The 1,105,048-nt window shown below is 42.5% G+C and overlaps 30 protein-coding genes, 2 long non-coding RNA genes, 1 other non-coding gene, 6 pseudogenes and 4 gene segments (V, D, J or C); 28 read left to right on the top strand and 15 right to left on the bottom strand.

Annotated features, from left to right (window-relative positions):
• The window catches only part of LOC117981139 (T cell receptor beta variable 24-1-like), a 17,742-nt gene extending 11,246 nt beyond the window's left edge, over positions 1–6,496 (top strand). The window contains 1 exon segment of the V gene segment in view: positions 3,018–6,496. Within this exon segment, the coding sequence occupies positions 3,018–3,033 (16 nt within the window).
• A 40,354-nt stretch (positions 6,497–46,850) lies between these two features.
• On the top strand, positions 46,851–48,052 carry LOC112440478 (T cell receptor beta variable 27-like). The segment is given in 2 exon segments: positions 46,851–47,522; positions 47,652–48,052. Coding segments are annotated over 2 exon segments (447 nt in total).
• Positions 48,053–52,750: 4,698 nt separating this feature from the next.
• On the top strand, positions 52,751–55,745 carry LOC129398367 (T cell receptor beta variable 28-like). The segment is given in 2 exon segments: positions 52,751–52,814; positions 52,952–55,745. Coding segments are annotated over 2 exon segments (393 nt in total).
• Positions 55,746–71,407: 15,662 nt separating this feature from the next.
• Positions 71,408–164,819, top strand: LOC100991075 (T cell receptor beta constant 2-like). The segment is given in 7 exon segments: positions 71,408–71,465; positions 71,753–72,057; positions 158,903–158,957; positions 163,111–163,497; positions 164,013–164,030; positions 164,174–164,280; positions 164,572–164,819. Coding segments are annotated over 7 exon segments (933 nt in total).
• LOC100993013 (serine protease 1) lies at positions 79,878–84,349 on the top strand. Its single transcript, XM_063606148.1, has 6 exons — positions 79,878–79,943; positions 80,546–80,588; positions 81,858–82,017; positions 83,078–83,331; positions 83,735–83,871; positions 84,168–84,349. The coding sequence occupies exons 1-6, from the start codon at positions 79,878–79,880 to the stop codon at positions 84,318–84,320; spliced, it is 813 nt and encodes a 270-aa protein (XP_063462218.1). The 3' UTR covers positions 84,321–84,349.
• On the top strand, positions 89,325–94,848 carry LOC100992428 (serine protease 1). The gene is made up of 5 exons (XM_063606149.1): positions 89,325–89,442; positions 92,331–92,490; positions 93,550–93,803; positions 94,207–94,343; positions 94,644–94,848. Exons 1-5 carry the CDS (start codon positions 89,325–89,327, stop codon positions 94,794–94,796), a joined length of 822 nt encoding a protein of 273 aa, XP_063462219.1. The 3' UTR covers positions 94,797–94,848.
• LOC100994398 (trypsin-2-like) lies at positions 102,184–105,758 on the top strand (annotated as a pseudogene).
• Positions 112,610–116,325, top strand: LOC100993827 (putative trypsin-6). Its single transcript, XM_063606401.1, has 5 exons — positions 112,610–112,804; positions 113,834–113,993; positions 115,052–115,305; positions 115,700–115,836; positions 116,137–116,325. The coding sequence occupies exons 1-5, from the start codon at positions 112,621–112,623 to the stop codon at positions 116,287–116,289; spliced, it is 888 nt and encodes a 295-aa protein (XP_063462471.1). The 5' UTR covers positions 112,610–112,620; the 3' UTR covers positions 116,290–116,325.
• Positions 122,850–126,418, top strand: LOC100994751 (trypsin-2-like; annotated as a pseudogene).
• Positions 132,366–136,707, top strand: LOC100991392 (serine protease 2). Of its 4 annotated transcripts, none has more exons than XM_003820562.6 (6): positions 133,117–133,169; positions 134,196–134,355; positions 134,709–134,750; positions 135,413–135,666; positions 136,066–136,202; positions 136,503–136,707. In XM_003820562.6, the coding sequence occupies exons 1-6, from the start codon at positions 133,130–133,132 to the stop codon at positions 136,653–136,655; spliced, it is 786 nt and encodes a 261-aa protein (XP_003820610.2). In that variant the 5' UTR covers positions 133,117–133,129; the 3' UTR covers positions 136,656–136,707. The 4 variants fall into 4 exon arrangements, with proteins under 4 accessions (XP_003820609.2, XP_003820610.2, XP_008972261.2 ...); XM_034965127.2 differs by having other exon boundaries at positions 133,130–133,169; positions 134,736–134,738; positions 136,503–136,696; XM_003820561.5 differs by lacking the exons at positions 133,117–133,169; positions 134,709–134,750 and adding an exon at positions 132,366–132,447 and having other exon boundaries at positions 136,503–136,696.
• Positions 164,820–223,060: 58,241 nt separating the features above from the next.
• On the top strand, positions 223,061–233,208 carry EPHB6 (EPH receptor B6). Of its 6 annotated transcripts, none has more exons than XM_014345845.4 (20): positions 223,061–223,195; positions 223,517–223,555; positions 224,026–224,142; positions 224,765–224,842; positions 225,136–225,336; positions 225,640–225,704; positions 225,975–226,755; positions 227,484–227,639; positions 227,969–228,325; positions 228,490–228,614; positions 228,915–229,077; positions 229,720–229,834; positions 230,109–230,161; positions 230,353–230,472; positions 230,606–230,853; positions 231,088–231,261; positions 231,931–232,080; positions 232,328–232,521; positions 232,644–232,799; positions 232,910–233,208. In XM_014345845.4, exons 5-20 carry the CDS (start codon positions 225,237–225,239, stop codon positions 233,016–233,018), a joined length of 3,066 nt encoding a protein of 1,021 aa, XP_014201331.2. In that variant the 5' UTR covers positions 223,061–223,195; positions 223,517–223,555; positions 224,026–224,142; positions 224,765–224,842; positions 225,136–225,236; the 3' UTR covers positions 233,019–233,208. The 6 variants fall into 6 exon arrangements, with proteins under 6 accessions (XP_014201331.2, XP_014201332.2, XP_063462468.1 ...); XM_014345846.4 differs by having other exon boundaries at positions 231,091–231,261; XM_063606398.1 differs by having other exon boundaries at positions 229,008–229,077.
• A 109-nt stretch (positions 233,209–233,317) lies between these two features.
• LOC100990398 (transient receptor potential cation channel subfamily V member 6) lies at positions 233,318–248,308 on the bottom strand. 4 transcript variants are annotated; one of them, XM_003820559.5, is made up of 15 exons: positions 247,758–248,308; positions 240,174–240,271; positions 239,896–240,018; positions 239,387–239,524; positions 238,984–239,082; positions 238,653–238,828; positions 238,003–238,149; positions 237,713–237,925; positions 237,323–237,409; positions 237,149–237,225; positions 236,736–236,901; positions 236,321–236,387; positions 235,693–235,961; positions 234,487–234,593; positions 233,318–234,104 (listed from the first exon to the last, which is right to left on the bottom strand). In XM_003820559.5, the coding sequence occupies exons 1-15, from the start codon at positions 247,883–247,885 to the stop codon at positions 233,822–233,824; spliced, it is 2,178 nt and encodes a 725-aa protein (XP_003820607.3). In that variant the 5' UTR covers positions 247,886–248,308; the 3' UTR covers positions 233,318–233,821. The 4 variants fall into 4 exon arrangements, with proteins under 4 accessions (XP_003820607.3, XP_008972254.3, XP_034821016.2 ...); XM_034965125.3 differs by lacking the exon at positions 233,318–234,104 and having other exon boundaries at positions 234,486–234,593; positions 235,693–235,941; positions 247,758–248,008; XM_008974006.5 differs by lacking the exons at positions 240,174–240,271; positions 247,758–248,308 and having other exon boundaries at positions 239,387–239,519; positions 239,896–240,159.
• Positions 248,309–266,126: 17,818 nt separating this feature from the next.
• On the bottom strand, positions 266,127–654,776 carry LOC100989368 (Kell metallo-endopeptidase (Kell blood group)). Its single transcript, XM_063606397.1, has 37 exons — positions 652,572–654,776; positions 652,312–652,437; positions 621,892–622,014; positions 400,787–400,886; positions 324,211–324,572; positions 323,803–323,880; positions 323,341–323,503; positions 322,909–323,085; positions 320,288–320,412; positions 319,834–319,980; positions 316,473–316,535; positions 316,192–316,380; positions 315,816–315,964; positions 314,517–314,646; positions 308,221–308,331; positions 306,656–306,754; positions 306,336–306,413; positions 305,796–305,896; positions 305,499–305,609; positions 305,289–305,356; positions 304,888–305,057; positions 304,447–304,542; positions 295,362–295,507; positions 292,387–292,484; positions 292,096–292,218; positions 291,466–291,603; positions 291,060–291,158; positions 290,729–290,904; positions 290,126–290,272; positions 287,575–287,787; positions 277,628–277,714; positions 277,453–277,529; positions 277,027–277,192; positions 276,786–276,852; positions 274,609–274,877; positions 271,616–271,722; positions 266,127–270,933 (listed from the first exon to the last, which is right to left on the bottom strand). Exons 5-37 carry the CDS (start codon positions 324,211–324,213, stop codon positions 270,639–270,641), a joined length of 4,266 nt encoding a protein of 1,421 aa, XP_063462467.1. The 5' UTR covers positions 324,214–324,572; positions 400,787–400,886; positions 621,892–622,014; positions 652,312–652,437; positions 652,572–654,776; the 3' UTR covers positions 266,127–270,638.
• LLCFC1 (LLLL and CFNLAS motif containing 1) lies at positions 295,637–303,066 on the top strand. Its single transcript, XM_003820557.7, has 2 exons — positions 295,637–301,787; positions 302,371–303,066. Exons 1-2 carry the CDS (start codon positions 301,526–301,528, stop codon positions 302,604–302,606), a joined length of 498 nt encoding a protein of 165 aa, XP_003820605.2. The 5' UTR covers positions 295,637–301,525; the 3' UTR covers positions 302,607–303,066.
• On the bottom strand, positions 387,592–388,526 carry LOC100989032 (olfactory receptor 9A2). The gene is given in 2 exon segments (XM_008973998.5): positions 387,592–388,220; positions 388,223–388,526. Coding segments are annotated over 2 exon segments (933 nt in total).
• LOC100986895 (olfactory receptor 6V1) lies at positions 412,580–414,794 on the top strand. Its single transcript, XM_003820551.5, has one exon. The coding sequence runs from the start codon at positions 413,450–413,452 to the stop codon at positions 414,641–414,643; it is 1,194 nt and encodes a 397-aa protein (XP_003820599.3). The 5' UTR covers positions 412,580–413,449; the 3' UTR covers positions 414,644–414,794.
• On the bottom strand, positions 423,661–426,530 carry LOC100987568 (olfactory receptor 6V1-like). The gene has a single exon (XM_057302775.1). The coding sequence runs from the start codon at positions 424,632–424,634 to the stop codon at positions 423,855–423,857; it is 780 nt and encodes a 259-aa protein (XP_057158758.1). The 5' UTR covers positions 424,635–426,530; the 3' UTR covers positions 423,661–423,854.
• Positions 498,552–506,173, top strand: PIP (prolactin induced protein). Its single transcript, XM_003820552.4, has 4 exons — positions 498,552–498,686; positions 501,642–501,747; positions 505,513–505,627; positions 505,956–506,173. The coding sequence occupies exons 1-4, from the start codon at positions 498,592–498,594 to the stop codon at positions 506,078–506,080; spliced, it is 441 nt and encodes a 146-aa protein (XP_003820600.1). The 5' UTR covers positions 498,552–498,591; the 3' UTR covers positions 506,081–506,173.
• TAS2R39 (taste 2 receptor member 39) lies at positions 548,880–553,775 on the top strand. The gene has a single exon (XM_003820555.4). The coding sequence runs from the start codon at positions 549,846–549,848 to the stop codon at positions 550,860–550,862; it is 1,017 nt and encodes a 338-aa protein (XP_003820603.1). The 5' UTR covers positions 548,880–549,845; the 3' UTR covers positions 550,863–553,775.
• On the top strand, positions 588,440–589,481 carry TAS2R40 (taste 2 receptor member 40). Its single transcript, XM_003820554.5, has one exon. The coding sequence runs from the start codon at positions 588,482–588,484 to the stop codon at positions 589,433–589,435; it is 954 nt and encodes a 317-aa protein (XP_003820602.3). The 5' UTR covers positions 588,440–588,481; the 3' UTR covers positions 589,436–589,481.
• GSTK1 (glutathione S-transferase kappa 1) lies at positions 630,040–635,749 on the top strand. 4 transcript variants are annotated; one of them, XM_003820543.5, is made up of 8 exons: positions 630,040–630,230; positions 630,731–630,812; positions 631,193–631,321; positions 631,637–631,737; positions 631,906–631,941; positions 634,249–634,365; positions 634,723–634,816; positions 635,420–635,749. In XM_003820543.5, exons 1-8 carry the CDS (start codon positions 630,159–630,161, stop codon positions 635,467–635,469), a joined length of 681 nt encoding a protein of 226 aa, XP_003820591.1. In that variant the 5' UTR covers positions 630,040–630,158; the 3' UTR covers positions 635,470–635,749. The 4 variants fall into 4 exon arrangements, with proteins under 4 accessions (XP_003820591.1, XP_008972245.1, XP_024785177.1 ...); XM_008973997.4 differs by having other exon boundaries at positions 630,050–630,230; positions 631,637–631,941; XM_024929409.4 differs by lacking the exon at positions 631,906–631,941 and having other exon boundaries at positions 630,052–630,230.
• On the top strand, positions 644,398–654,644 carry TMEM139 (transmembrane protein 139). Its single transcript, XM_063606402.1, has 3 exons — positions 644,398–652,038; positions 652,536–652,797; positions 653,019–654,644. The coding sequence occupies exons 2-3, from the start codon at positions 652,553–652,555 to the stop codon at positions 653,422–653,424; spliced, it is 651 nt and encodes a 216-aa protein (XP_063462472.1). The 5' UTR covers positions 644,398–652,038; positions 652,536–652,552; the 3' UTR covers positions 653,425–654,644.
• Positions 654,777–654,992: 216 nt separating the features above from the next.
• On the top strand, positions 654,993–680,277 carry CASP2 (caspase 2). Of its 4 annotated transcripts, XR_004672681.2 has the most exons (13): positions 654,993–655,124; positions 658,117–658,267; positions 658,889–659,056; positions 659,206–659,287; positions 660,804–660,898; positions 661,171–661,347; positions 666,487–666,615; positions 666,768–666,858; positions 670,343–670,492; positions 671,226–671,335; positions 671,493–671,674; positions 679,555–679,769; positions 679,895–680,277. XR_004672681.2 is itself a non-coding variant. In XM_003820542.3 (11 exons), the coding sequence occupies exons 1-11, from the start codon at positions 655,051–655,053 to the stop codon at positions 671,622–671,624; spliced, it is 1,359 nt and encodes a 452-aa protein (XP_003820590.1). In that variant the 5' UTR covers positions 654,993–655,050; the 3' UTR covers positions 671,625–674,265. The 4 variants fall into 4 exon arrangements, 2 of the variants coding, with proteins under 2 accessions (XP_003820590.1, XP_034821035.1); XM_003820542.3 differs by lacking the exons at positions 679,555–679,769; positions 679,895–680,277 and having other exon boundaries at positions 671,493–674,265; XM_034965144.4 differs by lacking the exons at positions 671,226–671,335; positions 671,493–671,674; positions 679,555–679,769; positions 679,895–680,277 and adding an exon at positions 666,944–667,004.
• Positions 679,077–679,724, bottom strand: LOC100977259 (adenosine 5'-monophosphoramidase HINT1-like). Its single transcript, XM_034965154.3, has one exon. It carries the CDS (start codon positions 679,722–679,724, stop codon positions 679,242–679,244), a length of 483 nt encoding a protein of 160 aa, XP_034821045.1. The 3' UTR covers positions 679,077–679,241.
• CLCN1 (chloride voltage-gated channel 1) lies at positions 680,067–720,933 on the top strand. 2 transcript variants are annotated; one of them, XM_055115472.1, is made up of 23 exons: positions 680,067–680,173; positions 686,308–686,428; positions 687,201–687,332; positions 687,902–688,030; positions 688,252–688,385; positions 689,846–689,923; positions 690,356–690,434; positions 697,397–697,522; positions 697,857–697,941; positions 698,176–698,277; positions 699,040–699,124; positions 699,345–699,494; positions 705,884–705,953; positions 706,142–706,252; positions 708,544–708,757; positions 708,987–709,120; positions 712,104–712,345; positions 712,713–712,824; positions 713,151–713,230; positions 713,483–713,521; positions 716,947–717,051; positions 717,143–717,229; positions 718,176–720,933. In XM_055115472.1, exons 2-23 carry the CDS (start codon positions 686,359–686,361, stop codon positions 718,545–718,547), a joined length of 2,736 nt encoding a protein of 911 aa, XP_054971447.1. In that variant the 5' UTR covers positions 680,067–680,173; positions 686,308–686,358; the 3' UTR covers positions 718,548–720,933. The 2 variants fall into 2 exon arrangements, with proteins under 2 accessions (XP_054971447.1, XP_034821031.2); XM_034965140.3 differs by lacking the exons at positions 680,067–680,173; positions 690,356–690,434 and adding exons at positions 681,641–682,954; positions 690,951–691,029.
• FAM131B (family with sequence similarity 131 member B) lies at positions 719,895–748,726 on the bottom strand. 4 transcript variants are annotated; one of them, XM_008973987.4, is made up of 7 exons: positions 748,422–748,726; positions 726,534–726,643; positions 726,226–726,261; positions 725,820–725,913; positions 725,321–725,518; positions 723,774–723,917; positions 719,895–723,516 (listed from the first exon to the last, which is right to left on the bottom strand). In XM_008973987.4, the coding sequence occupies exons 2-7, from the start codon at positions 726,585–726,587 to the stop codon at positions 723,044–723,046; spliced, it is 999 nt and encodes a 332-aa protein (XP_008972235.1). In that variant the 5' UTR covers positions 726,588–726,643; positions 748,422–748,726; the 3' UTR covers positions 719,895–723,043. The 4 variants fall into 4 exon arrangements, with proteins under 4 accessions (XP_008972235.1, XP_003820587.1, XP_003820588.1 ...); XM_003820539.6 differs by lacking the exon at positions 748,422–748,726 and adding an exon at positions 729,059–729,222; XM_003820540.6 differs by lacking the exon at positions 748,422–748,726 and adding an exon at positions 728,511–728,958.
• Positions 728,175–757,657, top strand: ZYX (zyxin). Of its 3 annotated transcripts, none has more exons than XM_063606400.1 (10): positions 728,175–728,269; positions 748,060–748,282; positions 748,751–748,950; positions 749,096–749,188; positions 749,304–749,825; positions 754,773–754,893; positions 755,043–755,212; positions 755,311–755,489; positions 756,398–756,518; positions 757,116–757,657. In XM_063606400.1, the coding sequence occupies exons 2-10, from the start codon at positions 748,075–748,077 to the stop codon at positions 757,218–757,220; spliced, it is 1,719 nt and encodes a 572-aa protein (XP_063462470.1). In that variant the 5' UTR covers positions 728,175–728,269; positions 748,060–748,074; the 3' UTR covers positions 757,221–757,657. The 3 variants fall into 3 exon arrangements, with proteins under 3 accessions (XP_063462470.1, XP_034821032.1, XP_034821033.1); XM_034965141.3 differs by lacking the exon at positions 728,175–728,269 and adding an exon at positions 747,425–747,912; XM_034965142.3 differs by lacking the exon at positions 728,175–728,269 and adding an exon at positions 747,425–747,912 and having other exon boundaries at positions 748,063–748,282.
• Positions 743,519–747,285, bottom strand: LOC100976922 (uncharacterized). Its single transcript, XM_008973990.4, has 2 exons — positions 746,821–747,285; positions 743,519–746,665 (listed from the first exon to the last, which is right to left on the bottom strand). Exons 1-2 carry the CDS (start codon positions 747,283–747,285, stop codon positions 746,477–746,479), a joined length of 654 nt encoding a protein of 217 aa, XP_008972238.4. The 3' UTR covers positions 743,519–746,476.
• Positions 757,260–775,419, bottom strand: EPHA1 (EPH receptor A1). Of its 4 annotated transcripts, none has more exons than XM_034965136.2 (18): positions 775,256–775,419; positions 774,143–774,210; positions 767,867–768,148; positions 766,197–766,599; positions 765,804–765,959; positions 765,147–765,491; positions 764,867–764,994; positions 764,466–764,616; positions 764,120–764,216; positions 763,863–763,921; positions 762,940–763,065; positions 761,874–762,059; positions 761,676–761,737; positions 761,363–761,569; positions 760,749–760,898; positions 760,224–760,417; positions 758,166–758,321; positions 757,260–758,081 (listed from the first exon to the last, which is right to left on the bottom strand). In XM_034965136.2, the coding sequence occupies exons 1-18, from the start codon at positions 775,335–775,337 to the stop codon at positions 758,003–758,005; spliced, it is 2,931 nt and encodes a 976-aa protein (XP_034821027.1). In that variant the 5' UTR covers positions 775,338–775,419; the 3' UTR covers positions 757,260–758,002. The 4 variants fall into 4 exon arrangements, with proteins under 4 accessions (XP_034821027.1, XP_034821029.1, XP_034821028.1 ...); XM_034965138.3 differs by having other exon boundaries at positions 757,763–758,081; positions 765,384–765,491; positions 775,256–775,412; XM_034965137.3 differs by lacking the exon at positions 775,256–775,419 and adding an exon at positions 774,645–774,760 and having other exon boundaries at positions 757,763–758,081.
• Positions 775,420–775,718: 299 nt separating this feature from the next.
• On the top strand, positions 775,719–786,332 carry LOC100982110 (uncharacterized). Its single transcript, XR_612160.3, has 3 exons — positions 775,719–777,532; positions 781,615–781,746; positions 782,091–786,332. It is a non-coding gene; the product is annotated as an uncharacterized LOC100982110 (long non-coding RNA).
• A 16,968-nt stretch (positions 786,333–803,300) lies between these two features.
• LOC100976598 (taste receptor type 2 member 62) lies at positions 803,301–804,504 on the top strand. Its single transcript, XM_003820577.4, has one exon. It carries the CDS (start codon positions 803,566–803,568, stop codon positions 804,502–804,504), a length of 939 nt encoding a protein of 312 aa, XP_003820625.3. The 5' UTR covers positions 803,301–803,565.
• A 5,480-nt stretch (positions 804,505–809,984) lies between these two features.
• TAS2R60 (taste 2 receptor member 60) lies at positions 809,985–810,941 on the top strand. Its single transcript, XM_003820533.2, has one exon. The coding sequence runs from the start codon at positions 809,985–809,987 to the stop codon at positions 810,939–810,941; it is 957 nt and encodes a 318-aa protein (XP_003820581.2).
• Positions 810,942–844,490: 33,549 nt separating this feature from the next.
• LOC100981444 (taste receptor type 2 member 41) lies at positions 844,491–845,414 on the top strand. The gene has a single exon (XM_003820532.1). It carries the CDS (start codon positions 844,491–844,493, stop codon positions 845,412–845,414), a length of 924 nt encoding a protein of 307 aa, XP_003820580.1.
• A 9,686-nt stretch (positions 845,415–855,100) lies between these two features.
• Positions 855,101–855,676, bottom strand: LOC100976259 (olfactory receptor 2F1-like; annotated as a pseudogene).
• Positions 855,677–871,846: 16,170 nt separating this feature from the next.
• LOC100975907 (olfactory receptor-like protein OLF3) lies at positions 871,847–872,796 on the bottom strand (annotated as a pseudogene).
• Positions 872,797–894,058: 21,262 nt separating this feature from the next.
• LOC100981101 (olfactory receptor 10AC1) lies at positions 894,059–895,264 on the bottom strand. Its single transcript, XM_003820531.6, has one exon. It carries the CDS (start codon positions 895,162–895,164, stop codon positions 894,187–894,189), a length of 978 nt encoding a protein of 325 aa, XP_003820579.3. The 5' UTR covers positions 895,165–895,264; the 3' UTR covers positions 894,059–894,186.
• A 19,911-nt stretch (positions 895,265–915,175) lies between these two features.
• LOC106635010 (large ribosomal subunit protein uL24-like) lies at positions 915,176–916,808 on the bottom strand (annotated as a pseudogene).
• A 10,521-nt stretch (positions 916,809–927,329) lies between these two features.
• On the bottom strand, positions 927,330–939,576 carry LOC100975225 (bifunctional phosphoribosylaminoimidazole carboxylase/phosphoribosylaminoimidazole succinocarboxamide synthetase-like; annotated as a pseudogene).
• A 14,221-nt stretch (positions 939,577–953,797) lies between these two features.
• On the top strand, positions 953,798–956,442 carry LOC100980542 (cTAGE family member 15-like). Its single transcript, XM_055115256.1, is given in 4 exon segments — positions 953,798–953,974; positions 953,976–954,157; positions 954,460–955,013; positions 955,016–956,442. Coding segments are annotated over 4 exon segments (2,328 nt in total). The 5' UTR covers positions 953,798–953,809.
• A 598-nt stretch (positions 956,443–957,040) lies between these two features.
• Positions 957,041–957,143, top strand: LOC112440543 (U6 spliceosomal RNA). Its single transcript, XR_003028580.2, has one exon. It is a non-coding gene; the product is annotated as a U6 spliceosomal RNA (small nuclear RNA).
• A 24,520-nt stretch (positions 957,144–981,663) lies between these two features.
• TCAF2 (TRPM8 channel associated factor 2) lies at positions 981,664–1,012,503 on the bottom strand. Of its 6 annotated transcripts, none has more exons than XM_034965157.3 (8): positions 1,011,771–1,012,503; positions 1,008,397–1,009,030; positions 991,047–992,039; positions 990,341–990,438; positions 988,847–989,060; positions 988,269–988,508; positions 987,032–987,369; positions 981,664–984,350 (listed from the first exon to the last, which is right to left on the bottom strand). In XM_034965157.3, exons 2-8 carry the CDS (start codon positions 1,008,455–1,008,457, stop codon positions 984,096–984,098), a joined length of 2,199 nt encoding a protein of 732 aa, XP_034821048.2. In that variant the 5' UTR covers positions 1,008,458–1,009,030; positions 1,011,771–1,012,503; the 3' UTR covers positions 981,664–984,095. The 6 variants fall into 6 exon arrangements, with proteins under 6 accessions (XP_034821048.2, XP_008972231.3, XP_034821049.2 ...); XM_008973983.4 differs by having other exon boundaries at positions 1,008,397–1,009,033; positions 1,011,771–1,012,205; XM_034965158.3 differs by lacking the exon at positions 1,008,397–1,009,030 and adding an exon at positions 995,703–995,845 and having other exon boundaries at positions 1,011,771–1,011,886.
• Positions 1,012,097–1,037,132, top strand: LOC103786429 (uncharacterized). The gene is made up of 4 exons (XR_612158.4): positions 1,012,097–1,012,234; positions 1,018,690–1,018,849; positions 1,019,964–1,020,104; positions 1,035,575–1,037,132. It is a non-coding gene; the product is annotated as an uncharacterized LOC103786429 (long non-coding RNA).
• TCAF1 (TRPM8 channel associated factor 1) lies at positions 1,026,964–1,078,854 on the bottom strand. Of its 7 annotated transcripts, XM_014345856.4 has the most exons (10): positions 1,059,124–1,061,604; positions 1,058,258–1,058,434; positions 1,052,328–1,052,961; positions 1,038,280–1,039,274; positions 1,037,894–1,037,991; positions 1,036,562–1,036,775; positions 1,035,675–1,035,914; positions 1,034,419–1,034,756; positions 1,032,696–1,032,946; positions 1,026,964–1,029,737 (listed from the first exon to the last, which is right to left on the bottom strand). In XM_014345856.4, the coding sequence occupies exons 3-10, from the start codon at positions 1,052,945–1,052,947 to the stop codon at positions 1,029,728–1,029,730; spliced, it is 2,766 nt and encodes a 921-aa protein (XP_014201342.1). In that variant the 5' UTR covers positions 1,052,948–1,052,961; positions 1,058,258–1,058,434; positions 1,059,124–1,061,604; the 3' UTR covers positions 1,026,964–1,029,727. The 7 variants fall into 7 exon arrangements, with proteins under 7 accessions (XP_014201342.1, XP_008972224.1, XP_003820574.1 ...); XM_008973976.4 differs by lacking the exons at positions 1,058,258–1,058,434; positions 1,059,124–1,061,604 and adding an exon at positions 1,078,689–1,078,854; XM_003820526.7 differs by lacking the exons at positions 1,058,258–1,058,434; positions 1,059,124–1,061,604 and adding an exon at positions 1,078,623–1,078,851.
• Positions 1,078,855–1,105,048: the final 26,194 nt, after the last annotated feature.

Consider the following 1,105,048-nt stretch of genomic DNA (forward strand, 5'->3'; position numbering starts at 1 on the left):
AAGCTGTTTTTCTTAATGGAATCTGAGTCCTGAGAAAGAAGACATGCAAAGGAGGATGCAAATATATGAAAATATATGAAATATTTGTTGTTTTAATTGTTAACACAAATTTATATACTCATATATTTAAGTGAGTCTAATTAGAATATTTAATAAGTTAAGTTTATGTCTGGAGTCCTAGTTTTAGTATTACAGGCAAAGAAGCAGAGTTAGAAGGAAGGAGGGGAATGAATTATGCATGCTGTATTTGAGGGCCTTTGGAACTTCCGAATGCTGGTAGAGTACACAGTTGGCACTCTGTATCAATGGGGTCCTCATTTGCAGATTTAGTCAACCTCAGATGAAAAATATATTTTAAAAATTACAAAATAACAACACAACAAAAAAAATACAAAATCTAAAACACTGAGGTATACCAACTATTTACATGGCATTTACATTGTATTAGCTATTATAAGTAATCTAGAGTTGATTTAAAGTATACAGGAGGATGTGCCTAGGTTATATGCAAATACTATGCCATTTTATATAAGAGATTTAAGCATCAGTGGATTTAAACTAATCCCCCATGAATACTGAGGGACCACTGGGTTGAGAACATGGTGCTGAAGCTCATAAAAAGCCCTTGCTGTGGGATTCTGACATAAGACACTGCATAAAAGCTCAAGACACATGCCCTATAGTCAGTGTCTGTGATTCTCTGGAATCAAACTCTATTCTGTGAAAACAGGAACCGTGATGGTACAGGCTATTCTTGGCAATGGAAAATGAAACCTCAGAGGTAATCCTACTTCCATGTGGTCCCAGAGCCCTGAGCTAGGAGATGTTTATCACTATTTGGGAAACCAGAACCCTCAGGCTTTCTCCCTTCTGCCTCGCCTGAAGACAGGTAAGTCCTTTGCCATAATATGAAGTCTTAATTTAGCATCGCCACATTCTGGTTCCAGATCTTTCCCTCCTGGCTGAATATTAAGACTGCATTTTGTCTCTTGTCTTTCTTGGTATCTCTTCCCTATGCAAACTTCATGGATACTGGAAAGACTACAAAATCCTGAAAATCAAGAAGCCTCCGTTGAGAAAGGGTGTTTTACTAGAACAAAAATGTATAGAGATATATACAAAAATTATATATAATAATGTCTGTCTCTGTAATTATTCACACTTAGCAATTCCCAGCACCTTCTCCAGAGGACTTCCCTAACTAAACAAGAAAGGTAGTCTTTGGGGAAAGTGTTTTCATCAATAAAAGGCAAGCTATGTGTGAGTTATTCCTGCACTGGGCAGCAAGGAGTGGGTAGTTACCTCTGCCTTCGAGTACCCCTTCATTTGACTAGGACCTGAGACTCTCTCATATCTACTTCCAAGCCCAGGTTGAGCACTTCTTTTCTTTCCTTTCTTTAGTTGCTCCTACTGTGAGGTATAGATTTTACATCCAGTCACTGCTGAAGACTTTCATCAACTCATCACTCATCCTTCAGTCATCTCACACTGAGAACAACTGGGAGCCTCCCGTTTTCCTGTTTCTTTAAAATTTGTCAGAATCTCCCCAAACCTCTAACACCTTTTTTTCAGCAGGGGGCAGTAAAATTCAATTTATTTTTTCTGTTCTCAGCACTTACTATTAAGACCAGATTTCATAGTAAAGTCTAAGGCCAAATCTCATTAATGATTTTAATGGTTACTTTTGTCTTAAAGGAGCCCCTGATAGGACAAGAGCATTTCAGGGTTTGGTAAATCAAAACTGTTATATTCCTTCATGACACATGACAGAGGAAGAGTAAGCAGGGGCCCACATGTGTTACATGTAAATACATACAGACTTGAAGACATGGTGTTCAAATAGTAGAGATATAATAGTAAAAACCCAAAGCCTATGTCAGCATCATGTGAACAAAAATTTTAGTAAATACCAACTGTAGATCTTAGTGAACTAGGGCAAAGGAAGTGGACAACACTGGGAGAAATTCTGGGATTAATCTTTGTATCTCACAATCAAAACCAAAGACTTTTCTGTTAAGAAGAAATGGGGGAAAGGGCAGAGGGAGAATGGCACTTGGTTTAGACATTGTTTACTGCAGCAGCACCCAAACCATTTGTAGCAGTATTACCAAAGCATGTATTGGATTGTATTTTCTGTTCTGTCATGATTGATAGTGCAATTAAAGGCAGATGGACTAAAATCATCCTAGGCAAAGGCTAAGTTGATAAAGCTGATAAAGCCTGAACACCAAGTCAGTGAAAAATGAGACTGAGAAAGTTATTATCACACAATAATAACACCATTCTGAGGACTCAGTGAATTCCAGTTACTGCTCCAAGCTCTTTACATGTGTCTATATAAATAGATTGCCCCGTTTAATGCTCACAAGTTCTCCTGCTCCTTGTCTGATCAAGCCACGCTGTTCACTGGTTCCCTCTTCTGCATGTTCTTCTCTCTTGGGTTTGCAGAGTTCATTCCTGTTCATCCTTCAGAACTCAACTCAAATGCCACTTCCTTTCCCAACCTTTTTAATTAGGTAAAATCTTGCTATTACAGGCATTCAAAGCTATGTAGTTTTTATGTTCATAGCTTACAAAACAGTTGCAATTGAATGTTTTGTAAGAATATTAAAGACTTGAGTTAAGATAAGCAAAGCATCAAGCCTACTTTGGATGAGGGAAGTCAACAAAAATATTACTCATTTGATGGGTTAAAAGGATATAGATGAAACTGTTTCAACAGGATGGCTGTGGGACCCAGGAAGTTTGCAGGGGCTGTGTCATCACACACACACAATGACATTATCAAGAGCCCATCCTGCTTCCCCACTACTGGGAGACATCCTCTCTAGCCCCAACTGTGCCATGACTATCAGGCTCCTCTGCTACGTGGGCTTTTATTTTCTGGGGGCAGGTAAGTCATAGACACAGTTCATTCCAAAATCTAGAAGGAATACTTCCTCTGTGTTGGGTTTGTGCCTGGCTCAGCATCAAAGTCCATCGTGAACTCTGTTACCAATTTTTGTCTCTTCCCATAGGCCTCATGGAAGCTGACATCTACCAGACCCCAAGATACCTTGTTATAGGGACAGGAAAGAAGATCACTCTGGAATGTTCTCAAACCATGGGCCATGACAAAATGTACTGGTATCAACAAGATCCAGGAATGGAACTACACCTCATCCACTATTCCTATGGAGTTAATTCCACAGAGAAGGGAGATCTTTCCTCTGAGTCAACAGTCTCCAGAATAAGGACGGAGCATTTTCCCCTGACCCTGGAGTCTGCCAGGCCCTCACATACCTCTCAGTACCTCTGTGCCAGCAGTGAATACACAGTGCTACATGGATACCGACACTCCGCACAGAAAGGGTCGCCTCTAATGTGAGGACATCTTGCCTCCAGAAACCTCATCTTAAACTACAGAAACCCCTACAAATCTTCCCAGACTCCTCAGCCTTGAGGGACCAGTGTGCTTTAAGTAACAGTCTGGACTAAAGACTATCTCTGGCTCAGTCTCTAACAAGCTGAGAAATGACCCAGCCCCACAGTCATCCTAGCTGACTTCTTCCTTGCATCTAGTTGTTGTTGTTCAATTGAGCTTGCACAAATTTTATCCTTCAAGATAAATGTGATAATATTTGACAGTTACCTTATGGCTAGCTGAAGAAAGTCTTTGTCAGCTAAGAAACAGGAAAAGGATCCTTTGACTTTCTACACAGGCTGTCTTTATCTCTGGTTCATGGTTTCTTCCTCATGTTAAACTTGTTCCTTCATACACAGCCACACAAAATCCCTGCCCTTTCCTGACCCCAGTCCTGCACCTGACGGCTTCAGTTCCTCAATCTATGACTTTGAACTTAGAATAAAATTTTATTTTCACTTGAAATAAGTGATTAATGATTATTTTCACTAATATCCCTCTAAATAAATGTAATTTTAGCTATATCTGCATGAGGCCTAAGGAAAAGAAAAGGCTCCAGCTTTGGCAAAGAATAGTCTTTAACAATGTCCCTGGATTCAGCCCTAAATCTCTTTGGAGACTACCCTTAACATTGGAAGACTATCCCACGGCTAGGTGATTCTTCTGTCTTGGATATGCTGAATCTCAGGGAAGTGTTCTCTATCCACATGAGATCACAACTGGGACCCTGAATAGATTTATTTTTCACAGAAGTATAGACTGCTGTGGGGCCCTGGGTGCTGAGCTCAGATGTGAAATCTCTGTTTTGAGGTTACCAAAAAGTAAAGTCACAGAGTCTCTGTCCTGGTTTTGCCTCCTTAAAAAGTAGCTTTAATATGTTAGAAAAGAATCTAGAAAACATCATACATATTTTATTGTAAAAGTCATTTCTTATTCATTCTTCTTTTCTGTTTGTTTTCTACAACACTAGCCATTCCTCACTCTTCTTTGTGGGCTCTTTCTATTCTCATTTTCCTTATTTTGACCTTATTTCTGGACTTTTTGTTCTTTTCCTCTTAACCTATACATACATCTTAGACAATATCATCCAATCTATTACTTGAAGCATATGTCTCATTAGTTTCAAACTTATTCTCTAGCTTCCTACTAGATATTTCCACCTCTATATTTCATAGTCTCCTCAACTCAACTTGTCCCCAACAGAGTTCATCATCCTCCCAATAGCATATCCTCTTTTGGAGACACCATCATCTTGGGTGGCTCATCTCCAATGGTCAGGTGTCCTTAGCAAACACCTAGAAGATTAAAAACCCCTCCTCACTGAACTCTTAGCCTCGTGCCTTACCCTTCTGGCCTTCTTGCAAAAGTGATATGCATCAGAGAGTTGGCCCTCTGTATTCATGAGTTCCACATCCCTGGATTCAACCAACCACAGATCAAAAATAATTTTTTCAAAAATTGTGTCTATACTGAACACATACAGACTTTTTTCATTGTCACTATTCTAAACAATACAGTATAACAACTATTTACATAACATTGCATTGTATTTGGTACTATGAATTATTTACAGATGACTTAAAGTATATGGAAGTATATGCATAGATTATATGTAAATACTATACCATTTTTTATCAGGGACTTGGGCATTTGTAGATTTTGTTATCCTTGGGAGGTCTTGGAACCAATTCACCAAGACACTGAGGGATAACTGTAGACAAATATGATCATGCTACTGGATCCCTTCACCATTTCTCCATGCTTCTCCCTCATATTCAAGATAAAATTTAAATTTCTTCACCTGGCTTAATGGTATTTTGTGATCTGGACTCCAGAAATTAGCTTATCTTGAACACCTTATCCTAGTTATTTTTCATCCTGGCAATCCTGAATTTCTGACCATTTTCTATAGTCCATGTTCTCTTACCCATCTGAGACCCTGTACCCACTGTCTCTCTATCTCTGAAGTCCGCACTTCTTGTCTACAGGGCTGACTCCTACTCCAGCATCTCATTAATCACTATGCTAACACAAGAAGTCTTCATCTGCTTCAGTTCTCAAAAGAAGTGAAAAGCAGACACTTCTCAAAAGAAGACATTTATGCAGCCAACAGACACATGAAAAAATGCTCATCATCACTGGTCATCAGAGAAATGCAAATCAAAACCACAATGAGATATCATCTCACACCAGTTAGAATGGCAATCATTAAAAAGTCAGGAAACAAGAGATGCTGGAGAGGATGTGGAGAAATAGGAACAATTTTACATTGTTGGTGGGAATGTAAACTAGTTCAACAATTGTGGAAGACAGTATGGCGATTCCTTAAGGATCTAGAACGGGAAATACCATTTGAACCAGTGATCCCATTACTGGGTATATACCCAAAGGATTACAAATCATGCTACTATAAAGACACATGCACACATATGTTTATTGCAGCACTATTCACAATAGCAAAGACTTGGAACCAACCCAAATGTCCATCAATAATAGACTGGATTAAGAAAATGTGGCACATATACACCATGGAATACTATGCAGCAATAAAAAAGGATGAGTTCATGTCCTTTGTAGGGACATGGATGTAGCTGGAAACCATCATTCTGAGCAAACTATCACAAGGACAGAAAACCAAACACGGTATGTTCTCACTCATAGGTGGGAACTGAACAATGAGAACACTTGGACACAGGGCAGGGAACATCACACACTGGGGCCTGTCGTGGGGTGGGGGGAGTGGGGAGGGATAGCATTAAGAGAAATACCTAATGTAAATGATGAGTTAATGGGTGCAGCAAACCAACATGGCACATGTATACATATGTAATAAACTTGCATGTTGTGCATATGTACCCTAGAACTTAAAGTATAATAATAAAATAAAAATAAATAAATATTTGTGAAGTTATAAACTTTTATTTGCAAGGTATCTAGAAGTGGAATTACTGAGTCACAGGGTAAGGGTATAATAAATTAAAAACAAAAACAAAACTTGTAAAATGTTTTCAGAATTGGCTATTTCATTTTACATTTCTGTCATCAATGTGTGAGGTTCCAGTTTTTTCACATCCTCTCCAACACTTGGTCTTTTTTAATAATCATCATTCTGGAAAACGTGTAGTGTCATCTCACTGTGGATTTTAAATTTTGTTTCTCTAATAACTAATGATATTGAGCATCTTTTTATTTGCTTATTGGTTATTCCTATATGACCTTTGATGACGTACCTATTCAAATCCTTTACTCATTTTAATTGGATGGTTTGTCTTTTTATTTACTGAGTTTTAACTGTCCCTTATCAGATATATGATTTTCAAAACTTTTTTTCTTGCTCTATGATTTGTCTTCTCATTTTCTTAACAGGTGACTTTGAAGATAAACCATTTTTTATTTTGATGAGGTCCAATTTTTCAATTTATCTTTTATGAATTATGCTTTTCCTGTTACTTCTAAGAAATAACTAAGCCAAAGTCATAATTTTTTTTTCTGTCTTCTTCTAGAAGTTTCATAGTCTTTCAGCTGGGTGTGGTGGCTCATGCCTGTAATCCCAGCACTTTGGGAGGCCAAGGAGGGTGAATCACGAGGTCAGGAGATCGAGACCATCCTGGCTAACATGGTGAAACCCTGTCTCTACTAAAGATACAACAAAAATTAGCCCGGCGTGGTGGCGGCCACCTGTAGTCCCAGCTACTGGGGAGGCTGAGACAGGAGAATGGTGTGAACCCGGCAGGTGGAGCTTGTAGTGAGCCCAGATGGTGCCACTGCTCTCCAGCCTGGGTGATGGAGCAAGACTCTGTCTCAAAAAAAAAAAAAAAGAAGTTTCATAGTTTTTGCTCTTATATTTGGTGTACACCATGTTCTGAGTTAATTTTGGGGTATGGTGTGAGGTAATGATCCAAGATCATTATTAATAGTATTAGTATTTTTGCGTAGTGTAATTTCTGTACTATTTGTTGAAAATATTATTTCATCATTAAACTGACTTTACACCATATTCAAAAATGAGTTAACCATAGTGGATGGGTTTATTTCCGATCTTTGTTGATCTTATGTTAATACCACACTCTGTTGATTATTACAGCTTTATCATATGTTTTTAAATTGGCTAGTGTAAGTCTTTTAACTGTGTTTTTCTTTTTCAAAATTGCCTTGACTATTCAAGTCCTATGTATCACCATATAGGTTTAGGATCAGCTAGTCAATCTCTACAAAAGGTACTACTAGAATTTTGAGAAGGATTGCTGTGTACTTATCGATAAATTTGGAGATAATTTCTATCTTAACACTACTGAGTCCTCCATGATCACGGAATGCTTTTTCCATTCCTCTAGATCTTTTAAATTTATCTCAACACTTTATATTTTTTCCATGTATAGATCTTACATTTCTGTTGTTTAATATATTGCAAAGTGCTATTTTCTATAATGTAACTATAAAACTATTTTTCTTAATTTCAGTTTTGGATTATTGCTAGTATTAGAACACATATGATTTTTGCTATACATACTGTATCCTGAAATCTTGCTAAATGGATTTTTTCTAGAAGTTTCTTTGTAGATTTCATAGGAGTTTTTTTTTTTTTTTTTTTACATACAGGATCATGTAGTCTGAGATTAAAAAGAATTTTACTTTTTCCTTTCCAACCTGGATGCCTTTTATTGCAATTTCTTATCTGACTGTACTGTCTGACATCTCCAGTGCAATGTTGAATAAAAGTAGTGAAAACAGACATTGTTACTTTGCTACCAATATTATAGGCAAAGCATTCAGTCTCTTCAAGCTTTCATGTTTAAGCTGAGTGTTTATTTCTTTCATGCTGTTAGTCAGGATGAGAAAGTTCAATCTGTTCATAATTTGTTGAGATTTTATTATGATTGGGTACAGGTTATTTTGTCAAATTTATTTTATTGCACACATTGAGATAATAATCTGATATGTTTTTATTCTATTAATATGGTATATTACATTAGTTGATTTTGGATGTCAAGCCAATCTTGCATTGGCGGGATAAATCCCACTTGGTCATAGTATATAATCTTTTCATATATGGCTAAATGAGGTTTGCTAATATTTTATGGAGACCATAGACATACTAGTTTGTAGTTTTCTTGTGATTTCTTTTTATTTAGAATCAAAGTAATTCCGACCTGTTAGGCTGAATTAGGAAATTGTGGACTGAACTTGGATGAATTTAGGAATAATCTCTTATTCTTTATTTTGTGGAAGTTTTTTCTTGTAGGAGTGGTATTATTTAAATATTTGATGGAATTTACCAGTAAAGTCAGCTAGTCCTGAGCTTTTCTCTGTGACATGGAGTGACAAACTATTGCTCACATGTTAAAGTCAAGCTATGGCCTATATTTGTATTACTCATAAACTAAGAATAAATTTTATACTTTTAAAGTGTTAGAAGATGGAAGAGGAGGAATAGGAGAAAAAGAACTGACAGAGGTTGCATATGGCCCAAAATATTTACTATCTAGCTCCTTACTGAAAAATTTTGCTGACCTCTGCTCTATATGGTGTTATTTACTAAAATACTTCTTTACTTGTAATATGTCTATCCAGACATGTGGCTTTCTTTTTTTCTCGAGTTACTCTTATGTCTTTCTAGGAATATGTCTGCTTCACCCAAGTTGTCAAATTCATTGACATAGTGTTGTTCATAACGTTTCCATATATTTCTATAGGGTTAGTAATTGTATTCTTCATTTTCACTCCTGACTTTGCAATTTCTATTTTCTTGCTTTTTATCTTGTTCAGTCTGACTAAAGCATTATCAATTTTATAGCATTTCAAGTAACCAGTTGTAGTTCCATTGATTTTCTCTATTATTTTTCTATTATCTATTGAATTGATTTTTAATTTGATCTTTTTTTTTTTTTTTTTTTTTGAGATGGAGTCTTACTCTTTCACCCAAGCTGGAGTGCAGTGGTGCTATCTCGGCTCACTGCAAGCTCCGTCTCCCAGGTTCATGCCATTCTCTTGCCTCAGCCTCCCGAGTAGCTGGGACTACAGGCACCCACCACCACGCCCAGCTAATTTTTTGTATTTTTTTTTTTTTTTAGTAGAGACGGGGTTTCACCATGTTAGCCAGGATGGTCTTGATCTCCTGACCTCGTGATCCGCCTGCCTCAGCCTCCCAAAGTGCTGGGATTACAGGCACAAGCCACTGCGCCCGGCCTAATTTGATCTTTGTTATTTCTTCCTTATGTTTACTTTTGGTTGACTTTTCTCTTATTTTTCCAGTGTCTTCAGGTAGAAGTTTAGATTATGATGGAAACTTTTGTAGTTGTTTTCCTAACGCAGTTATTTAAAGTTATACATTTCCCTCTAATCATGGCTGCATTCCATGTACATTGATATATTTTTAGTTTTTTAGTTAAAAGCATAATTTCTCTAGAAATTCCTTTTGAAGCCCATGAGTTATTTAGGAGTGTGATGTTTAATTTCCAAATATTTGTGATTTTTCCAGCTTCTTTCTGTTGTTTATTTCTAATTAAATCCCTCTGTGATGAGAGAGTATACTTTGAATTATTTTAATCCTCCTATCTGTATGTTATTATATAACATATAATCTATATGGGGAAATACTCTATGAGCACTTGAAAAAGTGTACATTCTGCTGTTGCTGAAGAGTGTGTTCTAAAATCATCAATTAAGTCAAATAGTTTAGTAGTGTTTTTCAGGTCTTTTTACCCTTATTTACTTTCTGTCTAGTCGGTGTGGTCAATTTTTCAGACTGGAGGATTTAAGTCACCAACTATAATTTTGGTATGTTTATTTTTGTTTCATTTCTGTCATTTTTACTTTATGTACTTTGGGACTCTGTTTTTAGGCCCCAGGAGTTACTCCACAATGCTGTACAGGCACATGCTTTCTATACTAAAAGTAACTAAACTTAGAGATTTGTGAGTACCATCAAGCATACCCATATATGTAAAATTGGAGTCTCAGAAAGAGAGAAATGAGAGAAAGACAAAGAAAAAATAATGGCCACAAACTTCTAAAATTTGTTGAAAAACATTAATCAAAAGAATCTAGAAGCTTAACATCTCTCAAACACAGTAAACACAAAGATATCTATGTCTAGATACATTATAGTTAAACTTCAGAAAGCCAAAATCCACAAATAATGTATTGAAATCAATATTTTTTTCAACAAGAGAAAAATGACTCATCATTTGAAAGAGAAGAGCAATACAATTAATCTGACTTTAAATCAGAAGTCATTGTTTATGACTTTAAATCAGAAACAATGGAGATCAGAAGATAATGGAGAGGCACTGAAAGAAAAAAAAATTCCACCAAAAATTCTATATCCAGCAAAACTATCCTCTATAAATGAAAATGAAATAAAGACATTCCCAGATAAACAAAGGCTACAGAATTGTGTGGTTAGCAGACCTGTCTTACAAGAAATATTAAAGGAAGTCATCTGGCTGAGAGAAAATGACATTGTTAGTAACTAAAATCCATAGTAAGAAATTAAAAGCACCTTAAAGGATAAATATATATGTGAATAAATATAAAAAATACATATGCACAAACACACATAGAAGGAATATATATTTTGTATATTTTTTATATCATTTGATATACATATATAGGTTGAAACTTTAATCATTATGAAGTGTTTTTCTGTAATAATATTTTTTGCTTTAAAATTTATTTCTGTGATATTAATGTAGCCACTCAAGCTTTTATGGTTACTAATATGACATATGCTTTTCCATACTTTACTTTCAATATATTTGTGTCTTTAAAACTAAAGTGATTTCCCATAGTCAGAAAATAGTTGGATTTTGGTCTTTCTATTTTACAACATAAAATCAACTCAAAATAAATTAAAGACATAAGCATAAGACCTGAAATTTTAAAAATACTATTAGAAAACATAGGGGAAAAGCTTCTTAATACTGGTCTTGGTAAATAATTTTTAGATATTACTGCAAAAGCATAGGCAACAAAAACCAAATTAGACAAGTGGGATTACATCAAACTAAAAAGTTTCTTCACAGGAAAGGAAAGGAAAGGAAAGGAAAGGAAAGGAAAGGAAAGGAAAGGAAAGGAAAGGAAATAATCAACAGAATAAAAAGACAAGCTACAAAATGGGAGAAAATATTTGCAAACCACATGTCTGAAAAAGGATTAATATCCAAAATATATAAGAAATTCACACTCATTAGCAAGAAAACAACCCAATTAACATATGGCCAAATGACCTGAATAGACATTTCTCAAGAGAAAGCATACAAATGAATAAATGTTTATCATTGCTAATTATCAGAGAAATATAAATTAAAGCCACAATGAGATACCACTTCACAACTGATACACTGGCTAACACTACAAAGACAAAAGATAACAAGCATTGATAAGGATGTGCAGAAAAGGGAATCATGTACATTCTTGGCAGAAATGTGTGATGGTTAATATTGAGTGTCAACTTGGTTGGATTAAGGATGCAAAGTATTGTTCCTGGGTGTGTCTGTGATGGTGTTGCCAAAGGAGATTAACATTTGAATCAGCTGACTGGGAAAGGCAGACCACCCTCAATATGGGTGGGTACAATCTAATCAAGCTGCCAGCATGGCTAGAATAAAAGCAGACAGAAGAATGTGGAAGGACTAGACTGTCTAAATCTTCTGGCTTTCATCTTTCTCCCATGCTGCATGCTTCCTGCTCTCAAACATCGGATTCCAAGTTCTTCAGTTTTTGGACTCCTGGACTTAAACTAGTGATTTGCCAGGGGCTCTTGGGCCTTCGGCCACAGACTGAAGACTACACTCTCAACTTCCCTACTTTTGATGTTTTGGGACTCAGACTGGCTTCCTGGCTCCTCGGGTGGCAGAAGACCTATTATGGGACTTTACCTCGTGTTTGTGTGAGTAAATACCTTTTAATAAACTCCTCTTCATCTATCCTATTAGTTCTGCCCCTTTAGAGAACCCTGACCTAATACAGAATGTAAATTAGTACAGCCATTTTGACAAACAGTATGGAGGTTCCTCAGAAAATTAAAAATAGAACTATCATATAATCTAGCAATTCCAGTTCTAGATATAAATCCAAAGGATATGAAATCTGTATGTTGAATAAATATATGTACTGTTATGTTCCTTGAAGCATTATTCACATAGCCAAAATACAGATTTAACCTAGGTTTCCACCAAGGGATGACTAGATGAAGAATATATGATATATATTCTGTATATGTATATATAAATATATATATTATTTATACATATATGTGTATACATACACACATACACACACACACACACACACACACACAATGGAATAATACTCAACCCTACAGAAAAAGGAAATCATATAATTTGCAACAACATGTTTGGACCTGGAGACATTATGCTAAGTGAAATAATCCAGGCACAGAAAGACAAATAATGCATGGTCTCACTTATTCATGGAATCCAACAAAGTCAAACCCACAGAAGCAGAGAGTAGAAGGGTAACTGCCAAGCACTGGGATGGGGTTTCAGGAAGGGAGGCATAGGAAATAGGGAAATGTTGGTCAAAAGGTACATGTTTTAATCAGACAGAAAGAAGTTCTAGAGATCTATTATGCAGCATGATTACTATAGTTAATAATATATGTACTCTTGAAAATTGCTAAGAATGTAGATTTTAAATGTTCCTACCAAAAAAAAGTCAAAACAAAATAAGTATTGAGATTATGCATATGTTAGCTTGATTTAATTATTCCACAATGTATACATATATTAAAATGTCACAATATCACATTGTATACAATAAATATATATAATTTCTATTTGTCAATTTTAAATAAATAATAAAGAAATGAGATAGCTTTCAACTAAGCTTATATAGCAGTATAATATAAAAATTTTTGTAGTAACAAAATTATAGTAATTTTGGCTTATACTGAAATGTGCATTAAACAAGTGTTTGCATAAAATATAATTCAAATTACTATTCATAGCCCACAGCCACGAAAACATGTGTGCCTTACTCTTGGTACAGAAACAAATAGCTTTTACTCCTAAGGAAAAAAGAAAATTCCTGCCTTTTGATGAGAATTGTTTGAGTTTTATACTTATTTTATGGGGAACTTTGCTGACCTCTTCATTCCACCATAGCTGGATATTCCTCCCTTTCATGTACTTTTGTTTCCTGGGGGCAGTGAGTCTTGGAAACATTTGGGAAATTCTTATTCTGAGCTTGCCTGGCCACAGCCCAGGTTCCTTCCTGGAGTCTGCAGCATCAGGCTCTCTCCTCGGCTCTCTTTCTGTCTTCTGTCCCCTCAGCTCATAAACCCCAGCTCGTAGAAGCTGAAGCCGCCTAGACTCCAAGACACCTGATTGCAGAGACAGGAAAGGAGTTCTCAAGATAAGTGCCAAGATTTCACACTGGTTTTCACAAGAATCAGGGTTGGAATTAGAGCCGACTCATTATTCAGTTAACATTGACATTGTTGATTAGAGACATATCCCTATTGAAAATATTTCCTGGCAAAAAATAGAAGTTCTCTTTGGCTCTGAAATCTGCAACTCCCTTTCAGGTGTCCCTGTGTCCTTGTGCCGTCACTCCACAGCACTGCACAGGCATGTGCTCACCGCACAAATTGGCAGTCTCAAAGGGAGGAGTGCCCACCCACAAGAGGCTCCACCCTATTCTGAGAAAGAACTTCTTTCACAGGAGGAGAGAATAGAACTTTCCAGAACCTTTAACATGAGATTTTTTTGTGTAGGAAGTCTGATCTAAGCAGCAACCTTGCATCAGACTTCAAAAGGCAATATTTCCCATACCTCCTTGTGCTCTACTAGTGAGTACAGAAGTCGAGAAAACATTCCTAAGTCTATGGCCAGTTCAAATAGTCTCATTTTCTATTTCTGAGATTAAGTTATATTTATTAAGATCCTTACTCTGCCCTTTCAGGTTTATTGCTCCTCAGACAAGATATCCCCTCTTCAGGTCACAAACACATTCATTGCAATGCCTTTCCTCATCCTTGTCCCAGTCCTGGCTCTCTAGCTTCTTGAGACAATAACCCACCCTAAGGTATGTTGTGACATGCATCTTCTGTCACTGGGATCCCTAAGTGGTACAAGCATTCACTCAATTGCTTTAGCTAGAGTCCCCAGAATATCTTCACCTCTTCTGTCACATTCTTCTTCCACATTGGTCCATAAACACATCTTTAACATTTCTGTTTATTAAAACCTCTCAAATTCAACCACTATTTTCTATCCCAATGAATGCTGCCTTAGCTCAGGCAACCACTGTCTTTGACCTGAATTACTTCTTTGACCTGAATTACTTCAACACCTACCAAATACCACCTACCTGATGTCTTACTCTCTGTTTTAACTCTGCAGCTGAAAACACTTCCTTTCCATTGACTTTAGGGTTATGACCAGTCTTCTTTATATCTAAATGTTGGCCTATAAGTTCTTTTTGTAAAAAAAAAAAAAAAAAAAAACTTCCAAACTACAAATTCTTAAAACCCTCCATGATTTGGCCCTTGCATACCTATCCAGTCTTGTGAAATTCCCCTACTCTTTACCCACTTTTTGCATACTTATGCTCTAATAATATTCATAATCCCTCAGCTCTCCCAAAGCTCCATATGTACTTTCTCACTCACTCCTGAGCCTTTACACATGCTGTTCACACTAGCTAGAATAATCTTTCTCTCCCTATTTATCTGTACTCCTAATCCTTCATGTTTAAATGGCGTAATCATCATGCCTGAGTCTCTGACTATGCGTGGTAAATACCCCATGGTACCCAGAGCTTCTACAATCATAGAGTATCACACACTTCATTGTTTAAATTATTATGATAGTTTTTAAAATTATTAATACAAAACATGCTCAATGAGGCCAAGGACCATGTCCAAGGTTTTAATTTTTGTATCTTCAACAGTATTACAGGCTCTGAATAAAGTAGGTGCTCTTTAAATATTTATTGAACAAACCAGGGTTTTATCAGTTCTTGCTTCCCTAGCTAAGATATGATCTCAGTCATCTAAACATTTCTCTCTCAGAAGTATTGCTGCAGTTATTTAGAGATTTTCACATTGTGGTAGGCTGAATAATAATCTCCCAAAATATTCAGATCTGAATCCTTGAAAATCATGAATATGTTCTCTCACATGGCTGAAAGGATTTTGCAGATGTGATTAAGTTAAGGATCTTGAAATGGGGAGGTTTTCCTTGATTAGCTGAGTGGGCTCAATATCATCACATACTTTCCTAAAATATCTTACCCAAAACCACCTCTGTGAAGCCCTCTCTCTTTTCCCAGACAGATATGGAGGTTTCTTTCTTTACGTGTTTATAACAAATTAAACAAACTTCAACTTCTATCACTATGTTATGATATTTATGGTCATGTCTGACTCTTCCTAGACTAGTATGGTTTTTGAGGGATTGGACTATATATTCGTTTACCTTTGTAAATCCAGTATGTAGGACTTGGTACAATATATTGGATACAGAATTATAAGCCCGATGGGAGCAGACACCTTTATTTGTTGTTCATGCTTATATCCCAGAATCTAATACTATGTCTGGTGCATGTAGTAAGAGTGAGGCAAGAGGATGCAAATCAGAAAAAGGCTATGTGACAATGGAAGTAGAGATCGGAATGACAGACACACTTTGAAGATGGAGGAAGGGCCCTGAGTCCAGTAGTGCAGATGGCACCTAGAAGCTGGAAAAGGCAAAGAAATGGATTCTCCCATAAAGCCTACAAAAGGAACACCACCTGCCAACACCTTGATTTTTAGCCCCATAAGACTCATTTCAGACATTTATCCTGAACAGTACGGAAGCAAAAAAATGGAATTGATCAACATAAAAGCAGAAGTGAATAAGGTAGAAAAATTTTTAATGATAGAACTAAGAAATAAGCAAATGAGATAATTGTTTGCCAGCCAAAAGACAGAGAGGACAAATATACTAAAACAGAAGTGACAAAGGGAAGTATCATGATAAAATCTATTTTTAAAAACAATATTTTGTATAATTCTCTATAAACAACCTAAAAGCCTAAATGAAATGGCTCACGTTATAAATTTAGCAAAACTGACCCTAATGTGGATAAAAAGCCTAAACAAAACAATGACTACAAAAGAAATAAATAAATTTGTAATAGAATTTCCTCACAGAAAAGTGCCAGTCCCATATAGTTTCTTACAGGGATTTTTCCACACCTTTTAAAATCAGGGACTTTGAGAATACCTAAAACATTGCAAAGTATAGAACAGTAGGGGAAATTTCTAAATTATTTTCATGACATGAGCTAAATATTAAGGTGCAACAAAACTGCACCTTTAAAAAAAAACCAATCTATAGACTGGCCAGGCGTGGTGGCTCATGCCTGTAATCTCAACACTTTGGGAGGCCGAGGGTGGGGGCGGATCATGAGGTCAGGAGATCAAGACCATCCTGGCTAACACAGTGAAACCCTGTCTCTACTAAAAATACAAAAAATTAGCCGGTTGTGGCAGCATGTGCCTGTAGTCCCAGCTACTCGGGAGGCTGAGGCAGGAGAATCGCTTGAACCTGGGAGGTGGAGGTTTCAGTGAGCCAAGATCATGCCACTGCACTCCAGCCTGGGTAACAGAGCGAGACTCCATCTAAAAAAACAAACAAACAAACAAAAAACTATAGACTTACATCACTGATTAGTATTGATAAAAAGGTATTCAATAATAGAGAATCAAATAATGACACTAGAAAATAATCTACAAATTAGTGTTTGCTCCAGGATGGTAAGGGTATTTCAATATTAGTAAACTTACTCATAAAATCCATTATATTAGTCAATGGGGTTGGCCTGAGCCCTGGGAAAGGGATGAGTACGAAATACTGTCTCAGAAAGGCATTGAGAGAGAAAACATCCTAATCCTATCTGGAAATTTACACTCCTCTTCAGCCATTCACATCTCTTAACAATAGTCTCCAGCTTTACTGAACTCTTTGCAAACTCTAAAAATACCATATTCTCTTAGATATTGCATAGGCTGGTCCCCCAGCCTAGGTCTACCAGGAAATTATTTATTTTCCTACAAATCTTACTTAAACCCACACTACCTCTGTGAAGTCCTTTCTTCCCATGGAGATATAGAGGTTTCTTTCCCTATGTGCTTATAATTTAAAGTCTTACTATATTATGGCTTTTTGGTCATGTCTGACTCCTTCTAGGCAAGTATGGTCTTTGAAAGATGGGACTGTAAATCTGTTCACCTTTGTAACTGCAGTAGTAGGACTAGGAATGGTATATAGAATACAGAGTCATAAGCCCCCATGGAAGAAGAGACCTTCTTTTTGTTGTTCATGCTTGTATCCCAGAGTCTAGTACTATGGTGCACATAGATGTATATTTTTTCAATAATATGAAAGATCCAAATATGCCTTTGTGGAATTGACCCTGCACTTATGCCTCACCATCTCCTACTTACCCTGGAATTATTTATTAACTATCTCATGTCTTAGGTCTCATCTCCCTTCCCTAGTTAAGAGTGGGCCCTGTTGCTAAGCAGGTCAAAATAGGAGGCTGATGAAGAAAATCTCTGTGGAAAATGCTGAAGAGGAACACAGGAATAAAAATACCTTTACTCTGATGATGCCTTATATAAGGGCAGATGCGGTTGGTTTAAACTTCTACATTGGCTATTTCTATGAATGCCACACCTCTCAATTTCAGGGACTTCCAGTAAGGGGCTTCACAACAATCTCTGGGCTCAGTGGGGAGCTACTCCCTTGGTGAATCTCCTCACTGCCACTCAATGAGCCATCAGGGTGGGCCCTCGCCTCTGTTAAGCCACAGGAATACACCACATCCTGCTCCTGAGAGGAAGGGAAAGACAGAGGATCATAGGAAGTAAACCCCTTGAGGAAATTTCAATGTGGAATTTATTCTATTTATAACAAGGCTTGAGTAGCATATATATTTTCCCCATCTCAGACCCTAACCTCAAGTGAACTTACTCCCAGACTCACACACATAAACATATGCACCAGCACCATCCCAGCAAGGAGGCAGCTGCAACAAAAAGAAGCAGGTGGGAGAATATTATATTACATATTTAACTACAGGATCACTCCAAGAATTACATCCCCTAAAATTATTCCCTCCATTGGAAGCAGACTAGTAGCCAATAGGAAGAGAAATTGCGAAAAAAAAATGTGTTCAGTTGGATGAAGTATTTACTTAAAACAGAAATGTATTTATGAAGACATAATTCTTCAGAATTATATTATAAGCTAAAAATAAAATCCTATACCCACCAACTGACTGAAAGGACCATCTCTGGGACAAGGGCACCCCAGAGTAACCTTGAATGTTGAGTTCTTGGCCAGGACAGAATGGAGGGGTCAGACACACCTTATTATTATACCACTCCCTTGGAGCCATGATGAGGTTTTCTTCCCTAAAGGCTAAACACAAACCAGCCCTTTGAAAAGACTCCAGCACTAAAAGCAACAGAAAGTCTGATGCTGCCCCTCCTTTTTGCCTGGTAAAAGGCCACCAACCAAACAGTGTTTCTGGCCAGTCTATTGAGGACGTGTAGCGAGGCTTTTGGTGTCCTTTGCTTCACCTTTTGATGTCAGAGAGCTGAAAACTCCACCCCCAGATCATGCTAACATGGCCAGTTTTTTTTACAGGAATCCCATGAAGGGGCAGGAAACTCAATTGTGGATGTACATGTTTTTCCCTTTATTAATGTTCATGACTCCTCCTATAGCTTATTGAATATCTGTATTTGGCCATTCCACTCAGCATGTATTTCTTTTCCCTTTGCCTCTCCCTAGATGTGTGTTTCTGGCTTCTGGCCAGAGGCTGTGCTTCCCAGCCTGTCAGAATGGCCACACTGCAGGCTGCAACCCTTTATGAGAAATAAAGCTCTCCCTTCCAAATTTGAACCTCCTCATTCTCCCATTGACAGTATCAAAGATCAGATAGTTGTAGATGTGTGGTATTGTTTCTGAGGGCTCTGTTCTGTTCCATTGGTCTATATCTCTGTTTTGGTACCAGTACCATGCTGTTTTGGTTACTGTAGCCTTGTAGTATAGTTTGAAGTCAGGTAGTGTGATGCCTCCAGCTTTGTTCTTTTTGCTTAGGATTGACTTGTCAATGCGGGCTCTTTTTTGGTTCCATATGAACTTTAAAGTAGTTTTTTCCAATTCTGTGAAGAAAGTCATTGGTAGCTTGATAGGGATGGCATTGAATCTATAAATTACCTTGGGCAGTATGGCCATTTTCACGATATTGATTCTTCCTATCCATGAGCATGGAATGTTCTTCCATTTGTTTGTATCCTCCTTTATTTCGTTGAGCAGTGTTTTGTAGTTCTCCTTGAAGAGGTCCTTCAACGTCCCTTGTAAGTTGGATTCCTAGGTATTTTATTCTCTTTGAAGCAATTGTGAATGGGAGTTCACTCATGATTTGGCTCTCTGTCCATTATTGGTGTATAAGAATGCTTGTGATTTTTGCACAATGATTATATCATCATTCTTCTAAGAAGATACCAGTGAAGTTTCAAGGATGATTCAGCATGATAATGAACTGTTTGTAATCATTCAAGATATACTAAATGCCGAAGGAAGTCATTTAGAAATAAGAAGTAGGACAACCAAAGGATAGAACCTAGAAGAAGACAAAGAAAGGATTTTACAGAAGCTGCTCATGAAAAGAGATCCACCAATACTGAGATAAAAGAACTGGGTTTGAGTAAGCCACTTGTTATAAGCATGCTCAAGGTTTTCAGAAAAAAATAGAGCTAGTCAATGATACCTGGTAATAAAAGATATTTTGAATTTCAGGCCATTGAGGGTAGCATGCTAAGTGTGGTTTTAGTTTTGGGAATTAGAGTAAAATGAAAATAATTTCTGAAGAAGTCTCCAGCCAAACTTTAAAAAGAAAAAGAAAAAAATGCAAGGTATAGAATATTTGAAAAATTTATTATTAATAGCTAAAAGTACATATTTTAGAACTGGACTGATCTGGTCACCGTCTAGTTTTGCCATGTTACTTAACCTCTCTAAAGGTAGTTTCCTAGCCTATAAAATGGAAATAGTCACACCTGGCTCTGAGAGGTTTTATTTAGTTGAGAAAATGTATGTAAAGTGCCTGACACAATCCCTAGCACAAGAATAAGACTCAATAATAACTAATGGCGGTAGCAGTAAGAGTGCTACTACTAGCTGACCATTCTGAAAGTTGAGCCTGAGTGAGTGATAACTATACACTGTGCAGTTGTAACTTCTTAACACATTAATTCATTTAATCTTCACAGCAAATCCACAAGGTTCATACTTTTATTAGTACAACTTACAGAGAGTAAAACTGAAGCATTCACAGTTAACTTACTTGCGTAAAATGAGCTTAAGTAGCAGAACCCATATTTAAACTTAGGCACTCTCTCTCCAGAGCTTTCTTTGTTAGCCACTAACCTTGTGGTAGTGCAATCAAGTAAATGGGTTTGTTGTCTGATACGCTCAGAAGCCAATAACCATGGCACCAGCTTTTGAGAAAAGAAAAGGTTTTACTGCAAAACTGGTCAGCAAGGAGAAATAAGCCGGCTCAAATCTGTCTTCCTGATTTGGGGTCTTGGACAAGTTTTAAGGGACTGAGAGCAAGGATTTAGTGATACTGGGTTGACAGGGTCTGATTGGAGGGTTTCAGATTTAACCATTTATGGTAAAGTAGGTTGAGGTAGATTTGAGCCCGGATCTTTCCAGCCAATGAACCCCTTGCTTCTGAAAGAGTTTCAGCATCCAGATTCCAAGCATCTTCCTGTCTTCTTGGTTCCGAAGGGAGGAATCGTTCGTTCCAGGTGTTATTTGAGGTCAAAGCTTTTGGCTCTGTTGTACCTACAAGCTAACTCATATTTTGTTATCCACATAACAGACCCAGTTTGGGCTGATCCTGCGGTTACAAATCCCTCCCTTTTTGTTTACTTTAGTTCTCAATCTTGAAGAAATTGAGTGTCTACCACTCTAGCTACTTTTTGTTGACAAGGGACATAGGTCTGGGTTTGAGGAATGAAATTGTTTCATAAATAATTGCAAATATTCATGGGTCCTGAGTTGAGGTCAAACAGGTGGGTCAGGGAATTCGATATTTAATAATTATTTCATGAGCAGGGGGAATTGATTTAACAGTCAATTTAAAAAATAGACAGCAGGTAGAGACCTGGAGAGAAGGAAGAGAAATCTTAACACATACAGAAATATAATTTTGAGTTTAAGTAGACCCTCAAAAAATAGATCTTATTCCTAATGAAAACACGTTGTTTACATATTATATCCAGGTTTTTTAGAGAACACTAGATGGCGTCGAGTGGCTTTTGGTCTATTATTTGGGTGGGTCTCAACTTTTTTAGAAGTATTAATGTAAACACAGCATGACATATTAAAGCATAAACACCTCTTTGTTTAGCCAGTATATAATCTAGAGTAATTTTATTATCTAGTAGTACTTTAGCCAAAGCACCTGGCTCTCTCTATTGAGCCGCCATGGCCATTGTGGTCTCCTTGGCAAGCTTTTTCAGGGCAATGGAAAGGTTTTTAATCATATGTTTATGAGAAGCAACTCCCCACCATGGCAACAGAGTTTGTCTAAAGAAATATCCTACACCATCTGGTGGGCCACCTGGTAAATATTTAACTGGGAGGAGGTTTAGCATAGATCTTTTGGCCAAGGTGAACAGTTTTATGGTGTTAGTCTAATGCCCAGCATCACTAATGTCACAGACAGAGAAAGGAGTGACTAAGTACCCTAGTAAACAGATGTCTTTGGGGCATCAGCTGTCAAGGCATTCATAGTCCGAGGGCTGGTCGTTTGTTTCATAGACAAAGACATATCCTGAGGAGGCGCATAGAATACCAGATATGTTGCCGGGCGCGGTGGCTCATGCCTGTAATCCCAGCATTTTGGGAGGCCGAGGCGGGCAGATTACGAGGTCAGGAGATTGGGACCATCCTGGCTAACACGGTGAAACCCCATCTCCACTAAAAATACAAAGAATTAGCCAGGCATGGTGGCGGACACCTGTAGTCCTAGCCACTCGGGAGGCTGAGGCAGGAGAATGGCGTGAACCCGGGAGGTGGAGCTTGCAGTAAGCTGAGATCGCGCCACTGCACTCCAGCCTGGATGACAGAGCGAGACTCCATCTCAAAAAAAAAAAAAAAAAGAATACCAGATATGTTAACATCTAAGTTCTCAGTTTCAGGAATTTTACTTAGGACTTGGTCAAAGTAGGAGTCAGAGTACAGAGGAGTCTAGAAGGAGTTATCTAACTTACAAATTGGTAGGGAAGAGGGCAGTCCTTGAAGGTATACTAGGTTCTTTTTATTTAAATCTTGATGTAATCATGTAGATCTACAGTTTGAGGACACATCAGTGTATATCTCCTGGACCAGAGGATAGAAAACAGGAAGTGGAAAATAGATGTGTTAAGTAAACAGATGATTTTCGTTTCTGCGTTAGTCAATGTCTGGCTTCTGTGGGCGTGGGCCCCTTTATTCTCAGTTTTAAAGCTGTTAACATAAGTGTCTTTGCAGAGGATGTTAATGGAAAACAGGGAACTAATGATCCTCCCCCAGCAAATCTGACCCTACAGGTTATACCTGTGGGTTTTTTATCATAGGTCACCAGAAAATTAGGCACTTTAGAGAAGCTGGTCACAGAGATAAGCAGCAGATCAGTGTGATCAAATGCAGAGGAGGGTTTTTGATGACATCTCTAACATTTAGATAGATTTTGTGAGGTAGGTAGGGATTGGGACATTTTTATCAAGAAATTATCTTTTTGGCCAGTCATGGTGGCTCATGCCTGTAATCCCAGCACTTTGGGAGGCTGAGGTGGGTGGATCACTTGAGGTCAGGAGTTTAAGACCAGCCTGGCCAACATGGTAAAACCCTGTCTCTACTAAAAATACAAAATTTAGCCAGGTGTGTTCGCTTGAACTCAGGAGGCAGAGGTTGCAGTGAGCGAGATCATGCCATTGCATTGCAGCCTGCACGACAGAGTGAGACTCTGTCTGAAAAAGAAAAAAAAAAAAAAAAAAAAGAAGGAAAGAAATTATCCTTTTATGTTGAGGTAAGGCAAGCAAAAGGATATAAAAGAGGAAAATTGTGGGCATTTTTAACAGATGAAATCATTTTGTTTCCCTGAGAGGAGATATTTGGCTGATAGAAAATAAAGGATCAGAAAAAAATAAACTCTACCCAAGGAAGGGCTATAAGGTCCTAAATAATATTTTTGAGGTTAAATCAAGGAGGTAGAGATGATTAATTCAATAGCATAGAATAATATATATGACAACAAGGCAAAAATTAAGTTGCATTAATACAGGCCTCACCCAATATCTTGGGCAAGCTGTCTCCTTTAATTGTCTCCTGTTTCTGCCCTCACAGTTCCATCAGATGGAGGCTGGTTTTAGAGACAGAAATGGATTTCCACTTATCTGGAGAGCTAGGAGCCCTTTTGGCCTTATTGGGTTTTTTAAAAAGTAACTTAAGATCAGTTAGGGGTTTCCAAGTGAGTTCCTGGGTGGAAAAGCTGGTTGTGGGCCTCCACAGCCATCTGGTATACAGTCACTCTGGTCCTTTGGCTTTTCTTATCTGTGAAGGGCATGACCTGTTTGGGAATTTTACAGGGGCCAAGAGGAATCTTCTGAAAATGGGAATAACTTTTACTCATGAATGATGAATTTAGGGCCTCAACCCATTTAACTTTATTGCTGAATGGATCACTAAAGGAACTTCATAAGGACCTAATCTGTTTGAACTGTAGTTGGTCTTCAGGGTAGTGGTTTTTCTAGGTCTTAAGTTGTACTTAGTTTCCTAGACTTAGACAATGTAAAGGAACATCTACAGGAAACATTAAAACAGCTAGAAGCCTAATTATGTATAGCAGACAAAGTTATACCCAGAGACTGTACACATTTTATAGCATCTAATGCATTTACCCATCATGATCATTTTCAATATTAAAACAGTATTTAGTCTTAAGAAGGGTTGTCCCACATAGAATTTTGTAGGGGCTAAACTGGTGCTTACTTTTAGGGGTCATTCTTACTCTAAGTAGGGCAAGTGGCAAGACCTTATCCTATGTTAAATTGGGTTTTTGACACATTTTGGCAGTAATTTTTTGAAGATATTGTTTATCTTTTCAGTCTTTCTAATAGACTGGAGCCTCTAAGAGGTGCTTAATTTCCACTGTATCCTAAGAGCTCCATAAATGTCTTAGGTAAGTCTGATATCTCTGTTGTCACTTTGAATTGAAAATGACAATCCAAAGGAATTATGTCTTTTAATAAAGCTTGAGTTACCTCAGATGCATTTTTTGTTTGACATGGAAAGACCTTGACCCATCTAGTGAAGGTGTCTATAAGTACCAACAGGTATTTATAGTTTCCTCCAGCTCCTGGCATAACTACAAAGTCTATTTGACAATCTTGTCTTGTTTCTGTTCCTCAGGTTTAGACCCCTTTGCCTGCTGGAGGTGGTCCTGTCTTTGGATTCTCTGTAGCAGAAATAAGACAATTTTGGGCAACCTTCTGGATAGTCTTTTGTACGTGCAGCCTGACAACAAACTTTGGTAACTAATGGTAGGTTGTGTTTCTTCTATAATGAGTTCTTTGATGTAACTGGGAAATAATCCTTTATCCAATGCTCAGGGACAAGAACTATTCCTTGCTCATTGTAAATCTCGACTTCTTGTTTTATACTGTTCCCTATCCAAGTCTTGAGTATAAGTATGAAATCCCTACTGGTTTGCTCTTTCTAGATTTACCTTTGAGTACTGGGTTTAAATAAGGACAGATTCATACTTGGAGTAAGTACCAGAGCCTTTGTTTTAGGCTCTCTTGTCCTGGCTGTATGTTTTTCTGCCTGATCAGCTAGATTATTGCATTTAGTTTTCTAGCTATCAGTCTCCCGGTGTCCTGGGCAGTGCATTATGGCCATTTTTTTTGAACAGCAAAATTGAGTCTAATAAGTCTAATATCTCTCTTGTGTGTTTTATTTTTTATGAGATTAATGAGTCTGTCTTTTATATGGCTCCATTTGCATGCACTACCAAAAAGACATATTTGGAGTCTATATAAATGGTTACCTTTTCATTTGTCCTGAGGTGTGAAGCTTGTGTGACGGCAATAAGTTCTGCCTTTTGGGCAGAGATAACTGGTGGGAAAGCCTCAGCTTTTAACATTCTCTGGTAAGTCACTACTGCATATCTGGCTTTTCAGAGACCCTGATCCATGAAGCTGTTCACACTGGTAAACATTCCCAGGCCTGGGTGTTTCAAAAACTGATTTGTCAAGTCAGGCCTGTTTTTGTAGATCCTCTTTAGGGATTTCAGGCAATGGTCCTTCTTCTACCTGTAATAAGGCAACTTGGAGGGTGCAGTCTTGTTTAAGAGACACATTAATATTTACTCATTCTGGTGAAAAATTACTGTGCATTTAATTTTGTTAGCAAGTCTTATCCCAACAAAGGTATTGAACATTCAGGCATATATAGGAAGCTATGTTTAAATAGGTTTAATAGGCTTTTCCTCTATGGCATTTGAGTGGCTGAAAGGTTTGCAAGGATGTTTCCCCAGATGCACCAGTAATAGCAGTGTTCTTTGGGAAGACAGGGACTTGTCTTGTGTTTGGGATAGAGTATGTAGCTCCATGGTCAACTAGAAAATCTATGCATCACTTTTGCACACCAATTGTCATCTGCACTTCTTAGTGGGAAATGTTGACAGAGCTAATAGAGTGTATAGAAGTCCCTGGGTCTCATCATTACTGGTTGCTATGAGTAAGCTGTGGCATGTGGTATGTTGATTTGTGGGGAGTTTTATCTTAAAAGACTATAGACGAGTATGTTATTAAAGTTTCCCATTTTGTATAGAGTTTTACCTGAAATGACTGGAATAAGATCCTGTAAAAAGGAGGTGTTCTGGGTCTGAGGTATTGTGATTATGGGGATTCCTCTTCAGAGAATCACCAATGGGCTAGATATTCCCTCTTATGTGTCTCAGAGGGTCCTAAACACCAGATGGTATTGGGCCGCTTGAGATGTTGGGGTTACCAAGGCCCCTTGTATGCTCCTCCTGGATGAGCTATTGAAGTTCTAACCCAGGAATGGGGTATGTTTTTCTGGTGGGGTTGCCTATAAAATCACTTTACATCATAAGCCAATTGCCTCAACACCTCTGCCAGACTCTTAGTCACCTAGGAATACCCTAAAAGGGCAGGAGAAAGCAATGTATTTCATCTTTGGAATCCAAGGACTTTCATTTAAATAAACTTCTAATGAGGTTCTTGTCACAAACATCAAAAATTTTAACCTCTGTTAGGATGAATAATTATACAAACCAAAAACTCAGAAACACAAAGGAAAACCAAAACCAAGCCGAATTGAATACTCAAAAAGTTACAGCACCTTACTATTGTACTTATTTTTTTGGATGCTAACCCAAAGCCAGGACTGAATAATCTAACCAGGACCTCCCTAGGGTAGGATTCAAACCCATGAAGCTGCACAAAAATAGGACTCTAATCTACAGTCCTAGACCAAAGACAATTTAAGGTGTAAGCACATATTAACAAGGTATTGACTCCAAAAGACACCTTATCCAGAAGCAATTTCTTTCCTCAAAAGAGAAAGTAGCACTCAAAGGGCCTGAAATGTCATGACAGAGAGTAAGGACCTCACAGCTAAGCCTCTGGATAAACTGGTCTAGGTAGCACCACTCAGGGTCAGTGAAGAAACTTTAATTCCCACTGAGGGGCTACAGTGCCTTGGCAGGTGTTGGCCTCACATTGGGCACCTATATTTGTTAACAAATGGGTTTGCACACAGAAGCCAATAACTATGGCACCAGCTTTTGAGAAAAGAAAAGGCTTTATTGAAACACCAGTCAGCAAAAAGAAAGGAGTGGGTTCAAATCTGTTTCCATGATTTGGGGTCTAGGGCAGGTTTTAAGGGATCAGAGAGCAAGGGAAAGGATTTAGGAATGTTGATATGGTAGGGTCTGATTAGAAGGCTTCAAATATGACTATCTATGGTAAGATATGTTGACAAACATTTTAGCCCGGGATCTTCTGGGCCAGTGGACCGCTCACTACTGAAAGAGGTCTGGCTTTCAGGTTCCAGTCATGTCTTGGTCTTCCTGTTTCTAAGGGGAGGAATCTTTGGTTCTGGGTATTGTTAGAGGTCAAAGCTTTTACTACTGCACTTGCCTGGGCTACATGATTTGCAGTTATGTAGCTGTTGGCAGTGTGGGAGATGAGTGTTGTTTCTCTGGCCAGGAAATAAATGAAAAGTGCTGGTTATCAGGGACTAAATTCATCACAGCACCAAGCAACATCCTGCTTTTGGTGCTGCCATGAGCAACAGGCTTCTCTGCTGTGTGATCATTTGACTCCTAAGAGCAGGTGAGTCCTGGGCACAGGTAAGGAATCCCTATTACTGAATTCACAGGATCTAACTATAAAATGTTTCTTCATAAAAGTCACATTAGTCTCCTCTTTCCCAGGCCCTGTCTCTATTTGATCATCCATTTTTCCCCCCAACAGGCCTCAAGGATGCTGTAGTTACACAATTCCCAAGACACAGAATCATTGGGACAGGAAAGGAATTCATTCTACAGTGTTCCCAGAATATGAATCATGTTGCAATGTACTGGTATCGACAGGACCCAGGACTTGGACTGAAGCTGGTCTATTATTCACCTGGCACTGGGAGCACTGAGAAAGGAGATATCTCTGAGGGGTATCATGTTTCTCGAAATACTATAGCATCTTTTCCCCTGACCCTGAAGTCTGCCAGCACCAACCAGACATCTGTGTATCTCTATGCCAGCAGTTCATCCATAGCACTGCATAGCCATATCCTCTCCACACAAAAAAAGGTGCACACCAAAGAGGAAAAGCCTGCCCTCAAAATTCCTCACCCTGAATAAGAGAAGTTTCCTCACAAGTATTGACAAAAAGAGCCAAACTCTGTAAAATATTTGAAGAGATTTATTCTGAGCCAAACATGAGTGAGTGTGGCCAGAGGCAGAGGCTCAAGAGGGCGTAAGAACATGTGTCCAAGGTGGTCAGGCTACAGCTTGGTTTTTTGGAGACATCAGACATCAGTCAATACATGTAAGCTGTACATTGTTTCAATTTGGAAAGGTGGGACAACTCAAAGAGGGGGCTTCCAGGTCATAGGTGGATTCAAAGATTTTTCAGGCTGGCAGTTGGTTGAAAGAGTTAAGTTACCATCTAAAGATTTGAAATCAATATAAAGGAGTGTCTGAGTTGTGGGGACAAAGGTTCTTATTATGCAGATGAAGCCTCCAGGGAGCAGGCTTCAGAGAGAAGAGATTGTGTTTCTTAATCAGACTTTTAAAAGGTGCCAGACTCATAATTCTCTCCTGGATCAGGGGAGAAAACCTGAAAAGGAAAGAATTATCTACAGAATGTAGATTTTCCTCATGATAGACAGCTTTGTAGGGCCATTTAAAAATATGTCAAAAAATATACTTTGGGGTAAAATATTTTGATTTTTTTCAGGGCCTGCTGTGAGTCATGTTGGTGTCTTATTGCTACAAAGGGTCTGTTTTGTCACTTGTAAGGTCTCCATTCTAATGTTAATGCTGGTTGGTTGTGCCTGAATTCTAAAGTGAAGAGGGTATAATGAGGCATGTCTGACCCCACTTCCCACTAAGACCTGAACTGGTTTTTCAGGTTAACTTTGGAATGCTCTTGGCCAAGAGAAGGGGTCCACACAGTTGGTTGTGGGGCTTAGGATTTTATTTTTGGTTTACACAAGATTATACCAAAGCCCTTCCCTAAATTTGATATGCCCTGCTTCCCTCTTTCCATTTTTGTCCTTCTAGGACATCTTTTTGGTTGTTATTAAACCCTTCGTTTCTTGTCAATATCTGACTAGACTACAGGGCATCAACACAATATGAACACTTATCTTGGTTTATTTGTGCTACTATAGCAAAATGACTGAGATTGGATAATTTATAAACATAAATTTGTCACAGTTCTGTAGGCTCGGAAGCCCAAGAACAAAGCACCTCAGTTCAATGTCTGGTGAGGGCCTTGGTCTCTGCTTCCAAGACGGCACCTTGAGTGCTATGTCATCACACGAGAAAAGTGCCTAAGCTAGTTCCCCAGCCCTTTTATGAGTCACTAATTCATTCATGAAAGCAGAACCCTCATGACCTAATCACTTCTCACCTCTTAATACTGCCACAATGGGGATTACATTTCAAATGAATTTTAGAAGAAACACATTCAAACCACAGCACATTTCTAGACAAACTTTCAGACACAGATATAGGGAAATTTTAATGAAATTGAATTTTACCAAGTAAAGACAAATAACCCAGATTTGCAAATACCCTTCAAAGATTCTTCAAAGCGATCTCAATGGTTAATCGTGTTGTTTAGGAAAATAAGAACAGTGGCAGCAAGACCTCCTCAGTGGTACAATGGCCTCAGCAGCAGTAAAAGAGGGTAGTAAACATTATGCAGACTTTGTGTGGGCTCAGGATCACCCACAGAGAAGAACGTTATTTGTATGTATGTGTGTAACTGTGTGTGTTTAAGAGAAATGAACTATGTTTATTTACAGGGATTATTGAGGAGCAGAACCTCAGTTGGGTAGATGCAGGTATAACTTTTAAGATCAATATCCATGTCTTTGAATAGATAGGCTAGAGATACAGATTTACTGAGTAGTTCCCCAAAGATGCATGTTGGGTGATAACCACCTATACTAGTTTTCCAATTACTGCAAATTCAGCAGGTTAAAGTAACAATTGTCTTATCTCACAGTCCTGTATGTCTGAAGTCCAAGAAAAGTGGCTGGATTTTTCTCAGGGTCTCATAAGGTGGAAATCAAGGGGTCAGCTGTCTGCATTCTCATCAGGAGACTGGCTCCTCCTCCCAGATGATTCCTAGTATTGGTAGAATTTGGTTCCTTGTGACAGCAGTTCTAGGGTCTTCATTTTTTATTGGCTGTCACAGACAGCCAATGAGATTGGTCATTAGCTCCTTGCAGTTTCTTTCTGGTCCTCTTGATCTTCAAATGCACATCAAATCTGTCTCATGTTTAAAATCCCTCTGATACCCACTTCTGCTTCAAGACAGAAAACTCTGCATTTAAAGGGCTCTGGTGATTAGATTAGGTCAACCTGAATAGTATTTATTTTGTCAAATAATGTAACATAATCGCTGGAGTGATATCTCATTTTTAGGTTCCACTCATGCTCAAAGTGAAGGACATTATACATGGGCATGAGTCATTGGAGGTCATTCTTGGAATTCTGCCTATCATATCAATGGAGGTCAAATGCAAGGAAAGTCAAGAATAGAAATTCAGAGAGCATACAATCAAATACATTAAATTAGAATTCAAAACTATTCAAGAGATGGTTCAGAGTTTTGGCCATGCAGTGCATCAAATTTTCTTACTACTGCTTAATCAAGGACATAGTGCAGAAGTAGAATGAATTGGTCTTTATTAAAATGGAACAAAGACCAGGTCGAGGAAGGAAAGGCAAGAAGGTAGAATAGATTTGGCTCTTACTGGAAGAACACTGGAGATTCAAGACGAGAAACAGGATTGTTTTAGTCCCTGAGTTAACAAAAGAGAAGAAAGATGAAACCAGAACAGTTGACAATGAAGGAACAGTGAAGTGGAAAGGCAGAATGGAGTGAGTGTGGAGAGCACTTTTCTGAAGAGAATAAACTTAGTTGTCAGATGAAAAGAGATATATAATTAGCTTTGTCCTTATAAATTTTGAGGTAACTTACTATGGAAATACTTTTTCTTATCAGTTAATTAATTTGGGGAGAGGTAGCACAATCCTTTGAAATTCCAATAAGTAGAAAACTACTTATTGGAATTTCAATGACCTGAAGATGAAGCCTCGAAAAAGAAATGTCTGTTAGAATCCAGTTAACAGGAGAACACCTACTGTGACTATTATCAGCAAGTTGGTGAAAACTTCCTGAAGAAGAAATGTGGGATGATACAGAAACCAACTAAAGTCTCAGAACAGCAAATAGTTTCTCCTCTTGTGAATTAATTCACCTTCCACAATTAAGCAGAGATAACTCAGGGTACCTCAAATACTGATGAGCTTCACAGAAATGAATTGCTACCAAATTCCATTGATGGAGAAAGATAAGAAAATGAGCAAAGAAAATGTACCTTCAGAGAAGAAGAATTGTTGAGAAGGTAGCAGTCCTTTCTCCTTTCTCTTTCCATGAGGTAGTTGCTATTCATTACTTTATGATGGGGACTGGGAACACAAGAATCACCACTCATGGATTAATGAATTCAAGATCTATACTTTCCATTTTGATTCCAAATTTGAACTTAAATTTATTCAGGACACCAACTGAACACTTCTACCTAAAGGTAAAACTCATATCATATTTCCCTCCCAAGATGCATTTCCTCTGAGTTCCTGACTTGACAGAGTCATTTGTTTGTACAATATATGAACACTGAGAGTCATGCCACATTTCTTTCTCTTTTGCCCTGGACATCCAATTTTTATGCAAGCACTTTCATTTCTAATTCCTAAATATCTTAGTTCTTTGTTTGCTATCTCAATCACTGCAACCACTGACATGTTTATGCCCATTTTACTAGCTTACCAAATAAATATAAAAGGTCTCATTAATCTCTCTAGTTCCTTATTAATCCTCATTTCATCTAATCTAGTATTATTAGTATACCCAAGTATAATCTTCCAAATTGCAAAGATCTGTTTCTATCACTCTTTCTGCAGCATCCTTCAGTGGCTCCCCCATGGTCTACAATATATACAACCTAAGTTTATTAAAATGAAAAAAATTATGACTATCCCTTTAATATTTCAAAAAAAGGAAAATTAGTCCTTTACCAGAAAAAAATAGCACTGTATTATAATGTCAAGTTCAAACTAGAGTCTAGCATGGTATCAAAGAGCTCTATATTTTTCTTCTTGAGTCACTTTGATATCCTCCCACAGTAAGACCACTATAATTGGTGTATTAGTCTGTTCTCACACTGCTATGAAGAAATACCCAAGACTGTGTAATTTATAAAGCAAAGAGGGTTAATTGATTCACAGTTCCACATTGCTGGGGAGGCATCAGAAAACTTACAATCATGGTGGAGGGCAAAAGAGGCAGGCACCTTCTTCACAGGGTGGCAGGATGGAGTGAGTGCCAGCAGGGGAAATGCCAGATGCTTACAAAACCTTCAGATCTCCTGAGACTCACTCATTATCATGAGAACAGCATGGAGGAAACTGGTCCCACGATTTAATTACCTACACCTGGTGCCACACTTGACACCTGTGGATTATGGAGATTATAATTCAAGGTAAAATTTAGATGGGGACACAGAGCCAAACCATATCAGTTGGGTACTGAGGAGGACATAGTGTATTAATCATGCCTTCTTATTGTCTGTATTTTCTAATGTTTTGACATCCATATTTTCTGATGTTTTAACATCTAAGGACTTGCTGATCTTGGAGGGACTGACCCTCTCAGGGTTAACTCATTCCTAGGGATAGCAAACTACTTTCCCTAGAGCATGCCTTTCATACCAAATCAACCAATCCAAAGCCTCTACTCCAAACCACCTCCTTTATTGGGCTCTCATACTCTAAGCCCCTATTCTCCTACCCTAATTACCACAGGGCCAGGTACTAAACAACTTGAGATAATCCCTACACTTTGGAGCCTGCTCAAATTTTTAAACTAGCCCATGCTAAGCCTACTTAGCCTGTGTACCCTGCCTCCCTCATTCCTTCAGTGAAAACCACAATAAAGGTTCTTGCCAATGTTTCCTGTCACTCCTTCTATCTTCTGACCCACTGTTGTGATTCTTATTGCTATGATTTTTTTCTAACTTGGTCTTGAGGTCTCTCTTTTTAGACTAGCCATAAACCAATATAGCCATTCTCTAGGAGACCTCTGACTCAGGGGAGGGGGAGTTAAATTCAGGTGTGAGTGTCAGGTGAGACACAGTGGAGGAAGTGAAAACAAAATGCATGAAAGGAAGAAATTTATTACTCACAGAACCCAAAGAGGTTAGAGAGGCCTAAGAGAAGTGTGAAGATGGCAGGAGCTCATCCAGTTTGGGAGGGAAGGGAGGGTACAGGCAAAGGCAGGAGGAGGGGGTGGGTGAGGCCAGTGGAACTATTCCTTAGGCTTTCCTATGGGGGTTATGAGTCAGCTACTTTAAAGAAAACATTTCAGAAGGAGAAAACTTACTTGCAGGACTCTAGCATTGGCCATTAGGCTTTATCATGGTCAGCAGCTCTGGAGTGTGCTGGGTTTTGGGTCAGGGGACTGAGAAATAGACCATATAGCCAACAACCACATAGGGAGAAGTTTTAACTGGGGCAAAGACGACAGAGTATGACTGGGTTTCATTTAATTTATTTCAGGCCTTAAAAAAAATTGGGGCCAGGCACAGTGGCTCACATCTGTAATCCTAGCACTTTAGGAGGCTGAGGCAGGTGGATCAGTTTGAGGTCAGGAGTTCTAGACCAGCCTGATCAATGTGGCGAAACCCCATCTCTACTAAAAATACAAAAATCAGCTAGGCATGGTGGTGCACACCTGTAATCCCAGCTACCTGGGAAGCCAAGGCAGGACAATCACTTGAACCTGGGAGGCAGAGGTTGCAGTGACCCAAGATCATGCCACTACACTCCAGCCTGGGTGACAGAGCAAGACTCCATCTCAAGAAAAACAAACAAACAAAAAACTGGGCCTGTATTGCCCTGCATAGTGCGTCATGCCCCTTTCTTCTTGGGAATCGTAGGTAACAAACTGTATTTTCAGTGGCAGCTGTCTCCTCATCCATTAGCTCTACCATACTTGAATAATAATAGCACTCATATTCTAAAACAATTGCTTCTTATGAGTAGGAAGAATGGGTCAGTGCTTCAGAATCCCAGACACGTCCAGGAGGAGGTGAAAACCAAATGAGCAGATCATACCCAGCCTGATTGAAACGCACACAATATAGTCACCCCTTTGTCTCTATGTATTCACCAACTCTTCAAGTACAGCTGTGTATAGCATGCTGACAAACTCTGTCTTCTTCAATCTGCTAAATCATTTTCTACTTTCCTACATTGCTGTGAGCCAGGAGAGCCCTGGGTGTAGTGGAAAGTGGGGAGGGATTAAATCCATCTAGGAAGGAGATGGGTGGGTGAAAAAAATTGTGTAACATATACAAAGGTTTCTATGATTACAAGCCTACTATGAAATCCAGTCACACCTACCACTCACAGTCCCACTTACTTTGCTCTAAGCCACACTGAACTCTATCTCCAAACATGCTGTGCTTAGTATTTCCCTTACACAGCACACCTGCGAATTCCTTTCAAATATAACTTAAAACAATAGCACTACATGAAATGTGCCATTTTCCCAAGAAGATTGTAGACTCTTTCCCCTGTATGCTCCATAGCTTACACAATTCTCCCTTTCTGCAAATACCAAATTATCATGTTTATTGGTATAGTGATCTTACCATGGGCCTACAAAATCCATGTGGTCAAATGCCACGCCTTTCCATTATTCCTTCCCCAGAATCTTCTCCTATGCATGACATCCATGTTTAATGAATGATTAGACACAATTAATATGGGAACAGGGATGCTGACTTCTGTGTTTATGCCTCTATTCTCAGGGTCTGAAACAGCACCTGATATTTAACAGGTGTTCATTATGTGGCTGTTAAAAAAAAAAATCAGCAATGTCTACAATGATTTGATCCTGGGTTTGCCTCTTCTCGCCTTCTTCCTCCAAAGTATATTTCTTAAATTTAACCACCCTTGCCTTCCTTTTCTGTCTGAGGGCTACTGGTAGGTAGGATAATGACTCCGAAAGGTGTCTATGTCCTAAACCTCAGAACCTGTAAATATGTTACCATACATAATAAAAGATAATTAAGTTTGTAGATAGTTTAGTGTGCTAATTAGCTAACCTTGAGGCAGGGAGATTATGCTGACTCATGCAGGTGGGCTCAGTATAAACACATAGGTACATAAAAGTGTATGGACTATGGTGAGAGTGATGTGACAACTTTACCTGCTGTTGCTGCTGAAGATAATGAAAGGGGCCACAAGTCAAGGAATGTGGGAGGCCTCTAGAAGCTAGAAGAGAAAAAAGAAAACATTCTCTCCTAGAGCCTCCAAAGAGCAAACTGCCAATGAGACCGACCCTGGACTTCCAACCAAAAGAACTGTAAGATAATAAGTTTGTGTTGTTTTAAGCCACTAATTTGCAGTAATAGGATACAGCAGTAAGAGAAAACTATTATAAGGCTCTATTTCCAAGCAGCTGAAAAAAGGCAGCTGATGAAAGAAGTCGTGCCGGGAAGTAGCCTAAGAGGCAAAAGTACAAAGGCAGGAGTTTGAATCAGACGATGCCACTTTTAAGGGTGGATTTGTCAGAGACATGTGAACTGCAGCAACTCCATCTTAAATAGGAGCTGGGTAAAATAAGGTTGACACCTACTGGGCTGCATTCCCAGATGGTTAAGGCATTCTAAGTCACAGGATGAGATAGGAGGTCAGCACAAGATACAGGTCATAAAGACCTTGCTGATGACACAGGTTGTAGTAAAGAAGCTGGCCAAAACCCACCGAAACCAAAATAGTCCCAAGAGTGACCTCTGGTCGTCCTCCCTGCTACACTCCCACCAGTGCTATGACACAAATGCCATGACATCAGGAAGTTACCCTGTATGTTCTAAAAAGGGGAAGCATGAATAATCCATCCCTTGTTTAGCATATAAAAGGATATAACCCTAAAAATAGGCCACAAGCAGCCCTCAGGGCTACTGTATCTATAGAGAAGCTATTCTTTTATTCCTTTATTTTCCTAATAAACTTGCTTTCACCTTATGCTATGGACTCCCCCTGAATTCTTTCTTGCTTGAGATTCAAGAATCCTCTCTTGGGGTCTGGATAAGGAGCCTTTCCTGTAACAGCTTTCTGGTGATGATGAAGGGACTGTAGTGAGGAAACCCTGGAACGAAAGGATAACTTTGGGTAAGTGTTGGGGTCCTGTAACATCTTCCTGGCAAACCCTGAAGGGATGATACTAAGAAGACCTCCCCCCAACCCAAGGAAATAGACTGCAGCACCGATTGGACAACTTTGGGTAAGTGGTGGAGTACCTACCCAGGTAAAGAATGGGATTGGGATAGAGGCTCAACTTAGGGGAGTTAGAGTCTCTCCTAAGACAGAGAGGGTTAAAGGCCCCTCTTAATAAAAGGCAAGGACACTTGAATGACCTTGGGTTAGAGGCCCGATTTAGGAGGATTAGAATCCCTTTCTAAGATTTAGGGGGTTAGTGGCCCTTCTTAGAAAGTCTGTCTTGGTAAAGTCCCTTCGGGCTAAGAACGGGTTTTGCACTACAGGATGTTAACTGCTATTCTCTTTGGATTAATCTGCCTTCAACTCTTTGCTGACAGCTGTGGGTAACAGGATTAGGCATGTACAGGATCATGGGACATGGGGAACTATTTTCTCCCTAAAACAGAAAACTTGAGAGCTGATGGGACTGCTGGAAAAGATCCTTCACAACCATCATGCGGCCACCTGAACTGTTCAGTGTCACTGCAATGGGTGGGTCTTTCTCTGGTGTCTCCGAGTGCCTCCCCTTCCCCACCCTGACTCAGGCAGTGCTTTCTTCTTTCTGTCTTTCTCTCTGTCTCTCTCTTTTTCTCCTTGCAAACTGGTTGAATTAATGGTAAAAGTAACTGTCTCCTATAAAGTTTTGATTAATGGAAGAAAGGGTTTTTGAGGCTAGACTTAAGCTGTAGCAAATCTGATGTGCTTTGTGTGTTTTTCTGTATTATTCTGTCATAAAGAGGGGTACCTTATGATAGAACACTGGCTGAGGACACTTGTAAACTGCTTTTCAAGACAGACCAGCAAACTGGTCAGCTACAAACTTTGCTGCAGGTTCCTGAGAAAAATTGGATGAGATTTTTTTCTTGTCTTGCATGTCCTTGGGAGCTTGAAGCTGTAACCATGTGGCCATGTTTTCTCTTTTCACAATGGCATCCTGTGTTCAGGGTTCTATTCCTGCCTCAGGGGATGAGTTTTTTTATATTCTTCTGTGTATGTATTTACATGTATTATGTGTATGTGATGTTTATTTCTAAAAGAGCATTGATTAATGGGTTTAATGAGAGCTTAAATCAAATATTTTGTCAGAAAAGTAAAAAGTGTAGTGCCTTTTAGTTCATGTGACTTTAATTTTCCAGAAATAAGGACAGTTTTGAAGATTATTGATAAAATAAAAATATCTTCAAAAATGTAAACATTTGGCTTAAATTAGGCAGGACACATATTAAGACTGCTAAATGCTTGAAGGTCATAAACTGCTTCTTTAACTTTTGAAAAATTTTCAATTAACCTACCTTGAAGCCATTAGATTCTAGATAAGACCTGGGGACATGTGGAGTTAGCCACGCCCCCTAGCTATGCTGGAGTCAGCCTTTATCTGCACTTCTGCCTGGTGTGTCCAAGGCTAGGCTCCACACCTAATACATAATTAAAATCCTGAATTTAGCAACTTTTGGTGAAAAACCTTGGTAAGAGTCAACATTATAACATGTAATTGATACTACTGAAGAAACAGTTTTATATGCAAATTGTGTAAAGAAAGTGAAATGCATTTTTCATTAAAATTATATATATATATATATAAAGTCATGGGAATTTAGATTTTTGCCTAGATTAAAGCATTAAAGGATCGTTTCAAGTTAGGATGAAGCTGACTGTTCAAGAAAGCTGTGGAAGGCTTATGAAAAAAATAACCATAAAAGAGATTCTGTGTGCGAACTTTGGCTAAAATTAAAGGGGTGTTATTCAGTTATTCTAGAAACTGAACATTGGAATAAAAGCACTATTCTACTCTTTAACAAAAACTTGTAAAGGGTTATAAAAGGTTTATAAAAACCTTACCTTATGGTCAACATGATTAAGATTGAATACATTTGTCTATAAGGTTTTACTAAGAATTGGGTTTGACATCAATAATGCATGAATACAGCAGTGACATTTGGCTTATTTAATATTACAGTCATACAAGAAGCATTATCAAATACAAAATGGCATTTGGTTTTTTGGGCTGTATTTGTATAAATGTGTCATTGGTACATGTTCCAAAATTATTTTAAAAAAAACTTCTTTAACCCTGATATGACTTAGTGTATGCTATTAATAATTGTTAATTAAAATCATTGCATGCCACAGAGTCAACCACATTTTTCTAGTCAATTTTGGCTTTAATTGTGGCTGTTCTAAGACTTTTGGTCATCCAGACAATTGTCTCATTTTAGTTCTCTGTAAAAGGTGGTTTAGAATTAAATGTAGGACTCTAGAAAACTGTGCTTTTAAATGCAGATTTTCTGATAAATTTGGACATTGTGACATCAGAACAGAGGAAAACCTTTCAGGACTCAGGGAGAGCTGAAATGTTCATGAATATCAAGCAGAACAGAAGTTAACTGCATGGACTAAACTAGCAAAAGTCTAACGTGTAAAATGTTTTCTCCCTAAAACAGAAAACTTGAGAGCTGATGGGACCGCTGGAAAAGATCCTTCACAACCATCACGCGGCCACCTGAACTGTTCAGTGTCACTGCAACGGGTGGGTCTTTCTCTGGTGTCTCCGAGTGCCTCCCCTTTCCCACCCTGCCTCAAGCAATGCTTTCCTCTATTACCTTTTTGTGTAAAATGTTGCTGATCTTTTGTTTTGTGTTTCAGAGTCAAGGAAACTTTTGAGCTATTACAGATTTTAGCAATTGAGTAAAGTATACTTGTGTGAACAAAATTGAGAGCATATTTTTTTCTCTTCACTTGATTTCTCCAGATTTTGGAAACTCATTGTGAATAGTCTCAATTTATGGCAATATAGTTATTTGCATGAGTGTAATAAGAATCTGTTGGGTTTTTGTTTTGTTTTGTTTTATTATTATTATTATTATTATTATTGGTAACAAGACACAATTGGAGAAACTGGTTATTTTACCAAGACTTTGATGGAATGGTATACTCTAAGGAATCAAACTTGACTTGCCAAGTCAATAAAAGCCCCTTGGGGAACTGACCTCAGACCTTTGATACAACAGTCCATGTACACGATTTCTGACCTGTGGTAAGTAAACAATGTCACCTTCTAACAGGTCCAGGAGCCCCAAGTTATCTTGGGACCCCAAGAGGAGAGGAATTTACTCAGCTCATAGGTGTTTGAGGATACAAACCCATGGTAGGGCTCAGCTCAAAAAGAGTCTTATCTAAGATTCCTTCTAAGAAACAAAGTTCCATCAAAACCAGTGTTAAAAGTCTATGTGAAAAATAATTATTCTTGCTGTACTTTATATAAATAATCAGGCCAAGTATAATAAAGCAAATTGGTCTTACCATGACTTATCTTTAGTGAAAATGGAAAACAGGAGAAAGAATATTACGTTTCAAGACCTATGTTACACTTGTTATTAAATTCTAGTCTCGTCAGTTGTTGTTTGTTTATGCAGTTTAGGCTAACCCTGCTTATTCCTATGAACCAACCAGTGATCTTTGCCTGCTACTCTGAAAAAACAAGGCATTTTGGTAATGTAAAAATCTGGATTTCATTCTAATTCTGGGCATGTACTGGAATTGCCTAGCCACCTCATGTCAGCTTGGTTCCAGTAGTTGCCCAGTTCATGAAGAGCCTTCTAATTTAGTTTACTTGGGATACTTTTGCTTATTTTGTTATATTGCTGTTTTACTCTTTGTGTAGGAATGCAGACTAAGCTTACTAAATGTTTTCTTAAACTGAATACTTATTAATCTTTCAGATATCACCTTTCGTCAGGACTCAAGAGTTCTGAATGGCCTTCATCATACTGAAGCTTTCTGACTGAGCTCCTCTCTACCCTGAACACAAGAGACCATAATAGTTAGGCAGAAATATCATTGCCCCTATTCAGCCTGAAGAAGTTACAGAAGATGAATCTTTGTCCCTCTACAACCTTAGGATTAAGGGTTCTCTTATAAAAGGGAAGGAGGAAATGTCTAAGACATATGAACTAGAGCAACTTCATCCTGAATAGGAGCTGAGTAAAATAAGGGCTGAAACCTACTGGGCTGTATCCTCAGACAGTTAAGGCATTCTAAGTCACAGGATGAGATAGGAGGTCAGCACAAGATACAGGTCCTTAAAACCTTGCTGATAAAACAGGTTGCAGAAAGAAGCCGGCTAAAACCCACCAAAACCAATATGGCCATGGGAGTGACTGCTGGTCGTCCTCACTGCTACACTCCCACCAGCACCATAATAGTTTACAAATGCCATAGTAACATCAGGATATAACCCCATATGGCCTAAAAAGGGGAGGCTTAAATAATGCACCTCTTGCTTAGCATATAATCAAGAAATAACCATAAAAATAGGCAACCAGCAGCCCTCAGGGCTGCTCTGTCTTTGGAGTAGCCATTCTCTTATTCCTCTTTCTTAATAAACTTGCTTTCACTTTACTCAGACTCCCCATGAATTCTTTCTTGCACAAGATCCAAGAACCCTCTCTTGAAGTCTGATTGGGACTTTTTCTTGTGACAGATTCTGCCAGTTTCTGTTCTTGGCAGGTTCCATTTCTACAAATTCCTCATCTCTACAGGTTTAGGATCAGAATGTTCCAGCAGGGAGCACTACAGCTGTTTCAATCCTCAGGGAGACTACTCATCTGGGGAATAATTCCTTCCTTTGTCCTGTCAGCATAATGTGTATGGACCCTGCTAAGCAGCACCCAGTCATGAAAGTGCTGCCACCGAGGAAGGTAAGGAGGTTATGACAAAAAACACAGAACGTGACCCTCTGAACAGCAGGAGAGCAGAAACCGTTCTTGTCATCAGAAATTTCAGAGAGGAAGCTCACTCACTGTCCAGCTTCCCTCCCACACAATGGAAGCATAAAAATGGAAACCCATTTTGCACAAGAAATTAGCATGTTGCCCCTCAAGAGAATTATATCCTATGTTTGTTTCTGTAGGAGTGTCTAAACAGTTAAAACCATGTACCATTCACAAAAATCTATACATAAAACATGAATGTTTAGAAAGTGAACACATTTAGAATGATATTTGTTTCAATTTAAGATGCCAACCTGGATATAAGTACACATTCAGTTTGACTAAAATTGCTGTAATAATAATCTAAAAGCAAAACTAAAGAAGGGTAGAAAAAGGAAGGTAACAGATTCCTGCCATTGATAATGGAAATCATAGCATGTAAACAAAGCCAATCCTGCTTGGAAGTTCACCCTGAGCCTGCAAGGAATGTGGGGAGACAGCATGGGGCGCCTGGATGTTACAGGTAGTTAGTTAGGCATAAGTGGGGCAGGAGAGGGCTCCCTTCCCCCCACCGACCGGGAATGTCAGAGAATCTGGTATTGGTTCAGAGATTATAACATTGCCTCTCTAAAAATAATGCATAATTCAGCAGCCTGAGATAGGGAGGTACAATCTCTTGCTGATCCACAGCTGTTAACATTAAAGTGTCAATTGAATGCAGGCACCAAGGAGAAGCAAAGAAGGTTTGCAATAAAATCTCAGGTATTGGGCAGGTGAACCCAGGTATGTGCATTGAGAGACAAAAGGGTGGAGTACGACCTTCCAGGAGCACTCCAACAGAAACAGGAAGAAAGCGTCAGATGGGCATGCACACAACTTCCTAAACACACTGCGCATGCTCACTTCCGAAGTGTAAGGAGGGCACTGTGCATTCGGGCAGCCTATCCTAAGGGGAGAATCATGAGAAAGGGGCACAAGATGGCCGCCTATGAAGTCCCAGGATCAAGGTTAAATGCCGCACTTGTTCTTCAAGTCACCTGCTTGGATCTCTTCCAAGTGTTCTTTCTTTTCTTTCCTGTTCTAAAGCCTTTTTAATAAGCTTCCACTCCTGCTCTAAAACTTGTCTTGGTCTCTTTTTCTGCTGTATGACCCTCAGTGGAATTTTCTTCTGAGGAGGCAAGAACTGAGGTTGCTGCAGACCAGCAGGGATTCACTGCTGATAACTCAAGATACCTTCCACCAGTAACTTGGAGATGACACCAAGAGACAACACAGGCAAAGGAAAGTGTATTAATTCTGTTTTAGGTGTAGAAACTGGAGTGATTGGAAAATAATTCCTAAAAGAAATTGAAAAGTCAAATTGTCAAGCAGTAAGTTCACCATCACATTTACCATAAAGCATGTAGAGAAATGGAAATATTTACACATCATGGTTGAGAGTGCAGGATTTGCAGTCAGACAGTTTCTGGCACTTAGTAGCTTTAGAAAGTGACTTAAGCCCTCTAAGCCCTCAGTTTACACATCTATAAAATGAAGTAAATAATATAAGCCTCTCAGAAGTGGGGTGAGGGTTGAATGAAACAATATGTGAGTAGTTTAACACAGAGACTGGCACTGACTTAAGAAAGTATTGTGATAAAAGCAGCAGTGGAGAAAATATTTTGAATAGCTGTATGCATGGCAATCCTTTAACCTCTTTATTCATGGCAACTCATTTAATTGCCACAACAAATATGTAAGGTAAGTACTTTTATTATTTCCATTGTTATGGACTGAGTCGTGCTACCTTCTTCATTTCATATGTTGATGTCCTAAGTCCCAGTGCCCCATAATGTGACTGACTATATTTGGAGATGGGGTCTTTACATCGATAATTAAGTTAAAATTAGGTCATTAGGGTGGGCCCTAATTCAATATGACTGGTGTCCTTATCAGGAGGTTAGGACACAGACATGCAAAGAGGGAAGACCAGAAAGAAGGTATAGAAAAAAAAAAATTGTTATCTGCAAGCCAAGGAGAGAGGCCTCAGAAGAAACCAACTCAACAAATTTTAAAAGATGTATTTTGGAGAACAAAACTGTTAGAAAATATTTAGAACAGAAAAAAACCATTTCTTCTAGAACTGAGTTGGTCTAAAAGTGCATATCTTGGTAAGGCTCTGTGAGGAAATGACCTAATCTGGAGAGAAGCTGCTGGGACACTCGTCTGTGTGTGGCCTGTGGCTCACAGGGGCAGGTATTCTCAGAACGCACATGGGATAATCACCGTCCTGGTGTGTCCAGGCTCTGGGAACAGGCTCTTCCTCGTGGCTTTCACATGAGTTTCCTGGTGGGCTATGTAGTCACTTTTCTGCATCCTTCTTTTAAAGGCTCATGAATGTCAAAGTAACACAGACCCTGAGATGAGGCAGGAAAGTTGTATCCGAATGTTTTCAGACTATCAACCAGACCAAACGTTCTGGAATCCATAAGATCCAGGGCTGGGGATAAATTTAATCTATTAATTATTCTTCTGAAGTTGGCAGCTTTGAAAAAGATGCCCTGAGTCAGCATAGTCATTCCAACCAAAAAGAAAAAAGGGAAAAAATAATCATCTTTCCCAACCCTTAAATCGTCCAGCACTAACCAGACTCTGAGACCCTCTGCAGCAGCAGCCTATCAGTGCAGCCACATCCTCTCTGAGCGGATACGACAAACCCCAGGGGTGAAGTGACCTAACCTATGAGCCGCCACACACACTCAAGATGCCCCAGACACCCTGCACTCCGATCTTACTCGTTCCTTTACTGTTTTCATCCTAATTGCCCTCTTACACATTTGACCACACATTTTTGGTCTTGGTGGTTGTATTAGTTTTCTGTTGCTACTATACAAATTACCACCCATTTAGTGGCTTAAAACAATACAAATGTATCACCTTACAGTTCCGTAGTTCAGAAACCAACATAGGTATCACCCAGCCAAAATCAAGGTGTCGGCAGATCTGGGTTCCTTTCTGAAGGCTCCAGGGGAGAATCAATTTTCTTACCTTACGGGTTGTTTTCCTGTATCTTCAAAGGCAGCACGTTCTGTTGCTCTGATCCTACTTCCATACTCACAGCTCCCTCTAAACACTGCCGGGAAAGGCTCTCCACGTTTAAGGACCTGCGTGATTACATTGGACCCACCTGGGTAATCCACGAACTGCTTCCCATCTCAAGGTCGGCTGATTAGCAGCCCTAATTGCACCTGCAGCTTTAATTCCCATTTGCCATCTAACTGAACATCCACAGCTGTTACGGGTTGCAGGGATTATTAGCACCTGGACATCTTTAAGGAACCATTCAGCCCACCACTCCGATGTTCCACTAGAGGGCACTAACATATTCCTGTAATATAAACATTAAAATTCAGATAACGGTGGGAGGGAAAGTTTGATAAAATTGAATACTGTATTATCAATTTTAAAAACTTGATATATAAATATGTCTCATTGGGGTCTGTCAAAAGTTAATCATATAGTACAAGAAAATACATAAACTGGAGTGACTCTCAGAACTAAAATGGCCTGAGCATAAGTGAAATAGAATTTGAAGTGAGGTGAGAATTCTGCAGTCTATTCCTGGGCTCAAAATCACATAGAAAAAAACAAAAAAAGGTTGCTTTATATTTAAAGGGACAAGGCATAGTTTCTCTTACAGGGGTTTTTAGGATAATGGTTCATCAGTTTAGTAGGTGTTAGCTTAATTACTTTTATCGGGATACTGTTGCCCCGGTTGGGTGGATGAACAGTCCCTAAGAAGAGAAGGAAGAGAGCAAAGACCGAAAAAGTTTGAAGGAGAGGAAGGGATGGCATGGCGTAGAGTGAAATGCTTTTTCATTAAAATGCAAAGATGAAGGAGATGTTTCAGAGTGCCCGGCCGTCTAGAGGGTTCTGTTTACTTTCCATTCCCGCTGTTAGGGACATAGGAGTCTGACCTACATTAGGGAAATGGAATAGAATAAGTTTCCAGAATTCCTAAATATGGTGGAATTGGGTAGAAAAGATCAGAGGAAAGGTTGTAGGAAGGAAGGGTGGGAAAGTCAAACAACTGGCTCCTACTGTAAGGCTACTGGGGCCTCAGGCTAACAGCATCATTTTAGTACCTTGATTGAGGTAGAAAAGGAAACGAGAGCAGAATAGCCTCGTAGTCAAAGGAACACAGAAGGAGAAACCACATTGCTGAGGAGAGTGAATTAGCTGGTAGAGGGACAGAATATAGAATTAGCTACCTCCTAAATCTTGAATTAATGTAATATGAAAAGAGATTGGGAAAAATTAGAATACTCTGAAATGTAATTATGTACCTGTTCAACTTTGAAACACCACAGAATGTTGGGAAATCCAATATCCACTAATAGTGAGCTATGTGGACGCGAGTAAATTCTGAAAGATTTTGCTATTTGGGGTATCAAGGTTTACTAAGTAACATGAAATTATTTACTTGCGGTGGGTTTTTAGAATGAAAGTTGTTTTCCCTCTCTTAAGAACACCCGAATTCACAGCTAGGGTATGGAGGATTTGCCAGGAAAATGCAAACACCTGTGGCTGAAGTAGAGCCAAGCTCTCTCCCTACATTTTTTTCCAGAAAGCAGTGGTGAAGAAATAGAAAAAGAGAGAATACTCCTCTTAGATCAGAGCTAAGGTCCTGATAGCAGTCACTCCTTTCTCAATGCATGGAATGGAAACTGTTAGAGCTGCACCTCTCACCATGAAGGGGTCTGGGGGCAAGGAACTCATCTCTGAGGTTTGAGAGTAGGCCTGAAAACCGGGAAGGGGGCCCCTTCTTGTCTGGAGATGATAATGATTTGGCAAAAACAATGACGGGATCTGTGAGGCTCTACTTGTGGTAGGAAGCTTTTGGGAAGAGTGGGGTAGCCTCCTTCTATTCCACCATCCAGGAATACATTCGTTCCTACAAAGTACAAGAAGGATTCAAAGGTATACATGTGTCAAAAATCACAATGAGCACTGTAAATATATGCAATTTTTATTCATCAACTATACCTTAATTTAAAAAATTAAGAAAAGTTCAAAGGTGTTCGAGGAGGAAGGCATTCTGGAGAATCCTAGGAAAGTCACCTCAATGTAGGAAGAACATATTCAGGCAGAAAAGAGAGCAGTACCAGCAGCTGCTGGAAGATCTAAGAGAAGCTTGACACTCCTGGCCCCAAACACTGCCTGGCTACAACACGATATCCAGGGACAGATACCTTCCATGTACAGCAAGCTGTGGAGTGGCAAGAAAGCAAAGCACATACCAAAAGCAGGCAGGAAGCAGAGCTGGCTGGTAAGACTCTGAGGTTATTGCAGGAAGCAGGTGTTGCCTCTGCCTTTCACCAGCTTCTTCTGGAGAAGAACAGAGTAGGGGAAAAGAAGAAAGATGCTCCAGATACCATCTTTGGTGGAAACAGCTGCTAGCTCTAGCAACGATGACTAAGTCAATTTTGCTAAAGAGCAAAGAAGCTGTGTGTCTTGGATTTTAAACAGCGATAGACTAGCAAAATAATCTATGATGTGAATCTGAGATTTTACACCTTAGACTCTTTTAAAATGTAGTGACTAAAAATATATACCAGTGGATAAATGAAGTCAGGGATATACTTGAAATTTTTTCTGCCAGAGTAGAAATGACTTCAAAATATATGATAATGCAGCTTTCATGTAATCCCAGCTACTGGGGAGGCTGAGGCAGGAGTATTGCTTAAACCCGGGAAGCGGAGGTTGCAGTGAGCCAAGATCATGCCACTGCACTCCAGCCTGGGTGACAGAGTGATACTCTGTCTCAAAAAAAAAAAAAGATAATGCAGCTTTCAATATTATAAGCTTTATGTTCTCACACTTCTAAGTGATAATCAAATGTGTTACACAACTTTATACCCTGAGATCCAAAATACATAAATATTTGACAATATGTACAAGACTGTATCAATAAGAAAATGTGGCACATGTATAAAGAAAGGAACCTCACACAGATTAAGGAAAATGACATTGATTACAAATGTCCTCAGCCTGAGTTGGCTGTGTTGCCTTTGTACACTTCAGCCCTCTGAGCTGAAGTGGGAGTGGTTTCTCTCCTGAAAATGTTTCTGAGGCCCAAATAGCTGAAGAGGTGGAGACATTACAGAAACCACCTGGAGCCCCCAGAACTGGCAGACACCTGCCTGATGCTGCCATGGGCCCCCAGCTCCTTGGCTTTGTGGTCCTTTGCCTTCTAGGAGCAGGTGAGTCCCAGAACACATAGGCAACTTTTGGCCTTATTTTGTAGGCCTCAGCCCAAGGCATCTCCTAAAGGCTTAAGCATTGGAGATCCCCTTCAGCGCTGCCTCTAACTCTGTCCCCTTCCTTTACAGGCCCCCTGGAAGCCCAAGTGACCCAGAACCCAAGATACCTCATCACAGTGACTGGAAAGAAGTTAACGGTGACTTGTTCTCAGAATATGAACCATGATTATATGTCCTGGTATCGACAAGACCCAGGGCTGGGCTTAAGGCAGATCTACTATTCAGTGAATGTTGAGGTGATTGATAAGGGAGATGTTCCTGAAGGGTACAACGTCTCTCGAAAAGAGAAGAGGAATTTCCCCCTGATCTTGGAGTCGCCCAGCCCCAACCAGACCTCTCTGTACTTCTGTGCCAGCAGTTTATCCACAGTGCTGCACAGCCAGCTGCTCTCTGCACAAAAACAGAGGGTAGCTGCAAGAACAAGGAGACTCCTCCTTCAGGAGACCCCTCGCCGACCAACAGGATAAACTTCCTCCATCATCCCACAGAAGCCCTTCCCCACACGCCAGCCTCAGGGACTCTGCAATGCAGCCACTCTGCGGAACCAGGGGTCCATCCTCTACCTGCTATACCAATGAGGTTTCACAGTTGGGCAGGACAAGCTCACTGAGCTAGGTCTAGTGCCAGGGTACACTCTCCCATCCTTTCTTCTTGTGGAGCTTAAATCTTTAAATTCAACTAAACTGTTGCCCAAACTGAAGCCTCCATTTACAATCTAATGGGTCTCAACAATATTTGGTTCTGTATTCCAGGTCCTATTTATTCTGGAGGTTTTGTCACTTGGAGGAACACCATGTTTGGAGTTATTTATGAAACCCAGCACCTCCTATTTTCTTCCTCTCAGCAGATGGTCCAAATGCCCAAGCCAGAGATGCAAGACTGATCTTCACTCTCTCTCTGACTTTCTCCTTCCACACCGAATCCACCACCCTATCCCGCATTTTTCTAAGTACTAAATTCCTTACAAATTTTACTAACTTTTCTAACTTCACTGATCTCACCTGGATCACTCTAGCCACCTTCCAAGTAGCCACCCTACCTGCAAGCCTGCACCTGCCCCCACCCACAACCACTCCCTCAAGCTTAAAACCCTTTGGTTTATTTCTATTAACTAGCTAAAGTCTCAAGTTTATGTTAGTTTGCAAGTCTCTCAGCCCCTCCATGATGTGACCTTTGCATATCCCCCACCTTTCTAACACTGACTTCCCCTATCCTTCAATTACCACAACTGCCTGCATCTACTCCAGAAACATCCCACTTCTCGCACGTTCCCAAATATGTCCACTGCTGACTCACTCCTGGGTCTTTATCTACAATGGTCAGTCTACCCAGAATACCATTTCTCTCTCTGGTATTCATCTGTTCTTCCAGCTGCTCTTTTTGTGCAGACTACAGCTGGCTGTGCAGCACTGTGGATAAGCTGCTGGTGCAAATGTACAGAGAGGTCTGGACTGGGCGACTCCAGGAATGGGGGAGATTCTCCTTCATAGACCAGTTTAGAAGTCACTTCCTCCAAGGTGATTTCCTTGAATCATTGACTGGGTTATTTCTCCACTGTGTGTTCTTCTAACAGCCTGAACAGAGCTAACACCAACACCGAGACACCACCATGAACTCACCAGCCATTGACTTCTCTGTTCTATAGCTTTTGCCTCTTTGGAACAGGTATGTCATGGGTGCAGGTATGACATCCTTGAACTTGGTTTGCTAGACCCTACATTAAGCCTTTTTCTGGTGGTTACACATCAGTATATTTCCTGAGTTCTCTCTTTTTAGCCACAATGTCCATGAATGCTGGTGTCACTGAAATTTCAGTTTACCAATTTTCAGAGTCAGAAAATAAAGTTCTATATTACAACCAGAATATGTTTTATGACCGATATGTGCTGAGCCAGACAAGAGGCAGGAATGAAGCTCCAACTAATCTGTTTCTCAGTTGGTGCTTAGAGTACAAACAAATAGAGAGTCTCTAATAGACCTGTGTCTCTTGAGATAAGACTGAGCATTTCTTTTTTTTTTTAATATATATATACTTTAAGTTCTATTTCTTGCAACCTCCAGACATCCAGCCCTTCGTAGACACTGCCAGCCGTTAACTCAAAGCCCTGCACAGCCACTTCCTCTCTGCACAGAAAAGACTGCCACAAGGGGAGAGACGGTCTTACCTTCCTGAGCCTGCCCTTACCAGAGGAAGCCACTGCCACCGCAGAAGCACTTAGGAGCCTTTCCCACCTCCTTGCACTGAGACTTATGGAACTCTTGAGGGCCCTAGTCTGTAAAAGTCCATCCCCGGCCTGGCGCGGTTGCTCACGCCTGTAATTCCAGCACTTTGGGAGGCTGAGGTGGGTGGATCATGAGGTCAGGAGTTCGAGACCAGCCTGGCCAACATGGTGAAACCCCATCTCTACTAAAGGTACAAAAAATTAGTCAGGCATGATGGTGCACACCTATAATCCCAGCCACTTGGGAGGCTGAGGCAGGAGAATTGCTTGAACCCAGGAGATGGAGGTTGCAGTGAGCCGAGATCACACCATTGTACTGCATCCTGGGTGACAGGATGAGACTCCGTCTCAAAAAAAAAAAAAAAAAATCTATCCCCAGATCACGGTGCGCCTGTGAGACGGAGCTGTCAATGTTCTCTTTCCCTTCCTTCTCATTTTCTGTTTCAATTGGGCTTCATCAGCCTGGGTTCTTTATTAGAATTGACCTGCATCAATCCAGTGCCCCCCTCATACCACCTACTAGGGAAGGCTGCATTCTACATTACGGTCTTCAGGGATCCTCTCTGGGGCCCCACGTGCTTCCCTTTTTGTTTACCTGTGTCTCGGGGCAATTTTAATCTTAGTCTTATATTTTTCATTTAAGCAGGTTAGGCTACACTATACACTTACAGATTTTGCCAGTAGAAGCTTTGAGACTTCACATCTTGTAAAATAAAAAAAAAATTGTACTAAAGATAACACTGTTTATGGATGTAAAGCTTTTTGTGTAAGCAAATAGTCTGGTGAAACTGAAGTTCAAAGGTGTTTGTGTTGGGTAGCTGTGTCATTATGCTTGATTTATGGTAAGGCCAAGTCTGTTGGATTAGATATTAGATAGTCACAGTAATGTCAAAACTAAGGAATATAGTCTGAATAATTATGATAACTACTTTATATTATTGCGAACAACTTAAAAACTATTGTGACTTGATTGATTCACACTATGCATGGATACAGTTTCAAAACCTGTTTAGACCATTAGAAAGTTTTAATGAATAATGTTAGCAAAATAACCACAAGTAAAGTGTTACCGGAAAATGCAGTATAAGCATCACACTGACAGTTGTAGCTGACCCTTTTGTTTTGATCAGTGGTTCTCGATGTGTACCAAAATTACTTGGTGAGATTTCTTTTTATTGTGGGAATAACACTTAGCATGAAATCTAACCTTTAAACAAAACTAATGTGCAATATGATATTGTTAACTCTAGGTACAATGTTGCATAGCAGATTTCTAGAATGTAATTATCTTGTATAATTGAAACTTTACACCAATTGAATGGCAGCTCAGTTCTTCCTTCTCCCATTTTCCTGGCAATTATCATTCTGTTCTCTGCTTCTCTGTGTTTGACATAATGCTAAGTGAAATGAGCCAGTCACACAAGGACAAATCTTTCATTGAAGGAGTCTTTTATCACCAAAAGTATTTAGAATTCCTGGCACTTGGTGATAATAAAAGCAAAACCATTTCACTTGGGTTTTATGATTGTTTTAAAATGCTTTGCACCCTTTATTGCTTGCACCTGGGGCTGAACACACCTACCACCCCATTATTGATATACCACCATCTCCCCAACCCCACCAGGTAAACCTACACATGTGAGCACTCACATGAACCTACACATGTGGATTTGAACCAGATTCAAACCCAGACAGCATAGTTCCAAAGCCTGCCCTATTACCCAATATGCTACTTGTAGTAATTATTAAGTATATTGTATGAGAAACTAAGACTGCTCTCAATAAAATATATGTTGAGAGTGAGGAGAGAGAGAGAGAGAGAGAGAGAGAGAGAGAAAATGGTAAGGTTTTCCTAATCACAGTTGGTCAGGAAAAAAATTACCTTCACTTTCAAAGACTGAGACTCACCAGAAGGACTCATGGGACTCGGCGTGTCCTTGGACTCATAGCAAAGATGTATCACAAATATGTAGTAAGAATACTATGATCACAAGGAACAAAGACATGGTGGACTTTGGAGAAATCCATGTGAGACTTCCTTATGTTCTCTTCCATGAGAGAGCACACTCTCACCCCAACAATGAAAATGCAGCAACGTGAGAACAACCTTTCTGCCCAGGGAAGCTCATTAGAGACTCAGCACCTCCAATACTTTCAGTGGCTGGTGTTAGGTGCTGAATCGTGTCATTAAACATTCATATGTTGAAATCCCAGCCTCCAGTACCTAAGAATATGACTATGTTTGGAGATAAGGATTTTAAAGAGGTGGTTAGGGTTAAATGAGGTCCTCACTAATATGACTGGGATCCTTATAAGAGGAAATTAGGACACAAACATGCATAGAGGGAAGACAATGTGCAGACACGGGGGAAGCCATCTACAAGCCAAGGAGCGAGGCTCCACGAGAAACCAACCATGCTGACGCCCCGATCTTGGATGTCTAGTCTCCAGAAGTATGAGAAAATACATTTCTGCTGTTTAAATGACCTAGTCTGTGGTGACTTATGGCAGCTCTCGCAAAATAATTCAGCTGATCACATTGGCACCCTCTGCCTATCATGCAGCATAATTCCAGACTTGACGTAAAGCAAGTGTTCAGCCTAACCCACGTGGTTTGTGCAAGCAGTCTAGGCACACTAAGCCATGCTTACCAGTTACTATAGTGGGAACACTCCCAAAATTCAAGTTCGCAGATGCCAATCAAGAGCCAACCATGCAAGCAGGCCCTTCTAAGGCCAGCAGTCTCAGGCCCACTGTGTCAACTCTTTTCTATACGTGCACATACACACAGTGACACTTCCATGAGCACAAGGGATGTCCTTCACTCTCTAGCACCTCTAGACCCTTTCTAGTCTAGACAATGGCTGAGGGATTATGAGTGTGGGCCGGGACAATGACATCACAGACCATCAACCCACAGCCTGGTCCTGGGAGAAGACCTATTCTTTCTTCAAAGCAGCCATGGGAATCAGGCTCCTCTGTCGTGTGGCCTTTTGTTTCCTGGCTGTAGGTGAGTCCTAGGAGTTCCTGGGTCTGGGGAGTTGGTGGCAACCCCTGTCCTACTATTTCGAGGTCTTTTATACAAAGCTCTTTTCTCCTCTCCTCCTTGATGGCCTGTTTTTCACCCTTGCTTTCTGTCTCTCACAGGCCTCGTAGATGTGAAAGTAACCCAGAGCTCGAGATATCTAGTCAAAAGGATGGGAGAGAAAGTTTTTCTGGAATGTGTCCAGGATATGGACCATGAAAATATGTTCTGGTATCGACAAGACCCAGGTCTGGGGCTACGGCTGATCTATTTCTCATCTGATGTTAAAATGAAAGAAAAAGGAGATATTCCTGAGGGGTACAGTGTCTCTAGAGAGAAGAAGGAGCGCTTCTCCCTGATTCTGGAGTCCGCCAGCACCAACCAGACATCTATGTACCTCTGTGCCAGCAGTATATCCACAGCGCAGCACAGCCACATCCTCTCTGCACAAAAAGAGCAGACGTAAGAGAGAAGGGGCCCTAACTCAGGGCTGGTGCTGGCTCCAATGGCATATTCGTGCTAAATAGAAAAAAAGTGGCCACTAAGGAGAAACTAGCTCCATAAGCACACTTCTTTGCAAGGAGAGAATGAGGTATTATTTTTCACCCCTTTACAAGTCAGGGACTGTTCTGGATTTAATTCTCCCAATCCAGTGTGTTGTAAATTCACGAGTCCCAACAAGGAGGAAAAGTCCTCTCGCATATTCACACCGTAACCCTGTTCTACCATTTCGTTAATTAATTTTACCTTCCCTTTTGTATCCTTGTCTCTCTTAACTGTGCATTTTCTACTTTGCTTAGTGTTTTGCTCTTGGTTGACATTTCACTAGAGGACATTAACATATTCTAAATTCTTTCGATGATTTTTACTGTCCATGTGCTGATTCAAGAGAAAGTTTGTGGAATTTGAATTTTGTTCATTCAATTTAGAAAGAGAAAAACTCTGATTAAAACAAATCTTCGTCCAGGTTCTCTGATCAATCATATTTTGCTGGAAAAAATTCTGATCACAGAAGGTGTAAACTATGCTGCAGAAGGTGGTAGGAACTTGGTTATAACTGTACTCACAATCTTCTGGAAAAAGTGTGTATTTGTCTGTCTTTAAGAATAAAACATATGCTCTTCTGTCAGTAAAAATTAACAGTGCTTTGGAAATACAAATAAATGTAAAGGGTATTAGAAATCCCAAACTGCAGAGCACTTGCACAATTATTATTGGCAAGACAAAACAGGCATCTGAAAACGTATTTTGATTCAGTGCTAAATTTTTGTGTGGATGAAGTCAGAGAAAAAAATTAAATGAATGTGTATCACAATATTCAAGATTAAGTTTGTGTGAGATAGGACTTGAGCTGATTTTGAATACAAGTAAATGAGGGAAGAGAAACCATCAAAAGGAAGAAATACCCTGCAAATGTTTCTGTGAGAGAGTCTACCAGAAGGAAGAGGAAGATTCTTTCCCTGAGGAAAGACAGGAATCACAATTCTCCCAGCTGAGGTCAACATCCAGAACAGAGAAAGCACACCTTCCCAGAATATCATTAAAATCCTTTCCCTTTTGCCCCGAGAATACATGCTAGCGGTGCTTGTGGCTGCAGCGTTTCCCCTGAGATAACACACAAGGTTTGATACAAGAAATTCTTTCTCCACCTTCTAAACATTACAGTGCTTAACTCCTACATCCTGTTCAAGAAGGAGAATTCTGAGCACACGGTTAGCCATAGAAACTTCAGACTGACATTGATTAAAAGGATGCTGAAAAAGCATCGTGAGCCAGGGCAGCAACGTCTCTGGGGTCGTCCACGCTCTGATGATATCACACCTCTTGGCCCACCTGGAAGACATTTTCCCAACAGCATTACCACCAACATCAAAGAAACAAAACCCAACTGGTCACTGCAACTTTTGCTGCTCACACAATGACGAGGATGGCAAGATCTATAGAGAACGGCAATATTTTTGTGCGGAATGTGATGTTTCACTTTCTGTTGTTCCGTGCTTTGAAATTTTCCCACACGAAAAAATTATCTAATAGTGATTATTATATACATTTCTGTGATGTTAGGATTAGAGGCCAGCTCTGTTTAGAAATAATTCCAAGAACAGTTTTTATATTTTATGTTCATGTTGATAATCAGTCAAATTTGCCTCAGCCTCAAAGAGCATGTTTATGTCAAATTAAATGAATGCTGGCAGCGAGCTGCACTTTTTTTTACTAAACAGGAAAAGGGTTAAATAACAGAACACTGTATCTACAGATTTTCATATTCAGTGAAACTTCAGGTTTTCTGAGAGTCCTACATTTTCCCACAGATTATTTATTTCTTATAGCAAGTATTGCCCAGACTCAGAAGATCAATTGCAAGAGATGGGAACAGGTACCAGCACTTTGCGTCCATTCCCAGGGCTATGTGGGACCATTTCCAACACAGGGGTCATCACCTCAATTGAGTCCCTGGTAGAAAGAGTGCTATGCCAGACTCAGCTTCCCTTCTGGCATGGTTACCACCTGCTCCCTCCAACACAGCCTCACCTTGCTAAGAAAATGCAGCCCAGGGAGAGAGGAAGAACACATAAAAAAATGAAAATGAAAATAGGCAGAGATGGAGTATCAAACATCAAAGTAAGTAACAGAAGACATCTAAAGAGGTCAAAAGGATTGTAGATTGGGATAGGAGGTTTGAATTTAGAAAAAAAAATGAAAAAGTGTTCACGGGGGAGTTCACAGTTTACAGAATATACTTTTTTCTTCTTCTTCTTCTTCTTTTGAAATGGAGTCTCGCTCTGTTGCTGAGGCTGGAGTGCAGTGGCACAATCTTGGCTAATTGCAACCTACACCTCCCAGGTTCAAGTGATTCTCCTGCCTCAGCCTCCCGAGTAGCTGGGATTACAGGCGCACACCACCATGCCTGGCTAATTTTTGTTATTTTTAGCAGAAATGAGTTTTCATTATGTTGGTCAGGCCGGTCTCGAATGCCTGACCTCGTGATCTGCCCACCTTGGCCTCACAAAGTGCTGGGATTACAGGTATAAGCCACCACGCCTGACCCACATAATAGACTTTTAAAGGCACATAATAGATCGTGGATGTTTACCATGAGGGTACAGAGAATAATTCAGAAAATGTAAACCATTATTTCACTAAACATACATAAACATACATCACATTAGGAGACCAACAAATTCACAGAACATAAAAATTGATACTCTAAATCTATAAATCTATAAATAAATTTGTTTATTCATTTATTTATTTTGTTTTACTTTAAGTTCAGGGACAGATGTGCAGAATGTGCAGGTTTGTTACATAGGTATACATGTGCCATGGTGGTTTGCTGCATCTATCAACCTGTCATCTAGGTTTTAAGCCCTATAAGCATTAGCTGTTTGTCCTGATGCTCTCCCTCCCCTCGCCCCCTGACCCCCAACAGGCCCTAGTGTGTGTTGTTTTCCTCCCTGTGTCCACATGTTATCACTGTTAAACTCCCATTTATGAGTGACAACATGCGGTATTTGGTTTTCTGCTCCCATGTTAGTTTGCTGAGGATAATGGCTTCCAGCTTCATCCATGTCCCTGGAAAGGACGTGATCTCATTCCTTTTTATGGCTGCATAGTATTCCATGGGGTATACATGCCACATTTTCTTCATCCAGTCTATCATTGATAGGCATTTGGGTTGGTTCTATGTCTTTTAAGCAATGTTTTAAATTATGTGATTTGGGAAAATATAATAAAATAAATTATTTTTTGTTGAATGGGAGTATTAACAGGGCTTTTTGATGGGACATGGCCATGAAGATGTCTGGCCTCTTCCTGTAGGGAACAAGGAAAATTTAGAGAAGGAGGCAATTTTTTTTTCTCTAGAGTCCACTGAGATATCACAGGTAGTTTATACATATAAAATACAGCAGCCCTGACATACAGGTATTATTTTCTCCTAATTAAAAATAAATTTAAATAAGTGAAGTGTAATTAAACCTAAATTTAAATGACTTGCCTATAACCACACAGCTGAAAAGTTAGTGGAAAAGGCATGTTTCTATATTGTTTTTTAAATAATAAGATAATTGAATCCAAGATAGGTATATTTCCATCCTCAGCTGAATGGGTCCCAAGACCAACCATTAGGGGAAAGATGTAATCCACACAGCCAGGGAATTCTACCTTCTACCTTTGTAACAGCAAGATAGCCATAGCACCAAAGACATTTTTAATGTCTTAGCACAAACTTCTAACACCTCCATTTTGAAGTAGAAGGATGAAGGCTTGAGAGCAGAAACTGGATCTTGTTAGTGATGGACAAGTGGACATAGTCATATTAATTGTGTGTTTTACCACATTCTTTGATAATCACTATTAAACCAGCTGTAGATACACTGTATCATCATTTATCTCCCATGTCACCATCATATCATAAGATTAACATTGATGACTTTGAAAATTTGCTGCTAAAATTAAATTATCTCAATTTTCCAGTATCCTCCTAACTGACCTAGCCAATTTTGTATGGCTTGAAAAATTGGGAAGTCTTCTCATCTGTGCTAGATCTTCTTCAATTAATTTCAATTCATTAAAACAGAAATAGCAAGAAACTAAGAGTCGATGGGGTTTCTTCATCCCATCATTCCCTATAAAGGGCAGTGACAAGCACCTAGATATAACATAGATCTCTTCTGCCCTCTGTTGAGGGCATCAGAACTGGCTCAGTTCACTCAGACATCGGTGGCAGAAAGTTGAGGGAGATTTCCTTTATGCTTAAGCCTTCAGTAGAATAAACTGGTACCTGTTCTATCTAATGGATGATGTCTTATTTAACTTGGGACACTGAAGGGGTACTATTCACTAATGAAAACATTAAAAAGCAGACCATAAGATATTTTAAAGAAAGAGAAAACATAATGAAGAATGTATAATCATTACATAGTGTATCAGTCTGTTTTCACACTGATGATAAAGACACACCCGAGACTGGGAAGAAAAAGAGGTTTAATTGGACTTAACAGTTCCACATGGCTGGGGAGGGTTCAGAATCATGGCAGGAGGTGAAAGGCACTTCTTACATGGTGGCAGCAAGAGAAAAATCAGAAAGAAGCAAAAGCAGAAACCCCTGAGAAACCCATCATATCTCGCGAGACTTATTCACTATCATGAGAATAGCTCAGGAAAGACTGGCCCCCATGATTCAATTACCTCCCCCTGGGTCCCTCCCACAACACATGGAATTCTGGGAGATACAATTCAAGTAGAGATTTGGGTGGATACACAGCCAAACCATATCCTTCTGCCTCAGGCCCCTCCAAATCTGATGTCCTCACATTTCAAAACCAATCATGCCTTCCCAACAGTCCCCCGAAGTCTTAATTCATTTCAGCAATTACCCAAAAGTCCACAGTCCAAAGTCTCATCTGAGACAAGGCAAGTCCCTTCCACCTATGAGCCTGCAAAATAAGCTAGTTACTTCCTAGACACAATAGGGGTACAGGGATTAGATAAATACAGCCATTCCAAATGGGAGAAATTGGCCAAAACAAAGGGGTTACAAGTCCCCATGAAAGTCTGAAATCCAGTGGGGCAGCCAAATTTTGAAGCTCCAAAACGATCTCCTTTGACTCCAGGTCTGACATCCAGGTCACGCTGGGGCAAGCGGTGGGTTCCCATGGTCTTGGGCAGCTCCACTCCTGTGGCTTTGCAGAGTACAGTCTCCCTCCCGGCTGCTTTCACAGGCTGGCATTGAGTGCATGTGGCTTTTCCAAGTACACAGCACAAGTTGTTGGTGGATCTACCATTCTGGGGTCTGGAAGACGTTGGCCCTCTTCTCACAGCTCCACTAGGCCGTACCCAAGTAGGGACTTTGTGTGGGGGCTCCAACCCCACATTTCCCTTCTGTGCTGCCCTAGCAGAGGTTCTCCATGAGAGCCCCACCCCTGCAGCAAATTTTGCCTGGGCATCCAGGCCTTCCCACACATCTTCTAAAATCTAGGTGGAGGTTCCCAAACCTCAATTCTTGACTTCTGTGCACCTACAGGCTCAACATCACATGAAAGGTGCCAAGGCTTCCACCCTCTGAAGACACAACCTGAGCTCTATGTTGGCCCCTTTCATCTATGGCTGGAGTGGCTGGGACACAGGACACCAAGTCCCTAGGCTGCACATGGCATGGGGACCCTGGGCCTGGCCCATTAAACCAGTTTTTCATCCTGGACCTCCAGGCCTGTAATGGGAGGGGCTGCCATGAGGGTCTCTGACATGGCCTGGAGACATTTTCCCATGGTTTTGGGGATTAACATTAGGCTTCTTATGCAAATTTCTACAGCTGTGTTGAATTTCTCCTCAGAAAATGGGTTTTTTTCCACTGCATTGTCAGGCTACAAATTTTATAAACTTTTATGTTCTGTTTCCTTTTTAAAATGGAATGCTTTTAATAGCACCCTAGTCACCTTTTGAACACTTTGCTGCTTAGAAATTTCTTCTGCCAGATACCCTAAATCATCTCTCTCAAGTTCAAAGTTCCGTAAATCTCTAGGGTGGGGACAAAATGCCATCTGTCTCTTTTCTAAAACATAACAAGAGTCACCTTTGCTCCAGTTCCCAACAATTTCCTCATCTCCATCTGAAACCACCTCAGCCTGGACCTTATTGTTCATATCACTATCAGCATTTTTGTCAAAGGCATTCAACAAGTCTCTAGGAAGTTCCAAACTTTCCCACATTTTCCTGTCTTCTTCTGAGTCCTCCAAACTGTTCCAATCTCTGCCTGTTACCCACTTGCAAAGTTGCTTTCACATTTTCGGGTATCTTTTCAGCAACACCCCACTCTACTGATAACAATTTTCTGTATTAGTCCATTTTTATGCTGCTGATAAAGACATACCTGTGACTGGGAAGAAAAAGTTTAATTGGACTTACAGTTCCACAGGGCTGCAGAGGCCTCAGAATCATGGCGGGAGGCAAAAGGCACTTCTTACATGGTGGCGGCAAGAGAAAAAAGAGAAAGAAGCAAAAGTGGAAACCCCTGATAAAACCATCGGATCTTATGAGACTTACTATCATGGGAATAGCACAGGAAAGACCGGCCCCCATGATTCAATTACCTCCCTGTGGGTCCCTCCCACAATGCATGGGAATTCTAGGAGATACAATTCAAACAGAGATTTGGATGGGGACACAGCTAAACCATATCACATAGTATATATTGAAAATGTATTGTCAAGTATCTTGGATGAGATACACATTGCCAGATACCATACAGTTACCTGCCTAAGAAAATAAGCCAATAATTATAGTCTATTAATGGTAACATTAGACAGACAAACGCTTACATGGTAATGCCAGATCCCATGGTTTGAGATGCTCTGACATGTGATGGGTCTCATACATCACTTTCTTGTCTAAAAATAGTAGCTAAGTGTTCTGAAACCTTGCCCTCAATGAACTCATATTACTTCTTAATTATTGCCATTCTGCTTTACAAATGCTCAAAAATCTGCATATTTAATATTCAGTTATGAATATATTTTACGCATGTGTAGGGTGGCAGGATAAGAAGAGGGATGATGTTAAATTTACTAACTTATAATTTCTAGGTGTAGAACTATTGCTTGCCCATATCTGAATATTAAAGCTATATTTGTCCTTCTTCGAATTTTGATTATACTGTCCTTCCATTTTATTTATTAAAAATTATGACCAGAGAGAGTGTGCGTAGTTGATACCCAAAGCAGAAAATCAAGTTATAGATGACTAGTTTATAAATTAAACAGAAATCCCTTACCCTAACCCTTCACAGACCATCTAAGCAATACATCAAATGCTAGTAGCCAACATTCTTCTTTTTGACAGGAAACTAAAAGTTTATTCTAAGAAACTAAATAAGAAGATCTCAAGCCTTGGAATTACATGGCATGTCAAGAGTGATATGAGATGCAGGGCTAAAGACAAAGAGAATAATTGATATATAAATATATAGTCTCATATAGTCAATTATCCAGTTTCTCTTGTTGAGAACTGTTAATGATATGAGATTTTACCATACTTGCAAGCTAAGAGCTTGACAGCATTCCATGGATGCTAGCAGAAGACAAGAGACTGCTGGATTACAGACAAAGTATTTTTAATACTCTCAACACAGCAGGCAGCATGAGCTTCATATGTCTATAAGTGACCTGTGCCTGCCCCTCTGCCCAGTTCCCCAACAGCGACACAGAGCAGTTTCTGGATGCTGTGGCTTTTCCCAAACCTCATCAATCTTTGTCTCATGGGGGTACATTGTGTTTATTATCCTGGATAGCAAACAGATCCAGAGGGAGATGTTATCTCTGTCTTCCAGGTTGATTGCTATATAAACATTCTTGACAAGATAGTCCAAATGAAAAGTTGATATAAGTTGTGCAGAAATGTCAGAGACCCATGAAGAATTAACTCTCAACACCTCTCCACTGCCTTTGGCACAGAACAAGTAGGTAACTATACCCACAGTAGCATAATAATGTATTTTTATTTGAAGAAATTGAGCAGCCCCCAAAAAGAGACTTACAAATACTGATATTTCAGTGTCCCTTATGAAACAACCAGTTCCCCGCCGAATCTCTTCAAGTAAAATCTCCTAGCAAACAAGTACCATCCATATTACCAGGCTTTCAGTCAGGTTTTTAGTGCTTTACTCTTAAAAATCAATATACAATCAAAGATCACTAGTATACAAAGTTTCTAACATAGATAGAAAGGAAAAGGATACAGACATTAAAAGAAAGAAGAGAAAAAGAAAATAAAAAACAAGAAACAGAAAAAGGAAAGGAAATTAAATAAATAGTGGGAACAAAGAAAATTGACTCAAGCATATAAAATAAAGAAAAAAAGTGGACTTCTAAGTAGTAATCATGTAAATTCTTGTTTCTATCCCAGACAGATATAAGAAACACATCATCCTTAAAACAGAATAAGATAAAGGGAGAAACTTTAAGAAAGTCAAAATAAATTTTTAAAATAAGAGTCAAAAGAAAACTCGATATAACATCCCAGAAAATAGAACAAAACGTTCAAGAAGTTAAATAACAGAAAACATGAAAGAAAATATAAGTGACTTGAAGGGTGAACAAAGGAGAGTCAACTGTCCAAGAGAAACTCCAGAAAAAAGAAAAAAAAATTAATTATCAGAGAAATTATACCCTAAAAATTAATTCCCAGAAATGAAAAAAAATTAGCCTCCATATTTTAAAATGCCTGCTGTTGGCTAATTAATGTCAGACAACTGAAATGAAGGCGTATCTTCATCATTTCAGAACACTGGGGATTAAATGATTCTAAACCACAAAAGACAAAGAAAATGTTAAAAATCAAAATTATACTTAGAGAAAAGTGATAAATAAATGCAGAAGTGGAATGACATCACATTTCTACACAGCAACACTGAATTCCAAAAAAAATGGTGCAAGAAATATCAACAAAATTCTGATAGAAAATCATTTTAATCTTAGATTTCTCTACTAACCCAATATATCAATAAAATGCAAATAAAAAGACATTTTTAATTATGTTAGGATCCAAAACATTTACCTCCATCTCAAGCTTTCTTAGGAAATTACTGGCTAGTATGTCTCAGCAAACTGAGAAAACAAACCAAAAAGAAAAAAAAATGGGGTCCAGGAAATAGAAATTCTCATTCAGAATAATAAGAAAGAAAAGTGCCAGGATAAAAGCTGGGCAGTGGAACTAATTAGCAACTAGCCCAGACTAAAGCAGAGGGACTCCAGGGTTGCATTTTCAAATAGTGCCAAAATGTAGACTATGGATCTATTAAATGATACATCTGAGTAACTCATCCACAATTTTGTAGTATCAGTTTGCATGGCCTGTCAAAAATCCAGATCCATCCTGGAGAAGGTGATCCCATTAAAAAGAATCCAGATTATTCAGCAATATCAAATATAGGTAGAAACCAAAAGACAAAAATCTGCTGATTTTTCAAACCATTAAAAAGATTGATGCAGTTCTGGTAATGGCATCATAATTCTTATAAGACCCATGCTCCCACAAATAACAAATATAAACTGAGGACGAACATTTTTAAAGCCTACCTTAAGGGACAGCAAAGCAACCAACAGCCAGCAGAAACTACAGGGAAGTCAACACTTGGATGACAGGTAAATTTTCTGTTTTTATAGCTTTTTGCTGGAAAGTAGTTCCCAGTCAAATAGAAACCCATTAAAAAGCCAGCTGTAGAGTTAGGAAAGACATGCAAGAAGGGAAAGTCCAAAAAAGAACAACCCAATGTTCTCCATACAAACTCTGTTTGAATCTCTGGTTGATGCCTAAACTATGCATGTGAGAGGAATACTGGAATCAGCAGTGTTAAACCTAACATAACTGGATAGAGATTTCAGCTGTTGCTGGCTATAGGAAACAGAATTTGAAGTATAAATCCAACCAAGTTAAATGCCTGTTAAAACAAAAATCCAACCATCCTTAGAAGGATAAAACAAAATCTAGATATATTGTTGACAATGTCCAAGATACAATGCAAAAATTACTAGGCATATGAAGAAAAGAAATCACATGACCTAATTTGAATGAAGAGGCCATTAGTGGATACAAACTTTAAGTTTACCTGGATGCTGGAATTACTAGACTGAAATTTAAAGTAGCTATTATAATCATGTTTAAGGATATAAAAGAAAATGTTCTTATAATGAATAAAATAGGAACGTTTATAACAATAATGAAAACTATTAAAAATAAATGAAAACTTTAAAATTTAAACTGCAATATTTGAAAATTAAATAAAATCTCACTAAATGAAATCTCTAGCAGATTAGAGATGACAGAAGAAAGATTCAGAAACTTGATGTTATATCCATAGAAATTACAAAATCTAGAAAACAGGAGAAAAATATGAAAAAAATAGCCTCAGTGATCTCTAGAAAAATATCAAAAGGTACAAAATGTGTGAAATTGGAGTAAAAGTGAAAGAAGAGGAGATATAAAAAAGCATGGGTAAAAAACAATATTTGTTTAAAAAGCCTAATTAAAAAGTATATTGAAAGACATAAAAAGAATTTCAGAAAAATAATCTGTAGAACACCTACCTAGGCACATCACAGTCAAATTGTCCAAAACTAGAAAAGAAGACAAAATCTTCAAACAGCCAGAGAAAAATCATACATACCAGGAACAATGACATGAATAATGATAATTTTTCATTTAAAAAAAGTGAATACCAGAAGAGAAGGGAACTGTAGCTGTAAAGTGCTACAAGAAATACAAAAAGTCAACCCAGAATTTGGTATAAAATATTCAGCTAAAAATTAAAATACCACAGTAAAGTTATCTGAATATAAATAAAAATTAAAATATTCATTGACAGTAGAACTACATGATAGTAAATGGCAATGGAATTCTCTCAGGTAAAAAAGAAATAATACCAGTTGGAAGCTTGGATTGTGAGGAAGAAATGAAGAGCACAAGAAGTAGTGAAATGAAGTCAGATATTAAAGAGTCTTAAAAATTCTATATCATATGTAAGACTAGCTAAAGTAAAAATTTCATCATTGTATTATAGGATATATAAAATATATATAATACAGAATGACACTAAAATCTAAAGGATAGAAGTAGGAAAAACAGATCTATTAGATACAAATTTCTTATATTTTAAGTAAACTTCTACAATATAGTAAGTAGACAAATAGTTTTAAATGTATCATTCTTTATTTTCCAGAATAGCCCTGAAAATATTAAAGAGGTATAGCAAAAAGCCAACAAATAAAAATCAAAACAGAATCTAAAAATATTATTCAAATATTTAAATAGAGTCTATTCTAGGAGAAAGTTTGGTATAATATTAAAAAATCAATCAATGTAATTCATCTTGTTAACACATTTTTAAAAATCTATTTGATTATACGTACAGACAGAAAAAATTTGGTAAAATTCCAAACTCATTTATAATAAAAACACTCAGAAAATTAGGTAAAAAAGGGACTTCTTCAATCTAATAAAGGCACCTGAAAGAAACCAACAGCTTATGTCACACTTAATGACAGAAATATTAAACGTCTTCCCATTTTTATTTCTTAAATATTAAACATGTTCAAGATCATAAACAAGTCAATAATGTTCACCCTTACCACTTCTATTCCATATTGTACTGATGCATAAAGACAAGAAAAATACTAAAAAGCTAAGTATCAAAAGATAAAGAAAACCTTTTTCAGAGATGAAAGGACTACTTACATGCAAATATTAAAAGAAATCTATATATTAACTACTCAAATTAGTAAGTTCATACATTAATGTATTATTACAACATAAAAATTATATTTTGTATACTAATGATAAACAATTGGATAACTGAATTTTAAAACCTGAATTTATATTAAAAAACATAAAATATTTAAATTTAGCAAAAGACATGCAAGACTTGTGTACAGAAAACTAAAAACAGTTGCTAAAGGAAATGAAAGACAGTTTTAAAATATAGAAATATAAATAATGCCCTGTTGCAGCCTCTGCCTCAGGAGTCCCCTGCAGCCTGGAACACCTAACAAAAGAAATGCAGGTGCAGTGCCAGGGATTGGAGCTGGCTCCCCACAAGTCCTAGAAGCAAACCTTGTGAGGGGGCCATCTCTCTCCCCGACCCACCTCAGAGCATGCCTGTGAACAAGAAAGTACAAGAGCCACGCAAGCTAGGTGTTAGCCTAGCTACCGGCCGTTACTCTTAAGCGCGTGCTACTGGATCACAGCACAAACTACAACACTAAAATTACCGTGCTAATATATGCAGGATGTGAAACCAGGTGCAAGAATTCACCCACATATGCGGATTCTGTACAGAGCCCTGGCCCTCCGAAAGCATCCAGAAATGAAGCCAACTGACCATACTCAACTTACACCACAGTTAAGGGAACACCAACCCTACCAGATGAGAAAGAATCAGCACAAGAACTCTGGCAATTCAAAAAAACCACAGCATCTCCTTACATCCAAATGGGTCACTAGCTCCCTAGAAATGGTTCTTAACCGGTCTGAAATGGCTGAAACGACAAAAACGAAATTCAGAATCTGGATAGAAAGGAAGCTCACTGAGATTCAGAAGAAAGTTGAAACTCAATCCAAGGAATCCAAGTAACCCAGTAAAATGATCCAAGAACTGAAAGATGAAATAGCCATTTTGAGAAAGAATCAAAATAAACTTCTAGAGCTCAAAAATTTACTACAAGAATTTAATAATGCAATAAGAAGTATTAACAGCAGAATAGACCAAGCTGAGGAAAGAATCTCAGAGCTTGAAGACCAGTTCTTTGAATCAACTTAGATGAAAATAAAGAAAAACGAATTTTAAAAAATGAACAAAACTGGCCAGGCACGGTGGCTCACACCTGTAATCCCAGCCCTTTGGGAGGCCAAGGCTGGTGGATCACGAGTTCGGGAGATCGAGACCATCCTGGCTAACACGGTGAAACCCCGTCTCTATTAAGAATATAAAAAAATTAGCTGGGCGTGGTGGCAGGCGCCTATAGTCCCAGCTACTCAGGAGGCTGAGGCAGGAGAATGGCGTGAACCAGGGAGGCGGAGCTTGCAGTGAGCCAAGATAGTGCTACTGCACTCCAGCCTGGGTGACAGAGCGAGACTCCATCTCAAAAAAAAAAAAAAAATAAGGAAATAAGAAATATAGGATTATGTAAAGCTACCAAATCTATGCCTCATCGGCATTCCCAAAATAGGAGAAAGAGTAAGCAATTTCAAAAATATATTTGAAAAATATATTTCAAAAATATATTTTTCAAAAATATAAATAATGCCTAATATAAATATAAATAATGCCAAAAAAATTGCCTAATCTTGCTAGAGAGGTTGAAATTCAATTCCAAGAAATACAGAGAACGCTGGCTAGTTACTATATGAGACAACTATCCCCAAGACACACAGTCATCAGATTCACCAAGGTCAAGGTAAAAGAAAAAAAAATTCTAAAGGCAGCTAGAGTGAAGGGTCAAGTCACATACAGAGGAAACCCCATCAGGCTAGCCACAGACTTCTCAGCAGAAAACTTATAAGCCAGAAGAGATTGGGAGACTATTTTCAGCATCCTGAAAAAAATTCAACTAAAAATGTTATATCCTGCCAAACTAAGCTTCATAAATGAAGGAGAAATAAAATCCTTCTTAGACAAGCAAATCTGAGGAAATTTGTTTTAAGTAGACCATCCTTACAAAAGGTCCTTAAGGTAGTGCTAAATATGGAATCTAAAGAACCTGCTGCCATAAAACACTTGAGCACATAGCCCACAGGCACCACAAAGCAACTACGCTATCAAGTTTACATAACAACCAGCTAACAACATGGGTATGAGATCAAAATCACACACATCAATACTAATCTTGAATATAAATGGGCTAAACACCTGCTTAAAAGACACTGAGTGGCAAACTAGATAAAAACACAAGAGCCAGCCATCATTGCCTTCAAGAGACCCATCTCACATGTAACAACACCCACAGGCTCAAAACAAAGAGAGGGGAAAATATCTATCATGCAAATGAAAAACAAAAAAGGACAGGAGTTGCTATTCTTATATCAGATAAAACAAACATTAAACAATGAAGGGCATTACTATAATGATAAAGAGTACAATCCAACAAGAAGAACCAACAATCCTAAATATATATGCATCCAACATTAGAACACCCATATCCATAAAACAAGTTCTTCTTGGCCTATGAAAAGATTTAAACAACCAAACAATAATAGTAGGAAACTTCAACACCCTACTGACAGTGTTAGACAGATTATTGAGGCAGAAAACTAACAAAGAAATGCTGGGATTAAACTCAACATTTAACCAGTTGAAACTAATAGACAAATACAGAACACTCCACCCAAAAGGAATGCTTATACACTGTTGGTGGAAACGTAAATTAGTTCAGGCACTGAGGAAAGCAGTTGGAGATTTCTCAAATAATTTAAAACAGAGCTACCATTCCACCTAGCAATCCCATTATTGATGATATATCCAAAGGAAACTAGATCATTATACCAAAATGCACTCATATGTTCATCACCATGCTATTCACAATAGCAAAGACATGGAATCAACTGAGGTTCCCATCAATGACGGATTGGATGAAGAAAACATATACACCATGGAATACCACACAGGCCTAAAAAAGAATGAAATCAAGTTGTTTGCAGCAACATAAATAGAGCTGAAGGCCATAGTCCTAAGTAAATTAATGCAGGAACAGAAAACCAAATACTACATGTTCTCACTTACAAGTGGGAACTAAACATTGAGCGCACATGAACACAAACATGGGAATGATTGACACTGAGCACTACTCAAGGGGAAGAGAGAGGGAGGTTGACATGGGTTGAAAAACTACCTATTGGGTACTATATTCACTATCTGGGTGCAGTATACCCGTGTAACAAACCTTCATATGTACCCCCTGTATCTAAAATAAAAGTGAGAATTTTAAAAAGACTAAATATGTTAAAACCAGTACTCTCTAAATTTTATCTACAGTCATTAAAATCTCAATTGTTATCTCAACTGTTTTTGTTTTCTAAGAAACTGAGAAGCTGATTCTAGAAGGTATATGAACACACAAAGAATTTATGAGAAGTCCCGCTCCTAGTTAGAAGCCTATGTATGATGTTTCAGGCCATAGATAATTAATTACAAAGGCTTTACCTGGCTGGTTTACAGGGTGTGGAGAGGCTGTTCTGCCCACCCCAGACTTGGTGCACAGCCAATGCATTGCAGTCTTTGAAGAGAGTTGCAGTCAAAGACCCCCTGGCTGGTCACGCCGTTGTGCATATTTATATTGCCAGCTCAGGATCCTTCATTCTTAGGTCTCTTTTTCTGAGGCCTATGTAGAGGTCTTCTTCAGGTGCCTCTGTCAAGGCCTCCTAATAGGAGAGGAAGAGAGAGCCTTAAAGACACTTTTCTCCACTCTGAGTACCCAGTGAGTTTCCACTTTCTCCTTGCAGGGCTCCCCAACAGTGAGACAACTCCATGTCTGTGCTAATCCAACTAACACTTGACCAGTGCCATTTCCACAGGGAAAAACGAACAGGGGGAGTCAGTACTTTCTCTGGCTTTAGACTCTTGCTTACACTATTGAAGGAGGTAATTAAAGATTTAACTCTTTCCTTTGGGGCTTGTTGCTTCAATTGGCTCACTACCTGGGTGCAATATACCCATGTAACAAACCTGCATGTGCACCCCCTGTATCTAAATAAAAGTTGAAATTTTAAAAAGAATAAATATGTTAAAATGAGTACCTAAGTCCTCAGCACTCTTTTTCAGCTATGCTGAGCTCCTGACACTCTAGAATATTCAAAACAAAATTTAGAAAGAACACATTTGGAGTCCTTTCACTGTCTGACCAAGACTTACTATAAACCCACAATAATCACAGGAATGTGGTACTGGCAAAAGGGCAGACAAATAGAAGATACACATTAAAACCACAATGAGATACCGCTAACCATCCACATACCCACTCAAGTTAAACCACCTGGCAACACCAAATGCTGGCAAAAATTTGGAGTCCCAGAACTCACATATATTGTTGGTGAAAGTGGATAATAGTACAACCAATTTGGAAAATGTTCTAATAGTTTCTTATAAAACTAAAACCCTCTGATCATCTACCCCTATGAGCCAGCAATTATACTCCTAAGTATTTAATTAAGAGAAATAAAAGCATAAATCTACAAAAAAAGACTTAAACTGGAATGTTTACAGAAAGTGAATTCATCATTGCCAAAACCTGGAGATATCTTGAACGTCCATCTACAGGAGACTGGCTAAACAAACGGTAGTATATCTATATGGTTACGTATTCCACTGCCACAAAAAGGAATGAAGTACTAATACACACAACTTGAACAAATCTTAAAAACATTATTCTGGGTGAAAGAAATAAACAAATCTTAAAACCATTATTCTGGGTGAAAGAAACTTTGCACAGAAGAGTGTATGATGTTATTCCATTTATATAAAATTCTAGAAAAGAATAATTTATAATGAAAAAATCAGAACACTAGTTGCCTCTAAGGAGTTAGCAGTGGGGAAAACTAAAGGCATGAGAAAACTTTGGAGATAATGGTAATATTCTACAATTTGGTAGGTTACACAGTGTATGCATTTGTCAAAACTTGTTTAACGGTATTCAAGATTTGTGTGTGGTGCTGTATGCAAATTTTACCTGAAAAACACCTTGAACTCCAGTTAATTATATATGTGCTGAACTGCTTAGAAGTGAAGTATGCCTCCAACTGACTTTTCAATGAATTAAAAAATTAGATGGATTGATGGATAAATAGAAGGATGGATAGATGGATAGTTATGTGGTAAAGCAGTAACAGTTTTATCCAGAACCTAGGTGGTGGGTACATGCATGTTCACTGTATAATACTTTCAGCTTCTATAGATGTTTGAAAATTCTCATAATAAAATGGAAAATAATGGCATGATTCTGTGTATTTTTTAATAAAATCAACTTTGAAATATGCTGATAAGAACCACATTGCTAATTAAAGAAGTGAAGTACAGGAAGGTTTGGGCTGTGTGTTTCTGTGTAAAAGAAGGAGGAGTCAGATTTACATAAACTTGAACAAGAAAGAACTATTATTTCTAAGAACATGTGGCAAAATAATTACAAGACTGTCTCTGGAGAAGGAACTTACCTTTTGTTCTCTGTTATAATTAGCCTAGCCGAAAAAATAGACTTAAATAAATGTATTAAAAGTAGAGTAAGTGCTCAAAAACTTAGCTCTGCTTTTATGTAAAAATGAACTATTTTAAGCAGTTACATGATACGAGAAATCAGCTTGATAATGGAAAAAGATCATACCATTGTGGACAAGTTTTACACAAACATGATCTGTTTCATGGCCTAGACTGAGTTGAATTAGAATAGAAGAAACCATATTACAAGTATTCAGGAATTAAGCAAAGACAAAAAAAATAGTTATGACTGTGATAACTGAAACAAGGGAAGAGATATAAGAGACAATGCATTTAATTTGTGAATTGACAAATAAGGTAGGTGAGGAAAAAAGAGGCTTATGGAATTCTTGAACCTAACATGCAAGAAGAGCAGGGATGCCATTTGTTGGGAGAGGGGAATTGAGGAATAAGAGCCCATTTATTGGTGTGTGTACGTGTTGGGGGAGGAAGGAGTTCAGTTTGGGACAACCATGAAGACCCAGCAGACAGCTGAAATACTGTAATGAAGTTCCCTTATATTCTAACATATTACTTTTAGTTCTTTGAAGTCAATTCTGCACCCCACTTTTTGCTCTACACCCAGACAGTAGCACAGACTGGTGTTCAGTAATGACAGATGGAAAAGTGATGGGAGAATGGTGGTGAGTGGCTGGTGCATGCTGTGAGACTTGTGCATGAAGACTCATCCTGAGTGAAGAGCCACACAGTTCCACCAGGGGGAAGACTGATTTTTGCATATCATGCAGAAACTCAACCACCTGTTAGAGGAGGGAAACAGAGTGGGAAGGAACTACGCTGTAGGAAGGAAAGATGAACTTGAGTTTCACTTCTTAGTGCCTTTTCTCAGGGGAGAGGCCATCACTTGAAGATGCTGAGTCTTCTGCTCCTTCTCCTGGGACTAGGTATGAGCCTTGTCTTTTGAGGAGTCTGGGGTTAATGTTAACACTGGGTGGAGAGGTGGAAAGACTTTCTCTCCAGAGAGTCTGAAGCCACCAGACAGAAGATGAAGGGGATATGTTAGATTAAAGGACCATAACAGAGTAATTGTTGGCACAATAAAAAGGAGGCAGTTCCCTGGGGTCCTTTGGGAGCTGAGGTGGTATTGGAGAGATAAAGCAGAGATCTTCCTGCCTGGGGAGATGTCTGACCCCAAGCTTGTCGGTCCTCATGAATATCTCTCTGGAACTAGGCTCTGTGTTCAGTGCTGTCATCTCTCAAAAGCCAAGCAGGGATATCTGTCAACGTGGAACCTCCCTGACGATCCAGTGTCAAGTCGATAGCCAAGTCACCATGATGTTCTGGTACCGTCAGCAACCTGGACAGAGCCCGACACTGATTGCAACTGCAAATCAGGGCTCTGAGGCCACATATGAGACTGGATTTGTCATTGACAAGTTTCCCATCAGCCGCCCAAACCTAACATTCTCAACTCTGACTGTGAGCAACATGAGCCCTGAAGACAGCAGCATATACCTCTGTAGCGTTGAAGACACAGTGCGGGGCACAGATCAAAGATCTGAGCAAGAACCTCAGCTCTCTCCTACCCAGCTCCTCTCACATGAGCCTGAAGGCCCTGCCAAGGTGGGATAGAAGGAGAAAACCACAGCTTTTGGGCAGACACAGCTGTTTCTGTGTTTGTGGGTGGGCATGGGTATGAATGGATAGACTGGGGATGAGGAGAGCATCTGCAGGACTAGCTGGAGCGTTCTATCCACAGGCAGGAAGAGTGGCTCCTGGAAAGCTGAGGGTAAAATTTCTTCTAGAAGGGTGCTCAGAAATACCCAACAAAAACAATCAGATACAGTTTCCTTCAAGTGGCGAGGTCAGTAATAGCCTTTAACTGTTTTATCTCAAGGCTCTTTTTAGCTGGTTTTCTATCATAATATATTTTGGAAGAACTTTAGTCATCTTGAAACAAAGCTGGTACATTATATTAATGACATCTGGTTGTTCTCAGTGAATAGGAATGATAAAGCCCTCTAGATGCTTCAATATGAGAATATGACACATGCATCCCAGGCCAATATAAAATCTGCAAAGTTCAGGAACCTTCTATACTGGTGAGTTTTGGAATGGTCCAGATGTAAGAAGTAAGCTGCTGCACCTTAGATCATGTACCACAGAGAAAGAGGTGCAATGCTTAGTCTTTGGACTTTGAATTAAACTTTGGATATACTGCATTTGATTGTGCTACTCTATTCCATTTACTATGTAATCTGTAAAGCTGGGGCCAGTGCAAGAGAGGGTTCTGTGGCAGAACAAGCCCATGATGAAAGCTTCCTGCTGCTTGGGCCATGGACTAAGCAGACCCAGTTGTTCTTGAAGAGCCTATGGTAGATACCGATGCTCTGTGGAGCTCCTGACATTCCCCAATATGAGAATCACAAGGCAGTGTGGAACAGGTTTGCTGTGCCCTGATTTGCACTTCAGACCATTGCATCTTGGGCTATACTTTTGTTGCTTTCCAGATCCCAGAGAGAAAGAATGCTCACACACACAAATTTCATGAGGAGTGTTTATTACTTACAAACAGGCAGCAAGGGAAAACAGAGGCCTAAGATTCAGGGAAAGCCAGTCCCACTAGGCTCAGGAAAGCTGCCCAGGGTGGATGAAATCTTGTCTGTGCCTTCCCTACTTGCACTGCCACTGAGGGACCTCAGAGAGCAGCCACCCTGGGTTTTATATCCTAGAGCAACTTGACATGCTTGGCAAAGCATTGAAGGACATTCTATTTCTAGAAGGGACTGGAACAGAGCCCTGGCTGTTCTGGCCAGTTCCTCCTTATCTCAGGATGTTACATTCCCAGAACATTGTACAGTTATTTTTAAGAACTACAAGCAAGAAATAGGGGAGTACTGAGTTTGTCCAAGGCCACCTGGAGAATTGCCCTGCAGACAGGTGCAGAGTTTTGGTGTAAAGCCATACTCTTACCGGCCAACGATCCCCCTTCTTCTTTTGAAAAGTTGCTCCTGGCTCTGTAATGGATGCCTCATAATGGCATTCAGAACAAGGTATTATCTGATCTGCAAAACTGTAAATTTGGCTGTGCCCAGAGCATTCTGTTATTAAATGGAAAATACATAATCAAGACCATACTTAAGCACAGCTGGAAAAAGGCACGATTCAATTTCAAGAGCACATCTCAGAGTCTCATGCTACCCACTCATACTTTTCTCCTCTTACCTTCAAACCACACCCAAGTTTCATGGAAATTCCATATTTCCAGTTGAGAAACATGAGCTTATTTTTTCTGATGGGTCTTCACATTATTCTGGAAGGATCATTACAGTCTAACCAAGTATGGTTCTGAAAGGTAGTGGTGAAGGGAAATCTTCTCGGGGCCAAAACTTAAATTGGTATACCTGATTGTTGTCCAAATTTTATTGAAGAAGAGATGGCCAGAAGTATAGCTATATCTTATGTTCAATTTTCTTTCATACTATCATCTAGTCTCCTTACCTATTCAGTCATATTTTTCTTCTTTTTGCTTCTCTATGCTACAATCTGGGTAATTTCTTTAAGACTACTGTTTAGTTTACTAATTCACACCTCAGCTCCAGTAAGCCTCTAATTTAATCTTTCAACTGACTTTGTTCATTTAAATTATATTAATTTTTATTTCTAGAAAATCCACTTGGGTCATTTACAAATATGAGTGGACATTTTTGAAAGCATCTTGTTCCTTGTGTATTTTAAAATTATTTTCTTTTTATAAGTATATTAAGCATCTACTGGGAATTATTATCTGACAATGCCAGCATTTGATGCCTTTTTGCATCTGGTTTTCAGTGGTCTGCTGGCTCTCACTCAGGGTAGCCTATTTCCTTGTACATTATGTAAGTTAATGTGAATTCATCTTTCAGAATTCTTTAAATACTGGAGTAAAAGTGGGTTTTCTAGGAAAATTCATGTTTGCCTCTGTCAAGAAATTGGGGCACTACAGAGCTAATATCATTTTATTTTATAATTCTCAGTATATATCTTCTTGGTCATAGAACGTCTATCTCAAACCCCAATGGGCTGACTGTTCAGCGACCATGAATATTCGGAGGAAATTTTTAAAAATCCTTCACCCAAAGCCAAGACCAAGATAAATAATATTCTTTGTTAATTGCTTCTAGGATTAGTTTTCTAGCTCATCCTTTCACTAACTGTGTATCTCTTTGTGTACCTCGCTTTGTAAAGCAGTGATTCCTGTCTAGTTTTGGTCCATGTAAGGTCTCATGGGCCTTCTCCAGTTTCCATGTGTACTAATTCTCCAGGTCACAGGAATGCACATGTATACCTGTTTTATCTCATGGGTTCACTGTTAGCTTACCTTCCTGGCCCATGCTCCCATTACCATAGGAAGTTGACAAATTTACCTACAGTGAAGCCTTGGATTATGAAACACCTTCCTATATTACAAAATTGCCTCTTTAAAAGCAGTAAAGCACTGTGGTTAGGAACTTGAACTTTGTCAAGTGACAGACCTAAGTTTAAAACTTGGTTCTTCTGCTTTAACACTAGGTGTAACCTTAACAAGTTACACAATTTCTCCATGCCTTAATTTCTCCATAGAAAATAAGAATAATAGTGAGTTTTTTAAATGTAGGGTTTTTTTTTAATAAGAAAGTGATACAATTATCTGTATAAAAAGCACATAGAGACAAAATATGCAATTAGTGTAGTTGCTACCTAAACGTATTTCTCACTATAAAAACATATTTTACCACTAGCAATTCCTTCCTCAAGAATAAGTATGGCCCTCTCTCAGAAAATTTTATCATTACAATTGTTTCTCTTTTAGCTATTTTAATTAAATAAAAAATTTGTGGTATTATAAAATATGCATATTATCAAAATAAAAAAGTCAAAATCACTCAGTTTAATAAAATTAGATCATACAATATGTAGTTTTAGAATTTATTCCCTTAACCCAACAATATTTCATGAATATCATTTCATTTCAAAAATATTTTACATTAACTTTAATAAGAATAGTTCGATATACTGATGACCATCCTTCATACAATCAAAACCCATGACAAGGTATATATCCATAGGCTAGATGACAGGGTTATTTAATTTTAAATAGCAATTGTTTGTGTGTGTTGAATTATTTCTGTTGCAGACTCAGAAGGAAATCATGAAAGCCCTAACTCTACCTGCAGATGGCTGGTTCTTTTTTATTCAGGTGTTAACTTAAATGCCATCTCCCCAAAGAGACCTTTCCTGACCACTCTACGTAACAGCACTTCAGCAGTCATGCCATATTATATTATCACTTTATCCTATTTTAGTAATATGTACTCATCATTTACTGAAAGTGATGTATGTGCATCCCATTTCTATACCTCCTCATATGTGCATAAATGCATGCACATGCACACATGAATGCACTGAAAACAAGAACCTTTTCTGTCTTCTTCATTGCTGCTTCCAAATAGCCTAGAAGAACTCTTGGAATATCACTCCAGGAATTCAATAAATATTTGCGAGTAAATAAATATATTTCAAAGATAAGAAGAAAATTTATACAGCTGCAGTGGATTTCCCTGGAGGAAAACTCTACAAAGGCATTTGAGTTTAGATAATCTAAGCCCATAAGAAAATTAACTAGATTATTCTAACAGGAAAGGAATAAGCACTTCAAACTTTATATTTTTTATTCTTGTTTTAAATTTATGTTTTAGTTGCGGGGAGGATACAAAAAGATTAAAGGACACAAAATTACAGCTAGATAGGAGGAATAAGTTCCAGTGTTTTACAGAACTGTAGGAGGACTACAGATAACAAGCATTGTATTTGAATAGAAAGGTACATATGTCATGTGCCAACCCCGTTCTGCTGCCTTACCCAAGACTGGGAAATGGAACAGATGATATAGGTTCTATAGAGAGGCAAAGTGCAGAACCTGCTCAAACACAGTGGCCCTGGGGTGGAAAGTTCTCAATTGGAATTGTGTTGGTGCCTGTGTGGATGGAGCATTCAGTTCTGAGCCTTAGGAGCCTTTTGAAGGCCCTCCTGGCCAAGATGATCTTGAGGAAATGACTGACCCATTGGCTGCCTTCCAAATGGATGACACAATCTAGACTTTTATAAACTACATAAGTAGAAGGAACCCAGTTGACTGGATTTATCACCAAACCTAGCTTGTGAGCCTCAGTCTAGAGCTAGCATAATTTAGAAAAAAAAATGCATACATCATATATTAAACTCTGAGTATCATGCAACAGATCCTAGATGTTACAATAATAAGAACCTACACAGGTGTTTCTCCTGCACTCTGTCCTGGCTTTCTTCTGCTTCTTGTCTAAGGGAGCCTGGACTCACTTAAGCAGCTCTAATAGGCCAAACAAGAGAGTGGTCAAGGAGTGGCTAAAATGTCAACAGAAAGACTCACCATTATATTAGAGCAATCAATCTATCCTTAAAATACTGTAGGTTTAGTGTCAAGTGCTAGAGGCTTCCCCATTTACCCATACATGGAAGCCTGAAGAATAAACAGAACTATAAACTTCCCTCTGGGCATAAAACTTGCATGTCTTCCATGGCTTCAAGGTGGGGAGCAGCTGGGCAGGCAGAAGGAGGGGCAAGAGGCAGTCAAGAGGAGGGGCGGGAGGCAGGCGGGGAGGAATGGGCTACTCCGTTTAGCTGATCAGCCTTGACCAGTTCATGCTCTGCGACTCCATCTACAAGTCAGACTTTTCTGAATCACACAGAGCACTCCCTTCGCTCTCCAGATTCAATGATTCCTGGGATGATATAGTAACGAAAATAATTCCTTACTGGATAAAGAGAAATTGTGCTGTGCGGGAGATAAGTAGCTTAGAAAAAAAAATGGATGAGGAGAGGAGCTGGGAGTTTGGGGGTAAGACAGCCTAAAACCTGACAATCTGGTTGGGGAATGATAAAAGATACTGGAACCCAAGGAGGAGTTCAGTAAGAACGTAGGAGAAAGATCTGGTGGGATTTGGAGAAGAAAGTGTTAAAAAAAAATTGGAATCTGACAGTTTGCAGACTACTAGGAGATCTGAAAGACGCAACTCTGTAGCAACATGAAGGGGAACAAACTTTGTCTGAATAGGGAAGGTTCTAGTATGATCTCTGCTTTCCTTAGACAAGTAACCCTGGAGAAGACACTAGACCTCTGAGCTTTAGATTGTTCATCTGTAAAAAGGAGAGAGCAATATCATCTGCCTACCACCTCAGTGAGGCTACACTAAGGATCAGCTCAGAGGAGGCAAAGCAGAATGCCCTATTGCACAGCATGGAGGCCCTAGAGTCTGACCACCATACTTACATCCCATCTTTAAAACCTCCTGGCTGTGTGGCCTTGAGCAAGCCACTTCACCTCCAGAAAGCTCATTTGATCATCTGTAAAATGGGCAAGCCCATAGGTAGTTGTGATGATAAAATGAAAAAAACATTCTTAACTTACATGAGTTACATGCTGTAGAGTAAGTTATGTGGTATATAGTAAGCACACAGAAAAGACTCACTGTTATCAAAATTAAAGGAAAGTGGTTTAGTGTGCTAAGCACTAAATACAAGCCAGAGAGATGTCTTGAGAAGTAGACAAAGAAATCTACAATTCAGAATGAACAGTAACAAGAATCACATGTCCTCCAAATTGACCTTTGGCAGCTGGATCTGAACCTATCCTACACATCTGAGTCTACAGTATGAGGTAACAGTCTCCACCTATAGCTCTCTTCTCTGCCTGTAAGGTCATTCCTTTCTGAAGAAACCTGACCTCAGACTATTTTGCGATCATTTAAGGAAGAGCGCAAAATACTGGAGAAGGCTAGTCTTCAAGCTCTAGATACAGAAAATCCTCATATTCTTGGGTGTTCCCTTTCAGACTGAGAGTCAGAGCCACAAGCACTGATCCAAAAATCCCCTTTTCCAAAAAAATTTTCCATCTTCTACCAAGGTTCACCTCCCTGTTTAGTGCACACTAGTATCTACAGTTGTTAGAGCAGGAGTCTCTCCTTATCCTCTAAGGCAGGTGTTCTGTGAAGACCCCATGACAAGGGACAAAATGAAACAACATGTTCAGGGACAACAAAGGAAAAGCCCATTTTATCAATGCTCCAAAACCTGGCTACCTCAGGCTTGGCCAGTTATTCGTGAGCAGAGAGGGGTGTCATCTACATGGCAGTCATGGCCTGGATGGGTCTCGAACTGTGGCAAGGTAATGCTCTGAGACTAGGCGCCAGGAGAAAGATAAATTCAATCATCTATTTCTACCAGGAAGAAAAGCACCAGGAAGGAATCAGATGTAGAGTTTGTCCTCTGGGGACCTCAGCCTTGATCCTCAATAAATCTCCTTTTAGATACTTCCTCTTAGATGAAATTCCCACACTTCACAATGCTCTCCATGGCTTCCGTTGGCCTTATGGTCAGCTCTGCCAAGATCTGTATTCCTGGGCAAGACAGAATCCTTCTGAATCTCAGTCTCTTGCTCTATAAATGGAAACAATTTTGCTCTGCACAAATTACAATTAGCATGTTTGTGGGAAGTTAAAGTATGAAACTCAGCATAAATGAAAAGTAATGTACCACTGTTGCTTACATGAAAACTCTTGTAAAGTTGTCAGGCACCGTGCACCATCTAAGCATAGCAGTGTTAGGTATGGGCCCATTAGTGATTAGAGGGGTTATGAGGCAGAGAGGGGGTCTCCAAGCAGTGGGTCTCCTGGCTTTGGGGAAGCTGGCTCAGCGGCCATACCAGGAGCTGAACCCGAAGGTACTCTGTGTGTCCTCTCAACACCATGGGCCCCACTTTGGCATTATTTCCAATTCCCTCTGGTTTCCATTTGCTTCCTCCCTCTAGCCCCCTGGCCATGTCCGATTTCAACACCAAGTTTCTGAGCTTTTCCCATTTTGTCCACCATCTCTAGAACATTTCTGCTTCTTTTACCTTTCAAAGAATCCAAACTTGAACTCTACTCACTCCTGCCCATCACCAGCCTGAGCTCAGAGTTGCTGAGAAGGGAAAGCACCCTCATAAGGAAGCTCCTCCTTTCCCTACATCATTAGACTTGAGCACAGACAGCATCTCCATCTCCACACTGCTCTGGCCAGGTTGTGCCTCAGTCAATTACACAACTGTGTCTTAGTAGCCTTGGTAGGGCCCAAATCAGGATATTCTCTGGGAAGATTCACTTTGTACTGAGCCAAGCATAATCTCACTGCATCAAAAATAGAAAATTCTAGACCCACCCCTCCACATCTTCGTTATTCAACCAAATATGTGACCCATTTACCATGTGCTTAAATCTCTACCTACTGCTGATTCTCAGATCAGATCGTAACCCAGATTTACGATGGTCCAAACTCTGACATCTTATTGGCGCCATGTCATTCTGGTTCAGGCTGTCAGCCCCAAGCAGGTGGGTCAGTTTGCCTCACCCTGAGAGCAGGTTGCCAGGGCAACCATGAGGCTGCATAAAAAGAACCTATGACAGGATGCACATAAGAGAGACAAATGTCTTCACATTGAAGAAGGGGAGGAGTGCGCCATTGGTTTTCCATCCTCCAGATGCACTGAGAAAGCTCCTACCTAAACTGTGCCCCCTCCTTCTTTGAAACACTTCCCATCCTTAAGCCTTGGTAGGAAGGAGAGCCATCTGGAAGCCCTGAATCCTATGGAATGCTGAGTGTCCCTTCTCCTTACCCCTTAGTGTTGGAATTCCATTCCCCAAAGTCTTGGATTTGACCTTCCCCCACGGTGACTGGAGAGAAACATCTTCATATTCACAGGAATGAGCCTTAGATCAGACTTTGCTCCTCTCATGGGGGCCCCAGAACGCTGAAAAGCCAAGCTGGTTACCAACGCTTGTCCTTCCTTAAGTACCTTAAATATAACCCCAATAGTTAAAAAGATTCCTAAACAGCCAGGCCATTCTCCCTCCTTCTAACCCTCCTCTCCTGGGCCTAAGAAAGCCCAGCTCTGTGATCCGGGGCTTGGCTTCCCCTGTCTTTCCCATCCCAGAATCCTTCCAGGAAACAGCAGTCTCCCTCTCTGCTCTCAGAAGGTAAGTATCCTTATCACCTGTGAATCACAAACCCACAGAGTGGCCAAACATAGCCGAGCTGATGCAAGACCCTAGGAAGGGGAAAGCTGCAGGTGTGTTTGTGCTGGGAGGAGTGGTGACCCTCACTTCACAGACACCTCCTCTCCTGATCCTTGGGAGGTATAAGGACAGGCCTTCCACCACCAGTCAGGCACACTCTACCACCATGAATCCACTCCTGATCCTTGCCTTTGTGGGAGCTGCTGGTGAGTTTCATGCCCTGCCTCAGGCCTCACCCACCCCCTTTCCTGGGAGACACATGCCCTGCCATTCTTGCCACCTCTCCTCTTTTGACTATGCTCTGATATTCTATTTCCTCCATCTGGCAGCCCTCCTTCCCATCCTCCTTGGGCTCTTTTTAAGCCTCACTTGTTTCACCTTCTCCCTGATTTCACTCCCTCCACTGTCATTCTTCCATACCCAAGCTATGGTTGGAGAAGCTGGGAAGGGAGGCCAGATGGGGCTGGCCCACAAAATGAAGCAGCAGGCTTCAGACTTGGCTCCTGCAGCACCAAAATAGCATCATTATAGCTGCTCTTAACTTCAAATGCAGCTGGGGATGTTGGAAAATTACGCATGCCAGAGACTCAACTCTACAAGTTCTAACTTCATTTGTCTGGTGTGCAAGCTGTGTAGTGGGCTTTTAAGGTTCCCAGGTGATTTTTAACATTTCCAGCCATGCAGCCAAGGTAAGGATTGCTGTTCTATTGGCCAATAACAACGTCTACCTTTGTTCTACCAAAGTGAGCCTGGGGTCTGCCGTCAACTCTGCCCCGACTGTACAGATCTGAGCTATGGGAGAAGATGGTCATGGCCAGGTCTACGCAGCCAGGGGATTCCCTAGCTTGGCCAAAGTATCCTGACAATCCAGGGTTCAAATAGCCAGGGGAAGTACACAGGTGATGAATAAAAGAAGCACTCAGTGGGTGAGACAACCACATCCCAACTGCTATCCCACTGGAAGCATTTTGAGGACATCCCTTGCATCCTCAGCCTGGTGAACCCAGGAGAGATCTGAGCCCCTGCAGGGTACCTAGCTATGTGCCCTGCAGACACAGACACTTGGCAGTCACATCCAGTGATGCTCACCAGGGGTGGCAGAGCTCCCTCCCTTGCCTAGCTTCACTGTGCTTATTAAGGATTTCTAGTTAGCAGGAAGCAACCGCAGGCTGGGAGGGCCACCCGTAACATATTGCTAACTTGCCTTCTCCCTTCCCATCTCCACTCCAGTTGCTGCCCCCTTTGACGATGATGACAAGATCGTTGGGGGCTACACCTGTCAGAAGAATTCTCTCCCCTACCAGGTGTCCCTGAATTCTGGCTACCACTTCTGCGGTGGCTCCCTCATCAACGAACAGTGGGTGGTGTCAGCAGCTCACTGCTACAAGTCGTAAGTGTGGGGTCCCTGACTGCAAAGCTCCCAGCCAGGCTGTCTGGGTAGAGCTTGGCTTCCACCCAGGGAACTACTGAGGTTGGGTAAGATGGATGGGAGAGGTGGTGGAGAAGAAATCTTGCTGGCAACAGCTGACTCTCCAGAGCAGAGAGTGAACACAAGACAGGAAGCTCTCACACCAAGACAAATCCAAGAAACAGCAAAGGTTGTGATCATAAAAGCAGGCAGGGATGATCTTGGGGTGGTGAGAGCTAGTGAGAAAAGCAGGAAAGTGCCTTTTGCTGGTTAGCTACACATTAAAGCCACGTAAGAAAGCGTTTTTAAAAATACTGATCCCTGTGTCCTATCCCAGGGCAATTAACTCAAAATTTTCAGGAAGAGGGTGTGAATATCAGTGAGTATTTCACACTCTACCTCTGGTAACTGTAGAGTGTATAGACAGAGCTGAGAACCGCTGCCTACACCAAGAACTCTCAAACCTGAGTATGCATCGGAACTCCCTGCAGGCTTGTTAAGGCATAAATCACTGGGTCCCATCCCCAAGGTTCTGATCAGTAGGTGGGGGTAAGGACCAAGAATTTACATTTCTAACAAGTTCCCAGGAGATGCTAATGCTATGGCTACCCTTGGATTAGATTACACAGAAGGGTAGTTCTCACCAGGCCAAGAAGGGAGGGAGGAGTAGGCGCTGTGCGCAGTTAGCAAAGGCCTGGGATGCAGAATGCTGGGAAAACTTCAAAGAGCTCCTTGTGCCCACAGTGCTAGTGACTGTGGAGATTGTGAGAAAGAGTCTGGGAAGGCAGATTGAGGAGCAGCCTCTAGTGGGATCCCTTTGACTCTTCCCCACCCCACTACCACCAACCTCTGGGGCAGAAAGGTCCTGGATCTCATACCTTCACCGACCCACATCCCTCTCCTGCCCATGCGATATGGCCACATGCCCCACCACAAGCCTCCAGAGCTGTCCATGTGCAGGGAGCTTGAGGAACCTGGGGAAGGTGGGATGAGTGCCCCAGCTGTGAAAGAAGGGCTTCACCGTGCCTGCCTTGCCCATCAGCCGCATCCAGGTGAGACTGGGAGAGCACAACATCGAAGTCCTGGAGGGGAATGAGCAGTTCATAAATGCGGCCAAGATCATCCGCCACCCCCAATACAACAGTAAGACTGTGAACAATGACATCATGCTGATCAAGCTCTCCACACCTGCCGTCATCAATGCCCGTGTGTCCACCATCTCTCTGCCCACCGCCCCTCCAGCTGCTGGCACCGAGTGCCTCATCTCCGGCTGGGGCAACACTGCGAGCTCTGGCGGTGAGTGGGACCCTTTGTCCTTCTACTTCCCTCCATCCTCACAATTTCCAGGACAAAGCATGCCCCTTAACTTGAATCCTCTCACCTCCAGGCTTAAGACACATTTCTAGTGCCCATTACACACAGGCTCTGTACTAGGCACCAGAGAGATGCAAAGTCTCAAGGACTTGGCTTCTAAAATCAAAAGACAGGACAAATGGAGAACTTGATATGATGACATCTTGGGAGGGGTTCAACAATGATCATTCTGGGAACTAAAAGCCAGAGTCCCTTGCCAGGACTTATGTTTTGGAGTCCTCTCCAGGGGCTGTGTTCCTCTTCAGTGTTCCATCTGAGATTATTGTCTCCTTCTCTGGCCTGACCCACATTTCTACTTTCTTTAATCTCTTCCTGATCCTCACAGCCGACTACCCAGACGAGCTGCAGTGCCTGGACGCTCCTGTGCTGAGCCAGGCTAAGTGTGAAGCCTCCTACCCTGGAAAGATTACCAGCAACATGTTCTGTGTGGGCTTCCTCGAGGGAGGCAAGGATTCCTGCCAGGTGATTTGACCCCTTCCCATGCTGAGGTTCCCACTGATACCCAGGCCCCACCAGGGAAAAAGATTTGAACTCCCAAGGTGGTGGGGCTGAGGAGGCTCCCTGCAGTGCCCCATGGAGAAGTGAGGAAGGCTCCCTTGGGCTGCATCCTGTCTGCTTAGGAAGAACAGAGAATGGGCCACTGTGAGAAGGATGCGGAGCCACAGAGCTGGCTGGAAAGGGGTCTTTTAAGGATCAGAGTAAATGTAGCTATATTCCTCCTCCATCTCTCCATACGATTTGTCCCTTCTTCCCCCCAGGGTGACTCTGGTGGTCCTGTGGTCTGCAATGGACAGCTCCAAGGAGTTGTCTCTTGGGGCTATGGTTGTGCCCAGAAGAACAGGCCTGGAGTCTACACCAAGGTCTACAACTATGTGAAATGGATTAAGGACACCATAGCTGCCAACAGCTAAAGCCCCTGGTCCCTCTGCAGTCTCTATACCAATAAAGTGACCCTGTTCTCCCTGTCTGTGTCTGTTCCTGCTCCCTCTCACTCCTTCACACTGGAAAACATCCTCTAATTTCAGGTCAGACACGACTCCCCCCCTTAAAGGTAAGCAGAGCCCCCATCTCCCAAAATGTGTTCCATTGTACACTAGATTAGCACATACAAAGAGATGGAATCCAAAAATAAGAAGAAGCTTCGGAGAAAGCGGGGCACTGTTTTCTAGAGAAAAGTGTGTTTCAGAAAGGTGGTCTTTGCGGCAGGGGGTATTGATTTTTATTTGGGCTTCTCACACTGGGTAGAGCTACTCTGCCTTCAGAACAATCACAGCACAGAAAAGGTGTCAACATCTTTGAGGTGGCCCAAAAAATCTGACCAGCTGAATCCTATTGCTAAAATACAACAAGAATGACAAATGCTGTCGGTGATGATGTGCCTCTCCCAGGAATGTGTCGGCACAAAACCCTCAACCGAGCCATCCCTTCTCATTCACCTAGAAAATCAGACTCAAGAAAATCTCCCTGGCCCCCAAACTCTTCCCTCAGTTCCCTAGTTCCATCTCTGTGAGCAGGCTACAGAGATGTTCCACCTACCATAGCGGGAGCCAGACTGCGACTTGGGAATCAAGCCCAACTCTGCACGCTGCAATTTTGTCTTCTTTGCCTTTGGGGTAGGATGCCGCAGTGAATCGAACAGCTAACACCAGCTCCCCACTCTGACCAGGGAAAGAAACTAGAGAGGGTCAGGATTCACCCATTTGATCAATTAACCGAGGTAGGAATCATTTTCATATAACTTGCTTGCCTTTGAGATACTTGAAATGATTTATGTGGGACTCCTTAAAAAAAAGTGGAGGGAAAGACATCTGAGCAGCCACTCTGGCCACATGTTGGCTGGCTTGCACCCACTGGATGCAGCAGAGGGAAGCAGGCCCCCTGGCACCTCTGGCACCTGCCAAAGCCTCCTCCTGGCCATTCTGAGAGGGACCATGTTGGGGCCATAGCTCATCCAAGCTTGTCACCGAAGATCCAAGCAAGCTTCTCTTTGAAATTCCACCTTCACTTTCTGTCCCAAGTGGTTGTGGACACCCCTGGGAGCTGGTAACAAGGGCCAGGAGCAGCCAAGGGAGACAGACAAGTTCAGAGCACATTTCCAGTTACAGGGAACAGAGCACAGGCCTCCAAGTGTCCACGGAGCAGTGTGCAAATTGCAGTGATGAGTAGAGGAAAACCTCTACATGGAGCACAGCATTCCTGGCAAACACAAGGGACCACAGTCCACATGCTGTGGAATACACCCAAGTATGCATCAGACACTTGTTTGGTAAACAGTAAATGTGTAAGATCAATTACCTTGAGAGGGCCATCTGGGCTCCAGATGTGTGGTTCGTGTGAAGAGACAGCTACCACTCACTATCTTCAGAGGAAAACAGGGCTCAGGGCTTGCACACAATGGACAGATACACATGGGTCACCCAGAAAAGTCACTGCATACAAACATCACTTTGTCCAACATGGATTTTGTTTTTATGGAGTCCAAACACAGACCCTAGTTCAGCTTACAGCCTTGGGTTTGTCTGCTTTTGGAGATATATCCAGTAGATAGATAGACAGACAAGACAGATACATTTTTTTCCCTTTCTTATCGTAATATCAATGCTTTGTCTGAATATCATCATCACTCAAGAGTCAAGGGAAGAACCAAACACTTCATATAAACAGGGCTTGGCTGGGCGGGGAGTATTAGTTTCCAGGGTTTTCTGTCTCCATTCAGATCATTCCTATCAAAGCCCAGCTAGTTACCTCAAGCCAAGAGACAGACATAAGGATCCCAATGGCCTTCCAGATAGCTGCTTCCACCTCCTACCTCGGCCACATAGAGTCTTCACACAGAAAACTGAGTCACCCCACTGAGAAGGGTTGCCAACAGAAACAGCGCATGAAAATCACAGATAACCATGGTATATCTTGCAAGTGGTCAGTGTAAAATAGACCACCACCACCACCACCGAAAACACAAAACAAGGAAAAAAATGCTTATTATTCAAAATCCAAGACAAAATACTGTGTGGGAGTCACGCCATGGGGTTGCCTTTTCTCAGGCCACACAGCTTTCCCAGTCCATTTGCTCACATGAAACCGTGAGATGTGAAGGTCTGCAGAGTGTGTGCTTGGGATCGAGGCTGGTACTGTTCACCTGTGGGTCCAGTCCGAAGGGCAAAGAGGCAGAAAGCTACAACTCTGTCCACCACCATGTCTTAGGGCCTCCTTCTCACAGAGGCTCCGAAGAGCCCCCATCTCAGCCTTCACACAAAACATCTCCTTCTGGCTGAACAATAGGCAGGCTGGAGTGCCATGGCATGATCTCTGCTCACTACACCCTCCACCTCCCGGGTTCAAGTGATTCAGCCTCCGAAGTACCTGGGATTGCAGGTGCATGCCACCATGCCCAGCTAATTTTTTTTTTTTTTTGTATTTTTATCAGAGACAGGGATTCACAATGTTGGCCAGTGTGTTTTTGAACTCCTGACCTCAAGTGATCCAAAGTGCTAGGATTACAGGTGGGAGCCACCGCTTCTGGCCCAGGCCCTATTTTTAAAAATAATTTCAAATTCTATTTTAGATTCATGGGGTACATCTGCAAGTTTGTTACATGGGTATATTGTGTGATGCTGAGGTTTGGGGCACAAATGATCTCATCACTCAGGAACTGAGCATAGTACCCAATAGGTATTTTTTCAGCCCTTTCCACCATCCTTCTCTCTTCCCTCTAGTAGTTGCAGTGTCTACTCTTCCCATCTTTCTATCCATTTTTACCCAGTGCTCACCTCCTACTTATACATGAGAACGTGATATTTGGTTTTCCATTCCTATGTTAATTTGCTTAGGATTATGGTCTCCAGCTCCATCCATGTTGCTGCAAAGGACATGATTTCATTCTTTTCATGGCTGCATAGTATTCCATGGTGTATACGTACCACATTTTCTTTATCCAGTCTACCGCTGATGGCCACCTAGGTTCATTCCATGGTTTTGCTACTGTGAATAGTGCTGTGACGGACATGCGAGAGCATCTGTCTTTTTTGCAGAACAATTATTTTCCTTTGGGTAAACGCCCAGTAAAGGAATTGCTGGGTGGAAAGGTAGTTCTGTTTTAAATTGTTTCAGATATCTCCAAACTGTTTTCTGCATTAACTTTTCCATGAACTAATTTACACTCTGGCCAATAGTGCACAAGCATTCCCTTTGCTCTGCAGCCTCACCAGCGTCTTCTATTTTGTGGACATTTTACTAATAGCCACTCTGCAGCCAAGCTCTTTCAAGGCCAATGTGGGGAAAAGCCACAAACATCCCTTTTCCCAACGAGAATTCTTGCTTGCCCACTGGTAGAATTTTTATTTTCATCTGTCTTTTGTTGTTTGTTTTTCAAAGAAAAACCAAAGGTAAAGTGGTAAGATCTTCCACACCTGAGCATGTTTGTAGCCACCAGAGTCTGCTGGGAAGGGGCCCCTCATGCATGCACTGATCTTGTCATGTGGAATTTGAGAGATCAAGAAGCCCCATAGCAACCTACCATACAACTGCCCATCAGCGCTCATCCTTTCACAGGATTAGCTCAATTCTGACTCTGCAGACACTGGCAGCCACAGGTGACAAACCTAGTGTATCTGTGGGCTTCCCTCATCACCCAGGGCCACAGTGGGCTGCCTGTCTTAGGCAGAGTCACAGCAAAATTCTCTTAAACTGATTTTAAGCATAAATCCACTTCACCAATAATCATCTGAGGGCACAGTCCCTGCCTCCTTCCTCGGGGATTTTAAAACACACATCTCTCTGACCAAACAGGTAGATGGGATCTGACTTTAAAGAGGGGAAAATTGGGATGAATTGGGGTATCAGGAATGAATCCCAAGTGTTTTTCTGTGGGGACAGGCATCCACATCCCGAAACATACTTGGAGATGGAGAAAAATGCAGGAGAGAAGAGAAAAAAAAGGGGGACAAAGTGGCTGAAAGTCTTTGAAAGCTTCTCTCGTGGTTCTTTCTGGCTCTGGTTGCTTTGCCAAGGTCTTGAGTGCAGGCAGGGCCGGCTCTGGCTGGGAGCTGCTGCTCTGGGACATGGAAGATTCACTTCACCTCCAGAAAGCTCATTTGATCATCTGTAAAATGATCATTTGATCATCTGTAAAATGGGCAATCCCATAGGTGGTTGTGATGATGAAATGAAAAAAAAATTCTTAACTTATATGAGTTACATGCCGTACAGTAAGTTACATGGTATATAGTAAGCACACAAAATTAATCCACTGTTATCATAACTGAAGGACAGTGGTTTGGTGTGCTAAGCACTAAATACAAGCCAGAAAGGCGTCTTAGAGAAGTAGACACAGAAATCTGTAGCTCAGAAAGAACAGTACCAAGAATGACATGTCCTCCAAATTGAGCTTGGGCAGGTAGATCTGAACCTATCCTACACATCTGAGTCTACAGTATGAGGTAACAGCCTCCACCTATAGCTATCTTCCCTGTCTGTAAGGTCATTCCTTTTTGAAGAAAGCTGACCTCAGACTATACTGTGATCATTTAAAGAAGAGCACAAAATACTGGAGAAGGCTAGTCTTCAAGCTCTAAATACAGAAAATCCTCATATTCTTGGGTGTTCCCTTTTAGACAGAGAATCAGAGCCACAAGCACTGATCCAAAAACCCCCTTTCCCAAAAAAGTTTTCCATCACCTACCAAGGTTCACATCCCTGTTAAGTGCACACTAGTGTCTACAGTTGCTAGAGCAAGAGTCTCTCCTTATCCTCTAAGGCAGGAGTTCTGTGAAGACCCCATGACAAGGGGACAAAATCAAACAACATGTTTAGGGACAACACAGGAAAAACCCATATTATCAAAGCTCCAAAACCTGGCTACCTCAGGCTTGGCCAGTTATTCGTGAGCAGAGAGGTGTGTCATCTACATGGCAGTCATGGCCTGGATGGGTCTGGAACTGTGGCAAGATAAGGCTCTGAGACAAGGTGCCAGGAGAAAGATGAATTCAATCATCTATTTCTGCCAGGAAGAAAAGCACCAGGAAGAAATCAGATGTAGAGTTTGTCCTCTGGGGACCTCAGCCTTGATCCTCAATAAATCTCCTTTTAGATGCCACATGCAGCAATTCCCACACTTCACAATGCTCTCCATGGCTTCCGTTGGCCTTATCGTCAGCTCTGCCAAGATCTGTATTCTTGGGCAAGACAGAATCCTTCTGAATCTCAGTCTCTTCCTCTATAACTGGAAATAATTTTGCTCTGCACAAATCACAATTAGCATGTTTGTGGGAAGTTAAACCGTGAAACTCAGCATCAATGAAAAGCAATGTACCACTGTTGCTTATGAAAACTCTTGTAAAGTTGTCAGGCACCATGCACCATCTAAGTACAGCAGTGTTAGGTATAAGCCCATCAGTGATTAGAGGGGGTACGGGGTGGAGAGGGGTCTCTGAGCAGTGGATCTCCTGGCTCTGGGGAAGCTGGCTGGACGGCCATACCAGGAGCTGAACCCGAAGGTATTCTGTGTGTCCTCTCAACTCCACGGGCCCCACTGTGGCATTTTTTCCAATTCCCTCTGGTTTCCATTTGCTTCCTCCCTCTAGTCCCCTGGCCATGTCCAATTTCAACACCAAGTTTCTGAGCTTCTCTCATTTTGTTCACTGTCTCCAGAACATCCCTGCTTCTTGTACCTTTCAAAGAATTCAAACTTGAACTCTGCTCACTCCTGTCCATCACCAACCTGAGCTCAGAGTTGCTGAGAAGGGAAAGCACCCTCATAAGGAAGCTCCTCCTTTCATTATATCATTAGACTTGAGCGCAGACAGCATCTCCATCTCCACACTGCTCTGGCCAGGTTGTGCCTCAGTCAATTACACAACTGTGTCTTAGTAGCCTTGGTAGGGCCCAAATCAGGATATTCTCTGGGAAGATTCACTTTGTACTGAGCCAAGCATAATCTCACTGCATCAAAAATAGAAAATGATCATCTGATCATTCTGGTTCAGACTGTCAGCCCTGAGCAGGTGGGTCAGTTTGCATCACCTGAGTGCAGGTTGCAAGGACAACCATGAGGCTGCATAAAAAGAACCTATGACAGGATGCACATGAGAGAGACAAATGTCTTCACATTGAAGAAGGGGAGGAGTGCGCCATTGGTTTTCCATCCTCCAGATGCACTGAGAAAGCTCCTACAGAAACTGTGCCCCCTCCTTCTTTGAAACACTTCCCATCCTTAAGCCTTGGTAGGAAGGAGAGAAATCTGGAAGCCCAGAATCTTATGGAATGCTGAGTCTCCCTTCTCCTTACCCCTTAGCGTTGGAATTCTCATTCCCCAAAATCTTGCATTTGACCTTCCTGCACACTGACTGGAGAGAAGCATCTTCATATTCACAGGAATGAGCCTTAGATAAGACTTTGCTCCTCTCATGTGGGCCCCAGGACACTGAAATCCAAGCTTTTTACCAACGCTTGCCCTTCCTTAAGTACATTAAATACATTCCCAATAGGTGGAAAGATTCATAAACAGCTAGGCCATTCTCCCTCCTTCTAACCCTCATCTCCAGGGCCTAAGAAAGCCCAGCTGTGTGATCCGGGGCTTGGCTTCCCCTGTCTTCCCCATCCCAGTATCCTTGCAGGAAACAGCCGGTCTCCCTCTCTGCTCTCAGAAGGCAAGTATCCTTATCACCTGTGAATCACAAACCCAGAGAGTGGCCAAACATAGCCAGGCTGATGCAAGACCCTGGGAAGAGGAAAGCTGCAGGTTTGTTTGTGCTGGGAGGAGTGGTGACCCTCACCTCACGGTCACCTCCTCTCTGGATCCTCGTGAGGTATAAAGATGAGTCCTCCACCACCAGTCAGGCACACTCTACCACCATGAATCCACTCCTGATCCTTACCTTTGTGGCAGCTACTCGTGAGTATCATGCCCTGCCTCAGGCCCCAACCACCCCGCCGTTCCTGGCCGACAAATGCCCTTCCATTCTTACCACCTCTGCTCTTTTGACTGTGCTCTGATATTCCGTTTCCTCCATCTGGCATATCTCCTTCCCATCCTCCTTGGGCTCTTTTTAAGCCTCACCTGTTCACCTTCTCCTTGACTTCACTCCCACCACTGTCATTCATCCATATCTGAGTTGTGGTTGGAGAAGCTGGGAAGTGGGCCAGGTGGGCCTGTCCCATGAAATGAAGCAGCAGGCTTCAGGCTTGACTCCGACAGCAACAGAATAGCACCACTATAGCTGCTCCTAACCTCGAATGCACCTGGGGAGGTTGAAAAATTACTCATGCCAGAGATTCAGCTCTAGAAATTCTAACTTCAATTGTCTGGGGTAGAGCTTGTGTTCTGGGCTTTTAAGCTTCCCAGGTGATTTTTAATATTTCCAGCCCTGCAGCCAAGGTTAAGAATTGCTGTTCTATTGGCCAAAAACAAAGTCTACCTTTGTTCTGCCAAAGTGAGCCTGGGGGCTGCCCTCAACTCTGCCCTGACTGCACAGATCTGAGCTATGGGGGAAGGTAGTCATGGCCAGGTCTATGCAGACAGGGGGTTTTCCTAGCTTGGCAAAAGCATCCTGACAATCCAGGGCCCAAATAGCCAGGGGAAGTACACAGGTGATGAATAAAAGAGAGAAGCACTCAGTGGGAGAGACAACCACAACCCAACTCCTATCCCACTGGAAGCATTGTGAGGACATTCCTTGCGACTTCAGCCTGGTGACCCCAGGAGAGGTCTGAGCCCCCGCAGGGTACCTAGCTATGTGCCCTGCAGACACAGAGACTTGGGAGCCACATCCAGTGATGATCACCAGGGGTGGCAGAGCTCCCTCCCTTGCCTAGCCTCACTGTGCTTGTTAAGGATTTCTAATTAGCAGGAAGCAACCGCAGGCTGGGAGTGCCACCCCTAACATGCTACTGACTTGCCTTCTCCCTTCCCATCTCCACTCCAGTTGCTGCCCCCTTTGATGATGATGACAAGATCGTTGGGGGCTACACCTGTCAGAAGAATTCTCTCCCCTACCAGGTGTCCCTGAATTCTGGCTACCACTTCTGCGGTGGCTCCCTCATCAACGAACAGTGGGTGGTGTCAGCAGGTCACTGCTACAAGTCGTAAGTGTGGGGCCCCCGACTGCAAAGCTCCCGGCCAGTCTGCCTGGGAGAGCTTGGCTTCAGCCCAGGGAACTATTGAGGTTGGGTAAGATGGATGGGAGAGGTCGTGGAGAAGAAAACTTGTTGGCAGCAGCGGACTCTCCAGAGCAGAGAGTGAACACAAGACAGGAAGCTCTCACACCCAGGCAAATCCATGAAACAGCAAGGGTTGTGGTCATAAAAGCAGGCAGGGATGATCTTGGGGTGGTGAGAGCTAGTGAGAAAAGCAGGCAAGTATCTTTTGCTGGTTAGCTACACATTAAAGCCACCTAAGAAAGACTTTTTAAAAATACAGATGTCTTTGTCCTATCCCAGGGCAATTAAGTCAAAATTTTCAGGAAGAGGGTATGAATGTCAGTAAGAATTTTACACTCTACCTCTGGTAACTGTAGAGTGTATAGACAGAGCTGAGAACTGCTGCCTACACCAAGAACTCTCAAACCTGAATATGCATCAGAACACCCTGCAGGCTTGTTAAGGCACAAATCACTGGGTCCCATCCCCAAGGTTCTGATCAGTAGGTGGGGGTAAGGACCAAGAATTCACATTTCGAACAAGTTCCCAGGAGATGCTAATGCTATGGCTACCCTTGGATTAGATTACACAGAAGGGTGGTTCTCACCAGGCCAAGAAGGGAGGGAGGAACAGGCACTGTGCACAGTTAACAAAGGCCTGGGGTGAAGAATGCTGGGAAAACTTCAAGGAGCTCCTTGTGCCCACAGTGCTAGTGACTGTGGAGATTGTGGGAAAGAGTCTGGGAAGGCAGGTTGAGGAGCAGCCTCTGGTGGGATCCCTTTGACTCTTCCCCACTCCACTACCACCAACCTCTGAAGCAGATAGGTCCTGGGTCTCACATCTGCACTGACCCACATCCTTCTGCTGCCCATGCAATATGGCCACACACCCCACCCCATGCCTCCAGAGATGTCCATGAGCAGGGAGCTTGAGGAACCTGGGGAAGGTGGGATAGGTGCCCTGGCTGTGGGAGAAGGTCTTCACCACGTCTGCCCTGCCCATCAGCCGCATCCAGGTGAGACTGGGAGAGCACAACATCGAAGTCCTGGAGGGGAATGAGCAGTTCATCAATGCAGCCAAGATCATCCGCCACCCCCAATACGACAAGAAGACTCTGAACAATGACATCATGTTAATCAAGCTCTCCTCACGTGCAGTCATCAACGCCCGCGTGTCCACCATCTCTCTGCCCACCGCCCCTCCAGCCACTGGCACGAAGTGCCTCATCTCTGGCTGGGGCAACACTGCGAGCTCTGGCGGTGAGTGGGACCCTTTGTCCTTCTACTTCCCTCCATCCTCACAATTTCCAGAACAAACCATGCCCCTTAACTTAAATCCTCTCGCCTCCAGGCTTAAGACACATTTCGAGTGCCCATTACACACAGACTCTGCACTGGGCACCAGAGAGATGCAAAGTCTCAAGGACTTGGCTCCTAAAATCAAGTGACAGGACAAATGGAGAACTTGCTGTGATCACGTCTTGGGAGGGGTTCAACAATGATCATTCTGGGAACTAAAAGCCAGAGTCCCTTGCCAGGACTTACGTTCTGGAGTCCTCTCCAGAGGCTGTGTTCCTCTTCAGTGTTCCATCCAAGATTATTGTCTCCTTCTCTGGCCTGACCCACATTTCTACTTTCTTTGATCTCTTCCTGATCCTCACAGCCGACTACCCAGACGAGCTGCAGTGCCTAGACGCTCCTGTGCTGAGCCAGGCTAAGTGTGAAGCCTCCTACCCTGGAGAGATTACCAGCAACATGTTCTGTGTGGGCTTCCTTGAGGGAGGCAAGGATTCCTGTCAGGTGATTTCACCAACCCTTCCCATGCTGAGGCTCCCACTGATACCCAGGCCCCACCAGGGAAAAAGATTTGAACTCAAAAGGTGGTGGGGCTGAGGAGGCTCCCTGCAGTGCCCACATGGAGAAGTGAGGAAGACTCCCTTGGGCTACATCCTGTCTGCTTAGGAAGAACAGAGAATGGGCCACAATGAGAAGGACATGGAGCCACAGAGCTGGCTGGAAAGGGGTCTTTTAAGGATCAGAGTAAATGTAGCTATATTCCTCCTCCATCTCTCCATACAACTTGTCCCTTCTTCTCCCCAGGGTGACTCTGGTGGCCCTGTGGTCTGCAATGGACAGCTCCAAGGAGTTGTCTCCTGGGGTGATGGCTGTGCCCAGAAGAACAAGCCTGGAGTCTACACCAAGGTCTACAACTATGTGAACTGGATTAAGAACACCATTGCTGCCAACAGCTAAAGCCCCCAGTATCTCTTCAGTCTCTATACCAATAAAGTGACCCTGTTCTCACTGTCTGTGTCTGTGCCTGCTCCCTCTCACTCCTTCACACTGGAAAGCATCCTCCAATTTCAGGTTAGACACGACTGTCCCCTTTAAAGGTAAGCAGAGCCCCCATCTCCCAAAATGTGTTCCATGGTACACTAGATTAGCACATACAAAGAGATGGAATCCAAAAATAAGAAGAAGCTGGGGAGACAGCGGGGCACTGTTTTCTAGAGATACCTGTTTCAGAAAGGTGGTCTTTGGGGTGGGGGGGTGGGTATTGATTTTTATTTGGGCTTCTCACAGTAGTTAGAGCTACTCTGCCTTCAGAACAATTACAGCACAGAAAATGTGTCAGCATCTTCGAGGTGGCCCAAAAAATCTGACCAGCTGAATCTTCTTGCTAAAATACAATAATAATGACAAATCCTGTTGTGATGACGTGCCTCTCCCAGGAATGTGTCGGCACCAAACCCTCGACCAAGCCCTTCCTTCTCATTCACCTGGAAAATCAGATGCAAATAAATCTCCCTGGCCCCCTAACTCTTCCCTCAGTTCCCTAGTTCCATCTCTGTGAGCAGGCTACAGAGATGTTCCGCCTACCATAGCAGGAGCCAGACTGCGACTTGGGAATGAAGCCCAGATCTACAAGCTGGGCTTGATTTTCATCTTCTTTGCCTTTGGGGTAGGATGCCACAGTGAATCCCACAGCTAACACCAGCTCCTCACTCTGACCAGGGAAAGAAACTACAGAGGGTCAGGATTCATCCATTTGATCAATTAACTGAGGAAGAATTCATTTTCATATAACTTGCTTGACTTTGAGACACTTCAAGTGAGTTATTTGGGATTCTTTAAAAGAGGTGGAAGGAAAGATCTGAGGACTGTGACACCACCAGCCACTCTGATCACAGGTTGGCTGGCTTGCACCCACTGGATGCAGCAGAGGGAGGCAGGCCCTGCGGCACCTCTGGCACCTGCCAAAGCCTCCTCCTGGCAATTCTGAGGGGGCCCATGTTGGGGCTGTAGCTCATCCAAACTTGGCACCGAAGCTCCAAGCAAGCTTCTCTTTGAAATTCCACCTTCACCTCTGTACCAAGTGGTTGTGACACCCCTGGGAGCTGGTAACAAGGGCCAGGAGCAGCCAAGGGAGACAGACAAGTTCAGAGCACATTTCCAGTTACAGGGAACAGAGCACAGGCCTCCAAGTGTCCACAGAGCAGCGTGCAAGTTGCAGGGATGAGTAGAGTAAAACCTCTACATGGAGCACAGCATTCCTGGCAAACACAGGGGACTGCAGTCCACATGCTGTGGAATACACCCAAGTATGCATCAGACACTTGTTTGGTAAACAGTAAATGTGTAAGATCAATTACCTTGAGAGGGCCATCTGGGCTCCAGACATGTGAGTTGTGTGAGGAGACGGCTACCACTCACTATCTCCAGAGGAGAATAGGGCTCAGGGCTCGCACACAATGGACAGATACACACAGGTCACCCAGAACATCAATACATACAAACATCACTTTGTTCAACATGGATTTTGTTTTTATGGAGTCCAAACGCAGACCCTAGTTCACCTTACAGCCTTGGGTTTGTCTGCCTTTGGAGATATATATCCAGTAGATAGATAGACAGACAAGACAGATACATTTTTTCCCTTTCTTACTATAATGTCAATGCCTCTTCTGAATATCATCGTCACTCAAGAGTCAAGGGAAGAACCAAACGCTTCATATAAACAGGGCTGGGCTGGGCAGGGAGCGTTAGTTTCCACTGTTTTCTGTCTCCATTCAGATCATCCCTATCAAAGCCCAGCTGGTCACCTCAAGCCAAGACACAGACATAAGGATCCCAATGGCCTTCCAGACGGCTGCTTCCACCTCCTACCTGGGCCACTAAGACTCTTTACACAGGAAAGTGAGTCACCCCACTGAGAAGGGTTGCCAGAAGAAACAGGGCATGAAAATCACAGATAACCATGGGATTTCTTCCAAGTGGTCAGTATAAAATATACCAACACTACCATCAGCAAAAACACAAAACAAGCAAAAACATGCTTATTCAAAATCCTAGACAAAATACTGTGTGGGAGCCAGGCCACGGGGTTGCCTTTTCACAGGCCACACAGCTTTCCCAGTCCATGTACTCACGTGGAACCGTGAGATGTGAAAGTCTGCAGGGCGTGTGCTCAGGATCGAGGCTGGTACTGTTCACCTATGGGTCCAGACCAAAGGGCAATAAGGCAGAAAGCTGATATCTGTCCACCGCCACGGCTTAGGGCCTCCTTCTCACAGAGGCTCCTAAGAGCCCCCACCTCAGCCTTCACTCAAAACATCTCCTTCTGGCTGAACTACAGCCAGGCTGGAGTGCCGTGGCATGATCTCTGCTCACTACAGTCTCCGCCTCCCGGGTTCAAGTGATTCAGCCTCCCAAGTACCTGGGATTACAGGCACTCACCACCATGCCCAGCTGATTTTGTTTGTTTGTTTGTATTTTTAGTAGAGACAGGGTTTCACCATGTTAGCCAGGCTCATTTTGAACTCCTGACCTCAAGTGATCCAAGGTACTGGGATTACAGGCATGAGCCACCACTTCTGGCCCAGGACCCATTTTTTAAAAAAAATTTCAACTTTTATTTTAGACTCAGGGCATACGTGTGCAGGTTTGTTACATGGGTATATTGCGTGATGCTGAGGTTTGGGGCACAAATGTTCTTAACACTCAGGCAGTGAGAATAGTGCCCAATAGGTAGTTTTTCAGCCCTTTCCACCCTCCTTCTCTCTTCCCTCTAGCAGTTACAGTGTCTACTGTTCCCATCTTTATATCCATGTGTACCAAATGCTCAGCTCCCACTTATACAGAAGAAGGTGATATTTGGTTTTACATACCTGTGTTAATTTGCTTAGGATTATGGTCTCCATCTCCATCCACGTTGCTGCAAAGACATGATTTCATTTTTTCATGGCTGCATAGTATTCCATGGTGTATATGTACCACATTTCCTTTATCCAATCTACAGCTGATGGCCACCTAGATTGATTCCATGGCTTTGTTATTGTGAATAGTGCTGTGACGGACATGCAAGAGCATGTGTCTTTTTGGCAGACCAATTATTTTCCTTTGGGTATATGCCCAGTAAAGGAATTGCTGGGTGGAAAGGTAGTTCTGTTTTTAATTATTTCAGAAATCTCCAAACTGCTTTCTGCATTAATTTTTCCATAAACTAATCGACAGTCAGGCCAACAGTGTATAAGCATTCCCTTTCCTCTGCAGCCTCGACAGCATCTTCTATTTTTTTTTTTTTTTTGACGTTTTAATAATAGCCACTCTGCAGCCAAGCTCTTTCAAGGCCAATGTGGGGTAGAGCCACAAACATCCCTTTTCCAGAAGAGAATTCTTTCCTGCCCACTGGTAGAATTCTTGTTTTCATCTGTCTTTTATTGTTTGTTTTTCAAAGAAAAACTGGCCTGTAATCCCAGCACTATACGCGGCCGAGGCGGGCGGATCACGAAGTCAGGAGATAGAGACCATCCTGGCTAACACAGTGAAATCCCGTCTCTACTAAAAACATAAAAAATTAGCCGGGTGTGGTGGCAGGTGCCTGTAGTCCCAGCTACTCGGGAGGCTGAAGCGGGAGAATGGCGTGAACCTGGAAGGCAAAGCTTGCAGTGACCTGAGATCGTGCTACTGCACTCCAGCCTGGGCAACAGAGCCAGACTCTGTCTCAAAAAAAAAAAAGAAAGAAAAGAAAAGAAAAAAAAGAAAAACCAAAGGTAAAGTGGTAAGATCTTCCACACCTGAACCAGTTTGTAGCCACCAGAGCCTGCTGGGAAGGGGCCCCTCAAGCATGCATTCATCTTGTCACCTGGAATTTGAGAGATCAAGAAGCCCCATAGCAACCTACCATGCAACTGCCCGTCAGTGCTGATCCTTTCAGGGATTAGCTCAATTCTGACTCTGCAGACACTGGCAGCCACAGGTGACAAACCCTGTGTATCTGTGGGCTTTCCTCGTCACCCAGGGCCACAATGGGCTGCCTGCCCTAGGCAGAGACACAGCAACATTCTCTTAAACTGAAATTAAGCATAAATCCACTTCACCAATAATCATCTGAGGGCTCAGTCCCTGCCTCCTTCCTCGGGGATTTTAAAACACACATTTCTCCGACCAAACAGGTAGGTGAGATCTGACTTTAAAGGGGGGAAAATCGGGTTGAATTGAGGTATCAGGAATGAATCACAAGTGTTTTTGTGTGGGGACAGGCATCCACATCCCGAACTGTACCTGGAGATGGAGAAAAATGCAGGAGAGGAGAAGAGAAAACAAGGAGGAAAAAGTGGCTGAAAGTATTTGAAAGCTTCTCTCATGGGTCTTTCTGGCTCTGGTTGCTTTGCCAAGGTCTTGAGTGCAGGCAGGGCCAGCTCTGGCTGGGAGCTGCTGCTCTGGGACATGGAAGAGTCACTTCACCTCCAGAAAGTTCATTTGATCATCTGTAAAATGGGCAATCCCATAGGTGGTTGTGATGATAAAATGAAAAAAAAAAACATTCTTGACTTACATGAGTTACATGCTGTATAGTAAGTTATGTGCTATATACGAAGCACACAGAAATGATTCACTGTTATCATAATAGAAGGACAGTGGCTTGGTGTGCTAAGCACTAAATACAAGCCAGAAAAAATGTCTTAGAGAAGTAGACAAAGAAATCTATAGTTCAGAACCAACAGTACCAAGAATGACATGTCCTCCAAATTGAGCTTGGGCAGGTAGATCTGAACCTATCCTACACATCTGAGTCTATGATATGAGGTAATAGTCTCCACCTATAGCTATCTTCTCTGCCTGTAAGGTCATTCCTTTTTGAAGAAAGCTGACCTCAGACTATACTGTGATCATTTAAAGAAGAGCACAAAATACTGGAGAAGGCTAGTCTTCAAGCTCTAGATACAGAAAATCCTCATATTCTTGGGTGTTCCCTTTCAGACAGAGAATCAGAGCCACAAGCACTAATCCAGAAACCCCCTTTCCCAAAAACGTTTTCCATCTCCTACCAAGGTTCACATCCCTGTTGAGTGCACACTAGTGTCTACAGTGGCTAGAGCAAGAGTCTCTCCTGATCCTCTAATGCAGGAGTTCTGTGAAGACCCCATGACAAGGGGACAAAATCAAACAACATGTTTAGGGACAACACAGGAAAAACCCATATTATCAAAGCTCCAAAACCTGGCTACCTCAGGCTTGGCCAGTTATTCATGAGCAGAGAGGTTTCTCATCTACATGGCAGTCATGGCCTGGATGGGTCTGGAACTGTGGCAAGATAAGGCTCTGAGACAAGGTGCGAGGAGAAAGATGAATTCAATCATCCATTTCTGCCAGGAAGAAAAGCACCAGGAAGGAATCAGATGTACAGTTTGTCCTCTGGGGACCTCTGCCTTGATCCTCAATAAATCTCCTTTTAGATGCCACGTGCAGCAATTCCCACACTTCACGATGCTCTCCATGGCTTCCGTTGGCCTTATGGTCAGCTCTACCAAGATCCGTATTCTTGGGCAAGACAGAATCCTTCTGAATCTCAGTCTCTTCCTCTATAAATGGAAACAATTTGGCTCTACACAAATCACAATTAGCATGTTTGTGGGAAGTTAAACCGTGAAACTCAGCATCAATGAAAAGCAATGTACCACTGTTGCTTATGAAAACTCTTGTAAAGTTGTCAGGCACCATGCACCATCTAAGTACAGCAGTGTTAGGTATAAGCCCATCAGTGATTAGAGGGGGTATGGGGTGGAGAGGGGGTCTCCGAGCAGTGGGTCTCCGGGCTCTGGGGAAGCTGGCTGGGTGGCCATACTAGGAGCTGAACCCGAAGGTACTCTGTGTGTCCTCTCAACTCCAAGGGCCCCACTTTGGCATTTTCTCCAATTCCCTCTGGTTTCCATTTGCTTCCTCCCTCTAGCCCCCTGGCTGTGTACAATTTCAACACCAAGTTTCTGAGCTTTTCTCATTTTGTTCACTATCTCCAGAACATCCCTGCTTCTTTTACCTTTCAAAGAATTAAAACTTGAACTCTGCTCACTCCTGCCCATGACCAACCTGAGCTCAGAGTTCCTGAGAAGGGAAAGCACCCTCATAAAGAAGCTCCTCCTTTTCTTACATCATTAGACTTGAGCACAGACAGCATTTCCATCTCCACACTGCTCTGGCCAGGTTGTGCCTCAGTCAATTACACAACTGTGTCTTAGTAGCCTTGGTAGGGCCCAAATCAGGATATTCTCTGGGAAGTTTCACTTTGTACTGAGCCAAGCATAATCTCCTGGCATCTAAAATAGAAACTTCTAGACCCACCCCTCCACATCTTCGTTATTGAACCCAATATGTCACCCATTTACCATGTGCTCAAATCTCTACCTACTGCTGATTCTCAGATCAAATCGTAACCCAGATTTACCATGGTCCAAACTCTGACATCTGATTGGGGCCATGTCATCCTGGTCCAGGCTGTCAGCCCCAAGCAGGTGTGTCAGTTTGCCTCACCCTGAGAGCAGGTTGCCAGGGCAACCATGAGGCTGCATAAAAATAACCTATGACAGGATGCATATGAGAGAGACAAATGTCTTCACATTGAAGAAGGGGAGGAGTGCGCCATTGGTTTTCCATCCTCCAGATGCACTAAGCTCCTACCTAAACTGTGCCCCCTCCTTCTTTGAAACACATCCCATCCTTAAGCCTTGGTAGGAAGGAGAGCCATCTGGAAGCCCTGAATCCTATGGAATGCTGAGTCTCCCTTCTCCTTACCCCTTAGTGTTGGAATTCTCATTCCCCAAAGTCTTGGATTTGACCTTCCCCGACACTGACTGGAGAGAAGCATCTTCATATTCACAGGAATGAGCCTTAGATCAGACTTTGCTCCTCTCCTGGGAGCTCCAGGACACTGAAAAGCCAAGCTTGTTACCAATACTTGCCCTTCCTTAAGTACATTAAATACATCCCAAATAGTTAAACAGATTCCTAAACAGCCAGGCCATTCTCCCTCCTTCTAACCCTCATCTCCTCAGCCTACGAAAGCCCAGCTGTGTGATCCGGGGCTTGGCTTCCCCTGTCTTCCCCATCCCAGCATCCTTGCAGGAAAGGGTTGCTCTCTCTCTCTGCTTTCAGAAGGCAAATTTCCTTATCACCTATGAGTCACAAACCCAGAAAGTGGCCAAACATAGCCAAGCTGATGCAAGACCCTGGGAAGGGGAAAGCTGCAGATCTGTTTGTGCTGGGAGGAGTGGTGACCCTCACCTCACAGACACCTCCTCTCCAGATCCTCAGGAGGTATAAAGACAGGTCCTCCACCACCAGTCAGGCACACTCTACCACCATGAATCCACTCCTGATCCTTGCCTTTGTGGGAGCTGCTGGCGAGTTTCATGCCATGCCTCTGGCCCCAACCACCCCCTTTCCTGGCAGACACTTGCCCTGCCATTCTTGCCACCTTTCCCATTTTGACTGTGTTCTGATATTCTATTTCCTCAATCTGGCATCTCTCCTTCCCATCCTCCTTCGGCTCTCTTTAAGCCTCACCTGTTTCGGCTTCTCCATGATTTCACTCCCACCACTGTCATTCATCCATATCTGAGCTGTGGCTGGAGAAGCTGGGAAGGGAGACCAGGTGGGGCGGGTCCACAAAATGAAGCAGCAGCCTTCAGGCTTTGCTCCATAGCACCAGTATAGCACCATTATATCTGCTCTTAACCTCAAATGCACCTGGGGAGGTTGAAAAATTACTCATGTCAGAGACTCAGCTTTAGAAGTTCTAACTTCATTCTCTGGGGTGCAACCTGTGTACTGGGCTTTTAACATTCCCAGGTGATTTTTAACATTTCCATGCATGCAGCCTACGTTAAGAATTGCTGTTCTATTGGCCAATAACAACGTCTACCTTTGTTCTGCCAAAGTGAGCCTGGGGGCTGCCCTCAACTCTGCCCTGACTACACAAATCTGAGCTATGGGGGAAGCTGGTCATGGCCAGGTCTACACAGCCAGGGGGTTTTCCTAGCTTGGCCAAAGTATACTGACAATCCAGGGCTCAAATCGCCAGGGGAAGTACACAGGTGATGAATAAAAGAGAGAAGCACTCAGTGGGAGAGACAACCACATCCCAATTCCTATCCCACTGGAAGCATTGTGAGGACGTTCCTTGAATCCTCAGCCTGGTGACCCCAGGGGAGAACTGAGCCCCTGCAGGGTACCTAGCTACATGCCCTGCAGACACAGAGACTTGGGAGCCACATGCAGTGATGCTTACCAGGGGTGGCAGCGCTCCCTCCCTTGCCTAGCCTCACTGTGCTTGTTAAGGATTTCTAATTAGCAGGAAGCAACCGAAGGCTGGGAGCGCTACCCCTAACATGCTACTGACTTGCCTTCTCCTTTCCCATCTCCACTCCAGTTGCTTCCCCTTTTGACGACGATGACAACATCATTCAGTGGTATACCTGTGAGGAGAATTCTGTCCCCTACCAGGTGTCCCTGAATTCTGGGTACCACTTCTGCAGTGGCTCCCTCCTCAGCGAACAGTGGGTGGTGTCAGCAGCTCACTGCTACAAGTAGTAAGTGTGGGGCCCCTGACTGCAAAGCTCCCAGCCAGGCTGCCTGGGAGAGCTTGGCTTCAGCCCAGGGAAGTACTGAGTTTGGGTAAGATGGATGGGAGAGGTGGTGGAGAAGAAAACTTGTTGGCAGCAGCGGACTTTCCAGAGCAGAGAGCGAACACAAGACAGGAAGCTCTCACACCCAGGCAAATCCATGAAACAGCAAGCGTTGTGGTCATAAAAGCAGGCAGGGATGATCTTGGTGTTTGGCAGAGCTAGTAAGAACAGCAGGCAAGTACCCTTTGTTGGTTAGCTACACATCAAAGTCACTTAAGAAAGAGTTTTTAAAAGTACTGATGCCTGTGTCCTATCCCAGGACAATTATCAGGAATTTTCAGGAAGAGGGTGTGAATATCAGTGAGTATTAAACATTCTACCTCTGGTAACTGTAGATTGTATAGACAGAGCTGAGAACCGCTGCCTACACCAAGAACTCTCAAACCTGAGTTTGCCTCAGAACCACCTGCAGGGTTGTTAAAGCACAAATCACTGGGACCCATCCCCAAGGTTCTGAGCAGTAGGTGGGGGTAAGGACCAAGAATTTACATTTCTAACAAGTTCCCAGGAGATGCTAATGCTATGGCTACCCTTGGGTTAGATTACACAGAAGGGTGGTGCTAACCAGGCCAAGAAAGGAGGGAGGAACAGGTACTGTGCGCAGTTAGCAAAGGCCTGGGGTGAAGAATGCTGAGAAAACTTCAAGGAGCTCATTGTGCCCACAGTGCTAGTGACTGTGGAGATTGTGGGAAAGAGGCTGGGAAGGAGGGTTAAGGAGCATCCTCCGGTGGAATCCTTTTGACTCTTCCCAACCCGATTACCACCACCCTCTGAAACAGAAAGGTCCTGGGTCTCACAACTGCACTGACCCCCATCCCTCTCCTACCCATGTGATATGGCCACACACCCCACCTGATGCCTCCAGAGCTGCCCATGAGCAGGGAGCTTGAGGACCCTGGGAAAGGTAAGATGGGTGTCCCAGCTGTGGGAGAAGGTCTTCACCATGCCTGCCCTCCCCATCAGCCGCATCCAGGTGAGACTGGGAGAACACAACATCGAAGTTCTGGAGGGGAATGAGCAGTTCATCAATGCAGCCAAGATCATCCGCCACCCCAAATACAACAGCTGGACTCTGGACAATGACATCCTGCTGATCAAGCTCTCCATGCCTGCTGTCATCAATGCCCACGTGTCCACCATCTCTCTACCCACCGCCCCTCCAGCTGCTGGCACCGAGTGCCTCATCTCTGGCTAGGGCAACACTCTGAGCTCTGGTGGTGAGTGGGACCCTTTGTTCTTCTCCTTCCCTCCATCCTCACAATTTCCAGAACAAACCATGCCCCTTAACTTGAATCCTCTCACCTCCAGGCTTAAGACACATTTCTAGTGCCCATTACACACAGGCTCTACAGTGGATGGACATCAGAGAGATGCAAAGTCTCAAGGACTTGGCTCCTAAAATCAAAAGACAGGACAAATGGAGAACTTGCTTTGATCACGTCTTGGAGTGGGTTCAAAAATGATCATTTTGGGAACTAAAAGCCAGAGTCCCTTGCCAGGACTTATGTTTTGGAGTCCTCTCCAGGGGCAGTGTTCCTCTTCAATGTTCCATCCTAGATTATTGTCTCCTTCTCTGGCCTGATCTACACTTCTACTTTCTTTGTTCTCTTGCTGATCCTCACAGCCAACTATCCAGATGAGCTGCAGTGCCTGGACACTCATGTGCTGACCCAGGCTGATTGTGAAGCCTCCTACCCTGGAGAGATTACCAACACCATGTTCTGTGTGGGTTTCCTTGAGGGAGGCAAGGATTCCTGCCAGGTGATTTTACCCCTTCCCATGCTGAGGTTCCCACTGATACCCAGGCCCCACCTGAGAAAAAGATTTGAACTCCCAAGGTGGTGGGGCTGAGGAGGCTCCCTGCACTGCCCCCATGGAGAAGTGAGGAAGGCTCCCTTGGGCTGCATCCTGTCTGCTTAGGAAGAACAGAGAATGGGCCACTGTGCGAAGGACGTGGAGCCAAAGAGCTGGCTGGAAAGGAGTCTTTTAAGGTTCAGAGTAAATGTAGCTATATTCTTCCTCTGTCTCTCTCTTCATACAGCTTGTCCCTTCTTCTCCCCAGGGTGACTCTGGTGGCCCTGTGGTCTGCAATGGACAGCTCCAAGGAGTTGTCTCTTGGGGCTATGGCTGTGCCCAGAAGAACAGGCCTGGAGTCTACACCAAGGTCTACAACTATGTGGACTGGATTAAGGACACCATAGCTGCCAACAGCTAAAGCCTCTGGTCCCTCTGCAGTCTCTATACCAATAAAGTGACCCTGCTTTCACTGTCTGTGTCTGTGCCTGCTCCCTCACACTGCTTCACACTGGAAAGCATCCTCCAATCTCAGGTCAGCCACGACTCCCCCCCTTAAAGGTAAGCTGAACCCTCATCTCCCAAAATGTGTTGCATGGTACACTAGATTAGCACATACAAATAGATGGAATCCAAAAATTATAAGAAGCTTGGGAGAAAGGGGGGCACTGTTTTCTAGAGAAATGTGTGTTTCAGAAAGTTGGTCTTTGGTGGGGGGGTATTGATTTTTATTTGGGCTTCTCACAGTGGGTAGAGCTACTCTGCCTTCAGAACAATCACAACACAGAAAATGTTGTCAGCATCTTCGAGGCAGCCCAAAAACTCCGACCAGCTGAATCTTCTTGCTAAAATACATCAAAAAAGACAAATGCTGTTGGTGATGACATGCCTCTCACAGAAATATGTCAGCACCAAACCCTTGACCAAGCCCTCCCTCCTCATTCACCTGGAAAATTAGACTCAAGCAAAGCTCCCTGGCCTCCTACCTCTTCCCTCAGTTCCCTAGTTCCATCTCTGTGAGCAGGCTAGAGAGATGTTCCACCTACCATAGCGGGAGCCAGACTGTGACTTGGGAATCAAGCCAGGTCTGCAAGCTGCATTTTCATCTTCTTTGCCTTTGGGGTAGGATGCCATAGGAATCCCACAGTTAACACCAGCTCCCCACTCTGACCAGGGAAAGAAACTAGAGAGGGTCAAGATTCACCCATTTGATCAATTAACTGAGGTAGGTTTCATTTTCATATAACTTGCTTGCCTTTGAGATACTTCAAGTGACTTATGTGGGACTCCTTTAAAAAAAGTGGAGGGAAAGACATCTGAGCAGCCACTCTGGCCACATGTTGGCTGGCTTGCACCCACTGGATGCAGCAGAGGGAAGCAGGCCCCCTGGCACCTCTGGCACCTGCCAAAGCCTCTTCCAGGCAATTCTGAGAGGGACCATGTTGGGGCTGTAGCTTATCCAAGCTTGTCACCGAAGATCCAAGCAAGCTTCTCTTTGAAATTCCACCTTCACCTTCTGTCCCAAGTGGTTGTGGACACCCTTGGGAGCTGGTAACAAGGGCCAGGAGCAGCCAAGGAAGACAGACAAGTTCAGAACACATTTCCAGTTACAGGGAACAGATCACAGGCCTCCAAGTGTCCATGGAGCAGTGTGCAAATTGCAGTGATGAGTAGAGGAAATGCTCTACATGGAGCACAGCATTCCTGGCAAACACAAGGGACCGCAGTCCACATGCTGTGGAATAAACCCAAGTATGCATCAGACACTTGTTTGGTAAACAGTAAATGTGTAAGATCAATTACCTTGGGAGGGCCATCTGGGCTCCAGATATGTAGTTCATGTGAGGAGATGGCTACCACTCCCTATCTTCAGAGGAAAACAGGGCTCAGGGCTTGCACACAATGGAGATATACACAAGTCACCCAGAACGTCAATACATACAAACATCACTTTGTTCAACATGGATTTTGTTTTTATGGAGTCCAAACGCAGACTGTAGTTCACCTTACAGCCTTGGGTTTGTCTGCTTTTGGAGACATATATCCAGTAGATAGATAGACAAGACAGATACATTTTTTTCCCTTTCTTACTATAATGTCAGTGCCTTGTCTGAATATCATCATCACTCAAGAGTCAAGGGAAGAACAAAATGCTTCATATAAACAGGGCTGGGCAAGGAGTCTTAGTTTCCCCTGTTTTCTGTCTCCATTCAGATCATTCCTATCAAAGCCCAGCTGGTTACCTCAAGCCAAGAGACAGACATAAGGATCCCAATGGCCTTCCAGATGGCTGCTTCCACCTCCTACCTGGGCCACATAGAGTCTTTACACAGAAAACTGAGTCAGCCCTGTGAGAAGGGTTGCCAGCAGAAACAGTGCATGAAAATCACAGATAACCATGGTATATCTTGCAAGTGGTCAGTGTAAAATAAACCACCACCACCACCACAAAAAAACACAAAACAAGCAGAAAAATGCTTATTCAAAAATCTAAGACAAAATACTGTGTGAGAAACAGGACACGGGGTTGCCTTTTCTCAGGCCACACAGCTTTCCCATTCCATGTGCTCACATGGACCGTGAGATGTGAAAGTCTGCAGAGCGTGTGCTCAGGATCAAGGCTGGTACTGTTCACCTGTGGGTCCAGACCAAAGGGCAAAGAGGCAGAAAGCTATAACTCTGTCCACCACCACGGCTTAGGGCCTCCTTCTCACAGAGGCTCCGAAGAGCCCCCACCTCAGCCTTCACACAAAACATCTCCTTCTGGCTGAACAACAGCCAGGCTGGAGTGCCGTGGCATGATCTCTGCTCACTACAGCCTCCGCCTCCCGGGTTCAAGTGATTCAGTCTCCCAAGTACACGGGATTACAGGTGCATGCCACCATGCCAAGCTAATTTTTTCTTTTTTGTATTTTTATTAGAGACAGGGATTTACGATGTTGGCCAGTGTGGTTTTGAACTCCTGACCTCAAGTGATCCAAAGTGCTAGGATTACAGGTGTGAGCCACAGCTTCTGGCCCAGGCCCCATTTTTTTAAAAAATAATTTCAAATTTTATTTTAGATTCATGGGGTACATGTGCAGGTTTGTTACATGGGTATACTGTGTGATGCTGAGGTTTGGGGCACAAATGATCTCCTCACTCAGGAACTGAGCATAGTACCCAATAGGTATTTTTTCAGCCCTTTCCACACTCCTTCTCTCTTCCCTCTAGTAGTTGCAGTGTCTACTCTTCCCATCTTTACATCCATTTTTACCCAATGCTCAGCTCCCACTTATACATGAGAACGTGATATTTGGTTTTCTGTTCCCATGTAAATTTGCTTAGGATTATGGTCTCCAGCTCCATCCATGTTGCTGCAAAGGACATGATTTCATTCTTTTCATGGCTGCATAGTATTCCATGGTGTATATGTACCACATTTCCTTTATCCAGTCTACCGCTGATGGCCACCTAGGTTGATTCCATGGCTTTGCTACTGTGAATAGTGCTGTGACGGACACGCAAGAGAATGAGTCTTTTTGGCAGAACAATTACTTTCCTTTAGGTAAATGCCCAATAAAGTAAGTGCTGGGTGGAAAGGTAGTTCTCTTTTAAATTGTTTCAGAAATCTCCAAACGGTTTTCTGCATTAATTTTTCCATGAACTGCTTTACACTCTGGCCAACAGTGTACAAGGATTCCCTTTCCACTGCAGCCTCACGAGCATGTTCTATTCTGTGGACATTTTAATAATAACCACACTGCAGCCAAGCTCTTTCAAGCCCAATGTGGGGAAGAGCCACAAACATCCCTTTTCCCAGAGAGAATTCTTGCCTGCCCACTGGTAGAATTCTTGTTCTCATCTGTCTTTCATTGTTTGTTTTTCAAAGAAAAACCAAAGGTAAAGTGGTATGATCTTCCACACGTGAACCAGTTTGTAGCCACCAGAGTCTGCTGTGAAGGGGCCCCTCACCCACGCACTGATCTTGTCATGTGGAATTTGAGAGATCTAGAAGCCCCATAGCAACCTACCATACAACTGCCCATCAGCGCTCATCCTTTCACAGGATTAGCTCAATTCTGGCTCTGCAGACACTGGCAGCCACAGGTGAGAAACCCTGGGCCTCTGTGGGCTTCCTTCATCACCCAGGGCCACAGTGGGCTGCCTGTCCTAGGCAGAGACACAGCAACATTCTCTTAAGCTGAAATTAAGCATAAACCCACTTCACCAATAATCATCTGAGGGCTCAGTCCCTGCCTCCTTCCTTGGGGATTTTAAAACACAATCTCTCTGACCAAACAGGTAGGTGAGATCTGACTTTAAAGGGGGGAAATTGGGATGAATTGGGGTATCAGGAATGAATCCCAAGTGTTTTTGTATGGCGAATGGCATCCACATCCCAAAATATACTTGGAGATGGGGAAAAAAGCAGGAGAGGAGAAGGGTAAAAAAGGAGGACAAAGTGTCTGAAAGTCATGGAAAGCTTCTCTCATGGTTCTTTCTGGCTCTGGTTGCTTTGCCAAGGTCTTGAGTGCAGGCAGGGCTGGCTCTGGCTGGGAGCTGCTGCTCTGGAACATGGAAGAGTCACTTCACCTCCAGAAAGCTCATTTGATCATCTGTAAAATGGGCAAGCCCATAGGTGGTTGTGATGACAAAATGAAAAAAACCTTCTTAACTTATATGAGTTACATGATGTATAGTAAGTTACATGCTATATAGTAAGCACACAGAAATAATTCACTGTTATCATAAATGAAACACAGTGGATTAGTGTGCTAAGCACTAAATGGAAGCCAGAAAGATGTCTAGAGAAGTAGACAAAGAAATCTATAGTTCAGAATGAACAGTATCAAGAATGACATGTCCTCCAAATTGAGCTTGGGCAGCTGGATCTGAACCTATCCTACACATCTGAGTCTACAGTATGCGGTAACAGTCTCCACCTATAGCTATCTTCTCTGCCTGTAAGGTCATTCCCTTTTGAAGAAAGCTGACCTCAGACTATACTGTGATTGTTGAAGGAAGAGCACAAAATACTGGAGAAGGCTAGTCTTCAAGCTCTAGATACAGAAAATCCTTATATTCTTGGGTGTTCCCTTTCAGACAGAGTCAGAGCCACAACCACTAATCCAAAAATCCCCTTTTCCAAAAAAATTTTCCATCTTCCACCAAGGTTCCCCTCCTTGTTTAGTGCACACTGGTGTCTACAGTTGCTAGAGCAAGAGTCTCTCCTTATGCTTTAAGCAGGAGTTCTGTGAAGAAACCATGCCAAGGGGACAAAACAAAACAACATATTTAGGGACAACACAGGAAAAACCCATATTATCAAAACTCCAAAACCTGGCTACCTCAGGCTTGGCCAGTTATCTGTGAGCAGAGAGGTGTGTCATCTACATAGCTATCGTGGCCCAGACGGTCTGGAAATGTGGCAAGGTAAGGCTCTGAGACAAGGTGCCAGGAGAAAGATGAATTCAGTCATCTATTTCTGCCAGGAAGAAAAGCACCAGGATGGAATCAAATGTACAGTTTGTCCTCTGGGGACCTCTGCCTTGATCCTCAATAAGTCTCCTTTTAGATGCCACCTGCAGCAATTCCCACACTTCACATGCTCTCCATGGCTTCCATTGGCCTTATGGTCAGCTCTGCCAAGATCTGTATTCTTGGGCAAGACAGAATCCTTCTGAATCTCACTCTCTTGCTCTATAAATGGAAACAATTTTGCTCTGCACAAATCACAATTAGAATATCTGTGGGAAGTTAAAGTGTGAAACTCAGCATAAATGAAAAGCAATGTACCACTGCTGCTTACATGAAAACTCCTGTAAAGCTGTCAGGCACCATGAACCATCTAAATATAGCAGTGTTAGGTATAAGCCCATCAGTGATTAGAGGGGGTACGGGGTGGAGAGGGGGTCTCCTAGCAGTGGGCCTCCTCGCTGTGGGGAAGCTGGCTCGGCCACCACGCCAGGAGCTGAACCCGAAGGTACTCTGTGTGTCCTCTCAACTCCACGGGCCCCACTTTGGCATTTTCTCCAATTCCCTCTGGTTTCCATTTGCTTCCTCCCTCTAGCCCCCTGGCCATGTCCAATTTCAACACCAAATTTCTGAACTTTTTCACATTTTGTTCAGTCTCCAGAACATCCCTGCTTCTTGTACCTTTCAAATAATTCAAATTTGAACTCTGCTTACTCCTGCCCATCACCAACCTGAGCCCAGAGTTCCTGAGAAGGGAAAGCACCCTCATAAGGAAGCTCCTCCTTTTCTTACATCATTAGACTTGAGCGCAGACAGCATCTCCATCTCCACACTGCTCTGGCCAGGTTGTGCCTCAGTCAATTACACAACTGTGTCTTAGTAGCCTTGGTAGGGCCCAAATCAGGATATTCTCTGGGAAGATTCACTTTGTACTGAGCCAAGCATAATCTCACTGCATCAAAAATAGAAAATTCTAGACCCACCCCTCCACATCTTCGTTATTCAACCCAATATGTGACCCATTTACCATGTGCTCAAATCTCTACCTACTGCTGATTCTCAGATCAAATCGTAACCCAGATTTACCATGGTCCAAACTCTGACATCTGTTTGGGGCCATGTCATTCTGGTTCAGGCTGTCAGCCCCAAGCAGGAGGGTCAGTTTGCATCACTCTGAGTGCAGGTTTCAAGGACAACCCTGAGGCTGCATGAAAAGAACCTATGACAGGTTGCATATGAGAGAGACAAATGTCTTCACATTGAAGAAGAGAAGGAGTGGGCCATTGGTTTTCCATCCTCCAGATGCACTGAGTAAGCTCCTACCTAACCTGTGCCCCCTCCTTCTTTGAAACACATCCCCATCCTTAAGCCTTGGTAGGAAGGAGAGCCATCTGGAAGCCCTGAATCCTATGGAATGCTGAGTCTCTCTTCTCCTTACCCCTTAGTGTTGGAATTCTTGTTCCCCTAAGACTTGGATTTGACCTTCCCGCTGAGTGACTGGAGAGAAGCATCTTCATATTCACAGGAATGAGCCTTAGATAAGACTTTGCGCCTCTCATGGGGGCTGCAGAACACTGAAAAGCCAAGCTTGTTACCAATACTTGCCCTTCCTTAAGTATATTAAATACAATCCCAATAGTTAAACAGATTCCTAAACAGCCAGGCCATTCTCCCTCCTTCTAACCCTCATCTCCTGGGCCTAAGAAAGCCCAGCTGTGTGATCCGGGGCTTGGCTTCCCCTGTCTTCCCCATCCTAGCATCCTTGCAGGAAAGAGCTGCTCTGCCTCTCTGCTCTCAGAAGGCAAGTTTCCTTATCATCTGTGAATCACAAACCCAGAGAGTGGCCAAACATAGCCGAGCTGATGCAAGAACATGGGAAGCAGAAAGCTGCAGGTGTGTTTGTGCTGGGAGGAATGGTGACCCTCACCTCACAGACGCCTCCTCTCTGGATCCTCCAGAGCTATAAAGACGGGCCTTCCACCACCAGACAGGCGCACTCTACCACCATGAATCCACTCCTGATCCTTGCCTTTGTGGGAGCTGCTGGTGAGTTTCATGCCCTGCCTCAGGCCCCAACCACCCCCCGTTACTGGCAGACATATGCCCTGCCGTTCTTGCCACCTCTCCTCTTTTGACTGTTCTCTGATATTCTATTTCCTCCATCTGGCATATCTCCTTCCCATCCTCCTTGGGCTCTCTTTAAGCCTCACCTCTTTTACCTTCTCCCTGATTTCATTCCCACCACTGTCATTCACCCATATTTGAGCTGTGGCTGGAGAAGCTGGAAATGGAGACCAGGTGGGGCAGGTCCACAAAATAAAGCAGCAGGCTTCAGGCTTGGCTCCAACAGCACCAGAATAGCACCACTATAGCTGCTCTGAACCTTGGATGCACCTGGGGAGGTTGAAAAATTACTCATGCGAGAGACTCAGCTCTAGAAATTCTAACTTCATTTTTCTGGGGTGCAGCCTGTGTACTGGACTTTTAAGCTTCTCAGGTGATTTGTAACATTTCCAGGCATGCAGCCAAGATTAAGAATTGCTGTCCTACTGGCTAATAACAATGTCTACCATTCTCTGCTGAAGTGAGCCTGGGGGCTTCCCTCAACTCTGCCCTGACTACACAAATCTGAGCTATGGGGGAAGCTGGTCATGACGAGGTCTATGCAACTAGGGGGTTTTCCTAGCTTGGCCAAAGTATCCTGATAATCCAGGGCTCAAATAGGCAGAAGAAGTACACAGGTGATGAATAAAGAAGAGAAGCATTCAGTAGGTGAGAAAACCACATCCCAACTCCTATCCTACAGGAAGCATTTTGAGGACATTCCTTATGACCTCAGCGTGGTGACCCCAGGAGAGATCTGAAACCCCGTGGGGTACCTAGCTACGTGCCCTGGAGACACAAAGACGTGGGACTCACATCCAGTGATGCTCACAGGGGTGGCAGAGCTCCCTCCCTTGCCTAGCCTCACTGTGCTTGTTAAGGATTTCTAATTAGCAGGAAACAAACGCAGGCTGGGAGTGCCACCCCTAGCATGCTACTGACTTGCCTTCTCCCTTCCCATCTCCACTCCAGTTGCTGTCCCCTTTGATGATGATGACAAGATTGTTGGGGGCTACACCTGTGAGGAGAATTCTGTCCCCTACCAGGTGTCCTTGAATTCTGGCTCCCACTTCTGCGGTGGCTCCCTCATCAGCGAACAGTGGGTGGTGTCAGCAGGTCACTGCTACAAGCCGTAAGTGTGGTGCCACTGACTGCAAAGCTCCCAGCCAGGCTGCCTGGGAGAGCTTGGCTTCAGCCCAGGGAAGTACTGAGGTTGGGTAAGATGGATGGGAGAGGTGGTGGAGAAAAAACTTGTTTTCAGCAGCTGACTCTCCAGAGCAGAGAGTGAACACAAGACAGGAAGCTCTCACACCCAGGCAAATCCATGAAACAGCAAGGGTTGTGGTCATAAAAGCAGGCAGGGATGATCTTGGGGTGGTGAGAGCTAGTTAGAAAAGCAGGAAAGTACCTTTAGCTAGTTAGCTACACATTAAAGCCACCTAGGAAAGAGTTTTTTAAAATACTGATGCCTGTGTCCTATCCCAGGGCAATTATCAGGAATTTTCAGGAAGAGGGTGTGAATATCAATGAGTATTTCACATTCTACCTTGGTAACTGTAGAGTGTATTGACAGAGCTGACAACCACTGCCTACACGAAGAACTCTCAAATCTGAGTATGCACCACCAGAAAAAACTGCAGGCTTGTTAAGGACAAATCACTGGGTCCCATCCCCAAGGTTCTGATCAGTAGGTGGGGGTAAAGACCAAGAATTTACATTTCTAACAAGTTCCCAGGAGATGCTAATGCTATGGCTACCCTTGGATTAGATTACACAGAAGGGTGGTGCTCACCAGGCCAAGAATGCAGGGAGGAGCAGGCACTGTGCACAGTTAGCAAAGGCCTGGGGTGAAGAATGCTGGGAAGACTTCAAGGAGCTCCTTGTGCCCACAGGACTAGTGACTGTAAAGATTGTGTGAAAGAGGCTGGGAAGGTGGGTTGAGGAGCAGCCTCCAGTGGGATCCCTTTGACTGTTCCCCACCCCATTACCACCAACCTCTGAAGCAGATAGGTCCTGGGTCTCACACCTGCACTGACCCACATCCCTATCCTGCCCATGTGATATGACCACATACCCAACCCCATGCCTCCAGAGCTGCCCATGAGCAGGAAGCTTGAGGACCCTCGGGAAGGTGGGATGAGTGCCCCAGCTGTGAAAGAAGGGCTTCACCATGCCTGCCTTGCCCATCAGCCACATCCAGGTGAGACTGGGAGAGCACAACATCGAAGTCCTGGAGGGGAATGAGCAGTTCATCAATGCAGCCAAGATCATCCGCCACCCCAAATACAACAGGATTACTCTGAACAATGACATCATGCTGATCAAGCTCTCCACACCTGCCGTCATCAATGCCCATGTGTCCAACATCTCTCTGCCCACTGCCCCTCCAGCTGCTGGCACCGAGTGCCTTATCTCCGGCTGGGGCAATACCCTGAGCTCTGGGGGTGAGTGGCACCCTTTGTCCTTCTACTTCCCTCCATCCTCACAATTTCCACAATGAAGCATGCTCCTTAACTTAAATCCTCTCACCTCCAGGACACATTTCTAGTGCCCATTACACACAGGTTCTGCACTGGGCACCAGAGAGATGCAAAGTCTCAAGGACTTGGCTCCTAAAATCAAGAGACAGGACAAATGGAGAACTTGGTGCCATCACTTCTTGGGAGGGGTTCAACAATGATCATTCTAGGACTAAAAGCCAGATTCCCTTGCCAGGACTTGTTTTGGAGTTCTCTCCAGGGGCAGTGTTCCTCTTCAATGTTCCATCCTAGATTACTGTCTCCTTCTCTGGCCTGACCCACATTTCTACTTTCTTTATTCTCTTCCTGATCCTCACAGCCGACTACCCAGATGAGCTGCAGTGCCTGGACGCTCCTGTGCTGACCCAGGCTAAGTGTAAAGCCTCCTACCCTTTAAAGATTACCAGCAACATGTTCTGTGTGGGCTTCCTTGAGGGAGGCAAGGATTCCTGCCAGGTGATTAGACCAACCCTTCCCATGATGAGGTTCCCACTGATACCCAGGCCCCACCAGGGAAAAAGATTTGAACTCCCAAGGTGGCGGGTCTGAGGAGGCTCCTTGCAGTGCCCACATGGAGAAGTGAGGAAGGCTCCCTTGGGCTGCATCCTGTCTGCTTAGGAAGAGCAGAGAATGGGCCACCGTGAGAAGAACATGGAGCCACAGAGCTGGCTGGAAAGGGGTCTTTTAAGGTTCAGAGTAACTGTAGCTATATTCCTCCTCCATCTCTCCATAAAACTTGTCCCTTCTTCATGCCAGGGTGACTCTGGTGGCCCTGTGGTCTGCAATGGACAGCTTCAAGGAATTGTCTCCTGGGGCTATGGCTGTGCCCAGAAGAGAAGGCCTGGAGTCTACACCAAGGTCTACAACTATGTGGACTGGATTAAGGACACCATAGCTGCCAACAGCTAAAGCCCCTGGTCACTCTGCAGTCTCTATACCAATAAAATAACCCTGTTCTCACTGTCTGTGTCTGTGCCTGCTCTCTCACACTCCTTCACACTGGAAAGCATCCTCCAATCTCAGTTCAGATATGACTCTCCCCCTTAAAGGTAAGCAGAGCCCCCAGCTCACAAAATGTGTTCCATGGTACACTAGATTAGCACATACAAACAGATGGAATCCAAAAATAAGAAGAAGCTTCGGAGAAAGGCAGGGCACTGTTTCTAGAGAAACGTGTGTTTCAGAAAGGTAGTCTTTGGGGGAGCGTATTGATTTTTATTTGGGTTTCTCACAGTGGTTAGAGCTACTCTGCCTTCAGAACAATCACAGCATAGAAAATATGTCAGCATCGTCCAGGTGGCCCAAAAAATCTGACCAGCGGAATCCTATTGCTAAAACACAATAATGACAAATGCTGTTGGTGATGTCATGCCTCTCCCAGGATTGTGTCAGCACCAAACCCTCAACCAAGCCCTCCCTTCTCATTCACCTGGAAAATCAGATTCAAGTAAATCCCCCTGGCACCCTGACTCTTCCCTCAATTCCTTAGTTCCATCTCTGTGAGCCGGCTAGAGAGATGTTCCACCTACCATAGCGGGAGCCAGACTGTGACTTGGGAATCAAGCCCAGCTCCGCACGCTGCACTTTCATCTTCTTTGCCTTTGGGGTAGGACACCACAGTGAATCCCACAATTAACACCAGCTCCCCAGTCTGACCAGGGAAAGAAACTAGAGAGGGTCAGGATTCACCCATTTGATCAATTAACTGAGGAAGGATTCATTTTCATAAATTTTGCTTGCCTTTAAGACACTTCAAGTGAGTTATTTGGGACTCATTAAAAAGGGTGGAAGGAAAGACATCTGAGGGCTGTGACACCATGCAGCCACTCTAGCCACATGTTGGCTGGCTTGCACACACTGGACACAGCAGAGGGAGGCAGGCCCCGTGGTACTTGTGGCACCTGCCAAAGCCTCCTCCTGGAAATTCGGAGAGGGCCCAGCTTGGTGCCGTAACTCATCCAAGCCTGTCACCGAAGATCCAAGCAAGCTTCTCTTTGAAATTCCACTTTCACCTTCTGTCCCAAGTGGTTGTGGACACCCCTGGGAGCTGGTACTAACGGCCAGGAGCAGCCAAGGGAGACAGACAAGTTCAGAGCACATTTCCAGTTACGGGGAACAGAGCACAGGCCTCCAAGTGTCCATGGAGCAGCGTGCAAATTGCAGTGATGAGTAGAGGAAAACCTCTATACGGAGCACAGCATTCCTGGCAAACACAGGGGACCGCTGTCCACATGTTGTGGAATACACCCAAGTATGCATCGGACACTTGTTTGGTAAACAGTAAATGTGTAAGATCAATTGCCTTGAGAGGGCCATCTGGGCTCCAGAAGTGTGATTCGTATGAGGAAACAGCTACCACTCACTGTCTTCAGAGGAAAACAGGGCTCAGGGCTCACACACAATGGACAGATACAAACAGGTCACCCAGAACGTCACTGCATATAAACAGCACTTTGTTCAACATGGATTTTGTTTTTATGGAGTCCAAACACAGACCCTAGTTCACCTTACAGCCTTGGGTTTGTCTGCTTTGGGAGATACATATCCAGTTGATAGACAAGACAGATACATTTTTTTCCCTTTCTTACCGTAATGTCAATGCCTCGTCTGAATATCATCATCACTCAAGAGTCAAGGGAAGAACCAAACACTTCATATAAACAGGGCTGGGCTGGGTGGGGAGTGTTAGTTTCCAGTGTTTTCTGTCTCCATTCAGATCATTCCTATCAAAGCCCAGCTGATTACCTCAAGCCAAGACACAGACATAAGGATCCCAATGGCCTTCCAGACGGCTGCTTCCACCTCCTACCTGGGCCACATAGAGTCTTTACACAGGAAAGTGAGTCACCCCACTGAGAAGGGTTGCCAGCAGAAACAGGGCATGAAAATCACAGATAACCATGGGATTTCTTCCAAGTGGTCAGTGTAAAATAGATCACCACCACCACCACCAAAAATGCAAAAGAAGCAAAAAAAATGCTTATTCAAAATCCAAGACAAAATACTGCGTGAGAGTCAGGCCACGGGGTTGCCTTTTCTCAGGCCACACAGCTTTCCCAGTCCATTTGCTCACATGGATCCATGAGATGTGAAAGTCTGCAGAGCGTGTGCTCAGGATCGAGGCTGGTACTGTTCACCTATGGGTCCAGACCAAAGGGCAAAGAGGCAGAAAGCTGATATCTGTCCACCGCCAAGGCTTAGGGCCTCCTTCTCACAGAGGCTCTGAAGAGAACCCACCTGAGCCTTCACACAAAACATCTTCTGGCTCAACTACAGCCAGGCTGGAGTGCCATGGCATGATCTCTGCTCACTACAGTCTCTGCCTCCCAGGTCAAGGGATTCAGCCTCCCAAGTACTTGGGATTACAGGTGCATGCCACCATACCCAGCTAACTTTTTTTTTTTTTTTGTATTTTTATTAGAGACAGGGATTCACCATTTTGGCCAGGCTGGTTTTGAACACCTGACCTCAAGTGATCCAAAGTACTGGGATTACAGGCATGAACCACCTCTTCTGTCCCAGGCCACATTTTTTAAAAAATAATTTCAAATTTTATTTTAGATTCAGGGGGGACATGTGCAGATTTGTTACACTGGTATATTGTGTGATGCTGAGGTTTGGGGCACAAATGATCTCATCACTCAGGCAGTGACCATAGTACCCAATAGGTAGTTTTTCAGCACTTTCCACACTCCTTCTCTCTTCCCTCTAACACTTGCAGTGTCTACTGTTCCCATCTTTATATCCATGTGTACCCAATGCTCAGCTGCCAGTATACATGAGAATGTGATATTTGGTTTTCTGTTCCTATGTTAATTCGCTTAGGATTGTGGTCTCCAACTCCATCCATGTTGCTGTAAAGGATATGATTTCATTCTTTTCATGGCTGCATAGTATTCCATGGTGTATATGTACCACATTTCCTTTATCCAGTCTACCGCTGATGGCCACCTAGGTTGATTCCATGGCTTTGCTAGTGTGAATAGTGCTGTGATGGACATGCAAAAGCATGTGTCTTTTTGGCAGAACAATTATTTTCCTTTGGAAAAATGCCCAGTAAAGTAAGTGCTGGGTGGAAAGGTATTTCTGTTTTAAATTATTTCAAAAATCTCCAAAATGCTTCCTGCATTAATTTTTCCATGAACTCATTTACACTCTGGCCAACAGTGTATAAGCGTTCCCTTTCCTCTGCAGCCTCACCAGCATCTTCTATTTTTTGACATTTTAATAGCCACTATGCAGCCAAGCTCTTTCAAGGCCAATGTGGGGAAGAGCCACAAACATCCCTTTTCCCAAAGAGAATTATTGCCTGCTCCCTGGTAGAATTCTTGTTTTCAATTGTCTTTCATTTTTTGTTTTTCAAAGAAAAACCAAAGGTAAAGTGGTATGATCTTCCACACCTGAACCAGTTTGTAGCAACCAGAGCCTGCTGGGGAGGGGCTCCTCAAGCATGCATTGATCTTGTCACCTGCAATTTGAGAGATCAAGAAGCCCCATAGCAACCTACAACTGCCCATCAGTGCTCATCCATTCAGGGGATTAGCTCAATTCTGGCTCAGTAGACACTGGCATCCACAGGTGATAAAAGCCCGGGCCTCTGTGGGCTTCTCTCATCGTCCAGGGCCACAATGGGCTGCCTGTCCTAGGGAGAGACACAGCAACTTTCCCTTAAACTGAAATTAAGCATAAACCCACTTCACCAATAATCATCTGAGGGCACAGTCCCTGTCTCCTTCCTCAGGGATTTAAAACACACATCTCTCTGACCAAACAGGTAGGTGAGATCTGACTCTAAAGGGGGGAAAATCAGCATGAATTGGGGTATCAGGAATGAATCCCAAGTGTTTTTGTGTGGGGACAGGCATCCACATCCCAAATTGTACCTGGAGATGGAAAAAAATGCAGGAGAGGAGAAGAGAAAGAAAGGGGGAAAAAGTGGCTGAAAGTCATTGCAAGCTTCTCTTGTGGTTCTTTCTGGCTCTGGTTGCTTTGCCAAGGTCTTGAGTGCAGGCAGGGCTGGCTCTGGCTGGGAGCTGCTGCTCTGGGAGATGGAAGAGTCACTTCACCTCCAGATAGCTCATTCGATCATCTGTAAATTGGGCAAGCCCATAGGTGGTTGTGATGATAAAATGGAAAAAAAATGCTTAGCTTATATGAGTTACATGCTGTACAGTAAGTTACATGCTACATAGTAAGCACACAGAAATGATTCACTGTTATCATAATTGAAGGATAGTGGTTTAGTGTGCTAAGCACTAAATACAAGCCAGAAAGATGTCTAGAGAAGTAGACAAAGAAATCTATAGTTCAGAATGAACAGTACCAAGAATGGCATGTCCTCCAAATTGAGCTTGGGCAGCTAGATCTGCACCTATCCTACACATCTGAGTCTACAGTATGCGGTAACAGCCTCCACCTATAGCTATCTTCTCTGCCTGTAAGGTCATTCCTTTTTGAAGAAAGCTGACCTCAGACTATACTGTGATCATTTAAGGAAGAGCGCAAAATACTGGAGAAGGCTAGTCTTCAAGCTCTAGATACAGAAAATCCTTATATTCTTGGGTGTTCCCTCTCAGACAGAGAGTCAGAGCCACAAGCACTGACCCAAAAATCCCTTTTTTCAAAAAAATTTTCCACTTCTACCAAGGTTCACCTCCCTGTTTAGTGCACACTGGTGTCTACAGTTGCTAGAGCAAGAGGCTGTCATCCTCTAAGGTCTGTGAAGACCCCATGACAAGGGGACAAAATGAAACAACATGTTCAGCGGCAACACAGGAAAACCCCATATTATCAATGCTCAAAAACCTGGCCACCTCAGGCTTAGCCAGTTATTCGTGAGCAGAGAGGTGTGTCATCTACATGGCAGTCATGGCCTGGATGGGTCTGGAACTGTGGCAAGGTAAGGCTCTGAGACAAGATGCCACGAGAAAGATGAATTCAATCATCTATTTCTGCCAGGAAGAAAAGCACCAGGAAGGAATCAGATGTACAGTTTGTCCTCTGGGGACCTCTGCCTTGATCCTCAATAAATCTCCTTTTAGATGCCACGTGCAGCAATTCCCACACTTCACAATGCTCTCCATGGCTTCCGTTGGCCTTATGGTCAGCTCTGCCAAGATCTGTATTCTTGGGCAAGACAGAATCCTTCTGAAACTCAGTCTCTTCCTCTATAAATGGAAATAATTTTGCTCTGCACAAATCACAATTAGCATGTTTGTGGGAATTTAAACTGTGAAACTCAACATAAATGAAAAGCAATATACCACTGTTGCTTACGTGAAAACTCTTGTAAAGCTGTCAGGCACCATGCACCATATGAGTACAGCAATGTTAGGTATAAGCCCATCAGTGATTAGATGGGATACAGTGTGGAGAGGGGGTCTCTGAGCAGTGCGTCTCCAGGCTGTGGGGAAGCTGGCTCAGCGGCCATTCCAGGAGCTGAACCTGAAGGTAATCTGTGTGTCTTCTCAACTCCACGGGTCCCACTTTGGTATTTTTTCCAATTCACTCTAGTTTCCATTTGCTTCCTCCCTCTAGCCCCCTGCACATGCCCAATTTCACCATTTCTCATTTTGTTCACTGTCTCCAAGGTCAGTCAGTTTCAATCACCCTGAGTGCAGGTTGCAAGAGCAACCGTGAGGCTGCATAAAAAGAACCTATGACAGAATGCACATGAGAGAGACAAATATCTTCACATTGAAGAAGGGGAGGAGTGCACCATTGGTTTTCCATCCTCCAGATGCACTGAGTAAGTTCCTACCTAACCAGTGCCCCCTCCTTCTTTGAAACACTTCCCATCCTCAAGCCTTGATAGGAAGGAGAGCCATCTGGAAGCCCAGAATCCTATGGGATGCTGAGTCTCCCTTCTCCTTACCCCTCAGTGTTGGAATTCTTGTTGTCCATAAGCTTGGATTTAACCTTCCGCACGGTGACTGGAGAGAAGCATCTTCATATTCACAAGAATGAGCCTTAGATAAGACCTTCCTCCTCTCATGGGGGCTGCAGGTCACTGAAAAGCCAAGCTTGTTACCAATGCTTGCCCTTCCTTAAGTACATTAAATGCATCCCCAATAGTAAAATATATTCCTAAACAGCCAGGCCATTCTCCCTCCTTCTAACCCTCTTCTCTTCGGCCTAAGAAAGCCCAGGTGTGTGATCTGGGGCTTGACTTCCCCTGTCTTTCCCATCCCAGAATCCTTCCAGGAAACAGCCGGTCTCCCTCTCTGCTCTCAGAAGGCAAGTTTCCTTATCACCTGTCTGCTCTCAGAAGGCAAGTTTCCTTATCACCTGTGAATCACAAACCCACAGAGTGGCCAAACATACTGATGCAAGACCATAGGAAGGGGAAAGCTGCAGGTGTGTTTGTGCTGGGAGGAGTGGTGACCCTCACCTCACAGACACCTCCTCTCCCGATCCTCGGGAGATAAAAAGACGAGTCCTCCACCACCAGTCAGGCACACTCTACCACCATGAATCCACTCCTGATCCTTGCCTTTGTGGGAGCTGCTGGCGAGTTTCATGCCATGCCTCAGGCCCCAACCACCCCCTTTCCTGGCAGACACTTGCCCTGCCATTCTTGCCACCTTTCCCATTTTGACTGTGTTCTGATATTCTATTTCCTCCATCTGGCATCTCTCCTTCCCATCCTCCTTGGGCTGTCTTTAAGCCTCACCTGTTTCAGCTTCTCCCTGATTTCACTCCCACCACTGTCATTCATGCCTATCCGAGCTGTGGTCGGAGAAGCTGGGAAGGGAGACCAGGTGGGGCTGGCCCACGAAATGAAGCAGCAGGCTTCAGGCTTGGCTCTGACAGCACCACAATAGCACCACTATAGCTGCTCTTAACCTCGAATGCACCTGAGGAGGCTGAAAAATTACTCATGCCAGAGACTCAACTCTAGAAATTCTCACTTCATTTGTCTGAGGTGCAGCCTCTGTTCTGGGCTTTTAAGCTTCCCAGGTGATTTTTAACATTTCTAGGCATGCAGCCAAGGTTAAGAATTGCTGTTGTTTTGGCCAATAATAATGTCTACCTTTGTTCTGCCGAAGTGAGCCTTGGGCTGCCCTCAACTCTGCTGTCACTGCAAAGATCTGAGCTAAGGGGGAAACTGGTCATGGCCAGGTTTTCCTAGCCAGACAGGGGGTTTTCCTAGCTTGGCCAAAGTATCCTGACAATCCAGGGCTCATATCGCCAGGAGAAGTACACAGGTGATGAATAAAAGAGAGAAGCATTCAGTGGGTGAGACAGCCACATTCCAATTCCTATCCCACTGGAAGCATTTTGAGGACATTCCTTATGGCCTCAGCCTGGTGACCCCAGGAGAGATCTGAACCCCCACACTGTACCTAGCTACGTGCCCTGCAGACACAGAGACTTGGGAGCCACATCCAGTGATGCTCACCAGGGGTGGCAGAGCTCCCCCCTCTTGCCTAGCCTCACTGTGCTTGTTAAGTTTTCTAATTAGCAGGAAGCAACCGCAGGCTGGGAGAGCCACCCCTAACATGCTACTGACTTGCCTTCTCCCTTCCCATCTCCACTCCAGTTGGTGTCTCCTTTGATGATGATGACAAGATTGTTGGGGGCTACAACTGTGAGGAGAATTCTGTCCCCTACCCTATGTCCCTGAATTCTGGCTACCACTTCTGTGTTGGCTCCCTCAACAGGGAATAGTGGGTGGTGTCAGCAGCTCACTGCTACAAGTCATAAGTGTGGGGCCCCTGACTGCAAAACTCCCAGCCAGGCTGCCGGGGAGAGCTTGGCTTTAGCCCAGGGAAGTACTGAGGTTGGGTAAGATGGATGGGAAAGGTGGTGGAGAAGAAATCTTGTTAGCAGCAGCTGACTTTCCAGAGCAGAGAGTGAACACAAGACAGGAACCTCTCACACCCAGGCAAATCCATGAAACAGCAAGGGTTGTGGTCATAAAAGCAGGCAGGGATGATCTCGGGCTGGTGAGAGCTAGTGAGAAAAGCAGGAAAGTACATTTTGCTGGTTAGCTACACATTAAAGCCACGTAAGAAAGCGTTTTTAAAAATACTGATGCCTGTGTCCTATCTCAGGGCTATTAAGTCAAAATTTTCAGGAAGAGGGTGTGAATATCAGTGGGTATTTCACACTCTACCTCTGGTGACTGTAGAGTGTATAGACAGAGCTGAGAACTGCTGCCTACACCAAGAACTCTCAAACCTGAGTATGCATCGGAACTCCCTGCAGGCTTGTTAAGGCACAAATCACTGGGTCCCATCCCCAAGGTTCTGATCAGTAGGTGGGGGTAAGGACCAAGAATTCACATTTCTAACAAGTTCCCAGGAGATGCTAATGCTATGGCTACCCTTGGATTAGATTACACAGAAAGCTGGTGCTCACCAGGCCAAGAAGGGAGGGAGGAACAGGTGCTGTGCACAGTTAGCAAAGGCCTGGGGTGAAGAATGCTGGGAAAACTTCAAGGAGCTCCTTGTTCCCACAGGGCTAGTGAGTGTGGAGATTGTGGGAAAGAGGCTGGGAAGGCAGATTGAGGAGCAGCCTCTGGTGGGATCCCTTTGACTCTTCCCCACCCCACTACCACCAACCTCAGAAGCAGAAAGGTTCTGGGTCTCACAAGTGCACTGACCCACATCCCTCTCCTGCCCATGCAATATGGCCACACACCCCACCCCATGCCTCAGGAGCTGTCCATGAGCAGGGAGGTGGAGAACCCTTGGGAAGGTGGGATGGGTGTCCTGGCTGTGGGAGAAGGTCTTCACCATGCCTGCCCTGCCCATCAGCCACATCCAGGTGAGACTGGGAGAGCACAATATCGAAGTCCTAGAGGGGAATGAACAGTTCATCTATGCGGTCAAGATCATCCACCACCCCAAATACAACAGCTGGACTCTGGACAATGACATCCTGCTGATCAAGCTCTCCACACCTGCCATCATCAATGCCCATGTGTCCACCATCTCTCTGCCCACCACCCCTCCAGCTGCTGGCACTGAGTGCCTCATCTCTGGCTGGGGCAACACTCTGAGTTCTGGTGGTGAGTGGGACCCTTTGTCCTTCTATTTCCCTCCATCCTCACAATTTCCAGAACGAAGCACACCGCTTAATGTGAATCCTCTCACTTCTAGGCTTAAGACACATTTCTAGTGCCCATTACACACAGGCTCTGCACTGGGCACCAGAGAGATGCAAAGTCTCAAGGACTTGGCTTCTAAAATCAAAAGACAGGACAAATGGAGAACTTGATATGATGACATCTTGGGAGGGGTTCAACAATGATCATTCTGGGAACTAAAAGCCAGAGTCCCTTGCCAGGACTTATGTTTTGGAGTCCTCTCCAGAGGCAGTGTTCCTCTTCAGTGTTCCATCCTAGATTATTGTCTCTTTCTCTGGCCTAACCCACATTTCTTTCTTTGTTCTCTTCCTGATCCTCACAGCCGACTACCCAGACGAGCTGCAGTGCCTGGATGCTCCTGTGCTGAGCCAGGCTGAGTATGAAGCCTCCTACCCTGGAAAGATTACCAACAACGTGTTCTGTGTGGGCTTCCTCGAGGGAGGCAAGGATTCCTGCCAGGTGATTTGACCCCTTCCCATGCTGAGGCTTCCACTGATACCCAGGCCTCATCTGGGAAAAAGATTTGGACTCCCAAGTTGGTGGGGCTGAGTCTCCCTGCATTGCCCCATGGAGAAGTGAGGAAGGCTCCCTTGGGCTGCAAGCTGTCTGCTTAGGAAGAACAGAGAATGGGCCACTGTGAGAAGGATGTGGAGCCACAGAGCTGGCTGGAAAGGGCTCTTTTAAGGTTCAGAGTAAATGTGGCTATATTCCTCCTCCATCTCTCTCTTCATACAACTTGTTCCTTCTTCTCCCCAGGGTGACTCTGGCGGCCCAGTGGTCTGCAACAGACAGCTCCAAGGAATTGTCTCCTGGGGCAATGGCTGGCCCAGAAGAACAGGCCTGGAGTCTACACCAAGGTCTACAACTATGTGGACTGGATTAAGGACACCATAGCTGCCAACAGCTAAAGTCCCGAGTCCCTCTGCAGTCTCTATACCAATAAAGTGACCCTGGTCTCACTGTCTGTGTCTGTGCCTGCTCCTTCACACTCCTTTACACTGGAAAGCATCCTCCAATCTCAGGTCAGACAGGGCTGTCCCCCTTAAGGGTCAGCAGAGCCCCCAGCTCCCAAAATGTGTCCCTTGGTACACTAGATTAGCACATACAAACAGATGGAATCCAAAAATAAAAAGAAATTTCCGAGAAAGGCGGGCACTGTTTTCTAGAGAAACGTGTGTTTCAGAAAGGTGGTCTTTGGCAGGGGATATTGATTTTTATTTGGGCTTCTCAGAGTGGTTAGAGCTACTCTACCTTCAGAACAATCACAGCACAGATATTGTATCAGCATCTTTGAGGTAGCACAAAAAATCTGACCAGCTGAATCTTATTGCTAAAATACAACAATGACAAGTGCTGTTGGTGATGTCATGCCTCTCCCAGGAATGTGTCAGCACCAAACCCTCGAACAAGCCCTCCCTTCTCATTCACCTGGAAAATCAGACTCAAATAAATCTCCCTGCCCCCCAAACTCTTCCCTCAATTCCCTAGTTCCATCTCTGTGAGCAGGCTAGAGAGATGTTCCACCTACCATAGCAGGAGCCAGACTGTGACTTGGAAATCAAGCCCAGATTTGCACGCTGCATTTTCATCTTTTTTGCCTTTGGGGTAGGACACCACAGTGAATCCCACAGCTAACACCAGCTCCCCAGTCTGACCAGGGAAAGAAACTAGAGAGGGTCAGGATTCACCCATTTGATCAATTAGCTGAGGAAGGATTCATTTTCATAAAACTTGCTTGCCTTTGAGACACTTCAAATGAGTTATTTGGGACACTTTAAAAAAGGTGGAAAGAAAGATCTGAGGGCTGTGACACCATGCAGCCACTCTGGCCACACATTCCCTGACTTGCACCCACTGGACACAGCAGAGAGAGGCAGGCTTCATGTCACCTGTGTCACCTGCCAAAGCCTCCTCCTGGCAATTCTGAGTGGGACCATGTTGGGGCCGTAGCTCATCCAACTTTGTCACTGAAGATCCAAGAAATCTTCTCTTTGAAATTCCACCTTCACCTTCTGTCCCAAGTGGTTGTGGACATCCCTGAGAGTCGGTAACAAGGGCCAGGAGCAGCCAAGGGAGACAGACAAGTTCAGAGCACATTTCCAGTTACAGGGAACAGAGCACAGGCCTCCAAATGTCCATGGAGCAGCGTGCAAATTGCAGTGATGAGTAGAGGAAAACCTCTACATGGAGCACAGCATTCCTGGAAAACACAGGGGACTGCAGTCCACATGCTGTGGAATACACCCAAGTATGCATCAGACACTTGTTTGGTAAACAGTAAATGTGTAAGATCAATTACCTTAAGAGGGCCATCTTTGCTCCAGATGTGTGGTTCGTGTGAAGAGACAGCTACCAATCACTATCTTCAGAGGAAAACAGGGCTCAGGGCTCACACACAATGGATAGATACACATGGGTCACCCAAAACTTCGCTGCATACAAACATCACTTTGTTCAACATGGATTTTGTTTTTATGGAGTCCAAACGCAGACCCTAGTTCACCTTACAGCCTTGGGTTTGTCTGCTTTTGGAGATATATATACAGTAGATAGATAGATAGACAAGACAGATACATTTTTTCCCTTTCTTACTATAATGTCAATGCCTTGTCTGATTATCATCATCACTCAAGAGTCAAGGGAAGAACAAAACACTTCATATAAACAGGGCTGGGCTGGGCGGGGAGTGTTAGTTTCCAGTGTTTTCTGTCTCCATTCAGATTATTCCTATCAAAGTGCAGCAGCTGGTTACCTCAAGCCAAGAGACAGACATAAGGATCCCTATGGCCTTGCAGACAGCTGCTTCCACCTCCTACCTGGGCCCCTTAGACTCTTTACACAGGAAAGTGAGTCACCCCAGTGAGAAGCGTTGCCAGCAGAAACAGGGCATGAAAATCACAGATAACCATGGGATTACTTCCAAGTGGTCAGTATAAAATATACCAACACTACCGCCACCAAAAACACAAAACAAGCAAAAAAAAATGCTTATTCAAAAATCCAAGACAAAGTACTGTGTGAGAGCCAGGCCATGGGGTTTCCTTCTCTCAGTCTACACAGCTTTCCCAGTCCATTTGCTCACATGGAACCATGAGACGTGAAAGTCTGCAGAGCGTGTGCTCAGGATGGAGGCTGGTACTGTTTATCTGTGGGTCCAGACCAAAGGGCAAAGAGACAGAAAGCTACAACTCTGTCCACCGCCACGGCTTAGGGCCTCCTTCTCACAGAGGCTCCGAAGAGTCCCCACCTCAGCCTTCACACAAAACATCACCTTCTGGCTGAACTACAGCCAGGCTGGAGTGCGGTGGCATAATCTCTGCTCACTACAACCTCCACCTCCTGGGTTCAAGTGATTCAGACTCCCAAGTACCTGGGATTACAGGCACCTGCCACCATGCCAAGCTAATTTTTTTTTTTTTTTTTTTTTTATTTTTAGTAGAGACAGGGTTTCACCATGTTGGCCAGGCTGGTTTTGAACTCCTGATCTCAAGTGATCCAAAGTGTTGAGATTACAGGCATGAGCCACTACTCCTGGCCCAGGCTCCACTCTAAAAAAAAAATAATTTCAAGTTTTATTTTAGATTCTTGGCTGCATAGTATTCCATGGTGTATATGTACCACATTTCCTTTATCCAGTCTACTGCTGATAGCCACCTAGGTTGATTCCATGGCTTTGCTACTGTGAATAGTGCTGTGACGGACATGCAAGAGCATGTGTCTTTTTGGCAGAACAGTTATTTTCCTTCAGGTAAATGCCCAGTAAAGAATTGCTGGGTGGAAAGGTAGTTCTGTTTCAAATTATTTCAGAAATCTCCAAACTGCTTTCTGCATTAATTTTTCCATGAACTCATTTACACTCTGACCAACAGTGTATAAGCATTCCCTTTCCTCTGCACCTCACCAGCATCTTCTGCTTTTTGACATTTTAATAATAGCCACTCTGCAGCCAAGCTCTTTCAAGGCCAATGTGGGGAAGAGCCACAAACATCCCTTTTCCCGAAGAGAGTTCTTGCCTGCCCACTGGTAGATTTCTTGTTTCCCTCTGTCTTTCATTGTTTGTTTTTCAAAGAAAAACCAAAGGTAAAGTGGTATGATCTTCCACACATGAACCAGTTTGTAGCCACCAGAGCCTGCTGGGAAGGGGTCCCTCAAGGATGCATTGATCTTGTCACCTGGAATTTGAGAGATCAAGAAGCCCCATAGCAACCTACCATACAACTGCCCATCAGCGCTCATCCTTTCACAGGATTAGCTCAATTCTGACTCTGCAGACACTGGCAGCCACAGGTGACAAACCCTGGGCCTCTGTGGGCTTCCTTCATCACCCAGGGCCACAGTGGGCTGCCTGTCCTAGGCAGAGACACAGCAACATTCTCTTAAACTGAAATTAAGCATAAATCCACTTCACCAATAATCATCTGAGGGCTCAGTCACTGCCTCCTTCCTCGGGGATTTTAAAACACACATTTCTCTGACCCAAACAGGTAGGTGAGATCTGACTTTAAAGGGGGAAAAATCGGGATGAATTGGGGTATCAGGAATGAATCCCAAGTGTTTTTATGTAGGGACAGGCATCCACATCCCAAACTGTACCTGGAGATGGAGAAAAATGCAGAAGAGAAGAGAAAAAAAGGGCAACAAAGTGGCTGAAAGACATTAAAACCTTCTCTCGTGGTTCTTTCCAGTGCTGGTTGCTTTGCCAAGGTCCTGAGTACAGGCCGGTCTGGCTCTGGCTGGGAGCTGCTGCTCTGGGACATGAAAGAGTCACTTCACCTTCAGAAAGCTCATTTGGTCATCTGTAAAGTGGGCAATTCCATAGGTGGTTGTGATGATAAAATGAAAAAAAAGTTCTTAACTTATATGAGTGACATGCTGTATAGTAAGTTACATGCTATATAGGAAGCACACAGAAATGATTCACTGTTATCATAATGGAAGGACAGTGGTTTGGCATGTTAAGCACTAAATACAAGCCAGAAAAAATGTCTTAGAGAAGTAGACAAAGAAATCTATAGTTCAGAATGAACAGTACCAAGAATGACATGTCCCCCAAATTGAGCATGGGTAGCTGGATCTGAACTTATCCTACACATCTGAGTCTACAGTATGAGGTAACAGTCTTCACCTATAGCTATCTTCTCTGCCTGTAAGGTCATTCCTTTTTGAAGAAAGCTGACCTCAGACTATACTGTGATCGCTTAAGGAAGAGCACAAAATATTGGAGAAGGCTAGTCTTCAAGCTCTAGATACAGAAAATCCTCAATTCTTGGGTGTTACCTTTCAGAAAAAGAGTCAGAGCTATAAGCCCTGATCCAAAAATCCCCTTTTCCAAAAAAATTCTCCATCTTCTACCAAGGTTCACCTCCCTGTTTAGTGCACACTGGTGTCTACAGTTGCTAGAGCAAGAGTCTCTCCTTATCCTCTAAGGCAGGAGTTCTGTGAAGACACCATGACAAGGGGACAAAATGAAATAACATGTTCAGGGACAACACAGCAAAACCCCATATTATCAATGCTCTAAAACCTGGCTACCTCAGGCTTGGCCAGTTATTCATGAGCAGAGAGGTGTGTCATCTACATGGCAGTCATGGCCTGGATGGGTCTGGAACTGTGGCAAGGTAAGGCTCTGAGAAAAGGTGCCAGGAGAAAGATGAATTCAATCATCTATTTCTGCCAGGAAGAAAAGCACCAGGAAGGAATCAGATGTACAGTTTGTCCTCTGGGGACCTCTGCCTTGATCCTCAATAAATCTCCTTTTAGATGCCACGTGCAGCAATTCCCACACTTCACGATGCTCTCCATGGCTTCCGTTGGCCTTATGGTCAGCTCTGCCAAGATCTGTATTCTTGGGCAAGACAGAATCCTTCTGAATCTCAGTCTCTTCCTCTATAAATGGAAATAATTTTGCTCCACACAAGTCACAATTAGCACGTTGGTGGGAAGTTAAACTGCGAAACTCAGCATAAACAAAGAGCAATGTACCACTGTTGCTTACATGAAAACTCCCGTGAAGCAGTCAGGCACCATGCATCATCTAAGCATAGCAGTGTTAGGTATCAGCCTATTAGTGATTAGAGAGGGTACTGGGGAGAGAGGGGGTCTCAGAGCAGTGGGTCTCCTGGCTGTGGGGAAGCTGCCTCAGTGGCCATGCCAGGAGCTGAACCTGAAGATACTCTGTGTGTCCTCTCAACACCATGGACCCTATTTTGGCATTTTTTTCCAGTTACCTCTGGTTTCCATTTGCTTCCTCCCTCTAGCCCCCTGGCCATGTCCGATTTCTCCAGCAAGTTTCTGAGCTTTTCTCATTTTGCTCACTGTCTCCAGAACATCCCTGCTTCTTTTACCTTTCAAAGAATTCAAACTTGAACTCTGCTCACTCCTGCCCATCACCAACATTAGCTCAGAGTTGATGAGAAGGGAAAGCACCCTCATAAGGAAGCTCCTCCTTTCCTTATATTATTAGACCTGGGCGCAGACAGCATCTCCATCTCCACACTGCTCTGGCCAGGTTATGCCTCAGTCAATTACACGACTGTATCTTAGTACCCTTGGTAGGGCTCAAATCAGGATATTCTCTAGAAAGATTCACTTAGTACTGAGCCAAGTATAATCTCACTACATCTAAAATAGAAAATTCTAGACCCACCCCTCCACATCTTTGTTATTGAACCCAATATGTCACCCATTTACCATGTGCTCAAATCCCTACCTACTGCTGATTCTCAGATCAAATCATAACCCAGATTTACCATGGTCCAAACTCTGACATGTGATCAGGGGCATGTCATTCTGGTTCAGGCTGTCAGTCCCAAGCAGGTGGGTCAGTTTCAATCACCCTGAGTGCAGGTTGCCAGGGCAACCATGAGGCTGCATAAAAAGAACCTATGACAGGATGCACATGAGAGAGACAAATGTCTTCACATTGAAGAAGGGGAGGAGTGCGCCATTGGTTTTCCATCCTCCAGATGCACTGAGTAAGCTCCTACCTAACCTGTACCCCCTCCTTCTTCTCATCCCTATGCCCTGGTAGGAGGGAGAGCCATCTTCAAGCCCAGCATCCTATGGAATGCTGAGTCTCTCTTCTCCTTACCCCTTAATGTTGGAATTCTCATTCCCCAAAGCCTTGGATTTGACTTTCCCACTGAGTGACTGGAGAGAAGCATCTTCATATTCACAGGAACAAGCCTTAGTTAGATAAGACTTTGCTCCTCTCCTGGGAGCTCCAGGACACTAAAAAGCCAAGCTTGCTACCAACACTTGCCCTTCCTTAAGTACATTAAATATATCCCCAATAGTAAAACATATTCCTAAACAGCCAGGCCATTCTCCCTCCTTCTAACCCTCATCTCCTCAGCCTAAGAAAGCCCAGCTGTGTGATCTGGGGCTTGGCTTCCCCTGTCTTTCCCATATCAGCATCCTTCCAGGAAACAGCCGGTCTCCCTCTCTGCTCTCAGAAGGCAAGTTTCCTTATCACCTGTGAATCACAAACCCACAGAGTGGCCAAACATACTGATGCAAGACCTTAGGAAGGGGAAAGCTGCAGGTGTGTTTGTGCTGGGAGGAGCAGTGACCCTCACCTCACAGACACCTCCTCTCCCCATCCTCGGGAGGTATAAAGACGGGTTCTCCACCAGCAATCAGGCACACTCTACCACCATGAATCCACTTCTGATCCTTACCTTTGTTGCAGCTGCTGGTGAGTTTCACGCCCTGCCTCAGGCCTCAACCAACCTTTCCCTGGCAGACACATGCCCTGCCATTCTTGCCACCTCTCCTCTTTTGACTGTGCTGTGATATTCTATTTCCTCCATCTGGCATTTCTTCTTCCCATCTTCCTTTGGCTCTTTTTAAGCCTCACTTGTTCCACCTTCTCCTTGATTTCACTCCCACCACTGTTATTCATCCATATCCGAGCTGTGGTTGGAGAAGCTGGGAAGGGAGACCAGGTGGGGCTGGCCCATGAAATGAAGCAGCAGGCTTCAGGCTTGGCTCTGACAGCACCACAATAGCACCACTATAGCTGCTCTTAACCTCGAATGCACCTGGGGAGGTTGAAATTACTCGTGCAAGACACTCAACTTTAGAAATTCTCACTTCAATTGTCTGGTGTGCAGCCTGTGTTCTGGGCTTTTAAGCTTCCCAGGTGATTTTTAACATTTCTAGGCATGCAGCCAAGGTTAAGAATTGCTGTTGTTTTGACCAATAATAACGTATACCTTTGTTCTGCAAAAGTGAGCCTGGGGCTTCCCTCAACTCTGCCCTCACTGGGCAGATTTGAGCTGAGGGGGAAACTGGTCATGGCCAAGTCGATGTCGCCAGGGGGTTTTCCTAGCTTGGCCAAAGTAGCCTGACAATCCGGGGCTTAAATAGCCAGGTGGAGTACACAGGTGGTGAATAAAAGAGAGAAGACTTCAGTGCTTGAGACAGCCACATCCCAACTCCTATCCCACTGGAAGCATTGTGAGGATATTCCTTGCGTCCTCAGCCTGGTGACCCCAGGAGAGATCTGAACCCCCACAGGGTACCTAGCTACGTGCCCTGCAGACACAGAGACTTAGGAGCCACAGGCAGTGATGATCACCAGGGCTGGCAGCGCTCCCCCCCTTGCCTAGCCTCACTGTGCTTGTTAAGGTTTTCTAATTAGCAGGAAGCAGCCACAGGCTGGGAGCGCCACCCCTAACATGCTACTGACTTGCCTTCTCCTTTCCCATCTCCACTCCAGTTGCTGCCCCCTTTGATGATGATGACAAGATCGTTGGGGGCTACACCTGTGAGGAGAATTCTGTCCCCTACCAGGTGTCCTTGAATTCTGGCTACCACTTCTGCGGTGGCTCCCTCATCAGCGAACAGTGGGTGGTGTCAGCAGGTCACTGCTACAAGTCGTAAGTGTGGGGCCCCTGACTGAAAAACTCCCAGCCAGGCTGCCTGGGAGAGCTTGGATTCAGCCCAGGGAAGGACTGAGGTTGGGTAGGATGGACGAGAGAGATGGTGGAGAAGAAAACTTGTTGGCAGCAGCTGACTCTCCAGAGCAGAGAGTGAACACAAGACAGGAAGCTCTCACACCCAGGCAAATCCATGAAACAGCAAGGGTTGTGGTCATAAAAGCAGGCAGGGATGATCTCGGGGTGGTGAGAGCTAGTGAGAAGAGCAGGCTAGTACTTTTGCTGGTTAGCTACACATTAAAGCCACCTAAGAATGAGTATTTAAAAATACTGATCCCTGTGTCCTATCTCAGGGCAATTAACTCAAAATTTTCAGGAAGAGGGTGTGAATATCAGTGAGTATTTCACACTCTACCTCTGGTAACTGTAGAGTGTATAGACAGAGCTGAGAACTGCTGCCTACACCAAGAACTCTCAAACCTGAGTATGCATCAGAACTCCCTGCAGGCTTGTTAAGGCACAAATCACTGGGTCCCATCCCCAAGGTTCTGATCAGTAGGTGGGGGTAAGGACCAAGAACTTACATTTCTAACAAGTTCCCAGGAGATGCTAATGCTATGGCTACCCTTGGATTAGATTACACAGAAGGGTGGTGCTCACCAGGCCAAGAATGGAGGGAGGAGCAGGCACTGTGCACAGTTAGCAAAGGCCTGGGGTGAAGAATGTTGGGAAAACTTCAAGGAGCTCCTTGTGCCCACAGTGCTAGTGACATGGAGATTGTGGGAAAGAGTCTGGGAAGGCAGATTGAGGAGCAGCCTCTGGTGGGATCCCTTTGACTCTTCCCCACTCCACTACCACCAACCTCTGAAGCAGAAAGGTCCTGGGTTTCACACCTGCACTGACCCACATTGCTCTCCTGCCCATGCGATATGGCCACACACCCCACCCCATGCCTCTAGAGTTGTCTATGAGCAGGGAAATTAAGGACCCGTGGAAAGGTGGGAGGGGTGCCCTGGCTGTGGGAGAAGGTCTTCACCATGCCTTCCCTGCCCATCAGCCGCATCCAGGTGAGACTGGGAGAGCACAACATCGAAGTCCTGGAGGGGAATGAACAGTTCATCAATGCGGCCAAGATCATCCGCCACCCCAAATACAACAGCTGGACTCTGGACAATGACATCCTGCTGATCAAGCTCTCCTCACCTGCCGTCATCAATTCCCGCGTGTCCGCCATCTCTCTGCCCACTGCCCCTCCAGCTGCTGGCACCGAGTCCCTCATCTCCGGCTGGGGCAACACTCTGAGTTCTGGTGGTGAGTGGGACCCTTTGTCCTTCTACTTCCCTCCATCCCACAATTTCCAGAACAAACCATGCCCCTTAACTTAAATCCTCTCGCCTCCAGGCTTAAGACACATTTCTAGTGCCCATTACACACAGGCTCTGCACTGGGAACCAGAGAGATGCAAATTCTCAAGGACGTGGCTCCTAAAATCAAAAGACAGGACAAATGGAGAACTTGCTATGACCACTTCGTGGGAGAGGTTCAACAATGATCATTCTGGGAACTAAAAGCCAGAGTCCCTTGCCAGGACTTATGTTCTGGAGTCCTCTCCAGGGGCGGTGTTCCTCTTCAATGTTCCATCCTAGACTATTGTCTCTTTCTCTGACCTAACCCACATTTCTTTCTTTGTTCTCTTCCTGATCCTCACAGCCGACTACCCAGACGAGCTGCAGTGCCTGGATGCTCCTGTGCTGAGCCAGGCTGAGTGTGAAGCCTCCTACCCTGGAAAGATTACCAACAACATGTTCTGTGTGGGCTTCCTTGAGGGAGGCAAGGATTCCTGCCAGGTGATTTGACCCCTTCCCATGCTGAGGCTCCCACTGATAACCAGGCCCCACCAGGGAAAATGATTTGAACTCCCAAGGTGGCGGGGCTGAGGAGGCTCCCTGCAGTGCCCCATGGAGAAGTGAGGAAGACTCCTTTGGGCTGCATCTTGTCTGCTTAGGAAGAACAGAGAATGGGCCACCGTGAGAAGGACGTGGAGCCACAGAGCTGGCTGGAAAGGGCTCTTTTAAGGTTCAGAGCAAATGTAGGTGTATTCCTCCTCCATCTCTCTCTTCATACAACTTGTCCCTTCTTCCCCCCAGGGTGATTCTGGTGGCCCTGTGGTCTCCAATGGAGAGCTCCAAGGAATTGTCTCCTGGGGCTATGGCTGTGCCCAGAAGAACAGGCCTGGAGTCTACACCAAGGTCTACAACTATGTGGACTGGATTAAGGACACCATAGCTGCCAACAGCTAAAGCCCCTGGTCCCTCTGCTGTCTCTATACCAATAAAGTGACCCTGCTCTCACTGTCTGTGTCTGTGCCTCCTCCTTCACACTCCTTCACATTGGAAAGCATCCTCCAACCTCAGGTCAGACAGGGCTCTCCCCCTTAAACATAAGCAGAGCCTCCAGCTCCCAAATGTGTTCCATGGTACACTAGATTAGCACATACAAAGAGGTGGAATCCAAAAATAAGAAGCTTGGGAGAAAGGGGGCACTGTTTTCTAGAGAAACATGTGTTTCAGAAAGGTGGTCTTCGGCAGGGGCTATTGTTTTATTTGGGCTTCTCAGAGTGGTTAGAGCTACTCTGCCTTCAGAACAATCACAGTACAGAAAATGTGTCAGCATCTTCGAGGTGGCCCAAAATATTTGACCAGCTGAAACTTCTTGCTAAAATACAACAATAATTACAAATGCTGCTGGTGATGACGTGACTCTCCCAGGAATGTGTCGGCACCAAACCCTCGACCAAGCCCTCCCTTCTCATTCACCTGGAAAATCAGACTCAAATAAATCTTCCTGGCCCTCCGACTCTTCCCTCAATTCCCTAGTTCCATCTCTGTGAGCAGGCTAGAGAGATGTTCCACCTACCACAGCGGGAGCCAGACTGCGACTTGGGAATCAAGCCCAGCTCTTCATGCTGCATTTTCATCTTCTTTACCTTTGGGGTAGGATGCCACAGTGAATCCCACAGCTAACACCAGCTCCTCACTCTGACCAGGGAAAGAAACTACAGAGGGTCAGGATTCACCCATTTGATCAATTAACTGAGGAAGGATTCATTTTCATAAAACTTGCTTGCCTTTGAGACACTTCAAGTGAGTTATTTGGGATTCTTTAAAAGAGGTGGAAGGAAAGATCTGAGGACTGTGACACCACCAGCCACTCTGATCACAGGTTGGCTGGCTTGCACCCACTGGATGCAGCAGAGGGAGGCAGGCTTCATGGCACTTGCGGCACCTGCCAAAGCCTCCTCCTGGCAATTCTGACAGGGCCTAAGTTGGGGCCGTAGCTCATCCAAGCTTATCATCGAAGATCCAAGCAAGCTTCTCTTTGAAATTCCACCTTCACCTTCTGTCCCAAGTGGTTGTGGACACCCCTGGGAGCTGGCACTAAGGGCCAGGAGCAGCCAAGGGAGACAGACAAGTTCAGAGCACATTTCCAGTTACAGGGAACAGAGCACAGGCCTCCAAGTGTCCACAGAGCAGCGTGCAAATTGCAGGGATGAGTAGAGTAAAACCTCTACAGGGAGCACAGCATTCCTGGCAAACACAGGGGACCACAGTCCACATGCTGTGGAATACACCCAAGGATGCATCAGACACTTGTTTGGTAAACAGTAAATGTGTAAGATCGATTACCTTGAGAGGGCCATCTGTGCTCCAGACGTGTGGTTTGTGTGAGGAGACGGCTACCACTCACTATCTTCAGAGGAAAACAGGGCTCAGGGCTTGCACACAATGGACAGATACACATGGGTCACCCAAAACGTCACTGCATACAAACATCACTTTGTTCAACATGAATTTTGTTTTTATGGAGTCCAAACACAGACCCTAGTTCACCTTACAGCCTTGGGTTTGTCTGCTTTGGGAGATATATATCCAGTTGATAGACAGACAAGACAGATACATTTTTTTTCCCTTTCTTACCACAATGTCAATGCTTCATCTGAATATCATCATTACTCAAGAGTCAAGGGAAGAACCAAACGCTTCATATAAACAGGGCTGGGCTGGGCTAGATGGGGAGTGTTAGTTTCCAGTGTTTTCTGTCTCCATTCAGATCATTCCTATCAAAGCCCAGCTGGTCACCTCAAGCCAAGACACAGACATAAGGATCCCAATGGCCTTCCAGACGGCTGCTTCCACCTCCTACCTGGGCCACTAAGACTCTTTACACAGGAAAGTGAGTCACCCCAGTGAGAAGGGTTGCCAGCGGAAATAGGGCATGAAAATCACAGATAACCATAGGATTTCTTCCAAGTGGTCAGTGTAAAATAAACCACCACCACCACCGAAAACACAAAAGAAGCAAAAAAAGTGCTTATTCAAAATCCAAGACAAAATACTGTGTGAGAGTCAGGCCACAGGGTTGCCCTTTCTCAGGCCACACAGCTTTCCCAGTCCATTTGCTCACATGGAACCGTGAGATGTGAAGGCCTGCAGAGCGTGTGCTTGGGATGGAGGCTGGTACTGTTCACCTGTGGGTCCAGACCAAAGGGCAAAGAGGCAGAAAACTGCAACTCTGTCCACCGGTACAGCTTAGGCCCTTCTGCTCATAGAGGCTCCGAAGAACCCCCACCTCAGCCTTCACACATATGCTTCTGGCTGAACTACAGCCAGGCTGGAGCGCCATGGCATGATCTCTGCTCACTACAACCTCCGCCTCCAGGGTTCAAGTGATTCAGCCTCCCAAGTAGCTGGAATTACAGGCACCCACCACTGTACCCAGCTAATTTATTTTTTATTTTATTTATTTATTTATTTATTTATTTTGTATTTTTAGTAGAGACAGGGTTTCACCATGTTGGCCAGACTGGTTTTGAACTCCTGACCTCAAGTGATCCAAAGTGCTGGGATTACAGGCGTGAGCTACCGCTCCTGGCCCAGACCCCATTCTTAAAAAATATTTTCAACATTTATTTTAGATTCATGGGGTACATGTGCAGATTTGTTACATGGGTATATTGTGTGATGCTGAGGTTTGGGGCACAAATGATCTCCTCACTCAGGCAGTGACCATAGTACCCAATAAGTATTTTTTTAGCTCTATCCACCCTCCTTCTCTCTTCCCTCTAGTAGTTGCAGTGTCTACTCTTCCCATCTTTATATCCATGTGTACCCAATGCTCAGCTCCCACTTATACATGAGAACGTGATATTTGGTTTTCTGTTCCTATGTTAATTTGCTTAGGATTATGGTCTCCAGCTCCATCCATGTTGCTGTAAAGGACATTATTTCATTCTTTTCATGGCTGCATAGTATTCCATGGTGTATATGTACCACATTTCCTTCATCCAGTCTACCGCTGATGGCCACCTAGGTTGATTCCATGGCTTTGCTACTGTGAATAGTGATGTGATGGACAAGCGAGAGCATGTGTCTTTTTGGCAGAACAATTATTTTCCTTTGGGTAAATGCCCAGTAATGGAATTGCTGGGTGGAATCGTAGTTCTGTTTTAAATTATTTCAGAAATCTCCAAACTGCTTTCTGCATTAATTTTTCCATGAACTCATTTACACTCTGACCAACAGTGTATAGGTGTTCCATTTCCTCTGCAGCCTCACCAGCATCTTCTGTTTTTTGACATTTTAATAATAGCCACTCTGCAGCCAAGCTCTTTCAAGGCCAATGTGGGGAAGAGCCACAAAGATTCCTTTTCCCGAAGAGAATTCTTGCCTGCCCACTGGTAGATTTCTTGGTTTCATCTGTCTTTCGTTGTTTGTTTTTCAAAGAAAAACCAAAGGTAAAGTGGTAAGATCTTCCACACCTGAACAAGTTTGTAGCCACCAGAGCCTGCTGGGAAGGGGCCCCTCAAGCATGCATTGATCTTGTGACCTGGAATTTGAGAGATCAATAAGCCCCGTAGCAACCTACCACACAACTGCCCATCAGCGCTGATCCTTTCATGGGATTAGCTCAATTCTGACTCTGCAGACACTGGCAGCCACAGGTGACAAACCCTGTGTATCTGTGGGCTTTCCTCGTCACCCAGGGCCACAATGGGCTGCCTGCCCTAGGCAGAGACACAGCAACATTCTCTTAAACTGAAATTAAGCATAAATCCACTTCACCAATAATCATCTGAGGGCTCAGTCCCTGCCTCCTTCCTCGGGGATTTTAAAACACACATTTCTCTGACCAAACAGGTAGGTGAGATCTGACTTTAAAAGGAGGGAAAATCGGGTTGAATTGCGGTATCAGGAATGAATCCCAAGCATTTTTGTGTGGCGAGAGGCATCCACATCCCAAGCTGTACCTGGAGATGGAGAAAAATGCAGGAGAGAAGAAGAGAAAACAAAGGGGGACAACCAGCCCTGGTTGCTTTGCCAAGGTCTTGGGCACAGACAGGGCCGGCTCTGGCTGGGAGCTGCTGCTCTAGGGGTTGGGAGAGTCCTGTTCATCCATGGTGCTCAGCAGCAGGGACTGGGGGCCGTGGTAGGTGCAGATGCCCAGACTCTCAAGCTTGCTCCTTGCATGGCTGGCAGGGGCCTTGCTCCTTCTCACCAGGTGACTGCACAGGGCAGCTGTCATGGACATCCAGGGGGCCATCCAGAGCATCACTGATGAGCATGTTGAATGCTTTGGGGCCATCGTCATGTTGGCCCCAGTTGCACACATGGTATCTTCTCTTTGCTTGGGGCGAAGGGGGCGGGGAGGGGCGGGGATAGTCTGCCATGCTCAGAGTTGTAATCATTCAGCAGCTGCTCCATATATTCTAAATCCTTGCACAGGAAGGCTCCTCGGCCCAACTCCCCCAGGCTGGCCACACAGACACTGGGCTCCATTCCCAAGTCTTTGGTGGCTGCTGTGTCAGCTGGTGTCAGAGGCCCCAGGGTCAGCAATGAGTGGGGGTCTTGTGCTGCTTCTGCTAGGCCCAGCCAAGGGGCTGCTCTGTGCCTCCTGGGAGTCCCAGGGGCACTGCCACCTTAAGGGCCACATGCCATAGCTGGAAGTCACTATATGTTTGGGGAAGAGTTGGAGATCGGGAAACCATTCCCTCATAACAAGGTAGTAAATAGTTTGGCAAAAAACTGAAGATAAAATGGCAGTGCTGAGTAATCATGGGCTTCCTACAGGTGATCGGGTTGATTTCTTGTTGCCACTGCCTGGCCTGAAGACAGTGCTTGGCTCAGCGGTGGCAGCAGACGAAGCAGCAGCTCAAGAGGATGATGATGGTGGCCCACACCAGCCAGAGCCACAGCAGTGTTTTTTGTCACAGGTGTAGCTTGGATTGTTGGTACCACACAGGCTTATCCCGTGGGGGTTCACCCTGGGCTGACAGGGGCTGGGCAGCACCTGGAGGACCAGGAACACCACCCACCCCCCCACACACACACCGCCCAGACCATCTCCTCTGCAAGCCCCTCCTGCTCCTGCTCCTCCATCACAGCACTGCCCTCCTTCTGCTTCCTCTCCTCCTCTGCCCTCCAGAACAGTGGTCTTAAAGAGGTTTCTTGGCCTTGGCACTTCTGTGGGCTCCCAATGTGCTGATGTGTGACACACTGGCATGCTTGGCAAGACCTCACTGCTGCCTTTGACTACACAGGGTCCTCTCTGTACCCAGAGCAAACATATGCAAGGAAACCCCAGCACTGACCGAATCAGCTTCCTCGGAGGCCCCTCTCCACATGTGCTCCTGCTAACCCAGTCTGTACTCCCCACAAGCCGATGTCCTGCTTGGAGATGATCATGCTGGCCCTCTTGCCCAACAACTGGCTCCTGTGTCTGGAGGGGAGAATATAAATCCCTGGTCTCCATCCCTCATGTTCTTGAGAAGTCTGCCTTTTATTCCTCCACAGAATAATACCAACATGTTTACACTATTCCTATGTATAGACATTTTCCCATTTAGTTTTCTCTCCCCTCCGGAGTGGTTATTAATCCAGCGGTACAGATAAGAAAACAGGTTCAAAGAGGCTTATTAGTTTACCCACATCCCAAGCCCAGCAGATGGTAGGTCTGGGGTTGACTCCTCATTTGCCTGGCTTCAAAGCCCACGCTCTCTGTGCCCCGCCTCACATCCCGCTACGACTGTGGTCTGAGGTGATGACAAGTCCGTCAGCGCTGACCTCTGATGTTTCTCCAGCCCCCTGTCACTATCACCCATTCCCTTCCTCCCTGCATCTCCGGAGGGGCTCCTCCCAATTGTCCCATTCCATGTGGCAAGACGACTGCTCTCAGAGAGCTCCTGGTTATGGCATTGCTCCCTACCCTCCCACAGTGATCAAACTAGAATTCAAGCTCCCTGGGGAAATGTAGGGTTCTCCTGGCACCACCCCTGCCCCCACTCCCAGTCTCATGCCTCTTCACTGCTCTCCTCCCCTGTCCCCTCCCCTGCTCAGAAGCCCTGGTGGCCCATCCAACAAGCCATGCGCCTCCTGCCTCTGTCTCTGGACACTATGGCACTCTCAGACTGGAAGCCCTTCCTAACCTCCCCTTCACCCTTTTCAGAAAAGTCTTCCTGATTCTTCCTTGTCCCCACCTCCCATGGGTCTGGCCCTGCTGGCCCCCCGTCAGGTCTGAGGCAGCCGTCCTCCTCCTGTCTCCGCTTGCCTCTGTCCTAGTCCTGCTCAGGTGCTCAGGTGCAATAGATGTGTCCATCTTGGCAATCAACTGTGTGCTCCTCAAGCAGGTACATCTTGTCTTACATATCCCGATATCTCCAGTGATTAAGCAAAGCCTGGGATGTAATAAGCACCCAGTGAGTGGAGGAATAAACATGGAGTGGAGGGAAATGTGCTGAGAAAAGAAAGACCCTTCCAGAAGAATGGTTCTCAAAGAGTGGTCCCTAAGCCAGCAACACCAAAATCACCTGGGAATTTAGGAGAAACACAAAAGCTAGGCCCTACCCCACACCCACCGAGTCAGACCTCCTGGGACAGGGCCCAACAGACATCATCTTTTTTTATTTGAGATAGGGTCTTGCTCTGTTGCCCAGGCTGAAGTGCAATGGCATGATCACTGCTCACTGCAGCCTTGACCTCCCAAGCTCAAGTGATCCTCCCACCTCAGCCTCCCAAGTAGCTAGGACCACAGGCGCACACCACAAACCCAGCTAATATTATTATTATTATTTGTAGAGATGGCAACCTCATATGTCACTCAGGCTGGTCTCAAACTCCTAGGCTAAAGTGATCGCCTACCCCTTTGCCTCCCAAGGTGCTGGGATTACAGGCGTGAGCCACCACACCCAGACAGCAACCTGCATTTTAACATATCTTCCAGGTCTTCTGATGCCCGCTGAACACTTGAGATTGGATACGGTAATGACATCCTTAGGCCAGTATTGAAACCGCCATTGCAAAATTGTAACTGAGACAGTGAAACAGATCTGACCCAACCAACTCTATCTTGTGGTTTTTTTTGTTTTTGTTTTTTGTTTTTTGTTTTTTTTTTTTGGAGCCGGAGTCTCAATCTGTTGCCAGGCTGGAGTGCAGTGGCTCGATCTTGGCTCACTGCTACCTCCACCTCCCAGGTTCAAGTGATTCTCCTGCCTCAGCCTCCCCAGTAGCTGGGACTACAGGTGCACACCACCATGCCTGGCTAATTTTTTGTATTTTAGTAGAGGCGGGGTTTCACCATGTTGGCCGGGCTGGTCTCAAACTCCTGACCTCATGATCCACCTGCCTCTGCCTACCAAAGTACTGGGATGGGATTATGGGCGTGAACAACCGCGCCTGGCCTCCATCTTGCTTTTAACCTCCAAGCTGTCCTTATTCCTTCCCCAGCATAGGCTGAACTAACTTTGGGAAGAACTTAGTTTCTAGTTTGAAACAAAGACGATAACAGTCCTTTCCAAAAACAAACCTCCTTTTTGCCTGGAGACTAGACTGTCTTTATAAGACTAACAAATTTGCCAAAAGATTAGAAATTATGGTTTAGGAGTCATGTAGCTGGAGCCTGCAAGATTCCAAACCTCCCCAAATTGCTCCTGGGGATAACATCACTATTGTAAAACCTAAGATCAGTGCTTGAGATATTTTGCAGACCCTGCACTCGATGCATCAGCTGGCACAACCCAGATCGATAAACTAGTTCATCTGATCTTGTGGCCCCCACTCAGGAACCGACTCAGCACAAGAAAGCAGCTGGGGTTTCATCTCCAACCCAACGGATCAGCACTCCCGACTCACTGCTTTCCCCTCTGCCCACCAAATTATCCTCTAAAACTCGGATCCTCCAATTCCTGGGGAGATGGCAAGATTTGATTTCAGTAATAGTAAAACTCCAGTCTCCCACACAGTCTGCTCTGGGTGAATTACTCTTTCTCTATGGCAATTCCCCTGTCTTGATAAATCGGTTCTGTCTATACAGCAGGCAAGGTGAACCTATTGGGCAGTTACAATATCTCTCTGAAAACAGTCACTATTTTTTGTTTGTTTTTGTTTTTGTTTTGTTTTGTTTTTGAGACAGAGTCTCTCTCTGTCGCCAGGCTGGAGTGCAATGGTGCGATCTAGGCTCACTGCAACCTCCGCCTCCCGGGTTCAAGCTATTCTCCTGCCTCAGCCTCCCAAGTAGCTGGGATTACAGGCAAGCGCCACCACGCCCGGCTAATTTTTTGTATTTTTAGTAGAGACAGGGTTTCACCATGTTAGCCAGGCTGGTCTCGAACTCCTGACCTCAGGTGATCCACCCGCTTCCGTCTCCCAAAGTGCTGGGATTACAGACGTGAGCCACCACGCCCGGCTTCAGTCACTAACATTTTTACTGACTCTTCTGGCACCATGATTAACCCCGACACGCACTATCGCATGCAATTCTCACAACCCCATGAGGTAGGTATTATTATTGCTCCTAGCTTACAGATAAAGAGACAGAGTTTAAGAGGTTTAGCCACGCTACGGGGCTGCTGGGAGCCCGGCAGTCTGGCCACAGGAGGTCGGTTTCACGGAGGGGCAGGATGTGGCGGCATCTCCTGAATTTAAGGAGTCTTGGGGGCGCGGTGCTTCTTCGTCATTGGGCAACTCATTTTAGCCTCTTGGGGTTTCAGTTCCTCAACCGAGAACAAGGAATTTAGGTTGAAATGAACATGCTGGAAAGCTTTCAAGAATTGCACACGTGAAATGCTCTTTGCGTGTCTCCCGGTCTCCCACCCGCCCCCGACACAGAGGCGCAGGAGTAACCCTGCTCCCTTCCGCGTCCTCGCCCCACCGCGAGCTGCGCATTCTTCTCGCCCCATCAAGTGGCGGAGCTCAGATTGCAGTTACTTAGGTCTAAAAAAATAAGGAAAGGCTGCCCCCTGCTGCCCACATGGATGAATGACCCCAACCTGATATCTGCCTAACTGGTCTTCCTAGCTTTTATGGAAAAAACGCTGCATATGAGCTTGGGCATACCGTCCAGAGAGGCAAAACTGGGACAAACTCCATCGGAATTCTAAAAAACCATGATGCCAAGACAGAGTGGCATTATTATTTATAAGGCCAGTCGGGATGAGGGCCCCCACTAGGTGATTAAAAGACACTAACTTAGAGGATGAATTATTGATAAGTAAACGAGGTGAGTAAGGCAGGAAAACATGCAGAAATAGATCAAAATAAACTGAATATTTCAATTAGGAAAGGTACTGGCAAGAGGCTTTGACACAATCCAATGGATGAAAGCAATCAACTTTTTTTTTTTTTTTTTTTTGACAGAGTCTCACTCTGTCGCCCAGGCTGGAGTGCAGTGACTCAATCTCGGCTCACTGCAACCTCCACCTCCTGGGTTCAAGCGATTCTCCTCCCTCAGCCTCCCGAGTAGCTGAGACTACAGGCGCACACCACCATGCCTGGCTAATTTTTTTGTATTTTTAGTAGAGACAGGGTTTCACCGTGTTAGCCAGGATGGTCTCGAACTCCTGACCTCATGATTCGCCCTCCTCGGCCTCCCAAAGTGCTGAGATTACAGGCGTGAGCCACTGCACCTGGCTGCAATCAACTTTTTATGCAGGCATTTGGTAGCATGTTGTGAGGTCCGTCACTATTAATGCCGTGAATATACCAAATCCTCTTTTTCTTTCTTCCCTAAGTTCTAAGGGCCATGCCCTGGCACCAAACTTATGGCAGTCCTAGACTGCCCTCTGATGTTCACCATGGCTTACCTCTGCCCTGTTCTAGTTGGGGACAAGCTGTGGGTCCCAAGCCTGGCATTGTAACAGAAACACCCAAGGTAATTTTCTGTTTGTTTGTTTATCTAAATAAATAAATAAGTAAACTCAGTCTTGGAGATTTTAACTCAATAGGTCATGAAGACTACTCAGAAATCTACATTTTTCACAGTTGTCCAAGTGATTAAGTCCTCACTGAGCAAATTCAGGACAAGAAAACAACTTCTTACATAAATTCTACATAACTTCATACATAACTTCACACATAAACTTCTTTGGCAAAAAAAAAAAGACTTTGTAAATTAAACAAGTAGGTTTTTAAAGTAGCATATTTTATTTAAAGCCAAATTTTCTTGATTTTTAAAATTAACTTAAGTTTGACTTTCAATAGACAATAGAGCTATATGACTCTAAAATGGAAACAACCCAGTAACGTTGACACTGGGAAATATAACTTTTACTTCCGCTCTGTTTCTGTCTACTCCACTCATTCTTTCTTTTCTTCTTCTTTTTTTTTTTTTTTGTTTTGATAGAGTCTCACTGTGTCGCCCAGGCTGGAGTACAGTGGCGTGATCTTGGCTCACTGGAACCTCCGCCTCCTGGGTTCAAGTGATTCTTCTACCTCAGCAGCCTCTCAAGTAGCTGGGATTATAGGCACCTGCCACCACGCCCAGCTAATTTTTTTTTTCTTTTTTTTTTTTTTTGTACTTTCAGTGAAGATGGGGTTTTGCCATGTTGGTCAGGCTGGTCTCGAACTCCTGGTCTCAGGTGATCCGCCTGCCTTGGCCTTCCAAAGTGCTGGGATTACAGGGGTGAGCCACCGCACCTGGCCTACTCCACTCATTCTTAATAGGTCATCACTCTTGTCAGTTTCTGTTGTATCTTTACAGTGTTTCTGTATACAAAATGTATATAAAATCAAGTAAATACAAAAGTATAATTCTTCTTTTCCCAACTCTGCTAGACAAAGGTGGCGTCTAGTTATGCTATTCTGAGACTTTCTCTTTTCCGAGTTAATAATGTATCTTAGAGAATTTTCCATAGCAATATAAAATATTTTGATTCTTTTTTAGCATTGAATATTACTCCATTGGGTGAACGTATTTATTTTTCTTATTCTGATTTTTTTTTCCCTTATAGTTAGGCACCGTTTGGATTTATTTTTCTCTGAACAATTTACTCTTCACCTATTTTTATTGGGCTGCTGGATTATTTTCCTATTGACTTTTAGGAGTTCACCACATGTTGAGGAGATTAGCCCTGATGGTGACAACTGGGAATATTTTTCCCAGATTGTTATGTATATTTTGATTCTGTTTATATTTTACCATGCGAGTGTGTCATCATTATGTCGTTGTTTGTCTTTTTTTTTTTTTTTTCTGGATTTTAAGTCATAGCTTAAAACCCTCCGAGTGACGCACAGCCTCGGGGCAGGGCCAGGGTAGTGATGGGGGCTGTGGCTTCTCTATAAGGACGTGCCCCAACGTGACAACAGCTTGGAGAGGGGTGAGTACTGGAGAAGACCAGCCCCTTCGCCAAACAGCCTTACAAAGACATCCAGCTCTAAGGAGCTCAAAACATCCTGAGGACAGCGCCTGGAGGTGAGAAGGAAGCCCCCGGCCTGGTCCATACCCCACCACCAACTTGCATAATGGGGGGTGATGTCACCCACCCTCCACTCCCCTCAAAGGAGCAGCTGCTCTGGTGGTCTCTCCCAGGCTCTGGGGGCGGACCCATGGGAGGGGCTGTTTTTGTACAAAGCTGTAACATTGTGGGGACAGGGGGCCACAATGATTCAACTCTATGGGAAACCTTTACAAAAACCTCTCTGGCGGTCCCAACTCCCAGAGTCCTCTTCTTTCCTCCTGGGTCACAGGTCTTAATGCAATTTGGTTCAGAATGCCTCTGCCTCACTCCTGATCACATGTCAGACCAAGACTGTGGACAAGGACAGGCCCAGATGAGAACTAAAGCTTCCCAGGCAGAGAGAGGTCAGACATAAGAAGACTGCCTCAGGAACCTCACAAGTGGAGGACTCAGGGAGGGTCCCAATCCCCAAAAATTGAGACAAAGTCAGGTGGAAGGTTCATCAGAGGTGACCAGCTCTCCAGAGGACTCGGGAAGAAGTCAGGGGTATCTATAGATGGAGTCACAGGTTCTGGGCCCCTGCCATCCTCTGCAGGCCACGCACTTTCCCTTTCGATGGACCCTCACAGAGGGAGCATCTGAATGGGGCATCCTTTGAAAAAGGGACCTAGGACCCTGTGGATGGACTCTGTCATTCTCCATAGTCCTAAAAAGCAAAAGTCAAAGTGTTCTTCTGTGTAATACCCATAAAGCACAGGAGGAGATTTCTTAGCTCACTGTCCTCCATCCTAGCCAGGGCCCTCTCCCCTCTCTATGCCTTGAATGTGATTTTCACCTTGACCCCTGTCACTGTGTGAACTCTGAAGCTTTCTTTGGACAAGGCACCAGACTCACAGTTGTAGGTAAGACATTTTTCAGGTTCTTTTGCAGATCCGTCACAGGGAAAAGTGGGTCCACAGTGTCCCTTTTAGAGTGGCTATATTCTTATGTGCTAACTATGGCTACACCTTCGGTTCGGGGACCAGGTTAACCGTTGTAGGTAAGGCTGGGGGTCTCTAGGAGGGGTGCGATGAGGGAGGACTCTGTCCTGGGAAATGTCAAAGAGAACAGAGATCCCAGCTCCTGGAGCCAGACTGAGGGAGACGTCATGTCATGTCCCGGGATTGAGTTCAGGGGAGGCTCCCTGTGAGGGCGAATCCACCCAGGCTTCCCAGAGGCTCTGAGCAGAGTCACAGCTGAGCCCAGGGTGATGGGGCAGAAGAGGGAAGGGGAGGGGGCCTCTCCTCATAGTTCCCTGAGATAGGAGAGCCCAGAGAAAGGCCGGTGGGTAATGAATGAGCCACGACACCTCTCCATCTATCTGCTTCACTGACAGAGGTTCTCTGTAGATTCTTCGTATATTCCTGTGCTGGATTTTATAGGAGGCCACTCTGTGTCTCTTTTTGTCACCTGCCCGAGTCTTGGGCAAGCTCTGGAAGGGAAGACAGAGTACTGGAAGCAGAGCTGCTCTCCCTGTGAGGGAAGAGTTCCATGAACTCCCAACCTCTGCCTGAATCCCAGCTGTGCTCAGCAGAGACTAGGGGGTTTTGAAGTGGCCCTGGGAGGCTGTGTTCTGGAAACACCATATATTTTGGAGAGGGAAGTTGGCTCACTGTTGTAGGTGAGTAAGTCAAGGCTGGACAGCTGGGAACTTGCAAAAAGGGGCTGGAATCCAGACGGAGCCTTTGTCTCTGGTGGTTAGGTGAAAGTGTATTTTTATCAGGAAGGCCTATGAGGCAGATGAGGAGGGGATAGCCTCCCTCTCCTCTCCACTATTTTGTAGACTGCCTATGCCAAGTTAGGTTCCCCTACTGAGAGATGGGTAGACTCAGCTTGGAAGGGGTCACCTTGAACATCTCCTGTCTCCTTGAAGGGTGCCGGTCACGGCCATGACAGATAAAAGAGCCTCTGACCTTACCACCACGGTCCTACTTTTTCTCTCCCTCACACAGGAGAAGGTCACAGAAGAGGGAACTTGGGGGACCACACAGGGCCTAATTGGTCTGCTGACCACCGCATTTTGGGTTGTACCATTGTCTACCCCTCTACCCACCAGGGTTAAAATTCTACTAAGGAACAGGAGAGGACCTGGCAGGTGGACTTGGGGAGGCAGGAGTGGAAGGCAGCAGGTGGTGGTTTTCCTCCCAGTCTTTAATGTTGTGCAACTAATGAAAAACTGTTTTTTGGCAGTGGAACCCAGCTCTCTGTCTTGGGTATGTAAAAGACTTCTTTCGGGATAGTGTATCATAAGGTTGGAGTTCCAGGAGGACCCCTTGCGGGAGGGCAGAAACTGAGAACACAGCCAAGAAAAGCTCATAAAATGTGGGTCAGTGGAGTGTGTGGTGGGGCCCCAAGAGTTCTGTGTGTAAGCAGCTTCTGGAAGGAAGGGCCCACACCAGCTCCTCTGGGGTTTGCCACACTCATGATGCACTGTGTAGCAATCAGCCCCAGCATTTTGGTGATGGGACTCGACTCTCCGTCCTAGGTAAGTTGCAGAATCAGGGTGGTATGGCCATTGTCCCTTGAAGGCAGAGTTCTCTGCTTCTCCTCCCAGTGCTAGTGAGGCAGATTGAGTAAAATCTCTTACCCCGTGGGGTAAGAGCTGTGCCTGTGCCTGCGTTCCCTTTGGTGTGTCTTGGTTGACTCCTCTATTTCTCTTCTCTAAGTCTTCAGTCCATAATCTGCCTCCTCACTCCCTTCTTGGCTCATCCTCCCTCTTATGTGCATGGCTCTGTCTCTCCTAAGCCTCTTCCTCTTGTGCCTTATGCTGCACAGTATGCTTAGGCCTTTTTCCTAACAGAATCCCTTTGGTCCAGAGCCAAGAATCCAGGCAGAGAAAGGCAGCCATCCTGCTGTCAGGGAGCTAAGACTTGCCCTGTGACTGGAGATCTCCGGGTGGGTTTTATCTAAGCCTCTGCAGCTGTGCTCCTATAATTCGCCCCTCCACTTTGGGAACGGGACCAGGCTCACTGTGACAGGTATGGGGGCTCCACTCTTGACTCGGGGGTGCCTGGGTTTGACTGCAATGATCAGTTGCTGGGAAGGGAATTGGGTGTAAGAATGGAGGTCAGGGTCACCCCTTCTTACCTGGAGCACTGTGCCCTCTCCTCCCTTCCCCGGAGCTCTTCCAGCTTGTTGCTCTGCTGCGTTGCCTGCAGTTCCTCAGCTGTAGAGCTCCTTGCTTAGTCTTCAGGGCTGTGTGTTTCTTCGCTCTTCTTTTCATTGTTTTCTGGGACTCTTCTCATCTCTACTTTCTTAGTGGATGTATTGTTTTACTTTCCCTTTTTTAAATTGCATCTTCTCCATTTTTTCCTTCCCATTCTAACTCCACTTCTGCATTGTTGACTCCTTTTGGTGACTAGCTCTGTCTTCTATGTTAAGATTCTCCCCACTGCCAGCCTCCAGCACAGAACTCTGCTCATGTCTTCATCTCCCTCCTTCTTTCTTTCTCTACCAGTCTTAGAAGATGCATCTATGTCTTCCTGAGGTAGTTTGAAGGTTCATGAGCCAGGCATGACCAGGTTGGGGAGACAGGTGGTTTCAGGGCTGCTCTTGAGGCCTGAGGGCAGAAGTCCCTGTCACAGCATTGGGCGAGCTGCAGGGAGTCTCTGAGGTGCCTGTGTTTGGCAGGTGTTTGGGAGATAGGTCTGAAGAGAGTGTTACAACTGGAAACTGACATTATCTTAGCAACAGATAAGGTATAAAGAAGACAAAATGGGTAGGAGACTCTATTTTCTTTTTTTCTGAGACGGTGTCTAGCTCTGTTGCCCAGGCTGGAGTGCAGTGGCACGATCTCGGCTCACTGCAACCTCCGCCTCCTGGGTTTGAGTGATTCTCCTCCCTTGGCCTCCCGAGTAGCTGGGATTACAGGTGCCTGCCACCACACCCAGCTACTTTTTGCATTTTTAGTAGAGATAGGGTTTCACTGTGTTAGCCAGGCTGTTCTCAAACTCCTGACCTCGTGATCCGCCTGCCTCGGCCTCTCAAAGTGCTGGGATTACAAATGTGAGCCACTGCACCCGGCCAAGACTCCATTCTCTTAAGCCTCAGAATCTATGCTAGAACAATAGGGTGAAGGCCCCACCAGGAAGCCCTAGTACAACCTTCCCCATGCTGGGGAGGAAGCAGACAGGCGGTGGAGCGGGGTTGGGATGGGGTGAGGTCTAGGATGGAGATATAGACAAGGGTGGAGGAATGGGACTCATAGGGTCTACCAAAGTTTAGGGGCTTGGGCAGACATTAGCGTAGGTGGGGACACACACCAAGACGTTGAGTGGAAAGTACAAATCACCAGATTCAAAGGCCTGGGTTCAAGGGGCTGTGGTGGGGGAGGTGTGCAATTTGAAAAGCAACTTAAGCCGCCTCCTCTCTAAGACATAGAAACAGAAGAGACTAACTTATATGAAAATCCTTTGTAAAGGATTTTGTAAAGGACTCAACTTGTGGTGACAATCCTTTTCATTCCTGTTGTTTATGATCACTAGGTCACAGGGTTTGCCTTTTTCCAAACCTGCATCTCAATTTTCCCATCAAAAACATTTCCCAAATTTGGATAAAGAACCCATATCTAGACTTGCCACATTTCTGCACCAAAAGCTCACTCTCATGGTTGGAACAGAGCCAAGCAAAGGGCACGGTAAATTGTGGTTTCTTCCACTCCTCATGTGTCTTCAGATGAAATCATTCCTTCCAATAATCCCAGAAATTCTTTCTCTCCTCTCTCAAGCATGTGAAAGGGTCCAGAGCTCTGCAGTGTGAGCTTTCTACTGAAATGGCCCTTGGACTTTGTGGTTCATTCATACTCAGTGGTCTAGCTTGTACTACTTTTGAGAATGCAAAGCTTAACTGTGGACGGATTCCAATCCTGGCCAGGCAGGGTTGCTGGACACTCTGAGAGAAGAAAGGGTTAATCCCATGACCATCAGCTTCCATGGGATTTCAGCCATCCTAGACAAGCTACCACACCCTCCTGCCCCAGGGGAGGAGGAAATGTGGACCATCCCATCAGATATTGACCAGGTTTGGCTCTTTAAAGAGGGTTACATGCAAGAAAATAAAATTTTTTAAAAAGGTGCTGGGCAGGTGGGGGACTCAGATGTAATGGAAAAGTGTCTTTTCTAGAAAAGAAAAGCTAATTCTAATATGTGTCACTACTCCACGAAACAAATATATACATCTTGATTTAAAAAAGGAAAATTATCATTAGAAAAAGTCAATTTAGTTATTGTAATTATACCACTAATGAGAGTTTCCTACCTCGAGTTTCAGGATTACATAGCCATGCACCAAGCAAGGCTTTGAAAAATAAAGATACACAGATAAATTATTTGGATAGATGATCAGACAAGCCTCAGTAAAAACAGCCAAGACAATCAGGATATAATGTGACCATAGGAAGCTGGGGAGACAGTAGGCAATGTGCATCCATGGGACAGCATAGAAAGAAGGGGCAAAGTGGAGAGAGAGCAACAGACACTAGGATGGTGACCCTAAAACAATGAGGGCCTAGAATGACATAGTTGTGCTTCATTATGGCCCATTCCCAGGGCTCTCTCTCACACACACAGAGCCCCTACCAGAACCAGACAGCTCTCAGAGCAACCCTGGCTCCAACCCCTCTTCCCTTTCCAGAGGACCTGAACAAGGTGTTCCCACCCGAGGTCGCTGTGTTTGAGCCATCAGAAGCAGAGATCTCCCACACCCAAAAAGCCACACTGGTGTGCCTGGCCACAGGCTTCTTCCCCGACCACGTGGAGCTGAGCTGGTGGGTGAACGGGAAGGAGGTGCACAGTGGGGTCAGCACGGACCCGCAGCCCCTCAAGGAGCAGCCCGCCCTCAATGACTCCAGATACTGCCTGAGCAGCCGCCTGAGGGTCTCGGCCACCTTCTGGCAGAACCCCCGCAACCACTTCCGCTGTCAAGTCCAGTTCTACGGGCTCTCGGAGAATGACGAGTGGACCCAGGATAGGGCCAAACCCGTCACCCAGATCGTCAGCGCCGAGGCCTGGGGTAGAGCAGGTGAGTAGGGCCTGGGGAGATGCCTGGAGGAGATTAGGTGAGACAAGCTACCAGGGAAAATGGAAAGATCCAGGTAGCAGACAAGACTAGATCCAAAAAGAAAGGAACCAGCGCACACCATGAAGGAGAATTGGGCACCTGTGGTTCATTCTTCTCCCAGATTCTCAGCCCAACAGAGCCAAGCAGCTGGGTCCCCTTTCTATGTGGCCTGTGTAACTCTCATCTGGGTGGTGCCCCCAAGCCCCCTCAGTGCTGCCACATGCCATGGATTGCAAGGACAATGTGGCTGACATCTGCATGGCAGAGGAAAGGAGGTGCTGGGCTGTCAGAGGAAGCTGGTCTGGGCCTGGGAGTCTGTGCCAACTGCAAATCTGACTTTACTTTTAATTGCCTATGAAAATAAGGTCTCTCATTTATTTTCCTCTCCCTGCTTTCTTTCAGACTGTGGCTTTACCTCGGGTAAGTAAGCCCTTCCTTTTCCTCTCCCTCTCTCATGGTTCTTGACCTAGAACCAAGGCATGAAGAACTCACAGACACTGGAGGGTGGAGGGTGGGAGAGACCAGAGCTACCTGTGCACAGGTACCCACCTGTCCTTCCTCCGTGCCAACAGTGTCCTACCAGCAAGGGGTCCTGTCTGCCACCATCCTCTATGAGATCCTGCTAGGGAAGGCCACCCTGTATGCTGTGCTGGTCAGCGCCCTTGTGTTGATGGCCATGGTAAGCAGGAGGGCAGGATGGGGCCAGCAGGCTGGAGGTGACACACTGACACCAAGCACCCAGAAGTATAGAGTCCCTGCCAGGATTGGAGCTGGGCAGTAGGGAGGGAAGAGATTTCATTCAGGTGCCTCAGAAGATAACTTGCACCTCTGTAGGATCACAGTGGAAGAGTCATGCTGGGAAGGAGAAGCTGGAGTCACCAGAAAACCCAACGGATGTTGTGATGAGCCTTACTATTTGTGTGGTCAATGGGCCCTACTACTTTCTCTCAATCCTCACAACTCCTGGCTCTTAATAACCCCCAAAACTTTCTCTTCTGCAGGTCAAGAGAAAGGATTTCTGAAGGCAGCCCTGGAAGTGGAGTTAGGAGCTTCTAACCCGTCATGGTTTCAATACACATTCTTCTTTTGCCAGCGCTTCTGAAGAGCTGCTCTCACCTGTCTGCATCCCAATAGATATCCCCCTATGTGCATGCACACCTGCACACTCACGGCTGAAATCTCCCTAACCCAGGGGGACCTTAGCATGCCTAAGTGACTAAACCAATAAAAATGTTCTGGTCTGGCCTGACTCTGACTTGTGAATGTCTGGATAGCTCCTTGGCTGTCTCTGAACTCCCTGTGACTCTCCCCATTCAGTCAGGATAGAAACAAGAGGTATTCAAGGAAAATGCAGACTCTTCACGTAAGAGGGATGAGGGGCCCACCTTGAGATCAATAGCAGAGGTTAATTCAGCGTGAAAGGCAGTGATGGGAGCTGAAGAGGTTACTTCTAGAACAGTCTAGGAAGACACAGATGTTGAGTATAGGAATTTTCTATATCCAACTATACTGTTCTGCCCAGGAAAGACGTGCTCAGAGGAAGAGCCAACCTATACAGGTGTGTTCACCCTCCAGCTGGCCATGTCCCCGTGACTAACAAAGCTGGATTCCATAAGCATCACCCACCTTCCTTGCAGCTTTCTTATTGAGCACTCCATTCATCTTCATTGGTTCACCAAGTTGATTTCCCAGCTCCGAAGAAGAGAGGCTCTGACTTGCAAACTTATTTTCAATGGAAGATGTGTCTTCCGGTTTAAGTTACCCATCTGTTTATAAATCTCTCTCTAGTGAATTAAACCAGAATGAAAATGTCCCCTAATCATTCCTGGAAGGTTAGAAAATAAAGGTATCTAAAACTGAGAATCAGCCCCATTCCTACTTCTAGAATTCCTTCAAAAGCTCCTTCTGTTGTCTCACTGTCACCATGGTGATGGAGTCCCAAATCCCAAAGGTGGCACAGAAGACCCGATGATTATCCTTGTCTCCTTCCACACTCTCCTCACTTCTCTCATCCCTGAAGCCCCTGAGCTGCTTCTTTCAGGCCGCTTTGCACATGCTCTTCCTCCTGGGGTGACAAAGTACTCTTCTCCCCATGATAACTCCTGCTTAGACTTAAAGATTTAGCTCCAATGTCTTCCCCTCCAAAAAGCTTTCTCTGGCCCTTTCTTGCCTCTTCCTTACCTCTTCCTCCCTTGAGGCTGGATTAAATACACCTTTATTTTGCTATCACAGTGCCTTGTGCATAATCTTCTTTGTGATACATCACACTTGCTGGAAACTACCTCTTTATTTGTCTGACACCCCCAGGGACTATGAACTCCTTGTTAACAAGGATACATTTTAAGATAGTATCCCAGGGCTATAGTATAGTAACCTCAGTTTAGTGTAGACACCACATAGGTATGTATGAATAAATAAATGAATAAATGAGTGAACCCAAACTGACCCAATCCAGGAGCAATCATCACCGTAAGTCCTGCCTGAAATAGCCATTACCCTTCCATTTATAGGACTACACCACACAGTCTTCCCTCTTTATTGCAACACATACATGCATTCAAAGATGCGTGTGTGCATGTATGCACACGCATGTATATATGTCTATATTTACACACATGTACACACATCCACTCATTAAACACATATCCCTGTGATGTGTTGTTATCAACTTCCAAGAAAATTAAGATACCCAAATTACAGTCCCCAAGAAGCGTATCTGTTCACAGAGCAACTCAATCATGAACAGAAAGAGCCAAACGCAAGTCCATGCTTTGAAAGAGCAACATGAACTGCTTACTAAAATGCAGTCAGAGAGTGGCCCTCAATTTCTCACTGGGATAATCAGGAAAGAGTCTGAGAAGGTGGCAATCTCTTCAAAGGAAGAATTGGTCTCAGTTGTTCACTCTAGAGAATGGCCATGCTGGTCAGAGGCATGAACAAAAGCCCTAATGACATGGCTAGGTACCTCTGGGTAGGCCCGTTTAGCTGGTTGCAAGGTTCAGAAATGGGAGTGCTCAAAATTAGTGCTGGAAAGGCAGGTTGGTGCATGCCACTCTGGGAATAAACTTACCTCCATGCAACCAGCATGGAGCCTGCACATGGTGGATGTTCACTAAACACCTGTGGAGTAAATGAAGAATATGGAGTTCAGACATCGTTCAGGAAGCAACTGAACAAAGGGAAATTATAGAGGTTTCTGGATTGTTTGTTCTCCTGTCATAAGGTGCCATCAACTGCTCTGTGGATTTTCCTATGAGCTGCCTGCCACCCCTCGCTCCTCCCACCCACTTCACTATAAATGCCAGTCTGAGCAGGTGGGCACAGTGAGCCCCACCAGGGAGACCCAGTGACATAGATGGTCTGCTCAGGGTGATGCATGTTCCAAGGAGGGACCTCTCTGCCCCCCACCATTACCATCACTGTGACTTTCCCCAAGCCCTTCCCATTTTAATTCACTGCCTTTGTCTTTTCCAAGCCCCACACAATCAGACTAACCTCTGCCACCTGCGCTTCCTGCCTCTGCCCAGTGGTTGGGGGAGGGGGACTAGCAGGGAGGAAACATTTTTGTATCATGGTGTAACATTGTGGGGACTAGCGGGGGGGGCACGATGATTCAGGTAGAGGAGGTGCTTTTACAAAAAACCCTGCTGCAGTAAGCATCCCCACCCAGCCCAGGGAATGCAGCTACCAGGTGGGAAGAGTTCTCTGGGGCTGGTCCCAGCTGTGGTCTTGCAGGGTCCCCCAAACCAGCGAGCACCTGTCCATCTCCCTGTCCAGACTCGGCTTCCAAGGAATAAGAAGGCCAAGACAGCAAAGTGGGATTATCACTCAGCACTTTTAATAAAACTTGTTCTTGACAAAGTACTTGCACATGCATTATTTATTAAGAACTGATGAAAACCCTGAGGGAAAGATATTGTCCCATCTTTCCGATGAGGAAACTGAGATCAGAGAGGTTACAGGTCATATAACTAGGAAGAGGCAAGGTCTAGCCTGCAACATCGCCCAGCTCCAGCCGTTCCAGTACCACCAATGCCCCTTCAGATTTCAAATCCACTGTGTTGTCCCCCAGCCAAGTGGATTCTCCTCTGCAAATTGGTGGTGGCCTCATGCAAGATCCAGGTTACCGTGTCCAGCTAACTCGAGACAGGAAAAGATAGGCTCAGGAAAGAGAGGAAGGGTGTGCCCTCTCTCTGTGCTAAGGGAGGTGGGGAAGGAGAAGGAATTCTGGGCAGCCCCTTCCCACTGTGCTCCTACAATGAGCAGTTCTTCGGGCCAGGAACACGGCTCACCGTGCTAGGTAAGAAGGGGGCTCCAGGTGGGAGAGAGGGTGAGCAGCCCAGCCTGCACGACCCCAGAACCCTGTTCTTAGGGGAGTGGACACTGGGCAATCCAGGGCCCTCCTCGAGGGAAGCGGGGTTTGCGCCAGGGTCCCCAGGGCTGTGCGAACACCGGGGAGCTGTTTTTTGGAGAAGGCTCTAGGCTGACCGTGCTGGGTAAGGAGGCGGTTGGGGCTCCGGAGCGCTCCGAGAGGGCGGGATGGGCAGAGGTGAGCAGCTGCCCCACTCTGAGAGGGGCTGTGCTGAGAGGCGCTGCTGGGCGTCTGGGCGGAGGACTCCTGGTTCTGGTGCTGGGAGAGCGATGGGGCTCTCAGCGGTGGGAAGGACCCGAGCTGAGTCTGGGACAGCAGAGTGGGCAGCACCGGTTTTTGTCCTGGGCCTCCAGGCTGTGAGCACAGATACGCAGTATTTTGGCCCAGGCACCCGGCTGACAGTGCTCGGTAAGCGGGGGCTCCCGCTGAAGCCCGGGAACTGGGGAGGGGGCGCCCCGGGACGCCGGGGGCATCGCAGGGCCAGTTTCTGTGCCGCGTCTCGGGGCTGTGAGCCAAAAACATTCAGTACTTCGGCGCCGGGACCCAGCTCTCACTGCTGGGTAAGCTGGGGCCGCCGGGGGACCGGGGGCGAGACTGCGCTCGGGTTTTTGTGCGGGGGTCGGGGGCCGTGACCAAGAGACCCAGTACTTCGGGCCAGGCACGCGGCTCCTGGTGCTCGGTGAGCGCGGGCTGCTGGGGCGCGGGCGCAGGCGGCTTGGGTCTGGTTTTTGTGGGGAGTCCCCGGGCTGTGCTCTGGGGCCAACGTCCTGACTTTCGGGGCCGGCAGCAGGCTGACCGTGCTGGGTGAGTTTTCGCGGGACCACCCGGGCGGCGGGATTCAGGTGGAAGGCGGCGGCTGCTTCGCGGCACCCGGTCCCGCCCTGTGCTGGGAGACCTGGGCTGGGTCCCCAGGGTGGGCAGGAGCTCGGGGAGCCTTAGAGGTTTGCATGCGGGGGTGCACCTCCGTGCTCCTACGAGCAGTACTTCGGGCCGGGCACCAGGCTCACGGTCACAGGTGAGATTCGGGCGTCTCCCCACCTTCCAGCCCCTCGGTCCCCGGAGTCGGAGGCTGGACCGGAGCTGGAGGAGCTGGGTGTCCGGGGTCAGCTCTGCAAGGTCACCTCCCCGCTCCTGGGAAAAGACTGGGGAAGAGGGAGGGGGTGGGGAGGTGCTCAGAGTCCGGAAAGCTGAGCAGAGGGCGAGGCCACTTTTAATCTTTTTTCTGGGGTGTTTAGAGAGAAGGTGAACGATGGAGAAGGAGAGGATTTGTTAGGACTCTGGGAGAGGCGAGACTGGAGAGGACGAAGGGAAATCCTGGTTTGGGGAATGGGTAGGAGTGGGGGTAACTGCTATTCGTAGGCAAAAAGAGCTGAGCAGGCTGGGAACAGCGCGTGTGGGCAAGGGTCAGCACTGCGGGCAGGCGGGTGGGTGTTAGGGGGCAGAAATCCTGCAGCCGAGGGTGCAGTAGAACACAGAAGAAAAAGCCTGCCAAACAAAAGTGGAACAGAGAAGCCAAAAAGGGAGATGAACATGAGTCAGCGAAGAAAAGAATGAAAGTTTACTGTTTAGCAGTGTGGATCTCTAATCCGACTTAAAACTCCTTGTTCCCGATTCCTATTCCTCCTAAGCCAGAGATCCCTGGGTCCAGGGTGAGGGCACGGCATTCATGCTTACCCACGGGCTGGTCAACAAAGAGGTGCTGACCTGAGAGTAGGGCACATAACCTCAGCCACTGGGGTACACTTACCACCCCCGCCCCCGTGTAGCTCCCTCCCCTATCCTGAAATCTCCCTTAGCACACTAAGTATTCTAGGTTAAACAGCCCAGATGTTCAGGGAGTTCATTCGCCACAAACACACATTAAAATGCAGACAATTTGCCTGTGAGATGAGGAAAATTCTCTGGAAGATTTAGGCCCTGAGAGCTGAAAAGGGACCCTAAACATTACCTGGTGACAACTGCCCTGAGGCCAGAGAAGAGAACTCACAATATTGGTATATTAACCGGTACCATTTGTAGTTAGGCTGTCATTAATCTGGGTGTAATGGGGCTCAGCTACAGTGAAGCAGTGAAGCGTATCCAGAGGAAATGTGGGGTTCCTGCAGTCAGCTGGGGCACCGAAAAGACCCAGACTTTAGAACCAGATAAAGGCTGAGTTCGAACCTCTGGTTCTTTTGTGATGTGGTGACCTTGGGCAAATTAATGTGTGAACATCAGTTTCCTCAACTATAAAATGTAATGAACAATACCTACCACTTACTATTGCTGTGAAGAAGAAAAGAGAATCAACATGTACAGTGTACAGATTATTGATGTAATTCAATGGTTCTTTTCCCCATCCTCCTAGGAGGTCACTGGGGAGACAGGGGGCAGGGTCAGCCCAGTGCCAAAGGATGGGCAGGATCTGAAGTGTGGAAATGGAGTAAGGCTGTGTCTGTGTCAGAGGTGGGTTGGGAAGATGTGAGACAAACATCACAATTTTGCCTAAGGTGAATCCAACCCACAAGTAGAGCACAGGCCAACAGCAGCTCACTAGTACACATACTTACACCAGCAGCTCACTAGTACACACACTTACACCAGACGCTCACTGGTACACACTCACACCAGAAGCTCATTAGGACACACACACCGTCAGCTTGCTAGTACACACACTTACACCAGAAGCTCACTGGTATACACTTACACCAGAAGCTCACTAGTACACACACTTACTCCAGAAGCTCACTAGTACACACACTTACACCCACAGAGACAAGCCCCACACCACGTGGACTCACAAATGCAGAAGAGTTGACCCTGCCCTCATGTACAGATAGTATGTTGGTGTGTAGTGAGAGGCGGCTAGTGTTCGCCACGCCTGTTGCATCAATAACTATTCCACAGAACAGCATACATGGTCAAGGAATATTTTTAATTTTTACAATGAGGACTGAGTGTTTGCTAAATGAAGAAATCAAACGAGTACATTCTGGAGGGCTGGTAGACTCCCAGAGCCAGGGTTTTTGAGATGAGAGTGAAAATAAGCAGGCTGAGAGCAGAAAGAAAGAAAGTTCTGCAGATAGAAGTTAGGATATTACCACTTCAGCCCCAGCCCAGCCAGTAAAGATTTAGAAGCATAGTAGTTATTAGCAGGTAGGAGTTGTGGGGAGGAAGGGAAACTGACATGATGGGAAGCAGGACCAGCTACAAAATTTTCAGGACCAGCTCAAAATGAAAATGCGGGGGCTCGTGTTAAATCTTAGGATTTCAACATGGTGACAGCAGAGCACTAAACCAAGTAGGGGGCCCTTCTAGCAGGAGGCCCCATGGGGACCCAGGAAGGAGGTCACATCCATACACATGTGAAGAAATGTCAGAGTAAATTTCCTCCATTGTCCAGGAGATTCGGAATAGGTTCTCCTAAGACTGATATTTCTTCATTTTAATAGAGTTGCTCAGAAATGAAAAATAATCAATGGGAAGAAAAAGAAAAAAAAAAAAGATAAGATGAGTAGGAGGGCAGGTCCAAAAGAAGTGATTCAGCGAAATGAAAGGAGCCCTCAGGGATTAAAGGGGATGAATTTACCTGTCATCCCTAAGAACCTACAAAGGAGATGCTCAGGACAGAAACTGTATCAACACAACTAGTAGCAAGAAGTTACTCTGATGATATCAGATGTTTATTTGGGAAACTTGCTAGTAGAGAAAGCTACATATAATATTTGGATGCAAAGGGACACAGAAGGTTGAAGAGTCCCTAATTTTGAAATAAGGGAAGATGACTAACTGTCTGAGCAGAGAAAACTCAGGGGTACCTGGAGGCAGAGGAATGGATAAGATGACTTCATGCACCACAAAAAGAAAAAACCTCACATTCTCATGAACGCACTGTAAAAGCAAAGGATGTCCTCATGTGAATGCAAAAAATAGGCCATCTGTAAATCTAAAGAAAGCCCCCAGATCCAAAATGTCTCCCTCATCCCAGATTCCCCTTCATTCCTGAGCACCTTAGATTTGGTATAAATAACCTGCTTGGGAGGGGGCTTTTTGAATTTGTACATAATTTAACCTTCACACAGTTTCTGCAAAGTCAGAATGGTGATTATTACTTCACATGCAGAAAAAAGTGGTAGGAATTTCTGTCTTGAAAGTCTTGTTGGTGGACAAAGGAAGTTCTAGGATTTGGATCTTGTTTTTTTGGGTTCCAATCCCTTGCTCCAGTTAAAGAACTACCACATAAAATGGTGAGAAGTAGGTAGGCAAGTTTTTATTGATAGAGAGGAAATCAAATAATGGCAATGAGGAGACATCACCTGGAATGTTAGGCAGTGCCTAACTGGGGGATGGACAGACGATGGGCAGTGCCAACCCATAGGGTGGATACAAAAGACAGGCAAGGAAGGGGTAGAACCATCAAAGAGGAATAGGCTGGTGACCCCAAAGCAAGGAGGACCTAGTAACATAATTGTGCTTCATTATGGTCCTTTCCCGGCCTTCTCTCTCACACACACACAGAGCCCCTATCAGGACCAGACAGCTCTCAGAGCAACCCTAGCCCCATTACCTCTTCCCTTTCCAGAGGACCTGAAAAACGTGTTCCCACCCGAGGTCGCTGTGTTTGAGCCATCAGAAGCAGAGATCTCCCACACCCAAAAGGCCACACTGGTGTGCCTGGCCACAGGCTTCTACCCCGATCACGTGGAGCTGAGCTGGTGGGTGAATGGGAAGGAGGTGCACAGTGGGGTCAGCACAGACCCACAGCCCCTCAAGGAGCAGCCCGCCCTCAACGACTCCAGATACTGCCTGAGCAGCCGCCTGAGGGTCTCGGCCACCTTCTGGCAGAACCCCCGCAACCACTTCCGCTGTCAAGTCCAGTTCTACGGGCTCTCGGAGAATGACGAGTGGACCCAGGATAGGGCCAAACCCGTCACCCAGATCGTCAGCGCCGAGGCCTGGGGTAGAGCAGGTGAGTGGGGCCTGGGGAGATGCCTGGAGGAGATTAGGTGAGACCAGCTACCAGGGGAAATGGAAAGATCCAGGTGGCGGACAAGACTAGATCCAGAAGAAAGCCAGAGTGGACAAGGTGGGACGATCAAGGTTCACAGGGTCAGCAAAGCACGGTGTGCACTTCCCCCCCAAGAAGCATAGAGGCTGAATGGAGCACCTCAAGCTCATTCTTCCTTCAGATCCTGACACCTTAGAGCTCAGCTTTCAAGTCTCCCTGAGGACCAGCCATACAGCTCAGCATCTGAGTGGTGTGCATCCCATTCCCTTCTGGGGTCCTGGTTTCCTAAGATCATAGTGACCACTTCGCTGGCACTGGAGCAGCATGAGGGAGACAGAACCAGGGCTATCAAAGGAGGCTGACTTTGTACTATCTGATATGCATGTGTTTGTGGCCTGTGAGTCTATGATGTAAGGCTCAATGTCCTTACAAAGCAGCATTCTCTCATCCATTTTTCTTCCCCTGTTTTCTTTCAGACTGTGGCTTCACCTCCGGTAAGTGAGTCTCTCCTTTCTCTCTCTATCTTTTGCCGTCTCTGCTCTGGAACCAGGGCATGGAGAATCCACGGACACAGGGGCATGAGGGAGGCCAGAGCCACCTGTGCACAGGTACCTACATGCTCTGTTCTTGTCAACAGAGTCTTACCAGCAAGGGGTCCTGTCTGCCACCATCCTCTATGAGATCTTGCTAGGGAAGGCCACCTTGTATGCCGTGCTGGTCAGTGCCCTCGTGCTGATGGCCATGGTAAGGAGGAGGGTCGGATAGGGCAGATGATGGGGGCAGGGGATGGAACATCACACATCGGCATAAAGGAATCTCAGAGCCAGAGCACAGCCTAATATATCCTATCACCTCAATGAAACCATAATGAAGCCAGACTGGGGAGAAAATGCAGGGAATATCACAGAATGCATCATGGGAGGATGGAGACAGCCAGCGAGCCCTACTCAAATTAGGCCTCAGAGCCCGCCTCCCCTGCCCTACTCCTGCTGTGCCATAGCCCCTGAAACCCTGAAAATGTTCTCTCTTCCACAGGTCAAGAGAAAGGATTCCAGAGGCTAGCTCCAAAACCATCCCGGGTCATTCTTCATCCTCACCCAGGATTCTCCTGTACCTGCTCCCAATCTGTGTTCCTAAAAGTGATTCTCACTCTGCTTCTCATCTCCTACTTACATGAATACTTCCCTCTTTTTTCTGTTTCCCTGAAGATTGAGCTCCCAACCCCCAAGTATGAAATAGGCTAAACCAATAAAAAATGGTGTGTTAGGCCTGGCTGCATTTCAGGAGTGTCTGTGGAGTTCTGCTCATCACTGACTTATCTTCTGATTTAGGGAAAGCAGCATTCCCTTGGACATCTGAAGTGACAGCCCTCTTTCTCTCCACCCAATGCTGCTTTCTCCTGTTCATCCTGATGGAAGTCCTCAAACACCATTTCCATACCCAGGCATTCTGGGTCCCCACTGGAGGGTTAGTCTGAAGGGCAATGGCTGGGCTTTGGAAAACCAGCAAGATGAGGACAGAGAGGAAGGCACACAGCAAACCATAAGCCCTTACCCAGTGCAGGACAGAGGATGCGGGCAGACCTATGGGTTACAATGTCTGGTCATTTCCCAATTCCAGATTAAACTGTCACCTGTTTTACCTTTAGTTTTATTAGTGTGTAGTCTTAACACCTCCAGCTTCTCTTGTTTCAGGATTTGGGCTTAAAATTGAGTGCTACTCTGCATGTCTAGTTTGAAATACTAGAGAAGGCAGAGTTGAGACAACTGATATGTAAAGCCTGGGGAAGAGTGATTTCTCAGGAGCGAGACACACCGAGTCAGGAGCAATGGGATATAGGGCCCAGTGGGGGCTAAAGTGCTATGTTCAGAGTAGCTCTTCCAATGGGCTTCTTCGTTTGATGGATGGAAACCAAACCACTCCAAACACAAGGTGTTAACTGCTCCTACTTGGGCAAAGACAGTTATCCTACCAAGGTAAATTCTGCATACAGGCTGAATGCATTGTGGTAAAACACTACATGGAGGAAGAGGAGGAATGGGATTAAAGAAAAGGAGGCCTAGAACAGTGAGAGGGGCTGAGAGAGGCCATGTCAAAGTTAGTTGAGGAAGACTGTCAGGGGAGAGAAGAGAAGTCTGAAAGCAGAGAAACGTTGGGAAAGAGGAGGGAGCCCTTTGTTGAGAGCCTGCTTGCTTCATGCCTCAGGCTGGACGCTGCTACCTGTGCTGTCTGCATCTGCACAATGATCCCAGGAACAGGTATTATTTTCCCCATGTTATAGATGTGGAAACTGAAGATTACAGTTCAAATTACTTATGAGTTGTGAAACCGTGGCATGTTCTGCTGAAGATGGCAATTCTGGAAACTTTTTCCAAGTAGTTGCCAGGATGGTGGGATTGCTCCTGGTATCTGGGTGATCCTAGAGCAGCTTCTCCCAAACTCCAGGCAGGGCCCATGGTAACACACTGAAGACACCTTAATGCCTTGGTGTCTTTGTTTCCCACGGCTGCCGTAACAAAGTACCACTGGTGGGTTTAAAACAATAAAAACTTATTCTCTCACAGTTCTGGAGGCTAAAGATACAACACCAAGATGTCAGCGGGTCATCCTGTATGACAGCTCTAGGGGAGAATCCTTTCCTGCTTCTTCCCACGTCTGATGGCTTCTGGCACTCCTTGGCTTGTGCCAGCATCGCAGCAATCTCTGCCTCTGTCTTCACATGGCATTTTCCCTGTGTCTCTGCATTTAAGCTCCCCTCTCCTTTCTCTTTTCAAGGCATGGTCTTAGGATTTAGGGCCCACCCTAAATCCAGAACAATTTTATTGAGAGATCTTAACAAATTATACCTGCCAAGTCCCTATTTCCAAATAAGGTCACATTCTGAGTTTCTGAGTGGGCATGAATTCTGGGGGAACACTCTTCTTCCCACTACACTGGGGATCTTGGAACTGGAGAAGAGGGTTCTCTGGTGGCAGCTTGCAAAGACCAGGAAAGGATGTGCTCACAGCAGGGATGGGGCCCAGGAAACTCATCACATGCCGGTCATTTCCATCAGTCGTAACTATCTCTAGACTGCTCAAAATGCAGTATAGTATTTTGTTGGCTATTGTTGTTACATATGTGCTGGTTTGTTTTTATATTGGCTAAAAAAAGCCTAAAACAAAGGGGACAGGCTTTAGGCCCTAGACCACCATTCATGCTTCCCACTCCTTAGACCTGCGTGGAGGCAGCAGGCATATCCTTGTGGCTCCTCACAAAGGTAGGACAGGAGGATGAGCAGCCGAGGGAACAAGGAAGCACTTCAGAGAGAGCAGAACTGTGGGGGCCAGAGGGCGCAGGCTAGGACTGGGGATATTGGAGGATAGTGGTTTGTGTGGGCAGAGCTGTGAGGGGCTGAGCAGCTGTAGTGCAAGATTAGAGTGGAGGTGGGAAGGGGGAAACACCTTGTAGAAGAAAGATAGTGTCTGTTAGTTTGGTGGCCATCATCTTGGGGACGTGGAAAACGGAGGCATTAGCAGGTGGGAGGATGTGGGAGGAGTTTCTTGTTAGTACCCTAGAGTTTGCAATCAGACCCAGGTGAATGAATTCTCCTCTGGAGGATAAAAGGCCATGTGAATTTTACCCTCTCAGTCCAGGGGACTTGACAGAGATGGAGAGAGCTTTAAGCTCCATCTGGTCCTCCCAACACCCTACTTGACCCAGGGCAGGTTCCTCTTCCCAAGTTTTTACAGCCATTTCCTTGTCTCTCTCAAACAACACCCCCAACATTCAGCACGCATGCACTGGGAAGTGAATCTCTTCTGCCTCTACCTGCCTTTTTCTCTAGAATCGAAGTGGATTCTTCTGGGCCAATTCTGGGCATCCTCTCCATTCTTCCTCAGGTAACACTGAGAAAAGATGAGTTAGATGTAGGGCAATCATATAACTTACTGTAAGAATTGAGATACCATTGAAAATGAAAGGGGCCATTAGCCACATGGGATGCTGGAACAAGAGGAGTAAACCAGGAATGGTCACAAGGCCCCCCCAGTGGAGAGGCTCTGAGGGAGTTTCTGGGTGCAGCATTATTCCTGCAAAGGGAGGTACTAAAGGGACTCCACATCAACCTGGACTTGTTGACTGGTTCAAACCTCAGGGCTGACCTAAGCATCATCCTGTGAAGAAACCATGTGGACAGAATATAGGGCAAGGCAGGGACAACAGCATCCTACACAGGTGACACCCAGTGCAGAGCAAAGCATGCTTACTTATTGAAAAGAGTTACAAGAAAAGCATCTCTGGAAGAATGTGCAGGGTACCCCAAGTTCTCGCTGAACTTAGCATGGAGTAGCTCTTAAAGAGAAGAACTTCACCTGTGACCTTTACAGATTTATTTGGGAAATTGGAAGAAAAAGGGGGTCATCCAAATGGTTGCATAATAAAATAACTTCTTTGTGGGGGAAATGGGATTCCCGTGAGCATCCCAGAGCCCCAGTCACCATCACTTCCTGAGAGGAAGAATCTTCCCATCAGCACCAGTATCCATAGAGATTTTCCTACTACTAGGCTCATTGCCGGGCCACATAAGGTTGGGGAGTGGGGATGGTCGGGAGCTGCTGGGACAAGCCAAGAGAAAAAGGCTTTTTCTCTCTCGAGGGAGTGATTTCATAATAAGAGTTTGAGATAAGGGCAATGGATCCTAATAGATATTAAAGTCTCCATTTCCTTCCCTGAGCCATTTCCTCATTTTTCTTCTGTAGTGGCCCAGAAAGGAGGGGCGGAGATAGACTGATATCAGCCCCTAACAGTCTGTGTGACACACAGCCCCAAATGTCCTATATAGGAGAATCTTTGTGAGGTTTCTCTGGTTATAAATGAATGTGGGAATGGAATATTGGTGCTTTGAGACCTCTGTTGAAGCTGCATAGTGAAAACAAAAATGTGTTTTTGCTTCTTCCTCAGGTAACACTGAGCAAAGATGTCTAGCCATATTTTCATTTAGGGGTGTTGGGAGATGCTGGTGGAGATCATGGGAATGGCTAAAACCCAGAGGTGAACTCAGCTTTGCCATGGACCCATGAGTGAATCCATTTTCTGCTTCTCTACTGACATCTCAGACTCATCACCAGGTTCACTTTCACCATGTCCTAGAAACTCCCCTATGCTATATAAGAAGACTCATAGTATAGAATGGCATGAAGCATGGCCAACAGTTTTAATCACAGTTCATTTCCATTGCTTGTGGCAAACTCCCATGGCTCCCAAAAAGCTGATTTCTGAGGCTTGGGACCCCATAACCTAAGACTACCCAACCCACCTAGACTCAAAACACAACATATTCCCTGCCTTATTCTAGGGTTGAATGTTCTTTCCTCCTATCTGGAAGCCTTTCTTTTCTTGCTCTCTGTGTTTGTGAATTTGAAGTTCCTGGGTTCCTTAACATCCCTACATCTCTGCCTGTCCTTTTATTTTTTTTATTGTGGCAGAACTTATGAATCATCTCCCTCCAACAGACATGATATTTTCTATTCGCCATCCCCCTCTCCTATAGACTCAACTACATGCCTTTCTCTCCCATCTCTATCCATAGTCTTTATCTCTGCTGCTGGTGGACTCCTGAGAGGGCTTCTTGGGGAATATGGGGCCCCAAAAATGAGTGAATGGCTTCTGTAGGTCAGCAAAAAGGATCTGAAAATGAGCCTACACCTGTGACTATTTCCAAAGGATTTTTATCAGCTTGCTCTGCAACTGATCTCAACTGCCCTCTGTGAATATGAGCATTTAATCCACACAACATGTAAAGCTAATTCTCAGATCCTTTTTGCCAACCTACAGTTGCTATTCACTTATCTCTGGGACCCTATAGTCCCCCCAAAAGCCCTCTCAGGTGTCTACATGCAACAGAGTGCCCATATTCTGGCAAGAACCCATAAATCTATGCGAGACAGAATCATTAGAAACTTTAAAACTTGAGTTTTCAGAATGGAAAAAAAGCATGTAGTGGATGGATGAAAACATTATCATAGCAAAGAAGATGTTGTAATGCAGAGACCTCGGTTTAAGCCTTAGTTCTGTCATTTATCAACTATGTGACCCTGGGCAAGTGATCACCTCTGAGACTCAGTTGTCCTTGCTGTAAAATGAGCTCAATTACAAGCCCAACTTCATAAGATGGTTTTATCTCATTTAACCCACACAACATGTAAAGCTTTTAGAACAATATCAGTAAGTATTAGGTGTTATTATAACTACTACCAACCTGAAGATTTTTTTCAGGCAAAACATTTTCAGTTTTCTCAATTTTGTTATTATAGGGCACAGTTTTGAGCACGTCCTACTTTCCATAGCCCAATCACTCCCTTCTGAAAACATTAAAGTTTGTTTTTATCCCTCTATCTTTTTAAAAATGTGTTGTACAGGACCTGACCCAGCACCAGGTGGGTTCTGACCTACAAAGAGTAAAGGGGGAACTTTGCCTCCTCTTTCTCAACATCTTATACGTTAGTTGGTTCCATTAGGACAATTTATCTACTTTTTGTACGCTCATCATCCCGTTGACTCACAGAGCTCACTTTGACTCACCCCCTGGGTGTTTTTTCACATATCCTTCTTTCACATATTCCCCTTCCTGTGTTCATATAGATGGTTTTCTCTGTTTGGTGGGGGAGGAGGGAGAGAGAGAATGTTTATCATGTTTATTCAGCTTATCTCTCCAACCTATTAAGATTCTGCAGGATTCTAATTTTGTGATTCATTATATTTATCCTTCTATCCTCATGCCATCTCAGATATCATCATCTTGCCTGATTCATTACTATACGAGTGATTCATGAAATTCATAGGAAGATCACAGCTCAACAGAGACCCCACATTCCCCAAGCCTTGTCTGAAGTCCAGGAGCTTCTAAAACACAGAGAATTAGCTTCTGGTCCTCCTCTGGCCCCAGCTGCATGGCTCTGAACAACTCATTTTTATTCTCTGGGCTTATATGTCCTCCTCTGTGATATGAGGACATTGGGTAAAGTGATCTCTAAGAATCTTCAGACTCTGCTCTTCAGATTCTCTGATTCAAAGCCTGCAGTCTCTGAAGTACCAAGAGAATGGGAACTCAGAGAAGCTAAGCTCTTCCTGGCCTCAAATCATACATATCTGTGACATAGTCTCAGATAGTCTGATGGTGGAAGGGGACAGCACTGGCACTGGAGTCCCACAGTTAGCAAGAGTCACCTGGAGCCCTGACACCTGTTCCCTGGCCCTCCTCCATCAAAAAGGTCTAGGGCCATGAATGACAAGAAAATTGTGTTAAAAAGGAGAGTGGCCCTGAATCAAAAGGTGGGAAGTAATGAGACATAAGTCTGGGTCTTTTAGGTAATAGCTGACAACTGGATTGGGGGTTCTGAGCCCAGTGCTGGCTGCCGGGCTGTTTATCTCTGAGTCACATCAGCACCAAGCCACAGCAGCCACCTGCCCTAGCTCCATCTCTTACAGTCACAACAGGATGTGGTTTGACATTTACTGGGTCCTGCATCTGGGGTGCCTGTGAAAGTCGCTCCCTCCACCCACCCACCTTCAGAGCATCATGAGAACCGCACTCACCGCATCCGGCACCCAACCCCCTCCTATGCTGCTCTTTCTACCTGGGCCCCTGGTTAGCATCCTGGCAGTAGAAATAGAACTTCAGAGGGGAGGGGACAGGGTTTCTAGAGGGGAATCTAGGTATCCCAGATCCATGTGCAGGCCTCCCCTCCCCCAACACATCTTTACACCTGCTGGAGGTTATGCACAAGATCAAAGGCCACAGTGGGCACCATGAAGATAGTGGAGAATGAAAAACAGCTGCAATAACTGCTCTGACCCAATTGGGATCCCTTCTGGTCCCACATCACTCAGGCAACTCTCTCTTCCCACCTGCCCCCCAAACTCCCTTCCACCTCCCTCCACATGTATCCTCCCACTTCCTTCCACTCATGTAATGAGAGGTGCTGATGAGTCACAGGAGAGGTAGCCCTAGATAACTAACAGACTGCAAAACGGACAGTCCCTGGATGTCTGAGCCAGTGTTTGTGCACTGCATTGACTGGCTCCTCGTAGTTTTTTCCTGTAGTTGCTAAAGCCTGTAAGGTCTGTGTGATGAATATTTTCTAACACATCTCAGAAGAACATAATGCAAGACAGAATGAAAAACTAGAGAGGCAGAAACCCCCAAAGTAAGTAGTGGGAAATTACCAGGTATATAATAGGTCAAGCCTGCTCTGCAGGAGCTCAAGGGATTGTAGCATTCTTATCCCAAACCACTGAATCCTGGGCAAAAATAAGAAGTCGCCTAATTTTAGTATTACCAGCTTCCCAACCCCTGGCATTCTTCATCTTACTCAAGCTGTCCAGAGGCCCCAGGGTGACTCCCTATAAGTCCCATGGGTGGCTGAGATCTATTTAGAGGCACAAGGGTATCTCCTTATAAGTCCCGTGGGTGGCTGAGATCTATGAGAAGCATCCTGGGGAGAGTGCCTCTGGCCACCAGCATGTGGCCCTGAATCTTCCATGTGCAACTGGCCAGGGAAGGAGATATATGGAAATAGTCATCCTGGCACATCTGCAAAATCAGATGCAAATCCTGGAAGCTCTCCTAGAAAAGAGACAGCCTCATCTGATTAAAGGGGCAAGCGAGTTTGATGAATTCTTGGCAAGAAACGGCATGTCTGAACAGGATCGGTCATCCTAAACTGCTTTCCTTTGTCCCCTGGAATTATAATGACTGTGGATTTCTGAGTCCTAGATGGTATGGAAACAGTTATGGGAATGAACAGTCTTGCATGAATAAGAGCAGATAACATGGAGGATGTTAATTTGTTCTGCTGAATTTAGGTGGCTTTCAAGCCTCTCCTTCAATGCTCACCTGTCTCTAGGATGCTCTGTGCAATGATCAGGACTTTTTTTTTCAGATTCTCTAAAACTTACAATATTCACATAGACCTGCACATTTCTACACAAACTGACTCTCCTGCTTGCAATGTCATTTTGCTTATATAACTATTAGCCTCCTAAGGAGCTAAACTTAGCTACAATTTTATGTCCTTTGTGAAGTTTTCCAGAATTTTTGCAGTATATTACAGGAAGGAAAAATCTGCCTCAACTCTCTACTAATTCTACTTGACTAGTGGTGATTGCCTGAGACATTTCTCTATTAATGAGGATTCTGAAGCTGTATAAAGCCCCTACAGAATCAGCATCTGAATAGGCACAGCATAGGGTTCAAGTTTCATGGTTTTGCCATCCAAGCATGTTTAGCATTTTAAATATTAATATTTATTACATACTTGTAGTTTATGATTTGAAATTTTTTAACTAAGTCTTCCTCTTGGGTAAGTTGTAATGAAAATAATCTTGTAAGCTTAAGGAGCGGAAAATAATACCTGTTGAAAATTAGAACTTGTAATAGGGCTTTATAAACACCATCTCATTTAATACACTTAACAATTCAATGAGGCAAGTTTTATAGGTGGGGAAAAACTTGAAACCTAGTAAGATTAAATAACTAGGTCAAGTTCATAACAACTAGCAAATTTAGACTACAAAAATCAAGTGCTTTCACTAAATCATGCTATGACTATGCCCAACACCATCTTGAGTACATTTTATTTTTCTTTTTAATCCTCAAAATGGCTCACTGTGTCCAGCACATAATAGCTGCTTAATACATAGGTGATCCTTAAAGTTCAGTAGGGATCCCTGGGCATTATTCCATATGTTCTTGATCACTCTGTGTCTACATCTCAGATTTTCCACTTCAGATTAAATGATACTAGAAATATGCACGTGTCTGGATTGATCTAGGTTAAATGATGCCCGGAATGGAGTATTTTAAGACATCTTGTGCCCCCTTGTGGAGGGGAAGGGACATTAGAAAGAAAATCTTTTTAAGAACAAGGACTAGGGAGGGATGGGGATGAGGAAGGAAGCTCAGTTGCCAAGGTAACCATCGAACCTCTTCCCAGCCATCCACATCAGCCTTTTCCTCTCCTTCATTTCCATCCAAGTGATTTCTCTTTTTTAGAGCTCAACCATTACACACACGGTCCTCTTCTTGCGTATCTCTTGGATCACCATCTGTCTGTCTTTGCTACAAAGGAAGGGCTACGAGATAGTACAACAGGACATTTTTTAAAACCTCAAACATCATCAACTAAGTGCAAGTTTATTTATTTTTTTTTTTTTGAGACAGAGTCTCGCTCTGTCACCCAGGCTGGAGTGCAGTGGCATGATCTTGGCTCACTGCAACTTCCACCTCCCAGGTTCAAGTGATTCTCCTGCCTCAGCCTCCCAAGTAGCTAGTATTACAGACGCCTGCCACCACGCCCGGTTAATTTTTGTACTTTTAGTAGAGACAGGTTTCACCATATTGGCCAGGCTGGTATCAAACTCCTGACCTCAGGTGATCCTCCTGCCTCGGCCTCCCAAAGTGCTGGGATTACAGGCATGAGCTACCACGTCTGGCCTAAGTGCATGTTACCTATACTAACAAAACCACACTTCTGCCTCGAATGAGAACAGTCTCCTGAACATCTTGCCTCTTTGCCTGACTCAAAGCCTCAGGTCTAAGCCTCCCCAGAATTTCTAGTCTCAGCAGAAAGATCAATGACAGGAGACTCTCCAGGTGATGAAATTAACCAATTAAGTAACCTGGGTTGGCATCCTCCCATTTGTTCACCAGCTCACCTCCTGCCACAGGTATATCCTATTTCTCTCAGCCATATATGCACAAACCCCCTCCCCAGGGCACACATAGAAGAATTTGGAAGACTAGAAAATCAGGCAAGGTATAGCACACCTTGAGGGCTGGAGTATGGTAGCCTAGGCAGGGACATCCATACATTGAGAACTTGACTATGTGCAGGCAAATCACAGGTTCTGCACACATACAATTTTTTGTTCTCCCTGAGAACTTAGTAGAGTCTTTTGTAGAATTCTCGCTTTATTCCATTGCTTTCACATTGGCCAGCAGTCAGAAACCTACTTACAAATATCCTCCACCCAGTCCCTGAGTGAGGGCCCCTGGGGAGTATGGTTAGGGCTCAGGAGAGGGTGGGGTTTTTGCACAGATGTCTGCCCCACCCAGCTCAGTGTGACACTCCAGGCACAGAGATAGAAGCCAGAGTCACTGAGGAGGAGCTTCTTAGAACTCAGGATGAACTGCCGGTCCTGGGGTCTGGAGGCTGAGAGATTCTGGGGCACCTCAGAGCTGATCTGGCCAATACCAACGGAGTAGAAGAGCACCTGGAGGCCCCTGCCTGCAGCCTGTCGGTACCAGTATAGGTTGGGGTTTGATGTTCCCTCCACAGTGCACTCCAGAGAGAGCGGGCTGCCCACAGGCTGCACCAGGGTCGCTGGCCATTGATGAATAGTCTGAGATCTGACCCCTGTGGGAAAGATAAAGTGCCATTTACAGAGGAGCACCGCAGCCTGGCTTGCCTTCCCCAGACAGAGGGGCAGCTCAAGCTCTTGCATGACACAGGCACCTGGAATCCATCATGGGGAGTAGACTGGGGGAGCCAAGGATGCAAAGCATCCCTGGGCCAGGGAAGACCAACAGAACGAACTCCTTCCCAGGAGATAGAGAGAACTAAGAATCATCAGATCAGCCCCTAAGGCTAAATTCCCATATCTGTTCCAGACAATCAGAGGAATAGACTCAAGAGTGTCAAACCAACAGCTCAGACTCTGCATTCACGGGATTGGGGTGAGGGTGAGGATGAGAAAAGAGGCTTGCCAGAGAGGAGGGCACCCACCAAAGAAAGTGCCCAGGAGAAGGGCAAGGAGAGAGCAGAGCATCATCCAAGCCAGCCTTTCCTTCAGCTAGTCTGGGGGACAGACGCCTCCTCTTCTGGGCCAGTGATGTGGTCAGGCTGCTCCCTCTGGGAGATCTGCTGCCAGAGCAGAGGAATCCTACCCCATGAGCTGGGGAGGAAATGAGGCTAGTCTTCTTTTAAGAGTGTGGTGAATCACCCCCAGCCTCCCTGGGAACCAGCTATACTCTGCACTTGTTATCTTCTTTGCATTCCTGCTGACATCCTGGTATGTAAATATATTTAATGACTCATTATTTACCTGTAAACTAAAGGTAACTCTCCAGCTCCCCCAGGAGACATCAGAAGCCTGGGAAAGCTTCAGAGAAACTGTGATACTGATAGAAGGATGAAAAAAGATTTTAGTTTATCTGAAATTGGAAACTAGAGCTAGACATGTTACCTGGGAGATGAAAGGATAGGGCTCAAGAGATTCAGGTATTTTGGGGTAATCAAAGCAGAAATGCTCAGTTCTGAGGGCAGGAAGCTTCTATGACAGCCAAAGGGATCGCCTGCATAATCTTCATCCCTGGCAGACAGGTTTTGAGACCTGGACAGGCATAATTAACTCCTGAACTGATCAAAGTTGGAATCTGTTCCATGTGTCTCTAATGGCCCAACTAGATCTAATTTATCCTCTAAATGCAACAGGAGTAATAGGAAACATCACAGAGACTTGGAATCATATGGATTTGGGTTCATTTCACAGTTCTGCTTCTTGCTGGCTTGGGAACTCTCAAGCAAACCCTGATTCTCAATTTTCTTATCTACAAAGTGAAAATAATGATGACAATATCTAAAAATTGTTGAAAGATGCATTTTGCCTGGTGCACTGCAGGCAGGCACTCTTACATGTGTTGGCTTTTTTTTTTTTTTTTTTTTTTGACTCCGTATGTCTGCAGCAAAGATTGGGAGATTTACAATGGGATGGGGTGGAAGGTGGGGGCTGAAGGGACCACAGAGCCACAAAAAACACAGTCAAGCCACGAATTCATAATAGTAAGGATTCATAATAGCTAAGCATGGGACTCTGCTAGGTAGCTGCTAAAATGTCATTCTGCTGAAATGGGACAAAAGACCTTCAGATGCCTGGAGGACACCAGCACACCCTTGGAAACTCCTCTTCCCTCTGTATTTGCCATGCTCTGTATTCTGAAGGATTCATATTCAGAACAATTACTTAGTTTGGGTTGGATGTGGTGGAGCGGTTTGAGATGAGAACCCAGGAAAGAAAGCCGTAAAAGTGGCTGAACAGGGAGAATAAGCTTTAAGCAAATAAAGCATTTGTAACACTTTCCCATTTCATCAGGGCCTAGTGATGTCATATGTTTGTTGTTGTTGCTGATGCTACAGTAACACAATTCCAAGTTAATGTTGGGGTTCTTGCTTCTGACGGTTTTGGCTGTAGCACATTTTTTTGTTTGCATTTGAATACACCATATGTATAGGGGAATGTTTTGTTTTTTATCATTTCAAAACGGAATTAATCCTCTTATAACATTTATTTAAATGATAAATCAAGTGGTAAATATAGTTTGCTTGCAGTGAACATTTGGAACATATGATGAAAAATAGCTATAGCCAACGCAAGAGCAGTTTTCATTGAACAGTTGTTCAATCTCAGTTTTTAATAAATCTGATAATATAATATCTGTGCATGTTAGGATTGCAGAGAGTGAGGCCAAAATAAATATGTGCACACATAGCCTATTCCTCCCTTTCTTTCCATTTCTGTTCTCTTTCCTCTTTGCTTTTGAAATTTTTATTTAGTCCTGAGTGGGGATGGGGTGGAGAGAAAGTGGACAGGGGGTGGTGGGAGATACAGGGAGAAAGAATGAGAATTGCTCTTGTTCTCAAGGGTACTGCATCATGTTTTCCTTTGGCTGGCAGTCTTTAACACCAGCGTATCCTATGAGACCTGACTTCACTCATCAGCTGCACCAGCTCAGTGTCATTACCACATGTAGACAGCAATGTAATCCTCCTTCTTAGAGATGTTGCAGCAGATTGGAGGGTGAAGAGATGTATCAGTCAGATCAGAGTAACCAGCTGGCTCCTGGCTCCTGATCATTGTCACAGCTCAGTAGCTGGAAGCTCCTTCCATATGGCTGATGCCTTTTAAAAAATCTCCTCAATCTCCATCCCCATCTGCAATACTGTTTAGTTATTCAATCATTTAAGTCATTCATGTATTGAAAAGAGGATGGGGATATGATCCCTCTGCTCTGTGGCAGTAGATCTACAAATGGGAGAGTCCTGGCCGCACACCTGGCCTGGGTCTGGAGGTGCCCTACGGAATTGAAAGCTGGCTGGAACTGTCATCTTAACATGTCCTGGTCATCTTAACGTGTCCACCTCTCTGGCAAGCCTCTTTTCAAATCTTTTTGTTACCATCTTCAGCTTTTTCCCTCCATACTGGATTCTTAATCAATCGCTGCCAACAAGAGAAAGCTTTATACATGAAGAGAATGGCAATAAGAACTAACTCGTCTTTTTAATTTTAAAACTGGTATATATTCCTATATAATAGGAATGGAAGATACTTGCAAAGCCTATTTGTTCCTCTACAGAAGAGTTAAAAATTACCTGGGCTAATGGAAAGAAGGGAGAATCAGCCAATGAGATGCTCCTGAATGCCCTGAATTGTGACTTACCTCTTCTTATCCACATCCTGATCAAGGAAAGGGATGAGAGAGAGGTGGAGAGAGAAGAAATGGAAATTCAAAAGTTTTGACAGCAGAGGAAAATTGTGCTTATTTCCAGAATGAGATGAACAAGGTCCTGGGTCCCTACATGTCATACTGGCTAGAGACTGGTAAGTAGAAATGACTTGTGGTCAGCAGAATAATGGCTCCCAAGGATGTCCACATTCTAATCCCCAGAATCTGTGCATGTGTTAGATTACATGGCAAAGCAGAATTAAGGTTGAAGATGGAATTAAGGTTTCTAATTGGATGCCCTTAGAACAGGGAGAGTAGTCAGAATTAATCAGGTGTGCCCCATACAATCACAAGCATCTTCAACATGGAAGAGGGAAGCAGAAGAGAGTCAAAGAAAGAGATGTGGACATGGAAGCAGGCAAGAGAGATGCCATGCTGCTGGCCCTGGAGGTAGAAGGGGGCATGAGCTAAGGAATGAAGGTGGCCTCTAGAAGCTAGGAAAGGCAAGGAAATGGGTTCTCTTCTAGACCCCTCAGGGAAGAATGCAGCCTAGCTGACATCTTGATTTTAACTCGGTGAAACCTGTGTCAGACTTCAGAGTTACAGAACTGTAAGATAATAAGTTTGTGTTGTTTTAAGCCACTAAGTCTGTAGTAATTTATTAGAGCAGCAGTGGAAAAAATACATGGCTCTAGAATGTGTCTTAACAGAGGGACCTGAGGTAGTCTCCAAGAATCCCCAAAGATCTCAGGATAGATTAGGAATAGTCATTTTCTCATTCACAGGAAAACAGATTAACTGAGAGAAGCCATCAAGCCTGAAGAGACATCGTGTTTGAAATGTGTAAGGCAAAATGTACCCGCCGTGGATCAAAACAACCTGAAGGACAGACAGACACACCGAGGATCAGCAGATATCAGTGGGGACAGGTGCTGATGACGGTGCAAATGAGAGTCATGAAGGAAAGTTAAATGATGACCAAAGACCAAGTACCTTCCCCATAATGCTTTGATAAGCGCTTTTATAAGCACCCTGGAATTTAGACACCACCCGGGGAGAAAAGGAAAGGGAGACAAGCATGAATTGTCTGAGAAACTCCTGAATTAATCATGTGTACCCCAATGCAACAGGCATCTAGATATAGAATAATGTTAATTATAGAAAACAAAATTATATTTTACCCACCCATATTTGATGCCCATGAATTTCACATCTACCTTACGTGCACATAAAATTCAAGCTTAGATAGACGGAAAACAAAAAATCAAGAAGTAATATTTGCCTTCTAATAACTTATCTATTGGAGGAGGTAAAAGATAGAAAAGTAGTTCAGATGACAAATACTAAAAGAGTTAGGAACTTCTGCTTCCACTTATGATGAAGGAACTTGTACTCGATCCGTCCACTTTGTAATTTTCCTTGAGCTGCTGTAATAAAGTACCACAAACTGGGTGACTTAAAACAACAGAATTTATTGTCTCATGGTTCTGGAGCCTAGAAGTCTAAAATCAAGGTATCAACAGAGCTATGCTTCCTCTGAAACCTGGAAGGAAATTCTTCCTTGCCTATTCCTAGCTTCTGGTGATTTGCTGGCAATTTTTGACATTCCTTAACTTGCAGCTACATAACTTTAAACTCTGCCTTTGGCATTACATGGCATTTTCCCTGTGTGTTTCTGTCTTCCCACGGCTGTCTTCTTACAAGTACGTCAGTCATATTAGGAGTCCACAGTACTCCAGTATGACCTCATCTTAACTAGTCACACTTGCAATGACCCTATTTTCAAACAGAGTCACATTCTGAGGTACTGAGGGTTGGGATGTCAACATATCTTTTTCTGGGGGGATGGCGGGTATAATTCAATCCATTATACCCTCCAATAATAAACACCTAGAAAACTGGGCAATATACATGAGATAATTGTTTTCTAATATTGGACAATAGATGGCACAAAACTGTGATCCATAAGAGAAAGGAGACAAATGAGGTGCGTGCTGTGATCATTTCCGTTTTCTACCCAGAATTTCCTGGGTTACTGTACAAACAAGAGGGACCCAAGCAGAGCATGGCACCCTGAAATTCTTACTGAGCTAAGGACACAGCTCAGAGAAGAGGAGGCCATGCATGGAAAGAGCCCCGCAATTTTCATGCGGTCTCATTGAGTCTTTGGGTAAATAATAAGCTGGCATCCATTGGGTGAAACTCCACAGGGGCAGGCAAAGAATAAATACTGGATAATTAACAACTGCTGGTGAACTACAGTATGAATAATTACTAGATCTTGGTCAAGGCTGAGAGAGATACAGCTCTGAGCCATCAGAATAGCTTTGTTGAATACCTGGAACATTTAACAGGTATCCCAGAAAGCCCATAACTTAGAGTAGGACTCAAATGGCATAGAATAAGTCTACCGTCCATTAACCCTAACAAAGCTTAAAAGAGCCCTTGGAAGGAAAAGCAGACAAGTTGACCTGCAAGCAAGTCAACTGCCCACTAGGATAAAGCTCAACACTCTTTGAGAGAAGAAAACAAAATTCAGATAATAAAAAAGTAACATTCATAATGTTGAGCATCCAGTCAGAAATTATGGGATATACTTAAAAGCTGGAAAATGTGTCTATGCTAAGTAGTAATATTAGGCAATTGAAATCAACCCAGAAATGGCAGAGATGGTAAATTAAAATAATGGGACTTATAAATGGCTAATATACTAAAATGGCTATTATTAAATATGTTCAAGGATTTATAGTAAAACACAACATAATGAAGAATGAAACAGAAACTATAAAAAAGCTAAATAGAACTTCTAGATCTGAAAAATATCTGAAATGAAAATTTTGCTAGATAAGCTTAAATTGGAGTAGACACAATAGGAGAAATGTCTATGAACAGGAAATCAGGACAACAGAAACTGTCAAAACAAGAGAGAGGAAAATAATGCTAAACAACTACAAAAACTGGAAGAGGTCTCAGGGAACTCTCAAACAATATCAAGCCACCTAGCACACATATCACTGGAGTCTTCAATATAGAGGAGAGAAAGTGGTGGCAGAAAACAATTATTTTTAAAATAGTGGCCAAAATGTTTCATACATGATAAATAATATCCACCTACAGATCCAGGAAGCTTAGCAAAACCCAAGCAGGATAAGCTCAAAAAAGTTTGTTTATGAAAGAGATTACTTTCAGGTATGAGGCTCAGTGTAACTTTCACATAAGAGACGGACTCTGAGATGGTCCTTGAGAAGTCATAGGGTTTTAGACTGATAAAAATGACATTAAAAGGCAAGAAAGGATGAATGGTACAGAAATGACCAAAGGTACAGAGGCTGAAAGTACAGGACGTCAGTGAAGAACAGTAAGAAGATGAACCTAAAGGGAGAGGAAGAGAATACATGAAGATAGGTTACAGTAGAATTTCCTAAAGCTTAACACGTCCGTGTCTGAGGGAATTCTATGATGGGGTAACAGAGGCTGAATTTACCCTCAAACCTGAAACAATTAAAATGCATGAAATATATGAAACACTGGACAACAGATGGCTCAAGACCGTGATCGCTGAGAGAAGTGAAATGAATAAAGTGAACCCTGTGATGGCCTCAGTTTATAGCCTGGAGATCTTTTTCAGGCAGTATTATAGGGAGCAGAAGCCCAAACAGTGCCTGGCAGTCTCTCTGAGTTAAGGAGACTTGCATTCAGGGTTTGAGGAGGCCAAAATGGCTAAAATTCCAGGGAAGAGACCCAGGGAGGAGAAAGCGGTGGGTGGGAAGAGCTCTGGAATGTGCATTGGACTCCCAGGGACTCTTCAACTGCTCTGACCAGTGAGTACAAGAAAACAACCTGAGGCTAGGGAGAGACCACTCGATGGATCAAGCAGAACCATCTCAAAGTCCACACGGGGCCGGGAAAAGATGGTGCTTCCATCAACCAGAGTGGGAGACCTCCTAACACAGAGGGCATTGAGGAGAATTCTCAGAAGCGGATCACCCCAGTCGTGGGAAGCAAATTTGCTGTACACTAAAGGCTGTCCTAGATACAACTTACAAAGCTCCAAAACAAGACTCAGAAATATCAAATTGTTTCTATGTAATCTATCTGCATCACAAAATAAAGTCCCAAATTTATTTAAGGGATAAAAATACTCCAGTAGCTAGAAACGTAAAATTCAAATATCTGATATCCAATTTTAAAAAGTCATATAGGAAAAGAAAAAGAAAAATATGGGTCATAAGGAGGAGAAAAACACTCAATAGAAACAGATCCAGAAATGACATACATGATGGAGTTAGCAGACAAGGCTATTAAATATATATTCAATATGTTCGGCAGGATAGAAGAGAGTGTACCTATGTTAAGAAGAGACGTGGAAGATTTAAAAAAGACTGAAATAAAACTTCTTCCGATGCAAAATACAATGAATGTGATTTTATAATATACTGGATGGGATTAACAGCAGATTAGGTATCTCAAGTCAAACTTAAAGATAAGGTAATAGAATTCACCTAGGATAAAAACAGAAAGAAACTGACTTAAAGAAAGTGAGCAGAGCATCAGTGAGCTGTAGAACAGCATTAAGCAGCCTAATATTGAGAGTCCTATAAAACTGGAGGACTAATGCAGAAAAAAGAAATTGAATAACTAATAGCTGAAGCAGTTTTAAATTTAATGAAAAGGAAAAGCCACAGATTGAAGAAGTTTCATGAACTCCAAGCACAAGTAACATGAAGAACACTTTAACAAGATATAGTATCATTGGATTGCTTAAAACTAATAAAGAAAAATCTTGAAAAGCAGCCAGAGAATAAAAGACACGCTATGTACAAATGAACACAGTTAAGAATGACTGCAGTCATCTCACTAGAAACAATTCAGGCAAAAGAGTGTGGAGAAACATCTTTAAATTATTTAAAGAAAAAAAAATCCTCTTAACCTAGTACTCTATATCCAGTGAAAATATCTTTCAAAAACATTGGCACAATAAACTTCTCAGACATGAAAAAACTAAAATAATTCTTCGCCAGGAGACACACACACTATAAGAAATGTTAAAGGATGTCTTTCAGACAAAATGAAAAAAAGTCCAGATGGAATTGGTAAGCCAGCTCCCTGTGAGGGATAAAAAGGAAAAAACGGAAAAGCCTGGATTTATAGCATTTTGACCAATTTTGTGAATATAAATATTCCCACCATGGCCAAATCCAAGCAAACAACAATTTCTAACAACTGGTTCACAGAATTTCTGGATATTTAACAATTGGGTCCTATGAGCTGATACAAACCAAATACAGACTATTACAGATAGAATATCATTAGTAAATATGTAATAAATATAAAAAACAGTATTTGTGCCATTTAAAAAATCTTTTTAAAAATAATTGACTTTCTATTTCCAGTGAAAACAAAGTAAGGGACAATATACATAAAGCACCAGTTGTCAAGACATTAGACATCAGGCAAGGAAGGACAAGAAAAAATGAGGTGAGTTTTATAATAAACCAAGCTTACCACCTTGAGACAATTTCCAGGCCATGGCACACAGAGGGGAAATCCAGGGGGAAACCATCAAACTCCTCGAGTCAAGGAGACACAGCTGAGAGGAGAATAAGGCAAGTAGAGTTCACAGGGCTGAGGATAGCAGAGGAGAGAAGTGGGCAAAGAGAGAATTTGTGAGGTCATCAGAGGGCCCACCCTCAGTATTCAGTAGGGTATTAACAAGAGCATGAGTGTGAAAAAACCACCTGAGATTGGGAAAATAACCACACAAAGGATTAAAGAAAACAGTAACTGAATTTCATGTAGGGCCAGGAATAGTGTATAGTTTCACCACCCAAACTCAAAAACATTAAAATTCATGGGGCATTGGGACAAGAGCTCAGAAGTGTTTGGGCTCAGAAGTGGAGGATAATGATCTCTAAACTAAATGCTGCTCTGCTGTCATCTAACAAATGATTAAAACCAGGTACAAAAGCATCAGATTATTTCAAGAAATGTAACTGTATTCTAAAACAGAGCTCAAAAATATTTATAGAAAAATAAAAAGTCCAACACAAAATTAAAACTCAATGTATGGAATAAAATAAAAAAATTACCAAGCATACAAAAATAGCAGAAAAATGCAATGTATAATGAAAGGAAAAACTGACACAGATGTTAGAATTAGTAAAAAAAAATAATAATTTAATTTAAAAATAAAATAGTTAAGCTAGAGATGTTAAGCAGACATAGAAGATATTTTTAAAAGCTGCAAAGCCAACTTCTGGAGATGAAAATGACAATATCTGAGATGAAAAATACACTGGATGAGATTAATGATAGATTAGACAATGTAGAAGAAAATACTAGTAACCTAGGAAGATATAGCAACAAAGATAAACCAAAAATGGAGGATAGAGGAAATAAAATAATTTTTGAAAGGAAACAGACAATTAATTGTTACAGGACAACTTAAAGTGAACTAACATAACTGGGGTTTTAAAAGAAGAGAAGAAAGATGGGAAGAAAGAAAAAACTATTGGAAGAAATCATGACTGAAAGTTTCTAAAGTCAATAAAACTAGAACCTCACATATCCAAGAAGCCTGACAAAACTCAAGCACACATACACAAAATATACCAAAGAATATCATAATCAGATTTCTGAAAATTAGTGTTAAAGAGAAAATCTTAAAAGCAGCCACAGGATAAAAACATGTTTTGTATAGTAGAACAAGATAAAGATGACAGAAGATTTCTTGGTGAAAACAAAGCAAGTGAGAACACAGTAAAGCAACATCTTTAAAATACTGAAAGAAAAATACTGTCTTTTTGATAATGACCAGCCTAACAAATGTGAGGTAATATTTTATTGTGGTTTTGATTTTCATTTCCCTAATGATTAATGATGTTGAATACCTTTTCATATCCCTTTTGGCCATTTGAGTGTCTACTTTAGAAAAATGTTGAATAATCAAAAAAGATGATTAGTGATGTTCAGCACCTTTTCATATACCTGATTATCTTCTTTGGAAAAGTGAAAAAATGAAAACGTATATTCTTTGAAAACAGGCAGTTTGCCCATTTTTTAAAATGGATATTAACCCTTTATCAGACATATGGTTTACAAAATTTTCTCCCATTTCATGGTTTGCTTTCTCATTTTGTTGATTGTTTCTTTTGTCATGCAGAGGCTTTTTTAGTTTGATGTATTACCATTTGTTTATTTTTACTTTTGTTATCTGTTCTTTTGTTGTTACATCAAAAAAATTGCCAAGACCAATGTCATGAAGCTTTTTTTTTATGTTTTCTTATAAAATTTTTGCAGTTTCAGATCTTACATTTAAATATTTAATCCATTTAAAGTTGATTTTCTGTATATAGTGTAACATAAGGGTTCAGTTTTATTTTATTTTATTTTTTTGGATATGGATATTCAATTTCCCAGCACCATTTATCGAAGAGGCTACCCTTTTCCCATTGCGTACTCTTGGTGCTTTTGTCAAAGATTAGTTGACCATATATGTGTGGGTTTATTTCTGGGCTTTCTGTTCGTTTCCTTTATTCTATATGTCTGTTTTTAAGCCAATACCGTACTGTTTTGATTACTATAGATTTGTAATATAACTTGAGACTGGAAAATGTGATGCCTTCAGCTTTCTTCTTTCTTCTTAATATTGCTTTAGCTATCTAAAGCAATATTTAATCTGTGAAAATGCCACTGGAAATTTCATAGAGATTGCATTCAATCTGTAGATGACTTTGGGTAGTGTGGACATTTTCACAATATTGACCCTTCTGATCTATGAAGATAGGATAGATTTCCATGTATTTGTATCTTCTTCAATTTCTTTCATCGTTTTACAGTTTTTAGTATACAGATCTTTCACCTCCTTGGTTAAATTTATTTCAAGGTGTTTTATTCCTTTTGATGTTTGTAAATAGGATCATTTTCTAAATTTCTCTTTTACATAGTTCATTGTTAGTGTACATAAATGGAATTGATTTTTGTATGTTGATTTTGTGTTCTGCAAATTTAATAAATTTGTTTATTAGTTCTAATACTTTTTTACTAGAGTCTTTAGGGTTTTATATGATTTAAGATCATATCATCTGCAAACAGAGATAGTTTTACTTTAATAGTAATTTAGACACCTTTTATTTCTTTTTCTTTAATAATTGCTCTAACTAGGAATTCCAGTACTATGTAGAATAAAGGTAACAAGATGGCATATTTGTCTTGATCCCGATCTTAGAGAAAAGGCTTTCAAATTTTTACTGTTGAAAATGATGTTAGCTGTCGGCTTGTAATATATTACCTTTATTGTGTTAAAGTATATTTCTTTTATACCTAATTTGTTGAGAGTTTTTGTCATGAAGGGATGTTGAAATTATCAAATGCTTTTTCTGCATCCGTTGAGATGATTATATGGTTTTTGTTCTTCACTCTGTTAATATGGTGTATCATTTATTGATTTGTATATGTTGAGCCATGCTTGCATCCCAGGGATAAATCCCACTTGATTATAATGTATGATCATTTTAATGTGATGTCAAATTCAGTTTGCTGATATTTTGTTGAGAATTTTAACAACTATATTCATCAGAAATATTGTCCTGTAATTCTCTTTTCTTGTAGTATCCCTGTCTGGTTTTGGTATCAGGTGATGCTGGCTTCATAAAATGAGTTTAAAAGGACTCCCTCTTCTCCAATTTTTTGGAAACATTTGAGAACAATTAGCATAAGTTCTTCTTTAAATGTTTGATAGAATCCGGCAGTGAAGCCATCAGGTCCTTGGCTGTTACTTGATGGGAAAAATTTTATTACTAATTTAATCTCCTCAATCATTGATCTGTTCAGATTTTTTTCTTCATGATTCAGTCTTAGTAGGTTGTATGTGTCTAGGAATTTATACATTTCTTCTAGGTTCTCCAATTTGTTGGTGTATAATTCTTCATAGTAGTCTCACAATTCTTTGTATTTCTGTGGTATCAGTTGTAATATCTTCTCTTTCATTTTGGATTTTAATAAAAAAAGAATCAAGTAGTACAAGTTACATTATCTCTCTCCAGTGGGATTATAGTAGAAATTAATAGTAGAAAAATCTGGAAAATCTCCAAATACTTGGAAACTAAATACATGTATATAAACTACCTATGGGTCAAAGAATAAATCAAAGGAGGAATTATAGAGTATTTTGAAGTAAATAAGGATAAAAACACAATATATCAAAAATTTTTGAAATGCAGCTAATTCAGTACACAGAGGAGAACTCATAGCACTAAAATATTTACATTAGTGTACAGTAAAGGATTAACCTTGCCCAAAGAAAGTTTTGGTCCTCCCTTTTCCCTAGGCTTTGGATCATAACTTTTAAACCCTTGGAATGTCCTGCCTGATTAAAATAACTTTGTTTATCTGGGAGGGTTTGGGCCATACCAGACAGCCTATGCTAACAATGATTTATGGTGGGGACTTTAGGCTACACAGTGTATTAATGTGTCCAAACCCCTGTAAAAAGCTCTGGACAAACCTCCAATAAAAACTCTGGACACAAAGCTCAGGTGAATGACTCCAGTTTTAAAAATTCAAAATTTGTGTGAAACCACCAATAACTAAAGTAATATTGAGCAAAAAGAAAGTCAATACTTTATGCATACTGTGACACATCATTGCTGAGAGAAATAAGTGCTGTTTGCACATCTCTGCTGGGGACAACTGGAAGCTGCATGCCTACGCTCTCTTGAACCCTGCTCTATGAGCCTCTTCCCTTCACTGTCTTTAATTTGTATTTCCACTCTAATAAACTGTGAGTATTGTGGCCTTCTTGAATTCTTTGAGTTCTTCCAGTGAATCACTAAACAGGAGTGATTTAGTGGAGTCCTCTTGAATTTGCCACTAGAAAATGAAAGTTCTCAAATCAATGACCTCAGATTCCACCTTATAAACTAGAAAAAGAAGAGCAAATTAAGCCTAAAATTAAGCTGAAGAAAGGAGGTGATAAATATCACAGGAGAAATTAGTGAAATGGAGAACACAAAACCAGTAAAGAAAAACCAAAGTAACCAAAAGTTTGTTATTTGAGAAGATCAATAAAATCGATAGGGTGCTAGCAGACTAATCAGGAAAAAAGAGAGAAAATATAAATTACTCATATTAGGAATGAGAGAGAAGGTACTGCTACAAAATCTAGAGGTATTAAAAGAATGTTAAAGGAATATTATAAACAACTTTATGTCAAAAAGTTTTGAGCAGAATAGAGAATCCAAAAGTAGATCCACACATATTTGGACAACTGACTTTCAACAAAGCTGAAAAGCCAGTTCACTGGGGAAAGAATAGTTTTTCAGTAAGTGGTTCTGCAGCAATTAGCTAACCATATGCAAAATAACAATAATAAACCTCAACCTTGCCTTATACCACCAACACATACTCACTCAAAATGGATTATACATTTAAACAGATTTGCTAAAACTATAAAGGTTCTAGAAGAAGACATGAGAGAAAATCTCAGTAATGTTGGGCTTATTAGTGATTCTTAAATAAAACACAAAAAGCATGAAGCATAAAAGAAAAAAGCTGAATTTCATCAACATTTAAAACTAGACGGTGAAAAGATAACACTAAAGGAATGAAACGTTTGCTGGGTGCAGTGGCTCACGCCTGTAATCCCAGCACTTTGGGAGGCCAAGGTGGGAGGATCACTGGAGGTAGGGAATACAAGACCAGCCTGTCCAACATGGAGAAACCCCATCTCTAGTAAAAATACAAAATTGGCCAAGCGTGGTGGCACATGCCTGTGGTCCCAGCTGCTCAGGAGGCTGAGGCAGGAGAATTGCTTGGACCTGGGAGGTGGAGGTTGCGGTGAGCCGAGATTGTGCCATTACACTCCAGCCTGGGTGACAGACAGAGACTCTGTCTAAAAAAAAAAAAAAAAAAAAAAAAAAAAAAGAAAGGCACAGGTCCACACAAAGACACAAATTTTCATAACAATTTTATTTGTAATAGTCAAAATTTGGAAAAAATCCAATTGCCTATAAATGAGCGAACAAATGCTGAAATTGTCATGTATCCACACAAAGGAAAATTAGTCAGCAATAAAAAGAATGAACTATTTAAATTTAAAACAACATAGATAAATCTCAAAATAATATGATGAATAAAAGTAAAGAAACAAAAAAGAGTACATACTTTATAATTGCATTATATTAAATTCTAGAAAACACAAAGAAATCTATAGTAATAGAAGAAGCACTCTATCAGTGTTTGTCTGGGAACAGCATGGAGAGAAGGATGGAATTATAAAAAGCCACAAGGCTATTCACAATAGCAAAGACATGGAATCAAACCAGGTGCCCATCAATGGTAGATTGGATCAAGAAAATATGGTACATATACACCATGGAATGGTACGCAGCCATAAAAAAAGAATGAAATTATGTTCTTTGCAGCAAAATGGATGCAGTTGGAGGCCATAATCCTAAGCAAATTAATCCAGGAACGGAAAACCAAATATCGCATGTTCTCACTTAAAAGTGGGAACTAAACATTGAGCATACATGGATATAAACAATGGAACAATAGACACTGTGAACTACCAGAAGGGGGAGAGAGACAATGGGAAGCGTTTTGAAAAACTACCTATCAGGCACTATCTTCTGTACCTGGGTGACAAGATCTGTACTTCAAACCTCAGTACAAACCTCAGTACAAACCTCAGTATTAGGCAATATTCCCATGTAACAAATCTGCACATGTTCTCCCTGTATCTAAAATAAAAGTTGAAATTTAAATAAATAAATAAATAGCGGGCCACAACAAAACTTTTGGAGGTGATGTGTAAGTTCATTACATTAAGTTTTATGATGGTTTCCCAGGTGTTTGCGTATGTCAAAGCTTACCAAATTGTACATTTTAAAGATGTCTATTGTTTGTCAAGTGCATTTTAATAAAGCTCTAAAAGAAAGAATTATTTTTGATACAGTGTTAGGACAACAGAAAACCGCTGAGAAAATTTAAGCAAGAGAATGTCAATAATTAATGTCACATTTTAACTAATTAACTGCAATTAATCACAATCAATCAGTAAGAAAAGGTTTTGTGCTGAAGATTTTCCAGAGAGATAAGTAAGCAAGTATATCATGCAGGCAGTGGAGCAGGGCAGAGCCTCATAAAATCCCTCTTAAACGTGTCTGTTCTTTTGCCAAATTTCCATTCTGGTTGCCAGCTACCTTTTTCCTCCTCTTTCTTTCCACAGCCACTGCCATCCTCATTATAGCCCCAGACAATTCAGCTCTTGAAAGTGTATCCAGCGAAACAAAAGTGTAACAGCAGCTCAGCCCCACTTGGAAAGCAGTTGCATAGCCAACTCTTTCTCTACAAGCTCAGTCCTTCCTGAGGTTGCCCTCTCACCTATTCCCCTACATCAAAAGTGACTCATCAAAGTATTCAGTAGACAAAATTAGTCTCTATCCAGGGAGAACTCACTACTTGGAAAGTAAGATGTTCTGTTTCTCATTACATACAAAAAAAAAAAAAGTTGATAAAATCACAGAATTCAGTTTGAGAGAGAGGAAGATACTAAATGTCATTTGGCATTCTGACCTTGAAGTCACATTGAGTACAATTCAATCAGAAAAGTGCAAGTGAAAAACTGGATTTTTAATGAGACACCAGGACTAGAAATACTGACTTCAGGGGTCATCCGCAGAGAGAAAACGTTGAAATGTTTGGAATGGATGAGATCTCCAAAGCAACAAGTGAAGAAAAAGGAACAAAGGTCCAAAAATAAAAACTGTTGAACATCCACACTTATAGGTAAAAGGAGGGGAAAAGTAAGCTTAAGAAATTAAGGAAGTAGTTCTAGAGGGAAGACAAGAAATGGGATGGTATCTTGGAAGTTCAGAGAAGACTGTGGGTACAAAGAGGTGGCAGCAGGATTTAAAAGAACTTTAAAAATTCAGTAAAATTAGGACTGAATGACCTCACCGATGTCGTTGACTAGAGAAGGAGAAAGTAGCAGATTCAGAGCACTCATTTGACAAGTTTAGGGGCAGAGCTTGTAAGGGAGAGGATAAAGGGAATGGTAGAGTTGAATACAGTCTTTTATTCCAACATATTTATAGTCTGATTACATAGAAAGCCAAGAGGAAGAACTATATAAAGACAGGAAAATTGAAGATGCTAAAGAAAGGAGATATTTGAGAAACAAAGAGGCATGTGGATTAATTACTGGACATCAAGAAGGGGGAACTTTTTTCCTCTGAAATAGGAAAAGAAGAGAAAATGCATAAAAGATAGACCTGCACTGAGGAAGGCCAACGTACATACAGAAAGAGGCTAGATCTAATGATCGGTTGAATGTAATGTTTTTAAAAACCCACCATTTCACCCATCAGATTGGCATAATTAAAAGAATCAATAGTATCTGATGTTGGCAAGCATGTGGGGAAATAACATGCTCTCATGCACAGCTGGAAAGTAAACTGCAACAGTCTTTGTGGAGGGTAATTTGGCAATGTTTATTGAAACTCCACATGGCCGGGCGTGGGGGCTCACGCCTGTAATCCCAGCATTTTAGGAGGCCAAGGCGGGTGGATCACAAGGTCAAGAGATCGAGATGATCCTGGCCAACATGGTGAAACCCCGTCTCTATTAAAAAAAAAAAAATACAAACATTAGCTGGGCATTGTGGCGCGTGCCTGTCGTCCCAGCTACTCGGGAGGCTGAGGCAGGAGAATCGCTTGAACCCATGAGGTGGAGGTTGCAGTGAGACGAGATCATGCCACTGCACTCCAGCCCGGCGACAGTGCAAGACTCCGTATCAAAAAACAAACAAACAAAAAAACAAAAAAACACAAAAAAACCAAAAACTGCATATAACGTTTGACTCAACAACTTACTTCTCAGAAACAATTCCATAAAAATACATGCATAGGTGGGCAGAAAATTTTGCCAGGACTTCTGTTATAGCCTTATAAAGGGCAAAGTATAGGCAATATGTAAATATCCATCAGTAGAGAATTGGACAGATAAATATCCATAACATACATTTTAACAACAGTTAAAATGAACGAAATAGAACAAGATGTGGTAACATGGAAATATCCCCAAGGTATGTTGTTCAGTGAAAAAAGTAAGTTGCCAAGTAATATGTACAAAGCAATACCGTTTATATCAAAACACATTCAAAACATACACAAAGCAGTTAGCATACACGTGTGTGTATATATATGTGTGTGTGTGTGTGTATATATATATGTATGTGCCCACACATATATATATACATATATATATATGTATGTATGTGCCCACACACAGATACACATTCATTTATTTAACCAAGAGTAATGGGGTGCCAACTACCCATTTCCATGAAGTTTATTTTAGTAAAGAATGCAAATACGTAGAGAGAAAAAGGACCGGAAAATGCACACAAGATTGATAATAATGGTTATTTCTGGAAAAGACAGCAAGAAAGAGAAGTGTCAAGATAATCTTTGATCTGCAGTGTTTATATTTTTGAGGTACATGTATTTTTAGACTATGTATTGAGAACCACCAATTATGAGTCCAACTTGCACTCCATTTTACTTATTTGAGAAGGTAAATAAGAGAATTCAGAACATTAGGCTCAAACTCCAATTCCTTTGCTTCAGTCTATAGTAAATACCTATTGAGAATAGCACCAAAAAGCAGTCAGAATGAGAGGAAAGAAAAAGAAGCAATGATGTGAATGGATGATCCCAGAAAGAGTGATACTATGTGGATTGAATATGCTGGAAAATTTTTAAAAATGTCAAGAAAGACCTGTCTTGTGAGACAAAGGCATGCAGTTTTTGTCCCATGTGGTGTAAGATTTAAGATCTAAAGGGTTACTCAATAGATAGGCTGTCCTCATAAATAAAGGCCAGAAAGAGAGAAACGAGAAAAGAACATTAATCAGTTACTGAATCATCTTTGGATGTGAAAATAGGTCAACAGAGAATGTTAAGTCATAGATTTCAAGGGGTCTGTAGACATTAAAGGCAAAGACCTCAAAGAATGACAAGCAGAGATAGGGTGGTAGAGATGGCCAAAAGTATATCAGTCCCCCACCACCCACCAGGGCCTGTCCTGCAGTGCTGGTTTTGGAGAGCCCATTGGTAGAGAAAAGTAGAAATTTTAGTATCCAAAGAGAAAAATCATGGTTTAGATAGGGCAAGGATGTGAATCTAGAAAGACACTGAGGAAACAAGAGAACAGCGTATACAACATAGCAGACATTAACTGCATAATGTGATTCACAATAGGGATGAGACTGGATGTGACCAACAGGATGGCTCAAAGGAACCAAGTCAAAACAGCCAGGATGGGGGTCCAGTGCACTGCCTCTGGGAGTGGTTAATTGGGATAATGGAAACATTGGGGCAGCGAAAAGAGGAACCATTCAGAAGAAAGTCAGAATGAGGACTGAGGTGTCTGGTTGCTGTCACTCCCAGAGCAAGATACATCAAAGAAGGAAAATCAAATTCAAGGAGCAAGAGGTCAGCATACGTGTGCACAAACACAAACACACACACCCCTACATACACACACATATACACATGCACACACATGCACGCTTTCATACATGCACCCTAAGATTCCAAATGTAAGGATTGCACTGAGTCATACCAGCAGCAACAATCACTTGACCTGTCAGGTATGTTTATTTGTGACTATATTATGAAGAGAAGTGAGGATGTGAGAAAGTTTTACTTAATATCTCTGCTTAAAATCCTGCTGTGCTCTGTTAAAAGTAATGTGCTATATTATAATTGAATTGTCACCGACTAAGGGATGTTGAGACAAAAGAAATGTGGAAAAAAATTTAGGAAAGTAAGGAGTTACAAAAGAGGTGTCTTATGAAAAACAACAAAGTTTATGTGCAAATTGAAAATAAATGACAAAGAAAGTCCCAAATCAGTTTTGAAATTAGTAGACCAGCCTGGCCATCATGGTGAAACCCCATCTCTACTAAAAATACAAAAATTAGCTGGGCGTGGTGGCGCGTGCCTGTAATCCCAGCTACTTGGAAGGCTGAGGCAGGAGAATCCCTTGAACCCGGGAGGTGGAGGTTGCCGTGAGCCGAGATCGCACCACTGCACTCCAGCCTGGCAACAGAGAGACTCCCTCTCAAAAAATAAAGAAATACATACATACATAAATAAAAAAGAAAAAATTAGTAGACTAAAGAGACATAAAGGATGGATAATTTCTTTTATTCTTAACAGATAACATATTATATTATGAATACTTGCTGTGTCCAGGTGCCATCTAGTTGTTTTTAACATTATCACCCTTAAAATAAAGCTACATAATCCTGAGAGGCAGTTGTTATTTGTCCCACTTAACAAATGAAGGCATTGAAGCTTGGAGAGACTAAATTACTTGCCCAGAGTCACACCGCAAAGGCAGCATCTGGGTCCAATCTGATGCCGACTGACTACGAAGCTCACGTGTTTAATCTACACACTGTATTATTTCCCATCATACAGCAAGAGCAGCAGGGATTTGTGTCGCAGCTGTGCAGAGACACTGCAGTTTCTCTGAAATCTATTAGTTCTTCTTGTTCCCCAGGCACTGTTCTTAGTGTTGTGCATGTTTAATTCAACTTTATCCTGATAAAGGCCCTATGCTGTAGGTGCTTACGTTGTCACCTCTACCCCACAGATAAGAAAGCTGAGTCAGAGATGAGTTTGAGGATTCTTCCCACGGTCAACAAGATTAGTATTTGAGCCAAGCTACCAAGCCAGGAGTCTGACTCCAAAGCTTTCAGTGGTAGAGAAAAGTAGAAATTTTAGTATCCAAAAAGAAAAATCATGGTTTAGATAGGGCAAGGATGTGAATCTAGAAAAACACTGAGAAAACAAGAGAACACTGTGTGCAACACAGCAGACATTAACTGCATAACGGGATCTACAATACGGATGAGACTGGGTGCAACCAACAGGATGGCTCAAAAGAACCAAGTCAAAACAGCCGGGATGGGGGTCCAGTGCACTGCCTCTGGGTGCGGTTAACTGGGATAATGGAAGAAGTGAAGGATCAGAAGATAAGGATTAAGGAAAGAGAAAAGAACATGTATCAGTTACTGAATCATCTTTGGATGCCAAAATAAGTCGACAGAGACTGTTAAGTCATAGATTTCAAGGGGTCTGTAGACATTAAAGGCAAAGACCTCAAAGAATGACAAGCAGAGACAGGGTGGTAGCGATGGCCAAAAGCACGTCAGTCCCCTAACACCCACCAGGGCCCATCCTGCAGTGTTAGAATCTGTTACAGAGATAAGAAAGCAAATAAGGAGGGTAAAGAAACAAGTGCAGAGGCAAATAGCTTGTGAGACACGGGCAGAATTCATGAGATGTGCTAAGGATAGATAAGTAAGTTTGTAACCTCTGGGACACATATGACCAGATAAAATGTCATCTGAATGTGCTAAACATAGAAAAGAATTTAAAAAGCAAAAAAAAAAAAAAAAAAAAGGAACAGAAAGAAAGCAGTTGGTACAAGTGAAACTGACCACATAGGCAAAGGGAGAGAACCTTTGGAGCAGGCTCCAACTGAAGGCAGAGTGGTAGACACAGGGAGGATAAGTCATGATGAGAATCTCATTAAAGGAGTGGCACTCATCAACAGGGCCTACAGGCGGGAGGACACTTGGCTCTTAACACAGGACATTATTACAAAGCATTAGCCACTGTTTTTCTAGACCGAATAAGTAAAACAATTATCATCTGGGAGCCCTTGAATTATATTTACATAAAAAATAAAATCATCTCTTTGGTTGATTATATTAGGAAGCATTGGTCTAGGTAAATCGTTCCAGTTCACCATGAGTCCATAGATTCATTCATTCCCACAATGAAAGGTATTCATAGTTCATTAAGGTCAACTCATTACATTTGTGGGTGAAAATAATGAGCCCTAAAGTTGTTAAGCAATTTTCCTCACTTGATCAGTTTCTCATGGTCTGTTCAAGCTCAAAGAAAAGGTTGCTGTATAAACTAGACTGTCAATTTATAAATTTAAAATTCCATAATGAAAAATATTATTTCCACTGATTCTGGGGATGGGCTCTTCAGCCAGCACATTATTTTCCTGGAGTGGAGACGTGTAGGGAGACAATTGATAATTGGAGGTCATTTTGTAAGTTCGGGTGGTTCAGATGATTTGTTACATTAGCCTGGCTTAATCCGCTATGAATACTTGAACAAAAGGAATTCTCCTGCATTAAATACTACTTATTTATTCATCTGTTTATCTATACCTCTATAGTACACCTTTTATATTATCTAATTAGATCACAATGACATCCTCTTAACTATCTAAGAGGATGAATGTAAAATTTAAAAATTAGGTCCAAAAATTATAGAATAATGGAGAACTTGAGTTGAATAAGTGGATTGATTTTCCAGATGTGCCCCTACTTTGACCTTTTGTGTGACCTTAAGATCTTTGGGATAAAATATTGACTACAAGGAAGATTTTATATTAAGAGCCTTATTCTTTTTCCTCTTCTCTTCTTTCTCCCTCTGATTTTCATGTCCTGCAGTTCACCCTAGCCAGTTAAATAAAGCCATCACCAATCCACAGAACTATCCTCTTCACTCCCATATTGAACAATGGGGTGTCACCTCCCCTGGGAAGGGGGACAGAGTTTGTTGGGATAGCCATAATAGATAATTATTTAGTTTACTTATCCCTTCTAACTAAGCCTCAATGCTCCCACATAATTATATCACTATTCATCAGATTCACTCTTAATTGGCTGTGTACCTCTAAGCAATATTCACACTTCATATATCCTTACATCTTTATTCTTTGATCCTTTAAAAATCCATAGTATCTCTTGACTCTTCACTTCACAATATGATGATATTGGTATCCTCAAACTTTCCTTTGTTTCTTTTATTTCCTTCCATGCAATAAATTTGTCATCTGCACTTTTACTTTCACATTGTCAAGGTTGATAATATTTACATTCTATTAAGTAGCATAATCAAGTATTTTCATGCCTTGTCTATAAGTTGATTCTAAAAGTTGAAACAAATTGTGTTTACATTATTAGGACTTCGTAAATAACTGTTCAGCACAAGGTCATACAGATATAATTACAGTTACTCTCTTTTATAATTTGATTTTTTTCCCCTGGAATAAAGTTCTGCTTTTCTTAAAACAGTTGACTTTATCATATCCTCAATTTACTTTTTACGCTATCTACCAAGTAAAATATTCTGCCGTGGCAAAAACCTGCTATTTGTCCCTCCAGTATCTGTTCTCCAATTTCTGCTCTAATAAACCAAAATTAAATTTAGCTTGGACAGGGACATTCGGGATAAAAAAAATGATAAAACTTTTTTTCAGATTTGCTTATATTCAGGTGCAGTCATTGACTTAGTTCTGATGAAGGAATGTAAGGTTCAGTGTTGTGTGCAACTTTCACTAAGAGTCCTAAAAAGAATTTTTCAGTACTGTGTGTCCATTCTTTTTCCCTTCCTCTATTCCGCTTTCTGGTATCTTAGAGGGATAGCTTGCACTCAACCTTGGGCTGCTATTAGTACTTCAAGGAGAGCAAAGCAGACCATTGTTCTGGGTCCTAGATTTTGATGTAGCTGCTGCAGCTACTTGAAGTACTTACACTCAGGCTTTTATGTGAACGGAAAATAAACTTCCACCTTGCCAAAACTGCCCTGCAGCCTTCATAATGGCTCAAGACTGCCTCACTCTGGGCTTCTTTCATGAGACAAAAAGAAAAGAAAACATAACAAAACAAAACAAAGAAACCTTTTTTAGGGGGAGGTTGTTTGAGCTACAGTTATTTAACATCTCTTCCTAGCAGAAAAATTATAACCTAACTGACATAAACTCAGAAAGAATATCATTGTTTTGAACAAGTGCTTGACTCATTTACTTCATAAAGCAATACATGGAGGATGTTCAGAGTTTATTCTGGGTCACAGATGTAGGAAACTAAGTAAGACACAAGGACAGCTGGAGTGAGTCTAGTGACACATATTCCTAATCAAATGAATTTTAGACTGGACGTCAATGGAAAACTATGGCTTCATTTAACTGGCTAGGGTGGACCTCAGGACACAAAAATCAGAGGGAGAAAGAAGAAAGGAGGAAAAAAATAAGGCTTTTAATATAAAATTATCCATGTAGTCAATATTTTATCCCAAAGATCTTGAGGTCACAGAAAAGGTCAAAATGGAGGCACAGCTGAATCAATCCACTTATTCAACCCAAGTTCTCCATTTTCCTCCAATTTCTGGACCTAACTTTTTAATTTTACATTCTCCTTTCCATATCCAAGATTATCCCTTTACCCACAATATCACCCTACTTCTGCTCACTTTATTCTTTTCAAAGCTCTGTCCTTCCTCCCTGCCAGCTTGAGATCAAAATCCTCAGAGCTCTTGAGTAGACCAGAAATCTGGCCTCTGTGTACCTTTGTCATATTCATATATAGACACAGTGGGAGTGGGAGGTGAGTAGAAAATCACTTAGCTACAGCGATGGTGTACAGGAAAGAGAGGACAGCAGTCTTATGGATAAATTGCTTACACGCAGATGCTCAGCTGAATCTGTAATGAAAAGGAAATCTGAATGCTTGGCCAAGAAGTAAATTCCCTGAGGTCAATCCTTTGTTGTTCTCTTTGATCTTCTTCAGTAATGGGTCAATCAGACCACCTGCCCCGAAGCTTAGATGCTGTCCACATGATTTGCTTGCTGTCACTGTGTCCTAGCCAGAGTCTTGGGATTTAGGTTACTCTCGCATTTAAGAGGCCTTTATTGGGAGAAAGGATAATAATACTTAACAATTATACTCTACTTATATGCCACTTCTGTGTATTTTTACATATATTATCTAATATAATCCTCCCAACCAACCTGAGAGACAGGCAGGTGGTTCATTTTAAAAATAATTTATCATTTTAAAAATAAAATGTACTGTATATTTAGTTTATGATAGGCATGTATGAAGTATATGTTTAATCTTTACTACAGCCCAAGACCTAGACCATGTTTTACAGTTGAGTCAACCAGGGCACCCAGTTAGTAGGTGCTACTGGTATATAAAATAATTGTTAATGATTTTTTAAAATGCTAATGCCTACTGCTGATGGCCTGTGAGACAGTAGGGTGTGTATTTCTGTAGAGCAATTTGCTATACGTACATGAAGTCATAAAAAAGCAAATATTTTCTGACTTGGCAAATTTGCTTCAAAGAATTTGATCCAAGAAAATAATTAGACATCTAACACATCAAGTACAAGAATATCCATTGCAGAGTTTTTTAATTGTGAAAAACAATACTGGCTGGGCGTGATGGCTCACGCCTGTAATCCAGCACCTTGGGAGGCCGAGGCAGGTGGATCACCTGAGGTCAGGGGTTCAAGACCAGTCTGGCCAACATGGTGAAACCCTGTCTCTACTAAAAATATAAAAATTAGCTGGACGTGATGGCGCATGCCTGTAATCCCAGCTACTTGGGAGGCTGAGGCAGGAGAATCACTTGAACCCGGGAGGCAGAGGTTGCAGTGAGCCGAGATCACGCCACTACAATCCAGCCTGGGTGACAGAGCAAGACTCCGTCAAAAAAAAAGAAAGAAAGAAAGAAAGAAAAAGAAAGAAAGAGAGAGAGAGAAGAAGGAAGGAAGGAAGGAAGGAAGATAGAAAGAAAGAAAGAAAGAAAGAAAGAAAGAAAGAAAGAAAGAAAGAAAGAAAGAAAATACTGAAATAACTTAAATATTCAATCAGAGGAAATGAGTAGGTAAATTATAGTAAATTATAAAATGGAATATCTTTTATATTTCAAAACTTACTTTAGAATATTATTTAATGATATGCAAAATAGTTTTATTGGCATGAAACATCATATTATGCTAAGTGAAAAATTTAAGTTCAAAGTCATAGATTGAGAAAAACTCATTTATCTCCCCTCACTCCAAAATAAAAGCAATAAAGTATAGAAATATGTTATAGGAAAAAGTATAAAAGAGAAGAAAAGAACATAATTGTCAAATACTGGATGGAGAATATTAACAAAATAAGATTTTAAGGCCGAGGCAGGCAGATCATGAGGTCAGGAGATTGAGACCATCCTGGCTAACACAGTGAAACCCTGCCTCTAATAAAAATACAAAAAAATTAACCAGTCGTGGTGGTGGGCACCTGTAGTCCCAGCTACTTGGGAGGCTGAGTCAGGAGAATCCCTTGAACCCAGGAGGCGGACCTTGCCATGAGCCAAGATTGCGCCACTGCACTCCAGCCTGGGTGACAGAGTGAGAATCCATCTCAAAAAAATAATAATAAATAAATAAATAAGATTTTATGAGTTTCTGAAAGACCGGAGATGGCTATGGCCAAGGTGATTTAATGTAAATCAGAGCGAAAAGAGCCTAGCTCAATAGAGGTAGAAGAGAAAGCAGCAGGTGAGGCAGGGTCATTTTTATAGCATTCTGTAAGCCCTTAGAGATGTAATCAAAGCATGAGAAAGTGCTTAAAGTAAGACAACTGATTGAAGAACTGTATGTCCAATGGCTGCTGAGTCACACATCGCACACTTGAGTATGTGTAAGGAAAGTGTCTATAAAGTGAAGCTGAATAAACTATCAGCCTAAGACGGGCAATGGCTTTCAGAGTACAGGCTGCCAGCTTGCTTATCTTAGAGTACAGCCTGCTTGTCCACATACCACACCCACAAACAGAAATCTTGCAGTCTTTGTATGCAGGGAAAAGGAAACTACTATCAGAAGAAATGTTAGTCAGTTACAGGTAATAATCAACATTTCTAAATTCATAATCATCTCGGACAACTGAGTATCCGCAGACATTTGATTAAAAAGAAAAGCAAAAGGCTCTGGCAAAGACAATTCTATAGATTTATCAAGCCATTTTATCATCCTCTGGGGAGTATAGAAAAACTACATTTCCCAGTATCCTTACATCTAGATTGGGCCTGATGACCAATTCTAAACAGGGGAATGCAGTAGAAACATAAGCCACCCAGGTTTGGCCAGAAACACAAAATCTCCTACATGTGATACTCCTCTCTCACTTTTTGCAGCAATAATGGGAATCCTAGAGTAGTGGTGCTCTGCATCTCTGAGTCATCCCTTATAGGAAAGTTGCCCCGGAGAACTCTCTGACCAGGATGATATGCATTGGCCTTTATGTGAGGTGAAAGCAAAACAAGAAAACTTACATTGGATTAAGGCACTAAGAATTTTGAGATTATTTGTAATAGCAGGTAGCATTAATTATCCTTACTAATATAGCAAAATAAAAGAGAAACACCAAGATAATTAAACAGAATATTGACCCCAGAGGAAACATATATAATTTTAGGAAAAGACAAAAACTTTAATTGAATTATAAGTCTAATTTTTCTTTTTTAAAATTTTGAGGCTGGGTGAAGTGGCTCACACCTATAATCCCAGCACTTTGGGAGGCGGAGTCAGGCGGATCACCTAAGGTCAGGAGTTTAAAATCAGCCTGATCAACATGGTGAAACCCCATCTCTACTAAATACAAAAAAATAAAATAAAATTAGCCGGGCTTGGTGGCGCATGCCTGCAATCTCAGCTACTTGGGAGGCTGAGGTAGGAGAATCACTTGAACCCAGGAGGTGGAGGTTGCCATGAACTGAGGTCGTGCCACTGCACTCCAGCCTGGGCAACAGAGCAAAATTCCAACTCAAAAAAAAAAAAAATTGAGAAAATGTTATATTTATTTATTTAAAAAAAGAGTAAAATGAAAAAGAAAAAGAATAAGGGACAGTTGACATAAGTTAAAAATTATTGCTTAAATGATAATTTCAGGAGAAAAGCTATTAATAGAAAACATATAAATCACAAACAAAAAAAAGGATGAAAAGCATTCAGGGGAAAGGTAAGCACAGTAGATAAATATTTTTTACATATTCTTATACAACTTCAGAATAGAAATGATAAAAAGAAAACCCTAAAAACTGCAGAAAAAAATAAATAAAACAAATTATCATGGGCAGAATTGAATCAGATTGGCAGCTGACTCCATACCAGCAACATTAAGTACTAGAAGTAAATAAAGTCAGGACTTCAGTCAGACTATAAAAGAAAATGTTTTACATCTCAAATACTATAACTAACCAAAATATTAATAAAGCATTAAGATAGAATAAAGTCATTTAATACAGACAGAGATGAAAGTTTTTCTATAAAGTGTATTAAAATATGAATTCCAGCACACACAAAAAATGTAGTCCTAAGGAAAAAAAAAAGCTGAAGATAAGAAATCAAAGTACAGTGAAACAAACTCCAAAATTCAGTAAAATTAAATCTCAGGATGGCCAGGATGTTGGTTCTGTGGTAAAACCAGGGAATAAGAAGTTCATATTAGAACAAGAAGTAAGAGCATTCTGCTAGAATATCTTAAGGAAGAAAATAAAATTTTTTAGGAAGAAATAGCATGCTAAGGAGGATGAATGATCTTAGTGAGAAAGTGAGTGGATGCTCCATCCCGGGACTTTCTCCATGAGCCCATGTGCAAGGCCGCTCCAAAGACATCAATGGAAGTGCTACATGGGCTCAGTGACATGGACTTCCTTTGCAAGGCTAATCGGAGGTTATCAGCACCAGCAAAAGGAGATACTAAAGTTTAGTCCCCATCATAGCACCATTCCTCAGGTGTTTAAGGAGATCTCCCAGAAGCCTGATTACTTTGAATCCCTTCTATCTATCATTAGGGAGACATAACTTAATTTCACAGGAGTATGTACATATTCTCAAGAAAAATTTTCCTTCCTTACCCACAATGTTTCTGTCAGCACCATCATTCTTGGACTTATTGAATGACTTATTCATCATTTTGATATCATCTCTGACCAAAGAACATATTTTATGGTGTTGTAAGTGTAGACGTAGACTTACGCCCATAGAATTAATCTGGTTTTATCATGTGCCACACCACCTAGAAGCAGCTTGATTGGTAGAAAGACAGAATGGCCTGCCAATGGGTCAGTGAGGAGACCACCCTCTGAGAGGTTGGGGCACTGTTCTATAGTAGTGTTATATGCCCTAACCTAGTGGACAATATATTGCTTTATCGCTCATTGCCAGAACACTCAGGCCCAGGAAACAAAGAGTGGAGATAAGGATAGATTCTTCCTATCACACCTTAAGTGGACCACTTAAGGAATTTTGCTTCCTTTCCCATACCTTGTACTAATTTCTGTCCAAGGGAGAAATTTTTCCTCTAAGAAATAAAGTCATTGTTCTATTAAATGGGAAGCTGAGATTGCCTTCTGGCATTTGGAGCTCCTCATGCTACTAAAATAACAGGCAGCAAAGGTGGTCACTGGCTTGAATGGATGATCCCCATGACCATTCATGGGAAATTCAGTGGCTGTTCCATAATAGTGACAAGCAGAACAATGCCTGGAACCCAGAGAATTCCCTGGGGTGCCTTTTAGCATCCCTTGTCCAATATATCTAGATAGGAAACACAGCAGCAACTCAATGAAGCCAGGATCCCAAGGACCAAGGACTCAGATCCTCTGGGAATGAAGATATGACTCACCCTACTAGAAAAGAACTCTGGCCTGCTAAGGTGCTGGTGGAGGACACAGGGCATAGGAGGTGGAATAAGGTCGTTTTGATTATTAATTTAGTACTCATGATCAGCTACAGAAGCAGGGACTGGGGCAGCCATGTTTTGTGTCATTTCAAGGACTGGGGCAGCCATGTTTTGTGTCATTTAATGCTTTCTTTTCCTCCCCTCCTTACAAGGCACACATTATGGGACGAGTCCTGGAATAGTGGCTAAAGCTTTAGGTTTCAGGAGGATCCAACTCAAGCCTCTGTTCAATCTCCTGGCTTCTTAAGGCAACTCAGACATCTGCTTTCCTTGATCCCTATACTCCTGAATCCACATTTACAGTTTCTGTTTCCTCCATACATCAGTTTGCACATAGGGTATATTCGTGAGGGTAACATTAGCTGCTGTAATAAGCAAACTCCAAGCTACATAGTGGCACGATCATGATGGAAGTTTATTTCTTGCTCATGTAGAGTGCTAAATGGTTGTTCCCGGTTGATGGGAGTTGCCTCTCCAAGGAGTAATTCATAGACTAAGGAGTTGTGATGGTTGTTCCCATCTGTCATTTTAAAAATGTAACTTCTGAGATCCTTCTGCCCATCTGTATCAAGTGAGTAAAAAGAAAAGAAAACAAAGATAAAGCACACCTGTCTATTGAGCTGTTTGGTCTGGAAGTGACACAGGTTATCTGTGACTGCAAACACCAGGGAGAACTAGTCACCTGAACCCCTGGAGATCTCTCTCTCTCTCTCTCTCTTTTTCTCCTCCCTCATCTTCCAGCTTTACTGCGTCTTTTGTGCTGCCCCAGATCCTCCTCCCTCTATCTCAGAGCCCATATGAAAACTTCCAAGTGGCCCTCCAGGCAAAGCCATATTGTGATTTTGCTATCTTAGGAAAAATGAACAGAGGTACATGATTATGACTAATTATGACAGATCATGACCATTATCCAAACAAAGATAACCCAGGGTTATCTGAACCTTTTCCTTAAAAATGCATGCCTGTCTGTACTGAAAAAAAAAAGTGAGCCTTACCCACCAATACTTTGTCCAGGAATCTTGTTTGCTTATACTTTTGCTTCCTTAATTGATTACAAGGAAAGTTGCCTTTTAATATCTCAAGGCAAAAGTAATTGCTAATGGATTTTCCTTCAAGACACCTGAGGAAGCACACCTCAGGGTTCTACTTCAGAAAGAGTGACATTAATGACCATAATACACCCTCTTGGTTGGTAGAATAAGAGCCTGCAGAAACCCAGCTTAAGGCCACCAATGACTCTCCTGTTGTCAGCACTCACTCTGTCCCCACCAGAATTACTGATGAAGCACGGAGACCTGAAGTAGCATAGCTGATAGCTGAATCTCCTTTGATCAGTAAATTTTATTGAGAAAAAAGAGTGATCCCCTTTGACTGCCCTCACTTTTTTGATATAATGAAATACACATCTAATTGCTATTTAAAAAATAATTAAACACAAAACCTTAAAATAATTAAACACAAAACCTTAAAGACTCACCCCATTATTATGTAAAGCAATTCAGCTCTGCCTAAGCAATTATACCCACATTTATATATGCAGGCCACACACACACACACACACACACACACACACACACACACACACACAAAGGTGAGTCAACCTAATGTAGTCCCTGGATTTAAAGGGCAATTTCAGAGCACTTTGCAGTACTTAAGCATGCACACTGGAATCTCCCTTGCCCCAAATGTTTTACCAACACATTTCCTCCAAATAAAACAAAATGAAATAAAACAACACTCCCCAAGGAGAACTTTCAAACCAGCTGCTAAGAGGAAAAAACCAACAACGTTCTTTATCACTTTACACAAACTTCTACTTAGAATCTTGAATGTCTCACAAACTAGCTTATCTCTCTGCCAACTAGTTTCTTAGCAGCCTTTTTATTATTATTATTATTCAATGGCATTTAGCAGACGGAAAAACCCTAGATCACAGAAAAAGGCTCAAATTATAATCATACACAAACTTATCTGAGTTCCAACAAAAAGTCTTAAAGGCCCTAGTCACTTATTTATAAACACATGAAATTATTTGTTTCCATTTGGAAAAATAGACTGACATAACTGGAGAACACACTTATTACTCATAAAGCAGACGAAGCAAAAGTAGATATTTGACATATAATAAAACAACTTCAATATAATTAATGTAAATTACAGAAAGTTCCCATTTTTAGGAGTGTTGGATCCACCATCCCTACCACCACCACCACCATTACCACTACCACTAACATTAAAAAAAGAAAAAGGTGTTTAACTGGAAGCAGAATTGTTTTATAAAAACGCTTACAGAATAAAATTTTGTCAATATACTTCTGAGTGTTCAGAGTTTAAAGCATTCACCAAGGAAGCTATTCTAGAATCTCAAATTGTCTAGTTTTAAATAAGAAAAGAAAACTAAAAATAGGAGCAGACCTCATCCTTTTTTTCTTGTTGACCTCTTAGAACCGTCAGTTGCATACAAAGTTATTTCTAATTATAAGATATAAAAGTTCATAATACTTCCCACTCACTTGGCTTATTTGAAGTCTATTACAAGATATGTATAGATTCTCGTAGGAAACTTTGTTAACTTACCATCGCTATTAGTCTTCAGAATGAATTACATAAAATCAGAATGCATTGCTATGCCCCTTTGTAATCAGCTGCTTTGCTCAATTGCTACCAAATTCAAATTAAAGAAAATGATGGCTTTTGGAGACCATTAGGAATAATTATCCTTTCTACAATCCATAATTTGATCGTGGATAATTATGTGATGTAACAATAGAATAATTAGACTTATTTCTCTATCTGTGTTTGTGTGTGGCCTAGTCATGCCACGTTTGCCAAATTATATTTTTAAATGACCTATTAAAATTATTCATCTCTATAAATGTAACTGCTAGAAAAGATTTAGATAATTGCAATGGATGTGTTACTCAAGATTGTATTTTATTTTCCTTTCTTATTACTAAAAATATTAATTTCAGTAAAAATGTTTTATACTGAATTATTTCAATGGGCTAGATACTATTAGTAGATAAGTAAGCAAATCTGACTTGGAAATCATTATGGAACATCAGTCCTGGGGAGGAGAAAGACAATCGTCAAAAACCACACAAATAAATACAGATTTACAATTGGAAACATGATGAAAGAAAAAACAGTCTTCTGTGAGTGAGTGTGATTGAAACAGCAACCTGTGAACTAAGATTTTTTTGTTGTGGTAAAATATACATGATTTAATATTTATCATTTTAACCACAATTCACTGCCATTAAATATATTCACAATGTTGTACAACCATTGCCACCGTCTACACCCAAAATGTTTTCAGCATCCTCAACAAAAATTCTCTACAGATAAAACCATAACTCCTCCTTCTGCCCCTGGTATCTTCTATCTATTTTCTGTAGCTACAGATTTGCCTACTCTTGCTACCTGATCACTACAGTCTGAATGTTTGGGTCCCCTGAAGTTTTGTATGTTGAAATTCTAGTCCCCAGGCGGATGCTAATAGGAGGTAGGGCCTTTGGGAGGTAATTAGGTCATGTAGTCAGCGACTTCATAAATTAGACTAATGGCCTTATAAAAGAGGCCCAAGAAAGACCTCTTACCCTTCTGCCACGTGAGGATGCAGCAAAAAGATGACCATCTGTGAACCAGGAAGCGAGCCCTTATCAGACACTGAAGCTGTTGGTGTCTTCATCTTGGACTTCCCGTCCTCCAGAACTGTGAGAAATAAATTTTTGTTGTTAATAAATTTCTGTTGTTAATACCAGTTTATGGTATTTTGTTCTAGGAGCCTAAACAGACTAAGACACTGATACAACTGGAATCACACAGTATTTGTCCTTCTGTCTCTGACTTATTTCACTAAGTATGTTTTCAAGATCCATCCATCTTGTAGCATGATATAGTTTGGATGCTTTTTCCCCTCCAAATCTCATTTGGAAATGTAATCCTTCAATGCTGGAGGTGGGCCTAGTGGGGAGTGTTTGGGTCATGGAGGCAAATCTCTCATGAATGGCTTCATGCTGTCCTTGCAGTAATGAGTGAGTTCTCAGTCTGTCAGTTCATGCGAGATCTGGTTGTTGAAAAAACCTGGCATTTCCTCCCATTCTCTCTGCTGGCTCCTATTCATCTTCCACCATGACTGGAAGCTTCTTGTGGCCCTCACCAGAAGCAGATGTGGACACTATGCTTCATGTACAGCCTGCAGAGCTGTGAGCCAAATAAACCTCTTTTCTTTATAAATTACCGAGCCTCAGGTATTCCTTTACAGTGACACAGAACAGACTAATACAGAACACATACCATTCTGGCTAACACGGTGAAACCCTGTCCCTACTAAAAATACAAAAATAAAATTAGCTGGGCTTGGTGGCGGGCTCTTATAGTCCCAGCTACTCGGGAGGCTGTGGCCAGAGAATGGCGTGAACCCGGGAGGCGGAGCTTGCAGTGAGCTGAGATCATGCCACCTGTGCTCCAGTCTGGGTGACAAAGCGAGACTCCATCTCAAAAATAAATAAATAAACATAAATAAATAAATAAATTACATTCTTTTTATGAGTGAATAATATTCCATTGTGCTTGTATACAACATTTTGCTTATCTATTTATCTGTTGATGGGCATGGATTGTTTCCACCTCTAGGCCATTGTGAATAATGCTGCCATGATGATGGGTGTACGAATATCTGTTCTAGTCCTTATTTTCAATTCCTTTGGGTATACACCTAGAAATAGAATTGCTAGATCATATAGCAATTCTGCATTCAATTTTTTGGGGAACTGCCATACTGTTCTCCACCGTGGCTGCATCATTTTACATTTCCCTCCAGTGATGTACAAGAGTTCCAATTTCTCCACATCCTCACCAACACTTTTTACTTGCTGTTTTTTAAAATATAATGACTATTATATTTAAAAACATTTTAATTATATTATTATTTTTAAAAATTATATTTTATTATATATAATATATTGTATAATAGCTATTATATATTACATACAATATAATAATATATATTATATATGTAATACAATAGATAATATATATCATATATATTATATAATAGTCATTATATATTTTTTATATATAATGGCTATTATATCCTAGAAAGCATAAAGTGATACCCCATGATTTTAATTTTCATTTCACTAATGAGGCTGAGCATCTTTTCACATACTTATTGGACTGTATATCTGCTTTGCAAAAGTGTCTATTAAAGTTTTTGACCACTTTTGAATTACTTTGTGTTTTGTTGTTGAGTCTTAGGAGTTCATTATATATTCTGGATATTAATTCCTTAGCAGATATATAATTTGAAATTATTTTCTCCTATTTGTTAGGTCGTGTTTTTGCTTTCTTAATAATATCCTTTGATGCACAAAATTTTTTTAATCTTGATGAAGTTCAATTTATCTACTTTTTGTTTTGTGGCCTGTGCTTTTGGTATAATATTCATAAAAGTGTTGCTAAATCCAATCTATTGAGGATTTTTCCTAATGCTTTCTTCTAAGAGTTTTATAGTTTTAGCTCTGAAGTTCAGATTTTTTTATCCATTTTGAGTTCATTTCTGTATATGCTATAAAATAAGGGTCAAACTTTGGTCTTTTGCATGTGGATATCCAGTTTTCCCTGGAAAAAATTTGTTGAAAAGATTGTCCTTTGCCACTGAATAGTCTTGGCACACTTGTAGAAAATCAATTGACCGTGTATGTGATGGCTAACTTCTGGGCTGATAACTGATGTTTTAAGGATGGACTGGAGTTAAATTAGTCTGGCATTTAAAGTCTCTTTGGGGTAATTCTGAGTTATTCAATTTACTCTGGTTTTCCAGCAGCATAATATAGGGTGACACTAAATCCATTCTTCTTCCTCATCCTGCAACCAATGTGAGTCATAAATATGCCAGTTTTTATTTTTTCTAGTATCCAACAGGTCATGATGATTCAGAAAAGCAAAACTCCCAAGGCCACCTATTAATTCTCATAAATAGTACAGAATAAAGTTGCAAGGAAGAAGAACCTAATTATCTAACAGTTAGTGAAGCCCACCTTGCCCACAATAAGATTAGTAATTTATGCTATAATCAAGAGCAGTATCAGAAAAATTTCTTACAGGCAATTAAAAGATTTGTGGCAGGAGAAGGGAAGGGGAGTTGGAGTTGTCAGTGGGGATTTAATGAGAGTTAACGGGGGGAATTTCTGTAATTTGAACTAATTATATTTTAGATTTTTATTATTTATCAAATGTCTCTTCTTCATTAATTTACTTTGAAGGAAGGAATATATCCAGTTAAGGAATTTACTCTATTTTCCAATATGAAAATAAATAATTTCATGTCTTCACTTAAAGGGATTAAAATTTTATGCCTATATTTTTGTTGAATTTAAATATGAGTAGACCATGATTTTAAAAATCGTGTCCCACTTTCAAACTGCATCTTTTTAGGTTTCTAATAAATAAAAAGTGGGCTCATTTTCAAGTTATATACCTTTTCATGATTGCTGCTTTAGCTACACAAAGACTCAGATGAAGTTTGAAATTATTGCTTGTAAGAGCCTAATCAATTTTATAGACAAGTCAACATCACCTTCCTGTCTCTCCTTGGGTTGTGAAGGTGCAGGGAAGAGGAGGAGAAGAGAAAAGGTGGGAAACAGGGTAGGGATGGCAATTCCCTCCCTCCAATTACGCGTGTGAGTATGTTTATTTAAACTCCATGATTTAAATATTTCAAAATTATACATTTAATTTTAACAGCATTCATTTGCACTGTCAGTGATGGTCGCATTGCTATTTGAAAAGTGAAATGGTCAAGTGCCCCCAAAATATTGTGTCTCTTTCATGTAAGACACAAAAAAATTGTGTTTTCTTTTACATAAATGTTTCTAGAAATGCAATAGACAACATTTATGTGTATTATGAAACGGGAGAGAAATTTTTTGCTACATGAAGAAATTTCATGACGTACTTATTTCAATGACTTACCATAGAATTGCTCTGGAATATTATGCTTATTAAGACCTTGTACTTGGTTTGACGTCTGTCACTTTAATTATGCTTTCTGTATTTTAAGGCTTTCTTGTTATCTTTTACCTATTTTGCTTTTGGATGAAGGAACCATGTCCATTTGCTTGTATCTTTTATCCATGACTTGTGAGGCTAACACCCTATTTTAAAGATAATCTTTCATGATTATCTTAGAACATTAAAATTCTTTTACCTAATTATGTCTGCAATAACTATTGACTTCCTCTGATGGATGTCAAGGCATTTTTCACTGATGACATCCCTGTCTTTGCTATTTCTCTTTTATATTTTGCATTATGTCAACCTGGATATTTAAAATATTCTTTTAAAAACAGACTTTGTTATTATACTTACATATGATATTTTACTTTTGTCGTCATAATTACCCTCAATTACTTAATTTTCCTCTTACTATTGATTCATGATTTGCAAGTTTGTATTTTGTTTTGTGTTTTATTTATCCTACAATTGTAGATAGTTTAAGTGATTATAACCACTTTTTCTCAATCACATCTTCCCTAATGAAGAATGCAATTGCTTATTCATCTCCTAATTGTTCAGAGCACATTTGTAATGCATCTTGCTGGAAAACAGACTTGAGTGGCAAATTTTCTAAGAATTGCAGATTTGAAAATGGCCTCATCTTGCCTTTTGAGAATAATCAGCCCTTGGCTAAAGATCTAATGTCTGCGTCTGTATCTATTAGAGATGTGTGAAGTTGCAAGTAACACAAATCGCAATCACAGGTGTTTATTTTCCTCATGCAACAAGAAGTCTAGAGGTATATGGTCGCTAGCTTTGGCTCAGATGCCAATACGGTGCTGGAACTCCAGCCCTCATGTCTGTGGTAGGCAGAATATTGGTCCCAAAGATGTCTACATCCTAATCATTGGGACCTGTTGATACGCTCATTTACATGTCAAAGGAAAATGAAGGTTGCTAATCAGCTAACCTTGAGATGGGGACATAACCCTGGATTATCCCGGGGGGCCCGAAGTAATCACACAAGTCCTTAAAAGCAGAAGAAGAGGCCGGGCACGGTGGCTCACATCTGTAATGCCAGCACTTTGGGAGGCCGACGCGGGCGGATCACGAGGTCAGGAGATCGAGACCATGCTGGCTAACACGGTGAAACCCCGTCTCCACTAAAAATACAAAAAATTAGCCGGGCGTGGTAGCGGGCGCCTATAGTCCCAGCTAGTCGGGAGGCTGAGGCAGGAGAATGGCGTGAACCCGGGAGGCGGAGCTTGCAGTGAGCCAAGACTGCTCCACTGCACTCCAGATGTTGCTGGATTTGAAGATAAAGGAGAAGACCTCAAACTAAGGAATACAGTGGCTTCCAAGAACCACACTGGGAAAAGTGAGGAAACAGACCCTCCTTAGTGACTCCAAAAGGAACACAGCCCTATCAATACCTGGATTTTAGGCCACGGAGGTCCACTTCCGACTTCTGACCTTTGGAACTGTAAGATAATAATTATGTGTTGTTTTCAGCCACTAAGATTTTTTCTGGCATTGATAGAAAACCAATGCAATGTTTATGTTTATTTCAAAGTAAGACAGAGGAGAAGAGGCCGTGCCAGGGAATTTGATTATACCGGGAATTCTAAATTTAAGTTTAGGATTCCCTGGCTAATTTTCATATTTTTAGTAGAGACAGGGTTTCACCATGTTGGCCAGGCTGGTCTCAAACTCCTGGCTTCAGGTGATCCACTCTCCTCAGCCTCCCAAAGCGCTGGGATTACAGGTGTGAGCCACCACGCCCTGCCTGACTGTTATGTTTGTCTTCCCCCCGCCACTGTCCCTTTTTATCTCAACCTTTTAATATAGCTTCCACATCTGCTTTTAACTCATTAAGAATATAAAGTGAAGACTTTTTCTTTGAACTCTTACATCTTCATTCCTTTTCTACTTTGCTTCAGATTGTTAAAAGATCTCAAGTGTTGTCGTTGCTGTTTACTCATTCTTCATGTTGACTAGCTCCACTTTGTCGGTGGTGCTTTAAGTTCTGATGGGATAGATTCTCAGAATCCATTTGAATGTAGAGAGAGACGTATACTATAAGACAAGAGAATATGGGAACCAGGAAATGTGTCAGCCACATCTACAAGTAGAAGGCAGATCTCGTAGAAATGCAGGCCACCCTTTCAGTTTAGGAAATGCAAATGTTTTCAGAGAGCACTATCTGGAGGCGCAGCTCCAGAAATAGACTGCATTCTACTGGAAGAGCCGACCAGGGGACCATCTGCTCCACATCATAGATCATCCCATCTCCTATATGCACCTGAATGGAAAAGATACAAACCAGGAAAGGAGCAAAGAATGGTGTGGAGTGTTGATCACTTCTGCTCTGCATATGAGGACTGCCCTGCCCAAAATCTTATTAAAATCTAGAATGTTTTCAAGTCCTATTGTTTGTATGGGTAACTGCAAAGGATTTGTTATTTTTCTTTTGAGATCATGTCGTGGTTATTTTAGAAAGAGGACACTCCTAGCATTTCCCTTCACTCCACTAACTTCCTGGGGACCATCTTTGAGCATTAAACCTATGTAAAGACAGTGGTCTGGGGGAAAGTACCAGCAAGTATATCCTATAAAAAGGAGATAGAGATCTCTGTTGATTGCAGGGAAAAATGTAGATTACCGTGATCATTTTATTTCATTTGTGGCAGAGGCTGCTGTTTCCCTGGCTAACACGCTTTCTTTCTTCCTCTCTTAGGTTTAACAGCTTTAATTTCATTTTGTGCAGCATGTATTTTGCAGGTTTCAAGCAGGTAGGGGTGGTCACGTGACACTGTCCTGGCCAATAATACATATGAAGTCACTGAATGGATCTTCCAGAAAGGTTCTTTGAACAGTGCTAATTCAGCTGGATGTAGCGTTTTAATCCTGTTCCCTTCTTTTTCTTGCCTGAAATTTGTAGACCTCATAGCTGGAGCTCTGGCTAAAATGTTGACAATCTGAGAACAAGTCCTCATCCTAAAGTTGGAGTCTTGTTGACTTGGGACCTTCGTAGTATTTCTGTGTTATCTAATTTGTTTAAACCACTGTTGTACAACTTTTCTGTTACATATAGCTGAAGTCAACCTCTAACTGAGAGAAAAGCCATCCTCTTTCTCTTGGAGGCACTAATATCTCTGAATACCTTGTTATTATTGCATGGTTAAAGTAATAACAAAGTGTAGGACTATGATGGGTAAACTTTAATACCACCATGAAGGGTATCCATTACCCTTGGTCTACAAATCAGTTGCAATCTAGGTTTGACTTTCAAACAAACCAGTAACATAGGAGAATTTTTGAACATTCTAGAGGTTTCTGAACAGAAAACAATAAAAGCTTTAGTTGTACAAATGGGCATTTAACACTTCCATTGGTAAAGTGTTTGGAGACTAGACTCCAGCTTTTAGGAAGTGCAACTGCACCTAGAGGCCACAAAGCCTCAAGACAGTTCAGTGAAGGGCCTGAGCCCTGTGAGGTCATGCATTGGGAGCTATAACTAATGTTTTGGAATAAGAGATAGGGGACTCAGAAGACTCGTTTATGGCTTTTTACTAGAATTCTTATCAGTGAAATTATTTGTAAAGCTCTTTGTTTATGACAACATCAGCTTACATTAGCTGTTCTAAGGGGAAATAAGGAAGAAGAAAATTGCACATCCTAGGGGAGTGAGCAAAGCCCAAGAAGGAGGCAAAAACTCAGAAAAAATGAGGCAGAACCAATCTAGGAGCCTTCCTATCTCACCTGGAGTTTTCTACTCAGCAGTTCCTTTTGGTTCCAAATTTACATAATAGATTGTTGTGTGCCAGAAATGATTAATTCTGTGAGCCATAAACTTTATTAGGTCCTGCCCATTAGCAATACTCCAGGGTTTTTTTTTGAACAAGTCAAAATATATATATATATATATATATACACACACACACACACATATATAGAAAGAAACAGGGTCTCACTCTTTCGCCCAGGCTGGAGTGCAGTAGGACAATCTTGGCTCACTGCAACCTCTGCCTCCCGGGTTCAAGCGATTCTCCCACCTTGGCCTCCCGAGTGTCTGGGACTATAGGCATGCATCACCATGCCTGGCTAATTTTTGTATTGTTTGGTAGAGATGAGGTTTCACCATGTTGGCCAGGCTGATCTCAAACTCCTGACCTCAAGTGATCCTCTCACCTCAGCCTCCCAAAGTGCTGGGATTACAGGCATAAGCCACTGTGCCTATCCACATAGAAAAAGTTTAAATATTATTTTTTATTGATTCATTCTATAACACTTCTAAGCACCTGGAGTATCCCAGGCACCAAATAAATTATAGCAAAAAATTTACATTAAACTTTAAAAAGGAATTCATTACTTTGCTTTTTAATAGCTGCAGGTTGCAGCATACTTTAACAATGCATTCTATGCTCTCCACCTACCATTAAAACTTGGTTTGATAAGACATAGGTAATTAGGATGCAAAGCCGACTAATCACAAATTTAAACCTCTTTGCATCCTGAGTATGACACTTCCTTTGAAAACTAGATGCCTCTCAAATTTTATTAACAAGACAAATATAACTAATTACATAAGCCTTGAGCAGCAAAAACTTCATTTCATATTATAGTCACCTAATATGAGGTATATCATGAAATAGAAAAGAAGGCAGGTATTTTTACTGTTATGTCAATACAGGATATGTTGCAAATTACTACAGGAATTTCTGGGTTTTATAAAGTAACAACTACGGTTTGGTTTTGTCCATATTTTTATTTTAACATAATCTAGTTATGTGTCTTTTTTTTAAGTTTTCAATATAACCATAGATGTCTAGCAATCAGGCATGTTAATGTATGAGTTATGTAATTCCACATACAATGCAAATTCGGTTTCTTTGCAGAAGTCTTTGAAAGCCTTGGAGATAACCAGAAAATGAAGGAAGCCCTCCACCACTGAGTTTCAGGGCAAAGGGAAGAAACAAGATAAAGTAGAACCGTCAGTACAAGTGGAATTATTAATGACGTCCAAATGCAGTCATTAAATACTATCAGACTTATTTATTGACTCCTGATATTAAGAGTGAACAAACCCCTGGCCAAGTGGGAACTTGTTCGGTAGCCTTTATCTTTCTATCACTCATTCAGTCAATTCATTAAAGCCTGTTTGTCTCTCCCAGGTGACTCTTACTGAGTTTCATTGTTTTGTTTATTGTGTTTGTTGGCTCATAGATCTCTTTCACAATTTTCTTCGGCTTCTGAATGCTCTTTAAGTACCAGTTTTGATCAGCCCATTTGCTTTAATAAACAGGAGAGCAAGATGGGACAGGGCGATACAGGGAGAAAAGGGGGCAAAGGGAATTGCACCGGGTGCTTGTGTTCCCTGGAAAAACCAGCAGGTGGTAGCAACACTTCGTGGCAAGGCCCCAGCCCAGCTCTGTAGGACCCAAACAATAGACCCCAAATCCCCGTCCTCGGCTAGAGAAGGGGTTAGAGGTGGGCGGAAACACTTTTCCTCGCGGCGCCCCCTCGGTTCCTCAACCCTGCCTCCAGGTGCCAGCTGAGAGCACCTTGCACCGCCCCTCCTCACCGCAGGGAGGTTCTCTCCGGAGCGCGGGCGAGGGAGGAGGCACCCAGAGGTGCAGCGACTTGCCCAAGCCATGTCAGAGCCAGGCGTACAGCAGCGCTTCCCCTTTTCAACCCGACTGCCCTGCCCCTTGGGGAGGGTAGATGGAGGGAGGTTCGACTCAGAAGCCCCAACGTTAACCAAGATCCAGACACGAAAAGAGAGAAGAGTTCCCGGCTAGCACGGCGACGCTTTCATACCGAGACGCCCCCCTCTCCCGCTGCCTCGGCTCCCCCTACCACCGCCCGTACTCTCCCAGATTTCTCAGTTTGTCTTTCCCTCCACCCCCTGCTTTTCCTTCCTTCTCTCTTGCTCAGCTCACGCCCACCTTAGTTCAAAGCTGAGTAGGAGCCCCACTGTTTTAGTTCCTAGAGTTAAAGCCGAAGAGGAGGGAGGCGCGAGGGGGTGTGTGCGGGGCTCTGCCCTGCCCTGAACTGCCACGGTCCGCCAGTTGCGCTTCGCTCCGCGGGTGTCCGACCCAAGCCGAGCCCGAGCCCGAGCCCAGGGGCTTTACAGACAGCCTCTTCCCTTCCCACTTCCTGCAGGCGCCCCACGCGTGCGATCCTCCCGGCCAAGACCCGCGGGAGGAGGCCGCCCCCTTCCCGGCGCACAGGCGGGGCCCCGGGCGCGCCCCGCGTCTCCCCCGCGCGCCGGGGCGGAGGAGCGGGCGCCGCGCACTCACCGCCTAGGCCGGGAGGGCGGGCTCGGCTCCCCGGAAGAAGGGAGTGGGAAGGCGGCCAAAGGGGCTGAAGGGGCGGGCCGGGCCGGCCTGGGAGGGGACGCGGAGGGGGCGGGCCGGGCTGCGTTCGCTCCAGCCGCGGCTCTACAGCAGCGGGCGGCGGGACCCGGGACCCAGCTTGGCGACGGCGATCGCGACCCGGGACCCAGCCTGGCGACGGCGATCGCGACGCGGGCCCCCAGGATCTCCCGGCGCCCCACCTCTGGAGCAGCCCCTGCCGCCAGCGTCAGGTCCACCCCGGAATCCCAGGGACTCTCGGCGCCGAACGGACCCGGGCCGGGTGCAACGGGGTCCCCGGACTGGAGAAGACGCGGGTGGCACTGTGCGAGCTCCAGGAGCCCCGGGTCCACTGCGAGGCCTCGGGGGGCGCAGACCTGCAGAGACTGCGGCCAACGGGAAGGTGAGCCCGCGGGGTTAGCAGGCGGCGTTGTGGGGGTCGGGGACAGTATGCTTGGGGACAGAGGAATTAAGGTTTGCAAGAGTAGTGGGGCTCCCCAGCCCCTAGGTGGCTTCCTGAGGGAGTACTGAGGATCCTTCCTCAAGGCCAGAGTGGGGTTCCTGAAGGGTGAGGAAACGGTCAACCTGGCTACTCCCCTCTCACTCCACTCTGACCTGGCATCATTGACACCGCATTACCCTTGCTGTTAGGATCCCCCAGTTGCGTTCCCAGACATTCTCCTCTGGCTCTGGCTTGGGAGTCCTAATCTGGGAGGGTCCTCGCAGAGACGGAGCTCCACGCTTGGAACAGGATTGCCACCCCTCTGACTCCAGTGGCATCACTCCAATCCCCTTGGAGCTGGGAGGAGTCAGGAGGCTGACCACACACCTGTCCCCTGCTCCCCACAAGGCACTGTCCCCCCCAGCCCCATGACCACAGTTAAGCCTTGGAGGTGGAAGGAACGCTTGGTTCCTGCTGCCCAGCCATCACCCCCAACGTGCAACCAAATTCTATTGCGTGCTCCTGCCCCAGCTCCACCCTCGCTCTGCTCCCTCCATCTGGGTGCTTGGCCCTGCTTGCCCCACACCCCCACCCACCGATCATGGCCGTCTGGCACCCTCTCTCCTCCCATCCCTGGGGGAGCTGGCATGGACCCAGCATAGCAATGTTGTAATGTCCCTGGCAGCGCCCATGGAGCGGAGCTGCTGGGCCTGTTCCCAGTTAACCCAGGCCCTCCGCCCGCCAGGGGAACTTGACTGAGGCTCTAGGAGGGGAGATGCTGGTCCTGAGCTGAGAGACCAGTGGGAGGGAGCTGTGTGGGGCTGTTAGTAGACCACAGAAGCTGCCCAAGTAAGGGGCATTGGAGCATTGAGGCTTCTGAGTGCTGCTCAGTGGGGCCACTTGGCTTTTCAGAGCAGTGGGCCTTTTTTCTCAAAGGAAGATTAGGGTGGGGGTGTCTATGTACTTACCTGGTGGCCTCAGAAGGAGGACTTGTTTGGAGTCTATTACTCCATTCAGGGTGCAAAAAGATGGTTGGCAATGACACTGAGTTACCAGAATGCTGGGGAGCAACAGGCTGGGGTGGGCTGAGCGTGGGAAAGGCAGGATCCTCCTTCTGGGACGGCTGTTCTGCTATCACCCTGTCCTGAGCCTGGGCCCTAGACCCTGAGTTCCCACTCTAGGTAGAAGGAGGATGGCAGGTTCTGGAGGGTTTGGGAAGCCTCAGGTTTCCCTTTCTTTACCCACTCCTCCCCGCCCCCCGCTTGGCTCCCTCTCCCAGCCCAGGTGTTTCTGCAGAAGTACCTCCTGGGGCCAAGAGCAACTCACAGCCACACTGGGGGTAGAGCAGGGGCCGAAGGTGAGGAAGAAGGGCCCATGGAACCACTCCGGAACCAGCACTGATGTGCATCTTCTGCCACAGGAAAGCAACAGCCCCCGTCTACACAGACAGCATCTGCTCCCGCCCACCTCACCTCATACACATTCCCTTACACACTCCACCAGGTAGACACACATCCTCAGGCACTGCTGACGCAGGTGCTACTCCTGGCACTCAGGGGCTTTCTTCCACAACCTTCCACTTACTCATCTCTCAGGCACATTTGCCTCCTGCCTTAACACCCTCCCTTATGCTCTTTTCCAGAGCCACGCATGTCCCCCGTCAGTGCACAGAGTGGCTCATTCTAAGTGGCTGTCTGGCTAGACCTAGACACTGCCTGCATCTTAAAAGCCTCCCCCAGCTCCACAGCCTGGGAGTGGGAGGCACATTTGTCTGAGTCACAGTGCTCTGGGGGACATTCTCAGGGGCTGGAGGCCTCCAGGGACACAGGACTGTCCTCTGCTAGGTAATCTACAAATTAGCTTCTCCAGCCAAGGAAGCAGGGACTAGAAGAGCCGGAGGACAGCCCCTCCTCACTGTCTGTCCTGGTTGCCTCCATAAAGCCTGATGATGGGATCCTTCTCAAGGCAGGAGGCCAGAGCACGAAGAGATCTCCAAGGTGGAGATTAAAGGATAGAGGCTTTGGCATTAAACTGAGCAAGGATTATACTGGAATTTCCTGGGCGTTTAACAGCTGTGGAACAGGATGGGGGACAGGGCCTGTGGTACTGACCCCTCCCACACTGACCTGTGTGGCTCACAGGTGTAAGGACCAGCCCAGCAACCACACCAGACATAAAACCTCGAACCCCTTTGCCCTCGGGACTGTTCTGTCCCTGCTGGACTCTGCAGCCTGCTTTGTCTCACTAAATTGTTCCTGTCTGGGCTCGGTTTGGGGCCATGCCCTTTACTATGTGTTCCCAGTGGACAGTCCCCTGGGTTCCCCTCTGTCCCTTCATAGCCTCATCCCTTTGCTTGACATCGTGGAAGAGAAGCATGCATGATGTCAGCAGCGGGACAGTTGGAACTTCTTGGGAGACAAGCTTAAAGACTAGCCAGAGATAACAATTATTTTGGTTTTCTTGTTGGCATTACTTCACTCATTCATTCTCAGCTCCTACTGTATTTCCACCTCTACCTTCTTCTTATAGATGAACATTTCTTGATATTTTGAAACATAGAAGGAAAATGGCGTGGGGAGTGAATAAAATGTAAACGTATGCTTATTTGTCTAGGTTTTACAAATATTTTTCTTTTTTGTTTAGATTTTAATTATGAGATTTTACGTTAATTATAAAAATAAGGTATGCTTACTGTAACAAGAAAAATAATTGAATTATGTATAAGACAAAATTAATGCCCCCACCTACAATCCTTCATTTCTACCTCCCACAGTAACCCATTTTAATGGCCTAATATGTCTTCTGCCTACCTTCCTCCAAGCTTATTTGGCTTACATTATTTAATCTTTAAAAATTCACTTTGTGGATTGAGGTGCATAAACTATATTAAGTAAGCTTGATTTGCTCATGAAAATATCATATTTAGCATTTAATTGGAGCACGGTTAATTTTTTAAATTCTTACCAATTTACCAATTTAATTTACTTTTAAGTCATTCTTTTTTTTTTTTTTTTTTTTTTTTTGAGAAAGCATCTTGCTCTGTCGCCGAGGCTGGAGTGCAGTGGCACGATCTCGGCTCACTGCAAGCTCCGCCTCCCGGGTTCACGCCATTCTCCTGCCTCAGCCTCCCCAGCAGCTGGGACTACAGGCACATGCCACCACGCCCAGCTAATTTTTTTTTTTTTTTTTTTTGTATTTTTAGTAGAAACAGGGTTTCACCGTGTTAGCCAGGACGGTCTCGATCTCCTGACCCTGTGATCTGCCCACCTTGGCCTCCCAAAGTGAAATATTTCATTTTTATAGCAACATAACTTGTAAGCTATGCTTTGTAACCTATGATTCTACAAATCTTTACTTTTTGCCAGTTTCTGAAAACAAAACACAACCTTGATACCTAAGAAACAGTCTTATTTTTGTAAACCGAAGAGATGTAGCAGGCTTGTGGATCTATTGTCTCTACTGTATCAAAAAGATATTAAGTGATATATCTATAAAAGAAGCTGAGAAAATATTATAAAGTCATAGACTGCAATTGTTGTTACCTAAAACTTTGTCTAATCAGTCTCATTTTCTCTACCATTGTTTTATGTTCACATTTCTGCTGCTTCTGGTTTTATATTTTTAAAACCTTATACACATCTGAAATGTGAATATTTTTCTAAAGGAGATAAGTTCTTTTGCACATTCTTGTGTTAGAGAATTTCTAAATGCTGACCCGTTCCTTTTGTAAGTCAGAGGAGAGAGGACTCTCAAGCAGGCTGTGAGAGAAGAGCAAGGGGTCTGGCTTTGCAGAGGCTGCTTCCCATCTCTGTGGCAGGAGAAATGTACTGGCCTGTCCCTGGGATGGTCTCCTGGACCAAATGCAGAAGATGCTCCATGCCCACAACCATTGAAGACACCTTTGAAAAATCAAGTTCTGAGTCCTGCTTACTTAGCATTCCAGGCATGTGGAGCAGCCGTGTTCTTGTCACTTATGTTTCTGCCTTTGAAATTGGCTTCAAAAGAATCTGCAGTGGTATGAATTTGCTGACAGCAATTTATTCCATATCTTAATAAAGCTTCCTTTTTCTTTATTTGGATTCCTGCAACAGGGGTACACCCATATTCTTTTTATATATTAAAATTAAAAGTCTTGAATTTATTTGGCTTGTTTGATAAGTAAGAACTCACCTAACTTCCTAGTCTGACTCAGCAACAATTTTTTTTTTCTGAAAAAATGTATTTATAACCTTCAATCATCTGGATCTGAATCTAAAAGAGGTCCTCATCAAACATTAGAAGTATCCTTCTGGGTACTTTAAGATCCTCAACCATTTCTTTTTAATGAATATCTTTGTTCTTAGTAAAATTTCAAAAAATTGCTGAAGTGGTCATCCACAGGCAGTGTCTCTATTTTCTTCTTTTCTTTATGCTGTTTCTTGATGGCAGAAGCTGAGTGGCCTTAACATCCATGTTTCATAATTGCTTTTGCTCTTTTCTGGATCTTCTGGAGGGAGGCCAGCTTCGTGTTGTCATTACGAGGCATGCTAAGGCTATGCAAGCACGCCCTATTGCAACCACAAGTGACTGTGTTCCTTGTAGTTCGGGTCATCAAAGCAAATATCTTGCTATTCATCTTCCAGAGTGTTCCATATTGGACAGCTGATACTATCTGCAGCGCATCTTTTCTATCTTGCTTGGCTGTCTTTCAAAATAATTCATTGAAATATTTCCAAAATATTTATTGTTCCTTCTTCATGATTATTTGCCTAGTTGTAAGCTTGAGAAGACACAGGGCTTACTGTTTCTTCTTTGTACAGATTACAGAATCCATCCATGTTCTGAGTGAAAGAAAGAGACTATTTTAAAGAATAACTTCTAGGCAAATGGTAAAATAGACTTCATTGTTTAAAAACCTGCTGCTGGCATTTTCTTTCCCTGATAACAGTATTTCTAAGGACTCCGTGACTCTGGTTTGCTTCAGTGTGTCAAGCACGTCTCCAAATTAAGCCATTGAGAGTTTGGGGGGGTGCACTTACAACATGAATTACTTTAGGATATTTATTAAACAGCCACTGGTGACGGTGCCAAGGTTACAGAATTGAATAGCTATGCCTGCTTTTTACTTCATGATCTCCCCGTTCCTCTCCAAAGCATTTATTTCATCTGTGAAGGATCCTAGTAGCATTTCAGACATTTTTGCAAAGAACATTACTTAAGAGCAATTTGCCATATGGAAATGCTCCTTACTTGTCTCCATAGGCTGTAAATTGAACTCTCTATTTCACAGATAGGGTTAAAGATGTACAAAAGGTGAGTTTCAGGGGCTAGTTGGCAGGTGCCCACTCTACATCAGCCCACGCGTATGTAGAAATGGTGTCTTTCCATGATAACTTCATGGACAGCACAGCCCGCAGTGCCAGAAAAAAATTAGTAGGAATCAAATTATGATTTTCATATTTGTCGCAATTAAAGTTTCATAGTTTGATTTTTGTTTTATGATAGCTTTCAACAATCCCAAGGCCATATATATCCAGGAAAAACAAATCACAACTTCTCTTCTAATTGGCTTTTTTTGTTTGTTTTCCTCTCAGTTCTATGTCTTTTGAGCAATCTGGGCAACATATCTCTTTTTTTTCTTCACAGAAATAAAGGGATTATAGTCCACTTAATTCACAGACTTCTGAGACTCAGACACGAGGAGAGATAGAGAACCGCCAATCTCTAGATCAACAAGCAAAGGAGGTGCCAAGCCTGTTTGTCTTCATTGTGACGCTGGAGGTAGCTATTCCTTCTGTTCATTTGCTCGTGAGCTTAGTGGTGTGCCTTCTGAAGGCACAGGAAGGTTTTATATAAGAGGTAGCTTACTACATAGTTCTGAGAAGCCATTATGAGGATATGAACACTGTTTTGATTAACTTTACTAAACAGTTATTATCCTATAGTTTTAAAGAAAATTTTAATTAATGATTTAGTTGAAAGAATACACATGCAAGAGTTTAAGAATGCAAAAATTTAAATGGATACAATTAATGAGAATACAATGAAAGTTAAGTCTCCCTTGCACTGGGTCTCAGTCCACTTCCTTTGCCTTTTTCACAGGTTTTGGATGCTCTTCCATAGATATCCTTCCATACATATGTATGTGTATATATCCTTCTTAACAAAGGGGAGCTTACTTTACACTGTTCTCCATTGTCCCACTTTCACTTGGAAATGCTTTTTATATCAGTGCATAAACAGTTGCCCGTATTTCTTTCTAAGGATGTACTATAATTTTACTGTCTTCCAATTGATGGACAGTTAGTTTACAGCCTTTTCTCTTATAAACAATTTGCAATTAATGTCTTTGTTCAAACATCTGTGCAAACCCATACAAGTATACAGTACCTGAAGGACACATTCTTACAATGTAGTTGCTGGAAAGATATTACCCAATTGTCCTCCCAAGAGAATATTCCAATTTGGATTCAAGCAGAGTATGTACAAGAGAACCTATTTCCCATATCTTGTCCAACATGGTAAAAATGGTGTCTTAGGCAACTGTGGCTGCCATAACAAAGTGCAATAGACCTAGTAGCTTATACACAATAGAAATATCTTTCTCACAGTCTGGATGCTGGGAAGTCCAAGATCAGGGTGCCGGCATGGTCAGTTCCTGGCGAAGCCTCTCTTCTAGGTTTCAGACTGCCCTCTTCTTTGTTGTGTCCTCGAATGGCAGAAAAAGGGTGAGAAAGCCCTTTGGGGTCTCTTTCATCTGGGCACTAATCTCATGATTAGTGAGGGCTCCACCCTCATGACCTAAAATTTCCTCCCAAAGGCCCCATCTTCTAATACCATCATCTTGGGAGTTAGGATTTCAACATATGAGTGGAGGGGGGGCACAAATATTCCTTCTATAACAAATGGCCTGTTGCTGTAGTTTTAACCTGGTTTCCTTTCAATGTGAGCAAACAAGAAGCATCTTTTCATATGTTAAAGCCATAGGGTTATTCTTCTGTAAGCTCTAGGAAAACATGCACCCCTTGGGGCACGAGGATCTTTGTTCACAAAGTGTATGCCAGACCTCCATAGCTCTGCCCCCTCCCTGCACTGTCTCATTTATCAGACTGAATCTTCATGCCTGTGTTCTTTCTGTATTTATTCTGGTCCCTTCCCTCCCATCATACCCCACAGCCATCTTCCTGTGTCCCTCCTGCTTCACTGCTTCACTGCCCCTCTGAAATTTCTAGAGCATCCAGGTCCATCGGGGGTGGGGCGGTGTGGTGAGGATTCAATTCGTGTGTCCGTAGGATGCAGCAGCTTCTTAACCAGCTGCCTTTAATGAAAATCTTCTAACTTCCAATACAGGGTGGCTGTTGGAGGAAGGGAGGAGAGTAAATGAAGAGAAAGAACTGGAATAACCCCTTGCAGAAAAAAAAAAAAAGGGTAAGATTGACCCAGAAACACCCTCTGCCCCACTTCTAGGAAGGAGAGCTGTGAGAAATGAACACAGAGACAGGGTCACACAGGGAGTAGGCATGAACACTCCAAGATGGTCAAATGTGCACCGGCTCAGGAGAGGCAGTATGCAACCTGGCTTCTGTCCCATGGTGGGTGCTGGGGCGATTGGAGAGCTGTAGGAGGAGACACAGACACGGGGTCAGCTTTTGGAGCTTGGGCTGTATATGAAGAAACACTTTCTTCCCATCTGCCTCTTCTGGTCTTGTGTGTCTCCTCAGGAAGCAAGCTTAGCTGTACACCCTGAGTCTTGCAAAAGCTGCAGCCCCACCCAGGAGCAGGGTGGTGGCTGGGGCGATGGTGGACACCCTGAAGATGTCCCATGGCTACTGAAGGGGCTGCCCAGTTAGGGAACAGAGTGGCGGGCATGGTGTGTAGCCTATGGGTGCTGCTCCTGGTGTCTTCAGTTCTGGCTCTGGAAGGTAAGAGGGAGGGGAGATGGGAGAACCCAGACCTGCCATAGAGACCCAGTGCAAGGGGGAAGTGGGAAAGATTTAGAAAAGGTAGATAAGAGTGAAGACATCAATAAAGGGAAAGGCATGGTGAGGATAATGAAGACCCACATCAGATTTGTCAGAGAAAGGACCCTGACGGACAGCTGTGCTCCTGCTGGCAAAGACATGGGCCCGGGTGGGGCATTCTTTTGTTCCCGGTAGGAATAGAGTAGGGGCTGGCAGTGCTGGCTGGAGGCTTGGCCACTGTGTGCCCCTCTTATTTCTGGGCAGAGGTATTGCTGGACACCACCGGAGAGACATCTGAGATTGGCTGGCTCACCTACCCACCAGGGGGGGTGAGTGCCACTCTAATTCTGAACCTGAATCCCTTGGCCCTGCCCCTCCCTGTTCCCTGGAGAGTGGAATTCATGAAGGAAACCCTGGGTGAGGATTATGGGAAAAGGATCCCTCCCTCTAGAGCACCAAGATTTCAAGGTATCCTCTATCTGCTTTGCTTGTCATTAATTTTAAGTCTCAGTGGAAGAGATATGTCCCCTTCCCTATAACCTCTACCTCGCCTTGCTTAAGCCTGGAGCCCCTAAAGCTTCTCCTGGCCCTTCCTGCAGTGGGACGAGGTGAGTGTTCTGGACGACCAGCGACGCCTGACTCGGACCTTTGAGGCATGTCATGTGGCAGGGGCCCCTCCAGGCACCGGGCAGGACAATTGGTTGCAGACACACTTTGTGGAGCGGCGCGGGGCCCAGAGGGCGCACATTCGACTCCACTTCTCTGTGCGGGCATGCTCCAGCCTGGGTGTGAGCGGCGGCACCTGCCGGGAGACCTTCACCCTTTACTACCGTCAGGCTGAGGAGCCCGACAGCCCTGACAGCGTTTCCTCCTGGCACCTCAAACGCTGGACCAAGGTGGACACAATTGCAGCAGACGAGAGCTTTCCCTCCTCCTCCTCCTCCTCCTCCTCTTCTTCCTCTGCAGCGTGGGCTGTGGGACCCCACGGGGCTGGGCAGCGGGCTGGACTGCAACTGAACGTCAAAGAGCGGAGCTTTGGGCCTCTCACCCAACGCGGCTTCTACGTGGCCTTCCAGGACACGGGGGCCTGCCTGGCCCTGGTCGCTGTCAGGCTCTTCTCCTACACCTGCCCTGCCGTGCTCCGATCCTTTGCTTCCTTTCCAGAGACGCAGGCCAGTGGGGCTGGGGGGGCCTCCCTGGTGGCAGCTGTGGGCACCTGTGTGGCTCATGCAGAGCCAGAGGAGGACGGAGTAGGGGGCCAGGCAGGAGGCAGCCCCCCCAGGCTGCACTGCAACGGGGAGGGCAAGTGGATGGTAGCTGTCGGGGGCTGCCGCTGCCAGCCTGGATACCAGCCAGCACGAGGAGACAAGGCCTGCCAAGGTGAGAGCCCACTCGTCTTGCACTTGCCCGACACCTGCCACCCACCCCCAGCCTTTGGGCTCCTCTTCTGAACACCCCAAAATTCATTTTATCTGCAAAAGGTCAGGAATAAGCCATCTTAGGAAAGGACCCCGATTTTCCCTAATTTTATTTCTTAAAGCACTCAAACTTACTATCACCCACTCATCTGAAATTTCTGGAATCTTCTGGAGCCTTTCACAGCAATTGCCTTCTGCTAAGTCTTCAGGCCTGAGAAGCGATGGAGACCAAAAGGAGTTTAGCTCCAGCTCCAGGGTTACTATGGAATAGAGTCCTTTGGTTCCCATTCGCCCTTCTGTTGGGAGGGTCCCTGCCTCGCTGGGCCAGGTGACAGGGACGCAGGTAGAGGAAGGCAGTGGATGGCAGCTAGGGAGAATGACTGCAGCAGCAGGCCTCCGCAGAGGGAGCTTATGCAATAAGCCGGGAACACCCACATCTGGCACTGGGCCTGTCTGTAACCCCCACTGCACCTCACTTTCTCCATCCATGGAAATGCAATTCTGTCCCAGCAACTGGCAGAAGAAATCTCTGCCTGAGGGAAGAGAGGGTGGGGTTCAGTCTTGGAAGAAAAGGAGAACCAGCTCTGGGGAAGAGAAGGCTGCGAGGATACCTGCCTGCTGTGTGTTGGGAGCTCAGGGTGGGTGGACAGAGCGAGTGTGACGCCCCCACTCTCCTCTCTGCCTCCTCAGCCTGCCCACGGGGGCTCTATAAGGCTTCTGCTGGGAATGCTCCCTGCTCACCATGCCCTGCCCGCAGTCACGCTGCCAACCCAGCAGCCCCCGTTTGCCCCTGCCTGGAGGGCTTCTACCGGGCCAGTTCCGACCCACCAGAGGCCCCCTGCACTGGTGAGTTCCTCACCCAGCCCTGCAATGGGAAAGAGACTGGGAGAGGGGCCAGAAGTGGGGGGAGCAGGCAACACGGGGGGCTCTTTGCATTTGAAGTGACTTGTTTTTCCCCTATTTTCTTGGCTTCCTCCCCTCCCTGTCCCCACCCCCTTCTCTCCCTGACCCATCCTTCCCTGGGCCCACATCCTGCCTCTCTGGGCTACCCCCACCCCATGCTCTTCTGTCTCCTTCCCTCTGGGCCACCCACCCTTCCCTGGCTCCTTCCTTCCTCAATCACCCCCACTCCTGCCCTCTTGGCCCTTGGACTGCCATATCCTCCGGCCCCCCAGGTCCTCCATCGGCTCCCCAGGAGCTTTGGTTTGAGGTGCAAGGCTCAGCACTCATGCTACACTGGCGCCTGCCTCGGGAGCTGGGGGGTCGAGGGGACCTGCTCTTCAATGTCGTGTGCAAGGAGTGTGAAGGCCGCCAGGAACCTGCCAGCGGTGGTGGGGGCACTTGTCGCCGCTGCAGGGATGAGGTCCACTTCGACCCTCGCCAGAGAGGCCTGACTGAGAGCCGAGTGTTAGTGGGGGGACTCCGGGCACACGTACCCTACATCTTAGAGGTGCAGGCTGTCAATGGGGTGTCTGAGCTCAGCCCTGACCCTCCTCAGGCTGCAGCCATCAATGTCAGCACCAGCCATGAAGGTGAGCTCTTTTCCTTGGCCTTCAGGATCCCCTGCCTCCGCTCCTTTGAGCCCCCTTCCCTACTCCTGATCTCCAGCCTGGTCCACCCCTGCCGCCCTCCCCTCAAGGCTGATCCTGCTCCCAGGGACTCCTATCCCCATAATAATTTTCCTTTTGCACTCTAGTGCCCTCTGCTGTCCCTGTGGTGCACCAGGTGAGCCGGGCATCCAACAGCATCACGGTGTCCTGGCCGCAGCCTGACCAGACCAATGGGAACATCCTGGACTATCAGCTCCGCTACTATGACCAGGTGCGCAGGAGGAGTGGGGGTTCCGCAGTAGGGCTGGTAGGAACTCATAGGCCTCACAGTGGGGCCCAGAGGTGACCAGGTGCACAGGAGGAATGAGGGGTCCGCAACAGGGCTGGCAGGAGCTCACAGTCCCCACAGTAGGGGCCAGAGGCTGAATGGGCAAGGAGAGGTGCCCAGAAGCGTGCAGCACTGGGCATGTGTCTGAGAGCCCTGTCAACCAGGGAGGGTGGCTGGGGGCCTTAGGGGCAGAAGCAGGGGCAAGAGGGGGCCAGGCAGGGAGTGAGTGGCTGTTACCCCCAGGCAGAAGACGAATCCCACTCCTTCACCCTGACCAGCGAGACCAACACTGCCACCGTGACACAGCTGAGCCCTGGCCACATCTATGGTTTCCAGGTGCGGGCCCGGACTGCTGCCGGCCACGGCCCCTACGGGGGCAAAGTCTATTTCCAGACACTTCCTCAAGGTGAGCGGGGGTCAAGGGCCAGATGGGCAGGTGAAGGCCCAAGTGGGTAGTGAGGAGAGGCCCAGGGACTGTCCAGCCTTGAACCCTGGCCCCGTGCTTCCCAACCAGAAGTTCTGTGGGAAAGAAGAGTGCCTTTTGCTCAGCAGCTGACCTAGGGGCTACTCGGGGAGGTGGGGAATTGTAGGGGTATGTATGCATGTTGAGTGTGGATATGGGAGGGCTGTGGGGATGTGTGTGTGTGTTGTGTGTCCCTGGGTGTGGATGTGGGAGGGCTGTGGGCGTGTGTGTGTGTGTTGTGTGTCTGTGTGTGTGGATGTGGAGGGCTGTGGGGATGTGTGTGTGTGTTGTGTGTCCCTGTGTGTGGATGTGGGAGGGCTGTGGGCGTGTGTGTGTGTTGTGTGTCCCTGTGTGTGGATGTGGAGGGCTGTGGGGATGTGTGTGTGTGTTGTGTGTCCCTGTGTGTGGATGTGGGAGGGCTGTGGGTGTGTGTGTGTGTTGTGTGTCCCTGTGCATGGATGTGGGAGGTTTGGGGCATGCGCGTGCATGTTGTGTGTGCCTGTGGTGTGTGTGGGTGCCTGGGCACATGAACAAGCACCTGTGAGAGAACTGGCCCACCTGTGACCCTGTCGGCTGGTCCCCCAGGGGAGCTGTCTTCCCAGCTTCCGGAAAGACTCTCCTTGGTGATCGGCTCCATCCTGGGGGCTTTGGCCTTCCTCCTGCTGGCAGCCATCACCGTGCTGGCGGTCGTCTTCCAGCGGTGAGTCCCCACCCCTGCCCAACTCTGCCCAGCACCATTAACTCCACAGCCAAACCTCAAGTCCTGCCAAGTCTGGAGCCCCCTGCAGAAACCTCACACTGGTGCTCCTCCCGTCAGCCAGCCCCTGCCCTGGGCCCCACGTGGAGATGGGCAGGAGGGCCAGGCTGGCGTCCCCCCTCCACAGACCGACTAAAGAGCAGTCTGGAGGGTGACAAGGGGGCAGCAAGGGGGTGGAAATGGGAGCGTAATCCCCAGCCACCGTTTTGTTCCTCAGGAAGCGGCGTGGGACTGGCTACACGGAGCAGCTGCAGCAATACAGCAGCCCAGGTGGGGATGAGGAGAGGAAATGGGTGGGGCTGGGGAACACATGGGTGGGGCACATGGCAGGCAAGGCTGGATCCCCCCAAGATTGGGGGAGCTCCTTGGCACAACCTTCTGGAGGTAAGTGGGCATGTCTGGGGTGCGCGGGCAGCCCTGCCTTTCACAACATGCTCATAACATACTCCACACCCCTCCAGGACTCGGGGTGAAGTATTACATCGACCCCTCCACCTACGAGGACCCCTGTCAGGCCATCCGAGAACTTGCCCGGGAAGTCGATCCTGCTTATATCAAGATTGAGGAGGTCATTGGGACAGGTACAGCAGGGCCAAGGCAGGGATCAGAGCGACGGGGCTCCCTTGTGGCCTCCGCTGGCCAGACTCTGTGACGCTGTGACAGCAGGACGCTGTGAGCCTTGATCCCCACCCCAACCTACACCTATTTTCCCAGGCTCTTTTGGAGAAGTGCGCCGGGGCCGCCTGCAGCCACGGGGACGGAGGGAGCAGACTGTGGCCATCCAGGCCCTGTGGGCCGGGGGCGCCGAAAGCCTGCAGATGACCTTCCTGGGCCGGGCCGCAGTGCTGGGTCAGTTCCAGCACCCCAACATCCTGCGGCTGGAGGGCGTGGTCACCAAGAGCCGACCCCTCATGGTGCTGACGGAGTTCATGGAGCTTGGCCCCCTGGACAGCTTCCTCAGGGTCAGTCCAGCCTGGGTGAAGGAGGAGGGTCCTTGGGTCCAGGAAAGCTTCCAGGAGACGAGGTCCTGTATCTTTGCTTCTTACCACCCCACCTTCCATGGTCTCCGTCCTTCCTTCCCAGCCATTTTCTGATTCCACACCCTCCCCCTCTCATGCTGTTGTCTGCTGTGCAGTATGTTGAGGTCTCCCCCTGTCTCCGATCACTGACCTCTGCCCCCTGCCCCTTCCCCTCAGCAGCGGGAGGGCCAGTTCAGCAGCCTGCAGCTGGTGGCCATGCAGCGGGGAGTGGCTGCTGCCATGCAGTACCTGTCCAGCTTTGCCTTCGTCCATCGCTCGCTGTCTGCCCACAGCGTGCTGGTGAATAGCCACTTGGTGTGCAAGGTGGCCCGTCTTGGCCACAGTCCTCAGGTGAGAGCACAGCCTTGGGGACACAGCCTGGGGCCTTGTGGCATGCCCCAGCAGGTGCTGGGGTCGGGGGTGAGCTGGAATCTGGGGTAGGTACCTCAGCCGGGGTGTCATAGTCCCTGAAAGGAGTGAGGCTCTCCTGTGTGATGGGGAGATGAAAGCCTAGGCGACGGGGTTTGAGGGATTTCAGGGACCAAGACAAAGGGGATGAGGGAGGGGAGGAGACCTGCAACAATCTAGAACTACCTCCTGCCCTTCCCCCGTTGTGGAGATTACACAGACTCCAGAGTCAGCACAGCTGGGTACAAATTCTTAACACTCTGCTCTCCAGCTCTGTGACCTTGGACAAGTTCACTTTCTCTAAGCTTCACCTTCTGCTTCTGTGAAATGGAGATAATATCATCCACCTTGGAGGGTTGTTATGAGGATTGAATGAGATGCTTGATGTAAAACCCTTAACATATCTGAGCACATAGTAGTTGCTCCATAAACGTGACTATTGCTCCTGCTTCTGTGAAATGGAGATGATATCATCCACCTTAGAGGGTTGTTATGAGGATTAAATGAGATGCTTGATGTAAAACCCTTGGCATATCTGAGCACATAGTAGTTGCTCAATAAACGTGACTATTACTATGATTATTACTATTTGCTTTTGACTTTACCCCTCAGGGCCCAAGTTGTTTGCTTCGCTGGGCAGCCCCAGAGGTCATTGCACATGGAAAGCATACAACATCCAGTGATGTCTGGAGCTTTGGGATACTCATGTGGGAAGTGATGAGTTATGGAGAACGGCCTTACTGGGACATGAGTGAGCAGGAGGTGAGCACTGACCTAGACACTGCTGATTTCCCACCCCGATCCCTCCCAGGTTGGAACATTCTAGGACCTCCATTCTCTACTCCGTTTGTATTCTAAGATCTCATGGCTCTTGGATTGCCATATCTTTGAGTTCCTTCTCCACTCCAACCTCATGCTCCATCAGATTCCAGCCCACCCTCTTACCCAACAAAGTACTCCCCTCTACTAACAAAACTTCCCATTGTCATAGTCTTCCTCTGACCCCCAGGTACTAAATGCAATAGAGCAGGAGTTCCGGCTGCCCCCGCCTCCAGGCTGTCCTCCTGGATTACATCTACTTATGTTGGACACTTGGCAGAAGGACCATGCCCGGCGGCCTCATTTTGACCAGCTGGTGGCTGCATTTGACAAGATGATCCGCAAGCCAGATACCCTGCAGGCTTGCGGGGACCCAGGGGAAAGGTCTGGAGCTTGGGGCTAGAGCCTGGGAAAGCCAGGGAGGGTAGATGCAAACCTAAAGAAAACTGAGGAGAGGGGCTAAGATGAAGAGGAGACCTTGACCCTGCTTGCCCCTCCTCTCTTAGGCCTTCGCAGGCCCTTCTGACCCCTGTGGCCCTGGACTTTCCTTGTCTGGACTCACCCCAGGCCTGGCTTTCAGCCATTGGACTGGAGTGCTACCAGGACAACTTCTCCAAGTTTGGCCTCTGTACCTTCAGTGATGTGGCTCAGCTCAGCCTAGAGTAAGCAGGGAGTGGTGGGGTGGGGGCGAATGCTCCGGGCCCCTGGCTGGGGGTCGTATTGGGGATCTCGGAGAAGCTGGCCCAGATTTGATCCCCTCCCTCCCCACCAGAGACCTGCCTGCCCTGGGCATCACCCTGGCTGGCCACCAGAAGAAGCTGCTGCACCACATCCAGCTCCTTCAGCAACACCTGAGGCAGCAGGGCTCAGTGGAGGTCTGAGAATGACGATACCCGTGACTCAGCCCTGGACACTGGTCCGAGAAGGGACATGTGGGACATGAGCCGGGCTCCAACAGCCTCTGTGAGAGATGCCCCACACCAAACCCAACCCTCCCGATGGCTGCACTCCCTGGTCCTCCGCCTCTCCACCAGCCCCCTCCTCATTAAAGGGAAAGAAGGGAATTTGCAAGTTCGGTGTGGTGAGGCCTCAGTCTGCAAGGAAGGGTGAGGGAGGCCTCAACGTAGGAGCAGAAGGGTGGGGCCGGCAGATGGCACTGCAGAGATGCAGAAGGGCAGCTGGGCAGGGATCCGAAAACGACTTTATTGAAGATGGAGTTGGCAAGACCTAGCCCCACTTCCCACCCCCAGAGCCGTTCCTGTCTCCCTCACTCACACGCTTTCCACAAGCTCTGCACTTCCCTGCACCTGCCTGGGTGCCCTGGGAAGGGCTCTCTCCCCACTTATGACCCTGGGGTGGAGACCGAGCGCCCGAGCAGGCTGGCCTGTTTTTAAAGTGCTCTGACATGCAGTGCTCCTGTCGGAAGGGGTGATGAGCAGGCCGCAGGAGAGCTCCTCACGCCCTGCCAGCCCCATGCTTGGGCTGGGCTTCGTCTGCCCCAGAGCTGAAGGAGTAATGCAGGCCTGGAGCAGTGATTCTCGATGTACATTCCTTGGCATTCATGCTACTCCTCTTTCTCCCCTGGGGCCTGGGAGATGAGACCTCTGGGTGTTTGGTTTTTGTTTTGTTTGATGCTCCCAGGAAAATGAGAGCAAGTTCCAGGAAGCGAAGTGAGAGCACGCAGTCAGATCTGATATTCCCAGCTCTCCCCGTCCTCCAGACCCTTGTTGATTATCCCACGCAGGTCTCTCCTCAGGGTCCCTTGCCGAAGCCTTTCCCAATTGGCACTGCTGCGGGAGGTACTTCGAGACACTGAGGGCGTAGGAAGGGACAGGTGGGGGCTGAAGGGACAGCCCAGCTCTAGTTTTTCCACTGAGTCTTTGTCCAAATCCTCAGAACCCCGGGTGTGGAAGGCCTGTGCGTAGCGTTGGATCCGCTGCCGGTTGAGATCTTGCCTGTCTTCCACCCTGTGGAATGCGGGAGGACTTGAGACACAGCCAGGACTTGAAGAACAGATCCAAGAAGGATGCTTGTCTGTTATCCCCTGGTCCCCCCATCCCCGCCATTGCTGGCCTTTTCCCTTTTCTGCAGCCATGGTGGATGCCTGGGTCACTGGCTCCTTGGCAGCTAGGCCTCAGAAAGCGGCAGGCTCTGCCACAGACTCCCTGGATGCTTTGAGAAGTCTGAGCTCCAAACGGGACCCCTTCCTCACCAGCTCAATCAACAAGCATAGAGCCTAGGGAGCACACAGGCTTCCACAGGGACCCCAGGAGCCGGAAGCTGTCTGAGCAGGGGGATACCCTGCCGATGAGGCTTCTCAGGGGACACCTACCCCCACATATCACTCACCGCAGGAACCAGCGGTCCCCCAGGCCGTACTCCCGTCCGCAGATCCCGGAGCGAGGCCACAGGCAGCGAGGCAGCTTCCGCTCCAGCATCACCGTGGTGGCCACGATCTGCGTATGGGAACAAAAGGGGAAGTCAGAGATGAGGCTGGGCGCAGTCAGAGGAAAGAGAACTGCAGACAGAGAAGAAAGCGAGAGCAGGAGAGGATGCGGGGCAAAGGTTAACAGTCTAGCAACGGCAAGGAAACTTGGGAGCTTGTGGTTTCCCCGGGGGTGATGAACAACACCCCTGGATCTGGGAGGTGGGGCAGCCTTTGTTGACCTCCTTCAGTGAGAGAGAGTTGATAGAGCTTGAGACCAACAATTCTTTACCCAATGACCCGACATCCATGACGCAGCCAGGCCAGAGGCAGGAGAAAGACAGGAAGCAGAAGCCCCATTCCCAGGAGCACAGGCACCAGAGAAAGCAAATAGAAAGGGCTTTTAAGGGCTCCCAGATATTTTGACCCTACAGACATAAAGGCCACTTATAAATATAAACATCCCACTTAGAATATCAATATATATTCCTGGAGAAAATATTTTTCTGAGCGAACCTTATTTCCCAGCTTAGTTTTTCCACTCCGTTTTCTACACAGCATAGTTAAATGCCTTCCAGTTTGGCAAATTTCCATTATTTTGCTGAAATGATTTTTTTAGATAAATTATTTTCTAGGTGTTTTTTAAATGAGGATTTGATTCATCTCATGGTCTTCTCTCCCTATCTTGAAGATCTGGCTGAAGATAGCTTCTGCTACTATAGGAAGTTTTGGTGGCATTACTTTTTTAACACATCCTGCTTTCCATATCAAATTTTGCAGACTTAAGTATTATCAAGAAGACTTGATACTCCAGTTTTTATTTGGGAACAAAATGTACTGAGTGCAATTTTAGCCACCGTTAATTTTCTTTTGATTTATTTCTTGTTGATTCCTCTAGAAAACACTGAGCTTTTAACTGTTGAGAAAACTGTGAGGCATTCTTCTCAGCGATTCCAGTATTGCCTGGTTGAATTGCTAATCAGTGCTTCTGTACATTTTGCATGATTTTGCTAGCTTTGCCACAACTGTCCAAACATAAGTGGGGTGGAGATATCCTGCCTCTCAGCTTGGCAGGTTCTGGTAGGAAGGGGATGACTTGCCCTAACCCTCCCTGCCACCAGGGGGCTCACCTGGGCCCTCCACAGCTCATCCCGCTCATGGGCCACTCGCCAGTGAGTGTCGCCCATCATGGCAATGAGGAGGTTGAGCATGAGCAGTGTGGCGATGATGGCAAAGGCAGCATAGGTGATGCTGTACATGAAGGGCAGGTCCACGTTGTAGTTGGCTGGGCCATCGATGATGGTAAGGAACAGCTCGAAGGTGCTGAACAGGGCCATGGGGTAGTCGTAGAAGTGGCCTAGCTCCTCGGGGTCCTCTGTCTGGAAGATGATATAGAAGGCTGCTCCACCCAAGGGGGTGAGGGTTACCATGGCAACCATGCAGACGACCAGCCCACCCCGGGCTCTGCGTGCATGTCCATCCTGGTCCCTTCATCTCAATATCACCAGCTCTGCAGTGCTCCAAACTTTGGGTTTTTACGGTCCCTAGTTTTCTACGAGCCTCATCTTGATCCTAAGAGCCACCTCTCCCTAACACTCCCGATTTTTCTCACCTCTGGAGGACGTCCCATCCTCTGATACCATAGGTCTCCTCTGATCTCTGCATTACTCCTCCTCCCCAAGTTTAGCCAGAGCCAGTGCCCCCTAGATTTTCTCATCTCTTCCCTGCCATGGCCCCTGGTCCTGGAGAGATGATTACCTGAAGCAAAGCCCAGGATGACCACAGCCATCAGCCAGCAGAATCGCATCAGGTCGCCAAAAATCATCTAGAAGGAGCAGGAGGCAGAGAACATCTGCACACATTCCCCAAGCAATTGCCCCATCCAGCCTCTAACAGGTCTCACCCCGACAAGTCTCACAGCTCCACCCTCTGGGACAGGGATTGGCTATCTATGGCCTGTGGACCAGATCTACCTGACCTGTTTTGGTGTGGCCTTTGAACTGAAAAGGGTTTCTACATTTTTTAAAGGGATTGTTAAAAAAGAAGAAAAACATGCAGTGAGGCCATGTGTGGCTTGCAGAACCTGCAATGTCTACTGTTCTGCCCTTTATGGGACTGTCTGCTGACTGTGGCTCTGGGGCCTTTCTCTAGGGAGCTTGGGGGGAGGACTGACCTTCTGAATCATGATGGTGAAGGGGCCTAGCATCTGGAATCCTCGGGCGAAGTACATGACGTTGCACCAGCCCAGCACGAGTGCAAAGGACATGGGTACCACCTCCCCGCTGGCACTGATGAGCCGCATCACCATGGTCACCAGCACCATGAAGGCATAGGTGATGCTGGGGGAGCAGGGAGGAGGGTGATGAGGGGAGGGCTGGGATGATCCTAGGGACCTGACAGCAAGAATGTAGCTGGGAAAGTACCCACACATGCAGATTCAGCCTCCCCACACTCAATGCCCAGGGTCATACACACAGCACTAGAGAGGGGGCTCTGGAGCTAAGCTTCTTGAGAGGTCAGGAATCCAAGGAGTGGAACTGGAGCCCTGTTGAGGGAAGGGATGGGAGTGAGAGGAAGGAAACTCACATGAGGACATGGAATGGGCCCCCAAGGATGGTCTGTCCAAAGAAGCGAGTGACCCCCATTCTGAAGATGTCTGGAACCTGAAGAGGTCAGGGAGACACAAAGGCACTCAGATACCGGAACTTGGGCTGGATTCCTCGGGCAGACAGCCTCACCCAGAGTCCATCCACACCTCACCTCTACCAGCAGGATGATGATAGCCCCAATGACAGTCACCAGCTCCCCCACCAGCCGGATATCGTCCTTAGGGGTCACGTAGGCTTCCTAATTGGGGAGAAGAACAGTCAAAATGCTCAGGGCTTTCAGGCCTCTGCCCTGCGTTTCCATGGTGCCCAGGGTCACCAGCCTTAGCAGATTCTTTTTAATCTGTTAGGTTTGGGTCTTCTCAAACTCTGCTCTCAGAGTAAGAGCGTATGTGTGTGTTTGTGGGCGTGCATTTGGAGTTTGTACCCATATATTTGAGATTAGAGCAAGAGGAGAAATGGTGTGAGGGAGGAAAGGGACACCAGTCTCTGAGGACAGAGAGCCAAGTCCTGCCCTGCTGATCTGCTCCTACAAGGGTGTCACCTGAAGTAGCTTCTGCTGTAAGAGGGTGTTGTCCCGGGGGCTCGTGCGGTTATTGGTCCTGGGCTTGAGGGGGCGGTAGATGCAGCACATGGTGAAGCAGATGATGTACAGCAGATATATGGCACCCAGCATGCAGAAGTACGGCCGCCCGTACCGCTTCCACTTGAGGCTCACCAGCTCCTTCACCGGCGTCTGGTCCAGGATCTGGCGAGCCTGCAACAGAAAGAGAACAGGCGGCTCAGAGACCCTGACACCCCTCCCCAGTCACAGCCTGCTGTCATGAGCCATACCTCCCGCTTCTTGGTGGTGATGATAAGTTCCAGCAGGGACTGCTCATCCCCTGAGGAGTCGATCTCTGTGAGGTCATAGAGAGTCGAGGTCAGTGGTCCATACGTCCACTGGGTGTGCTTCCGCTTCTGCATCAGGTGCTGAAACATCTAAGGGAAAGTGAAGATGACTCAGGAGCAGTAAGCAAAGGGGATGGTCACAGAGTGTGGATAGGATGCATGTGCAGGAGGACAGCACCCCTGGAGAAGGTGGCTGCCTTTTCATTTTGATGACAGCCTTTAGAGGGCAGAAGAACCCACATTCACAGTGACATTCATAGGTTCCTCATCCTCTCCTATGACTCCCTCCAGAGTTTGGAAAGGGGAGACGAGAGGCTGGAGGGCCCTGCTCTGGGGGCTGAAAGGGAAGGTGGGCTGGGGCATTACAGACAATCCCAGCATGGGATCTAGACTCTGTAACCCCCAATGCCTCAGGGGAAAAGGAGCGGGCAAGAAAGGGAACAGGTAACCAGAGTGAGAGGGGTTGAAAAATTTCTGAGTTGAGAATGGGATCTAAGCATCAGGGATCGCGTTCACCTCTGTTTCTCCCAGGGCCAGCAGGATAGGTTGAGGGTCATTAGAAAGACTCTTCAGGGATGGGGACTGTCTCTCACCACAGTGTTACCCTCCACTCCAGCCAGCTTGAAAGGGGTGAGACCCTGGTGATTGGGCACGAGGTCTAGGGGCTGCAGGTGGTCCCCATGTCTGTCGTAGGACAGCAGCAGGTTGTACATCTGGCAGGCAAAGGTTTTGTTGGGCTGGAGGATGAGGATGTGTAACACTGTGTTTCCTGGGGAGGACACAGGGTATCATGTGGCCACTGGCCTAAAGTCCCTGATGTCCCCTTCCCCACCCTGAGGTCTTCCTGAAGGTCCCAGCCCCTCTCCTCACCCTGTCCCTCACTCCCTGCAGCATCCCAGCTCCCCTCCCCATCTCAGCTCTTACCCAGGGAGTCCTGGGCCCGGATGTCAGCTCCATGCTCAATGAGCAGCCGCACGATCTCCTCACTGTTCACACAGGCAGCAAAGGACAAAGGGTGCTCCCCTGTGGACACAGAGAGATCTATGGTAGGAGAGTGCAGGATGGCAGGATGGGGTGGGCAGTCTCCCCCAAGTGACAGCCTTATCTTCCCCCACATCTCAGCTCAGGGCTTGAGGACACTTTTCCTGCAGAACCAGAGGAAGGGTCGTGGGGTAAACTGGCCTCTAGTCTGATTAAGCCCTAGAAGGGTTGCTCCTCCCAGCTGCCCAACAGATACAGCTGAAGACAGGATCCTCCTCTGCCTGGCCCTGCCCTGCCTTGCCCACCTTTCCAACTGCCCGTCCTCCAAGCCCAGCCCTGCTCTCACCAAAGTAGATGAGGTTGTGGGGACTACGGCGGAAGGCAGTGCCTGTGGCTCTGGCAGACACACTGGCCCTGCGGGCAAGCAGGGCTCGCACCAGGTTCACGTTCTGGTTCACAACAGCGATGTGCAGTGCAGTCTGACCTGGCCCAGAGATAGCTGTCAGTCATGGGTCTGTCCCCAGGATCCTGCAGGGGGTCCCTCCCATATGCACCCCGGTCTCTTTCCCTCAGGGGTAGCCTGGAACGGAGAACAGGGAGCCCTCGGGTGTTCAGGATTCCCAGGGGATCCAGCTGCTGCCCATCTCTTCCTCTTCTCTAGGCCCCTGGCATTTCAGGGGGCAGGCATTCTAGTGATGGGCAGTCAGGACTGACACGGAAGGGAGACAGAGAACAGAAAAAAAGAGTAGGAGGCTCAGATCCCCTGTGTCTTTCCCAAATTATCCATCACAGAGACTGACTTGAAATACCCAACCAGTCACTCCTGCTCTTCACCCCAGACCCGTGGGTCCTCACCCTCATAGAGCTCGGATGTCATGGGCTCAAAGACCAGCTCCGGGGCAGCCTCCATCAGCACCATGGCGGCCTCCAGGTTGTCATAGAGGGCTGCTATGTGTAGCGCTGTTTCCCCCATGGCTCCTGGCATTTACAGAGAGGTGGGTTATATGGCTTCTGTGGGACAGCAGATTGGAGACGATAGATTCAGAGACCAACAGCACGAGGTCCTGGGCACTCCTGGGAGGCCCCATTTGTGGGGCTCACCTAGGAGATCATGCTGTGTTTCTGCTTCTTACCTCTCTGGTGCACCTTGCAATCCTCATACTTGAGCAACTTGTTCAGGGCCTGGACATCATTCTCTTTGGCAGCTAGAAGGAGAGGAGACTCCCAGATCCTATGAAGGGATGGAATAGGAAAGCTGGAAACAGTGAGCATACCTAGTTGTGGAGGGAGAGGCCCTGGCTTGACTCCATTATACACAGATGTGTGTGCCTCAGCAGCAGGAACTTCAGGGTCTTCAATCAAGGCAGGTGGGGCCATTGATGTCTTTTCTCTTTACAGTCAGTAAATACAAATCAACTTTTTGCCCATTTAGCATGCGTTTTGAGATTGTCCGTGACCGGTTTCCTTCCCCCCAACCCCTGGCCCCCCAACCGGGTCCTGGGATCAGAACATATCATGTGTGAATGTATTATCAGTGCATTTCAGGTACGGAGGGGAGGAGTTCTATGTAGACATGTGCTTACCTGCTAACCAGTTTACCCCTGGAGTGGTCCTGTTTAACCCTCACCAGGTGCCCTGAGATTGCCCTCCAGGATAAGCCTTGTTTTGCATGGACCGAGGGGTGCAAGGAATTCCTGTCTCATATTTGTGGAGGGAGTCATATGCACAGGCTAGCAGGATTTCTCCTGTTGCACCATCCTCTGCCTACTCAACCTTCTCAGCAGAACCCTTTGATCCTGGCGCTTCCCTCCCAACAATAGCATCTTCAGGGCTTAACACAAAAGAACAGTGGACTATAAGAACAAGCCTGGCTCCAGGCTTTCCTTCCTCATAGGTGTTCATTCATTCATTCATTCATTCATTATCTCTGTCTCTTCCTTTCTGCCTCTCGTCTTTCTTCTCACATCATCTCAACAGCCTTCCTTCTTAAAGTGGACCCCTGGATCAGCAGCAGCACATGAGCCCTTATAAGAAATAGAAATGCTCTGGTGGACCCTTCCACCTAGTGAATCCAAATCTGCAGTTTAAGAAGATTTCCAGCTGATTCCTGGGCATATGAAAGTTGGAGAAGCATTGCTTAAGTGGTCCTTGCATGCAAAAACCGGTGGCGATAAATCAGAGACAAGCTCAGGGGTCTCAGTTTCCAAACAGCTCACATTAAAGTTTGCGAAGCAATGTTCTCCATCATTTTCAGACCAGCTGTCTAGAGGGCTTTAGGTGCTACTTTGTTTCGGCTATTGGCCCCTAAGACACAAACTATGGCCAACAATGACAGATGCAGAGATAAAAGAGAACCCAATCTAGAGGATTCATTCATCGAATTTCATGTGCATCTGAATGTTCCCATTCTGTCTTCGGACCCTTCTTGGATTTACCCAATTTGGGATTCATGGATCCGTTTATTTCACTGAGTCAGATTAGCCTCTCCTTATTATCCACTTCTCGCTTGTTTTAGGCAAAATTATCTTCTCTCAATCCCCAGATCATCTCTTTATTCTTATTCCTACTGTGTGCTAAAAATCTCTTTTAAAATTAGAACTTACCCCAACTAAGACACATGGGTCCCTTTGATTCAATTTTCTCTTGGCCTGGAGCCATTTGGTCTTTCTATGGGAGTAAATGAAATAACTCTATTTATCCATAGTTTGACAATTATGTGACATACAAAAAGACATAGACAGGAGCTCACATTCTAAAGTGCTGGCAGTGGCAGGAAATTGACTCCAGAGCTGGAGGTGGGAGGGCAACCAGAGAGGAGACATCAGCTCACTCATCTCCTCTGCCTTGCCCCCATGCACAGCAGCTGCCACCAGGTCCTGTCAGTTCAGCATGGAAAGCTCTCTCTTCATTCAGTCCCTACCTCCTTGCTCCTGCTAACCCTCATTAATTCAAGTCTTCATTCTCTAGCCCAGATTAGGAAAATATTCTTTTAACCAGTTTCCCTGCACTCTACCCCCATCTATCCTTCTTGATGCTGTTCAGATAATCTTTCTAAATGGCAAATGCAAAAGTCCAATGGGTCCTTAATGCTAAGGATAAGGAACACAGAAGCTCTTTAAGGTCTTTGTGCAACTACTTTTCCACCCTCTGCACGTCCCACCCACTCCTTAGACCTGGCATTTTGGTCTCATCCTGTCTCAGCACTGCAGAGCACACCATTCTCCCTATGTCTGTGCCCATGAAGCTCTTTCCTTCTAGAATCCAACTCCCCCAGCCCGCCAATTGTTCATTGTGTCTTCTGCACTGCCTATGCCTAGAAATACACCTAGAATGGTGTAGATGCTCACTGACACCATCTGTAGAGTGAATGAATCAGCAGCAATGCCAAAAGGTGGTTTGAATTAACTGTTATTATTATTTTCATCAGTCGCCTGCTAAGCCAACTTTCAGCAAGCATATAAGTGAAAAATAGTACACTTGGTATGCAAACACAGCTTCAAAACAAGTTTTCCACATTCCCTCCATTACCACCACCACATCAACCATTTGCACAAAGCCCTCCTCTCTAGATACCCTAGACTGGGGGGAAAACAATCGCTAGCACCACATACACACACACAGATGCTCAGAAGTTCTTCACTCTCTCCTGTGGCCTTACTTTTATTTCAGCATCTTTCACTGGGTGCTGTAATTGCTATGTATCTGTGTCCCTTCCTCTATGCTAAGGGTACTCGAGGGAAGAGACCAGCCACTAACTCTTCCCTGCCCTCCTCTAATATGCTTCCACGTTTGTGTCCCATTTTGACCAAATGTGTGAAAGATTGATGGCAAATCTAGAAATGGGTCCGAGAGAGCACCTTTTCCAAGTCCAGAGTTCTACTCGCTGTATCCTAGATGTTAGTGGTGGTATAGTCAGTGGCAGGCTCAAAGATTCCCCTTTGGTCCCTACACGTCTCTGAAGCTGAAAGTGTCCCCCATAAACCTCCATTCCCTGTGAATTCTGACACTCTAGTGGCCTGGGGAAAACAAAAAGCTACTGTCAGACCCAGAGTTGCTAGAGTTACCAAATAAAAATACAGGATGCTCAGTTAGATTTGAATGTTAGATGCACAATTTTTTTTTAGTATAAGTATGTCACGTGCAATATTGGGGATACACTTATACTAGCAGCCTATTCGTTATCTCAAATTTAAATTGAACTGAGTGTCCTGCATTTTATCTGGCAACCTAGCCAGACCACACCCTGCGTGAAGAGCCAGCTTATGACCCAACCCAGCAAGGTTTGTAGAGAACTAGCCTCCTCTGACTGTGAACTCCAGACTCCAGCAAAAAGGGAGGCCCAGCCTGTGGACGGGTTTTGAAGGTATCCGGCCCAGCCATTACTTGCAATAACCTCATATGCCCACAAGGGGACAGCACAGAAAGCCCTAGCTCACCTGCTTGGGAGTAAGGCTGACCCCAAAACACCTGACTCTCCTTGGGTCCCTGAAGGAGGTGCACAGAGCTGACCTACTCAAAGATTCCTGTGCTTGGGGGACAAATGGATTTTTCAATAGCAACTTATCACAGGAGTTTAGATCACAACACGGGGGTCAAAGGCAGGGACACGGCTAAGCACCCTGCACAGGATAGCCCTCACTGCAAAGAATTATCCTGTCCAAAATGTCAATAGTCCAAGGTGGAGAACCCCTGATTCAGAGGTACAATGATTCATAATCCGTTTTAGAATGAGGATTCTTCACTCAAAAAGGAATCAGAAATATCCTATACATAAAAATGTTTTCTTATGGATCACTAAATACTCAACTAAGGGAGAAACAAAGAAAAGACAGATGAAGCCTTTTAAGCTCCCACTGATGAAGTAGTCAAAAGAGATTATAGAGCAAATCTGAAACTGTAACAATATGAAAGGTATTTTCAGGTTCTAGAATGTTTTCTTTTACTAGGCAATTAATTATAATAAAATTGAACGGTCTAGTTCAACATTAGACTGGTGAAAACCCAACTAAGGCGTTCCTGGCACAAAATCTAGCACATTATTTCTTGAGCAAACAGATCAATGACCTCCTTCTCAGGGCTGCCTCTGGGCTACCAGGGAAGGATTTCTGACTTCCTCTCTCCGTCTCCTCCACCCCACACCCTCATCTGCTCCTCCATCCTTGTAGATGTGTGCACTGTGTGCATGGGTCCAATTTGGTTTTTAGGTGCTGGGAAACAAGGCAGGATCACAAGACTCTTGAGAAAAGTTCAAATAAGATTTTTAGAGCTAGAAAGCCCCTCAGAAATTGAGTCAAATCTGTTCATGTAACAGATGGAGGAAGCAAGTCAGAGACAGAGCCACGACGCATGCCCCACTGGTCATTTCTTGGTCACGATTCTCAGTTTTAATCAGGGCTGGAAGAGGAGTTAGAGAAGACAGGCATGGGTCCCACTGGTCTCTCCACAAATACCTTTCCCACCAGTGAGTGTGCCCTCTGGGCAGGGCTGGGGCTGGTACACAACAGGGTTGCTCGGAGTGCGTGGCTTCTTGCATTCCTGGGTGGATACAGTGCTGTGCGGGGGATGTTCATGGCCCCTCTCATTCCTGCAGCATCTCACTCATTATCACTTTTGCTCTTTACAACCTTCTAACACCAGCTGAATAGTTCTCCCGTGCTTCAGAAAAGGAAACTGAAGCGACATAACCAAATCATTGCCAGAAGATCACACAGAGTTAAAGGCAGGATGCTTGGCCAAGAATCCAGCCCCCGGCTCTGACCACTAAATTATGTGGTTCTTCTAGTTTTATGGCTCCTCCTGATTTTTCTTGGAGGTTGGGGGGCAAGCCTGAGCAGTGACCACAGATGAAGGAAAGAGCGGTAATGTGTGGGGCGGAGGCATACATTGGGCACTTATGGGCCACCTCCCTCCAGCTCATGTTCCTGGCAATGGGGATGAGGAAGCCAAAGTGGTTGTTTAGAGATTTGGAATCGGCTGCCATCCTAAGTGCCACAGCTCCTTTTGTGCACATGTCTATTTGCGCATTTACAAGTAGGTGTGTGTGTAAGTATTTACCAAGGCAAGCGTGCACAATATACCAGAGAAACCCAGGGATGAAACCCAGGGATGACTTTTCAGACACTCAATTCACACATTTCATACAGGTATTTAACCCTAAAAAAAGCTCCAACAAGCATCACCTTCCCTCCAAATTGCTCCCTAGATGACAAAGTGCCAGCACATGGGCGGGAGTGGGGTTCAGGTTAAGCAGCCTCTATGAAGCTGCCCAGGACACCCCACAGCAGCCGAAATCAGATCTCACACTTCCTACTCTATGCTTCCAGAACACTCATTTACACCCTTCTAGTGATGTCTACTAAGCCCATCTTTAGCCCTGTATGTGCCTTCAGTAAACTTTGGTCATAGGAATGAGAACTCCCTGAGAGCAGGAACAGTGTCATATTCATTTTCTGCAGAAAGGTGGAGTGCCTTATGTTCAATAAATGTGTAATGCATTAAATATCAGGAAGCGAGAAAATCCAAGCCCAAGGGGGAGATGACCTGGAAGACACGGGAGAAAGTTGAGAGCTCGACTTGGATCCCAGCAATGTAGATTTAAGCAGAGCGGGCTGCATGCTAAGAACCAAGAAACATCCACTGTAGAAAGAGGAGTTTTGGATTCCCAATCATCCTGGAGAGACTCAAAGCCTTCCTTTCTCACTAGACCATCCTGTACCCCATGGAATCCCACCCAATCCCACCCCACAGTTCTCCCTGTGAGTCCCCTTTGGAACAAATTCAACTTCACCATTTACTTGCTCTAGGGTTCTGGGCCTGCCCCATTCATAGGGGGATAACAGGACCCACCTTCCATTATTGTTACCGGGATGATGGAGATAAGGCAGGTGGTAGTACCTAGTACAGCACTGGGTTCTCAATCATTGTGTGCTCCTTTCTTCCATTAGCTCACCCCTCACTTGTCCATATTGTTCCTATTTACTTAGTCATCCCATGTTTATCTCAATGCCCCCATGCCTTCTCTTTGGTTGACGGCACAGATTAGGAAACTCCCCTTGCAGGCAATTTCAGCATCCTTCTGGGAAGTGCCCACCCAAAGGAGAGTCATTGCTCTGGACACCTGATATCCAGGAGGAAGAAGGCCAAGAAAGTGCGCAGGCCAGTAAGGAGATCAGGGCAGGGAGGGGGGATCCCTCCTGGGTGACATCAAGCCTTTCTAGCCAAAGTCTGCAGAGGAAGCCCCCATATGATCTGAGGAAAAGTGAGGGCAGACAGGACATGCGGAAGCAGCCTATTCTCAGCCAGACTCAGCTCAGGGCCTCCACTCTGCTCTCCCCTGATATCGCACACAGGGAATCTCCACCACCCCTTCCAATCCCCCAGGCCTTTTTGCACTCTGTGCCTGGATCCCCTGGCCCTGGGGTCCTAAGAGTGGGAAGAGGATGAGTGAAGCCAGTGAGGACGACCTACTGTCTAACAACAATGCCATTCTGTTGCCCCAAGATGTCATCAGCCAAACATGTGCTCCAGTCCCCACTCTCCCAGGCCCTGGGGGAGAGGTGGGCGGCTGGAGAGACGGGAAGCCATAATTCACAGAAAGAGACCATCCCCAACCCAGAATCCTTCAGCAAAAGAAAACACAGGGGCCTCCAGGCAGCCTCCCCGGTCAGGCTAAAGCAGGCTCCTACTCTTGGGGTCAGAGAAAAACCCTAAGGCACAAAGACTTCAGGCTTTCCTCTATGACCAGACATCTGCCTCCTTCGTGACCCAGGGAAAGCCCCAACAGGCAGGACTTCCTTCTAGCATGCCACCAACTGGGTAGAGAACTCTATTAGAGACCTTGAAGAAGAGACCACATGCAGGGATAGCCCCGAGTTCTGATTCCCCGCTCCTCTCCTGCTCTGTACTCCAAGCTGTCATGGTGAAGAAAGCAGGACATGGGTTTAGGAAGTTTTCAGGGGCTGGAAGCCGCCAGTGAATGTCCTTAGGGCTTAAACTCTAGAGTCTCGATTTCCACCACCTGAATGCGGAAGAGCACAGGTCCTCGGAACATCTGTTATTTTGACCCGCTTCCCCCCAGTCCCCACCTGCACTGAGAGAGAAATAAACCTCAAGGTTGGGTTTGAGCATTGTGGGTCTCCATATCCCCCCAGTGCTGGGCAAATAGTAAGGACTTGGTCAGTGTCTGATGAGACAGATACATAGGAATGGTCACTTTTTTCACATTTTGTCTTATTTTCTGGTTCCTGGTGTCCGCGGTTCTCTCTGCTTCATTCATTCAATCGTTCCCTCATTCCTCCATGCGAACGTACGTATACTATGTGTTCCTGCCAGAGAGACTGTTCTAGAGGCAAGCAGTGGAGATACAGAAGGCATTGTCCTCACCTGCCGTCCCCTCTTGGGTGGAGGGGCTGTGATGCTGTATCCTTACAAGCCCCAGCAAGACGCCTGGCCCTTAGAGAAGTATTCACAAGAGGCTTGCAGAATCGAATTAGATCTTAAGATAGTGAACACCTGTGCCCATCTCAGCCCCATCCTCTTTCACCAGCCCTACAGGCTGAGGCTCTTAAGACAGAATGCTCCCAAGGAGCCAGTCCGGGCCTGGGAGCACCATCTGTCCAGCCAAAGGTGCCAAACAAAGACAGGAGGTGAGGGAGGGGTGAGGGGTAGAGGTGCAGGCCTGGGGAGGTAGGGAAGGGAGCAGACCAAGGGGGCCTTACCTCTTCTGCTGCAGCAGGTTCTGCTCATCTCGGCTCTGGGCCCAGGACTCCCGTCTCTGGAACCATCTGCAGAACTTGCTCCATAGGCAGAGAATTAGCCCTTTCTCCTTGGGCAGTGACAACCCCATGGGGTGTAGGGCCGGCTCCTTGGGGGCCTGAGGCCGAGGCCAGACCCTGACGGGACTCAGCCTTGGGGCCACATCAGCCCCCCCAAGGGCCGGCCCGCCCTCTCCCTGTAGAGGTCCCGTCTCCTGTCTCCTGCCTTCCTGACGAGTTCCTTGGGAGTCTCCCAGCAGCCCCAGCCAGTCTGGAGAGGGCTGTGAGTTTGTTACACTTGGCAGAGCCAGCCAGGACTCTGCAGGGCTGGCCTGTCGGGAGCTCCTGCTGGGAGTGAGCAGGAGGAGCCAAAGCTGCACGGACACGCCCTCCCTCCTCCCAAATTACCTGAGATTTAAAGACACAGGCCAGCCACAGACCTGCCTACCAAGGGGTACTTGTGCCAACTCCAATTCTTTCTCCACCCAGGGCTCTCTCCCTGCCCCCAGGCCAGTCACAACCAGGGAGGCCTTCAGAAAGACTGGCGAGGCCTCCCTTGGACGTCAGAACACCCAGTGACCTACCCTGAGAGACTCTAGGCAGTGAGAAAGGAGGGGAGGAGTCAGGGCAGGCCCATTCCCAATGTTGAGGGCTCCCAGGAGGGAGCGCCCCACTTTCCCACAGTGCCTCTTCTGCCAGCCAGCTGCCTCACTCTCTGCCTCCCCCTGCTTATGTCCTGGAGAATTCCATTTTCTGGACTCTTCCAGTTTCATTCTTGCCAGGCCCGAAATAGGTATATAAATTGCGAAGATTCTCAGTTCTCCCAGACTTTCCTCTCAGTCCCCATCACCTTTGGGTCAGCAAACTTTTTCTGGAAGGGCTGATAGGAAATGTAAAGATGTTAGGTTTTGCAAGCCATGTACACTCTCTAATGTACGTTATTCTTTGGTTTTGTTTTGGTGGTTGTTTTCTAACCACCCCCAAAGATGTAAAATGCATTCTTCGCTCACCAGCCAGGGCACAAAATCTAGCTCTGGGCAGACCCCCTGCTCGGGAGCTCCACAGACTGTCCATAATGCCCCGTGCATGGGGTGGGTGCCCGATAAAATACAGGACATGTGGTCAAATTTGAATTTTAGATAAACAACAAAGAATTTTTTAGTATAAATATACCCCACGTTTTGCAAGTATTCTGTCTGCCAGCCTTCCCGTGGAGGTGACATTTATTCAGCTGCTACTGTGTGCTGGGCCTTTTAACTGAGTGTTCCCAGGTAAACTCGTAACAAACCTGCAAGGCAGGTATTATTATCTACATTGTATTGATGGGAGAAACCAAAGCTCACTGTGGTAAAGGAACTCTCCCAAGGCCATAGAGGTGGCAGAGGCAAGATTCACACCTGTCCCTCATTCCAAGCCCACTTCTTTCTCCCTAGCACACCTCCTCATTCTAACTGGCCAACAGAGCTTCAGAGAGGTTAAGTGACTCGCACAGTCATACAGAAGAATGATGGCATTAAGCATGGCCCATCGTCTTCCCACAACAAAGAGCTCCATCGTGAGCTTGCTGGAAGCTGTCGGAAAGGTCATTTAGATCAACTTTTCCACTGGAAAGGGGCAGAAGCCCGGGCTTAACCAACCTCCTGGTGCCAGCCAGGTGCCAATAGCCTAGGGGCAGGTGTCTGGGTGTTCAGAGTCACAGGTGTGTGGATCACTTCCTAGCTTCAGAGTCTGTTTTGTCCTAACTTTCTCTGACTCAGAGTTGGAAGACCCAGCCAGGGGAGTGTGTGTGTGGCGTGTGTATGGCGTGTGTGCCCATGTGCATTTGTGTGTGGTGTTTATGCGTGTGTTCGTGATGTGCATCAGTGGGGTGTTTTGTGTGTGGTATGCTGTATGTATATGATGTGCCTGTGGTGTGTTTGGTATGTGTCTACGTGTGTATGATATATGTGATGTGTGTAGGTATGGCCTGTAGAGCGTGTGGATGTGGTGTCTGTGATGGTATGTGTGACATGTGTGTTGTGTATATACGTATTGTGGAAAGATTGTTGCATGTGTGTTGTGTGTATGGTGTGTAGTGGGTGATGTATATGGTATCTTTAAGGTATGTGTGCGTGTACATGATGTGTGTGTGTGTGTGTGGTGTATAGTATTCATGATTTGTGTAGTGTATGGTGGGTTTACTATGTGTGTATGTATGGTGTGTGTTGTGTGTGTATGTATGTCATGGGGTGTGTGTCATATGTGCTGTGTGTGGGGGGAGTCGGTGTGTGGAGGGAGGTGGATGCTGAGGTAGGGCAGGGGAGAGAAGGACCCCTTCAAGTGGAAAGCTATTTGTGTTCCTGCCGCTGGGCAGAGGCCAGGCCACGCAGTCCTGAGCAAACAGTTCAATTGGATTAGCTTCGTCCCCACCCACCTGGGTCAGTGGGTTCGGGCTGGGTTGGGGGAAGGTGCTAGAACCCAAACCTTGAACCCCAAGACCTTTGTGCCCATTAAGCCAGTGGTTTGTCGCTTGCTGATCCATTTAGCTTCAAAGACCTATTTAGCTTCAAAGACCCCAGTTTAGTGTCTGGTGGGGAAGGGGATAAAGCAATGAGGCCTTCGTTACGCTGGGGAGGGATGCTGGGGGAGGGAGGCTTTGGGAGGGAGACTTAGGGAGGGAGGCGGATAGGAGGAGGACAACGTTGTTTTCCAACGCTCTTCCTCTTCCTCAGCCTCCTCCACCTGGTGTTGTGCATGGATCAGCCAACAGACTCAAAATGGGGGTGTCCGGATGGGAGGGGAGGACAAGTTTGCAGGATATAAGCTTCTGGCTGCAATGTTCTCTTGGTCTTTGGACCTAACATTGTATCAGTAAGGGAAGGTGGCCCTAGGGTAGGTGGCACTACCCTCAGAAGCTCCTGAAAGCACCCCCACCAATCACTTTCAGTCTCGCTTTTTTTTTTTTTTTTGAGACGGAGTCTTGCTCTGTCATCCGGGCTAGAGTGCAGTGGCGTGATCTCGGCTCACTGCAAGCTCTGCCTCCTGGGTTCATGCCATTCTCCTGCCTCAGCCTCCCGGGTAGCTGGGACTACAGGCGCCCACCACCATGCCCAGCTAATTTTTTGTATTTTTAGTAGAGACGGGGTTTCACCATGTTAGCCAGGATGGTCTCAATCTCCTGACCTTGTGATCCGCCTGCCTCGGCCTCCCAAAGTGCTGGGATTACAGGTGTGAGCCACCGCGTCCAGCCTCAGTCTCACATCTTAAACCTGCATCCCATATTGCTGGTTTCCAGGGGACAGGAAGGATGCCGTGGACCTCCTTCTCCCTTGAGACTAGCACAGCCCCCTCTGTGCCACTCCACCCCAGGGCAGCACCTCCTGACATGGGAGGAATCGGTTCTGTAACCCACAGTCAAGGAGTGGGCATGCCCAGGAGGCTGTGAGTTTTGGGGTGAAGGTGGTGAGGGGGAGACTGGAGATCCTGGGAGAGCACTCACGGGGCTGGCCTCTCCCGGTTCCCTTTCCCAGACTCCAAAAATAATAAGACTTGTGTGACTTCCGAGTGAGTCGCTCTTCCTCTCAATGATTTTATCCATAATGATGAGTGCATGGCCTGACCTCTTTTCTGCCCTCATGGTGGCTTCTGACCAAGCCCTGAAGAGAACCGAAGGGGTCAGGAGCCAAGAGGGAGGGAGGACAGGACTGGAGCAGGCAACCTGGGGACCAGGTGGTTAAACCAGTCCTCCCTGCCTGGGGCTGAGCCTCAAATGCTAAGTGAAAGTGAGGTCCTCAGGCTTCCCTGGGGGCCCCAGGGCAGAGTGTCAGAGCCTCCTCTGACGGCCCCTGAGAGGGGCAGAGAGGTCACAGTTACACAGTCCTGAGCTGGAGGCACAGGAGCTCTTTGGAGCTCCTGCGCCCCCGATGTTTCCGCATTTGGGGCACAATTTCTCGACCCCGGCACTATTGATATTTCGGAACAAATAATTCTTTTCTGCAAGGGCTGTCCTAGGCATTGTAGGAAGTTTAGCAGCATCCGAGCCTCCACTCACTGGGTGACAGTAGCATGTCCCTCCCCTCCATTGTGACCACCAAGGAATGTCTTTACACGCTGCTCATGAATGTCTTTACACGCTGACATTGGCAAAATCATTCTCCATTGAGAACCACTGATTTAGAGCCAGAAAAGTATATGTATAGTCTTTTTCTGGCTTTGTCACTTTTTATTTGTCCTATGTCTTTCTATGTTTCGCTCAGTTTTTCCTGTCTTACTGCCTCTGTCACTGTGCAATAGTATCTCTGCTCCCTTGCTCTTAGTCTCTGTGGTGAGGGGTGTGTGTGTGTGTGTGTGTGTAGTGTGTGTGTACATGCATTGCATGTGTGTGGTATTTTGGGGATGTACTTGTGTATTTGTATAGTGTGTGTGGTATTTTGGGGGTGTATTGGTGTATTTCTATAGTGTGTGTGGTATTTTGGGGGTGTATTGGTGTATTTGTATAGTGTGTGTGGTATATGTGTTGTGGTATGTCAAGTGTCAGTGTGTGGCCTGTGGCAGTGTCCCCTGGCCTCTTGGAGGGCGTGTCCTTGCTCTCTGCTCATGAGGGATGGAACCAGCAAGGGGTAGTGAGGTCAAAAGCATTGCTTACTCACTCAGCTTGGAGTTTGTTCCAGTCACTGGGTTCACCAGCCGTGCGCCAACTCATAAAGCCTGCAAAGGAGCCCATGACAGTGCATGCACACACACACACACCTGCAGACACACACATGCACACACACACCTGCAGACACACACACACCTACAGACACACACACACACCTACACACACACACCTGCAGACACACACACACCTGCAGACACACACACCTGCAGGCACACACACCTGCAGACACACACCTGAAGACACACACATGCACACACACACCTGCAGACACACACACACCTGCAGACACACACACACACCTGCAGACACACACACACCTGCAAACACACACATGCACACACACACCTGCAGACACACACACCTACACACACACACACCTGCAGACACACACATGCACACACACCTGCAGACACACACACACCTGCAGACACACACACACCTATACACACACACCTGCAGACACACACACACCTGCAGACACACACGCACACACACACCTGAAGACACACACAGACACACACCTGCAGACACACACACCTGCAGACACACACACACCTGCACACACACACACGCACACACACCTGCAGACACACACATGCACACACACACCTGCAGACACACACACCTACAGACACACACCTGCAGACACACACACCTGCGCGTGCACACACACACCTGCACACGCACACACACCTGCAGACACACACACATGCACAGGCACACACACCTGCAGACACACACACACCTGCAGACACATACACATGCACATGCACACCTGCAGACACACACACATGCAGACACACACACATGCAGACACACACACATGCACATGTACACACCACATATACACACATCAACATACACACATACACCCCATACCACACACACACACAACCACCACACACACATGCACACCACATACTACACAACCCACACACACCACACCCACATGCAGCACACACACAGGCAGCACACACCACCCATACCACACATACACACCACATACCACACATACACACCACATACATACCACACACACACAACCACCACACACACATGCACAGCAGACACCATGCAACCCCCACACAAAGCACACACATGCAGCACACACCTACCACACACACACCACATACCGCACATACTACATACCACACACACACCACACACACATGCGTCACACACCACACACATCGCACACACACCACATACCACACACATCATGCACACACACTACAGACACCGCACACACACACACACGCACACACCCTACCCCCTACACCTCCCACCCCAGGGATGGGGGCGCGGTACGCTGCTGCGGTGCCTGACTGGAGGTATCTGACTGTCGCGCTGGCTCTGCAGTTCCCTGGGAAGCACTTTGTTCTGAAACTCTCCAATGTCCTTTTGTACTCAAACATCCAGTGCATCTGAAGAAATATGCTTCACCCACGGTCCCAATGCACACGAAGTCACTTCAACTTTCATAGGTCAAGAGGTCTAATTTATTGCAGAACTGCCATGCACCTTTCCCTAGAAAGTGACTTTAGTCCCGGATCCCTTTTCTCATCCCAATCACTCGTTGTAGCTCCATCCCTGGGGCTTCAAGCCCTCATTTCCTACCTCCCAGTCCTTGGCCCCACGGAGCCTCCGCGCCCAAGGAGCTTCACACTCCACACGCTTCCTTGGCAAGATCTGGGGGCAAGATCCAAGAGCAGGGTGGTTGAAGGGCTGAGTTGGAGATGAAAATAGGGCACAGGGAGGCAGAGGTGATGAGCAGCCACACCACGCAGCCAGTTTTACCGTCTAGATATGCATGTGCACGTTATTTGACATAAATGTATGCATGGTGTATTTTGTGTCAAAATGAATCAATACATGACAGTGATGTTCCAGAGCAATTGTGTGTGTGTGCACGCAGGTGCCTGTTTTCCAGCATCTTCCCAGCAGTCTATAGATTTCAAGACCCACAGGCATTCAGTCCTCCTGGGCCCCTACCCCTGTGTAGAATGCACCCAAAGGGCATACGTGGGCATCTGTATGGCCACCGTCCCCTCTTCTCCATTTCTCCCCACTGTCTGCCAGTTCTCACCCCTCTCCTCTCCCACTGCCCTCCTCAGTGGAAGGTGGGTCCAACCTTGGGAGTGCTCATGTAGTTTACAGCCCCTCCATCACCCTCTCAATGAGTTTGAGTGCCCCAGCCAGAAGATGTCAGGGGAAGGGCTGAGTGCTGATCTGGGGAGAATGGGTACTGACCCTCTTGGGTTTGTGAGAGGAGGCCTGAAGCTTTGGAGGAAGCCCATATGCCCCACCTGCTCTGCCCAGCTGCAGCTAGAGTCCCCCTGCCCCCTGCATGGGTCCCCTGACATCTGGTACCCGCAGGAGGATGCCAAGCTCCTCAGTCTTGCCCTGGGCCCAGCCTCTGGTCCTTCTGGCCAAGTTTCCCCCAAGCCTCTTTTTTCTGCCCCTCATCTTTTTCTCTCTTCCTCATGAGACCCCAAGTTCTCCTCCCTGTGAGAACAGGAACCCAATCCTCTTCACTCTACCATACCTGGCCCCATCTCTTCTCTTGCAGGCACAAAAGACAAACAAGAAGAGAGGCTGCAGCCCTTTGGGAAGCTTTACAAGTAGGCTAAGTGTGCCTTGCAGCGGATCGGCTTTCTGGGAGAAGTGAAATGGAAAGAGCAATTGATCTGTAATAAAGACAGCTGCATTCTAACCCCAGCTGACCAGAAATCACTTGGTGTCCTTGGCCAAGTCACTTACATTTTCATTTCCTGATCTACAAAATAAGGACTCCAGATATTGAGTGCCCCTGTTCCCTTTTCCATTCTCTGCTCTCCCAGGTACCCCCCCTCAGCTTCCAGCTATAGGCAGGATGGAGCTCAAAGCTTCATTGTGTCAGAAAGGGCTCATCTCTCAGGTTAAGCCTGACTGTCTTTGTCTCTGAGTTACACAGGAAGGAGAGAGCAGGCCGCAGGCAGAACATGAAGACACAAAGCCTCTGACTCTCCTCTGACCTTCCGAATGACAGGATTCTGTGGTCCAAGTAGCTCTGGCTGAAGAGAGGATGAAGCTCCTGAACCATGGTGATTCTTGGAGCTCTGGAAAGCCACAGATATGGAGGGGACAAGGTGCGTGTTCCCTCTGACAAGGCGGGAGTGGGCTGGCTCCCCAATCCAGGGCAGTGTCCCCAGACTCTGGACTCCAGGTCACCAACAGTTTTCACTCCATGAGAACCTGGCTGTTGCCTCTTAGCCAGAGAGTGGGGAAAGGAGGGTATGTGGGGGCCACTAAGCCCAGAATAAACAGCATTATTTGGGGCTCAGAAGACAGGAACAAGCCTTTATCCCAAAGCCCATCATGGCTGTTAAAAATTCAAACCGAAAGCAGAATTCTTTTCCAGAAGCATGCAGTCTGCTCACCATAGCCTTCTGGGCAGCAGGCCTGCAGGGGTGGCATTTGATTGCCAATCTTCCCCTGGTTGTCCCCACCTGCACTTCTTATTCTTCTCTCTTCAACCAACAAACTCAGTGAAAGGGCAGACAGTGAGAAGAACTCTATTGAATTCTATTTAAGGCAAGCAGTCGCCCAAACACCCCACCACCTCCTTAAAAAAAAAAAAAGCAAAATGCCAGACTTGGTTAAGAGTGGAGGATGGTTTAACACGTACAGACATGCCCAAACCATGGGAGGGGGACACACTGGAAGCAAGCTGCCTCTTCTGAAAGGTCTGGGTCTGAGGGGTCCAGGACAGAGAGACCCAGAAGCAGGGAAGGAGCAGAACTGAGGGGGAGGAAGTCCCCTGGAGGTGGAGTAGGGACACACCCAAGAACCTAGGGGCTGGGAGGCACCAGCGAGTCAGGGTGCAAACCTTCCCCAACTTTTCTCACAACGGGAGCTTCGCCCCTGGATAGAACTGCAGTAGGGAGAAGGTGGTGGCTCAGCCTCCCCCTAGACCACAGGGTAGTGCTAAGCTGAGACACCAGGGACTGGGCAGATTCTGTGGCAGATACCTGAGCTGGGAGGCTGAGAGGAAGGTGGAGTGGCAGCAGCTGAGGGGGCCAGGAGGTGGTGTCCCAGCTGGGTACAGGGAGGGATGGAAGCCCAACAGTGTGTTCTCCAGATGGCTGTTGGGAAATCCTGGACCTAGCTGGGCACCAGGAGCATGAGGTCGCTAGTCAGGCACTACACTAACAGGAACTAGAAAATTAAAAAAAAAAAGACTTTAGCTATTCTGCAACTCCCCACCTCCCCAGCCTCCATCACACGATTCTTGGAGCATGGGGCATGGTTCCCTCCTGTGTGTAGTGCCCTGTGCACGTGGGAGTGTGGATGCTGGAGTGTGCAACTTGGCTTTGTTTGAGCATGTGTGTGCTGGTACAAGCATGGGGCAAGGTGGGAATGGGCGACAGCTGGAGTATACAATGATCTCCCGATAAGAATCTGTTTACCCATCACCCCTGTCATCACAGAGCTATGTGCTGTACCCTGGGAGCAGTTCTCCTGCCCGGGGCTCCCACTTGCCCTCCTTTATCTTCTCCTCCTCCTTCTCCTTGCTTTGCCGAGGTTTCTAACTACAAGAGCTGACTTTGGAGTGTCTGAGGGAACCCTGAGTCTTCAAGCTGCTGGGGAGTCCAGGAACTGTTTCGCAGGCAGTACTGGGCCTAAAATTCTTGCACGTGGACCAAAGTGCAGAAGGAAACTATTGGCACAGGGCTGCCTATCCGAGTCAACGCTGAAGGTGCTGGTGGATGATTCTCTGCCTGAAGTTGTGTGCCCAGCATTGAGGGTGGCTGCTGCAATGTACTAAACACAGTCAGAGGTGTGCAAGTGCCTGTGAGCTGACAGACTCAGAGGTGTCTTTTAGTTCCATTATCTGTGTTCACCCTTGCTACAGACTTTATGAAGAGGGTCGTGCTCCATCCACCAGGATCTGGATTTGTCCATCTGTCCATACAACGAGAGAGCCCTTGTGGAGACAGATCTCTCCAGGAGCCCAGAAATCCTGGGTCATTGCCCTGCTCCATTCTGGTGAGATCTGTGACTTCAATCAGACAATCTCTCTGAGAATCAGCTTCCTTGTCTGTAAAATAGGAACGCTTAATACCGCTCTGTTTACTTTATGGGGTTGTTTTTAGGATTAAAGAAGATAACGACCGTGAAAAGACTTTATACACCATAAAGTGTCATATGAATGCAAGTCACTTGTTTTATCATTTTGCTTTGGGGGGAGTATTTGAAATCCAACCCATCTAGGAAACAGCTTTCTGGTAGAGACTTTAGAACTGTCTTATCTCAGGGGCTCTGAATTGTGAGGTAGAAGTACGAGGTCTTGGAGCCAGATAAATTTGGGTTCAAAATCAGACTCTGCTAATTACTGGCTGAGTGATATTAGTCAAATTAGCACACCCCTCTCAGCCTCAGTTTCCTTGTCTACAAAATGAGCACGGTAATAGTCACTTGACCTTAGGCAAGTAACTCACCCTCTCTGGGCCTTAGTTGCCTGTCTGTAAAATAAGGATGACAACAGCTAACTTGCAGGCTCCTGAGAATTAGATGAGAGAGAAGAGTGTGGGAGGCAGCTGGCCCATGGCAAATATACAGTAATAGCCTCTGTTCTTATTCCCTCATTCTTCTCTTCTATGGCTGTTATTCTGCCTTGGAGCCCTTTCAGTGATAGACCACATTACCCTCTGGTGAGAAAATCCGCTCTCTCCCTCCAGGAGACTAGAGTAGATCCTGCCTCAGGCTGTTACCACCTACACAGGGTGGGTTTCTGTATCATCCCTTCCATAGACCTCACCCCCTGCTCTCCCAAAGAGACCGTTTACATCTAAGTCCCTTGTTCACTGTTGACTTGAATAGTGAGGAAATAGGGGTTATGGCATTTCCCCTACACCAGGCTCTCTAATCAGGCCAATCCTGCCCCAGTTCAGGAAGATGCCCCAGATGATCTGTTCATAAACTCCAGCTCATCCTCTGAAGCCCAATTTGAATGTCAAACTCTCTCTTTTCTTCCCTAGGCACCCAACTCTACCCAGTCAGGGCCAGTCCCTGCCTCTCCTGTGCCCCCACCTCTCTTCCCTCCTGCCCTGCATGGAAAGGATCTTACTGCATTAACATTGTCCCTTTGCTTGCCTATTTTTCCCACTTAGAGAGTCTCAAAGGAAGAGGCTAAATCACATCACATTCTTCTTTTTCCGCATTGGAGCGCCTGGCGTAGAGTTTATGATGAACTACGTTTTATGAGGAATGAGCTGTGCCTGGGAAATTGCAAGCTATTTAATAGGTATATTTTCTTTCCTAGGCCCCAAGGGTAAAGGTGGCCCAGTGTACAAGAGAGGGGCTCAGAAGGTGGTGAAGAACAAGGAAAGGTGGCAGGGAGGTGTGTGTGTGCCCGGTGGGGTGGGGAGGGGGTTTTTCAATCCCCAGCCCACACACAGAGAAATGGCCATCTGCTCTTGAAAGATTAATTGGCCTGGATAAGGTGGGAAGGGAGCAGCAGCTAGGATGGAGGAAAGGACGTGGTGTATGTAGCAAAGACACCTGTCTCCCCAGCCATTCCCACCCTCCCACCCTGAGCTTCCCCATCAGGTCTGGCCTGGGACCCAGAGGGAAGGAGTGATCACTGACCTGAGACCTGGGGGGTTGGCACAGAGGCCATGGAACCTGGGATTGCCTCCTTCTTGCCCCTCAGGTTCACCAAGTTCACCTGTGGAGGGAGGGAGAGAGAGAAGGGAAAGAGACAGAGATTTCTGCCTGGGTAAAGAAAGAACAAGTTGCTTGGGAAACATGGCTAAACCCTGTCTCTGCCAAAAAACAAACAAAAAACTAGCCAGGCATGGTGGTGCACCTGTAGTCCCAGTTATTTGGGAGGCTGAGGGCTGAGTTGAGACTGCAGTGAGCCACCATCACACCACTGCACTCCAGCCTGAGTGACAGCGTAAGACCCTGTCCCCCAAAAAAAGAAAGAACAGGTTGTTGCAACCCTCCCTTTGCAGCTGCCCTCTCTGGATGTGGTTTATTTAGGGAGAAGAGAGAGACTACAGGATGAGGGGCTGGAGTCTGAGAATTCCTGAAGAAGTAAAGAGCCATCATTTGGGGGTTACCCCCTCTGACCTATGGGCATGACAGAGGCTCTAAGGACCTGGCCAGTGTCACCTTCATGGAGCCATGGCCTTTTATTTCTACATCTCTTTCCCTTATATCCTTATTTCTGAATTGGAAGACAGTGTCCAGAGGGGGCTCAGAAAAAGCAGAGGGAGCAAGAGCACAAGAGAAGGGAACCAGGGCAGCCCAAGGTATTGCAATCACTCCTTACAGCAGTAAAATTTTAGGAACGTGTGTGCTTTCACATGCTTGGTGCTATTTTCTTGTCATAATCATGTCAGGTACACAAGTCAGAAATTATCATCATCACTGAGTGATGTTCAAGTTTCCTCAGCTAATACCATGGCACAGCTGGGGAGTAAAACTGGGTTTTCACATGCACACGTCATCCGTCAGGGGCCCCCGTTCTCGAGGGAGCTCTGCTCATGGGGATGAGAAAAGAGGCAGCGGCTGAGGTGGCCTTGGGTTAACAGAGCACCTAAGACAGTACCGACCAAAGAGGGCCCTGGTGGTGGTTGGGGCAGGGTGGTAGTGATGATGTGTCTTGGAGGCAGGTTGTAACCCTCAGTGGGCACCACAGTTTGGTCAGGAAGAAGAAAAAAAGCAGCTCAAGTAAAAGGGCCAAAGAAAGAAAGCTTTGTTGAAAAGAGAATGACCTTTAAGAATCATGAAGGAGGCTGGGCGCGGTGGCTCATGCCTGTAATCCCAGCACTTTGAGAGGCCAAGGCAGGCGGATCACTAGGTCAGGAGATCGAGACCATCCTGGCCAACATGGTGAAATCCCATCTCTACTAAAAAAAATACAAAAATTAGCTGGGCATGGTGGCACGTGCCTGTAGTCCTAGCTACTCAGGAGGCTGAGGCAGGTGTATCGCTTGAACCCAGGAGGTGGAGGTTGCAGTGAGCTGAGATGGTCCCACTGCACTCCAGCCTGGCAACAGAGCAAGACTCTGTCTCAAAAAAAAAAAAAAAAAGGAATCACGAAGGAGAAGCTCTTCCGCACAGGTGAGTGCAGGAAGCACTGCACAGGTAAGTGTGGAGGCACACACTCAGGCTTGCCATGCTGCAGCTGGCTTGCACAAGCCCCTACCCCCTCAGGCTCAATTGATCTTAAATGCCGCCTCCTCAAACCCAGGGATAACAAAGAGGTGCAAGCAAAATGAAGAAGGTGTGTCCAGTCCTTCCCCAGGTGGCTCCAACCTGGCTGCCATCCCAGGGCAGAGAGAGGGGGGCCACACTTCACCAACTTCTCCCTGTCTGCATGACATCACTCAGCATTACCTGGTTAAAGTATTTCTCACCATGCCCATTTCTCATCTTTTCCTCATTAACCTTTAAGAAACAAGGGAGCTTGGCTCAAGGAGGTAAATGATCCTTGACCTCATGTCAAGGCATTCTCTCAGCTTTTCCTGGAGTGATCTCAGGTGTGCCGAGCAGCCTTCTGGATGCCATTGTTGGCCCCTCTCTCTCTCCAATGTCTCTTCTCTGCCCTGCCATGCAATGCCATCCTGCTCTAAGGACCTGCTAAGACAGCCCTACCTTGGCTTACTCTCTCCCTCCTCCTTTTTTTTCCCCTCCCTCAGCTCTGCCCAGACCTTATCTTGCATTTCTTCAGATGCAACACAGGGAGGAATGCTGACCTCTGGCCCCCATTCCTGAGGCTTCCGGCAGAGCCATTCCTCAGGTGCAACTCAGCTGTTCTTACCAGAACCCAGCACCTTGTCAATAACATACTTTGCAAACGTCTGAGGGAGGGAGGCATTTTAAAAGTCCAGTGATGCCTGTGAGAACATTTTCTTTTTCTTTTTCTTTTTTTTTTTTTTTTGAGATGGGGTTTCGCTCTTGTTGTGCAGGCTGGAGTGAAATGGCATGATCTCGGCTCACTGCAACCTCCACTTCCAGGGTTCAAGCAATTCTTCTGCCTCAGCCTCCCGAGTAGCTGGGATTGCAGGCATGTGCCACCGTGTCTGGTTAATTTTTGTATTTTTAGTAGAGATGGGGTTTCTCCATGTTGGTCAGGCTGGGCTTGAACTCCCGACCTCAGGTGATCTGTCCACCTTGGCCTCCCAAAGTGCTGGGATTATAGGCATAAGCCACTGCACCCAGCTGAGAACAACATTTTCTCATTGCTTTCCAGCCTCTGGCCTATGAGACATACAGAAGCATGAATATTTTTTTGCATTCTATATTCTGAAATAATCAGGGACAGGGGAGACAGAGGGGGAAGAATAGTAACCATTTGTGGGTACCTGAAGAATTCCTGAGGCAGAACGAGCAGTGGATATTTCTTCTACTCCCTGTCCCTGTCTCTGAAGTCCTGTATAGAAGCCTTGCAGCGGCCAGGCAGGAAGAGACATTTGCCATCTCGTTTAGCACACGGGTCACTTCCCACATCTGCCCTGCGGTGAGCTGATGTCTGTGTGTATGTGTTCTCTTCCCTTCTCACTTGGGCTCCTGAGGGCAGATGTGGAATCTCACAGATTATCTTAATGCCTCTTACAGAGGGTACCACATACCATACAGTAAGTGCTGTCCCAGAGCTTTGCTGAAGGACTTCTTGCCCCCTTTTCCTCCTCCTCCTCTTATTCTTCATCTTTTTTCCCCTTCTTCCTTCTTCTCTTCTCTGTCAGTCCCCCTCCTGCCCCTTCTCCTCCACCACCTTTTTCCTCTTCCTCCTTCTTCTCACTGTCTCTCTCTGTGTCTCATATATACACACACAGACACACACACAAATACATATTCACACACACATGTATATTTAGGCTAAACACATGTTCTAGCAATCACATTTGCATTGGTTTTTATTCTTTCCAAAGTGTTTCCACTCATATTATGTGGTCATCTTTAATTACTACAACCTCACTCAAAAGGCAGCTATTTTTTTTTACCACCTTTGACAGGTAGAAAAAAAGTGGAAATATGTATGGCCAGTAAGAAAAGTCAGAATAAAAATAGGTCAATCATTCATAGATTCAGTTAATAAATATTCATTTCACAATACATTGTACTAGGAATTATGCCAGGTACTAGGAATACAAGGGTGAATAAGATGGACATCATCTTTACGTTTGTGGAGCTCATAGTCATTTAAACAAACAAGTGCAATAAAGTCCAGTGTGTGTAATAAAAAGAAAATATAGGTGGTCTAGCAACATAAAGCAGGTAGTCTCTAACCTAGTCTAGGAGTGAGTCAGGGAGCCCCCTCTCTTACCACACATGTGTACATTCACCCACCCTAAATGTATAATCTTTAAGCTGAGACCAATAGGATGAATAAAAGTTACAGCGATGGGCCGGGCGAGGTGGCTCACACCTGTAATCCCAGCACTTTGGGAGGCTGAGGTGGGTGGATCATGAGGTCAGGAGATCGAGACCATCCTGGCTAACACGGTGAAACCCCGTCTCTACGAAAAATACAAAAAATTAGCCGGGCGTGGTGGTGGGCGCCTGTAGTCCCATCTGCTGGGGAGGCTGAGGCAGGAGAATGGCGTGAACCCATGAGGTGGAGATTGCAGTGAGCAGAGATCATGCCACTGCACTCCAGCCCGGGCGACAGAGCAAGACTCCGTCTCAAAAAAAAAAAAAAGTTACAGCAATGAAAGAGGAAATGGAGGCAGAGGGGTAGAAAGGTCCAGAAATTATGAAAGCCAGGGGGAAGGAGAATATAGCACTACCCAGGAATAAAAATAATACATCATGGTAAAATCATGTGCAGAATGAGATGCTTTAAAATATCCTAAGTGACAAAAGCAACAACTCCTTTTCTAATCTACTATGCTATCATATGTATTTTAAGACAAACATATACATACATATACTTGGAAATGCCTAGAGTATTTCTGGAAGGATAAATAATAAACTTTCATTAGTGAATGTCCCTGAGAATAACAAGCAACAGGCTGAGACAGAGATAAGAGAGCTTACTTTCCTAGATATCTTGTGTGCTCTTTGGGTTTTGTACCTTGTGATGTGTTATCTAATCAAAATTAGTTATTTTTCAAAGGAGAAATTTAGGGACTAGACTATCCACAAGACGTGAGATCAACTGGATATGAGAGTTGAGATAGAGGTGTGGAGGATGGGACGCCTAGGATCCTGGCTTAGGCAACTTTGTTGTGCTACCACATAGTTGGTTGGAAACACTGGTGGAGGAGCAGGTTTGGTGAGGAAGAAAAGCTGTTCAGTTTGGGACATGTTGAGTTTGAGGTGTTTGTAAAACATCCAGGTAGAGCGGTCCAATCAATAGGCGTCCAAGCTGTTCATGCCTGGAGCTCCGGAGACAGATCTAAAGTGATGATAAGGAGCTAGGGATTCTGAGCTTGTGCATGGTAATCTATTGAATTAGGCAGGACTACCCAGGTGGTAAGGAAAACAGCCTGTGGACTGAAAATCTTTAAGGGGTCAGTGGAGGAGAAGCAGCCAGGACAGCTGCGATATGTGGCACAAGACGTGTTGAGAGGTGGCGCACAGTTAACTGTAATCTGAATGCTACCGAGTGTTCAAGCAAAACTAAGACTGTTCAGTGGTTTTAACTACAGGTATCAGTATCACGGAGAAGGCAGGGTCAAATCACAATGGGTTGAGGTGTCAGTGGGAGGCCAGTAGACAATGGGATTTACTCTTAAGAAGTTTGGCCCTCAACAGGGAGTAGCTGAAAGAAGAGGTGGAGTTGAGGGAGGGAGTTTGCAGTTTCTTTGAAAATGCAAAAGAATAGAGCATGCTTATTTGCTGACAGAGCTACCAGGGAAGGAGAAGTTGAAGATACACACGTGAGAGGGGTCAAAGGAGACAGTGATGGACACAGGGTGTGAAAAGACAGAGTGAGGAATGGATCTAGAACACAGATGGGAGTTTAGCTTTGCACAGGAGTGGAAGTTGTAAACTGAGAAAAAGATGTCTGAGACAAGTCTCGATCAATTTACAGGTTTATTTTGCAAGGCTGAGGACACAGGAAAAAGAGACACAGGCCACAGTAAGATCTGAGGCCTGCACTTTTTCCAAAGTGGGTTTTGAAGGCTTCAATATTTAAAGGGGTAAAAGTGGCCAGGAGGGGAAGGAGAAAAGTTAAAGAAAAGTGGCGGAGAGTAGACAAGTGGTTACATTCTTTTGAGGCTTTGATTAGTGCTCACTGAATCCACATGTTGCATGTGAGAAGCAGGGGACAGAGGAACAGTCATTTATGTATTTGTGTCATGCTCAATAAATCTGCACTTTACATAAGACAAAGTAAATTAGAGGAAGAAGTCAAATATGGCTTCATCCCAGGGTAGGAGGAGGGACGATTTCTATTCTTCTCTTCTCCTGTACCCGTGAAGATAAACTGTTAATTTATAATGTCAGGGTGAAGGAGGCCATCTGGGGAGCTAATGTGGCCTTCTGTCTTGAGGCTATCTGTTTAGGAACAAAAAAGACAGGCAGTTTCCAAACTTTTTGGAAGAAAGGCAACTTCCAAAAGTTTGACTCAGTTTCCAAACTTAACTTTTCCCTTTCACATAGTGAGTTTGAGGTCCCAAGATGTTATTTTCCTTTCACATCCTCCCACCCTGTTCTTCCAAATCTTTCAGGGAAAGCATTGTAGAAGAAAGTGAGTGTCTGATCTCAGGTTTGGTCTGATCCCTTGTCACTAGGACAGTTTATTTCTAGAGGGTTAGGTCCCTCATTTTAGAAAGGATCATTCTTAGCAGGTTGTGAAGTTTCATGTTCCACAGAGAAAAATAGGGGAAAGAAGAGAGAAAGAAAACCAGTAGAAAAGGAGGAAAGATCATGACAACAAAAGGGGAAAGTAATCCTGGAAAACTGATTTGGGCTATATTGCTCTGAAGTCCATGCACGAGTAGGCAGGCACAAAAGTGGTTTATATATATAAATGATTTGCTGTTACTTTTCCCAAAGTTTAAGTTTCAAGTTTCACTTGGCAGAACTTTAAGAAAAGCACAGTTTTAATTTTAATTTAATTTTAAATTAAAATTTCTAGTTTTAATTTCTAGATTCCAAATCAGAAAAAAAAGGGAACAAATGAAAGAAAAGGGAAAAAAAAAATGAACAGTAGTTTGGAGACTTGTAGCCAGGAAAGAACTTAGGATTCAGTCCAAATGCATTTTAACAAAGAATGAAACTGAGAAACAATTGATAAGGTGGGGTCTAAGAAGAGGTGTTTTATATGTTTTTTTTAAAAAAAAAAACATAATTTTTATCTTAGTCCTCCATTTTTATCAAACACAAATCATAGTAGGACTAATTTATTTGTAAAAAAGCTTTAGTTGTATTATACTTCACCTGATTCTTTGTATAAAGTGCAGCAAGAATAATTATTTTCTATATAGGCCTTTTTTAAATTGACTTTGCTGGAAACTTTTTTATTTAAGGAATCTTAGTTTAGACTTTTTAAAGGCCCCAAGCCCAGTCAAGAATTTATTTGTGCCTGCAGATATCTGTGTGAATTGGGCGAATGCCTCTCTTCTTAATCCCAAGATAACTTGGGGTTCCTGGGCCTGCCAGAAAGTAACGTTCTTTACTTATCACAGGTTGGGAACCCTGTAAAAGAATTGTGTAGGCAAGGTACAAGGCCAGTTTTTTTAAGGATCTTTTATTGGCTCTATAAGTCAATTGCAATTCCTTAAAACAGTTTGTTTTGTTTATAGCTTAAAATATTTCATTCTAGTCAAAGCTTTAGTAAAATAATAGTCTCCAATTGTGTCCTGTTACAAAAGAAAGCAGATTCTTATTGAGCTCATACAAATAACTATATTGTTATAAATTAAGAATACTCAAAAATAGTTTTCAAATTCTGGAGAAATCAGGTAGACAGAAAGAAATATGCTTTAAATTTTGCTCACAACAGCATATTTTACTCAATTGTTAAAAGCTGTAAACAACCCAAAAAATGAAAAGAATCACCAATGTTTCAGACAAAAAGATCACACAAAAAAATTATTTTAGTCTTCTATTAGCTCAGTTCATGCAATTAACCTCTGTTCTATTTGATATTGGGTCAACAATCCTCATGAATACATCAGATCTCCAGGAGCGTCCTGGAAGTTTTTTTTCCTCTATTTTAATGGCACAATCTCCAAAGCTGTCAGAAACCTGCATTTAAAAGTATCCATCTGATACGGTTTGGCTTTGTGTCCCCACCCAAATCTCATCTTGAATTGTAATCCCATAATCCCCACATGTGGTGGGAGGGACCCAGTGAAAGGTAATTGAATCATGGGGGGCAGTTCCCCCCATGTTGTTCTCATGCTAGTGAGTTCTAATGAGAACTCACTCATTCAGTGAGTTGCCCACTGTACTCCAGCATCGGCAACAGATGGTTTTATATGGGGCTACCCACTTTGCTTGGCACTTATTCTCTCTCCTGGCACCCTGTGAAGAGGCGATTCTCCAGTGATTCTAAGTTTCCTGAGGCTTCCCCAGTCATGCAGAACTGTGAATCAATTAAACTTTTCTTTATAATTTACCCAGTCTCAAGTATCTCTTCATAGCAGCATGGGAATGAACTAATACACCATTGGAGTCCTATAACTGATTATAAACAACTTTTTGAAAAGGAACAAAGTAAAATAATAATTGTGAATGACAAAAGATATCCACAGTCAAAGATATAATTGACAAGGAAATCTGGTTATTTCTGTGGCACACAATAATTTACCATAATTATAATTATTACTGATCACATATACCAAGACATATTAAAATTATAAGAATATTATAAAATTTTGGAACACATAACAATAGCACATTTATATAAATATATTTCAAAGAAAGTTACACACCATTTTATGCTTGGCAATGCCTCCTGTATGATTTTAACATATCAAATAAGCCAAATATGCCTCTCTTGGACATTTAAAAGTCAGTTTGAGGTTAAAAGACTGCATTTAGAATTTAATCTTGGAAAGTTAGTCCAACATTAAAAGTTTAAAGCACTTGATATCGCAAAATGAGATTACAGGTCATTATAAAGTAAATCATTTAGCTGAAGTGATAACTCACCAATTTAAAAAAAAAAAGCAGAAATCTTTACTCCTTGATAAAGAAGACCTCAGTTTTCTAAAAAATAGGACCTAATAGAGACAGTGGGAAGCCAACTGAATCTGTCTCTCTCTCTCCTTCTTCTTTAATTTTTTTGGCAGTTTATTCAAAGGGCAAATGAAAATCTTTTACTATCTCTTAATATTATACAAAAATCTTATTTAAAAGAGAAAACCAAATTTTATTTTTGTATTACTGTATTGTTAATTCTAAAGCTTTAATAGAATCTTATAAACAAATCTACCAAATTTTAATTAGTTTGATTGTAAGGTAAGATTTCCATGAGGCCTTTATAAACTTTACAAATTTGTGTTAAAGAACACATCAATATTCCAAGAAAATCCTGCCTCACACAGGCGCTCAGATTCTGACCCTGCATCAATGTGCTATTTATATGAATGTTCAATTTGTATAAAATCTAAATAACCCCCTTAAAATTTTAGCCAAACTTGATCACACACAAAATTCGTTTTGCAAGATCAATCTTCCACAAACCTTCTACGACTTGCTTAAACCTTCAGTTTTGTCCTTTCTGTTAACTTGAAACAATCCTTAAAATCCTCTAAACTAGAAAAAAAAAACACTTTCTCTTAAAAAAGAACCACACTCCCATGACTTATTTTAACATTTGTTCTCCAAAAAAAACACAGCCTACCTGTTTAATACACATTTGTATGTACCTAGTAGTTTTAATTACATTCATTAATTTATAATGTTAACTCTTAGTAATTCTTATTTTAGTGAAAAACCTAGGCAGTAAGCAATTTTAATTACATACCAGGTGCACAAGCCAGGACAAAGGACAATACCTGGGGGCAGGCCAAGGGCTCAAATCAAAAGACATATAAGTTTATAGACAAGTTAAGCAAGTATTAAAAGGATTACAGGGTTAGTGCAGTGGCTCATGCTGTAATCCCAGCACTGTGGGAGGTCGAGGCAGGTGGATTGCTTGAGACCAGGAGTTCAAGACTAGCCATGGGCAACATGGCAAAACCCCATCTCTAAAAAAAATACAAAAATTAGCTGGGTGTGGTGGTGCACACCTGTAGTGCCACCTACTTGGGAGGCTGATGGGGGAAGATTACTTGAGCCCAGGAGGTCAAAGCTGCAGTAAGCAGTGATCGCACCACTGTACTTCAGCATGGGCAACAGAGCAAGACCCTGTCTCAAGAAAAAAAAAAAAAAGGACTAAGAAGCAGAATTTTAAAGTGCTTCCACTATGAAGAGAATAAAGAAGAATGATGGTGACTGAGCAGTTTTACACACCCTGCCACCACTGTGTCCCAGTGTGTGCAGGCACGTGTATACACATTGTGCGATCCCTCACTGCTGGGCACTCAGCTCTGAGCTGGTGTATCTGAATTAACTGTCTGTGGTTTCACAAATACCACTTACTTCTTTGTTATCCCAGACCACAGTCCTTTGAAAAGCTGACATGGCTTTTTGCTAAGGGTGATGATGGGGCTGGGATTAGAAGTATAGTGCTGGAGACACAAGAGAGGCTGCCCATGAGCACCTATAATGGGTGCCCTGGACACATGATTCCTAATTTCCCTCCTGGAGAGGGATGACCCTTCCTCTATTGTTGCTGTTCCTTTCACAACTCAGTGTGGGGCAAAGGGAGATGGGAATGGAGGATGGCTATGTCAGGAGAACAAGCAGGAGCCTGTTGCCTCCAGGCACAAGGATGATTAGTTGCCTTCAGGCACAAGGATGATTAGCTCCAGGCACAAGGACAGAGCAGGAGGGTCCTGGAAAAGAAATGATTAGGCCATTCAAATATAGGCCTAATTTACCATACATTCTTAAAAACACACCAGGATGCAAACACTTCAGACTGTGAGCCTCAAAAAGCAAAGATAAGGCAATTCAACAACAACAAAAACCTAATTCGAAAGTGGACAAATAAACCGAAAAGACATTTCTCCAAAGAAGGTATATAAACGTCCAATAAATAGGTGTATAAAAACATGCTCAGTATCATTAGTCATTAGGGAAAGGCAAATCAAAACTACAATGTGAAGCCACTTCACATCCATTAGAAGGGAATGTAAAATGGTGAAAGCTATTGTGAAAACCAGTATGGCAGTTCCTCATAAAATTAAACATAAGAATTGTCTAGCAATTCCATTTTTAGGTGTATGCCCAAAGTATCTGAAAATAGAAACTAGAACAGATATTTGTATACCATATTGATAGCAGCATTATTCACAACGGCCAAAAGGTAGAAAAAACTCAAATGTCCATTGGTAGATGAATAAATAAACAAACTGTGTCAAATTTTGGACTAAGATTGCAGAATCCCACTTATATAAGATACCTAGAATAGTTAAATTCATAGACAGAAAGCAGAATATTGGTTATCGGAGACCAGGGCAGAGAGATAGCTGGAGAGTTATTGTTCAATGGGGATTAGAGTTTCAGTTCAGAATGATGAAAAACTTCCATAAATGAATAATGGTGATGGTTACACAACAATGTGAATGTACTTAATGCCACTGAATGGCACATCTGAAAATGGATAATATGGTAAATTTTATGTGACATGTATTGTGCCCCAGTAAAAAATTAAAGAAGGCAAGAATAAGGAGACTTTTTTATTGCAGTTGGTGTTTGCTTGCTAAGTGGGGAGAGAGACCTACAGGAGGCTGGGAAAAAAAGAAGGGCCACAACCTCTATGCCATGCCTGGCTCTTCCCACGTAAGCCCTGGGGAGCCAGAAAAGCCTCACAGCTTACTACTTTCTAGGGGCTGCGTGGGGCAGAAGAGAAATGGTCCTGACATTAATCTAGCATCCCTGCCTCATGTCTTTAGTTGCCAACCTCCTTTTTCCTGAGATGGGTGACTTGCAAGAGCCCAGAAAATACGTGAGACAATCGATGACCATTGCCCATTGCCAGAAATTCTGATGTGAAGTGTGAGGCATGACCCTTTAGGGATTGTTCTGTCTCACCCTCCCATGATTAACAGGCACAGAAGTTAGACACTTGCATAGGCAGAGGTCTCCGTCTCCGTCCCCGCCCCCAGGCCAACCAGGAGTAAGGTCAAGAGTGACAGCGATGTTAATCAAAAATGGTAGACCTCCTCTCCATCCCCCTCACTAGGGTTCAGTCCAAGATTCAAGTGCCCCAGGGTGTTTTGACGAAGGATCTCCCAGCCTCGGTGACTGCTGCTCTGGGACGCGGTCCGGGACAGGGAGGAAGTTGGAAGAGCCAAAGAGGCTCTGGCTAGAGTCCCACTCTCAGCCCCAGAGGGCTGTTTCTCAGATGGATTCTCCTGGTCATCCTCCTTGTCTGAGTTCTTGAACACTTCCAGATAGCGAAGCACTCGCAGAGGATTCTGATCATTGTGGTTCTCAACCCTGATAAGGGGAAAGGGGAAAGGACTCAGTCCAGGTGGGGAGAGATGGGCAGGGGAGAAGTAGAGGTGAACATTTAGAAAGCAGGGTCAAGAGGGAAGCAGAAATAAGGCAGCAGATTTGAAACAGGAAGAGTATCTGGGATCAAGTGAAGGGAGGTGATTGGAGGGCAGGCTAACCTGGGATAGAGATAATGGAGGCTGAGCAATCAGGGCTTGCAGGGTGGTAGGACGCACACAGGTGTGTGTGTGTTTGTGTGTTACTAATACGTAGGAATGTGAAAGAGAAAACAGAGCCAACTAATAGATAAGTGTGTCACAAGGATGACGAGATGCAATTCAGGAAGTAAATTTGAGGAGAGAGGAGAGTCACGCCAGGAGATGAGGGCAGAATATGAAGGAGGAAGTTAGATCCAAGCCAAAAGTACACTGGAAATGAGGGTCAGCTCAGAACAAGGTTACAGCAAGTCTGGTAACCCATGCTGACGTCTGAGCATGGACACATGCACACAACCTTTTACACGTGGCTGCCCTGAGGTACACACAGCATTCTTCGTACCCCTCCACTTCAGCTCCAGCCCCCTCCCCTAGACAGGCTAATGCAGGCTCCAGGACGCCTGTCGGTCACCCTTGCTTCCATGGCCTTATACACATCTGCAGTTTTGCATGTGCACACCATCACTCACCGCAGGAACCAGCGGTCCCCCAGCCCGTACTCGCACCCACAGATCCCGGAGCGAGGCCACAGGCAGCGAGGCAGCTTCCGCTCCAGCATCACTGTGGTGGCCACGACCTGGAAGGAGGCAGGAGATACAGGAAGAACTCTGAAAGAGCCATGAGGTTCAAAGAGGCACTGAGGCCACTGATAAAGGGAACCAAAGGCAATCTGTGAGATAGGACACTAGAGGTCAGTGGTGAGAACAGCCACCTATTCACCCCACAGCCTGTGCCAGGCACCATGCAACCAGCTTCACTCATCAAGAAATGAGAGAGGATTTTTTGTGAGTGTTTTGAATAAAATAGTTGCTCTTACATTACTATTCACTCATGGAAAATGAGTCACTCCAAACTAATCTCAACTTCTTTTTCATATAAAAGCCACAGACCAATTATCTTGATTTAAATAAAATGATTAAAGAGAATCTCTACGATCTTGGGGATGAATTGATACTGTTACTGTTCAGGGAATTTTCAGCAAATTAAATATCCACATCTTAGGAAGGAAAAGGGTTGATTAATGACTGCAAGTTGGCAGGGAAATTTCTGGTAGCAAGTCCACCACACGTTCTGTCCTTTGCTCAGCCCTCATTAATTACTTAGATGAAACATGGGAAACAAGCTTATCAAATATGCCTGTGACACAAAACTGGGAGGGATATGTAATATGTGGGGCAACAGAAGCAATATAAAATTATCTCGCTAGATTGGAATGCTGGTGTAAAATCATTAACAAGAAATTTAAGTAAACCAAATCTAAGGTCCTATATTTACATTTAGGAAGCTTAGATAAGTGAGTCATAGAACAAAGGTGTGGGAGTGCTAGCTGATCACAAGCTTAATAAGGGCCATTTGTATATTTGCTAAAAGACCTGACTCAGCTTTAGGTACCCTTAGCATTATGTCCAAGTAAGGAAAGGCATAGTCCCGCTTTGTACCGCATTGCCCTAATCATACTGGGGACTATTCTAGTTTCAAAGAAACCATGATCTATTAGAGCATGGACAAAAGGGTGCAATCAGAATAGATCAGAACCAGGAAGGCTTCCTAATTGAAGGAGTGGCAATCTTCAAAATAGCAAATTCTTCACCTCATGTTTTTCTACTCCCTATCTTCCTCATTACTCCACACTTCTTTCAGTTTCTTAATTGCACCAAGTTCCCTCCTAGCTCAGGACTTCCAGTCATTCTGTGCTCTTACCCTGGATAGCTGTTCTTCTTTGCCTTGAAAGAAATGTTTATTGTTCCTCCTGAGCCATCATGCAGCCCCGTCCTTCCTCGGGTAACAGCACCCATTTTTCATTTAGGGAATTGCTCCCTCATCACTTTCAGTGCATTGGTTTGAGTGGACTGGGCTTCACACAGTTGTGCTTAATTAATCTATTTTCCCCCAAACCTCCCCTCCACCACCATCACCAACACCTCCACTATCTAGTCCTTGGTCTTTCCTTAGATTCAACGATGTGCCTATGACCCGAATGTGTTCCCATGAGATGGAACATGGAAGGAATTGGCAGGGGGAAAGATGTTCTTTTAAAGCCTGCAGTTTTGCCTGGCACCAGGAGCCTCACAGAATACAACGTGAGTGGGGCCCTTGGAGCTGTGTGTTGCATTGCACATCCTCATTCTTTTTGGAGTTTGGAGCTTCTAGAAATGATCTCACAAACACGATGGGAGAGCTTGCCTTAGAAGAGAGGTCAAAAGAGAGCCGAACGGAGGAATGGATGTAATGTATAAGATGTGGATCTGCATTCTGGCCAGATACCTCTAAAGTTAGTTTAATTCTCTAAACTTCCCATTTATGAGGACTAACACATCCTCTTCCCCCTGTTTAAAAATCTACAAGTTTGTTTGAGTTTGGTTTTCTGTCCCTGTAGCCAAGAGTCCTAATTGCTACTAACCTTGACCTTCATCCTTTTCCCTCCTTCCTCTTAACTACCTAGTTCTTGCTCACCTTTGGGTTCTCATCTTAAATGTTGCTCCCTCAGGAAAGCATGTCTTCACTTCCCAGTCCGATTCCTCTGTTGTATCCTCCTCTTAGCACCTTACATTCTCTATGGCACTTTTGCTGCTGTAATTTTACAGCTTTTTGTGAAGTCATTCACTTCATGCCTGTCTTTCCAACTAAACCGTCAGCTCCATGAGGGCACATATGGTGTCTGTTGTGTTTATGCTCATGTCCCTAGCTCCTAGGCATTTGCCAACACATAGCAGGGTCTAAATGATCATCATTAAATGAATGAAAAGTCTAAGGGAAAAATGATGGCTATATTCAAATATTTGAATGGTGCTTATATGGAAGAATGTGTTCTGTGTTATATGAGAGGGAAAGACTGGCGCCAAAGAATGAAATTTTAAGAAGATAGGTTTTAGCTCAATGCGACATGAATGTCTAATAACAAAATCTTTAAAAATATGGGAAAACTCCCTTCCTCCCAACCTCTACCTGAATTTGCAAGATAATAAGGTCCTAATCAGCATTAGAGAAGATATTGAATGACCTTCTGACCAATAAATGATTATTATGTTAAGTAGGAGGTCAACTTGAGGGCCATTGAGGGTCACTTCTAATTCTAATATTTATCAGTCTATGGTGATATAAAGAAAAGATCATAGAGAAACAGGGATTTACACAAGCAAATAGAAGATAAGATCCAAATTGAAAACTGGAATATACCAGAACAAGGTCACTTCTAGTTCCCACTGGACTCAAGGATCAATCCTAGGTCTACTTTTCCCCTGTGAGCAACAACCCCACCTCTTGCCACTATCGTCCATTTAATCCTCCTTCTGTCCCTTCCATTTATCCACATGTACCTCAGGTTTACACAAGCCTCTTCTGAGGTGACAGCCTCACTGGGTTTTTCTGTGACTCTTTTAAGAATGATCCACCATAACATTTTCCACTTTGATTTTTCTCTCCAACCCCTGCTTCTTAGCAAGACTAACACAAATAAACTCACCTGGGCCCTCCAGAGCTCATCCCTCTCCTGGGCCACCCTCCAGTGGGTGTCGCCCATCATGGCGATGAACAAGTTGAGCATGAGCAGTGTGGCAATGATGGCGAAGGCGAAGTTGACAATGCTGAACATGAAGGGCAAGTCCACGTCGTAGTTGGCAGGTGCATCAATAACAGTGAGAAAAAGCTCGAAGGTGGTGAACAGTGCCATGGGGTAGTCATAGAATTGCCCCAGACTGGTTGGGTCCTCTGTCTGGAAAATGATATAGAACGCTGCTCCGCCAAGGAAGAGGACATGGAGATGGGATAATGGAGTTATCACAATAAGCATGGACATGGTTAGCACTTATTCTATCTCTGATCTATCTATCTATTTATCTGTCTATCTATCTATCTATCTATCTATCTATCTATCTATCTATCTAAATACACTTGCACGCATGCACAGATAATTACATACTAATAAATGTAGTTTCCTGTGGAACTGTCTAACCCTAAGATGTCCTATGATTAAGTTCACCACTCTGGGTAATGGTCATGGTAATAGTCATTTAACAAAAACAAAATTGTGTGTGCAGCGTGTGTGTTTGTATGGATAATGGATAATAGGTCACCTAACTGGTTTTTGCATTTTAGAAAACCAAATACTTAAAAGGCAAGTTATTACAAGAATGCATGGAATCCTCAACAATTTTTAAAGAACAGAACACATGAACAGGCTAAAAGAAGAGCCCCTTTTTTAATCTTGATGGCCTCTAGATAACCCTCCATCACTCTGACCTTCCCTGAGTGAACCTGAACCAACATAGGAAATGGATTCCTGCTTAGGGTGGAGCCTACTGGATAGCAGTCAGCGTAATGGAACTTCAGGACAGCACTGGACTGCTTGAAAGCCTCCTCACTGCATGGGGAGCTGAAGCACATTCTGAGAGCAGAAACAGGGTCTATGACAAAGCATTGCCTCCTTATTTATTTAAGAGAAAAGCAAGTGCAATGGCCAAGAAGTGAACATTTAGAGAGTTCTGGATAGAGGACATCTACAGAAAGCCACTCTGGGACCATCACCTCATTTTGTAATCTGTGTTATGTATAGATGTAGATGGCCAGGGAGTGGGAGGAAAGGGTACATAAGGGCTTGGGGTGGAAAACTCCAAACAGGCAGAACGCCATGGTTTTACTCTTTCACATTTCAGATTTTGGTGGGGGTTTTGTTCTTGTTGTTTTGTTTTGTTTGTTTTTTGTTTTGGTCTGTTGTTTTGTGGGAATCCCCATTGAACGGGAAATCCCTGAGGACAGTAATAGAGTCCTCTGCACTGAGTCATTGCTTTTTAGAGATGGGGGGATCCTTCTAGTGCCTCTTCTTGTCTAATAGATGGTCAGTTGCAGACACTGAGGACTGAATTTGAGCTACTGGCCTTTTGCTTTTCAGACCTGGGCCTTCCTCTTTCTGCCCCTCCCTAAGGACTTTCTTCTGCTCCTCCACCCACCCTCTCCTTCCCTCTGGCTGTTTCCACCTGCCTGTGTTTTCCTGCTGTGCCGTTCCTTTCTTTTGCTCCCTGGCACTTTCACTGGCTGTGCCTTGACTGGGTGCCTGTGTGTTCCTGTTCTCCCAGTCTCTCTTCACAACTCTTCTTTTTTGTTTTCTCTGTCATCTTCAAACTGTCCAAGCTGTTTTTCTGCACCTCCTTTTTCTAATTCTTTCATATTTTTCTCAGCTTTAAATGACCACATATAGAAAAAAAGCAAGTTATATGTTGTTGAGTGCTTTATGTTTCCTCTTTTGAATTGTAAACATAGGAGAGTTAAGCATGGCACTATCTCTGTTTGTCCACATGGTTTTCTGAGATCCATGACTGGCCAGTCTTTCCTGTTTAATGGCCTGTTCTCACCAAAAGTCTTTTCCTGTCTCTCCTTTAAAGATCTTGCAAGGCAGTTAGTGAACATAAATGTTATTGGCCCTGAACACATGGCTTTACGTTCCAGGCCAACCTGAGTGGCCCCTGGTCCTATAAATATGGGTGTGCTTTTAGACTTACCTTCCAACAGGAAAAAACAAAACAAAAAACAAAAAAAAAAAAGAAAGCAAAATGAAGTGCAAATGAGAACTGAGAGCAAGAATGAGAGTGAACTTTCTGGAGAACTAGATCTGCTGATCTAGTAGAGGAGTGAATGGTGCCTTACCGGAGGCAAATCCCAAGATGACCACAGCCATCAGCCAGCAGAAACGCATTAGGTCTCCAAAAATCATCTGCAGGAAACAGAAGGAAGAAAGGGTGGGATGATTCCTTTTCCACTGCTTTTGAGCAGCTAACGCTAACAGATCAAGAGGCCCCCATTGTTCTACCAGCTCCATTCTACCTCCATCCCTCTGTCTGGGAAGGTCTTGTGCCTGAGGCGGAGGAAGCTTCAGGAAAGCACTGACCTTCTGGATCATGATGGTGAAGGGACCCAGCATCTGGAATCCTCGAGTGAAATACATGACACTGCACCAGCCCAGCACCAGGGCAAAGGACATGGGCACCACCTCCCCATTGGTGTTGGTGAGCCGCATCACCATGGTCACCAGCACCAGGGAGGCATAGGTGATGCTGGGGGAGCAGAAAGCAGAGAGTGAGAGACAAGCTGGAACTATTTTAGGTCCCTACAGCATAGTGGTGACCGGGGTGGTACCCACACACTCAGGCTTAGTCTTTACACCTAAAACGCACATACAGTTACACCTACAAGCCCACTGGAGAGAAGTCCTTGGAGTGAGAGTGACCTGAGGCCTAGAACTCAGAGAGTGAACTGGAGACAGGAAAAGATTCTGGTAAGGAAAGGCAGGGGGCTGGAATGAGGGGATACTCACATGATGACATGGAATGGCCCCCCAAGAATCGTCTTTCCAAAATAGCGAGAGGCACCAACCCTGAAGATGTCTGGAATCTGGGGAGAGGACGGCAAAGCAAAAATACAATGTGGACTGCGGTACAGTCTGGGCCTTAGATGGGATGGGATTAGCCTGGACCCCGCCTGCCCCTCACCTCTAGGAGCAGGATGATCACAGCCCCAACAATGCTCACCAGCTCCCCCACCAGCCTGATGATATCTTCACGTGTCTCGTAGGCCTCCTATGTGGGGAAATTCAGAAGAAGAAGTGCTTTCTGATGGGCAGAGTCAAATCCTTTTGTGCAAATGATCGAAAGCTGCTAAAGCCCATCCAAAATAAAGGAAAGCTCCCCTTCCCACCAGCATCACCCCACCCCCATTGTACTTGCCATTGTGGGTAACTCTGTGACCAGGACAGGAGTCTATGTATCCAAGGTTTAATAGACGTCACATATGATAATGTCTTGAGCTACCATCTAGCAAAATCGCCTTTTCTATAGATGCTGTAAGCAGAAATTTATGATGTATATACTGAGCAGCTGAGAACACATTTCAGCCATCAAGTGAGCCAATAGGAAGAGGTATTAGTGGCTTGGGATGGTTTCAGCTATGTGGAAAGTCCACCTTTTCCAACCTCATCATGGCTTCTAGTGGGAAGAATACACTGTAAACATATCACAGAATTCAGGTTCCCTCACGGATCCAGAATCTACTACCTCTAGTGAGACATTGAACCATTCATGGAAAATCTCTGAACTTGAGGTTTCTCATCTGTAAAATGGAGGCTACAGTGCTTACCTCCCAGAGTCATTGTGAAGCTTACATTAATGATATATTTACATGAACTTTATAAATCATAAATCACTATAGATATATTCACTGTGGTTTTATGATGATTTGACATTACAGAAAAGAGCAGAGAAGGGGCTAGAGACACTATGAGGAAGGTTTCCTGCCTATCCTGAGCAGTAGTTGTAGAAGGTATAGTCCAAGGATCAAGGTGGAATGAAGACTACCCTACTTCAATGCATGTTACTTCACGGTGAAACTTATGCAATATCACAGATGTAGTGCTAGAATCCTACATTAATTATCCTTATGTTTTTGAAGTTATGAGCTCACTTGAAAACATAATAAAAACTGTATATCTTCTTTCTACAAAACTGTGTTCCCATGTAGACAATTCCCACATGATATTGCACAAATAATTTCAACACATGCAAGCAGCCTTTTGACTTTTGGGAGCTCTGTTGTCCAAGGTCACATCTCCAAATAGTGCACCCAAGAAAGGAGTTGAGAGTCCCCTGGGGCCAGCAGGAAAGCTGATGATTTGAGCCAGGGAGAATGTGGTCCCTAGTTAGCATAAGGAACGGCAATTATCCCTGCTCTGCTAATCAGCTGGAACCTGTAAGCATCTCTCCAGACTCTACTGCAGCAGCACACTCACCTGCCCAGTGAGAGGCAGTGCTTTTAACACAGGGAACCAAGAGAGACTAGGAGAGAAGCTTCTGTCTGTGTGTCTGGAGAACTCTGTGGTCTAACAACCTGTGACCAGACATCAGTCAACACTTTTTTTTTTTTTTTTGGCTTAAAAAATGGTATGCTCTGTAAACTTTTCTGACATTTATTTCTTGAGAACTGGTAAATTTTATTTTATCATATAATAGCAAATTTCTTTTTTTACTTGCTTCCAAAGAATTTCAGAGTTTTTGTTTTGTTTTGTTCTATTTTTTGTGTGTGTGTGTGTTTTTTTGTGCGGTTTTTTTTTTTTTTTTTTTTTTTTTTTTTTGTCCTCAGCTCTAGCAGCTATCTTTGAATTCCTTCTCTTCTCTCCTGAAATTCAGTTCATGGACTGTGTTCTTTTTCTTTATCTTAATGTTTCTATAGCATCTGTCTTTTATTGTAAAACATGCCAACTCTTTCACAGAGTCAGGTAGTGAGTAGGAGGATAAATAACAAATACATTACTTCAGAAACAAAATAACATTAAATATAGAAATAACTGCATCTATGCCATATATGTGTCTATAAAAATATTTTTATTTTAAAAATGTCGTGTCTTGATTTAATATGTCTGAAAAGATGCTACCAATCTTTTATTGGCTCAAGAAGAAAAGGACTACATGTAAGTTGGCGAGGATGGCTGTGAAGATCAGGGTGCCCCTAGAATCCAGCCAGGGAGTCACAGCAGCCATTCCTTCAGGAGATGAAAATGTGAAACCCCTCTAATGCTGGGGACAGTTATGGTCACCAAATTCTCCTGCTGGGGCTTCCTCTCACCAGTTCAACAGATTTCTTTACAAGCACGCATTACTCTGCACAAATTCACTAGTGAGTAATGGAGGTGTTCAGAAACCCCAATTTTTTGCCTCTGCACTGCCTGGGATCTGACTGACCTAGAGTAGCTGTCTCCAGCACTCTGTCCCCGGGGTCCTTAGCCTTAAACCAGGCTGCAAAGTGCCACAGACTCCTGAGAGCCCCCTTCCTTGCTGCTCTACAAGACCAGAATACAAACCCTTCTGTAGGGTTTTGTTTGCTTTGTTTTATAAACTAATCTCTCTGGAAAACAAAAATAATATATGTGTGTAAAAGTTGCAATAGAAGTAATGATAATATTGGGCTTTTAAAGCACTTTGATTTTCTTTAGACTTTCTGGGGAACTCCAGTGTTTCACACTGATATATAATGTTAGCTCTTGCTTTAGAATAGATACTCTTTGCAAAGGTAAGGAAGATTTCAGTATTTCAGAAATGGAAAGGGGCATTAAATTGAAGTGATAATAGGCTTCCCTTTTAATTAACCACCCTTGCACCCCTAGAATTAAACCCTAAGCCCAAACTGTAATGGATGTTTCTTTTAATTTTAAAAACTTTATTCTTTGGGAATTGCATTCAAGATTTTTTTTTCTAGATTGAGATGCTGATTCACAACTCTCTAGATTTAGGGTCCTTATGAAAATATTGTTGCCTGGTTATGTTCGGCAAAGTAAATTATCAGGGCACCCATTCTCCAGTCTTACTCATTCAGTTCACAATTCTCTCTGACATGTTTTCCTTTCCCTTGGTTAACAGAACTTATGCCTTAGGGCAAACCCATGCCATCTACCATCTAGTTTACCCTACATCTATTTCCGCTCATTCAACCCACCCCGCACAATGCTTCTGAATTGACCTTTCTAAAACACAGATATCATCCTGAGACTTATCTGTTTAACATCATTCCTAGCTCCCCAATGCCTTCAGAATAGAAATGCAGGAGAGGTGGCAGTGGAGAGTGTTCTTTAATCTTTATCGTCACAGAAATTCACTAGATAATGTCTAAATTTGATTAGCAAGTAGAGATAGAAGGATTTGATTCCAGGGATGTGGAGGTGATGACAGGAAGGAAGAGCTAAAAGAAAGAAAAACTGGTTGTCCCCTGTGAGTAAGACATGGGTGAGAAAGAGGGGCTGTCCAGGACGCAGTGGCTCTCTATCATATCTGCCACTTGATTTGTAAGTCCTGAGCACGATGTACATCATTTTCTTTTAATTAGGAAACCTCACTGTGAGATAAGAATTTAAAAAATAAAACCAGAGTACCAAACGGGATGTACAAAACCCTCCCTGCTATGGCCCCTGCCTTGTGTCCTCATACCCTGTGTGAGCTCCGGCCACATTGAGCTATTGGGGTTCTGGGTTGCTAAGTTGGGTCTCTGCACAGGCTATGCCACTTTGTCAGAATGCCTTCCTCCACCATGTTGACCTGGCTCACCCTCACCGATGCCTCAAGACTCAGGTCAGGCCAACACTCCTCCTGGGCCTCCTTTCCTGCCCCTCCATGCCCATGTGTCTCTCCTGGGACATGTGGGGCTGCTGTGTATTGACAGCCCTCTCCCAGCACACTGAAAGTGTCTGGGTACCCCATGTCTTGCCAGTAGTCTTAGAGCTTCCTGAGGGCAGGGATGCCTCCCTCCTACTTTTTATCCACAAATGCACACAATGTGGTAGGCACTCATTTGGTAAGAAAGGAAAGAAGGAAGGAGAAAAAGGAGAGAGGAGACAGCAGGTGCAAGTTAAGCATTGCCTAAGAGACGCAGAAGGGTGGTAAGGAGGACAGGAAGCAGGGATGGAGAGACCTATCTGGAGGCCTAAGAGGAAAAGAATGACAACTAATCGTGCTTTTCTGAAATTTTCAGGTTCCTAGATCAAGGTCACCTAAGCAGGTCTGGCTAACAACGCACAGAGAAGGTACTCCAATACATCCCTTTAAAAATAAATATCATCTAACAATGACTGGAATTTTTTACTCCACAACATGGCTTGCAATTTAATGAGCTTTCAACAACCAAATACCCTATGCAGGCTGGCATTTATACGTCACTGAGAATTGGCCTAATGAGATTTGCTCTCACTTCCCAGCCAGCTGAGTTCATTGCCTGGAAGGAAATGCCCAGAAGGAGTGGGCAAAGCAGTGCCTGGGGCACTACTGGGTCATAAGGGCCAGGGATGTACTATGTGGAAAGGATGGGGAACATAGGCCACCACAGTGGGAAGTGGGTAGGCCCCAGAACCAGTTGTCCAGCCCAGCTCTAGACCTTTTTCCCCCCCATGATCCCAGACTTGCAAAGGAATGAAGTTTTCAGAGAAAGCTCTGCTAGCTCTTACAAAGAGCTTCTCCGATTCCCTAACTGGGCATGAGTTCCTAACCAGGACTGCCCATCAGAATCAAGTGGTAAGTCTTTGTCACAACACACATGTCCAGGCCAACCCTGGGTTAATTTGGATCAAGAACCTGGCATTTTCTTGAAAAGTTCTGTAGGTGTTTTGGACGTGTATCCCAAGTTGAGAACCACTGGGCCATAAAGAGAGAGAGAGAGGTCTGGTTCCCATGTAAGTCAAGCTGCCTTCCAAAGGTTAATTTCATGTCCCAGTCTCTGCATTTTCTCAGGGGTATTGGCTTGGGAGATTACCCCTTTCTTCTGAAGAGTCTCCACCCATTCCCACAGAATTATGACTTGCCCTATATGCCAGTAGGTTAACCCCATCAAAAAACAGTGCCAATTATCAAAACTGGAGAGGAGTATCTGGGGGTATGAATCAGTATCTGGGGGTATGAATCTTTCTATATCTGATCCTCTCCCACAGCACTTCTCAAGTGCCTCTCATCTTGACAGGGAAAGATGAGATGTGTAGATACACGTGAGTGTGGCAAGCCCTGGCTAGCCAATAGAGAAGACTGGGACCTAGCACATCACTCTGGAGGGAGAAATGGCCTTGTCTGGTGTTTAAAGGTGAGGATTCTGAAGGGAGGCAGACTTGCAGCCCAATCCTAGTGCTATCCTTGCTAGCTCAGTGTCTTTGCCAAATTATTCAACCTCTCTTGACATCAGATTCACCATCTTTAAAGTGGTGATGATTGCATTTATTTGTTAGGATTTCTACAAAGATTAAATGAAAGAATAATGCTTTGTCACTCAAAACGCGGTGCACAGAATCACAACATTGGCCTCCCCTGGCAGCTTGCTGGAAATGCCAAGTCTCAGGTCCCACCCAGCCTTACTGTCAGAATCCACAGTTTAATAAGGCCTCAAAAACACTGATGAATGCATGTGTTCATGATCAGTGCTCAGTGGATGTTATTTTTACCTACCGGGCTCCCTGGTTCTCCTCATCTCTTTCTCTGTCTATAATGTGCTGTGCTTGTTCCACCATGAGTTGGTTAGGACCCCTGAACAAAGTTGTATAGAGTTGGCAATCAGTTGCTTTTCAAATAGCAGTGGTGCTTTGTGTTGTTCAGAACTTACGAGGGATGATGATGTGTGGACAAATAGATCCCATGGACTGTGATAGGTAGAAGATGATTTTTAAAAGATGGAAACACAGTAGGGATGATTTTGCCTTCAATAAGTCTCCTGATGCCAATCCCTTCCCTCTATCTCCCCACTACATTCCTAGGCCAATCCACCATTTTTTTAAATTTATTTATTTTGAGACGGAGTCTCATACTGTCGCCTGGCCTGGAGTGCAATGGCGTGATCTCGGCTCACTGCAACCTCTGACTCCCACGTTCAAGTGATTCTCCTCTCTCAGCCTCCCGAATAGCTGGGATTACAGGTGCTCACCACCATGCCTGGCTAATTTTTTGTATTTTTAGGAGAGATGGGGTTTCACTATGTTGGCCAGGCTGGTCTCAAACTCCTGACCTCGTGATCCGCCGCCTCAGCCTCCCAAAGTGCTGGGATTACAAGCCTGAGCCACCGTGCCCAGCCAACATTATCTTTTGCTTGCTAAACTGTAATAGCCTCCTGACTGGTCTCCCAATGTTCTTCCTACCACCCCCCACATCTGTTACTCACCATGCAAGCAGAGTAATTTTTCTAAAACAAAAATTACTCTGTACATCCCCCTGTTTAAAATCCTTCTGACTTCCCATCCCCCTGGGGATAAAGCGTAAAATCCTTTAAGACTATATAATTTGAGAAGGATCTGTCTGGACAACCTCACCTGGAGGTACCCAACCCAACTCTCTGTGCTCTAGTGAATCTTCTTTCAGTTCCTAGACTTTGGTGAGGTTATTCCTGCCTTGAGGCGTTTGAATATGCATTCTTTCTGTCTAGAACTCTCTTTTCACGTTGAATTCATACCTAGATCTCAGCTCAGTCATCTTTCTCAGAAGCAGGCTCTGGCCTCCCAGAGGGACCAGGCCCTGTTATAAGTTTTTTTCCCCACTCTGTGCTTTTCTCATCATAAGAAAAAAATAATACTGATGCCAACAGTCACAGATTATAATGAAGTATCTATTTGTATGATCGTTTGATTAATACAAACCAGTCTGTAGACTCCAAGAAAGCAGACATCATGTGTGTTTTGCTCAGACCATGGCTGTTGAATTTCCAACACCTGGAACAGCTGTTTAGCCTGTATGAGGCTCTCAATAATAATTTATTTAATGAATGGATTAGCAAAATATTTCTGGGAAAGAGAAAATCAAAGGAGGGCTCATGAGAATCTTTTTCAAAAGTCAAAAAGGAGATGTGACGAGAAATTTGAACTCCCTGCTGAACAGTAATCCGGGAATCTAAATGACCAGAGTGGTGGGCCTAAGACTGGAAAGGCAGAGCTGCACTGACCTCAAAGATGGAAGCCAGGGGTTCTCAACCTTGGCAGAACATTTGGCTCACTCAAAGAGTTTCTTAAAAATACCAAGGCCAGAGCCTCAGCTTCAGACATTCCAACTTATTAGGTCTAAAGTGTAGCCTAGGAGCTAGTCATTTTACTAGCTTCCTAGGTTTCCAGTGTGCAGCCTGGGTTAAAAATCACAGATCTGGCAGGAAGTAGGATTTTCCTAAGGTCAAACAAGTATTAAATTTCAGAGTTAGGGCTAAAACCCAAGCTGCTGGACTCCAGGACTTTGAGCTTTTTACTCACCTGGAAACCTAAGAGAACTAGTACTATAGTGCATGCTGCTCTGCCTAAACCAAGTAGAAATATATGGAGATAAGAAGTTAACTCAAATTAATAGAGTTCTGGGAAACCTCTAGTAAAGCAGAACTTTTATGGCTGAGCAATGAGGTGTCTTAGAGTCATTAAGATAGCCCCCAAATTGGATAGAAATAAACTAACTCCAGCTTTACAAACATCAGATTTGTGTAGTTTTTTGCTACCTTATACAGAGCAATTTGTTTTCTGTCATCTGTTCCGAGATGGTGCTGTTGCACTACTCTTATAAAATGCCAGATATTAAACTAGAAAGGATCTTAGGGGTGATGGAGCCCAGTGATTTCCACAGATCTGAAGAGATCTTCAGAGGAAGTCCTGAAGTGACTGAGATCCCTGTGATCCCAGAGTTATTAATATAATTGGACAGTAAAGTATTCATTCATCTAAGAAAAAGCTCCACCAGCTAACTAATATGTCAACAATTGCATGCATCAAATCAAGACACTGTATTTGTGCGTTTTCATTTTTTCTAAGACTTTCAAGTAAGAAAACAGTAGGAAAAAAAAAAGGAATTTCCTATTATTTAACAAATCTGGTGCACTGTGAAAACAGAATCTTTCAAATCAAGATGATAAGTTTAGGAGGCCCTGATCTAATCCAAATGGTCTTACTACTGAATAAGAAGAACATAGTCATCCCATAAATCAGGGCCAGGGCTCAAAGCATAGGGACTTTTCATTAGCGTTCTTTGTTATCTAACCCCTTCCAGCAGCATTCTCAATCCTCTTACCCACCCACTTCCCCACCAAGAAAAGAATATCTGAAAGTCCAAAGTCTTCTCTTTGAGCTGAAGTGGCTTTCACTGAAGCAGAAGGCAGAAAGGGTAAAAATGCCAAGGAACAAGAAGGAAGGCAGAAGAGAGAAAGAAAGAAGGATGGGTCAGGTGCTCAGCTATAATTATGCTTCTGAGTCCTGAAGCAAAGGAGGCGGTCTTTTACATACAGACTATCTGGATCAAAGAAATGTGTTTGTACATAACTAGCCCTGTCTCAAAGAGAAAGAGACACACAGGAAGGAGAGTTTTGGTTATCAGTGGCTCAGCATTGCCCACCTTTTAACCCAGAGTCCTGTCTACATTCAAAATGCAGAAAATCTCCAAGTAAATTTGAGACAAAGGAAGGTTGGAGAAGACATATCTGAGGAAATAGGGCGAGGAGCATTGGAAAAGTCCAGTCATCCCCACCTTGTTTGTGTTTTCTCAATTTCTAATCACTCCTCCCTCCACTTGCCATCTCCTAACTGTCCTTATTTTCCTCACGTCTCCATGCCAGGGACAACTTTTGCGGCCAGACTGAGATGCATGCAGCACAACTGCTTCCAGTGTCTCTAACACATTCAGGCGTGTCCTCCCCAGGCAGCAAGACCTACTTGGTGAGAGGCAGTGTATCTGGACACATGACACACTGTATGTGTATATATATATATATATATATATATACATATATATATATATATACAAACACACACATATATATATACACACACATATATATATGTATATATATAAAGGCAATTCTAGAAACAGGAGAGATGGAGTGTCTCTACCTAGCATGGGGTTCATTGGGGCTCTTTGCCCTGTTCTTTCTCTGTGCATACCGCTGTCTTTGGTCTAAACCAATTCAGGATTTTTGCTTCTTGGCTATAGAAAGTTTATATTCTCTTTCCGACTGAAACTACCCTGCTTCCTAGTCCAGGCTGAGCTATACCTATGGCTGCTCTCTCCTGCATTGAGATAAATCTCCAATCACTCAGTTCTCACTTGCTTTGCAAAATTCTTTTTCCTGGTCTTTTGCTTTCTGCTACATACCTACATCACCTTCTGTGTATTTTCAGCTCACCAGGACAAAAATTTTAGTAATCCACAAAGAGTCAACCCCTCAAATATAGCTACAGTTGTTAAATATGTATATTCAGAAGTGCTCATTAGAGTCTACCCTTTCTGTTGCACAAAAAGGAGGTTTACTTTCTTCAACAGCAGATTTCTATATTTACTGTGTACCTCGAATCAGTCCTCTTCCTAACCCTAGTTTTCCCTTGGCTACCACAACACAGAATGGCAGGCCCACAACACTAAATGGAGCCTCAGAGAGTATTTACTTCAGCCTGATACCCAATCCAGACATCCTTCTGCAGAGTGTCTGACAGGCAGTCAGACAGCTGACACATTATTCCCATGGGCCCATATAGACAGCACACAGAAGAGGGTGCAGGCCAGCAGGGCTGTCTGTGTTGCCCAAATACAACAAAAATGGACTCAGAAATGGACTTGGAGCACAATTTTCCTCCTTTTGAGCAATAGAGTTTACCTTGAACATCCCACTACAAAACCCTGATACTTTTTGTAAATTACCAAAAAATTTCACAAAAGCACAGGCTTACTCATGCCAAGCACTCTTTCAAAGTTTGTGTGAGAAAATCCACAGCTCCCTGGACAAATGCTCTTGTGCTCATTAAACCCCATCTGTGGCCTCCTGGTCTCATGTCTAATTTCTACCTGGGTGTTTAGGAGCCTACACCTGCTGGAACCCAGAGCGTGGCATCGTCCCTGAGTAGCATGGCTTCGTTTCCAGCACCATCACCCCTTGACGCAATTCCCTCTCATCCCCTTCTGAGGAGAATCACCTGTAGTAGTTTTTGCTGGAGGATGGTGATGTCTCGAGAATGAGTGCGGTTGCCACCACGAAACTTAAGGGGGCGGTAGACGCAGCACGTGGTAAAGCAGATCATGTAGAGCAGATACAAGGCAGCCAGGATGCAGAAGTACGGCCGGCCATACTTGTTCCACTTGAAGCTCACCAGCTCCTTCACTGGGGTCTGTTCCAGAATTTGGCGAGCCTGGCATGGAAGTAGAGTGAAACTTGGGGTGACCAACACAGAAGGATGTTGTTTATCCCACTGGGGGCCAGAAGAGGCAGGGCAGCAACCATCACTCACTCAGCTCGTCAGTCACTTATTTGACGGACAAATAGTATATTTCCTGCATATGGCTGGGCCTTGTGCTAGTGATACAGGTAAATGACTATAGCAGTAAACACAAGGCACCATAGCACCAAAGAGGATTTAAAGGATGAGTAGTAGTTAGATGAGTAAAGGGAGAGTTAGGAAAGATCATACCATAAGCTAGCAGCAGTTGCCAGGTCAGGAAGGTCTGAGAAGCCATTGCCCATTTGCAGTTGAGATATGGTTGGGGAGAGGGGAGAATCTATTGGGAGTGGTAGTCAGAAATGATAATGACTGAGGAAGAACAGGGCCAGGTCATCAGGCATCATAAATGCCAAGGTAGGAAGTTTGCATTTTTTGCTTTTTCTAAATATAACAGAAAGCAACTGGGGAGTTCAAGCAGGGAAGTGGTCAGATTTGCTCTAGAAGTATTATTGGGCTGGAAAGAAGCAATGGAGGTTACAGGCAGTAGGATGTGGCAGGGTGGGATGGTGCTCTGAAATAAGCAGCCAGTGAGACGTTAAAGATACACAGGAGAGGGGATGATGGACGGGAGGAGGCATCTGAGAAATTAGAAAGAGACAGATTCAAAGCACAGTAGAGTGATTAGCCATTAACAGCACGAATATCTTTTCTATTGAAGCTGGAGGGGAGGAGAGAGACAGTGGGCAGTTTCCAGACATGTAGGGCAGGAAGCTGAAGGATCCCCAGCCAGAAAGCCTCTATTTTTGTCCTAAATCAGGAGTCTAGGTCTTCTGAACTGCAGCTGAAGGTAGTGAAGGATGTGAAAGGGGGCTAGAAAGGAAGATTTATGGAGGAAAAAAGCAACTGACCCAAGACACATATGAAACCTGCTGGAGAATATTGAGAATAGCTTAAATCAAAGACCAAGGATATGTGGTGGCGAAATCCACACAGTGGGATTGTGCTTTTAATACCTAAGAAATCCTGCTCAAAGTGTATCTGTTTCCAGGGATATTCTCTGAGGAAGATCTCACAAACTAGCCACTCAACTTTTCTTCTATTCATTAGTATTAATAATCATTCATGTTTTCTGGCTCTATAAGGATTCCTGGGAAATTGTCATTGTGGCAGATACAAAACAGAAACTACATCTTGGCACTCTCATGGAGCGTTCTGAAACCTGGAAGTCTTTTCTCCTCTCTACTGCAGTCTTCAACAAATTTTCCTTTCCCTCACATCACTCAACCCAGCATTGTTGAATGGTCTATACGTTGCTCCCTCTCTAAAAAGCTCTTTTTTTTTTTCTCATCTTCCTGGTGACTCCCAATTCTTCCTTGAAGATCCAGCCCCAGCATTTCCTCTGTGACATCTTCTCTGGTCTATCCAAGCCAAGTTAACTCTACCTCAATGTGGCTGTCTGCATGCATGGTACACACAACTATTACGGCATATGTCATGCTCTGTTGCAATTATTCAGGACAGGGACTGAGAATTGAGGAAGTTGATGAACAGGAACTGTGTTGTATTTATTTCTGTACTGTTTGTTTCTTGTGCAGTGCCTGACATACAGCGGGTGTTCAATATGCTTGTATTAGTCCATTCTTGTATTAATATAAAGAACTACCTGGCACAGGGTAATTTATAAATAAAAAGGTTCAATTGGCTTATGGTTCTGCAGGCTGTACAGGTTCTGGAGAGGCCTGAGGAAACGTACAATCATGGCAAAAGGCCAAGAAGAAAGCAGGCACATCCTACATGGCCGGAGCAGGAGGAAGAGAGAGCAGGAGGAAGAGAGAGCAGGGGGAGGTGCCACACACTTTTAAACAACCGGATCTTGTGAAAACTCACTATCACGAGAACATCAAGAGGGAAGTCTGCCCCCATGATCCAATCACCTCCCACCAGGCCCCTTCTCCAACACTGTGGATTACAATTTGACATGAAATTTTTGCATTTGGACACAAATGCAAACCATATCAATGCTGAACCAATGAATGAATATGAGGAAACAGCTCTTATTTGGAGTTTCTCATCTGAAATGATAGAAGGCGAAAGGTAGGCAGAAGGGACTGGAGCTAAGCAGAGAGACAGGGGATTCAGGAGAGGAGTGTGCATTGGACTTTCCCCCAAGTCCCAGGAGACTATTCTCATCTCCACCTATTATAAGGCTGGGAAGTGTCTCAGGCCCAGGATCTTAGTAAGTGGACAGACTCTGCACAAACACTAAACTCCCTCACATGACAGGCCTGATCCTCCTTGGCATCCATACCTCTCGTTTATCAGAGGAGACCACAAGCTCCAGGAAGGACAGCTCCTCTCCCCAGGAGTCGATCTCCGTGAGGTCGTACAGAATGGAGGTCAGGGGTCCATACGTCCACTGGATGTGCCTCCGCTTCTGCATCAGGTGCTGGAACATCTGAGAGACCACCAGGATGAGTCAGGGGGCCAACGTGTGAGAAGGTGGTCGAGGAGAACAACTCCATTGGATGGAGCCAGTTGCCCACCCCTTGAGACAGACAGACAGTGGGAATCAGCAAACCTCTGCATCTACAAGCTTTCCCTTTTTTGTCATCTTTCCTGCTCCAAAACCCCAGAAAGTGCAGAAAGAAGAAAATAGGCAAAGGAAGCTAGAGCTTTGGGTTATCATAGCACATGCAATAAGGTAAGATTCTCAAATCCTCTTGAGTCAAGGACCATGAAGCTGAAGATTTCAGTGATGGAATAGGAAGCAAGGGACCACCATCCCTTTGGGGAGTTTGGGGAAAAAGGATTTTAGAGAAAGGTGGGCCCTTCACCTCTATTTCTCCCAGAGCCAGCAGGATAGGTTGAGGGTCATTAGAAAGACACCTCAGGGATGGGGAGCGTCTCTTACCACAGTGTTACCCTCCACTCCAGCCAGCTTGAAGGGGGTGAGACCCTGGTGATTGGGCACAAGGTCCAGGGGCTGCAGGTGGTCCCCATGTCCATCGTAGGACAGCAGCAGGTTGTACATCTGGCAGGCAAAGGTTTTGTTGGGCTGGAGGATGAGGATGTGTAACACTGTGTTTCCTGGGGAGGACGCAGGGTATCATGTGGCCACTGGCCTAAAGTCCCTGATGTCCCCATCCCCACTGTGGGGTCTTCCTAAAGGTCCCAGCTCCACTCCTTACCCTGTCCCTCGCTCCCCACAGCATCCCAGCTCCCCTCCCCATCCCAGCTCTTACCCAGGGAGTCCTGGGCCCTGATGTCAGCTCCATGCTCAATGAGCAGCCGCACGATCTCCTCGCTGTTCACACAGGCAGCAAAGGACAAAGGGTGCTCCCCTGTGGACACAGAGAGATCCATGGCAGGAGAACGCAGGATGGCAGGATGGGGTGGGCAGTCTCCCCCAAATAAGGGCCTCCTCCTCATCCCCCATATCTCAGTTCTAGGCTGAGGGACACTCGTCCACCAGAACCAGAGGAAGGAACCATCAGGGGAATGGGCTTCTGGCTTAATTAAGCCCTAGAAGGGCTGCCCCTCTCAACTGCCCAACAGATGGAGCTGAAGGCAGGACCCTCATGCCCTGGCCTCCCTCTGCCTTGCCCGCCTCTCCAGCCAACCATCCTTCAAGCCCAACCCTGCTCTCACCAAAGTAGATGAGGTTGCGGGGACTACGGCGGAAGGCAGTGCCTGTGGCTCTGGCAGAGACACTGGCCCTGCGGGTGAGCAGGGCACGCACCAGGTTCACATTCTGGTTCACAACAGCGATGTGCAGTGCAGTCTGACCTGGCCCAGAGACAGCCATCATCAGGGTCTCCCTCTGTCCCCAGTTCTCTCAGGGACACAGCATCCCCCACCATCCCTCTCAGGAGGTTCCTGATAGATCTTTGCTAGACTTCTGCCCTGGGCTTGGCAGGGTGGCCTGGGACTAAGAGCAATTCATCCCTCAGGCTTCCCTGCTCATTGACCTACCCTTCAGTTATTGGGAGCCAGCAGGGGATTGCTATGAATATAATCATTCTCATGTTGCTATGAGAGAAAGAAATTGAGATAGGTCCTACAGGGACTATGGGAGGTTTGAAAGGAAATGCTAAAGGAAGCCACAGATTGGTAAAAGCCAAGACCAGGACCTTTGCATTTCTCCCAACTCAATGGAGCCCATCCTCCTGACCCTCCATCACCCCACCCCAACCCATCCTTCAGAGGCCAATTTTAAGAGACAACAGCACACCCTCCATCTCAAAGTTTCCACCTTGAATTACCGTGTAGGCTCCTTACCTGCAAAAGCCTCACATGTGGTGGGCTCAAAGACCAGCTCTGGGGCAGCCTCCATCAGCACCAAGGCTGCCTCCAAGTTGTCATAGAGGGCTGCTATGTGCAGCGCCGTCTCCCCCAGGGCTCCTGGATTGGAGTAAGACAGAGATGTTAGACACTTTTCAGATTCCCTTGAGGAAGGGGCCTCAGGCTCCAGAGACACCCTCCAAGGCCCTATTTCACAAACTCGAAGTCTTGGGGAGGAGGAGTAGGTTCTTCTGCCCCCACCTCCATCCCATTAAATCCAGATCCCACCTCTTTGTCGAACGTCACAGGTGCAGTCCAGTAGAAGTTGCCTAAGAACAGACAGGTCATTTTCCTTGGCTGCTCGAAGCAGTGGAGACTCTAGAATCCTGGGGAAAGGTGAACGTGAGTTTGGAAGAGACAGTCAGAGCAGAATGAGGCCAAGAGCAAAGGGGATCTAAGACATTCTTTAAGACCAACGTGACTCACACAGTGTGCAGTGACAAATTGGAAAGAAGTGCCTACTGGACTCGAATGACCGAGGGTGGACTTGGGCAAGGGTCAGCCCCAGGGCCTTCCTTGCAATTCACATCATGGTGATTCTCCTGTGAGGATGGCCCTTGAAGCTCTGCTGGAGGGGAAGAGTTAATAGGAAGAGAACCTGTAGTCTGGAAAGAGTGGTCTGAGAGTCTCTAAGAAGAGGACCCTAGGCTTGGCTGAATTCATCTAACCTGAATAACTGTCTCAGATCCTGGATAGTTGGAGAGTGGGACAGAGGGCACTTCCATCTGCGGTCCCCCTGCTCCTGGGCCTGCTGAATCTACTGTCTTCAACCAAGGGGAGTTTGGGAGACCAAAACACAGAGGGAGGAGGAATGGATCGACTGCTAGATCTTTCCTAGGCATTTTGAAATTTGTGAAATTTGTGAGGCACTAAAGTTCTGACTACTCCCTCAGGCTATTTTTTTTTTTTTTTTGAGACAGAGTCTTGCTCTGTTGCCTAGGCTGGAGTGCAGTGGTACAATCTCAGCTTACCGCAGCCTCTGCCTCCCAGTTCAAGCAATTCTTGTGCCTCAGTCTCCCGAGTAGCTGGGATTACAGGCACGCACCACCACGCCCAGCTAATTTTTTGTATTTTTAGTAGAGATGGGGTTTTGCCATGTTGGCCAGGCTGATCTTGAACTCCTGAGCTCAGGCAATCCGCCTGCCTTGGCCTCCCAAAGTGCTGGGATTACATTGCGCCCAGCACCCTCAAGTTATTTAGATACAGGTCCCTGCAGGGGGGGGAGAGTTGTGGGGTGAGTTACAGGGTGTCTCTTTCTTCTGCATTATACCCTTAGATGCAAAGGTCTAAACAGCTTGTTTATGTGGGTGTCTCAAGGCAAAACAGGTTGAGATACTCGTTCTACAGGACCTCTGTTAATCTTTGCTTCTACCATACCCAGATTTGAACCCAGCAAGAGATAAAGCTGGAGCCTCTCCGACTAGACATATGTGTATTGGCCCCAAAGGCAAGCACATGGTGTAGGGGGAAGAACAGAAAGGACAGGCCGATGAGTGGCTCCTCTGAGGTCCCCACCTCCAAATCCCTCTCTTCCAATAGCCCCAGGAGCCAGGGCAAAAAAGTGTTTTTATTTTATTTAGTTATTTTTTTTGAGACGAAGTCTCACTCTATTGCCCAGACTGGAGTGCAGTGGTGCGATCTCGGCTCACTGCAACTTCTGCCTCCTGGGTTCAAGTGATTCTCCTGCCTCAGCCTCCCGAGTAGCTGGGACTACAGGTGCCCACCACCATGGCTGACTAGTTTTTTTATTTTTGGTAGAGACGGGGTTTCAGCATGTTGGCCAGGTTGCTCTCGAACTCCTGACCTCAGGTGATCCACCCACCTCGGCCTCCCAAAGTGCTGGGATTACAGGTGTGAGCCACCACGCCCAGCCAGTGTTTTCATTTAAAGAAGAAGCTTTTAATCTAAAGGTGGGGCCTGGGTTTACCTGTTAAGGCAGTGCTCCTAGGAGGGGCCTTTGTGAGGAGTCAGTTCCCTGCCCCGTCTCACCCAGGGAATCAGTCCGAGGGAGCCCGGTGTCCCTGACCAGCCTAGAGTGGTCAGGGCTGAGATTGCAAATTCACCCCCATCCTGAGGCCACTGCACAAACAAAGTCCTTGCCTCCCTGGCCCTCTATCCCCACTGCCCCTCTGCAGAGGGTCCAAGTTTGGGCTGGAAGCTCACTTTCTCAGAGACTCAGGGGTCCCACTCTAAAGCAGGAAGGTGAAAGATTCCACTGGAGGTATTGGGTGGGGAGATGAGGAAGCAGAGGGCTTGACAGTATGAGGGCTCAGAGGTACTTGGGACCAGGCCCAGTGTAAACTGCAAATGCAGGACCCCTTGTTCAAAATTATTAAGAATTTGAAGATGAGGACAGCAGGGCATTGAACAAAGCACAGGAATCTTCTGGAGTACAGGGGAGCCCTTTGTGACTGCTAATGTCTGCTCACCAACCTCACCCCTCAGGCAGCTGTTGGGTGGGAGGCAAGCCCCAAAACACTTGGAGGAAGAAGCAGCCCACAGGATTCGTCCCTGCCCCAGCTGCTCTTCCTGGGACTGGACCTCAGGGCTAAGCCACGAAATGATTTACCTGCAGGTGTGCTAGCCCTGCCCGAACTGAGAGCTCTCCAGGAGCAGGCACAAGTCTCATTCAATCTTTATGTCATTGGGATCTAACACCCCTCTGCACACAGTAGACTCAATAAAAGGCAGATGGACTGAACTCAGAGCCCTCCAGTGTCACCTGAGCTGCCCTCCTCCACTGGTCAGCACCCAGTGTTACACCAAACAAAGCGCTCCTCCCCTTTCCCACACAGTCCACTTTCATTCAAATGAATGGCGTTTCCTCATCGTGCTTCCACCACCCACAGGAGCGCATCCCTGCTCCGGCAGCCTGCTTCTGCCTTCCCTCCCCATCCCACACAACCTGGCTTCTTCCCTCTTGTCCTTTTTGGTCCTTTCACTCCCCCTTGGCTGTCATTCTGCCTCTGTCCTTAGGTCTACCCTCAAGATTTTCCTGTGTGGCCCAAAGCCACATCCTCCACCGCCACTAAAAGGGGCCAGCTGGGATTCTGTAATTAGGTGGGCTGGAAGGAAAGGGTATGTCTGAGTGACTGGCACTGACAATACACTTCTAGGGTGCTGTATTCGGAAAGCAGGCCCAGGTGGGTCAGAGGGTCTGAGGATCACGGCGGTAGGGCCACGGATCGTTCTAGGAAGCCTACCTCTTCTGCTGCAGCATATGAAGCTTGTCCAGGTGCTGGTCCCAGTCTTGTTCTCTGACCAGAAAGGAGGGCAGAAGTTTCTGGAGTTGGCTCCCGGGCCCTTCTGCCTTAGGTAGAAAACCCCCCATGTCTTCTCCTTGCAGACACTGGCAGATTATAGAAATGTGGTGAAAGAAACAGGTCTAGGATGACAGCAACTGAGCAAGAGATGGGGTCTATTTGGGGCTGGGACTCTGAGTTTATCTCCTGTATGACTTGTGTATGCAGCATGCAGCTTGTAGGTGTGTGTGTGTGCATGCAGTATGTGGGTTGTGGGGTGTGCGTGTATGCACAGTGTGTGGCTGTGGTGTATGTGTGTGCATGCAGTGTGTGGTTGTGAGGTGGTGTGTGTGCATGCAGGTGCGCTGAGGGGACTGACCGCCCTGCCTGGGGAGAAGTGCTTTTCCTGGAGGGGGAGGAGCTCTTTGCAGAGCTGAGCCCCACAGCCACAGAACCACCCTGGAGAAGAAAAGGAGGAGGGGAAGGAAGGTTCCTAACTGTGGGCTGGGATGGCTGAGACCCGAGAAGCTAAGGGGTGGGGCAGAGGAATTTCGAAAAAGAAAAGGGATGGAAGGTGGGTCCACAAACAAGGTGCACAGTTAGTTGGATGAGGGAAAGGAGGAAATAAAGACTTCCAGCTCAAGAGTCAGGCAGAGCCTGGTTCAAATCCTGACTCTTATCCCTTACAGTTAGGTGAGCTTTCTGAGCCTCAGTTCCGAACCTGTGAAATTGGGGTAACAGCTATGCCGTCTCACGGGAGCATCTGTAAAGCGTGTGTCACAAGTACTCAATCACTGCCGATCCTCCTTCCACAAGAGGGCTCAAGAGACCCCCAGGCTGCTTCTCAGAGCTTCTCATTTATGTGTCTTGTGGTCATCTCTGTCCTCAACCCTGTACCTCGAAGGAGGGTTTCTGGCCCCCACCTCCCAGGCCAATCCCTCTCTGTGAGAAGTCCTCATGACCGTGACCGGCCAGCTTCCTGGAGCGTCGCCGAGCAGGCTCTGGTACCTGGGGACGCAGGTCAGAGGAGCCCCCAGGGGCCTTGAGTTACTATGGAGGTTGAACAGCAGAAACTGAGCAAAGGTAGACGACAAATAAATCGTGATTCCATGTTTGGGACTCTTTCCAGGAATGAAACACCAGGAGGAATGAGTAATGTTGCATTATTTTATATATTTTATATTATATTTTATATATTAAGTAGTTTCCCTTATCCACAGTTTCACTCTCTGATGGTTCAGTTACCTAAGGTCAGCCACAGTTGGAAAATAGGTGAGTATAGTACTATAACATATTTTGAGAGAGAGAGAGAAAGAGAACATTCACATAACTTTATATTATTATAATTTTCATTTTATTGTTGTTAAACTCTTTTTTTTTTTTTTTTGAGACAGAGTTTCACTTTCGTTGCCCAGGCTGGAGAGCAATGGTGTGATCTTGGCTCACTGCAACATCCACCGTCCAGGTTCAAGTTATTCTCCTGCCGCAGCCTCCCTAGTAGCTGGGATTACAGGTGCCCACCACCACGCCTGGATAATTTTTGTATTTTTAGTAGAGACAGGGTTTTACCATGTTGGCCAGGCTAGTCTCGAACTCCTGACCTCAGGTGATCTGCTTGCCTCGGCCTCCTGAAGTGCTGGGATTACAGGCGTGAGTCACTATGCCCGGCCTAAACTCTTCACTGTGCCTAATGTATAAATTAAACTTCATCATATGTATGTATGTATGTATGTATGTATGTATGTATGTATGTGTAGGAAAAAAGATAGTATATACAGGGTTTGGTGCTATCTAAGGTTCCTGGCATCCACTGGGGCGTCTTGGAATGTATCCCCTGAGGATAAAAGGTGACTACTGTATATGATAGCTTGTATTTATGTTCTCATTTTTTTTATTATTATACTTTAAGTTCTAGGGTACATGTGCACAATATGCAGGTTTGTTACATATGTATACATGTGCCATGTTGGTGTGCTGCACCCATTAACTGTCATTTACATTAGGTATATCTCCTAATGTATCCCTCCCCCCTCCCCCAACCCCATGACAGGCCCTGGTGTGTGATGTTCTCCTTCCTGTGTCCAAGTGTTCTCATTGTTCAATTCTGTTCTCATTGTTTTCAAAGAGGTACATCAATATTATTGAATTGCATTCACTCAATAGACCTATCAGGTAAATGAGAACAAGGAAGAATTCCGTCTGTGAGAATTCTTGGGTGTGCTGGCCCCAAGTCCCATGGCTAGTGGCGAGACTGTAACTGGCCATGAACTTGGGATCTCAGCTCCAAACCACTCTCCAGACCTTGTTGCTTCTTGGGAATCTTTTGGCTGTAAAGATGTGAGAGACCAGCGTGAGGATACGCTGGGACCCTCCCCCTGGGGGTCTTGAGGAGTGGGGAATGCCCCCTTCTTTTGTTGTAAGAAAGAGAGATCTGCTCCCAAGATTGAGGGATGGACAAAATAACCTTTAGAGAAGGACAAGAATTGGAAGGAAAATAAATAAGGAAACTAAGAGGAGCTAATATTCATTGATGTTTCAAAAGGGGGGAAATTTGGATCTTTTTCTTATTAAAAGCCAAAAGGAAAAGTTAAGTAAAAAAAAAAAAAAGATACAGTGGAATTATGTTCTCACTGGGAGTGGGGAGGGCTCAACTTGTGGGACATTTTTCTGCCTCGCTGGGGGTGACGCCCTTGTGGAGTGACTTCCAGTCTAAGGAGATGGAGGGAGCGATAAGCGTGAGGTGGGGGTTGTAGATGCCTTGATAAGCGAGGCAGGTCAGGAAAGGAGCACCTGCCAAGGAAACTACAACCCATAAAGCTGGTCCTGGGGCGGGGGGGTTGGGACATGGGGGGCCGGCAGGGGAGGAGGCTGGCCCAGTCTGAGCTGCACAGAGCAGGTGTGCAGGGACTTGCCGCCAAGGGCATGTCCAGGGGTCTGGGGAAGAGAAAGGGGAGGCCCAATGCTCAGGCCCCCCCACCCGCCATCCCTGGGCCTTCGCCCTCTCACTTGCCCTTCTCTGCCTACCTCGTCCTCTCCAGTGGGAAGGGCATGGACAAGTAACCTGGGTGAGGACCATGGTGTCCCCCCGCAGTCCCAGCTGGTAGACCAGAGATTTGGAGTCTCTCCTGTTCTCTCCTTGCCTTCTCTCCCGACTGTTTCTTCCTCTTGTGATATTCGACATCACCATTCTATTTTTCCTTTTCTCTCCTTTCTTTTCATGCCTCTCTCAGCTTTCTGCAAGTGAGGACGCCTGCAAACTCTCACCTTCAGAGAGCAGCTTCCCTGCCACTGATGAATGGTCAGTAATGCCTCCAGGCACTCGGGAGAACTGGGCTGGGGGCACCAAACTACACCGTCAAGTCCCAGAACCCTTCACGCCAAAGCAGCCTGACCTCTTATTCTAACATAATAAAGAGGAGGAGGAACCATAATACCTAGATTTCCATTTTTAAAAATTACACTCCCACCCCACGTGGCCACAGCCATCTACGAAAAGGATTCAGGGCCGGATGAGGTGGCTCATGCCTGTAATCCCAGCACTTTGGGAGGCCGAGGCGGGCGCCTCACGAGGTCAGGAGTTTGAGACCAGCCTGGCCAACATAGTGAAACCCCGTCTCTACAAAAAAAATTAGCTGGGCCTGGTGGCAGGCACATGCAATCCCAGCTACTCAGAAGGCTGAGGCAGGAGAATCACTTGAACCCGGGAGGTGGAGGTTGCAGTGAGCTGAAATTGCGCCTTTGCACTCCAGCCCAGGCAACAGTATGAGAGACTCCATCTCAAAAAAAAAGAAAATAGAAAGAAAGAAAAGGATTCAAATACCATACCTTAAAACTAATTGTGGCCAGGCGCAGTGGCTCACACCGGTAATCCCAGCACTTTGGGAGGCCGAGGCGGGCAGATCACCTGAGGTAGGGAGTTTGAGACCTTCCTGACCAACAGAAAGAAACCCTTTCTCTATTAAAAATACAAAATTAGCTGGGTGTGGTGGCACATGCCTGTAATTCCAGCTACTTGGGAGGCTGAGACAGGAGAATCACTTGAACCCAGGAGGTGGAGGTTGTAGGTGAGCTGAGATCGTGCCATTGCCCTCCTGTCTGGGCAACAAGAGTGAGACTCCATCTCAAAAAAAAAAAAAAAAAGTGATTATCACTGGATGGTGGAATTATTAGCCTTTTTGGGGTTTTGTATTTTTCTATATTTTCTACTTCGTAATAAGAAAAAATATTTAAGGGATTCCCTGTTTTCTGCAAGAATTTATCTCTTTTAACACTGCGGAGGTCAGGCGGGTGGTGGTGGTAAGGAAATGGAAGTAATGGAAACAACTCAGTTATTTCCACTCAAGCCTGCCCGGGAGGCAATTCTCACCCCAGCCGCCCTCCCCATTCATTCCCACAGAGCTGGAGATGGCTTCTCTTTTTGCCAGGAAACCAAGAGACTCCTCCCCCAAAATAGCCAGGAGGGAGGAGATTAGTGATGGTTTTTTCCATTCAAGCATCATTCTTTGGATCTCACGTCAATGGGTTCAAGGTGGGGTGAGCAGGGTCACTTGCCTACTTGAATCTTTCCTTACTCACCTTCAAGCGACCTCCGTACCACTCCCTAGTCCCTTGTCATCTGGCTTGGACCATCAGGAAGTGTGTAAGAGATGGTGTCTGTGTATGTGAGACAGCATCCATGTGGGCATGTCTGCTAACACGAGTAACCTCTGTGGGAAAGCATCTCTTTGTGTGTTTCTGTCTGCAGTTCCCTCTTGCAGAAAGGGTGCCTGTCTCCGCAGTGTCCTTGGACCTGCATGTGGTATTTCATTCAGGTCTGGTATGCATGGATGAGCAGGAGCGGTGTGAACTGGTTATGAGAGTTCAGGAGTGACTAAAGTCTTCTCTTACCTGTCTTAGCAGCCATCCTGCATCTAATGGCCTATGTCTCTGTTGCTGGTTTTCGCAAAAAGGCCTTCATTCTGTCTCCCTAACTCACAACCCTCCAACCATCTCTGCCCAAGAAGCAGTTGGGGGTGATTACCCACAGCCGGTTACTGCCAACAGATCTGTGCTCGCCAGGCTCATGGGCAGGAGGCGCATCCAAGTACTGAGGCAGGATTCTCCCAGATCTGTTATTTGGGATCCTAGACTCCCTGCCACACTGCGGCTTCTCTGCAGACTCTAACTCCTTTCGCCAAGCAATGAGGTTGGAGATGAGCCTCTAACAACCTTTTCTTTCGTCTAAGAGTACAGAAAGGTGTAAAATGAAAGAAGAGGGTGTTTCAACCTGGTGGTACAAGAGGACAAAGGCTAGAAAAGTGGGAAAACCAGGGGAGGGTGAAGAGAGGGTGTGAATGGGCTCTACCAGCTGCAAGGCAACCTGCTCTTTGTCTCTCTCTCTCTCTCTCTCTTTTCACTCTCTCTTCATCTGTCTCTCTGTCTCTGCGTCTCTATCTCTCTCTCTGTCTCTACCCCTCAGTTTCTGCCTGTCTCGGTCTCTTTCTTTCTCTCTTTTTCTATGTCTCTGTCTGTCTCTGCCTGTCTATGCCTGTCTCTGTCTCTGGGTCTTTTATACACACACACAGCATGTGCTTTTACCCATCCTTACCCTATGCTCCTCCCCATCTTTATTTTCTGGCAGACCCATGCTTCATGTAGAGCAGCATGTTCATGCCCACGACTTGAGAATCCTGGCCGGCTCATCTGTTCTGGGCCTCATCCTATGCAAACCACTCTTGTTACAGAAAGGCCACATAGAATAATGGGAAGATATCATATTTAAAAGTAAAAGTTAATCAAGAGTCCTTTTCTGCCCCTTAGTATTTGGGTGATTTTGAGTGAGAGAGTCATTTTTTCTGTGAGCCTCAGTTTCCTCATGAATGTAATAGATATGAGAACACTATGATTTTGCAGTCCTGGTTTCTACGTGGATCTAATGGTGTAATGGATATGAATGTACATTGCAAGCTGTTAAGTCATTTCTGTTGCTAAATACAGAATGACCCACTGTGGTCATCTTGGAAGCCTTGGCCATCCCTGCTGGCTGTGCTCCATTCTTGTGCCTCGCCATGGAACGCTCTAGTGAGCCGGAATGAAGGTCAGGCCCATGGCTGTGATGTCACAGAACATGTGAATTCAGAGGTCCTATGGAAGGTAAGGGGAGAAAATGCCCCTGGAAAGAGTTAAGGGCCAGGACAGGAATGGGGCAGGAGGTGCACGGATCCTGCTGGGCACTGGGAGCAGGGGGCGGCCAAAGGCAGCGGGTGGGCAGGTCCATGCCTCCCCTGGCCCCCCAGCTCTGCAGGGCAGTGTTCCTGGTTCCTATCTTGCTGCTGCTGCAGGTGAAGCCTCTGAACGGGAGCCCAGGCCCCAAAGATGGGAGCCAGACAGAGAAAATGCCCTCTGCAGGTAGGTGGAAAAAAAGACAGGAGCCATACAGAGAAAACACCCTCTTCAGGTAGGTAGAAAAAAAGACGGGAGAGTCTGGAGGCTCAGGGTGAGGTCTGTGTGAGGCCAGGCCCCAGGTCATTGATGAGGCTAGGGTGAGACCTGACATAGGTCTGGTTTATGGGGGGTAACTCCAGCCACTGATGGTTATCATGTGAAATAATAGTGTCGGCTCACCATGGGCCAGCTGAGCTTGCATGCAACTTCTGTGTGTGTAAGCATGGTGCATTTGGCTGGCTTTTGTCATGCTTCAAGGTGGCCCCTGACTCCCCCAGTGTTGAAACCCTAGAGGAGGCAGCTAACCTTAGGAATGGTGTGTGTGTGTGTGTGTGTGTGTGTGTGTGTGTGTGTTTGAGTTGGGGCTGTGATTGAACACAGACCAGAAAAAACCTCTAGAAAGAGCATCCCCTCTCTGGTGAAGGCCAAGGATATGGGCAATTGGGACTGCAGCCCTAGGCTTCAACGTGTTTTTCCTATTCTAACTTCTCCTTTCTGGTTCAGGCTAGGGTCAGGGCTCAGTCCTTGTCCTTTTCCCCTGTTCCAGACCAGAATCAAGAACAGTTCGAAGAGCACTTTGTGGCCTCCTCAGTGGGTGAGATGTGGCAGGTGGTGGACATGGCCCAGCAGGAAGAAGACCAGTCATCCAAGACGGCAGCTGTTCACAAGCACTCTTTCCACCTCAGCTTCTGCTTTAGTCTGGCCAGTGTCATGGTTTTCTCAGGAGGGCCATTGAGGCGGACATTCCCAAATATCCAACTCTGCTTCATGCTCACTCACTGACCCTCCCTCCCTCATGGGCTCCAGGTCACAACTCCCAAAGGAGATGCAGGCATGGCTCTCTGCCTCTGATCACCATCACTGTATCTCAAGGTTCAGCAGCAGAGATACCAGTTGCCATCAGTGCTAACTGACTGCCTCTCCAGGTTCGGAGTTTCATCTCCCAGGGCCAGAGACAGCAGACCCACATCCTTCTCTCCCACACCTCTCCTGGTTTTGTTCAGGACAGCAGATTAGAGGCAGGAGGCAATGACAATAAAATAACGATAAAATCCTGAGAACAATTGGGAGCAGCTTTCCGATACTTAATCCAAGCCCTTCTCGTCTCCAACTAGACTGCTTTATTGTCCAATCTTTGGTCCACTGGGTGGCCTTCAAACCCACCAGGTCACCAATTGTTGATTCTTTCCTTTTCTTGTGTCCATGAAATATTTTTGGCATTTCTCCCTCTTATCTTTTCTAACTTCAGGGTATTTTTCTCCTGTGCAGTTAATGACTTCCAGGCATAGAACATAGCAGGAACAAGTCATTAAGAGACAAGCGGAAGCCAAGTGCCAGCTTTTATTTTTGGAACAGAAGCGGAAAGGAAATCTTGCTCTGATTCCATGGATGTGACCAGGGAGCTGTTGGTCGATATTTCTGTGCTGTGGCATCTTTGGTAGCCAAGTTACCAGAGCTGGCAGCGGCTGGAGGGGTTCAAGAGAGCACCACGTGCACAGCGGAAATACCTGGCAAAGGCTGGGGTGCTGCTGAGGGGCCCGTGGACTCGGAGGTGTGGAGGGCTGTGAGTGTCGTGAGAGTCCTGGGGGCTGGGCTTCCTACACATCACCTGAGCAGGAAGAGAGGTCATTGAAGGGGGAGGGTCCACAGGACAAAGCTGACCTGGTGACAAGGGGTGATCAGGGACAGCAGACAAAGAGGGGAACAGGGGATCAAGTGCCCCAAGGGCCATATGGAGCATTTGAAATGTATAGTTCATTTAATCTGGCAATAGGAGTCCAGGAGGAGGGCCTGGGCTGTGTAATGACACCATTTATCAATGACAGAGAGGCAGGGTCTAGTGCAGGAGCTCTGGGGTGAAGTCTAATCTAAGCGTGTTGAAGACCTGGCACCTGAGTCTGTTGAGGGAGTACAGGGTGCTTAAGGAGGTGATGTCAAGTGGGCGCCACACCTAAGGTCAGGTGTCTGAAGAGGAATGTGGCACACAGCCTGTCGCAGGCTTTTTTGTGTGTGTGTGAGACTGAGTCTTGCTCTACCACCCAGCCTGGAGTGCAGTGGCATGATCTTGGCTCACTGCAACCTCCGCCTCCCAGGTTCAAGCGATTCTCGTGCCTCAGCCTCTCAAGTAGCTGGGATTACAGGCGCCCGCCACCAAGCCCAGCTAAGTTTTGTATTTTTAGTAGAGACGGGGTTTCACCATATTGGCCAGGCTGGTCTTAAACTCCTGATCTCAAGTGATCCGCCCACCTCGGCCTCCCAAAGTGCCAGGATTACAGGTGTGAGCCACTGCGCCCAACCACAGGCTCATTTTTAAGGCATCTGTATTTTGGGGGTATGAGAGGAAAAAAAAGTTGGTCTCCTCCTCTCCTGGAGGAACTTGGGAATAGAGTTTTTTCTACCTTTTGAGTTGTGGGGGTGCTGAATTAGGTAGAAGAACCTGTAGTCATCTGAGGGGTGATTCCAAGGGGTAGGGAGGGAAGAGAAAAGATAACAGTGAGGACATCTGCAGAAGAGGGTTTGGGGTATTTGACGGAGTGTCTGAAGAGGGGACTTCCATGAGCTTCAGTAATAAGGCGTTCAACTGACATAAAGCAAGCTGTGGCGGGAGGTGGCCGCTGCCTACCTGGGCATAGCTTCGAAAGAAGATCTGCTGGGGGCTGAGGTCCAGGCTGGGCAGGACAGTCTCCCCATGGTGCCGTAACAGCCTCTTGCTGTATGCCTGGGTAGGGGTGGGTAGAGAAGGGCCCTCAGGCTCTAGACCTGTGGCCATCTGAAAGTCCCTCCACACAGTACCCAAAACCCATGGCCCTTGCTCACTGGTTCTGCACTGACAAGTTGATCTGAGCCAGAAGAAAGAGTACTTCCCAGAAGACCTATAGATGTCCTAAAATGGAGGATCTCTGGGGTAGGAGGGGGATCCCCAAGTTGCCGTCTATTCAGTGGGGATGCGAAGGGCAGAAAGCCATGCAACTGTACTTGTGTCAGGAATGGTGGAAGGAAAACTCGAGGACATGTTTTCTAGTCTGCCAGTACACATAAACTGTGGCCCTTGACACTTGCATACCTGCAGCGCGATGGCTAGCCCCCCAACGTCTGCAGCGTTCTCCAAGAATGTGAGGGAGTCATTGAAGGAGGTTCTGCTAGGTAATGGAAAGGCAGCATAATGGCGCTTCAGGCACAGGTGAGCTTCCTGGAGGGCATGGTTGTCACAGGCGGGGCAGCCCCCAGGCAGTACTGTTGAAAATGGGACAAGAGAACATACAGCAAGAGAACATAGGGTTGGTGCTGCCTAGGTGAGGATGTGGGTGGTACCACAGACTGAATCAGCTCCCAGGAGCATGGCAAAGTTCCCAGGACTGCCCCACCTCAAACCCTCAAATAACCTCCCTTTCCCCTCCAGGCCTCCCTTGTGGCCTTCCCTTAGGTTCCCTATTATCCCACCTCCCAGTGGCCCCTGTTACCCACAGAGCTGGTAGAAGATGTGCAACAGCTCGTGGGCCATGATGCTGCCAGCAGCGCCAAAGTTCACGGCTCTAGGGAGACAAGGGCTTATTTGACCCCCAGAATCTCTCAGCATTTGTGACCCCAATTCTCCAACCGTAAGTCCCATCCATCATAACACCTGTCGGCCCCTCTTGGGAAACTCCCTACCTACCCTTACAGAGTGACCCATACCTGGGATAGCCAGGGTGGAAGAATGGGGGTTGGAGGAGTCCAGCTGGAAAGACTACCACATGGTCAGATACCGAATAGTAAGCATTGACGTCCCAAGGGGACACCTTCCACCTGTGGGAAGAGGACATGTGAACTCCAGCCCCCACCACGTATTGCCCTGCCACCCTGAGACCTACACAGTCCCTCCCAACTACCATTACTGTTCATGCTGCCTGCCCTGAGCCCTGGCTTCCTTTCCTGTGAATCATGGATGGGTCTCTCTGGGATGGAGTGCCTGTATCTCCCCTGCTGTCATACCTGTGTTGGGGGCGAGGCTGCAAGAAGCTCTGGACAATTCTAGCTCGGAGGGACCGGACACAGCTCAGGACAGAATGCAGGAAGCTCGGTCCAAGCTGTATCTGGGGAAGAGGCAGGAGGTGACTTGGGCACACAGAGACTTCTGTAGATGCATGCTGACAAACACCAATGGGACCATTTGACCCCAAACAGGCAAGCCCTGACAGGCAGGCATCCAGGGATTAGGAGACAGCAGCCCAATGGCATCACTACACAGCACACCCAGGCTTTACACATATCAGCACACAGATGAACACGCCCAGACAAGTCACAGGATGCACGCATGTGTGTTGGCACACTCGTTGGGACCTGAAAAGATTCTGTTCTTCTGCCAGCAAGATGTACAGTGTGGATATTTCCCCATCAACCCCAGCCAGCACCAGGGTAAGGACAGAGCTAAGTCACCCAGGGAAAACTGATTGTCCAACAAAGACTTAGGAGGGTCAGAGAAGTGACGAGAAGTCAAGGACTGAGAAGGAGCTGGAAAACACAGGGACCCACATCGTTGTATTCTTGTCGGGCCAGCTCTGGCTTCAGGGCCCATTCTGAAGCCCCCATCTCCACCTGCAGTTGAGCAACCTGGAGAGAGACACAGAAGAGGCTAGGAATACTCTCCGAGTCTACCAGAGGAAATTTCTCCCACTCGTTGCCCTGTCCCAGCCTCTCACATTGTTGCCAGTGTGAGTATACAGCCCAGTGCCTTCCCTACTTAGCATGTGCCTGGGGGGGCCTTTGGCATTTGCTTCCAGTCCCCATCTCGCTTGTTCCAATACTCCATTCCCTGCACAGGCTCCCACACCAGCCAGGACGCCTGGCCTGACCTTGTCCTGGGCCATGTTCTGGGTCTCCTCATTCATCCAGGGAAGGTTTCTGAGGCGAGTGATGAGGGCATCCCGGATCGCAGTGAATAATTTCATGGCCTGTGGGAGTGAGGTCCAGGGACAGGGGGACAGGATCAGGAGAGGCCTCAGCCTGGCCCTGCCCACAGCTTCTGACCCTTGGAAAAGGCCTTGGCCCCAAGGAGCTGCCTGGGCTGGAGCTGCTGCTAGAGGAGCAGCTCAACTAAAGCAACTAAAGGATCTGTGGAGAAAGGAAGGCAGTGCCAAGCCCACAAAGGGAAGGTGGGGCCTGGCCATCTGTGAGGGCCATCAGGGAGATATAGTTCCTTTCCATGGGGAAATAGCCTGACGCCGGAGAAAGACAGTGTCCTCACTCCTGGGGGCAGGAACACCTCTCAGAAATCAGAGGGAGGAGAGGGCTGTCATTTTCTCCTCTGGCTCAGGGCTCTTGTTCTCACACTGTCTTTTTTAAACCGTCCACTCCCTCTCCTCATCCTCCTGAGCTCTTCAGCTTCCCAGCAAGTCCCCCACAAGTCTCCCTGCCTTCACAACGTGAGTGTGTACTCACTGCTTCCCCAGCCACCTGCCATCTCATGTAAATCCTTTCCTGGAGCAAAATGAAAGGCAATATCGAGAGCCTGGGCTCTGGCATCAGAATGCCTGAGTTCAAACCCTGTCTCTGCTTTTTGGTAACTGTGTGACTTTGGGCAAGTCACTTAACCTCTCTTTGCTTCAGTTCCCTCTTGTATAAAATCAGGATCATAATAGGAACTAAATGACGTAGTTCATGCAAAGTTCTTGAAGGAGTCCCAGGCATGTGGTAGGTACTCAGAAAGTATTCAGTGGTGATTTATTTGATTTATTTGCCCTCTTCAAGATTATGTCATCTGTTCTGATGTCATGTCATGTGTTGTTAAAAAAATCTTAGCACAACAGGGAGGAGACTTAGAGATGATAGTGTTCAATTTTCCTTTTTTTTTTGGAGATGGAGTTTCACTCTTGTCACCCAGGCTGGAGTGCAATGGCGTGATCTCGGCTCACTGCAACCTCTGCCTCCCAGGTTCAAGCGATTCGCCTGCCTCAGCCTCCCGAGTAGCTGGGATTACAGGCATGCACCACCACGCCCAGCTAATTTTGTATTTTTAGTAGAGATGGGGTTTCTCCATGTTGGTCAGGCTGGTCTTGAACTCCTGACCTCAGGTGATCCGCCCACCTCAGCCTCCCAAAGTGCTGGGATTACAGGTGTGAGCCACCGAGACTGGCTCGATTTTCTCATTTGATGGTTGAAGAAACACAAGACCAGGAAAGTTGGGTGACTTGTCCAAGTGAGAGCATGTCATGGAGAATTCGTGGCCTGAAGCTGAACGGTTTCCACACCAGGGATGGAGCAGGCCTTTGGGTTCCCTCTCTCAGTGGCCCTTCTCTCTCTGACTGCCCAATTCCCCAATCACACACACCACTGAGAAAGTCAAAGTTAACAGAAGAGGGAAGGCTGCGTTGGGTAGGAAGGGGTGGAGGGATGTGGGCTGGGAAGAGCTCTCACATACAGCACTTCGGGTGCTCGGGCCAAAGGCCTCACGAACAAACAAAGCCGCCAGCGTGGGCTCGAAGAAGGTGCCTGTCTCCTCCACGCACTTCATCCATCGTGGGCGGGCAGGCTATGGAGACAAAGCTGGAATGAGTGGCTCCTGTTCAGGACTCTTTCCTCATCTGTCTCCCCAGTCTTCACTAGATCTTCATTCCCAGAGGGTGCTCTTTTGACTGGACTTTCTGGGTTTCATCTGTTTACTATCCCTTAGGGTGATGCACATCACCGATCCGTACAAGAAAAGCACAGCTTCCTCAGAGCTGGTCTCATGAGCCTGGCTGAGTAAATCCTTCATGTTATTGCCTATTGAATTTGACAGCAAGGCCTCTAGGAGGCATCATTCTGGGGTTTCAAAAGCCTCCTGGGAAGAAGATGAGAACCCAAACTCATACCTCGGCAGTCTGATGTTCCCCCTGTTCCCCCACCACCACTCTACTCCGGGGTCCCAGCAATAACTTCCATCCTCCATGCTTCTTTGCTCAAAACGGAGATTGCGGATGGAAATTCTGTCCTACCACCATCACCTTTATCCTCTCTCCAGGTGGGCATGGTGTATCATACTGTAGCATCTTGTAAAGAAAAAATTATCAGAGTAGAACTGGGTTTTAGATGCCATATTGTTTGCTAGGAAAAGAGGACACAAGACAAGACTCAGTGTATAAATTCATAGAGCTGGAAGACTTCCAGCCAAGTCAGAGAGGAGAGAATAGAACAGGAAGGTGGAGGGCTTTCACTGCAGAGGCAGGAGGCCATGGACAAACATCCAAGAGGGCAGTGCCAGCTGAGGACCTCAAGAATGAGAAACAGAAGAGACAGACGCTGAGAAGGTCTTGGCGGTGGGCTTGCATGGCTTTAAAAACTTGACCAAGGCATAAACCCAGAGATGACACAGTAAATGGAGACACACACTCAAGGAACCCAGGGACAGGAGGAGGTAGCTGGCCTGAGGGAAAGCTGAGCTGGAACTGATAAATACCAGCTAATAGGCTAATTTGGGTTAGGCAGGATGAAGCCTCAAAACTTTATTCCTGTGATTTTTTTACTTCCCAAAGACCTGCCCACGGGGAAGATAGGAAGGCTGCCACTAATACTCTCCCCGCAGGAGCTAGGCTGGTCCTGGGAATGGAGGGGGTTTATGTGCATCCCACTACAGGAAACAGACCAAAGAGGCCAGTCTGGTAGTCACCGAAGAAAAAACTCCCGAACCCACCAGTTAAAGAGGTTATCATTTTGGAGGTTGCTGCAGGCCTGGCTGTCCACATCTGTGTTCTATTGAACCTTGAGGTCTGCTAACCTTGAGTCTTATTTTTATTTTTATTTTGTAACAGAGTCTCACTCTGTGACCCAGGCTGGAGTGCAGTGGTGCAATCTCGGCTCACTGCAACTTTCACCTCCCGGGTTCAAGTGAGTCTTCTGCTTCAGTCTCCCAAGTAGCTGGGATTACAGGTGGCTACCACCAGAGATGAAGTTTTGCCATGTTGGCCAGGCTGGTCTCAAACTCCTGGGCTCAAGTGGTCCATCTGCCTTGGCCTCCCAAAGTGCTGGGATTGCAGGCAAGAGCCACCACACCTGGCCAACCTTGTCTCTGATAAAGAGAAGAGGCTCAGATTCTTCTCATGCTGCATGAGTTGGAGCTCTGAAACAACAGGAACTAAAAGGAAGTCCGGATCTGAAAGCAATTATGAGCCAAGTTGAGAATCTGCCAGCCACATTCTGCTGGACAAGCTTGGCTCCACGAATACCTCTTATCAGACAGTTGCTACATGTGGAGCAGCAACCAGCATCAGCAGGGAGACCACTTGAGCTTGGAAGTGTAGATCTGCCTATTCTTCTCACCCCTTCTCATTCTTGATTTGTTTCCTGATGCCCTTTGCTGGAGCCTGATCATTTCTCCAACATGCTTTGCCGTGGGACCTGACTACTGGAGAATACAATCACCACCTCAGACCACTACTACAGCTCTCTCTCAAGATGTGGAATGGTAGTGTATACCACATTAACTGCAAAGGGAGAGTCAGAGAGAGAAAGAGAGGGAGAGAAATAGAATTCGAGAAAAAAAAGTCTCCAAAATATAAACAATAGAAGAAATACTTCAAACCCAAGATAATGAAACTCAGTGGACTAATTTTAGGGCACCAGAAAAAAAAAGTTCCATATACAACCTCAGAACCACAGATAGTATTTGAGAAATGATAGAAATCAGGACAGATTCTAAGAGTCCGGAGGGAAGGAAAAATTTGACCAATCTTCTATAGGATGAAAGGAAATTTTAGGGATTACGAGCCAACCAGGAATCCTTAATGTTAATTTCTAAACAAAATTGTGGAACGAATCATTAAACAGTTTTTTAACACTTGGAAAATAATGTGTAACTACTAAGGGCTATGATAGGATCACTGAAGAAAAATAATGCCAAAATGATAAAAATTCTTCTGGCTAAAAGGCTTATGTAACTGAGGCATATGAAAGACCGGAAGCCGCAAACTCCAATAGGGGCCATGCAGAGGCATAACAGAGAACAGCAGTGCAACATCAGAGCTACAGGCTGTGGTGGGGCTTCAGAGAGCGCACCCAGCCCTGAGCTGCATCATGTAGCGACAGTCAGTTGTCGCCACAGGAGAAGGGTAGCCCAGTGTTTCCCAAGCTTCACAGACACACACACACACACACACACACACACTAGAAACCTGAATGCTGGCATGCCATATCCTAGTTTTTGAATGTTGGTGATTAATTCAAAGTTTGCAAAAGATTCTACAGGCTAACAAAACACATCTATAGATGAAATACATCCTCAAGCACCACTACCATCCTACCACTGAATAGAGTATTAGCACTTACTAAGTTTGAGTTATTAACTTAAACCCCTGTGGTTCAGTGACACCAGTTGTCGAAATGAAAACAATATCTAGTCTACCTTCCTCACAGGTTTGGGGATCAGGTGAAATAATACCTTTCAAGTACTCTAAGGCACTACCCCACTCTGTTGGCATTATCTTGATTTAGCCAGGCTTGAAAAACACAGATTGAGTCCTCGTGAATTAGATAGAGAAACTGATGTTGAATGATAGTGCAATTTGAGTGGAGTCTCATCTGGCTGAATCAAGAGTAAACATCAATGGTGAATGATTTCAAGTTAACTTGACCTCCAGTGACATTCCTACTAAGAATCCTAACTATCACTCACTTAGCATTTCCTTTCCTCATTTCCTGTTTTGCTTTTCTTCATAACACCTCCTAACATTTTATTATTTTATTAGTTTGTTTATTGTCTTTCTTCTTTCACCAGGATATGTGGCTGAAGGCAGGATTATTTATTTGTCTTTTTTGTTCATTGCTGCATTCCAAGTGCCTGGAGAAGTACCTGAAGTACACTAGGTTCTCAATAAATGTTTGTTACATAAATGAATGCATAAATCCATAGCTAGGTCTTCAATAACCTGACCCGATGCCCTTCTCCCTTCAGGATCTTAACAGTAGTCTGGACAAAGATACACTGAATAAAATTGCAAATGATCCAAAGCTGGAAGACCTGAATAAATTGAGATGTTGGGCTGAATATAAATCATTCACATTTAATCATCACAAATGTGAAGTTCTGCTTTTACTTCTCAAAACCCACCTTCCCAAGTTTCATAAAAGAAAACCTGACTTAACAGCCATTTTCATTGACTATAACTCTATTCAAAACTAATCATCCAAAGATGGGCCAATAATGAGATTTAGAAATCTTTCTGTATAAGGGCACTATAAATTATAATTCATTCAAAAGAATATGATCAGAAGTTGGTAATTAATGGCCACTGAATAAAACCAAACATTTTGATCATATCAAGGCCAAACTCTAGGTGATGTCTTTGATTCCATTCTCCCTCTCACATCACTCATCATCAGGACATCCCATTGCTAACCTTAAAATATGTTCTTTTAAAACATAAATGAGATAAATCCCTCTGCATGTCTTTATTTCATACAGAGAGAAGCAAAAGTCCTTCAGCAACCTACCAAACCTTGTATGGTTCTCTCCTTCCTGCTCTGATTCCCTCCCCACTATTGTCCTAGTCACTCTGATCCAGGTGCCCTGGCTTCCTTGCTGATTCTCAAACACCTGGAGCATGCTCCAGGGGCATCAGTGGACACAGCAAGCCTAGTCTTCTCCTCTCAACCAGAGCCACCAGGAGGATCCCTCACCCTGCACCAAGTTTTAGCCAGCCTGCCTCCTGCCCTGTCCCCATGAGATGATACCCCTTTCTTCACCAGAAAACTCCTTCCTCTCTCTAGACATTTTGTCAGTTCTGCCTCCTGCACAGAGATGCCACTGATCCTTCAAATGCTCCCTGATCTCTCCCTCTTGGGAACTCCAAGAATATCTGCTGTCTAAACCAGGATCCCCTGGGAACACAGCATTTACTTAGTGTACAGTTGTTTTTGCACTACAGGGACAGAGTTGAGTAGTTTGTAACACCAACCATTTATGGATCACGAAGTCGATATTTACTATGTTGCCCTTTATAAAAAAGTTTTCTAACCTTTGTTTGTAGCACCTACTTGTTTCTCAATCCTGTATAGTGTGTGGTTAAAAACATGACTTTATGAGCCAAAACATCTGTTTTGGAGTCTGTTCACTTACTTGTGAGCTGTGTGGTCTTGAGAAAGTTTCTTGACCTTTCTGAGCCTATTTTTGCTTCTGCAAAATGGGGATTAAAAACCTCCAAGTGTTTCTGGAAGATTTAAATGAATAACCTGTCCCAAGTGCTGACAGACAGTGACTACTCCATGTATAGCAGCTATTATCATTATTATTAAGTGCCATCTTTTATACTATTGTTCCAGAAAGGTGAAGTGGCATCCCCAAGGTCACACAACTATTTGTTGGCAGAGATTAGTTCAGCTTTTAAGCCCAAGGACAATTATGTGCCCTAGTGGAAAAGATAATGGCTTCAGGACATCTAAGCCTTCTGCATTCTTTAAGCCTGATCCTCAACATTAGCACTCTTACAGCCTCCAAGAAGTGCCATGAGGCCATGGTGCTGGCATTTATAGGTAGCTGTTTGTTGCCAGGATTTTGTAGCAACCCCAATTAAGATAACTTGGGGCTCTGGTCTGCTTCATCTGAATCAAGAGAAAAGCTGGGCAGAAGCTTCTTGGCCACTCTCCAACCCAAGTGATGTTCCTCAGGAAGACTGCTTTTTTAGCACAATGAGTAAACAACACAGACCCTGGAGCCAGACTGCCAGGGTTCAAATCCTCACCCCACTAACTTACTGTCATACCTGAGCAACTTCCTTATCTTTCGTGCCTCTGTTTCCTCCTCTTTAAAATAGGAACCAAATGGCATCCATGGTACCTCATGGAATTGTAAAGATTAAATCTAAATCTAGATTTAGATCTAAAGGATTTCAGAGTGTCTAGCACACCATTAGCTCTTGATAAGCAATAACTACATTCCAGTCCCTGTGAATACATTTATCTTCTCTGAATTCCACAGCAATTTTAGGTTGCCAAAGCAGAGAGTTTCTCCAAGGCAGGGAAATGGACCACAAATTACTAAGAAAAAAAATTCAGTGATTTTTAAGACTAAACTGAGGCCTTCACTGAGGTTGGGATGTATCCAATGTACTAGACTCTTCTGCTTGCATTTGGATATATCCAACTTGAGATTTCAAGATTCTCAGCAAAGGAGCATCTCTGCATCTTATGTAATAAGTAGACTCTGGTTAGTGAAGTGCATTTTCTACCCAGGCCCCTCCTCAGATATATCCACATCTGTGCCACAAAGTCTACATGTGGCCCAGTGGATCCCACTGGATGTCAGAGATAAACTCTTTGTGAAGCACGTTTGAACATGGAATCAACTAGACATAAGGAAGGCCACTGTGTAACATATCTCTCTGTCATCCCAATAAATTGTAAGCTCTAAGTCCAAGTTATCCTGAGCAAATAGTGTAAGCGTCATGACAAAGAAAGGGCAGTTTTGATAATATCAGAGTTTTATATTTGAGCTCAAACACCCAGCAAGAAGCCAGAGAGGTAGTCAGGCTGGGAGATGTGTGCCTGAAGGTCTGGCACGTAGCATCTTGGTTTTCAAGTTAAACTTTGTCTGTCCAACTTGCCTGCTTCTATGGAAAGCCAAGACATGGAGGGGCATCTACCATCATGGCCCCCTCCCTGAGAGGGAGATGCCGACATTTACCCCTCAAAAGAGTAGATACTCCTTTCGAGTATCTGGGCAAATACACCCGCTCCTCTCCTCACCATGGGTGGTTGCTCTGTCAGTTCCCGCAGTTTCTGGCTGAGCTTTCTGCGTGCCTCCTGGAATTGACTGTCCAGGGCTGGAGAAAGGGTCACCACCAGCCCTAAGATCATGTGGCTCTGTAGAAAGTCCCTATGGAGACAAAAGAGACCCACACATATACCCCAGGAATCTGGGGATGCTTCAAGAAGAGCCTCTGCTTGTGTAAGTCACCTTGATACTTGTGAAGGCAGCTCATTCTCCTCTGTATTAATAACTGTTTTAACATGCACCCAAGTCAAAAAGAGCTTTTCATGATGTAGGTTGGGGTGGGATCTAGCTCCTTAGTAAAAGAAACTAGATGAAGAGGCAGCCTTCAAAGTCACAGGGAAAGAAAGTTCTGGGCTAGATGGAGTCTGGACTCATGTCATGAAACAGATTCTGCTTCCACAGTCAAGATATCTCTGGTTATCCTCAGATGTATCTCATAAGCATAAGTAAGCTGGTCTCTGTGACTGCTCTCTCCTCCACCAGCAATGCTCCTGCCAGGGCTGCATTGCACCCTTATGTAAGCCTGCTCACTGCCATGTGAATGGGCAGCTACCTCCCTCAAAAAGGATTTCCAGATGCTGCTGCCACCATGAAGAAGGCCCTTAGGTCCAAGCCCCTGGAAGAAAGCCACTGCTTTCAGGTGGTAGCCACCCAGGTATCAGGGGAGGCAGAGAGCCCAACAAAGAGCCACTCTTTCATGTCCCCAACCCCAACACACCCTTGATTTCCTGATACCAGCAGAAATGCTCTTAGACATTGTTTCCCATAAGAGCTCCAGCATCTTCACACCACACCTGAGGAATGGCCCCTCCTCTTCCTTTCTTCCCCTAAGCATCCCCAGCCTTCACCATCTTCATCTCCTCATCTCATGTGCCTCCTCCTCCTGCCCACAGTCCTCAGCTGCTAAAAAGACATACATACACTTAACTGTCTTCTGTGTCTGGGTCTTCCAGCATCTTCTACAGCTCAGAGGCTCTTGACTGGCTGGTGTTCTACTCTCAGGAAACCCCGTGTCTTGGCTGACCCTGCGTTCCTCATGTCGTGTGTATCCTCCCTTACTCGTGCTCCCAAGACACATCCTTCTTGATCCCTCCATCCTCTCTGTGCCACCCACCCCACGCTTCTCTGCCCGCACAGGTGGCAAGTTCCTCTTATCCTCCTGGGAGGCCCTTACCAGCCTGCATTCCCCAAGGTTTCCTTTGCCCCCAAGATCTACGGTGCTCAGGCTCTCCTCCATTTCCATGATCTCCCCAATCCCACCTGGGGCGAACCTCTGCTTTAGCAGCATCTCCTCCACCAGTTGTGACATGTTTTTCAAATATTCCACGTCATGGACCACGAGGGACTGAGAAGGGCTCAGGGACATCGGTGTGAATGTCGCTTGCAAGCAGGACAACCAGTCGATGGCAGGGGCCATTTCCTTAGAGGAGGGACACAAAGCTGAGGGGGAAAAGGAAAAGAGAAGGAAGGGGAAAGGGCTTCCCCTTGGGTGTGAGAAAAAGAAGAGAACAGGCTAACTGGGGGAGGGGATGGAGTCAGAGACAGAATGAAAAGGTATTAAGGGCACTAGGAGGAAGAAGGAAAGGAGGTAATGTTTGAGAGGAAGATCCCCATGCCCACAGTCTTCTGGCCCCCAGTTCCAGGCACCTTGAGCTGGTCGATAGTGACCATCTGGAAGAGCTTGCCCTGTGCCCGCCGCTGCTCCAGGGGCCTCAGAAACTGGAACAGCCGTGAAGTGATGGAGATTGACAAGGAAGAGTGTTCTTGCACCTTGCTTGGGTCTCCTCCCAGCAAGGTTCCCAGCTGATTCAGGTAAGTCAGGTATTCCCGAAAGATCTGGAGGAAGGAAATGTCAGTCACAGGTGCCAGAGGTCCCTGCTTTTCTCCTGGCCTCAGAGGGCAGGGCCTTTGTCCATGTGCCATCTTACCTGGGCATAGATCTTCTGTTCTTGATCTTGCTTGAGGGGAACATCAAACTCTGGCTGGTCTATCTGGGCACAAGAGAGACTGGAGAGAAGCAGGGAGCATGGCGGATGGAGAGGGCAGGTGTGGGGAGGTGGGGAATATACCATGGGAGATGGCCTTGGGAGATGGACACAAAGATTGGACAGAAGAGAAGCAAGAGTACAAAGAAAGGGAGGGATTAAGGGTTGAGGGGCATGAGAAGAAGAGTCCAGATGTGAAAGTGGGAAGAGATGGTGAGTATTACAACCAGTGTGGGTGTGCCCAGCAAGGCAGAAGCATAATAATCAGCATCTTAAAAGGAGCTATTCCTTGTCTCAGGAACAGGGCCAGGGTGAGTGAGGTGAGGAACCTGTCCCAGGTACAAAATCTAAGAGGTACCAAAAACTCAGTAATCAAACTACAACCTAACTTAGGAGTATATTCTTGCAACAGGTAGCTCCATCTCAGCCAGCCATACCAGCTGATCTTCAGGCAACCACAGGCTGTCAAGTGATCAGACCATGCCCATTAAAGACAATTGCTAAGCTGTAACCAATCAAGCTGTTTCTGGGTGTCACTTCCTCTTTCTGTAAATACTGCCTGCCTGCATTGTTGGGTGGAGCTCTCTGAACCTCTACTGCTTCAGGATGCTGCCCAATTCATAAATCAGTCTTTGCTCAAATAAACTCTTTTTTAAAAAAACTCAGTAATCAAGATAAATAATTAACATTTTAAAAAATCAAAATTACTACCAAAAATGTATGATAAATAAAATCTCAAAACTTTGCTTATCATGGACTTTTTTTCCCCAAAAAAACATACTTTTAGTCAATTTTGAAAAGAATCATGATGTGTTCAAGAAAAGTCCTCAATGTATTTTTGATTCATTTTGAATAAAAAAAATTAGTATTTTCAAAAAGATTCACATAGAATTTTGTCCCATTTTTTGGGAAAAAAAGCATAATCTTTTTTCAAAAAAATTCATAATGAAGAAAAGTTTGATATTTTGTTCCATCATGTATTGTTGCATTGATTTTGATTTTTTAGGAATATTTAATAAAATACTATTTATCATGATACTGAGTTTTGGGGACCTTCTTAAATTAGCACCCCAGGTAAGCACCATGTATATTTCACCTTAGTCTGGCCCTGATGAACTCTTGTTTCTATTCTGAAGATCTTTGCTTCTACTCTTTCCCTTTTCTTCTCCAATTTCAATATCCCACTCTTATCTTGAGCCATATACTTTTCCTTCTGTCTCGAAAAAAACTTTCACTTGACCCTTTTGCTACATTGTATGTCCACAGTTCAAAGAACAAAAAAGCATCTATGCCCATTGTTTCCACTTTCTTATCTTCCTCCTAAGCTCTGTACAGTCTGTGTCCACTGCCATAACTGTTTGGAAAGTATCTCTAGGTATCCAAGGGTGTCTTCTCATTCCTTCTTCTCTGAGCTGACCCCTCCTTCCTGAAGCTCCTTTTCTTTCCTTTGTGGCCCACCATACTGGTCTAGCTCCCATCTCTCCAACAGTACTCTCTCTTCCCTGGCTCCCTTCTGCCCTCAGTCTTTGGACTTCTCTTTCTGTAGTCCATTCTTCCTACCTGCTTTTAACCCAAGAGACTATCCAGGCTCACACTGATGATAATCACCCTCCTCCCATTCACACTAAATCAAAACAATGGGATCACTGTGTAATCCCCCACTTTCTTTCTTTATATCCAATCAGTCACCAAATCCTCTAGAAACAGCATGAACTATCATCACTAGGGTGAAGTTGCCTAAATCCTTGTGCCTGGCTCTTCCTTTCCATTTCTACCTCTATCTCAGGGCCTCAAAAATGCTCATTTAGTTTCCTCAACACCCCCAGACTGACCTTCAAAACTGCTGACTCTATGCACAACCATCAAAATATTTGCTCTATGCACAATTGTCATAAGAGTTGGATGGCCTCAGTAGCTCTTTTTTTTTTTTCTATTATGTCAAATGTTTCACCTTCGCCTGGCTTCTTAGAAATAATCAGGCTCAACCTTATGTCTTCAGTCTCACTTTTACCTCCCACTGCACCCCACCTTGCCTCCCAAATCCTCAATTAAATAGGTCAGCCTCCTCACTGACTCCACGGAGGAATCATACCATTCCAGGTCCTCCCCCTGGCTCAGCATTTCCAACGCCCCATAGCTTCACCTCCACTTGTGTGAATTAACCATGTTTCAAGGCTGGCTTAGCTCACCTTCTCTCATTCTCTCCTCTCTGAGCCTCTCCTTAACCAGATCTTAACCGGCCCCTAAAGGCCACATCAGTTAAACTCCTGAGCAGACTGTTTAAAACTAAATTTTAGAACACCTCATAATGATAATCAATCCTTCTTTTGTACTTATCCTTTGGTAATTTTGTGGCTCTTTTGACAGTAGGGCCCAAATATGCAGATAGCATTACATTGTTTAACCACAAGAGTGATAGCTCCAGTGTTTTTATTTAGTTACTCACTCAACAAATACCTGGCAAAACCTCTAGCTGCCTGGCCCTGTGATAGGTCCTGAGAAACAAAGGTGAATAAAGCATGGTCCTGTTCTAAAGAGGCTCACAATCTTCAACACAGAGTGATAAATGCTGAGAGCATGAGGAAATGAAAGTAGGGAGAGCAGTGCTTCACCTAACTCATAACTAGGGTGTCGGTGAAGACTTCCTGGAAGAGATAATAAAGCCAACATTTGAAAAACATGTAAGTTTTCCAGGTTCAGTGTGGGGGATGGTTGCAGGCACAGGGAGCAGCATAGGCAAAGAACTGAGGAATATTCCTGGAAGCAGCAGTGAGTCAGCATGGCTTGGGGGTAAGGGAGAGAAGGAATGTACGGGAGATAAGGCTGGAGAAGTGTGTAGGGGTCAGATCACAAGGTGCTTGCAAAGCTTTACTAAAGATTAGGGACTAGATTCTGATGACCTGGCAAGCCACTGGGTCACTGACAAGCATTTAAATACAGACAGTAGCATAGTTAGTTAGCCCTTGGTTTAGAAAAGTTCCCTCTAGTAAAAATAAAGAGTAAATAAAATGAGGGCAATCCTAGAGATAGGAGGACTGGTTAAGGGGCTCTGAGACTAATCCAGATTAACAGTAAGAAAGACCAGGCCTACTTCTGTCTTCCCAGCACTGGCTCTGCTGCTCCATTTCCCACCCCCAGCTAATGTCCCTGACTTTCACATCAATAATTTTCCCTTAAGGTAGGGTTGTTTCCTATATCACACAGGTGTCCTCTCTTCCCAACCTGCAACCTTCCTCTAAGGGACGATTGGCTAGAGATGGAGGCAGGCCAGGTCCAACTGTGTCTTCGCCAGTGCATCCCTCACCTGGATGACTGGTGTGTGTGGAGAGGCAGGATGAGGTCCTAGGTAGGCTCTGAAGAAAGGGAAATGGCCATACTGACTCATCAGAAGTCTCAGCGTTTGGTTAAAGTTTAAGGAAGTCCATTTACCAGAGATGCGCCAGCCTCCAAGCTTTAAAGGAGAGAGAGGGGGCTGAGCATAAGGATCTGTGGAGCCCATCCCCCATTGTCTGGATCGGCTCTTACACAGCTGCTACTGCCTGACCTCTGCCCTGGGCCCTTCGATTCCTCTAGGGAGCCACATCTATCCTTTTTTATCTGCCTTCTCCCAAGGTTCTGATACTTTCATAGGGCATAACCATTTCCATCTCCATCTCCCTCCTAGAAACTGGGGGGCCCTAGGAAGAAGACCCACCCTAAGCATGCATTGGTCCCATATGTTATGTATCCAGAAAAGTTAATATCCCAACTTTTCTCACCTCCTCAATAACTTGTCTGAGGGGACCAGTCCCTGCAGCTTCAATGGCACGTGTATCCATGCAGGAGTTGTAGAACTGGAAGGCTTTCTCCTCCCCAGATCCTGGGTGCCAGGAATTCTGGGCCTCTAGAAAGGAAGCATGGGAGTGAGGACTAAACTCTGATTTTTTTTATCTTGCCCCAAATTCCTATCAAACGGGTCTGGGGAGTCATGCCCTATATCATAAGTTCTCATCAGATGGGTTTTATTTAACCCATGTAACATGATTTACTTTCTAACCTGATTCTGGCATAACATTACGAGACAAAGAAGAAAACAAAAATATTTTACCCCAAAACATGTTTCTTTGCCACATTTTGAAATGGCCCTGCAAAGCTGTTCTTTGTGGAGGAAAATTTGCATCTGTAAAGAATCTCTATTAGCTATTAACATATCTCATTAACATAGCTAGATCTTTTGATTAACTAAGATCTGAATAGGAAACATTTGTCACCTATTGTCTCTAAGGGCAGCCACTATAAGACTTCAAAAGAACTTCGGTCTCCACAATCTTTATCTTACCCTGAACATTCCCTTTCTATCTATCCCAGATCTTTAGACAAACTCAAGCAACTGTCAATCCGGAAATGTTTAAATTCACCTGTAGCCTGGAAGCCACCCCCGCCCCTTTGAGTTGTTCCACCTTTCTGGACCAAACCAATGTATTTCTTAAATGTATTTGATTGATGTCTCATGATTCTCTAAAATGTATAAAACCAAGCTGTGCCCCAGCCACCTTGGGCACATGTTCTCAGGATCTCCTGAGGACTGTATCATGGGCCATGGTCACTCATATTTGGCTCAAAATAAATCTTTTCAAATATTTTACAGAGTTTGACTCTTTTTGTCGGCAGGAGAATTAAAGGAGTGGCAACTGGTATAGAGGCAAAGAGGGAGGGTGGGAGACAGGGAGCTTACAGGAAAGAAAGACTCCCACAGAATATGGAAGGAGGGGGAGGAATAGAGATGAGGAAAATAAGAAAGATGAGAGGACTGCCCAATTTGGAATGGATCAACTTGATGAAATGATGAAAACAGGGAAAGAGAATGAGGAGAAGACAATATGGAAAATAAAAGAAATGTGGGGAAGAAACCAAGAAGGAAAAGACAGGGAAGAAAGGAGAAAGGTAGCAATAAGTGGGATATGGGCAAAGGAGAAAAGAGAGAAATGAAAGACAAAAGAAATGATTGAAGGAATTAGACAAATTCAGGGAACTAGAGAACTTTAAGGATTTGGAGAGAAGAAAACTCATAAGGAAAGGTTTAGCAAAGAGAAGAAACAGGGGAAGACTCTTCTAGTCCAGACTCCTCATCCATTGATCCCAGGAAACCAACACACTACAATAATCAAATGCAAGTCTCTCTGAATCATCCACCCTCTAATATCTAACACTCTTTTCACCCTCAGTCCCCCTGATATCTATTCATCCCATTGTAGGCAATATAATTTATCCTGAGCATATTTTTTCTTTTTATCTCTGTGCCTTCCCTGAAAGTATCCATTTACCCAAAGAAAGTCCCCCTCCCACTCTTTCCCCATCAAAAAAGGAGGGCAGAGGGGTGCATTTACTTTTCCCAGATTCTAATTGATAGTGTCAACACATTCTTTAGGTTCCCTTGCACTGGAAATGCATGTCTATCTTATATGTTCTTGTTCCCAAATCCTCACCACCATCCACCAACTTCCTGGGACGCACTTCCAACCTCCTACTCAGTTTCAGTTCATCCTTCTGGTTTTCCTCTGAGTCCTGGCAGTTTTCCTCTCCAGCCTCCATCTGCAGGAACTTTACTTCCACTGCCAATTAACTCAGCTCTCCTCTTCTTCCAGCATATCCTTTGTACTTACCCACTTTTTCTCTTATGCACACTGATGAAGCCCTCTCTCACTTCTCACCCCACCATCCTACCCCTTTCATTCCACCAATATCCATCATCTCCAATCATCCATCTCTAACATCCCACTTGTTCCAGGTCAACTTGCTTGCCATGGTTCAAGGTTTCAATGGAGAAGCAAGAAGCAAGAGATCATTGTGAGAGAGGGGAGCTCCGGCATGGTGAGAGGGAGAGGGTAATGTTGACAAGGAGTCATTGGGAGACTGAGGTTTTGGAGGTTAGAGAATGAGAGTGACGGACAAAAGAATTGAAATGCAGGAGGTGCTGAAGAGATGCTTGTGGAGGAAAACACCATGCATAGGATAGAAACTGAACATTTGGAGGAAGCAACAAAGATGGAGCTTGCTAAAAGGGACAAGTTGGAGAGAATGGAGTAATTATGGATGCATGGAGAAGCAAAGAAGATGGAAATTAGATAAAGAAAAAAATGCAGAAAGGGACCAAGAGAAATGGAAGAAGGGTACCCAAGGCAAGGCAACAGGAAACAGTGAGAGATGAGCAAACCCAGGCAGCTCCCGCCATCCTGCCTTTTTTACTCCCCCATCATCTCCAATCATCCATCCGTATAATCCCACCTGGCATGGTGCAAACCAGTTGTTCCACAACTACACAGGGTTTGGAGCAGTCATGGTCATTTTAGGCACAGAGTCACCCACCTGCACAGAGCATCTTCCACCCTGCTTTCCTCACCCAGTATTCTCCGAAGTCGGTTTTTGTTCTTTGTGGCAAGCTCCTGAAAAGAATTATTGGTCTCTTTGGCCCTTCCACAGGCAAAGCTGAAGAAGTCAGTGCAGGGGGCCACACTTGTGTTCCCAGAGGCCAGGTAATGATCCCGGAGATCCAAACACACAGATGTCTCACAGGGGCCTGTGGGGAAAAGCTCAGAGCTGGGAAAGAAGAGGCAAAAAGACCAGGGCTCCCCCAAGGGGCTAGGCAAAGAACATCAGGTGAGTAACTAAGTGGGGAGCTGATGAAAAAGAAATGGTTAGGATGCAGGGAGGAAGAGGAAACATGGGGACCCCAAGGGTCAGGGTGGGCAGAAGCCCCGGGAGCAGGGACTGGGCCTGGGCCCCAGGGCTGGGGGAGGGCTGACTAGGTTAGGGGGTCTGGGATCTTGCTTACGAGGGCCACAGTTCTGGAAGTTGTAGAACAAAAGCACAGAAAAACAAAGGAGCAGGCCCAAAATCAGGATAGCTGTCAGCACCCGCCTGGCCACTGCCCACGGCCTGCTCCCTTCCACGGGCGGCCTGCTCCCTTCCACGGGCAGCCTCTCTTCTGGAGTGCTCTGTGGGAGGAACCAAGAGGTGAAAGATACAAGATGGAGGGGTTTGAGAGACAGGGATGGGAAAAAGAGGAGGAGAGAGAATGAATCTGTTAGTGCTACAGTCCCTTTATACAGAAATAATTATCCCAATTCTTCCTAAACCCAGCCCTACTTTAACTCCTGGGAGATGAGAAAACAAGGAATGTCAACTGTTTTGGGTGAGGATGAAGCAGACAGTTAGTAGATGAGTGTTTGTGGGATTTTAGAGCCGAGAGTGACAACATCAGTGTATTCCAGCCCCAGGAGAGGAGGCCACTTACCTCTTGGCTCCAGAGAGTTCCCATTCCACCTGCCTGGCTGCATTCCCTCGGCTCTTCCTCACTTTGGTCCCCACCTTCCTGAAGTGAGTGGAGGGAGAAGGAGGAGAGAGAAGCTGGTTCAGGAAATGGTGCATTGAAGAGAGTTTTATCAGGCCATTTTGATACCCTCGCTGCCTGCCCTGCCCCCACACACATATTTTTATCTCGGAGCAGTGTTCCCAGATGGGCTTCAGAACGAACCTGTCCCCTGAATGTGCCATTTCTCGATCCCTCTCCCATTACCTCCCTCTCTTCCCACCTTTCTACTCTGTAAGCCTTACATTCCTTCCCCTCCAGTGGGGGCAGGACATTTGCACACAGCCACCCTCACCCCCCACCCTAAGCCTCTGACTCCAAAAGGGGACTTACCATCTGTCTATCTTCTGTGGCTCCAGAATCCTTCCTGGTTCCACTCTAGGAGCTGATTCGGAGGACTGGGGTCCAGGAAACGCCCCCTGCCCCAGTTCCTTGATCCTGGAGAAGGGGCACTTCTGCTGCTCTTTCGCCTTGTCCCCAGACACACAGGACTGGCCTCTGGGTGGAGCCTGCTTATCAGTGGGGGGCACCCAGGCTTCTCCTCCCCCTTTATCTCAGCTTCTCAGGGGGAGAAGAGGGAGGGAGTCTTCGCTCCCCAAGCAATCTTGCCGTTGGTCTGCTCCTTTTGTCTTGCACTGTGACTCTGCCCATGAAGTTCCTTTATTTCTAAAATATTCTTCCTTCTCTCATTTCTTCTGTATTAAAAAAAATGAGGCACAGTAAAATTTTAAAGAGTTTATTTAAGTAAGAAGCAATTCATGAATTGGGGAGCACCAGACCGACAAAGGTTTAGTGTTGCGATGACAAAATGTCAGAGGCAAGCATTTATTGGGAAGTTATAGAAGCAAAATGAAACATTATTTGCTTAGTTTGCAGTTATATAATTGCATTTTTAAGGTAACTTTTTGGAAAGTCCCTAGTCACATAATCATATGTTAGTTGGCTGCTTATCATTGGCTGGGGTTAAGTTTTATTTGTTGTAAGCATTTATCAGAAATTGACCCAAGTTAAGTTTAATTTATGTTTGTAGTTTTAGCAAGAATATGGCTATTTTTAAGGTCTTTGGCTTTGTTTGCCTGGGAATTTTTCAGGCCCAGTCTCCATTTTAATTTTGTTTTCACACCTCTCTGATTGGCTTTTCTGGGATTCATCAATTCCCAGGTCAAATGCCACCTTTCCCAGGAGGCCTCCCAGCTCCATGCCCATTCACACTGTTCCCAAGCATGCTTAATTGTTTCTCTCGGTGTTTCATAGCTCTGCTGGCTGCTGGCAAAGTCATGCATTCAAAAGATCACCCAGCTAGGAGACCCTAATCTGCTAATTATTAGCTCTGTGACAATAAACAAGCCACTTAAACTCTGAGGCAGGTAAGCAAGTTTTGTCATCTGGAAAATGAGGGTAATACTTGCCTATGCCTACCTCATAGGATCTCATGCCTTCTACAAAAGAATAAGGCTTTACTGAGCCCCTCTTTCTTTCATTCTGCTTTCTGTTACACGGATAGCTTGCCTCTTCATCTCCTTAGTGATTGAAAACTATGTCATAGCATGTACAGTGTCTGGTTTTCATTCCTGCCCACCCAAGATGCTTTCTAAATGTTAATAGAAATGAATTGCATTCCAAGCCAGAAATCCTCTTTCTCACATCATATTAAGCCCTTACCTGTGGTCTGAGTGAGGCAAGCACATTTCTGGGGGAAGGTGTTTCAACTCTGTCCTTGTTTCCTCATCCCAGGAAAAAAATAATGTAATTTATTAGGTTAGTCTTGCAAATGATCCCCTGGCGATATTTCCAGATTCCATCAGCACTGTGCTAGGGCCATGGTGCACTTGCCAGGATGAGGGTGGGTGTGGAGAAGTGGAGTAAAGCCATTGTGCCTCCTGGGGCCAGCTGGTCGGGTATCATGAAAGTCATAAAGAAAAGTCAGAACTTCATACATTAGAAAAGAAAGCATTGGGGAAAATAAGGCTTTTGAGGAAAGGTGTGGCAAGATACAATAATATCTAAGAAACACCGGTGTGGTATTGGGGATCTGGACTGATTGGATAAAAGACAAGAAACAGAGTGGTTAGTTTGGTGTTGCAGGAGTGATGAAGGGAGGGCCCGGCCCAAGGGGATGGCAGAGGGGAGGGAAGTGCGTAGAAAGAAAAATTGTATGGAATAAAGTCATGGCAATGGATTGAATGGAGGAGGGGTTTATAATAGAGCCACAGAGGAGCTCCAAGTTGCATTTCTGCATGACTAGGGGAATAGTGATGCCAGCGAACAATGGAATTTTGGTTAAGGGGGGAGTAGGAATCAGAGTGAGGAGAAAAAGCTGACTCAGGATTCTAGAGGTGTTTGGTCTGTGTGGGTACACCCTGATGGTGCCTCCTCTTCAAACTTCCCTTCCACAGAAAGTCCAATACTCTCCCCATGGGCTTTTAGCTTCCTTCACACATATTCCCTTCCTCACTCCTTTTCTATCAATCAAAGCCCCTGAGCTGATGTTTCCCTAGGAAAATGATAATGGAGACCACTTAGATTAGATAAGAGAAAGTTGAAGATGGAGTGTGCTCTGTGACATTCGCCTATGGACAGCCACCACAGCCTGGACTTAGGTTCTCTCCCTGTCAGAGAAGCTGAGCCAGCCACAGGGATAGGGCAGCACAGCTGCCGGGTCCACCATTCCTACTCAGCCTCCTCCTGAAGGCCAAGCAACCTCCGTCCTGGGAGCTGTCTCAGGAGCAGGACTTCCTCTTATCACGCATATCCTACTCCATGGTGAGTCATCACCAGCACAGCCATACCCAGTCACGGGAGTGCAGCAGCCTTCACTCAGATCTAAGCCCCGAGAAGAGGTGTGTTAACAGCTGTGGCACATGGACCACGTTTATCTTTTCGGATACTGCCTCCTTCTTGCCTTAGTTGTCCTGTCTGTTTATTTTAATTCCAGGAGGTTTTGTTTCATGCCATAATAGTATCAAAATAAAATATTGGTAATAATAAAAATAACCACTTTTTACGGAGCACCTTCTTTGTGCTAGGAATGTGCTAAATGTTTTGCTTGTATGTTTTCCTTCAGTCTTCACAGCAACTTTGTGAGGGAAATAACAGCTTTTATTTTCCCCATTTTATAGATGAGCGGTCAGAGAGATATGAAAGTACAGTGAAGTTACTCAAAGTTACAAAATTAATAATTAGCAGAACCAAGAATTGAACCAAAGCCTTAACCATTGAGCCTCCCAGTCACCAGTATCTGTTTTTTGGAAGTTTCTTCATAGTAAACATCTTCCTTCATCTAAACTCTTCTTTTTAAACTATGTTTCACTGCTTGGCCTTGTGAGGTGACAATTTTGGGGACTAGTATTCTCAAACCCTCTAACATCCAGTTTCATCATCTGAAGATCATGGCCTTTGCCACAATGTTCTATCCATAATCAGCTGCCATCTACAGTGGATATGGTATCAAAATCAAGGACAGGACATTAATCTGTCTATTGTGACACTCTCAAGTGTGCACATGACTGGCAATTTGCTTCTAAGATCACTTGATTGCAGTGATAGCAACTAAGAAGCTACCCCCTAAAGAACAATAAACCCAGTTCTGAGTGAACCGAAGTAAGCCTTGATGTCACAAGCAATGTTGCAGACTTTGCCCAGAAGATGATGGAGAAACAGATCATGGGGGGCAGGTTTTGGGGTGCACTGATTGCTCTTTCAAAGGAAGCAATACTTGAGAATTGGGGAGCTCCTTTGGGAAAGAGTAGCTTGTAAGTTCAGTATACCACAAAGTGGCTTTTGAAATAATTTAAGTGATAAGTAGATGGACCTCTTTCAATATGTGTGTGTGTGTGTGTGTGTATATATATAATATATATTTATATTATATATATTATATTATATATAATATATATTATATATATAATACATAATATTATACATATAATATATATATTATATATATATATATTTTTGAGACTGAGTCTCGCCCTGTCAGCAGGCTGGAGTGCAGTGGCGTGATCTTGGCTCACTGCAACCTCCACCTCCTGGGTTCAAGCGGTTCTCCTGCCTCAGCCTCCCGAGTAGCTGGGACTGCAGCTGCACGCCACCATGTCCAGCTAATTTTTGTATTTTTAGTAGAGACGGGGTTTCACCATGTTTGCTAGGATGGTCTCGATCTCTTGGCCTTGGCCTCCCAAAGTGTTGGGATTACAGGCATGAGCCACTGCACCTGGTCCAATATTTTCATTTTTATATACATTTTTCTTTTATAGATATATGACTCTAAGAAGACTAAAATACATAGCCTCTGTATTTTTATTAAATCAACTAAAATATATTAAACAAATAATAGCTGTATTGGTACTTGAATATGTCAAAAACTTGAAGAAAATGCTCAGAAGTCTGGAGTTTTAATTATGTATGGGTAGAAACAGCTCAAAAGGAGGATCTTTGTCCTTTTTTATTTTCTTTTTGGTATTTTCTACATGCCACCACATTTTTCTTCCCAATCCAACAGGTTTTGAAGATAGTACTCTGAACACAGAGACTCTAATAAGTTGTGTCAATTCAACATATGTTTCCTCAAGAAAATTTACATAAGTTCTTGCTAAAACCAAGGTCTTAGTCAACTACTACCATAATAATGCTTTGTTACAAACCACCCAAAACTCAATGGTTAGAGGAACAAGCATTTATTCTTTTTTTTTTTTTTTTTGAGACAGAGTTTTGCTGTTGTTGCCCAGGCTGGAGTGCAATGGTGCAATCTCGGCTCACCACAACCTCCGCCTCCCAGGTTCAAGCGATTCTCCTGCCTCAGCCTCCCAAGTAGCTGGGATTACAGGCATGTGTCATCACACCCGGCTAATTTTGTATTTTTAGTAGAGATGGGGTTTCTCCATGTTGGTCAGGCTGGTCTCGAACTGCTGACCTCAGGTGATCCGCCCGCCTCGGCCTCCCAAAATGTTGGGATTACAGGCATGAGCCACCATGCCCAGCAAGCATTTATTCTTATGTTTAAATGTCTCACTTGGAACAATGAGAAACAAAAGAATGGGACAAGCTGTGTGGTCTCCCTCTTAGCAAATGTACCAGTTACTTATTACTCCATAATAAACAACCCCTTATTTGGTGGCTTAAAAAAAAAGTTGGCTCTCCATTCTATGGATTGGCAAATTAGGAAGAGCTGAAGTATCCTCTGTGCTCATTTGCATCTTTGGTTTCACATAGCAGGCCATTTCAGGGCTACCTAGTCTAGGATGGTCTCACGCACATGGTTCTTGGTTGGCTGGGGCTGTTGGCCAAGGTGCCTCAGATCTCCTCCATGAGGCCCCTCTAGCAGGCTAGCTTGGGCTAGTTCCCATGGCAACTAGATTCTAAGAGAGCAAGAGTAAATGCTGCAAGGATCTGGAGACCTAGGCTTGGAAGTTATACAATATCACTTCTGCCATATTCTATTTGTCAATTCAAGTCCCAAGGCCAGCTGAGATTAAAATAAACTCCACCACTTGAGGGGAGGATTTGCAAATAATTTGCAGTCATGTTTAATATGCCACAGGAGAAAGACAGTTTTCCTTTGAAGCAACCTATCATGAAGATATCACTGAACCCGGGAGTTGGAAAACTTGGTTTTCAGTCCTACATCAGTTTTAAAGTAGCTGGGTAATTTTTACCTACTTTTTTTCACCTCAATAAAATCTAGCACTGAAAACCTATGTTTCTAGGTTTCTAGTCTGGTCTCTGTTTCTTTTAAGGGGGCCTTTAAGGTCCCAAGTCTTCTAAAGTCTCTTAAGTTTAAGGTCAAAGCATTAGATCAATGTATGGTAACTGATTCTCTCTCCCTTAAAGATGACCATAGATGAAAGAAGGAACTATCTAAACCCACTAAGCCAGTCCTGAAAGTGCTGGCCAAGGAGATTAAGTAGAGGGTCATATAGCAGCTACTGGGACTCTTCCTTAGGAGATACTTGGTATTTTTCCATTGCCTTCGCATGATTTGTTGTTGCTGTTGTTTTGTTTTGTTTGTCCCTTCTTCTATTCTGCTGCCTAGAAGGAAGACGTTTCCTTCTAGGAAGATAAGGATGACAGGAATGAGGTTCACACTTGGGGGAACTGTTAACCTCTTGAGCTAGAAGGAACCCAGCAACTGGGTGCTGTGGACGTTGTGGAGAAAAGTGGCCATGTCGGCTCTAGACTGCATCTCTACAAACTTTTACATGTGAGAAAATTACTATTTTCTTTAGGCTACTGTAGTTTCTTTCTATTACTTAAGACTAACTTTAATCCTACTAATAGATAAATATTAATACCTAAGATAAATGAGGTTTGACCATGTCTACCTATTCAGTGTTGTTACAGATGACCATGTTGCGAACTGCACAATTTTAAGGATTGACAATTACATGAACTAAAACGTGCGTGGTTTTCTATAGGGTTGAGCCACACAACAACCTTGTACCTAACAACTAGTATGATGTGGAAAGAGGAAGTTGATCTCATACTAACGTGTTGTTCCTATACTTCTTGTTGGTTCACTCAGAGACCTCAATATTCTTGCTCAAGTTGTTCAACTTGTGTTTTTTCTCTTTTCTTTCTTTTATACACAGGGTCTCACTCTGTCACCCAGGGTGGAGTGCAGTGGTGCAATCTTGACTCACTGCAGCCTCAACCTCCCAGCTGTATGACCTTGAATTGAACACCTCTTTTTGAGACGGGGTCTCGCCCTGTGACTCAGGCTGCAGTGCAGTGGCATGATCACAGCTCATTGCATCCTCTCCCGGGCTCAAGCAATCCTTCACCTCAGCCCCACCAAGCAGCTGAGACTACAGGTACACACCACCACACCCGGCTAAATTTTTGTTTACTTTGTAGAGATGAGGTCTCACTATGTTGCCCAGGCTGATCTTGAACTCCTTGGCTCAAGTGATCCACCTACCTCAGCTTCACAAAGTGCTGAGATTACAGGTATGAGCCCCTGCACCTGGCCACTTTTATAAGTCTATAACTGTTGGAATCCTCCCAAGAAAATAGAAACAGCTCTAGGTATTTCAGAGAAAACTTAATACATCTAACTAGATACATAGGTAATAGAAGAATTGAGAAGTTAAATGGGTGGGGGAAAGAAAATGAGGCAGTCCTAAAATTATGAACAGAAGAAAACTACCACAAATCTTTAGTTTAGAGGAACAAAGAGAAGGGGTGTTACTAGAGTCTGGGAGTTGTACCACCTGCAGAAGATGGACCATTCTGGACCTTTTCAGCAAGCTGGGATCTTAGAAGAAAGAACTATTTGGTGGGAAATGGAGCCACTGTGGACATATGCCTGCCCTTGGAGGTGCCCCCTGAGGCAGAGAGAGAAAACGAGAAACATCCTGGTTTCATCTCTGCTTCCACCCTCTTCCCCTGGGCTGAATCTTTGCAGAAGTCAGAAAGAAAAGAGCCTGGGGAAACAGTTCCTCGTGATACAGAGCAGAACAGAGGAAGCCAGGAAACTGACCTGCAAACAGGCAAATGACTGGCACAGAGTATTTGTAGGAGTATTTGATTTGTGCGTAAAGGCACTGGGAACACGCAGTACTGCTTCATAGCCCAAGTTACCACGGGTGGCTCAAAGCTGAGCAGAAAATGCTTCTTTTATGCAGAACTCCTCAGTATCTTGAAAATTAGATGTTTTTATTATCTGGAAACAGCATCCTTGAAATAGACATTGCTATTCTTATGATAGTCTGCAACAGCAGTAATAAAGGTAAGCCTCCTTCAAATACCTCTGTAGATAACAGACATTAACTCAGAGAAATAAGAGCAAAAGAAAAATAACACAGTGGATGCTGCATAGTAACCACAGCTGACTGGATGATTTATTTCCTGTGAAAACCTACCCCTCAGGGAATTCCAAAAACACTTGAAGTGAACTTTTTGGGAGAGGCAAGAACAGGATATTTGAGGTGCTGATGTTCATATGACATCATGTGTATCCCCAGATGAATGGATCAGGCATCATTTGAATTCTATGAATATTTACTTCAAGAGTGTAGTCTGTATTAATAAGCAAGCTTGGTCTATGGTTTTTCTTTTTAAAATGTCATTTTTATAGGCTGGGCAACATAACGAGATCTCATCTCTATGAAAAAATTTAAAAATTAGTCCTAGCTACTCAAAAGGCTGAGGCTGAGGTGGGAGGATAACTTGAGCACAAGAGTTCAAGGCTGCAGTGAGCTATGAAGGCAGTGACTTTGTGACTTGCAGAGTGAGATGACTTCCCCTGGGTTTTCATTTAGCCTCATATATCCCAGTCATGGAGCTGAATAATTCAGAAACCCAGAAATGAAATGGATGCAGACAATAAGAGCCCCAAGGAAAGCCTGCTGTCTCCAGCAAAAGGAGCAGGAAAAGGGCAGCCTACCAAGACACAAAACTTATAATAGTCACTCTATTCAAGCCAATTACCACTGAAAAAATGGTGGCTCCTTTCCCATCCATGCCAGCAAAGGCTGACAGGAAAGCCTAGATTTCCACCTTTGAAAGGCATAGTGAGGCATGCAAACAACCTCCCACCACACACACACACACACACACACACACACACACACACACACACGTGGTATCAGAGAAGGCCAAGGAGGGAGCCAGAAATTTCATCCTCACTGGACAATAAAGAGGCCCCCATCCCCTCCTGTCAGAGGTGCTGGTGGAGGGAGAGTCATGACTTTCATCATCAGTCAGTAGTAAGAAGAGCAAATCACCCCCCAGCCATAGTGTCATTGGAGGCCGTGTGGGAGTCACTCCTATCCCTCCAGACAGAAAGTCCTACCCCTTCACACAGAAAGGTATCAATAGACACCAAATGAGGGCTTGAAATCCTAACCTTGCCCAACAATAACGAAGAGTCTTAAACTGGGTTGTCAACAGAGGTCAATTGAGGAAACCGAATTTCTACTCTCACCAAAATGGTGCTCCCTACTGCCACCACTCTGCTGGAGAAGTGCCTGAAAAAGCCAGCTAAAATAGAAGGTTTAAATAAGATCTAGGTCCTCATAACATAGTACAAAGATGCCCAAGTTTCTATGAAAATCACTCATTATACCAACAACCCTGGAGATCTGAAACTGAAAGAAAAAGAAAAAGATAATCAATAGATATTAGCATAGAGGCCAGGCACGGTGGCTCACGCCTGTAATCCCAGCACTTTGGGTGGCCAAGGTGGGTGAATCAGCTGAGGTCAGGAGTTTGAGACCAGCCTGGCCAACATGGTGAAACCTCATCTCTACTAAAAATATAAAAATTAGCTGCTCTTGGTGGTGTGCACCTGTAATCCCAGCTACTCGGGAGGTGGAGGCAGGAGAATCGCTTGAACCTGGGAGGTAGAGGTTGCAGTGAGCTGAGATCACACCATTGCACTCCAGCCTGGGCAACAAGAGAGAAACTCCATCTCAAAAAATATATATATATATCTATATATATATCTATATATATATTAGCATAGGGATGATAGAAATGTTAGAATTCTGTGATAATGATTTTAAAGCAATCATAATACAATTGGTTAAATGAGCTGAAACAAATAAAAGAAAAGGAGTTTCAGCAAAGAAACAGAGGATGTAAAGAAGAGACAAACAAATTTTGGAACTCAAAAATGCAAAATTAGAACCCCAAAATAAATAAATAGCCCAAATTTAAAACTCAGTGGATGGACTCAACAGGGAATGGACTCAACAGGGAACAGATGGGTAAAAAAAGCAATGTACTAGAAGATAAAACAACATAAATTACCCAGTCTGAATAACAGAGAGAAAATGGACTGGGAAAAATTTGAACAGAGCCTCAGAGATCTGTGAGACTATAATAAAAGATCTAGACTGGGCACGGTGGCTCACACCTGTAATCCCAGCACTTTGGGAGGCTGAGGTGGGTGGATCATGAGGTCAGGAGATCGAGACCATCCTGGTCAACATGGTGAAACCCCCATCTCTACTAAAATTAAAAAAAATTAGCCGGATGTGGTGGCACACACCTGTAGTCCCAGCTACTTGGGAGGCTGAGGCGGGGGAATCGGATGAACCCAGGAAGCAGAGGTTGCAGTGAGCCAAGATTGGGCTACTGCACTCCATCCTGGCCACAGAGTGAGACTCCGTCTCAAAATATATATATAAATAAATAAAGATCTAACGTACATTTCATCAGAAAAAGGAGGGCTAAAAATGTGCTCAAATAAACGATAACTGAAAACTTCCCAAATTTGGCAAGAGACAAACACCTACAGATTCAAGAAGCTGAGCAAATCCCAAACAAGATCAACCCAAAAAAATCCACACTGAGACGCATCATAGTTAAACTTCTGAAAACTAGACACACAGAAAGATATTAAAAGCATCAAGAAAAAAATAAAGTCTATATTGGAAAAACAATTCAAAGGACAGTGGATTTCTCATCAGAAACCATGGAGGCCAAAAGGAAGTGACATAATGTTTTCCAAGTGCTGAGAAAAGACGACTGCAGCCCAGAATCCTATACTTAGAAAAAATATACTTCAGGAATGAAGAGGAAGTCAAGACATCTCAGATGAAGGAAAACTAAGAGAAGTTACCATTAGCAGAACCACCCTAAATGAATGACTGAAGAAAGTTCTCTAAACAGGAAGGAAATTACAAAAGAAAGAAGGAAACTTGGGGCTGGGCACAGTGGCTCACGCCTGTAATCCCAGCACTCTGAGAGGCTGGGATGGGCAGATCACCTGAGGTCAGGAGTTCAAGACCACCCTGGCCAACACGGTGAAACTCCATCTCTACTAAAAATACAAAAATTAGCCAGGTGTGGTGTTGCATGCCTGTAATCCCAGCTACTCGGGAGGCTGAGGCAGCAGAATCGCTTGAACCCAGGAGGCAGAGATTGCAGTGAGCTGAGATTGTGTCATTGTACCCCAGCCTGCGCAAAAAGAGTGAAACTCTGTCTTAAGGAAAAAAGACAAAAAAAAGAAAAAAAAGGAAACTTGGAACATCAGAAAAAAACATAGTAAACCAGTATATAGGTAAATACAATAGACCTTCCTTTTTGTGAAGACTTTGAAATTGTGTTTGATGATTGAAGCAAAAATGATACTATATCTGATATAAATGTAGAGAAAGACCATACATTATAAATATGGGAGAAAATAAGATGACTATGATTAATTATGTACATGTGACATAATACTAAAGCAACCACTAAATTTATTAGGGCAAGAGCCAGGCATGGGGCTCACACCTGTAATCCCAGCACTTTGAGAGGCCAAGGTGGGTGGATTACTTGAGGTCAGGAGTTTGAGTCCATCCTGGCCAACATGGTGAAACCCTGTCTCTACTAAAAATACAAAATTAGCCAGGCGTGGTGGCGTGTGCCTGTAATTCCAGCTGCTTGGGAGGCTGAGGCAGGAGAATCACATGAACCTGGGAGGCAGAGGTTGCAGTGAGCTGAGATCACACCACTACACTCCAGCCTGGGAGACACAGCAAGACTCTGTGTCAAAAAAAAAAAAAATATATATATATATATATATAATATATATATATGCATGTGTGTGTGTATATATATATATATATATGCATGTGTATATATATATGCAAGAAATACACCCAAAAAGACTACAAATAAATCAAAATAGTTTGAAAAATGTTCAAGTAGCCCCCGGAAAGCCATGAAAAAATACAGAAATAAAAGAGAGAATAAACATAAAACAAAAAATTAAATAAATGTTACACTTTAATGCACCAATAATTACATTAAATGTAAGTAGTCTGATAAACCAAGTTAAAGACAGAGACTGGCAGAGTAGGTTACATCCCCCCTTATATGCTCTCTACAAAAAATTCACTTAAAATATAATGATATAGACAGCTTAAAAGTAAAATATTGGAAAATGGTGTATCATGCAAACATTAATCAAAAGAAAGGAGGGGACCAGGCGCGGTGGCTCACGCCTGTAATCCCAGCACTTTGGAAGGCGGAGGCAGGCGGACCACGAGGTCAGGAGATTGAGACCATCCTGGCTAACAGGGTGAAACCTCATCTCTACTAAAAATACAATAAAAATTAGCCGGGCGTGGTGGCGGGTGCCTGTAGTCCCAGCTACTCGGGAGGCTGAGGCAGGAGAATGGCGTGAACCTGGGAGGCGGAGCTTGCAGTGAGCCGAGATCACGCCACTGCACTCCAGCCTGGGTGACAGTGCAAGACTCCGTCTCAAAAAAAAGAAAAAAGAAAGGAGTAGTTTTATTAATACCATGTGTAATAGACTTCACAGCAAAGAAAATCATCAGAGGCAGAGATATTATATAAGATTAATCCACCAAAAAGACATAGCAATCCTAAAATTGTGTGCACCAAACAACAGAACTGAAAAATATGAGAAACAAAAACTGATAGAATGGGAGGAGAAATAGATAAAGTCACACTTACAGTTGGAGATTTTAACACCCCTTCTCAACAAATTATAAACTATGTAGACAAAAAATCCTCAAGGATATAAAAGAACTCAGTGTTCTAATTAACACGTATAGCACACTTCACCTAACAGCAGAATAGACATTCTCTTCATGCCCACAAAACATGTACCAAAGTAGACGATATCTTTTTATAAAACTCAAAAATTTTAAGAGAATTGAAATCATACAGAGTGTGTTCTCCGGTTAGTGGAAATCAAAGAGCAGAAAGATAACAGGAAAGTTTCTGAACACTTGTAAACTAAGCAACAGACCTCTTAATAATCTGTGGGTCAAAAAGGAAGTCTCAAGGGATTTTTTCAATACAGTGAATTGAATGAAAATGAAAACACAACAATCAAAATTTGTGCCACACAGAAGGATTGAGAAGGAAACTTATAGTGCCAAATGCACACATTAGAAAAGAAGAATAGTCTTAGATCAACAATGTAAGTTCCCACTTTCAGAACCGAGTCAGAGGCTGCCTGCAGTGACTCACGCCTGTAATCCCAGTACTTTGTGGGGCTGAGGTGGGCAGATCACTTGAGGTCAGGAGTTTGAGACCAGCCTGGCCAACATGCCGAAACCTTGTCTCTACAAAATATAGAAAAATTAGTTGGGTGAGGTGGCACGTGCCTGTAGTCCTAGCTACTTGGGAGGCTGAGGCAGGAGAATCACTTGAACCCAGAGTTGGAGGTTCCCGTGAGCCAAGACCACGCCACTGTGCTCCAGCCTGGGCCACAGAACGGGACTCTGTCTCAAAGAAAAAAAAAAAAAAAAGAACTGAACCCAGCCAGAAAGGAAGGAAATGAACCCAAAACAACCAGAAAGAAGAAGATAATAAATATAAAGAATATAAATCAATACAATTAAAAAACAGAAGAGAAAACTAATGAAAAAGAGCTGGATCTTTAAAAAGATAATGATTAAAACTGACAAATCTCTGGCAAGACTGAAAAAATGAGAGAGTGAAAAAGAGAAGACACAAATTACCACATCATCAATATCAGAAGTGAAACAGGGGATAACACTATAGTCCCTGCAAACATCAAAATTTCATGAACAATTCTACATGCATAATTTGACAACCTAGATAAAAATCAAATGATTTATTTAAAAAATACAAACTCTTACAATGCATTTAAGATAAAGTAGATAATTTGACTAGCCTTAAAAGGAAATTTAACTTGTAATGTAAGAGCTCCCAAATGAGATATTGCCAGCCCCTAGTGATTTTATGGGAAAAACTAATAAACATTTACAGAAGAATTAACACCAATTCTATATACAATCTCTTCCAGAAAATATGAGAGGAAGAAATACTTTCCAATTCGTTTTATGAAGCCACTTTCACCCTAATGCCAAAACCAGACCAAAAAAAACACACAAAAAACCCTGCAGACCAATAATCCTCATATAGCTGAAAATTTCGTAATAAAATATTATCAAATAGAATTCAGTAATATGTAAACATTATTCTCCATGGCCAAGTAGGATTTATTCTAGGAATGCAACATAGGTTTAACATTTGAAAATCAATCAATGTAATCTACCATATTAATGGGGTAAAGAAGAAAAATCATATAATCGTATCAGTTAATTCAGAAAAAATCGTTAGACAAAATTCAACACCTATCCATGATAACAACTCTCAGAAAAATAGGAATAGATTTGACACAGTGCATCTACAAAAATCCCATAGCTGGCTAGGTACAGTGGCTCATGCATGTAATCCCAGCACTTTGGGAGGCTGAGGCAGGTGGATCACCTGAGGTCAGGAGTTTGAGACCAGCCTGACCCATATGGTGAAACTCTACTAAAAATACAAAAATTAGCCTGGCGTGGTGGCATGTGCCTGTAGTCCCAGCTACTCAAGAGGCTGAGACAGGAGAATTGACTGAACCCAGGAGGTGGAGATTGCAGTGAGCCAAGATCGCACCACTGCACTCCAGCCTGGGCTCCGTCTCAAAAAAAAAAAAAAAAAAAAAATCCCATAGCTAACGTGATATGTGATAAGGGACTGAATGTTTCCCCCATAAGATCAGAAACAAGGTAAGCATGCCTAATCCACTCCAATCACTCTTATTAAATGTAGTGCTAGAAGCTGTAATAACTACAACAAAGTAAGAAAAAGAAATAGAGGGAATACAGATAAGAAAAAAGAATTAAAATGGTTTCTAGTTGAAGATAACATGATTGCCTACATAGAAAATTCCAAAGAATATACAAAAAAAGTTTAGAACTCAAATGTGAGTTAATTAAGGTCACAGGATACAAGATAAACATACAAAACACAGTTGTGATTTTATTTGCTAGCCATGAACACGTAGACATTCAAATTAAAAATATAATAACGTTTACAGTCACTCAAAAAATACTTAGCAAACAAAGCGTGTAATAGTCAAGGTTCTTCAAAGAAGTAGACCCAACAGGATGTGTATATATATAGTCATGCATTGCCTAACAATGGGGATATGCTGAGAAATGTGACTATGCAGTCTCATCATGTGAACATCATAGAATGCATTTACACAAACCTTGATATTATAGCCTACTATACACGTAGGCTATGTGGTATGGCGTATTGCTCCTCGGCTATAAACCTGTACAGCATCTTACTGTACTGAACGGTGTAGGCAATTGTAACACAATGGTAAGTAGATATATATCTAAACATGGAAAAGGATTTTTTCAGCTCCATTATAATCTTATGAGACCACTGTTATATATGTGATCTGTCATTGACCAAAACGTCATTGTATGGTGCATGACTGTACATGTATGTAAGATTTTTTGTTGGTATAGACAAAGTTATTCTATAATTTATATGAAAATGAAAAAGAATATATAAAACAATTTTGAAAAATAAGAATGAAGTAGGAGAAATCCATTTACCTGGTATCAGCAGTGATTACGTAGTTACAGTAATTAACAATGGTAGTGCTGGAGGGACATAGAGATCAGTGAAATAGAACAGAAGACAGAACCCGTAAATCGGCCCACATAAACATATCAAGCTGATTTTTAATGAAGTGCAAAAGCAATTCATTGGAAGAAATCCTTTTCAACAAATGTTGCTAAAACAACTGGACATTCATAGGCAAATAAATGAGCCTTGACCTCAGTCTCCCATCTTATATGGAAAATAACCCCAAATAGATCATGGACTTAAGTGTAAAACATAAAAATATAAAATTGAGAGGAAAAAGCATAGGAGAAAATCTTTGCAACATAGGGCTAGACAAAGATTTCTGAGACTTGACACCAAAAGCACAATCCACAAAAGAAGAATAAGTAGGACTTCATCAAAATTAGCAATTTTGCTCTGCAATCAACCACGATAAGAGGATTAAAAGATAGACTACAGACTGGAGGAAAATATTTGCAATCATGAATCTGACAAAAGACTGGTATCTAAAATATATAAAAACGTTCCACAACTCAACATTAAAAAAACAAAAAATTCAATTTGAAATGGGCAATAGACATGAAGAGATATTTCATCAAAGATAATATAAATATGACAAGTAAGCTCATTGAAAATGTTTAAAATTATTAACCATTAGGAAAATGCACTTTATATGGCAGTGAGATATCACTGCATATCTATCAGAATGGCTAAAATAAATTATGACAACCAAATACTAGAGAGTATGTGGAAAAACTGGATCACTCATATATTGGTGGTGAAACTGTAAGTAAAATGGTATAGTTTTGTAGAGACATAAAATGTTATATTCACATAAAATCTCTACGCAAATGTTTAAGGTAACTTTATTCACAATAAACAATCTGGTCACATTCTGATGTCCTTCAATGAGTGAATGGTTAAACAAACTGTAGTAATTTATACCATGGAATATTACTCAGCAGTATAAAGGAGTAAACTTTTTTTAAACTTTTATTTTAAGTTCAGGAGTATATGTGCAGGTTTGTTATATAGGTAAACTTGTGTCATGAAGGTGTGTTCTACAAATTATTTCATCACTGAAGTATTAAACCTAGTACCCATTCGTTATTTTTCCAAATCCTCTCCTTTCTCCCACCCTCCACCCTCTGATAGGCCCCAGTGTGTGTTGTTCTCTCTATGTGTCCATGTGTTCTCATCACTTAGCTACCACTTATAAGTGAGAACGTGCATTATTTGGTTTTCTGTTCCTGCATTAATTTGCTAAGGATAATAGCCACCAGCTGCATACATGTTCCTGCAAAGGACATGATATCATTCTTTTTCATGGCTGCATAGTATTCCATGGTGTATATGTACCACATTTTCTTTATCCACTCTATCATTGATTGGCATTTAGTTTGATTCCATGACTTTGCTATTGTGCATAGTGTTGTAATGAACATTCGTGTGCATGTGTCTTTAAAATAGAATGATTTATATTCCTTTGGGTATATAATCAGGAAAGGGATTGCCGGGTGAATGGCATTTCTGTTCTTAGGTCTTTAAGGAATTACCAATTACTGTCTTCCACAATGGATGAACTAATTTACACTCCCACCAACAATGTATAAGCATTTCTTTTTCTCTGCAACCTTGCCAGCCTGTTATTTTTTGACTTTTTAACAGTAGCCATTCTGACTGACGTGAGATGGTATCTCATTGTGGTTTTAATTTGCATTTCTCTAATGATCAGTGATATTGAGCTTTTTGTCATTTGATTCTTGGCCGCATGTATGTCTTCTTTTGAAAAATGTCTGTTCGTGTCCTTTGCCCACTTTTTTATGGGGCTGTTTTTTTTTTGTAAATTTGTTTCCAAGTTCCTATAGATAATGCTAGATATTAGACCTTTGTCAGATGCATAGTTTGCAAAAACTTTCTCCGATTCTATGGGTTCTCTGTTCACTCTGTTGATAGTTTCCTTTGCTGTGTAGAAGCTCTTTAGTTTAATTAGATCCCATTTGTCAATTTTTACTTTTGTTGCAGTTGCTTTTCGTGTCTTTGACATGAAATCTTTGCTCATTTATATCTCCTGAATGGTATTGTCTATGTTGCCTTCCAGGGTTTTTATAGTTTTGAGTTTTACATTTATGTCTTTAATCTATCTTGAGTTAATTTTGTATATGGCATAAGGAACTGATTCAGTTTCAATCTTCTGCATATTGCTAGCCAGTTATCTCAGCACCATTTATTGAATAGGGAATCCTTTCCGTATTGCTTGTTATGGTCATATTTGTTGAACATCAGATGGCTGTAGGTGTGCAGCCTTATTTCTGGCCTCCCTATTCTGTTCTGTTGATCTATGTGTCTGTTTTTGTACCATTGCCATGCTGTTCTGATTATTGTAGCCATGTAGGATACTTTGAAGTCAGGTAGTGTGATGCCTCCAGCTTTGTTCTTTTGGCTTAGCATTGCCTTGGTGATTCAGCTCTTTCTTGGTTCCATATGAATTTTAAAATAGTTTTTCCAGTTTTGTGAAGAATCTCAATGGTAGTTTAATAGGAATAGCACTGAATCTATAAATTGTTTTGGGTAGTATGGCCATTTTCATTATATTGATTATTCCTATCCATGAGCATGGAATGATTTTTCATTTGTTTGTATCATCTCTGGCTTCTTTGAGCAGTGTTTTGTAGTTCTCCTTGTAGAGACCTTTCACTTCCCTGGTTAGCTGTAGTCCTAAGTATTTTATTCTTTTTGTGATAGTTGTAAATGGGATTGTGGTCCTGATTTGGCTCTCAGATTGACTGTTATTGGTGGAAAGGAATGTTAGTGAATTTTGCACATTGATTTTGCATCGTGAGGCTTTGCTGAAGTTGTTTATCAGCTTAAGAAGCTTTTGGAGTGGGACTATAGGCTTTTCTAGACATAGGATCATGTCGTCAACAAACAGAGATAGTTTGACTTCCTGTCTTCCTATTTGGATGCTCTTCACTTCTTTCTCTTGCCTGATTGTTCTCCTGGTCAGGACATCCAATACTATGTTGAGTAAGAGTGGTGAGAGAGGACATCCTTTTCTTGTGGTTTTCAAGGTGACTGCTTCCAGCTTTTGCCCATGCAGTAGGATGTTTGCTGTGGGTTTTCCATAGATGACTCTTTATTATTTTGAAGTATGTTCCTTCAATGTCTATTTTATTGAGAGTTTCTAACATGAAGGGATGTTGAATTGTATCAAAAGCCTTTTCTGCCTTTATTGAGATAATCATGTGTTTTTTGTCTTTAGTTCTGTTTATATGATGAATCACATTTATTGATTTGCATTTGTTGAACCAACCTTGTATCCCAGGGATAAAGCCAACTTGATCATGGTGAATAAGCTTTTTGATGTGCTGCTGGGTTTCATTTGCCAGTATTTTGTTGAGGATTTTTGCATTGATGTTCATCAAGAATACTGGCCTGAAGTTTTCTTCTTTTGGTTGTGCCTCTTCTAGGTTTTGGTATCAGGATGATGCTAGCGTTGTAGATGAGTTAGGGAGGAGTCCCTCTTCCTCAATTTTTTGAAATAGTTTCAACAAGAATGGTACCAGCTCTTTTTTGTATATCTGGTAGAATTCGGCTGTGAATCTGTCTGGTCCTGGGCTTTTTTGTTTGTTTGTTTGTTTGTTTTGTTAGTAGGCTATTTATTACTGACTCATTTTCAGAGCTCATCATTGGTCTGTTCAGGGATTCTATTTCTTCCTGGTTCAGTCTTAGGAGGGTGTATGTCTCCAGGAATTTATCCATTTCTTCTAGATTTTCTAGTTTATGTGCATAATGGTGTTCATAATATTATCTGATGGTGTTTGTATTTCTGTGGGGTCAGTGTAATATCCCCTTTGTCATTTCTAATTGAGTTTATTTGAATCTTCTCTTTTTTCTTCCTTATTAGTCTAGCTAGTGGTCTATTTTATTAATTTTTTCAAAAAAAACAGCTCCTGGTCAATCTCCCTCAGTTCAGCTCTGATTTTGGTTATTTCTTGTCTTCTGGTAGCTTTGAGATTTGTTTGCTGTTGGTTCTCTAGTGCTTTTAGTTGTGATGTTAGGTTGTTAACTTGAAATCTTTCTAACTTTTTGATGTGGGCATTTAGTGCTATAAATTTCCCTCTTAACACTTCCTTAGCTCTGTTTCAGAGATTCTGATATGTTGTATCTTTGTTCTCATTAGTTTCAGAGAACTTCTTGATTTCTGCCTTAATTTCATTATTTACCCAAAAGTCATTCAGAAGCAAGTTATTCAATTTCCAAGTAATTGTATGGTTTTGAGGGAATTTCTTAGTCTTGATTTCTAATTTGATTGCACTGTGGTCAAAGAAATTGTTTTTTATGAATTCAGTTATTTTGTATTTGCTGAGGAGTGTTTTACTTCCAATTATGTGATCAATTTTATAGTATGTGCCATGTGATGATGAGAAGAATATATATCCTGTTGCTTTTGGATGGAGAGTTCTGTAGATACGTATCAGGTCCATTTGATCCAGTGCTGCGTTCAGGTCCTAAATATCTTTGTCAATTTTCTGTCTCTATGAGCTGTCTGATATTGTCAATATGTTAGACAACAGGGTGTTAAAATCTCCCTCTATTATTGCGTGAGTCTAAGTCTCTCTTTGTAGGTCTCTAAGAACTTGCTTTATGAATCTGGATGCTCCAGTATTGGGTGCGTATATATTTAAGAAAGATAGCTTTTCCTGTTGACTTGAACTCTTTACCATTATATAATGTCCTTCTTTGTCTTTTTTTGTCTTTGTTGGTTTAAAGTCTGTTTTGTCAGAAACAAGGATTGCAATCCCTGTTTTTTTCTGTTTTCCATTGTCTTGGTAGACTTTTCTCCATCCCTTTATTTTGAGCCTATGTATGTCATTGCATGTAAAATGGGTCTCTTGAAGACAGCATACCAATGGGTCATAGTTCTTTTATCCAGCTTCCAGTCTTTTAATTAGGGTATTTAGCCCATTTACTTTTAAGGTTAATGTTGATATGTATGAATTTGATCCTTTCATCATGATGTTAGTTGATTATTTTGCTGACTTGTTTAGGTGGTTGCTTTATAGTGTCACTGGTCTGTGTACTTCATTGTGTTTTGTAGGGGCTGGCAACAGTCTTTCCTTTCCATATTTAGTGCTTCCTTCAGGAGCTCTTGTAAGTCACATCTGTTGGTAACAAATTCCCTCAGCATTTGCTTGTCTGGAAAGGATCTTATTTCTCTGCTTATGAAGCTTAATTTAGCCAGATATGACATTCTGGTTTGGAATTCCTTGCCCCCAATCTCCTCTGGCTTGTAGAGTTTCTGCCGAGAGGTTCACTGTTTTGTTTTGTTTTGTTTTTGAGATGGAGTCTTGCTCTGTTGCCCAGGCTGGAGTGCAGTGGTGCAATCTCGGCTCACTGCAGCCTCTGCCCCCCAGGTTCCAGTGATTCTCCTGCCTCAGCCTCTTGCGTAGCTAGGATTACAGGTGCACACCACCATGCTCAGCTAAATTTTATATTTTTAGTAGAGATGGGGTTTTGCCATGTTGGCCAGGCTGCTCTTGAACTCTGGACCTCAGGTAATCCACCTGCCTTGGCCTCCCAAAGTGCTGGGATTACAGGCATGAGCCACCGCACCCAGCCAAGAGGTCCACTGTTAGTCTGATGGGATTCACTTTGTAGGTGACCTGACCTTTCTCTATAGCTGCCTTTAACATTTTGACCTTGGAGAATCTGATGATTACATGTCTTGGGGATGTTCTTCTTGTGTAGCATCTTACTGGAGTTTTCTGCATTTCCTGAATTTGAATGTTGGCCTCTCTAGCTAGGTTGGAGAAGTTCTCACGGATTATATCCTGAAATACGTTGTCTAAGTTGGTTCCATTCTCCCCAGTGTCTTTCAGGGACAATGATGAGTTACTCAATCTCTTTACGTAACCTTATATTTCTCAGAGGTTTTGTTCATTCCTTTTCATTCTTTTTTCTCCATTTTTGTCTGACTATCTTATTTCAGAAAGCCAGTCTTCGAGCTCTGAGATTCTTTCTTCCAGATGGTCTATTCTGCTACTAATACTTGTGATTACATTATGAAATTCTCATACTGTGTTTTTCAGCTCTATCAGCTTAGTTATATTCTTTTCTATACTGGCTATTTTGTCTGTCAGCTCCTGCATTGTTTTATCATGGTTTTCAGCTTCCTTGAATTGGGTTTCAACATACTCTTGTATCTCAATGATCTTCATTTCTATCCATATTCTGAATTCTATTTCTGTCATTTCATCCATGGCAGCCCAGTTCAGAATGCTTGCTGGAGAGGTGATGTGGTCATTTGGAGGAAAGAAGGGACTGCAGTTTTTCTTTTCTTTTTATTCAAGTTTTGAGTGTTCTTCCATTAGTTTTTTTTTTTTTCTGATCTTTGTGGGCTTATCTACCTTCAATCTTTGAGGTTGTTGACCTTTGGATTTTTTTTTAGAAAACCTATTTGATGACCTTGAGGGTCTGATTGTGGTATAAGGTGGGTTCAGTGAACTGGCTTCATTTCTGAAGGATTTTAGGAAGCCAATGCTTAGCTCCAACTCCTATACTGTGTTCTCTAACTGGAGGACTTGCATTAGGCCCCAGTTTTGTTCTCTGGCTCTTTGAGGCATGGCATGCAGTGTGCTGGTGGTGGGGGTAGTGCAGTGAGGTGCAGCAGCTGTGGCAGAGTGCTGGTGGGTAACAAGTGCCTGCCTCCTTGCAGTTGTTCACCACAGTGACAGAGGCAATGCAGCTGGGGTGGGGGACAGTGGGGTGAGGCGCCCTGCTGGGCACTGTGTATAGTTGCACTGGAGGTAGTGTTGGGTCTGGTGTGGGGTGTTGGCTGGTGCAGGGTGCCTTCTCTATGCCCCACAAGCAGGAGTGATTGTTCAGGGTGGAGGAGGATGTGCTGTTCTCTGCACAGTGTTAGTTCAGGGCCAGGCATTGGCAGGGTTGGGGCTTCTGACTCTGTGCCCACCAAGGTTCCATCTGCAATGGCAGCCTGCAAAGGGAAGTGGAGCAGACTGCCCTCCCCTCCACTGATGGGGCAAAGAAAGCAAACCCCTTCCACTCATGTTGGCATGTGCCAGCAAAGTGATGTGGGGAGTTGCTATGTGCCTGGAGGAAGCTTCAGTATGGGAGGGAATGGTAGGCTGGTGTGTGGCCATGAAGCCACCCAGCTGGAGCTGTGCACTGATGAGGCACAGTCCACCAGCACAGAAGCTATTGTGGTGGGCCCCCAGGGCACCGGAGATTGCCCTGCAAGCAGGTGTGGCCTGGCTAGGGCCCTAGGAGAGGCCAGTAGACCAAGGGGTGTTCAGGTCAGACCGGCCTGGTCTGATGGGCAAGACCACCCTGAAAGATCAGGTCCGACAGTTCCCCTAGGGTTAAAGTCTCCTATGGGAGCAAGTCAGGCCTGGGGGATGGCCATCCCTGGAGGTGCGCCACTGCAGACACTCCCACATCAAACCCTCAGGCTCCACGTCAGCTGGCTTGCTGCCTGTACCGCTTCTCTAAGCAGTGCTCCCTGCCAACTCGAGTGTCCGTGGTGGTTGAGGAGTCTCCTCCTGCCAGGTTCCAGAGGCCTGTGGTGAAATCAGGTGGTCAGAGGCCCTGGCACTATATTTGCCAAAAGTTGATCCACACTATGTACTCTTTCTCCCATTTTTTACTTGGCAATTGAAGTCTGGTGCAGATGCATCTCATTAGCAAAGCTCTGGTAAAAGCCTGTGCCTGACTGCAAGGGAGTCTGGGAGAGCATGGTCTGATTTCTATCTTGGAGAAGAGGGATTTATAATATGGGAAATTCTCCAAACATAGAAAGACATTCAAAAGATACTTTTGAGTTACAAACACAACAAATGTCCACTACAGATAGAATACCATGTTTTGTAACTAAGAGACTATATTTGCTTTTTGAAGATCTAAAGACAATTTTCAAGTTCTGCTGGATAGAATAGGTAGGAGGGAGAAGGGAGTATGTTTCTTTGATAAATTATCCACTTTCTCCTTCAGTTCTTGGTGTTCTCTATTTCTTGATTCAATATTAATATATTGTATTTTTATAGAAACACATACATTTCACTTATCTAATTTTATTAGCATATAACTGTTCCTAACCCTTCTTAGTTTTAATATTGTTCTCCATTGCTATATATCCTCTCTATTTCTAATTTTATTTTATTTTGTATTTCCTTTTTATTACAAAATGTTTATTATAGCAAAATTGAAAATCATAAAAGCACACAGAAGAAAAAGATCATTTTTACTTTAGTAAAAATAGCTGTAATACACCTAGTAATAGCTGTAATAAACAGCCCATTATCCATTCCCCCCATACCCCATTGTAAAACAGACATGAGGTTTAGATGGGATTCACTCTACCATTATATTTGGGATGGATCATATTTGACCTAAGCAAACCAGAGTGATTTTATTCCCCTGCCCAATGTGATTAGTTCAGGTAGAGTCATAGTTAAACCATTCAGTGTCTGGCACTCCTTGTCATAGTTATTGGTTCAGGAGTGGGCACATGACCTATGTTGGTCTAGTTTTAAAGAAGCCCAAGACATATGTTCGTTAGGATAAGACCACCATCCAGGCCTGACTAGCACAAGGGAAAAAACATTTAGCTCCAGAGCTGCTTGAAACTTAACTGGAAATACATCTTATACTCAGGAGATGGAGTTAAAAAAAAAATTGTCTTAGTCCATACTGTGTTGTTGTAACAGAATATCTGAGACCGAGTACTTTATAAAGAAAAGAGGTTTATTTTGCTCATGGTTCTGCAGGCTGGAAAGTTCAAGGGGCATGGCACTGCTATCCATTCTGCTTTTGGTGAGGTCTTTATGCTGCCTCACAATATGGTGGAAAATCAAAAGGGAAGCAAATATGTGCAAAGAGGCAAAATCAAGGAGAGCCCTGGCTTTATAACAACCCATTCTCAGGGAACTAACCAATTCTCAAAAAAACTAGTCCATGCTCAGCAGAGCAAAAACTCACTCACTATCATGAGAACAGCACCAAGTTATTAAGGAGGGATCCATCCCCATGACCCACACACTTCTCATTAGGCTCCGCCTCCCAACACCACCACATTGGGGATCAGATTTTGGCAGGAGTTTTGGTAGAGACAAACCCTATTGAAGCCGTAGGCTGAAACTATGTCTTCATCCCATTATTAGACTCTCTAGCATCATAATCTCAGAGGTCTAGACCCAGGTTGTTGCTTTTACTTCTTAGTTGAACAAGATAAGATTTATACAGATTTATCATTTGACAAAGCAAAATGTATATTTTGGCTCTAAACCTACTCTAGATCTACTTGTGTGGCTGTCTTAGTAAGGGGTCTCTATGATAATTCTCTTTTGGGGACCTGGAGTCTCCCTAGGAAATCCTATTTTGAAATAAAATTTTCTTTACTTTGCTTTCCAGATTGTCCTCTAAATTTTCTAAAGCCTGTGGTCCATAAATATAGAACTGGCGGATGTAACTTGATTTTATTACAGCAGTCTGGGTTTTGGTGCCAATGCTATGTTGAAATGTAAGAGTGTTATTGGATTTGTACTATCTATATTTAAAAGACTGGTGGGTTACTTGAGCCTGGAATGCCTAACAACTTCTGAGAAGGGTCAGAACCACACTCTGTTCACTCAAAAAAGAGATGACCCAGAAGCTGGCTGGCTGTGAATGTCTAAAGCTACATGACATGCACCCTGTCCTGGCTTCTACTGTGGAACCTACAGAAACCCACTTAAAACTGTGTGCCTCCACTGACTAAACCTGAGGACAGCCAGTTGCCTTGAGGGCCTCCAGGCTGTCAGGAAGAGCCCCCCCTTACCCCCCCGCCACAATTTCTCTCTCAATATTTCCAAACACACTGTGCCTTGGGTAGTGAGAAGCCCTACAGTAATATTGTATACTTTATTTTATTTGAGATCCTCCTCTGTGAGCAGTGGTGGGGCAAAGCTAGCATGCTTCCTTCATACCTAGAGATTCACTCACTTAGGGAAATAATCCATTCTAGTTCCTCTATGTAAGTCAAAAGACAGTCTGTATAAAGTGACCACTGACTCCCATTCTCATATTTATAAATGGCAGGTCTTGTCTTCATTCCTGACAGGCTCTTCTCTTCTGACGTCTCAGTTGTCAGTTCTTCTCAATTGGGTGTGAAAACTCTAATCTCTAGTATGTCTTAAAACCTCTGTGTATTTTGTACCTGTCTCTGACCATGGCATGGGATGGGGGAGTTCCACTGCCTCAGGCAATGCACTACCTTCTCTAGGTCTCCACTTCATCTTCTGGCCTAGGGAGTTTTGGGAGTTGCTGTTTCTGAAAAAAGACAGGTATTGGGAGTTGGGTAGGGCCAGGGTGAATGTGTGTTCTGACACCCAGAGGGAGAAAGAGGCAGACAACATACAAGTATACAAATGAATAGTATAATTTCAGGTCAAGATAACTGCTGTGAAGAAAAATAAAGCAGAAAAGGGGGACAGAGAGAAATGGTAGGGTGTAATGAGGTCATTTTTGATAAGGTGATCCAGCATTTGAGCAGAAGGAGTAAAGGAGTTGCCTATGTGAGGATCTGAGGGAACACGTTAAACTTTCCTTTACGTGTGGTGGGATGTCATTGGGCAGATTTTAAAGGCTTGTCCAGGCTCCTGGGGGAGGTGGTGTTAAATGGAATTACTGCAAGATCCAGGCAAGAAATGAAGATATGGATTAAAGTGATAGGAATGAAGGTGGCAAGAAGCAGCTGAAATCAACATATATATATACTTTCCTCAAAGGTAGCACCAGTAGGGCTAGTTGATTAATTCCATGTGAGATGATAATGCTGAGGTTGATGCCTGAATAGTTGGATGAACGGTGGCGCCATTTTCTGAGGGAAAGACAATTGAGGGAGGAACCATATGTGAGTGGGTACATGTGGAGAGCTTACTTGGTTTTAGATGTTTAAATTAAGGGATGTTTATTAGGCTTTGAAGAAAAGATTTTGAGTAAAAATTTTAAAAAGTGATTAGAGCTTAAGGGAGAAATCAAGGCCAGGGATAACAACTAGGAAGTTTGAATTGAAATATATTATAATTACAGCCAAGGGACCATAGAAGATCACCCAGGGATGAAGTCAGAGCATGGGCCTCTCTAACATTGGACAGACAGAAGGAGAATCCAAGAAAAGAGATTTGTTTTTTTATTGTAGATTCAGGAAGTACAGGTTTGTTACATGGATATATTGTGTAATAGTGAGATTTGAGCTTCAAGTGTACTCATCACCCAAATAGTGATCATTGCACCCAACAGATAAGTTTTCAACTGTCACACCCTCCCCATCTTTGAAGTCCTCAGTGTCTATTATTTCCATCTTTATGTCCAAAGTATACTCATTGTTTACCTCCCACTTATAAGTGAGAACACATGGTATTTGATTTTCTATTTCTGAGTTATTTCACTTAGGATAATAGCCTCCAGTTCCATATATGTTGCTACAAAAGACACAGTTTCATTATTTTTAATGGCTGCATAGTATTCCATCATATATTTATATATAATGTGTATATCACATTTTCTTTATCCAACATCTGTAGATGGACACTTGGGTTGATTCCATATCATTGCTATTGTGAATAATGCTGCAATAAACACACAAGTTCAGGTGTCTTTTTGATGTAATAATTTCTTTACCACTAAGGAGATACCCAGTACTGGGATTGCTGGGTCAAATAGTAGTTCTATTTTTAGTTCTTTGAAACATTTCCATATTGTTTTCCATGGAGGCTGTACTAGTTTACATTCCCAACAACAGTATATAAGTGTTCCCTTTTCTCTGCACTTTTGCCAACATCTGTTGTCTTTTGACTTTTTATTAATAGCCATTCTGACTGGTGTAAGATGGTGTCTCATTGTGGTTCTAAGAGGCATTTCTCTGATGATTAGTGGTGTTAAGCCTTTTTTCCTATGTTGGTTGGCTGCTTGTATGTGTTCTTGAGAAACGTCTGTTCATATCCTTTGTCCTCTTTTTAACGGTTTTTTTTTTCTAATTGAGTTACTTGAGTTTTTTGTAGATTCTGTTTACTCTGTTGATTATTTCTTTTGCTGTGCAGAAGCCTTTTAGTTTAGTTGAAGCTAATTTGTCTATTTTTGATTTTGTTGCATTTGCTTTTGGGGTCTTTATCATAAATTCTTTGCCTAGGCCAACGTCTAGAAGAATTTTTCCTAGATTTCCTTCTAGGATTTTTATAGCTTCAAGTCTTACATTTAAGTCTTTAATCCACCTTGAATTAACTTTGGTATGTGGTGACAGATAGGGGTCCAGTTTCATTCTTCTGCACATGGCGCTCCAATTTTCACAGCACCATTTATCTAATAGGGTGCCCAGGAAAGGAGATTAAGTTAGGGAATGTTAGGATTTTTTTCTCTCCCTCTAGGTGTGTATATTGATTTTTTATTTTTATTTATTTATTTTTTTTGAGATGGTGTCTCCCTCTGTCACCCAGACTGGAGTGCAGTGGGGCGATCTCTGCTCACTGCAACCTCTGCCTCCCAGGTTCAAGTGATTCTCCTGCCTCAGCCTCTCGAGTGACTGGGATTACAGGATGCACCACCACACCCAGCTAATTTTTGTATTTTTAGTATAGACGGGCTTCACCATGTTGGCCGGGTTGGTCTCAAACCTGGACCTCAAGTGATCCACCCACCTCGGCCTCCCAAAGCACTGGGATTTCAGACGTGAGCCACCACGCCCAGCGTGATGTTTTAAAATTGGATATGTCACATTGGGGTACCCATACAGATATATGTATGCACTAGAATTATTCTGTTTTAAAAATTATATTTTTATCACAAGTTTATCCATTTTCTTCCTCTCATCAAATAACTAGCTTTTAATTTTGTATATAATTATGCCAGTTATTTTCCAGGTTATTAATTCATGCTTTCATATTCCTTCCCTATTTTGCTTTAAATTAATACTTTATTCTGTTCTAGAATTCTACAGTATAATCATTTTTTCATGAATATCTCTTTTTTATTTCTTCTTATTAAAGACCTTTAAGTGAGTACATTTTCTTCTAAACACTGTTTTGGCCTACGTCCCAATACATTTTAATATGCAGAGCTGTGTATTATTACTTTAAAATAGATTTTTATTGCATTCTTAATTTGTTTCCTAAGCCAATTTTTACTTATAAAAAAGTATTTTTAATACTAAAAAAATTAAACAATTTGTTAAGATTCTCATTATTTACTTCTTTTTAAAATATGGTTAAAGCATGTAATGGGCAGAATTTCTGCCATTAAGAAGTTGGTGGTTAATATTTGTAAATATATCCTTATGGCTTATTTAAGATTTTTTTGGTAACAGCTATACACCGATATAGTTTTAATTTTCTCGTCTAAGTTTACGATTTATTGAAGTTGCCTGAGTAACTGGATTGACCAAGTATTCAATAGTTTCATTAATTAGTTTTATCATCTTGATATTTTCAGTCCCTACCTTTCCCACCCGTAAGAATCACCATTCTTTTTTGAGGTAATCCTGACCAAGAAGAATTGCATCCAAGGTATTAGTACTGCCCATGCAAGGAGTCTGTGATGAGTCCTCTTTTTCCTAAGAGGTTATTTGTGATGACTGGGTAAGCCTCCAGAGTTACTGTTTTCTTACCATGACCTATATATCGACTGATGCAATAGAAATTCTGCCCTCATTTCTGGTTGTAAAAACTCTAGGACTGGATATCAGCTCCACCTTGACCATTGTTGTTCCCTGGGGAGCTTGATTTTGCTCCCTAAACCCTCAGTAGCTGGGTGAAGAGAGGAGTCAACCACAATTATGCATTCCCAGTTACTTCCTGGTGCTGATGCATCCTGCATTGGAGACCTACTACTACTTGGGATCTTCTCAAAACATTGACTTCTGCCAAAAGAAATCATTGCCACTAGTATCTACCCCTCTTAGAAAGTCATTATATTGCTAAGACCAATTCTGACTTCCTTTTTCTGCCACACGTGAAATATTGAGTTCTAGTATGACTGCTGCTTGGACTTGCTAACTTCAATGATGTGCAACTCAGATCTTTCCCCACAAATGCATTATTTTGTGATTCTTTTTGTGTTATTCCATGTTCTCAGAGAAGCAGATGTCAAAACCAGATTAACCATGCAGGTGCTTATTAGGGGGAAATGTCTGTGAAGGAATATGGAGAAGGAACCAGAGAACATTGGGAAGAGTCATCAAGCCACAAAGCAAGTCTGACCTGGACTGAAGGATGCAGAGAGACAAGGTTAGTGGAAACTTTCTAGACATCCACATTGTCTAAGAAGGTTGGGAAAACCAATGGGGAGTCCTCAAGTGAAAGTTGCAGTCAGAGATAATCCTTGTCTCCAGGAATAGGTTGTGCCTTAAATCCCATGAGAGCAGTATGTAGGTGGCATAGCCTCCCATAGGGATGGATTCCAAAGCTGGCAGCTGGAACTCTCCTCAATTAGCTCCATATACTTGGAGGTTTGCAAAGAGAATTTTGATGGCTGAAACATTCTCCTCCATGTTAAACAATCGTGCATTAATGTTTTAATGATACATTGTTTAATTGAATGTAAAGTTGTTAAGTGTTCTTTTCTATTGTGCCTTTTCATTACATTATATAGTTACCACTATGCTTAATAATTTATGTGTTGATTTCTACTTTTTTTTTTTTGAGACAGAATCTCACTCTGTCACCCAGGCTGGAGTGCAGTGGCGCTATCTTGGCTCGCTGCAACCTCCGCCTCCCGGGTTCAAACAATTCTTTAGTAGAGATGGGGTTTCACCATGTTGGCCAGGCTGGTCTCGAACTCCTGGTCTTAACTGATCTGCCCACCTTGGCCTCCCACAGGGCTGGGATTACAGGCCTAAGCCACTATGCCACGCTATGATTTCTACCATTTTGAATATTATTTATACTTTCCCTGTAATTTAGAAATGTCATAGCTCATCTCCAATTTTTAAAATTGTATAAATTGACTTTGTTTTTCAATTTAGAATGATAGTTTTCTGAGAGATGGGTTTTATTTTTGTTTTTGTTTTCCAAAATAGTAATTATGGTTGAAATCCACTCAACGAAATTGTTTTGTCCCCTTCCTATACTTCTTATCCTGTTCTGCTTTAACAATTATGCCTTTTTATACATAGACGATATTTACATGTTCTTCTAAAATGAGTTGAAGATAGCTTTATTTAATTCAATTCCACAAAGTTAACTAATACAAAGATTTTTTACTTCCAGTTCCAAAATGGCAATATAGAAGCAAGATGGTTTCACTTTCCCCCGCAAAAAACTGAAAACAGTTATACAGTGCCAAGATTTTCACCAGCAACAACCCAGAAGTCAAATACGAGAATGAAATAGTTTCCAAGGCCACAGAGAAGTGAAAAAAACTAAGCAGATGGTAAGAGAATCGGACTTACACATCTGCAAAACTCCTCCCCCACCATTCTGCCCAGCACCAAGTACATGGAAAATCGTCTCCCAACACAATCTACACTTGAAAAAAGTATGATTGAGGGAGTTAACCAGCTTCCCCATCATCTTGGGTGCTCTGGCAGGAGACCTTTTCTTGCCTTAACCCAGAGAAAGCATAAAGACTGCCTAAAGGGAGAAATATCCCTAGGGAGAGGCAGAGACAAAGTGTGTAGGCATGACTAACATCCACAGCTGCGGAAATTGATCTATTAGCTAAAGAAGACGCCAAATCAGAGTGGTTGTTCAGCAGCACCATGCTTTAGAAGGTACATTCCACAGGTCCCCTGGGCACAAAGCCCTAGCCAGCCTTGATACCACCTAGATAATCCCTTTGGGATCTCCCCCCATTCAGGATAGGCAGTGCTCTGATCATTTACTACAGCTGAGGTGAACCTGGCACCATCTTGAGCTGAAAAAAGGGCAGCAACCTAGCAGTAAAGATTCGCTAAGCACATATGTCCAATAAAAACCAAAACAAGCTGGACAGAGAAGATTGAAATGAACAATCCTTTAATGCAAACATATAGACATATACCCACAAGAAACAACTGCAAACAGAGAACCATGACCTCCCTAAAAGAACAAAACAAAAATCCAGTGACTGACCCTAATGAGATGGCAATACGTGAGCTCTCTGACCAAGAATTTAAAGTTGCAGTTTTGGGTAGTGAAATAACCTGCATTTTACTCATGTGGCAAACCTGCACATGTACCCCCTGAACCTAAAATAAAAGTTGGAAGGAAAATAAATAAATAATAAAACTTAAATCTCATTTTAAAAGGTTGTTTTGATCAAAATAATTTTCAATTGTTTTACATAAAGACTAAAATAATCACGCGTAATGATGAGCTAGTGACATTATTCAGTACAAAGATGTTGTTATTAATGAGAAGGAATGTTATAATAGCACGTATCGGAGCTGGCATAGCTATTCGTTGCAAAGGTAAAGGAACATGTGGAAGTATTCTTGGAACCAACCCCAATGCCCATCAATGATAGACTGGATAAAGAAAATGTGGCACATACACACCATGGAATACTATGCAGCCATAAAAAAGAATGAGTTCATGTCCTTTGTAGGGACATGGATGAAGCTGGAAGCCATCATTCTTGGCAAACTAACACAGGAACAGAAAAGGAAACATCGCATGTTCTCACTCATAAGTGGGAGTTGAATAATGAGAACACATGGACACAGGGAGCGGAACATCATACACTGGAGCCTGTCAGAGGGTGGCGGGCAAGGGGAGGGAGAGCATTAGGAAAAATACCTAATGCATGTGTGGCTTAAAAACTAGATGACGGTTTGATAGGTGCAGCAAACCACCATGGCATATATTGTATACCTATGTAACAAACCTGCACGTTCTGGACATGTATCCCAGAACTTGAAGTAAAATTTAAAAAAAGAAGTACTCTAGGAGGTCAACTAAGAGAATGTAAATAAAAATTTAAAATTAGACAGCAACCTAGCAGTAAAGATTCAGTAAGCAAATGTATCCATTAAAAACCAAAATAAGCCGGACAGAGAAGATTGGAATAAATAATCCTCCCATGCAAAGATGTGGACATATTTCCACAAGAAACAACTGCAAACAGAGAATCATGACCTCCCCAAAAGGACAAAGCAAAAATCCAGTGACTAACCCTAAGGAGATCAGTTTAACAGAATCAAGAACAAAAAATATATAATTATTTCAATAGATGCTGAAAAAGTATTTCATAAAATTCAACATCCCTTCGTGATAAAATTTCTCATAAAAATACATATAGAAGGAACATATTTCAAAGCAATAAAGGCCATATATGACAAACTCACAGCTAACATCATACTGAACAGAGAAAAAATTGAAGGCCTCTCCTCTAAGGACTGGAACAAGATAAGGATGCATACTCTCACCACTGTTATTCAATAGAATACTGGAAGTCATGGCCAGAGCAATTAGGCAAGATAAAGAAATAAAGGGCATCCAAATTGGAAAGAAAGAAGTCATATTAACCTTATTTGCAAATGACATGTTCTTATACCTAGAAAAACCTGAAGACTGTATCCCTCAAAAATAACTGTTAGAACTGATAAATGGGTTCAATAAAGTTGCAGGACACAAAAATCAACATACAAAATTTAGTGGCATTTATATGCACCAGCGTCAAATAATCTGAAAAAAATAATCAAGAAGACGATCCCACTTACAATAGCTACAAAAAATATAAAATACGTAAGAATCAATCTAACTAAAGACATGAAAGATCTATACAAGGAAAACTGCAAAACTCTGATGGAAGAAAGTGAAGAGGACATGGAAAATGGAAAGATATTTCATGCTCATGAATTGGAAAAATTAATAATGTTAAAATGACAATACACCAAAAGCATCTTACAGATTCAATGCAATCTCTATCAAAATGTCAGTGACATTCTTCACAAAAACAGAAAAAAAAATCCTAAATGTATACGTAACCACAAAATATCCCAAATAGCCAGCTCAATCCTGAGCAAAAAGAACAAAGCTGGGGGCATTACACCACCTGACTTCAATATTTACTATGAAGCTATAGTAACTGAAACAGCATGGTACTGGCATCAAAGCAGACATATAGACAATGGAACATACTAGAGAACTGAGATATAAACCCATGCATTTATAGCCAACTCATCTTTGACAAAGACACCAAGAACATACACTGGGGAAAGGATAATCTCTTCAATACATGGTGCTGAGATATGCAGAAGAATGAAATTAGACCGTTATCCCTCATCACATATACAAATCAAATCAAAATTGATTAAAGACTTAAATCTAAGACCTGAAACTATGAAACTGCTGGAAGAAAACTTTGAGGAAATGTTCTAGCACATTGATCTGGTGAAAGATTTCTTTGTCTAAGATCTCAAAATCACAGACAACCAAAGCAAAAATATGATGAAATTACAGCAAGCTAAAAACCTTCTGCACAGCAAAGGAAACAGTCAACAAAACGAGAAGACAACTCGCAGAATGGGATAAAATATTTGCAAAGCATCTACCTGACAAGTGATTAATAACAGCCAGAATACATAAGGTGCTCGAAGAACTCAATAGCAAAGTAAACAAACAAAAATAATTCAGTTTTAAAATGGGCAAAAGATCTGAACAGACATTTCTCAAAAGAAGACATACAAATGATCAACAGGTATTTGAAAACAATGTTCAACATCACTAATCATCTGAGAAATGCAAATCAAAACCAAAATGAGATATCATCTCATCCCAGCTAAAATGACTTGTATCAAAAAGACAGGCAATAATAGATGCTGGTGAGGATGTCTAGACAGGCGAGCCCTCATACACTGCTGGTGGGAATGTAAATTATTGCAGCCCCTAAAAAGAATAGCATGGAGTTTCCTCACAAAACTAAAGATAGAACTGCCATGTCATCCAGCAATTTTACTACTAGGTACACATCCAAAACAAAGGAAAGCAATATATTAAACAGAGTGCAGAGTCTCTGCACTCTCATGTTTAATGCAGCACTATTCAAAATAGCCAAAATATGGAATCAACCTAAGTGCCCATCAACAGATGAATGGATTAAAAAATGTGTTATATGTACACAATGAAATATTATTCAGCCATAAAAAAGAGTAAAATCCTGTCGTTTGCAGCAACATGGGTGGAACTAGATACCATTATGTTCAGTGAAATGAGCCATGCACAGAGAGATACATATTGCATGATCTCACTTATATAAGCTAAAAAAGTAAATCTCATGAAGACAGAGAATAAAATGGTGGTTACCCGGATGCCAGGAAGGGTAAGAAGGAGGGAGGGATAAAGGGGAAAATAATAATATAAATGTATTTATTATTATGGTACGTTTAAAATGGTAAAGATTGTAAATTTTATACATATATTGTACCTCAATTTTTTTAAAGTGTAAACAAAATTTCTGTTTCTAAACTGGAAAAAAAATGTTGGATTTCTTTCTTTAATGTGAAGTTTTGTACTAGTGGGTTTACGTCTAAATGTTTGTCTCCATTCTCTTTTTTGATCTCATCTAGGGTTTTAAATCCAGCATTATACTAGTCATGACATCAATCCATTAGCTGTCAGGGTTCTCAATGATAGCTTTCAACATGATTTTCCCACTCAGTAAGTTTCTTAGAAAAATAACTTTAAATGTTATTCAGAGATAATAAATGTGGTCAGCAAATCTCTCTCTGGCCTTTGAATCTGTGAGTAATTTTTCTACTTTTTGTTTTGTTTCCAAATAAATGATCACCTAACCAGAAAAAATGGTCTTTGGGGGAGTAGGTTTTCTTCAATAACTTACAAATATTGTCCTCTTCAAGGATTTTATGATATAGGCTCTAAAAGTTGTAGTCATCCTAGGCTAGGCACGGTGGCTCACGCCTGTAATCCCAACACTTTGGGAGGCCGAGGTGGGTGGATCATTTGAGGTCAGGAGTTTGAAACCAGCCTGGCTAATATGGTGAAATCCCGTCTCTACTAAAAAAAATACAAACATTAGCTGGGCGTGGTGGCAGGCAATGGTACTCAGGAGAATGAGGCGGGAGACTCGCTTGAACCCGGTAGGCAGAGGTTGCAACGAGCCGAGATCGCGCCACTGCACTCCAGCCTGGGCAACAAGAGCAAAACTCTGTCTCAAAAAGAAAAAAAAAAAAAAAAGAATAAAGGTTTTAGTCTGCAATATTTTGAATACTATCAGTTTATTTTTAGATTCACATATTATCATTACATTGCATTGAAATGAAAGGTGGAAGCAAGTAACTGTGTTGGCTTGTTTACCAGTTTTTTTTTTTCTATTATTGGTCAGTATGTTTCTGGATGTGAACGTCTGATACCCAACCCGAACTAATTTAGTCAAGAAGAGAATTTTTTTCCTATGTAACCACAAGAAAGGAAGAGGAGAAGTGGTATAGTTGGACTATTTTGCCCTCAACTCCTTATCATAACTTCTTTCTAACACTGGCTCCATTATCTCTTCTGCAACCTGGCTTCCTCCACGTGGGTGCTCTAGGAATGCACCTTTGAGTCCCAATATCAACAAAGGAATGACACTCCTTCTCCTCCAAGTCCAGTTTGGCATATGCTGAGGGAGAGCTGTGATTGGTCTTGCTCGAGTCAGGTAGACACCAACACCACCTCTTATCACTGGGGTGAAGTGGTGTCTAAATGGTTGGCCCAGTTTGAGTTATGTGTGCACCTTCAGGCCTATCATCACTTGTGGTCAGGTGCATAGACTGGGAAGGAAAATCACATATTCTTAAGCCAAATGTTTGCAAAGGTGAAAGGAGCATTTCCCAAGGGAAAAAGTTGCTCCCTCAGAGAAAGGAGGAAGGCATTCTAGGCAGATAAAACAATTCCTATTCATTATAATAACTTTTAATCATTTGACACCACCTATTCAGAAATTCTCTTTATATCCAAGACAGATTATTATACACCATTCTCAAGTTTTGTCATTTTTAATGCTTTATTTTAATCCAATTATAGTTTGGGTTTGATTTCCTAGTCTATCCCATCAATTAACTTTTCAAGGTTAACAACAATAATCTTCTTTATAGACACTTTAAAAATAACTTTACAAAATCAAGAACTACAGCTATGCATAAAGTAATGTGAACATTTCCGGCCCGTTGTCCATTCACCCCATATCTTCAGCCAAGTGATATAACAGGTCAATGGGTATCTTTCTAACACTTTTCCTAATCATATCCTAAGACACACACACACACACACACACAGAAATGTTTTTAAACAAAATATATGATACCTTGTATGGTATTCTATAGCTTTCTTTTTATTTATTTTAAAGTAGTCAATTTTATGTATCAATATATATAGTATTCCCCACTTCTATTTAATGGTTACATAGTAAGTATTCCATTTAATAAATACAACAGAACTTATTTAATCAGTTCCCTTTCCTTAGACACTTAAGCTGCTTCCAGTTGCATTCTTTTATTTTATTTATTTTTGTTTTTTTGAGACAAAGTCTTACTTAGTTGTTCAGGCTGGAGTGCAGTGGTGTGATCACACTTCACTGAAACCTTGACCTCCCAGGGTCGATCCTCCCACCTCAGCCTCCTGAGTAGCTGGGACTACAGGTGCCCGCCACCAAGCCCAGCCAATTTTTAAAATTATTTGTAGAGATGAGGTCTTCCTATGTTGTCCAGGCTGGCTTTAAACTCCTGAGCATAAGCATTCCTTCCGCCTCGGCCTCCCAAAGTGCTGGAATTATAGGCGTGAGCCACTGCACCCAGCCAAGTCAAATTATTTTAAAGCAAAAGATATATATGTTTCCAACAAGGGATATATGTGTTTCCAACAAGGGTGTATGTGTCCTTTTGTACATATCTCCGCACCCTCGCACCCTCGTGTAAGTACATTTAGAAAAACAATTCCTGGAAATGGATAGCTGGGTCAAAGAGTATGCCAGCAATAGTCCTAATCACTCTGTTAAATGGTTAATCATTATGTTACCACCTCTTTTATTCTAACCTGTCCTAGATTAATGACTGCTACAATTCCTCTCATTTATTTGCTAAAACCTATTACCCATTCTTTAAATTTTGACTGTGATTGTTGGAGTCATTCCATTGTAGAAAAGTTAGAAGTTTCTCCTGAGCTCTTATATATTATAAAGTTGTTTTCTTGTACAAGAATAATTTTCCTGACTCTCTTTTTGCATATCTACTGCCAATTTTTGATACTGATGTTTTCATTTGTGTTCAATAGAAAAAGAAATCTCTGACCAATTACTCTGGCATTTGGTGATATCTTCAGTTAAGCATTTAAAAATATACTCCAAAACACCACCAACCTGAAATGTGTTATTCCATTTTCCAGAGCCTCTAAGTTTTAGACTTAATCATCAAAAGTTTTTATATTTTATTTAAATGTTAGGCATGAAAATCAGTCTTAATAGATTCTATTGTGCATACCTGAATGTCTTCTTGGTTTCTCAAGACGATCATTAGGATGCCACTGTCATATACACATGGTCTCAGAGAAGGTTTGCTCCTGCACTAAATGAACAAAAATGTCTTAAGTCCTTTGGTCAGTTTTGTACAGTTGGTTTTTAATTTCTCTCAACATGTCTCTTGATTGAGAGCTAACACACTGCTTGTTGTTTTCAGTAGACCTGTCTTTTCTTATCTCCTTTCTATGAGTAAATCATTTTATCAAGCTTATTTCCAATAAATAAATAAACAGATAAAAGGGACTCTAACAGACTTCCTGTGAGTAAAGTGGCTAAGCTTTATGTGGTTCATGGACTTTGTAACATTTATTTTGTCTGCTTGCTGGTTTATTTTGCTATTTTCTGATTCCTAGCTATGTTCTAGAAAGACTACATAGTTGAGTTTTGGATTAATAAGATATATATGTTAATTATAACACCTAGAGAATCAGGATCATACAGTACCCCAAATACAGATGTTTTTAAAAGTGCCAGAATATCAAAAGAAGATATAACTATATTCAAATATTAAAGCATCAAAGCATAATATACTTCCATGGTTCAAAATTTTAAAGGATACTTTGAAACACTTTTCTATCTGATCCTCCTCCCTCAAGGCAACCAATGTTATCACTTTCTTCTGTGTCTTTACAGAGGTAATTTTAAGCATATACGTCTGCATAAGTAAATGCATACAAGCACATTTTCTTTTTGTACAAATGGTAGTATATCGAACATATGTCCTATGCAGTACAGATCATTGTATATTTATACATAAGACATTCTTGGTTCTTGTTTCCTTTTTTAATAACTCCAGATTATTCCACCAAATGGAATACATACATTATTTCCCTGTACACAATATCTAAATGACAATTTCTAGAAGAGGAATTGCTAGGCCAAAGCGTAAAAGCATTTGTCGCTTTAATATATATTACATAATTGCCCTTCATGCAGGCTATTACATTTTACACTACCTATTTTCATGCAGTGTACTATAAAACTTTTTGACATTTGCCAGTTTAATAAGTGAAAATAGTATCTTAATATGGCTTTAATTTTTATTGTTCTCCTTATGAATGAAGATGAAAATATTCTCACATGTGCTTATCTTTTGCCCATTTTTCTGCTGAGTAGTTTTATTTTTTTCTTATAGGAGCTTTTTACACATGATGCAAACTAACCTTTTGTGATATGAGTTGAAATTGTTTTCTGGTGTTTTCGTGTGTCTGTTTACCTTGGGGTAGTATTAACCATAGCAAATTTTAAAAAAATTCTTCATAAAGTCAATCTTCTATGACATCTGTGTTTTAAGTCATCCTAAGAAAGGTCTTACCCATTTTTATAAACATTCTTTTATTTCTTATGTTAAATCTATGTTTTTTTTTTACATTTAAATATTTGATCCATTTTAAACAGCCTGGTATGACATAGGCAATAATGGAGTTAACTTTTGTTTTTTAGGTAGCTGCTAGTTTGTTTGACCATTTATTGAATAATTCATTTTTTCCCAATGATAGTACTGTTTACATTATAGCTATATAATCTGTTTTACAGATGTAGTTATTCCTCATTATGCTTCTATTTCAGAATGTTTTTGAAAATTTTTGCTTGTTTATTTTTCCATAATAAAAAATTTAATCTAAGCTGGGCATGATGGCTCACATGTGTAATCCCAGCTATTCAGGCGGCTGAGGTGGGAGGATCACTTGAGTCCAGCAGTTCAAGTCTGTAGTGAGCTATGATCATGCCACTACACTCCAGACTGGGTGACAGAGCAAGACTCTGTCTCTAAAAATATAAATGAATGAAATAATGCATGAATAAAATGTAATCTGCTTGTCTAGCTTTAAAAAATACTATTGATTTTTAAATTGTGATTGTATCATTTTTATGGATACACTTAGAGGAGAATTGATATCTTTGTATTGTTTTCTCCACCTTTCTATTTGCTCAAATCTACTTTTGTGTCTTTCAGGAGCATTTTTTTAAATGTCAATCTAGTTTAAATGTAAATCTTTACTTGTTAAGCTTATTCCTAATAATGTTATATTTCTTTGCTTTTGCTTTTGTAAATGAGGTTCTTTCCTTCCATTATATTTTCTAACTTAATGTGATTTATATGTGAAGTCTTTTGACTCTCAATATAAATTTTGTGCCCAGCCACATTGGTTTTTTACTTTATTTTGTTGAGATTTCCAGATAAACAAATTATTTAAAATTCATGTTAATCTTTTTTTCTCCTCCTTTTTAACATCTTGGCCCTGCATTTTTTTCTCTTGTCTAATTGCATAGGCTAACATGCCAGAAATTTTCATTAGTTTACATAGAGATGCAGTACATAAATTTAAATTGAAGATCTGTTATTACATAAGACACAGGGTATGTGTGTTATTATTTATTTTAGATTGGTCCATCCTCTCACCAGGAGCTCAGGCAGCTGTTAAACTCTGGAAAGAGGGCCTAAAAAAGATAGGGGTATGGATAATGGAAGCCCTGCATAAATTCTAAGCAAAGTGGCAGAAAGCACTTTCTAACCCACCATCCTGCCTCGAGGGAGGGCAAAGACTGATGTTAATGTCTTTGCTGACCTCTTCTGGCAAATCTGAAGTTAGCCAGAAGATGGAAGATTTGATTGGTTATTTTTTTCACTTCAATTTCATATGATCACAAAGTCCCTGGGTTTGCCTGATTCGCCTGTTTGAAAAGAGTTTTCAATATCCCAGAAGTTGTTTTTAAAGTCCACACTTTCTTTAACCTCTCAGTATTCTTCTTTTCTTCCTTCTCTTTTATAAAATATTCAAAGCTTTATCTCCCTTCCTTCTCTCACATTTTTGGCTGTTCAAATATCTCTTATCCACCATTATCTTCCCCAATTGACTTTATTTCTGAGCTCCAAATTCATGCAGTCCTTGGAAATAGGGAAAATAAATGGGAAGTCAGTTTGCATGTGAAAACTGATCAGCTTGGCTGGAACAGTTTCAGTGGACAGTGGCAAGGAGAATCCAACTTGCTGTGGATTAAAAAAAAAATGCATGGGAAGTATGGAAATAATAACAGTGGGTATGTACTTGTATTTCAAAAGCTTTGCAGGAAAGGAGATATAAGATTGGATGGTAACGTAATGGTTAAACAAGGATAAGAAAAGGGCATTCGTTCATTCATTCACTCATTGTTTAGGGTGTGCAGTGGCCCTGCAAATGCCCCTCTCATATCTCTAACGACAGGGAGCATAGCTGACTGGCAGCCCTAGCTGCTATGCTCCAAAATCCTTCTCATGTCTTAGTTAGGTCATGCTTCCCACAGACTGCTCCCAGCTAATGACTGTGGCTGGCAGGGAGCCACTCAGGTAAGCAATGTAAACTCAAGAAGAACCCGGTGCACTTGTTGGACTTTGTTAGAGCTGCACTGCAATCGCAGACTCTTCCACTCAGTCTTCCCACCTTGACTCTCTCCTTCATAATGCTCACGCCCCCATCACTATCTGATGGCTCTCGCTGCCTTCCCAATGCCAGGCTTCTTCCTTCTTCTCCCTCTGTATTTTCCCGAAGAAATTGCTCAGACTTCTGATCCTGCTGGGTGTCTACTTCTTGGAAGACTCAGCCTACCACAGAGTGGAATAGCCTGGAGCAGGTTTGTAGGGTAAGAGTAGAGGTGAGAAAAGAGTGCTTTACTTCCCATTTCTCAATTGCAGATTTCTTCCCAAATTTTCTAGTCTTTGTCTGTCAGCCAGACTGGTGTGCTGCTGTCTTGCTACACCGTCCCGTCTTTGCATTTTCCTGATGTGACCCTTTACCTTGTCCCAATTCTGAACTTTCTATCTAGCTTTCAACCTAGGTAGACCAAAGGCATCTGAGCAACATCGGTGGACTCCGAGGAAGGCAGCCATCTTCTCCTAGCGTTTTGTTTCTGCTGCTGAAATATTGCCCTCTTGTGGTTGCCTCTATAATGACATATGAAAATTAACATTTTCATATGTCATAGAATTTCAAGGCCACAAGAAATAGGCATTTAGTACCAAAATAATTTAAAGAAGTGCCAGACACAGATCTGTAAGACATTAAAAATGCCATGACAATCAATTGGCCTTTGTTTCACCAGCAACCCATGCTATAAAGAAAAAGGGTGTTTACTAGAGGGAGGAAATTCACGGGAGTAGGGTTTTATAGCTCCTTCTCCCACATGCCCTAGGCAAGGAAAGGCCGTCCCCAAGAGGCTTAGGTCCTTTACTTATCCTATAGAAGTTAGGTCTGTTTCTTAGCCACTTCCTGGTTGAACACAAAGTCCCAGAAGACCCACCCTGGTGCCCCTAGGGGAGTGACATGGTGAGAGAATCTCAGGAAGCAATGTAGCCAAACCCAGGTTCAGCTGCTCACTGCTCAAAAGCCCAGCATGAGACACGAATTGGTGGGAGGAAAAGCATGTTCATTCGGAGAGCCAGCAAACCGAGACGATGATGGAATTGCATCTTAAAGTACCATCTTAAGTCGGTACAAATTGTACCCTTTTTATGTTAATGCTGGAGGAGGAGGAGGGGGTTGGGATGGAGAGGTGACCAATGACCTCAGACATCCGGGCACCAGCGAGGGTCTGAGGGGGCGGGGAACTTTCTTGTCTTTGGTCAGGTCATGATGCTCCTATAAATCTTTAACAAAACTTCATGTAATTGTTTACATAAGTCTCCTTTAATCCCAGAGTTAGTTTTTAAAACTACATGATTGCCGTTTTTGCATAATATCTCAGTGCTCTAAAATTATCCTAGCCTATATGCAGGAATGGGTAAAGGTCCCTGAAACAAAAATGGAGTTAGTTATGTTAGTTCTCTTGCTGTTTCACTGTTACAGCAATGAACACCTACCTTCAGAGTCTGAGAGAGCAAAGAGTCCTCTTGCCTTATCAGTGGGAAGTTATGATAGCAAGCTGGTATTCCTATCATTGATAGGGCAAAAGGGGCCACGTGGATGCCATGGGAATGATGAACCTTGATGAAGGTTCCTGGCCCAAAAGTGGTACCTCCTCAAATGAGACCCCAGCACTGAGAGGCTGTAAGTTTAACAAGCACAGGAATTGAAGGGGATCACAAGGCAATGTGAAATGCAGGTGTTCCTACAAGGTACCTAAGGAATCCACAAATGCACCCAGTAAGAAAGATACCGTTTGGATGCTTGCCCCACAAAAGGGCATCAGCAGCTAGGGATGGGACAAACAGCTCCCGGCAAGTGAAGAGACATCATCCCCTTCCCCCTGACCTCCTCTTCCCTGTCTTAATACCATAGGATCTAGGCAAAGATGGGGGATTGGAGTAGATGAGTAAGGAGGAGTGAAAAGAGCAAACCATTTCTGCTCTCCACCTGCAGGTCTCTAAATAGCCAGTCAGCTCTGACCAGTGGAAAAGAAGTTCTTTAAATTGGATTCAATATTGAAGTTCTAATATAGATTGAAAAGCACAGTTTAACACCTGATAATGGGTCTTCATGAACACTATGAAGGCATTTTTAAGCAAAGCAAGGAAAATTACAGGATCTGCCCTAAATGTGACAGAGGAAGGACAGGGAGATCTGATGGAGCCTGTTGGAGGCAAAGAGAGAGGGAAAAATAAGGTTATGTCCTATTTCTATCCCATTGAATTTAGCACATTTAATAAATCGACTACACACACTTTAAAACGTCCTTACATAATACAGGATGAATGAAAAGGTTCTGCCAATGAAGTGAATTGAAGTATTGTCAGGGCCCTTTAAGGGAACCCTATATCTTATTCCTAGTTCATGTCACTCCTCTTTAGGGACAAGGATCTTCCAGTGCCTGGGGCTTCTCTAATTTTGTGGACGTCACATTGTGTAACCCTTATAACCCTTACAGATTCCTGTATTCCCTAAGGCCACTCTTAAGGAGCTCATGCAGGGAACAGACAGATTTCTTCTTCTCTTGATCTCAAAAAGCATTGCTCGTGATCGTTTTTGATACTTCAAGACAGCCATATTCTTTCAGATCTGGCCAATGCTGTGTACGTTCAGGAGCATGAAAAGCATATTGTTGCATTTCATCATCACATATAATTTTAAAACTAGTTAGTTACAATAAATTAATGGTTGCTTGGCAACCAAAGAGCTGAGGTTTTGAAAGGAAGTACTCTATTACTGTTCAAATTAGAACAGCAAGACTTGTTGAAATATTCTGAGTTCTGTTGAATTCCTTATGATGGAACCAAACCCAGGGAAAAACAAGGGAACACTCACATTTTACAGCTCAGTTAATTTTAGGAGAGTAGAGAGGAAGTAAATTGCATCTCATCTCCCAGCTTGGGTTGGAACTGCCCAATTTAAGAACAAGTACTAATTAGCTGAAAGTAAAGCTCAGCTGTGACTTGGCTAAAAATGGGACCTCTTGCAAAAATGTACTTAAAACTGCGTGTGATAGATCTGATTCACTTTGCATGTGAAAACTGGACTCATACTGACAAAACAATGTGTGGGGGAAAGAGTTTGGGAGCATTTTTAAGACTTCAAGATGTTTGTTAGATAAATGACCATCTAGTTTGTCCATAATGCAACCAGAAATAAAATCCAAACTGACATTTTGGCCCAGAGTCTTGATGAGTATCTCTAGCCAACATTCACTTGGTTGGCTAATGGTCAATCTAATAACCAAGAAATAGAACTGGATATCAGAACAACAGTTTTGATAAAATAAAGGAAAGGAAGACAGGCTGGATAATTCGGAGCTTTCTAACAGGGTTTTGGAAATGTGCATAAAGTTTTGGAGAAAATTTAACCAATCGTTTTGAAGCCTTCCATTAGTAGCAACTCAAAACTATTCAAAAGACTGAATGGTGAATTAACTCATTTTATTTTGAAACTCCTCTGTGCTTAGCTTTTTACTGAATTTAAATTTCTGTTGGAGCAAGCTAAGTTGTTTTAATTTTGATTTTCAAGTCAATTAACCTCTTATTGTGACTTTTTGCCTTAGTTATACAAATAAAATTTTATATAATGTTGGAGACTCAATCATTTTGATGCTGACATTTCTTAATCCTACACATGGTCACATACCCTGGAAAGATATAAAAGGCTCTGAAAACACAGCTGCCTCGGGGAAGTGAGATTGGATGGCTGGGAGAGAGATTGCTTTTCATATGTTATTTGTTTTCACGTGGTCCTATACTTGTGTACTTTTTGAACTTTATGCCATATGAATTTATTAATAATTTGACAAATCAATTTAAAACCAACTTTAAAATCAAATTTCAAATGCATGTGGTTCAAAGAAAAGCACCATGATAGAATTGAAAGAACAGGATCTGGAATTAGGGACCTGAATTTGAATCTCCTCTTGGCATTTGTGTAGTTAGGAGAACTCGGGCAAGTTACCTGACATCTCTGAATCCCTGTTTTCCTTATCCTTAACGTGGGACAGAGTATTTAATTTATATGGTTTGGTGAGGACAAGGCAGGTAATATCTCTCTGACAGACCTACTTCATGGCATGTGCTCCATGGACTGGTTATATTATTGGTAGCATTCAATATATTCAGTAAAAACAGTATAATGTGTGCCTTCTGTAATCCCCAAGGAGACAGTAAATGTGTTGGTAACATCCCAGTTAAATGCGTACCTGAGAACAGGATTTTCCCAGACATAGCAACATGGGTTTACAGTTTTAACCATTTCACCAACCTCTGCCCCAGGCTCTTCTGGAGGGAATCAACACAGCATTGAATCCCTTTCAATTAACCCTTCTTCTTAAGATCATAGTTCTATCAAACTTTTAAAAATTAGTTAAATTGGCCAGGAGCGGTGGCTCACGCCAGTAATCCCAGCACTTTGGGAGGCCGAGGCGGGTGGATGACCTGAGGTCAGGAGTTCGAGACCAGCCTGGCCAACATGGCGAAACCCCATCTCTACTAAAATAAAAAAAATTAGCCGGGCCTATTGGCAGATGCCTGTAATCCCAGCTACTCAGAAGTCGGAGGCAGGAGAATAGCTTAAACCCGGGAGGCGAAGGTTGCAGTGAGCCAAGATCACGCCACTGCACTCCAGCCTGAGCAACGAGAGCGAAACTTCGTCTCAAAAAAAAAAAAAAATAGTTAAATTGTGTTTCCCTATTCATGGAAATCATTCTGTTATTATTCTCAGTGAGTGTCTTGGTTCGTGGGTCTCCCTCAAACCATTTTTTAAAATTTGATTTGCTTCAGAATGTCTCTTATTTTTGTTTCAAGTTTTCAAAAAATTGTCCCCGATATTTTCTATCTTTTGTGTTTTTTACTCTCCCCCTCACTCTGGCAATAAGCACAGGCTCTGCTCCCTTTCTCCCTTCATCCTCCGGGGAACAGGCTTTGCAGTCGGAGGCCTGAGCGCCCCGGTACCTCCGCTGCACTACGTAGAGCTGCCACCAGGTGGAGATGAATCCACACCTCTGAGACCGCACACGCCTCTGACACTTGGCATCGTGGCCTCTCTGGGTCCTGATTCTTTGGAAGGTAGGCGGTAACAACAAACTGTTAATAAAAATTAATTAACTTGGAAAATGAGAAAAATACAATGATAGCAGAAACTATCTCAAGCAAAAATCATTTCATATTACCTCGTCGCTGTAATTAGCAGCATCCATGGAAGACGGTGGCTTCCTCTCATATAGATCCAGTTTAATACCCCAGGCTCAGCCTATTAGTCTCTCCTTCACCTCATTCGTTCTGCAGTGTGTTCCTCTGAGCGCCTCATATTCACACATCTGCAGGCAGTGCACAATGCCTTTTGCACACGGTCGAGGTCCTTGAACTGAGTACTTTGTGCGTGCTATTGGCCTGGAGATTACACAGGCTGCAGAACATGGCTGGCTTGGGAAAGGCAGCATACGGTGGCTACCAAACTCCTTCAGCGGCAGAATTCCCTTAACAAATTGTGAGAATCCCCCACTTGACGCTAAAAGTTATGAAATGGATCCTTTTTATCCCTTCGTTGAGAAAATTCATGCAATACAAAAATTGCAAAATCAGCAATACTCTTCAATGGGTGGGCATTTTCTTTGTAAGAGCATCAGCTGCACACGCTTGAATGTAGCCAGTATTATTTAGTCAGCGCATTGGCAGTGGTTTGTGAGCACCTCACAATAGTGGCTGGGAAACCTCAGGGTAGCTCTTTGGCATCAGCTAGAACCAAGTTGAAATACAATTTCTGTCACTTTCAAGATGTTTCTTAACCTCTGTGGCCCTCACGCTCTTCACCTGTAAAGTGGAGATAATAACCTTTTCTTAGCAAGGCTATTGTATTATAAATATTGTGTGTGATGGATGAAACTGGAGGTCATTATTTTAAGTGAAACAACCAAGACACAGAAAGACAAATACTGCATGTTCTCATTTATAATTGGGAGTTAAATGATGTGCTCACAGAATGTGGAATAATAGACAATGAAAACTCAGAAGAGTGGGGAGGAAAAGAAGGATGGATGATGGGAAATTACTTAATAGGTACAATAAACGTTACTTGAGAGATGGATACCCTAAAAGCCCTAACTACTATGCAATCTATGCATTTAACAAAATTATCTCCTAAATTTAATACAATTTTTTAAAAAAAGCAATAATGTATGCAACGTCTTCATCATGAGGGCTGGAAGTATGTTGTCAGTAATGGTAGTCGTTATTGCTAAAAGCTAAGTTTCACTCCTAAGCAGCTTTGCTGTTTCTGTGGTATTTAGAGACTCTCCCATCCTTGCCTACTGGACCCCAGCTTTTCTGCCCTAGTGTCAGCCAGCTGAGCTAGTGTCCCCCGGAATTTGCATGCATGAACTCTCCCTAGCTCCACCAGCCCCTGCCTCTGTTCCTTGTTCCCCAGCCCTGACTTTGTGAATCTTCCTTTCATGGCCTCAAGTCATCTCCAGTTCTGCTCTAAGCTGAATCATCCTTTCTAATGTATAGTCCTTTCTTCCTTACTCAGTCCCCAAGTCTCCTTCCATCTGTCTCTGTCCCTCCACACATTGAATGGTCTTCAGTTACCTTGATATCTACTCACATGTCTCTCCATCTTCCCCATCTCTCCAATTTCCCACTCAAATTTATATCAACACATTATACATTTATTTTAGCTCAAGGGAAAAAAATATAAATATAATCCATATAAATAAGACACTGGCCCATTTACATCATTAGACAAGTCATTCTTTCTAATTATTTTTTTCATCTGAAACTTCTTCTAACACCTTAATTTTGCACGCTGACTTTAGAAGTGTTTACTTGTATATTTCAACTCGTAACGCCACATGGTCTACGCATACAGCTTATACTCTCTCTCCCCCCATCACACACAACATTCTAGAAGCATTACTCACCATAATACCACCTTTCTTTCTAGAAAGGCCCAAAAATCACTGCTGCAACATTTTTGATCTGGGTCTCTTCTCTCTTAACATGGCCTGGGTCTCGAGCTTTCTGCAAAGCAGCAGATCTTCGTACACACAGGGGAACAGAGCGGCAGTCAAAAGGCTTGATCAGGCAGCTGTCCGCTGCACTGTGGCCCCTGCCTCACCCCAGGTTTCTGCTTCTGTCATGCCCAGCCTGCCCTTGGAAGGGCTGGGTAATCTTACTTTGAGTTTGTAGTCTTGCTTATAGATTAATGAACAGACTCCTTCATTTATCAACATTCACTTATTTATGTTTCCTTCCTTTCATATTTTAGTTACACTTTCTGCACCCTGGGAAATTCTTTTTAGGTTCTGACTATGAATCTTCCTCTATTTCCATTGGTTCCCTGAGCAATCTAACCAACTTGCAATCTTTATTACTGTTAATTTGCCTATGAAATATAGATATATATATTATTATACACATATTCTTTCCCTTGCACCTTTTCCTATTACATATATATTTTTATGTGTATCATATATAACACATATATTATATATGTATTATATCTATAATATATGTTATATATAATATCCTATGAAAATATATATGGATCATATATATATAATATATATATATATCATAGGAAAAGGCGTAAGGGAAGGGAAAAGAATCCATATATGTTTTCTTGGCTGGGTGCAGTGGCTCACACCTGTATCCCAGCACTTTGGGAGGCCGAGGCAGGTGGATCACGAGGACAGGAGTTCGAGACCAGTATGGTCAACGTGGTGAAACCCCATCTCTACTAAAAATATAAAAATTAGCCAGGTGCAGTGGTGCATGCCTGTATTCCCAGCTACTTGGGAGGTTGAGGCAGGAGAATCACTTGAACCCAGGAGGCGGAGGTTGTGGTGAGCCGAGATTGCACCACTGCACTCCAGCCTGGGCAACAGAGCGAGACTCCAACTCAAAGAAAAAAAAAAAGAATACATATGTGTGTTCTTTCCCTTGCACCGTTTCCTCCCTAGTCTACCTTCTGTTTTGTCATTCAGCAGACCCAAGCTCAATTCCTAGCACGGACATGACTAACCATGTAACCAAAGATTTATTGTCCAAATTCAAAGAAAAAAGAAATCCAAAGATCAAAGAAAAGTGTAGATGATCTCAGATGGCTCTTCCACCTCTGAAGCTTATGGCCGGATGTGAACCTGCTCCTTTAAATGTGAACCTGCTCCTTATGGCTGGATGTGAACCTGCCCCTTTAAATGTGAACCTGCTCCTTATGGCCGGATGTGAACCTGCTCCTTAAATGTGAACCTGCTCCTTAAATGTGAACCTGCTCCTTAAATGTGAACCTGCTCCTTATGGCCAGATGTGAACCTGCTCCTGTATTTTTTATGTTCTTCATCTCCTAAGAAGTGGTCCCTCTCATAGTCACAGGAGTGGATACCTGACCTAAGCTCATACAACTCAGAATGGGTAGAGCTGAGACTTGGGCCTAAGTCTGGCTGTAAATTCCATGTTTTTCCACGAATTGTTTTCCAATGATGAGATGAAATTCAGGGGAAAGAATCTGGGTCTCTGAGAAAGCTACTCTTCTGCACTTGTAGCCTCTCCAGAGTAGTTTTCTGATCAAATTTTAAAGTGTTCTGGGAGGCTTCAGGAAAGTAGCTCATCCGTGAGAAAGAAAGAAAATAACCTGGCAGAAGCTGGTTACCTTCTGGAATCCCAACTCCTGAGGGGGGAGTTCTTGCTTGTAAGATCGCTTTCTGAATGTCCTCATGGTTGGCTTAACATCAGCTGGGTCTTCTATGAAATGTCTATTTAACGTGACTAGAAATGCATGCCAAGAGATTAACGCTGAGCGGGGCCAAGTCCCAGCTGAAAACGGGTGTAAGACGCAGGGGACCCAAGATTTTCTGCCTGATGATACTTACTTTTCTTTCAAACATGAAATAAAACATACCCCCCGCAGGGGATCCACCCTTCTTTTGCTCCCCCATCTAATTAGAAAGATTGACTTGTCTAATGATATAAATTGGCCAGTATATTCTTTATATGGATTATCTTTATAATTTTTCCCTTGAGTTAAAATAAATGTATGATGTGTTGATATAAATTGGAGTGGGAAATTGGAGAGATGAGGAAGATGGAGAGAGTTATGAGTAGATATCTATCTAAGTTACTTATTTCCCCCTCCAGGCCCAGTTGGCTGTTCCTCCTCTGTGCTGCCATGCTCCCCTGCACACTCCTCTGTGGGGTGCTTGTGACCATGTGCTGTTCACTGACTCGTCCCTCTCCGTCGCTGTACTGAGCTCTTGGATGGATGAGCTGGATTTCATCTCTGAGTTCTCAGTGCCTAGCATAAGGCCTGATGCTGAATGAGTATTCATTCAGAGTGTGTATGTGCGTGTGTGCATGTGTGTGTGTGAGAGAGAGAGAGGAAGAAGGAGAGGGAGAATGGGGGGTGGAAGTGAAGGGGAAAAGAGCAAAGTAAAAAGGGGAAAAGGGAGAAGAAAAGAAGTAAAAAATGAAGGAATGAGGCCAGGCGCAGTGGCTCATGCCTGTAATCCCAGCACTTTGAGAGGCCACGGTGGGTGGATCACCTGAGGTCAGGAGTTCGAGACCAGCCTGGCCAACATGGTAAAACCCAGTCTTTACTAAAAATACAAAAAGTAGCCGGTCATGGTGGTGGGTGCCTATAATCCCAGCTACTCAGGAGACTGAGGCAGGAGAATAGCTTGAATCCAGGAGGCAGAGGTTGCAGTGAGCCGAGATCATGCCATTGAACTCCAGCCTGGGTGACAGAGTGAGACTCAGTCTCAAAAAAAACAGGGAACGACTGTGAGATAAGTCTGGATCAGCACTTCATTCCTTACCTGACTCCTGTAGGTTTCTCTAATAAGGGGCCCATTCATGGTGCTTTGGATCTCTGGGAATAAGTTTTAACTCACGTATTACTCTATACCACAGCCCTCGACATATCTGAATATTCCTCTGTCTCCAGTGATGGTTACTCATGTAGATGGCTGTAGGGGAAAAATCGGGGAACTGCTACTAGACATACTTGTCATGGTGTCGCAGGGCCCTACCTCTGGTGCCTCAGATTCCTTTTCGTTTGATAGATCATGGGTCTGTGGACTAGCTCAAATCTGGAGATTTGGCAAAGGATCCTGACTTTCCAGTGGGGTGACTGTCCTTAGCCTTTTTCTTCTACATTCTTGATCTCTTTCAGTTATGTATGTTCAGCAGAACTCTTGTTAGCTGCCCACACAGCCTGCCTCAAGAACACTATGTTCTGTGAGCCATCTCCAAAGATCCCTGCAATTCAGCCTGCTCCTATCTACCAGTTCAACCTTTCTGCCCAATAGGGTAAGTCCACCCGCTTTGCATCTGACAGTTAAGCACTGCCACCTGGCCTCTGCTATTCTAGTTATCCATGTCCCCTTGCTACTGGAGAACTCAGTTCTGTAACAGCAGCTCCTAACATAATCCACCCCAGCTAATACTTTCTTTTACAGCACATTCTTTTTAATCATCTTGCTAGGCAGAGTGTCCTCCAGGTCTCCTTGGGAACATGATCAGCTGATAGGCTTTTCGGTCTTACATAGTAGATCCATTATAGCATTTCCACTCTTCTAAGCCTTTTGATCCCTTCCTTTATCATCTTCCAAGGCAATTTTTGGCATCTCCACTTAATTGAATGAAGGATGTTACTTTTTCCAAGCTTCCATGAGTCAACAAATAGCATATATTTGACTCATTTTCCAAGCTCCTTGCCAGCGTATTAAATCCTGCATGATGGGAGAGTGGCTTCATGTTAACAAACTCTTCCTTATCCAGCTTTATCTTCCAGTCACCCCCTGGATCCACTGCCCTCTGGATCCACCCACAGGCATCTCTCCTAGTACCTGCTAGTGCACATTGGCCCATTCTTGCAGGAGCTCTGGGGTACAAAATCTCTTTTCTGTGAGCAGCCTCAGCTCTTCCCCAGCTTATGTTGATATTTAACCCTGTGTATGAATCTGGTAGAAGGAGAAGAGGAGGTAGCAGTTTCTGAGGAAGACAAGCATCGTCTCGTAAGGCACCAACTTTGTTTGAACTCTTTGCATATTCCTAAAGTAAGAGAGGGGGCCATATCTTCCAATAAGGGAATGAGATATTTCTGCAGCCCAAGGGAGTTCAGAGAAATCTGGGTGTTCAAAGTTCTCAACTGCATTTATCTAGAAATCTTTACACCAAGACTGAGTCCCACTCATTCCCTATCATGAGCCAGTCTTTGCTACAGGAGATTTGGTTAGACTGAATGAATCTTCTTTGAAATTCTGTTACTTTTACAGTTCAATTCTGAGTCTTCTCTTCACTTTGTCAGCCCTTTGACTGCAGGGAGTATCTCTTTAATTGCTGCCAAAGAAGCTTTCTGACTCTCACACCTTTAAGTAGAGGTAAGCATGTCATTTTCTCTCCTCAACAATGTTGGGACACTTAGCAAACATTGACTGAATTCCACTGTCCTTATAGTTACTATTTTCCTTGAACCTTTCAAATACTGGTGCAAAGAGGAGAAAATCTTAACAACTGCATTCACTCCATCATCTCATTGCTCTGGGGTCTATCAGTACCTCCGCTGATGCAGTTCTCTCTGACATCTGCCAGCAAGTGACCCACCTCCAGATTGTCTGCTTTTAGAACCACTTCCAAGAGACTTGGATTGGGCTCCCTAGGAGTGGAGCCTGAGACAGGGATTCCTGTGGAAGTGACATATGGTAGAAATGCTGTCTGGGAAAAGGGAGGAAGGCAAGCAGGATAAGCCAAGGGCAGAGAGCTAACCCAGGATATGGTTTCAGCCACATCCCATAGGACCTCCATAGAGGTGATCTTGTGATGAAACCAGTGGAATGGCTTTTTGTATCTCTCTGTCAGGCAGTCTGCCTCGGGCTGTGGGGATTTTTTGGGAAGGGGTAGAGTATAAATTTGCATGAGGTGGTTTCTGTTCAGCCTACTGTGATTCCCTGAAGGGGAGGTTGTAAGCATTTTTAGAAGACAATTCTCACAGTAGCAGGGGGGTGGGTGTTAGAGTGTGAGTGTGGGGCAGAGAAGCATCAACAGCTCCCAATTCCATGACATCTTCCAAAAAGTCACCTAAGAGAAGACAGAACTTTTTGATATTTAGGGAGAGAAAAGTCTAATACACAAACGGATTTGGCTTAAGCAACTGGACAGAAGATCCCAACATCAAGGAAATGTCAAAGCTATAGATAAATTGTGTGTTTGCATGTATAGGGTTAGATCCCTGGTTAATTCTCATTAAATTATAAGTTTTTGTTGTCCTCAGGACTGCTGCTAACATCCCATTCTCAAAAAGTGAACAGGAGGCAAAAATAAAAGTTAAAGAAAAAAGCTTTATCCCCTTTACCCTAATTCTGGAAAAGAGCATCCAAGTATTTATGTAATGGTGACGAAGAGAAAACAAATTTAAAATCTGGTCATTTCTCTAAGAATGGTATTTAGTGTTAACCATATGAAAGAAATTGCCAGTAAATCTAGGGAAAGAGGGTATATGTATGTATGTATGGGTGATTTTGTGGAAAACTGTTCAAAACAGTTTTGAACCGTGCAGGTTCATGGCCTTCAGAATAATAAAAAATAAATTCAGGAGAAAAAGTTGCAAACAAATTGTTTTACCAAGACCACATGGTCCAGGCATACTGGAAATAATGACCAAGAGATGAAGAATTATCCCTCATACAAATATCTATCTGGTTAGGCCAAAGAGAGAACAACATCAAAAACAGCTGTGATAACACTGTGAAGATTTCAAAATATCTCACAAATTTAAAGTATTCTACTGGTTATTGTTTCTGTGTTAAACCCAATGTGTATACCCAATCTAAATACCCTGAGCCCAAGATAACAGCAATGCATGACTAAAGGAATGTGTAGCATATGGTTCACTAAAGACCACCAAACATCTCGACCTCCCAACCAGATTAACTGAACCCCTCAGACTTCAAGCTCAACCGAAGAAGAGGTTTGTTCATTTCCAGATTTTAAGTGTTTTTCTTAAATAACTGTTTTCACAATTATCCTTGTTTATCTGGCCAGACAGTCTGCAGAGCTTCCCTGTCAATCATAGTTGCTTTAAATCTGCTCACCAATAGTTACAATGTCTGGATCAGCTCTGCATTGAGTTCTGTTGTTTTTTTCTCTTGAGAATGAATTGTTTCCTTGTCTCAAATTTTTTTTAAAAAGGCTGTAAATTGTATGTAGAACAGCTGAAAAACAATCCATTTTCAAGAGTAAAAAACAATGGAACTCAATGCAGAGCTGATCCAGACATTGGAATGATCGGTGAGTAGCTTTAACACAACTATGATTGACAAGGAAGCTCTGCAGACTGCCAGGCCAGTTAAACAAGCATAATTGGTGAAAAAAAGCATTTAAGAAAAGCACTTCAAGTCTCTGGAAATTGTACTGAGAGCATACAGCAAACAAAGAAAACATTTACTTAAGAAAATCTATCAAAGCTTGGTCAGAAGAGTGAGAGTCTATGATATTTGAACCACAACCCACTACCTTCCTCCCACCTCCCAGCTCATTATGATAGGAAATCCACTCCAGGCTCGTGCAGCCAAGAGCACTGGGCTTCTTTACTATCAGCTCCAAGTCAAGGGCTCTGGTATCTTCCCAGAAGGGGTAGGTAGCCAAGCATTGCTCATCCCTCTCTTTTCCACGTACACATTGCAGAAGTTTATTTCCAGGAGAGGAAAGACGAGAGGTCAGAGACTTCCTGCTATTACCCAGTCCTCACTCATAGGGCAGGGGATCTGGCTCGAGAGAAGCACGCTGAGGATGCTAGGATCCCACTCATCCTCACTCACAGAGTGGAAGCTCTACACCAGGAAAGGCAAAGCAGGAAGTGCAAAGCTGCTACCCCTGTCTGCCACCCTGAAACTAAAGCAGAGTTGTCACTTAGTGAGAGCTGCACCACCGTCCTCACACCCAGCTCAAGAGCTATGGCTCAGATATTTTGCTCAGGGGAAGAGCCAGGCCATAAAACAGAAAGCTCTGAAAGAATTCACTTTGTTTGAAACAGAGGGTAGGAAAGTTCAAGTCCAACGAAACTCTCAAAAACAATGGAGGTTTTAGTGGAAGGCAAAGAAGAAGGCTGATACATTCATGAGAGGTAAGAAATAAATTATAGACCAGATAGATTAACTGGGAGAGCCTGAGAAAGAGAGAGCTAAGAAATCTGACCTCAAAGCCACTGCTATAAAGGAATCCAAACTTAATTGTATCAGACTATGGAACAATTTACAACCCAGGGCATTATCAAAAATAATAGGACCATCAGCTGGCAATTAGTGGAGCCTAACAATTGTGTGTGATCAGTGTGACAGTCAAAGAATCCCTGTTAAAATCACTATTACTTCAGGGTCTGCATACATAACCAAGACTGCACCCTCTAAGAGCAATGCTAGAGAGTACACACAGCCAGGGAAATAGTCATGTATCACTTAACGGCGGGAATACATTTTGAGAAATGCATTGTTTAGTGATTTTGTCATTGTATGAAAATCATGAAATGTACTTCAACAAACCTAGATGGTACAGGCTAGATAGTATAGCCTAGTGCTCTTAGGCTACAAACCTGTACAGCATATTACTATACTGAATACTCTAGGCAATTGTGACAGTGGCAAGCATTTCTGTATCTCAACATAGAAAATATATGTTAAAAATACAGTATAAAAGATAAAAAATAGTACACTTACCATAAACAGAGCGTGCAGGACTAGAAGCTGTTCTGGGTGAGTCAGTGAGAAATGATAGGTAAATGTGTTGACCTGGGGCATTGCTGTACACTGCCTGCTGTAGACTTCATAAACACTGTGCACTTAAACAACACTACAGTTTCTTTCTGAAATAATAAATAAACCTCAGCATATTATTACTTTTTTACTCTATAAACTTTTTTTAACTTTTGGACTCTTTTATAATAACACTTAGCTTAAAACACAAACACATTTTACAGCTGTACAAAAATACTTTCTTTCTTTAGATCCTTATTTTATAAGCTTTTTTCTATTCTTAATTTATTTTTTACTTTTTAAACTTAAAAAAGAAAAACGAAGACACAAACACACACATTAGCCTAGGCCTACAAATGGTCATGATCATCAGTGTCACTGTCTTCTACCTCCACATCTTGTCCCAATGGAAAGTAGTCAGTGGCAATAAAAAGCATAGAGCTGTCATTTCCTATGATAACAATGCCTTCTTCTGGCATAACCTCTTGAAGGATCTGTCTGGGACTGTTTTATAGTTAACACCTTTTTTGTAAGTAGAATGAGTATATTTTAAAATAATGATAAAAAGCATAGTATAGTAAATACATAAATTAGTAAAATTAGTATTATTGCCAAGTATTATGTACTGTGCTATACTTCTAACTCTATGTGCTATACTTTTATACAACCACAGCATGGTATGCTTGTTTGTTTATACCAACATCACCACAAACACATGAGAAATGTGATGTGCTATGATGTTACAACAGCTACCATGTCATTAGGTGATAGGAGTTGTTCAGCTCCATTATAATCTTATAGAACCACCATCTTACATGCAGTCCATCATTGACTGATATATTGTTATGTAGTGCATGAGTATAAACAAATTGATAACCAAATTACAATAATAATAATCCCCTGGAAGTGAGATAACAGTATCCATAGTGATACAATATAATATCTAAAATGTGTAGTTTTCAACAAAAAATTACAAGATATGCAAAGAAACAGGAAAGTGTGACTCATACACAGGAGGAAAAGCCAACAATAGAAACTGTATGTGAGAGGGACCAGATGGCATATTTAACATTTAAATTCAAAGTAGACATTATAAATATGTTCAGAGAATTAAAGGAAATGATTTTATTTAAAAAGTAAAGAAAAGTATGATGACAATGTTTCTCTGAGTAGAGAATATCAACAAAAATATCAAAATGATAAAAATGGCCACATGGAGATTCTAGAGTCTAAAAGTACAATAAGTAAAGTAAAAAATTAACCGGAGGAGCACAACTGTATTTTGTAACTAATGGAAGAAATAATGATTAAACTTCAAGATAGGTCAATAGAAATCACGCAATCCAAAGATCAGAGACAAAAAAGAAATACAGAAAAATGAAAAAGTGTCAGAGAAATATGGGATACCACTAAGTGTACCAATATACATGTAATGGAAATACCAGAAGGATAGGAGAGATACAGAAGAACATAAAAAATATTTGAAGAAATCATGGTTGAAAACTTCTCAAATTCGATGAAAAATATTAATCTACTCACCCACAAAGGTCAATAGACTTCTAGTAGAATAAACACAAAGAGATCTACAGTAGACAAATAATAGTAAAATCTCTGAGAAACAAGGAAAAAAATCTTCAAAGCAACAAGAGAAAAGTGTCTTCTCACATCTAATGGAACATCTCACATCTAATGGAATCAGTAAGATTAACAGCTGACTTCTCATCAGAAACAGTTGAGACCAGAAGGGAACAGGATGACATATTCCAAGTGGTGAAAGAAAAAACAAGGTCAACCACAAATCCTATAGCTGGCAAAATTATCTTTCAAAAATTAAGGCAGAAGAAAGAAATTCTGAGATAAACTAAATGAGAGAATTTGTTGCTAGCAGACCAAACTTACAAGAAATACTAAAGGAATTTCTGCAGACTAAAAGCAAGTGACATCAGACAGTGTTTATAATCCACATAAATAAAATAAAAAGCATTGATAAAAGTAAGTTTTTATGGTAAGTAATTATAAGGAATATATAGTAAGTAATTATAAAAGAAAGCATAAATGCATGTTTATTCTCTTCTTTTAACTAGTTTAAAAAAACAGTTATATAAGACAATAAGTATATACCTTATTTGTGAATGGAAAACATAAAGAAATGTAATATATTTACCAAAAATAGCACAAAAGAGTTAGCTAGGAGCAGAACGGTTTTGGAGTAATGAAATGAGATCAGATGTAAATGTGAATCTGAGAAACAAATGAAGATAACCAGAAAAAATAAATAAGGTTAACATTACAAATGCTAGAAATATGCAAATGTTCTCCTTTCTTCTCCCATCTCCTTTAAAATTATAAGTAACAATTATAACAATATATTGTTAAGTTTGTAAGTAGGTGAACTATGTATTACAACAATAACAGAACAAAAGGAGGAAAAAGAGAATAGAGCTATATAGGAGTAATGCTCCTATATCTCACTGGCATTGTTAGTATAAATCTGAAGCCAATCTGATAAGATATATATGTTAAGCTCTAGAGCGTTCATTTAAAACATAATTTAAAAATCAACAAAGGATTTAAAATGTTATACAGTGATCCCTCAGTATCTGTGGGGGCTTGGTTTCAAACCAAGGTTCCAAAAGAGGAACCCCACAGATACAAAAATTCACAGATGCTCAAGTTCTTTATATAAAATTGTATACTATTTGCATATAACCTACATACATCATCCTGTATACATTAAATCATTTTAGATTACTTATAATACCTAATACAAGGTAAATAGTTGTTATTCTATATTGTTTAGGAAATCATGATTTTTAAAAAGCATGTACATGTTCAGTACATACACAACAAACCTTTTTTTCCCAAATATTTTTTATCTGCAGTTGGTTGAATCCAAGATGAAGAATCCATGGATATGAAGGGTTGACTGCCATAGAAAAAATATTCACTTAATGCAAACATAATATGTGTAATGAAAACGTTAAATGATGTTGTTGAAAAGGTGGACAACATGCATAAACAAGAAAAGGTTTCTGATAGACAGCTTAAAACTATAAGAAATAATATAATGGAAATGTTATAAATAAAACCACGATATGGGAGATGAGGAATTATTTTCACAGGTTCATTGGTAGATTCAACATAGCTGAAGAAAGAATTAACAAACTTAAAAATAGGCCATAGTGTATGCATAGTACAAGTTTCCTAGGTTTCCTACTGCTATGGTTTGCACGTCCCTTTCAAAACTCATGTTGAACTCTGGTGGCCATTGTAATAGTGTTGAGAGGTGGAACTTTTAAGAGGTAAATAGGTTATGAGGGTTATGCTCTCAGGGATAAATTAATGTCATTATTGGGGGAGTGGATTCATTTTCATGAGCATGAATAAATTCATGTGAGGGCAAGAGAGTTCAGCCTCTCTTGCTCTCTCTCCCTCTTGCATTTCTGCCTTCCACCATGGAATGACACAGCAAGCAGGCCCTTGGCAATGCCAGCACCATGCCTTTGAACTTCTCAGCCTCTGAAATCATGAGCCAAATAAACTTCTTTTCTTTATAAATTACTTAGCCTGTGCTAGTCTAACAACAAAAAACAGATTAAGATAGAAAACGTGCACCAAGAGTGGGGCTTTTGCTATAACAAATACCTGAAAATGTGGAAGTGGCTTTTAGCTGGGTAATGAGCAGAGGTTGGAAGAATTTGGAAGAGCAGGCTAGAAAAATCCTAGACTACCATAAATTGAACACTAAGGGAAATTCTGGTAAGAACTCAGAAGAAAAGAAGAAATGTAGAAAAATCTGAAACTTTTAAAAGATTACTTAGGTGGTCGTGATAAGAATATTGATAGAAATATGAAAAGTAATGGCCATTTTGATGAAAGCTGAGACAGAAAAGAGGAATGTCCATCCTTTTTTTAAAGTAAAGGCCATTCTTTTTATGAGGTGGCAAGGAACTCAACTGAATTGTGCCTGTGTTAGTCTGTTCTCACATTACTATAAAGAAATACCTGAGACTGGGACATTTATCAAAAAAAAGAGGTTTAATTGGCTCATGATTCTATAGGCTGTACAAGAAGCATAGTGGCTTCTGCTTTTCAGGAGGCCTCTAGAAGCTTCTATTCATGGCTGAAGGCAAAGGAGATGCAGGCTTCTTACATGGCAGGGGCAGGAGCAAGAGAGAGAAGGGAGGTGCTACACACTTTTTAAATGGCCATGTCTCATGAGAACTCACTCACAATCTATCTCAAGGACAGTGCCAAGGGGAATGGTTCTAAACCATTCATGAGAAATTTGCACCCATGGTTCAATCACTTCCCACCAGGCCCCACCTCCAACACTGGGGATTACAATTAGACATAAGGTTTGGGCAGGGACACAGATTAAAATTACATCTGTGTCCATGCCCATGGGTTTTATGGAAGGTAGAATTTAAGAGTGATGAATGAGACTATCTGGTGGAAGAAATTTCTAAGCAAAATATTGAAGGATCTGCATGGCTACTTTTAACCATATGCAGTAAAATGTAAGAGAAAAGAAATAAAGATGAAATCTATAACCAAAAAAAAAAGCAGAATGAAAAGATTTTGAAAATTTTCAGCCTGCCCACATAAAGAATGAAAATGTGTGTTTAAGAGAACAGACCAAGGGTGTGACCAAGTGACCATTTGCTAATGAGATTAGTATAAATAGAAGGGCTCATCAAGACAATGGGCATTTCAGAGATCTTTGAGGCTGCTCATCCCATTACAGGCCTAGAGATCTAGGAGGGCAGAATGGCTTTGGGGAATGGGCACAGGGTACGCTTCACAGGCCACCTGGAGTTGCTGCTCCCTGCATTCCTGGACAGTGTTCATTGGCTGCTCATGGTGTGGTTCAAGTAACCCCAGGTGTGGCTTGACCTATCACTCTGGAAGGAAGGTACAAATGGTAGACTTTGGTGGCATCCATTTGGTGTTAATTCTACAGGCATGCACAGTGGAAGAGCTACAGAGGCATGACTTCCTCCACCTAGATTTCAAAGGATGCCACGTGAAGCCTGTGGGCTCAGGCAGAAACTTGCTGCAGGAGCAGAGTCACCACAGAAAGTGTTCACCAGGGGATGCCTAGTGAAGCCATGGGAGCAGAAATGCCCCTGACACTCAAGAACTGCAGAGCTACTAGTGTGCAATGCCAGCCTGGGAGAACTGCAGGCACTAGACTCTAACCTGTGAGGGCTGCTGAGAGGACTGACCACAGCAAAGGCTTGAGGACTCAACCCCAACCCCAGCATGCCCAGGATGTGGGACATGGAGTCAAAGGAGATTATTTTCCAGCTTAAAGACTTAATGTTGTTTTCCCTATTGGGTTTTAGACTTACTTGGGACCAGTCAACTCTTTTTTCTTGCCTATTTCTTTCTTTTGGAATGGAAATGTCTATTCTATGCCTGTCTTACATCATATTTTAGAAAGATGTAACATTAATTCACAAGCTCACAGATGAAGAGAAATTTTCCTTGGGGTAAATCGTGCCTTGAGTCTCGCCCATATCTGACTTAGATGAGACACTTGACATTGGACTTTTGAGTTGATGCTGGAATCAGTTAAGACATTTAGCAGCTATGGGGAAGGGATGAATGTATTTTGTATGTGAGAAGGACACTACTTTTGGAGAACGAGGGGTGAAGTGCTATGACATGAATGTCCCCTCCAAAACTCATGTTGAAATTTAATTACCACTGTGACATTGTTAAGAGGTAAGACCTTTAAGAGGTGATTAAGTCATGAGGGATATCCCCTCATGAATGAATTAGTGTTGTTTTCACAGGAGTGAGTTTGTTATTCTGAGAGTGGATTTGTTATGAAAATGAGTTTGGCCCTCTCTTGCCCTCTCACTCTGGCCCTCTCTTGCCCTTCCACCTTCTGCCATAGGATGACACGGCACGAAGGCCCTTGTCAGATGTCGGTGTTATGCTCTTGAATCATAAGCCAAATAAATTTTCAGTGTCCAGAATCATAAGCCAAGTATGTTTATTTTCTTTACAAATAATCCAGGCTGGTAGTATTTATATTCTGTTATAGCAATGCAAAATGGACTACCACTATCTTATTATGACTATACTAGAACCTAATTATAGACATCTACTATCTAATTATTTGGATCTTATATCTTATATTTCTACCAGAAGTTGGTTTTTTAAAAACCCTATTCGCCAGCATTCAGATCAATACTTAGTATTCTCAGAGTTTTATGTTTTTCCAATCTGATGGATGTGATATAGTGGATTGCTAAATAAACTTTGGCAAGATATTTAAATTCTCTGAGCTTCTATTGTCTCATCTCTTAAAGGATACTTCTCTGGATTAATGACTTAGAAAAAAGGTATTCTTTCTGGTCAGAAGAGATCCTCATTTACTGGGCTTGGAAACCATGGGCACCTTTGTTTAAGCAAAAGTCTCCCCTTTCTCCAGCCAATGCAGTGCCACCAGAGTCCATTGGTTGGCTTGCAGAGCATGGGCTGGCTGAATTTAAAGCTCATTCCCCACCTTGTCTGGTACTTTAATGCAATGCAAACTACCCAAACATACATGACGGTTATCACTCTTCACAGGACAAGACAACATGGCATCCTCACACAGTACTCTTCAAAATTCTCAGTAGCCTCATCATCCCACTGCTGAACAGCTCAATTTTCTCACTTACTTTAGGGCTGGTAGAATCTGCTGATTGTTGTTGTTTAGGTAAACTTCTTCCTTATAAGGACTTCTTCCAATATTATGTGAAATTCCAACACTTACACTACCAAACAGCCAATCTCTGTAATTGCTAGAAAGCCGGGAGTCAAAAGAGTGGCCTCTTATTTTTAAAAAATTCTGCCCATAGAGAAGATATACATGATAGTACTGAGACTGTTGGATTTGAGAGACGGAGAATCAGAAGACATTATAAAGTTTGAAGTCTAGATCTGGATACAGTCTGAACAGACATAGTTGTCTTTAACAGCCATAAAATACAGGATGCTCTCTAGAATTAGTCATTTAGTTCTTATTTGCCCCTGTCCCTATACTCACCACAAAGAAGGGCAGTGAAAGGAATATGCTGAAGCTTAACAAAAATAAATTTTCCTCCATTTTTATCCTCAAATATTTTTATCTTCTTTACACCACAAGTATCTCCTGAATGAGAAGCATTCCAATCCTCATATTGCCATTCTAGACTGGTTCTGTGACAAATCGTAAACAGTGTTACACTTCCTTTCCAGTATTAATGGGGCAGAGAGAAAGAGCCTTAGGATATCTAAAATGCATATGGCCATCTTGCCAAAAAATTGCACAAAAATATAGGGAAGAACTTAGCAACAGGTGATGAAGGACCAAAGTGAGCATCTCTACCTTTCTACTCTGATTAGGACACCTCTCTCAGTACACCTCCCTCCACACTTCCTCCCTTCCCCAGAAAATACATTTTCAGAGATGGCCTATAAGGAAATGAGTTGGGCTAATAGAATTCTTACAAAAATGTCTGCATTTCCTTTCTCTAGTTCCCCCCAAATCACAAGAATATGTTCACCAGTGGAAACAGGCAGGAACTAAGGCTATGAGATTCTCCTGGGCAGACAATGGATTTCATTATTACCAGCCTAATCTACTTCCATGGTGTGATGGCGAATTGTACACACTCTTTGACTTTTGTAATGATGATAAGAGAAAAGAGGAGTTAGAATTTTCTAGGTGACTTAATAATTAACCGTGAGGCTTGGACCACCTAAAACTGACTTACAGAACAGCTAATCTTTCAGGAGTTGACAGCAGCGTTTCATCCCATCTCGGAGGGCCTCTTTGACTTTGTCATTCTGGAGAGTAAAGATGAAAGGATTCAGGAAGGGGGTTAACACAGAAACCAACAGGGAAACTATCTTATTGTACTCAACTCCCTGTGTTTGCTTGGGTTTCACGTAGAGAAACAAGCAGCTGCCATAGCCGATCATAACACAGGTGAAGTGGGAGGCACAAGTGAAGAAGGCTTTCCTCCGGCCAGAGGCTGATGGGATCTTGAGGATGGTGGAGATAATGTAAGTGTAGGAGACAATCGTAGGGATCAAAGAACCAATGACAATAAAAACAGCCATTAAGAAAAGGATAAACTCTGTGAAAAGAGTGTTATCGCAGGACAGTTTGAGCAATTGCCCTCGGTCACAGTAAAAATGGTCTAATGAATTTGATTTGCGGAAGGTAAACTGAAATGTGGCATAGACGGGCCAGATTTCAGAAAGAAATCCAAACACCCATGACACTATTACCACCCAAATACAGGTACTGCTGTTCATAATGATGTTGTACCTCAAAGGGTTACACACAGCCACATAACGGTCCACAGCCATCACTCCAAGTAATGCAAACGCCATGGTCCCCACAGGAAAAGTTGAGCAATACATGTAGAGAAAGATACTGTCTGCATCCCAGGAAGCAGCAATCCCCAAAGCATCGTGGGGACAATTATGGCTGTGACCAGGATCTCCAGGGTAGAGAGGTGGCTGAGGAAGAAATACATGGGGGACTGCAGACGTTTATCCACACAGACAATCACAATGATGACCGTGTTTCCCATTAATGTCACTAAATAGAAGAGAAAGAATATAGCAAAAAGAATGTGGTGTAGTCCTTGGGACCCAGGGAAGCCTAGAAGGTAGAATTCAGTGGCACTAGAGTGGTTGTCCATCATTTAGTCCTTGATTCTGCTTGTTTTGAAGCCCAGAGATTAAAAGAGAGGTGGCATTGCTCCACATGGTCCTGCTCTCAAGAGAGAAGGAAGAAAGATTAGCTTAAGAAACTATTTCCAACCTGAGAATCAGGTGACATGTCCCTGCTACTGTGGTCGGCACATACATAGCTTGAGGTACATGTTGTCATCCCAAGTCTACAAGTGAGGCTCTCACTTCCCTGTGTAACCAGCCCCCTAGAATGGGTGAAGACATCTTCTTCTACTGGTGGTGAAATACCTTCCTTGTCTTTTTCCCCACTAAATATACCTTCTCTCGGGGGCAGAGGCTAAGACCTTTTAAATAGGCCAGTTTTAAAGGTGAGTCAATCAGGTCCCTCCGGTCCTGGAGTTGTCCTACTTTCTCTTAGGTTAACTGTGCAAGATGACATAAAGGCATTTTATATGATGTTCAAAGGATAGAACTTTAAACCCCAGCTCTCATCTGTAATGGTAATGCATAGACCCACCTTCGGGGCCAGCAGAAAGGAGGCAGAGGATGTAAGACTAACATCTCTGCTGTTCCAGATTTTAAAATCTCCATTTTACAGAACAGCAAGATCTCTAAATGAGAACTCTAGAGCTTGGGATAATTTCCCAGAACAGATCCATTCTTCTCTAATTCCATTTTCCTTCCAAAGTTGTGGGAGGAAGGAAAGATGGCACCTGGCACAGATAAGGAATAGATCTGGGACCACCAGCTGTTAAGGATGCCTGGCTCTCTGCCTGTCGCTTCATCCCATTATTCAAATGTCACCCTTTCCAAAGACTCTTTCCAATCACTCTGCCCAAAACAGAAAAGACACACTCATTATTGGACTTCCGTTTTTTTATAACAGTTGTTATTACCTTGTATTATGTCTAATTATTTACTTCATTCCTTCATTTAACAATAAACAAATGTAGTCATGAACAGAACAAAGAAAATTCCATGCCCTGTGGAGCTTATATTCAAGGAAGAGGTGGGGGCTAGACCACACACAAGACACCTAAGTAAAATATGCAATAGTTTAGTTTGCTTATCATGTCACAGGGAAAAAAATAAGCAAGAAAGAAGGAGAGGAAATTTAAGTGTATTTATTATTTATCTACGGCATTAGAATATAAACTCCATGAGGGCTAGGACATGTCTTCACTGTTGTATTCTGAGGCTGGCACATAAAATGTACATACGTAAATTAAGTAGTTATTTTATATATATATATATCTTATATATCTTTTATATAGATATAGACAGATACATTATGTGAAATGAATATATCATAGATATATCTTATATATTAAATTCTGTATTAATTTATCACAAGGTAACCCAACTAATAGCTGTGTGAGTCAAGATTTGAACCTAGGTCTGTCAGATTTCATCACTCACACAGCTAACTACCACAACTTATATTATATTATTATCTTATATTATTTATCTTATTTATATAAGATATATGAAATAAGATATGAATATATCTTATATAAAATATACATATCATATATATTTTATTTATAAGATATTTAAATACATAAGATATATGTATCATATACATAAAATAAGTAGTGCTGACAAATTTTGCTAGATGAGGTATGGATGGATGGATGGATAATATATGATTAAATAATACTTGTTCTGGCCAGGGCAGGTTGGGCCACATTCCCTCAATCCTATTCTGGTTGGTTTTCCTTCCTGCCTCACATTACCATTTTCCCTCCTGCCCTTCCCTTGCTTAGGTAACCCCTTCCCTGTCTACGTCACTGTTTTACTAATGGTTTAAAAAGCTTCAGGGACAGAATTGATCGGAAAGCTCAGTGTTCTGGTTTTCCACAACCTCTGCATAACCAGCACGAGATGAAGAAACATGAGCGAGAAGGACACCGACTGTCAGGGAGCCGTGACTGTGTCTAGCATTGGGTCCAAGAGGAGCTGGAAGTGCTCTCTGCTATGCAGGAAGGGTCTGGAGATAAGCCTATACACTCTACTGCTCCCCTAGCCCACACTTCAATATCTGGGTGACTTTGTTCTAGAAGATAGGCAGGCCCAGGATGTCCCATCCTAAAATGCTTTTACCCTCTTCTTCATAGAGGAGACCCCTTGGAAAGACACTCACCTTTACAGAGGGGCTTCGCCGCCTCTTCTGATGTTCTCTAGGGCTCCGCTGAGGCTACCTCCTGTCCTGCTAGTGCTGAGCCATGCACAGGGGCCAGAACAAGTTGCTGCAATCCCCACTCATGGCGAAGAAGGGAAATGTCCTCCCAGAGGAGCTTAGGAAAAAGCCCAGAAATGAGTGTTGTGCAAAGTTGAGGGTCCTCTCTCTCTCCCCTCTCCTCCCTCTTCCCTTCTTCCCAAGGGTACTTAATCACCGAGTTACTGCTTCTTAATTAGCCCACGTTCAGGGAGTCCCCAGGCAATCAGTCTAGTGGGAGCAGAACAAACTTTAAGTTATTCCCATTTTTTGACCAATTAAGTTTTAGAACTTTTGAAAGTTTTTGTTTGACGGGAAAACCTGAAATCTTACCAATCAGGGACTTCTTAATACTGGGGCTGCCTTCCTGAAAACCTCAGATCTAGGTTTCCAGATGTCTCAGATTCTAAACAGTCAACTACCTCTGTCGTTTATCTTAGGCTTTTCTCAAGTTTCTCTAGTTATTCGGAGCCTAAACCAACCCTCTTCCCCCAGTAGGAGACACCACAATTGGCCTCTAAAACATGCACCAATATCCCAAAAAAGTCTGCATATTGGTCTTGGTCAAAGCCTTAACTTCACCAAATATCTTCTAAAAAGCCTGATGACTCCTTCATTCATTTTAAAAAGGCTCCTGCGTTTAGTCCTGTGGACCCTACAGAATACTGTAAGAGGTCCCTCCCCTAAATCGAACTCTATTCTGTTCTATTGTCTCAGGTTTTCACTCCTCTTGATATATGTGCATCTGTATGCATTCCAGCAAGATTCTTCCAGACTTTTTTTTCCTATGGCATGTCCCTGATTACCAGCTGGACCACTGCAAAGTAGAGAGAGCATAAGGACAGCCTGTGTACACAGTTCTGTTTGCAACCTGGAGGAACTGACAAAATGTAAGTTGGAAATCTGTCTAATGCTGGAGTAAGACAGAAAAAGTAGGAATTACAAAACATTTGTCTGCATTTTTGTTTTCATTTTAAGTATTTTAAGTACACCTGTTAAATCTCAGAATTTCAATTGGTGCCTAAGGGTATAAATTGGGATTAATCTTTCTTCCAATTCCTTAAATTGCCCAAGCCCAAATACTTGCCATATAATTTTAGAGAAATTTTCCAAGCATGTATCTCCATATTCTTTTTTGTAAAGGCTGTGAAAATCTGTTTGCAACCTTTTCTTTCTCATTTAACAACATATAAAATATATCTTTCCATGTCAGCACATATTACTCTACCTCTTTTTTTTTTTACATAGGATTCCATTATGTGGATGTCCTATTCTTTATTGGATAGCCATTTATTAATTAATTTTCATTGTTGTTTCCATTTTTAATTATGAAAAAATGATGCTATAAATATTCTTAGATATTTGTAAGTACATAAACATGTACTTGTAAGTAAAGTAAGTAAGTATACATGTAAGTACATAAACAATTATATTTCTGAAAAAAAAAAAAAAAGATTCCCTAGAGTTGGAATGTCTGGGTCAAATGCAGATGTATTGAAGCTATTACTTTTTATTGGCACCAAATTACACTCCAAACATTTCCTATTGATTCACACAATTACTAAGACTGTGTAATAGAAGGGGTCTTATTTTCCTGACCTGTTATAAGCCAAAGGCACAATTAAAATTTTAATTTTAAGTTGAAGAGAATAAAAACAAGACACCTTAAAAGGGAAATCAATTAACAAGCCTGATGAAATGGAAAATTTTTGAAAGATAAAAATGACCAAAACAGACTCAAAAACAAATATAGATATAGAATCAACTTGAGTATCCATCAATGGATGAGTGAACACAGAAAATGTGGTGTATATATACAATGGAATAGAATTCAGCCATTAAAAGGAATGAAATCTTGTCATTTGTGGCAAAATGGAGAAAACTGGAGGGCATTCCATTAAGTGAAATAAGCCAGGCACATAAAGACAAATACCACATGTTCTCACTCATATGTGGAAACTAAAACAGTTGATCTCATAGAAGTACAGAATAAAATAATGGTTAACAGAATCTAGAAAGGATATAGGGGAGGGGAAGACAGGCAGAGTTTGGTTAGTGGTTACAAAATTTCAGTTAAATAGAAGAAATAAGTTCCAGTGTTCTGTGGCATAGTAGGGTGACAAGTTTAATGACTATCTGTTGTGTATTTCAAAATAGCTAGAAGAGAGGAATTTGAATGTCCCCAACACAAAGAAATGATGAACGTTTGAGGTGATAGATATCCCACTTACCCTGATTTGGTCACTACATGTTGAATACACATATCAAAATATCACATGTACCCCCAACATGTGTACAATTATTATGTACCATTAAAACTTTAAAAGTAAAATAAATGGCCACAGATGTTGTACAAAATTTAATCTTAATACAGTTGAAAATATTTTGTAAAAAATAAATCCAAACAAGGGGCCAAGATGGCTGAATAAGAAAAGCTCTGGTCTGCAGCTCCCAGTGAGACCAACACAGAAGGCAAGTGGTTTCTGCATTTCCAACTGAGGAACACAGTTCATCTCATTGGGACTGGTTAGGCAGTGGGTGCAGTCCACGGAAGGTGACCAGAAGCAGGGTGGGGCGTTGCCTCAGCTGGGAAGTGCAAGGTGCCAGGGGACCTCCCTCCCTGCAGCCAAGGGAAGCCATGAGGGACTGTGCTACCCAGCTGGATTACTACGCTTTCCCCACAGTTTTTACAATCTGCAGATCAGGTGCCTACACCACCAGGGCCCTGGGTTTCAAGCACAAAACTGGGTGGCTGTTTGGGCAGACACCAAGCTAGCTGCAGGAGTCTTTTTCGTATCCCAGTGGTGCCTGGAACCCCAGCAAGACAGAACCGTTCGCTCTCCTGGAAAGGGGACTGAAGCCAGGGAGCCAAGTGGTCTCACTCAGTGTGTCCCACTCTCACAGAGCCCAGCAAGCTAAGAACCACTGGTTTGAAATTCTCACTGCCAGCACAGCAGCCTGAAGTTGACCTGGGATGATCCAGCTTGGTTGGGGTAGGGGCATTCACAATTACTGAGGCTTTACTAGGCAGTTTTCCCCTGACAGTGCTAAGGCAGCAGGGAGGTCTGGACTGGACAGAACTCACCACAGTGTGGCAAAGTGGCTGTGGACAGACTGCTTCTCTAGATTCCTCCTTACTGGGCAGGGCATCTCTGAAAGAAAGGTAACAGCCCCAGTCAGGGGCTTGCAGACAAAACTCCCATCTCCCTGGGACAGAGCACCTGGGGGAAGGGGAGGCTCTGGGCATCTGGGCACAGCTTCAGTGGATTTAATCTTTCCTGCCAGCTGGCTCTGAAGAGAGCAGCTGATCCTAACAAGAGGAATTCTCCCAGCACAGCACACCAGTTCTGCTAAGGGACAGACTACCTCCTCAAGTAACTCCCTGACCCCGTGCCTCCTGACTGGGAGAGACCTCCCAACAGGGGTCAACAGACAGCTCATACAGGAGAGCTCTGGCTGGCATCAGGCCGGTGCTCCTCTGGGATGAAGCTTCCAGAGGAAGGAGCAGGGAGCAATCTTTGCTGTTCTGCAGCCTCCACTGGTGATACCCAGGTGAACAGAGTCTGGAGTGTACCTCCAGCAAACTGCAGCAGACCTGCAGAAGAGAGGCTTATTAGAAGAAAAACTAACAAACAGCAACAACATCAACATCAATATAAAGGACCCCCACATAGAAACCTCATCCAAAGGTCATCAACCTCAAAGATGAAAGGCAGATAAATCCACAAAGATGAGGAAAAACCAGCACAAAAATGCTGAAAAACCAGAATGCCTCTTCTCCTCCAAATGATCACAACTTCTCTCCATCAAGGGCACAAAACTGGACAGAGAATGAAATGGATGAATTGACAGAAATAGACTTCAGAAGGTAGGCAATAACAAACTCCTGTGAGCAAAAGGAGCATGTCCTAATCCAATGCAAGGAAGCTAAGAACCTTGACAAAAGGTTACAGGAACTGCTAACTAGAATAACCAATTTAGAGAACATAAATAACCTGATGGAGTTGAAAAACACAGCACGAGAACTTCTTGAAGCATACACAGGTATCAATAATAGCCAAATCTGTCAAGCAGAAGAAAGTATATCAGAGATTGAAGATCAACTTACTGAAATAAGGTGTGACAAGATTACAGAAAAAAAATGAAAATGAATGAGCAAAGCCCCCAAGAAATATGGTACTATATGAAAAGACCAAACCTATGATTGATTGGTATACCTGAAAGTGACGGGGAGAATGGAACCAAGTTGGAAAACACACTTCAGGATATTATCGAGGAGAACTTCCCCAACCTAGCAAGACAGGCCAACATTCAAATTCAGGAGATACAGAGAATATCACTAAGATACTCTTCAAGAAGAGCAACCCTAAGACACATAATTGTCAAATTCTCCAAGGTTTAAATGTAGGAAAAAATGTTAAGGGCAGCCAAAGAGAAAGGGCAGGTTACCTACAAAAGAAGGCCCATCAGACTAACCGGATCTCTCTGCAGAAACCCTACAAGCCAGAAGAGAGTAGGAGGCCAATATTCAGCATTCTTAAAGAAACAAAATTTCAACCCAGAATTTTATGTCCAGCCAAACTAAGCTTCATAAGTGAAGGAGAAATAAAATCCTTTACAGACAAGCAAATTCTCAGGGATTTTGTCACTACCAGGCCTGCCTTACAAGAGCCCTTGAAGGAAGCACTAAATATAGAAAGGCAAAACCAGTAACAGCCACTGCAAAAACACACCAAAATATAAAGACCAATGACACTCTGAAGAAACTGCATCAACTAATCTGCAAAATAACCAGCTAGCATCATGATAACAGGATCAAATTCACACATAACAATATTAACCTTAAATGTAAATTGGCTAAATGCCCCAATTAAAAGACACAGACTGGCAAACTGGATAAAGAGTCGAGGCCCATTGGTGTGCTGTATTCAGGAGATCCATCTCACGTGCAAAGACACACATGGGCTCAAAATAAAGGGATGGAGGAATATTTACCAAACAAATGGAAAGCAAAAAAAAGCAGGGGTTGCAAACTTAGTCTCTGATAAAACAGACTTTAAACCAACAAAGATCAAGAAAGACAAAGAAGGGCATTGCATAATGGTAAAGGGATCAATGCAACAAGAAGAGCTAACTATCCTAAATGTATATGCACCCAATACCGGAGCACCCAGATTCATAAAGCAAGTTCTTAAGAGACCTACAAAGAGACTTAGACTCCCACACAATGACAGTGGGAGACTTTAACAGCCCACTGTCAACATCAGACAGATCAATGAGACAGAAAATTAACAAGGATATTCAAGAATTGAACTCAGCTCTGGACCAAGTGGACTTAATAGACATCTACAGAACTCTCCACCCCAAATCAACAGAATATACATTCTTCTCAGTGCCACATAGCCCTTATTCTAAAATCAACCACATAATTGGAAGTACAACACTCTTCAGCAAATGCAAAAGGATGGAAATCATAACAAACTGTCTCTCAAACCACAGTGCAATCAAATTATAAGTCAGGATTAAGAATCTCACTCAAAACCGCACAACTACATGGAAACTGAACAACCTGCTCCTGAATGACTACTGGGTAAATAACAAAATTAAGGCAGAAATAAAGAAGTTATTTGAAATCAGTGAGAGCAAAGACACAACATACTAGAATCTCTGGGACACAGACAAAGCAGCGTTAAGAGGGAAATTTATAGCACTAAGTGCCCTCTCTCATTATTCCTATTGGATGTTCTGGCTAGGGCAATCAGGCAAGAGAAAGAAATAGAGGGCATTCAAATAGGAAGAGAGGAAGTAAAATTGTCTCTGTTTGCAGATAAGATGATTGTATATTTGGAAAACCCCACTGTCTCAGCCCAAAAACTCCTTAAGCTGATAAGCAACTTCAGCAAAGTCTCAGGATACAAAATCAATGTGCAAAAATCACAAGCATTCCTATACACCACCAGTAGTCAAGCAGAGGGCCAAATCATGAGTGAACTCCCATTCACAATTGCTACAAAGAGAATAAATACCTAGGAATACAACTTACAAGGGATGTGAAGGACCTCTTCAAGTAGAACTACAAACCACTGCTCAAGGAAGTAAGAGAGGACACAAACAAATGGAAAAAAATTCCATACTCATGGATAGGAAGAATCAATATTGTGAAAATGGCCATACTGCCCAAAGTAATTTATAGAATTCAATGCCATTCCCATCAAGCTACCACAGACTTTTTTTGCAGAAGTTGAAAAAAACTACTTTAAATTTCATATGGAAACAAAAAAGAGCCCATAGAGCCAAGATAATCCTAAGCAAAAAGAACAAAGCTGGAGGCATCACGCTACCTTACTTCAAATTATACCACAAGTCTACAGTAACCAAAACAGCATGGTACTGATATCAAAACATATTTCTGAAATACACCACGCATCTATAGCTATCTGATCTTTGACAAACCTGACAAAAACAAGCAATAGGGAAAGGATTCCCTATTTAATAAACGGTTTTGGGAAAACTGGCTAGCCATATGCAGAAAACAGAAACTGGACCCCCTCCTTACACCTTATACAAAAATTAACTCAAGATGGATTAAACACTTAAATGTAAAACCCCAAGCCATAAAAACCCTAGAAGAAAACCAAGGCAATACCATTCAGGACATAGGCATGGGCAAAGCCTTTATGACTAAAATACCAAAAGCAATGACAACAAAAGCCAAAATTGACGAATGGGATCTAATCAAACTAAACAGCTTCTGCACATCAAAAGAAACTATCATCAGAGTGAACAGGCAACCTACAGAATGGGAGAAAATTTTTGCAATCTATCCATCTGTCAAAGGTCTAACATCCAGAATCTACTAGGAACTTAAACAAATTTACAAGAAAAAAACAACCACATCAAAAAGTGGGCAAAGAATATGAACAGACACTTCTCAAAAGGAGACATTTATGCAGCCAACAAATGTGGAAAAAAAGCTCATCATCACTGGTCATTAGAGAAATGCAAATCAAAACCACAATGAGATACCATCTCATACCAGTTAGGATGGCAATTATTAAAAAGTCAGGAAACAACAGATGCTGGAGAGGATGTGGAGAAATAGGAACGCTTTTACACTGTTGATGGGAATGTAAATTAGTTCAACTATTGTGGAAGACAGTGTGGTGATTCCTCAAGGACCTAGAACCAGAATTACGATTTGACCCAGCAATCCCATTACTGGGTATATACCCAAAGGATTATAAATCATTCTACTATAAAGACACATGAACTTGTATGTCTATTGCAGCACTATTTACAATAACAAAGACTTGGAACCAGCCCAAATGCCCATCAATGATAGACTGGATAAAGAAAAGGTGGCACATATACACCATGGAATACTATGCAGCCATAAAAAAGAATGAGTCCATGTCATTTGCAGGGACATGGATGAAGCTGGAAACTCTCATTCTCAGCAAACTAACAGAGGAACAGAAAACCAAACACTGCATGTTCTCACTCATAAGTGGGAGTTGAACAATGAGAATACATGGACACAGGGAGGGGAACATCACACACGGGGGCCTGTTGGGGGTTGAGGGGCAAGGGGAGGGAGAGAATTAGGACAAATACCTAATGCATGTGGGGCCTAAAACCTAGATGATAGGTTGATAGGTGCAGCAAACCACCGTGGCACATGTATACCCATGTAACAAACCTGCACGTTCTGCACATGTATCCCAGAACTTAAAGTAAAATTAAAAAATAAAATAAAATAAAAAGAAATCCAAAATATATAACAGAGGATGGGGCTTGTTATTGGGGGCCTGATGAGGACACAAATGAGGTAAAGGCAGGTGAAGGATAAAGATAGCATTGGAGTGAGTCAGAAAGCAATTAGAATAAGTAGGCAAAGTGAGTTAAATAGATTATGGCTTTTGGGTGGGGGTAGAGATGAGGATGGGAGAGCAAATGAGGAATCATGAAGAGAAAATGGCTTATCTAGCCCTAATAGATGTCTGAGTGTGGCAAGGAGCTTTCAGACCCTTCCCCAAACAGATGTCTTTTTGGCTAAGTTCTATCAAAACATTTCTAAGCAACTTTCTGCAAACACCTCTTAGGGGAATAGAACATTTTCTTTGTAAAAACGAAGACAGATATTTTCTGTCAGTAGAGCCCATAACATTGAGAGCACAATTTAAAAGTGTACATCTTTGGTGAAAGTGGAAAAATTTCAAAATAGTGTAAGATCATGAATAAAACATTGAAATTGGAATCAGGAAACCTGAGTGCTGATTCCTTCTCATTCTTATTAGCTCTGTGATACTTGGTGTGAATTTTCAGCCCTCTAGGTTTGAAATATCAGACCCCTCATCTGAAATATCAGGGCATTGATGGGCATGATGTGTAATTTTTCTTCCACTTTTACCTTGTGAAAGTCAAGGGGCCGAAATGGAGCTAGTTTTTTTTTTTTTTTTTTGAGACGGAGTCTCGCTCTTTCGCCCAGGCCGGACTGCAGTGGCATTGTCTCGGCTCACTGCAAGCTCCACCTCCCGGGTTCATGCCATTCTCCTGCCTCAGCCTCCTGAGTAGCTGGGATTACAGGTGCCCACCACCGCGCCTGGCTAATTTTTTGTATTTTTAGTAGAGACAGGGTTTCACCGTGTTAGCCAAGATGGTCTCGATCTCCTGACCTTGTGATCCGCCCGCCTCGGCCTCCCAAAGTGCTGGGATTATAGGCGTGAGCCACCGCGCCCGGCCATGGAGCTAGTTTTCAAGCTTTCTTCTTAATGGTGACCTGAGCCTCTCAGTCCAACATGAGGACTCTCCACTCATGACTCTTTGGATGGAACTCCTCCACAAAGCTAACATTTTTGTCTGAATCAGTTCTCTCTAGATAACATCATGGGCCATTACAGTCCACACCAGATCTAGTACATAAACTTATCCTAGATTAATGATTTTACAAGTGAGTAGAAGTGTTCGCTGAATATCCTTAAGCTCAAGGCCATTCCATGTCTATGTTTGACTTTCCCACATAAGTATACTCGGACACAGGTAAGAGAAGTCATCATGGCCCAGAGAAAGAAAAGGACATTCTGGCAAACTAGTAGAACAGATAGGGTTATTACCTATCCACTATATAGGGTTGCATTAATAATGTATGTTATTAGAGATAGGATTATTACCCCAGTGGCAGAGACGTTACCCACAAAACAGGAAATGAGAAGGAACAAACCTTACTGACCTGCCACAAAACTTCCTAACTGACCTTCACATCTACCCTCGCTTCCCTCTGTCTACTCTGTTCTCCCCATAGCAGCCTGCGTGATCCTTTAAAACACAGACCAGATCAGGTCTCTCCCCGGATTAAAACCTTTCTCTCTGCCATTTGGTTAAAGTCCTGAGACCTGTGAGGCTCTGCATGATTTCTAGAAATACCTTTCTCTAATGTCATCTTGTGTCACTTCTCTGCTCAGTGACACTGACATCCTTTGTGCTCCTGTAATGGCACGCTGCTCCATCTCTCAGAGTGCTCATTGTGATTCCCACCATGCTGTGCCTAGTTAGCACCAGATACCAGTTAATGATTACTCCTATAGATGCTTCCCCTAACCTCACAGACATATCCATGTTCAGGTTCCCTGCCAGGGGCTTTCCAGATATTACAGTAAATGCTGCAGTGCGCTGCCCGGACTCCCATTCAGAACCAAGATGCTAATTACCCCCAAATTGCTCCCAATCAAAGAGAAACACCTTCCCCAAGATTATAGCCCTTCCTCTAAGGTAGCCTGCATCCAATGGCCTATGGATGCAGAAGTATAATGCCCAGGCCCCAAGTTTCTGTTCAGGACAACTCTGGGCACAATTCAGGACAACTCTGGAAAGCTGTCCTAGCTCAGAGCTCCCCGTAGGATTTAAGCCTCTGTTGTGACCTCATCACAGGTCTGTCCAAACATCTTCTCCCTCATCACTCCCAGATCTAAGACAACCATGTAGTTTCTTGCTCAAAACAATTCACTATTTTGTAAGTGTAAGTGTGTGTGTGTGTGTGTGTGTGTGTGTGTTTACCTGGTTTTATAGCGTATGGTAACATCGGTCTTCATCAAATATGCTCCATAGTGGGGAGACCATGTCCATTCTGTTTACTGCTGTATCTTCAGTACATTGTCTAAAAAATAACAGTTATTCAAAAACAATTCTTATTAAAGTTTGTTTTTTTAATTTACAGTGAGATTGAGTTCTTTTCATGTTTAAAAAATCATTTGCAGTTTTCTTTAATGAATATACAGGTTTGTAAGAGAACATTTTGCATAAATCAAACAAATCTTTATTTCATGTTTTTGTTTTTATGTTTTGTTTCTATCTTGCATAAATATTTCATCCTTAGGCAGTTACACTTAACAGTCTTTTAGACTCCCGGGATCCGTGTTTTCCTTCGAAAGCCTATGTTCATACTCCAAGGAAATTAAAAACAAACCAAAAAAATCCCATTTTTTACTTTTTACATTTAAGTCTGTTTGAGCCATCGGGAATTTATTATTTTTTGGAAGCATAAGGTATAGATCCAGGGTTTTGGTTTTTCCAGACATTCTGTGAATGTAATACATATTTCTAGGACAAAGGGAAGGTGGTGACAAGGAAGGGAGAAGAGAGAGAGAGCCCCCAAAAAACAAACTTAGAGGCCTGCCATGGCAAAAAAAAATACCTCCTCCTCTATCTGGGTTGGGACACAGAGGGCATCCATATTTGGATGTGGAGAAACAAGAGATTAGAATGACTATGATATTAATAAGGGCCAAAGAATATCAGCAATGGAAAGATAATGTTTTCCAACACTTCGTTTTACATATTGTAAGCCTGAAACTCAGAAATCAAGTGACTTGTTAAGGTCATGCTGCAGTTTACTAGCTGAGTTGAAATGAGTGACCGGGAACTTCTAGACCACCCTTCTACAGGAGGCAGTCAGCTGTTGTCAGCAGGGAATGAAGCACCAGTAGGTTGACTGGAGTGACCTTCAAGAATCCTGGCAACCCTGAGATTCTGAGACTCACAAATGTGCTTTTGAGATTAGCAGTCTTATAATCAAAGACAGATGCTTTAAGGTGAATAAGTTACATACTGGAACACAGTAAAAGCTCAATAAATACCTCAGCAATGAGTGTGGCATGTCCTTATCAATAATGATAAGTAAATGTGCCTCTGGACATGATGAAGAGGATCCATGAGCATAAGTGTGCAGTTTATGACAATGTCAGTGTCTGGGATGGTTGCTGGAGTGCCAGGGAGACACAGCCCCTTGGGACTGAGCAGTGGAGAAAGGGGGAAGGGGACCTCACAGCTGGGGATCCTGAAGCTCCAGACTCTCCTCCATCCTGTAACACTGGGATAGTGAGGCCAGACAGCAGGAAAGGGCTGGAGAAGAGCATTGCTAAACAAACTTAGCTTGCTCTTGTCAGCTTACTAACATCTACCATGCTCTTCTATACCCCAGGACGACCTGTACTAGTGTGTTACATAAAATGTTTTATTTAATTCTGAAATTAACCTTATGAGGGAGGCATTACTATCCCCATAATATTGGGGATTTTTTATTGAATAAAATTCCAGATTTTTATCTGCGTTACATTTACTTAATGAATGCTTAGTCAACAACTACTATGTAAATGTTACATTTCAAACCCAGGTCGAACTCCAAAGCCCCCCACCACACACACACACACACACACACACACACACACACACAACTGAGGTGCTGGACCCAGTTCTCATCTGCCTCTTGTTGCCGTCTGAGTGTACCCATTGTTAGTTTAAGCATCAGCGTTGTACAACCCAAAGGACTCCTGGCTTTCCCTTGTTCCCACAAGGAGCACCCTGCTGGAGTCTAAAGTTTCCCATTTGGCCCAGCTCATTTCTAGAAATCAGCAAGACCCAAAGGTTTCAAAACAGAGTGGGTGAACAGCACCATCATCCCTGGGAGCAAAGAACAGCAAAAGAATCATTCCCATTGGATTTCCCTGCCACCTCCATGCTATCTCCAGCCTGACATCAGTCATGGATACTGCTGCCCTGGGCTGTATAGGGAGAAACAGTAAGTCTCTTCATCACAGACTCAATGAAAGTTGCTGACAGATTCTAACTTGTGGAGTCACTTGCAAAGCAGGGCCAGGGTTGCTTGCCCCATTCCCAAGGGGCTTATGTCTCCGTGTCAAAATCTGGGTACCACAGTCAGGAGGCCGCCGAAGTAAATGACCTATTAAGAAAAGCTCGCCATGCTGGACTTATGAATTAAGATGCATTGGCTGGGTCTGGAGAATGAATGAGTTATAAGGATTCGGTTTCGATTAGTCAGGATGAGTTTAGACTTGGCATTAAGATTAGTGAGAGGTTTGCATGCTTACTGCTTAGGGAGATAGATCCACTTCTGCGATTAGATGTCATTGCTGGTGGCCAGGACAGTTCTAGGAAATATCTGTGGTTCCAGAGAGACAGCTAACATGTGTCTTCTCAGGGCTTCATTTGTGTGCTCTCATTTCTGATTTTATTTACTACTTATGGATCTCTAAAGGTATTCATTCAGTTAACTATAATTAAAGTGTGCAGCCAGCATACTGCTGGACCCATACATAGATGCATCAACACACACACACACACACACACACACACACGCACACACACACACACGCACACACACAAACCCATCACCTTCATGTTAAAGAAGTGTGGTTGGCGGTTGGGTTAGAAGGGGAGATGATGAGAATGAAGTTTCCATGCCAATAACAACAGCGGAAACTGCTGTTATTGAACTCTTCCTATGTGGCAGCCATAATCCAATTTGATGCTCACGCTAGCTCTACTATTTTTTATCTTACATCTGGGGAAAATTCCACTCCAAGAGGATTAGTATCAGCCCAAGGTCATACAACTGGCAATTTACAGGGCCAGGATATAAACCTAGACGGTCCAAGGTCTGTGCTGTCAGCCCCCATACAAGAGTGAGTCGTGTCAGGGAAGGGTGGTCCACTAGGATGGTCACAGCATTTTAAGAAGCAGAGCTAGAAGTCCAGTGCAATCCACACACCACACACATCTTTCAGGGACTGTCAGAGCAGCAGCATCCAATGGGTCTTGCCTGGATTCCAGAGCTTGAATCTAAATATCTTGATTCCCTTTCTGCCTTCAACCATTGTAAACATGTAGCAGATGGTCACCCCAAAGGGATCTTATTGTCTCTCTGTTCTGGCTCCCCTTGCTTCCTGAATTGAATGGCTTTGCTGCTGCTGCTGAAAGCTGGAAATATGTGGCTGAGTGAGAGTTCTCAGCAGAGGGGCATCTAGAAAGCCTCACAGGGGTGCTTTAGACTGGCTTCTGTGCTTAGCCTCTGGCCATGCTCAGTCCCGTGTCCTGCCTGCCTTTCCTCCCTCCTTCTGCTCACAATTTCTGCTTTTCCTTGTCACTTCTGCTGCTTCTCTTGAGTTGCCTTTTATTCCTTCTAGCTTTCTGTCTGCATTCCTGGGCCTCCTGTGTCTCTGTCTCTCACTTTCTCTCCATTACTGCTTTTCTAATACCTCGCCTCTCTGGTTTTGTGTTTCTCGCATCCACACTGGCTCTCTCCTGTGAACCTTGGCCTTTGTTTATCTCTGACCACAAAGGTATATAGGGCTTAACACAGAAATGATAAAAGGAAACTTAAGGGATTAGAATGTAACACTAACAACATCTGCTACAGCAAGGTCACGCTGAAGTCACCAATAACTCAAATCTTTCAATGGCTTTTAACAGCTAGGTTTATTTCTCACTCATGCCATGCACCCATCACTAGCCAGGAAGTAGACTCTGCTCCTTATTATACTGTAGGGACTGGAGCAGTAGAAAGCTCCCTTTAAACACATTCTTCCATGATCTCAGATGTGGAGAAAAAGGGAATGTGACTCAAATGCCAACTCTTAAAGCTCTTGCTATGAAGTGACTCTCATTACTTCTACCCACATCTCACTGGCTGAAGCAAATCACTCGACCACTCCTGAATTAATGGAGCAAAAATATGTGATATTCCCACTGGGAGGGTCACCTCCAGGAAGGACAACAAATATGAGTGAACAATTATTTGTCCATTATAAACGTCTGGGTTTCTGTTTGTTTGTTTGTTTTACTTAATCTCTTCCTCATGAATTTTGGGTTTAGCTTATCAAATAATGTAAGTAATTTCAGTTTCACAGTTTCTGTCACTGCTGAGCTACAGAATATCTGAAACAGTCATAGCATTACTATTCTTGGCATGATATAGAGGAAAAGGACAGTGTGTGAAGCGGGTGAAATCAGAGCTTCAGTCTCAGGCCCCAACATGTGGTGACCGAGAAACACTGAGATTTACTTAAGCTCTGTGAGATTCTACATTGTTATCTAAAAACTGAATATAATAATTCTCCCTCACAGGTTAACTCCAGAATAAATCTGTAGTCATTACATGTGATTTTTTTCTCCTATGTCTCTCATATTCTTCTCAATCAGCAAGATATCTTTTATATAATCAATATAAATCAATAAGCAATGTAATGATATACAAGTTTGGATTATGTTTAGGTTGGTGAGACAAAATGACATAAAAATTAAGAGCAGAGTCTTTGGGATCAGACCTGATTCAAATTCAAACTCTACCATTCAGTAGCTGGTGTTAGTAGCTACTATCAACGTTTTTGTTTGTTTGTTTTGTTTCTTTTCTTTTGAGACAGGTTCTGGCTCTGTCACACAGGCTGGAGTGCAGTGGTGCAATCGTAGCTCACTGCAGAACTCCCAGGCACAAGTGATCCTCCCACTTCAGCCTCCTGAATAGCTGGGGCTACAAGCACGCACCACCACACCCAGCTAATTTTTGTATTTTTTGTAGAAATGGAGTCTCACTATGTTGCCCAGGCTGGTCTCGAACTCCTGGGCTCAAGCAATCCTCCTGCTTCAGCCTCCCAAAATGGTGGGATTACAGTCATGAGCCACCATGCAGCCACTATTGTCAATATGATTAAGAATTGAAAGCCATTCCAGCCAGGTGCAGGAGACATCCCTATTTGTCATTTGTCTACCATTGGAGCCCATATCATTCACGATTTATTTGCCTTGCTCCACCCCTTCCTTACTCTGAAAAATTAGAATATTAATAGAAAACAGGTTTTAGGATCAGTTTTTATATCACACAAACATTTACTAATGCTTTGAGCTCAGATATGTAGGAATATTTATGTAAAGAAAAACATAAGTTGTATAACCCTTACCAAATTTTCCAAGAGTCTTGGATTCTTTTACCAAGAAAAACCTCACAGATAAAGAAACTTTTTAAAAAGTCTTGCTTTTTTTGTTAAAATAAATTTTTCTCTAATTTTTGAGAGCTAAATCGTTAACTGAAAAATAAGCATTCATTAACAGAATGTGTTACACAAAAATTTATCACACATTTTAAGAGACGTATTACAATATATGCAAAAATCAAGACTGTGCTGTGTGGTTTTCAAGCTTAGTGACAAGTAGATCAAATAAGGTCTATGATTCGTATTTGTGTTTGACATCTAAGCAAACTGTCTGGGATCAGTTGTGGGAGTAAAGCAAGATGTTTTTGAGGCCTCGCGATGTACATGTGTGATAGACAGAGTAATATTTTGTTGTTTTTATGTTTCAGAGATGCTTGCAGCTTGGGTGATATAAAACTCCCAGTGGGGCAATGTGTCTGCCTTCCTCATAAATGGACAAAAAGGAAGAAATACAGTGTAGTATCAGAACAAGCTTGACTTCAGATACTGCAGCCTCCTGTTCTCTGAGAAGGGGAGTGAAAAGAGAGTGGGGTGAGTTAGTGTCTTTCTTTCCATTCAGGATCAGATATCTGACAGAGTAGTCTAAGCCTTAGAAAAAGAAAATTTTGTTGACTTATCCATGACAGGTTTTTTAAAGGGCCACAAATTTTTTGGCACTCCTCCCATTAAGATATGGCTCTGGCTGGGTGCGGTGGCTCACACCTGTAATCCCAGCACTTTGGGAGGCTGAGGCAGGCGGATCACGAGGTCAGGAGATCGAGACCATCCCGGCCAACATGGTGAAACCCTGTTTCTACCAAAAATACAAAAATTAGCTGGGTATGGTGGTGCATGCCTGTAATCCCAGATACTCAGGAGGCTGAGGCAGGAGAATCACTTGAACCTGGGAGGTGGAGGTTGCAGTGAGCTGAGATCGCGCCACTGCATTCCAGAGTGAGACTCTGTCTCAAAAAAAAAAAAAAGATATGGCTCTATGCCCCTGCCTCTTGAATCTTGTGTTGCTTGGACTCATAAAAGTATGGCAAAAGTGACCATATGTGACATCTGTGACAATCTTATTTGACAAGTAGATCAAATAAAGCCTATGATTTGTATTTGTTTTAGACATCTAAGCAAACTGTCTGGGATCAGTTGGGAGGATAAAGCAAGACATTTTGGCATAAGTACTGTGTATCATCTTTGTGCATAAAATGGGTGCCCCTTTCCATCAGGTAGATGCAGCTCCTTCAGCCCCCATGTGCCCCTTCAGTCTCTCCATCACCACCTTTGTACAGTCTACAAGCCACACAATTTTACTCAGGGGCCCTAATTCAGCTCCTATCTCCATCCACCACCAGGCAAGTGCCCTCTTGCTAGACTCTTCAATTCTCCAGGTGACCCACATCAATTCTCAAGAAAACTATTTTCTGCCTGATTCCAGCCTACAGGTATTATCATGTGAGATAATTTCTTCCTCCAATCTGTCTGAAAATCTAGCAGTTACATATTTCTGTGCATTAATAGGGAGCTAGCTACCCCATCCCCTGATTTGTTAGTGAGTCAAAATTGAGGGAGAAAACTCCCACTCTCAACTCTGCCAGCAGTGAAAATCGGCAGAGATGTCATAGAAGACAGCTGGAGATTGGGGCAGAAAAGCCCCCAGTCAGAGGATATCTGGCTTTGGGAGGCAGAGCACATCATGAAAACAAAGGATTCCTGTAGCATATAAAGAAAAAATTCAGGCATCTAGAGTGAGCCATTCAATCCTTCCTTACCTCCTTCCTTTACCATGAACAAAACGCGATGAGTTAAATAGTTGCCAAAAATTTGATCATAAATTTTCTTCTGTCCCTACCACCAAACATGTTCAAACATTCCATCCACCCCTTTCTAAACATATTGTCCTCGTGCCACTCCAAGTTGGCTTTATGCCAAAATGTAGAGAAAAACAGTTGCTTTGTAGTAGCAATGGGCCAAGATTAGATATGGCACATCCAAGAAAAAGAGTACACCAGGGAGTAATCTGTGTCTCACCTAATGGCCATGCACAGCTTTCTGAGATTGAGTCTAATAATGCAAGTCAAAATGTCAACATATCCCAGGAAACAGTAGGGCAGATCTGAGCAGAGGTGCTGACATTTTTATTGTAGTCCCTGGACTCTCTTCCTCTTCTGGAAATGCACATTCAGAGATGATTACGGTGCAATCTAACTCCCCCAGGAACATATACAGCTCCTTTCTCAAGCTCTTCCCCGACTTCAGGCATTTTCTTCTTCAGATTTTCAAAAACAAAACAATAATTTTATTACAAAACAACTGAAACAAGAAGTAGCTCAGATTATCAGTTACTGATAAGCAGGTTGGTTTTTATGTTTGTGTATTTTGCCCACTTCCAAGGGCCTGAGTGTGATAATTACATATGGTTTGATGATGAAAATAAAGATGCTTTAGCTTAGATATTTGTTAGTATTTTCCAGATTACCTTAGAATCCATGAGGACTGGCCCACCTAAAACTGACTTAGGTCAGTAAATCTGACCTGTAAGAAGGTTCAGAAAGGGGGTCAACAGGAAAATAAACAGGAAAACTATCTTGTTTTATTCTGCTGCCCAAATTTGCTTGGGTTTCACGTAGAGAAACAAGCAGCTGTCATAGTCAATCACCACACAGGTGAAATGGGAGGCATGAGTGGAGAAGGATTATTTTTTGGCCAGAGACTGAGGGGATACTGGAGTAGGAATCAATCCGGATCAAAGAAGCAATAACAATGGAAATGTCCATTAATAGACTGTGTGAAAAGATGAAGAGTTGACTGAGGAAGAAATCCCTGGGAGACTGAAGACTTCATCAATTCAACCATGTAAATGACTGCATTTCCCATTAATCTCATCAAGTGAAAGAAGAAGTTAATCAAAAGGAAATGCGGCAGTTCCTCAAAGCCTGGGAAGCCCAGGAGACAGAATTGAGTGGCACTAGAGTAGTTCCCCTCGCTGTTTCAATCCTAGCTCTTTCTCTCTGGGAAGGCTAGAAAGGAAACAAGAATTAACATTGCTCCACATGCCTTTAATCCCAAAGGAAATAAGGACAGATTTAGGATTATGCTCCTGGATTATGGAGCCTGCTCTATGTTATGATCATTTAACCGAGTTGACGCTACATATTTATTAAGGAATGAACACAATTGTGTAAAGATGAATGGATCTGGTCAAATAAGTGGTTCACCAGGCACCAAAGCTGCATGGTAGTCATTGCGATAGGCAGAGGAATGCCCCCTCAATGATGTTCAAGCCCTAATCCTTGGAATTTGTGAAAATGTTGCTTTACATAGGAAAGGGGACTTTGCAGGTGTGATTGGGTTGAAGACCTTGAGATGAGGGGATTAGCCTGGGCGATCCAGGTGGGCTGAATCTAATCTTAGGGGTGATCCAGATGGGCTGAATCTAATCTTAGGGATTTGTAAAAGTGGAGAAACTTCTCCTCTGAGTTCAGTCAGAGGGCTAAGTGATGACAGAAGATGGTTCTGAGAGACACATGTGACTGGCTTTGAAGATGGATGAGGGAACAATAAGCCAAGGAATGTGGGCAGCTTCAGAAGGTGGAAAAGCAAGGAGACTCCAGAAAGGAAGGCAGCCCTGATGATGCCTTGATTTTAGTTCATTGAGGCCTGGTCAAGTTACTGACCTGGAGAATTTGTCAGGTAATAAATCTGTGTTGTTTAAGCTACAAAATTTGTGGTAATTGGCTACAGAAGCAATAGAAAATGAATAGTCATGAAGGCCCATGTAGCCCCGACCTATGCTCCTGCCTTTCAATTCCCAAGCCCCTGCCTCCAGCCCTGCACTGCCCAGGACCTGTCTGCCTACCTGAGCTCCCTGCTAGCAACTGGCTCCTTTCTTCTTCCTCTTCCATTTCTAGCCTTGTGACCTACATTTTTCTTTACTTTCTTTCTTTTTGTTTTTGTTTTTGTTTTGAGACGAAGTCTTGCTTTGCCACCCAGGCCGGAGTGCAGTGGCACGATATTGGCTCACTGCAACATCTGCCTCATGGGCTCAAGCAATTCTCCTGCCTCAGCCTCCTGGGTAAATGGGATTACAGGCTAATTTTTTATATTTTTAGTACAGACAGGGTTTCACCATGTTAGCCAGGCTGGTCTGGAACTCTTGACCTCAAGTGATACACCCACCTTGGCCTCTCAGAATGCTAGGATTATAGGCATGAGCCACTGTTCCCAGCCTCTTCTTTGCTTTCAATGGGTCAGCTCCAAATCTCAGTTCCAAGCTCAAGTCCTACAGAAAGATTGCCTGGTCAACCCCTCCAGCCCTGGTTATTCTTAACCTCAGGGCCCATCTTTACTACCTTCATTGCACAGCTTTTCCTTGAAATCTTTGAGTCATTATTTCTGTCTCAGTGTGGGTGGGGTTGCACTGGGTATCATGCATTAGGTTTAAATGTCTCTGAGATGAAAGACTGTGACTCAGAGTTTACTAGGGAGCTGGAAGCTTGGAGTGGCCTCCCCATATTCCCTTTACCTTTGTCCCCAGGGTGTGTATCTTCTCACAGGAGCCAGATCCCAAGATGTGTCCACCAAGGGCCCTGCCTCTGGAGGCAGATATCTGTTTGATTCCCAGACTTCTCCAAATGATACTTTCTTTGGAGAATTTTAACAAGAGGCTGCTATGGTCCAGGGCCTCCATTCCCTGCCTCCCTAGATCCCTAAACCCTGGATCCACTTGGAGATTTTGTCTGCAAATGGAAACTCTGGATCCAGCCCTGGCTAGGTACCCAGGCTGTCATAATTTTAGTCCAGCTGGGAAAATTCCTTTGTGTTTTTTCCATGATCTCATATTTTTTCCATGGTCCTGGGAGGAGGGGAAGGGCCAGGAGACAGGCACTGCCGAGGTGCTGATCCTAAGCCGTCAGCTGCTTGGGTGTATCTGAGTCTTTATCCATTTCTTTATTCAGATCTTTTTCTCAAATGTTACTTCCTCAAAACAGAGGACATCTCATTATTCTAAGGAGCAACATCAGTACCTCAGAAGTCCCCAGAGGGCTCCTTGGCTTCCTGTCATTCCCACAGAAAACACTCTGCTGGAGTCTAAGTTTCCCATCCAGCATAAGCTGAACTGTAAACATCATCAAGACACAAAGGACTTGGAGATGTGGATGACAGAAAGAGCTGAAAACACTCATCCTTGAGAGAGAAGGGACAGAATCAGCACCTTTCCCCTCTGGTCTCCTGAGGGACTTCTTTCCCATCTCCCAGCCCCACATCAATGCTGCTGCCCCTGGCTTTGTAGTGACACAGGGTAGGTGCTGAATTAGAAAATCAGCATAAGGACTGGCAGTGTTTTAGCTCACCCAGCAGTGCCACCTCTTCCAAGCTGTGCACAAAGCCCCTTTCCACCCTTTCCAGCCACAAGACACAACCCAAGGGAAAGAGACTGCATCTCTGATGTCATTCACGTTATAGAGTGAGGCCAGTAGGCAGGTGTCTCCAGGTATGAATGCCTAAGTGAGAGCAGCTTACAAAGAAGACACCAGGCTTGGAGGCTAAGGTGAGTGGGGGAAGTCTGTATGTCAGTCAGGTTCTCATGCAACACAAACATAAGGACCGGGTTTGAATTTAGTCAGTGCTGGGGTAGATTTTAGGATTTTAGACCTACCGTTAAGGCTTGTCAGTGGCATGGGTGCAAGGCTTTATTTATTTATTTATTGTTTTTGAGATGGAGTCTAGCTTTGTCATCCAGGCTGGAGTGTATTGGCATGATCTCAGCTCACTGCAATCCCACATCCCAGGTTCAAGTGATTCTCCTACCTCAGCCTCCCAAGTAGCTGGGATTACAAGTGCCCGCCACCATGCCCAGCTAATTTTTGTATTTTTAGTAGAGACGGGGTTTCACTGTGTTGGCCAGGCTGGTCTTGAACTCCTGACCTCGTGATCCGCCCGCCTCAGCCTGCCAAACTGCTGGGATTACAAGCGTGAGCTACCGCACCTGGCCGGGTGCAAGGCTTTTTAAAATTAGAATGTCATTGCTGTGTGGCCAGGACACAGCCCCAAATGAAGCATTTATGGGGCTGGAGAAAGGGCCAGAGTATATCTACACACAGCTTCGCTCCTTCCACTCCTGACAGTTTGTGTTGTAAATACTTTGTGTTTGAAATGTTTTAAAGTACCCTTTTAGTGAACTGAAATTCCAAGAAACAGTGTAAAGCTGTAAAGATCTTCACACACACACATGCTGGCAATGAGAAGAAGTGTAGAGAGATCATGGGCCAAAAAAATTTGAGTTCTATTGACGGTCTAACAATAAGAACAGTGATAACAATAACAACAATGATTTGTTGGCTAGTATGTGCTAGTCACTGCACTAAGTAGTTTACTTATTTAATTTTATAATCACCATAGAGGCTAAGTACCAGTAATACCATTATTTTATAGCTGAATAAACGGGCTCAGAGAGAGTAAGTAACAAAGAAGAGCAGATTTACGGCCCGTGACAAGCAAGTCTCGAGCCAGAATTCAAACACAGGCAAGTCAATTCCATAGCTTACGCTTTGCACCACGGGGGGAGGGGAAGTGCAGTGGAGACGGCAAAGCAGCACCCTTGGGTAGACAGATGATGCCGTTGGGAAGCCTGATGACTGTGTGTATCCTGGGAGAGCAGCCACTTGGATTTCCAGGCTCGCTCCCTGACCTGCTGCACCCTTTCTGCTCTCCATCTTTGCAAACATGAAGCAGAGGTCTCCTCTAAAGGAAGCTAATTTCTGGACTCAAAACTCTGACTTTCACTAATTTCATGATCACAGCCGGAGAAATGTGCACAAGCGAGGGTCCTCAGAGAGGCAGCTCAGAAAGGTTTGCAGGGACCCTTTAAAAAGGGTCTTGGGGCACAACCTCTGGGTGTAACATAGACGGATTAGCCTACATTTGGGGGCTTCTGGGTCACATGCACTAATGCTCTCTCTCCCTCTCTTTTTCTGTGTTCCTCCCCTTCCTGTATTTCTCTATTTGAATTTTTTCTGTTCTTTCTCTGGTCCTCTGTTGTTTCCTTCTTGTTTTCTCCCTAAATGTCAATGTCTGTTGCCATGTGGTCTTCCTTAATCTTCTCCTCTGTTTTTCTTTCTTCCCCCCACCCCCCTTTTTTTTTCTTTTTTGAGATGGAGTCTCACTCTGTCATCCAGGCTGGAGTGCAGTGGCACGATTTCGGCTCACTGCAACCTCCACCTCCCAGGTTCAAGCGATTCTCATGCCTCAGTTTTGCAGGTAGCTGAGATTACAGATGCCTGCACCTGGCTTATTTTTGTATTTTTAGTAGAGACAGGGTTTCACCATGTTGGCCAGGCTGGTCTTGAACTCCTGACCTCAAGTGTTCCCCCTGCCTCGGCCTCCCAAAGTGCTGGGATTACAGGCATGAACCACCATCCCCAGCCTTCTCTCTTCTTAATAATGGCTTTCTATGTCTTTCACTTCTCTGATACCCTCACTCTGTTTCTCCTTGACTCTCCTATTCCTGTTTTGTTATCTTTCTTTATTGCCGTTTCTTTCTGCTTTTCTGTTTATCACTCGCTGGCTACTTGCCTTTCTCTCTCTATTCTCTGTCTCTGTCCCTGTTTCTTCTGTTTCAAGTTCAATGGTTCTCTATCTCTCTGTTTCTGCCTCTCCGTCTGTCTTTTGTTTCTCTTGCATGCAGGGCCCCATACTGTGGATCATGGCAAATCTGAGCCAGCCCTCCGAATTTGTCCTCTTGGGCTTCTCCTCCTTTGGTGAGCTGCAGGCCCTTCTGTATGGCCCCTTCCTCATGCTTTATCTTCTCGCCTTCATGGGAAACACCATCATCATAGTTACGGTCATAGCTGACACCCACCTACATACACCCATGTACTTCTTCCTGGGCAATTTTTCCCTGCTGGAGATCTTGGTAACCATGACTGCAGTGCCCAGGATGCTCTCAGACCTGTTGGTCCCCCACAAAGTCATTACCTTCACTGGCTGCATGGTCCAGTTCTACTTCCACTTTTCCCTGGATTCCACCTCCTTCCTCATCCTGACAGACATGGCCCTTGATCGCTTTGTGGCCATCTGCCACCCACTGCACTATGGCACTCTGATGAGCCGGGCTATGTGTGTCCAGCTGGCTGGGGCTGCCTGGGCAGCTCCTTTCCTAGCCATGGTACCCACTGTCCTCTCCCGAGCTCATCTTGATTACTGCCATGGCGACGTCATTAACCACTTCTTCTGTGACAATGCACCTCTCCTGCAGTTGTCGTGCTCTGACACTCGCCTGTTGGAATTCTGGGACTTTCTGATGGCCTTGGCCTTTGTCCTCAGCTCCTTCCTGGTGACCCTCATCTCCTATGGCTACATAGTGACCACTGTGCTGCAGATCCCCTCTGCCAGCAGCCGCCAGAAGGCTTTCTCCACCTGCGGGTCTCACCTCACACTGGTCTTCATCGGCTACAGTAGTACCATCTTTCTGTATGTCAGGCCTGGCAAAGCTCACTCTGTGCAAGTCAGGAAGGTCGTGGCCTTGGTGACTTCAGTTCTCACCCCCTTTCTCAATCCCTTTATCCTTACCTTCCACAATCAGACAGTTAAAACAGTGCTACAGGGGCAGATGCAGAGGCTGAAAGGCCTTTGCAAGGCACAATGATGAGCCCAGGGCCCAGGGGGACCTGGCCTGCATCCATTGAGCAGTTCTGTGGGGAGGGAGACCTCCAGCAAGTGGGAAGAACACTGCTGAGTTTCTTTAGATTTTTCCCTCTGAGCAATAACTACAGTGAGCCCTCAGTGCTACACTGTCTGGCCCAAAGCTCTTATGGAGCACCATGGAAGTGTTCCCTACATCCCCTGGCAGCCGTAAGAACTCTGAGAGTAGCCCAGAGCTTTCAGTAAAGGGAAGTGCATGTGCTTTGCATTTAGGGAAGAGCAGCCAAGAAGTGCTCTATGATCAAGAGGTAGTATCCAATCCCAGTATGTGTGCATGGGTGTGTATGTGTGTACATATGTGTGTATGCGTGTGCATGTTCAGGGTGTGCTTCTCTATCACAGTATGCACTGCTGCTGAGTGTATGCACCATAAGTGCTTGGGCTACATGGGATCAAGGGAAGAAGCAAAACTTACCAAAAACAAACTGATTGTTTTTCAATGTGTGTGTGAGTGTTGGGAGGAGGACTGGGTCCTTGTATAATTATTCATCCATTTATTCATTCATTTCTTCAATATTGAGTAGGCTATGTGTGTCAGGCACTGTAACAGGTAGAGGGTAGAAAGGTAAAAAAAGGCATAAAGGGTTCTTAACCTGACAAAGCTCTTGGCCTAAGGAAGGAAAGAGTGATAAATAGCTGTTTCCAGCACAGTGGGGAACGTGCAACAGTGGATTCACAGACGGTATTATGAGCACACAGGAGAGCAACACTGAGACCAGGAGGAGGCTCAGCGACGGCTTCCTGACAAGATGACACCTGAGTAGCACATTGACTATAAGGTGGACACTGTGAGAGTGCAATTCATCAGGTACCTTTGCATCAGAGAAAGACGAAACAGAGAGAAATTAAAACAAGATAAATCTCCGCTAGTGAGGAATTATGTGGTTTCCAGAGAGGAAATATTCAGAGTTTTAGAAAGATAAAATAAACTTTGCTCCTGTATGATTAGAAACATTCATTTGCCTAAAGGCAAGGGATTGTAATAAACCTAATAAACCTAGTAAGTTCACTTATTCAGTCATTATATATCCTATTTTACACACATACATATTATATTGTACATTACATAAAATATGAACATTATATTACATTCACATACATGTGGGTATAAAATTCTTGAAAGTCTATTATGTCCCGTGCTGTCTTTGGAGTTAAACATCAGCTCCACTGTCCTCCCTCCTTCAACTATAGCCTGAAATTTTTAAAATCTTCCAGTTACTTTGACCTCAGGATCATGGTGTTCCCTTAGCTTTTGCCCATGCAGAATTTTCTAAAGTAGCCCCAATTTAAGTTGTTTTGACACACTGTTTCTGTAAGTACACTTTAATTTACCAAACTCCGTATCCCAATTTGTGATATATAAACTACAACCAGGAGTTTATTCGTAGCTACACTTACTTGAAAACAATAAAACTACTAATTTATCACAAATGTCGAGCATTTAAAAAATCCACTATGTGGAAATGAATGAGGTAAGCTCATTTGGAGCTTGAGAGATGCAGCTTGCTTACCAACCCATTGGTTCTCCTTGTGACGTCCTCTTACCCCAAGTTAACTCCTTCCTAAACGAGGCACCCCTTTCTCTGGCTTTCTGAAAGTGTCTTTCTTTCTTGCTGAGATACCCCTCAGCCAAGTCGGAGGGTCTTTTCACGTTCCTAGTTTCAGTTTCTGGACCAAAATTTTGCTTGTTCTTTAATTACATAACAGAGCAATGATTCTGTTGTTTGCAGTTGCTATTGAATGAATTGATGTTTTTTTCCTCTGTTTATTCTCTGCTTGCTACCTAGAAAAGTATTTGTAGAGTAAATGAAAGAAGGATGAGTAAATTAAGAATAATTCTACTAACAATATCTTACTTTTGTATACTTTTCATACTTTACGAACCACTTTTACATATATTTTCCATTTGGTTTTACCCTCATAGTAATTCAATTAAATAAATATTCACTGATCACCCATCATGAGCAAAACACTCCACTCAGCAGTGGCTGTTAAAGATGAAAGAAACGTGGAGTCTGACCTCAAGGGGTTCCATGTACTGAGAGAAATTTAAAAGTGTGGTTAATTTTAATAAGGTGTTTTCCTATAGAGTATGAGAGCTCGGAAGGAAAATTTCTGATTCTGAAACTGCAGCAAGCGGTGTTCCCGACCTGCTTTAGCGGGTAAGGGAAACATGGCTGAGAGGAAGAATGAGTTGGTCAAAGAAATTGCAGAACCGACAGCAGGATCTGGTTCTTCAAACCTTTTTTTCCATCTCCCCATCTTTGGAATTTTCTTCTTCCATCTGAATTAAAAGTTGGGTTAATTCAAAGTTGGAACCTCCAGGATCTGAAGCTGCTCAGTTTTGCCTCCTCTAGACCCTTACTGAGCACATATCTATCAAGATTCTACAAGTTTGTAGACTTGTAATGACAACAATTCTAGTAACCCCTTCCTCACAGTAATTGCACATTTAGTATCCATCACTTGAAAGAAACACATATTGGCAGAAAGCAAGTATAGATTCAATGTTACTTTTAAAGATTTGTGTTTCAATATCAAAGGCATAGAAGCAACCTAGATGCCCATCAATGGTGGACTGGATAAAGAAAATCTGGTACATATACATTATGGAATACTATGCAGCCATAAAAAAGAGTGAGGGCATGTCCTTTGCAGCAACTCAGATGGAGCTGGAAGCCATTTTCCTAAGCAAATTAAGACAGAAACAAAAAACCAAATACCACATCTTCTCTTATAAATGGGAGCTAAACATTGAGTATACATGGACACAAAGAAGGGTATAATAGACACTGGAACCTACTTGAGGATGGAGGGAGGGAGGAGGGTGAGGATTGAAAAACTATCAGGTATTATGCTGATTACTTGGGTGACAAAGCTATCTGTACACCAAACCTCAGCAACATGCAATTTACCCAGGTAACAAACTTGCACATGTACCCCTTGAACCCAGAATAAAAGTTGGAAAGAAGGAAAAAAAGATTTGTATTTTATTTATCACCACTGTTTCCACAAACATTTGAAATAGAGCAAATAATACCTACACATGTAAGATATTTTTATTTTGAATAAATATTTTGATTCTGTTCATATACAATGTTAATTATACAGTGGATTCACAGTCCCTTTGCTATGACATCATTTTCCCTGGGAGGTGAGAACAGTTGATGTGGTTGTTTGTCTATGTAAGGTTGTTGGATGTAGATGCACAGATGGCAACAGCCTTTCCACTTCATAGAAGTGGCTTACACTGGAACCTAATTTCAGGGTGGTAGGAGGGCAAGGTTGCTTTCAATACCCAGAACTAATTTAAGTGTGGGCGAAATCATGACAGGATTTCTTGAAACTAAAATGTTTTCTCTGGCCTCAAATATCTTCCCACACACCCTTCATTTGTCTGGCATCCTAGTTCTAAATGGCTAACCCAAGAATCCATTCTCACACACGTATATCCCAGTGGGAAGCCAAAAAAATGGATTTATTTTTTCCAGTTGGGAGGATTAGAAAGCAAGAAATTGAGGGTATGAAAGTTTTTGAAGAAGGAAGACAAAGGCATATAATCACTTTTCAAAGGAAAGTCAGGCCTGGGTCTTGCGGTGGTTGGTAGCAACATCAAGACCCTGCACAGATGGGATTTTAGGAGTGGTGAGGTGAAAAACCCTCTGGGTCAAACTAAGAAAATGTCAGTGTTGCCTATAGTGGACTAGATTCATATCAATCTAATTCACTAATTCTTTCAGCACTAGGTTTTCTGATGTACATATGTTTTTTCAACAACGCCTGACGGGTACTGAGGAATGGTGGTCGTGGCTCAGTGGTCTGATAGTAAATGTTTAGCCACCTCTCTCCATTTGCTGACTTCTAGCATTTGCCAACTTCCTAGTGTCAATATTTTCACCATGTCCAGTTTTAAGCTACCGAGATGACATCTGAAGTTGGAGTTAGGGAAAGATGCCCCACCATGCAGCCCCATATAGTATTTCCACCACACTGAGACAGGTGGCCTAAATAACCTCAATCTCATGGACAAAATTACAATATAGCAAAGTAATTAGAAGTTTTGAATATGAATCACCTTTGTTTTTAGCATAACTTATTTGATTTTGAGTTTCTGCTATCTAATTTTTTTATCATGCCTGTGTTTAATTCCTGCCAATTTAACGGTCGATTTCCAGGCATTTCCATACATCCTCTGAAATCTAGGCAGAGGTTCCCAAAGCTCAACTCTTGTCTTCTGCCACATCATGTGGAAGCTGCCAATGCTTGGGGTTTGCACCCTCTGAAGCAATGAACTGAGCTGTACCTTCTTTCCTTTTAGCCATGACTGGAGCTGGAGTGGCTGGGATGCAGGGCACCAAGTCCTGATGCTGTGCAGAGCAGCAGGGCCCTGGGCCTGGCCCATTAACTATTTTTCCCTCCTAGGCCTCTGGGCTGTGATGAAAGAGGCTGCTGTGAAGGTCTCTGACATGTCCTGTAAACATTTTCCCCATTGCCTTGGCTACTAACATTTGGGTCCTCATCTCCATCTGAGACCACCTCAGCCTGGACTTCATTGTCCATATCACTATCAGCATTTTGGTCAAAATCATTCAACAAGTCTCTAGGAACTTCCAAACTTTCCCATACCTTCCTGTCTTCTTCTGAGCCCTCCAAACTGTTCCAGCCTCTGCCAGTTAGCCAGTTCCAAAGTCCCTTCCACATTCTCAGGAGTCTTGTAGCAATGCCCCAGTATGGGTTCTCCAGGAGGCTCCAGAACATCACTAGCATCCTACCTCTGGGTTTCCCTTAGATCCTGCTCCCCAGTCAATGCTGCATTGCTGTCATTCTCCTTCCCTTGAGTTAGACACCTGCCAAGTCCTATGGAGGTAAAGCTCATGGAATTGCCCTTATAAGGGAACTTATGAATTATTTTATCTGATAGACACAGGATCCTCCATATATGAGGGGACTTGGCTTCTTCACTAGCAGCTGGGCAGCTCACCACTCACACTTGTGTTCCTGCCACTTCCCTCACTCAGTGGACAATTCACCCAGAAGTTCTTGGGTTACCCAGCCCTGGGGGTGAGTCCAAAGGACTGTATATGAGGCCCTTGTCCTTGTCATGGAGGAAGTTGGCTGTGATCTAAGGAGAGGGGACATCACAGATTTCCTTCCCTCTCCTCCACAGACACAGAAGGCAGATCCCCCATTCTCTGCCTCATCCCCATGCCTCCCTTTTGTTGGAGGACCCGACCAAACCAGCCTTAAAGGGGTATAACATGTGACTAATTCAGCTGCTGGCAGAGAGGGAAATCAAGCATTTCAGAAAAGCTAAGCTCTCTGAACTTACTTAGGTTTTTGCAGAATTAAAGGCAATACAGTTTCAGTGCTGAAGATAAATAGCACCTTTGGTGACTACAATATGATTGCCCTAGGCAAGCAGAGATTTCTACACTGATGTACACACTGAAGTTTGTTGTTATCAAATATGCCCTGTTATTTCAGTGAGTACAGCATCTTGCAGAGGACACTTACGGGTCCCCTGGGGGGCTTGGGTCTGATTAGTGATGATACCCATGGCCAGTCTCCAGAAATCCACTCATTAATCTCGTCTCTTTAGGCTTTGGTTGTCTACACAATATACCATTTTATGCCTATGTTATTTTACACACTCAGTTGCCTCTCTCAGGAATTCACTTTTCCTCTTCTCAGCCTATAAAACTGTTCTTTGGACCTCAAAAAGTCATTTCAGCTTAACTTTCAACTTAATCAAAAGAAATGGGGCATTCCCCAAGAGCTTTGCTTCAGGAACTCAGAGGAAGTCACACTGAGGTTTGATATAAGGATTTCTTCTTAAGATTTGCACCATGCAGTGAAGAAAGGGGCTTCCTCCCACAGCTGGGAATGGTCCATCTCTGGACTTGGTTCAATGTAGTTTTGTCTATGTGTGAGTTCTGAGCCCCTTATGTTAGGTGTCGTGCCTTATAGATCTTTGTTTTTCCTGTACCTAGAATATAGTAGGTGTTCAATAAATGCTAGCTGTCATTAATCATGAGGTTTATATGAATTTGGAACATGAGTTAGCACGATAACTTAAACATGGAATGCCATCTTAGTTGATGGTAAGAAATGCAGTCAACAGAGCAAGAGGAAAGGTTTCCCACTGCACTACATCTCAGTTAGTTGTCCACACTAGTACGTCAGTCAGTTCCAAGATGCACCTAACAGGAACCAAACAAAGCAATGCAGAAGGCAAGAGTTCTAGAAACGGTTTGATGCAACCTCCTATTTGTAAACCTGAATATTTTGGAGGGGAATGCATAGATATCTTTGCTTACCTGCTAGTCTGCCTGCATAACTGAAAAAGGCAGAACTGGGACAATGGGTGAAGGTTAGAGGATGTCACATTGAGGTTTGACATAAGGATTTCTTCTTAAAATTTAGAACCATGCAGTGAAGAAAGGGGCTGCCTCCCACCGCTGGGCATGCTCCATCCCTGGACTTGGTTCAAGCAGAGTCCCTAAGCCAGTCTGATCAGTGTGTTGCAGTGGGGATGCCTGCACTGAGACAGAGGGAGGCAGGCCTGCATGACCTACAAACTCCCTTGCAGTTCCATGAAGCTGTGGTTTACTTACATCATGTCTTAAACCTGAGGAGCCTTTTATAACAGCTACTTTGATTTGGAACTGGAATCCCAAGATTCCTCCCAGCAAAAGTTGCAAGATTTTTAAAAAATTATTTTTTCATTTCTATCTATCCAGGAGTCTCATTTGCCATTGTGCACATTGACATCCCTGCCACATTAAGACAAATGTCTGGAACCAATATATCTAGACATCTCTAGGTGACGTCCACATAGAATTCTAACAGTGAGTCAGAGGCTGGGCCATTGATTGAAGTCACTCAAGAAGCTTAAAGTCAGACTAGGATGAGAGTCTTCAGGGTCTTTATCCTGGTTACTACTGTCTCCGGAAATGGGACCTGGGATAAAGGTCACTAAGGAATGATGGATCCAACAATAGCAAATGTGTCCCCAAATTCCCTCTTCCAATGCCCTTCACTTTGTTGAGATTGGAACAAGGCCTTTCTTATACAATTTATTGTTTGAAAACTCTACCAGCAAATTGTCTAGCTCAGCGTTACTCAGATATTAATGTGCATAGGAATCACCCGGGGATCTGCAAAAATGCAGATTCTGATTTAGGAGGTCTCAGGTGGGGCCTGAGATTCTGCATCTCCTATAAGCTCCCAGGAGATGCCAGTGCTGTTTCAAGCATCACACTTTGAAGAGCAAAGAACCACAGGCAAGGCTGTGGGGGCAGGTCAGGCTGCATGATGCTGGATTCCATGGGGTGATTGCTATGAAGGCCCAAAGCTAGTCAGACCCTCCCCAAAACTGACCAGAGACCCCACTTCCAAGGAAATCCTATGAAAAACAGGAGATAGCCCGCTATACGCTATTGATTATTTTTAGTTTTTTAAGAGGGGGAATGTGTAGAGAAGAGCGAGTAGCAGGAAGGAGTCCCTGGGGAGGACACTGAGTGACTCCTGTGCTGATTATTTTAGGAGGAGAAGCTGAGGAAAAGTATCTGCATCTCAGAAGGAGATAATTACTTTCCACTTAGCTCTTCAGTTTTTCAGGAAGTTTGCAAGGAGGGCAAGTAATTAGTCTCTTGGGAGGTGAAAGAGACAAGTTCTCAGGATGAAAAACTTTTCCCTGCTGGTCTTTACAGCAGAATCAGAAGTATCTGCCCACTTTTGGCAAGGCCCACAAATGCAAAAATGTACTGTGGGGGTTGAAAAAGAAAAAGAGCTATGTTAGAGATCAAGCTAAATGGCAGAGACAGTAAGACAGTGGTGCCTCCAAGCTCTGTGTCCTGGAAGGCTTCCCCTGCAACCATTCTTCATAGTCTTGGCCCTGTGGGGTGGCTCCCACACTGTGACACCACACTGCAAGTTATGAGCAGGGCCTCTCCTCTAGGGATCCTGTGGACAGAACCAGCTTCAGAAATGAGAGGAAGTTTGCATCTACTCTTTGCCCCGCTTTGCTAATCCTAGCCCAGCCCAGCTGAGACTCAGTCTAGTAAAAGAAACCAGACCTGGATCTCTTCCTGCCCCTACCATCTTCCCATGACTTCTCACGCCATCCAGATTTCCGAGGAATGCCTCTCTTATCAGCCCTCCCACCACGTTACCTACAACACCAGTCCCACTCCGTTTACTCCTTCTCATCTGATTTCTACCACCTTTGCTTCTACCATCCAGGAGCCCTGGTAATCTGGCCAGGCTGCTCTCAGGAAACCCAACCTCAGAAGGCCTGGGCAACTGGTCCTTCTTCTGGAACTTGGATCTAAGATTCTGCAGTAGAAGGGAAGTAGTGGCCCCACGGGAAGGGGAAGGCAACAAGTCTGAGAGTGCAGACGCAGCTCAGCTTTCCCCCACTCTCAAGTGCATGAAAAAGGTAAGGTCTTCATGACTTTCTATAAGAGGGTTGGAGGAGGGGCTCCCAGAGAGCCATTTCTGTGGAAAGGCAAGAGGCTTTGGGGCCAGATGGAAGAAGTGGGCAGCCTGGGTGTGAGGGGTGCTTCCATCCAGGAGCGGTCAGGCCGAGAGAGGGGAGCCAACAGAGGCACATGGCTCCTCCTGTGTTGGGGTGCCAGGCCTCTCTGCTCTTCTTAGAGCACCTCCCATTTTCAGAACTCTATCATAGACCTTGAAGCCAGGTCCTGAAAAGGAAACACATCCAAAATAAAGGAAACTTAAAAGAACGCAAGCAAAACCACAGAGCTAAGAAAGAAAGGTTTTAATAGGACATTTTAATAATAGCTACATTTACAGAGCTCTTACTTAATGTGCCAGACCCTGCACTAAGAGCCTTATTTGTTTGGATTATCTCTTTTAATTAAGACCGTCCCATTGTACTCACTCTGCATTCCCTATCCATTCCTTAACTATCCCAGGTGCACAGAAACTTGCCTTTGAGACATTCTAACAATGTGTGTCCATTAGTTCTCTGCAGTGCAGGAGAAGAAACTTGCATGAAGATGAGGGACCAGGAGAAAATGAGAAAAAAGAGAGTGAGGAGCTCCAGCTTAGGCATGTGGGTGCCCACCTGCAGCAAGTCTACTCCTCGTGACTTGTCAGGTGCTCTCTAGCCCTGTCAAGGGCTCACCCTCTCACCTACAGGCTGCTGGGTCTCCAAGGAAGATCCTTTTAGTCACATCCTCAATGACCTCCTTGACCTTATCATTCCAGAAGGTGAAGATGAAGGGGTTGAGGAAAGGGGTTACCATTGCAGTCACCAGGGCCAGCACCTTGTTGAGGTATGTGGAGTGGCCCTTGCCTGGCCTCACATAGATGAAGATGGCACTGACATAGCCCAGAACCACCAATGTGAGGTGAGAGGCACAGGTGGAGAAGGCCTTCTGGCATCCAGAGGAGGAAGGGATGTGCAGCACTGCAGCCACAATGAGGATGTAGGAGAGGATGATAAGCAGCATGGTGGTCAGCACAAAGAGCAGGGACAGGAAGAGGTCCACGCGCTCAATGTGGCGGGTGTCAGAGCAGGCAAGCTTGAGCAGCGGGGCAGAGTCACAGAAGTAGTGGCTGATGATGTTAGGGCCACAGAACCAGAGTCGTGTTTTCTGCAGTGTGGGAGAGACAATGGAGAGGAAACCAACCACCCAACAGGCCACCACCAGCTTCACACACGCTGGACCATTAGTGATGGTTGGGTAGCGCAGGGGGTGGCAGATGGCCATGTAGCAATCAAAGGCCATGACCATGAGTATCAGGAAGTTGGCAGAGCCCAGGGAGAAGTAAAAGAAAGACTGGGTTAGGCATTTGGCCAGGGACATGGTCTTGTGAGTGGATAGCAGGTCTGCCAGCATCCTATGTACCACAGTGGAGGTGACCACCATCTCCATGAGGGAGAAGTTGCAGAGGAAGAAGTACATGGGTGAGTGAAGGCGGGAATCAAGGCAAATGAAGCTGATGATGGCCAGGTTGCCCAGCAGCGTCAGCACATATATCAACAGGATCAGAGCAAACAGCAGAACCTGGAATTCATGGAGATAAGAAAATCCAAGGAGCTCCTCTGCCTAGGAAAACCAGAGACCTTTGTTCACTTGTTTATCTGCTGACCTTCCCTCCACTATTGTCCTATGACCCTGCCAAATCCCCCTCTGCGAGAAACACCCAAGAATGATCAATAAAAAAAAAAAAAGAAAAGAAAAGAAAATCCCAGGAGCACAAACTCCCTGACAATGCTGTAGTTACCCATTGCACTTGATGCCCATTCTATGTGACACCTGTGAGAGGTTGAGAAATGTTAGCAGGAGATTGCCATCAACCTCTCTCTCAATCAGGTCCCCATAGTGCTGGCCTGGCTCCCCATGCACACTAGCCTGTGTGCACAGTTGACCCCAGGAGACACATTCCCAAAAGGCAGGAGTTTCCCTGGGGCGAGGAATGGATTACTGGCTGGGATGAGCAGATTTATGACTTGGTCACCTCTACATTATCACCATTCTTAAGCTCTTCCTCTTCTGTCTTCTACTCATTGATTATATTGTACAACACACTTAATAAGCTCCAACTCTGTGCAAGACATTTGGCTGGGTCTGAGGATGAAGGGGTAAACACTTCCTAACTGCCAAATTTAATGGTCTGTTGTTCAAATAATAGCTGATATTTACTGTTCTTTCCCTGTGCCAGAAGATGCGCTAGATACCTTACACATTATTTCCTTCCATCTTTTTTGCTGAATCCTCATCCTCTTTTTCTTCTCTATAACATTTCAGGCTACAAATAACCTGTTTTTGAAGTCACTTCCACCCTTGACTGCAAGGACCCTGCACTCTTGAATTTCTCCTACCATCCTGGGTTCCCTCGTCTGTCTCCTTCTCTAGCTCCCTGTCTTTCTGCCATTTTCTAAACATGGATGACCCCACATTTCTTTTCTTATCTTTGTTTTAAAAAATTCTCTATTTTCTCCTTCAGAAATCTCACCTTCTTTAACCAAAGCAATCTTTAAAATGTAAATGAATTTCAAATCTGGATTTTGTCCTCCTCTGAGTCCCGGCCCACATCTCTAACCATCAGATTGACCACCACCACACATTCAACACATCTAAAGATACACACCTAGTCCTCCCCTCCCGCAAAGGCCATGTTTATGGCTCCCAATTCCCCAGTCATCTGGGCTGGAAACTGGAAGCATCTAGCCCTCCTTTGTTTATCCATAGCCACCACCCTAGTTCCAGGATCTGTTTCCTCTTAACCATTGCAACAACACTCTTAATTTTTTTTTTTTATTGGTAGATTGCTCAATCACCAACCTATCCAGGCACCATGCTGCTATTATATTTTATTTTCTTAAGTTATTGTGTCAATCAACTGTTTTTAATAATCTGTAACAAGGCCGGGCATGGTGGCTCATGCCTGTAATTCCAGCACTTTGGGAGGCTGAGGGCGGGTGGATCATCTGAGGTCGGGAGTTCGAGACCATCGTGGCCAACATGGAGAAACCCCATCTCTACTAAAAATACAAAATTAGCCGAGTGTGGTGGTGTGTGCCTGTAATCCCAGCTACCCAGGAGGCTGAGGCAGAAGAATCGCTTGAATCTAGGAGGTGGAGGTTGCAGTGAGCTGAGATCATGCCATTGCACTCCAGCCTGGGCAACAAGAGCAACACTCTATCTCAAAAATAAATAAATAAATAAAAATAACCTGTAACAATGAGATTTCATTTATAATTACTTTCAAAATCAATCAAACTAGCTAGCCATCTATCTTCATCCAGAAAAAGAGTAAAAGGATGCATTTTAAAATATTAACAATGGCTATATCTGGGTGTGGGTTATAGGAGTTTACTTTTAAAAATCTTGTATTGAAATTATACATATTTAAACTGTTGTATTAGTCTGTTCTCACGCTGCTATAAGGACACACCCAAGACTGGGTAATTTATAAAGAAAAGAGGTTTAATTGACTGACAGTTTGGCATGGCTGGGGAGGCTTCAGGAAACCTATGATCATGGCCGAAGGGGGAGCAAACACGTCCTTCTTCACATGGCAGCAGCAAGGAGAAGTGCAGAGCACAGGAGTGAAAAAGCCCCTTACAAAACTATCAGATCTCATGAGAACTCACTCTCTATCACGAGAACAGCATGGAGGTAACCACCCCCATGAGTCAATTACCTCCCACTGGGTCCCTCCCACAACATGTGGGGATTATGGTAACTACAATTCAAGATGAGATTTGCGTGGGGACACAGCCAAACCATATGAAATGTATATCATGAGGTTTGGATAGAAATATACATAGTAAACTTATTACGACAGTCAAGCTAATTAATATATCCATCTCTTCATATAGTTACCATTTTTCACGTGTAGTGAGATGACCTAAGATCTACCCTCTTAGCAAATGTCAAGTATACAATACAGTATCATTACCTGTAATCCCCATGCTGAACATTAGTTCGCTAGAACTTATTCTTCCTGCCCAACTGAAACCTTGTACCCTCTGTTCTTCTATATGTCCACATTCATTTCCAAATTCTCTTCATTTAAATTTGAATTCTCTTCATATATTATTTTAGTGATCAAAAAAAATTAACAACAATAATCTCTTCCTTTTTCAGTCAAATCAAGCACAGATTCTCCCTGGCAACTCCTGCCCTACGTGACTCTCCCCATTCACCACCCCCCATAGCTTCACCCCCACCTCCTTGTCACACACTTTGTGATACCACCGAACTGAACCCTTGCTATTCTCCATAAGTTAATTCCACTTTGCCTTCACACACTTCCCTTTTTATTCCTGTGCTTAGAATACTTTGTTCTGCCATCTTTGCCTGGCAAATTCTTAATCACCCACCAGGGACTATCTCAAATGTCCCCTCCTTTATGAAGCTTCATCCTCATCCAGATGTGAAGTCATCCTGCCTGGAGTTCCCAATCAGGAAAGTTAACAAGATCTGCCTTGCATTATAATTGTGTACAGTCAGATTCCAAATCCCGGATTCCTAGTTTCTCAGTGTCAGGGCTCTTTTTTCATCTTTGTAACCTTCAGAATACCAAGCAACATGTCTTACACGGTGTAACTACTCATTACATTTTGGTTAAACAGGCCAGGTGCAATGTCTCACACCTGTAATCCCAGCACTTTGGGAGGCAGATGTGGGAGGACTGCCTGAGGCCAGGAGTTCGAGACCCAGACTGGGCAACATAGAGAGACCCTATCACTACAAAAAATAAAAAAGTTAGCCTGGTGTGGTGCCGAATGCCTGTAGTCTGAGCTACTTGGGAGGCTGAAGTGGGAGGATCACTTGGGCCCAGGAGGTGGAGGCTGCAGTAAACTGTGATTACAACACTGCACTACAGCCTGGGCCACAGAGGAAGATGCTCTCTCAAAATAATAACAATTTTGGTTAAACCAATGAGCACACATGTTGGGTTTTCATTTCTAGTCCTGAGAAGGAAAGTTTTGCCAAATGGAAACTCACATTTTCTTCAATGATGATGTGTATGTGTAATGTGGACTTTAACAAAATGTAATGGGGCAATCACGACCCCACAATTTCTTATCAGAAAGCTAAAATGAGACCAATACCAGCAAGGCAGCATCCTGGAATCAAGCACACTATTATTTCTGTAGCAAAGTACACAAATATTCACACTCAATGAAATAAAGGCAGAAATGGCCTCATGTTTAGTTCAGAACAAGTTAAGCCATCTAAGTGCTTTGACTCAACATTTAAGAAAGAACTTTCAGCATTCAAAGCATTTTGATTACAGAATTGTGGATAAAGGGTTGGGAATGGGGAGACCCCATCCACTGAGGGCCCACCATGCACTGGCTCCCGTGCCACAATGATGCTGTGAAATCGTTACCAATTTCATATCATAGATGATAAAAACTGAGGCTTGGAACGTTTAAGGATCTTAATCCTTATGGTCAATAAATGTTGAGTTAGGATTTGAATCTAGAGTTTTGTAACTCCAATATCTATTTGTTTGTAGTAATCAAAACTTCAAGTATGTGAAATCTGCAGTGTTGAATCAAGCACAGTGCCATATCAATCTCTGAACACAGGACTCAAAGCTTATTGCTCATATCTATGAGTAAAAATGCTTATATCTACAAAAAAACTATTTAATGCATGGCAAATGAATGAATGTATTAAAGTCCCACTATCAGCTATGGACTATCAGTGATAGGTAGGAGATGGGGAGGGTATCCCTTTCCCAGCAGAAAGATCTAACTTGAGTCTCAAATGCTATTGCAAGACTGGTTAGCAGTGCTCCAAACAGGGTCAGTCCTCAGCCCTCCATCTCTTATTGGGAATCCATGACAATCCAGAAATCCAGGAAGCTGCTGTTCCTCCAATTACCACTTCCCAGACTGTGACCTCACCCTTTTCAGCCCCCATATTGATGTCCTTCATATTCTTCAGGTGTCATAAATTCCTAAGCCAGAATGAGAAATTCAACCCATGGGCCTATTTTGTGTTTCATTTGCCACCTGCCACTCAGAAAGCAACATCTTTCTACCAGGTTTCAGAGACATCACGTTTTGAGGCTCTCCAATCTAAAACATCTCAAGTCTTGGAATCAGAGGTCAAATGGGGATTCTAAGATAAACTTTGAGTCAGGAGTACCCCAGTTCATGTGGCAGGCTTAGCTTCATACCACGTCGCTGGCATCCTTTTCAAACTGGCCTCCACCACAGCCCCCATTTTTGTGCCCTTGCCCTTCACCCCTCATCCCAAACCCTCTTGCATTTATCTTCCCAACCTCTGTCCAGCCACTTAAGCTTTTAACACTTAGTTTGTTTTTTCCCTGTTCAAGATCTCACCTCTCCTCTCAGGTTTGATGACTGATGCTCCTTTCTTCATACAAAATTCATACCAGTCACTTCTTCATGAGGCTTCAAGACTCTGAGTCACAATATGCCCCCTGACCCCTTCCAATTCAGCAAGCCTGCAACTCAGGACAAGTCCCTGGAGTATGTCTTAGGACTTTTCGTGCTTGTTCAATAATTTTACATTCCAAGTTTTTATTTTAGAAAACGGATTGTTAGTTACAAGTGAAGTTAACATAAGCAAAGTGTAACTTGAATGTCGAATAGACTTTTTTCTGCATCAGAGTCTTTGATAGAATATGTTTCCCTCAGTGCAGCCTCTCCTTGCTATAGAACAGATCTCCCTCAGGCCCAGGAGTCCTGCATTCCTGAGATTCAGGCAAACTCAACCTGTCCAACCAGTAGACCATCCAGTGCTCAATCAAAACAGGCCAAGCACAGCCTGTTGACAGTGGCCTAGTCAAGGCTGTGTTTAGCTATTTAGCATATGCTTTGGACAGCATCCCACATTAACTGTCCTTGCAGCCTGGACTCCCCAGAGTGCCCTCAGCTCCCCTCACTCATTCCTGCTAAGGATCCTTGCTGAGAAGAGATCCTGTTTATCTTTCTAAGTCCTTCATGCTGCAGGTTTTGCAGTTCACAGCTCTGTTAAAATGCCAACTAGCGGAGAGCTTCCACATCCCCATATAATATAATAATCCTCCAGAGACTTGGAGGATTTGAATGTTCTCTCCTGATGGTGTATCTTTCTCCCTCTCCATATTAACTCTCTCAATCCTCCTAACTGAATTATCCTTGTGCATTTTGACTCTTGAAACAATGTTTCTGCTCCAGAAAAATGACTGTTTTTCACCCACCGGGAATGCAGAGGGGGTAGCGTACTGTCACCCTGGTTCTTTGTGGCAGTAATTTCCATCATCAGTGTCCTGGGGGCATGCTGAGCTCTTTACTGAGGGAAAGAGCAGGGTGAGGAATGAGAAAGAGGAGAGAGCAAGGAAAGTACCTGAACACCCCTCACTTTTGGCAGGTCTTTGCAAGGGGCAGGTGGCCAGGGGAGGACATAGAGGTGAACAGCACCCTGGGGCTAGCAGGCCAGCTAACAGCAAGAATTAAAAGCAATGAATGATGCAAAAGCACCATGCACTAAGCAGAGAAAGGTCTAGGGAGGCTCAAATAGAAAAGGAGACACCGCAGGACTAGACCTAGGCTGAGCTTTCCCAGCCCCAGCCTCAGGAAGGGACAAAAGAAGTGGGTGGGACAGAGATCCTTGGCTTCCCCAGGGGGAGGACACAATGGGACCAATGCAGAGGATGCAGCCCTGTCATGATGAAATGTAATGCTGCACCTGATGTCAGCAGTAGCACAGTGAACAGGAGGAAATAGGCAACTGAATCATTCGTTCACTTACTCACTCATTCATTCAGAAAGTCATGGACAATACCAAATACTGCTGGTGTTCTAGGAATCCAGTGCTAAAAACAGTCCTGGGTTTTGCCATCCAATTGCAAAAAAAGACAGCAAGTAAGTTTAACACAACAAACTGTGATAGGTGCAATGAAAGGGGCATGACAGAAAGGGAAGGAAGGGGAGGGGGACTCACCAGTGCCAGGTCACATCCTGCCACCCAGGTCCAAATGCAGGACCTGGAGCTCAGACCCTGTGGACAACAGGGCCAGTGCAACGGGTTGAATGGGGCAAAGAGGTTCCTCTCAGACTCCCTGCAGGCACAGTCCCAAATCTGGGTCCTCTGGGGCAGCCCACAGGAAAGAGCAACAACGCGACCCCAGAATGGAGATGCTCCACTCTGCCTGGTGTGCTCTCTTTACCTCTTTCCTCCCGCTATTCAGGAACTCCCAGTGGGAGACCTGGAACTGAAAGGGATTCAGAAAGATCGAAGTTTCCCACCCTCTTCAGTGCTGACAGTGTGCCCCAGCAGGGTCTGGAATAGGAGCATGATGGTTGTTCCCAGTGAGCAGTTGCCTCTTCCAGGAACTTGGCCACATCCCAGGACCATCCTCAGTTTGGGGAATGTGAGCTCCTGGGAGCAGGCAGCAACTGTGAGTCCACAGGGGCCTCCTAGGAACTGTGACTGCTCTCTCTCACACTCTCCTGTCTCCTGTGGGCACAAAGCTCAGTGCAGCCCTGGCAGCCCTGGGATTTGCAAGCTGGAGTGAGGAGAAGAGGGAGAAGAAGCAGGGAGTTGGGCACCGACTGTTTTAGACACAGGCAATTCAGGAACAAAGAAAATGAGCAAAGAATTGTTACCTCTGGCCACCCAGGAGGGAAAAAAAAATAGGTCCACTGTCTTGTTGTTTTCTCATAAATGAAAAATAAGAGGAATACCAAAGTAGAAAAACACATCTATTTTTAGAAAAACGAAATGGCCGGGGCCTCAGCATTAAGATACTGGGTGAACCAAAACGAGAAATCAGGGATCTGTTTACAATTATAAAATGGAAAATATACATATATATATATATACACACACACACACACACATATGTATATATATGCACATACATAAAGGGAATATGTGTGTGTATAAATGACAAAAATATTTGTTGTCAATTTGTAATTCTGTATATCAGCTATGAAAAATTTTAAATATGACATTGGGACACTTCAATAAACATAGAATTTTGTATCTCTCTCTCTCTCTCTTTTTTTTTTTTTTTGAGACGGAGTCTCGCTCTGTCGCCCAGGCTGGAGCGCAGTGGTGCGATCTCGGCTCACTGCAAGCTCTGCCTCCCGGGTTCATGCCATTCTCTTGCCTCAGCCTCCCGAGTAGCTGGGACTATAGGCGCCCACCACCACGCCTGGCTAATTTTTTGTATTTTTTAGTAGAGACGGGGTTTCACCATGTTGGCCAGGATGGTCTCCATCTCCTGAACTCGTGATCTGCCCACCTCAGCCTCCCAAAGTGCTGGGATTACAGGCGTGAGCCACCGTGCCCGGCCCGGAATCTTGTATCTCTTTGTCACCAAGACCAGCTTCCCTGACTTCTCCACCCACCCAAGGATGTGCATCACCTCTAGTGCCAAGGACTCAAGAAATGACATAGTCCTTTTCCTTTGTCCCTTGCTGTACTTCATGGCAATAACAGTTATATCACGTGTTCCTGCAGACATTGTCTCATTTGATCCTCTCAACAACCCTGTGAAGCAGCCGTTATGGGTGTCTTCATTCCACCACTGACGGTACAAAGGAAGCCTTGCTCCAGGGCATGCACCTAGTAAGTGGTGTTGGGGTTTGAACTCCAAGGAGCAGAGTACAGGTGATCTTCAGCTTGGGCACTTTAGACTTTTACACATGACCTTGCATACCCCCTACACTGACATTTTCTCATTCACCTTTCACATTTTCATATATTTGCTGATCAAGGAGCATTTCAAATATCACATATAGCATCTCCTGCCCTAATGGTTCAAGTTTGTCTGTTCAATTGTCTAACAATTTTAACTGAAAACACTAACAAATGAAAATGAAAACTTGTCTTGTTGAACTTCTATTTGCATAATGCGTTTTCATGGTGATGTTGTCAAAACAATAACAAACAAACAAGCAAACAAACACAGTACATCTGTCTCAAAGATTGAGCCCAGGCTAGAGTTTCATGATCGTGCACCTAAGCTTCAGAAGAAGGGGTCTGAGGCAGAATTGAAAGGAAATACGACAGTCGTGCTTCTGTGAGATATGTCTTTTTTTCTAGACTTCTCATCCTTTCCCCAAATATATGGGAAACATGTTTGCCCCGCTGGAGCTTCAAATCTCTGCTCGGGTTCACATTAAATTTGGTGGTGGGCACAACCATCACCACCTTAATGTTTAAATGGCCAAATATAGCAACAATGGAGAGGGGCTTTGAACCCCCAAATCATTTTAAGTAGTTTTGTAACATATTTTATATGTATCTAGAAGCTGTGAGTGACCCATCTGAGACAAAAAAAAAAAAAGTGGAGATAGAGACTGAGGTAAGATGGAGGAAGCAGGGTCGTGGGGATTGTTTAAAGAAAGTGAGTTTAGGCAGGGCACACTGGCTCACGCCTGTAATCCCAACACTTAGGGAGGCCAAGGTGGGTGGATCACAAGGTCAGGAGTTCGAGACCAGTCTGGCCAATATGATGAAACCCTGTCTGTACTAAAAATACCAAAAAAAAAAAAAAAAAAAATTAGCCCATTGTGGTGGCGGGAACCTGTAGTTCCAGCTACTCAGGAGGCTGAGGCAGGAGAATTGCTTGAACTTGGGGGGTGGAGTTGCAGTGAACTGAGATCATGCCACTGCACTCCAGCCTGGGCAACAGAGTGAGACTCCGTCTTAAAAAGAAAAAAAAAGAAAGTGGGTTTAGAAAGCAATCCAAAAGAACACCAAATGAGCTGAATGGAATAAAAGTGCTGTGATAATCAATCCGAAAGAAAGACACCAAAGACAGAAGAGAAGAAGAAATGGAGAAAAACCGCAAGAGAGATTCTGGTATGTGCTGCCTAAGGCAGGGCCCTCAGCAAAAATAACCTAAGTAACTGTTTTGAGTGCCCAGAATCTGAAAAGAGGCTGCTCAGAAGCGGGCAGAGCTCGTGAATGGATCTGTGGCTCTGGCAGGAAAAACATATTTTTACTGTAGATTTAGGGGACAAAAAGGCTAGGAAAAGAGAGTGATGGCAATAGGGAGAGTAATAACTCAAGCAAGTAAATGAGCTCTTCCTGGGTGTGATGGTGAGAGATGTCCTAACTGGAGAAAGCAATGACCTCACACCATGTTAAATGGTAGATGAAACCAAGGAGTCTGACAATGACTGCCTACCTTTTCAAGCATGTATTTAGCAAAAGTGAGGCTCCTGGAATTTATTTCAACTGTACAGAGAATCTGCCCATATTTCCTTATGCCATTCTACCTGTGGAATGATTCTGAGCTTATTGTATGTCCTGGAGGTTGGTAGAGAAATGCAGGAAGGTGAGAATTGGAGGACATTGTTATAGGATAAGAAAATCCTCTTTACTCACAGAAAATCCCCTTTGCTCGCATCTTCCCCCTTTCTAATGTATACGCAATAAAAGGTATCCCAAAGTCAACAGGGTGAAAATTCGACTGGAAGAAGATCCTGGATTGGGGTCTGCTTGAGAATGGTTTTGTCAATCACTGGCTTGCTTCGAGGAGAAAACTTGGTAGGTAGATGAATGTCATCATGAAGGGTTATCTCAGGGATTTTGGACAGTTGGGGAACTGTGGTGATGGGCCCATGAATAGGTACAATTTCTCTGCTCTGGCCTTCATAAAGCTAATTATTCTCCCTCCTTATGGATTTGGAGCCTAAACAAATAAGTGGAAAGCAATGCTCTCCTCTGCTCAAATAATTGAGCAGTATATTTTTGCATATTCCCTCCTACTGAAATAATAATTCTCTCTCAATGACCATCCCTCCATCTGTACATGTGCATGGACACACACACACACACACACACACACACATTGATTCCATCTTCTCCCTAGAGACCTGGATCTTTTCCCCACAATGGCTGGTTTGGCCCCAAGGCTGAGACATCAGGTGCTGTTACTCCACAGTCCTCTAGGTAACCTCAAGAATATTACATTATCAATAGCTCAGAACTGATTTGTGTTCCCTATTAACCCTGAAATCAAATACAAACTTCACTGTGGCAGAATCCCTCTTATAACTGCCTCTTTAGCTTATGCTGCCCCAATAACATGCCTCATGCACAATCCCATTTCATATTACCAACAGAATATCTGTTCCTATCAAGTAAATGAGCTTACCCTCTTCATCATGACCAGTTCTTTCCACTTGGAACTGCCACTTACTCTTCCAGGAACATGTATCACAACATCCTCCCCCAGCCCACATTCTACCACACATAAAAAAAACTGTGCCAGTCCTTTCCAATATCATAAAAACCCTAACTGCTAATGTCATTTTATTTTGATCTTCTCTTTAGCACTTAGGGACTTAGATTACACAAGAGCTAAACCCATGTTAACATCTTGTAGAGGGTGAGAGAAAAGAAGAAGTGCAATAAGCAGGGAATTAGAAATTAATGAGAATTCATGAGAATTAATACAGGAGCTAGTATACTGTTTTTCTTAGGTATCCAGAAAATTAAATTACATATAATAAGAACAAACTGCTCATTAAGGATTTTCCTCATCTCAAACAATTCACAGCATCTGTTGAAGAGGCAGGCCTTTGCAGGTCCCTACTCAGCTCTCAGCTATCTACCCAAGGTACTGTTTATAAAGGAGGGAAGCATCATTATTGCCATGCATCATGCATTCTGACAGTGAAATTGCAGTGGAGGAGCTATGCTTTCCCAAAAGGATGCCAAACACTTATTACAGCAAGATTATGTATCTCTGGCGATAGCCTCCTAGCAAATAATTGAGCAATACTTAGGAAATACATTTAGAAATAAATAGAAAATTTAAGACTTTAAGGCAATAGCAGTGTTGGTTCAGGAAATTTGGGTTCAGACACTAAAAGTACAAGTTATAGGATAAGAAAACTGAGATTATGACTCAAATTTACAAATGTCTTATGAACATAAAGAGCCCGTTGATCTCTACCCCTCCTTAACACATTCACCTCTCTTCATCTAGGAGCTAGAGGCAGGAGTTATCCAACCAGACTCTGTCCAGCCACCTACTTTCTTGCTCTGCAGAGGAGCTACACACTAAACATTGTTCTCATCCCTGCGTTTCTTTCCACCACTTACGGCTGTTAGCCGTTCTTTCTTATGCTCACATCTGGGTCTTCTTTTACCACAAACTTCTGAGCTCAGATAGCACTCCTTCTCTCTACATTCTGTCTGTTAGTCTAAAATGTTACAAGCCAAGACCAAGACATAAAAGGGTTGTGATAGCACCACCTTTTCCTTTCTAATAAGGAAAAAGGCCAGGCGCAGTGGCTCATGCATGTAATCCCAGCATTTTGGGAGGCTGAGGTGGGTGCATCACCTGAGGTCAGGAGTTTGAGACCAGCCTGGCCAATACGGTGAAACCCCATCTCTACTAAAAATACAAAAATTAGCCAGGCGTGGTGTTGGGTGCCTGTAGTCCTAGTTACTCAGGAGGCTGAGGCAGAAGAATTGCTTGAACCCAAGAGGCAAAGGTTGCAGTGAGCCAAGATCATGCCACTGCACTCCAGCCTGGGTGACAGAGCAAGACTCTGTCTCCAAACAACAACAACAACAACAACAACAACAACAAAACTGAATCTGTAAGTTGAACATGATCATTTCTGAGTACTTAACAACATTCAAGGAGGCAAATCACTGGAGTGGAGCTTAGGTAAACATCAATGGAGTTGAGAAAATCAAGAGAAGCCAAAGTATTGGTTGGGTTATCCACACAGACATAGAAGTTACCTAGGATGATGGCAGAATTGGGGGTGAAAAAGATAGTTCTCAGCAAGATGCCTAAGCTTCAGTGAGTAAGGGGTACTGACCAATAGGTTTCAGGGAGGCAGAGAAGAGGATATAATCAATGAATGAGTACCAAAGTGGCAGAGATTTTTACATCAAGATCTAAAAGAATCAATTCAGATGTCATATTTTCTAAGAAGTCTGCCCTGACTCTGCCTTCACCAATTGTATTAATACTAAGTAAATTATCGAAAGTTTTCACAGTGCTCTGCAAGTTTCTGCTGTATTACAAACCAAGTGGAGTCTATTAGTTCACATTGCTTTCCCATTCCCTGTTCTACCATTCTCTATTGCCCCCATCCAGTGTAGTTTATTTTGATGATTTTTCTCATCACTTTAGCATATCCCAGATGTTCAAACAAATAACAGTTATTTAAAGTATTTTAGGCTGCTTATCACTGTATATGTTAAAAAGAAAGCATGAATGCTGAACTTAGTATCCTTAACATCAATTTCAATATCCTGGTTGTGATGTTGCACTATATTTTATCAAGGTGGTACCACTGGCGGAAACTGGGTTAAGAGTACATAGGATCTTTATGTACTATTTCTTATAATTTCATGTGAATTTACTATTATCACAATATAAACATTTCTATAAATAAAACTCAAAACATTATTACATGTTTTTAATTTAAAAATTAAGAAAATAGACACTAAACAGATTAGAGTGACTTCATACTAGTAGAAAAGGAGAGGGGAACGGGAGTGAGGAATGAGGATAAAAGATGAATGTTATTAATAAAATAAGTTTTAAATTATAAAAAAATTATCTCAATTCAGTGAATTCACTCTTGGCTCATTACTGGCTACCTAATTAGCCAGTAATTGATTGTAGAACAGAATCCATTACTATGGAATAATACTGTCTACTGAATGCATTCAAAAGGTGGGTGCAGTGCCTCATGTCTGTAATCCCAGCTACTTGGGAAGCTGGAGGTGGGGGTGTATGCCTCCAAGGTCATAAATCAGAGGTTGTAGTTTTAAAAAAATTATCCGTATAATCTAAAGTTTATATGATGAGCCCATGGAGCTCCAGATATAGTCATAGGCATCACATTATTGATTTGGTTATGCAAAATATAGTTCCATTTCAATTCCAGGTATCATGTATTTATACATCCACTGATGCAATCTGAGTAATCGTTCACGAAAAATAACTGTGTCACCATAGTAACAGTTAAGTTTACATTTCAAAATCGTATGTTTTGGACAGTTATGCTAGGTGCTCATTTTAATTGTCTGGATAATTAACTTGTAAAGGCACATTGCCATTAAATAACAATACCGGTTCAGTTTGTTGAACTAATTATCTTACTATTTTATGTCTTTTCATTCTTCTACTAAATTTCCTATGAAAGCATTATATTTAAAAACAGAAGAGGAGCTGTTTGGTTTTTTTCTTGTAAATTTGTTGGAGTTCATTGTAGATTCTGGATATTAGCCCTTTGTCAGATGAGTAGGTTGCAAAAATTTTCTCCCATTCTGCAGGTTGCCTGTTCACTCTGATGGTAGTTTCTTTTGCTGTGCAGAAGCTCTTTAGTTTAATTAGATCCCATTTGTCAATTTTGGATTTGTTGTCATTGCTTTTGGTGTTTTAGACATGAAGTCCTTGCCCATGCCAATGTCCTGAATGGTATTGCCTAGGTTTTCTTCTAGGGTTTTTATGGTTTTAGGTCTAACATTTAAGTCTTTAATCCATCTTGAATTAATTTTTGTATAAGGTGTAAGGAAGGGATCCAGTTTCAGCTTTCTACATATGGCTAGCCAATTTTCCCAGCACCATTTATTAAATAGGGAATCGTTTCCCCATTTCCTGTTTTTGTCAGGTTTGTCAAAGATCAGATGGTTGTAGATATGCAGCATTATTTCTGAGGGCTCTGTTCTGTTTCATTGGTCTATATCTCTGTTTTGGTACCAGTACCATGCTGTTTTGGTTACTGTAGCCTTGTAGTATAGTTTGACGTCAGGTAGCGTGATGCCTCCAGCTTTGTTCTTTTGGCTTAGGATTAACTTGGCGATGCTGGCTCTTTTTTGGTTCCATATGAACTTTAAAGTAGTTTTTTCCAATGCTGTGAAGAAAGTCATTGGTAGCTGATGGGGATGGCATTGAATCTATAAATTACCTTGGGCAGTATGGCCAAGAAAAAAACAAAAAACCCCATCAAAAAATGAGTGAAGGATATGAACAGACACTTCTCAAAAGAAGACATTTATGCAGCCAAAAGACACATGAGAAAATGCTCATCATCACTGGCCATCAGAAAAATGCAAATCAAAACCACAATGAGATACCATCTCACACCAGTTAGAATGGCGATCATTAAAAAGTCAGGAAACAACAGGTGCTGGATAGGATGTGGAGAAATAGGAACACTTTTACACTGTTGGTGGAACTGTAAACTAGTTCAACCATTGTGGAAGTCATTGTGGCGATTCCTCAGGGATCTAGAACTAGAAATACCATTTGACCCAGCAATCCCATTACTGGGTATACACCCAAAGGATTATAAATCATGCTGCTCTAAAGACACATGCACACGTATGTTTATTGCAGCACTATTCACAATAGCAAAGACTTGGAACAAATCCAAATGTCCAACAATGATAGACTGGATTAAGAAAATGTGGCACATATACACCATGGAATACTATGCAGCCATAAAAAATGATGAGTTTGTGTCCTTTGTAGGGACATGGATGAAGCTGGAAACCATCATTCTCAGAAAACTATTGCAAGGACAAAAAACCAAACACTGCATGTTGTCACTCATAGGTGGGAATTGAACAATGAGAACACATGGACACAGGAAGGGGAACATCACACACCGGGGACTTGTGGGGTGGGGGGATGGGGGAGGGATAGCATTAGGAGATATACCTAATGTTAAATGACGAGTTACTGGGTGCAGCACACCAACATGGCACATGTATACATATGTAACTAACCTGCACATTGTGCACATGTACCCTAAAACTTAAAGTATAATTAAAAAAAAAAGAAATTGACAAAAAAGTAAACAGCCAATAAACAAGAAAAATCCAAACAGTTAGTAATCAATGAAATGCAAATGAAAACAGCAATGATATACTATTATTTATCTATTATATTAGTTTCTGTAAAAGGTATTTGTCAAAGTTCTGGAAAACAAGCAATTTTGTGATCTTCGTTGGAGCCCTATTATACAGTCATTCACCACATTTCAGTCAACAACAGACTGACTGTGATCCTATGAGATTACAATGGAGCTGAAAAATTCCTATTACCTAGTGATGTCACAGTGCAATGAATTACTCTCATGTTTGTGGTGATGCTGGTGTAAGCAAACCTACTGCACTGCCAGTTGTATAAAAATATAGCACAGACAAGTATGTACAGTACGCAATACTTGATAATGATAATAAACGACTGTTATTGGTTTAAAAAAAAACAGAAGAGGAGAATTTTGTGCTAAGGGTTTTTAGTAGATACGTTAAATAAGAAATTACTGGGGAAAATTACTCACCACTTTCAGATCCAATTCTGGAAAGGTTGTATTATGTTCATTAACCCTTTTCTGGGTGTATGAGAAAACAGAAAGTTCAAAAACTCAGGTCCATTTGATCTTTAAGAATGTATTCAATTAAGAAATATCTATTCAGCAATTGCTATGGACTGGGAACTATACTAGGTACAAGTAAAAAAAAATATATAAATGACATATAACCTCTGTCCTCAAGGAGCTCAAAATCTAGTAAAGAAGATAAGTAAACAGAAAATTACATTTAATGTGTAAAGAAATAAAGAAAGATATGGAGCAAAATCCTGTGAAAGTAAAGAATGTGCAGAGTGGGTTGTCCTTTGTTCTGGGGAAGCCAGGTGGGAGTGACATGCATACTGTTCTTTTAAAAGGAGTAGGTGTTTGAGTGACAGAGAGGAGAATAAAGTGCATTTGAGGCAGGCTTAATGATATGAGAGAAAACAGCATCTTCAAGGAGCTTTGACTTCCTCACTTATGGTTCTAAATCAGAGTTTCCATTAGAGTTCTGATTGAAATGTAATCTGGGAAAAGATTTCAGAAAGGTCAGGAATCAAGGTATCTTGGGACTGGCCATCTTCCTCTCTGTGCTCCCCTACTCCCACCCCCATCACTCTTTTGTTTCTCTGGCTACTCTTTTGTCCTCTTCCCTCTTTTGACCAATCTCCTCTGAGTCCCTATTACATGATACATCTGCATAGCCATAGACTCATCACGACTACCTTGTCCCAACTCATTCTAAACTTTCAGGTCAAATATCCACCAATGCCTTTGAGTTTCCCTTCAAATTCCTGAGGGAGAAATCTAATTGGTCCACCTTATAGTTTTCAGACATGTCCACGGAACATCATAAAGTTTCACATGGTAACCCTAACTTATCATATCAACAAAGGAGACATAATGACCATTGAAAAAGTCACTATTTCACTTTTAATATCTAGATATCTAGTTGAGTATTCTAGATTCATATTTTCAGAATGAGATGATCAACAATTTCAGTGTTTTGCAACCCTGGATGTATATTACAACCACTCCCGGGAGTTTTTGAACACCCAGACAACATGCCCAGAAATTCTGATAATTAATTGGTCTGGGGTGAGACTTCCCAGGTGACTGTAATGTGCAGACACATCAAGAACCATGAAGACTATCTCTTAGTGTGTAACCTAAGAAGCGATGATCAGCTTCCCTGACACCAGTGACTAATGAAGTCCTTCCAGCTTTGGTCAACAGCATTCGCCATATAGCCAGAGAGTCTCTGACATCATACTCAGCTGATCCCCCTATACCTTAGGTATATTTTGCCGGAAACAAATGGGAGCTTTTTTGAAGGAAAAATGTGTATTCCCTCCCTTCAGAAATGCAGGCATTCCAGTTTATAAAATAGGGGATGAACAAATGGAGAAGGTGGGATGATGAATGATGGGCTAAATTCTCACTGGAATCTTTTGAATTCTATTAACTGGTGGTGACAGTAGCTACATGGCTTATGGAGTGATTCTGGTGTAGCTGACCTTGACAGATAGTATTCTCCTTCCCAGTGATCCCTACTGGGATTTCTATCTCTTTGGTTCAGAGCCAGTTCATTCAATGCTCAGTGAGGGGCATCTTTTCACTTCATTTTGTTTTAGCTCCTAATGTGGTCAGAAGACTAGAGGGGCAGGTAGTCACCTCTTCATCTAGATCATCTGCCTGGCTGGAAAATTACTAGGAATGGGGGGTTATGTTTCACGGTGTGCCCCCTTCAAGAGTGAGGGTGGCCCAGTCCTGCCCAGGCTATTCCAGGACTAGCAATCACAAGGTTAACTTTCTGTCCCAAAGATCCATGTCCCTGAATCATCCAAAAACAACACTGTGAAACTAGCCCAATGTCATCAGTTATTTATCCCAAGATTTATTGGCACGGACCTGCAGCCGGATATTTATCCTCGGCTAGGACTTCTAAGGACAAGGTGTGAGAATAAAGCAAAGCAGCAGACAAGCAGCTCTCAGAAGGCTCACATTCTGAGTACCCATATCTCAGAACTCCCAGATCCATGTGCAGAAAGACACTGTCTTATATTAGAAACACCAATACACAGACATATACTCATGTATATCAGACTGTGGTCACCATTACCCAGCTTACATGTGAGTTCACACACACTTGTATACACACATAATTCCCCATCCCCTTCCCAATAGCTCATTATCAATACTAACACATATTTGTGTCAGAGTGGAAATAAATTCCCACTGCCTGAATCTGTGTTCACTTTCATGATGAACAACTAGAGCTTTCTACTTCTCCTCTTCTCTCATTACCTTAGACATCACTCTAGAGATGACACACCAGGGATAAGGCACCTTTGCCCATGGAGAAGGAACTGTGCTTCTTTTGGAGGATGAGCTGGCCCTATGGCTTTTCTGTCTGCCTAGTGGGAAGCGGGTGCTCCCCATCTGAAGTAGAAGAGCCCAGAGGTGAATCTGCACAGTGAAGGCAGGAAGCAGGGCACAGACATTTTGACAATGAAGAAGCTTTTTCTCAAATTCTCATCCCTGCTACTATAGAAACATTAGCTAGCCTGGAGGGCTGAGAATGGTTAGCCATTCCTTCTCACTCTTCTCTTTCATATTGCTCTACTTTCCAGAGGCCATCTCATCTCAGAGGTTGTGCCTCTGCCTCCAAGAACTGGTGGTCACCACAGTGATGGCATGCACACTCTCCTGTTCTCTCACCCCTCTCTAAGGCCATGTATCATCAGTCATATGCCAATGCCTGGAGGCTACAGCTGGACCATTTCCAGGTTAATTCCAATGTGAGGTTCTGTAGAACTTGAAAAATAACTTGAAATAACCTTCTGTTTTCCCCAGAGCCTATGTAAGTTGTATAGTTTGGGTCAGGCCATGTCTTCTATTTTCTATCTTCTACAACTGGTTACCTATAGTTTGTCCAGAGGTCTCAGCAAGAGGGAGAGAGAAAACATCCCATGCTCATAAATTGGGATAATTAATATCATTAAAATAACCATATTGCCCAAAGCAATTTAAGGACCTAGTGTAATCCTTATCAAAATACCAACATCATTTTTCACAGAATTAGAAAAAAAATCCTAAAATTCATGGAAAAAATGAGCCCAAATCACCAAAGCAATCCTAAACATGAAGAACAAAGCCGGAGGTATGACATTTCCTGACCTCAAATTATATGACAAGGGAGTAAAAAATGTTGGGTAGGAGGAAGTACTAAATTGCAGCTCCCACTTGGATGGACAAAACAGCATATGGAGACTCATATTGTGGACTTTTGCTCCAAGAACTACTGTAGGAATATATGAGGAAGGCCAAGAGAATACACAGACCCTTTGAAGGAAACAAATTGATCCTGCAGGACCCAGGAGACAGCCCAGATTCTGTGAGTGTCCAAACTGTGAAAGTGGGAAAGGGGGATTGTCCACCCCAAACACATAACCTCACTGGGGAATCTGAAGGTCCCAATCATGGGAGAAGGATTAGACCTTACCTGGATCTGACACAATTTACAGAGCTGAGTGAAATACAGGGATGGATGAAACAGCAGGAAAAGCCCTGTGGGCTCTCTGGGTCCCCAGGGAAGTCATTTCTGACTTGTTTCACAGTGGTCCTTGGGGAGGGCTGCCAGAGGAACTGGGAAAAGACCACAGGGAGAAAGAAACCTCCAGCTGAACTTTTTAACAATTCCAACTGAATGCAAAGTTTCCTGGCCAGACCTCGGGGAAGGGTATGAATCTGGTATGCAGACTTAACAGGCAGGGAGGCATGAAAGCCCTACTTGCTTTCTCAGCCAGGAGGCTGGTAGCTTAGGGCAAGTTCTCAGCCCTACTTGCCCACTGACTGGAAACAAATTTGGCACTGTTGAGGGGGCATGGTGGGAGTGAGACTGGCCTTTTGGGTTGCATGAGAGCTGGGTGAGGCCTGTAACTGCCGCCTTTCCCCCACTTCCTGATAACCTGCATGTCACAGCAGAGGCAGCCATAACCCTCCTGGAAACAACTCCATTGACCTGGGAACCACATCCCATCCCCCACAGCAGCCAGAGCAAGCCCTGCCCAAGGTGAGTCTGAGCTCAGAAACGCCTAATGCTGCTCCCACCTGATGGTCCTTCCCTACCCATCCTATTGGCTGAAGACAAAGTTTATATTCTCTTGGGAGTTCTAGGGCCCTGCCCACCACCTGATCCTCCTCTATACTACCACAGCTGATGCTCTCTTGAAAGCATCACCTCCTGGCAGGAGACACAAAACTAGTGCATTAAATAACTACAACTAAGGATCCTTACAGATCCTGTCCATTTCACTCTCCTGCCACCTCCATTGGAGCAGATGCTGGTATCCATGGCTGAGAGACCTAAAGATGGTTCACACCAGAGAATTCTGTGCAGACACTCCCCACACCACCACCACCCAGTATTAGCCTGGAGACTGTCAGCCCTGCTGGGTGGCTAGATCTAGAAGAGAAATAACAATCACTGCAGTTTGGCTCTCCAGAAACCATATCCCTAGGAAAAGGGAGAGAGTACTACATCAAGAGATCACCCCATTGAACAAAATAATCTGACCAGCAGCCTTGAGCCCCAGATCTTCCCTCTGACATAGCCTACTCAAATGAGAAGAAACCAGAAAAACAATTCTGGTAATATGACAAAACAAGATTCTTTAACATGCCCCAAAAAAATCACACTAGCTCACCAGCAATGGATTCAACCCAAGAAGAAATCCCTGAATTGCCAGAAAAAGAATTTAGAAGGTCAATTTTAAGTTAATCAAGGAGGCACCAGAGAAAGGTGAAGTCCAACTTTAGGAAATAAAAAAAAAACGATACTAGATACGAGGGAGAAATCGTCAGTGAAACAGATTGCATAAATTAAAAACAATCACAACTTCAGGAAATAAAGGACACACTTAGAGAAATGCAAAATGTACTGGAAAGTCTCAGCAATAGAATCAAACGAGCATAAGAAAGAACCTCAGAGCTCAAAGACAAGGTTTTTGAAATAACTCAATCCAACAAAGACAAAGAAAAAAGAATTTTAAAAAATACACAAAGCCTCTAAGAAGTTTGGGATTATGTTAAATGACAAAATGAACAAACCTAAGGATAATTGGCATTCCTGAGGAATAAGAGAAGTCTAAAAGTTTGGAAAACATATTTGGGGGAATAATAAAGGAAAACTTCCCCAGCCTTGCAAGAGATCTAGACATCTAAATACAAGAAGCTCAAAGAACACCTGGAAAATTTATCACAAAAAGATCATCACCTAGGCACATAGTCATCAGGTTATATAAAGTCAAGACAAAGGAAATAATCTTAAAAGCTATGAGGCAAAAGCATCAGGTAACCTATAAAGGAAAACCTATCAAATTAACAGCAGATTTCTCAGAAGAAACCCTACAAGTTAAAAGGGATTAGGGCTCTATCTTCAGCCTCCTTAAACAAAACAATCATCAGTCAAGAATTTTGTATCCAGTGAAACTAAACTTCATTAATGAAGGAAAGATACAGTCTTCTTGAGACAAACAAAAAAACTGAGAGAATTTGCCCCTACCATGCCAGCACCACAAGAACAGCTAAAGGAGCTCTAAATCTTGAAACAACTCCTGGAAACAAATCAAAATGGAACCCGTTTAAAGTACGAATCTCATATGACCAATAAAAAATAAGCAATAAAAAAAAGGTATTCAGGAAACAAATAGCACAATGAATGGAATAGTACCTCACATCTCAATACTAACATTGAATGTAAATGGCCTAAATGCTCCACTTAAAATATACAGAATTGCAAAATGGATAAGAATTCAACAACCAACTATCTGCTGCCTTCAAGAGACTCACCTAACATGTAAGGACTCACATAAACTTAAGGTAAAAGGACGGAAAAAGACATTTCATGCAAATAGACACCAAAAGTGAGCAGGAGTAGCTATTCTTATATCAGACAAAACAAATTTTAAAGCAACAGCAGTTAAAAAAGATAAGGAGGGACATTATACAATGATAAAAGGCCTTGTCCAACCAGAAAATATCACAATCCTAAATATGTATGTGCCTAACACTGAAGCTCCCATATTTATAAAACAATTACTACTAGACCTAAGAAATTAGAGAAAGCAACACAGTAATAGTGAGGAACTTCAATACTCCACTGACAGCACTAGACAAGCATCAAGACAGAAAGTAAACAAAAAAAAAACAGTGGATTTAAACCATACCCTGGAACAAATGGACTTAACAGATATTTACAGAACATTCTACCCAACAACCACAGATTATACATTCTACTCATCAGTGCATGGAACTTTCTCCAAGATACACCCTATGATAGGCCACAAAACAAGTCTCAATAAATTTAAGAAAATTGAAATTATATGAAGTCCTTTCTCAGACTACAGTGGAAAGAAATTGGAAATCAACTCCAAAAGGAACCTTCAAAACCATGCAAATACATGGAAATTAAATAACCTGCTCCTGGCTGGCCACAGTGGCTCATGCCTATAATCCCAGCACTTTGGGAGGCCTAGGTGGATGGATCACCTGAGGTCTGGAGTTCAAGACCAGCCTGGCCAACATGCCAAAACCCCATCTCTACTAAAAATACAAAAATCAGCCAGGCATGGTGGCACATGCCTGTAATCCCAGCTAATTGGGAGGCTGAGGCAGGAGAATTGTTTGAACCTAGGAGGCGGAGGTTGCAGTGAGCCGAGATCACACCACTGCACTCCAGCATGGGTGACAGAATGAGACTCAGCCTCCAAAATAAATATGTAAATAAATGAATAAATAAATAACCTGCTCCTGAATGACCATTGGATCAATAATCAAATCAAGATGGAAATTAAAAATTCTTTGAACTGAATGATAATAGTGACACAACCTATCAAAACCTCTGGGATACAGCAAAAGTAGTGCTAAGAGGAAAGTTCATAGCCTTAAATGCCTACATCAAAAATTGTGAAGGAGCACAAATAGACAATCTAAGGTCACACCTCAAGGAACTAGAGAAACAATAACAAACCAAACCCAAACCCAGCAGATGAAATGAAATAACAAAGATCAGAGCAGAACTAAATGAAATGGAAACAAACAAACAAACAAACAAACAAACAAACAAAAGATAAATGAAACAAAAAGCTGGTTCTTTGAAAAGATAAATAAAATTAATAGATCATTAGCAAGATTAACCAAAAAAAGAAGAGAGAAAATCCAAATAATCTCATTAAGACATGAAATTACAAGTGGCACCACAGAAATACAAAAAAAATAATTAAGGCTAATATGAACACATTTACACACATAAACAAGAAAACCTAGAGGAGATGGACAAATTCCTGAAAAGATACAACCCTCCTACCTTGAATCAGGAAGAATTGGAAACCCTGAAAAGACCAATAACAAGCAGTGAGATTGAAATGGTAATAAAAAAAAATTACCAACAAAAAAATGTCAAGGACCAGACAAATTCACAGCTGAATTCTATCACACATTCAAAGAATTGGTACCAATCCTATTGACACTATTCCACAAGATAGAGAAAGAGGGAATTCCCCCTAAATCATTTGATGAAGCCAGTATCATCCTAATACCAGAACCAGGAAAGGACATAACAAATAAAGAGAACTATAGACCAATTTCCCTGATGAAGATAGATGCTAAAATCCTTAACAAAATACTAGCCAACTGAGTCCAACAGCATATCAAAAAGATCATTGGGTTTTATACCAGGAATGCAGGGAAGGTTTAACATATGCAAGTCAATAAATGTGATACACCACATAAACAGAATTAAAAACAAAAAATCACGTGATCATCTCAATAGATGCAGAAAAAGCATTTGACAAAATCTAGCATCTCGTTATAATTAAAACCCTTAGCAAAATTGGCATACAAGTGACATACCGCAATATAATAAAAGCCATTTATGACAAACCCATAGCCAACATAATAATACTGAACGGGGAAAAGTTGAAAGCATTCTCTCTGAGAACTGGAACAAGACAAGGATGCCCACTCTCACCACTTCTATTCAACATGGTACTAGAAGTCCTAACCAGAGCAATCAGAGAGGGGAAAGAAATAAAGAGCATCCAAATCAGTAAAGAGGAAGTCAAACTGTCACTGTTTGCTGATTATATGATTGTATACCTAGAAAACCCTAAACACTCTTCCAAAAAGCTCCTAGAATTCAGCAAGGTTTCAGGATACAAAATTAATATACACAAATCAGTAGCTCTGCTATACACCAGCAGTGACCAAACTGAGAATCAAATCAAGAACTCAACCCCTTTTACAATACCTGCAAAAAAATAAAGTAAAATACTTAGGAATATACCTAACCAAGGAGGTGAAAGAACTCTACAACGAAAACTTCAAAACACTGCTGAAAGAAATCAGAGATGACATAAACAAAAGGAAACACATCCCATGCTCATGGATGGATAGAATCAGTATTGGGAAAATGACCATACTGCCAAAAGCAATCTACAAATTCATGCAATCCCCATCAAAATACCACCATCATTCTTCACAGAACTAGAAAAAACATTTTTAAAATTCATATGGAAACAAAAAAGAGCCCACATAGCCAAAGCAAGACTAAGCAAAACGAACAAATCTGGAGGCACCACATTACCTAACTTCAAACTATAAGGCCATAGTGACTGAAACAGCATGGTACTGGTATTAAAATGGGCACATAGACCAGTGGAACAGAATAGAGAACCCAGAAATAAACCCAAATACTTACAGCCAACTGATCTTTGACAAAGCAAACAAAAACATAAAGTGAGAAAGGACACCTTTCTCAAAAAATGGTGCTGGGATAATTGGCTAGCCACATGTAGGGGAATGAAACTGGATCCTCTTCTCTCACCTTATACAAAAATCAACTCAAGGTGGATCAAGGACTTAAATCTAAGACCTGAAACTATAAAAATTCTAGAAGATAACATTAGAAAAACCCTTGTAGACATTGGCTTAGGCAAGGGTTTCATGACCAAGAACCCAAAAGCAAATGCAACATAAACAAAGATAAAGAGGTAGGACTATATTAAACTAAAGAGTTTCATGTTTATAGCAGCACAATTCGCAATTGCAAAAGTATGGAACCAGTCCAAATGCCTATCAATCAATGAGTGGATAAAGAAATTGTGGTATATAGATATATATGTGTGTGTGTGTGTGTGTGTGTGTGTGTGTATAATTGTGGTATATATACAATATGTATATAATTGTGGTATATATATATATATATATACTATTCAGCCATAAAAGGAATGAATTAATGGCATTGCAGCAACCTGGATGGAAGTGAAGACTATTATTCTAAGTGAAGTAATTTAGGAATGGAAAACCAAACATCATATGTTCTCCTAAGTGGGAGCTAAGCTGAGGATGCAAAGGCTTAAGAATGATACAGTGAATAAAATTTTTATGATAATGATGATATAGTCGCTGACTACTCTTTTAATTAAAATAGTAATAATTTGGAGAGAGATGAAGAGGACAAGTGGAGCCCAAGAGAGTCAGATCCACAGCTATTATAACATAAAGTGAATAGAAAACATCTATAATTGATAAATCAATTAACAGAAGTATAAGCTCTTCATTAAGAGGTGTGGAAATAATTATGAGGGAAGACAAAAGTGGTGTTCTCTGTGAAATAGGAACTATATATGTGAGACAGAGAAGGATGTGGGCTACTGTTTTTTAGTACAGGCCTTTCAGTACTGTTTGCTCACCGCATCCTCCACTTCCCAGGTTCAAGAGATTCTCCTGCCTCAGCCTCCTGAGTAGCTGGGATTACAGGCGCATGCCACCAAGCCCAGCTAATTTTTGTATTTTTAGTAGAGATGGGGTTTCACCATGTTGGTCAGATTGGTCTCAAATTCCTGACCTCAGGTGATCCGCCTGCCTCGGACTCCCAAAGTGCTGGGATTAGAGGTGTGAGCCACTGCACCCGGCCTATCAAGGGCATTTTAATAAGCATCAGTAACTGAGCTACCCATATTGAACTTGGGCAACTTATCCAATCTTTAGTTTCTAAGCACAGAGCCCGAGGTCAAGGAAAGGCAAGTACAGTAATTATATTTGACTCCTACAAACAATAGAGCTTAAAACAATAGTCCACAGTCAAATAACCACATCCAAAGACTGCCTGTTACTCACTTAGTATATTGGTCTGAGAAACCTGATTTTACCTCATTTCAAACAGGAAACTGTTACAGAGCTCAGATGGAATGTCCAGCAGCACATCATGGTATTGATTGTTGCACTGTAAGTGATCTGGGCTTGAGCCCAAATTAACTTCTTACAATATGGCTCCAATTTACCCTCCCAACATTTATCTCCCAACATTTTCATTCAGAAATCCTTTGTTCTAGCTACCCTAGTCTTTTCACTATATTCTATTTGCACTCTCATTTCTCTGTCTTCACAATGCTTGATCACATCTTTAGCCATTTTCCCACCTAGATCTTTTCTGTTCTCTCCATTTTTCTGACTGCTGCCCATCTTTCAATACTGAACAAATCAGCTTCTTAGTGCATATCTATGATATGCAAAACACTGTTAGGTGCTTCAAGAGTTAGTCTTCTAAGAGCTTTATGTTTTATTAGAACATGACACAAGTAGGCAAATAACTATAATGCAAGATAAAGTGAAAAAGATTCTATAAGAAAGGTTTACTCAAAATACTGAGGGTTCAAAATGTGTATTATAACATTAATTAGGAAGAATTAGAAAATAGTGCATGTAGAGAGAATTATATGAAATGCACCTCAAGGAAAGCATTTGCCTTTGACAGCTAGAAACATGCACTGTAGAAAGGCATTATTTGGGGTTGAAAGTATGAACAAAGCTCTATCAGCAGAGCATCTTTAAGCCTCAATGAAAAGCCCACTGTGGCTAGGAGGTATAGTACATAAATAGGAAAGCAATAGGAGATGAGTCTGTAATTTCAAGTTGTCATGGTAGAAGGCCCTGAATCCCAAGTTGAGGAATTTTTACTCACTTCAATAGGCAGGAGAAGAACATAAAGATTTTTTTTGAGGGAAGTGGTCCAATCAGAGTAACACTTTAGAAAGATTAACAGAAGTTTTTAAGATTATTTGAACTGAATGAAAGAAAAGGTACAAACTGCAGTTAGGAAGCTATTCTAGTAGTGTCAGTGACAAGTTTTGCAGGTGGCCAAGAAGGAAATGAAAGAAAACTGAATAGGGAAGGAAGGAAGACTCCAAGGGACTTGGTGCTGATTGATCCGTGTCTCCATCTCTCTTGCACTATGCAAAGAAAAGGACTCTAGTTTGCATACCTAGTAGACTGGGGAAATGCTGGTAGCAAAAGAGAAGAGATTGAGTAGAATATGTTTTGAATACACTGAGTTAAAGTGTTAAAGAATGGTGCTAAGAGTAAAGTTCATAGCCCTAAATGCCTACATTAAAAAGACTGAAAGAGCACAAATTGATATTCTAAGGTCACACCTTGGCCAGGCATGGTGGCTCATGCCTGTAATCCCAGTACTTTGGGATGCCGAGGCGGGAGGATCATGAGGTCAGGGGATTGAGACCATCCTGGCTAATACGGTGAAACCCCATCTCTACTGAAACTACAAAAAATTAGCCAGGCATGGTGGCACACGCCTGTAGTCCCTGCTACTCGGGAGGCTAAGGCAGGAGAATCGCTTGAGCCCAGGAGGCAGAGGTTGCAGTGAGCCAAGATTGCACCATTGCACTCCAGCCTGGGCAACAGAGTGAGGCTCAATCTCAAAAAAAAAAAAAAAAAAAAAGATAAGGTCACATCTCAAGGAACTAGAGAAAGAAGATAAAACCAAACCCAAACCCAGCAGAAGAAAGGAAATAACCAAGAACAGAGAAGAAGTAAATGAAATTGAAACAAAAATACAATACAAAAAGTAAATGAAACAAAAAGCTGGTTCTTTGAAAAGATAAATAAAATTGATAGACCATTAGCAAGATTAACCAAGAAAAGAAGAAAGAAAATCCAAATAACCTCATTCAGAAACAAAACAGGAGATATTACAACTGACACCATTGAAATACAAAAGACCATCCAAGGCTACTATGAACACCTTTATGCACATAAACTAGTAAGCCTTGAAGAAACTGATACATTCCTGGAAAAATACAACCCTCTGAGCTTAAATAAGGAAGAATTAGATATGCTGAACAGACCAATAACAAGCAGCAAGATTGAAATGCTAATTTTAAAATTACCAACAAAAAGTCTAGGACCAGATGGATTCACAGCAGAATTCTACCAAACATTCAAAGAAGAATTGCTACCAATCTTTTTGAAGCTATTCCACAAGACAGAGAAAGAAGAAACCATCCCTAATTCATTCTATGAAGTTAGCATCACCCTAATACCAAAACCCATGAAAGGACATAAGCAAAAAAGAAAACTACAGACTGATATCCTTGATGAACATAGATGCTAAAATCCTTAACAAAATACTAGCTAACTGAATCTAACAGCATATCAAAAAGATAATCCACCATGATCAAGTGGGTTTCATACCTGGGATGCAGGGACAGTTTAACATATGCAAGTCAATAAATGTGGTACACCACATAAACATAATTAAAAACAAAAATCACATGATCATCTCAATAGATGAAAAAAAAAGCATTTGATGAAATCCAGCATCACTTTATGATTAAAACTCTCAGCAAAATCAGCATACAAGGGACATACCTCAATGTAATAAAAGCCACCTATGACAAACCCACAGGCAACATAATACTGAATAGGGAGAAGTTGAAAGCATTCCCTCTGAGAACTGAGACAAGACAAGGATGCCCATTCTCACCACTCCTTTTCAAGATAGTACTGGAAGTCCTAGCCAGAGCAATTAGACAAGAGAAAAAAAGAAAGGGCATCCAAATCGGTAAAGAGGAAGTCAAACTGTCACTGTTTGCTGATGATATAATCGTTTACTCTGAGAACTTTAAAGACTCTTCCAGAAAGCTCCTAGAATTGATAAAAAGAATTGAGTGAAGTTTCCAGATACAAGACTAATGTGCACAAATCAGTAGCTCTTCTATACAAAAACAGTGACAAAGCAGAGAATCAAATCAAGAACTCAACCCCGTTTACAGTAGCTGCAAAAAATAAAATAGTTAGGAATATATATAACCAAGGAGTTGAAAGAACTCTACAAGGAAAACTACTAAACACTGCTGAAAGAAATCACAGATAACACAAACAAATGGAAACACATCTCATGCTCATGCATCGGTAGAATCAATATTGTGAAAATGACCATACTGCCAAAAGCAATCTACAAATTCAATGCAATCCCCATCAAAATACCACCACCATTCTTCACAGAATTAGAAAAAACAATTCTAAAATTCATATAGAACCAAAAAAGAGCCCGCATAGCCAAGGCAAGACTAAGCATAAAGAACAAATCTGGAGGCATCACACTACCTGATTTCAAACTATACTGTAAGGCCATAGTCACCAAAACAGTGTGGTACTGGTATAAAAATAGGCAAATAGGGCAATGGAACAGAATAGACAACCCAGAAATAAACCCAAATACTTACGCCCAACTGATCTTTGACAAAACAAACAAAAATATAACGTAGAGAAAGGAAACCCTTTTCAACAAATGGTGCTGGGATAATTGGCTAGCCATTTGTAGGAGAATGAAAATGGATCTTCCTCTCTCACCTTATACAAAAATCAACTCAAGATGGATCAAGGACTTAAATCTAAGAGCTGAAACTATAGAAATTCTAGAAGATAACATTGGAGAAAACCCTTCTAGACGTTGGCTTAGGCAAAGATTTCATGACCAAGAACCCAAAAGCAAACACAATAAAAACAAAGATAAATAATTGGGACTTAATTAAACTAAAGAGCTTTTGCACTGCAAAAGGAACAGTCAGCAGAATAAACAGACAACCCACAGAATGGAAGAAAATCTTCACAATCTATACATCTGATAAATGACTAATATCCAGAATCTACAACAAACTCAAACAAATCAGTAAGAAAAAACCAAACAGTCCCATCCAAATGTGGGCTAAAGACATCAATAGACTGGTCTCAAAAGAAGATATACAAATGGCCAGCAAACATATGGAAAAATGCTCAACAACACTAATGATCAGGGAAATGCAAATGAAAACCACAATGTAATACGACCTCACTCCCACAAGAATGGCCATAATCAAAAAATCAAAAACAGGGGGGAGAGAAGCCAAGATGGCCAAATAGGAACAGCTCTGGCCTACAGCTCCCAGCATGAGCGACGCAGAAGACGGGTGATTTCTGCATTTCCAACTGAGGTACCGGGTTCATCTCACTGGGGAGTGCCAAACAGTAGGGGCAGGACAGTGGGTGCAGTGCACTGTGCGCGAGCTGAAGCAGGATGAGGCAGGCATTGCCTCACCCGGGAAGCGCAAGGGGGAATTCCCTTTCCTAGTCAAGGAAAGGGGTGACAGAACGGCATCTGGAAAATTGGGTCACTCCCACCCTAATACTGTGCTTTTCCAATGGGCTTAAAAAACGACACACCAGGAGATTACATCCCGCACCTGGCTTGGAGGGTCCTACACCCGCGGAGTCTTGCTCATTGCTAACACAGCAGTCCGAGATCAAACTGCAAGGTGGCAGCGAGGCTGGGGGAGGGGTGCCCACCATTGCCAAGTTAGTTATTTGATAAGGTAAACAAAGCTGCCAGGAAGTTTGAACTGGGTGGAGCCCACCACAGGTCAAGGAGGCCTGACTGCCTCCGTAGGCTCCACCTCTGGGGGCAGGGCACAGACAAACAAAAAGACAGCAGTAACCTCTGCAGACTTAAATGTCCCTCTCTGACAGCTTTGAAGAGAGTAGTGGTTCTCCCAGCACGCAGCTGGAGATCTGAGATCTGGCAGACTGCCTCCTCAAGTGGGTCCCTGACCCCCGAGTAGCCTAACTGGGAGGCACTCCCCAGTAGGGGTGGACTGACACCTCACACGGCCGGGTACTCCTCTGAGACAAAACCTCCAGAGGAACGATCAGACAGCAGCATTTGCAGTTCACCAACATCCGCTCTTCTGCAGCCACAACGGCTGAAACCCAGGCAAACAGGGTCTGGAGTGGACCTCTAGCAAAATCCAACACATCTGCAGCTGAGGGTCCTGTCTGTTAGAAGGAAAACTAACAAACAGAAAGGACATCCACACCAAAAACCCATCTGTACGTCACCATCATCAAAGACCAAAGGTAGATAAAACCACAAAGATGGGAAAAAACAGAGCAGAAAAACTGGAAACTCTAAAAATCAGAGAGCCTCTCCTCCTCCAAAGGAATGCAGCTCCTCACCAGCAATGGAACAAAGCTGGACGGAGAATGACTTTGATGAGTCGAGAGAAGAAGGCTTCACAAGATCAAACTACTCCGAGCTACAGGAGGAAATTCAAACCAATGGCAAAGAAGTTAAAAGCTTTGAAAAAAAATTAGACGAATGGATAACTAGAATAACCAACGCAGAGAAGTCCTTAAAGGACCTGATGGAGCTGAAAACAAAGGCATGAGAGCTACGTGACGAATGCAGAAGCCTCAGTAGCCGATGTGATCAACTGGAAGAAAGGGTATCAGTGATGGAAGATCAAATGAATGAAATGAAGCGAGAAGAGAAGTTTAGAGAAAAAAGAATAAAAAGAAACGAACAAAGCCTTCAAGAAATATGGGACTATGTGAAAAGACCAAATCTATGTCTGATTGGTGTACCTGAAAGTGACGGGGAGAATGGAACTAAGTTGGAAAACACTCTGCAGGATATTATCCAGGAGAACTTCCCCAATCTAGGAAGGTAGGCCAACTTTCAAATTCAGGAAATACAGAGAACACCACAAAGATACTCCTCAAGAAGAGCAACTCCAAGACACATAATTGTCAGATTCACCAAAGTTGAAATGAAGGAAAAAATGTTAAGGGCAGCCAGAGAGAAAGGTCGGGTTACCCACAAAGGGAAGCTCATCAGATTAACAGCTGATCTCTCGGCAGAAACTCTACAAGCCAGAAGAGAGTGGGGACAAATATTCAACATTCTTAAAGAAAAGAACTTTCAACCCAGAATTTCATATCCAGCCAAACTGAGCTTCATAAGTGAAGGAGAAATAAAATCCTTTACAGACAAGCAAATGCTGATTTTGTTACCACCAGGCCTGCCCTAAAAGAACTCCTGAAGGAAGCACTAAACATGCAAAGGAACAACTGGTACCAGCCACTGCAAAAACATGCCAAATTGTAAAGACCATCAAGGCTAGGAAGAAACTGCATCAACTAACAGGCAAAATAACCAGCTAACATCATAATGATAGGATCAAATCCACACATAACAATATTAACTTTAAATGTAAATGGGCTAAATGCTCCAATGAAAATACACAGACTGGCGAATTGGATGAAGAGTCAAGACCCATCAGTGTGCTGTATTCAGGAATCCCATCTCATGTGCAGAGACACACATAGGCTCAAAATAAAGGGATGGAGGAAGATCTACCAGCAAATGGAAAACAAAAAAGGGCAGGGGTTGCAATCCTAGTCTCTGATAAAACAGACTTTAAACCAACAAAGATCAAAAGAGACAAAGAAGGCCATTACATAATGGTAAAGGGATCAATTCAACAAGAGCTAACTATCCCAAATATATATGCACCCAATACAGGAGCACCCAGATTCATAAAGCAAGTCCTTAGTGACCTACAAAGAGACTTAGACTCCCACACAATAATAATGGCAGAGTGTAACACCCCACTGTCAACATTAGACAGATCAATCAGACAGAAAGTTAACAAGGATATACAGGAATTGAACTCAGCTCTGCACCAAGCAAACCTAATAGACATCTACAGAACTCTCCACCCCAAATCAACAGAATATACATTCTTTTCAGCACCACACCACACCTACTTCAAAATTGACCACATAGTTGGAAGTAAAGCACTCCTCAGCAAATGTAAAAGAACAGAAATTATAACAAACTGTCTCTCAGACCACAGTGCAATCTAACTAGAACTCAGGATTAAGAAACTCACTCAAAACCGCTCAACTACATGGAAACTGAACAACCTGCTCCTGAATGACTACTGGGGACATAATGAAATGAAGGCAGAAATAAAGATGGTCTTTGAAACCAACGAGAACAAAGACACAAATACCAGAATCTCTGGGACACATTCAAAGCAGCGTGTAGAGGGAAATTTATAGGACTAAATGCCCACAAGAGAAAGCAGGAAAGATCTAAAATTGACACCCTAACATCACAATTAAAAGAACTAGAAAAGCAAGAGCAAACACATTCAAAAGCTAGCAGAAGGCAATAACTAAGATCAAAGCAGAACCGAAGGAGATAGAGACACAAAATACCCATCAAAAAATTAATGAATCCAGGAGCTGGTTTTTAGAAAAGATTAACAAAATTGATAGACCACTAGCAAGACTAATAAAGAAGAAAAGAGAGAAGAATCAAATAGACACAATAAAAAATAATAAAGGGGATATCACCACCAATCCCACAGAAATACAAACTACCATCAGAGAATACTATAAACACCTCTATGCAAATAAATTAGAAAATCTAGAAGAAATGGATAAATTCCTTGACACATACATCCTCCCAAGACTAAACCAGGAAGAGGTTGAATCTCTGAATAGACCAATAAAAGGCTCTGAAATTGAGGCAATAATCAATAGCTTACCAACCAAAAAAAGTCCAGGACCAGATGGATTCACAGCCAAATTCTACCAGAGGTACAAAGAGGAGCTGGTACCAATCCTTATGAAACTATTCCAATCAATAGAAAAAGAGGGAATCCTCCCTTACTCATTTTATGAGGCCAGCATCATCCTAATACCAAAGCCTGGCAGAGACACAACCAAAACAGAGAATTTTAGACCAATATCCTTGATGAACATCAATGCAAAAATCCTCAATAAAATACTGGCAAACCAAATCCAGCAGCACATCAAAAAGTTTATCCACCATGATCAAGTGGGCTTCATCCCTGGGATGCAAGGCTGGTTCAACATATGCAAATCAATAAATGTAATCCAGCATATAAACAGAACCAAAGAGAAAAACCACATGATTATCTCAATAGATGCAGAAAAGGCCTTTGACAAAATTCAACAACGCTTCATGCTAAAAACTGTCAATAAATTAGGTATTGATGGGATGGATCTCAAAATAATAAGAGCTATCTATGACAAACCCACAGCCAATATCATACTGAATGGGCAAAAACTGGAAGCATTACCTTTGAAAACGGGCACAAGACAGGGATGCCCTCTCTCACCACTCCTATTCAACATAGTGTTGGAAGTTCTGGCCAGGGCAATCAGGCAGGAGAAGGAAATAAAGGGTATTCAATCAGGAAAAGAAGAAGTCAAATTGTCCCTGTTTGCAGATGACATGATTGTATATCTAGAAAACCCCATCGTCTCAGCCCAAAATCTCCTCAAGCTGATAAGCAACTTCAGCAAAGTCTCAGGATACAAAATCAATGAACAAAAATCACAAGCATTCTTATACACCAATAACAGACAAACAGAGAGCCAAATCATGAGTGAACTCCCATTCACAATTGCTTCAAAGAGAATAAAATACCTAGGAATCCAACTTACAAGGGATGTGAAGGACCTCTTCAAGGAGAACTACAAACCACTGCTCAATGAAATAAAAGAGGATACAAACAAATGGAAGAACATTCCATGCTCATGGATAGGAAGAATCAATATCGTGAAAATGGCCATACTGCCCAAGGTAATTTATAGATTCAATGCCATCCCCATCAAGTTACCAATGACTTTCTTCACAGAATTGGAAAAAACTACTTTAAAGTTCATGTGGAACCAAAAAAGAGCCCGCATCGCCAAATCAATCCTAAGCCAAAAGAACAAAGCTGGAGGCATCACGCTACCTGACTTCAAACTATACTACAAGGCTACAGTAACCAAAACAGCATGGTACTGGTACCAAAACAGAGATATAGACCAATGGAACAGAACAGAGCCCTCAGAAATAATGCCACACATCTACAACTATCTGATCTTTGACAAACCTGAGAAAAACAAGCAATGGGGAAAGGATTCCCTATTTAATAAATGGTGCTGGGAAAATTGGCTAGCCATATGGAGAAAGCTGAAACTGGATTCCTTCCTTACACCTTATACAAAAATTAATTCAAGATGGATTAAAGACTTACATGTTAGACCTAAAATCATAAAAACCCTAGAAGAAAACCTAGGCAATACCATTCAGAACATAGGCATGGGCAAGGACTTCATGTCTAAAACACCAAAAGCAATGGCAACAAAAGCCAAAAATGACAAATGGGATCTAATTAAACTAAAGAGCTTCTGCACAGCAAAAGAAACTACCATCAGAGTGAACAGGCAAGCTACAGAATGGGAGGAAATTTTTGCAACCTACTCATCTGACAAAGGGCTAATATCCAGAATCTACAATGAACTCAAACAAATTCACAAGAAAAAAACAAACAACCCCATTAAAAAGTGGGTGAAGGACATGAATAGACACTTCTCAAAAGAAGACATTTATGCAGCCAAAAAACACATGAAAAAATGCTCATCATCACTGGCCATCAGAGAAATGCAAATCAAAACCACAATGAGATACCATCTCACACCAGTTAGAATGGCGATCATTAAAAGGTCAGGAAACACAGGTGCTGGAGAGGATGTCAAGAAATAGGAACACCTTTACACTGTTGGTGGGACTGTAAACTAGTTCAACCATTGTGGAAGTCAGTGTGGCGATTCCTCAGGGATCTAGAACTAGAAATACCATTTGACCCAGCCATCCCATTACTGGGTGTACACCCAAAGGATTATAAATCATGCTGCTATAAAGACACATGCACACGTATGTTTATAGCGGCACTATTCACAATAGCAAAGACTTGGAACCAACCTAAATGTCCAACAACGATAGACTGGATTAAGAAAATGTGGCACATATACACCATGGAATACTATGCAGCCATAAAAAATGATGAGTTCGTGTCCTTTGTAGAGACATGGATGAAACTGGAAACCATCATTCTCAGCAAACTATCACAAGGACAAAACACCAAACACCGCATGTTCTCACTCATAGGTGGGAATTGAACAATGAGAACACATGGACACAGGAAGGGGAACATCACACACCAGGACCTGTTGTGGGGTGGGGGGAGGGGGGAGGGATAGCATTAGGAGATATACCTAATGCTAAATGATGAGTTAATGGGTGCAGCACACCAACATGGCACATGTATACATATGTAACAAACCTGCACGTTGTGCACATGTACCCTAAAACTTAAAAGTATAATAATAATAAAATAAAATAAAAAAGAACATTACAACATGCTCCGCAGGGGTAAATGCTTTATCATGTATTACTACATTTTAATCACATCTTTGTAAAGCCAGGAGCATTTTGAAAGTCACATTACAGACATTGTTTAAACATAGTTTGTATTTACCAAAGCATAGGACATTGTATCATCTCATATTAATTAGTTAGTTGGCTCAAAATTAGTGGTAATGACTTAGTAATTCAATAATTTCTCTTAGCTTTAAAACCTTCTTTATTTCAGAACTATTTCACCTCTTGGTTTTTGTTTTTGCTGTGCATCACTGCCTGCCAGCTGCTAATCTCTTATCTCCCAGTGGATTACGTGTCCAGTGAAGGGACTGAATGAGATACTAGTGGCAAATTATGTTGATGATTCATATTTTGAATAAATAGATTAAGCTTGTAATCTATTTGTTGTTTGTAAACAAACAAACAAAAAAATCAAAAACAGTAGATGCTGGCATGGATGTGGTGATCAGGAAACACTTCTACACTACTGTTGGGGATGTAAACTACTACAGCCACCATGGAAAACAGTGTGGAGATTCTTTAAAGAACTAAAAGTAGATCTACCATTTGATCCAGCAATCTCACTACTGGGTATCTACTCAGAGGAAAAGAAGTCATTATACAAAAAAGATACTTGCACACGCATGTCTATAGCAGCACAATTCACAGTTGCAAAATCATGAGACCAACCAAAATGCCTATCAATCAACGAGTGGATAAAGAAACCGTGATATAAACATATGATGGAATACTACTGAGCCATAAAAAGGAATGAATTAACAGCATTTGCACTGACCTGAATGAGATTGGAGACTATTATTCTAAGTGAAGTAACTCAGGAATGGAAAACCAAATGTCGTATGTTTTCACTGATATGTGGCAGCTAAGCTATGAGGACACAAAAGCATAAGAATTATACAATGGACTTTGGGGACTTACGGGGAAGAGTGGGAGGGAAGTGAGGGATAAAAGACAACATATATGGTGCAGTTGTATACTGTGTAGGTGATGAGTGCACCAAAATCTCACAAATCACCACTAAAGAACTTATTCATATAACCAAATACCATGTGTACCCCAATAACTTATGGAAAAATAAATAAATAAATAAAGTGTTAAAGAAATATCACAATGGAACAAGGCCCCTAGAAATTAACCTGAGTGCTGAAGTACTTTGTGAGCTAGAATCCGAGACAAAATAGTAATTGGAATGGTCTATTACCTTGATTTGTTCAGAGCTGAGGAGTCTTCCAGGATAGAAGACTTTCAGTGCCAAAACTCAGAAAGTTCTGGGCAAACCAGGATAAGGTAGTCATCCTCAAGAGGGTGGAATGCAGAAAGTGGGCAGAAATGCCAAGGTGTGATATCAATTATTTATCTAAATTATCTCAAAATGTGTCCAGGGCTGGGAGGCAGACATTTACATGAAAAGCGTGGGTGAGATTTCTGTGTGTACAATCCAGACAGATGAAGTTCTTGGTTCACATGGGGCTTTCTATCAACGACCAATGGAATCGGAGCCCTGAAAATTTACCCAGGGAATGTGTCTGGGGTCACTCCCTAGAGATACTACAAGACTGAATACAGGGTTGGAGTGCAAGGGCAGGGTACTTGGATCAGGGTAGTGCCAAACTGGCAAATGGAGATTCAGTGACAACTATTTCACAGTATTTAAGAGGTTGAAATGGCAAGCAAGTGAAGATAGGTGGATTAAATTGATCCCTGACACAAGCACATTATTTTGCCTATAAAACCAGGAAGAACAATCTGTCTCCTGTCCTGAGGGCACATTCATGACATTTGCCATTGTGCAGCTACTGTTGACTTTTCCTGCAGAAGAAAAATCTGTCTAAAAGGACATCTTGAAAGGCTAAGAGGGCGTGTTGGGACCTCCTGCCAGCTGGCCTGAAGAGGCTCACAAACCACCTCTTCCTCCTGGTTCCTTTGGAAATCCCACTGGGCAATGCAGACTGGTTCATCTTCTTGTACTTAACTGAGCTGCCAGGTTGGAAATAGTCCTAAACTTTTCGCACAGAGCTGTAATCTTAAACTGTAATTTTATTTTATTTTATTTTTAAAATTTTTAAATTTTTAAATTTTTTTAAAATTATTATACTTTAAGTTATAGGGTACATGTGCACTAGGTGCAGGTTTGTTACATATGTATACATGTGCCATGTTGGTGTGCTGCACCCATTAACTTGTCATTTACATTAGGTATATCTCCTAATGCTATCCCTCCCTGCTCCCCCGACCCCACGACAGGCCCCGGTGTGTGATGTTCCCCTTCCTGTGTCCAAGTGTTCTCATTGTTCAACTCCCACTGATGAGTGAGAACATGCGGTGGTTGGTTTTTTGTCCTTGAGATAGTTTTCTGAAAATGATGGTTTCCAGCTTCATCCATGTCCCTACAAAGAAATAGGAACACTTTTACACTGTTGGTGGGACTGTAAACTACTTCAACCATTGTGGAAGACAATGTGGCAATTCCTCAAGGATCTACAATTAAACTGTAATTTTAAATTGAGAGATGCAACATGGTGTAATGAGAAGTAGATGGCTTTTGTAACTAGAGAAACCTAGTTTAACCTGGCCACTTACTTCCTGTATAACCTTAGGTACATTAATTAGTTTCTATGATCCTTAGTTCTCTCTCTATAACATTGGTTTAATAATATGTATCTCAGGGATTTTGTGATACATAGACATAACCATATGAACATGGAAAGCACAGTGTACATGAGGTATAGGAAGCCCCCCTTCCCCTCGCCCCCCACAAAGTGGTCTAATTCTCTATCTGTGTGTGTGACTGTGTGTGCAAAACTGTACATGTGATTGTGTGTGTGTGCAGAGCTGTTCAGATAACCCCCTGCCCTACAGCCTTACCCAAGAACAGAAACTCTGTCTCATCCTTCCTCAATAGCTGTGTTGTAAACTGGGTGCTATAGCTTTAATTTCACAGTCCACTAGGCTCTACTTCTCCATCTCCCCCATCGAACTCCATGCTCAAGATCACACTTGTGGCTTCTATCTCATTGTAAAAAAAGGAGGTGGAGCATATTTCTTTGCAATTCATGGAGGAACATAAAGCTATCTCTGCCTCTTGGATGGCCTGTCCCAAATGTCTTTCTCCATAGGGTTTGCGATTAACTTCCCTCTCAGAACTGCTTTGCTGCATCCCATAAGTTTTGGTATATTGTATTTCCATTTTTGTTTGTAAGATTATTAATCTCCCTCTTAATTTCTTCTGTGACCTCTTGATTATTTAAAGGCATTTTATTTAATTTCCACACTTTGTAGAATTTTCCAAGATCTCTCCTGTTATTGATTTCTAGTTTTATGCCATTGTAATTGGAGAAGATACTTGATATGATTTCAATTTTCTTAAATCTGTTAAGACTTGTTTTTTGTTTGTTGGTTTGTTTTTGGCCTAACATATGATCTATCTTAGAGAATGTCCCATGTCCACTTGAGACAACTGTGAATTCTGTTACACTTGGATACAATGTTCTGTTTGTCTGGTTTATTTGGTCAAATGTGTAATTCAAGTCCAATGTTTCCCTATTGATTTTCTGTTTAAATGATTTGTCTGTTCTTGAAAGTGGGGCATTGTGTTTCCCTAATATTATGGTATTAGTGTACATTTCTCCCTTTAGATTACTTAATAGTTTCATAATACATTACATGCTCCAATTTGGGGTTTATATGTATTTACAGTTGTTATGTCCTCTTTATGAATTTATCCCTTTATTATTATATATGACCTTCTTTGTCTCCTTTTTAAGGTTTTTGACTTAAGGACTATTTTCTTGATATGAGCATAGCTCTCCCTGGTCTTTTTTGGTTTCCGTTTGTGTAAAATAGCTTCTTCCATCCCTTGAATTTTACTCTGTGTCCTTACTAGTAAAGAGAGTCATTTATAAGTAGTCTATACTAAGATCTTTTCCTGTTTGTTTTAAGCCATTCAGCCACATTTATGTCTTTTAATTTGAGAATTTAATCTATTTACATTTAATATAGTAATTGATAGGTAAGAACTTTCTACTCCCATTTTGTAATTTGTTTTCTGGGTATTTTGTGGATATTTTGCCTTTTTCTCACTTGCTGTCTTTCACTATGGTTTGATGGTTTTCTGTAGTGATATGCTTTGAATTCTTTCTTTTTATATTTTGTGTAACTCCTATAGAGTTTTGCTTTGTGGCTACCTTGAGGCTTACGTAAAACATTGTATACTTAATAACAAGCTATTTTAAGCTAATAACAACTTAACTTTAATCACATACAAAAACTCTACATTTACAGCCCCTCCCACCTTTTATGACATTGATGACAAAATTAACATCTTTTTGTAATTTTTATCCCCTAACAATTTATTGTACCTGCAGTTGTTTTTAATAATTTTGTTTTTTAACCATAATACTACAGATAAAATTTCTGAATTCACCACATTTATAGTATTAGAGTATTCTGAGTATCACTATATATTAATGTATCGTCAAGTTTTGTACTTTTATACATCTTATGTCATTCCTTAGCAGCCTTTAGTTTCAGCTTAAAGAACTCCCTTTAGCAATTCCTGTAAGACAGGCCTAGCTAGTGGTAATAAACTCCCTTAGCTTTTATTTGTGAGGAAAAGTTTTTATTTCTCCCTCATGTCTGAAAGAAAGTTTTGCTAGGTAAAGTATTTTTGATTGGCAGTCCTTTTTTTTTTTTTTTTTTTTTTTTTTTTTGCTTTCACCATTTTGAATACATCATCCTACTCTCTCCTGGACTGTAAAACTTTTGCAGAGAAATTTTCTGACAGCAGTATAGGGACTCCTATACTAAGCCTAGTACTCAATAGTTATTTTTTCTAATCCTCTCCCTTCTCCCACCCTTCGCCCTTAAGTAGGCCTCAGTGTCTGTTGTTCCCCTCTTTGTGTCATGAGTTTCATTATTTAGCTCCCACTTATAAATGAGAATATGCCAGTATGGTGACTCACACCTGTAATCCCAACACTTTGGGAGGCTGAGGTGGGTGGATCACCTGAGGTCAGGAGTTCGAGACCAGCCTGGCCAACATGGTGAAACACCATCTCTACTAAAAATACAAAAATTAGTTGGGCATGGTGGTAGCTCCCAGCTACTCGGGAGGCTGAGGCAGGAGAATCACTTGAACCTGGGAGGCAGAGGTTGCAGTGAGCCAAGATCATGCCATTGCACTCCAGCCTGGGCAACAAGAGCAAAACTCTGTCAAAAAAAAAAAAAAGGCTGAGAATATGGGATGTTTGGTTTTCTGTTCTTGTGTTGATCTGCTAAGGACAATGGACTTCAACTTCATCTGTGTTCTCATAAGACATGATCTTGTTCTTTTTTATGGCTGCATAGTACTCCATGGTGTATAAGTACCACATTTTCTTTATCCAATCTGTCATTGATGGGCATTTAGCTTGATTCTATGTCTTTGCTATAGTGAAGAGTGCCACAGTGAACATTCACCTGCATATGTGTTTATGGTAAAATGATTTCTATTCGTTTGGGTATATACCCAAAGGAATGAGATTGCTGGGTTGAATGGTAGTTCTGTTTTTAGCTCTTTGAGGAGTCACCACACTGCTTTCCACAATGGTGGAACTAATTTACACTCATATCAACAGTATACAAGCATTCCTTTTCACCACAGCATGACTAGCATCTGTTATTTTTTGACCTTTTAATAATAGCCATTCTGACTGGTGTGAGATGATTTGCATTCTCTAATGATCAGTGATACTGAGCTTTTCTTCATATGCTACTTGGTCACATGTCTATCTTCTTTTGAAAAGTATAATACTTTTTTGAAAAGTCAAATATTTTTCAGTGCAATCAAGTTATTGAGAGAAAATTTGAGCATAATGAGAATTTCATATTTTCTTACAGGCAGTTTCAGCAGCAAGAAGCACAAAGTGAAATAGAAACTGTACCAAGTTAAACCAATTCACATAAGAATACACAAAACACAATCATATACCTCAAACATCTAAAAGCTATCTCGGTACACTGAGTGTATTGATCTCAAGGGTTTGTTTATTGTCTTGTTACATTTGAAAACTACTGTATATAAGCAAACACTCTTTCAATATCCCAAACATGTTTAAGTGTCCTGGTTCAAAACACCAGCAGGGAAAATGGAAAAAAAGGGCATACTATTTATATGTGAAGACTTTAAACAGAAATTACCCAATCCTGTAGAAATGGCTCCCTTCAGTGTTATTAATGGCTAATTCAGTGGTTTCAAACATCACTACAATCTCCAAAGCCTTTGGCCATCAGATGACACCATAAGTTCAAATGAGAAAGCCACAAAAGAATTTTCAGCAGTGATATTAAAATTAATTGAAGAAGATAGCTACACATTGGTTCAAAAATGGCAATTTTGAAAAAACAGACATGCATTAAAAATCTCAAAGTACCTACAACCCAAAGGCAAGAAAAAATGCCCAAGTATTTAAGAATTGCAAAAGATCAAGAGTCAACAAACCCAGCCAAAGACAATGAATCCTGCCCATCCACACCTGGTGTTATAGCCTTCTGTCTGAGGTCTGATAACTCTCCTTCTACTACTTCACAGTATCCCACATGCTGCTACCTCCTGACACCTATTTCCACAAGCAAATTTCATGTATTCTTCAATATAAACTCTCATAATTATTGTAGTATTTATGTATGTTTTAACTATCAAATATGTGTAATAGTGTACTATTCCTTTTGTTTACCTCTTTATTTATCACTGACAATGTACTTGAGTGTTATACCATTAATCCCATTTTTCTCATAACTCAGTTTTTATTGTACAATTTTGCATATTGCAGTGATTTTTAGGAACATATATGGCACATTATAGGAGAACTGACTGTACAGACCCAAATTAAATTAGCGGATATTTGTACCAAAAGACACGTACAAAAAAATCTTAACAGGTTTATTCAAAATAGCAAAAACTATAATGCTAAAATAAAGAATGGTACATTTAGATAATATAGTACTAAACATCAGTGAAAAATATTTAGTTACTGCTAAGTGCAACAGCCTAGGTAAATCCCATAAAAATAATGTTCACAGAAAGAAGCTAGAAACCAGGAAGTAGGTATATTATGATTCTATTTATATGAAGTTCAATAAAAGAAAATAATAGTCTTTGATGAGAGAAATTAGAATCACCGCTTAACCTTATGGGGTATTGACACAAAGAGGTCATCTTAGTCTATTCTTCCTGCTCTTAGAAAATACCAGATACTTGGTAATTTATAAACAATGGAAATTTATTTCTCACAGCTCTAGAGCCTGGGAAGCCCAAGGCCAAGGCAGTTGCATATTCCGTGGCTGGTGAAGGCTTACTCTCTGCTTCCAAGATGGTATCTTGTTGCTGTGTTCTCACATAGCAGAAGAGTGAAAGGGTAAAAGGAGTGAATGCTACATGCTCACATGACAGAGAGAAAAGGAAAAATGTTAGGCACTTTTCTAAAGCCTCTTTTATGAGGGCATTAATACTATTTATGAGGATTTCAACCTTATGATGTAATCACCTCCCAAAGGCCCTACCTCTTAATACTATCACGTTAGTGATTAAATTTCAAAATATGAATTTGGGAGACATATTAAGACCATAACAGAGCACAAGGAAAGCTTCTAGTGTACAATAAATTATCTATATTTTAATTTGCGTGGTAGTTTCAGAGGGTTACTCCTTTGTAAAAATGTATCAAGGTCAACTTAAAATCTGGGTATTTTATGTATGTTATACCTCAATAAAAATATTTACCAACAAATTATTTAAAAATATGTAGGGAGAATTAAAATACATAGCAGCAATGACATACAAAGTTGGAGACAAGGATAAAATAAAATTATCTAAGGCTTTGTATTGTTCAGAAAGAGTTGATATAACTAATATTAGACTTTCATGTTACATCTGTATGTAGGATAAAATTTCTAGGATAACCACAAAAAATATTTATAGATTGTATAACATCAAAGCTAATGTAGAAAAATTGAATAATAAAAAAGTGTTATAAATTCTAAAGAAGGCAAAAAATAAAAGGAAAAAATATGGAAGAGGGAGAAAAATATGTATACTACATAGTTTGATAGTAATTAAAACCCAAATATTGTATATCAAGTTTTATGTTAAATGTAAATATATGAAATGTTTAGATTAAAAGGCTAATATATTCAGATTGTAGAAAAATTCCAAAATCCAATTATATGCAGCTTATAAAAGTCACATCCTTTAAGAGTATTAAAAGGTAGAAAATGAAAGCATGCAAGAGAATTCAGCAGGCAACAACTAACCAAATACAGCTGGTGTCACTACATTAATATTAGACAGAACAGACTTTATGGCCAAAAATATTCTATGTTTTCATTGCCAAAAGGTGAGTACAACAGGCAAATATAACAATCATGAATTTATATGCACCTAGTAACACAGGCTCAAAATGCATAAACTTTTACAAAATAAGGAGAAATAGGAGAAATTACAACTCTTCCATTGTAAAAAATTTTAATATACCACTCTCTGTATATTATTTTACAAATTCAGTATGTATATAGACTACCTAATGAAAACAATTTTAAACCTTAATCCAATAGGTATATATAAAACATGGTACTCAAAAATACACATTCTTTTCAAGCATACACATAAATAACTTCACAGAAACTGAAAAAAAATGTTTAAATATATCTCAAATGATGGAAATTATGCAGCATGTATTGGTTTCCTATTGTTGCTGTAACAATTTGCCATAAATGTAGTGTCCATAAACAACACAAATTTATTATCTTACAGTTCTGGTGATCAGAAGTCCTAAATCAAGGAGTTGGCAGGGCTGTGTTCCTTCTGGAGGCTCTAGGAGAGAATGGATTCCAATGCCTTTCCAGAGTCTAGAGGCCACCTGCATTCCTTGGCTTACAGCTCCTTCTTTGCATCATTCTGAACTCTGCATCTGTCATCACATCTTCTCTCCCCTTGACACTCCTGCCTCCCTCTTTCCCTTATAGGAAGTTTTAGTATTGCATTAGGACCACCCAGATAACCCTGGATAGTCTTCCTAACTTAATGACATCTGGAGAGCCCTTTTTGCCATGTAAGGTTACATACAGTCTCCAGAGATTAGGACATAGACAATTTTTTTTCAAGATATTTTCTATGTTATCTTCATTAGATTTTTAATTACTTAGGAAAATTATGCTTAAAGGGGGTTAAAGTTTTTACATTCATATAACTTTCTCTATTGACTTCAAAGTTTTTTTTATCACTTTGGTTAAATAAGGAACTATTATTTTACAATAATCTATGATTCTGTTTTAATCAAATGTTTTGAACCTTTTAGCATCTTCAAAAAACATTCTCAAAATCAAATAATCATTGCTAATTCTTCATGTTTTATTTTCCAGAGTCAAGAAAACCTTTTTCTTTAAAACTATTTATAGTTTACAAGCTTGAGTAAAACAATAAAGTTTATCTATATCTCTACCTGATCCAGAATTCGAAAACTATTCAAAATTCCCCTAGGACTAGGGACAATTGCAGAAGAGGTGAGTGCCTGAGATTGTAAGAGCAAGTTTTCAGACAGAAAATTCTTTCAGACCTTCCAAACCAAAGATGGATACACAGGTGTCTAAATAGCTGATGGCTCAACACATAGAACTTATAGATAAGTCAATTTTTTAACACTGCTTTTTGGCTTTGGGTTTTTGGCTCTTATGTTACTTAGAGGGTTTCAAGGATTAATGAGTGCCTACCCACCTCTATTCCCATATGGCCTAAAATGTTTAGTTGTTTATAAGTCTTTTGGCTCAAATTTCCTTGGCCATAGGGTTCCTGCCAAGGGACATGAGGGACCCTGGACAAGTTGCCACACCACCACAGCAACTGTATGGGACAAAATAAAATATTGGCCATCAATGCTGCTTCTGGTATATCTTGACCAAAAACGGGGAGTGTAAACTAAAAAATAAAATCTTAAGCCACCCATCGTCTGAATGGACCCCACCCCCATTGGCCAAGGGAACCCCACAAAAATTTAAAAACTTAGTTCCCCTCCATGATGGGACAGGAAGGCAGACATGTCCCATTATACCCCCTCTCTTTTATGGTGTAGACACAACTGACCAGCATTGATATTAAAATAGAGATCATAAGACCGACAGAACAGACTCTGTGTGGCAATAAGATACCAAATTATAAAAGACCTATCTTAGGTCTTAAGATACCTAAGACCATGCCAGGTAAGAGTTAATTCACACACCCCTATGCTTAAAGGATAAATTATGTTCTAACTGCCACAAGGTTTTCTTTTTCTCTAGCAGCTATTTTAAGCTGAAAAAGAAAAATAAGGAATAATAAAACAATTTTCAGCTCCACCAGATGCTGAAAAACTGAACTCCTGTTCCACCAGTCACAGCTGTAACTTTTACTGGATAAGATACTGATTTCAGTAACTTTCTTCTGATAAAAATACTACTAATCACAGACTAGTTCTGGCCAGTTTACAGAAATTGTGCAATTGCGTACCTTTTTGTCCTAAAAAGACCTTTGACATACAGGACCTAATTGTAATATATTTAAATGTTGTCTCCACCCCAAAGTAAACATGGGTCATATGTTACATGTTTGTTCAGTACAAATTTGTCAAGGCCACTTTCATAAATATTCGTAGTGTCAGGCCTCTGAGCCCAAGCTAAGCCATCATATCCCCTGTGACCTGCATGTATACATCCAGATGGCCTGAAGCAACTGAAGGTCCACAAAAGAAGGGAAAATAGCCTTAACTGATGACATTCCACCATTGTGATTTGTTCCTGCCCCACCCTAACTGATAAGATATAGTTTCCCCCACCCTTAAGAAGGTACTTTGTAATATTCTCCCCCGCCCTTAAGAATATACTTTGTACGCCTATCCCAAACCTATAAGAACTAATGATAATCCCACCACCCTTTGCTGACTCCTTTTTTGGACTCAGCCTGCCTGCACCCAGGTGAAATAAACAGCCTTGCTGCTCACACAAAGCCTGTTGGTGGTCTCTTCACACAGACGTGCGTGACATTTGGTGCCGAAACCCGGGACAGGAGGACTCCTTCAGGAGACCAGCCCCTGTCCTCGCCCTCACTCCGTGAGGAGATCCACCTATGACCTCGGGTCCTCAGACCAAGCAGCCCAAGGAACATCTCACCAATTTCAAATCGTGTAAGCGGTCTTTTCACTCTTCTTCAGCCTCTCTCACTACTCTTCAATCTTCCTCTCTCGCTACCCTTCAATCTCCCTGTCCTCCCAATTCCAGTTCTTTTTCCTCTTTAGTAGAGACAAGGAGACACATATTATCTGTGGACCCAAAACTCCGGTGCCGGTCACAGACTTGGAAAGACAGTCTTCCCTTGGTGTTTAATCACTTTGGGGACACCTGCCTGATTATTTACCCACACTCCATTGGTGTCTGATCACTGTGGGGACAACTGCCTTGGTCATTCACCCACATTCCCTTGGTGGCAAGTCAATTGTGGGGACACCTGCTTTGGCTGCTCACCCATATTGCAGCCCAGGGCTGCTCACCACCCCCTTCTCCATCTCTCTACCTTTCTCTTTAAACTTACCTCCTTCACTATGGGCAAACTTCTGCCCTCCATTCCCCCTTCTTCTCCCTTAGCCTGTGTTCTCAAGAACTTAAAGCCTCTTCAACTCACACCTGACCTAAAACCTAAATGCCTTATTTTCTTCTGCAATACCACTTGACCCCAATACGAACTCGATAATGGTTCTAAATAGCCAGAAAATGGCACTTTTGATTTCTCCATTTTACAAGATCTAGATAATTTTTGTTGAAAAATGGGCAAATGGTCTGAGGTGCCTGGCGTCCAGGCAGCCAGGCATTCTTTTACACATTGGTCCCTCCCTAGTCTCTGTTCCCAATGCGACTCGTCCCAAATCTTTCTTCTTTCTGTCCTGTCTGTTCCTTCAGTCTCCACCCCAAGCTCTGAGTCCTGTGAATCCTCCTTTTCTACAGACCCATCTGACCTTTCCCCTCCTCCCCAGGCTGCTCCTCGCCAGGCCGAGCCAGGTCCCAACTCTTTTTCAGCCTCCGCTCCCTCACCCTATAACCCTTCTATTACCTCCCCTCCTCACACCCAGTCTGGCTTACAGCTTCATTCCATGACTAGCCCTCCCCCACCTGCCCAACAATTTCCTCTTAGAGAGTGGCTGAAGCTGAAGGCATAGCCAAGGTTAATGCTCCTTTTTCTTTATCCGACCTCTCCCAAATCAGTTAGCATTTAGGCTCTTTTTCATCAAATATGAAAACCCAGCCCAGTCCATGGCCCATTTGGCAACAAGCCTTAGACACTTTACCACCCTAGACACAGAGGGGCCTGAAGTCTGTCTTATTCTCAATATGCATTTTACTACCCAACCCACTCCCGACATTAGAAAAAGCTCCAAAAATTAGATTCTGGCCCTCAACCCCACAACAGCACTTAATTGATCTCACCTTCAAGGGGTACAATAATAGAGAAGAGTTGCAATTACTTGCTTCCACTGTGAGAGAAACCCAGCCACATCTCCAGCACACAAGAACTTCAAAATGCCTAAACCGCAGGGGCAAGGCATTCCTCCAGGACCACCTCCCCCAGGATCTTGCTTCAAGTGCTGGAAATCTGGCCACTGGGCCAAGGAATACCTGCAGCCCAGGATTCCTCCTAAGCTGTGTCCCATCTGTGCAGGACCCCACTGGAAATCAGACTGTCCAACTCATCCAGCAGCCATTCCCAGAGCCCCTAGAACTCTGGCCCAAGGATCTCTGATTGACTCCTTCCCAGATCTCGGCTTAGTGGCTTAAGACTGATGCTGCCCAATCACCTCGGAAGCCTACAGGACCATCACAGATGCTTTGGGTAACTCTTACAGTGGAGGGTAATTCTGTCCCCTTCTTAATCAATATGGAGGCTACCCACTCCACATTACCTTCTTTTCAAGGGCATGTTTCCCTTGCCTCCATAACTGTTGTGAGTATTGACAAGAGGCTTTAAACCTTTTAAAACTCCCCAACTCTGGTGCCAACTTGGACAATGTTCTTTTATACAATCCTTTTTAGTTATCCCTACCTGCCCAGCTCCCTTATTAGGTCGAAACATTTTAACTAAATTATCTGCTTCCCTGACTATTCCTAGGCTACAGCCACACCTCATTGCCACCTTTTTCCTCAGTTCAAAGCCTCCTTCACATCCTCCCCTTGTATCTCCCCACCTTAATCCACAAGTATAGGACACCTCTACTCCCTCCTTCGTGACTGATCATGCACATCTTACCATCCCATTAAAACGTAATCACCCTTACCCTGCTCAATGCCAATATCCCATCCCACAGCACACTTTAAAAAGATTAAAGCCTGTTATCACTCTTCTGCTACAGCATGGGCTTCTAAAGCCTATAAACTCTCCTTACAATTCCCCCATTTTACCTATCCAAAAACCAGACAAGTCTTACAGGTTAGTTCAGGATCTGCGCCTTATCAACCAAATTGTCTTGCCTATCCACCCTGTGGTGCCAAATGCATATACTCTCCTATCCTCAATACCTCCCTCTACAACCCATTATTCTGTTCTAGATAAACCTAGCTGACCCCATAAATCCTAAATCCTTTCCCCACTCCCCTTTCCATTCCTTAAAAAATAGCCCTAAAAGCTGCTCCCACACTAGCTCTCCTTAATTCATCCCAACCCTTTTCATTACACACAGCCAAAGTACAGGGCTGTGCAGTCAGAATTCTTACACAAGAGCTGGGACTGTGCCCTGTAGCCTTTCTGTCCAAACAACTTGACTTTACTGTTTTAGCCTAGCCCTCATGTCTGCGTGAAGTGGCTGCCGCTGCTTTAATACTTTTAAAGCCCCTCAAAATCACAAGCTATACTCCACTTACTCTCTACAGTTCCCATAACTTCCAAAATCTATTTTCCTCCTCACACTTGACACATATACTTTCTGCCCCCCAGCTCCTTCAGCTATACTCACTCTTGTTGAGTCTCCTATAATTACCATTGTTCCTGGCCCAGAGTTCAATCTGGCCTCCCACATTATCCCAGATGCCACACCTGATCCCCATGACTGTATCTCTCTGATCCACCTGACATTCACTCCATTTCCCCATATTTCCTTCTTTCCTGTTCCTCACACTGATCACACTTGGTTTATTGATGGCAATTCCACCAGGCCTAATTGCCACTCACCAGCAAAGGCAGGGTGTGCTATAGTGTCTTCCACATCTATCACTGAGGTTACTGCTCTGCCCCACTCCACTACCTCTCAGCAAGTTGAACTCATTGCCTTAACTCAGGCCTTCACTCTTGCAAAGGGACTACACATCAATGTTTATACTGACTCTAAATATGCCTTCCATATCCTGCACCACCATGCTGTTATATGGGCAGAAAGAAATTTCCTCACTACACAAGTGTCCTCCATCATTAATGCCTCCTTAATAAAAACTCTTCTTAAAGCCGCTTTACTTCCAAGGAAGCTGGAGTCATTCACTGCAAGGGCCATCAAAAAGGCATCAGATTCCATCACTCAGGGCAATGCTTATGCTGATAAGGTAGCTAAAGAAGCAGCTAGTGTTCCAACTTCTGTCCCTCATAGCCAGTTTTTCTCCATCTCATTGGTCATGCCTATTTACTCTCTTACTGAAGTTTCCACCTATCAATCCCTCTCCACTCAAGGCAGATGGTTCTTAGACCAAAAAAAAATCTCCTTCCAGCCTCACAGGCCCATTCTATTCTGTCGTCATTTCATAACCTCTTCCATGTAGGTTACAAGCTGTTAGCCCACCTCTTAAAACCTCTCGTTTCCTTTCCATCATGAAAATTTATCCCCAACCCGCCACTCTTGACTGCCTCTTGGAGTGCACAGACAATCTTTGCTGACAGGACACACTCCAATACTTTCACCCTGATGAAGTCCTATTCTTTACTTTTATACTCACTCTTATTCTCGTTCCTGTTCTTATGCCACCCTCTACTTCTCCCCAGCTATCTCCACCACACTATCAATCTCACTCACTCTCTCCTACCCATTTCTAATCCTTCTTTAACAAACAATTGCTGGCTTTGCATTTCTCTTTCCTCAAAACTCGCCAAGGCCCTGACTTACTGCTAAAAAAAAGGGGGGGACTCTGTATATTTTTAAATGAAGAGTGTTGTTTTTACCTAAATCAGTCTGGCCTGGTATATAACAGTATCAAAAAACTCAAGGATAGAGCCCAAAAACTTGCCAACCAAGCAAATAATTAACACTGAACCCCTCTGGACACTCTCTAATTGGATGTCCTGGGTACTACCAATTCTTAATCCTTTAATACCTACTTTTCTCCTTCTTTTATTTGGGCGTTGTGTCTTCTGTTTAGTTTCTCAATTCATACAAAACTGCATCCAGGCCATCACCAATAATTCTATATGACAAACGCTCCTTCTAACAACCCCACAATATCACCCCTTACCCCAAAGCCTTTCTTCAGTTTAATCTCTCCTACTGTAGGTTCCCATGCCACCCCTAATCCTGCTGGAAGCAGCCCTGAGAAACATCACCCATTATCTCTCCATACTACCCCCCAAAATTTTCACCACCCCAACATTTCACCACTATTTTGTTTTGTTTTGTTTTTTATTAATATAAGAAGACAGGAATGTCAGGCCTCTGATCCCAAGCTAAGCCGTCATATCCCCTGTGACCTGCACGTATACATCCAGATGGACTGAAGCAACTGAAGATCCACAAAAGAAGGGAAAATAGCCTTAACTGATGACATTCCACCACGGTGATTTGTTCCTGCCCCACCCTAACTGATAAGATATAGTCTCCCCCGCCCTTAAAAAGGTACTTTGTAATATTCTCCCCCACCCTTAAGAATGTACTGTGTACGCCTATCCCAAACCTATAGAACTAATGATAATCCCACCACCCTTTGCTGACTCCTTTTTTGGACTCAGCCTGCCTGCACCCAGGTGAAATAAACAGCCTTGTTGCTCACACAAAGCCTGTTGGTGGTCTCTTCACACACATGACACATAGCTTCTTCTGTAACCTCTTAAATATATATGTTTAGCCAACCTGTCATCAAATCCCCAGGAACTCCATGCACAATTGACAGAGAGGAACAAACTAGTTGATTTTTTTATTAATATGGGGGGTTGTATATTCTGTAGTCAACATCTCCTTATCCGTTGATTCAAAAAAGACTGCAATGGTTACAGGGGTGCCAGGAAAAACCAATGACATGGATAATTTGGAGTACTATTATTTTGTCATACACAGAGTATGTCCTCCAAAATCAATGCAAATAATCTAAAATAAATGATAAAAATTTTATGTTTGGAGAATAAAGCATACTTCTAAATAAACATAGATCATTGTAGTCCCACTTGTTTATTTTTGCTTTTGTTGTCTGAGCTTTTATTGTGGTATCTAAAAAATCATTACCAAGGCCAGTATCAAAGAGCTTTTACCCTAAGTTTTCTTCTACTAACTTTGGAATGCCATTGGCTGAGAGGGGGGGGTCCATTCAGATGGTTGGGCCATGCTTAGAATTTTATTTTTGGTTTACAATTCCTTCTGAGACTCGAAGAAAGAATCAATTTTCTTGCCATTTCCAGCTAGAACCTATTCTGATTCCTTGACTTTTGGCCCCTTTCTCTATCTCCAAAGCCAGCAACATTGCATTCTCTCTGACTCTTCTGTTTTCAAATCTTTCCAGTTAATCAAAATAGAGAAAGACTCCGATTTTAAAGATTCATGTGATATGATTGGGCCCACTTGTAAAATCCAAGATAATCTTCTCATCTCAAGATTTCCAACACTAGACACATCTGCAAAGTACCTTTTGCCAGGTAAGGTAACAGATTCACAGGCTCTGGAGGACTTGGACTTCTTTGGAGGAGCCACTATTCAGCCTACCACAGCTAGTAAAAAAATAAAAATTCTTTAGTCTTATAAAGAATATCTTCAACCATATACACCAAGTACTAAGTTTAATATTGAATTATCAACAGCTTTCCCTTTACAGCCAGGAATACCATAGGATTTTCACTATCATTTTGTCTATTAAACATTGTCCTGGAGGGTCTAAGTGATAAGATTGAAACTGCCTTTGCAAAAATTACAACAATTAGAAGATTATGGCAGTGAAGGGGATGTAATCTGGCCAAACTCCTTCTTGCCTTTGGTCTTCAAGCTGTCCTTAATTATTCCTGAGCTTAGGCTAAGCTAACTTCGGAAGACATTTAGTTTATAGCTTAAATGATAATAGCCCTTCCCTAAAACTCAACCACTGTTGTAAAGCTAATGAGAGACCACCAGGCTAGGAGGATGGAGGGGCCTGAATTTTGCTAGGTGTAGACATAAATGATTGCCAGCCATTATTCCAGAAGTCACAAGATATGCAACTTCCCCAGTTACTTCTGCAGATAACATCACTATTGTAGAACCTAAGATTGGCCTTTTGAGATATATTTTCAGGTTTTTTGCATGTCCGATACCAATGGCTTCATCTGGACCTCCCAAGCTCCTGTGGCCCCACCCAGAGGTGACTTAGCTTGTAGGAGGACCATCTTCCACACCCCTGTGATTGCAACCCCAATGAATCAACAACAAGCACTCACTGCCTAGCCACTCCACCCGTTCCCTCAAATTACCTTGGAAAAATCCTAGCCCCCAAATTCTCTGGTAGGCTGATTTGAGCAATAATAAAACTTGGTCTTCCCTTTCACTGGCTCTACATGTATAAAACTTTCTCTATTGCAATTCCTCTGCCTCGATAAACCAGCTATATGTGGACACTAGGCAAGAAGAGTCCATTGTATGGTTACACAGTAAATTAAGAAAAAATACAAAGTATAAGGGTAAGAATTTTTAAAAACTGTTATATTTGCAAGTAATATATTTGTGCATAGAGAAGATTCAAGAGCACTGTAAAGGAAAATTTAAAAATCTCAATGCATGCCTATATCAAAGTATCTCATGTACCCCATAAATATATATACTTATGATGTACCCACAAAAATTGAAAATAAAAAAAATCTCAGGAACCCCAAACTCCTTACATCAAAAGGAAAATTAAGCCTGGTGACTGAGTGGCACAACACAAACACATCATCCTTTTCCCAAATGAATAGCTTTTACTTCACAATCTTGTGTCAAAGCATTATCCATTAGCCACAACCCCTGCAGAAAGGCAAAAAGCCTCAGGTATCCCTGATGACTGTCTTCACAAATTGTTCTTTGCTGGCCTTAAGCTTTCAGGAGGTATATCCTGCCATAAAAAAAAAAAGGGCATGTCAATTATAACTTTAGGTCTGCAATATAAGTCTAGCTCCTATAACTAAAGTCTGTTAAAATTCAGACTGATAATGTCAATTACAAGCTAATCTTCCTAAGTACAGAACAAAGACAAGCTGAGATCGATCAATCCTCCACCTACCCTGAGAAATCTGCATAACTGATTTTCCTTTACTCCCTCTTTTTTTTGGTAAAACATTCACCTTTTCTTATGTAAAATGTAGATTTACAAGGCACTAACTAAAGTCTCACAAGGATGTAACCATTCACCTCACACCACCTACATGCCTTCCCCATTTCAAGGAAATGTATAAATGCTAAACCTCCTGAAAACCTCTTTGGAGAACACAAGAATTGGCAATCTGGCACTGGTGGTTTCATTTCTTGGTGTAAATTACATAGCATGCTTATAAAACTACAGCTGCTTTTTGTTGTTTGTAATTTGGACTTCAGAAAAACATTGTGGGCCAGGTATGGTGGTTCACATCTGTAATCCCAGCATTTTGGGAAGCCAAGGCAGGCAGATGCCTTGAGGCCAGGAGTTCGAGACCAGTAAAACTTCATCTCTACTAAAAATACAAAAAATAGCCCATCAATGCTAGGAAGAAACTGCATCAACAAACGAGCAAAATAACCAGCTAACATCATAATGAAAAGATCAAATTCACACATAACAATATTAACCTTAAATGTAAATGGGCTAAATGCCCCAATTAAGAGACACAGACTGGCAAACTGGATAAAGAGTCCAGACCCGTTAGTGGGCTGTATACGGGCCTCCCATCTCATGTCTAAATACACATATAGGCTCAAAATAAAGGGATGGAGGAAGATCTACCAAGCAAATGGAAAGCAAAAAAAAGCAGGGGTTACAATCCCAGTCTCTGATAAAACAGACTTTAAACCAACAAAGATCAAAAGAGACAAAGAAGGGAATTACAAAATGGTAAAAGGATCAATTCAACAAGAAGAGCTAACTATCCTAAATATATATGCACCCAATACAGGAGCACCCAGATTCATAAAGCAAGTCCTTAGAGACCTACAAAGACTTAGACTCCCACACAATAATAATGGGAGACTGTAACACCCCACTGTCAATATTAGACAGATCAACAAGACAGAAAGTTAACAAGGATATCCCGGACTTGAACTCAGCTCTGCACCAAGTGGACCTAATAGACATCTACAGAACTCTCCACCCCAAATCAACAGAAGATACATTCTTCTCAGAACCACATCACACTTATTCGAAAATTGACCACATAGTTGGAAGTAAAGCCCTCCTCAGCAAATGTAAAAGAGCAGAAATCACAACAAATGGTCTCTCAGACCACAGTGCAATCAAATTAGAACTCAGGATTAAGAAACTCACTCAAAACCGCACAACTGCATGAAAACTGAACAACCTGCTCCTTAATGACTATTGGGTAAATAACAAAATGAAGGCAGAAACAAAGATGTTCTTTGAAACCAATGAGAACAAAGACACAAAGTATCAGAATCTCTGGGACACATTTACAGCAGTGTGTAGAGGGAAATTTATAGCACTGAATGCCCACAAAAGAAAGCAGGAAAGATCTAAAATTGACACCCTAACATCACAGTTAAAAGAACTAGAAAAGCAAGAGCAAACAAATTCAAAAGCTAGCAGAAGACAAGAAATAACCAACATCAGAGCAGAACCGAAGGAGATAGAGACTAAAAAATCCTTCAAAAAATCAATAAATCCAGGAGCTGGTTTTTTGAAAAGATCAACAAAATAGATAGACCACTAGCAAGACTAATACAGAACAAAAGAGAGAAGAATCAAAATAGATGCAATAAAAAATGATAAAGGGGATATCACCACGGATCCCACAGAAATACAAACTATCATTAGAGAATACTATAAACACCTCTACACAAATAAACTAGAAAATCTAGAAGAAATGGATAAATTCCTGGACACATACACCATCCCAAGACTAAACCAGAAAGAAATTGAATCTCTGAATAGACCAATAACAGGCTCTGAAATTGAGGCAATAATTAATAGCCTGCCAAACAAAAAAGTCCAGGACCAGACGGATTTACAGCAGAATTTTACCTGAGGTACAAAGAGGAGCTGGTACCATTCCTTCTGAAACTATTCCAATCAATAGAAAAAGAGGGAATCCTCCCTAACTCATTTTATGAGGCCAGCATCATCCTGATACCAAAGCCTGGCAAAAACACAACAAAGAAAGAGAATTTTAGACAAATATCCGTGATGAATATCGATGTGAAAATCCTCAATAAAATATTGGCAAATCGAATCCAGCAGCACATCAGAAAGCTTATCGACACGGTCAAGTCAGCTTCATCCCTGGAATGCAAGGCTGGTTCAACATACACAAATCAATAAATGTAATCCATCACAGAAACAGAACCATTGACAAAAAGCACATGATTATCTCAACAGATGCAGAAAAGGCCTTCGACAAAATACAACAACCCTTCATCCTAAAAACTCTCAATACACTAAGTATTGATGGACTGTATCTCAAAATAATAAGAGGTATTTGTGACAAATCCACAGCCAATATCATACTAAATGGGCAAAAACTGGAAGCATTCCCTTTGAAAACTGGCACAAGACAGAGATGCCCTCTCTCACGACTCCTATTCAACGTAGTGTTGGAAGTTCTGGCCAGGGCAGTCAGGCAAGAGAAAGAAATAAAGGTATTTAATTAGGAAAAGAGGAAGTCAAATTGTCCCTGTTTGCAAATGACATGATTCTATATTTAGAAAACCCCATTGTCTCAGCCCAAAATCTCCTTAAGCTGATAAGCAACTTCAGCAAAGTCTCAGGACACAAAATCAATGTGCAAAAATCTCAAGTGGTCCTATACACCAATGATAGACAAACAGAGAGCCAATTCATGAGTGAACTCCCATTCACAATTGCTTCAAAGAGAATAAAATACCTAGGAATCCAACTTACAAGGGATGTGAAGGACCTCTTCAAGGAGAACTACAAACCACTGTTCAATGAAATAAAAAGGACACAAACAAATGGAAGAACATTCCATGCTCATGCAAAGGAAGAATCAATATCATCAAAATGGCCATACTGTCCAAGGTAATTTATAGATTCAATGCCATCCCCATCAAGCTACCAATGACTTTCTTCACAGAACTGGAAAAAAACTACTTTAAAGTTCATATGGAACCAAAAAAGAGCCCACATTGCCAAGACAATCCTAAGCAAAAAGAACAAAGCTGGAGGCATCATGCTACCTGACTTCAAAGTATACTACAAAGCTACAGTAACCAAAACAGCATGGTACTGATACCAAAACAGAGATATAGACCAATGGAACAGAACAGAGGCCTCAGAAATAACACCGCACATCTATAACCATCTGATCTTTGCCAAACCTGACAAAAACGAGCAATGAGGAAAGGATTCCCTATTTAATAAATGGTGCTCAGAAAACAGGCTAGTCATATGTAGAAAGCTGAAACTGGATCCCTTCCTTACGCCTTATGCAAAAATTAATTCAAGATGGATTAAAGACTTAAATGTTAGACCTAAAACCATAAAAACCCTAGAAGAAAACCTACGCAATACCATTCAGGACATAGGCAAGGGCAAGGACTTCATGACTAAAACACCAAAAGCAAAGGCAACAAAAGCCAAAATAGGCAGATGGAATCTAAACTAAAGAGCTTCTGCACAGCAAAAGAAACTACCATCAGAGTGAATAGGCAACCCAAAGAATGTGAGAAAATTTTTGCAGTCTACCCATCTGACAAAGGGCTAATATCCAGAATCTACAAAGAACTTAAACAAATTTACAAGAAAAAAAACATCAAAAAGTGGGCAAAGGATATGAACAGACACTTCTCAATAGAAGACATTTATGCAGCCAACAGACACATGTAAAAATGCTCATCATCACTGGTCACCAGAGAAATGCAAATAAAAACCACAATGGGATACCATCTCATGCCAGTTAGAATGGTGATCATTAAAAAGTCAGGAAACAACAGATGCTGGAGAGGATATGGAGAAATACGAAAGCTTTTACACTGTTGGTGGGAGTGTAAACTAGTTCAACCATTCTGGAAGATGGTGTGGCGATTCCTCAAGGATTTAGAGCTAGAAATACCATTTGACCCAGTGATCCCATTACTGGGTATATACCCAAAGGATTGTAAATCATGCTACTGTAAAGACACATGCACACGTAAGTTTATTGAGGCACTATTCACAATAGCAAAGACTTGGAACCAACCCAAATGTCCATCAATGATAGACTGGATTAAGAAAATGTGGCACATATACACTATGGAATACTATGCAGCCATAAAAAGGATGACTTCATGTCCTTTGCAGGGACATGGATGAAGCTGGAAACAATCATTCTGAGCAAACTATCACAAGGACAGAAAACCAAACACCGCATGTTCTCACTCTTAGGTGGGAATTGAACAATGAGAACACTTGGTCACAGGGTGGGGAACATCACACACCGGGGCCTGTCATGGGGTGGGTGGGGGAGGGATAGCACTGGGAGAAATACCTGATGTAAATGATGAGTTGATGGGTGCAGCAGGCCAGCATGGCCCATGTATACCTATGTAATGAGTCTGCACGTTGTGCACATGTACCATAGAACTTAAAGCATATTTTAAAAAATTTAAAAAGTAGCAGGCAACATGGTGTTGGCCAGGTAGAGAACCCACCTGCATAATAAAAGACTAGGGTTGGTGGGGGCAGCTTCTTCACATGCTATGCAAACAGCACACCTAGTCCTAGCCAGTTCTTTCTGTGCTATGCAAATGGCACACCTGGCCTGACCAATCTTTCACGCCCTATGTAAATCAGATACCGCCTCCTCAAGCTCATCTAAAAAATTTCCTACACTTCACTGCAGACTGGAAAACTTGCTCGGGACGCCCTCTCTCTTCAGGAGAGAGCTTTTCTCTTTCTTTTGCCTGTTAAGCCTCTGTTCTTAACCTCACTGCTTGTGTATCCACATCCTTGATTTCCTTGGTGTGAGGCAACAAATCTCAGGTATTACCCCAGATGAACGATGCTGCTTCACTGGGACTCAAATCATTTCATCCAAAGCTCATAGGTTAGGAGTTTTTCAAAGGCAGTTTGGGGGAAGGGGTGGGGGTGGCTAGGTTTGCTGCTAATTGGTTGGGCTGGAGATGAAATCATAGGTGTTAAAGCTGTACTCCTGCAGGCTGGATAGCTTCCAGGTGGGGCCACAGCAGTGGGATTGGTGGGTCCAGGTGGAGCCATGGGTGTTAGACCTGCAAAAAAACCTGAAAGGATGTCTCAAAGGGTCAATCTACAAAAGTGGTGTCATCTGCAGGAATAATTGGAAAAGTTGCCTATCTTATAACCTCAAGAATAGTGGCAAACAATCATTCATGTCTGAGTCTTAGCCAGACTCAGCCTCCTCTCCTTCCCCAAGCCTCATGGCCTCCCATTAGCTTTACAAAGCCTGTTAAGTTTTAGGCCTGCTATCATTTAAACTATAGTCTAAATGTCTTCCAAAATTATTAGATTGGTTCAAAGCTAACTGCAGTTTTGCCATTAAAAGTAATGGCAAAAACTGCAATTACTTTTGCACCAAACTATAGCTTAGGGCGAGGCACAGTGATTCATGCCTGTAATCCTAGCACTTTGGGAGGCCGAGGTGGGTGGATCACTTGAGGCCAGAAGTTTGAGATCAGCCTGGCCAACATGGGAAAACACCTAATCTACTAAAAATAAAAAAATTAGCCAGGCATTGTGGCGCACTCATGTAAACCCAGCTATTTGGGTGACTGAGGCACGACAACCACTTGAACCCTGGAGACAGAGGTTGCAATGAGCTGAGATAGTGCCACTGCACTCCAACCTGTGCGATGGAGCAAGACATTGTCTCAAAAAAAAAAAAGAAAAAGAAAAAGTTAGCTTAGCCCTATCGCCCAGGAATAAAGGAAACAGCAAGATGGGGCAGTGGGGTAGTTAGCTCAACTTACTGTTATATTACTCATTGATACAATTTTTGCAAAGGTGGTTTTAGTATGACTCTACACCTTTTGGGTCACCCATTTGTAATCCATTCTACCGAAGGAAGCCAAAATATTACCCTCTAAAATACTTAGGATTGTTGAGCTAAACACAGCTAAAAGGCAGGGAGATTCTCTGCCCTTCTTTTGTTTGCCTAAAGCGAGGACATAAATCCTCCCTTACTGGAGACAGCTGCTTATTAGCCCACTAATGGGCCAGGGGAATCTGTGAGCAGACTTTACCTCTATAAATTTGCCTTCCTATATTTGCCCACCTTTTGGCACTACCCCTATGGGCAGATTTTGTCTTCCTGCTTCATTAAATATCTCTTTAAATTTTTCATCTGAACTCTCTGTGTAGCCAGTCAACTGAGAAGCTGAGACCCTAGAGAATATGGCCAGAGTGATATGGGTTGTACACCCATTTGTAGCTAGCAAAACTTTTCTCTCTTTGAACTTTCTTTGGCATGAATCTGGAATCTTGTGAGAACTGTCCTGCAACTCTTTGGAGAAGGCTCGTTGATCAATATATTGATTACATCATAACATTGGTTAAAGCTTATTGGTTTTGGTGAGTCACTTGCAAAGATACCTTTGGTTTAAAAGAGGGGGGAAATGGTACAAAAGCAGGAATATTGACTGTTCTGGCTGAAATATGATAAGAGACTTGAAGTTTTTTTTTTTAAGATCTCTATAGTCAAAAGACGATTTAATTAAAAGCTGATATTTAAGATACATATGCATATATACTTTTTAATTGGGCCTCTGTTCTCTATAAAAACTTGTCAGTTGACTAAATTTCTTTCTTCTTAACCCTTTTGTCAAGAAAAAGAGTAAAATATTTGAAGAGATTTATTCTGAGCCCAATAAGAATGACCAATGACCCATGACACAGCTCTCAGGAGATCCTGAGAACATGTGCCCAAAGCGGTTGAACTACAACTTGGTTTTATATATTTTAGGGAGACATAAGACATCAATCAATTAATGTAAGATGTATATTGGTTTAATCCAGAAAGATGGGACAATAGGAAGTGGGGGCCCCAGATCATAGGCAGATTCTAAGATTTTCTGATTGGCAATTGGTCAAAAGAGTTATTGTCTAAAGACCTGAAATCAATACAAAGAAATTTCTGTGTTAAGATAAGGGATTTTAGAGACCAAGGTTTTATCACACTGATGAAGCCTCCAGGTAGCGGGCCTCAGAGAGAATAGATTGTAAACGTTTCCTGTCAGACTTAAAGATTCTATTAGTATTTTTTTGACAGAGTCTCACTCTGTTGTCCAGGCTAGAGTGCAGTGGCGCAATCTCAGCTCACTGGAACCTCCACCTCCTGAGTTCAAGTGATTCTCCTGCCTCAGCTTCCTACGTAGCTGGGACTACAGGCATGGGCCACCACACCCAGCTAAATTTTTGTATTTTTAGTAGAGACAGGGTTTCACCATGTTGGCCATGCTCCTGACTTCATGTGATCCACCTGCCTCTGCCTTCCAAAGTGCTGGGATTACAGGAGCGAGCCACCACATCCAGCCTGCTCTATTAGTCTTAAGGTCTTTGTGTTGATGTTAACACTGGTCAGCTGCGAGGCATGTCCAGTGGCACCCCACTTCCCATCATGGCCTGAGCTAATTTTTCAGATTAACTTTGGAATGTCCTTGGCAGAGGGGAGGGCCCAGTAGTCAGTTAGGAGGCTTAGAATTTTATTTCTTTTTTATACCTTACTAACTGTATGCACTCCCTTGGTTTGCTTCTGTTTTGTTGACATGATTTGTGCCAAGAATAATGTAAAACTTCACTGGCCTTTTGAAAGCTTAAACTCTTTCTCTGTACTATGAAACATAAATTTCCTATCTTGTTTTCTAAATCAGTAAGGGCTTCAGCCTGTGAGACAGATAAACTTTAACTCGTTCCATTTACAAAGCCACAGTTTGATTCCAACTGTCTTTTTAAACTAATGAGTTTTGCCTGACTCGTGGGTAAAATATTAAAATCTGTGAAGCCTAAATAACTGAGACAGGTCTCAGTCAAATTAGAAAGTTTGTTTTGCCAAAGTTAAGAAAGCACCCATGACACAGCCTCAGGACATCCTGACAACATGTGCCCAAGGTGGTCAGGGTACAGCTTGCTTTATTTTAGGGAGATATGAGGCATCAATCAAATGTGTAAAATGTACATTGGTTCGTTCCAGTAAGGCAGGACAACTCAAAGTGGGGGTTTCCATGTTAGAAGTAGATAAAAGACAAAAGGCTGCATTATTTTAAGTACTTGATCAGTCTTCCACTGAATACACAATTTAATCTGTCTCAGTGAATCTGCATTTTTACATAAACAATAAGTCAGAGGAAGTAATTAGATATGCATTTGTCTCAGGTGAGCCTCAGAGGGACGATTTTGAGTTCTGTCTGTTCTTTGTCCACAAAGAATTTCCTTGTGGGAAAATTGTGAGGGAGGTATGTGGCTTCTTATCTCTGTAGCTATCTTATTTAGGGATAATAAAATGGGAGGCAGGTTTGCCCTAAGCAGTCCCCGGCTTGCCTTTTCCCTTTGGCTTAGTGATTTTGTGGTGCCAAGATTTATTTTCCTTTCACAAATCAAAACTATAAAATCTTTGTCTGTATTTTTATACTTGTGTAAATGTTTGTGTTTGTATATAGTATACAAGTGACAAACTGACTTTTAAAAAGGCCCAAATGAACCTTTCAGTTTCTTGCCTTTAGGATACTTGCCTAACATATAGTAATATAAAAATAGTTAATAGAAAATTTAACTTGAGATGATGGCCAAATGTGTCCTATGTCTTATAAACTTTTCCAAACATAATTTTTAAGAGTGAATAAATTAAATAGATGTAAATGGGATGAGTTTATAAATGAACTATTAATACCTATTAAGTTTTATAATATGCTTACTTAAAAAGGTTGTGATGGTTAATTCTGAGTGTCAACTTCATAGGACTGAAAAATGTAAATTATTGATCCTGGGTGTGTCTTTGAGGGTGTTGCCAAAGGAGACTAACATTTGAGTCAGTGGGCTGGGAAAGGCAGACCCACCCTTAATCTGGGTGAGCACCATCAAAATCAGCTGCTAGAATATAAAGCAGACAGGAAAACGTAAAATGACAAGACTGGGACCAGGTGCAGTGGTTCACGCCTGTAATCCCAGCACTTTGGGAGGTCAAGGCAGGTGGAACACCTGAGGTCAGGAGTTCGAGACCAGCCTAGCCAACATGGTGAAACCTTGTCTCTACTAAAAATACCAAAATTAGCCAGATGTGGTGGCAGGCACCTGTAATCCCAGCTACTCAGGAGGCTGAGGCAGGAGAATCACTTGAACCCAGGAGGTGGAGATTGCTGTGAGCCAAGATCGCACCACTGCACTCCAGCCTGGGTGACAAGAGTGAGACTCCACCTCAAAAAAAAAGAAAACAAAACAAAACACTGCACTGGCCTAGCCTCCCAGCCTACATGTTTCTCCCAAGCTGGACCCTTCCTGCCCTCAAACATCAGACTCCATATTCTTCAGTTTTGGGACTCAGGCTGGCTTTCCTTGCTCCTCAGCTTCCAGACGGCCTATTGTGGGACCTTGTGATCCTGTGAGTTAATACTTAATAAACTCATGTATCCTATTAGTTCTGTCCCTCTAGAGAACCCTGACTAATACAAATGTTTTTAAAGGTTTTTAAAATCTTTTTGTTAACTATACCCTCAAAATTTGCTATGCTAAATTAAAGGATGGATATTCATTGAATGTCTAAATTATCTCTAAATAAGATACAATTCTAAGACATTAATGACTAATTATGAGTTGAAGCTTAAATACTTTTGACTTCTTATTTCAGAGAAACAAAAGATATTTATATTTCTTAGTAAAAATGTCCTGTTCTACATTTTTATCGGGGGAACCAGCCCCCAGTATTTCAACATAGGTCCTTTCTATTTTCCCTAACTGTCGGCCAGTCTGAGAAATAAAGAGAAAGAGTACAAAGGAAGAATTTTACAGCTGGGCCTCTGGGGGTGACCTCACATATCGGTAGGTCCGTGATGTCCCCTGAGCCGCAAAACCAGCAGGTTTTTATTAAGGACTTTAAAAGGGGAGGGGGTGTATGAACAGGGAGTAGGTCACAAAGATCACATGCTTTAAAGGGCAATAAAGATCACAAGGCAAAGGGCAAAGCAAAGATCACAAGGCAAAGGGCAAAATTAGAATTACTGGGCCAGGTGTGGTGGCACACGCCTGTAATCCTAGCACTTTGGGAGGCCAAGGCAGGTGGATCACCAGGTCAGGAGATCAAGACCATCCTGGTTAACACGGTGAAACCCCGTCTCTACTAAAAATACAAAAAAAATTAGCCAGGCATGGTGGCGGGCGCCTGTAGTCCCAGCTACTTGGGAGGCTGAGGCAGGAGAATGGCGTGAACCCAGGAGGCGGAGCTTGCAGTGAGCCGAGATCGCACCACTGCACTCCAGCCTGGGTGACAGAGTGAGACCATGTCTCAAAAAAAAAAAAAAGAATTACTGAGGAGGGTCTATGTTCGGCTGTGCACGTATTGTCTTGATAAACATCTTAAACAACAGAAAACAGGGATCGAGAGCAGAGAACCAGTCTGACCTCAAATTTACCAGGGCAGGATCTTTTTCCCACCCTAATAAGCCTGAGGGTACTGCAGGAGACCAGGGCGTATTTCAGCCCTTATCCCAACCACATAAGACAGACACTCCCAGAGCAGCCATTTATAGACCTCCCCCAGGAATGCATTCCTTCCCCATTGTATTAATTATTAATATTCCTTGCTGGGAAAAGAATTCAGCGATATCTCTCCTACTCGCACGTCCATTTATAGGCTCTCTGCAAGAAGAAAAATATGGCTCTATTCTGCCCAACCCTGCAGGCAGTCAGACCTTTGGTTGTCTTCCCTTGTTCCCTAAAATCGCTGTTACTCTGTTCGTTTTCAAGGTGCACTGATTTCATATTGTTCAAACACACGTTTTACAATCAATTTGTACAACAGTGGTCCTGAGGTGACATACATTCTCAGCTTATGAAGATAACAGGATTAAGAGATTAAAGTAAAGACAGGCATAAGAAATTGTAAGAGTATTAATTTTGGGAACTGATAAATGTCCATGAAATCTTCACAGTTTATGTTCCTCTGCCGTGGCTCCAGCCAGTCCCTCTGTTTGGAGTCCCTGACTTCCCACAACATTTTTTTTTTTTTGAGATGGAGTCTAGCTCTGTCGCCCAGGCTGGAGTGCAGTGGTGCAATCTCGACTCACTGCAAGCTCTGCCTCCTGGGTTCATGCCATTCTCCTGCCTCAGCATCCCGAGTAGCTGGGACTACAGGTGCCCGCCACAATTCCTGGCTAATTTTTTGTATTTTTAGTAGAGACGGGGTTTCACCATGTTAGCCAGGATGGTCTTGATTTCCTGAACTCATGATCATCCTGCCTCGGCCTCCGAAAGTGCTGGGATTGCAGGCACGAGCCACCGCGCCTGGCCCTGTTCTACATTTTTAAAGAATGTTCCATTAGAAAGCCTATGTTTCTAAATATTATAAAAATTCATATTCATAAACTGTTGGTATGTGACTGACACTTAAAAATTGCTTACTTCTTAGGTTTTCACTGTGAATTAAGGTTACTAGGAGTTAAAATTCTAATTAATATATGGTAACTAGAATTAGGGATAAGAAGGATAACAATTCTATACATAGAATGTATAAGAAAATACATAAGATTTTTTTTTGGTAAGGATGGTTATAAGATGGATATGAGGATATGTTTTTTGTTAAAGGAAAAGTGATTTTGCCTAGGTTAGAGGTTATTTAAAAGTTGTACTAAATTGAAGAAATAAAAGAAGAACAATGAGATAAAGTGAATGGATATAGGAAGTCAGGGAAAGAAAGAGAATGGAAAAAATTATAAGAGGTTTAAAATGTTTATGAAAGTCATCTTCTGTGGTCAAAAGTGATTGAGATTACAGGCATAAGCCATCGTGCCTGGCCCAAGTGCTCTTGAATACAGGTTTCTGATAACTTTGGAGATCATACCATTGGACTAGGTAAAAAATACTTCCAGAACTCTCATAAAAACAACTGATGTATTTATGAAGATTGCTAGGCCAATATCGAGCAGAAAAAGAATTAATTCCATGGAACTGAACTAAGGAAGGACTGAAATAATTTTTACTTCTTTTTGCTTAAAACATTGTAAAATCTTTTTGTTTTGTTTTCCAAAGTCCTAAAAACTTTTTTTCTTTTGAGATCTTCATGGCTTATAGCAATAGGTAAAGTAAACTTTCATGAGCAAATTGAGACATTTACCTTTCTCTCTACCTGATTTCTCCAGAATTTAGAAGCTATTCAAGAACATTATTATTTCATGGCAATATTGTTATTTTCATGAGTTCAATAAGAATCTGTTTTTCCTTGTAGCAGGACACAATTGGAGACACTGCCTATTCAAGGCTTTCACTGGAATGGCATATTTTCAGATACAACAAGGAGAATTTCTGAAACTAACTTTGGGAGAAACTTAGTTTATAGTTTAAAACACAGACAGCCCTTTCCCAAAGCAGACCTTCTTGCCGGGGGACTAGATTGCCTTTGTAGGACTAACATTAGCCACAAGATAAGAAATTATCTTGTGAGACTGATTTGAGTAATAATAAAACTCCAGTCTCCCATACAGCCTGCTCTGCATGAATTACTTTCTTTACATACAGGACTTTCTCTATTGCAAGTCCTGTCTTGATGAATTGGCACTTTGTCTAGGCAGCAGGCAAGGTGAACCCCTTGGGTGTTTACAAGGACAGCTTCAACCACATATGATTTCACCTCCAACCCAACCAATCATCAGCAAGCACCCATTACCTGGCCACTGCCACCCTTTCCCTAAACTGGCTTTGAAAAAATCCTCTTAACTATGAGCTTGGATGAGATTGATTTGAGTACTACTTCCATGTCCCACGTGGTGTGGCCAGTCTCAGGTCTATTAAACTTTCTTTACTGCAATGCCATGGTCTTTCTTTGTGCAGCAGGCAGAAAGAACCTCTCAGGCAGTTACAATTGAAAAACAAGCAAAGGCTTGAATAGGCACCTCACAAAAGGGAATATATAATATCCAGATGACATATAAAAAGGCTAAATACCACTAATAATCACAAACATTCAAAGTAAATCACAACAAGCTCCACTACATATCCACCAGAAAAGCCAAGATTAAAAGTATTGACAATATTAAATATTGGGAAACTGTTGTGCAGTGTATAAAATGGCACCACAACTTTGGAAAACATTTTGATATTTTTGTGAAAATGAATAAAATTTAAAATCTGTTAGAACACTGCAAACTCCTTAAACTTTGAGAGAGCTGCTACTGTGATCTGAGTCATGTAGCATGTTTTGCAATTCTGCTTCTTAGATTACAGCTTAACCGTCTTCCTCATTGTTCTGGTTCTGTAAATGACTAAGAAAGACCAGAGAACAGACTTCCTCCTTCCAATCACTGATATTTATTCTAGATTAACTGCTTCCTCTATTGTTCTGTACCTAACTCAGACCAGATTGCATCCTCAAAACAGACCCCCTGACAGTTACATCTTCAGTGTGGAATGTTAGAGATATCTTTCCAGAAAGAAAAAAACCACCTCAACTAATCAGATCATTGTAACTATGCATTAAGCCTTCCATAGAAAGGTATTGAAATTCTGCTAAACTTCCCTGAACTTTATCTGTATAAATGATCTGAAACTTTTATACTTTGGAACACTGACTTCCATTCTTTGGAATCTGTGCTTGCTGGTGGGTACATCCTCAAGCATTGTGCTTGAATAAACTCTCTTTCAACTACATTCTGATCTTTTTGATTATTTTAGGATGACATTCTCTATAAAAAACACAGATACACATACCACATATGTAAAGGAACACAGCAACTTACCAAATCTGTTTCCCTTTCCTCCTAAGCACACAGGTATGCTAAATTTCCCAATCTCTCCTGCAGTTTGATTTGGCTACAGGACTAAGCTGTGGCAATGGGGACAAAGAATGAATGACATTCTATGATTTGGAAGCCACTTCCAAATCTTGCCCATTAAAAAAAAAATAAAACACTCCGTAATTCTCCATTCTCTCTTTCACCTCTTAAAAGCTGAATACTAATACCTGAAGAAAACAAAACTATTTCACCCAAAAATATACTCCTTTGACATACTTTGAGATGGCTGTTAGAGGATCTGCAAACAGAAGCAGTGCTGCAAAGATGTCTTTTGTGGGGAGATTTGTGTCTCTAGAGAATCTGCACTGATGCAACAGGCTTTTCCTGAGGTCCTCCCTTGCAGATCTAGGAAAGATTAACTGAGAGTCTGATACCTTTAAAGGTCTGAAAGAAACATTTACCTATTCTCTCTGAGGGCTACTACCTGTGAGATTTCACCTGCATAGTGAGGACTAAGCTCTGTTTGTGTGTGTGTGTATTTGTTTGTTTTAATCTTGGCCAAATTCCTATCTAAGGGGTCTGGAGACCATAAATGCTCATCAGATGGGTTTTATTTTAACCCTGTATATGGTGACTTACTTTCCAATCTGACTCTGGCATAACAAGGAAGAAAATCAAAATGTTTTACCCCCAAATACATTTCCTTGCCATGCCTTGAAATTGCCCTGCAAAGTCTCTTGTGGGAAAAATCCACATTCTATAGAGAATCCCCTTACTCCTTTCTTTTCCTTCCTTCCTTTCCAGATCCAGGAGATAATCACCTATGAGCCAGGCACCCTTTTAAGTCCGATAAGAAACATTTTACCATCTGCTATCTCTGAAGTCTGCTATCTGAGAGCTTCTTCTGCACAGTAAAACTTGATCTCCACAGTCCTTTATCTTAACCTGAACATTTTCTTTCTATTGACCCCAGGTCTTCAGATAAACTCAACTAATTGTCAAACAGAAAATGTTTAAATTTACCTATAGCCTAGACCCCTCCCCCTGCCCCTGCCCTTTGAGTTGTCCCGCCTTTCTGAACCAAACCACTGTCTTTCTTAAATGTATTTGATGGATGTCTCATGCCTCCCTTAAAATATATAAACCAAGCTGTACCCCCACCTCCTTGGGCACATGTTCTCAGGACCTCCTGAGGGCTGTGTCACAGGCCATGATCACTCATATATGGCTTAGAATAAATCTCCTAAAATATTTTACAGAGTTTAACTCTTTTGGTCGACAATAGCAAGACCACCTTTGCTAGCCAGGCTTCCTCTTTTCCCCTCCCATAACCTGTAGCACCACTGTAACCTGATTTACTACCATAACCTGGTTTTGGCCATGCTCCAAGACCTCATTCTTTTGTAACCTCAAGATGGTACATGAGCTTCTGTACTCCCACTGAGGAGTTGGAGGTCATCATTCTCTCCCATGCACGTTAATAAACTTTATGCCATTTCTCCTATTAATCTACTTTTTGTCAGTTTATTTTTCAGCGAAACTTCAGAAGGCAGAAAAAAAGTTTTCCCTTGGCCCCTACATCACCAGGGTGACCTTAGAAATGACACTAAAGGCCAGGCATTGTGGCTCACGCCTGTAATCCCAGCCCTTTGGGAGGCCAAGGGGGGTGGATCACCTGAGGTCAGGAGTTTGAGACCAGCCTGGACAACATGGTGAAACCCCGTCTCTACTAAAAATAAAAATAATTAGCTGGGTGTGGTGGCAGGCACCTGTAATCCCAGTTACTCAGGAGGCTGAGACAGGAGAATCACTTGAACTTAAGAGGTGGAGGTTGCGGTGAGCTGAGATTGCGCCACTGCACTCCAGCCTGAGTGACAAGAGTGCAACTCCGCCAAAAAAAAAAAAAAAAAAAGGAAGAAAGAAAGAAATGACACTAAAGATGACAGAGTTTCTAAGAAAAGAGTCACACTCCAGCTTCTCTCACCTCTGAGAGATTTTGCTTGGATATAACCTCCTCTAAGAAACAACTCATTACATCTTACATCCTCAGTATGCATTAGATGCCCTTCTACAGGTCTTGTGCCAATTATGCTTTTATTAAGTAAGAGGAAATATAGAGTAGTCACTCTAAGTGCCATCTCCGGATTCACTTCTATCTGGGTTCCAATGGTTTGGCTTAGTCATATGGCCAAGCCAAACTTCAATACATTTGTTATTTGTTGGCTCTGTGACTTGAACAACTTATTAAAACCTCTGTGAGTTTCCTTTTCTCAACTTTAAACTGTTGCTACATCAATAAATAGACTAGACAAGTGTTTAAGGACATAAACTCTGGTATCAGACTACTTGATTTTGAACCCCTAACTCTGCCAGTTACTAACTTTGCAACTTGTTCTCACTAGTAGGCAGTGCAGTGGTTAAAGGGTCATGTTCCAGGGCCAGACTGCCAGCGTGGAAATTCTAGCCCCACCCAAAGGTGTATTCGCCATTAAGTTAATGGCATGAAGCCTCAGGGCTTCCTACTTATGGGTGCCTCCTCCAAGATCCTGTACCTGTAGTTTACATTTGTAAGTTTGGATTCTATTTCGAAAAGAGGTTCTCAGATACTGTAAATCAAAACTCAGATTCCACAAAACCTGCTTGCAAAGTTGACTCTGCTATATACTGGCTATATGGTCTGGGTTAGATATTTATCTCCTGGGTCTCTGTTTCTCCTCTTGTAAAATGGAATAAAAATGGCAACCACCTTCACAGGGTTGTAATAAAGATTGAGCTAATATATGTTAAAATGTTTAGAGCAGTGTAATGCACACAGCATATGCTTCATGTGTGTTGGTGTCTATAACTCCCTCTCTGTCCACTCCTTATCTTCTTCTCATGAGCCCTGTCAGGACTAAGATTATCTTTCTCTTTGCAAACTTAGCCTGTGGCAAGCCTCATCTATATTCTAACTCTTTCCCTATGGGACTATACACATTCTCTTCTGTAAGCTTCCTGAGTTGTTTACAATCTGATTTTATCAACCTTTATTTGATTTCTTAAACCCAGACTTGTTCATTCTTTATGGCATAATAATTATGGTTTCTTTTTCTCCCTAATCTTCTTCCTCAAGGGACCTCAAGCTTTTCTCTTAAGATTTTCAACTGATCCAATGAGTCTGACCCATATTATGGAGGTAATCTGTTTTACTCAAATTTTACTGATTTAAATGTTAATCACATTTAAAACAAACAAACAAACAACAACTTCACAGTAACTTCTAAACTGTTGTTTTTCCAAAAAGTGGGCACCGTGCCTAGCTAAGCTAACAAATAAAAGTAACCATCACAGCAGTCATGGCCTGAATAAGACTTGTCCTAGGCCAGGCACAGTGGCTCCCACCTGTAATCCCAGCAATTTGGGAGGCCGAGGCAGGTGGATCACTTGAGGTCAGGAATGTAAGATCAGCCTGGCCAACATGGTGACACCCCATCTCTACCAAAAATACAAAAATTAGCTGGGTATGGTGGCACCTGCCTATAATCCCCACTACTCGGGTGGCTGAGGCATGAGAATTTCCTGAACCCGGGAGGTGGAGGTTGCAGTGAGCTGAGATCATGCCACTGCACTCCAGCCTGGCTGAGTGAGATTCTTTCTTAAAAAAAAAAGATTGTCCTGTACATTGAAGGGTTGTAGGTATTGCAGTTTCCTGCTAGCTCACAGAAGAACAGCCTCATTACCTTCAATAGATGCTCTTAACCCATCGTCATCTGCCTTCCTCTGGACACTGCCTTTTGGGAGTGCTGGAGTTGCATCCTCAAGGACAGGGCTATGCCTTCAAAGAGCCAAGCAAAGAACTTTTCCTGCATTTTCCCACACAGACACTTCCTAGATTCTTCTGCCTTATGCCTGCCTTGGTCAGTCTAGCTAGGATGTGCTTCAAATGGAAATTATGCAAGTGAGAAGGACCAGGTGTGAAGACAATTTAATTGTGGGAAAAGGCTTACAAAGGAAGGTCATTGTGACCCTCACAAGCAGTGTTCTTGAGTGGATAGGATATAAACAGGGAAGAAAGCATGTGATCATGAGAACAGCTGAAGTTTTAAGTGAGCAATGACATGAATGGTGTCCAATTCAAAGGAAAGAGAAAGTAGATCCGGGAGTTGAATAAACAGACAGAGCAATTTTGAGAGATACATCCAGAAAGCAGAAGCACACACTTACACTTTAGCTCTGAATCCTGGCTAAAGCAACATACAGAGGCGGTAACTCCTAGAACTCTGATTTTCACTCTGTTGCCAGAGAGGCTCTTCCTGGGCAGCTGTGTGCCATGCAAATGATAGAAACAAATCCCATAGTATTGTAAGTCATAGGTTAAGGAGCAGATTTAATTTCATAAGGAGAAATAACACAATGCCAGTGTCAGCAAGAGCAAGTCTCCCCATCATCCCAAGGAGAGGAATTCTACAACCTGGGTATCTACTGGACATAATGTGGGCTCCATTCTCACAGAAGGAATCCTTTCCACTGTGGTTCTTCCTGTGTGGCTTACGCATGAGACAAGTGTAAGAAAGTGGCCATGTCAATAAGGAAATGAGCCAGCTCTTTGGTGCCAAGAAGTCTGATTTGGGGGTGCCAGCTATTTATAGGAATTGTCTAGAATTAAAATATCACCCTGCCTTGGGGATTGTGGGGCAGCTGGGGATCTTGGGCATCTGCAGTATATTGCAACCACACCTGAAATTAAGAAGGACTCAATGACAATAAACATCTTTACATCACCCAGTGTCTTGAACTCACTTCCCCATCATGTAGAGCAGCTCAGGTCTTCTCTAGCTCTTCCACCTCATGATGGGTAGTGACTGCTAGGGAAGTCCTGATCATCCTAGCCCTCCAAGAAATGTTTTGAATAGCATTGCATCTTGAACTCACTATAATTTGATCAAGCAAAGATGTTCTATGTCTCTGGTCTGAAACCTGCCACCACAGCTGGGTTCTCTGCTTTCAGAGACCAAGGGAGCAGTGACTGAAGCTAAGACTACACATAGCACTTCAGACAGGCAAATTAGGAGGGAAAAGAAAACTGAATCTGTAAACTCGGGAAAAACTGGTGTATCTTTTGAGGTCCCAGCCATTTTGAGAAACTCTGATGCTGAAAAAATAAGGAAGAACAATCTGACTCCTCTCTCAAACGCTGACATTCTAGCTGAGTGTTGATTTTTTCTCAGAAAAACAAACTTTGGGTCAACAAGGAAAGATCACGAGTGGGGAGGGTGAATGGGTGATTCACCTCATGGATCTCCCTGGCAGCTCTTGCACTTCCTTGATCAATCTGTATATAAGAAATGTGCTGGGCACCTAGGACACCACTTCTCTGGGACACATTGCCTTCTGTTTTCTCCAGCATGCGCTTGTTCCAGCTCCTGTTCAGGGCCAGCCCTGCCACCCTGCTCCTGGTTCTCTGCCTGCAGTTGGGGGCCAACAAAGCTCAGGACAACACGTGAGCCATGCCCTTCTCTTCCCCACAAAAAAAATTGCAGGGAGGGCTCCTCTCCCAGTCTGGAAATTACATATCTCTTTCTGAGAATTTCTTTCAACTTCCCAGAACTCTAGTCCCAGGAGCTCCCATGGATCTCCTGCCAGGTTCCACTTCTTGTCCTCTTAGGAAGCCCCACCAACTCCTCTCACATTTTTGCTGGGTGTTTCTGCATTGCCAGTGGAAATAAAGCTCCAAATGTACCTACAAGCTGTAATTAGTAGTTAGTCTTCATCTAACATGCTGATCCACATCTTGTTCATAATTTATACCTTTGTTCAGATTTCTGCTCAGTAAACTTTACCTTCTCACACCTTGCCTCCTAGAAGAGAAGCATAACAGGTTTGTGAGTTCCAACGGCAGCTTAGGGCAGCTTTGGCAGGACTGGCTAAAGGACCAGAGGCCCTGGCCACTGCCCTGTGGTCTGAGATTGAGCTAGACAGGCAGCTTAGACATTCTTCCTAACCTGAAGTCTGAAGATGAATATGATGACCTCTTGCTCTCACGTATACTGGGACCTGAGAGCACAGGTTCAGAAGTCAACTTATTGAGAACACATGTGTGAAGGAAGCAGAAAAATTGGAGCAAGTAAAATAAAGTAGAAAATGGAGCCAAGGGTCTGGGAGAAAGCAGCGATACCCAATCTAGGGAGTTTTCTCTATAGCAGTAGGGTTTATAATGCTGGGTTTCTGGGTTGTGATCTTGGAGGTACTCTCTATGGCATGGTCAGATATCCTGTCCTGGAGGAAACTGTTCAGGGTTTTGACAAGCTAATGTAATGGAGGCAAGTGTCCCAAGAAACCCTGCATGGGGACAGGTTCAGATCCCACCCCATTCCCGCCAGATGACAGTCCACTTAGCCCTGAAGGGCAGCAAGGTATTCAAATAAGCTATGCTAATTAGGTTATCAACCATCCATCCTGATTTGCCCAGGACTTTCCTGGTTGTAGCATTGCAACTCTGCCCTCCCCCGCCACCTCCACAACCCATTCTGGAAAAGACCTCAGTCCTGGGTAAACTGAGATGGTTAGTCACTCGAACTAAGCTGGTCATCCTATCAATCTGAAACTCATATACAAATGGGAGAGATTTTGAAGTTGCTTAGGTATTTATACCCTTTTCCTGTGCACTGGGCACTACAGCAGTTGGCACCAAAAAATAGAATCTCTCTAAGATGCTTTGCCCCAAGAAAATGGGGCTGTGAGACACTGTGGGCTAAGAATCTCAATTCCCTTCTGTCCCACACAATAACAAAGGTCCGTAGCCCGGAGTTTCTAGGGAAGAGAAAATAACTCTCCTGGCCCCGAACCCAGTCCTCATTGACTGAAGAAGAATATTTGACTATTTTATTTGTCTCCATTTCCTTTCCTTTTCAGATTGCAGTGTATGGTCTAAATGTAGAGTAGTATCTAAAGTTCCCAAACGTGGCCATATGTCCAAATTTCCTAAGGAGCTAAATAAATACAAATTCCTAAACCCTACCTAGGGACCACAGAAGGAGGATCTTCAAAGATGCTCCTACAAATACCTCCAGTGCATTGAGATGTTTGCTGGGTTTTTTTTAATTTTTTATTATTTTATTTTATTTTTCCATAAGTTACTGGGGTACAAGTGGTATTTGGTTACATGAGTAAGTTCTTTAGTGGTGATGAGATTTTGGTGCACCCATCACCCGAGCAGTATACAGTGCACCATATTTGTAGTCTTTTAGCCCTCACCCCTCTCCCACTCTTCCCCGCAAGTCCCCAAAGTCCATTGTATCATTCTTATGCTTTTGAGTCCTCAAAGCTTAGCTCCCACATATCAGTGAGAACATACGATGTTTGGTTTTCCATTACTGAGTTACTTCACTTAGAATAATAGTCTCCAATCTCATACAGGTCACTGCAAATGCTGTTAATTCATTCCTTATTATGGCTGAGTAGTAGTATTCCATCATATATATATATATATATATATACCACAGTTTCTTTATCCACTCATTGATTGATGGGCATTTGGGTTGGTTCCACAATTTTATAATTGTGAATTGTGCTGCTATAAACATGTGTGTGCAAGTATCTTTTTTGAATAATTACTTCTTTTCCTCTGGGTAGATACCCAGTAGTGGGATTGCTGGATCAAATGGTGGTTCTATTTTTAGTTCTTTAAGGAATCTCCACACTGTTTTCCATAGTGGTTGTAGCAGTTTACATTCCCATCAGCAGTATAGAAGTGTCCCCTGATCACTGCATCCACGCCAACATCTACTGTTTTATGATTTTTTGATTATGGCCATTCTTGCAGGAGTAAGGTGGTATCGCATTGTGGTTTTGATTTGCATTTCTCTGATCAAGAGGTTTGCTGGTTTAATGTGATTCTGTTGCTAGAAAATTTTCTCCTAATAATGACTTGAGCCCTCCTACTCAGTAGACAACCACCAGAGCCTGTAGGATGTTATCAGGAAGTGGCATGTGGTATTGTACATTTTTTCTTTTTAAAAACTTGTTTTTGGTCAATGGAAGGGAAGAAGATGCTCATTCATTGATGGGCATTTGGGTTGGTTCCAAGATTTTGCAATTGTGAATTGTGCTACTATAAACATGCATGTGCAAGTATCTTTTCTAAATAATGACTTCTTTTCCTCTGGGTTGATACCCAGTAGTGGGATTGCTGGATCAAATGGTAGTACTACTTTTAGTTCTTTAAGGAATCTTAAAGTGTCCTAGTTGTTTTATTAAACAAAATTAAATCTGTGTGAAGTTACCAATCCAATCAACACATGAAAATTCCAGGGGATTCCAATGCTGAACAATTGATCCAAGCCCCATAATTTCCCTCCCTTGCCCATCCTGTGCCCCTTGCCCTGTTCATGGCTCCCCCCTCACTCAAAGATTGGTCTCTGATCTTGGTGTTCTGTTTCTCTCTTCCCACAATCAGTCGGAAGATCATAATACAGAATTTTGACATCCCCAAGTCAGTACGTCCAAATGACGAAGTCACTGCAGTGCTTGCAGTTCAAACAGAATTGAAAGAATGCATGGTGGTAAGTAGATGACTGGGGGCGTGACTTCAAAAGATAATTCAACTCCTTGATTATAAACATAATTTAATCTCTCACTTTAATAATGTACAGTGTACTTAATGAAACATTCTCACTTATGTTATGCTACTTGAGACTCAGAATAACTGTGGGAGCTTGGGACAGATGACTTCTCATTTTCCAGATGAAGAAATTCGAATCCAGAGAAGTCTAGGATAAATAAGAAGGAAAGGAAGAAGGAATAGGAAGTGAGAAAGAGGGAAAAAGAAAAAAGTGTAAGAGCTAGTAGAGAAGCGGTTAGAGTCCTTCCAAGGTCCTGAGCATGTTTAGTTTAGGATGGAGGGAGGGGAGGTCTCAGAAGAGAAAGCAGCAACTCCACACCATAGGTTGAGGTGGGTGGGCAGAAGAGGACATGCAGGATATGACTCCTCCTCTCCAGTAAGCACTGAATGACTCTACTGTCCTCTTGCCTTCTTCTGCTCCTTTGCTCTGGGTCACCAGAAGTGGACTCTTGTTCCAGCCTCCCCACCCTGACAAGGAGCTCGTAATCATCTCCTCCTTTTCCCCAAGTTCAGAAGTCCAATCTCTGAACAAGGTCAGAGGTTTTCAAATGGTAATGTGTCTAAAACTCACTCGGGGATCTTGTTAAAATTCAGAGTTTCATTCAGCAGGTCTGGGGAGAGATTAGAACTTCTGGGTTTTAACAGACGCCCAAGGTACACCAAGGCTATGCCCAAAGGATCACATTTTTGAGCAGCTTGGGATTAGAGCATTATCCCTCCTGTCTAGCTGCCAAGGGCCAGAAGTCAAATAGACTTATGCAGTTATTAATCCACAGTGACTCTTCCCTGGGACACTGGTTGTGTGTCCTTTTCGTAGTCATTGATCTCAGGTGTCACAAGCATGCAAACTGCCCCCACTACCTTTGTTCTAGGGCCAAGACCCATGCATCTCCCATCTCCCCTACTCCCTCCCCAGACCCTTCATGAAGGACACCTTCTATCAGGCAGCACAAGTATTTCCTTACAACATAAGTTTCCTAATTCAAATGAGACTTAAGGACAATGATTACATGTAAAACAACATTGAGAGCATGAAGATTGCTATTCAGTCAACTGCATTCTAGAAATATCCCCACACCTGTAAAGAAAAATTCCTGGTCAATGAGCAAAGAATATCACAGCTGCTTTGTCAAATTTTTCTATTTTCAGTCCAAGAATCTGAGACATGTACACTAATTTGGGGTAGGAGCAAGGCTGAATCATAATTTTTCAACTTTGTATTTTGTTTATCACAAACACAGGTGAGAATGAGAATAAGAACATGTACATAATGTGTACATAAAATTTTTGTGAAAATGGTGGTTTCTGGTGGTAATAGTTAATGGTAGTGGTAGGTATAATAAGATATGTTTGAATCAATAAAATGACATGTGACATAATTTTGTGCTTTTGTGATTAATAAAAGTATGCTTTTAAGAATCATGGTAGTACTCTAAAATAAAGCAATCTTTTCAAAACCCACCTAAGCACAACTAAAAGAATAAGAAATCCTTAGACTAACTGACTTTGCAAACTAGAAATAATTTACAGGAAGGAAATTTCTAGTCAACAAATTTTTATTTGTGGCTTCATTTTTCAAAGTATAACTATTTTTAAATTTTTATTAAAATATATTTATATAACTGTAAAATTCTTACCATCTAATCCTCATTTTTTATCATTTATGTTTTCTATAACTGAATTTTTGAAAAAGTGAGGTTTAGACTCATATTTATTTATTTTAGAATTAGAATAGAATATACCTACAATCGTATATTTGAATATAAAGATTGCATAATCCTTTAAAGCTGAAGGAAACTTGTGGCAAAAACAATGCTTAAACATTTTTGTGCTACAGGCCATTTCATTGGTTTCATGAAGTTTATGAAACATTTATCAGAAAATTGCTTCTAAATGCATAAAGTGCATTGGATTACAGAGAGAAACTACCACATTGAGTAACAGTGACTAACTTGTAAAAAATAAATTTGTGATGCAGTAAGGTATGTGTTTCTTTATGCACACATTAGCTGGGAAAGCAATACATTTAAAATATAGAAGAGTTGAATTTTATTCTATGAACACATTATCTGTGTGATGGATGTTGTTACTTAGCTTGAAGAAGTACATTAAACTGCACTGGTCTTTGGCAACACGTCCCACATGCCATGCTAGGCATGCAATGGATTCTGATCTTTTATTGTACAAGTGGTGTAAATTCTGATTCATGACGATATGTTGTTGCTAATGTAACAGAAAGGTAAACAAGGCCGGGCACAGTGGCTTGTGCCTGTAATCCCAGCACTTTGGGAGGCCAAAGTGGGCAGATCACCTGAGGTCAGGAGTTCAAGACCAGCTTGGCCAACATGGTGAAACCCCGTCTCTACTAAAAATACAAAAATTAGCCAGGGCTGGTAGCACGCACCTGTAATCCCAGCTACTCAGGAGGCTGAGGCAGAAGAATCACTTGAACCTGGGAGGCGGAGGTTGCAGTGAGCCGCGTTTGCACTGTTGCACTCCAGCCTGGGCAACAGAGTGAGACTCTGTCTCTTAAAAAAAAAAAAAAGGGAAGCAAGGCACAGGTAGTCTTCTCCAAAGAAATGCCAGGATTCTCCAAGGCATTCTGAGTAAAACTCCAAGGGTGAGAACACCTGAATTTACTGTTTGGGTCTGAACGGCTACTTGATGCTGAGTTGCCAGGTAGCTGAGCAAGCTGCAGGAGGTGGGCAGAACGGCACTGCGCCTCAGTCGTGACCATGAGCCAGTCTGATAACTGCCATACATTCAAGGTAGTGCATTCAGGCTGTATTACGGACCTCTGGATCTGTGCAATGATATGTACATATCTACGTTTCTCCTTGTGATAAAATCACACATACTGCTAATGGCACTGTGGTTCCTTGATGACATTCATAACTGAAGGAATGCTGAATTTCAATTAGAGGTTAGTAATAAAGATGCATATTTTTCCCCTGCCTGAGTCCACAGACTCACTGAATGCTATCCACAGATCCCTCTGGGTCTATGGACCCCAGGATAAAACTGCTGTGTTAAACGTTAACTGGACAAAATCTTCTGACTCCACTGAAATTTATATATACAATAATCTGGGATCTTGAATTGCAAAGCACCCAAGTTAAAAAGAAATTTACATTCAAGATGTTATTTGCTTATCTAACAGCCAGGTTTGGTAGTTAATTGTTTCCACCTCATACCTGAGGGAAGTGAGAGTGAGAGGCCTAACTCTCATCACCAAAGGTCACCAAGTCAGAGAGGAGCACAGATGGGGCTTGGTCACAGCTCTGACAACAAGGCCTGACATTGGCTCCTACACGCAAGTGGCCAGGCTGCTGTCTCACCAGGTCTCAGAGTAAACGTGATTGCAGGTCGATTCCTGAAACCTCTGGCTGGTGACTAAGGCAAGCCTGCTCCTCAGCTGGACAGCTGCCCTGGATGAGTTCTCCTTGCCCTGTGGATTCACTTGCATCCCTATCTCCTCCTGAGCTTCTCCACACTGCTAAGGCCGGAGTTTGAGGGCATTGGAAGGGAAAACCTTCTGACCTAGACTTTGGCTCCTGAAATGATACTACAACAGTAGACTCCCCCTTGCCCTGGGCCCACCTCCACCCCCACTCTTCTCCTCCGGCTTCTCCCTCTCCTATTTTTCCCTCCCTTACCCATTCCCCAAAATAACAATGAATTCCCCCTCCCACCTTCTCCTCACCAGGTTAAAACTTACCTCATTAGCAGCATCCCTCTACAAGGTGCATTTAACTATAAGTATACTGCCTGCCTATGTGACGACAATCCAAAAACCTTCTACTGGGACTTTTACACCAACAGTAAGTACAGAAGTTGTCCAAGGAGGGAACTACCCACCAGCCACCAGGGAGGAGAAACTATAAACAGAAACATGGCTGCGAACCGAGCAGGACCAGGACCTCAGGGCAGAAGGACAGAAGGGAGGAAGGGAAGAGCATGGGGAGAGCAGATGGGGAAGGCACCCAGGTTCTAAGACAGAGGCATTGAGTGCAAAAAGTTGATACAGGAGACAAATTTGCAAAGGATTTGGGGAAACTGAACCCCAGGGGGCAGATGCCTGATATGAGTAGAAAAGACAGGACATGGCCAGGGTGTCTGAGAGATGATCTCCGTCCCTGTCTTTTTCAGGAACTGTGCAAATTGCAGCCGTCGTTGATGTTATTCAGGAATTAGGCATCTGCCCTGATGATGCTGCTGTAATCCCCATCAAAAACAACCGGTTTTATACTACTGAAATCCTAAAGGTAGAATAATGGAAGCCCTGTCTGCCACACCCAGGTGATTTCCTCTAAGGAAACTTGGCTGGAATTTCTGCTGTGGTCTATAAAATAAACTTCTTAACATGCTTCTCCATGTTCCGTTGTATCTCCAAAATCTGCTCCTGAAGAACCCCAGATTACCTGAAATTTCTAGAACATTTGTCTTTCAAAGAACCTTTACTGAGGAGATTGTACGGGTTCTCACTGCCCATTGGTATGAAGAGGGAGAGAAGAAGAAACTGGGAAGAGGAGCTACGCTCACAGAGAGGAAAAGCAGTGGCCCTAAAGTTCATGGCACAGGAGTGGCAGAGCCAGGGCAGGCACCAAGCCTCCCTGTTGCTTGACCTTTCTCCATCCCACTGCCCTCCAGCAACAGCTCAGATTCCAGAAGACAGGAGTCCTGTTGCATGCAGCAGAGTCAGGGATGGAGTCCATGGCCCCCTAAATGAGCAGTAGCATTCTATGCTGTTCTGTTGCTTGTTTTCAATGGATTGTGACACTCAGGGATATCAGGGTCCTGTGCAGCTCTGCCTGAGGAGCTCAGGCATAATAGAGGAGTAAAGGGGCAGAGGGAGCCCTGAGGGGCTTCATCCCAGAGGGCCAGCCCATAGAAGTGGAATATGAGCAAGGATCAGGTGCACAAAGTGGGCAGAGGGCATTCTAGTAGATAGGACGCAGGCACCAAGAGCCCAAAGCATGAAATAGTGGCTTGCTCAGGGCAGGTAAACACTTTCATATTGGGCAGGATTAAGTATACATGGAAGAGTTAGAAGCAGATCTGGCAAGAGGACAGGAGCAAAATCAGGAGAGGCCGAGTGAATCTGGGCAAGAAAGTGGGACCATATCCCCTAGGCCAGTGATCCTAAATGAGAATCAAAATCCAGGGCGGAAAATACAGTCATTGGAAAAGATCATTTTTTTATATTAATTAGGATTGTAACATTGTGAAACAGGAGAGTTACCTGACCTCCCTCGCAGAACATGCAACAGGGGTGTCACTCATCTGTTCAGCTGCTCAAACCCCTTAGAGGAGGAGGAGCACGCAGACGGACAGGTGCAGGAGGGCAAGTGGGCGTGTGTTAAAGTGCGCTCTTTTAGCCTTGCTGTCTACGGACAGTTTAAGTGTTAACCAGCTCAGTGGACCCTCTGCCTTTTTGCAAAGGCAGAGGGCTACTGTGACAGCTTTCTGCATCCCAAGTTCTTGTCCAGCATCCCGGAAGAATCGGGTCACACATGAACTGGAAGGATGGTGAATGCAGGGTTTTATTGGGTGGTGGAGGTGGCTCTCAGTGGGATGGATGGGGAGCCGGCCAGGGAATGGAGTAGGAAGATGATCTTCCCCTGGAGTTTGACTGTCCAGTGGCTGATTCTCCGTCCATCCCCAGCCGAACTCCTCCTTACATTCAGACACTCCTTCCCTTCTCTCCTTCTCTGCTGCGCTATTCTGCCATTTGTCTCCTCATCTGCTCATCTCCTTCTGGAGCCTGGGGTTCAGGGTTTATATGGATACCAGATGGGGGCATGGCAGGCCAAAAGGCAATTTTTTTGGCGCAAAAACAGGAATGCCTGTTCTCATTTAGGGCCGCAGGTTTCCAGGTTTGAGGGTGGGGCCTTTGCCAGGGAACAGCCCTCTTCTACCCAGTATTTCTCTGTCTCCTGTCCATATCAATTGATTATATGCTTAACAGGTACCAAAAATGTGAATAATTTTATTTACATGCTTTATCACATGCCCTATTTAAAACAATAACAGACATTAAATATTTATTCACTCAATAAATATTTATCAAATACCTACATGTGCCATTACCTGCTTTCAGCACTTGGTTTTACATAAGTAAATCAGGAATTTTTTATCCTGTTCTTAAAATGCTTATATTGTTCCCAGGCAATAGAAAATAAACATGTACATGTTATTCTTACCTTTATGGGAAAACTGAGATAAGAGAAGGTAATTAATTTGCACATAGCCAGCAAGTGACAGAGCCAAGATTCGAACCACACAGGTAGCCTGGAGAGACATGCTCCTAACTTCTTTTTATTTTTGTTTTTTTTTTTTTTTTTGAGACGGAGTCTTGCACTGTCACCCAGACTGGAGTGCAGTGGCGCGATCTCGGCTCACTGCAAGCTCCGCCTCCCAGGTTCACGCCATTCTCCTGCCTCAGCCTCCCGAGTAGCTGGGACTACAGGTGCCTGCCACTACGCCTGGCTAATTTTTTGTATTTTTAGTAGAGACGGGGTTTCACCGTGTTAGCCAGGTTGGTCTCGATCTCCTGACCTCGTGATCCGTCCACCTCGGCCTCCCAAAGAGCTGGGATTACAGGCGTGAGCCAGCACACCCAGCCCATGCTCCTAACTTCTATACTACTTGCACATACTTCCCAACAGTCTCCTTTAGGCCCCTGCAAAGTGTCTACCAGAAAGCATTTCAAAATTGCAAATTTTATTTCCTCTATGAATTATGTGAACACCTATATCCACCTAGATTTTGTTTTGTTTTGTTTTGTTTTTTGAGACAGTGTCTCACTCTTTGACCCAGGCTGCAGTGCAGTGGTGTGATAACTGCTCACTGCAGCCACAACCTCCTGGGCTCAAGTGATCCTCACACCTCAGCCTCCAGAGTAGCTGAGACTACAGGCAAGCACCACCCCACCTGGCTAATTTTTTAAAAAACTTTTTGTAGAGATTGGGCAGGGGGAGCCTCACTATGTTGCCTAGGGTGGTCTCAAACTCCTGTCCTCAAGTGATCCTCCTGCTTCTACCTCCCAAAGTGCTGGGATTACAAGCATGAGCCACCCATGCTCAGCCTAGAATTTTTGATTACCTAGAGTAGACTGTTCAGTAGAAATATTCATTGAAATATATTTTAAGCTACATGTGTAATTTTGATAGCCACATTTAAATAAAAAGAAAAGGGAAACAGGTGAAATTAAGTTAATAACATATTTTATTTAGCTGAATATATCCTAAATTCATTTATAAGATCTAATTAATATTTTTTAAATTGTTAATGAAATAGTTTACATTCGTTTATTCTTAGTAAGTCTTTGAAATCTGTTGGGTGCTTTATACTTACAAAACACCTAAGTCAGGCTAGCCTCATTTCTGAAACTCAATGGCTACATGTAGCCAGTGGCTACCATATTAGATGGGGAACTTATGGGATGGGTCAATAGGTTCAGTGAGGGGAGAGAACTTAGAGGACACGTCAATAGGTGCAGCAAAGCACCATGGCACACGCATACCTATGTAGCAAACCTGCACGTTCTGCACATGCATTCTGGGTTTTTTTTTTTTAGAAGAAATAAAGAAAAACAAAAATTAAAGAAAAAACTAGTAAAAAAATAACAAATTCAGCCAGGTATAGTGGCACACACTTGAAGTTCTAGCTACTCAGGAGGTTGTGGAAAAACAACAACAACAACTTTGGGCACTTTGACTCTTCCTTGTTCCAAATAAGAGACTATGCCAGCCATGATTGCCTGGTCAATATGTTTTCATCCTTTTAGAATAACATGTAAAGCCTTCAAATGCTCTGCAAATATAACAGTTGCCCAATAAATGCTTTGTTTAATTATGTGAATTAATTAAGGCTGAGAAATACATCATAATGAGTTAAATTTTATAAGGTTGATAGTCCTGCTACAGAATTGGTAACAGCTAGTTTCACCCTGTATTATCATTTGCTTCCTATAGCTCTCAGCCAGACATTTTCCATTTCAGGGGAAAGTTTACTGAGTGCGTGTGACAGGGAATATTTATGAAAGAAATCAAGTTTTTCCAAAGTAACTCCTATAATAAAATGTGTTTACATTTGTTGGGAGCAACATTAAATAGTATCTGTATATGGAGAGGCCTGGAAAGAAGACTGAGGAGTTTAGGATAAACAAAAAACAATGTCAGTGCCGGGCACGGTGGCTCACACCTGTAATCCCAGCACTTTGGGAGGCCGAGGAGGGAGGATCATTTTAGGTCAGGAATTCAAGACCAGCCTGGCCAACATAGTGAAACCCCGTCTCTACTAAAAATACAAAAATTAGCTGGGCATGGTGGCGCACACCTGTAGTCCCAGCTACTTGGGAGGCTGAGGCAGGAGAATCGCTTGAACCCAGGAGGCGGAGGTTGCAGGAAGCCAAGCTCATGCCACTGCACTCCAGCCTGGGCTACAGAGTGATCCCCTGTCAAAAAAAAACAAAAAAAAAAAAACAGAAAAAAAACAAAAAAAACACACCAAAATATAGGAAAAAGGAAAACAAATAAAAAACCTCAAATATAAAACAGTTACTAGGAGAGAGAAAACCTTAATTTTTATTCATCCAAGACATAAAAGTGATAGAGATGAAGCAAAGAATATTGAATGAATCAATGACTATTGTAGAATCATAAGGAGAGATAACTAGTGATGACTTTCATTTCTGGGCGAATGGTCAATTACTCGAGAAATAGATATATGGGAAACTTCTGGAAGGATTTGTAAGAAATTAATTACTGTGATCATCTGATAGAATTAAGGCATAGATGACTTCTATTTTTCAAGTAGTAGTCCTCTATACATTATTTCATTATTTGATTTTATAAAAAATAAAGTTAACCCAAAAATTAATGAGAAATGCTAAAACTGAAAAACACAATAACTGCAATTAAGAACCCAATAAACGGTTTTTAATAGCAACTCAGACAAAGCCAAGGAGTGAACTACACAGTTAATTACAAAGAAAAGAAAGATGAATAACACAGAAAATAGAGTTAGAGACATACGGGATAATTGGAAGGGAGATAAAAGACTTGCAATAAGCTTCTCAAAAGGAGAGGCGACAATGATTGGAAAAGAAGTAATATTGGAAGATATAATGACTTAGAATTTTCCTAAACTGACAAAAGACATCAAACCACAAATATAGAAAGAACTTGAACTTGAACCAGGGTAAATGCAAAGAAAATTACGTTTAACACATCATATCACGTGCACCATTTTATTTTCAAATGGTAGCAATAAGAGTGATAGCTGACTTGAAAAACAGAAACAATGTGAGCCAGAAAAAAATAGGATGATATCCTCAAAGGGCTGGAAAAAAACCCTGCTGATCTGGAGTTTATGTCAGTGAAAATACAGATAAAAATGTATTTAAATATTAAGAACCTTCAAGAAAATTCTGTACTTAAATTATTTACTTTAACTCATATAATATGTGAATTCAGTAGTTTTCACATTTTTTTCTTCATTCCTTGCATAATTTATAAGAATGTAATTTATAAGAATGTAATTTAAAAACTGCTTAAATTAATTCTGGTTCATATACACAACCGAATAAATACACATGGCTTTAAAAAGATTGAAGGCACTCTGAGGTACTAAATTGAAATTTCTTCAATCACAGTGTCAAATGAAACTAGTGAGTCATAGAACATTATATGATAAATTTTGTGATGGAAATTAAAGAACATAATAGTATTTATTGTATAACTGTACACTGATGTAAAGAAATACTAGGTTGGGCGTGGTGGCTCACGCCTGTAATCCCAGCACTTTGCGAGGCTGGGGCGAGTGGATCACCAGGTCCGGAGTTTGAGACCAGCCTGGCCAAGATGGTGAAACCCCGTCTCTACTAAAAAAACAAATATTAGCCAGGCGTGGTGGCAGGCACAGCAGTGCACTCCAGCCCAGGTGACAGAGCATGACTTCGTCTCAAAAATAATAATAATAATATTTTTGAATAAGTAATAAATGAATGGAAGGAAGGGAGGGAGGAAAGGAGAAGAGAAATTAGTTTAATGAGTTTGAAAAACATAGGGATAAATAGCAGAGTAATCCAAGTAAGAGAAGACCTGCTGCATAGCACCTGGTATTTGGGAGCTGGCCCTCTCAATGCATGGTGAATCTTGTAGAAAATTCAAAATGAATGGATGGAAGCAGGCCTCCCTGGTCTTGCTGTCACCCTAAGGCATCTCAAGGACTTTGTTAGTTTCAGCACTCTAGTTCTCTGGAAAGACTCTACAGGGGTAAGAGCACAGCTGTCGCAACTCATCCACCCTTGGACTTCACCTCGCCATCTGATATGGTTCTCCCACTTGGATGTTAGGTGGGCAATTCCATGGGTTCTCTAGTCATCTTAGCTTTCTAAGACGTTCTTAAGACCACATGTTCTCCTGCAGATGACTAGAGATGATCACAGGGTCCTTCAAAGATCGAGTCTGACAACTGCCCCAACATCTGAATTTCCAGCAAGTGGAAGCAGGCTGAGCAGTAACCAAAGCTAGAAAAATGGAGACCTGGGACAACAGAACCTTTCCTAAGAAGCTTCAGGATTGCAGCTCCCACACATATAATTTAAACCCAAGCCCCCTTAGAGGGGCCAATACACAGAAAGGTCTTGCTTACTGACAGTATCTTAAGAAATAGATACCAAAAATATCTGGTCTACCCTCTTCTCATCTGATTTTTTCCTATTTCTGAGGCTTGAATTCTCATGAAACATACTCTATACCCTATAGAGGGCTATCATTTCTTACAGAAGACTCATTGTACCTGAAGATGCAAACCAGGAGGGCTGAGTAGGAACATTAGTGTCAAGTCATTCACTCAACTAGAGTAAAATTTAGAGTTGAAGTAACTGGCATTGGTAGAAAGATAAGACACCATGTCATCTAGAGGACAAAAAGATAAGAATATACATTTCATAGATCCTACAGACCCAGAGCAAGTATTGGGAAATAGAAGTGAAAAAGATGCTGTTTAGAAAAGTTAAGGCAGAATCCAACCTGCTGTTCCAGCAACGTTCTAATCTGATATTGGCAAACAAGGGAAAACAACTGAACTAATTATTTCCTCATTCCATTCCAATGTAAAATTCCAGCTGAATGTTGACATTTCTCCAAGAAAAAAATTCATGGTGGTAATTAGGGAAGTTTCAAGGTCTGATGATTTTGGTTGAGTGGCCTGCCCAAATGTCACAATGTTCTCTTGCTGTAGTTATGAAGAATAATTTGGGTGCCTGGGTGCACAGTTCTCTGGGCATCAAATTTCTCCAGCATGCATGCTCTTCAGATTCTGTTCAAGCCCTGTCTTGTTGCCCTGCTCCTGGTTCTCTGCCTGAGGCTGGGGACCGGCATAGCTCAGGAAGAATTGTAAGCCACCACTTTCTCCTTGTTGCAGAAAATCTTCCAACGGGGACACATCTCCCAACCCAGAAATCAATATTGTGCCCCTAGGGATTATTTTACCACTCCAAAGGGGACACATTCTGGGTATTCTCACTAAATATGTCTCTTAGTCTCACTCTTTTCCTATTCAGATCCTATTGTGGAGGTTACTGCATTCATGTCTTATTACTACTTGTATTTTAATTCATTTTTCTATCCTAAGTTTATCATTGGCATCCTTTTCTCCTAAACGAAAAGCATGGGCAGAGATGTGGGCTTAATCAATACCTGTGGGATAAGCTTTGGATAAGATGCCTGAGCTGCAAGAGAGGGGCCATGGCCCTGGTCTTTACTGGGGTTACAAGGTTGTGCTGACCACTAACTCATACAATTGGTCTCATTGGAAACAGTGCTCTCTATCTCATTAAGATCTGTGTCATACACTGGGGCTGGGACCTACAAGACCTGAGCAGGTTTCTCTAAGTAAGGAAAAAGTAGAAACATGCTCCTGGACTCCACCTTCTCCTGGATTTGTTCCTAAATGCAACATCTCCTTGCATAAATGCGACACAGCTGGTCTCCAGGTCTATACTGATTTGCCAAAACGGAGGAAAAGAAATGACAGATCCCAGTTCCTTAAGTGGAAAGGAGAACATTGAAATGGGACTCTGTCCCTTGGCAAGAGCAAAGTACTAAGATCCAGAAAGAAGCCAGCAGGTCCTTAGGAGACATGGACGTGTAGTAGACAGAATGTGGAGAAAGGAGTATCTAGCAGATGGAAATGGAGCCATGGAGATTTTGGTGAAGAAGGGGTTCTTGCCAAGCCTGGATGTTTCTCTAAGGAGAAGAGAAGCAAAGAGGATGTGGGGGTGGATATATGGAGTAACACAAAATGTGTGTGTGCTGGGTTTAGGTTGACTAAACTTCTACTTAGTTTCCCCTCTACTTAGTGAGTTGGACAAAGTTGAACTATGTTGATCATTATGTTAAACTTTAATTCATTGGTGTGATATGTTTATCAGACTCATAGAATTTCTTGTCCTTCTACTAGTTATACCAGTATAAGAAAATGAACTTTCATGGATTTGGGGATGATTCCATAAGAAAAATCAAAAGGAGAATCTCAGGCTAAAGTAGACCATGCAACCGGATCACTTCCTGCTTCAAACAACATGGTGGAGATTCAACTGAGTATCCATGATGAAGGAAAAGCAGCCCCTCAGTCTGGCTCCCTGCCCTCATCAGTCCACCAGGAATATGACTTCTTTTCCTCTGGCCTCCATTTCCCCTTCCTATCAGATAGGGGCATCTTGGCTGGACACACAGAGCCCACAGGCACAAGTCATGCATAGAGGATCCTTATGAGTGACAGCATTGACTTATGTGCCTCCTCACTCCCTGAACCCCTCTGTTCCCTCTGTCCTCCTGCTTCCATTCTCCCTCCTGGGACACCCCTGTCCTACACTTTCCCTGACTTTGGGTTTCTCCTTCTTTTGGCATATACAGACAGAACATAATTTTTCTGAGCATGACAATCCCTGAATCTGTAAAGCCAGAGGAAATATTTTTGCTAACACTCATGGTTACAAATAACAATAGGCATAAATATGTGGAGGTAAGTGAAGAATTGGAGGGAAGGTTGGTGGGAAAGAGAAGAGAAATATCACAATAAAGAATGTTGGTCGTCATTACTGATTGTATGTGAAACAGTTTAACATCTTGCCAAATGCTTCACCTACACATGATTTTGTGTACATTAGCCTTCAACCTCAGAACAACTCTGTTAGGAATGTACATGCTATCAATTCCATTTTGAAGTTGAAGAAATTGTGTTATGAAAAAGATGAATTAGTGGAGGCTTTTAACCATAGGGTCAGGAGTCTTTAATTCATGAGGGGAGGGTAGCAGTGGGGAGATTAGGAAGAGGAAAAAAAAAGAAATGAGAGGAAAGCAATCCAAATGGGGATGAAAACAAAGATGGACAGAGAAACACAAATCAAAACCACAATGAGATACCATCTTACACCAGTAAGAATGGCTACTATTAAAAAGTCAAAAAATAACAGAAGCTAGTGAAGCTGCAGAGAAAAGGGAATGCTTACACACTTTTCATGGGAATGTAAATTGGTTCAGCCACTTTGAAAAGCAGTTTGAAGATTTCTCAAAGAACTTAAAATTGAGCCACCATTCAACCCAGCAATCCCATTACTGGGTACATACCCAAAGGAAAATAGACCATTACACCAAATGGCCACTTGATATGTTCACCACCATGCTATTCACAATATTAAAGACATGGAATCAACTAAGCGCCCATTGATGGTGGATTGGATAAAGAAAATGTGGCACATAGACACCATGGAATACTATGCAGCCATAAAAAATAAAATCATTTTCTTTGCTGCAGTGTGGATGGAACTGGAGACCATAATTCTAAGCAAATTAATGAAAGAACAGAAAACCAAATAGTGCCTGTTCTCAATTATAAGTAGTAGCTAAACATTGAGCACCCATGGACATAAACAAGAAAACAGACAATGCAGACTGCTAGAGGGAGGGAGGGCAAAAGGGAGGAATGGGTCAAAAAACTACCTATTGGGTACTATGCTTACTACCTGGATGCAAAATACCCATGTAACAAATCTGCTCATATACCCCTGTATCTAAAATGAAAGCTAAAAAAAAAAAAAAAAAAAAAAAAAAAAAGATGGATTAGACTGAGTGACAATGCTCAGAGACTTCTATTGGAACCATGTTCCCACCCACCCCTACTCGCCCCAACCAGCCCATGCAGCGATGAGGATGAACCTAGGAGACCCAGCTCAACAGGCTGTGGCAGATGTAACAGAAGCTTCAGGGATGTGGTCATTGTGATCTCTCTCAAAATTGAGAGACTTACCATCACACAAGAACTGGCTATATATATACACACACATACACACACACACACACACACACACACACACGGGGTACATATGCAGAATGTGCAGTTTTGTTACATAGGTACACACATGCCATGGTGGTTTGCTGCACCCATCAACCTGTCACCCACATTAGGTATTTCTCCTCATGCTATCTGTCCCTTAGCCCCCCTCCCCCTGACAGGCCCTGGTGTGTGATGTTCCCCTCCCTGTGTCCAGTTCTCATTGTTCAACTCCCACTTATGGGTGAGAACATGCGGTGTTTGGTTTTCTGTTCTTGTGTTAGTTTGCTGAGAATGATGGTTTCCAGCTTCATCGATGTTCCTGCAAAGGACATGAACTCATCCTTTTTTATGGCTGCATAGTATTCCATGGTGTATGTGTGCCACATTTTCTTTAACCAGTCTATCATTGATTTGCGTTGGCTCCAAGTCTATTGTGAATATCATTCATTTGCATTCGCTCCAAGTCTATTGTGAATAGACATACGTGTACATGTGTCTTTCTAGTAGAACGATTTATACTTCTTTGGGCATATACCCAGTAATGGGATTGCTGGGCCAAATGGTATTTCTAGTTTTAGATCCTTGAGGAATTACCACACTGCCTTCCACAATGGTTGAACTAATTTACACTCCCACCAACACTGTACAACCATTCCTATTTTTCCGCATCCCCTCCAGCATCTGTTGTTTCCTGACCTTTTAATGATCACCATTCTAACTGGTGAGAGATGGTATCTCATTGCGGTTTTGATTTGCATTTCCTTAATGACCAGTGATGATGAGCTTTTTTTCATGTTTGTTGGCTGCATAAATGTCTTCTTTTGAGAAGTGTCTGTTCATCTCCTTTGCCCACTTTTTTATGGGGTTTCTTGTTTTTTTCTTGTAAATTTGTTTAAGTTCTTTGTAGATTCTGGATATCAGTCCTTTGTCAGATGGATAGATGGCAAAACTTTTCTCCCATTCTGTAGGTTGCCTAAGAACTGGCTTTTTTGAAGTCATGTCCTCCATTTCCTTTCCCTGCTCTCTTCATTGAGCATTCAGAACCCCTAAACCCTTCTGCTTTGCCATCTTTGATACCAGTCCCCAGTTCCTTCAAGGTTTCTTTAGGCTTTTTGGAAAGCAGATGCAAACAGATGGGAAAATTGCAGAGTTACTAAGAACCCTAAGAGAAATACAAATAGTACTTAACACTTATGACATTTATTGAAATATGGTGACCGTAGAAATGCCTCTGAGAAGCCCCTTCTCCAGAGGTCTTCTTTGGTACTGTCTCAGGAAGACATCGGATATTTTTTCTTCCCTAGTCTGGCCTCAGCAGATTTCTTCTTCCGTCTTCAGAAACTCAGTCAGTGTTTAACTAAAAGTTTTATAATTTGATTGGCAGAAGAAAAATAGGTGCTAAATACTACTCAGTCAAATGCTTTCAGAATCCAAGTGTGTTTATTTGCACAATAAACATGGTACTTTACATTCTGAAAGCTCTATCATTCGCAAAGCACTCATGAGCTCATACGAAGGAGACAGGTGAGTATCCATGCTTCCATCTCGCAAATGTCATGTCACAAAGCAGGAAAGCAGGACAGGTGAGATGATAAACTCTGTTTTTGTTTGTTTGGTGGGTTGCTTTTGTTTCTGTTTATTCACCACACCAGAGTAGACAAACTAATGTCTCCAATCTCCATATAACTTCCTCTTGATTCAGTGAGCAGTTAATTAAAATAATTTCCTACTAACTCCAATTTGGAGAACCTCAGCTCTAGGCTGGATGAAAGGCAACTGATGCCTAAATGCAGTCCAACACTGGTGCCCCTTTACTCCTTCAAGTACTGAAATAAAGAGTCCATTTCACTAATAAGCTGATGAGTTAAATGCTAGCTGGACCCAGACAGGTGTGTTTACCCTTGCTTCTTGAAACAGAAACAAATGTGACATGTGACTTCCTTAAACCAAACGTTTAAATTTGAGTTGTTTGCCATGCCAAAGAAAATATTGTTGGCTGGGTGTGGTGGCTCACACCTATAATCCCAGCACTTTGGAAGGCCGAGGCAGGAGGATTGCTTGAGCCCAGGAATTCAAGACCAGCCTGGGCAACATGACAAAACTCTATCTCTACAAAAGAAAATTTAAAAATGGCTGGGCGTAGTGGCGTGCGCCTATAGTCCCAACTACAGTGGGGGCCGAGGTGGGAGGATTGCTTGAGCCCTGGAGGTCAAGGCTGCAGTAAGGAGTAATCATGCCACTGTACTCTAGCCTAGGTGACAGAGGGAGACCCAGACTCAAAAAAAAAAAAAAGGAAAAGATTGTTTTTAACAATGCAGATAGGCCGGGCGTGGTATCTTATGCCTGTAATCCCAGCACTATGGGAGGCCAAGGCAGGAGGACCCGCCTGGCCAACTTGGAGAAACCCTATCTTTACTAAAAAAAAATACAAAAATTAGCTGGACGTGGTGGTGGGCACCTGTAATCCCAGCTACTTGGGAGGCTGAGGCAGGAGAATCGCTTGAACCAGGAAGTGGAGTTTGCAGTGAGCCGAGATCGTGACATTGCACTCCAGCCTGGGCAACAAGAGTGAAACCCATCTCAAAAAAAAAAGGAAAAACAAACAAACAAACAAAATAAAAAAACAACAATGCAGATAAAGTTGAGCGTGGTATATAATGACAATTTCTTTTAAGTTGCCTATGATCAAGTGTAGCAGTGAATGTATAAAGAGTATAACAGCTGGAGAATAGTCCCTGAGTGTCCCCTTCACCTGGGCCTAATGCTTAACCCAGGGCTGCCTCAGCCAGATCTACACTCTCTCTAACCCTTCTCCCCATTCCTCTCCTCAGATTAAAACCAGTATTGAGGCCAATCCAAGCATTAGCTGCTCTTACAGTCGTTTTATTTACACTGTGTGTGTGGTAGACAAAAGTTCTACTGGGAACTAACAACTCCGTCCAGTAAGTGAGGACACTTCCTGCCTGAACATAAGTATCCAGATTAGGGGGAGTGCTAGGAGAGGTCACAGTAAAAAGGGAAAAGCAGGAGGTGGCAGAAAGCAAAGGAGCAGAGTATTGCAATAAGAGCGAGACACAAGACAGGCAGGCAGTGTGGGCAGGGGCTCAACGTGAGGGCAGGGAGATTGGCCAGCAACTGCTGTGCCTTGTGTATAAGACTAAGCAGTGGGAGTTGAGTTCCAGAGGCAGTGAAAGGTGGGATAAGGTGTGCGGTGGGTGGAGCTTAAGTGAGAAGACCAGAAGTGAAGTGGTGTGGAGCCCAGTGGTCTATCACTCTTCTGATTCCTCTCCCCGGAAGATATAAACAATAGAAGAGATGCTGAAGTTATGTCAGATGAAGATATGGGCCATCCTAATGAGGAAGTGGACAAGACAACCGGTTACTACACATTCGTGGAGAGCACTGTCATCCTAACCCTGCACTGGAAAGTCGGCTCTGACTTCCCACCCCTAGAAGGTCTCCTTTTTAGGAGAACCGTCCCTGAGTTTGAGGGTATCTGGGTGGATGGTAACATAAACTTCCTGCAACTTCTCAGCATCCCCTCTATGTCTTTTCCCCAAAAACTTACTTCCGTAACTGCCCAGATATCCCAAGAATTCTTAAAGCACTGGTCTTACAAGAAACTTTCACAGATATGATATAAGACACATGTATTCCATAATGAACAGGAGAGAGAGAAGGCAGCAATTATTCTTACCATTTGACACAGAAGGGAAAATGGCCAGAGAAAGTATAATCAACTGTCTCCAGGGGTACACAGAAAATTAAGGGTGGAAGTGAGAAAGATTCCAAGTTTCCCTATCCTTTTAGTCCAACTATATCCAGCTGCCCCTTCCAGTGACCTGAAAGGTCAACTACTCAGAAGTCCTAAAATGATTATACCTGCTTCTTTTTAACTGGTGGCAAAAAAAATAGACTCACCGAACTTCAGTTGTACTGGGTTCCTAATCATGACACACTCCTCCCTGTGTTCACGTCCTCATCTTTCCTCATAGTAAAGCAAAACTCAGAAAGCTAGATAATGCCAAGTGTCAGCAGAGAATGAGGAGATAGGGGATAGATATAAATAGGTGCAGCCATTTGGAGAACAATCTGGCATTTCTTAGTCAAATTAATTATATACAGACCCTTTGACCCAGCACCTCCACAATTGAAAATGATGGTAAGAGAGACCATTTCCATCCATGGATTTCTAGGCCAGTACAGTTTAGCTATCAAGAACACAGAAACATTTAATAACCATTATTTCAAAATATGTGTCACATCTTGAAAGACATCACCATAACCCTAAAGGGTGTGACCCCCAAGTGGTCTCCTCAGCCGCTTATTTATGAGATTTTTCCAGCATGCTATAAGGCCAGTGGTTTCCTGATGATAGAGTTATAAAAAAAAAACAGTAGATTCCTTGATTATGTGTCCATTATGGCAACTCTATCATTTAAGAAAAAGGTTCTCTTGGTCCATAAAGATGTTACATGGGATCCCATGTCTAGAAACCAGATATTCTGCGGGCCTTCAGATAGCAGAGCTGTCCAAAATACTGTAGGCAGGAAAGATACATCTATAGCTAGAATATATATCATTCTCAGTAAAGATAAACTGCTGCCCCTTCTAAGGTCAAAGAGATTCAATATAATCATTGTTTTGTAAAATGGTTGGTTCATCTCCTTGAGACATAGTACCCTATTGAAGTCCCAGCCTTAATCTCTGTTGCTGAAGGGTCGGCAGCAGTAATACCTAAATCACTTTTGGTGAGAGGGAATCCTTACTATTGTGTATATGCATAATATCAATCACTGCCTCATTAGCCATTAAACAAGCATTGGAGAAGCTAAGGACATCCATTGAACCAGTCCTCCTGTGTTCCTAATTGTTTGCTCTCTCCTCTGTGTCAGATACTTTCTTATGAGCACCAACATGAGACACAAAATATCCACTTTGTGTTCACATCCAGAGGTTCATTCAGATGGCCTTCTTAACTGGTGGCAAAAAAAATAGACTTAAAAAAAATAGAATTTCAGGCAGACATCCCTGTGCAAAATATTAATATTCTTGTTCCTACCAGATTCCTGACCGGGCAGAGCCAAGAGATCTCCCACCGCTCAAGCATCCAGGTATCCTGTTTATGACCAGTTGTGCTGCTTGTAGCACTGCCTACCAAGAGTATTTTCACCAAGCCGTGCTCCTCTAGGACACTCCTGAGTAAAATTTTAGTGTCATAATAGTCCACCATTGGCTCATAACAACAAATTGAGCCTATCTGTGAATCACATTTTTGTTTTGCCCCTCTAAAACCTGATCATAGGAACACCCCATGAGGCTGTAAGTACAATCTAAAGGAGCAGTGTTAGTTCTGCAGATGTAGTTCATATGGAGTTTGAACCACTGTCTTCTGTTACTGAGGGCCTCTGGATCAGGTTGAGTCCAACCTCAACTGCACCATTTCCATTGTGTGATGGATTTGTGCTGTACCCACTAAATTTATAATTTGTGGGTCTGCCAATACAGGTCATGATGAGCAGTTCTGGCCCCATAGCCACTTGATGTTTCATGGTCAGCTATTGGGTCTCTACAGAATCCATGGCCATGCCATGTGCTCCTTTTCTAAAAAATAGTTCTCTCACTTTTACACTGCTGGTGGGAATGTAAACTAGTACAACCACTGTAGAAAACAGTGTGGAGATTCCTTAAGGAACTAAAAGTAGATCTACCATTTGATCCAGCAATCCCACTACCAGGTATCTACCCAGAGGAAAAGAAGTCATTATACGAAAAAGATACTTGCACACGCATGTTTACAGCAGCACAATTCATAATTGCAAAATCATGGAACCAACCCAAATGCCCATCAGTCAACTAGTGGATAAAGAAAATGTGGTATATATACATATATATATATGTGTGTGTGTGTGTATATATATGTATATATATGTGTATATATATGTATATATATGTGTGTATATATGTATATATATGTCTGTGTGTGTGTATATATATACACAATGGAATACTACTCAGCCATAAAAAGGAATGAAATAACAGCATTTTCAGCAACCTGGATGGAATTGGAGATCATTATTCTAAGTGAAGTAACTCAGGAATGGGAAACCAAACAATATGTGTTCTCACTCATAAGCAGGAGCTAAGCTATGAGGACGCAAAGGCGTAAGAATGATACAATGGACTTTGGGGACTCGAGAGAAAGTGTGGGAAATGGGGTGAGGGATAAAAGACTATGCATTGGGTATGGGTACACTGCTCGGGTGATGGAAGCATTAAAATCTCAGAAATCACCAATAAATAACTTATTAACATCACCAAACACCACCTGTTCCCCAAAAACCTGTTGAATAAAAATGTAATCACAATTCTATGATCACATCTTTAATAATCATTCCTAATGCTGTCAAATATCCAGTCAATGTTTGGATTTCTCAGATTGTTTTATAGGGGTGTGTGTGTGTGTGTGTGTGTTTGACATATGATTCAAATAAAGTTGATGGTCTTCTAGATCTTTAAAAAGCCATAAATAAATAAATAAATAAATAAATAATAAAGTTCTCTGCTATAGATGGCATGGCTTTGTTTCAGAAGCCTACTGGTCTACCCAGCATCTCTCTCCCTGGGACTTACTAGAGACTATGCTCAGCATAATTAACCTACCATGACCTCTGTAATTCCATAGGACCTGCCAGGTGATATGGCCAAAATAAAGGACAGCTTAAATCAAAGTTTAAACTTGCTGCAGAGCATATTTATTTATTTATTTATTTTTGCTCTAGATACCACTCTAAACTGGTATCTGTGAGTCAGCCTATAAAGCAACTGAATATATCGTTGTCAAGTGAAGTAAATGCTGCCTCCAAAATTTAAGCTTCTGGGGTCATGAATTTTGGGCACAGTTCTGCACCTCTTTTTTAATGATAGGTTGTTCAAGGTACAACACTGAGCCTTAAAATCTTCACTGATGTGGTAGGCCCTTAAATATTTTCACTGTGCGTGTGTCTTGCTAGGATATCTAGAGTACTTGCCACTTTCTGCTCATCGGATCCAACTAACACAATATCATCAATGTATGAACCAGTATTCTGTCCTGTGGATGTCAGGAGGATCAAGGGAGCCATATTATCATAAAGTTAATATAGTCTCAAGGTAGAACTGTGAATGTATGTGACTGTCCATCTAGGTGAGTGTAAACTACTCTTATTTTTTTTCTGATGGGAATTGAAAAAAAGAGCATTCCTCAGATTAATAGCTGCATGCCAAACACCAGAGACTGTGTTGACTGTTTTTGTAAAGATATCACATCGGACACAGCAGCTGTCAGTGGAGCTTTTTTAATAGTTTACAGTAGCCCCCCATGGTCTGTTTTCATCTATTTAATTTTGTGTGAGACAGACTGCTGAAATAATGGAGCTATAAAGCAGACCACCGCATGTGCATCCTTTAATTGTTTAAGAGTAGCACTTATCTCTATCATTCCAGTAGGAGGAATTGTGACTTACTCTCTTCGCTGCAGGATGCAATTTCACAGGGTTCCATTTGGCCTTTTGAATCATAATAGTGATTGCTCCATAAGTCAGGGAATAGATATGAAAGTTCTGCATCTGTAGATTATATTCTTCTCAGTTATGCATTCAGGTGTCAGAGAAATGACCACAGGATGAGAAAAAAAAATGTACTCGCTGTGAAATGGACTTAGACTGCTACCCTATTTATTTATCAACTGGCTTCCATTAACTCTACCCTACCATTGAGGCCGTAATGGAATTTTGGTGTCAGTCTCAGCTGAGAGCCATATCTAATATCACAAAAAAAGATTTGGGCATTTCTCATTCCCAGATACTGTTATTCTAGTAAATGGCCATAAGTCTCTTTGGAGAAAGATCAAAGGGATCTTTTCATACACTAGAAACATGCTGTGTTATTGCATGGTCCTTCTTCAAGGGGACCTAGTCTCCCCTTTAATAAATAGGTCATGTGGCAGGGCACGGTGGCTCACGCCTGTAATCCCAGCACTTTGGGAGGCTGAAGTGGGTGGATCACCTAAGGTCAGGAGTTCGAGACCAGGCTGGCCAACATGGTGAAACCCCATCTCTACTAAAAAGACAAAAGTTAGAGGGGTGTGATGGCACATGTCTGTAATCCCAGCTACTTGGAAGGCTGAGGCAGGAGAATCGCTTGAACCCGGGAGGTGGGGGTTACAGTGAGCCAAGATCATGCCACTGTATTCCAGTCTGGGCAACAGAGTGAGACTCTGTCAAATAAATAAATAAATAAATAAATAAATAAATAAATAAATAAAATAGGTCATGCTTCTGAAAACTAACTCTGGTCTGGAAAGTAGGTGAAAAATTGTGACTTTCCTTTATATTTACCAGTATTAGCTTTCTGCTTATTCAATATTGAACTTTTTGTATATTTAAGTCATACAATTCAATATTACCTCTCCATTTATATTTCTCCTAAGAACATCATGGTCTATTAGCCATTACCAAATATCCCTGTGGGCCAAGACCTCCAGGTTGTAATTTTTGCTTGTTTTTGCTGCTTTGTAGTTTTTGTCTATTTTGTGATTGCAGCCTATTTTTGCCCTTTCAGAATTGCGGTCACGGTAACTATGTCCCCTTTTGCCTCCAACACTGTAGTGGCAATAGTAGGCCTCTACTGGCCCAGTATCCTATAATCCCCCTTTGCTGCATAGGAACCCTACTTCATAGAGGCATTGCCTACCCAACTCCGACCTAGAGAGGACAGTTACCACCAAAACTGTCAGCAATTCCAGGGGCTCTCTCACCAGTACATTCCTTACTTAACTACTGAAGTGTACATATTCTGAGATTTCTCAGGTAATAAAACCACCTGATTGGTTTTCTGGCCTTATATAGTACAGCCATTCTGACTTGCACATCTAATTATCTTGAATCCTTCCTTAGTACTATGCCAGAATAGTTTGAGCCTCTCCACATAATTTTCCTTAGCACACAATATTCCCAAACTTCATAAAGCCAATCCAGAGGAAGGAGCTCCAGGCATCCTTTGTCAAGAACTTAAATCCTGGGCAAAGGGAGAGTGCCTCTGTGGTAGGCAGCTTCTAAGATTCCCAATGATCCCTGCCTCCTGGTGTTCATGCCATTCTGTAATCTCCTTCTTGAGATTAGGCTGAAACTATTAATACGACTTGCTTCCAACTGATAGAATTCAGCAAAGATGATGAAATGTGCTTATGTATAAGATTACATAAGGTGGCGACTTTCACCTTCTAATAGACTCTCTCCCTTGCTAAGTTGGATGAAGCAAACTACCATTCTGGAAAGACCCAGATGGCAAGAAATTGAAGGTGGCCTCTAACCAACAGCTAGCAAGGAACTGAGGCCCTCAGTCCAAAACCCACAGGGAAGTGAATGCTGCCAACAACCATGTGGGCTTGGAAACATGCCCTTCCATCATTAAGCCTTCAGAAAGAACGCATCCCTGGCAAACACCTGGATTGTAGCCTGTGAAAAATGCTGAAGCAGAGGACCCAGTTAATCTGTGCCCAAAATTCTTGACCCCAGAAACTGAAAGATAATAAATGTGTGTGCATGTTTTTTAAGGCACTGCATTTGTGGTAATTCATTATGCACCAATAGATAACTAATACAGCCTCTGTGTCAATAAATTATAATTCATCTTTTTTTAATGTATTTTTTAATTATACTTTAAGTTCTAGGGTACATGTGCACAACGTGCAGGCTTGTTACATATGTATACATGTGCCATGTTGGTGTGCTGCACCCATTAACTGGTCATTTAGCATTAGGTATATCTCCTAATGCTATCCCTCCCCGCTCCCCCCACCCCACAACAGGCCCCAGTGTGTGATGTTCCCCTTCCTGTGTCCAAGTGTTCTCATTGTTTAATTCCCACCTATAAGTGAGAACATGTGGTGTTTGGTTTTTTGTCCTTGCGATAGTTTTCTGAGAATGATGGTTTCCAGCTTCATCCATGTCCCTACAAAGGACATGAACTCATCATTTTTTATAGCTACATAGTATTCCATGGTGTATATGTGCCACATTTTCTTAATCCAGTCTATGATTGTTGGATATTTGGGTTGGTTCCAAGTCTTTGCTATTGTGAGTAGTGCCACAATAAACATACGTGTGCACATGTCTTTATAGCAGAATGATTTATATTCCTTTGGGTGTATACCCAGTAATGGGATGGCTGGGTCAAATGGTATTTCTAGTTCTAGATCCCTGAGGAATCGCCACACTGTCTTCCACAATGGTTGAACTAGTTTACAGTCCCACCAACAGTGTAAAAATGTTCCTATATCTCCACATCCTCTCCAGCACCTGTTGTTTCCGGACTTTTTAATGATCACCATTCTAACTCGTGTGAGATGGTATCTCATTGTGGTTTTGATTTGCATTTCTCTGATGGTCAGTGATGATGAGCATTTTTTCATGTGTCTGTTGGCTGCATAAATGTCTTCTTTTGAGAAATGTCTGTTCATATCCTTTGCCCACTTGTTGATGGGGTTGTTTGTTTTTTTCTTGTAAATTTGTTTGAGTTCTTTGTAGATTCTGGACATTAGCCCTTTGTCAGATGAGTAGATTGCAAAAATTTCCTCCCATTCTTCAGGTTGCCTGTTCACTCTGATGGTAGTTTCTTTTGCTGTGCAGAAGCTCTTCAGTTTAATTAGATCCCATTTGTCAGTTTTGGCTTTTGTTTCCATTGCTTTTGGTGTTTTAGGCATGAAGTCCTTGCCCATGCCTATGTCCTGAATGGTATTGCCTAGGTTTTCTTCTAGGGATTTTATGGTTTTAGGTCTAACATTTAAGTCTTTAATCCATCTTGAATTAATTTTTGTATAAGGTGTAAGGAAGGGATCCAGTTTCAGCTTTCTCCATATGGCTAGCCAGTTTTCCCAGCACCATTTGTTAAATAGGGAATCCTTTCCCCATTTCTTGTTTTTGTCAAGTTTGTCAAAGATCAGATAGTTGTAGATGTGTGGTATTATCTCTGAGGGCTCTGTTCTGTTCCATTGGTCTGTATCTCTGTTTTGATACCAGTACCATGCTGTTTTGGTTACTGTAGCCTTGTAGTATAGTTTGAAGTCAGGTAGTGTGATGCCTCCAGCTTTGTTCTTTTGGCTTAGGATTGACTTGGCAATGCGGGCTCTTTTTTGGTTCCATATGAACTTTAAAGTAGTTTTTTCCACTTCTGTGAAGAAAGTCATTGGTAGCTTGATGGGGATGGCATTGAATCTATAAATTACCTTGGGCAGTATGCCCATTTTCACGATATTGATTCTTCCTATCCATGAGCATGGAATGTTCTTCCATTTGTTTGTGTCCTCTTTTATTTCATTGAGCAGTGGTTTGTAGTTCTCCTTGAAGAGGTCCTTCACATCCCTTGTAAGTTGGATTCCTGGGTATTTTATTCTCTTTGAAGCAACTGTGAATGGGAGTTCACTCATGATTTGGTTCTCTCTTTTTCTGTTATTGGTGTATAAGAATGCTTGTGATTTTTGCACATTGATTTTGTATCCTGAGACTTTGCTGAAGTTGCTTATCAGCTTGAGGAGATTTTGGGCTGAGACGATGGGGTTTTCTAGATATACAATCATGTCATCTGCAAACAGGGACAATTTGACTTCCTCTCTTCCTAAATGAATACCATTTATTTCTTTCTCCTGCCTGATTGCCCTGGCCAGAACTTCCAACAGTATGTTGAATAGGAGTGGCGAGAGAGGGCATCCCTGTCTTGTGCCAGTTTTCAAAGGGAACGCTTCCAGTTTTTGCCCATTCAGTATGATATTGGCTGTGGGTTTGTCATAAATAGCTCTTATTATTTTGAGATATGTCCCATCAATACCTAATTTGTTGAGAGTTTTTAGCATGAAGGGTTGTTGAATTTTGTCAAAGGCCTTTTCTGCATATATTGAGATAATCATGTGGTTTTTGTCTTGGGTTCTGTTTATATGCTGGATTACATTTATTGATTTGCATATGTTGAACCAGCCTTGCATCCCAGGGATGAAGCCCACTTGATCATGGCGGATAAGCTTTTTGACGTGCTGCTGGATTCGGTTTGCCAGTATTTTATTGAGGATTTTTGCATCGATGTTCATCAGGGAGATTGGTCTAAAATTCTTTTTTTGTTGTGTCTCTGCCAGGCTTTGGTATCAGGATGATGCTGGCCTCATAAAATGAGTTAGGGAGGATTCCCTCTTTTTCTATTGATTGGAATAGTTTCAAAAGGAATGGTACCAGCTCCTCCTTGTACGGTAGAATTCGCCTGTAAATCCATCTGGTCCTGGACTATTTTTGGTTGGTAAGCTCTTAATTACTGCCTCAATTTCAGAGCCTGTTATTGATCTGTTCATAGATTCAACTTCTTCCTGGTTTAGTCTTGGGAGGGTGTATGTGTCGAGGAATTTATCCATTTCTTCTAGATTTTCTAGTTTATTTGTGTAGAGGTGTTTATAGTATTCTCTGATGGTAGTTTGTATTTCTGTGGGATCAGTGGTTATATCTCGTTTATCATTTTTTATTGTGTCTACTTGATTCTTCTCTCTTTTCTTCTTTATTAGTCTTGCTAGCGGTCTATCAATTTTGTTGATCTTCTCAAAAAACCAGCTCCTGGATTCATTGATTTTTTGAAGGGTTTTTTGTGTCTCTATCTCCTTCAGTTCTGGTCTGATCTTAGTTATTTCTTGCCTTCTGCTAGCTTTTGAATGTGTTTGCTCTTGCTTCTCTAGTTCTTTTAATTGTGATGTTAGGGTGTCAATTTTACATCTTTCCTGCTTTCTCTTGTGGGTATTTAGTGCTATAAATTTCCCTCTACACACTGCTTTAAATGTGTCCCAGAGATTCTGGTATGTTGTGTCTTTGTTCTCGTTGGTTTCAAAGAACATCTTTATGTCTGCCGTCATTTCGTTATGTACCCAGTAGTCATTCAGGAGCAAGTTGTTCAGTTTCCATGTAGTTGAGCGGTTTTGAGTGAGTTTCTTAATCCTGAGTTCTAGTTTGATTGCACTGTGGTCTGAGAGACAGTTTGTTATAATTTCTGTTCTTTTACATTTGCTGAGGAGTGCTTTACTTCCAACTATGTGGTCAATTTTGGAATAGGTGCAGTGTGGTGCTGAGAAGAATGTATATTCTGTTGATTTGGGGTGGAGAGTTCTGTAGATGTCTATTAGGTCCGCTTGGTGCAGAGGTGAATTCAATTCCTGGATATCCTTGTTAACTTTCTGTCTCGTTGATCTGTCTAATGTTGACAGTGGGGTGTTAAAGTCTCCCATTATTATTGTGTGGGAGTCTAAGTCTCTTTGTAGGTCTCTAAAGACTTGCTTTATGAATCTGGGTGCTCCTGTATTGGGTGCATATATATTTAGAATAGTTAGCTCTTCTTGTTGAACTGATCCCTTTACCATTATGTAATGGCCTTCTTTGTCTCTTTTGATCTTTGTTGGTTTAAAGTCTGTTTTGTCAGAGACTAGGATTGCAACCCTGCCTTTTTTTGTTTTCCATTTGCTTGGTAGATTTTCCTCCATCCCTTTATTTTGAGCCCATGTGTGTCTCTGCACATGAGACGGGTTTCCTGAATACAGCACACTGATGGGTCTTGAGTCTTTATCCAATTTGCCAGTCTGTGTCTTTTAATTGGGGCATTTAGCCCATTTATATTTAAGGTTAATATTGTTATGTGTGAATTTGATCCTGTCATTATGATGTTAGCTGGTTATTTTGCTCGTTAGTTGATGCAGTTTCTTCCTAGCATCAATGGTCTTTACACTTTGGCATGTTTTTGCAGTGGCTGGTACCAGTTGTTCCTTTCCATGTTTAGTGCTTCCTTCAGGAGCTCTTTTAGGGCAGGCTTGGTGGTGACAAAATCTCTCAGCATTTGCTTGTCTGTAAAGGATTTTATTTCTCCTTCACTTATGAAGCTTAGTTTGGCTGGATATGAAATTCTGGGTTGAAAATTCTTTTCTTTAAGAATGTTGAATACTGGCCCCCGCTCTCTTCTGGCTTGTAGAGTTTCTGCCGAGAGATCAGCTGTTAGTCTGATGGGCTTCCCTTTGTGGGTAACCTGACCTTTCTCTCTGGCTGCTCTTAACATTCTTCCTTCATTTCAACTTTGATGAATCTGACAATTATGTGTCTTGGAGTTGCTCTTCTCAGGGAGTATCCTTGTGGTGTTCTCTGTATTTCCTGAATTTGAATGTTGGCCTGCCTTGCTAGGTTGGGGAAGTTCTCCTGGATAATATCCTGCAGAGTGTTTTCCAACTTGGTTCCATTCTCCCCATCACTTTCAGGTACACCAATCAGACATAGATTTGGTCTTTTCACATAGTCCCATATTTCTTGGAGGCTTTGTTCATTTCTTTTTATTCTTTTTTTCTCTAAACTTCTCTTCTTGCTTCATTTCCTTAATTTGATCTTCAATCAGTGATACCCTTTTTTCCAGTTGATCGAATCAGGACTGAAAGTTGTGCATTCGTCATGTAGTTCTCGTGCCATGGTTTTCAGCTCCATCAGGTCCTTTAAGGACTTCTCTGCATTGGTTATTCTAGTTAGCCATTCATCTAATCTTTTTTCAAAGTTTTTAACTCCTTTGCAATGGTTTCGAACTTCTTCCTTTAGCTCGGAGAAGTTTGATCGTCTGATGCCTTCTTCTCTCCACTCGTCAAAGTCATTCTCCATCCAGCTTTGTTCCATTGCTAGTGATGAGCTGTGTTCCTTTGGAGGAGGAGAGGTGCTCTGATTTTTAGAATTTTCAATTTTTCTGTTCTGTGTCTTCCCCATCTTTGTGGTTTTATCTACCTTTGGTCTTTGATGATGGTGACGTACAGATGGGGTTTTGGTGTGGACGTCCTTTCTGTTTGTTAGTTTTCCTTCTAACAGTCAGGACCCTCAGCTGCAGGTCTGTTGGAGTTTGCTGGAGGTCCACTCCAGACCCTGTTTGCCTGGGTATCAGCAGGGGGGGCTGCAGAACAGTGAATATTGCTGAACAGCAAATGTTGCTGTCTGATCGTTCCTCTGGAGTTTTCATCTCAGAGGAGTACTTGGCCATGTGAGGTGTCAGTCTGCCCCTACTTGGGGGTGCCTCCCAGAAAGGCTACTCAGGGGTCAGGGACCCACTTGAGGAGGCAGTCTGTCCGTTCTCAGATCTCAAACTCCATGCTGGGAGAACCACTACTCTTTTCAAAGCTGTCAGACGGGGACATTTAAGTATGCAGAGGTTTCTGCTGCCTTTTGTTCGGTTGTGCCCTGCACCCAGAGGTGGAGTCTATAGAGGCAGGCAGGCCTCCTTGAGCTGCGGTGGGCTCCACCCAGTTCGAGCTTCCCGGCTGCTTTGTTTACCTACTCAAGACTCAGCAATGGCGGGCACCCCTCCCCCAGCCTCACTGCCACCTTGCAGCTCAATCTCAGACTGCTGTGCTAGCAATGAGTGAGGTTCTGTGGGCGTGGGACCCTCCGAGCCATGCGTGGGATATAATCTCCTGGTGTGCCGTTTGCTAAGACCATAGGAAAAGTGTAGTATTAGGGTGAGAGTGACCCGATTTTCCAGGTGCCATCTGTCACAGCTTTGCTTGGCTATGAAAGGGAATTCCCTGACCCCTTGCACTTCCCAGGTGAGGCAATGCCTCGCCCTGCTTCACCTCACACTCAGTGTGCTGCACCCACTGTCCTGCACCCACTGTCTGAAAAGCCCCAGTGAGATGAACTCGGTACCTCAGTTGGAAATGCAGAAATCACCTGTCTTCTGCATTGCTCATGCTGGGAGCTGTAGACTGGAGCTGTTCCTATTCGGTCATCTTGGAACTGCCCCCCTCTAATTAATCTTTTATTGTGTTTTCTACGATTCAAAATAGTCAAAATCCATTCCCAGGCATCTTCACCTCATTCCTGTTAATAAAATTTAGCCAGCACTTTGGTGAGTCATCTTTTCCTTTCCATTACAGGGATAGTCCTTCCTTTCTTTGGTCACACTGATACTTGGCCCTAGCGATTGTCTAAAATCAATGGGTTGAAAGAGATGGGCAAATTTCAAGAACAAGGTAAAACATTATCTCAGATGAGGTCTATGCATGGTCTCCATGCAAAGAAAGTTTGCTCTTTTCTAGCAAACTTTAAAGATTCAGGGAACCTGGAGATTCAACGTTCTTATGTGTGTCTATCCAAATCTCCTAATCCCAATCCCTAGAATACATTTAGTCCTCACAAAGGTCCTAACTTTATCACAGGAATCTTTGCTAAGGCTGTGAATTCAATCCTTTTTAAATCTGCCACCATTACTATGAAATCTTAGGCCTGACTTAGTATCACTGATTTTCTGTAGGTGTACTGAAAATTGCAAGAGGTGAGAATTTTTTAAACTGCCTTGAAGACCTTCTGACTTTGAAACTATATTTTGAGTTGATCATTGACATATCTGACTCTGTCATTTCTTCTGGGTTTCTTTTTTTCTTTCTTTCATTTTTTTTTTTTTTTTTTTGAGACAGAGTCTCGCTCTGTTGCCAGGCTGGAGTGCAGTGGCATGATCTTGGCTCACCATAACCTCCGCCTCCCAGGTTTAAGCGATTCTCCTGCCTCAGCCTCCTGAGTAGCTGGGACTACAGGCATGTGCCACCACACCCTGCTAATTTTTGTATTTTTAGTAGAGATGGGGTTTTGCCATGTTGGCCAGGATGGTCTCAATCTCTTGACCTTGTGATCCGCCTGCCTCAGCCTCCCAAACTGCTGGGATTGCAGGTGTGAGCCACCGCACCTGGCCTTCTTCTGGGTTTCTATAACCAATCACAGCAGTCATCCAGTGCCCCAACCCTTATAATTATTCTTACTTATAATTATCCATGTTTTAATAAAACACTACAGATACCTCATTCCAACCTATCCAAAGTTAAGGTTTTTTTAGTTCAATATATCCCTGCTTGTCTATTTTTGTTTTTGTTGCTGTGCTTTTGTTGTCATATCTAAGAAATTGTTGTTAATGCCTATATCAAGAAGTTTCTTCTCTGTGTTTTCTTCTAGGAGTTCTATAGTTTCATGTCTTATGTTTAACTCTTTAATGTATTTTAACCTACTTTGAGTTGATTTTTGTGTATGGTATAAAATAATATTTCAGTTTTATTCTTTTGCCTATGAACATTCAATTTTCTCAACACAATGTGTTGAAGAGACTATCCTTTATCCATTATGTATTCTTGGTGCCCATGTCACAGATCAGTTGACCATACCTGAGTAGGTTTATATCTGGGTTCTCTATCCTGTTACATTGGTCTATGTGTATGTCTTTATGCCAATATCATGTAGTTTCAATTACTGAAGCTTTGTAATATATTTTGAAATCACGAAGTATGATACCTCCAGCTTTGTTCTTTCTCAAGATCACTTTGGCTGTTTGGGATCTTTTGTGTTTCCATATAAATTTTTAGATCATTTTCTCTATTTTTATTAAAAATGCCATTGGGGTTGAATGGGGATAGCTTGAATCCATATATTGCTTTGGATAGTATGAATATTTTAACAACACTAAGTCTTCCAATCCATGAACACAGGATGTTTTTCCATTTATTTGTGTCTTCTTTAGTTTTATTCATCAATGTTTTGGTGTGTGTGTATGTCCTTTACCATCTTGGTTTGGTTTATTTCTATTTTATTGTCTTTGATGCTTTTGTAAACGGAATTGTTTTCTTAATTTCCTTTTCAGGTGGTTCATTGTTAGTATATAGACATCATCACTGGCCATCAGAGAAATGCAAATCAAAACCACTATGAGATATCATCTCACACCAGTTAGAATGGCAATCATTCAAAAGTCAGGAAACAACAGGTGCTGGAGAGGATGTGGAGAAATAGGAACACTTTTACACTGTTGGTGGGACTGTAAACTAGTTCAACCATTGTGGAAGTCAGTGTGGCGATTCCTCAGGGATCTAGAACTAGAAATACCATTTGACCCAGCCATCCCATTACTGGGTATATACCCAAATGACTATAAATCATGCTGCTATAAAGACACATGCACACGTATGTTTATTGCGGCATTATTCACAATAGCAAAGACTTGGAACCAACCCAAATGTCCAACAATGATAGACTGGATTAAGAAAATGTGGCACATATACACCATGGAATACTATGCAGCCATAAAAAATGATGAGTTCATATCCTTTGTAGGGACATGGATGAAATTGGAAACCATCATTCTCAGTAAACTATCGCAAGAACAAAAAACCAAACACCGCATATTCTCACTCATAGGTGGGAATTGAACAATGAGATCACTTGGACACAGGAAGGGGAATACCATACTCTGGGGACTGTGGTGGGGAGGGGGGAGGGGGGAGGGATAGCATTGGGAGATATACCTAATGCTAGATGACGAGTTAGTGGGTGCAGCGCACCAGCATGGCACATGTATACATATGTAACTAACCTGCACAATGTGCACATGTACCCTAAAACTTAAAGTATAATTAAAATAAATAAATAAATAAATAAATTTTAAAAAAAAAAAAAAAAAAAAGAAACTCAACAAATTTTCATAGGTGAATTTTGTATCCTGTAACTTTAATGAATTTGTTTATTCATTCTAAGTTTTTTGGAAGTGTCTTTGGGATTTTCTACACACAGTATCATGTCATCTATGAGCAAAGATACTTTTACTTCTTTTCTGATTTCATTTGAATGCCTTGTGATTTGATTTACATGCTTTGTATTTCTTTTTCTTGCCTAATTGACCTTGTTAGAACTTCCAGTACTGTATTAATCCATTTTCACATTGCTATAAAGACCTATCTGAGACTGGGTAATTTATGAAGAAAATAGGTTTAATTGACTCACTGTTCTGCAGACTTTACAGGAAGCATGACTTGGGGGATCTCAGGAAACTTACAATCATGGCAGAAGGTGAAGGGGAAGCAAGGACCTTCTTCACATGGTGGCAGGAGAGAGCTAGGGGAGAAGTGCTATACACTTTTAAGCCATCAGATCTCGTGAGAACTCACTCACTATCAGGAGAACAGCAAGGGGGAAATCCCTACCCATGGTCCATTCACCTCGCACCAGGTCCCTCCTCTAATTCAACATTAGATTCGGGTGGGGACACAAATCCAAACCATATCAAGCACTATGTTGAATGGAAGTGATGAGAGGGGGCATCTTTATCTTGTTCCCGATCTTAGAGGAAAAACTTTCTGTTTTTCACTGCTGCGTATAATACTAGCTGCAGGTTTGTCATACATGACCTTTATTATGTTGAGAAAAAATCCTCCTATACCCAGTTTGTTGAGAGTTTTTATCAAACTATAAATTTCTCGATAGCAAAGGAAATAGTCAACAGAACTGAAAGGCGACCTGTGGGATAGGAGAAAATAGTTGCAAATCATATGTCTGATAAGGGTTTAATATCCGAAAAATATAAGAAACCCCTACAACTCAATAGCAATAAGTAAGTAAATAAATAAATAAAAATTACAAAATGGGCCAGGTGCGGTGGCTCACTCCTGTAATCCCAGCACTTTGGGAGGCCGAGGAGGGTGGATCATGAGGTCAAGAGATTGGGACCATCCTGGCCAATATGGTGAAACGCTGTCTCTACTGAAAAAAAAAAAAAGCAAAAAATTAGCTGGGAGTGGTGGCAGGCGCCTGTAGTACCACCTACTCAGGAGGCTGAGGCAGAAGAATCACTTGAACCCGGGAGGCAGAGGTTGCAGTGAGCTGAGACTGCGCCACTTCACTCCAGCCTGGCAACAGAGCAAGACTCCATCTTAAAAAAAATAAATAAATAAATAAAAAATAGAGAAAAGAGTTGAATTGCTATTTCTCCAGAGAAGACATACAAATGCCTAACAGGCATATGAAAAGGTGTTTAACATAACTAATCATCAGGGAAATGCAAATCAAAACCACAATGAAATGTGATTTCACACCTGTTATAGTGGTTATGATTTTAAAAAAGGAAGATAAGTGCTGGGGAGGAGGAGGTGATATTGGAATGCTGTACACTGTTGTTGAGAAGGTAAAATGGTAAAGCTGCTATGAAAAACAGCACGATGCTTCCTTAAAATAAAAATAGAACCACTATATGATCCAGCAATCTCATTTCTGCATATGTATCCAAAAAAGTGAAATCAAAATCTTGAAGAGATACCAGCACTGCACTTCCATGTTCACTGCAGCATTATTCACAATAATTAGTTAGGATATAGAAACAACCAATGGACAAATGGGTAAAGAAATTATAATAAAACTCTCAACAATTTCTTTATATGTCATAAAGAAATTTATATATATATATGGAATATTATGGAATGTTCATATATATTCGTATATATGTAATATCATAATGGGATATTATTCAGCCTTGAAAAAAAAAAAAGGAAATACTGGCCAGGCATGTGGTTCATGCCTGTAATCCCAGCATTTTGGAAAGCCAAGACAGGCGGATCACCTGAGGCTGGGAATTCAAGACCAGGCTGGCCAATATGGTGAGACCTTGTCTCTACTAAAAATACAAAAAATTAGCCAGGCGTGGTAGTGCACACCTGTAATCCCAGCTACTCGGGAGGCTGAAGCAGGAGAATTACTTGAGCTGGGAGGCGGAGGTTGCAGTGAGCCACGATTGCACCACTGCACTCCAGCCTGGGCGACAAAGTGAGACTCCATCTCCAGAAAAAAGGAAAAAAAAAAAAAAAACCACGAGTGAACCTGTAACCAGGAGAATATTTTGCTAAATGAAATAAGCCAGGCATAGAAGTACAAGTACTGCAAGATTCCACTTACAGGAGGTAACTAAAATAGTCAATCTCACAGGAACAAAGAGTAGAAGTATGGTCTTGCACTCCAAGAGATTCCCCAAGGTTGGAGTTGCAGGTGTGTACAGTAAGAAGCCTTGGAGCAATCATTAGTGCCTTGTCCATCCCTCGAACCCTAACCTACCATCCCTGTGCCCTCTGAGAAATTTCAACCTACCATATCTGCCTCTCTGTGCTAGTGGACTTCTACCAGAGATAGGAAAGGTCATTTTGCCCACACACTGCAGACTAAAGGGGTAGGTGGGGATAAGGCCACTAAAAACCCTGAGGAGCAAGCCTCAACCAGTGACGGGAAAATTGGCATGGAGAACCCATGCTTTTCTGCCTGAGAGGTGTGGGAACTCTGAGTCACATGTTTCACAGCACTTGCCAGAGATTCCTCTCAGGATGAAGCCTCAGTGTTCCACTGTGGTAACTGGCCTAATAATGTACCTTTATTTTTTAAAAAATTATATTGCCCTGAGCATTAAAAAAATTAAAAACTAAAAAATATTTCTATTCAAATCTTGGTCTTAAAGTCTGTCCCTGGAGGAACACAAGCTAAAATAAGTTTCACCATGTTCAAGAATGATAGTTACTAAGGAAAGACAGTGGAGCCCCAACAGCAACTCCTACAGGAAGGAAAGAAAGAAAAAAGAAAACTATTGCATCAAATCAGATATCAGTGGCAATAAATGGTTACACGACATTTGATATGTTTCTTTTGGTTGTAGGCATTTCAGCTAAGTACACATTTTTATGGTCCTTAGCAAGAAAATCAAAATTCTGTAAAACTCATTAAAATTTTAGTCTTGTGTTAGGGTCAGAAATGTAGTGAGAGGAGGGCCGGGCGTGGTGGCTCACACCCATAATCCCAGCACTTTGGGAAGCCGAGGTGGGCTGCTCAAGAGGTCAGGAGATCGAGACCATCCTGGCTAACACTGTGAAACCCCGTCTCTGCTAAAAATACAAAAAAATTAGCCAGGTGTGGTGGCGGGCACCTGTAGTCCCAGCTACTCAGGAGGCTGAGGCAGGAGAATGGTGTGAACCCAGGAGGTGGAGCTTGCAGTGAGCTGTGATCATGCCACCGCACCCCAGCCTGGGCGACAGAGCGAGACTCCGTCTCAAAAAAAAAAAAAAGAAAGAAATGTAGTGAGAGGTAAGAGGAAAAGACATCATTTTGAAGGAAAACTGCATATAACCAGGAGACAAATGTTTACCAAAAATGTACACACCTGTCTGAAAGAGCTGTAACTCATAGAAACAAAGTATCTGCAATAACAACAATATCAGCTCCAGGCAAGAATCTTGGCTCTTCACTGGGAAACCACAGCACCAGGAAGAAGGGACTGAAACACAGTGAAACTGCTAGACAGGGAGGGTGACTATGGAGAAAGGAGAGACTCCCTGGTTCAAGATGAAACACCAGACCCAAACTGTAAGACACAACATAGAAACCTAATGTCAGGCTAATGTTTAACTAATGGTATAATCTTAATAGGGCAGAAATTTTTTTAAAGGGGCAGAAATAAAACAAAAAGAAGTAAACAGGAAAAGTAAGCAATTAGAAATTTTGCAAAGGAAAAATACATTCACTGAAGTTTTTAAAGACACAAATAAAAGGAATAAACTGTGAAATGAACCCAAAAATGAAAATAGTTGTAAATTAGAATATGATGTTAAAGAATTTTGCTAGAGCTACAGAAATTTCCCACAAGCATATTAGTCTATGCCTTTTGCTCCAGCGCCCTCTCTAGATTTAGCATTTGTCCCCTATTTTTAATTTTTAGTCTTCTATGTTAAAATATGACAGGATGAATTTGGCACTTTCATTTTGTACTCCAACTTCTACGAAGGTCTTCTCTAGTAATATATTAGCTACTCCCCTAAAAACCCTATAGTTTCTGTAAATAGAAGGACGCTAATACCTCTTTTTGAAGGGTGCTATCCAGGGAACTTGCTGCAAAAATAAAGTGCACTCCTAAGCAAGTGGCTCAGGACAGCCCTCTCTCTCTCCAGCCATAGATGGTAATGCGAAAGTAAACAATGTTGCTGCCAGGGCCGGCCCCACTCACCAGCTGTGCCAAGGCTCTTGCTGTAACCTGAGAATTTTATGAAACCTTCAGATCACTAGTTGATGAGAACAGTGGAAAAAAGTGAGAAATTATAGCTTAACTGTACAGGAAAAGTGAGTAGGAAATAGAGGCTGAGCAGTCCTGTCATAGAACATATAAAGAGAGGTCTCAATGTTCCTGCGACGATAATTTGTCATTTTTTGTAAGGCGTAAATCTACAACTACTTATTTTATTATTTGACATTTTTTTTTCAACCAAGCTTTTGGCATAGTGAGCTCAAGAAAACAAAATGTATGATAATGAAAATTAATTACTGAATTTTCATTTTTCAAGGAAGTTGATGATGAACATGTAACTTGCACAATATGTTTGTTGCCATTTACCATCTACCGTAATGGCTATAATAACATCACTGACTACTTGAAAGCCCTAGACCAAATTTGCTGTGGGAGCCTCAGCATTGACTTGAAAAATTAGTTGCTACTTTAAAAAGACTATGCCTAAAATGACATCAATGTATATCTGCAGAAGATGCATTTGATTTATATCTTTCAGTAGAGTGTGACCTTTCATTTTGGTCCAATACTGCTATCTAAACTAAGTAAGAAATAAAGAGGGAAGAATCAAATAAATAAAACTGGAAATGAAAGATGAAACATTACAACTGATGCTACAGAAATGAAAAGGACATTTAGGAGATTCTTATGAACATTAAACACCAACAAATTAGATAAATGAGGAGAAATAAATTCCTAGAGACATGCAACCTATCAAGAATGAATCATAAAAAACAGAAAATCTGAACAGACCAATAATGAGTAAGGAGATTGAATTAGTAATCAGAAACCTCCCAACCTGGCCAGGCGTGGTGGCTCATACCTGTAATCCCAGCACTTTGGGAGGCCAAGATGTGAGAATGGCTCAAGGTCAGGAGTTCCAAACCAGCCTAGACAACATGGTGAGATCCTGTCTCTAAAAAATCAAAGTTAAAAGATTAGCTCACTGTAACCTTGAACTCCTGGGCTCAAGGGATCCTCCTGCCTCAGCTTCCCGAGTAGCAGAAACTACAGATGTGTGCCACAACTCCAAACAAAGAAATCTCCAAACAAAAAAAATTCCAGGACCAGATGGCTTCACTAGTAAATTCTGCCAAACACTTAAAGAATTAATGCCAATCTTTTACAAACTCTTCCAAAACAATGGAAAAAGGAAAACTTCCAAATTATTTTATGAGCCCAGCATCACCTTTATATCAAAGCCAGACAAAGACACTACAAGGAAAGAAAATGACAGGCCAATATCCCTGTGAAAATAAATTTAAAATTCTGAACAAAATATTATAAACAGAATTAAACAGCACATTAGAATAACCAAGTCAGGTTTATCCCTGAGATGCAAGGATGGTTTTGCATATGCAAATCAGTAAATATGATATACCACTTAACAGGATAAAGGACAAAAATCACATGAGCCTCGCAATAGATGCAGTAAAAAACATTCGACAAATTTCAACACCTTTTCATGAAAAAAGGCTCAACAAACTAGATATAGAAGGAATGTCCCTCAAAATAATAAAGTCCATATATGGCAAGCCCAAAGCTAACATCATCCTCAAGATGAAAAACTAAAAGCTTTCTCTCTAAGATCAGGAACAAGACAAAGATGAACGCTCTCACCACTTCTATTAAACATAGTATTGAAAGTCCTAGCCAGAGCAATTAGGCAAGAAATAAAAGACTTCTAAATGGGAAAGAAAGAAGTATAATTCCCAAGTATACATTTTCAATTCCAAAGTTTTTCTGTGCATGTACAAAAAAGGAATTGGAAGCTATTAGTATGTTGAATCCATCTATAGAAGAAAAAATTCCCAATTACATGACATCAGTTTTATATCAATTTTACCAGAGTCTTTCAAATAGAAAAATCAGTTAATTCAAATAATGGTTAGATGGTGTTCATCCAATTCATGAAATGAGAGTAAAGCTTTTAAAAGTTATTTCTGACTGGGAGGTGGCTCACGCCTGTAATCCCAGCACTTTGGGAGGCCAAGGTTGGTGGATCACCTGAGGTCAAGAGTTCGAGACCAGCCTCACCAACATGGTGAAATCCCACCTTTACTAAAAATACAAAAATTAGCTGGGCATGGTGGTGCATGCCTGTAATCCCAGCTACTCAGGAGGCTGAGGCAGGAGAATTGCTTGAACCTGGGAGGCGGAGGTTGCATTGAGCAAAGATTGTGCCACTGCACTCCAGCCTGGGTGACAGAGTGAGACTCTGTCTCAAAAAAAAAAAAGTTATTTCTGTTGAAGATGAAATATCTGACCTTTTAATATGTGCTATTGAAACTCATTTAGAAAGGTAAAATTTTATTTGTTTTGCAGTTAATAACATAAACACAAATTTTAGTGGAGCACAGCGTCACAGTAAAAACTTAGGGTCTTACTAAATTAAAACATCTGTGAAATATGAAGACAACTGAAATTTTCTGTGGTACAAACATAATTAAAAATATTCAAGCAATCAGAGATACTTTATCAATCAAAACAGAAGCTACGATTGATAAACTTTGCAAAATTTTTTATGTGGGCAGAATAACTGACCTACTAAACTTGTATGATGAATCTCATCTTGAACACTAAAAATACTTCAGCATAGCAATACGCTTGTTCTCTCTTTTTGTTCCCTCTCATCAATCATTCTTTACATATGTTTGAGTCTTTGAAGAAGTACTTTGTATATGAACCAAAATTTCTTACAATTATATTGAATGTTTTGGTAAACAATTTCTCTAAATTTTGATTGCTTTTGTGGAAAATTAGAGGGAAATATATAATCAAAGTATTAAACAAATGGAGCAAAAAAATGCTTCAGCTTCTAAAGCTTTGAGAAATCACAGTGATTGAAACACAACTTACAAATAGGAAGACACTGAGTATTGACATTTATCCCTGCAAAAGTAAGAAAGAAACTAAACAAATTAAGCCATACATGCTTAATGATGGAGAAGATATAATTTCAAAATTTAAAAATTATGCTAGAATATCTCATTTTCTAGAAAGGAATATTTTGGTGTAGTTATTATTTTTTGATTAGATAAATAGATATCCTGTATTATAATAAAGCAAAACTGAAGACTAGAATTTTGCATGATTTAGATTTAGTAAAACCTTTAAAAGAATCATAAATAGAGAAAATTTACTTGATTATTTTTGTCATAAAATATTTTAAAGAAAGGTTTTCCAAATGGAAGCTAAAATATTTACATAATTCAGTTTTAAAAAGTTACAATTGAGAATAGACTCCATGTAGCAGAACTTACTTAGCATACATTAGTTATCTCAACCTATAAAGAACTATTTTCTCAATCGTCAGAGAAGAGTCCATTGAAGTGTCAATAATTTCAAATGTGTTAACCATAAGATGCAACTTAAAAGAATACTGTAGGCAATTTCATAAAAATAAGAGCAATCAAAACAGGTATTTTTAAAAAATATACATTATTCAGAAAAAATGTCAATGACATGGTATCAGAAATAAATACAACTAAAAAGCTCATTAAAGTACATTAATAAAGGCCAGGCATAGTGGCTTATTCCTGTAATCCCAGCACTTTGGGAGGCCAAGGCAGGAAGATCGCTCGAGCCCAGGAGTTTGAGACCAGCCTGGGTAACATAGTGAGACCTCATTCCTACAAAAAAATACAAAAATTAGCCCGGCATGATGGTGCATGCCTGTAGTGCCAGCTACTGGGCTGAGGTGGGAGGGCCGCTTGAGCCCAAGAGGTGGTGGTTGTAGTGAGCCAAGATCACACCACTGCACTCCATCTTGGGCACAGAGCAAAACCCTGTCTAAAAAATAAAATTAAATTTAAATTTAAATTTAAAAATACATTAATATATAACAAAAAATTATCTGCTTATATTATTTTTAATGTTCAGTTAATACAAAGAAGTACTTTTTATTTTGCTTTAGAGAGCAGGATATGTGGTTTTTAGAACGATTTCATAGAATACTTTTAGAATAGATCTATTTTATCAGACTACCAACAAATAATAAAAGTAATTTTAGCCAATAAATTTGTATTGTAAGTAATTATATACTTCTAATTATTGTTGTACCCTTTCCACACATGGTAAATTACATAGTTGTCTTCAGAATATAAAATACAGAAACAAAAATATTAAAAACTTGCAAAAACAGTTAAGAAAAACTGAGTCTAATTGTAATTCCAGGTAAAGAGAATGGAAGAAAAGTCTGAGAAGCAGTTTGTAAAGATACAATTGCTGGGCCAGACACTGTGGCTCGTGCCTGTAATCCCAACACTTTGGGAGGCCAAGGCGGGTGGATGGCCTGAGGTCAGGAGTTTGAGACCAGCCTGGCCAATATGGTGAAACCCCATCTCTACTAAAAAAAATACAAAAATTAGCCAGGCATGGTGGCACACACCTGTAATCCCAGCCACTCAGGAGGCTGAGGCAGGAGAATCATTTGAACCTGGAAGGCAGAGGTTGCAGTGAGTCAAGATCCCGCCACTGCACTCCAGCCTGAGTGACAGAGCAAGACTCTGTCTCAAAAAAAAAAAAAAAAAAAAAAAAGATATAGTTGTCGAAAGTTTTTCAATTAAAAAAATATATAAAAATATATAAAATGTTACATCTAGAGCCCTTTCTGAATACCAAGCAAGACATATTAAGTAATAGTAATAATAAAGTCCAAACTGCATTCATGGTAGAAAAACTGCAGAAAATTAAAGAAAAACAATCTTAAAATTAACCAAAGTTACTGCTGAAAAGAATTTGCTCAAACATTTTTCCAGAGACTCCACTCACAGCAAAACAACTCTGAAAAGCATGAATAAAGTTGGAGGATTCACACTGTCAGATTCCAAGTCTTGTTATACAGTTACAATAATTAAACAGTGTGTTTTTTACAAAAGAGTAGATAGAAGATAGATAGATAGATAGATAGATAGATAGATAGATAGATAGATAGATAGACAGACAGACAGATAGACAGATAGATAAAATAGAAGAGACAGGGAAGAAATAGACCCACACAAATATAGTCCACTGATTTTTGATAAGAGTTGCAAGTAATTTCAATGGAGAAAGGATGTTTTTGACAACAAATGGTGTGGAACAATTGGATATTCATATACCAAAAACTAAAAACACCCAATCTGGACACATTCCTCATACCTTACACAAAAATTAATTCTAAGTATGTTATAAGTAAAATGTGTATTTAGAAACAGAACACTTATTCCTTGGTACTATAAGGAAAAATTAGTATTCAGATAAAACATTTTCTCAGCAAGGCAATTTTACTTTCTGCAGAAGAGGTGCTCCTTGCAGATGAAACAATGGCAAGAGCACACCTGAACAAAGGAGGGAAGCAATTATTATCCCTTATGCAGCTTGTCCCTGCTACTGTGTCCTGTCTCCATTAGCTGGAGCCAGACCTCACAATCTAAACTGAACCCAACTGGCTAATAATTTAAAACTTTCCTAAATAAGTAAAGGCAATACAGAACAAAGGAAAAGAGGAAGTTGCTTATGAAAAGACTTAGAAAACTAATAACATTCCCAAATAAAAAAGGGGCATAAGTTGCGAGCTGGGACATGCCTGTGAGCACGTCTAGCACAGACATCTTGGTTAAAGTACAAGGACATAGAATGTACTACATGCCTGTGAGCATGTCTAACAGCTACAGAGAATAGGGCTTAACAAAGAGCTATTAGCACAAAGTAAGGAGGGCTGAAGGAAGTTAGTCTTTAAAAGAAACTATTAACACTTATGATTTATTCTTTAACAAGAAGGGAAACTTTGAAGAGGAAACTTTTTACTTTCTACAAAGTACATCATCAGCATAAATATGAAAGCTAAAATTATAAAACTTCTCAAAGAAAACACAAGAGAAAATATGTATAGCTTTGGGTCTGGCACAGTTTTATGACCAAACACCAAAAGTGTAATCCACAAAAGAAAAATTGATCAATTGAATTTTACCAAAATTTAAAACTTGTATTCTGTAAAAACCATTAAGAGATTGAAAGGATAAGTCATGCACTGGGGGAAAATATTTGCAAAGCACATAGCTGATAAGGGACTTATAATTAGACTATATAAGGAATATAACAAGTCATTTTTTAATAGGCAAAATTCTGAATAAACAAAGACATATTGATGGTCAGTAAGTGTATTAGTCAGGGTTCTCTAGAGGGACAGAACTGACGGAATATATATATAAAGGGGAGTTTATTAAGTATTAACTTACACCATCACAAGGTCCCACAATAGGCCATCTGCAGGCTGACAAGCAAGGACAGCCAGTCCGAATTCCAAAACTGAAGAACTTGGAGTCCGATGTTTGAGGGCAGGAAGCATCCAGCACAGGAGAAAGTTGGAGGCTAGGCCAGTCTCTGCTTTTCACATTTTTCTGCCTGCTTTATATTTGCTGGCAGCTGATTAGATGGTGCCCACCAGATTAAGGGTGGGTCTGCCTTACCCAGCCCACTGACTCAAATATTAATCTCCTTTGGCAACACCCTCACAGACACACCCAGAATCAATACTTTGTATCCTTCAATCCAAGCAAATTGACACTCAGTACTAACCATCACGATAAGAATATGAACAGATCCTCAACATCACTCGTTATTAGGTAAATGCAACTTAAAATCACAAAGAAATAGTGCCACACATTTTTAAATGACTAAAATTTTTTAAAAACACTTGACAATACCAAGTGCTGGCAAAGATGTGAAGCAACTGGAAAACTCTCATACATTGCTGGTAATAGTATAACTACTCTAGAAAATAGTTTGGCAGTTTCTTACAAAGTTAAATACCTAAATGTTGGTGTGTAAATGACATTCTCCAATAAAAGAATTAAGACTCTTTGAATAAATGATTTATTTCAGTGTTGGGGTGGGAAAAATATGAGTTTGGAACATCCCATGATGCCACAAAGTTAGGAAGTTCTTAAGAAAAAAAAATGGAGCCATATTTAAAAGACATAAGAACCAATCTGAAAGAGTTCCCAATTGCCAAAGCTTGAGCAGGTTGAGCAAAAAATAACAATAGTATTGAAGTGTGACCGAAATGCAAAATATAAAATAAAAATCCATGAGTGCATAAGAATACAAATAAATGTTTGATTAAGTAACTAAATGGGAGAGGAGGAATAATTCTTTCTTAGAGAAGAATTCTAATTAATAAAGGTGAAAGGAAAGAGGAAAACAAAAAATTATAACACCACAGTAATGTTAATTGCTGCAGGCAGCATGCCGTCATGAATACTCAAATCAGTGGACAAGAGTTTTAGGAAAAACAAGATATTTGCATAGCTTCAAAGTATCTCCTACAGAATATTTCTGTGTTGGTTTTTAAAATAATGTCCACAAATTCTTTAAGAGTTCTCCTCTGGGAGGTAAAGTCTAATTCATCTCCCTTGAGTGCGGGCCAGACTTAGTGACTTAATTCTAATTGATAGAGCACAAAAGGAAAAAAAAGAGTAACTTTATGGCCGAGAGACCAGTCAGATACCACCTTAACTAAGTGATCAAGTTAACATCGCCAGTAAAAGTCATTGACATCATGGGTCCCTGCAGTCAGAGGGGCACATCATCTCTGTGGTACTCTTCCCAAAAATCCATTAACCCAGGCTAATAATGAGAAAACTAAGACAAACCCAAATCAAAGAATACACTGCAAAATACCTGACCAGGACTCTTCAAAACTGTCAAGGTCATAAAAGAAAAGGAAAGACCAAGAATTTGTTTTGAATTGGAAGAGATGAAGGAAACAATGATGAATTACAATGTGGTATTCTGGACTGGGTCTCGAAACAGAAAAAGAGGACGTTAGTGGAAAAACTGGAAAAGTCCAAATGAAGCCAAAAAATGAGCTGATAGTATTGTAACAACGCCAATTTCCTTCGTTTGATCATTGTAGCATGATTATGTAAGATGTAAGCATTAGTGGAAGCTGGGTGAAGGGTGTATGAGAATTGTCTGTACTATCTTTACAACTCATCTCTATGTCAAAAGTTATTTCACAATAATAAGTTAAAAATATAACCAAATAAACTGGACTTTTAAAACCTATTCCCTATGTCCTTAATGGGTCAGAGTTTTCTTCATGAGCGTTCCTTAATTATTAGGTTGATGTAAAAGCAATTGTGGTTTTTGCCTTTTTTTAAAAGTAATGGCAAAAACCACAATTACTTTTGCACCAACCTAATATTAGAAATACCCACTCAAATACATCCAAGATGTATTTAGGAAACTGGAGGTGCCATTTAGGAACTGGTCCAACAGTGTTACTTTAAGAAGATCAAGAAAATGTGGCACATATACACCATGGAATACTATGCAGCCATAAAAAAGGATGAGTTCATGTCCTTTGTAGGGACATGGATGAAGTTGGAAACCATCATTCTCAGCAAACTATCGCAAGAACAAAAAATCAAACACCGCATTTTCTCACTCATAGGTGGGAATTCAACAATGAGAAGACTTAGACACAGGAAGGGGAACATCACACACTGGGGCCTGTTGTGGGGTTGGGGGAGGGGGCAGGGAAAGCATTAGGAGATACACCTAATGTAAATGACGAGTTAATGGGTCCAGCAAACCACATGGCACATGTATACATATGTAACAAACCTGCACGTTGTGCACATGTATCCTAGAACTTAAAGTATAATAAATAAAAAAAAAGAAAAAGAAAAGATCATCTTTTCACCCAGAAAGGTTATTTCATCCCCCCTCAGATCGCCCCTGGAAATTTCCATGAACAAAACTCTTTCCATTGCAGGAAGCACCTCTTTTCATAAGCTGTGGCAAGCAGAGCATCTTCTGAAATGCCTTTGGTGATGTCTGTGGTCCCAGCTCCTGCCCACAGCCTCTGCAGCACCCTACACTGTGAAGCCAGACCCTGTCTGAGCTCTTTCTCATCTGGCTGCTCTGTCTCTGCTTCCCCTTCCTTTGTTCCCCTCTGTCACCCACCAGTGTTTCTTACACAGATGTTCTCTACAGTCCGCTGTGTTCTCACTGAACCTCACTGTTTATGCTCTGACACTTGATTTAGGCATAGGACCTGCAGATTTTCAAATTTGAGGAGACGTGGAACTGCCATTCCTCCTCATGTCTCTAATAAAGAGCTTCTCTGAGCTGAAGGTTTTCACTAAGGCCATATATCAACGCAGCAAGTATCTATGTACTGCCTCCTGGGTGTCCGGCATGGGCTAGGGGCTCAGAGTGGGATACATGGATAAACAAATCAAATGAGGAAAGACGCAACAGCCTCTGAAGGGACCATGTCCTGTTTCTCCTCCCACTCTTGGAAGCCTGGATCAGCAGAAGTAGGGGAAAGCCAGTGGCAAGAAAAATCCTCTTTAAAACCAAACTGGAGGTCCTGAGATACTCCAGGCCTACTTGTGCAAATGGGTAGAAACAAGCAGAGAGGAGCAGTTGTCTATTACACTGTATTCAAGGGAAATATTTGTTCAGGAATAGCGATTTTCAAATGAGATGGTAAAATTCGTAACAACTCATCTAAAATCATTAATCAAGCCAGGAAACGTTTATGAGTTCTTGCCTTGTTTTTAAAAGGCTTTAAGTAAAAACCAAATGTTATAAAGATTTTCTGAGACTTCTCACCCATCAACTTTCTCTTTATTAGAATTATTACTTCATCATTATTTTAAAGTTACATACATTCATAAAAATTAATTTACCCTGAAATGAAAAGTCCATTTTATCATTATGTGTCCTATGCTTGCGTTTTAAAATCAGAAAAAAATTCCTTAAGATAAAAGTGATTCTTTTTTCCTTTCTTTTTGTTTTAATATTCCAAAATTGGATGAATTGGGACATTGCTTTTATTCTCAGGTTCGCTAGCTTACCTTGTTAGGAACTAGGGAGTTTTACCTTCAACTCTTATTTTCCTAGTTTTGCTTAAAATGAAAGGTGAATGTGTGTGTGTGTGTGTGTGTATGATCTTTTATGTATAATTAAATTTATTACCTCTCAAGTAATTTACTTTGAAAAGAGAGTCCTATCTCTTAAAAACCAGTGTCTTCTTGCTTTATTGATTTTTCTTTAGAGGGTGGGGACATAAAAGGCTACCAGGAAAAAAATGTCACAGTGGAATCAACCCTGCATTTAGTCTTGGGCACACAAAAGAATCCACAGGTCTAGGTAGCATAACATGGTGGATAAGAGGAGGAACTCTGGGACCAGGTGACTTGGGTTTGAATCCCAGTTCTATCACCCTCTAGTTGTGTGATGTTGGCCAAGTTATTTAACCTCTGTATGCCTTAGTTTCTTCATCCGCAAAATGGAGGTAATAGAAGCACATGCTCATAAGGTTGTTGTGAGGTTTAAATGTAGTAATTATAAATAAATCATTTGAAAATTTCTTAGCACAAAATGAGAAGTGCGTGTGTGTGTGTGTATGTGTGTAGCAGTTTTTATTTTCAATCATTTTCTGCAGTCACAAGTGAAAGTAAGTTAAATGATGACTCAGTTAACCAATGTTCAAATTAACTGATGCTACCAAAGAACACGGACCTCAGTACCATGTTAGCTGCTTTTAAAGAGTCTACTCAAGCGCTTCCCTGGGCCTCATTATTGAACCACTACCAACATGTTCAAAAATAGAGAGAGGATTAGAAACCAAATCCTTCCAACATTTGCATCTCTAGATGTAGAGCTAAGAATTCTGAAATAAACAAATGCAGTGAATTTGGAAATGATACATCAATTGCTTCCTCCTATGACATCAATACTGGGAGTTATCAAGAGTCTGCCCATCAAATGCTAGGGAGATGTTTTCCTCCAGACACCAAAGAGAAGCAACAGCTCAGAATGACTAAACTCTGCGATCCTGCAGAAAGTGAATTGTCGCCATTTCTCATCACCTTAATTTTAGCAGTTTTACTTGCTGAATACCTCATTGGTATCATTGCAAATGGTTTCATCATGGCTATACATGCAGCTGAATGGGTTCAAAATAAGGCAGTTTCCACAAGTGGCAGGATCCTGGTTTTCCTGAGTGTATCCAGAATAGCTCTCCAAAGCCTCATGATGTTAGAAATTACCATCAGCTCAACCTCCCTAAGTTTTTATTCTGAAGACGCTGTATATTATGCATTCAAAATAAGTTTTATATTCTTAAATTTTTGTAGCCTGTGGTTTGCTGCCTGGCTCAGTTTCTTCTATTTTGTGAAGATTGCCAATTTCTCCTACCCCCTTTTCCTCAAACTGAGGTGGAGAATTACTGGATTGATACCCTGGCTTCTGTGGCTGTCCGTGTTTATTTCCTTCAGTCACAGCATGTTCTGCATCAACATCTGCACTGTGTATTGTAACAATTCTTTCCCTATCCACTCCTCCAACTCCACTAAGAAAACATACTTGTCTGAGATCAATGTGGTCGGTCTGGCTTTTTTCTTTAACCTGGGGATTGTGACTCCTCTGATCATGTTCATCCTGACAGCCACCCTGCTGATCCTCTCTCTCAAGAGACACACCCTACACATGGGAAGCAATGCCACAGGGTCCAACGACCCCAGCATGGAGGCTCACATGGGGGCCATCAAAGCTATCAGCTACTTTCTCATTCTCTACATTTTCAATGCAGTTGCTCTGTTTATCTACCTGTCCAACATGTTTGACATCAACAGTCTGTGGAATAATTTGTGCCAGATCATCATGGCTGCCTACCCTGCCGGCCACTCAATTCTACCGATTCAAGATAACCCTGGGCTGAGAAGAGCCTGGAAGCGGCTTCAGCTTCGACTTCATCTTTACCCAAAAGAGTGGACTCTGTGACCAGCACCCAAGAAGACCACAGGACCTGGCCTTACCAGCTCTGCCATTCCCTCACCTAGACCTCTCTTTTCTCTCTTCTTTTCTTCTCCAACCCTCATCTGACCCTTTTCGCCTGATGTGGCTTTTTATATAGGAAATTGATCATTTCTTTTTTGTTTCATGGGTACAATCTTAGTGGTACTGTCATATTCTTTACCTGAGCCCTCTACCTCCCCTTGCTCTGTTTAAAGCAGTGATTCTAAGCACTGGCTACCCATTAGAATCTCTAGGTTGATTTTTGAAAATACCAATGTTCAAACCCAATCTCAGATCTATTAAGTCAGAATTTCTAGTGTTAGAACTCACACAATTTTCTAAGATCTCCAGGTGATTCTGCTGTGCAGCAGGGTTGTATAGCCACCAAAATAGAAGAATGTTCTGAAACTAGTTCCTGACAACTCTCTTTCTCTCTCCACATGCCTTTTAAACACATTTAGATAACTTGGGAAGTTTTCTGAGCAGAAGTTTGAAATGCATTTTGTCTCCATCTTTCAAAGATATAACCAAAATAATGTGGAACTATTTATCAAAATTAATAATGCATAAAACACCTTTCATTCTAAAAATTACTAAGAATTTTTTCTAAGCATGGTTTTGTATAAATAAGCAAAAATATGTGCAAGAGGCTCTTCACAGCTGCACTGTTCATGAATGACGGGAATTGAATGTCTGAAATGAATATTATGTTAACCTTTTTTAAATGAGATAGATGCATGCTTCCTGAGATGAAAAGATTTCCAATACACAGTGCAAAAAGCAAGGAGATATTTTATGATTCCATCTGTATTTCTTTTTTTCATAATACTTATATATTTGTATGTATATATATGTACATGCAAAGTTTCTGGACAAATATACCAAAAATAATTCACAGAGGGCTTCTGAGTGGTGTCACTGGGTATCTGGGGAATAAATGAAATATTTACAGTTTATTTTATACCTTTATGCATTGTTTGAATTACTTAGAACATGTATTCACTAATTTTAAAATTTTAAAAGATTTATATTGATTTTTATTAGAAAGAGAATTGGTAAGTAAAAAAGATTTGAGAGAAAGGATAGTGCACATTATTTTGTTGATTGGCTCTCTCACTATTGGGTTTTATTAAAAATGCAAACAAATCACAAATTAAACATCACAGGCTTTCAATCCATTGACACCTCTATATTCTCTGTCCCTCTATCAGGCCCGTCCTCTCTTCCTTTCATATTCAATTTGGATTACTGGTCAATCATTACACTCACCCTTCAAAAATAGCTTCAATATTTACAGATGAAATGAGCTGTATCTGTGATTTGCTTTGAATTAATCCAACATAGGACAAAGGAGTAGAGAATGGGGTGGTTTGGGTTATTCTTATGCTAATGTTTTTTTAAACAAGGCTTCAGGCATGTGGAGTTCTTTCTACTATTCTATTTCAGAATATGTTTGAGAATTTCCCTAATATAGCTTTTATATAAATAAATCATACAATATTCTAAATTCCTGACCCTTCTAAATGTGAAATAATCCCACATTTAAATGACTATTTAACATTCTGTGTTTGCTTCTAAGCAGCTGAGTGTTACTTGAGAGTATTTCAGAACTGGATGAGTTCATCTTCCTACAAATTCATGCTATTCAGCCTCAAACGAGTAACTTCATTGAGCATTTCCATCCCATATTTCCCTAGAGAAGTCACTCATTAAAGTCCCTACAATGACTATCTCACATCTTTTTCTCAGTCTCCAAACCTTCAGCCTCTCTTCTCCCTGACCCATTTCAGCCCTTAAAGTCTTTGTCAGGCAACATTTGAAGGACAATCCTCTTTTTCCCATTAGTGAATCTACTAATCCACCAATTTCTGCCTATATCCCCAATATTCAATAGAAAGGGTGCCAGTCAATGAAAAAAAATCATTAGACATGTTTTAACTATGTTCTACTCCCTCTATATTTTTTCTTCCTCCAAGTTTCATTTTTCTATGTGTTTCAGTTTGTTTTCTCTCGTGATCGAGTCTTTCCTTAAACATCCGATGATCCTTGAATGTCAGCACTAAAAAGTCGACTGCCAAATTTTAAAAATTCATTTTAAAATATCTTTTAGAATATAAAAACTATGTTGAAACATCTATGTGAGAGGTCGCTCAAAAGTAGAACACGCAAACTTGGATTCTTAATTTTCCCCTTGAAACACATTTCCTTTTCAGTTTTCTCCAACTCATTAAATAGTGCCACATTATTTCCACTGGTGAAGTCAGAATGCTAGGAACCACCATGGATGTGTCTTCTGTCTTACTCACTTCATGCAACTCATCAGTAAGTCCCATGTTTCTGTCCTGTGATGTGTATAAGTAGAGGATCATTCAGTTATTAGTTGAACAAGTATTGGCTGAACACCAACTATATGGCATATTCTATTCCAGGTGCTATGTATACAATGAACAGGGCTCTTGTCATCATGGATCTTCTAGTCTAGTGGGAAAGCACTGGTAATAAAACCTAGAATGAATAGCACATCATGGTGGTGGTGTTAGATCAGCCCAGTCAGGAAAGGCCTAGATGAGTAAATAAGATATAAAGAGGTAATTGTTAAAAATATAAATCTAGGCCAGGCGCCGTGGCTCACGCCTGTAATCCCAGCACTTTGGGAGGCTGAGGCGGGTGGATCACGAGGTCAGGGGTTCGAGACCAGCCTGGCCAACATGGTGAAACCCTGTCTCTACTAAAAATACAAAAATTAGCCGGGCGTGGTGGTGGGTGCCTGTAATCCCAGCTACTCAGGAGGCTGAGGCAGGAGAATCGCTTGAAACCGGAAGGCAGAGGTTGCAGTGAGCGAAGATCACACCACTGCACTCCAGCCTAGGCAAAAGAGCAAAACTCCATCTCAGAAAAAAAAAAAAAAAAAATGTGTATATATATATATATATATATATATATATATATATATTAAAAAATCTAGATAGAGGAATAAGTTCTAGAGTAGCACTGTAGGGTGACTTATAGTTAACAATAATTTATTGTGTATTTTCAAATTGCTAGAAGAGAGGATTTTGAATGTTTCCAACACAAAGAAATGTTTGAAGTGATAGATATGCAGATTACTCAGATTTGATCATCCCACATGGTATACATGCACCCAAATATCACTGGGTCCTATTAATATGTACAATTACTACATGTTAACTAAAAATAAAACAAAATTATAAAAATAAAAAATTATAAATATAAACCAAACATTTAGGATAATTATGAAATAAATCTAAGGAAATCAGAACATATTAAATATTGATTTGATAAATAAAATATAAAAAAGCTAAAATGGATACAAAACTGGTTCATTGAAAAGAGGCAGTAAAATTGGCATCATTAGCTTACATAATCAAGAAAGAAAAAAGGCATAAATACACAAAATAAGACATGAAAGAAAAATAACTACAAATCCGAGAAATTGCAGTACTTTAAAGAAACTATTTTGTTTAACTCTATGCTAGAGTTTGAAAACGTAGATAACATAGATGTTCCTAGAAAAATATAATTTACTAAAATTGACTTCAAGAAAATCTAAGCAGAATAATCATCACAGTTGAGCTAGAGAAAGTTGTGAAGAGCCACTCCTCAAATAATGCTGGCACCAGATGTTCACAAGGGAATTCTATCAACTTTTTAAAAGCAGATAATATGAAGTCTATGTAAATTGTTTCACAGCACAAAAGTTAAAGGAAGCTTCCAAATTTGTTTTGTGAAATAAATATAATTTAGATATCAAAACCTAACAAAAATTGTCTCCCAGAAAACTACAAATAAACCTCACTTATCAGTGTTTATACAAAAATACTAAATAAAATTTAGTATTAAATTTAAATCTAGAATACACGTTTATTTCATAAAAGTAAAGATGGTTTAATATTAGAAAACATATCAATATAATTAACCATATTAATACTACTAAAGAGACAAATCATATAATAATGTTCATAAGTGCTGAAAAATAAAATTCAAGAACCATTGCTAATTATTAAAAAATCTTACAATAAAAATAGATGATTTCCTAACATGATAAAATATATCTATCTCTTAATAGCTAGCAAGCATCATTCTTTTTTTTTTTTTTAGACGGAGTCTCACTCTGTTGTCCAGGCTGGAGTGCAGTGTGATGGCACAGTCTTGGCTCACTGCAAACCTCTGTCTCCCAGGTTCAAGCGATTCTCCTGCCTCAGCCTCCCAAGTGGCTGGGATTACAGACATGAACCACCATGCCTGGCTAATTTAACAGCTAGCATCATTCTTAATGAGAAAACATTATTATTTCCATTAAATTCAGGTAAAAAGACAAAGATGTTTACCCTCACCCTATTAACTGATGTTAACCCTAGATAAGTATCCAGTACAACTAGAAGAAGTGAAATTAATTTAAAGGATTTTAAAAAATTGGAAGTTTCCTGGTGGAGTATCTTATCTGCAGATGGTTATATAAATAAAAAACCCAAGAGAAGCAACTAAAATATTATTCTAAATAACAAAAGCATGAAATATGGAAGGAAAAAAATAAACAGCAACAAAAAATAAGATACTAGAGCAATAAAGTTAACAAAAAATGAGCACGACTGAAACAGGAAATTTTCCCTGACCCCTTCATAGGCCTCACAAAGGGAGTTGCTCGTTTATTCAGCCTGCAGCTCTCAAATCCTTTGTAGGAGGGGAGGCATGCAGGTGAGTGGGTGCAGGGACCAGGAGGAGTTCTTCTGGATGCCGGCAGGAGCAGAACTCCTTGCGGCCCCACAGCAGCATCCAGCGGGGTACCCATGACCCCTGGAGCCCCAGAGGGCATGTGTTACTGTGCTCTTATAGCTTTGCTATCCACGTACGGCTTTAGTGTTTAACAGCTCAGTGTGATAGCCCTCTGTATCTCAAGCTCTTGTTGGGCATCCAGGAAGAATCAGGTCGCAGGAACAAATTGAACATGGTAAATGCAGGGGATTTTATTGCTGATAAAAGTGGTTCTCAGTGGGATGAAGGGTTTGGAAGTGGATAGAGCAGGAAGGGGGTCTTCCTCTGGAGTTAGGCCATCTCTTCTCCAAGGTCCAGCTATCAAGCCGACCCTCTGAAGTCAAGCTGCTTCTTGCCAATGTTAAGCTGCTTTTTCTCTTCTCTCCTCTGATGCTCTGCTGCTAGTGGAGCCTGGGGTTTTTATGGGCACAGGATGTGGGGGGCGGGGGTGGAGCAGGCCAGGGTAATTTGGAAGAGGCAACATTTAAGCGGGAAAACAGAAATGCATGTTCTCACTTTGGACTGTGAGTCCAGGCTTGAGGGTGGGGCTTCAAGAAGGACCCGCCCTTTTCTACCTAATATTTCGCTGCCTCCTGTCCATATCACAATCTATATGAAGACTACTTTTAAATGCTTCAGATATACACACAGAAGACTTGAACAGGAGAAAGGCTACCATGCTATTGAGTGGAAAATGTCAATGTCATTAGATACAACATTTCCCTAAATGAATCTACATTTACTGTAATTTGACACAAATGCCAAAAATTTTTTAGACAGATAATAAACATAATCTGGAAAAAATGAAGCAAGAATGGCCAGAAACATTCTGAAAATGAAAAAGTAATGAGGGAGGACTAACCCCATGAAATAACACACATGTTATGAAGCTGAAAAACACAAAATAGTGTGACAGTGGAAGTCAATACTCAATAAAACAGAGTAGACATCCAGAAAAATGAGAATTTAGTATATGGTAAAAGTGGTATTAGTAAAGGAATAATGGATTATTCAATAAATTATGTTAGAACAACTAGCTAGCAAAGTGGAAAAAAATTTTGGATGTCTCTCTCACATCTTATACTAGGCCAAATAAATCAAATAATTCATGTTTTTATTTAAAAAAGGAACTATTAAATATTAGAAGAAATTTTGGAGATTTCAAAGTTAATTTTAGAGTTGAGGAGACCCTTCTAACCATGATAAGTGAAAAAACAAGCATAAAATGATTTATTTAATCTGGTTACATAAAGTAAAAAGATACTACATGGCAAAAACTACCTAAGCAAAGTCAAAGACAAACAAGAAACTGGGAAATAATATTTGCCACTCACATTCCAGATAAAGATTAATTTTCTGAATATATTAAGAGCTCATACAAATCAATAAGAACAATTACTGAAGTTAAAAATTGGCAAAGGATATGAACTGATAGTTAGAGAAAATGAAATAAAGGTGGCTTTTAAGAAATTAAAAGCTTATAAAATGTGAAAAGGTATTTAAAAATTAAAATTAAAAATCATCCATTATCCTTCAACCCAGAGACAACTTTTAAAGCGTGTGTGTCTGTGTGTGTGTGTGTGTGTGTGTAGTTTAACAAAACTGGGTTCATACTAAAGTTTTTGTAATCTTTTGTTTTCATATAACATTTAGATGATTTTTCCAATTCATTAAGTTGCTTTCAGAAGTTTGTTTAAAAAATTTAAAGGATGCTCAGCCTGATTTACTACAAGAGAAATAGAAATAAGAACTACTCTGAGATGTACTTTTTCACCTATCAGATTAACAAAGATCAAAAAGTTTGAAAACACACTGTGCTGATGATCATAGGGACCAGGTGAGCTCATAAATGATGGAAGTGTTAATTGCTACTGCCTCAAGTACAGTTTAGTAATAGCTATGGAAATCATGGTGGTACATACATTCACTCAAGAATTTTACATGAGCGAAACAAGAATACATATACTTGAACACATAAAAGATAACATATGTACACAGGTTACATGTTACAGCATTGTTTATAATAGAAAAAATAGGAAAATCATAGGATATCATCAATACAAATTGATACCAATACAAAGGTTCAGTGTAAGAAGCTATAGAAAGAAAATATTAAAAGAGGCACAAGAAAAAGAAAGATAGAAAGAGAAAGGAACCAAATGTATTTATGTGTTTGGAATGGCTTCCAAATGTATTATTAGGTGCAAAAAAAAAGCAATGCATTTAATATACTATCATTTGCATTCAATACTGTTGTTAAAAATAATTAAATACATGTGTGCTTGCATATACACTAATTTTCTCTGGAAGAATACAGTAAGAAATTAATAATATTGTTTTCTTAAAATAGAGTTAGAAAATGGGAATTTTTTTTTCTGAGACAGTCTTGCTCTGTTGCCCAGGCTGGAGTGCAGTGGCATGATCTCAGCTCACTGTAACCTCCTCCACCTCCTGGGTTCAAGCAATTCTCCTGCCTCAGCCTCCCAAGTAGCTGGGACTACAGGCACCTGCCACCACGCCTGGCTAATTTTTGTATTTTTAGTAGAGATGGTGTTTCACCATGTTGGCCAGGCTGGTCTCAAACTCCTGACCTCGTGATCTGCCCGCCTTGGCCTCCCAAAGTGCTGGGAGTACAGGCGTGAACCACCGCGCCTGGCCCGGAAATATTTATTTATGTTTTCTTCCACAGATGTAAATTATGTGACTGGGAGACAAGAAGCAGGAAGAAGACTTTTTACTGTATACATTTTGTATCTTCTGAATTTTCAATGATATTACCATATAATCTATTCAAGAAATGAATACATAGAAAATCTGAGCTGTTTTGTGATGTGTGCTTGTATTCGTCTGTTCTCACACTGCTAATAAAGACATACCCAAGACTGGGTAACTTGTAAAGGAAAGAGGTTTAATTGACTCACAGTTCCATATGGCTGTGAGGCCTCACAATCATGGTGGAAGAGCAAGGGACATCTTACATGGCGACAGGCAAGAGAGAGCTTGTGCAGGGGATCTCACCTTTATAAAACCATCAGATCTTGTGAGACTTATTCACTATCACGAGAACAGCACGGGAAAGACCTGTCTCCATGATTCAATTACCTCCCACTGGGTCCCTCCCATGACACAAGGGAATTGTGGGAGCTACAATTCAAGATGAGATTTGGGTGGCGATACAGCCAAACCATATCAGTGCTACTAAATCTTGAGAATTTAGTCACACCTATTATAATGCTAACAACACCCACTGCCATCCTGTGTGTTTCTAGAACTTTGTTTTGTTTCAGCCACAAACATTTTTTTCGTATCTGGTCAAGAATTGTATACACTATGCAATGGTGAGTCTCAGGCAGCCAGGAGTACTCTCAATGTGTGCTAACTTGAATTAAGGGAGGACATATTTCTGCGGCCCAATAAATTTAAGAAATGCTCTCTTGAGCCCCAGTAAACAGGTTTCTATATAATAAACAAAATGTTGCTAATTCACCATCAGCATTGGAATGATAAACCCTAGCAAGCTGACCCTTTCATTTCTATTATACGTGTGATAACATAAAATCTCCCATATCACCAGCCATTTAGCAGAAAGAATTTCTCCTACTTGGCACTAGACCAAGAGTAACAACCTACAGTTGGGTTGAAAAGGCCAGATAGAGGTACCTGTAAAAAAAAAGACTAAAGACAAACTGAAAACAAAATGCTGAGGAAACAGTAATTAAGAAAGTGCTCTGAGAAGAAAATTAGGTTGAATCTTAGAGAAAATTGAATTAACAACAAAAGTAGCAGCAACAACAACCAAATAACCACAGAGCAGAAAGTGTCTACAAGCAAGGAATGGTAACAGTAGTTAAATTCAAGTTAAAGTTCTAAGTCTCTGCCATCTACTCTGTTTATTCTTGAGCAAAAAACTAACCTATGCAAATCTTAATTCTCTCATCTATAAAATGAGGAGGATAATAATGCTGATCTCACAGGAGGGTCCTGAACAATAATTAAAATAATATATATATAGCAAATGGCTGATACAAGCTGGCCGTACCTGTTATTGAAAGCAGCTGTATCGGGGTAACAACTAATGTTGAATCACCAGTCTCCAGAACTTGACCTATGATAAATTTTCCAAACAAAACTTATTTTACCCTCTATTCCCCTCCACAAAGTATTAGGTGGAACTCTTCTGAAATAGAGGCACTATTTCTTTTTTCTCTTCAGGAAATTGCAGTGAATCTTCTTAAGGGTCTCATTTTCTGAACTTTAATGTCCATGGACTTCTAAGAGGAGATAAATAAAAGCAAAAGAGCAAAAGGCAAGAACAATCCTGAAACTCTCAAGTCAAGAAACAGATGCTACAGATCGTTTTAATCTATTCTGGGTAGGTTCTGGGCATCAGGCTTCTGACTTGGAGTGGAAAGGGCCCCAGAAGGTAGACCTTCCTAAAAGGAAAAAGGTGAATGGAACTGCCCCCATTTCTAAACTAATCTCTAAGACAGTCTGTAAACATGGACACCTGTTGGGGGTCCTCACTGGACCAATGACTTATCTGTGTTAGCCATTGTTCCTCAGATCCACCATCCTTAAAAGCTAACAACAAGTAATATGACATTTTGTTGACACCCTTTCACAGCCTTCCAGGAAGAAACATGTCTGTTCCAGGTGTGTTAGACAAACAACATTATTATCTTTCATTTGATCCCTAGTGAGGATTTTGTTGTTGTTTAAAAAAATAAAGTATTTGGTATTCAAATAATGGCATGCTTCCTTGTACATTAACAAAATGGATTTTGAATAATATACTGGATGCAGAGGAAACGGGTAAGTGTACTTTGTAAATGCTTTTTCCTGTCTCATCATTCTCCGGGGCTGAAAACATTAAGTCAACAACTGTCAAAACATTGCCATGGACAGCTGGAAGTAGAGCATTAAAGCCATCGAAAACCACCTGGGAGAAAATATTTATGGGAAATGATGAGATTTCTTAGCAAGCAGCTCCCAATCATTTTAGTAACAGGCAATTTGGTGAAAACATGTCACATGTCACAATTGTTTGCTACTACTTTCTGGTAATGTTGAGAGGTTGTATTTTCTTGTGAAATAGCCTGATGAGTAGAAAGTTAAAATCGTCATAACTCAAATTCTCATGTAAGGCCTTTTTAAAAAATGGATTGGGAAGACTTACAAAAACATAATAATATTACTCATTTTTAAATCTTCTCCCTAAAAAAATACAGAAGCAAAATTGGTTGTTTCAAAATGATGAAACTTTCAAAATTATTATTATCAAAGTAATACTGGTTTCTGGGGGAAAAAATTAAACGCTAAAAAAGGTGTTTTGTGAAAAGCAGCAGTCTCCTGTCTCACCCCAATTAACATTTCCAAAAGCAACATTTCTATCAATTTCTGGCATTAGTTTTTATGGTGGTTACTCTCACAATTCCAAATACATACACATATACATGTATGTGTATTTTTTGTCCATTTGTAAATAATATTCATTGACATATCACTATAAAAAGTGGGAATTTCTTTTTCTGGCTGGGTGCTGTGGCTCACACCTGTAATCTCAACATTTTGGGAGGCCGAGGCGGGAGGATTCTTTGAGGCCAGGAGTTTGATACTAGCCTGGGCAACATAGCGAGATCCTACCTCTATATTTTCTTTTTAAGTGAGAATCTGAATGTCACTTACATTACTCTCAAACTATTGACCCTGTCCTCTTCTAAAATTTTGAGTTGTATTACTATTTTCAGCTCTTGTTTTCATTGCCTTTAAATTGTTAAGTGATAATTTTAAGTTTTCATCTCTTATTCAAGTATTTATACTCAATGCCCCTAAAATGCACTTTATAAAAAGAGTATATTAGCTCTCTATCCTTCCTTCAACACCTTCCCTTTTCCATCTTATAACTTCTGAAAGCAATATGTTCCTTCTGAATTGTCATATGCTTTTCTATAACTATAGTTCAGTCTTCTATGCTTTATTTATAAGTCGATTTAAATATGGAAAACCAATAAATAGCATTTCTAATATTGTGGCTAAATATTGTTCAACTCAAGATAGAAAACTGCTTCCCATTAAGGTCAATGACACAATCCATAGACCCAAAGCAAAGGAGAATATTTCCACAATAAAAGTCAAATGTGTTTTATAGTTTTCTGTGTACAAGTCCTTCAACTTCTTTTATAAGTTTATTCCTAAGTATTTCATTATTTTTGATGTGATAATTTTTGACAGTTTTTTAAAATTTCATTATCAGATAGGTCATTTTTGGTGCAAATAAACAGTACTGATTTTGTATATTGGCTTTGTATCTTGCAACTGTACTGAATTTGCTTGTTCGTTCTAACAGATTTTTGTAGTCTTTAGACTTTTCTACATATAGGACTATATCATCTGCACACAGAGATAGTTTTATTTCTTCCTTTCCAAATTGGATGCCCTTTATTTCTTTCTCTTGCCTAATTGCTCTAGGAAAGACTTCTAATACTATGTTGAATAGCAGAGGCAAGAGTGGGCAACCTTGCCTTGATCTTGGCAGGAATAGCTGTCAGCTTTGAGCTATGAGCTTATCATGTGATATATGGCCTTTATTATGTTGGGGCAAATTCTTTTTATACATAATTTGTTGAAAGTTTTCATCATGAAAGAGTGTTGAATTTTGTCAAATGTTTTTCTGCATTGGCTATGATGATGATATAACTTTTATTCTACATTCTCTTAATGTAATGTATACATTTATTGATTTGCATAGGTTGAGCTATCCTCGCATCTCAACAATAAATCCCAGTTGATCATGGTGTTTTCAATGTGCTACTGACTTCATTTTGCAGTGTTTTGTTCTGGATTTTTGCATGTATGTTCATCAGGGATATTGGCCTGTAGTTTTGTTTTCTTATGGTGTCTTTGTCTGGTTTTAATATCAGGATAAAGCTGACCTCATAAAATTAGTTTGGTACTGTTTCTTCTTCTATTTTTTAGAAGAGTTTTTAAAGGATTTTGTTTATCTTATCAATTTTGTTTATCTTTTCAAAAAACAAACTGTTAATTTCATTGATTAAGTTGTTGTAAAATATTTTCTATTTTATTTATTCCATCTCTAATCTTATTATTTCTTTCCTTTTATTAACTCCAGTAAAAACTTAGTTTAGGGCTTAGTTTGTTCTTCTTTTTCTAGTTCCCTGAAGGGTAAATTTAGGTTTTTAATCTGAGATCTTTTTTTTAATGTAGATGTTTATCACTGTAAACTTCTCTCCTGCTGCTTTTACTGCATCCCATAAGTTTTAGTATGCTGTCTTTCCATTTTATTTGTCTCAAAGTAGTTTTTTTAATTTTCCTTTCGATTTATTCTTTGAAACATTGATGAAAGAAATTGAAAAATCACAAATAAATGAAAAGACATTTCTTCATGTTCATGGACTGGAATAATTAATGTTGTCAAAATGTCCACAATATCCAAAGTGATCTACAGATTCAATGTAATCCCATCAAAATTGCAATGGCATTTTTATAGAAATAGAAAAAAATCTAAAATTTACGTGGAACCATAAGATGCCCCTAGTAGCCAAAGCAGTCTTGAGCAAGAAGAAAAAAAACAGAAGGAATCACACTTCCTGATTTCAAAATATATTAAAAAGCTATAGAAATCAAAACAATATGGCAGTGGCATAAAAACATACATATCAACCAGTGGAACAGAATGAAGTTCCCAGAAATGAATCCACGCATTTACAGTAAACTTATTTTTGACAAGAAGGGCAAGAATATACAATCAGGAAAGGATAGTATCTTCTTCAGTAAATGGTGTCAGAAAACTAGATACCCACATACAGTAAATAAAATTTGACCTTTATCATACACCATACCAAAAAAATCAACTTAAAATAGGTTAAAGATCTAAATGTAAGACCTGAAACAATAAAATTCAAAAAAAAAAAAAGAAAGGCAAACCTTCTTGACATTAGCCTTGACAATGATTTTTTGGATATGACACCAAAAGAATAGGCAACAAAAGAAAAATAGACAAATGACATTATATCAAATTAAAAACTGCACAAAAAAGAAAACAATCAGCAAAAGGGACAAGGCAACCTATTGAATAGAAGAAAATATTTGCAAAAGATATAGTTGATAAAAGACTAATATCCAAAACATAAGGAAGTCCTACAACTCAATAGCAAAATAATAGCCTGATTCAAAAATGGGCAAAAGATTTGACTATACATTTCTTAAAACATCCAAATGGCCAAAAGGCATATGAAAAGGTGCTCAACATCACTAATCATCAGGAAAATGTAAATAACAATGATATATCATGTTAGAATGGCTGTTATCGAAAAAGAAAAAGTAGCAAATGTTGGTAGGATGTGGAGAAAATGAAACTCTTATAGACTGTTGGTGGGAATGTAAATTTCTACAGGCACTATATGGAAAAAAAGTATAGTTGGTGGAAATGTAAATTGGTACAGACACTATGGAAAAAGATCCCAAAAAATTAAAAATAGAACTACCGTATGATCCAGCAATCCTACTTCTTGATATATATCCAAAAGAAATGAAATCACTATCTCTATGAAGTATCTGCACTCTTATGTTCATTGAAGCATTATCCATAAAAGCCAATACTGAAAACAACCTAAGTGTCAATTGACGGATAAATGGATAAAGAAAATGCAGTATTTATCCGTGTGTGTGTATATATAATATATATATATGTATGTATGTATATATGCATACCACACACATACACTCACACTCAGTGGAATATTATTCAGCCTTATAATGAAGGAAATCCTATGACAGGCAACAAAATGGATGAATCTTGAGGATATTATGCTAAGTGATGTAAGCCAGACACAGAAGAACAAATTCTACATGATCCCACTTATATTAGAAATCTAAAACAGTCAAACCCATGGAAGCAGAGAGTAGAGTAGTGGTTACTAAGGACTGAAGGGAGGAAGAATTGAGAAAATTTGGGTCAAAAAGTACAAAGTCTCAGTTATACAAGATGAGTAAGTCCTAGAGATCTGCTGTATAGCACAGTGCATATAGTTAACAATCCTGTATTGTATACTACTTTCAAACTTGTTAAAAGGGAAAGTCTTATGTTAAATATCCTTATCACAAAAAAGAAGGAGGGAAAAAACTTTTAGAGGTGACAGTTATGTTTATGGCATTGTTTATGGTGATGGTTTACATAGGTATATACTTGTCTTCAAACTCATCAAGATATATACATTAAATATATACACCTTTTAGTATGTCAGTCACACCTCCAATTTTTAAAATCGAATGCATTTTATTTTCTTATTATCCATCATCATTGACTCAGTAGCATTCAAGAGGTTGGGTTTGTAATAATTCTACTCAGTTGCTTTATTTTATGTTGTTTGGATCCCTCCTCCAAAAAATATACACGTATGTTTTACTGTCTCCTCATAGTAACTCAGCTTTGTAATCACACTACTACCAAGTAGATGTAATCCACTTTTTTTGCTCCAGGAGCACCGTTTTCAAAGCCCTTTATCCTCTTATTTCAGTCTCAACAATTGTGCCCTAATCCTGACTCACATTTGGAAATTCCTTTGCTGAATGTCTGAATTATATCCATTGACTATTTTCTAGATCTTATATCTTACCCTTCATTTATTTTCTCACTTTCTTACTGGAACACATCCTTAAGCAATTCCCTCAGAAAAGTGACCTGAGAACGTAAACTCTCTCAGTCCTTGAATGTTTATAATATTTTTATTTTGCCCTCATTCTTGATTGGTAGTTTTGTTGAGTATATAATTTAGGTCTAAAATAATCTCCCTTAAGAACTTAAAATACATTTCATTATCTTCTAAGATTCCTTGTGTATTAGTCCATTCTCATGCTGCTATGAAGAAATACCTGAGACTGAGTAATTTATAAAGAAAAGAAGTTTAGTTAACTCACAGTTCCACATGGCTGGGGAGACCTCTGGAAACTTATAATCACGGTGGAAAGCACCCCTTCATAGGTCAGCAGGAGAGAGAATGAGTGCAAGCAGGGAAAATGCTAGACACTTACAAAATCATCAGAGCTCATGAGACTCACTCACTGTCACGGGAACAGCATGAGGGAAACTACCCCCATGATCTAATCATTTCCCACCAGGTCCCTCCCATGACACATGGGGATTATGTGAACTACAATTCAAGATGAGATTTCGGTGGGGACACAGAGCCAAACCATATCACCTTGTTACAAATTGTTAATCTGAAAGCAATGTGTCTTTTTCATTTGTACATTTTCACATTCTTTTTCTCTAGAAGTTTTTAGGGTCTTCTCTTTATTTTTGGTGATTCACTAGTATTGTACAACTTCACATAACAGAAATCTAGCTACAGTGACCAAATAATGACTAATATTTTTAATGTAACATGAAGTCTAGAGGCTGGACAAAATGCTCCACACAGTCATGAAGGACCTAGGATCCTTCCTGTCCTACCAATCTTTTCTTGTCGCTTACTCTCTTGTTCATTGTCACAGATGGCTTCTCCACAATGAGGCATCATATTTTTTTTTTCCACACAGGCTCACCCTCTGCCACCCAAGTTGGAGTGCAGTGGCATGATCTTGGCTCACTGCAGCCTCCACCTCCTGGCTCAAGCAATTCTCCTGCCTCAGCCTCCCAAGTAGCTGGGACTACAGGGATATGCCAACACGCCCGCCTAATTTTTGTATTTTTAGTGGAGACAGGGTTTTGCCATGTTGCCCAGGTTGGTCTTAAACTCCTGGGCTCAAGAGATCTGCCCACCTCGGCCTCTCAAATGCTGGGATTATAGACATGAGCCACTGCACCCAGCCAAGGCATCGCATCTACATTTAGAAGTGATGGTTATGTTTATGGCATTGTTTATGGTGATGGTTTACATAGGTATATGCTTGTCTTCAAACTCATCAAGATATATACATTAAATATATACACCTTTTAGTATGTCAGTCATACCTCCAATTTTTAAAATCGAATGCATTTTATGCAGACAGGCAGAGCTGGGTCACATGGACACCCCTGCAAGGAACTCTGTACGATAAATGATTTTTCATTGTGCACACTTCCACACTAAACAAAATTGATGTTTTTTTCAGGAGAAAGGGGAGAATGAACATGTCTTAGTAAATTTGTAGTGAATGTTCCACTTGATGAAAATTTTGTAAGACCAACTCTGGGCTTACCAATTAAAATAACATGTTTTTTGTCAGCACTGAAATTTTTTCTTCTATTTAAAAAAAATAATAATGTTTTTCCCTCCATTGTCTCTAACTTCACTACCTAAAACTTCTTTCAGTCAGATCTTAGACCTCCTGGGTTAAACAACTGTGTCTCTCATTTTTTCCTTTATCTTTTTCATGATTGAGTTTTGCTCTGAATTCTGACAGATTACCTTGACTTCATCTTGTTTTTACTATAATCATATATTACCTGGATGTAATTTTAAATCATACTTTAAATATCTGAAAGCCTGTTGTGTCTTTTTTACTTTGTTTTTAATTGGCATTTAACAATTATTCATATTTATGAGGTACAATGTGATATTTTAATACATGTATAAATTGTGTGATCATCAAATCAGGATATTTAATATATCTATCTCCTCATACAATTATCATTTCTTTACAGTGAGAACATTCAAAATTTTCCTATTTTGATGTTCGTTTTGTTTGTTTGTCTGTTTGTTGGTTTGTCTATTGCACAGGCTGTAGTGCAATGGTGAAATCTTGGCTCACTGCAACCTCTGCCTCCCGGGTTCAAGTAATTCTCCTGCCTCAGCCTCCCAGGTAGCTGGGATTACAGGCATGCATCACCACGCCTGGCTAATTTTTGTATTTTTTTAGTAGAGATGGGGTTTCACCATGTTGGTCAGACTAGTCTTGAACTGACCTCAGGTGATCCACCCTCCTTGGCCTCCCAAAGTGCTGGGATTAAAGGCTTGAGCCACTGTGCCCGGCCTTTCTAACTATTTTGAAATACACAATATTGTTAACTAACATAGTCACCCTACTGTGCAATAGAACACCAGAACTAATTCCTCCTATCTAACTGTAACTTTGTAGTCATTGACAAATCTCTCCCCATTTGCCCCCTAATCTCACTATCTTCCCCAGCCTCTGGTAACCACTATCCTGCTCTCTACTTCTATGAGATCAACTTTTTAAGATTCCACATATTGGTAAGATCATGCAGTATTTGTCTTTTTGTGCCTGGCTTATTTCACTTAAAATAATGTTCTCTAGGTTTACCCATGTTGCCACAAATGATAGTATTACAATTTTTTTTTTTTTGAGATAGAGTCTCACACTGTTGCCCAGGCTGGAGTGCAGTGGCGCAATCTCGGCTCACTGTAACCTCTGCCTCCTGGGTTCAAGCAATTCTCCTACCTCAGCCTCCCAAGTAGCTGGGATCACAGGCATGCACCACTACACCGGGCTAATTTTTGTATTTTTAGTAGAGACAGGGTTTCACCATGTTGGCCAGGCTGGTCTCGAACTCCTGACCTCAGGCAATCTGCCCGCCTTGGCCGCCCAAAGTGCTGGGATTACAGGTGTGAGCCACTGTGCAGGCCGTATTCCAATTATTTTTTATGTCTAAATAGTATTCCACTGTGTATATATAAAACACATTTTCTTTCTCTATTTACCCATTGGTGAACACATAGGTTGATCCCATATCTTGACTCTTGTAAACAGTGCTGCAATAAACATTGAGAGTGCAGATACCTCTCAGTGATTTCCTTTGGACATATACTCAGTAGTGGGGTTGCTGGATCATATGGCTAGTTCTATTTTTAACTGTTGAGGAATTTCCATACTGTTTTCCATAATGACTTACTAATTTACATTTTCACCTTCTCATTTCTTAATTGTTTATTTTTAATAGCATCCTTCTCTTATTTTATGGAGGCAATATCTTCTGTGCCTCCTCTAAGGACACAAGCTTAAATTTTTTGTCTTCTTTGATCTTTATTTCTTCAGGGGTAATTCACTCTTGGTGTTTAGCTTGGTCTTTCTCTTTCAGGCTGTGGATTTTGTTCCTATTTCTGATCATCCTTGATTAGTAATTCATGAAGGAAAAGGAAAGGCTGTTTTGGGTAAGTAGGTATCATTCTCCAGTAGAACGGTCCCCTGAATGGAAAGGCTGATTGGAAGCTCTCTTTTGTAACTGGGCCACCTTGACAGGCTGGCTCCTCTTTTAGGTATGTGGGTGTGGAATCTGACATTAGCCTGGAAATTCAAAATGCCATAATAAAAAAAGGGTTTAATCTATGTGCAAATATCTGCACTTGAAGCCCTAGTTCTTCCTTGGAAATGTATTCAATTTTTCTAGAAAAGAATTCTCAATATGAAGGTTTTCGATGGTTCTGTATGCAGTGGCAAGGAAGGCATTGGAAGGCATCAATGATGCAGCTATATGGCAGACAGAATTTTAATGATAACTCTGGCTTTTGCGCAATGTCTCACTCCTGCTATCCAAAGCTAGGAATCCGATAGCCAAGGCCCTCCAGGCTTCTAGCAGCCTGATCAGCCACCACATTCCCAGAGGCCCATCACATGCATATTCTGAGCATCCTTTACTCCACTTCATTTACAATATGCTTTTTCTGATTGTCCACAACCAAGAAATAGGATGAAATCTCCAGTCTGCTCTTGGCCATCCTCATTCCCTTCTCTTTAGTGTTATGATATTTTTTTCTCTATGGAGTCTCAGAAGAAAGGGAAGTAGTGAACACATTATTTAAAAAATCAAATCAAAATCTTATACATACTTTTTTTTATCATACAAGAACCTCTGGGTCTATTTCAGAAGCTTAATATTTGGTGCCCAAAATATTTTATCCTGGACAATCTTATATTGCACAAATCTTAATTCAGAGTCATAAAAGTCCCCCAAACTGGCTTTTTAAGCTGGTGCATAAACCCCATTGATGATAGTCTTATCCTATTTTTGTTTATGCTCATGTGCTTTCTCACCTGTTAAGAAACTTGCTAATTCTATTATGCGACTCTCTGGCAAAGCTTATCAAAGCTTCAAATTAATTAAGCAGTGGCAGCTCCCAATTTCCTTTTCTTACTGGCAAAAATTTGTTTCATAGAAAATGTCCAGAAAGCTTAAGTTGGTAACAGCTGATTGTTGACCTGGAAATAAGAGGTCTTCATCAATATGTTAAGTGGTCAGGATACTTAAAGAAAAACATCTATGTGAGACTTCTTAGCATGCACTCTAGGCAAATACTTGCTGTCCTTCACCATTATTTCAGGATTTTTTTTCCTAAAAGCATAAGAACAAACACATAAACGATAAAAGCAGAATTTAGGCCAACTCTAGCTTGCCTGCCAAGTAGGTAAGATGCGGTGGCAGAATACTGGCTACACTTGTGCCTGTATCACCATGGAGACCCTACTCTGACCATCAAGTAATGGGATTTTAATGAGGAATGCTGCTGAACAACAAGCATGGCTGAGCACAAAGACAGAGCTGCTGGCATTGGAACATGGGGGTGAGCAAGAAAGGGGCAGCCCAAGGGAGAAGAAAAGGTGACACTGAACGTAGGTGTCGTGATGAGAAGAAAATAGGTTGCAGGTGGTGACTGCCTGGAGACCAGCCCAAATCACCTTCCACCTTTACGTGGAATCCAGGCTCAAAGCAGGAGGGACAAACTTGAGTGGGATAAATGTGACAGGAAATGAGTCAGTTTGCCCAGAATATGTTTTTACCTATGAGGTGGATTGCATGGGATGGGGGAGGGGGGCTTGTAGGCAGGAGGGGGTGCATGGAAATTAAACGAATTACTTTCCTAATGTGCATTGTTGTTTTTTTTTTACACAATTGGTTCACAAAATAAAAAATTAATCCTTACTTTATGTATGAGCTCATCTGGGATTTTGAAATAGCCTCCTGATGCACATCTGTACTTAGACCAATTCTAAATCCTGGACTCGAATTTTGAGTAAAATCATCTCCAGGCAAGAGCCAGGACCAGTGAGAGCTGAGAGGCTCAAGAAGTGATGAGAATAGATTAGATGAACCCTCACTGCTGACATCAGAATTAGAAATGAATTATAACAAGGCTGAGTTTCAAAGAGAAATGCCCAGGATGGGGCCAGGATGCACCTTTCTCTCTCTCCATACAAGCTCTCCCTGAGGGGTCTCCTCTATTCTAAGTGCTCAGGTCCCCTCACAAGCCAATGGCTTCCAAACTTGTGTTTATCTCATCTCTTGCTCTTGATCTCCAGGCCTCTCTACCCACCAACAATCCCTTCTCCTATATATATATTTTTGGGCCCAAATTTTTGCTAAATGAATTGTTCTGGCTCTAACTATCCTCTCCTTTGCAAATGAGAGGTCTTTCATTCTAAGAATTATCATGGGCTGGCATTTGTAGCTGACATTGAAAATAAACCCCCCCCCCCGCCCGGAACTGCCTATAAGATGTGATTTTCTGAAAACCTGCAGGCCTTGGGAATGCAAATCAGCGAAAGATCCAATTGTCACCAACACTTACCAGGGAACACTGCCATTTGCATCTGCACTCCAGATCCCCGGTGGCTGCAAATATATCAGTGGTTCATTCAAACCAGAGCCCAGGCATAGATTGAAAGCTTGAGTGGAGGTGGATTTGGAAAGAGGAATGAAAAGGACAAAGCTCTGGAAACTGGGGGGAATGAGTCCGTGTCACTGCCAAGATGGAAGGGTAGGCAGTGCATTCCCACATGTCTGACCCTAAGATTTCAAATTTCATTAGTAGCATCTCCTTTAGCTCAACCTAACTGCAAGGAGAACGAGAAATACAAGGAAGTCCCTGCCATGTTTGGGGAGCATTTTTATCTCTGCCCCAGCATCTCCCATTTTCTGCTGAACTAAAAACCTTTCTCTTTCTCAAGATATGTGGAAAAGGAAAAGGAGAAATAAGGCATATCTCTTACTTTAGTCCTTCATTTTTCTGGCTTCCCAACTCTCCAACTCAGACTCGCTCTGACCCCCAAGTCAAATATGGCAGGTAGCACTGCCTTCTTTAGGGGTCTTCCAGATTATGCTACCACCACCACCACCACTCCACTTTTCAGAAACATGTGGGTTTCCACTTGTCAAAAATAAAACAACCCTCTTGATCATTATAGACTTGGGGTCTTGGCTAGAGAACAAATGAAAACAGAATTAAGAACAAAGAGGTGGGGCATGGTGGCTCAAGCCTGTAATCCCAGCACTTTTGGAGGCTGAAGCAGGTGGATCACAAGGTCAGGAGTTCGAGACCAGCCTGGCCAACATGGTGAAACCCCATCTCTACTGAAAATACAAAAATTAGCCAGGCGTGGTAATACTACTACTAATAATAATACTAATAATAACAAAGAAAAGCAAATAGTTAAGTATTTAAACATTTTGAATTCCATAAATATTGATCAAGGACCACTATATACCTAGATTCTTTACATTTAATATTCACTACACCCATCCAAGTTCCAGGCACCTTACAATGCACACATTTGCAAGCCACAGCCCAGCACAAAGGGCACTCCCTAAATGAGAGCAACCACAATCCCTCCTGAGAATCGCACAATGTAGAGATGCACCCTCTCTCCCTTTGAAAAAATACGACCATGGAACATAAGGCTGATCACATCAAATATAGGAACAGAGGAGGGAGGACTCGCTGCTGGAGGGAGATAAAGCAAGTAGTCCCAATGCAGACAGTAAATGAAGGTGGCACAGGGCTCTCTGGCGTTTGTTGTATTGATGCGCCCAGCGAAAGGAAATTTGGCAGCTCTTTAGAGGTAATCTGCCTTACAAGGGACTGTGAACTGACTGGCAAGCAACAGGGTTGCTATGCCATCATCATGGTCACATTTGTTACCCTCACTTGCGGAGGAAGAACAGTCACATTCCTCTCCACCGCAAACGTCCAAAGAGATCTGGCACCAAAGAAGACTTCCTGCTTTCCTGCCACAGCCCAAAGCCTCAGAGTCCCCCACAGATTTCACTTCCTCCATAACCTCAGATGCCATTCCTTGTAGTAAATCCATGTGATAGTGCACAGAAGCACACACACACAGGGAGGTCTTCATTTCTTTCCTCCCTCTTTCCCTCCCTCATTCCTTCTCTTCCTTACCTCCTTCCTTTCTTTCCACTTGTCTTTCTTCCAACTTCCTTCCCTCAACCAATTTATTTATTGGTAGCCTAACATATGGACAGGCATATCTCTTTAATTTAGAAAATAAGACTTTACTACATGCAATTTAAAAGTAAAATGCACCTGTCCCCAAATAAACAGGGACAAATACATGGAGAGAGACAGAATTCAGCTTCAGTTGCATACTTCTGCCCACCACCTGAGCAAAACATACAGCTACACAGGTTCTTTCCTTTGTCAGATAATTCTAGTAACTTTTTGGCATGAAGATAGCATGCACCCACAGAGCTAAGTATATAAATGCTGTCTTACTTCCAATATCTGCAGTGAACCTGGAGTAGAGCTTTCACAGTTCAATCCTATTTAGGAGCTAGAGACAGGTTAATTCTGTTTAACTCTTATCACTCCTCCCTCCCTCCCACCCACCATGTCAGTCTCTTATGTGGCTCTTCTCTCTGGACCTGAAGCTCTGTTGAGGATTGAGCCCAGTTCTCCAGCTTTGCATTTCCCTCAGGCCCTATACTAACGTGGGAGGCACAAAATACCTATGTCTTATTGCATTATCTTCATGACCTGCTGCACTTTATCCTGAATATTCCATTCCATTCAAACAGATATTCCAACATCTTGTTCCCTTCATGTAACACACAACCATTTTTGGTGCTCCATAATCTTCTATCCCCCCAACGCCGTCCCCCCCGCAAAGAAACAAAAAAACAAAAACAAGCAAAAGACCCAAATCACTGTATCTCTTTTTATGGAAAAATTACAACCAGAATATATTTGCCACTTTTTAATTGTCGACCTAAACAGGTAAACTCTGTAAAATATTTGCAGAGATTTATTCCGAGCCAAGTATGAGTGACCGTGGCCCATGACACAGCCCTCAGGAGATCCTGAGAACATATGCCCAAAGTGGACAGGCTACAACTTTGTTTTATACAGTTAGGGAGGCAAAAGACATCAATCAATATAAGATGTATATTGGCTCAGTCCAGAAAGGTGGGACAACTGGAAGGGGGTGCTTCCAGGTCATAGGCAAATTCAAAAATTTTCTGATGGACAATAGGTTGAGTTATTATCTACAGGCCTGGAATCAATAGAAAGAAATGTCTAGGTTACAATATGGGGTTGTGGAGACCAAGGTTTTATCATGCAGGTAAGCCTCCAGGTAGCAGGCTTCAGAGAGAATAGATTGTAAATGTTTCCTATCAGACGGAGAGTCTATTAGTCTTAAGGTCTGTTTTGATGTTAATACTGGTCAGTTGGGCCTGAATTCCAAAAGGAAGGAGGATGTAATGAGGCATGTCCGACTCCCCCTTTCTATCATGGCCTGAATGCGTTTTTCAGGTTAACTTTACAATGCTCTTGGCCAAGAGAAGGGGTCCATTCAGATGTTGGGGGGCCTGGAATTTTATTTTTGGTTTACAGAATTCTTAAAATGGTCTTCAAAATTATATATAAATAGGGCCGGGCACGGTGGCTCATGCCTGAAATCCCAGCACTTGGGGAGGCTGAGAAAGGCAGATCACTTGAGCTTAGGCGTTTGAGACTAGCCTGGACAACATGGCAAAACCTTGTCTCTACAAAAATTAGCCGGGCATGGTGGTGCCTGTGGTCCCAGCTACTCGGGAGGCTGAGGTGGGAGGATCGCTTGAGCCCAGGAGGCGGAGGTTGCAGTGAGCTGTGATCACGCCACTGCACTCCAGCCTGGGTGAGAGAGCTAGACCCTGTCTCAAAAAAAAAAATGTATATATATATATATATATATATATATATATATATATACACACACACACACACACACACATATATTTAAAAAACCAAAATTATATATAAATATATTTTTTAACTATATCACATATAATAAAAAGCCATAAGTAATTCTGGTTTTAGATTAACAATTTCCACTCAAAGTTTTAGTGTTTGAGTAACCTGTCCTACTATGTTCCTGGATCCCAGAAAAGTGAAGGACTCAGGATGAAGGCTCACCCAGCGACGAGGGGAGAAACTTGGGTTTAGACGTTTGATTGGTGTCCTCAAGAAACCCAGGAAAGTTCCCTGGTTACAGCTTTAGCGTTTAAGCAAGCCATCCATTTACAAATTGGAAGCATTTTTAAGTTTGATTGCAGAGAGGCAAGCTGTACCTCTCTCCCTTTGGTGGCCACATGCCCCAGCATTTTCTGCCAGCACAGATTTAAAATATTATCTATGTATTCTTCTCTCACAAGAAGGCTGGTGGCTCTCAGTCCAGGTCTTTCCACTTTTCTCTCACACTTCTCTCTTATCTCCTTCCTCTACTGCCTTCCCCAAACATCTAGGTAACAGAAAAACATCCGGTGGTCCTAGGAAAAGAAAAAAAACCGTGGGCTTCCCAAGGCACCACCTCTCAGTCTCCTGGTACCGACTGGCACAACTCCCAGCAACCTCACCCTCTCTAGGAAGACCTTCACAGTCCATGAGGTGGCTTCATAGAATTTTGAAATCCCCTCCCCTAAAATCATCTGGTTCCAGGTTTATTCAAAGAACCGGATTCTACAAAGCACCATGAAGCATGACTTTTTCTCTTTCCATCACTGCCTTTGGTTTTACTGTTTAACAGCTTTCTTCTGCGTTTAAGAGCAACCTTTCAGGTCTAGACATGTCAGAAATCAAAACAACATTATTTTTAGGTAAAAGATTTAAAAAAAGGTTCAGTCCTATTGCAATCAAAACTGTTATCTCCCATCTCATTTTAAGGTGTTCTCCCTCTCTCCTGCAAGGCCTGGGCCACAGAGCTTTACCCCAGTTCCAGCAATGAGGATGGATCCGATAAAATCTCTTTTCCTCACCTTCCTTTCCCTGCTTGCTCAACTGCTGCCAGTTTCTGGAGGCAGGAAGGGAGGGAAGAGGAAAAAGTTTAGGTAATTACTTAACTAGTTCTGGTGCAATGTGGCTACTCAATGCCCTCTAGTTGACATGTGCCCAAATACTAATGAAGCGGGAAAAATTCCCTTATTCCCTTTGCAGATTATGCCACAGGGGTGTGGCTCGATTCTTCGGTGCCCTGCTGCTCAATCCCCTAGCCGGAACATGCAGATAAGCAGGTCTTGGGGAGCTTTTTTGGGCTCCAACCACACAGCAGCATCTAGGGTTGAGTGTTTACAGCTCCCAAAGAAAGCCCCAGTGGGTGTGTGTTACAGTTTACTCTTTGAGCTTTGCCGTCTGCAGGCAGCTGGTGTTAAGCAGCTCAATTAGATCCCTTGCCTTATTGCAAGGACAGAGGGCTGTCTGTATCCTGAGTTCTTGTCCCAGGGTGCTGGGAAAATCGAATCACGTGGGCTTGGAGGATGGGTGCAAGGTTTTATTGAGTGGTGGAGGTTGTTCTCAGTGAGGTGGATGAGGAACCAGAAGGGGATGGAGTGGGAATGCAGTCTTCCTTGGAGTCGGGCTGCCCAGCAGACAGACTCTCCTCCGACTGCCCCCAACTGAATGCCACGCCGTCCTGCCCTAGATGGTGTGCCGGTGTCTGCTGGTGTCTGTTAGTGTGCTCTTGTGCCCCTCTGCTCCTCTCAACGTCCAGCCACTTGTGTCTGTGTCCGCTTAAGGTCTTGGGCTTATATGGGTACAGGATGGGGGGCGTTGTGGGCCAAAAGGCAACTTTTGGGGCGCAAAAACAGAAATGCTTGTTCTCATTTGCATCCGTGGGCACAAGCCCGAGGGTGGAGCCCTTGTCAGGGACCCCGCCCTTCTCTACTCAGCACTTCCCTGCCCGGACTCCCCTGTCACTGATGGGCAGAATAATGCTCCCCAAAATGTCCATCTTCTAATCTGTGGCACGTGTGAATGTTACCTTATGTGGCCAAAGGGACTTAGCAGGTGTGATTAAGTTCAGAACCTTGCGATGGAGAGAGGATCCTGGATTATCCATATGGGCCCTATTTATTTATTTTATTGAGACAGAGTGTCACTGTCACCCAGGCTAGAGTGCACTGCCTTGATCTTGGCTTATTGCAACCTATGCCTCTGGAGCTCAGGTGATCCTCCCACCTCAAGTAGTTGGGACCATGGGGACCAGCCACCACTAGCGGCTAATTTTTTTTTTTTTTTTTTGTATAGACAGGGTTTCACCACATTGCCCAGGCTGGTCTCGAACTCCTGGCCTCAAGTGATCCACCCACCTTGACCTCCCAAAGTGCTGAGATTACAGGCATGGGTCACCACACCTGGCCAGATGGGCCCAGTTTAATCCAAAGGGTCCTTAGGCAGGGGGGTGAGAGTCAGAGAAGTGAGTGACAATGGAATCAGAGATCAAAGTGATGCCATTGCTGGCTGGGAACTGTGAGCCAAGGAATGAGGGCCGTCTGGAAAAGCTGGAAAGGGCAAGGAAAGGGATTATCTGGAGCACTTCCAGAAGGAACACAGCCCTGCCAGCACTTTGACAGTAGCACAGTGGAATCTTTGCTGGACCTCTGACCTCCCTCCAGAACTGTAAGGCAATATACCTGTGTTGTTTCATGCTGCTAAATGTGTGGTGCCTTAAGACAGCAACCCCAGGAAACGAATACACTGACTTCCTTATGGGACACTTCGTAGGTTTTCCAGACCTCCGTAGCAGGATTCTTGACAATGCATCTTTTTCTAAAGCAGTGTTTCTCAACCAAGGACAATGTTTGCCCCCACGGCATCATTGGTTAATGTCTTGAGATATCTAAGATCATCATGACTGAGAATATGCCACCAGTATCCAGTGAGTAGAGCCCAGAGATGCTGCTAAACATGTTACAATGCGCAGGAAGCCTCCACAACAACAACAAAAAACTATCTGATCTAAAATGTTGACACTGTCAAGGTTGGAATACGCTGATCGCAAGCAAGAAACTCTTTGACTTCCAATTAAAGTGCTTTCCTGGCCGAGCACGATGGCTCATGCCTGTAATCCCAACATTTTGGGAGGCTGAGGTGGGCTGATCACCTGAGGTCAGGAGTTCCAGACCAGCCTGGCCAACATGGTGAAGCCCCATCTCTACTAAAATTACAAAAATTAGCTGGGCGTGGTGGCATGTGCCTGTAGTCCTAGCTACTCAGGAGGCTGAGGCAGGAGGATCGCTTGAACCCAGGAGGCAGAGGTTGCAGTGAGCTGAGGTAGTGCCACTGCACTCTAGTCTGGGCGACAGAGTGAGATTCCATCTCAAAAAAAAAAAAAAAAAAGATAAAGATAAAGATATGTACAGAATTATTGGGACTTAGAGAGCTGCTTATTAACTAATTCTGCCAGGAAGCATTGTAGGCCAACATTTTCATCAAAGAATGATGACTTTTATTTCCTGAGAGTGACTTTTACAAAAATTTGTAGAACTGGAGTAGGGAAGGATACAATCTAATGTTTTATGTATCAAAGAAAGGCTATTTACAAACAAAAGAAGAGAAAACTGGGAGCAGAGCAAAGTTTATGTGCTTTCTCCAGTCATTAATTCAACAAATACTCCACTCAGATGTTACCTTCTTACTGAAACCTTCTTAAAATAATCCCATCACTACCCTATGCCCACTTTCTCTCTATTCCCTCTCCCTACTTTCTCATTAACTTTTTGAGGAACTGTTTTCCAAAGTGACTGAACCATTTTGTGTTCCCACCAGTGGTGTATGAGGGTTCCAGTTTCTCCATAGCCTTGTCAACACTTGTCATCATCTTCCTTATTTTTGCCATCCTAGTGGGTAAGAAATGGTATCTCCTTGTGATTTTGATTTGTGTTTCCCTAATGACTAATGATGCTGAGCATTTTTTTCATGTGCTTATTGGCCATTTGAATATCTTCTTTGGAAAGATATCTATTCAAATCCTTTGCCCATTTTTTTTTTTTTGAGACAAGGTCTCACTGTCACCCGGGTTGGAGTGCAGTGGTGCAATCACGGCTCACTGCAGCCTTGACTTCCCAGACTCAAGTGACTCTCCCACCTCAGCCTCTTGAGTAGTTGGGACTACAGGCATGTGCCACTGCACCCGGCTATTTTTCTTTTTTTTCATTTCTAGTAGAGATGAGGTTTTGTTATGTTGGCTGGTCTCGCACTCTTGGGCTTAAGCAATCTTCCCGCCTCAGCCTCCCACAATACTAGGAATTACAGGCGTCAGCCACCATGCCTGGCCCTTTGCCCATTCTGCGGGGGAGGGGAACATTATGGTAGAAGTTTATTCAGAGGCAGAAGAAGGGAACAGTCACTTTTTTTAATTATAAATTCAGAGGGGTCCATATGTAGGTTTGGTAGATAGGTATATTGCATAATGTTAGGGTTTAGGCTTCTAGTGAACTCATCACCCAAATAGTGAACACACAATAGATAGTTTTTCAACCCTTGCCTCCCTTCCCCCTCCCTGCTTTTGGAGTCTCAGTGTCCATTGCTTCCATTATTTTTCTAATAGAAGAGCATAACAAAGTTATTTTATCACAGCTCATGTGACACAGCCGTCTTCAGAATGAAGACTCAGAGATCCAGGGGAAACTGCCCATGTTTATAAACATTAACATGGTTCAGCAAAGTATGGAAATATGACTGGACAAAAAGAGTAAGATCGAATGCTCATAGACTGAAAGGAAGAACCCAGCCAGGCCTGTCAGTTCAGATGCTTCTTGGCATCTCTTAGCAGCATTCCCTTTGCCCATTTTTTTAATTGAGTTTTCTTTTACTGTTTGCTTGTAAGAGTTCTTTATATATTCTGAATACTAGGCCCTTATCAGATATATGATTTTGCAAATATTTTCTCCCAGAATGTGGGTTGTTTTTCAGTTTCTTGATAGGGCCCTTTGAAGCACAAAACTTTTGAATTTTTATGAAGCCCAATTTATTATATTTACTTTTCTTTCATTGCTTGTACTTTAGGTCTCATATCTGAGAAACCATGGCCTAATCCAAGGTCACAAAGATTTACACTTATGTTCTCTTATATTTACATCTTTGATCCATTTTGAGTTACTTTTTGTATATGGTGTAAGATGGAGGTCTAACTTCATTCTTTTGCATGTGGATATTCAATTGTTTCACCACCATTTTTTAAGAGTTTTCCTTCCTCCAGATAGTTTTGGCACCCTTGTGAAAATCAATACCTTATTGTCTTTATGACACTTATCACTATCTGAAATTATATTATTTATTTGTTTATTGTCTACCCTTCCCAAACTCCCTTACTCCCTGTATTAGTCCGTTTTCATGTTGCTGATAAAGACATACCCAAGACTGGGAAGAAAAAGAGGTTTAATGGACTTAAAGTTCCACATGGCTGGGGAGGCCTCACAATCATGGAGGAAGGCAAGGCGGAGCAAGTCACGTCTTACATGGATGGTGGCAGGCAAAGAGAGAGCACTCATGCAGGAGAACTCCTCTTTATAAAATGATCAGATCTTGTGAGACTTATTCACTAACAGGAGAACAGCACAGGGAAGACCTCCCCCCATGATTCAATTATCTCCCACCAGGTCCCTTCCACAACTCATGGGAATTCAAGATGAGATTTGGGTGAGGACACAGCCAAACCATATATCTCCCCTTCCTCCTACCCCCTGCAAACACACATACAAATTCAAATGTACATCTTCTTAAGACAGGAACCTGTCTTATCTACTATTTATCCCCAGGGACATCGTGGGCACTTAATAAATATTTGTTGAATGAATAAAAAGGGCTCCAGTTTTGTTGAAAATTAATGGCCACTGTATGTGTCTATACCCAAGCGCAGGTAATTACTTCATTTAGGGCAAAAAGATTGTTGAACATTGCCTAAATGAGATTTTATAGCCATTTCCCGGGTTGGATGAGAAGAACCTAATTAGGCAAGAAATTACCTCATTGGCAGAAAAAAAAAATCCAGCAGAGAATTTTAATGAAAATCCAAATGCAAGTGTGAAGGGACTTTCTGAGACCCTCTGCTTGATAGTCCAATAATACCTCAGTAGGTGTATGGCTTTGGTCAATTCCCCTCACTTCTGAAGGACTTCGTTTACTCACCCCTATATGGGGAGCTCCAGTGCTAAGCCATCTTGCAGGTCACTGGCAGCACTAGCATTATATCATTCTAATGTTTTGGATTGTTTTTGTTTTTGTTTTTGAGACAGGGTTTCCCTCTGTTGCCCAGGCTGGAGTGCAGTGGCGTGATCACAGCTCACTGTAGCCTCAACCTCCCACCTCAAGCAATCCTCCCACCTCAGTCTCACAAGTAGCTGGGACTATAGATATTCACCACCATATCTGGCTAATTTTTTTTTTAACAGATGAGGTCTCACTATGATGCCCAGCTAGTCTCAAACTCCTGGCCTCAAGGAATCCTCCTGCCTTGGCCTCCTCTCCTGCCTTGAAATTACTCTGGGATTCCAAGAGTAAGCCACTTCGCCCAGCATGTTTTGGATTCTTTAGAAATAGCATCTGTAATCAATTAAAGTTAGTCTACTTAAGGACTATAGTTTTCATTTGCAATTTATCTTGCAAAAATATACTGACCAATCTGTTAATTAAAAGTATATGTGGTTGGGGAGAGTGGCGCATGCCTATAATCTCAGCTCCTCAGGAAACTGAGGCCAGAGGATCACTTGAGGCCAAGAGTTCGATGCTGTAGTGATGCACCGTGAATGCATCTGTGAATAGCCACTGCACTCCAGCTTGGGCAACATAGCAAGACCCTTTCACTAAAATATATTTTTTTAAAAGAGGCTTGATTAAGAGACAATATAAATTTTCTCTTGAAAACTGTCTGAAATAACTGATCATGAGTACAAAGAATCAGAGACCTCCTTAGAAGAGAGGAGGTAAAACTCTCAGTCAATTGTCTCAAATAGGTTTTGAAAGGTTTCCCCAGAAGTTTCCTATTTAGAAAGAGCATGCCTGCCCACTAGTGGGCGAATTCAGGAATTGCTCCCTTTTCCGAGAGGCATTCATAAGGCTCCATCTTGTGGTGAAAACTGTTAATAAGCTTTACTGCTACCACATAATCCATTCCTAGGCAAGACCTAGGCCTGGAAGAGCTCATTCAAAACTCCAGGGTCTGCAGAAGCCAGAGACGTCAAGGTGTACGGGCGAACATGGCAGCCGTATGATAAAACAAACCAACTGTCAGGAAAATAATCGCTGTGTTTATTTTTCTAAACTAAGACTGCAACCATACCAGATAATGTGTATGTGTATGAATATATACGTGATATTGAAGATTGTATCTTAAATTCAAAATTGAAAAAAAGATAAAATATAAACATTTCATTTCTAGTATTTTATTTTACAATTTGCTCACTTTTTCTTCAGCACCAATATGTCCTTGTTAAACCTGTGTTAAGTTGTATAATGAAAACAGAATTCAGCCTTGACTGGGACCCATTAACTAGAAGTGATAATTAGTCCTAATTAGTTTAATACTGGGAGAGAGCTGTTCAAAAACGTAGATATTTTAAAATATGAGTCTTTGCACAACTGTGAAGATATTTGTAGAAGCCTGGCATTCCAGTGTCACTGTACAAAATGTCCAATCCTATATCACACCATGAGTCATTTTTCACACTATAAGTAGGATTTGACAAGGTGCATTGAACAATGGGAGGTTATCTTCACAAAGTCTGAAATCAATAAGCCATTTTGAGGAATCAGTTTTCAGTGTATCACAATTTTTATCACAGGTTTCAGGCCATCAGTTGTATTTCTAGAAACTAATTCCAACCACAGAAAAGAGGACTTAGTAACGATGCCAGATATGCCTTCCTAAAACATTTTTTTTCTTTTTTTAACACCCTTGGCAGCAGACTCTATTCTACATTTTATAACTGCTTTGTGGGTGCCTTTGCGGGGAAATATTCAAAGTGTTTTTCAACCCCAAAGGTCAATTATATGATAACAATCTTCGCTGCTTAACATAAGCAAAGCTTTTTTCCCTCCAATGATGTGAATAAGTTCATTTCTCGTAACTGTTCAACAATGCTGCTTTGCTTTCAGCCATGACTAAGCCACCCACCCTCTGTGTCATGAGCAGACTGCCATGCCACGTGTCCAATTCATCACACAGTGCATCCAACACTCTGTGCCTGAAGCCCTACAAGGAGATCCAGCTCACAGTATGAACGCTGTGTTCGGGACATCTTCAATTTTTAACTTCTCGCAGGAAGCAATTCCTGCTAAATAATGCAAGCAAGTAGATATAAAGCCTGTGTCTTTATATAACTTGCCACCTAGAGTTTAAGTTTTATTGCAAGTCTGATATAAACACTGCTCATCCCAGGAATATCATCCTATAGGCACACAAGTCTTCTGCATTAAATTGTTTGAAAGTTTCCTCTATACACACAAAAAAATTATCTTCTTAATCATTTCCTAAGGTTAGGTTGTGTCTGTCATGAGCACACTGTCCAAAATATTTTTCAGTCATATAAAAATTCTTAACGCCCATGGTGGTTAATAGAGCTCATTACTACATCTAAGTATTACTAAATATGTATCTTCACCAACTGCAATAGCAAATGCCACCATTTAAAAATTTTTTCACATGATTTTTCTTTTCATTTCTTAGTCACATTTCCATTGCATTGAGCAACAGTATTTCTAGTTACATTTACATTTGCACGTGCTTGTATCTTTTCAGGACACACAATTTCCGCTACATTCAGTAGATTCTCTTTTACAACTTGCTATCTGTGAAGAATTTGATGTCCCAGGCAGATTTTTTATTTATGACTTCTTATTTCTTAAACAACCAAGACAAACCTTGTTGACATTACAATTCTCTCTTCAGCTCCTTAGGTTTTGATCACATGTCTCTTCCATGGCCCTCTTCTTTCTTCTTCCAGTGGTTTGTTTCATAATGGCACCTAGACTGTTTTCTTAAATTACATCTTTTACCAAATATGCACACAGGAGGGTTCTATGAGGAACACAGGAGGAACATATGACCCCCTCAGTCTATCTTCCTTTTCCTACTTTTCATAAAGATATGACTACAAGAAATATGCTACTTTTCTAATACTGTTGGGTAGATGTGACTTCACACCACCAAAAACCCAGTTCTGCAAAATGTTATAATTATTTTCCATAACTCAATCTCTGAATTTGGTCTCCTACCACCTGATAAACGATATGTCCTCTTAGTCTTCTTCGGGAAGTAATTCGGTCGCTTCCACAAAGATATTGAGGGCCACTTTTCCTGTTGCCCCAAGTAACCCTGGAGCTCATACTAAAAACCATAAGGGTAAGTCCCCCCAAAAGGCAGTGATTCTCAACCCTGTCCTGCTTCATATAAGAATCACAGTGGGGAGTTTTGAAAATGCCAATGCTTAGCTGTTCTCCAGAACAATTATTCATAATCTTCTAGGGTGGGACATGTGTATAGGTGCTTTGCAAAAGCCCTTCCAGTCATAAGGGTAATTCTAGGATGTGGACAGGGTTGAGAAAAACAGATCTAAAGAAAGCAGCCAACAATTGAGGCCAAATATCTACTGCAAAGCTTAATAAGAGGCAGCAGTACCAGCAAATGGCCAGGATCCCAGCAGCAGCCCTCCACCTGAGTCTGCACATATAGAAAGATTAGGGAGGAAGAAGGGGGGCCTACGGGAGTTATGGGCAGCAGAGTGAAGAGTTGCTGCAGAGCCTCCTCAAGACTCACATGAGATCCTCACAAGACAGCCAACATATGGATATCTGGCACCCGGAAGTCACGGAGGGCCAGATGGTTTTGGCCAGGGGAGCAGCAGCAGCACAAAAGAGTGCATTTACAACAGCAGCCAGGGAAATAAAGAGACTCTTCTGCCTGTCCTCTCTCTCACACACTAGCCAAAAACTGAAGAGGGAGAGACGGGTGTCTCAGGGTCCACCTTGTCTCCTCCCAGTCCTAGCAGATGGGGTGTCAGCTGAAACTGTGCTTGGGGAAAGGCAGAAGATAATACTTAAACCAAATATGAAATTAAACTGGACTGAGTATTAATAACCAAAAGAAGACGAACATTTGGAACCTGCCCAAGACATTACAATTGGATGGGAAGCACAGAGTGGGGCACTGAAACTGGAGGGGGAGAAACATGTTGTGTTTATCCCTTCTCCTTTCTCCTTCTTGTCTTCCATGAAGGACACCTATGCTCCTTGGGAGTCACTCAAAGATTTGGCATGAAGGTGGGATGTAGAGTCTATACTGTGGTCATTCCTGTCCTTACGTTGATGTCAATTCACGTGTCCACACTTTGATCTCATGCTTGTAAAGTCTCCTTGATATGGCCACTAGACCCCATGGAATCCGATAACTCCCTTAGCAGATTTCCAAACTCCTTCTGTGAACACAAGGAAGGTTGAACAGCTCTCCCAAGTGTGGACAGGCTGCAGGGGACTCAGGGGCCCTCTTGCAGCCTGTCTGCCTTTGACACCCCCATGCAGCCATGAGCAGTGGGCCAAGATGTGGGACCCCTTCAAAAGAGATCCTTACCTTCTCTAGCTCTTTCCTGCCTCCTCTTCTTTCATTCCTCTCCAACTGGGAAAGCATTTTCTAGTCTACATGGTAGTGATGGAGAGAGATGTGAAAGAAAAATGTTTCCCTGGAAACATTGGAAGAATAGGTGTATTCTTCCAATCTGTTCTATCCTATGCCTGGACCAAAGCTTTTAAACTTCATAGCCAAGAATTTGAAACTTTTGTTCCTTGAAGACACCCATGAGAACTTCTCTAAAGTAGGCCGGGTGCAGTAGCTCACGCCTGTAATCCCAGCACTACGGGAGGGCAAGACAGGTGGATCACATGAGGCCAGGAGTTCAAGGCCAGCCTGACCAACACGGTGAAACCCCGTCTCTACTAAAAATACAAAAATAAGCCAAGCATGGTGGCACACACCTGTAATTCCAGCTACTTGGGAGGCTGAGACATGAGAATTGCTTGAACCTGGGAGGGGGAAGTTTCAGTGAGCTGAGATCGTGCCACTGCACTGCAGCCTGGGTGACAGAGCAAGACCCTGTCTCCAAAAATAAAAATAAAAAAAGAACTTCTCTAAAGTAGAGATGATGCCTCCATTCTAGCTCTCCAAATGATAAAATATGGAATAAAAACGAATTGGCCCCACATAGCTATAAATGTGGCACTGTGAGTGGCTTGGAGTTGTCAGCCCAGACTGCCAGCTTGCATAGAGCCTCAGCAACAGTCCCACACCCCAATGGCTGATCCCTCCCTGCTCCTCTTGCCTGAGCCTCTGGGGCTGCAGGCAGACCCTGCCCAACATCTCCTTCTGTTCCCACCTCTTAAAATCAGAGAAAAACATGAATGAAGACCAATAGAAAACAGTACCAGAACAATGGAAGTCAACGATTGTGTGCCAGAAATTTGGGGAGATATCATTTATTACAAACGTGCATATGTTGGGACAAAATAAACCAAAAAGTGAGTTTGATGCTTTGGAATACGTGAAAGCTGCTGACAAATACTACTGTCCTCAATTAAGAGAACTAACCAAAGTTAATGAGTCTCTTACAGGAGATGCAGAACCTGCCAACAAATCTTGTTTCCAGTTCTGACTATTATGAATAAAGCTGCTGTGAGCATTTTTGTACAAATCTCTGTGTTGACATAAGTTTTAATTTCCCTAAATAATGCTTTCTTAATTTTGAAATATATTGCTTTGCCTGGTGCTTATTTCTATACAAATAATAAATCTCTACTTCCTTATTTAATTAATTTATTTATTTTTGAGACACGGTCTGGCTCTGTCACCCAGGCTGGAGTGCAGTAGCTCCATCTCAGCTCACTGAGACCTCCGCCTCCCAGGCTCAAGGAGCCTCCCACCTCAGCCTCTCGAGTAGTTGAGACCACAGGTGCGTGCCACCATGCCCAGCTAATTTTTTGTATTTTTGGTAGAGAAGGGGTTTCACCATGTTGCCCAGCCTGACCTCAAACCCCTGAGCTCAAGCAATCCTCCTCCTCAGCCTCCCAAAGTGCTAGGATTGCCGGCATGAGCCACTGCGCCCAGCCAACTTCCTTGTTTTAAATAAAATTAATTTGGGGTGGGGAAACCCATTTTTATCATTCATCCATTTATATTATAAAAAAATATAATGGACCAAGGCCAGGGATGGTAGCTCACACCTATAGTCCCAGTATTTTGGGAGGCTGAGATAGAAGGATTGCTTGAGCCCAAGAATTCAAGATCAGCCTAGCCAACATGGCGAAACTCTCTCTACAAAAAATACAAAACTTAGCCAGGTGTGTTGGCATGCACCTGTAGTCCCAGCTACTCAGGTGGCTGAAGTGTGGGGATCACCTGAGCTATGGAGGTCAAGGCTGCAGTGAGCCATGATTACACCACTGCACTCCAGCCTGGGTGATAGAGTGAGACCCAGTCTCAAAAAGAAAAATAATCAAATAAAAATAACAGGGCAAGCACACTGGAAAATGATAACTGGCACTCAGCTTCTGTGTCAAAAAGACACTAGGAATTAGTATTGTCAACAAACTGAAAAGTATATACCTTGTTTAAAATGGGCAGCCACTACTCAGCTTCAGCCAGTTCACTATGAAGACCCAATACTGCCAAATCTTCTAATTTTTCAAGAGAAGATAGATTTTTTGTGCGTGCATATAAGTAATCTCCTAAGTTTAAATGTTTGCCAATAGAACCCCTCAAAAAAAAAAGTTACACACTGGTGGATTAATGCTGTACAGCATTAACCAATGCAAGGTAAAATGACTACAGGCCAAATCTGACCCAAGGCTCATTGGTTTCCAGCTAAGATTTTGGATCTCAATCCTGACTATGAGCAACAAGACCTTTCGGCTTTTTTAAAAGATAGCATGCCTGAGCCCTAGTCCAGTTCTGATTTCCTAGATTTGGACGAGTCCTGGGCATCTACATATTCTTGTTAAGTGCCAGAGTTCATTCTGGTTCATAGCCAGGGTTAAAAAGTAGGAAATTAAATTTCAAGTCATAGTACCTTATCACATTTCCGAACTTCAACACCATGTCCAGAACACTGAATTCTCCCCAGGCTCATTATACCTGATTCTGAGCTCAAATAGTCATGTGGGATCTCAGTAAGCTGAAATTGATGACACATACACAAATAATAAAAACTGGGACTATGGAGACTTCCTTCTCTCCAACTCGAATAGCATCCAATTTTGGCTTTTCTATATACTATTCGAGGACATTATAATAGCAGGCCTTTTTGGAAGAAACTCAATTCTAAGTAAAAGATGTTCATATATGAGCTTATGGGAATTTCTTATTCACAAACATGGTAACTATCAAAATAAAACTCTCTCCCAAAATAAGAGAGACAAGAAAAGAAGTGGGGAAAACAGATTTTAAAAGCTGTATGAGCTTTTACAAATAATTTAGCAGGTAACAGAAATCTTGTGAGACAAGTAAAAAGGCCTTGTATTCATTGCTTATCAGGTAAATGTGGACTTAAAGTAAATAAGGTAAGAAGGTGTTGAGCTAGAAACATGTCTCAAATTATTTCCAGTGAGCTTCTGAAAGCCCAAGACAAATGTATCTTTATGAAAAATTGAGACAGACCCAGTAACCAGATCCTCTCATTATTTGCATGTGAAGCCTCTAACTTGTAGTCATGTGATAAACAAATAGAGAAAAATTGGAAATAACCATTAATGAGGGCGGCAGAAATTATAACATTGAGCAAGGGTCAGAAGATTGCAGAGCAGTTACCCATTCTTGGCGCAGAAACCTGAAAGTCAGGATCAAAGAGAATGGCAACGGTGAACACAGATGCCACAGATAAAGACATATCCAAGTTCAAGGTCACCTTCACTTTGGTGGTCTCTGGAATAGAGTGCATCACTGGCATCCTTGGGAGTGGCTTCATCACGGCCATCTATGGGGCTGAGTGGGCCAGGGGCAAAACACTCCCCACTGGTGACCGCATTATGTTGATGCTGAGCTTTTCCAGGCTCTCGCTACAGATTTGGATGATGCTGGAGAACATTTTCAGTCTGCTATTCCGAATTGTTTATAACCAAAACTCAGTGTATATCCTCTTCAAAGTCATCACTGTCTTTCTGAACCATTCCAATCTCTGGTTTGCTGCCTGGCTCAAAGTCTTCTATTGTCTTAGAATTGCAAACTTCAATCATCCTTTGTTCTTCCTGATGAAGAGGAAAATCATAGTGCTGATGCCTTGGCTTCTCAGGCTGTCAGTGTTGGTTTCCTTAAGCTTCAGCTTTCCTCTCTCGAGAGATGTCTTCAATGTGTATGTGAATAGCTCCATTCCTATCCCCTCCTCCAACTCCACGGAGAAGAAGTACTTCTCTGAGACTAATATGGTCAACCTGGTATTTTTCTATAACATGGGGATCTTCGTTCCTCTGATCATGTTCATTCTGGCAGCCACCCTGCTGATCCTCTCTCTCAAGAGACACACCCTACACATGGGAAGCAATGCCACAGGGTCCAGGGACCCCAGCATGAAGGCTCACATAGGGGCCATCAAAGCCACCAGCTACTTTCTCATCCTCTACATTTTCAATGCAATTGCTCTATTTCTTTCCATGTCCAACATCTTTGACACTTACAGTTCCTGGAATATTTTGTGCAAGATCATCATGGCTGCCTACCCTGCCGGCCACTCAGTACAACTGATCTTGGGCAACCCTGGGCTGAGAAGAGCCTGGAAGCGGTTTCAGCACCAAGTTCTTCTTACCTAAAAGGGCAGACTCTGTGACTGGAACTCACGGAGGACTGCGGGACCTGGTCCAACCACTTCTGCCTTTGCCTCAGGTAGAACTCTCTCCTCACCCGTCTCTTCTCTCCCAAACCTGCTCTGACACTTCTCAGATAACGTGATCCTTTTATAAATATGAAGCTGAATTTTTAACTTGAGATTCTAAACAGAAGTAACTAAGAAACCTGAAGATGGACTTTGAAAGCTCCTTGAACTATGTTCATTCATATCCTGCCCTGAGATCTCTCCACTTTCTTCTCCTCCTGAGCCTTAAGGAGAGGGTGGCCAGACATATCGGTTTGCCAGGGACAATCTCTGTTTATTGTCTGTTGTCAATTGAGCATCCTTTAATTCTCAAGAATATCATGGTCTGGATGAAGAATTACATGATCATCCTACTTAAGACACCCGACTAACACACAGTTAGGGCTGGTGAAGCAGAGCACAGCACTCAGTCCACGGGGTAGAAGGGAAACCAGAGTGGCTACAGAAAAAGAAGATTCAGGAAAGAAAGGCTGCTGGAAATTATCAAGTGCTGCAGAGTTCCGAGGAAAGTAAAGGGTGAAGAAAAAGGCTCTGGATTTGACTAAAAGGATGCCATGTGTGCCATTAGTGGAGTAATAGGGTGACATCCTGATCCCAGGAGTTCCAGAAGATAATGCCAAAAGGGAGGGGATGGGTAAAAACCAATAGCCTAGAGAGGATGTTTGGAGATAAAGATGAGTTATAGAACGGCAGATGGATATGTGAAGGGTCAGTTCAATGCTTTATTTCTCCAAATGGGAGGGGACAAAGTGAGCAGAGAGGAAAGAAAGAATGCAGGGAAAAGAGTGAAGTGGGCAGGAAGCAGAAAGATAAAAGGAAGAGGCCAGAGTAAGTAAGCATCTGTTTTGCTCAGCTCCTGACTCTGTGGCAATGCTAGCGGCACCTGTGCCTCTGGTTTTACCAGTTCTGGGTTACCTTGAAGTAAATAGTGGGGCAAGAGCGGGTTACTTGGGGCAGGCCGCTGGAGAAGAGGAAAAACATTATTCTCCATTGTCATTGTTCAGGATGGTTCCAGCAGCATTGTCTCAAAGAGCTGTTCACAAAATATTGGACACCCTCCCCCCAGATATCTTACAGCTTGAACGTTAGGAATCTGAAGTTGTCTTTTATTAGGTAAGTTTTAAATCACGATTATTGAGGAAAATGAAAAAAGAATGCTGTGGATCATACCAAGCTTAGGTAGCCCCCAAATGAAAATATGAGGTCAGTAGCAAAGTCTAGTTCTGAGCTCCAGCGCTCTCAAGCACACATTTCAGAGAGAATTCCTTACATCCATAAACTGCAAAAACCACACACACACATGGCATACACACAGACACATGGCATACACACACACACACACACACACACACAGATTCTTTTATAGCTCAGACAGCTTGGGACTTATTTACCTGAAAAGTAAAATATTAATAAAACACATACTTTTGATAGTTTTCTTAAGCTATAGTTATTTATATGACTATTTCCAGCGGTATTTGTTATAGTAAGACAAATTAGATATTGAAGTTTTATTCCAATCCCTAGAATAGAGAAATATACATTTTCTTCCAAGTTATATATATTGATAAAAGGGCCATGTACCCACTAAGGGTTCTCTGATGCATTACAGAGTTAGAGAGAAAATTGATTTAAAGTTGCCATTATATTAACATGAACCATGTCAAGACCACAAAGTGGATAACTCCATACTTACTATGAAGAAATATCATCTCATTGCTAGCAAGAGCCTAAGGCAGCACATAGCTAACAAAATCTCCAAGGATGATAACATCCTTATCGATGCACATGTTGGCCTGCCTTCAACGAGATACAATTCTCTCCAATTCTCTTTCTTCTGTATGTAAAACCCAAGTAAGCACTCAGAAAGACCCAGAATACCTAGTCTTCAAGTTGTCTGGCTTTAGACAGCAATCAGAAGTCCTAAATGAAGACAATAATCGACTCTGCTGGACAAAAGTCTGTAACCAAATGCAAAGCCCCGCTTGCTGTGGTCTCAATATTATTACAGGTTTTCACCTTGCAAACTCTACATCATCTCCCTCGCCCCACAGCCCTGCGGGATGTTGAAAGTGATAGAGTGAAGGATTCCTTTACCCACAAAGTCACTCTGAATATTCATCTAGCATGTGGAGCAGGTAAGGGGATTTTGGTTAGCAATGGATTCCAGTCTGGCAGGCCCAGCCCAGAGGCAGGGTATCTGGCTTCTTTCCTCATACCTGGTCGAGTCCTTGCAAATAAAGGCTAGACTGGCAGCCATGGCCAGTCTAAGGGCTATGACTTTATGGGCACCAGATTGTCCCACAATCCAGTATCATCTTCCCCTTCCAACTACTTCGGTGTCTGCTAAAATTCCACTGTGGTTCCGGCTTTTCTTTGCTTTTATTCTACAGGAAATCTGTTATTCTCTCAGGCATTCTTTACTTGGGGCAGCAGGGAAGAAACATCTATGTAATAAAAAGAAAAGAAACCGTAAGTCCAACCAGTCTAAAATGTCTTGTGCTGGGGGAGGGGAGCAGAAACCAAGGGCTAACTAATTATGTCTTGTTGAAGACAGGGCAACTTGTGCATTAGGAAAGATCATGGAAGGAAAGAAAAAAAGACACCGAGAGAGGAAGCCTTCCCATCTGTCTTACGTTTTCCCCCTCTCCTCTGGAGACAAGGAATATATATATAGTTTTGTGGTTTTTTTTTGAGATGGAGTCTCGCTCTGTTGCCCAGGCTGGAGTGCAGTGGTGCCATCTTGGCTCACTGCAACCTCCGACTCCCTGGTTTAAGCGATTCTCCTGCCTCAGCCTCCTGAGTAGTTGGGATTACAGGCATGTGCCACCACGCCCAGCTAATTTTTTTATTTTTAGTAGAGATGGGGTTTCACCATGTTGGCCAAGATGGTCTTGATCTCCTGACCTTGTGATCTGCCCGCCTCAGCCTCCCAAAGTGCTGGGATTACAGGCATAATCCACCACACCCAGCCAAGAAAAATCTTTAGAAGAGAGGTAAGAGGAGGAAATTTCTTATGTACTCAGAAAGATTTGTTTGGGGGAGAAAGAGGAGGACAGAAAGGCTAAAAAGCCAGTCTGTAATGTTTGAAGGCTGGGGGAACTCTCTGTACCCTTTTCTAAATGGGGGAAGCGTTGCCTAAAATAGGAAAGGCAAAACTTTCAGGGAAATGCTCAAATCAAGTGTATGCTGGGAAGAGGTAACATGTTACACTGCTACAAGTTTCTGTTGACAGGAGGAAGATGGAAGCATTTTGGAGCCTGTGACATGGCCCAGGAAGGGCAGGCCTGGGCGGAAAATGGGAGCAGACAGCAGAAAATGGGTGGTGTGAAGGGCTGGGGCAGTGGGAACCTAAAGGGGAAGATGTGGAGGTGTTGAGTGCTGAGTTAATCTTGGCCACTCTCAGTTGGGAGAAGCTCTTAACTGACAATTCTGCCTAGGCCTGTGGGGATTACCCTGTAAGCAGCAAAACAAAGTTTTCCAAGAGCTTTGAAGAGGAGCATTTCTGGGTTGGACTCTTCCCTCCCAGTGTGGTATTGCAAAGGTGCTCTGTATCTGTGGCGCTAGCCCATCAAACAACGTCAGTAGGAAGAATACAGATTTGTAAAAAATTTTCCTGGTTTGTCTCTCATTTGGTTTTTCTTATTTTTTTTAGCCAAGTGTCTTATGAATGTTCTACCCTCTTTCAGTTGCATCAAGAAGAAAATAAGAGAAAAGTGGTTTTGAAGATAGCCCAAGAAAGAAAAGTACCAGCCACCCCCTAGGTTTAGTGTGGCAGCAGTAGCAGGAGGGGATCCAAGGCAGGGTGGAACATTAACAGAAAAACCTGCATCCCCTCAACTTCCACACCCCCGCCCGTGCAGTTCCCGGAGTCGTGAGACTGGGTTTGGGTCCTGGCTCTGCCACTTACTGGTGTGCAAATGGGCATGTTATTGCATCTCTCTGAACCTCAGTGTCCACATCTGTAAAATGGGAACAATAATGAGAAATACCAGCCTCCTAGGGTTATCTCATCCTAAGAGAAGAATGGGGTAAAGTGTTTAGCACACAGCATCTGACCCAGAGTAAGCCATCAATAGATGTTAGCTGTTAGTATTCCAAAGGGAAGTGGAGTGACACTGAGAGGCATCTAGAATGAGGATATTTAAAGCAGGCCAGATATGAAAAGGACAGACCAGACTAGGCCAGATGCACACAGAAGGCTTAGCCTTTATAGTCCCACAGGCTTGGTGGCAGAACATGGCCATGGATCCAGTAGTTCAGTCATCCAAGTAGCAGGTGAAAAGTGTAGGGTGGCCTTAAGAATTGGATTCCTGTTCACTTCTTGACAATGTCAGAAATGAAAGACATCTAGTATTCCACAGTTTAGCTGCCTGACAGTTATCTGAGTGTCGATTTGAACCTAACAGGCTCTAGGTTAGGGGTCAGCAAACTTTTTCTGTAAAGGACCAGAGAGTAAATATTTTAGGATTTATGGGCCACATGCAGTCCCTGCCAGAAGAATTCAACTCTTCTGTTGCAGCACAAAAGCCACCATGGTGATTCAAAAAATAAATAAATGGACATGGGTGTGCTCCAGCAAAATTTTGTTTATGGACACTGACATTTGAATATCATATAATTTTCACATGTCATGAAATATTATTCTTCTTTTAATGTTTTCAACCATTAAAAATGCATTTTTAATAAATGCCTCTTGCATTTTTAAATGGTTAAAAAAATTAATATTTCATGATGTGACATTTTGTTGGAGCACAGCCATGTCCATTCTTTCCCAGCTGTGCACTCTTGGAGGGTGAAATTTTTGCTGAGTTGATCTCGTGGGCCATACAAAACAAAAAGAATCAGTGGGTCAGATTTGCCCCCAGGCTGCAGTTGCAGACCCTTCACTCAGGCATGTTCTCCTACCCCTGAAGGCACAGCATTCCCCAGGCCCCAGTCACACTTCATTGCAAAACCAGGGATACTTATTGTGGCAACTTTTGCCATGTTATTTTTTCTTTTTTTTTTTTATTATACCTTAAGTTCTGGAATACATGTGCAGAATGTGCAGGTTTGTTACATGGGTATACATGTGCCATGGTGGTTTGCTGCACCCATCAACACATCGTCTACATTAGGTATTTCTCCTAATGCTATCCCTCCACTAGCCCCCCACCCCGCAACAGGCCCCAGTGTGTGATGTTCTCCTCCCTGTGTCCATGTGTTCTCATTGTTCAACTTCCACTTATGAGTGAGAACATGCGGTGTTTGGTTTTCCGTTCCTGTGTTAGTTTGCTGAGAATGATGGTTTCCAGCTTCATCCATGTCCCTGCAAAGGACATGAACTCATCCTTCTTTATGAATTTTTGCCATGTTTTGAACGTGGCAACTTCCCCAATATTTTTGCCACTTTCAATTTCTCCAGCTTTTCTCTGTCCCTGTGCAATCTTTAAAATAGAATCCACTAGTTCTTTGTAAAAAATAAAATAAAAAAATAAACAGAAAGCTAATGTTCTAGTCCCCTGTCTCCCACCTGCTAAGGATAGACACGGAGCCCAAATTTTGTTTCTACTTAAGGCTTTGAAAGCTATTGCCCTGAAGCTACTCACTTGATAACAATGAGTTTGAAATAGTCATGCCTCTACAAACCATCTCCGTTGAGGTTGAACACTAGGCTTTCTGAGTGCTTTCTCCTTGTGAATTTGATCCAGCAGGGCAATGTTTGTATTTTTGTGTTCTTTTAGATGACTAAGCAACAGGCTGGTTTATTGAATAATGATGGGAAATGTGGTGTACAGAAAGAATCTACATTCGGTGTCAAAGATCTAGACTTCAGTCTCCATTCTGTGTGATCTTGGGAAAGTCACTAAACCTTTCTGAGCCTCAGTCTCCGCATCTGGAAAGCAGAAATAATCATAACATCCGCTACACAGGGTTGCTATGAGACTCAAATAAAATATGTCTATAATAAATTGTAAACCACCATATGAAGATAAGTGCATTCATTCATTCAACAAAAATGTATTTCTTAATGCATTTTTAGTAAATAAAGATCAACTCAACAAAAATTTCACCCTCCAAGAGTACACAGGCTAGAAAAGAATACTGGATTAAATTACAATGTGGAAAATTCCTGGGTAGTCATCTATGTACTGTGGAGTCAGGAATGTACCCTAAACCTCAAATGTGCACAATTAAAACTCCTACCCTCTAAAAACAATTTTTTAATCCTGATCTTCTTTCCCTAGTTCCTTCACCGTGGGGAGCAGATAACTCAGGACAAAATCCTTTTCTCTCGGTCTTACTGAGCCATTTAGGAGAAATCAGGGCTGAGAGAAAAAGAAATTTTCCACTGAGCTTCCTCAGAGATTCCCATCAGAGCCTGAGGATGCAAAACAGAGAAGGGTCCCATTACATCTAGCCCTCCCGAGGGAAAGCTGCTGTTTGCATTTCCTGCCTACAGCTCTCGGGACTGCAAATAAATCAGTGGTTTATTCAAACCAGTAGCTGGATAGTAGATTATGGCTGGTGGCCCTGAGTGCAGCTGAGACCATGAGTGATGGAAATGCTTGGCAGGGAGGGAGTGGCAATGTGACCTGCGGAAAATACCAAGACCCCATAGGCCCGTTCTTCCCTCATCTCACTGCTCAGTGGAATAGCACCTGACACTCACACTCTACTCGTAAGAGTTGACTAAGATTTGTTAAGATTTATGTGAGATTTATCTTAACATAATAAAAATTAAATATCTCCAAATACTACAAGAAATGGTCTTAACCTCTTTGTTATCTAATCAAATTGTTAAGTGATTCAAACACTTTTGCCTAATATTTTATCTTTCATGAGTTATTTCACTAAGTTTTGTGTCTATATTCTAATTTACGTTTTTGGCACTGATGGCATTAATTGTACCCAATGGCAGAATTTTTTTTTTGAAGGCTAAATAACTAAAAAACATGCCTAGTAAGTCCTGATCTGAATAAGTTAATAATATTTTAAAAAGTCAAACCTGTGGCCTGAGTCTCCATTGCCTCTGATCCCCTTAAGGGTGGGGCACTGTTGGCCACTCTCTCTGTTTTAAAGATCTTCACCCTTGACTTCCATATCTATTCAGCTGCCTGAGTTTTCTTCTATTTCCTTATCCACCAAGCACCCTTCGAACATACAACTACTCACAATTTGTACCCTTTATCTATTGCTACCACTAAGGTGACCAACCACTCAGATTTTATAAACTGAAAGTTCCACAACCCAGAAAACCTCTGTCCTGGATAACCTGGGACAGTTGGTCACCCTAAGCTCCACCCAAATGACTGAGGCTAAATTCAGGTAACAAGTATTACCTTTCAACTCAGCTATGATATTCACACCAATTCCATAACCTTGTGAACAAGAAACCTATACACATTCACTTGAACCGCACATGCACACACACACACTCATATACTCTTTCACACACACCTCATGCACACACTCACATATACTCCCATTCACACACACCACATACATTCACAGACACCACATACATTCACACACACCCCACACACTCACATTCACACACACCAACACACTCACATTCACACACACCAACACACGCACATTCACACACACACCAACACACACATTCACACACACCACACACTCACATTCACACACACACCAACACAGACATTCACACACACCAACACACATTCACACACACACCAACACACACATTCACACACACCACACACATTCACACCCACCACACACATTCACACCCACCAACACACACATTCATTCACACACACCAACACACACATTCACACACACGAACACACACATTCACATACACACACCAACACACAACTCACATTCATACACACCAACACACACATTCACATACACACAAACACACATTCACACACCACACACACCAACACACATTCACAAACACCACCACACACATTCACACACACACCAACATACACTCATTCACACACACCAACACGCACATTCATACACACCACACTCACATTCACACACACCACCACACACTCACATTCACACAAACACCACCACACACCATCTCACACACACACCACCACATACTCACATTCACACACACCACACACATTCACACACCAACACACACATTCACACACACCACCACACACATTGACAAACACAACACATATTCACACACACACCACCACACATTCACACATTCACACACACACCAACACACACACATTCACACACACCACACACATTCACACACACCAACACACACATTCACACACCACACACATTCACACACCACCACACACACCACCACACACACCACCACACACATTCACACACACACCCCACCTGCTTAAAATCCTCCAAAGGCTTCTCATTATGCAAAAACCTTCTGACTGGCCTGCAAAGCCCTTCACACTGCATCTCAGGACTACCTTTTCTGGCAGCTCTTGATGCTTCATTCTATTCACTTCACTACGTATAATCACTGAAAGGGCCTGATGGTTAGGTTCTACTTACAATTTTAATTTTGGAAAATTTAAAACATATACAAAAGCAGGTAATGTTACATCCCCTATGTAACCACTACTCAACCATTAGCATAGTGCCAGTAAACACTGTTGAAGGCTTTTGAGGAGGTTTATTATATAATTCAAATATTTCTAGTATCTTTAGCCTAAAAGATTTTGTGGGTTCTTTTCATTCCAGTTAAATTTTTAGTACCTATTAAAATTAATTGGGTTTCAAGATTCATCTTTGAAATCCACACTATCTGAAATATACCAAAATGTACATCATTCTTCTGGTATGTATTTCCTCTAATTCAACTTTTTTCTCTTCTATTTTTAATTGACATGTAATAATAGAACATATCTAAGAGTGATATTTCTATACATGTACACAATGTGTAATTATCAAATTAGGGTAATTAGCATATCCATCAACTCAAAAGTGTATCATTTCTTTATGTTGGAAACATTAAAAGGCTCTCTTCTAGCTTTCGAAAATATGCAGTTATTGTTAACTATATTCACCCAATGCTATAAAGCACTAGAACTTATTCCTGTCTAGCTGTGATTCATCTGTTAGCCAACCCCTCCTAATCCTCTCCCCTAACCCTTCCTAGCCTCTAATAACCACAATTCTACTCTACTTTTATGAACTCAACTTTTTTAGCTCCTACATATGAGTGAAAATATGCAGTATTTCTTTTCATCCCTGACTTATTTCACTTAACATAATGATCTCCAGCTCATTCGTATTGCTCCAAATGACAGGATTTCATTCTTTTTTGTGGATGCATAGTATTCCATTGTGTATATATACCACATTTGTTTATCCACTTACCTGTCGATGAACATTTAGGTTGATTCCATATCTTGACTATTGTGAATAGTGCTGCAATAAACAATGAGGATGCAGATATGTCTTCAATATATTACTTTTCCTTGGATAAATACTCAGTAGTGGGATTGCTGCATCATATAATAGCTTTATTTTTAGCTTTTTGAGAAACCTCCATACTGTTTTCCATAATGGCTGTACTAATTCAAATTCCCACAGTGTATTAGAGCTCCTGCTTCTCCATGTCCTCACAAGCATTTATTACTTTTTGTCTTTTTGAAAATAGCTTGTTCTAATTGGGATGAGATGATATCTCATTGTGGTTTTAATTGGCACTACCCTGATGATTAGTGATGTTGAGCATTTCTTCATATACTTGCTGGTCATTTGTGTGTCTTTTCTGAGAACTGTCTATTCAGATTCTTTGCCCACTTTTTGATGAGATTGTTAAGGTCTTTTGCTATTGAGTTGTTTGGGTTCCTTGTAGACTCTGGATATTAGTACACTACCAAATGTATAGCTTGCAGATATCTTCTCTCATTCTATAGGTTGTCTGCTCTCTTGATTGCTTCCTTTATCATGTAGAAGCTTTTTAGTTTAGTATGGTCCTATTTGTCTATTTTTGGTTTTGTTGTCTGTATTTTAGAGCCGCAGGCATAAAATTTTTGCCTAGACCAATGTCCTGGAGTGTTTCCCCTATGTTTTTCTCTAGTAGTTTTATAATTCCAGGTCTTACATTTAAGTCTTTAATCCATTTGGAGTTGATTTTTGTATATGGAGAGAGATAGGGGTCTAATTTCATTCCTTTTCATATGAATGTCCAGTTTTCCCAGCATCATTTATCAAACAGGGTGTTATTTCCCCAGTGTTTGTGCTTGACACCTTTGCCAAAAATCAGTTGACTCTAAATATTTAACACATGGATTTGTTTCTGGGTTCTTTATTCTGTTCCATTGGTCTCTGTGTTCGTTTTTACACCAATACCATGCTGATTTGGTTATTATAACTTTGTAGAATAATTTAAAGTCAGATAGTGTGATGCTTTCAGTTATGTTCTTTTTGCTCAGGATTGCTTTGGTTATTCAGGGTCTTTTGTGGTTCCATACAAATTTTAGCATTCCTTTTTCTATTTCTGTGAGGATTGTCATTGGTATTTTGGTAGGGATTAAAATGAACCTGTAGATCACTTTGGGTAGGATGGTCATTTTAACAATATTAATTCTTCTAATCCATGAGCATGGAATATCTTTCTATTGGTTTGTGGCCCTTTTCAATTTCTTTCATTAGTGTTTTGTGGTTCTTATTGTATAGATATTTCACCTCCTTGGAAAAATTTATTCCTATGTACTTTTTTTGTAGTTATTGTAAATGAGAATGTTTTCCACATTTCTTTTTTAATGAGCTGGTGATTGGTGTATAGAAACACTACTGATTTTTATATGTTGATTTTGTGTCCTGAAACTTTACTGAATTTGTTTATCAGTATTTCTTCTAACAGTTTTTTTGGTGAAGTCTTTAGGGTTTTCTGTGTAAAGATCATGTCATCTTTAAAAAAAGAAAAAAAAAGGGAGGGGACAATTTTACGTCCTCTTTTCCAGTTTGGACACCTTCCATATTTCTTTCTCTTGCCCAATTCTAGTACTATGTTGAAGAAGAGTGGTGAGAGTGGGCATCCTTCTCTTGTTCTGGTTCTTTGAGGAAAAGTTTTCAGCATTTCCTCATTCAGTAGGATGTTAGCTTTGGGTTTGTCATATATGGCCTTTATTGTGTTGAGGTATGTTCCTTCTATTTATAATTCAGGTATGTTCCTTCAATTCCTAAGCTCTCAAGTCCCTATGTTGAGAGTTTTCATTATGAATGGAGGTTTAATTTTATCAAATGCTTTTTCTGCATCTGTTGAGATGATCATATTGCATTTGTCTCTCATTCTTTTGATGTGATGTATCACATTTATTAACTTGCCTCTGTTGACACATTCTTGCATCCCTGGGATAGCCCACTTCATCATGGTGTACTATCTTTTTGATGTGCTGTTGGATTCAGTTCCCTAATATTTTGTTGAGAACTTTTGCATCTATGTTCATCAAGGATATTGCCTGTTGTTTTCTCTTTCTTTGTTGTGCCTTTGTCCGGCTTTGGTATCGGGATAATGCTGGCCTATTAGAATGAGTTAGGAAAAATTCCCTCTTCTTCAATTTTTCAAAATAGATTGAGAAAAGTTGATGTCAGTTCTTCTTTAAAATTTGGGGAAAATTCACCAGTAAAGCCATTCTGCCCTGGGCTTTTCTTTGTTGGGGGACTTTTTATTACACAATATGTGACTGTATTAGTCCATTTTCATACTGCTATGAAGAAATACCCAAGACTCGATAATTTATAAAGAAAAAGAGGTTTGAGCCGGGCATGGTGGCTCACGCCTGTAATTCCAGCACTTTGGGAGGCTGAGGCAGGAGGATCACCTGAGGTCAGGAGTTCAAGACCAGCCTGGCCAACGTGGTGAAATCCCATCTCTTCTAAAAATACAAAAATTAGCCAGGGGTGGTGGCGGGTGCCTGTAATCCCAGCTACTCAAGAGGCTGAGGCAGGAGAATCGCTTGAACCCAGGAGGCAGAGGTTGCAGGGAGCTCAGGTCACGCCCAGCCTGAGCGACAAAGCAAGACTCCATCTCAAAAAAAAAGAGGTTTGATTAAGTCTTCTTACATATTATCAAACAATACATGACTGCATTAGTCCATTTTCATATTGCTATGAAGAAATACCTGAGACTGGGTAATTTATAAAGAAAAAGAGGTTTGATTAAATCTCATTACTCATTATTAGTCTGTCCAGGTGTTCTATTTCTTCCTGGTTCAATCTTTGTAGGTTATATGTGTCCCGTAATTTATCTATTTTCTTATTTCCTCTAGGTTTCTCAGTCTGTTGATGTATTGTTGTTTATAATAATTTCTAATGATCTTTTTTCATTTCTGTGGTTTCAGTTGTAATGTCTCCTTTTTTGTTTCTGATTTTATTTCTTCCCTCTTTTTTCTTAGTCCACCTAGTGATTCGTTGACTTTATCTTTTCAAAAAGACAAGCTTCATTTTGTTAATCTTTTGTATTTTTGTCTCTATTTTATTTAGTTTTATTCTGACCTGTATTATTTCTTTCCTTCTACTAATTTTAAGTTTGGGTCATTCTTGCTTCTCTACTTCCATGAGATACATTTTGAGGTTGTTTATTCAAACTCTTTCTACTTTTTTGATGTTGGCATTTACTGCTATAAAGTTCTCTCTTAGTAATGTTTTTGCTGTATCCCATAGGTTTTGGTATGTTTTGTTTCTATTCTCATTGTTTCAAAAAAAATTTACTTCCTTCTTATTGCTTCATAGATCCACGTTTGTTTGAGTGGACATTGTTTACTTTCCATGTATTTATACAGTTTCTGAAGTTCCTCTTGTTGTTTTAGAGTTTTGTTTCATTGTAGCCTTAGAAGATACTCAATACTATTTTGATTTGTCAAAATTTCTTGAGATTTGTTTTGTGGCATAACATATAGTATATCCCAGAGAATGTTTCATGTGCTGATGAAAATTATTTTCTGCTGCTGTTGGATGAAACATTCTGTCAATGTCTATTAGGTCTATTTGGTCTACAGAACAGTTTAAGTCCAATGTTTCTTGTTGATTTTGTCTAGAGAATCTGTCCAAAGCTGAAAGTGGTCTGCTGAAGTTCTTACCTATTATTGTATTGATACCTATCTCTCTTTCTTTAGCTCTAACAACATTTGCTTTATATGTCTGGGTGCTCCAGTGTGCAGTGCATATATATTTACAATTGTATGTCCTCTTGCCGAATTGGTTCCTTTATCATTTTATAATGACTTTCTTTGTCTCTTTTATGTTTTTGACTTTGGTGATTTTCTGTACTGATAATGTCTGATTCCTTTCTTTCTCTCATTCATGTATCTGATCTACCAGTGAGTTTTATACTTTTGTGTATTTTCAGGATGGTAGTTATTGTCCTTTCACTCCCAGATGGAGGACTCCTTTAAGGCAAGTCTAGTGGTGATAAATTCTCTTGGTTTTTGCTTGTCAGAGAAAGACTTTACTTCTCCTTCATTAGTGAAGGATAGCTTTGCTGGGCATAGTATTTCTGGGTAGCCATTTGGTTTTTTGTTTTGTTTTTTTTCTTTCAGCACTTTGAATATGTCATCCCATTCTCTCCTGGCCTGTAAAGTTTCTGCTGAAAAAATCTGCTGTTAGTCTGATGGGGATTCCCTTATATGTGACTTGACACTTTTCTCTTGCTGTTTTTAGAATTCTCTCTTTGTCTCTGCCTTTTGACAGTTTAACCAAAATGTGCCTTGGAGAGGACCTTTTTGGGTTGAATCTATTTGGGAATGTTTGACCTTCCTTTATCTGGATGTCTGTATCTCTCACATGACTTAGGAAGTTTTCAACTATTCTTTTATTAAATACATTTTCTGTGCCTTTTCCCATGTCTTCTGAAACTCTCAAAATGCAAATATTTGTTCACTTAATGGTGTTCCATATGTCATGTAGGTTTTCTTCATTCCTTTTATTCTTTTTTTGTACTTTATATCTTTTTGTCTGACCGGGCTATTTCAAAATATTTGTCTTCAAGTTCAGAAATTCTTCTGCTTGATCTAGTCTATTGCTGAAGCTCTCAACAGTACTTTTATTTTATTCATTGAATTCTTCAGTTTTGAAATTTCTATTTGGCTTTTTTATTATAGCTATTCCTTTTCAAATTTCTCATTCAGGTCATTCATTGTTTCCTTATTTCTTTGTATTCCCTATTTGTGTTCTCTTGTATCTTGCTGAGTTTCCTAAAGATCATTACTTTGAATTCGTTTTTGGACATTTCATAGATTTCCTTTTCTGTGGGATCTGTTATTGGAGAATTATTGTGTTCCTTTGGAGGCATCATGTTTCTTTGCTTTTTCATGTTTCTTGTGTCCTTATGTTGATATCTGTGCATCTGGCACAACAGTCACTTCTTCTAATTTAATTAAATAGCTTTAATAAGGAAATATTTTTTCCTGTGGATTTATCTGTAGTCTCAGTTGGGTAGATTGCTTTGGCTTTATTTCTGAGTGAGTGCAATAGTGCAGTTTCCATATGATTTATTTGGCTGTAGTCAACATCACTGGTGTCTACCAGTTCCTCATTTACTTAGACTATAGTTGTTTGTGGAGGCTGTGGAAAAATTTTGCTGGAAATGAGGACATTGGGCAGGCCAGTCTTTGGCTCCCTGGTAGGCACATGCAGGTATGTGGCAGCCCCACTACTTGAAGGAGCAGGTTTTCTGGCAGTGGTAGTGGTGGGCACTGGGTGGGTTGGTCCTCAGGCTCTTGGGCACCATGCATAGGCACTAGTGGTAGCAGCAGTGGGTCCAGGCATTCTGATTTTGGGGCCCCTGAGTGGTGCATGTGGGTACACAGCACCTCTACTGCTGGAGGGGTTGGGGACCACCAGTGACAGTGGCAGCCCCAGGTAGGTAGGCCTCAGTTTCTAGAGAGCATATGCTTTGGCTCCCTGTGTTTTGAGACGGCCTTCCTGGTGTGCTAGACTGCTTGATATGCCTGTTCCTAAGAGTGTAAGGTGCTGCATGGGCTGGGGTGGCAGGGATGCAGCTGCACTGCTGGGTCCAGCTGGTGTTGTGACATTGCAGCCTTCTGAGTGTATGTTGGGGGATATTGGTGGAGCCCAAGGGCTATGGAGATGCAGGACCTATTGGGTCCCAGGCCAGGATGCAGTCTGACGGTAACTCTGCTTCCAAGATGGTGCTGTGCTGTGGTAGTTTGGGTCTCATGCATAAAACCCAGTGTAAATGCCCTCTCTGGATGCAGTCTGCTGGTAACTCTGCTTCCAAAATGGTGCTCTGCTGTGGCAGTTTCAGTCTCATGGGTAAAACCCAGTGTAAATGCCCTCTCTGGAACAATGTAGATAGATGGACCCCAGGAAGCTCCCTATACTAGGCCTGGCTCTCCTGTAGTCAAAACTGCAAGTGTCTGTGATGAGAATATAAACTACTATGCATCTCTTGCTTAGCTTTTCCTCAAAATGGTGAGTCCTTCTTGGCTCTAAGCCAATCCCAGCCAGCTGCTTCACTTGCCTCTCTATGCTGCCATGTTGAGTTTCTATGCTTGAGAGAGTCTTTGTCACTTCCTTGCTGAATTTCAGTGTTCTCACTTAGATGCTCTATTCAACATGTGATTATCATCTATTTATTGTTTTGGTCCTTCTTTGTGGAAGAGGCAAGTGCCAGGACTTCTGAGCAACCATTTGATGACATCTGTTTGCATTGGCTTTATTACCAAGAAGAAAGAAACTAATGTTATTTTAAATATATATATGTTTTCCTGAAATGTACATTCCAGGAATGTTCTGACTCAGAGGACAACAGCAGCTGCTGGGTGTTTGCTGATTCCTGTGCTTATCTACTCTAATTTGCTTTGATGATGTCTTAATCATGTATCATTTGGATGCAAGAAATAAAAATCAACTCAAAGAAGCAAAAGTAAAAGAGAGAATTATTAAAATGATTTAAGGGCTCTCATGGAACCCCATTCAGGCATTTGCAAGAAATATGACTGAGCATCATGAAAACTAAAAAACCATGAGGGAGTCTCCCTCTCTCTTCTCCTCTTTCATTTCTCTTCTCTCCTTCCTTCTCTCTTCTTTCCATCAATTTTCTCACTAAATAGCTCTGACCTCTGCATCTCTCTGTACATCTGTTCTGGACTCCTCTCTTCAAACCGCCTTCCACTGGAGGGATGCTCATTAGTCTATGGCCCTTTATAATCCCAGTTTGCCATAGCCCCAACACTGAACAATCTTGCAGCTCCAGTATACAATACTACGTTTCCTGTGTCTTTACATTCTCAGAGTATAATATAGCAGTGCTTGAGTTAGGGATTCATCCATAAATTATATCCAGGAGACCACATTATAATTTGTTGCACCTATTCCTTCAGGAGGGGCTATAGAGGCATGTCCAAAAAAAAAGTGGGGTGGGGGTGAGGAGGGACACAAGCTGGAATTCCTAACATGTCTTTTTTACCACAGATTATGTGAAGAAAAAAACCTCAGATGTGTTCTTCTTACACATCGTAACATAATGTAGGTTGTTAGTGACCATACTTACATATTGTAATATCTCTTCAAGCTGTTGTTTAATGAATGTAGTCCACAAGAATAAAGGTCTCCTCCCAACTGAGAGAGAGAGAGAATGTGTGTGTGTGTGTGTGTGTGTGTGTGTGTGTGTGTGTGTGTGTATCACTCCAAGCATTTAGATAAGGGGAAGAAGTGAAGTTGTAGCAATTTTGTGTCATTTCCCCTAAATTTCATGGCCATTCTCAGTGTCTGATTTGATCCCCTGCAAATTGGCATAGATGTATTTGTTCTCTGAATTTTAGAGATCAAGTACAGAATAAATAAAACAGGACCTACTTAAAATTTCTTGAAATAGGCAATGCAATTTTGCCCATCTCAAGAAATTTTAAGTAGGTCCTGTTTTATTTAGCTTCAGTTCCTCTAAAAAAATAGTTCTGCTTGTTTTTTCTGACTCATCTGTTTCTTTGCCATTTTTAATATGCACTTGCAACAGAGCCTCTGTAACCATTTTGTTTTCTTTCCTCATAAAGCAGTTGAGCAACTGCATACTCTTCGGTAAGTCTCTCTTCATTTTGGGAAGTTCTACATTACTCATAAAATACCTATTTCTGATCTAGTACAAAATATCAGAAGAAAAGTCTTAAGGTCTCTTTATTTTATTTTTTACAAAAACCAGGTTTTCAGTACTTTCCAAATCTCTTTTCCAGCTTTCCAAAAAAAAAACAAAAAAACAAAAAAAAGCTTATGGGTATGTCTCTTATTTCTTAGTCCTTCTCACCCTGCAAACCAGCTCTCTAGGAGGTGGAGCGGGGAGAAAAACAAAGCCCAGATGTGTAGAATTTTCTGGTTTTCATAGTGTAAATACTCCCACCATGACAGAATTGAAACTACCAGTGTGATGTCACTGAATGTGGCTTTGGAAAGAATGCACACCATCCACTCTCTCTGGCTGGTAGGAGACAATCCTAGCATACCGCCCTCTTTTTCTTGCAGTCATAATAGCAAATAGTTTGAGTATATTGATTCTCGAGTCACACAGTCCAGATTTCAACACAGTATTAGCTCTATGACTTTGGCAAACTGCTTAACTCCTCTAAGTTTCAATTTCCTCATCTTTAAAATGGGGGTAATAATAAGCTATGTTTCAGTGTTACTGTTGTAATGTGTAAAATTCTTAGAATAGTGGGTAGCCTATAGTAAGTACCCTAAGGGTGTCCTATTACTCAGGACTAGAGCTCCAGTGGCGCTATGTAGATTTACAGCCACTAGATGGCGGGCTCCTCATTTCTGTAGCACAAACCTTTTCTGCTGCGCTATTTGCAACTCAACATTCAACGAACTGCTAATTCGATTATATAAATTAACTGACAGCATTTTTTCTACTGCCATCTCCTAGTTTAAGCTACATATTTTACCTTGAAATTTCACTGGGAACCCAGCTACTGGCCCTCACGTGCAGCCACTTCTAAAGCTCTATGCAGGAGTTATTCTCAATCAGGACTTGCTAATCTTAGTGAGTTATTGTAAGAATTAAAACCAAAGCCACAGTTGTCCCTGTTACAGAAGGGAGTCAATTCTCTGGCCTTTCTCTCCACCTCCGTCTTTTCTCACTCAAAAGAAGACAAGATGGCCTCAAATCTGACTTCCATCATTACATAATTTATTCTCCTTCCCAGTCACTAAAGAGATCATAAATTAGTTCAACAATAGTTCAGTTCTATAAATATGTATTGAGCATGTGAGATACTATGCTAGGAAGTAAAGATATAAAGGTAAATAAAAGTCATAAAGAAGCAAGGAATTTACCTACCAACAAATCTACTAGGCCTTTCCAGAAATAATATATTAATTTTCTGATGAACCAAGCAAGTTACTCTAAAACTTAAGAGGAATAAGGGTTCTTGAATAACAAATATCTCTATGACATCTAAAGACATACTAAGTTATAGGTAGACTAATACAACAAAAAAATGAGCACAAAAATAGACTTGTTTGTCCAGGGGAACTTGAGATATGATAAAAGTGAACCACATATAAATGGGTAAAGGATAGATTATTTATTAGATGGTATTAGACATGAGGCTTACTATTTGGAGAAAAGTAAAGCTGAATACCTTCCTTTTACTTCATACACAGGTAAACCCAAGTGGATAAGAAATCTAAATGCAGAAGGTTAAGGTATAAATCTAATGGAAGAAAACGTAGAATAACTTTGTGAGTGAAGGGTAAAGAATGGCTAATTAAACAAGGTCCTAAAAGCTCAAATCATAAGGCAAAAATTGATTGGACTTCCATTCAATGAAAGGCACAGGTGAGAGACAGATTGACAACATCTAAAATCTACAAGAAACCCCTAGCTGGACTATGCGAGGATAATTGGTGCACATACAAACACACAAACATGAATGGGCAGAGGAAACCCAAATAGTCAGCACATAGAAGAGGTGCTCATGCTTACTTGTAACCAGAAATATGTAAATTAAAAGCAACAACAGGGTACCATTTTGCAGGCATTAGAATAGCCACAAATTACCAAGTGTTGGAGAGGATGTGAAGAAAGGAAAACCCTGGTGCTACTGGCAGCAGTGTCAAATTGTACGTTTGAACGTGGAGAGCAATCCTTCAGCACTTGGTGAAATAAAATATTCACATATCCTTTGACTCAGAGAACCACTCTTGAGTACACTCCCAAGAGAAATTCTAGCACAGGTTCATGAGAGGCCATAAATAAAGATGTTTCTTGCATCATTTTTGTGGAGGTAGCAAGTTGAAGGTGCCCTCATTAAGGAGAATGGACCAGTAAAGTGTGATGGGTGGCCAGGATAGAATATTATGCCGCAGTCAGAAGCAGTGAACTCGATGTGCCAGCAGCGACATAGAGGGCGTGTCTAGAGTGAAAACTATGAGAAGCAGAGCTGTGTGGCCCAATGCCATTTATGTTTATGAAAAACATCTCACACACAAAATGACACTATACATTGTAGGAAGTGATATTCATGTCCAAGGACCTCATCAACCGGAACAGCGCATGTGTCTGAAAGAGCCGTATAACAGTTAAGAGTATGGTTTACGGAGCCTGACCAGTTGGGTTCAAATCCTGGCTCTCCCACAGACTTACTCTGTCCGTTTGAGCAAGTCTCTTAACTTCTCTGTAACATTTCTTTGTCTGAAAAAAATGGGAAATAGAAATAGTAAGACTCTATGGGGGTTATTGTGAGGAATAACTGAGTTAATATAAAGTGCTTAAACAATGCCTGGCAGTAAATGTTCACTGTTATTCCTATTATTATTGTCAATAATAATGTGAATGGGGAATCAAGAGTGAAGAGAAAAATTAGATTTTTTTTTAAAAAATGAAGGTGGGGGCCGGGCCTGGTGGCTCATGCCTGTAATTCCAGCACTTTGGGAGGCTCAGGCAGGCGGATCACCTGAGGTCAGGAGTTCGAGACCAGCCTGGCCAACATGGTGAAACCCCGTCTCTACTAAAAATACAAAAATTAGCTGGACATGGTGGCAGATGCCTGTACTCCCAGCTACTCAGGAGAGTAGAAGGCAGGAGAATTGCTTAAACCCGGGAGACAGAGGTTGCAGTGAGCTGAGATCACGCCATTGTACTCCAGCCTGGACGACAGAGTGAGACTCCATCCAAAAGCAAAAAAAAAAAAAAAAAAAAACCAAGGTGGAGAGACTTCGTGTACAATAGTGAGCTATAAATTAAAGGTGATGATTAACTCAAGTCTCTCTGAATCCGAGGTTAAAAACACACACATGCGTTTTCCTCCCTGCAGAAACCGAGCATGGTGGAGGATACTGATGACTTCAACGTAATATGGTAAGGTCCATGATAAGAGAAAACACAGATGGCATGAGAATATGAAAGTGGAACACTTAGCCTGGAAGCTCACAAAGGAATTAGGGAGAATAGGAGTCTTGGCAGGCAGTATGGTTTAGGGCTTAAGATTTGGAAGCTGGGTTAAGATCGCAGTTGTGCCTTTTACTAGCTTACATGATTTTTGGCAAGTTACATTCCCAGAATAATAGCACCTAGATAGAAAATATCCAGGCCCTAAGAATGTATTACCAGAACTCAAAGACCCCAGAAGAATCTTGCTGTCGCCTTAAGTATGCTTGAGTCTTTGCTCTAGGTAGTTCCTATCTCTTCAAGAACAATCCTTCCTGCATATCATCAATCATGTGTATGTTAACCTAAAAGCCCCACAGTGCCTCTCCTTACTGGTTTGCTCCGAACATGTTAGACAGTGGGCTGCCTCATTCTTTTGTAATCCTTGGCAAAGTGAAGATGCAGAGAGGGTTGTGATCATATCAAATCTTGAGAGCAGTAGTAGATGATTGCTGTTGTGACCTTTAACATCAGAAAGAAGCAATTGCCAGCCAGAGGTGAAGGGTCCTCTGAGCAATTGGCTTAGGAACTCCTGACACGCAGCCCACGCATTGTCACTGACATGTGCTTTGTAGTCTACCAGCTGCTGTATTAAAAAGAAATCCACCAGCCACACAGACTAAGTCAGTAGCTAGAATGTTATTTTGAAGGTAGTTATTGGTCCAGGAAAGAGGACTTAGTCACTGGAGAGTTTAAAAATCTCATTTTCAAAACACTCTCTAGGTTTGTTCATGTTTCTGACAGAAAGGACATGAAAATGAAAATACTTGAGTGGCCTGAGATTTGCCTAGGGAATCATCTTAGAAGCAAAGAAGGAAAAGAACATCATGGAGATTCCCGCAGGCATAATTCCATGGACAGAACTAGACAACGTATTCTCTAGCAGTTTTGAAACCAAGATCAGGTAAGGGAAAGAAGGCAAGCTTTATTTATTTATTATCTTTTTTTGAAACTGATGACAATTTAAACATAGGAAGTAGCCATCAAAGTTTAGTGTTAAGGTCACAGAGGTTGGTGGTGAATGGCATAAGTTCAATTCCTACTGCCACCATTCACAGGCTTTATGACACTGTAGAAGTTTCACCTTCAATAAAAGGGAAACGATGATGATAGTATCTACCTAAATAGCCACTTTGAAAAACAGTTTGTCCATTTCTTAAAAAGTTAAACATAGACTTACCATTAGACCTAGTAATTCCACTCCTAGGTATCTATCCAAAAGAACACATATGTCTATGCCAAGACTTGAATGCAAATATTTACAGCAGCACTATTCATAATGGACAACAACCTGAAACAATCCAAATGACCATCAACAATGTGATACATCCATACAATGGAATACTATTCAGCAATAAAATGTTTAAAACTATAAATACATGCCACAACATAGATGAACTTCAAGAACATTATGCTAAATAGAAAAAAGTCAGATGCAAAAAAAAAACTACGTATTGCATGATTCCATTTATATGAAATTTCCAGAAAGGACAAATCTATAAAGACAAAAAGAAGATCCGTGGTTTCTTAGGAGGTGGGAGTGGGATTGAGTGCAGGTTCTCAACCAGGATTGACTACAAAGTAGCAAGCACCAAAGAAAAAAAGAAAAGACTTTGAGATGATGAAAACATTCTAAGGCTGAATTGTAGTGATGGTTGCACAACTGTATAAATATACTAAAAACTATTGAATGGTACACTTACAATGGGTGATCTTTATGGCAAAAATATCAAGTTGCTAAAAAATGGTACTTACCTTGTAGGGTTGTTAAAAGGATTAAATTAGTTAATATTTATAAAGTACTTAGAAGAGTGACTGATGTAGTAAGCTACATGTGTGTTTGCCAAACAATAAAAATAAATGTGGCTGTGTGATTCATCACAAGAGTAAATTACTAACAGTTCCTGTATGTTTTTCTACACCAACAGGAAGCAATTCTGAGTACTTAGGCAATGAAATTACTTCTTTTCTATAAAATACATTTTTAAGATCACACTAAGCTTGAGGTTATTCCAGGAGAGATTGTAAATCTTGTCACATGACTTTGCCTTGCCTCTACCTGCCGTAGCTCCAGCCTCATCTCTCACCATTGCCCTCCTTCAAATCCTTCAGCTAAAGAGAATTTCTCTCAGTTCCTCAAGACTCCAGACAATGGGCTTTTCCATAATGTTGCTGGCTCTGTATGGAATATCTATCTGCTCTTCCTCTCTGCTATTGGCTGAATGTGTGTGTCCCCACAAAACTCATAGGTTAGAATCCTAACCCCCAAGGTGATGGTATTAGAAAGTGGGGGCTTTGGAAAATGATTAGGTCATGAGGGTGGAGCCCTCATAAATCGGGTGGGTGGCCTTATGAAAGGGACCCAGAGAGTTCCCTGTCCCTTCTACCACATGAGGACACAGGGAGGAGATGGCCATTTGTGAGCCAGAAAGTGAGCCCTCATCAGACACCATATCTGCCAGCTCCTTGATCTTGGACTTCCCAGCCTCCAGACCCACCAGAAATAAATGTCTGCTGTTTATAAGCTATGCAGTCTATTGTATTCTATAATTGCAACCCTGACTACAGTGCTATCCACGGTCTACTTACTTCCTACCTACAGTTCAAGTCTTCATTTAGGGTTACTTCCTCTGAGAAGCATTCCCTGATTCTTTCTCCACATCCTTAACACTCCTTCCCTCAACACACACACACACACACGCACGCACACACAAAACACACTTTGTATTGAATTTGCCAATTGATGTTTTGCCTTTTGACTCCCACATCAGATGGAGTGCTTATAACCCCAAGCACTCAGAACAGTGCATGAGGCAGAGGAGACACTCAATAGACACCAGTGCAGGTTTGCAACCAGGGTGATTTTGATGCCACCAGGAAACACTTGGCAATTTTGTCACCTTAAAAGTTCCCTCATGCCAATGTTCAGTCAATCCCCACTCTCACTGCCAGCCTTAGGAGAAACCACTGATTTGCTTCCTGTCTATTCTGAAAATGTTATGCAAATGAAATTGTATAACACATAGTACTTTGCATCCATCTTCTTTCATTTAGCATAATATTTGGTGGTCACACCTGGGCACCTAGTGGCATCCAGTAGGTAGAGGCCAGAAATGTTACAAAAACATTTTTACAATAAACACAACAGCCCCCACAACCAATAATTATCCATTCCAATGTGTCAATATGCTGAGGTTAAGAAATCCTGCACTAGTGAAATGAATAAACGTGTGAATTAATGAACAAATGAATCCTCTTTTCTGACATGAATTTAAGGATTGTTCTCACTATCCTTTCAAATTCTTTTAAAAAAAGAAAAGTCTCTGAAAATATTTCCATATCCCTTCCCTTCCCACATTTCAACTTTGTTTCTCTAACAACTGTGTTTTCAAAGAACGGCTCAGAATGGGAGAAATACCAGGATTATTGCACTGGGGGCACTGATGTTCTGCACAGGCTCCCTTAGACATAAACCCAAGCAGGTGAGGTGCTGCCAGCAGCCTTCAGCTGTCAGCCCTGAGCTGAAGAGTCACCTCAGCCAAGGTCAGGGCCCCTTCCCAGGGCAGCGCATAACCTGAGACTAGCTCATAAGGGGATGTAAAGTCCCAGCCAATTCACCGGAACTCAGTACAATCTCAGAATTCCTTGTAGAACTGACAGGGTCCTTTGCTGAGACAGCATCACAGCACCACAGCCAACCTTTCCCTCTGCCTGACCCTCTCATTTCCTTCCCTTCTCTTCCCATCCCATCACTTCCTCTCCACAGGTGTTGATCATAAAATCAATCCCTGATAAAGCTCCTCCACTGTAATCTTCAGGAGGCCGCCTCCCAAATGTGACAATGTGAAACAATGACTCTGGCTTCTCAAGTTTATATTGGAGCATAAAAACTTTTAATGTACAAAAATATATATTTATAAGATAACCTATCATGACAGACACCAGATCAGTGGGGATGGAGGGCAGGGAGAAATGGAGGAAGGCATTGCAAAGGGTCATAAGGAAATTTGGAAGGAGGGTGACATAAATGTTCATTATCTTGATTGTGATGGCAAGTTAACAGGGATATACACATGTCAAAACTTATCAAGGCATATACTTTAAATATGTGCAGTTTATTATGTGTCAGTTAAACTTCAATAAAGCTGAAGAAAGAAAGAAAGAAAGAAGGAAGGAAGGAAGGAAAGAAAGAGAAAGAAAGAGAGAGACAGAAAGAAAAGAAGAAGGAGGAAGGAGGGAGGGAGAGGGAGGGAGGAAGAGGGAGGAAGGAAGGAAGGAAGGAAAGAAGGAAGGAAGGAAGGAAGGAAGTAAAGAAGGAAGGAAGGAAAGAAGGAAGGAAGGAAGGAAGTAAAGAAGGAAGGAAGGAAGGAAGGAAGGAAGGAAGGAAGGAAGGAAAGAAGGAAGGAAGGAAGGAAAGAAGGAAGGAAGGAAGGAAGGAAGGAAAGAAGGAAGGAAGGAAGGAAGGAAGGAAGGAAGGAAAAGACCTTAGAGTCTGAGAAATTAGGAGAAATTACACGATATGTAACACAGCTATTTTTATTTTTTCATTTTCTTTTGTTTTTGTCCATCTGAATACATATTTTATAAGGATATAATTACAGTATATATTAGTTGTTCTCAGCTTCAATATTGTCACACTGATATGTCCCGATGAACCGTGAGATGTTCTACCTAAACTTGTTATTAATCATATTTAAAGTACCCCAGTTTGCTAAGGTTTATCTCTTTTAATATAGCATAGCACACCCAAGATTAGAATTATAATAATGTCAATTTCACTCTCTTACATTTGGTATGTTTTCCTAAGTGAGAAAGCTAGCACACAGAGTTTCATATAACCATTGACAAATCCTTAGGAAAATGTCAAGTGTTGAGAACCAGTAATGTAAATACTCAGTACTCAGTGGTATCTTGGCAAATATTGTATCTTAACACTCTGTCACAGATGTTGCCATATGGCCTTCATAATTGACATTTTCCTTAAATCCAGGTAAAATATACAAATGGTAAAAGAAAATCACATAAATAATAACAGCCTCCTTCTAATTCCCTCCCCCTTCTGCCAGTATAATTTCCTAAGGGCAACTTTCTTCCTTTCTTCATTGCTTTTTTTCCCTCCTTCCTCCCTTCATCTTTCCCTACGCCCATTCCTCCCTCCTTCTTTCCTTCGTATCTGTGCTTCTTTCTGGGTAGATAATTTACTTACATGGGTCAAAAATTTAATGAGTTTTAAATGTCATATACAACAAAAACTCTCCCTCATACCCTGGTACTCACTCACCTATGTTTCCTCCTCAAAAGCAACAATTTTGTCAGTTCTTTGTCACTCCATTAAGCAATATCAGGAAGTATATACATGCATGTGTATTTCACACATTTACAGAATATTTCCAACTTTTAAGATAATAATATGCATCATTTTACATCTTGCTTTTCTCACTTATTAATATATGGAATATCATTAAATAGTAATAGAAAAGAGCTTCCAAATTCTTTTTAAAGATGCAAGATATTCAAAATATTGATGTATTAAATTACTCCCATAACAATGAACATTAGGTGCTTTCCAATCGGTTGCTATTACAAAAAGTGTTGTAATTTATAACTTCATAGGAAGGGAAGTTCATGCCCCCACATATTTGCAGAGCAGAGCATTTGGCTGCACCCAACTGTTGTGGTCAAACAATGACCCTTCCCTGCTTCACAGCCCAACCTGAGGTTCTTCCAGGCCTGGGGAGGGAGGAAAGCTTGAAACTGTGCATATCTGTAGAGCATAGCCTCTGGCCTTGTCCATCCAGCCCTAAGGCTAAGGCCCAGCCTGTAGCCCTGTCCAGCCAGATTCCAAACAGCATACCACTAACCTATGAAAAAGAGCCTGCAAATCTGCTCAATCAGACATGTTTGCAGAGCCTAGCCACAAGTTCTACCTAAACACAAAGCCCAGCCAGTGCTCTTACTAGAGTACAGAGTACAGCCAGCAGCTCCAGCTGACCTTTGAGCTCAGGCAGCAGCTCAGCCCAACTAAAGAACCCAAGAGCAAGGTCAGCCTGCATAGGGTCACTACCAGCTGACCCGTTCAGAAACACAGGCCAGGCTAAATAGCGAAGCTCCATCCCCAATGCAGAACACCAGCAAAAACCAGACAAGGTAGGTGATTCCTCAAATGTGCAGACACTGACACAAAGACACAGAATTACAAAAAAACAGAGAAATATGACACCACCAAAGAAATTAATAATGCTCCAATAATGGACCCTAAAAAAATGAAGAACTATAAACTTGCAAATAGCAGTACCACTCATTTAGGAAACAGACCCTAGATGACTGATAAAAACTTCAGAAAAAAATCCTCTTCAAGAAGCTCAGGGAACTACAAGAAAACATGAATAGAAAATTAAATAAAATTTAAAATACAATACACAAACAAAACAAAAAGTTTGGCAAAGAAATAAAAACAATAAAAATAGAAATTTTAGAGATAATATAATAAATGAGCTGAAAAATTCAATAAAACTCTTCAATGGCAGACTCAATCAAGCAGAAGAAGGAATCAGTGAGGTTGAAGATGGTACATTTGAAATTACTCAGGGAAGAAAGAAAAGAGAATAAAATAAAGACAGAAAGCCTATGGGAATTATAGGATATCATCAAGATAACTAAATTTACATAATAAAAGTGGCACTGGGAGGATCGCTTGAGGCAAGGAGTTCAAAACCAGCCTGGGCAGCACAGCAAGATCTCCATCTCTACAAAAATAAAATTAGCCAGGCATGGTGGCACACACATCTGTAGTCCCAGCTATTCCAGAAGCTGAGCTTGAGCCAAGGTGTTCAAGGTTATGGTGAGCTACGATCATGTCACTGCACTCCAGCCTGGATAACAGAGAGAGATCTTGCCTCAAATAAATAAATAAGTAAAAATAGAAGTGGCAGAAAGTGGAGAAAGAGAGAAAGTGCCAGAAAGCACTTTTTAAAAAATGGTTGAAAACTTCCCAAATCTAGGGAAAGATGTCAATACCCAGGTACAGGGAGCTCAGAGGTCTCCAACAAAATTCAACTCAAAGAGGTGTTCAACAAGACATATCATAATCAAACTGTCAAAATTAAAGACAGAAAGAACTCTGAAAGCAGAAAGAGATAAGGAAATATCACATCTTAAGGAATCTCAATGTGACTAGCAGTGGATGTCTCAGCAAAAACCCTGCAGATAAGGACAGAGTGGGATAATATACTCAAAGTGCTGAAGGAAAACAGTGCCAAACAAGAATATATCCAGAAGAAGTCCCTCTGAAATAAGGAAGAATAAAAACTTCACCAGACAAACAAAATTTAAGGGTGTTCATCATTACTAGTCCTGCCTAGTAATCATGCAGGGATTGCTAAAAAAGAGTTCTTTAAGCTGAAATAAAAGGCATTTAATTAATAACAAAGCATATGAAAATATAAAACTCAATGGGCATATTCAGGATAATCTACTACTCTAATGGTGGTGTATAAAGCAATTTTATCTCTACTATGAGGGTTAAAAGATAAAAGTATTAAAAACAACTATAGCTGCAATAAATCGTTAAGGGATACAAATTACAGAAAGACGTAAAATTTTATATCAATATTATAAGAGGTGGTGGGGGTAAAAGTGTAGAATTTTTGTATGTAAATAGAGTTAAGTTGTTATCTGTTTAAAATAGCCTATTTTAAGTACAAGATGTTTCATGTAAGCCTCATGGTAACTACAAAGCAAAAACAAAAACCTATAGTAGTTGCACAAAACATAAAAAGAAATAATTCGAAGCATATCACTACAGGAAACCACCAAACCACAAAAAAAAATAGCAAGGCATGAAAAAAGAAAAATGACAAAAGAAAACAAGTTACAACATAGCAGTAGGAAGTCCACACCTATTAAATAATTACCTTAAATAAAAATGAATTAAATTATCCAATCAAAAGAAAGTAACTGAGTGGATTTAAAAAAAAAATGTAGCCTACAAGAGGCTCACATTATTAGTAAAAACACACAAAGACTGAAAGCAAAGGGATGGAAAAAGATATTCCATGCAAATGGAAGCCAAAAGAGAGCAGTAGTAGCTATACTGATAGCAGACCTAATAGACTAAGTCAAAAACTGTAAAAAAAAAAAAAAAAAAGACAAAGAAGGTCATTATACAATAATAGGGGGTTCAATTCATGAAGAGGACAAAACAAGTATAAATACATATGCTCCCAACATTAGAACATCTAAATATAAAAAGCAACTATTAAATGATCTGAATGCAGGCTGGGTGTGGTGGCTCACGTCTATAATCCCAACACTTTGGGAGGCTGAGGCAGGAGGATTCCTTGAGCCCGGGAGTTTGAAACTAGCCTGGACAACATAGTGAGACCTCATCTCTACAAAACATAAACAAAATTAGCCAGGCATGGCAGTGCACATCTGTAGGCCCAGCTACTCAGGAGGTGGGAAGATCATTTGAGCCCAGAAGGTCAAGGCTGCAGTGAGCCAAGATCACACCATTGCACTCCAGCCTGGGCGACAAAACAAGACGCTATCTCAAATAAATAAACAAATAATCTGAAGGGAAAGATAGACTGCAATATAATAATAGTAGGAAACTTCAACACTCCATTTTGAACAATGGACAGATCATCTAGACAGAAAATCAGTAAGATAACATTGGCTTTGAATTACAAGTTAGGCTAAATGGAACTAATACACATATACAAAACATTTCATCCAACAGCAACAAAATATACATTCTTCTCAAGTGCACACACAACATTATCTAAGATGGCTCTAAATGTTAGGCCACTGATATGGTTTGGGTCTGTGTCCCTGCCCAAATTTCATGTCAAATTGTAATAATCCCCAGTGTCGGAGGTGGGGTCTGGTGGGAGGTGATTGGATCACGGTGGTGGATTTCCCCCGGAGCTGTTCTTGTGGTAGTGAGTTATCATGAGATCTGGTTGTTTAAAAGTGTTTAGTACCTCCCCTTCTCTCTTCCTCCTGCTCTAGCCACATAAGATGTGCCTGCTTCCCCTTCACCTTCTGCCATGATTTTAAGTTTCCTGCCATGCTTCCTATACAGCCTGTGGAACTGTGAGCCAATTAAACCTCTTTTCTTTATAAATTACCCAGTCTTAGGTATTTCTTTATAGCAGTGTGAGAACTGACTTATATAGCCACAAAATGAGGCTTAACAAATTCAAGAGGATTAAAATCATAACAAGTATGTTTTATGATTACAGTAGTATGATACTAGAAATCAGTAACAGGAGAAATCTTCAAAAATTCACACATATATGAAAACTAAAGAGCACACTCTGAACAATCATTAGATCAAAGAAGAAATCAAAAGGAAATTGAAAAATATTCTGAGACAAATAAAATTGAAGCACAACATATCAAAACTCATGGGATGTGGCAAAAGCAGTTCTAAGAGGAAACTTTATAGCAATAAACACCTATATCAAAAAGGAAGAAAGAGCTCAAATGAGAGATCTAATATTATACCTAACAAACTAGAAAAGGAACAAACTAAGCCCAAAGTAAGCAGAAAAAAGGAAATAACAAACAGCAGAGTAGAAATAAATAAAATAGTAATTAGAAAAACAATAGATAAAATCAACAAAATTGGCCAGGCATGGTGGCTCACACCTGTAACCCCAGCACTTTGGGAGGCCGAGGCAGGAAGATTGCCTGAGTGCAGGAGTCTGAGACCAACCTGGGCAACATGGCAAAACTCCATCTCTACCAAAAAAAAAAAAAAAAAAAAAAAAAAAATTAGCCAGGCATGGCCATAAGTGCCTACAGCCCTAACAACTTGGGAGGCTGAGGTGGGAGGATCACTTGGGCCCGGGAGGTCGAGACTGCAGTTATCTAAGATTGTACCATTGCACTCCAGCCTGAGTGACAGAGCAAGACCCTGTCTCTAAAAAATAAAATAAGTTAAGATAAAATAAAATAAACAAAACAGTTGGGTCTTTTTGAAAATATAAACAAAAGTGAAAAAAACCTTAGCCAGACTAGGGAAAAAAGAGACTACTCAAATAAAATCAGAAATGAAAGAGGAAACATAACAAATAGTACAGAATACAAAGGATCATAAGAAACTACTAAGAACAATTATATTCTAACAAATAGGATAACAGAAAAAAATGGATTAATTCTAGACATATGCAACCTACTAAGACTGAATCATGAATAAATAGAAAATCTCAGTATACTAAGAACGAGTAAGATGTTTGAGTTGGTAATAGAAAGTCTTTCATCAAAAAGAGCCCAGGACCAGATGGCTTCACAGCTGAATTCTAGCAAACATATAAAAAACTAATACTGTATTAGTCCATTCATGTTGCTATTAAGGAATACCTAAGACTGGGTAATTTATGAAGAAAAGTGGTTTATTTGGCTCACAGTTCTACAGGCTATACAGAAAGCACAATGTCAGCATCTGTTTCTGGTAGGGTCTCAGGAAGCTTACAATCATGGTAGAAGGCAAAGGGGAGTCAGCATGTCACATGGTGAGAGAGGGAGCAAGCAAGATGCCAGGTCCTTTTAAACAATCTGCTCTTGTGTGGACTCACACAGCAAGAACTCACTCATCACCAAGGAGATAGCACTAAGCCACTCTATTCATGAGACATCTGCCTTCATGAACCAACATCTCCCACTGGGCACCACCTCCAACACCAGGGATCACATTTTAAGGTGAGATTTTGGAGGAGACAAACATCCAAACCATATCAAATAACAATTCTTTTTAAACTCTTCCAAAAAAAATTGAAGTGAAGGGAACACTTCCATAACCATTTTACAAGCCAGCATTACCCTCATACTAAAGCCAGACAAGCACAGTACAAGAAAAGAAAATTGTAGGCCAATATCCCCGATAAACATAGATGTAAAAACCCTCAACAAAAAACTATAAACTTAATTCAACAGCACACTAAAAAGATCATTTACCATAAGCAAGTGTGATTTATCCCAGGGATGCAAGGATGGCTCAACATATGCAAATCAGTAAACATAATACACCGCATTAACAAAATGAAGGACAAAAACCATATGATCATCTCAATAGAAGTAGAAATCATTTGACAAAATTCAATATTCTTCACGATAAAAACTCTCAACAGGTATGGAAGGAATATACCACAACACAATAAAGGCCATATATGACAAGCTCACAGCTAACATCATACTCAACGTGAAAAGTTGAAAGCTTTTCCTCTGACATCAGGAATAAGACAATAATGCCCACTCTCACCACTTTTTTTCAACATAGTACTGGAAGTCCTAGCCAGAGCAATTAGCCAAGAGACAGAAATAAAGGGGATCCTAACATGAAAGGGAGAAGTAAAATTGTCTCTGTGGATGATATAATCTTATATATAGAAAACTCTATAGAGATTCCACCAAAAAAAATTGTTAGAACTGATAAGCAATATCAATAAAGTTGCAGGATACAAAATTAATATACGAAAATCACTAGCATTCTTGTACACCAACAGTGAACCATCTGAAAAAGAAATTAAGAAAACAATCCCATTTATAGTAGCAACAACAAAAACAAAAAAAACTTAGGTGTAAATTTTTAAAAATTGGTTAAATGAGGTAAAAGATCTCTGTACTGAAAACTGTAAAACACTAATAAAAGAAATTGAAAATGACACAAATAAATGGAAAGTTGTCCCATGAAAGAATTAATGTCGTTAAAATGTCCATACTACCTAAAGCGATTTACAAATTCATTGCAATCTCTATCAAAATTCCAGTGTCATTTTTCACAGAAATAGAAAAAAAAAATCCCTAAATTTGTATGGAACCATTAAAACATACCCAGATACTAAAACAATCTTGAGCAAAAAGAATAAAACTGGAGGTATCACACTTCTTGACATCAAAATATACTAGAAAGCTATAGTAATCAAAAGAGCATAATATAAAAACAGACACATGGACCAACACAGCAAGATTCAGAGCTCAGAAATAAACACACATATTTATAGACAATTGCTTTTTAAAAAAATTTAAGAACAGGGTCTTACTACATTGCCTAGGCTGGCCTCGAACTCCTGGGCTCAAGAGATCCTCTCGCCTTGCCTCCCATGTAGCTGAGACTACAGTCATGAGCCACCATGTGTGGCTAACTTCCTTTTTGCTTAAGGTGCCTAGAACAAACAAGGGAGAAAAGATAAGCTCTTCAAAAGATGGTGTTGGAACACTGGATATTCACAAGCACAAAAATAAAATTGGATTATTATCTTACACCATATACAAAAATCAATACAAAATATATTAAAGACTTAAATATAGGGCCTGAAACTGTAAAACTACTAGAAGAAAACAGAGAAAAAACCTCCACAACATCAGTCTGGGCAATGATTTTTTGGATATGACCCCAAAAGCACAGGCAACACAAGCAAAAATAGATAAATGGGATTGCATCAAACTAAATAGCTTTCGAACAGCAAAGAAAACAATTAACAGAGTGAAGAAACAACTCACAGCGTGGGAGGAAATACTTGCAAACCACACATCTGATAAGGGGTTAATATTCAGGCTATATAAGGAACTCACACAACTCAAAAGCAGGAAAACAAATAACATGATTTAAAACTGGGCAAAGAACCTGAGTAGATATTTCTCAAAAGAAGACACACAAATGGCCAACAGATATGTATAAAATAAACGTGGTCGGGTGTGGTGGCTCACACCTGTAATCCCAGCACTTTGGGAGGCCGAGGCGGGCGGATCACGGGATCAAGAGATAGAGGCCATCCTGGCCAGCATGGTGAAACCCCATCTCTACTAAAAATATGAAAATTAGCTGGGCATGGTGGCATGTGCCTGCAGTCCCAGCTACTCAGGAGGCTGAGGCAGGAGAATTGCTTGAATCCAGGAGGCGGAGGTTGCAGTGAGCTGAGATCGCACCACCGCACTCCAGCCTGGCGAAAGAGCAAGACTCTGTCTCAAAGAAATAAAAATAACAATAAAAATAAATAAATAAATGCTCAACATCATTGATTATTAGAGAAATGCAAATTAAAACCACAATGAGACAGTACCTCACATTGTTAGAACAGCTATTATCAAAAAAATGAAAAACAAGTGTTGGCGCGGATGTGGAGAAGAGGGGACCCTTGTACACTATTGGTGGGAATGTCAATTAGTACAGCCGTTATAGAAAACAGCATGGAGGTGTTTTGAGAGCCCCAGCCAAACCGGGGTTCCAATACCAGAGTGGCTAGCAACACTGCCCCTAACAGGAAATGAAGGGGAACTGGATAGGGATGTTTACCATGTCCTTTCACAGGATACTTTTTTTAACCAGGGGGTGGACTAATGCCTAGTTTTCAGCCTGGGTTCAGGGGATCCGTCACACAGAACACTCTTTTATACTGACAGACACTCTTGTGACCCTTGTCTGACCCATGCCCAGTTTATGCCTGCCTGGCGATCACTCTGGTGCTGGGTGCCTGACCTTGTGTTCTCTTCAGCATCTCAGGGAAAACCCAGCTTGGGGCATCTCCTAGTCCTTCAGAGGGGAGGCACAAATTCGATGCACCACCAAAATAGGAGACAAGTTCAGCAATTTTTGCTTACAGATATTGGGCAAGGAGATGTAATGAATGAAGAGGGCAATCCTCCATCCCTGGGTCATGAGAGGCAGGAAGGAAGAGTTAGGCAGAGAGAGAGAAGCCCATGGCAACTAGCTGTATATATGAGGACTAGGATTGGGGGTACTTTAAATTCTCTGGAAAATACCTGAATGGCCCATTTAAAAGGAAGCAGTGGGAAAGGAGAGAGCCCAGTCTTCTAGGCTGGAGAGATGTCTCTGAATTCTTATCTCTGGCCACCGGCTTGAGCCATTTGGATGTGAGGTAGAACTAGAAACCCTGTCAAGGGTGACTGAGTTCTGCTTCTGGTGTGAGAAAGTTAAACTTGTATTCAAAATCGATGCCAAGGCAACATAAAATAGAATTCACTGCAGGAGGGGAAATGAGAAGATACTGTAGAAAGAGTACAAGGTTTCTATTAGAAAAAAAAGGGATATGTTTTTGAGATCTATTGCTCAGCACGGTGACTATAGTTAATAATAATGTATATTTCAAAATTGCTCAGAGTAAATTTCAAATGTCTCATCACAAAAAATAATAAGTAAGGTGGTGGATATGTTAATTAGCTTGACTTATACATTTATACCTACATCAAAACATCACCTTGTACCCCATAAATTTATATAATTATAATTTGTCAATTAAAAATAATAATTAATAACTTCACAGTATATCATGTCACAGGTGGCAACCATGTTTATATCTAAATTCTTAAAACTGCTGGATCAAAGGGTACATCTGTAAAACAGAAGACATCATTAAACTGCCCTCTGCAGACGCTGTACCAATTTACACTCCCACCGGTTAAATAAAAGAATGGTTTTCCATGACTCCGTACCAACACTGAGTCATCAAACTTTATGAGTTTTGTCAACTCGATAGACAAAAGCATATCACAGGGTAGTTTTAACTGACAATTATCATAAGTATACAAAGTGTCTTAAAATTTTTAGTATTTGCAAGCCATCTATATGTCCATTTTCATGCATGTTCTCTTCATCTTCCCATTTTTTCCACTGGGCTTCTGTTTTTTTTAATGTATTGATTTTTAGCTCTTTCTACAGTAGAATAATTAAAATTAGCTTTTTGACTATGAAATAAGCACAGATATTTTTCCCAGTTATGTTTTTGACTCATTGGATTTTGCCAAGCAGATTTTTAAAAATTTGATATAATTAAATGCATCGATCTTTTAAGGTTTCTGCATTGGTATTACAGTTAGCAAGGCTATCTCTATTCTCAGCTGTTTTAAAAGTTTCTCCATAAGTTCTTGAGGCACTTTATTGGCTTCCTCTTTATAACATTTAGATATTTGATCCATTTAGAGGTGTTCCATGTATAAGGTGTGAGGTATGGATCTAAATACATTTTTGGGCTGGGCGCAGTGGCTCACACCTGTAATCCCAGCATTTTGGGAGTCCAAGGCGGGCGGAGCATGAGGTCAGGAGTTCGAGACCAACCTGACTACCATGGTGAAACCCTGTCTTTACTAAAAAATACAAAAATTAGCTGGGCATGGTGGCACATGCCTGTAATCCCAGCTACTCAGGAGGCTAAGGCAGGAGCATCGCTTGAACCCAGGAGGTGGAGGTTGCAGTGAGCCGAGATCGTGCCACTGCACTCCAGACTGGGTGACAGAGCGAGACTCCTCACAAAAAAACAAAAACAAACAAACAAACAAAAACAAAACAAAAAAACCTCTCAGTTGTCCCAATATCATTTATTGAATAGTCAATTTTTTATTTATTTGAAAAGGCGACTTATTTAAAGCATTTCCAGTATCAATTATTTAATTCCAAATGACATGATTAAAGCGCTATTTACTGAGCTTTCAAATGTAGATAATACCATTGGCTCATCTACAAAAGATGAGAATTTGGATCGCATACACCACCTCTCCTCTGCCTCCTCCAATGTTTGATAATTATATCATGTTTTGTTCCTCTACTTAGTGCTTTTCCCACTTCAAATAACTTACTTATACCACTATTTCTTGTTTCAATAGCTCTAATCAGTATCTAGAGTAAAATTAAGTAAGCAGGAGGCTATTGACCTGAGACAGTCTCCATGCTTTGAATTCCTATGAAACAAAATGCAACCTAACTGAGTATGTAAACAAACTGAAACTTAACTTAGGAGTTTCATTTTTATAACAGATAACCAGGTCTTTGCCAATCACAAGCAGCCAAGCTTCAGCTAAATGCAAGCAGCCAACGGACTGGCTCATGTCTAAACCAAGCAAAACACTTAGCTGCAACAAATCAAACTATTTATGTACTTTACTTTCCTGTTCTGCTTATAAATACTCATTGCTTACAGTTGCAGAGCTCTCGGAACCTCTTCTGGTTCTGAGTACTGCCTGATTCAAGAATCATTCTTTACTCAAATAAACTCCATTAAATTTAAATTGTCTAAGGTTTTTCTTTTAACACTAAATACCCCTCTCAGCAATAGGAAGATGATAGCCCATAGAAGTGAATATATTTTTCTTTTTGTTGTCTCTACTCCATTTTATCCACAACAGGGCCCAACCTAAAAATAATAATAATAACAACAGTAATAGTATGTGGAGATAGACTGTAAGGACTCAGACCAATGTTTTAGTATTCTGTGATTCTTGAAGTAAATATACATGAGTCTATACTGATATAAATAACTGACTGAATAAATAAATAAATAGAAAGAAGGGACAACTCTCCTGTCAGAAGAATTCCAATTAATAAATGAAAAAAACTAAGGAAATAGAGAGTCACCATTAGAACACCACAGTAACAACTGCTGCAGGCAAGATCCACTGATGAATAATAAAACTGATGGGTGACAGTTTAGGGAGCAACTGGATATTTGCATAGCCTCAAAGTATCTCCCCCAAATATTTATTAGTTACCATGGTGGTGTTAACGTAGATCCACAACTTCTTTAATATTCTTCCCTCCAGTGGATGGACTTAATCTACTCAACCCTCACTCCCAGGGTGGGCTGCACTTACTGACTCCCTTCCAAAAACTAGGGTTTGGATAGGGAAAAATGGTGACTTTACAGTGCAGAAATTTTCCAGTTGCTCCGCCTTAACCAGATGACCAAGATAAACACCACCAGTGATGAGTCATGTTGATATCCCTGTACCTCATGACATGATTCAAGAAGGGCACCTTATCTCTGTGGTAATCTTCCCAAAAGTCCACAACCTTAGTCTTACTCTGAGGAAATATCAGACAAACCCAAATGAAGGGACATGCCACAAAATAGCTGATCAATACTCTTCACAAGTGTCAAAGTCATGAAACACTAGAAAAGGCCAAGAAACTCTCATAGATATGGGAAGAATAAAGAGACATGACAACAAAATTCTGTGTGTATGCTGGACTGGATCCTGGAACAGAAAAAGAACACTAGTGAAAAAACTGGTGAAATCTGAGCAAAATCTGTAGTTCAGTTAATAGTAACGTACCAGGCTGGGCACAGTGGCTCATGCCTATAATCCCAGCACTTTGGGAGGCTGAGGCAGGGGGATCACGAGATCAGGAGTTGGAAACCAGCCTGTCCAATATGCTGAAACCCCGTCTCTACTAAAAAATACAAAAAATTAGCTGAGTGTGGTGGCACACGCCTGTAGTCCCAGCTACTCAGGGGACTGAGGCAGAAGAATCGCTTGAACCTGGGAGCCGGAGGTCGCAGTGAGCCAAGATTGCGCCACTGCACTCCAGCCTGGGTAACAGAGTGAGACTCCAGCTCAAAAAAAAAAAAAAAAAAAGTAATGTACCAATGTTAATGTATTGGTTTTTATCATTATCATACTTATGTAAGATTTTCACATTAGGTAAAGCTGGATGAGGGGTATTCAGAAACCTTGTACTATCTTTACAAGTCTTCTATAAATCTAAAGTATTTCCAAATATAAAAAGCTTTTTAAAATAAGTGATTGATCTACCTTTGAAATGAAACCTTAAATTACCATGCTGAATTAGCTCTTGGACACTTTAAAATTATGATTACTGGAGAAAAACAAAAATGTAGCTGGGCATGGTGGCTCATGCCTGTAATCCCAGCACTTTGGGAGGCCGAGGTGGGAGGATCACTTGAGCCCAGGAATTCAAGACCAGACTGGGAAGCATGGTGAAACCCCATCTCTACAAAAAACACAAAAATTAGCTGGGTGTGGTGACATACACCTGTAGTCCCTGCTACTCAGGAGGCCAAGGTGGGAGAATTGCTTGAGCTTTGGGGGCAGAGGTTGCAGTGAGCCAAAATTGAACCACTGCACTTCAGTCTGAGCGAGAGTGAGATCATGTCTCAAAAAAAACAAGGTGGGCTGTGGTGGCTCACATTTGTAATCCCAGCACTTTGGAAGGCCAAAATGGGTGGATCACCTGAGGTCAGGAGTTCAAGACCAGCCTGGCCAACATAGTGAAAGCCCATCTCTACCAAAAACACAAAAAAAATTAGCTGGGCGTGGTGGTGGGCACCTGTAATCCCAGCTACTTGGGAGGCTGAGGCAGAGAGAATTGCTTGAACCCAGGAGGCAGAGTTTGCAGTGAGCTGCAATTTTGCTACTGCACTCCAGCCTGGGCAACAGAACAAGACTCCATCTCAAAAAAAAAAAAAAGTTTAGTTTCAGTGGTTGTCGAACAATTAGTTTACTCTGCAAGTAGGTAATGATAACATCATTTTTCATTCCATTTTGCATGCTCTTCTCCATGTAGGGGTTTACCTTGTATCTCTGTATTCTGATAGCCTGGAGTTGTTTTCCTTATTGATACAAATGAAAAGTGGAATCTTTATATGTTTTCCAATTTATTAAATTAGTAATGTTAAAAATAATTTTAACAAAGTTAAATGGAATTATTTTAAAATTCTGTTTCTTTGCAGTAAATGTAATCCCAATATAAGACAATACGACTCACATATTTGTGAAAACGAATAGGGCCAATCGTTTCCATTATCACCACAATTATCTATGGTGAGGCCTCTCCATCTTCTACCAGTCCCTCTTTTTTTTCACTCACTCAAAATATATGTATCGATGGTCAAATGTGTCCCAGACATTGTGCAAATCTCTGACAAAGGTAACACAAGAAAATGTGTACTCTGAGAACTTCTTATTCTGCCCCAGTTTAGGAGATTCATGCAACTGCCAAGTAACAATAATAAGATCTAGCAGTTATTGGAGTACCTCATTCCTCACAACTCGTCATAAGGCAGGTGTTATCATTAGATATTCCCCATGTGTATGCAGGATGAGGAAATAGGTTCAGAGAGGTCAAGTGGCTCACCCAAGGGGCACAGCTAAGTGAAAGGCACTGCAGGCATCTCAAACTACCCCCTTCCCACAAGACTCCACTGCAGAGCAGGACAGTCACCCTGACACCAGCCCCATGGGTTCATCTTGCCCATTACCCAGATGGGGCTGATTTATCAAGACAAGGGAATTGCAATAGAGAAAGAGTTTAATACACATAGAGCCAGCTAAACAGGAGACCAGAGTTTTATTATTACTCAAATTAGCCTCCCAAAATTCGGAGGCAGAGGCTAGGGGGCTTTGTGGGTTTTTTTGTTTTTGTTTTTGTTTTTGTTTTTCTTTTGAGAGGGAGTCTTGCTCTGTCACCCAGGCTGGAGTGCAGTGGCATGATCTCGGCTCACTGCAACCTCTGCCTCCCGGATTCAAGCAATTCTCCTGACTCAGCCCCCCGAGTAACTGGGATTACAGGCACATGCCACCATGCCCGGCTAATTTTTGCATTTTTAGTAGAGACAGGGTTTCACCATGTGGGCCAGAGTGGTCTTGAACTCCTGATCTCAAGTGATCCACCCACCTCAGCCTCCCAAAGTGCTGGGATTACAGGCGTGAGCCACCATGCCCGCCGGCTAGAGTTTTTTAATGATAGTTTGGTGGGCAAGGGACTACAGAATGGGTGCTGCTAATTGGTTGGGGATGCAATCACAGGGGTGTGGAAAACCGTCCTCAGTGCACCGAGTTGCATTTGGATGCGGGCCACAGAGGAGTCACTGGTCCAGGTGGAGTCATCCTGTCATTAGAAATGGAAAAGTCTGAGAAGGTATCTTCAAAGGCCAGTCTTAGGTTCTACAAAAGTGGTTATTTACAGGAATAATTGGGGAAGTTGCAGAGCTTGTGACCTCTGGAACAATGTCTGGTAATTGTTAATGCCTACATCTTAGCAGAATTCAGGCCCCTCTCATAATCCTAAACTTGTGGACTTTTTTTAGTTTTATAAAACTGGTTTAGTTTGGGGAAGGGCTATTATCATTTAAACTATAAACTAAATTTCTCCCTATATTAGCTCGTCCCATGCTCAGGAATGACCAAGGGCAGTTTGGAGGTTAAAGGCACGATGGAGTTGGTGAGTTCAGATCTGTTTCACCTTCGTAATTTTCTCACTGTTAAAATTTTTGCAAAGGCGATTGCAGCGCCCCTTGTCCACACCTGCGCGCTCCCCAAGGGGTCCCTACCCACCCCTCCCCTGGCTGGGGGCCGTAGGCTGGCCCCGCCCCTGGCTGGGGGCCGTAGGCTGGCCCCGCCCCGCTGCGCCGGAGGGGGACCTCTGCCAGGGCAGTTTCTCTCTGAGGCTGCGCGCTAAGGCGGTGGGCGGTCCCAGGCAGGCCCAGAAGCTGGGCAGCCTCTAACGGGTTCCGGGGAAAGGAGGTCCTGCTGCCACTGCTCTTCCGGAGCCTGCAGCATGGGGCCCCTGACGCGCACCGTGGAGCTCTTCTATGATGTGCTGTCCCCCTACTCCTGGCTGGGCTTCGAGGTGACGCTGGGAGGGGCCTCCTCGGCAGTGTCTGGGGAGTGAGGGCGGAGGGAAGAGTGAGCGCAGGGCTCCGGGACAGAGGTCTCGTGTAACTCCTGGCGCCGCCCAAGGGGTTAAGGCAAGCAGGGAGAGCTCCAGGGCTGAAGGTCACTTTGTGCTTTTAAACGGAATAGAGTCGCTGGCTCCAACCCGAGCCTTTATATCCCGACTGCAGTTTCCCACGGTGATGGAAAGAGGGGCGGCTCCAAACATTCAGGGAGAAATGCAGAACACGGCCACCTCTTAGCCCAGCGATGGCAGTTTTGGGGAAAACTGGCCACAGGAGCGAAGATCCTGGAATAGATTTCTAGTAGTGAGGAGAGTTTTGCCAATTTCAAACCAAACAATGTAGGGTGTCCGCATAACCCCTGCTCTGCACTTAGCGCCTCCCTTCCCTTTCCCTCGGCTCTTTCACTTTTCCATCTTGCACACTGGCAATCGTTCTTGACCTCTGCCCGCAGATCCTGTGCCGGTATCAGAATATCTGGAACATCAACCTGCAGTTGCGGCCCAGCCTCATAACAGGGATCATGAAAGACAGTGGTAGGAAGGGAGGGTCGGGGCAGGGGTGATCTCAGTGGCCCAAGAGAGCCGACCCCAGCGGGTCCTTATATTGGCAATGGCGGCTAGAAAGCGGCCCTCTGCCCCGTCTCTACTAAAAATACAAAATTAGCTGGGCGTGGTAGTGCATGCCTGTATACCACAGCTACTCGGGAGGCTGAGGCGGGAGAATCGCTTGAACCCAGGAGGCGGAGGTTGCGGTGAGCTGAGATCGCGCCATTGCACTCCAGCCTGGGCAACAAGAGCGAAACAACAAGAGAAAAAAAAGGAAGCTGCCCTCTGCCCAAAACCCACGTCGAGGTCCCCAAACCTGGGACCCTTAGGTCTTTTCTCACTTAGCGTGCCCAACCTTCTCCTGGCAGGAAACAAGCCTCCAGGTCTGCTTCCCCGCAAAGGACTATACATGGCAAATGACTTAAAGCTCCTGAGACACCATCTCCAGATTCCCATCCACTTCCCCAAGGATTTCTTGTCTGTGATGCTTGAAAAAGGTGAAGAGAGTGGGATGTAGACAGGGTATCCAGTGAAGAACACAGAAGTCGGAGATTGAGGGATTGATAGGATGGAGGGGCTGCGGGAGACTAAAGCAAGTGAAGCCTGCCTTGGGAAACCTCAGGATCAGCCTTGAGCGAGCTGAAGGTTGCCGGGCATGAAAGGGAAGAAGAGCAGGCAAATAGGTCATGGGAACCTTGGGTGAGAGGCTGAGGGCGGAGGAGCTCTGGGGGATGTCAGAAGCAAGGAAGAGCTAGTCCTCCACCAGGAAAGCAGCAAGAGGAGCCCTGCCTCTGGGTGCCTCTGCCCCACAGGAAGTTTGTCTGCCATGCGTTTCCTCACCGCCGTGAACTTGGAGCATCCAGAGATGCTGGAGAAAGCGTCCCGGGAGCTGTGGATGCGCGTCTGGTCAAGAGTGAGTGTGGGGCTCTGGGAATCCTCTGGGAGGACCTTGGATGACTTTCTGACCTTCCCCAGGCACGTTTTCAGGGTCATGATCCTGCCCCCGCCCGGGGGATCTACTGTCCTCCCAGTCACACCCCTCTCCCCGCACCGCCTTCCTGCTGTCTTCTCTTCTTCCCAGAATGAAGACATCACCGAGCCGCAGAGCATCCTGGCGGTGAGTGTCCTGGCTCCACCCCAAGTGCACTCATAGAGAATCTGAGAACAGTTGGCGTTTGGGGATAAAGAAGACAATAGGTCTCTTATTGCATGGAAAAGGTTATAATTACTGGGGAAGAAAGGATGTCTGTGATTCAGGGCACAAACTACTGAAAAGTTGGAACTAAGGATCCTCAAAAGGATATCTCAAGGTTGAAAGGGGAAGTGCAAAAGGGACAATGTATGGGTAGAATTTATTTGCTGAAAGATGTCAGTGAGAGAAAGATGCTCAGTGTTGGAACCCCTGGATGGGGAGGGATATAGTATTCACAAGTCTCCACAAACTCCAACACAAACCTCACCAACACATCCAGAGTGGAAGGCAGGAGACTTGTTCCAAGAGGCTTTAAAAAGACGAAAAGAGATAACTAATGCCAGGGTTATATAGGAGCCTGAGTGAGAACAAATGGAAATAGCTCAAAACATTGACCAGTGAGCCATAGATGGGGGTATAAAAGTAAGTTTGTCTTCAGGATTAAATTAGGAAATTCAAAACAGTATTATTCCTCTGGTTTACAAAAAAAAATAGTTGAGACCTATTCAAATTTAATATATAAAGTGGCAAATCACACAAAAGTTAAATGTATAAGGAATGGCAAATATATCTTCTACAGTCTATACTCCTGCAAAGTACATGTGTAATTTTTAGCTTGCTTTTTTACTTCATATTTAATCATTTTCCATGCTTTTTTTTTTTTTTTTTTTTTGAGACAGGGTCTGGCTCTGTCGCCCAGGCTGGAGTGCAGTGGTGTGACCTCGACCCACTGCACCCTTTGCCTCCTGGACTCAAGCAATCTTCCCACCTCAGTCTCCTGAGTAGCTGGGACTACAGGCACACACTACCATGTCCGGCTAACTTTTTTATTTTTTGTAGAGAAGGGGTTTCACTGTGTTGCCCAGGCTGGTCTCAAACTCCTGTGCTCAAGAGATCTGTCTGCCTCCACCTCCCAAAGTGCTGTGTTTACAGGAATGAGCCACTGTGCCCAGCCTCCATGGAATTCTTAACTCTGAAAGTATAGTTCTTTGTTTCTATAGAGGTTCCATTGAGTGGACTTATTTTTGTTTTGCTTAACCATTTTTCTGTGGTTAAACATTTTGTGTGGGACATAATTCTCTAATTTAACCAAGTCAAAGATAGTGTCTCATTAGGACAGGCTACATGAATTCCTGGGTCCCACTTCTGATCTAGGAATTCAAGTTGCAGTGGCTGTCAATCTTGGCTGTGAATTAAAATCACCTGGAGCACCTTGGAGCTAACCCTTTCCCCTGGAATTGCGATGTAATTGTTCTTGTTCTTTTTTTTCTTTCTTTCTTTCTTTTTTTTTTTTGAGACAGTGTCTTGCTTTGTCACTCAGGCTGGGGTGCAGTGGCATGATCATGGCTCACTGCAGACTCAACCTCTTGGGCTCAAGTGATCTCGCATCTCAGCCTTACGAGTAGCTGGGACTTCAAGCATGTGCCACCATGCCTAATTTTTTAAAAAATTTTTTGTAGAGATGGGGGTTTCACTTTGCTGCCCAGGCTGGTCTCGAACTCCTGGCCTGAAGCAATCTCCTGCCTCAGTCTCCCAAAGTGCTAGAATTACAGGCATGAGCCACAGTGCTTGGATCTAGTTCTAAGGGATGACCTCACGTGGAGATTTTTTAAAGCTCCTCAGGAGTTTCAAATGGGCAGCCAAAGTTAAGAACCATCTATCCCAAACTATACCAACAAACCACAAACTGAAGCCTTTATCTTTGTCTTGAAGCCAGGTAGGTGGCTGCAGCCATGTGCCTTGTTAGAAAGTTCTCAGGAAGTTCCACTGGAATTACAGCCTAGCTCTTGATTCAAAAAAAGCATGAGATACTTAGGAACTGTGAGAGGTAGGAAGGAAAGAGCCCTGGACTTGAATTCTAGAGACCTGGATTCTAGTGTTGGCTCTGCTACCAACATGCTCTGTAACTCTGAGCAAGTAATGTATCACCTCTGGATTCAGGCTCTTCATTTGTGAAATAAAGAGGTCTATCTAGCTGGTCTCTAAGATGTCCGCTGGTGTTAATTTCTGTGATTGACTCTGTGCGATCTACCTTTTCTCCTTTTCCACCCATCTCAAGATTTGGGATAAAGGAAATAGTTCCTCTTGGCAAGGACAGATCTCCACTTGTGGGTGGGTAAGGGCATTGCCAGCAAAACTTGGGGGCAGAAAATAAAAAGACCAGAGTTTTCCTCTGAGATCCCCATCCAATATCATGCAGCCACAGTTGTATTCCCTACTATATTCCCTTAGGCTGCAGAGAAGGCTGGTATGCCTGCAGAACAAGCCCAGGGACTTCTGGAAAAGATCGCAACGCCAAAGGTGAAGAACCAGCTCAAGGAGACCACTGAGGCAGCCTGCAGATACGGGGTGAGCAGCTCTTTATGTGTGTTCCCAGCACCCATCCTGAAGATGGAGACTTGAGAATCTCTAAGTTTGAGTCCTTATGCTCCTGTACAAAAGCCCCCTTTCCAAGTGTTCTCCTCAGTGCTCTTAAACAACCCTCATCTTCTTCCTTCTTTTCCTTGGGTTCAGGGAAAGGAAGGGAAGGAGATGCACAGTGAGAGAAAAGAGAGCATCTTAGAAACAGGAAGGCACCTGGGGCCACAGAGCCTCTTAGACCTCTTTGCTTCTGTGAACTCAGAAAAGTACTGACTCAAAGGTTTCAACCCCTGCCTAATACCTGCTCCTTTGCCTTCCTCCTTGCATTGTAACTGCTTTCTCCAGGCCTTTGGGCTGCCCATCACCGTGGCCCATGTGGATGGCCAAACCCACATGTTATTTGGCTCTGACCGGATGGAGCTGCTGGCACACCTGCTGGGTAAGTAAGTTAAAGATTCAACCCTGAGCCAGGTGCAGTGGCTCACGCCTGTAATCCCAGCACTTTGGTAGGCTGAGGCGAGCAGAGCACGAGGTCAGGAGATTAAGACCATCCTGGCCAACATGGTGAAACCCCGTCTCTACTAAAAATATAAAAATTAGCTGGGACTACAGCTGCCTCAGTGGGAGGCTGAGGCAGGAGAATCACTTGAACCTGGGAGGCGGAGGTTGCAGTGAGCCGAGATCGCGCCACTGCACTCCAGCCTGGGTGACAAAGCAAGACTCTGTCTCAAAAAATAAAAAGATTCAACCCTGAGCTGCCTTTGACCCCAGCTCCACACCCACTATATCAGTTGACCAGAAGGAGGGGCTCAGAGCAAAAAAATATTCTTGGCACTTCCAGTAACAAAGCGTTATGCAGTCAGTGCTGTTCAAGGTTGAGTGGGCAGGGGCTGTCTTCATCCCCATAAAAGAAAAGGAAGCCTTCTATACCTTGAAGCCAAGCAAAAGTCTTTCTAGAAAACCCCTGGGACCTTGTGGGACCAACTCCTGCTGCCAGAACACCTGAGAACAGTGTGCAGAGTCTGTTGTTTTCTTCATCCAGGAGAGAAGTGGATGGGCCCTGTACCTCCAGCCGTGAATGCCAGACTTTAAGATTGCCCGGAGGAAGCAAACTCTTCATATAAAAAAAGCAGGCCATCTGCTTAACCCTTGGCTCCACCATAAGGCACTGGGACTCGGATTTCTCTATCTGATAGAGGTATTTTCTGTGGCCCTGGGAGCTGTCTGTCTTTCCCCTACCCCCAAGGATGCCAGGAAGACGTCCACCATTAGCCATGTGGCAACCTTTACTTCTATGCCTCACAAGTGCCTTTCAGAGAGCCCCAATTCTGCTTTCCCACAAAATAAACCTAATGCCATCAGGCAAAACATTTCTGTGTCTGTATCTGCCCTGGTATATTCTCATTCCTGGGGTCACATCCTGCCTACTCTAGGGGTAGGTGAAGGAGAGCTGTTTCAGTATTTCCAGCCAGACCAGCCATGCAGCCCACCTTGAGCAGCTTGTGCGGTGGAAGAAGTGAGAATAGTCCCCCGTTCTCTCACACAGAAACTCCCCTGGTCTCTCTATCAGCGACAGAAAACCAAGCCAGATGGACTTTGCAACTAATCAAGTTTGGGATTTACTGTCTTCTGACCAACCACAGTGACTGAGATGGGGCTGGGACCAGAAGCCCAGTGGGAGTGAACAGCCGAGGGAACCAGAGTCTGGCTGAGCTTGTGGCCAGATATTTAAACTGGGTCCAGCCACACCTGCAGAACCAGGGCAAGGCAGTACCGGGAAACTGGCTGGAGTTGCTGCGGTTTGGAGAAGTTGCACACCCTTTCATAGATACCTCCCTTAACCCTCAGTGCAGATTCTGAGAAAACTCCAAGGCTTCTCTGCCTAACCTAGTATAACCCCTGTTCCCTACTACATACATATAACTTTTCCATTCCCCCAGTAATTGACCCAAAGTCCCTGCCTCTAGCTGTGCCCATTGTGCAATGATCAGAATCCCTTGTTTCAATAGTATTTTGACTTCTTTAAGAATACTCTGTATTTGGAAGCTGAAACCTCACTTGGATCCATTGTTGGGAACCAAGTACGGAGCCTTACATAGCCAGGAGGAGTTTCAGGAGCAATGCCACTTTCCCTTCCATCCCTCCCTCTGGGTCTGGCTCTTCCCATAGTCCATTTTCCCCTTTTATCTCCCATTAATTTCTGTCTTCCTCTCTCACCTTTTCCATGTCTCTAGCATCCTCCAGGATTTAAAATCATCTTTACCCAACTTATCTGTGAAGTAATGGCAAAAGAACATCTCCAAATTAAGTACTCCTTTTCTTCAAAGGAGTTTCATGGGATGTACAGCTAGTATAAAATAAAAATATGGGAAGATGTCCAATCTTAAAAACCGTAAGGGCAAATTAAGACAACACTAAGCTGCCCAGAGCAGGGTGAGTGGAACCAGTTTTATGAATAAAGATGCTTGTCTCAGCACTATATGTGGATATCAAAAATTGTGAACAACTTAAACACCTATCAGGAGGAGAATACTTTAATCAATTATGGCACATTCAGGAGATAATGTTTTACAGTCATCAAAAATTGTATATGAGGGCCAGCATGGTGGCTCACACCTGTAATCCCAGCACTTTGGGAGGCCAAGGCAGGCGGATCACCTGAGGTCAGGAGTTCGAGACCAGACTGGCTAACATGGTAAAACCCTGTTTCTACTAAAAATACAAAAAAGTAACCGGGTGTGGTGGCACGTGCCTGTAATCCCAGCTACTCGGGAGGCTGAGGCAGGAGAATCGCTTGAACCCGGGAGGCAGAGGTTGTGGTGAGCTGAGATTGCACCATTGCACTCCAGCTTGGGCAACAAAAGCGAAACTCTGTCTCAAAAAAAAAATTGTATTTCTGAAGAATTGTTAAGAACATTGGAAATTCTTGAGATATAATATTGATTGGAAAAAGATGAAACTATATGGTATGATCTCAATATGTCCTGATGAATAAAAACATAATACAGAGGACATTATTCTGAGATAAAATACATCAAAATCTTTCCATTTTATTTGTATACTTTTAAAATTTTTGATTTTTTAAAATGTATTCTGATACACAAAATAATAAAAATGAAAAATAAAAAATTTGGCCGGGCGCAGTGGCTCATGCCTGTAATCCCAGCACTTTGGGAGACTGAGGCAGGTGGATCACTTGAGGTCAGCAGTTTGAGACCAGCCTGACCAACATGGTGAAACCCCATCTCTACTAAAAATACAAAAATTAAGCTGTGTGTGGTGGTGCACACCTGCAATCCCAGGTACTCAGGAGGCTTATGCGGGAGAATCGCTTGAACCTGGGAGGCGGAGGTTGCAGTGAGCTGAGATCGGGTCACTGCACTCCAGCCTGGGCGACAGAGTGAGATTCCATCTCAAAAAAAAAAAAATTGTAGATTCACACTGCAGTACAACTGTGCATCTTGCCCATTGATTTCTAAATGTATTAACTACTTAAATTAATCCTGAATCTTTTCCCAGACTTAAGTGGGATAATGTTATATTGTAGATGCACATTTCCTGGCTCTACCCAGTCTTTCTTTGAAGACTTTATCATCCTATTTTCTGAATCCAGTGGCTGACTTCAATCTTCTCTGGAGGAACTAGATAATTTCTAGACTAATGCTTACACTCATGATCCAGATTGTAATTTCTGAACTCCTTCTTCCAAATAGAATCAAAACAAGAAAGGGGAAAGCCTCTCAAAGCAACTGTGCGTTAATAATGAAACACTCTTTTTTTCTAATCCAAGGAGGGTTTCATACTTTTTCTTAGTTTCTTGCCTTCTTCCCTTCTGATCAATAATTGTAATAGGAAATTTGCAATTGTGCCAATACTCAGATTCAATACTGAACTACTTTCTTGCATTGTAATTCAAATTCCAAGGTTAACAACTAGCTGTATGTTTCCAAAACAATCTTATTGTATATGTATTTTCTTAGGTGAAGTTTCCAGAAATGATTTTTTTTTTTGCAGAGCCAAACACACATGGTAATTTAAAAAAATAATGCAGGTATGTGGTAAAAACAGTAAAAGCAAGGTATCAAGTAAAAAGTGAAGAGTCCTCCCTTTCTCATTCCCATTCCTACTCTCTAATTTTTTATATATCCATTTTGTAAGCTATAATACAGAGATTCCATATACTCTTCACATACTTTCCCCAGTGGTAACCTCTTGCATAACTATAGGACAATAACACACTATAGGACAAAAATCAAGAAATTGACATTGATACAATCCATCAACCTTATTCAGAGTTCACCAGTTTAACACATGCTTATTGTGTGTCTGTATTTAGTTCTATATAATTTTATCACATGTATGCTGATGACCACCACCACAGCCAAGATACAAAACATTTTCAGCATAAAGATTTCTCATGCTACCCTTTTATAGCCACAGCTACCTCCCTCCCTCCCTGTACTTCCCTAACCCTTGGCAGTCACTAATCTGATCTTTATGTCTTGTCATTTCAAAAATGCTACATAAATGGAATCAGATTTGATTGTTTTCATTCAGCACAATCCCTTTGAGATCTATCCAAGGTTTTGACATGTATCGAGAGTTTATTCCTTTTTATTGCTGAATAGTATTAATATTCTATAGTATGGATGTAACATCGTGTGTTTAAACATTCGCCTGTTGAAGGACACTTGGGTTGTTTCCAGTTTCAGGTTCTTACAAATAAAGCTACTCTGTGCGTTCATGTACAGGTTTTTATTTTCATTTCTCTGGGTAAATGCTTAGGAACACAACCACTGGGTCCCATGGTAAGTCCATGCTTAGTTTTAGAAGAAACTGTCAAGGCTGGGTGCATGATGGCACCCATCTGTAATCCCAGCACTTTGGGAGAACAAGGCAGAAGGATGACTTGAGCCCAGGAGTTCAAGACCAGCCAGGGCAACATGGCGAAACCCCATCTCCAAAAAAAAAAAAAAGAAAAAGCCAGACATGGTGATGTGTGCCTGCAGTCCCAGCTAATTGGGAGGCTACAGTGGGAGGATCCCTCGAGCCTGTGAGGCGGAGGTTGAAGTCAGCTATGATCACGCCACTGCACTCCAGCTTGGGCAACAGAGCCAGACCCTGTCTCAAAAAAACAAAAACAAACAAAAAAAAGAAAGGAAAGAAGAAGGAAGGAAGGGAAAGGAAAGAGAGAGGGAGGGAAGGAAGGAAGGGAGGGAGGGAGGGAGGGAGGGAGGGAAAAGAAAAGAAAAAAAGAGAAGAAAAGAAACTGCCATACTGTTTTCCAGAGTAGCTGGTTTCACTTTTCCACCAGCAATGCATGAGTGATCCAGTTTGTCCACAGCCTCACCAGCATTTAGTGTTACTACTGTTTCTTACTTTAATCATTCTGATAGGTGGGTAGTGATAGCTCACTGTGATTTTTAATTTGCATCTCCCCAATGACTAATGAACATCTTTTCATGTGCTACTTGCCATCTGTACATGGTCGTCAGTAAAATGTCTGTTCATGTCTTTTGCCTACTTTCTAACTAGACTCCTTTGAAAATTTCTCATATTGTTTTTAACAATAGATTTTAAAAGAATTTACAGACTAAGAATACATTTTTGAGACAATGGGGAAAATGATACAGAGTGAATATTAGGTGATATTAAAGAATTAATGTTAATTTCATTATGTGATAATAGCTGAGTGGCTGTGCACAAAAAAAAAAAAAAAAAAAAGCTTTTCATTGGTTGTAATTCATTTTGAAATATTTAGGATAGGGCCAGGCATGCTAGCTCACACCTGTAATCCCAGCACTCTGGGAGGCCGACATAGACAGATCACGAGGTCAAGAGATTGAGACCATCCTGGCCAACATGGTGAAACCTCATTTCTACTAAAAATACAAAAGTTAGCTGGGCATGGTAGCACGCACCAAGTAGTCCCAGCTACTTGGGAGGCTGAGGCAGGAGAATCGCTTGAACCCGGGAGGCGGAGGTTGCAGTGAGCCAAGATCGCAGCACTGCATGCACTCCAGCCTGGCAACAGAGCAAGACTCCGTCTCAAAAAAAAAAAAAAAAAAAAAAATTTAGGATAGAAATGACATGATGCTTTTTAAAATGTGGCAGGTCAGAAGGAATAGATGAAACAAGAGTGACAAGATGTTAATTATCGTTAAAGCCGAGTGATGGATACATGGGGAGTTATTTATACTATATTATGTGTATTGAGATATTTCCATAATAAAAATGTTTTTAAAAAAGAATGTAAACCCACGGATTGGTAGAAAATATTTTTAAACCATACATCTGATAAGAGGTTAATATCCAAAATATAAAAGAAACTCAATAGCAAGAAAACAAATCACCCAACTGAAAAATGATTACAGGACGTGAACAGACATTTCTCAAATGAAGACATAGAAGTGGCCAACAGGTTTATGAGAAATGTTCAACAAGTAATCATCAGGGAAATGCAAATCAAAATTACAATGAGATAGCACCTCACATCTTGTTATAATGACTATTATTAAAAAGCTGAACGATAACTGTTAGTGACGACGTGGAGAAAAGGGTTGGCAGGAATAGGAATTAGTACAGCCATTGTGGACAATAGTATGGAGATTCCTCTAAAAGCTAAAAAGGGATCTACCATATGATCCAGCAATCCCACTTCTGAGTATATATCCAAAAGAAATGAAATCAGTGTATCAAAGAGATATCTTGCTCTTATTCACGATAGCCAAAATATGAAGTCAACCTAAGTGTCCATCAACAAATGAATGGTTAGGCTGGGCGTGGTGGCTCAGGCCTGTAATCCCAACACTTTGGGAAGCCTAGGTGGGTGGATTGCTTGAGCCCAGGGGTTCGAGACCAACCTGGGCAACATGTCAAAACCTCATCTCTATTTTATTTTAATTAAATTTTAAATAAATAACCCAAAATGAATGGTTAAAAAATGTGATATGTATAATACACAGTCATGCATTGCTTAATGATGGGGATATGTTCTGAGAGATGCATTATTAGTTAATTTTGTAATTGTGTGAACATCATGGAGTATACAGAACATACACAAACCTAGAAAGTATAGCCTACTACACAAATAGGCTATGTGGTATTGCCTATTGCTCCTGGGCTATAAACCTGTACAGCCTGTTACTGCACTGAGTACTGTAGGCAATTGTAACACAAATCACTAGGCAATGCGAATTTTTCAGCTCCATTATAATCTTATGGGACCACCATCCTATATGTAGTCTGGTGGAAATATTGTTATGTGGCGCATGACTGTATACACAGAAACACACACACACACACACACACACAATGGAATATTATTTAGTCTTTAAAAAGGAAGAAATTCTGTCATTTGCTACTACATAGAGGAATCTGAAATAAAATAAGCCAGGCATGGAAAGACAAATACCGCATGATCTCACTTACATGTGAAATCTAAAAAAGTTGAACTTAACAGAAGTAGAGAGTAGAACAGTGATTACCAGAGGCTGGGGGTGCGGGGTGGGCAATGGGGAGATGTTGACCAAAGAGTACAAAGTTTCTATTAGGAGGAATCAATTCTTAATATATATTGTACAGTATGGTGACCATGATTAATAATCATGTATCGTATATTTCAAAATTGCTACAAGAATAGATGTTAAATGTTCTTACTATATAAAAATGACCAGTAAATGAGGAGATATGTTAATTAGCTTGATGTAATATTCCACAATGTGTGTGTATATATATATATATAAAACATCACACCATATCCTATACACATATGCAATTATTGTCAATTTAAAATAAAATTTTAAATTTAAAAAAGTATTACATCAATGCTGTAAAAAAAGAGAGACAGAGAATGTACTGAGATAATAATTCTGTGATATTCCATGTTTCATCCTATCCCCACAGTTCTAAGGACACAAGGCTGGTTTCATGGGCTTGAAACCTATGCATTCACACAGGGCCTCAAAATGGTTTAATGTTCTGCTGTCATTGTCTTGAAATTCTTAATAATTTCTGAATACACAGCCCTGCATATTGGTTTTTCATAAATTATGTGGCTATAGCTGACCCTGTAAGCATACAATATATGCTGATTAAATGCCTCTAAAATAAAGGAGCAACTCAGAGATATTGTGGGTTTGGTTCCAGACCACTACAATAAGGTGAATATCGCTATAAAGTGAGTCACACAATTTTTTGGTGCATATAAAAGTTATATTTACACAATACTAATGTTTATTAAGTGTGCAACAGTATGTCTAAAAAATGTACATTTCTTAGTTTAAAAATATTTAGTTGCTAAAAAATGCTGATGATCATCTGAGCCTTCAGTGAATCATAATCTCTTTGCTAGTGGAGGGTCTTGCCTCAGTGTGGATGGCTGCTGACTGATCAGTGTGGTGGATGCTGAAGGATGAAATAGCTGTGGCAATTTGTTCACAGGGTCTCACTCTGTCACCCAGGTGGGAGTGCAGTGGCCTGAACACAGCTCACTGTGGCCTCGACCTCTTGGGCTCAAGCAATTTTCCCACCTCAGCCTCCCAAGTAGCTGGGACTACAGGTGCTTACCACCATGCCCAGCTGATTTTTGTATTTTTTGTAGAGACAGAGCTTTACGATGTTGCCCATGCTGGTCTCCAACTCTTGGGCTCAAGTGATCCTCCCACCTTGGCCTCCGAAAGTGCTGGGACTACAGGCATGAGCCACCATGCCTGGCACAAATGTCTTAATGGCATCTAGAAAAGTGAATCCTTTTGGGAAGGTTTTCAATTTACTGTGCCCAATCCATCAGAGGAATCACCATCTATGGCAGCTATAGCTTTACAATATACTTTAGGCCAGGTGCAGTGGCTCACGCATGTAATCCCAGCAGTTTGGGAGGTTGAGGCAGGTAGATCACTTGAGGTCAGGAGTTTGAGACCAGCCTGGCCATCATGATGAAACCCCGTCTCTACTAAAACTACAAAAATTAGCCGGGTGTTGTGGCACATGCCTGTAATCCCAGCTACTTAGGAGGCTGAGGCAGAAGAATCACTTGAACCCAGGAGGCAGAGGTTGCATGAGCCGAGATCGCACCACTGCACTCCAGCCTGGGCAACAGAGTGAGACTCTGTCTCTCTATATATATATATAAAATATATATATATATATAAATCATACATATTATACATACATATATATATACTTTAAAAAATATAAGCCAGTTGCAGTGGCTCACACCTGTAATCCTAGCACTTTGGGAGGTTAAGGCAGGCAGATAGATGAAGTCAGGAGTTTGAGACCAGCCTGGCCAATGCGGCAAAAGCTCATCTCTACTAAAAATACAAAAATTAGAAAATTAGCTGAGTGTGGTGGCAAGCACCTGTAATCCCAGCTACTTGGGAGGCCGAGGCATGAGAATCGCTTGAACCCAGGAGGTGGAGGTTGCAGTGGGCCAAGGTTGCACCACTGCACTCCAGCCTGGGAGACACAGTGAGACTCCATCTCAAAAAATATATATAATAGATGGGAAAAAAATATTCTTGCCTATAGGGTTGACTGGGAAGATATATGAGGGAACTTTCTGGGTGATAGTAATGTTTTGTATCCTGATAGGAGTTTGAATTACACAAATGTATGTATATACCAAAACTCATGGAATGACCTACCTAAAAATCTGTGTTTTTCACTGTAGGTAAATTTTACTTAAAGGGAAAAAAATTAACTATAAGCAAATATTGAACTCATTACTTCTAAAATAAGTTGCAAAATAAAATCAGAAGAGTATTGACGTCTGCAACTTACTTTAAAATGAATCAAAAAATAAGATGCATTGATGGATGGATAAAGGGATGAGTAGATAGAAAACTAGTATAATGTTAATTGTAAAATCTAGGTGGTGAGTACATAGGTGTTCACTGTAAAATTCTTATATATATGTGTGTATATATATGTGTATAGTTATATGTATATACATATATATACACACATATATACATATATATATATTTTTTTTTGAGACAGGGTCTTACTCTGTCACTCAGGCTGGTGTGCAGTGGCCCAGTCTTGGCTCACTGCAACCTCTGCTACCTGAGCTGAAGCGATTCTCCAGCCTCGGCCTCCCATGTAGCTGGGACTATAGGCATGAGCCACCAACACCTGGCTAATTTTTGTATTTTTTCTAGAGACGGGGTTCCACCATGTTGCCCAGGCTGGTCTCGAACTCCTGAGCTCAAAGCGATCTGCCCACCTCAGTCTCCCAAAGTGCTGAGATTACAGGCATGAGCCACCATGCCTGGCCCCTTTTCTGTATGCTTTTAGTAATTCATAACAAAACGGTCTATACATATTGATCTACATATGTTGATAAGGCACAATCTCCAACATATATTGTTAGGTGGAAAAAGCAAAATATAAAGCATTATCTATGGCATGCTCCAACATGTATAAAGACAGAGAGCCTGTATATATTATGTTTGCATATTTATGGTCTCTCTCTGGGGAGGGGGTACCCAGAAATAGTTGGGAAAGAGATTGCCTCATGGGAACGGGACTGAGAGACTGAGGTTTGGGGATATAAAAAAGACTTACTCTTTATTATAATTTTTTCCCTGTTGAATTGTATACCAAAAGTGTAGATCATTTTTTAATTAACTAAAATAACTATATTTTCGTAATCCATATATTTAATTTTTATGTTTGTTTGTTTTTTGACGAAGTCTCGCTCTGTTGCCCAGGCTGGAGTACAGTGGCACGATCTCAGCTCACTGCGAACTCTGCCTCCCGGGTTCAAGTGATTCTCCTGCCTCAGCCTCCCAAGTAGCTGGGACTACAGGTGCATGCCACCATGCCCAGCTAATTTTTGTATTTTTAGTAGAGACAGGGTTTCACTATGTTGGCCAGGCTGGTCTCAAACTCCTGACCTCATGATCCACCTGCCTTGGCCTCCCAAAATGCTGGGATTACAGGCGTGAGCCACCATGCCCGGCACATACATTAATACTTTTTCAGATACTGTCTTCTTCTTCTTCTTTTTTTTAAAGACAGGATCTTGCCTTGTCACCCAGGCTGGAGTGTAGTGGCACAGTCATAGTTTTCTGCAACCTCGAACTCTTGGGCTCAGACAATCCTCCCCCATCAGCCTCCCAAAGAGCTAGGATTACAGGCAGGCAACACTGCACCTGGCTAATTTTTAATTTTTTGTGTGTGTAGAGACAGGGTCTCACTATGTTGCCCAGGCTGTCAGATACTGTCTTTAATTGTTATTTAATTATTTCATATGCATCTCTTATCTCTCTTCCCATATCAGAAAATCCTGGAGACCACAGTCAAATATGTTACCTCTCCTGGGTAGATGCCCTTAGAAGTTAGCACAGGGCTATGTACAATGTCGTTACAAACAAATGCTCCATGGTGAAATCAGGTCCCAGTGACAGGATGGTACCCCTCGCTGGTCCCACACACGGTTGTGCGCATTACAGTCAGACTCAGACTCACTTTGGCTGTAGTTCCCCAAGCTGGAGGAGCAGTGTGGGAAAGGGGTGATATACGTGGGTTTATTTTCACCAATTTACAGATTAGTAACCGAAGCTCAGAAAGGTTAAGTAACTTGCCCAAGGTCACACTGCTAGTAAGTGGTAGAAATGAGATTTGAAAACCAGGGTTGGCCAAAACACATGTGCTTAAACTGCACGGCCTCCTGTTTGCTAGTATTTACAGGCATATCCATGTGGGACTCTGCTGTCACTATCTGTAGACATTTCTAACAAACACAATGCTCTTTTTGTTGTTGTTGCTTAGCAACAACTACACTCAATTTCTCAAATTCCAGAAGGTTTTTGTGGCTTAATGCCGAATATCTGAGCTAGACTGACTGCCTCAACCCCATTGTTCACTCAGTTCTTGTTTAGCGAGCTTTGTACAATATTAAAACTAGTTGATGGGGTAAGTGCATGTATTTATCCTTATATACTGGAGGATTTATTATTTTTTGAAAGCATTTCCATCTAGAAAATATCAATGTTGCTCACCTATGTCATGATAAACCATTTATCCACCTTCCTTATACATTTTGGAGAAGCTGTGACTAAGGCAATTTCTGAAGGGGAAAACACACCCAGCTGAATTAAAAGGTCAAGGTTCTGAGTTTCCTTCTAACTAAAGAAATCGTGTACTTTCTCTGAGCTTGTTTCCTCCTCTGTAAAATGAAAGTGATAATCAGGCAGCCCAAATGATTGTTAATAAGGATCAAATGAGATCGTGTATGTGGATCCAATCAACTGATTCTACACAAAGGTATGTATCTATTGTCACTGATATCTTTTTAGAAGTCACCAGCAGTGGGTTGTATGCTTATTCAGTTTAAACTGATCTATTTTTTAGTTGTCTTAATCAGATGATAAAAGGTAAGCCTTCCAATACAGAGCTTGCAATCTTCATTTCCTTATCCTGCCTTATATGTCAATAACCTTAATTTACCTTCTGATCATCTCCTTGGCTGCCCGTGCTGTCTGAAAATCAGCCTTTTCTTAAAATGGCAAATAGTGGGGAAAAGTAGCATCTAACCACTCCTCCAGAGAAGGGCAGAATAATGATTCAGAATGCTTCTAGTGTTTTGCTAAATTATCATTTGAGTGCAGCCCAAGAGAGCATTTAGAGTGGGATCGCGTAGTGCTTAAGAGCCAGGATTCTGGGTTCAGGCCATGGGTTCAAATCCTGACCCCACCCTTAATTAGCTACCCACATACCTCAAGTTTTTTACCTCATCTATAAAATGGACATAATCACAGTAACTACCTCTTAGTATAGCATACGTATTTTAAATCACTTAATTTGTGTAAAGTATTTAACACAGTGAGGAGTATGCACAAAACATTCTACACATGTTGATACTATAAAGCACTCCCAGATTCTGAAACACAAAATCACAGAAATACAAAGCCACAGAGACAAGCACACAGTGGGAGGCAATAAGCTTGACTTCTCCCTTGTTCTCCTTGCCCTTCCACTTCCCTTCACCGTCAACCACCCAAATGAGCTGGGAAGAGTGGGCAAGGAGAAGTCATTCCATCTCCAGTAGGGTTTGTCAAAGGCAGGCAAGTAGAAAGTGGATGACAATTGAATTAAGTGATGCATTCCTGTTTTGCTAAGGATATTAAGTTGACGAAGAAATAAAGGAAAGCAAAACCTTTGGGAAGCAATTTGGCCATATGCATTCGGGACAATAAAAACTTTCCTATTGCTTGTCTCTCGATAATGACATTTCTTAAAATTCATCCTGAGGAAATAATCCAAAACAAAAGGAAAACTATACATAAGATGTTCATTGCATTAGTTTTTAAACAGTTTTCTTAAGGTGTGAAAGGAAAATAAATCTTGGGATCCCAAACTTACTAAGCCAGAGGGAAAAGTCAAGCTGGGAACTGGGTTATGCAAACCTGCCTCCCATTTTGGTTTCTTTGGTTTTTGTTGTGTTTTGTTTTTGTTTTTGTTTTTTGAGACCAAGTCTCACTCTGTCACCCAGGCTGGAGTGCAGTGGCGCGATCTCGGCTCACTGCAACCTCTGTCTCCCGGGTTCAAGCAATTCTCCTGCCTCAGCCTCCTGAGTAGCTGGGATTACAGGCACGCGCCACCACGCCGGCTAATTTTTATAATTTTAGTAGAGATGGGGTTTCATCACATTAGCCAGGCTGGTCTCAAACTCCTGACCTTGTGATCCTGATCCGCCCACCTCGGCCTCCCAAAGTGCTGGGATTACAGGCATGAGCCACTGCGCCCAGCCCCATTTTGGTTTCCGAATAAGATGGCTACAAAGATGAAAAGCTACACACCTCCCTCACACTTTGCCCACAGGGAAATTCTTTATGGTAACCAAGATCTTTACCCTAAAGCATTTCAGCTAAGGTTCACCATGGCAATGTAAATTCATAGCTTATCTTCACAGGTGGGGGAACACAGGACAGAAATGAAAGTCATCCCTCTGCCCACTGAGACAAATGCATATCTGATTGTTTCCTCTGCCCTATTATCTACATTATCTTATGTAAAAATGCAGATTCACTGAGCCAGACAAAGGCATTAAATATTGAAGCCACCAAAATCATCTTTAAAAAAAGGCATAGACTTGTCTCCCGGGTGCCCTTCCTTAACTTTGGCAAATCTCCTAAAATGATTGAGACTTGCCTCAGTCATTTTCCTTGATTGACAAAGGTATAATTCATCCTTTTAAAGTGTACAGTGCAGTGGGGTTTTTTAAAGAATTATTCAGAGTTGTGCAAGCATCACCATTATATAATTTTAGAAATTTTCACCACCCCAATATGAAACTCATTTGCAGTTACTCTCCATTTCTCCCTCTGCCTCCCCACCCCTAGCAAATTCTAATCTACTTTCTGTCTCTTGTATTATTATTATTATATTAATTTTTGAGACAGGGTCTGGAACGCAGACAGGCTGGAATGCAATGGCATGATCACGGCTCACTGAAGCCTCGACCTCCATGACTCAAGCAATCCACCCACCTCAGCCTCCTGTGTACCTGGAACTATAGGCGTGTGCCACCACCTCCAGCTAATTTTTGTATTTTTTTGTGGCATGATCACAGCTCACTGCAGCCTCAACCTCCAGGGCTCAAGCAGTCCTCCCACTTCAGTCTCCTGAGTAGCTGGAACTATAGGCGTGCGCCACCACACCCAGCTAATTTTTGTATTTTTTTTTTGGAGAGACATGGTTTCGTCATGTTGCCCAGGCTGGTCTCAAACTCCTGTGCTCAAGCAGTCTGCCCACCTCAGCCTCCCAAAGTGTTGGGATTACAGGCATGAGCCACTGCGCCCAGCCTGCATTATTATTATTATTATTTTTTAATTATTTTATTTTTTGAGACAGAGTTTCACTCTTGTTGCCCAGGCTGGAGTGCAATGGCACAACCTCGGTTCACCACAACCTCCGCCTCCCGGGTCCCAGTTCAAGCAATTCTCCTGCCTCAGCCTCCCGAGTAGCTGGGATTACAGGCACACACCTCCACGCCCAGCTCCTTTTTGTATTATTAGTAGAGATGGGGTTTCACCATGTTGGCCAGGCTGGTCTCGAACTCCTGACCTCGCGATAGTCCGCCTCGGCCTCCCAAAGTACTGGGATTACAGGCGTGAGCCACCGCGCCCGGCAACCTGCATTATTTTAATGGCCAAAAATATTGAGTGAAATAGGCTCAGTGTTATTGAGCAACGTATCATGAGGGTATATTAATCAAATGGCATATCGATTCAATAAAATATTACATGGCTGTTTGAAATTACTACAATAAGGTCTTTATCAGGGTGAAATATATACAATATAAAGTATAAAACTTTTTAAAGATACAAAGTGGTTAGTATATTCTGGTTTGCATGTGGACAGTCTGGAAGAAATATATAAACGTTTTAAATGGCCGTGTTAGGATAATGAGAAGATAGACAATTTTTTTTCTTTAGCTTTTAAATATTGTCATGTTTTTTCTTTTAACAAATTCAATTTTTAAAAATTGATTTTACATTACTGGAATTGAGAATGTATGAACGGGCACAGCCAGCCACCAGTCTAGCCTCTCCAGTTGGGATCCAGTTCTTGTCTATTGTACTCTCCTTCAGGCAACCAAGAGACTTAAGCTACAAAGGTCCGCCTCTCCCAGACTCTCCCCTTACACCTCAGGCCCATATCTTTTGGCCCCGTGCCTCTTAGCCTACACCTTCCCATTCCCACAACTCACTCCTTAACAAACCCCCTTTCCTATCACACGCACCAATGACCCTTGGCCAATTTCCTTCTATTCATATGTTAACTGTAGACTGCAGTCCTGATTCCAGCTGTACTTTCCCCTTATGAGCAGAACAGTGAGGAAATTGGCTGAAACAGAACAACAATCAGCCCCCCTCACTCGTGTGCCTACTTTGCATAGAGACACACCTCATTTAGACTCCCACAGCCTTCCTGTTAATGTCTCCTTCCTCTCTCTGCTATCGATCTGGGGCTCTGGGACAGAGAATCTTCAATATCCCACCAGTGCCCACACTTATTACCACTACAGACACAGTTATTCTCATTCCCATACTCTCTCTCTCTCTCTCTCACACACACACACACACACACACACACACACACACATACCCTCTCCTATGTTTCCCCACCCCAGCTGTCCCTGGGGAGCCTGGCTTGGATTTGTGCCCATGGTCTGCAGCTTCCCTCGGTCTGTCTGCTGGTCACCCTCTGAAGGAACGGGGCCCAGTTTTGTTCACCCTCTGGCTCAAGGACGAAGTATGCTTCTACTCACTCTCTACCTCCAAGCACATACCTTACTCCGACTTAACTGCCTGACCCACAACTAAAAAGAACAGCTCTTTGATCTTCACAGGTGTGGTGAGGCCTGGTGAGAGGGGAGCCTTCTAGTTAGTGACCTACCACGTGTCAGGAACCATGTTAGTTTCCAGGATTCAGAGATGATTAAAACTAATCACGCGCCTTGAGAAACTCACAGTGGAAGGAAAATCAGTAAGCAGGAAAATGCTACATAACCAGGTAAATGCTGGGACAAATTTAGGAAGGAACGATGTGGATACACTGGAGCAGGCTCCAAAAGCATCACCTCGGAGGAGGATCTTGAAGACTCAAGAGTTAACTGGGTCAAGAAATATACACACAAACACTTCTGACAGGTCTGCAGAATACAGGGAGTCCATAAAAATAGCACTTGGGTAATGGAAGCAGGACACACCATTCCATGCCCACAGCATTACTTTCTGTGTGCAGTGCACTGTGTGATGATCTACAGAGATTAAATAAGCCGAGGTCTCTGCTTCCAGTCACTTGGGAGAGACGCACAAGGTAAATTACCCAAATAGAAGGCAAACTGCCCAGGGCTGTAATTAACATACAATATGCGCCGAGAGGGAAAGGTTAATGCTAACTCCGGTCCTAAGTACAAAGATCATTGGGAGTCAGGGGTGCACTCTCATTAGGGTACAGTATGGGTGGGTGGAGAGAGTAAAAACCAGAACAAATCAAGGTTCAGCAGTTGGAAGTCAGCCTTAGGGAGAAAAGGGGCGGAGACTGACTGGGCCAGAACAGAGGGATTGGGACAGAAACAGAGGGTGGGGCCAGTGGGCTCCACCTACCCGCTCCGGCCCTTCCCACCACCCCCCCCCCCGCACCCCATCTACTTTCTACAGTCTGTGGAGACAGGTGAGCGACGAACTTCTGAGACAGGTGTGGGTGCGAGGGTCGGGAGGGTCATGGGATTGGGACCGAGGTGTGAGGAGGGAATCTGCAATTCCTTGCTACACAGAGCGCTGGCAACTTCTGACAGGCTGTTTTTGGGGTATGGGCTGCCTCGGGTTGTTGCTGTTACAAGGAAAGAAAAGGGTTCCCCTGCCCACCGCCTCCCAGCCACTGGGCTACCTCCTGGCAGGAAATTTGCAAACTGAGATTAACAAGTTAGGATCAGCAGAGGGTAGAGGAGGGCCCTGGCAGATGTGGGGTCTAGAAGAGGACAGGAGTTATCAGGGCCTCCGGCCATTGTGCTGGGCCTTTGCCTGTACAATTGTTTCTCAAGCAGTTGTGTCCCTGTGGCTTTGGTGCGCCTGTGTGCACTTTCTCCCTCCACCTGGAGCATGGGCTGACACCGGAGGAAAGGAAAAGACAGAGTCAGACAGGGTAAGTGGGGCTCCCTCCCCTCTTCTCTCTAACGGGGCTGGATTGAGGGCCTCTGGCTGGGGAGGTGGGGGGTGGAGATCCAGTAGGAGCAATAACAGAGGAAGGGCAGGGCCTGCCCCATCACCTGAATTCCAGAGATGCCAGTGTGCACTGAAGCCCCAGGCAGGGCGTGCCCAGGACCGGATCCTGGATGGTGGTAAGGGACAAAGCTGGAAGGGAGACTACAGGGAAGGAGAAAGGAAAGAAGGCAGAGCCATGACACAGTCAACTTACAGAATGGCTGGGAGTCAAAGCTCCTGGGCTGGTTTCCTGGCTATTCCACACACTCCGAGACATAGAGAGAATTTCGGAACTGGAGGGGACTCTACAGATGATTTATTTGATTTGAGATTGAAGAACCTAGAAACCAAAGAAATATCATATGGTTACTGTGGTATCTGACACAGCCATGACACCAATTGCTAGTGTAGACACAATAGCTGTGTGTCTTTTTGCAGGAGCCTGGGGAGGGGCCATGGTGCCAATGCACTTACTGGGGAGACTGGAGAAGCCGCTTCTCCTCCTGTGCTGCGCCTCCTTCCTACTGGGGCTGGCTTTGCTGGGCATAAAGACGGACATCACCCCCGTTGCTTATTTCTTTCTCACATTGGGTGGCTTCTTCTTGTTTGCCTATCTCCTGGTCCGGTTTCTGGAATGGGGGCTTCGGTCCCAGCTCCAATCAATGCAGACTGAGAGCCCAGGGCCCTCAGGCAATGCACGGTGAGTTAAGGGTGGGCATCATAAGAGGAATACACCTTGGGCCCATCCTCCCTCTCTCCCTGTAGTCTCTGAGGCATAGAGTCTCTGGTTTCCTGTCATTGGCATCAGCGGGAGGAGGGGTCAGAGGCCAACAGAGGATCTTTTGCCCATAGCAGACAAAAAAAAGGGAAAAAGGGCTTCTTTCACGGAAGCCACCAATGGCCTTATTTCTCTTCCCTCAGGGACAATGAAGCCTTTGAAGTGCCAGTCTATGAAGAGGCCGTGGTGGGACTAGAATCCCAGTGCCGCCCCCAAGAGTTGGACCAACCACCCCCCTACAGCACTGTTGTGATACCCCCAGCACCTGAGGACGAACAACCTAGCCATCCAGAGGGGTCCAGGAGAGCCAAACTGGAACAGAGGCGAATGGCCTCAGAGGGGTCCATGGCCCAGGAAGGAAGCCCTGGAAGAGCTCCAATCAACCTTCGGCTTCGGGGACCACGGGCTGTGTCCACTGCTCCTGATCTGCAGAGCTTGGCGGCAGTCCCCAGATTAGAGCCTCTGACTCCACCTCCTGCCTATGATGTCTGCTTTGGTCACCCTGATGATGATAGTGTTTTTTATGAGGACAACTGGGCACCCCCTTAAATGACTCTCCCAAGATTTCTCTTCTCTCCACACCAGACCTCGTTCATTTGACTAACATTTTCCAGCGCCTACTATGTGTCAGAAACAAGTGTTTCTACCTGGACATCATAAATGGGGACTTGGACCCTGAGGAGAGTCAGGCCACGGTAAGCCCTTCCCAGCTGAGATATGGGTGGCATAATTTGAGTCTTCTGGCAACATTTGGTGACCTACCCCATATCCAATATTTCCAGCGTTAGATTGAGGATGAGGTAGGGAGGTGATCCAGAGAAGGTGGAGAAGGAAGAAGTAACCTCTGAGTGGCGGCTATTGCTTCTGTTCCAGGTGCTGTTCGAGCTGTTAGATCCCTTAGGCTTGACAGCTTTGTGAGTTATTATTGAAAAATGAGGATTCCAAGAGTCAGAGGAGTTTGATAATGTGCACGAGGGCACACTGCTAGTAAATAACATTAGAATAACTGGAATGAACTCCTGATCCCAAAGCCTATTGTGTTTTCAACACAAGGTAATAGGAAGCCAAGCAACTTGCATGTCTCCCAATCCCTGTCTAGGGACAGCTGCTGGTGCAGGATGGAAGACTTCCTATAAACAGAATGGGCGACCAATTGTGTCTACAGAAGGGGTGGGCTGAGCATGGGCACGCATGTCCCCAGCCTCCTGGACGAGCAAAGTCAGTCAAAGCGCTGGTGATCCCTGCTCCGCGTGCGTAGCAGTGTCTGTGCCTCTCCTGCCCAGGGGCTAGACAGCAGTCTCCAGTGCAGGGTCCCCATCCTATCTGAAAACAGTAGAGTCAGTGGCCCCAGGTGGAGGGACTTCCAGTTTTAACAATGGGTTGGTATGAAGGCCAGAAGGAGTGAAACATGTGAGCTTTCTGGCGAGGAGACTCCCTCTTGAATCATCCATATGTAGCCCCGGGGTCACTTGCGAGGAGTCTCTAACAGCTTCTGCCTCACTCCTAAGCTCTGACCGCTAGGCTTTCACCCCAGCCGCCGGTCCTGATTCCTGAGATCTCAATATTGAGCACCAGGTTTCCTGGAATTGTGTGCTGCGGCTGTGATGTAGGTTTCGGTCGCTGGAAGCTGCTAAACCATAGCTGACGCCCCCTCCTAAGCCAGCCTTCCTTCCCCGCGCGGGCATCTGTCCAGGGCCTTGTTGCGCTCTCAGTCTCCTTCGCAGCCTGGCCCCAACTGTTCAACTTCAATAAAGCAAAACTCCAGCCACGCCCGTCTCCGTGAAGTCATCGCCATAGGCCGGCCAGGGGGCGCGAGAGGCACCGGGGTGATTTCCGCGGGAATCGATAACCAATCGGATTCCCAGGCCGAACGGAGCACACCCGCCCGCCCTCGCTCTTTCCCCGCCCTTTGCCCCGCCCCGCTCCTTCCCCTCCTTTTGTCTGTCCGCCGAGCACCCCACTTCACCCCATTGGACCGCGCGGCCACCGCTAGAGCTCTGCGCCTGCGCACGCACCGGGCCGGGGACTGGGTGGCCTGGTGTGTGGGCGCGGCAGGGCGCAGGCGCAGGCGCAGTGTGCGTCCGCGTCTGAGGGGAGGGATGTGGGGGAAGCGACGGCCCACGGTTTGTTTGGGCTGTGGGCGGTGCGCAGCGCAGAGCCCGGGAAAAGCGGGAAATGGCGGCGCCGAGCGCGGGGTCTTGGTCCACCTTCCAGCACAAGGAGCTGATGGCCGCTGACAGGGGACGCAGGTAAGTAGGGAATGGTCTTAGGGCTCCCTAGGGGAGCCCAGGGAAGGGGAGCGTGGCCCCCAGGCGTGCGGCCCTGCAGCCCCCTCCCCTTGGAGCCCCGGAAAGCAGCCGTGTCCGCGCTTCCTGCCAAGGGTGGGAGGCCCGCCCGAGCCGCTCCGAGCCTGACTCCGCGCAAGGGCCCGCGGGCGGACCTCTTGGCCTTGTCTCTCGTGGGAAAAGACTGCCCCAGTCTCCCTTTGTTCAACCCACGAGGGTTCTAAAGGGGAGGTCTTTGCAGTCCTGCCCGCTCTTGGCTTCTCTTGAAGATTCTTCATCCTTTCCTCTGGCTCCCTTATGAGGGAAACTGTAAAAAGACCATACTCTGTCTCCTTAAAAATCGACGAGACCTTCTGCAGACCTCGGTGCTCTGCCTGATGTGCATTTGATTTGTATCGATTGTATCATGATCTGCATGGCTTTGCATAGAATGACCAGATTTTCAAAGAAGTCAATACAGGGTTTGGAAATTGAGTACTTTTGGCAGAACAAGGGGGTTCCTGTGACTCCAAGTGTCCATGCCTCTGCCCCGGTCATTCCATTTCATGGCAGTCATCACCCAGGAGAACATTGTAATGCGTCCTGCTCGAGACTGAAGATTAAGGTCTTCGCAAAGGGAACCTGCAGAGGGACACAGAATTAAGACGTAGGAACTCCGTGGTGCCCTTCGCCCCTCCTCCCCTTCCAGTTGTGTCCTGAAATTCTAAATGATTGGAAACTTTTATAATGTTCACGTTTAAGACTCATATTACAGAGTAGAGGAAGGAGCGTGTGTGCAGAGGGGGGGTGATGCTTCAGATTAAAACTAAACAGTTGATTGAAAATTCAAGTCTGGAACTCGAGAGAGTTAAGAACTATAAGTCAGTAAGTTGCAAGTATGGGTGAGATTGTCTAGGGAAAGGCTCTTTGAAGGGGCGTCCCTAATGGAATATCAATATTAAGGGCAGGCCAAAGGCCCTCTAAAGAAAACAGGAACTGGGTAGGCAGAGAGAAGACTCCCAAAGAATGCTGTCATGGAAACCAGAGTAAGAGAACGATTTAAGGAGCGAATACTACTGGTAAACTAATGGAAGAAATCTGCTGCACCACTGGTTAGTATCCCAGCTGCAGTGTTATATGTGATCGTTATTACTGCTTTGACGTATTCGAAAGTGATTCATTCTTAAATAGGTTTTTTTATCTGTATAGCTCTTTTTCTTGTAGCCGGTTTTTCCTGAAAGCCTTGGGTAACGGAAATATTACAATAAAAAGAAGGAAAAATGAAACCTCAGATTCATTGGCTGCTTCCAACCCACTTCATCTGTTTTAGGATCCCACCTGCTATCTTAGTTCTCCCAGTTCTTCCAGGACCCAGCTCTTCCCTCTTCTAACTATAAATCTCTCACCCAATAACATCTGCAAGCCAAGTGCATCCATTCCATAGATGTGTGGTATTTCACTGACTCTAAGATACACATTTTTTCCCTCCCCCTTTTTTTTAGACGGAGTCTTTGCTCTGTCACCCAGGCTGGAGTGCAGTGGAATGATCTCAGCTCACTGCAACCTCCATCTCCAAGGTTCAAGCAATTCTCCTGCCTCAGCCTCCCGAGTAGCTAGGACTACAGGCATGCAGCACCACACTCGGCTAATTTTTTGTATTTTTAGTAGAGACAGGGTTTCACCATGTTGGCCAGGCTGGTCTTGAACTCCTGACCTCAGGTGATCTGCCCACCTTAGCCTCCCAAAGTGCAGGGATTACAGGCATGAGCCACCGTGCTCGGCCTCCCCTCATGTTTTAACACCTTAGAAATCAGAATGCATTTTAGAGTAGGTTTTTAAGTTATAAATGGAAGTTATTATATCTTCACTGCTATCAGGTGCCACCCTTCCTGTTGTTACATATGTGGAAAATGTGACAGGGCAGGCTAGAGAACTCTGGATTTATGTAAACTAGGCATGTAGATGACATATATTGGCAATAGGATTATTTTAGTTTATAAGCAGAAGCTGATCTCTTTGCAAGCCTGTAGCAAAATTAGCTGGAGGTGACAGCACATGCCTGTAGTCCCAACTACTTGGGAGGCTGAGGCAGGTGGATCGCTTGAGTCCAGGAGTTCTGGGCTATAGTGTGCTATGCCAGTCACGTGTCCACATTAAGTTCAGCATCAGTGTGGTGATGTCCTGGGAGTCAGGGTCCACCAGGTTGCCTAAGGAAGGGTGAACCAGCCCAGGTCAAAAACGGAGCAAGTCAAAACTCCTGTGCTGCTCTGTAATGGGATCATACCTGTGAATAGCCACTGCACTCCAGCCTGGGTGGCACAGTGAGACTCTTTTAAAGTAGATAGATAAATACCTATCCACTGTGACTTTCTGTCATACTTTCTGCTTATCCACATCTTAACAGGATTCTGATCATTTCTAGAGCCATTTTGTCACTGGAACTTAAAAGTTTTAAAAAACATGTAATTATATGTTTATATCACTAGTGAAAGAGAGTTAGTGTCTGCCTCATTTATTTTCTGTTAAAGCCATTGGCTTGAGTTTTTGCCATAGTGTTTTAACCCTCATCCAAGATCATTATAAACCTACATCACTTTCACCAGCTTAGATAATGTGAGATGTTTTCTGAAATAATTCTCTTTACTAAAATTGGTCTATCAGAGAAGTATTCCTTCTCATAAATATGTGTACTTGGGGGTATTATTTTGCTTAAGACAGATATTTCCCTCTTCTAGTCAGACCATTCATCTCAGATGATCTCAGCTGAACATAAACCATAAGGAATTAGACATTATTTTCTTATGATCAATGTGTTCCTGCTTAGTACATCTTTGATTTAACCAGATTCAAGAAATATGCATAATCTTGGTTATTATAAGTCTTATTCTTTTTGTTCTTCCTATTCATGCCTCTTCCACTCCACTCTTCTGTGTCAAATTGTGACTTGACAGCCTTTCCTTCTACCGTTTATCTGTAGGATATTGGGAGTGTGTGGCATGCATCCTCATCATCAGGAAACTCTAAAAAAGAACCGAGTGGTGCTAGCCAAACAGCTGTTGTTGAGTGAATTGTTAGAACATCTTCTGGAGAAGGACATCATCACCTTGGAAATGAGGGAGCTCATCCAGGTATCTGGAGGCAAAAGAGAGAAGATAAATTGATCATGGGGTGGGAATAGAGCATGACAAAATATGGAAAGGATGTCGTATCTTTCTTCCTTTTTTTTTTTTTTTTTTTTTTTTTTTTTGAGACAGAGTCTCTGTCTCCCAGGCTGGAGTGCAATGGCGCGATCTTGGCTCACTGCAGCCTCTGCCTCCCAGGTTCAAGTGATTCTTCTGCCTCAGCCTCCCAAGTAGCTGGGACTACAGGCAGGTGCCACCATGCCTGGCTAATTTTTTGTATTTTTAGTAGAGACGGGGTTTCACTGTGTTAGCCAGGAGGGTGTCGATCTCCTGACCTCATGATCCACCTGCCTCGGCCTCCCAAAGTGCTGGGATTACAGGTGTGAGCCACCACACCCAGCTGGATGTTGTACCTTTCTAAAGAAATGGAAATGCCCTTCTACCATAGAGCATTTGAGAGAAATGATATATAACTCAAAAATAACAGGAAGGACTTCACCCAAACATACTTTTCCTGTAAAAAGAATTCTTGAGATGGATGAGGACTCTACTAGGAAGCTCATGTGGAGAAATAGAATTATAGCTAGAGAAGTAAATATGATTTCATGTTTTATTCTTGTGTCTTAGGCCAAAGTGGGCAGTTTCAGCCAGAATGTGGAACTCCTCAACTTGCTGCCTAAGAGGGGTCCCCAAGCTTTTGATGCCTTCTGTGAAGCACTGAGGGAGACCAAGCAAGGCCACCTGGAGGATATGTTGCTCACCACCCTTTCTGGGCTTCAGCATGTACTCCCACCGGTATGAAGCTTTAGTAATATGGGGTGTTGGGAAGGGTTAGTTTGACTGGAAAGGAATTTGTAAGTCAGAGTGAGGGAGACTAGATTTTGTTGTATTTGGACCGGACCACTTCCCTAAGGTCTGTCATCATGAGTTTTGATTTCTTACAGTTGAGCTGTGACTACGACTTGAGTCTCCCTTTTCCAGTGTGTGAGTCCTGTCCCCTTTACAAGAAGCTCCGCCTGTCGACAGGTGAGAATTGATGGACTAAAAGGGGTCCCAGGCCGGGTGCCGCGGCTTACGCCTATAATCCCAGCACTTTGGGGGGCCAAGGCGGGTGGATCACCTGAGGTCAGGAGTTCGAGACCAGCCTGGCCAACATGGTGAAACCCCGTCTCTACTAAAAATATAAAAACTAGCTGGGCGTGGTGGTGGGTGCCTGTAATCCCAGTTACTCGGGAAGCTGGGGCAGGAGAATTGCTAGAACCCAGGAGACGGAGGTTGCAGTGAGCCAACACGGTGCCACCGCACTCCAGCCTTGCCAACAGAGTGAGACTCAGTCTCAAAAAATAAAATAAAATAAAATAAAAAGGAGGGGGGTGTCCCAGATTGACTTCCCCTTTCTCGTCTGGTATCTGGCTTTGTCCTAACATGAGCCTTTTTTTTTGTTTTTTGTTTTTCAGAAATAGGGTCTTGTTCTGTCACCCAGGCTGGAATGCAGTGACACCATCATAGCTCACTGCAGCCTTGAACTCCTGGGTTGAAGGGCTCCTCCTGCCTCAGCCTCCCAAGTACCTGGGATTACAGGTGCATGCCACCACACCTAGCTCATTTTTAAATTTTTTGTAGAGAAGGAGTCTCACTTTGTTACCCAGGCTGGTGTCAAACTTCTGGCCTCAAGTGATCCTTCCGCCTTGGCCTCCCAAAGTGCTGGGATTATAGGCGTAAGCCACCATGCCCAGCTGAGACATAGTTTATATTGGGAACAGTTGTCAGTGAATTTGTTAAGGGCTAGTAGGACAGTTTATGCAGGAGTTTGTGTTGTTTTTTTTTTTTTTTTCTTCTTGTGACGGAGTCTTGCTCTGTCGCCCAGGCTGTAGTGCAATGGCGCAATCTCGGATCACTGCAAACTCTGCCTCCTGGGTTCAAGTGATTCTCCTGCCTCAGCCTCCTGAGTAGCTGGGATTACAGGTGCGTGCCACCATGCCCAGCTAATTTTTTGTGTTTTTAGTAAGAGATGGGGTTTCACCATCTCCTGACCTCGTGATCTGCCTGCCTCGGCCTCCCAAAGTGTCGGGATTACAGGCATGAGTCACCGCGCCCGGCCCAGGCAGGGTGTTATTAATAGTTGGTCCATTTCCCTTCCACCCCAGATAACAGTTTTTATGATAATTGGCCCTTTGAGTAGCATGTATGGGCAGAAAGTTCATGCTCAATTGGCCTCTAAAAAGCTGAATGAGAAAAGACCACATTTGGGGCCACCAGCCTGCTGATGGAGCATCCTAGTGATTGGAACGAGGCTTTTATCAGCTAGCCCATTCGGTCATTCAGCCAGTTGAGCATCTGCTACATGCAGGCTATGTGCAGAGAATCCTTTAGTGAGCTAAAACTAAGAGTCTCTGCCCTCATGAAGCTTACAGGTTTGGGTAGTGAGTGAGACCAATATTTATCACAACCCAGTTGCAAGAGATGTCTGAAGTTACAATGACATATTAAGATTGATGGTTAAGTTATATACTAGTTTTTTGGTTTTCTGTCTATACCACAGATACTGTGGAACACTCCCTAGACAATAAAGATGGTCCTGTCTGCCTTCAGGTGAAGCCTTGCACTCCTGAATTTTATCAAACACACTTCCAGCTGGTGAGTTTTTGCATAATGACAAGAGGAAGGGAGTTGGGAAATTAGACACCCTTCCTGGGAACCTGAACTTAGTTTGCATGTACATTTCCTTTCTGCCTTATTAGTCAGAAAGTTGTTACTGGTTAAATGCCTTCTGTGAGCATTTGTCTATTTTTACCTGCTGGGGGTTAAGAAGAAAAATACGATGTCTTTGTTTTCTTGAAATGTCTAATCTAGCCGAGGAATCATCTGTTATCAAGACGCTCATGGTCTAACTGGCCTCTCCTCCACAGGCATATAGGTTGCAGTCTCGGCCTCGTGGCCTAGCACTGGTGTTGAGCAATGTGCACTTCACTGGAGAGAAAGAACTGGAATTTCGCTCTGGAGGGGATGTGGACCACAGTACTCTAGTCACCCTCTTCAAGCTTTTGGGCTATGACGTCCATGTTCTATGTGACCAGACTGCACAGGTACCTGAGGTGGGAAAAATTGACATGTAAATTAGAGGACTGAACAACACTTTGGGACCAGAGACATCTTTTGCTCCTGTGCCTGCTGGGATATGTCTTAAAAGTTGGTTTACTCTACTTACATTTTTACTCACTCTGTTCTGCCTCTCACCTTGCATTCTAGTAAGAAAGAATTAGGGCCAGCCAGCCATTTTAGTGTTGACATCTCAGGTTGTGGTTTCATAAAGTAATAATAGTCCGCAGTTGGGGTCTCACTTTTTTTTTTTTTTTTTTAAAGACACAGTTTAGCTCTGTCACCCAGGCTGGAGTGCAATGGCACGATCTCGGCTCACTGCAACCTCTGCCTACCAGGTTCAAGCGATTCTCCTGCCTCAGCTTCCTGAGTAGCTGGAACTGCAGGCGCATGCAACCATACCTGGCTAATTGTTGTATTTTTAGTAGAGACGGGGTTTTGCCATGTTGGCCAGGCTGGTCTCAAACTCCTGACCTCAGGTGATCCGTCCCCCTCGGCCTCCCAAAGTGCTGGGATTATAGGCATGAGCTACAGCACCTGGCTGGGAAAGTATTCTTAACATTTGTGTAATCACAAGTCATAGGGTAGATTGTTTGTGGACCAGATTTCTAGAAATTGTAAACATTTTCATTATGGGCTGTTCGTCATTAACCTCAGTTACTGTACTGCACAACTGACTTTGTGACCTTTAGGGTTTCTATTTTGCAATCAGTAATGGCCTATTTGTAGATTCATATTCACTCTTTATTTTGATTCCAGAATAGTAGAACTTTCTTAAACTTACTTTGAGGTTGTCAGTGGTGAAATTAAAATTTCTAGGAGATTCACTTTGGTCTGTTGGGATAGAGGATCTTTGTTTTCCATTCAGCATTGTCTGTAGTCTTCATTTCTCTTTCTTAGCTGCCCTCCTGTGAGAGTAATTATGTATTTACTATATTTTTGGCAAGGCCAGTTTCATCCACAGGTACCTGGGTGTTGTCCTTTACATGCTATTTTTGCCAGCTTCCCCATTGTAGCATATGCAATGTAGTTAAATCCACCCTTGCTTCAAAGCCACGGCAGCAACAGCTGCTTCAGTCATCAAGTATTCAGGTAGTTTATACACTTTCCTGAGAAGTCTGCTGGGCATAAAGGGGCAAAGGGCAGGGTACCAGCCATAATTCCTACAGAAGGTCACTTAACAAAATGTGCACTGTGTGTGTTTTCTTAGAGGTTTTGGTCTAGCCATGTCTTTTACTAGAAATCTATTATGTCATGGTTTTTCAAGTTGTATGCAGCTGATAAAGGATCTTACATGTCTAATAGTTAAAGATAAAATACTGAGTCACTAAGTCAGCTATATACTGCTGTTTTCTCAGAGACTGTCAGATTTGGTGAGTTTATGAGCTCACTTCATAAATAGCATTTCCATTTATGGTAAGCCTGATGCATATTCAGTGACCTATTGGATTCTAATTCTTTGGTTGAATTGCTCTGTAACTGGAATTGCAGTAGAGTTGAACTTCAAGCACCTTATGATGGGGGACTATGTGAGCTGCCACAGATTTTAAAGATCAGATGAGGGAGTTTTGACATCAGCATAAAAGGAAGTGTGTCCTTTTATATTCCTAACAACCAAACAAGATTAGAGAAAAAATCTTCTGTCATAGCTAAGAAGAAGAAGCGCCTAGGTAGATATGATCAGAAGGATAAGTGGAGGAGGCAGAACTTAAGCTGGCCTTGAAGGATAGAAGTTACTGAAGCAATGAGGAGTGGTGAAGCTACCCTAGGCAAGGAGAACAGTATGTGGACAAGAAATGTGTGTGTTATAAACCAGGTAGTTGCAATGGGTGTCATCATTTGGTGCACTGGGCATTTGCACAGAATGCTCTCTTCCTGGTGGGATCTCCCTAGAGACTCAACTCGTTTATCGTATAGCTATTTGGCAAGCAAAGAAACAGAACCAAAAAAAAAAAAAGATCCTCTTTTCTTTCCCTATCAAATCTTTCTTACTTAAGAGAGGAATTCCATTTAAAAACAGGAAATAGTATAATTAGTCTTGGAGACTCCTCTTCCCCTGATAGTGCTGCAGTGAACATGGGTATTCTCACTGCCCAGATGTTTTCACTTTTCTCTTTGTTAGTAAGTTTTCATTGCATCTACTTCATGAGGTTACTAGTTCTAGAATTATGATTTACCCTATGTTAGGAAACGTACTCTTCAAAGTGGAAATTTCCTTTTACCATGTGGTATTGTTTTTTTAGCTTGCATTTGGGTCACAAACTGCTTTGAAAATGTAGGGACAAGCTATGGGTTATCCCTGGAAAATGCAGCTGCCCATATAATTTAGCATATAATTTCAGAGGGTTCACAAGTTACTCTCTTCACGTCCCCCAACCCCTAGCCAAAAATACACTTAGGAGTTAAGAACCCTGCTATTTATAGAAGTACTGTAATTTTATCAAAAACAAATCTGCAGATCCTATTTTAAGCTATGCTACTTGTGGAAGAATTCCTCCAAATGTCTAATCCCCATTTATTGAATGGTTTAGTCTTAACTAAGTTTGGTTACAAAGTGCGTGTATTCTTTTTTTGGACATTGTTTTCTGTTTACTGACCTAATCTCACTAAATTCAAAATGCTCATGATTCGGTGCCCGGTATATAATTTTTGTTTTCTTTTTTTTTATTTTGATATGGAGTTTCACTTTTGTTGCCCAGGCTAGAGTGCAATGGCGCGATCTGGGCTCATTGCAACCTCTGCCTCCCGGATTCAAGCAATTCTCCTGTCTCAGCCTCCTGAGTAGCTGGGATTACAGGCGCATGCCACCACGCCCGGCTAATTTTTGTATTTTTAGTAGAGACAGGGTTTCATCACATTGTTCAGGCTGGTCTCAAACTCCTGACCTCAGGTGATCCACCCGCCTCGGCCTCCCAAAGTGCTGTGATTACAGGCGTGAGCCACCACGCCTGGCCTTTGTTTTCTTCTTTGAGCAAAATTAACTTCTTTAACTATTAAATGTTAAATTCTATTAGCGTCAGCTCCAGAGGAACATTCACAGTTACGTATTCTCTTGAAATTACATATTCTTGAAAGAATTTTTTGATTATCCGTCATTACTTTAAGATTTCTATTATTATGTTGGCTTCTGCTTAGAAAATACAGATACTTTTCAACAACACCAGTCTCTTTATTTCTAGTTATATTGCAGACTTTCAGATATTTTATGTAATTGCATCTCAATTATCTACAAACAGAAGTATTCTGAACAGATAAATTAGTAGCTCTCAAACTTTAACATATCACAGTGTCCTGGAGGGCTTGTTAAAACACATTTTGCTGGAGCCCAAGATTTCATGTTTCTTCCAAGTTCCTGGGTGATGCTGCTGTTGCTGCTTTAGGGGCCACACTTTGAGAACTACTGCAATATGTTATAGAAGTGTGCTTTTTATTTTGGCAGTGTGTGTGATTAAATATATGTGTGTTTTAACTCTTCCACCCAGATAACTTACTTATTTTCATTACATTTTATTCAAGTTTATAATAAAATGAACTTGTTTTCTTTCTGCCCATCTCAGAAGACCCAGACATCGTGAATTATAGAGGGAGGCATAGGTTTAAACATGTGTGCCCAATTATTATGCTCTTTAGGTACACAGTATAACTTTCTGATGGATGGACCAAATGCTTAAGGTAGTGCTCTTCATGTATCGCAACTTAGTGCAAGATAAACAATATTCTCCAGGCATGGTGGCACATGCCTATGGTCCCAGCTACTCTAGAGGCTGAGGCAAGAAGATTCCTTGAGCCCAGGAGTTCTAGGCTGTAGTGTGCTATGCTGATCAGGTGTCCAAACTAAGTTCATCATCAATATGGTAACCTCCTGGGAGTGGCGGACCACCAGGTTGCCTAAGGAGGGGTGTACCAGCCCAGGTCAGAAATGGAGCAGGTGAAAACTCCTGTGCTGATCAGTAGTGATCTTACACCTGTAAATAGTCACTGCACTCAAGCCTGGGCAATATAGCAAGATCCTGTCTTTAAAAAAAAAAAAAGATAAACAGGAAAAGAGTTCTTAAGTTGGACTACAACATTGACCAGTAATAGATTTCTTTGAGAAAAAACTCCTTATTCGACATGCACATTGTAATGGCACATTTTTTGCAATGTGTCCCAGACACAGTGATCGGTTTTTGTTTTTTTTTTGAGACAGGGTCTCTCTCTGTCACCCAGGCTACAGTGCAGTGGTGCAGTCACAGCTCACTGCAGCCTCAACTTCCTAGGCTCAAGTGATCCCTCCACCGTAGCCTTTAGAGTAGCTGGGACTATAAGCATGCACCACCATGCCTGGCTAATTTTTTTTTTTTAAAGATGGAGTCTTGCTAGGTTGCCCAGGCCAAGTCCTTTGTCATAATATCTCATTTTTATCTTCACAAACTTAGAGAAAATATCCTCATAATTTTTTTTTATAAAGTGAAAAGTGAGGTCTCAAGGGTCTGAGTAAGCTGTTCCAACTCATGAAGCCAAGGTTCAAACCTAGATTAATCTGAACCCAGGGCCTGTGTATGTAATTACTGCCCTGTACAGAATCCTCCTTCATAGCATGCTCTTTCTGAAACAAAGCATTTTATACAGTCATTGTCATTATCTCTTGGACACTTAGAATCTTAGAAGACAACATACAAGTATTGCTATTCTCTACTATCATGATGCTGTCACAGAACAGTTTATTTTCGTGTAGCTGAATGTGCATGTTACTTATTCATAGCTACACTTTGAGTCACCCTTGTGCCATTTATATACAAGGGCAGTTGCTCTAATGAAGGATCTGGTTATGAACTCAGAATTAATCAGAGTTGACCAGCTCATGATTAGCTTCTTTAGTAACTTGCTTTAATCCAGGAGCTGTTTGCCTATCAGTGAGTCTGAATCTGTATTCAGAATATTGTGTCTGAACTCATATGCATTTTTCTGGTGAGTCCATAGCTTTCTTTAGTCTCTCAAAAGGTCTCTTCTTTTATCATTGACCACAGGAATATACAGAAAGCGTTTTATCTTCTAATAGCTTAGGGTTTCAAAAAGAAACCAAACTTTGATGCTTATGTTGGTGCTGACCTTAGTGCACAACACTAAACATTCCTTTCTTTTAGGAAATGCAAGAGAAACTGCAGAATTTTGCACAGTTACCTGCACACCGAGTCACGGACTCCTGCATCGTGGCACTCCTCTCGCATGGTGTGGAGGGCGCCATCTATGGTGTGGATGGGAAACTGCTCCAGGTGCGGATACCCTGGTGGAAGCCAACTGTTGAAACCAGGCTGCTTTACATCCTACCTGCTGTCTGTCAAGTGATGGCTACTGTTGCATGTGTAGGACTTAGGAGGCCCCGCTGAATGCCTAACCTCCCTTCTTCCTTCTTTCTTTCTGGCAGCTACAAGAGGTTTTTCAGCTCTTTGACAACGCCAACTGCCCAAGCCTACAGAACAAACCAAAAATGTTCTTCATCCAGGCCTGCCGTGGAGGTGAGTGCCCTAGCAGACCAGCACCTGGGTGGTGGCTCCTGGGCGGCCTCCCACCAGCTCTCACTTTCCTGTTTGCTCCTCTCAGGTGCTATTGGATCCCTTGGGCACCTCCTTCTGTTCACTGCTGCCACCGCCTCTCTTGCTCTGTAAGTGTCTCCCAATGCATGGGGTGTGCTGGGACTTGGGCAGCCCATGGCTCTCAGGCTGGTCAGCTCTCCGTGCACCACCATATCCTGTTCTCAGGTCTCTTATCAGTGTCTTTGCCTTCCTTTCTGAGAACTCTTACTCTTTTCTGTGCTTCATTAACTCTGGTGCCCTTTTTTTGGTTACTCATTCCAGTTACGGATTTTTGATCTGTCTTTTTCCTGTCCTTCTTATTTTATCTCCTTTCTTTCACTCTTTGTCCTTTTCACTTGTACCATGTACTTCCCTGTTTACCTACACTTCCATCCTTGCCTCCTTTCTTCTTACCATTCGTGGGTCATGCAGGATAGCAGAACAGAATCCGTGTTGGCCTCTGACTCTTCCTTTTCTGTGAGCTGCTGCTGCCCCTCTTTCTCTCATGCAGTCTGTTTTACTCCTTTAAGAGCCAGGACTGCAGGACAAGGATTAAAAGACACATAGGCGTGCTTCTCATCCTGGAGGAAAATAATAGTAATTAAGAGCCCTAACTTTGGAGTCAAATTCTGACTTCACCATTTACTAGTAACGTGAAGTTAAAGAAGTTAAATGGCATCCCTCCATCTCAGTTTCCTCAATATAAAATGAAAATAGTCCTTGTACCTACTTCATAAGGTGCTTGTGATGGTTAAATTAGATTATGCATTTAAGGGCTTACATAGCTCAGTACCTGGCTCACAGCACATCCACAAAATATGCCAGCTGTAACTCTTAAAACACGATCAGTGCCATAAAGGGCTTATAGTTTGCTTTAAAGGTCACTTTGTCCAAACATTCAAATAATTACTTTTTTAATCTCTCGTGTGGCCAAATGTAAATAGCTAATATTATTGTCATCCTGATCTAGTATTACCGCAGAATATAGTCTGCTAAGGCCCTGCAACATGACTCAGACTACGGCAGTTACTACCGCAAAAGCAGAAGGAAAGGTGGCCTCTCTAAGGAGCAGACCAGTTACTCAGGAAAATAAAGTAAATATATATGAAGTAGCTTAAGACTAGTTCACAGGCCTCATGTAAGCAAAGGTGAAATTAGCAAGGTACAAACTGTACTTAGGAAGGAGTATGCAGTAAGAGTAGATCATTTTAAGTGAGGGTAGTTTAAAGAGATTTTGTGGATAAGATAAGGCTTAATTTGTACCCGGAGTAATTTGATTTACATAGTTATAGAGTAGTATCTAGAGTCTGTCGTAGGAAAGAAACAATACAATATGATAAGCACACTGAGATTCAGAGGGCATGTTGTGTCTCCCCTCCTCCCAAACAAATGCTCGGATCTGATCTTAAAACAGCATCTGTGTGAGTATGTGAGATGTGGCTGGTCCCAGTGAAGTGGGTTCACCTCCTTACAAACCTTTAGTCATAACTGAGATTTTGGACATCAGCAGGTAAAAGTAAGGAACAGCTGGGAGCTTAAGTAAGAAATAATGTGATGAATTGTTTTTCCAGCAAGGTTGCCGTGGAGGGGGCTGCACTAACGAAAGAGGTTATGGGTCAGCAACTTTACTTTTCATTCCCTGCTCTATCCCCAGGCCCAGGGCACTGCCTGATGCATGGTAGCACTTATAAATGTTGAATGAATGGATGAAAATTAATCTGGCTGAAAAACTGTAGGTATTATGTAAAAAACAAATATGAGGATATTGTGACAAAAGAACCAGTGGCATTTATTGATTGATGGATCTGTGATGTAAAGGTGAGAGAGGAATTCTCCTTTCTCTTTAGCTTGGCCTGTTTCCTTTAGGCGTCTTTACTAACAAAACGACATTAAATTGTGATTTTCTCCTCCTATATCCAGGTATTTAATACACTGTTGGATCTGGATAAGGAGTAATTGCTCTTTTCTGGAGTAATCTGGATCTTTTGCTCTGTCTCTCTAACTTTTCTGAAATTAAATCCTTCAAGGAATGACCAGTAGCCAATTGTTCCATTGAAAATTTGAGTTCACCTGTCTTCCTGCTGTATTTGGTTAATATAATTAATGTCTAGAAAAAGCTCCACCCCCCTGCCCCAGTCAGCTTCTAAACTGGAATGTAAGCTCCATGACGGCAGGAATTTTCTCTTCACTCTATCCCTAGGCCTTAAAGTAAGACAGTGCCCAACACATGGCAGTTGCTTGACACATTTTTATTAAATCTGTGCTTTGGTCCTTTTCCCCCCAATTCTTGAAGCTTCCCTTCTTTCCTAGGCTCCCTCGACATTGCATGGATCAGGAAGTACTGTAAAAGAGCATACTCTTACTTTTGATGTGTTGACCTGAGAGTCCTCCCCATCTGTCTTTCCTACTGACAGCACCCCTGCCCACACCCAAAATAAAACAACATCATCAAAAATAAGAGTCTGTCTTGGGATACATAAGGCTTGTATCAAGAGCAAGGATCTGCTCAGGGTATGTTGAGAAATTACTGCTAAAATTGAATAAGGATGATCTTTTTAAATTTTCTGGGAGAAAATAGTCAAATTCTCTTCATTTTAAGTTTTTCCTCTTAAAATTTTCATAAGGCCAGGTGCAGTGACTCATGCCTATAATCCCAACACTTTGGGAGGCCGAGGCAGAAGGATCACTTGAGGCCAGGAGTTCAAGACAAGCCTGGTCAACGTAGCAAGACCCCATCTCTATTAAAAAAAGAAAAAAAAAAGATTTAAAAAGTTATTTTAAAAAATAAATTAAAATTTTTTTTTCTTAAATCTTGGATGCTTGCTGTAATTTATCTTATGAAGTTAATAAACATAGTGCTTCGAAGATATCAAAACCACCTTGGAAACAACTGATCATACTTAGTTTTATTATTTTTTTGATACATAGTTCGAGGTTGTAATTTTTATATAGCATACATATGGTAACCGTATTTGTTAATTACCTTGTTTTTTCTTGTTTATGTAATTAAATATATCAATATTTTATTATGTATTGCAATAAAAAGCACTGTGACTCCCAGGCATATTGTTAATTGAACAAGTGAGTTGTGGACTTAGATGATTTTCAGTTCCATTTACAAGGAGTATTTGATTTGGCATTTTCCCTGTCTTATACAGAATGGGAACTGCTCCAGCCGCATAGATGTGCATGTGCTTGAGCGTGGTGCCCGGTGTGTATGAGGCATCCCCTGAGTAACAGATGCATGCTGAGAGAGTAATAATTTTTTTTTTTTTTTTTTTTTAGTTTATCAGCCATAGGTTGGAGGCAACAGCTGGAAATGGCTCTTCCCCTTCAAGGTTGTAGGGAACGTGGGCTTGCCTGTGACAGGCCCAAGAGAGATAGGAAGAAGTAACATCATTGTCCATTGTGTCTGCCTTTGTTACAGATGAGACTGATCGTGGGGTTGACCAACAAGATGGAAAGAACCACGCAGGATCCCCTGGGTGCGAGGAGAGTGATGCCGGTAAAGAAAAGTTGCCGAAGATGAGACTGCCCACGCGCTCAGACATGATATGCGGCTATGCCTGCCTCAAAGGTACTTTGAGTTCCAAAAGAGTTGAGTCATACCTCATTTTGTTGCACTTTGCTTTATTGTGCTTTGCAGGTACAGGTTGAGTATCCCTTATCTGAAGTGTTGGGACCAGAAGTGTTTCAGATTTTGGATTTTTTTGGATTTTGGAATATTTGCGTTATACTTACTAGTTGAGTGTCCCTATCCAAATATTCTAAATTTAAGACACTCCCGTGAGCACCTTCTTTGAGCATCATATTGGCACTTGGAAAGTTTCAGATTTTGAAGCATTTCAGATTTTTTGGATTTGGGATGCTCAGCTGCTTTTGACAAATTGAAGGTTTGTGGCAATCCTTTGAGCATCTGTCAGCATCATTTTTCTATTGGCATGCCTCTGTTAGCATTTTTCAGCAATAAAGTATGTTTTAATTCCAGCATATGCATGTTTTAGACATAATGTTGTTGCACACTTAATAGACTGTAGGATAGTAACCATAACTTCCGTATACACTGGGAGACCTGAAAATTTGTATGACTTGCTTTATTGCCATATTCACTTTCTTAAGCTGGTCTGGAAACAGACCTACGGTATCTCCAAAGTATGCCAATAATCCAAAAGAGTGTACCCTCCTAGACTTAGATTCTTCATGCTGGGTTCTCTGACTAGGGAGGGTGCAGGTGTCATGGCCGAGTCTAGTTTGGGAAGTGCAGTTGTGTGATGGCATTCACACTGTGATTAATGCCCTTTTGGTTGCAGGGACTGCCGCCATGCGGAACACCAAACGAGGTTCCTGGTACATCGAGGCTCTTGCTCAAGTGTTTTCTGAGCGGGCTTGTGATATGCACGTGGCCGACATGCTGGTTAAGGTGAGCCGGCGGGCTCCGTGAACCCTGTGTGTCTCCACAGTGCTCTACTTTCCTCCTCTCTTGAATGCTCTTTCATAGTCCCTCTCTTGTTCCCGTTGTGCTGCTCTTCTGAAGCCCGAGATTCTCAGACTTGGGCCTATTGGTTCTGCCCCTCCAGGTGAACGCACTTATCAAGGATCGGGAAGGTTATGCTCCTGGCACAGAGTTCCACCGGTGCAAGGAGATGTCTGAATACTGCAGCACTCTGTGCCGCCACCTCTACCTGTTCCCAGGACACCCTCCCACATGATGTCACCTCCCCATCATCCACGCCAAGTGGAAGCCACTGGACCACAGGAGGTGTGATATAGAGCCTTTGATCTTCAGGATGCACGGTTTCTGTTCTGCCCCCTCAGGGATGTGGGAATCTCCCAGACTTGTTTCCTGTGCCCATGATCTTTGCCTTTGAGTGTGGGACTCCAGGCCAGCTCCTTTTCTGTGAAGCCCTTTGCCTGTAGAGCCAGCTTTGGTTGGACCTATTGCCAGGAATGTTTCAGCTACAGTTGAAGAGCCTCACAAGTGAAGTTGTAAACACAGTGTGGTTATGGGGAGAGGGCATGTAAGTTCCCCATATTTGTGTTCAGTTCCAGCTTTTGTAGATGGCACTTTAGTGATTGCTTTTATTACATTAGTTAAGATGTCTGAGAGACCATCTCCTATCTTTTATTTCATTCATATCCTCCGCCCTTCTTGTCCTAGAGTGAGAGTTTGGAAGGTGTCCAAATTTAACGTAGACATTATCTTTTGGCTCTGAAGAGGCAAACATGACTAGAGACGCACCTTGCTGCAGTGTCCAGAAGCGGCCTGTGCGTTCCCTTCAGTACTGCAGGGCACCCAGTGGAAGGACACTCTTGGCTCGTTTGGGCTCAAGGCACCGCAGCCTGTCAGCCAACGTTGCCTTGCATTTGTACCTTATTGATCTTTGCCCATGGAAGTCTCAAAGATCTTTCGTTGGTTGTTTCTCTGAGCTTTGTTACTGAAATGAGCCTCGTGGGGAGCATCAGAGAAGGCCAGGAAGAATGGTGTGTTTCCCTAGACTCTGTAACCACCTCTCTGTCTTTTTCCTTCCTGAGAAACGTCCATCTCTCTCCCTTACTATTCCCACTTTCATTCAATCAACCTGCACTTCATATCTAGATTTCTAGAAAAGCTTCCTAGCTTATCTCCCTGCTTCATATCTCTCTCCTCTTTACCTTCATTTCATCCTGTTGGCTGCTGCCACCAAATCTGTCTAGAATCCTGCTTTACTGGATCATGTAAATGCTCAAAGCTGTAATGTAGTTCTTTGTTCCTGCTTTCTCCTTCAGTATTAAACTCTCCTTTGATATTATGTGGCTTTTATTTCAGTGCCATACGTGTTATTTTTTTCAACCTAGAAACCTTTATCCCTGCTTATCTGAAACTTCCCAACTTCCCTGTTCTTTAAGACTTTTTTTTTTTTTTTTTTTTTTTTTTTTGAGACGGAGTCTCGCCCTGTTGCCCAGGCTGGAGTGCAGTGGCGCTATCGCGGCTCACTGCAACCTCTGCCTCCCAGGTTCATGCCATTCTCCTGCCTCAGCCTTCCAAGTAGCTGGGACTACAGGCGCCCGCCACTGTGCCCAGCTAATTTTTTTGTATTTTTAGTAGAGACAGGGTTTCACCATGTTAGCCGGGATGGTCTTGATCTCCTGACCTCATGATCCACCCACCTCAGCCTCCCAAAGTGTTGGGATTACAGGCGTGAGCCACTGCGCCCGGGCAAGACCTTTTTTTTAAGAAAAAAAAAAAAAAAAACTTCCATTCTTTCTTCCTCCAGTCTGTTCTCCACATAACAGAGTAGTTTTGGTTTTTAATTTTTTTTTTGGTTGTTAGGTGTTTTTTGTTTTTTAAGGTGAGTTCTCACTATGTTTCTCAGACTGGTCTCGAACTCCTGGCCTCAAGCCATCTTCCCGCCTCAGCCTCTCAAATAGCTGGGCCTACAGGCATGAGCCACCACACCTGGCCAGGTTTTGGTTGTTTAAATATAAATCTGATCACCCGCCTGCTTAGAACCCTTCTGCTTTCTATTACCCCTCATTTAAAATGTAAACTCTTCACCTTGGTTTATGAGAACTGGTTCTTGCCTTCCCCTTGAACCTCATTAAATGGTGATTTCTTGCTAAGCTCCAGCCGGAGTGGTCTCCTCTCAGCTTCTAATTTTGTGCTCTTTCCTGCCCTTTTCCTGGGCCTTCTCAGCTCTCCACCCCCACCACTCTTGACTCAGGTGGTGTCCTTATTCCTCAAGTCTTGACAATTCCCGGGCCCTTCAGTCCCTGAGCAGTCTACTTCTGTGTCTGTCACCACATCTTGTCTTTTCCCCTCATTGCATTTATTGCAGTTTATATGTATGCTACTTTTACTTGTTCATTTCTGTCTCCCCTACCAGGCTGTAAATGAGGGCAGAAACCTTGTTTGTTTTATTCACCATCATGTACCAAGTGCTTGGCACATAGTGGGCCTTCAGTAAATGTTTGTTGAATAAAAGAGGGAAGAAGGCAAGCCAACCTTAGCTACAATCCTACCTTTTGATAAAATGTTCCTTTTGACAATATACACGGATTATTATTTGTACTTTGTTTTTCCATGTGTTTTGCTTTTATCCACTGGCATTTTTAGCTCCTTGAAGACATATCATGTGTGAGATAACTTCCTTCACATCTCCCATGGTCCCTAGCAAAATGCTAGGCCTGTAGTAGTCAAGGTGCTCAATAAATATTTGTTCTATGAGCTGGGTGGTTTGAAGCCTTGCTGCCAAGTCCTGCCTTTGGGTCGACATAGTATGGAAGTATTTGAGAGAGAGAACCTTTCCACTCCCACTGCCAGGATTTTGTATTGCCATCGGGTGCCAAATAAATGCTCATATTTATTACTGATGTGTACTCAATATCTGTTTCTGTAGATACTCAGTCCTCTGAAGCCCACAGATTTCGTTTCCTTAGCCCCTTACACTGCAGCATTCCTTACCACCTAACAAGGCATACCCAGACCTGAAAACCCCTTCTTGTTTTGCTGCTGTGATCCTGTAAATATATGCAGGTGTGGGCCCATCTCAGTTTGCGTAGTCCTGGGATTTCTCACAGATGAAATGGAAGTCATTAGCAAACAGTGCTGGTTCTTGATTATTTAGACTATGAGATGTAGGCTGCCATAACAGATTGGGCTGGAATAGAAGGATGGGAGAGTGAAGATAGTAAAATTCCATTTCTTACCTGGTTGCATTTAAGGTCTTCTAGAGTGGGCATAGATTGTAAGAGAATTCTAGTGCAGCATAGAAGAGATCAAAGCAATGAATTTGTGTAAGTTGGGATATTTTGGGGGTGCATTGTATCTAAAGGATATGCCTGAGAGGTAAGTGCAGGTGCAGATGGGCCATGGAATTTGGCAAGAGATGGAATGTTCTGTAGGAACTTTGTACAGAAGTTTTGGTAGGAAACAAACCTTTTTTTTTTAAATACGGGGTTTCACCATGTTGGCCAGGCTGGTCTCTAACTCCTGGCCTCAAGTGATCAGCCCGCTTCGGCCTCCCAAAGTGCTAGGATTATAGGTATGAGCCACCTATAACAAACCAGAAACAAAACTTTTTTGTTTGGTAGGAAACAGCTGTGGGAGCTGGAAATATTGTTGAGCCATACAGAGAAGGGGATGGCAGTCTAGGAAGAGCAGAAGGGGATTGAGGTGAGCTGAAGCACCTCGGCAGATAGAGCAGAATTTGGTACAGAACACTGGAGACAAAAGGGCATGAAAAATGGACTGAAACTGGTTGGTTGTACTGCAAGAAAAACAACCATGGGATAGCCTCAAGGGAAGGATACAAAATCTAGGACAGGCGAAGAAATTATGGAAATAGTGGAAGTAAGATAAATACCCATTTTCAGGATAGGACGCATTTTCAGTGGTGTGATATGTTTGAGAATTACAGAGCAGTATCTCTGAACTGGATTCCATGTCCTCCCCGCCCCCCAACCCCCTTGCCCTTGAATAAGGGTATGAGGTTGAATTTCACAGCTCTGCTCTCTTCTGCTTACCTCTGCCAGAGGATTCTCTTCTAAAATTATCCCCCTCCCAGAGCTGGGGGCTGCCCTCTGCTGCCCTCCTCCATCCTGTTTCCTCTAATGGGGAAAAGGAAAACAGGAAGAAGGAAAAACTGTAATATCAGACCAAAGCTGATTTTTTTTTAATTTTTAAAATTTTATTCTATAAAATAGAGATGAGGTCTCACTATGTTGTTCACACTGGTCTCAAACATCTGGGTTCAAGTGATCCTCCTACCTCGGCCTCCCAGAGTACTGGGATCACAGACATGAGCCACCACACCCAACCAAAGCTGTGATATTAAGAATGGTGCCAGACTGGCCGGGCGTAGTGGCTCATGCCTGTAATCCCAGCACTTTGGGAAGCTGAAGCAGGTGGATCACCTGGGCTCAAGAGTTTGGGACCAGCCTGGGCAACATGGCAAAACCCCGTCTCTAAAAAATAAAGAATGGGGCCAGGCACAGTAACACATACCTATAGTCCCAGCTACTCAAGAGGCTAAGGAGAGAGGATTGCTTGAGCCCAGGAGTTGAAAACCAGCCTAGGCAACATAGTGAGACCCCCATCTTTAAAAAAAAAAAAAAAAAAAAAAAAAGGAGGAAAGACGTCTAATCTGAGAAGGAGGAAGACATTAATAATAGCTACAACTGTTTGAGTCCTTGGTATGTTGTAGGCATTGAGAGGAGCTTTCCATTTCATCTTCCCCATGCTTCTGTGAAGGAGTCATTTTCCCTTTTGTTTTTGAAACAATTTTGCTGTTGTTGCCCACGCTGGAGTACAATGGCGTGATCTCAGCTCACTGCAACCTCTGCCTCCCAGGTTCAAGCGATTCTCCTGTCTCAGCCTCCCGAGTAGCTGTGATTACAGGCACATGCCACCACGCCCAGCTAATTTTTGTATTTTTAGTAGAGATGGGGTTTCACCATGTTGCCCAGGCTGGTCTTGAACTCCTGAGCTCAGGTGATTCACCCACCTCAGCCTCCCAAAGTGCTGGGATTATAGGCGTGAGTGAGCCACCGCGACTGGCCACAAATGTAGCTTTAACGATATGGACTCTAGAATTCAGTAGATCTGATTTTGAATGCTGGCTCTGCCTTTGAAGATATTGGAGACCTTGATCAAGGTAGCTAACACAGCCCCAATTTCCCTTATTTAAAAATGAGGAAAATTGTGTCTACCTTCCAATGTCCCTATGAGGATTAAATGTGATGATGCATGTAAATCACATGGTGTTAATGCATAAAAAATGCTTGATAAATGTTAACTCACAGAATGAGCTTCAGTTTAATATGAGTGAACAGTTCTTACTATGAATCAAACACTATAGCACATTTTTGTTTTGTTTTGAGATGGAGTCTCACTCTGTCGTGAGGCTGGAGTGCAGTGGTGTGATCTCGGCTCACTGCAATCTCCGTCTCCCGGGTTCGAGTGATTCTCCTACCTCAGCCTCCCGAGTAGCTGGGATTACAGGCGCACGCCGCCACGCCCAGCTAATTTTTGTATTTTAAGCAAAGACGGGGTTTCACCATGTTGGCCAGGACGGTCTCAATCTCTTGACCTCGTTATCCACCCACCTCGGCCTCCCAAAGTGCTGAGATTACAGGTGTGAGCCACCGCGCCCAGCCTATAGCATGTTTTTTTTTGCATGTGTTATTTTATCTTCTTAACCCTCTAGTTACTGCCTTTCTGAGGAAACTGAGGTCAGGATGTGAAACCAAAGCTGTCAGTTTGAGCGTATGCTAACAGCCTTGCTTCTGTGACTTATTCTGGCATGAAGGATTTTTTTCCTCCTTTTTTTGGGCTGTAAGATTCCTCCCATTGGGCTGTGGGAATGAAACTGAGACCCAAACCTTATTCCATCTTAAGTCCTAATTAGGTAGGAGTTTGGGGAAAAAATGTATCATGTTTGAAAAGCCAGAAGGGGGAGAAAGAGACCTGTCGAATACTACAGGGAAAGCCTGACGTGCAGGGGATGGGAAAGGACTAAGGATGCTTAAAGTATAAGGAGGCTGGCTGGGCGTGGTGGCTCACGCCTGTAATCCCAGAACTTTGGGAGTCCGAGGCGGGCGGATCATGAGGTCAGGAGATCTAGACCATCCTGACTAACACGGTGAAACCCCGTCTCTACTAAAACATACAAAAAATCAGCTGGGCGTGGTGGCGGGCGCCTGTAGTCCCAGCTACTCCGGAGGCTGAGGCAGGAGAATGGAGTGAACCCGGGAGGCGGAGCTTGCAGTGAGCCGAGATCGCGCCACTGCACTCCAGCCTGGGCGACAGAGCGAGACTCCGTCTCAAAAAAAAAATAAAAAAGAATAAGGAGGCAAGCCACAATAAAGAGGAGAGGAGACATGACCGCCAGTGGCATACACTACAAAGTGTCTTCAGAGGAAGTTATAGCTTAGCTGAAATTTCAGAAAGTAGGTGGCCACGGGTTCCATGGCTGCCTGGATATGCAGAGGGAAAGTGATGACTGAAAACACCTTTAAAGAACATAAGGGTTTCACTGCCCACTATGTTGGGGAGGCCAGACTGGAAGACGTGAGAGTCTGAAAACAAGGGTGTAACCCAGAAAGAAAATTCTTTCACCTATACCCAACACAAAACTTCTCCTCCATGTATCTTGCATGGCAACTTTTTACGATTTTCCTTCAAATAGCAATTCTATAAGCCTATGGGCTTTTAAACTTTTTGTATAATGGACCCTAGGATGATCTATTTAAACCCCAAAAGAGGCCGGGTGCAGTGGCTCACGCCTGTAATCCCAACACTTTGGGAGGCCAAAGCGGGCAGATTACCTGAGGTCAGGAGTTCAAGACCAGCCTGGCCAACATGGTGAGAAACCCGTCTCTACAAAAATACAAAAATTAGCTGGGCATGACTGTAAGTGCCTGTAATCCCAGCTACTCGGGAGGCTGAGGTGACAGAATCGCTCAAACCCGGGAGACGGAGGTTGCAGTGAGCAGAGATCGCGCCATTGCACTCCAGCCTGGGTGACAGTGAGAAACCATCTCAAAAAATAAATAAATAAAATAAATAAAACCCAAAAGAATATATATCATTTATGCATGCTTATGAATTTGCTTCCACATTCAGGAGCTTCACAGGAATCCCCAGAAGCCCATCTTTGTGCCTCCAAATAAGAACCTAAGCTACTAAGCCCAGCGGGATGATGGAGTGAGGAGTGGGCATGGTTTACATTTTCTTTTCTTGTTCTCTTGCAGGGATTTAAACCCATGGGATTTAAACTATTCCTAATTTCAAACACAGGATATTTACTCTCAAACCCTTGCCCACCAGCACTGGCAGTCTGTACATGTCTTTGACCCTCCTAATTTCAGAATCTGGTTTTAAGCATCGCAGTTGGTGCTTTCCTTCTAGACCACACGCTTCCACTCAGCTTGGCTGGATGTGAGCACTTCCCTCACTGCACTGGTCTCTGCCTTCAAATCTCAGAGTCCATGACTAGGCTGCTCTGTTTTAGGGACCTGTCTTTCTCAGAAATAGTAAGAAAGTCATAATTGCATCTCATATTTGTTGCTTATATTTATCAAGTTCCTACAGCAACTGATCACTTTCAGGAAAGCTATACTCCTCAAACGGGAGAATCTTGTTTCTGAAGCCCTCCAAGGAATGCAGTGTTACCTTGGCACTCTTATTTTTTTTTTCATGCAACAATGTCTTTTATTATGTATGCGGTTTTAAAATTATTTCTTGAATCTCTCCATACACAGGCAAAAATAAGTGTGCTACTTAACATACTGGAACTTGCCTAACTTAATTATTGCCCAGAGAAGGGAAAATTATCACCAAAATGTGCTTAACCAGGAGGCCAGTGCATCTGCCAACCTCCAAGAACATGGAGATGAACTTGATAGACAGGCTGTCCACCATCTGAACCTTTATTCACCAACATTTGATAACCCTTATTCAGGCCCAAATCAGCAGCACATTTCTTGCCAACAATCATTAAGTGTCCAAGAAGACTTTCGTCATCATCTTCTGCTGCAGAAATCTGGGATATATGTTTTTTCGATATCAACAGAAAATGTGTTGGTGCTTGAGGGGAAGTGTCATGGAAAGCAAGGCACTGGTCATCCTCAAAAATGATTTTGGCTGGGATTTCCTTGCAGATGATCTTCCCGAAGACAGTGTTGCCACCAGGCCGAGCGACCTGAGCCTTGGCGATCTCACCTGCTATCTCTGCCTGTCTCCCACGCAGCAGCCAGGATAGAGGCTCAGAAGGAGGGAGGAACCCACAGATTCTATTTTCTTTGTTAAGAAAGTAATCCTTTCTGCTCATACCAATCCCATAGATGTCTATCCTTATTTTCTGCCTGCAGAAAAGGTGGGTATCATCACAGAATGTTTAGTCTCTCAATTCATCACACATTTGTAATTTTTTGGAGAGATTATAGGCCTTGAGGTTTGTAGGATTGTTGTTACAGCAGGTGTTTTTTGTTTTTTTTTTAGCTACATTGGTGTATAATTGACAAATAGAAATTATACATATTTAATTACACTACTACTTGAGACCGTCATTACAGCAGTTACTACTGTTACCACTTGAAACCATCATTATGACCGAACAAAGGGACGAATGTAGACATGAAAACTTAAGAGAAAAGAAACTGTTTTAAGGAAAGGCAACATGAAGAAGAAGAGAGCTCCCTGCTTCTAGTGAGCAAAGGCAGCTCCCCTGCCGAGCTTCTCAGCCCTTCATATTTACTGGGTAACAAGAACAAGAAGGAGGTAATGATTGGTCAGCTGCTGAACTGATCACAGGTTCATATTGTTACTGACAGGCTTCAATTGTACCTAATCATAAGAAACATTTGTGCGGCCTCCAACAATGTACAACTTGATGTGTTGATATATGTGTACATTGTGAAATGATCATCACAATCAAGCCAGTTAACATATCCATCACCTCACATAGTTGCTTTGGGAGTGCAGGGAGGTGAGAACATTCAAGATCTACCCTCTTAGCAAATTTCAAGTATGTGGTATTACTACCTATAGTTACCATGCACATTAGATCTCCAGTACTTTCTCATCTTGTATAAGTGAACCTTGTATCCTTTGACCAAATTTCCCCATTCTCCCACCCCCTACTCCAGCCCAGACCCTGGCAACTACCCTCTACTTTCTGCTTCTATGAGTTTGACTATTTTAGATTCCACATACAAGTGCAATCATGCAGTATTTTTCTTTCTGTGTCTGCAATGTTTGACTTAGCGTAATGTCCTCCAAGTTCATCCATGTTGTCACAAGTGGCAGGATTTTCTTCTTTGTCAGGGCTGAATAGTATTCCATTATATATATTTATATACACATGACATTTTCTTTATTCATCTGTTAGTGGACACTTAGGTTGTTTCCATTTCTAGGCTATTGTGAATAATGCTGTAATGAACATGGGAGTGCAGATACCTCTTTGAGATACTGATTTCCTTTCCCTTGGATGTATGGGAGTTGCTGAGTCATATGGCAGTTCTGTTTTTACCTTTTGAGGAACTTTTATACTGTTTTTCATAATGACTATACCAGTTTACATTCCCACCAACGGTGCACAAGGGTTCCCTTTTCTCTGCATTCTCACTAACATTTATCTCATCTTTTTATTTAATTTTTTTTTGAGACATAATCTCACTCTGTAGACCAGGATGGATTGCAGTGGTGCCTTCCCAGCTCACTGCAGCCTCCACCTCCCGGGCTTCAGTGATCCTCCTGTCTCAGCCTCCCAAGTAGCTGGGACTACAGGCGTGCACCACCACGCATGGCTGATTTTTATATTTTTTATAGAGACGGGGTCTCCCCATGTTGCCAGGCTGGTCTCGAACTGCTGGGCTTAAGCATTCCACCCGCCTTGGTCACCCACATTGCTGGGATTATAAGCATGAACCATAATATCCATAGCCATAATAATGGCTATCTCTTGCTTTTTTGATAATAGCCATCCTAACAGGTATGAGGCGATATTGCATTATGATTTTGGTTTCCTGATGATTAATGATGTTGAGGCCCTAGAAAAAGTACTTTTAATGATATTGGCTTCCCTCCTGCTTTGGGTGGTCCCATTTAGCCTAGGTCAAAATCACATTGTAGACCAGATGTTTGGTGTCCCTACCCTGCAGTCCCTGAACTTGGACTGTCCTGGGACAGACCCCACTTGGTAATGGATCCTAAACTTTACTTTGGCTCAGTTCATATCTTTTCTCCTATAGTGAAGAGTTCATAGGGAAGAGATGTCATAGGAAAATTGGTTTTATAACGTGATGCCAGGAAGAAAAGTTTGTCCTTGGCCAAAAAAGTATTTATTGACCTGAAAAGGGAAGAATAGCAGAGAGCACTTCCCCATCATCTTTCATGTTTGTCGGGCTTGTCATGAGAAGCCCTCACCCCTTTCCCACCTCTCCCTTCCCTGTGCCTCTTTCTACTTTCGATTCTCCCCTGTTATCTCCCCTGTTATCTATCTGACGGAGCCAGTGTGGGCACTCCCAGTCCAAATGGAAGCTCAGTCCCTCCGGGTTGGCAGTGTGGCTGACACCTAACAGTCTGGGAAGTGGGAGAAATTCTAGAACCCAAGGCTATTACCGACCCTCGACTTCCCACTTCCCATAAGTATTCCACACCCAGTGGGTGATAAGGATGGGATCAGGGGATGCCCCCAAGCTGTTATTAGCAGCCTCTGGCAGACAGAAGGGCAAAGAGCTGGAGAAGAACACTGGACATGGGATGGGCTGGCAGAGCTGGCCAGACAGAACCCTGGGTGGACACAGAGTTGGGAACAAGCTGGCCAGGAGATGTGGCAGAGAGGCACCAGTTACTTTCCCAGGTGAGTTAACATGCCAGTGTTTCCAGAACTTCGAGTCGCTTCATCTTTATCCAGCACCCACCTTCCGCATCCTGAAGAAGAGAGATGGGCAACTGGAGGGCTTCCATGCAGATCTGGCTCTACACATAGGTTTGAGAGCATACTCAGCAGTTTCTCATCCTGGTCCAGGCGATATTTATAGAGGGACCAGTGACATGGAGCTGGAAGCCTACTACTGGTGACTAAGAAGGGGGACAATGCCACTGGCTCAGCAGAGGGAATTCCCTGTGGGGCTGTCCCTCAGGTTCTCATCCCAACCCCCACCCCCACACTGCACTCACACCTGCTTCGACCCCAAGCAGATCAGATGTGGCAGTGGGGGGTCATGTGATGGAGAGGGGGCTATAAATAGCTGGAGGTGGGCATGCTGCCCCAGACGCCTTGGGGACAGCAAGAGCAGAGGCTTAAGGAGCTACACTGGGGGAAGGACAGGGGCAAGCAGGCCAAGGCCTGGCCGGGGCTCGGGGGGAGGGAATATGGAGCAATCCCGGTCACAGCAGCGTGGGGGTGAACAAAGCTGGTGGGGTAGTGACCCCCAGTACCAGTATATGCCCTTTGAACACTGCACCAGCTACGGACTGCCCTCTGAGAATGGGGGCCTCCAGCACAGGCTCCGGAAGGATGCAGGCCCCCGCCACAACGTCCACCCCACACAGGTAGAGTGCTATAAGGGGAGAGGGGAGCCATGGATGAGGGGAGACAGTGGTGCCAGAGACTGGTGAAAATGAGGAATTGGGTGAAAAGAGGGAGCAGTGTTACATTTTTTTAACTTAAAAAACAAGTACGTGGTAATGTGTTCAAAATATGAAAATCTTTGAAAGTCTGGGCTCACTTAAGTATGCACTTAGAGAGATATGCATGCACTTTCATACAACCTTTACCAACAGAGTACCCAAATCATATGGGGAAACAGCAGAGCCTCACATGCATGAATAGCTCGTGCTTACATAACCTACGTGGAGTGGATTGCATAGGAGCCCACACTGCAGTGTGCTGGGAGCTGTCTCCCACACCCTCACCCACAGGTAGACACTGCCAGATTTCTGCCTCTGGGACCCTCTGCAGAATACACACAAACATGAATCTTTCTGCAGAAGGCAGAAGAAAGGAATTGGGCAAGTGTAGAAAACAGACTGAATTGCTTATCAGTGATCAAAGATCTACCAACGTCAAAATGAGCAGAGATGTACAAGCTTTTAGGTCGCAAGATGATCAAGTAAGAACCTATTAAGTGTTAGGCACCTGGAAAAGGGCAGAGATGTGATCCCAGCAACAAAAGCATGCGGGCTAATTAGGAGTGTCTATGGATGAGCAGCCTCCCGCTGTGGGATTGGTGGGATATGAACACCTAGGAAAGGGGGAATGGGGATGGGCACAACTAAAGGAAAGGTTGTGAAATTGTCATGGAAAAAGATAGGTCATGGTTAATAAGTAAGTGTGCCTCTCCCTCCAAAGAATGCAGAGAATAACAGAGGATAGAATTTGTCTAGAGGGCAGTTGGCCAGAACTTTTTTTTTTTTTTTTTGAGATGGAGTCTCGCTCTGTCTCCCAGGCTGGAGTGCAGTGGTGCTATCTTGGCTCACTGCGACCTCCGCCTCCCGGGTTCAAGCAATTCTCTTTCCTCAGCCTCCTGAGTAGCTGGGATTACAAGCACCTGCCACCATGCCTGGCAAATTTCTGTACTTTCCGTAGAGACGGGGTTTTGCCAGGTTGGCCAGGCTGGTCTCGAACTCCTGACCTCAGGTAATTCACCCGCCTTGGCCTCCCAAAGTGCTGGAGTTACAGGTGTTAACCACTGTGCCCAGTCTGGTCAGAACTTAAAAGGCTTTTTTTTTCTTTTTTTTTTTTTTTTTAACAGAGAGCCTTCAGTTCCTTTAGGTTTAAGGCTGGGAAGCTGAGGCATGAGCTATGCAGGGGATCTCAGCACTGGGGGTCAAAAGGATCTGCTCTCAGTCCCTGACCAACCCCCAGGAGTATTTGCAAAGGCAGCGCTAGGGACCCAGTAGGGAAGAGGGACATACAGGTCAGTGTAGGCTGGAATCGAGCGTTGGGAAGGTTTCTTGGAGACAGGGGGGTCTGACTAGGCCTTTGAACACTGTGTGGGATCAGCAGGAGGGAAGACCCCTCCCCCTGGCCCTGTGTTCTCACTCGTGTACATGGTTGTATCTGGGTGGGATGACAACTTGAGTAACAGTGCCATTATGGCACTTCCTGATGACAGTTCTCGTGTTGGGAAGCTATGGTTAGTTTGGGGAGTAGAATTGGCCTGTTTTCTACAGGTCTCAAAAGTAAACAAGAGTTTGGATTAGTTTTTCTTTGTTTAATTTTTATTATGGAAGACTTACACAAAAATGGAACGGTATAGTGAAGCCCCAAGTACCCACCAGTTATCAATATTTTGTCACTATTGTTCCATCTATTCTTCCCTTCCCCACCCTCACCCCTCTACACACCATGGAATACTACTTTTTTGTTGTTTTTTGTTTTTTGTTTTTGAGATGGAGTTTCGCTCTTGTTGCCCAGGCTGGAATGCAATGGCGCGATCTCAGCTCACCGCAATCTCCGCCTCCCTGGTTCAAGCAATTCTCCTGCCTCCGCCTCCCAGGTAGCTGAGATTACAGGCATGCGCCACCATGCCTGGCTAATTTTTGTATTTTTAGTAGAGATGGGGTTTCTCCATGTTGGTCAGGCTGGTCTCGATCTCCTGACCTCAGGTAACCTGCCCATCTCAGGCTCCTAAAGTGCTGGGGTTACAGGGGTGAGCCACTGAGCCTTGCTTCCACCTTGGAATACTTTTTAACAAATCCCAGACATTGTATCACTTGTAGACTTGAGTTTTGACTTCTCCCTTGCCCTCCCCTCACCCTGCCCTGCATGGGACCAGCCAGAACAGATCTGGCCCTTTAAGTGTTTTCCCAGCCCAGGTATGATGATATGAAGCAACCCCCTTCCTTGTCTCCACTGGCCTGGGGCCTTGAGGAGCTGAGACAGCCTCAGCTGTCTGACTTCCACTGGGAAGTATGTTCTCTCTCTGGGTTCCACGCAGGGTTTGGAAGGAAACACTGCCTCCCTCGGTCACTGACCCAGAAGACAAACAGCCATGAGCAGGGCAATTCATGTGTGTGCTTGTTCAGGACTGCGGTGTAAAATGCTGCTCATATTGTGAAATCAGATCTCTTCTACTCAGGCTCTCCCAGAATCCAGCAACATGGCCTGGCCTGACCCTGGCCCCAGAGGACAGTTAGTGTAGTGGGAGTGGGGCAGACTAAAAGTGGTTGGAGCTCTTGTATACCCACACAGACACACGTGCTCTGCCTCAGGATGGAAGCGGAGGGCCACCAGACCTGGGGGAGCTGCTCTGCCCTCTTCACATGTGGGGCAGGTAGGGGTCTAATTATCTAGCTGTGGGAAGAAGTAGATGGACCTGCCTTTTCAGGCTAGTTCTTGTGTGTGCATACAAGCACTGGGAGATGAGGTGGATGGTCTTGAAGCTTGATAGAGGACCTGAGGTGCCTCAGGTAAGGCTAGACACACCAAGGCAAAGTGCAACCAAGACTGCCCTGCTAGTTAGCCCAATCTGTCCTCACCCTGTTCATGTTAGGAGAAAAGTCAATGCAAGTGGTCTGGGGAAATTGTGGGACATACAGAAAGCACAGTGACACAAAACACCTGATTGATATGGCCACCTGGGTTCAGCACAGTTATGTACCTCTGCTTCAAAGCAAAAACTGGCCTCCTTCATAAAGGCTACCCTGGATCAAGGTGAGTACAGGTTGGAGAATGGGTGTAGAGAAGGTAGGATGAATGAACAAGGGAAAGGGTGGGAAGTGTGGGAATGGAGGGTGGAGAGTAGAGGGCAGGGATGACCACAAAGTCACCCTGCATGCAGTCAACACCCAGAATTCAAAAAGCTGTTGCTCTTTTCTTCTGTGAGTCTGTCTGCTCCCCTCTGTCTATTATTTTTTTAGTCTTCCACAAGGCAGACACTGATCATTCTCTCTCTGTCCAGATTTATGGCCATCACAAAGAACAATTCTCAGACAGGGAGCGGGACATAGGGATGCCCAAGAAGACAGGCTCCAGTTCTACCGTGGACAGCAAGGATGAGGATCACTATTCTAAATGTCAAGGTGATGGGGACTGAGGAATAAAGAAATCTGGAGTAGAAACAGGTACAGGGATTAGGAGAATAACTTGGGCATCCCATTGCACGTACGTACTCCCTGCCCTGCTACTAAAACTCTCCTCTAATTGTTTTTAAGAGACAGGGTCTCACTCTGTCATTCAGACTGAAGTGCAGTGAAGTGATCATAGCTCACTGCAGCCTAGAACTCCTGGGCTCAAGTGATCCTCCTGCCTCAGCCTCTCCAGTAGCTAAGACTATAGGCACATGCCACCATGCCCAGCTAATTTTAAAACTTTTTTTGTAAGGATGCTGAGGCTGGTCTTGAACTCCTGGCATCAAGCAATCCTCCCGCCTTAGCCTCCCAAATTCCTGGGATTAGAGGCGTGAGCCACCATGCTTGGCCCCTCTAAGTATTAAGGAAAAGGCACCTCTCTTCACCTCCTTTGCGCTTTGCCTATTCCCTGTTATTCCTCCCACAACTCCAAGAAATGAGTTTTAGGAAGGAATTCAAGTATTCATGGGGAACTGGGCTTTGGTGCCTTTTGCAGGGGCTGGAGCAGCAATCAGCAGAGGGGTAATGAGAAACTCAGTGCATAAGACATACGGACCCTGGGGGCCCAAGGCTTCCCCTCCCATATTGGGTATAGCACCCAAAATAAAGTAGTGACTCGTTAGCTGCTTTTCTCTCTCTCTCTCTCTCTCTCTCTATATATATATATATATATATATTTTGTTTGTTTGTTTGTTTGTTTGTTTTTTCCCTCATCTCTTCCTAGATTGTATCCGCCGCCTGGGACAGGTGGTGAGAAGAAAGTTAGGGGAAGACTGGATCTTTCTGGTGCTTCTGGGACTGCTGATGGCTCTGGTCAGCTGGAGCATGGACTACGTCAGTGCCAAAAGCCTTCAGGGTAGGTTTAACCTGGACCTTTGCCCACAGCCATTTCTGGAGTTTCTACCTAGGGTAAGCAGGGTGTGTTATGGGAAGCGAATGTTAAGCAGGGTGTGTTATGGGAAGCGAATGTTGCGCAGAGAGGGATCAGGTGGGACTCCAGGCCCAGAAAAGACCAGACCCAGGCCTGCTCCACTTCTCACGCCCCTCCACTCACTGCCACCCAAGCAGTGGATGCCCCTCTAATAGGGTGGCCAACTTGCCCCAGTTCCCCAGGGACTTTCCCAGTTTCAGCACTGAACATCCCGAATCCCAGGAAGCCCCTTGGTTCTGGGCACACCGGGTGGTTGGTCACACCCAGGCCTCCAGACCCTGTACTCCAGTGGGATTTGTGACACAGCCACCAACTGGAACAGGCCATGTCACCTCCATAACTCAGGCTTCCCATGTGTCAAATGAGAGCAGCACCATCTCAGAAGGGGCACACAGAAGGAGCACGGCCTGAGAACATGCCGGGTACACGTCCTGGTGCCGTGGACACGGCTGCTCAGCCATGTTCTGCCTAACCCCAGGCATGTGTCTCCGCAGCCTACAAGTGGTCCTACGCGCAGATGCGGCCCAGCCTTCCTCTGCAGTTCCTGGTCTGGGTCACCTTCCCACTAGTCCTCATCCTCTTCAGCGCCCTCTTCTGCCACCTCATCTCTCCCCAGGCTGTTGGTGAGAACTTGCCACCAGACTCGGCCTGAGCTGGGTGGCCTGAGAGGGGCCCTGTCTGTCTCCCCCATCATCCAGCCCCACCCACAGCCCTGTGCTGCCTTGCCCCATCCTCCCCACCACTGCCTCTTCAGCCCTCTCCAATTCCCATTCCCATATTCTGGACATTCATCTCCCTTTTCACCTCCACCTTGACCCTGCACATAATCTTTCAATGCTTTTAGGCTCTGGAATCCCCGAAATGAAGACAATACTTCGTGGGGTTGTCCTGAAGGAATACCTCACAATGAAAGCCTTTGTGGCCAAGGTTGTCGCCCTGACTGCGGGCCTGGGCAGTGGCATCCCCGTGGGGAAAGAGGTAGGCCTGGCATGACTGAAGCCAGAGCTGGGAGGGGCCCTCAGGAGCCAGGGTGGCACCAACTCTAGAGGGAGCTCTGGGAGTGGAAGTGGATCAGGGGACAGGACCAAGGCCAGGGCCAGGGGACACTAGGAAGGGGAAATGCTTTGGAAGTTCCTCCAACTGAGGTCCAATGACAAAAACCACACAGCCTGGGGAGCTTGGAGCAGGCTCTTAGCCTGGACACCCCTGACATTTGGGGCTGGAAAACTCTGTGCTGTGGGGAGGCTGTTCTGTGCAGTGGAGGGGACTTAGCAGCATTGCTGGCCTCTGACCCTTCCTAGATGCCCAGTTGCATCGCCCAGTTGTGACACCAGCATGTCCTCAGACATTGCCATATGGACCCTGGAGGACAAAATCTCCCCTGGTTGAGAACACTGTCTTAGAGATCATCCAGACCAATTCTCTTGCTTGAATCTGAGAAAACTAGGAGTGAGAAAGAGGCTGTGCTATTTTCAAGGTTGCTCGGTGGGGTGCAGCCTCCTTCTGTTCTCTGCTGGTGTGCATCTTTGCCCCCTACTGCCATATTCCACCCAGCAGCCAGAGGCATCTTTTAAAAATGGGATCAGTCTCATCTGACCCCTAGTCAAAAACTTCTTAAGGCTTTCTATGCCTCTTAAAACAAAATTGAAAGCTTTGTTCTTGTTGTTGTTGAGACAGTGTCTAGCTCGCTTGCCCAAGCTGGAGTGCGGTGGTGCGATCTTGGCTCACTGCAACCTCCACCTCCCAGGTTCAAGCGATTCTCCCACCTCAGCTTCCCGAGTAGCTGGGACTGCAGGCACACGCCACCACGTCCGGTAATTTTTGTATTTTTAGTAGAGATAGGGTTTCACCATATTGGTCAGGCTGGTCTCAAACTCCTGACCTCGGGTGATCACCTGCCTTGGCCTTGCAAAGTGCTGGGATTACAGGTGTGCGCCACCGCGCCCGGCCTTATCAGAACTTCTTGCGTGGCCTTCAAGACCGTGGACTCTGGTTCCTCCTCTCTGCAGGCCTCTGCCCCCGCTTTCCTGTGTTTGGCTCACAAGTTTCCTTTCTGTCCCTCAGTCACTCTGCCCTGGGCCCCTCAGGGCCCCTGTGTGCTGTTTTCTCAGGCTAGAACATTCTTCCTCCTGACATCTGCGCGGCTCCCTCCCTCCCATCATTCAAAGCTCTACTTTAGGGAGACTCCTCAGGCCCTTTCCTCTAAACACGTGCCCTCCCACCCTCCTCCACCCTGGCTCTCTGGAGAGGAGAAACACACTGGTTTCTCCTCTTCTTCCTCTCTGGGATGAGGCCTCGTGAGGGCAGGACCTCTGTGTAACTCCCGTATTTCCAGCCCCTGGCACAGTGCCTGGAGTAAGGAATATTATTAGTCCAGTGAGTGCTGCAGAGCCTCCATCTGGCCTCTGACCCCCGCCCCCTCGCTCCCCCTCTCCCAGGGCCCCTTCGTCCACATTGCCAGCATCTGTGCTGCTGTCCTCAGCAAATTCATGTCTGTGTTCTGCGGGGTATATGAGGTAAGGTTGAGACAGTGAAATGAGCTGGGGCCAGGTGGTAGAAGGAGTCCGGCTGTGTGTCCAGGGTGTTGGGAGGGCTGCCTCTGCTCTGGGCTGGCTGTGGTGCTGAAGCAGCATCGCACTAATCCACGCTCCCTTCCTCGTCCCCCTGTCTGCCTACCCTGGCCACATGATGCCTCTGTTTAGCCTGTGCCTGTCCTCCGAATGTCCACCCCTCTTTCACCTGTGGCCCCACATGGAGGTCTGGTCTGTCGTCTGCTCCCATGCTCTCCCTGCTAGTCCATACCACCCCCTCTGTGTCAGTTTCCCTCCACGTTTCCCTCCTGTGCTCCCCCATCCCTTTGTAGCTCCCAATCCCTCACCCTACCTCTTACATACGTCCCGCCTGCCCCACCCCTCCACCCCCTTTTCCCGCGTGCTTCTCTGTTGCAGACCGTGCCTGGGCAGCTTGACCTCCTGGTGTCGGCCTGTGCAGTGGGCGTGGGATGCTGCTTTGCAGCCCCTGTCGGAGGCAAGTTGCACTTCCTCCCTATCCCGGTTGCCTAAGCAAGACTTAGAAGGGGGTTTTGGGTGGCTGCCACAAGCTTTGGAGTGGGCATCCAGGGAATGACTGTGGATCACAGCCCCTGCGGTCCAGATACCTATATTTTTTCAGCAAAGGGCTGTGTATTATTTTGAGACTGCTTGCTGTTTGGTGCAGGATTTATTAGTACTGCTTTCTGGAGTTCTTGCTGTCTCTTTTCTGCTTATCATTTATTGATTTACGTGCCTGGCATATATTTGCCTAACTTTTATTTCATTTTCTACCTTCTATTTCATTTTGACACTGTGCTATGAGGTTAATTCCTTTTTGCCAAACTCACTGAGTTTCTCTTGGCCTGGGAATCACAGGGGACATGGGACCACAAGGACTCCTTTTGACTTAGGCCTCTCATTCTGCCTTATTCCCCATCCCTGCTTGTTCTGTCCTCTGCCTGCCCACCTCCCTCTCTTCCACCTGTCTCTCTGTCTGTCTCTCCCCTAGTAGCAGCCATACTACTACTCTGATATCCTGACGGTGGGCTGTGCTGTGGGAGTCGGCTGTTGTTTTGGGACACCACTTGGAGGCAAGTGATTGACCCCCTCCCCCATCAATCGGCTTGCCTGGCCTGGCTCCCAAAACAGTTTTAATCAGTATCCACAAGTGCTGGTATTACCAGGTTACTTACGAGAATAGCTGACTTTTAGTAAGCCTTTGCTATGTGCCAGGCAATGTTTAAAGCACTTACTTTTATTCCTGGCCAAAGCCATATGAGACAGATATTACAGAGGAGGAAGAGGAGAGAACTGAGTTACAGAGAGGGACAGTGACTTGAGCAAGTTCATTCTGTTAGTAAGGTACAAGCCAGGAATTAAAACCAAGGCAGTCTCCGTGGCTCCCCTACTTATTTTCAAACCTGTTTGTATTGTTGGATGTTTTTGCCCTACACCGATGACATCTCTAACAGGGGACTCTATGAACTTCCTCCTTCAAGGGAAAAATCCACATTTTGTTGTGCTTTATTAATTGCATGGGAATTCAGGTAGACCTTATTTAGATTAATGGTAAGCTTTTAGTGTGGAATAGTTAGGAGAGTTTCAAAGGATAAATGTCCCTTGATAGCAATTTAAAGTTAAGTTTAGCTCTTTCTCCAAGTATAAGGCAAATAGTGATCTCTCAGATTATTTTCCTTATCATGGATGATTAACAAATGGATGTAGTCGGAGAAAGCAGTCGTATCTGTTTATTGACTCATCAAAATCAATTATAGCTAGATTAGCAGGGCAGGATTATATAGATCATTCACTGGATGCATTGATGATAAAAAGGACACCAAGTTGATATGTGAAGAAACAAAATTGCAGGAAGGGCATATGCTTCTTAAATGACCCACTGTTAGAGGTTTCTTTTCAGTTATGGAAATGTTAAGCAATCTTTTCATAGAATCTTCCAGGGAACTAAAATGACTTGGTGCAGGAATGATAAGTGGAGAAGAGTTTAAAGTTAATGCAAATGCATGATCTAACTTATGCAAACACTGTGGCGAAGCACACAGACTAAGGAACCCAAGTTAGCAAGCACATCAGCTAGCATCCTGTTTACATTTCTGTCCTCAGCTCTACTCATTAAAATCACTAATCCTTGTCAGTGGAGGATAGTGTATTTGGATTTTTGCACATGTTAAACGTTCACACTTACATTTATACCCACTTTTGCCTTTATTTACTCGTTAGCCTTTCAAATCCAGGAGGTTTAAATAATATTTTTAGACTGGGAGACTTCTGTTGTTTTGTTTTAATCAGCCAGATTCTCTTAACGTGAAGAGAATTTGCATTTTCCTCGTAAAATTGGAATTTCTGAGAAGAATCAGAAAAGTTCTTCTTGGTGCTGTGTCAAGTATGGGAGAGGTAAAGATCACAGAGAAGTTACAGGCAACAGTTCTGAAACCACTGTGGTAGAAAAAGGAAGAAAAAATTCACAGATAAAACATTGCTGTTGACACAAGAAATTGTTAAGTACTTAAAAATTAAGGTGCCATGTTTACGCTGTTTGTATTATGTGGTAAATGACAAAGGTATTTGCAGGTGGCATTACTTGTTTTTGTTTGTTTGTTTGTTTGTTTAGATGGAGTCTTGCTCTGTCACCCAGGCTGGAGTGCAGTGGCACCATCTTGGCTCACTGCAACCTCTGTCTCCTGGGTTCAAGCAATTCTCATGCCTCAGTCTCCCAAGTAGCTGGGATTACAGGCCTGCGCCATCACGCCTGGCTAATTTTTTGTATTTTTAGTAGAGACAGGGTTTAACCATGTTGGCCAGGCTGCTCTCAAACTCCTGACCTCAAGTGATCCGCCCACCTTGGCCTCCCAAAGTGCTGGGATTACAGGTGTGAGCCACCGTGCCTGGCCTATTACTTGATTTTTAAAAAAGAATACCGAATAATTCTGAAAGGAAAATTAGTATCAAAATGAGGTATTCATTATGGAGTCAGCTCTTAATTTCTTACACTAATGAAATAAATGGAATTCAGCATTCTACTAAAATGACAAGCATCTTGCTCCCATTCTGTACCAGGCCCTGTGTTGGATCTTGCACACTCAGGGTGCTCCTAGTTGAGAGGCTGGACAGGCAGGCAAACCTATTGTCATAGCTCACTCGAAAAAGTGGCCCAATGGCAGCTGGGGTAAAGTGCAGTGGGGACCTTATGCTAACTTGCCTACAAGAGCCCATGAAGCTTCACAAAAGAGGTGGTGTTTGACATGAGGCTTGAGTAATAAGTAGGACTGGCAAGGAGGATGGTGGGCAAGGTATTCTGGACAGAGGAAACAGCATTGCAAAGTCAAGATGGGGGCAGTAGCTGAGTATTACCAGGGGATACAGAGGAAGGAATAATAGCAAATGAGGCTGGACAAGTAAAGGGGGGCTGAATTATGAAGACTCTCATGGCTATGTATAAGAATATGGAATTTATTCTTTAGACTAGGATTTGCACGAATGTGTTTCATGGTTTACTAGATCTAATGTGTAAAAATGGTTCTATAAATCAGTTGGAAAATGCTTGGTTAAAGAGAGCTTTTTTAAAACTAAAAAAGTTATCAGTGGCCAGGCACGGTGGCTCATGCCCATAATCCCAGCACTTTGGGAGGCCAAGGCAGGCGGATCATGAGGTCAGGAGTTCAAGAACAGCCTGGCCAATATGGTGAAACCCCATCTCTATTAAGAATACAAAAATTAGCTGGGTGTGGTGGCAGGCACTTGTAGTCCCAGCTACTTGGGAGGCTAAGGTGGAAGAATCACTTGAACCTGGGAGGTGGAGGTTGTAGCAAGCTGAGATCGCGCGCCACTGCACTCCAGCCCGGGCAACAGAGTGAGACTCCATCTTAAAAAAAAAAAAAAAAAAGAAAAAGACAAAGAAAAGTTACCAGAACATTTGATATGCTGACACACATTGGGAATATCCAAAATGTGGCTGTAATGCAGCATTTCCCACAGAACCCTGTCTCGTGGGCATGGGATTTGTAGTATCTCACAGACCTGACTTCGGGAAATACTGTCGGGGTGGATTAAAGTCATGAAATACTTGTGCACAAGGAAGTGATATGGCCAGCTTTGAGTGTCCACCCGATCCCTTTGTCAGATGTGTGCAGGACAAAATTGGTCTGGGGATTAACAGGATTAATCCAAGATTAACAAGAAGACGATTGTCATAGTCCTGATGCTAGGTAGTAAGAGACTGCACTGGACAGAGGCAGAAGAGAAAGAGAAGAATGGTAGAAAGTAAAATTGATACAACCTGGTGATTAATTTTATTTTTTTCTTTTTGAGAGAGGGCCTTGCTCTGTGGCCCAGGCTGGAGTGCAGTGGCGCAATCTTGGCTCACTGCAACCTCTGTCTCCTGGGTTCAAGCAATTCTCCCACCTCAGCCTCCCAGTAGCTGGGACTACATGCGCACGCCACTATGCCTGGCTAATTTTTGTATTTTTTAGTAGAAGTGAGGTTTTTCCATGTTGGCCAGGCTGGTCTCAAACTCCCGGCCTCAAGTGATCTACCCACCTCGGCCTCCCAAAGTGCTGGGGTTACAGGCATGGGCCACCTGCCTAGTATCCCAGTGATTAATTTTGTGTGGGGTAAAAGAGAGGAGGGATCTAGGCTAACACCCAGATTTCCTACAAGGGCAATTGGGTCGATAGTGGTGTTAGTAACCAAGATTGGGTATATGGGAAGTGAAACAGATCTGGTGGGGGGAGCTAGCTGATACATTTCACTTTGAGTGTATTGAATTTGATGTTCCTGTGACATATCTAGGTGAGACCATTTTTGCAGCGGGGTTGACGAGTCTGAAGCTCAGGAACATGGCTTTGCTAATCAGCAGCATGTAGGTGTAGTTGATGGCATGAGCATACATGAAATTGAGAGAGAAAGTGTGTCTATGAGTAGGAGGAGCAGGAGACCAAGGACAAAGGCTAGGGTTGGGCAGAGGGACAGGAGCAGCAGAGAAGGTAGAGAGGGAATCCAGGGTGGGAGAAGAGAGCAATGTTCCAGAACCTGAGCAGAGAGCTTCCGAAAGCTGTTTTTGTTTTTAATGCTTTGTTTCCTTTTAGCTGCACATTTTATGTCTGGCTCAGGCTAATATTAAAATTAGCTCTCATTCCGGAGCATACAGTGACAGACTGCTAGGGAAAGTGTCCCAGAACCACGTCGTAGGAAAGAAAACCTAGCCCAGGATTTCAAAAAATTGTTGTAAAATATTCATCAGTTGGATAGTTTACACCCAGGCAAATCAAAGCTGACTGCTTTTGTTACTGGTATAGAAAAGCAGAGAGACTCACTCTACCTGGTTCCTGCTGTGTCAAATCCTCCTTTTAGGCCCCAGAGGCAGCTGCTTACCTGATGTGATGTGAAGAGCAGGGCAGAAGGGGTGATTGGCAAAGCTCTGTCTGCCCCACATTGCCCATTGCCTTTCTCTGTTTCCTGAAATTCTGTTCTCTTCTGTTCTCTTCTTTCCTCATCCTGTCCTTTCCTCTCCTCCCCTGCTCATCCAGAGAATAGATATTCAGCCCTGATTATTCACCAGGCACTGTACTAGGTGCTGGTTTTCAAGGAATTTTCTTTCTTTTTTTTTTTTTTTTCAAGACGGAGTCTTGCTCTGTCACCCAGGCTGGAGTATAGAGGTGCGATCTCGGCTCACTGCAACCTGCATCTCCCGGGTTCAAGCAATTCTCCTGCCTTAGCCACCCAAGTAGCTGGGATTACAGGCGCCTGCCACAGCGCCTGACTAATTTTTGTATTTTTAGTAGAGTTAGGGTTTCACCATGTTGGCCAGGCTGGCCTCGAACTCCTGACTTCATGATCCCCCTGCCTCGGCCTCCCAAAGTGCTGGGATTACAAGCGTGAGCCACCACGCCTGGCCTCCCAGGAATTTTCAATCCTAGGGGATCTCTGAAATGTAAAGAAATATCTGGATCTGAAAGTGGTAGTGCTATAATAACCCAAAATTCTGAGAGCGCAGGCTGAAGGATGGATGGTTTCGACCTGAAGAGGAGGATTGGGGATGGCTTCCCAGGGAAGGGGACTTGGGACTGACCACTGGAAATCCTCTGCCAAACTGTAGCAGCTGCTGCATTTGGGAGTAACCATTAGGCCACCCTCCCCCTGGTGCAAATGACCTGATGTAACCATTAGGCCACCCTCCCCCTGGTGCAAATGACCTGATGTAACTAGTCGACTGTCACCTATAGAAGAGAAGGTGGTGGTCCTGGGGGATTCAAGAGATGTGACTTTTGAATATAGCACAGGGAGAAGAAAATTACTAGGATGTGAGATGTTGCCTGAAGAGGGCGTTCACCCTGTTCACATGGAGAGAAAGGGGACAAACCTGCCTAGTTCAAGGTTTCCTGAGGCCAGGCCTCATCTCCATTCATCCAATTATGTGCGTGGTTGCATTTCCCTGGTTCCTTTTCCTCGTTTTTGATAAAGATGAGGCTTAGCCAGGTTTTAGGTAATTTTGTCATCAATTTTTACTTTGCATCAGATTAAAGTCCACCCCCCTTATTCTTAATATGTTGGAATATTTTTTTCTTTGCCTCTCTTGAGTGTTGCTTTTTATGCCCTCACTCGCATTCCTTACTTTGTCCCTACCAACCCTTGTTCTTTTTCTGTAGATCTACCCCCTCAATTTCTGCTCCAGCACCTACGCTCAGCAACAGTACTACTTAGAACTACTACTTAGCTTTCCTTTTGCCTCACCCACCTTTCTTAAGCATGATTGTTTTTATCTTCTTCTAGCCTCTTGGTTTTTCCCCTTACGTTGGTCCTTTTAAGTCGGGTTTTTAGTATTAGTTTATTATTATTATTATTTGTATGACTCCTCTACCTTCTTTTCTTGAGCTATCGAGGATGGTCAGCTCCTGCAAAGCCCCCTCCTATTTTTGTTCTGTCTTCCTTATAAGGTTGCCCCAGGGTACATGGTATATGTAGAACGGTAGGAAAGTCCAGAGGAGGGTGTTAAGGAGAGTCCCTGTAAATCCTGAGCTCTGCTTGGCAACTCTACTGAGGAACTGCTCTGGAACTTTCTCTCTCTTAACTTCTCTGCAGATTTTTTTCAACTACCTTTTAGTCTCTGTGGGTATCTGACAGTTGTGAACCCCATTCAACCCTACATTCTAAGGGATGCAGAGGGCACGGACACTTGGTCCTCATGTTTTGGAGGTTGAAGGCCCATTCGTTTTCAATCTTCTCTGTGTTGGACCCATCCCTTGTCTGAAATAAAAATAAAAAACTCCTAGCCTGAGCAGTTGTGTGGTTTTGAGCATGGGAATCCAAGAGATCATTACTTTCCACTACTGCTTCCACCCAGATTCATGTTTCAGCAAAAGCTCCTTAGGTCCAAGCAGTGGGGAGTGTGGGGGAGCCCTTTCACTGCTGGCTGCCCCCAACCACACTTCTGTGCCCCTGCAGGAGTGCTATTTAGCATCGAGGTCACCTCCACCTACTTTGCTGTTCGGAACTACTGGAGAGGATTCTTTGCAGCCACGTTCAGCGCCTTTGTGTTTCGAGTGCTGGCAGTGTGGAACAAGGATGCTGGTAACCAAGGAGGCCTTGGGTGGAGGCCGTGTGAAATAGAAAAGCTGGGAATGGGGTGCAGAGGAAAACTCTGTGGGGCAGTTCAGAAAAGGAATAATGGGCGGCATCATTTGTGGGGTGGGACCAAGGCCCAAGGGTGTATGACAAAGATATAGGTCATGGAGTGGGAGAGTATATCCATGGAGGAGTGTGCGTAGAAAAAAGGAAAATACATTCAAGAGGAGAAACTGGGATTGGAGGAAGGAAGGAATTAATCCTGAAAACTGCCCACCTCTGTTTCCCTGTTGGGTTTCTACGAAGCTCCCATTGTAATACTGGCCTTTCCATCCTACAGTCACCATCACTGCTCTGTTCAGAACCAATTTCCGAATGGATTTCCCCTTTGACCTGAAAGAACTACCAGCTTTTGCTGCTATCGGGTCAGTGGGGTTACCTGCTCTGTGTGTGGTGAGCAGGGTGTGGGGTGAGGCTGTAGATTGGAAGGGACCCAAGCTAGAAAGAAGGTGCGGTTGGCACAGATAGAGTACATTGCTGGGGGGATGTGGGCAGATAGGAAAGGCAGAAGCCTGGTATTTGTTTCCCTGCAGTAGTTATGTCCAAGAGATGAGGATTTCATGTCTGTAAGATTCCAACTCTATAAATTACACCCTCAGGATTTGCTGTGGGCTCCTGGGAGCTGTATTTGTGTATCTGCATCGCCAAGTCATGCTCGGTGTCCAAAAGCACAAGGCCCTCAGCCAGTTTCTTGCTAAGCAGTGAGTCACTGCCCTTCTTTTACCCTACCCATTTACTTTCTGGTTTCTCCAAGAGTTCCTCCCTTTTTATCTTTGGGGAAGGCATTAAATGCCTCTGGGTGGCTTGCATTAAAATATAAGGAAGCTCTGATATTGTGGTTAGGGGGTGAATTGTGTGGTCTCCCATTTAAATATTATTTTTGTTTTTGTTTTTTGAGACAGAGTCTCACTCCATCACCCAGGCTGGAGTGCAGTGGTGCGATCTCAGCTCACTGTAACCTCTGCCTCCTGGGTTCAAGCGATTCTCATGCCTCAGCCTCCTGAGTAGTTGGGATTACAGACATGCGCCAACACGCCCAGCTAATTTTTGTATTTTTAGTAGAGATGGAGTTTCACCATGTTGCCCAGGCTGGTCTCGAACTTGTGACCTCAGGGGATCTACCCTCCTTGGCCTCCCAAAGTGCTGGGATTACAGGCATGCACCACCGTGCCTGGCTAATTTTTGTATTTTTAGTAGAGATGGGGTTTCACCATGTTGGCCAGGCTGGTCTTGAACTTGTGACCTAAGGTGATCTGCCCACCTTGGCCTCCCAAAGTGCTGAGATTAGAGGCATGAGCCACCGCACTGGGCCTCAAATAATATTTTTTTGTGTGAAGAGAATCTTTTTCATTTAAAGAAATGAGACTACGGTGGACTAAAGGAAACTTCAGCTTGCCATCGTTCAGTATGGTATTTACTGTGAGTTGGCTGAATTGTGGCGGTTAACTCTGTTTCTTTTTCAGCCGCCTGCTGTATCCTGGAATCGTTACCTTTGTCATTGCCTCATTCACCTTCCCACCAGGAATGGGTCAATTCATGGCTGGAGAGGTCAGCTCTTGGTGGGGCCACATGGTAAAGAGGAAACAGCACAGATATACCTCAGGCTTCAGAGCATAAGTAGTTTTGTCCAAGGATAGACTTTCTAGATTCTCCCTGAGAAAAGGGCAAAAGAGACCCTTGAATAATGAGGCTGGGGAATAAGTTCTCTAAAAAAGGAAGCACAGGAGTTCCCTGGAGAACCCACCCTTTCTGCTTCTTCCTCTCCCAGTTGATGCCCCGCGAAGCCATCAGTACTTTGTTTGACAACAATACATGGGTGAAACACGCGGGTGATCCTGAGAGCCTGGGCCAGTCAGCTGTGTGGATTCACCCCCGGGTCAACGTTGTCATCATCATCTTTCTCTTCTTCGTCATGAAGGTACTGCTCCTGACACTAGCAACACCCTAAACCTCCATCTGTTTTCAATCTATGAACCCAGGGTTTGCATAGGGTAGGAAGGGGTAGAACTTCATTTGGTCTTCATCCAACCTAAAAATAAGTCATTTGAAAACCATAGAGTTGGCCAGGCATGGTGGCTCACACCTGTAATCCCACCACTTTGGCAGGCTGAGGCAGGTGGATCACTTGATGCCAGGAGTTGGAGACCAACATAGCCAACATAGCGAAACCCCATCTCTACCAAAAATTCAAAAAACTTAGCCAGGCATGGTGGCGCATGCCTGTAATCCCAGCTACTGGGGAGGCTGACGCAGGAGAATCACTTGAACCTGGGAAGTGGAAGTTGAAGTGAGCCAAGATTGTGCCATTGCACTCCAGCCTGGGTGACAGAGTGTGATTCTGTCTCAAAAAAAAAAAAAAAAAAAAAAAAATTATAGAGTTGTAAGTTGCTATAGAAGTAAACTAGTATCTGAGTTAATTGCTGTATTCACGTCAACTTAGTGTTGTCTGGCATAGTTATCTAACCCTTCTAATTGTTCTTCTTGTTAAATTACTAAGCTGTCACAGTAGCCAAGTAAAAAAGTACAAGATAGAGTTAAGCATTATAAATAACGGTAAAAGCCTTGGATTAATTAACCAAATTCCCCCACTTATTAGATAATTAAGTATTTCATTCTCCATATATCTGATGATCCATTTTTTAGGTGATTTGAGCATCTTTTTTCCCCCAGTTTTGTAGATAATCTCTTTTTTAGAGCTTCAAAAGTGATAAAATATTTAAATTAATTGTATTAGTGACTACACATAATTTTTATACATGTTATTATTCTCTATTTAGGTGATGAAGCTGTGAGGATTTTGCCATTCCCAAACCATATTCTTCTAGCTTCAACTAGGCAATAAAAGATGATCTCTTTTACATCACTTCTTTTTCATATCTGCCCATCAAGGATTATGTATTTATAGACTTCTCAATTACTGCCTTGTAATAAGATATTTTTATTTCTACCCCTGGTTGTGACATCTATTACAATTGCTGATTGCTGGCCAGGTGCAGTGGCTGATGCCTATATTCCCAGCACTTTGGGAAGCCGAGAGAGGTGGGTCATCTGAGGTCAGGAGTTGGAGACTAGCCTGACCAACATGGTGAAACCCTGTCTCTACTAAAAACACAAAATTAACCAGGTGTGGTGGCACATGCCTGTAATCCCAGTTACTTGGGAGGCTGAGGCAGGAGAATTGCTTGAACCTAGGAGGCGGAGGTTGCAGTGAGCCAAGATTGTGCCATTGCACTCCAGCCTGGGCGACAAGGGCAACACTCCTCAAGAAAAAAAAAAATATTATTGATTGCCCTTTTTTTAATTTTGTGATGATTATCTTTTTTACTAATAGTATGTCTTGCCTAAATAACACAACACTTTCCTCTGTATATTAGAGTTCTCATTTATAAGTCTGTCCATACTGAACTTTCAAGCTTTTGAATACCTTGCTATTAACTTATATATGATACCTTTTATAAATCTATGTTTTCCCAGGATATGAGTCACTAAGTTATATTTATATTGCAATAGCTACAGTGGGTTCATGAGTTCATTTGTTCAATAAATGTTATTAAGCATTTACTATGTGCCAAGTACATAATATTTCATCGTTAACCTTTAGCTATATCTTATGCTTGCAACAGAAAAAAATATTTTAAAATATTTTAAAACGTTCTATTTTTTGCTGTTTATTTAATTTAATTTTTTGGTGATGTTAAGACTAGAGACAGCAGATACGTGAAACACCAGATTTCAACTCTGTAACATATTCCCAGGGTGTCTAGAAACTGTATTTGCAAATGATCTTCCCCATTCCACTTTAGGTGGTTTAGTTGAATCTATAGCATTCATATTTTGCACATTCACTTTATTAATTTAATCCCTTTAAAATGTCTTTCTTCAAAAGATTTTACATTTTTATCATGAAAGAAGTTTTCAGTGTCTTGTTAGGGATTTGATTTTTAGACTTTCATTATAGAGTTCATCTTCTCTAATTTATAAATCCCAACCTCCTATAATTAGTTGTTGAGTACACAAACCCATCTACAGTAACCAAGTACAAATTTTGGTGGATCTCAGAATTGGACGGTAGTCCAATGATGATAACTGTATTTTTCTGAGATTCCTCTAGACTGAGCTATACGGCAACATTGGCATCATATGTACCTTTAAAATATCAAGATTTTGAAAAGTTCTGTAGAAACAAAATACTGTATATTTTTCAACATTTCTGCCAAACCTCATCCCAGCTCTCCAGATTCCCAAGTACATGTCTGGATTCCACTTCGCAAATTCAAGTTTATTTTGAGAAACCTACTTAGATGATATAGAGGACTCACCTGTATGCCACAATTATTAATTTCTCACTAGATTATATCCTTGATAATGTTACATCATACTGTATCAGGAAAAGAAACATATACTTCCTGGGCTATATTTCAAGCCTAACAGTTTGCAGCAGGCCTATAATATCCTATAATATTTACGAACATAAAACCATTCACTGCTACAAATCTATGATATTCCCTGGTTATCACCACTTCCCAGCATTTTCACTGTCTAATCATTGGACACAATAACCATACTCTTATTTTTTAGCTAGGTAGGATACATAGCTAAATTAAAATATAAACATGACTGAAACAATTTTTCCAGTGCCTAATTTGAAATGTAGTCTATGTGGTCTTCTAGCAGCATCTGTACAGGCAGGTAAGATTCTCAATTCAGCTGGTTTTTTTTTTTTTTTTTTTTTGATTCGGAATCTCACTCTGTAGCCCAGGCTGGAGTGCAGTGGCGTGATCTCGGCTCACTGCAAGCTCTGGCTCCCAGGTTCACGCCATTCTCCTGCCTCAGCCTTACCTGTAGCTGGGACTACAGGTGCCCGCCACCATGCCCAGCTAATTTTTTTGTATTTTTAGTAGAGACGGTGTTTCACCTTGTTAGCCAGGACAGTCTCGATCTCCTTGCCTCGTGATCTGCCCGCCTCAGCCTCCCAAAGTGCTGGGATTACAGGCGTGAGCCACCGCACCCGGCCAATTCAGCTGTTTTATAATATTAATGAAGAGAACTTCCATCTTCCTCAATCTCATGACATGGAAAGTGTCATTACATTATACATCAAGAGAAGAGCTTTTACAATGAGTATGAATACCATTCCAAATTCTCATTTAGCTTTTAATAAGTCTAACATTGTTACCTAGTATCACTAAGTTCTCTGCACAGCCTGAGGCTCTGTTGAATTTTTTTTTCACTCCTTTCACTTCATTCTCCCGAAGTGAATTCTTCATTTTACTCCTTCTAATGAAGGGTCTAAATATGGTGGAAACCCATAATGGGTTTCCAGTTTTCCAGTTCCCTGAAATTGAGTGTTTAAAATCTTGGTAGTTCTGTAGGTCTAGATCTGAAGAAAAAAAAAAAAAAAAAAGCTGGGTGTAATCCCAGCACTTTGGGAGGCCGAAGCAGGCGGATCACCTGAGGTCAAGAGTTTGAGACCAGCCTGGCCAACAGGGCAAAACCCTGTCTCAACTAAAAATACAAAAATTACCTGGGCGTGGTGGCAGGCGCCTGTAATCCCAGCTCCTTGGGAGGCTGAGGCAGGAGAATTGCTTGAACGCAGGATCCAGAGGTGGCAGTCAGCTGACACACCATTGCACTCCAGCCTGGGTGACAGAATGAGACTCTGTCAAAAAAAAAAAAAAAAAAAAAAAAAAGAAGAAGAAGAAGAAAGGAAGGAAGGAAGGGAAAGAAAGAAAGAAAGAAAAAGAAAGAAAGTCTTGGGAGTTATTTGTGTTTCACATTACTTCTGGATCTTTTCTTTCACGTGCCAATAGCTAAAAAAGTTTGTTAATCTCATGTGTCAACCTTTGTGCTATAGGAGTTGATAACTTCAATGTCCTCTGATCGTAATACTGTTCTTACACATATCTTGGAGGATAATCTAAAGTACATCTTCTGAAATCAGACCTATTGGTTACCTGTTATATGAATTGCTAGAGCTTTCAGATTAACCTGAGCCTACAAAATCTCTTATGGCTCTTATGCACTTATTTCAAAGAGATGGTACAGGATAGTTCAAGGGGTATCCAACTGTTAAATGTCAGAATCACTTAAGAAGCTTAAATTACAAGTGCCTATAGCCCTATCTGCAGACAATCTGATGTGGTAGCTTCCAGTGGGGTCTGGTCATCTGCATTTTAAAGCAAGTTCCCCTGGATGAGCATTACTCTTTAGTGTTTTAGCAAATATTAGCTCTGAGAAGCTTTTCCTCCTTTGCATGAATACTATTTGTTCAGCCCATCTTCGTTCTTTCCTTCCTTCCTTTCTACCTACTCACCTAGCTACACCCTTCCTACATTTACTGAGCACTGTGCCAGTGCAGAGAGAAGGCAGAAAGGACAAGACGCGCTCTCTGTCCTCAGGGGATTCTCAGTCTCTATTCTCTTCATTTTGCCCATTTATTTTTATAGTTCTCAACTGTTTTTGAATAGTCATATTCTGACATGAAAGAGTGTGTGTTTTGCCTCATCTCAGATCTTCTGGGATGAGACTTTCTTAGAGTCTTTGTCACTGTCTCCTGAGGTCAGCCCTGGATGAGGGGAGTTCTTTCTTTCTACGGTTCCGAAAATTAAGAAATATATTTCTCGTTAGCTTACGGTGCAATTGCGCACAGCTCTAAAATTGTGAATACTTTCATCTTGGCAGTTTGTCCTGAGCTTTAGCTACTACCTTCTTATACCTAATAAGTTTGAGATCCTTTTCCGAAATTGGTTTACTTATTTTGGAAGGGATATATAAACCTGTTGCTTTGCTTACATATTACATCTCATACTTCTATTTCTTTTACAGATATTTAAAAAGTTCAACAACTAGCCTTTTTTCCATTCTGTTTCTCAATTCTTTTTTTTTTTTTTTTTTTTTTTTTGCGACAGAGTCTCGCTCTGTCGCCCAGGCTGGAGTGCAGTGGCACGATCTCAGCTCACTGCAAGCTCCAACTCCCGGGTTCATGCCATTCTCCTGCCTCAGCCTCCCAAGTAGCTGGGACTACAGGTGCCCACCACCATGCCTGGCTAATTTTTTTTTTATTTTTTGTTTTTTTATTTTTTAGTGGAGACAGGGTTTCACCGTGTTAGCCAGAATGGTCTTGATCTCCTGACCTCATGATCCGCCCACCTCGGCCTTCCAAAGTGCTGGGATTACAGGCGTGAGCCTCCGCACCCGGACAATTCTTTTGTACTCTTTGCCTCAAAATGCACATATTGCTTTTTGTAAAATTGTCTCAATTTCTATTGGAGTTCTAGCTTACAAAATTGGCCTTAGAGATTTTTTTCCTATCACATTGGCTGACTTATCAGGCTTTCTCAATTTACCCTTCCAATAGATAGCCAGGACAGATCTAAATTTTGATCCTTGTTTAAGGTGATCTGATCATTAAAGCAAGTGGCTCAGGCAGTAAGTCTTCTCTCCAGGTTCTACTGTGAGTTTCACCATATAGATGGTTCTATGACCCCATTGAAGCTCAGTTAATCACACAGTAAGTCACTCAGACTTTAAATGTCTGACACTTAGAACTGGAGCTCCTTGGCCGGGTGCATCGGCTCACACCTCTAATCCCGGCACTTTGGGAGGTAGAGGCAGGCAGATTGCCTGAGGTCAGGAGTTCAAGACCAGCCAGGGCAACATGGCAAAACCCCGTCTCTACTAAAAATACAAAAAATTAGCTGGGCGTGGTGGCGCGTGCCTATAGTCCCAGCTACTCAGGAGGCTGAGGCAGGAAAATAGCTTGGACCTCAGAGGCGGAGGTTGCAGTGAGCCAAGATCATGGTACTGCACTCCAGCTTGGGTGCTGGGTGGCAGAGAGAGACACTGTCTCAAAAAACAAAACAAAACAAAACAAAACAAAACTGGAGTGCCTTTTCAGAAATATAATCTGAGTAGGGAAAGTTAGAGTTTCAGGCTACTTTGCTGAGGCAAACTTTCTGGACTAAATGGGTACAATGGGCTGGGGCTCTTTTGGGGCAGAGAAAGATAAGTACTCTGGGGCTCCATTCCTTGTTCTAGATTGCTGAAAGGCAAATACAGGCACTCAAAGTAGAAGGGATTTGGTCTAGCCATCTAGAGGAACCTTCTGATAGTATTGTCTTTGGTGATCTCTTAGCCTGAGAGCTCTATGGTTTTTGTTTCTGGAAGAAGGGTGACAGACAAAGTGACTTTCAGAAGGATCAGCTATCCCAGGATTTCTGCAGAAAGGAGGATAGTGGGAAGGGAATTGTGTGTGCATGTCTATTGGTCAGAGTTGAAAGAGTATTCCAACGCTTCTTTTTACTCCAGTTCTGGATGTCCATCGTGGCCACCACTATGCCCATACCCTGCGGAGGCTTCATGCCCGTGTTTGTGCTAGGTAAGTTCTGATGGGAAGCCTGGGGTCTGACTGAGAGTTGCAATCTAGGATACAGGAAACATAAGGAAAGGCCCGGGATGCTGGGAGTTTGTATTTGTTCTTAATGGCCAAGGAGAGATTGGTTCTGAAAACAGAGAGCAAGGAACTTGGATCTCGTAACACCTTCCTTCCTTTTATCTTCCCTCTAGGAGCTGCATTTGGAAGGCTGGTAGGAGAGATCATGGCCATGCTCTTTCCTGATGGTATTTTGTTTGACGACATCATCTACAAGATCCTACCTGGGGGCTATGCAGTAATTGGTGAGAAACATTCCCACTTCCCTGTAATCAAACATTGAGTACTTCAGATCCCCACAGTTAAATTCTCCCATTGGATCTTCATTCTAGGCTACACAATACGGTTTTAATTTAGTGCTACTTAACTCAACTTTTACTCAGATAACATACCCATGGCTCTGACTCTCATTATTTCTTACTGAACTTCCGTGAGCCTTAGTTTCCTCATGTAGAAAAGGATCATAGGGATCAAATGAGATCATAAGATTCTAGGATTGTGTCTGGATGTTTGATAAGGGTTCTGTCTTTCCTTCCCAAGAATCATGGAATCAACAATGCAGGTGATTGGCTCAGGTTGCAGGTGATTGACTCAACCTGAGACGTGTTGATATTGATGGGTAGTTAAGAGCACAGGACTAAGAGCTAAGAAACATGGCTCTAGACTTCTCCTGCCACTTGTTACCAGTGACCATGAAGCAAGATAGCTGCTTCTGAGCCCTAGTTTCTTTATTCTAAAATGACTTCTGAGATAGAGCTATGCCTAACACCAATAGAATCCTGGGATTATTATGCTTCCTCCCTTCCTCAGCAAAATCCCATAGCATCTAAGGCCATGCCTTCCCTACGTAGAGAAGTGCTGACCAGTTTTCTAGCTCACTTGGTACCCTGCTCCCCTGACATAGTTTCTTTATAAAAGCCTCTTTCATCAATGAGGGTCATAGACTCTTGTTCTCCATCTTCATGACTCCCTGGTACACATGCCTCCCTTGTGAACATTTCCTTGTATGCATGTCCTGTGATTATGTTCTGAAGTATGTTATATGCAATATCCAATAGTGTCATTCCTCCCTATATTTCCCTTTTGTGATGCTTTCTTGGTTGCTCTCTCCCTTTCTTTCTCCCTTCCTTCCTTCTTTTCTCTCTTCTCCTTCTCCTTCTCTTCTCTTCTTTTATTTCCAGAGTCTTGCTCTGTTGCCCAGGAGTGCAGTGGCGCAATCTGGGTTCACTGCAACCTCTGCCTCCTGGGCTCAAGTGATTCTCCTGCCTCAGCCTCCCAAGTAGCTGGGATTACAGGCACATGCCATCATGTCTGGCTAATTTTTGTAATTTTAGTAGAGATGGGGTTTCACCATATTGGCCAGGCTGGTCTCAAACTCCTGGCCTCAAGTCATCCACCTGCCTCGGCCTCCCAGAGTGCTAGGATTACAGGCATAAGCCACCACGCCCGGCTGACTTTTTCTTGTTACATTTTCATATGTGCCTTCCTCTACATTTTCCCCATAGGATACCTCTTCCATATTTAAATAAGAAATATAATTAAAGCACAAAGGACTATTTTGGTTAGTGGAGAAACAACCAAAAATTAACAAGATAGATTCTATCTTCAGGGAGCTTATAGAATTATAAAGTTTCAGATCTACAAGGGCCTTAGAAATCATCTAAATGACCCCTTTCACTTTATAATTGAGAGCATGGGATTCCAGAGGAATTAAGCTCTACTCATTCCATTGAGAAATAGTAAGAGCAGGATCTGACACAGGTCTCATTGCTGCATGTCCACAGTACGATTCTCGGGTTTTCACTCTATTTACTCACTAATTGTTGGCATTAATACCTAAAGCCCAAGGTAAAAAAAAAAAATGTCATAACTGAGTTGTAAAATGCTCAGTGAAGAGGCCTGATACAGTGGCTCATGCCTGTGATCTCAGCACTTTGGGAGGCCGAGGCAGGCAGATCACTTGAGGCCAGGAATTTGAGACCAGCCTGGCCAACATGGCAAAACCCTGTTTCTACTAAAAATACAAAAATTAGACGTGTGTGGTGGTGCATGCCTGTAGTCCTGGCTACTCGGAAGACTGAGGCAGGAGAATCACTTGAACCTGGGAGGTGGAGGTTCCCATGAGCCGAGATTGTACCACTGCACTCCAGCCTAGGTGACAGAGTGAGACTCTGCCTCAAATAATAATAATAATAATAATAATAATTTAAAAATAATAAAATAAAATGCTCAGTGAGTAATCATCCAAACTTTTAAAAGCAAGGAATGGATAGGACATCACTATCTTCATATTATAAATGAAAATTTTGGCACACACAAAGATTTTGTAACTTGGTGAAGTTTATAGAATGAGATCAAAATGATGATTTTTCTAAGAGTTCAGTATTCTATTCCCTACTCTTGACAAGTCATTATGAGTGTTGGCACTGACCAGGGTCATGTCTCTCATTCCGTGTTATTCCCATCCCATCCCCATATGTCCTTCATGCTAAGAACGGTAGTCCTAACCTACAGGTGTATTCCTGTGTCATTCTAGGAGCAGCAGCGCTGACTGGTGCCGTGTCCCACACAGTCTCCACAGCTGTGATTTGCTTCGAATTAACGGGTCAGATTGCTCACATCCTGCCCATGATGGTGGCTGTTATCTTGGCCAACATGGTGGCCCAGAGCCTGCAGCCCTCTCTCTATGACAGCATCATCCAGGTCAAGAAGCTACCCTACTTGCCTGACCTTGGCTGGAACCAGCTCAGGTCAGGGGCACTAGACGGAATTAGTTCAGATCTGATGGGGAGAGTGGGAGGTTCTGAGGTTGAGACTGAGCTTAGGGTTAATGTTTGGAAACACTGTTTTAAATTATTATTATATTCTCATGCACCTAGTAGACATTGTGAGTGACTGAAAGTATGGCAAATCTTATGGGAGGAATGGAAGGGATAGGTATACGGTGCGGCTAACCCACCATGCTTTCTCCCTCCATAGCAAATATACCATCTTTGTTGAGGACATCATGGTACGTGATGTGAAGTTTGTTTCAGCTTCTTACACATATGGGGAGTTGCGAACCCTGCTCCAGACAACCACAGTCAAGACTTTACCACTGGTTGACTCAAAAGGTCAGTGGGGAGGAAGAAGCTGACTCCAGAGCTAGTGACCTGAATAAGGGTCACATAGAGGTAGAGGAGGCCCCATGGTGGGGGCTTTGTCTTTAGGGGCCATCCAATGTGCTATGTACAAGGAAGGAAAAATTAAGCCATAACACAAGCACACAAAGACAGTTAAAAATGCAATTAAAAGGTCCTGGCATGGTGGCTCATGCCTGTAATCCCAGCACTTTGGGAGGCCGAGGTGGGCCGATCACCTGAGGTCAGGAGTTCGAGACCAGCCTGACCAACATGGAGAAACCCTGTCTCTACTAAAAATACAAAATTAGCTAGGTGTGGTGGTGCATGCCTGTAATTAGAACCTGGGAGACGGAGGTTGCGATGAGCTGAGAACGCTTCATTGCACTGAGCCTGGGCAACAAGAACGAAACTCTGTTAAAAAAAAAAAAAAAATTCCCACTAAATACAGTCAATTCTCATAATTCATGGTAGTTATGTTCAATTAAGTATGAAGTTCAAATACTATACTGAACAATTGCTCCTAGGAAAAATACAGGGCTGTGTTCCTGTGAGTCTCTGGTCACATTTCCATCAACCAATCAATATATAACCTTGTTGTATGTGTGTTTCTGGTAAAGACACCTTATTTCATAGATATTGTGGATTAATTAATATTGAACTTGTGCCAACAGCACTATAACCCTTGCCTGAATTAAGCTTACTTAACACACATATTTTCTCAATAAGGCTCATCACAGCCTTCTTGCACTAGGAACAGTAAACAGCACTTTGACATTATATTTGGTGGTCATTTTTAGCAGCAAAATCACCAACACAAAGCACAAAAATGCAAAAAGGATGGCACTAAATAGACTACAAAACGAACACCTGTTTACAATGTGAAAGCTGAAACAAGAAGGTACAGCACTGCTTTGTTCAACTTCAGCTGGGAACAGGGACATGGGGCAACTAAAAATCTTCGTTGCTCTATGCATGTCTGCGAATTACAGTGAAAGCACCTCTAGTATTGGTTTTGTGTTACAAATATATTTTAGTGACTAGCTGAATTCACAAATAGGGAATCCATGAATAATGACAATTAATGTAAATCCCATAGCTTCTTACGTTGTTCCATTTTGATGCTTACATAAGTCATGCTTGTTCTTTAATGCCCAACTTATGGAAGAGTTGGAACTGTTTTCTTTCTTCCTTCCTTTCTTTATTTCTCTTTCTTTCTTTCCTTCTTTTTCTTTCTTTCTCTTTCTCTCTCTCTCCCTCCCTCTTTCCCTCTCTCTCTTTCTCTCTCTCTCTTTTCTTTTCTTTTCTCTTCTTTCTTTTCGACAGAGCCTCGCTCTGTTGCCCAGGCAGGAGTGCAATGGCGCCATCTTGGCTCACTGCAACCTCTGTCTCCTGGGTTCTAAGTGATTCTCCTGCCTTAGGCTCCTGAGTAGCTGGGATTACAGGAATGCACCACCATGCCCAGCTAATTTTGTATTTTTAGTAGAGACGGGGTTTCACCATGTTGGCCGGGCTGGTCTCGAACTCCTGACCTCAGGCGATCCACCAGCCTTGGCCTCCCAAAGTGCTGGGATTACAAGCATGAGCCACTGTGCCCGGCTGGAACTGTTTCACATGGAGGAGTGAATGGTTGTTAGTAAACGATAATTTCACATTTCTCTGCCTTCACCATCATTTGACACTTCATCCTGCTTTGTATGATTTCTTATTGTGGTTTATGTAACTATATCTTGTCTTCCTAACTAGGTGGGCATTCCTTGAGAATAGAGGCTATGAATTCTATATACCCAGAGTGCCTTGTTATAGGTATCTACTAGATATTAAATGAATAATTTCCTAGTGTTTGAATTAGTGTAATAAAGAAGAATTATGTAGGGCCATTTGGAGTCATTAAGATTGTTAGTTCTGATTTCCAATAATCAGAATATCCAAATTTCTCAAATTAAATTAATTCAAATATTTTCCCAAATCTCAGATACATTCCACGTTCTACAGCAGAGGCTCTTTATTAGAGGAGGGGTACAGCCAACAAATGAGGGGCAAGGTTTTCATAATAATGACTGAGACCTAACAGTAAAATTCATCTCCAGAGCACTGCTGCAATGTCTTGGCCTTAAAACTTAATAAAAATGTTAACTATAGTAGCAGAATTTCTATAATCATATAAAAGACCTTCTCAGGAAAAGTAGGCATTTTGATTTATCCTAGCAGGGTTTTTTTTTTTTTTTTAATGAAATCTCGCTCTTGTCGCCCAGGCTGGAGTGCAGTGGTGCGATCTCAGCTCACTGCAACCTCTGCCTCCGGGGTTCAAGCGATTCTCCTGCCTCAGCCTCCCAAGTAGCTGGGATTACAGGCGCCTGCCACCACGCCCAGCTAATTTTTTTATTTTTGGTAGAGACGGGGTTTCACCATGTTGGCCAAGGCTGGTCTCGAACTCCTGACCTCAGGCGATCCGCCTGCCTCGGCCTTCCAAAGTGGTGGGATTACAGGCGTGAGCCACCGCCTGGCCCAGGTTTTTTAAATGATGAAATGTCAGATACAAAAGAAAGAGTTCCCTTGTTTCCCTTCTTCCAGGGAGAGATATGTTTGTATTGCTTATAAACTTCTTTCAAAGCGTGTTCACGTCTCAGCTTATTTGAATGGCTTCTCATGTTTCTTTTTATTTGGACAGCATTGATTAGCCTACTTAATTATCAGCTCACCTATCTGAAGTCTATATAAGGCCTCATCAAAATAAGTACAAATTAGCCCAATTAGTGCTCTACCAATTGGCCCCGTACCTGCTAAATGGATGAAATAAAAGGGATTGAGTGAGGTTAATCTTGGAGGATTCTTAAAATGAGTTTCCAGGAAGCTGAGAAAGATGTGGGGACGGGGGGCGGGGTGGCGCCTCTCCTGTTCCTTCTCAGGAGTGCGGAGCGGGGTGGTGCGAGAGGGCTTGGAGGGGGCGCTCAGGCAGGGCGTGGGTTTCCCTCAGATTCAATGATCCTGCTGGGCTCGGTGGAGCGGTCGGAACTGCAGGCCCTCCTGCAGCGTCACCTGTGTCCTGAGCGCAGGCTGCGCGCAGCCCAAGAGATGGCGCGGAAGTTGTCGGAGCTGCCTTACGACGGGAAGGCGCGGCTGGCTGGGGAGGGGCTCCCCGGCGCGCCTCCAGGCCGGCCCGAGTCCTTCGCCTTTGTGGATGAGGATGAGGACGAAGACCTCTCTGGCAAGAGCGAGGTGACCGCGCTGGGAAGGGCTAGAGAGTGGGATAGATCAGGAGCAAAGGGAAAAGCGTCGTCTGGGCTGGGCTGGGACAGGCGTAGTTTCCCTGAAAGTAGTGGGAAGAGGGAGGGGAGAGTCTGGTAACTGAGAAAGCCAGAAATTCTGGATCAGGTACCATAGAGACCAGTGCCTCTGGGTCCAGGGACTAAAGAAGATAAGGCTGCAGATGATGGTATCCTCGACAATTCAAAGGGATATAGGAATTTCTGAACTGGGGGGAAGAATAGAGTTCGCTTTCCCAGAACATCCACCAACTGGTAAAGGCAGTGAAGGCCCAGGCAGTCTCTGCTCCCAGGCTGAGACTTCTTACTCTTCCTTACAGCTTCCTCCTTCCCTTCCTCTCCACCCCTCTACTACTGCCCCTCTGTCCCCAGAAGAGCCCAATGGGCCTCTGCCTGGCCATAAACAGCAGCCGGAAGCACCAGAGCCTGCAGGTGACGCTCTTCCCTCATCACCCCAACTCACGCCTTGTGGGTTCTCTCTGGTCACTTGGACCTGACCTTGACCTGCATGCAATTCCTATGCGGGGTGGGGTGGGGGGTGAGGCTGGGGGATTGAGGGAGGACAGGGTTCTTATTCATCAATTCTCCTTGTTACTGTCCCAGGGAGTGGGAGCAGAGGGTGATTTAGGAGGGTAGAAGAGAGGGTGAGGTACCTGGGAAGTGCAGCTCTTTGGAGGCAAATGTTAGGCACTGCGTGGGGCCCCTGGCCGTTTCCTGTTGCTTTGTGTCCATTTCCATCCACTCACCTGTCCTCTCAGGTCAAAGACCCTCCATCTTCCAGTCCCTGCTTCACTGCTTGCTGGGCAGAGCACGCCCCACAAAGAAGAAAACAACCCAGGTGAGAGGAGATGTGTTTGGGGATACAGGGGAAAGGGAGCCTGCCCTTGAAGAGTGAGAAACCCACGGTTCTTAAATCAGGAAGGCAGAGACCCCACCAAGGAGGAGGAGTTTAATCATATGGAAGGGATGATGAATGAAAAGGAGGCATCGGTGGTCCTGGCCAGGGAGGGATGGCTATTGTTTCATTGGGAACCATAGCTACCATGGGAAGAAAAGGGAAAGAACTTGGACCTATGTCTTTCTTCTCTAGGATTCCACAGATTTAGTGGATAACATGTCACCTGAAGAGGTGAGTAAGGGAAATGGAAACCTGGGGTGGATTGTTCTATCAAATGAAGATATTGCTAATTTGTTTCTACCTTCTTTATTGTGTTGTCATGAAATAGAATGTGGTCTGGATGGGAAGTGTTTTGAGAGGATGGAAATAAGGATGATTATGGAGAGAGTAATGAGTGTGTGATGGGACATGGAGGTGTTCTCAGAAGGACACGTCATTTCAGAAGAGAAAAACTTTGAGCCTCCATGAGTAAATGGGGCCATGGTGCTAAGATGAGCCCCAGATCTTTTAGAGATTATGGGCTTTCTGGATCAGGCAAAGCTTTAATGGAGGTAAAATGGCACCAGGAGGCTGGCACTAAAACAGCAACATAGAAGAAGAACATCAAAACTAAAATGGGAGGCCGGGCATGGTGGCTCATGCCTGTAATTCCAGCACTTTGGGAGGCCAAGGCAGGCAGATCACCTGAGGTCAGGAGTTTGAGACCAGCCTGGCCAACGTGGTGAAACTCCATTTCTACTAAAAATACAAAAATAAGCCGGGCATGGTGGCACGCACCTGTAATCCCAGATACTTGGGAGGCTGAGGCACGAAAATCACTTGAACCCGGGAGGTGGGGGTTGCAGTGAGCAGAGACTGCACCACTGCACTCCAGCCTGGGTGACAGATCCAGACTTTGCCTCAAAAAAAAAAAAAAAAAAAAAAAAACTAAAATGGAGAAATCTGCTCCTGGTGGAGATTACTGTGCTGGATTGATCAGGGCCCTGAGACAGTGAACAACTGGAAAATGCTAGGCATTGCTACTGGGAAGAACTGAAAAAGGAAGAAAATAATGACCACGGTGCCTCCTGGGGACAAACAAATGCCTATTTTCCTAAACGAGGTGGTTATCAAATCTTCAAGAGAGAAAAATCAAGCATTCTGAATGTGCTTGGTTGTCAGGAGGGAACAGAATGTGGACTAGTGATTGGAAGCAGGCGGTATCAGAACATACCGAGGGGTTGTGGAGGAACATCAACAGAAAAATCCATTGGCAACTATTCCATATGGTAAAAGAATGCAGAGTTTGCTGCAAACGCTGAAAACGTAAAGCTTGTAAAGTATGAAGCTGACAAAAAAAAACACGGCAGATATTATTTTTAAATGAACATCTTATTGGATATCCAGAATAAATATGTGCTGACAATGAAAAGCATTACAGGATTGGAGGAGGATGTTGTGAGTGACAAGACAGAAGAGAAACCTTCCCCACCCCCTCAAAACACACACACTTCTGATAAATGACTTGTGAAAAAGTCAAATCAATGATCACAGAGGGAAAGGAAAAACTATTCCTTCTGCCCACAAGCAGGAATCAGAAAGGCCATAATTGCAATTAAGGAGTACTTTGTTAGGTTGCTAAAACCAATAACAATAAGTTTTGCTTTTTTTCTTTTTTTTAATTTAATGCACCAAAGAGAGAAAACCAGCTAGTTGATCAGTGTGGCTATTGAATGACCACTGGAAATAAAGTGAAGCCAGGGATTAAAAATAAGATAGACTATCATTTCTAGCTTATGTCTTTCCCAGGGAAGACTTTAAGGAGCTACCAACTCCCATGTGACCCATTGAGACATTTTAGAGGGATAAGATCTAACAGGAGTTGAAATTCAGGATGTTTTGAACACAATTTTCAGACCAGATGATACCCTTGACAATATCAAGATGTTGATATTGACCAAAAAAACAGTATGGGGGCAGTATGGGAATATTGAAAGATTCAATTATATGTTGCCAGAAGTCCCTACTAGGATTTGTTTAATTCTGCATACTCTGGAGTACACACAGAGCTCTGTTTCTAACCGGTACCGAGCTTATTCAAGTAGTGGAACACACCAGCCTCAACAGCAACGTCCTGCATCCCTTGCGCAAAAGCTGGAGATGTACCTGGAATACAAACAGCAGTCAAGGTTAGAAGCCCAGCTCCACCAATTACTGACTGTGTAATCCTGGGCAAATGACTTCAACATGCTGTGCCTCTGTTTCCTCATCTATAAAGTGAAGATAATGATAGAGTTATTAGAGAAGATTAAATGAGCTAAGACGGGTAAGGCAATTAGAATAATGCTTGGCAAAGAGAATGTACTTGATAATCATTCACTGAAAATGTTGCCACGTTATTGTTAAGGAAAGGCAAAAACGGAACATAAGGCCACAGATGATCATAGAAAAGACCAAGAGGACGGGATGGACCAAACCATGGTTGGCAAGGTCTAGCCCCCATCCTATACCTAAATCTTCTCTACAACACACCTGCTAAGTGGTCATCCATCCTATGCTATGTAACCTCTGTAATCCATTAGTCTGGAAGATGAGAGTATAGAGGAGTCATGATTGTAATCCAGAAATATCAGGACAGGACAGGTGGAGTGAGCATCACTACGGGCTACACACCAGATCCTAAACCTATATAATGCCCTTTGGTGATATTCTCTGAAGTTTGAGAGGTGTAGATTTGGACAAATAGGAAAATAGAGTTCTAGATCATTCAGAGGATACTGACTGAAAAGAGATTTTAGAAATTTTAGAAAAATGTAAGAGAGCCAGAGATGTAATGGATTATTTGGACTCTTGGGAATTTTGGTGTGCATATCTAAAGTCAAGAGGATGGTTGGCCTTTGTGCCTTAATGCTTCCGTCATAGACAAAAACAAACAAACAAAAACTGGCTTTGCTCAAGTCAGCTGAGTGCCATGAGGTCCAGTATAGCTCTTCAATTTCAACAAGTACCCACCACGGTTCCCTGCATGAGAGGTGATGTGCTAGTTTCTTCACAATATACAGCAGCCGATACCACATAACACTCAAGACAAAGGCAAAGGTAAGACAGATGCCAATACAGCAGGAAGTATGGCCAATGTCATTTCTGAAAAGGTGAGACCAGCTAATACTATGGGAATAAAAAAGGGGAGAAGCACATCTGATTGGGAGAGTCAGGAAATACGAACACTGCAGGGAGAGGGTAGGGCAGGTAAAGGAACTCCAGATGGTCAGAATAGCAAAGACAAAGGGGAAGGCATGTTTGAAGAGCAGAAAGCAGTCTGGTTTGATTGGAGCCCCACGTCTTATAGTAGTAGTGGAAAATAGATGGGAAAGATAGGTTGGGAATAACAAATGTTTGGGATGCCAGGGGATAGGAGAGTTGGAGCCTAGAAGAGGGAGGGGTGTTCTGGGTACCTGGGGGTTGCAGGGTAGGTTGGGGGCCTGATGAGGAAGGGCAGAGAGGCTCTGTCCCCTGGGAAGAAGGAGGAGGTCCTCTGATCTGGGGGATCTATGATCAGTTCTTGCATGTTCCCAGATTCTGGGCAGAGGCTAGGAGGGCCGTTTGGGGTCAAAATCAGGTATCTGGGGTGAAAGGAGGCTCTGTGATTTTCGTGACTTTCCTCCTCTGGCTGACAGATTGAGGCCTGGGAGCAGGAGCAGCTGAGCCAGCCTGTCTGTTTTGATTCCTGCTGTATTGACCAGTCTCCCTTCCAGCTGGTGGAGCAGACAACCCTGCACAAGGTGAGTCCTTTGCTGACTGCTCAGGGCTGCGGGGAAGGCAGGAGAGCTGTGGGGCAGGGAACATGCACTGACCTGTGCTCTTCATCCTCAGACTCATACCCTGTTTTCACTCCTTGGCCTCCACCTTGCTTACGTGACCAGCATGGGGAAGCTCAGGGGCGTCCTGGCCCTGGAGGAGGTAATCACGATGTGTCCCATTTGAGCAGCAGGAGGGAGGCTGGGCATAGAATAAGGGGATGCAGTGGGGACAGAAGGAATATTAGCATCTCAGAAGTCCCCTCAGATTCCCTTCTCTATTTCTTTCTTTCTTTCTTTCTTTTTTTTTGAGACAGAGTTTCACTCTTGTCGCCCAGGCTGGAGTGCAGTGGCGTGATCTCAGCTCACTGCAACCTCCGCCTCCCGGGTTCAAGTGATTCTCCTGCCTCAGCCTCCCAAGTAGCTGGGATTACAGGCGCCCGCTACCACACCCGCTAATTTTTTGTATTTTTAGTAGAGACGGGGTTTTGCCATGTTGGGCAGGCTAGTCTCAAACTCCTGACCTCAGGTGATCCGCCCGCCTCGGCTTCCCAAAATGCTGCGATTCTAGGCATGAGCCACCATGCCTGGCTCCCCTGTGTATTTCTTATGCAGAGATTGGAGGGGGTAGAGCAAGCAGCCAGCTGAGGTAGAGGAGACTACGAAGCCTGTTATGGCCACAGCCCTGAAGGGAATGGAATTCTCCACCCCAGATGGGGCCCACGTGATCTTCTGTAGATAGTGTGGGTTTGAGATGGGGGTTCCAGGCATGAGTCACAGTTTCTCGGGGATGCGCTTTGAGGAAAGCTGCGGAAAAAAGGCAGTGGGGGGATGTGGCTGCAGGTGGTCACTAGGAAGGAAGAGGTCACCCAAGGGTCTGAGTCTGGGCAGGTGGATCTTTTGTCATGCCCCTTTTCTCGTCCTTTTTCTGTTTTCTTTCTCTGATTGTTCCTTGTTGTCTGTTTCTCTTTCTCCCCGTTTTGCCACTCTATATCTTTCCTGTTCTTTTTTCCTTTCATTGTACCTGTTCTTTTCTCTGTCTCTCACTGCCCCCGTCTTTTTTCTTTTTCCAACTTTTTACCCTCTTTTCCTTTCCCACTGCTCTTCAGCTACAGAAGGCCATTGAGGGGCACACCAAGTCTGGGGTGCAGCTCCGCCCTCCCCTTGCCAGCTTCCGGAACACGACTTCAACTCGAAAGAGTACCGGGGCACCTCCATCTTCTGCAGAGAACTGGAACCTGCCTGAGGACAGGCCTGGGGCCACTGGAACAGGGGATGTGATTGCTGCCTCCCCAGAGACCCCTGTGCCATCTCCTTCCCCAGAGCCCCCTCTCTCCCTGGCCCCAGGCAAGGTAGAGGGCGAGTTGGAGGAGCTGGAGCTGGTGGAGAGTCCAGGGCTGGAAGAGGAGCTGGCCGACATCTTGCAGGGCCCCAGCCTGCGATCCACAGACGAGGAGGATGAGGATGAACTGATCCTTTGACCCCCTCCCACGACCTCCTCATAAAGACCGTGGAGAGGCCAGCCTGAGGGTGAACTTGTGTGGGGCAGGGTGCGTCCTGAATGTGGCGAGGTCATGCCAATGTCGTGGCCTCTTCCAGGAATTTTTTAATGTGATAGTCTTAAAGGAGGAATCAGCATTTAGGCAGGGAGGAGCCTTGGTCAATTATTTTGACTGTTCTCCCCATTCCCAGCCAGGCAGGTGGCCCTAACCCTAGCGAAGGGCCCCTGATATTCCATGGGGCTTCCCGAGTGTTCCTGGTGTGCAGGAAGGGAATCCCCTGCCTCTCTCTGCCTCCCCCTCCCCACCCAACAATTCCCCAGTGCTCTTGTCCCAGCACTGTGCTATCTGTGCCTCAGTGTCTACAAGAGGTGCGGTGAGGGGAGGCCCAGAATGACTGTGGCCCTGCAAGTGCCGTGTTGGAGGAGGGGATGGGACCATCCTATGGCCTCGGGCACTGACTACCCCAGAATGTGCCTCCAGACCAGCCACAGCCACTTCTCTTGGAGCCCTGCGCTGGCCCACGTCTGCTCCTGCAGTCTGCCTCTGACCCCACTGCCTGTCTCCAGGCCAGGCCGTGACTAGCGCAGTGAGAGGCCGCCCACATTCCCCCTCCGTTGTCCCCTGCTTCAAGCAGTGAGATGCAGAGAAAAAGACTGTCAGGGGCAGCGGCCTGGAAGAAAAGGTTGCCAAAGGCTCTGTGCAAAAGACACAAGTGCCCTGTTGCTCAACAATCACGCCCCCATGGTGTCCGCCGACTCCCTCTGGCAGAAAACTTTCTATTCCACAGCACAGCTTCCTCGCCCTCCAGTGTCCAGGTTACTCCCTAGGAAACACATCCTCCCTCTTGTTATTGACTTGTCCTGCCAAAGGTCAGCTCTACCCTGGAGCTGCTCTAGCCAGGGCCTCTCCTGCCAAGAATCAGGGCTCAGAGCAGCTAGGTCACTGGGTCACTCAGACACCAGCCCCCTCTTAGACTGGTTCTTCAGATGCCTCTCCTAGGGGTGGAGAGTTAGGAGCTAAGCGTCAAGATGGCAGGGCTCTTGAGTGCTGCCCGCACTTGGGAGAGTCACATCTTCACCCTCCCCAAATCAGCAGCAGGAAGCCTGGCTATGCACTCCATTAGCGTGCTTTCTCTACAAAGAGAGGCCAGGTGCTGTGAGCATCCCCAAACCCTTGCTCCATACCCAAGGTTTTTCTCCCCAACCCTGCCATCCCGTATGCCTTTCTTAATTCTACCATTGTGCCCCTGCTCCGACATTCTCCTCCTTTGCCTCCCCTGTTCCCAGTCTCCTCCATCCCCCAAATAAGACACTCACAGTCAGAGGATGCCACCACATTCTGTTTAGTGTCGTTGAACACAGCCTGTAGCCTTCTCCAGCATCACATCCCTCCCACTTCCCCAGGCCAAGAGAGATGCTGAAGCCTGGGTGGGGGACTGGCAGTGGGCATTTGAGCCCATGCCCTTGTGTACATAATCTCTAATATTTATATATATTGATATAGAATTCTCTCTGTAATATATGTCATAGAATCTCTCTTGGGCCTGGCGTGGGAATCTGACATTAAGAAAACATGCTAAGACTGGCCAGAAAAATGGATATTTCCCAGACCTGGAGGATGGTGTGTGGGATGTATAGGTGAGGTCGAGGAGAAGATAATAAACTCATTCCCCAAGATCCCCTCTTCAACACAAGGACAAGAAGGAAGGTGTGTGGTGGGGGAGGGGACAATGGAGGGGGAGGAGTGGAAGATTTGGATTTTCATTTAATAAAGTCAATTGAAAATGAAAGTGCACCCCCCCCTCCAAAAAAAGAAAATCATTTAGCAAGAGCAGTTTCATTCACAAGAATATAAAAACAGCCCTGTTCCAGGACTGCTGTAAAACGTGCTGCACAGCCTTAACCCCAAAGGAAAAGCAACCCTTTCCCACCCCGAAACAGCCTCTTCCTGCACATGCCCCTCCCCACCCCCTGAAACAGACGATAAGCAACCCCCATGCACCCTGCCCCCAGCACCAGAAGAGTCCTAAGATGGTCCCAGGCCAGCTCCTCAGTCTCCCTCTTCAGAGCGGGTAGGAGCTCCTTGCAGAAGGCAGACCCCCACCTGACTTCCATCTGCAGCAATATGCCAGCACCCTGGGGAAAGCAGGTTCATGTATGAACCCTGCTAGAGTCCTTCAGATCTTTAGTCATCTTTTGTCAGGGACCATTTGGCTTCCTTGGGAAAGGGAAGGAAGAACGAAAGCTGCTGTGGTCTACCTTTCCTAACTCCCCCGGGCCTGAGCAAAAACGAACTGTAATGAATGAACGCACTCACTGGGTGAGCTGTCCACCGTGGTCTGGGGGTATGATATGGGCACTGAGAGGATGAGACGACAGGAAGAGGTGATGTGGGAATAGCACAGATTGGAGAAGGTGAGGAACCAGGGACCCCATGGAAGGAAGGTCACATGAACATGCAAAACCCCAGAGCCTGCAGCAGGAGACGGGTGGGGAATAGCTGCCAGGGCGGGCATGCTAGACCACCTCTCAGAGCTCCTGGAAATGAGGTCCTGGGACACGGAGTCAGCACACGTTAGCAAGCACAAGAGGACTCTTCCCCTGTACAGGCAGCATTCGGTTAGGTGACTGCACCTGCCTTGGTTCACCTTGCCTACGCCCATGTTTCCTCCAAAAACCAACCTCGGGATAACCATTGTCCCCCTTCCATGGAAGACACAGAACCCCCTGCCCTGCTTGCATCCCAGAAGTGTGAGTAAGAGTATGAACTTGATGGCGGGACAGGACCATAGATGGACAGAAACACCCCAACTCTCAACCTTCTCACTCCAAAATAATAAGTTCTGGGGCCTGGGGGTGAGGGCAAAGTTTGTGCCCAGGGCCAGGAGAGGACAACAGTGCTCCCTTCCAGCAGAGGATGCAAGTGGTAGGACTCCTGACAGAGTGTGGGTAGGACACAGGCCTGGGAGCCGGAGCCTTGGAAGGGCGTGAGGAAAGAAGGAGATAGGGCAGTGAGCCTCTTAGGCCTCTCTCTCCTACCCGAACTCTGCCTGTGCCAAGGGCTGGGGAGGGGCTACCTGGGCAGTGGCAGGGCCAAGTGCTCTCCAACCCCACAGCGCCGCTGCTTTGCTCCGCCCATCCTCTGCCTGTGCTCTCACGGTAGTGCTGGGGCGCATATGCTGCTCAGTCCCCACCAGCATGGATGCCAAGTGTGGGAGGGCAAGCTTGTGCCTCACCATACACCATCCTGGAAGGAAGAATCCGCTGATTTTCCTCTCTTCCTCTGGTAGGAGGCCTGGGGAGGCAGGGAGGACAGCTGTGAGGCTGTTTGGGAGTCCTGGGAGGAGCTGAAGAAGGGGCAGAAAGTGCCGAGTGCCCACCCTGGCCCTCAGCTGCAACCCTGCCTGGCTGAGGGAGTGACAGCACCGGACTCCTCCCTCCACTCCACTCAACCCTGAGTGCCCAAGAAGTTATAAAAATGTAGAAAAGGCAAAGATAAAAGTGTAAACAGCTTCAGAGGACAGGGGTGAATAAGGGGAGACAGCCCTCATGCTCCCCCTGCTGTTGGCGACACCTGCATCCTGCGTTGGTGTATCCAAGATGGGTGTCCCCACACCCTCCTCAGGCTCCCGGAGCAGGGATGGAAGAAAGCTGAAAGGGAAGCAAGAGCTGGAGCAGCCAGCCCTGGCTGGGTCTTTTCCCAGATCCTTAGGATCTTCCTTTTAGCCATGGGATATTAAAGATCCCAGAGCAAGGGGCTGTGTTTGTTCTTAGTCTCCTCAGTGACTCTCTTGTCTCCGGGCAGGCCTTGATAGAAAGAACCACATCCGTGCCCCCTGTAGATCTCAGCTGCCACATCCACCTCCTCCTCGACTCCTGATCTTAGAAGCCAAATGACCTGCTGAGGCAGCCTCTCCACCCTCCCCATGGACGTGCCCTTCAGGCAGCCTCCCCTGCGCCTGTCCAGCCATGTCCAACAGCCCCTGAGGTCTGTTCTCTCAGTAGGGATGAGCTGGGGCCACAGCCAGAGAAAACAGAGTTGGGAAAAGCAAGAGTGAAATGGAGAAAGGAGGCATTCAGACAGCAGAGTTACGGCTCCTGGAAGACGAAATCGGGGCGTGAAGAACTGAGATCCAGTCTTGAGCACAGCTGCGCTGCCCCCGTCCTCAGGGTGCACACACTGGAGGCTTTGTCGGCACAGACCCAGAAGCCCACAGCCCAGGTCCTTCTCCACAGCCACACCAAGCTCACGGCCATCTAGTTGCCCAGGTCTCAGTTCCCAGGCCTGTGGGTTTCTAGAGTGTAAGCCTGGATAAAATCCCATCCTGGTCCTCCATTTCCGGGAGAGGACTGGAAGCTCCTGGGTTCCCCAATGTTGTCTGCCCAGTTTCAGCTGTACTGCTGGGGGGAGGGAGGGTATGGGTCACAGCCATGGCCCTCAGGTGGGAGTGGAAGGCAGGGCATTGGGGGAGGAAACTAGTTGTTGGCCTCGCCTTCCTCCTCATCAAAGGACTGCACACCTGAGGATGTGACGTCAGACACCTTCCGGCTGAGAGCGGTAGACATCTCAGGGTCTTCTCGTGGGGAAAGTGACTCCAGGTCCCGGCATCCCGCATCCTCTTCCTCCTCAGGTGCCAATGGCCTCTTCTCCTCCTCAGCAGGGCCCCTTGCCAGGTCCACTGCGCCTACCCCCGGAGCCCAGTCAGTGTCTCCCCCCAGCAAAGGTGGAGGCTCCAGAGCAGAGTATCCTGAAGCTGGTTGGGAAGGTCCCATTTCATGCAAGCTGGGTTGTGAGTCATCAAATGCAGGCCCAAGATAGGATCCTGTGGCCGGAGAGGCAATGAGGGACTGATCGCTGGCTTCCCAGGCATCTGACGACCCCAGACAGTACATACCCTGGGACACGTAAGAGTGAGGCCATCCATCCATGGGTGCTTGAGCCAGGGCATCTGGAAAAAGAATCATGGAGGTCAGTGGGGCCACAGAATGTCAAGGGCAGGAATGACAGCACAGACAGCACAAGAGACAGCTAAGAGACAGCACAGAGAACCGGGAGTAAGACACAGAGTGCACAGGGAGTAGGGAGGACAATGGGAAAGCTGAGATGGACAAGGAAGTCTTAAAAGAACGGAGCTGAGTGGAGGCAGCTGAGATAGTTGGGGAGGCCTCATAGGCTCCAGAGTTTGAATTCTGGAACATCTCTCACCCTGACTCTCCATCAGTTCCTGGTAGTTGTCACTGTAGTTGCAGCCCAATGGCTCCTGGGTGGAGTTCACACTCATGTCCTCACCATCCATGGAAGACCAGGCCATGAGTGTGGCCTCAGAGATAGCAAACTGCTCCATGACGCCTGGGGGAAGAAATGCAACAACCACAAAATACCTCAGGGAATCCTTAGACATGTGCGTGGGGTAGGAAGACATCTTAGTGCAGCACTGTTCAGTAGAAATATAATGCAAGCCACTTATATCATTTTAAATTTTCCAGTAGCCACATTTAAAATTAAAAAGAAACAGGTTAAATCAATTGAAATAATAGCTCTTATTTAATTCGATATATAAAAAGATTTTCATCTCAACATATAATCAAAATAAAAGTTATTAATGAGATATTTTACATTATTTTATTTATATGAAGCCTTTGAGATCCAGCTGGTATTTTATACTTATAAGCACATCTCCATTCAGAAGAGCCACATTTCAAGTTCTCAATAACCACATGAGGCCAGTGGCTAATGTATTGGACAGCACAGCCTTTGTGTATGTCCCCAGAGAAGGGAGAATTGTGGGGGACTTCCTAAAAAATCAGATTTAGGATTCCTAGGGGAAAGAGTTAGGGGTTTTCTGATGAGATATCCTAAGAGATTCAAATTCGAGATTTCCAGATATTTATCTTTGGAGGTTTTTAGGAATTGCAGTCTAGAGAGTAGATTTCAAGATCAACAGAGAACCCCCAAGAGAGCATCGTGGGCTTGTGGGTCCACCATAATATAAAACTGAAATTCAAGGGATTGGAAGGAAAAGGGGATGGGTAGACCTGGGGATCCCTATTCTAGTCAAATCCATGAGCGTGTTGAAGCTGGTACTACTCCTGCCCCCCACCCTACATGTTTGTCACCCTGTTCACTGATATTTCTCCTCCCACCCATACCACCAACTCAATACTTCCTTTCTCTTCCAGACCTATCCCTTTCTAGGCATCTTATTTAGACCTGCACTACAGCTTGGCCACTCTTGTAGGCACACTGCATGCCTGTTATCAGACCTACACTACTTTCCTGGAACTAAACCTCTTCTGTAGGCCTCCCGTCTCTCACACAGTTCCCTTAATCTTCTAGTGGTTGTCACAAGTAATGAGTCTAGTAGGCGAATTCATGACTCGAAATGCTAAAGGGCAAAGGCTAAAAGAGATCCCCAAGGCCTTTCTTTCTTTCAAAGACCAAGGTCTCCCCATTTTTTTCCCTGCACTTGAGGGAGTTCAGGTTTGGATAGTCCCATGATGAGGAGAGAAGGCATCTGGGATGGGTGGACCCACAAATCCCATCTAATTACACGCATTTTCTGAGATGATTATAAAAATATGTTTGAGGGCACTTATTTGAATTACCACATCAAAATACTTAGAGCTGTTTGGGAAATGTGAATCTACGGTCAAAGTATGGATGGAGCTAATCCTGCCACAGGGGATCAGGTTGGAGGGTCGGTCCCTGGCCATCGTGCAAATGTGTCTCTTGAGGCTTTAGGGTACATGTACCTGCTAGAAAACGTGCCTCCTTCTCGCCATCGCTGAGGTCGGAGTAGGCATCCGTATCCCTGCGCACGGCCTCATGGCTGTGTTGTGGCTGAACAGCTGGTGTCTTCCCCCAGCCCTGCCACTCAATCATGTGGGCCACCCGGCCTTGCCCCATGGCTGTGGGCTTTGTCACATGGTCCTTCATGCTCCGTGAGATCCCTATGGGGCCAGACATTTCCCACATCCTCCAGAATATCACACAATATCCATAACCAGACCCTCCCAGTTCCTCCCACCCCAGCCCCATGAGGCTCCATCCCACTGGGCCAGGCTCCCCTAAGGACTCCATAGATGGGGTAGTGGAGGGAATGGCCTGGAGGATGGGAGGCTTGACAGAAGGGTGAATAGGTCAGGGTGTGGGGATGAGGGTCTTCATCAACCTCGAAGGAGCAGGGAGACTGAGCCAAGGAGTCTGTCAGCATTATTTTGTCTGAAGGCATTCTTACATCAGGAGTCTCACCTGAGAATGATGACTTGGCCAGGGCCCCAATGCCATAGGCGTTAGAGTTTCGCTTAAGCTTCGGAAGAATGGAAGTGGTGTCCTCCATGGAGAGCTGGGATGGGAATGTGGGAGGAAGGGCAGAGGAATAAGAAGGTACGGGCGTGCTTTATACATGGAGGAGGTTCATGGTTTCCAGGAAAAAGCATTCGAGCTAGGGCAGATGATAAGAAAAGCTACTATACCCAAGAGTCCCAAGGAGGGATATATCCCCAGTGCTCTGGAAAACTGGGGCACAGGTTGAGAACGTGAGTGCTCACAGTGCCTATTGGAGCCAGGGAATACCGTGCTGGTTGGAAGGTGCAAGGGAGAAGATGTGGAGGAGGAGTTCGGGAGGATGGGGAGGTCTGGGGGCAGCTGCACTCACGTTGATGCCGTCCCAGGAGAAATCAGTTCGAGTTTGCTGTGAGGAGAGAGGAAAGGGAATGGGCATCCCAGTCACTCGCAGGAATGCAAGGAAGCCCCCTTCCTCAGAGGGCCTTCCAGGAGTGCGGGATGTGGGGAGGGCTTTCCTGAGGTTGATGCCGCTAACTGGGTTCTCCATGTGGACTGCTTGGCATGTGTTGTGAGAAATGTTCTGTAGAAGTGTCAGTCTGAAGGAGTGTTTGGGTTGTTGCCTTGGAATTGAGGAAGTGCAGGCAGCCAGAGACTTGGGGTGGCTGAGTGAGGTCTCACCTCAGTCGATGGCCGATGGAGGCTGCTCCCATGCAGTGAGCTGGTGCTGTCCATGTTGATTTGATCGACATCCTTCAGGCCCTTCCAATCCACTGCAATCACCTCGTTCCCTGAGGGGGCCAGAAGGTTAGCCGCAGGCCCTCACCTCCGTGTGCAGCCGAGGCGACACCCTGGGGCCAGCCCTTCACACCCCTTCCTTACCCCAGCTGCCCATTTCCTCTTATATCCCTGCACTCTCCAAATTCTAGGGGAGACAAGTAGTAATGCTGAGCCCAAATATTCAGTTTTAGCTCAACCCAGAATAGTGCACTCAGAAAAAGTGATGTATGGCCTTATTTGTTGTTGTTTATGTGGAGGGGTCAGAGGTTGGGTTTTATCAGAAAACCAATTATTCCGTCCTGAGGACTCTTGGAGGGTTTCTGTATGGGAGCTGGGCTTTTTCTCTATTACAAGTCTACAGATAAGGGCAGAGCTGCTCTAGTGAGGAACTTTTCTCTATGCTTAGGGTGGAAGGGATGTGTCTCCCCCCGTGGGCCCTTCCTAAGAGTCCGTGAGTCTGACTGACTGGAAGAGGACTTCCTGGGAATCGAGGCGGGAGTTGGATAGCAAGGAGTTGGGTGTGTCCTCCCAAAAACAGTGAGCAGAGAAACCAAGGGTGAGCTGGAGGCATTTCACCTGACTGTGGGGAGAGAAGTGATGGATTAAAGTGGAGGGAAGCTGGTGAGCAGGAGGAGAAAAGAGAACTTTTTAAAATAGGAATTAAGAAAATAGGAATTCAAGTCAGAGAGAAGGCAGAAGATGGTGGGAGGGGTGGACAGGGTCTGAGGGCTGAGTGGGAAACTGCAGGACTCAGGGGAAGGAGGGTCCTTGTTACAGCCGGCCCAGAGCTCCTGGTGGAGGGAGACTCCAGGACTGAGGGCAGGATGGTGCGCCGGAGAGTCTTGCGGAAGAATTGCTTGGGTCTTCATAAAGGGACTATTCAAGCAGCGGATGGCTGCCTGAACCATCTGACCGTACAGGCCCTTTATACTCATGAGGTTTTACAATTGTGAGTTTAGGGGTCGGCTCCATTTTTGGGAAGGGGAGCATTGAATGGGGCTGGGCACGAGGAGGCGTTCAGCACATCAGCAGGGCTGGGGGAAAGGAAGGGGCTTGTGGTGAACCGGACTGAGGAGGGAGGACCCTCCAAAGTTGGCCTGCTGTCCCCTGGGGCTCCGCGGGGTGGTGACTGGGGGAAAAGAGGAAAGATGGCCCTCCGGACACAGCAGGAATGGGGCAGGTGGAGAAGAGCCTGAGGAGAAGGGAGACAGGGGAGGGCGGGGTGCGGGGGGAGAGGGGAGCGGGAGGTGGCCTTTGTGAGAGACGGAGAGCTGAGTCAGAGCTGTGGGGGGCAGCGGGGAGGGAGAGAGCCGCGGAGAAGGGGTGAAAGCAGAGGAGGAGGGGGTATCCATGGAAATAAACCGGGTCTCAGGGAAATCAGGCTTCTGGAGAGTGAGTTTGTTTGTAATAATAATACGAATTATTCTCTCAGCCTGAGGTCACCGGGAGGTGTAGGCGGGAGAAATTGGGAGTTGGAAAGGGGAAGAATGGGGGAGGGGGTGGGAGAGGGCCGGATGAATTCGCTGAGCGGCGAGAGTGGAGTGGGTGCCTGGGTGGGGGTCAGGGGCGGTAGCCAGGCAGAAGCTGGAGGGAGAAGATGGATTAGGAGGCGCCTTTCTTCCCTCCCCGCGTCAAAGGTAAATAAAGAGCCGGCCCCGCCCCGCCGGCCCCCGCTGACAGGTGCAGGCGGGTCCCCGGCCGCCGAGGCAGGGCCGGCCCCACCCTCCCGGGCCGCGGGCTCCCGACCCCTCCCAGCGCCTCGAAGCCCCCATCTCCTCCCCGCGTCCCCCAGCCCCTTCCCTCCACCCGGCCCTGGCCCTGTCCCTCCGGGCGTGGAACCCGGGCTCATCCCGCCCCCGCCCCAGAGGGAAAACGCACGTGAACAAAGCGAATCGGAGGAGGCAGGAACGACAGTAAAAGGCAACGGAGAGGGAGAGAGAGATGGGGCAAAGCACCCGAGCCAGATGGAGGCGGCGGCGGGGGGTGGCGTGGGGGGCGTGCGAAAGAAACTCGGGGCTGGCGCGGAGGCCGAGGGTCCTTCGCGGGGGGCTGCTCCGGAGTGGGGGATGCGAGGAGGCGCTGGGGACGGCGGAGCAGAGGCGGATGGCCTGGAGGGGCAGGGATGAGGGGACCGAGCGGCGGAGGAGAGGAGAGCGATGGAGAGGATGGAAAGGACCGCGCCTGCGGGAGGGCGACGGGGAGAAGGAAGCGAGCCGAGCGGGATGGCAGCCCCGGAGGCGCAAGACGAGAGCGGGCAGGAAGGAGGGACAGAGGGACCGCGGGCGGACGGAAGGAAAGTGAAGGAGCTAGCAGGGCAAGGCGGGTGCGGAGCGGGGCGCCGGGAGGCGCGAGGAGAGGGATGGGGGAGGGGGTCGGAGGGCGGCCCGGGGGGCCCAGCCCTGCCCCCGCCCGGCCGCGGTACCCACCCACAGTCCGGGAGCCGATGCAGCCCATGGCTCCGGGGGCCGCCGGGCCGGGCCCTCACCGACTCGGGGCGCGCGCCGGGGGGAGCACCGGGAGCCGCGCCGCCGCCCCAGCCGCTCTGCAGCGCCGCGGCTGTCTCCGCTCGGCTCCGCTCCCCCCTCCCCTCTCCATCCCTCCCCACGGCAGCTCCGTCGCCGCCGCCGCCGCCGCCGCCGCCGCCGCCTGGCTCCCCCGCCCCGGCTCGGCTCGCCGCGGCCGGGGAGGGGGCGGCCCGGGGATTGGCTGCGCCCCGCGCCTCCCCGCCCCTCCTCCGGCCGTGCCGGGGCGCTCCCTCGGGGATCTGGGGCCCCCGTCGCCGCCCCCCTCCGCCCGCCCGTGCCAAGCCCCGCTCCCGGGGCTCTCTCCTGGAGAACCCCGGCTTGGGTTTCAGGAGCCGAGGCACGAACCCAGGGCCTACCCCGAGGTTCTGGTTGATGGATTTTGCGGGCCGGGGGCAGGGGATGCCCTGAGAGAAAGTGGGGTGGTGGTGAGAATAAAGCCAGGCCCAAGGGCCTTTGGCCACCAAATTCCGCAAACACTTGTTTTCTTCCTGGGGCCGCATCTGGGACACACACAGGAACGTGATTGGACACAGCTTTGGGCTCTGTTGTTTCGAGTGCGCTATTTTGTCCATCCAAACAGAACGTGAAGTCTTTGCAAGTGAATCGTGTAGTCCACTTCTCTGTGCTCGCTGGACATTCAGGGGTGGGTGTGGGGATGTGCAGATAGTTGACCTCCAGGCCTGGTTGGGGATTGGAGAATATGAGGAGGACAGTTCATTCGCAGTAGACTAACAACAATGTCAGGACCCGAGGCTGGCTAGGAGACATCGTCTTGAATCCAGTTTAACTTTTCTGAGACGTGGTCTTCTCGGACAAATGAAAGCAAGGCGGTCCCGAAGCAGCAAAGAGAGAGAAAGATTGGCCTCCGGCTAGTGGGACTGGGCCAGGTAGATACCTCAAGCCCCATGGGGAGGAGATGAAGGTCTAAGTTGCAAGGGTTAAATGAGCACTGTGGTTACAGCAGGTAAGAAGTGGAGTCCAGAAAAGATGCATGAGAAAGGGCAAGGAGACCCTTTTGTGTAAGCTGTACCCAGAAAGCCCAAAGTGTGAGAGAGTGGGCAGGCGGGCATTCACAGAAGCAAGTGCCCATCCAGGCTCTGACTGCACCTCGCCCACTTTTAGGTCTCTCCGAGGTTGCAGAGAGAGAAGGCAATGGGCCAGGGGTCCCTGGTGTGGGCTCCTAACAGGGAGGCTAAGTCTTATGGATGCAACTTTCTAACCTTTAGATTATGAATGGAGAGCTACATCCCATGGGGTGGCAGACGAAGATGTGCAAGAAGAAGACACTAACAATTGAATTGCAGATTGAGGATGGTGACAGAATCCATCTTCGGTGTATGTGCATGAAGAAATAAGCCAAATCTACAACTATAAAACCGCGGGAAGGAATGAGATAATAATCAGTTGCAGGTCTGCTTAGATTTTAATCGTTTAGTATAGTTCGTGGCAGGATCTGATACCCTATTTCAATAGTGGAGAGAATTAGAAAGCATTTTCTTTTTTCATATCTACTATTATTGGTTATATAAAAGAAGTATCAAATGGTTTCTGCTTTCATGGAATATACTGTCCAGTTGCAAAGGAAAGAAGATGGAGAGATGATTAAAAAAAAAAAAGAACAAAGAGCCTCCATTATTCTAGCAATGCCCACACACCCCTATTATTTGAGCAGAGAAAACGCTGACAGGGGACTGGCCAGGTAAGGAGGTACAGACCACGTGGCCATTATGCTCTTGCCTTCCCACCTGAAACTTCTGTCTCCTTATGGCTCTCCCTGAGTAATACATATATTTATATATGACTACATATCTCTTACTGTGGTTCCAACTTGGATGCAAACCCCTCCCCTTGGTCTCCTTAACACAACTATATAAGGCTGCATTTATCCAAATGATTTAACATGAGGGATTCCAGGTCTTGGAGACTCAGTCCCATCTCGCATTCTGTCTTGAAGGTATTTCCAGTCCCTCCCCACTACCCACACAAAAAAAGTAAAATATTCTAGGCATATTCCTGGCCAGCTTCCTTCCTGCTCCCTACAGGTCTTCTTATACAAGGATTCTGCTACTTCTCACTAGTTAGGGCCATTGTCCCAGTCTCCTTGCCAAAGAGGTCCAGGGCACAAAAAAAGTTTAAGAACCTCTGGACTTTAAATACATACTTGGCGGAGGGGTTCTATAATTCTGCAGGGGCTTAACCCCCAAATAAAATGATCAGGCAAGACACTTATCCCATTTTGAAGCTGGGGTCCCCAGGAATAATTGTAGGTACTTCAGTGGTACCTGCAGGATTGAAAGAAGGTACCAAAGCTTCACACTGATCCCAACAAATGGAGAGATGGCTCCAAAACACAACTTAATCAAGTGTTCCTTTTATTTTATTGGGATATATTAGATCAAAGTTAAAGGTCTATGAAAAGATTCAATTGAGAAGGGGAAGCTCAAAGTACAAGAGAGGGGAAGATTAATTAATATTGAATGTAAATTCCTAAAACCACCTGGAGGGATGGGAGCAGAGCTCAGGGAGGGGGATGAGACTGTACAGGAGGAGCCCAGCTCTTCTTCCAGCAGCAGGGAAGACGGGGCAGATGCCAGTGGGCTGCATGTTTGGTGTCGGGAGAATGAGGGATTCCCATCTGATGGCATCTACTTTCTCTGACAAGAAGGAGGCAAGATCATTTACTGAGAGTCAGAATGAGAGAGATAGAGAAAAAAATAAAACTCACTTTAAAGTGCAAATATCAATATACAATTGATTTAAAGAATAGAGTTTTCAGTCTATTCTTACAAACCTCTAAGAAAGATATTCTTCTTGCATTGCAGTTGAGAGAACTGGGGCTGATAATTCAATTAACTTCCTTTTCCCTAAGATTTCCCAGTTGGAAAGAGAAAAAGCTAGCACTTTTTTGTTTGGCATTTTGTTTTGTTTTGTTTTTGAGACAGGGTCTCATGCTCACCCAGCCGGAGAGCAATGGCATGATCAAAGCTCACTGCAGCCTCGAGCTCCTGGGCTCGAGTGATCCTCCTGCCTCTGCCTCCCAAGCAGATGGAACTACAGACATGTGCCCCAACACTCGGCTAATTTTTTGTATGTGCCTATTTTAGTAGAGGTGGGATTTCACCATGTTGTCCAGGCTGGGTCTAGAACTCCTGGCCTCAAGCGATCCACCCGCCTTGGTCTCCCAAAAGGTTGGGATTACAGGTGTGAGCCACCACGCCTGGCTTACTAATTTTTTAATTTTTATTTTTGTAGACGGGGGTCTCACTATATTGCCCAGGCTGATCTTGAACTCCTGGCCTCAAGCAATCTTCCTGCCGCAGGATCCCAAAGTCCTTGAATTACAGGCGTGAGCCATCGCACCTGGCCAAAAAAGCCAGCATTTAAACTCAGCTTCTCAGAGGGAAAATCTATTCTGGATGTTGTAGAAAGTGCTTTATTTGTTCACTTAAAAAAACTAAAGTTACTCAACTCAGGACATTTGAATGGATACACATTCTTTCACGCTTGTCTTTCTTTAATTAAGGTGGGACCATAAACTGAAGAGAGGAATACATCTATCTACATTTCTAAATTTTGAAATGGGAAAGCAATGATCTTTCTTCAGAGTGATTTGTAGCAATAAGTCTTTGGTGCTTTCATAAAATACTGATGATAAGTGTCTTAGTCCCTACTTATCAATGTTCTTGTATGGTGTTAGAGTATCTATCTTCAGGCAGCCCTGAAGATCAGTCAGCTTTGGGGCACTCCTAGTGGTTCTCAAATACCCTATTTGCTAAAGGCCAGAAGTGAGAGTGCGGATGCTGGAAAACATTGGTAAGAATAGTCTTGGGGACTAGGTGGAAATCACGAGGGTCAGTAACAAAGGTCTGTATTCTTTTTTTTTTTTTTTTTTTTTTTTGAGACAGAGTCTCACTCTATCACCCAGGCTGGAGTGCAGTGGTGAGATCTCGGCTCACTACAACCTCCACCTCCCAAGTTCAAGCAATTCTACTGCCTTAGTCTCTAGAGTAGCTGGGACTACAGGCACCCGCCACCATGACTGGCTAATTTTTGTATTTTTAGTACAGATGGGGTTTCACCATGTTGACCAGGCTGGTGTCAAACTCCTGACCTCAGGTGATCCGCCCGCCTCGGCCTCCCAAAGTACTGGGATTACAGGTGTGAGCCACTGCACCTAGCCTGAGGTCTATTTTCTTTAAAATGAGAATGATTTCCTAAATACTCAGTCAACAGGAGGACCAAGAGTGGGGTTTAGGGGCATTAGGTTGCTGACAAGGGACCCCATTCATACACAGGGGCAGACTCAGAGGCAAGTCATGGATGAGTGCAGGTGTTCGTAGTGTGTAAGTTGTATTCCCACATAGTAGGAAGTGGCCATAGAATCTGTCCTAGTGGTCGATATAGTTCTCCCCCGACCCCTACCTGCCATCCCCAGCTGGTTTCCCAGAGTAATCAACAGATGAGGGTCCTGGCCATTGTGCTGGGGCACAGCAAGTTTGCTGAGGAAGGATGGCTCAGCCAGTTAGTTATAGAGGATGAGAGGGTCCATGGCAGAAGTTCTGTGGTTTCAGCGTTGGTGGTGGGGACAAAAAGGCCTCACATTACCAATCTCTGATCTGTTGGACACTATGAAAGAGACCAGCACAGGACATGCTCATTTGACTTTTAGACAAGGTTTGAAATCTTGTAAACTATTGGGGATCTAAGGTGAGCTCACTCCCACTTTTAGTTAGATAAGAAAGTTTATCTCTGGGTGCAGTGGCCCACACCTGTAATTTCAGTACTCTGGGAGGCCAAGGAGGGCAGATCATGAGGTCAGGAGTTTGAGACCAGCCTGACCAATATGGTGAAACTCCGTCTCTACTAAAAATACAAAAATTATCCAAGCATGGTGGTGCACACCTGTAATCCCAGCTACTCAGGAGGCTGAGGCAGGAGAATCGCTTGAACCCGGGAGGCGGAGGTTGCAGTGAGCCAATATCACGCCACTACACTCTAGGCTGGGTAACAGAGCAAGACTCCATCTCAAAAAGAAAGAAAGAAAGAAAGAAAAAGAAAGAAAGAAAGAAAGAAAGAAAGAAAGAAAGAAAGAAAGAAAGAAAGAAAGAAAGAAAGAGAAAGAAAGCTTATCAGCATGGGCAAACGTGGCAGGCACATTCTCCTTAGTGTAGTCCCCAGGCGCACACCTCCATGAGCCAAAGCCCTCCTGCATGGGCAGGTCAACGTCCCCAAATCACGTTCCGTAGGATTCAGCAGAAGAGAATGCCCAGACAACTGCTTCTTTGGTGACTGTCATAGAGCCTATGCTTCAGATGACCAAGGGGATGCATTTGCCCTGTGTTTTCTTTGGGAAGCACATTTGTGGGAAAGCCTGCAACCCCTACTGCAGATTTAGGGGTTCCATCCAAACATTCTGATAAGAAAGGCCAAGCCAGCAGATCGCGCCTGCATATCTGCCAGAGAGCCTGGAAGAATGTCAGCGCTTTCCTGCTGCTTCCTGGTCAGGCCCCAAGCACACACAGCACCTCAGGGTGTCCTCACCATGACCAGGCCACAAGCAGCAGCGACCAGGCAGGATGCCAGGACCAAGGAGGCAGGGCATAGAGTCTGGGCAACCATGAGTCAGAGGCCAGGTGGGTAGTAAAAAATGGAGTTCATAAATCCCAGAGAGAAGAACCAGATGGGATTTTTAAAGGTCAAGCCAATCCCAGAGCACTGACAAAGAGAGGGAAAGATCAAATAAAGAATACAAGGCAGTTGTTTGTTCCAGCCTCAGTAGGCCTATCTGCCAGTTTTATATTCCTTCCTCCATGGAGAACCAATGAGAACCAGGAACTGGAAGGCTTGTCCTGATTGTCTCCGATGCCTGCCTGTCTAGTATTTACGAACTCAGGGGAGAGGGGCAGCAGATGTCATATCACACCTCTGAAGCCTCCCTGTCTCCCCTGCTGGGACCCCTTAGCCCTCACCTCATTCCTCTAGGAGAGAGCTCCTGCCTTGTGCTTACAAGCCATCCTCCCCAGCTTCTGCCTCTGAACCACAGCCTGATGGTTGAGGCTCTATTACTACCTGTCAGACTTCTCTATCACCAGGCACAGCTGACAGCCTACCTCTGAGATTCCTGGATATATTTTCCTTCTGAGTTCCCCAATTCTTTTCCTTTGCTAGCTTTTGGGATATCCTGCAACTTCAGCTTGGATTCCTCTTACAAACACTTGTTTGGACGGAGATCTGTTTCAGCTACAAAGTCTAACTACCTGAAACCTTTTATCCTTTCCTGCAACTGATCCTGTTCCTAAATAATGTGTTTAATACATAATGGGTAGATGTAGCTCCAGTTGGCTATGTCTTTATTTAAGTGAGCCAATCAAGTCCAGAGAAAAAACAGTGAAGGCATTTTCCCGACAGTGAAAGAGTGGTGGATATATAGGGCATTAGTTACAGATGACTGAGTGTTAAAACTGGTTGAATACTTAGAAATCAAGTTCCTTGCTGTACTTCCACAGACAAGGAAAATTCACCTCTCAGATTTTTACAGTCACACACCTAGTAAGTGGCTGAGTTAGTAAGTGGCTGAACTGCAACCAAAATTCAGGTCCTCTAATTCTTAGTCTAACATTCTTTTCCCTATCCTAAGATGCACCCCTAAAGCTATGTTACATTATTTTTCTATGACTTTTATTATAACATTAAGCCCTGTTGAAATAAGCTCAGGCCTCATAATCTTTTTGCTTATGGAGACTGTTCAACTTCTTGCAGATAAAACGCGTTAAAAAAATGTTTTGGCCAGGCGCGGTGGCTCACGCCTATAATCCCAGCACTTTGGGAGGCCGAGGAGGGTGAATCACCTGAGGTCAGGAGTTCGAGACCTGCCTGGCCAACATGGTGAAACCCCGTCTCTACTAAAAATACAAAAATTACCCGGACATGGTGGTGGGCACCTGTAGTCCTAGCTACTCGGGAGGCTGAGGCAGGAGAATTGCTTGAACCCAGGAGGTGGAGGTTGCAGTGAGCTGAGATCGCACCACTGCACTACAGCCTGGGCGACAGAGCGAGAATCTGTCTCAAAAAAAAAAAAAAAAAAAAAGTTTTAAGAGAGTAGATCTCCTCATAAGCATTCTTACCAACCACAATAAAATTAAAAGAAAAAAAAAAGACCATTGTTCTTTCTAATTTAGGAGTTCACAGCTCATTTAAGAATGGGTACTTAATCCTAGTGTATAGGTTCAGACCACTGTTTGGTTAAGGTTTTGTGATGGTGATAAGCTAATAGGGACAAGGCATTACTCTCCTGGGTGGGGGTCCACTTGAAAGCTGTTCACTCACTGAATCAATCAATCACAATTATCCTGCCAGGGCACCCACACAGGCAGGAAGGTCCAAAGGACACTGGAAATTTTGAACGCCAGGTGCTGGGTGTGTTTCTCTCTTTAACTTAAAGAAGAATTTCCTTTCCAACCTCTTTGTTCATGTATATGCATGAGGTGGCTAGTGGTAGTCAAGGTTGAATTTTATTACTGATGGTGGAAAACTGTGTTGGGGGCAGGGCCAAGGAATGCAAGCAATGTCTTCCTTCTAAGGTGGGAGCTGGAATTTGCCCCTTGATCTTTCTCTTCCTGGATCTCTAGTTTCTCTCACAGCCAAAATTTTTGAAAGAGCTGCCGGCACTCATCTTCTCCATTTCCTTACTTCTCTGCACACCTCAACTTACCCAATCTGGCATCTTCACTCTACTGAAGCAGCTCACACGGGGGGCTCCCCTGTCAGAGGCAATTGAACCAGAGCAACTCCATCTTGAATAGGAGCTGGGTAAAATAAGGCTAAGACCTGCTGGGCTGTGTTCCCAGATGGTTATGGCATTCTAAGTCACAGGATGAGATAAAAAGTTAGCACAAGACATAGGTCATAAAGATCTTGCTGATAAAACAGGTTGCAGTAAAGAAGCTGACTAAAACCCGCCAAAACTGAAATGGCGACAAGAGTAACCTCTGGTCTTCACTGCTACCCTCCCACCAGCGCCAACAAATGCCATGGCGACATCAGGAAGTTACCTTATGGTCTAAAATGGGGAGGTATGAATAACCTACCCCGTGTTTAGCACATAATTTAAAAAAACACACACACATGAAAATGGGCAACCAGCAGCCCTCGGGGCTGCTCTGTGTGTGTAGTAGCCATTCTTTATTCCTTTATTTTCCTAATAAACTTGCTTTTACTTTCCTCTATGGACTCGCCCTGAGTTCCTTCTTGTGCGAGATCCAAGAACCCTCTCTTGGGGTCTGGATTGGGACTTCTTTCCTGTAACACCCTTAGCCTCCATGTTAACAGATTTTGTTCATTTCTAACCTTAAGTGGCACATCAGGGGCATTTCATACCCTCGTGAGGGACTCATGGTTACTCCCTCATTCCCAAACACTCTTTCCTGGTTCTCCTCTTGACTTTCCGGCTGCTCCTTCTTTGTCTTTTTTTGTTAGTTTTTTCCATTATTCATTCATTCATTCCATATTACAAGTATTTAAGGAGCACCTACCTACTCTATGTCAGTACCTCTCTAGGTTCTATGATCCAAAACTCCTGCTGTCACGGGGCTTATAGTCTAGTGAGAAGTGGTGGGGCAGAAACAGCAATACAACAATTAAGAGACTGAATTGTTTGGTGGGGGAGTGCCAAAACCCAGGATGGAATGATATATTTAAGGTGATAATTGCTATGAAGAAAAATTAAGGAAGGGCCAGGCGTGGTGGCTCATGCCTGTAATCCCAGCACTTTGGGAAGCTGATGTGAGAGGATTCCTTGAGCTCAGGTGTTCAAGACCAGCCTGGGCAACATATGGAGACCTTGTCTTTACAAAAAGAAAAAGAAAATTAGCCAGGCCTGGTGGCACATGCCTGTGGTCCCAGCTACTTGAGAAGCTGAGATGAGAGGATTGCTTGGGCCTGGGAGGTAGAGGCTGCAGTGGGCCATGATTATGCCATTGCACTCCAGCCTGGGCAACACCGCAAGACCCTGTCTCAAAAAAAAAAAAAAAAAGAAAAAGAAAAGAAAAAAAGAAAGGAGAGGTAGATAATAATGAAAGGGCTGGTATATGTCATTCTAAACTGGATGGTCATGGGAGGCCTCACTGAGAGGTCAGCATGTGAGGAAGGCTATGATGGAGATAATGGGGTGATCCATACAGATGTCTGTGGAAGAACCTTCCCAGCAGAGAAACTAGCAAATGCAAGGCCCTGAGATGGGAATGTGCCTTACACATTGGAGGAACAGTAACAAGGCCATTGTGGCTGAGGCAAAATGATTGCTGGGAGATGAGGCCAGAGAGCATGTGGGATTAGTTTGATTCGATGTAGGTAGAGCCTAGGAAAGGTTTTTTTTCAATCTGTTTAATTTTCTCCTTGCAACAGGAAGCAAGGCATCAGCTATGCATGAGGACGTGGAAGGAGATGTGGAGAGAGAGGAGAAGGTCTAGAAGCCTTCTGAGAGAGTCAGAGTGGGAGAGTGGATGGAAAAACGAGACTGGTATGTTTATCAGGACGTAGAAAGGTCAGATGGCATCTGCAGCTCACAGCCATGGAGTTTACAATGAGATCTGTCAGAAGGGCTGTATGTTTTTCTGTAGCGCCACCCAGCTGTGTGGGTGCAGGCATGGAGTTGGTAGAATTGGACTCAGCCCAGGCTGGGGTTTTGCCAAGTGAGCACCACAGGGTGAGAAAGAGGCACAGGAAGTTGAGACAGATGTAAGGGAGTGACTCTAATGATTGTCCAGGAAATGTGAGCTGGTATGGACGTGAATGGCAAGTTCCAGTGGGCCAAGGGATTGTCGAAGCACAAAAAGAGAATGACTAGAAAAGTAGAAGGAGCTGGTTGGAGAAAGTGTGGCTTAAAATTAGGATTGTACAGAGATGGCTCAGGGTCTATTTAGAACTTGCTATGCAATGTGGGAGCCACCAGCAATGTGTAACCTTTGAGCACCTGCAATGGGACTAGTGTGAATTGAGACATGCTGTAAGTGTAAGATACACACCAAATTCCCATGACTTAGTGCCAAAAAAGTAAAATACCTCATTAATAATTTTTCAGGCCTGGCACAGTGGCTTATGCCTGTAATCCCAGCACTTTGGGAGGCTGAGACAGGTGGATCATCTGAGATCAGTAGTTCGAGACCAGCCTCGCCGACATGGTGAAACCTCGTCTCTACTAAAAATACAAAAATTAACCAGGTGTGGTGGCGGGCGCCTGTAATCCCAGCTACTTGGGAGGCTGAGGCAGGAGAATCGCTTGAACCCGGGAGGCGGAGGTTGCAGTTGAGCCGAGATTGTGCCACTGCACTCCAGCCTGGGCAACAAGAGTAAAACTCCATCTCAAAAACATTAAAAAATAATAATAAATAAATAAATAAATAAATAATTTTAAAAATAGTGGTTACACCATTAGTGGTTACATGTTTGGGTATATAGGCTTACTCATTTTTTTTTCTTTTTATTCATTTATTTTTACTCTTGGCCAGGCACCGTGGCTCACGCCTGTAATGTCAGCACTTTGGGAAGCTGAGGCAGGCGGATCACTTGAGGTCAGGAGTTCCAGACCGGCCTGACCAACATGGTGAAACCCCATCTCTACTAAAAATACAAAAATTAGTCGGGTGTGGTGGTGCATACCTGTAATCCCAGCTACTCAGGAGGCTGAGGCAGGAGAATCGTTTGAACTGGGAGGCAGAGGTTGTAGTGAGCCGAGATCACACCACTGCACTCCAGCCTGGGTGACAGAGCAAGAGAAAGAAATGAGGGTGTGTGACCCAGGGCAACAGATGACTATATAGGATGCGCAGTAGTTGTGTAGTTTAATCACGTGACATTCAAAACTGGGGGATTTTAGGAAGGAGGGAGGAGAATTGTCTGGATATAGCAATGAGAGTTCAAAGAGATATCTGTTCCACATTCAGGGCTATGGGGGAAAACATTGTCTGCCACCTGGTGGGGGGCGCTGAGGCGGTGTGTCCTCAGGGATGATCCAGGTTAGAGTAAGAAGGAGAGAGGATGCTCAAAAAAGAGGAATGCTTGCTGAAAAGGGCCTACATGCTCTGAAGGCACCCTGGACTGGTTTTCAGGAGTGGAGCCAGGGACCAAGGTGTAGCGGGAGCTAGGAATTTAGGGCTTCTTTCCATAAGTGACATTCTGGGGTTAATAAAAGGGACTTAATACAGGACTTAATAATATTAGCTCTGGTGGCCTCCAGGCGAGCAACTGTGGGCAAGGCACTCCTGCGCTCACAGTGTAGGCGAAGTGGGAGGAGTAAGCATCCTTTCTTCACTGCTGGCAGAGACACGGAGGCCTGGGGAAGAGCAGATGTGCCTTGCATCTGAGTGAGGGTGACTTTTACTCAGAAAGTGCATACCTCCCTCTTCCACCTAGCCATAAAATGCTAGAATCCAGCAAAGCCCATATCCTAGCCCTCTCGACTGTTCATGCAATATTTGATAGGTGATTTTTTTTTCAGCCAATAACGGCTTCAAATTGCTATTTGGAGGCAGATGACTTATAAATGTGGATCTTCAGTATAATTTTCTTTTCTCTGCCTTGGACCTGGATATCCTACTGCCCACTGTGCGCCTACTCGTTCTCAGTACGTCCAGAATGAAACACACAATCTCACTCCCAGACCTGTACTTTTCAGTGGAGAGTGCCACGCTCCACATAGGTACCAACCAGAAGCTGGGATGGGCCTGTGATGTCTCTTTCTCCCTTTGTCCCATTCTTTCTGTGGACGAGTTCATGTCCTAAAAAGCTCTCTACTCTATCCACTTTTGTCCATTTCCACAAATCTCCTCCCTTTCACCTCGAGCTCTACCAGAACCTCTTAATTGTCCTTCACACATCTGCACTGGCCCCTCCTGTGACTCTCCACACTGCCCCTAAGACGACACTTTCAAAATTCCCAAGTCTCTTCACGCCCCTCTTTTCAATCGAAAACTCTGCGGCAGTTCCCCATTGCTCTCAGGATCAAGTTGAAACTCTTTCACATGCTCTGCAACCTCTCTGCACCCACCTGTCCAGCCTTTCCTCACCCTGTACCTCCAGTGAGGAATCTCTGTCTTGACACTCCAGCCACACCTACCTGCCTTGGGGTCTCTAGTGCGCCCACAGCTGTCACAGGGCTTTGCAAATACTTCTCCTTTTGCATGGAATATTCCTCTCCTTCCACTTTGCGTACTTAACTTCTGCTTACCGTTCAGATCTCTGCTTGGGCTTCCCTCTCCTGAGCTCCCCAACCGGGTCACATCTCCCATGTACAGGCTCTACCGGATGCATCCTATTCCTTTCTCTTGAGGTTCCTGTAATGGTTGCAGTTTTGCATTTGTCTGTCATTATTTAATTAGTGTTTATCTCCCATAGGAGACCCTCCAAAGGCCTGAACTCACCAAGGGCTGAGATCATGCCTGTCTTTGCTCATTATTATGTCCCCAGCACCTAACAAACTGTCCTGCACATAGTAGGTGCCCAGTAAATGTTTGCTGAATAAATGAATGAATAATTCGTGACGCAATAAAAGTCCTTAAGCTTTACCAAATACAGGGCCTGCCTTGATCTAGAGTGAGCTTTTAATGGTTCTGGAACTCAGTTTCAGTCAGCAAGTGTATACAGCAAATGCACTGTGCTGGGCCTGCCCTACTCCACTATTCTTAGGCACACTGGAACAACTTTGCTGGAACCAGGGAGCTAGCTGAATGGCACGACTGTCTTCTGGTAGCATCTCACGCTTGGGTACAAAGGCCTGTCTACTGGCTTGCTCAGGCATGTTGAGAGTCTGAGTCTGCTGTTGGTAGACCTGAATAGGTCCACCTGTTCCCTTTTTCTGAGACAGTGTCCATTGGCTACATGGGTCACATCTCTGGGGGTGGCATAAATAACTACAGACTGGGCGGCAGGAAGGGCAGCCTAAGGAAGCTTGAGCAAGCTCTGAGGGTGACTCAGAAGCACCCACTTCCTGTGTCAGTTCAGCCTAGTGGGTTTCTTTATATGAAGCCCACCTTATTAAAGGAAGTGGAGGTGGGGGAGCAACTAGAGACAACTAGTACTTGTCACCTCAAGCAAGATGGGTTATCTACCTACATTCAGCCTCCACTCTCTGCAATGTTTACTCCTGCCAGTGACATAGTCGGCTATTTTCAGTGACAAACACTCCAGCTTCTAGGCCAGGCTCTCTGATTTTGGCTTCCTCTGGGTGCACAGAGAATGAAGGCAGCTGATGCTCCACTAGCGGCTGCCTCGGTGCCAGCAACCTGCCTGTGCTGCTGTTGGTGCCTTGGGTCTCTTTTCCTGTCTGCCCTTCTCAGCTCCCTTGGTTGCTGACTCCTCGCCATCTGACCATCTGCCTCCCTCTGCCCCTTCCACCCACCACACATTTCTGGCTGCTGATGCTTACAGTGCCTTTGGGTGCCCATCTGGCCCAGCCCTTGGGATGAGGGGACTCCTGCCTTCTCCTGCTTCTCTGACCTCTGCTCCCTGGATGCCTTATGTAGATTCTGGTTCCCTGGTCCTGAAATCCTCACTGCTGCTTCTGATCCAGTGGGATAATAATGAGGTTACATGGTGAGAAGGCCACCCAGGTATTGTAATTAGTAGCCACACCAAGCCAGCTCTATTGGGTGGGTGATTAGAAAATTTTTTTTTCTAATCTTAACACTTATTATACTAAAACTATCTACTTAAGTATTTTCCCCCCAGATGGAGAGTTTCTTGAGGGCAAAAACTGAGTTTATTTTTCTTTATATCCAGAGTGCCTAGAATATAGAAATTAACTGGTAAATGTTGGCTGAACTGAGGTTGGGAATGGGAGGGAAAGTGTATAGGGGATGATGCTCTGATGTCAGCTTCCTGGGCTGACCCTGAAGAAAGAAGGAAACGTGGGCATTTGTGGTTGTCAGTCCCACCCCTCTCTTGGGGGAGTGGCCCTTGGACAGGGCAGGAGGCTGCTCAACCTTGGCCTTGACTGCAAAGGTCTCTGGGTCTTGCTGTGTGCTTCACCCAGACCTCATCCTGATGCGCGCCCAACCCATCCATGGTTCATCATCCACCGTGTCTGCAGTTCCCTCAGGGAGAGATTCTTTTGTACTGGCACGCAGGCCAGTGGGATGAGAGGGGCAGTAAATCTGGGAGCAAGTGGGAAGCTGCAGGCCGAGTGCACACAGTACTCAGCGCAAGGGAGGTGCTCCGATATCAGGAAAAAGATACAACGGCTCTTTCATTTCTCTCCTTTCTTTTTTCAGATTATAAAGTAATACATGTTCACAGGGACAAAATACAAAAGTATAAAAGCCTTCTGTCCTCCTCAATCTACTCCCTAACATTAACTACTGTTAACAATTCTTTTTTATTTGTTTATTTTTTTGACACACAGTCGCATTCCTCGCCCAGGATGGAGTGCAGTGGCATGATCTCGATCTCGGCTCACTGCAACCTCCACCTCCTGGTTCAAGCAATTCTCGTAGCTGGGATTACAGGCACACACCACCAACCCGGCTTATGTTTGTATTTTTTCTAGAGACAGGGTTTCTCCATGTTGGCCATACCTAGTCTTGAACTCCCGGCCTCAAGTGATCCTCCCACCTCAGCCTCCCAAGGTGGTGAGATTACAGGCGTGAGCCACTGCGCCTGGCTGTGCTGTTAACAATTCTTGACATCTTCTGGAAATGTGCTATTTTACAAAAGCACGTATACATATAGCTTGCATATACAAAATGTGTGTATGTGTTCACATGCAGATAGATATAAAAACAGACAGAATTTGATGGTGTCATGAGACAGAAAGAGAAAATGGTAGCCCACAGGTATAAAGTAGGGGTGTTGGGGTGAAGGCAGACTTGAAAGGGGCTGTTGATGGACCAGGTAGGAGGGCCTGAGGAGAAGGGATGGAATACAAGGATGGAAGCAAGGATGGGGCAGGAGAGTCTTAATATTTGTGTTGCAAAAAAATTTTGCAGTTTAGGAGGTGAGAAATCCAACATCCAGTTAGCCTCAGTTTCCTTAACTAAAAAATGGGATAATGATGTATATTCCTCACAGGTTTATAGTGATGATTAGAAGGGGTGAATATATATATAAACAAACATACATATATGTTTGTTTGTTTTTTGGACAGAGTCTCGATCTGTCACCCAGGCTGGTGTGCAGTGGTGCGATTTTGGCTCATTGCAACCTCCGCCTCCCAGGTTCAAGTGATTCTCCCATCTTAGCCTCCTGAGTAGCTGAGACTTACAGGCACATGCCACCACGCCCAGCTAATTTTTGTATTTTTAGTAGAGATGGGGTTTCACTATATCTTGGCCAGGCTGGTCTTGAACTCCTGATCTCAGGTGATCCACCCACCTTGGCCTCCCAAAGTGCTGGGATTACAGGCGTGAGCCACTGTGCCTGGCCAGGGCTAATATATTTAAAGTGCTTAGCATTGCACCTCAAACAATATTCTAAGCATTCTCTCAGCATGTGCTGCTATTATAGTTGTTGATGTTATTAGGGTGCTGCTATTGTTGCTGTTTTCAGAATGCTTCACGTGGTGCCTGGCTCGTGATTGAACCTCTATCCATCTGCAGTTGGCATATGGAAAGAACCTCCTGGTCGCATTTCTCTTTCCATTTTAGAAATCATTCTTTTGTTGTGACACTGTCTTTTCATTTTCCTTCCCTGACTGCTCTTAACTTCCTACTTTATGCTGTGCACTCTTGAAGAAAACTTTCTGGTACCTGATGGTTATAAATCCTTGGAGGCGCGTGAAGATGTTTTAGGTAGTAAAGGGCAGTGGCCATTTTCTCACTTTGTCTCCCTGGCCTGGTCTTAAGCTGTTGGGCATTCTTTAGTCAGGAACATCTACTTATTTGCTGTACTTCGCACATACTGCCTAAGGATATCAATTAGAATTGCTTACTTAAGAAAAATGCCCAGCAATCGTTAAGGCCACTCTTGTTCATTTCCTGCATTTTTTTTTTTTTTTTTTTGAGATGGAGTCTCACTCTGTTGCCCAGGCTGGAGTGCAGTGGCATGATCTTGGCTCACGGCAACCTCCACCTCCTGGGTTCAAGCGATTCTTCTCCTGCTTCAGCCTCCCCAGTAGCTGGGACTACACGCTCCCGCCATCTCACCAGGCTAATTTTTGTATTTTTAGTAGAGACTGGGTTTCACCATGTTGGTCAGGCTTGTCTCAAACTTTCGACCTCAAGTGATCTGCCTGCCTTGGCCTCCAAAGTGCTGGGATTACAGGTGTGAGCCACTGCGCCCAGCCCATTGTCTTCATTTTAAGAGCATTGACTCTGCTGCTCCTCTTGAGACATCTTGGGCAGTGATTCTGTTCTTCTGGGATACTCTGGGTGTTTCTACTTGTATTTAGAATGGCTGGCTTAAAAGTCTTTGTTTGAATATTCCGCATTCTGAATGCTCTTAGTTGTCAGTAAAACTATGCCTGCCTACGCACTCTTCTATTTCTGATTTAAAAATAGGTTCAGCTGCCTAACAATTACACATACTCTATTTTGCACAAGCACATTACTTAAGGAGACATTTAGAGGGTAGATAGCTTTTATTCCTATGAAGTTATCCTGAAATCATCTTCTTAACTATCTTTTTTTCCCCAAAGGGGTCATATTTTGAAGGATTTGTGATGAGACTTTTGGTCTGTGAAGCCCAAGACACAATCTCCAACATGCACAGGAAATCCAGTATCAAATTTCTAACATGTCTTCAGAGACAGGCCCAGGGCTGGCTTGAGCGTGTCAGAGAGGTGTGCACTGCGTACTACCCATCATACATGGCCACACATGCCTGTGGCTGTGAGAAATACTGGTGGTGACAAAGACAATGAGATGCCAGAGAAAAAGATCAGTGGGGTTTGCAAAAGTGATTAAGATGTCGTCCTAGGTATAATTAAAGACTTAATAAGGTTGAAGGAAAGAGAGGACATTGCACATACCGAGGCCCCTGAGAGATCTGCCTGGCAACCCAGAAAGGGACATATGAGGGAAAACGCCTTAGTGTAACCAGGTCAGAATTTTCATTCTGGGCAGAACTGGAATTTGAATAATAATACTGAGTCATATAGAGCATACAGCTATGACATTTCATTTATTTCTCCATATAATGCAATAAAGTAGATGGATTAACCGTGACTTTTACAGATGGAGCAGGGGAGAATGAAGAGGCGTCAGTTTGGGCATCAGGCTGGATCTTCACACTCTGACCTCACTCTGCTCTATCCTGCCCAGTGTTGCTTCACCTGATATGAGGGGTGCAAGGCAACCAGATCAGACACCAGTTTCAGTTTAGATCCTGCCTTTACCTGGGTGTGACCCGGGTCCATCTCTTCAGCTCGGCCTCTGCTTTCTCTTCATAAACTTTTGGGGTTAGTCCTCGGATGATCTCTAAAACATGGCCCAGGTGCTCCTTGCCAGTAGAGTGTAGCCGGATTTGCAGGGACTGGACACTCAGTGTGAACAAGAGGAAGGCCTCAGGAGGCAGTAAAAGCTGACGAGAGAAAATGAAGCGCCTACGGGTGCATACTGGACTAGCGGGCGAAAGGCCATGACTCCTTAGTTTGGAGAAAGAACTGGGGCCGAGATTGGGGAAGTTTCCCAGTGCAATTAAAAAAAAAAAAAAAAAAAAAGAACTAGAAGAATTACCCAGGTCTGGCTTCTTTCGTGTAGCCTGGGGCTGAGTCGCAGGCTGAGAAATCCAGTCTGGCCAGTAGGGGGCTCCACCAAGCGCAGTCTCAGAAAGCCCAAGAGCCCCACCGTCGCCCGGGGTCTCCAAGAGGAGTGGGTCGTGGTGGGCGTTGAAGGGCCGTAAAAGACGAGCAGCCCGCGTCCGCGTCCGTCCTCCCGGGTCTCCAGTCCGCAGGCGGCCGCCGCCTCGGCCCCGCCCTCCCACCTCCATTCCCGGCCCCGCGGACCCGAACGGTCCCTCTCGCAACCGATCTGCTGGCTGGGGCGCGGGGGATGCGAATTCCTAGAAGCCTTAAGAGGCTGCCCAGCGTTGGAAGTTCGTATCCCCAAGAATGCTGGAGGTTCCGGCTCACACACCCCCTCCGGGCACAGAGTCAGCTGGGGGGTGCTGGGAGGGAGAACGCCCCGCTCCTCACCCCCCATCCCCGTGCACCCTGGAGCCCAGCTCCATACGTTCGGCCACCCCAGGCGGACTCGGGGTGGCCGGGTAGCGGGTGGTGGCAGGAGGGGACCGGGTAACGGCAGGCCCGAGAGGAGGTCGCTGGGCCGGGCCGGAGGCGCACAGGGGCTGCGTGGCTACCTCGGCGGCACCCGCCCCACCTCCGCCGGCTAAGCCCGGAGGGGGACGGTGAGTCAGATCTCGGGCACCCGCGGGTCGGGCGGGGAGGGGGAGGCAGGTCAGGAAATGACATCAGAGGCCTGTGCTCAGGGAGTGGGGGTCTGAGCCGGGCTGGGGCGGCGGGGGCGGCAGTGAGTGGGGTGGGGGCGAGCGGACCTCGGCGGAGCCTCCGGCCTGAGGCAGGATCAGGGCCCCTTCCTGGGGGAGTTTCCTGCCTGGTCCGCCCTTCCCCGCTCTCCCCGCCCCCTCTCCGGGCCGCTCCTTGTATGGTCTGGGCGCCGCTCTCTCCCCGCCCCCTCTCTTCTCCCTCCCTCCTCCTTCCGTGTGTCCCTCCCCGCCCGGCTGGAGGCTGCTCCGGACCGGGACGCAGAGTCTGCGGACCCGGCGCCGAGGCGGCCACCCGAGACGCGGCGCGCACTCTCCGGCCTGCGGTGAGGCGCGGGGAGCGGCAGGGCGGCCCCACGGGGAGGGGGCGCGGGGCGCCGGGAGGGGGCGAGTGGGGGTCACCAAGGGGAGCTGGGACCGCCTGGGGCTCCTGAGCCCGGCTCCGCGCTGCGTAACCCGGCGACCCACCCCAGCAGCCCGGCCCGGCCATGGCGGCCCCCCGCCCGTCTCCCGCGATCTCCGTTTCGGTCTCGGCTCCGGCTTTTTACGCCCCGCAGAAGAAGTTCGGCCCTGTGGTGGCCCCAAAGCCCAAAGTGAATCCCTTCCGGCCCGGGGACAGCGAGCCTCCCCCGGCACCCGGGGCCCAGCGCGCACAGATGGGCCGGGTGGGCGAGATTCCCCCGCCGCCCCCGGAAGGTATGCGGCGGGGCTTGGGGAATGGACCCCGGCAGGAGCCGGGGTGGGGGGCAGTGGTTTCGGGAATTTGGGGATGTCTGGAAAGGTTGTTGCCGAGGGGGCTGGGCGCAGCCACCCTGTCCCGAGCAGATGTTCTTACCTCATCGTGGAGCTCGTGGCTGGGAGCCAGGGCTCCTGGGACCGTTCCAAGTCCCCCGCCTGGGGGTGGGAGTCGGGAATGTGGGGCACGAATCTTCCCCTCCGGGTCCGTTTTCCGAAGTGTAACGGGAGCTGCACCACTCCTCGGCAGTGCCCCCGGCCTTTCCTGACCTGGTACTCCCAGGGCGCCCTGCTCCCCTCCTTTGCTTCCCCACACGCTCTGGGACCCCTGAGAGAGTTCTTGGGTTAGGGGTTAGAGCGGTTAACTGAGGGGAGCTTGGGTGAGGGGTAGAGGGACCCCGGCCGACGTCTTTCTCCTTCCTACCCCAGACTTTCCCCTGCCTCCACCTCCCCTTGCTGGGGATGGCGACGATGCAGAGGGTGCTCTGGGAGGTGCCTTCCCGCCGCCCCCTCCCCCGATCGAGGAATCATTTCCCCCTGCGCCTCTGGAGGAGGAGATCTTCCCTTCCCCGCCGCCTCCTCTGGAGGAGGAGGGAGGGCCTGAGGCCCCCCTACCGCCCCCACCACAGGTACGGAGGCCTGGGAGGGGCGGCTGCACTGGACACCCCCAAGGAGAGGAGAAGAGGGCCCTTTCTTCTTACCTCCCCTGCACCTCTGCCTTGGGGGTGGGGGGATAGAGGCATGGAATAGGTGCTCTGACCTCTGACCCTCTAGCCCAGGGAGAAGGTGAGCAGTATTGATTTGGAGATCGACTCTCTGTCCTCACTGCTGGATGACATGACCAAGAATGATCCTTTCAAAGCCCGGGTAAGGGACTGGAGAGTAGGAAAAGCAGGGCTCAGGGCCAGAGAGACTGGGCATAGAACTAAGGAGGATGGTGTCCTCCTGACTGCATCTCTCTTCCCTCTCCCACCCCTTGCAGGTGTCATCTGGATATGTGCCCCCACCAGTGGCCACTCCATTCAGTTCCAAGTCCAGTACCAAGCCTGCAGCCGGGGGCACAGCACCCCTGCCTCCTTGGAAGTCCCCTTCCAGCTCCCAGCCTCTGCCCCAGGTTCCGGCTCCGGCTCAGAGCCAGACACAGTTCCATGTTCAGCCCCAGCCCCAGCCCAAGCCTCAGGTCCAACTCCATGTCCAGTCCCAGCCCCAGCCTGTGTCTTTGGCTAACACCCAGCCCCGAGGGCCCCCAGCCTCATCTCCGGCTCCAGCCCCTAAGTTTTCTCCAGTGACTCCTAAGTTTACTCCTGTGGCTTCGAAGTTCAGTCCTGGAGCCCCAGGTGGATCTGGGTCCCAACCAAATCAAAAATTGGGGCACCCCGAAGCTCTTTCCGCTGGCACAGGCTCCCCTCAACCTCCCAGCTTCACCTATGCCCAGCAGAGGGAGAAGCCCCGAGTGCAGGAAAAGCAGCACCCCGTGCCCCCACCGGCTCAGAACCAAAACCAGGTGAGGGATGGTGATAGGACAAGGCTTGGGACCAGGGCACTGGGGCGGGGCTGGGTCAGGAGCCAGAGCATAAGCATAAGGTGATTGGAGAGTCAGGGTGGACACGGGGGTTGGGGGGGGAGGGGTTGGGGGGTGGCGGGATAGGGATTTTCATCCTCTGGGGTTAGCCTGGTGGAACAATGGTAAGAAAATGCTCCTCTGGAGGAGAGGCCTGGCTGGGTGTGGGGCTGGGTGGGGCCTGGCTGGGATGGCGCAGAGAGCATGGGCTCTGAATTAGGAGGATCTGGTGGACCTTTCCTTGTGCCTTTACCCCAGAAAGTTAAAGGGAGGGATGAGATCACCAGTTCCACCTTGGTTTTTCCCATTCTTGGGTCTTGAGTTAATCTCCCTGCTCCTCTGAGCACTCTTTCTGCCTGAGGGCTTGGAGATAAGAGACAGCCCCAGTAAACACTGGTTGAGCCAGCATCCACCATGTGCCAGGCACTGTGCTCTATGCCCAGGAGGGTAGGACATGGGAGGGAAGAGATCTCTGCAAGAAGCTCAGCCTTCAGGTGTCAGATGGACCTGGAATGGAATTCTTGGCTCAGCTTCTCCCAAGTCCTTAGACTGGGCAAGTTAGGTGAACCCTGAGCCTCAGTTTCTCAATCTTTAACATTCTCTACTCCATACAGTGGTTGTGAAGATTAGGTGAGCTAATACCTAGAGAGTGTTGGGTTCTGTATCTAGCACAGGAATGCTCAAAATAGAAAAGCTGTAATTACAATATGGTTCTTGCCTTCTAGTTCAGGAAATAAGATCGTCCAATTTCTGGTGACAAAGATGACCCTGATGGTCATCTAGTCCAAGCATCCATAGAGTCCACTGATAGTGTTGATGTCTACCTACACTCGGACACAGCATAGGAAGAAATGCCAAGGGCCAGTGAGCTTTGCAGAATCCTGTGAGTCACAGGCACTCAGACCAGGGAGTCAACTCGGGGAGTCAAATTAGGAAAGGCTTCGAAGGATGGGCAGGACGTAAGAATCCAGAGAGGAGAGGGATGTTTGGAGAACAGAAAGTGGAAGGTTCCTGTAGGAAAATGATAGAGCTATACTTGGAGAGGCAAGCGGGGCTGGAGGGTGTAGGAGGTGAAGTGGCTCACCCAAGGAGCTCTTGAGCACTGGAGAGGCATTCATGATTTTTGAGTAGGTGTGGGGTGGGTCAGGAGGGCTGGTGAAAGCAGTGTTTTTGGAAGCTTTCTGGAAAGTTTCACCAGCAGAGATGTGTATTCGAGGGAGGTCAGTGATGGGTGTGAGTTCACTCTTGGGCAATAGTAATGTTAGCTGCAATGAAAATTAAGCCCTGCATGTGAGAGCTGTGTGCTAGAGCTGTTGGGAAGGCACAGCCTCCAGGACTTAGCAAGGGATGAGCAATTGGAAGACAAGGGTGAGGGGAAGAGGAAAAAAAAAGTCTCCAGCGCGATTTGGAGATGGGGTGTGGGCGGATGGCAGGATTGCTGACAAAATAGAGAAGTCCAGAAGGGGAAATGGTTTGGACGGGAAGAGGAGGGGTCCAGCTGTCAACGTTTTGAGCAACAGGTCCCAGGAGGACTTTCAGCTGGGGCCGTCATTCAGCTAGAAATCCAGGGCCAGGTTTCAGGAGAGGGCCAGAGATGTCTAGCATGGTAGTGGGGCACAGTGACACTGTGACGCCGGAGGGTCAGGGTCGGAGCGGAGGAGCTTCCCAGGGAGTGCAGACAGCGGGGACCAGGAGGTGCGGGAAGAAGAGTCAGGAGGAGAGTCAGGGTGCACTTGGAGAAGAGAGCTGAGCTCCTCAGTGGGGTATTTGAGGGAGTGAGGACTCAAGGCTAGAGATTAGACTGTTGGGAAATCATCAGCGGTCTTGGGATGGCCTGTTTGTGCCCTGTGGTGGGAACACAATGTGAGGAGTTGAGGAGAGAGTGGGTGGTGAGAAGTGGGGCTGCTGGTGTAGCCTGGTCTTAAAGGACTAAGGGAAGGACTGTGTGTCAGTGGTGTGAGTGTGGGGTGTGTGTGTGTGTGTGTGTGTATATACACATATGTGAATATGAGTGGCGCGTGTGTGTGTGTTAGTGTGTGGGTGTGGGTATGGTGTCTGAGTGTATGTGCATGTGTGAGCATGAATGTATGAGTGGCGTGTGATGTGTGTAGTGTGATTGTGTGAAAGTATGCGTATATGAGTACATGTGTGCATGTGTGAGTGTGAAGGTGTGTGCATGTGAGTGTGGCTGTGATGTGTATGGTGTGTGATTGCGCAAGTGAAGGTGCACATACATACTTTCTTACAAATACACACAAGTGGCGTATGTGTATATATGTGAGTGGTGTGTGTGAGCGTGTGGTGTGGTATATCTTTTTTTTTTTTTGGAGACGGAGTGTAGGCTGTCGCCCATGCTCACTACAACCTCCGCCCCCCTGGCTCAAACGATTCTCCTGTCTCAGCCTCCCAAGTAGCTGGGATTACAGGCACGTGCCACCACACCTGGCTAATTTTTGTATTTTTTAGTAGAGATGGGGTTTCACCATGTTGGCTAGGCTGGTCTCGAACTCCTGACCTCAAGTGATCTGCCTGCCTCAGCCTCCCAAAGTGTTGGGATTACAGGTGTGAGCCACCGCGCCTGGCATGGTGTGGTATTATCTGAATGTGAGTGGTGTGTGTGTGTGTGTGGTATGGTATATGTGTGAGTGTGTGTGTGTGGTGTGGTATATGTGTGAGTGTGTGTGTGTGGTGCGGTATATGTGTGAGTGTGTGTGAGTGGTGTATGTGTGTGGTCTGGTATGTGTGTGTGCATGTGAGTGGTATGTGGGTATGTGTGAGGGTGTGTGTGTTTGAGTCTGTGGTGTAGCATATGTGGTTTTTGCAAGTTAGGGGAGAAGGGCTCAGGTACGTGTGTAACCCGGGGAAGCAGGTGATGGAGGGTGAGTGTTGTGGGAGAGCAGGGGCAGGCTGCTTCGGTCCCTGGAGGAGATCTTGGTGATGTCTCCTCCCCCAGAGGCATCCCAGACAGCAAGGACAGAGTGGTTGCAGCATGGATAGGAAGGACGATGAGGGAGCTTAAGCTGGCTGGCTTCCATGTCCTCAGCCATGTGGGAGGTGAGGTCACAGTGCGAGCAAGGGGACGAAGCAGGTGGGGGCTCAGGAGATGGAGAGGTCTGGAACAGCTGCTGTGGGGAAGGCTGGGCTGGAGGTCGCGCGGGTGCTGCAGTGTTGTGAGCTCACTCTGCAGTGTTCAGTGATCTCTCCACTGCTTTCTGCAGCTTGGAAGCAGAAACAGGAAGCGGGTGGTGGTGTGACTTGGGGTTGGAGACTGGGCCGGATAGCTGCGGGTGGCTGCAGGTGCCCGGAGGGACAGTGAACCCTGTAGGAGTTAGATGGTCATGGGACCAGGCTGGGGCATGGTGGACAAAGTCCAGGGGTGGGTTGCGGGCGGGGGCAACTAAGGCTTTTCTGGGTTCACGTAGTAGGTGTGGATGGGGAGGAGGAGAGGCAGATAATGGCTGGCAAGAGACTTGGAGGTAAATCTGAGGTCAAGGATGTCCCATGATGGATGATGACTGAGATGGACGGAAGTTTGGTTTGAAGCGGTGGCATTGGTGCAGGCTGGCAGAGGGGACAGTTCTGGATAGAGTGTCCTGATGAACGGGGATACCCATGGGAGGTGATGCAGATGAGGATTCTGTGCTTCTGAAGGAGGAGCCAGGCATTTAGAATGGCACTGGAGAGCAAGGACTGACTGAGCCCCTTCACTGTGTCCCCAAGAGGCCAGGAAGGGAAGATTGGAGGAGACAAAGTTGAAGTGAGTGTTCCAGGGAACAAGTCAGTTAAGAGATGGTAGGATCTTAAGGGAAGATGGCTAAGATCTTAAGGGAAAATGGCTAAGATCTGGAGAGTTGGACTTATATGGACGCATGCTTCACTGGGCAGAAAGGACGCAACTCTGGGTACAGATGGGGGTCGGGGTGAGGGGCAGTGAAGCCAGGGCTGAGGGGAGAGGGGCTATGGGAGGAGGTAGCAGGGGGGCTTTGGAGGTTCCAGGTGTTATGGGAATGAAGGCATCTGCAGGTAGCACACTCAGTGATGGGGCCACAGTCCTGGGCAGGCTTTTCCAGACATAGAAAAGACCCACCCAGTGCACTTGCTCCTGTGGGCGTGTCTCCTGGCAGTGCTGATGCAGGTCAGACAGCCCTTCCTGGAGTTCTCAGGGTTACCTCTCAGGGTTACTGGCAGCGCTGTCCTTAACATCCACCCCCCACCCCAGTCCCCGGGATCCCCTAAATGGGAAGGTTGGGCTGGCCTAGGGGGTGGCCTTTGGACCTTCCCTGAGGCTGCTGGGGAGGGACCTGAGTGAGGTAGTTCAGAAGCCCCTCACTCAAGGGACAGGGTCTCTGTGTGGGGGTGGGGCTGGGTTCTTGCAGACAGCTCAGTGGGTTTAACCTGCAATTCCTGCCTGTGTTGTATCCTCACGCTGACAGGGGCTGCTCAGCAGCAGGCAGGCCGGGTAGGTGTGTGTGCGCGTGTGTGCACACCGTTGCGTGCCCCTGTCCCATGGGGGCGATGTCCGAGCATGCTCTGTGGAGTTGATGCGTGGCCCTGGAGTGTCCGGTGCTTCAGTGACCCGAGCTGCTGTGTGCGTGGCCTCCGTCCGCCCAGTCATTCTGGCCTGTCTGTGACTGCTCAGGGGGTTTGGGCAGAGTGGGTGGAAATGTCTTGCTGTACGAGATCCAGGCTTAGGTCCCTTCCCCTGTTATTTGTGTGGTGCTGGGGATGGCGGGGGTAGGGGGACGAGGGAGAAGCTTTAAGGGTCAAGCCTGAGCATCTGGGACACGAGCTGGGAGCTAAGCCTCATCGGAAGAAGCCGGGTAGGCTGGCCTGGGAAGGTTCTTGGAGGCAGCAGCCCTCTAGAGTGTGAGGAAAGTGTTGGGATTGCAGGTGCGCTCCCCTGGGGCCCCAGGGCCCCTGACTCTGAAGGAGGTGGAGGAGCTGGAGCAGCTGACCCAGCAGCTAATGCAGGACATGGAGCATCCTCAGAGGCAGAACGTGGCTGTCAACGGTGAGCCCACCCCACCGGGACACCCCCACCCTGCCCCCACATCACGGTGGGGGCCAGGGCTGTGGCTCCACTCCCTATCCGAGCTGGCTGATCCCTCGCAGCCCTACATACTTCCTTCTATTTACTGCTGTCTTCTCTGGCCTTCCCAGAACTCTGCGGCCGATGCCATCAACCCCTGGCCCGGGCGCAGCCAGCCGTCCGCGCTCTGGGGCAGCTGTTCCACATCGCCTGCTTCACCTGCCACCAGTGTGCGCAGCAGCTCCAGGGCCAGCAGTTCTACAGCCTGGAGGGGGCGCCGTACTGCGAGGGCTGTTACACTGTGAGTCGGGCTGTGCTGGGATGTGCTGGGCAGTCGGGCCCTGGAAGCTTGCTGTGGGGTGCCGGTTCCCTGCCAACCTCCTCCTGCTGCCTCCTCAGGACACCCTGGAGAAGTGCAACGCCTGCGGGGAGCCCATCACCGACCGCATGCTGAGGGCCACGGGCAAGGCCTATCACCCGCACTGCTTCACCTGTGTGGTCTGCGCCCGCCCCCTGGAGGGCACCTCCTTCATCGTGGACCAGGCCAACCGGCCCCACTGTGTCCCCGACTACCACAAGTGAGGACCTGCCACCTGCCTTCTGGGTTCCCGCCGTGCTTGGTCTGGTAGCCCGGCTGCTTGCTACCCTAGCCTCAGGACAGCCCCAAACCCCTGGTGGTGTTTTCTGGTCCCATGTCCTGTCTGTAAACAGCAGGGACCAAGTCATCTGGATGTAGCTGTCCAGGGGCCTTAGGCCCGGGCATCGAGTCCTGCTGCTGTCTGGTCCCTCCCTCGCCCTTGATCACTGAAGCTTATTGTGGGTGTATGTCAGCATTTCGTGAAGTGTGCTGGAGTGACTTCATCTCACACACAGGCTGGGTTCTAAAAGTTCTTTTGGAGATCAGCTGTTTGGATTTCTGGTTTCTCCCCAGAAATAGTGTTTAGAACGTGGCTACTTTCTCAGGCTGACCTGCAAAACCTCAGTGCAGCTGTGGGAACAGTGCAGAATCTGACCCCCACCTCTGACAAGAGTGGGTAAACACTTTCAGGATTCCATCTGGGGTGGCCACAACTTCACATCCCTCCACAGTGCCAGACAGTCAGGGCAGAGGCAACGTGCATGGGGGTGGGAGGATTGGGGGAAGGTGAGGGTCAGGGACCCAGGATGGGATGGGAGGGGTACCTCAGGGCTGGCTTTCTGCAGGAGCTGCAGTGTGAATGGGACAGTAAGGGTCGAGTGGGAGAGAACACCGTGGCAGGTGTGTGGGAGGCTCCCTTGCTTTGGGAGAGTGACTGGTGAGGCAGGAAATTCCCTTTGATGAGGGCCAGTCATGGTGTCTCACTCTTAGGCCCTTCTGTTGAGCTTCCTCCACCTAGAGATGCAGGGCAGAGAAGTCTGCTTCCTTGCTGCCCAACCTGGCTTATGCGTGCGCACACCGGGGATGAAAGCCCTGGCTAACTCGGCTGGCCCTTTCTGCCCCTTCCAGGCAGTACGCCCCGAGGTGCTCCGTCTGCTCTGAGCCTATCATGCCTGAGCCTGGCCGAGATGAGACCGTGCGAGTGGTCGCCCTGGACAAGAACTTCCACATGAAGTGTTACAAGTGTGAGGTCAGCCATCCCTCTGGACTCCTTGGGCAGGTTCTGACCAGGAGGTGGCGGGAGATGCTGCTTACTAACTGGGTGGTGGAAAGCACCAGCATTCAGGAAACAGGGCTGTGATTTTGAGGGTGGCTCATGGTGGCACCCCATCTGTCCTGCCAGCATGCTTCCTGCCACTGCAGGAAATGGGGCTGTGGGGCTTCTGAGGTCACTTTGAGTCATGGATAAGCCAAGAAATGGGACAAGCCAATAGGAGAGAAGGGCATGGTGTTTTACCGTGGTAGGGGATGGGGAGACAGGAGCTGAGAGAAGAGGTCTTCGAATGGAGGTGAGCCAACCTCTATTTTATTAGGGTGGTGGTGGGCAGGGGAGCAAGCACCTTGGAAGCAGCTCTACCCACTGCTTGCCCTCTTGCAGGAAGGTCCTAGTGGGTGACTGGAAGTAGGATAGGGATGGGGAGTTGGGTGTGGCTGGAAAAAGCGATGACACCAGCTCTGAGCCATGAAGCATCTTTCTAATTCCAAGATGGAGGTGGATGGGGTGGGGTAGGGTGGAGCAGAGCAGGGGCCTTCCGGTCCAGTGCCCCTCACCCCTCCTTCTTCCCAGGACTGCGGGAAGCCCCTGTCGATTGAGGCAGATGACAATGGCTGCTTCCCCCTGGACGGTCACGTGCTCTGTCGGAAGTGCCACACTGCTAGAGCCCAGACCTGAGTGAGGACAGGCCCTCTTCAGACTGCAGTCCATGCCCCATTGTGGACCACCCACACTGAGACCACCTGCCCCCACCTCAGTTATTGTTTTGATGTCTAGCCCCTCCCATTTCCAACCCCTCCCTAGCATCCCAGGTGCCCTGACCCAGGACCCAACATGGTCTAGGGATGCAGGATCCCCGCCCTGGGGTCTGGTCCTTGCCCATCCTGCAGGGATTGCCCACCATCTTCCAGACACCCCACCTGAGGGGGGCATCAGGTTTAGTGCTGCTGCTTTCACTGCTGCACCCGCGCCCTCGGCTGGCCCCCCGAGCAGCCTTTGTACTCTGCTTGCGGAGGGCTGGGAGACGCCCTGACCCTCCAGGACATTCCCACCCTCCCCCATGCTGCCAGGTTGTAGCTATAGCTACAAATAAAAAAAAACCTTGTTTTCCAGAATTCTCAGTAGTCAGCTCTTTTGTAGTGCCTACAGCCCTCATGGGTGGGATGGAGGCAGAAAATCAGTTCCTGTTTATTTACAAAAATATATATATGTGTATGTATGTATATATATTAACCCCTCAACTCCCTCCCATGATCATCCTTTTACTTCTACCCCCACCTCCCTTTTAAAACAAAGAGGTTTTCTGGGGTGCAGAGCAGGGTTCTCCTGAAAGTGGGCAGAAGCAGCACCGATAGCCTAGTCTGGCAGGTTGTGGGAAGGGGCGCAGGGAGTGACCATGAGCGACCTTGGCCCCGTCCTTCCTCCTTGCACCCTGATTGGGCATGGGGTGAGAGGAGGGATCAGTCCTTGAATCCCTGAATACTGCAAAGAATGCGCTTCTGGTGCCCGGGCAGTGTGATTCCCATCTGCGTCAGGTCCCTGTGGGCAAGAAAGGGTGGGGGCATGAGTCCGGAGGCTCCACCCCCGCAGCCCTCCCCTGCCCAGACAGCTCCAGCTCCTTACTCAGCGGTCAGCTCCAGCACACACTCCATGGTGTCCAGCCCAGCCGAGTGGAAGTGCAGGATGTAGCGTTTCATGCGTATGGACTCGAGCCACTCAGAGACGGTTCGATACGGGATCCCATCTGAGCCGCTCAGGCTGGGCAGGCGAAGAGTCACCCTGTGGGATATGGGCATGTCAGTCACAGCGGGTACAGGGGCTGATCTGGTTGGCCTTGGCCTCTGAGCATCAGCAGCCAGCACTGAAGTTCAGTGTCTGGGCACAGAGGTCATCTAGACTGTGGATTGACCCCCACCATTATCTCTGAGCCCACTTCCTGGCCTGTTTCCTGATGTGCTCACAACAGTGGACTGGCTGACAGTCCTGCTATGTCGACAGGCCTATAGGAAGGGACTGTCCTGGGAAGCCCCAACAGAAGGGGATCACCAGCCGGTCTCCTGCTGGAGTGGCCGGTTCTGGGCACCTGACTGAGGGCTGGTTAAGACATGGAAGTCTCCTGTCTGAGAGGAAGCTGAAAGTAGGAGAACAGAGGCCTGGCACCTGGGCGTGGTCCTGCCTTTTTCCATAGTGGCTGCTTGAGTTCCGGGAGCAGTCCTTCCTCACCACCTTCGACTTCAGTTGTTATTCTTGCACTCTGACACCCACAATACAATGAGTGTTCCTGTACTAAAGCTCGCCAGAGCCAAAAACCATTAGCAAAGTAAATCTGCTGGGGGAAAAAATATCCAGCATTCCAGAAAGATTAGCACATGTAGTCTCCAGTGTATGAGGGAGTTGTGCTCCAAAAGATAGTTTCAAAAGTTGGAACTTAGAGCATGTTTTCTCCCAGAAACAAGGTTATATATGGTGGTTGGATACAGAGGCCAGTTGGCCAGGCTGGCTACCCAATAAAGCACTTGAAGAACAGCCTTGCCTGCTTCCCCAACCTGAGCGCTCCCCTACCCCCTCATCAGTTCATTCTCTACACTCAGGCCATATTTTTGGTAAAATGCAGCTCTGACCATGTCCCCCCCTCCTGTGGACAGTTTTTAAGAATTGGTTCTCCAGGCCAGGCGAGGTGGCCCACGCCTGTAATCCCAGCATATTGGGAGGCCGAGGTGGGCGGATCATGAGGTCAGGAGTTCGAGACCAGCTTGGCCAACATGGTGAAACCCCGTTTCTACTAAAAATACAAAAATTAGCTGGGCATGGTGGCATGCGCCTGTAATCCCAGCTACTCAGGAGGCTGAGACAGGAGAATCACTTGAACCCTGGAGGTGGAGGCTGCAGTGAGTTGAGATTGCGCTGCGTTACTCCAGCCTGGGCGACAGAGCAAGACTCCGTCTCGGGGTGGAAAAAAAAAACAACAACTCTGCACTCATGGTAAAATCCAAACTTCTCAACAGGGCTGGTCCTCTTTGTGTTGACTGGTTGTCTCTCCAGCCTCATGGCTGCTATTCCTAAACACGATGCTGCAGTCATCCTGCACTATCTGCAACCTACCAGCCCTCAGCTCCCCATAGACTAGCCATGTGATCCAGGAGCCTTCCCAAACCCTGCAAGGCTGCTCCTGCCTACCCCACCCCAGTCTGGCTGCCCAAGCTCCCTGGAGCAGGTACCAGGTAATAAGTGCAGCTGTATCTCCAATGTCCAGCAAACAGCTTGCACCAGTAGGTCTTCCAAAACTTCATGAATGGATGACCCTTTCCTTCACATGCAGAAATATTTCTATGGGGAAGGGGATGCATCCCAAGAATGGGCCACAGTACAACACAGTGGGATTGGCAAGGATGGCTCCGGGAGTGTCCTAGGTGAGGCTGCCTGAGAAGGGAAAAGATGGGCCCCCCACCCCCAAGCCCAGGTGAAGTGAGGGAACTGGGGCCCAGCCGTAACTGATTTTCTGCAAATATGCGTAATCTAAAGCTGACCTCTTGGACTCTCCCCAAGGGCACGTCTTGCCTCATACACTGGACTTGGTCCAGAGCTCCCCGGGCCCAGCGCTCAAAGAGGATTGGCTGAATGCCCATTTCCACTCTCCTAGCGCTGCCTCTGGGTTCCCTAGTCCTTCCCCTGCATGGTTACCTGGGGTCAAAGTTGGCAATGGTCCGCAGGGAGTGGGGGTTGGCAAGCAGTTGCTCCAGATGTGCCTGAAGCTTCTGGAAGTGTGGCCGGCGGGCACGGTCATATGCCCAGCAGTTCTTCATGAGCTCATACAGAGGGGCAGGGCAGTCCACAGGAGGGGGCAACCGGTACCCATCCTCAATACTCTTCATAACCTGCACGGCGGGACAGGAGGATGCTCTAGAGTAGCAAGCTAACCTGGAGGCCCATGAGAAACCGATGGTCACACAAGATAATTGCAGTGGAGATCCTAGGCACGATGGGAGGAGGTGGGAGGACCAGGGTGGGAGGATCAGTGGGAGGATCAGGGTGGGAGGAGTAAAGAGAGCAGGGCATGAGGTGAAGGACCAGAGGAGCCAGGAGTACAGAAAAACTGAAGGTCATGAATAAATAAAGATATTTGCAGGAAAAGGCCATGGGAGGACCTTGAGAGGGAATAAGAGGTGTGAACTGGAGACGAGATGAGGAAGAATATTCTGGGCTCACCTCCTGATTGCTCATCTCCCCATAAGGCTTGTCCCCAAAGCTCAGCACCTCCCACATCACAATCCCAAAGCTCCACACATCGCTGGCTGTGGTGAAGATCCGATGGGCAATGGCTTCAGGGGCTGTCCAACGGATAGGGATCTTTCCTCCCTAAGAAGGCACATGGGTCAGGGACGGAAAGTTATGGTGTCCACCTGAGCACGAGTCTTTGTGCTTCTTTTATTGTATTTTTGTTTTATTTTTTTTGAGACAGAGTCTCGCTCTGTTGCTAGGCTGCAGTGCAGTGGCGCAATCTCGGCTCACTGCAACCTCCACCTCCCAGGTTCAAGCGATTCTCCTGCCTCAGCCTCCTGAGTAGCTGGGACTATAGGCGCCTGCCACCACGCCCAGCTAATTTTTTGTATTTTTAGTAGAGACGGGGTTTCACCATGTTTGCCAGGCTGGTCTCGATCTCCTGACCTCGTGATCCACCTGCCTCGGCCTCCCAAAGTGCTGGGATTACAGGTGTGAGCCACCGTGCCTGGCCAAGTCTTTGTGCCTATATACACGTGACTGTATGAATGGCATGTTATGGGGCAATGTGAATGTGCACTGGGTTTGTACCAGCCTCTAACCTGGGTTTCGTATGTGCCATCAAAGTCATCCAGGAGGCGAGTCAGGCCAAAGTCAGACACCTTGCAGCACAGGTTTTGATTCACCAAGATGTTTCTGGCAGCCAGGTCCCGGTGGACATAATTGTGATTACTGAGGTAGTTCATGCCAGATGCTATGCCCTGCAGCATGGCCACTAGCTGCCCAGGGACCAGCTGGTCCTCCCGCTCCTGCAGCAGGGTGAGTGGGTGAGTCAGGGGATGGGCCAGGTCTCCTCCCAGTGCCCAGGGTACCATGGTGCATCCCCCTCCCCAGCTAGTCCTCTGCCCTCCTCACCCTCAGGAAGGCATCCAGGGCTCCATTCTCCATAAATTCTGTGATGATCATGATCGGCTTTCCTGAGACACAGACACACATATCACACTCAGAACCGGGCTTCCTGCCCTTGGCCACACATCCTCCCTACACTTCCAGTGGTTTCACCCCTCTTTCCTGCATTTCCTGCCCCCAGCTGAGGGAGACCACTCATCGTACGCTTTGTGACGACGCCTTCCAGATGCAGAATATGCGGGTGGCTAAACTGGCCCATGATAGTTGCCTCTCGAAGGAAGTTCCACCACTGGCCACCTGGGGATGTGTCTTTTAAGGTCTTAATGGCCACAGTCTTGCAGTCCTGGCTGGGGAGCCTCAGGGTCCCTCGATACACTTCCCCAAACTCTCCTGGGTAGAAAGAAAACAGGCTGTGGCCCGATGCACTGCAGGGCTCCTCCAGGGGACAGGCAGCAACCCCTCCAGTCCTCTGGCCCTTTTCTTTTCTGGAGAATCAGAAGCGTGGAGTGCCCTTCCTGGGACAGGGCGTGGGCTGTCCTTCCTGGGGAAGGTCAGAGTCTGGAGCTGGAGTGCAATGCCGTGACCTATTCACCACTGTCTCCCAGTGTTTGCACAGTTCTTGGCTCACAATAGGCGCTCGGCAACCGCAGGGTGAATGAACCCTGTGGAGCGGGACTGGGCCGTGCTCATGAAGAGCAAGCTAGTGCGGCGCTAGTACCCAAGTGGCAGGGATGCTGGCTATGGCCGCCTCTCTTCTGTGAGCTCCTCTGGTCCCAGCTTGCCTGGCTCAGCTGCACAATTGGCAAGGACACCACCAAGCTTTGTTCTCCACTGAGATCCATTTCCTCTGGTGACCCAAGGGAACAGGGCAGCCCAAGGACACTGGGCCTCTGATGGGGTGGAATGCCAGGCTAGGGAGGGAATGAGTCCTACATTTGGGCATCATCACAGAACATCCGGACCCTCAGCACAGCAGCACCTCTGTGGATGAAAACAGTGTATTTAATGCCCTTTATCAGAAACTCCAAAACCACAGAAGCAAGTGTGTAGGAGACAGGGGTTGCTCCAGGGCACCTGATGAGGGGTTTTTAACAAGAACACAATGGTTCAAAGAGGATACAGAGCAGAGCAGAGTGAGTACCTCTGGAAACTCTTGGACCAGAGAAGCCAGCTGGGCTGCCCAGGGAAGCGCTGGAAGGAAGGGGCCTGCTGGTGGCTCTGTGCTGCCCCACACGGCGGGGGGCCTGCTGCGGTGCACAGCAGGACTCACCTTCTCCTATGACAGTGTCCACCATCAGCCACGCTGGATCAAGCTCCCGGGTAAAGTCCAAGGCTCCCTGTGCAGGGTCCTCGTATGCCTGGAGGTCCACATAGGGCTTCAGCCACAGCTTGTCCTCTATGGGCAGAACATGAGGTTGGGGAGTACCAACATCCGGGCTCAGGAGTATGGGGGTCAGGAGAAGGGCCAGCAGCGGACCACACACTTCTCCACACCTCCCTGTTTCCCAAGGTGACTCCTGTTTGGGCTGAGGTGGGAGAAAGTCTCCAATTAGCAACTAGGCCTTTCTTCTCCCTGTCTATGCTCCAAGCTCCACTGTCTTCACTCCACAAGGTCCAGGGCGGTGGCCAGGATCCACACCCGCAGAGCATATTTGCTGCCTGAGTTGCCCAATCTTCTCAGCGGCCGGTCCCCACACTGCTCTGGTCAGTCACACCTCGTTCACATTCCCAGACAGAGCCGCGCATGGCTCCCACCCCGGTTGCCCGGATGGACCCCTCACTCTCCCCTTTGTGGGTCACCTAATGAGGTGACAAGCAAGAAGCTCATAAGCCTCGGAGGACGTCAATCCTCCTCCCGCCTGGCCTCGGCCCACAGGCCTGGCCTCCAGGATGGGGAGGGCTGTCCAGAGCCCAAGGTGACAAGACAGCGGCACCAGCAGTGAACGGACACTAACAGATAATTGCATCAGAGCCACTGGGGGGCTACCAGTACATAGTTAATTAACCAAAGTTAATTAGGTAGCAAAACACAAGAGCCCTGGGGACAACAAACCCCACATGTGCCCCCAGAGTTGGCCTAGCAAATGTGTCCCTTGATCCCTTCCCAGTGGCATCTCCCAACACACACACACACACATGCACACACAGGTGTGCACATGCACGTGGGGACACATGCAGGTGCACCCGACTCACCTCGATCCACATCGGTGGCACGGTCACGCTGCCTCTGCTGCCTCTGCCGCTGGGCTCTCCTGCGGGGGTTGGGGACCAGCTCCTTCAGGGCCCCAGGACCACCTCAGGGGTCCGAGGGACTCTGGCTGAATCTTCCCCAGAAACGGGCTGGGAGGGCAGGATGGGTTTTGGTACTAGGGGATGGGAGGGTCGTTGGGGCTGCAGTCAGGGGCTTCTGACCCAGGGCTGGTGGTTGGGGAGGGGGCAGGAGCTGGCACCTGGACCGGAAAACGAGAATCCCAAGCAGCAAGGCTGCACCAAGCAGCAGCCCAAAGATGACGGCTACGATCTCTCCTCCAGTCAGGCCCCTGGACACTGTAGGCACAAAGGGATGAGGAAGTGTTGGGACTCACAGTCCGTAGGAATGAGGGGGGTTAAAGGGCAGGGCCCTGGGTACACCTAGGGTCAGACCTTTCAGTGTGCATCAGGTCGGTGTCCATCCCCTACCCCCAGAAGAAGGGAGTGTGTGTGCATGTGTGTAGAGGAAGAGGAAGGGTCGCTACGTGGAACAGGAGCTGAGGCAACAGGTGTATGTGTGTTGGGGCAGAGCACAAGATACCCCACCTGGTGGGCTGGTCCGAAACTCATGATCAGGGGAGAAAGGGCCAGGACCCAGTGGGGTCAGCATTCGGACTCTGACGATGTATGTGGTGTCAGGCTGCAGCTCTGTCAGCAAGACCCTGGGTTCTAGAACCATCTGGTACCGTTCTTCATCCTGTGGGTTGGAGTTGCATTAAGTGGGCAGTGCTGAGCCAGACCCGGGTGGATGTGATGGACAGCATCAGAGCACATGGGGAGGGGCTGGAGAGCAGAATGGTTAGGACAGGGTTCTTCATAGACTTTTGTCCTGAGAAAGCCACACAGTGGACTTCGGGTGGATTCCTCCCAACCCACACCCCAGGCTAGGAATGTTGGGGTGTGCCCGGGCATGGACACTGAAGACCATCTCTCAGTAGCATCCTGACCTGGTTCAGCACGTGCAGCTCATAGGTCAGGTTCGCCCCAGGGCTTCGGGGCCGGGACCCCGCCCAGGTCAGCTCTAGTTGCCTCGGTTCTTTCTTCACCAGTCTCAGAGACAGGCCTGACAGTGACTCTGGGGGTCCAGAGGGATAAGGTTGGATATGTAAGGAAAAAGGAAATAACCTTAGTAACTTTTCTATGGCTTCCTGCCCATCAGTTTGTCCTGTGGTCTTAAGCCCTTCTGTCTCCACCAGGTCCCTGTCCCAGCCCCTCTCAGCCTCTCACCTGCATGCCCCATGCTGATGCTGACTGAGGTGCTGGCATGGCCAGAGCTGCCCAGCCCTGACACTCCATTTTGGGCTTCCACATTAAAGGTGTAGTTGGCATAAGGTTCAAGGCCATTGACATGCACTGCAGGTGTGGTGAGCCCCCGGGCCCCCGGCGAGAAGTGCACGCCCACCCCACAGGGCTGGCAGGGCCCCCCGTCCTGTGCTGTGCCCTGACACTGGGAACACCTCACACTGTATCTGACATCCTGGCGTCCCCCCGTATCTGCTGGAGGTTCCCAATGCAGGGAGAGCTGAGTCCCTGAGGCAGAGAAGCTCAGGTTTCGGGGGGCCGAGGGGGGGCCTGTGGGAGAAGAGGAGCCATCAGTAGAAGCCGACCTCACTGTCACCCAAGCTGCTGATCCCCGGCCTCCACCACCACCCAATTCTCGATGTCCTCTGAAGTCCTCTTGGGGAGATTTGATTTCTACTGGGTTTGACTACATCTCTGCATTCTTCTAGGGAGAGCAGGGTGCCAGGGCAGGGGCTAAAAGTGCCTGACACCCTGGACCATCTCCAATATCTGACAAGCTCTGGAAAAATCCAACCCTGACAAAGTCTCAGCAAAGATCCAGCCCCTCCCTCCAGATGGCCACGCCCCACCCCCTGGACTCACCTGTGCATGCCACCTGGGGGCCCTCCCCGGGAGCTCTGTAATGGCCGCTCTCACAGGTACAGATGGTGGCCCCCTCAGACTCAGCAGTGCTCTGCTGGGGGCACGTGAGACAATGGGGTGTGTCCATGTCCATCCGGTAGGAGCCGCTAGGGCAGGCTAGAGAGAGAAGGCAGCAGAACAGTGGTTCTGTAAATGTTTTTACAGGCAGAACCACCACCACCCCTTCCTGCCCCAATCCCTTCTACTGGAAACATCTCTGCATGTGTGTGTCCACTGCTCTGGGACACTCAGGTTAAAAACCCACTGAGGCGGAGCACTGGCCTCCTTCTCTGCCGGGGTACTCCTGCAATCCTCCCGAGTGGTTCCTCAGGTTCTCACCGCCTCCGTTCTTACCAACACATCCCTCGCCACTGCCACCTTCCTCATAGCCAGGCTCACAGTGGCACCGTCCTACAGGCACCAGCCACTCGCCATCAGGGCTGCAGTGCATGCGGGGTGCACCTGAGGGCCTGGGGCTGGCCCGTGCGTGGGGCAAGCAGGTCCCCGCCACTTCCACCAACCCAGCGGGGCCAGGCAGAGTGTCTGGGAATTGGGCCAAGCCATTCAGGGTCTCAGGACAGCGCTGGTAGAAGACCCGGACAGACACCAGGGCCACACAGGCTCCTGGGTTGTGGAAAGCGAGGTAGAGGCCACGGCGGGTCAGGCGGCCCAGAGAGCAGCGCTCCACATTCAGCTTCATGGAGCCAGATGCAAGGTCTCGAATGGTGAAGCTCTGGTCTGCAGCCACCGTGGTTACCTGGGTAGAGGGTGGGGAAGAAAGGGGAGCAATGGCAAAGTCCTGCTTCTTTCCCACATAACAGAAACAATCGTTTGCTTAATACTTTCCACAACCATGAACAATGAGCCTTGTATGTGTGAGGTGCCAGGCTAAGCATTTTATGTGCATTATGCTATTTAGCTCATGCAATCCTCTTATGAGGTAGGATGGCTTATTGTCTCTATTTAATAGATGAGGAAACCAAGGCTAATAGAAGTTAAAGACCTTGTATAAGATCACACAGCTACCACATCATGGGGCTAGGGCTGGAATCCAGGCATTGGGACTCTACAGTCCATAACATTTCTGCTATTCAGAGGCATTCCCAAACTCAGTGCCAATAACATGATGAGTTATAGAGCATATCATTATCAATTTATTACTAGTAACACATTTTACATTTTCTCTTTGGAAAGAAACAAGAGCATATCCTATCATAAAATGCTCCTTACTCTTCTGCATCCCAGGATGTTTTTTTGAGTAGGAAAGAAAGGGATGTGCTGGAGAGTACTAGCCTGCAGGGAATTGTCTTGCTACATGACTCCAGTGATACTATGGGAGTGGGTTGCTTATGAACATCGTGGGTATCGATAGGAAAAGTCTAAATAACTCTGTGCTACACTTCCCTCCTCCCCATGGTATCCTGTGATCTCAGTGGATGCTTATAAAAGCCTATAAAATAGATATAGCTGGCCCTATTATTGTCACTATTTTATGACTCTCCAACAAAAGCTGGAGAGGTTAAATGACACCCCCAAAGTCACGGCACAGCAGAAAAGATACTCAAATCCAGCCCTTCTGATTTCCAATGCCACATTGTTCTTTTTTTCTTTAGAGACAGGATCTTGCTCTGTTGCCCAGGCTGGTGTGCAGTGGCACAATCATAGATCACTGCAGCCTCAAACTCCTGGGCTCAAGTGATCCTCCTGCCTCAGCCTCCTGAGTCGCTGGGACTACAGGTATGGGCCACCATGCCCAGGTGATTTTTAATTTTTTGCAGAGATGAAGTTTTGCTATGTTGCCCAGGCTGGTCTCAAGCTCCTGGCCTCAAGTTATCTTCCCACATCGGTTTCCCAAAGCACTGGAATTACAGGCACAAGCCACCATGCCCAGCCTTCAAGTGCCAAATTCTTTTCATGATTCTACCTCTGCACCCTCTTCCTGTCTCTGCAACCTTCTCTGGCACCCAATAAGGAGCCACCAGGAATCTGCACCAGGACCCAGATGGCATGGAGGGAAGCAGCACCTTCTGGAACAAGGGCCGTCGGAGCTGAATGCCCACATCCTGGTCACTCTCCATGTACAGAAGGTTGAAGGTCTCCTTGCAGCCCAGAGGCCCGGCTCCCCCAGGGAAACTCTTGCAGTCCCGCACGGTGAACTGCAGCTCCACGTGGACACGGGAAGCCTCCTCCCCGCGGTAGATCCAATTGGAGCGAAGCCAGTGGTCAGTGTCTCTGCGTCCTTGCATTGGGCAGTCCTGGTACATGTACAGGGGTGTCCCATTCAGTATCTGTTGCTGTTCACTCCACTGCAAGGAGGGAATCAGAGTCAGGGACCAGATCATCACCTGCTCCCCAAACCCTTGGTTTTTAGAGCTGATGGAGAAGCAGCTGTGTCAGAGCCCCTCAGGTTTATGCTACTTGTCCTGCCTCTCCCCACCCCTCAGCTCCAGGACAGTAGACTGAGTGTTTAGGGTTGGGGATTTATTTGGATATAAGATGGGCAAGACAATAGTCCCTTAACATCCCTAGTTGATCCTGGTCCCTTCAGTTAGTCTAGTCCACTTATTTCATCAGCAGAACAGTCAGGTACCCCCAAGGCAAAGCTCATTTACAAAACCCTTCTGTTTCTTCAAGAGGATATTGGTGAATTTTTTGTTTTTCAGAGACAGGGTCTCGTTCTGTCTGCAGCGCAGTGGTATAATCAAAGCTCACTATAGCCTCAAACTCCTGGGCTCAGTCTCTGAAGTAGCTGGGACTACAGGTGCCTGCCAACACACTGGGCTATTTTTTCTTTTTTGGTAGAGATGAGTTCTTGCTATGCTGTCCAGGCTGATATCAAACACCTGGACTCAGATGATCCTCCTGCTTGGCCTCCCCAAAGCCTGTGAGCCACCACACCCAGCCCAAGATTTATTTTTAATTATTAAAACCCTTTAGATTTGGAGGGTAAGAACAAGCACAGAACTGTATAGGGGATTCTCATCCTCTCCAATATTTCAATTATAGCCATCATCGAAATCAACAATTGACAGATTTGGCTGGACTTCTTGATACTATCTAGTCTACTCCCCTTAACTTTTTGTTTGTTTGTTTGAGGCAAAGGTCTCACTCTGTCACCCAGGCTGGAGCTGGAGTGCAGTGGCACAATCTTGGCTCACTATAACCTCCGCCACCTAGGTTCAAGCGATTCTCCCACTTCAGCCTCCTGAGTAGTTGGGATTACAGGCATGCACCACCATGCCCGGCTAATATTTGTATTTTTAGTAGAGACAAGGTTTTGCCACGTTGGCCAGGCTGTTAGCTTCTTTTATCTGAAAAGAACTTTTAAACTTAGTAATATTAATGGCTAGCACTAACATAGTGCTTACCGTGGCCCAGTCACCGGTTTAAGCACTTTCCACGAGGAAACTGAGGCACAGGGAGGTCGAGTGACTTGCCAAGGTACTCAGCTATGAGAGGCAGAGCTGGGAAATGAGCCAGACACTCCAGGTTCCAGAATTCATGCTTTTAATCGTTATACCTCTGTGTGCTTATTGTGAAAAGTCAAAAAGTAAAGACTTACACAGAATAAAGTTTAATTCCCTCACCCTCATCCTTCCACTCTCATTCTCAGAGGCAGCCACTCTCAGCAACTGTTAGCAAAACTTTCCAGACCATTTTTCAATGCCTCCAGAGAACTGCTTGAATGTTTCTGAGTTTTGCTTGAATGTTTCTGAGTTTTGCTTTCAACACGGGATCATACAAGTGTTATTTTGTAACCTACTTTCTGTTTTCACAAATAATAAGTATTTGAGGGCCAGGAGTGGTGGCTCACGCCTGTAATCCTAGCACTTTGGGAGGCCCAGGAAGGCAGATTCCCTGAGGTCAGGAGTTCGAGACAAGGCAAAACCTCCCATCTCTACTAAAAATACAAAAAAATTAGCTGGGTGTGGTGGCATATGCCTGTAATCCCGGCTACTTGGGAGGCTGAGGCAGGAGAATGGCTTGAACCCAGGAGGTGGAGGTTGCAGTGAGCCAAGATCTCGCCACTGCACTCCAGCATGGGTGACAAGCAAGATTCCCTCTCAAAAAAGTCTTTGAAAGATAGCCACAAAAGTGTATATAGAGCTTTCTTACTTTTTTTTTTAAGCAATCCATAAGTAATACTCCATTGTAGAGAAGGCCATAATTTATTTAGTCCCATTCACCTATTGTTGGACATTTAGACAGCTTCTAGTTTTTTTTTCTTTTTAAAGAAATCATGTACAGATTGATGTAAGATTTCCATGGAACTGCCATATCAAAGGGTAGACATACTACAGGTTTTATAAGATACTGTCAAATTGTCTTCCAAAAAAGATTTATCAATTTACACTTCCACCAGCAACACAAGAGGGCTCATTTTCTCAAAACTTCATCAACACAGAATACTAATAACCTTTTTGCCTTTTGCCAATCCTAGGGTCAAAACACAGCTTCTTAGCATTTTAATTTGCATTTCTTAGAGGAGGAAGTTGTATATTTCTCTTTTGTTCATTGACTATTTGTATGTTTATGCAATTATCTGTCTATAACCTTTGCATGACATTCTATTATCTTTTGATTACTCAGTTGGATGAGTTTCTTTTTTAAACTTATTATAGACACGAATCATTTCCTTCAAATGTATGTTTCAAATATTTTCTCCCTGTCTGCCATACCACTTAGCTTTGCTAATGATGTTTTGATGTGGACTTACATTGTAAATTTCTTACATAATAACATCTACAGTATTTCCCTTCATGATTTCTGGGTTGTATATTTGGCTTGGGAAGTTTTCCTATCTCAAGATTATAATGATCTATATTTTCTCCTAAAATTTGTGTAGGTTGGCTTTTAGGTTTAGATTTTAGTTTTCTTAGAATGAATTTTGTGTATAATGGAGAGACATATCTTTTTTTTTTTTTTTTTTTTAATGAGACAGAGTCTTGCTCTATTGCCCAGGCTAGAGTGCAGTGGTGCGATCTTGGCTCACTGCAAGCTCTGCCTCCAGGGTTCACGCCATTCTCCTGCCTCAGCCTCCCAAGTAGCTGGGACTACAGGCGCTCGCCACCATGCCTGGCTAATTTTTTTGTATTTTTAGTAGAGATGGGGTTTCACTGTGTTAGCCAGGATGGTCTCGATCTCCTGACCTCATGATCCGCCCGCCTCGGCCTCCCAAAGTACTGGGATTACAGGCGTGAGCCACCGCACGTGGCTATGGAGAGATATATCTTTATATATTTATTTAAAAATTATGAATATCTAACCGTCAGTTTATTGACTAGTTGTTACTTTCCATATTGATTTGCAATTCCGATGCTATCACATACTAAAATCTCATATATGTAGGCTCGTTTTTGGACTTTCTATCCTGTCCCATTAACCTGAGTGATCTTGTGCAAGACATATGTTTTAGTTATAGCTGATGGTTCTGATATCTGCTTGTCAGACAAGTCTCCCATTTCATTCTTCAAAAACTCTTCTCAACCATTCTTATTTCCTCCGTCAGATGAATTTTCAAAAGCTCTCAAATTCTATAAAGTATTCTATTGATATTTTTGTTGCAACCCCATAATTTAATGCAGAATAGATTGAGGCCCTTAGAAAGTTCACTTTCCTGAGGTTTTTACTCCATTATAATGTAGGGGCCCTCATCCCTACCCTCAGCTCTGGGAAAAGGCAAAAAAAATCATTAATCAAAAATTTGGGGTGAGGTGGGGCAGAAATAGAAGCTGCTATGAGGCACATATTTCTGCATTATGTTAGGGAGTTCAAAGATTGGGCAAGGGGTGTCTAAAAGGCAAGGAAGCTGGAATGAAAAAGGCACCAAGTCTGCTCCTAAGGAAGGCTGTGCTGGGGAAGCCCAAGTGGAAGGCACTGGCGGGGGTCAGGTGGGCAGGGTGGTGAGTGGCTAATGTGCAGCTCATTAGCCAGATTGCTGTGGCTGAAGCTGGAGCCAGGAGAAGCAGATGTTCCCAGCTGTGACTTCCCTCTCCCAGTTCCAGCAGTGACAGATGGGCGAGAGCCAGCTGTCCAGGATCAGCAGTAAGGATCCTTTTGCTTATCACTCAGGCGCTGCTGGCTGCCACACGGGTGCATTCTGGACCTGAATGCCTGTGTGTGCATGTGTGTGCATGTGTGTGTGTGTGTGTTTTGAAAAGATGGGGAGAAGGAGGGGGACAAGGTAGATAGTGGGAGTGTATGACTGCTGGCTGTCTCCTTGCCCTCCTAGCATGCAGGACTGTTTTGCCTGTGCTGAGAAAGTGGCCTTGCTGCCATTCCAGTCAAATTAGGGAAGAGTTATTTGGGTGGAGGTGTCAAGGGCCCAAGGAAGGCCCATGGGAGCCAGAAGACTGACCTGCAGCTATCACTGTGGGTGATTAGCTGATTTATGAGATAAGTCACCTGTTAGGGCTGGATCTTCCAAACGGCCCCTCCTGGAGGATCCACTATGGTTTAGTCTATTAGCTCTAATTACAGGCTACTCTGTAGGAGAACAGAGAACGGAGCCAGGACTGTAGGACCCAGAGGGAAAGAAAGCAAGTAACCCTGACCCCAGAAACAGGGACTGGATTGAAGTCTCAAGTACTGGGGTAAGGAAGGAAACCCTGAGAGAAGGGGTTCCAGAGCCAGAGTTGTAGATGCTCCAGTAACTTAGGCAGCCCCCTAAGTGGTTCTGTGACCAGCTGTGCTGCTGGCAGAAAGGGTGCTGTGAATTGTAAAATATATATTTGGTCTTTGTCCACATTTCCTGGCAAACAACCCCTAAAGCCCTCAAAATCCCTGAAGTGACAAATGTCTTTTTATATGCTAATGAGCTGACTGCTAGGGATGGGAACTAGACTGGGGTGGGGGAGGCCTGGGTGGCAGAAGGCAACCTTGTGATTGGAGTTGGGACTTTCGGCCCCACCCCCAACTTCCAGGGAAGGTAGAGAGGTTGAAGGTTGAGCTGATAACCAGTGGCCAATGATCTAATCAATCACGCCTATGTAATGAAGTCTCCATAAAAGCCCAGAAGGACGGGGTTGGGAGGGCTTCTGGATGGCCATACATGATTAGGTCCCTGCAGGGTGGCTCACCTCCTTCACATATACCTTGCCCCATGCAGCTATTCCATCTGGTGTTCACGGTACCATTTGTAGTATTCGTTATAGTAAGCCAGTAAATGCAAGTCAATGTTTCCCTGAGTTCTGTGAGCCATCCTAGCAAACTAATTGAACCCGAGTAGGAGGGTCAGGTAAACCTGATTACAGCCGATGGAACAGAAGTATAGGTGACAACGTGTTACTTGTGATTGTTGTCTAGAGGGGGGCAGTCTTGTGGGGCTGAGCCCTCAACCTGAGGCTATCTCCAGGTAGATAGTGTAAGAACTGAATAAGATTAGAGGACACTCAGCTACTGTCCACTGAAGAATCTGCCAGAGAGAACTGACTGCAGGCGGGAGGAATCCCTACACGCATTTTGGTGACCACAGGTCACCGAAGTGATTTGTGTTGAGAGTGCAGTAGGAAAAAACTGAGTTTGGTTTTTTGTACATCATAAGAGCTGCTCTCTGCATTTGAGTCTGAATATGCTCTCTCAGACCCACCTCACAACCTGTTCACTGAGTCTTAGGAACATCCAAGGAAGGAAGGGAACTGGAACAAGCTCTGACACTTTCAAACAGCTGGAATGCATGGTGTGCACGCAGTCAGCCTGAGGAGGTGTGGAGGATGAGCTAAGGGCTCAGAAACCTTTAGGGGAGCAGCTTTTAACTTCGGAGGAGTCAAAGACCCTTTGAAGAATTTGATGAAAGCTTTGGCTGGTCTCTCTAGAAAAAAAAATGCCCGCTTACATATACAGAATTTAGAGTACACTTTCATGGGGTTTCCCCACCCCCTGAAACCTATCAATGCAACTTCACTGGGATGAATGGATCTCAGATTGAGGATGCTTTTCTGCCTTTTCTATCCCTCCCCAGGCAAAGCACTGGTCTCAGCCTTCAACCATCCCCAGCATGGTGCATTCTCTCCCCGGGTATGTGAGCTCCTCTCCCCCTCACAAGTATCAGCTTGTATTCACAATATTCCCAAGTATTCACTGGAGGAGCCAGGCCATTCAAGCGTTCATCTTGAGGTGAAGTCTGACCCCCCCACCCCTTGTCCCATTGAGGAGGCTCTGACTCAGCCTCCTCTCCCCCTCCCTGAGGAGACACTTCCAGTTTTTCCTGCTCTTTTCTCTGTTCCTCCACCCACCTCTCCACCCCATTTCCCACTGGCCTTCAGGAGTCTTCCAAGATCCTTCCCTCTTCTGACACTTACCCCATCTTTTGGGGGATCCAGCAGCCAGCCCAGCTCTCCCTGTGCCTTGCTTGTGTCCATCAGAGTAACTGAAAGTGGGGAGAAAAGAAGTCTGTCACCTCTCGAGGAGGAGGTGCCCCTGCAGCCCACATTAATCATTCTGGGGCCTCAGCCCCAGGCTGCAACATCCTGTTCCTAAAAGCTGTGACTTCCTGAGGCTTAGGGGAGAAAAAGGGCTCAGGACTGAGGAGTGAAGAGCTCCAGGGATTTCACTCTTCTTTGTGTGTGTGAAGGAAGGCAGGCAGAGTGGGACAAGGGTTGGAGCGCTGGGTCTTTGACCAAAGTCAAAGCAAGAAGAGCAGCCCCACAAGACGCTCAGTTACCCAGGCTGCTGTGGCCTGGGACACCCATCAGCTGCAGGATTGGAACGCGTGGAGGGCAGGAGGAGCTCACCTCTGCTAGCCAGGAGTGGGCAGGGTGGACCGGGGACCTCGGAAGGGGTTTCGTGGGTAGGGAGGCTCACCTCCACTGTCCGAAGCCTGCTTTGGCCTGAGCTGGCCAGTGATCAGAGACGTGAAGTGGGGATGAGGCACAGCTGCCTGCCTGGGAAGTGGTGGGGAGTAGGGCCGGAGAGGGTGTTCCAACTTTCACATGGAATATTCGACTGGGACAACTGGGAACCCCTGTGGCGTCAGTCCTAACCCTTCTCCCGGAGGCAGCTCCCTCTGTCCCTGGCCTAGGTTGGCAGGAGGCGACTCCCCACCTTCAACTTCCAAGGGCTCAGATCTCTGGGGTGGGCACCTGAAGCTGGGACTGTCTGGGAATGCAGGCAGGGGTGCGGGTGCAGGTGCTACTTCCTGGCAAGGGTCCGGAATTCCCTCCCCACTCCCAGGCGCAGATTGCTGGCCTGCGGGAGTGGGGGTGACTGACCCGGGAGAGCAGCCGCTTGGGGTTAAAGACCAAAGATGGGCCTGGCCAGTCGATAGCCTGGCGGTCGGGCACAGCGAGAGAGCTGGCGAGGGTCGCGGGGAACATGGCCTCCCGAGGAATGCCGGCTTCTGCAGGGGGGTGCTGGCCGGGCCCCGGGAAGGGGCGGGGCGCGGGGGTTGGGGGCGCGGGGGCGGGGGTCGGTACCTTCCTTGGCGCGCGCCCCCGGGGGCAGCGGGGCGCAGAGCAGCAGCACCAGCCCTAGCCCCAGGGGCCAGCGCCGCTCCATGGCTCCGGGCCGGGACCTGGGACAGTGGCCCGGATGGCAGCGCCAGGTTGCAAGGGACTAGGAGAGCCGGGCGGGCCGGGCGGGGGCGGGGGGCGGGGCCAGCGCCGGGGGCGGAGTCCCGGCCTCACCTGGTTCACCTCCTTAAAGGGACAGTAGGGCAGGAAAGAAACTTGCTAGACTGGTAATCAAATTCAAGAACCGGAGGCGTCTTGACCCGAATGAGACTGCGGGCGCCGCCTAGTAGGTGGGATTAAGAATTGACGAACCTTTTCCCAATTCTAATCCTAAACTCAACCCAATCTTGATCCAGCTTTTAACCTAATTCTACCTCTGACTTGAATTACACTCCTATATTCCTCTTTCTCTCTTTGTGCAGGCCCCAGAGCTGGGTAATAGGGCCGGGGAAGGCAGGGGTAAGAGTCATATCTTCACCCTCTAGCAGGGGAGGCTTAGATGACCACAATGCAAGGTGGGGTACAACCTGCAGTGAAGCATCTGGAGATTAGAAGAGGAAGCAAGCCCAGTCATCGGGGCACATTAGTTGAGTCTTCAGGGAGAGCTGGTGTGACCAGGGTTTTCAGTGGCAGAGATTGGGAAAGGCACCAGCAAGGGCCTGAAGGCAGGGAGCCTCAAGGTGCGCCCAGGGAGTGGTGAATGGACCAGTTTGACTGCTGGGGCGCAGGATTTGTCTTGGGAATCAGGGCAGAAAGGCAGGTGTGGGCCAGGGCTGGGTAAACAAGAAAAGGAGTTTGAACCTTGACATGCACTTACACAGCAGACATGAATATCTGGTTAAGGTTCCAGCCACAGGTGGCAGGGAAGGATATTTTAACCCATCTTAGTGGTGTCAAGCCACGTGCCCTCTCACTTTCTTGCGGACTTCCTTATATTATTTTTCTTTTTTGAGATGGAGTCTCGCTCTGTGGCCCAGGCTGCAGTGCAGTGGTGCAATCTTGGCTCACTGCAACCTCCGCCTCCCTGGTTCAAACGATCCTCCTGCCTCAGCCCCCCGAGTAACTGGGATTACAAGCGTCAAGCGTGCACCACCACACCCAGCTAATTTTTCTATTTTTAGTAGAGACGGGGTTTCACCATGTTGGCCAGCCTGGTGTCGAACTCCTGACCTCAAGTGATCCCTCCTGATCTCAAGTGATCTCCCTGCCTCTGCCTCCCAAAGTCCTGGAATTACAGGCCTGAGTTACTGCGCTCTGCCGAGACTTTCTTATATTCTATTTAGTAAATGTTTGTTCAGTTTCTACTATGCATGCAGGAAGCTCTAGAAGCACCTAAGAACAGAAGGACAATGTCTTGCCCTATATAAGCTATTAATTTGGGGATGCTGGGGGTTGAGACGTAAATAATTGCACAGATGATTGAAATGGCGGGCAGGAGTGGACCCCAGGCAAGGTACACACAGGGGTCACGGTGGCTCAAAGGGGAGTGATGCATTTACTAAAGAGGCTGGGGGTCCACTCCTGGCCCCTTCTTCTTTCACCCCTCCTTGGCTCCATCCCATCTGGGTAAATTGTTCATAATTTTTCTATCATTTACATTGTTGCACATTTCAGTACTGTGAATGAAGGGAGGTGGTGGATTATAGGTGCTTTTTCTCATTTTCAAAATGTAATGCTTCTCAGGTTTTTTTTTTTTTTTTTTTTTTTTTTTTTGCTTTCTTATGCAGATACGTATATGACAAACATGGCCCATCAGTTCTTGGCTTAGACTATCCTTATTTGCATAAATAAATGTAATTCATGTACATTGGTTAGGAAATTCATGTTGAACATACAGAAACAAAATGGGAAGTAGAACCCTCTGCCCTCCAACACTCTAATTTCTGTTCCCCAAGTTAACCACCATCAACTGTTTCTTGTAAGTCCTCCCAGGATTGCTTCCTCGCTGTGTACACACCATCGTGTATTTTTCCCTCCCTCTCTCCCTCTACTCCCACACTTACATGCTTTTAAAATGTGTATACAGAGGGGCCATCTGACACACATTGCTCTGCACCAGAGGCCTCTTTTCTAATGTTAAAGACTCCAGGAAGGAGGCGGAGGCTCACGCTGGCTGGCGGGGGTCAGAGCTTTGTGATTTCAGCAGGGAGGAATGGGCGAAGGGTGCAAAGCCAACAGAAGGGGGGAAATGGAGCAAGCTTTGGACAATTGCTGCTAGGACATAAGCCAGACTGTGGTGAGGTAATGCGTGTGCTTGCTGCTGCAGTTTGTTAAAGTTACAAGACCCTTGGGACTCCAGGGGGTGGGGGGTGGGGGGTGGGGGCTGGGTGGGTGGAGTGGGGGAGACTGCTCCATGCAGTGAGACATGGAGTCTAGAGCCCTGGGGAAAAAAGTCTTGCTTTTTGTTTTAGGATAGGCTCTTTATCCTGATCTGAAAGTCTCTGCATATGGGGAATGAATGTCCACTTTCTGTCTCCTTTCAGGATTATCTTGATTTGACATTTTCTGGTTAGTTTGTCATGAGAGGAGGCACATCTTCAAGTTTAGTCTCTGTTCTTAACTAGCAGTGCAACTTTTGTCAAATTATTTATGTTCTCTGGACCATGGTTTCAGTTTCCCTAAACCTGGATGATTTCTGAGGCTATATTCAGGGATGGTCTCAGAAAATAAAAAGCTAGCAGGATTTTGAGTCAGGAGACTTTGGCCAGTTCCCTTAGCCATAATGTGCTTCAGTTTCCTTAGCTATAAAATGAGATTAATCACGTCCACCCCACAGAGTCAGTGTAATGATCAAAAGAGGAGAAAGTGCTTTATGAACTGTAAGGTACTGAGCAAACGTTAATTGGCTAGGAGAATGGTGGAGGCTAGGAATTGCTGGAGTTCTCCTGCAGGCCTCCCAGCTTGCTCCCAGAGCAGAACAACCTCAATTACTAAGACATCATTATTTTTCCATTCCAAAATCAACTTTACTGAGGGACAACTTGCATAAAATAAGTTGCAGCCATTCCAAGTGTACGGTTCAATGGGCTCTCACAAATGTATATGCACCACCACCTCAGTCAAGATGCAGAGCACTTTCAGCATCTAAAAACATTCACTGGTGCTCCTGTGAATCAATCCCACCTCCAGCCTTAGGGTTTCTGTCCATTTGGGTGAGTTTTATCCTTTCCAGAATTTTATGCCGTCTCTGGACTCTGGGTCTTTCTCTTTAGTATGATGCTCCCAAGATCCATCCTTCTAAGACTCATCCTTCTAAGATCCATCTTTCTTGTTGCCTCCATCAGCAGTTTCTCTTTTTCGATGCTGGGCAGTATTCCCTATAGAGATACCCTAAGACATCATTTAAAAGTACAAAATCAAACCCCAAAACTCCTCCTTTTTTTTGGTCCCCTAGGAACCACAGGCCTCGTAGCAGACAGGGCCTCCCAGAGGGACACCTCTTTCCCCTTCTGACGTCTGGCCCTGTTCTCATTCTGCAGTCAGAAAGGAAAGCCTGCAGAGTCCCTGCAGCCCAGGCTGTGGCTTGTTCTTGCAAACTCGACGTCAACACCACCCTGTTCATATTATTCCCCTTCTACTCCCTACCCAGCTCCTTTCTGACTGAGGATAAGGTGAAATTACACCCAGCCTAGGTCATGGTCTTGTATATCCATAGGCTCTGGTCAAAATGCAACCAACATCACCAGCAGGGTAACCCAGGATGTTGCTAGCAACTACTATGAGAGAATTAGTACAAACTAATTTTTTGGACTAGTATTGTCAGAGGCATGTGAACCAGAGCAACTCCATCTTGAGTAGGGGCTGGGTGAAATGAGGCTGAGATCTACTGGGCTGCATTCCCAGACAGTTAAGGCATTCTAAGTCACAGGATGAGATAAGAGGTAGGCACAAGTTACAGGTCATAAAAACCTTGCTGATAAAACAGGTTGCGGTAAAGGAGCTGGCCAAAACCCACCAAAACCAAGATGGCCACTAGAGGGTCCTGGGGTCGTCTTCACTGCTACACTCCCCCCAGCACCGATGACAATTTACAAATGCCATGGCAACGTGAGGAAGTTACCCTATGTGGTCTAAAAAGGAGAGACGTGAATAATCTACCCCTTGTTTGGCATATAATCAATAAATAACCATAAAAATGGGCAACCAGCAACCCTGAGGGCTGCTCTGTTTATGGAGCAGCCATTCTTTATTCCTTTATTTTCCTAATAAACTTGCTTTTACTTTACTCTATGGACTCACCCTGAATTCTTTCTTGCATGAGATCCAAGAACCCTCTCTTGGGATCTTGATCCAGACCCCTTTCCTGTAACAGTATCAGGTCCCCTAGCAAGGGCCCTCATGGATGGGACCCAAACGACTTTGGTTGGCTGTTGTGGGCCAGCTCAAACTTGCAGGCAGCAAAATCCAGGAGACCGTGTGGGCTGTGGGAGGGAGGAAATGGCACTTGCCAGTACAGCCTTCTGGTGGATTCTGCACGTCTTTAATCATAAGCCTAGTTAGGTCCTTCCCTTTCCTTCTTGTCTGTGTTCTTACCTATCTGTTCTCTGATCCCCATTTACCACCAGGCAACAGGGGCGGGGATAATAATAGTTACCACTTATTACAGCACCTACGCAGGCTGCCGCACTTCACATACATCGTTTCATTGACTTCTCACACCAACCCTCGGAGGAAGGTATCATTAGTCTCATTTTATAGGTGGAAAAATCTGAGACACCGGGAATTAAAGTAGTTCAAAGTCACTCAACTGCAGAACCAGGATTTAAACCTAGTTCTGTCTGACTCCCAGTCCTGTGGCCTAACCTCTATTCAGGGTTTCAAGAAGCAGAGATGTTAGCAAACACCTCACTTTTGTTTTACTACCCCGCCCCCCACCTGAGAGTAATGTCCTGACTTAAAACACCATGGAGTGGATTTGCCTGTTTTTAAACTTTATAAAACGGAATCATCTGATATGCATTCTTTGGTGTCCGAGTTCTTTCATTTACCGTTACGTTTGGAAGATGTATTCCTTGGTTGTGTGTGGATTCAGTCTCATTGCTGTATGGTATCCCACCGTATAAAGAACACCTTATTTTTAAAAACCTCTTGACCTGTGATTAAACAGGTTTAGGTTCTACCTTCGAATTGCTACATTGAGCGACTTTCATGGTTTATCCGGCTTATCTGTGTGTCTCTGAGAGGTTTAATCTTTCCAAACAAAACGTACTTCCTTTTTTTTTTTTTTTTTTTTTTGAGGTGGAGTCTCGCTCTTTCGCCCAGGCTGGAGTGCAGTGGCGCAATCTCGGCTCACTGCAAGCTCCGCCTCCCGGATTCACGTCATTCTCCTGCCTCAGCCTCCCGAATAGCTGGGACTACAGGCGCCCACCACCACGCCCGGCTAATTTTTTGTATTTTTAGTAGAGACGGGGTTTCACCGTGTTAGCCAGGATGGTCTCCATCTCCTGACCTCGCGATCCACCCGCCTCAGCCTCCCAAAGTGCTGGGATTACAGGCATGAGCCACTGCGCCCGGCCGTACTTCCTTTTTTAAACTAGACTTTTGCTAACCCAAATGACTCTTTTTTTTTCTTTTTTGAGATGGAGTCTCACTCTGTTGCCCAGGCTGAAGTGCAGTGGCACGATCTCGGCTCACTGCAACCTCTGCCTCCCAGGTTCAAGCGATTCTCCTGCTTCAGCCTCCTGAGTAGCTGGGATTACAGGTACCTGCCACCATGCCCGGCTAATTTTTGTATTTTTAGTAGAGACGGGGTTTCACCATGTTGGCCAGGCTGGTCTCAAACTCCTGATCTCAAGTAATCTGCCCGCCTTGGCCTCCCAAAGTGCTGAAATTACAGGAGTGAGCCATGACACCCAGCCTCCTAACAACTCTTTAATTGATTATAAGTATGCAGAGGCGGTCTGTAAGCAGTGCCACAGGTCCCAATTATACACCCTCCCCCTTAAACCCTGCATGTCCTCCCTTCTTCCAGTCAGTTTGCTAAGAGGAAGACACCCGATACTGTTTAGGAAGCTGTCTTCTTGCTAGAAATAGAACTGTTTTGAGATAGAGGCGGTTGGAAGTTTTCTCTGAAGTGTCAAAAGCAAAGTTATATTTTAGAAGATTTTAATATTGTCACTTCATAGCCAAGTGATCTTGGGCAAATCACCTAGCTGTTTTGAGACTCCGCTTCCTCATCTGCAAAATGGGGGAAATGATGATAATGTTGTTGGTCATAGTATATGAGAAAAGTACAAATATGAGAAAGTGTGCAAGCAAAAGCTTCTGGTGGCACCATGCAATTTAAGGATACATGTTTTTTATTTTTGTGTCCTCCTGTACAGGTTTATTTGCAAGATGGGTTTGAGGGAATTAAGGATAAAGTCTGCTGAAAGTAGCACCAGCCCCTGGATTAAAAGGGATGTTTGGATGAAGCTTCAATCTCAAGAAGAGGCAAGAGAAAACTAAAGAAAAAGGTAAGAGAGCCGGGTATGGTGGCGGGCGCCTATAATCCCAGCTACTCAGGAGGCTGAGCCAGGAGAATTGCTTGAACCCAGGAGGCGGAGGTTGCAGTGAGCTGAGATCGTGCCACTGCACTCCAGCCTGGGCAACAAGAGCAAAACTCCATCTCAAAAAAAAAAAAAAAAAAAAAAAAGATGCTAAGAGAGATCACTTTCGACCCATTTACATTATGATGCAATATGAAAATAAATACCACTCTAACATTTTCAGGACATATGGCAATTCTCCCTGTGCTGATTTTTTAAAAAAATCTATCTCTGCAATATTAACATCCTCTAAATCATTCTCTTTGTTTTAGAGACAAGAAGGTAGTTGAGAAGCTGTGAACCTGCATTGCATTCTAGTGATGGGACACATGGAAGGGGAAGCTGAAGTTGAAGGGTGGATGGTAGCAGCCACAGGGAGTGAGATGGGCTTGTTTCTGGAGCTGCTGGGAGAGAAAAAGGGAGTCAAATGGGAATTCACACAGGGTTGTGCATTATATCCAAGTGTGTATTCAGATACAAGCCTTTATCTCAATACCTTCCTTACCCCCATTCTGCACATATCTCATACCAAAGTACAAATAAAACCATTCCCAATTGTCCTAATATTTCATTTGATTTCTTGAGTCATGAAATGAAAATGTGGAGGGGTTAGTCATGTGAAGTGGCTGTGACTCAAATATCTTACGATGATATTTGTGCGCGTCTCATGAGAAATCATTGTGTTTCCACCTGAACTTGTTTGCTTGACTGCCTGAGAAGATAGTGTTGCTAACCTGAGAAGTTAATACGCTGCCTTAATGCTTGGGCAGGTAGAAGTGAGGGAGGGAAAGGAAGAGAACAAATGTGTCTCAGTGAACTGGGGCATGACAGAAATTTAATAAGAACAGGTTGAGACAAGTGTTAAATACTGGAATCCCCCGGGAGCACAGCGATAGCTTGGTCCTTGTCAAAAAGTGTACTGGTTGGAGCTCAGGAGGGAAAGAGAAAGTGATAAATCAGCCATGTCTTGAAGTCCATTTTAATTTAGCTAGCCTGCGAGAAGAGAGGGCTGAAATAAACTATCAGCTTTGTCTTCTGCATTAAGTAAGCATAATTTATTTGAAAAACGTTCAGTTTTATTTCTAGCTAGGCTAGGAGTTCTTGTAACTTCTACAGAGGGTTGGGAAGAAGATCGGCATAACCCATGCTTACTATTTGAAGTTACTGGTTCTGTTGTCAGGAGGTAATATTATATTGTTGTCTTATAAAAGAAGTATTTGATAAGCACGGGACCTCTTCATTGGGCACAGATTGGATTTCTTTTACATTTTGCTTTGAAGAAGTTATTTATAAAGGGATCATAATAGGGTAATTTATATCTTTTTTCTAACAAGTTCTAGTTTGAAAGTATTATAAATCTACTTACCCAGACACAGACACATTTGAACATATAGATAACAACCACCTCTGTTAAGAAATTAATGTACACATTTCCAAATCTATCCCTGAGTTTAGATCCAGGCCATGGGTCATAAACTATGAGAGCCACCTAGTGGGAAAATTTGATAATTGCACCTATATCTTCAAATTCCGGGTGTGAGAGCCACAGATAATTTCTGTTTATAAAATCTTAGAATACCATGGGAATATTTATCAACATGATATGAAAGTGACAGCGGTTTTTATATATTCCTACTATTATAAAGATGGTAGGCTCTTAGGCTAGGAAGTAGCTTTCTTAACTTGACCTAGTCATCACAGTAATGATAGACTTTTGACCAGGTGAGGAAGGGAGGGAGGGGTGTGCCACCATGTTGCCTCACTTTTGGGCTTTCTGCTTTGGATACGTATGAAAAAACCAGAAACCAAGTCACCTAGGAGGCGCTGGCTGGGAAAAAAATGGTGCCCACTGTTTGTAGTGTGTCTGTTAGGTTGTAAGCTAGAGAGAGATGCTTACACTCTAACTTTTTTTTTTTTTTCTGAAGAGATGAGCTCTCACTATGTTGGCAGACTGGTCTTGAACTCCTGGCTTTAAGCAATCCTTTTTTTTTTTTTTTGAGACGGAGTTTCACTCTTGTTGCCCAGGCTGGAGTGCAATGGCACCGTCTCGGCTCACTGAAACCTCCGCCTCCCAGGTTCAAGCAATTCTCCTGCCTCAGCCTCCCAAGTAGCTGGGATTACAGGCATGTGCCACCATGCCTGGCTACCTTTTTGTATTTTTAGTAGAGACAGGGTTTCTCTATGTTGGTCAGGCTGGTCTAGTCAGGCTGGTCTATGAACTGCCGACCTCAGGTGATCTGCCCGCCTCGGCCTCCCAAAGTGCTGGGCTTACAGGTGTGAGCCACCGCACCTGGCTCTGATTAAGTCTTCTTACACTGAAGCTGCTGTGTTGTCTGAACAGAGCCTCAATTAAGAAGTGACTGAAGCTTTTCTCCTCCCTCCCTCTCTTCCTTTCTTCTTTGTTTCAACAGTTCTGGGGAAGTACTAAATATTAGACCAAAATTAAAACCTGATACCCACCGTACTGAGTGTTTGCTTAGAAAGTTCTTGTTTGTTTTTGAGAAGCACTAGGAGTTAATGGAATGGGTATTTAGTGGCCTTTGGATTCTGTAGACTCCTAGCTTTCTGCCTCCTATGTGTAAGGCCTTGGACATTTCTCTTAACCTCTCTGAGACTGAGCTTCTTCACATGCAAATGGACTCATTTACCTTCCAGGAGCACCTCTGTGGGAGGGGGATGCACCCTGTGAAAGAGGTAAGCCCTAAGGTGGAGGCAGAAGCAAGTGGCCAAGGGAATACAGGAGGCTAATTTTGACAGGAACTGTATGGAAAAAGGTGGCCTTTGTGTTGAGCCTAGTAGAATGACTTCAATAGGCAGTTTTTATTCATTCATTCAACAAAAATTTATTGAGATCTTATTATGAGTCAGGCACTGTTTTAAGTGCTGGGGATATACCAGCAAACAACAAAATAGAAAAAAAAAAAAAAAACCCAAACCTCACCCTCCCTGAGTGTACATTCTAGGGGGAGGAGCCAGACAGTACATAAAAAAATAACAAAATGCATTCTTCAGATGGTGAGACATACTGGGAGAAAAACTAAAACACGGTTAGAGGAATAGGAATCACATAAGGAGGGCTCTATGGTAACTTTTGAGCAAAGAATTGAAGGAGGAAAAGAATGCGCTACAAAAGTCATCAGAGGGAAGAGCAATCCAGACCAAGGAAACAGCCCTAAAGTCCAGGGCAGGCATGCATGGGGTTCATGGAAGGACAGGGAGGCCAGAGCTTTAGGAGGGAGATGGTCATAGGTGTTGGATGGGGAGCAGCATACCTAAGGCCTCCCAGGCTATTTCACAGATTTTTGTTTTGACTTTGAGTGAGATGGAAACCATTAGAGGGAGTCCGGTGAAAGGAGATGCATATTCTCTGACTTACCTTTGAAGAGATCAACCTGCCCAGCATGCAGAACACAGATGGGGCAAGGCAGGGGAGGGCTGAGGGCAGAAGCATGGGTAGGTTAGGAGGCTGTTGTCTTGGTCTAAATAAGAGATGAGAGGGCTTGAAGCGGGGTTTCCAGGACTGTGCAGGGGCTGGGGAGAGTCAGCTGTGTGACAAATGTTTCAGGCCCACACAAGCATCAGCTCGATGCCTGTACGAAATGGGAAAATGGCTTTTGTCCAAGGAATGGCGTGCAGGATGGTGTGACTGGCTGAGTTGGGCTAAAGAGGGGGAACTGGGAGATGGGCTAAGGCTGGAGTCAGCCTCGGTGACCAACTACACTGAACTTTCTTTCTTTCTTTTTTTTTTTTTTTTTTGAACTTTCTTCCCTATCTAACCTGGAACCAGTAAAATTTTGAATATGGGAGACACGTGCTCAGAGGAGCATTTTGGTCTCTGGTGGCTGAATGGGGGAAGAGCTGGAAGAGGCAGCGACTGGAATCAGAGAGATAATGATCCGGGGAAGAAACAGTAAGAGCTCAAACTTGGGCAATGAGTGATAGAGGGAGGCGATGAGTGACATTTCACTTGTAGTATGACAGGGTATGTTGGCTGCTTAGACATAGAGGTGAGGGAAATTAACCAATAACCATATTCAGATTGGTAGTTATATTTTTGGTTCAAAAAAACCTTACCTCAGTGTGAAAGTAGGGGTGCTGGAAATAAATTTCTGACCTCTGGGAAAATGCTTTAGAGACAATGGTGACGAATTAGGATTTTGTTTGGCTGATGGGAGACTTTGAGTGATGGGGTTGGCAATGGAGACTGAGAGGCAGGGAACCAGAAAAGCCTGGATGAGGATTGTTGAGAAAAGGTCAGGAAGCAGGCAGAGTCATTCAGACGCTCGGGAGGACAGCATTGGTTTAAAACGGCCAAGATACGGAAGGGGCATTTATGAAGATTTGCAGTGGGCTGTGGGATGGAATGCATCCTCCATCTCTGTCCCCCAGCAATGCCTTCTGTAAAAACGATATCATCATGTGGTGCTTTTGGATTTAGAGTCTTGATTTTCTTGGAAGGATGGGATACCAAAGACTAAGGACAGTTACCCATGACTAAGGCAGTCCTTTTTGTTTTCCTCTGCTGCTTGTCACCTGGTAGAACAAAATGAATGAAAATTTTAGTTAAGTCCTGATATTTTTCTTTCCTTTCCTCTGTTTGATATGTTCTCTTCCTGCTGTCTGCTCTTCTAAATCCTCCTATTTTGCTCTATGTTTCTGCTCTGTGACGTGAATTTCACTTTGTATCTCCTAATAGTCTAGCGGGATTAAAAATAAAAGTCACTTTCTGATGGTGCCTTTGCTCTCCAGTTCTCTCCAGCAGCACCGACACCTTCCGCCGTCCTCCCTGAAGGTCTGGCCTTCTGCCAAAAGGTTGTATTTGTTCAGAAGGGGCTCTGAAGTTCACTCAGTTCTTTACTCAGTTCTTTACTGGTCTTTTATTTCCTCATGAGGATTTGTTCTGTTTTTCTTCATCACTCTTCTTTCAGCTGGAAATGCATCCCTCACTGCCTTTTTGCAATTTTCAGAACTAAAATACATAAATAAAACAAACAATAGGATAATAGAAAGATAGCCCCTTGTTATTATCGTAATTAGTGTTACCTTTATCACCAAGTCTTTATGAAGCACCTAATTGTAAGTGGCTGGTGAGGACAGCAATGGACAAACATAACTACTTTAAGAAACTCTCATGGCACTTAAGGAGTTAAGAGTCTGTCACCAAGAACCATGGACACTCACATGCAATGGAAATGACAAAATGTCCCGATTTTCTTGGGTAAATCAAAGCCTTTTGGCTTTGATCCCTCAGCTTTTACTAGCCATGCAATCTTAGGCAATTCTGTTGATTTCGTTTGGCTTTGAGTGGGGATAATAAGATCTTATCTAAAGTCAAGGGCAGGACTACATAATCTCCCAAGGGCCCTTTAGCATTAAGATCTAAAATTTTGTGAATGCTATTGTATTAGTCTCTTTTCACGCTGCTGATAAAGACATACCCAAGACTGGGCAATTTACAAAAGAAAGAGGTTTATTGGACTTACAATTCCACGTGGCTGGGGAGGCCTCACAATCATGGCAGAAGGTGAAAGGCAAGAAGGAGCAAGTCACATCTTACATGGATGGCAGCAGGCACAGAGAGCTTGTGCAGGGAAACTACCCCTTATAATACCATCAGATCTTGTGAGACTTATTCGCTATCATGAGAACACTATGGGAAAGACCTGCCCCCATGATTCAATTACCTCCCCCTGGGTCTCTCCTCCAACACATGGAAATTCAAGATGAGATTTGGGTGGGGACACAGCCAAACCACATCAGCTATTTACTTGAAGTTCTCAGAAACAAAGTCACAATTGACCCAATATAATTTTTTTTCTTTCTTTTTTTTTTTTGAGATGGAGTTTCACTCTTGTTGCCCAGGCTGGAGTGCAATGGCACAATCTTGGCTCACCACAACTTCTGCCTCCTGGGTTCAAGTGATTCTCCTGCCTCAGCCTCCTGAGTAGCTGGGATTACAGGCATGCACCACCACACCTGGCTAATTTTGTATTTTTAGTAGAGACGGGGTTTCTCCATGTTGGTCAGGCTTGTCTCGAACTCCTGACCTCAGGTGATCCACCCGCTTTGGCCTCCCAAAGTGGTGGGATTACAGGCATGAGCCACCGAGCCTGGCCAGATCCAATATAATTTTAGAATTCTTACTCTGAAGAAGAGTTCAGAGATAAGAAGGCAATACTAAAATGAAGCCATGTATAAGGCATAATACAGCCTTTAAGATGCACATTGCTGTGTGGAAAAGTTAGAACAGGGCCTTTATCTGCATGCCTCTCTAGGCGCCTCTGGGACAGAACATTGATAGCTGTTTTGCAGTTCTTATATGAACCAGCACCGTGTCAAGCCCTTCACATACATTGCCATTCAATCTTATAAGAACTCATGTGGTTTGCTCATTTTGCTGATAAATAAACTGAAATCAAGGTTATTCAGCTAGGAATAGTCAAGGTGACCTTCAAACCCAGAAGTTCTGACACCAGAACTCACATTCAGTTGCTGCATTTAACTCTCATCACTCTGTGTAGACACGAGGAATCTTATTTATGCAAAGGCCTTGGTAGCAATGGCTAGGTTCTGAAGACTGTGGGGTTTAGATGGTGTACAAAGTAAAGGAGCATTAAAGAATGTTGCCTCATTGGATGCCTGGAAGGCAGGGAACTTGCATCCAGAGTTTGAGAGAATGCAGATGTGTGAACTAAAAATGGGACACAGGTCTTGCCATCCAGGAAGTTTTCTCAGGGTGTCTGCTTTCTGAGATACCCATTGAAAGTGTGTCGTCTATGGGGAAAAAAAGATCTGTGTGATCCCTTAAAGACTTGACTACCTAAAGCTGATGGAAAGAGCACAGTTCTTAGAGGTAAGACCTCTCCTCTATGGCTGGGAGCTGCAGGAGGCTGGTGGCAGGTCACGGGCAGGCTGAGCAGCGGTGGAGATGGACAGCAACAGCAGGCAGCAGAGCTGCTGTGGGAGCAGAGTCCGGGACAGCTGTGCAGGGGCTGGATGCCCATGAGAGGGCTAGGTCTGGAGACCCACAGACCAAGCTGGCAGGGCACACAGGGCCTAGTGCCATTGCGATGTGTCATTTGTCCCCCAGGCTGGGGGGACCTGGGGAAATGACTGTACAAATTGATCTTTTATGTATAAAACCTCTTCCTCCAAACTGGGCTTGAGAAATGTGCTGGTCTGTTGCTGTAGCTGCCTTACCAAAAGGTGAGTTCTAATTTTTCTGTTATACTTGATATTGACAATGAGCCCCATGAGCTTCTGTAAGGGGGTGCTTTTTGCTGACCATACCCCTGAGATGGCTATGATGTAGTCACATAGGATGAGGTGCCTCCTTCTTCCTCAGAGTGCACCAAGCCCTCCACCTTACAGTGATGACAGGAGACCCAGGAGTTCACTCTAACCCTCATGTGGTACTCCCACCCCCATCCTGTTATGGCTCTGGGTCTCCTAATGCTTATTAGAGTCTAGGTCTGGAAGAGGGTGGGAGCCCAGTTTGACGGCTGCAAAGTAATTGCCTTAAAACCCAAAAGCTGGGTGAAGCTTCATGCCTCCTTTATGGCTAATGATGATAATGCATGCTGCTCACTGGCCTGGCTAACCTCAGCACTGGACTGTTCTCTTTCCCCAAGGTTATACTCAGTGGAGGGCGCCACCTGGACTAGGCTGGGTTTTAAGTCAAAGTGCAGTGTGCAGAGGGATGCAGGGGTCTGATATGGCTGCCCAGTGTGGTGGGGCATCAGGGTGCTGTGGGCTGGGCTTGGCTCAGAGAGGCTCAAGAATGCCAGGCTCGGTGAGCTCCCTCCCGTAACCAGGATCCAGCATCTCCTGGTGGACACTATGCCAAGATGCTGTTCCTATAGAAAGCTACTCTGCAGTGAGACTGTTTCCGTCACCCAAGAATACTGGGTGACAACCACGAAAGCTTGTGTGTCCAGAATTGGTGGGTTCTTGGTCTCCCTAACTTCAAGAATGAAGCTGCAGACCCTCGCGGTGAGTGTTACAGCTCTTAAGGTAGCGCGTCTGGAGTTTGTTCCTTCTGATGTTCAGATGTGTTCAGAGTTTCTTCCTTCTGGTGGGTTCGTGGTCTCGCGGGCTTCAGGAGTGAAGCTGCAGACGTTCGCGGTGCGTGTTACACCTCTTAAGGCGGCACGTCTGGAGTTGTTCGTTCTTCCCGGTGGGCTCGTGGTCTCGCTGGCTTCAGGAATGAAGCTGCAGACTTTCGCGGTGAGTGTTACAGCTCATAAGAGCAGTGTGGACCAAAAGAGTGAGCAGCAGCAAGATTTATGGCAAAGAGCGAAAGAACAAAGCTACCACACTGTGAAAGGGGACCCCAGCGGGTTGCCACTGCTGGCTCCGGCAGCCTGCTTTTATTCTCTTATCTGGCCCCACCCACATCCCGCTGATTGGTAGAGCCAAGTGGTCTGTTTTGACAGGGTGCTGATTGGTGCATTTACAATCCCTGAGCTAGATATAAAGGTTCTCCACGTCCCCATCAGATTAGTTAGATACAGAGTATCCACACAAAGGTTTTCCAAGGCCCCACCAGAGCAGCTAGATACAGAGTGTCGATTGGTGCTTTCACAAACCTTGAGCTAAACACAGGGTGCTGATTGGTGTGTTTACAAACCTTGAGCTAGATACAGAGTGCTGATTGGTGTGTTTATAATCCCTGAGCTAGACACAAAAGTTCTCCAAGGCCCCACCAGAGCAGCTAGATACAGAGTGTCGATTGGTATATTTACAATCCCTGAGCTAGACATAAAGGTTCTCCAAGGCCCCACCAGAGCAGCTACATACAGAGTGTTGATTGGTGCACTCACAAACCCTGAGCTAGACACAGGGTGCTGATTGGTGTGTTTGCAATCCCTGAACTAGACATAAACGTTCTCCAAGGCCCCACCAGAGCAGCTAGATACAGAGTGTCCATTGGTGCACTCACAAACCCTGAGCTAGACACAGGGTGCTGATTGGTGTGTTTACAATCCCTGAGCTAGACATAGACTCTCCACATCCCCACCAGACTCAGGAGCCCAGCTGGCTTCACCCAGTGGATCCCGCACCGAGGCTGTAGGTGGAGCTGCCTGCCAGTTCCACGCCATGCGCTTGCACTCCTCAGCCCTTGGGCGGTCGATGGGACTGGGCACCGTGGAGCAGGGGGCAGCATTCGTCGGGGAGGCTTGGGCTGCACAGGAACCCACGGAGGCGGGGGAAGGCTCAGGCATGGTGGGCTGCAGTCCCGAGGCCTGCCCCACGGGAAGGCAGCTAAGGCCCGGCGAGAAATCGAGCGCAGCGCCGGTGGGCTGGCACTGCTGGGGGACCCAGTACACCCTCCGCAGCCGCTGGCGCAGGTGCTAAGCCCCTCACTGCCCAGGGCCGGCAGGGCCGGCCAGCCGCTCCGAGTGCGGGGCCCGCCAAGCCCACGCCCACCCAGAACTCCAGCTGGCCCGCAAGCGCTGCGCGCAGCCCCGGTTCCCACTCGCGCCTCTCCCTCCACACCTCCCTGCAAGCTAAGGGAGCCGGCTCTGGCCTTGGCCAGCCCAGAAGGGGGCTCCCACAGTGCAGCGGCGGGCCGAAGGGCTCAAGTGCCACCAAAGTGGGAACCCAGGCAGAGGAGGCGCCGAGAGCAAGCGAGGGCTCTGAGGACTGCCAGCATGCTGTCACCTGTCACTTGGGCACAGCTTTTTTTCCTGGCAATTCTTTTCAACATTTCTGTTTTACCAGTATTTTTTTTCAATTATGTAATGAATACCTGCATATGTTCTCTTTGTACACATTCCAGCATTACATATAAAGCAGAAATGCACCTTGACTACCATTCCTGATTCAGTCCCCTGGGTATCAGTTTATTTTTAAACTTTCAGACTTTCCCCCATGCTTTTTCTTTCTCTCTCTATAATTACACATAGCATGTTTTTATATGTATAGATTTTTATATAGTTGATGTCAGCTGTACATGCTATATACATTTTTCTGAAACAACTTTCTTCACTTAGCTGTCTTGGAGCTTTCTCCATATCAATATATATAGATTTAGCTAATCCTTCTAACTGTGGCGGGGTATTCCACAGTATAATATATCATATTTCATGTAATTAAACATAATGTGTCTGGGCTGGGTGTGGTGGCTCACACCTGTAATCCTAGCACTTTGGGAGGCGGAGGTGGGTGGATGGTTTGAGGTCAGGAGTTCGAGACCAGCCTGGCCAACACGGCGAAACCCAATCTCTACTAAAAATACAAAAAATAGCTGGGCATGGTGGTGGGCACCTGTAGTCCCAGCTACTCAGGAGGTGGAGGCTTGAGAATTGCTTGAACCCGGGAGGCAGAGGTTGCAGTGAGCCGAGACGGTGCCACTGCACTCCAGCGTGGGTGACAAAGCAAGACTCCATCTCAAAAAAAAAAAAAAGATACTGTGTCTGGACCAATGCCTCCTTTTACAAAAATATTGGGGGAATGACCCCCATAATATGGTGAACTGAAATTCATAAACTATATTAATTTACCTAAAATGATTAAAAATCAATATGATGTCCTAATTGAATATAAGAATATAAAGGAAAGCAATTTGTAATAAAAATAATTTGCATTTTGATATATAAATCGTTCACATTTGATAGGTACGTGGTACACTGTAGTAGATAACATAATGACATAGACAGGTGCTTGCCCCTATATGGAGACACAAGGGAATGTGACAGATCCAAATCCAGACAGATTTAGGTGTGTTTTGTTACTGATTTAAATAATGTGTGTGATGTTGCCATCAACTTCATGATTTTTCTGAGATGATAAATAACTCATGGTAAAGATTCAAATTAAACAAAATTCCAGAGTCTTTCAATTTATTTGATGGTTTCATTTTTAGAAAAGTCACTGTATATTAAAAGTGTGCAAAAATTACTTTATATATAGTGTAGTTAAATTCTTGGCTCAGATGTTTTTCGCCCACATGAATGCCTGGCAGGACACCTAAAGTCCTTGCTGGATGGGGGAAAATTCTTCATTTTTTGGGGTGCATCCTGGCTGAAACCAATAAATGTCAATAGTAGTCCCGAAGACGGTGACCACCAAAAACACTCACATAAATTTCCTAAGTACCTTTTAGAGGGGGGCACTATTCACATTAAGAACCAATGATTTAATGATAATGCTTATACTTTCTCCCCCCTCTAGATGTTTTCACAAGGAGCACTTTTCTCTAAGCCTTTTTGTGCGCATGTTGCAACAATTCCTCAGGGAAGAATATTGTTTCAACTTAGGTGCTCTCACTAGGTGGGGGCATGAAGTGTGACTTCTCCAGAGGATGGCTGTTTCATTTTCTGTTTCTCTTCTCTATGTGACCTCCAGACCTGGGTTGGAGCAAATTCCAGTTCACTCAGAAAACCCAGAGCTATGACCTTTCTTTTATCTATGGGAATCCAGCCTTCCTTAGGGGAGGTAAACCTTACTGGGCCTTCTCAGAACAGTGTTTCACTCATGATTTCAAAGAGCTCACCCTACTCTTCCAAGAAGGCCCTCCTCAGCTAGTCTGACTTGTTTGTAAACTAAACACATTGTGAGGTTTAATCTCTGGTAAGACAGCCCTTTGGTGGGGATGCCACCACTTAGACAAAGATCAGATTCAGAATAAGAACAAAATAAGCAGAAGCTATTATTATTAGATTCATTGATTAGCAAGGTATCTTAATTTAAAATTGTCAGTAGCTTGAAGGCATTTCTTGAAGAGATGGTAAAGTTGGACTTCGTCCCAGAGAGACTGATGAAAAGGAAAGAGGTAAGTACTGAGAAAGAGAGAGAAAGTCAGAATCCTGGAATCTTAGGCTGGCAGGAACTTTGAAGATATCTAGTTTAAGGTCTTTGATGCCCATTGCAGGATTCAAAATATTAAGACGATGCTGTTATGAGATTTGAGATATGTTTGTTAGTAAGAAATAAAAATGCCTCCTTCTTTATTTATTATTTTTATTTTGAGATGGAATCTTGCTCTGTCACCTAGGCTGGAGTGCAGTGGCATGATCTCAGCTCATGCAACCTCTTCTTAAAGGGTTCAAGCGATTCTTCTCAGTTTCCCGAGTAGTTGGGAGTCGAGGCATACACCACCACGCCTGGCTAATTTTTATTTTTATTTTTTTATTTTCAGTAAGGTCAGCGTTTTGCCATGTTGGCCAGGCTGGCCTCGAACTCCTGACTTCAAGTTATCCCCCAGCCTTGGCCTCCCAAAGTGCTGGGATTACAGGCGTGAGCCACCACGCCCGGGCCCTCTTTTTTTTTTTAATTATTTTTATTATTTATTTATTTATTTGTTTGTTTATTTATTTATTTATTTTTTGAGGCGGATTCTCACTCTGTTATCCAGGCTGGAGTGCAGTGGCGCAATCTCGGCTCGCTGGAACCTTCGCCTCCTGGGTTCAAATGATTCTCCAGCCTCAGCCTCCCGAGTAGCTGGGATTACAAGCACATGCCACCACGCCTGGCTACCTTTTTCTTTTTTTTTTTTTGAGACGAAGTCTCGCTCTCTCGCCCAGGCTGGAGTGCAGTGGCGCGACCTTGGCTCACTGCAAGCTCCGCCTGCCGGGTTCACGCCATTCTTCTACCTCAGCCTCCCGAGTAGCTGGGACTACAGGCGCCCGCCACCGCGCCCGGCTAATTTTTTGTATTTTTATTAGAGACGGGGTTTCACCGTGGTCTCGATCTCCTGACCTCGTGATCCGCCCGCATCAGCCTCCCAAAGTGCTGGGATTACAGGCATGAGCCACCGCGCCCGGTTCCTGGCTACTTTTTGTATTTTTAGTAGAGATAGGGTTTCACCACGTTGGCCAGGTCTTGAACTCCTGACCTCAGGTGATCCACCCGCCTTGGCCTCCCAAAGGGCTGGGATTGCAGACATGAGCCACCGTGCCTGGCTACACACATATCTTTATATACCTTGCCTTATCAAATGTTCCTGACGTTGCCAAGTACTTCTTATTACATTTGTACGCGTGAAATTTGAAAAAGAGGGAGCGATTTATCCTAGGTTACATATTAAGAAAGTGACAAAAGTATAACTGAAGCCCAATTCTTCTGAATCTAAATTATATGCACTTTGTAACAGACCAATGCTAAATTAATTTAAAATGGTAGAATGTCATGATAAATACTTTATTTTTATAGCTTTCCTTGGAATGTCACCCTATTTTCTGATTCTTTTTATTTATTTATTTTATTTTTTATTTGTATTTTTTTTGAGACGCAATCTCACTCTGTCGCCCAGGGTGGAGTGCAGTGGCGCCATCTCAGCTCACTGCAAACTCTGCCTCCCGGGTTCGCGCCATTCTCCTGCCTCAGCCTCCCAAGTAGCTGGGACTACAGGCGCCCGCCACCGCACCCGGCTAATTTTTTGTATTTTCAGTAGAGACAAGGTTTCACCGTGGTAGCCAGGATGGTTTCAATCTCCTGACATCGTGATCCGCCCACCTCGGCCTCCCAAAGTGCTGGGATTACAGGCGTGAGCCACCGTGCCCGGCCTATGATTCTTTTTAATATTTGCCTGCATGGGTGTATTTACTCATTGCCACCTGGTGATATAAATATGAAATATTATGGGGAAAAGGAGAAACAGGGAAGGTGAGAAAACACTTGTTAGTTATTCAAAACAGCAATCTTGGTTTTGAAGTTTGAAGTTTAATCACTGAGAAATGGCACAGAAATAAAGCTGGTTTCTTTGGGTTCCATCAGGCAATGTGAAATATCGTGAAGCGAGGTGGTATCACGGAGTTCCATCCGGGGCAAATGTAGAATGGCAGCAGCTTCACTACATTTTTCTGAGAAAAACAGAGGCATAGACAGTGCATCTCATAAAAAAGAACAAAACCTGGAGTGCATACGACATCCTTAAACAAGATTACAGGAAAAAATGATGGATGTGAATGTGTTTAGCACAATGTCAGCTTCATATTAGATTTTTAATTAATGTTGGTTTCATTTGAGGTTGTATCTCTTTTCTGGAACTACTTAATATCTTGTGGTTTTTAATTTTTTTCCTTCCTTCCTTCCTTCCTTCCTTCCTTCCTTCCTTCCTTCCTTCCTTCCCTCCCTCCCTCCCTCCTCTCTTCCCTTCCCCTCCCCTCCCCTCCCCTTCCCTTCCTTTTCTTTTCTTTTCTTTTTCTTTTTTTTGGAGACAGAGCCTTGCTCTGTTGTCCAGGCTGGAGTGCAATGGTGCAATCTCTGTTCACTGCAACCTCCACCTCCCGAGTTCCAGCAATTCTCCTGCCTTAGCCTCCCAAGTAGCTGGGATTACAGGTGCCTGCCACCACACCTGGCTAATTTTTTTTGTATTTTTAGTAGAGACGGGGTTTCACCATGTTGGCCAGGGTGGTCTCGAACTCCTGACCTCAGGTGATCCACCCGCCTCACCTCCCAAACTTCTGGGATTACAGGCTTGAGTCACCGTGCTTGGCCTTGTGATTTTTTAAAAAACATTTTTTTCTTACTTTTGTTCCCATTATCTGATGGAGGAAAAAAATGAACAAATCTATCAACCGACTTACCCGGGAGCCTGGTGCTCATTTCCTGTTGGTTCCACATTCACTCCCTAGTGCTCCTGCAACCACTCTGAAATCCCTTCCTAGTTTTACCCAGCTGGAAATGCCACCACTTTAGCCATACTGAAGTTCTTCTACATTCTTCATTTCTGCACGTGCAGGCAAGTAAAATGATAGGGATTTCTGTGGGCGTTGTCAGGAGCTGAAAGATTGGGAATGCTTTTGAAAATTCCTTCTCCATTGAGTTTAAGAGGAAACGGGTGAGTTTTCCCATTATTTCGGGAGGATAGCAGATGCCTCTTCATTTACCCCTTTATTTTACCCTCCCATGCCCAGTTCTGTCCTACCACTAAGAGTGAGTACGTCGGTTGCCGCATTCTGGCCTTGTCCTAAGAAGTGTTTCACAATCTAACACCACCAATACTCCCCTCACCCCCGGTGCCTTAAGGAAGGGCTGGGCTGCTGAGTGGCAGGTGGGGGCTGTCTGAGGATGGGAGGGGGAAATAAGATGGAACGGGGTGGACAGAAAAAATATCAGGAGAAAAGTTATTATTTGAGAAATGGAAATCTTGGATTAGGATTTTTTTTGCAAGATGATTAAGCCATTTTAGAAACATGACTCATATTGTCTTCTGCTGCCCTTTCTTCCTCTAAGTAATTATGAAGAACACATACTTGGAAGATTTTAATAAAATTATGAGTAATATTAGATCACTTTAATTCCTGTTTACGGAGGACAGCAGTCAAGTACCTAACTGTGAGAGGAAAATGAAGCTTTGCTTCTAGGAGGCGCCATCATTTACGAAAACCAAAGAGGGCCAATTTGACTGTTTTTACTTGTACCCCTCTCCTTCTTGACTTTTCTCATTTTTTCTTAAGATTTTATCAAAGTGATACATGCATCTAGACTAAAGAGCCAGTTATTTCTGCTTAAAGGGCCAGACATTTCTTTGTTTGTTTTTTTAAAAATAGAGGCTTTCGTTTCCATCCTCTTCCAATTCCTGTTTCCCAAGGCAACTACTTTCAACTCTTTTACCTGGTGTCTGTGTGTGTGCGTGTGTGTATGTGTGTGTGCATGTGCACGTGTATGTGCATGTGTGTGTGTGTGCTTTCCACTATGGAATATGAACCTTTAGTTCTTCCTCACCCTCATTCCCCTGGCAAACACCTTCTGTCTCCCACTTTTCAATACAGTTTTATTGTAATGGTAAAATCAATATTTAGTGTTTAAAATATTATGCCAATGCAAATCCTATTCATGGTGAAACCATGTATTAAACTGCAATTAATTTTTCTTTCCTGTACACATTTTTGTTTCCATTGATTTAACAATTACCTTGTTTGTTTGCTTTTTGTTCTCAATTCCATCATCAAGTATCCTCAAATTTTATTTGCCTGAGAAAATTTCTCCTGGGGCTTCATATCCCGCTCCAGTCTGGACTTATGCTCAGGCCTGATGTACCTCCCTCCATCCTGGGTCTGCCTTTACAGTCCTCCTGGTGGCCTCCTCCGCCTGTCTCTCACCTTTCACCTCATGTTGCCTGGACTCATGTCTTCCTTTATCGTGCCTACTCTCCCGCTTTGGAGGGACACATTTTCCAGTATCCTCCAGAAAAAGAGAACATAAAAAATTAACTTTATTTGGAGACTTTGCTTGTCTGAAAAGCCTTTATTTTGTCCTTGTACTTGAGTATCCAGATAGAGAATTCCAAGGTAGAGATAATTTTCCTTCTGTATATTGAAGACATTGCTCTGTTGCCTTCTAGCTTCCAAAATTACTATGGAATAGTCTAAAATAAAATTCCTAATATTATATTTTGAATTTAGTATTTTTCCTCTCCTCCTTTTCCTCTCTAAAAGCTTGTAGGAACTTCTCTTTGTGCTCAGTTTTCTAAAAGTGTATGAAATGAGACAGATACTTGGTGAGTCTTTCTAATATGAAGAGTCACGTCCTTTAGCTTTGGGAACTTTGCATCTATTTTGTTGATTTTTTTCCCACCATTTATGACATCTCTCTGTTTAGAACTCCTATTTCTTGGTTATTAGACATCCCAGATTGGCATTCTGTTTTGTTTTTAACCTATGGGTTTATTTGCTCTCTTTTCTGAGATATTTAATAAATTTTAGCTTTCAGCTCTTCTATTGACATTTAATCTCAGATATTGCCATTTTAATTCCAAGAACTTTCTTTTAAAAAATTTTGAGTATTTCTTTTAAACAGTAACCTGTTGTCTTGTATGTTATTATTATATTCTCATAACTCTGAGAATACTGATATCATTTTGGGAAAGCTTTCTTCTCCTTGCATTGTTTTCTTCCTCCAAATACCTGTTTTGTTTTGGTCTTATTTTCCATGCTAGGTGCCCTTCTCAGATGTCCCAAGCTCCTCGTTGTCTGCTCCTGTGCAAAAGAGATGGAAAGGCTGATTGGAAACTCTGAACTCATGAATGGGACTTGTTAATTATGGGCTTCACTGTAAAGTGATTGGCTGGACTAATTATTTGAGGAATATCTGATATTGTCTTTATGTCTTCCTTTTAGAATGTTTGAGTTCTTGGAAAAGACGATACTCATCTGCCTGTAGGGTAAAAGCCTGGGTTCTGGAGTTCTAAAAACCATGTGAGAGGAGAGCATTTGCTCACCTAATGTCCCTGTCTCAGTATAGTACCCTTGTCTCAACTGTGCTATAGATACATCCAGCTCAGTGATCCCATTTTATCCTTTCCAGACAATACTAGGGTGAGAGAGTGGTGGTTGCCCAGGTATACAAAGTGATTTGGGAATCTGAATCTTAAACTGACTTTTAACTAGTTTTTCTCTAGAGGAACCTGGTATGGCAAATCTTGGGTAAAAGTCAGGTTCATTCTTGACTTTTCCTTCTGCTTGGATAGGATTCTGTTTTCTTAGGGCTGTTGTATCTTTGATCACTCTTCCATCTATTTTATTTGGATTTATGCCTTAATTTCAATTTTTTTTTTTTTTTTTTTTTTTGAGATGGAGTCTCTCTGTAGGCCAGGCTGGAATGCAGTGGCGTGATCTCGGCTCACTGCAACCTCCGCCTCCCGCGTTCCGGTTCAAGCAATTCTCCTGCCTCAGCCTCCCAAGTAGCTAGGATTACAGGCGCACGCCATCATGCCCAGCTGATTTTTTTTTGTATTTTTAGTAGAGACGGGATTTCACCATGTTGGCCAGGCTGGTCTTGAACGCCTGACCTTGTGATCCGCCCGCCTTGCCCTGCCAAAGTGTTGGGATTACAGGGGTGAGCCACTGCACTTGGCCTCAAAAATCTTTCACAGTTAATTTAGAAGAGTTTTGGGGAGCAAAGGAAAGAAGGTGGGTTGATGCAGTCTGTCCTTACCCCTCTTGTTGACTTTGGATCTATCTATGGTAGTGGTTTAAAATTTGTTTCTTGCAGTGGAGTTCTTTCTTTGAAATAGTATGTAGAAGCTCAGTATATAAAATACATATAAGCAGGACTGCTGTGTTTGAAAAGGAAATGAGGGTTTATGGTTCTACTTTCTCAGTTCTCCTCTTACCCTTTCCCTACCATGAGAACTCCCTGGAAAGCATAATTTGTAAACCACTGATTTAGAAATTATCAAACATAACGTATCCCTCCAGTAGATGTTAGACATTGAGTGAAGTTCATGGCATTATGGGAAGAACATTTGATTTATTCCTTTAGAGATTAATTTTATTGCTTCTAAATGCTCGAATGGAGCAAGGCAAAGAGAAAGATTCATGCTAAAGATCTTTTAGTTGAAATAGAATTGGACTCAACTTCCTTGCAGGCTAACTTTATAATTACAAAAATAACTATCAAATGCTATTTTTTATTTGAGAGGAAAGTCTGTAGATTTACCTGAATATTAAACGATATTCAACTGTACATTGACATTTTGATAATGGAAGATGTTAGAAATTCCCAAATTTACTTTCAGAAAGCTAAAATTCTCTATTATGCCGGATTGCTATTACAGCCAATGTTTATTCTAAATTACTTACTTAAATATAAGAGTCAGAGGAAGTCTTCAGGGTGAGAAAAAATATTTAGGGCTTATCTTGCAGGGAAATCATTATTAAATTTGTGCATAATTTAGCTTAACATTTATGTGCAGTCTAGCCATTAAAAACATTGTTATTTCCTTTTTACTCCACCTTTCCCTGGAGTGGGCCATCAGTTACCTGATAAAGCCATGGAAATATGTGGAAGTATTTATGCAATGCACGTCACTCAAAGGTTCAGTTGGGAATGGGCGCCAAGATTGAGAAACCTGTCAAATGAAATGTATTTTTGTATGTCTCTAAGATGAACCAAGAATTCATTCTCTAAGAATTCAAGAATGTATTCTTGAATGTGATAAGAAAAAGAAAATAAAAACAAAAAACAAACGAATCAACAGAAACCAAAAAGCACTTTACTGGTGTAGAGGACTAACGTGAGGGAAGTGCGAGTAGCTCTTTGCAGAATCTTCCATTTTAATCCAGTCTTCTGCTGTTACCTGTTTACCATTACTACCATTTCACAGAAGACTCAGACTTCATCCTAAAAAAATATCTCCAGTCATGCTGCAGAAAATAATTCGTTAGCTTCAGCTGCAGGAATGAGACACCTCTAAAAAAGAGAAATGTGACCCAAACTTTTGTGAGAAACACCTTGTATTTTGATTGCTATTTCATATTCGAAGGACTCTTGAAAAACAGAAAAAAACCTAAAACATCATCTTGCTTATGGTCTCTTTTGGTGGCAGACTGTGAATGGGACATGGGACCCCCATAAGATATATCTGGTGAAGCATTGAGAGATGGATAAACAGGTGCCTGCGGGAAAGGTACTCTTTCAGCCTTCTTATAGAAGAGTATTGAAACAGGAGAAAATGTTTACTTTCTAGAGCTATCAACTGTAGAAAGGAAAAGTCCTGGGGAAGACTTGTTCTGGCAGAGTGCACGCTTTGGCACCTCTGCAGAGAACATGAAGTTTGCCAGCAAACATTAAATGTCTACTTGCTTACACGTGACCGCAACAGGGCGTGTGTACCATGGCCTCAGCTCGCTTCTTGATGACATCATGAATCTGGGCTCCGGCCGAAGGATTTTGAGACGAGCCAAAATGCTGTGGAGCGTGCAGAAGCCACTCATTGCTGTTGTCTTCAAGAAGCCAGAGGAAGACATGCAAAGAATTAAAGAAAGACACTGAAGCTGTGTTACAAAACAGTTGATCAGGTTGAATTATCCGCTCTCTAACAATCTTTTGAGAGTTCAATAAAAACTAGCAGCTCTTCAATTAGCTGGGCGTGGTGGCAGGCGCCTGTAGTCCCAGCTACTCCGGAGGCTGAGGCAGGAGAATGGCGTGAACCCGGGAGGTGGAGCTTGCAGTGAGCCAAGATCAAACCACTGCACTCCAGCCTGGGCGACAGAGCGATACTCCGTCTCAAAACAAACAAACAAACAAACAAACAAACAAACAAACAAACAAGCAGCTCTTCAAGCAATTGCTATATTCGAGAGCTGAACCTCTTTTTCTTGAAGTCGCCACCATAAGTGTTTGTCCTTGTTTTTATTTCTCTTTAATCTTTCACACACAGGCCTCTCTCACCTGTAGAATCTTGAGTGAGACCATGGGAAGTAGGCAAGGGTATTTTCTATGACTCATCTTGGTGGAGAGCCCTGACTCCAAGATCTGAGACATTTGCCGGGGGATTCCCTTCCCTGTTTTTCTATCCACACCTCTGCTTTCTTCTACCCTCCTTCTCTCTCTTCCCTCTTAACCCTTTTGTTTTTACTTTTTCCACATTCATAGGCATTCTTTCCTCAGTTGAACCTGTCCTCATGGCTCCCTGAGCCTGGGTTGGCTGATCTGAACCAGTGTCATTTTGTGTGGTTGACGGTAAAGGCCAAATGTAACATGTGTGAAATCACTTTAAAAATGACAAGGTGGGGCCCTATGCAGTGGCTCACACCTGTAATCCAAGCACTTTGGGAGGCCAAGGCGGGCAGATCACAAGGTCAAGAGATCGAGATCATCCTGGCCAACATGATGAAACCCCTTCTCTACTAAAAATCCAAAAATTAGCCGGGCATGGTGGCACATGCCTGTAGTCCCAGCTACTTGGGAGGCTGAGGCAGGAGAGTTGCTTGAACCCGGGAGGCAGAGGTTGCAGTGAGCCGAGATCACATCACCGCACTCCAGCCTGGCGACAGAGTGAGACTGTCAAAAAAAAAAAAAAAAAAAAAAAAAAAGACAAGGTGTTTCAGCAGGGTGGTTTTTACTATTATATATTCAGTATTGTTATAGGACAGGGCTCACTCCACATAAAGCAAAACTTCCCTGTGGCCCAGCTTTGCCCTGAGCTCCGCTTGTCATTCCACCAACTCTTGCTTCCCCCAGCTCCTATGGTGATGTCCCCTCTGGGTCAGTTTCCCTTCTCTGTCTTTCTTGTCTTCTCATTATGATTTGTCTACTCTCTCTCATTTCCTCAGAGGCTTCTTAGGAACTGATTACTTTTGGTTGATCAAGCACTCTGGAGCCAAGGGGATAACAGTTAACAGATGATGGTAACATATCAGAGAAATCCACATTTTAACTGGAGATTCCATGAACTCCAATATGGAGCTTGACAGTGAAATTTTAGGCAGCATGAGAGGCCAGTGGTTAGGGAGCCTTTTCTTGGTAATGTGAAGCCTTGTGCATGCGAATGATTTTTCTGTTCCACCCATTCGGGAGGTGAGCTAAGGCAGTGTATAGAGGCTACTGAATAAAATGTTAAGGCAGGATGTGAAGGGAAGGTTTTTGGTTTGGGGAGGGCAATAAGAGTAACAATGTCTTTTAAAGAAGAGTTAGGAAAGAAATAGTACAGTTAAGACATCATGTACAAAATGTGGGTATTTTCAGTCACCCCAGCAGCCTCTATTCTGTTAATGTTTCTCTGCATCTGGCTCTGAGAAAGGACAGGCAAATACAGGTTATGCAAATAGAGATGGTGTCATTGAGCTGGGAGTGATTTGCATGCCAAAGGAGATTGCAGAAATTATCTTTTCAAATTCTGGGGACTGGGGGTGTTTGCTGGTGGCTGGGATTTTCTATGAATCCAGGGACAAGGGCTTCTGAGTCTCTGGTGTAAACAGGGTGGCTTGACTCAGCCAGACAGGCTGTTTTTCCCTGCAGATGTGTCCCAGCCCTCTGCAGTAGGAGCTGAGACTTAGCAGAACCTCCCTGGAGAAGATGCCCTCCTTGCCCACGTTGATCTTCATAGCCATCTTTTGCCTGGAGTCATTGGCTGCAATGCTGCAGAATGGCTTCTTGGTCACAATGCTGGGCAGGGAGTGGGTAAGGTGCCGGATGCTGTCCACAAGTGACATGATTGTGGCCTGTCTCGCTGCCTCCCGTTTCTGCCTGCATGGGGTAGCCATGGCGAACAACCTCCTGGCCTCCCTAGATTTTTCGCGTGCAGTTCCCTATATGAACATCTTCTGGGACCTTTTCAATGCCCTCACTTTGTGGTTTACTGCCTTGCTTGCTGCTTTCTACTGTGTGAAGATCTCATCTTTCTCCCACCCCACCTTCGCCTGGCTGAAGTGGAGGATCTCTCGGTTAGTGCCCAAGCTGATCAAGGGCTCCCTGATCATCTGTGGCCTGGAAGTCATCTCATCAGCCACTGGGAACATCCTGTTCGGTCAGAGGAAGGTCTCCCTGAGTTCCTACAGAAACGAAACTCTAGTTTATAGAGTGCAGGCTTCATTTCAGCTCTACTTTTTCCTTTATGACGGGTTTGTGTGGTCGATTCCGTTCCTCCTGTTCCTAGTGTCCACCGTCTTGCTCATAGTCTCACTGTGCTGGCAGTTGGGGCAGATGAGGGACCTCAGGCCTGGCCCCTGTGATCCCAGCACCCAGGCTTACACGATGGCTTTAAAGTCACTCACCTTTTCCCTCATCTTCTGTACATTGTACCTCCTGTCCTTGTTTGCTTCTGCTTTGAAAATCATAAACTTTCAGAATCACTGGCACTGGGCCTGGGAAGTGCTAATCTATGCCAACATCTGTCTGCACTCTACCGTCCTGGTGCTGAGGAGCCCCAAACTGAAAAAGGGCCTGAAGACATGGCCTCAGCTCCAGTGCCCATGTGATGCTGGCTCACAGGGCTTTGGAAGGTGCTGGCCATAGGGTGGTTCTGCTCCTGAGTTATCTGTGTCAGTAACCAGTCCTGGGATGAATGATCCTGGCAGGAATGTATAAGGTTTGGGTACTGTCTTTCTCTTTCCAGTTTCTTCTTTCTCTCCCCCTCTGTCCATGCCTCAGAATCCCTTTTCCATCTTGCTGTCTGTGTTCTTACCATCCCCTCCACTGCTGTGAGTCTCTAGTCCTAGCCGTCAATCACCTTGACTTTTGCTGGTGGCCTCATTTCCTCATGGGGCCCCAAGAATCTATAGGTAAGCAACCCTAATATTTGCCAAGCATCATTTTTGTCTGTATGCCCTTTATAGAGAACTGTAACTGTCGTCAGTTGTCTCTGTGGGCAAACTGAAGCTTATTTTTTATATATTTTATTTTAATTTTAAGATGGAGTCTTGCTCTGTTGCCCAGGCTGGAGTGCAGTGGCATGATCTCAGTTCACTGCAGCCTCCACCTCCCGTGTTCAAGCAATTCTCCTGCCTCAGCCTCCCGAGTAGCTGGGACTACAGGCATGTACCACCATGCCTGGCTAATTTTTGTATTTTTAGTAGAGACGGGGTTTCACCATGTTGGCCAGGCTGGTCTCAATCTCCTCACCTCAAGTGATCCACCCACCTGTGGGATTACAGGTGTGAGCCACCGCACCCCACCTTGAAGCTTATTTTTTTATAGTGACATAGGTTGTCCAGCACCATCCACTTGACATCGCCTGCCCTTCTGCTCCACACCTGTTCTCTCGGCCTCGTCTTTCCACTTCAGCCCAATAAATCTTCTTCCCCTCTTCCCCTAAGTCCTTTTCTTCTTCATGTGCTTCTTGGGCCCACCCAGTACTTCCTTCTTTCCTTTCTCTGCCAATCTCCGTCATTTCCTTCCTTTGTGCTCTGCTTAAGACTCATTCCACTCGGGGAGTTTTTCCAGCCTGATCTCACAGAAGGCTAAGGACACATAGGAGTTTGGTGCCACTGTATGTCACATCCATAACTTCATGTGCTCATGTTGAATGAATAGGAATTGTCTGATGTAAAAATGCTTTTAGGTTTTGGCCAACAGAAGATAGATGGAAAACAAAGGAAATGTCCTACACTTCTTAATTTTGATGATCCTACTCTTCCTGTCTGCTCACCCAGGAGGTGGATCCAGATGCTGCTGCTGAGGATGGGAATCTCCAGATTGGGATGTCTGCATCCCAGAGCTTGTGCAAGATGATCCATTAGGCCTGTAGCAATTTCAGTTTCCATTTATTTTTATCTTTTCCTTTTAATCCCCTTTTTTTGGGTATTTTATGATGCATATGATGTATTAGTAAAATGTACATGCATATGATTAAAAATAAATATGCATATGGTAGTATCTCAGTCAGCCTAGGCTGCTGTGACAGAATACCATAAACTGGGTGTTTATGCAGCAGATATTTATTTCTCACAGTTCTGGAGCCTGAAACTGAGGGTGCCAGCATGGTTGGGTTCTGGTGAGGGCCCTCTTCTGAGTTGCAGACAGATACCTTCTTGCTGTGTTCTCACGTGGCAGAGAGATTTATCTTTCTTGTGTTTCTTCTTATAAGGACACTAATCCCATTCATGAGGGCTTCACCCTTATGAACTAATTACCTCCTGAAAGCGTTATCTCTAAATGTTATCACATTGAGGGTTAAGGTTTCAGTGTATGAATTTTGGGAGGACACAAACATTCAATTCATAGCTGGTGGGTTGCATGTTCATATATATATATTTTACTGATGGAATTCATGATAAAGTATGGAGACCGATAGACTAAAAGAGATTGGGAAAAACACTGCACACGGTTAAGAGAGATTCATATGTTTGAACTAGTCAAAATAGAAGCAGTAAATAACAGGACAGAACAGAGGTTACAAAGAATTTTCAAATAGATAAATGCATGTAAGGTCAAATGTCCAATAATACTGGGAAGCTGAGGCCCCAAAACATTATGCTACAATGCTAGCTGGAGGCCAGTATATGGCAAGAGAAGAGAGAGGGATGACTAGAGGCAAGATAACAAGATCAGGAATTTTCTCTTGCAAGAGGATGATTAAAGGTTTAAAAGAGGAGATTCTCAAGTTGCTGGTGAGGAACCCAGGGGGATTTCCCCAGAGGGTAGAGCGAGGGTGAGGCAGGATGGAGGAACCTGTGGGGAGCTGGCACTGTGGCTGGGCTTTAAATTAAATAGACACCTAAAGTCTGTGAATTATCCCACCTAGAGAACATGTATTATCCTCATCATCAATCGCGAAGAATTTTTCTTTTTCTTTGTAGCAACATGAGTGAGCTAATGACTTCCTACAGGTAGATTAATAATAAATTATGAGACTGAGCCTTGGGGCTCAAGCCACAAGTTGGTTGGAGGCAGGAAAGACAGGAGCATGGCGGGAGCGGGGAGATCTTTCTCCTCTATCCCTTCTACTCAACTGTGAGCACCTGGAAGACTCTTCCCTTGGGCGGAGCTCCAGAAGTTTACTGAAGGTGTTTGGGTGGGGAGTGGGTGGTGATTCAACTCTTATGTTCTGCTCCATCTTCACAGCCCTTCGAGTGATACCAGGTTAAGTGGACTTGTCTCAGGAGTTCCTAATTGATTGATGTTCTCAATCTCCTTTTTAAAACTCTAGCTCATAAAAGCCCCCAAAACACTTGGTGGCTCTGTCTTGACTAAAGATACAATCTAATATCTCATCAAGGCTTCCAAAATTTTCTGTAATCTCTCTCCAGCCTACCTTCTTGGCTTGATATGCCATCTTCTCTATGTAAGTCCTCTGTTGTAGCTAAATGTATCTAATTGTTCTGGATATAATCATGTATCCCCCTCCTTTACTGATGCCTCATCTTTTTCCTTCCAACATGCAAGACAGCATCTTTATTGTCTCACAATTATGGGGCTGTTACTTCTCAACTCTTCTGAGAGATCTTGGGATGGGAATAGCAAGATCCCTAACACATAGAGCCACAAACTGGGAGTCACTTGTTGAGAGTACTGAGTTGAAGGTTTTCCATATAGAGAGCTAACTCAGGATCCCTATCCTACTACCCTCATGATTACATTTATAAAGACTGGTTATGAAAAGTTAAAAACTCTGACTTGACTTTTACCTAAGAAGGTAAATCTAGACATGAGAAAGCCAAATGCAACAAACAAACAAACAAACAACAAACAACAAAAGAATCACCACGAAACACATTGCATATTTAAATTCAAATGATTATTCCCTCTTTTGGATTAACTTACTCTGCACATAGTATACGTCCAGTAAATGTTTGTGGTTTATGTTTAGCCCATAAAAGTGCTTTGAAGGCAGATATCTAATTCACTGTTGTAGCCCAATGTCTTTCAAAGGGTTATCATGGCATATAGGATATGCTTAATAAATTATTATGAAATGAATTGAAGGTTAAATGCACATCTTTATCATTGAAGGTGTGGGAGGTGGATGAAAAAGATTCAAGTTTTCCATATTGGGCGGTTTGTAGGTGGCCATACTCCAGAGCTATAAGCCCGAAGTTTGCCCCATTTCTCCAAGTTCCAGTAGAAAACAGCCAAATGTCAGCCAGAAGAACAAGGGCAAGGAAGAGAGCAGTTGGGAACTCTATCTCCTGGAAATTTGCATCTTCACAGAAAGGCAGAGTGAATTACCTTAGTTCATCTTATTTCCTTTACTCAGAAGACCTATGTCCACTATGGTTGGCGTATGTGTTAAAGAAACAATTCCACCTGGAAGTGGACTACTGGGAAGTAGACTGGGAACTGGGAAGAGATGCTGACATGCGTTCTATTCCCTTTTTGTGGGGGTCCTATATATGGAACTGGTAGGTTGTGGTGTCAGCAGATGTGTATTCATTACAAATCCCCTTACTGTCATGTTACTTGATCCTGAGCCTTCAATATTGCTGTATTTGACCCAGAACAATTTCTGCTTTCCTATCTCCCTGTGACACGTTAACCTATTTACACTCACCTGGGTGTTGATTGCTGATTTTTTTGACTCTTTGAAGCTGATTTCTAGAAAGAATGTGGTCTTTTTTTTACTCTGTCCTTCTCTGGTTGATATCAGTGGTCTGACATTTGGTGCCCTGAGCTTCTGTTGCATCCCTGATGCTCTCCTGAATTCTCCTTATGCTACTTATTATGCCACAGGATGGATGGAATAGAAGATAGCCATTCTAATAAAGTCATTGCCATCATCATCATTGCTGCTTGTCCATATGCAGAGGTTTATAATTTCCAATATATTTACCATATTTATGGTCATATTTATTTGTGATCCATATTTTTTATAGGTGAAGAAAGGGGCGTGTTCAGAGAGGTTAACTGCTTGAGGATACGTAGTGATTGTGACAAGACTCAAAAGTTGGGCTTCTGAGTTCAGCTGGGGATGAAGAAGATGGAGGTGTAACATGTATTACTAACCATGGCAGAGATTCCTGGTCCTGGAATCAGTTTGGATCTTGGTCTTTCCTCTGTGTAACTGTGACTTTAGGTGGGAGTCGTAATATATAATTTGGGGTCTTATTTCTTTTATCTGTAAGATTACCTTTCATGTCTTCTTTCATTCTGAGCCGAGATTCTAAGACATCTTTGTGAATTAGAACATAGGATACTTTTCATATTTTACAGATGGACAAAATGAGGCACAGAGGGGCTGACATATCCAGCAACTCACAGTAAGGGGTAAAGTTTGGACTAAAGGCTGTCTCGACTCCTAGCACAGGGCTCATTCTGCCATATCCCATTGGCTTATCGCTACTGGGGGTTCCTCTGTGAAGTGCTATTTTAGAGGCCACCAGTTATCAAATATATATTTTTAAATGTGGAAAAAAGTTGCCCGCCTCCTTATGTATAATTGTCTCCAGTGTTCTTTTTTTATGATGATGGTCACTGTGAGTAATAAGACTTGAATTAATCCTTCTCTGTAAAGGTTTGCTCAGTTTTCTCTCTGTCTCAGTTAAAGGGGTCTTGCCATACCACTCCCCGCATAGAGTTGTTGTGAGAACAAAGGAGAGCACTCAGAACAATGCCTGCAACATAACAATCACCCCCGCTCTGTGGATGTGAGTGCTGTCTCAGTAGCGGGTGTGCCCCACGGATGATACTACTGAGCCGGCAGGTGCATGGTCCTGTCGTAGGTGTCCGCTTAGAGAAGTATAACCTCCTGTGTAAGGACACTAAATGCCAGGGCCTGATATATTATCCACTTTGATGTTGACATGGGCAGAGAATAGGCAGAAGAGCAGGCAAATTTTTGGGCAGGTATGGGGACTTTGAAAATTGAGCCTTGACAATATTTGCATCTACTCTGAGAAGAAAAAACCTCTCACCCTCCTCTGATAGCCTGCGTCCTCTACTCTGGCCTAGCTTCTGTGCTTGGGGCAGCTGGAGGGACAAACATATCCTACAGGACCTTCCAGAGCAACCCAACAGAGATAGCCCTTGAAGTTTTGGGACCCATCTTGTCCACCAGAGAGATGAATGGAGACCACATGGTTCTAGGATCTTCGGTGACTGACAAGAAGGCCATCATCTTGGTTACCATTTTACTCCTTTTACGCCTAGTAGCAATAGCAGGCAATGGCTTCATCACTGCTGCTCTGGGCGTGGAGTGGGTGCTACGGAGAATGTTGTTGCCTTGTGATAAGTTATTGGTTAGCCTAGGGGCCTCTCACTTCTGTCTGCAGTCAGTGGTAATGGGTAAGACCATTTATGTTTTCTTGTATCCGATGGCCTTCTCATACAACCCTGTACTGCAGTTTCTAGCTTTCCAGTGGGACTTCCTGAATGCTGCCACCTTATGGTTCTCTACCTGGCTCAGTGTCTTCTATTGTGTGAAAATTGCTACCTTCACCCACCCTGTCTTCTTCTGGCTAAAGCACAAGTTGTCTGGGTGGCTACCATGGATGATCTTCAGCTATGTAGGGCTCTCCAGCTTCACCACCATTCTATTTTTCATAGGCAACCACAGAATGTATCAGAACTATTTAAAGAACCATCTACAACCTTGGAATGTCACTGGCAATAGCATACGGAGCTACTGTGAGAAATTCTATCTCTTCCCTCTAAAAATGATTACTTGGACAATGCCCACTGCTGTCTTTTTCATTTGCATGATTTTGCTCATCACATCTCTGGGAAGACACATGAAGAAGGCTCTCCTTACAACCTCAGGATTCCGAGAGCCCAGTGTGCAGGCACACATAAAGGCTCTGCTGGCTCTCCTCTCTTTTGCCATGCTCTTCATCTCATATTTCCTGTCACTGGTGTTCAGTGCTGCAGGTATTTTTCCACCTCTGGACTTTAAATTCTGGGTGTGGGAGTCAGTGATTTATCTGTGTGCAGCAGTTCACCCCATCATTCTGCTCTTCAGCAACTGCAGGCTGAGAGCTGTGCTGAAGAGTCGCCGTTCCTCAAGGTGTGGGACACCTTGAGCCACAGCTGATGAAAAACTTCAAGGAGATTCTTGTGGAGAAGGCATGGACTCAAAGGGACATAGCTTCTCTCTTTGCCACATTGAATGTTTTCTCTCTGTTGCTACAGTTAATGATTAGAAAAATAACTTCAATGAAATAGGATACAAGGTGAGAGTAAAGGTCCTGAAATATGGGCTAGTGTCACATTATGTACTCACCAAGTGTGTAGTTCATGTGGCCATGGTTCCTGTGGGACCTGATGTGGTCAAAGAATCCAGAAGCCTTTATTTTTCCTGTGATCGATCTCTTCGTATTTAAAATAATCGTTCTGGGAACTGGATGCAAAGATCCTCAAACTTCATGCAATATTTTATCTGTTCAATCGAACTGGGGCATGTTTTTGGAACTGCAGTTTTCTCAGGCTTTGTCCTGTGAACCACCTTTCCCTTCTCATCAATTCAAAGTTTTCTGGCCACCTAATGTGGTGCCTCTCTCCTTCTTTCCATGGAAGAGTTTCTGGTGTCTAAACCTTCTACACAGAGCATAGTGTAATTGGTGCATGTGTGTGGCAGTGTGTGTTGCCAGGGATGTGTGTATTCTCCGATCACCTTTGGAGATCCCTCTGAGTGCTAGGGGTCTATGATTTGTATGTGGTTCATGTTCTCTATAATAGCCCAGCCTGTTAGTCTCCTCTGTATTTGTTAAGGTCTGTAGGTTCAGATGTAACTTCTTTTGATTGATATTGGGACCTATTGTAATTCCCCTACTGACATGGGGAAGTTTATCTGTATCTGTCTAAGACCTAAGATTTAAGAAGAAAAAGCCTTTGTGTTTGGTGAACCATGTTCAGACTGCCTTTCTGCTTTTCCCAGCTCCTCTCAAACGTTCTTTAAGTTGAGTTACTCCCTGAATCATTCAAACGGGACAACCCTCAAGTTTCCTCCATTCACTTTAAAATCTCTCCGCCTCCTTTCCTAGTTTTTACCTCCACCACACTCCTCTACATTAGAGGACTGGTCTCTCTGTTTTTGGCTTTTCAAGGCTGACATCTGTGCTCCTAGCCCTGCTCCTGTCCGTTTTCTCTCTGCTGCTAGGTCAAGGATTTCTACTTCTACACAAATCTTCCAACTTTCCCTCTTTATTGTCCTTCCCTTCTTCAACAAATGTGCCTCTAAACTTTTTTCCTGAAAACAATCCCCTTATCTGTCTTGCTCCTCCCCCTCCCTGTACCCCTGTGCTGCCAATGAGTCACTTGCAGGGTCTTCCCGTGTGCCTTCCAATCCTCTCCTGCTTCCCTGTTCTGCTGAAACATGTTTGTTTCTACAGGGACACACACGATCTCTTTGTCACTAAATGTGATATTGTCCCCAGCCCTTATCCTCCCATGTCTCTGTGGTATTTGCCTCTGTTGATAACAAATGATTTCCTTAAAATAAACTGATGAAAAATATTTTTACAAAAGTACTGCTGATCTTGGTGAAAGATTTTTTTAAAAGGGAAACTAAACCTCACCCATAATTGCCCATCTGCACATCTTTCTAAAAGTTGTTCTCTTGGTGACGGATGCTAGGATCTTCTTCCAGTTCCCGTCGCTTCTTTTTGTGTCCCCTTCACTAACCACTCATCCTCCTGCCTCTTGGTTCTGTCCTTAGCCAGCCCTCTTCTTCCTTTGAGATGATATCTGATCTCTTTCCTTTGTGTTTAAATCTACTCACATAGCTTCAATTATGCCCTTCATGTTGATAATTACCAAAGCCTTGACCGTTCTCTAAACTCCAATCCTATATTTTCTTCCACTAATTGGACATTACCACCTGATAGTACCATGAGCAAATTTAGCAAGTTCAAAGTATTTCCTTCTTCTTTATTTCCTCCTCCTCCTCCTCTACTTTTCCCTCTCTCCTCTTCCCACCAGCCCGTCCCCTGCTCAGATGAATCCATTCATCTATTACAGCTATTCAATAAATCAGGCTATCAACTTCTGAGTTAATTTTCACCCCCTTCTCTCTACTGAGCCCTTGTACCTAATAGGTAACCATTTTCAAATTTTACCCCTGTGATGTCCCCATCATCTGTCTCCTTCTTCCCATTCCTGATCCTTGTTGAGATTAGACTATCTTCCTCTCCCACCTGCACTGCTGAGATTTCTTCTTCACTACTTGCTTCATTTCATGGTTCACTACCACCCCAGTCAGAACTATCATTTCCAGGTTAATCTCCTGAAGGTATATCACCCGAATCATCTCTCAGTGCCCTTTTTTTTTTTTTTTTTTTTTTTAAGACAGAGTCTTGCTCTGTCACCTAGGCTGGAGTGCAGTGGCGTGATCTTGGCTCACTGCAACCTGATTTTGGTTCACTGCAAGCTCCACCTCCCGGGTTCAAGTGATTCTCTTGCCTCAGCCTCCTGAATAGCTGGAATTACGGTGCATACCACCATGTCCAACTAATTTTTGTATTTTTACTAGAGACAAGGTTTTGCCATGTTGGTCAGGCTGGGCTTGAACTCCTGACCTCAAGTGACCTGCCTGCCTCAGCCTCTCAAAGTGCTGGGATTACAGGCATGAGCCACCACACCCAGACTCTCAGTGCCTATTAAATGAAGCACAGGCCCCCTAAATGTGGCATTCAAGAACCTCCACAGTCTGGCAACAACTTTATCTTTCACTGCCGTTCTAGTAGATGCTATTTTGCAGCAAATTTGGATTATTGTTCTGGGCATGCCTAAAACTTCCTCCCTGATATCCTGAGAAGCACTCCCTATTCCCCCATGTACCTGTCAAAAACCCTACTTAACATTTTTTTTCTGTTTAACTTTTATTAATTCAAATGGTGTCTCTTCAGTGAAGCTTTTCTGGATGCCCCCCAAGCCTTAAATCTCTTCCTCAGTTGTGACATTAGTCCTGCCTGTGACGCTGTTGTTTGCATAGTTGTCTCTTCCACCCTAGAAGATCTTAAACTTCTTAACGGCATGGGCTGCCTCATACTCTTCCATGCATCCTCTGAAGCACTTAACAAGTACTTGCGCTGAGCAGAATGGTTCTATAAGCTGGAATCCAGCTAGAATCACATGTACTTTTATCTGTACATTTATCTCTGGGGTACCTACTACATTTTTATGCCTATGTTTGAGCTTTCCCTTTACTGTCTGGCTGGCTTATCTTTTGGAAGTCACACTTTGACTTATGCACAATGTAGAAATAATAAATGGGTGAGTGAGAGAGTAAAATTTGCCTGATTTTATGATGTCTTTGACTTCTTTCTTGTACATTTGCCTGTTGCTAAGCAACTGTGAACAGCAGGCTTTCAGTCCTTCCTATGGGAAACTTAGTGGAGTGCCAGCTCTCCTCTTTGTTACTGACCCGATCTCCCTTTCCATAGCGTCCTACATAAGCTACTCTTTGTTCCTTCCGCCGTTCACACCGTTAGCCTAGGAGAACAGAGCATATTCCAGAATCTGAATGATCTCCCCACAGGGACAAGTTCCCTTGGAGCTTGAACACACAGGGAGAAGTAAAAGAGAAGCAAGGGTAGTTGTATTTTTAAAATATTTGGTAACTTATTATCATAAATTTTTGTCCATAGTCTAATCTCATCATTGATTATGAGTTGTAATAAAAATTATGAATTATAATATAACTCATTATTACCTTCTTTATATAATTATGAATTATAACATAATTCATTACTACCTTCATTATATAATTGTGAATTATAATAACAATTATTTATTGAACGTCTATTTTGTGTGAGGAACAGGACTAGAGCACTAATTTACTTAGTCTTTTATGTATTGTTTCTTAAAACAACAACATAAAAAAAATGAGACTTAGAGAGGTTTACTGAGGTCTCATGGTCAGTGAGTGGTAGAATTTGGGATACTTTAGTGCTGTAGTATTTAAAACCGTGTGGTACTGATGTAGACAATAAGGTAATAGAATATAATAAAAGAAGTGAATAGACAAACACATCAACAGACAGCCCAGACAATAGTTACATGAAAAATTACATATATGATAACTAAAGCATTTTAAATCAGTGAGGAAAAGATGGCCATTTAGTGTTGTGGTATACTGGTACTCCAATTGGAAAACCATAAATTTAGAGCTAACATTTAATCATAAATTCCAGATAGACAATCTTTTTTAAAAATTTTATTTACTTATTTTTAAATGTTTTTGAGACAGGGTCTTGCTCTGTCTCCCAGCTGGAGGAGGTGAGAAAATAAGCGTTCATTCTCATATATTGCTGACATCAGCATAAACTGGACCAACATCTTTTCAGAGGACAATTTAGTAGTACCCCCCAAAAGTTAACATGTACGCCTTCCTACACCCAGCAATAAAAAATAAAAAAAAAAAGGCCGGGAGCAGCTGACGCCTGTAATCCCCGCAGTTTGGGAGGCCAAGGTAGGTGGATCTCTTGAGCCCAGGAGTTTGAGCAACATGGTGAAACCCCGTCACCTGGGCAACGTGGTGAAACCCCGTCTCTACAGAAAACTCAAAAATTAGCCAGGCGTGGTGGCACCCACCTGTAGTCCCAGCTACTCCAGAGGCTGAGGCAGGAGAATCACTTGCACCCGAGCACCCAGAGAACACCCGCGCAGACATTAGGAGAACTTGCAAACCCTACAACTGGTGGCCCCGCCGGGGATCAATATTTTTTTTTTATCATCAATGTTATAACAAAACGACATTATTCAAGGACCTGCTGTATAGACAAATAAGTTAGCTCTTACTGATAGTTATTAAACTCTGCACATGCCCAGAAAATACAACTTCTTTGCAAATATCAATGAAATAGTCATGAAAACTGAGAAAAAGAAAATTGCATAAAAGGGAAAACTACAACCGAATCTCACTTATGCATAGAAAATCCTAAATAAAATATTAGAAAACACAATCCAACAGTGCATTACATATTATATCATTTCCAAGTAGAATTTAATCTAGGAATTTAATGATGATTCAATATTAGAAAAGTCATTAACATAACACATTGATACTTGTAAAAGAAATGTAATATAATCACCTCCAAATATGCTAAAAGGCAATTAAAAATTTAATACTAAGTTTTGATAAAATGCTCAATAATATAAATATTTAATAACATGAAAAAATATATCCACCTTACCCAAAAACTTGCAGCCTATATAATGTATCCAGAGACATTCTTATACAACTCAAAAATATGAAAGGAATGAGCATTATCGTCACAATTTGTATCTTAATGGTGAAAACATTTGATTTAATTAAGAGAAACAAATTATAGTTATTGACATTGGAAAGGGGAGCTATATATATTCTTGTATAGTCATAAAATCCAAACAATTAACATCAACATAAAAGCTACTACAGACCGATATGAACTTAGCAAGGTGGTGGGATGCAAAACAAAGATACAGAAATGAATATTTTCTAATATGCAAAAGAAACCACCAGTTAGAATAGAATGAAAGAAAAGATTTTATTGCAATAAGTACAAAAAAGATAAAATACTGGAATTAAATTTTACAAGAAGTGTGTAAGACCGACCTGAAGGAAACTTAAAAATACTCAGAAAGACATGAAAGTTGACATGAACTAATGGAATCCTACATTGTCTTCTTAGATAAGAAGATTTGCTACCATAAAGATGTTAAGTATTCTTTCCTCTCTTCCTTTCTTCCTTTCTTTCTCTCTTTCTCTCCTTCCTTCCTTCCTTCCTTCCTCTCCCTTTCCTTTCCTCCTTTTCTTTCCTTTCCCTTCCTTTCCCTTCCCTTCCCTTCCCTTCCCTTCCCTTCCCTTCCCTTCCTTTCCTTTCCTTTCCTTTCCCTCCCTTTCCCTTCTGTCCCCTCCCCTCCCCTCCCCTCCCCTCCCTTCCTTTCCTTTCCTTTCCTTCGTCTTTCCCTGTTGCCTAGGCTGGAGTGCAGTGGCATGATCTTGGCTCACTGCAACTTCTGCCTCCCAGGTTCAAGTGATTCTTATGTCTCAGCGTCCCAAGTAGCTAGGACTACAGGCATGGACCACCATGCCCGGCTAATTTTTGTATTTTTAGTAGAGACAAGGTTTCACCATGTTGGCCAGGCTGGTCTTGAACACCTGGCCTCAAGTGACCCCTCTGCCTCGGCCTCCCAAAGTGCTGAGATTACAGATGTGAGCCATAGTGCCTGGCAAGATGTTAATTATTCTTAAGTTAATTTGTTAATTTAGTATAAGACCTACAAAGTACTCTTTTCCTCTTTTTAAACCTATAAAAATAAGACTAACATAGTTGAAGCTTATAGAAATTAAAAGAAGTCAAAAAAGGTAGGCAGGCTCTATTATGTCTTAAAATATAGCATGAGCCTCAAAATTTAAATATGTGTGTGAATATATACCGTAGAATAGATAGTCCAGAAAATGAATTAACATACATATGGTAATTTAATATAAATTCACTATAGATAAAAGTAATATTTCATATCAGAGAAAAATTCAATAACTGATGTTGAGATAACAATAGTCATCTAAAAAAATGTTGCCATATCTCAAATCCTATGCCAGGATAAAGTCCAAATATATCAACGTTAAATGTTAAAATGAAACAACACGATTGCTAGGAATAAATGGGAGGAGAGGGATTCTTTTAATATCTTGGGATGTGGAAAGTCTTTTAAACTCATAAAGAAAAAGATTAATTTTAATTTTAAAAATTCTGCATGGCAAGAATTTATAAGAAAATTACAAAAAAAAACAAACTGGGAAAATACTTGCAACCCATATTATAATAAAAATGTAATTTCCAATATATAAAGAGCTCTTAGAAATGATAGGTAAAGGATCAACAATTCAAAAGAAAAAGAGAAAAGGCAATAAATATGAATATGAACTTCACAGAAAAGGAAATACAAATGGCTCCTTAAACACAGAAAAGATACTCAACTTGATTTATAATAAGAGAAATACAAATTAGAACTATATTGGTCTACAATGTTTAAACTATCCACTTGGCAAAACTTTGAAAACATGCTCTTTTGCCAAGTTATTGGAGACACATGCTCTTTTCCACATTGCTGATGGAAGCATAAATTAGTATACTCTCTTTGGAGGGAAATTTAGCAATATACATCAAATTTACTAATGCATGCACCCTTGGATCCAGCCACCCTCCTTGGGATTTTGATGCATTGAACACCCTCCATATGGGTCACAATTTGGCCTCACTCTCTTGGACCAGCTGGGACATGAGACTGGTCATAGGTCTGGAAACAATGTGGGGTGGGAGTGTGATCATTTCAGGATCCGCAGTGCCTTGCAAAGAAACTACTTGAAGTAAGTCCTTTACAGGACTTCTGGAGGAAAGAAGTGATCTATCTCCTCAGATAAAGTAGGAAGGGCTGCTTCTATTGGTAAAGAAGATTTGGCAGAGTTTAGGAGTTCATGTTTCTAGTTTTACTGGAATCTGGCCATTTCTCTCCACCCCAGTTTTCTGGGCCAGACCCCTAGCTGATGAATATCCTAACTTTTTCAAGAGACCCAGCAAGGTTGGAAGTTCATGTGACATTGTAATTCATCCACCCACAGAACAGATTTTAGGTTTGTTTTTCAGAAATCTCAACTCCACAGTAAGAAGCGAAAAGGGATTTTTTGTCACAGTCATAGAAATTTTCTGGTGTTTGCTGGATCTTGAGCTGGGAATTCCAAGCCCTGCACCACCATTTTCTCTCTGCCACATTCTCTAGCATACTTGCAGGCACCAGCCATACCAGCTGGAAACTGCCTGTTCTGAAAGAGCAGGAATGACCTTTGGAATGTGCAGCTGAGGTACCAACTTCGAGATGACATTTTTTGTGGAGGTGAGTTGTTGTCCTTAAAATGTGGAATATACTGTAAATGAATGACCATTATTTTGTGCTGTGTCTCCAACACACAGACCACATGGGTCTAGGACTCAAGGAGTGGAAGTAGAAGTGGCCTTGCTCACCATATCTCCTGGAGACCCTCTTGGAGGATTCCTGCTTCCCGTGCTTTTAGCTTTATGCTTTGTATGTATAGAGGTTGGTTCCCAGAGTAGGGAGCATTTCCAAAAGGGGACACAAGAAAAGTCCTAATAAAATTATAGCTGCCACCTGGTCATTTTGAGCTCCTGATCCCAGAAGACCAGGAGGCTAGGAAAAGAGTTACCAACTCGCAGGAATAATTGACTGTGATCATAATGTGGAAATAGGGGCTGGGAAGAGTATGTGAAGCACTCATGTGACCATTGGGTCATCTCTTAGCACTTCCGTGGCCAATTCTACTACAAATAGGCAGGTACAGCAAGCACTGCTGATAAGGACATGGCAGTCAGGACTTAGATCTCTCAGGGATGAGGGTTTGGGACTTCTCATCAGGACAGCCACCTACACTGCATTACGTGCTAGCCAAGAGTAAAAGATATTTGGAGTGGGTAGTAGATGAAGACAGTGATGTGTATTAGTCATGGCCTCATGATCAGCTGCAGCAGTTGGGGCTGTATATAGTTTGCATCACTAAATCTCTCTCTGTCAGTTTCTCCAGAAATTTCAACTGGCCAGAATCCTGGAGAAGCTTTGACCAGGTGGAGTGAACCTAATGTGAGAGCAGGTTAGGTTAGTTAACATTACGTTAACTGGTGTATGCTAAAACTGAGTGGTACAAGGGGTAGATTACAACAGCTGCTCTTGGTGCACCCTCCCTCTAACCGAATCCACCGAATTTACAGGGTTGATATACCCATTGTCGCCTGCCAGATGTTGGCTGCTAATGACTGCTAATGGTTCCCAAGGATTGCCTTTGATTGATGGAAGCCACTCCACCCAAAGAAGTCTGATTGTCCATTCCCCTCTTTCTGCAGTTCTTGGCTAATGACTGTGTAATGCAGGCTTATAACAGCTCCACTTCCTTGCCTTCAAATGGGGCAAACTTTGGGGTCAAACTACACTCCAAATCTCCCCATGGGATCAAAGTGACTGTATATTGATCTAGAAACTACTTAAAAAATTTAGTTTCTTCTCTTCTTCTATCCTGTGTATCTTATTTTCCTATAGTTTTTTTTTTTTTTTTTCCTGAAAGGAACAACTCAAAATGTAACTTGCACAAGAATCTCCATCTCAGACTCTGCTTCTGAAAAGTGTGATCTCAGACATAAAGATGGGAACAATAGACGCTAGGGACTTCAAAAGGAAGGAAGGAGTGGGGGCAAGGGCTGAAAAACTTCCTGTTGGGTACTATGTTCACTATCTGGGTGACAGAATCAACAGGAGCCCAAACCTCAGCATCATACATTATACCCTCATAACAAACCTGCACATTTACTCCCTGAATCTAAAATAAAAATTGAAATTAAAATAAGAGACACATACAGAGCTTTACATAGTCTCACTTGAACCCCTGCTGGAGGCTAACAGGCATGCAAAGCAAAAGACCACTCACACACACAAAAATTAAAATTAAAAAATAAATAAAAAGTGTAATCTAAGTGGTCTGATTTTCAGGCTATATCACTGTGATTCACACTTGTATATCCCTGCTTTACATGTGTACATAAATGTCTGATTTAAAACTTATATCTAAAACTGAACTCCTCATATTCTCTGACCTCCCACTCCAACATGCTTCTCTCACTATTTTTTCTGTTTCTGCCACTCCATTCTTCTAGTTTCTCTGGACAAAACCTTTTGCATTCCATGAAGAATCATTCAGCAACCCTGATGCTAGACCATTTAACCTAGAGCTAAAGCATTGGTAGATGACCTGCTTCTGGGTTGTGGTTTCATATGGAGAAAACTGTCCTTTCACTCCAGTCTTTTGAAAGCCAGACCTTGACACAAGGGTTTGAAAAAGTCAGGGTTAGAGTTGAGGTTGTTAACTCAACCTTCAAAATGAATCTGTAACTCTACTGCTTATCACCACCTCCATTGCTACTGCTCTGGTGCAAGCCACTATAACTCTAGCTTGGATTATTGCAATGGCTTCCTAACTGGTTTTGCAGCTTCTGCTCTTGTTTGCCTTTGGTCTATTTCCAATACAACAGCCAGCAGGATCCCTGAAAAATATAAATCACATCATGTCACATCTCTTTCATAATTCTGGATTTGCTTTTCACCCTAGAGTAAAAGCTTAAGTCTTCATAATGAACTAAAATGCCCTCTATAATCCATGTCCCCCATCTCATGTTTCTGAAGTCATCTGTTGCTGTTTTACCCTCCTCTCACACTGAGCTCATCCCTTTGGCTTTCTCGATGTTCCTTGAATTTGTCCAAAGTCTTTGCATTCTCTGTGCTTGGAATGCTATTCCCAGATATTAGCATGGCTCACTCCCTCACTTATTTCAGGAATTGTCATTGCTACTCTATCTAAATTGCAATACCCTGTACTACTATTCCCTGTCCTGTTTTTTTCTCCTTAGTATTACCACTATCTCTTTTACTTATTTATATTTTTTATGGTTTATTTCCCCCACTCTAATGTAAGCTTCTCGAAGACAGGGATTTGTGTCTGTTTTGTTTTTACTGGCAAATTGTAAGCACTCAATAAATATTTGCTGAACATATGCATTCATTATTTTATTATAATTAATTAGACTACTATTGTTATGCAACAGGTCATCATTTCTATGCTTGTGGAAATTGGCGTGGCTGCTAGAAGCTGGATCATCAATTGATATTCTCTTACACATTCAGAAACTGGTGATTTTGCTCGTTCACTGATACTGGTTCACTGATACAACACTGAGCCTCCACATTTTTCAGTTGTTGTTAGAGACAAGTAATTGCTTCCATGTTCATATACATCTTAACAAGCATTTATTGATCACTTTGATATGGAGGTCTAGGTGTACATCCCTGCTAAGTGCAATGGGGTTATAAAAGTAGGATCTTAACATTCAAGAAATTTACCATGCAGCATATATACACCAGTTAAAGGAGTACGAAGCAGTGAAGAGCTGAAGTGACCACTAATGAAGTATAATATAATAGTTCATATTTGACCCTAGTACTGACAGAATTATAAAATGGAAACTAATCAGATACAGTCCATTATTTAGTATTACTTATTTGTAATATTTTGCTGCAAATTTTGTACTTTTCAAATACTTGATATTGGGGTTTCTGTTTATCTTTGATAGTAATCTATTAGGCTTGACATTTCTTAAAGTCATGCATGGCCTCCTTTTCTGAACTCTTGTATACTTAGGCCCGTATCGCTGGCAACTCTATTCTGATTCACTCAAGTGAATGGGGGTAATCTTGGGATTAAAAAAGTCACAAGAACAAGACCTCAGATAGGAGGAGGGTTGTGAGGGAAACTGGATCTTTGAAGTGAAATCAGAATTGTGAGGCAGAGAGGGAGCTTCTGCTCATGGGGTTGGCCTCTGTCACAGGCTTGTAATGATTCTGAGTTTCAATGGTTTGGATGGCTGGCCTTGGTGACAGATAAAAGCTTTCGAAACTGGGCTTCAGCAGTAGGCAGCTGAATGCATTTGGAACTTTAGTTAGCTGAGCTGACTGATGCATCTTTTAACTATAAATAATACTTGTTCTGGACTATAGTGATGGAAATCGAAGGCTAGTTGGGGGTAGGGGACTGTGTGTGGGGACAGTTCTTTTTGAAAACTTTTATTTTTCTTTCAGTAAGCCAAACAATTTTTAAAAAGAGGTTGAATAAACTATTTAAAATACACTATTTACATAATACTTTCATTATCTATTTTGCTCAAGGTGATTTTTTTTAATATGAAACTGCTCCTATGTACTCAGATTGTTATACCTTTTACATCAAAACTAAATTGCAATAGTTTGTTTGTTTGGCTTTGAGACAAGTTCTCACTCTGTTCCCCAGGCTGAGCATAGTGGTGCAATCGTGGCTTACTGCAGCTTCAAACTCCTGGGCTCAAAGGATCCTCCCACCTCAGCCTCCTTGAATAGCTGAGACTATAAGCGCATACCACCACGCCCTACTAATTATTTTTCATTTTTTGTAGAGATGTAGTTTTGCCCTGTTGCGCAGGCTGTCTCAAACTCCTGGTCTGAAGTGATCCACCTCCCTCAATCTCTCAAAGTACTGAGATTATAGGCATGAACCATCGTGCCCAACCAAGTGCAATGTTTTTGAGGACAAGATAGATTTCTGCCTCCAGTGGCAGTATAATTTTCATAAAATAAGGGATTAGACCTTACTTTTAAAAGTTGGTGGCTTCCAAATCTGCCGACAAACTCCTTGAGGGGCTATGATTTGGGTCCACACCAAAAGCAGCATCTGTTTAATTCTGTAGGGATCAAGTACAAGAAGACTATTGTCTTTATTGTTGGAAAGTTTCAAATGGAGAAGAAAAGTAGCTGATCCAAATTGGTCCAAATTGGACCAGCTACTTTAGAGTTGGGAAGCATTTAAATTTTAACTCCTCTGTACTATAATTGAGGAATCTGTAAGAAAGTTGGGGGAAAAGCTGTATTTCTCAAGTTAAAGCCAATGGCTTATATTTATCTGAGTCAATAACATTACATTTTCCATTATCTGTGTTTGGGAATTTTTATTACAGGTATTCTTATGGTGAAGTTTTACTGATCCATTAGTTTTTAATTTTAGTTTTGAAAAATGTCACCACCAACCTGTGGTGATGGGACCAGATATATTCAGGGGTTCCAACAAGTAAGAGTGAAAATGTCTTTGTATGTACAACATACTCTGCAGACATTCCAATAGCCCACGGCTTTAGGTGAGGAGGATCATGAAGATGAAAATGTATACATGTTTCTTCTCAACATTTCCAAGCTAAATGCAAGCTTTACTGCTTCTATCATAGCATCTATTTAAAGTTTTGCCAACTCAGTCTCCTTGAATAACCAAATATTGAAAGCATCTGTACCAAAATATGTAGTGACACATCAAGATTATTTTAAAAAGGAAAAGCAACTAACCTCATTAATTCAACAAATATTTCCTTTGTGCCACTATGTGGGGGATGCAGGGGTTGAAGAAGATCCTTGTCCATTGAGAGAACAATGTGTGTCTCCCTATAAAACAAAGAGAAGTGTCTGAAATTAAAGCATTTATTTAAATGATTAAGACCTTATACTGTGTTCAGCAAACATACTTTGAGCAAATCCTTTTGAGAATCAGAAGATGAATGATCATGAACACTTTGTGAGGAAGAATCAATGAGGCACAGGTGCTGATGAGTGAAAGAATCATAAACTTTAGAAATTCTTAAACATTTTTACTAGAGCAGTGAAAGAGAGAAATATTGCATAGTCTTGGCTATAAAGAATGTATAGTCCTTCAGATACAAGGAGCAGCTCAGTAGTTGCTTGTGGAACATTTTAGAACTACAGAATGACCCGGAGGCAGAGCCACGTGCCTTGCTGCAGTTGCAGGTACATGCACTCAACAGCATGTCCATGAACCCTGTTCTCTTCTGGAGGGTCCACGTGGCAGAAGCTCTGGCTCTCTCACATCAAGAAGGATCTTAAATTCTGGAGCAATGGCTCATACCTATAATCCCAGCACTTTGAGAGGCTGATGCAGGCAGATCGCTTGAGTCCAGGAGTTCCAGGCTAGTCTGGGCAACATAGCAAAATCCCATCTCTACAAAAAGTACAATTAGCCAGGTGTGGTCGCATGCGCCTGCGGTTCCAGCTACTCAGGAGGCTGAGAAGGGAAGACTGCTTGAGCCCGGGGAGGTCAAGGCTGCAGTGAGCTGTGATCACACCACTGCACTCCAGTCTGGGTGACAGAGTGCAGTCCCTATCCTAAAATCAACAGCATTCTCATTCGAGTAAAAAATAATTAAACCTTGAGATATTTTCCTCTGCTTTCCTATGCTCTCCATTCACATTTCTTTGCTGAGTTTAAACCTTGGATTCTAAATTCTGCTTAAGTTCTACTGTCTTATAGATAATCAGAAAAGTGAAGTGGTTTCCCAAGGAGGACTCTGCTCCTGGCCTGTTTGCTCCAGCTTGGTCTAGCCCTATGATTGTTGTCTTTGACTCCCTCCTTGACTTGCAGTATTGATCTACATTGGTCTGTGCTTGTTTTTGACATCATCATACTTTATGAACTAGCATGGTTTCGATTCCAGTTTCCCTGGACCAGCCCAGTCCTGCAGCAACCGGTAGTAACCCAGCTCTGAGAAGTAAAATTGCAAAAGCCTCAAAGAAACTTCCTTTCTTTTGCCTTGACTTGAAATTTGTAAATGGCTTTCCTGAACTTAGAGAATCCTGAGTCAGAACCCAGAAATTTGGAATAAGTTAGTCAAGTGCCCTAATCACAGCCAGATGCCCTTCTAATCACTAATTCCCAAGACCAAATGAGGGTCAAACACTTTCTTGCACCACCCCTGGCATTCTACTGTAGGCATCCTCCTCCTTGTCTTACACTAGCAGAGATTTGGGAAGGGGAGGCTATCAGGGTTCTAATTTTGGCCTTTATCTTCGAAATTAAAAGGCTTCCAAGGCATGAAATTGGTGATGAAAAGAGCTAAACCAGATGACACAACGACTCTTAAAGAATGTGTTAGTGTCTTGGAGTCAAGACCTAAGTTTAAGTGTTCATTCTCTTCTGTCTCTTATTTTGTGGCTTTGGGAAGTCATTACCCTTACAGGCCCTCATTTTTTACGTCTGTAGGATGGGAATGGGGGCTGAATTCCTCAGGTTATGATGGTGGTGGCAAGATGGTCCTGCTGGTACTAGTAGTGGCAACATGTGTTTGCAGGAAAAGGCAGGGCAGACATGCTGAAAGGTTTAATTGGATCAATTAGTCAAACACTCAATATTTATATAGATGATTTTCCAGAAGACAGCAGTAATTACGTCTTTAGAAGATTAATATACAACTCTGTGTAATGGTGAGACTTTAAATACTGTGACCGGTTCTGTCTTGCTCTGCCCTTCCTCCATCCAGATATCCTCCAAGCCAGATAAATCAGTTCTTAATAGCCTCAAATCTAGTCTTGCAGGTTAAGGCTAATGTGGAGATAGAGTTATTTAGAGTTCCTTAACAACATCTGTCTTAGTCTGTTCTTGCTGTTATGACAAAATACCTGAGACTGAGTTACTTAGAAACAATAGTAATTTATTTTTCATAGTTCTGAGGCTGGGAAGTCTAGGATCAAGGCACTGGCAGATTCAGTGTCTGGTGAGGAACTGCTTTATCGATGGCATCCTCTCTTGGTGCCATTCTCACCTGGCAAAAGCGATGGAAGAGCAAAAAGGCAAAAGGCAAAAGGGCAAAAGGCATGTGGGCACTCCCTTCAATTTCTTTTGTAAGTGCACTGATCTGTTCATGAGGCTCCACCCTCAAGAATGGATTAGTGCTCTTATAAAATTGACTTAATCACTTCCCCAAAGGCCCAGTCTCTTAATGTGGTTGCATTGGCAATTAGGTTTCAACATGTGAATTTTGAGGGACACATTTAAACCACAGCAATATCACAAAGAATTCATTAGTTTTAAAATTTAAATATTATTTTTGATAATACATGATTATTGCAGAAAATATGGAAAACAGACTATTATTAAAAAGTTAAAAATCCCTCATGTTCACTATACAGAGATAATCATAGTTGGCACTCATGATTCCTTCCAGATGTATTTTCTCACCCTGAATTATGCTCATTGTACAAAAACATACAATGCCAATATATCAACCATAAAAACATACTTTTACAAAATTAGAATACTAAATTTATATTGTTTTTTCATATATTGTGATTATTTCCTTTATCTATAATGACAGACACAAGGCCTTTCCAAAGTATAAAAAGATACTTTGAAATATAAAAATAGATGAAAAAGCATGAACAATATAAAATGATGAATAAGCAAAGGAATTCTTATCATTTCACATGAGGAATCATTAGTTTTCACAGATTGCAAACTTCTAGAATACCCAAATATAGAAAAGTATGAAACAGAACAAAAAATAAACCTTAGGAGTAAAACATTTGATTAAATTAGTTACTAAGCAGAATTTTATTCTAGGTCCTTCACAGCAATTTTAAATGGACCAGGATAAAATAGATTTGGTAATGTTGTTTCAGAATTATTCTACCTTAGTGATGTTCCCCTCTCCTAGGTCCAGCAGGATAGTCTGGACAGGGATAGAATCTGAACATTTTATTTCTAGCAAAATCTTTATGTCTTTGCTCGTTGTTTTCCTATCTATGTCGTGACAACTCTTGTAAACATTCCATTTTTTTCTGTTAAAGGCAGAAATCATAGGCCAGTCCTATCCAAGGTTCTCAGTCAATACTATTCTGCATTATAGCATTATCTTCCAAGGAGCATGCTTTCAATATATTGACTTTTTACATTTACTATTTTTAACTACTATGGACAGATTCTATATTATGTAAGACTGTCTCAGGCATGATATTCGTTGATTCTTAGTCACTTTGGGGAAATTTATTATAACCATTTTATTTTGCATAGTTTTGCATAGTTTCAGTGGTTTCTCTCTCACACACACACACACACACACACACACACTCACTGTGGTGGCAGATTACATTGAGATTGAAATGGCATCATTCATCTGGGGTAATATCTGAGGTTTGTTGTCTCACAGCCACGGAAAACTAGGACGTGGACACAAAAAGAGTAAGGTTCAGAGTGGAAATTTAATAGGCCAAAGAAAGAGAAGTGCTCTCTGCTGCAGAGATGGGTCCCAAAAAATGGGTTGTCAGTCCCACAGTGAAATGTAGGGGGTTTTATAGATGAGCTTGAGGAGGTGGTGTCTGATTTATATAGGGCACAAAAGATTGGTCAGACCTGGTGTGCCATTTTCACAGGGCACAAAAAACTGGTTGAGGCTGCCTGGCTGGTGTCATGTCGCCTGTTTCTTTATTGTACACGTGGTAACAAAGAAAAGGGAAGATAGAGCCTCCATGTTGGACAGGCATGGCCCCCAGGTAGCCCTTTTCTCTGGGCATAGCTGTTGGCATTCCCCCATGCAAGCTTCCAGCTTGCTTGTCTATATTTGTAGTTTGATTTTTCAGGTTGCCCTTTGTTGGAAAAAAATAATTTCTTGGGCTGCTTTTTGTTAAAGGGGAAGCTCTGCTGAGGACTCTTTTACCCTCACTATCTGCTTAAATAATTTATTTCTACCTCCTGTATCAATATTGATGTGTAGAGGACAGAACACAGGACTCAGAATAACATCTTATTCAGAAAATCTTCCTCAAGCAATCTTGAATAAGTCACTTAAACTCTGAGCATACATTTTCTATTATATAATTATGATAATTCTTATTTTGCTCTTGGTTGTGAGAATAAAATGTGCTGATGGAGATGAGATGCTTAGCATAGTGCTTGATTGATATGATAAGCACTTTATGAATTATTAGAATCTAGAGGATGAGATTTCCAAATTAAGGTATACCTGTGTCAATACCCTACCAAAGCATCTAAATAAACATATTTGCAAAATTTACTTAAATTTTAATCTAAATATTGGGGGCAACAGACAGGCAACCAATATACTCTATTTTTTTTTGTACATTCTTAGAAACAATCAGGGATAAAATTGAGGACTGTAGTGTAATTCTGCAATGGGTTAATCTTGCCCACTTCCCAGAAAAGCCAGTGCATTGAGAACAGCAGATTTTTTTCAGTAGAGGAAGTTTAATTAACATAGAGCTAGCCAAATGAAAGGACAGGAGTTTGTTACTCAAATCAGCCTCCCTGAGAACTCAGAGACTGGGGATTTATGAATAATCTGGTGGGCAGGGGGCTAGGGAATGGGTGCTGCTGATTGGTTAGAGATGAAATCATAGAGGTGTGGAAAACAGTCCTCATGTCTTGAGCCCCTCTGGATAGGGGCCACAGGACCAGTTGAGTCATGAGTCATTCCTAGAGCTGTCAGTCAGTTGCCAGAATGCAAAAGTCTGAAAAAATAAAACATCTCAAAAGGCCAATTTTAGGCTTTACAGTAGCGATGCTATCTACAGCAGCAATTGGGCAAGTCACAAATCTTGTGACCTCTGGCCACGTGACTCCCGAGCTGTGAGGGATTATAAAAACTATGCCTATATCTTAACAGAACTCAGGTCCCCTCCTGTAGTTCTAATCTCATGGCCTTTAATTAGTTTTACAAATGTTGTTTTGGTCCCTGAGCAAGAAGGGGACCACTTTTTAGGGAGGGACAATTATCATCCTTACTTCAAAGTTAAACAGTAAAGAAAATTCCTGCCATGGTTAGCTTGGCCCACACTCAGGAATGAGCCAGGACAGCCAGCTTGTGAGGCTAGAAGCAAGATGGAGTCAGCCATGCTAGACTTCTGTCTCTGTCATAATCTTTGCAAGAGTGGTTTCAACTGGCTTCAGAGAACCTGGTGAGGAGACTGTATTAGTCTTCTACTGCTGTATAACAAATTTCTACAAATTTAATGGCTTAAATAGCACTCATATTATTAGCTCATATTTCTGTCGGTCAGAAATTCAGGTCCTGCTTTACTGGAAGCCCTGCTGTAGGGTCTCTCTGGGTTGAAATTAAAGTGTTGGCTGGAATTATGTTTTTGGTTTTTTTTTCCAAGGAATTCTATTTTATTTTTCATCTTTTATTTTAGTTTCCGGGGGCACATGTGTAAGTTTGCTACATGGATAAATTGTGTGTTGCTGAGGTTTGGTGTACAACTGATTTTGTCGCTCAGGTAATTAGCATAGTACCCGATAGGTAGTTTTTCAATCCTTACCCACCTTCCACCCTCAAGTAAGCCCCAGGATCTATTGTTCCCCTCTTTGTGTCTACTCAATATTTACCTCCCACTTATAAGTGAGAACATGTGGTATTTGGTTTTCTGTTCCTGTGTTAATTTGCTTAGGATAATGGCCTCCAGCTGCATCCATGTTGCAGCAAAGAACATAATTGCATTCTGTTTTTATGGCTGCATAGTATCCCATGGTGTATATGCACCACATTTTCTTTATCCAGTCCACCATTTGTGGGCATCTAGGTTGATCTCATATATTTGCTGTTGTGAAAAGTGCTGTGATGAACATATGTGTGCATGTGTCTTTATGGTAGAACAATTTTTATTCCTTTGGTTATATACCTAGCAACGGGATTTCTAAGCTGAATGGTAGTCTGTCGTAAGTTCTTTGAGAAATCTCTAAACTGCTCCCATGGCAGCTGAACTAATTTATATTCCCACTAGCAGTGCATGAGTGTTCCCTTTGCTTCACAACCTTGCCAATATCTGCTATTTTTTTTTTTCACTTATTAGTAATATTGGCTGGGAATTTGATTCTTATTTGGGACTTGTGGTCCTCTTCCAATCTCACTGATTATTGGAAGAATTTATTTCCTGAGTTGTGAGACCAAGGTCCCCATTTTTTGATAGCTGTTGGACAGAAATTGCTCTGAGCTTTTAGAAGCCACTCTCAATTCCCTGTAACTTGGCTGTCATGGGCAAGTTACAACATAAATACTTGCTTTATTCCAGGCCAGACTGAGTGTGTCTTTCTTACTTCCTCTTCTGCCACCAGCTGGAGAAGTTTCTCTGCTTTTAAAAGGCAAGTGTGATTAAGCCATGCCACATTGATAATCCTATTTTAAGGTCAATTGATTTGGACATTTGACTACATCTGCAAAATTCCTTCACAGCAGTACCTAGATTTGTGCTTGACTGAATAACTGAGAGAAGGTGTGTGCAAACCAGGAGCCAGAAATCTTGGGGTCATCTTAGAATTCTGTTTACTGTAGAAGCATAATCTTAGTCTTTTTTTTTATGTGTTCTACTGTTTATCTCTGGGTGAATTTAGAGAAATTATTTTTTTCCTTGGGTATTAGGGCTCTTTTAGATACAAGTGGCAAAATAATTTTACCTCAAGAAAGCAAGGGAATTTTTGGACATTCATAGATTGGAAATCTAGACATGTCATTCTGTTATGAACATGACAGTATCCAGTGGTTCACACAGTGTCTTCAGGGCTTTGCTCTTGCCTTTTCTTTGCATTTGGCTTTTGTCAAACGCATCTTGCAGATGCATTCTTCCATGGGGCTAGGGAAGATGGTAGCTGGCAGCTAGAATTCACATTCCCAAAGGGAGAGAAACCTTCTCTCTCAGCAGGACTAATATAGCAAATTATAGGGAAGCTCTAGATTGGCCCAGTATGGAATAGATGCCCATTCCTGATCCAGTATCTCTGCCTTGGGGCTAAAATACTCTGATTGGCCAGCCTGGGTCATTGCATAGCCAGAGTTATGATTGGAGAGTGGGTCATAGTGGTAGAATTCTCAAAACCAGATGGAGGGGAGGTGAGTTTCCCAAAGGCAAAGCAGACTGCTGTAATCTTGGAACTCAAATTGCGTACTTGTTGTGAGGAGATTATCAGGGTGAGAACTATCAATATGATAGTGGCCTTTCTGAAGTAGAAATTATTACCATTCCTACAAATGACGGATCCATCGTGGTTGGAATAGTCTTGGAAATTATAAACATAACTGGTAGGTCTAGAGTTGGCAAATGTATGACTATAAAATAAACTGTCATTAACTATTAATGCCCAAATTATAATGGCTAATGCAGCCATCCTTAATTTCTGCTCCTCAGTGCTCCTGCCCTCTCTCCTCTGTAAACTATTTCCCCAGTTACTTTTGTAACGGTGGTGGGTAGAAGTGGTTCCAATCATCTATATTTCATGTTTTCATGCAAAGGGTACCTTATGGCATATTCTTCCTCTCCACGTCTGTCTCTCTGGTTGATATCCATGTCCATGAGCTCCCTAAAGGGGAGCTGTCCCTATGGGACATCCGCTTGTGAGACCACCAGCATCCATATCACAGGGGCTGTGTCGCAATGTACCTGTATCACCAGTTCCCAGGATACCAGAGCAATGCTGGCTCTGTGCAGCTGTAGCAAAATGACCCTGTTCAACTGGACCCCAAACCACCCTTCCCTTGACTGTGCTGAGAGAGTTACAAGTGCAAAGAGTTGGCTTCAAATCAAAATTTTCTTCCTTTGATTGATCATGTTTCCAAAAATGATTTTCTGTAAACTTCCAACATGTGATAACAGCATGCCAGGAGTTTTGCGATCTGGCCCCTGCCTACCTCTCTGGCATCACCCCTTGACATCTGCTCCCTTCTTCTCTGTTTTCATATAATTCACCTCCTATCATTCTGAACTACCTTGATATCTCTCCCTCTCTGCGCTTTTTCCTATCGTGATCCTTTTCCCTTAGCTTACCTCGTCTCCTTTCCATCCTCAGTTGCCTTGCTAAATATGCGAAATTCAAGATTCACGTCAAGCATTATACATTCCTGCAAGACCTCACCAACATCCACCTTCTCTTACCCTTTCCCCTCCACATCCTACCAGATTTTGTGCATTTTTAAAAATGCTTTCAGAGGTAAGACAGGATATTGCAATGGTGGAAAAATACAGGCTTTGTAGCTAGACTGCCTGAGTTGAAATCCTAGTTCTGCCATTTATTATAGGTATGACTATGAAAAGTTACTTCTTACTTACCTGTGTTTCCTTATTTGTAAAATGAGGACAGGAACAGTACCTACCCCACTTGATTTCTTTTATATGCATTATTTTACATTTTGTTGCTCAATTTTCCCCAAATTTGAGCAGTAGGCAGGCTCCCTGTGTCTTTGAAATATGCCCATCAGCTTTTTAAAACAATTTTATTGAGATATAACTTACATGTAATGCAATGTATCCATCAGCATTTCATTTCTTTTTATTGCCAAATAATATTCTATTACATGAATGTACCACCTTTTGTTTGTCTGTTCATCAGTTGATGAACATGTGCATTGTTTCCACTTTGGGGATATTGTGAATAATGCTTCTGTGAACATCAATGTACAAGTTTCTTTTTTTCTTTTTTTTTTTTCTTTTGAGACGGAGTCTCACTCTATCTCCCAGGCTGGAGTGCAGTGGCACAATCTCGGCTCACTGCAAGCTCTGCCTCCCGGGTTCACGCCATTCTCCTGCCTCAGCTTCCTGAGTAGCTGGGACTGCAGGCACCTGCCACCATGCCCGGCTAATTTTTTTTTTTGTATGTTTTAGTAGAGACGGGGTTTCACCGTGTTAGCCAGGAGGGTCTCCATCTCTTGACCTCATGATCCACCCGCCTCGGCCTCCCAAAGTGCTGGGATTACAGGTGTGAGCCACCGCACCAGGCCCAATGTACAAGTTTCTATGTGGGCATATGTTTTCATTTTTCTTATGTGTATATCTACAAATGGAGTTTTTGAATCATGTGGTAACTGTTTGACATTTGAAGGAGCTGCACCCAAACAGCTTTCCAGAGCAGCAGCACCATTCCATAATCCCACCAACAGTCTGTTAGGGATCTGATTTCTCCCATCCTTGCCAACTCTTGTAAGTATCTGTCTTTTTGGTTTTAACTACGATAGTGGGTGTGAAATGGTATCTTGTGGTTTTTATTTGCATTTTCCTAATGACAAGTAATGTGGAACATTTTTTCAGGTGCTTATTGGGTGTTTTCTATAGCATCTTTGGAGAAATGTCTATTCAAATCCTTTGCCTATTTCTTAATTGGGTTACTTTTACTTTCCTTTTTGTTTTGAATTGTAAGTGTTCTTTATATTTTTGGATGCAAATTCCTTATCAGATATGTAATTTGTAAATATTTTCTCTCACGATGTGGTTTTCACTTTATTAATAGTGTCCTTTGATGCACATTTTTAATTTTTATGAAGTCCAATTTGTCTATTTTTTTCCTTTAGTAACTTGTACTTTCGGTATCATATCTAGGAAGGCTTTGTCTAATCCAAGATTATGAAGATTTATTACTAAGATTTATTCTAAGAGTTTTAGAATTTTAGCTCTTACATTTAGATTTATGATCCACTTTAATTTTTATGTATGTTGTGAGGAAACAACTTCATTATTTTGTATGTGGATATCTAATTGTCCCAGAATCACCTTTGAAATTCATTTTTTTTGTGAGAATAACAATGTTAACACATTTAAAGCACTTAGAATAACACATGAGGATGCATAGCAACACTGAGTATATATTAGTTATTATTTTATCATTTATTACACTAAGTTGTCATTATATGTCTACTTGTCTTTCTTCCTCAAGAACTATTTTAATCTTTGTACCTATGTGCTTTGTCTAATGTCTGTCAGATAGTGTTATATATGGTAAGTGGGTTTTGTTGAATGAATGGGTGATGAATAGGCCTTCTTTGCTGAGGCAAGCAGTGGTAAGCACAGGGCAGATGCCAATCTTAATGCTGATATGCGGCTGTGCTAAATTTGGGTTGCAACCCAAGGATCTCTCAAACATTAGAACATGTTAATGGTGTCTAATTTCCCCAGTGAGCATAGCACACAACTCCTGGGTGCAGATCATCCTGGAGATCTAGAATTTTTTCAGTGTGTTTTTCATTCCAGTGTTTCCATGCTTACCTTTTTATTTACTCTTCCCCTTGTCCCTGAGTATGAGCTCGGGGAATGGAATTACTCTCTAATATCAGTCTCAGCCAAATCTCCTTTGCAGGGAGGGTCTCTTGGCTTTCAACCCCCCAAAAGTTGAAGGTGCAAGACTTGCTCTCAGCCTTTTTGCAGTCTCCATCTATATTCTTTCCCTAGATGATCTCATCTAGTTTAATGGCTTTAAATACCATGTAAGTATAGATGACTCCCAAACCTGTTCCTCCAGCTTTAACTCTTCACTGGAATCCAGATTTACATTTCAGTTGTCTACTTCATGTCTCAACTTAGAAATCTGATAGACATCTCAAACTTAATATGACCAAAACAGATTTCCCCCTGTCAATATATTCCTCTCTCAGTCTTCCTCACCTCAGTAAATGGCTCCATAAAATTCTTCAGTTTACTGAAATTAAAAAGGTAGAATCTGTCCTTGATTCCTGTTTCTCTCACCTCTCTTTATCATGCAAATTCTATTGAATTCACCTTCAAAATATGTTAGCATCTTATCACTTTTCATGACCTCTAGTGTTTCCACCTGAGGACAAGCTACCATCTACTTGTACATGATCTAATGCAGGAGACTCTTCTGTTCTCTTCCACCTTTACCTCTCCCCGGTTCTATTCTCTATATAGACAATAGAAGATCTGTTTAAAACCATAAATTAGATCATGTTACTCCCTTGTAGTGGCTCATGCGTGTAATCCCAGCACTTTGGGAGACTGAGGTGAGCGGATCATGAGGTCAGGAGTTCGAGACCAGTCTGGCCAACATAGTGAAACCCCGTCTCTACTAAAAATACAAAAAAATTAGCCGGGTGTGGTGGTGTGTACCTGTAATCCCAGCTACTTGGGAGGCTGAGGCAGGAGAATTGCGTGAACCTGGGAGGTGGAGGTTGCAGTGAGCCGAGATCATGCCATTGCACTCCAGCCCGGGTGACAGTGTGAAACTCTGTTTCAAACAAAATAAAACTAAACAAAACACCCCAAAAACAACAACAAAAAACCCTCCAGTACTTTCCATTACACTAGAATAATATCCAAGTTTCTTTCTTTTTTTTTTTCTTTTTTGAGACAGAGTGTTACTCTGTCACCCATGCCAGAGTGCAGCAGTGCGATCTCGGCTCACTGCAACCTCCACCTCCCAGGTTCAAGCAATTAATTCTCTGCTTCAGCCTCCCGAGTAGCTGGGCCCGCCACCACGCCTGGCTAATTTTTTATTTTTATTTTTATTTTTTTTATTTTTAGTAGAGATGGGGTTTCACCATCTTGGCCAGGCTAGTTTTGAACTCCTGACCTCGTGATCCACCTGCCTTGGCCTCCCAAAGTGCTGGGATTACAGGCGTGAGCCACCGTGCCCAGCCCAGAATATCCAAATTTCTTACCATGACCAACATGACTTTGTTGATCTTTCCCTTTAAGTAACAGGTGGTAAAAGTTGAGATTTTTTTTAACTAGGTACAGCTGTTTAATGATACGAGATTTCCAAGTGAGCTGCCAGTTCACTATATTCAGATTTTCAAAGGAAATGGACATAAACCTGTTATATAACTTTTGAAACTCTTTGATAAAATGAAAGAGTTTAGACAGTTGAGGAAAGAGAATTTTATGAGAGTAAATATTTAGAAAAATTCATGCTGTGAGTCCCATCTGATATTCCATTGAGAAGGATGAGAAATTTCTTTACCCTCACCTCAGGAGCTTCCATGAGGCCACTCACAAAGCTCACCATGCTATTTCTTTAGTTGAGAGGCATAGTAAACTGGGGTCTTGCTTCTTCCTGGCAGATGTAGAGGATGAAAGGCAGACTGACTAGCTAACTTTTGGGAAGAGGCAAAAGAATGTGGCTACATCAGGACTGTTGGAGCAAGGCTAGGAGACCAGCTGTGGGCCATCAGAGGGTGCTATGATCTGAATACCCACCCAAATTCATGTACTGAAACTTAATCATCAATGTGATAGTACTAAGAGATGGGGCATTTAGGAGTTGATTAGGTCACAAGGGCTCCACCTTGTTAGGTGACATTAATCATGTATAAAAGGGCTGGAGAAAACTAGATAGAACCCTTTTTGCCCTTCTGCCTTCTACAATGTAAGTCTGCAGCAAAGAGCATCATCTTTGAAGCAGAGAGTAGCCCTCAACAGAAGCCAAATCTGTTGGCACCATAATCTTGGATTCCCCAGCCTCCAGAACTGTGAGAAAAATACATTTCTGTTCCTTATAAATTACCCAGTCTCAGATATTTTGTCATAGAAGCACAAATAGACAAAGGCAGGGAGACAGCATGTGTGTGAGTCTGTCTTGAGACTTGACTGATAGAAGCGCCCAGTGAACTGTGAAAGCTCCAGCAGCCAAAATTTTGTGGCATATGCCTAGGGGCTGAGAAAGGAGTCATAAAGGATCACCCCAAATAGAGATGCTTTCTCTCTAATGAATAGAACTGCAGGAGAGAGTGCCCAGTAGGAAACATCCAGAGCTGTGAAAATTTCACATGAGGGAGAAAGTCAGCACTAAATAATTACCAGGCCCAGAAAGCACAAAGCCAGATTCTTTTTGTACTAGTCCAAGTGAGACCTTTCCTGCCCCTTTTCCAATCTCCTTATGCATCAGCCAATCTCAGAGTGGTTGAAGCTACTGTTATCTTGTTATTTTGTATTCATAAAGTGGACTGGAATCTCTAATTTCTGATTTGAGGCTGTTTTGTTACTTGAAGTGATCTTGTGGCTTGAAGTAATCTTGTAACAATCTACTTGATGAGAGTGAAAAAAGGTCACCCATCCTGCTGGAATTCTTATTCTTTAGCCTGAGCAGTTTCCCCTGTGAATAAAGTTTGAAGGAATGGTGGAAGAGAATGAATAAAATTATGATTTGATAATATTTTCAGGGAAATACATACAAGGCAAAGGATCTAATTGCTTGGGCTCCTCAACCCACATGTCACCTCCTGAGAAAGCTGCTTTCAGCCCTCAGGTGTATGGGGGCAACATTTTCTTCTCCAGCCAGTCTCCAGAAATCTAACCCTTCTATTGTCTTCATAGAATTGATTATTATCTGAAAGTATCTTGCTTTTGTTGTTGCTTATTGTCACTTACCTTCTATCGGACTGCAAGTTCCATGAAAGCTGGGATCCTGTCTGCCTAGTAACTAGAATAGAGTCCAGCAAATATAAATGCTCAATAAATATTTTATGAATGAATGAATGAGTGAATGAATGAAAACAGTAAAAGAAACATACACCTGAAGTGAGAAAAATGCATATACACTCAACGTCAATGAGATCTCTCTTTTTTATTTTTACTATGTATTATTAATTTTAATACGACTATACATTTCTGCTGTGGTAGTAACAACTTTCACATTATTTGTATGACTAGTTTTCTCAGTTGACTCTTATAACAAAGGCACAGTTCAAAAGGATACACTAACCTTAAAATAGTTTTAAACAAATATGGAGAAAGAATATATTTGAAGTATTAAATAGAAAACATTTAAATATGGATCAACTTGAATGTATTTTTATTCAAGAAAATATTTTTAGAGCAAGATGGTCAACCAGAAGTCCCAACTTTTGTCTCCCCATGAAACGACAATTTAACAACTATCCACTGATGAAAATAGGAGAGCTCTGGAATACTATGAAGAAAATGCAGCAACCCAATGGAGCATAAAAGACTAGGACGGCTACATAGAAAAGCACAGGAATCATTTTACCTTGTCAATCCTTCCCACTGTTTGGCACGGCTCAGTGCCAAAAGGGATACATTTAGCTGCAATCTTTCCCCATTGGGGTAAAGGAGGGAAGGAGGATCTCAACAACCTTCAACACTGAGGACTCCAGCAGCCTTTGTTGTAACCACAGACACCTGCAGCTTTTCCCACTAAGGACCGTTCCAGTTTTTGCCAATGATGATTCCAGCTGATGGAGCTATCCGGAGTCCATACCATGTGATACTCCTCTCTCAAACTGGGCCCAAATTTACCATACTACCTTGAAGTTGGAGCTACCATTTCTTCTACCCCAATGTGGGAGCCGCTGCATGCCACCCTGCCAGCACCCTCAAACCCACCCATATTTAAAGTTCTTTCTCCACCAAAGCCAGTTTTTAGAGTTTAGAAAAGGTTACTGCTCCTTCAAGTGTGCAGTCATCAACCTGAGGCTAAAAGGAACATAAAAAACCAAGGAAACATGACATCACAAAAGAAACACAATAAATTTCCAGTAACCAACCTCAAATAATTGGATATATACAACCTACCTGACAGAGAATTCAAAATAATTATTTGAAAGAAGCTCAGTGAACCACAAGATAACACAGACAATGCAACAATATCAGGAAAATAACACATAAACAAGTTCAAAAAAGATCCAGGAATCATAAAAAAGAACCATACAAGAATTCTAGAGCTGAAGAATATAATTAATGAAATGAAAAATGCAATGGACAGCCTCAACAGCAGACTGAATTGTGGGAAAGAGAGTTTCTGGGGTGCCAGTTGAATTGGTCTCCCCTGTGTGAGACACCCATGGGCTGCCCGAGAAAAGTCTCCTTATTGCCTTCATGTCTTTATGCCCCGAGAGCATAACCGCTCAGCGGCATTCCACAGGTTGCTCAGGGAGATAACACTCCCTTGAAGCAGTGGAGTATAATCAAACAGCCTGGCTCCTCCTGAAAACTGCTCCCACCCGTTTCAGTCCTGATAAGTTAAAGATCTTAAGTAGTTTAGACACACACCTTTGCTCAAGGAAATTCACAGAAGCGGCCACTGCTATACATCTTATCGAATGACTCACAAGTTCTCCTTCACTGATTAATCCTTTTCCTCATCCCTTCCTCCCCCTCCCATCTACCCTAAGAACAAAGAGCTTGTAAACCAATAAATTGGGTGGAGCCCGAGAGCTCTGGGCCGTGAGCAAGCCTCCAACGCTCCGGTCCCCTGGACCCACCTTTAAAACGCTTATTCTGTCTCTTTCTAACTCCTTTGTCTCTGCCGGACTCGGGGTACTCGCTGGGTAGTGTGGGGCTGGTTTCCCCAACACTTAATCAAGCAGAAATCTGCAAACTGGAAGACAGATCATTTGAAATTATCCAATCATAGAAGAAAATAGAAAAAAGGAATGAAAAAGAGTAAAGAAAACCTATGAGATTTATGGAACACCATCAGGTAAACAAATATATACACAATGGTAGTCTTGGTAGGAAAATAGAGAGAAAGAGAGAGGTGACAGAAAACATATTTAAGTAAATAATGGCTGAAAACACCCCAAATCTTGGGAGGGAAATAGACATCTGGATTCACAAAACTTGAAGAACACTAAAAAATTTCCACCCAAAGAAGACTACATGAAGACAAATTATAATCAAATTGTTAAAAGTCAAGGACAAAGAGAATTTTGAAAGTAGCAAGAGAAGAGCTATCATACTTAACAGTACACCCATAAAACTATCAACAATTTTCTTAGCAAAGGTCTTGCAAGCCAGAAGAGAGTTGGATGATATGTTCCATACATTGGAGAAAAATTCCAACTAAGAGTACTACATCCCACAAGACTATTTTGTTTTTTTTTTAAATGCAGAAGAGGTAAAGTCTTTCTCAGACAAATACAAACTGCGAAGGTTCATCACCACCAGATCTGCCTTACAATAAATGCTTAAAGGAGTTCTTCAAATTGAAATAAAAACCTGCTACACAGCAATGAAAAAATATATGAAAGCATAGATACCACCACTAAGGGCAAATATGTAGACAAATACAGAATAATGTAACACTGTAATAATGGTATAGAAATTACTTTTAATTCTAATATAATAGTTAAAAGATAAAAATTTGATAATGGATACACAATATAAAAAGAAGCAAACTGACTACAAAAGCACAAAGTGTGGGTGGGGGAAAGTAAAAATGTAGAATTTTAATATGCAATTGAAGTTGAGTTGTTAACATAAAATAGATAATTATATCTACAAGGTATTTTATGTAAACCTCGAGTTACCCACAAAGAAAAAAACCTATAAAAGATACACAAATATAAAGGGAACATAAAAATGGAAGAGTTAAAGCAAATTACTACAAAAATCATCAAATGACAAAGCAAGACAGCAAAAGAGGAAGAGAGGAACAAAACAACTGCAAAACAAATAACAATTATTGCTATATTTGATATTATTGCAAAAGGGTCCTCAGCTACCAATAATTACTTTAAATAAAAATGGATTAAACTACCCAATCGAAAGGCAAAGAGTGGCAAATAAATTAAAAACAACAAGATCCAGAGATATGCTGTCTGTAAGAGATCACTTTAAGACACACATAAGATGAAACTGAAGGGATAGAAAAGATTTTCATGCAAATAGTAAACAAAAGAAATCAGGAGTAGTTATACCCAACAAAATAGAATTTAACTAAAAAACTGTCTCTAGAGACAAATAAGTCATACATAATAATAAAAGGGCCAACTCAACAGGAAGATAAGACAATGATAAAAATATATGTGCCCAACTTGAGAATATATAAATATATAAAACAAATATTGACAGTTCAGACAATATTGACAGCAATATAATAATAGGAGACTTCAATAACTGACTTAACATAATGAATAGAACATTCAGACAAAAATGAATAAGCAGTTTACTCGAACAACACTGCAGACTAAGTGGACCTTTTCACCCAATAACAGCAGAACACCCATTCTTCTCAAGGGCACATGCAACATTCTCCAGGATAGATCCCGTCCCAGGTCACAAAATAAGCCTTAACACATTTAAGGAGATTGAAATTATTCCAACTATCTGGTCTGACCACAAAAATTAAACTAGAAGTCATTAACAGTAAGACAACAAAAACATTCAGAAATACATGGAAACTAAACACATTTTGAATAATCATTGAATCAAAGAGAGAATCAAAAGGTAATTTGAGAAGGATTTCAAGACAAATGAAAACAAAAACACGACATACCAGCACTTATAGGAATGCAGTACTAGAGGGAAATTTGTAGCGATAAATACATTAAAAGAAGAAAGATGTCAAATAAACAACCTAATTTTACACCTCAAGGAAGTAGGAAAAGAGCATAAAACATAAAACACTGATGAAAGAAATTGAAGAGGACACAAATAAATGGAAAGATATCTTATGTTCAGGGAATGGAAAAATAAATATTGTCAAAATATCCAAATTATCCAAATCTACAGATTTCATGTAACTTCTATAAAAATTCCAATGTCACTCTTCACAGAAATAGAAAGAAAATCCTAAAATTCATGTGGAATCACAAAGGACCCTGAATAACTAAAGCCATCTTGACCAAAAAGAACACAGCTGTATGTATCACACTACTGTATTTCAAAATATATTACAAAATGATAGCAATCAAAACAGCATGGTTCTGGCAAAAAAACAGACACATTGACCAATGGAGTAGGATTGAAAGCCCGTGTATAAAACTACACTTCTGTGGTCAATTGATTTTTGACAAAGTGCCAAGAATACACAATGGGGAAAAGATAATCTCCTCAATAAATGAGGTTGGGAAAACTGGGTATCCACATGCAGAAGAATGAAATTTGATCCTCTTCTTACACCACATGCAAAGTTAAATCAAAATAGATTAAATATTTAAATGCAAGACCTGAAATCATAAAACTCTTAGAAGGACACATAGGAAAAGAGCTTCTTGACACTGGTTTGGGTAATGACTTATAGAAAACTACACCTAAAGCACAGGCAAAAATTCAGCTAAATAAAAATAGACAAATGGGATTGCATCAAAATAAAAAGCTGCAAAGCCAAGAAAACAACCAGCAGAATGGAAATTGGGAGAAAATATTTGTAAACAACATATCTAATAGGTGTTAATTTCCAAAATATATAAGGAATTTTGGCTGGGTGCCCTGGCTCACGCCTGTAATCTTGACATTTTGGGAGGCCAAGGCAGAAAGATTGCATGAGCCCAGTAGTTTGAGACTAGCCTGAGCAACATAGTGAGACTCTGTCTGTACAAAAAATAAAAAAAATTAACCGGGTGTGGCAGTGCATGCCTTTAGTCCCAGCTACCTGGAAGGCTGAGGTGGGGAAGATTGGATCATCCTTCCTACCTTGAGGCTCCAGTGAGCTGTAATGGTGCCACTGCACTCCAGCCTGGGTGACAGAGTGAGATCCCGTCTGAAATAAATAAATACAAATAATAAAAATACAAGGAACTTATTCAACTGTAGTGCAGAAATAAACAAAAAACCTAAATAACCTGATTTTAAAATGGGCAAAGGACCTGAATAACATCTCTCAAAAGAAGACAAAAATCGTATGAAAATATGTTTAATATCACAAATCACCTGAGAAATGCAAATCAAAACCACAATGAGGTATCATCTTACATGTGTTAGAATGGCTGTTACCAAAAAGATGAAGGATAACAAGTGTTGGCAAAAATACAGAGAAAAGCAACTCTTTCAGTCTGTTGACAGGAATATAAATTATGGAAAACACTATAAAGATTTCTCAGAAAATTAAAAACAGACCTACCTTATCCAGTAATTCCACTTTTAGGTGTATATGCAAAGGAAATGAAACTAGTATTTTGAAGAGATATCTGCACTCCCACGTTCATTGAAAATTATTCACAATAGCCAAGACATGGAAACAATCTAAAAGCCCATTAACAGATGAATGAACAAAGAAAATGTGGTGTGCATACACAATGGAATATGATTCAGTCTTAGAAAAGGCGATTCTTCCATTTGCAACAACGTAGACGGAACTGGAGGACATTATGCTATGTGAAATACTCCAGACACAGAAATACATATATTGTATGATCTCACTTACATGTGGAATCTGAAAAAACAAACCCACAGAAGTAGAGAGTAGATTGGTGGTTGCCAGGGTTCTGGAAGGGGAAATGGGGAGATATTGGTCAAGGGGTATGAAGTTTCAGTTATGCTAAGTGAACATGCTTTGGAAACCTAAGGTATGGTAGTATGAGTATAGTAAACAATACTGCACTGTATACTTGAACTTTCATGAGAGGGTAGATCTTAAGTGTTCTCACTACACATGAAGAAATTGAAAACAGGAATTATGTGAGGTGATAGATATATTTTAAAAGAAAATATTTTTACTTTCAACGTGGTCTCATAGGGACCTCTTTTTGATGTTGGTGTTAGACAGGACTCACATATGCCTCGGGTATCTCAGGGTGGCAGACAGACTGTAAAGTGGCCCTGCCTGTCCCTCAACCCTGGTGTTGGGCCTTTGTGTAACCTCCTTCTTTTGAGTGTTGTTGGCGACAGTGACTTGCTTCTAGCCAACAGACTATGGCAAAGGTGATAGGCTGTCACTCCAATGATTGTGTTATGTTATTTAAGACCCCATCTTGTTAGCAGACTCCCTTTAGAGACTGCTGACTTGACACGTGAATGGCCATGCTGAAACAGCTTACCTGGCAGAGACTGTGAGAGGCCTCTAGGACCACAGAGCAGTCTCCCACCAACACCCAGGAAGAAACAGGGGCTCTCAGTCCTGCTTCAGAAGGCCCCTCAACCACATGATAATGAATTCTCTCACTGGAAATACAAAACCCGTTTAAACCATTATCATTTACATCTCAGGATTCATGGAGGATCTAAGTAGAGATCTGGATGGAGAGGTAGACGAAGTGTTTGATTTTGAAGGGATTTGTGGGCAAAGGCAGTAAGGTAAGCATGGATGTGTAACAGGGAAGTACTGAGACAGAATTCTTTGATGTCACTATTTTTCCTATGTATCTCCTATACTTGTCTCTATATTTAAAGTCTTAAGAATGTTCTGATGGGAAGAGGAGTGTTCATATGGCCTGAGGATGGGACTCAGTCACAGAGACCCGGAAAAATCATAGACATTTATACTAACCATGGCAGCATGCAGGCAAAACTGGACAAGGCAAATTAGGGTAATTTGCAGGCCTAGTGGTAACTGACACTAGGATAAATTTGCATCCTGTCTGAGCCAAGAGCACACCTCTCCTCTTTAGCCTGAGCATCCTCCTCTCTAAGTGAGCTCTGGTTCAGATGCAGAGCCTGACCACTCTTTAGCACTCCTAGGAAAGATTAAAAGCAGGACTGTGGCTAGGGGCAGGGAGGAGGCCAGGGACCAAGGCACTCAAGTGGGGACTGCAGGAGGGGTCAGAATGCAAGCAGCACTGACGGCCTTCTTCATGTTGCTCTTTAGCCTGCTGAGTCTTCTGGGGATTGCAGCGAATGGCTTCATTGTGCTGGTGCTGGGCAGGGAGTGGCTGCGATATGGCAGGTTGCTGCCCTTGGATATGATCCTCATTAGCTTGGGTGCCTCCCGCTTCTGCCTGCAGTTGGTTGGGACGGTGCACAACTTCTACTACTCTGCCCAGAAGGTCGAGTACTCTGGGGGTCTCGGCCGACAGTTCTTCCATCTACACTGGCACTTCCTGAACTCAGCCACCTTCTGGTTTTGCAGCTGGCTCAGTGTCCTGTTCTGTGTGAAGATTGCTAACATCACACACCCCACCTTCCTGTGGCTGAAGTGGAGGTTCCCAGCATGGGTGCCCTGGCTCCTGTTGGGCTCTGTCCTGATCTCCTTCATCATAACCCTGCTGTTTTTTTGGGTGAACTACCCTGCATATCAAGAATTTTTAATTAGAAAATTTTCTGTGAACATGACCTACAAGTGGAATACAAGGATAGAAACATACTATTTCCCATCCCTGAAACTGGTCATCTGGTCAATTCCTTTTTCTGTTTTTCTGGTCTCAATTATGCTGTTAATTAATTCTCTGAGGAGGCATACTCAGAGAATGCAGCACAACGGCCACAGCCTGCAGGACCCCAGCACCCAGGCTCACACCAGAGCTCTGAAGTCCCTCATCTCCTTCCTCATTCTTTATGCTCTGTCCTTTCTGTCCCTGATCATTGATGCCACAAAATTTATCTCCATGCAGAACGACTTTTACTGGCCATGGCAAATTGCAGTCTACCTGTGCATATCTATCCATCCCTTCATCCTTATCTTCAGCAACCTCAAGCTTCGAAGCGTGTTCTCGCAGCTCCTGTTGTTGGCAAGGGGCTTCTGGGTGGCCTAGATGGCATGGTTTCCTTATCTAGACCGCCGGAAAAGAAAGGTGAGGATGGCAGAGCTGTGGCCCACCGACGTGGAGGTGTTTTCATAGGTAGATGAATACTGGGTACTGTTATGGGGTTCCTCCTCTGGCAAGCGGAGGAGACAAGGAAATCTGGGAACTCTCTGAGCATGCTTCCCTTCTTTGGAATATTATAAAGATGCAGTCCCATGGATCCCAGAGAGCCAGTATTGCCCAGAAGTTCAGAATATGTTAATATGATGTCATGCTACTCCTTACGTTTGTATCCCTTTGTTATCTGGAAGGCTTCGATTAAAAGTGTTGATTAACTGTGCCATCGCATCTCCACTGCCTTTCAGAAAGTTAAGAGCAAATATTTGCCTCTATGGCTGAACTGAGATGTGGATAGTGAAGCGACAGCCTTCTTGAGGACAAATGTCATGGTTACTACGAGAGCCCCAAGGGACAGGCAGTTGTGGCAGGCAGTGGCCTGGGCTGTGAGTTCTGATTGCCCTTTACTGCGTGAAGATACTTTGTCTCCACACAAACTTGGATAATCTGGTTTTAATTTTATTAAATTTACTGGAAGGGTTTCTTTACACCACCCAGTTTCTTTTCTCATTAACATTTCTGACTTCAATTTTCTCTTCTCTGAAGTCTGAGTAGTAGCCAGACTTTTTTCTTGTTTATCATTCCTTTAGAAAAAGACACATTGTGACTTTCTTGTCTTCCTCAAGCATATGTCACAGAGTCACATCTGCATTGAATAAACACGTACTTTTCAATCTGAAAAACAGACTCAGGAATTTCACTGGACTGGGAGTGGTGGCGTCCGTAATCCCAACAATTTGGGAAGCTGAGGCAGGCGGACTGCTCGAGCTCAGGAGTTCAAGAGCAGCCTGGGCAAGATAGTGAGACCTCCTCTCTACTAAAAATTCAAAAAAATCAGCCAGGTGTGGTGGTGTGCACCTGTGGTCCCAGCTACTCATGAGTCTGAGGTGGGAGGATCACTTGAGCTCAGGAGATAGAGGCTGCGGTGAGCTGTGATCACACCACTGTACTCCAGCCTGGGCAACAGAGTGAGACCCCATCTTAAAAAAAATTCATTATTTTGTATCTAAAAACTACTTAAATATTGTTTTAAAAAGAACCACCCTGTTCAAAATTTTACGTTTAAATACTGTTTTAAAATAACTTACTCCAATTACTATGCAAATGATTTTAGAAATACTTTTGGAAAACATTTTATTTAGAGATGAGTGCCTCTAAGATAGCTTAAACGTTTTTGCTAAAGGGCATCAATGTGCAAATTTCAGAGACTAGCTTGCAGCTGAAACCCTGATAGGGAGAAATTGTAATTTCCTCTAAGAGTGAAGACTTTGATTAGGGGATGTACCGATGAGTGGATGAACACTCATGAACAATAATCTTTGGGCACCTGGCTCTACATTTTTAATTTAAGCATTTATTTTAAAAAATACCTAATATATTTTCATGGCTGAAAATTCAAAACCTATTGAAGAGTATGTATAGAAAATCTCCCTCTTATCTGTTCCGTCCTGAGGCATTCTTACCAGTTTTATGTCTATCCTTGTAGAGATATTTTATTCTATCAGAAAGCCACTAATACCTAATGAACCAGTCAACTAACTTATGCACTGGTATATTCTATACTAGTACCTAACTAGCTACCAATCAAATAACTTATAATGTCTCCATCTTTCCATACAATGGTTGCAGAATACACACATTGTCCTGCCCCTTGCTCTTTTCACCTTATAACATATCTTGGAGAGCTATGTATGTGGATATGCATAGTATTTCCTCACTTGTAAAATTTTTTGCACTGATGTGCCACAATTTCTTTAACTAGCCATGTGTTTGTGGTCATTTAGGTTACTTCCTGTTTTTTGTTGTTATAATAATGCTATAATGAATAATCTTCTGCATATGTAATTTTCCACATGTGCAAACTAACTATGGGATAAGTCTCATGAAATGGAATTACTGAGTTGAATGGAATGTGCATTTCTAATTCTGACAGATATCACCCTTTATTGGTTTGCATCAATTTACTTTCCCACCAACAATTTATTAGATAACTTTTTTCACACTTTCTGTTTTTGCCAACCTGTTAGGTTAAAAAACATTAGCTGTCATTTGCATGACTCTTACTATGAGTGAGTGTTTATAATTATTTTATATGTTTAGAGCCATTTATGTTTATTTACTGTGGACAGTCTATCTTTTTTGGGTTTGGCTTTTGGCCTTTTTCTTATTGGTTTTGAGGAACTCTTTATAGCTTAGAGGAATTAGCTCTTTATTTGTGATATAAGCAGCAAAGCAATTCCCTACTCCCAGTGTTTTTTATTTTATTTTTTCTGAATTATAATGTTAGTTTTAAAAACTCTTTTATTTTGAAATAATGATAGACTCACATGAAGTTGTAAAAATAGCATAAATCTTCATCCAGCTTCCCCCAGTGGTGACATTTTATATAGCTGTAGTATGATAACAAAACTAGAAAACTGACATTGCTACATTACTGTTAGTCTACAGAACTTATTCAATTTTTACTATTTTAAAAACTTACATTTGTGTGTTTGTGTGTGTAGTTCTATTCAATTTTATCCTAGTTAGAGATTTGTGTAATTATAATCAAGATACAGAACTATTCCATCAACATAAAAGAACTCTTTCATGCTACCTCTTTACATTTGTACCTACTTCCTTTACCATATGATGTGGTTTGGCTCTGTGTCTTCACCCAAATTTCATCTCAAATTGTAATCCCCATGCATTAAGAGAGGGACCTTATGGAAGGTGATTGAATCATGAGGGTTGTTTCCCCCATGCTGTTCTCATGATACTGAGTGAATTCTCACAAGATCTGATGGTTTAAAACTGTGGTACCTCCTTCTTTGCTCACCCCTTCCTGCTGCCACGTGAAGAAGGTACTTTCCTCCCCTTCACCCTCTGCCATGACTGTACGTTTCCTGATGCTTCCCAGCTATATGGAACCGTGAGTCAATTAAACCTCTTTCCTTTATAAATTACCCAGTCTCAGGTAGTTCTTTATAGCAGTGTGAAGATGGTCTAATATAAATAATTGGTACCAGGAGTGGGGTACTGCTCTAAAGATAACCTGAAAATTTGGAAATGACTTTGGAGCTGGGTAACAGGCAGAGGCTGGAACAGTTTGGAGGGCTTGGAAGAAGACAGGAAGATATGGGAGAGTCTGGAACTTCCTAGAGACTTGTTGAATGGTCTTAACTAAAATGTTAATAGTGATATGGACAATGAAGTCCAGGCTGAGATGGTCTCAGATGGAGATGAGGAAATTATTGGGAAGTAGAGTAAAGGTCACTCATGCTATGCTTTACCAAAGAGTCTGGTGGTATTTTGGCCCTGCCCTAGAGATCTGTGGAACTTTGAACTTGAGGGAGATAATTTAGGGTATATGCTGGAAGAAATTTCTAAGCGGCAAAGCATTCAAGAGGTGACCTGGCTGATTCTGAAGGTGTTTAGTCATATGCATTCATGGAGAGCATCTTAAACTGAAACTTTTATTTAAAAGGGAAACAGAGCATAAAAGTTTGGAAAATTTGTAGCCTGATCATGAGGTAGAAAAGAAAAATCCATTTCCTGGGAGAAATTCAAGCTGGCTGCAGAAATTCGCATAAGTAATGAGGAGCTGAACGTTAATAGCCAAAACAATAGGGAAAATGTCTCCAGGGCATGTCAGAGATCTTTGAGGCAGCCCTTCCCATCATAGGCCTGGAGGCCTAGGAGGATGATATGGTTTCATGGGCCAGCCCTAGGGCCCTGCCGCTGCTCTGTGCAGCCTCAGAACTTGGTGCCCTGCATCCCAGCTGCCCCAGTTCCAGCCATGGCTGAAAGGAGCCAAGGTGCAGCTTGGGCTGTTACCTCAGAGGGTGCAAGCCCCAAACCTTGGCAGTTTCCACATGGTGTTGGGTCTGTAGGTGCACAGAAAGCAAGAATTGAGGATTGAGAACCTCTGCCTAGATTTCAGAAGATGTATGAAAACAACTGGATGTCCAGGCATAGGTCTGCTGCATGGATGGAGCCCTCATGGAGAGCCTCTACTAGGGGAGTACAAAGGGGAAATGTGGGGTTGGAGCCCCCACAGACAGTCCCCACTGGGCCACTGCCTAGTGGAGCTGTGACAAGAGGGCCACTGTCCTCCAGACTCCAGAATGGTAGATCCACCAACAGCTTGTGCTATGGGCCCTGAAAAGCTATAGGCACTTCATGCCAGCCAGTGAAATCAGCCACAGGGCCTGTACCCCGCAGAGCCACAGGGGTGGATCTGTCCAAGGCTATGGGAGCTCACCTCTTGCATCAGCATGCCTGGATGTGAGATGTGGAGTCAAAGGAAATCATTTTGGAGTTTTAAGATTTAATGACTGCCTGCTGTGCTTTGGACTTGCATGGGGCCTGTGGCTCCTTTGTTTTGGAAAATTTCACCTGGAATGGGAACATTTACCCAATGCCTGTACCCACTCTGTATCTTGGAAGTAACTCACTTGTTTTTGAATTTACAGGCTCATAGGCAGAAGGGACTTGCCTTGTCTCAGATGAGACTTTGGACTTGGACTTTTGAGTTAATGCTGTAATGAGTTAAGACTTTGGGGGACTGTTGCAAAGGCGTGATTGCTTTTGAAATGTGAAAGGGACATGAGATTTGGGAAGGGCCAGAAGTGGAATGATATGGTTTGGCTCTGTGTTCCCACCCAAATCTCATCTCAAATTGTAATCCCCATATGTCAAAGGAAGGGACCTGGTGGGAGGTGATTGAATCATGGGGGTGGTTTTCCCATGCTGTTCTCATAATAGTGAATGAGTTCTCATAAGATCTGATGGTTTAAAAGTGTTGCACTTCCTTCTTCACTCACTGTCTCTTTCCTGCCACCATGTGAAGAAGGTACTTGCTTTCCTTTCATCTTCTGCCATGATTGTATAAGTTTCCTGAGGCCTCCTGGCCATGTGGAACTGTGAGTCAATTAAACCCCTTCCTTTATAAATTACCCAGTGTCAGGTAGTTCTTTATAGTAGTGTGAAAACAGACTAATACACCATCTATATTTTTGTTGGTTTTTACTTTTACAATAATGGCTTGTGATATATAGAAATTTTTGCTGATTTCATCCAAAAAAGTTTAATGACTTCTGGGATTTTGCCTCATAATTAGCAGGCAATCCTCATGTTGTTATCATAAATATTCTCTTTTATTTTCTTCTTGTACTTTTACATTTTCATCCTTACACTTAAATATTTTAAATCCTGACATAAGGTATATATTTTTTATAAATTTCATTTTTTTCAGATTATTAGCTTGTTGTGTTAATGCTATTTATGGAATATTTTTTCTCCACTGATTTAAAGTGCTACTTTTTATGATTTATTAAATTATTGTGTATTTTGGCTTATTTCTAGACTGTCTATTCTGTTTCACTGCCTTGGTGTAAGCATGTGCTTTGACTATAGCATTTTAATTGTTTTAGGTTTAAAATATGTTGGAAATATCTGGTAAACTAGTCCTTCTTCATTAATCTTTTTCAGAAATTTCTTGGTTATATTTTTAGAATAATTTTGTGTGGTCTCAAACATAAATTTCTTTTAAAAAATTAATTGGGATCCTGTTAAATGTGCAATTTAACATAAGGAAATGTATAGCTCCATTATGTTGACTCTTCCTATGTAAGAATTGGTCTGCCTTTCCATTTTTTCAGATTTCTTTTTTTATTACTTTCAGTAGGTTTTAATTCTTTAAAAATGTAGATCTTGTAATGTGTATCCTTATACGTATACATCATGCCTTAGTTTCCTGATATGTTAAGTGGAGTAGCAGCTGTGAGGATGAAATAAATAATATATGTGCATGACACATAAGTAGTACTCATTATAGCTTTTTAATAGTAATTATAACTCAAAATTATTATTATTATTTTCCATATCTGCATCAGTATGAAGGGAGCAAAGAAACCACAGTTAGGCAATAACTTTTCTAGTTATTCTAGACTAGGCTAGCAAAGACTAGTTATTCTTTTACTTTTTCTTTCTCTGATATGTTTTTTCCCCAATTTTTTCAGCATTTTCCAGTTTTTTTCAGTTGTCAAACAAGGCAAATATACTATATGTGACTGAGATAAATAAACAAAAACCACTCATGGTGGATGAGTAATCACTGGGCAGGAATTCTGACACTGAAATCAACCCGGAGCTCACTAGAGGTTTACTCGAGGGTGTGGTTCTAACAGAGTAATTCACTTAAGTCACATTTTTATATCGGCTGATGGATGTGAGGGAAAAGAGCCAAGGTGGTGTTTTTTGTTTTTTGTTTTTTTGTTTTTTTGTTTTTTTTTTCTTTGAAGGAAGGGGAAAGGAGGAAATTATAGGAATATTATGAGAGTTATTAAATTTCACCTAGCTATTATCTTTAAACTTTATTCTCTATCATGTTGTGTGAGGTTGCTATATTGAATGGTTATATTTAGGAAAGAAATGAAAAGACTAAGAATACATTGGAAATCACATTAGATCAATGGTAAATCAGGTGTACTGACGGACCCCTGACCATGGGCTAGAAGTTCCACTGCCCTCTTCTGGTAGAGTTGCCCAATGGCAAGTCCAGTTCCTGGGTGTCTGGAAAGCTTACCTAAAACACCTGTCTTATCAGTCAGCACCAAAGATCACAGTTGACTACTAAAGGTTTTCAAAAAGACATGTTATACAATGTAAAAAACATATTCATACAGACCAATTTGTAAATCAGAAGGTGTTCACCACAGATTGTTTGAGAATTGATTAAGTTAACAATACATTTTAAAAAGAATTTCAATAGGGTTTTGGGGAACAGGCAGTGTTTGGTTACATGGATAAGTTCTTCAGTGGTGATTTCTGAGATTTTGGTGCATCCATCACCCAAGCAGTGTACACTGTACCCAATGTGTAGTCTTTTATCCCTCCCCTCCCTCCTACCACCCTTCCCCTTAAGTCCCCAAAGTCCATTGTCTCATTCTTATGTCTTTGCATCCTTATAGTTCAGCTCCCACTTATAAGTGAGAACATACAATATTTGATTTTCCATTTCTGAGTTACTTCATTTAGAATAATGCTGTCCAACTCCATCCAGGTTGCTGATGGGTTTTTGAGTGATTATGTGAGGGCAATTCTCTATACTGGAAATAAAGCGGTGAGCATCACAGGTACAGCCTCGACCCTCCTGGAGTTTGCAGTCTTGTGGGGAGTCAGGGATAATGCATCTAGTCATACCAGTAAGCCTATTGTTACAAACTGGGAAAAGCCTATGAAGGCTAAACACCGGGGTCTATCAGTGTGTATAACAGGGAGCAATGGCGTTATTTGGCAGAAACTTGGAGTGAGGACAACATCAGAGTCGGATTCCCTTAGGAAGTGGTGAAACTGTAGATGAGGTAATATTTTAAAACATAATTCCCATAATCCATATGCTGAAACCTATGAATAGCTCTAGGCCAAGAATCCCTGCTCTCTGTATCGGCATTTTTTGGTCATGTGATTTATGTGGAACAAAGTGTGCCGTGTGGGGAGATTTTGCTTTGGATAGAAGAGGTTGGGTTGATGCTCTCCCACTCTTCTGGAGGAGCAGCAGGGTCCTGCTGTCAGGGAGCCCCTACATGTGAATTCCCAGGCATGTTCAGAATGGCCATGGGACACGGTTTTGTCATACCCATTTGCTTTCTGCCTCATCTCTAAGATTCTAGAGCCACTCTCCTAATTCTACTTCCTACTCCCTCCCTTCCCTTCCTTTATTCTTCAGAGGATGGAGCCATTATTACTCACTGTGTGAACTTGGACCCTGAGTTTTGCTCTCAGGGGTATCATGCATTGATTTATTCTTCAATTAAAAATAAAAAAGGTTTGAAGGCTTTCCCAGGCTAGTGTCTTTGGTGAGGTTTAGACTTTGTTTTATGATTCAATATCAGAAAAGCCAACTCAGAGTCCCTCCCTAACCAGGATGGGACCTGTCTAACCAGGGGTTTGCCTTTTGAGATGTGGCAAGAGATCAGACATGGGTTGATATCATAGATGACACTTATAGAACACACCAAGTAAACTCAGTTTATTTTTGAGGAGTTTTCAGAGTGTTACTCAGATGGCATGTCATCCTCTTGCCTTAAAATAACAGCAACAAAAAATGAAACGGGAAAGTAAAAGGCACTTTGTCTACAGTTACACCCTTTGTCCAATTCTCAACAACAATATTTGTTCATTCATTTTTACTTCTAACATTTCTCCATGTTCTAAATAACTTCCCTTGTAGATACTCTGGCTTCCAGCTCTTTAGGCTTTGAACCCTGCCTTAAACTCTGCCAGGTCTACAAAGTCTGCCTTAATTACAGAAAGCTGCATTATAAATATAAATTACTCCTTCCACTTAAGCATGAAATAGTTAATTTTTGTCTCAATTAGTCTAATAGGCCTGATAGAGAGAAAGAGGATAGTTTCTAGAACACTGTATTCAATGTGCTAGTCCCTGTATAAAAAACCCCTCTCTCTTGCCATTGCAGCTTCCTTGGCTTTGTTTTCAAAGCCCTCTTTCCAGACAGCTCATTTTCATAATGCCTCAAAATAAAATCTTTGCTCTAACCAAACTGGTTTGCTTACTCTTCCCCAAACATACTTTCCTTTTTTTTCTACCTCCTCCTGGGTTATGTCATTCCCCCATTTACCGAGAATGAATTATTTCTCTCTACTCTCTCACCTATCCAAATTTTACCATTTTTAAAGACCCGATTTGATTTTTTTCTTCCCTTTTAATTCCTTTGCAAACCATATTGATTTCTCCCCTCGGTAGGATAATTCTATGAATTCAATAGGGCTTCTAATCTGTTTCATATTTGGAGATTAATCAAATTTTGCAAACATTGTACTGTTTTGCATTGTTGGAGTATGTCATAATTTATTTATTTTTTTCAGTTTTTGATATTTATCTCTTATCTTTCCAAATAATCTCTTGGTTGTGGGGAAGAATCTCCTATTAGATGTCTTGTGTCTCTTGCAGCACCTGTCACAGTGTGTTGCTTCATGGGACTCAACACAATTTGTTTACTGATTGTTACTTCTTTCCAAGATCCGCATGATGTCCCAGCCTCTATGATGCTTTCAATACTTAGGAAGAAGGAAGTTGACACTGGAGATAATGGGAAACAGTGTTGAGTGTAGAAGAAAATGTTCATTAAATGTATTTGATTGATTTCAGATGATGAAATCGATACTTAGGACAATGATAACAATGATTATGATAAACATGCTTGTGTTCACTCGGTCAACGAATACTTAAAATTTCTGATAGGTGTAGATTGCTATTGAATCTTGTTGGAACAAGGCTGGTGCTACCAAGAAGATTCCAGAATCATAAAGCAAAGTCTAAGACATTATTTATTAATGCCTTCAAAAGCAAAGAGTACATCTTTCCAACATACACACAGAAGCAGACACACACACACACACACACACAGACATACACTTGCACAAACACTTTATCCCTTAGTACATTTTTCAATGTACTGCTATGTACTACAAGGGGAAAACCTTTTCTTTTCACTTCTGAGTTCTTATATATTTTTCTCCTTCTAAAACTGAATTATTACCCAGCATTCAGCTCAGGGCACAAGCAGCCACTACTACACTGGAACCCACCATGACAACCTGGTGAGCATGACATGCTCACAGGCTTTATAGTTCTGCACGTTGTGGCTGCAGGTGGGCAGGTGCATGGTGACTGCCGTCTCTATAGCAGAATTAGCCAGGCTCACTAGCCAAGAGACAGCTGCCAGTGCCATGCGTAACCTTGGGCTCATCACTGCCAAGTAACGCAGGGGGTCACAGACGGCCACGTAGCGGTCATAGGCCACTGAGGCAAGCAGCAGGAACTCGGCGCCCCCAAAGGCCAGGGAGAAGAAGAGCTGGGTCCCACATTGGGCAAAGATGGTCTTCTTCTTTAGGAGGAAGTACACCAACTCTGAGGGACCCTGCTGGAGGTGTAGCAGATGTCCATGAGTGAGAGGTTGCGGAGGAAGACGTACATGTGTAGGTGGAGCTGCACATCCAGCCAGATCAGGAGCAAGATGAGCCCATTTCCCAGTAGGGTCAGCAGGTAGGTGGCCCCAGATAAGACAGAGTCCAGCTTGGGTCTGCCTGTCATTGGAGAGACCCATTAGTGTGAACTCATTTACCCATGTCACCTTGTTTCGTCCCATGGAGCAGGTGGGTCAGGCTGCTAGGGGAAAAGGTGGGTTAGAGAGGCCTAATCAGAATCAGAATTCACAGTCTGGCACTGAACAAAGGACTGTAAAGAGGACTGCAAGTACTTGTATACTGTCTCCATTAGAATGTGAGCTTCTTGAAGTCAGAGATCTTTTCTGATTTTTAAAATATGAAGATTCCTAACAAGTGTTTCACAAATAATGTTTGTTGGGTCCATAAATATAAATGTTTGAAGTGTTTTTGAGGATTATTCTCTGATCCCAATATGTAAATGTGTGTCCGGGGATTCACCCTCGTTCTTATTACTCAGGCTGGAGCCAGTGGCTCTTCCTGCTTCTCCCATAATCCAGGTTGGGCCAATGATAGAGAGAATTGCTCACTTGGTTCTCAGTATACTGATTAATCAGGTTTAGTTTTAGGTTGATAAGATCAGGACCTCATTGTAGAACATTATATCATCTATAATTATCTTCCAACTTCTTAAGATAATGCAGTTTCCTTGGTGAAATGTTGGCATTTGTTTGAATGTTAAAGTAAGTAATTAATGAAAGATGAATGCACACATCACTTATTTGCAGTGACAACACTTGGAAACTGATGGTGCCCACAGATGAAGTCAGTAAGAGAGTGCCTGTGCAATCCTTTGAGCTGTGTTCTGGGTAAACCCTTCTGTCACAGCAAAGACATGTTTGCCTTTGGAGCTCCTCCCTGTTTACTTTGATTGTCTTCAGCCCCTCTCAAAAGATACAGATGTCATTTTCTTTTCATGTGCTAAGAAATTTTATAGTTTTTATTTCTTTATGAATAGCAAGTTCCTCTAGCCCCATTTCAGTATTCACCTTGTATACTGAATATACAAGGTAGTGTTGATGATTATTATGAAGGTAGTGCTGATGATTATTATGAGAATAAAGAGAGACCACAGGGATGCAGAGAAGAGTCTGACAGGTGGAACAGCCCATTTGGATGCTCATTACGGCAGGATTGAGAGAGGAGGAAAAAAAAAAACAAACTCCAGGAATTAGGGTTGACTCTGAAAATCCCACAGGACCCAATGTGGATACCAGATCAGAGCTTTCAGCATTGGCTGCATGTTAAAATCACCTGGGAAGCTTTGAAAATTTTAGATGCCCAGATTACAGTCCAGAGACATTAAGCCACCATCTCAGGTGGGTAAAACCCAGATATTAGTATATTCGTAACTTTTAATGTTTCTCAGGCAATTACGATGTGAAGCCAAGTGAGAGGATCACTGCTTTATTTTAATCTTTCAATTTTTTAAGCAGCCTCATGCCGTCTGGTGTGGAGAGAATCACTGCTTTTGAGGGAACACTTAAACTTATTTTTGAAGACTTAAGACATGGTTTTTTGAGAGAGGAATATGTGTTGAGATAAAGCTAGAAGAGTCTTTGAGAAGGAATGATCTTTTTGACTGAACTCCTTATTCTTCATTTGAAAAAGTTGAGGGCAAGAGAATTTAAATAACCTGCCTCAAATTACACTGTGAATTGGTGAAAAAATTATTCTGGATATCTTGCCTTCGTGTGCTGGGAACCTCTTAGCCTTAGTTACTTAAAAAAGTTTTTTTTTTCAACTTTTATTTTAAGTTCATTGGGGCATGTGCAGGACGTGCAGGTTTCTTATACAGGTAAACGTGTGCCATGGTGGTTTGCTGCACAGATCATACCATCACCCAGGTATTAAGCCCAGCATCCATTAGCTATTCTTCCTAATGCTGTCCCTCCTCCTACCTTCCACCCTCCAACAGGCCCCAGCGTGTGTTGTTCCCTACCATGTATCCATGTGTTTTCATCATTCAACTCCCAATTACAAGTGAGAACATGTGGTATTTGGTTTTCTGCTCCTGCATTAGTTTGCCAAGGATAATGGCCTCCAGCTCCATCCATGTCCCTGCAAAGGACATGATCACATTCCTTTTTATGGCTGCATAGTATTCCATGGTGTGTATATACCACATTTTCTTTATTCAGTTTATCATTTATGGACATTTAGATTGATTCCATGTCTTTGCTATTGTGAATAGTGCCCTGCAAAGGATATGATCGCATTCCTTTTTATGGCTGCATGGTATTCCATGGTGTATATGTACAACATTTTCTTTATCCAGTTTATCACTGATGGGCATTTAGATTGATTCCATGTTTTCCCTATTGTGAATAGTGCTGCAATGAACATATGCATGCACATATATTTATAATAAAATGATTTATATACTTGGGGTATATACCCAGTAATGGGATTGCTGGGTCAAATGGTATTTCTGCCTCTAGGTCTTTGAGGAATTGCCACACTATCTTCCACAAGGGTTGAACTAATTTACACTCCCATCAATATTGTAAAATCATACATTTTTCTCTACAACCTCACCAGCATCTGTTGTTTTTTGACTTTTTAGTAATAGCCATTCTTAATGGTATGAGATGATATCTCACTGTGGTTCGATTTGCATTTCTCTAATCATCAGTGATGTTGAGGTTTTATATATATATATATATATATTTTTTTTTTTTTTTTTTTTTTTTAGCTGGATGTATGTCTTCTTTTGAGAAGCATCTGTTTGTGTCCTTTGCCCACTTTTTAGTGAAATTGGTTTTTCTTCTTGTAAATTTAAGTTCCTTATAGATGCTGGATATTAGACCTTTGTCAGATGGATAGATTGCAAAAATTTTCTCCCATTCTGCAGCTTGTCTGTTTACTCCGTTGATAGCTTCTTTTGCTGTATAGAAGCTTTTTAGTTTTGTTAGATCCCATGTCAATTTTTGCTTTTGTTGTGATTGCTTTTGGTGTCTTTGTCATGAAATCTTTGTCCATGCCTATGTCCTGAATGACATTGCCTAGGTCTTCTTCTAGGGTTTGTATAGTTTTGAGTTTTACATTTAAGTATTTAATCTATCTTGAGTTGATTTTTGTATATGGTGTAAGGAAGGAGTCCAGTTTCAATTTTCTGCATATGGCTAGCCAGTTCTCCCCACGCCATTTATTAAATAAGGAATTCTTTCCCCATTGCTTATTTTTGTCAGGTTTGTCAAAAATCAGATGGTTGTAGGTATGTGGCCTTATTTCTGGGTTCTCTATTCTGCTTAATTGGTCTATGTGTCTGTTCTTGTACCAGTACCATGCTGTTTTAGTCACCGTAGCCCTGTAGTATAGTTTGAGGTCAGGTAGCGTGATGTCTTCACCTTTGTTCTTTTTGCTTAGAGTTGCCTTGGCTATTCAGGCTATTTTTTTAGTTCCATATGAATTTAAAATTTTTTTTCTAATTCTTTGAAGAGTGTCAATGGTAGTTTAATGGGAATAGCATTGAACCTATAAATTGCTTTGGGAAGTATGGCCATTTTCACCATATTGCTTCTTCCTATCCATGAGAATGGAATGTTTTTCTATTTGTTTGGGTCATTTCTGATTTATTTGAGCAGTGGTTTGTAGTTCTTCTTTAAGAGGTCCTTTGCTTCTCTTATTAGCTGCATTCCTAGGTATTTTATTCTTTTTGTGGCAATTGTGAATGGGAGTTCAGTCATGATTTGGCTCTCAGCTTGCCTGTTGTTGGTGTGTAGGAATGCTAGTGATTTTTCCATGTTGATTTTGTATCTTGAGACTTTGCTGCAGTTATTTACCTTTCAGAAGCTTTTGGGCTGAGACAAGGGGGGTTTCTAGATATAGGACCATGTCATCTGCAAAAAAGGATAGTTTGATTTCGTCTCTTCCTATTTTAATACTGATATGGTTTGGCTGTGTCTCCACCCAAATCTCATCTTGAATTATAGCTCCCACAACTCTCATGTGTTGTGGGAGAGACCCGGTGGGAGGTAATTGAGTCATCAGAGTGGGTCTTTCCCAGGCTGCTCTTATGATAGGGAATGAGTCTTACAAGATCTGATGGTTTTATAAGCAGAAGTTTCCCTGCACAAGCTCTCTTTTGCCTGCTACCATCCATGTAAGACATGACATGCTTCTCCTTGCCTTCCACCATGATTGTGAGGCCTCCCCGGTCATGTGGAACTGTGAGTCCATTAAACCTCTTTCCTGTATACATTACCCAGTGTTGGGTATGTCTTTATTAGCAGCATAAAAAGGGGCCAATACAAATATCTTTTATTTCTTTCTCTTGCCTGACTGCACTGGCAAGAACTTTCAATACTACATTGAATAGGAATGGTGAGAGAGGACAGCCTCATCTTGTGCTGGTTTTCAAGGGGAATGCTTCCAGTTTTTGTTCATTCACTATGATATTGGTTGTGGGTTTGTCATCTATGGCTCTTATTATTTTGAGGTATGCTCCTTCAATACCTAGTTTATTGAGAGTTTTTAACATGAAGGGATGTTGAATTTTACCAAAGCCTTTTTTTTTTTTGCATTTATTGAGATAATCATGTGGTTTTTGTCTTTAGTTCTGTTTATGTGATAAATCACATTCCTTGATTTGGGTATGTTGAACCAGCCTTGCATCCTGGGGATGAAGCCTACTTGATCATGGTGGATAAGCTTTTTGATGTGCTGCTGGATTTGGTTTTCCAGTATTTTATTGAGAATTTTTGCATCAATGTTCATTAAGTATATTGGCCTAAAGTTTTCTTTTTTTGTTGAATCTCTGACAGGTTTTGGTGTGAGGATGATATTGGCTTCATAGGATGAGTTAGGGAGGAGTCCCTCCTTTTCAATTTTTTGGAATACTTTCAGTAGGAATGGCACCACCTCTTCTTGGTATCTCTGGTAGAATTCAGCTGTGACTCTGTTTGGTTCTGGGCTCTTTTTTGGTTGGTAGGCTATTTATTACAACCTCAATTTCAGAACTCATTGATCTATTCAGGAATTCAATTTCTTCCTGGTTCAGTCTTCAGTGGGTGTATGTGTCCAGGAATTTATCAGTTTCTTCTGGATTATCTAGTTTATGTGCATAGAGGTGTTTATAGTATTCTCTGATTGTTGTTTGTATTTCTGTGGGGTCAGGGGTGATATCCTCCTTATCATTTCTGATTGGGTCTATTTGATTCTTCTCTCTTTTCTTCTTTATTAGTCTACCTAGTGGTCTATTTTATTTTTTTTTAAGAAAACCAGCTCCTGAATTGGTTGATTTTTTGAAGGGCTTTTTGTGTCTCTCCTTCAGTTTATCTCTGATCTTGGTTATTTCTTGTTTTCTGTTAGTTTTAGGGTTTATTTGCTCTTGGTTTTCTAGTTATTTTAGTTGTGATGTTAGGTTGTTAACTTTAGATCTTTCCAGCTTTATGATGTGGGCATTTAGTGCTATAAATTCACCTCTTAACACTGCTTTAGCTGCATCCAAGAGATTCTGATATGTTATATCTTTGTTTTCATTTGTTTAAAAAAACTTTTTGATTTCTGCTCTAATTTTATTATTTACCCAAAAGTCATTCAGGAGCAGGTTGTTCAATTTCCACGTAGTTGTATGGTTTTGAGTGAATTTCTTAATCTTGATTTCTAATTTGATTGCACTGTGGTATGAGAGAATGTTTGTTATGACCTCAGTTCTTTTGCATTTGCTGGAGGAGTGTTTTACTTCCAACTATGTGATCAATTTTAGAGTAAGTGCCATGTGGCAATGAGGAGAATGTATATTCTGTAGTTTTTGGGCAGAGAGCTTTGTAGATATCTGTCAGGTCCGCTTGATCCAGAGCTGAGTTCAGATCTTGAATATCTTTGCTAATTTTCTGTCTTGATGATCTATCTAATATTGTCTGTGGGGTGTTAAGGTCTCCTACTATTATTGTGTGGGAGTTTATAAGTGTCTTTTTAGGTCTCTAAAAACTTGCTTTATGAATCTTTATGTTTTGGGGGCATATATATTTAGGATAGTTAGCTCTTCTTGTTGAATCAAACCCTCTACCGTTATGTAATGCCCTTCTTTGTCTTTTTTGATCTTTGTTGACTTAAAGTCTGTTTTATCAGAAACTAGGATTGCAACCCCTGCTTTTTTCTGTTTCCCATTTGCTTGGTAAATTCTCCTCCATCCCATTATTTTGAGCATATGTGTGTCTTTGCATATGAAATGGGTCTCTTGAGGGCAGCATACTGATGGGTTTTGATTCTTTATCCAGCTTGCTATTCTGTGTCTTTTAATTGGGGCATTTGGTCCATTTACATTTAAAGTTAGTATTGTTATGTGTGGATTTGATCCTGTCATCATGATGCTAGATGGTTATTTTGTAGGCTTGTTTATGTGGTTGCTTTATAGTGCTACTTTTTTGCATACTTCAGTGTGTTTTTGTAGTGGCTGGTAATGGCGTTTCCTCTCCATATTTAGTGGTTCTTTCAGGAGCTCTTGTAAGGCAGGTCTGGTGGTCATGAATTCCCTCAGCATTTGCTTGTCTGTAAAGGATCTTATTTCTCCTTCACTTATGAGGCTTAGTTTGATGAGATATGAAATTCTGCATTGAAAATTCTTTTCTTTAATAGCATTGAATATTGGCCCCCAATGTTTTCTTGCTAGTCGGGCTTCCACTGAGAGGTCCATGGTTAGTCTGATGGGCTTCCCTTTGTAGGTGACCTGGCTTTTCTCTCTGTCTGCTCTTAATATATATTTTTTTCTTTCATTTTGATCTTGGAGAATCTGATGATGATTATGTGTCTTGGGGATGATCTTTTTGTGAAGTGTCTTACTGGGGTTCTCAGAATTTCCTGAATTTGAATGTTGGCCTGTCTTGCTAGGTTGAAAAAGTTCTCCTGGATGATATCCTGAAGTATGTTTCTGTTCCTCCCATCTCTTTCAGGTACTCTAATCTGTCACAGATTCAGTGTCTTTACATAATCTCATATTTTCAGAGGTTTTATTCATTTCTTTTCATTCTTTTTTAAATCTATTCTTGTCTGCTTGTCTTAATTCAGAAAGCCAGTCTTCAAGCTCTGAGATTCTTTCCTCTGCTTGGTCTATTCTGCTATTAATACTTGTGATTGAATTGTGAAGTTATTGTAGGGTATTTTTCAGCTCTAACAGGTGAGTTATATTCTCTCTAAACTGGCTATTTTGACTGTCAGCTCCTGCATTGTTTTATCATGGTTCTCAGCTTCTTTGCATTGGATTACAACATGCTCCTTTAGCTCAGCAAAGTTCATTTTTATCCACATCCTGAAGCCTACTTCTGTTATTTCAGCCATCTCAGCCTCAGCCTAGTTCTGAACTCTTGCTGGAGAGGTGTTGCAGTCATTTGGAGGAAAAGGGCTGCTCTGGCTTTTTGAGTTTTCAGCATTTTTGTGTTGATTATTTCTCATCTTGCTGGGCATATCTACATTCAATCTTTGAGGTTGCTGACATTTGGATGGGTTTTTGTGGGTTTTCTTTGTTGTTATTTCTTTCCGTTTGCTTGTTTTAACAATTTGGCCACTCTTCTGCAAGGCTGCTGTGGTTTGCTGGGGGTCTGTTCCAGCTGCTGGTCACCTCAGCTTTTCCTGTACCTGGAGGTATCACCTGTGAAACATCAAAGATGGTAGCCTGCCCTCTCCTCTCTGGAAGCTCCATCCCAGTGGAGTTCTGACCTGTTGCAGGCCCTGAACGCACCTGTAAGAGGTGGCTGAAGATTGCAGTTGGGAGGTGTCACTCAGTCACAATGAACAGGATCAGGGACCCACTTAAAGAAGCAGTCTGGCTGCTTTTTGGTACAGCAGCTGTGTTGTGTTGGGGATCCCTTCAGCCCCCAGTTGGTTTGGGCTCTTCAAGGCCCACAGGCTGGACTGGTTGAGATGCCCAAAAGCCAAGGTGGAGGCTGCCCCAACCCCTGGGCACTCCATCCCAGGGAGAAATTAGAACCTGTCAGCTATAGAATATGGGTGAGGGTGGCTGAAGGCTTCAGCTAGGAGGTCTCCCCCAGTGGAGAGAAATGGATTGGGGTTCTGCATAAAGAAGCAATCTGGCCAAACCTCAACAAAACAGCGTGTGGTGTGAAGAACCACCTCTGCCCCTGTCAGCTTGGACTCTCCAAAGCCTGCAGGCTGGAGTCTGAGTCTTCCAAACAGCAAAGATGGCGGCTCTCCCTTCCCCCTGGGGGCTGTGTCTTAGGGAGACAGCAGAGCTCTGTCCATAAATATGGGTAGGAGGGTTGGCTGGAGTCCTAGGTGGGAGTGGCTGGAGGCCCGAGCAGGGAAGTCCTCCCCAGCATGGAGGAATGGATCAGGATCCCACCTAAAGAAGCAGCCTGGCCACCTTCTGGCAAAGCAGTGGTGTGTGCTGGGGGGACCCTTCCTCCTGGGTCATTTTGGCTCTCCAAAGCCCACAGGCTGGAATGGCTGAGTTGATCAAACAGCAGAGATGATGGCTTACCCCTCTCCTGGATCCTCCATCCCATCTCAGGTAGGCACTACCCTGTTGCTGGTGGTTGGCTGGAATTCCAAGCCAGTGGGTCTTATCTTATGAGGTGCTGTGGAAGTGAGGCCTACAGACCGATGCTGCTCGGCTCCCTGGATTCAGCCCCCTTTCTAGGGGTATGCAGCAGTCTCTGGCCTTGCCTGAGCTGCAGACACCCTTGTCAGGAATCCCAGGGCCAGAGTATGTAAAGCTCTTGGGTCTCTGTGTGTGTCTGAGCAGCTGCTCTGCAGAGACTTCACACAGCTCTGTGTTTGGACCCAAGGCCCAGATGGCATGGGCCCATGAGGGGGCCTCCTGATCCATGTGTTGCAAAGATCCATGGGAGAAGTGTGGTTTCCCAGAATCACACAATCACTCACTGATTCCCTTGGCTGGTGGTGGGCAGTTATTTTCAGTCTGGTCCAAAAATGATGTTTTAATATATCTTAGACCAAAGGTAAGAACATTGTAAGCATTAGTGAGTATCAAATGAGGTAATGTGTAAAAAAACCCTTCGTAAACACATTATCTAAATGAAAAAGCTTTGTGTGAAGGATATGAGAGATGGAGCACAGAATCTAATGAAACACACGTGACAACAATTTAATGCAAGTCTTTCTAATAGGTTTGGGAGATTGTGACCGCAGGGCAGAGCAGTTGGATGCCATCCTCTGGCTCTCTGGTTGGAACCCTACTCTTCTCTTTCTTTCATTTCTTCTGTGGCCAGAGGAAGTCACTGTAGAAATTGCCAAGAACAGAAGCTGGCTCTGGTACCTACCTAGCTGCTGAGTTCCTGAGCTCTGCACTTGGGAGCCCATGGCTTTCCATAGAGCCTGTTTCTTTTGTCAGCACTGTCAAGAACCAAGCTTTGGTGACTCCTGAGTGCTCCTGATATTTTCACAACTGAAAGGAGTAAAATGCAAAAGAGAATCATAGGAAAGAATAAAACCTGGATGGAACTTTTAGGATTATCATTTCAACCTTGTCATCTTCCTCAAGAAATGAGGAAACTGAGGCTCAGAGAGCAAGGGTGATTGACTCAGGGTTATTGGCTAGTTAGGAGCAGGACTGGAACTGATCTGGAATCTGAGGATCACAAGACCCATTTTCTTCCTGCGACATCCCACTGGGTGATCACTCATGGGCATGGGGAATGTGTCACAGTGGCTAGTGAGGGTAGCACAGGACAGGTTTAACTTATGGGTGGGGAGGAGGATGTCAACAAAGGCTTAGTGTTTGGGACGTCATTCCAGGGAGTCCAGTGGGAGGCCTTGGACTGGCACCAGACTTTGTGGGAAACCAGGTTGAAGAGTGCTTGGCAATGGCCAGTGGCCTGGAGGTCCAGTTCACCAAATCAGTTTTCCTCTTTATCTGCAAAAGGGAAACACCCACCCCATAGTTTTAGTAAGGGTATGAATCTCACACACCTGGACTTTCTACTTTCTCTGCAGCCAGGAGGTAGAGCTGGAAAAAAATCTCTACCCAGTCAGACTCCTTTGCTTCTCTTTTCTCACTTCTAACAAACTAACTGAAAGGTAGAGAGGGCGTTTTCTCTTTTTATTGTATGTTTTTCTAGTTTCTAAACTGAGCCTGATATCTAGAGTTGGGGGACTAACTGACTGACTGAACATCACACTGAGTAGTGGCTTCTTAAAATTCATCCTCTCATCTAGGTGGTGGAGGAAGCCAAAGAACTATAATTTGTGAGGGAAACAGGGGTGGGAATCCTCAGAAAATCTTTTCCCTTATTGGCCCCCACTTTATCTGTTCCCAGGGCTTGTATTCCTTTGTGCTGAGATCTCATTCTGAAAGAAGTGTCAGCAGCACATTCTACAGAACATATATTTTAAAAGTTTATTCTTATTTTTATGGAAGTAGTAGAATCTTATTTAAAAAAATTATAAACAGTACACAAAACTTTAAGGAAAATAAAATGCCTCCATCCTTCTTCATTCTTCTCTCCATTATATATTTTACCAGAAGTAATCAATGTTAATATTAGGTTGGTAATATATAGTACAATCATCCATATATTGAAATATACTTTATGGGATTGTATACAATTTTTTTCTTTTATGGTTCATGATTTTATGTGTACCTCAAGAAATCTTTGCCATCCTAAGATCACAAAGATTTTCTTGTTTTTCTAGAAGCTTTATGGTTTTACCTCTTACATTTAGGTTTCTTATCCATTTCATGTTAATTTTGTATATGAAGTGAGGTAAGGATTGAGGTTCATTTTCCCCCTTTATGAATATACAAATGTTTTAGCACTGTTTGTTGAAAAGACATACCACAAATTTTGACAGACAGTATTGTGTTTTCATTTTTATTTAGTTCAAAAGATTTTCCAATTTCTCTTTTCATTTTTGCTTTGGCCAATGGGTTAACCAAACAAGTAGTGTTTAATATCTAAATATTTGTGAGATCTTCCAGTTATCTTTCTGGCATTAATTTCAAATTTAATTCTATTGTGATTAGAGAACATAGTCTGCATGATTTCAGTCTTTTAAAATTTCTTGAGATTTGCTTCATGGCCCACTGGATTATCAGTCCTGATGAATGCTCCATGTGCACTTGAAATGGATGTGTATTCTGCTGACGTTCGATGGAGTGTTCTATAAATGTCAGATAGGTCCAGTTGGTTGATAGCATTGTTCAAGTCTTCTATATCCTCTGTATCCTTACGGATTTTCTGTCTACTTGTTCATTTACTGAGAGGCAAGTGTTGAATTATTCTACTCGAATTGTGTATTTTTTTATTTTTAATTTTAGACAGAATCTGGCTCTGACATGTAGGCTATGGTGCGTGGCACAATCACAGCTCACTGCAACCTCTGCCTCCCAGGCTCAAGCAATCCTCCCACCTCAGCCTTTGGAGTAGCTGGGACCACAGGCACGCACCACCATGCCGGGCTAATTTTTTAATATTTTGTAGAGGCAGTGTCTCACTATGTTGCCCAGGCTGGTTTCAAACTCTTAAGCTCAAGAGATCCACCTGCTTTGGCCTCCAAAAGTGCTGGGATCACAGGCATGAGCCATCGGGCCTGGCCTGATACCTTTTTAAATTTTTGTCCTTTTTTTGCTGCATATATTTTGAAGCTCTGCTGTTAGACGCTTATACATTCATGAGGTCAAGCTTACTATTATTTTATTTTACAGTGCCTAAACTATTGTTAATTCCATCTAGTGAAATTTAAATTTTACGTATTTTATTTTTCATCTTTACAAGCCTTGTTTAGTTTCTTCTGTTTCTAGGCCTGTGTTTGTTGACCAATCTGTTCCAGGTTATGAATCTTATTTTCCTGTTTTTTTAAGGTCTAGTAATTCTTTTATTGAATGTTGTAAATTAGAAATCTTAAGTTATTTAATACTTGGTTTTGTTGTTTTCTATTGAAGCATTTTAGACTTTTTCTGACAGTTACTTGTAAATTAGTTTGATGCTTTCGATTTTTTTAAAAGCAAATTTAGGGTAGGTCTATGGTAGTCTTTTTCTAGGGCTACTAATTTTGCTCAACTTCTAAGACATAGCATCTTTGCAACTCATATGGAGTGCTTTGTATATTCAGTAACGTTTCTTCACTCTGGCCAAAGAGTGCTAAAATGAATCCTGGCCCCGTAGGAGTTCTGGGAATTGTTTGTTTTATAGCACTCCAGCAATTTTTCTTCCTTTGGAGGTTGTTTTTTTCTCAGTCTTACAGGGTTTCACACTACTCACATATGGATTGGTGTTTAGCCAAGGACTCAAAGACTGATTTCTGGAACCATTTTCCTGTGTAGCTTATTTTTCCCTCTAATCTCCGCATCTTTCACTGAGCAAGATTTCCAGGTCTGTTTAAATTCTTTCTCTTTGTGCTACAATCTGGATATTGCCTCCTGGCAGAAAATCTGGGTGATTGTAAGAATCACCTCATTATTTTTCCTTCTCACAGGAATCACAGTTTTGTGCTGTTTTTTTCATATCTGAAAACAATGTTTTTAAACTGTTTTCCAGTTTTCTAGTTGCTTGTGGTAGCTGGGTAATTCTGTCCTGTTACTTCTTCACGTCTGGGAGTAGAAGGCCTATATTATTTTTCAAAATCGATTATTCTATATTCTTAGAGAGTTCTTTTACTTTATCTTTCAACCATCTTACTGATTTTTTAAAAAAGATTTCAGCAATAAGAACGTCCTGTTTAGCCGGGCGCGGTGGCTCACGCCTGTAATCCCAGCACTTTGGGAGGCTGAGGCGGGTGGATCATGAGGTCAGGAGATCGAGACCATCCTGGCCAACACGGTGAAACCCTGTCTCTACTAAAAATACAAAAAATTAGCCAGGTGCAGTGGCGGGCGCCTGTAGTCCCAGCTACTCAGGAGGCTGAGGCAGGAGAATGGCGTGAACTCGGGAGGCGGAGCTTGCAGTGAGCTGAGATCTAGCCACTGCACTCTAGCCTGGGTGACAGAGTGAGAGTCTGTCTCAAAAAAAAAGAAAGAAATACCCAAGACCAACTCTTGCCTCTTCTACCTTCTGGTAATATGGTCTTTCTCAGAATAATTAAAAGCACCATGTTATAGTATCACCCCTCTTCTCTTATTCTTGACTGCCCTTTTAGTCTCTTGAGAATTGCTTTCTCCAGTTGTTTATGGGATACAGTCTGCAGAGCAATGTCTCAGCTGCCTCAAAAAGCAGAAGTCCAAAGCAGAAGGACAAGTGTTATGTTCTTTGATTAGTAATATCCTTGGGTTTCTGTGAATTATTTGGATATTAGGAAAAAGTCCTCTCAGGATATAGTAATTCACTGGATGATTATATTTTAAACATTTTAATAAGTGTTTATCTTTCTTGATGTTATCACATAGCTTGTATTAGAGTTAAGATCTTTCTGGGGGATCAGATGCCATTTTAACTAAAAGTCAGAGCATGAATTTTTTTTAAGATTATTTTTGAGTCAGGGTCTAGCTATGCAGCCCTGGCTCAAGCTCAGTGGCATGACCGCAGCTGACTGTAGTTTGAACTCCTGAGTCAGGCAGTCCCCCTTCTCAGTCTCCTGAGTAGCTGGGACTGCAAGTGCACTACCACACCAGGCTAATTTTTTTTTTTTTACTAAGTCTCGCTCTGTCGCCAGGCTGGAGTGCAATGGCGCAATCTCAGGTCACTGCAATCTCTGCCTCCTGGGTTCAAGTCATTCTCATGCCTCAGCCTCTTGAGGAGCTGGGACCACAGGCACGTGCCACCACACCCAGCTAATTTTTGTATTTTTAGTAGAGACAGGGTTTCACCATGTTGGCCAGGATGGTCTCGATCTCTTGACCTCATAATCCATCCACCTCAGCCTCCCAGCAGGCAAATTTTTAAAATTTTTATTTTTAGAGACAGGGTCTTGCTATGGCGCTATGGTGTTCAAGCTAGTCTAAGGCTTTTGATAAGTATAATTGAAGTATCCACTGTCAATATTTTCTTTGTGAATTAAATAGCTTAATATAGTTTATTATTTTAGTTTGTATTTCTTTGTTGCTGAGACTAAATACTTCTTCATATGCTAAATGTTATAGAACAAGTTCTACCTTTGTATTTATTTTATTTCTCCATTTTTCTGTTTGCATGTTCTCCATTTTCCTATTGATTGGAAGTGCCCTTTAAATTAACGTATAGTGAAATTGACTTTTTGGGGTGTATTAGTTCATTTTCACGCTGCTGATAAAGACATACCCAAGACTGGGAAGAAAAAGAGGTTTAATTGGACCTACAGTTCCACATGGCTGGCGAAGCCTCAGAATCATGGCAGGAGGTGAAAGCCACTTCTTACATGGCAGCAGCAAAAAATGAGGAAGAAGTAAAAGCAGAAACCCCTGATAAACCCATCAGATCTTGTGAGACTTATTAACTACCATGAGAATAGCGTGAGAAAGACCAGCTACAATCAACAGAACTGAAATAGTAAGTATTGGTGAGGCTGTGAAGAAATTGGAATCCTTGTTCATTGCTGGTTCTTTGCTGGTGGGAATGTAAAATGGTTCAGCTGTGGTGAAGAACAGTTTGGCAGTTTCTTAAAAAAGTTGAACTTACAATTATCATATGACCCAGTGCTTCTACTCCTGGGTAAATATTCAAAAGAATTGAAAACAGGTATTCAAACAAAAAATTGTACATGAATGTTCATAGTAGCACTATTCACAATAGCAAAAAGGTAGAAACAATTCAAATGTCCACTATCTGATGATCGAATAAACAAATGTGTTATATCCACACAATGGAATAGTATTCAACCATAAAAAGAAGCGAAGCACTACTACGTACTACAATATGGAGAGACCTCAAAAACATTATGCTAAGTGAGAAGTTAGACACAAAAGGCCACATACTGCATGATTCCCTTTATATGAAATGTCCAAAACTGGCAAATCCATAGAGACAGAAACCAGGTTAGTGGTGGGCAGGACTGCTTACTGAGTGTGTGGTATCCTTTTGGGGTGTTGAACGTGTTTTGGGGCAGATAGAGGTGAGGTTGCACAACACTGTGGATTCATTGACTAGATGTCAATGAATTATCCGCTTTAAAATGGCAAAAACTGTGAATCATGTGATATGTGAGCCTTACCGCAATTAAAAAGTTTTAACAGCAGTTTTAAAGGGTGCTCTTCATTTCCTGTTTTTCAACCCTTTAGCTTTGTTGCAACAGATTAAGTAAAAGTTTGAACTGTTTTCAGTTTATGTTTTTTCGTTGTTGTTGTTTCTTTGCTTGTTTTGGTTTGTTTGTTTTCTTTTGTGGTCAAGACAAACCAGAGATTCATAATATTTAGTTAAGGAGATGTTTTAGTCTGATTTTTAAAAGATTATTTTAAACATTTTTCAGAATAAAATCATCACGGCTTTGCTTTATGATCTAGGATTTTAGAGCTCAAAAATTTGTGTATTAAAAGAGTGGAACAAAACTATCCCCAATGAGGAAGCCGGATTCTTTCTTTGCTGAATCCCATGGCTGACTCTAATCGTGCATAGCATGGCCTCCCAGTCAGGATGAGCTCTGAGCACAGCCCTCAATGTTCACAAGAGGATATTCTTAGACCTGATTGCATACAAGATGTTTGTTTGAGGTCCCGCATATCTGACTTTCTGGCCAGCAATTTGCCACCACTGCAAATTTGAAAGGGAAACAAGCAGAGGGACGCTCATGTGACTGGCACACAGCCCAGTCACACTCATCAGAGCTGAGAGATCATTACTGTGACTTTGGCTCCAAACCCATGGGTGAATCCCCCACCCTAGTGAGCTGGGCTGGACCATGTGTGAGTTACTAGGGTGGCCTTTGCACCTCTGACCTAAGGCCTGTTTGATCCTATGGGCACAGCGAATTTTGTAACTTAAAGCTTTTTTCCCTCCTTTTCTCACTTACTACAGAAACATATATTTAAATATTTTTACCAAGAAATAGACTTTCTTGGAATACATTTTGTGCACTGCCCTGACTTCTAATTTAATCTTTCTTCCTAATTCATATACACTGGTATATCTTTTCTCCTCCCTCCCCCTTTCTTTCATTTAAGAAAATGAATATATTTCATTTAACTTTCTGTAGGGTGCATGTATTTTTAAGTTGTTGTAATTCACATTGGGAATAAGGCATGGGCCAAAGATAAAGTCCGGATAAAATCCATTTTTCTATTACCTCAAAAGAGAGTAGTACAGTTTGTGGTCCTCCCACCTGTTCCCTTACACACACACATACACATGCACACACACACACATACACATGCACACACACACAGATGCACACACATACATACACATGCGTACACACGTTATACTGGAGAGCACAGTCCAATGCCCACTGTTTTCAGAGTGAGGCCTTCTTGTTACTCAAACCACTCTCTAATGTTTTAATTCAGAGCTCCTCATCAGAGCTCGACTCAGAGCTGCCTTCACATCCTTGTTCCGCAGACTGTAGATGAAAGGATTCAACATGGGGGTCACCACAGCATAAGAGAGTACCACCACCTTTTCCTGCTCAGCTGAGGCCATGGAGCGAGGCTGCATGTAGGTAAAGAGGGCCATCCCATAGGATATGGAGACCACAGTGAGGTGGGAGGCACAGGTCCCGAAGGCCTTGCGGCGCCCCTGGGTGGAGCGGATCCGCAGGATGGCAACTACAATGAGGGTGTAGGACAGCGAGACCAGGCAGCAGGGCACCAGCAGCACCACCAAACTGGAGGCCACTATGACCACCTGATTGAAGGTGATGTCCACGCAGGCCGACCTGACCAGTGCCAGTGTCTCACAGGCCACATAGTTCAGCACGTTGTGCCCACAGGTAGGCAGGTGCATGGTCAGTGCCGTCTCCATAGCAGAATTAGTCAGGCCCACTAGCCAAGAGACAGCTGCCAGTGCCATGCAGAGCCTTGGGCTCATCACTTCTATGTAACACAGGGGGTCGCAAACAGCCACGTAGCGGTCATAGGCCATTGCGTCCAGCAACAAAAACTCAGTCCCTCCGAGGGCCAGGGAGAAAAAGAGCTGGGTCCCACATCGGGCAAAGGAGATGGTCTTTCTTTGCTGGTGCAGTGCACCAGCATCTGAGGGACCCTGCTGGAGGTGTAGCAGATGTCCACAAGTGAGAGGTTGCAGAGGAAGAAATACATGGGCAGGTGGAGTCTCACGTCCAGCCAGATCAGGAGCAGGATGAGCCCATTGCCCAGCAGGGTCAGCAGGTAGGCAGCCCCAAATAAGACAAAGAGTCCAGCCTGGGTCTGCCTGTCACTGGAGAGACCCATTAGGATGAACTCACTCACCCAGGTTATGTTGTCCCTTCCCAGTTGGGACATTGAACCTCACTTCTTCAATCTAGGTGGTTAGGAGGGAATGCAAAGGTCTTGGAGAAAAGGACATTTGGTTTCTGACACTAAACCAAATTCTGAGAGGTTCTGAAGGACAAAGTCCCTGTTTTGGCCATCCTTTCACGTCTAGGACTGAGCACAGTTACAGTTGTGTAGGAGGTAATCTATCAATGTAGAAGGAATGATAAGAGAAGAAAGGATGAGAGAAGCAGAGAAAAACTAAGGAAAGACAATAGGAAAATGGAAAAGGAGGGAAGGAATGTGGAAGATATGAAAGAAAGGAAGGATTCTTCACTGTGGGGAAGCAGTGGGTAGAGTATTGTAATCAGACACTTGAGAACTGTAGGCATGTCCTAGGGTTTCTCAGCTCATTTCTTAACTCTGGATTGAGCTGCTCTTCCTGCTTCTTCTAGGGTCCACCAAGTCCAGACAGGAATCCTCTCACATCCTTTTCATTTCTCCCACAAGTCCAGATAAAGCTGAAGTCCTTGAAACCAATATCTACTAATCCCCTGCTGGTGTGCCAGGGTCTGTGCCAGGCATTGGTTACCTGCTGGTAAGTAAGAAAGATAGAAACACGGGCCCTTGCTTTCTTGATTCTTATAATTTATCTAGGGACACAGAGATTACATCAATAATTACAAATAATTAATTAAGTATAATTGTGCTAAGTGCTATGAAGGAGAAGAACAAGGTTAGTATTTGGCTAATTAAATTTGGAGCTTTGTAATTAAATTATGACAGTAGTTATGCCTTACTCCTTAATAACATGCAATTTATATAGTGAGTTTCAGGCATTTATTTAGATGTTTAAACAAATGATTAACAAAGTAATGTTGTGATGCAAGCGTTCGAAAACCAATGATACTCATGTATTACTACTGAGTATGAGGTGATAGAAACCCACGGAATCTTTTCAAACAGAGTGAATTCTCCCTTGTCAGCCAAGGTTGTACCAGGTCATCTCCCTTCTACCATGCTGACTGGTCCTCTTGAAAAATAAAATTAAGTGCCATCACTTTTTCTTAATATAAATATAATCTCCAGATGTATTTCCTGCTCTTAAAAAATTTAATTAACAAACTGATTCATTTATTAAAACATTATTGAGTATATCAGGCACTATGCTTTCAACCAACCTCTAGGAAATTCCACCTTTCAATGTTAGGGATTTGTGTTTAGAAAATCAGCAGTGCCAGAGGATCAAATAATAAATTTTTAAAAATGGATTTTGGTCAAATCTGAGAATCTAATGAGAGCATGTTTGTGCAAGCCACTACAGCCAGAGGACAAATGCCATACATCTGCATTAAGAAAATGAGAGCAGAACCACAGAATAAAATGCAAGAAAGCTGAAATGCATAATTTAATTTATGTTTCTTCTGGCTGGAAACATTGGTGGAGGGAGAGAGCAGAGAGGACCTGGATGGAGCTGGCATCTTGTCTCCATTCAACCTTGGTCCTGCAGTGGCCAGAAGGTGTCACTGTAGAAACTGCTAAGAATAGAAACTGGCCTTGGGTTCTCAAGGTTGGAGATCAGGTTCTAGGGTCAGAGCCAGGGGCCGGAATTTTGACTGCTGCCCTAGGGAGATGGTTCCCTTGTATCAGCAGAAGTAACTCAATGCTGATCTACTATGATCAGTATGCTGCTTGTTACTATAGACAGAATCTTCACCTTCAGAGTTGTCCTCAAGGATTGAGATACCCTCCAGAAGGTAACCACAACTGTTTAAAATGAAAAGAAATATAGAGGCTAAGTGTTTCATTCCTTTCATTTTATAAACAAGGAAACCAAGGAATAGGGCTAAGGTGATTTGCCCAGGTCTCAGATCTACCTGGAGACTAAGCTGGAACAAGGGTCAGGGCTGCCCTGTACATCTAGCTCTCCCCAAGCCCATGAGTGAAGGGTGGGAAGGAGTTCTGAAAAGCTGTAGTCTAGGAAGGGAGGCACCTGAGGAACCTCAGATGGGAAGCTCAGGACAGCCATCTATCCTTGAAGAGAAAGACATGTGGTGTGGGGGTAAAGCTTTAAATAAGTCAAGGGGTCTGAGTTTGAGTTTGCCTCTTCCATTAGTGTGCTATGTGCAACTTACTAGACCTCTCTGAGCCTCAGTTTCTTCATTTGAAATGCATGAATAATAATAATGCTTATCTCACAACATTTTAAGTAAGATCAGATGAACAAATGAATATGAATGTGCTTTGTAAAGTATAAGTAAACATAAGTGGCTGTTACTATGCTCAACAAGTCCAAATTACAGAGGTAAAGTCTACCCAGTGCCATGGGGACAAGAAACAATAGAATATGTGCTATAAACGTCAGAAAGTTATCAGAATGTGAGTCATAAAGCCCCTTGAAATACATTATATTGCTTAAACCACCTAATTACAGAGACCCTGTTAAATATAGTGAAGAATCAAAGTAGGGGGTTCACCTGTACTCAGTGAGTAGGTAGTACATGCTCTGCACACAGTGTGAACTTAGTACTATTTTATTCCAATACATTTTGGAGATGTTTTTAGATGATGAAAAACTATTTTTATTGATAGATGGCCTCGTTCTTAGCTTTTTGGGACAGAGAATTTTATTCCACTTTTCTCACCTTGGTAAACATGTACTGAGCACTGATTAGCGCCTGGTCCAGTGGAAGGTATTGGGATAACAAATCAATCAGTCTGGTCTCCTGCTGAGGAACTCAGCCTGCAGGGAGAATAGAAAGAGTGAGTCATCATGACCTTATCAGGGGAGTTTTCAGAGGAAGCTTGATGAAGACATCTGGTAAGAGGAGACATAGAGTCTGGCTATGTATTCAGCTCAGCAGATCTGTAGAAATAATAAAGTAGAAACAAAAAACAAAACAAAACAAAAACAAGAAATAGTGCTCTTGCCTCTTAAAAAAGTAGATGAGGTTTAAGGTATGCTAAGATTCATATAAGGAGGCCTGGGCTTCAAGCTGTATCAGTAAACCATCTACGTATCCATTGGGTACATTGCTACATTTTAAAGCCACAGTTTCTTCATCTACAGAATGAGCAAGTTAGATTAGGTACATTAAGATTTCTTCCAGCTCTAAAGATTTGTGATAAGTGAATATACATAATCTGTGGTTTAAAGTAGTATAGAAGGGAAAAATAGATCCTTTGGTCTTTGATTGCTCTAAGCATGCATAGCTAGTGGGACTGTAGGCAATGAGATATGAGTTAGTGGGTTTTGGGTTCAAAGGATTCAGATCGCACACATAGCTGATTGGGGAGGTGTCAATGAACGGGACTAATTGACTCAAAACCAGAGACTAAGGAAACGGGGAAGAGGACTACACCAGTAGAAATGGCAAAACTACTTGGGCCAAGGCTGAAAGGCTGGTAGCCTTCTGATACGTAAGCCTCCTTCCTAAGCACTGCAAAAGAAACTACCATCAGAGTGAACAGGCAACGTACAGAATGGGAGAAAGTTTTTGCAATCTACTCATCTGACAAAGGGCTAATATCCAGAATCTATAATGAACTCAAACAAATTTACAAGAAAAAAACAAACAACCCCATCAAAAAGTGGGTGAAGAATATGAACAGACACTTCTCACCATCTTCTTTATCAAGAAAAGATGAAGGTCTATGTCTATCTTTGGTTCTTATACCAATCCAAGCCCTTCTCCATTCCTTCTTATCTCCAACAGAATAGAAATGCCTTAAGGCCAAGAAAAGAGTCATCTCCCTTTTGACTTCCATTATTTAGTTTTTAAAATGTATATCTACATATACTGAGCACTTCAGTTTATGCTGTTGATTTGGTGACTGACAAGAACTAGGACTCTATCAAGTGGCTTGAAAACACTGATTTATATCATCTAGGTCACGGGAGGAATTCAAAGAGCCTCCAACTACAACCAGTGAGAAAAACACAGTGGAGGATCACAAAACAGTCCCGGGTGCTCCCAGGAATTTGGGCTTTATCCTCCTACCACCTCCTCTTAGCCTTCCTTGTGGGTGACTCACCAAGGCTGAGTGCTCACTTCATGCACAGGACATATTGAATGTGGAGATGTACGTCTCTTAGAAAGTCCTTGATACAGTTGTTCATCCTCTTCTTGGTGATGCAGGCTTTGTCAGTATTAGCTGATAACTTTTCAGAATTTAGGCATCCTCAGAGGGAAATTACTTGCTCTTGGTGTGTTTCTTACTCATTCTTCCCCACAGCTACTTCTCTGCAACCACAGCTCCCTCCTCTGCTAAGTTCCCTGTGGAATACATATTCTAAAAACATTTTATTTCAACTTTTAATTGTCCTTCTAGTTCCTAGCATAACGAGCCCTTCTGTAACTCTTTTATATCTTTTACTGCCCTTCAATGCTGTGGCATCACTGAGGACTTTTGGTAGAAGTTGGGATTCAGAAACATTTACTTTTCTGACTGGTGAGAAGGGACTGAAAGTAATTGAGATAGGAAAGAGAAACTAAAATTTTAGAACCTGGTCTCCTTCCTAAAGGAAGAAAATGAAAGCACCTTCACCCCTCCTCCCACACACCTAGTTTTAGTGACAATGACATCTAGTTTTAGAGTGGTGAGGACACATCGCACATTAGAATCATCACATCCATGGCCTGGGAGCCATTGAGAAGTCTCAAGTTCACAGTCATTAAAATAGTTCTGCAGGTTCTTTGATGGTCTCCCACATCACATTCCTGTTGTGTTTCCTTTGCATATTTTCATATTACTAGAAGTTTTTTCTTTATCAGCTTTCCTAATACTGATCTCCCAGTTCTTGGCCATCTTCCACAAAGTTTTAATTTCTTCACTGGAATTACTAGAAGGAGCAGAGGAAACAATGGGTCAGGATGAGGTTTTATTCCCAATATTTAACTATTTATTTCTATAGTAATAGAACATGAGTCTTTGGTAAAATGGGGAGAAAAAAGAGAGACATCAGTGTATAACCCACTAAATTTTTTTAATAACAATTGGCCAATATTGCAAGATAAAGGTTTACTTACCTGGAAGATTTGTCATTGTAATGACAATGGACTAGGGAACTGTTGTTTAACTTCATGCTCTTCCCCTTTGGGCAAGACCTGAAGAATCTTGGGTTTATCTCTGCTGCTTCCACTGCCCAGGTAAGCTCAGGACCTCACAGGGCCTGAAGCTTTCCCCACCTCAAGGTCTGTGGATGGAGAAAACTGCTAGAACTTCTGACTGAGAGTTGTAGCCAAAGGTTAAGGAGGAGAGCAGCAGTAAAAAGAAAACCAATGGCACCATGAGGGGGAAGAAGAAGAGAATGACATCTGAGAGGTGGGACCCCTGATGCACTTCAAAGGCAGACTCGGTATGAGCTGACACAGGTGACTCCAGTGTAAAGGAAAAGAACTGTTGGGGACCATCCTCCGCACTACCTCCTACTCTCATCTAATAAAAATGTTTCCCTGCTGGTAAAAAAGAAAAATGCATCCTTCTTACTTTTCCAAGCACTAAGGTTACAGAAAACATGTAACTAGATTTTTTTTTTTACAAAGTAGGTTAGAAAATAGTAGGAAATATAATATATATACAGTTGGATGTATATAAAGATTGAAAAGTAGAAAAAGAACAGGCAGGATGACCATAAAATGTCAGTGGGTTAATCTCTGGGTGATAGGATTATAGATATTTTTGTTTTCTTATTTTTAGCTTATGAATATTGATATGGCTTGAATTTGTGTCCCCGCCCAAATCTCATGTCAAACTGTAATCCCCAGTGTTGGAGGAGGGGCCTGGTGGGAGGTGATTGGATCATGGGGGCAGATTTCCCTCTTGTTGTTTTCCAATAGTGAGTTAAGTTCTCACAAGATCTGGTTATTTGAAAGTGTGTGGCACCTCCCCGCTCTCTCTCTTCCTCCTGCTCTGGCCATGTAAGATGTGCCTGCTTCCACTTCACCTTCCACCATGATTATAAGTTTCCTGAGGCCTCCTCTCCATGCTTCCTGAACAGTCTGTGGAACTGTGAGTCAATTAAACCTCTTTTCTTAATAAATTACCCAGTCTCAGGTAGTTCTTTATAACAATGAGAGAACAAACTATTACAAATATTTTTAAATGTTTATAATAAACACATATTTTTTCTCTCATAGGAATCCAAATGAAATTTTAAAAATTCACATATCTGATATAGACATATCACATTGAGATAGTGATATTAGGAAATCAATTTGCTGTCTTAATGCCTGGCACTACTGAATAGCCTTTGGGCAACATAAGTGAGCATTCAAGGAAAGATACAATTAAAACTGTATCTCAGCAAAGTAGATATAACTATAGGTTTTTGACTATTTATACCATAAAAAATAAATCTGGAAATATTCTATGGTGGCAAACACCCTGGACTAGAGGCAGGACAATGGGTTTTACTCCGGCTTTGGTACAAATTGCTCTATGACTTTTGACAAGTCACCTAATCTCCCTGGGTCTTAGTTTCTTTGTTTGTAAAACCAAATGGTGGAATTGGACCTAAAGGTCCTGCAGAAGTCTGTGTTTTTCAGTGTGTGCATTACAACATTTCCTTTGAGATTGACCAATACCAGGAGTTTCCCTGAAGAAGGCAATGAAAGACCCACAGCCTTGGACATAATTGATTTCCTGTGATATCTGTGTGGGCCCAGGCCTGCTGCTCACCTGGGTCTTTCCCCTCTTTCACTCCTTTGGAACTGCCCCACCACTACCCACTTTCCTACTCTCTCCTTCCCCACCCCAGTATCTCCTTGCCTCAAGACTTTCCTGTTACTAGCAATAATTTAGTTCACTCCCGGGGAACTACTATTTCTGGGTCTCAGTTACTAACCTTTCCATTCAGTTCTTTCCATTCCATTTTTACCAGAATTAACGTTTCCTCATCTTTCCCAGTGAATGTAAAAGGTACCTTCTGGGAAGCATTTTACCGGAACTGATGACTGCTATGCTTGACAGCAGCTTCAACAGCCTCGGATACAACTCATCATGAATTAGCTCTGGCATGACTGGGTTAGAATACTGTTCTGTTTCCTATCTCTACATGTAGGAAAAATTTAAAGTGGCATTTCTATGCTTTGGTCTTTTCTCATAAATGACTTAGGGGAAAACACTTAATGAGGATGAGTAACTAAAATTCAATGAATACTAAAAGCTTTATAAGAATCATCTAATTGAAACTTTACATAATTTCCTTATTATGTATTAACATTGAACGGGCACTATACATTCCATTTCTAGAAAAGAAGTCTTTCCTTAATAAATTACAAGTGCAAACATGAAGTCCAGGACAATTTTTACTTCAAGATCAACTTGTCTATATGCTAGGATAATGAATTTGAACACTCTTTACTGATGTTCCCTGAAGACGTAGCTATTTTGTTTTCTATAATGATATTATTTTCTTGAGTCTCCATTCTGTTGGGTACTGTAGAAAGAAGACAAAAAGCAAACAATATAATATACCAATTAAAGGTATCTTAGTTTTTTTTTTACAGTATAAATGGTCTCTGTTAACTTAAAATGATCTTTCCAGGTAAATATTTAATTAATTTGAAGTTCTACCTTATATCAGAGTGGTATATTTCTTTTTCTTCCTTATCAACAGGGCTTCTGGGTATAAGACAAAACCTGATAGTACTGACTCGTGGGGTTTTGAATGGATGTGTAGAATCACTCTTATTTTGTGCTGGTCCTGGTGCTGGCTTCTGCAGCTGGACAACCACTCGTATCTTTGCTTATTCACGTGGCAGGTTTCTGTTGAGACATAGTTTATGTGGATCCAACCTGTGTCATCCACTGTTGGAGGCTGTGGCCAAGGAACCTATGGACTGTTTGTTGTCTTGGCTTTGTCAAGGCTTGGTGGCCATCTTCTTGTTGAAATGGTCCCACTTCTGGTTTTCCAATGCTGTGATTCCCCCAAACACACACACATCACCTCCCAGACATGACTGATTTCTTCTGGAGCCCTGAGTTGGGAAGTCCATTCTGTAGCTCTCAGTGATATGGCCACATTTTCTCCACCAAGCTGATCCCCTCTGGCATGTTCTTTGGTTGAGCTCCCAGCTGCTTCCTGTATCTGCACCTCCCATTCGAGACAAACAGGAACTTGAGGCATGAATTCCATATTCTAGGGAGCCGGGAGCATGCTCAGATTGGCTTGCCTGCCATCCTCCTTCACTGCTGCTTTTCTATTGTCCCTCAACATCTTTGGAGTTTCTAGGTCACCCTGAACAACAGTCTCTTGGTAGGGCTCTGAATGGGGATCAGGAAAGTATTTCCACCTTTGGCCTCTTCTTATCCTATCTCTTCATCCTCAGGGCCTCAGTCCCTTGGAGGGCTGTTTAGAACACATATATTTGAATGTCTGCTTCTTCTACCTTTCTCTTCCTTTATTTATTCCCAAGTCTGTGTCAGAAAGAGAAGGTTTTGCCCTCTAATGAAATGGAAGATTTCCCTTATGTCATATCCTGAGTTCCCTAGTTTATCAAAATCTCAGTGTTCAAATCCAAAGGTTGTGGGTTTTGATGTAGGTGCCTCAGGGCTTCAGAAATTTGGAATTAATAAAGAAAATATAGATTGATCTGTTTTTCTCTAACTGTTATCCTTGTGCCTGCAATTCTCCATATGGTGTCCATCTTGGACAGAGAATTGGGCATCTCTTCTCTTCATTATTCAGCTCGTCCTGCTGAAACGCAGCCAGGACAGGGCACACCGCAGCACCAAGCAGCTACAAGGTAATCAGATTCTGAGCACTAAACACAAGGCACATGGAATATTTTCCTTTTCTTTTTCTTATTTTATTTTATTTTATTTTATTTTATTTTATTTTATTTTTTTGAGATAGAGTCTTACTCTGTCAACCAGGCTGGAATGCAGTGATGCAATATTGGCTCACTGCAGCCTCCACCTCCTGGGTTCAAGTGATTTTCCTGCCTCAGCCTCCCAAGTAGTTGTGACTACAGGCACCCGCCACCATGCCTGGATAATTTTTGTATATTTGGTAGAGATGGGGTTTCATCATGTTGGCCATGCTGGTCTTGAACTCCTGACCTCAGGTGATCGGCCCACCTTGGCCTCCCAAAGTGCTAGGATTACAGGCTTGAGCCACCGCGCCTGGCCGATGTGGAATATTTTTCTAAAGCAGCCTATTTGATTCTTTTTAAAAGGCCCTTCTCAGTTTCCCCAGCCTGATACGGGCTCGGCTGTAAAGATGGGACAGAATCTGTGTCATGTCTCAGGAGTGAGGAAAAGAAAATGTTATTCTGTCACATTCAGAACAGTTCTGCAAGGTGGACACAGACTGGGCCAGAGGTAGACAACTGGTAAAGAGCCAGCCAAGATGAAAACTGGGATATGCCCGATGTCAAATTTCAAATATTGGGCATTTTTCACTAGATCATGCTGCCTCTCACATTCCTTTCTAAAAGAAACTGGTTGCAAACGGCCAGGTGCAGTGGCTCACGCCTGTGATCCCAGCACTTTGGGAGGCCAAGGTAGGCAGATCACGAGGTCAGGAGATGGAGACCATCCTGGCTAACATGGTGAAACCCCGTCTCTATTAAAAATACAAAAAATTAGCTGGGTATGGAGGCACGAACCTGCTGTAGTCCCAGCTACTTGGGAGGCTGAGGCAGGAGAATCACTTGAAGCCAGGAGGTGGAGGTTGCAGCAACCTGAGATCATGCCACTGCACTCCAGCCTGGGAGACAGAGTGAGACTCCATCTCAAAAAAAAAAAAAAGAGTGGTTGCAATGGAAGAAGGCGAAGGTCTCTTTGTGCTCTGTCATTGTGTAATTCCACACAGAGGTTTGCAAAAGCAGAAGCAGTGTCTTTCTGCTGTCAAGATCTTTTCCATGACTGAATTCAGCAAAATGACATGTCTTAATACTCAAAAGGAGCAGAGAAAAGAGTGCTGGCTGGGTGTTTCCTGCTCTTTAGATAGAGTTTGCTTCCTGGCCTTGAGTTAAGGAAGCTGACTCGTTTTTATTTCTAGAGCCTTCTGGCTCCCCTCCAGGCCTAAGCATTTGCCTCAATTTTTCCCTAACATTTTGGACCTGGTGATAGGCTGAATAATGGCCCTGCACATGTGTCCACCTTCTGTCCTAATCTCCCAAGTCTATGACTGTTATCTTCTATGGCAAAAGGGATTTTTGCAGGTGTGATTAAGTATTTTGAGATGAGGAGATTATCCTGGGTTAGCCAGGTTTGCCCAATATAATCACAAGGGTCTTTAGAGAGACAGGCAGGAACACCAGCATCAGATCTTTCTGCCTCCGTCTCCTCTTTAGGGCCAAGCCCATATCAAGCTGGGGAAACCGTGAAGGGCCTTTTACAAAGAATCAAACAGGCTGCTTTAGAAAACTACTCCACATGCCTTCTGTTTAATGCTCACAATCTGATTATGTTGTAGCTGCTTGGTGCTGTGGTGTGCCCTATCCTGGCTGCATTTCTTCATTCCCTCCCCTGCCCACATACATCCACAGCCCCAGTCGGCTGTATCCATGAAGAGCTGAATGGAACAGGATGACTGGCAGCCCACGCCAAAGGCCAAGAGATGTGAAGGTAGAAGCAAGAAGTTAGAATGACCTGAGGAAGAGGTCACAAGCCCAGGAATGCCGGCAGCCACTAAAAGCTGAAAAAAGGCAAGGAAATGAGTTTTCCTCTGAAGCTGCCAGAAGGAACAAGCCCAGCCAATGCCTTGACCCTAGCCCAGTAAAATTGATTTTGAACTTCTGACTTCCAGAACTGTGAGAGAATCCATTTATGTTGTTTTAAGCCACAAATATGTGGCAATTTGTTACAGCAGCAGTGGGAAACTAACACAGATTCTAATCTCTTTTCTTACTCCCATCCCAGGTTGCCCTGGGGTTAATTCATGATTAAAGATCCTCCAGCTTTGTTCTCTATACTTTCTCTTGTCTTCTTGAGTCTGATCTCCTTCTTGCTCTCCAAGTGCTTCCCCCACTGCACATCAACAAGAACATTTCTGCTTCTTACCTGTCTCTGTCCCCTGCTCTAACCCATGAGGAGTCAGAAGCAGTCTAGTGGGGGCCAGGCAGGGGAGGGAGGTGAGGAAGCTAGGAAGGTTATAGAAGAGAGAAGAAGCCAACATTCCCCACTTTAAGCTTTTGGGGTTGGGAGTCAGAAGAAGCTTTATCTGAAAACAAGGTTTAGAGGTTTGATTTTACCTTGGGCTGGATATTTTTAAGACTGCAGTGAGAATGTTTTGGGGACTTAAGGTGAATGAAAACGTTTTGATTTTTTGGGAGGAACTAGAACATTCATGCTACTTGTTATGGATTTAGTCCAAGGCACGGAGAAGGACTAGCCCCATAGTGCAGGTTTGAGTGTATGGAGATGAGAAAGAACACAGCACTTTTCTGATTACAGTTTGTGAATTCATCTTGTTCAATAAACCAGTTCCCCTTAGTTTCTACAATAGATTTGAGATCTTGTGGTCTGGGACCTGGGAATTCCATCGTGGCTGTGATATTTTTGCAAGATTTTCAAATCTTTTTCAGTATCAGATGCACTCTGTGTAGTGGAGGTTGTTTCATCTACTTAGCCCACCAAGACCCCTCTGGAGGCTGCATAGCCTGGTGGCTAAAGGTGTAGGTTCTAGACCCTGAATGTGCAAGTCTGAATCTTGGTTCCTACCTTGTGCATTTGCAGCAATGGGCAAGTTAAAGTCTCTACTGCCTCAGTTTCTTCTGATGTAAAATGGGGAGGATGGTAATACCTGACTCATGGGCTTTTGTGAAGATCAAATGAGACGATCCATGCAGAGCACTTAGCACAGTGTCCAGTCCATGATAAGCCCTCAGTGAATAGTAGATATTTTTATGTTGAAATGCTTTGAAGAGTTTAGAAGAAAGGTGCCAGTCAAGCCAATGCTAGAAACAGAGATTAATTTTATTTCCTCACACATTTACTTCTATCCTGCTGTGCCTTGTAAACTGAACATTTTCATATTTTTCTCCTTTGCAAAATACAAACTGTTCCAACAGTTCTCTGCCTCAAACCTGAGGTGTTTTATGCCATCCTTGGTAGGTTGTGAGACATATTTTGGAAGCTCTGTTAATTGAAACTATTCCTCAAGCTTTGCAATAAATGCAGAAAGTTTCAGTGCTCTCTCACATCCTGGAAGCTGACTGTAGCCTGTAGAGGGCTACTGGGTTAAGCCCTCTACAAAGGTGACGATAGAGTCCAGTTCAGGAAGCCATCTTCTGGCCAGGTAGGGTGGACATGGGCACACTGGAGCCAGAGGGAGGTCAAAAGAGGGTAGTGAGTGTAGGGGCCAGAAATGATTATCCAAGAGTAAATTGAGGTCCAGAAGCTATTCAGAGGCACAGGAGCCCTTTTTCATCTTGTCTTTGTTCCTGTTGATAGTGAATATGCAGCAGCTGTCTTGAAGATGGAGAAGGAAAGTGAGGGGTGCTGACTGAGAAACTGCCTTACAGACCTCCTTCCTCTCTCCATCTACCTCTAAGTCAAATGAAAAGGAATCCAATGAAATTCTCCCAGCTCCCTTAATAAAGATGACTCTCCAGCTCTCATCTTGCTAGGAGAGTGTTCCACTTCTTTTTCCATGAAAAAAAATAATTTATGTTTGTACAGTGCTTAATTTCAAGAAATTTCATAGATATTATTTCATTTGAGGAAGGAGAGAATTGGGGCTGGGTTAGGCCACACAAGCCTGGCTCAATGTCAAGTATTTCCTAAATGGAGCCAGAGGTCTGACTCTAAGCTTTATGTATGATACTGGTTAGATTTTAGAGTTTTTTAGTTTTTCGAGTTGTGGTGGGAGAAGCACTGTAATCATTATTAATATAGCCACCATGAAACATAGATTTAAAATTCCGCTCTGCTAGTTTGAGGTAGCATTAAGATCAGTAGAATGATTTTGAAGGTTTCTGCTTATCAAAGAAATGTTTAAAGAAGCAGAAGTGTGGGTGTGGTGGCTCACACCTGTAATCCCAGCACTTTGGGAGGCTGAGGCGGGTGGATCACCTGAGGTCAGGAGTTTGAGACCAGCCTGGCCAACGTGGTGAAATCCCCTCTCTACTAAAAGTACAAACATTAGCCAGGCGTGGTGGCACACACCTGTAGTCCTAGCTGATTGGGAGCCTGAGGCAGGAGGATCACTTGAACCCAACAGGCAGAGATTGCAGTGAGCTAAGATCACACCACTGTACCCAAGCCTGGTTGACAGAGTGAGACTCCATCTAAAAAAAAAAAAAAAAGAAAATATCTATTTCAAACATCTTTAACAAACAATTTTAAGGTGTCTAGGCTGTCTAAACATTTATTCTAAAGTTCTCTCCACGAAAAACAATCTAGACTTTATAAAAGATTACTAAATCTAACCTATTATAAAAATAGTTAAGTTTATAATACCAAGTTAAATTTTTTAGGATCTATATGTGCTTTTTATGATTGGGACACTTGCATTAAGAATAGTACTGCTTATACAGATTTTTTTAAAGAATTAGACTTATTTCACTACTTTATTTCAAAGATTGATAATACTTTTATTTTGGTGTATTTTTGGCCATATAGAGGATTAATTTAATGGTAAGTTTTAGTCAGAAAACCAACCTCCTATCATATTGTCCTTATAGGAAAATACAATGAACGATATCATGTTGTACTCTTTGATAACATAGTTTTCTAGGAATATTCTGGGTAAAATGGTTTAAATAATTTGGGAGTAAATTTCTTTTGCTGAAGCTTTTAATTTCAACTACTCATGCAGCAAAATATTTTGCCAAAGACCAATGACTTTCAAGTTTAATAGTGGCATTAGGTAAAGCTGAAAATAGGCCTATATTTTGTGAACATAATCACATTATGACTGAACCTCCTTAGACTTCCTTCCCTAGCCTTGTGGCCAGGATATAATTGCATCCTTCATGGGCCATAAGTCCCAGTGCAATGACGGGTAATTGATTTTGATGTGGAGGTTGAGGGGTAAGAGAGGGAGGGCTCCTCCCACACCACATTGCAAGCCTTCCTAAAAATCACCCAGACATCTTTGATGTCCTGAAATCCCTTTCCCCATTACAGCTGACTCCTTCCCAGTAACTCAGGCTTCCTCAGTTAGATGCCTATGCATGATTCTGCTCCTGGACAGGGTCATGTGTTGAGGCAGGCATCTTATGGAGAGAAGGATGTGATGGAGCACTGAGCTTCTCAGGGCTGAGGGTCTGGTATCCGACTCCCCAACATGATATATGGTTGGTCACTAGCAGCGGAACTGTGGCGTCTTCACTAGAGCAGTCCCGCTATGTGCTGGGCATTGGTTCCTGGCTTCATCCTTGCCCAACTCTATTGTCCTCCTACAGATTCTGTGGGTCTTTCCCTAATAAATTATTTTTTCTGTTTAAATAACTCTGAAGGGATGTAAGTTTTAAAAATGTCACCAAAATTCTCATTGGTCTACCCTGTTAACTTCAACTTTACTTCTAAGCCAGTTCTTAGCCTTTCCAGGTACTTTTCTAGTCTTCCCATCTCAGAATTTCCCAACGTACAGGAAAGAGAGCCAGAGGGCAGTTCAGCAAAACAAAATCACATCCATCTCGGGATCCCCAATTTGTCCAGGGACAACAACAGTAGCAAAGATACGAGGTCTGGGAGAGAAACCTTCCCAGAACCCACACAAGCAGAGGTGGAAAAGGTAGACTGGAAACCTGGTTTCTTCTTTTCCTGCTGTTCCAACCAGCAAGCCCCTTGCCCAGGCCCTACCAAATATATACCCATTTTTCTTCCAAGGTGTGTCCTTTCAAGGTATGGGGCCTGCAGTATAAAGCGAGTGATTTTCTTTGCTTAGAACAGCTCCGGGACTTGTGCACTGATTCTGCCTACCAGAAAACATCTGCTATTAATAATGCCCTACTAATAATAGCTTACAGTGCCAGGCTCTGTTCTAAGCATATTTCCTATATTAGCTGTGATTATCACAACCCTGTGAGGCAGGTGCTAATGTCAACTCCAGCTTATCCACTGAAGACTCAGAGGCCCAGAGAGGTTAGAGGAACTTGTCCAAGGTCACAGTCAGGAACTTGAGGGGTCAGAATCCAGATCCAGGTAGCCTGGCTCAATGCCCCTGTGCTACGGCACTGCCACTTTTCTCTCCGAGGCCCAGCCCTGCCTCTACAGGTGCTGTGCTCCAGCAACGTTCAGGTGAGGCACTTTACTTTTCCCTTTGTGATGTGTGCTTTAATGATAATGAGACAAGATGGATTAAATTCACTTTCATGATTGTTTCCCAGAAGGCAGCAACTGCTTTAGGGAGCAGCTGAAGGCTGGAGATAACATGGACCTCTATGGTGAGTCAGTAAGACCCATCAATCAGGCACAGCCAGGGGAGGAGGCAGACACTGCAGGGAAGATGGCCACCAGGAGCAGCTGAGGGATCCAACTGCTGGATTAAGGGAGATTGTGTGGTTAGGAGGCCTCCCGTCCCATTGTAAGATGAAGGAGGTACATTTGTCCATTGTCAGGAGGATCATAGAAAATCTTAATCTCCACTACGTGGGAATGGTACTTCAGAAGCTCTAGGCAAAGACTTAAGTCATTAATAGGCTTAATATAAAGGCTTAGCTGTTACCTACAACTCAGATATCCTGGAGAAATGTTGCCCCCCAAAGGGCTACATAAATATTACTTCTCTCAGTGAGCCTTAGCTTAGATGTGGGAAATGGTCTTATATGCAGAGAAATTTCATTAAATTTTAATAAGTATTTTTCCACATTTACTTCACCTTTTCTTTTTTCCTTGTGGATAGTGGTGTTCTAGTTCCCTCCCTACAGCCCCCTTTTAACTGTCCACTTGTCCAGTTACCCACCTTCTGTAGGAAGTATTCATTGACTGGGAACTGCAAACTCGGTGATCTAGCCACTTCCCCTCAGTTGAAAGTTGCTATGTCAAGAAAAAGAACCTGTGCAATTAGAATAATTGGAACTTTCCTACCTTAAAGATGTTCATATACCTGGGTTCTAAGCATGGGAGATAGTAGCGGTAAGTAATGTATGAGCTCTCTGAGGAGGTAGGTGAAGATGAGATCTGGAACTCAAGGAGGGTTAAATTTAAGCAGAAGCAGGGTAGCCTCTTCCACTGTGAAGGACTGGAGTAATGATTAGAGGGCAGTGACTCTCAACCTTGACTACACCTTAGAATCACCTAAAGGGAGTTGTTGAAAACCCCAGTGCCTGACTTACACCAAGACCAAGTGATATAATTAGGCTTTGTGTCCCCACCCAAATCTCATCTTGAATTGTAATCCCCCAAATCCGCATAATCTCTCCGAGAGAGACCAGATGGAGATAATTGAACCATGGGGGTGGTTTCCCCCATGCTGTTCTCGTGATAGTGAGTGTGTTCTCACAAGATCTGATGGTTTTATAAGGGGCTCTTTCCTCTTCTCTTGGCACTTCTTCCTGCCACCTTATGAAGAAGGTGCCTGCTGCTTCCCCTTCACCTTCCACCATGATTGCAAATTTCCTGAGGCCTCTCCACCCATGCTGGACTGTGAGTCAAATAAACCTCTTTTTTTTTTTTTTGCAAATTACCCAGTCTTGGGCAGCTCTTTATAGCAGTATGAAAATGGAATAATACACCAAGCAAATCAGAATCTCTGGTGTCAGGCTCAGACATTAGTAGTTTTAAAGGTCTTTGGGTGATTCCAGTGTGCAGCCAAGGAAGGAGCCCACTGATATAGCAGTATAGCAGGGCAGCAGAGGAAGAGGCCCGTCTGAGTTTGGATCCTACACAATTATAGTGGCCCTGTTATAGAGTAATGAGATTTGTCTTCAGTAGTATTGAGCACTCACAGATTTGTATTAGAGATGTCAGAAAATAGGATTGAGGTTTGTAAATGGGGTGTGTAGAACACAGACAATGGAGTTGAGAGTGTTGGCTCAAATAATTAAACATTAGTCTGAGAGATCTTGATTTTGAAAGAAAGTGAAGGAGCTTCATTTAGGTGGCAGACAGGTGGAGAGAACATCTGGGCCAAAGGATTGAAGATGTTGATGAAGGTGACAAGGGATGGTCTCAGAGCAAATAAATGAGAGCTGGGAAGTAAGAGGCTGTGGTGAAGAGAGGATTTGGTGAGGCATTGTTTTCAGACCCATGATGGGATTTGTTATAGAAAGACAGCTCGAATCAGTGATGGTCCAGCTGAAGGGTTACAGAAAAAATTTATTCCATGCACACTGTCTTACATATCATTTTGGGTCTGTGTGTATTAATTATGTTTTTTATTTTCTATGTTTTATGATGCTTCAACATCTTGGAGGCCTTGTTGGCCTGGGAGAGACTGCTCCTGTCAGTGCTAACTAGTTCCTAGGTATGCAAACATCTTTAAGAAGAGAAAGTTCCCATTGTTTTAACTGCATAGATTCTGTCCCTATGAAGTGGCAACTTTCAGCTGAAGGGAAGTGGCTAGATCACCAAGAGTTTGCAGTTCCTGGTAAGTGAATACTTTCCCAGGCCTTGGGGTAACTGGACAAGTGGAAATTTAGAAGAAGGGGCAAATGTGTCCCCTGTGAGAATGTCATTAAGATGCAAACCAACCAATCCAGAGCTCATATACTCAGTCACCTCCTTTATCTAACTCTCACATGCCAAGTCAACATTTTCCCCACCCTAATCACCCCAGGGTGAGGTCTTGGACTACTAGATACCACGCATGTCATCCAGAGCCTGCTGAAATTATTCAAACTATCCTATCTTAGACTTCCTTAAGTTTTCTTCTCCACTCACTCATTTCTTCCCATAGAAACCACAATCAAGTCTCTCGGGCATGGTCTTCCCTTTCTCTTTCTGTCTCCTGACAGAAAGAGACAGTATGCCTCTCCATGTGGCCCTGCATGACACAGCTTGCCTCCCCCTCTTAGGAACTGTAATAAACTGTTCTTTCAAAGGCAGCTGTTTCTGTGTCTGTCACTTTACCCTACCTGATTAAAACAAATCTGGGTACAAATCTTGAAACAGTGTTAAATATTTCAGCATTTAAAATGAAAGACAATGTTATTTCCCATTCCAGCAGTTGATTACACAGATTTGAATGGGTTCTCTGTGTTCTTTTAACCCTGGATGGAGTGTGGCAGTCATTATATGATCTCTGGCTAGACAGCATTTCTGTATGTGTGTTTTGTTGTTTGGTCAGTAGACCTTTGCACATGCACTGCTGAGGTTTGTACAGGTGAATTCAGTACTTTCTGGGTTGGAGTAGGCATCTTAAAAGCCATCTTTGGCTCCAGTCATACTATTCTAGAAATCACAGTATCATTTTGGCACTGTTGATTACTCCATCCTTGAAATTCCCTTTCTTGGTTTCCATGACACCACAATATGTTTGATTTTCTTCTACTTCTCTGATTGCTCTTTTAAAAAAAAACTCCGTTGGGTATTCCCCTTCCTCTGCCTATCCTGTATTTTTATTTGAAAAGCATTTATTGAATAACTGACACATACATGTATGTAAGGAAGGTATTCAATGAAAAACATAGGTTTATCCCACCTCTATTCCCCAGTCTCCAAACTTTTACTTTGGCAGAAATATGTGTGTCTTTATCTGCGTGTATACATGCACACATAGAGAACACATAGGAAATATACAGACACATACATGCACATACAATTATATATGTGTGTGTATATATATATGTGTATATGTATGTGTGTGTATATATATGTGTGTGTATGTGTGTGTATATATATATATATATTTGTTTGAGATGGAGTTTCGCTCTTGTTGCCCAGGCTGGAGTGCAACGGTGCAATCTCTGCTCACCGCAACCTCCACCTCCCGGGTTCAAGCGATTATCGTGCCTCAGCCTCCCAAGTAGCTAGAATTACAGGCACGTGTCACCACACCTGACTAATTTTGTATTTTTAGTAGAGACGGGGTTTCTCCATGTTGGTGAGGCTGGTCTTGAACTCCCGACCTCAGGTGATTGGCCTGCCGTGGCCTCCCAAAGTGCTGGGATTACAGGCATGAGCCACTGCGCCCAGCTACAATTAAATATTTTTGCTCATAAATGCTAGCATACCATAAACCTTGATTTATTTACTCATTCATTCAACAATTTTTTAAGACTCTATTCCATGCCAGACACTGATAGGAACTGGGAATACCATGGTGAGTGAAGCAGATGGCCTTTCACAGAGTTTATGTTGGAAGGAATGGGCAATTAGCAGTAGAAATGCAAGTAAGATGATTTCCAGTAATGACAGATGATTAGACATTAAAGCATGATAATGTGAGAGGGGGTGGAGAGGCAACATTACATGGGGTGTTCAACAAAGGCCTCTTTGAGGAGTCAATATTTGAGTTGAGACAGCATCTGAATGACAAAAAGCCAGGTTGGGAAGATCTATGGGAAGAGCATTCCAGGAGTGGAAATAACAAGGGAAAATGTGAGATGTGCCAGAAGACAAGAGTAGAATGAGGGATGACTCCTTAATACACATAATCACATGCTTTGCTTTTTTCATTTAACAACTTTTATGAGACCTGGTTCCACACCTGCCATAGATAAAACTGTTTCATTCTTCTCAGCAGCTGCATAGAATTCCATCACAGGGATAAACCAAAATGCATTTAATTGGTCACATATTGATTGATATTTAAGAAATTACTAGATTTTTGATAATCCAAGTAACGCTGACATGAATATTTTTGAAGATTCATATTTTCCCACAAAGCAAATAAATTTGTAGAGTCAAACCCTGGAAGTAAATTGAAACAAATAATACATGCCATTTATTTTAATTAATATCATCCACTTTCCCTGTATAGAAATTGTATAAATTTATACTCTCATTAATAACATGCAAGAGAGCCTGTTTCACCTTCCTGCTCTGTGTTAGTCATCTTTCAGTGTTGTTAATTTGACAACTTTATAATTTTATTTTGCTTTCTCTTATGAATGAGATTGAAACCTTTCCGCTGTGTAAGGGCTATTTACATTTCCTTTTCTATAAACAGTCTATTCATAACTTTGCCCATTTTTTGGAGTTATCTTTTTCTTATTAATTGTTAAGAGCTCTTTATGTATTAATGAAATGAGCCTCTTTCATTCATTACATGTGAATTTCCAAGTTTTTCTTTTCTCTTTTTGGTTTGCTGAAAGCGGCGTCCCATGGAGAAAGCTTTGGATTATTTTTTACATAATAAATTTCATGTTTTGTGTTATGCTTAGAAAGTCAGTTCATTTTTTTAATGTTAATGCTCCTCAGGGTCTTATCTTGAAGCTGCTCTTCTAACTGCACTTGCTCATTCTGGGAGATCTCGGCCATGCAAATCTCAGATATGCTGGTGACTTCTACCAGCTATGCCAGTTTTTAACATGCTGGTGACTTCTACCAGCCATGCCAATCTCTAACATGCTGGTGAATTCTATCAGCCATGCCAGTCTCTAACATGGGCATTTCTCTACCCAGATTTTCCTGACGCACATCACATAGACTGCTGAGTGTGCTACCCCTTGTCAACATAATCAACAGTGAACTCATCAACTCCACCTTGTCCTTCCCTCACACTGGTTGCTTTCCTTGTGCTCTCCATCTCAGTGAGCCCAATATATCATCTTTTCCAGGACAGAAACCTATCTGTCATCCCTTACAAGGCTTGCAAGACCTGGTTTCTATTTGTTCCTCTAGCACAACCTCTTAATATTTGCAACACACACAGCATCTCTCCCACCCACCTCATCACTACCAGTAATTTGCATAGGTGCTAGGAATACAGTGGCATCTTGATCACTGTTGAATTCTTAACTGTCTAGTTCTTGGCATGGAATTCAATCAACAAGTATTTATTGCAAATATGGATGAATAAATAAATTCTGGAATTTTCCTAGTATAACTTACATTTGTACTTAAGTTTTGTGCCAATTTGTGCTCTTTGACATACTCGATATGTTAGTGTAACATTGTTTAGAAACAGTTATGTCAAGTGAATTTATTTGCTCATTAATTTTTACAAGACAGTGTGGATTATTATTCTTCCTCTTAATGTCTCTTTACTTATCAATGACAGTAAGGTTTCCTTCAAGCTACTGGGGGATTAAAATGCTTTGTGTAATGCTACTCTCTTTTTTGGAGGGAGGGGAAGTTTCACTCTTGTTGCCCAGGCTGGAGTGTGCAGTGGCACAATCTCGGCTCACTCCAACCTCTGTCTCCTGGGTTCAAGCGATTCTCGTGCCTCAGCCTCCCGAATAGCTGTGATCCCAGCTATTCAAGGGAAGAGTGGAGGTTGGGGCAACCGCTAGGAGGCTTTCTCTTTCCTGGATGCAGTCCTTCAGTCCCCTTGTTGGCCTTCCCCATGCAGACCCCTCACGATGGGGAAAACTCTACGGAGCGGAGCGGCCCCCTCTGCCTGGTACGGGCCTGCCATCAGAGCTCGCGCAGATCCCCGCCTGGAGCTTGGCCTGGCCGCCGGCGCCCCAGCACCCTGCTCAGGGCGGCGGTGATCTCGCGGTTGCGCAGGCTGTAGATGAGTGGGTACAGCAGCGGCGTGACGTTGGTGTAGACCAGCGCCAGGGTGCGGTCCAGGCGCGGGGAGTAGCTGGCCCTGGGCCGCACGTACATGAAGGTGGCGCAGCCGTAGTGCAGGAAGGTGACTGCCAGGTGCAAGGCGCAGGTGGAGGCGGCCTTGCCCCGGCCTTTGGGGCAGCGCAGGCGGCGCAGGGCGGCGGCGATGGCGCCATAGGAGACCAGGATGAGCACCGAGGGCAGCAGCAGCAGCACCAGGCAGGCGCCCAGCAGAGGCAGCTCGTCGGCGTAGCTCCGCGTGCAGGCCAGGTGCAGCAGCGCCGTGATGTCGCAGAAGAAGTGCAGCAGCAGGCGGGAGCCGCAGAAAGGCAGGTGGAAGATGGCCACCGTGAGCCCCACGGACACCGCCAGTCCCCCGAGGCAGCAGGCCAGAGCCAGTCGCGCGCACAGCCCGGGGGTCACCACGGCCGCGTAGCGCAGCGGGTGGCAGATGGCCACGTAGCGGTCATAGGCCATGGCGGCCAGCAGGAAGCACTCGGCCCCGCCCAGAGCCACAAACATCTGCATCTGAAAGGCGCAGCTCAGGAAGGAGATAGGGCTGCCCCTGCGGTGGCCCGGCGTGCTCAGGTCGACCAGGGAGCGGGGCACCACCACCAGCGTGTAGCACAGCTCGATGGCTGACAGCTGGCACAGGAAGAGCAGCATGGGCTGCCGGCTTGGCATCGAGGCCACGGCCACCAGGATGAGCAGGTTCCCGCCCAGGGTGGCCAGGTGCACCCCCAGCAGCAAAAGGAAGAGCACGGGTCTCAGGTGCGGGAATTCGGAGAAGCCTTGAAGGAGAAAGCCACAGGGCACGGTGGCATTGCTGGGACTGTCCATGCACGAGCCCGCCCACAGGCACCTGTAGGAGAGAGGCACAGGAGGGCAGAGCTTGTCGGGTACGCATGCTCTGGCCCTGCGCGTGGAGGAGGAGTCGGGTGGAAGGTAGAGGCTGGACCAGGAATGGTGGCTGCAGAGAGGTCGCAACAGTTCATGGGTCCATTCCCAGCCCACCACCCCCAGTCCTCCTCACAAGGAAGTCTTACTGACTTGTTCAGAAAAAGAGTGCAGTTTTTGCTGCCTCCTGGACAAGAATTCCTATAGCTGCCTTCTCAACGTGCTCTTTCAAAAGAAGCCTGGATTTTAGCTCATGTGCCTCTATAGTCCAGTTATTATTTTGTGGGTCCTATAGGGCTGTGAGTATTGTGTCTGCAGCAGTCTTGAGACCACCATGGCAGGAAATGTCTTTAGTTCCTGCTTCTGTCTTCTCCTGCCTGCCCTGTTCTGTCATTTCTAAGTTGCCTTCTGTGATGTATCACAGAATCACAAAAACACAATGCAGGTGAGGGCCTTAGGGACCATCTCATGTAACTTCCTAATTTTAAGGAGGAAAATAAAGTTCAGGTTGGAGGGAAAGGGGATTGTTGAAGGACGTATTGCTCACAGGAAGTTAGGAACGGAATCTGCATTCTGAGGCTGAATCCAAAACTTTCTATGACCCAGGTCCTGAAAAAAGGTCACTCAGATCAAGATAATCCACATTTGTTTAGTTTTAAGTAGACACCCAGATCTGTGCCAGGCTCTGGGGCAGGCACTAAAGCAGCAGAACATGCTTTGTGGGAGGGCTTCCCTGGGTGCATCAGGAACAATATGTCCCTAACATTTTTATTAATGCTTTGTCAACGTGAGAAAAGGGACGTGTATTTGTTCTAACTTGACTTTTAGTTAGCAGTACATTCCAAATTTGCCATCAGAACACAGTTTCGTTCTAAGCATTATACGGTGACTCATTTGCAAGTAACATTTGGAAAACAGTGACAGTGTGCAGGTCAGCTGCATTTCTCATAATCCTTTGGGATGGAAGAACCAGGAGGTGGAAAGAGATTTGAGGCCATGCAAGCTGGAGGAGGAGGTTTAATTTTTCCAATCGATATTAATGAGCTCTCTCTTTTATTAATTTTTAATTTTAAATGTAAGCTCAACTATTTGCTCTTAAAATCACTGTTAATCAATGTTGGAAGTGGAATTTCTTCATAGTTGTTATATCCTAGAGTAAAAGAGCAATAAACCCGGGTCAAAGGGCAACAGGAAAATCAGATGAAAGAACTGGAAGGAATGCAAAGAGGGGCTTTTGCTAATACTTTTTTTTTTTTTTTTTTTGAGACAAGGTCTCAGACTGCTGCCCAGTCTGGAGTGCAATGGCACCATGATGGCTCACTGCAGCCTCGAACCCCCCCGCTAAAGAAATCCTCCCACTCCAGTCTCCTGAGTAGCTGGGACTACAGGCACACACCACCATGCCCAGCTAACATGATGGGGTTTCACCCTGTTGCCCAGGCTGATCTCAAACTACTGAGCTCAACAATCCATCTGCCTTGGACTCCTAAAGTGCTGGGATTACAGGTGTGAGCCACCATGCCCTGCAAAATACCTCTTTTTGAGAGGAGAATTCTAAGGGTTTTTATTTCTCCGTGTCACTCTGTGCTCTTCCTCATCCTGTCTGAGGGCAGCACTTTCAAATGGATGTTTTCAGTCTTCTAATGGAAGAGTAGGGTTGGGTTTTGGGTAGGTCTGAGGGAGGTGGATTCATTTCCCATCTGTTTTAGATCATTCAATTTTCAGTTTTTGGCCACCCTTCATGCTGTTGAGCAAATGCAACAAACCTGTGTTGAGTGCCTCCTTTTTGCCAATTATCGTTTGCTATGAACATGAGAGAGAGGCCTGGCTTTCTTGGAGGATTCCTGAAGTGCCAGGACAGCTCTCTTCTCTCCGCCTCTGCTCTGTTCTCTACTTCTTCCTCTTCATCTCCTTAGAGAAGCGTGATGAGCACAAGGGAATGCAGAAGAAAAAAAAAAACAGAAATATTCCAGTTCTTCCTCCAGGTTCATACCACACAGAAATGTAAACGACAAGCAAGTCCCATTGATGGCACCAATACCTAGCAGCTCAAGGTACATCGTGTTTTAAAAACATTCGTGTGGAAGTTAAAACAAGTTGAACTCAGAAGAAGTAAAAAGCAGAACAGAGGATAGTAGGGGTTGGGAGGTAGGGGGAAGGGGGCTAGGGACAGATCCTTTGTTAAAGGATACAAAATTACAGCTAAATAGAATTTCTTATGTTCTACAGCATTGGAGGATGACTGTGATTAACAATTTTATATAGTTTCAAAAGGTTGGAAGGAGGATATTGAATGTTCACAACACAAATAAATGATACATGCTTGAGATGATGGATATACAATATCACTATACATTATATGTATCAAAACATCGCTAAGTTCCCCATAAAAATGTGTAATTATTTGTCAATTACACAATAAAATTTAAAAAAAGGTGCTCTAAAGCAAGTCAAAGGGGCTAATTAAATGGAAAAGAGACTAAGGCGTGTTTCTGCTCTTAGAGTTTTTAGGAGGTATTGTCACAAATTCTAGGAATGTATGTTTCAGAGTCTTTTCTCTGGGAGAGGGAGGGAGAACAGATACTTTCAAAGCTTCAGTGATTCAAATCCAACTCTACCCTAGGAGGGGAAGTTACAGAGAGAGAAGAAAACTCCACAAGGCCTGCCTAAGCCACCTTCCTCCCCCAGGGAGAAGGCAGATGTTCTTACTCTTCCGAGTGATGAATAACATCAGCTGTAACAGCTAACATTTAAGAGACTGCCAGGCAATGCTCACGAGGACTTTGCAAATTTAATTTACTTATTCTTAGTGACAGTGCAATAAGGTAAGTGGACTCTCTCCATACCCATGTTATAGATGAGGAAATTGAGGCCTAAGGAAATGAAACATCATCTAGCTAATTAACAGTATAGCCAGATTTATACCCAAGCAATCTAGCCCCCAATAGTCCATAGTCTTATCCACTATATAGTCGTCCTTATTTATACCTTTTCCAAAACATCCTTCCCTCATGAGACACATCTTACCCTTCTTTTCATATCTCCCACCTTCTGCAGAAGAGAAATCACCCACAGTCTCTAGGCATTTCTGTCCTCAGATTTCCCTTTGTTGACATTCTTCTTGAGGACATGTGGATGTGAGCAGCAATGCAGATAATCTAAGATAGCAAATCTAAAAATAATTTCTCCTTAGCTTTGACATTCATTGCTGCTATTGTTATTGTTCCGGCAGATTCACTTTTTTAATTGGGTAAGACTCCACGGAGCACCCACAGAGTCATGGCTGGCTGGTGGCCCAGGACATCTGGATGTGGCTGAGAGCCTTGCTGGGCTGGAGATGCAGATCTGAGATTTGATTTTTTGCTGTATAGAATAATTAAAATTATCTGCAATCATGATGTTTTTAATCGGCCATTTCAAGAGTCAATGGAAGCACCCCTAAAGGGTGGATGTGGGATGGGAGATGTGAGAGCTAGACCAGTCAGCCCCTTTCAGGTTTTGAGGATTCCATAGAATGCTGAACTGGAATGGAGCTTAAAGGTCAAACATTCTAGGCCTTCATGTGAGGTCCAGATATGTCACTAATCAGACTTGGATCTCACCATGGTCTTTTAGCAGGAGAACTGGACTAGAGCCTGGTTCTCACACCTCTGGCTGAATGGTTCCATTTCTGTAAGAATTGTCTTCCAGAGTAGACCTGAGCTTACTGATCTAGTATTATAGTTTACAAAAGCACCAAACGAGAGGTCACAGCAGAATTTTATCATTGTCCTATAGTAGTTTAGGATAAAATTTTATCATTTCCCTGATCTGGTAAGAAGTTAAACTTAGAAGATTATGAATATGCCTGGATTTCTTAACCTCATTTAATAACTCTTCATAGGCTTCTGGTCTATGAATTTATATAAATTATTCTGGAACTCATTTTTATCCAGTGATTCCTTTTAGGAATAACACACTATACATTCTTTTTTTTTTTTTTTTTTAGCCTTAGTCCTTAGTGAAGTAAAAGGAGTCTCCATAGTTTATATTTCTGCTTTGTTGTTTATAGTTTATATTTCTGCTTTGTTGTTTTCTTAATGCTTGATGTGGGGAAGGGGCAAGGTAATAAACTCTTCCAAAGTCTCAGACTCCTCACTGATTCAACAAAGGGTAACAAAAGAGGCTTGATGATGGATGATTCCATAGAAATAACATGTACAAATTTCTGGTACAGACCTGATACATAGTAGGTGCACAAAAACACTGAAAGCATTTTTACTTTTATCCTTTATTACTTGACAGGCTTAGGTCATATTTTCTCTGAGTATTCTCCCTCCCACCATGGAACTCTCCATAAGCGTGCTGTTTCAGGGGATTACCTAGTGCCTTTTCTCTTTCTGAGGTGCAAGAAGTAAAGTGAGTGTATATCTGGGTGTGGGAACCTTATGAGGAGATGAGTAGACATAGATGTAGGGAAGTCTGTCTGTCTATCTGTCTGTCTGTCTTCTATCTATCCACCTATTTCTATCTTTCCACTTATTTTCCCTCCTGCACTTCCTACTGTCTTTCTGAGACTGTACAAGCTATGGAAGAAGACATCACTAGATTAAAATCCTGGCTTAATCACTTATGTGCCATATTGACTTTGGTTGATGTACTCAATTTCCATGATCCTCAGTCTCTACATCTAAATGGAGATAATGATGCCTAATTCATAGGGTTGCTGTGAGAATCAGGCATATTATAAAGAAAGCCCATTACATAGTACCAGGCATGAAGAAGCTAACAAAAGGTGGTTTCTAATCATTTCATTTGACTACTCTGTCTTCTACAATGTCATGTCAGTCTTTGTGCTCCCTCTGCATAGCAGCCAACAACTGCAATTACTGTAATGCCTCCTTTCCCTACATCATACAGGCCTTTTTCTTGGTTTATGACAGATAACTTGAAAATAATTAATTTACATATATTTGCATTATATATGTTAAATTTAAATTTATTTTATAAAAGAAAACTCATTTACTATTCTTCTTGTTTTTTTTTTTTTTTGCTGTCATGCAAACTTCCACATTTTTTAGTGTTTTTTTTTTCCTCATCAATTTGGTAATTCCTTTACTGAAAGGAGGTAAATGTCATCTCTGGATTTATCAACTTCACTGTGTTGTCCCTCCCCAACCTTTTATGATCTCAGCCTCCATCGCTGGGATATGTGTTATTTGCCTGCATGGTGTTTCTGTCTTGTGAGCCAGTTCCTTTTACATGATAAAGCCGCCTACTGAATCTGTGATGACTAAATTTGGTATGAGATCTTGTCAAGGTCTTTTGAAAGTCTAAATAAAAGAAACCCTCTGTTAGTTTCTTGTTGGCTTCTTTCTCTCTCAAAAGCATTTAACTATTAACAGATTCAATAGGGAATGTTTTCCTTACACAAACATTCTTGCTTTTCCCCCTTTATGGTGTTTTCTGAAGTGTTTAGTGATCCTGCACGTTATACAAATGAGATATCCTGGGTAGCTGTGGCATCAGCCCTGGAGCCCTTCTTTAACATGATGGTTACATGGGCAGTCTTTTAGTCTGCTAGTTCTGGGTCAGTATGCGACCTTTGTTTTTGCCTTTTGACCAACACATTCCCCTCAAGCTTCCTGACAAGTCATAATTACCAGTCTCGGCAACATGTGCACCTGTGTTTAGACCTCCTGAATAGTTGCCACTGTCAGTTCTCTTTTCTGCAGAAGTCAATGATGGGATCAGGGCTTTGAGGAAAGCATCATTTCAGGCTCCCTGGTCTCTTTTATTTTCATCTGGAGAGGAGCTTTGAACCAGGAAAATCTAGGAGTCCTGCTGATATTAGAGCTGACTTTGATGCTTAAAAAAAAAAAAAATCCCTACTTCAATGAGGCAGTACCCGTTTTAACTAATGTCTGTAACTCAGGCTTCTGCCAGAGGACGAGGGATAAGCTTCAAAAATGAGCACTTGAATGTTCCACATCAAAATTATCTGGTGGAGGGACTGTCCCAGTTCTGGTGCTGTGAAGGTCAACTTCATCACACACAGATGCATGATATTGTACTTTCACATTTTGAAAATGACCCTAGGCCTGAGGATTAGTTACTTTATCTACTTGAGAAATATTAGCATTTAATAGGGAAGCTAGTTTGTTTTCAAAATTTGTTTCTAAAAATAACTATCATTTTCCATGAAGTTGGTTTTAGTAGACTTGAAAATACTTTAAACTTCTAAACATCATTTTGTGCTGCAAAACAGCAAGTGATCTCCCTCGAAAACCCAGCAAGACCCTCCTTCTAAAAGATGTTTTTCTGTTTCTTGCTGGCCATAGATGAGAGCTGGAATGAAGTACCAGGGCAAAGGAGCTGCCTGGATGAGGAAACCAAGGCTATCTCAGTACTGCCAAGGTGTTTTCATCATTCATCAAAATGCAAAAGTAAACACTGGTGAGAAAAATGATGTTGATCTCCCAGGCAAGCCACTTTCCAGGAGTGTGGCTGATTATTTTCAAATGCTGCATCGGAAAGTTGCAGGCCCCTTGGAAAATCTGTCACCCCTGAGAGTGATGTGAGTGATTTTGGCTTCGGGGGCTCTTTCCAACGGGATCATTTCCCTGCCATCCAATTGCCTGCCTTAGTGTTTCCAGAATAGATCCCTGTGGTTGCTGAGAAAGAGCAATAAATGCCTAAATGATTCAGGAGGCCCGAGGCTGGGCTCTGAGGGGGGCCCAGTCTCATCAGTGGGGAGTCTCTTCAGTGGCGGATCCTGTTATTGATGTGGTCTGGGGCCTGGGGATTTTGTTCTTTGACCAAGACAAAGGAGTAATACATGGAGACTTTCCTTCCTAGGCTTTGTCTGAGGTCAAATATTTGTTCTCCTATGGAGCTGAAAAATAATCAAGGATATCATCTTCTTGAATATTCTCTATTCTGCTTCTAAGAGTTGAAGAAATAATATTTTCCTCAATTCTATTTTTACAGATTATTCTACAGAAACAACACATCACTGGATGCTTCTCACCATGCAATCCTCTGTGCACTTGAGAAGAAGACAAGACTCTCCTATTTTTAGATGGGAAAGCTGAGGCAAAACGGATGCACTTGGGCAAAATCATTTGATAAAAATGGAAGCTGAACCTCCAAGTCCTGGCATCGGTAGCTGCCTCATGTTCCTCCCGCCTCACTCCACCTCAGTGTACCCGCGACTGGAGGGTGCCACAGGCTGGAGCACACAAAACACTGTGTGCTTCGTGATTCTGATGTGGGGCGCCAGATCCGGTGGAAGGAGGGTGGCTGCGTGGGAACAGATGCTCGTGTCACAAGGAGTTGTCTCTTGTGGGCAAAGCAAGCTGGAAGGTGTTTCGATTTCTTTATTTTCATGCTCTACTCTTGGTGCTTCCTTCTCCTTTGCCCACCAATCCCCCCAATGCCAGGCTTCTCCTTACCTGGGTGCAGAGAGAGGAACAACTTGGAGGTGGGCGGAGAGGGACTCAGTTCATGGTGCTTGGAGGTGGGAGAGCTCCCAGGCAAAATAGAGAGGAGACTGTGGAGATGCCGTGGGCAGGTGTGGAGGAGAGGGAGAGGTTGAACGGTGAAAAACAAGAGATGGAGAGTCTGGGAGAAGGGTGAGCAGCCAGAATGGGGATTTCCACAGTAGCTTCTGATGAGCTATGTCTGGTCAGAACTATAACCTTAGCTTTCTTTATTTCCCTGGAGGGGTGGGGAGATAGGAAGGAGAGGAGTATACTAGTCTCTTCCAAAGGGAGGGCCAGAGCAAAAGCGTCCTGTGATTAATTACTCACCACAAAATCCCTCTTCAAGGCTGGAGACCTAGGAGGGGCTTGGCACACAGACAACTCCTCTGCAGCTGTCCAGAGAAAAACAGCTCTTCCCATCTCAAGCCGCCCACCTGCCCAGTGTGCTGTCTGTCCCACTGGTCACACACTTTCCCTAGAGTGCTTCTTGCTTCTCTCACAGCAATTCCCACCTCCGCATGCTGGACCAGGCGGCCCCCTCTAGATCCCATGGTGAAGCATCAGGTGCCCACAGGTCTAAGATGTCTTCATTTGTTCAATGGCTAGAGCAGGCAGCTGGCTGTCCAGATGCATGAATGAATTCCCTAACTCTCACATGTCTGCAGAAAACTGCTGTAGGAAGCCTGCACCAGTGGATTGCCATTCGGGCAGATCCTCTCAACTTTGAGAGCTTAAGGCTTGCTTTTGAGTATGTGATTATGATCCTGCCTGTGTGTATGTATGTCAGAATCATAGAACTCTAGAGGTCATGTTTTAATTAATTTATTCATTCATTGATTCATTAACAAATGCTTATTGAGTACCTACTATGTGTCAGGCTGTGATCTGGATACTGAGGCACAGATCAGTGAGCAAAACAGACCAAAAGCTCTGTCATCATGAAGCTTATATTCTAGAGAGAAGAGATATACTATCATCAAATTAAGTCAGTTATGTAGCATATTAGAAAGTGATAAGTCCAGTGGGGTAAAATAAAGGAGGATGATGGGGAACGTGAGGGGCGGCATGCAATTTTAAATAGAATGTTTGAGGAAGGCTTTCATGGGAAAGTGATATTTGGTGCAAAACGTGAAGGCGGTAAAGAGGTGAATTATGTGGCTATGTTGGGGATGGACATTACAGGCAGAAGAATTAGTTAGTCGGGGCTCTGAGCAGGGAGCAGGTCTGGCATGTTCCCATCCCAGCAAGTAGGCCAGTGTGGCTCTGGTGGAGTAAGCAAGGATGGAATTGCAGCAGGTGAGTCCAGAAGAGTGATAATGGACAGCCAGTTGGGGGTGCCTTCCAGGTGATTGTGGGAACTAGGCTTTATTCTGAGTGCGATGGGTAGCCACTTGGGGCTTTCAGGACAGGATGGTAAAAAAAGGATCATGCTGCCTGCTGTGTTGGGAACAGACTGTATGGGACCAGGTGAAAGCAAAGCAGTCAGCCTCAAATAATTCGGGTGAGGGAAAATGTGACTTGAATAAGATTCACTGTAGAAGTGGTGAGATATAAGTGGATTCTGGATATAATAAAAATATAGAGCCAGCAGGATTTTCTGATGGATTAGCTAAGGAATGTAAAGAAATAGAGGAGTCAGAGTGACTTTTTTTTTCCCTGAGCAACAGGAAGTGGAGAGGTACCATTACCTGAAAGGAGGAAAGCCTCAGGTAGAGAAAGTTTTAGAGGAGGTAAGATCAGAGGTTTAGTGCAAGACATGCTAAGTTTGAGATGTCTATTAGATACCCAAGTGGATCTGTCTAATGGGTATTTAGACAGATCCACTTGGATATCTGTCTCAATGGACATGTGATCTACATGTAGTTCACAGGATAAGTCCAGTTTAGAGTACCAATTTGAAGTCATCAAATGTAGGTGGCATTTAAAGTGGTAAAACTGGACTGAGCACAGTGGCTCATGCCTGTAACCCCTGCATTTTGGGAGGCTGAGGTGGGTGGATAACTTGAGGTCAGGAGTTCGAGACCAGCCTGGCCAACATGGTGAAACCCTATCTCTACTAAAAATACAAAAAATTAGCCAGGCATGGTGGCGCATGCCTATAATCTGAGCCTCTCGGGAGGCTGAGGCAGGAGAATTGCTTGAATCCAGGAGGCGGAGGTTGCAGTGAGCCAAGATCGTGCGACTGCACTGCAGCCTGGGTGACAGAGTGAGACTCCATCTCAAAAATAAAATAAAATAAAATAAAATAAAACAAAAATAAAAAATAAAGTGATAAAACTGGAGATCACTATGAGAATGAGGATAGCTAGAGAAAAGAAGGGGTCCAGAAGGTTATCCTTGCTGTGCTCCAAGGTGCTTGAGTTTGGAAACATGAGACAAAACCAGAAACAGAGACCCTGGGAGAGTCTGTGGTCTCCATTTTTCCGCTGAGCAAACCACAGGCTTGTGTTCTGCCTATCTCCCACTTCGCACATGTACAGCATTGTAGAATATTTGCATGGAAAAGGATTCTATGATATAGTAGAGTGACTTCCCCTATTGATAACAAACAATTATGTCAGTCCCTACACAACTCTTTTGCTAAAGGTAATGGGGAGGGTTGAATGGTACTCATTTGGGCAGCTTTTTTTTGGCTATGTATACTTTCAGAAAGAATTTACCTCACCTAGATCACATGACTAAAATATAGGAATATTAATACCCGCTGTGTCTAATTGGCAGATTGTTTTGAGATTTTAAATGAGATCTATTCATGAAAACATTTTGTTAATCTTAAAGCACCACACCAATATCACCTATTATATTGTAGAGCCATGATCAACACAATTTCCAATCTAGAAGTCCCTCTCAACTTTTCCTGGGACTGAGCTTTCAGGACTTAGAGTTCCTTCTCCTTCTCATTCTTTTTCTGCACATAGTCTCCCGGTAAAGTGAAAACCAGCTGAGAAAAGATTCGGGCTGGACAGGCCTCCGTGGCAATTAAGAGTCACAAATGTGATAATATCATTCGCAAACAGCAGTGTAGTCATGGTTCAGAATTTTGGAAACAGTGCCAGGAGGATCTTGGACATAATTTTCAGGGTGTATAAGCCCTGCACTAAAGTAAAGTTTACCAGTGCCAAGAGTCTGACGTTTTCTTCTTCATGTTTTCTTTGGCTGGAGCCTGGCTTTAGTTGAAGAGTTCTGTCAACAAATGGAATTCTCTATTTGGGACTGGGATTCTTGATTGGTGGTACTTCTGTCTCCTCTTGCTGTGAGTTTCCTCAAACTTAGAGTCCTGTGGGATCTGTGTTTGAACAGAGACTGGAAATGCTTACCTCATCTCCACATTTCTTGGCCATTTGTCACCAGACTGCAGATTGACTGGTGGGATGCCTCCTTCTAGGGAGAAAAGATACTGCTTTTCTCTGACTCCAGCTGAGAAGAGGTTGGTTAAATTACAAATTTGATGACTATCTATGAACCTAAGGAGGAAAAGTTAATTTCTTTTGAGGGTTTGCATAATGTTTTAAAACAAATTTATAGAAATATAGATGATGGAAAAAAGCAATAGGGTAAATCTAAATTATTAAAAATAAATAATACATAGGAAATAAACAGCATAGAAAAGAAACAAAAAAGAGATTGTTACCAAAAACCATAAGTTTTGTGTTTTTTTTGAAAATTCTAAGAAGGTGGATAAATTTCTGGAATTTTCAATGAGCAAAAAAGTGAAAAGATACAAATGAATAAAAAATGAAAATGTAGAAATTAAAATAGGTCTAGTAGAGATTAAAAATAATAAAAGAATATTATTAAAAAGTATTGGTGGATAAAATAGGCACATATCTGAAGATAAAAGCTGAATTGACCCCCTAAAAAGCAGAAAACTTAGAATAACAATCATTAATGGCTTTGAATGGCTATGAAAAAATAATATCTCTGCCCTCTTCACTACTCCCATGTAAAATAATTTTACGGGTAGATTTTACCAAAGTTTCAAGAGACACATGATTCCCAAATATTATGTAAGTTTTTTCAGAAAATGAAAAAAAAGAAAACATTAACAACTCATTTTATAAAATTTGCATAATTTAGAAAATGCATACACTAATTTTATAGATAAAAGCATTTAAAAATATTATCCAAGTTCAACATTTTAAAAAGCAACACATTTTTACAATTTTCTCAGGAATAGAAAGATAGTTCAACTCCAGAAAATCTAAAACAGAGTCATCTCAACATACATGAAAAAAAGATGAAAAGTATTAGAAAACTAGAAATAGACAGAAATTTTATAATCTAATAAACCCTATGTACAAATATTCCACAACAAATTTCATGTTTAATGGATAAATCTGAGGCACTTATTTTCAAGTCAGGAACTAGATATATATGCTTTGTATAAGTGATACCTGTCAGCACAGTGTACTAACAATTTTAGTCAATACGGTGAAAAATAAAATAATTGTTATAAATAATACATTGTAATTATTTGCTGATGATATGATCATTTACATTTAAAATGCAAGAGTATTAATGGCAAACTAGTCACACCAATAAGAAAGTTCAGCAAAATTTTCTAACATAAGATCAACATATAAAAGTAAATAAGGTTTCTCTATATCAACAATATTATATTAGAAACCATAATAAAAAGAAGCAACACACTCATAAAATATATAGAAATTAATTTTTTTAATGCATAGGATTTTTTAAAAAATTATAAAGCCCTAGTAAAGCACAAGAAAGAAAGTTCAAATAAATGGAGAAATACACTATGTTCATGAATGGGGAGACTTTGTCTTGTAAATACATCGGTTTTTCTAAGTTTGGAATATATTTAATGCATTTCCAATAATAATTACAACAAGAACCATGGGAAAAATTCCATATTGATTTAAAATATATATAGAGAAATAAAGGTCCTAAAATAGTTAACACAGATTTTAACTTTCGAATTAAGGTGGAGAGAAGAAAGGATGACTAATCCTTCTAGATATTAACAAATACTGCAAAGCAACAATTAGTAAAATACATTCATTTTTTGTATAAGAATAAGTAGATATACAGTACAAGATTGACAGTCCAGAAACAGACTGATATCTCTACATGAACTTGGTAAATGATGGTGATGGCATCATAAATCAGCGGAAAATGTTTGAAGTTTAAAATAAATGTTCTATGGAAAGTAGGCTAATTATATGAGAAATAATCAGTTAAATGCTCCAGATATACCAAGAAGATATAAAATACATAGTACTTTTCAAGAAAAATTGATGGATTTGACTATAAAAATAAATAGTTTGGCTAACACAGGACAGCATAAGTCAAAATAATAGTTCAGGAAGTGATATTTACATCATTAATGACAAAAATTCTAGAGTTATATAAGGGAAATCACTAATTAATTTAAAAATTAGACACAGGATGCAATTAAAGTGTTTAACAAGAGGAATTTGAATGGACAAGTCTTTGAAGAGAGTCTTCTCAGCATCGCTTTTAGGTAGACAGTAACATTTAAATGACCATACAATCTCTTTCTTCTTCATTTTAACCATGTCTTACCATTAGACTTTCAGGATCAAGCTATCTGTTGCTAAGAAACAAAAGCAAAATTGCCTTTTTCTCAACAGATTTAAGTGAAAATCAGTAGTCAGTTCAGGTGTGACTCTAAGAAGACACATTGGAGAGTAGCTATGCTGGGCTTACATGAAGCTAGCCATGTGTGTTGGCTCACACATCTATCTTGCATTGGTTCCACGTTCCTTCTCATGATCCTCCGAGCAGAAATATTTTTCACAGTTATTAGTTACAATTTTCTGGAAATTGCAACCCATTAAAGTTTTTTCCCCTTGTTTTCTTAAATTCACTAATAAACATATGTGACACTTTTTGAACTATTTACCAAACGTGACTTTGAGGCTACATTACCAACTTCAGCCAGGTGGTTTAACACATTTGAGCATCACACTTGGTGCTTAAAAGGTGTTAAGTAAAATATTAAATGAATCCAGCAGGAACAAATGAGAAACCCATTTATAATCATTGCATTGGCAAAAATTAAAATGCTGGAAAGCATAAGTGTTGGTGAGATTGTAGAGAAACAAGAACTCTTCTCTACTGAGAGTGGAGGGATAAATTAATGTTATTCTGGAGAATAATTTAATAATACTAGTGAAATTACGTATATTCATATTCTATGTCTTTGCAGTTTCATTACTGAGTATACACCCCTCAGTTACTCTTCTGGAGATATATTAAAGATAAATTCTCAGAAGTTTACTTACTGCAGCACAGTTTGAACCAGCAAAGAGTTGGAAATAACTCGAATGCCCATTAGTGAGAAATGGATAATCAAAATGTGAAATATGCAAGTAGTGGAGTACCATGCAGTAGTTAGAAGTAATAAACTACATTTAAGTATATCTACATTAGTAAATCTCAAAAATATGATGATAAGTAAAACAAGTTAGAAGAAGAAATGTAGCAAAATGCCAAGTATGTTAAAAACACAAGAGTGAGTACCTGCATGTAATGTTATTATAATACTACCAAATATAAGGATATAAAAAGAGCAATCCTGCATGACTGATAATATTGTACTATAAGCTGATTGTTGTAAAGTTAGTTTTTTTGCCTCTAAAATAAAAATAAAATTTGCAGTAACCTTCAAAATTAGTAAATAAAATTAAAAAATAGAACTATTAGAAGCTACAAACGATTTGGGTCAGTGTGAGTCTCATGTATATAATTTCCATTCACATTTAGTGTGCTGCACGTTTTCTTACATCAATTCATTCATTCTATGAATTCATTCTATCAATTCATTCATTCTATGAATTCATTCTATCAATTCATTTATTATATCAATTCCTTATATCAATTAATTTGTGGTCACCTGTTAACTTCACTCTCCCCAAAGTTAGCTTTTCCCTTTCTTCCCTGAAATCAGTGGGAATGGAGAAGAATATAATTGCTTATTGATAACTAATACCATTGTAATGATTGTTCCTTCTCTTATTATCCATTTTTCTCATTTGAGGTCTATGGTATCACGAGTCGATATCAGAAAGTCTTGTTACCATTGTCTATAAATTTCTAAGATTACTTTTACCATCTTTGATGATTTCTGGTAATAAAGGCTGGGCAATATAGGGATACAGACAATATTTTCGATCTATTTGGAATCACATAATCAGTTTCCTAAATGAAGTAATACTTCATTTATGGAAACTTGTTGTCAATTTTCCTGTCCATCTGTCTTCTGGTACATTTTCAGTGACTTCAGCATTTATGTTATAATATGCTAACCGCGCTTCCCATTCTTTACTATTTCTATTCCTCTGCTTAGCTAGTAGCAAGGAGATCCTTAAGCCCCATGACCGATTGTCACTAATCCTCTAAGATATCTCCTGAACCTTTTAACTATAAACCCTTGTTTATATAGTAAGACTGCCCATTTATTATAATTTCAGCCACTCCATTAGCTTTGCTTCTGATCAGACACTTAGCACCTTTTTTGATTACCAGTGCCTGGCCAAAGTTCACATGGGTTCCTATACACGCTTAATAATTGTCTGCTCAGTTGCTGATGAAATCTCTATATCTCTGCCAATCAACCTGCTTTTCTCAAGCCTACTCCTGCTCACTTTATTCTCAGACAGATGTTTTTTATTTATTATTACTGCTCCTGCTCCTTCTCCCTCTACCTCTACCACTACCACTACAATAGCTTAGGAAAGCTCCTGGAACATAGTAAACACTCAATAAATGTTCACTGCTGTTCTTATCAATGCTACTACACTACTGTTAAGTCTCCTAGGACCACCACATGGTGAACATTTATTATATGTCAAGCCTTGTGCCAAGTATTTTACACATATCATCTCATATAATTTAATACATTTTTACTGAGAACATTGAAACCATTCAAAAAGTAATCTTTAGCTTTTTTCAAAATTGATTTCCTTATAAAGTAACACCTTTTAATCTCACAAAAGAGGTCTGCTCACCCTGTCCCAAGACCAACACCTTGATATGTATTTTCATCCTCTGTCTTTTCTATCACTTCCAAGGCCCTGTTTTGTTGCCTTCTGACTTCTAGATTCTTCAGTCTCTTCCACTGGCTCCTTTTTTGGCCTTTCAATATGCCTGCATCTAACTTGTCTTGAAAACCCCCAGGTCTGAATGTTTTTCTGTAAAAGATTCTTTCATATTTTTCTCCTGCCTATCATTGTGCTTATCGTTAGGCATGTTATCTATGCCTTCTTCTTGACTGAATTACGTGCACTTGGAATCCATTTCTATTCTTTCTGAACTAATCATTGGTAATAATTTCCTAGTTACCAAAGTCTTCTTCTAGCTACTTAATCTCTATAGGTTTTTCTAATGCATTTTGCCCCTTTGATCACTGTATCCTTGAATCTCTTTTTTCTTTGGCTTTTATGATAGGAGAAGTTCATTTCTATTACATGCTCCCCTGCCTCTTTAAGGCCAGACGTTGTGTATCATGAGGCACCATCTGAAGGATCTTGGAAGTAGACCATGCACAGAAGGTGGGAATGGGGCAGCAGTGGAGTCAGGATTTACATTGTCAGAAAGAGTCAAAAGGACACAAGAAGGCAGAGAAAAGCAGAAGATTTGTTTTCCTGGCATCAATTAATAACAAAGATTTTAGGAGAAATATTATTAATATTAGTCAAAGAGTTGACAAAAACTGATGGATAGCTGAGATACCCGCACTAGTTTTAGGTGAAATATTATGAAGATCTGGGCAGAGTTGGCCAAAGAGTTTTGGCTAGTTCAAAAACTGATGGAGCTGGAGCAAGGAAGGGCAGCAGATGTGCAGGTGGGCAGTTGGGTGGGCTGACAGGGAGGGAGATAGGTTGGTGGACAGAAGAACAGATAGAAAACAGGAAAAAAAGGCCAGGCACGGTGGCTCATGCCTGTAATCCCAGCACTTTGGGATGCTGTGGTGGGTGGATCACATGAAGTCAGGAGTTTGAGACCAGCTTGGCCAACATGGTTAAACCCCGTTTTTACTAAAGATACAAAGATTAGCTGGGCATGGTGTTGTGTGCCTGTAGTCTCAGCTACTCAGGAGGCTGAGGCACGAGAATTGCTTGAATCTGGGAGGCAGACATTGCAGTGAGCCAAGATTGTACCACTGCACACCAGCGTGGGTGACAGAGCAAGACTCTGTCTCAAAACGAAAATAAAAAACAAACAAACAAAAACAGGAAAAAAGATAAAGCGAAAGAGACTTAGCTCCATTTACTTACCTTCTCTTGATGGAAGTTACTCCTTGGTTGTTTTTGCTCAGAGGCCTGGGGGTAGTGAAAGCAGGCTGGGTGACTGCGGGATTAAGTGAGGAGCTGGGTTGAGCTGACCACTGGCAGTGAAATGAGTAGAACCTCATAGGGGTACAGATCTGATGGGAAAAGCACTTGGGCCATCATCATCCTCCCTGTTTAATAAACATCAGTCACCTATACATTTTTAGAGCTTTTTATTATAGACATTTTCAAACATACACAAACATAGTATACTGAGCTGAGCCCTCATGTATTTATTATCCAATTCAATACCTATCAACATTTTTTCAATTATGTTTAATCTGTGTTTGCTCCACTGCCCTTTGGTGTTTTTATTTTTGCTGCAATGTTTTAAGGCAAATCCAAAGTATCCTATTATTTCACCCACAAATAATTTAGTACCCACACTTGTTTTATATTGAAGCACTGTATGTTTTTAAAAGAAGCAGTAGCTGAAAGCCCAGAGGGCTCTGGAAGTGGATAGAGTAGAGACTTTGGTACTAGTGCTTTTGGTTTCCTTTAAGTTTTGTGGCTTTGAGATGCCCAAGGACTAGACCTTATTCCTTAAATTAAAGCAGGGTTTTCATTTCTTAGGCAGTCAGCTTGCTCTTTAAAACTGAAATTTTTATTTTGGGTAAAAAGGACTTTGCCATTTGAATGTCTGTAATAGGTAGCCACAGAACCATTATTATAATCAATGTAAATTCTAACTCTGAGAGATAAATAAGTACTAGAGAAAAATAGACTAACCTACTAGGAGAGATATGAAAAGACATAAAACAGAATTAACAATGTAGTACTACATAGAGTGCCTCAAATTAGCAATACAAAAAATAGGTGTGCTCAATGACAGCAAGCCAACTATATAAATTGGAAATTGGGATATGTAATTCAGGAAAAGATTTGTTTTCTAATGTGCAACTTATTACAATCAGTGATGGATGCACTAAGCTTAATTGTGGTAATTACTTCACTTTATATGTATATAAAATTGTCACATTGTACAGCTTAAACTTATACTTTTTTTGTCAATTGTAACTCAATAAAAAATTTTTAAATAAAAATAAATCTCTCAAAATAAAAAGTTCATTTCATGCTATGTTTTAATCATCTTTATTAAGAAGGGCAAATTACATAAAACCAGGACCATGTAGAAAACCTGGGACATGTGGTCCACACTGCAGTAAGTTGAATTTGGGACACTTTATGCCTCGGGTGGTCAGAGAAGGGTGGTGTCAAACTTAAAGGTAGGACTTAGTTCAATTTACTTAGCAACCAATGTAAAGACAGGAATGATTTGTGTAAGGTAGTAGCAGAAGCTAAGTTTAGAAAGGGACAAGGAGGTGAGGAGGTGAATATCTTAAACCGTTTTGTGGAATGTTAATGCCAAGCGAATATTCCTAAGTTTTCACTGAAGAAAGTGTTCTGTGGTCCAACACATTTTGAAAACGTTGGCTTAAGAAAACTTCCAATGTCTTGATAATATATTCAGTTTCTTAGTGAATGTGCATGTACATGGAGAAGTGGTGATAGCAGGTAGCATTTCTTTCCTTTTCTTTTTTTTAAATGAAGCTTCTATTAATATTCAGGGAGTCTAGTGTTTCTCAGCACATGGTTTAGGAAACAGCATGTTAAGAAATTGAGAGCTTATCCTAAAGGATGTGCAGAACCACAGAAAGCTTTTCAGTGAGAGATGAAGTGGCATGTTACCAAGATTAATTTGGTGTAGCTTTCAGATGAAATGAAAAGGGAGAAAATGAACACAAGGAGAAGACTATGGTAATAGTTCAAGGGTGAAGTGATGAGGACCTGAATTGGAGCAGTGGGTGTGTGACTGGAAAGAAGAAGAAACATATGGGAGGCAACACAAAGGAAGGATCTTCGGCTTCAATAGATAACTGAATGTGATGGGTGAGGGTGAGGCAGGAGTCAAATGTTATTCTGAGGTGTTGAGTCAAGGAAACACTTGAGACCATTGATGGAAATGGACCCATACACATAGACAGTGCTAGTGAGCTATAAAGGATGCTGAGCTTCATGTGGCTGTGGAGGTGATTATGTACAAGAGCTGCTAATGTAGGTACAAAAGTTGAGGTGAGAGTCAAGGCGGGGCATATCAGCTTGGGAATTTGTATAGCTGCCCTTTGGGTGGTGGAGGGCTGGTATGAAGAGTGTGCAAACCTTATAGGCAGATTGGAGTTACAAAAGAATACAGTGTGTGTAGTCAGAAGACTTGATTTCTAGTTTTATCTCTGTCAGTAATTCTTTGTAGTTGTGGTCAAATTATTTATCTTGCCTGAACCTCCTTATATATTTAGGAACAATAAAAATGCCTGCCTCAAAGGATTGTTGTCAAGGTTGAATTGCGTAATGTCTGTGGAGTTGCTTTGTAAATTGTAAAGGGCTGTACCAGTTTTAGTTCTACTATGAGGGATAAATCAATAGAGGTGCAAACCTAAAATATAAATGTCAGATCCAGAGTTTAGTCCCAGAGTAAGGAGGCAGTGAGTAAAAAATCACTCTAGTTCATGCCAACAGACATGCCAGAATCCATGGAGCTGAACTACTATGGAGGAGGGAAGGAAGGGTCAAAGTGGCAAGTGGTTTGTAACAAGGACTTCTGAGAGCAATTATTAGGGATCTACTCATTGGGAATCTGAGGCATGAGGCCGTGGGCCACAGGTTCCTCAAAATGAGGTAAGAAATCCAAATCGGTAGGTCTGGGGCGGAAGACAAAGACATAAATTCCTGAGGCTTAGAATGCCAAGAGCAGAACAGAAACAAAAGCAAGCCTCCTGTCAAGGCTAAGCAGGTGAATACACAGCAAGAATTAGCCACAGAATTGGGAGCAGAGCATACTTCAGGAAGTCCTTAATTAATATAAAACACAATTATTTTATAATCAATGCTAGCACTTAGTGTGTGTGTCAGGAATTATTTAATACAAGCTGTTCTTACAGCAACTTACAATGACTAAATCACTTAATCCTCTAACAACCCCGTTATCGTTAGCATTTTTCAGATGAAGAAACTCAAACCCAGAAAAGCAAAGTAATTTGCCCAAGCTTACATAACTAGTAAGCAGCAGAGCCAGGATTTGCAGGCAGTGTCATTGGCCTCAGAGTCCAGCCCCTGTACTGCTATGCTGCAGTTGCCAGCGTTGAGAAGTGGCTAGAAAATGCAGGTCACCCATCCCATCATCCACACTCCCATGGTTTGGGGGTGGTTATTTGTTAACCTCTGTTCTCTGTATCTCTATACTCCTGATACCTTTTTATGCCATTGATCAGTGTATTCGTTATCACTGAGTATTACTCCTAACACAAAGGATGGCTTACTTTTCTTATTCTATTGGAATTAGACTTTTCCTCTATTATGGAGGCAGTATGATAGACAAATGTAGGGGGTACTTCAGGTTCAGAGAAGGTTGGATTTGAGTACTGGTTCTACTCCCTGGTGGCTGTGAACCCTTGGCTTTGTTGCTTCAATCCTCTAAGCCCAAGTTCTGTCATCTGTTGCGATAAGCTAGTGTTGTACATGAGTCTACGCACAGGCTTTGGAACTAGACACTTTGAGTCCTGGCTTGGCCATTTATTAGCTATGGGAGTTTGGGCAAATTTGAACTTTTCTGTTTTTCAGTATCCCCATCTATAAAATAGGATAATAGCAATTATACCTCCACCAGAGAGTTGTTGTGAAGATTTAATGGAATATTGGCATAATGCCTGAGACATGGTGAGTGCTCAACCAATCTTCTCTACAATTTATTTTTATAGGGTTATGAATTTATAACACAGCTTATATAGGGCTATAGTGAGGATGCAAAGTAATAATTCTGTGTAGTGGTGAGTACAATGCAAGGCACAGAGCAGGTCTACACTAAACACCATGTGTTATTATTATCTTCTTCTTCTTCTTCTTTTTTTTTTTTTTTTTGAGACACGGTCTCACTATGTCACCCAGGCTGTGCAGTGCAGTGGCATGATCACAGCTCACTGTAGCCTCAATGTCCCAGGCTCAAGCAGTCCTCCTGCCTCGGTCTCCCCAGTAGCTGGGCCCACAGGCATGTCACCATGCCTGGCTATTTTTTTTTTCAAGTTTCGATGAAAGCTTGTATACAAGATTCCTTTATCCAATTGTTTCTTCCTTGTATTTGCCCCTTTCCCTTCCTACTTGCTAAGATTCGGCTTTCCGTTCAAGAATCTTTTTGCAGTCTTTGTCCAGTTTTAGCCTAGTGCTAATCACCTTGCTGGGGTGAATGCCTATGTAGACAGTTGTGCCATTAGCCTTTTCCTGCTGCACCTGTTCAATGTAGGTGACATATTTCTTCCTGTAAACCTGGACTACTTTGCCAATTTGCTGACCTTTGTAGTGCCTGTGTACAACCTGAACTTCATCATCCTTTCAGATGGTCATGGATTGAACATTGTACTTCTGTCTCAGCTCTTTGCAAAGAGAGGAAGACCTAATATTTCTGAGAATGGGGAAAGTGCATTGAAATGCCTTTTGTGGTACTTGCTTCGATCAGAAGTCACAAAGGGATTGAACTCCACTTTGGCCACTGCCGCTTTGGTGATGGCCACAAAAGGGAAGAGCTATTTTTTTATTTTTTATTTTTATGTAGAGACAAGGGTCTCCCTATGTTGCCCAGGCTGGTCTTGAACTCCTGGGCTCAAGTGGTCCTCCCGCCTTGACCTCCCAGAGTGTTGAGACTACAGGCGTGAGCCACCGTGCCCGGCCTATTATCTTCTTATTTATCTTGACACACAGAGCGACAGCAGTCTGCAGTCTGCATTCTTCCCCCTGATGGCCGATCCTCTGCATCCATCCTCAGGATCAATCCTCAGGGTTATGTCTCTTAAATTAAAAGACTGCTATGTATGCTTGAATCTAAAATTCAATCTTGTTACTGATTCCAAGATACTTAGAGAAAGTTTCCTAATAGAGCTATTGGCTGCAGGGCAGTATCTGCTCATTCCTTTCTGTTTTCTCATCTGAGGAATCTCTCTGCCCTTTGCACTCCATGAGGATTTCCACAGCTGGCCTCATTCCACAGGAAGAGCTTGAGGAGGCACAGTTCTGTTGGACACCTCTCCTTGCTGCTAGTTGGGTGATTCTTTGTAAGCCCCTCTCCTGAATATTACTACATACCCTACTTCATCCTCAAGCTCTGGGCAAGAAAATACACTTCTTTTTTAGTTGACTGTTAGATTTTTATCAAAATTAAAACATAATTAGGTAAGATTGAAAAGAAGTCATCAGCCCTATCCTGCCATTCCCCACTTCTGACTTCTCAATTTAACTGTTTGAGCTGCATCTCTGCATTTTATTTAATAACCAGTCAATCTAGCTAATTTTTTTCAGTTTTATACATGTATTATTTCTTGTCATTTTACTGTGGAAGAGGAGCATTTGGTTTTTTTAGACCTCTTCTCTTCAACACAAATACATACAAGACAAACACACATGTATTTCCTTTCTCCATATAATAATTATATCATAATTTTGGCATAGAGCAATATTCACTATGTACATGATTATAACTATGTTAACATTAATCATGGCTGAGTCATAGATTATTCTGTTATCACCAATTATTATGTTTCCTTTCTTTTTTTTTTTTTTTCTGGAAACAGTATCTCACTCTGTTGCCCAGGCTGGAGTGCAGTGGTGTGATCTTGGCTCACTGGGTTCAAACTATTCTCCTGCCTCAGCCTCCCGAGTAGCTGGAATTACAGGTGCGTGCCACCATGCCCAGCTGATTTTTGTACTTTTAGTAGAGACAGGGTTTCACCATGTTGGTCAGGCTAGTCTTGAACTCCTGACCTCCTGATCCGCCTGCCTCGGCCTCCCAAAATGCTGGGATTACAGGTGTGAGCCACAGAGCCCAGCCACTCCTCTATGTTTTTTTAAGTGTGTACTTTCTGTAGTTTTTCTTCTCTTTTTGTGTTACTCATGGGAGGTATTCTCTATCTCTCAACATTTTCATTAAAATTTTCATTTCTACTCTCAAATTTCTTATTTTAAAGAACATTTTATTCTCTGATGTTCCTTTTTCTTGTATGATGTGATGTTCTATTTGTTCTTATATTATAGGTGCAATATCTTTTCTAATTTCTCTGAGGTAATGCATTATGTGTATTTTGCAATATCTTTCTTTCCCCTGAGATTGCTTTTTGTGTGTTTATTTTTCTAACATTAGAGGTTTTTAAAATGACTGGTGCTTCTTAGCTCTTTGTTCACATTCATAAATGAATCAAGAAACATTATCTAGAAGCACAGCATTCCCAGATGAAGCTTTGATGGGTGGGCTTCAGCATTTGGGTGGGGCCTCAGCTACTTCACTGTGCCATCTCTAAATACCACGACCCGTAAGTCTCTTCTACTGATGTGTCAGTATACTCAGAAAGAGACCTCCTAGTCTTTAGCCTGTCAGGTGTAAGCTGGCTGCCAGCATCCTGGGAAACTCAGAGAGGATGGGGCCTGGAGGGGGGATGCAGAAGGAGTCTTAGTCAATGCCCCTGTTTTCATAGGACTCTTGGTCTTGGATACATGTGTCATCCCTGAGTATAGAGTGCTCTAGGTCAACTTTTCCTGGTTCCCGCTAAAGATAGAGTAACGGTAGCTCATTGACTTCAGGGATCTAACGGCTTCTGTGCAGACATTTTAACCAGCCTTTATTCAGCCTTCTAATCTCGACTGTTTTTGAGTTCCTGAGGCTTCCTAATAATCTGTAGTATAAATTTGGGCATTAGGGCTACTGCACTTACAGTTTAGGTTTCTGTTTTCCTTGGTCTGCTAAGTTGGTTACCCATCCATCTGTTTTGCAAAACAGCATTTTGTTGCTGTCATCTCCAGTCTCTTTTTGATTATTGAAGGTTATGTCTTTTGCAGTTTCTTAGTTATCATTTTAGTGAGGCTTGGGAAGAAGCAGGTGTAAACTCATATGATAAAGCTCACAGGTAAATGGAAGTTCTTTGGGAGGTACTTCGGCACCATTCTCTGAGGGGCATGTGTAGGTTTACCAAGCACAGAAGACAGTTCTTTTCTTCTTTACATATATTTTCCTTCCTGACAGCAGCCAGACTTTTTTTTCCAGGATTTAACTCTTTTTTTTTTTTTTTTAGCTGGATGAAACTGTAACCAGGGGTCCTGCTCTCCCCTATTCAGGTCCTTTTCTCTCTTATGCCAAAGAATCAGTTTGATTCTTTCTTCTTGAGATTTGAATCCTCAGAAGAAGTAAAAACAGGTCTGAAAATATTTGGAATTTATCCATCTCCCATCCACAGCATTCTAACCAGATTCCTTCCTCTATTAGGCCATTCCTGGTTTTCTTGCCTTCTAGGTTCCAGAAACTGTCTTGGTTCCTATTGATTTCTAGTTTGGTTCTTCAGGCTTCCAGTCAATTCCATTAACTTCTGATAATGTTTCAATGAATGTCTCTTTTGTTTAAGTTAGCCGTAATTGTGTACAACCAAAGAACCACAATTGATGCAGAAACTCAGTAGTTTGATTTTGAAACAATTTCTTATGTTTTGTAGTTTCAAGGCTGAGAAACAACAACAGAAAAAAAAACAAATTTAGGTGTTTTCTTTTTCTGCCAAAGTAATGGATTCCTTCATGATATGAATTCATATTTTCATGAAATAACTTTTGTGAAAGAATTAGAGGACTAGGACCCCAATATTAGTAAACTATTGCTGCAAAAAGCTATTGTGACAAAAACAATATATCAGTGGCAAGTGATAAGCATTTATTTCTTGCTCATGTATCTGTGGGTGACTGAAGTGGCTCTTCTTCAAGCTGCAGTTTTGCAGATTGGCTGGAGCTGTTCTCTTCAATGCATTTAATTATGGGGCCAAGCCAGAAGGGCAGAAGCTATTCAGGTTATATTCTTATTAAAATAATGGCAAAAAAATGATGTAGGGAAAGCCCAACTGCATATGTTAATTTCAAGCCTTTGCTCATGTCTCATCAAATATCGCATTGGCCAAAGCGAGTCACCTAGCCAAACTCACAGTGAGAAGACAGGGAACTCCACCTACCATGAGGCCATGTGATGTATGATGACAGATACCATTTCAGGGAAGTGAAGAATTTGGACAAATACTTCAATCTACCAGTCTTCCCTATTAATCATGATTATCCACATGCTTATATTCCCTCCAACTTCATCTAATCCTAATATCAGGCCAGAAAGTCCAGGATCTTGTGATATAAAGCAAATCTAGATGTGCTTTTCTTTGAGTCAGAGACCTATGAATAATAAAGAAAATTTTACTGTTTACACTTAACATACAATTGTGGCGTGAGAGCACAATAACAGAAATAAATACTTTCATTAGAAAGAGAAAGAGTGGTAGGCATATAGCAGTTACTGCTCAATAGTTGTTCCCAAAGCCTGCTGTACAAATATTTCTGGGTCCTTCTATCCTGGGGCAAGGAATGTTTCATGATTAAGTTTTAGTTATTTTCTTTAGGAGTGGCATCTTAATCTATTATTCTTCAAGCTCTTGGTTCTGCATACTGGAAGTCCCTTACTTTTCCATCCTTACCCAGCTTCTTAATTCTGGAAGACTGAAGACTCAGAGGTAATTTTTTTTTTTTTTTTTTTTTTTTTTGCGTGTGTGTGTGTGTGAGCAATAAAGCTGTTTATTTCACCTGGGTGCAGGTGGGCTGAGTCCGAAAAGAGAGTCAGTGAAGGGAGATAGGGGTGGGGCCGTTTTATAGGATTTGGGAAGGTAATGAAAATTACAGTTAAAGGGGGTTGTTCTCTGTTGGGCAGGGGCGGGTGTCACAAGGTGCTCAGTGGGGGAGCTTCTGAGCCAGGAGAAGGAAATTCACAGGGTTAATCACTCAGTTAAGGTGGGGCAGGAACAAATCACAATGGTGGAATGTCATCAGTTAAGGACGGGGCAGGGCCTTTTCACTTCTTTTGTGATTCTTCAGTTACTTCAGGCCATCTGGGCATATACGTGCAAGTCACAGGGGATGCAATGGCTTGGCTTGGGCTCAGAGGCCTGACATTCCTGCCTTCTTATATTAATAAGAAAAATAAAAGAAAATAGTGTTGAAGTGCTGGGGCAGCGAAAATTTTTGGGGGTGGTATGGAGAGATAATGGGCGATGTTTCTCAGGGCTGCTTCGAGCGGGATTAGGGGCGGCGTGGGAACCTAGAGTGGGAGAGATTAAGCTGAAGGAAGATCTTGTGGTAAGGGGTGATATTGTGGGGTTGTTAGAAGGAACATTTGTCATATAGAATGATTGGTGATGGCCTGGATATGGTTTTGCATGAATTGAAAAACTAAATGGAATAAGAGAAGGAGAAAAACAGGTATAAAAGGTCTAAGAATTGGGAGGACCTAGGACATCTGATTAGAGAGTGCCTAAGGAGATTCAGCATAGTCCTGCCAGCAAAGATTATTTATTTACTTCAAGAGTTAAGAGTGGCAGTTTGGGGATAGCACCAGGAGGTATCAGCTGTGATGGCTTGGAGAAACAGTGTAAACCGGCAGTGTAAACAAGAGCGGGGCATGTATGAGTAGTTGAGAATGGTGAATAGGAGTATGACTAGACAGAAGATAGTAGGGATGACAAGTTTTTTGGGGGCACAGTCTAAGTTGGTCTGGTGTCAAATGAGACTGGGACCTAATAAAAATGAGCATCTATACAGGAGCTTAAATGGGCTGTACCCTGTAGCATTCCGAGGACAGGCCTGAATTCTGAGAAGCGAAAGTGGTAAAAGTATTGTTCAGTCCTTTTTAAGTTGGTGGCTGAGCTTGGTGAGGTGTGTTTTTAAAAGACCTTTAGTCCATTCTACTTTTCTTGAAGATGGAGGACCGTAAGGGATATAAAGGTTTCACTGAATACTAAGAGCCTGAAAAACTGCTTGGCTGATTTGACTAATAAAGGCTGGTCTGTTATCGTCTGTATAGAGGTGGGAAGGCTAAACTGAGGAATTATGTCTGACAGAAGGGAAGAAATGACTGCGGTGGCCTTCTCAGACCCTGTAGGAAAGGCCTTTACTTATTCAGTGAAAGTGTCTATTTAGACTAAGAGGTATTTTAGTTTCCTGACGCGGGCATGTTGAGTAAAGCTAATTTGCCAGTCCTGGGTGGGGGCAAATCCTCCAGCTTGATGTGTAGGGAAGGGAGGGGGCCTGAATAATCCCTGAGGAGTAGTAGAATAACAGATGGAACACTGAGAAGTTATTTCCTTGAGGATAGATTTCCACGATGGAAAGGAAATGAGAGGTTCTGAGAGGCCAGCTAGTGGCTTGTACTATAGCATAGCCTGCCTTTGCTGGTGTGTGGCGATTAGGCCTGGTGGAACTGCCATCAATAAATCAAGCGTGATCAGGGTGAGGAACAGGAAAGAAGGAAATATGGGGAAATGGGGTGAATGTCAGGTGGATCAGAGAGATACAGTCATGGGGGTCAGGTGTGGTATCAGGAATAATGTGAGAGGCCAGATTGAAGTCTGGGCCAGGAACAATGGTAATTGTGGGACTTAAAGAGTGAGTACAGCTGAAGGAGCCGGGGAGCAGAAAGTATATGTGTCAGGTATGAGGAAGAAAATAGATTTTGGAAGTTATGAGAAATGTAGAGAGTGAGTTGAGCATAGTTTGTGATTTTTAGGGCCTCTAACAGTATTAAAGCAGCGGCAGCCACTGCACGCAGACATGAGGGCTAGGCTAAAACAGTAAGGTCGAGTTGTTTGGACAGAAAGGCTACAGGGTGCGGTCCTGGCTCTTGTGTAAGAATTCTGACCGCACTAACCATGCCTAGGAAGGAAAGGAGTTGTTGTTTTGTAGAAGGTGCTGGGGTTTGAGAGATCAGTCGGACATGATTGGCAGGGAGAGCAAGTGTGTTTTTATGAGAATTATGCCGAGATAGGTAACAGATGAGGAAGAAATTTGGGCTTGATTGAAGTAATGGGGGCTGTCTGTGAAGCTTTGTGGCAGTACAGCCTAGGTAATTTGCTGAGCTTGATGGGTGTCAGGGTCAGTCCAAGTGAAAGCGAAGAGAGGCTGGGATTAAGGGTGCAAAGGAATAGTAAAGAAAGCATGTTTGAGATCTAGAACAGAATAATGGGTTGTAGAGGCAAGTATTGAGGATAGGAGAGTATGTGGGTTTGGCACCACGGGGTGGATAGGCAAAATGATTTGGTTGATAAGGCGCAGATCCTGAACTAACTTGTAAGGCTTGTCTGGTTTTTAGGACAGGTAAAATGGGGGAATTGTAAGGAGAGTTTATAGGCTTTAAAAGGCCATGCTGCAGCAAGCAAGTGATAACAGGCTTTAATCTTTTTAAAGCGTGTTGTGGGTTGGGATCTTGGCGTTGAGTGGGGTAAGGGTGATTAGGTTTTAATGAGATGGTAAGGGGTGCATGATCAGTTGCCAAGGAGGGAGTAGAGGTATCTTATACTTGTGGGTTAAGGTAGGGGGATACAAGAGGAGGATGCAAAGGAGGCTTTGGATTGGGAAGAAGGGCAGCAATGAGATATAGCTGTAGTCTAGGAATAGTCAGGGAAGCAGATAATTTAGTTAAAGTGTCTCAGCCTAATAAGGGAACTGGGCAGGTGGGGATAACTAAAAAGGAGTGCTTAAAAGAGTATTGTCTAAGTTGGCACCAGAGTTGGGGACTTTTAAGAGGTTTAGAAGCCTGGCTGCCAATACCCACAACAGTTATGGAGGCAAGGGAAACAGGCCCTTGAAAAGAAGGTAATGTGGAGTGGGTAGCCTCTGTATTGATTAAGAAGGGGACGGGCTTAGCTTCCACTGTGAGAGTTACCAGAAGCTCGGCGTCCGTGATGGTCTAGGGGGCTTCCGAGGCGATCGGCCAGTGTCAGTCTTCAGCCACTAAGCCGAGAAGATCTGGGAAGGAGTCAGTCAGAGAGCCTTGGGCCAGAGTTCCAGGGGCTCTGGGAGTGGCTGCCAGGTGAGTTGAACAGTCCGATTTTCAGTGGGGTCCTACACAGATGGGACGCGGCTTAGGAGGAATCCCGGGCTGTGGGCATTCCTTGGCCCAGTGGCCAGATTTCTGGCATGTGTAGCAAGCTCCTGGGGGAGGAGGTTCTGGAGGAACACCTGGCTGCTGCGATTCAGGAGTTTGGAAGTTCTTGTGTGCTGGAGATGTGGCTGGGGTTTGTCTCACAGTGGAGGCAAGGAATTGCAACTTTTTTCTGTTATTGTACACCTTGAAGGTGAGGTTAATTAAGTCCTGTTGTGGGGTTTGAGGGCCGGAATTTAATTTTTGGAGTTTTATTTAATGTTGGGAGCATATTGGGTAATAAAATGTATATTGAGAATAAGACGGCCTTTTGACCTTTTAGGGTCTAGGGCTGTAAAGCGACTCAGGGTTGCTGCCAAATGAGCCATGAACTGGGCTGGATTTTTATATTTGATGAAAAAGAGCCTAAATGCTTCTGATTTGGGATAAAGAAAAAGGAGCATTAACCTTGACTATGCCTTTGGCTCCAGCCACCTTTTTAAGAGTAAATTGCTGGGCAGGTGGGGGAGGGCTAGTCACGGAATGAAACTGTAAGCTGGACCAGGTGTGAGGAGGGGAGGTGATAAAAAGATTATAGGGTGGAGGAGCAGAGGCTGAGAAAGAATTGGGACCTAGCTTGGCCTGGAGAGGAGCAGCCTGGGGAGGTAGGGAGAGGTCAGATGGGTCTGTAGAAAAGGAAGATTAGAAAGACTCAGTGACGCTTGGGGTTGGTACTGAGGGGACAGGTGGGAGGGAAAGAAGGAAGATTTGGGACGAGTTGCACTGGGCACAGAGACTAGGAAGGGACTGATGTGTAAAAGAATGCCTGGACGTCAGGCACCTCAGACCGTTTGCCTATTTTATGACAAGAATTATTTAGATCTTGCAGGATGGAAAAATTCAAAGTGCCATTTTCTGGCTATTTGGAACTACTGTCGAGTTTGTCTTGGGGTCAAGCGGCATTGCAGAAGAAAATAAAGCATTTAGGTTTTAGGTCAGGTGTGAGTTGAAGAGGTTTTAAGTTTTTGAGAACACAGGCTAAGGGAGAAGAAGGAGGAATGGAGGGTGGAAGGTTGCCCATAGTGAAGGGGGCAAACCCAGAGAAAAGAGAGCGTAGAGACACGGAGGGAAGGGGTCTAGGGGTTCTTACCCTCCCGAAAAGCGGGAAGGGGGGTCGGGGCATGGAAATAAGGGATTGAGGCACAGAGATAAGAGGTCGGGGCACAGAAATAAGGGATCGGGGCACAGAGATATGAGGTTGGGGCACGGAAATAAGGGATTGGGGGTTCTTGCCCCCTAGAAAAGCGGGACTTGCTGCTAAGGGTGAAGGAGAAGGGGTTGAGGGGTACTTGCCCATCCCCCAGAAAAGCAGAGAAGGGGTAGAGACAAGGAGAGAAGGGGTTGGGGTACTTGCCCCTTCCCCAGAAAAGCGGGACTTGCTGCTAAGGGTGAAGGACCAAGGCAGGCGTCCCTTCGTGGTCTGACACCTTTGAAATGTGGGTGAATAATCAGAGAGGTGTCCCTGCAATGATTAAACACCAAGGGAAGGCTGCCTTCCCAGTCCGTGACCGGCGCCGGAGTTTTGGGTCCACGGATAAAACGTGTCTCCTTTGTCTCTCCCAGAAAATGAAAGGAATTGAAATTAAGAGAAGGGAGAGAATGAAGAGTGGAAAGGAGAAAGTGGTTGAGGGACAGTGAGAGAGGTTGGAGAAAGAGAGTAAGAAGAGGCTGCTTACCTGATTTAAAATTGGTGAGATGTTCCTTGGGCTGGTCGGTCTGAGGACCTGAGGTCATAGGTGGATCTTTCTCACAGAGCAAAGAACAGGAGGACAGGGGATTGATCTCCCAAGGGAGGTCCCCCGATCCAAGTCACGGCACCAAATTTCATGTGTGTCCGTGTGAAGAGACCACCAAACAGGCTTTGTCTGAGCAATAAAGCTGTTTATTTCACCTGGGTGCAGGTGGGCTGAGTCCGAAAAGAGAGTCAGCTGGTAATTTTTAAAAATTATTATTATACTTTAAGTTTTAGGGTACATGTGCACAATGTGCAGGTTTGTTACATATGTATACATGTGCAGCCTCAGCTTTTTTAAGACCAGGCTGCTAACACTTTCGCCAATATAATTCTCTCAGAAATATTATGTGTTTTCTATGTATTTGATTCCATTTAACTCCATGTGCCAAAAACACACCACAATTCTGGGTCTTAAAAAAATGAAATAGGCTGGGTGCGGTGGCTCATGCCTGTAATACCAGCACTTTGGGAGGCCAAGGTGGGCAAATCACCTGAGATCAGGAGTTCAAGACCAGCCAGGCAAACATGGTGAAACCCCATCTCTACTAAAAATACAAAAATTAGCTGGGCATGGTGGCACATGCCTGTAGTCCCAACTACTCAGTAGGCTGAGGCAGGAGAATCGTTTGAACCTGGGAGGCAGAGGTTGCAGTGAGCTGAGATTGTGCCACTGCACTCCAGCCTGGGTGATAGAGTGAAACTCCATCTCAAAAAAAAAAAAAAAAATAGGCATACCATTACAGCCTTGCTATATTTTTAGAACACATACAAGTCCCAATGAACAGAGGTCTGTTGAGCCACAAAGACAGAATTATGGCCCTTTACCTAATTCCCAGAAATGGTTCCATTAGACCCAGATCTCTCCAATGAAGGAGACTAGGTTACTTCAAGGATAAATACTGCTATAATAACCACAAATGAGGTACATGAACCTTCTTCCAAGCCTTCGCCAAAGGGTTCTAGTACTACTTACTTGGTTTAAATAGCTGTGAAAAAATGCCCCAGACTTTCAGGAACTACTGGATGCTGCCTCTGAGGAAATACTATCTCCCGAGGATTACCAATTACCACTGCTTCCCCCTATCAGAGAAAGGGCTCCTGAGACTCAAGAAACAAATTGGATCCTGTCCAGTTTGCCTCAAAATAGGTCAAACAGTTCCCTGAACCCATATGGTTGTCATTCTCCTGGTTCTTGAATGTATATTTGGCAACGATATTCTTAACAATTGATAGAAGTCCGTTTTCTGAAAATTCAGAGAAGACATTCTCTTTCTTTTAAATGCCAGCCTCGAAAGTATTTAGAGAATATCTTCATATTTTTCCTTAGACTTTGATGCCTTAGAGTTTCTGATATCACATTCTTTCCTGAGTATTCACCTTGGGTCTTTTCCTCTGGGTGAGCTTGAACTGGTCAACATGCTTGTTGAAATGGTGCCCAGAATAGCATGGATTATTTCAGAGATGATATGAAAAGGGAATATGCTTGGGGATTATTAGTTCCTGGGAAAGAAGCATTATTAATGTAGCTAACATGGAAGTTTCTGTTTAAAGATATATCATGTTACTCATTTTCAACTTATGAACAACTAAAGGTACAGAGATTTTTCACTTCATTTATTAACACGACAGAGTTTTCCTATTCCATGCTTGTAAAATTGATTTTTTAAAATTTTTTAGGATAAAAAGTGACATATGTTCACTAAATGAAAGTTGAAAATGTGAAAAAATGAAAAAAAAACCCATCATCCATAAAAATAGGTGTATTTTCTCAGCAATGTTTGCTCTCCATGATTTAAAAAAATACAATCATGATTATAAAATTGAACATACTAATTCAAAAATTATTTTTTTCTGATAGAAGTAATATACAATATTACTAATAGTCGAAAAAAATTAAATACGGGAAAATATAAAGAAGACAGCTTTTACCACAAATGATATTGAGTATTTCTGCCTGTGTTTATTTGCCATCTGCGTATCTTCTTTGGTGCAATGTCTAATAAAATGTTTTGAACATCTTAAAAATCAAATTATTCATTTTATTATTGAGTGTTGTTGTTGTTGTTACATAGCCAAGTAAGATTCGCTAAATCTTCATTTGGCATGGCAAAGGTAACTCTACTGTTTCCATGGAAAATTGCTCTAAAAACCAACAGAGAAGGTCTCAGAAAAGTCCCCTTTCCGTGGGTCCAACAGTGTTCCTCTACCTTGTTTTCTACCCAATCTCAACTTTTCTTTAAAAGAAAATCAAAACTTATCTATAGATATACATGTAAATAGAAATCACTTTCTGAAATACTAATTGAAAATTCAGAACTATACCCTTAGAATTTTGTGAAGACCACAGAGTGAATGAGAATTATATTGCTCTTATCACCTAAAATATAGCCAGTTTTACTTTCTAAAACTTATGGATTGACATACAGAAGGTCAGGTAATAACTCTAGAGCTTTATAATAGAACATTATTAGCATTTATAAAAGATATTTCTTTAATTATATTATCACCTAACAGTGACCATACAGTGAACAGGAGAGTAATTTGAAAATGTCCTTATAGTAACTTCTCTGCTTATAAGGAGATATTAATAAATATGAACAGATATTCTACATACCTATGGATCTGGAAAAGCATTTATTCACTAATACGTTGTATTTGTGTTCTCTAATTTAGCATCATCTTTTCATCTTGCTTGATTTTCCTGCAGCTAAACATTTGTAGTTCCCCCCTAAAAAAAGCAATGACAATCTTTCTTATAAATTACGTTCTCTGATTTCCTTGTCAACCTGCTTCAAGAAAATCCATGTGTTCAGAATGCTTGCTCACAGTCTGCCCCACAGCAAATGGTTGTTTAACCCAAATATCTGTGCAGCAAACTGAGCTGATCCTTCTGGAGAAAGGGTGGTTGAGCAGCTGAGACCACTGGGTAGTCGAGGAGAAGACCACACATCCTGAGCTCCCCAGTCTGCTTGAGCGGAGGACAGCTGATAACTGGATATGCAGTGTTCCCAGACGTCACTGGTCCCAAACCATTTCTTCTGCCTGCCACTGCCACAAACACAGTGGGAATGCCATCCCCTTCACACTCACCTTTAATCCTCAGAGTTTTATCTGGTCCTTTATGCACAGATGTTACTTGAAGTTCTCAGGAAATGCCAAGATTTCCACAGGCCTTCTTGATTTTTTCACAGTGGCCAAGATCAGAAGTAGAGCCTACCAATACTGCCATCCCGCACAGACTTTCTAATTTCAAAAGCAACTCTTCTCTCTCTGCAACCCACTCTAAGTTTTTCTTTAACCATCTTGAGCCCTTCAGAAGTTACTTCTTTGAGGTCCTGATGAGGCTGTTTGTCTTTCTGTTGGCTTCCATCTACTGATGGGCAGAGTCTCCAGGAATCATTATCAATAACATCAGCAAGAACAATTTCTTTAGGGGTTACATCAACCAAATTTGATCGTCATATCAACCAGTGTACAGTTCTGGGGCAACCAAGATTTCTCCAGTATTTCAAAAAAGAGCCTATGTAGTATATGACATGATATCCACTTCAGTTTAGCCTATGAGAAGTTCACCAAAGCAAAATTTTAGAGCAGTTAGCTGTTCCTCAGATGACTGTGGGTCATTACTGGCATCATCCTTGAAAAACATCTCCACTTTAGGTGGGTAAAACTTATATCCTTCCTTGTCATCAGGATTTCTTTTGAAAAAAGAATCAGTTGCTATTCTTCTGCAAACCCATTCAGTTGGAATCATTTCACACTCGGGAGCAGCAAAAGCTGTCTGTTTCCCCACATTTTCTGGTGAAAGCAGTTTTGACACTTGCTTCCTGTAACAACTGAAAAACACAACTGGTAATTTTATTTGAGATTGCAGCTTTTACCTTTTACTTCCGGGTGATTCTTTCTTTCTTTTTTGTTTTTTTTGAGGCAGAGTCTCGCTCTGTCGCCCAGGCTGGAGTGCAGTGGCACGAGTGAAGTAGCACGATCTCAGCTCACTGCAAGCCCCGCCTCCCGGGTTAACGCCATTCTCCTGGCTCAGCCTCCCCAGTAGCTGGGACTACAGGCGCCCGCCACCATGCCCAGCTAATTTTTTGTATTTTTAGTAGAGACGGGGCTTCACTGTGTTAGCCAGGGTGGTCTCTCCTCACCGCATGATCCGCCCGCCTCGGCCTCCCAAAGTGCTGGGATTACAGGCGTGAGCCACTGCGCCTGGCCCAGGTGATTCTTTCTAACTGCATTTCCTGCTGTTATCTGGTCCTTGAACTGCAGGAGGATTTTTTCTGGACTATCTAATAATTTATGGACTTTGTTTTACCCTCATTCAGTTTTTTACCAATACTTAGTACCTCAGCTGTTGCCAATATCCTGAGTGGGCTGAAGGTTGTGACGCCACTGGGAAGAGAGGCAGAAATCTCGGATACAGGTTCTTCATCAGAAATGCCTTTTGCAAATATTTTCTCCTGGTGTACAACTTGTCTTCTAAGGTTCTGAACAGTGTCTTACAAGAGCAGAAGTTCTTAACTTTGATGAATCACTATCAATTTTATCTTCATGATTGAGATTAGATTTCATATCTAATAAGTCTTTGTTTAATCCAAGGTATCAATTTGTGGTCTTATGATTTCTTCTGAATTTTTATTTTTTCTTACACTTCAGTTTATGATTCATTTTTATTTAATTTTTACATATGGTGTGAGGTATGGGTCAAGGTTTTAAAAATTTTGCAAATGGATGTTCAATTTTTTCAGACCATCTGTAAAAAAAATTCTATTTTCTCCACTGAGTTTTCTTTGTACCTTTATCAAATATTAATTGATAATTTATATGTGAGTCTTTATCTGGACTTTGTTTGTTTGGTTACAGTGATTTATGTGTCTGTCCTTTCACCAATATGACATTGTTTTGATTAATGTAGCTTTATACTTTAATCTTGATCTATACATCTTGATTAATGTGTCTTGAAATGAAATAATTAAGTCCTTGGGCTTTGTTCTTTTCAAAATTATATCAGCTCTTGTAATTCCTTTGCTTTTTTTCCATATAAATTTTAGAATTAACTTGTCAATTTCTCCAAAAAGAATATTGCTGGGATTTTTTGTAAGGTTGCATGGAATCTATGGAAGGTTAATTTATGATTAACATTAATAAATTAATATAACAATGTTGAGACTTGCAAATCTTGAATAACGAACATCTCATATTTGTTTAGGCCTTTGATTTCTTTCACTGGCATTTTGGAGTTTTCAATATGCAGATTGTACACTTGTACAAACATATTTTGTTAAATTTATACCAAAGTGTTTCTTATTTTTCTTATTATTATAATAGCACTAATTGAAAATTTTCAGTTTCTATTGGTAGTATATAGAATGTAGACAGAAATGTGATTTTGTGTATTAAATTTACATTGGCCTTCTAACTATTGACCTTGCTAAATTTACTAATTAGTTCTAATACCTTTCTTGTAGATTCTTACAATTTTCTAAACATACAATCATGTCATCTGCAAAGAGAAACATTTTTACTTCTTCTAATCTGTAGGTCTTTTTTTTTTTTTTTTTTTTAATTTCTTCCCTTATTGCACTTAGAATTTTCAGTGTGTCTAAAAAGAGTGGTAAGAATGGACTTCTCGTCCTTATTCCTGATCTTAGGGGCAAAGCATTTGGTCTTTTAGCATTAACTCTGATGTTAGCAGCCCATTTTGTAGATACTCTCCCTCAGTTTGAGGAAGTTCCTTTCTATTATTAATTGCTGAGAATTTTTGTTATGGTTGGATTTCAAATTTTGTCCAATGATTTTCTGCATCTTTTGAGATGAGCAATGTTTTTCTTCTTTTGTCTACTGATGTGGTGAACTAATTTAATTAACTTTTGAATGCTTAACTATCTTTTCACCATGAAATAAACCTTACTTGGTAATGATATATTATCTTTTTTTACATATTGTTGGATTGTTAAGTGTTGCATTCGATTGAATATTTTCATATCTATGCTGTGAGGGATATTTCGTCTGTAGTTTTCTTATAATGTCTTTGTTTTTAATATCAGGTAATGCTGAGTTTATAAAATGAGCTGGGTGTCATTCCCTCCCCTTTTATCTTATGGAAAAAATTGTGTATAATTATATTACATTTTTCTGAAATGTTAGGAAAAACGTGTTAGTACAGCCATCTGGACTTGAAGATTTTTCTTTGAGAATTTTAAACCACAAATTCAATTTCTTTAATGTATAGTAGCTTATTCAAGATAGCTATTTCTTCTTCAGTGAGTTTTGCTGCTGTGTCATGTATGACACATGTATGATTTATTTTTATGTTATAAATGACTAGGAAGGATCTGAAATAATTTTCTAACCTTCATTCCTAAAATTGAAAATTTGTGTCCTCTCTCTTTTTATCTTGGCCAATATGGCTAGTCACTATTAATTTATGGACTTTTTTCAAAGGAACAACTCTTTGGTCATTGGTTCTCTCTTTGCTTCTCTTTCACTGTTTTTCCAGTTCATTGTTTTCTTCTGATATTTTTATTTCCTGGAAATTTTGGGTGGATTCCTGAGAATCAATATTGTAGGCCATTGTTTTTTTTAAAAACACTGTGACCTATAATAACAAATAGTTTTTATATCATATTTCATTATGTGCTCAAAAAGCCCATTTACATATAATTAAAATGAACTTTCACAAAACAACACTCAGCCATATTACATGTGATAAAGTATTTTTTTCAATTCAATTCTATTTTGTTCCAGCCTGGATGAATTCTCTTTTGTTAACAAGAAGCTGATCACAACCTGCTAAACTACCTTCACAGACTACTAATTGTTAGTGACCTGCGGTTTGAAAAGCATTGCTGAACATGATTCTGATAACAAATCATGTATACAATGCTTGTGAGACCCTCTACTATTTCTTTGTTCCTTTTATTGGTACATAGTGTTTTGCACATTTATGGGGGTACATGTGAGCATTTTTAATGTGCATCGAACATGTAAGATCAAGTCAGGGTATTTGGGGTAGCCATCATATTGAGTATTTGTCATTTCTGCATGTTGGTAACATTTCAAGTTCTTTCTTCTAGCTACTTTGAAATATACAGTATGTTGTTGTTAACTATAGTCACCCTAGTCTGCTATTGAAAATTAGAACTTATTTCCTCTATCTAACTGTAAGTTTGTGCTTCTTCATGAACCTCTTTTCCTTTCTCCCTCCGCCCACTCTCACACCCTCCCAAACTCTGGTGTCATATCTACCCGTCTATTGTCTACCTCCAGAAGATCAAGGTTTTTAGTTCCTACATATGAGTAAGAACATGTGGTATTTGTCTTTCTGTGCCTGGATTATTTCACCTGACATAATGACCTTTATTTCCATCCATGTTGCTGCAGATGACATGATTTCATTCTTTCTTATGAACAAATAGTATTTCATTGTGTATATATACCACATTTTCTTTATCCATTCACCCACTGATGAACACTTAGATTGAGTCCATACCTTTGCGATTGTTAAGTATTCCCTTTTCTATACATCCTTGCCAGCATCTGTTTTTATTTATTTATTTTTTGTCTTTTTAGGAATAACCATTCTCATTAGGATGAGATAATATCTCATCATGGTTATGATTTGCATTTCTCTGATGATTAGAGAGGTTGAGCATTTTTTAATATGCTTGTTGGCTTTTGTGTGTCTTCCTTTGAAAATTGTCTATTCATGTCATTTGCCCACTTTTTAATTGAATTATTTGTTTTTTTTTTTTTATCATTGAGTTGTTTGTATTCCTTGCATATTCTGGATATTAGTCCCTGGTTGGATGAATAGTTTGCAACTACTTCCTCCCATTCAACAGTTTGTCTCTTCACTTTGTTAATTGTTTCTTTCACTGTGCAAAAACTTTTTTAGTTTACTATAGTGCTATTTGTCTATTTTTGTTTTAGTTTTCTCTGCTTTTGAGGTCTCAGCCATAAAATCTTTGCCTAAACAAATATCCTGGAGTGTTTTCCCTTTGTTTTCTTCTAGTGGTTTTATAGTTTAAGGTCTTACTTTTAAGTTTTTGATCCATTTTGAATTGATTTTTATATAAGGTGGAAGATAAGGGTCCAGTTTCATTCTTCTGCATGTGAATATCCCATTTTTTTCAGGACTATTTATTAAAGAAGGTATCCTTTCCTCAGTGTATGTTCTGGGCACCTTTGTTGAAAGTCTGTTGGCTGTAAATATGTAGAGTTATTTTTGGGTTTTCTATTCTCTTCCATTGGTTTCTGTGTCTATTTCTATATCAATACCATGCTTTTTGGTTACTATAACCTTGTACTATATTTTGAAGTCAAGTAGTGTGATGCCTTCTGCTTTGTACTTTTTGCTCAGGATTGTTTTGGTTATACTGGCTCTTTTTTTATTCCATATGAATTTTAGAATTTTGTTTTCTATTTCTGTAAAAAATGACATTGGTATTTTGATAAGGATTTTATTGAATCTGGATATTTCATTGGTCATTTTGACAATATTGATTCTTCTGATCCATGAGCATGGGATGTCTCTTTGTTTATGTCTTCTTTAATTCATTTTATCAGTGTTTTACAGTTTTTCTTGTAGAGATCTTTTACCTGCTTGGTTAAATTTATTCTTAGGTATTTTTTTTTGGTAGCAATTGTAAATGGGATTGTCTTCTTGATTTCTCTTTTGGCTCTTTTATTATTGGTTATAGAAATGCTACTGATTTTTATATGTTGATTTTATATTTTTCAACTTTATTGAATTTGCTTATCTTTTTTAGGTGGAATCTTTTTTTTCTAAATATAAGATTATTTCATGTGCAAAGAGAGACAATTTGACTCCCTCTTTTCCAATTTGAATGCCTTTTATTTTTTACTCTTGTCTGATTTCTCTGTCTAGGGGAAATAGTATTTTTAGCATTATGTTGAATAGGAGTAGTGAAAGTGAGCATCCTTGTCTTGTTCTAGTTCTTAGAGAAAAGGTTTTCAACTTTTCGCCATTCAGTATGATGTTGGCTGTGGGTTTGTCATATATATGGCCTTTATTATTTTGAGGTATGTTCCCTCTATACCTAGTTCGTTGAGAGTTTTTATAATGAAATGATGTTGAATTTTATCAAATGCCTTTTCTGCATCTATTGAAATGATCATATAGTTTTTGCCCTTCATTCTGTTCATGTGATGTGTCACATTTATTCATTTGCATATGTTAAACCATCCTTGTATCCCTGGGATGAAACCCACTTGCTCATGGGGTACTATCTTTTTGACATGCTGTTAAATTCATTTTACTAGTATTTTGTGGAGAATTTATGTGTCTATGTTCATCAGGGGTATTGGTCTGTAGTTTTCTTTTTGTGTGTGTGTACTTGTCTGGTTTTGGTATCAGGGCAATGCTCACCTCCTAGAGTAAGTTAGGGAGAATTCCACGTTGTTTGATTTTTTGGAATAGTTTGAGGAGGATTGATATTAGTTCTTTATAGAATTTGAAAGTGAGTCCATCTGGTCCTGCGCTTTTCTTTGTTGGGAGTCTTTTTATTGCTGATTTAATGTCACTACTCATTATTGGTTTGTTCAAGTTTTCTATCTTTTCCTGATTCAATCTTGGTAGTTTGTATGTTTCCAGGAATGTATCTATTTTATCTAGGCTTTCCAGTTTATTAGTGTATAGTTACTCATAATAATCTCTGATGATCTTTTATGTTTCTTTGGTATCAGCTGTAATGTGTCCTTTTTTATTTCTAATTTTGTTATTTAGTCCTTCTCTCTTATTTTCTTGGTTAGTCTAGCTACAGGTTTGTCAGTTGTGTTTATCTTTCTGAGGAACTTTTTGTTTTAATGATCCTTGTCTTTTAGTCTCTATTTTATTTAGTTCTCATCCTATCTTTATTGCTTCTTTTCTTCTGCTAATTTTGGGTTTGGTTTGTTCTTCCTTTTCTATAATAATTCTTTGAGGTGCATCATTACATTGTTTATTTGAAAACTTTCTACTTCTTTTGATGCAGATGTTTATTGGTATAAATTTCCCTCTTAGTACTGCTTTAGTTGTATTCCACAGATTTTGGCATCATGTGTTTCCATTTTTATTTGTTTCAATAAATGTTTCTATTTCCATTTTTATTTCTTCAGTCAGGACCATGTTGTTTTATTTTTATGTATTTGTATAGCTTCCAAAGTTGTTCTTTGTATTAATTTTTGGTTTTATTCCACTGTTGTATGGGAAAATACTTAATATAATGTCTAGTTTTAAGAATTTGTTGAGACTTCTTCTTTTGTGGCTGAAAATATGATCTATCCTGAAAAATGTTCCACATGCTGAGTAGAAAAAAATGCGTATTCTGCAGTTGTTGAATAATATGTTCTGTAGGTGTGTCTGTTAGGTCCATTTGTTCTATAGTCCAGTTAAATTCAATATTTTTTAGTTGATTTTACATCTAGATGATCTGTCTAACGCTTAGAGTGGGGTGTTGAAGTCCCTCACTGTTGTTGTACTGGAATTTATCTCTCTCTTTAGTATTGGGGGAGCCAACCCCTGATAATTCATCATAGGTTCTTTTCTATTTTCCCTAAGTGTCGGCTGGTCTGAGAAATAAAGGGAAAGAGTACAAAAGAGAGAAATTTTAAAGCTGGGTGTCAGAGGGAGACATCACATGTCGGCAGGTTCCGTGATGCCCCCTGAGCGGTAAAACCAGCAAGTTTTTATTAGCAATTTTCAAAGGGGAAGGAGTGTACAAATAGGGTGTGGGTCACAGAGATCACATGCTTTAAGGGCAACAAAAGATCACAAGGCAGATGAGCAGGGCAAGATCACAAGTTCAGGGCAAAACTAGAATCACTAATTAACTTCCATGTCCTGCTGTGCACGCATTGTCACTGATAAACATCTTAACAGGGTTCAAGAGCAGAGAACTTGTCTAACTAGAATTTGCCAGACTGGAATTTCCTAATCCTAGCAAGCCTGGGGGCGTTGCAGGAGACTAGGGCGTGTTTCCTCCCTATCTACATCTGCATAAGGCAGACACCCCCAGAACGGCCATTTTAGAGGCCCCCCCTGGAAATGCATTCTTTTCCCAGGGCTGTTAATTATTAATTCAGTGATATTTCTCTTACCCGTTTTTGGTAAGGAGAGAAATATGGCTCTGTCCTGCCTGGGCCACAGGCAGCCAGACTTTAAGGTTATCTCCCTATTTCCCTGAAAATCACTGTTATCCTGTTCTTAAGGTGCCCAGATTGCATATTGTTCAAACACACATGCTCTACAAACAATTTGTGTAGTTAAAGCAATCATCACAGGTCCTGAGGCGACATACATCCCCAGCTTACAAAGATGATGGGATTAAGAGATTAAAGACAAGACAGGCATAGGAAATCACAAGAGTTTTGATTGGGGAAGTGATAAATGTCCATGAAATCTTCACAATTTATGTTCAGAGATTGTAGTAAAGACAGGCTTAAGAAATTATAAAAGTATTAACTTGGGGAACTAATAAATGTCCATGAAGTCTTTACAATTTATGTTCTTCTGCCATGGCTTCAGCCAGTCCCTCCATTCGGGGTCCCTGACTTCCCACAACACTTTAGATCTAGTAATATATGCTTTATGAATCTGGGTACCGCAATGCTAGGTGCATGTATATTTAAAATTATTATATCTTCTTACTGAATCGATCTGTTTATCATTATATAATGACCTTCTTTGCCTTTTCTTACTATTTTTGACTTAAAGTCTCTTTTATCTGATATAAGTAAATCAACTTCTGCTCACATTTGGTTTAGGTTTGCATGGTATATCTTTTTCAATCCTTTTTCTTTCAGTCTATGTGTGTCTTTACAAGTAAAATGTGTTTCTTGTAGGCAGCACATAGTTGGATCATATATACTTCTTTTAATCAATTAAGCCGGTCTGTATCTTTTAAGTGGAGAATTTAATCAATTTACATTTAAGGTTATTATTGATATGCGAAGTTGTTTTTTTTTTTTTTTTTTTTTTTGACAAGAGTCTCACTCTGTTGCCCAGGCTGGAGTGAAGTAGCATGATATCGGCTCACTGCAACCTTCGCCTCCCAGGTTCAAGTGATTCTCCTGCCTCAGCCACCCAAGTAGCTTGGATTACAGGCACGTGCCACCACGCCTGGCTAGTTTTTGTATTTTTTTTTAGTAGAGATAGGGTTTCACCATGTTGGCCAGACTGGTCTCAAACTCCTGACTTCAGGTGATCTGCCCGCCTCAGCCTCCCAAAGTGCTAGGATTACAGGCATGAGCTACCACACCCGGCCATATGTGAAGTTTTGTTTCTGTCATATTGTTCATTGTTTTCTGGTTGTTTTGTATATTCTTCATTCCTTTCTTTTTCTTTTATTGTTTGTCATTGTGGTTTGGTAGTTTTCTATGGTGGTACCGTGTGAGTTCTTTCTCTTCCTCGTTTGTGTGTTTGTTTTACCAGTGAGTTTTATACTTCGTTGTGTTGTTGTGATGGTAAATGCTGTCTTTTTCTTCCAGGTTTAGGACTGCCTTGAGCATTTCTTGGAGGACCAGTTAAGTGGTGATGAATTTTCTCAGCTTTTGCTTCTTTGGGAAAGACTTTTTTATTTCTCCTTCATTTATGAAGGATAATTTGCTGGAAATAGATCCTTTGTTGGCAATATTTTTTTTTTTCTTAGCCCTTTGAATATATCATCTCATTCTTTCCTGGCAGAAAGGCTTCTACTGAGAAATTCACTGTTAGTCTGATGGGGGTTCCTTTAAAGGTGACTATATGTTTTTTCTTGCTGTTTTTAGAATTCTTTCTGTGTATTTTACTGTAGACATTTTGACTGTAATGTTTCATGAAAACTTTTTTGCATTGTATCTGTTTGGGGATCTCAGAGCCTGTTGTATCTAGATGCCTTAATCTCTTGCTAGATTTGGGAAGTTGTTATGTATTGTTATGTTGAATACGTTTTCTAATCCTTTTGTTCTCTCTCTGCCTTCTGAGACCCCAGTAATTCAAAATTTGGCCACTTTATGGTGTTTCATATACTATGAAGAATTTGCTTATTCTTTTTTCTGTATTTTTGTTGGGCTGTGTTATTTCAATAGACTTGCTTTCAAGTTCTGAGATTCTTTCTTCTGCTTGATCTAGTCTATTTTTGTTGAAGCTTTTGAATATATTTTGTATTTCATTAAATGAATTCTTCAGTTTATGAATTTCTGGTTGGCTATTTTTTTATTCTCTCTATCTTTGGCAAATTACTCATTCATATCCTGAATTGTTTTTCTGATTTCTTTGTAATTTTTCAGAAATTTCTTGTATTCCACTGAGCTTCTTTAATATTCAAATTTTGAATTCTTTTCCCATGATTTCATTCATTTGTTTTTTATTGTAATCTGTCGCTGGAGAGTTATTCTGTTCCTTTGGAGGTGTATATTTCCTTGATTTTTCATGTTTCTTGTGTTCTTACATTGATATTGACATACCTGAAATAATATTAGTTTCTTCCAACTTGTTGAATTTGCTTTTATAAGGGAAAACTTTCTTGAAGATGTATCTATGGTGTTTGTTGGGTAGAACGTTTTGGGTTTGATTCTGGGTGCATGCAGTAGTGTAGCTTTCAACAGCATCAGTGGTATCTGTGATCTCCTTGGTGGCTTAGGGTACAGCTGGAAACTGTAGTGAAGTTCTGCTGGGGACTGGGAAGCCAAGTAGGCCAGTTTTCCAGCACCATTGGTACCAGTGTTGGGCTGAGCATGCCTGTTCTTGGGCACCGGGGGGCAGTGTAAACTGGCACTAGTATTAGTGGGTACAGTCAGGCTAACCCTTGGGCCTTCTGGAAGCTTACTCATATGCTGGTAGTGGCAACTTTGAGCAAGGTGGGTGGCAGGATCTTGGACCTCTAGGCAACCAGTATGGCATGGGCAAAGGTAGAGTCAGTGGCAGAACAATCCTCTGGGTCTTGAGAAGTATGTGCTGGTGTTGGTGGTGGCTGCAATGGGCTGCGTGGGCCAGTCTTTAGGCTTGCAGGCGGCACATGCAGATAAGTGCCAGTTGTGGTATTCTCATTTTGGTGAGTAGGCCCCTGGGAGGAGTGTTTAGGTTCCGATGGTGGTGAACCGAGTTGGGAAATCCCCTGGCCCCTAGACTATGTGCTCTTTTATGGAAAGGGGGTAAATCTGGGTCAGAAGAGCTTGTCCTCAGGCCTCCAGTGGCGTGTGGAGGAGCCACCCAAGGTACAAAGGGGTTGGGTGATCCGCAGGCCACTGGTGGAATGCTTGCATTGGGGGAAGAAACAACTGTGCTGTTATCCTGCCACTGGGGAGGGTAGTTCTGCCTTCATTGGCAACAGCATAGGCCAATGGATAGGGAATGTGTGCACCACTTGCACCTCAGTCCCAGCAGCACTGCACCTTAGCCCCAGCAGCACTGCACCTTAGCCCCAGCAGCACTGCACCTTAGCCCCAGCAGCACTGCACCTTAGCCCCAGCAGCACTGCACCTTAGTCCCAGCAGCACTGCACCTCAGCCCCAGCAGCACTGCACCTTAGTCCCAGCAGCACTGCACCTTAGCCCCAGGTGTGATAGCCCAGGGTCACTCACGCCTAGATCTTGGGGACACAGCCTGCACTTCTCTTGAGCCCCAGCTCCAGCACTGCTGGACTCCAAGACAGCATATAGTTTGTTGGGCCTCTACTATTTCTTGATCCATGACATTGATAAAAATTAAAAACAAGTTGGATAGGACACATGGTCTAGACTCACAGCATATTCCAAGAAATCTCTCACCAGGTTCAAACAAAGTCATTAATTTCTTCATTAATTCAACAAATATTGAGCCATTACCTATGTGCCAGGTATCAATTTAGATACTGGGGATATAGCAGTGAACAGCACAGATAAAGTATTTAATCTATGAAATTTCTATTTTAGTGGGTAAAAACAGTCAATAAACAAAATATACAAATAAATATGTCAAGTGACGATAAGTGCCATGAAGAGAAAGAAAGTAGGATAAAGAGAGACATGGGAATGCCACACTATTTTATTTGGGATGGTTAATGACTATTTCTATGAAAAGGTAATATTTGAGCAAAGAACTGAAGGAGTGAGATATATATGGGGAAACTATATTCCAAACAGAGGGTACAGCAAGTGCAAAGTCACTGAGGAAGTGTCATGCTTGAAATGTGAAAGGATTGCAGCTGGGGAGGGGAATGGTAGAGATGGGTTTAGAGAAGCAGCAGTGTCCAGGCCGCAGATTCTTCTACAAGCCGTGGAAATGACAGATTTTACACTGAGAGAGAAGGGAGCTATCGGAAGTGTTCTGCAGCTGAGTTATATGACTTGACTTACACTTTAAAAGAATCATTCTGACTGCTGTGGGGAGAACAGACTATGGGGGTTAATATGGTAGCAGGAAGATCAATTAAGAAACTCTTGCAAAAGTCCAAGCAAAGGATGATGGTGACCTGGATTAGGGAGATAACAATACAGATGTAGAGAAGGTATTAAGTTCTCTACGTACTTAGAAGGAAAAGCTGACCAATTTTCCTGATAAATTGTATGGACTGCAAAAGGACAGAAGCCAACCCCTATTCTCTATCGTTCCATTTTATATGTTTTTATAGCTTTTGTTACCATTTATAATTATATTATGTATTTTTTGCCCACTTATTGATTGTCTTCCTTAACCAGTAGAGTAGTATTCCACGATATCAGAAACTTCACCTATCTCGTTCACAACCAAATTTCAGCACCTAGAAGAGTACCTGGTACACAGCAGGTGCTCAATAAATATTTGTTTGTATGGATGAGTGAAAATAAAGGGATTTGGCATCTATGATGAGCCCTTAATATATTTCTACCCTTCCCACTCTAATCCTACTTCTGGGAATCTATTTTGAAGAAATTTCACAAAGGCAAGAACTTATCCCAATAGATACTCATCAAAGCAACCTATTCTTACAGTGGAAAATTAAGCACATTCTAACAGTTCGATAGGAGGAGAATTTGGGACACTTCCCAAAAGGTTCAAAGAAGACATTGCCCACTTTTGGGACAGGATGGTCAATGGTTAGAAACAGTCTGCTCTGCCAGGGCTTAAGCACCCAGAGATCAGCAGACTCATGGGCACTGGGTTATGCCAGCTAGATGGCAGGGTTATGTTAGTTCATTTCAAACCATGCATTCTAATTACAAACTCTTAAAATCTCAAGGGTTTAATTTAAAAAGTTTTACAGCAGGCTTTGAACCAGTTCCTGGGGCCTCATTATTGTCAGCTGTCCTCACCACAGGCCTATGTGGCGGGAGTTTAGGGAAAAGAGAGAGAAGACTATGGGGAAAAGAGGGGAAAGAGAAGCGTATATGATTGAAAAGCCCAAAGGAAAGTGGGAGTAGAAGTTTAATTAAGACACAGCTGGGCAATTTGCATCAGTGAGTTTAACCCTGAGAAGGAAAACAGGCTTAGGAAATGCCATATGAATGTGGGTATGCTTGCCCCCCAAAGAGCTAACATTTACAATAGACATTGCAGTACAGCCATGGCAGGTACTCAGCACCTTTCTGTGTGCAAGCATGAACATATTGAAATGTACAATTTTACTAATTAAAGACCCCCTTTAGTCTACTGACAGAGTATAAAAAATAAATAAAATATAACCCCATTTTTTTCTCCCCAAAGATAGAATTATTTTTTAACTTGCACTGCAAAATTCTGAATTCTAGCACTCAATCTTAAGTATATTTACTCTCAAAGCAAAGAATTTCTGAACTGAAAGGTACTTAAGGCATTTTGACTCTTCATTTTTCAAATAAGGAAAACAATGCTCAGAGAGTATCTCAACATAGTAAAGAAAGGAAGAAGATGCTGTATCTTTCCTGATCTCTACTTAAGCTCTCTCTTCACTGTTCTGCACTATTTTCTAGTTATTTCTGGGATTATTTATTCAACAAACACTGAGCCTTCTAGTGCAATGCACTGGTTAACCATGGGGAAATTTGCACACAAAGATGAAACAGGAATAAATTCTATCTTCTGGAGTTGTATACTCTGGATGTAAATGTTCTTATATTCATTCTTTCTCTCTTTTCCTCTGCCTGCTTCTGAAAAGAACTTGAGGTGGTCAAGGTTTAGACCATTATATATTTAAGATGCTGAAAAGATTTCATTCAACAATGCTTTTTGCATCAATAATAATTTTATTCACTACTAGTCAGACATATTTTTTCTTCACTTTAAGTCCTCTCCTTGACTTTCTGTAAGTACCTTAGAAATTTCCAAATAAGTGTCATTTGGTTTGCCTATTGAAGTCAAATTATTTTATGTGTTTGAATTACAAGTTGAAGGGGCTATGCTTTTAGTAACTCATTTTTTGTGTTCAAATGCAAAAATTATTGAAATTATTCTATGCTTTTAGTCTATGATTGCTTATTCTGAGTTCCATTTGCCTCTTCTTAAGAAATCATTGTTGCCTAGAGAATGAAAAAAGACAGGTCATATTAGTAAATCAATATTTATATTCAAGAAAAAGATCTAAAATATTTTTTAAAAGAACTATTCTCATATAAAAATAAATCATCTCTGATAATATGTTTTCTAAAAGAGTTTGGCTTTTATGTTTATGCAAGACTGAATTCCTGCCAAGCCTTCACTCCAAGATATTTCACAGTGGAGGGTCCCAGTGTTTCCCCTTGTCACTTTATAGGATTAGTTCGGTCCACTGTCATTCAGCTAAAATGCCTTGTATCTCTGGTTAGTGTGAAGTCCATAACTAAGCCCAAGTATTGGTTCTTTAAACTTTATAAAGTGGCTCTTCCATTCACTCTCAGGTTGTACCATTCATCATACCTTCAATGGCTGGGGAAAACGTACTGTCTCTTTATGGTCTTTTTAACGCTCTGCAAAGTGATTTGTTAAAGGAAGGGTTTTGAAAGAAGTATTGTCCTTTTGGCTTAAAGTTTATAGTTTTTCAGCACTTACTATAAAAGGAACACATCCACAACCACATTTTTTTTTCTACAGGTAAAGGAATGGAATGTTTAGTCTGAAAGCTTAGAAGGAAGATGAGGTGCAGCATGAAGACAAAAGCAAAATCGGAAAGCTAAAACAGTAAGAAAGGAGACAAAAATCCGAGATGAATTGTAGCAAAGTGATATATTTATCATTATCCCAGAATATATAAATTTCTTTTTTTACCAGAATATTAAGTCTTTTGAAATGTTCCAAAAACATGAGAATCTAAAACTGATTCTCACTCTTGATTTCAACAACTAGTATTTCATGAGTTTCTGCCTCCTCTTGGTGAATTTTTTCAAACTAACATTAGTTCCACATGGCACTTTTTCATCGCATGCAGGGATCACAACACAGGCACCTTTATCTTCACAATAAATGGATACTGAACTTTGAAAAATAATTTAGACCGTTGTGAGCCAAGTAGGACCCAATACAAACGGGAAAATGTAGCTACTATTTGGGCTTCCAGAAATTTCAAGAATTGGGTGGCATTCTTGGAGAAAAAGGCTCTCAGGTTATCCTGAGGATACCGCAGGTGTGTTTTATCTGGTGTATCACTCAGGGATCTTGTTAGCAATCAACCAAAAGGAAAGCCTCAGTTAACTCTGCAAGGTAGGAATTTATTAGATGTGATTTGGATTGCTCTCATAATTGGTAGAGTATGTGGAGAAACAAACCTGACCACCAGGAACTAGGATCTGGATGTTCAGAAATACAGTCAAAATTACGCCACCAGAATTGGTTATAATGCTATTGCTGTGGCCACTGGCCACTGAATGCCACTAACAGAGTTAATTCCATACACTCACACCTTCCTAGTGTCATCTGCAGAAGATTCAATGGCCTCGTGGACTTGAACTGACTACAGTCTAGCTACACGGGTTGAGGGAAAGGAATATATGTATTTGGCATTTTTAGCTAGTGCACTGGCTAAAAATAGGAAGGGCCTATCTTCCATTAAGAATCTGACTATTTTAGGAGGCCCCTAAACAGAATTAGGATCCAAATGCTGAGCAGCCAAAAAAGAAAAAGAAAACTAAAAATGCCCCCTTTTCTGGTTAAAATTAAACTAAATCAAGTGAGTTGAGAGCAGATAGGCAGTCTGTATTATTCTAGTCAAATCTGCACTTTTTCATCCGTAGAAAGTTTTGAACTATGAATTATTAATAATAAGCCTTTTGTTAATATAGGTACATCCCAGATACCAAAGATATATTCGGAAGTAAGGTGCCATTACTGGGGGAAAATCCCAGATATTTTGCTATTTAAAAACAATCTCGGGCTGGGTGTGGTGATTCATGCCTGTAATCCCAGCACTTTGGGAGGCCAAGGCAGGTTCATTGCTTGAGTTCAGGAGTTTGAGACCAGCCTGGGCAACATGTGAAACCCTGTCTCTACCAAAAACAGGAAAATTAGCCAGGCATGGTGGCACATGCCTGTGGTCCCAGCTACTCAGGAGGCTGAGGTAGAAGGGTCACTGAAGCCTGGGAAGTCAAGACTGCAGTGATCTATGGTCACACCACTGCACTCCAGCCTTGGTGACAGAGTAAGACCCTGTCTCAAAACAAAACAAAAACACCAAAATACTCTGAGCTAACCAAATTTCTTTAAAAGAAAAATATGCATTTTTTTACACATAAGTTTCTTAAAAGTCAAGCATAGAACAAACTTCAAATCCAAATGAGTTGATAGAAAATTAGTTTGTCAGGCTGACTTATGGATCACATTCTATCCAACTGGTTTCTCTTGTAAACTACTTTATAATTTTATATAATATTAAATTTAGTTTACTTCCCCCCCTTTCCAACACATAAGTCATAATCTCTCTCCCCATACTGCATTATTTACATCAATGTAAAAATACTCTAGTATCTCATCACCTTAAAAAATAAGCTCTTCTCTGGGTCCTTTATCCCTCTAGTTATCCCTTGATTTCTCTGCTTCCTTATCAAGAACAATGATCAAAAGCATTTTGAACATGAGATTTCTCAAGTTCCTCACTTCCCTGATCTCCTCAACCCACCCTAGCTCGCTTTCCAACTCATCTGCCACGTTACCTTGTCAAGGTTACCAGTAGTTCCCATGTGGATAGATTTCAAGGTTACTTTTTCTTCTTTATTTATATGATTTTCCTATCAGCATTCAATAACATATGAATGTTGACATCTCGATCTCACTCCTTCCCACCCCCTCCCCCCAAAAAAACTTCTCTCCCACAGCTATGTGATGCTATAATAAGCTTGAGCTTTCCTCTTATCTCATGGAGCTAGTCTTTCCAAATCTCTCTCTCTCTTTTTTTTTTTTTTTTTTTTGCCTCAAAATGTTGGTTTGCAGCATTCTCAATGTTCTTTTTCTGAGATTTCAATTTGGCCTAAAGCTTTGAATACCATCTATTTTCTGATGACTTCTAAATTTATATTTGCAGACCTGACCTCTGCTCTGAAGTCTAGACTCATCTATTAAACTGCCTATCTAATATCTTCTCTTCATTCTGTACCCCAAACCTCTAAAGTCTAGACTCATATCTGAAACTGTCTAGCTATTTTCTCTTCATCCCGTACCCTCATTTTCCATTATCTCAGTTAAAGTTCTGAAAAACACTGATGGCTCAAGCCAAAAGCCTAGGTATCATCCTTGATCTTTGTTTACCTGTCCCTATCACATCTAATTCATCAACTAAGTCTATTAGATCCACCCTCAAATTATAAAGGATCATATTTTCCAAATATTATGACTTTTATTTATTTCTGTCCAGTTTATTTTTCTTGTCTTAATGCCCTGATAAGGACCTCTATGAGTATGTTGAAGGTAACACTGAGAGTGAACATTCTTCTTTTGTTTGTGAATTTAATGTGAATGCATCTGACTTTTTACAGCTGAGTATAATGCTTGCCAAAGGTTTCTGGTAGATATACTACTTCTTATAGGAAGTTTATTTCTATTTTACTATGCTGCTAATGTTTAACCATCATCGGGACTTGGATTTTTTCAATTTATTTTTTGGCATGAGCATAAATTTTTTTTTCTTGTAATCTGTGAATTCAGAGAACGAATAGATGTATTAGGAATACATTATCCTTGCATTCCTGAGACTTATCTGTTTCCCCCATCTGCTCCCTCTGGACTTGCAAGACCTCTTGTGGTCATTCTTGTTCTTTGCAGCACTTTGTTCTGGGCGAGTTCTTGGTTTTCTTTTACCATGTGATACCATCTCTCTAGATCTTTTACGGGGAGCCTGCCTTCTGTTTTTTTAATGCTGTGTTAGAGTTTTAGAAAAGATCTGTCTTTCTGGTAATGGACGGCGAAGTTGAAGAGGCTGGAGCCTGTGCTTAGGGTGCCATCTTGAGGAGAGTCAGGAAAAGACTCGAGTTATATAAAGACACTTGGGGATCTTCCAATTTAGAGGAATGCCCTTGATCCAGAGTGTAGTGACACAAAGCAGGACAAGGTGAGATGATAATTCAGAGAAAAGTGTCTCCAAAATTAATGTTGGCTGAGTTCAAGTGAGGAGAGAGAAGAAACAGGCATGGTAAGAGATGAAGACAAGGACCGTACAATGTCAAGGGCCAAGAAATTTAATTAAAAGCTAATTATTTCCTCTGAAAGTTTTCATCATCGTCCCCCACAAAAATATTGCTAAAAATATTCCCATAAGTTCTGATTCTTGCATGTATAAATGGGGAAAAGGGGACCATTGCAAAGTTTACTCTTATTCAATCTGATGACCAGTATCACCCAAAGTTTTATGGCTGGTTACAAGACAGAAAAAAATTGGGGAGATATTAAAGTCATATTGCAACTTCTTTCTAGAATAATAAAAGGATTTCTTTGATTTCAGTAAATATCATAGGCCTCTGTAGGATATTAAACAGGGATAGGAACTAGAAATCCTTGATCAGTCTTATAAAATTTTATTCAGTCCATGAATACCTATGGAAAGCTTTTGATGTGTCGGGTACTATGACAGGTATTGGGGATACATCTCTGAGAAATATAGACATCAGCCAACATGAAACATATTGCCTGGTGGGGTAAGAGAATACCAAATAAACATTAACCGTCAATGTGATGAGAAGTATTAAACGAAGCATGGGTGGTCTGACTGCAGCTAAACAGTGTGCATAGTCACGATACAGTGGGGTATGGAGTTTTCTTGAAGAAATTATCTTTAAATTGAGGAGGCAAAGAACCATTAGTCAGTCTTTCCAACCAAGCTCTTGTCTTCTGAAAGCTGGAAAGAAAACCTGGATTTTTTGGGTCTAACTTACGTTTCCAAAGACACCTTTAAAATTAAGAGAGTGCGTGGTTTCTGGATCATTGAATTCTAGGGCCCCGGGCCTTGGTAACCATTGGCCATCTTTACCATCAGCAGTAAACTGGCAACTGGGTTGCATCATCATTGTCCTGACTCCTGTTGAGCTGTGGACACCCATCATGAGTAGATGAAAGGGATATAAAACCAGGAGGGTCTGTTCCAGAGCAAATCCTCTGTGAGAAAAGACAGGTGTCACACTGCTCTAACAGCAAGCTGGAAAGGACTTGAGGAAGGGAAAATGTTTTAGTTGGAATTTCCTGATGACAGGTAATAGAAACTAAACTGAAACAAGTAGAAGCAAAAAAAAAGCAGTTTATTGATTAAGGAAACAAAAATGTCTAGGTGTTGACCTGGAGCTTTAATCAGTACTATATCTAGATTCTTTAACGATATCCCTAGGGGTATCGCTCTTTGCCTTTGATTTGTCATTTATGTGCGTGTGTATGGTGGGGGTGGGGCTGGGTGGTGATGGTGCTTATTGTCCATCAAGCTCTCTTTGTGTGAAGATAATATTACAAGGCAATTCCAGGCTTAAATGGTTTGTAGAAATCATTATCTCAGAAAGAAAGAAATTATTTCTCCATTAATGCCTTTATCACTCATCTGGACACTGACTGGCTATACTTAGGTCGTTTGAACATTCATAGTCAAGTCTTGAGGTCCAGGGCATGGAATTCTAAGACTGGCCATCTGTAGTCACACCTACTCTGATGATGAGAATGCTGGGGTCCCTTGGTTGTCAGCCCCATTTCAATCAGAGAGAAAGTAAAGGCAGCTCTCAGAATAAAGATTTGTAGAACAGATGAAAAAGCAAAAAAGGCCACTAAAGAAAAGTGAATTTATATATATATTTTTTCACTTTAAGCATATCTTGGGCTCTTGCAATTAGGAAAAGAATAGCTATGATGCTATGTTCTCTCAGTTAAGGACACTGGTTCTGGAATTCAATGATCTGTTTCACATTCTTGCTCTACCACTTATTCGTTTTTCATTTTGAAATTTAGTTTTCTTCACGTGTCGCTGAGGATTAATTATGAGTATGTGGCTTAGTAATGCGCATTCATCATGGACTTGCAGTGACATTGATCCTTCAGCACAGAATATCCTAGCACACGTTCCTGACCAAAAAGCAGCCATTTGTGGGGCACAAGCCAATATTTATTGCATATTCTTGCCTTGGTCTATCTTTCTGATACTAACACCAAATTTTCTAGGATAGAAGACTTCTTACTCTCAGGAAGTAGTTTGTTTCTCAAAGAGAAAACATGGGGTGTTCAGTTGGCTGTGTGGCTGCTCCCATCTGTAGAGGTGAGGTGGATGTACGTAGTCTTCTATGCTGACAGAATAATTCAAAAGAATGCTTTGAAGGTAAATATATAAATCAGTACACTCCCCCAACTCAATACCTTCATGAAATGTATCTTCATGAAGTCTGCCTATTATATTAAAGCCTTTTTTTTTCTTTGACAGAGTTTCGCTCTTGTTGCCCAGGCTGGAGTGCAATGGTGCGATCCTGGCTCGCTGCAGCCTCTGCCTCCTGGGTTCAAGCGATTCTCCTGTCTCAGCCTCCTGAGTAGCTGGGATTACAGGTACCTGCCACCACATCTGGCTAATTTTGAATTTTTAGTAGAGACGGGGTTTCTCCAATTTGGTAAGGCTGATCTCGAACTCCCGACCTCAGGTAATCTGTCTGCCTTGCCCTCCCAAAGTGCTGGGATTACACGTGTGAGTCACCACGCCCGGCCTACATTAAAGCTTTAATTTCCAGGAAGACACTCCGACTTGAAGCAGAGTGATATAGTTTGGATACGTCCCCACCAAATCTAATGTTAAATTATAATCCCCAATGTTGGAAGTAGGGCCTGATGGTAGGTGTTTGGGTCATGGAGGTGGATTGCTCATGGCTTGGTGCTACCCTCACCATAGTGAGTGAGTTCTCAGAGGTCTGGTCATTTATAAATATGTGTAGCACTTCCCCCTAACTCTCTCTTTCTTGCTTTTGCTCTGCCTTGTGAGACGTCTGTCTGCTCCCACTTTGACTTCTGCCATGAGTAAAACCTTTCTGAGGCCTCATCAGAGGCTGAGGAGATGCTCCCTGTACAGTTTGCAGAACCATAAGCCAATTCAACTTCTTTTCATTGTAAATTACCAGTATCAGGTATTTCCTTCTTCCTTTCTTTTCTTTGTTTTTGTGGGTGGAGTGGGGAGGTGGGACAAGGTGCTGATTTTAAAAGATAAACAGGAGTTTTCCTGTTATAGAAAGAAGGCAAAACCATTTCAGGAAACCCTGTTATAGAAAGAAGGCAAAACCATTTCAGGAAACCCTGTTATAGAAAGAAGGCAAAACCATTTCAGGAAACCCTGTTATAGAAAGAAGGCAAAACCATTTCAGGAAGAAAGAGTAGTATTTGTAAATGCATAGAAATATGAACTGTGGTGAAATGTTCTGAAAACGATCATCAGTTTGGAATTGCGGGAGAAGGGGTACAAGGATGGGAACCTGGAACTTGAGGCAGGAGGCGAAGGCAGACCCAGATGATGAGAAGGTTGGCAACAGGAATTTACTGAAGGATTCTACCTGAAGGCAACAGGAATTTACTGAAAGGTTTTAAGCTGAAATTTATGGTTAATTTGGCAGTGTTCTGGGAGACAGCTCAGTTGGGATTGTGGCTAGAGGTAGGGAAACTAGTGAGGAGGCTTCTGGAACAGTCCAGGTGAGAGGTGCTGAGGACTTGAACTTTGACCATGGGGATAAGAATGGAGGCTGAGGAGTTAGGGAGGTGTTTGCCCAGTGTGGACTCAAGTCTCAGACTGCAGAGCAATGGACGTCCACACGGAAGGCAGTGAAGAGAGTCTATTTCCAGGGGCTTTGAAATGAGCTTGAATGTCAGACTTCTGGCTGACACTATGACTATCTCATACAGACCTTCAGACAGATTACTTACTAATAAGGAAAATGGTATAGTCTGAAAGTAATCTCAGGCTCTTTGGAATTATGAAGACAGGGCAAAAGTCAAGAGACGGTATGTTTTTGTGCCAAAGACATGGAGGTCTAATGCTGAACCTGAGTTTCAGGTCTGTCCCTTTCTAATCAATTATAAGGTGAACTTCAAACTATTTATGTCTTTTAACCTCAAGGTTCTGAATCTGCCAAATGGGGGACCGGATAATACTTCCTTCAATCTATTTCACAGCTAGCAAGAAAATACTTGTAAGCCATACTTCACATTCCTGACCAAGTCTCTTCCCTCATGAAATAAAATCATTAAGAAATTTTTAGTAATATTTTAATTATCATATTTTAATTAAAAATTTAAGTATAGAAAGAAGACTGTATAGCTCTACATTAAAAATACGTTAGTACATGACTTGGCTACTTGACACCAAAGTAGCTGGTGTCACATTCACCCTCCCACGATAAAAAACTATACAATCTGGACAAAATATAGAAAAAAAATTCTTGGCAGTTGTATTAGTCTGTTCTCATGCTGCTAATAAAGACATACCCAAGACTAGGTAATTTATAAAAGAAAGAGGTTTAGTGGACTCACAGTTCCACATGGCTGGGGAGAACTCACAATCATGATAGAAGGCAAAGGAAAAGCAAAGGCACATCTTACATGGCAGACAAGAGAGAGGGCATGTGCTGGGGAGCTCCCCTTTGTAAAACCATCAGATCTCATGAGACTTATTCACTATCACAAGAACAGCATGGGAAAGACCCAGCCCCATGACTCAATTACCTCTCACCAGGTCCTCAGCATGGTTCAGGTGGGCAAGGCTACACGTGGGAATTATGGGAGCTACAATTCAAGATGGGATCTGGGTAAGGACACAGCCAAACCATATCAGCAGGCATTGAAGAACATTGTTGTACCAAGTCAGGTATGAGATCTTTAAGGAAGGTGAGACACATGAGGTTAGTACCACATTTGCCAGGGTTTTCCAGAAAGGCATCTTCCTGACCTTGGTACAGGAAAATGTGACCCAACCAGAGGTTAGTGGTCTTGGTAACCAAAAGAAGCAACGAATAGAGTTCAAAGCTAATAAGCTGGTTGGGAATTGGGGGTTAATGTACCATATGGGAGAGAGAAAGAACCCTGGAAATGGGTGTGTAAATGCCATTTTGGTCCTTCTGTGACTCTTTAGCTGTGTGACAGTTGGCTAAGAAGAGGAGAGACCTAGTAGAAAGCAACTGCTGGGAAAGCAGAAGAGATCATCAGGGACTGAAAATTTCCTGGAAACCTACTGGGTTTCAGATCCAGCCAGATGGGGAAATGTTGGTAAACAACTGAGAAACCCAGTTGGGACCCTAAAGATTCTGTCTAAGGAGAGGTACAGTATCCTAGGAGTAAGGCATATGTCCTAAGAGGAAAATAAAATATCATTACCATAGCACAGCTTAAAACTAGGTCTTGAGAGCAGCAAGGTGATCTGCAGGTAATATAACATCTGTCCAGAAAAAAATTCAAAATTTTTGGGTATTTCTATATCATATTATCCAGAAACTCAGCATACTTTTAAAAAATTACCACATACACAAAAAAGCAAGAAATACAGACTGATAAAAAATAAATCAATTATTAAAAACAAATTCACAGATAATCCAGATATTGGAGTTAATAGATAGGGCATCATAATATCTATGATCAATATAAAGGAAAGAAAGAAAAAATGAAAGACAAAGCAGGTCGTGTCCTATTTCCTTCTGGCAGCTCTAAAATGCTCACTTTATTTATTGGCATAGATTTTGATTTCCTAAATTATGTTTGATGTTTCAAGCAAAAATCATAGCATTGTCTAGTGTTATTCTAAATGGATGTAAGACAATGATACTATAAATTTGAGAGGGTAAAGAGACATAAAATGACATAGGGTTGCTATACTACACTCAAACTGAAATACAGATGACACCAATTGACTGTGATAATGTATGTATAAAGGAATATCTAGAACAACCACTAAGCTATAAAAAGCAACCAGAAAACTATAAAAAAGAAGATACATCATAAACACTATGAATAACAAAATGGAATTCTAAAATAAATGTTCAAATAACCCACAGAAAGTCATGAAAAACAAGCAGAGAAACAAGAGTTGATAGAGAAAACAAAAACTGTCAGGCTTATGCACTAAAGTATCAATAATTCATTTAATTATGAATGGTCTACCAAGAGACAGATAATAGAAGAGTGTATTTAAAAGTATGACCCTTTCTTATATGTTTCTTGCATGCTGTGTACAAGAAACTCACTTGAAATTTACCAATACAGGGCAGGCCAAATTAACAGGATGAAAAAAGATATATTACACACACATTGATGAAAGGAAAGCAAGAGTGCCTGCATGTATGTCAGATAAAGCAAAAAAATTTACCAGAAACAGAGAGATTATATAATGATCAAAGGTTTAATTCATGAAGAAGACAGCAATTTTAAAAGTGTATTCACCAAAAAATACAACTTCAAAATACGTGATGTGAAAACTGCCAGAACTAAGGTGGGTCGGGTTCGGACCTGCGCTGCCCCAGGATGTAAAGTGTAAGAAGGGGGCCGGGGAGTGGTGGGGACAACATGGGCCTGTGAGGCCTGTGGGTGCCCGCGTTCCCCAGCTCCCCCCGCAGCCCGCTCCACAGCGGTCCGCTCCGGTTGGCTGTCACGTGCGGATTCGGGTTCCAGACCCAAGGCTGCGTGTTCTCCACCTTTTATTGTGGCCAGTGTTACTGCGGTGACCGCCAGAGCAGCCTCGGCGCTATGGAGGAGCCCGGTGCTACCCCTCAGCCCCACTTGGGGCTGGTCCTGGAGGAGCTACGCAGAGTTGTGGCAGCACTACCTGAGAGTATGAGACCAGATTCGAACCCTTACGGTTTTCCATCGGAACTGGTGGTATGTGCAGCTGTTATTGGATTTTTTGTTGTTCCTTTTTATGTGGAGAAGTTTTAGATCGGTTAGGAGTCGGCTTTACGTGGGAAGAGAGCAAAAACTTGGTGCAACGGTTTCTGGACTAATTGAAGAAAAATGTAAACTACTTGAAAAGTTTAGCCTTATTCAAAAAGAGTATGAAGGCTATGAAGTAGCCTTGAGAAGTAAACTACTTGAAAAGTTTAGCCTTATTCAAAAAGAGTATGAAGGCTATGAAGTAGCCTTGAGAAGTAAACTACTTGAAAAGTTTAGCCTTATTCAAAAAGAGTATGAAGGCTATGAAGTAGCCTTGAGAAGTAAACTACTTGAAAAGTTTAGCCTTATTCAAAAAGAGTATGAAGGCGATGAAGTAGCCTTGAGAAGTAAACTACTTGAAAAGTTTAGCCTTATTCAAAAAGAGTATGAAGGCTATGAAGTAGCCTTGAGAAGTAAACTACTTGAAAAGTTTAGCCTTATTCAAAAAGAGTATGAAGGCGATGAAGTAGCTATGAGAAGGCGGCAGCAGAAGCACGAAGTTTGGAGGCAACCTGTGAAAAGCTGAACAGGTCCAATTCTGAACTTGAGGATGAAATCCTCTGTCTAGAAAAAGACTTAAAAGAAGAGAAATCTAAACATTCTCAACAAGATGAATTGATGGCGGATATTTCAAAAAGGATACAGTCTCTAGAAGAGGAGTCAAAATCCCTCAAATCACAAATAGCTGAAGCCAAAATCATCTGCAAGATATTTAAAATGAGTGAAGAACGACGGGCTATAGCAATAAAAGATGCTTTGAATGAAAATTCTCAACTTCAGGAAAGCCAGAAACAGCTTTTGCAAGAAGCTGAGGTATGGAAAGAACAAGTGAGTGAACTTAATAAACAGAAAATAACATTTGAAGACTCCAAAGTACACGCAGAACAAGTTCTAAATGATAAAGAAAATCACATCAAGACCCTGACTGGACACTTGCTAATGATGAACGATCAGGCTGCTGTGCTTGAAGAAGACACAACGGATGATGATAACCTGGAATTAGAAGTAAACAGTCAATCGGAAATGGTGCTAACTTAGATGATCCTCCAAAAGGAGCTTTGAAGAAACTGATTCATGCTGCTAAGTTAAATGTTTCTTTAAAAAGCTTAGAAGGAGAAAGAAACTACATTATTATTCAGTTATCTGAAGTTGATAAAACAAAGGAAGAGCTTACAGAGTATATGAAAAATCTTCAGACTCAACAAGCATCTTTGCAGTCAGAAAACATACATTTTGAAAGTGAGAATCAGAAGCTTCAACAGAAACTTAAAATAATGACTGAATTCTATCAAGAAAATGAAATGAAACTCCACAGGAAATTGACAATAGAGGAAAATTACCCGATAGAGGAAGAAGAGAAACTTTCTAAAGTGGAAGAAAAGATCAGCCATGCCACTGAAGAGCTGGAGACCTATAGAAAGCTAGCCAAAGATCTTGAAGAAGAATTGGAGAGAACTGTTCATTTTTATCAAAAGCAGGTTATTTCCTACGAGAAAAGAGGACATGATAATTGGTTGGCAGCTTGGACTGCTGAAAGAAACCTCAATGATTTAAGGAAAGAAAATGCTCACAACAAACAAAAATTAACTGAAACAGAGTTGAAATTTGAACTTTTAGAAAAAGATCCTAATGCACTTGATGTTTCAAATACAGCATTTGGCAGAGAGCATTCCCTGAATGGTCCCGCACCATTGGGTCGGCCTTCATCTGCAAAGAGAGCTTTTCTCTCTCCTCAAACTTTGTTGGAGGATCCACTGGGACTCTCACCTGTGCTTCCGGAGGGAGGAGGAAGAGGCCCAAGAGGCCCAGGGAATCCCCTGGACCATCAGATTACCAATGAAAGAGGAGAACCAAGCTGTGATAGGTTAACCGATCCTCACAGGGCTCCTTCTGACACTGGGTCCCTGTCATCTCTGGTGGAACAGGACTGTCAGATGATGTTTCCTCCACCAGGACAATCATATCCTGATTCAGCTCTTCCTCCTCAAAGGGAAGACAGATTTTATTCTAATTCTGAAAGACTGTCTGGACCAGCAGAACCCAGAAGTTTTAAAATGACTTCTTTGGATAAAATGGATGGGTCAATGCCTTCAGAAATGGAATCCAGTAGAAATGATGCCAAAGATGATCTTGGTAATTTAAATGTGCCTGATTCATCTCTCCCTGCTGAAAATGAAGGAACTGGCCCTGGCTTTATTCCTCCACCTCTTGCTCCAGTCAGAGGACCATCGTTTCCAGTGGATACAAGGGGCCCGTTCATGAGAAGAGGATCTCCTTTCCCCCCACCTCCTTCAGGAACCATGTTTGGAGCTTCTCGAGGTTATTTTCCACCAAGGGATTTCCCAGGTCCACCACATGCTCCATTTGCAATGAGAAACATCTACCCACCAAGGGGTTTACCTCCTTACCTTCATCCGAGACCTGGATTTTACCCCAACCCCACATTCTGAAGGTAGAAGCGAGTTCCCTTCAGGACTGATTCCACCTTCAATGCTACTGAACATCCAGGACCACAGCAAGAAACCTGACAATATTGTTGCTTTCTTCAAAAGTAATTTTGACGGATCTCATTTTCAGTTTAAGTAACTGCTATTACTTAAGTAAGTGATTGCACTTTTGCTCAAATTGAAGTTTAATGGAATTATGATTCTCAGGATAGTATTTTGTAAATAAAGATGCTTTAAATATGAATCTTATGAGTAAATCATTCCATTTTATTATTCTAGATCGTATAACTATTTTAATTTGGTGAATTAATCCACTGTTATAGAAACAATATTGGGAGTTTTATATATGTAATCTTGCAGGTGGGGAGGCTTTAAATTCTAAAGGTTGTGGTGTCTTCATGCCAAGAACTGTATTCACTGTGGTTGTAGATAAATGTGAAAGTAACTTTATGCTTAATTTAATAAACTTTAGTTGATTTTTTTTAAAAAAGAAGACTGCCAGAACTCAAAGGAGGTATAGATGAATCCACAATTATAGTTGGAAATTTTCTCTTGCGTTTTTCAATAATGGATAGAACTAGACAGAAAATCAGCAAGGAGTGTTGGCTTTGGCAGCACTTTCTAAAATTAGAATGACACAGACAAGATTAACACGTCTCCTGCATATAGATTACACAAAATTTTGTGAAGCATTTCATATTTTAAAAGGAGGGAAGAAAAAGAAAATCAACAAGAATATAAAACAACTCAAAATGCCATTAACCAAAAGAATCTATTTGGCATTTACAGAATATTCCACACAACAACAGCAGAATACACATATTTTTTTGAGTGCTGACGAAACACATGGCAAGATAGAGCTATCCTAGGCCCTAAACTCACCAGAACAAATTTAAAAGAGATCGTAATCATCCAGAGCAGGTGAAAACCAGAAACCATTGTAGGGAATCCAATTGGAAATCAGCATAAGAAAGATATGAAAATTCCCAAACACTTGGAAATTTAAAAACACACTCCTAACTAATCTATCGGTCAAAGAAGTCTCAAGGAAAAATTTTAAAAATACATTGAACTGGATAAACATGAAACTGTGACATATCAAAGTACTGAGAAGGAAACTTATAGCAATAAATGCATGCATAGTAAAGAGGAAAAGTCTCAAGTGAGCAATAGATTTCCACCTCAGGAACCTAGAAAAAGAAGAGCAGAATAAACTCAAAGCAAGTAGAGGGTAGAGATTCATGAAGATAAGAAAAGAAAACACTTATATTTAAAAGAAAAAAAATAGTTAAACCAATAAAACAAAGGGATAGTTCTGTTAAAAGATTAATAAAATTTGGCAAACTCAAGCAGAAATTAAAAGGAAAAGAAAAGACATAAATTTTAAATACCATAATGAAACAGGTGATATCACTACAGACACCACATATAACAAAGGACAATCAAGGAATATTACAAACCACTCCACACACATAAATTAGACAACTTAGACAAAATGGACAAAATGCAGTGTTCCTCCTGCAACACAAACAAACTCAACTCACCATGCATGAATAGATGATTTGAATAACTCTATAACCATTAAGAAAATTGAATCCATAATTTAAAAACTACCAGAAAAGGAATCTCTAGGTTTAGATGGTTTCACTGGAGAATTCTACCATGTTTTAAAAAAAATAACACCAATTCTACACAATCTTTTCCAGAAAACAGAAAAGGAGAGAACACTCCCCAATTTATTTTTTGAAGCTATTATTACACTGATACCAAAACCAGGAGAGAGAGAGAGTGTGTATGTGTGTATATGTAAAGATATGTATAACTTAATATTAACAAATAGAGTTCTACAGTATATTAAAAAAATGTACCCCATGTCCAAGGGGGGTTGTTTCCAGAAATACAAGCCTGATTAAATCTCAAAAAGTCAATCAAAATAATCCACCATGTTAACAAACAAAAGAAGAAAAGTTACATTGTATCAGTTGATGCATAATAAACATTTAACAAATGTAACACATTTCAATATCTATTCATGATAAAATCTCTCTATAAAGCAGGAATAGAGGAAACTTTATCCACTTGATAAAAAGCATCTACAAAAAGCTAACGTTATACAGTCACGTGTTGTTTAACGATGCGTTAAATGATATGTTCTGAGAAATGTGCTGTCAAGTGAATTTGTCATTGTGCAAATGTCGTAGAGTGCACTTACAGAAACCTAGGTGGTATATATAGTAGCCACTATACACCTTGGCTATATGGAAGAGCTCATAGCTCCTACGGGACAAACCTGTGCAGCATATTAGTGTACTGAATACTATAGGCAATTGTAACACAGTAAGTGTTACATTTATGGTAACAATTTGTAATAGTCACCAACTATGGTATTTATGTACCTAAGTATATCTAAATACATGAAATGTATAGTAAAAAATATAAAAGATTTTTAAGATGGTACACCTGTATAGGGAACTTACAATAAATGGAGCTTGCAGGACTGGAAGTTGCCTGGGCGAGTTAGTGAGTGAGTGGTGAGTGAATATGAAGGCCTAGGACATTACTGGCTGTGGGTTTGTCACAGATAGCTCTTATTATTTTAAGATGTGTTCCATCAATACCTAGTTTATTGAGTTTTTAGCATGAAAGGCTGTTGAATTTTGTCAAAGGCCTTTTCTGCATCTATTGAGATAACTGTGTGGGTTTTGTCATTGGTTGTGCTTATGTTACGGATTACGTTTATTGATTTGCATATGTTGAACCTGCCTTGCATCCCAGGGATAAAGCCAACTTGATGGTGGTGGATAAGCTTTTTGATGTGCTGCTGGATTCTGTTTGCCAGTATTTTATTGAGGATTTTTGCATCGATGTTCATCAGGGATATTGGCCTGAAATTTTCTTTTTTTGTTGTGTCTCTGCCAGGTTTTGGTATCAGGATGATGCTGGCCTCATAAAATGAGTTAGGGAGGAGTCCTCTTTTTCTATTGATTGGAATAGTTTCTGAAGGAATGGTATCAGCTCCTCTTTGTACCTCTGGTAGAATTCAGCTGTGAATCCATCTGGTCCTGGGTTTTTTTTGGTTGCTAGGCTATTAATTACTGCCTCAATTTCAGAACTTGTTATTGGTCTATCCAGGGAATCGAGTTCTTCCTGGTTTAGTCTTGGCAGGGTGTATGTGTCCGATAATGTATCCATTTCTTCTAGATTTTCTAGTTTATTTGCGTAGAGGTGTTTATACTATTCTCTGATGGTAGTTTGCATTTGTGTGGCATCAGTAGTGATATCCCCTTTATCATTTTTATTGTGTCTATTTGATTCTTCTCTCTTTTCTTCTTTATTAGTCCAGCTAGCAGTCTATTTTGTTCATATTTTCAAAAAACAAACAAGCAAAAAAACAGCTCCTGGATTCATTTTTTTTAAAGGGTTTTTCGTGTCTCTATCTCCTTCAGTTCTGCTCTGATCTTAGTTATTTCTTGTCTTCTGCTAGCTTTTGAATTTGTTTGCTCCTGCTTCTCTAGTTCTTTGAATTGTGATGTTAGAGTGTCAGTTTTAGATCTTTCCCACTTTCTCCTGTGGGCTTTTATTGCTATAAATTTCCCTCGAAACACTGCTTTAGCTGTGTCCCAGAGATTCTGGTACGTTGTGTCTTTGTTCTCATTGGTTTCAAAGAACTTATTTATTTCTGTTTTAATTTTATTATTTACTCAGTAGTCATTCAGGAGGACGTTGTTCAGTTTCCATACAGTTGTGCAGTTTTGAGTCAGTTTCTTAATCCTGAGTTCTAATTTGATTGCACTGTGGTCTGAGAGACTGTTTGTTACGATTTCCCTTCTTTTGCATTTGCTGAGGAGTGTTTTACTTCCAATTATATGGTCAATTTTAGAATAAGTGTGATGTGGTGCTGAGAAGAATGTATATTCTGCTGATTTGGCGTGCAGAGTTCTGTAGATGTCTATTAGGTCCACTTGGTCCAGAGCTGAGTTCAAGTCCAGAATATCCTTGTTAATTTTCTGTCTTGTTGATCTGTTTAGCATCAACAGTAGGGTGTTAAAGTCTCCCACTATTATTGTGTGGGAGTCTAAGTCTCTTTGTAGGTCTCTAAGAACTTGCTTTATGAATCTGGGTGCTCCTGTATTGGATGCATGTATATCTAGCATAGGTAGCTCTTCTTGTTGCATTGATCCTTCTACCATTTTGTAATGCCTTCTTTGTCTTTTTTGATCTTTGTTGGTTTACAGTCTGTTCTATCAGAGACTAGAATTGCAACTTCTGATTTTTTCTGCTTTCCATTTTCTTGGTAAATCTTCTCCCATCCCTTCATTTTGAGCCTGTGTGTGTCTTTGCACATGAGATGGGTCTCCTGAATACAGCACACTGATGGGTCTGGACTCTTTATCCAATTTGCCAGTCTGTCTTTTAATTGGGACATTTAGCTTGTTTACATTTAAGGTTAATATTGTTATGTGTGAATTTGATCGTGTCATTATGACGTTAGTTGGTTACTTTGCCTATTAGTTGATGCAGTTTCTTCATAGTGTTGATGGTCTTTACAATTTGGTACATTTTTGCAGTGGCTGGTACCAGTTGTTCCTTTCCACATTTAGTGCTTCCTTCAGGAGCTTTTGTAACACCGGCCTGGTGGTGACAAAATCACTCAGCATTTGCTTGTCTGTGAAGGATTTTACTTCTCTTTCACTTATGAAGTTTAGTTTGGCTGGATATGAAATTTTGGGTTGAAAATTATTTTCTTTAAGAATGTGAGGGCAGGGATGCAGCTGAAAAGCTGGCGGCCCAGACAGAAGTCTGCCCCAAGCAGCCTGAGCCCTCAGGCACCCCCCAGCTCCCTGGCAACTCCCCTCCACCTGCCAACGTCAGTGCCACACTGGTGTCTGAAAGGAATAACAGGAACAGGACAGACTAACCTTTTAAATGACGTGAAAAAATCAGAGGTGAAAATTGTACATTAGGAATGTATTTATGCAAATTTTGTTGAAATTTAGTGTAAACAAAGATTTTCTCAGTGGTCTAGAAAATAAAAAAAGAAAAGAAAAGAATGTGGAATATTGGTCCCCACTCTCTTCTTGCTTGTAGGGTCCTGCCAAGTCTGCTGTTAGTCTGATGGGCTTCCCTTTGTGAATAACCTGACCTTTCTCTCTGGCTGTGCTGAATAGTTTTTCCTTCATTTCAGCCTTGGTGAATCTGACGATTATTTGTCTTGGGGTTTTTCTTCTCAAGGAGTATCTTTGTGGTGTTCTCTGTATTTCCTGAATTTGAATGTTGGCCTGTCTTGCTAGGTTGGGGAAGTTCTCCTGGATAATATCCTGAAGTGTGTTTTCCAACTTGGTTCCATTCTCCTGGTCACTTTCAGGTACACCAATCAAACGTAGGTTTGGTCTTTTCATGTAGTCCCATATTTCTTGGAGGCTTTGTTCATTCCTTTTCATTCTTTTTTCTCTAATCTTGTCTTCATGCTTTATTTCATTAAGTTGATCTTCAATCTCTGATGTCCTTTCTTCCGTTTGATTGATTCAGCTATTGATACTTGTGTATGCTTCACAAAGTCATCGTGTTGTGTTTTTCAGCTCCATCAGGTCATTTATGTTCTTCTCTAAACTGGTTATTCTAGTTGGCAATTCCTGTAATGTGTTTTCAAGGTTCTTAGCTTCCTTGCATTGGGTTATAACATGCACCTTTAGCTCAGAGAGGTTTGTTTTACCTACCTTCTGAAGCCTACTTCTGCCAATTCATCACTCATTCTCCATGCAGTTTTGTTCCCTTGCTGGCGAGGAGTTGTGATCCTTTGGAGGAGAAGAGGCTTTCCGGTTTTTGGCATTTTCGGCATTTTTGCACTGCTTTTTCCTCATCATTGTGGATTTATCTACCTTTGGTCTTCGATGTTGGTGACCTACAACATCGAAGATGAAACCCCATGAAGATGGGGTTTCAGTGTGGATGTCCTTTTTGTTGAAATTGATGCTATTCCTTTCTGTTTGTTAGTTTTTCTTCTAACAGGCCCCTCTGCTGCAGGTCTGCTGGAGTTTGCTGGAGGTCCACTCCAGACCTTGTTTGTCTGGGTATCACCAGCGAGGGCTGAAGAACAACAAAGATTGCTGCCTGTTCCTTCCTCTAGAAGCTTCATCCTAGAGGGGCACCCATCAGATGTCAGCCTGAGCTCTCCTGTAGGAGGTGTCTGTCAACCCCTAATGGGAGGTGTCTCCTAGTCAGGATGCACTGGGTTCAGGGACCCACTTGAGGACACAGTCTGTCCCTTAGCAGAGCTTAAGCGCTGGGCTGGGAGATCCACTACTCTATTCAGAGCTGGCAGGCAGGGACGTTTAAGTCTGCTGAAGCTGTGCCCACAGCCACCCTTTCCCCCAGTTGCTCTGTCCCAGGGAGGTGGGAGTTTTATTTATAAGCCCCTGACTGGGCTGCTGCCTTTGTTTCAGAGATGCCCTGCCCAGGGAGGAGGAATCCAGGGAGGCAGTCTGGCTACAGTGGCCTTGCTGAGCTGCTAGCTGCAGTGGGCTCTACCCTGTTTGAACTTCCCAGCAGCTTTGTTTACCACCTATTCAAGCCTCAGTAATGGCAGATGCCCCTCCCCACACCAAGCTCCAGCGTCCCAAGTCAACTTCAAATTATGATGCTCATAATCAAATTATGATGGAAGCGTGAATCTGGCACCAGCTACTTTGGTGTCAAGTAGCCAAGTCATGTACTAATTTATTTTTAATGTAAAGCTATACAACCTTCTTTCTATACTTAAAATTTTAATTAAAATATTACTAAAAATTTCCTAATGATTTTATTTCATGGTGAAAGAGACTCAGTCTGGAATGTAAAGTATGTCTTACAAGTATTTCTCATTTTGCAGGACATTGTCTAGGTGTCCCTCTCCCATGGATGATCATTAGTGTGGTTTATCTTTATGCTTTGAGAAAATAAGTCTGTAGTATGTTATTATATTCTACTACATAAAGATACTCTTCAACTTATGATAAGATTATGTTTCAATAAACCCATCATAAGTTGATACTATTCTAAGTTGAAGATGCTGTTTTTTTTAAACAAAATGTAGACTCTTGCCATGTTGCCCAGGCTGGAGTGCAGTGGCTATTCTCACGTGTGCTCATAGTGCACTATAGTCTCAAACTCCTTGAGCTCAAACAATCCTCCTGCCTCAGCTTCCTGAGCAGCTGGGACTATAGGCACAAACCACTATACCTGGCTTGAAGATATGTTTAATAAACCTAACCTACCCAACTTCATAGCTTAGCCTAGCCCACCTTAACCGTCCTTAGAACACTAACATTAGCCTACAGTTGGGCAAAATAATCTTACACAAAGCCTATATTATAGTAAACTGTTGAATATTTCATGTAATTTATTGAGTACTGTACTGAAAATGAAAAATATAATGGTAGCATGAGTACTTGAAATATGGTTCCTACTCAATACATATCACTTTCCCACCATCATACAGTTGAAAATCTTAAGTGAAACCATTGTAAGTTGGTGACTGTCTGTATTTGTTTATTTATTTTACTACTTTCCCTTTTTCTTGTAATAGTTGAAAGGCATGATAAGGTAAAATATTATTGCCTAAAAATACTCTGCTTCTCTGGAAAATAAAAAAGACAGAAGTTTCCAAGAAATCTTTCAAGAGATATAAAAATCGTATGAAAATGAGATAATTAAAGAATAAATCTGTAATTATGCATGTTGTAAAATACAAATGGGAGGCTGGAAGAGAGACTGTAGATGAGCCGTGAAAATGAAAGCAGAAATAAAGTAGGAATGGAAGCATTCATATAGGAATTGTGAGATATAGTATCTTATTTTTGTTCAACACTAAATAGTTTTCAAGTCTAGCAGAGGACTTGGAAATTTTAAGCTACTCAACAGTGAATCTCAGAGATTTCTTCATTCATCTCACAGTTGGTCTTACATAAATATACAGCTCTGTAATGATTATATGTATCAATTTTTTTTTCCAGTCAAGGAGTTTCCCTCCTCATGTTCATTTCTCTGAAAAATACCACTTGGTACTAGATGATGTGAATGGCTGTGATTGAACTGGTTAATTAGGGTAATAGGCTGACATCTTGTTTCAGCAATTAAACAATAAAAAAGATGTTCTTTATTAAGATACGAATCCATTTCTTAAATGAATTGGTTCCATAGATTTCCATAGCATTAACCATGTTGATAATTCAAATGCTTCATCACTGAACAAAAATGCTCAACCTCAGAGACTATCCTTGCACATTAATTTTTTTATTTTCAGTTGAGTATTGGCCAACTCATATCAAACATTGTTCATAGATTTTTTTTTCAAGATGACAATTAGAAGCTTTTAGCATGCCACAGCCACTTGGAAATAGCAAGGCAGTGCATAAAGATAAATACTGTGAGCTTTAATTCAAGAAGGAAAATGGAGATCCACTGGAATTGTGAAGAACACTCCAGATCCTGAGAAGGAGAATGCTGGCAAACAGCCACCATAATGCTGTCCAGCTGAGAGAAGTGAATGAAGTCCCAGCACATGAGAGATAGAAGCTTCCCTCTGTGACTCACGTTTCCACTGAGGATCAGAGCAATCCAGGCTGAGAGACAGCACTTTGTTTCTCCCAAATCCTGGAGCTAACTTCAGGAGAGGCTTGGAGATGCTGATAGGGACAGACACTGGATAAAGCTACAGGCATTTTCCCAGTCCCAGGACAGAGAACAGGATACCATTTTTAATTTGGGTGCATCTAAAGTCAGCCATTCTTTGGCAACCCAGCAGTGTGGCCATGCAGGCATTTTAGTATTGGGGTAGAGAATGGAGCACCTGCTCTGGATCAGGGTAGGGTCCTCCACAGCCAGAACCATGGAAAATATCTCAACAGTAGGCACGGGAATTGTGCTTTCCCCAGTCACAGGCCTTGGGCAAGAGGAGAGCTGCTATGGCTGTGGTTTCTCCTGGGCAATGAGACTTTCAGCCAGGGCCAGCTTGATGAACTAGAACTGGTCTGTGTGTGTTATTGCTGGGTGTCCCAGCCTACTTTCCTAAGACTGTGGTGTAGCAGGGCCTTCTCCATTCTACATATAAGCAGATCTCCAAGCATTTAAAGCACCCACTCTCATGGGCTAGCAACCTGGGTTGCCCCTTCCTTCCTGTGCAGAGATCCTTGTGCAAGGGGGCCATCTCCACTTCTTGCCCAGGCAGATATCCAGGGATTCAGAGTGCCCATTAGCGTGAATCAGCAGTCTGAGCTGCTCCATTCTTCTGGTGCAGAGATTGCGGTGCAGTGGGACCCTCTCTGCTCCACAGATTTCCAGGTATTTGGAACACCTGCTTGCCTGGAGCAGTAAGTAGCTTGAGCCACCCCATCCTTCCTGCGCAGCGATAGTGGTGCAAGGAGACCCTCTCCACTCCACAACCAGGCAGATCTCCAGGCATCTGGAGTAGCCACTCTCCTGGATTAAGAGATTAGGCCGCCTCTGACACTCCTATGCAGAGAACTTGGGGCCAAGGAGGTTTCCTACCTCCATGCCGAGGCACGCCTCTGGACACTTGGTGGCTGCCCACTGGACTCTCCCTCAGAGCTGGTGCTTGTGCCTATCATTGGGGGACCTGTAGATGGACTTGCCAGGTCCAGCCCTAACCAGTGTTTTTCCAGTAAAGGAGGATCGAGCATATACCCAGCCCCATTGGCTGCAACCTGCTATTACCCATAAGCCCCCATCTACTGGCTTGTAGGTCAAAGTACCCAGCCCAATATAAAACCTGCGGACAGAAGTGCATAGGGTTATGGAAGCAAAGTCAAAAGACCCTACCCAGCATTATCCTCAGTCACATCCTCTAGGGAGAGGAGGAAAGGGAAGGGGAAAGAAACAGAAAAAAAATATATAGGGAAAGGAAGAAAAATAAAAAATCCGAGCTCCGGCTGGCAAGATGGCCAAATAGGAAGAGCTCCAGTCTGCAGCTCCCAGTGAGATCTATGCAGAAGATGGGCGATTTCTGCATTTCAAACAGAGGTACCCGGTTCATCTAATAGGGACTGGTTGGACAGTGGGTGCAGCCCACAGAAGGCAAGCCAAAGCAGGGTGGGGAGTCGCCTCACCCGGGAAGTGCAAGGTGTTGGGGAACTCCCTCTCCTAGCCAAAGGAAGCCATTAGGGACTGCACTGTGACAAATGGTGCACTCTGGCCCAGATACTGCACTTTCCCCACGGTCTTCACAACCCACAGATTGGGAGATTCCCTCCAGTTCCTATGCCACCAAGGCCCTGGGTTTCAAGCACAAAACTGGGCAGCCATTTGGGCAGACACCAAACTCGCTGCAGGAATTTTTTTTTTTTTTCCATAACTCGGTGGAACCTGGAACACCAGTGAGACAGAACTTTTCACTGCCCTGGAAAGGGAGCTGAAGCCAGGGTGTCAAGTGGTCTGGCTCAGTGGGTCTCACCCCCACAGAGCCCAGCAAGCTAAGATCCACTGGCTTGAAATTCTCGCTGCCAGCACAGCAGTCTGAGCTCTACCTGGGACGCTCAAGCTTGGTCGCGGGAGGGTCATCCGCCATTGCTGAGGCTTGAGTAGGTGGTTTTACCCTCACAGTGTAAACAAAGCCGCTCTGAAGATTGAACCGGGTGGAGCCCATCACAGCTCAGTAAGGCCACTGTGGACAGAATGCCTCCTTTCTGGGCAGGGCATCTCTGGGAAAAAAAAAAAAAAAAAAAAAGCAGCAGCCCCAGCCAGGGGCTTATAGATAAAAACCCCGTCTCCCTGAGATAGAGCACCTGGAAGGAGGGGTGGCTGTGGGCGCAGCATCAGCAGACTTAAACATCCCTGCTTGATGGCTCTGAAGAGAGCAGCGGACCTCCCAGCACAGCCTTCACTTCACGCTCTGCTAAGGATCAGACTGCCTTCTCAAGTGGGTCCCTGACCTCTATGTCTCCTGATTGGGAGACACCTCCCAGTAGGGGCCAACAGATACCTCATACAAGAGAGCTCTGGCTGGCATCTGGCAGGTGCCTTTCTGTGACAAAGCTTCCAGAGGAAGGAACAGGCAGCAATCTTTGCTGTTCTGCAGCCTCCGCTGGTGATACCCAGGCAAAGAGGGTCCTCCAGCAAACTCCAGCAGACCTGCAGCAGAGAGGCCTGATTGTTAGAAGGAAAACTAACAGACCGAAAAAAATAGAATCAACATCAACAAAAGGATGTCCACTCAGAGACCTCATCCGAAGGTCCCAACATCAAAGACCAAAGGTAAATAAATCCATGAAGATGGGGAGAAACTAGCACAAAAAGGCTGAAAATTCCAAAAACCAGAATGCCTGTTCTCCTCCAAAGGATCACAACTCCTCACCAGCAAGGGAACAAAACTCAATGGAGAATGAGTTTGACGAATTGAGAGAAGTAGGCTTCAGAAGGTGGGTAATAACAAACTCCTCTGAGATAAAGGATCATGTTCCAACACAATGCAAGGAAGCTAAGAACCTTGAAAAAAGGCTAGATGAATTGCTAACTAGAATAATCAGTTTGAGAAGAACATAAATGACCTGATGGAGCTGAAAAACACAGCACGAGAACTTCGTGAAGCATACACAAGTATCAGTAGCTGAATCGATCAAGTGGAAGAAAGGATATCAGAGATTGAAGATCAACTTAATGAGATAAAGGCAGAAGACAAGATTAGAGAAAAAAGAATGAAAAGGAAAGGACAAAGCATCCAAGAAATATGGGACTATGTGAAAAGACCAAATCTACGTTTGATTGGTTTACCTGAGAGTGACATGAAGAATGGAACCAAGTTGGAAAACACTCTTCAGGATATTATCCAGGAGAACTTCCCCAACCTAGCAAGACAGGCCAACATTCAAATTCAGGAAATACAGAGAACACCACAAAGATACTCTTTGAGAAGAGCAACCCCAAGATACATAATTGTCAGATTCACCAAGGTTGAAATGAAGGAAAAAATGTTAAGGGCAGACAGACAGAAACGTCAGGTTACCTACAAAGGGAAACCCATCAGACTAACAGTGGATCTCTTGGCAGAAACTCTACATGCCAGAAGAGAGTGAGGGCCAATATTCAACATTCTTAAAGAAAAGAATTTTCAGCCCAGAATTTCATATGCAGCCAAACTAAGCTTCATACATCAAGGAGAAGTAAAATCCTTTACAGAAAAGCAAATGCTGAGAGATTTTGTCACCACCAGGCCTGCCTTATAAGAGCTTCAGAAGGAAGCACTAAACATGGAAAGGAACAACCAGTACTAGCCACTGCAAAAACATACCAAATTGTAAAGACCACCAACACTATGAAGAAACTGCATCAACTAGCAGGCAAAATAACCAGCTAACATCATAATGACTTGATCAAATTCATACATAACAATATTAACCTTAAATGTAAATGAGCTAAATACCTCAATTAAAAGACACAGACTGACAAATTGGATAGAGTCAAGACCCAGTGGTATGCTGTATTCAGGAGACCCATCTCACTTGCAAAGACACACATAGGCTCAAAATAAAGGGATGGAGGAAACTACCCAGAAAAAAGGAAAGCAAAAAAGAAGCAGGGATTGCAATCCTAGTCTCTGATAAAACAGACTGTAAACCAACAAAGGTCAAAAGAACCAAAGATGGGCATTACATAATGGTAAAAAGATCAATGCAACAAGCAGAGCTAACTATCCTAAATATACATACACCAATACAGGAGCACCCAGATTCATAAAGCAAGTTCTCAGACACCTACAAAGAGACTTAGACACCCACACAATAATAGTGGGAGACTTTAACACCCTACTGTGGATATTAAACAGATCAACAAGACAGAAAATTAACAAGAATATTCAGGACTTGAACTCAGCTCTGGACCAAATAGACATCTACAGAACTGTCTACCCCAAATCAACAGAATATATATTCTTCTCAGCACCACATTGCACTTATTCTAAAATTGACCACATAATTGGAAGTAAAACACTCCTCAGCAAATGCAAAAGAATAGAAATCATAACAAACAGTCTTTCAGACCACAGGACAATCAAATTAGAACTCAGGATTAAGAAACTCACTCAAACCCACACTACTACATGGAAACTGAACAATCTCCTCCTAAATGACTACTGGGTAAATAGGTTCATTTGGTCTATAGTGCAGATTAAGTCTGATTTTTTTTGTTGATTTCTGTCTGGAAGATCTGTCCAATGCTAAAAGTAGGGTGTTGAAGTCTCCGGCTATTACTACACTGGGGCCTATCTCTCTCTTTAGCTCTAATAATATTTGCTTTATATATCTGGGTGCTCCAGTGTTGGGTGCATACATATTTAAAATTGTTACATCCTCTTGCTGAATCGAGCCCTCCGTTATTATATAGTGTCCTTCTTTGTCCCTTCTTATTGTTTTTGTCTTAAAATCTATTTTGTCTGATATAAGTATAGTGAATTCTTCTCTTTTTTTGGCTTCCATTGGCATAGAATATCTTTTTCCATCCCCTTATTTTCAGTCTATGTGTGTCTTTATAGGTGAAGTGTGTTTCTTGTAGGCAACAGATGAGTGGGTCTTGTTTTTTCAAGATAACCTGACTTCAAGTTTATTAGCTCTTTCTTCTGCTTGCTCAATTCTGCTATTAAAAGACCCTGATGCATTCTTCAGTATGTCAATTGCATTTCTCAGCTCCAGAATTTCTGCTTGATTCTTTTTAGTTATTTCAATCTCTTTGTTAAATTTATCTGATAGAATTCTGAATTCTTTCTCTGTGTTATCTTGAATTTCTTTGAGTTTTCTCAACACAGCTATCTTGATTTCTGTGTTTGAAAGGTTACATATTTCTGTTTCTCCAGAATTGGCCCTGGGTGCCTTATTTAGTTTGTTTGCTGAGGTCATGTTTTCCTGGATGGTGTTGATGCTAGTGGATGTTCTTCATTGTCTGGGCATTGAAGAGTTAGGCATTTATTGTAGTCTTCACTGTCTGGGTTTGCTTGTAGCTGTCCTTTTTGGGAAGGCTTTCCAGATGCCTGAAAAGACTTGAGTCTTGTGATCTAAACTGTATCTACTTTAGAGGGGCATCTCAAACCCAGTAACATCATGGTTCTTGCAGACTTGTACAAGTACCACCTTGATGGTCTTGGACAAGATCCAGGAGAATTCTCTAGATTACCAGGCAGAAATTCTTATTCTCTTTTCTTACTTTCTCCCAAATGCACAGAATTTCTCTCTCTCTGTTCTGTGCCACCTAAAGCTGGGGGCGGAGTGGCACAAGCACCCCTTTGGCCACCACCACTGTGACTGTGCTGGGTTAGACCTGAAGCCAGCCCAGTGCTTACTGGGTCTCACCCAAGGCCTGCTGTAACCACTCCCTGGCTACTGCCTACATTACCTCAAGGCCTTGGGACTCTACAATCAGTAAATGCCAAAGCCAATCAGGCCTATGCCCTTCCCTTCAGGGCAGCAAGCTCCCCTAAGCCCCAGAAGTGGGTCCAGAAGTGCCATCTGGGAGTCAGGGACTAGAGTAAAAACCCTTAGATGTCTACCTGGTGCTCTATTGTATTGCAGCTGAACTGGCACTCTAACCACTAGATGCAGTCCTTCCCACTCTTGCCTCCCCTTTCCAAAGGCAGAGGAGCCTCACCCCATAGCCACCACCACCCAGGCCACAAGGAGTACTGCCAGACTACCACCAAAGTTCCCTTAAAGCCCAAGATCTCTTAAGTCAGCTTGTCATAAATGCTACCTGTCCTGGGACTCCCATGTCAGGGCAGTGGGTGCTCCTCTGGCCCAGGGCAGGTCCAGAAATGCTGTCCAAGAGTCAAGTCCTAGAATTGGGGACCCCAAGAGCCTGATTTGTTCTTTACCCTTCTGTGGCCATGCTGGTACCTTAGGTGCAAAACAAAGTTCCCTTTACTTTTTCCTCTGCTTTTCTCAAGCAGGAGTTTTGCCCCAGAGCCACCACAGCTGGTAATATCCTGAGTCTCATCTGAAGCTAGCAGGCCTCAAAGGCTCACCCAAGGCCCTTGGTGTAGTACTTGGGTATTGCTGCTGGTTATTCAGGGCCCAAGGGCTCTTGAGTTAGCAGGCGATAAATGCTGCCAGGACTGGGTCCTTTCTTTCAAGGCAGCAGGTTCCCTTCTGGCCCAGGGTGTGTGTAGAAATGTCATCTGGAAGCTAGGGCCTGCAATGGGGACCTCATGACTCTGACTGTTGCCCTGTTTCGTTGTAGCTGAGCTGGTATCCTAGGTGCATCACAAAGTCTTTCCCACTCTCCCTTTTCCTCCCTTCAACTGGAAGAAAGAGAGGTCTTTTGGAGCCATAAGTTGTGCAGCCTGGGTTTATGGGAGGATTGAAGCCAGCACTCCCTTAGCTGCCCCAGCTAGTGTTTCTGTACGCCACATGCAGTCCCAGTTCACTGTCTCCGGGCCTAGTTCAGCACCAAGACTCACCTAAGAGTTTCAGTCTTTATGGCCCAGACTGCCTTTCAAGTTTACTTGGAGATAAGAGTGTTATAGCCCTTGGTGGTGAAGTTTGCAGGCACTCAAGTTCTAACTGTTGGGATCAGTGATTCTCCTCTGGCTAGGGCTGGTTTAAATGCTCCCTCTGTGGGTGGGTGTCAGCTGAGTTTGGTCTGGTTTTCCTTCCTGCTCTAACAAGACAGCACTGAGTTCAATGCCTCACAATTGCTGTATTCTTCCTTCCCCAGCACCTAGAGACGCTCTCTGCACCATGCCATGATTGCTGAAGGGTGCAGGAGGGGTGGCATACTTGATTTAGGACTGTTTTTTTTCTATCTCTTCAGTGCTTGTTTCAGCCATATGAAGTTAAAACCAAGTACTATGAGGGCTCACCGGATTTTTGGTTCGTATGAAGGTATTTTTTCTGTGTAGATAGTTGTTAACCTGGTGTCCTTGTGGTGGCGGGGCAGACTATCAGTGGAGCCTTCTATTCCACTATCTTGCTTTGCCTCCTCCCCTCTGGAAAACTAATTTTTAAAAAATCAATTCTCAGCCGGGCACAGTGGCTCATGCCTGTAATCCCAACACTTTGGGAGGCCGAGGTGGGTGGATCACAAGGTCAGGAGTTGAAGACCAGCCTGGCCAATATGGTGAAACCTTGTTTATACTAAAAATACAAAAATTAGCTGGGCATGGTGGTGGGCACCTGTAGTCCCAGCTACTCGGGAGGCTGAGGCAGGAGAATCACTTGAACCCGGGAGGTGGAGGTTGCAGTGAGCCAAGATCGTGCCACTGCACTCCAGCCTGGGCGACAGAGCGGGACTCCACCTCAAAAAAAAAAAAAAAATTCAAGTCGACACTAATTGATGTATATTCTTAAAAAATTACTTAGAATCAAAATCTCAACAGGGTTTTTCATTATTGTAGTTGTTTACTCACTTGTTTTAGTGGAATGCAACAAGCTGGTTTAAAATTTTAAATGGAAGCACAAACAACCAAGAATAATTGTGTATTCTTGACAAAAACTAAGGTAGAATAATTAGCAAGATTTATTATGAAGATATTATAATAGTATAGCATTGGCATAGAGATGAAGAAAAAAAATAGAAAAGAATAGAGAGCCTGCAAAGAGATCCACACAGATCCAGACTTTTGGCCCCGTAGATGAGGCAGAAAGAGTGAACCTTTCAATGGACAGTGCTGTAATTAGGAATCCATATTTTAAAAAACTACAGTTGTATTCCTAGTTCACTATGCCCAAAACTCATTTAAACTTAAAATTTTATACAACTCTTTGAAGATAATATAGAAAAATCTCTTTGTGGAATTTGGGTAAACAATTTTTTTTACTCATGGTACAAATAGTATTAATCATAAAAAAGATTAATAACTTTGACTACTTTAAAATTAAGAAATTGTGTTTATTAAAATACACCACAAGAAGAGTGAAAATTGGCCCAGAGTGGGAAAAGCTGTTGGCCACACATGTAACTGACCAAGTTTATATATCTAAAACATTGTGACATACAGAAAATCTGATAGAAAAATACACAAGAAAATGGAATGAGCACTTCAAAATAAAAGCAAAAATCAAACGTTTAGTTAATATATGCAAAGCTGCTTAACATCATTAGTAATGAGGAAAATGCAAATTAAAACCACAATAATATATTACTATGCACTCATCACTTTGGAAAAAAAAAGTATCTCATAATATCAAGTGTTCCTAAGGATCTAGAGCAATGGAAACTCATATACTCTAAGTGATATGATTTATCTTTGACTTGTCTTTATCTACAGCTTGGTTTTATCTAACAAAGTTGAAGCTATGCACATTCTATGATACAGCAATTCCTTTCCTAGGGTATACCAGAGAAACTCTCGCACAGATATACATGTAAAGGATGTTTGTAGTATCAGATAGGCTCCAAATAAAAACAATCAAAAACCAATCAGCAGCAAAATAGATTAACTGATTGTATTATAGTTATATAATTGAGTATTAGGCAGAAAGAAAAATGAAGTAGAGCTACACAAATCAACACAGACGATGTCACAGTATTGCACTAAAGAAGCAAGTCATGAAAGATTACATAAAATATAACTTTCTTGTATTCTTATACAGTTTAAAACAAGTTAAAACTAAACTATGTAGTTTAAGTTTGTGCACATAGGTAGTAAAACTAAAGGAGCAAAAGGAATGATCACAGAAGTCAGATTAGTGTTCCATCTGGTGGTAGGAGAGGGACAATGAACTTGGAGGAACATATGGTGGACTTCAATTATTGGCAACATTCTATTTCTTAATCTGTTGCTGATCTGATTGTTCCCTTTATAATTATTATTTAAATTGTACATGTGCTTTTAGATACTTTTTTTGTGAGCACAATGTATTTCATTTAAAAAAGAATATTGTTGGGTTGCATCTTCTGACACTAAAAGTAAACTGGTTTAGGAAATTTTTATGGATAACACAAGTAGAGAGCATATTGACCAGTCAATTGCTTCATGGGAAGGGTAACATAAATATCTCTTTTAAATTAAAACCAGGGCAAGAGACTGTGTTTGCCACAATGGGAACAATTTCGCTGTTTCAGTTGGTGATCAGGAGCTGAAAGGTTTTCTAAATGGCCACAAGGGAGAGACAAAGAACAAAGATTCTATGCAGAGGACACAGAACTTAAAATGTCTAGGGTTCATTCAAGATAGGAGTGACTTTAATTCCCTTTAGCAGTGCATGTTATTCCATTTTAACAATATTTGTGAGCAGTAGGAGCTTTGACGGTCCCATTTAGTGTGACCAACCACTAAGGCTTTAATTTTTTCTGAAACTGTTTTGAAATACTAATTTTTCAAATAAGTCAGGGACTTTAAGGCATTCAGGGGAGGAAATATAGGCAGGGTCATTTTATATAAAGGTAGGGTCCTCTTTAAGGCTGGTCGCTGTTGCTCATGCCTGCAATCCCAGCACTCTGGGAGGCCAAGGCAGGTGGATCACATGAGGCAGGAGTTCGAGACCAACATGGCCAAACCCTGTCTCTACTAAAAATACACAAATTAGCTGGGCACGGTGGCAAACGCTTGTAGACCCAGCTATTTGGGAGGCTCAGGCAGGAGAATCACTTGAATGCAGAAGGCAGAGATTACAGTGAGTTGAGATTGCATGACTGCACTCCAGCCTGGGCAACAGAGCGAGACTCCATCTCAAAAACAAACAAAATCACCACCAACAACAACAACAATAAAAACCCACTTCTTTAAAACTTAAAAGTGATCATTATTACTTCCCTAAAGTATTCTAGGGTGATTTCTGCCTCTTGAAATGTCTCCAGTTATTTAGATTTTACAGCTATTGGAGCTAATAACCTATGGGAACGTATGTGGTCCCTTATCCAATGCTTTTAGACATAATGAGAGGAGTTGGGGCATCCTTAAAAATGATAAAAACCTTGAGTGTAAGACCCGCTTCCTCTAAGACTCCATCAAGCTCTTATTTTGAAGTACAGAATCTTTAAAACCCTCCAGTCTAGGTTGGACACGGTCTTGGTATTGGAAAAAAAATCAATTGTATATCCTGAGCGAAGTGTTCCTTGGATGAATGACCTTTACTGTAAAGTAACTGCTTTTTGTGTAACTAGGAATAACCTGATTGGTTTTGGCAGTTGGACTCTGCTTGCTCTGTGATTCAGTATTCAGACACATAGTCTAATGCAGGCAGAGTTACAGGCGATGGCAGATCCAGTAACTCTATAGGACAGTATGCTGGCTGAGAGTGTGGGCTCCAACTTCTAGGGTTGGAAATGTGGCTTCACAGCTTACTAGTTCTCAGCAAAATGAAGAGAGTAATTGTACTTACTTTGTAGGAATGTTGTGAGCATAAATAAATATAAAAGCACTTAAAACAGTTTCTGAAAAGAAGCGGTTTATTGATGATTCACCTAACTTACACTGATATCGTTGGGAGTAAATGTGGTCTGGAAAATAGATTTTTAGGGTCATTGCTTGAATGGGATTATGAAATTATATAAAAGCACAATATATTTTTTGTTATAACTCCCCTGTCTGCTACAATAATTCACGGAATCTTCCCATATGTAACTTTACTAATTCAAACCTGAATGGTCCTCATTTTAACTACCTGTTCAAATGATTTGTTATTTAAGACAAAAACTATGTGGCTGGGAGTAGACTGCATGATCCTATTAAAAGAAGTATCGTTTGTGAGGGTGAATCAGTCTCATGCATTGAATATGTATTTATCTAAGTGAAGCACACAGCTGCTTAGGTTCCAGTCTGCAGACCCAGGAAAGCATTGTTCCAACTGAGTGCCTTACCTAAGTGCTGAGAATTTTTTTTTTAATCATTGTGAGTGTCCTTGCATGGCTTGGTTCTCCACAGTGGGGCCAATTACACTGGACTTTAATTTCCAAATCTCCACCTAAGTTTTGCTTTTTTAGCAACAGAGAGTGATATGGCCAGGCTTTGTGTCCCCACCCAAATATCACCTTGAATTGTAATACCTAGGTGTTGAGGGAGAGAGCTGGTTGGAGGTGATTGGATCATGGGGGCCAGTTCCCCGCCATGCTGTTCTCATGATAGTGAGTGAGTTCTGAAGAGATCCGATGTTTTATTAAGTGTTTGGTAGTTTCTCTCTTGCTCTCTCATCACTTGTCTGCCACCATGTAAGACATGCTTGCTTTCCTTTTTGCGATGATTGTAAGTTTCCTGAGACTGCCCCAGGCTTGCAAAATTGTGAGCCAACTAAACGTCTTTCCTTTATAAATTACTCAGTCTTGGGTATTTCTTCATAGCAATGTGAAAATGAACTAATACAGACAGTTAGTTGTTTTAGGGCTATTAAGGGCCTAGGAATAAAAAGCAGTGGCTTTGTTGTTAATTCTCCCCTTCCATCTGTACTGCACAATAAAGATGATTGGGTTTTTTTCAGATTATTCTTGATGAAAAGGACAATACATTCAAGAACATTTTATAAATTTGTTGGTAGCCTAGGAAAAAGAAACAAAGGGATCTTTCTTATTGAATTTTAAAACAGAAATGGCTCATCAAACTGCTCCATTGGGCTGCCTTTGGGTTTATCCCCTTGATATGAGGTAATATGATATTTGAAGTGGTGTCTGGGAAGCTGTTCCTCAGGTAAGCTCTTGGTTACTCCTCAGGGTGAGGACTTTTTCTCTCCATCTGTTACTCAACTTCTTTGTTCTCTAGATCTCCAGCTTGAGAGATAGTTTACAATTTCTATCTTAATTTTTTCTCAACACCATTTTTCCCAACCTATGCTTAACATTGCAAAATGATGCTCTCTCCCTTTATCATCTTGAAGAGTTTATAGAGATGATGGTTATTTTTTTTATGAAAAAAGTTTCTCATGGCTTTCCCAAATGAAAAGTGAATCAGTACAAAGAGTTGTGTGTAGAAAATGTAGGAACTTCTGCAAGCTGAGTACGGGACCAAACTATCCTCCTATCAGAACTGGGAAGTGCACCAATCTTGCACAAGAAGGCTTTTCAAAATGGAAGCCAGGCATGGTACTAAAGACCTTGCAGCAGGAACAAGTTCATGAAAATAATATCCTGAGAAACACAATCATGCCATGCCTATAAGGAGATAGCATTGACTGAAAAGTAGCTCTCCTTCTTTGGAAACCTTGACCACATTTAACGTCTTGGCTGACCTGCTGTTCATGTGCTAGCTACGTGCTGCTGAGGCCATATTAGCGGGGGGCACTTTTGATCTTAGATGAATCAGTGTATCAGAGATGTACCTGAGCAATACTCAGAAAGGTCTGGTTTCTATTTCAAAGTTTCTGGTGAAGACAGCCTAGGGGCCTGAAGAAATAACTTATCATAGGAAACTAGGTTAGATTCAAAAGTGGAACAACAATTTGAAGTAGGCTAATAGCATCTTTTTGTTTTCTTCTACAGAAATGGAGACTAACAGATCAGATGCACCGGTATGAAGTTGCCATGTATAGGCATCTCAGCTGCCTTGTTTTGGAGCTGGGAGGCCATATAAAATAATTTGAATTTTTTTTAGGGGGGTCTTAATTTGTCATTACTGTTATTGTGGGATATATCCCTGTTCCAGAACCTAATAACATGGCAGAACAGGAAAAATGTTAATTCAAAATGAAAGTATCTACACTGTAGTTAACTTTGGCTGGAAATGTTAGCAGAGGAGAGGAATTGACATCGAAATGTAGTAGAAATAGGGCCCAGGAAATGTCAGATAAATACTTTTTTCACCAAAATACAGAAACTCTTGAAAATAGCTTATACTATTCACTGACCAAGTCCCAAGGAAAAGGAGAAATAAGAATTAATGGAAAATTCACTCTCACAATGCAGCCTGTATTCAGAAGCTAAAAATAGGAGAATGGTTCTAATCGCACTAAAGCTTCTTTCTGGAATAGTGAAACCATTTTCTTGAATAGGGATAAATAACAGAGGTATTTTCTTCTTCTTCTTCTTTCTTTTTCTTTTCTTTTCTTTTTTCTTTTTTCTTTTTTTTTTTTTGAGACAGAGTCTCACTCTTTTGCCCAGGTTGGAGTGCAGTGGCACGATCTCAGCTCAGGGCAACCTCGGCCTCCTGGATTCAAGTGATTCTCCTGCCTCAGATTCCCAAGTAGCTGGAATTACAGGCATGTGCCACCACACCCAGTTAATTTTTGTATTTTCAGTAGAGACAGGGTTTTGTCATGTTGGCCAGGCTGGTGTGGAACGCCAGACCTCAGGTGATCCGCCTAAAGACAGCAAACATATACAATAGTTGGAAATCCTCATCTAGTCTTCTCCCATTATCATACATTCTTGTTAGTAATGTGTTAATACAATAGACCCCTACACCAAAACTGATATGTGACAGGCCCTGCCCTTGGGGCTGTAGATACAGCTGTGAATAGGGTAGGTCTAGTCCCTGTCCTTGTGAAGCTTCCATGTAGTGGGAAAGAGAGATTTTAAACAAATAATTACAAATTTGATGACTGATATATAAAGGAAGTTACAGGTTTTATCGGAACATGAGGCTTAGAGACACGGCTCGAGGAAATGACCTCTGGGTTAAGAGCTGAAGAAAAAAAGAAAACCTTAAAAATACTGATACCCCAATCCAAAGTAATATAGAGAAGTGCCGTCCCTTCTCCAAGGCCACCACTAGCTCATAAAATGCCTCTGTGTGAATTAGAGAATGTCGCTCTTGCTATCCTGGCTGGCTCAGTGGTGGCACCCCAGTGGCCCACCTTTGTGTGTGACCCAAATGGCACGTCCACAAAGTGTGTCCCTTCTCCACAGGGCAGGTTTTGTTTTATTAAAAATACAACACTAAACACTATTTTATCAAATTTAGCTAATGGAGAAAATATACGTTGAAATTATTCACATTTGAAAAAGATTGCAGACCATTCAAGTTTAATTAAGTCCTGGTTAAAGATACTTAAATATTTGACAGGAAAAAACAAAAAGTGAAAATGTTTTTATTTCTTATGATAAATATAAATGATAAATGAGTCCTCACTCTGAAAATATAGCTCTAAAAAAGGACATTTTTCTAGTTGACTTTTGTTGTCGTTCTACCCAAAAGGAAGCCCAAACATCAGAAACTTCTCTATTCTATTGTGAAGTGGAGGGAAGGACAGGTGGAAGAAAGGAATGACCCAGGAGCACAGAACAATCTGTAGAAATGAGAAGGAGGGCCGCATTCGCCCTGAAATGTGTGCATCACAGCTGGAATAAAGAAAGCAAGGGATAGAGGTGGGAGGCAAATCTGGAAACACTTGCAGAGACAAAATCATGGAAGACTATGTTGGCATGCAAGCTGTGTTGTAAATTTTAATACAGTTTATATCTATCTTGTTTAAAAGGTGTCATGCTTGCATAGGGTAGAAAACATATGTGGTAGAAATACAATACTAAATTACTAACAAAGAGCTTATAAGAAAAACAACAGGAATCTGCCCAAACCCTACTCTGTCTTTATCTCCCCTGTTTCTCTACTCTTTCAATCCTACTCTCCCTAAGAAATTATTTCAAAACTTAAAAAAACAAGTCTTCTACTTCTCTTTTTTTCTTTTCTTTTTTCTTTTTTTTGGACGGAGTCTCCCTCTATTGCCCAGGCTACGGTGCAGTGGCGCGATCTCAGCTCACTGCAACCTCCAGCGATTCTCCTGCCTCAGCCTCCTGAGTAGCTGGGACTACAGGCATGAGCCACTGCACCCAGCTAATTCTGCATTTTTTTTAGTAGAGATGTGGTTTCACCATATTGGCCAGGCTGGTCTCGAACTCCTGACCTCGTGATCCACCCGCCTCGGCCTGCCAAAGTGTTGGGATTACAGGCGTGAACCACTGCACCTGGCAAAAGTCTTTTACTTCTATAGGTATAAATAGTAGACTTACACCATTACAATTTTACTACAAAATTTCTAAACATAGGCAAAAGTTGAATAAGGATCCTTCAAGAGCCCCTTCACTTAGCTTCAATAACAAACAACATTTGGCACTGTCATTACCAATTCTCCAGTACCAAAGAAAATGTATGCTTCCCAGTACAGCCAGTAAAAGTCTGTGGTATGCACTTCATCACCCTGGCAAGGGCCACCTTCCCATCACTTGAACCAATCCTTGTTGGAAGGTATGGACAATTAGATGAGCCAGGCATGGATTCTGTGCCCACTCCTGCCAACAGTGTGGGCCAACCCCTTCCAAACCAAGTGGACTCTGTGTTGAGGTTGGTGTACCAAAGGAAACCAAAGGAAAACTGATGGGGCTTTTAGCAAAGCAATTGAGTGGCTCATGGGAGGGAAAAGCAAACCAAACCCATGTCCTGTACAGTAGTGATTGGACAAAAATATACAGTCCAAGGGAAATTATAAGCATTAGTTCCAAAGTGAGACAAGCTAGATTCAGTATCTATCCTACTGTTCACAGGACATGTTTTTTTCTTTGGGTTGGTTCCAAGACCATCCAATAATTTTCTTCCAATAATTTTTCTAGACTTAGAACTGTGAAATTATGGAAGTAAATGTCTCAGAAATCAGGGATTATCCCTATCACTGGCAGCAAATTAGTTTCTGTGAATAGACAAAATAATCTGAGAATACTGCAGTTACAATTAACTATAAACTTAAAAACAAGAGGCAAAGTCACAGTCTCTCTGTATGAGAGACAAGGAGCTACAGGCTCCAACTTCTACCAGGAAGTGTGTGTGTGTGTAAGAAGCCAGATATTGTCTCTGTCTCTAGGGCAATCTATTAAACCCAGCAATATCCATCATTTTACCCTAACATCACTGTTGAGAACACCAGTTCTGCAACCTACAGAATGGGAGAAAATTTTTGCAAGCTACCCATCTGACAAGTTCTTATATCCAGAATCTGCAAGGGACTTAAACAAATTTACAACAACAACAAAAAAACATCAAAAAGTGGGCAAAGGATATGAACAGACACTTCTCAAAAGAGGACATTTATGTGGCCAATAAACATGAAAAAAAGCTCATCATTACTGGTCATTAGGGAAATGTAAATCAAAACCACAATGGGGTACCATCTCATGCCAGTTAGAACGGCGATCATTAAAAAGTCAGGAAAGAACAGATGTTGGTGAGGCTGTGGAGAAACAGGAATGCTTTTACACTGTTGTTGGGAGTGTAAATTAGTTCAACCATTGTGGAAGACAATGTGATGATTCCTCAACGATCTAGAACCAGAAATACCATTTGGCCCAGCAATCCCATTACTGGGTATATACCCAAAGGACTATAAACCATTCTACTATAAAGACACATGCACACATACTTTTATTGCAGCATTATTTACAATAGCAAAGACTTGGAACCAACCCAAATGCCCACCAATGATAGACTGGATAAAGAAAATATGGCATATATACCATTGAATACTATGCAGCCATGAAAAAGAATGAGTTCATGTCCTTTGCAGGGACATGGATGAAGCTGGAAGCCATAATTCTCAGCAAACTAACACAGGAACAGAAAACCAAACAACACATGTTCTCACTCATAAGTGGGAGATGAAAAATGAGAACAAATGGACACAGGGAGGGAAACATCACACTGGGGCCTGTCGGGAGGTTGGGGGCAATGGGAGGGAGAGCATTAGGACAAATATCTAATGCATGCAGAGCTTAAAATCTAGATGATTGATTGATAGGTGTAGCAAACCACCATGGCACATGTATACCTATGTAACAAACCTGCACATTCTGCACGTGTATCCCAGAACTTAAAGGAAAAAAAAAAAAAAGAACATCAGTTCTGGAGTTGAATTTCCTGAGTTCAAATTCCTTCTCTACCCAAGGCTGGATTACCCAAAGGCAGACAAATCACATTCTGAGGCAGGCAGACAATCAGATACCAACACCTTTTGGAAGTTAAACTTGTTATTGAATGAAAATTCAGTAGTAAACATTGGAAAAATCCAGACCTGGTTGAACATATTTTCATCCATTTTCTAGGTGACATTTTGTTTAAATTGTAAACCATTCATGAAGAATAAGTTCCACAATGTTTTCATTGCTATGGGCTTCAGTTAAACCCTGGTTCTTCCTCTTATTCACTTTGTGACTTCAAAAAACTTATTTTATGTCCCTTAGTGTCAGTTTCCTCATGTACGAAATGGGGATCATACTAGTACCTACCCCAGAGGTCTGCTGGGAAGATAACATTAAATCACTCACAGTAAATAGCTCACGCAATGCCTGGAACATACTAATCACTCATTATGTGTTAGGTGTCATTACTGTTCTTTCCTTTGACAAATACTTCATGAACACCTTTGATGTGTAAAGCCCCTGGCAAAGGGTACTAGAGAAATAAAAGGAAATTATCTAGAATTGGGAATTTGTTAAATATGCTGACGGGATTCAACAAAAGACATGCCCTAAATTAGTTCTCCTAATGGGAAGCCACTCTACTCTCAACAAAGCCTAAGGAATGGTATTCAAAACAAACAACAATATGGTCTAAAAGTAAACTGGAGAAAGTAGCTAGGCATACACTCATTAATCCCAGAGACAAATCTCCAATGAGAACTCCCTCTAACCGAAGAGTCAAGATGGGCTAGAATGAGATTAAGACAAAGCTCAGGGGATGCTGGGGTGTGGGTTGATTAAGTGAGGATTACATCCGCTGCACCCAGTAATCCTGTTCCAGAGTGAAGCCCACTGTGCCTGTGGACCCCCCACCACTTGACAGTGCCTTGATTCCGTGGTGACCAGAGGAGTCAGATGCCTGTTTTGTGGTATGAACGAATGGGCATATAGACTTAGTAGCAGCTGTTAACATGACTTTGTCCTTTGGTTGAAGGGCAAAGGGCAAACCCTGGAAGATGGAGCTAATCCCAAAGACCCAACCCCACAGCTCTGTGACACTCAGTTTGAGCACATGCCATTTTTCTTTGGGTTAGGTTATACCCGAGAATCCTTCCAGAAGTGGGAGAAAAAATGTAGAAAGGGCTAGGATACTGCTGACAACTACCATTATTGATACCATGTCTGGGAAAACATTGACATTCTCTAAATATACAAGGACTGAATGCTAACCCCAAGGGGGTCAACACTGAAGTGAGATTCAGCACCCAGGATGTGCACGCTAGACTAGACACCGTAACAGTCCACTATGGGACCAGGAGAAATCAAACAACAGCTTTGCAAGGAAAAGATTTGTATCCTCATGTCATGGATGTCATGGATGTGAAGACAGAAACAGAGAGGTGGAGTGATTTTCCATAGAACCAAAGCTGGTTTGGGGCTCTCTCCACTATTCCAGTGTGTCTCCCTTGCTATTTGAAAACTTCTTAAAGCATAATAAATTAGAAGCCTTGTTCAGGGGTGGCAGGGATGAGAAAGGGATATCAGGTTGTTATGGGAACCCGTGGTCTTTAGAGCTATTGGTCAAAAATAAAAGCCTCAGGATGGCAGGATGAAAGATCCTCTCTGGAAGACTAAGAGGTGAAGTGAGTCTCTTGGGGAAAGCAATAGTGTAAGCAGAAAAACAATAAAAAGAAGCACAAGGCACCTTTTACAGAAAGGGGTTCCATTTTTCTTATGACCTTGGCCACCATCTAGTGGTCAGGCTTGGAAGCGGGATTCAGGCTCCAGATACTGAGCACGCATGGCCAAAGCCCCATGGTGGAGTTGACGGCGTGACCCTGCCTTTTCTCTCCCGCCTTGTGGGGCATCATTTACTCCCTGGCACGGAGGTACACTTGCATGGGGTTTTCCTGCCACTCTGGTAGGGAGGCCAGGCTGTCAGCCACCTCCTTCTGGACAGGCCAGCCCCAGGCCTCAAAGAAGGGAACCAGATTCTTCTTCACTTTTTCAGAGAACTTCTTCACCCATAGATTCATCCTGCCAGTGTTGTCTTTGGGGAGGTGAGAGAGGGTCTGGTACTCAGCAAAGAGCTGGGTGAATGGCTCCCACCCGAAGGCCTCTTGGAGCTGAAAAGGGAAAGAAGGAACAGAATGAGGTGTCAAGTTTGCAAAAGTGACGTGACATGTGCGTTCTTAAATATATTTCATTCACATGATCACCTCCCCTCAATCGTTACCTTCATCCTGGGTATGTGCCCCTATCTCCCCACTCTGCCCCTGCACAATAATGCAATCTTGTTGGCTCATTCCTCCTCTTGGCCACAAAACAACACCCCCTGAATCTAGTGGGGGTGCTCAGGGGAAACCTAATGTCTGAATAGAGGTAAATACTCAAGAAATGTCCACTATTAGTATCTTTAAACAATTGTCTTCCCAGATCTCAAGTGTTTTCCTCAGCATCAGGACAGGTTTGGGCCTGACTGAGATGAGAAACCCTCACTTCCTACGTATCTGGCCTATTGAGATTCTAAAAGCTGCGAACCTCCAATACTATACTTTCCAGACATCATAATAATCCTTATTTTTTAATAGCCATCTCGGACCTGTGGCTATCTGCAATGATACAAAATTGCTCTGTAGAACACTGCATTTAGGGCAGAAAAAGAAAAAAATCCAGCCTGTCTCGAGGGGCTAAAAATGAGAGTGGCTCATACTTCATAAGGGGCAGCTCTCCGGAAAGCCCTTGGCAGAAGGCCCTTGTTTACTAAGATTATACAAATTTCCAGTTAGCGGGGATCTGGGGTTTCACATCCCCACTCTCCCTTTAATAGATGAGCATTCTCTGACTGTAGCTCATAAAAGCCCAAGGACAGATAACACCACCGAAGCCAAGCCTCCCTCAGAGTCTCACTGTCGTATCCTTATTATTGCTCATCTGTTCTCACTGGCTTGCTCTTTGACACTTATTAATCAATACATCAATAAATTAAGCATTTATTAAACATTTAACATGTATTAGACACCCACACACCGCCAGCTACTGTGCTAGGCAAACATCATTAAGAGCTCTTGTCCTTCTAGAGAACACTGGCCAAAGGGAGAAACACACGTAAATAAACACATTGCTAAAACTGTTGGTTTATCAAGGAGGTGATGTCCAGGAGAGAAAGGGACAACAGAGCTGAATTTGGACAGGTGACTTGACAGCTAATGGACAAGATGTTCCAGCATGATTCAGCAGCAGGAAGCAAACAAGGGGAGGCACAGAAGCCAAAACAGCAAGATGTGTCCATAACCATAAGCAGGTTGGCATGCCGAAGGGTAAATGTGGAGGTGAGAGCAGTAGGAGATGTAGCTAGAGGTGCTGGTGAGGCTGGTCATGAAGGGCCTCCTATGCCCTGCTGATGAGCTTTGACTTTACCCTATATGTGCCAGAGAACACTGTAAGCATTTGATAGACAGAGTATTAACATTATTTTGGAAGGAGTGTAAGGAAGATGGATCATAGAGGATTGAGGCAAGATGCTGGGACAACTTAGAAGGCTACTGGAATACACTGAGGGAAGACTAACGAGGCCTGAGCTAAGGCAGCAGCAGCACGGATGCTGGGGAGAAGCCCTCTAGCAGGAAGAGGAGTCAGAAGGTGCCTGTTTATCCTGAGGCCAAGTCTCAGACTTGGTCTCTCTAGAGCTATTGAGAACTGATATTCAGGGCTCCACAGTGAGTAGGTAGCAGACTAGGACAGAATTAGGGCTTAAACTTACAGTTTAGGGGCAACCTACCATTGTGGTCAGTGGTCCTGTATACCCCCAGACTTGCTATCTAAGGATATGGAAATGAATGCAATACAAAGTTACCTCATTGACTGGGACTGTCTCACATTCACTCTTCAGAAAATTAGTGAAAGGCACAAAAAACTAAGAGAGGGTATGGCAATGTGAAAGCCTGGGGCTTGTCATTACGTCCTGATTTTAAGTTCTAGGTCCTTCACTTAAATGGGGGCTACTGGAGAGATTGCTTAAATTCTTTAAAATAGTGTGTGCCTCTGTGAAAAGTGGGCCAGACAGCTCCTATCCATAGAGCTGTGGGAGACATTGCAGGAGATCTGAAAGGGGAACAACATTGACAACTCGAAAACATCGACATTCAATGCAGGGCTAGCGGAGGGGGCAGGGGTTTGTGTTTATTTCACAGGAAGTAGATTTGCTTTATGAATTCAGTGTTCTACTATTGGGTTGACTGGCTCTTCATTTTAAATCATTTTGGCTTCAAGTGGGGTGATGGATGATGAGACCCTTGTTAGCAGATTTGTCTCCAACAATGCCTTCTTATTGTAATGCAGCTGCATTGCAGACACCCTCTGTTATTATAAAAAAGGGTAACTCATTTGACTCATAAAACTCAGGTGAAACAAAACAAAACTAAACAAAACAATGACCATTTATGGAACACTTATTAGGAGACCAAGAACAAAACCAGTGAGGGCAAGAGCTGTGATTCAGCTGCAGGAATGTCTAATAGAGTTTCTGCCCTTGAATAATATGCTATATTTCTATTTTTTTCATAATATTTTTCATTTCCTCTTACATTGCAAAATCAGAAGGTGAGTGAGACAGGTGCCATTCTCTCTGCCTTAGAGGGGTATAACCCAAGAAGCACCACCCTGCGGCCCAGTCCCTCTCATTTCCAGGGAAGGTGGAGGTCCAGGCTGGTGGAGTGGTGAAGGAGGTGGAGAGCTACTGGGATCCAGGTCGCTACATGACTGAGGGGTCTGGTCATCCCCTTCTCCCGGAATTTCTGCTCAGTACCTGTAGATATGTTTCCAGGGCTGTCCACACATTCCAGTCACACAGCGGGGCTCCCTTTCCCAGGTGGGCCTTGATTCTCCTCTCTCGCTCTGGAGGGCTCAGAGCCTCGTGGGCCTGAGCCCTGGGGATCCCCAGGACTGTTTCATGCACGTAGACTGACCAAAGGTTGCAGGTGGCCTCAGTAGTGTGTGGGGGGAACTCCCATCCATGCCGCTGTTGGTTGTGGCCCAGCTCATGGATGGGGCCCCACACACCCCTGCTCCTCATGTCCATCTCATTGATGATCTCCTTCACAGACTCCAGGTGGCACATGATGGGGTATCCTGAATGCATCCAGCCTGGGAACACAGAAGGAAGAGATGAGCATTGAGGAGGGTCCGCCCAAACTATCTCCTTCATTCTTCTCCATTATTGGACTTTTCTGGTTATCCCCAATAATTGCAGAATCTCTGTGCTGATTGGAAAGCAAATAGCTTTCCCCTACTTGGTCAGAAACTGAATAGTACCTAATCCCCTTCTTAGTCTCTCACACCTGAGTTGTGGCCTCCTCCTCAATCTGGCCCTGGAGAATTTGGTTATACTTTACATAGTCATTCTTGCTGTAATTCGACACCTTCATTTTGTGTGTGTGAATGTCCTTTACATGTCAGTCTGAGATATGATGTCCTATGACTGGATCTGAGATCCTTGAGGGCTAGAACAGTGTCATTCTTTCTTCCCCATGTATACTACTTTTGTCCAAATTTACACTCTATGACAGAGATAATTTTTGTCCTTATTTGAAGGTATGAAAATTGAGGTCCAAAGAACTTTCCCCATGTGGGATCCAGAGTTCCTTATTTTTCTTCCTATGTACCTCTTTCTTTTTAACCACTCAGTACTTACCATAAACCTCCTTACGTATTTCCTCTTTTCATTTTCAACTCTGGCTTATGTTTGAAGAAAATAGTTGATTTTCTATGTTGTCCTTGAAATGACTCTGGTTGCCATCTATGAATTCCCAATACAACGTTTTCTGAGATTGTTCTACCATCCAGTGAAATCTCACCTTGTAGATGTCAATAATTTGTTTTTCACATGTAAACATTCTTTCATCCCCCTCATGGTGAATGTCTTTTATATCTTTTTCCCTTGCTTTACTAATAAAATTATGCTTACACATTTTGGACATTCATAAAAGGCAAAGTAATAGATACATGGTTTCCACTGACTAGGAGGATTCCCTGGGAGCACCCACCAGCTGAGATCTGCACATCAGCCACAATCCTCTCGGGATGGTGGAAAGGGAAGGGCTCAGCCGCCAGCCTGGCCACAGCCTGCATCATCTCATCCCAGAGGCGGAGCACAGGCTCGGGGTCCTTCAGGGCCTGGAGGTTTGTGGTTGGCACTGTCAGGATGATGTTGTCCGTGGCCAGCTCTCCCCAGGGAGCCAGGTTCTCCTGCATCTGCCTCTTCCACTCCTCCAGTGATGTCTTACCTGGGAATAAATATCATGGAACCTACCACACCCACGTCTCCCACTTCCCTTGAGCTGAAAAATACCATTTGAACTCTGGAAGAACATTGCAATAATGAACTACTATCACAGGCGTCTATAGGCTGTAAAGTGAAGAAAAGGCTTCTGACTCTTCTCTTTGTCTGCCTTGAAGTCTCCATGGACACAGGGTATTCCATATCTTCTGCCTCCATGTTCCCTCCCAACAGTTCTTCCTCTTTCTCTCCACCAAACCTCATCCCTCTCCCATTTAGCTACCACCCCACAGTTCCCACGGCATCTGCCGCTCTTCCTCCTCCCTAAATGTTCACTCCACTTACCCAGCTTGTAGTATGGGGCAGGCACAGCTCCCCTGATAGTGACAGACACAGGGCCTAGTTGGCTGCCCTTGGGCACGATGACGTAGAGGAGGCCGCCCCAGAGGCAGGAGACTGACTGTTCAGTCCTGTCCATACAGCATTGGTGAGTCACCACGGGGGCTCGAGATAGCTTCCTGGCCTTGGTTAGGTCATCGGTGTGGCAGCCAATCTGTACCTGGACAGGTGATTCCACCAAGCGTTGCAGGAATTAGAGTCTTTGTGATGCCTTGTGATGTGCGTGTGAGGTTGTGTAGATGGAAGGTATTAGACAAACATGCCCATGAAACCCCAGCTTCCCTTTTCTATGTGCTAGGCATGGAAACTTATGAAATTTTAGAACTCCAAAGTCATTTGGACTTCAAGGCATTTAAAATCATTTTTCTAAGGATTTAAACAGCTCCACTATAAGTCTTCACCTGACATGAATTGGTGAGAGACCAGGCTGATCCTGGCAAAGGTCTTGTGTCTTTCTGCCAGGCAAAATCCTGGGCTCTTCTAGCAGGACCTAAGCCAGTCTGGGGATGCTGATATTGAGGATGAGCTGGGGGACTCTGCTCTGTCCTCTGTGAACACACAGGAGGCCCATCCAGAGTGAGTGAGGTTGATTCTCTTTCCCTCTTTGCCCAGAGCTTCCCTTTCTGGCCGCCAGATGGGTGGAGATCTGTTTTGTCTGGAGTCCTGGGGTTGCTTTTCTTTGGTTTGATATAAGCAAGCTCCAGAAAGAATGCTGACAGAAAAGGGACCCTAGCTGTGGTAGGAAGTGGCCCTCAGAGTCAAGGAGACAGGATGAATTTAAATTCTGCATGTAGGGCATATTTGGGGAGTGATGGGATTATGCACACCCTTCAGGTGTCAAGATAAAGAGATAAAACCAGAGTTTGTGCAGAAGGAGCTTGCTGACACACAGCCCAAATTTCTACCGCATGTTTCATACTAACTCCCTCTGAGTTTGCACATGGGACCCATGAGGAGGCATGAAGAGGTAACTGCCCATGCCCGAGGATTTTCCAGCCCTTCCTTTTCTTTCCATCAATCACCTACTAATCACAGAATCCACTCCCTACACCTTTTCTACTAAAGTAACTCTTTAAAATAAGTACAGTGGGACAGATTTGAGCTGGGCTCCTGTCTCCTTGTTAATCAAATTGCAATAAAATGTGTTTTTTTTTTGTTTTTTTGTTTTTTTTTTTTTTTGGTGAAAAACTCAAGTGTCATAGTTTTGGCTTCTAGTCCATTCTGCAGTGAGCTTCTCTTGCTTGATAACACTAGGCACTTCAGTCACTCACTTAGATGCCCTGAAATTTAGCTGCTTCACCTGTAAAATCTGTAAAATGGGCAGAATAATCCATCTCTGTACTCCTGGCAGCATTGCCATGAGCTGGAACTAGACAGTGATTGAGAATGACACAGCTCTACGGTTTTGAGAGGTGGCAGATGTGGGTGTTCAGACCTTACCCTCAGGCCAGCAGAGGCAGCAGCTTCAGACAGTGAGACTTCTGCATTTTGTCCTTCCAGGAGGTAGAGCCCGGTACTCACCCAGCAATCATTGTTGCCTGGCAAAAGTCACAGAGAAGGCTCAGTTCTTCCTTCCTATGTGAGTATATCTCCACTTGGGGCCTCCCAGCCCCTCGCAGTGGTACAGCTTCTCCCCTGTGTATTTCAAATCATCCACACTTCTTAGACTCATCCCCTCTAAACCTTAAGCAGTGTCCCAATCCCCATCTTCTTGAAAGACCTGATGAAGAATGGAGTCAGCTGGGCCCAGTGGCTCACGACTGTAATCCCAGCACTTTGGGAGGCCGAGGCAGGTGGATCACCTGAGGTCAGGAGTTCCAGACCAGCCTTACCATTACGGTGAAACTCCCTCTCTACTAAAAATACAAAAATTAGCCAGGCATGGTGGCGTGTGCCTGTAGTCCCAGCAACTCAGGAGGCTGAGAGAGGAGAATTGCTTAAACCCAGGAGGGGGAGGTTGCATGAGCTGAGATCGCGCCACTGCATTCCAACCTGGATGACAGAGTGAGACTCTGTCTCAAAAAAAAAAAAAAGAATGGGGTCAATCTTCCTGAGGGTAAGTACCTGCAATGTCCTGTGTAGTGTCAGCCAATCCCACTTTCCCCTACATCTTTAATGTTCTGGGCACTCTCTCCTGTTTTCATACCTGGGTTGATTCCGTTGATCTCCACAGTGATGGGGTGTTTTGAGGGGTACAAACTGGAGGAGCAGGTCCAGGTGCCAAGCCCCTGGGCCAGCTGGGAGCAGTCAGTTCCAGAGTGAGCCAGCCCAGTGGCCAGGGAGAGCACGGCAGCCTCATAGGAGTCACTGGCAACTGGATTTTCCCGGCTCACAGCTGGGAGGCCAGACCCTCGTAGCATCTTCCTCAGGAGCCTGTGCAGGGATATGTAAGCAGGGACCCCCTCCGCAGGAATCTGTAGGAAGGCTGCACCATCAACTCTCAACTTTGCCAGACAGCTCTTTTCCAAGTTCCCATTCTCGTGGTTCAGTATAGCCTGGAATTCAGAGAGCGCCTTGCGGAAGTGGTAGCTTCTCATCTCAGGGGTGGGAACGGGGAAGCAGCCTGCTTTGAGAGTCTGAGGCAGGATGCTGAGGCCAAAGCAGTTGAGGATGATGTTACCAGGGAAGCCAGCCAAGGGGCAGTGGCCAGGGTTCTGGGAGGCCCACCACCAGGCCTGGCCCCCAATCAGCAGCCCCCCACCCTCAGCCACAAACTCCTGCAGCTGCTTAGCCTCCTTGTCACTGTACGCCTTGCAGCAGTAGACACACAAGTCGCTGTTCAGATGGGGCTCCAGGCTGCATTGCAGGCCATGCTCCAATAGGAGAGGACACAGATCTTTTAGATTTGTGTTCACCCCAACTTTGCCTGTCTGGCCTCTGGCCAGCCAGCGCACTGCATTGAGCAAGAAGGGCCCCATCTTGGGAGCACAGAGCAGGCACTCGTGGGCAGCCAGGACCACCCGGCCCCGGCCATAGTGAGCAGCCGCCAGGAAGCAGTTGAGTGAGGCATCCAGCCCCAGAGGGAAGGCCAGGGCTCCATGCACCAGCAGCTGTGAGGGGACTCCCCCTGTCCTGATGTCCAGCTCTGAGATCCCCTCCAGGAGCTGCTGCTGGTCCTGCCTTGACATCCTCCCCACAGCTGAAAGAGACAGGAGAAACAATGAGGCTACAGTCAGTTAATGAGCCACTGAATCGAACTCATTGAGTAGAGAAATCTATGTGCAGGTAAGAAGATTGCATGGTTCATGTCAATCTTCACATTCTTACTAATATTAGGATTTTAGCATGCTAATATCATTTATTTTTATCATGTTTAAGGCATATTTTTTCACTTTTTTTTACAACTGATGGCATATTATTTAATTGGCAACGTTTAGTCTTTCTTTCTTTCTTTCTTTTTTTATTTGAGATGGAGTTTCGCTCTGTCGCCAGGCTAGAGTGCAGTGGCACAATCTCGGCTCACTGCAACCTCCACCTACCGGGTTCAAGCAATTCTCCTGTCTCAGCCTCCCGAGAAGCTGGGACTACAGGTGCCCACCACACCCAGCTAATTTTTGTATTTTTAGTAGAGACGGGGTTTCACCATGCTGGCCAGGATGGTCTGGATCTCTTGACCTTGTGATCTGCCAGCCTCAGCCTCCCAAAGTGCTGGGACTACAGGTGTAAGCCACCATGCCCGGCCTGGTCTTTCTTAGTGATACATAAAATAATGGCATTTCTCACAATCAATTTGTCATAGATTTGAGGAAACGCTATAGAGGTAGTGCCCTTACTTGCATGTCTTAAAATCCACATTTTCTAAATGAACACCTCCAGGAATTCCTCCCATTTAGTCAACCATGTGTTGAATATTTTGGCTTCAGTTTCTTGACTTTTAAAATAATTAAACATATAAACAAATAAAGTTAGAAAAACTAGTTTATTATGCCCAGAGAAAGTAGTACTGCTTATGAATTTCTCGATCTAACTTTCTGCAAAGGAAGGCTGTAAAAACACCAAATCTGGACTCTCCATAGGGTAGTTCTGATCTAGGAACACATCACAAGTAAATTGTTTAACACTACGCTTGAAGATTTATACAAACACACACTGTTTTTAAAACTTCACTTAGATCTGGTTAGAGTATTCACTTCTTCTTATTAAGGAATGGTCAAAATGTAATGAATCAAGAAAAGGCTTTGTATTTCAAGAATTTTTTTTAAACAATTTGTATATACTGTAAATGTCAAGCAATAGGAGGTTGGTTAAATAAATTATGGTTAACAATAGATTGCAAACCATATAGTAATTAAAATAATTATTATGTAATTTGAAAAATGCTTAATGGAAAAAGTTTTAAAATTAGATTCCAGGATACCATGCTCTAAATAAGCCAAATTTTGGGGCAAAAAAAATAAAAAACCATGAAACCAGACATAGAAGCAGAACCTAAAGCATATTTATCAAAATATCTTTGCTTAAAAAAAATGTCTTCAGTGGTAGTCTTGGCTGGTGGGATTTTAGGTCATTTTAATTATCTTTATAAAACTTTATTCTCTCAAATTTTAAAATTAACATCTACTTCTCTTATAATTAAAAATTAAATGTTATATTTTTTAAAAAGTATAGTTTATTTATTCCAGTAGTAAAACATTATTGAAAAATGTAACTCTTGTGCAGATTCTCTTTAATTTCTTTTCAGCATGAAAATGAGGAGATGGCATGTCTTAGTTTTGTCATCCCATTTTCAGACTCACATGGCAAATGTCATAGAGTTCAGGTATCAGTTCTGCCTGTGGCTTTTTGTTACCTGTTGGAACTCAAGATATTTTGGGGAGTTAATGACATTGAGCTACAAGACTTAATAATAAAAAATTCCACTCTAAGTGTTCTTAGCATCTTCTCACAGGCACCTGGCAAAGCCTCAGCTAACGGTAGTAAAACTTCAATATGGAAAGCTGCAGTTACTTGCAGATATCCTCTCCACAGCTAATTAAAATGACTGCATATATTCATCCACATGCCCACACACACAAACTACAGTAGCATTGGGAATCTAGGAAGTGACTAGAATGGTTGACAAAAGCTGCAAGAACCACATAGAATTAAAGAAAAAAACCAACAACTTCTTAGCATAAAGGCAGCATAAATAAAGTTAAAGAAGGTGAGGTCACTGAGAGAAAAATATTTGTAACAGATTGAACAGATACAAAATTAGAATTCAGAATATATGAGCAATTTCTAAGGATAAACAGAAAATCAAAAAACAGAAAATATTTTTAAAGTATATTCTCAAACAGTTCATGAAAGATGAAATCCACGTGAGATATTCAACATTTGAAAAGATATAATCACACAAATGCAAATTATATAATAACATTTTTTACCCAGAAAATTAGTAAATGTTTCAAAAGCTGACAATATTAAGTGTTGGCAAGAGTGTGGAGAAAACTAATCTTTCATAAAAACTGGAGATCATTTTGGCAGTATCCAATAACATTAAAAAGAGAAACAGCCTATAGTAGTATAAATGGAGGCAGTACTAGGAAGTTCATTGCAAATTGTTGGTAATAGTGAAAAAGTATGAAGAAGTTAAATATTCACTAATATGAATGCAAATAAAAATTGGCATTTAATCATATGATGGATTACTATTTATCAGTCAATAAGAATAGGTCCACCTATGTTAATTAACAAGGAAAGATGTTCAAAACATTTGTTGAGTAAAACAATTTCAAAAATAGCAGAACTTGGTGATGCAACTTATGGAAGACACAATATAAAGCAAAGTAAACATACGTCAATATATGTCCAAAATGTCAGGAAACAACCACAATAAACTGATAAGAGTGTTTTCTTTTGGATTGTGAGATAGAGAGAAAGGACTGACATTGAAGGAGATGATGAAAAGGGCTTTTGCCTCAATAATTTGTTTCTTCAAATAAGGAGAATGTACAATTATATTTCTCAGGTAATTAAACATTAAATTTAAAATTTAAGATAACTGCTCCAAAAATAGCAGTAAAATGCATAATCTACAAATGTGTTGAGGAAATTTAAGAAATGGATAAAACTTAGTGGCAACCAAGGAAAAATGTAAAAAGAAATAAAGCATAAAAATAGAAAATAAAATTAAAAGGGGGTAAGAGCAAGAAATACATTTGAATCATCACAGTATATATGAATGCATTGAATTTCCATCTCATAGAAGCTGTTACATTGGGTTAAAAACATCTGGATATAAGCTGCTTATAAAAGACACACCTGAAACTAAACATAAAAGCATTGAAAATGACAAAATCAACAAAGTTTTATTTTAAAAAATATAAAAACAAAAAAGCAGACATATCAGCATTAATAAGGGATGCAAGTGATTTCAAAGAGGAAAAATTAAAAATGAACATTTTCTATGGATTAAAGTTACACTAACAAAAATAAAATTTTTATTAATTTTTATGTCCTGCAAAAACACAATACTGAAAGCAAGAACTGCTACAAAGAAAATAAAAATATGAATTGACATTACATTTGGAGATGGTAATGTATTCACAGCATCCATTGGGAAAAAAAAAAGGATGGAGATGATTTGATCAGAATGACTTACAAGCTTACTTACAGCCAGAAGACAATTGTCCTGCATCCTGAAGACAAGACATTGAGACCCTAGAAGGTTGTGCTCTGCTAACTTGTTGCAAAAATATAAAGTAAAAAGGTGGACATTCTCCAACATGATACATTAACTAAAAAATCAATGTGCAGAGCACACACACACACATAGATAAGCATCTGAGATGATCCATGTCAAACTTTTAGGATTGGCTACCTTGGTCCAGAGTCATGAGACTGGAGCTGGTGGCGTGGGGAGGAGGATGAGTTGCCATTTTCCTCTCTATATTTCTGTATTGGTGTGCATTTTTTCACAATAAACTTGAATTCCTTTTGAAATATTTTCATGAAAAGGCATTTCTTAAAAGAAAAGTAAAGAAAGAAAGGAAAGGAGGAAAGAAGGAAGGAAGGGGATGACAGAGGGAGGGAGGGGGAAGGGAGGGGGAAGTGCGGAGGGAGGGAGGGAAAAGTGAGTAAGCATAGCAGTTAGTATATCAGGTAAATTTCAACAGCTGATTTGACAATATCCTACGGGGAAATATTAATGATCTCAGACAGCTAGTTACCAATATTTAAATCTTGTATAATATCTGTTTACAATGTTTAAGTGTGGAAAACAATGAAAGTAGCTGCTATTTAATAAGGTTTAATATATGTTAGGTATTTAACATATGTATTATCTCTTTCAATCATTATAATAAACCTGAAAGTTACTATTCTCACTTTAAAGATGGAGTTTGGAAAAGCTAGGCAATTTTCCCCACGTTTCCTAGCTAATAACTGGCAGGGACAGGAAGCAAACCTGACAAAGCAGGAGCATCGTCATCTTGGATAAACACCGCTAATTTATGTTTCAGCTCCCTTTCTAGCCCCACGCATTTCAAGGAAATCACTTCTCTTCTAACTACAAGCAGCCAGAAAGAACAGAACGGTAAAACACAGATAAGACAGCTCAGGCGCAGAGGGAGGAGGGAGCAAAGTCTCTTGGGTAACTGCCAAACTTCATCCTCATACAATGGGCCCCAGTTAAACAGTGGGCCTTAATAAGCACATTCCTTTCCCTTTGGGTGCACTAAGTTAGGGAAGTTAAAAGATAGGAAGCTAAAAGTGGGGTATGCCTGCAGCTGCAGAAAGATGTATGGGAACAGAGATACAACTCTCCCTCTCAGATAAGCACAACAAAGAGACACAGAAGCAGTCGAGGCCTCTGATAAACTCTCCCACCTTGAATCCTTAAAAACTGTTAGTCTGTAAGGGAGTGTGCCTCTGACCTAACTCGGCCAGAAGCCCCTCCCATGTTTATTTTCTCTAAATTAAACCTGTCTGTGACTGTCAAGCCACCTTTTGTATTTCTTTCCTATTTCTTTAATTTTTACTAAACCCAGGCTGGCTTGCTTCCAAAGCCACCGTTGTCTACACACCAGAACTCTCTCACTCAATTACTAAGTCTTTGACGGAACCTACATCTGGGTACATGGTTATCAACAGGTATATCTTGTGCAAAGGAAGCTTTACAGGATGCAAAGGTGCGAATAATACTGTGTTTAAGAAAGGAAAAGCATGTGTTACTTCAGAGCTGGAAGTGCAGGGGAAGCCACTGAGGACTAAAAGAAAGGGATGGGATGGGATGGTTAGGAAATGTTCGCAAACCACATCTGAGCACACAGGTAACACGGGCGATAGGTTTCTGAATGCCAATTAAAAAACTGCCAAATTAGGAAGGTACAGCACTAAATAAAAAGGTAAGTGTGAAGTGCGCTGCTGTCATTTTCACCATATTGAAGGTAAAACATCTAACAATTTATATATTTTTTCTTGAAAAAAAAGTAATGAAGTCTACTGGTAGTAATCAAAGACATCTTCACTTAGCTTGTTTTGTTTTTCTGTTGAGATTGTATAGGATGTAAAAATACTCTTCTGGATTTATTTCACTCTCTGATAAATATAAACAGGACATAAATACTAGAATCTAGAAACGATGTTTTCTTAGGATCTATAACATCAAAAAAAGGACTAGAGAGAACTATGTTGATCAGATGCTGTAAAAAACATTTTGAAGACCTGCAGCCCCCAACACTTGAGTATCTTTTTTTTTTTTGTATTTTTAATTCCTTAAATACAGATAAATCATAGTAAATAAGAAAACTTTAAAAACTGTCTTCATCATCACTGAACAATATGGGCATAGATAATCAGAGAGGTGCCTTGAAATTGTAAATGTATTTTTTTTCTTTTATTTTAAGCTGGTAAATACAGGGTAAAATCTCTTTAGATCTCAATCATGCCTATTAGACACACAATTTTATTTAAACTATTTAACCTGTCAGATTTAAGAAAATAATTTGGAAAACTCACTTTTGTAACAAATTGCAGGTACAAAAATTACTCATTTGGAATAGTCAGAATACAGATGCTACTCACCTGTGAGCACGGATATATTCATATTTCTATGTCAGACCAAAATCCTGCTTAAACACACAAACATTCCTAACAATGTCATAATGTTTACTCTTTCTCCTGGCTTAATAAACTATATTTCTGATATTATTGGAAGATTATTGTTAGAATTGAAGGAGATAATACGGGTTGAGCAGCCCTTATGGAAAATGCTTGGGACCAACCAATAGTGTTTCAGATTTTGATTTTTTTCAGGTTATGGAATATTTGCATACACATAAGGAGATACCTTGGTGATGGGACCCAACTCTAAACACAAAATTCATTTATGTTTCCCATACACCTTTACACAGAGCCTAAAGGTAATTTATATAATATTTTAAATAAGTTTGTGCATGAAAAAAGTTTGTGTACATTGAACCATCAGAAAGCAAAGGTGTCCCAAAAGTGGGATTTTCCACTTCTGGCATTATGTTGGTGGTGCTCAAAAAGTTTTGAATTTTGGAGAATTTCAGATTTTTGATTTTTGATTAGGCCTGGTTTCTCCGGTCTTAGGGGACCTAGTAAGCTAGGCCCACTTCCACCAAACCACAGATGGAACTCACATGGGGAGTTTACACTTGAAAGCTTTTTTTCTTGTCTATCCACCCAATTTGTTCACTTTTCTATGAATTAGAAAGCATTAATGATAACTATTGAATTTGTGATTTTGACTATTTTCTTTCCATTGTACATGGAAGGTTGACTGGTGTTAGGAGATACTCCATCCTGGGCCACCCATCAATCACCTGTTCTCCTTGGCCAGTGCATAGCAATGTATGTCATCATCATAAAAACCTTCCACATCCAGCCATTTATTAATTATTTTTCATTCATTTTGTCAGATTTGGTGGAGAGAGCAATTCTGGGATCTAGTCTCATTTCAGTTTTTACCTGGAAACTACATTCATGGATCTTGAATATAAACCTCATAAACCTTCCACACAATTATCTCTGTCTCTGAGTCAGATTCCCAGGAACCCAAGCTGAAACAAGTGGAATTTAGCAGCGCCTAGCAAAATTACGTGTGAATTTCCTCCGTGACTCAGAAATCCCATTTCCAGTGATATGGCAAAATATAATGATACATACACAAAGGTATGTGGTGCTTGTAACCTGGAACTCCTTGGACAAACACTTTCCTACTCTACAGGACTGTGTTGAGGACAGAGAAAATAAATAATTCTCAAGACAGTCATAAACCTAAGCCACTAGTACATATTTACAATTTTTACTTACCAAATAGTGACAGGTTCTCACTGTGTTGCTCAGGCTGGAGTGCAATGTGTATTTGCAGGTGCAATTATAGCACACTGCAGCCTTGGATTCCCAGCCTCAAGAGAGCCTCCTACCTCAGCCTCTCGAGTATGAGAGTACATGTGCATCAGCACGCCCAGTGACATATTTACTTTTATATGGGCAGCTGCTAATATATTTTAGAGCTCGTAGATTATACCGTGTGTAAGTGTAATGGGTGGCTGCTTAGTATCTGAGGTTAACTTTTCTTCCAGACTCTTCTGTCATGGTATAAAGGTAGCAAGTGCCTTTGGATTTGGTTTTAAATATTAAAGCAACTGCAGTATACTCCTGTTATATAAACATAGGTGTGCCCTTGGGGATAGGATGTGAGAGGAGCTTTTGTTGGTTTTTAGAGACTGCCCCACTCCTTGGCAGGCAGAGTTGGGGCAGGCCAGCAATCAATTCTCTTAAGAAGCTCCAGGGCCTTCCAGCCGAGATTCAAAGTTAAGGAACCTGCTGGGTCAGTCCAAGCGCCTTTGACCAATATTTGTTGGCAGGAATGTTCACTGAAAACCTCTAATGGGACTTGCTCTGAAGGCAGGAGGAATCTGAGCCAGAGACTCAGACTCTGACCTTCTGAGACTCTCAAGGAGTTGGTTCGCTCTGGCTCTATTGTTGGCTGAGGCTGGAAGGCTCTGGTGCAACCCCCAGCCCTGTATTCCATAGTAGGAAGCTGTCTGCAGGATTAACACTAGTATATGAGGCTGTCTTTTCTCTTGTTATGGTTTTGGATGTGTATTCATTCATATTTTTTCATTAATTTATATAGTTTACAAATATTTGTTGATCTCTAATGTTAAGTACTCCAGGTACTGAGAATAAAGCAGTAAACGCCACAGGCAAGATCATGGAGCTCTATATTCTGGTTGGTTAGACAGGCCCTAGCAAGAAACAGCAGAGATAGTTATAGAGAGTGATAATGTTTAAGGAATAATTGGAGAAATGTGATGAAGTGAAACTGGATGGACAGTCCTAATTTCAGTATGGCCACTGGGGAAGACTGCTCTGAGGAGGGTGTTTGAGTTGAAACTAATTAAGAAGAATAAATTGGATTTTCAAGAGCTGAAAGAAAGTCCAGAATAGGAACAAATATCTTGATATTTTATAAAACAAGAAATCTAATGTTACATGTTGTGGTCTTTACATTGAGGGACAGTTCTAAAATACTTTAAAGATGTGTATGGATAATATATGTTATCGCCAACCCCCCGATACTCAACTAGAAAATATCTGAGCATGCAACAAGGAGGAAATAGTTAAAACAAATTACAGAACTTATGATTAAAAATTATCATTAAAAATATCATATATAAAAATGGGAAAATATTTTTAAGGAGAATACAAAATAGCAGCATGTAATCACAGCTAGCAAAAATGATGTATTGATTTGTAAATATATGCAAAGATAGAAGATACGTAAGCATAAACATTTTGGTTGAGGTCATTACAGAAATTACAAATATTCAAATACTTTAGTGTCATACAATGACACTAAATGTTACATGTTGTGGTCTTTACATTGAGGGACAGTTCTAAAATGCTTTAAAGATGTGTATGGATAATATATGTTATCGCCAACCCCCCGATACTCAACTAGAAAATATCTGAGTATGCAACAAGGAGGAAATAGTTAAAACAAATTACAGAACTTATGATTAAAAATTATCATTAAAAATATCATATATAAAAATGGGAAAATATTTTTAAGGAGAATACAAAATAGCAGCATGTAATCACAGCTAGCAAAAATGATGTATTGATTTGTAAAGATATGCAAAGATAGAAGATAGGTTTTACAATTAATCAAAACTAACAATGTGGGAATTTATTTTTATACAGTATTACCTGAACTTTCACTACGCTTCTCTTAGTCCTAAAATATGGACTTAAACGCTGTGGGAATTCCAGTGCCTAGAATAGTGTCTAGAATTTAACAGGCACTCACATATTTTAGATAAATTAAAACATGGATACAAGATACTAGAAAGAGGGAAAAAAACTGATATGTTAAGAAAATTTGTTTCTTTCTCCTTGTTGTTGGTGAATCAATGAAAACTATAAATGATATCAGGTCAAAGAAAGATATCTTAATGTGATCTGGGGAGAAGTTTTTTATTTTTTAAGGGTTCTGAAAAGGCAAAGAGGTAATATTAAAAATGTCTTTTTTTGTCAATTTATAATTATAGAGTATTCAGAAAGGACAAAAATATTTGAAGATGAAACCAATTACCAACTTAGCCCCAGAGACACATTACTAATATTTTATTATATTTTCTTGTAATGTTTTATTTTCCTGGCTATACATATATTGTTTTAATGAATTTAGCATCATTTTAATGCAGAGCTCTATATCTTAATTTTGTCTATTTTATCATGAATATTTATCATTTCCTTTAAGAAGTCTTTGAACATAGAATTTTTAATGATTGCAAAATTACTCACTCAATCACTCTAGGATATGCTATACCTTATTTAAGCAATCTTCTATTATAGACACGTTTCTTCCAGTGTTCCACTTAACAGTGAAAATATTGCTAAAAAATATTTGCCTCATAGCCCGGCTTCTCCCTGTCTCCAGTGCTTCTTCCTTCACCTTTCCACAGCTGCTGATCCTGGGAGCATGCCCTCACAAACCTCCCACACATTTATCTCTATCTCTGAGTCAGATTCGCAGTAACCCAAGCTGCAACAAGGGGGACTTAGCAGTGCCTAGCGAAATTACATATGAATTTCCCCCATGACTCAGAAATCTCATTTCCAGTGATAGCGCAAAATATAAGGGTACATGCACAGAGGTGTTCATTGCAGCACATATGTAACAGTAGAAGTACCAGAAAAATAACACATACTGGAAACTCAAGTGCCTGTCAATAAGGGACTTATTGAATAAACAATATCATATCCATACACCATGGTATAATAGAGTATACAGTGTATCTCTATATGTTACTATCAGGCCATATCCAGGAAATAATGTTAAGTGAAAAAAAGTAAGGAGGAAAAAATGTATAGAGTATGTTATTGCCTTATCCAGTGAAGAGAAGACTACTAATATGTGTGTGTTTGTGGATGTATAAACAAATCATGGAGAATTAAACCACAAAAAATGCACAGAAGGAAGAAGGGAATTGTTTGAAGGAAACAGGGACAGAATATAGGTTTCTTAAGATCTTACTTTGGACCCAGATTACTATTTTACATAATTTTAAACAAAATTAAATTACACAAGCAATTCCAAAACTAAAAAATAAAATAACCAATGAATTGACATGTACATCTGTTTAGCAGTATAACCACAAAGAGAGGAAGTATTGGAAGTGACTTTAAAGATAGTATTTTGACTTTATATATGTACATAATAAAATATATCATTGGGACAAAAAGAACTGCAAGTAATCTTTGTTACAATAATCATCATATTGCTGGTAGTAGTGCTATTATTCATATTTTGCAACTGTTGTTTGTATACCTTGGGATAGAGCAAATGGGTCATTACATTGGTGTCTTATAGAACTGGAATTTTTCATCATGAGAGATAGGAGATACAGAGGTAAGATTGTTGAAATCAAATTAAAACCCTGTAGCCCCAAATCTGATCTGAAGTATCAGTATAAACCAAAAATATCTATTTCTTAGCTGTGCCTATTTAGAAGGCCTAGAAACAATGATCAAACAATGCACAACTCTAACACCTGGATTGGAGTTTCTAAATGCAAATTAGGACTCCCAGAAATATGGGCTGTACGTTAAAAAAAGAAGAAAGAAAAAAATAGGGCTTTTTGGAGAAATGGCAGTTCTGGGCCTGAGCGGGAAATACATGAGATGAAATTGAAACCTCCTGTTATATTAAAAAACCAGGAAGCCCATTAAGGTAGAAAAGATTCAGGAATCATCTTGAATTGGCTCCCAATGGCCAAACAGGACAATTTCAACATCAATAAGGATAATAAATGAAACACATTGTGTTTCCAATCATGATTTCATAATAATTCTAAGAAAAATTTAAACACATTGGTGACCTCTGTAAGATGCTAGGGAAACAACTCAATATTGGAAACTGGTTTTAAAATGAGAAAAAGAGAATTAAATATTTATTTTGCCTTTTCTATATAAATTATACCATAGAGTATGTAATTGGTGAAGGAAAGTGTGTTTTATAAAACTATTCCAAATAACAAATAAAAGGAATATTAAAATTTTAAAGCCATCATTTTATAAACACAAATTAATGGGTCTAGGGCTAAGCAACAGTTATTAAGGACTGCTAACCTCACAGTAAGAGAGAAAATCAGACCATTGTGCTCTACCCAATAGAAGTGCATACTACCACCTATAAAATAGGTCAAAAATTCAAACATGAATCTGATCAAACCTCTAGATCAGGAGTTGAGAAAATTTTCCTTAAAAGGTCCGACAAATATTTTAGACAAATATGGGCCATATGGTCTCTGCTGAAACTATTCAACAATGGCAGACACTGTAGCTTGAAAGCAGCCACAGTTTGTGAATGAATGGGCATGGCTGTGCTCCAACAAAACTTCATTCACAAAAACAGGGGCTGGCCTCAGTTTGTCAATCCTGACCTTAAATCAAGATCTAACTTTTAATTTGTATTATACAGAAAATACAAGCAAAAGATGAATATGTTAAATCAGTGGTCCCTAACCTTTTGGTGCCAGGGACCTGTTTATAGAAGACAATTTTTCCATGGACCTGGCAGGGGTTTCAGGATAATTCAAGTGCATTACATTTATGGCACACTTTATTTCTATTATTAGTACATTGTAACATATAATGAACTAATTATACAACCCACCATAATGTAGAATCAGTGGGAGCCCTGAGCTTGCTTTCCTGCAACTAGATAGTCCCACCTGAAGGTGATGGGAGACAGTGACAGATCATCAGGCATTAGATTCTCATAAGGAGCACACTACCTAGACCCTTTGCATGAGCAGTTTGCAATAGGGTTCGTGCCCCTATGAGACTCTAATGCTGCCACTGATCTAACAGGAGGCGGAGCTTAGGTGGTAACGCAAGTGATGGGGAGTGGCTGTAAATACAGATGAAGCTTTATTTGCTCACCCGCTGCTCACATCCTGCTGTGTGTTCTGGTTCCTAACAGGCCATGGACTGGTACCCCCATATTAAATGATACCACAGGAAGGCAATCAATTTGCCTTTCCAGGTTTTCACCATTGCGCTTCACTGTGCCTGGAATCCTCCTCCCACAGATGCACACATGGCTCATTCCCTGACTTCCTTGAGGTCTACTTTCAAAGTCCAGACTGAAGTAAACTGTTCAACAAAGAGTAGCTGGTGTCTTCAACAACAGCAACAAAACTGCAAGAAATAGAAAGTTGGAAAGGAAACGCGTATCTTAAAAGAGATATAAAATTTGTATCAAGAAATCAAAATATTTGGGTTTTATTTAAATTTCAATGTTAACACTTTTTTTTTTTTTTGAGACAGAGTCTCAGTCTGTTGCCCAGGTTGGTGTGCAATGGCATGGTCTCGGCTCACTGCAACCTCCACCTCCTGGGTTCATGTGATTCTCCTACCTCAGCCTCCCAAAAAGCTAGGACTGCTGGTGCGTACCACCACACCCGGCCAATTTTTTTATTTTTAGTAGAGTGTTGCCACGTTGGCCAGTCTGGTCTCAAACTCCTGACCTCAAGTGATCCACCTGCCTTGGCCTCCCAAAAAGGACTGGGATTACAGACATGACCCACCATGCCTGGCCCAATGTTAACACATTTTGAAAAATAAGACAATCATGGAAATAAATGATGACACTAAGGAATTATTCTTTTAGGTGTGATAATGATGACTTGCAGTTATGTTTTTAAAAGACTTCATACCTTTAGAGATATATATTTAAATACTTACAGATGAAAAGACATGATGTCGGCTGTTTGCTTCAAAATAATCTTGGGTGGGGAAGAGTGGGGCTACAGGTGAAATAGGACAGACCTGGAGTTGACTATTTTGGGGACTGGGGAATGGCTACATGGGGGTTCATTGTACTATTCTGTCTACTTTTGCATATGTTTAATATTTTCAGTAATTAAGAATTAAAATAACAAACACACAAAATATACCTTAGAATCGGTGGCAGGGATTAAAAATGTAGGTATAGATGAAGAAAAACAGGTTGAGTTAGCTAAAGAGGAGAATCCCTTGGGGCAATTAAGAGGCATTATGGTGATGAGATTTCACCTGCTTGTCCCTTCGCGTTAGAATAAAAAAGTTGAAGCGAATCAGATCCACTCTAATGTCTCTGAGTAAACCCATCCCCTCCCCAAATCTCTCAGAAGGGAAGGAATTCAAAGAGGTCCAGAGCTTGGGGCTGAGGGTTCAGGGCACTGCCAGCTGCTCACTAGTATCTGTATGCCCCTTCTTCTTTGTACAGCATCTTGATTTCTTCAGAGACGCCAGTGCCCATTTAAAAATAGCCAGCCCTTCAGATCTCCTGGTAGTTAGGTCTGGAAGTCAGGCCTCCCACTGATTCTACATTATGGTGGGTTGTATAATTATTTCATTATATATTAAAATGTACTAATGATAGAAATAAAGTGCATAATAAATGTAATGCACTTGAATTATCTTGAAACTCCTGCCAGGTACATGGAAAAATTGTCTTCTACAAAACAGGTCCTGGTACCAAAAGGCTAGGGACTACTGATTTAACTAGGCTGGCCGTTAAAATATAAATAGAAGTCTAGGGCTTCCAGAAAATACATGGTTTTATAAACTAAAAGTAGGTGTATCCATTCCAATTTATTATTGCATGGGTGTAATTATGGTGCCTGGAGTAGTAGTGGCAAATTTGTAGCCATAAGGATAAAATAACACACCATGACAGGGTCAGGCACTGACAGGGAGACAGAGACTGACCATGGGACATCATAGAGTCACTGCCCCAGAGCTGGACTACCTACCTGTACTTCATGTTTCATAGAAAAAATAAACTGCTACATGGTTAATCTGCTATACTAAGGCTTCTGCTACATGTGGCCAAACATAAGTAAGTAGTCACTAATATCTGAAACCTAAAACATCCAAAATGAGACTCCTGATCTCCTCTAATCCATCTTCTCATTGTCCTTTCACAGATCACTAAACAGCAGCACCTGTGTTTAATTTTTTGTCTTTTTCAGACCAAAAATCTCAACTCCTCTTTTTCCTTACTCACTCCATCAGCCAAGCCTGTTGGGTTCTCCCTTTGAGGTGTGTCCAGAATGGAACCTGTTCTCAGTAGCTCCACAGCTTCTATCAGTCTTGTCTGGGCCACCACCATCTCTCGTGTGGTCTACTTCAGTGGCCTCCCGATTGGTCTGCTGCTTCAATCTTTGCCTCCCACAGTCTGTTCTCCACCATCAATCAGAGGGTTCCTTTTGAAATTTAAGTCACATCATAGCAATCTTCTGTAGAGAATACAAAATGTCTTCCCATCTCACTGCAAATAAGGTCTAAAGTTCTACTCCTGGCCTGTCAGTTCTTACATAACCTGAGCTATCATTCACTGAGTTCCCATCATTCTGGCTTCCCTGATTGCCAGGTGTGTCCCTGGCCAATGGATGAAATGAGTACTCAGACACAAGTATGCAGTGTAAGAACAGCTAGGTGACTGCCTGGCTGTAGTGGCCAGAGAGCAGCCCAGAGAAGCTGAAGCTGCTTGCTTTTATTTACTGCAGGCATAATGCCGAAAGTCTGGAGCCTACACAATCTGTAAATGACTAACATTTATTGTTCCTCATTCAGAGAACATCATGTGTGCAGATGTTCAAATGTCAGCTCCTGGACAACTTCAAACAAACAGGCTTGATCAAGACAAATTCTCCTACACTCCCTTGTACCTACTCCTTGCCCTCTGCCCCAGGGTCACAGAACAGCTGCCTTCAGCTATTCTCCCCTGGAGCTTTGCAGAGCCTTCCGACCTTATAGAAGGGCCACTCCCTTTCCCTTGGAACATACCAAGCAGGCTTCCCTTCCAGGTTTTTTCACCCTCACTCCTCACTCTGCCTGGAATCTTCCTCTCACAGATGCCCACATGGCTCATTCCCTCACTTCCTTGAGGTCTCCTTTCAAGTGCTACCTACCAGACCAGCCTTCCAAGCTGGCCATGAGCTTGTTTGAACTCATCTCTATTCCCCTTTCATCTTGGTCATCCTCCGTGTTGCAGAAAACTGCATTTCTTTGGTTCTCCTGTTCCCTGGATCCTGGTGGGTTCAGCCCATGGGAGGCAGAGGTAGAAGACTGAAATCAGGAAGGAAGAAGGAAGGAGTTTAAGTGTTTGCTTCTCTCTTCAGGCTGTATTTCTGGTAACCACAGTGTCATCTCTGAGACTCCAGCTTCTAGCAGACAGACCTTTCATCTGTGGTTCCAGCTCCTGCTGGGAAGGCATAGCATGGCTCCAGCTTCTACCAGGTGGCCGCAGCACCTGGACTTCAGTAATACCACCATCTCCCTCTGCTGGTTCTGCTGTTGCTGATCTCTGGGTTACTTGCTGTCCCCTGTGTGTATTTTCAGCTCCTCTATCATGGGTATAGTCAATTCCCCATACTAAATCCCTTCTGCTAGCAACGCCAACAAATCCTGACCAATCCAACTTGGCCTGACTGATAGGACTTCCCGAACGTCTTAAATAAAATAGCCTCCATCAGCCTTCCTGTTGTCATGCTATCCACTTATATTATCATCTTTCATGGATCTTAACAATACCTGATAGAGCACATATATATTAGTTTCCTTAATACCTATCTCTCCCCTGGAATACAAACCTCATGATGGCATGATTTGCCTGCCTCGATCTCTGCTAGACCCCCATTGTCCAGAATGCAGCATGATCAACAATAGGTGCTCACGCAAACAAACAAATATTCTTTCATGCATTTAAGAAGTACTGATGAGCACTCTCTACGTTCTATGTACTAGGCATGGAGATAAAGTGGTAAGACAAGCTTTTCTATTCAGCTTTGGCCACAGGAGGGAGTGGCAGTGAGGACCCAGCCTCTCTTGTGTCTTGGTGCATTTTAATCGTCCTGCTTTTGATTTGTGTTGGTTCCAAACTGAGTGGAAAATCACGTGTATTGCAATAGAAGCTTGTTGAAGAGGGGAACCAACTCTATTGTTTATCCTGAGTCAGACTCCCTAAGAGGGGAACAAACACTCACCTGACATGGAGTGGGATCTTGGGCACCTTCTTAGAGACCTTGAACCGGTCTCTGTCCCCATAGGTGTCAGTGAAGTACACTCCGGCTACACTTGTCACCTTGTTCCCAGGGAACCTGGAGAGCACCTTGTCAGGGCTGTGCTGGCTGGCCCAGTACCAGGCCTGGCCCCCGATTAACAAGCCCCCTCCATGTTTCACAAACTGGATCAGCGTTGCAGTCATGGTGTCATTGTAGGCATTGATACAGTAAACCCCTAAGGGCTCTCCTGGTTCTGGCTTGACCTGTGCCTCAAGCCCAGCATCCTGTAGGATGTTTACTAGAGGCGCCAGGGATGGATGCACTCCCACGGGAGCCCCAGGACAGGGACAGAGCCAGCTCACTGCATTGAGGAGAAATGGAGCCAAGCCAGCATGCGACAGGTAGCCCTCATGGGACACAACCACGAGGCGGCCTCGGCCGTAGGAGGAGGCAGCAATGAGCACCTGGCCCTTGTCATTCACCATCACGGGGAAGGCGGCTTCTCCAATAAGAAGGAGTTCACTGGGGATGGGGCCTCTGGGGACATCCCAGCATGTCACTCCATCCATGAGGGCCTCAAACGCAGCAGCAGCAATGGTCGCCATGGTTCTATCAGCTGCTGCAGGGGGAAGCAAAGACTTTCATGTATTTAAGAGATACTGATAAGCACTGCTGGTCAGAACAGATGAAGGAACAGGTGAAAAAAGCAAACAACTAAATGCATTCACCTCCAAATTTTACTGGATTCCCCATTGTGGGCCAAGCACTGTTCTAGCACTGGGAGTACAGCAAGAAACAAAACAGATAAGGTTTCCCTTTTCGTGATTTGAATATTTTAGAAGGAGAAAGATAATGAATAAATAGGTAGATAAACAGATAAATAAAATGCAACAATCACTATGATGAAAATAAAACACGATGATGTGACATGGAGGAACTGGAAGACTACTTTAGATTGGGTGATAGGAAAGGACTCTGAGAAAGTGGCATTGAAGCTGAAACCTGAAATGCAGTGAGCAAAGGGCATTCCAGCAACGAGACCACTTTGGGGTGGCTGAGAGCCAGGAGCAGGGAGGAGCAGGACCCCAGGAGGAGGGAGAGACAGGCTAGATCCTGTAGGGCCAGTAAATCAAGGTGATAGTTAAGTTCGTGTGCCTGAGTTGACACAGTGCTTGATTTTTTTGAACAGAAAGGTCATAGACCTGTCAAAACATGCCTTTCTTCTGACAGCTTTGCTAAGTTGGAAAATGCCCCCTAATTTATCAAATCTGCCCTAATGGAGAGGACCCTCCTCTATTTGGTAGCATTATGCAGTTTCCGGAGGTCTTTTAAAATTGGCTGTGCCTAACACTGAGACTATTTGTCCCTTTAAGCAGCCCCTCTTGGATAAATGACTTCAGTCTCAGTTTCCCCATCTACAAAAAGAGAATAATACAGCCCTGGGAAGATTGTTTTTGAAGATTAAAGGAATATGGATAGGCCAGGCGCAGTGGCTTATGTCTGTAATCCCAGCACTTTAGGAGGCCGAGGCCGGTGGATCACCTGAGCTCAGGAGTTTGAGACCAGCCTGGCCAACATGGCGAAACCTGTCTCTACTAAATCTACAAAAAATAGCTGGGCATGGTGGTGTGCACCTGTAATCCCAGCCACTTGGGGAGGCTGAGTCATGAGAATTTCTTGAACCCTGACGGTGGGGGGCGGAGGTTGCAGTGAGCCGATATCGCACCAGTGGACTCTAGCTTGTGCGAAAGAACAAGACTCTGCCTCAAAAAATAAAATAAAATAAAATAAAATAAAATAAAATAAAATAAAATAAAGCAAAGAATATGTCTAAAAATGCCTTGTCTGGGGTTGGTACACATACAGTGAGCACGGAATAAACGAGAGTGTCTGTCCCTTTGTTGTCCTTTCTAGTTTCCCGGATTGCCGAGGGCAGCGTTGCAGATTGCAGTCGTGCAGTAGTCCCCTGGCTGCCTGTGCCGCCTCCCTTTGCGCATCTCTGACGAGCCCACTGTAAGGGACTTTCCTGTGTGCTCTGATGGCTTCTCACCTCTGCAGGTGCACAAGGCAGCCCTGAAGTAGCGGTGAGTTGACACTAGGGTGAGCTTCGCCCAGTAGAGCGGGGATTCATAGAAGAGTGTCCCGTGGCTTTCCCGAGGTGCCCATCAGAGGTCCTCGGAAGGCACCCGGAGGAAAGGAGCGCCATGTGGAAGACCCTCAGCCACGTGCTCCTCCTGGCTTTCCCTTTTTCCTTGTCTCATTCTCTCCACTTCCTCATTTGGGCTTTTTGGTCTCACTTACCCCCAAAAAATTACCTGCAGGTAAGCCCTTGCATAAGGCTTTGCTTTAGGGCAGAATCTAAACTAAAACACACACCAAGCCCTTGAGCCACAAGTGCCTCCTTCCTCTCTCCCTCCTGCTTCTTTCTATATGCAGTCAACCACCTCATTTGGTTAATCTCTCACCATCTCTCTCAAACATCAGTCCCTTTAGTTGGCAATCATTCCAGACTAAACCAATATGGTTTTAGTCCCCAGGATGTATTCTCATCCACAATCGTCCTCTACAAGAACTCTAACAAGAACCGTTACATTTCGTCCACTCTCTCTAAGGTGAAACTTGCAGAGCGCCTCAGCCTGGCTTCTCCAGGGTCTGGCATGCCAGTGATTACTGGACGTTTTTCCTGCCACTTTCTTCCACTAAATCTCCAAGCTCGGAAAGGTTGGCATTCTGAGCATGCCCTGCATTTCCTGTAGAATTCCATCTCTTCCCCTCTTCCCTTCCTATCCACCACCTTTTTCTTAATACTGCTCGCGGGAAAGAAATTCACAAAAGAGAGCCAATACTCGGCAGAACATTGAGAATGCGGGTACCTGATCTCAGCCTCAGAAGTTACCAGTGGAAAAAAGCAACCGAGAGAGATCCGGAAGCCTGAGCTCAAGATCGTGCTAGCTACCTCCCAGAAGACAAGCGACGTCTTTCACTTCTGGGGCAGTACCAGTTTGACAGGATAAACAAAAACAGACAAAAAACCTCAGATGAGTAATATGTCCCGGAAAGCTGACCCAGCATTCCGCAACGAAATGTGCCCTCGTGTACGCACACACCATGCACATCTTTGTCAAATTCGTAATTTACAAGTTCAAATAGGAGGGAGAAACGTGTTTTGAGACAAACTGCAAATAGCACCAGACTAACAAAACGAAATGAAACCAAAGACCTAGACCTAAGAAGGGAGGGACACCCCCTGACGCCGGGAATGGCCTGGGGCCTCTAGCACTTTGCGGCGACCCCCAGTGCCCTAGGTGCTCAGCTACCGCCCCCACCCCAGGACCCGCTGGGATTGGAAAACTCACCCCCGAGCAGTGCGGATCCCTAGGGACTGACGGACAGGCTCTGCAGTGGCGCGCGGGGGACGTGTCGGAGGCGGGGCGGGGCGGTCCCGGAGGCGGGGCGGTCTCGGAGTTGGGGGCCGTCCTGGAGGCGGGGCCGTCTCGGAGGCGGGACTGTCCTGGGGACTGAGCTGTCTCGGAGGTGGAGCCCTGCGGTCCCGGAGGCGGGTTGTACCGTAGGCGGGGCTCTCTCGTAGGCTGGCCGGTCCTGGAGGAGAGGCTGTTCTGGCGGCGGGGCTGTCTTGGAGGCTAGGAGGTCTCGGAAACTGGGCTGTCCCGGAGGCGGGGCACAGGCTGGGGTGAGGCGGAGCCGACCCTGAGGCGGGCCCGGGGCGCGGCTACCGCTCCCTGAGCGACGCCCGTGGTCTCCCGTTCCATCGGTGGACCCCACCTCGGGCCGTGCTGCGGGCTCTCGGGGCGCCTACCAGGTGAGCGACCCCGCCTTCCCGGAGGGATGCTTTGGCCTGCATGGGGCCCCAAACCGGCTCCCTCAGGGTCTCTGCGGGTTCTTGGATGCGAGAGGGGACCCAGCCAGTTTGCTGTCGCACTTGATAAGAAAAGCAAACCCTAAGTCTCCAATAAACCATATTTGGGGCGAATAGTTCCCTAACAACAACGTATGCCACGGGGGAGGCCCCACGTGCAATCAGGCTCCCTTCCCTCCGATCCTGGGGTGGGCTCGGCAGAGCCGGTAGCCGCCGCGTCGCCTCCGTCGCTCGAGCCTCTGCGTGGAGGGCTGCCCCCTAGTGGTCAGCGGCGGGCCATGCACTTCGAGCCCGGTGGATGCTTATGGCCATGGGGCGGGTGCTTAACTAGGGCATTTTTCTCTCAAAGTATCCACAGAAATGCTGCCCAGTAAGTTATATTCTTGCTGGGAAGGAAACGTGCCTGTGGCATCACTAACACAGATTCGTCCGTGCATGGCTGGAGAAATTAAGCTAAAGCTATAGAGTGGCTGGTGCTCGAATTTCTACGCAAGAGAGGTCAGAAGGTGAAAATCAAGGTGGAAGGGTGTGGTCAGGAGGAGGATTTGGTGTAGTCTGGAGTTTAGGAACGTCTTACCTAGGAAAGTGATGACTGTGCTAGAATGAGGGAAAAAAAGTAGTCTGTCTGCATTTTGCCCACCATTGAGTCCTCATTGCCTATTTTCATTTCTGACATAGAATAGGCTTTAGTTTCTTAATAAATAACTAAATATATGCTAAATAAATAAGGATATAGTGAACGTCCAAAAATATCTGTCGAATTAGTGAGTTAATAACTGACTCTTCGGAGGACTAGTGGAAATCTGATTGGCAGAGGACCAAATACATTCAGTTTTCAGAAATAAAGAGCAAGGAGAAACTTACACAGAAAAGAAATTGTGGATAAGACTTGCCAGAATTTGGAATAATTCCGGCTAGAAATCCAACGTGCGGTGAAGTACGTTGAGTTCTTAGGCTTCATATCAGGGAACAACTGACCTTTGGGAGCTGAAGTGGGAGATGGACATCAAAGAAAGTGGGTCAGTAAAGTTCCACGTTAAAAGCTGACTTAGGGCCGGGTGCGGGGTCTCACTCCTGTAATCCCAGCACTTTGGGAGTCCGAGGCGGCTGGATCACCTGAGGTCAGGAGTTCAAGACCAGCCTGGCCAACATGGAGAAACCCCGTCTCTACTAAAAATACAAAAATTAGCCGGGTGTGGTGGCACAGGCCTGTAATCCCAGCTACTCGGGAGGCTGAGGCAGGAGAATTGCTTGAACCCGGGAGGCGGATGTTGCAGTGAGCAGAGATCATGCCACTGCCCTCCAGCCTGGGCGACAGACCGAGACTCCCTCTCAACAACAACAAAAAAAGCTGGCTCGGTATCTTTTATGTGTTTGTACTCTTAGGTTTTAACCAGTCTCCACCTACATCAACCTCACTCCTCATGGTAAAGTACTACTATTGTTCTAAATTAACTCCTGAGAGTATTTTGGTGTTGCTCTAATAGAAGAAAGGGGCTTTAAACAAAGGTGATTTTTCCAGGGTCAGAGAGCAGAAAGTACCTGCCATTTGGGAGCAGGAGCTGCCTGAGGAATGGAACCTAACAACATAGGAACGGCATAATGGTTCCTAAAAAAAAAAAAAAAAAAAAAGGAAGAAAAAAAAGATTAAAGATGGTAACCAGCATTTACGTTCTGACTAAAGGGTGTCCGAGAGAGAATACAGTCATGGGTTCTTAGTTTCTGTTTTTGGTTAGGTGAGTAAAACCCCTTCCTCATCCCTCTTTTCCCCTTTCACTAGAGACAGAAACTAAAAACCATGAGTTCAGGCAGCTAGAAACCTAAAATAAAAGAAAACAGAACAACAACAACAACAAAAATAAGGTGGGTTGGATAAGCTTCGAAATGGTTATTGCTTATGCAAAGGTGCAGGCCCCAGATCTTTCCTTTTACTTGGGAGAAAACAGAAGCCATTCAGTGAAAGTCAACATATCCTTACTGGACACTTATTCTGTGAGGCACTCTGGGAGACAGAAATGCTATTATGGTCAGTAAATCTAGAGAGGAAAAAAGACAAGAAAACGACTATACCAAAATTGGCTACAAATCAGGTGCAAGGGCACATAAAAGAAGCAGCAATTATTTCTGATCAAAGGATTAGAGAAGAATGTGCACAGAAGGTGACACAGAAACTCAGCTTAGAAAAATGTATATTTGCAGGGAGATAAAGGGGAAGGTATTACAATGTGAGGCTGTATAATATTCCAAAGCACGGAGATATGAATGTGAAAGGCTTAATTTGAGAAAGACAAAATATTCATAGTGACTGAAACTTGTTAGCAGAACTTGCATAGTGCTAGCTCTAAAGAGAAGTTTGGGCTCGGTTTAGAGGGACTTTGGCTGCCATACTAGGGAGTTTGGATTCCATTCTACAGTGTGGAGGAAGATTTTTTTAAAAGCACCATTTAGTAAACACTGTGGTTGCCTCCTCAACATCGATTCCCTACACTACCCCTATTGTCCTTTCTAACCAAATCAATTTTTTTTTTTAAATCAGATAATCCACCTCTCCTTTATGAGATTCAGGGGACAATGAATTCATCTCCAGTTCCAAGGATAGATCTATATTAGCTTAAATCAGGCAGGCTAACTCATACTTCTTGTGCTTCCATGACAGACTCTTTCTGGGTTATACATAATAAATATACATAAACAATATTATACTTCATTGTCCAGCATATACAAGAGGCAAACACAAATCAGAAATATTATTTTTACCAGTGGTACATGAGTCCATTTTTTGTCAAATAGAGAGCAATTGCTGCAGTAATTGCAGTTTATCACTAAGCCAGATGCGGGGGTTACTCATACATACGCCTTCTAATTGTGGGCTACTATTAATAGTCACTGGCCTCCTTCTTAAATTATTTTCAGTCATGAGCTTAACTTAATGTGGTACCATATATTCTTTCTTTTAAGGACCTTAAGAATCTGGGAAGAATTAGACACACTCTAATTTAGGAACAGAGATGGAGGAATCCACCTATGGACATTTACTGGTATGAGTCACTGGGGAAGTTTACTAAATCACTATTTAAGATGATCCAGAACAGGTGTCTACAGCTGCCTTAAGAATGAGTACTGTGGTGGTGATGAAAATGTTCCTCTCAGATGTCCAACTGCAGGGGGTGGGTATGAAATTGCCAGATGGCCCCAGCTGGTGTGCTCTGGAATCCTTGGCGCCAAGGCCATGCTGCCAAGGGCTTCTCCAGGCTGGTGATTAAATGTAGTGAGGATCCTAAGGCAGGCCCATTCCTGGAAGACATGGGACTCTCCCGATGGGTGAGTTTGGCTCAAGGACTCCTCATGGTCCTGAAAGAAACTCTCTGAGACCTGTACTTCAGTGGAAGCCTTTCTTTCCTTTGCTGTCTCCTTCCCAAGGGTTAAACCTACATTGCAGTCTAATGGTGGCTCTCCTGGCCTTCTCTGGCTCCCTCTACATTTTCTCTCACAGGCATTTCCTTTAATAAATCTCTTGCATATCTGATCCTGTCTTGGCTTTTGCTTCTTGGAGGATCCAGAATAACACAAGTACTGTCATAATTATATCTCCTCACTTTAAATCTCTCAAGTGTAATTACTAAAATTGTGTTGTAGTGGAAGTAAAAAGCAAGGTTACTAACTTGAGAGTATCTATGAAACACTTACCCATTAAGTTTCATTCTTTAGTACATTTATAATAACTTTTATTCCAATTGTAGCATGGTCTATCTCCAAGGGCAAGTTCCTGCCTGCATCTTCATTGAAAACAGTGGAACTTTGAAGCAATGGGGGAGTTTGTTGCTTCTCTTGACAAGCGGCCAGCCCTAATTCAGAGTTATAAAAGTTTTCATATTCTGCTTTTGGCATATTTGTAAAATATACTTGGGCATACATTTTTTTTTCTGTTTTGGATCATAAGTGTGTGAAACATACATGGTAAGAGCCAGTTATATTCCAATCACAGAGGATGTCTTGGAACACATCACTGCCACTCCAGAGGTACTGAAACTTTCTTCCTCTAGTAAGGAACATGGCTGGGGTGGGGGTGAGAAGAGATATTCTTACATTTATAAACTGTTTCTCCCACGACCAGACCAGACATAAAGTTTGATTTTGTCCTGAAGATTTCAGTTGTCTTGGAGCCAGTGGAACTGAGTTAGCCCAAGAATGAGAGTGGATGTCCTTTTTCTCTTTCTGCCTTTGAAATATCAGGTTCATTGGACAGGTGCTCAGTAGATCCAATTTTCTTTAATTGCACCTACATCAGTGTCATATAAATGTCTTCATTCACAATCCCACAAGGGTTGTAGATATCAATATGCCGGGGGATAGTGTATGGGAATTGAGGTCATAGTAGGTCAATACTATATAAGAAAATTCCTATCATTGTTGGACATTTGGGTTGGTTCCAAGTCTTTGCTATTGTGAACAATGATAGACTGGATTAAGAAAATGTGGCACATATACACCATGGAATACTATGCAGCCATAAAAAATGATGAGTTCACGTCCTTTGTAGGGACATGGATGAAATTGGAAATCATCATTCTCAGTAAACTATCGCAAGAACAAAAAACCAAACACCGCATATTCTCACTCATAGGTGGGAATTGAACAATGAGATCACATGGACACAGGAAGGGGAATATCACACTCTGGGGACTGTGGTGGGGTGGGGGGAGGGGGGAGGGATAGCGTTGGGAGATATACCTAATGCTAGATGACGAGTTAGTGGGTGCAGCGCACCAGCATGGCACATGTATACATATGTAACTAACCTGCACAATGTGCACATGTACCCTAAAACTTAAAGTATAATAAAAAAAAAAAAGAAAATTCCTACAGAGAGTGAGTCAAAATCCCTACTCCTATGGGACCAGCGACTATTATTGTCTATTTATTTACTTATTTGAAAATGTAAACAATTATTTCCCAGTGGACTAATTACAAAGTTCCTGTGACATCAAGATCATTCCTTCTCAAGGCTTTTCATTATATATTGAGACGTGTAGTCTTAATTTCATTTTGGTTTGACCCAAGACTTCCACCAAGTCTAGGGGATCTGTAGGGAACTATCCTTTCCCAAGGTACATCATGCATACTTTCTGCTATTAATTTTTTTTTCAGTCTGTCCCTTGTGGTCAATCAAGAGAAATGCAGACTTGAATCTCTATAAGAAGAGCAAAGGTTCTCCCTTTTTAAACCTTTGAACTGAGAAAAAAAAAAAAAAAAAAAGCAGCAGCCCCTGCCATCCAGAAACTTGTCTGGCACTAACAGCAAGGCCATATTGTTCTCCCATTGTACAAAAACAATTTCAGAAAACATCAACATCAGATAAGGTCACTCTGAGACCATCATAAAGTAAGGCACATACACGATCACCATGCAACCCACAAAATACTGATCATCCTTCTCTTATCTAAAATGAGTAATTGCACTTTTTAGAAACCAATCGCAGCTTTATTCTCATTTTATTTATTTATTTTATTTATGTTTGTTTTTGAGACAGAGTTTCACTCTTGTTGCCCAGGCTGGAGTGCAATGGTGCAATCTCAGCTCACCACAACCTCAGCCTCCTGGGTTCAAGCAATTCTCCTGCCTCAGCCTCCTGAGTTGCTGGGACTACAGGCATGCACCACCATGCCCGGCTAATTTTGTATTTTTAGTAGAGATGGGGTTTCTCCATGTTGGTCAGGCTGGTCTCAAACTCCTGACCTCAGGTGATCTGCCCACCTTGGCCTCCCAAAGTGCTGGCATTACAGGTGTGAGCCACCGTGCCCAGCCTTTATGCTTATTTTAGTCAGCTCTCCTTGTATATGTATTGAGATCTTAGTTGTTGAATTGTTTCTGGTTCTTGACAGTATGTCATCCAAAACAAAGTCTCCCTTCTTCAGACACTTCCCAAAATTATCCAACCAAAGCCCACAGCCTATAATAGGTTCTTTCTGACACCTTTTTACTGATATACCCACAGTTCTCTATGGTGTGCATTTTCCCTAGCTGCAATGAACAACAGATTCACCTTGTTTAATTATAGGTGTGTTTCCATTGGTCTTTGGCTATAGGGCATTAATAATATTACGTACTATTAGTGCATTAATAATATTAATAATGCCCTATAGCCAAAAGTACTTTTACCAGTGCTAGAGATCCACCAGGCTTTCTGCTAAAGGTCACTCTAACATTACGGACACAAGTCAGTTGTTTGTCTTTTAATGCTTTTGCCAGCTGAAATAGTTTATCTCAGAGTTTTCTATGAGGATCTGAGATCTAACTCTGCTCTAGGTGTTGAGAGCAACAAGCTCATAGTGGCAGTTGTCTTGTGGTTAAATGTCAAAAGCCTTAATTAAGGCTTATTATTTTCTCCTTTGTAATAGGTCGGCTCCAAGGCTACACAAGCAGCAAGAAGAAAAGGAAAAACTCTGTTTTATTAAAGCTCCACTTGCCTATCTACCTTGGTGGAGGGTCAAGAAAAGGTTTATAACCTATTTGTAGGTTTTTGCCTCCTGTTTGCAGCACAGAAACCACAGACAATAGGTAAGCCTGCTGGGCCCTGGCCTACAGGGTCTGTTCAGGAAGAAGAGGGGTCTTCTCTCTAAACCTGTGAGATCTCTTCTAGACTCTTTTATAGATTGTTTTTATATTGTATGTTTGATCATTTTGTCCTCCCCTAACCCCCTTTGGGCACTATCTCAGACTTTAAATATTCTAAATAATTTTGGCAGTATGTGAAAAATGAATTTTATGTCACTAAGCGATTCATGGAAATATTTTTTTGGTACCTACATGTACAGATTTCTTAACCAATTATGTATATTTGAGTTCGTAAGAATAGAAGTAACTTTTTAATGACCTTCAGGTACACATATTTGTATTAAAATAAACCTTGGTTCCTAACTGTCATCATTGGTTACTACATTTTTTTTTAAAGTTGCAGTTGCTTCCCAACCTCTATTTATCTTTCATTTATTTACTCATCCCTTTATTCTATTTATTTCTAATATAATGAGCACCTATGAAACGCACCCAATCTCAGACTAGAACATCAATAACTTAAGCTACTCAAGCTTTCCTATCAAAGAAATGCTTCTTTATAGCACTGAAATGCACAAGAATCCAAATGCATAGGAAGCATTTCTTAGTTGTCTTGATTGTGAGGTAAGTTGTTTTTTTGTGTAGTTAGAAGAAAGATCTCTGAGAAGTTGAAGATCACCTTCTGCCCCCTCCCTATTGAAGACTGACTGCAATGATGTGGGTCAAAGAAAGAAATCATTTTAAGAGTAGAAGCCAAGCAGGAGTACAAAGGCTTTGTAAGGAGTAGAGAACAGAGGAGGGAAATAGTCTTGAAAGAAGGGATAGAGTCTGCTATTTTTGTTGGCAAAAAACAGTCAACATCTAAGGCCATCCCTAGTTACCTGTTGGCCTGTTAGGTACATATATTAGGTGAGGTTTTGACCTTGGGTGAGGACATTGCTTTAAGCACTAAATAGATCAGATTAATCCCGTGAAGAGGAGATAGGAAGTATTTCTGATAAATACTGCTTTGAAGATTGGCTGCAAGGCCAATACTCATCAGAGAGCTCCAGTTGACTATGGGAGTTAGACAACAGAGGAAAGTAAACTCATGACATATTTCAATTTCTCTTTACAGAAATTCAGACTCAGTGGTGTGGTAGAAGATAAAATAATTTGGGTTATTTCTGTGATAACATGGGCAATCTGGAAACTACTCCCATTTGTGAGGATAAATCTCTATTATGATACATGGAAAATAGGACAGATGCTAATTCAGGTAAGAAAAGGTCTTTGTATTATACAAATATTTACCTTCAGACAGAAATGTTAATGAATATGGAGAAGGAACAGCTACCAAGAAACTAGGGATAGTAGGACACAAAAAACCTGGTAACCTGGTAGTGAGTATGAACCAGTCTGGTGCCTTGCCTCCAGAGGAGCAGCAACTGAGCAGAGCTACTGGACAACCAGCCCTGCACTTCCCTAGAGCACAGACCAGCTCACTATGCAACCACCAAGAGATAAGCACCCAAGGAGAACCTACCAGCCATGGATCCTCAGAAAACAGACCAGCTAAGTGCCCAGCCTTCAGGGGACAAGCAGCTGAGTAGGCATACCAGCCACACAAACTTCTGCAGCCAAGGCCACTGAGGTACTTGCAGGCACCACTGACATTAACTACAGCTAAAGAAGCTGCATGGAGACTACACTACTGCATCCACCCAGAACAAAAACAAATGTACCTTACCCAACCAACATGCTAGTACACATCTGCAGGTGTAAGTCTTTTCCGCTGAAAGTTATGCTACAAAGTTAGAAAAGGTGATTATTCCATCAGATGCACAGATGCCAGTGCAGGGATACAAGAAACATAAAAAAGCAAGGGAACATTACACTACCAAAGAAACACAATAATTCTCTAGTAACTGACCCCAATAAAAAATAAAAATTTATGAATTGCCTGAAAAGGAATTCAAGATAGTGAGCTTAAGGAAACTTGGTGAGACATGAAAGAACACAAACAGATCATTCAACAATTGGGAAAAACAGTTCATGATCTGAATGAGAAATTCAACAAAGAGGGAGATACCATAAAAAAGAACAAAACAGAAATCTTGGGGCCAAGAAATTCAATGAATGAAATAAAAAACGCAATTGAGAGCTTCAACAGCAAAATAGATCAAACAGAAGAATTTTTGAACTTGAAAACAGGCCTTTTGAAATAGTCCAGTCAGAGGTAAAGAAAAAAAAAAGGAATGAAGAAGCCTATGGCATTTATGGGACACCATAAGTGAACAAATGTTTGCATTTTGGCAACTTAAGAAGAAGAGATGCAGAAAGGCAAAGAAAGCTTATTTAATAAAGTAATAGTTGAAAACTTCCCAAGTCTTGGAGAGATATGGACATCCAGATCCATGAAGTTCAAAGGATCCCACAAAGATTCAACTCATAGCGGTCCTCTCTGAGGCATATAACCAAACTGTCAAAAGTCAAAGACAAAGAAAAAAATACTAAAAGCAGCATGAGAAATGCATCAAGTCACATATAAGGGAATTGCCATTGGACTATTAGCAGATTTCCCAGCAGCAACCTTGCAGGCCAGGAGAGAATGGGATGATATATTTAAAATACTAGAAGAAAAAAAGCTGCTAGCCTAGAATACTATACCAGCAAATCTTTGCTTCAGAAATGAAGGAGAAATAGTCTTTCCCAGATCAGCAAAAGTTGAGGGAACTCATTACCACTGGACCAGACTTACAAGAAATGCTTGAGTATTTCTATTGGAAAAAAAAGTTTTCATGATAATTGCTACCATAAAAAAACATGAAGTATAAATCTCACTGCTGGAGATAAATGCATTATCAAATTCATAATGCTTCATTACTGCAATGGTGATATGTAATGTTTCAAACCTCTAGTATGAAGGTTAAAAGCCAAAACAGCTGGGTGCTGTGGCAGGTGCTCGTAGTCCCAGTTATTTAGGAGGCTGAAATGGAAGGCTCATTTGAGCCCAGGGGTTTGAGTCCAACCTGGGCAACATAGTGAGACCCCATTTAAAAAAATAATAATAATTTAAAAAATGCAGCTCTGTGGGATGCCAAAAAGTGAAAATTGTAATAATGATTATAGCAATGATAAGTTGTTAAGGAATAAACAATATATAAAGATGTATATTAAAGCAACAAAATTATAAATTTGGGTGCATAATGAAAGTCTAGAGTATTGGTATGCAATGAAAGTTAACTTGTTATCAGCTTAAAATAGTCTATTATAAGTATGAGAGATTTTTAATGTAACCCCAATACTAACCACAAAGAAAAAATTACAACAGATATACAAATGAGAAAGAGAAAGGAATCAAAGCTTAACACAACAAATACCCTAATCAAGCTACAGAGATAAACATGAGAGAGGAAGAAAGGACCAAAGGATAAACAAAACAACCAGAAAATAATGAGCAAAATGGCAGAAGTCCTTACCTATCAATAATAACTTTGAATGTAAATGAAATAAATTCCCAATTAAAACATACACCGTGGCTGAATGGATTAAATTAAAAAAAAAAAAAACAAGATTCAGCAACATGCTGCCTACCAGATACTCACTTCACCTATAAGGCCACACATAGACTGAAGTGAAAGAATAGAAAATTAAATTCTGTGAAAATGGAAACCAAAACAAAGTAGGGGTAGTAATACTTACATCAGACAAAATAGACTTTAAGTAAAAAACTGTCAAAAGAGAAAAGAAGGTCATTATATAAAGATAAAGAAATCAATTCAGCAGAAGGTTAGGACAGTTGTCAGTATATGAGCACACAACACCAGAGCACCCAATATATAGAGTAAATATATAAAGCAAATATTATGAGATCTAAAGGGAAAGAAAAATTAAAATAAAATAGAAAAGGACTTTAGCACCCTCTTTCAGCAATGGATGGATCATCTAGATAGAAAATCAACAAAGAATTATCAGATTTAAATTACATTCTAGACCAAATAGCCCCAGCAGATATTTATAAAACATTCCCCTCGATAACTACAGAATGTATATTTTGCTCAACAGCACATGGAAGTTTTCTCCAGGATAGAATATATGTTAGTCCACAAAACATATCTCAAGCAATTTAAAAAATCAAAATCTTATCAAGTATCTTCTCTTACCACAATGCAATAAAAACTAGAAATGAATACCAAGAGGAACTATGGAACATATACAAATATGTGAAAACTAAAAACAAGTTTTTGCACAACCAGGGCATCAATAAAGAAATTAAAAAGAAAATTTAAAAATTCCTTGAGACAAATAAAAGGAAACATAATGTACCAAAACCTATGGGATACAGCAAAAGCTATTCTAAGAGGGAGTTTATAGCAATAGATGCCTACATCAAAAAAGTTTAAGAATCTTATATAAAAACTTTATGTGGCACCTCAAGGAATGAGAAAAACGAGGGCCAGCTGAACCCTAAACTACTAGAAGAGAAGACTGATAAAGATCAAGCAGAAATAAGTGAAATAGAGCCTGAAAATAATATAAAAATCTGTAGAACAAAAAGTTGTTCCTTTGAAAGATAAACAAATGTTTTAGCTAGACTAACAAAAAAGAGAAGACTCAAGTAAATATAATCAGAGCTAAAAAAGGAGATGCCACAGAAATACAAAGGATCATAAAAGACTTCTATGAGCAATTACATGCCAATAAACTGGAAAACCTAAAAGAAATAAATAAATTCCTGGACACATGCAACCTACCAAAATTGAACTACTATGAAGAAATAAAATACCTACACAGGCCAATAATGTGTAACAAGAATGAATCAGTAATAATAAGTCTCCCATCAAAGAAAAGCCCAGGAACTGATGACTTTACTGCTAAGTTCTACCAAACAGGTAAATAATAATATCACTTCTTTTCAAACTATTCTAAAAAGTTGAAGAGGTGGAAATTCTTCCACACTCATTCTATGAGGCCAACATTATCAAAACCAGACAAGGATAACTTGATAAAAAGAAAACTACAGGCCAATCTCCTTTATCAACATAGATGCAAAAATTTTAACAAAATATAAGTGAAACAAATTCAACAGCATATTGAAAAAATAATTCACCACAATCAAGTGAGATTCATCCCAGGGATGCAAGGATGGTTCAACATATGTAAATCAATAAATGTGATACATCACATTAACAGAATGAAGGACAAAAATGACATAATCATTTTAATAGACAAAGAAAAAAATTTGATAAAATTTAACATCCCTTCATGATAAAAATCTCAGCAAATGAGATATAGAAGTAATATACCTCAACACAATAAAGGCCATAAATGAGAAGCTCATAGATAACATCATACTGAAAAAGTTGAAAGCTATTCCTCTATGATCTGCAACAAGACAAGGATGCCACATTTATCACTTTTGTTGAACATACTACTGGAAATCCAAGCCAGAGCAATTAGGCAAGAGAAATGAAAGGCATCCAAATAGGAAAGGGGGAAGTCAAATTGTCCTTATTTGCAGATGACATTATGTTATATATAGAAAATCCTAAAGATTCCACAAAAAACTGTTAGAATAAATAAATTCAATAAAGTTGCAGGATACAAACTCAACATGCAAAAATCAGTAGTGTTTCTATATGCCAGTAGCAAGCTACCTAAAAAAAGATATCAAGAAAGCAATCCACTGACAATAGCTATACAATAAATACCCAGGAATATAGTTAACAAAGGAGGTGAAACATCTTGAGTGGAAACTATAAAATATGGATAAAATAAATTGAAGAGGACACAAATAAATAGAAAGATAATAATGAATGCAAAAATCAATATTGTCAAAATGTCCATATTATCCAAAGCAATTTACTAATTCAATGCAATCCCTATTCTTCACAGAAATAGAAAAAAAATCCTAAAACTTCTATGGAACCACAAAAGACCCCAAATAGCCAAAGTAATCCTTAGCAAAAATAAAGCTCGATGCATCACACTACCTGACTTTAAAATATACTATAAAGCTATAGTAACCAAATCAACATGGTACTGGTATAAAAATAGACACATAGATAACTGAAACAGAATACAGAACAGAAATAAATCCATGCACTTACAGCCAACTGATTTTCAACAAAAGTGTCAGCAACATGCATTAGGAAAAGGAGAGGCTTTTCAATAGATGGCACTGGGAAAACTGAATATCCACATGTAGAAGAATAAAATTAGACCCCTGTCTCTTACCATATGTAAAAATCAGTTCAAAATTGATTAAAAACTTTAATGTAAGACCTGAAACAGTAAGCATACTAGAAGAAAACATGGGAGAAACAATTCATGACATTGGTCTCAGCAAGAATTTTTTGAATAAGACCTCAAAAGCATACAACAAAAGCAAATATAGAGAAATGGTACTATATTAAACTAAAATGCTTCTGTACAGCAAAGGAAACAGATTGAAGTTAACTTAAGGAATGGGAGAAAACATATGCAAACTATGCATCTGACAAGGGGTTAATGCCTAGATTATATAGAAAAATAACTCAATAGCAGAAAAATAAATAATTCCATTTAAAGATGGGCAAAATGCCTAAATAGACATTTCTCTAAAGAAGACATACTAATGCTTAGCATCATTAATCATCAGGGAAATGCAAATAAAACCATAATGACATATCACCTCAGTCCAGTTAGAATGGCTATTATCAAAAAGACAAAAAATAACAAATGTTGGGGTAGATGTGAAGAAAGAGGAAGTCTTATATGCTGTTGTAAATTAGTCCAGCAATGATGGAAAACAGAATGAAGGTTCCTAAAAAAGTTAAAAAATAGAAGTACCATATGATCCAGAATCCCACTACTGAGTATATATCCAAAGGAAATAAAATCAGTTATGTGGAAGAGATATCTGCATTCCCATGTTTATTGCAGCATTATTCACAGTAGCTGCATGGAATCAACCTAAGTGTCCATCAGTGGATGAATGGATAAAGAAAATGTGGTGTATATACACAATGGAATACTATTCAACCATAAAAAGAAATTTTGTCATTTGTGGCAACGTAATTGGGCCCAGAGGACATTATGTTAAGTAAAATAAGCCAGGCATGTAAAGACGAATACTGTACAATCTCACACAAAAGTGGATTCTATAATTTAAGAAGTTGATTTAATAGCAGCAGAGCGTAGAATAGTGGTTACCAGAGGCTTGGGAGGGTAGTGGGGCAGGGGAGATGGGGATAGACTGGTCAACAGGTACAAAGGTTCAGTTAGATAGGAATAAGTTCTGGTGTTCTATTGCACAGTAGGGTGACTATAGTTAACAATATTATATTGTATATTTCAAAATAGCTAAAGAGAGGATTTTGAATGTTCTTACCACAAAGGGATGATAAATGTTTGAGGTGAAAAATATGCTAAATACCCTGATTTGATCATCACAAAATATATACGTGTATCAAAACATCACACTATACCCTATACATATGTACAATTATTATGAGTCAATTGAAAGTAAAATAAAACTTAAAAAAAGAAACTTGGTGGCCTAAAGATTTCCACTAGATAGTTGGCTGTTTCTCCCAAGTACAGGGTTAAAAATAGCTGAAAAGAGGTTACGATGTTCAGGGAAAGTAGCAAAGAGTACACCAGGGAGACTGACAGGTGGACAGAAATGCTCTGACACCAGCTGGCCTCATGTAAGACTAAAACTTATTAAAGCTGTCAAATGAAGGGGAGTGCAGGAAAGCTTAGGGCCCTGGATGGTCCTTCTTGAAATGTTTCCCAGAACAGGGGCAAACATCAAAGGCCTTCTTGGAAAAGAATGAAGTTGGCAAACTTCATTCAATGCTGTATTGGACATTCCTTCATTCAACAAATATTAAGACCCACTAGATGGTAAGCTTACTCAGCAGACATGGTGAGATCAGCAGTAGGCTTTGTTTTTTGTGGAACACCTGTACAAACAAAAGAATGTGAAGTGTGTTTTAATAACTGGAAGATACTTAATCTGGTTGGAAATAGAGACTTGTGGGGAGATATCATGAGCCTGGACACATCAAGTGGACCTAGATACTTGAGGACCTTGAAAACCATTTTAAAGGCTTTAGCTGGGTTGCATCTTAATCAATGTGAAGTCACTGGAAGATTTTTATTTGGGTTTATTAAAAATTTTTTTCAAAGTAATACATGCACAAGGTAAAAAATTAAATAGTACAGAAGGACTTAAAATGAAAAACACAGTTTCCCATCCCACCCTTTTTAATTCTAAATCCCATTCCCTAGAGGTAATGCTTTTAACAATATTTATTTTAGATCGTCTGGTAACTAACTTTCTAACTTTAAATAATATGTTTGAGCAATAATTTCTTGACTTACTGACTTTACAACATCTTTAATAATTCCCCATTACAAAAGATAAGGATTTAACTTACACTATCGCCACTTTCCTTTGTCCATCTCTCTCCAAATATCTGATAGTTACATCACTTTTTAATACATCTATTGGTTTGATTTTATAGCTTTGAACAATACACTAATCCTCTAGTTCTTGTTCCATTAACTGAAGATCTTTTCATCCCCACTTTGAATATATATCTCTACCTTTGATTCCATTTCTCTTCCTCTAATTCTCAATCTCTTTCTGCTTTCTTTCCCTTTGTCAGCATTAATTACTTTCAACTTCAGTTCTGAATAAAAAATGAAACCTTTCACACTTTGTTAATAGGCTGATCTGAACACTGAATACTAATAAATGATATCCACATTATTTTGGCTATTTAAATACTTCTTACTGGGAGCCTAGTATAAGCTAGGATATTTTCTTCCCTACACACCCAATATCATCATGCCTGTGCCATAGAAAAGGAAATGTACCTATCAAGCCTCTTCTTATTCTTCATGAATAACTCAAAATCATGCCTCATTTTATTTTGCTCTATAATTGGACCTGAATTTTTTGACATATTGTCGATTTGTCTTTCTTTTTTCTTGACTAAATAATCTTCTCAAGCATCCCAGCTCTTCAATGATACTATCTATGGCACTGAATGCACATTCTTCCCAGAAAGCCCAAGACAGTGTGCTCTCATCTGAAATTAGTCTGCCGGATAGCTGTCACTCTAGGGTGAGATATCCTTTTGGCTGTCACTCTAGAATGAGACATCCTAAGTAAGGTCCACTGTTTTATGGATCCCATTTCTTCTTCTTTCCTGGTTTTCATCCTCATTTTGCTGGAGAATTTCCTCAAGATACTTCCTCAGTAAGGGTGCAAAGGAGGGAGACTTTCTGAAAATTTGCCTGACAGAAAATGTCTTCACTTTGATATTCTTCTTGACAGTCTGCCTTACTATGAAATTCTAGGTACAAAAATTTTCCATAAGCTCTGAAGATGTTGATCCATTGACTTCTGGCATTCAGTGTTGCTGATGACAAATCTGTTAGCAGTCTATTTCTCATCCATTTTTGTGTTGAGCTAATCGTGATGACCTCATTTGTTTTCTCCCTGGCCACTTTAATATCTTCCTTCTATCCTTAATATTCCAAAATTTTACAATATTGTGTCTAGATGTAGATTGTATTGGGCCCTCTCAATCTGGAGACTTAGCTTGCTCTGTTCTTCAATTCTTTTTCTTTTTATTTCTTCACCTACACTGTCTCTGTTCTCTCTTCCAGGAACTCCTAACATTACATATTGATTGTCTATGTCTTTTTTCTTTCTTTATATTTTTCTATCTATTTCTTTTTGCTCTTTATCTGGAGAGATTCCCTCAACTTTATTTTCCAGACTGTATACCAAATAATTTTAGCAGTCTTATTTTATTTTCAAAGAGATCTTCTTATTCTCAGTCTTCTCTTTCTTTTCTTGCTTTTTAAGAGACAGGGTCTCACTCTGTCCCCCAGGCTGGAGTGCAGTGGCACCATCATGGCTCACTGAAGCCTTGAACTCCTGGGCTCAAGTGATCTTCCCACCTCAGCCTCCCAAGTAGCTAGGACCACAGGCACATGCCACCATGCTTGGCTAATTTTTAAAAATTATTTTGTAGAGACGGGATGTTGCCATCTTGCCTAGGCTGGTCTCGAACTCCTGAGTTTTCCGTTTCTTTGTAGTATCCTGTTTTTCATCTTAAATACACCTCAAATCTCTCTGGAGATGGAATTAAAATTAAGTTATTCTTTCCACATTGTCTTTGTTTCCCTCAGAGTTTGTCATATTTTCAAGGCCCCTAATTCTACCTCGTGACTTTTCTTATTCCTCTTCCCTCCCCATCACCCATGTCTGGGAATTTCTAACTCACCATTCCCATTTAAGAATCAACATAACTGTTAACTTGTATAACAGTTGGCATGGGTTTCCTCTGCTGTTGTACAGTTAGGTCTGTTTCTTCAGCAAACCTCTTCTATACCTGAAGGCAACAGGCACTTGAGTAGGAGGTCTCAGCTGTCAGTAGAGAATTAGCTGACTGGCTCGGGGTAGGGGCACTTATTTCCACTAGAAGAGAAATTTTTTTCTGGAGCACCAACTCTTATCTCTCTGCAAGCAGCCTGTTCAATTCCTTTATACACACAACAACAGCAACAATAACAAGAAATTTTTAACTGGTATCAATAGTGGAGACTGCCTGTGTTCTGTGCATAAGAGTTGGGGGAGAGTAGGAGAGGGCTCAATCTTACAACTGGAGTAATTCTTCAGTAGACAAGCTTTTCAGGTGTGCAAGTCTCTTTGGGGTTATGTTGTTCAGATCAGCTTACATTTTATCTGAAAGGTTCTTCACTCTTTCATTATCATGCTTCATCCACTTTCTATCTTCCAGAAATATGCTGAGATCTTCTCCACTTATAACCAAATCCCTTCAGTTTTCTTTGCTGAGATGTGTCAATTCCTTTTTGCATTTCTTGACTTCAATTTCAGTGGGGCCTGGGGAGGGAGGGAAGGTAAACTTATGTTTAGTCCATTATCTCAAATTAGAAATTCCAGTGGAGGCTTTTAGACACGGAAGTAACATGGATAACTTTATATTTTAAATATATCCCCGGGATGTACTGCTAAAAATGTATTAAAGAGGGCAAGAATGGATACACATATTCTCAAAGATGGAGGATCTAATTTCCTCTCTGAGAACATGCAGTGTTTGGGATCTCTGGGAGTCAGGCACTTCACTGAAATAGTCCATCATTCAAAATCCAACAAACTAGAGAACACTTTCATGGTACCCTAGAAAGAATAACTGAAATTTGAGTAACACAGAACCTAAAAGATCTGGCTGATGCTAAAGGGCTCACTCCAGCACTATCTATTGGGAAGCACTTCAGGAGCCTACCTTAAATTCTTTGAATTGTCATTTGGGATAAACAAAATGATTTTTTGTTCTGATAAAAGTAGATGATGGGTAAGTATATGCAGCCAAAGCTCTGGCAAGTAGGAACCTAATGATCCTTTGGTTTGCTGGTCGGCTTCTTTATTTACCCATTGATGGGGTCATGCAAAGCACTGTAGTTATGAATGCCCATTCTGTAATCAGAATGCCTGAATTCAAATCCCAGATCAACCACTTATTAGCAATATAGCCTTAGATAATTTACCTTATCTTCCTTAAATTCAGTTCTCTCTTTCATAAAATAAAATGGGAGTGATAATGGTTGCCATGTCATGAGATTATTGTGAAGATTAAATGAAACAATCTATAGAAAGGAATCACTACAATAACTGGTACACACCCAATAATTGATAACAATTATTTTAAATGTTGAACAAATATCCAATGTCTCATGTTTAAAGCACCTAGGCAATGGATATTTGTGCAATCAGGAGAAATAATCCTAGGACCGACAAATAACATGACAAAGAAATCTACTGGGAGGCCGAGGTGGGTGGATCACCTAGGCCAGGAGTTCGAGACCAGCCTGGCCAACATGGCAAAACCCCATCTCTACTAAAAATACAAAAAATTAGCTGGGTGTGGTGGTGGGCACCTGTAAGCCCAGCTACTTGTGATGCTGAGGCAGGAGAATCGCTTGAACCTGGGAGGTAGAGGTTGCAATTAGCCGAGACGGTGCCATTGCACTCCAGCCTGGGTGACAAGACTGATAAGCTATCTCAAACAAACAAACAAAAATCCAAAGAAAAAACTCTATAGGTCAAATCTTACAGTCTACATATCTACCCAATTACCAATTAAGCAAATAAAATGATATATTAAAATAACTAAAATAAAAAGTGAGCTAAAGAAAAACTGGCTGGATGTATATGACATCAACCAAAAGGACCCAACTTTAGTTAAAACTATAAAGAAATAGGGGATTCTGAATAAAATTAAAAGGAAATAAGTTTGGGTCAACTCTATCCAATCATCTTGTTTCAGAGTAAAGTCCTCTATGTGTGTGGACTTCGTCTGCCAAACTGTTGAGTAACTCTTGACAGGCACTGTGTCTTGAATCTGTGTTACAGAAATAAAAACACTGTCATGAAACCAGATACCCTCTGTTTGCTAAGGACAAATGTCATTATGGAATTGATCTGGTTTCTTCAAGACATCTACTCTTGATTTAATCAAAGAAGGAATCGGATCTGTAAAATACAATTGGATAAGGAGATCCAAGGAAGAGCTCCAAATTCACAATGAGGTTCTTATAAATAGCTTTACAAATCTAAGTTAAAAAGAAACTAAATTTTTTAGCTATTTAAAAAAAACCCATTGTGAATTTAGAGTTCTTCCTTTAGATTCATAAGGCAACATAGCAGAATCCTTTCAGAAGTTGCTGTATAAAGTGCAAGATGGGCTAGGATTAACTACAACTGCCTCTGTAAATATCATCTAAAAATAAAGTCTAGCTCATAAAGAGTATTGAGTCAATTAGATAATAATAATGGCAGCAGACATTTTCTCAACACCTACTACCTGCCAGGGACGGTTCTCATTGCTTTTTAAAGGTATTATAAAATGTAATCCTCACAATAATCCTATGAGATAGATCCTATTTTATAGATGAGAAAACTAAATCACAGAGAAGTTAAGGAAATTGCCAGGGTTATACAACTCGTAGGTGAAAGAACCAGGATTTGAACACAGGGAAGCTACTTGTAGAAAGAGTTATCCTAACCTCTAAATTCTGGAGACAGGATGGAAAGTAGTAAGCTCATTATCCTGTGGACCAGCATAAAATAGAAAATCCCCTTAGATGACATGCTCTGCAGACCTCACAAGCCTCTTCAGAATTTATCACTCTGAACCTCCACGACAACCCTGTGAACTGGGAATTTTTATCCCCATTTTACACACAGGAAATGAGAGTACCAAGTTGAAATGACTTTCCCGAGAGCTAACCCTACCTAGTTCTGGGCTCTTCCCACTATACCAGAATGTTTGTCTACTTTGAAAACTGCTCAAGTCACAAAATATATGAGTCCATCCAAGAGCTATCTGGGTCTCATGGTAAATTTGTGTTCCAGTTGAGTTTTATGGTCAAGTTTTTGGAACAACTGATCAAAAACAAAAGCCCAAAGGGAGTCTTCAGGATGCCAACATGAGAACTACCCCCTCTGGGCTATGACCTATGATGGTGAATCCAGGGCTGATATAGAAGCAGGTGCCAAAGCTCTTGGAACTGGGCCAGTTCAGGGTCAGGAGGGAATGTGACAGCTGAAAGCAGAGGAACAAGATGCAGAAACAGAAGCCCTTGCACCTGAGAAATTCTGATTCCACTTTTGGCTGTGTTCTGAACCCACTTCCTAGAGACAGAAGTCGGTAATAAGGTATAGGGCAATGAACTAAGAGGACAAGGCCAGACCCTGGGAGGCAGAGGTAGAGGAGTGAATCCCCACCTCTGCCTACCTCCCCAAACCTCTCTACCTGCCACCTCGATGGGCACTCCTTACATCTGTGTGAGGAGGTACAATTTCATAATATTTTCCTTCCATTCAGGCAGATAGGCCAGGCTGGTAGCCACTTCCTTCTGGATGGGCCAGGCCCAGGCCTCAAAGAATGGAGCCAGGTTCTTCTGCACTTGGTGGGAGAACATCTTGACCCACAGATTCATTTTGTCAACATTTTCTGTGGGCAAGTTGGTCTGGTTCCTGTACTCGGTGAAGAGACGGATGAATGGCTCCCAACCAAAGGCTTCCTGGAGCTGGAAAGAGAAAGAAAAATACAGATCAGATTTGGAAATAAAAAAGGGTCCAACAACAACCACTGTAATAAGTGAACTTAGTATATGTAACCCCTTACCCATCAGCTTCACGTCTATCACCGACCTGCTCTCCTCCATTTTGCCTCCTGGCCTCATGCCCTGCTCTTCCACATTCTAATCTTAGGAAGGGCCTTGGGACCAGCACGGTGCTCAACACCAAGTGGATACTAAATCAGTGAGGGCCATGGTAACAACTGCAATGATTAATATCAATATTTTCTACCAGTATCATTATCCACATATCCCACTAGATCATGCAAATAGAGATAGGATATTACACAAGGATTTAAAATTGGCAGAATTGGAAAAATCCTCTTCTCAAGAGTTGAAAAGTGAAACCTCAACAATAGAGAAACTTCCACCTCATTCTGGCACAAAGAAATCCTCATTAATCATAGATCTTTGTCAATGTGCAAGGGTATTAAAATGGCTTTTGGGGGAAAAAAGTGAGTTGGATAGAAGTAGAAGACTGCAGATTGTCTGGGTAACTAGAATTAAGAATAAGTTGTAATTTTTGAAAAAGGCAGCCGTCTTGAGGCTGTTGAGTTACAGAGCTTGAATTATGAAGCACTTGAGCAGTTCCCCAGACCAACTTCACATTTATTTCACCAATGAGAAACTTGGTGTTCCTGGGGCAAAGCAGCCATAACAAGGTTAAAGTGGAGCCTCCTTGGTTTTCCCATAATTCTCACGGCAGTGGGAATGAATAAGAGAGCCTCCAGCAGGTGGAAGAACCAGAATAGAGCATGCTTGGCCTGAGACTGAGTTCTGAAATTCAAGGTAATGAAACTCTCCAGTTTCATGCCAGGAACTGATCCAGGCATTGCAGGGAGGGAACTAGGCATTAAACAACTGGTCAAAGGCAAGGCCACCTCCTTGTCCAGGTCAGTGAGGACTCTTGGATTGCCTACATAATGGGGACTCTGAGGCATGGCCAAGGCATAGTGAGAAGACGGTACATTCATCTAAGGAAAAAAAAATAAGTCATATCCTATGGATTATGTGTATGGTTGGGGGGAACTGGTTTTAGATAGCTATTAAGTAGGAGAGTTTGGCTTCAGTCTCAGGTATGTCTGGCTTTAAAGCCAGAGAGAGTGAATATATGTATAGTACTTTATTTGTCTCTACCATTTTTAACCTTTCTCAGTGCTTTCTATTTACTATCATATATCTCTATGGGGTGGAAGGCGAGGCTCAGGCAATGAAATCCACTTGAGGGTCATGCAAGGCGATGCACTAAGAGACATCATCAATACGACTGTCACAGTTGGACTTTGTCAGGGCCTCCCATATCCCAGTGTGGGAGACAGGGGCCATGGGTGGTCTTCTGGGCCACTAGAACATTATCCGATAGTTGCCCTGATGGTCCCCGCAGTAGGGGTCCCCCATCACCCGCCATTCTTGCCCAGTACCTGTAAATACGTTTCCAGTGCGGTCCATGCATTCCAGTTTTTCACATTGGGACCCTTGCTCAGGTAGATTCTGACTCTCTTCTCCCGAACTGGGGGCCACAGAGCAATATTGGCACGGCTTCGAGGAATGCCCAAGACCGTCTCATGCACATACACACACCACAGGTTGCAGGTGGCCTCAGTGGTGTGTGGTGGGAACTCCCACTCCTGCCGCTGCTGGTTGCGGCCCAGCTCATGGACGGGGCCCCACAGCCCCTTGGTTCTGATGAGCTTCTCGTTGATGAGCTCCTGCACTGACTCCAGATGGCACATGATGGGGTACCCTGCATGCATCCAGCCTGGAAAATGCAGAAGGAGGGAAGAGAGAGTTAGGGTCCTCCCCATTTAACTCGTAATATTCTTCTATGTTTTGTGTGTGTTCCAAAACACTCAGTAACCCCAGCCAAATTCCAGCACACCATAATACTCAGAAAAGCAACCCAAACCAAGACCCTGCTAGGTGTTTCTTCTCCTCTTCTCATTCTGTAAGAATTCCTTCATCTCTACTCTGACCCAGAATAGTGTGGCTATGGAAGGAGATGCAGCTTATATATAAGGAGCCATTCATGTTACCATTCAATTTTTCTATTTTGATGAGGATGCCTTGTCCATGTGAATCTGTGTCACTATAACCTTTTCTCAAAATTCAGAGCTCTTTAAGGGTAGCTCCTCTCTCATTGTTCAGATATGGAGTTGCCATATCAACACAAGTTTACAGTGAACATCCGTATAAGAAAGAAAATGAGGGTCCAGAGAAATTCCCATGGTTCTTTAATGTCTGTATATTTCCCTCACTTTTCATGTTCCTTGACCATAGGCAAAGATCGCTTTATTCAGTGTGTTCTTAAAGTTGTAAAATTCCCTTTGCCAACCCAACAACTCTGACCTAGGTCACGGCCCTCTGCCATTTTTACCGGCTTGAAGTCCCTGATGAATACCTGTGAAAGCTCAGGTGGCATTTCTTGATGTCCTTGACATGCTGACCTAAACTGTTTTATATACATATATATATTTTATATATATATTATATATGTTATATATATATATAATATATATTATATATATATATATTTCCTTCCCATTTAAATAACAAGGATACATCTATATGTCTTGCTAGCAAAATATGTTTCCCCTACTGGCTGCCCGCTGCATGGCTGATGAAGGACAGGAAGGTGCTCAGAGGCAGCATGCACAGAAGGTTTGCTTGGAGCACCCACCCACTGAGATCTGCACGTCGGCAACAATCCTCTGAGGCAGGCGCAAAGGGAAGGGCTCAGCTCCCAGTCGCGCCACAGCCTGCATCACCTCATCCCAGAGGCGGAGCAGCGGCTCAGGGTTCTCCAGAGTACGAAGATTTGCGGTCGGCACGGTCAGAATGATGTTGTCCGTGGCCAGCTCTCCCCAGGGCCCTGGATTCTCCTGGATACGCCTCTTCCACTCCTCCAGGGTGGTCTCCCCTAGGAAGAGAGACCATGGAGCTTGAAATCCTTTCCCAAATCCCTTAAATTACAACATACAACTTAGACTCCAGGAAGAGAACAACAAAATCATGAACTGCCATATCCCTCCTCTTTTTTAAAAAATGTAAAGTTCTGGGATACATGTGCAGGACGTGCAGGTTTGTTCCATAGGTAAACATGTGTGATGGTGGTTTGCTGCACCCATCAACCCATCACCTAGGTATTAAGCCCAGCATGCATTAGCTATTTATCCTGATGGTCTCTCTCCAACCACCCCCGCTACCCACCCCACTGACAGGCCCCAATGTGTGCTGTTCCCCTCCCTGTGTCCATGTGTTCTTATTGTTCAGCTCCCACTTACAAGTGAGAACACGTGGTGTTTGGTTTTCTGTTCCTGCGTTAGTTTGCTGAGGCTATATCCCTTTTCTCTATCTTTCTATGAAGTCTCCAAGGATGTGGTTTGGTCTTTATCTGTACAACCCCAAAGCTGAATCTAAGGAAGCTGACCCTTATTCCTCTGTTAGCCCGTGTCTCTCTCCTTCTGCACCAAACAGACTCTAGTCACCTCCTCGACTCCCATGCTCTCTGGAATCCTCATCTCAGTTCTTCCCCTTCCCTCAGGGGCACCCAGAGCTCCCACTCACCCAGCTTGTAGTATGGAGCATGCACAGCCCCCTTCACGGTGACAGGCACAGAACCCAGTTTGCTGTTCTGAGGCACAATTATATAGAGGAGTCCACCCCAGAGGCACGTGATCGATTTTGTGGGTTTGTCCAAGCAGCACCGGTTAATTACGAGTGGGCCTCGGAAAAGCTTGCTGGCCCTGGTCAGGTCATCTGTGTGGCAGCCAATCTGTATCTGGAGCAGAAAGATCCCCCCCTCAAGGAGTCACCATGGGGCACAAGTGGGTGGAAGAAGAGAGCCCAGCAAGGGACTCAGGATGGGTCATTCAGCCATGAACCCAAGCGAGCCCAGCCTTCCCACCACAGATGAACCATGTGTGATACCCCAAGAAACTGTAGCATTCCTTGGGGCATATGGACTGAAGTATATATAAATATTTTCCCAAAGCATTCAAACAGCTCCATAATGGGTCATGTTAGATAGACATTAATGTGAGAAGTGCCAGGTGTAACCTGTAAGGCCAATTCTGAGGAGGGCTGACTCCCACGCCCAGTCTCCTGGTGTTGCTAACAAATAGAACACTTGATCGCCTATCTCATGGTGGTGATTCTGGCATTTGGAATGGGGCAGAGGGAACCCTGCCTTTTGCTGATCAGAGAGAGGGCCCAGTGGGAGGCATGTGATCTGGCTAAGATAGTGGAGGGTTTCTCCAAGCCCTCTTCCTGGGCAGGTACTTGGTAGAGTCCTAGGATTCTTTTCCCTGGGTTTATGCTAATCAAGTTCCAGGATAGGTACAGGCACAGAATAGATGCTAACCATCACAGTGACCCCCAAGGGGGATAGGGAAGGACAGCAAACTAACTTTGCAAATGGGTTCTATGTGAAAGTAACAGAGGGAAGGTGAACTGGGCAATTGAGGAATGGTCTTGGATGTCATGGGGAAGAAGCTGAAGTCAGAAAGACCTTGTGCTACCATGGGAATGGATACGGAGATGAACAGTGAACTCAGATTTACTGAATGCCTACTCTGTGCTAGGTTACCTTCCATTTGATACCTCTTATTCCCTACTCTAGGATGTAAGTCAAAAGCACAAAACTTAAGAGCCAGAAATTAGTTAGGTTTGAGTCCTGGGCACTTATTTGTATTAGCTCTATACATTTCAATTGATCAATCAATCAATCAATCAATCAATCAGCTTTTCTGCACCTTAGTTACTTCATCCTTAAAACAAGGGTAAAATCACCTGCTCTGTATTACCAACAGGGCTTTGTGAGAATCAAATAAGATACTGACTGTGCTAGGAAGAGCCTTTGGCTTCCATGTTACATGGTGAGGTGGGGCATGGCCTTACCTTCAGGTCGGCAGAGGCAGCAGCTTCAGGCAGTGAGACTTCTATAATTTGCCTTCCAGGTATGTAGAGCCCAGTACTCATCCAGCAATATCTGGTGCCTGCCAAAAGTAGGAGGGGTAGGCAGACTTTATCCCTCCTCCATGATGCCACCTCCACCCAGCATCACCAGAGACCCTTCGTAAGCACGTATCTTCCCCTACATGCTGCCTTGACTCAACTCTTCCAAACAGTACTTAAAATCCCAATCCTTATCTTCTTCAAAGTTCATGGTAAAAAATGGAGACCACCCTCTGGACATGATCGGGTCCCTGAAATGGACTGCTGATGTCAGCCTGTCCCCATTCCCCCATTCCCATAATACTGAGCTTCCAACCCTTGTTCCTTACCTGGATTGGTGCAGTTGACCTCGACGGTGATAGGAGATTCTGAGGGGCGCAGATAGGGGCTGCTGTACATATCTTCAATTTCTGGGACTAACAGAGAGAGGTCGCTTCCAGAGTGGGCCAGCCCTGTGGCCAGGGAAAGCATAGCACCTCTGCAGCAGTCATTGATAACAGGGTTCTCTCGGGTTGCTACTGGAAGCCGATATCGACTTAGCAGCTTCCTCAGGAGTCGATGCACAGACATGTAGGCAGGGATCTCTTCTGCGGGAATCTGCAGGAAAGCTGCACCATCTGGTCCCAGCTTTGCCAACCAGCCCTTTTCCACATTTCCTCTCTTCCTGCCCATTATAACCTGGAACTCGGCCAAGGTGGAGCGGAAGTGATAGGTCCTTATCCCTGCTTTAGGAGTACGAAAGGGCCCTGGATTGAGGCTTTGGCTTGTAATGCTGATGCCAAAGGGGTTGAGGAGGAGGTTTCCTGGGAATCGAGCCAAAGGGGACACTCCGGGGTTCTTGAAGGCCCACCACCAGGCTTGGGCTCCAACAAATAGCCCGCCACCCTCTGCTACAAACTCCTGCAGTTCCTTGACCCCCACTTCACTCACGGGTTCAAAGCAGTAGACACTTGCATCACTGGTCAGATTGGGCTCGATGCTGGTGTCTATGCCCCCCACTGCGAGGAGGCCACTCAGGGTTCTCAGCTCTGTCTGCACCACAATCTTGCCTCTGCGGCCCCCATCCAGCCAGCGGACAGCATTGAGCAGAAAGGGGCCCAGTTTACCAACAGTGAATAATACCTTATGGCCAGTCACAACCACCCGGCCCCGGCCATAGCGGGCAGCCGCTATAACACAGCCATGGTAGGAATCTAACCCTAGAGGAAAGGCTAAAGCCCCATGCACTAGCAGCTGGGATGGGAAACAATCCGAGTTGCTGATGTCCAGCTCTGAAATCCCATGCAGAAGCTCTTCTCTGTCCTCGGAGAGGTCATCTTCACAACTGCAAAAGACACATGCATTCTTTATTAGAGGTACAGTTCTATATAAAGCTGTTAGAACAGTGGATGGCATACAGTGAGCGCTACAGATGTGTTAGCTTTGCTAATATTGTTATTTTTAGTTCTTAGGGGAAAGTTGGGAGAACAAAATGGACAGCTCTGACCTCACTGGGTATGGAGACTTGTTGGAGGGGTGGCAGAGGGACTCAGCATTAATTCTGCTCTGCTCATTCTTAGAGCACAAATTCTCCAATGGAAATTGCAAAGGGAGCCCTGCTGTGTTTATCCAGCACCATGTCTTAAATACTCCAGATTTAAGTTCATGGTTATTTCAACCCTCTAAACAATACATATAAAAAAATGGGAAATCATGTTTTTTTTCCTTATAGGGAGTCTTATTTATAAATTGCAGGAAATTGCAGCTAATTTCCTACAAATAAAGTCTATGGAAGGACAAGTCAGTAGTGCTAGTGAAGAATCATTATTATCTCAAAAGGTGGGGTAGGGGAACTGACTGGCCTCAACTCTAGTGAGACCCTCTGGTTACCTGAGCCCAAGAGGACTTTACTGTCTGCATCTAGAACTCCACTTTTTCACTGCCTGCCCAACAGGAGTGATGCACATCCATGCTGTAAGGTTTTGCTCAGCACCATCTGTTTACTGTCTGCGGGTAATCCAGCCCTAGAAGCCCTCAAGATGCCCATAAATCCAAAATGAGATGGAACACTGGATAAGGTGGAGTTAAGGAATAGAGTGGCCTCTCTGAGCTTGAGATTCCAGAGTTGGTTCTGTCACTTTTGTTAGGTAAAGTATAGTAGGATGCAGCTACTATAGTATAGTAGGATGCAGCTGTAAGATAACACCAAAAAATGGGGGTCAGGTAGACAACAAATTTGCAGTGTTCGTGCTGTACTCTCTATGGCTGGCAGAGCTCTACTGATGGGAAAGCTATGGTCCTCTTAGCAAGTATAAACCTTTACTAAAGATAAAGCTACCACCACACTAATTGGTGGATGACTCTCTAACTCGGTAAAGAACTATCATTAACATCATTCAACTATCTCTTCTTGCTCTGATTCGAGGCTTACCAAACAACTCTGTGATTGTAATACTGCTTTCCATGATCACCTGCCTAATGAGAGAAAGAAGTCACTGGCTAGGCCAACCAGAATATTCTAGATTTGTAACATTTATTTATTTTATTCAAGCAACATTTTGGATAGTCTGTATTTAATTTGGTGACTCTAAAAATTTTTTTAAATTCATTTTCAATTGTAGTCCTTTAAACATGTATACAAAATTTAATGAAAAATGTGTTTTAGTTCTTATAATTAGAGTTCTGTTTATAATTTTTTTCTCTTTTATTTTTGATTTTTTAATTTAATGGAGAAGGGGGGTCTCACTATGTTGCTCAGGTTGGTCTTGAATTCCTGGGCTCAAGCAATCCTCCTGCCTCGGCCTCCCAAAGTGCTGGGATTATAGGCCATGGCACCTGGCCTTGTTTACGAAGTTCATGCAGTTATTTTTTTTTAGAGTAAAATCAGTGAAGAGGTGGGCTACTGTGCTCTAAGTGAATACATCAGCTTCAGGATTTCTACACGAGCCTACTGATGAGAGAAATTAAACCTACAAAGCTGAGATTCAGACACTGAGTTATTAGAACTTCATCTGAACAATGAGACTACATGAGGTCTTGCTCAGTGCTTAGCCAGGGGGCACCCTCGGAGGCATCTGTCTATTAGTTCCAACAGCCACGATTTATATACAGTAGGGGCTAAGTAATTCTTTCATGTGTTGAAAAAATGAGTTGGATTTTACTTCTCTTCCTTACCCTCTTCTGAAGTGAAACAAAAGTTACTTAAAAAAATAAATCCTGGTGAAACCCTGTCTCTACAAAAATACAAAAATTAGCGGGGCATGATGGCGGGTGCCTATAATCCCAGCTATTCAGGAGGCTGAGGCAGGAGAATTGCTTGAACCTGGGAGGCAGAGGTTGCAGTGAGCTGAGATCATGCCAATGCACTCCAGCCTGGGCGACAGAGTGAAACTCAGTAAATCCATAATAGCATTGGATTTTGAGAAGGGTGCCATCAGCAAACTGAGATAGTGGGGACATTTATAAAAAATATAAATCAAATGGTATCTGATTGATTGGAAAGCCATGAGAACAGAAGAATCTAACTGCGTACATGTGAAAGAGAAGATCAGGGGAACAAAGGACCAAAGATTATCATTTGTCCCAAGAAAATGCTCTGCAGTAACCAATAATGATCAACCTAGGATTTAAATGTAATTTAAAATTTAAATAGACAAGAACCACCAAATATCTGACGAAAATTAACAGCATGAAAGAGAAGCACCCAACTAAACTCCCAAGGGAACAACAGCAACAAATGGAGAAGAATGTTCTAAGTAGGTATTGCATATCATCGGAAAGTTCTAAGAAGATATATTACCTCTCTCTTGAAAAAATGGGACAGGCTACTCCAAAAGATTATTGATTAGGCTGGGCATGGTGGCTCACGCCTGTAATCCCAGCACTTTGGGAGGCCAAGGTGGGTGGATCACGAGGTCAGGAGATCGAGACCATCCTGGCTGACACTGTGAAACCCCATCTACTAAAAATACAAAAAATTAGCCAGGCGTGGTGGTGGGCGCCTGTAGTCCCAGCTACTCGGGAGGCTGAGGCAGCAGAATGGCATGAACCTGGGAGGTGGAGCTGGCAGTGAGCTGAGACTGCACCACTGCACTCCAGCCTGGGCGACAGAGCGAGACTCTGTCTCAAACAAAAACAAAAACAAAAAAAGTCAAATAAATTGGAAAAGAGAATAAAACAATGGTGGTTACTAGGGATGAGGAGGGGAGGAAACAGGGAGAAGTACATCAAAGGGTGCAAATTTTCACTTAGGTAGAATGAATAAGCCTAGATAACTATGGATGGCATGAAGACTATCTTTAATAATGTATACTGAAATTTTGCTAAGAGAGTAGGATGCTTTTACCACACACATACTGAAGAGAAGTAACTAGGGAAGGTGATGGATATGTAAATTTGTTTGACTATAGTAACCATTTTGCTCTGTATATCAAAACTTATTGTAAACTTATATATATACAGTAAAATAAATTAAAAATGGTAAGTGGGTTGATTTAAATATAAAAAAGAAAATAGCAAGTTTCAAAAATTTATGCATAGTATGCTATGTTTAATTTGTGAAATATCTGGAACAATATGTATCTATGCACATATACTTACATCAAAAACAGAGAAAAAATAATCAAGAAACTAATGAAACTGGGTACCTACAGGGGTTAGTGGGAACAGATTACAAGTAGTAGGGAAGAGAATGAAACTTCTTTAATTGCAACCCATTTAAATGGTGTTGAAATTTCAAACATGACCATTTTAAACAATCATTCTTCACTGATGTGATAACATTCACAAAGTACATCTTGATGAGTTTTTGCTAACTTTATACATCTGAGTAACCACCACCACCACCACTACCACCACCACAGTGAAAATATACAACATTTTTATCACCCTCAAAAGCTACCTTTTGCCCCAGCATGATCAATCCAGGTCCCACACACAACCGCAGGCAACTACTGATGTGCTTTCTATCCATAAACATTTGTCTTTTCTAAAGCTTCATATAATGTAATCATAAAGTATGTACTCCTTTGAGTTTGGCTTCTTTCACTCAGAATAACTTTGTGAGAACCATCCATACTGTGGCATCTATCCGTAATGCATCGTCTTCTACAGCTGTGTATTATGCCATTCTGGGGATAGGCTACACTTTGTTTATCCTGTCATCTGTTGATGGACATTTGGGTAGTCTTTGGTTTGGGCTTGCTGCCCTAAACATTAATGTACAAGTTTTTGTGTGGACATGTTTTCCTTTCTCTTGGATAAAGGGTGATGAAATGGCAAAATTGTATGTTAATTGTCAGTTAACTTTATAAGAAATTGCCAAACCGTCTTCCAAAGTGGTTGTGTCATTTTATATTCCCACTGGCAATGTATAAAACCACATTCTTGTCAGCAATTCATATAGCGAGTCTTTAATTTTAGCCATTTTTATGGGGCCATAGGGCATTTCATTGTGATTTTAGTTTTTTGCATTTCTCTGATGACTAATGATAGTGAGAATCATTTGGGCTTTTTGGCCTTTTATATTTTATCTTTTGTGAAGTGTGTTAAACTATTTTGGCTTAAAAAAAAAAAACTTGCAGGGTGTGGTATCTCATGCCTATAATCCCAGCACTTTGGGAGGCCAAGGCAGGACTGCTTGAGCCCAGGAGTCTGAGAACAGCCTGGGCAACATGGCAAGACTCTATCTCTACAAAAAATTTTAAAAATGGCCAGGTGTGGTGGCGTGCACCTGTAGTCCTGGCTACTCAGGAGGCTGAGGAGGAAGGATTGCTTGAGTGCCATGTTCGTGCCACTGTACTTCAGCCTGAGACAGAAAGGGAGACCCTGTCTCAAAAAACAAAACAAAAACAAAGAAACATAGGTGGTCTTATTATTGGAATATAAGAGTTCTCCATGTATTCTGAATGCAAGTCCATTGTCAGATATAAGTATTGCAAATATTTTTTTTTCCAGTCTATGGCTTGCCTTTTTGTTTCCTTAATACTGTCTATTGAACTGCAGAGCTATTTACTTTTTAAAAATAAAGCTCAATTTATTAATCTTTTCCTTTTATGGTTCATGTACTTTTTGTGTCCTATGTAGGCAAAAATTGCAAAGGTCAAGGTCACAGATATTTTCTCCTATGCTTTCATTTAGAAGTTTTTAAAATTTAGCTTTCACATTTAGGTCTAGATCTATTTTTAAATATTTGCTTTTATGGAGTAGGGTGAGGGTCACAATTCACCTTTTTTCCATAAGGGTATCCAGTTGCTCCAGAATCATATGTTGGAAAGACTAATTTCCTCATAGAATTACCTGAGCAACTCTGTCCAAAAACAATTTACCATAAATTTGTGGGTCTATCTCTAAGCTATCTGGTCTGTTTCATTGATCTGCATGTCTATCTTTATGCCAATATCAAAGGGTTTTGACTACTTCATTTCTGTAAAAAGTCTTAAAACTAGCCTATGTTAGTTCCATTTCATTTGTATATTTTTAGAATCAGTTTGAACTATGGACTGCATTAAATCTGTAGGTTAATGGGGAAACTGACATCTTAAAATATCAAGTGTTCTGATCCATCAACATGGTATATTTCTCCATTTCTTTAGGTTTTATTTAATTTCTCTCAGAGATGTTTTGTAGTTTTCACCATACAGGTCTCATGACATATTTTGTTAAATTTAACACTTACTACTTTATAATTTGGGTTCTATTTTAAATGTTGTATTTTAAAATTGTAATTACCAATTGTTGGTTGCTAATATATTAAAAAAGTAATTGGTTTTTGTAAATTGAATTTTGTATCTTACAACCTTGTTAAAATTAATTATTATAGCTTTACTGTAGATATTTTAGGATTTTTATTTACACAGATGATCATGCTTTTTGCAAATACTTCTAAAAATAAAATAATTCCATTCTAGGAAATGCTCTAACTTTATGTTTAAATGGATCTTGTCATTTAAAAATCTTCTAAATGTGTAAAATACTTTTTTCTTTTAAATTTGTTTTCCGACACCAAGATTCAAACATTTCCTGTCTTTTGGCTCAGTGTTCTAGAAAAACAAAACACATATATAAGTTTTGTTTTTTTTTTAATTTCCAATCTCTATGCCTTATTTTCCTTGCCTTATTACACTGGGTAGGACCTGTAGCACAATGTTGAATAGAAGAGGTGAGAGCAGGTATTATTCCTTGTCTTGTTCTCGGTCTTAGAGGAAAATGTTCAGTATTCACCTTTAAGAATATTTTCAACTATATATTTTTCATAGACATTTTTATCAAGTTGAAGCAGTTCCTTTTTATTTCTCATTTGCTGAAATTTTATCATAATTTGGTATGATTTGGTATTGAATTTGGTCAATATTTTGTATGTGTATTATTGAATTATATGGTTTTTCTTTTTCCTTTTTTTGGTTTTTTTTTTTTTTTTTTTTGAGACAGTCTCACTCTGTTGCCCAGGCTGAGTACAGAGGCACGGTCTCAGCTCACTGCAACCTCTGCCTCCCAGGTTCAAATGATTCTCATGCCTCAGCCTCCCCAGTAGCTGGGACTACAGGCGCACAACACCATGCCCAGCTAACTTTTGTATTTTAATAGAGGTAACATTTCACCATGGTGGTCAGGCTGGTCTCAAATCAAACTCCTGATCTCAAATGATCCACTCACCTTGGCCTCCCAAAGTGCTGGGATCACAGGCATGAGCCACCATGCCCGGCCTTGAATTACATGGTTTTTCTCATTCATTCTATTAATATGGTGAGTTAATCTGATTACTGAATGTTAAACCAGTCATTCATCCTAGGATAGCCTTACTTGGTCATAAAGTATTCTTCTTTTTATATATTTCTGTATTCTATTAATATTTTATTAATAATTTTTCATCTATATTCATGAAGGATATTGTTTTGTAGTTTTCATACAATGTCCTTTTCTGGTTTCAGTATTAGAGAAATGCTGTTTTAATAAATCAAGTTGGAAAATCTTCCTTTTCTATTTTTAAAAAGAGTTTATGTAGGATTTGTATTATTTGTTCCTTGAATGTTTGATAAAATTCATCAATGAAGCTGTCTGGGCCTGGAATTTTCTTTGTGTTGTTGATTTTAAATATAATTTCTATTTTAAAATGTAAGAAAATTGAAAACTTGCAATATAGTAAAACATCCATTATACATTTGTCAAAACTAAGAAGTCAACAGTGATCAAACACTACTAACTAAACTCCAGATTTTATATAAATATCATCACTCTTCACACCAATGTCTTTTAGGATCCAATCCAGGATACCACATTGCATTTAGTGTTGGAATGTTTAAAATTACAATTCAATTTATTTAGCATATATTTCATGTTTCTTTTTGTATCAATTTTGGTAATTTTTGTCTGTCAGGAAATTTATCTATCTCATCTAAATTGTGAAATTTATTGGCATAAAGTTGTAATATTCCCTTATTATCCTTTTAATGTCTGTAGGATCTGTACTAATATTCCTTCTTCTATTCCTGAAATCCATAATTTGTGTTATCTCTCCTATTGTCATAGCCTATCTAGAGGTTAATCACTTTTAATGATTTTTTTTCAACTAATCAGCTTTTGGTTTTACTGTTTACTTTTTTTTTTTAAGTTGTTTCACAGATTTCTGCTCTATTATTTCCTCGTTTCTTCTACAGATTTTGGGTTTAATTCAATTTCCTTTTTTAGATTCTTAATATGGAAACATAGTTCACTGAGTTTCAACTTTTCTTCTTTCCTAATAAAAGTATTTAAAGGCATATCTTTCTTAGCACTGTTTTAATAGAATTGCACAATTTTTGACATGTTATGCTTTCATTTTTATTCAGTTCTAAATATATTCTAATTTCCTTTGTAATTTCTGCTTTGACTTAAGGAGTATTTAGAAACATTTTTAAATTTACAAATATTTAGGAATTTTTCAGATATGTTATTGAATTCTAATTTAATTCCACTGTGATGAGGACATATATGGTATGATTTCAATTCTTTTACTCTTGCTAAGGCTTATTTTATAGCACAGCAAATGGTCTATCTTCATGGTCTATCTTCATGACTATCTCATGTGCACATAAAAGAATGTGTATTCTGCTATTGTAGCCATGCTAACTGTTAGCATTCATAAAATAAAATTAAATAAACAAATATGGAGAAAACCCCACATGGAATAAAAACAGGCCCAAATGTAAAAAGCAATTTGAATACTTTTGAATATAGTACTTGCTGGACTCTATATGCTCAGTGTGGTGTATTCGGAAGGCAAAAATAACTTATCAAGTTTGTTATTGGCAATAGTATGGGTATAGGAATCATGAAACTCGTTTGTGTGTATTATTGGACTGAGCAAATAGGTAAATGTTGAAGCTGTTGAAACCAGGATTCTCACTATGGCAGAAGAAAAATACTAATATGGAATGAGTGAAAGAGAAGAAGAATCCTGTGGTTTTGAAGTAAAATTGGGGGTATCAGTGTGAATGTATGATTAAAAGATATGGCTCTCTCAGAACCCAGAAATGATGACACCATAGCACTGAGCATGCTTTAGATCTTGGTTTCTAAATGCCATTCACCACTAAAAGGAACTAGCATTCCTTGAGGAAATGGCTGAATCCAGGTTTTGAACCAGAAAAGTACAAGGTAAACTTGCAACATCTTTTTATGTCAGAAACTAAGTAAATACTAAAAAAAAACTGATGGGCTCAGGAGACAGCTTAACGAGGCTTTAACTTGCCAAATTTGGGACAACTTAGCCTTCAAAAAATACTGACTATAAATGGATTGTAATGTATTCGATCTTAAAAGAAAAGGATCCATGAGTATAGAGTGATACTAAAACAAACGTTTAAAAAGAAGAACAAACCTAACAGTAAATGTGAAGGTGGGGAAGCAAAGGTCTTACTTACCAAAGGATGTCAATCAGTTCTTGTAGAAATCTACAAGTAAACCAACACTTAGCCTGAGGTAAGTGCTAAGATGTTAGGTTAGTATGGGAGCACAAAAGACTCATCTATATCAGAATGAGAGGAGAGGAGTAAGGGACAGCTTTCTAAAGATGTGATACCTGAGATGAATTTTGAAGAAAGGTTCAGAAGTGGCTTAAGTGGTAGAAGTAGCCACTTTCATAAATATTTACTCAGGCACAGATCACCAATGAAAGCTAAAACCGCTGGGTGAAAGGTTGTTGGCAAACAGGATATTCATACAGATCTCAAATTGTCACACACTAAATTAGTTTTTAAAAAGGGGGAAAGGAATAAAATAAGTAGAAATAAAATATAATAAATAAAATCAGTAAAACAGGAAAATCTGGCAAACTCCAGTTTAATTAAATGACCAATTTTAACATCACCAGTAATTGGACAAACTGACCTCATGCACCTTTAATTTGTGACACTGTGATGAAAACAACATAAATTATTTTCTTGCCAAAAATGTGTGAACTGAGTGTAATCATGAAAAAAAAAACAATTAGACAAAGCCAAACTGAAGGGCATTCCATAAAACAACTGGACTGCATACTTCAAAAATACTAATGTCCTGAAAGATTTAAAAAAAGCTAGGGAACTATTTTGATTAAAGGAGACTAAAGAAATATGATATGGAAACTTGATTAGATCCTATATCTTAAAAAATCTAAAAAAGGGATTTTTTTGAACAATTAGAGACGTTTGAACATGGACATTAGATAACAACATTCTATCAATGTTACATGTTTTGAGTGAGATAACTGTATTGTGGTTATATGGGAAAATGTCCTTTTTAGGAGATACAGGCTGAAGTATTCAGGTATGAAGTGTCATATCCATCACCTGCCTCCTTCATTCTTGAGATCTGTAGGTTACTCTCAAATGGCCAGGCCAAATAATCTCTTCGTATGTATACTTATGCAGCATATGTGGCAAAATGTAACCACTGGTGAATCTAGGTAAAGGGTACGGTGATTATTATGTTATTCTGACAACTTTTCCTTAAGTGTGAAAAATTTGAAAGAAAGAGCTGGGAAAAATTAAAGGTAGCTATAATAATGATACAAAAATTGTGTATAACTTCTAAACAGAGAAAGGGGAAAAGAAACTCCATCAATCAAGCTAAAGGCAGCAAAGGAAAATTTAAAAAGAAGCAACGAGACTGTTTAACAACATCAAATAAGATGATGGAACTCGAAGAAAAACATCAATGTCCTTAATTATATAAAAACATCAATGTCCTTAATTATATAAATTTTTAACCCTCAATTGGGTTAAAAAATCAGATTTGTACTGAGATGTCTCTTTAAAAACAAAAGAAAGAATAAAAAGATCAACAAGTAAAACAAAGTAGGAGTCAGAATTAATATTAGACAAAATAGAGTTTAAGGTGAAAAATACTAAATGCAAGAAATAATATTTTAGATGACAAAAATGTACGAGTCATAAAAAAGTCATGAGTTTTTATAAACCTAAAATATAGCTTTGAAATATATAAAGCAAAAGCCAAATTCAATTCTAAAATCACACTGAGAGTATGAAACAATTGTGATATACATATCTCTATACTTATCCTTTAGATCAATATATAATATAAATATATTATTTATATTTCCATGACTTAACTGATTATATAATCAGTTGATCTAAAGGGTAAGTACAGATATAGGTACATAACAGATGACACTTATGGAATCCTCTTGAAAATGATATGGTTTTTGACATTTTGTTAGGACAGAAAAATAGTGATAATTTTAAAAATGGGATAACAGTATTGTGACTACATTTAAAATTTTGTCTTTATCTTTTGGAGATATACTATTTTATGGGTGAAATGATACACTGTTGGAGATTGGCTTCAAAACAAATGGGAAAGGTTAAGGAGTGGGTGGGGTGTGATTTGATACCATTACCTGGGTGATGAGTACGTGTGCCCATTGTTCTATTTCTATTTCTGTTACGTGTTTGAAAATTTCCAAAATAAGATGTTTCTAAAAGGAAATTACCAAGTCTTTAAAATGAAGAGGTGTATGTCAAGCTTAGGGGTGGTAGTGAAAAGATAGTCATTGTATTATTATTTATAAGAAAAAATAGAAATAACATTAATGTGCTAATAGGCAAATGGTTAAATGAATTTCAGGACAATCCAACTGAATGCAAGATGCTCTTCAAAAGGATGATGCCCATCTTTTTACAGGGATATGAAAAAAACGCTCAGGATATAGTCAGTGAAAGAGCAAGTTGCAGATCTCTCTCTTTTTCTCTGTCTCTCTTTCTACCAGTCCAGCTCTCCCAACTCTAACCCCAATACATAAATGTAGGAAAAACATCAGACAAGATACCATCCAAACCATTAGCAGTGATCATTTCTTTGGAAGGGGGGAAGAAAAGAATTAGCGAGAGGCAGAGGATGAGGTGGAGGACAAAGATCTTTCACTTTTTACTTTGTATGCTTCTGAATTATTTTACTTTTTTCCCAAGAAGCACATATTTTAAAATTAAAAAGGAAAAATGTTCATTAAAAGGAAAAGAAAACAATTGTGATTTGGCAATCTCTCTTATAAAATAGCATTATTTTGCCACTTGTACTCACTCTCTAAAAAGTTCTATTTTGTGAAAATCAGTTAAAACAATTTTAGTATATATGGCTAAGAATATAGTAAGAAGTACAAAGCAGGAGTTAGGTAAATGCATTCACCCCACCATGCCTGGGCATTGATTCTGACCTAAAACCTATAATTAGGATTCTATATATGCCTAACATATAACCAGCAATAACCAGCAACGACCTCCAAGGATGTGCAAGATCCTTATTATAAATAAACTTACAACCAAGTCTCTTTTGTGTCTAATATCCCTTCACCATTTTTCAAACTGAAGGGGGCATGGATAGCATCAATTTATAAGGCTGGTCAATTCAGGTTTCGTGAGGGTATTTTCAAACCAAATTTATGGGAGCATTTGGGCATTTAGAGTATGACCATTTGCACGGCGTTCTTTTCTATGCATCTCTGATGACTTTGTGAACATACAGAGATCACTGTAGACTGAAAAATGGAATAATAGCTACAAGGGACAGTAGGAGCTTCTATGCCACCACTTTCCTTTAGAGAGAAAAAGAGAATTGAAAGGACATGCTAGTGCCACACTGTACCATTACTGGTTATAGATCCCAGGTTTCCAGGTTTTATGAACAATGATAGCATAACCCTCTTCCTACAACAGTTACTTGGTTTTTGACTTTTGTTTCCAAGTCTTGTAATTGGAGATGTTCCTGTGCCCCTAATTCTCAGATCTTTGCAAATCATGTTCTTGAAATAAGAAATAATGCCTGGGATATATAATATGTTCAATAAACCCTGGCTAAATAAATGGATGAATGAACAGAGAGTTTGAACTCCTTTGCAGAAGCCCAATATTTGGGCTAAAATGATACGAGTCATCTTTTTTGCCCAAAAACTTAGTAGACTAACTATTCTGGTTGATCTTCCTAAAACTTCCCTAAAAGTCCCATGCCAAGGAGAAGTCATAGCTCATTCCCCATACCTTCGTAGTACCCTTGGTGTGTCGTCCTCACCCAATCCTACCTTGCTCCATTCCCATCAGTCAGAAATATCAGTGTTGTTTGCTCTGAGAATGCTGAGAATTTTAATATACAATATAGAGAGTGGCCTAATGTACTTTTTCTGCTCCCGGGACTAATCCAGCTTCTAATCCCTCTCATTCATTCATGCAGTCATGCATGCAAGAGATGTTTACTGAGCACTTACTGACCTGCTATCTGTTAGGCACTATATGTGGTGCTGGAGTGCAGTGAAAGCAAAGCAGGCAGGGCAGTACACTCCAAAAACTTTCAGTGCAGGCTGTCCTGCACCCATCACCTGACTCCTTCATTACTGATCATCAACTTTTTGACCCTCCTAAATCCTAGATTTAGCATACATAACTTGAACCATCTTTTCTGATATCTTACCTTCTGAAGGCTTCTACTTCCTATTGCATCCTAAGCTCATCTGGATGGACATTTCAAAACCTTCCCCACACCTCTCTAGGCTTTGGCTCATGGGGTCCTTCATGCCTGTTTTCCTTTTCTTCACATTCCTGTTGAAAGCAACCTCTCCTATAAACCATCTGGATTAACTATGCCAACTGTTGGGGCCAACAGCACAGTTTTGATTAAGCAAGACACTGGGACCATAGCCACCATTAAGTTCCAATTATCAAAGAGCTAAATGGTCTGGTTTGGGAAGACAGGGGCAGTGAGGACCTTGCCCCTCCTATGTCTCAGGGCATTTAAAAAATCTAGTTGATATGTAGTGATTCCATATCTGAGTGCCTGGGAGCACGCTTCTGTTAGCCTTGGAGCAACCTGAAGATAAGAACCGGGTCTGCTTTTCAACCCTGGAGCCAACTCCCCAGTGGGGTAACATACTCACCTAACCAACACTGGGATCTTGGGCATCTTCTTGGAGACTTTAAAGAAACTCGTGTCCCCTTTGTTGTCAGTAAAGTAAATGCCAGCCACACTAGTCACGAGGTTCCCAGGGAACGTGAACAGAACCCTTTCATCCTCACCCTGGTTGGCCCAATCCCAGGCTTGTCCTCCTATGAGCAAGCCGCCACCACATTTCATGAACTTGACCAGCTTTTCTGTCATGGTTTCATTGTAGGCATCAATACAGTAAACCCCCAGGGAGTCTTTCACTTCTGGCTCAACCTTTGCATCCACTCCAGAGCCCTCGAGGATTTTGGCCAAAGGTGCCAGGGATGGGTGTACACCAATGGGAGCCCCAGGGGAAGAGCAAAGCCACCCCACTGCATTCAGGAGAAAGGGCGTGAGCTGGGCTTCTACCAAGTAGTCCTCATGGGACACGACCACCAGGCGGCCACGGCCATAGGAGGAGGCAGCAATGAGGACCTGGCCCATGTCATTCACCATCACAGGAAATGAAGCTTCTCCAATAAGAAGCAGTTCACATGGAACGGCATCTTCGGGTACATCCCAGCTTGTCACACCATTCATAAGGGCCTCGAAGGCAGCAGAGGGAGTCGCCATGGCTCTATTGGTTTCTGCAGAGAAGAAAGCAAAGGCTCAGCTTAGCGAAGAATGGATAAACAAAGAAACAAATAGAGCAGTTCACTCTTCCAGTAGCTGGGCTATTCTTCCCACTATGCAGATGAGGCTGACACTGGGAAATGATTTAAGCACTCGGTGTTAGTGTCTGAAGTCCAGGAGACCCCACTGGGCCCTCTCCTCTTAAACTCTGCGGTCAAACTTAGAGAGCTTGATACTTTTCCATCACAGAAGGAAACAAACAGAAGGAAAGAATGAGCAAGGAATTGTGTCCCCCAAAGAGATATTTTGAAGTCCTAACCCGTAGGACTTATTTGGAAAGAGGTCTTCACAGATGTAATCAAGCTAAGATGAGGTCATATGTGATTCAAATGGGTCATAGTCCAATGACTGATGTCCTTGTAAGAGGACATTTGGAAACACAGGGGAGAATGCTATCAGAAAATGGGGGCAGAGATTGGAGCGATGAGTCTACAAGCCAAGGAAGACCACGAATTGCTGGCAAACACCAGGAGCTAAGAGAGAGGCCTGGAACAGATTCTGCCTCAGAATCGCCACACTGCTGACACCTGGACTTCAAACTTCTAAGCCTTCAGAACTGTGAGATGATGTCTTCCTGTTATTTTAAGCCACCCCATTTGTGGTCATTTGCTACAGCAGCTGCTGGGAATTCATACAGTGGTGCGGCATGTTGTGCTCCCAGCCCATTCCATCCCTCTTGGCTCCCACACTAATCAGATTAATCCCAGCTTGGAGAACTCAGAACTTCCATCTGAAATGCCTGGGCTTTCAGAAAAGGTTCTTTGGTCAAAGTCACAGGCTAGGTAAGAGGAAAGTGGAAGTCCTCTGTGGTTTAAATGCAAGTCTCATATAACCAGGAGCAGAAGGTAACAAGATATGCAATTACTGCAGCATCCTAATTGCACCTGGGATGCAGCTGACAAAAGTGTGGAGGTGCATTCACAAATATCCTCTGCTTCTTCACAATGAGATCCCCACTAACGATGCTCTATAGTCTGACCTCTGCTATGAGCACTGTACTGAAACACTTCCTCCAAGGACAGATGTGTTTTCATGGTCAGGTCATGCAGGTTGTCTCATCCTCAGTGACCACTCAGCAGCACAGGACATCACTGCTCTTCAGTCCATGAGGCTGAACCACCTCTGTCAGTGCGGCCCGAGGTAACCTCTTTATATCAAACCTCTAGAACCACTTACTTTCTGTCCTTTTCTGACCTCCTCTTGGAATATGCAGACAGCCCTTACAATTTAATCACTGGCCCTTACTACTTGTCTATCTCCCTTGTCAGATAGTATGCTCACTCTCAACATAATATGCAACCTGATTACAAACTTGGGCTCTGGAGTTATGGCAGTCTGAGTTTGAATTTCAGCTCTGTTGCTTAACAATTGTGAGACTTGGACAACACATCTCAGATTTAGTTTCATTATTAATTAAATAGGAATAATAATATCTGCCATATAAGCTTGTCCTGAGGATTAAGGGAAATAACATAGGTTAAATGCCTTTTCATAAGTATTATTTATATGCATAAACATATATGTTTATAATTATTTGGTTAAGAATAAACCATTTAATTTAAGCATGTGAATAATAGAGAATTCTTGCAGTGGAAAAACAATTTAACCTAACATAGATTTTACAAGCACAATTGAGCATGTATTGATTCTGATTTAATAGTTTTCATATTTTGGTACCATACTAATACTAACATTAACACTAATGCTAATTACTATTACATTCATTTCTCATATATCTCTGTGTACCCTTGAGAAAGCCCTTCACACAGGCTGTGGGCCTTCCACAAGCCAGGATAAAATAGCCCCAGTCTTGAGGTAATAAGTTCAAGACCATACTGGCCATTTATAGCCAGTCTCTAAACTAAAAAAGTCTTAAATTTATTAATTTCCCTCTAAGTGAGCTCTTTTAAGGCAAATTACATAAGCTCAACATTTCTAGTAGTTAAACAGAAGCATTAATGATCTACTTACCTCAGGGGACTATTGAGAAGATACTGATATGAACATTTGGTAAGTAAGAAGCTTGTCTCTTCCCTGCTCCTCCTGATGCCCACAAATAATCAGGATAGCAAAGTGCACAGTGTCACAGTATGTCTCTTCTCCCTGCTGCTGCCATATCCAGCTGGTCACAAGTCCTATTAATGTCCTTGTTCATGGTTTCCAATCACACTGCCATTAACCTAGTTTAAGTCCTTAGTAATTCATGCCTGGACTCAACCGACCCAATTTCTAAGTTACCAAGACCTCTTCCCATCTTTACTTTTCTAAAACCACTCTAATCATGTTATTTAATCTCAAAGCTCCACCTTGGTCTCTGGGGACCATCTACTGCCTCCTGGTGTGGACTGCCTGCAGAGCTGGCTGCTCCCTGGCTTTTCCTGCCTTTTCTCCTGCTGCCTTTCTCCCTGCAGCATCCTGTCTGCCAGGCGCCCTTGGACATGCCCTGTTTTCATTTTAGATTATCTTCCTATTCTCTTTCCATTCTGTTCCCTCTCCCAAATCTTTCTATCTACGGAAATCCTGTCCTTCTAAGAGAAGATATGGCACAGAAAAGAAAATATAAATGGCCACTTCTGTGGGAAAAATGCTCAATCTCACTAGCAGTCAAGTAATGGAAAATATATCGTGTGTTGCTCATAATATTGTTAAAAAAGATGATACTCCTTTCTAGGAGAAAGTGGAGGAGGAGAAGAAGGGGAAGGAGATGAAGATGAAGAAGACAAAGGTGGCTAGTAAAGTTTAATATTTGAAAGGCTAATAATGTTTAATACTTAAAAGACCATCACAATCGGCAGGAATGACGGAGAATGTCTGCACTCTTTTTCAAAAACAATTTTATGGTGCCTACTTGGCTTCAAAGGTGTGCCTATCTTTAGACCCAACCACCCTTCTTCTAATAACCGTTCTTACAGAAATAAGAAGGGCAGTATCAAAGATATACGTACAGGATGCTTACTGCCACACAAAATTACAAAGGGAGATAAATGAAAACCTAGAAGTACAGATAGATAGACTAATGACAAAGAATGTTTCCTAGAACCATTTTTGATTCTTGTGGGTGCAGGATCTCTAACCCAAACCCACACCTATCCAACTTCCACATAGCCCCCAGATACCCCATTGTACCCAGCATAAGACCCTGTAGCACTGTCCCCAGCCATCTACCCACACACACCCACTAAAGAGTTGCCCATCAGAACCCTTCTCCCTCAGCCTCTGCTGCCTCTAATGCTGGCACGAGTACAACCAGAACAGGGACCTCACATATCTGTCTCACTAGTTGTTTTCTGAGCTAGTTCAAGGATGAGTTGAATATATTTTACATCCACCTAGAAGAATGTCCTAGATACATTTCAAGTGAAAATTTCAAGTCACTATGATATGCAGAACATGAAGTCATTTTTGTATGGGCAAAGATAATAGTAGTAGTTGTAATTAGTAGTAGTAGTAATTATTAGTAGTAGTAGTAACAACACAATGCTTACCGGGTTCCTGGCATTATTACACGTGATTTCTGTAACTTATTTAATGCTGATAATAAACCTATGAGATACTTACTATCACTATCCCCAATTTATGGATGGGCAAAACAAAAACTCCAAAATCATAATGCCCAGAGAATTAGTTATTTGCTCAAAATCACACAGGTGCTAAGTGGTGGTGGATCTAGGATTCAAATCCAGGAAACCCAGTGCTGGAGTCCATACTCTTAAGCACCAGGAATACATAAGTACCTGTTACATACCAGGCTTTTATATGCATTGAAAATCTATGGAGGCCACATTTCAACATCATCACATTGATTACATTAGGAAGGAAAGAGGTGAACCATTTTCTCTGTCTTTGTACAAATCTGCATCCTTTGAATTGTTGTATGTATTGCTACTACAATGAGAAACACCACCGAGTTAATACAAATTCAGTTAAGCACGTAAACACACATTAAAAGATTAGGTACAGTTTTTACATGATGAGGTAGACTGATCAACTGATCCTGGCTCACTGGACCTAAAAGGTCTTCCTCCATCTCTGATCAGGTTGTGCATCTGCCCATCTATAAATTTGATTTCCTCCTCTATGGGGGTCCCTTGAACTCTGCAGCTGGTTGTGTCCCCACTTTAACCAGCTATCAGTGACTCCATCACTTGACTTTTGAACCAAATGCTCCCTCTTTATGCCCAAATCCATGTTTGTCCTCCAAGCTTGGTGAGCTCAAATGAATAAAACCTGGGGGAAATGTCCTTTCATTTCTCTCCCTAACCCCTCCCATGCTTCCTGCTTTCTTTCTCCTGGGCCCACCTCTGGCCCCTTTTAGCTTGCTGGAACCAAAGCCACCTCCAAAGCAGAAAGTATTGAAGGCACAACCTGTAACTCAGGGAGAGAGCAGAGCTTCCACTCCCACCACAGAGCAGCGCCATGGCTCATAAACCTGGGTTTCCCTTTGAAAGATGCGTGGAAGGGCAGGTGGATGGAGGGCCATGCTGGATGCTGCACCACCCATATCCCGTATGGTAGTGTGATTTCAAATCCTGAAACTAGAGTAAGTGTCTGAGGCCAGAGTATACATTTTATTCTTTGGATGAATAGACATTCCATGTCTGGATGATTAAATGACAGATGAGGGTATAAGGGTAAACCCAGGATCATTTTTTCAGCAACTAGCTAGCCTGACCTCGAAAACTGGTTTATATTACACACATTCAATTCCATAGGTCTTCTCTCCTTCATGCTGTTTTTTTTTCTCATGAACCTTCTGTTTCTTTTTCTTTCTATATCTAGTGTCTTTTCCAAGACATCGGGCTAGTTCAACCCCTTTTTTGAATTCTGTCCTAGACATTCCCAGCTCAGTCTCATTTTTCACTTAAGATTAATTCATACACCTGTAAGAATATGGAATACATGTGGAGGGATATAGATGGTAATAATAAAACAATCTGAAAAATTAAACAAACTCCCATATACCTACCATTCAGCTTAAAAAATAGACCTTTACCACCATCTTTGAAGCCCCTCCTGTGATCCTCCCCATTCAGCCCCTCCACCATCCCCATAGGAGTAAGCAGGGTTGGAGTCTTTGCTTCTTCTAGTCCTCTATTTCTACCTTACCGAACTGCCTTCTTAATTCTCAAGTTCCCTGGAGGCTCTGTCTTTCTCTTACTCCTATTCTCTCACTTCTCTCCTAGGTCACTCAAGAGGATGACATAATTGAGGAGCACAAGCCCAGGAGTGAGAAGACCTGGGTATTATTACCTTTTTAAATGTGCGTGCTGCCTACCCCCCAGCTGTTGATCTGCGTGCCTCAGGGAGTATTCTATTAAATGCACAGTGTGTGAGAAGGGATGTTCTAAACTCCCAGAGGCTGTCAGCACTCAGCTTGGAGTCTGGCGGGGCTCCACTCTCTTCTTTCCTCCCAGGCCCAAAGTCAGTCTGCAAAGAGCACAACGGTGACGTCTGAGGAGGGAGGGGGCTGGGGAGTGGGGGGCAGCCGGCAAGGAGGAGGGGAGCTCCTCCATGCGCGTAAACACACACACACACACACACACACACACACACACACACACACGAACGCTCACTCAAGTCTCCAGGGCCAGTGCCAGTGGGAGATAGAGCTCAGTCCCAAAGCCAGTGTTCACAAAGATCAAAGGGCAGTAGGACAGTAGGCCACAAGTAATGCTCTGTCACCAGCTACCCGCGACCCTGCCACAAGTAATGCTCTGTCACCAGCTACCCGCGACCCTGCTCAAGCCCTGGGCCTTCTCATCCGACAAAGCAGCGGATTAGACGCGGTTCTCTAGGTCAGGCCCTCAGGTAACTCAACCACACAAAGCAAGCACACACAAACATCAGATGTCAGAACCTGGAGAGGAGGAGCAATGCGGCAGGGGGATGCAGTACCCGAGCGCAGAGGAAAATCACCAGCAGAAATACGGACACAAAGGGGATTCTCTGTTCCCGATGATTTCTGATTTCGGCACACCCAGACCCACGGCGCGCCCATCGCGCCCCGCACCCCCGCCCCGGCCTCCCGCCCTGCCCTCCCCTCGCAGCACCCAGGCCGAGTCCACCGTTGCTGGCCCCTTCTCCAGCCTGCCAGGCTTTTGGAGAGGGCCACTCACCAGGTCACCCTGCGATTTCCACGGGGGCAGGTGGGAGCGGGCAGAGCCTGGCGCAGAGAGGAATGCACAGGGAAGAGGCTTCCCTGTACCAGTGACTGGGCGACCGAGCCGGGATTTGGGAGCGGGGAGGAGGCTGGAGCTGGAGGAGAGGAGGGGTTTCCACGGGAGTCCCCTCCTCCCCACTTCCTCCCAGGCTGGAGTGGGAGCTCCAGGGGGCGGCGCTTGGCGGGGGACAGCGCTTCTTTGTGTCGCCGGTCCTGGTGGCTTGGCATTGCTGTGGCTTAGGGACGCCTGGCGACCCCATCCTGGCAGTGTGGACGGCTGCTTCATTAAAGATACAAACTTCTCTGACTCTACATTAGTAAGGGAAAGGCTGAGCAAATTGTGGGACAAACATTCTGCTTAGCATTATTCAGTTCTTAGGAAGAGCTTGAATCTCCATTTAGTCGGTGAATATACCGTGATATATTGCCAAGGGGAAAATACAAATTGTAGAAATTGTTGAATATGCTTTTGTTTTTACAGGAAAAACAAAACCCGTATATATTTGTATTATGGTGGGGAGAAGGGAAGGCTACATTTCTACCCATTAATATTGTGTAACTTGAGAAATAGGAGAGGTGCAACTTTTTATATAACCGCACTGTTTGCAGTTACGTGTCTTACTTTTGTAAATTAAAAATAATATACAGTTCAAACAATAGTTAACCAAAATGTATTCTTCGGTGTACAGTTCAAATCGCATTTCTTTCTTTCCTTTGTCTTTCCCTTTTTTTTTTTTTTTTTTTTTTGAGACGGAGTCTCGCTCTGTCGCCCAGACTGCAGTGCAATGGCGCGATCTCGGCTCACTGCAACCTCCGCCTCCCGAGTTCAAGAGATTCTCCTGCCTCAGCCTCCCAAATAGCTGGGATTACAGGCGCCCGCCATCACGCCTGGCTATTTTTTAATTTTTGTAGAGACGGGATTTCACCATGTTGGCCAGGCTGATCTCAAATTACTGACCTCAAGTGATCCGCCTGCCTCGGCCTCCCAAAGTGTTGGGATTACAGGCGTGAGCCACCACCGTGCCCGCTCCCCATTTCTTTCCTTTATGATATCAGCTGAGAGCTGCTCCTCTCTCTTGTGTATGTGGCCACTTCACCTTTCTCACAGGTGCTGGCTCCAGCATGGGAAATGCAGGGTGGTGACAGGGACCAAGACTAAGTGGACTGGATTCAAATCCCAGAGCTACACTTTACCAACGGTGTGACTTTGGGGAAGTTACCTAATTCCTCTGTGCCTCAGTGTTATTACCTATAAAACGGGGATGAGAAAAGTAATACCTATACTAAGCCTTATTATAAGGCTTAAGTTAGGTGAGTTTATGCTTGTAAAGTTCTTGAATCAATGTCTGGTATACGGTAAGACTGGATGAGTGCCTCATAAATAAATATTCAAATCATCCTAAAATTCAATATTTCATATTTCAGGAAAATGCATACCTTTTAATCCTGACTGGGGTTTGAGTCCCAACCCAAGCCATACTCCCTTTCCCCATCTCCCTTCAACTCCCTTTCTCCAAATTGGATCATTAGGAACAAGTCATAAGGCCATGTAGATAGGTGAGCTCCGCGGCAGGTTTTATGTAAAGGAAATGGCAGGGAGAGAAATCAAGAGAACCTGAATTTAGGATCCTGCCAAGTCAAGGCCCACCTGAGAGACAGTGAGCACATCTTTTATCTTCTCCAGTGTTCAGATTTTTCAGCTAAATGAAGCGGGCTAGTGACTGGCACTCACTAAGTCCCTTCCGGGTCTGCAATGTCAGGACTAACAGCACCGCAAGTTAAAACCCTGTAATACTGAATCTCGTGCAAAAATTTTAAATTCAGAACAAAAACGCATACCTAAAAATAAACATTAATAATAAAGGACAAAATATACAAGGTAAGGGATGCAAGCTAACTTACCTCTGAGGATGGGGGCATGAGATTTGGTGGGGGGAAGGGGTTTTAACTGTTTTATTTCTTAGAAAGAAAGGGGGGTGGAGGAAGAGAGGGAGGGCTGAAGCAAAGGTGATAAAATGTCAGCATATAATAAATCTGTCATATTATCTTCTGCGCGTAGCTTTGAAATATATTTCACAATAAAATAAAATATGTTGCTGGTTAGGGTCCTGGAGAAGAAATGCAGTATGAAAGAAATAAGAGACTGGTAGAAAGAAGCTGAAATAGAAACAGCAATGGAGAAAGCGCAGGCAACCCTTTTTGAAAGACATCTACCTCCCTGGACCCAAAACCCAAGGGGGTCCCAGGCCAAAAACGCGACCACTTTGGCAGCCCCGCGTGCGCCCCCCTCGGCCGCGCGCCCCAGGGACCCCGACCCAGTGCCTCCTTCTCCCACCCGCACCTCAGCGGACTGCATCGGGAGCCGCCCCTGAATTGGTCCGTGTGCCCGGGCCTGCTCTGGTCCCCGAAACCAGCTTTGGACGAGACTCACCCTTTCGACCAGCAATTTCCACACCAGGCTACTTTGGAGTGGGGAGTCTTCCACACAGATGTGGGAAGGCGCTGGGGCAGACGCCTTGGGGATTTGCAAATTGGTAGTGAAGTGGCTAGGAGGAGGCGTGTGGGGGGAGGTGGGCTGCAGTGCAGAAGGTTGGGGGTGGGGGCGTCCCCGGGAGCTGATTGGCTGCCGCGGGTGGAGGCGGAGCTTGGCCGCCGCCCCCGGACCGCAGAGGCCCGGCTTTGTGTCAGTTTCTACCCGAAGATGCCGCCCCAGATCCGGGATGGAGACCCAGGCGCCCGCCCTCAGAGTGCAGCAGGACGATTTGTTTCAAAGTAAATCTTTGAGACTGTTCATTAACAAGGGAGCGATGGATAAGTAATGATGATCTCTGTGTAAAATAATATACAACTATTTCCAAGGATGGGTTAAATCTACTTATATAAATCTACTTATATATTGCCTCTATCTCTATATTTATATATTATTTTTAAAATAAACATCTAACATAGTAAAAAACGTTCCATTTTGTGTAAAAAAAACTTCAAAACTGTTCATATGTACATATATAAACACAGAAATTGTATGGAAGATAAACTATTAGAACCAGTTACTTCAGACAGGAAAGTGGATTACTTGTTATTTTTTTCTTGATACACCTCATTAGCGTTTCAATAGTCACACGTATTATTTTGTAATAAAAATAAATTTAATCAACTAAAAAACTACATAAAATATCCTCACCCAAGCAGCTGGCAGCGGCTTCTCTACAAATATGATTTCTCCCTGTGGAAAGGTTTCTTGAACTTTGTTGCTAGTTCTGATCCATGTTATTTGAGTGGAACACAAGACTTGACCATGGAGCCAGGAACTGGCTTTATGCCTGACCAGGTCCTGCACTCGCATCTACTCATCTAACCTGGAGAACTCAACTGTAAAACCTGGAGGAACCACTCATCTCTTTTTATGGCTGGTCCCCAGGGCCCCAGGGAGATTTGCATGGCCCCTGTCCTGTCTCCAGATTCCTCACCCCTCACTGCCCTGGCCCCTGTTTGCTGGGTACCTAAGGAAGGGTTGTCCTGGGACCAAACCGTTCTCTGGAAGAGACCATCACAAAGCTTTCTCCCCTACTACAAAAGTGTAGTGTCCAGAGTGGAGCTTCCAGGGGAAGGTGGCTTCAGTGGTGAAAGGGACAGGGTATGACATCCCATATAAATTAAGGGTTTCATTTCAACTGCTCCAACTACAGGAAGCATAGGTTAAGAACTGTATTTTATTCTTTCTATTCCCCACTTCACCTAGGTCACAAACAGGTGCTCTGTAATGTCCACTGGATGGATGGATGAAATGGGGTAAGGAAGAAAATCCTTAGGATCATTCCTCAAAAAAATAAACAGCAGCCTAAAGCAGAAAATGGATCAAAGTACAAACCTCCTGTGCTGTAAGTAAGTTTTCTCCTTCCTTCATACTCTTTTAATGATTCCTCAAATTTTACCTTTTTTTTTTTTTTTTTGAGACAGGGTCTTGTGCTGGAGTGCAGTGGAGCGAGGCTCACTGCAACCTCCAACTCCCGGGCTCAATAGATCCGCCCACCTCAGCCTCCCCAGTAGCTGGGACTACAGATGTGCGTGCCATCATGCCCAGGGAGTTTTTGTATTTTTTTTTTTTTTTTTTTTTTGTAGAGATGGGGTCTCACTTTGTTGCCCAGACTGGTCTTGAAGTCCTGGGCTCAAGTGATCCTCCTGCTTCCGCTCCCAAAGTACTGGGATTACAGGCATAAGCCACCCTATCTGGCTGCTTCCTCAAATTTTGAGCTGGTTCTATCTCCTCTTTCTCAGTCTCAGACACCACATTATAAGCTAAATTTTAAATCCTGGATCCTTTCTTATTTCTACTTCCCCTTGAGTTTGTTTTCCTTTCTAATGTTCTGCCTGGAGTAGCTCTGAGTAACGAAGACTGCCATGAAATCCTGAAAGTATTCAAATAACTTTTGAGATACTAAGTTTGGTAAATATTCTGAAACATGTGAATAAATGAACAATTAAAAATCCATATCAAAAATATTATGCAATTCTTTAAAATGAGCTCAATTCATACCTTGAGAAATTGTCTTAATGTATATTTTCAGCAATAAAAGTATGATCCTACTTTTTGCAGGGAAAAAATTCTATAATTGCGTGTTTATGTTTAAGCACAGAAAACATAAGGACAAATTTGGCTACTTCAGGAAGTGGGGGAGGGTTGAGCAGTAATTTTTTTCTTTAGACACTTTGTATTTTGAAAATGTTACAAGTATCATTTTGCAACGCAAAATAAGACTATTCAGTAATACCACTTTTAGGTGTGTACCCAATATACACATTTTCACTGAAGGACACGTACTGGAATCCTCAAAGTGTCACCATCCAAGGTAGTCTAAAACTGGAAACTACTCAAATCCTATCCTCCCTGCTTTCTCAGCTGTAATCCACCCTGCTCTCTATCAGCTGGGTACCATCAACAGTAGAATGTTTAAATAAATTGTGGCATATTCACAATGAAATATGGTACAGCAATAAGAATGAATGATTTGCATTTTTCACAATATAGCTGAATCTCACCAACATACTGCAGTGAACTAAGCCAGAAACGAGAGTACATACTATATTGTCATATTTACATAAATATAAGAACAGGTGAAACTAATATTTGATATTAAGACTTAGAATAATATTTACTCTTAGGCCAGGTAGTGACTAGAGAGGAACACAAAGGAGACTTCTGGGTTACTGGTAATGTTCTCTTAATTAATTTAGGTGCTGGCCCAAGGTTGTGTTCAGTTTGTAAAAATGTATCAAGCTGTACATTTATGATATACTGATATATAATCACACATGCAAATATCTAAATTTAATAAGGTGTTAAAAATAATGTTTTAGCGCGGTGGCTCACGCCTGTAATCCCAGCACTTTGGGAGGCCGAGGCGGGCGGATCACGAGGTCAGGAGATCGAGACCATCCTGGCTAACACGGTGAAACCCCGTCTCTACTAAAAATACAAAAAATTAGCCGGGCGTGGTAGCGGGCGCCTGTAGTCCCAGCTACTCGGGAGGCTGAGGCAGGAGAATGGCGTGAACCCAGGAGGCGGAGCTTGCAGTGAGCCGAGATCGCGCCACTGCACTCCAGCCTGGGCAACAGAGCGAGACTCCGTCTCAAAAAAAAAAAATAATAATAATAATGTTTTAGTTCTAGGAATGTAGATAAATGTCCCAAAACATACTACTGATGCAAACAACATATATACACAAAATATTATAAATTCATCAATGAAATGATAGGAAAGTAGAGAGTACACAAAGCCAGAAACAAACTAAAAGCAGGAAACATTGAAGGAAGCAAGCATGAAAGCTGGCTCTCACCACAATGCTTCCACAAAACCCTGGAGAATGTATGGGGAGTGACTCTATGGGGTTTCCAGCCTAGGATATTAAGACCAAGCTCACATAAAGAATATAATTAAAAATGACATCCCGGCACAAAGCTCACACACCAAAGGGGCATTCCAACAGGGTAAAGGTAAATAGGAAGTAAATTCATGTCACAGAAGAAATCAGTGCAATTTGCTTGTCTTGACCCTGCTGAAAGATGAAGGGGAAAAAGATCAATGAGAATGAATAATCACAAACCAGTTTTCCATATAGGTTTGCAATATTAATTCATGCTACGTCTGTGAATTGAAAAACCCTAAGCAAATAATTTGAGGTGGTCCCAATTTGCTAATGTATTCAATTGGAAGATGCACATGCATATCTTTTCTAGAGAAATTTAACTTTAATGTATCTAGAAATAATTTCTAGGACAAAAATTCACATGAAAGGAGAAGCTCACATTAATAATTTTTAAAACCACATAACACTCAGGAAATAAAGCACAATGAAAGACAGCCATTACAAACAAGAGAATCAGAAACAGGCAAAATTTAGATATCAGAATTATTAGTCACAGAACATAGAATAGCCATGTTTTGTACATTTGAAAAATGAAATAGAAACTAGAAACTTGAACAGAAAATAATTGTATTTATAAAAAGAATCAAAACTAGAAATTAAAAAATAATTGAAATAAAATAGTTCAAAATAGAAATTTATTGAAGAGACTAAATAGAAGATTAAACAAAGTTGAAGAAAGAATTACTGAACTGGATCTGGAGTAGAGGAAATTATTCATAATTCAGTCTAAAATCAAAAAAATGATGGAAAATATGAAAAAGGATAGACGATATAGAGCGTATAGTGAGAAGACCTAAGACACATCTGATCTGAGGTTCAAATAGATATAATAGAAAGATTGTGGGAGAGTTATTATTGAAAGAAATGATTGAATTTTCCAGAGATCTTGAAAGACACCAATCCTCAGATCCAGGGAGTCTAACAAATCCTAAAATGATAAAAAGAAATACTCATCTAAATATCTGTAGTGAATTAAAGAAGAGAAGACACCAAAGACATCTCAATTGGTTCAGCTTACACAATTCTGACTGAAAAATGAAAGTTGAGCAAACTCTCCACTTGATGGGATGCATCAAGATCAGCTGCAGAAAAGAGAAGAACTTTCAATGGAGATTTTAAACAAGTAAGATCAAGATTCTGAAGCATATCCTCAAAGAACTGTAACAGGAAAGGAAACATGGCTTTACCAGTATGAGCCTGAAGACAAAGCAGAATCAAAGCAATGGCTACCAAGAGGCAGAAGTAGTCCAGTCAAAGCAAAAGCAGATGGGTCAAAAGCAAAGGCCATGGTGACAGTTTTCTGAGATGCTCAAGGTGTTTTACTTGTTGACTTTCTGGAAGACCAAAGAATGATAACATCTGCTTATTACTGTAGTGCTCTGAGAAAGTCTGCCATAGCTTTAGCAGGAAAACACCCAGGAAAGCTTCACCAGACAGTCCTCCTCCACGATGGCAATGACTTTGCCCATTCCTCTCATCAACTAAGGGCAATTTTGAAAGAGTTTCAATGGGGAATCATTAGGCATCCACCTTAGAGTCCTGATTTGGCTCCTTCTGACTTCGTTTCCTAATCTTAAAAAATCTGTGAAGGGCACCCATTTTTCTTTTTTTTTTTTTGAGATGGAGTCTCGCTCTGTTGCCCAGGCTGGAGTGCAGTGGCTCGATCTCGGCTCACTGCAAGTTCCGTCTCCCAGGTTCACGCCATTCTCCTGCCTCAGCCTCCCGAGTAGCTGGGACTACAGGTACCCACCACCACGCCCAGTTATTTTATTTTATTTTATTTTTTGTATTTTTAGTAGAGACAGGGTTTCACCATGTTAGCCAGGATGGTCTCGATTTCCTGACCTTGTGATCCACCCGCCTCGGCCTCCCAAAGTGCTGGGAGAAGGGCACCCATTTTTCTTTGGTTAATAATGTAAAAATACTGTATCTACATGGCTAAATTCCCAGGACCTTCAGTTTCTTAGTGATGGACTAAATTGCTGTTATCACTGCTTACAAAAGTGTCTTGAACATGAAGGGGCTTATGTTGAGGCAACATTTATTTTTCAAAAAATTTTTAATTCCATTGTTTCCACAAACTTCTTGAAATTCCCTCATATCTTTGCAATAATCCTCCCATTGGAAACAATAATAAAAGCTCAGCAAAATATAGGAAACCAACTGAAGACTCAGAAAAGTAAACAACATAAACAGGACAAAAGGACTATAATCCTTGATGAACAGAAAACACAGGACATGAGTTGTATATTCGCTATTGCTTTTTACTTTCGGGCATTTTTCATTTTACAGTGCAGGGTTACTGAGGCTGAAAAGGAAGTGTCAGTCTTACCGGTTCAAGACTATCAAACCAGGTGGAGCTCAAAGGGCAAAGTTTCAGACATGAAGAAACCAGACAAGTTAATCTAAAATTTTATATATGAATTCCCCTAATGTCACTGGCTGATTCCTAAGCTATGCATGCAATAGGAGAGACCTCAAGGAAACTTGTAGGAAATAGTGGCCAAAAAGCTAAACAGTTGAGCAGTCATTTCAGTGGTTATATTGTTCTGAGAAAAGCAATGGAGTTTATGCCCCAACAAAAAGAAACGTTCTTATAAACACTCCATGATTTCAGTTGACACATAAGAAAATCCCTGACATATGAAGGAGAAGCATATCTTATGGTTTAAAGACTATGTTCTTGGAGAAAGATCAAACCTTAAATGGGCTAGTCCTAACAAAGCCTAAAACTAATATTTGATAGCATCAAAGTAATCTGCTGGTACTCTATCTGCCCACTTCCCCAAAAAATCCTCTTGAAAGAAAATAACATCAATCAAAACCTTTATATTTTTTCATCCACAATATTCTGCATTGAATCAAAAATTAGGAAAGCAGTTAAAAAAACAGAATAAATTGCCAATAACTCAAGAGAAATAACAGAAAATAGACACAGGCACAAGTGGTTCAGATACTTGAGTTCTTAGAGAACTTAACTGTGATTCATATGTTAAGAAATTAGAAACAAGGCTGTGGAATTTCAGCATAGAAATAAAACTCATAAAAAAGTAAAATGAAAAATTAAAAAAGAAAAATAATAATTAAAATTGGTACTTAATAGATTGCTTTAATAGCATATTAGACACAAAAGACCAGAGAATTCGTGACGTATAGCAAAGGTAAGTAGAAAGTATCCATACATAACATAAGAGGAAAGAAAACATGATACACAAAGAGATCAAAAGATACAGAAAGAGTGTAACAGGATTACGAGATAGCGTGAAAAGTTGTGACACATGAGTAATCACAGTCCCAGATGGAAAGGAAGGAGATAATAAAACAAGCAAAATGTTATCAATTAATGATTTGAAAAACATCAAACCACAAGCTGAAGAAACTTTATGTTCCCCGAACAGAATAAACAGAAAGAAAACTACATTGAGACACATCACATTCAAACTGCTGAAAACCAAATTCATAGAGAAAATCTGAAAAGCAGCCAGAGATAAAGGATACTTTTCATTTAAATGAACAAAAAATACAGCTAATTTTTCAAAAGAATGATGAAAATGAGAACACAACAGAATTCCTAAAAGATAAAAGAAAAAGAAAAATCTGCCAACCTAAAATTCTATACACAAGAAAAATATTCCTCAAAAATAAAGGCAATGTAATTTTAGATACACTAAAGCTGAAAGAATTTTCCACTAGAATATTACTAAAACTAATTTTTTATGATAATTATTCCTCATAGAAGTACAGTGCTGTAGGAATTAATAGAGAACACTGAAAAGAGTAAATACATAGGCAAATATAAATGAATATTGACTGTTTAAATAAACAAAATGCCTTATGGAATACAGAAGCATATAAAAAATAAAACAGACAATAGTACAGCTGCAAGATGGAGATAAACTTAAAATTTTGCATTGAGAATACATAGAAGGTAGGTCATAATAAATCAATAAGGTGAACTGTAATATCTAAAGTAACCATTAAAATAATAAAAAAATTATAATTCACAATATTGAAGAAAAATTAATAGAAAGTGTTGAATTAGAAAGAAATCAAGAAAAGAGAAAATAACAAACAAGAAATAGAACAAAGAGAAAACTGTGCAAATTGGTAGACTTTAACCTAATTTTTTTTTTTTTTTTTTTTTTTTGGAGAAGGAGTGTCACTGTTGCCAGGCTAGATTGCAATGGTGTGATCTTGGCTCACTGCAGCCTCGGCTCACTGCAACCTTGCTTAAACCCAATATTTATAGATTGCATGTTTGTGTCCCTCCAAAATTTGTATGTTGAAATTCTAACCCCCAATGGAATGGTATTAGGAAGTGGGCCTTTGGGAGGTAATTAGATGTAGATGATGTCATGAGTGTGAAACACTCATAATGGGATTAGTATCTTTATAAGACGAGAACGAGACTAGAGCTCCCTCTCTTGGCCATGTGAAAATACAGTGAGAAAGGTAGCTGTCTATAAGCTAGGAGGCCAGCCCTCACCAGACATTAAATCTGCTGGTTTATCTTTAAATGTTTGTTGTTTAACCACCAGTCTATCACATTTGTGTCACAGCAGCCCAAAACAACTAAGATACCAACTACATAAATAATTATACTAAATATAAATGGATTAAAAATCCAATTAGAAAAAGAGTTCATTTAGAAGAGAAATATTGAAAGTGAAAGGATGGAAAAAGGTACACCAAGCAAACATTAACCAAAAGAAAGCTAGTATGGCTTATGTACAATGGGCAAAGTAAACATTACTGTCAGCAAGTGTTACTGTAGATATAAAACAAATTTCATAATGATAAAAGGATCAATTCAGTACAGCAATACAAAAATTTTAAATTTGTATCCTTAATAACTTCAAAATTTATAAAGCAAAGTTGACAATAATAAAAGAAGAAAAGACAAGTCCACAAGCATAGTTGAAGATTTAAGTACATTTTTCTCAGTAATCTGAATAAACAAGTGCATAAAAATCAGTAAGGATATACATGATTTGAATAACATTAATTAACAAATTTGACCCTGTTGACACATATGGTACATATACACCTACCAACAACAGAATATACATGATTTTTAGTGCGTGTCAAACATTTTCTCAAATAAAACATATACTGGGTATGAAGCAAGTCTCAAGAAACTCAAAAAGATGTAGAATATATTCTCTGATCTTAATGGAATTAAACTAGAAATAAATAATTTTTATTTATTTATTTAATTAGAAAATTCCCACGTTTGGAAATTAAGGATCACACTTCTGAACACCCCTTAGGTCAGAGAAGAAATCACAATGGAAATTAGAAAATACCTTAACTAAATAATAATTAAAATACAATTTATCAAAATTTGCAGGAGGCAGCAAAAGCAATTACTTAATAAAGGAATTACTTAATAAAGGAAAACTCTATAGCTCTAAATGCATACATTAATAAAAGGGAAAGACTGAAAGTAAACTATTTCAAAACATTAGAAAAAGAATAACAAATTTAAAGTAAATCAGAGAACATAATAAACATAAAAGCAAGAATCAAATTTTAAAAAATTTAGAAATTCAGTAAAACCAAAAGTTGGTTTTAATGAACCAAACTAAGAATGATCAATAAACAGACACAGAGAGAGAATCCATTATAATTATCAGGGGACATTATTGCAGTCCCAAAAGACATTAAAAATATAACAAAGTGATATTACAAGTAATCATATGCCAATAAATTTAACAAACTCAGATGAATTTGCAAATTCTTTAAACAACATAATTTATCCAAAACGGCAAGAAGAAGCAGAAAATATAAATAATCCTATACATAAAAAAAATGCAGTCCAAAATCAAAAACATTCTGCAAAAAAGTTTAGTCCCAAAAGGATTTTTATGGTGAATTTTTCTAAACACTTGAGAAAAATATAATACTAATATCATAAAACTTCTTCCAGAGAATAGTAAACAAAGAAACTCTTCCCAACTCATTTTTATTACACCCAGCATAACTCTGATAGCAAAATCTCGTAAGTACATTATAAGAACAAAAACCTAGAGACGAATATTACTCAATGAACATAGATTCAAAAAGTCTAATGGTGTGAAATGCCTTTTCAATAAGTAGTTCTTGATTGATTAGATGTCTATATAAAAACCAATGAACCCTAACCCATACCTCATATCATATACAAAAAATACTCTGAGATAAATTATAAAACTAAATGTGAATGGTAGAACTATTAAGCATAGGGAATCTTTTTGTGACCTAGAGGTAGGCAAAATTCTCGTCAATACAACTCAAGTCCTAAGCATAAATGTTTGGATTTATTAACAATAAAAATTAGATATTATAAAAATTAAATAAAGAGGTTCTTTTTATTAAAAGACATAATTACCAATGGGAAAAAGCAAGCCAAAGATTGGAAGAGGATAATTGCAAATCGCTGATACAAGAAAAAATATATATGCATATTCGGAATATAATTTAACACACTCACAAAATTAATTAAAAAAAGAAACCACCCCTTTACCCCCAAATAGACAAAATACATGTGCAGGTGCATCACAAAATATGGTATTCAAATGGCCAATAAGCATACAAAAAGATGCTTAATATAATTAGTCATCAAAGTAATACAAATTAAAAGCATAATAAGATACCTATATCCATTTCACGTGGCTAAAATTAACTATAGTGACAATATCAAATTGTGATGAGGATCTGGAGCTGATGAACTTATATATATTTCTGATGGGAACATAAATCGATACAGCTATGTGGCAAAACTGTCTGACATTATTTAGGCTGACCAGATGTATGTTCATGAGAAGTTAAGTTTTTATGTCTACCAAAGATATGTTCAAATGAGATTTATTTGTAATAGTCAGAAACACTGGAAAAATAAATGTCCATCAACAGTAAAATGGATAAATAATTTGTGATATACTTATACAATACTATAGAAAAAAAAGTACTGCTATATGCCACTATATGGAAGAATCTCATCGACCTAAAACTGCATAAAACAAACACAAAAGGATACCTGTTTATGACTCAATTTATGTGAAGATCAAGATTGGACCAGTATATCATGACAGAGGTCTGAATAGTGGTTATTTTTGAGAGTGAAAATTACCTAGAGTAGGGAAAAACAAAGTCTTCTGAGGTGTTGTAAATATTCTATATCCTGATAGGACCATATAAAATTCACTGATCTGTACACTTATTATTTGTGAACCTAACTCTACGCACATTATAACTCAGGGTTTTTTTTTGTAAAAAGAAAAATCTGTAAACACATGTTGGTAAACATATATTTAATACACTGATGGTATTAAATAACAATAATCATCTGATACTTGCGGGGTAAGAGACAAGGTACTAAGGATCAATTTAACTTAAGTATGCTAAATTAAATCTGTTATAAAACTAGTTAAACATCTTAAAAATTAGGAATTATATGCGTTAAACCTATTATAAAATTAAAACATCAGAACTAAGACATGTAACTTCCAAATAAAAGAAAGAAAAAAATGGGCAAAGAAAGAAAGAAGGAAAAAAACGGGTGGGGGGAGGGGCGGGGAAAGAAACATAAAAGGCAGGAAAAATAAAAAGCAAATAATAAGATGGTAGAAATAAATCTAACTTTGTATTACTAATCACAATAAATATACACAGATTATTCAATGACAAGTTATAAATTGTCAAACAATATTTTAAAAATCCAGACTTTTAAAAAATCCAAGTAAGTTTACTACATATATATTTAAAACAGATTCTGAAGAGTTAGAGTCAAACGATAAAAGAGAGATAAATGAGGCAAAAACCAAAGAAACCTTGATTTAATCTTTGAAAAAAAATACGATTTTAAAACAGAAAACATTAATAGGTATCATAACGTAAGGTCCCTACATTATGATAAAATGTTCAATTTACAACAATTCACTGATAACATAGCCTCAAGATATATGAAGCAAAAATATATAGATTTATGAGAAATTATCAAATCCACCATCATGGTGAGAATATTTAACATACCTATTTCTGTAATTGGCAACTCAAGCAAATAAAAAGTTAAAGATATGTAAGATTGGGTTGTATAATTAAAACAGCTGATACACAGAACATCATGTAATTACAGACTACACATTCTTTTTACGCACACAAAGAAAACTTACTGGGTTTTAAAGCTAGCTTCGGCGAATTTAAAAGAATTGGCACTATGCAATCTCTGACTACAATATAAATTAGGCAACTACAACTACAAGATAACAAAAGAAACTTCATATGGCCAAATGGAATTTAAAAGGTACATTTATAAAAAATTCATGTCTCAAAGAACAGACTATAAGGAAAATTATAAATAATTAAAGCTACATGGTCAAAAATAATCATATCAAAACTTGTCAGATGTAGCTAAAAAGTAGTGATAGAAATGTATAGCTTTAAAAGCTTACATAGGAAGAAAAGCTCAAAATTAATGAGCTAAGCATATAATTTAAAAGCTTAGAAAATAAATCACAGAAAAAATTCAAAGAAAGAAGAAAGTAATAAAACAGGTAAAAATTAGAAAAAGACATAAAGCTTTTATGTTGGTGTTTGAAAAACTAATAATGTAGACCATGTTCTGGAAAAATTAAAACAAAAAGAGAAAATGTACACATATTAACAATGAAAAAGTGGCCATATCAATAGATAATGGAAAGATTTATAAACAGAATGAGAGGATTTTATAAACACTTTTATTTTGTTAATCTTGAATATATATATATATATATTCATATATAAACACTTGATCCTTGAATAATGCAGGTTTGAACCGCCTTGGTCTGGATTTTCTTCTGTCTCTGCCACCCCCAAAGACAGCAACACCAACTCCTCCCTTCCTCCTCATCCTTAGCCTACTCAATGTGAAGATGACAAGGAAGACCTTCATGATGATTCACTTTTACTTAATGAATGGTAAATGTTTTCTCTTCCTTATGACTTTCTTAATAACATTTTCTTTTTCTCTAGTTAAGAATATAATGCATATATAAAACATGTGTTAATCAACTGCTTATGTTACTGGTAAGACTTCCACTCATTAGTAGGCTATTAGTATTGAGTTTTGTAGGACTCAAATGTTATAGACAAATTTTCAATTCTGAGGGGGGTCAGTATCCCGACTGCTCCATTGTTCAATGGTCAAATGTATTTATATATATTGAATAAACATATACATGTATGTATACTGATACATTCATGTATATGTGAAATTGTTAAATATCTTGGAAAATACAATTTACTACAACTGACTCCATAGGAAAACCTAAATAGTACTATAATCATTAAAATCTTCTGAAAAAATACACTCCAAACACAGATGATTTTACAGGTGATTCAAGGAAATATTCAAGGACCAGATAATCCCAATCTTGCACAAATTCTTCCAAAGAATAGCGTAAGGGAGAATACTATTCATATTATTTTATGATAATACCAGCATCAGAAAAGGATAGTACAGAAAAGTATAATTACATGCCAATCTTAAATCACACGTATAAATATAAATATCCAATGTTTACCTTTTGTATCTATATCCACATACAGAAATTACTACATATTTACCACGAAAGGTTTATTCCAAGAATACAAAATTGGTTTAATATCAGAAATTAAATACTATACTTTACTATGTTGTTAATATAGTTAAAGGAAAAAAAGTATATATATTCTCAACAGCTACAGGAAAAGCATTTGAAAAAACATCCATTTACAATAAAAGTGCTTACCAAAAGAAGAACAGAATTTTCTTATGATGGGGAAGACATTTACAAAGTAACTATAGCAAATGTCATTTTTAAGTTGACATAATGAAATATTTCTCATTATTATCTTAAGGACAAAACAAGATGCCCTTTATTACTTTTATTCAACAGTGTACTGGAGCTCCTAGTCATTGTCATAAGACAGAAAAAATAAATTGAAGGTATGAGAATTAGAAATGAATAAACAAAATTATCATTATTTTCGGATGATATGATTGCCTATGTAGCAAATCTGAAAGAAGCTACAGGTAAATTTAGAATTATTAATTTTCTCAAGTTTGATTGATATATAATTAATATATAAAAGGCAACTGAATTTCTGTATGCCAGCAACAATAAACTACAAAATATAACTTTTACAAAAGAAAATGCTTACAATAGCAGTAAAAATATGACGTGCCTAGAAATTTAACAAAAACTGAGCCAAAAGAAAACAATAAAAAATAGTACAAAACATTGAAGATGACCTAAATAGTGTCATATACCATGTTCATTGAGGAAAAGGGCCAATGTCTTAGAAATAATTTCTGCCCAAAATGATTTATAGAGTGCAATGGTTTGAATGTGTCCCTCAAAAAGCAGGTGTTGGAAACTTAATCCCCAATGCAATGGTGTTGAGAGGTGGGCTTAATGAGAGGCCTTCAGGCCATGACGGCAGAGTGAATGAATTAATGCCATCACTGTAGGAGTGAGTTCATTATAAAAGGCGGCATTCACCCTCCTTTTACACTCTCTTTCAGCCTTTCTCTGCCTTTATGCCATGGAATGACACAGTAAGACGGCTCTTTCTTGCCAGATGCCAGCCACTCAATCTTGGACTTCCCAGCCTCCAGAACTGTGAGCTGATAAATTTTTGTTCCTTATACATTACTCAGTCTCAGGTATTCTGCTACGGTAGCGCAAAACAGACTAAGACACAGAGTTGATCCATTATCAATCAGAATTCCAACAGGTTTATTTTCTTGTTTGTTTCTTGTTTTGGAGAACTTGATAAGTTTATTTAAATATTTATATGGAAGGTCAAAGGTCCAAGTAAAGCTAAAACACTCTTAAAGAAGAAGAAACAGGTGATAGGACTTTTCCTACCAAATTTCAAGGCTTTTAATAAAACTATAGCGGTTAAAAATTATTTAGTATTGAGGCAGAGTTAGACAAATAGAAAATAAGAATGGGGGCTTAAAACGAATTCATGCTTATATGGAAATCCTGATTCATGCAAATCACTGGTGCTGGGGCAACAGATTATCCATATGGAATAAACAACATAAAAATCAGTTTCCATGTGGATTAAGACTAATTGCCAAAGGCAAAACTATAACACTTTTAGAAAACGATACACTAAAATTAATCTATGATCTTGAGAAAACAATTATCAAACAAGAAAAGCTATAAAAGAAAGTACTACTAACTTGAAATTAAATTCAAAACTTAGATTCATTGATAGAAACAGAGGAGTAACAGACATAAAGACATACAGAGAAAGAAAACCTCAAAAGCAAATTGGAAAGATGTCTGTGGCATATATAGCTAACAATTACTGCTTCGTACCCAGATTATATAAAGAAAGCATTCCAATGAGTCAATAAAAAAGGTAAACAAACAATCCAATACAAAAATGAATAAGAGACAGGAATCAGAATTTCACAAAGAGAAAGCACTGATCAACATATAAAAAGTCAATCTCATTAGTTATGGAAAATGCTAGTTAAAATCACAGTTAAATGCTATTTCATACCTGCCAGACTGACAAAAAATGTAATTTTACAAGACTAAGCTGTGGCAAGCATGTAGAGCAACAAGAATGCTCATCCACTGCTGGAGGGAGTGCAAACTGGTTTAACACTTTGGAAACAGTTTAGAAATGACCCAATAAAATTGAATACACATAAATCTTATAACTCCGCAATTCTACTCCCAGCTATATACTCTAGGGAAGCTCCCACACAAGTGTACTTGAATATCAGAGGACATGGGCAGGCTTTAAAGTGGCCCCGATAATCCCTGCCTCCAGGTGTTCATGTCCTTGTGTCACCCTCTTCCCTTCAGTGTGAGTTGGGCCTAGGGACTCACTTCTAATGAATATAAAATGGCAAAAATAATGGGATGTCGCTTCTGAGGTTACAGAAAGAATCTGACTTCTGTCTTTCTCTTTTTCTCTGTGGGAGCCTTCTCTCTGGGGGGAGTAAGCTGCCATGTTGCAACCATTCTTTATATAGAGGCCCATGTGGCAAAGAACTGACGTGTACAGCCAGGGTCAGTGAGGCCAATCGGCCTGCCAGCAGTGATGTGAGTAAGCCTGGGAGAGGTCCTCGACCCTACGCCTAGCCTTGAGATGACTGAGGCCCAGTCAATACCTTGATTGTTGATACAGCTTGTGAGAGACCCTGAGTCAGAGACTCCCAGCTAAGCCCCTCCTGGATTCCTGATCACAGAAACTGTAAGATAGGAGGTAACAGGACTTGTTTTGTTTGTTCGCTTTGGTTTGAAGCTGCTAGGTGTTGGGGTAATTTGTTACATAGCTTATAGATAAATCATACACCTCCAAAAGCAGAAACAATCCAATGTCCATCAGCAGTAGAATGGATAAATTATGTACATTTACACCTTAAATGACGAAAATGGAAGGAAGCATGAAAAATGAATCTATAAAACTTAAGAATACGTACAGGATAATGTCATTGATATAATGACATTATAATGAGAAAGCCAACACATATGTTTTAGGAATACACACACAAATATGGTAAAACTAAAAAGAAAAGCAAGGGAATCATTAAATTAAGACAAAAATCACGAAAGATGTCACATCTCAGAGAATGGAGGAGAATGGACCATGGGCATCAGTTTGGACTCATGGGCTTCTAAGGTACTGTGACGCCCTATTTCTTGACCCAAGGAGATGGTCAGGCATTCGTTTCATTATTTTTTAGACCATTCTGAGATGTTTCATGTACTTTTTATTCAACATTTTAAAACAAAGTATTGAAACCAATTCATCAACAAATCACTAGTTTGGAGGATGAAAGTGATGGACCGATGGTTGGCTGGTCAGCTAGACAGACACATTCTGTCCTTTACGTCTAGTTGGAGCTGTACTTCTTCTAAATTTCCATGATTATCCAATTGGCAAAGATCTTTTTCTCCTGTACTTAAGGCCTTCTTCCGTTGCAGGTTGGGCCAAACTAGCGGCCAGCTCTCGGCTGTTTACCAGGGAACTGTATCATCCAGCACTTGCTGCTTCAGGCCAAATGCATTCCAGACTAACATTCAGCCTGAATCCCCGCGCCGCTCTCACCGCCACCCCTCCCCAGGTCCCTTCCCCCACCACAAACCCACACCGCGCCCGTGGGCGCCTAGAGCACTGGGGTGGATGAGAACTTCCACCTGGGCTTAACCGAGACAAGCTAGCCTAGAAGAATGCAAGCCCCCAGCAGGCGAGATCAAATCGCCTCGAGGGTTCCTCCTAGCTCAGATCTTAATGGCTCCTTGCGGAGCAAAAAACAAATCCTACGAAAATAGGGGGGGTCATCGCCTCCTGCCCAGCAGAGGGCATAACAATGCGGCGAGAATGAAATAGGCACCGAGCTGCAGAGAAAAATCATCAACGGGGTAGAGGCGAAGGAAGGGATCCTCGGTGGAACGGCTCTATCACCTGGGGGCGCGCGCAGAGGCCGCAATCCACGCCCGGCCCTCCCCAGACGCTAAACATCGCACCCCGCGCACCGCTCCCCGCCCCGGACACTAACCCGGGGCCCAGGCCTCGGTCACCGCGGGCCTCTCCTGGTCCAGAGTCTACGCTGAACCCCACTCACTGTTTGCCCCGCTGTTCCCTGCAGCGCGGGTTCGGGGCAGTAGCAACCTGCTAGGAGCGGGAGGCGGTTGTTCCCAGGAGGAAGCAGCTTCCCCGCCCAGGAGGCACAGGGCAGCGGGCTCGAAACTGCGGGACTTGGAAAGTCTTAGGCGGAGACTGCGGGGGCGGGGGGTGGTGAGGAGGGGCCTTCCAGGGAGCTGATTGGTCGACGCGGACGGGGGCGGGACTTGGCCGGCGCCGTCCCTCCCCTAGACCTCAGAGGCCCTGCCCCAAGATGTGGCGCCAAATCCCGGATGCAGGCCTAGGCGCCAGCCCAGGAATATAGGGAGCAAATTGTTAAGAACAAAACAAAACAAAACAAAAGTGAGACTACTTCTGAACAAGTGACGGCCTTGATAAATAGCGAGAGATGTTTATATAAAATAATACAGGACTATTTTTAAGGACGAGTGAAATCTATCGGTTCTAGATATAGTTTTTAATTAAAAAAGCAAGTTGTATTAAAATGGAGAGTAGGATCTCTTTCTTTCCCCCTCCCGTCCCCTCCCCTCCTCTCCCCTCCCCTCCCCTCCAGGGGGAGGGTCTGGTTCTGCCCCCCAGGCTGGAGTGCAGTGGTGCCATCACAGCTCACTGCAGCTTCAACCTCCCAGGCTCAAGCGATCCTTCCACCTCAGAGGCTGGGACCACAAGTGCGCCGCCACCACGCCCAGCTAACTTTTTGATTTTTTGTTAGAGACAGGGTTTTACTTTGTTGCCCAGGCTGGTCTCGAACGCCAGGGCTCAAGCGATCCTCCCGCCTCGGCCTCCCAAAGTGCTGGGATCACAGGCCTGAGCCACCGCATCAGCTTTAGCATTACATTCGTGTATGAAGAAGACATGCTGCATGTGCTTCTATAAAAGGCGGGGCTAACGGTGGAGAAATTGTCTATTGATTCTTACCTTCACAACCACTGAATTGTTTTTTTTTAAATCAATACATTGTTTTTATAAGTTTAATAAAACAGTAAGGCGTTGAGAATGTTACTAACCAATGAACAGATGACAGATATTGGGCATGAGGGAGAAAAGAAAGAAAGGAGTAGCAGGGAAAAAGCCTGGACTTTGAAGCCACCACATCCTCTGCTTACAAGTTGGGCAGTGTATTCATTGCTAAGGCTGCTGTGATAAATTTTCACACATTTAGTGGCTTAAAACAACACAGATTTACTACTATTTACTACTATCTTCCAGGACTGTAGGTCCTGGAAGTCCAGCACAGGTCTCACTGGGCTATCATCCAGGTGTAGGCAGGGATGTGTTTCTCTTTGCAGGATCTAGGGACAAATCTATTTTCCTTGCTTTTTCCAGCTTCCAGAGGCTCCCGCATTCCCTGGCTTGCAGCCCTTTCCTTCATCTTCAAAGTCAGCAATCTCATGGCTCCAGCCTCTGCTTCTGTGTCACATCACCTTCTTTGAGTCTCCTGCTTCCTTCTTTCACTTAGAAGGACCCTGTGATTACATTGTGCCTATCCAGATAATCTAGATAATTTCCCATCTCAAGGTCAGCTAATTAGCAGCCTTCATTCTGTCTGCAACCTTAATTCTCCCTTGCCATGTAGCATTGGTATCACAAATTCTGGGAATTAGGATCTGGACATCTGTATTAATCCATTTTCACACTGCAGATAAAGACATTCCCCAGACTGGGCAATTTACAAAAGAAAGAGGTTTAATTGGACTCACAGTTTCACGTGGTTGGGGAGGCCTCACAATCACGGCAGAAGGCAAAGAGGAGCAAGTCACATCTTATGTGGATGGCGGCAGGCAAAGAGACAGCTTGTTCAGGGAAACTGCCGTTTTTAAAACCATCGGATCTCCTGCGACCTCTCCACTATCATGAGAACGGTTGGGGAAAGACCCACCCCCATGATTCAATCATCTCCCACCAGATCCCTCCCATAACACGTGGGAATTATGGGAGCTGCAAGATGAGATTTGGGTGGGGGCACATAGCCAAACCATATCAACATCTTTAGGGAGCTATTTTTCTGCCTATCACAGAGGGCTTGTTAACTTCTATCTTAGTGTTTTCATCTGTAACATTGGGGATAATAATTGTCTCTACTTCATGGAATTTTTATGAAGATTAAATGACTTAATACAGATAAAGCTCTTAAAGCAGTGTCTGGCACATGGAAAACCCTGTGTGAATGTTCACCATTACCAGAGAATGGACAGATCCTTCCAGACCTCTTCCATGATTTCCTTGGCCCTTGTCTCCTTTGCTCTTCAAATCTCCAAGTTGTGTGTTCTCTCCTCATTTCCCTGCAAATCTAGTCTCCCCTCAAAACTAGCCTGAGATTGGAGGGCAGACATGGATGGGAGTTTACTTCTAAGAGATTTCTAGAAGTGAATGCACCCAGCCACTAGCCCAGAGGCATAGTTTATGACTACTATGGTGAAAGGAAAAACCAGCGTCTGGATGTGTTTGTGCAGTTAAATGGGGTGTCTGGGGGGAAACTGTGGGGGCAGGTGGGTGTTTGGGGATTGTAGACTGAGTGTGTCTGAAAGACCAGGATTGCTTGCAGTTACCTCTCTTTCTCATTCTCTCATTTCTCATTCTCTCTGCCAAGACAGCTGCACTTCTCTCTTGCCAGATCCCTTCTCCCCTCAGAAGCTGACAGTCAACAGGACATAAGCTTGCCCACCCCCACTCCCTCTCCAGGCACACAAGCAAAACCCACCATTTTTAGTTGCTGTTGTTTTTGCTGTGCAATTGGTCATAGAATTTCAGAGCTACAACATCTCATCCACTCTCCTCCTTTATATTAATACAAAAAGGAACAATGAAATGCAAGCAGCAGAAGGGGTTTGCAGCAGGTAGAGGTGGAGCATGACCTTGGAATTCAGATGCCAGCGCTCTTGTAGTACAAAGTCCTTGAGGCTGAGATCACTGGCTAGTCCTCTCGGCGCCTCATGTTTCTCTGTGTGTGTGTGTGTGTGTGTGTGTTTGTGTGTGTAGATGTTTTAGGGTATGGAAGGACACGGAGCCAGTGCAGCAGAGAAAACCCCTTCACCAGCAAGCACACCAAGACTCCTGAACCTGGGCCAGTGCGAGTTCTGGGCCAGCCAAGACCAGGAGTTTCCATTTCACTTGCCTCCTCCCGCTACTGGCCACCCCTCAGCTCCTCCAACCCCCTCACCCACCATTCCCCGACCCCTTTCCTCTCCTTCTCAGGCTTGCTCTTTGTGGACTGGCTGTGATCCTGGGAGGAAAGGAGGAGAGAGGGGAGCCCTGCCAGACTGCAAGCAGAGTGCTGACAGCCCCTAGGAGTTTAAGATGACCTTTCTTACATGTCATCGCATGTTTTATAGCTCTGAAGAGCAGCAGTCTTTTTGGTGGCTAATAAGTGCAGTACTAGACAACAAGGCAAGTGGTCTGTTGGTAAGAGTTCCTGCCCACGATGCTCTCTACCTGTAAGGAATTAAATTATCTCGGGGATGAAGGTGAACAATATGTAAGAGAGAAGATGGACAGAAAGACCCAAGGGAAATGAGCAGTAAAAGGGAAGCAGGGTTTAGAATTGAGGGAGACCTGTGAGATTGGGGCAGAAAGGGAAAACAGGTCAAACAGGCTCAGAAGGGAAGTGGAGGGGTTTTGCTTTTGAGAAAGGTGCTGTAGGGAGGAGAGACACAGCAGTGGGAGTGAAGGAACCCACAGTGCAGGAAGAAGGTCTTATTTATATTAGAGTGAGGTCATTGGCAAGAGAGAGAGAGAGACAGAGGCAGAGACAGAATCCATCTGATTCCTTTCCTTCTGGCTTGACTGGAAGCTGGAAAGGATGGATGGAGAGGGTTGGTGCTGAATTCTGAAACCAGCCCTTGGTGACATGGCCAGCAAATTGCTCTCAGCTTTATGAAATTTGTAGTCTTGTCTATAGTTTAGGAATCTAAACCTGAACCGGTTCTTGAAAACATGGCAATGTAATCTCCATTTCCCAACCTCCCTGCCACCTCTCAGTCCGGTAGCTAGGATGTGTAATTCCTTGCCTCAGGTACTTTTCCAATGCAGAAAGCAAAGCGTCAGGGCCACTTCACGGATGTGTGACCACTGCAGTCCCGTGGACCCCCACACTTAGGAGAGCCTCACCCTTGGTTTAATGCTCTGTTGTCTCCATCTTGGAATTCTTAATACGTTTTGAACAAGAGGCCCCACATTTTCATTTTGCACTATGCCCCCAAATTATGTAGCTGCTTCTGCAAAGCATCCTGAAGGAGTCAGTCTTTAGTGAAAGCCTGAGCCACTGGACAGATTACCAAAGCTGCTTAGACAGTGAGGTGAGGGTGGGAGGGCCTTGGAAAACCACCAAAGCCAAGAGGAGAGAATGCAGAGACCTGGGGTAGGGCCTTTGGACCGTAGAAGAGCAGTGATGGGCTGACTGACCTATGCATATGTTACTGTGGTACCCTAAGGAGCTGGCCAGACCCCAGAGGGGATGCCCAGGACCCGGTCGATGACTATGACAGAATTTTCTGTTAAATCAGTGGGATAGGAACTCAATGTCAGCATTGAGTTGACTGAATAAAAACAAAATCATTTTTGTTTACATACATGAAATTTTCAACTGAGACTGATAATTGCCTCATGAGCAAGCAGAAAGATTTTTTTCCAAATTTACCTATAATAGAGGTCCCAGATCAGCAGCCCATAGGCTAGACTTGGTCCCCAAGGGTGTGTTTAGGGGGACTGGGTAGTTGTCTAAATCTTTTCACTAATTTCCAACATTTAAGGAATCAGGAGTTTTTACATAAGGAGCAGACTCCCAGCTTCTCTTGAATAAATTGGAAACTGAGCATCAGAGGGCCTGCATTCTCAAGGCATGACAGTCTGAAGTCCCCCTTTAGAAGACTGTTCTGCTGCCTAGACTGCGCTTTTACCTTCCCAACATCCTGTACCAGGCCCACTTTTCCCCTTCACATTACTGCCTGACCTTTGTAGGCAGTGGGACTTGTAATCAGGTCCTGAATGTTTCCCAACAATGCCCTTTCACTGCATAGTTCTCCCTGGGGTGGGTGAAAGGGATTCCTGCAGTGTTGCAACCTGAGTAGGGAAAGCGGATGCAGCCCCGCAAGGTGACCTGACAGGCCTTTGGGAATGCTCCGGAAGAAAAGGTTCACTTGAATTCAATAAGGAAACCAAGGAATTGCACAGGTAAGTGGTTCTCCACAATATGAACATTTGAAATATTGTTAAGTGTTCTGTGTGGGGGTTTTCTCCATGCGATTGGGGGATATCCCATTAAGGAACAGTACCCATGAATGGTGGAAACTATGAATGATGCTGGGTTATTTTTTAGTTTCTGAGAAGACACTGGTGGAGGTAGGAAGACATTTCTACACTTGAAGGATAATATTCTGACTTTTTCAGGGGCTACTCATTACCTCAGGCCACTATTTGAAGATAGGATGATATCAGCTGGAATTCTTAGTGTTTTGTAAACTTACTTCTTTCCTTTGTACAATTTCTCAGAGTGGGCCCTTTGGCAGAATGAGTGAGTGATAGTGTTTAAGCATCATTCCAAGATGAACCAGACTCTTATTTTTATGGAGGCAGAATTTGCAACCAAATAGTCTGGCTTCAAATATACATTCTTATGTAAGATGTAGTGTGAAGAAAGCCTAGCACCTAGTAAATGCTCAGCACATAGTAAATGCTCAGCAAATGCCATTGTATTTTCTTTTTCTTTTTTTTTTTTTTTTTCTTTTTTCTTTTTTGAGACGGAGTCTTGCTCTGTGGCTAGGCTGGAATGCAGTGGTGCAATCTCGACTTACTGCAACCTCCGCCTCCCGGGTTCAAGCAATTCTCCTGCCTCAGCCTCCCAAGTAGCTGGGACTACAGGTGTGTGCCACCATGCCCAGCTATTTTTTTTGTATTTTTAGTAGAGACGGGTTTCACCACGTTGGCCAGGATGGTCTCGATCTCCTGACCTCGTGATCTACCTGCCTTGGCCTCCCAAAGTGCGGGGATTACAGGTGTTAACCACTGTGCCTTGCCTGTATTTTCTATTAAATTATATTCACTGTTCGAAGTTTATGGAATGAGGTTGTGTCCCATTCCTACGTTGGTTTATGCTACAAAATTCTTTATGTTTTTAAAAGTTTCTTAAATTAATTTTATGACATATTGATAGGAAATCTACTTTTCTGGCATCTTTATTTGGCAATTTCTGCCATTGCCTTCTAACAGAAGTAAACATTTATGCTAGCCAACTCATTCCTGGAAAGATTTCACCAATTTTCTTTGACAGAATTCCCAAGCCGTCATAGTTTTTACACTATCTAATGGAAAACTTTATAAGCTTTTTTTTTCTGGTCACTGAAATATATAGCCTCTGTACCCTAAACCTGCAACCCCTTTCTCCCGCCCCACCTCAATCCCATTTAGGAAATTCAAATAGGGTGGTTTGGAGAAAGGAAAAAATGTCCTAACGTCCTCCTAAAGGAAAAACAAAAAACCAATCTATTTTAAAGCAGGATATTAAAAGTGTCTTAACAACTCTGGTTCAAGCCTGGAGTTCTCCTCTGTTTGGAAAACAGCCGGTTGTTCTGACACTGATTATAAAAAGCACCCTAGTTTAGCATACTTTAAAATGTGGAGAAAATGAACTACTTTTTTAAAGAAACACATGAAAAAATAGTGGACAAAGGAGTATGTAAAAGGGCATTATAAGGATGCAATCAGCACCATTTAAATTGTCCAAACTCTACTGGAGTTTAAAGTGCAGAGAACATTTTATTACCTGAAACATGTGAGAACGAGTTGCTAAAATAGTGCCACAAATCACCCCTGAATATTAAGAAGGTTCTCCTCTATAAGCATCATATAATCATCACAATCAGAAAAGCTATCATTGGTACATCACTACTTTCTAATCTCCAGACCCCATTTGAATTTTCCAGTTATCTCAATAATGGCACTAATAGCAATAGGATCTAGTCTAGAGTTGTGTTCCAGTTGGTTGTTATGTTTCTTTAACCTTCAGTTTGGAATAGTTCGTCAGTCTTTCTTTGACTTTTATGACTGATGCTTTTGAAGACTACAGGCCAATTATTTTATATTTCCTTGTTTTGGACTTTCCTGGTGTTTTCCTATGATTAGGTTCAGGTTATGCATTTTAACAAGATCATCACTTCTGTGAAGCTGAGCTCTTCATTCTGTCAGATGTCACATGATCTCAATGTATCCAATTACTAATGATGTTCATGATCATTACCTGATTAAAGGTGTATCTTCCAAGCTCTCGTATAATATAGTTAATTTAGTGTATTTTACCTTACAGCCCCACCTAGTCACTCCTTCCAACTGTGGCACCAATGGCGTCATTAAGGCCACTAATTTGGCATTATTTTTATTTGTACAGTTTTGTATCACATAAGCCTTTTTTATTTAATTATTTAGAACATCTCTCTTTTTTTTTGATATGCAGTATGACTTGTTCCTAATATACACATAGGAACATCATACCACCGGTTTCCAACATCTTACTTTTAATATACACATTAATGTGCAGAAAGTTTATTTTTTCAGGTCATTGCAATCTCTTGTGTGGAAGACTGACCAAAGAATTTCTTTTATTCTGTATAGAAACAAACTTAAGTATATAATATGTGTATTTACATATATATACAAAATCAAGTATATACAAATCAAGTTCACACATCTATATATATATGTACCTCAAATTATTTGCCTAAATATTAGGTTGTTGGAAAATTAAATATAAAGTACAATTTTGATTTTCAAATGAGAAGAAGTTGAAGTTGAAGGGAAGGTTGGGAGGGGGTGAAGTGGGAAAATTATACTGAAGAGGGAGGGCTGTGTCCTCCTCCACCATCAGGAATCATGCCTGCACCTAAGTCTGTGTGCCAAGAGTGAGAGTGGGTGGGGTGTCCCTGCCTCCTGTCTCCCGACATAGGGAGCCAGCGGGTGAATAAGCTCAGCTCTAAGGGTCACGCAGTAAGAAGAGCAAGATGAAAGAGAGAGAACTTTGGGAAAGCTGCCTGTGCTCTGTTATTAACTCTTGTGTAATGCTGAGCAATCCTTTTTCTTCTTGGGACCTTAACTTTCATGCCATGGAAATGAGGAGAGAGGAATCCCTTTCAACACTGCACAATAAAAAAATGATAGGTCAGGACTGTAAAATTCTGAGATGAGACAAACAGAAGCATAAACATCAAGGACACTTTTGTCCCCTTTGGGCTCACAGAACCTCTAACCCATAGACATACCTTCCTGTGTTTCACACATTTCCAAAGATCCCACCACACACATCCTTTGGAACTGCTTTCCAAGGAACTGTCCATCTGTCCCCTTGTCCTTGCAGCCTTTTAAGTTAAATGTGTTATATTTCAGACACTCTTAGGGGTAACGACACCCTCTTTGCTACTAATGTTGTAGTTCAGATGTGCTTAGTGTGAGATTTACCTTCAGAGAAATGGTGAGGAGACAGACAAACAGCCTGGAGATTTAAAAAGTAGGAAAAGAGTGTGAAAAGGAGAATTATTGTTCATAGACGTCTGCATCTTTCTTTCTGGGCTTGAGTGGAGGTTGGAGGGGGCCGGAGCTTTGCTGTGGAGCTTCCCCATGATTCAATGAGGTTTATTTATAGAAACAGCTTATGGGACTTCTGTGCTTAGGAAATTTGTAGAGCTGTGTGGAAATTACAAAACCATTCAAAAATAGTGTACTCTTGTTAAAATGTGCTGTATTATTATTATTAATGAAGTTCTTTCTTAGGCATTGGTTCTGATACAGCCTTCTCATTGAAGTACTGTCAGAGACATTCTGCACCATGGGCGATTACTAGTTCCAACAGATTTCTGAAAATTATCACCAAGTGGCTATCTGGTAAAGTGGCATAGAGGAGAAGAAAGGAGGTTCTTTTGTATTAAATTATCTAAATAAGTATGATTGTAAAAGCTGCACTGCCTTCTAGGAATGGAAAGAATTAGTCGTGGGCTTGGGCTTTGCAACTACTTGCCCACAGAGCATCTCTCTCTGTTTCAGGTGGGTGGGGCAAGGAGAAAATATTTCCTTTAGGCAAAGTAGCTAAAAAACATAAACTAAATCTGTTCCTTCAATGAGTTTTCAAATCTAAGCAAGAAGAGTAGACTATTGCAGTGACAGAAGGCAGGCAAGTGGATTAGAAAGACTTTTAGAGAGACTGTGAGTATCAGAAAACCTCCAAACAGCTTCCCTGACAATCCATGTGATTCACTGTGCTCCATGGACCTTCTCTCACCTTAGTGCAAATTAGGGGCTTGGATTAGGGGCCGAGGTTGAGGTAGGGTTGATGCCTTTAAATTCCAAAGATTATTTGAAGGCCTCTTCCTGTGGCAGGAGACAAAATGAATAGCTAAAGAAGAAATAAAGGAACAAACCAAAAATTAAGGCCTAATGTTAATTTTTTTCCATTAAGAATTTTAACAGAAAGATAGAAAGATAAAAATAAATATCCCATCATTGCAAGGTCCAAAGAAAGACAGTCTTAACAGTATTAAATATTTACGTCTTGCTTTTCAAATTTCTATTTTTAAAACACAGCTGCAAATTGTGTTTATTTGTGCAACAACTTAAAAAAATTTTCACTTTGAAATAATGATAGATTTGTAAGAAGTTGCAGAAAAATGTACAGGGAATTCCTGTGCACCCTTTACTTTGTTTTCTGTCATGGTAACATCTTGCATAATTATAGTACAATATCACAATCAAAAAATAGATTATCCGAATAATCTACGGAGCTTATTCAGATTTTACCACTTTTATATGCATTCATCTGTATGTATGCATATATAGTTATATGTGACTTTATCATGTGTTTAGATTTGTATACCCATCACAATCTAGATACAGAACTATTCCATTACCACAAAGCTCCCTTACGCTACCTCTCTATAGCCACATAGACCCCTAACGACATCTAATTTTTGCACACTTTCTATGTACCAAGCACTGTTCTGGATACTAGGAATGCATCACTAAGCAAGTAAAAGTCTCTGCTCTATTGAGAAGAGACAAAAAATAAGCAATTCCAAAAACTGAATATATAATATAATATGTATTAGATGATGAGTTCTATAGATAAAAATACATTTTTGAAATTGGTATTATTTCTTGACAAGCTTATAGATTTAGGCGCTAGGCTAAGAATTCAACATGCATGGCTGTTTTGTTTTTCTTCGCAGAAATCTGATGAGGGAGGTATATTTTCTGCATTTTGCTTATGAACAAAATAAGGTGTATAAAGATGAAATGATTTAATCTGAAATCACAAGGCTGCAAGATGAATAAGTAACATACGCAAGTTTATAATGTGTTTTTTAAAACATCCTGGCATAAGCTTTCTTTCATGTTATTAACAGCTCTTTTAAAACGTTATTTAAATTTCTATGTAATATTTTTTGGTGGATATCCAAGACATGAGCTATGCTAGGCAATGTTTTACAAAGCAATTCCTGTCTTGTGGATTATAGTAGCACCTGTAGTGCTGTTTTGTATGTTCCACAGTTACCAGCCTTTCATTTATTCAGGATAGGGCACATGGAATTAGTGCTGGCCAATGGGCTGTGAGTAAAAGTACGTGGTTCGCTTCCGGTCAGAAGCAATTAAGGTATGAGTTTGTCATATTCTCTTCCCCTGCCACAGTGCCTGTAAAAGCCATATATTGAGATAGCAGAATTTCACGATGGAGCAAGTATGGATCTCTGATCAGTGGATGAAAGAATGCCCCTTGGCTTGCATTTTTGTGTAAGGAAGAAAGAAACTTCTGTGTGCAAAGCCATCGTGTTGTTTATTTTCACAGTAGTAGCCTTGAGTTCAGTTTTTGGACTCTTACATATAATATTGCATTGAAAATCATTCCGGATTAAATATTTTTTATGTTTGAGATTTTCTTGCTATATGACTAGAAGTGGAACTAATGGCTCAAAGCTTCTGAGGCTTACTTCCAAGTTGTTTTCCAAAGTGTTGTTTCTATTAAAAATGCATTGCGTGTCATTTCTCACTAGACTATCAAGATCATTAATTACTAAGATCAAGATAATATATTCAAGCACATGAAAGAGACAAAGAAATATCATTGGTGATTTGATTCATACTCATTTCATTATCAGTGAAGTTGACCTTGTTTTCATGCATTTATTTTTTTAATAGCTTTATTGAGGTGTAACTGACATACAAACGTACAATAAACAGCACATATTAACAGTGTAAAACTTGATAAGTTTTGATATCTGTATATGCCAGTGGAAACATACAATCAAGATAATGAACATTTGGAGATGATCTCCAAGACTTTCCCTACGCTCATTTACAATCCCTCTCTTCTACTCATCTCTGACTTAAAAGATGTGGCTCCTCTATCTTTGGCTTGCATTGTTTATGATAAGTCAGCTTTCATCATTATTTTTGTAGTTTTGTATGTATATTTTTTCCCTCTGACGATTTTTAAGGTTTTCTCTTTATTACTGATTTTAAGCAATTTATTATATGTCTTAGTATAGTTTTATGTGTGTGTGTGTGTGTGTGTGTGTGTGTGTGTGTGTTTGGGGATCACCAAGGTTCTTTGAACTTTGGATTTATAGCTTTCATCCAATTTGGTAATTGAGGGGGAATTCTTTCTCCAAATATTTTTCCAATTACATGTAAATTAGGTAGATTCAGTTTCTCATATTTTATATATGCTCAGTTAGATTTTTGCTCTTTTTTCTCTTTGTATTTCATTTTGAATAGTTCCTATTGCTGTGTCACCAACTTCACTAATTTTTTTTTTTTACAGTGCATAATCCTGCTGTTAATTCCATCCAGTTGTGTTTTTCTCTTAGGAACCGTATTTTTCATGTCTAGAAGTTAGTTTTGGTTCTTTAAAAATATTTTCCATGACTTTAATCTTTTAAACATATGATTGCAGTTATAATAATTGCTTTGATGTTTTTGACTGCTAGTTCAAATGCCTGTGCTAGATTTGGGTCTTCTTTTAATCTTAATTTTTTTTAGAGGTGGAATCTCACTATGTTGCCCAGGCTGGAGTGCTGTGGCTACTTCACAGGTGAGATCATACCACACTACATCCTCAAACTCCTGGGCTCAAACAACCCTCTCACTTCAGCCTACCAAGTGGGTCTTTCTTGACTGATAGTTTCCTTCTTAAAATTGGTCATATTTTCCTGCTCCTTTGTATACATGGTTGATAGTCATTGTGAGTTTTTGTCATTTTGCATGCTGGATATTTTTGTATTCCTCTAAATATTCATGAACTTTGTTCTGGGATTCAGTTAAATTACCTGGAATTAGTTTGATCCTTTTGGGTCTTGCTTTTCGAATTTGTTAGGTAGGACCAGAGCAGCATTTACCCTAGGGTTAATTATTCACCACTGCTGAGGGAAGAAGCTCTAAGTACTCTATGCAAAGGGTTATAAATTATCAGGGTTTTTTTTTTTTTTTTTCTGGTCTGATTGATGGGAATAAGCATTGGTACTGGCCCATTGTAGCGCTGGGTTTTGTTCCTTTTAACCCTTGAAGGTAGTTATTTTCTGATCTCAAGTATTTTATAATGGTGTATAACAGCCAAAACTCTCTTGAAAAAGAATTACAAATTCAGAGGATTTGCACTATTTGCATCTAAGCCTTACTATAAGGCTACAGTAATTAAGAAAGTGTGGTGTTTTTAAAAGATCATGATGAAACCCCGTCTCTACCAGAAATTCAAAAATTAGCTGAGTGTGGTGGCGGTGGCCTTTACCAAGTTTCCATATATCATCATCATCATTATCATCATCATCCAGTATTTATAGTTGCAAGCAACAGATGAAAACTTTGGCTAGTTTTAGCAGAAAACATATTTATTAAGGAGTATTAATAGCTCACGTAATCTCTGAGAATAATGCTTGGAATTGACTACTGTCAAGAAAAACATTTAAAAAATCATTCTACAGAAGTGATTCTATGAAGGCATCGATGCAGTTTTTTTCGGGGGGAGGCACAGACAAGGTAGTGTGTGCTGCTGATACCCATGGTACACCTGATAATCCTAGAATTGTTAACACTAGTTATTCAGGAAACTGGACTTGCTATTGCCTCTAGTGTCAGTCTCACCACATTTAATTCTGGGCAGTTCCTCCCTTTTTGTATCACTAGTCCTTGACTGGCACAAAAACACCTGAGTAATAGAGACCGGGTCACAAACCTGTGCCCCTACTGCAGAAGATGCTGAGAATATTTTAGCCTCTCCTAAGAGAGGATACCCCAAGCACCAAAGGAAGAAGACGCTGGACAGGAAAACAACATCATGACAGATGTTTACATTTCACATCTTTGGCTCCTCCAACATACATACACTTCTTTCTTCTCATGTTAACAACGCCTCCCATTTAAAACCTTCTCATCTGACATGGTGCACAGTTGGAACACACTAGCCGTCTTCTCAGATGATATCACAGTTTCACCCATCTCCGAGACTGGATGTTTTCAACAAATACCAGGCCTCCTCTGGAATGTCAAAATCCTGCCTTGATATTCTATAACCTGTGGACCAATCTGAAAAATATGCTGCTATGAATAAACCCAAATAAAATAGTAAGGGACAGGAGATGAATAAAGAATTAATAAAACATACCAATATACATGTGGCACATCAAGGAGAAAAATTTGTGAAGATGCTATATCCTCATTTCTGTGACTGGCCACGTGGTCACAGTGTTTGTGACTTTTCTGCTCCACCCATTCCATAATCCCTTTGCCCTCACCCAGCTCCTTAGCTTGTTTGGATTATTCACCCAAGGGGTTATCCGAATCTTCATTCTGAAGAAGGAATGTTAGAGTGGGCATTAAGTATGTGGAAACTGAATATCACGTACCTCACAGTCAATCTATTAGACTTCTATTTTTCTCTCTTTTATTTAATAGCCTTAAGTTGTTTTGTTTTAATTCCTTTTAATTTTTGAGATGGAGTCTTGCTCTGTCACCTAGGCTGGAGCGCAGTGGCACAATCTCGGCACACTGCAACCTCTGCCTCCCAGGTTCAAGCAATTCTCCTGCCTCAGCCTCCCGAGTAGCTGGGATTACAGGCAGCTGCCACCACACCTGGCTGATTTTTTTGGTATTTTTAGTAGACACGGGATTTCACCATCTTGGCCAGGCTGGTCTTCAACTCTTGACCTCGTGATCCATCCGCCTCAGCCTTTCAAAGTGCTGGGATTACAGGCACGAGCCACGGCGCCCAGCCCAGCCTTAAGTTTTTAGGATAGCATTTTACCAGCCAGTGCTAATAAATTAAATTCCTGTGGGCCAGCTTGAGACTACAGGCGCTCCTACTTAGTAGCTGCTTATGAAAGACATTTGGACATATAGGAGGAAGGAAGGAGCTATTGATACAAGGGCAAAATAAGATGAAATTCTAATTTGTTTTTTAAAGTCGAGCACCAGAAAATATTTGAGAATAAAAATCGGATTTTCCAATAGGCATGAAGACATCTTTGAAGGTTACCTGTAAAACAAGCCCTTTGGGGACATTTTCTTTCACTTGATCTTAGCCAAAAGGCTGAGAAGCAATGGACATTTGGCTTTCAAAGACTGACTTCTCTTTAAATCTCCATAGGCCTTTATGATAATTGGTCGCTATGGATAACATTACTTAATATGTGTAATTTTAGAACACGTATAAATAGTCGTTTTCTTGTTAATCAAAAATATCTTGATTTGTCTTTCTATTTTCTGCATTGTATAAAGGCGAACAAAGGATTTTAGTATATTCATAATTTTAAAAATGAGGCATTTGAGTAATTTTTGATACAACAGGTGTTAACAGTGAAAAATATACCCTTTGGAACCTGGATCTGACTACTCTTCTGGCTCTGGAAGCAACAGAACCATATGCTGGTCACAGATTAGAGCAGTTTCTCAACCCTGGCACTATTGACATTTTGAGTCATACAGTACTGTGTCGTGGGGGACTGTCCTGTGCAATGTAGAGTGTTTAGCAGCATCCCTGGCCTCTATTCATTAGACAACCAAAAATTTCTCCAGACACTGCCAAATGTCCACAGGTGGGCATTTGCCCCAATCGAGAACCACTCAGTGAGAACATATACAACAAAGCAACCTCACAAAATATTGTTTTGTAGTTGGAGTCATATTCATTCTTCAATAAGTTATTATACTTGGATAATGGATTACCTTATGAAATTTGTGAACCCTTAAGCATTAGACTACTTTAAAAAATTCTCAACAACATAGGGAAAATTTTGAGTTTTCAGTTCTTACTAGGAGTGGTTGGAAATTCTGAACAATATAGGGAAAATTTTGAGTTTTCAGTTCTTATTAGGAGTGCTTGGAAGCACTTCCGACGTGTTAACTCATTTAGCACTGAGTGCTGCCCTTTGGGGAAGGCACTTTTATTCCTGAGGCACAAATAGGTTAAGAAACTTCCTTAATGCGAAATTGTTAGTAGGGGATAGAGCCAAGATTTTGAAAATTGGTTTTTAAATTTGTTTATTATTATTTTATTACTGGATTTAAAAAATGTTGAAATTAGGGATACATGTGCAGGTTTGTTTCATGGGTATATTGATGCTAAGGTTTGGGCTTCTAATGATTCTGTCAACTAAGTAGTAAAAATAATACCTGGTAGGTAGTTTTTAACACTTGCCGCCCTCCTTTCCTGTCATGTTTTGGAACCTTCAGCGTCTATTGTTCCCATCTTTGTGTCTGTGTCTATGTGTACCCAATGTTTATCTCCCACTTATAAGTGAGAACATGTGGTATCTAGTTTCCTATTTCTGTGTTAGTTCAATTAGGATAGTGGCCTCCAGCTACATCCATATTGCTGCAGAGTACGTGATTTTGTTCTTTTTACAGCTGCATAGTATTCCATACACCACATTTTCTTCATTCAGTCCACTGCCCATGGGCACCTGCATAGACTTCATGTCTTTGCTACTGTGGATAGTGCTGTGATGAACATATTAGTGCAGGTATCTTTTTGGTAGAACAATTTATTTTCCTTTGAGTGTATACCCAGTAATGGGATTGCTAGGTAGAATGGTAGTGCAACTCTTAGTTGTGTGAGAAATCTCCAAACTGCTCTCCCCAATGACTGGACTAATTTGCTTTCCAACAGTGTGTAAGTGACCCCTTTTCTCAACAGCCTCAACAACATCTGTGATTTTTGGACTTTTTAACAAAAGCCGTTCTGACTTGTATGATATGGTATCTCATGGTGGTTTTGATTTGCATTTCTCTGATGATTAGTGATGATGAGTATTTTTTATATGTCTGTGAGTTGCTTATATGTCTTCTTTTGAGAAGTATCTGTTATGTTCTTTGTCCACTTTTTAATGCGATTGTTTACTTTTTCTTGTTGGTTTATTTAAGTTCCTTATAGGTTGTTCAGTATATTAGACCTCTGTTGGATGCATAGTTTGTGAATATTTTCTCCCATTCTGTGCGTTGTCTGTTTACTCTGTTAAGAGTTTCTTTTGCTGTGCAGAAGCTCTTTAGTTTAATTAGGTCCCACTTGTCAATTTTTGTTTTTGTTGCAATTGCTTTTGATGACTTAATCATAAATTCTTTGCCAAGGTCGATATTGAAAAGGGTATTTCCTAAGTTTTCTTCCAGGATTTTTATGGTTTGAGGTCTTACATTAAGTCTTTAATCCATTTTGAGTTAATTTTTGCTTATGGGGATGGGTAGGGATCCAGTTTCATTCTTCTGCATATGGATAGCCAGTTATCCTAGCACCATTTATTGAAGAAAGGAGTATTTTCCAAATTGCTTATTTTTGTTGACTCTGTTGAAGATCAGATATTTATAGGTGTGTGGCTCTATTTCTGGGTTCTCTATTCTGTTCCCTTCGTCTACGTGTTTGTTTTTGTACCAGTACCATGCTTTTTTGGTAACTATAGCCTCATAGTATAGTTTGGAGTCAGGTAATGTGATACCTCTGGTTTGTTCTTTTTGCTTAGGATTGTTTTGGCTCTTTGGGCTCTTTTTTGGTTCCATATAAATTTAGAATAGTTTTTTTTTTAATTCTGTGAAAATGATTTGGCAATTTGATAGTAATAGCATTGAATCTGTAAGTTGCTTTGGGCAGTATGGTCATATTAATGATACTTTTTCTTCCAATCCATGAGCATGGGATGTTTCTGTATTTATTTGTGTTGTCTCTGATTTTTTTCAACAATGTTTTGTAGTTCTCCTTGTAAAGGTCTTTCACCTCCTAAGTTAGCTCTATTCCTAGGTATTTTATTCTTTTTGTGGCTATTGTAAATGGGATTGCATTCTTGATTTGGCTCTCAGCTAGAACATCATTGGTGTATAGAAATGCAATTGATTTTTTTTTACATTTATTATGTATCCTGAAACTTTGCTAAAGTTGTTTATCAGTTCCAAGAGCCTTTTGGTGGTGTCTTTAGGGTTTCCTAGGTATAGAATCATATTATCAGTGAAGAAAGACAGTTTGACTTCTTTTTTCCTATTTGGATGCTTTCTATTTCTTTCTCTTGCCTAATTGCTCTGGCTAGGACTTCCAATAGTATATTCAATAGGAGTGGTGACAGTGGGCATCCTTTCTTGTTCCAGTTACCAAGGGCATTGTTTCCAGCATTTGCCCATTTAGTATAACGTTGGGAGCTGGTTTGCCATAGATGGCTCTTATTATTTTCAGGTATGTTCTTTTGATGCTTAGTTTGTTGCAAGTTTTTATCATGAAGGCTTTTTCTGCATCTATTGAGATGATCATATGATTTTTGTTTTTATTCTGTTTATATGGTGAATTACATTTATTGATTTGAATATGTTGAACCAATCTTGCATACCAGGAATAAAGCCTACTTGATCATGGTGAATTAACTTTTTGATAGGCTGCTGGATTCAACTTGCTAGTATTTTGTTGAGGATGTTTATGTCTATGTTCATCAGGGATATTGGCCTGAAGTTTTTTCTTTTCATTGTGTCTCTACCAGATTTTGGTATCAGGATAATGCTGGCTTCATAGAATGAGTTAGGGAGAAGTTGTTCTTCCTCAATGGTTTGAAATAATTTCAATAAGATTGGTATCAGTTCTTCTGTGTACATCTGTTAGATTATGGTTGTGAATCCATCTGGTCCAGGGCTTCTTTTGTTGTTGTTGGTAGATATTTTATTACTGATTTCTGAACTCATTATTGGTCCGTTCAGGTTTTCAATTTCTTTCTGGTTCAATCCTGAGAAATTGTGTGTTTCCAGGGATGCATCTATTTTCTCTAGATTTTCTAATTTGTGTGCTTAGAGGTGTTCATTACAGTCTCTGATAATCTTTTGTATTTCTGTGGGATTAGTTATAATGTCATCTTTGTTATTTCTAGTTGTGTTTATTTGGATCTCTGTTTTTTTTCTTTGTTAATCTAGCTAGTGGTTTATCAATATCATTCTCTCAAAGGACAAACTTTTGGTTTTATCAATCTTTGTATGGATTTTGGTGTCTCAATTTCATTCAATTCTGCTCTGATTTTACTATCTTGTGTCTCTATTTTTCATTTATTTCAAAGAATTTTTTTGTTTTATCTTTAATTTTGATGTTTATCCGAAAGTCCCTCAGAAGCAAGTTGTTTAATTTCCAAGGAATGTGTGGTTTTAAAATATCTTCTAGGTGGTAATTTCTGTTTTTATTGCCCTGTGGTCTGCGAGTGTGCTTAGTATGATTTCCATTTTTTTTTAATTTATAGAGACTTGCTTTACAGCCAAACATGTTGTTGATATTAGAGTATATTCTATGTGCAGACGAGAAGAATGTGGTTGTTGAGTGGAATATTTGGTAGATGTCTGTTAAGTCCATTTGGTCTAGTGTTGAGCTTACGTCCAGAATTTCTTTGTTAATTTTCTGCCTTGATGATCTGTCTAATGCTGTCAATCAGATGTTGAAGTCTATTATTGTGTGGCTGTCTAAGTCTTTCTTTTGTAACTTTATTTTAGGTTTGAGGGTACATATGAAGGTTTGTTAGCTAGGTAATCATATGTCACGAGGGTTTGTTGTAAATATTATTTCATCACTCAGCTATTAAGCCTAGTACCCAATAGTTATCTTTTCTGCTCCTCTCCCTCCTCCTACCCTCAAGTAGACCCCAGTGTCTGTTGTTTCCCTCTTTGTGTTCATAACTCTTCTAATCAGTCTAGAGAAAATCGTTTATGAAGGTGGGTGTTTCCAATGTTGGGTGCATCTATATATGCATATGTATAGATAGATTTAGAATATATAATATATGTATATATTTCTATATAATAGTTGTCTTCTTGTATTGAATCCATTATCATTATATAATGTCATTCTTTGTCCATTTTGACTATAGTTTATTTAAAATCTGTTTTATCTGTTATAAGACTAGTGATCCCTGTTCTTTTCTGTTTTTCTGATTGCGAGATAGATCTTTCCTCATTCTTTTACTTTGAGCTTGTCCATGTTGTTACATGTGAGATGGGTCTCTTAAAGACAACAGATCGTTGGGTCTTGTCTTTTTATCCAGTTTACTACACCATGCCTTTAAGTGGAATGTTTAGATGGCTTACTTTCAAAGTTAACATTGCTATGTGAGATTTTGATCCTGTCATCATATTGTTAGCTAGTTGTTTTGTAGACTTGATTATGTAGGTGCTTTATAGTGTCTTTACTTCCCAAAATATGCCTGATCTCATCTCATTTCAGATGATGTAGTAATTAAAAAATAATAACAACTTTCCTGAAGAACTCCACAGGCTCATATGATCTTAGTGGAAATTTCTACCAATGTTTAAAGAAGAAGTAACATTAATTCTACCCAGTGTCTACCAGAAATAGTAGAGGAACACTTCCAATTTTATTTATGAAGCTAGTATTACTCTACAAACCTATATCTTTCTAGAATATAGATGCAAAAGTTCTTAACAAAATACTTGCAAATAGAATTAATAAATGCATAAAAAGTTATACAGCATGATCAAGGCAAGATTTATTTCAGGAATGTAAGACTTATTCAATGTTTGAAAATAAATCAATGTAATTCACCATATTAACAGTCTAGAAAAGAAAAATTACATGATTATATCAATTCTTGCAGAAAAAGCATTCGACAAAGTTCAATACATATTTCTGATTAAAAATCCCTCAGAATAATGGGAATAGGAGGGAACTTCTTAACTTGATGAATGTGTCAACAAAAAGTCTACAGCTAATGCTCTACTCAGTGGTAAATGAGTGCTCTTTCCCAAGATCAGGAACAAGATGATGATATCTTCTCTCAGTTCAACATAGTGCTAAACATTCTATCCATGTAATAAAGTAAGAAAGAAAATAAAAGCATATAGATTTGAAAATATGAAATAAAACAGTCTGTATTTGCAGATAGAAACATAATTGTATACACAGAAAATCCTAAGAAATCTCTAAAAAGTTTCTAGAATTAATAAGTGGGTTAAGCAAAGTTAGAGGATACAAGATAAATATACAAAAATCTTGTATTTCTACATGCTAGTAGTAAATAAGTCGACACTGGAATTCAAAGTATAGTACCCTTTATAAGAGCTCAAAAACAAAATAATTAGGTAGAAATCTAACAAATTATATACAGGAATTACAGAAACATGTAGAAAACTACATATTCTTAATGAAATAAAGTTTTAGTAAGGATTTAAGTAACTAGAAAGACATACTATGTTCACAAATTAGAAAACTCAAAATAGTAAAACTTTTAGTTCTCCACAAATCAATATATATGTTTAACATATCAAAGTTTCAGTAAGAACAAAAAAAAAAACAAAACACAATAAAAAAGAAAAAACAAAGTTTCAGCAAGATTTCTTTTCATAGACAAGAGTATTTTACAATTTATATAAAATAGCAAAGAATGTAGAAGAGCTAATAACAACTTTGCAAAAGAAAAATAAAGTGGGAGGAATTAGTCTATGCAACCTTAATATTTATTATAGATTTACAGTGATCAAGTCAACATTGGAATGGCAAAGGAACAGACACATAGATAACTGGAACACTACAGAAAAGCAGGAATAAGCCCACACAAAAACAATCTACCGACTTTTGACAAAGGTGCAAAAGCAATTCAGTGGAGGAAATATAGCCTTTTTCACAAATGATGCTGGAGAAATTGGCCATCCATAGGCCGAAAATAACTAGATAAATAAATAAAAGCAACTCCATTGACCTTATAACTTATAAAAAAGTTAACCCAAATGGGTCATATACTTAAATGTAAAATGCAAAACTATATATTTTTTTCAAAAAAAATAGGAGAAACACTTTGACATGTAAAATAGGCAGAATTCTTAGACTTGAGACAAAATGCAAGATCCATAAAATGAAAAATGATAAATTGGACTTCACCAAGATTAAAAACCTCTTCTCTGAGAAAGACTCTATTAAGAAGACAAAAAATTAAATTATACTTCACCAAGATTAAAAACTTTTTCTCTGAGAAAGACTCTATTAAGAAGACAAAAAATTAAATTATAGGCTGGGAGAATATATTTGCAAACTCCATGTCCAACAAAGTACTACTTTCTAGAGTACATAAAAACTCCCAATATTCAACAGTAGAAAAGCAAACAATCCAGATAGAACTTGGACAAAAGACACAATGAGATATTTTACTGAGTAAGATATACAGAAGGCAAATAAGCACACATGATTTTCAACATTATTAACTGTTAGGAAAATGAAAAGAAAAACCATCAGAAAGACTAGAGTAAAAATGGCTGACAATTCCAAATGTTGATGAGGATGAAGAAAAACTGGATCATTCATCCATTTCTGGCAGAAATGTAAAACAATGCAACCACTCTGGAAAATGGCTTGGCACTTTCCTGAAACAACAAACAAAAAACCCCAAGACCTAATCAAGCAACTACCAGCAGCTGTATCCCTGAGCATTTATCCCAATGAAATGAACACAATGTTCACACAAAAAGCTGTACATGAACATTTGTGGCAGCTTTATTAATTATAGCCTGAAACCAGAATTAATCCAGATGTCCTTCAACATGAGTATGGTTAAACAAAAGGTATGTACAACAGAGTATTTCTTAGCAATAAAAAGAAACGTAGTATTGACATACATGAAAACCTAAATGAATCTTCATGAAATTATGCTGAGTGAAAAAAGCCAACCCCAAAAGGGATATACTGCATGATTTCATTTATAGATCATTCTTAAAATGCCAAAATTATAGATATGGAGAACTGATAGTGATTACCAGAGGTTATGGAGAGGATGGGGCAGGACAGAATTGGGTTGGGTGTGGCTCTGAAAGAATATCAGCATTAGGTTTTCTTGTGGTGATGGAAATGTTCTGTATCTTTAATATATCAATGCCAATATCTTGGTTATGATATTTTAGTATAGCTTTGCAAGATGTTACCATTGATGAAAATTGGATAAAGGGCACAAGGGATACTTCTGTATTATTTCGTAAAATAATGCATGAATCCACAATGATCTGAAAATACAAAGTTTAATTGACAATAAAATTTGAAGAGGTGTAGAAATTTCATACTTTCACAAAATTAAGGATTTTGGATGATCTTGATTCTTTTTTATTTTATTTTTGCAATAGCCTGTAATACTCCTTTTACCAACATTATGCAGATTTGCAGTTTTCAATATGTCTATGTGATGCTACTATAATTGGACTTTAAATTGTACCATAAGAAATGTACTAGCTTCTCTGACTTTTTGGAATGACCTAAGACTTCAGTGAAGATGTTAGAGGAGAGAGGAATGGAGGAAAACAGCTTTCCACAGGGAGAAGAAGGGCAGAAGAGAGGCCCTGCCCTTGAGAAATGGGAGTGGTGACAACAATTAACATTCTAAGACTCCTAAGGGGAATCCGTCCACTCTACATTGTCAATGGAGCTGCTGCCAAGCTTTGTTAGGCCTGTGTTCTAGCTGTTTTCGGAGCTCTTGTCAACTTCCTCCCAGCAGTGTTTCTCATAATCACAATTAATCCTCAGTGATTTATGAGTTCAGGAACCCAAGGAATTTGGGATATCTAATCTACATGGTCTATCACTTTGTTGGAGGAAGGCTAAAAGCCAACTTAAACCTGGACTGAAGTAGGCATGTCTATTTTGTCAGGCACTGATTAATGTTAGAGAGGCTTCCACAGGATGTGGGATTGTAGGTTTAGAAGGGAATGAAATAGAAATAATTTGACTTCTTAGGGACTTTGGATTAGGAGTATGGGACATGGCTGGTAAAAATCCTCTCATCCTAAGTATTATAGCAAATGTAAAATAACTGCTTTGCAGAAGCTTGAGACTTGGGTACATTTTATTTTCAACAGACTTCTCAATTTTGATATTTAGTACTAACCTAGACAGAGAATAATACTTAGAGAATCCCAGAAGTATAAAATTTTTATTTAGGTATTGATATTGATTAGCAGGTGGTAGGAATATTAGTATAGTACATTTCCAAGTAAGATAAATTGCCAATTGCTTTAAAGCTTCCTATTTCAATTTATTTCCCTAAGGGTTTCATCTACACAAAATTTTGATTTTCCTTTTAATAACAGAAAAATGGAAATGTAAGTTGATTAACAGTTTATTCAAAGAACTTTGGCACTCAGAGAGTGACCTAGAGCTAGAATTTAGGTCTCCTAAATCTTATTCTAGGGTTGGTTTCCCTAGAATTGGCTGTACGGATTGCACTATGAAGACTTGCTAACGGAAAGAATTACACTTTATACCGCAAAAGAATGCACTATTCTTAGCGACAGGTGGCAAGAGATATAAAGAAGGTGAACGTTTACACAATAAGACCATAGTAAAATATGCTATTAAAAGTGAACATCAGGGTTGCACGTATTTTAGAAGCAGGATCTAAATAATTGGACTCTGATATGTGAAAAGTCAGATAACCAAACCAGACTGCAAGAGGATAACAAGATCCCAAAGAGGAAAAAAAATTGTTCTTCCAGGATGTCAAACCTATCTTTGAGATATTCATCATCCAAAGGGTCCTGGGGTTCTCTGTTTCCAAATATTAGGATAATGCAAATATTCCTGCTCATGGTGGATGCACACTGTGTTTACATCAGTCGACCCTCCAAACATGAGTCAGAGAAATCTTTCTCTAAATGAAGGTGCCATTTCTATTGACAGCTCAACTTCGTAAAGGTATGACTTTGAGTTGTTTTGACTAGTAGAAAGAAACATTTGCCCTTTTTTGCTCTGTTTCTGTATTTAGGCTTTCACTTGTCCCAGCCAAGATTATTTAGATCCCCAATACGGAAGGTCAAATATGTTCAATGCTAAATAATTAGATTCTCTTGATTTACACAAAAAACCATAACTAACTAAGATAGAAACTTTTAATTATCTGTATTGTTGTATAAAATGTTTTATATATTAGGAATCTAAAAATTTGTTTTTTGCTTTTATCCTCTGTCATAGGAAGAAGACATCATGTCTCTGTTTACTGTAACCATTAATAAAGGCTAATAATAGACAGTACATGATGGTACTTTTAACTAGGGCAAACAAAAGTAATATTTTAACAATGAGGTTTGGTCTTTGCTATCTATACCTCATGTCTAATTTTCCCTACAATGTAAATGTCATTCCTCCTCTCTACCCATTTGTAAGGGTCTCAGTTTTCTGCTCTTACATGACTTATTTTAAAGGGTCACAATAAGGCCAGGTAATTCATATTTTAAAAATTCCATTTAGAATACTTACATCTAAAAATTCACAAGAAAGACAATTTCAATATAAAATAATAAATTACTAATATTGGAATTTCAAGCATTAGTCACGGCAAAAAAGAGATAATTTGTAGCAGAATATTTTAATGGCAACTTTCTTATTATATCACTTATTGTGTTCTATTTGTTATGACCAAAGAAGTTACTCTATATCCACTACAATTCATAAAACAGGCATGAGGAAGTCTTTTTTTCTTGGTGCTCATGTCTAAGATGAACCTCAGAGGTATGTCATTTTTCAATACTATGTTCTGAACAGACAGCACACATTATTTTTGAATGGACAACTAAATCTCAAAACATATATGGAGAGGTATGGTTTGAGGTGTGTCCAGTATGAGGATAATATGACCCAGCGGATGTAAAATTGGATTTTATTATTAAAGGAAAATGGGGTGTCTTCAAAAAGATAAAACAGCAGGAGTTGGGATGAGTACTGAGAAAAGAGCACAAAAACAGGCTTGTAGAGGAGGAAGATCTCAACAGAGCTGACTCTTATCTGTGCTCACATTCAAAACTGACTTTTGAACAAAAGCTGCATCCTTTGCCCTATACTATAGTCCCAACTACTCTGGAGGCCAAGGCAGGAGAATCACTTGAACCTGGGAGGTGGAGATTGCAGTGAGCCGAGATCGTGCCACTGCACTCCAGCCCGGGCAACAGAGCAAGACTCTATCTCAAAAAAAAAAAAAAAAAAAAAAGAAAGGAGAAATAGAAAATATGATTCAAGGCTCTGTTTCTTATCCCCCTTAAGGCTAGGGGGATGAGAAATATAAAGGTGAAAATTTACACAATAAGACCATAATAAACTATGTTACCAAAGGTGAATGTCAGAGATGCACATATTTGAGAAACTGGGTCTAGATAATTGGACTCAAATGTGTGAAAAGTCAGGTAACCAAACCAGAATTCTTTGCACAGAGAAAAATGGATCAAATGTTCTCAAAAATCTATCTTTTTTGATGTTGTATTTCACTGATGTTGATATCAATGAGAAACAGGTTTTGGGATAGTTTCAGATCCCCTGAAACACTGGAGTAGACCAAGCTTTAGACTTCTGACACCAAGTGTTTGGATATGCAGAACACCATCTAGCAAGTATTTCATTCTTCATTCTGAAGACAGATTAGGAATCCAGCTCTATTTAGCTGAAAGCTGAGTCCAAGATAATGAGGAGATGGTGTTAACTGCAGGTGTGTCAAAATCATCTAGCACATTTCCTCCTCCATTTATCTTTATAAATGCAGACACTATTTCTATTTTTTTTAATCTGCCATGAATCTAAGAAGGGCTCTATGGCTAAAAACCAGGAATATTTGGATATCAGTTATTTTAAGTTTAAATTATTTTAAAATCAAGGCAATGCTAAATATAGTCTGATGGATTAAAAATAATTAGCTGACATACTTGTGAATGGTATTTAGCATTAGAGGGATATTTTAGTCAAAACTTTGCTCTAAACACATCATGATAATAAATGCTACAACTAATAAAATAAAAGATAGGGTAGGACCTATTATCAAGAATTTGGACACTCCTCTGTCCAGAATATACTTAGCCCTGCAGTCAGACGTCGTAAGATATGTTTGTACATGATTA

The sequence above is a fragment of the Pan paniscus genome, chromosome 6 (assembly GCF_029289425.2).
Source record: "Pan paniscus chromosome 6, NHGRI_mPanPan1-v2.0_pri, whole genome shotgun sequence".
Lineage (NCBI taxonomy): Eukaryota > Metazoa > Chordata > Mammalia > Primates > Hominidae > Pan > Pan paniscus.

Excerpts from the sequence above, each read along its gene's own strand:
- LOC100993013 (XM_063606148.1), top strand. The coding sequence starts at position 79,878 with ATGGTCCAAACTCTGACATCTTATTGGCGCCATGTCATTCTGGTTCAG. Across the intron at positions 82,018-83,077 it reads GCAGCTCACTGCTACAAGTC|CCGCATCCAGGTGAGACTGG; the intron begins GTAAGTGTGGGG and ends CTTGCCCATCAG. Across the intron at positions 83,872-84,167 it reads GAGGCAAGGATTCCTGCCAG|GGTGACTCTGGTGGTCCTGT; the intron begins GTGATTTGACCC and ends TCTTCCCCCCAG.
- LOC100992428 (XM_063606149.1), top strand. The coding sequence starts at position 89,325 with ATGGCCTGGATGGGTCTGGAACTGTGGCAAGATAAGGCTCTGAGACAA. Across the intron at positions 93,804-94,206 it reads CAACACTGCGAGCTCTGGCG|CCGACTACCCAGACGAGCTG; the intron begins GTGAGTGGGACC and ends TGATCCTCACAG. Across the intron at positions 94,344-94,643 it reads GAGGCAAGGATTCCTGTCAG|GGTGACTCTGGTGGCCCTGT; the intron begins GTGATTTCACCA and ends TCTTCTCCCCAG.
- LOC100993827 (XM_063606401.1), top strand. The coding sequence starts at position 112,621 with ATGCAAGAACATGGGAAGCAGAAAGCTGCAGGTGTGTTTGTGCTGGGA. Across the intron at positions 112,805-113,833 it reads TGCCTTTGTGGGAGCTGCTG|TTGCTGTCCCCTTTGATGAT; the intron begins GTGAGTTTCATG and ends TCTCCACTCCAG. Across the intron at positions 115,837-116,136 it reads GAGGCAAGGATTCCTGCCAG|GGTGACTCTGGTGGCCCTGT; the intron begins GTGATTAGACCA and ends TCTTCATGCCAG.
- LOC100991392 (XM_003820561.5), top strand. The coding sequence starts at position 132,366 with ATGCACATGAGAGAGACAAATGTCTTCACATTGAAGAAGGGGAGGAGT. Across the intron at positions 135,667-136,065 it reads CAACACTCTGAGTTCTGGTG|CCGACTACCCAGACGAGCTG; the intron begins GTGAGTGGGACC and ends TGATCCTCACAG. Across the intron at positions 136,203-136,502 it reads GAGGCAAGGATTCCTGCCAG|GGTGATTCTGGTGGCCCTGT; the intron begins GTGATTTGACCC and ends TCTTCCCCCCAG.
- EPHB6 (XM_014345845.4), top strand. The coding sequence starts at position 225,237 with ATGGCTACTGAAGGGGCTGCCCAGTTAGGGAACAGAGTGGCGGGCATG. Across the intron at positions 232,081-232,327 it reads GGGACATGAGTGAGCAGGAG|GTACTAAATGCAATAGAGCA; the intron begins GTGAGCACTGAC and ends TCTGACCCCCAG. Across the intron at positions 232,800-232,909 it reads GTGGCTCAGCTCAGCCTAGA|AGACCTGCCTGCCCTGGGCA; the intron begins GTAAGCAGGGAG and ends CCTCCCCACCAG.
- LOC100990398 (XM_003820559.5), bottom strand. The coding sequence starts at position 247,885 with ATGGGGTTGTCACTGCCCAAGGAGAAAGGGCTAATTCTCTGCCTATGG. Across the intron at positions 238,150-238,652 it reads GAGTGGAGGGTAACACTGTG|ATGTTTCAGCACCTGATGCA; the intron begins GTGAGAGACAGT and ends ACTTTCCCTTAG. Across the intron at positions 236,902-237,148 it reads GGCCCATTCCATGTCCTCAT|CATCACCTATGCCTTCATGG; the intron begins GTGAGTTTCCTT and ends CTGCTCCCCCAG.
- LLCFC1 (XM_003820557.7), top strand. The coding sequence starts at position 301,526 with ATGGAAGGTAAGGGGAGAAAATGCCCCTGGAAAGAGTTAAGGGCCAGG. Across the intron at positions 301,788-302,370 it reads AGAGAAAATGCCCTCTGCAG|ACCAGAATCAAGAACAGTTC; the intron begins GTAGGTGGAAAA and ends CCCCTGTTCCAG.
- LOC100989368 (XM_063606397.1), bottom strand. Across the intron at positions 292,485-295,361 it reads CATATGCTGCAGCAGAAGAG|GATTCTAGAGTCTCCACTGC; the intron begins GTAGGCTTCCTA and ends ACCTTTCCCCAG. Across the intron at positions 271,723-274,608 it reads ATGAGCTCTGGAGGGCCCAG|GTCGTGGCCACCACAGTGAT; the intron begins GTGAGTTTATTT and ends GCCTCCTTCCAG.
- LOC100986895 (XM_003820551.5), top strand. The coding sequence starts at position 413,450 with ATGTCTTTCACTTCTCTGATACCCTCACTCTGTTTCTCCTTGACTCTC.
- LOC100987568 (XM_057302775.1), bottom strand. The coding sequence starts at position 424,634 with ATGTACTTCTTCCTCTGCAACTTCTCCCTCATGGAGATGGTGGTCACC.
- PIP (XM_003820552.4), top strand. The coding sequence starts at position 498,592 with ATGCGCTTGTTCCAGCTCCTGTTCAGGGCCAGCCCTGCCACCCTGCTC. Across the intron at positions 498,687-501,641 it reads AACAAAGCTCAGGACAACAC|TCGGAAGATCATAATACAGA; the intron begins GTGAGCCATGCC and ends TCCCACAATCAG. Across the intron at positions 505,628-505,955 it reads CTGGGACTTTTACACCAACA|GAACTGTGCAAATTGCAGCC; the intron begins GTAAGTACAGAA and ends TGTCTTTTTCAG.
- TAS2R39 (XM_003820555.4), top strand. The coding sequence starts at position 549,846 with ATGCTAGGGAGATGTTTTCCTCCAGACACCAAAGAGAAGCAACAGCTC.
- TAS2R40 (XM_003820554.5), top strand. The coding sequence starts at position 588,482 with ATGGCAACGGTGAACACAGATGCCACAGATAAAGACATATCCAAGTTC.
- GSTK1 (XM_008973997.4), top strand. The coding sequence starts at position 630,159 with ATGGGGCCCCTGACGCGCACCGTGGAGCTCTTCTATGATGTGCTGTCC. Across the intron at positions 630,231-630,730 it reads ACTCCTGGCTGGGCTTCGAG|ATCCTGTGCCGGTATCAGAA; the intron begins GTGACGCTGGGA and ends CTCTGCCCGCAG. Across the intron at positions 634,817-635,419 it reads GCTGCTGGCACACCTGCTGG|GAGAGAAGTGGATGGGCCCT; the intron begins GTAAGTAAGTTA and ends TTCTTCATCCAG.
- TMEM139 (XM_063606402.1), top strand. The coding sequence starts at position 652,553 with ATGGTGCCAATGCACTTACTGGGGAGACTGGAGAAGCCGCTTCTCCTC. Across the intron at positions 652,798-653,018 it reads GGGCCCTCAGGCAATGCACG|GGACAATGAAGCCTTTGAAG; the intron begins GTGAGTTAAGGG and ends CTCTTCCCTCAG.
- CASP2 (XM_003820542.3), top strand. The coding sequence starts at position 655,051 with ATGGCGGCGCCGAGCGCGGGGTCTTGGTCCACCTTCCAGCACAAGGAG. Across the intron at positions 655,125-658,116 it reads GCCGCTGACAGGGGACGCAG|GATATTGGGAGTGTGTGGCA; the intron begins GTAAGTAGGGAA and ends GTTTATCTGTAG. Across the intron at positions 660,899-661,170 it reads ATCAAACACACTTCCAGCTG|GCATATAGGTTGCAGTCTCG; the intron begins GTGAGTTTTTGC and ends TCTCCTCCACAG.
- LOC100977259 (XM_034965154.3), bottom strand. The coding sequence starts at position 679,724 with ATGAGCAGAAAGGATTACTTTCTTAACAAAGAAAATAGAATCTGTGGG.
- CLCN1 (XM_034965140.3), top strand. The coding sequence starts at position 682,496 with ATGCCACTGGCTCAGCAGAGGGAATTCCCTGTGGGGCTGTCCCTCAGG. Across the intron at positions 698,278-699,039 it reads AGCCAGTTTCTTGCTAAGCA|CCGCCTGCTGTATCCTGGAA; the intron begins GTGAGTCACTGC and ends TTTCTTTTTCAG. Across the intron at positions 717,052-717,142 it reads AGCAGACAACCCTGCACAAG|ACTCATACCCTGTTTTCACT; the intron begins GTGAGTCCTTTG and ends CTTCATCCTCAG.
- FAM131B (XM_003820539.6), bottom strand. The coding sequence starts at position 729,086 with ATGGGCTGCATCGGCTCCCGGACTGTGG. Across the intron at positions 723,918-725,320 it reads GGAGGCACGTTTTCTAGCAG|GCGTCATGGAGCAGTTTGCT; the intron begins GTACATGTACCC and ends TTCTTCCCCCAG. Across the intron at positions 723,517-723,773 it reads GGAACTGATGGAGAGTCAGG|ATGCCCTGGCTCAAGCACCC; the intron begins GTGAGAGATGTT and ends TTCTTTTTCCAG.
- LOC100976922 (XM_008973990.4), bottom strand. The coding sequence starts at position 747,285 with ATGGGGGGTGAGGAGCGGGGCGTTCTCCCTCCCAGCACCCCCCAGCTG. Across the intron at positions 746,666-746,820 it reads ACGAAAGAAGCCAGACCTGG|CTTTTACTGCCTCCTGAGGC; the intron begins GTAATTCTTCTA and ends TTCTCTCGTCAG.
- ZYX (XM_034965141.3), top strand. The coding sequence starts at position 747,748 with ATGGTCTGGGCGCCGCTCTCTCCCCGCCCCCTCTCTTCTCCCTCCCTC. Across the intron at positions 747,913-748,059 it reads CGCGCACTCTCCGGCCTGCG|CAGCCCGGCCCGGCCATGGC; the intron begins GTGAGGCGCGGG and ends GACCCACCCCAG. Across the intron at positions 756,519-757,115 it reads TGAAGTGTTACAAGTGTGAG|GACTGCGGGAAGCCCCTGTC; the intron begins GTCAGCCATCCC and ends CCTTCTTCCCAG.
- EPHA1 (XM_034965136.2), bottom strand. The coding sequence starts at position 775,337 with ATGGAGCGGCGCTGGCCCCTGGGGCTAGGGCTGGTGCTGCTGCTCTGC. Across the intron at positions 763,922-764,119 it reads ATTCTCGTTTTCCGGTCCAG|GAGAGCCCAGCGGCAGAGGC; the intron begins GTGCCAGCTCCT and ends CAACCCCCGCAG. Across the intron at positions 761,570-761,675 it reads CCCTGGATGCCTTCCTGAGG|GAGCGGGAGGACCAGCTGGT; the intron begins GTGAGGAGGGCA and ends ACCCTGCTGCAG.
- LOC100976598 (XM_003820577.4), top strand. The coding sequence starts at position 803,566 with ATGCCCTCCTTGCCCACGTTGATCTTCATAGCCATCTTTTGCCTGGAG.
- TAS2R60 (XM_003820533.2), top strand. The coding sequence starts at position 809,985 with ATGAATGGAGACCACATGGTTCTAGGATCTTCGGTGACTGACAAGAAG.
- LOC100981444 (XM_003820532.1), top strand. The coding sequence starts at position 844,491 with ATGCAAGCAGCACTGACGGCCTTCTTCATGTTGCTCTTTAGCCTGCTG.
- LOC100981101 (XM_003820531.6), bottom strand. The coding sequence starts at position 895,164 with ATGGACAGTCCCAGCAATGCCACCGTGCCCTGTGGCTTTCTCCTTCAA.
- TCAF2 (XM_034965157.3), bottom strand. The coding sequence starts at position 1,008,457 with ATGGGGACAGAGACCGGTTCAAGGTCTCTAAGAAGGTGCCCAAGATCC. Across the intron at positions 990,439-991,046 it reads GATCAACGGAATCAACCCAG|GCAACAATGATTGCTGGGTG; the intron begins GTATGAAAACAG and ends GACTTTTGCCAG. Across the intron at positions 988,509-988,846 it reads TGCCCCATACTACAAGCTGG|GTAAGACATCACTGGAGGAG; the intron begins GTAAGTGGAGTG and ends ATTTATTCCCAG.
- TCAF1 (XM_008973976.4), bottom strand. The coding sequence starts at position 1,052,947 with ATGGCGACTCCCTCTGCTGCCTTCGAGGCCCTTATGAATGGTGTGACA. Across the intron at positions 1,036,776-1,037,893 it reads CTGCCTCTGCCGACCTGAAG|ATACAGATTGGCTGCCACAC; the intron begins GTAAGGCCATGC and ends TTTCTGCTCCAG. Across the intron at positions 1,034,757-1,035,674 it reads CGACGTGCAGATCTCAGTGG|GCTGGATGCATGCAGGGTAC; the intron begins GTGGGTGCTCCA and ends TGCATTTTCCAG.